This window comes from Bubalus bubalis, chromosome 24 (assembly GCF_019923935.1).
Source record: "Bubalus bubalis isolate 160015118507 breed Murrah chromosome 24, NDDB_SH_1, whole genome shotgun sequence".
Classification (NCBI taxonomy): Eukaryota; Metazoa; Chordata; class Mammalia; order Artiodactyla; family Bovidae; genus Bubalus; species Bubalus bubalis.
Window position 1 is genome coordinate 6,797,039 of NC_059180.1, and position 1,129,221 is coordinate 7,926,259.

Below are 1,129,221 nucleotides of genomic sequence, written 5' to 3' on the forward strand. Positions count from 1 at the left end.
GGGGATGACAGTTTGGGAGCTGTGTGGGGGTGGGGGCCTCTCATCTCATCCTGACAGGGGAAGTCCTTCTTTGGGTCTGGCCTCCAACACATCACTCCCGAGCTCTGGAATGACAAGGAAGCTTCTAGATTCCCACTCTGCTCTAATATCATGTTTCTGTCATTCCTCTTTTCAGTTTTCCTTTGAGGTCACCCTCGGTCTCCCCTCTGCTCTGGGTGGTGGGATGGACAAGGGGTCCACAGGTAATGAAACAATAAATGGGCTCAAGAATTACAAATCCTCCTTTATTGAGAGGGAGACTGAGAAACAATAATTTATCATGTAGCGAACCCCCAGAGGTCCTGTCCCCATGAGCCCTTGGGGACCGGGGAACAGGACAGGGGGCTCCCTGAGCTTCCTGAGGGCTGTGTGGTGGGGAGCGAGGCGACACATTCAGTCCCAGGCACACAGACCCCATATACCCAGGAAGTGAGGAGCCGACACCCACCCCCCCCACACTGAGGAGGGGGTGCACAGGAAGGCACGATGGCAGGGAAGGTTGGGCAGAGTGGTTGAGTGTCAGGGGTCGACAAAGGACACCATGATGTAGCGGGTGCCCCGAGTGGTGGGCAGCCCCTCGTGGTAGTGGGTGAGACGGCCCGGGTGCAGGAGCCCCCAGCCCTTCCGGGGGGACGAGATCACGCAGTCGTAGCGCAGGAAGCGGCATCCACCTCCCTGGAGAGACGAGAGGGGAGGGGGCTGGAGAGTGAGCAGATGTGGGGACTGGGTGGTGGGCTAACCCGAGGCGAGAGAGGCCAACCCGGGCATCAGGGAGGGAGGGGACAAGAGGGGTGGGCATTGGCAGACGGGGGACACAGGACACAGGGGGTAGCCAGCCCAGAAGAGGTCCAGAATATGACCCTGGAAGTCACTGGGAAACGTGACGAGGGCAGACAAGGGGCAGGGAGGTGACCGTGCCTGTGAGGGGGCTGGACACAGGGCCTGGGGGAGGGGGTGCGCATGTGCGTCAGTGCGTGTGGAGGGGCCCTGGGGGCGCCCTGAGTGGAGAGCAGGAGGGACTCACCTCATAATCCAGGCCCTTGTGGTTGAGGGCGACATTGAGGGTGAAGGTGGATGAGTCGTGATGCGGCCGCAGAGAGGGCTGCTCATCTGGTCGGTAGCGGACCACAAAGTTCATCACCGCTCGGGTCTGCAGGCACAGGGGAGGAGAGGCTGGGGGGCATGGCCAGGAGGGTTCTCACTGCTCCCCACAGGCTGCTCCCCCAGAGCTGCCCTCCTGCGAGGTCTCACTCTGTGCTGTGCTAGGTCATGTCTGACTCTTTGCGGCCCCATGGACTGCAGCCCGCCAGGCTCCTCTGTCCATGGGATTCTCCAGACAAGAACACTGGAGTGGGCTGCAGTGCCCTCCTTCAGGGGATCTTCCCAACCCAGGGATCTACCCAGGTCTCCTGCATCACAGGCGCATGTGGCTTCTTTACCGTCTGAGCCACCAGGGGAGCCCGGATCTCACTCTACAGGGCCAATTTAAATGCTTCACAGGCCAAAAGGCATTGTGTGGAGCCATCCAGCCAGCACGGGTGTGGGAAGGCGGAGGAGGGAGCAGGGGTGGCGTGCAGTGGCCCACCTTGGTGTGGTAGCCGGGGAACAGGCTCTCGGTCATGGGCCCCACGTATGTCCTCAGGAGCTGCAGCCACTGGTCCTCGTAGCCCACCTGCTTCATGTGGATGTCCACAGTGGGCACATTCTCGTAGCCTCCAGCCAGCCTAGAGTCCTGCGGGCAGTGGGTACTGAGCTGACGGGGCGGTGCCAACCTCCCCTCCTCTTGTTCCCAGGCCTTGAAGTCTGTGCTCCCTCCTTCTGAAGTCTCCACCACGTCTTAGCTGACTCACACCTCCTTTCTCTAAGTCTCAGCGAAGATGTCACCTCTTCTGTGAAGCCCTCGGTCCCCCTGCATCTGGGTCAAGGTTCCCTCCTGTGACTCCCGCAGCACCCAGGCTGTCCGTCACAGACTTTAGAAGCTACTGATGGCAGGTGGGGCTGTGGAGGGCAGAGCTCAACCTGCACGTCCAGGTCAGGGGCTGGTGTCTAAGGACCCGCCCAGGGAGTACTTCTTGAATACACGGCAGAATGAAAGAATACAGAGGTGCACCCTGTCTTCCCTTTCCTGCTGGGGGCCCCCTCTCTGTTTCCACTCTCCAGATGCCATTTTCCCTCAATCAGGGAAATTCCCCCTCCCTCCTCCTGGGGGCCTCCTCCTCCGCGGTCCTGGCCCCTCACCTCATGCCGGCCTCCTGACCACTGGCCATAGTGTTCCATTTCCTCCACCAGCTCATCGCACATTTGCTCGGACAGGAGAGGGAACCAGTACACGTCCGGGCAGGGCTGAGACGGGACGGGGCAGGGGAAGAAGAAAACAGGGCTGGGTGATGCCCCTGGGGGGACAGGCAGCCAGTGGGAGGAGACAGAAAGCAGGGAGCAGAAAGGTAAGCCAGGACATGAGAGAAGGTGGAGGAACGGGCAGCTGAGCGTGGGGATGGGCTGGTGAGGGGAGTTGGGGAGGGGTAAGACTCAGCCAGAGAAGGTGAGAGCAGCGCTGAGAACATGGCACAGATAGCACGATTCCTGGAGCCCTGGGTTCTGGGACAGTGATTTTCAACCTCGTTTTAAAAAATGTCATTTCACCCATACACCAACACGCCCAATGGACAAGGGAGGACCACTGGGATGAATGCTGGGCTGGGGGCTGCATGCCTATCAGCTCAGCCTTTGCCCTCATCTTGCCTGAGCAGAAAACCCCCAGGCACCTGGGCAAGGACCCTGGGAGAACCCCTCATCCAGGTGGTGGGCCCCAAGGGTGGTGGTCATCCCCTTGGGCCACGGTCCTGAGTGGGACTCACCTGTTCCACGAACCCCTCCCCTTCCAGGGCCCGAGTGTAGTTCTCATGAATATACTGCTCTTTCCAGTCCTAGGGGAGAGCAGGGGGCGTACCTTGACCTCTGCCCTCTTCACGCTGCTTGCTCCCACATGGGAGGCCCCCTCCCCAGGCGGCAGGTGACCCTGCCCAGCGTGCACGCGTGTGTGATGGGACCAGGGCATGGCATTCCCCTTCAGGGAAGGCCCGTGCCATCTGAGCCAGGGGCCGCCTACTCACCAGGGGGTTGTCGAAGATCTGCCAGAGGTCAGGGTGCAGGTGGTCCGTGTCATACCGGGAGGTGGCCAGGAGGCGGCCAAATTCGTGCTGATTGCTAAGGTGGAGGAAGATGCCCTGGCAGTGGGCAGAGGGTGTGAGGAGGGTGATGCGGAGCCAGGGGGCTGCCTCCCAGAGCCCCCGCCAGGAGCCCCAGGACCCCTCACCTTGTCCCGCAGGCTCTTACAGAAGGCCATGTCTGGGTCGGTGTCGCTGCCCGAGAACACCTCCCGCTGGGGCAGCTCCGTTCTCAGGGTCTCCCCGCGGATCACGTAGGCCTGGGATATGTAGGGCACATTCCACACGCCCCTGGAGGTCCACACACAGGGGTCAGCCAGGTGGGCGCCCCCCTGCCCCGACACCGTCCTGCCCAGTTCACCCTGGAGCCCCTTCCCTCGGCAGCTGAGAGCTGCGAGGTCCCTCTCGCTTCCCCAGGGAAGCCCTGCTGGTCACAACCCTCTCAGACCCGGCTCCACCATCAGTCCTTAGTTACCCCACAGCCCAGCACGCCTTCGTGGTGGCCACACTGGGCCCCCGCGTTCGGGCCTTTGGGGCAGGGTGGAGGGGTCTGGGCGGGCTCCTGGGTTGGGGGAGCCTCCAGCACTCACACTCGCTTCCTCTGCACCAGCTCCACGTAGTCCTCCGAGCGCGCATAGTACTCGTCGGGGCTCAGGGCCCCCCAGAAGTTAGACCACAGTTTCCCGTGGCGAGACAGCATGGGCGCTATGACCTTCCTGTGGACAAGCGCAGGTGAGGGCCAGGAGGAGGCAAGCCCCGTGGCCAGAGCAGGAGGTGGGGGTTCCCTGGGGACTAATCTGGGGGCCCTCTGGCCAAGCTCGGTGAGAGAGACCTGTTCGCTTCAATGAGGATGCGCAGGGTCTGCGGGTTGGTGATGACGGTGTCAGCGTCCAGGCTGAAGTAGAATTCACACTTGGGGTCCTGCCGGCAGATGTCCCTGGAGGGGACAGACCGAAACATAGATGAGCAGGAGCAGGTGGCAGGAGGCGGGGGCTGAGCAGGGGATGGAACTCCCCCGACCCAAGGAGGAGAGGAGAGGGAAAGTGAGTAGAAGGAAGCTGACCAGCTGGAAGTCAGGAGGGAGAAAAAAAAAGACCGTGGGGAGCAGGAGAAGGGCGGGAAAGGTGCGGGCACCCCGCCCGAGGCTCACTCACATGGCCATGTCCCTGGCCTCTCCTGGGGTCAGGGCCTCCTCGGGCCCCACCAGCTTCACAGCGGAGAAGTGGTCCTGGAGCTGGGGCCAGGAGTCATCGATGTGGGGCTCGTGGTACACCTCCTGGAGGTACGGGGAGAAGAGATTGGAGGGGGGGGATGCTGAGAGGACAGAACGGTGGCATCTAAGGGACAGGACGGGGCGGGGGGAGCACTTCCTGCAGGAGGAAAGGCTGCAGGAAGGAGTCTGGGGTGCGGGGAGAGGTCTGATCTGGGTAGTGGGGTGGGGAGGTCCCTTGGGAGGGAGAGGCTAGCAGTCAGGGTGTCTCACGTTGTTGTGCAGGAACAGGGTGACCCTGTCGGGGGGGTAGTCCAGGAGCAGCAGCCGCTGGAGGAAGCGGGGCAGGAACGGGGTAGGTTGTTCCACAAACACAGCCAGAAGTACCCGGGGGGGAGGCTGGAAGATATGACGACATGACGGGGCTCATAGGAAAGGCCGGCTCCCCCTACCCAGTCTGCCTACCCAGACGGGGCTCAGAGGAAAGGCCGGCTCCCCCTACCCAGTCTGTCCTCCACACCCTGCCAAGTTTAGTGGAGGGTGGGGGCGGATCTCCAGGGGCTTTGCCTCCACCCCTGCTGCCCAGCACCCTCCTGGTACCCTCTGCTTCAGAGCACTCTCCCACCCACCCCCCCGGCACGCCCTCCTTACCTGCCCCCCCGGGAGTGGCCTCCGGTCCTGGTTACAGAAGCCACAGCCTCCTTCGGGAGTCCAGCCGTTGGGGACGTAGTTTCCCAGGTAATTCAGCTGGAGCTGTTGGGAGAGGCGGTGAGAGGCTGAGGCGCGGCCAGGGGTGAGGGAGGTGGGGGCAGGGACCGGAGAAGGGCAGGGGGAGCGTGGGCACGGAGAACCTCTCCCAGCTCCTGCGCTTCTGGGGCGGGGAGGTCTCACAGCTCAGAAGGGCTGGAGGAACCTGGGGGGCTGTGGGACCAGGACTGACTGGGGCAGGGGCTGCGCGGAGGGGAGAAGCGATTGGAGCACCTTCGTGGGACCGTTCCCATGGACTACAACAGGAAGCGTGTCGTAGGCCACATTCCGGATACGCACTCGATTCCGACCAAACTTTAAAACCATCTCATCTGGGGAAGAAAGTCCAGGCTTTAGACTCCCTTACTCTAGAAACTGCCAATCAGCAGTTGCTTCTAAATACAGTGGAGGTGGTGGCGATGGGGGGAGGTACCCAGGGGTTCTAGACAATGAAGGACCGTGGTCCACGGGGCAGGGATGGGATAACGTCTCTCTCCAAGGGCACTGGCCAGGCTGCAGCCACCTGGGGAGCCCCACCACTTACTACCTGTGCCCCCCGGGGAAGTCTCTGGCCCCGAAGGGAGGTGGTTTCCCCATATGTAACCAGTGGATAATCACAGACCGCCTTTCATAGGATTGTTGTGTTCAATGAAACTAAAGAAGGAAAAACCTGACCCAGAGCCTGGCACGTAGCAATGGACATGTACAACAGGGGCTGCTGCTATTCCTGGTAGCAGAGTGCACCTGACTCTGTGGGCCATTCAGACGTTTGCTGCAGTTAACACAGAGGTGAGCTGAAGTTCACCCCGATCTACCAGGAGCCCCACCCACATTCAGGACCCCCAACAGCCTCTCTCATTGCCCCTTTTCTCATTGCTGTCTCCTCACCTAAAGCCCCGTTGAGGTTCTGAAAGATCCGCGATTTATGATCCAGACTAAGGCCGAGCTTCTCCTGGATGGGATGAGGTGGGGGCAGTGAATTAACGAGGGGCTGAGACATCTCTTCCCACTCTTTCCTCTCCGTGTCTTTCTGAAAGCCTCTTGACTCCTTTCCTCAGGGCTTGCCACCCCCCAGAGCTGCGGGGATGGGGGCCCTCCTCGGCCTCTCCCTACCCTCAGCCCTGGGTCCAGGTAGAGCCGAGTGTAGAAGAGCTGATCGTCATCATCATCTTTGTACTTCCACTGGCGGACGATTTGGTGGATGGTGGGGGCGAAGCCGATGAATCCTGGCGGGGGGAGAGGATGCACTGACTCCCAGACTCCCCAGTGTCCCAGGGCCGGTCCCCGTTCCTTTGCCCGCCCTCAAGCACCTGGGACACTCCATTCCCCACCACTGCTGGACCCTCTGCCACTCACCACCAGAGTTGAGGAAGCGCTTCCCCGTGCCCACCTCAGGGTACTGCTCTGCTAACCCCCACTCGGGCCAGCAGAAGCTCTCTGCGGAGAAGAGCAGGCGGCTGCCACTCTGGACGAACTTCTTCAGCAGCTCCGAGGGGCTGCCAGCCAGAACCACGTCGTAGCTGAGGGAGGCGGGGGACGATGAGGAGGACGACCACTAGGAATCTCCCTATCCTCTCCCCTTCTGTCCGCCCCCTCCCCTTTACCTGTCCACAAACATGATGACCATATCTTCCCTCTCTGCGTATTTCTCCATTTCCTTCTTGAGCCACCTGACTTTCTGTCCTCCACCGACCGTTCGGGCGACATCACCCCCTCGCCACTCCTCTCCCAGGCCCAGGGTCTGTGGAGAAGACCCAGAATGCCAGGGAGAGTCTCAGGTGGCCAGGTGGGCTCATTGCCCTGACCAGGCTCACCGGAGGGTCCCAGGCATCCAGCCCTTGGCCCACTCTGGGTGGGGTGCTAGACGCCCCTCCCCCACCCCTTCGAGGGGCCCAGGAGGGTGTTCCTCTCCTCACCCGCACAGTGTAGTTGAAAAACTCCGCTGACTGCAGGAAACGCCGGTATCCCTCTGTCTCCGCTGTGGCCACGGTGATCACCAGCAGCTTTTCTGTCACCAGACTGAACTCAGCACCCAGCTTGCTGCCCCACGTACTCAGCTCACCGACCACCCCTCCCCCCGTCCCACGCTGCTCCAGACCCTGTGTGTGTGTTAGTCGCTCAGTATCGTCTGACTCTTCGCGGCCCCATAGACTGTAGCCCACCAGGCTCCTCTGTCCATGGAATTCTCCAGGCCTGAATACTGGAGTGCGTTGCCATTCCCTTCTCCAGGGGATCTTCCCGACCCAGGGATCGAACCCAGGTCTCCCCCATTGCAGGCGGATTCTTCACCGTCTGAGTCACCAGGGAAACCTAACCTCTTTTCCCTTATCCCTTCTTAAATTATTCTAACCCAGGGAAACGTCAACCCCAGTGAGAGCGGAATGCTAGTAACACTCACAAATTCGCGGTCAGTGCGCGAAGTGGAGCGGAGGGGTAGCTGGACACCTCAGTTCTGGGCGAGGCACAGTGTGATTCAGCCCTAGGGAGCCCGCTGACCGAGGGAGAGGGCAGCCTAGATCCCCCTCCCCGGCCCAAGCCTGCAGACACGTCAGCCCAGCGCCGGTCGTCCCTCCCGGGGTTCTCACCTGGGTTGACGGGATCGCTGCCCCGGGGTCGATCTGAGGCCGAGGCGGCAGGAGACGGCGACAGCAGTAGCAGCAGCAGTAGCAGGGGCCGGAGTTCCAGGCCCGAGGCCATGGCGGAGAGCGGGCCGAGCTGCACACAGGCCCGCATCCGGCTCTGGCTGTCTGCCTTGGATCCCAACTCGGGAGAGGGGCTCTAGAAAAAGGACCGGGGCTGCTGTACCGCCAGCAGCTAGGAGGAGCCCGGTTGGGGCTCCGCCCTGAGGGTGAAAAAAAAAAGGCGTAGCCGGAGGTTACAGAAAACTCCAGATGCCGGAGCCCTAGACAAGGCGAGGATTGTCCCGGGCCGCCGGCAGAGCTGTACGAGCGGAGGGGGCGCCCGGCCCGCAGGCGGGGGAAGGGCAGGGACTGCGGCTGGCGATCCCGAGCCGAGGTTCTTTTAGAGCCAGCCCGGCCCCCTGCCAGCCTAACACTTGAGGAAACTGAAACACGGAGAAGGGAAGTGACCCCTTGAGGGTCCGGCAGGACGCGGAGGCGGGTCTTTGCCTCAGCCCAGCCTGGAGCAGCCGGGCGGAAGACCCGGAGAGCTAGGCGGTGGGGCCGACCCGAAAGGGGACGGCGGCAGGGACGGAGGAGGCTGCAGCCTCAGGAGGGCTGGGGGTTGAGGTTTTGGCAGAGGATCCTCTGGGACTTTCCACTTAAGCCTGCCCATTTTCTTTCTCTACTCTGGCCCATCATCTCCACGGCCCGGGGGAGGGGCTCCAGGGGCTGCCTCTGTGATGATTCTACGTTCGGAAGGGCCAAAGGAAAATGACGTTTCTTGAAAGATCGCTGGCACAGTCTCTTTAAAATGACCCATTTCGGGGGTTCCGAAATAACACAGCTGCACCAAGGCAGGAAGTAGATTTGCCCGTAAAAAATATGGCGGAAAGCTTTCTGGTCTCCAAGGGAACACCGCGTAATTAGTCAAAAACCTGTGGGATGACTCCGCGCACGCGCAGGAGCACTCGTCGCCGGAAGTCATGATGCCCCGACCACGGCACGTGATTTAGCACGCGTGCGCAGTAGGCCCATCTTGCAGCTGTGTTGTGGAAATGGTGGAGAAGAAAACTTCGGGTAAGTGAGCTTCTGGCTGTTGGCCCACTCTCTTCCTCTCAGATTCGAACCTGGCCTAGGATTCCCTCACCCGGTTATTAGTCTCAAATCCCTCCCCCGGCGCTCGGGTACTGACAGGCCCCTAAACCCGGGGCAGCTCCCTTCTGTTCACGGTTTGTTAATGTCTGCTGCAAACCGGGCGCTGGGGATGAAGAAAGAAGAAAGATCCTTCGCATCCAAGAACTGGCTTTCTGGGAGCAGGGCAGACACGCAGATCTACCATTGCGTTTCAGAGTGATACGTGCTATGGTGGAGGGATGCAAAGCTCCTGGGCTCAGGGAGGAGTGGCATCCAGCCCAACTTCTGGGAAGGAGAGGACAGGGAAGGCTTAAAGGGAAAGAAAACGCTTGGACTGTGTCTTGAAAGTTACGGTTTCGCTCCGTGCAAGTGCGTGGGGACTCCTTCCCTGCAGCCGTAATCACACGCGCCAAGGTAGGAGAGCAAGAAAACGTAGATCGCTTAGGAAACCAAGTTCACAGTTCCCGGGCTTGTGGAGAAGAGATAGGCTGGAGGACAAGGGAAAGGTCCCCTTGAAAGGCATTATAACACTGCTGACGAGTTTAAACTCTATGGAGAGGGCAGTGAAAAGCCTTCAAGGGCTTTTAACGCAGGGGATTGACGCAAACAAATTTATCTCTTAGAAAAGGACTTAAGTGCAAAGGGTGGATTGGAGGGGCTACAGCCATGCTGTCCAGTAGAAATTTCTGAGATGTTGGGAATGTTTTTAATCAGCAATATTCAGTATGGCAGCCAATAGCCGCCTGTGACTATCGAGCACTTGAAATGCGGCTGATTAGACTGAGAAACTTAATTTAAAATTGCATGCATTTTAATGAATTACATCTTAATTAATCTACATCTAAACGAAAATAACCTCATGTGACTAGTGGCTGCTTTATTGTGTAGCACAGGTCTAGAGATTGGAAGGCCAGTTAGGAAGCTATTGAGTAATCCAGATAAAAAGTGATGAGGGTGGGAGCAATCTGCCAGATTGACTTGTAATAAATCCAGTCATGTCCTCTTAAAACCCCTCCCTGGATCTCTGTCACCCTCACCATAATCCAAGCCCAGGAAATTCCCTGGCGGTCTAGTGGAATGGACCCTTAGGACCTTTCACTGCCGAGGTCTGGGTTCAATCTTTGGTTGGGAAACTAAGATGCCACAAGCCTTGCAGCACAGCCAAAAGATAAAATATAATTCCCCAATCCAAATTCATACAGACACATAAAGGTAATATTCTTAATGGTCTGCCTGACTTCATTGAAGGGATTCCCTGGTGGCTCAGAGGTTAAAGCCTCTGCCTGCGATGCTGGAGACCTGGGTTCGATCCCTGGGTTGGGAAGATCCCCTGGGGAAGGAAATGGCAACCCACTCCAGTATTTTTGCCTGGAGAATCCCATGGACGGAGGATCCTTGTGGGCTACAGTCCACAGGGTCGCAAAGAATCGGACACGACTGAACGACTTCACTGACTTCATATCCCCTGCTCACATACTTTATAATACCAGCCATATAGAACTTTAAAAAATGTATGGAAGATACTGCAGTCTTTCATCCAGGCCTTCTCTCATCCTGGTACCAAAGTGTAAGACACCTTCCGCTCCTCCAATCAGGCTAACTTCTGTCCATCAGTCAGGTCTCAACCTAGACTTACTTTCCCCTGGAAAATCTTCCTGACTACCCCAAGACCTGGTGGCTCAGACGGTAAAGAATCTGTCTGGAATGCAGGAGACTCGGGTTCAATCCCTGTGTTGGGAAAATGCCCTGGAGAAGGAAATGGCAACCCACTCCAGTATTCTTGCCTGGAGAATTCCATGGACAGAGGAACTTGGTGGGCTATAGTCCGTAGGGTCGCAAAGAGTCAGACACAACAGATTGACTGACACACACCCTAAGAATAGGTTACGTGTTTCTGTCGTGTGTTTCATAGAACTTTGCACTTCCCCGTCCTAGCGTATACTGTCCTGTACCTTGCTTGTTGATTTGATCATTTATATCCCCCACCTGATGTTAAACTCTGCTTGTATTCCCAGAACCCAGGGCACCGCCTGGTACTTGGAAGGGAGGCAGTATAGTGCAGTGATCAAGAGGATTTTTTTTTGATGCTGGGCAGTTCTGGGTTTGAATTCTGACCCAGGAGCTGCTTATTAGCTGTGTGAACTTTGGACAGGTTTCTTAACCTCTGAACTCCAGTAAACTGGGGATGATAGTGATACCTGTCTCATAGGGTTGATGTAAAGATTAAAGGATTCCATTTATGCAGAGAGATTAGTACAGTCAGACCTCAGATACGCAGGCTTGATTCTCGACCACCGTGATTAAGTGAGTATTACAATAAAGTTGAGTCACACCAATTTTTCGATTTCCCATTGCATATAAAAATTATGTTTAGTCAATTAAGTGTGCAATAGCATTTTGTCTTAAAACAATATATATGCTTTATTAAAACAATTTTTTAAAAATTTATTTGGCTGTATTGGGTCTTTGTTGTGGCATGTGGGATCTTTTATTTTTTACTTGTGGCATGTGGGATCTATTAGTAGTTCCCTGACCAGGGTTCGAACCCAGGGCCCTGTGCATTCTAAGAACAGAGTCTTAGCCACTGTCCTACCAGGGAAGTCCCTGTGTGTGCTTTAATTAAAAAATACTTTTTGCTAAAAAGCACTAGCCATCATCTAAGCCTTCAGCACATTGTAACTTTTTTTGCTGTTGGAGGGTTTTGCCTCAGTGTGGATGGCTGCTGACTGATCAGGGTGTGGTTGCTGAAGGCTCAGGGGCTGTTGCGATTGCTTAAAATAAGGCAGCGGTGACGTTTGCCACATCAATTGACTCTTCCTTTCATGAAGGATTTCTCGGTAGCCTGCAGTGCTGCTTGATTGCATTTTATCCAGAGTAGAACTTCTTCCAAAATTGGAGTTCATCCTCTCAAACTCTACCACTGCCAGGGTTTTACATCAACTAAGTTATGTAATGTTCTGAATCATTTGTTGTCGTTTCGACAATCTTTACAACATCTTCACCAGGTGTGGTTTCCATCTTAAGCACCACTTTCTTGACTCACCCATGAAAATTGTACCATAAGATTGCAGCAATTCAGTCACATCTTCAGGCCCTCTTCTAATTCTAGTTCTCTCACTATTTCCACTACATCTGCAGTTATTTCCTAAGTCATCCTTGACAGTTGAATCAGCTTCTTCCAAACTCTGGTTAGTGTTGATATTTTTTCCCTCTCCCATGAATCACAAATGTTCTTCATGGCATCTAGAATTCTGAATCCTTTCCAGGAGGTTTTCCATGGACTATGCCCAGTTCCATCAGAGGAATCATTATCTATGGTAGCAACAGCCTTATGAAATACATTTCTTAAATAATAAGACTTGAAAATCAAAGTTACTCCTTGGTTCGTGGGCTTCAGAATAGTTATTGTGGCATGAAAACAACATTGATTTTGTTGTACATCTCCATTAGAGCTCTTGAGTGACTGGGTACATTGTCAATGAGCATTAATACTTTGAAAGGCATCTTTTCTCCTGGGAAGTGGGTATCAACAGTAGGCTTCAGATATTCAGTCAACTATGTTATAAACAAATGTGCTGTCATCCAGGCTTTGTTGTTCCATTTTTATAGAGCAAAGGCAGAGTAGATCTAGCCTAATTCTTAAGGGCCTAGAATTTTCAGACTGGTAAATGAGCACTGTCCTCAACTTAAAGTCATCAGCCACATCTTGGCCCTAACAAGAGAGCCAGCCTATCCTTTGAAGCTTTGAAGTCTGGATGGACTTCTCCTCTCTAGCTAGGAAAGTCCTGGATGGCCTCTTCGAATAGAAGGCAGTTTTGTCTACACTGAAAGTCTATTGTTTAATGTAGCCACCTTCATTAATTGTCTTAGCTAGCTCTTCTGATTTTTCTTCTTTTGGCCAGACCATGCAGCATCCAGGATCTTAGTTCCCCAACTTGGGATCAAACCTGGGCACACAGCACTGAAAGCATAGAGTTCTAACCTCTGGAGCACCAGGGAACTCCCTTAGCTCGTTCTTGCTGTAGCTTCTATATCAGCACTTACTGCATCACTTTGCACTTTTATGTTATGGCGACTGCTTCTTTCCTTAAACCTCACAAACCAACTTCTGCTAGCTTGGGACAGCTGACTAGTGGAGCAACCAGAACTCACACCCATTTATCAATTACATTAGCTGTCCTGAGTGTGACTGGTTCCCGTAGAGTGGGAGTTGGTTTGCTGGGGGTGAGTTTGGAGTGGAAGGGAGGTAGGGAAATAAAACATCGCATGGACTGCGCTCTCACAGCAGAGTGGCTGTGAAGTTAGACACATGAGAATTCAGCAGGTTTTGCTATGGAGGGGAGAGTACCAGTTGAGTGGGGGATGGGGAGTGTTGAAGATGCAAGGGACAGGAAGACTTGAACTCAGAGTGAAGGATTTGGGTTTAGCAGTGGGACTTGTGGGTGCATCCACTTGGAATGGAGGGAGACGGGGGTACCCATGCAGTTATGATTGAGGGTGGGCTGATGGAATAGCATCTCTCCATGGCGGCTTGTCCTTTGAGGTGGGAAGTAAGATTGCTGTGCGTAAAGGCTGAGTGCATCAAGGTCCCAGTGGCGCCTGGGAAACCCAAGTGCACTGTGGTCTCCACCGGCACAGTTGTGTGGTTTCTGCCAGCAACGAGAGGTCTCCAGGAGACATTTCACTGCCCAGGTCTGGGATTGGGAGGAAAGGATGGGGCCAAAAGAATGGAAACCAGGCATGAATGAGTGAAACAGCAGTCTTAGGTGGCTGAGAAGGAAGCAGCCAGAATGGGCGATATATTGGGAGGAGATCCAGGGGCCAAGGGTTTGGCGACTAGGGTGAGATCAGAGAACTGTGGCTCCCACCCCCTGGACATCTTCCATCCACCCACGGCCCAGAGCCGAGGCTGCCCAGCGTCTCTTTTCTCTGCCCCCGTAACTGTTGTGGCCCCATCCCATCTAGTTCGCTCCCAGGACCCTGGACAGCGGCGGGTGCTGGACCGGGCAGCCCGGCAGCGCCGCATCAACAGGCAGCTTGAGGCCTTGGAGAATGACAACTTCCAGGACGACCCCCACGCGGGCCTCCCCCAGCTGGGCAAGCGGCTGCCTCAGTTTGATGACGATGCAGACACTGGTGAGGCCGGTGGAGGAGGAAGGGGGTGCCGCGGGGGGCAGTGGAGGTGGGGGCTGGGAGGCAAGGCTGCAGGAAGAGGGAAGAGCCTGGCTGGGTCAGGGTTGTGTAAGGATGTCGGGCTGGGGGATGGATGGCCTGCGAGCTCCTTTGGCTCCCTTGAGCCAAGCCCTGTCCCAGTCTCTGCCTCAGTTTCCTTACCTGTGTGTAGAATAAAGAAGCCAGGGCAGATGAGCCCTTGAGATCGCTTCCGGCCCTGACATGGAGCTCTAGGTATCAGGAGTGTGGAGATGCAGGAAGGCTCGGGTTGGAGAAGTGGAGGCGGGGAAGGATGGTAGAGAGAGGCCAGCTTAGAACCTGGCAGACACCTGGGCAGGGAAGGGACACGGGGGCATTGGGAACAGTGGGGCAGAGAAGCCCGTGTCTTCCTGGGTGAGGGCCAAGTAACTCATCGCCCTTGACGTCTAGGAAAGAAAAAGAAGAAAACACGAGGTGATCATTTTAAACTCCGCTTCCGAAAAAACTTTCAGGCCTTGCTGGAGGAGCAGGTGAGAGGAGCTGGCAGGGAGGACCCCACGGGGCAGGGATGCACCTGCTGGGATCCCTGGGTGGGCGGAGCAGTCAGAGCTGGCCCGCCCCCTTGTCTCTGCAGAACCTGAGTGTGGCCGAGGGCCCTAACTACCTGACGGCCTGTGCAGGACCCCCGTCCCGGCCCCAGCGCCCCTTCTGTGCTGTCTGCGGCTTCCCCTCCCCCTACACCTGTGTCAGCTGCGGTGCCCGGTACTGCACTGTGCGCTGTCTGGGCACCCACCAGGAGACCAGGTGAGAGGGGCCTCCCCCCGGCCCACACCCTCCCCCTCCTCCCTCCAGCAGCCTAGGGACCCTCTGCTCATCCAGGGCTTCCTCTGCCCACAGGTGCCTGAAGTGGACTGTGTGACCCTGGGCATCCCCAGAGAGGAAGGCCCTGTGCATCGCCCAGCCTTGGAGAGAGCGTCACCGAAGGAAAAGACGCTCCTCCTGGACCAGGAGGGCAGCCCAGCAAAGCCCATGTCCTGTCTTCCAGGGAGACCAGCCTCGCTTCCAGGGCCGGAGGCAGGGTGGTGCCTGAGCCCTCGGAGTGCAATTGTAATAAAAGGTCCCGAGCGAGGAAGAGCCTGCCCAGGTGGTTCTGTGGGATTTTGCAGGTGAGGCTGGTGGGTCCCTTGTTTCTTGAACTCACTGCTCTGTGTCTTTTCCTCCTACCTGTCAATCACTCCTCCTACCGTCAGCCCCTCTGGGTCCCTGACCAAGGAAGATGCTGTCCTAGTCTTCTGCCACCCCTATGTCGTTGCTTTTCTTGGCTGCTACTTTTTGTTGCTTTTTTGGTTATTGATCTAGTTTTTTTTTTTTTTTTTTTTTTTGCATTTTGTTTCTCTAGTTCTTCTGAGTGTATTTTGAGTCCCAGGACTGGTGATGGGGAAGTGGAGTGAGGGCTGGGGACGGGGATGTAGAAGGGTAACACAGAAGGAGCCAGCCCTGTCTTTGTCTCTGATTCTTACCCAAAGGGGAGAGACTGGGTCCTTGTCCTTGGTGCCGCCCATCTGAGTTGTCCTTAGGAAGCCCGAATTATCATGGACTGTGGTGTGTGAAATTATCAGTAGTAGAGAAAACCCAGACATTTCTGGGAAGCGTCAGGGAGTTCTTAGTACAGAGGCCTCTGTTCTTGGTGACCCTGATGCTATTAATATAATATTGTGGCACTAGAGCTTCTTACACCCACACCTTCTCTAAGTGGATTATAAGCCATGAGCTCGAAAATGCCTTGGAGTTGCTGTCTTGAGGCTCAGTACCTTGTTGCAACATAGCAAAGCAGATGCATAGGAAAGACCTGTGACACAGGTGATTTCAATAAGGTAGTCATGCGATCCAGCCAGGCTGGTGTCAGGGGCCTTCCTAGGCTCTTCTCCCCGCTTTTGGGGACTTCCTTGTGGTTGGACTTTCTCGCCAGGTGTTGCCAGTCTCTCCCTGGGAAGTTGCTTGCTCTTTCTTCTGGAGACTGGTGGTTGGGCAAGTAGTGTTGGGTGACAGCGTCGTGTTGAATGGTGGTAAGGACAGGGTTTAAGAGACAGTCCTCAGCGTGGTGGGTTTCAGAAAAGGCTGTAAAATTTTTTACTATCCTTCAAGCATCAAAAAGTGGCTGCTGGTCCCCTTCCCCTGGGATCTGGTCAGACTTACGACTGCTTGGCCCAGTAGACAATGGTAGAAGAGTGATCATGGGACATGAAAGGCCAGGTGGTAAAAGGCAGTGCAGCTTCTGCCCTGTCCCTCAATACTTGCCTTTGGAGCCCTCGGCTGCTTTGTAAGAAATCCAGCCGTCCTGAAGCCACCATGCTGTGAGGAAGCCCCCTGTGTGCAGGTCCTCCCGTTGACAGGTCCAGGTGAGCAAGCCTTCAAGCCTTCCCAGCCCAGGCTTCCATCATAGGAGTGAAGCTGCTTCCTGATGATTCCAAACCCCAGACATCAAGTCACCCTCACCCATTTGAGTCTTCCTAGCTGTGTCCTCAACATCTTGGAGCAGACACTGGCCATCTCTGCTCTAAATTCCTGACCTACAGGATCCATGTGTATAGTAAAACGGTTTATGCCTTTGAGCCTTGGGATGGTTGGTTGGATAGCAATAGTAACTGGGACATCAGGAATTCAGTCTACTGGCTGCTGACTCTTTGGTCTAGATTAATTATCTTGCTCTCATCCAGGGAAACCTCCCTGGATCCTAACCTTTCTATTTTCCTCTCCTCCAAGAAGTGCACTCAAGAAAGAAAATAGAGGGAATTTCCTGGTGATCCAGTGGTTAGGGCTCGGCACTTTCACTCTGCTGGGCCCCAGGTTTGATCCCTGGTTAGGGAACTAAGATCCCACAAGCTGCACGGTGTGACCAAAAAAAAAAGACAAGACTATTTCTTGGCTGAGGAACACCTCCTGTGCTTCACTGTGATCACCTGCTTCGGATTTCCTGTTGGATTGCTGCTGAGTCGGCACAGTCTCCTTGGTTTATTTCCTAAGTGTACTGATATTTTGTTCCGCGTGGTATAAGATTTGTCTACTCTGACACACTCAGTCTTTCTCTGCTGGCCTTGATAGGATCCCAGGGGCCTCCTCATGTTGACTGGTTCTACAAGTCATTTATTGATCTTTTCTAGGAAGGATCTCCAGACCCTCATTTAAAACTATAATTCCTCAAGGAAAATCTTGAGCAGTTTTTGCCAGCTTCCTATGTACTAGTGGAGACTTGGTCCCCAGCTTGGGAAACACCTGGGTCTTTGGGAAATCCCTGGTGGCTCAGATGGTAAAGAATGTGCCTGAAATGTGGGTGATCCCTGGTCAGAAAGATCCCCTGGAGAAGGAAACAGCTACCCGTGCCAGTAGTCTTGCCTGGGAAATCCCCTGGGACAGAGAGCCTGGTGGGCCACAGTCCATGGGGCCACAAATGGTTGAACACAACTGAGCGACTAACACTTTCACTGCGCTGTACTACTAATTATTAGTGCTGCTTACAAGGTTGGACAGATCACTTTGCCTCTCCAACTCTGTTACAGCCACCTCCCAAAAATCAGAGACTCCCAAAAAACTAGAGACTGTACCAGGTGCAGTGCCTGGTATTCCGTGAGTGCTCAGCTATTGACTTCATTGCCCAAGACCTAAGCAGTTTGTTGTTGAGTTTTTTTGTAGCCAGTTCCTCAGAAATCAGAGGCTTCTTGGAATAAGCAGCCGTAGCACCTTGCCCATTACATGGTAACTAGCTGTCTGCATTTCTGTCTGCTCCCAGCCTGTGAGTTCTCTGAGGGCAGGGAACTCAACAGATCTTGCTTCTGTAGCTTCTAGCAAAGAAGAAAATAATGTTAAAAAGGGTTAAAAAGTAGTTCAATAGTCCTTTATAGCCATGTGACCCTGCTTGATGGACAAAGAAACCAAAACTTAACCCCATGGTCATATGAAGGCACGCAGTCAAGGCTTGAATGTGAAACTTGGCTCAGGTTGGTTTTCCTGAAAGGGGTAAGGGGTGAGAAGAGGCAGGTCAGCATCACATGGCCCAGGGCCTGTCCTGTAGGTTGTTACACTGAGGGCCTGCGTGAAACCCGCTTCCCAGTGTCTATGTTTCTGTACAGTCCCTTCCACATGGACTTTGGACTTGGCCTGGGGACAGCCACAAATGGTATGAAAGCCGAGTGTTGGGGGGAAGGGGCAGGGATAGGCCAGGGAACCCTTTATGTAGGGAATAGCACGGAAAGCATGTGTTCTGGGTGCAGCCCAGTAGGAAGCCCTGATTCGAATGTGTGTATCCATGTGAGCAGTCCAGCTTGCTGGGAGACCACGGATGTATGGAGGAATAGTAAGAAATGGGGATAGAAAGGCAAGCTAGGGACTTACCTGGTGGGTCAGAGGTTAATAATCTGCCTGCCAATGCTGGGGACGAAGGTTCAATCCCTGGTCGGGGAACTAACATCCCACATGCTGAAGGGCAATTAAGGTGGTGTACCACAACTGGAGAGAACCCAACTTGCTGCAATAAAGAGCCCACGAGTGTGGAGTGTGGCAACTAAGACCCGATGCAGCCAAAGTAATTTTTTTTAAACAGTTGGGCTAGGGCCAGGCAGCGTGCCAAGGTGTAATTGTCTTTTTTTCCTGCGGCACTAGGGTGCTGCCAGGGCAGGATGATGAATAGGGAGAAATGGGAACTGGGTCACAAAGCTCACTTAGGGGGGTTCTCTAACATTAGTCTGGGGATGAGGGCTGGACCCAACACCAGGCGGGACAAGGGGGAGAACTAGGTGGAAGTGGAAAGCTCTATGGAGAATTGATAGGATTTGGCTGCCAGCTGAGGGGAGGTGGTGAAGAGGAAGTGAAGGGAGCAGCCAGAGAGGACTGAGGTGGTCAATCTGTGAGACTCAAGAGTTTGGCCTGGCAGAAACTGATTTTGGGGGAAAGTGATGAATTCACCCAGCCTGGTGACAACACTCGAGGGCTGCACGACTTCTGAAGCTCAGGAGAGGGCCCAGTTAGAATGCAGGTGTGGGAGGGCTCTACATCCCAGGAGAAAGTCAGTGCAGGTGAGCAGGTGGGATCAAAGGAAGGTCAAGTGCCACGCCTCCAAGGGACTCGTTGCTGTATGGAGCACGATGGGATGGGTGCCAGGGCAGACCCTGCTCTCTGTTCCTAACACTGGATGCCAGGCTTCTTTCCCTCAGCCTCAGTTTCCTGCCCTAAGTGTGTACTGGCTCTGCTCAGTGCTGGACGGGCCTGTGCCAAGCATGCCCACGGCACTGTAGCCATGTCTGAGCTGGATACCGTTCAGCCTCACACACACACACACACCACCAATACACAGGCCTCTGAACAGACCTCCAGTGCCTTTTCTGGAAGTTATTGAACCATCCCCAGAAAAATGTACTTGCTCCAGGCCTGGCTGACTTGACACCATTTCAAAGGGCTTGTCAACTTCTGATATCCACTCTCAGGTCCAGGTAAAGAAACTCTAGACCAATCATCTCCTCATACAGCTGTGAGAAAGGTCCAGAGTAAAAGGATTGACTTGTTATCAGTCTGGCCAGAGGGTATCTGCTATTCCGGTCCTTATCTGCTGCTTATTGGGCCTTATCAGTAGTTGTGAGAATGCCACACTCTACAAACTACTTGCAACTCCTTTCCTCCTTTGCCAGATGGGGCAGTCCAAAGGCAGTGGACAGGTGACAGCCTGGGGTCCAGGAACTGAAGTGACCCTGGATGCCGCCTCAGCCACCCCTTGCTGGGTCAACTGCCTCATGACACCTTCAACCCCAGAACAGTTCACAAGTTTATTTATGCATGAATTTATACAGACTGCAAACACTCGGGGACGCCTCCACCCGCTTAACGGCCCGGAACCTAGACTCAGAAGGTTAAGAGAGCCCAGCCTCAGAGGCCAGAGATGAGTTCTCAGGAGGCCGATTGTTGGCCGCAGAGGATCTGGAGAACCAGAGGAAAGAGGCGTAGCCAGGGCGGAGCTCCCATGAGAAGGCAGGGCCTGAGGCCAGAGCTGGGTGTGGCTTCCGGGCAGGGGGCGGAGCCTGAAGCGTGGCTTGGCCCTGAATTTGATAACCTGGAGCAGGGGCCCGCGCCCGCAGCCCCGGTATTCCAGGGATCCCTCTCCACTGGGGGCAGTGGAAAGGGAATGGGTCCACAGGCCCGGCTGTCTACACGTAAGCGTTCTTCCCGTACTTGCCAAAGCTGCCGTCGCCCTCTTCATCCGACGCTGCGGCGGGCAGGCGGGCAGTGAGGCTGGCGGCCGGTATCACGGGGGCCTTATAGGGAAGCTGGACGCTGGCGGAGGAGAGAACCTGGTCATAGGGAGGTGCGGCCCTCGCCCTGCACTCCGCCCCCGCGGCGCGCCCTCCCTTACCCGGTGGCGGGGTCCCGGTCCCGAGAGCAGCAGCAGTTGGAGAAGAGGCAGATGCCGCCCAGGATGGCAAGCAGGCAGGCGCTCCAGCCCAAGTAGAGGGCAGGGCCCAGCTCGTACCTGGGGACGAGGACGATGATCAGGCGGAGCTAGCTCAGGAGTCGCACTGAGACCCACCCGCTGTCCCCCACACTCACTTGGTTCCGGCGTACAAGGGGTCGAAGAAGTCCCTGGTGATGTTGAAGGCGTACCAGGAGACGGCCACCATCCCGCAGATACCTGGGGGAGGAACCGGAGAACCTAGCTAGGCCTGGCGGAGGAAGGGGCGGCCCAGAAAAAGGACATGGGCATCAAGTCCAAGAGCAAGCTTCATCGGATCCCTTTTATTTCCTCTCGCCGCAGGCTGCTCCATCCAGCACCCAGGACACACTGCAGCCCATCTTTCTTGTCTAGTATCCCACTCTATTCCTCAGCCCCTCTTCCCTGTTTATCCCACACCTGCCCTGTCCCTCCTACCTCTAGTGCCTGGACCACAGTTTCCGCACTAGGAATCTGCTCTAGCTCCTACCCATCTTCAAAAGCCCAAGCAGTCTTCCCTGATCAGCCCTGCCTGTGCTGACACCCCTTTCCTGGGTCTTACGGCTCAGTGCATGAAAGCCAGCCAGGCCCCTGGACTACTGGTCCAGCCTGGCCGCCCCCTGGGGCTGTGTCTTCCAGTAAGCCACCTGGCTTCTCTGAGCCTATGTCCACATCTGGAGAACAGGACAAGACCTGCCCTATCTCACAGGCGTGTTGTGAGGGGATGTGCACAGATACGTTTTGCAAATTGAAAAGGGATGGCAAGTCTTGTGGTACTGTTATTGTGCACAGTGTGTGTGTGTGTGTGTTCGTGCACGTCCTAGCTCTGATCTTCCCAGCCAGACTGTAAGCTCTGGAGGGCAGAAACTCTCACCTTTGGATTCCCTCCCACACCTTGCTCATGCCTGGCTCCTAGTGCAGGCTCAAGAAACATTGCTGATGGACTGATTTGTAACCAAGGGATTTGGCGAGTATGGGTGAGGGTGGGTGAGCAGGGAGAGGGGTCAGGTGTCAATGCAAAGGGGAAGGTGAGGCAACCCTGGGGTCTGGGTTGCCCACCCCACCCCCACTGCAGTACCATCCCCTCCCACTGCAGCGCAGGGTCCACCCATGACTTCCCCCGATTACCAGCCAGGATGTGTAGGGCTCCTGCAGTGGCCGCCAGCTTGGTTTTTCTGGAGAGCTCCAGGCCCCCAATGTTCGTGCAGCGCAGTCCCACCATGCCTAGGAAGAGGCCCAGGAAGCCCAGGAGGATGGCGGTGATCATGAGCGCCCGGCAGGCCTGGATGTACCCTGGGGAGGTGGGGCGCAGCCATGGGTCCCAGAGCCGGCCCTTTCCCCTCCACCTGCTCTCTAGCCTGTGACAGAGTTAGCCCCTAATGTAACCTGCTCAGGTCTCAGTCCCTAGAAGCCCTCAAGTCCTCTCCTTCCCCTTCGGGCCCCATCAGTCTCAGGGGTCAGCCTGAGGGGTCACTCCCCCTCCTTCCCAGGAGCTCACCTCCACACCCCTCGACCCTCCAGGTGCACTTCGCCTCTGCCTCTGTTACAAGGCTTCTGCTCAGCGCCACTTAGACACTTTGGCTAATAATGCTTTGTCCTGGGGTGATACTCTTTTTGCAGGATTTTTTTTTTTTTTTTTAATTTTTGGCCACACTACTTGGCATGTAGGATCTTTGTTCCCCAACCAGGGATCGAACCTGGCGACCCTCTGTGGTGGAAGCACGGAACCTCAACCATTGGACCACCAGGGAAGTCCCTGCATCGTAGGGTATTCAGCAGCATCCTTGCCCTCTTGCCCACTAGACGTCAATAGCAGTCCCCCTAGACAGGACAATCAAAATCTCTAGACGTTGTCAAAAAACTACCACTAGTTGAGAACCACCATTGGGTCGCTAAGAGTAGGACACGACTGAGTGACTTCACTTTCACTTTTCACTTTCATGCATTGGAGAAGGAAATGGCAGCCCACTCCAGTGTTCTTGCCTGGAGAATCCCAGGGACGGGGGAGCCTGGTGGGCTGCCGTCTATGGGGTCGCACAGAGTCGGAAACGACTGAAGTGACTTAGCATAGCATGCTCTGCTGGGTGTTACAGACACTACACTCTGTGAGCACCCCTCCCCTGGCTCACATCTGGGAGGTCCCATTTAATGTCCAGCACAGTGCCTGACATCCTGAACCGAGCCTCTTCCTGGAGTGACCGATAGGGGGCAGCAGTGGCAGCTTCTAATCTGGAAGGTGGGATACCTGGGCCTAGGAGGGGTGTGAGGCAAATCTAGCTCATATGCTCCTTCCTCAGAGCTGAAGGAAACAGCTGCTCCCTTTCTGGGCCCCCTTCCTCCTCCTAGGTCTTCAACAGTTGCCAAGCACTCCCAAGGACCTTGCACCCCTTCCCTGGGTGGGGCAGTGCCACCCGTGTTGAAGGGGAAAGGCTGGGCCCCTGCCAGGAAGATGTGAAGTGGCCCAGGGTTGGGGGGCAGGGAGGAGGGGCAAAGTTCCCTGGGAGCATTTTCTCCTTCCCCGTCATTTCCTCTGGAGTTCCCCCAGCCTCTCCCCCTACTTATCCATCCACCCACCCACCCATCCCCAACCTGGGCAGACCAGCTCCTGATCCCCAGGGAGCTCTTGTAGATAAGGAGACATTATTGAAGGGCCCATAAGCAGCTGCGTGGCTGCAGCATGAATAAGTGACAGGACCCCTCCCAGGACCAGAACCAGCCTGGGAACGAAGTATCAGCTGGCTCTGAATTCCAGACCCCCAGCCACCTGGGTGGCTCAGGGCAGGTCACCATGCAGTTTTCCTGCTTCTGGAAGATGAGGTCATTAATGCTGCCAGTGGCGGGGCTGTAAACAGCACTGAAATGGTGCGCGTGAAGCACTAATGATGCCTGGAACCTCAACCTGATCCCTGGACAGCTGAGTGCTCTCTGCCCTCCCCGCTTGGCTCGCTCACCCTTGCATCTCCGTCTTTCATTGTCGTCTGTGCACACTCATGAGAGGTTTCTAGCAGCAGTCCCAGTGGGGCCCCTCCTCACACCACACTGCTGAGCGGCTGCAGCCAATGTCCCTCCTCCCCACCCACCATTCTGGTGTCCGATCCTGGTGTCTGACCCAGATTATACTCAGCTTTCATAGAAGTTTTGTTTTGTTTTGTTTTGTTTTGGGGGGGGAGGGGGTGTGTGTCCTGGATGGGATGAGAGCATGAAGCCCCTGTAGCTGCCTCAGGAGACCCTGCAAATAGTAGGGGCAGGGGAGACCCACCCAGACTCCCTAGCGGCTCATAGCATCTCTGATACTTGGGGAGGCAGTTTCCTGGCATGCTGGCCTCAGCTCCTTCCCCTGCCACCTGGCCGCTGCAGCTGGGGGACCTGGAAGGGCACGATGGCTCCAGCAACCCCAGTGAGGGCGCGGGAGCTGCAGGGCACTGGGTTCCTGGTCATCCCCTCATGGCCTGGTGAGGGGCCGACTAAAGGACTCCCTAGGTGGGGGAGTGATGGGTACTGCTCACAACGTGAGCTCCAGCCACCAGGGAGGACCTTTTGGGGCCAAAAGAGCTGTAGGCTCCAGCCCACTAACAACCCCAAACACATATGCACACACAGCCCTGACTACAGTGGGTACTGAGACGGGCAAGAGGACTCCATTTAAAACAGCCTTCTAGAGCTCGCCGTGGCAGTGAGACCAATGCCCCAGTGCAAGCCTGGTGCAGATATTGAGACTTCTAAGTATCTCAACCCCCAGGAATCCCAGATGGGGTTTCCTCTTCACCCCACGAGCCCCAGCACTCTCACCCCAAAACTAAAGTGCTGGATTTGATTGAGTGAACATAGATGCCAACCTCACGTTAACATTTTCTGCACATTTCATCTCACATGATCCTCATGACCACCCAGTGAACCAGTGCTATTCTGACCCAAGTCTTAACAGATGGGTCAAATGAAGCTCCTTTTATCAGGCCTGAGGCACGGAGCAGGTCCACGGCAGGTGCTGGGGCCGGCACTCGAGACCCGGTGCCCGCACTTGTAGCCACAAAGACAGAGGGTCATGCTAGAGCAGGGGGCCGCATGTGGCACGGCCTCTACCGCAGTTCCAGACAGAGAGATGCCCCCAGCACTCCTGGCTGCAAGAAGCAGGTCTCCTCACTGCATCTGGCTTCCCTTGGCTATATGGCGCCCAAGGTCCGACCACAGGCAGCGCCCACCCTCCCTGGGGTCTCTCCAGCCTCCCACCTCCCTCTGCTCCCTTCGGCTCTCCCCAGCCCGTACCGGAGAGGGCCAGCATGGACGGGAACTCCCAGCAGTTGTGGACTCCCATGGAGTCGGTGGCACAGCTGTACCAGAGGTTCTCGAAGATGGTGTTGGTGGTGATGACATTCCCATGCACGGTGGACACTCGCCAGCTGCTGTGTGCCAGAGTCACCCCCAGCATCAGCAGCCCCACGGCTGTGAGGAAGAAGCCGAAGATCTCCACAGCCACCGGCATGGTGGGACACAGGCCCCAAGGGGAGCCCGCGGCCCCAGAGAGGGGGAGGGGCTGGGCCCCGGGGGATCTGAGGGGGCTTTGGCCAAGGAGGGTGGTTCAGGCAGGCTAGGGAAAGACAGGGAGGCAGGCTGCAGCCTCGGCCTCTTCCGTGGCCCAGGTCCGGCTCTGGTTTGTCTCCTGCCCTCTCCCCTGGTCTCTTCGCTTCCCCGCAGGTCCGTCAGAGGAATGAGCCAAGCGCGCACGGCAGCTGTTGACGAGATGGAGGGAATAAACGAAACGGGCCAAAAGTCCACCCCCTCCCCCCTGGCCTCTGGGCTGCCCTGGGCTCCCCGCCCCTCGAGGGTGGGGGGAGAGGACTTACCCGGGAGTGACTAACGGACACGCCGCCAAGGAGGGGCTCCCATGGGAGGCACTGGGAGCCAAGGGGAAGCGTCGGCTTCTGACTCAGCTTTCATCGGGGGCCAAAGAATGGAGTAAGAGGGGCAAGGAAAGAGGGAGCGGCTGAGAGGCAAGAGACCGAGACTGAACACAGAGAGGTCCCCTGCACCTTTCGGTGGGGAAGGATCAAGGCAGCTGAGCCACCCTCCCTGAATGCTGGTGAGAACAGCTCAAGAAACGCAAAGACCTCGGGGTTGAGTCTCCAAGGAAGAGTAAGGTTGAATGAGGGAATGGGAAATCTGGGGGAACCCATGGCTCTGGAATCCAACCAACCGGGATTCAAACCAGGTCCTATCCTTTACCAAAGCGACACGGGCATGAAGTCGGAGCCCCTTGAGCTTGTTTCTGCTTCCATGAACTAGAACTATTACTCCTCATTTCGTAGGTTCTGTTAAGAATTGTGACCACAGATCAAAGCTCCTTGCAAGTATGAACTGCTCAGTACCTGGTGAATGCCCTTGGTGTCCAAGGCCCAGGTTGAGGCAACCAGGGATTGTTCTCGTCCAAACTTCCAACTTCCTGAACTTGAATTTCTCCCCTTATTGGGTTGATCTTTGACTCTCAGCAAAAAGCTTGATCTTGCTGCCAAAGGGGCCCTAAGTGGGATAAATCACAAGCCCAGGACATGATCCTCTGATAATCTAAGCAGCTCAGAGTTATCAGAACCGTCACCGGCTCTACTAATTATGACAGATTAGAAACCTCCGGGTCCCCACCCCAAGCCAACGCTGAGCACCTGTCCTGGCAGAGATGGTCTCATTTCCCACCCCGAGGCCACAGCTGGGACAGCTCCGGTTCTCTTCTGGCGGGGGTGGCTGGGGCTCAGTTCCAAGGGGCCCATTCTACACCCAGGCAGTCACACGGGACATCACTGTGCTGAGATGCAATCCCCATCCTCCTCCCTGTGCCAGGCTCCTCCATGCTGCCCACAGGTGCCTCCTCCCCTGTCCCCCCAGCGGGGATAAGGAATGAGAGGTATGAAGTGAAGCAAGACAGGCCAAGGCTGAGCCTGGCACAGGGTGACGGGTGTGAGGCCAAGTGGGCTGGGTGGAGACTGGGTCCTGACCTTCCTCTGCAACTGGGATGTCCCGGGTTCCTGACCTCTTCCATGACCTCTGCCAACTCCATGCCAAATGCCCATTTCCTCCCCCCCACCCCGCCCCCGGCAGCCCCCCACCCCCACCCCTTAAGGAGAGGGACAGGGAGGAGGAAGGGGAGGACGCAGGACAAAGGGAGGGAAGGGCGGAGGTTTTGGAGGAAGCTGAGTGGGGCCTCCCTGGTGTGGAAAACTCCATGCTGAGAGGCAGCTGAGTGGGTCAGAGGAGACATCAGTCTCGCCTGTCCCTTCAGCTCTGCCCTTCCCGCCTCTGGTCACTGTTTTTTGTCAGGATTCTAAGGCCATGCAAAGGCCACGTCCCTATGCTGGCCTGCCACTGCTCAAGGACATGGCTAGTGGTGGGGAAAGGAAGGAAGGGTGTGGGGTCTGGGCAGCTTGGTGGACAAAGGAGAACCCCACAGCAGCCTCCGGGGTAGGAGTAGGAGGGTGCAGAACAGGAAGGGCCCACGTGTGACCCCCATAAGCTTAGTCATATATTCCATTTTCTGACCTCCTGGGCCCAACCAAACCCACCCCTTTCTCAACATGGACACAAGAGGTTCCCAAGCCCAAGTCCAGTTTTATTTACACTCATCTCCAAGCACATGATTTGGGGATAGGTGACAGGTCTCAGGGGAGAGGAGGGTGACGGCCACACAGGACAGGGATGGGTGCAGGAGAAGAAAGGGATGGCCGGGGGGTGGGCCGCTCTTCCAGTGTCCTCCACGGGCTCCCACGTGTCCCTGCACAGACGCAGGGATGCCGTCTCCTTCAGGATTTGGACTTGGACACAGCAAGTCCGATGAGTCCAGCCAGTCCCGCCACGCCCAGGGCCATGCCTCCAACGATGGCCATGCCCACTAGTCCATCTGGGGAGAGGAAAAGGGAGACTGTCACGAGGCCAAACCCAGTCCCTGCGGCAACCTGGGCTACCACCTCACAGCCTGCTGCTCCTTAGCAGAAGACGTGCCTCTCTCCCTGGAGTCCTGGTGTGAGGGGCCCTGAGGGCCGGGGAAAGAAGAGGGTTTGAGGAGGAACTGCCTGGAGGGCACCATCTGAAGAGAGACCAGAGGGCCCAGGCAAGGGGGACAGAAGAGAAGTTAACAGAGCGGAGAGGGACCCGGGGATGCAGGGGGCCAAGGAAACATGAGGGCAGGGAGTGGAGGGAGGCAGAGGGGCAGAGAGGACGGCCTTCACCTTTCTTCATGGCCTTGTCAATGAGCCGTTCCAGTTCTTTGGCCTGGTTGTTCTGCGGCTCTGTCTGCAGCAGCCCTCGCACATACTTCAGGGCCTTTTCATATTCCTGCACTCAGGGAAAACAACACACCCCCCCTCAGAATTCCATCCCTCCGCCTGCCCATCAGAGGGGCCTTCTCTCCACTGGCCCTGGGACTCCTCCCTCTCCCTCCACCCCCTCCCTTGCTCCAGCCCCACCCAGAGGAGTAGAGTCCACAAACCACCCCAACTGTGTGGGGGTGATAAGCTGAAGGAGATAACAGCCCAAGGCTTGGGGCTGCACCCCAGTGCTGACATCACTTTGCTCCCCACACCCTAGGCACCCAGATCCTCTGTCTCTCGCCTTCCCTTAGTGTCCTGGCCTGCTTTCACCTTGCACCTCTGTACCCAACACCAGCCCCTGCCTACTACCCTCTTTGGCCTGGGCTCTACCCTGGAGGAGAGAGATGAGCAGGTGCTTGGCCATCCAGGTGGGAGGGGGTGGAAGGAAGTGCTCTGCTTTACCTTGAGCCGGTAGTTCCCCACGGCCAGGTAGAAGACGTAATCCCGCTGCTCCTCTTTGCTCCCTTTGGGCAGCAGCTCTGGGGAGTCGGGAGGAAGGAAAAGGGTAAAAACCCCTTCTCTTCCTTCTTAGTGCCCGTGTCCCAGACACCCCCTCCACTCCCTAAATTCACTGTCCTGAGCCTCCACTTCAGCTCCAGTCACTCCAGGCTTCCTAGCCAGAACCGTGGGGCAGCATGAACCCCAGCCAACACTGAGGTGTATGCAGCCCCCATATCAACACTCCAGTCAACTCTGGTTCATCCAAGTGAACTAAAAGCAAATCAGGGCACTGGACAAGCCAAAGGCATCTCTATTCCAGTTGCTTGTTGCCCAGACTAGTGTTCAAAATAAGTTTTCACACCTTTTCTTTTTAAAAAAACAGCTCCAAACTTGCCTTCAACTACCCGTCCCTGAAAGATCCCACCTAACTTTCTAAGTTCAGTGACTTCCCATAGGGTTAGGTGTTCAGCTGTACTCTGTGCACTAGAATTTGTTGCTAAGTTGGCAGGTGTTTATACAGCTTCCCAAGCATCTGTCTGTCTCCTCAACTAGACTGGCAATGTTTAGAGACCACTTCTCCAGCTGTGTCCTACTTCTCAGGAAACCTGAGAAATACACAAACGGAGGCTGAGATGGTTTGCATTCAGGAAGATTCTTACTTTTATGGATTTACAATAGGTATCTTTGGCTAGTACAGTGATTGTTTATACACCATTACTTGACCAAGAGAAAAGGGGTACAGAGAAATTTAAAGGTCAAGTATTGTGGCCTCTGACAAATGGTGACCTATCCAAAGTTAACAGGAAACAGGATTCTGATCAAAAAAACACCATCTGCTCACAGGTTTTGAGGATGGTCTTCTGGACTTCTACATGACTCCCCCCAAAGGTTTTCAACAATAGCTGCTAAATAAGCAACATGGTGAGGTGTGGGGGCAGACAACATGACTGGGACACATGAAGATAGGAGCTTCTGGTCCCAATTCAGCCATTAATTAACCAACTGTCTGACCTGAGACCAGTCACTTTCCTTCTGTCTAGACGACCAGATCACCAAAGTCCCGCGGGGACTGACATGCTATGACTGTCTGGCAAAACACCAATGAGGTAGCAAGTAGCCAAAAGCACACTGGGAGAAGTCAGACTAAGTATAGCCTTTCCTGCAGTGAGTTTACTGGAAGATAACTGTACTCTGAGATCCCATGTTGAAAAACGATCCCCACACTGGAGATGGAGGGAGCAAACCAGGCCAATGGTGGCAGAGGATGACGATGGCAAGTTGGGAAGGGGCGTTTGGGGAGTCAGCCTAGCACCTCACCCTCCAGCAGACCAAGGCCTTTACGGATGTCGTCGTTGTACTTGCTTCGCACCAGGCACCAGGCATATTCAAACTGCGTGCTCTTGGACACCGAGCCTGCTGCCTTCTCAGACTTAAATTTCCTTTCAAATTTCTGCCACAGGAGAGGAGAGGAGTCATTTAGAAGTGAAGGGGGCAAGATGAACTCTAGCAGGACCTGGGTGTCCCTGTTACCCATCTTCTCCTTTGCCACACACCCCCGTTCGGGTCTTGGGGTACCCAAGCATGGGGTACCCCAGGTCCTGCAATCTTCATCTCTGGGACCCAGGCATTCTGCTTCTTAGTGCCGGGTCGTCTCCTTTGTCTCCTTGCACCTCCCCTCTCTGCTTCCCTCCCCCTAGTGGTGCCGAGTGGAGATGCCACCTGGTGGCGGCCCCAGGCACCGCTCCCGGAGCAGCTGACCCCGGGAGGCTGGCCTGAACAGTAAACAGGCTGTCAGAACAGCTCAACAACAGTCCAGCCCACGCGGCCCCTCGTCGGAGACTGCTTCTCTCAGCCCCGCCCTGCCTCGTCTGGACCCTATCTTATCTGAAGGAAAAAACCGTAACAAACCTGCCTAGAGCTACAACGATTGAGACATCCCCTACAAGGGACTTAGCGCTGTGCCGGATTGAGTAATACGTGAAACTTTACGGTGGTCGCTGTGTTCCCCCGCCACTGAAGGAGCACTTAAAATCAAGTGCCCGCATCCTGACCTCGAGCTTCTGAGAGAACCTAGCACCCCTCAGACTGCAGGCCCCGAGTCTGAGGCGTGGTGGCATAGGAAACTACAACTCCCATTAGGCTCTGGGGCAAAGTGGAGCCTCTGGGCAAGAGCCGAACGCTACTGGGGCTGCCGGGAGCCGTAGTTCGGCTTCTCTAGGCAAAACTGATGCTGGGAGGAGAGTTTGGCCCCTACCCGACTCTCCTCAGGGCCCGCCCCTCCGAATCTTCCTTTTCCCTCCCTCGGAGCAGGGCCTCACCAGCAGGTCCTCCACAGACACCAACTCGTTCAGCACGGCCTCCATGGCCGCCGGCCCCGCAGGTCTCACAACTCAGACGCTACAGTGCCACTTTCTCCATGGCCCATTGACAGGAGCGGAGAGTCACTTCCGGTGTCCGGCGGAAGCGGAACCGCCCTTCCCTACGCAGAGCCAATCGCTCCCCGTAGCCGCCGCCGAACCCGCCTCCGCCTACCGCCGCCGCGGCGCGCAGCTGGGCTCACTGATGCGCATGCTCCGACAGATCCCTCTACCTCACCAGAGCCCGCAGGCCGCGCACGGCGCCTGGCCACTCCTAAAGTTGGTCTTCCTGGGTACCCTGCAAGTGCTTCCGTCTACAGAGGCTACCTCAGTAAAGTACGAGACTGTGTCTTGATGGTTAGCCCCCAGACTGAAAACAGCGTAAAGAGAAGGTGGGGATCGGGGCATGGATCCCTTAATTTTAGATCTACTCTAACCCTCTCTTTTCCTCCCGTCCCCCACCCCCCACCTCCCTGCTCCCAGATATCTAGGACCCTAGGGGCTACGTGATTTTTTAGTGCCTGCAAGAAAATCATAACTCGTACCAGGGTTTCCAGGGCCCGGGCGGACTTAAAATGCAAGAGCAAAGAAAACTAGATCTGTCAACCGTAAACCAGAGACTGGAATACATACTAATGGGGGATGCTATTAATGGGAATTTAAAGAAAAGCTGTTGCCTCTGCTTGCACAGAAGGTCCAATATTTTAAATATTATTTAATAAAGCATCCTCTGGGTGTACTCAAGGGGGAAAGGCCATTCATGTGGGGTCATGGGCATTAAGGCGCTTGGAAGTAAGAAGCAACAAAACGTGGAAAGGGGAAATGCTGCATGCTGCTCTGGCATCTGTGTTCTGTGCAGTGAAGCGTAGGTAGTGACTTTCAAATTCTCTTTACCTTGACCCACAGTGCTCCAGCACACGTGTGAATGTAAGTTCCCTGAGGGCAGAAACTGTATCTTGTTTATCTGTCCATCTCTAGCTCTGAGCACAAGGAAAATGAAATGTTCAAGAAATATTTGTTGCTCTCCCCGGCGACGGCGCCGCAACAAGATGGCGGACGACAGAGACAGGGACGGCACAGAGGTAGCTGTAGCAGAATTTCACAAAAAAATCAAAGAAGCTTTTGAAGTGTTTGACCATGAGTCAAATAATACAGTGGATGTGAGAGAGGTCAGAACAATTATCAGGTCATTAGGATGCTGCCCTAGTGAAGGAGAGCTACATGATCTGATTGCAGAGGTAGAGGAAGAACCCCCCACTGGATACATTCGATTTGAAAAATTTCTACCAGTGATGACTGAAGTGCTACTGGAAAGAAGATATAGACCAATTCCGGAAGATATCCTTCTTCGAGCTTTTGAGGTATTAGATCCAGCTAAACGAGGATTTCTTTCTAAGGATGAACTGATAAAGTATATGACTGAAGAAGGTGAGCCTTTTTCTCAGGAGGAAATGGAAGAACTGTTGTCTGCTGCAATTGATCCAGAATCGAATTCAATTCATTATAAGGACTACATAATAATGATGGTGATAGATGAGAATTAAACACTCTAAAGACTTCATTTCTAATTGAAAGTATAATTTTTGCTTGTCCTTGTTAATTTCACATTTTGTCTTATAACTCCTACATATTGCTAATTAATTCCTTGTGACAACTATTTGAAGATATTTTGTTTTTTAAAGGTGATCATACAGTTTAAAATACAGATCTATTTAGCAAAAAAAAAAAAAGAAATATTTGTTGAATTGTCAGGAAATAATAGTAATGACCACAGTGCAAATGCAGGGGGTTAGCATCCAAACACACACCTTTCACATTTGCAAAGCCCCTTGAATCTTTTTTTCGTCATAATAGCCTTGTGAGTTAAGGTAGGAAGTTATTCTTTTCTATTTGGCTTGGACAGTTGATATGAGCTCAGTAAACTTTAAGAGAAACCTCAATTTAGGGAACTGGCTCCATAATAGTCAAGGAAAAAAATTTACATTCTTTCAAAGATGTACTGAGTGCCTAAGTTTGGCTGGGCATTGGGGTGAGCAGAGAGGGTGAAAAGGTGTACATAATATGAAGCAGATGAGTGAAAATAGGGCTGAACACTAACGGCAAGTAGAACTTACCTTCCTTTGAAGGCAGGGAATTTAAGAAAGGCAAAAGTCCACTATTTCTATCAGGATGTTACTTTCCTTGGGTGGCTTGCTACCCCTCATCCATGTTTGTATCTGTTGCAGCTCTTGGCACAGGCCTGGCACGTGGCAAAAGCTCCATCAGGGTTTGTTAAATGTTATTTTTGGGGGGAAAAAGAATGTGTTACATGGCCCAATTCTGTGCCAATGAAGAGATCTTAAGTTTGTTTCTTAGGTCCAGTAAGCACAGCCATCCACCCTGGATTATAGGGATAAGAAGTAGTGCCTGTTCATTTTACTTCCAAATTACGTTTCTCCATCTTTTTCAAAAACATCTACTTCTGCTTTATTGACTACGCCAAAGCCTTTGACTGTGTGGATCACAACAAACTGTGGAAAATTCTTAAAAGAGATGGGAATACCAAGTCACCTGACCTGCCTCCTGTAGGGTCAAGAAGCAACAGTTAGAACTGGACATGGAACAACAGACTGGTTCCAAATCAGGAAAGGAGTACATCAAGGCTGTATAATGTCACTCTGCTTATTTAACTTATATGCAGAGTACATCATGTGAAATGCCGGGCTGGATGAAGCACAAGCTGGAATCAAGATTGCTGGGAGAAATATCAGTAACCTCAGGTATGCAGATGACACCACCCTTATGGCAGAAAGCAAAGAACTAAAGAGCCTCCTGATGAAAGTGAAAGAGGAGAGTGAAAAAGTTGGCTTAAAACTCAACATTCAGAAAACGAAGATCATGGCATCCAGTCCCATCACTTCATGGCAAATAGATGGGGAAACAGTGAGAGACTTTATTTTTGCGGGGGGGGGGGGGGGCTCCAAAATCACTGCAGATGGTGACTGCAGCCATGAAATTAAAAGATGTTTGCTCCTTGAAAGAAAAGCTATAACCAACCTAGACAGCATATTAAAAAGCAGAGACATTACTTTACCAACAAAGGTCCATCTAGTCAAAGCTATGGTTTTTCCAGTAGTCATGTATGGATGTGAGAGTTAGACTATAAAGAAAGCTGAGCACTGAAGAATTGATGCTTTTGAACTGTGGTGTTGGAGAAAACTCGAGATTTTCTTGGACTACAAGGAGATCCAACCAGTCAGTCCTAAAGGAAAACAGTCCTGAATATTCATTGGAAGGACTGATGCTGAAGCTGAAGCTCTAGTACTCTGGCCACCTGATGTGAAGAACTGACTCATTGGAAAAGACCCTGATGCTGGGAAAGATTGAAAGCAGGAGGAGAAGGGGACGAAAAAGGATGAGATCGTTGGATGGCATCACTGATTCGATGGACAGGAGTTTGAGTAAGCTCTGGGAGTTGCTGATGGACAGGGAAGCCTGGCGTGCTGCAGTCCATGGGGTCACAAAGAGTGGGACATGACTAAGCGACTGAACTGACCTTTTTCAATACCATCCAAATGCAAACTATTGTCACTTTGGAGTAGGCAGAGAGACCTTATAAAAATACAATTCTCAGTTTATCTGAAACCCTTTAATAGCTTCTCACTGCTGTTAGAACAAAGGCCAAAACCTTACAGCAAAGCCCAGAAGGTTCTCTGTAGTCTGGTCTGGCTCCTGTTCTGCATCATCTCTCCTTCACTGCCTCTCCCTGTCTGTACACTAACCCCACAGGCCTCCTTTAAGTTCTGCAACCCCTAGTGGCCACAGGCCCTCTGTACATGCAGTCCCTGCTATCTAGAACATCTCCCCCAACCATGAAATGCCCCCCGCTTTGCTTATATGACTCATTCATTCATTTATGATTTATTTCACTCAACAAATACGTGTTGAGCACTTGTTATGTGCCAGGCACTGTTTAAGTATTTGGGATCAGCACTGAATAAAGTTCCTGTTCTCAGAGAACTTGCATTTTAGTGGGGAAAACAGAAAAAATAATCAAACAAGTAAATAACTAAAAACACAATAATGGCAGGAGTTTATAAAGTGCTGTGAAAACAAGAAAAGCAGGGGAAAGGGACTATGAGAGAAGAGGATGCTGGTGGAGGAGAGCTCAAAGAAGCCCACCATGGAGAAGTGACACCTGGACAGGGAACTGAAGTAGCCATGTAGGTGAATGAGGAGAACGTTCCAGGGAGACGAAACGGCAAGAGCCAAAGCCTTAAGGAAGGAACACATAAGAGTTGTTTAGAAAATGAGGGCAGAGAGGTAGCCAGGGGCAGATCGTGGGGGGGCTTGTAGACCATGGTAAGGAATGTGGACTTAATGTGACAAGTGATGGGAAGGCATTGGAGGGTGTGAGCAGCAGAGTGAAATGATTCAGCATACAGCAATCCCTCCGGTGGCTACTGGGGTAGCCCAGGCAAGAGACAGTGGTGACCTGGTCTACAGCGGCAGCAGTGGAGTTCAGGATATGTGGTCAGAAGGTATGGTCAGCAAGAACTGCTGATGGACTGGATGTGAGAGAGCAGGGTAGGATGACACATAGGTTTGTGCCCTGACTGACCTGGTGAATTCCTACTGACCGTTAGTTCTAAGCTCTAAGACTCCTCCTTAGGGAAGGCCTTCCCTGGCATCCAGATTAGGAGGGCTCCTGTTGAGAGGCTGAGCACTACCCATCCAGCATTTTCAGAATATAAGACTGTAACCTGCTCATTCTTTTCTTAGTGAGCCCTGTGTTTTTGTGAACCACATGAGTATTGGTTTGGGTATGGTAATAACATCTTCCAAGAGCCAAAGACCATTCTGCTATTGTCTCTTTTTTCCCCCACATAAAGGAAGGCTCACATGTGACCTGCGGTCCAAAATCACACCAGGAAGGTAAGAGTTCTGTTTGATCCATGAGGAAACTGAGACTCGAAAAGCTTAATTCATCTCCCCAAGGTCACAGAACTAGAAGTAGAGGAGCTGGGATTTAAACCTGAGTCCTGCTTCAGCATCAGAGACGAGGAGTCAGTTAAAGAATAAACAGAAAGGATACGATGACTTTGTAAGTATGCTCCAAGTTTTTATCTTTAAAAAATTTAAGTGTAAATTTGTCATTTTTTTGGTTTTTGTTTTGCACAGTAGAGGACTTCCCTTAAGCAGCAGATGAATGAGGAACAATTCAGATTAATTCAAAATGAAAACAGGCAAAGCAATCCCAATAATCCCCCCATTTTTTTAGTAAAATACAGTAAAATTAAAAACAAAACCCCCCAAACCACCAACAGTGCCCCTGAGATTGTTGCATAACTGACTTCTGTCTCTTGGCAAGTGGTCTGTGTTTTTAGTTCACACTCTCAGAAGAAATGGAGTGGCCATCATGGTCAACAAAAGAGTCCGATATGCAGTACTTGCATGCAATCTCAAAAACGACAGGATGATCTCTGTTCGTTTCCAAGGCAAACCATTCAATATCACAGTAATCCAAGTCTATGCCCCAACCAGTAACGCTGAAGAAGCTGACGTTGAACGGTTCTATGAAGATCTACAAGACCTTTTAGAGCTAACACCCAAAAAAGATGTCCTTTTCATTATAGGGGACTGGAATGCAAAAGTAGGAAGTCAAGAAACACCTGGAGTAATAGGCAAATTTGGCCTTGGAATACGGAATGAAGCAGGGCAAAGACTAATAGCGTTTTGCCAAGACAATGCACTGGTCATAACAAACACCCTCTTCCAACAACACAAGAGAAGACTCTATACATGGACATCACCAGATGGTCAACACCGAAATCAGACTGATTATATTCTTTGCAGCCAAAGATAGAGAAGCTCTATACAGTCAGCAAAAACAAGACCAGGAGCTGACTGTGGCTCAGATCATGAACTCCTTATTACCGAATTCAGACTTAAATTGAAGAAAGTAGGGGGAACCACTAGACCATTCAGGTATGACCTAAATCAAATCCCTTATGATTATACAGTGGAAATGAGAAATAGATTTAAGGGCCTAGATCTGATAAATAGAGTGCCTGATGAACTATGGAATGAGGTTCATGACATTGTACAGGAGACAGGGATCAAGACCATTCCCATAGAAAAGAAATGCAAAAAAGCAAAATGGCTGTCTGGGGAGGCCTTACAAATAGCTGTGAAAAGAAGAGAAGCGAAAAGCAAAGGAGAAAAGGAAAGATATACACATCTGAATGCAGAGTTCCAAAGAATAGCAAGAAGAGATAAGAAAGCCTTCTTCAGCAATCAATGCAAAGAAAGAGAGGAAAACAACAGAATGGGAAAGACTAGGGATCTGTTCAAGAAAATCAGAGATACCAAAGGAACATTTCATGCAAAGATGAGCTCAATAAAGGACAGAGATGGTACGGACCTAACAGAAGCAGAAGATACCAAGAAGAGGTGGCAAGAATACACAGAAGAACTGTACAAAAAGATCTTAATGACCCAGATAATCACGATGGTGTGATCACCGACCTAGAGCCAGACATCCTGGAATGTGAAGTCAAGTGGGCCTTAGAAAGCATCACTACGAACAAAGCTAGTGGAGGTGATGGAATTCCAGTTGAGCTATTTCAAATCCTGAAAGATGATGCTGTGAAAGTGCTGCACTCAATATGCCAGCAAATTTGGAAAACTCAGCAGTGGCCACAGGACTGGAAAAGGTCAGTTTTCATTCCGATCCCAAAGAAAGGCAATGCCAAAGAATGCTCAAACTACCACACAATTGCACTCATCTCACACGCTAGTAAAGTAATGCTCAAAATTCTCCAAGCCAGGCTTCAGCAATATGTGAACCATGAACTTCCTGATGTTCAAGCTGGTTTTAGAAAAGGCAGAGGAACCAGAGATCAAATTGTCAACATCTTCTGGATCATGGAAAAAGCAAGAGAGTTTCAGAAAAGCATCTATTTCTGCTTTATTGACTATGCCAGAGCCTTTGACTGTGTGGATCACAATAAACTGTGGAAAATTCTGAAAGAGATGGGAATACCAGACCACCTGATCTGCCTCTTGAGAAATCTGTATGCAGGTCAGGAAGCAACAGTTAGAACTGGACATGGAACAACAGACTGGTTCCAAATAGGAAAAGGAGTTCGTCAAGGCTGTATATTGTCACCCTGTTTATTTAACTTCTATGCAGAGTCCATCATGAGAAATGCTGGACTGGAAGAAACACAAGCTGGAATCAAGATTGCTGGGAGAAATAGCAATAACCTCAGATATGCAGATGACACCACTCTTATGGCACAAAGTGAAGAGGAACTAAAAAGCCTCTTGATGAAAGTGAAAGACGAGAGTGAAAAAGTTGGCTTAAAGCTCAGCATTCAGAAAATGAAGATCATGGCATCTGGTCCCATCACTTCATGGGAAATAGATGGGGAAAAGTGGAAACAGTGTCAGACTTTATTTTTCTGGGCTCCAAAATCACTGCAGATGGTGACTGCAGCCATGAAATTAAAAGACGCTTCCTCCTTGGAAGGAAAGTTATGACCAACCTAGATAGCATATTCAAAAGCAGAGACATTACTTTGCCAACAAAGGTCCGTCTAGTCAAGGCTATGGTTTTTCCTGTGGTCATGTATGGATCTGAGAGTTGGTCTGTGAAGAAAGCTGAGCGCTGAAGAAATTGATGCTTTTGAACTGTGGTGTTGGAGAAGACTCTTGTGAGTCCCTTGGACTGCAAGGAGATCCAACCAGTCCATTCTGAAGGAGATCAGCCCTGGGATTTCTTTGGAAGGAATGATGCTAAAGCTGAAACTCCAGTACTTTGGCCACCTCATGCAAAGAGTTGACTCATTGGAAAAGACTGTGATGCTGGGAGGGATTGGGGGCAGGAGGAGAAGGGGACGACAGAGGATGAGATGGCTGGATGGCATCACTGACTCGATGGATGTGAGTCTGAGTGAACTCCGGGAGTTGGTGATGGACAGGGAGGCCTGGCGTGCTGCGATTCATGGGGTTGCAAAGAGTTGGACACGACTGAGCGACTGATCTGATCTGATCTGATGTGTTACTTTATGTTTCCGCTCATGAGAAACGCTGGGCTGAAAGAAGTACAAGCTGGAATCAAGATTGCTGGGAGAAATAGCAATAACCTCAGATATGCAGATGACACCACCCTTATGGCAGAAAGTGAAGAGGAACTCAAAAGCCTCTTGATGAAAGTGAAAGTGGAGAGTGAAAAAGTTGGCTTAAAGCTCAACATTTAGAAAACGAAGATCATGGCATCTGGTCCCATCACTTCATGGGAAATAGTTGGGGAAACTGTGTCAGACTTTATTTTGGGGGGCTCAAAATCACTGCAGATGGTGATTGCAGTCATGAAATTAAAAGATGCTTCCTCCTTGGAAGGAAAGTTATGACCAATCTAGATAGCATATTCAAAAGCAGAGACATTACTTTGCCAACAAAGGTCCGTCTAGTCAAGGCTATGGTTTTCCAGTGGTCATGTATGGATGTGAGAGTTGGACTGTAAAGTAAGCTGAGCACTGAAGAATTGATACTTTTGAACTGTGGTGTTGGAGAAGACTCTTGAGGGTCCCTTGGACTGCAAGGAGATCCAACCAGTCCATCCTGAAGGAGATCAGTCCTGGGTGTTCATTGGAAGGACTGATGCTAAAGCTGAAACTCCCGTACTTTGGCCACCTCATGCGAAGAGTTGACTCATTGGAAAAGACCTTGATGCTGAGAGGGATTGGGGGCAGGAGGAGAAGGGGACGACAGAGGATGAGATGGCTGGATGGCATCACCGATTTGATGGACATGAGTTTGGGTAAACTCTGGGAGTTTGTGATGGACAGGGAGGCCTGGCATGCTGCGATTCATGGGGTTGCAAAGAGTTGGACACGACTGAGCGACTGAACTGAACTGAAATGATGTGTTACTTTCTAATTATACACTTGTGTGATTTGCTGATGAATGCCACCCTCCTGTACTAGACTGGAAGCTACAGGAGGGCAGGGTCTGTCTGTTTTGCTCATCTTATGCCCACAGAGCTCAGAGCCTCTACCAGTAGATACTCAATTTGTACTAATTATTGTTGCATAAATGGTTGTTGCAGTTGCTATGATTAACTTTTTGGAAAAGAAACCAGTCAATATATAGTAAGAGCTATATTTTTTGACTAGTAATCTACTTCTGTGGGGGGAAAAAGTATTCAACAAAAGCCAAAAAGAAAAGAAAGGAAAGAGAAGGCATGAAGATATTCATTTCTGCATATCTCTGAAGGTAAACAAACAACTAAATCACCAAGGAATGGTTTTATTAAATGACGTTACATCAATATTATGTTACATCAATATAATAACAAACAGCCTTAAAGTCAGTGATCTGGATTCTAGGCTGATAATATTCAAAACAAAAATTATGACCTTCTCAAATTCAGTCCTGTGAGTGGGCAGAAAAGAAACTGACATTCTTCCTGGTGGAACCAAAACCTAGAACTGATACTTGGTGGCAGAGGCCCTACTTTGACGACACCAGAAATTGGAGCCTGTTTTGGACTTCTGCCCTACAGCATCTTGTCAGGTCAGCCCAGGAGAAGTTCTCAGCAAACACCTACCAAACAGAATTCCACTATTATTTTTAAAAAGTTAATAGGAGATCAAACCAGTCAGTCCTAAAGGAAATCAACCCTAAATATTCATTGGAAAGACTGATGATGAAGCTCCAATACTTTGGCCACCTGATGCGAAGAGCCGACTCACTGGAAAAGAGCCTGATGCTGGGAAGGATTGAGGGCAGGAGGGGAAGGGGTGACAGAGGATGATATGGTTGGATGGCATCATCGACTCAATGAACATGAGTTTGAGCAAACTCCGGGAGATCGTGAAAAACAGGGAAGTCTGGAGTGCTGCAGTCCTCAGGGTCGCAAGAGTCAGACACAACTTAACGACCAAACAACAACAATTTGTTATTTATTTGGCTGTGCCCGGTCTTAGTTATGGTATGCAGGATCTAGTTCCCTGACCAGGGATCGAACCTGGGCCCCCTGGCTGGGCGCGCAGAGTTTTAGTCACTGGACCACCAAGGAAGTCCCAAGGGTTCCACTATTTGTGATCTAATCTTCAGTGATCAGTCTCCTCTACTTCCCACTTTCATCTACTGTTTAATTAGACAGGAAGTCCTGTCAACCCCCAACTGATTCATTCATCCATCCAACAAAACATTTCTTAAGGGTCTGCTGTGTTCCAGGCACCCTTCTAAGTGCTGGGTAAGAGAAATGAACTAAACAGACATAAATCCTTGTCCCATGGAAGTTGATCTTAGCACAAGAGAAAAGACAGCTACTGAATAAATACATAATATCAGGCCACCACTGCCTCCATTCTGTCGTCATACTCTTTTAACAGCCTTCACTTGTTTTCCTCTTTCAACCCAGCCTGGCTGCCAGCTGCATTTTAAAGTGCAGATGAGACCCCACATCTCCGGATTAAAATACCGTCTAGACTACTCAGGACATGGTTGAAATTTCTTATGATGCATACAAAGCCCTTCAGGATCGCCTCTGCTTACCTCTCCAGCTTCGTCTCCAGGCACCCACGCGCCCTGCACACGGAGAGTTTTCATGACGGCCACCTTTCTTCCACTCGGAATGCTCTCCAACCAGAGCTCTCCATCCACCAAACACCTGAGTCTCTGCGTAGCCGGCAACTAACTGCCAGGCTCAGGGCCGTTACCCTCTGGGGCAGCTCTTATCACCCAGTCCCACAGTCCTTTATGTGGACAGGGACCGTGTCTTGTTTATCTCTCTGCCAAAGGGCAGACACCCAAGAATTGTTCGTGGGGTGAATGAGAGAGTAACGGCAGGCATTCTTAAAAAAAAAAAAAAAAAAAAAAGACGTTAAGAACCTCGGAGACATCTGCACTTCCGGGTGGCGGCTCGGTCGGCCCCGGAGGTAAGGGTGACCCCAGGGTCTGCTCTAGGAGGAGGGCTCGGTGACCCGGAGAACCCGGGAAGACTCGAGCGGGAAGAGCGCGCAGTCTGCGTCTGTGCAGTCTCCGCCCTCTGGAAGGAGGCGGAGCCGAGACGAGCCCTGGGCGGGGCGCGGAGGCCCCGCTGGCCAATTAACATGAGCATCTTCGCGGGAGAGGCGGGGCGCGGTGCGACCAAGAGGCGGAAGGGGCGGTGCCGAGGCCTGGAATCCCCGAATCTCAGTTCTCGCTCTTGTGGTTCGGGGTGAGCGGGGTTCTCCTTGCTAATCCTTAAGCCAGAGACGCTCTCTGTAAATGAAAATTTATCTGTTGCCTCCTTTAGAGTCTGTCTCGCATCTATGTGATGAGGGCGCACACCGTGCCCAGGAATCACCTGGAATCTTATTAAAAGTGCAGAGTTGGTTCAGTAGGTCTACGGTGAGGCCCGAGATGCTGCGTTCCTAATTAGCTCCGAGAGGACGTCGATGCTGTGCCTTCTCCAACACACTTTGAGGAGCAAAGGTGTGAAACAGTGGTTCTTAAAGGTGGTCCCCGGACTAGCAGCTTGGACATCACCTGAGAATTGTTTAGAAATGCACATTATTGAGCCCGGCTCCACACCTGCGTAGCAATCTGGGGTTGGGGCCCGGCAGTCGGTTGTTTTACAAGCCCTGTGGGTGATTCTGGTGCTTAGTGCTCACTGGACTTTGAGAACAAAACTGAGCCTCATTTCTCTACAGACTGTGACTGTGTCAGTTTGCTTTATCTCGTTAAGTTTCTTCAGCCGAAAACTCAGGGTGAAAATACTGATGCCTTCCTAGTGAATCTCGTAGAAGGAAACGTGAGAATGACTTTAAAGCACTTGGCACACATAATAAACATTTTATAACGGGTTTCAGAGCCTAGCGAGCTTAGTTTCATTAGTGTGAGGGGACAGACAAAGACTAAAAGGAATAAGGGATGGAGGGAGATCTCATAAGCATATGCAGAAATGATTTTTTTCTTGCAGGCCACTAAAGCAGAAAAGACGGCTGCAATGGTAGTTAACACAACAGTGTTACCTCTCAACCGTGGTGATTATCCATAAAGCCTTTCGTTCGGACAACGAATTAATTCACTTATTTGGAATGCCTCTTTCAGATGAGTGAATTTTAGACAGCAATAATAGACAAAAAGAAATCTTTTGCTTTGTGTGTGTGTGTGTGTGTGTGTGTGTGTGTGTGTTTCAAACAACAGATGTGCCTTAAACTATCTAGGTGTGATTTTCCTATTTGTCTGTTCTGGGAATGACATCACCATTTACCACTTTGGTCATAGGATGTAGAAAGGGGAATAAGGCAAAATCAGAAACAGGCAAGAGAAATTTCTGGATCAGTTTTTATTCAGCAATGAATTCAAGCTGCCAGAAGAACTAGAAAATCTGTCACCCCTGCCTCATACACTGCTCTCATCCAACCGTGAGCTGCCAGAGTACTGACTCGAGGAATTCTTTCAGAACTCACTGACCTTCCAGGATGAAGCTGTATACATAACCAAAGATGAATAGAGTTTCTTGGACCAGGGTCAGAGGGCCTCTTTCTAGATTGTCATGCTGCTGCTACACTGGAGTGGGTTGCCATTTCCTTCTCCAAGGCATGAAAGTGAAAAGTGAAAGTGAAGTCGCTCAGTCGTGTCTGACTCAGCGACCCCATGGACTGCAGCCTACAAGACTCCTCCGTCCATGGGATTTTCCAAGCAAGAGTACTGGAGTGGGGTACCATTGCCTTCTCAGAGACTGTCATGCTAGAGAATTACAAAAATGTGGTTTTAGTTGGTAAGGATTCTGCCTTGTAGAGAGGAGGCCTTTTGAGTTTTTGTCCTAGTGAAGATTTATTGCTCTAATGACCACAACTCTTAATTTAGCCATTATGTGCATGTAAATTCCATTTTGTTAATGTTAGCGAGGGAGATAAAGTAGCATCATTCCTATGAAACTAGAAATCAATCACAAGAAAAATATAGGAAAATCACAAAAACGTGGGAATTAAACAACATGCTATTGGTCAACCAGTGTCGTCAAAGGAGATATCAAAACATACCTAGAGACAAATGAAAACGGAAATATAACATACTAAAATTTATGGAGGAAGGGTACTTCCCTGGCAGTCCAGTGGTTAGGATTTGGCGCTTTCCCTGTGACCTGGCTCTGGTCCCTGGTTGGGAAACTAAGATTCTGTAAGCTGTGCAGCCAAAAAATAACGAAAGCTCAAGTACAATAGTTTAAAAACCAAAATATTTTTTAAATTTTCATAAATTTCTTGACTAAGAAGTAGTTGTAATAGTTAAAATAGTTTGTTATTCTCCATTTTGAAATGAGCTCTGTTTTTCTAACAGTAGAATGAAGTTGGTCACTGAATACAACATCCTTTTTGCTCCCTAATAGTCCAGCAGACATCCAGCATCCTTGATGCTGGAGGTAGGTGACAGTATATACACTTGCGCTTAAAAAAGTTCCTGAACTCCACAAAATTGTATGCAGATAAAAAAATGTGTACACACATGTGTATATATGGTTGGGAGAGGAGATTGGGTTTGTAGTTTTCATCAGATCCTAAAAATAATAAATATAGGAAAGCAAGACATGGGGACCAGGCCCCATAAGACATGGAGGGAGCATAAGGGCCAACTCAGCAGAATGTATTTTGGTTAAGATGGCAAGGCCTTCTGATTGAATTTCGACTACTAACTGTGGATTGCTGCAGCAGAGTCATGGATGTGCTCTATAAACCTGGTTCCTCTCGTGGGCTACATCTCTGCATTGCTCAGGGGTATTTGATGGACTTCCCGTGTGGTCCAGTGGTTGGGAACCCGCCTTCCAATGCAGGCAATGCTGGTTCGATTCTTGGTCGGGGAACTAAGATTCCACGTGCCCCCAGGCAACTGAGCCCATGTACTACAAATAAAGAAGCCTGCACGCCACAACAAAGACCCAGCACAGCCAAAAAAAAGGGGGGGATGGTGTTTGAGATGAGCAGGAGCTGGGTAACTCTGCTGAAGGTCAGAATTTAATCTGTATTTTTAGGGTGAATTAGGCATCCCACTCCAGTACTCTTGCCTGGAAAATCCTGTGGACGGAGGAGCCTGGTAGGCTGCAGTCCATGGGGTCGCTAAGAGTCGGACACAACCGAGCGACCTCCCTTTCACTTTTCACTTTCATGCATTGGAGAAGGAAATGGCAACCCACTCCAGTGTTCTTGCCTGGAGAATCCCAGGGACGGGGGAGCCTGATGGGCTGCCGTCTATGGGGTTGCACAGAGTTGGACACGACTGAAGCGACTTAGCAGCAGCAGCAGCAGCAGGAGGATGCCAGTGTGATGAAAGATGCATGTTTGTTTTACATCAAACCTTTAGAAAGGACTGAAGACCTTTAATTTAGCCACTCACATTTTTTAAGTGAAAAAACAGGATTAAAGAAGTGAAGTAGCATTCTCAGTTCCTCGGTCTTCCAGTTCTTGATCCACAGCAGTTTTTCTATGTGCTATCTCTTTTGATATGTGGTAGATCAGCTTTTCTGAAAAAGTAATTCTGATGCACAATCATCAGTTTCTGGTAGAAAGTTAGGTAACTCGATCATTCATGAAGAAGAATGTCTGCGTGAGCTAGATTACTCAAAGTGTTCCGGTCTCAAAAACATCCCCTCCCACCACTTAGAAGTGTTCAGATGCTAGAAGAGATGTTGCAGAAGGTCAGCTGTGACTAAGAGCTGAACAGAGGCTGCTTCCTCTGAAAAAAATGAGATCATATCAAGCTGTGCACATCTGAGAGCCAGCTAAGACACCAAACCTTCATAAATGTCAAAATTGTTAAGGTATTTTTGAAAACGTTAAGACTTTTACTGACTTAATGGCTGAGACCAGATGAAAGCAATGGAAGAGCCCAAAGAAACTGGAAGTTTAGATAAATCTGTATGTGCTTGGAAGGTTCTTTTTGTTCAATGTTGAATTGCCTGAGCTTTATGGACTGAAGGGTGAGCCCCCAAATTCATGTGTTGAAAGCCTAACCTCCAGGCTCAAAGAATAAATGTATTTGGAGACAAGATCTTTAAAGAGGTAATTAATTTAAAATGAGGCCATTAGCCAGTATGACTGGTGTCCTCAGAAGACAAGGAAGTTAGGACACAGACACACAGTGGGAAGGTCGAGTGAGAATGCAGGGAGAAGACACCCACCAACAATTCAAGACGAGAAGCCTCAGACACTTGTGACCCCTTGATCTTGGACTTCCAGCCTCTAGAACTAGGAGAGAATAAACTATTGTTGTTTAAGGCTCCCCCCTCCTCCCACTTCATTGCACTCCCCTAGTTGGTGAAGCTTTGTTAGGGCAGCCCTAGAAAAATAATACAGCATGCAAAAGTCATTTTGCATGAGAAAACTCATTTCTTTTTTCCAATCCTACAGAAACATTCTTTACAAAGTCTTGGTAAATGCACAATGCAATCCTCCCTTGGGTTCTGTTCCAGAACTTTCTGGATCAGACTCCCAGGCAAGCCTTATGCCTTCCTGGCCTCTATGACTGCTTCTGCCATTTGCTCTGAGTCTGGAATGCAGAGAGAGGTTTTCAGATACTGTTGTTCAGACACTAAGTTGTGTCTGACTCTTTGGGACCCCATGGATGGTAGCCCGCCAGACTTCTCTGTCCATGGAATTTCCCAGGCAAGAATACTGGAGTGGGTTGCCATTTCCTTCTCCAGGGGATCTTCTTGACCCAGGGATTGAATCTGTGTCTCCTGCACTGGCAGGTGGATTCTTTACCACTGAGCCACTGGGAAAGCCCAGTTTTTCAGACACTGGAGCTTAACTCCAAAAGGCACTGAGATAAAGGTGTTTGCATACCTCCTGTGATTGCCAGGGGACTCCTAGCTTGCACCATTCCCATAACGCTACTTGGTGTTCTGCTGCACGGATTTGCAGCGTGGGAGGTGTCCCTCACTTGGTGAGTCTGCAGGGAGGAGCACAAAGCTGGGCTTCGGTGCCCTTCCTGAAGCAGGTAGGGCAGCAGAGTTCATGCTCAGTGAGGGGCTAGACTTGGGGACCTGTGAGCCCCAACACACTTTCCTCCCCTGCTCTGACCAGACCTGGGTCATCCTACTCCCCCTTAACTGGCCCTTCCAGCCCTCCAGGGAGCTCTGGGTGTAGGGAGGGGTCTTTCTTCTGACCACATAGCCTGCAGTCTCACAGGGCTGGTGGGGCAGGAGCCAGGTCCCCCTTGATTCAGATGAAATGTTAATAAAAATGTTTAGCCCTAAGGGCGGGGTAGAGAGATCAATCTCCGTGAACTATTACAGTCTAATAACAGGCACCATGTACTGAGCACATACTGTGTGCCAGCCTAGAGATAAATTCTCCCTGCATCCTTCCAGCAACTCTCCATGGTGGCTCTTTTTATACCCATTTTCCAGATGAGGACACAAACTCAGGTGAGAACACTGAGGCGCAGAGAGGAGAAATAACTCTGCTAGGTCTCCACAAGCTAGCAAGTAGCAGAGTCAGGACCCACCACATATCTGGTACAATGTCAGGTGGGAGAACTACAAAGATAAAGAAAAATCCAGACCCTTCTCATGGGAAAGTCATTGATTTATGAGGGAAAATGGGAAAGAAATTATTGCGATATGATGGGCAGGGTATTCTCATTCAATTATGCTGACGATGAGAACACAGAGGGGAGGAGTCTTGAAGGCAAGACTGCAAAATTAAAGACAAGTTTTGAAGAAGTGATGGCAGAACTGAGTTTTGAAAGCTGAGGAGTAGCTGGCCAGGCAGAGAAAAGGATGAAGCAGAGTTTAGGGCAAAAGCTAAGAATGTGTCTTTGGAGTCCTGCCCCTACTTGGATGCGGGTCCAGTATCTAATAGTTGAAAGACCTTGATCAAGTTTCTCAATATCTCTGCCTCTTTTTTAATCATATTTAAGATGAAAATAATAACCAGTTGATACTGTTGCTCTGAAGATCAAATGAAATAATGAGTTCTGCCTAAAAAAAAAAATAATAAAGTGAAAGTGTTAGTTGCTCAGTTGTGTCCCACTCTTTGAGATCCCACAGACTATAACCCGCCAGGTTCCTCTGTCCATGGAATTCTCCAGGCAAGAATACTGGAGTGGATTGCTATTCCCTTCTCCAGGGGATCTTCCCAACCCAGGGATTGAACCCAGGTCTCCCACATTGCAGGGAGATTCTTTATCATCTGAGCCACCAAGAAAGCCCAAGAAAAAAAAATAGGTGCTCAATAAATCATAAAGGGTTTCCATAAAGGACTGTTATAGGGGTATGGCAGGGGATGAGGGATGAAGCTAAAAGGCAGCAAGGTCCAGAGAATGCAGGGCCTGTGTGCTAAGTTAAAGGAGCTGGGCCTTCATCCCATGGGTGGTGGGGAGCTGTTGAAAGTTTTAAGCAGGAGAATAGCATGATCAGATATATATCTTAACAGTCTCACTCTGGCAGCGCAAGGGAGAATGATATTGAGGGAAAGACCAGGAGATGCTTTGATCCTGGTGAGGCATGATTTAGGGAGGGTCTGGATTAAGCAGGGGATGAAAAATGGATGCCAGGGATATTTGATGATAGGATCACCAGGCCTGCTAAACAGAATGGATGCAGAGAGCAAGGGAGGAGAACGTACAGAGGAAGAAGAGCAAGAGGCCCATGTGCTGGGGATGATGGGCTTCAAGGTCAGGAGGATGTGCTGTGCAGGGTGTGGGGATCTGAGGGGCATCAGCATCAGGATGGGTGAGAAAGCAGTTGCTCCCTTGGACTGGAGAGTGAGGAAAAGGTGAGCTTAGGGAAATACTCAGAAACCCATTTAAGGGAAGGTTGAAGAATAGCCCAAGAGGTGGGAGGAGAACAAGGAAGATGGATGCCTAACCCAAGGAAAGAGAGTTTTAAGAAGAAGAGCAGAGGACTTCCCTGGTGGTCCCGTGGCTACTCTGCACTCCCAGTGCAGGAAGCCCTGTTTTGATCCCTGGTTGGGGAACTAGATCCCACATACTGCAACTAAGACCTGGCTCAGCCAAATAAATAAACAAGTAAAAAGAAGGGAAGGGTCTATATTATCACACGCTGTGGAGAATGAGATAGGTGAGAAGCAAGATAGGAGACATGAGATAGGTGGGAGGACACGTGGTTACAGGTTTGTGTCTGTATTTATTGTAGTTAGTTGATTAATATCATTAATAAGTAATTGAAAAGACCTGCACACGGTGAAGTCCCAGCTGGGAAGGTGGCGGCAGAGGTGAGAATGGCATACAGGACAGAAATGATTAATAACTTCCATGGCACTTCTGCTATCAACTTGGTCTTTGTTTTGGATCCCTTCCCGCCGTACCTTGGGCTGTCTGCTCCCTGCTATCAGAAAAATCTCCATGGCAGACCAGTTCCTGACACAAAGCAGTTTAAGATTTTCTTGGTCCTGTCTCACCTCTCACAGCTATGCTGCTTACAGCAAGATCTCTCACACCTGTGGACCTTTGCATGGATAGCTCCCATTGCTGAAAATGCTCGATTCCCTCTGTAGCCTGTTAACTCATAGACATCTTCCTAGATTCAGCTCAAGCACCTTCTCCTAGACCCTTTCAGTTTCAGTGAAGTGTCTCTCCTGTGGATTTCGGGAGCCTCTTCTGCTCTCAACTCTCCTGGCTCTTATTGTGTATAATTATAAACCTATTTCTCCCTTAAAAGTTGTGACTTCTTTGAGGTCGGGGGCTAAAGCTCACGTTTATATGTCCTTGACCAAACCCAGTGCCTGATGTATGCTGGCACACAAGAAATATTTTATGAATGAAGAAGACACAGACTGCACTTCTTGAGACTCAATAAAGACAAATAAAGACAATAAAGACAAAGCCTCTAACGGTGCAGTGTGTGCAGTGCTTTGGGAACTCTTCTTAGAAGACATGGGTTTGATCCCTGAGTCGGGAGGATCCCTTGGAGAAGGAAATGGCAACCCACGCCAGTATTCTTGCTGGGAGAATCCGATGGACAGAGGAGCCTGGCAGGTTATTGTCCATGGGGTTTCAAAGAGTTGGATACAACTGAGTGACTAAGCGCATGCATGCACACGCACACACATAACACAGCTTCTTTATCCATTCATCCATCAAGAGATGCTTTGGTTGTTTCCATGTCTTGGCTGTTGTAAACAATGCTGCAATGAACATGGGGGTGTAGACATATTTTCGTTTTTTTTTTTTTTTTTCCAGATAAAGACCCAGAAGCGGAATTGCTGGATAATATGGTAGCTTTCTTTTTAATTTTTTGAGGAACCACCATACTGTTTTCTGTAGTGGGTGCACCAATTTACATTCTCCATTATGGTGCATGACTGTTCGCTTTTCTCTACATCCTTGCCAGCACTTGTTGTCTCTCATCTTTTTAATCATAACTATTCTGACAGGTGTCAGATAATATCTCATTGTAGTTTTGATTTGCATTTTCCTGATGATTAGTAATATTGAGAGGTTTTTCATGTACCTGTTGGCCATTGTTCTCTTGTTTGGGAAAATGTCTGATCAGATCCTTTGCCCATTTTTTGATCAGATTGTTTGCTTTTTGCAGTTGAGTTGTATAAGTAATTTATATATTTGGGGCATTAACCCCTTGTAAGATATATGATTTGCAAATATTTTCTTCCATTCCGTAGGTTGCCTTTTCATTTTGACAATGATTTCCTCTGTTGTGCAGCAACTTTTTTTTACTTTGATGTAGTCTTGTTTATTTTTGCTTTCACTGCCTTTGCTTTAGTGTGTGAATGAGCTCTTAACACTGCTTTTGCCCTGCAGGCATTTACCAACTCAGCAGGGAACTGTTATGAAACTGATTACAGTTTCGATTACCTCATGGCTTGAGAGGGACAGAAGTGAAAGTCCAAGGGACATCTAAGGTGAGAGATAAGAAAAAGCCAACTCTCCCTAATCCAACTCATGAACTCAAGGTCAGGTTAGACAGAGGAGATGTAAACCTATGTTCTTTCAACACAGGGGTAAGATTCTTGTGAGATGATAAACCAAACCTAGCCTCTCTGAGAAATAGTAGACTAAATTTGCATTTCAGAGATGGTACAAGAAAACTCAAACAGGAAATTTAGCTGAAAGTGGTTCCGGTTTTGATAGTGCCCCAGATACCTGGCAAAAGGGAATGTTCTATTGGAAAAGTAGGAGAAATCTAGTTTCTTTGCATTCTTGCCAGTATTTGCTATATCAGTACTTTTCATTTTAGTCATTCTAATAGATGTTATTATTTGATATCATTGTATACATGTATTGTAATTTTGTATGTTGATCTTGTATCCTGAGATCTTGTTGAAGTCACTATTCTAGAAATTTTTTTTTAATTGTTGATTTTTTGAGTTTTTTTTTTTTTTTTTGCAGTCATGTCATCTGAAAATAGGTATAATTTAATTTCTTCTTTTCCAATCTGTATGCTTTTAATTTATTTTTCTTGCCTTATTGCATTGGTTATGGCTTATAGTATATTGAATAAGAGTTGTGAGAGCAGAAATCTTTGCTTTGTTCCCAGTATGAGGAGGAAAGCATTCAACATTTCACTACTTAGTATAATGTTAACTGTAGGTCTTTAGTAGATGCTACTTTTTGGGTTGAACAAGTTCCCTTCTATTCCTAGTTTGTGGAGAGGTTTTTTTATTTTTTTTTTTTTTAAATCATGAATGGGTGTTGAATTTTGTCAAACACTTTTCCACATTGGTTGATATGATCATATGGCTTTTCTTCTTTAGCCTGTTAATGTGGTAGATCAAATTTTTAAAATTGAAGTATAGTTGATTTCTGCTATATATATATATATTATATATATATATTATATATACACGAAAGTGAAAGTGTTAGTTGCTCAGTCGTGTCCAACTCTTTGCAACCCCATGGACTGTAGCCCCCAGTTTTTGCCTCCAAACATCATTTTCCTACTGTTCCTGCATTGCATCCTTTGCTATAATAAATCTTAACCTTGAATATAACTTTATATGGCATCCTGGGAATCTGTTCAATGAGTAACCAAACTAGCTGTGGGGGCACTGAGACAGGGAGCTGCTTTTTCTTTTTTTTTTTTTTTGAAACTACAAATTCAATTTTTTAAATTGTTAACAAAATTAAAAAAAAATCATATATTTATGGCTGCACTGGGTCTTCGTTGCTGCACAAAGGCTTCCTCTAGTGTGGTGACCGGGGGCTCCTCTATAGTTGTGGTGGCTTCTCTCGTTGCGGAGCATGGGCTCTAGGCGTGTGGGCTTCAGAGTGTGAGCTCAGTGGTTGTGGTGCACAGGCTTAGTTGCTCTGAGGCATGTGGAAGCTTCCTGAACCAGGGATTGAACCCATGTCTCCTGCATTGGCAGACAGATTCTTCTCCACTGAGCCACCAGGGAAGTCCAAGAAATATACTTTAAAAAAACAAAAACAAAACTGGAATATAGTTGACATACAATATTATGCTAGTTTTAGGTGTAAAACATAATGATTCAACATTTAAATATAATAAAAAGTGATTACCACGATAAGCCTAGTAACCATCTGTCACCATACGGTTATTGTAGTATTATTGATTATATTCCTTATGTTATATATTCCCTCCCTGTGACTATTTTAAAACCGGAAGTTAGCATCTCTTAATCCCCTTCACCTATTTTGCCCAACCCCCCCACCCTCCTCTCTGTGGACAATCACCAGTTTGTTCTATCTATGGGTCTGTTCCTGTAGGAAGACTATGTGGATAGGGAATTGCAGAGTTAATGTTAGAGCCCAGGGTTCCTGTCTCCAAGTTTCTCTGTTGATAATAAGGTCCAGATATCACTCCCAAGGAGTTCTGTTTCCTTCCATATCGGCCTCTCAGCTCTTGCTTAACAGGCTCCTTTATTCTCCACCTAACTTGCCATGTCATGCTTTTCTTCTTCTTCTTCTTCTTTTTTTTTTTAAAACCAAATCCTATCTTAGGAATCTTTTCCTTATTCTTTTCCAGACTTCCTTACTCCTGGCCCTCTCCTTTCTCTAGGTCAAATCATAACTTGCTCTTTTTGGAGACCCCAGCATACTAATGTCTAACCCAGTGGTTTTCAACAGGGGGAGATTTGTACCCCTCAAGAGATACTGGGCAGTGCTTGGAGACATTTTAAAAAATATCTTTTTGGCTACTTGAGTGGCATGTGGGATCCTAGTTCCCCGACCAGGAATCAAACCCACGCCCCCTGCATTGAAAGCTCGGAGTCTTAACTGCTGGACCACCAGAGAAGTCCCTGGAGGCATTTTGGACTGTCATAACTGAGGGTTACTATTGACATTTAATGGGAAGAGGCCAGAGATGCTGTTAAATATCCTACCACGCACAAGTCAGCCCTCCATGAGAGGGAATTATCCAGCCCACAATGTCAGCAGTGCCAAAGTGAAGCAGCCCTACCTTAAGCCTATGCCTGGGGAGGCCGCGTCTGACTCCTGACCGGCTCTTTGTAGTTAGAGCAGTTGTGCCAGGCCAATCAAGGCTGTATTGCTTTGAATTTGTGGTGAATGACTTGACAATCCATGGCTTTGTGGGCTACATGGAGGGGAGTGGCTTCCTGCCACACAGCCAAAGGATAGGGCTTTGAACCTCTTTAGAATTCCACAGAGACTGAATTATGGTTGCCAGGATCTCAGTGTGGGACGTCAAACCCAACAACCTGGGTGGGTCACAGCCTCACCCACATGCTGGCCTGAGGCTTCAGTGGAGTACTGGAGTGACAGGCGTCATGATGATGGTGGTGATGGTTTCTTTCCTGGAATACTGGCAGTCTACTGCTTGTCCAGCGTGGGCTCCCTGGTGCTTACGTTTTTATTGCTGGGTTTTGTGGCTGTGATTCTCATGTGTGTGCTTTGCAAATGACCTGGTTCGGTACAACTTGGATGAGATAATGACTGACCAGGGTGACAATGGCTGGAAAACTATCTATACAGATGTCTTCTGCTTTCCTCCACACTGTGGTCAGCTCTGTGCTGAGTTTGGCCTGGGTGCCCAGAAGTGTGGGGCATTGATTTCCCGATCTTGGCACTGGTGAAATGATGAGAATTTTTTAATTAAAATTTTTGGCTCTACTGGGTCTTCATTGCTTTGTGTGGGCTTTCTATAGTTGTGGTGAGTGAGGGCTACTCCCTAAAGACTGTATGCTGGGCTTCTCATTGCAGGGGCTTCGCTCTCAGAGCATGGATTCTAGGGCGCCTGGGCTTCAGTGGTTGCAGTACATGAGATTAATTGCCCCTCAACATGTGGAATCTTCCTGGACCACAGATCAAACCTGTGTCCCCTGCATTGGCAGGCAGATTCTTTTTTGTTGTTATTTACAGGCATAGTATTAACCACTGGACCACCAAGGTAGACCAGTGATGAGAATTAAGAATTTCTCTCAAGGGGTAGAAGTAAGTAGGTAGTTTGTTCAGAAAAGATTTGTGGATCTTCTTTTCCACCCAAGATGAAGGGCAGACCTAAGACCATCACTCCAGCAGTGACAAGTGTTATTTTATTTCAGGTTTTCTGTACCAAAGAACTGAGTGAGACCATTTTGCTGGAATCCTGGCTCTGGGAGAATTGGGCTAATTCCTCTGAAATTGCTGGAGGCAGGACATGTGACCTAACAAACTTTCCACTGCTACCCTGCAGGCATTCTTATGAGGATGCTGTATGGCTTCTTGTGTGTATCTTCAGGGGGCCATTAGCTTGACGCTATCTAGTTGTAGGTCCCAATCTGCTGCTTCTCTGGCTACACATTCAGCCACCTCTTTTGGCAGATGGTAGGCCAGCGTTGGGTGTGGTTCCTCAATCTCTCCATTCATCAGGCTCTTCTCTGATGAGGATTTCTGGTTCCCTGATGGGGTAGGCCTTGACGTAGGAACTTAGAAATGTCATAGAACCTGGAAGAGAGTCAGTGTGAGTCTTCCTGTCTGGACCCTCACATGCCTGCTGGCTTGTCCAGGATCTACCATCCATCCAATATCTTGTTCTTTTATTAAAAAAAAAGTTTTTGGCCATGCTGCGTGGCATATGGGATTGAACCCATGCCCCCTACAGCACAAGTGTGGAGTCTTAACCTCTGGATTGTCAAGGAAGTCCCCAATGTTTTATTATTTAAAAAAAAAAATTTATGTTGATCTATTTATTTGACTGTGCCAGGTCTTAGTCAGGGCACGCGGGATTTTCTTTTTAGTTGTGGCATGCAAACTCTTGTTGCAGCATGTGCAGTCTAGTTTCCTAACCAGGGATGGAACCCATGTCCCCTGCACTGCAAGGTGAATTCTTAACCACTGGACCACCGAGGAAGTCCCTCCCTAGCTTATTTTTAAATAAAATTTTTATAATAGTTGTAGGTTTATAGAAAAGTTGCAAAGGTAGAGAATTTCCATATACCCACATGCAGTTTCCCCTATTATTAACATTTTATGGTACACTTGTCATATTAATGAAACAATGTGCTGTGCTGTGCTAAGTCGCTTCAGTCATGTCCGACTCTTTGTGACTTACGGACTGTAGCCCGCCAGGCTCCTCTGTCCGTGGTATTCTCCAGACAAGACTCCTGGAGTGGATTGCCATGCCCTTCTCCAGGGGATCTTCCCAACCCAGGGATCAAACCCACGTCTCTTATGTCTTCTGTATCGGCAGGTAGGTTCCTTACCACTAGCGCCACCTAGCAAACTCCAATGAACCAATACTAACATATTTTAGATAAAGTTCATATTTCATCTAGATTGCCTTAGTTTTTACCCTATGTTCTAAGATGCCGTCCAGAGTAATCACATTTCTTCATGTTTCTCAGGCTCTTATTAGATATGAGAGTTTCTCAGACTTTTCTTGTTTTTGATGACCTTGACAGCTGAGGACTCAAGACACTTTGTAGAATGTTTTCACCTGGGGTTTGTCTGAAGTTTTTCTCATGATAAGACTGGGGTTATGGCCTTGGGGGATAAAGGCCACAGACAGAGGCAGAGTACCGCTGCCGTCACATCGTATCAAGGGCATCTACTCTCAACATGTTGAATCACTGGTGATGTTGGCTATCGCCTGGCTGAAGTAATATCTGTCCGGCTTCTCCACTATAAAGTCCCCCAACCCGTCCCATTTCCGTCCTGTGGTTTTTGGAAGGAAGTCACAATGTGCAGCCAATATAGTATCCTTTTTAACACATCAGATCTTGCCTTTCCTCTTATAAATTCTCACTTAGCAGAGGCATTAATTTCTACTGAGTCCATATTTTTCCAAACATTTAATTTTAATGTTCTTTACACCAATACCAAGCATTTATATAGCAAAGATGAATTTTAAAAAGGCATGATTTGAGAGACTAGTTTTCCTAATACTTCCGAGAACTCAAAACTAATGTCTTAAGAAGGCCTTTAAATACCATAATAGCCATTTTTAGGAAAAACTTAAAACCATATGCAGCTTTAAGACCAACAGAATTATTCTGAATGCTTCCCTTTGTCTCAAGGCAAGTTATTAGAAGAAATAGGATCATTTCAGTTCTCTTTAGAAAGCTTATTTTAAGAAGAGTCTTGGATCTTAAATATAATTTCCTCACGACTCTCTGAAGTTCCAAAAAGGGAAGCATGATTGTTAATGTTATATTTGTCCCTTTGTCATAGACAGGGCTATTTTCAGACTAGATAGGATGATCTGTGCTTTGTGCAGACTTCACAGTACACTGAGGGCTGTGGAAGAATCACCCTGAGTGCACACGTGGCCGTGTAATAGGACTTGAAACATGATGTTACCCTTGTGTAGTACTGAAGACCATCTGAAGTTTTCTATTTTCGCTCTTATGACCTACTTATTAGAACCATGACTTGTTTGATGCTGAGTTTCTGGACATGAGTAGTTATCAAGAGAAAATATGACTTTTTTTTTTTTAACAAAATGGTTCCAGGAATACATTGTAGGGGAAAAGGAAAAGTGTTTAAAATATATTGTTAAAATGCTCCCTGTGTTGAGAAACCTTTGTGCAATCCCTGACTTCATAATAAATAGGACATTTTGTGAGGAAGTTCCATTATTCTCCTTTTGCCCTTTTCCCTTTGATCGAATGCCACGGTCATATACGTGACTGGCCACATGCCACAAGAGTCCCCAGTGTCCACTCTTGAGGACAGTGTTCCATCTCTGAGTGACTCTCACCAGCTCCAACTTAGCCACCTTATTTTTACCCATGAGCATTTTGAAAAAGAAGAGTAATGAGGGAAGTAACGTTATAAGATATTGAAACAACTTATGAAGCAAAATAATTAAGATAATGATGTATTGGTGGAGATACAGACCGATAAATAGAGATTCAAGAAAGAACCAATTCAAATGGAATTTGACACATGATAAAGGTAGCATTTCAAAATAGCTGAGGAAAGATAGTTATTTACTAGACAGTGTTGACAGGTGGTGGGAGGGAGAAACATGGATCTTGACCTAATTCCTTACATTATATTGAATTCCACTTGGATCCAAAATTTAAACTTAATAAAATTAAACCATAGGGCTGGGGCCAGCCCCTCCCGCGGGCGTGGGCCTGGCGGCCTGGAGACCCCGCGGGCCTGGGCCTGGGCCTGGGCCCAGGAGTCTCCTGGGGCTGCGTCTCCGCCTGGTCACCGCGCCCTTGGCCCTTCAGGGAATTGGGGACTTTGCCGTTTGAGGTTAATTCCTCTGTGGAAAGCCTCTCGCTCCCAAAAAGAAGTCTGTGTTACAGGAAGTAATCCCAAGTGGCTCAATGGGTAAAGAATCCGCCTGCAAGGCAGGAGACGTGGGTTCGGTCCCTGGGTCAGGAAGATCAGCCCCTCACCCACCACATTCTTGCCTGGAGAATCCCATGCACAGAGGAGCCTGGTGGGCTACAGTCCATGGGGTCACAGAGGGTCGGATGAACGGAAGCGACGGAACACTCACTTATTTTAGACTATGGAAATAATGTTGGACAAAAAAGCAAATTCCAGTGATTTTCTTGAGTTCAAAATTGGTCGTAAAGCAGTGGAGACAACGCGCATTCGGCCCAGGAGCTGCTAACGAACGTTCAGTGCGGTGGTGGGTCAAGGAGTTCTGCAAAGGACGTGAGCGCCTTGATGATGAGGAGCATAGTGGCCATCGGAAGTTGACAGGGACAGCTGAGTGAGAGCCATCTTTGAAGCTGATCCTCCTACAACTACATGAGAAGTTGCCCAAACTCAACACCCACCATTCTGCGGCCGTTCGGCCTCTGAAGCAGATTGGAAAGGTGAAAAAGCTCAAAGAGGGGTGCCTCATGAACTCAAAAAGAATCACTGTTTTAAAGCGTCATCTTCTCTTAGTCTACATAACAATGAACTATTTCTCAATCGTATTGTGACGTGCAAAGAAGAGTGAATTTTATACAACAACCGGGACAACCAGCTCAGTGGGTGGACTTAGAAGAAGCTCCAAAGCACTTTCCACAGCCAAACTTGTGCCGGAAAAAGTCATGGTCACTGCTTGGTGGGCGGCTGCTGGGCTGACCTAGTACAGCTTTCTGAATGCCAGCTGCACCATGACCTCTGAAAAGCAAGCTCAGCGAATCGAGAGGATGCACCGAAAACCGCGTCTGCGGCTGCACTGGTCAGCAGAAAGTGTCAGCAGAGGCCACAGATGTGAGGAAGGGGCGTGGCCCTCGCAGGGCAAGCTGTGGGCCTCAAGGGCGGCAGCCTCTAAGATGGGCTTAGGCCTGACACTGCCCACTAACTGTGAGGCTTGGTCTTCGTATCTGATTAGAGACGGGTTTCACTGGGCCCCTGTCAGGCTTGATTAGGGCGCATACCTGTTTCTGGATGATGAGTTAGACATTTGCCGTGTGACTAAATGCTCCTGAATTATTCCGACTGCATGCGATGAACTTAGCAATAGCAATAGCAATGCGATGAACATGTACTAAGGTGAGCGTCTTCCCTGGCAGGTTAATATGATGATGCAATCTTAGGGGTGTCCTCTTAGTGTGAGAAAGGAACTGATAAATTGTGTTATTTGTAAGATTTTTCCCTGAAAGAGGAAGCTTAATAATTGCAGATATTGATCACACTGGGACACAGCCCAGTGGAAAGAAGGACTGTGTTCACTCCCACACTGGTAGGAGCTGGCTGTTCACACCCGCACAGCCTCAGGCCAGGGTGCCCTCACTCACTTGAAAGGCAAGCGTGCTTCTCCCGGCTCCCAGGGTCAGTGTGGTCACAGGTCCCTGTCACCCGAGGCAGGTGTGGACGCTGTACCCCGGCGGACAGCAGCCCCGGGACCCAACTCACTTGCAGCATCTGTATCCTGTAGACTGGTGTGCTGGCCGCTGTGTGGTGACAGCCAAGGCCGCCCACTGGGGGTGAGTTACTTGCCTTTCCTTTGTAGTTTGGGGGCCGGGAAAAAGCCCCCGATTTAGAATTGTGCCCTGTAAAGTCAGAGGCCTTCCGAGGGACCCGTCAGCCTTGAAGGGGCCGCCTTGCCCCGGCCCAGCAAGGCCCTTTCTCAGGGTCCACCCTGATCCCCCAACTGAGTCAGAATCCCAGGAATGAGACTTTGTGAGGATCTGTGGAGTGTTTGGGGGTCAGTTTTCAGAGACGGGACGTGCAGGGGTGGCAGTGGCCAGCAGAGGAGATGGGCAGGGCTGGGGGGGCAGAGCCGCCGGGCCCTGTGCTGGTGGGCCTCTTGGGGCCTGCAGGAACCCCCTGGGGCAGCACGGGCCCTTCTCTCCTAACTGCCCAGGAGCCCTGGGGCGTGGGGGCCAGGGTTTGGACAAGAGGAAGAGTGGAGGAGCCCCCAGGGGCCGGGGTCTGGTGGACAGTCGGGGAGCAGCGGGAAGGACAGGGTGCAGCTCCGGGCCCTCCGCCCTGGTGGTGCAGTTGTGGGCCTGGGGCCACCCCATCCCACACGATCCTGAGAGGCTGCTCCCACGGCTTCATCCCAAACAGAAACACTTGCTGGGAGACTGTTTGCCCAGCAGCTGGTCTTGGGAGAAACTTAATGCCAACTTCTGTCATCTTTTTAATCTATGAAGGGACTAAACCAGAACCTTTTCTTCTTTATTGCAAGCAGATTCAGGTCTCCTGCCTAGACGTTCTGCAGAAAAGTCCAATCATAATGAATATTTGAAGATAAATACTTTATCTACAGAAATAAAAGTTAAAAACAGTAGCATACAAAATAAATTTTACAGAAATTTAAGATTTGGTTTAATTCACCATTTAATTTTTCAAAGCAGATTAATAAATTATCAATTAAACATTAAAAAAAAATTAAACCATAAGATACTATTATAAAGAGTTAGCATTTAACAGTTCCAGAATGGAAAAAGTATAAAATTATGCAAAATTTAGAAGCTAAAAATAAAAAATGCAGTAACCTCTGTTTGATTTAAAGACACACACATGCATGCACCCGCACCAACTCAAAAGACAAATGCCAAATCTGAAAGACTCTCTGCAACCATTTCATACACGAAGGGCTAACATTTTCAGAGAGTACAGATGTTCTTTGAGTGGGGAAAATAAAAGGCAAAAAAGTAGGAAGAGATGCCTAACCTTACTCATAATCAAATGTAAATCATTTCTGTCCCACTAGGCAATGGCACCCCACTCCAGTACTTTTGCCTGGAAAATCCCATGGATGAAGGAGCCTGGTAGGCTGCAGTCCATGGGGTCGCTAAGAGTCGGACACGGCTGAGTGACTTCGCTTTCACTTTTCACTTTCATGCATTGGAGAAGGAAATGGCAACCCACTCCAGTGTTCTTGCCTGGAGAATCCCAGGGACGGGGGAGCCTGGTGGCTGCCATCTATGGGGTCACACAGAGTCGGACACGACTGAAGTGACTTAGCATAGCATAGGCTAAAAACAATGAAAATTCTGGAGGTGAGACGTTCAAGGCCACCAGGACCAGGCACCTTCTTTAGGTTCACTGTGCCCTCTTTGCATGTGGCAATCTTCCTCCACGTGCTTATAGAAGGGCTGCTGTACCTCCATCACGACCAGGATCCAGCAGAAACAAGGGGGCGGGTAGGGAAAAGGCCAAAGGTTCTTGCTCCAGAGTCTGCTCCCTGTCACTTGTTTTTCTTGGAAGCCCAATTCTGATCCCATCTCCTTTGCTAGAACTGTCCTGGGGCTGCCTGGAAGGATGGGGAAGTGATTTTTTTTTAAATTTTATACTAAAAAGTATACCACTTAGGGATTTTCACTAGGTGAACATGCCTGTCTGACCAGCACCCAGATCAAGAAACAGTAGCTCCTTGCCACTGCCCACATGCTCTCTCCCAGTCACTAGAGAAGGTGAGCATTTTTAATGGGCACTTTCTCACTGTGGCCAAAATTGGGTTAAGAAAGAACGAGAGAATATCAGAGACCAGCAGTCTGTTATACCCTTCACTTTTTATATTTGCTCCAAAGGCACTCTTATCATCGATTTGCTCAAATCTTTCATTCTCAGTCCGAGAAATTTTATATTTTAAGAGACAATGGCTGAAATTTACATTTCCTGTAATTTCATGTGAGCCTGGGACCAGGAACACCTGGTCTGAATGGGAACTTTCTGCAGTCATAGATTCATAGGCAGCTGCATTGAGATGGTCCCTGGGGGACACTGACCAGGTCTGAGTTTTGAGGTGTCCGTGAATACAGAGACATCCTGGAGAATCCGTCCCATGAATGGGATGAACATGAGAACATTCGCAATTCATACACATTTTTTAAGCAGTGAGAAAACCCACAAATAAGATAGGTATGGCCAAATCTTAGAACAGAATTCAGAATTTATTCCTTATTACAGTACACTTCTTGGAGAAAACATCTTTGTTATGAAACAGAGGCCACTTTTCTCCGGGCACCCCACCTCCCTAACGTTCATCTTGGAGAGAATCCGTTTGCAGGAGGCATCCGGCAGCATCCTGATACCAGCTAATTCACATGCAGCAGAAACTCTACAAATGCCGTAACTGTAAGGGCTTTCGGGAAAAGCAAAGCTCATTCAACGTCAGAGAATTCACACTGGAGAAAAACCACATGCACGTCAGAGCTGTGAAAGCGCTTTTAGACAGTGCTCAGAGCTAATTAGACATCTGGGATTTCACAGTGGATAGGAGCCCTGGGAGCAGAAGGGATGAGGAAGAACCTTCAATCAGAGTTCCAGCCTCAGACAATGTGGGCTGATTCACCAGGACAGGAAGCAGGCGTGTGTGTGAATGGGGGAGGCCGTCAGGGGGAGGCGTGGGGGCACACTGAACTCATTCACGCTGGAGAGCGGCCTGTGAGTGGAACCAACGTGGAGCATCATCTTTGGAGAATTTACAGGAAAGAAACACTCTCATTGGAAAGATTGTGGGAGAGCTTTTAGCCAGTAATCAGGCTAATTCATTCTGGAGAAAAGCCTTGATTGTGGAGAATGAGGAAAAGCCTTCAGTTCTTTTCCTTATTGGATTTCAGAGAATCTTTAGTGATGTATGGGGTAACTTTGAGGAGGGGAGGGGGTTCAGGGTTTATTGTCAATTAAAGCATGAATTGCATTAAGTAGGGGCTTAAACTTTATTGCTTCTTCCACTGCAACCAAGATTTCCATTTCTTTCTGTCTCATAGAATATATATATCTAATGACTTAGGAAGATAAGCTTACAAACCTGCTTTTATAAGCTTAACTTCTATTCCCGGTAGGAATTCAGTCCAACTTTGCTGAATGAATGAAGTAATACAACAGGCAAACCAAGTCAGCCTAGTCTGAACCTTCAAGGGCAGGACTCCATAAATTGTGGAGGGTGTGAAAGGACTGTGTTTAGGGGGTGAGGTTTACTGGCAGGATCTGGAGGTTGCAAATTCTACCCTAATTGCAACACATTGGTGTTCGGCCCCCATTAGCTTGAGGAACTTCTATGGGCCACCTCTCTTTACTGCTGAAGACTATTTTGAGTTGGGAAAGGGCGGGGCAATTTTTCTCCAGTTCTGAATGCATCTGACAGCTACATGAGGAGGATACCGGTTTCACTTTATATTTAAAACTAGACATTTAAAGAGGAAGGGCTAGAGTTCCTAAGTTCAATTCTTCTTTTCATGAAGCAAGGGTCAGGCACATTTTCTTGTGTTGAAGCAACACAAAAACCACTTATGTGATGAAAATTGGATCAGAAGAAAGCTTCATCTAGTCCTTATCCACTGACTGCGTTTTCACCTCCCAACCGAACTTCTTATCCCTAGCCTGGGATTCTAAGTCTTCTAGGAGACATCCTTGCTTGCCACTATATCCATTCCCCAGTTGAGGAAGAAGCGATTCAGGTCCTGTGCATTTCTGGCTCCTGGCTTTGCTCAGAGAAGATGGGAAGGAAAGCTAAAGAAAGAAGGGCCAGGTGGCAAAGGGACAAGGCATGGAGAAAGCGGGAAGTGGCCTCAAGTCAGGGCACCGTGTTCCCCAAAGGATATGAAATGTCACTTAGGCTGGCTGGAGAGTAACTACAAAGCCTAGTTTTCTATCACTTAAGCTCTAGCTGCCATACATTTCCTTCACCTAGGATATGGGGCTCATAAAGCTCTGCTGTGTGACACCGGCCTCCTCCAGAATTCACCCAACCTAACTCACCATTTGCCAATTTCAACTTGCTTCTCCTTCTGCCATGGCCTTCTGGTCCATGCTCAGGCTCTGCCTCCAGGGACTAACACCCCCCACCCCCCCTCACCGATTCCACGCTGATTTGTTCTAAAGTTCCTCATGGAGCCCCAATTTAGAAGACCAGGCTCATGCATCTGGAACTCTCCTGAATCTTTCTTTCCTCATCAGTGCCCTGTAGGCTCCAGGAATCGGAACTAAGTGTACAAGCTGCTTGCCTGTGTGGGCTATGACCAATCTTGACCTGTATTTCCTACCATACAATTAAGGCTTCCAGTGTCTAAATTGGGCTGATTTTCCATTTGGAGCTGTACCAAGAGCCATGGGGGCTCTAAGGAGTTGATGACTGGGAAGTTCGGAGGAGTGTTGTATTGACTGGCTAAGAATGCCTTTTAGGCTGCAAATGGCAGAAATGTGCTTTAGAAAATAAAGACGGTTCAATTTAAAGATCAGTAAGACTGGAAGTAGGTGGTTCCAGGATAGGTATGGTGGCTCAACGGTATCATCGAGGACCTAGGCTTTGTCTGTCTGTCTGTCTACTCGGCCAACCTTGGTATGTTGGCTTTCTCCCTTAGTTTTGTTGCCACCTGGTCTCAAAATGGCTGCCACATCACATCACATCACATCTCAAACATCCCTGTTCAAAGCAGGAGGAAGAGATGGGCCTCTTCATTCTCCTTTAATCAGAAAGCAAAATCTTCCCAGAAGGTCCCCCAGCCATTTCCCCATAAGTTATGTTGGCAGAACTGTCGCATGCCCAATTTTGAGCCAACAGACAGCAGAGGGACTAGGTAAGGAGCCTGCTGCCTCACATGGGTGAGGCAGGCCTGGCCAGCCCTGGGGAGGCTCTAGGACTGGCTCCTCTCTCTGCCTTTCCTGGAGTTCTGCCTCTAATCTCAACATCCTTTATCTTCTTCCCAAAGAGGCTCATTAATCCCCCAACAATAAGTATTGTTTTGCCTTTCTTCAATCTCCAAGCTTCCATCTCAGTGTACTTCCGGCCAGCACCTGGCCCGGGACTTGCCCTCACGACCTCCTGTCTCACACTGCCCATGCAGCCTGATTTGGAGGTTCATTTCCTAAAAGAGGAATCTGCCTGGCCTGACTGGCTTTCCAAACTTTCCCTGAGTCAGGGGACTTCACAAGTTGTTGACCAGTGTACACAGATCCTGGATCATTGACCTGAATGAGTATGTGAGTGTGTGTGTGTGTGTGGGTGGGTGGTGTGAGGAGGACAGAGGCAGAGTCATGTGATACAACACAGCCAGCTGGGCTGAAGGAGGTGGGTATGGGGGTGGGGCAGGACAGAGGGCATGGGAGGTGGCTCTTGGAGCCCAGGGCAACAAGATGAGGAAATTAGGCCAGTCTACTAGAGAGAGGCCAGGTGGACACAGGAGGGAAAAGGCCATTTTGCACATTTCAGTCCCCTTTCAGTGGATGCCAAGTGGAGAAGAGAGGAATCCGGCTGGCAGATGAACCAGGGCCCTTGACCTGTGGCTGCAGCTGAACCTGCCCAGCTGGCTCCAGCTGTTCAGGTCACTCACTCTGAGGGCCTGTTACTTGACTTACAGAATGAACAGCATAATCAGTTTCTTAAGTCTGCCCTGACTCGGAATATCCCCCGAATTCCCACAGGAGAGATTCCAGGGACTGCTAGTAGGAAGCCGGGCTCTCTCATGAACATGGCTTTAATAGGGCCTGACAGCATCCGGTACCCACTGGACTTGGAGCTTAGAAACCATTTTGTGGTTTTGGCAGGCCACAGAAGAGACGGAAGAAGCAGGACTAACTCAACATGATACCACGTAACGGGGACAGAAAACAGACTGGTGATTCCAGCAAAGGGAATGAAAAATCCCACAACGCGAAAATGAGAACATTTGTGCAAGACTGGATTCTAAGCCTCGCTCCTCTACTTCTTAGTTGCATGACCTTGGGAAAGTTATTGCACCTCTCCAGGTCTTAGTTTCTTCATTTTTAACGTGAGGATAGAAACATCCCATTTCAAGTGTTGTTGGGAGGATTAAATGAGACCCTGTGTGTGAGGCACTAAACGCATGTGAGTGACTGTTGTCATCAGAGCCTATCACACGCTCGGGTGGGGCCGAGCCCCAGGGGAGAGCCCACTGGACGGCGCCCATCGAAAGAGCTGGCGTGGCGTGGCGGTTCTGATGGGGAGCTCCACTGGGGCCCCTCACGGTGGTGAGTGGGGCTGGGGGTGACTTTGCACCCCATGAAGCACTTGACAGCTTTCCTTCTAGTTTCTTGAACGATTTCCTAGAGGCCTTTGGAACAGCCTTCACCCAGCCCCCCAGTAGTTAAAGAGTCTCTAACCTCACTGAGCTTACAGTCCCTGTCCCTCCAATCCCCTCTCCCCCAACAGCCTTCCCTGGTTTAGCCATTTCAAACTCCTCTGCCTGTTTCTATCACTTCCTACTCGATTTGTTCCTGGGATAGGCCCTTCGAGGAGTGATCTGAGAGGGTATCTGAAGATCCACTGTAAGTGACATTCCAGCTCTAAACTTCCAGGACAGGAGCACAGAAACCCAGTGACCAGCTGTCCTCCTGCCCAGAGACCGCCATGTGAGCTCTCGAGCCTCTGGTAAGCAGGCAAAGAGGCGGCTGACAAGGACCCTCCCTTTTTCTCCTTAACGCTCCACGATCTACTCATCCTTTCACCGGGTTCAAGGCTTTACTGGGTTCAAGGTTCAGCTGTTCAGAAGCAGCCTTGGCTTTCTAGGAAACGCAGTTCTGATGGGCAATGCCAGATCTAAGGACTAGCTCTTATCATCACCACCTCCAACATTTCTAACTTACTAGATTTTAAAGACATTTAGAAGAGCACGCCATGGCTATATAAATCCATGGATATATACAGAGTCTGTCCCTGTTTTTTTTTTTTTTTTTGTAGGGGAGATAGAGATTTTTCAGTTAACAAAAGACAAGAGATGTTCCTGCATTTTGTGCTTGGGACCCAGAACTCTGCTCTATAGCAAAGGATGATGCATTTGTGGCGGCCAGCACAGGTGGGGCCTTTCAGTACAGTCGTTAACATCTGTTTTCCTGTTACCTCCTTGCTGGCAACTCTGGTTGCTGGCAACTACAGGAGCGCCCAGTGTTGGATGAACACCTGCTACGTGCCAGGTGTTAACTGAGGCACTATGAATACAGAGATGCTTCAGACATAGGTCTTGCTCTCAAAGAGCTCCAAGTTCATCTTGGGGGTGGACCCTGAGCCAGCCATCCTTAACCGGGAAACTGGCCAGCTCTCCAACATACTAATTTCTTGCTTGTTCCCTGCCTCCCCAATCAAGGTCACTCCCAAGGTTAGCACAACACATGACAGCCAGCAATGCCTCCCAGACAGAGCCAAGGGCCTCTGCTGCCTTATGGATATCAGGGCTAATCCGGCTTTCAGGTCGGGGTGGGGGAAGAGGTGGCAATAAAGATGAGATCACCTTCCTCCTGTGTGACTCGGAAGAGAATGGCCGACAACCATCCCTGAGAAGGCAGGTCATGTCTTCAGGCAGGGGTAAGCGTGTCTCCATGCGTGATGACCCTGAGCCAGAAATCCATCTGTCTGCGTCCATAGCTGTATGCAGTCACCGATCCCCACGTCATCCCTAGTCCCTCGGTGCTCGGTGTCCCTTGGTGCTGTGAGTCCAAGGGACATGGGGTGGTTCTTCCTCAAAGAGCTTTACATCTGTCTGAGGATAAAAATGCATGAGAAGGTCAGGAAGGATCAGAGCATTGCAGGATGCAAGATGGGGCTCAGGGGCAGTGGACCCAGAGAGCAGAGTGCAGGCTGGGAGCCCAACTGCAGGCCCATAGGGTCTCATGAAGCCTTCATGGAAGAGGTGGGCTTTGGGCCATGTTTGGCGGGTGGGAAGCACTCCTGGGGGAGCTCCTCCTGAGCCAGGACAGTGGGTGCTCCAAACACAGTGCCTTTATCGCCCCCTTGGGAAACAGGATCCAACCAGTGGTTCCTCTTCTGGCTGCTGTCATCCCAACAGCCAGAGGCTCAAGGGTTCGTGCAGGCACAGAGCTACAGAGCTCGGTTTGCCTGAACAGGGGTGCCTGTGATACTCTTATTTCTGATGGCGTCATCACGGTGTGAGGCCAGGGCCACGGGCGCGCTGTCAGCGCCTACGCCCAGCCACTCTGCCAGAGCAGCACGGTGAGGGCCGTGCTGGGGGGACCGCCACTCCTCAGAGGCCAGGATCTGGAGCCTTTACACGGAAGGTAGCACTCTGGGGCGCCACAGACTCTCAGCCTGGCACAACACACGTGGCCAGACACTTGCATCCTATTCTGGCAGAAGATCAAAGGATTCATATTGCAGAGGAACTCTTTGAACATTCTGAATACGGGGAAATTTCCATTCATCTCATAATTCATACTAGAGAGATTCCCCCGTGAATGGCATCAATGTAGGAAAATCCTCTGAGTGAGGCAGCAGCTATCAGAGAACTCAAGGGGGATGGCCGGGGGCATGGGACACAGAGAGAGAGTTAACAAAGAGCTCAGCCTGGAGCCCAACACACGGAAAAACCTGCATCTTCATTAGCGCAGTGGCGCTTTGAGAAAGCACAACTTGGCCGAGCCATTCTGGAGTACAGGTGCTGAATCGGGGGTGATGATCATTTCAGGAGAAATCAGCCCTCATTCATCACCCGAGGGTTCGGGCTGGAGAGAGGGCAGATGCTCATTGTGAATGAGGGGGACTCTTGGGAGTCCTCTGGCCTCGGGAAACTGGGAGGCCATGCGGGGCCCCTGGGAGGTCAGAAAGACCTCAGAGCACAAGTCGTATAAAATGGTCATGGAAGAGAAAAACACGGTGAAAGGGCCAATTTAGATAACGCTTTTCTTGGAACTTGGACTTTCAGCACCTGTAATAGAACAACAGGCTTGGGCTGGAAGGAACGCAAACAGCCTGTGGGGGAGTCCGGTTCGGTGACAAGGTCATGCACCTGCCGCCCCTGGGGTCCGCTTGCCCTTGGGGGACCTGGGGCCTTGCAGGAGATAAGCATAGGGGCTCCCGAGCTCTCAGCAGTATACTTTCCCACAGGGCCTCCATGTCCATGTTTCTTCCCGGTCCCGCCTCCTTCCTCTTCCAGCAGGCAGGTAACTCCTGTCCTTGTGTCTGCCATGTGCCCACCTGACTCTGGTGTTGCCCAGGGGACAGGAGGCCACCTGCCCACGAAGAGGCCGGTGGCCACCATTACCTTTGACAACTCACGAATATGCCCCAGGGATACTGCTGTGACTGGACCATTCATCCATCCATCCAACAAATATCTTTCAAGCATCTCCTCAACTCTGTAGCTTGCACATTGTGCTGGGATCAAGGACAGGGAAAAAGGAAGTGTCAGTCACAAGGGGCTTGGGCTACCCAGGGAAAGAGGGGAATGAGGAAAACAGGAGCACCATCGAGACTGCAGGGGTTTCTGTGTCCTGGGTTTCAGACAGGGCTTTGGAGAGAGTGCTGGGGAGGGAGGGAGGAAGAACTCTGATCTAATGACTGCCTCCCACACGACAGGCTACCATGAGCTTAACTGAACCCCCTGCCTGTATGGCACCCGTGATCTCTACTTTGTAAAGAAAATAAGATGAGTGCACAGCTAGCAAGCGGCACAACCGGTCTAGGTCTGTCTCACTCCTGATGCCACTGTCTTTCCATCAGCACTGGGAGAGAAAGGGTCCTTTAGCACCACTGTTCCTTGCATAATGTTTCCAGAGGCTTCCGGGAGAGTGAGAGGCCCTTGGTGAAACAGGAAGAAAGAGGACGGAAGGGGAGAAGGGGATTGGCTTTTGCAGACTCTAGTGGGCAGGGGAAGACATTCATTCATTCACTCCTGTGTTCATCCATTAGGAAAATCTTCACTGAGCCCTATGGAGGGGCAGGCGCTGTGCTTCGGTGCTGGGGACGCGAGCGAGCAAGATGGACACACTCCTGCCCTCATGGGACTTCTAGAAGGAGGCAGGCCATCCAACAGGCTACCTGTTTTTAAAGGGGGAGCACAGAGGAGAATCCTGAACTTGCCTCGCATCACTGAGGCTGACTTCTGGGAAGGGGCGACATATCAGGGAAGACCTGAAAGATAAGCATCAACCTGGTGTGTGCTGGGGAGCGCCTTCCAGAGAACCACGATGGCAGGTCTGTGGGTGAGGGGCAGAGCTGAGCGGGAAGGAGCGCGTGTTCTGTATGTGAGGAGAACTGTGCCTGACGTGGAGAGAGGGAGGTGAGGAGGGCGGAAGGAGGGGCCAGGTCATCCGGGGCTCCTAGAAGGAGCTCAGACTGGACCCTGAGAACAATAGGAAGCCGCGGAGAATGTTCATCTTGGAGAGGCCCTGGGCAGTCTTAGTCCATCCCTTCCCTGGAAGCCCGGAGAAGGCTGTCCAAGGATTCGTCACGCCAGGGCAGAGATATAGAAGGTGTGTGAGTTCTGTCCTTTTCCTAACTAAGGAGGTTTTCCAAGAGGCGCCGCTACCAGAGTGAGCGATAAAGCTCGGACTAAATGCCGGTGCCTTGATCCCAAGGAGGAAACCTTTGGTGCGTGAAGGGCGGACCTGAGGGTCCCACAGGATCTTCCGGGCAGACGTGCGTGGGTGGGCACTCCCCTCTTGTGGCCGAAGCGGGTACTGCACCCGTGTTCCCATACAGGCTCGCCTCTAGGTTCTCCCTGGGGAAGCCCCGGAAGTGAGGCCCGGCGGCTGCACAGAGCTGTGGACTCCGGGAGGTTTCCCACCTGAAACCTTTTTTTTGTTTGTTTTTGTTTTGTTTTTTAAATGAGAAACCTGAACGGTGGAGAAAATGTGTGTGTGTGTGTGTGTGTGTGTGTGTATATATATATGCTTAAAATGTGTGTGTGTGTGTGTATATATATATATATATATATATGCCTAGAAAGAAAACGCTAAGAAAGTGTTACCAGTGATTCTGGAATACGTGACTAAGAATTTTTCAATGTGTTTATATGTAGTTTAAAACTTGGACGTGTACCACTTGTGTTGATAAGAGGGACAAAATATTATGTTGCTTTTAAAAAGGGCAGAAGTGACAGAAAAGTGCCCCAAGAAGGGTGCTGAAGTGGAGGCCAGGTGGCTGGTATGAGAGCCGAGTGGCCTGGTGATGAGCCACTGCCCTGGCAGCCCTGTGTCTTTCCGCAGCTGCAAAGCATCAACGTGGCTGCTCACAGAGGCACGCGGGGACCAGGGGGCCTGGGGGCTGCCCTCCCGCCCGTTTCTGTCTAGCTGAGCCCTTCAGCTCACACAGACCTGGGCTCGGGGTCCCTGCCCCTCTGTCTTTGTCTCATGTGCTCGCCCTTCTCACATCAGGGTATCACCCTTTTCAGCCTGGTCTCACAATGGCCCCAACCGCCAGGTTCTGGGTGATCCAGAAGCATATTCCACAGGCTCACCCTAGATGATTCTCTGCTGTGTGAGCTCGCAGGATGAGGGCTGGGTCCGCTCACAAACTACAGAGCCACACCGTTGCATCCACGGGGTCTCTGCTAGGTTGCCTTTTCCCGCCGGGGGCAAGGAGCTCACCTGGCTGGCAGTTCTGGTCACTCTGGTCACCTTCCTGGCTCCTCTCTTCACTCTCCTGCTCGAAACTCTTCTCTGGGGCAGGCCAGCTGCTCAACCTCCCCTCTGGGAGGTTCCCCAGACTCCGGTCTATGGGACTGGATCTGGGGGGGGGTGGGCAAGGACACAGCCCCCACCATTCCTGGGGTCATTCTTGACTGGAGAAGTCCCCAAGGAGCCTTAACTTGTGCCGTGGGAGAGTTATGTTTCTGATAAACTCTTCGTGAGCTTCTTTAATTTCAGAAATATTCTGAAATACACAAGTTTTTTAAAAAAAAAATCAAAGTCCCTTGATTATGGAAATTTTCAATCCCACTAGAAAGAATACAATAATACAACAAACTCTCATGTTCCCATCACCCAACCTCCGTAGCTATTCATTTCCTGCCATTCCTGTTTCTAGCTCGCCCCACCATACTTTTGTGTGTGTGTAGTATTTTTTTTCCTTTCAATATTTATTTGGCTGTGCTGGGTCTTAGCTGCAGCACGCAGGATCTTTGATCTTGATTGCAGCATGAGAGATTTGTTTTAGTTGCGGCATTCGAACTTAGGGATCTACTTCCCTGACCAGGAATTGAACTTGGGCCCCTTGCATTGGGATCCTGGTTTTAGCTACTGGGCCACTGGTAAATCCCTATGGAGTATTTTAAAAATAAATATTAGACAGTATATCTTTTTTCCCCCTCAGTATGTATCTCTAGTAGATTCGAATTAAATTACACTTGATGTTTTGGGGAGTATATATGATAACAGAATAGTAATCTCCTGGACCCATCCCCATCTCCAGTAATTATATGGTGGTTTAGTCTTGAAGTCGCATCTGCCTCTTGTGACCCCATGGACTACATATGGCCTGCGAGGTTTCTCTGTCCATGGAATTCTCCAGGCAAGAATACTGGGGTGGGTAGCCACTTCCTTCTCCAGGGGATCTTCCCCACCCAGGAACTGAACCCTGGTCTGCATTGCAGGCAAATTCTTTACCAACTGAGCTAGGAGGGAAGTAACCATGCCAATCTTTCATCTACTCTCCCCTACCCCACCACATTGCATGTTTTTCAAGCAAATCTCAGGCATCATTTCACTCATAAGATCTGCAGTATGTGTCTTTTTCTTTGTAAAGCATAAACCCCAATACCATTATCACAACTAAAATTTTTAAACAGTAATTCCTTAATATCATTCATGTTCACATTTCCTTGATTAAAAAAAAAAAATTCCTCAATTGGTTGTTAGAATCATGACCCAAATAAGGTCTACAGGTTGCATTTAGTTGACAGGTCTCTTCAGGTTCACTTCCCTCATAAATTCTTTTTTTCCTTTTTATCTTGTAATTTGTTGAAGTATTTCAGCAGCTTGTCCTTAGTGCGAAATGACACTTAACAAACGCTCGGGCGCCAACTCTGTGCCACGCACTGTGCTTGTGCTGGAAATAAAGGCGTGAGCAGATCTGGGGTAAATCACTTGACACTCTCTGGACTTGGGTACCCTCTTCTCTAACAGTAAAGAGGATTGGACTAGATGCTCTCTAAAGGCTCCAATCTGATCCACTCGGATCCCCCCTCTCATCACTATGATCCACTGTGTGAGTCTACGCAAATCTCAGCCGAACTTATTCCCAGGGGGGCCACCCACCTGCCTGGGTGATCAGAGGCCAAAGTGACGGCGGGACGACGTCGCCCGGACGCCGCAAAATCGTTCTGCCCGGAGTGGCCGGCGGTGTAACGGCAACCCCTCTGACCTCGAGCACTGGCCGGTCCTGCCCAACTACACTTCCCACAGTCCTCTGCGGCCAGCCGGTTACCACGGAGACAGGCTGGGCTCGTCGGTTCTGCAACCGTCGGGGGCCTGCCTGCGGTGATCGTGGGCAGATGAGCCTCCACTCCCCATGGCTTCCAAACGGGACGGCCACGCGCTCCCTCCCCTTGGTTCTGGTGCCCGAGGAGGCCGAGCCATTTGGCTGGGCCGGGGCCGTCGGGAGGCTGAACTACATTTCCCAGGAGTCTCGGGCACACCCCACTTCCGGTCGCGGGCTGCCGAAAAGATAACAAGGAGTTGTCAAGGAGACCGGTCCGGGGGTATTTGGGCCCCTGAAGTCCGTGGACAGAGAAGCTGGAGACAGAGAAGGACAAAAGGAAAGAGGATGGGAAAGCTGGTTATAAAGCAACATAAGGTACACTCCGTCCTATTTACCTTTTTAGTGTCCACGGATGCTCAGGGTCAACGCGAGCGTCGCACAGCCCTCTGGGAACTGTAGGCGGTGCTGCCCTAAGGACTATGGGAAACGTAGTCATTGATTAACAGCCACTACCTGGAGCACGGTCGCAGAGTCGGACGACTGAGCGACTGAACTGAACTGAACCTGGAGCACCTACAGTCGAGGGTGTGGGATTGAGTCCTCCCTGTCTCTCCCGTTTCCGCTCAAACACAATGTTTGTCTGTCCAATACTTACAGAATCTTTCCCTTTCTCTACGTGCCAACCCTCAGTGCTGTATTTTAGACACACCCTTAAGTCTATTCTCCGCGAGGCCACCAAAGTAATTGTCCCCGCTCTGCTTAGGGCTCTTACACAGCTAATAAAATCAAGTTCCTGTTAACCGGCTGGCATGATATATTTGACCTCTCACCTATTGTTTCCCACAAGTCTCCTCATAGATAAGAATCTTCTTTTTAGATTGTTCATCTCATTTGTGTGGATATCTTAACGCCATTGCTACTTTTTTTTTTTTAATGCAGAGCGCAACTTCTTGCTTTTAACAGTTACCCTCCCAAAGAGGGTGATAAATTCCAAGAGTAGCTGGATTTGCAAAATATTCTTGAAAAAAGTACTTGCGTAGGTTTCTATCAGTAGAAACCAAGTTCCTCATACTTTGATAAAATTAGAATTTTATTTTTCTGAACAAAATATTTTATTACATAATCTGATTAACTCACAGCTAGATATTTTTCCAAGTCTTGTAAAGTCACCCAAAAGATTTATTAAAAAAAAAAAAGGAAAACACGATCGTTCTTACATAAATTACTTATTACAAAGCTCTTGTAAGACTCTAAATATAAAATAGATGAGTTTTTTTTTTTTCCGCACAACACTTTGAAAGTCTTAGGTTCTATATTTACGCTTGATCCAAAGAGCTGTAAGTGTGGAGTAAATCTGCCTGAGGCTTTAGAGAAAGGAGGCATACTTTTAAACGCTATCAGAAAGCCTAGATAGGAATGAACTCTGTGGTGTAAAATGACAGATGAGGTGTTGCTCACATCAAAGCACCAAGAACTTGCCTTTTGAAGTGGGAATACTTGGCAGACACAATATTTCCATTAGCTTTTAACTTTGGTAGGAAGAATGGCTCAGATCATAAATGTAGAGAACTATTTACCTGATAAAGCAATTTAGAAGTCACAGTCAAAAATATGTAATCTTTCCTTAACATTCAAAAGCAGAGAGTTTCCTCCTTCCTCATTTATTTAATTTCTTTGGTTTTGGTTTTTAAAACATAGACACCTTCATTTCTTGCCTGAGGAAAGAGTACATTTGTTGAAAAAGCATCAGCCAAGGCCAGAATGATGCTGGGAAAGATTGAGGGCAGAAGGAGAACGGGGTGACAGAAGATGAGACAGTCGGATGGCATCACTGGCTCAGTGGGCATAAGTCTGAGCAAACTCTGAGACAGAGTGAAGGACAGGGAAGCCTGGCATGCTGCAGATCATCGGGTCACTAAGAGTTGGACATGACTTAGCGACTAAACAGCAACAAGGCCAAGATGTTCATGTACTTCTCAGGAATCAGATGGGGAAGGCTGAAGTCAAGATCTAAAAGAGCCATAATTCAGAATGATTTTGAGTGGTGCAAATGCAGTTAGTTACCTTTTCCATGGATATTGGAGCACTGCTCTCTTATGAACTTTTACATGTTCTCAGTTGCCAGCAAAATTCTACCTGTTGTTATAGCAGTTTAGCCTACACTATGGATATAAGGGTCTTCTGGTGTTCCAGAAAACATATAATGTCCAGGAACATTCCTGAACAATTTCAAGATATAGACATTCAAGTTACAACGTGAGTTGTAGTTTTCTTTACGACTGAGAAAGCTTCAGAATGCGACTCGGTCATTTGATTGGTTTCAAGAAATATGATGCTAGATCTATGGGCCACATACTTGCAAACCATTTTCTGGGTGGTTTAGCTTCAAAAGTGGTTATTTGCCCTGCTGTTGTTGCTGTAGTTATTGCTTTACCAAGTTCAGTCTCAAAGGGTGGCACTCTTGGCCAGGTCCACTTGTGGGACTCATCTGCCCAGTTACACGGGACAGTGGAAAGAGCTGGGGCATGGGGTCCAGTTCTGAGTCACTTGCTGAGTCACCTTGACCTAGTCATTTGTCACTCCCCTCAAACCTACTCCTTTTCTTCCATAATGCGTCCTCTTTAGTCGCTCAGTCAAGTCCAACTCTGTGTGACCCCATGGACTGTAGTCTACCGGGCTCCTCTGTCCATAGGATTTTTCCAGATAAGAATACTGGAGTGGGTTGCCATGCCCTTCTCCAGGGGATCTTCCAGACCTAGGGATCGAACCCGGGTCTCCTGAACTGCAGGCGATTCTTTACCATCTGAGCCACCAGGGACGCTCCCATAATGCCTCAATGAACAGCATATGTGTTAGGCTGAGTAATGGCCCCTGGGAGCCTGATAGACGTGACTCCCTGTAATGCACATATCCTGTAAATGATACTTTACTTAGAAAAAGCATCTTTGTAGATGTGACTAAATTAAGGATGTTTAGGTGGGGAGATTATCCTGGATTTCGTGGGTGGGCCCTAAATGCAATTAGAAGTGTCCTAATAAGAGTGCCGTAGAGGGAGATCTGAGTCAGGTACACAGGGGATTAGGCGATGTGAAGAAGGAGCAGAGAGAGATTTGAAGATGCTGGCCTCAAAGACTGGAGTGACGGCAGCCACCTCTACACTTGTCTGCCTTCTGATCCAGCCCTCATGCTGTTGTCAGGGGGGCTTTTCTACCATGGAGATCCTACATCTATCTGCAGTGATCATCCTTCAGTGGTGCCTCAAAGCCTGACTCCTTGGTCGGGTCTGAGAATCCCTTCACCATCTGACCCCTTGTCTGATCACCCACACAAGCACACCTGGCCATCTCCACACACTCCCTTTTCCACCCATTGAGTGATGCTCCCACACATCTAGGCTCTTTCATGCATCTGTGGCTCCTCACATCTGTGATACAGAGAAAGGGATCTTTCTTTAACAGTATTTGTTTATCTTTGGCCATGTCAGGTCTTAGTTGCAGGATCTTTCATTGCTGCATGTGGGGCTGAGTGGCGGCACCTGGGGCTTAGTTCCCTGACCAGGGATCAATCCCGCATCCCCTGCACTGGGAGGTGGATTCTTAACCACTGGACCTTCTTAACCACTGAAGTTCTGATCAATTAGTATTATTGCAGCTGTTGTGTAAAGAAGATTTACTACAGTTTGAGTTAGTGTAATCTCCTGTTTGTGTTCCTTGCAAAAGTTCCAACTGAGAGCGGGCCAGGAAGAAGAAATTCAAGCTAGGCTTAAAATGTGCTCACGGATGATCCAGGCAGTTTACTAAAAGTTTTGTTGTTGTTTAGTCACTAAGTCGTGTCTGACTCTTTTGTGACCCCATGGACTGTAGCCCGCCAGGCACCTCTGTCCATGGGATTTCCCAGGCAAAAATACTGAAGTGAGTTGCCATTTCCTTCTCCAGGGGATCTTCCCCATCCAGGGATCGAACCCACATCTCCTGCATTGGTAGGCGGAATTTTTTACCACGGAGCCACTAGGGAAGCCCTGATTTGCCGAAACTGTCATTATCTGCCAATACCACTCTCTCAACCAGACTGCCCACATGGCTACATTTTATCCCTCTTCATTGTAAGAGTAAAACGCAGCCAAGCATATTTATTCATCTCTTTTAAGTGTCTCTACTTTTCTTCCACTTTGAGTTGAAACGACATACATTTCACTTTTGATCTACTTATTTTTAGGTTGGCTATATTAAAAAATTCAGGAAGCAAAAATTATGAAAGAACAGTAATTCCCAAGATCACTAAAACACATTCACTGGTACAATAAGCTGTAAACTTGCCATATTTGGTTATTCTGAGCATTAACTCTTTTAACCGTTTTTATAGATTAGGTGTTATGACAGTATAACATAGTTTTCCCCTGTATTACACAAAATAATATTTAAGAAGTAAATTCCCCTAAGAAAATAAAAAACTTTTTAGAGACTGTATACGTATTCTACCATCCAATGAGATATGGTGTCCAGATAGCAAGGACATTGAAGTAAAAATACAATCTTGCAGAGGTTAAATGCTAGTATTTTTCTAAAATGTCCTAGGGAAATTGTGCAGATTAAGGAATGAAAATCATATTTAAACCAATCCACGTGAATTAAACTATGGTCATACCACTGGGCTATGACAGGGACAATTCTGCAACTTTAACGATGTGACATATGGAAGGAAGCAAAAAAAAAAAAAAAACACCCACCTCGGTTTTTCAGCTCTTTGAAGAGATCTGGGGCAAAGGAATCAGAATTCAACAACAGGATTTTCTCAGCTGAACTAAGGATGGAGAACAGATGGTATGGAGTCAACTCCCTGGCTGACTGGTCTTTGGGGCAAACAAGGAAAACGCCTTCTATAGCCAGAGGGCGATGAGAACCTTCTTAGGTGGATGGACTTCAGGCTCTGCACTGACATTAACTTTGGGATGTGGAAGCTTCCAGATGAAAGCCGGTCAGGTAATAATGGACATCTCTTCCCGGTCTCTGTTCTCGGACACTGAGTTGATTATGCTTCTTAAATACTTGATGAATTCCATCCTGATCTCTTCTGGGTCGTCCTCAAGATTCGAGTGCACCAGCTTCAGCTTGTTCAAGGGTGGTGCTTAAAAAGGAAAATAATGTAATTAGGCATGAAGTTTAAAAAAATGAATTAACTTATTTAGCCACACCAGGTCTTAGTTGCAGCATGGAGGATCTTTGATCTTTCTTGCGGCATGTGGGATCTCTACTTCCCTGACTAGGCATTGAACCCCGGCCCTCTGCATTGGGAGCACAAAGTCTTAGCCACTGGACCACCAGGGAAATCCCTAGGCCATGAGCTCTAAATGAGGGGCTATTTCTAGCTCCAAAGGACCTGACTCTTCTTCCAGGAGCCAATTAATTTAACTTTCCCCAGTCCAAAAATAAAGTGGGGCCTCCGTGACACAACTTCACAGAGAAAGGTTTCACTGCCCTCGGCAATAGGCTCACAGCTCTGCAAGCCACTCTCAGGCCTTCTTGGTTCTTACACCAGAGAGGAAGGCATTTCTGAATTTTCTGAGTTGTTTTCCATGATTACTTTGACACCCCTCTAATGGTCTGTCGCATGCAGATTGGAGCTTAAAGGCAGGTCAGGAAAGAGTGTCCCTAATAGTATGGATGAGGGGTTAAAACCAGGGTTTTTTCCCCCCTCTTAGTGCCTGTCTGCTTTTACAGTGTCTGCAGCCTGGCCTGGGTGGTACTAACTAACTTTTACAGTGTCTGCAGCCTGGCCTGGGTGGATCTACTAACCCGGCAGTTCTGATTTACGTGGTGAGGAAAACAAATAGCGAGGACGCAGCAGGTGCTCACAAACTGCACAGAGCTGTTGGCTGCTAAGACACAGAGCAACATACAAATGCCCAGAGCATTCCAGACAGAAGCCAGAACTCCTGGCTCCTTACCCAAAGCTGGGTTTTCTTTGTCACTTCCGGAGCCTGGTTTATGGTGTGCAATTAACAGACACTGAGTATTCTGTAAGAACTGCTGCTGGACGAAGCAGGAATACCACGTCTCAATTTCCTTCAGGTGACTTGGGATGTCAGCATTGAAGACGATCACCACTCCGTGAGAGTCCTTCATCAGGGCTGGCCAGCAAGACTCGAACCTGCATGGCGCAAAGGGTAGGTGGCTCTGGTTTCTGTGTCTTGTTTTAAATTTTTTATTGGAGTCTAGTTAATTTACACTGTTAAGTTTCTGCTGTACAGCGAAGTGAATCAGTAATACATATACATATGCCCACTTTTTTTTTAGATTCTTTTCCCATGGTCATTACAGAATATTGAGTTCCCTGCACTAATACAGTAGGTCCTTATTAGTTGATCTATCTTATATATGCATGTTAAGTCGCTTTAGTCGTGTCCGACTCTTTGCGACCCTATGGACTGTAACCTGCCAGGTTTCTCTATCCATGGGACTCCCCAGGCAAGAGTAGTGGAGTGCATTGCCATGCCCTCCTCCAGGGGATCTTCACGACTCAGGGATGGAACCCAAGTCTCTTATGTCTCCTGCATTGGCAGGAGGGTTCTTTACTACTAGTGCCACCTGAGAAGGCCCACTTTAGTGTGTGTGTCAATCCCCATCTCTCAACTTATCCACCCCTCTTTCCCCACCTGGTGACCATAAGTTTGCTTTTTTACATATGCGATTCTATTTTGTAAATAAGTTCATTTGTACTTTTTTTAAAAATAAGATTCCACATATAAACCACAGTTCGAGTTTCTAATTATCGACTTTGAAAATAATGTCTAAGCACTAATCATGCATAGATGACCTCTCACTGAATCATAACCCAGTCACTGACATTTCAAGAGCAATGTATGTCACCAGTCATTGATCAAACCCCAGACACATGCTAGGAAGGGAGCTAGGCCTGAGTCCAAGGTGCCTGGTGGCCAGCTGATTTTTGAATCATTTGATGGAGCCAGTGCTCCAAAGGAAACGTACTTTGGATCGCCGCCACAATCCCAGAGCTCAAATTCACACCCCGTGCCTTTGTTGTTGCTGGTAACATGTGGGTTCTCGAATTCCAGGATCCTAAAGATAAAATAAGAGCAGCACCTCTCCTTAGAAACACTGTGCTTTGGGGATGCCACTGGCACCAAAGTCAGGAGGCGGGTGAGGAGCAGGGACTCTGTGGGACACGGGTTTATCAGGGCTCACCTCACTCCTTGGGTTGGGTTGTATTCAGTGATGTCAGAAGATTCTGTCAGAAAGTTGGCCAAAACGGTTTTTCCACTCTATGAAAACAAAGACAGTAAAAGACCTCAGACAGTAAAAGAAGAGCAGAAAGTCAACCATAAGCAAGGCCTCCAATAGCCAGCTTGGACCCAGGTGGGATGGAGTAGAGGCCACGGCCACCCTGAGATCACCCAGGCCAAGGGGCTCTCTCTGGTTGGGTGGGCACGGCCCACTCTGGGTCGTGGGGAGCACAGATTTCAGTGCTGGCTCCGCTGCTGGGTGACTTGACTCACTTCCAAGCAGGGGGAACAGCTGGTTTAAAGGCACCAGGGCAGGAATGGGTGTGACACGTTTAAGGAACAGAAAGGCTGGTAAATTTGAAGAGCAGCAAGGGAGAGGGAGATACATAAATGCAGAAATACGTTTTGTTGTTGAAGCGAGATGATGGGTACTAGGACTCGTCATTCTTTTCTCCCCTTGTATATGTTTGGGAATTTCCTTTAAAAAAAGATGTATCTCTGCTTGTTTTGCTTTTCATAATTCTGAGCATATGTTGTGACCTGCCTATTTAATAGTTGACGTCTTGGAGAGTTCCCTGTGTCAGTTTATTTGCCTTATTTTCTTTCACTCTTGCAGTATCTTCCAAAGTAAGAATGTACCTTAGTTTATTTAGACATTCTCTAATGTCTAATTAGAGATTAGACATTAATTCTCTAATTCTCTGATGGGCACCTGGGGTGTTCCCACCTGTTCAATATTGTATAGACTCATGGGGAGTGTGGATGGATCTTTAGCTTCAGAGTTTGAGAAATGTTACTACACTATAAGCTATGCACATTTTAAACCTTAATAATTTGATCTCAGAAAAAAAGGTGTTATCAATTTAGAGTCCCATCTACAGAATCCTAGAATACTCCTTTCCCTCAAAGTGCCCTAAGTCTGCATGTTGCGTGCCTGCGTGCTCGGTCGCTTCAGTTACGTCCGACTCCCTGCGACCCCACGGACTGGAAACCACCAGGCTCCTCTGTCCATGGCGATTCTCCCGGCAGGAATCCTGGAGTGGGCTGTCAAGCCCTCCTCCAGGGGATCTTCCTGACCCAGGGATCGCACCTGCATTAGCAGGCAGGTTCTTTACCACTAGCACCACCTGGGGAGCCTGATGGGCAAACAAGGGGCATCTTTTTGTTTTGTGCTCCTGTGACTCTGAAGTCTTTTCATACTTCTCCGTCAGTTGTATTTCTTATACACAGACTTTGCTAGATTATCTATTGAGTTGCTTCTTACTTTCTTTACTGATTCTTAAACTTTCCTGTATGTTCCGCCTATGAATCCTTTTTTGGTCAAGCGTTTTGCTAATATGTTCCCCTGGCTTTACCTTTGCTGTCATTTCTTCTACAGTTTCTTCATGTTTGTGTTGTGTTTAAGACGACCTTCCCTGACTCCAGGTTAAAAACAGGTCTTTCATATATTCATCTACTACCATGGTTCCCAGCGAGTGGTCCCTTGACAACCAGCATCCACAAAATGCAAATTCTCAGGTCCCTCCCAGACCTACTGAATCAAAACTATGGGACAAGTCCCGCAAGTTGTACTTGTAACAGGCCTACCAGGCAATTCTGATGGGTGCTGGAGAGTTATTTATTTACAACTTCCACAGTTGTTTTACACATTTAGCTTTAGTCCATCTTAATTTAATTGTGTACGATGTGACCTACACAAATAGATTTAATCCCCCGCCATCACCACCCACGTTAAAGGCTAACTGTTCCAAGGCCAGGTAATAGTTTAGTCCTGCCTCCTGGTTTTCCTGCTCTGCTGATGTATTTCATTAGGGAAAGCCACAGGCGCAGAAAAAGTCGTGAGATCTAGGCTCTGATCACAAACGCCACTCACTACCATGGGCCTTTGAGCCTAAGTCCAACAGGGTCAAGGTCTGGGAACGCCGAGTTCCTGGTGACGCCGGCGTCACACAACAAGGTGGGCTAGGAATGGGCTCCTAGCTCCTGGGGGTCTCCGGGTGCCAGGCACAACGCCGGGGGCGATCCTGCGCCCCCCTCCCCCAGGCCCTGCTTGCCGCCCCGCCGGCCCCGGCCTCACCTCGCAGGGCCCCACAAAGAGGATCTTGGCCTTCAGCATCTCTGTCCGGGGCCCACTCAGGCGCAGCTCGAGCCCGCGTCGTAGTCTGGGCGGAGCGGAAGTCACTGTACGGGTTGGCTACCTTCGTTCCCATGGAGACGGGAGCGGCCGCGGGGGCCGACGGGAGTGGGCGGGTTCTTGCCGGGGTCCGGGCTCCCAGAGGGCTCTGGGGTGGTCCCCTGCCAGCCTGATGCGAGGCGTGAGCTTTGAGTTGGAAGTGGGCAGCAAGGCAAGAAGGTAGGAGAGAAGCAGAAAATCCTGATGCAGGTTCGCTTCGGAGTGGGGAAGCCTGTAGAGCTTGCGAGCCTGACCTCTCCTTGTGGGGAGGAGGTCGACTGCACGTCCCGATCTCCTTTATTCCTCCCTGTAACCCCCAGAGCTCAAACGGGTCAAGTAGCTGGTGAGGTGGGATTCGAACCAGGTATCTGACACCTGCATCGCTCTGGCATGATACTGTCCATATTGAGAACGGATTTATCATATCCCTAGCCCAGTCTAGGAAAGGTCAGGGAAAAAAAAACACGAATCTCTAGGGGCCCACCACTCACTGTTATTTCGATGATCTGGAAGAAACCAAAAGGCCCTGGCCTGACTTACTGATAGCGCAGGGGTCTGAAGGCATTGCTGCTACATTCAGTTTATTTTTGGTGAGGTTTATTTAAGGTCAGTGTATTTTTGTCTGTGCTGGGTCTTTGTTTGCGGTCTTTCCTCTCATTGCTGTGAGCAGGGGCTATTTACTCTTTCTTGCAGTGGGATGGCGTCTCATTGGGGCGGCTTCTCATCATGAAACAGGCTCAAGGGTCTCTGCTTCAGTAGTTTCAGCTCCAAGACTCTAGCATAGGCTCAATAGTTGTGGAGCTCAGGGCTTAGTTGCTCGGCTGCATGTGGGATCTTCTCAGTTCAGGGATTGAACCCACATCTCCTGCATTGTCAGGTGAAGTCTTTACCACTTAGCTACTAGGGAAGCCCCTTAGGGCAGTTTTAAATTACAGAGTCCTCCAGAATTTTGAGTGAGGCCATGAGATCTATATGTGTGTCTATATGGGGAGAGCGCCAATACAAAATATGCTAGTCCCCCGAAAGTGCTGTTAATAGTATGGCAACAACAACAATAAAACCAAAATAAGTCCAATACCAAACTGCTTTCTTTTGTAATATAGGGTGAACTGTAAAGAAGAGTCTACCTTAACTTTAAGATGTGGTACAGGTCTTCCGTGGCAGTCCGGTGGCTGAGACTCCGTGCTCTCAAGGCAGGGGCCTGGGTTCTATCCCTGGTCCAACAGTTGGATCCCACATGCTGCAACTAAAGATCAGCTAAAGATTCCACATGCCGCCAGGAAGATCGAAGATCGAAGAAAGAAAAGAAAAAAAAAAAAAACTCAAAAAGGTGTCATTCAATAAATAACCTTTTGAATGCCTGCTGTCTTCTTCTAGATACAGGGGGTGTGCCTGTACCTCTTGAAGGTTTGATTCTAGTGGAGTAGATGGATATTAAGTAAAACAAAACTGTCTACTCTCAGGTAGAGACAATTGTAGATATTGACAAGTGCTATGAATAAAAATAAATCACTAAAGAGTTAAACTTTCCAAGTATGGTTCAGTGATAAAGAATCTGCCTGCCAAGCAGGAGATGCAGGAGACATGGGTTCAATCCCTGGGTCGGGAAGATCCCCTGGAGGAGGAAATGGCAACCCACTCCAGTATTCTTACTTGGGAAATCCCATGGACAGAGAAGCCTGGCAGGCTACAGTCCATGGGATTGCAAACAGTTGGACAAGATGTAGCAACTCAACAGCAACAACAAAAGAGTTAAAGGGTGTGAAGGAGCCAGTTTTGGATGGAATAGTCAAGGCAAGACCTTGGTGCAGAGGCGACATTAGAGCAGAAAACTGGGTGAAGAGATGTCTCAAAGGAAGCATGTGAAAGATCTAGGGTAAGAACACTCCAGCAGAAGAACAAGGGCAAAGCCACCGAGGTGGAAATACACTTGGCATGTTCTAAAAATAGCCGGGAACCTGGCTGGGACCCCGGTGCAGGAAGAAATAAAGGGAGAGTGGTAGGAGATGCTTTTGGAGAGACCGTGTCAGACTTTGGGAGTTCATTCTAAGGGTGATTGGAAGCCTGCGCCAGGGTTGTATTTGGCTCCATGTCATAGAAACTTCACCACAGCGACTTAACGAAATAAGGGATTTATTATTTTCTCACGTAACCAGGAGTCCAAGGAGGGGCATACAGGGGCTGAGGCAGCTGGCTTCTCATTACTTTCCTGACATCTTTGTTGTGGCTGCTCTCCTGTTGTGTATTTGCTTTCTAGGCAGGAACAAAGAAGAGCAAAGGTTGAAAGATACAGAGTGGGACTTCCCTGTGTAGCGCAGTGGATGGGAATCCGCCTGCAGTGCGGAGGACACAGGATCACTCTCTGGTCCAGGAGGATCCCACGTGCCTTGGAGCAGCTAGGCCCTTGAGCCCCAACTACTGAGCCCACTCTCTGGAGCCTGCGAGCCTCAACTACTGAGCCCATGCTCTAGAGCCTGTGTTCTGCACCTACTGAGCCCCTATGCCACAACTACTGAAGCCCATGTGCCCTGGAGTCAGCAAGCTGCAACTCCTGAGCCTGCGTGCTGCAGCTACTGGAACCCATGCACCTAGAGCCTGTGCTCCACAAGAGAAGCCACCACAACGAGAAGCCTGAGCACAGCAACTAAAGAGTAGACCCTGCTCTCTGCAACTAGAGAAAGCCCACGTGCGGCATCGAAGACCCAGTGCAGCTAAAAATAAATAAATAAACAGTAAATAGATACAGCAGTGTGTACGTATCAAATAAAGTTAAAGCCAAATGAACTTAAAAAAAAAAGATACAGAGGACAACAGACTCCACTTTTCTAAGGAAAATAGTGGCTTCTTTAGAAACCCTATCCAGTAATTTCTCATATCTCATTGGTCAGAACTGTGTCACGTGGCCTCCCTCACTGCAAAGGAAACTGGGAAATAGAGGTTGTAGCTTTGCATATTTCTCTTCCCAAGAAGTGGGGCATAGAATGGGAGTGAGGGTGGGCATGGGGATGTGGGGTTGGTATTGGCTAGGAAACAGGCCAGCCAAAAAAGTCATCATGGAGGATTCTGAGCAGTGGATTGACATGATCTGATTTATGTTTTAAAAGTGATCACTGGCTGCTGTGTGGAGCAAAGGGTTCAAGTGTGACGGCACAGATGGCAATTAGAAGGGTATTCAGGTAGCTTAAGGGCGAGATGATGGTGGTTTGGCTAGGGCAGCAGTGGTGGTTGAATCTGCGACATTTTGAAGGTAGAACTAACAGGAGCTGCTGACAGATTAGATGTCAGGGAAAGAGGAGTTCAGAATGAGTCCCAGGACATTGTCTCATGTGGTTACTTGAATAATGTGCCATTTCCAGACTTGGGAAGGCTGGGGGAGGATTTGTGGTGGGAGATTAAAAGTTCTGTTTTGGTTGTGTTAGTTTTGAGATGCCCGTTAGTTGTTGAGGGAAAAATGGGAGATAAGATTCTGTACCTGATGGGTGAGGTGAGGACTGGAGCTTGAATCTGATAAGATATCAGTCAGCATGTGGAATGCCATTGAAGCCATGGGATGGATGAGAACAAGCAGGGGGTAAGTGTCGGCAGAGAAGATAAGTGTAGACGGAGAGTGCCCTGGGACACTCTGCTATTTAGAGGAGAATCTAGCAAAGAAAGCTGAAAAAGAATGTCCAGAGAGACAGGAAGAAAACTAGGAGGGCATGACATCGTGCAAGCCACGTCAGGACCGTGTTGTAAGACAGGGAGTGATCCATTTTGTTAGATGCTGCCGAGAGATCCAGGGAAGTCAAGGAAGGTGAAGAATTGACCGTTAGATGTAGTGACAGTCATGGATCACTTTTTAAAGCTAGTTTTCACTTAATATCTTTGAACATGTGAACACACACACATACTTTTATCAAAATGGCTAAATGTGATCATGTGTTTCCTTTCATTTGGGGTAATTTCTTTTTTTTTTTTTTCTTTGTTTGGCTCCCTTGAGCTTCCCTGGTGGCTCAGATGGTAAAGAATCTGCCTGAAATGCAGGAGACCTGGGTTTGATCCCTGGGTCAGGAAGATCCCCTAGAGAAGGAAATGGCAACCCACTCCAGTATTCTTGCCTGGGAAATCCCATGGACAGGGGAGCCTGGTGGGCTGTAGTCCATGGAGTCAAAAAGAGTTGGACACAACTGAACGACGAATACTTTGGCTCCCTTACCTCACCTTTGACCTCTCCTTTTCCCTCCTTACCTCTTGAAGTTTTCATTCTAGTGAAGAGATAGACAAAGAGTAAACTCCCAATGGAGAGGCTGTGATTGCACCCTGGGATGTATCCTTCACTGTTTTTCTCCCTACATCTCATACATCCCCATTCTATAAGACTCTAAGTACATAGAGATCCATAACAGGTTGCTAAAAGGTGACTCCAATTTTGGCTGAGGCTTTAAAGTCTGACAGCAGGTGTTGAGTGTCTCCCGGAGTCTAGTCCATTCTGTAGAACTTAACATGGCACCTGGAAGTTATCAAAGTGTCATGAGGTTGCAGAGGGAGAGAGGGAGAATTTCTTTGGAGAGCGTGCTGTTTGCTCATCTCGGTCAAGTGAGAAATGGGGCTTCATAGAACTTGTTCTCTGGCATTTGGACAGCCCTTGTTTTCTTTCCTTTTAAGATTTATGTATTTATTTTTGGCAACACTGGGTCTTTGTTGCTGTGTACGGACTTTCTCCAGTTGCGATGAGCAACTCTATTTTCTAGATGCCATGCGAGGGCGTCTCGTTGCTCCAGGCTCTTGGGTGTCAGTAGTTGCGGCACATGGGCTTAGTTGCCCCAAGGCATGTGGAATCTTCCTGGACAAGGGATTGAACCCCTGTTCCCTGCATTGGCAGGCAGACTCTCAACCACTGGACCACCAGACAAGTCCAGCCCTCGTTTTCAAAATGCACCTTTGGAGATGACGTGCTTGAATTCTTAGTTTGGGGTTCTGGAGGAGGAGGAGGGATGTATTCTCAGTTGATGAAAGAATGAAGATGAAGTGGAAATAATCTGGATGGAAGGACTTTGTATTCTGGGTGTGAATTAATTTGACTAAAATAACAAAATGCTATTCTACTGGCAACAAGACAGTATGAAAGTTGACAGTCTAGAGATAGTTTGGTGGCTGGAAAATGGCCTCACGGACCAGGATCTTTACACCTTTATGTCTCTGCTTTCCTAAGGTTTAGTCTTTGTCCTCATAGCATGACTATGACCTCATAGTCACAAGGTGGCTGCTGTGCCTCCAGGCATTATGCTCGCAATTAAAGAAAGAAAAAGAGGATGAACAAATGGCAATTAGGAAGGTATTCAGGTAGCAAGATGATGGTGGTTTTCTAGTTGAGTCTGCACTTTTTAAAAAAGTTAGTATTATTTAATTATAATTTAACTATAATAGATTGTAAGTCTTTGAGTTTTGGGAAATGCATAGACTCATATACATTCGCCATCCTACCACCTTACTCAAGATACTGAGCATTTCCATTACCCCGAAAGTCCCCTCGTGGTTCTCTGAAGTTAACTCTTTCCTACCCCTGGTCCCCGGAAAACTGTTTCCTAGTGCTTATTTTGCTAATACTACTTCATAACCGTCAAATATTACACACATTCTTTTGTGTGTATTAAAAAAAATTAAAAGTCCAGGGAACCTCAAAGAAATTGTTTCTTTTCGCACCTGAAAAATTGAGGGTAATATTGCACTGCCCTCCTGGCTTTTGGGGACATGACTTAGATCTCTGGGTGGGGCTTTGGGAGAACCAATGCCCGGCACTTGGGTAGGTGCTGGGTTTCAGGGACGCATCTGTACCGTACTTCCCCACCCAGGGAGCTGCAGTCTAGGTACAGAGACCATCCTGTCTAGTGCTTTTTATCTTGTTCTTTACCAAATATAATCATCTCATTTTAGTTCACGACTGGAGCCAGTATTAAAAGGCAAGTGGTGAATCCATACCCTAAACTGATGTCAGGGAGGAGGCAGGAACCACGAGGCTTTACAGCAGTTCTCCTTTCTGTGTGAACTCTGTGCCTCCTCTGTGTGCATAAATGGCCTTGCCTCTCAGTCTGCACCAGCTGTGTTGGGTCCTGAGCCAGGGCTTCCTCAGCCTCCGTGTTTCCTGAGCCTCTCTGGGAGGTGCTCCATCCCTTTACAGTCCGTGACTTCTCTGAAGAGTCTTCTTCACATTTGGGTCCTCTGGACTCAGTTCAAAGCCTGGTACCCAGTAGGTACTCAATAAATTTCAGCTCTGTCTCCGTCTCTCCTGGCACATGCATGCAGACACACGTACAAACACACGTTCATTTACTCTATAAATATGTGAGTTAATGAAAGTTCCCTTATACTTGCCTTGGGGGCTTTAGTTTCTGTTTCCAGGTGAGAGAAATAAAAAATGTGAACTGCTTTACATTTCTTGGGTATAAGTACTATATAAATTTGGGATTATTATTATTATGGTAGATTATTGAAATACTTTGCTTTACGACTTTCATTTTAATTAGGGGAGATTGACTTCAGACGGCTTAATATCTGGTCTTTGGTCCTGAAGGGAGCAATATGACATTGGCAGGGGCCAGGCCTGGATGACCTAAGAGTAATTTTTCTCCTGATTCTGTGACTTGATGCAATAAAACCTCTCAGTTGAAAAAACTTAAAGACATACACTTGACATACTTCAAATCCTTTCTATAAATTGTTGAAAAGATTTAATATAACCACCAGTCATAAAATCTTTAATTTGACTTGACCTTCCGTGGTCCCAATTCTTACACATGCAGTTTTTATTACTAAAGAGTAAATGATGGATTTCCTGTTATTCGAGGGAATAAAAATGCCCTTCAATCACCTCCTCCTACAACACAGAGATCTGAACATGTTCGGTTCAACTCTAAAAGATAGGAATGATCACAAAATGGATTGTAATCTGGAAGTATTTTGTCTTCTATGAATGCAGGCATCCCTTATTTTTATTATTGTGTTTTAAAAAGCTCTAGCCAAGGATAAGGTTCAGCAAGTTTGGTTTAGGGCAAGATCAATAAAATAAAATTATTTTTCATCAATCCCCATTAGAAAGCCTGAGCTATGCTTTCAATATAAAAAAGTATTTCCCAGCGGGTTGAAGATAAAACTTTTGGCAAAAACAATGAAACAGGGATGTGGCTTAACTAGGACCTTTTGTCTTCATTTGGCAATGTCCTGCATGCACGCTTTGGGGAGGCAGTTGTGTGGTGGAAAGAGCGCTGATTTTGAAGTAGGGTGGAATTTGAAATTAGCTGACCAATCTTAAGAAGATTACTTATACTCTTGGGCTTAGTGGGAAACATTCAAGATGGCCCCATGACTTTCACTTCTTGGTTTTCATACTCTTGTGTAGTTCTTCTGGCACTGAAGAGGGCTGACCTATGTAACCAACAGGATAGTAAGGGATATGTGACTTTCTGAAACTGGGTCATAAAAAGAGACATCGTAACTTCTGCCCTTCACTCTTGTTGATCAGTCATTCTGGGGCAGGTCAGCTGCCGTGTCTTAAGGACACAAGCCACCCTATGCGGAACCTCATGGGGTAAGAAACTGAAGCCTCCTGTCTACCGACTGGCATCAACCTGCCAGCCACTGTGAGTGGCCCACCATCCTGGGTGGATCCCCCAGCTCCGATCAAGCCTTCAAATGACTTGCAACCTGGCCAACATCTTGCCTACAACCTCCTGAGAGATTCTGAACCAGAACCACCCAGCTAAGCTGCTGTCAAATTCCCAACCTGCAGAAACTGAAATAGCAAGTGTTTATTGTTGTTTTAAGGTGCTAACATTTTCGGGTAATTTGTCATGTAGCAATAGATAACACAGAACCTTAGTGTCTCACCCCGTGAAAGGATTCTAGACCAATCCTCTACGGTTGTTGAAGTGAAAGTCGCTCACTTGTGTCGGACTCTTTGCGACCCCATGGATTATACAGTCCATGGAATTCTCTAGGCCAGAATACTAGAGTGGGTAACCTTTCCCTTTTCCAAGGGAATCTTCCCAACCGAGGGATCGAACCCAGGTCTCCTGCATTGCAGGCAGATTCTTTACCAGCTGAGCCACAAGGGAAGCCCAAGAATACTGGAGTGGGTAGCCTATCCCTTCTCCAGTGGATCTGCCCAACCCAGAAATCGAACCAGGGTCTCCTGTGTTGCAGGTGGATTCTTTACCAACTGAACTATCAGGGAAGCCCTGATAAGGTTGTTAGTATTGAATGAGATGAGACATACAAGCAATCCAGTCCAGTTCCTGGTACGTTAGATGGTTGATGTCAGACAATTACCATCACTTGTAATACTTTCAAATCTTTGTAACACGTGTGATGCTTTTTAAAAAAATATTATTTCTTTGGCTGTGCTGGGTCTTAGTTGGGGCATATGAAATATTTTAGTTTTGGAATGTGGGCTCTAGTTCCCCAACCAGGGAGCAAACCCAGGCCCCCAGCTTTGGGAGCACCAGAGTCGTAGCCCCTGGACCACCGAGAAAGTCACTTGTGATATTTTTGATGCACTCTTTCCATCCCCATTGATCACAAGAGTTTTCCCACTACACTGATTGTACCTTTTGAATATTGATCTTCCTTTGCTGAGCCCCCCTCTGCCCCTGTCTTTTGGAGGAAAGAGCATTCATATGCTTAACCTATTGCAAGTAAGTTAATGCCTTGACTAACACTTCTGATACACTTCAGATATACTTCTATTAAACTTTCTTCTTAGACAGTTACTTCACTCTTGCTGAACTTAGCTAGTTTCCTGCTTTTTTTGTTCCGAATTCTGTATGTTTGCTGAAAATGAAGGCTACTGTTCATTCTAAAAGCTGGCGGGTGGAGGGGGATGGAGAAGAGAAAGTTCAGGAGACCTTGGGTTAAATGGGATACTCTGCTACCTCCTCACCAACTTTCTTCCAAAAAAACTCAAGGCCAGCTTTTGTTTTATTTGTGCTTTATTTGTGTGTTTAAACAGGTAACAAATTCACATGGTTAAAAATAAGAATGTTAGAAAAAGAAAATTCCTGAGGAAGTCTCTCTCCCACCTGTTCTTATCCACCCCACTCCATGCCTCCTCCCCCAGATACAGAACCACCTTTCGTGGTTTTTCATGCATTGTAGAAGCAAATATTATCAATGGCGTGTGGCCTTATTTCTCCCTTTATTGCAAAAAGGCATTAAGCTCTATGTATCCTCCTCTATTCCTTCCTCTTCTTCACTTGGCAGAACAGCCTGGAGAGCTTTCCATATCAGTGTAGTGAGGGCTTCCATCTCCTTTTCACGGCTGCCTAGTATTCTGCCATATGGATGTACCATACTTTGATTAGCCAGATCCATTTTGATGTGTACCTGGGGGTTTCCAGCATGATATTATTGCAAATTGAGCTGCAATGACTAACACTGTGTGCATCCATTTCTGAAGCATGCTCTAGGATAAATTCCCAGAAGTGTGATTACTGCTCAAAGGGTAGGTCCACTTTTGAATTAAATAAATAGAGCTAATCTGACCTTTACCTAGACTGTGCCACTTTGTACTTCCATCAGCAATGTGTAACAGCCTCTGTTTTCCTTCAGTGTCAACCACAGAGTATATTGTAAAGTTAGTTTTCAAAGTTCCCACAGTAATGATGCCTGTGGCTTGGGAATAGGGATATTTATGTTGAAAACTTCAGCTAATTTCTATGATGTGTTTCTTCTCTTACTTATCATCAGGTAGTAATTCATATACCACCTGCTCAGTGGGCAAGGTGTTCAGATACAGGCTGGTGATTACTTGACATGGAAGAGGGGACTAGACCGTGGATGGGGTTGGACTAGGGCTTCACCCATGGCTCAGCGGTAAAGAATTGCCTGCAATGCAGGAGACATAGGAGACGCGGGTTCGATCTCAGGGTCAGGAAGATTCGCTAGAGGAGGGCATGGCAACCCACTCCAGGATTCTTGCCTGGAGAATCCCATGGGCAGAAGAGCCTGGCGGGCTACAGTCCATGGGGTCACAGAAAGTCAACATGACTGAAGCGACTGAGCACAAGCATGGGGTTGGACTAAATGTCCTGAAATGCTCCTTCCATCCTAATTATCTGGTCTGATGCTCTGTCTCATCCATTGATCTCATCTTCTTTCCTCCCAATAAAACTTACATATTGGAGTCATGTTCTAAAAACATTTGGTAATTGTTTTCTCCAAAGGCGTACTTTGATGTCTTAAGTACACGTCAACATTTCACATACAAGCCCATGGTGGACCTGACTGTATGAGTTTCCTTTTCCTCGGGTGACAGCCAGGCTGGAGAAAGACTTGCCTGGGTGTGGAGCTGAGCCGGGTGATTTTGGCAGTCCCTCCAGGAGACGTGTTTGGGGAAACAATTTCTTTCCTACGAGAAATAGCCCAGCCACCAGAGCAGATCCATTCATTGGCCTTAAGCACTGTCTAAAGTCCTTTGAGAATCAACCCAAACACAAATACAGGATGTTTCCTCCTTTGCTTCCCTTCAAAGCTCTTTGCTCCTATTATCTAATCAATCTTCATAGCAGGTTTTGGAAAGGAAGATGGTTTTCCTCCTGTCATGGGGACTGCAAGTCCAGAAGCAGGAGAAGAAGGCGGGTTTCCTGTGACTGTCCTCCCATCGGGGCCTCTGGGAGAGTCCTGCTCTGTGTCGACCTCTACCTTCTCTGTCTCTGGGTGGATGTTTGGGGCTCATAGTCATGTTCTCTAGTCAAGTGGTCCTCAACCTTTTTGGCACCAGGGAGCAGTTTTGTGGAAAACCGTTTTTCCGTGAACCAGGGGGTGGGGGCAGGGAATGGTTCAGGATGATTCTCATAAGGAATAGGCAACTGAGATCCTTGCATGCACAGTTCGCAGTAGGGTTTGTGCTCCTATGAGAATCTAATGCTGCCCCTGATCTGACAGAGGAGAAGCTCAGGTGGTAATTCGAGTGATGGGGAGTGGCTGCAAATACAGATTAAGCTTCTCTCACTGGCCTGCTGCTTATCTGTTATGTGGCCCAGCTCCTAACAGGCCATGGACCGGTACCAGTCTGCGGCCTGGGGGTTGGGAACCCCTGACCTACTCCATGAACTGAAGGCCCTCTCCCACTGCCGTTGGTAACTCAACTTTGTGAATTCTGTCTAAATGCTAGTAAGATGACTTTGGGTAAGCATAAGTCTTTGAGGCTCTGTTAGATAGGAATAGTAATCTGCATGGGATAATTGGGAAGATAAAATGAGATCATGTACATGAAGATGCTTGACATATCATAGCCAGGATTCATTGTCAGGGTAAAGAACCGACCGACGAACCAAATAAAAAAACACCATCATTATCATCATCAACAACAAACTGATTTGATCCAATCAGTTCAGTAGCCCTCAGAAAAACATCCCAGCCAATCAGACAGGACCTTTACAGTCCCTGGCTGTCCCTATTGGGTGAGTCACTGTGCAAAGCAGGGATACAAGGAGTTTGGGCTCTGCAGCTGGCTGGTCTGAGTTCAAAGCTTGGCTCCACCACTTCCTGGGTGGGTGACCTTGGAAAGGTTACTTAACTGCTTTGTGCTCCAGTATCCTTGGCTGTAAAATGGCCATAATAATAGTGACCTGCTTTGTAGGACTCTTGTGAGGATAAATGTGCTAACTCACCCCAGGCACTCAGCTCAGTTCCTGGTACCTGCCCTTGTTGAGCTCCATCACCATCAGATTTTAGAACTGTGCAAAGTTGGCCCAGCTCCAGGGTAATGCTGTTTCATGGACTGGTCTTTAGTCATAGCATGAAAAATTGCTAAGAAAGGCAGTTAAGATTACTACGAATTAGGACCACAAGAGGAGCCAGGAAGAGGCTTGATTGTGCTGTGTAATGCCATCAAATGTAAACTGACTAGTTATGTATCTGTCCTGCAACGAGCTGGTTATACTCAGATGAAGACCAGTGGGTCAGCAGAAGACTCCTTTCAATGTCTTTCATGGGCTTTCAGTTCACAGCACAGCAGTCATGCAAAGGCTGGACAGGAAGCTGGGCTGTAGGATAGCAGAGCAGATCATAAATCAAAGGCATGCTCACTCCTACACAGACGGAGGGAGAGCCTGGTGCCACAGGACGTGAAGTCCCCGCTCCCCCAGGAAAATGAAGTATCAAGGATCAACTATCACATCGCTTCTGTCATCAGCTAGTTATAAGGAAAGGTCAGAGAGTTTGGCAAATTCTTACTTGAAAAGAGATCTCTTTGACCCATCTGAAGACTCTCAAAATGGTGAAGGGGATTAATCAAATTGTTTCTGACAAAGACCATGAAAACAAGAGAATTTAATTTGAAAATTAGGAGCATGTGAAAACTAAAAGGCACATTTCGAGCCAAACAATTTGAGGCGATTCTCAGCATTCATATGGATTACGTTACGAAGTCCAGGAGAGGCTGGGGAGCAGGAGGCAGGAACATGATGGTCACCAAGTTATCATGGCTGGGGAATGCATATTAATGGTAATGAAATCACCTAATGTGTCCTGAGTCCTTACAAGGTGCCACAAGGAAAGCCCAAAAATACTGGAGTGGGTAGCCTATCCCTTCTCCAGCAGATCTTCCTAACCCAGGGATTGAAGCAGGGTCTCCTGCATTGCAGGCAGATTCTTTACCAATTGAGCTATCAGAAGCCCATACTGAGTGTCACATCCAACCTGAAGCACTTTACACATATCAGCTCCTTTAAAATTCTCAAAAACCTCATAGGTACGTGCGTGCTAAGTTGCTTTATTCATGTCTGACTCTTTGTGACTCTATGGACTGTAACCCACCAGACTCCTCTGTCCATGGGATTCTCCAGGCAGGAATATTGGCTTGGGTTGCCATGCCCTCCTTCAGGGGATCTTCTCCACCTAGGGATCAAATCTGGATCTCTTATGACTCTCCTGCACTGGCAGGTGAGTCCTTTACCACTAGCACCATCTGGGGAGCCACGAGCAACAACCTCATAGGTAGGTACTATTTTTACCTTCATTTCTATTTTATAGAAGATAGAACCAAGGCACAGAGACTGACCTGTTAGAAGTCATCCAGGATTTGAATGAAGGTTGTGTGGGACTGGGACCCAACTCCCTGCCCTACCCTGCCCTGCTGCCTTGCTGGTGCCATCATTATGGCGGGATGTGTGTCGCTTGGTGGCTTCGCAATGAGTCTTTTTTGTAATATTTATTTATTTGGACGTGCTGGGTCTTAGTTGCAGCACTCAGGATCTTCGATCTTCATTGCAGCTTTCGGGATCTACATGTTCTTTTAGTCGCTACATGAGAACTCTTAGATGTGGCTTGTGGGATCTAGTTCCCTGACCAGGGATCGAACCTGGGCCCCCTGCATTGGGGGTTCAGAGTCTTAGCCACTGGACCACCAGGGAAGTCCCTTGGCGAGGAATCCTGATCATTGACCATTTCTTGATCATTTCCCTTGATCAGGGAAACAAAGCAAGTTGGTGACCAGACTGTTGCATTTTAGGGGGATGCCTCTAAACCTATTAACAGGGAAGAGAGGGTACAGACATCCTCCCCCCAACCTCATCCCCCAACCCATGTGTCTTCCTTCCCTGCCCCTCCTTCCCCCTTCCTTCCTCTTCTTAACTTGTCAGTATGGACAACTTAAAATGCATACTCGTCATCTGCTTTAACCATTATCAGCCATTTTCGACCTCATTTTATCTACCGTCATCACTTTTTTTTTTCCTGGAGTATTTTACACTAAATCCCAGAAATCATATCATTTCACCAGTACATACATATGTTTAACAGATAGGGGCTTTTTAAAAAGCATAACCACTATGTCATTATCACACCTAATAAAATGAACAATTAATCCTGAAAACATCATCTAATCTCCAGTCCATATTCAATTTTCCTCTATTATCTTAAAGACTTTTTTTTTTAACAATGGATTTGTTCAAACCAGGATCCAAACAAGGGCCATCCATTGTATTTGGCTCTTGAACTTTCAAAGCCTCTCTCTCTCTCTTTTTTAAATTTATTTGTTTATTTGTCTGCCCTGCTCCAGGGATCCTAGTTCCCCGACCAGGGATCGACCCTGAACCCTCTGCCTTGCAAGGTGGATTCTAAACCACTGGACTACCAGGGAAGTCCTAACCTTTTTATTTTGAAATAATTTTAGGTTTATAAAGAAGTTAAAAAGCTTGTATAAGAGTTCCTGTATATTCCTCACATCATTTTGCTTAATGTTAATCTCTTAGGCAACCGTGGTGCATTTGTCGAAAGTAAATTAACGTGAATACGTTGCTATTAACTAAATCTCAGAGTTAATTAAGATTTCATCATTTTCCCCCCCCACTAACATCTTTTTTTTTTTCTGCCCCAGGATCCAATCCAAGATACCATATTGCATTTGGCAAGTCTCTTTAATTTAATCTAAATTTTGGTTTAATTTAATCACCTCATTTTTTTTCTTTCTCATGCCAATTATATTGGGAAGAAAGCAGGTTAATTGACCTGGGGAATGTCCTGCATTTGTACTTGGCTGATTGCCTCTGGTGTTTTAAAAAAATATTTATTTTAATTTAATTTATTTATGTCACTTAGTTGTGGTATGCAGGATCTAGTTCCCTGACCAGGGATCAAACTCAGGCTCCCTGCAGTAGAAGAGTCTTAACTGGCGCTGGACCACCAGAGAAGTCCACGAATGATTTTTTCCATATTTCTTTATATTGAAGGCAGTTGAACTGAGCTGTAATTTACATCAAGTGAAATCCATCCCTTTTTAAAAACATATTGATTTTATTTATTTATTTAGCTGTGGTGAGTCTTAGTTGTGGCACACAGGATCTTCAATCTTAGTTGCGGCATGTAGAATCTTGCTCCCTGACCAAGGATCGAACCTGGGCACCCTGCATTGAGAGTGCCGGAGTCTTAGCCACTGGACCACCAGGGAAGTCCTGCTCTCGGATTGTTTAACATGTTCCTCTGTTTCCCATATTTCCTATAAATTCGTGATTAGACGTTGAGGCTTCGTTAGATTGAGGTTCCATGTCTTTTCAAGACAGGGCTTCTTTGTGGATGATGCCGTGTATTTCCCATTGCATCATCTTATGAGGCACATAATGACTGGAGGTCCCACGTTCAATGATTTTTGCAGGAGCTTTTTGAACCTGCCTCGCATATTTACTTTATTTTCCAGCACACTTTTTCAAAAAAGCCCATTTGCTCTCTTTGGATTAGTATCATTTGCATTAGACAGAGTTTCTTCTTCTTTTTTTAAGTCTTTATTGAATTAATTACAATATTGCTTCTGTTTTATGTTTTGGTTTTTTGGCTGAAACGCATGTGGGATCTTAGCCCCTGACCAGGGGTCAAACCCACACCCTGCATTGGAAGGTGAAGTCTTAACCACTGGACCACCTGGGAAATTCCTAGACAGACTTTCTTTCTTTCTTTCTTTTTTTTTGCACTGTCTCCTTAAGATGTTTTTCTAACCAGCTCTCACCAGAGGCAGAGTATCAGTGCTAGTCATTCTACCCTTAAGGTTCTCCTCATTGTCAATGGACTTCCCAGGTGGCTCAGTGGTAAAGAATCTGCCTGCCAATACAGGAGATACAAGTAATAAAGAGACTCAATGCAGAAGACACAGGAGATGTGGGTTTGATCCCTGGGTCAGGAAGACCCCCTGGAGGAGGAACTGGCAACCCACTCCATTATCCTTGCCTGGAAAATTCCGTGGACAGAGGAGCCTGGCAGGCTACGTCCGTGGGGTCACAGAGTCAGACGCGACTGAGCACACACACAGTGTCAACGGCAAGAAGGCCCTCTTTGAACTGGATTCAAAGCCTTCATGATGCGTCTGTGCAGTCCAGCTGTACTGGCCTCTTCTCCTGCCCTCACCCACATCCTCTCTGTTCAACCCACTTCTGCTCCTTCTCCTTCTTTCCCCTTCTGGACACTGCCCCCACTTTCTCTCCAGCAAACTCCTACTCATCTCTCAGTCTTAGCTCTCAAAGGGCTCTTTGGTGACCTGTGACATCTTTAACTCCCATCAGTCCCTCTCTTGGGACTCCCTACACACCCCTTGAAGGTGTCACACTGCTTGTACCTGTGGGTTCACTTATTTGTCTACTCAAGTCCTCTGGGTCCTGGGCACCAAACCATGCACAGTCCATCTTAGCTCATGCAATTTCCCGACACTGTGTATATGGCTTGCTCTGGGATATGTGCATGTAAGGCAGTAAGCAGTGAGAGATGATTCCAGAAGGGTAGTGAGGCCAGTTCATAAAGGGCTTTGAATGCCAGTTCAAAGAGAGTTCAGACTTTGTTCGTAGGCAGTGGGGAGCCACAGCAGATATTTGAGGGAGAGCAGCCAGGGTGAGGGCTGAGGCCAAGAGGGCCTTTAGCTCTGAGTGTCAGGCTCAAAGTGAGGTCCAATCTAAATCCTTGAGGGCAATGATATGATCTGCATTCTAAGAACCATCTTTATTGAAGGTCACTTAGGGACGAATTGGAGACGAAGTGAGGAAGAGAATCAACAGACATGAAGCTTCCATAGACCTGTGCGTGCGTGTATGCTCAGTTGTGTCTCATCCTTTGCAACCCCGTGAACTGTAGGCCACCAGTCTCCTCTCTGCATGGGATTCTCCAGGCAAGAATACTGGAGTGGGTCGATATTTCCTCCTCTAGAGGATCTTCCCAATCCAGGGACTGAATCTGCATCTCCTGTATCTCCTGCATTGCAGTCAGATTCTTTACCTGCTGAGCCATAGTATTATATGTTTGAATGTAAATAGGTATAGATGTTCCGATTGACCCTCGGTGGGAATATTCTTTCCGCCTCACAGAGAGAGAAGGAAACTGAAGTTCAGGGAGGTGAAGAAAGTTGCCTGAGGCACCCTGTGGTCAGTGTGAGCTGGGGTTCTGTTGGGCCTGGATGCTTGCTGGAGGGTCAGGAGGCAGCAGTGGGAACATCAGCGAGAGATTACAGCGAGGCCAAATTGGGGGGGCATCCTGAGCCCCACCCCCACACCAACTGGGGAGCACTGAGGGATGCATACTAGAATCGGGGGCTGCTTCCGCATGGCAGGGCCCCTCTGGGTGGCTCTGTGAGGGGGCCCAGGCCAGCCTGAAAAATGCCCATGCATGGAATCAGACAGCCGCGCAGGCTTTGAAACAAAATGGGTCACTTACTTTGTCCCCCTCCTCCCCATAAGATTTTGATTAAATTGACAGGGTCATCTGGTCACCACCAACGCCTTAGCTTTAATAGTGCCTTAATGTTAAAACCCTTGAAATAATTTTTGGCTCTCCTTAAGCATGAAAAGATTTTTCCCCAAAGCCTTTAATTCTGCACTCATCTATTTTTCCAATCAAAGGCAACTCCATGGCCTTTCATGGTCTTAATTAATGGCTCTGTAATCAGAATTCCACTCCAGTTGCTTTCTCTCCCCACTCCCCCCTTTATCCTGGTTTCTCAATGAAGAGCTTATCTAGAACTTGTCCCGACTTCAAACAGACACTTCATGATAGTAAATTGCAGTGAGGTTTTATCAAGTGGAACAACCTTTTCATTCTCCTTCTTTTGGGTCTTGGTATTGGTGCAAAACCTCCTTTAGGGCACATGGTCTGCCTTCCTCTCTGCTTTTCAGCAAAGCATGCCTTCCGAGAAGCATGGGCAAGGTGTTTTTGATTATGTACAACAAAGACCTTATAAGATGTTGGTAAATCCTTATAAGACGTTGGTAGGCTGGTGTTTATGGGGTTATCTGGAGCCTTTTGGTTTGAAGGTTGCACCTGACAGCCCTTTATGAAGTACTAAACTCAATTTTGGATAGAGATATGAGTAGGAAAGATATCAATCTCTCTTGAAATGAATGTCAAGTTCCTTCTTTGGTCTGGCCATCTGTAGTACCCACCTGGCATTTTCATTTATGGTTCTCTCTTTTTCTTTTCAACTTTTCTTTAAAAAAATGTATTGGACTGTGCTGGGTCTCACAGTTGTGGCATGTGAGATCTTCAACCTTTGTTGCAGCATGTGAGATCTAGTTCCCTGACCAAGGCTCGAGCCCAGGCCCCCTGCATTGGAAGTATGGAGTTTTAGCCACTGGACCACCAGCAAAGTCCCTATTTGTGGTTCTCTCCTTTGCTTTGTCACCTACAAGGAAGGAAGAATACAGAGTAAACAGCTGTGTTGCTCAGGTCCCCAACTTTAATGAATGTCCTCCAGAAACCACCCCTTAAAGGGCAGCTCTGTTCTCTGTTCTCTTCCTGGGGACTTTGGAGAACGAACCAAGCAGTTCACTGATTTACTCATAAGTCCAGCCAATATTTATTAAGCTCAGACTGAGTGTGATGCTGTTAGGTCCAGGGAGACAGAAATGGGTGGGAAACTCCCCTTGTTCTTAGAGTGTGTGGTGTGGGATATAAAAAACAGGTTAAGAGGTAAGCACGGCAGGTGGAAGTGGGTGTGGACATAGAAGGATTTCTGGGAGCACAGCATGGGTATCAATCCTAGTTGGGGGATTTGGTGAAGAGCTGTGTCCTGAAGAACGCTCACCAGGAGGAGACTGGGTGAGGAGGGAAGAGTGTCTTTGTTCATTTGTGCTGAGATAATACCATGAATTGAGGTGGGTTTACAAGCAACAGAAGCATATTTCTCATGGTTTCTGGAGGCTAGGAAGTCCAAGATCTAGGAGACAGCAGATTTGGTGTCTGGTGAGGCCCTGATTCTTGATTCATAAAGGGTCATTGTCTTGCTGTGTCCTCACATGGCCAAAGAGGGGAGGGAACTCTCTGGGGTCTCTTTATTAGGGCACTAATCCCATTCATGAGGAATCCACCCTCATGACCTAATCACCTCCCAGAGGCTCCACCTCTAAATACCATCACATTGCTGATGTTCAGTTGCTCAGTCATGTCTGACTCTTTATGACCCCGTGGACTGCTGCATGCCAAGCTTCCTTCACTTCTCCTGGAGTTTGCTCAAGTTCAGGTTCATTGAGTTGGTGATGCCATCCAACATCTCATCCTCTGTTGCCCTGTTCTCCTCTTGCCATCAATCTTTCCCAGCATCAGGGTCTTTTCTAATGAGTCGGCTCTTTGCATCAGGTGGCCAAAGTATTGGAGTTTCAGCTTCAGCAACAGTCTTTCCAATGAATAGTCAGGGTTGATTTCCATTAGGACTGACTGGAGACAGACTAAGACATTTCCTTTCTTCATTTTTTCACCTAGTAATCTCATTAAAGGGGGCTCCCCTGGTGGCTCAGATGGTAAAGAATCTGCCTGCAATGTGGGAGACCCAGATTCGATCCCTGAGTTGGGAAGATCCCCTGGAGGAGGGCATGGCAACCCACTCCAGTATTCTTGCCTGGAGAATCCTCATGGACAGAGGAGCCTGGAGGGCTAGAGTCCATGGGATTGCAAAGAGCTGGACACGACTGAGCACACACACACACACACACACACACGCACACACACACAATCTCATTAAGTTTTTAGGGGAGCATTTATTTAGCTGTATCTATCTTAGTCCACGGTTTCTTTTTATCACCATATTTGAGTTGGGCCTTTGGCAGCTGGGCAGACTCCATGTTTTTAAGTGTTTTGTTGTTGTTGTTGTGTTAGTTGCTCACTAGGTAAGTGTATTTTAGGCTTTGCTTTTTTTTTTTTTTTTTTTTGCCGCACTGCACGGTGGCATGTGGACCAGGGATGGGAGGCACTTCCTTGCAGTGGAAGTGTGGAGTCTTAACCACTGGACCACCAGGGAAGACCACTGTAACCCTAACTTTCACTTTTAATACTACTTTTTCCCCTTTCAAACTTGTGTTTGTTTAAGATCCTGGGCTACTGTGGTAGCCATCTAATTTGCTGTTGTCTTTGTGTGTTTGATTATTTTTTTTTATTCTTCATAAGAGAACACAGAGAGAGTTGACTTGCTAAAGCCACATGTGAATGTTAACAATGCTGAAAAGACCTAGATGGCTGCGGTTGTCTCCTAAACGTCTGTTTCCCTGCCAGTGTTTAGGGAAACCGGTAAGCTTACACTTGTACGTATGCTGAGCAAGGAGGTGTTCCCTTTTATGGGAGTGGGTGGAATTTTACGGGTGTCCAGGTAAAGAACAAAACAGAGTCAGCATCTTCCGTTCTACCCATGCTCTGCTCGTTTTTTGCCCCTGGCCAAGTACAGAGAGCTTGGAACAAAACAAAGAAGCCCCTTTGTTGCGACTGTATAGCCACCTTGAGTCAATCCAGCCCGCTCCTGCGCCGGTCTGGGATCTGGAACAGCTGGGAGGGAGGGCTGTTGGAGCCATCAGTATGAAAACCAGCCGGTCTCTACCACTGCTTCCCTGAACTTCTGGGAGAATTACAGGATCCGTGTCCTAGAAGGGGACTGGTGGGGGAGGGGGAGATTTCTGTTTTAGATTAACAGGAGGATTTATCATGCCAGAAGGTCAATATTTACCTTGGCTTCAGCTTGATGAGTATTTACTTCTCTGTTCAGTTGGTCTTTTTGCTGACTTCAGCAGAAGCGAAGATCTGCTTTTTGTCTGCCCAAGAGGATGCTGACTGATATTTTCTTATCAGAAAGGCCTGGAAACAGTTGCAGAGGAGCCCACTTCTCAAGGGTGTGTGTGTGTGTGTGTGTGTGTGTGTGTGTTGGGGGGCTTGTCTACTTCCACTAAGAAATCTGATCCCTCTTTGTACAAACAAGCCTGTTTCTAAGGGTCTTTTGAACTTGCAGACCGGCGAGAGAGCACAAAATCACAGACAAATCACTTCTCTCGTCTCCTCATATGAAAAATGGGGAGATTATGAGAAGCCTGATGGTCTGTGTCAGAGTTGTGGTGAGTGGTCAAGGAGTTAAGGGCTCAGTGGCACCCTGATGACCCTTATCTGTCCAGTTTCCATTTTATTGAGGTCCTGGGGGGAGGGGCTAGGTGATGCCCCAATATTGCCATGGAACTAGGGAGAGGGAGCCAGCAGTATGAGCTGGATACCAACTCCAAGGCTTTAATGCTTGACTTCTTGGACTCTTGGGAACAGTGGCTTCTGCCTCTCGTGAGGCTTTAACACATATTCGGTGAGTGCCGTGGGCATAGTTTAGAAATACAGAGATGAGTACTTGTGTGGAGTGTGAACCAGAGACACGCTGGGGTAGCTAGAATCTGAGGAGTCCCTGGATCTTTCTGAGGACACCAGAAGCCCCTTTATTTCAAGGCTGCTCAAACTTCCCCACTCTTGCCGCCACCCCCAATTATGTTTAATCTTGAAAAATAATGCCAATGGCACATTCTACTCAATGATGTTCCTGTATTTGTTTTAAAATGAAGTTTTGCTTTAAATTATTGACCACAGAGAAAGATATACCAGATTTATCCCAGGCTCCAGATTCTTCTAAGAAAGCTCCCAGCACTCCTGGGTTATAAGCCCATTTGGGGGTTTGAGAAGGGAAGAGGGGGGCATAGTTTAATTTTAATCCCTCACCAAAGCTCTGCAAATAATAACCATTAACATTTATTGAACATTACAATGCATCAGGCACATGATTCCAAGAACTGTGTGTGAATAATTCACTGAATTCTTTTACCAAACCCATACATTGGGTACTGTTATTCTGATTTTACAGATGTAGAAGCTCAGAGAGGTTAAGTAACTTGTCCAAGGTCACACAGCTGGAACCCTTTGGAATTGAACCCTATTACCTGGTGTCCTCTGGAGGTGAGGGAGGGGTTAGAATGTGATACCACACATTCCATGTGATACCACACATTCTAAGAATGGAGAATTCTTCTCCATTCTCTTGGCTCCCATGCCCTCTTTGGAGGGGGGGCGGGTGGGTACTGGAAAAGACTCTAGAGACGAGCCAGTCCACTCTTCATTTTCCAAATGAAGGACCAGAGAGGGAAGGGGTTTACTCTAGGTCACCCAGCAAGTCAGCAGGGGCACCAGGAGCAGACCTGGGGCTTCTGGGTCTGAGTGACCTGTGATATCACATTTCTTTTCTTGATTTTTGGCATCTTTGCATGTTTATCCCTTGCCCTCTAAATGGAATCTCCTTTTGTTATCAGAGCATTTGTCCAGATTTCCGGCTGGTTTAAACAAAGCTATTTATTTACTCATGGCGGTGCTGGATCTTCATTGCTGCTCGTGGCTTTCATTAGTTGCTGTGGGTGCGGGCTCCTCTCTAGTTGCGGTGCATGGGCTTCTCATCGTGGTGGCTTCTCATGTTGCGGAGCACGGGCTCTAGGCACATGGGCTTAGTTGCTCTGCGGCATGTGGGATCTCCCTGGACTAGGAATTGAATCTGTGTCCTCTGCATTAGCAGGCAGATTCTTAACCACTAGACCACCAGGGAAGTCCATGCTGTTGAAGGGAAAAAAAAAAAAAAGGTTATTTTAACTCTTCCTAAAAAATAATGTAAGCACCCTGAGGGTGAGAAATATGTTACTTGCTTCTCTTAGAGCATTCACTGCACCCAGCCGAGTGCTGGGCATGCAGAAGTTTCTCAATATATATTCACGGGGCCAGAGTGAACTTTTTGTCTTATAGGTGAAACAGAGGACCAAACTCAACCAACCTCCTTAGTCCTGAAGCTTCTGGGATGTATTAATTCTTTCCCTAAAGCTTTTCATTCTTAAAGAATCTGCAGTTATGGAAGAGTGTTATCCCTTTCTCTCCTTGGTCCCTCTAGCTTGGGTGCCGCCCATGGCACTGGAAAAATGAGTTTAAGATAAAAAGTGAACTCTTGTTACTCTACTGCAATGCCTACAGAATAAAGCCAATTTATAGCAACGTGGAATTCCTCTGGTCTTTAAGGTCTCATTATGCAAGTGAAGGAGGGAGAGGAAGAAGACAGATGCTCACAAATTCCTGGCGGGGGGCAGGGATGACCTCATCATTTATTGGGTGTTGGAAAACAGCCCAAGGAACACAGTTCAGATTCCTTTTGGGGGAGGCACTGAACATCCCCTGATAACCCAAATTCTCCAGATCTTTTAGGCCTTGAGAAAGGGATGGAGGGCAAGATGAAGAAAGTGGTCCTCGGTCCAAGTGATGTTTCCCATTAGGGGGCCGTCCACTCGGAGATGGACTCTATGCATCCTTATTCCTAGGTGGAAACTCCAGACTTGGGAAGTGTGGAAGTCCCATTTGAAAGGCTGAGGCATGGGACTTCCCTGGTGGCCCAGTGTTAAGAATCCACCTTCCAATACAGGGGACATGGGTTTGATCCCTAGTCGAGGAATTAAGAGCCCACAAGTGTGGGGCAACTAAGCCCGTGTGCCACAACTAGAGAAGCTCATGTGCCACAAGTAAGACCTGATGCAGCCAAGGAAATTAAAAAATAAATCTGTATGCAGGTCAAGAAGCAACAGTTAGAATTGGACATGGAACAACAGACTGGTTCCAAATCGGGAAAGGAATACGTCAAGGCTGTATATTGTCACCCTGCTTATTTAACTTATATGCAGAGTACATCATGAGAAATGCTGGGCTGGATGAAGCACAAGCTGGAATCAAGATTTCTGGGGGAAATATCAATAACCTCAGATATGCAAATGACACCACCCTTATGGCAGAAAGTGAAGAACTAAAGAGCGTCTTGATGACAGTGAAAGAGGAGAGTGAAAAAGTTGGCTTAAAGCTCAACATTCAGAAAACTAAGATCATGGCATCCAGTCCCATCACTTCATGGCAAATAGATGGGGAAACAATGAAACAGAGAGAGTAGATTTAAAATCTTCTTTATTTTTTTGGGCTCCAAAATCACTACAGATGGTGACTGCAGCCCTGAAATTAAAAGACGTTTGCTCCTTGGAAGAAAAGCTATAACCAACCTAGACAGCATATTAAAAAGCAGAGACATTACTTTACCAACAAAGGTCCATCTAGTCAAAGCTATGGTTTTTCCAGTAGTCATGTATGGGTGTGAGTTGGATTATAAAGAAAGCTGAGCACCAAAGAATTTATGCTTTTGAACTATGGTGTTAGAGAAGACTCTTGAGAGTCCCTTGGACTGCAAGGAGATCCAACCAGTCCATCCTAAAGGAAATCAGTCCTGAATATTCATTGAAAGGACTGATGCTGAAGCTGAAACTTCAATACTTTGGCCACCTGATTCGAAGAACCAACTCATTGGAAAAGACCCTGATGCTGGGAAAGATCAAAGGTGGGAGGAGAAGGGGACGACAGAGGATGAGATGGTTGGATGGAATCACTGACGTGATGGACATGAGTTTGAGTAGACTCCAGAAGTTGGAGATGGACAGGGAAGCCTGGCGAGCTGCAGTCCATGGGGTCGCCAAGAGTTGAACACAATTGAGTGACTGAACTGAACTGAACTGAAATAGTAAAAAAAAAAAAAAAAAGACAAAAAGCCCAGGCAGGATTCGAGGGAATTGAGTGGATAAGGATGGGCGGTTTAGGGAAAGGGTGAAGAGGATTGGATATGAAATCTTGGGGCTTGTACTCATGAGAGTGTGGTGGTGGTGGTGGTTTAGTCGTTAAGTTGTGTCTGACTCTTGCCATCCCTTGGGCTGTAGCCCACCAAGCTCCTCTGTCCATGGGATTCTCCAGGCGAGAATACTGGAGTGGGTTGCCATTTCCTTCTCCAGAGGATCTTCCCAACCCAGGAATTGAACCCGGGTCTCCTGCATTGCAGGCAGATTCTTTACTGACTGAGCTATGAGGGAAGCCCTCAAGAAGGTACATACGGGAATTGTATACATGGATACACACTGAGATATGTAACAGGAGGGTAAGAGCCACGGAACCTGGGCTTTCCCTCCACATTTTCAACAGCATCTTCCTATTCTTCTTCTAACAACAATCCCACAGTTCTTCTATAAAATGGGTCACAGTCCACCAAGCATTTCCATACTTGATGGCTTCTCTCCAGTCCTACCTGCATTTTAGGAACTAGGAGCTTCCCACTGTTAGCAGGCTTAGAGCCAGCTTCAGGGCCTCTGCCAGCCCCTAGGATGCTGTGGGGAGAACTGGAAAAAGATGTCAACCTGGGGAGTGGGGCACAGGCTGGATTTCAGCTCCCACTGGCCCTTTGTGCTGGGTACAAGCCCCGAGGGGATAACGTGGTCCAGAAAACACCAACTTGGGGTCAGGCTGGCCTTGGGCTCAGTGTGTGATCTGGGACCCAGTTCTCACACCTGTAAAATGTGGGATTGTATCACGTCTTCCCCCAGCTCCTTCCCAGATATGATGCTTCACAAATCTGTGAGTCTAGGGACAACTTTGCACCCCATACGGAATGCCTCCTTCCTCCGAAATATCTTCTTGGCTTAGACAGCTGGCAGGTGACAGAGTCTGGAGGTAAAAATGGGAGATGATTCTGCAGACATTTGGATGCGAAACGATTTAGTTCAAAGAGCCTTGGACAAGGAGCGTGTATCTTTCCTGCCTAACTTTTTTGAGCATCAGTTTGTACCTCTGAAAGATGGGACTGGCACCACCTAATACAGACAACCATGTTGTAGGGATTAAACCACACTGCCCAGGCGAGCATGCCAGGAACAGGGTGGGTGCTCCAGAAGGTCTGCGACCTGAAGGTTTGGTTGGGAGGTTTCTAAGGAGCTTGTGTTCAGGGACCCAGGCACAAGGTCTGGCTTTCGGGGCGCAGGGTCCCGGGACCCCCAGCGGAGCAGGAACACCCTCTCCCCCGACTCGGCCTCCACTGGCGCCTCCTCGGCCCCGGACTGCCGAGGGTTAATGAGAAAGCCCCACGCCCCCTTTGACGGCGCAGAGCCCACCTCGCCGAATTTGAAAAGGCGGCCCTGAGAGGCGTGGGCGCCCCCCAGGCACTTCCAGCTCGGACCCGGGCTCCGCTCGCTCGTCGGCGCGCTCGCTCGGCTCCGGCGGGGGCCGCCGGTGCGCTCCCGACCGTCCTCCCGCCCGGGACTCCGGGTCCCCGCGGGCGGCCGCGCAAGATGAAGCTGGCTCTGCTCCTGCCCTGGGCGTGCTGCTGCCTCTGCGGGTCGGCGTTGGCCACCGGCTTCCTCTACCCCTTCCCAGCCGCGGCCCTGCAGCAGCACGCCTATCCTGACCCGGGCGCCGGCTCCCCCGGCAGCGGGTACGGGGGCCGCCGGTGAGTAGCCGGCGGGTGGGGGGGGGGTGGGGTGAGGGTGCGGGCGGCGGGCCCGGGGGACTCGGGGAAGCCCGGGTCTGGAGGCGCGCGGGGGTGGGGGCTTAGGGGCTGCAGATCATGGGGTTGGGGGTTTGGGGGCACGGGCGGCCGCGGCTGGGGACGCCGGGTGGTTGAGAACAGGGGGCCTGGGGACTCGGGGCGGTCCGGGGCTGGGGGCGCGGAGGTGGAGTCTGGGGCTTGGGAGGGTGGGATTGGGGGCTGGGGGCACAGGACGGTCGAGGACTGGGGGGTGAAGACAAGGGTGATCGCGTGCTAGGGGCACAGACTGTGGGGGCTGAGGGCGCGGGGCCTCGGGACCGGAGGTGCGGGGCTGAGACTGGGGTGGTCTCTGGCCGCGCCCACCCCTCTTCGTTTCCTTGCTCTCCGAACCTTCGCCCCTTCGGCTCCCGAATCCGAGCGGAGGCGGCTCAAACCTGCGGCGGGGGTGCGCGGAGTGGGGCGACCGTGGTTGGCTGGGGCTCGGTGGCCCAGTTCCTGCAAGTTCACCGGCTCACGTGGCTCCGCCGCGCTCACCTGCGCGGCCGCGGCTTTGTGTTGGGGAGCAGGTTCCCGCGACGCTAAGGCCTTGCATCCGGGCTCCCCACTCGCACGCCGGCCGCCAGAGACACCGGCGGGGCGACTCCATCCGGCCTTTGGGGCTGGGCCCGCGGAGCAGCCTGGGCTGCGGCTCCCCAGCCACCGGGGAACGGGGACCCGGCTCGGATCGCAAGAGTCCGCGGCGGCCTGGGAGAGGGAGCTGGGTCCCCGAGCCCGCGGTGCCGGAACCCACCCGCGGCCACCTCCTCTGCCGGCAGGTGGCGCGCTGGCCACCCCAGGACGGTTCGGGCAGCGTCTCCTCAATCCGTGATTGAATCCCCCCAGAAAACGCGTGAGCCCGCGAGTAGAAGTTGCCAAGTCCTTTCGTTTGCGCAACTCGCCGGAATTTAGCCTTTCCCATTTAATAGTAATTACGACTCACACAGCTGTGTTACCGTTCTTGAATACATCCTGCGTTGGTGCCACCCGTCTCTTTTGATCCTAAAACCACCCCAGGGTTAGCGATTAGAGTATAATATTGTCTTTTCTTTAACCGAGGGAACATGGGCTCCGAGAGAGGTCCCCACGTTCAGTGGCAACTCAGGACTCACCTCCTGTCTTCTTTCTCCAAATCCTGTGCTTTCTAGGGTACCACGGGGCTTATTGTTTACGGAGCAAGGCAAGAAGCGACAGGTCCCGGTTCTTTTGTCCTCCCTGGTGTTTACCAAGCCTGGCAGGGCGACCAAGGTGAATTCCTACAGTGCCTTGTATTGAGGAGACCGGGATGCTTTGTGTCGGTACACTGCATAGCTGGTTCAAGCGGTTCTCAGAAGAGCATAAAAAAGTACTTCTGGAAAATTTTGCATGCAATTTTATTTCCTTCATTTTGTTTGGAAATGCTCCCCCAAGGCTTCTATTAGTATTATTCTCCAAACACCCAGAGTAGTGTGGAAATGCACACTTCCATAGGAGAATATTTTAAAAACTAAGTTTTTCAAGTTGAAAAATGATATGTTTAAGATCTCTCACTTATTAAAAATTCAATCTATATGTAGATGTGTATATATATATATATATGTATATAGTTGGTAATAATAATACTATGTGTGCTCAGTCATGTCTGACTCTTTGTGACTCCATGGACTGTAGCCTATCAGGCTCCTCTGTCCATGGGATTTTTTCAGGCAAGAATACTGGAGTGGGTTGCCATTTCCTCCTCCAGGGGATTTTCCCGACCCAGGGATTGAACCCACTTCTCCTGTGTCTCCTGCTTTGGCAGGTGGATCCTTTACCACTGTGTGACCTGGGCAGCGCATATCAAGTTGGTAGGAAACCATTTTTGGCAGTTTCCCATATGGAGAGACCTGGGCTTGACCAGGTCAGAAGAGAGAGTGAAAGAGAACTCCCATTCCCTCCACCCTTGCCCCCGCTCCATCTGCTTGTGTCTTGTTTGCATATTTTACAAGGAGCATATACCCATGTATTACTTTTGTAGTTCAAAAGTGTGTGTGTGTGTGTGTGTGTGTGTATTGGGGGTGGGGAGGGGAGGTGTAAAAGGCTCCTGTAGCCTGGACTGTGCATGCTGAGAGGGACCAGATGGGAACTCCATGCAGGGAGCCAGTGAATGGGGGATGCGGGTTCTGGTGTTTGGTAGATTAGAACTCGGGGACTTCCAGAGATAATTTGGAAAGGATGGTTTTGGCACCAATAAAAAGAGTCCCAAACAAATGTCATCTCATGGAACTCTTTCCACCAGGATGGGAGCAGGGAGAAGGTGTATTACATTCAGGGAGGAACTGGATGAATGGGTGGAAAGTGGGTTTCCAAATGGGATACTGGGAGGTGTTAAGGAGGCTTGGGGCAGGTTGAGATAGTTGCTTTGGAGCCTGGCTGAGCCCTTCCACCCAAAGGCCTGCGTGGGCACTGCAGGCACTAGATTCGGGTCTGGGCGAGTTGTGGGCTGGTGTCACACGTTCCTGAGTCTGATTCACTCCAGAAGCAGAAGGCTTGGGGACAGCGCTTGGCACTGGGCTCTTCACAGCGTTGGCCTCTGCTTGGCTCCATACGTATGTTTACAGTGGCTTGGTTTCAGTTGATGGGCAGAGTGACAGCGCTGTTTCTTGACAAATGGTCTTCTCTTATTTCACGGTTATTGGTCCTGTGTTCTCTTTTCTCTGTGTGTGTATGTGCCTGTGCCTGCCCTCCTGGACTGGGCATCTGGGTCTGACATGTTCTGGGTGCATCTTGCTTTTTATGCAGCGGTGCTCTGCTCTGGTCACCTCCATCACAAGCCCAGCGTGGGCCCCCTGATGAAGCTATTTTGGCAGAAAGAAGAGGACATCAATTCCTTAGAGACCCACTTCCAGTAAAATCTTGCAGCCCTGTGTTTGGGCCACTAATGACTTTTGTCAGCCACAAAGGGTTCAGATGCCAAGTAAAAGCTAAGGGGAAATGTAACATTAATTGACCGGGAGGCTTGCATAAGGATGGAGCCCCCAGCTCCACATTCTAGTCCTTCCATTGGATCTGAATAAGGCTAACACATTGGTGAAGCTCTTTGAGGTGAAAATGAAAGTCGCTCAGTCATGTCTCCCTCTTTGTGACCCCAAGGGCTATACAGTTCAAGAATTCTCCAGGCCAGGATACTGGAGTGGGTACCTGTTCCCTTCTCCAGGGTATCTTCCCAACTCAGGGATTGAACCCAGGTCTCTGGCTCGGCAGGTGGTTTCTTTACTCTGTGAGCCATCAGCATGTGTATTTCAGTCTTCTTCTTGCCTCCCTCCCCCGATCATTCCCTCCCTCCCTTTCACAGATGGTGATTAGACGTCGCATCTGTTATCACCTGCTCATCTCTGTATCCAACTCTAAAGGGTCCAACACAGCAGTGAGTGATCAGAGCATGAGGACTGAAAACCAGAGAAAGGGCCCCTCCACCCCATTCTGGGTGCACAGTTCTCAGCTGGGGAGGGAGAGGTTTTAATTTGAATAAGAGTTTTAATATTAATTCTTGGAGTGAGAAGGTTCTGCTAAGAGAAACCAGAAGAGTGGTGAAGATCTGCCCAGATTTTAAGCAGAGGAAGGAATGAATACACCCACAGGGTGGGATCATGGGCAGGGGTGAGGGACAGAGTTGCTTTTGCTTCTGCTCTGGAGAATGGCTTGCATTCTATAAACCTGTTCCTCCTGTACAGGGTGTGAGGCTTGAGGACAAAGGGAGACCACGTGCTGCAGGGCTGAATGTTTACAGGTTATACAGTAAGCTAATGGATGGTTAAATAAGTAGGTCTGATCTTCCAACCTTGATGAGTAATTGCTCTGTGTGTGGCAGTCCATGGGGTCAGAGAGGGTTGGACAGGACTGAGAGACAGAACCTCTTCTTTGTTGTTGTTATTTAGTCACTAAGTCATATCCAACTGTTTTCGAGGTCATGGATTGCAGCACGCCAGGCTCCTCTGTCTTCCACTGTCTCCCGGAGTTTGCTCAAATTCATGTCCATTGAGTTAGTGATGCTTTCTAACCGGCTCATGCTTTGCCACACCCTTCTCCTTTGGGTTCAGTCTTTCTCAGGATCAGGATCTTTTCTAATGAGTCGACTCTTCACATCAGGTGGTCAAAGTATTGGAGCTTCAACTTCAGCAACAGTCTTTCCAATGAATATTCAGGGTTAATTTCCTTTAGGATTGACCTGTTTGATTCCATTGCTGTCCAAGGGACTCTCAAGAGTCTTCTCCAGCACCACAACTCAAAAGCATCAATGCTAGCAAGGCCTAGTTTCTTCAAAATGAATTGAGAAGAAAAGAGAGAGGAGGAAGTGGGAACCTGTAGACAGCGGTATTCTGGTGGAGGTTTAAAACCCAACTCTCCAGGAGAAAAAAAAGTCATGTCCACCAGTACTAGTCAGCTTGGGCTGCCTTATCAAAATGCCATAGACTGAGTGGCTTAGACTCTAGACATTTATTTCTCAGATCTGGAGGCTGGGAAGTCCAAGATCAAGGTGCCGATTCAATTCCCGATAAGGACTATCTTTTTGGCTTGCGGACAGCCGACTCTGGGGTCTACACATGGGAAGGGAGAGTGAGAGAGGACACTCTAATCTCTCTTCCTCTTCTTATAAGGACACCATTCCCATCATGGGGACCCGACCCTCATGACCTCATCTAAATCTTCATCTTCATAATTACCTTCCAAAGGCCCCATCTCTAAATGCCATCACACCGAAAGTTAGGGTTTCAATATATGAATTGGGGGGGTGGAGGGAACATGAATATTCAATCCATAACACATGATCTAACAAGATCCACCAGACCAACTATGAAGCATTCTTGCCCTCCCCCACTCTCCCAAATAAAAGATCCTAAATCTAATCAAACTTTCACACCTAATCTCTAATATAGATGAGATACAGGGGATAGTGGATCAAATTATTTACACCACTTGGGAGTAGCCAGCCAAATCTAGAACTTGGGATCCTACAGGACAACTGGCCTTCTTCACCAAGTTAATGGCAGAAGGGGAAAAGCCTTCTTTTAAAAAAGAGGATGATTTTTGTCACTGCCTCCTGTTAGAACCGGACATGGAACAACTGACTGGTTCAAAACTGCAAAAGGAGTATATTGTCAGCCTCCTTATTTAACTTATATGCAGAGTACATCATGCCAAATGCTGGGCTGGATGAATCACAAGCTGGAATCGAGATTGCCAGGAGAAATATCAACTTCACATAGGCAAATGATCCCACTCTAATGGAAGAAAGTGAAGAGGAACTAAAGAGTCTCTTGATGACTGTGAAAGAGGAGAGTGAAAAAGCTGATTTGAAACTCAACATTAAAAAAACTAAGATCATGGCATTCGGTCCCATTACTTCATGACAAACAGAAGGGGGGAAAAGTGGAAGCAGTGAAAGATTTTATTTTCTTGGGCTTCAAAATCACTGCAGATGGTGACTGCAGCCATGAAATTAGAAGATGTTTGCTCCTTGGAGGAAAAGCTATGACAAACCTAGACAGCATATTAAAAGGCAGAGACATCACTTTGTTGACAAAAGCCCATCTAGTCAAAGCTGTGGTTTTTCCAGTAGTCATGTACGGATATGAGAGTTGGTCCATAAAAAAGGCTGAATGCCGAAGAATTGATGCTTTTGAGTTGTGGTGCTGGAGAAGACTCTTGCTCTCGGGGGGCTGTGGGCTCTGGGGGTCATATCCCCTCAGCCCCATGGTCTCCTTGCCCTGTGGGGTGGGATGTGGCCAGAAGGGGCCAGATTGGGGCCGCAATAGCTTACTGCCTAGGATGGGACTTCTCTTGCCCAGGTTTAAGGCAGTTTTGGGGGGATGTGGAGTGAGTCTTGGGGATGGAGCAAGGATGCGTGTACCCCAAATCCTCAAAAGTTGGATGGCCTTTCCCCAGAAGACCATGGCCACAAAAGTTCACAGTGACTGAGCTAAGCCATCTGTGTCCAGATGTTCCCGGTCTCCTGTTAGACTGTGAGGACCACAGGGGACATCACCTGCCTGTTGGGGGCCTGGCCCATGGTCAGGAATAGAGTTGGTCCCTGCCAGTTGTGTGGAGTGAACCAGATTGTATCCAACAAGGACCCACTGAGGCTGTGAATTCAGAGTGGATGCAGGTCCTGCTGGGGGTCACTTTGCAGACGAGTGGCATGGGACACGCAGTAGCTGGGGATGAAGAGATCCCTTCCAGAGATGACGGGGAGCTTCAGGGAAGGAGGGTCCAAGGTGGATCACAGGGATTTTGTTCTGGCTCCTTTAGAAACACATCTGTATTCTGGCCTGACCTTCAGAGCTTTTACCGATTTTCACACTGTTCTAAGAAGTGACAGGATGGAGTTCAGAACTTGCGACTGCTTTTGGTTTTCCATTTAGAAACTCTCTGGCCAGTCAAGATTTTGGAAAGGGTCTGATCCCTGATATGCCGACAGTGCTGGACCTGGGCTATTTCTTCCTTCTTCCTCCGGGCCTCCCACCTGCCTCCCTCCGCCCGGCTTCCCAGGCAGGGCCCCTGGACCCGTGCAGGGGCCAAGATGCAGCGCTCAGCAGGGTCCACACTTGCAATTCAGTGCTTTGTCTCCCAGTAGTGTCTCCCACTTCTCAATACTCATAGCCTTGAATGAGTGCTCTGTAAGGGAAGTCTGATGGGACCGTGACACACCAGGGCCTTGATCCTTAGCGTTGACCATGACCCACCTCTCAACACCTCCCACCACCTCCCTGGTGTTTGTTCTCCGCTACTCACTCCCCACCCTCTGGCACCCCAGGTCCATCTGGCCTCCCCCTCTCCACCCCTGCCCAGTGACCACTGCCACCCTCTGCCTCTGGCTGGAGCCTGGATGTGCGCTCCGAGAGGAATGGGATTGGGTGCGTGCGCCCTGTGGCACCCTGGAGTGGGGCATGGCAGCTGTAGTCCCTGCCCTGGACTGGCAGTGCCATAGTGTGCTCAGTGGGTGACTCAGCAGGGCAGAGCCTCTGGCCACCCTGATCCTGGCATGTCCTGGGGAGAGACAGTAATACCCTGGAAGGGTGCCCATCTGCCTTATTATGATGGGCCCTTGGGAGGGGGAGATGCCTGGTTTGATTTCCCTGCCCCTGACCTGAGCGATGCTACAGCCCACTGGCCAGCGGGAAGGGTGGCGTGAGTGTGCACTTACACCCCGTGGAGTTGCAGGGAGGGGTCTGCCCTTGCTAACCACGAGGATCTCTGTGCATAAAGGAACACATGCGAAACACTAAGCAAATGACAGGTTGAGAAGGAGAGAGACAGATACTACCTTTACTGATCCAGCTTTTTGAATGAGGGGTCCCGTAACTTCAGTTTGCACTGTGTCCCACAGATTATTTAGCTGGTCTTCGATACAGCATCCCCTAAACAGCAGGGCACCGAATGGCTCATCAGGATGAACTGGGGAGACTGAAGAATTGGATAACCAGACCCGTGCAGACTCAGGAAGTCTAAGGCCTGGAGAGCTGTATCTAATGGCCTCCCCAAGTGTTTTTTTTTTTTTTTTTTCTTTTCTTTGATGCAGCCAGGTTTGAGGAGCACTGCATGGAGAACAGAGTTTTTTTTGAGATTCTTTCATCATGACCCATAGTAGGAAATACCTTTTATATGGTGCGTGAGTCTGTGCGTGTGCACTTACACACGCACACACACACACACTCACCCTTGAAATAAGTTTCACAAAATCGTGCTTACTATTACTATATGTGATCCTTTCTTTTTTATTGTATTCTATCTAGTTCATAAAAAAATGCTTGCCAAGACTCAGAAAATTGATTCCACAGCCCCTCTGACTTAGGACCTGCAATGAGAGACCCCTTGCTCTGGGGAAATGCAGGGGTCTTTTGGCTTCCCACCCACCCTCTTCCCAGTTCCTGTGCCTCATCCTCTAGGCTCATCTCTGACTCTGAAGTCTCTTTCTTGTTTCTGCTGAGCTGAGGCGCTTGTCCTGTCCACTCCCTACCCCATATCCTGGCTCCACCCTCTTCTAGGGCGGTCACAAACCCCCCTCCTTCAGGAAGTCTTCCAGGATTGCTCTGTTCCCTCTCTTTGGGCGGTTTCCTGTGCCTCCTGTATCTGTGGTTGCCTGTGGGCTTTGTACCAAGAACTCACTTCCCGTTCTCCTTTCCTGAAGATAGAATCATTTCTCTTACTGTTTCCTCCCGAGCATGGCTCTGACTGGTCGTGAGCCACCTGTGCCCTGAGCCCGGGCTGTCTGCCCCTGGCCCACGTGAGCTTATCCAAGCTGGGAGTTTAATCACCCAGCCTTCTCAGTCCATGGTCGGGGTCTGTCAGCAGGCTGGAGCTGGGGGCTGAGCCTTGGGGGCAGGGGCTCTCTGCCCTGAGCCTTGTATGGGAGAGGCTCTCTGCTGATTCCACAGGAGTGAGTGGATGGTCCTTTCTGCCTGCTCATGGGCCTCGTCCCTGCCACTGGACCCACGATGCCTGGAGCCTTACCTTCAAACAGTTACTAACAAGCACCCGCTGCATGCTTAGTGCCGGGGTAGTGAGATGACTGCTGATTGAGACTTAGCCTCTGGCCTTGATGAGTTCAGAGGCTGGCTGGGGAAGCCCCCAGAGCAAGCAGTGGAACTTGCTGTCACACAGATGTGTGCGAAGTGGGTCAGGTAGGCAAGGGGCATATGAGCAAGTACCCGTTTAGGGAAGCTAGGTGTATGGGTGTTTGGGCATCTTTATGTCTAAGTTTTCTCCTCTGTAAAATGGGGGTGATCTACTTTGTAAGGTTGTTGTAGGCTTAGATGAGTGAAAATTAAAAGTGCTTTGAGAAATATGTCATACACATTCTGTTCATGCTTGTGAAGTGTAGTGTGCTAACCTTGCAAAGAGTGCCAAGAAGTGGGGGTTTCACAAACCTAGGAGGCCATAGAATCCTTTGGCTGGGATGGTGTTCCAGACTCTGCTTGTGTGTGTGCTCAGTCATGTCTGACTCTTTGCCATCCCATGGACTGTGGCCCACCAGGTTCCTCTGTCCATGGGATTTCCCAGGCAAGAATACCTGAGTGGGTTGCCATGCCCTCCTCCAGGGGATCTTCCCCAACCAGGGATTGAACCCGTGTCTCCTGCAATGCAGTTGGATTCTTAACTACTTGAGTCATCGGGGAAGCCCATTCCAGACTCCACACCTTGGGAGACGCTGGCCTGGTGGACCAAGGCTACATGCCAAGGTCTTTTGAGAAGAGTCACCTTTGAAGTGGGTCCTGTAGGGTGAGCGGAGGTGTTCTCTGCAGTGACTGGGAAGGGCGTTTCAGGCAACAAAGCAGCTACCTGAGGGCTGGGAGTGTGGGGCATGTGGGGCCTTTTGGAATCTGAGGGCGAAGCCTCTTTTCTTCCACCCTAAGGAACCTGGGCTTTGTAACAAGACTTGGTCACAGTGGGTCCCATGCCAGCTTTACTGGCGTGGAGGAGACGGGACAGAAGAAAGAGAGCCAGAGGAGAGGAGCAGCTAATGAACCATGTCAGGAACCCCGAAACAGGGCTGGGGCAGTAGAGATGCAGTTGAGACAGGAGTGCTGAGAGTCTGTGCGGCTGGCAGCATGGAGCCCCTCGGTGGACGGAGGACCAGCGGGAGCAGATTGTAGCCTCGAGCTCCTGGGCTTGCCCAGAGCCCGAGGGAGGCCGGTAGCTGGCTCTTTGGCTCCCCGGAACCTGGCAGAGGCTCCACGGTGTATTCTCAGCTTTGAAAAGCAACACGGCATGGTGTTCACACACCTTGTGTTTTTGTCAAATACTTGTATTTTTAATATCAAGGGCAGGCTTGTGCGTGTCAGGTGTTCCACGGTTGCTTTTTGAGCAAGTGAATGAACAAGTGGCTTGATCGCCGACCTCTGGGAAGCTGAGGGGGTGGCCTCTGCCCCCATGCAGCTCTGCCATTCTAAGAGGTCCTGGCGTGAGGTCCTTGTCTGTGCTTTGCCCCCACCGACCAGCTCTAGAAGCTGTGTTTAGGGGGGCCACAAAGTTCACCCTGCTTTAGGGGGTCCTGCTTCTTCCTTTGAAGTAGGAAAGTGAAAAGGTGAAAGCGTTAGTCACTCAGTTGTGTCCAATTCTTTGCGATCTCAGGGACAGTAGCCCGCCAGGATCCTCTGTCCATGGGATTCTCCAGGCAAGAATATTGGAATGGGTTGCCAGTCTCTTCTCCAGGGAATCTTCTCAACCCAGGGATCCAACCTGGGTCTCCTGCATTGCAGGCAGATTCTTTACCATCTGAGCCAGCTTTAAAGTAGGAGTGGGTGGAAATCACACAGAATGGGCTGAATGTGAATATCTGGTAAGGCTTTCCCCTCAGGCCCCCGGATTTTCTGCATCTCCTTGCCCTTCATCTCGCTGTCCCCTCTGCCCCCTGCACCCCCCACCCCAGCCCCCCACCCCGCCAGCCTCTCTGTTATTTTAAAATCCATTCCCAGAGAAACAATTCCTATGGCAATAAGAACACGATTCCAGGCTTCTCTTGGCTTGAGCTGGTCCGACACTTCATTGCTGCTTCGAGTGTGCAAGCTGGACTCGGACCAACTCTGCCTGGGGCGGGGGAATCGAGTAACAATAACTAATTGTTAGAGGATTTTCGGGAATCCTGCAGCGGATCCTTGGGTAGGAGACACACAGAACACGGTTCTCATCTCTGAAGAATCAGGGGGTCCCCAGCCTCCTTGCCTGGTTCTTACTTGCCCTGCCTCCCAGAAACATCCCAGGGTCAAAATGGTTCTTTGGTGGCCTGGACGAGACCACCTTGAGAGGAGCTGGATCCAGTCCAGGTTAATTCTGTAACACTCGGGTGAGAGACAGGGGGGCCCCCTCCTCCTGGGCCTCCATCTGCCCCACCCCTAGCCACCTCCAGAGTGATGGGTGGGAAGGTCAGAGCTGGCCACGCTGACTGCTGGCCTCTGCCAGCTCCCCTGCCGCCCGTAGTGACGTTGCCAAGCTTGTTCCGTCAGGTGTTAATGGAAGTTATGAGAAGCAGCCTGGGAAGTGCTCGTGAACCAAGCTTGAGAGTTTCCTTCAGAATGAGGGAGGGCGTGAAGAGCAGGCTCTGAAGCCAGGCAGCCTGGCTCTGAATTCCGGCTCTGGGTGGCTCTGACCGAGTCATCTGACCTCTCTGTGCCTCAGTCTCCATATCTGTAAAATGGGCACAATCGCAGTGTTTCCCTCCTCAGGTCATTCTGGGGCTTCAGTGAGTTTATATTCACAAAGGGCTTGGAACAATATCTAGTAAACACTCTGTGCAGCCCCATGAAGTGATAAAGGCTTTCCCAGAGTGGGCAGTGGGCTGCTGGGCCTTGCAGAGGTTGGGAAGAAGCAGGGGTTTGCAGACATCTATGGCCACCAGATCCTTTTTTGGGGAGCATGTTGTTTGGGTGGGGTCCCAGATGCTATGCTCTGGGGAAGGCTGGCCTAGTGGGTCAAGGTTAAATGCCTCAGTGGTTATGGCAGCTTCCACCTTTTGCAGAGAACCTCTTTCTGGGAGTCATTTGCAACCTCACCCTGCAGTTGCCCCTACTGGTGCTGTATGGGAGCCAGAGAAATACAGAAGGGAGAGGCCAGTTGGTTTTTCTGAATCCCTTAGACCCCGCTCAGGTCTTCACGACCAAGAGTGAAGGATGGGGGCCTATCCTCACTCCCAGCAGAACCTCAGCCACTAGTGGGGAGTGAGCACTGAGGGTCGCCCTTGGAATATGATTGGGGAACAGGTTGGAGGGTCTGGGGTCTGGAGATGCCCATGGTGAGTCAGAGGCAGAGGAGTTCTGAGGAGCTTCATGTCCCGGGAATGTGACAGCTGAGGGGGCCTCATGTGGCCCCAGGATGGGGGAGAAGGGACCAGGGGATCCACAGTCAAGCCGGCTCTTCCCTTCATGGACTCAGTGCCTCACGTGTAACGTGAAACTAACAGGATTGGGCTGAGATCAAATGAGGAACGTGTTTGTGAAATATGCAGACTAATTATTACTCAGTGTGGCCTGCTTACTGGCCGAGGGCCCCAGCTCTGCAGCTCCGTCTGGCCCAAGTCCACCCTTGGAATAAGACCAGGGGCACCAACACTTGCAGAAGGATGGATGTTTACTGTGTGTGTGTGTGTGTGTGCGTGTGTGTGTGCATGCGCGCGCGCGTGCACCCACGTGGTGTTTGCGGCCATGCCTGGCTGCGGTTTGCAGTGGAAACATCTTTTGTCTTTGAAAGTATGGTCCCCTCCCCTTTCCTCATTCTGGAAGGTATGGGACTCTGTGGCATTTACCGGGAAGCGCCCTAGTTCCTAGCACTCAGGGAGGCCCAGCTGAAGGGCTGCTCTGCTTTGGAGCCCTTGTGAAGGCTTGGGCTTTCCTCTTCCCCAGAAGGTAGCTTCTGGAATCCTGCCCTGCTGCAGGCTGCAGGCTGCCCACTGACCTGGCCACCGCTGCTGGCCCCCAGAGGCGCCAGGGCCTTTGGGGAGAAGGGTGGCAGTTTCCTTCTGATTTGGCTCCAGCTGTCTGCACCCCCACCAGCTGCCTCTGGCGTCTGACATTTTTGTCATTCCTGCAAGGGCTTATCTGGGGAGTCAGCACGTACCTCTTCCTGCCCCTCTCTGATGGACTTGGCTATGTGGCTGATTCTCCCTTCCGAGAGGTCTCAACCTGCCCAGACACCCTCTATTTGGGGGGTCATGAGTTCCTGGGTCTCTTCGGGCTTTGCCAGGTTCCTTCTTTCTTTTGTCCCTTGGGTGATGATAACAATTAGCTCAGATCCTGAAAGTCTTCATGTAAGAAGTATGAACATGTGCCTTCCTGGAGAGGCAGCTGAACAAATGGGAGAGACCCCTGTATCAGGGGCTTGGAGGGAGCACAGTCTGACCCCACCTAGCCTGCTTCTTGTCTCTCTGGGTGCTCTGCTCATCTCTGGCTACCCTTTAATCTCAAGCTGCTTCCTGCCCCAGGGCCTTTGCACTGCCTTGACCAGTCTTTGCTTTCTTTTAGCCTAGTTAGTTCCTGCTCAAAGCTTAGAGATCAGCTTAAACATCATGTCTTCAGGGAACCTTTTGCTGCCTCCCCCTCAAGGTAAGGTTAGGACCTTTTGTTAAATGCCCTCAGAGCTTACTCTCATACTTAGAATCTCATGATAACTGTAAGTCAATCCTATAATTAATTGATTGATAATTAGTTAATAGCTGTCCAAGACTATAAGTCCTCCGAGGACAGGAGTCCCTGCTGTATCTCTAGGTTCTTGCAGAGTGCCCGGATTACAGACAGCATCCAGGAAAGGACTCAACACTTTGCAAGCTGTACTTGTTTCTTACGGTTGGTGTAATGAATGACCGTGAACTTTGTGGCTTAAAACAGCCTATTATCTTACAGTTCTCCAGGTTAGACGTCTGAAGTGGGTCTCACTGGGATGAAAGGTATTCGCAGGATTGGTCCTTCTGGAAAAGAATCCATTTCCTTGCTTTTTCCAGTTTCTGATCTCAGGTGGCCTCAGCCTGCAGCACCTTGGAGCAGGGCTCAGGTTCCTAGCCAAAGACTGAGGCTGGGTTGAGGTGCTGAGAATGCCAAATCTTAACCACTAGACCAGTGGTCAGTGACAAGGGTCCTGGTTCTTGGACTTTGCAGAAAAGAATTCCCACAAAGACAAAAAGTAGTGAAACAAGTAAAGTATTTATTAAAAGGGAAAACAAGTACAGCATGTGTGCATGGACGCATGGGTGGATTCAGAGAGAGACAGTTGCTGAGTTGTGCTCTCATGGCAGTTGGAATTATTTTTATGGGGCATTTCTTCCGGTTTTCCTTTGGCCAATCATTTTGATTTGCCTGGTTCATCTCAGGATCCCACCATGTGTGCGCATGTGTCTGTTAGCTAAGATGGATTTTACCAAAAAGGCATCTGGGTAGGACATGCCTTGGCATCACTCCCCTTTTGACCTCCAAGAAGCCTTTTCCGCGTATGTGTGGTTGGGGAGATCTCCTGACTTGGAGAATGAGAAGTACATGGTCTGGGCAGGGCCCGCCACCTCCCTTAGCTGTCCTGCTGTTCCCATCTTGGAGTTTCAGGCCACAGGGAGTGAATCTCCGATGGCTTTAGCTGGTGGTAGTGGTGGGGGTGGGGCCCCTCTACCTCCTGCCTCAGTTCTAGAGGCTTCTGGCATTCCTTGACTTCTGGCTCCTTCCTCCATCTTCAACGGGCATTCTCCAGCCCCTCTCTCTGGTTCTAATCCTCCTGCCTCCATTTTATAACACCCTTGTGATTAGGTCGGGCCCACCCGGATAACTGAGGCTCAGCTCCCCACTTCAAGATCCTCAATTTCATCACAACTGCAAAGTCTCTTTCAGCACGTGAGATAACGTATTTGCAGGTTCCCAGGGTTAAGATAAGTACATTTTTTGGGACTGGACATTATTTTGCTCCCCACCACACAAATGAAAATGAAAAGGGAATGGTACGACAGACAGTTGGAGCCTTGGAGAGTTGTATTGATCCTAGGTTTCAGACAGTATTAAGATTGAGTGTCTTTGAGCTTCAAAAGCCTGTTAAGACTCAGCCTTGTGGGAAGAGTGTGATAAAGACAGGACTTCCTACCTAAGTTTTTACATAAGTTGTGAGGTAGGGATTTAACTTTAGTTTTTTTCCCCCCCAAATCTCCCCTTACACTTCTACTGAATAATCCATCTATTCCCAATAATTTGAAATGCTTTTTTAAAAAATTGCATACTAAGTTTCACTATATACACAGCTTTTTTTTTTCTGAACTCTTAATCTGATCTGGTGCCAGAAATCACACTATTTTAATTACTGAATCTTTATTTGTTGTTTTGTTAGTTGATAGAGCAATTCCTCTTTTGCTGTTCATCTTTATCAAAATATTCTTAGCATGTGTTGCACATTTTTCTTTTGCATGAATTTTAGAATCATCTTGTCTGTTCTATAAAACATGCTGTTGGGGTTTTGATCTAGACTGTGCTGACTTAGTGGATTAATAGAATTCAATGTTTATAATATGGCATGTTTTTCAGGAACAAGGAACACTGCTCCATTTATCCAGACCTTGTTAGATTTATTCCTAGGCATTTTGTAGTTTTTATTGTTGTCATGAATGTGTTCTGTTTGTTCCCTGACACTTGTAAATGTTTGTATCTGGCAAATAGGAAAACTTGATTTGGAGCAGGTTGGTTTTATACACTGCCACCTTCAGGCATTGAAACATGTTTTAATGGTTTTTCAGGTGGTTCTCTAGGACCTTTGAGGAGAGAACCCTGTTGTCTTCCAAAGTGTTCGTGTGTGTATTTGTGTGTTGGTCATTGTGTAAGTCCGCATCTTGGTTGAGCAGGAAGAATGGGGTTTCATCTTTCTTATGAAGGATGATGAGGTAGAGGGCTCTGAGGAGAGAGAAAAGAAAGTGGGCTGTGTTTTGGTCTCACCCAGAATCATCTTCTCTGCTCCCTCTTCTCCTCCTTGTCTACAAAGATGATGATGTATTCGCCTCACCTCTTGGTTTATAGGTAGGATATTTTTGGAGTCAGAGGACCTAGGATTCACCTACCTTTCCCTCCCCTCCATCCCCCCATTTATTAAACAAACAGCCTAATAATGGACTGTGGTTTCTCGACTCCTTATAGGGTCAATCATTCTGATTTGAGGCTAAATTATTCTGCCATAATCACCCATCTGTCCTTTCCTCCCCCATCAGCAACAACTTATCCTTCCTTCAGACAGCCCTGGTCCTAGGCTGTGAACTGGAAGCTCCTGTTTGGTCTATCTCTTTCTCTCTAACAAAGCCAGCATCTGTTTGAAACGGGAGAGGAGGTGAATGCTGAGCTGGGGGTGGAGAGTGTGTGAATTCCTCCCTTCCCCTGCCCAACTTGTCCTGTGCTGGGAAATTTGGTTAAAAGGAAAACCAAAGGCCATCTTGATTAACAGAGGCAAGAACATGAACCTATGTCCTTCCACACAGGTATCCCAGGTAGATGGTGTCCACTCCCCCTGCCCCAAGCCTCAGGTGGTCCTAAGGGCCAGAAAGCAGTGTTTCAGATTGGCATGACATTCTCTTACAGAACGATGCCAGCTGTATTTTAGTCCTTGTCCAGTTGCTTCATATGGACTGGGGGCTGGCTGTGTGTGCCAACTCTGGTCCCTCCATGCCCATTGGTGATGAAATCACGAGGACAGATAAGACTGAGTCACAACTGTGTCTCAGGTAATACAGAAGGCCAAATCATCAATGCCTCAGATCTTGGCATGCCCTAGCAGGGAAGCTTCCAGGAGCCTGGGATTGTCTGCCTTGGTTATCACAATATTCCTGGAATCTGTCCATTTAGAGTTAGAAATAGGTGATAAAGCCAAATAGGTCAGGCTGGGTGGGCATCGGCCATCTGTGAGTAGTTGGGCAGGTCAGTTTATAAAGTTTCAGCCAAGTTGGACTGTGGTGGATGGTCCTAAAAGCATAGACCTAATACTCAGTACTTTGGAGAAAGGCAAATTGATGTCAGAGCCTCGGCTCCTCATCTAGCTGTGGGCAAGTTCCAGTTACCTTGCATCAATTTACACATCTGTGAGATGGGACCTAACCAGTTCCTGTGGAAGCTTTCCATGAGTTTGAATCGGAGCTGTGTCTTCTGCTTGGAATCTAGCATGAACAGTGGCCCCCGGGGTGGGTTGTGATGCTTTCTGGATAGCGGAGCACCTGTCCACGTGTCTGCCATGGGCTGTTTTCCCCAGTCCTGTCTGACTTGCTTTATTCTTATTTCATGCTCTTGTTCTGCAACTGGGCTGTGAGCCTCTTGGGGTCAGGAGCTCCATCCTTGATGGCTTTGTCTGCCCCAGCAAGTAACCCATGGCTGAGCATTGATTCAACCGTGGCAGGCCCAGCTTGGACATTGCAGTGTTTACTTTTCAGGCTGAGAAGTTTAAGTCTGTCTGGAACTCAGGATCCTGGAGTTACATTCTAGCCTGGAATGAACCAGGGAGTGAACAGAGGGGCCCGGTGGACTCTGATGCGGTGTGAGGGTCCAGGCGTTGCATGAGCAAGGGGTTTGGCAGGAAAAAGATCAATTCCCTGCCTGGCTGTTGGCAGGGAGGTGGGAGGGCTGGAAGTTGTCTGCCTGCAGGCCTGGGGCAGCTGCACGTGGGGACAGCTGTCTCAGCTTTGGACATAGGATCTGCCCCAAGATTAATAACAGAGCCTGGGCCATGCCCATGGGGAGCAGAGAGGGGCTTGGGTTACCACGCACCAGGAAATTCGCCTGCCCTGCTGACAGTGGGTGGGTAGCCCGGCAGGATGGATGGGCTCTGGAGGTTCAGGGGGTGTCTGGGCAAGACAGCTCAGGGCTGGCCCAGCCAAATGCATCCCCATGGGACGCAAGCTGACCCTCCCAAGGGCTGCTTTCTTTCCGCTGGACCCGAAACCGGCAGGAGCCGATCTCCAAGAATTATGTGAAGAGTTGAGAATGGAAACCAAATGTTGGTGTCAGGTAGAGAGAGCTGATGGAAGCCTGGGGCCTGGCAGGCCTGGGAGCAGCAGGGGTTGGGGCTCTGGTGGCCAACACAGATGTTTAGGTGAAAGGAGCCTGACACATCTTCTTTCAAAAAAGGTTTATTTTTTTCCCCCTGATTATATTTATCATAGATCATTTGGGAAATATGGAAAAGCAGAAAGAAAGAAATCATTTATAGCTCCTTTTTTAGGTTTTGAATTTTCAATTCTTTATATTGTGATAGAATTCACACAACTTAAAACTTACGACCTTAACCACATTTAAGTGCACAGTTCAGCGGCATTAAGTGTATTCACATTATTGTGCAACCATCAATGCCAACTGTCTCCAGACCCTTTTCATCTTGCAGGACAGAAACTGTACACCCCCTGGACATTAACACCCATTTCCTCCTGCCCACACCCCCAGCCCTTGGCGACTGCCATTCTGCTTTCTGTATCCATGGCTTTGACTACTCTGGGTTCCTTGTGTAAGTGAACTCATACAGAATTGGTTCTTTGGTGACTGACTTATTTCACTCGGGCTTCCGTGGTGGCTCAGATGGTAGAGAATCTGCGTGCAATGCAGGAGACCCCTTTATTATTATTATTATTTTTAATGTCCTCAAAGCTCATCCATGTTGTAGCAAATGTCAAAATTTCTTCATTTTTTAAAGACAGAATAATATTCCATTGTGTAGATGGACCACATTTTGTGTATCCATTTACCTGTTGATGGACACTTGGGTTTCTTCCAAACCTTCTGGCTGTTGTAAATAATGCTGTTAAGGGACATGGGTGTACAAATTTCTTTTGGCTAGATACTTGGATGTGGTGGTTCTATTTTTAGCTTTTCTGAGGCAATATCATACTGTTTTTCATAGTGGCTGTACCATGTTACATTCCCAACAACAGTGTGAAAAGGTTCCAATTCCTCCACGCCCTTGCCAACACTCGTTATTTTATAATTTTTTTTTTTGGATAATAGTTATCCTAATGGGTGTGAAATAGTATCTCACTGTGGCTTTAGTTTTTATTTCTCCAATGATTAGTGATTGTTAGCATCTCTTCATGTGCTTATTGTCCATTTGTTTGTCAACTGTAGAGACATGTCTAAGTCCTTTGTCGAATTTTTTTGCTTTTTTTTTTCTTTTAAAGATATCTATTTATGTATTTGCCTGTGCTGGGTCTTAGTTGCAGCATGCGAACTCTGAGTTATGGCATGTGGGATCTAGTTCCCTGACCAGAGACCCAATTTCGGCCCCCTGCCTTGGGAGCATGGAGTTTTAACCACTGGACCATCAGGGCAGTCCCTATTGCCCAATTTTGAATCATGTTTCTCATGGTTATTTTTGTTCCCTTAGCTTTTCTGAGCTTTTACCAATTCATTTCCAAACTCTCCCCCACTTTAGGCAGATTTCCTTTTGATGCTGTACGAGATGCTCCACAACTCTCACCTTCCGGGAGCAGTTGTTCCTGGAACCTCTGACCCGCTGTGACCTGTTATCCTTGCAAGCTTGTGCTTTCTACTAGTTTCTCAGTTCAGTTCAGTTCAGTTCAGTCGCTTAGTCGGGTCTGACTCTTTGCGACCCCACGGACTGCAGCACACTGGGCTTCCCTGTCCATCACCAACTCCCAGAGCTTGCTCAAACTCATGACCATCGAGTCAGTGACGCCATCCAACCATCTTATCTTCTGTCGTCCCCTTCTCCTCCTGCCCTCAATCTTTCTCAGCATCAGGGTCTCTTCTAAGGAGTTCTTTGCATCAGATGGCCAAAGTATTGGAGTTTCAGCTTCAGCATCAGTCCTTCCAATGACTACTCTGGACTGATTTCCTTTGGGATGACTGGTCTGATCTTCTTGCAGTCCAAGGACTCTCAAGAGTCTTCTCCAACACCATAGTTCAAAAGCATCAATTCTTCAGGGCTCAGTTTTCTTTATAGTCCATCTCTCACATCCATACATGACTCCTGGAAAAATCATAGCTTTGACTAGATGGACCTTTGTCGGCAAAGTAATGTCTCTGCTTTTTAATATACTGTCTAGGTTGGTCATAGCTTTTCTTCCAAGGAGCAAATGTCTTTTAATTTCATGGCTGCAGTCACCATCTGCAGTGATTAGTTTCTCGCCTTTTATATAAATCCCTTTCCTTTCTCTCCAACTTAGCCATGCACTCAATAATATAATACATATTTTTTATATTTTAGCCAGTCTGATCAGTTGTCTTGAACTGGAACGGATTTTGTGAGCAAGAGAAGGGCCTTGGGTGAGGAAGGGAAAGCAGACCATTCAGGGAAGATGAGAACTAGAGCCTTTCTCCAGAGTCCCCAGAGCAGAGAGAAGGCTGTGGACAATTCACACTCAGACGCTCTAAGTGGGTCTGTGAGTGCCAGGAACTGTGTGGTCGACTGAGGCAAAGTCAGCCTTGCCTGGTCTGGGGGCTCATATGGGTCAGACACCCAGTGGGAGCAAAGACCCAAACTTCAGCCTAGTCACGGGTGCAGATAACTGGGGACAAAAGTAAGGGACAAAAGTGAACCCACGAGCAAGCGCCTGATCCATCCTCTTCCTGGAAACTGAGGCACTGGCCTCCCTCTCCTCCAAGGCGGGTCTGTAATTCAGAGGGTCCTGGAGCAGAGGCCTCTTCTGCGCTTTGTTCCCACCAGACCCGCTTTCCAGAAGCCACTTTAAAGGAGCCACAGAGGCCACCAGCTTTAGGGGTCTGGCTTCTTTGAAGTGGGAGTGGGCGGAGAAGGAGGAGTTCTCCAGAAAATTCTTTGTGGCAGCCTCAATATAAATATCTGGTGCGGTCTCAGGAACTGGGAACTGCTTCTCTAGGGCTGGGAAGCTGCAGGGGGCTGTTCTGGGGTGGAGAGGGGGCGCTGATGGGAGTGGGGGGAAGGGCCTGGCCAGCTGGGGGCCCCCCAAACACCCCAGAGCTCCTCGCCCTTGTCTCCTCCCCTGTGGCTCCAGGGTTCCCTCCCAGATCATCCCCCCTCCATAGGTCTCCTCTTGGGCCTGTGCCCTTTGCCCCGCACCCTTCATCTCCTGCCTGACCCGCTAACCAAAGCCTTCTGTGCGGAGGCCAGTGCTGCCCTGCCGTGGTAACAGAAGCCACGTGGGGGATGGGGCGGCGGAAGGAAGGGGAGGGGGAGGGGAGGGGGAGGGGGAGGGGGGGGGGGAGGGGAGGGCCCCAGCCCTCGGAGCCAGAGCAGATGGCCAAGAAAAGAAGCTTGTTTGCCTCGCCGGGGGCATCCGGTTCCAGCACAAGATGGGAGCTTCTCCAGTCTTGGGTGTTTGCTTACATACAAGCCCACGTGGGAATGTGTGTGTGGGTCACCCCCTTTTTGCTGGAAGTGCTGGGGCCTGCTGGGGATCCTGGTTGTTGCCTGCCTTCCTGCAGGGCTGACTGTGTCTGAGCCATGAGCACATCCCGGGCAGGGGCCGTGACACCCCCCACCCAAGGCCCTGCGTATCCTGGGTGTGCGTCCACCCATCCGGCTGAGTGACAGCTGGACCCAGGAGACTGGAGGAGGACAGGAGAGTCTGTGTCTTCCTCGCCGTCCTCTCGGCAGTGCTCTGCAGGTCTCCTCTAAGGCTCTCTGGGGCAGGGAGCCGTCTCTGCATTTGGACCCGATTCTGGAGGCCCGAGAGCTTAGACACGGTCTCTCCTGCCCACTGCAGTTCCTGGGACATCCTCGACGACCAGTTACAATGGCAAAACCTTCATTCGTGCTTATTCTGTGCCAGCTGATCTTCTACCTGTGTATCAACTCATTTATTCCCCACAGTGACCTACAGGCTGTGCTGTGCTAAGTCGCTTCAGTTGTGTCCAACTCTTTGCGACCCCATGGACTGTAGCCCACCTGGCTTATCTGTCCATGGGGATTTTCCAGGCAAGAATATAGGAGTGGGTTGCCATGCCCTCCTCCAGGGGATCTTCCCGACCCAGGAACCAAGCCTGTATCTTCTTACGTCTCCTGCATTGACAGGCGGCTTCTTTACTACCAGCGCTGGCTGGAAAGATCCACAGGTTAGGTGCTGGTATTATCTCCATTTTTTAGGTAGGGAAACTGAGGCACAGGAAGAAGTGATGGATGTATCTGTGGCAGAGATTGTAGTGATCGTTTCCCTAGCGTATACTTGTCTCTGAATTCATCAAGTTGTATCCATTAGATACATACAGCTTTTCGTATGTCCATCATACCTCAATAAAATGGGTTAGAGGAAAGAAAAGCAGTGGGTCTGCAGGCCTCGCCGTCATTTGATCCCCAGTGTCCTGTTGTGAGGTCTCTTCTGGAGAGGAGAAACCCTTATTCCGAGGAATTCTAACCAAAAGCTCAGCCATCCCACCACAGACCTGATGAAAAGAAACCTTTCTAGCAGGAAGACTGCAAGTCATTAGTTTTCAGCTTTGTCTCGTGTGACCGACTGCTGGGTGGGCGGCTTCATAGCATCCTGCAGCTTGTGATGGCTTTAATTTTCTGTCGCGATCTCATGGTGAAGCCCACCTGTAGGACTGCATTAGCCGGGCCAGCCCTGCGCCCATACTCCCGGGACAGACAAGGTGCAGACGGACGGGCCCTCCTGGGGGGCTCCGTGGGAATTGCCTGTCTGCAGAGGTTCCTGGGAGGAAAGGCCTTTCATCAGCAGGACAGTGGGGGAATAGCTCTGCAGAAACAAACCAAGAACTTGAAAGAGCATCTCTCTGCCGGGTGCCAGGGGACAGAGACAGTTCTTCTCCTGTGATCCTGTCTCTTTTTTTGTGGCCGACCCTGCGGTGCCTGGAGGACTTGGGCAGAGCAGCGGCACGAGAGAGGAAAGGTGAGGGGAAGGTGGGCTGCCCGATGAGAGGGACATCTGCCTTCAAACACAGCGGAGAACAAAGCAGGGCCGAGGGATTGCCTTCCACCTGGCTTCTCCGGAGGCTGCCGCCTTGGGGTGGGGTCTCGGCCCTGGGGTCGTGCACACAGGGGCTACTGGAGAAAACCTTCTGGAACTTAGCTGTGTTCACATCCTGCCCTGGCTTACAGACTGTTCCGAGGGCTCCCCTGTCCTCAGGCCAAGGCTGGAACTGCATGGCCCCTCCAGCCCCACGCAGCTGTTTCTCTGGCAGTTCTAGAACCTCCAGTCTTTTGCAAATGCCTGTCCTCCTCACGAACACTCCTCGGGCCTGACTGATGCTGATGCTGGATGCTAAGGATCATTTCCCGCCCTGGTGTGGGGGTGGGGGGCGCTGGAGGAAGCCAAATTGTGTCCTGGGAGGGACCATGAGGCCAGGACCAATGGCAGCAGGAGTGAGAAGGGGAGGCCCAGTGGGTGCTAAGGAGACGGCATAAAGCCCTGGTGCAGGCGCGGTGGCGGAGATGCTGGGGACGTTTGCTGAGCAAAGGGCCGAGGGCTGAGTCATGGGGAAGGGGAGCCAGTTTGGTGTGCAGGACGCTGAGTTCGCTTTTGAGCTTGGGGACAGTGCAGTGCTTGCGCAGCCTGGAGAAGATGACTGGGGGCCTTCCCTGTAGACACCTGGAGTGGACGAGCTCCCTCAAGGCGGGCACAGAGGGAGCGGGAAGGGTTCATGGGACCTGGGGGACCCCAACGCCTAGATGAGGCTCAGAGAGGAAGGAGGAAGAGGAGGCGTTTATGGGGCTTAGAGAGTCTGGAGTAGAGACTCGGGAGGCCGGGGCATGTGGACTCCTCTTTTGAGAACTGTGGCCCTGAAGAAGTGGAGGAGAGAGAAGGGCGAGCCTGGGCGCGGGGACCGGGATCTGATGTGAGAGGCTGGAGCGTGTGGGTTGCTGGACAAAGATCCAGTGGAGGATGGATGTGAAAGCCTGGACTATATGGGGCTTGGGAGGTGGGGGGACAGCTGGCATGGCCTCCTGATCCCAGTGAGCTGAGAGGCGGAGAGGCCACCTCTTCCTGGTGAGTGGGAGGGGGAGGATGAGCAGGTAAGCCTGGAGGAGGCTGGGGGAAAAGCCTAAGGAGTGCACATCTGGGGGCTCAGCATTCTCCGTGGATTGGGAGGTGGGTAGCCTGCGGTGGGGGGGGGGAAGGAGAGGAGGGAAAGGGGAGGCCAGTAGAACATCATGGGGTGGGGGGACCAGGGAAGACTGAACTGCCACCTGCAGGAGAGCCCCTGCCCAGGTGGGCGTGGTTCGAGGGGATCAGAGTGGTGGTGTGGGTTGAGGAGAGGGGGTTGACCTTCCCGTCTCTCCCGGGCAGAGCCAGGCATCTCCTCCTCAGGGCATCCCAGGTCCTCACCTGTTCTCATCACCTGCCTCCTATTTCTGTGATTCTGTGTCCTCCTCCCAGGTTGCAAGTCTCCTTTCCTGCTCCGTCAGCCAGTGACCGTGTCAGGGGCCAGTGCCAGGAGAGAGCTTAGTAAGTGTGAATGGACCAAATGGCTTAGATCCGGCATCAGGAGCTCAGAGTGCCTGTTAGATGGGGCAGGTGGACAGTGGCTCACCTGACGTGCCTCACACGCACTTTGCTGGAAATTCTCCCCGAGCCCCTGGCTGGGGGACGATTCTGCAAACGCAGGTGTTTGCAGAACTACCTGCCCGGAGAGGGTGTAGGGCAAGGCTTTCCCCGACACCGCCAGCCCCGTGGGCGGCAGAAGCCTGGCCCTGGCCGGCTGGAGGACGTGGGACCTCACTGGGCCAGTCTGGTTTCCCGGCTGTCTGACTTCTAGCGAGGTGCAATGTTTCTTGGGCCCTTCTGCCGAGGTGGAGGGTAATGGTCTTGATAACAGTCCCCCAGCTCTGATACTGTCTTGTCTGTTCCATCTGCTGCTGAGGAGGAGGTGGCGGCCCAGAGAGGAATGGGGTCCGAACAAAGTCACACGGCAATTCCTGCAGCTGGACCCCTAGTTCAGGGCTCTGGAAGCTCCTGTGAGGAAGGTCCCTATAACCCACTGGCTTGTCTTGGATGAAAAGTGCAGGATCTATCGGTTTTAACCCATGTTTCCCTGATACCTGCTGGAGGGGTTGATGAGCTGCCAGTGAAGGGTGCTAAGAGCAAGAGACTGCTAAGAGGTTAGGAAGCAAAGACAGGTTTGAGAAGTGGGGATCCCAAAGAAAAGGCAGAGTTCACAAACAGCAGGATTTAATTCGGAAGGTGCCGTTCATTCTCCTGAATTCTGCCCTTTGCAGGGGAATTGAGGAAGCCCTTAGAGGCTCCCACAGCTGCAGGATTCTGGGGTGTCATGGGCCACCCAGCTGGGCCCGGTGTTGAGAGCTGGAACCCTGTTCCTTTGGAAATGGACGCAGGTCCAGAAGGTGTTTGGTTCACGGAAGAGTCGCTTGGTCGTGATTGTGTGTGATCCTCGGGCGGGTATCAAATGCTAGATTCCACAGTCAGTCCCTTTCAGCCGTCACATTCTTCAGATTCTTATCAGCTTTTTTTTCCTCAAGTGAACACTGGGAACCACTCGCCTGGCTGATTGTAGGAGGATGGGAGAAAATTAAAAACAGGAGTCCTGGCTTTTGTCTGGACTCTGCTACCAGCTTGCCATCCACCTTGGGTTCTTCCCTTCTCTTCTCACCTGTAAAGAGTCGGGGTAGGGACAGGATGATCTTCGCAAAACTTCTTGGGGGTACAAAGCTTTCATAATGCTCCATCTAAGTCCATAGCAAGACGCTGTCCAGAAAACACACCTAAACCACATCCCGACTGCGTCACCAAGTGCAAGAACCTTCCAGCACAGTGGTGGGGGCTGAGGAGAGGTGGGCTTTCCATGTGTGCCCTTCCTCGTGGGGTGCCATTCCTCCCCCTGAACGTTGCAGCAGGGGTTCTCAGAGATGGGCACTCTTGAGTTCCAAGGGGCTGGGCTGTCAGGGAATGCTCCAGTGAGTTTGCACCCCCCACATCTCCCCAGCAGTCTGCTGTATGGCCACTGGCCATACCTGACGGCGATAATAACCATGGCAGTCAGTATCACTGATGGTCCTTAGCAAGTGACAAACGGCTCTCGCATTTGTTTATTTTTTGTGGATCCCGGGTAGCATGTTATTATTCCCATTTTATAAAGGAGGTCACAGAGGCTCGGATGCCATGAAGCCTGTTCAGCAAGATGGAGCAGAACCAGGCCTGTAGCCTGACTCTCCTGATTCCCCAGGACCTGGGCATTTTCTGCATCCTGCAGCGCGCAGGGCCACACACAGCTCATCGGGGGACCCTGCATGAGGCAGGGGCTCCATGGACATTGGTGGGATCGGTGAGTGATGCCTGCCTGAGCCCACCAGGCAGAGTCAGCACCGTGGTTGGCACTCAGCTGTGGGAACCTTGGGGCACGTGCTATGCTGATGTTTATGGAAGTGAAGCATTTACATCCCAGGGATCCTAAGACCCCAAACCAAGGTTGGTCAAGCCACAGCAATGTAACCCTCACAGCCCCAGACACAGCCTCTGAGACTGTTCATCATCTAGCGGAGGAAAAAAGATGCAGATTCCAGGGACTTCCCTGCTGGTTCAGTGGTTAAGAATTCACCTTCCGACGGGAGAGGAGTTTGGGGGAGAGTGGATACGTGTATATGTATGGCTGAGTCCCTTCACTGTTCACCTGAATCTATCGCGATATTGTTTGTTAATCGGCTCTACCTCAATACAAAATAGGAAGTTAAAAAAACAAAAAGGATTTGTCTTCCAAAGCAGGGACGCGGGTTCGCTCCTTGGTCGGGGAAATAAGATCCCGCATGCCGAAGGGCAACTAAGTCCATGTGCTACAACGAAAACTCAGCACAGCCAAAAAATAAGTACATAAATATTTTAAAAATGCAGATACCACAGGGTAAAGAGCAAAGTCCTCTTTCATCCCAGAAGAGATCAAGCTAGTTCAGGACCGTGATTTATATTATGAAGTAAATCTTTATAGTTTGAAAGTAACGCCTATTATCTCCCTAGAGGTTTGCAGTCTGCAGGTTACATTCATACAGATGTTATTTCTCTTGAGACTTCTGGCAGTCCTTGGAAGGTGGGCTCCCATTTTCAGATGAGAAACTAAGACTCTGAAGTTGAGACTTGCTCAAGGTCATGCAGGTGGTAAGTGGTGCAGGTCGAACACAAACGGGGCCTCCTGGTCTCACAGTCTTGTGTCTCAACAGTGTTGTTTGATGGCAGGTTTCCATTAGGTTACTTTTAGATGGTTGTAAAAACCTACTGGTATGGGCGCACATAACAAGGGAATTTAATATTTTGCATGTTAGGAAGTGGGTGGCTCCAAGGTTAGCTGATTCAAGAGCATCACATGCTCAAGGGCCCTGTCCTTCACTCTACCTTCCCCGGGCTGTCTTTCCTCATGGCTCTAATATGGCTGCCACAGCTCCAGTCATCACATTCTCATACAACTCTGTCTAGAAATAAGGATGAGCTTCCTTTCTTGCACTCCCTGCTTTCTCCCACGGGGGATAATGTTTTCCAGAAGCCCTTAGCCCACTTCCTCTTGTCATTGACCAGAACTGGGTGAACTTGCCTGTGCCTCAACCAAGGAGACTATGATTTTGCCTACTTTTCTTACTGATGCCCAGAATCTGAAGAAACCTAGAGGTCTATGCCTAAGGTAGGAGGAGGAGGAGGAGGAGATGATTATTGGGGACACACGTGTCATCTATGAGAGGTCAGCTTGGGCCGGCCTGTCTCACAGTCTGTTCTAAAGGCCACAGTTCCCCAGAGTACCTCCTGCAGGGGTCCTGGGCCCCCTTGTTTTGTACCATGTGACTCCCCCTCCCCTACAGCCACCTAGGAGTGAGCATCTGACCCAAAGCAACTAGACCTACTGGGGCCTGGCGTGGGTGAAGAAGCTGGGCCAATACGAGTCTCTCCAACCTAGGAAAGAGACCTGGGGGAGAAAGAAGACTTTCTCATTAGTGCCACTCCTTCCTACTCAGCATCACCTGTGAACCCATTACACCTGCCTGTTCCTGGGCCCGTCCCCACAGAATCTGAGTCAGGAGGTGGTTTTGAGAGATGATGCCCTTCAGAAGGACTACAAAGGACCATGTCTTCTGAGAAAAACACTGTTGGATCCGTCCTGATCTTGGACGCAAGAAAGCTCCACTTTCCACAGAGATCACTCACTGACCAAATGCAGCCTGGTCCCCTGTGGACACCGAGGACCGTTGGGAGGTCCAGAATGAATGCACAGCACCTTGTTGATGCACTGTGGGCACTCAGGAAAAGTGTTGGTCAGTTCCAGTGCTGGTTGTGGGTGGGGCGGCCCTTGTGGCCAGAGAGCGTCTCAGCATGTGGTCCCCCTAAACGTGTGCAGGAGTGCTGATCCCACACAACGCATTTGGCCCCATCTTCTCACAACTCGCTGACTCTGGTGCTCCCATTAAGGGGAGTAGATGCGGATCGATATAAATGCTCAAAAACCACACGGTCGGCTTGGCCAAATCATATACTCCCTTAGCTGCCCTCCTCTGAATGAGAAATTCAACTCCTAAGTAGCTGATGTTCCGTGCAGGGCTCTCTCCAGCCTCCTTTCTGGTGGGGGAGGCCTCAAGAATTCCCCGCTGTGGAAGGTGCTAGAGGATAAGTGCAGACAATAATGGAGTGGGAGGAAGCCCAGAGGCTGCCTGCAGCACAGCCGAGATCCCTGGGGTCTGCCGGCTCTCCAGCACACCCCCCACCCACCCACGAATCCGAATTACCCCTCGAAGTCTCCACTCGGCACCCTGGAGTCTGTGCCAGCACGCTCCTTTCTTGCAGAAACATTTGGTCAGTTGCCACGGGGCTTTCTGATCAGCATCCTTTCCCTCTGAAAGTCAGTGACCTCACATGTACTTAAATTCCTCCCCAGGGTTGCCTCGAAAGGGAGAGTTCCAGTAAAAACGATTGGGAGGAGATGCAGGCAAATTGATCTGCTTATCCAAACACTCCTATTGGTTTTTGTGCCCTGAAAACCCATCAGGCCTTAGCGTAACACACACTCAGTGATCCTTACATAAACAAAGCCCTAACTCCGGACAGTAGTTTAGGTGGATGAGAGATGAGAGATGGAGAGAAATGTCAGCCGGTTTCTTGGACGATTAACTTTGTTGCGAGACGCCGCATGGTGGCCCATGGATGGGTCCGGTTTCGACCTAGGTGGTAAAGGCCATTTCAGGGGGCTTCTGTGGGGCCTTGGCTGATGCTTTCAAGGACTGTGCCTGTTTATCCCAAATGGGTTCAGCCTCCGGCCTCTGCCAGCAGCTGGTCCTCCTGGAATCCCACTGACTGGGTTCCCATCTCGTTTGAAAATCTGTGTCTTACCCCCCCTTTTCCAGTAGGGTGCGTCTCCTCCAAGCTCTTTGAGGGCCAGCTGTGTATGTTCACTCTCCATCCACTGAGTGGGTGTTCTGCCTCTGCTCACCCATCACCTCCCAGGACGGGGCACCCACTACAACCATATGGGCAGCTCATTGCACCGTGGCCCACCCTTCTGGGAGCAGACACCTCCCCAGCCTCTGTGGAAGTCTATCTTCTGATGGTCTCCATATTCTGACCCTGCTCTGGGCCCATGGTGGCCCCACGAGCAAGGGTCATCTGGCCCCCCTGTACTTATCTCTGGGGGGAGAGTTGGGCTCCCAAGCTGCCCCACCCCACTGTGGCCCTCAGCTTATTTCTGCTCATATATCTGAAGTGTTAGTCACTCAGTCGAGTCTGACTCTGCAACCCCATGGATTATAGACTGCCAGGCTCCTCTGTCCAAGGGATTCTCCAGGCAAGAATACTGGAGTTGGTTGCCATTCCCTTCTCCAGAAGATCTTCACGACCCAGGGATTGAACCCGGGTCTCCTGCATTGCAGGCAGATTCTTTACCAACTGAACCACCAGGGAAGCCCATATATCTGAATATGTCTGAATGATCTGTTGCCAACAGGTCTCACCTACTGGAGAGGGCAGGTGGGAATCCGAGGGGCATGGGCTTCCCCTCTCCCTCCCCAAATCGTGGGCTTCTGACCTGTGGCCTTCCCATGGATGCTCACGGGTCCTCAGCCCCACCTTGCTCCCAGCCTGTCGTCTCCTGCTCACAGGACAGTGGCCGGCAGCCCTCTCCTCCCAGCGCACCTCCTCTCAGTTTGTTCCTCTCCTGTTGAGGCTCCAGCAGACACCAGGTAGAGTCCCCAGGAAGCAGATTCTGAGATGGCGTCCAAGAAGGAGGATGTGTATTGGGGGCGGCTCTTAAGATTGATGCCCGTGGAAGCTGGGCCGGGGGGTGGGGTGGGGCAGAAGCAGGAGTTAGAGGGAGAAGTTGAGCTGTGATGTGGACCCTGTACCTCCAATGGCCCTCCCACTTGTCCCGCGGTCCATATGGCTGGGCCTTTCATCTCGTGCAGGGACCAGACACTGGACAGGGCCCCGGCAAGACCTGGGACCAGGGGGAGGTGGTTCTGGGCAGCCGAGGCTGAATGACCCCTGGCAGTGTTTCTAGCACCTGGGGCTAAAGGCCCCGCATTGAGGGGCTCTGGGTGGCGCAGGGTCTGCCGTATTTGGGCCGGTGCAGAGGCGAGCAGGGATGCTCTTGACGTTATTCTGTTGTTCAGACGGCCTGAGATCGCCTTTGCTTGCTGTAGACCGCACACTCAGCTGACTCACAGTGAACTTATTGTTGGTGAGAGCCACTGCACCCCATTTGGGGCTCGTCCACTGGGTTTTGGGGCCCGCAGTGCCGGACTCCATGTTTGCCTGGTCATGTTTCCTCTTGATAGATTTGGCTCCTCGCTATGGGCTGGGGAGATCTAGCTTGGATCCCGACTCCCTCCCAGGCCCTAGGCCTCTGCATCTGCCAACTCCCGGGCTTCCGCAGTTTCCTTCAGCAGCACTACGCCCACGCCCGCCCCCCGCCCACCCTGCTGCCTCCGTCCATCACGGTCTGCGGCCCCGTCCCCTCCTGGCAGCACGGCCCCAGGTGGACAGACCCTGTATGCAGAGACCCAGGCTCTCAGGGTGAGCTTCAGGTCAAGCCAGCAGGGTAGCCAGGTGGCAAAGGGCTGGGCTTGAATCTGGGTTGTCCGTTGACTTGTTGGGTGGCCTTGGATATGCCTTGGCTTCCTTACCTGGAAAACTGGCATGATAGAAGTTCTGACTGCCCAGGGTTATGTGAGGAGGTCTTGATTAGGTAACCGCAGGGGGGAGGGGCAGGGGACAGGACCCGCTCGGAGCCCACTCCGTGAGCCCTGTTGTGGCCTGAATCGCCCTCGGCAGTTGTCCCGATGGTTTCACACAAGAGGCGGGGGCTGGCCCCTCTGCCTGCTGTTTGGCGTGTGAGGTGGTCCCCTGAGGGCCTACTGGAGTATGCGGTGTTTGCTAACTCTCCGCTGTCCTTCATGGCCATGTGGACACCGCATGAGGTTTGGAATTAGAAGGCTGCCCTTCAAGACCCAAGATAAAAGGGATAAACTTACAGTTACAAAATAAATGAATCTCGGGGATAGACTGTGCAGTCCGGGGAATATAGTCCATGGTATTGTGAACACTTTGTATAGTGACAGATGGTCACGACACTTATTATGGTGATCATTTTGTGAGGTGTAGAAATATTGAACCACTCTGTTGTACACCAGAAACACATAGTATTGTAGGTTAATTATATTTCAATTAAAAAAAAAAAGAGAACCTACACTGATCACTTATCACTGTGTGACCTTGAATCTCCCCTGCAGTCTGGGTTCCTTCTTGGTAGAATTCCTACCTGAGACTTGTTGAGAAGTTGAACAAGGTCATGTATGTGAGTGAGTTGACCGGGATGGCCATAACCAAGTACCTCACAGGGGCAGCTAAAACAACAGAAATTACTTTCCTTATGGTTCTGGAAGCTGGAAGTCCAAGATCAAGGTGCTGGCAAAGGTGCTTTCTCCTGAGGCCTCGAAGATAGCCACCTTCTCCCTGTGTCTTCAGTCATCTTCCCTCTGTTCATGAAAGTCAACAGTTGTGTCTGACTCTTTGAGACCCTGTGGACTGTAGCCTGCCAGGCCCCTCTGTCCATGGGGTTCTCCAGACAAGAACACTGGAGTGGGCTGCCATTCCCTTCTCCAGGGAGTCTTCCTGACCCAGGGATCAAACCTGGGTCTCCTGCATTGCAGGCAGATTCTTTACCATCTGAGTCACCAGAGAAGCCCCCCTCTGTTCATATCACATATTTCTTCTTTTTATAGAGGCACCAGTCATATGGATTAGAACCCACTGTAAGGACCTCACTTTAATGTAATTATCTCTTTAAAAGATCCTATCTCTAATACAGTCAGATTTTGAGATAACTAGGGTTAGGGTTTCAGCATACGATTTTGTGGGGATACAACTCAGCCTATTGTCAGTGTGTGAAACTGCTTTGTCAGTCATGAAACCAGTCTTGAGGGGCTGGGCCCGACTGTGTCTGCAGGAGAAGGTCCTCTGTGTGCTCAGGCCCCTTGGGCTGACTCTGTTTGGGCCAGAGTTGTTCTTTCTGCCCCTGGGAGGGGCTGGGAGCTGGCTCCTCTGCCCGAAACTCTCTGGGGACCAGCCCCAGGCCCTGTGGGCTCTGTGTCATGAGTGTGGCCTCAGCATCATCCGAATCACCCATCCATCTGGCCATGGCCTTCAGGTTACAAACTTCAGTTCTCACAGAGTTTCTTGAGCCCAGCTGGCAGGCAACCCCGCCCCCCAGAATTGGTCCCCCCTGGAATTGACCAGGCAGGGGGTGATCAGGTAGTTAGAACAGTGAGGGCCAGGTGGAGAAGGGTCTGAAGCAGGACACCCCCAGCCTCGAGGTGGGTGGCTGCATCCACGGGAGCAGAAGCAGTTTTTGGTAAGAGTGAATGAATGTGGACGGGAAAGGGTCCCTCTGGGATGTGGAGCTTGGAGTCACATAGATGAGGACACCTTTACAGGGCCTTCCCTGAGCCCACTGTCCTTGGGAGCCTGTGGTCCTCAGGTACAATGAAGGCTAAGATAGAGGCGGGCAGGGGGCCCTGTGGGGCAGAGGATCAGAGAGGGCTTCCCCGAGGGGATGGAGCCTAAGTGCAGGCTGGTAGGGTAAGAGTTGGCTGAATGAAAGAAGGTGGGATGGCATGCCAAGGAGGACGGAGTGACAGGGTAAATGGCAAGATGGAGCATGGTTGAAGGTAACACCGGGGAGGTGGGTGGGAACCGTGGGGGTTATAATAAAGGGCTAATAAAGGGTTTCCAGGGAGGACGTGACTGGGCCAGATTTGTGATTTAGGGAGCGCCCTCTGGTGGCACCTTGAAGAGACTGCAGGGAGACTGGCAGACCAGCAGGGGCTGGACTGTGGGAATCAGGGCCCTTGGCCCAGGGCCGGGGTGCTGGCAGGACTCCCCTGATGTAGGGCTGGTCAGCCATGGAGCATGAGGGAGGGAGAAGGTGGAGGGTGGGGCAGCTTCCCCTGGGGATTCTGGGTCAGGGGACCTGAAGCTTAGTGCAGCTGGTCACCAAGATGGAGCGAGAAGGGTTGGGAGCGCGATGGTCTCAGTCGTGGACAGATTGCAGTGGTGTATCTTGAGGTGTTCCATGGGCTGTGACGAGGTGTGTCCATGCAAGTGGGGCACATATGTTGGGGGTTCAAGAGGAAGCATTAAGGTGATGCCACGTGGGGGTGGAGCAGAGCGTGGGGCAGGGACATGGGGGCAGACCGTGTGGTCCTTGTGGGAAGGAGGGCACTGTCAATGCCCCCAGGCTTGGGTCAGGCTCAGGGGTCGGTGGGTGAGGTGAGATCAGGTCCCAAAGCAAAGCTCAGACAGGACTGGGGCTCAGAGGTCGCCTGGGGAGGGGGTCCCAGGGCTGAGGCGGGGAGGACGGCGGCAGTGGCATCTCCCAGGTAAAACAGCATCAGAGATGGGTTGGTTAGTCCTGTTAAGGAGGGCATGGGCTGGGGGTGTTCTAAAGACCTCTCCGTTTCATCATGACATGGTTTCCTAAAGCCATTTAGCGCTGGTTTTTCCCAAAGGACTCAACGGAGGATTGAACGATTCACCAAATCAGAGAGCCAGACACTTAGCGTGGTGAAAGCTGCTTGGGAGCGGCCCCTCTGGGGGTCAGGTGGAGCAGGGCCAAGTCAATTGCTCTTCTCCATCAGGGGTAGATTGGGCTTCCCCGGTGGCACAGATGGTAAAGAATCCTCCTGCCATGTGGGAGACCTGGGTTCGATCCCTGGGTTGGGAAGATCCCCTGGAGGAGGGCATGGCAACCCACTCCAGTATTCTTGCCTGGAGAATACCCATGGACAGAGGAGCCTGGTGGGGTACAGTCCATGGGGTCACAGAGAGTCGGACATGACTGAGAGACTAACACACATCAGAGGTGGGGTATGTGTGTGTGTGCGCGTGCGTGCGTGCTAATTCGCTTCAGTCGTGTCCTACTCTGTGTGACCCTATAGACTGTAGCCCCAGGCCTCTCCTCCTAAGGAAACAAGCCTGGAGGAGAGCAGATTTGTGCCCAAAGCTGGGAATCAGTTTCCCTTCCTGGACCCTCCACGAAAGCTCAACTGGAGGGTGGATGGCAATGATGAACGGATGTTGCTGAGATGATGTCCCCAAATAATGCCAGTCATCCAGCCTCCCCCGATCCTGATGGAGACTGCTGAGACCACCCTCACTTCCTAGGCAGTTTGAAGACCAGCCCTGCCCCTCCCGAATTCTGTGCCCCTGGGCCAGTCCTTCCGGTGTAGTCACGAGTTGTACTTCCGCTGTCAAGCTGGTCTCTGGGTGGAGTCATTCTGTAGCCCGTACAGCCTTGTTCACCCACCATCATGCACTCATCATGGTCAGGGGTGGGGGTGAGGGTGGGCGGTGGTGCAATGCCACCCACCAACTGGTGTGATACTCAGGACCTGGGGATCCTAAGGGGGACCCCATGTGAGGGCAGAACGTGTCCTCCCAAGATTCCCCAGAACCTCGGGAGCCTGGAGATGAACAGGGTTTAGAATTCCATCTGAAAAGACCTGGAGCCCTCCTTCCTTGTCTCTGCCTGCCTTCTTGGTTGTTTTTGGCCAGGTTTTGGTTTTGGGAAGCCATTTACAGCCCATTAAAAGATCAAATGTCTGGAGATGATGAATCGAGGCATTTGAAAATGTTTTCCAATTCATAGCTCATTTCCCTATAGAAGGCGCTGACCCAGGAATGGCTGGACTTTGTTCCAGATTGCCAGGGGCAACTCTCAGGGTGGAGCATGGTCCTTGGATTGGGCAGCAGTTCAACCCTCAAGATTCTTGCTGATGCTCCCAGGTAGAGATGGAGGAAGGGTCCAGGCCCGGTTTCCCTGAGTAACTGACAGAGACAGTGGTTTGTATTGTGTAGGTACAACCCTGGGCAGGAGAGCTGGAATCCCTTCCCAACTCGGCCTCCAGTTTGAGTCACGGGCAGTGGGAATTCATCTCCCACTACATATTTTCCCATCTGTAAAAATAGGAAGGACAGTTTTTACACTTTTATGAACATTGTGGGGTTCAAGTGGCCAGCTAATCAGTCATGACACCTTGGGGTAGGTAGTGCCATGTCGTTCACACACCAGTAGCCTGGACCTGCTCATTTAATCCTCACAATAACCTTAGGAGGTAGGCTTTTCTATTTCACTGAGGCTTGCTTCCAGTCATGCAGTAGACTGGTGACAGAACCAGGTTGCTTGGTGCCTTTGGGGAAAGGGATTGACTTTTGACTCCTTTTTCATGTTCTTTCACGGTATTTTTGACGGTGCCAATATATTTTCCTAGAAAATTGTTCAGCTGTCGAGATTTTGAAAAATTTTGATGTCACAATCAGACACAATATTTATTTACAGTGTCTAATCTCTATATGGAATTTTTTTCTTGTTCTCAATGTCTACTTATGTATTTTGTTGTTTCTCAATAATAATTATCTAAATTTTGTCTATTTGATTTTTTAAAAGCCTGTGTTTGATTTTGTTGATTCACTTTTGCATGTACTCTATTTTCATTCATTTCTTTGTTCATCTTGCTTAGCACTCAGTAGGCCCTTTTGAATTAAGAACTCATGTCTTACAAATATCATAGGATATCACTCATATGTAGAATCTAAAATATACAAATGAACTTCTTAACAAAACAGTAATAGACTGACAGAGATAGAAAACAAACTTGTGGTTATCAAAGGGGAAAGTTGGGAGGGGGATAAATTAAGAATCTGGAATTAACAGATACACACTACTATACATAAATGAACTAAACAATAAAGACCTACTGTATAGCACAGGGAACTATATTCAATATCTTGTAATGATCTATAATGGAAAAGAATCTGAAAAAGAACATATATGTATGTATATGTATATATATTTAAAACACTGAATCACTTTGCTGTACACCTGAAACATTGTAAATCAATTGTACTTCAATAAAAATATTTAAAAATGAAAAAATTATTCACACATGCAAAAGAATTCATGTCTTTCTTCAGCTCTGGGAAATATTCTTTATTATTGCTTCAAGTCTATACATTCCTGTGCTCTCTCTGGTCTCCCCTAATAGATGTGTGTTGGAACTTGGTCTGTCCTCTGGGTACCTCACCTTTGCTCACACATTTTCCATCTCTGTGTCCCTCTGCAGTGCATCCTTGGAGAGGTCATGGCTCACATCCACTCATCAGCTCATTCCTTAATTTGTCTGCTCTGAATTTTCAGCCCATCTGTTGAGCCTTTTTTCTTTTCCCAGTCATATTTCATTTCCAAGGTATCTAACTTTTTCATTTCATAGTATTTCTTATGTGTGAAAAATTATGTCTCCTTGAGGACATTAATTACACTGGAGACAACCATCTCCATAAGGAAGCATCTCCAATTGCTCTATTCATTGTTTTTTTCTTGAATTGTGATTTATACTCTGTTGAGTCCGTGCCTTTCAGGGTATTGGCCTTTTTTCCTTAAATAGTTTGAAATTCTTGGCATTTGGGGTTTTCCATTAGCTGTTTCTGTTTCTCTGTTCATTGCTGCTTTGCCTCTTGGTGGATTGGTGGAATAGGTAGAGGATAAAAAATGTTCAAGAATTTAGCTGTCTGACCTTGAGAGAGTCCCAGTTTTTCCTGGAGGTCATCTGCCTTTGAGGCATCCATTCTGATCACATGGGCCATGAAACAGGACAGTGCAATGCCTGATTCTTTTTTTTGTTAATTAATTTTTTATTGAAGTATTGCTCTACAATGTTGTGTTAGTTCCTACTGTACAGCAAAATGAATCAGCCGTATTTATACGTCTATCCCCTCCTCTCTGGACTTCCTTCCCATTCAGGTCACCACAGTGCATTAGAGTTCCCGTGCTTTACAGTATGTTTTCATTAGTTATCTATTTCATACACAGCAGCAATAGTGTATTTGTGTCAATTCCAATCTCCCAATGCCTCCCCCACCCCCGCCCCCTGCTTTCCCCCCTGGTAGGTATCCATATATTTGTTCTCCATGTCTGTGTCTCTTTTTCTGCTTTGCAGATAAGATCATCTGTATACCATTTTTCTAGATTCCACATGTATGTGTTAATATATGTATTTGTTTTTCTCTTTCTAACTTACTTCATCTGTGTGACACCAATGCCTGACTCTTAACACCAGCAAGGATAGGAATCCTGGTCCTGCCTGTCTGGCTCCTTCTACTGTGGTCCTCTGACAGTCGCCTCTGCGCCCCTCCCCTATCCCATTAGCCACATTTGCTGCTCCTACAGTGCACCCGCCTTGAACCCAGTCTTCCCTGTGTGTTTTGGTCTGTGCTTCCTCCTTCAGTTAAGTTCCTGGTTCTTTTAGCTCCTCAAATTCCTCAAAGTACCTGTCCCACTGCTTTTTGTTTTCCAATGCTCCTAGGGACTTTTTTATTTGTATTATATGCTTTATAGAATTCTGATTGACAAATTTAAAAAGTGTTTATTTAGATTGTACAACTTGATTTTTTTTTTTTTGGTTTACAATGTGATGATTTAATTGCATATACATTGTGAAATGATTACCATGGATTATTAACACATCTCTCATTTCACATAGCTACCTTCTTTTTGTGTATAAGAACACAAGTAAGAACACTGAAGATCTATTCTCTTAGCAAATTTCAAGTGTACAGTATGGTATTATGAACCATAATCACCCTGTACAGATCTAAACTGTACACTAGATCCCCAGAACTTATTCATCTTATAACTGGAATTTTGTATCCTTTGACCAACATCTCCCCATCTCTCCCATCCCCCTCTCCCCCGACAACCACTGTTCTCTCTGGTTCTATGAGTTTGGCATTTTCAGATTCTTCTTATAAATGAGATCATACAGATTTGTCTTTCTCTGTCTGACTTTATACCCTTAGCATAATGTCCTCTAGAGTCATCCATGTTGTCACAGATGGTAAGGTTTCCTTTCCTTCTTGTGGTTGAATAATTGCATTCCATTGTGTATATATGCTGCATTTTCTTTATCCATTTATCTGTCGATGGACGTTTGGTTGCTTCCATCTTGGCTATTGTGAATAATGCTGCAACGAACGTGGAGGCGCAGATATTTCTTTGGGATACTGATTTTGTTTCCTTTGGATAGATAAACCAGAAGTGAGATTCCTGGATCATATAATAATTCTATTTTTAATTTTTTTATGGAACCTGCCATAATGGGTGCACCAATTCACCTTCCTACCAATACTGTACCGTGGTTCCCTTTTTTCTCCACCTTCAACAACCCTTGTTGTCTCATGTCTTTTTGATAGCCATCCTAACAGGTGTGAGGTGATATCTTATTTCAATTTGCATTTCCCTGATGAGGCTTTCCTGGTAGCTCAGCCGGTAAAGAATCTGCTGCAATACAGGAGACCCCGGTTCGATTCCTGGGTTGGGAAGATACCCTGGCAAAGGGATAGGCCACCCACTCCAGTATTCTTTGACTTCCCTGGTGGCTCACCTGGTAAAGAATCTGCCTGCAATGCAGGAGACCTGGGTTGGGATGATCCCCTGGAGAAGGGAACTGCTACTGACTCCAGTATTCTTCCCTGGAGAATTCCCTGGACTGTATAGTCCATGGGGTCATTTCACAAAGAGTCGGACATGGCCGAGCGACTTTCACACACTGATGTTGAGCACCTTTTCATGTGTCTGTTGGCCATCTGTATGTATTCTACGTGTATTCTTTGGGAAAATGTCTATTCAGATTCTTTGGCCATTTTTATTGGATTATTATGAATTTTTGCTATTGAGTTTTATGAGTTCCTTATATATTTTGATATCAGTCCTTATCAAATAAATAGTTTGCAAAAATCCCAAAGGTCCCACAAAGGCATTTTTGTCTGAGGACGACTGCCAAATTATTGTTACTGGGGGGTATTGAGTAAGGGACCTCCTCTGCCACCATCTTGATGATTTCATGGGGGGCTTACTTTTAGATTTTCAATTTCTAGGATCTGGAGATGGGAGGGGGGAGGTGTCTGCCATCTTGATCTAATCCCCATATTGTTTGCACATGTTCTGCACCCCCATCTCCCTGGGTCCCAGCTCAGGCCTCCTCAGCTCTTACACACTGCACCAGAGGGGCTTTTCTGAAATCAGAGCCATCTGAGTCATTGCCCACAGCTCAGAGTCTTTCAGTGGTTCCCTCCAAAGTCAGGATGAGACCCACTTCTAGCCTGGCAGGTTCCAGGCCTCTTGGTGTCTCCTGGCTCCTCCCCTTCCTCCACTCTTCTGGCCACAGGCAGATCTCTGAACCCACGACGGTGTGTCTCAGCTCCTTGCCTTTGCTCACTCTGCTGTCTCTTCTGCAGACTGCCTCCACTCTTTGCCCCTACACTTAGGGTTGGCTGACTCTGATCTTTCCCCTTTCTTAGGACCTGGGTGGGGGGCCCTGCTGGGTTTCCACAGTTTCACAGCACCATGCCCATCCTGTGATTGGCCCTATGACCCCGCGTTCCAGTGTGTTCTAATAATCTCCCCGACAGTTTTCCTTCCAGAGGGGGATTTCCTGGCAGGGGTACAGCCCCATCCTGATTTCACACGGAGTTGTTAGAAGACTGGAATGATGCGGGGGGGCTTGATGGCTACGGGGTGTGGCTACTCTCTCCTTTTGACCGAGGCAGAGGGTCTCTGCGGACCCCTTGCCCAGCAGCAGTGGCCCTGCAGGCATGTGGAGGGGCCCCTTCTGGCCTTGGACAGCCTTTTGATCCGCAGTCAGATGCCCCAGGAACGGGCGGGACTGATGCGACTGTTGCTCTCCCCACAGGCACTGGTGCCATCACACGGTGACACGGACGGTGTCCTGCCAGGTGCAGAACGGCTCGGAGACGGTGGTCCAGCGCGTGTACCAGAGCTGCCGGTGGCCTGGGCCCTGCGCCAACCTCGTGAGGTAACGGCCGCAGGGCTGGCCAGCTCTGCCTTTCCTTTTACTTCCTCTGGGTGAACCCAGCTCTAGCAGAGCTGCTGGGGTAGGAGGGCTGAGGCCTGGAAACAGAGTCGGGCATGCATTTATGGAGCAGCTTTTGTGTATGGGGTATGGGGACAATGTGTGTGCAAAGATGAAAGGGACTTGCTCCCCAGCTGAAAGATCCTCATAATCCAGTGGATATTTGATGAGCAAAAGGGCCAGGCGAGGCCATTCACACACAAACATCCCCAAAAGCCCCTCTTCTCAAGAGCTGCCCACTTCAAGCCCCACCCCTCAAGTCCCACCACACCGCAGCCCCCCAACCCCTTTCAAGCCACACCTACCCAAGCCCCGCCTCTGCCCAGCCCCACCCCACCACGGCCCTGCCCCTTTCATGGCCCCGCCCATCTCAAGCCCCACCCCGCTCCACAGCCTTGCTTCTGTGTCCAGTGTCCTCCACTCCCAGCTCTCAGGAGCGCCTCAGCATTCACAGAGAGAGGTCTAAATGGGTGACTAGACGTCCAAGGACTCTGAGACCCAGCCTTGCCTGCCTCCTTGTCCTCTGCCCCTTCAGGTCTTGCTCCAGCTCCCGGAACTGGACTCCTTACCGTTTCACCCCTACTGGTCTCCAGCTCTAGCTTTCTGTTTCAAAGACCCTTCCTCATCTTCTTCCTGGGACCACCCTCCTCAAACTCCAAATCCCTCTCCCTTCTGTGTTAAGAGAACACTTTGTGCCCTTCACTAAGAGGACATTTGCGTGGGGGGTCTGTTTTAGGCAAGGTTCTTCAAAGAAGCAGAACCAGTAGTGTGTGGTAGTAGATATATATGGGAGATGGACAGATTTTTAAGGAATTGGCTCATGTGGTGGTGGGGGTTGGCACCTCCAAAAGCTACAGGGTAGGCTCCAGAGACACAGGGAAGAATTGCTGTTGCAGCTGGGGTCAGAAGGCAATCTGCTGGCAGAATTTCCTCCTCTTCAGGGGAGGGCAGTCTTTTTCTGAAGGCCTTCACCTGATTGAATGAGGCCCACCATATTATGGAGGGGTAATCTGCTTTACTCAAAGTTTACTCCCTCAATGTTAATCTCATCTAAAGAAATACTCATGGCAACATCCATTCATATTTGACCATAGAGCTAGGTACTGTGGCTCGACCAAGTTGACACGTAAAATTAACCACCACAGAGTCATCATGAGTTGGGTATGTTTTCATCACCAAAGATGAAGAGTGAGCCCCTGAGTTGGGGCCTGTGCCCACACAGTGCTGCCCAGTATAGGGCTCAGCATGAAGCTGACCCCAGAATCAGCCTGCATCATGAATTGGTGGGACCCACAGGAGTATGCTCCTAGGCCAGAATTATTATTGTTTGTTTTTATTATGAAGATAGTGATATATCCTTACTGCTAAAAAGAAGTTCAAATATTTGATAGTAACTGAGTAAAGTAAAAAATGAACATTCTCCTCTCTTCCAGTGTCACTTCCATAATCCCATTGTTAAAATGTCATTCCAGATTTTTTTCTCCACATATATGTATATATATATTTTTCTTTTTTAATTTATGTTTTATTGACGTATAGTTGAATTGCAATGTGTTCATTACTGCTGTGCAGCAAAGTGACTCAGTTATACCTATATATATATATTCTTTTTCATATTCTTTTCCATTTTGGTTTATCATAGGATATCGAATATAGTTTTCTATGCTAAACAGTAGAACCTTGTTGTTTATCCTTTCTGTATATACCAGTTTGCATCTGCTAATCCCAAACTCCCAAGGCCCCCCACCCTTGGCTGCTACCAATCTATTCTGTTTGTCCCTGATTGTAAACATATTTTCTTAAACAAATATTAAGTGATGTTATTTTGTTCTATAACTTGGTTTTCCCCCGGGAAAATATTTTGCAATATATTCCCATAGAGACACCTCATTTTTAACAGCTGTGTAGTATTCCACTGTAGAAGAGCATCATCATTTATTTCCCATTCCCTCAATTGATGGGTATTTAAGTGGTTGCCTAATTTAGCCACTCCAGACCATGTTTCAATCACATTATCATATATATTTTAACAATTTTACGAGTGTTTTTTCAAACTTTTTTTAAAGTTTAATTTTATATTTGCATAAGTGTTGCAAAAACTAGTAAACAGAGTTTCTGTGTAGCTTTTCCTTTCATCAACTTCCCTGTCTTAGTACATTTTGGGGGCTGTTGTATCAAACCACCATAGACTGGGGGGCTTAAATGACAAACATTTATTTCTCACAGTTCTGGAGGCTGAGAAGTCCAAGGTCAATGTGCTGCCAGATTCATTATCTAGAGAGAGCTCTCTTCCTTATTCATAGATGGTCCTCTTCTCAATGTATCTTCCCTGGGGTCTTTAAAAGGGTGCTAATCCCATTCATGAGGGCTCCACCTTTATGACCTAATCACTTCCCGAAGGCCCCACCTTCAAATACCATCACACTGGGGATTAGGTTTCAACATAAGAATTTAGAGGTGGGGGTTGAGGGAAACACAGACATTGAATCTATAGCATTTTTCCTAAGGTTAATACCTTCTAGAACCATAGTACAATTATCCAAGCCAGGAAATTAGCAATGATATAATACTCTAAACTAAGACATTATTTAAATGTTACCAACCATCCTACTCATACCATTTTTCTGGTTTTGTTTTCCCCATTTTACATTTGTCTCCTTAGTCTCCTCCAGTCTGGGGCCATTTCTTGGTCTTACTTTGTCTTTCACGACCTCAGCACTTGTAAAACTACTAGCCAGTTATTTGATGGAAATTATGCATTTTGGGGAGGAGATTGTGAAAGGCATGTTGTACCTTTCTTGGGGCACATCTGAAGAGGTACATAGAATCAATACTGCTGATGTTAACTTTGATCACTTGGTTAAGGTGTTGTCTCAGCCAGGTTTCTCTACTGTTGTGTAATTATTTTTCCCTTTGCCATTTATAAGTATATTGTGGGGAGATATTTGGAGTCTAGACAGATATGCTGTTCCTCCTCCTCCTTTCTCCCAGTAATTTTAGCATCCATTGATAATTCTTGCTTGCCATAATTATTATTATGGTGTTTGCCACATAGTGACTTTGATTTTCATCATTTTCTTAGTAGTAGAGGTTCTTTAGTTGGGGTCTGCATTGTATTCAAGTGTTTTGATATACTCATTCTGCAGGAGGAATGGTAAGTAAATGGATTCTGCTGCAGTTCTTTAGTCACTAAGTTGTGTCCAACTCTTTGCGAGCCCATGGACTGTATCCCACCAGGCTCCTCTGTCCATGGGATTTCCCAGGCAAGAATACTGGAGTGGATAGCCATTTCCTTCTCCAGGGGAATCTTCCCGATTCACGGATTGAACCTGCATCTGCTGCTTGGCAGGCAGATTCTTTACCACTGAGCTGCCTGGGAAGCCCAAGTAAATGGATACATCCATTAAAAATTGAAGGCAAAAGGCTACTTTTAAATGTTGTGCTAGAGGATGACCAATGGATTGATAATGAAGAAAAGACGCTAGCCCCCCCCCCCCCCCCTTTCCTCTTTTAAACTATTATTTATTTACTTGGTTGCACTGGGTCTTAGCTGTGGCACATGGGATCTAGTTCCCTGACCAGGGATCAAACCCGGGCCCCCTGCATTGGGAGCACAGAGTCTTACCCATTGGACCACCAGGGAAGTTACCCCTAACTCCCTTTCCTTTTCAGCAGAGGGGACAGAGACCCCATTTTCCCTCCCTCCCTCATGTCTCAGGACCCAGATTCCAAGACTCTTCTGCTTTTCTCATCATCAGGGGTCATCAGAGGACTGGGTCATCATCATCTGATCCTGGGAGCATCTTCTGAGAAGAAGGGTCTCTGTAGTCGGGTCTATAAGTGACCCTGACAGTGTGGGTCTTGCTCATTGTGAGGAACGACCGCTCCAACAAAGAAGCTACTGGTTGGGGCTGGAATTCAGGCCATGAGGAGTGAGGCTATACCTGTCTCACAGTTCCAATCCCACCAGTCTTGATTTGTGCAAGTAGGGAGCCCAGCTCGGAAACGGCTCTTTACAAGACATAGGGTTTGACTTCAGTAAACTCATACCTATGTCTTCGGAGTTGAGGCATAAACATGAACAGATGTATTTTTGTTTTTCCATATTGGGCTTTAACTGCAGTCCAGTGTGTAGGGTACACTCCAGGTCAGCTCCCAAGGTGGAAACAAGGGCTTCCACAGTGGCACTGGTGGTAAAGAATCCACCTGCCAATGCAGGAGACCCAAGAGACAGAGGTTCAATCCCTGGGCCGGGAAGATCCCATGGAGTAGGAAACCCACTCCACTATCTCTTGCCTGGAAAATTCCACAGACAGCGGAGCCTGCCGGGCTACCGTCTATGAGGTTACAAAGAATCAGACATGACTGAGCGTGAGTGGGCTATACATCAGAAAATCTGAACAAACACAAAGCACTGAAGGTGGAACAAAAAAGTTCATGCGTGCAGGCACACACACACACTCCGCTGGGTTGTATTTGGGTTTAGAGAATGAACTGTCAGGATTCCCTTTACTAGAAAACCTTGGAAGGAAGGGAGCAGTGGGCTGGCTTTCTTAATGTCAAAATTACAGCTTGAGGTTTTTATATTTTCTAAATACAGTAAGGCACCTTTAAGAAAAGCCAAAATGAGCTAAGTACTGAGTCACTGACCTCAACTGAAAAAATGTCAAATGTTCATTGATTTTCACAACGGCCCTTTGCTTTATGACTGAAGAAATAACAAGAACAATGGTTCAGAAGCATCGGGGCCTTGTCTTTGGAATGGGTATTTACAGGCCTTTCAGGGAGGTCTCTCCCTCCCCTTGGCATCAGGAGTCGAGAACAGAATGTTCAATCATGCGTCTGTCATGAGCCTGCCCTCTGCCTTCAAAACTTCAGCCAGCAGGAGCTTTGTGAAGTAAAACTCAATTCCCATTCTTTCAAGGAATACTGCATTTCTGGTGTAATTGTCCTCGCTACTTCTGTTACTGTTGTTTGTTAAGGAGGGAGGGGTTAACCCCCTTTTCTTCCTTGCCAGTAACTCATGTCTGAGTTAGAACTGGAGTGCACACCCTCTGTGACCTCGGGCTGCTGGCTGGGCAGGTGGGGTGGTGAGTCGCTGCCTGGTGACCTGGGGAACCAAGTGCAACCTGCGTTCAGGTCCCAGTTCTGCTGTTTTCGCATCTAAGAGGCATTGTCCTGGCTGCAGCCACCGCACTTGTGTCCCTGCATCCCTCCGGTCTCCTTCTAGCTCCTTCTGGCTGATCATGGCATGGTCTCCAAATCTTCCAGGAGCTCCCATCTCTCTTAAAAGCCCATCCCTCTCTCTGTGGCTGACCATTCTCTTCCTGACCCCATGAACGGTCTCGCTCTCTGGGCTCTGGGCACATGGACCAGGCTGTCCTAAAGGCTCAGACTCTCCCCAGGGCATCACCTTTGCCATCCTTTCACCTGGACTGTGTTCACGCTGGAGCAGCTGGAAACCCTGCATTGCCTTACGATATTCCGTCCTCTGTTCCAGGGTCTCTCTTCTCTCTCTCTCCCTGTAACTCTCCAGCCCTTTATCCCACTTAATCTCATTCTTAGCATTTACTGCTCTCTGACCCACAGCGTTCATTCCGTGGTCAGCCTGGTCATCATCTGCCCGGCCTACCAGCCTGGGGGCCACAGGAGAGGAGGCTGTCTCAGTCCCTCTAGGCTCCCAGTGCCTGGTGTTTGGGGGCTCAAGAAACATCACTGAATCAATGATGTTGGGAGGATGAAATGAGATCAGAGTTGTCAGGACACGTAGAATTCATGCACAGCGAGCTTGTGATGGTGAGCTGTGAACACTGATCATTATGGAGCAAAGTTCTTGTCTGATAAACCAGTCTACAAACTTGCGATGAAGCGATGGAGGCTCAGAGAGGCAAAGTGACTTGCCCACAGTCACAGGGAGTCACAGGGGCTGGGCTGGGTTTGACTCTGGCCCATCAAACAGGCCCCATTGGGATGCTCCTGAGGTTTCAAGGCCCAGTTCTCCTTTCCCCCCAAACGAACATTCGTTGACCTCCTCCTTTGTACACACGCCAAAGCTCCCAGGAGAATGGAGGTGAGAACGCAGACCAGTCCTTGACTTGGGGCGATGACAGTGGGGTGGGAAGGGGGGACGTTAGTCAAAGCACCATGGTAACAAGGGCAGTTACATCTGTCACTGATGCTGTGTGGACACGTGTGGGGGCCTAGACCCGAGGGGAGGGCTTTCCTGAGCTGGGGCTTTCTGCAAGGGGCATTTACCAAGGTAAGAAAAAGCTCCAGGGATGTCCCTGGTGGCCCAGTGGTTACGACCCTGAGCTTCCAATTTGGGGTGTGTGTGTGTGTGTGTGTGTTCAATCCCTGGTTGGGGAGGTAAGATCCCACATGCTGCATAGTGTGGGCAAAAAATTAGAAAAAAGAAAAAGCTCCAGATTGTATAGTTCTGTCTCAGTGAGCTTATTATTTCTTAGTCTAATTTTTTAAAGCATACTTTTTAAATAACTTACAAATTTTATTTATTTATTTTGGCTGCTCTGAGTCTTCATTGCGGCGTGGGCTTTCTCTGGTTGCAGTGAGCGGAGGCTGTGACGCAGGGCCTTTCATTATGGTGTCCTCTCTCGTTGTGGAGCTCGGGCTTCAGGAGTAGGGGTATGTGGGCTTAGTTGCTCCTCGGCACGTGGGATCTTCCCTGACCAGGGATTGAACCAGTGTCCCCTGCATTGGCAGGTGGATTCTTAATCACTGGACCACCAGGGAAGTCCTGTAAAGCACCATTTTATAGTTTTCTTAAGAGTCTGCATGCTTCAAAAATTTGTTCGCTGGGCTGATTACCCTCAGCAGAGCCTCAGGGCAGGAGGAACTTGGGAGGTTCCTGGGGGCCCTTTGGGGCAGGCTCTGTATCTTAAGTGTGTGTTCTCCTCTGTCTCATGACACCTTGGGTCGAACGCAGGAGACAGCGTTTGCTGCGTTTGCCAAAAGAGTCTTTGATAACGGGATCTTATTAACCTCACAGCAATCTGGAAGAGGTACTTCCATGTGGGGCCGATGATATGCTCAAGATCTTGGCCTCCTTTGACTTCCTTTCTGCCAGGCACCTCACCCTGACAGCGGGGGTGATCAGGAAGTCTCCTGGGATGAGGTGACGTCGGAGCTGAGGCAGGAACTCACAGCAAAGAAGCAGTAACAGCTAGTGGTCATGATGGGAGGATCTCCCATCATGGGGAGGGAGACCCCTGCATGGGGCTGGGTGATGACAGAAGGGACCTCTGTGCTGTCCCACAGCTGAGGAGTTGGGGCTTAGCTGGTCCTTCCATAGATTTTGCAGCGTCTAGTCCAGAAGCCTTCAGTTAAATAGATTTATCTCCCCCTACCCTTCCTGCCAAGACAACTGGCTGAGGCATTTCTTTCTCTTTGATGGGAGCACTTTGGGCAGTGAGGACCCAAAGCAGGAGGCGGGAGGCAGAAAGGAGGGTGAGCTGAGTGAGGAGCCCTCCATCCATCACTTCGTGCCTGGGGAGTGTCCTGCTGGGTCAGAGCTCTGGGTTTTTTTCAGAGCAGCAGTCTCGCCATGTTCTCTAGCACCTGTGGAGCCGTAGGAGATGGACAGGCATGAAGGAGGGGCCTGCCTGCACCCCTCCACCACCCTGCAGAGCAGAGTGCCTGGGGAAGATGGCCTTTCCACTCAGGTCAAGGAGACCCTTTAGGGAGGCCACTCTGGTCCTCCGGCCATGCCCATCCTCATGGAGTACAGAGTCCATGAGGCCAGGAGAATGTGTCCATCTGGAGCCCACACCCCTCTCCTAGACCATTCTCTGGGCACCTGGCTAAATAGCCTTGACTGGCTTCCAGGCCTCCACTGGCTTCTCCCTTGAATCTGGGGGACAGTGCCTATGGTGGGTGCACCGCAAGCCTTTAGGGGGCGCTGAAGGATGGCTCTTTTTGGGAGTGAGAAGCATGGTTGGAGCACGAATGGAACTGGTACATGCGGGCTGGGCCCACACAGGGGAGGAAGAGAAGGGAAGGGGGTTGGGGTCTGGCTTGTTTCTTCTGTAAAAATGATGCGTCGTATGAAGTTACTGGGGGGATTTGGCGTTGGGGTGACGGCACGTCCAGGCCAGTGTCTTGCTGGTGGTACGCCCTCGGTACGTTGGCTCCGACTCTCAGAGAAGAGGTGTAAACATCCAGTGACTCATGAGCGGATGCGGAGCTGTTTTGCTGCTGAGCGCTTGGGGCACGTGCACTAGCGCCCTCCTGCCGCCCACCCGGCTCCGTGTGAAGTCTGGGCTGGGGCCCCGGCAGGGAGGAGGGGTCTCTGCACGTCTGCAGAGTGAGATTTGGGGATCAGCGGGGCCATAATCCTTGGTGGAGCCTCTCTTTGCTGAGCACTATGAAGTCATCACATTATTTCATTACACCCTGATGACATTTTTATGACAAAACCGCGCAGGTGGGGGAAGGGAGAGTATGGTTGTGAAAACATGAGTGTAACCAAATCTGGGCACAGTGAGGCCGATTTGGAATGCACTGGGGGACTGGCATGTGTCCCCAGTCCCTCCCTGTGCCCCCACCCTCTCCCACAGGAGCCCTGCGTAGGCCTTTTTCTCTGTGTTTGTTCAGGCACTCAAGGGTCTCAGCAAATGTTTATAAAGGAACCTACTTTGTGCCATGGGGGCAGGAGTGGAATATAATGGTGAATAAGACTAAATCTTCTCTCTGATGGAGTTTGAAAAAGTGAAAGCGAAAGTCGCTCAGTCATATCCAACTCTTTGTGACCCCACAGACTGTAGCTGCCAGGCTCCTCTGTCCATGGGATTGAATATTGGAGTGGATTGCCATGCCCTTCTCCAGGGGATCTTCCCAACCCAGGGATCAAACCTGAGTCTCCTGCATTGAGGGCAGATTCTTTACTGTCTGAGCCACCAGGGAAGTCCCCCAGTGGAGTTTATATTCACCTAGATAGCATATTTAAAAGCAGAGACATTACTTTGCCAACAAAGGTCTGGCTAGTCAAAGCTATGGTTTTTCCTGTGGTCATGTATGGATGTGAGAGTTGGACTGTGAAGAAGGCTGAGCGCCGAAGAATTGATGCTTTTGAACTGTGGTGTTGGAGAAGACTCTTGAGAGTCCCTTGGACTGCAAAGAGATCCAACCAGTCCATTCTGAAGGAGATCAGCCCTGGGATTTCTTTGGAAGGAATGATGCTAAAGCTGAAACTCCAGTACTTTGGCCACCTGATGCAAAGAGTTGAGTCATTGGAAAAGACTCTGATGCTGGGAGGGATTGGGGGCAAGAGGAGAAGGGACGACAGAGGATGAGATGGCTGGATGGCATCACTGACTCAATGGACGTGCTGCTGCTGCTAAGTCGCTTCAGTCGTTTCCGACTCTGTGCGACCCCATAGACAGCAGCCCACCAGGCTCCTCTGTCCATGGGATTCTCCAGGCAAGAACACTGGAGTGGGTTGCCATTTCCTTCTCCAATGCAGGAAAGTGAAAAGTCAAAGTGAAGTCATTCAGTTGTGTCCGACTCCTAGCGACCCCATGGACTGCAGCCTACCAGGCTCCTCCGTCCATGGGATTTTCCAGGCAAGAGTACTGGAGTGGGGTGCCATTGCCTTCTCCCGATGGACCTGAGTCTGAGTGAACTCCGGGAGTTGGTGATGGACAGGGAGGCCTGGCGTGCTGCGACTCATGGGGTTGCAAAGAGTCAGACACGACTGAGCGACTGAATTGAACTAAACTGAAATATGAAAACAAAAAAAAATACACCCTCCTAATGAGTTCAGGAAATTTAAAAAGGGTAACGTGACTGAGTAAGACTCAGGAACTTTGGAGGACATGGGAGAGATTCTTTGAAGAGATGACTTGGATGCTGAGTAGAGAGAAAAGAGCCTCCGTGTGAAGATGGGGTAGAGACAGTTGGTGCAAAGGCCCTAAGGCAGCAAGGTCCTGGATGAAGGACTTTGAGAGAGAAAGGTCCGTGTCCAGAAGCAGAGCAGGTGAGGACAGTACAGAGGCAGAGACTGATCTCAGCAAGGGTCAGTTTGGAATTTATTGTAAGAGAGTGTTGGGAAGCCAGGGAAGATTTTATTTTTGAAATGTGTGTTTGTTTATTTGGCTGTGTCTGGTCTTAGTTGTGGCATCAGGATCTTTGTTGCATCGTGCAGGCTCTTTCATCGCAGTGCCTGGCCTCTATAGTTGGGGTGCTTGGGCTCAGCTGTGGCGGTGCACGGGCTTAGATGCTCCGCAGCATATGGGATCTTAGTTCCCTGACCTGGGATCAAGCCTGCATCCCGTGCACTGGAAGATGGATTCTTAACTACTGAACTACCAGGGAAGTCCCCATTGAAAGGTTTAGGTACTGATGATAAATGACTTGCTTTAGGATTTTTTTTAAATTAAACTTTATTTCAAGGTCATTGTAAATTCACATTGTGTTAAGATACTCATAAAGTTTGCCATCTTAACCATTTTAAGTGTACAATCAGAAGTATTTGTACACAGTATCGATATTGTGTAACAGTATCGATACCGTTGTGTCAAGATCCCACATGCTGCGCCCAGTACACACACAAAAAGAACTTCTTCCTTTTTATAGCTGAGTAGTATTTTGTAATATGGATGTGCCATAGTTAGTTTAACCATTTGTCTGTTAATTTAAAAACAACTGGGTCATTTCCAGTTTGGGTCTGTAATGAATAAAGCTGCTATAAACATTTGTGTACATTCATGTTTTTGTGAACATCGGTTTTTATTTCTCTGGGTAAATGCCCAGGAGTGCAGTTGTTGGGTCATATGGTATTTGCATGTTTAGTTTTTAAAGAAACTGCCAGACTGTTTCCAGAGTGACTGTACCATTTTACATTCCCACCAGCAATGTCTGAGGGATCCCGTTTCGTGTATCCTGGCCAGCATTTGCTGTTGTCACTGTATTTTATTTTAGCCATTCTGTGTAGTCTGTTTCACTGTGGTTTTAATTTGCGTTTCCCTAGGGGCTAATAATGTTGAACATCTTTTCATGTGCTTATTTGCCATCTGTATATCTTCTTTCATTAACTGTCTCTTCATGTCGCTTGCCCATTTTCTAGTTGGATTTTTTTCTTTACTGTAGAGGTTTGAGGTGTCTTTATATATTCTAACCCAGTGTCAGGTATATGGTTTGCAAATATTTTCTCCCTCTCTGTGACTTGCCTTTTCATCCTCTTTTGACAGTCTTTTGCAGAGCAAAAGTTTTTAATTTGAACGAGGTTCAGTGGATCAGTCTTTCATTTTATGGATTGTGCTTTTGGTGTCAAGTCTAAGAAGATTTTCCCCTATTTTTTTTTTAAAAAGTTTATAGTTTTTTTCTTTGGCACACGAGTCTGTGGTCCAGCTTAGGTTGATTTTTGCACGAGGTGTGTAATTTAGGGCAAGGTTCATTTTATTGGTCTATGCAATGTCCCAGCTATTTTAGTACCATTTGTTGAAAACATCCTTCCTTCATCGAATTGCTTTTGCATGTCTGTCAAAAATCATTTGGGCACAGTCGCGTCCGGCTCTTTCTAAATTCTCTCTTCTATTCTATTGATACGTGTGTCTATAGTTATCCCAGTATCACACAGTCTCGATTTCTGTAGCTGTGTAAGACTTGGAATCAGGTCGACTGACTTTTCCCACTTTCTTCTCTCTCTTTTAAAAATTTATTTTGGGGGGGTGCTGTGCCATGGGCCACGTGGAATCTTAGTTCCCCAATCAGGAATGGAACCTGTGCCCCTTGCATTGGAAGCTTGGAGTCTTAACCACTGGACACCAGGGAAGCCCCCATTCTTCTCTTTTGAAACTGTTTTAGCTACTGTAGTTCCTATGTCTTTTCATATAAACTTTAGACTAATTTTGTCTCTATCGACCAAAAATCTTGATGAGATTTTAATAGAAATTGCATTAAACCTGTATATCCACATGAGGAAAATTGATATCTTTACTATGTTGACTGTTTCAGCCCAGAAATATGGATTTCATTTATTTAGATAATTTTTGATTTCTTTCATCTTTCTTCATTGATTTCTTGGGTTTCTTATAGTTTTTGGCATATAAATTCTCTTTTTCTTTTTTTTTTTGGAATGATTGCAAATAGGGTTTTTTTTTTCAATACAATTGGTAAAATTGAGTTTTTAATTTTGATATCCATGTGTTCATGGCTAGTGCATAGAAACACAATTAATCTTCTAGGATCCTATGACCTTGCTGAACCCACACATTAGTTCTGGGAGTTTGGGTATAGATTCCTTGAGATTTTCTACAAAGACAATCATGTCATCTGTAAATAGAAACACTCCTGTTTATTCCTTTCTAACCTGTATGTCTGTTATTTCCTTTTCTTGCCCTTTCACTGGCTAGAACTTTCAGAACTCATAAATAAGAGTGGAAAGAATGCTTTGTTCCCAATTATAGAGGGAAAGCATTTCACCTTCAACTGTAATATTAACTGTAAAATTTTTGTATTATCCATGTTCTTTATCAGATTGAGGGAGTTCTCTCTATTACTGTTTTTCTCAGAGTTTTTAATCACGGGCACTGAATTTGGTCAAAAAAAATTTTTTTTGCACTGATTGACATGGTCATGGGATGTCTTTAGCTTGTGAATATGGTGATTACATTGAATGGTTTTGGAATATTGAACCAACATCGCGTCCCTGGAATAAACTCCAGTTGGCCATGATGTGTAATTTTTAAAAATGTAATACAAATTCCGTTTGCTAATATTTTGCTAAGGGTCTTTGTGTCTGTATTCACGATGGATACTGGGCTGCAGGTTTCTGGTCTTGTACTGTCTTTGTCTGAACTTGGTATCAAGGTCTCATATGATAAGTTGGGAAGTGCTCCCTCCTTTTATTTTCTGGAAGAGATTATGTACAATTGCTATTAATTCTTCTGAAACATTTGGAAAAAGTCTCCAGTGAACATCTGGGCCTGGAGATTTCTTTATGGGGAGTTTTTCAGCTACAAATTCAATTTCCTTAATAGTTATGGGGCTATTCAAATGATCTATTTCATATTGAGTCAGTTGGGGTAATTTGTGTTTTTTGATGAATTGGTCCCTTTTTTCTAAGTTGTTAAATTGATGTGTGTCGTGCTCTTCCCTATGTTGTTCCTGATATTGATAATTTATGTCTTCTTTCCTTTTTTCTTTGTCAGTCTTGCTAGAGCCTTGTCATTTTTGTGATCTTTACAGAAAACCAGCTTTTTGGTTTCACTGATTTTTCTCTATTGATTTTCTCTTTTTAATTTGATTCCTGCTCTTCTGTATACTTTGTCTTTCCTTGTGCTTGCTGTTCAGTTGCTCAGTCTTGTCTAGCTCTTTGCGACCCCATGAACTGCAGCATGCCAGGCTTCCCTGTCCTTCTGTCTCCCAGAGTTTGTTCAAACTCATATCCACTGAGTCAGTGATGCCATCCAACCATCTCATCCTCTGTCGTCCCCTTCTCCTTTTGTCTTCAATCTTTCCCAGTATCAGGGTCTTTTTCAATGAGTCGGATCTTCGCTTCAGGTGACCAAAGTATTAGAGCTTCAGCTTCAGCATCAGTCTTTCCAATGAATATTCAGGGTTGATCTCCTTTAGGATTGACTGGTTTGGTCCCCTTGCTGTCCAAGGGACTCTCAAGAGTCTCCTCCGGCACCACAATTTGAAAGCATCAATTCTTTATTGATGCATTCAGCCTTCTTTATGGTCCAACTCTCACATCCATATGTGACTACGGGAAAAACCACCATAGCTTTAACTATATGGACCTTTGTTGGCAAAGTGATGTTTCTGCTTTTTCATAGGCTGTCTAGGTTTGCCATAGCTTTCCTTCCAAGGAGCAAGACTCTTTTAATTTCATGTCCGAGTGACTTTGGACCCCAAGAAAATACAGTCGGTCACTATTTCCTTTCCTTGTGCTTGCTTTGGGTTTATAGTTTTTCTACTTTTTGGAGGTCCCTGATATGGGCTAATTTAGGTTTTGAAAAGATCACTGGCTGCTGAGGGAAAAGTAGACACAAGCTCAAGATGAGAGTGGGTGAGAGCTGGGGAAGTGGAGAGAGATGGGTGGATTCAGGGGGTGCTCTGGAAGCTGAGATGACCAGAGTGTCTGATCACTTATGGGTGGGAGCAACTAGGGATAACTCTAAATTTTTAGTGTGAGAGGCTTGCTGGTTGGGCATGCCGTTCATTGAACTGGGGACACTAACCAGAGATCATCCCCAGGAGGTAGAAACCGACAGCTCTTCTTGGGCCAAGTGAAGTCTGAGATGCCTGTGGGGGATCCATGGGGAAGAGTATCAGGTAAGTGGTTGAGTAAGGAAGTTTGGAGTTCTAGGAAGACTCTGGGGCCATATTGAATTTCATGGATTCTCATATGCCATTGGTAGGAAGAAGTGCATTATACTGTGGCCCCTAAGAATGTTTCAAATTAAGCCATAGCACACCATCAACTGTTACATGAATTTCAGTATCAGAGATGTTAAAATGTAACAGTATGTGCGAGCTTCCCTCCTGGCTCAGTGGTAAAGAATCCGCCTGCCAATGGAGGAGCCTCAGGACATGTGGCTTCGAATGCTGGGTAGGAAGATCCCCTGGAGGAGGGCATGGCAACCCACTCCAGTTTTCTTCCCTGGAGAATCCCATGGACAGAGGAGCCTGGTGGGCTACAGTCCATGGGGTTGCAAAGAGCTGGTTGGACACGACTGAAGCGACTTAGCACGCATGTGCGATGGTATGTGCGTGTGAACACGATATGATTGACAATCACAAGCATTCGGATGGTATTTAAAGCTATGGGGCTGGACGTGAACTTGGGGATGAGTAGATGGAGAAGGGGTGCTGATCCCAGAACAGTCTGGGAGGTAGGGCTAAGGAGATGAGAAGCAGCAGCCAGGTCAGAAGCAGCATCAGAAAACCCAGCGTCCTGGGAGGAGAGTTTTGGGAGGCAGAGTAGGAGTCTCTCAGGGCTTCTGGGTGGCCAATGGGATGAGGGCCAATGGAGGACCATTGGGTTTGGCAACATGGAGTCACTGGGGACCCTGGCAAGGACAGTTTTGGGGAGTGGTGGGGATGGATGCTGAGATGGCATGGGTGGAGGAGAAAAGTGAGGGGTGAAGGAATGAAGACTGGAGAATAGAACACTCTTTCCAGAAGTTTTGCTGTGAGGGAAGCAAGAAATGGGGCTTGGATGCTGGAGGCGGAGCATGAGGCCCAGGGAGGTGTTTTGGTTGGTTTTTAAGACAGGAGACACAGGAGCATGTTTGTAAACTGCCAGCAATGAGGTGGGAGAGTGGGGAGGCGGCTGGTGAAGATGGGCAGAGGACAGCCATAGGAGTAAAAGTGCTGAGGAGCCCGGGGCTGGGTGTGGGTGGTAGTGGGGGAGGTGGGGAAATGAGGGAGTGGGAGGATTGGGGTTTGGACCCCAGAAGGGAGTGGGGGCGCCTTGTCAGAGCAGCACTAGGAGAGAAGGCCAGGGCGGGGCACCCATCCCCCATGCAGGTCCAACCACGTGACAGCCAGGCAGTCTGATTTCAGTGCTGACTCTCCAGCCACCCACGAACACATCACTGTGGCAGGATCACAGTGTCCTCATGCCAGAGCCTGGGCACATGAAGGCGCTCAACGAATGTTCATTAGAGAAACATATCCATCCTCTTAAATGAAGGAAAAAAAATTGTATTACAACTGTGTCCGGTGTGGATTTTCCCATTCTGTGATTTTTTTATGTAGGATTTTTGTAATGTGTGTGTGTGGGGGGGGAGAGGTGGCACCCAAAACTAGTGTTCACAGACAAATATGAGACCTGGAGGACTGAGCCTGGGGCCCAGTCTGTCCACGCTAGCGTGGACCCGGGTCGTGTGATGCCTGCTCTGGCTTCGGGACCTGCGGCCCTGACTCAGGTTTCTCTGAGCCTGTGTTTGGTCTGTTTAGCTGTTTAGTTCTGAGTGAGCACTTAAGTGCCAGGCACTAGTGTGCAAAAAGATCAGGACCCCTCTCTCTCAGAGATGGGGGTAGGGCCGGGGCGTGAGGGCTATGTCCATCTAAGACTCACAGCCAATGGCGGGAAGGGTGTCTCTGCTGTGAGCCCTGGTTCTGGGGCTTCCCTGGGGGACACTTGAGCTGAGATCTGAGGAAGCAGGATGGGGAGAGGGAACAGCAGGACCGAAGACCCTGGAGGGGGGCAGTCTCCTCCCTGGTGGCCTCTCCTTCTGGCTTGTAGTGAGGGGGCTGGACCCGGACCCTTGCCCCGAGGGCCCTCAGAACCAGTTCAGAGGATGAGGGGTGCTGCCCGCTCCCTGTGCCTCAGTTTCCCTACCTGGGAAATGGGGATAAACGGCCCCATCTTGCTCCGGGGTGGGAAACACAGCCCTGGCCTGCAGCCGGATGTCGGGGTGTTGTCACCCACCGCCCTTCCGCCCTCCAGAACCCCTGGTCAGCGGCTGGACGCAGTGGTCGCAGGGCCAGACAGATTCGGAAGGAGGAGCCCCGGGGCTGCGGGGGTTAAGTTTTCCTCAGCCTGGTTTCCCTGCCCTCAGCTCTCTGCCTGGCCCCTCCGAGCTCTTTGATGGCATTAGAGCCAACCTCTTCCAGATGTGCTGAGCCGAGGGGTTTGCCGGAACTTCTGCCTCCTTCATTCCTCTCCGCCAGACGGCCCCCTGCCAGCCAGCCTCCCACCTCGGGCTGGGTTGCCTGCAGCCCACAAGGCCACAGGAAGTCCTGGACTTAGTGCTTTCTTAGAACGTGGCCTTGTTTCCTGCCCCTCCTCAGCCAGCCTGGGTGGGTCTAGAAGCTTGGATGTGTCCACCTCCCCCGCCTCGGCAGTACCCTCCGCCCCACCATCTTCCCGTCCCCCACCAGTAGACTCTGGTCCCGGGCTTAAGTGCAAGCGACGACCTGGGTGGGGGACACTGCTCTCTGGGCCTGCTGTTCCTTCCGTCTGCACTTGGGAACGCCTGGCGTGGATTGTGGGGAGGCCAGCGCCCGGAGGACCCTGCCTCCTGCCGAAGAACTGCGGTGGGACCGCCCCGCCCCGCCCCCTCCCCGCCGGCCCCGCTGCTATTAATCAAGAGATTAATAATCTCCTGCCTCCCTTTCTGAAACCCCCACTCCCGTTTCCTGTTGAGTCTCCAGTCTGTCTCGGTACCTCCCAGTCTGGTCCTCCTCGTGGTGGTCCCCGGTGAGGAAGCCGGGTCGGGGCAGGAGCCGCGGTGCCCAGTGAGGGAGGGGACGCCTGCCTCCCCCAGATGAGGTCATTGGCCTGGCAGAGTCATTCCCAGCAGACCCTGCCCAGGACGATGGCACCCACTCAAGGACCTCACGGTGTTGTAGGGACATCGCCTTTGGAGGCCAGAGAGCCATGACCTTGGCTTGCACACCTCCAGTGACGGGCATCTCATCTCTCTCCGGAGCTCTTCCTTCATGTTCCCTCTCATGTGACCTTGGGCACCCAGAACCGCCTTTGGGGGCACACAGGACTCGTCTCCCCCCTATCCAGGGCAGTCTTTGAGTGGCTGCCGGAGGAATGTGGCCAGGCATCTCCGAGGACCTCATGACCGCCCTGCTCACTGAGTGGGTCCTGGGGGCTGCAGAGGGCAAGGCCCTCCTCCAGTTCCTGGGAGAGAACATGGGGTCCCTTCAGGAGATCAGGTTCGGTCCAACCTCTGCCACTTTATAACCTGGAATCTGATCCCCTGCTCCTCTTTGGCCTCAGTTTCCCCTCTGTCACCTGCAGCCATTCATCCCTGCCCGCCCCACCCCTTTTCTCGGCCAGCAGCCTCCTGGCTCGCCTCCCCACCTCCCATCTCTTCTGTCCCATCCGGCCTCCATGCCAACGCAGGTGGGGTCTCTCTTGATAGCAGATCTGATCACGATGTTCCTCTGAGCCACAGTGCCTGGGTGGCTTCCCCATGGCTGGGAAGGGTGGTCTCCCTGTGCGTACACGAGACTCTCTTGTCGACGGGTGGAAAAACCACATCAAATCTCCTGTTTATTTTTTAATCTACAAAATAAGACAAAAATTAAGCTTTACTGATTTTTTTATGTATGCAAAGATGGTAAATAATATGTGTTTATATACATGTATAAATTAATATGATCTCATGCAGGCTCAGAAATATTTTTCTGATCAGCATCCTTGGATGCCTGGAGAGCATGGCCAGTCTCCAGGGACACAGTCCAGACTCTTTGCCTGCACTCCAGGCTTTCACAGCCGCCCCAAGTGCTCTGTCTGCCTGTCAAAGCCTTCTGCCCCCGAACATCATCCAAATCTCCTAGTTCTCCTGGTGCTGGCTGCCTCCTCACCTTGTCAGCTCAGCAGGCCTCCCTCCAGTCTCCCCTCATGTGGGCAGTGTTTTTTGGGCCCTCCTGGTGGGTGGAAGTGGCCATGCCCAGCTGTCCATCCCTGCATCCATCAGTTTCCAAGAATGTCACCCTGAGCTCCTCCTGGGAGCTACCCTGTCTTGGTTAGCACTGAAGTTTCCAGCCTGGGACTCCATCTGGTGCAAATTATTCATGGATTGTTTCATTCATTCCATCAATTTTTACTGAGCACGTATGATACGCCAAACCCTGAACTAGGCCTGGGGGTTAGTGGAGGAGACAGATGTCAGACAAATGATCGCCCAGGTGGGTGTATACTTATAAGGGTGATAAGAGTTTAGGAGAGAGATGTCAGGGTTCTATGAAGGTTCTATGACAGTGAAAGTCAAAGGGGTTCAGCCTGTGGTGGAGTGGGTGGGACTGAGGGGTGGGCTGATCAAGGAGGACTTCTCAGAGGAGGCGGCACTGGGGGCTGCATTGGTGTTAGTGGGTGTCTTGGGCAGAGGGAACAGTGGATGATGAGCCCTGATATGGGAAGGAGCCCTGTGGGTTCAGAAATTCAAAAGCCAGTGACTGCTGGAGTTCTAGCGGGGGTGGGGAGGTGGTGGATGTGGGCATGAGCAAGGGTGGGCAGCCAGGAAGGACAGTGGCCAGATCTTAGAAGACTAAGTGGTCATACTGAGGATTTGGGTTTTGTCCTGAGATTGAAGGGAAGCTGGAAAGGGTTCATGAAGGAGACCTATGCTTTGAAAACATCACTGGAACCAGCTGCTGAGTGGAGGATGGAATACCAGGGGTGGGGGTGGAAACTGGGGCATCAGTCAGGGCCTGTTGCTGCTGTCTGGGAGGGTGTTGATGGAGGCCAGACCAGGGCAGGGTGAGGGAGCGCAGTGGGCAGGTAGGATCTACTTGGTGGAACTGATCTCCCTGGACTCGTTGATAGGAGGGGCCAGAGAAGGGTAGGGTCCAGGTTTCCATGGATACTTGTTGAGTGAATAACCACTCCCTGGGGAATATATGTCCCTGAATGTGCCGAGTGGCAGTGAAGGAACTCCCAGGAACTCCCTACGGAGGGAGCGAAAACAGAGAGATCAGAAGTCCCTAGAATTAGTCTGTCTTGGGAAGAAACAGCAACAGCAACAACCAGGTTAGTGAAACATAGATGGGAGACTCCACATCATATTTGGAGAGTCTCAGGATAGCAAGAGATCATCTGTATCCCGCTACATCTTAGCCCAGACTTCACAGGGGGCTCAGAGAGGCAAGGACAGACTTTACAGGGGGGCTCAGAGAGGCAGGACTTGCTCAATCAGTGGCTCGCAGATGGGCAGGGATGCATTGGGGTCAAGTATTGGTGAGGATGTTTTAAACCATCCAGTCTACTATATTTTAATATGGCAGCCTGAGCAGAGGAGTACAAACACCTAGGGGTAAATTTAACGAAAGATGGCACTCTGCTGAGAACAATTAAAGAAGACTTATATTAATGGAAACGTATGCTGTGTTTGGGCTTCTCTTGTGACTCGGATGAAGAATCCGCCTGCAATGTGGGGGACCTGGGTTTGATCCCTGGGTTGGGAAGATCCCCTGGAGGAGGACATGGCAACCCATTCCAGTGCTTGCCTGGAGAATCCCATGGACAGAGGAGCCTGGCGGGGTAGAGTCTATGGGGTTGCAAAGAGTCAAACATGACTGACCGACTAAGCACAGCACTGCTGCTGCTAAGTCGCCTCAGTCGTGTCCGACTCTGTGCGACCCCATACACGGCAGCCCACCAGGCTCCGCCGTCCCTGGGATTCTCCAGGCAAGAACACTGGAGTGGGTTGCCATTTCCTTCTCCAATGCGTGAAAAGTGAAAAGTGAAAGTGAAGTAGCTCAGTCGTGTCCGACTCTTTGCAACCCCATGGACTGCAGCCTTCCAGGCTCCTCCGTCCATGGGATTTTCCAGGCAAGAGTACTGGAGTGGGGTGCCATTGCCTTCTCCACAACAAGGCAGTAAGATAATTTAATTTTAGTGGGAACATTTAGGCAAAAAGGTCTTTTCAACAATTGGTGCTGTAGCAAGTGGGCATTCAAATGGAAAATAATGAACTTTGACTCCTGCCCAGCAGATAGTAAAATTTAAAAAATGATAATTGAACTTGATAAAAATTTACAACTGATCAGTAAAGATATACTTTAAGAAAATGAAAAGGCAAACCACGGGTTGGGAAAAAACATTCAGAATACATACATTTGAAAAAGGTCTCTCTTGTATATCTTACAAACTGATAAGAAAGACCCAAAACCCAATTTAAAGGTGGGCAAAAAACCTGAGCAGATACTTCACGAAAGGAGATAAATAAATGGCAAACATGAAAAAGGGTTCAACTTTGGTTAAAACTATAAATGAGAGTTCTGCATACACCTTAGAATGACTGAAATGAAAGTGACTGACAATATCAAACGTTAGCAAGGTTATGGAGAAACTGGAACTCACACACTGTTGCTGGGCATGTGAACCTCGTTCATCCAAATAGGTTTGGGACATGTGTTTGTAGCATCTACTAAAGTTAAACATATATCCGTCCTATGGCCCACCAATTCTATTTCTAGGTACTTACCTTAAAGAAGTGGAAATTTGTCCACAAAGACTTGTATAAAAACACTTGTATCAACAGTGGAACTGGAAATAACCCCAAAGTCCATGAACAGGAGAACAGATACATTGTGGTATGTTTATGTAGTGAAATATTATTTAGGAATAAAAAGAAACAAAAGATGCTACCCTTAACAATACAGATGAACCTCACAGACATGATGGTTGGGAGAAAGAATGCAGACAAATGAGTGCATGCTGTGTGATTCCATTTATATGAAATTCTACAACAGGCAAAGCTAATCTCTAGTGAGAAGTCAGAAGAATGGTTATGCCTGGGGGCTAGAGAATCAACTTGGAAGGCGTTCAAAAGGACTTTGGAGCAATGGGAATGTTGGTGTATACATAGGTTCAGAGTTCATTGAGCTAAACACTAGATTTATCTGCAGATCTTCCTTGACTCACAATGGGGTTACATCACCACAAACCCACTGCAAGTTGAAAATACCTGAAGTCAAAAATGCATTAGAGGCACCTAACCTATTGAACGTTGTAGCTTTGCCCAGCCTACCTCAAACATGCTGAGGACACTTCCATTAGCCTACAGTTGGGCAAACTCACCTAACACAAAGCCTGTTTTATAATGAAATGTTGACCATCTCATGTAATTTATTACATGAGAGTGAGAAGGTGAAAAGTGAAAAACAGAATCCCCATTAGCATACACCGCTGAAAGCACATTGAAGAGTGATTGCAGCACTCAGCTAAGATTAATCGCTGGATGACGGGGAAGCTACAGAGACAGGATCGTCCATTCCTCTCTTCCGATGAGGCTCCGGAATAGCTTGGGAGAAGGCACCGGGTCGTCAACACTTGATGGTTTAGCAGGTGGAGTGTTCTTGGGGAAGGTACTAAGTTTTGAGTATATGGTGTGTTTCTTCTCTCCATTGTGTATTTCTCTAGAGCAAGCAAGAACATCTTGTATCTGCCTGTCAGCTCTTGTGGACCTCCCATAATCGACATCCATTTCTTCTAACATCCTTCCACCATTGCTGATGGCAGCAAACGTCTCTGCCAGTTTCTTTGCTGTGAACTTTCTTGGTGCCCTGGGCATAACTTCTTCCTCTGCCTCAACTTCTCTCCCCCTTTCTTTCTCCAGTTTGAACAGCTCCTCATCGGAAGGTTCTTCACCCTCGGTACCAACAAGCTCACGAATATCCTCTTCTTCAAATGTCCAGTTCTAGGTCTTTACCAAGCACTCATATCTCGGGACTGTTTCATCCACAACAGAATCTTGGTTAAAACCTTTAAACATGTTCACATGTCTTTAAAACTCTCTGCAAAGTGCAGTTCAGTGTTCACTCATTGCTGTGTGACTTCTTCCCACGGGCAGTGATGGATGGTCTGGGTAGCATGTTTAATGTTAAAACCTTTCCAAAACTCTCAGAGCGTTTGACCAGTTCCCATTGCTTCAAGGGCCTGCACAGACATTTGGTGTCAAGAGTATGGTTTGAACGTAGCTGTGGCGCCTTGGTCCTTGGGTGAGATGAGTGCACTTGTGTTCAGTGGCAGCTACACAAGCTTGACATCAGGATGCCCATCCTGATATGCTGTGGATGCCCCGGAGCCTTGTCTGAGATCAGCCGAATCTTGAATGGGATGATGTTTTGCCTCCAATATTCTCTTGCCTGACGGATAAAACACTTCAAAAGCCAGGCTTCAAACACTGTTAATGTCATCCAGGCTTTCTTGTTATGGCGATAACAAATGGGAAGTGAATGCCTGGCTCACATACTTGAATGCTCTGGGGTTCTCCCACTGGTAGATTAGGAAAAACTTTGATTCGAGCCCGGTAACTTTTCCACCCCCAAGCAGCCTTCCACGCGGTCTCTGAAAGCCTTGAATCCTGGCATTGTCCTGGACTCCTGATGAATGTGTGTTTGCTCCGGCACACACTTCCAGAACAGGCTCATTTCATCGACATTCGATATTTGTTCTGGCAGATACTTCTCATCCACAATTATCCTCTGCAGCTCTTCTTTAAAAGCTTTGGCACCTTCAGTATTGGCACTTGCTGCCTCACCGCTGACTTTCACATTATGAAAATCATGATACCTTTTGAAGCCTTGGAACCAGCCATGACTTGGTATAAACATGTGCGTTACTTGTAGGATCATGGGCATGCTTTTTTTAGTGTATTGAAAGACGTCTTGCCTTAGCCTGGATTGTCAGTTGGCTAAGTGATATGAGCTTCTGAACCTGGTCTTCCATCCACATGGCAAGATATTTTTCTTTCTTTCCTTTTTAAATATTCATTTGTTTATTTGGCTGCGCCAGGTCTTGGTTGCATCATGCGGGATCTTTGATCTTTGATGCAGCATAAGGGAACTAGTTGCCTGATTAGAGATGGAACCTGGGCTCCTTCTTTGAGAACTTGGAGTCTTAGCCACACTGGACCACCAGGGAAGTCCCTGTAAATTATATTTTAATTAAAAAAAAAAAAGAAAACGAATCCATTGCAATGCGAGTAGTGAACGCAGTGCTTTCTTCCCTGGCACTTACCATCGTGTGTGTTAGTCGCTCAGCTGTTTCCGACTCTTTGCGACCCCACGGACTATGGCCTGCCAGGCTCTTCTGCCTGTGGAATTCTCCGGGCGAGAATACTGGAGCGAGTTGCCATTTCCTTCTCCAGGGGGATCCTCCCTACCCAACGATGGAAACTGGATCTCCTGAATTGCTGGCAGATTCTTTACCATCTGAGCCACCAGGGAAGCACCATGCACAGGCACATATTCACACCTATGATACAGAATTTGCGCCACCAGCTCCAGCACAGTGAGAGCTCTTGCTGCCTCCTTCATTCTTGTAATCCCAGTGCTTGGTATACAGCAGGCACCCCGCATGTAAAGCCAAGCTCTGTACAGGGTGTGGGGGTGCTGAGGAAGGAGCCCATCCGCTCTGGCCAGGACTGGGGGTGTTTCACAGGGAAGAGGATGTTGGCGTCACATCCTGAAGGCTCTTGGGGGCTTTTCTCTGCGGAGTACAGGAGGATGGGCCAATAGGCAGAGGAGCCTGCACGTGCAAAGGCCAGGAGGCAGGAAGAGCTGCTTGTTGTGCTGTGGTGGGAGGAGCCTTGGCTGGTGGTTGTGCAAGGAGGCGAGGGGAGGACGCTAGGTGGGGCCTTATTCGCTGACCTGGAGAGTGTGGTCTTCGGTCTATGGGAGCCATGGGAAGTTTTGAGAGAGGTCAGCCACAAAACAGAATCATTTTAGATCAGTGGATCTGTGGACTGGACCCCAGTGGAATGGCTGGGAGTTCTTCATGGACGTAGGAGGGCAAAGTGATGGGAATAAGCCCATGGACACTTGCACCTGCCCCGGGCATTCAGGGGAGGGTGGAGGGTCTGAGCCCCGGCCTGCTGGACTGGTGAAGCAGCGCCACCTACTGGCAGGCCCTGCTCCTGTCCTTCACAGCCACCCAGATGCTTCTGGTCCCACATGGGACAGACCAACCCATGGCCCTCGCTAGGAATGAGGGGCAGAACAAGACCTTCTCTGGGGACTGAGCTCTCCCTCTGGTTCAGGGGCCACGTCTCAGTACCTTGGCCAGATGCAGAGAGGAACAGGGTGCCCTGCTACTGTATGCACACAAGTTAGTATCCCTAAGTTCTGCCAGTTCTGCCTGGCAGAATCTAGTTCCACCGCCTTCTAGCAGTGTGACCTTGATAGAGTTACTGATGCTCTCAGTGCCTCGGTTTCCTTATCTGTAAATTAGGAATGGTGATAGCATCCCCCTGTTAGGATTGTTATGTGTCAGAACAGTGCCTGATACATGGCAAGTACTCAAAGCTCTCATTGTATCTGCTATCACTTTGTCCCCATCATCACTCAAGGCACACAGTGAAGAGCCCTTTGGAGGGCTCCTGGGCTGGAGGCCGAGGGGCAGCCGATGGCACAAGGGGCCTGGGGGCAGCCACGGCAGCTGGAGAAGGGCTGGTCCCCGGGGCTAAACAGCTCAGACTGTCTCCTGACCACAGTGGGGATGACCAAAGGGTACGGGCCAGGAGGAATGAGGTCAGGGCTGTATTTTGCGAACCTAGCATCTACACATCCCTTTCTGCTCTCACACGTGCCCTTCCATTGAGTCTCACACCCAGCATCCTGGTCCTCAGCATGCAAACCAGGAAACAGGCTCAGGGAGGTTCCAGAACATGTGCAATTCCCATCGTGAATTAGGGTCAGGACCCTAAATTCTCAGCTGGTGCCCCCAGCGCCCGGGGCTCCATCTACCCCATGGTGCTGTGGTTATGGGAGCGGTTCCCTCGCTTTCCCAGCCCCTTTTAGCCAGAGCAACAATCTGCCTTTAAGAATTAATTTTAGAACTGAGATTGGGATTGGCATGCAGGCGTGTGTGCCAAGTCACTTCAGTCGTGTCTGACTCTTTGAGACCCTATGGACCGTAGCCCACCGGGCTCTTCTGTCCGTGGGATATTCCAGGCAAGAATACTGGAGTGGGTTACCATGCTCTCCTCCTGGGGACATTGGCATATATACGCTATTAATGTGTAAAATAGATAACTGATGAGAACCAAGGGACTTCCCTGGCAGTTCAGTGGTTAAGACTCTGCCCTTCAATGTGGGGGACATGGTCAGGGAACTAAGATCCCATATGCCATGCAGTGTGGCCAAAAATAAAAAAAAAGGGGAACCAATTGTGTAGCCCAGGGAACTCTACTCAACGTTCTGTCATGACCCAAATGGGAAGGAAATCCAAGGAAGAGGGGCTGTATGTTTACATATATATGAATCAGTGTGGCTGACTCACTTTGCTCTACAGCAGAGACCAACAACATTGTAAATCAGCTATGGTGGTCGTTTAGTAGCTCAGTCGTGTCCAACCCTTGCGACCCCATGGACTGTAGCCCACCAGGCTCCTCTGTCCGTGGGATTCTCCAGGCAAGAATTCTGGAGTGGGTTGCCATTTCCTTCTCCAAGGGATCTTCCTGACCCAAGAATCAAACCCGGGTCTCCTGCATTGCAGGCAGATTCTTTACCTACTGAGCTATGAGGGAAGCCCCAAAGCAACTATATACTCCAATTTAAAAAAATGACATTTTAAATAGAAATTAAAGCATCTTCCTTTCCCCAGATGGGCCTGTTTCTGGCTGGGAGATCTGCAGCAAGAAGCAGGTGTAAGAGTGTGAGTGTGTATGTGTGTGTGTGTGCATGTGTGTTTGTGAGCGTGTGTATGTATGAGCATGTGAGTGAATGCGTGGGTGAGAAATGTTGTATGTTTCTTATCAGTTCAGTTCAGTCGCTCAGTCGTGTCTGACTTTTTGCGATCCCATGGACTGCAGCATGCTAGGCCTCCCTGTGCATCACCGACTCCCAGAGTCTAATCAAACTCATGTCCATTGAGTCAGAGATACCATGTTTCTTATGCAGACAGTCTGTTTGGACTCCTTGGACCCAGGCTCACCTACCCCGCTGTGTCTCATCAGGTCCCTTGCTGTGAGGAGTGGTGACATTGACTGGTCCTCTGCCCTCCCACCCGCCACCCCAGTGGCCTATGCCAGCTGCTTCCTGAGATCTTCCTGCCATGGATCTGAGAGTCCCCAAGGCCTGGGTTTGCCCCTGGGCACCTCTCCCTGCAGACTCCCGTCCCCTCACTTTGAAGATTCCAGCCCCTGCCTGGCTGCGCCCTGCCAACCCTTCCTCCTCCCCTATCCCCAACTTAGAGCTCCAGGGGGAAGCGGCTTTGCTGGAATGTTTACGAAACACAAGGGAGAGGATTTTTTTTTTCCAAAGAAAAATTAGTGTAACAGGATTTTTCAGATTTAGCGCACTATTTCTGAAATTCGAAACGTGACTTATGTGTTTTCCTGTCAACAGTGCGCCTAAAAACATTACGCCTGCTGCTCTCAATTAATTCATAATTTTCCCATTCATGATTAAGTTGCTTGGTGTCAGCAGATGCAAGTTCTGTGAAGTCATGCAGTTTTGCTTTCAAGAGGAAGCTGTGCAGACTTGATCAAGCCCTGATGGAAATTGAATCATAAAGCTGGACTTTTGCCCCTTGTGAAAATCAATCATATGTATGTTTTCCTTTTTTAAATTATAGGTGATTTCCAATGTGTAAATTACACTATGTTAGTTTCAGGTGTGCAGCAAACTGATTCAGTTTTATATGTATGTGTGGGTGCTCAGTCATGTCTGACTCTGCGATCCCATTGTAGCCCGCCAGGTTTCTTTGTCCATAGGATTTCCTGGGCAGGAATACTGGAGTGGATTGCCATTTCCTGCTCTGTGGGATCTTCCCAACCCAGGGATTGAACCCTCGTCTCTTGTGTCTCCTGCATTGGCAGGCGAAGTCTTTACCTCTATGCCACTTGGGAACCCCGTGCATATATTCTCTATCAGATTCTTTTCCCTTAGAAGTTATTACAAAATATTGAGTGTAGTTCCCTGCGCTATAGAGTAGCTCCTTGGTTATCTATTTTATTTGTAGTAGTGTGTATCTGTTAATCCTAAACTCCTAATTTATCCCTCCATCCCCTTTGTATGTGTGTGTGTGTGTGTGTGTGTGTTAGTTGCTTTGTTGTGTCCATGTGACCCCATGGGCTGTAGCCCACCAGGCTCCTCTGTCCATGGGGTTCTCCAGGCAAGAATACTGGAGTGGGTTGCCAGATCCTTCTCCAGGGGATCTTCCTGACCCAGGGATCGAACCTGGGTCTTCCACATTTCAGGCAGATTCTTTACCATCTGAGCCAACCATAAATTTAGTTGCTATGCATGTGGGTCTGTTTCTGTTTTATAAATAAGTTCATTTTTTTTAGATTCCACATAAAAGCGATATTATATGATATTTGTGTTTCTGTATCTGGCTGGGCTGGGTGGTCTCTGCAGGAGTGGGGTCTGCGGTGGGCGGAGGGGGGCCCTCACACTGTCCTGATGCTGCCCTTGTGTTAGTTACAGGACTCTGATCAGACCCACATACAGAGTATCCTACCGAACGGTGACGGCGCTGGAATGGAGGTGCTGCCCTGGCTTTACCGGGAGCAACTGTGACGAGGGTGAGTCTCTGGGGAAAATTTGGGTTTGGAGAAAATAAAATCGATAAAAACTCTGGGATGCCAGAAGACTTTGACTACATGGACTAAAATGACTGATGTTGATGAAGGAGCTATGTGCTTGTGAATATGTAAATTTTTATATTATCCAGCTAAATGTACTGAATTGTCATTTACCTGTAACTGGGTTTATCATTTTATTAATTTTAAATAAGGGGGTCGGGGGATGGCTGCTGGCCAGGCCGGTCCTCAGAGTCTCTGGACGCTCCTCTCCCGCCTGCCCTCCTTCTGGGAGGAGTTCCTCTCTTTTTCACATTCTTTCTTTCTCCCAAGCATCTCTGAACTAAACGCTCAGGACCAGCCAGCTGGGGTGAGCCTGACACCCTGCCCGGGGGGCACCGAGGTGGGGTCCGTGTGTGCACTGCTCGGGCCAGGCCTGGAGGAGAATCGTAAGCCCCGGCCTGGGGAGGAAATTCAACGCACAGCCTATTTCTTCTGCTCTGGCTCCGACTCACGCAGGAGCTGGGGCAGGCAGAGCTGGGTATGTGGGCTCGGAGTAGGTGCAGATGAGGACCTGTGAGCCTTGAAGCCACACCTGTTGTAGAATAAGGCAGATGGGCCTGGTAGGTGGAAGGAGCAGGAGGGCCTCACCCCACTGGCCCCTCTGCCCAGCTGGTGCTCAGAGAGAGGGCGAGGCTCAGGGCTAGGTGTCCCTTCTGAGCCCTGGGCCCTGGGCTCAGTCTGACTCTAGAGCCCGAAGGGGCCAGATAGCAGCGCTCAGGCGGGAATCAGAGAGGGTGACAGAGCCCACTGCTACCCCGCTCACATCCAGCGAAGGTGGGTCCAGCCTGATGAACAGATTTGCAGCTCACCCGGTTCTCCAGAAGAGCTGGGCCATCCCCTGGCTCAGGAGCCGGTTTTGTATTTGGAAACAGCAGCTGTCCTCAACCTTGACTTTCTGACAACACGTTCCTCCCTTGTCTTTTTTTTTATTCCCTGACTTACTGATTTTAGTTATGTGTGTATGCATAGTCCCTCCAGTCATGTCTGACTCTTTGTGACCCCATGGACTGTAGCCCGCCAGGCTCCTCTGTCCCTGGCTATTCTCCAGGCAAGAATACTGAAGTGGATGGCCATGCCCTCCTCCAGGGGATCTTCCTGACCCAGGGACTGAACCCGAGTCTCTTGCATCTCTTGCACTGTAGGTGGATTCTTTACCCACTGAGCCACCGGAAAGCCTGATTTTAGTTACATGTATGTTAAAATACTATTTGTTGTTGTTTCGTCGCTAAGTTGTGTCCAACTCTTTGTGACCCCATGGACTGTAGCTTGCCAAGTTCCTCTGTCTCTTGCACTCGCAAGTGGGTTCTTTACCACCAAGCCACCTGGGAAGCCCAAGTTAGATCCTACAGACAATAGAACAAAACCTTTGAGGTTGTCCTCTCTACCTAGAAATCATTTACATCTCTGCAGTTTTGTACAAGTTAACATCCAACTTCACGGAACCTGAGCTGTAACCTGGGATGAATGGCAAGGAAACAAGGTGACCTTCTCCCAGGATGACCCGTGCCCTGAAGTGGGCTCTGTGACATTGAAAGGTTGGGTCATCACCTTTTGGGCCCATGCACATGTTTTGGGTAATTCTTGCAGACTGCACGGACGAAGCACGGCATTTGGCAAGCAGCATCAGGCCAGGGGTGTTTGGGGGTCAAGCTCTGTTCTCAGGGAGGTTCTGCCCACCAGGACAGCAGTAGGTTCAAGCAGGACTGGGGGCCCACCCTTCCTGGGAGAGGAGACGGGGTGACTCTGACCTAGTCAAATGCCCCCAGAGGCACCTGCCCTTGAGAGTATGTGGGACCTCCCCTCCAGAAGAAAGGTCGTCCCTGGTCAACCACACTGATGTGGGTTATCAGCACACTCACCAGAAACGTCTGGGCATCCTGAGCTAATTAGTGAGAGGTGTCAGCACATCGCAAGACACTCTCAGCCTCAGAGCCTCTGCCAGCCCTCCCCTCTGGAAGCATCTTCCAGACTTGCCCGCCTCGATGAGGACGTGTGTGCATCTTAGGGCTTGGGATGAGGTTTGCCTCTTTCAGGGAGCCTTGGGGTTGAGCGGTCCCTATCCAGCTGGGAGCATGAGGGTCCTGGGAATCCTATGGGTTTGAGGGATTCCTGGGAGCAGGAGGCCCTTGGCTGAGGTTGGGACTGGCTTCTGGAAGCCCTGGTAACGACTTTACATTCCCAAGGACGAACCCATCAGAAGGCGAAGTCAGAGCAGTGTCTGTGACTTCAGACACATTCCTGAGATGGTTGTGGAGGGGCCTGGACTGTGAATTCCCACTCGGTTCCCAGGCCGACCTCTCTGGAAAGCCCGCAGGTCAGAGGTGCCCTCCTCCGTGGTTTCGCTTTGCCTCAGATGAGATTCCCCAGGAGAAGTGCCTTTTTTTCCTGATGTGTCTGGCCTTCCTTCCAAGTTGTCAGGTCTCTGGTTTTACGACTTGGGCTGGGATTGCCTGGGGTAGGTGGCTCCCGCCTCCCAGATAGCCTGTCTCTGGACCTGTTTCCCTCTGCTCAGTCTCCCCTTCTATTTCCTCCCTGGATGCCCCAGGAGTGCTGGCCCGAGGCTTGGGAATGCTCTCCTTCATAAACGGGGCTCCTGCATTGCAGGCAAATTCTTTACCGACTGAACCACCAGGGAAGCCTCATGTCTATATACCGTTGATCCTAATTATTTTTAAAAATATTTTTTTATTTAATTATTTGCCTGTGCCGGGTCTTAGTTTCAGCATGCGGGATCTTTAGTTGGAGCATGCAGACTCTCACTTGTGGCATGTGGGATCTAGTTCCCTTACCAAGAATTGAACCCAGGCCCCCTTCTTTGGGAGCATGGAGCCTTAGCCACCCGGACCACCAGAGAAGTCCCCCATCCTAATTATTTGAGGATTCTGCATTTGTGAATTTTACTAAAATTTATTTGTAACCCAAATTAATACCTGAAGCATTTTTGTGGCCATTCAAGAACTGTGTGCAGAGTGATAAAAAATTTGAGTCGCCTCACGTGTGTTCCCATGGTAGGAGGTTGAACCGGATGGCTCCCTGCTTCTTGGTTTCAGTTCTCATGCAAACAAGCATCCTTTTCACAGTCTGTTTAGTGCCGTGTTTTTTGCATTTTTGTGCCTTTCTTTTTTTGGCAGGGGGAAGTGATATCCTTGTCTAAAATATCCCCAAGCATAGCGCCGGCCAGTGTTCTTAATGCAAAAAGACTCTGATGTGACTTCCTGAGAAAATAACATGTGTTAAGTAAGCTTTGTTTGGCATGAGTTATAGTGCTGCTATTGGCTGCGGGTTAAATGTTAATGAATCTACAATGTATATTCAATAAGATGTCTTTAGGTGGAAGCCCACATAAAACAAGGTTATGTATTGATCGTATTGATCAGTTGATGAAAATGCTGTGACCTGATACTCACAGGAATCTAATCCTGTATTTCCCCTACAAGCGTCGGTTCAGTAGTCACTAATTCAGGATTCCCCAGGGGCTCGATGAAATGTGGCTACCCTGAATAAGGAGAATTAACTGTAATATCTGCATCTATCTAGAAATATTTTTTTCTTATTGCACAAGCAAGTACATGTTGGGTGTAGAAAAGTGAAAACATCCAGAATTTTACCTCTCAAGGTGACCTCCAGTCTCACTTTGAAGAACCCCCCCAGACCCTTTATTTTGTTGGGGAAGGGCTGCACTGGGTCTTTGCTGCAGCACGCAGGCTTTCTCTGCTTGTGGCGTACAGGCTTCTCTTACTGCAGAGCGGGGCTCTCTAGGTGTGGTGTGGGCTTAGTTGCCCAGAGGCTTGTGAGATCATAGTTCCCCAACCAGGGGAACACCCTGCGTCCCACACCCCCTGCATTGGAAGGCAGATCTCAACCACTGGACCGCCAGGGGAGTTCCACAGACCTTTTTCTGTGCTTTCGTGTCTGTTATGCTCTGCACACTATTCGATAACTTTCTTTTTCACATCGACTGTCGTGAACACCTCTCCTTGTCAATAGACTGCTTTCTCTAGTATCGTTTTCAATGGCTGTGGAATTTGGGTACACACTTTATTAACTAACCCTCTACTGCTAAGTTGCTTCAGTCGTGTCTGACTCTGTGTGACCCCATAGACGGCAGCCCATGAGGCTCCCCCGTCCCTGGGATTCTCCAGGCAAGAACACTGGAATGGGTTGCCATTTCCTTCTCCAATGCATGGAAGTGAAAAGTGAAAGTGAAGTCGCTCAGTCGTGTCCGACTCTTAGTGACTCCATGGACTGCGGCCCACCAGGCTCCTCCGTCCATGGGATTTTCCAGGCAAGAGTACTGGAGTGGGGTGCCATTGCCTTCTCCGAACCCCATACCAGAAAATATTTAACTTGTTTCCATTAAAAAACTTTTAATAATCTTGGTGCAAACATCTTTCTTTAACTGACATAAAATTTACATATACCAGCAGAGACCCATTTTAAGTCTACAATTTGGTGAATTTTGATACATACATATATCACCTCACAGAAAATCCCCACCCCTTAACAACCTCTATTCTGATTTCTAACATCATAGATCAGTTTTATCCATGCTTGAACTTCACGTAGAAGGAGTCATACAGTATATACTCTTTCATGCATACTTTTTTTCACTTAGGATCATGTCCTTATATGTGTATCGGTAGTTTCTTTGTTACCGAGGATTGTTCCATTGTATGCATGTGTATGTGCTAAGTCACTTCAGTCATGTCCAGCTCTTTGCGACCCTGTGAACGGTAGCCCATCAGGCTACCTCTGACCATGGGATTCTCCAGGCAAGAATACTGGAGTGGGTTGCTATTCCCTTCTCCAGGGGCTCTTTCTGACCCAGGTACTGAACCCACATCTCTTATGTCTCCTGCACTGGCAGGCAGATTCTTTACCATTACTGCCAGCTGGGAAGCCCATCCAATTGTAAAAATAACCAGTTTTATTCACCCATTTTCCTGTGGATAGATGTTTGAGTTGTTTATAGTTTTTGCCTTTATGAAGAAAGCCTCTGTGAACAGTCTTGTTTATATCTTTTTATCAACATGTCTGTTTTTATTTCCCTTGGGTAAATCCCTAGAAGTGGAATTGCTAGGTTGTGATGTATGTTTAATTTTTTAAGAGTCAAACTGTTTTCTAAAGTGGTTTTACCACGTTACACTCTTATCAGCAAAGTATGTTCTAATTGCTCCACATCCTTGTCAACAGTTGGTGTTGTTAGCCATTGTAGTGGGTATGAAGTGAGGCTTCCCTGGTAGCTCAGCTGGTAAAGAATCCACCTACAATGCAAGAGACCCTGGGTTCAATCCCTAGGGTGGGAAGATCCCCTGGAGGAGGGCACGGCAACCCACTCCAGTATTCTTGCCTGGAGAATCCCCATGGACAGAGGAGCCTGGCGGGCTACAGTCCGTGGGTTCACATGGAGTTGGGCACGACTGAAGCGACTAAGCAGCAGCAGCAATGGGTGTGAAATGCTTTCTAATTTGCTCTTGCCTGTTGACTTAAGATGTTGAGCATCTTTCTGTATGCCTATCTGAGTGCTTACTAACCATTCTTATATCTTCTTTTCTGTCTGTTCAAGACTTTTGCTCATTTTTGAGTTGTTTAATAATAATAATAAAATCAGCCAAACTGTTTCCAAAGAAGTGTTAACATTTTGTACTGCTACAAGCAAAGTGTGTTCCATTCTCACCAATATTTGGTGTTGTTAGTTTTTTTAACTTGAACTGTTCTAGTAAGGATGGAATGATATGTAATTCTAGTTTTCTTCTTTTTAAAGTCTGTTTTGACCACTCTCATTCTTTTGCATTTCCATAAAAATTTTACACTCCATTTATTAATGTCTACAAAAATGTCTATTGGGTTGAGATTAGGATTGTAATGAATATGCACATTTGGGGAGAATGGATCTCTTAATGGTGAATCTTCTGATTCATGAACATGATATTGCTCTGCATTTATATAAGGCTTTAATTTTTCTCAGCAATATTTTTTAGTTTTCACAGTAGACGGCTTTCTTATCTTTTACTAGTTGTATTTATAAGTATTTATTTTTTTGGTGCTTCTAAAAAATGGGATTAAAGTTTTCATGTTATAATTATTTTGCTGATAGCATATAGAAATATATTTGATTTTTGATTATTGATTTTGTGTCTGAAACCCATGCTAAATCCATTTTTTAATTCTTATATATTGATTAGCTTATATATTGATTATAGCTTATATATTGATTTGTTTGGATTTTCTACATAAACTATCATGTTTTCTGTGACTAAAAACATTTTTGCTTTTTCTTTTCAAATATTTTGCTTTTAATTTCTTTTTCTTGTCTTATTGGACTGACTAGAATATCTAGTAAAATGTTTAATAAAAGTTGTGAGAACAGATATACTTGTTCCCAATCATAGGGGAGAAGTTCTCAGTATCTCAAAATTCATTATTAAATATGTTATTAGCAGTAGGTTTTCTATGTATTGGAGAAGGAAATGGCAACACACTCTAGTACTCTTGCCTGGAGAGTTCCAAGGACTGAGGAGCCTGGCGGGCTATCCATGAGGTCACAAAGAGTTGGATACGACTGAGCGACTAACACTTTCTATGTGTGCTATTTATCAGATGAGGACAGTCACTTCTAAGTTGGTTGAGAGTATTCATCAGGAATAGGAATAGGTGCTAAATCTTATCAAATGCTTTTTCTGCATCTATATTCAGGTAATTATACTTTTATCCTTTGTTATGTTAATGCAACACATTGATTGATTTGGAATACTAAACCAATCTTTTGTTCCTGGGAGTAGCCTTATTATTACTGGAATGAAGTTCATTTGGATACTTTATTCTTTTTTATATTTCCATGTTTGATGTCTATCTGTAGTTTTCTTTCCTTCTACTACCTATCAATTTTTAATTATGAGGGTTAAACTGTTCTCATAAAAAGAACTGGGAAGTTTTTCCTCCTCTGTTTTCTGAAAACTCTTTTTTTTGGAAGATCGTATTGCTTTTTCCTTAAGTGTTTAATTAAAACTTTGAATTCACAGGGAAACCATCTGGACCTGTAGTTTTATTTGTGGGGAAATTTTTGATAACAAATTCATTCTCTTTCATCTATATAGGGCCACGCATGTTTTCTATTTCTTAATGTTAATAATTAATTGCACATTTTAAATCAACTTTATAGAAGTGTAATTCACATACAACTCATTACATGTATTTAATTTACATACACCAGAAGTATACAGTTCAATAACTTTTGACCCCATGAATGAATAATTTTCTATGTAATTCTCTTTTCTCTAGTATTCTGCCCACCAAATTTGCCTTAGCCTCCCTGTACTCGGCTTTCTCTTTCTTCCGTTCAGATTGCTGTTCTGCTCGGTGCCACCGCCATGTGCCCCAGTCCAGAGAGTGCTTCCGGGAATCACCTTGTTTGTTTCCTTTCTCTCAGGAATCACTGCTCCACATGGTTCAGTGTCTGTGACCATTCGTTTCATAAATTTCATCTCCTTTTCTAGTTGTTTATGACGGGAGGGCAAGTTCAGTATGACTTAGTCTATCACGACTGGAATCAGAAGTTGCATGTCTTCCTTTATTGGCTTTTTAGTTGTACTTCTCCGTATGATATACTAGTACTCCAAAGGGTTACAGTCTGTACCCTTAACTTATCATAGCAAACTTAGAGTAAATATGGGACTATTCCATGTAAAATGAAAGAACATTTTAACAGTTCATTTATCTACTCCCTCCATTCTTTGTGCTAATGTTGTCAATATGCTTTAAATATGAATGTGTTAGAAATTTTACAATTCAACATTATACTTTTTGCATTAACAGTCAGATTACTATTTAAGAAGTGAAGAGAAGGAAAAACAGTCTTCCCTTTATTCTGTAGTTATCATTTCCAGTGATCTTTATTTCTTCCTGGAGCGCTGAGCTTTCTTCTAGAATCCTTTTTCCTCAGCGCCAAGAAGTTCTTTCAGCATTTCTTACAGTTCAGATCTACTTATAGTGAATTCTGTGAACTCAAAAAGAAATTTTTAGTATCTATTTTGTGTTAATGTTTATCTCTCTATCATCTGCTGCTGATGCTGCTAAGTTGCTTCAGTCGTGTCTGACTCTGTGTGACCCCATAGACGGCAGCCCACCAGACTCCCCCGTCCCTGGGATTCTCCAGGCAAGAACACTGGAGTGGGTTGCCATTTCCTTCTCCTATCTGTCTATAAATCTGTAGATATTTGTATCTGTAGAAACATACATTTGTTGTTTAGTTGCTAAGCCATGTTCAATTCTTTGTGACCCCGTCACCTGTAGCATGCCAGTTTCCTCTGTCCTCCAGTATCTCCCAGAGTTGGCTCAAATTCATGTCCATTGAGTCCAATGACTTAACATAAAATTTACCATTTCAGCCATTTTAAAGTATGTGATTCAGTGGTATTAAATATATTCACAGTGTTGTGCAACCATCAGGCTATCTAATTCCAGAATTTTTTATCACCCTAAAGGGAAACCCTACACCCATTAAGCAGTCATTCCTCATTCTCTCCTTCCCTTAGTGCTTGGCAACCACGAATCTGCTTTCTGTCTCTACTGATTTACCTATTCTGGATATTTCATATAAATGGAATCATTCAATATGAGGCCTTCGTGTCTGGCTTCTTTTACTTAGCATAATGTTTTGAAGCTTCATCCAAGCTGTGGCATGTATCTGAATAACGAATAATATTCCATTAGATGGATACACTACTTTTGTTTATTCATTCATCAGCTGATGGACAATTTGGGTTGTTTCCACCTTTCGACTATTGTGATTAGTGCTGCTCTGCACATTCACGTGCAAGTTTTTGTTTGAACACCTGTTTTCGATTCTTTTTGATATATACTTAGGACTGGGGTTTCTGAGTCATATGGTAATTTTCTGTTTAACTAGCTGAGGAACTGTAAGACTGTTTTCATAGTGGCTGCACCATTTCACGTTTCCACCTGCAATGTACAAGGGCTGTGGTTTCTCCACATTAGCTACAATACTTCATTTTCCATGAACTTTTTGAATATTTTTATTGAGTTTATAATTGTGGATTGCTTTTTTTTTCTTTCCGTTATTTTGAACAGCTTGGTCATTCTATTGTCTTTCTGCATCCATTATTTCAGGTGAGAAGTCTGCTGGAATCATATCGTTTCCCCACTAAGAATGTTTCCCTGGGTTGTTTTTAAGATTTTTCTTTATCTTTGCCTTTCAGCAGTTTGACTATGATGTTACCAAGTGAGATTTTTAAAATCTTGCTTGGGTTTCTTTGAACATCTTGGATCTGTGAGTCAGTGTTTTTGACCATATTTGGAAAATCTTGACCATTATTTCTTCAAATGTATTTTTCTGCCTTATTCTTTCCCTTCCTCTTAAGATTCCATTTGCATCCATGTTAGATTGCTTGAAATTGTCATTGAGGATCTGTGTTTTTTCCCCTCTTTTCTTCAGGTTGGATAATTTCTATTGATCTGTCATCAAGTTCATTGACTCTTATGATTTTACAAGCTTCTGTCAAGCCCTCCGGTGAAATTTTCACTTCAGATATTATGCTTTTCAGTTCTGAAATTTCCATGTGGGTATATATGTGTGGTTTTTTGTTTTGTTTATATTTCCCTAATAAGCTTTCCCCATCTGTTCACTCACTGTGACCATAATTTATTTTTGTATCCAAAAATGTGTATGTAATAGCTGCTTTTAAGTCCTTGTCTTCTATTTCCAACATCTGGGTCATCATATGGTTTGTCTATATTGACACTTTTGACTTGGGTAGCATTTACTTCTCTCTCTCTCTCTCTCTCTCTCTGTCTTTCATTTCCCTTCCTTCCTTCCATGTTAATAGCTTTTGCTTGTCTACTGGACCCTTTAAATGATATGCTGCAGAGATTCAGATTTTTGGGGAGAGTGTTGACTTTTGTGTAGCAAACAGTGAAATCACTGGACCTTTGTGAAGGCTTGGTTTTTATACTTTATTGGGGTGGATATGTAAATCTCTCAGACCTGGGATACAGCTTTTTCACCTAAGGCGTAGCCTTTCTGTGGTTTCAAAGGCAAGCTATAATAATAAACACCTAACTAAGCTGTTTATTAAGCCCCCTAACTTGGAGAGGCTCAAGCTGTAGATCATCTCCCTTTTATTAGACAGCAGCTGATACATCTGCTCAGCTTTTGTAGCTTTCCCACTGTTGTTTTCTGCTAAGCTCATTGGAATCTCCCCTGCACATGCACAGTTCAGGGGTCAGCCGAGGATTTCAGGGTAGTTTGTACACAGAGTTTAAGGCTCTCAGCTCCATGTTGTTCTTCTCTAATTAGATTTCTTTCCCCAGTTTCCAGGTTCTCTGGCAGCCTTAAGACTAAACAACTGCAGTTTTTGATTTGCATTCTGGCCACCCTGCATTGCCTGAACTGGGGTATGCCCTTGAGGGAAGAGCCATGTAATGTGGTTTTCACTCAGAGCTATTCTCTTTTTTTTGCAAGTTTTGAATTCCCACCAGTTTCTGCTGGCTTTTTGTTATTCTTTAGTGCCTTCAAATAGTTGTTTAAAAATTGTATCTAGAATTTGTAATTTTTATCTTAAGTGGAATTAGTCTGACACAAGCTACTCCATCCTACTGGCACTCGAACTTGGTGACCATCTTTTTAGTTGGATCTTTGTCCACACCTTTAGTGATTTCCTTAGAATAAATTCCTAAGCAGAATTTTTGGGTCAAGGAGCATATACACCACATCAAGGTTTATGAATCATACTGCCAAACAAGTCCCTAGAAAGGTTGCTTTTTACAGCGTTGTGGACAGGTTGAGAAATTCTGGAGGATAGAGTGTTGTCATGACTAACCTCCCATTGTGGTACCTGACACAGTGCTGGCACTTAGTATCTGTGAAGGCTGTTGACTGACTGTACCTGGAATATGACTGCTGCCAGTGCTGATCAAAGGAGTCGGCTTTAATCCTGGGACAGAGGACCGTTATTTCATCACTAGAGCTACATTTAAAAGTGTTCCTTCAGCCACCTTCTGCCAATAGATGTCCCTTCAGTGAGTTCAGCTGGCTGGCAGCAGAGATGATACCAACACCTTTATCAACATCGTGTAATTACATCGGTGTTCCTCACGTCTGAAATTTTGTACTTTTAGAAGGTCTTTCAGTCACGTTATTTTATATTTCCACAGTACAGATGCTGCTACAGACTATCTGTGTCCACCTCCCAGATGTATATGTTGAAGTCTATTCCTCAAAATATAGGTATATTAGGGGCCTTTGGAAGGTAATTGAGAGAAGCCTGGTGGGCTTCAGACTGTACGGTTGCAGAGAGTCAGACACCACTGAAGCAACTTAGCATGGGAGGTAATTAGGTCATGAAGGTGGAGCCCTTATAAATGGGATTGTTGTTGGTTGTTGTTGAGTTGCTAAGTCACGCCTGACTCTTTTGCAACTCCACAGACTGTAGCTCACCAGGCTTCTCTGTCCATAGGATTTCTCAAGCAAGAATATTGGAGTGGGTTGCCATTTCCTTTTCCAGAGGATCTTCCTGACCCAGGGATCGAACCCATGTCTCCTGCATTGGCAGGAGGATTCTTTACTGCTGAGCCACCTGGGACGCCCTGTGAATGGGATTAATGACCTTATAAGAGACTCCAGAGAGCTCCCTCATCCTTTCTGCCATGTGAGGACATGTGAAGAAGACAGATGCCTGTAAACCAGGAACTTGGCCAAGGTCATCCAGCTGAGAAATTGCTGATACAGAGCTGAAACCTGAATCTCTTGCTCCTGATTAAATGCTCCTTACTCTAAATTACCCGCCACCTTTAAGGTATTGGGAAATCCCACTCAAAGTTTCCCAAGCACAAAGGACAGATCAGCTGGACTCTCACCTGGCTCCTTCATGGAATACCTGCTGTGGCCTGGTCCCTGGTGTCTTAGAAGCGAGATCTCATGTTGCTTTGGTGTCATGGAGGAGCTTTGCACAAACTCATCAGGAGATGATAAGTTTCATGCAACCAGGGGATACTTCCTGTGTGTTGTGTGTGTGTGTTTGTGTGTGCACTGGAGTCCTGGCCAGGACAGGAAATGAATCCTCTGGGCCTCCATATGGGCAAGGGCAGGCCTGGGGCGAGGTAGCTCAGCTAGTGCATCCAAGCACTGAACTGATTGATTTGAGTCCAAGACGACGCTGACATTTCACCCCTGGCTAGAGCTCTGTGTATGAGTGTGTTTGTGTTTTAAATAGCTGAATGTTCAAAGCCAGAAGGAGTTCTCCTGGGAGGAGGCTGTAGCCTCCTGGCTAATCTGCAGAGCTCAGCATTTTAAGGAAATGATTCTTAGTGAAACTGATGGTGTTTCTGAGACTTGCTACCACGGCTGCCATTAAAGGGAGGGGGACAAGCCAGTAGAACCATATATTCAAATTACCCTGGGGATTCTAGATACTGTGCAAGATGCTTGGGTCACATTGACGAAAAGGAGACCTCAGGAGCTCCTAAATAGAAGGGGCAGGAGTGTGTTGGAGGGTGCTGGGGATAGAGGTGTGAGCAGATAATCATAATACTGCCAAGTAAAGGGCTTTGCTAAAGGCATGTTAGGAACTTCCCTGGTGGTTCAGTGGTAAAGAATCCATCTGCCAATGTAGGAGACACTGGTTCGATCCCTGGGTTGGGAAGATCCCCTGGAGGAGAAAAGGACAACCCACTCCAGTATTCTTGCCTGGGAAATCCCATGGACAAAGGAGCCTGGTGAACTGCAGTCCATGGGGTCACAAAAGAGTGGGACATGACTAAAGAACAACAACAAAAGGCAAGTTAGAGGTGCTATATGACCCATAGAGGGTAGCGATTGGGAAGAGGGTCTTCCTCCAGCTCATGACCTCACCCTCCACGTCCAGCTCAGCTCACTTTCTCAGATCTGCACTCACCTGAGCATCCCCTCACCTTCATAAGCTCCATCTTCTCACCCACTGATTTCTTCCTATCATCACACAAAGCATCTCTCATCTTTGAGAAAACAGCCTTATTGAATCTGCATCATCCTTTAGCCACCATCCCATTTTGGGCTTCCTTTCTTGCCCAAGCCTTTTGGGAGAACTACCTTCCCCGCCTCAGCTTCCTTGCTTCCAGGGTCTTCTGGCCACTTGCAAGGGAAAGCCTTTGCCCCACTTACCGCTCAGATGGTCTTTTCACTATCCACTGGCCAAGAACTGGAACCCAATACATTTCTTGAATGAATGAATGAAAGATTACAAAGGCAGTTTTCACAGGTATGTGATAAGAGGTTCAGATGATGGATGGCTGATTCTCCCCATTTTAGAGACGAGTAACTGAGGCTTAGAGAAATGTTATTATCTATGTGAGGCCTTGCTGGAGCCCATGGGGGAGCAGGTGACCAAGTGATGGGAAGAATAAAGGGCCATTGTTTTCTGACTAGCTGAGCTGGAGAGAATCGCTTGGGCACTGACCACTTAGCCACTTCTAACACCTGCTTCTTTGCTGGCATCTTTGGTAGACTTCTGACCCTGGCCTGTTGGGGAGAGTGAGCTGAGAATCTGTTCTGTTCAGCATCTGCTCCTGCTCACAGCCTCAACAGACAGCGTGGCCTCACTGTTGAGATTCTGGGCCCTTTGATACTCCGTCCCAGCCTGGAGTGGTTCCAGCCATCGAGATGGGTTTTGTTGTCAGGCGAGCATCTTTCGGCACCTCCTGTCATGCTGTGTGGGGCTGTAAATATCCACAGATGTCACCTGCCTGTTCTTTTTCTGGAAACAGCTTGCATGGGGGCTGGCCCAGGTCGCAGGCGCAGCGCTCGGCTGCTGGGCTGTCTGCACGTCCAGAGGGCTCCCAGCACTCCCTGTGGCCGCTGCTGCTTCATTCACGGGCATTTCTCAGGGCGTGGCTGGGGCCACTGTGGTGCCACGGGAGGTGGTTGCTAAGCTGGTTAATTTTCTGAGACTCTCCTGGACGGAATTACATGACCTCTGGGGGAACCCGGATGTTTCCCGCTGGCCACAGGGATCAGAGTCTCTCCAGGGCAGAGGCTCCAGGTGCAAGACAAGGCTCTCCTGTCACTCCCTCTGATGTGCTGAACATGAGGAGGGAGATGGGGGCCTCTGCTGAGATCTAGGAAAGGCTGGTAGAGCCCAGGACAGTCAGGCTCTGTCTCTCTGTAGTCAGTCACCTCCTCAAGAGGTGAGTATCGGCCAGCCCAGAGACCAGGGGCTGGACCACATGTGCTTGGAATGGCACAAACATGCTGCGGTGAGATGTCAGGGTAGAGGGGGCTGTGCATGGGCGAGGAGGAGGGGCCGAGCAAAGGACAGCAGATGTGCGTTCCACCCGCCGAGAGCAGCCTTTGGCGGGGGATAGGGGGAGGACCAGGGCCCTCAATTAGTGTCTGAGGCTCCAGGGAAAACATGTTCATCCCCTAAGCGACCTGCAAGATGCCAGTGGGCTTCTCTCCAGAGCACTCAGGAAAGGAGTGGAAGGGCTGTCTAGCACACGGCCTGCGTGTTGGTGGGGAGACGTCAGCAGTGGGGGTGGGTGCTGATGTTAGAAGAGAGAAAAGTATAAAGAGAGGAGGAGTCTCATGAATTTAGCAGATCCGGGAGCTGGTCTTCCTCTTCCTCCTGCTTCGTGTTGGGATCCTCTCTGGAGCCAAGTTCACACGCCAGGGCTCAAGGTCACATACTTTGGCTTTGGGTGGCTGGGGGTGGCTCTGGTGCACTGGAGAAGAGTGGGGTGAGTCGTCAGCCTGCTGCAGGGAGGCATTTCCAGAACCTTCCAGCTGGGGCCAGGGTCCCAGGGACTGAGCACATCACACCCACTCTGTGGCCGGGAGAGGGGAAGGGGGCCTTGGCCAATGTCATCAACTATAAGCTCATCCACATGATGCTGTCTCAGACTGGGTGGAGCCAGTGGCTGGCAGAGGTGACTGGTCTACCCCAGTCCCACCCACAGGTGGGACTGTGCAGTTGACTGTTTGGGACGTCCCTGTGCTTGGCAGAAGCCTTGGCCTGTCATGGTGGGTGGTGCTGGACGGGCCCCATTCAGTTTCAACTCAACAGCCTCGTCTTCTAGATACTTCTGCTTCTCTTCCTGGAACCTCCAGGACTGCAGTGTCATCAACAGCTCCTCATGTTCTCATCGGGGGCCTCTGTGTCTTGACCCCAGGTGACAAACGGGGAGGGTTGGGGGAGGTCTGGACCCACCACGACAGTCCTAGAACCAGGATGTACTGAGGACTGGAGAACACAGGCGTCCGCTGGGTGAGACCCAGGGATTGAACCTGGTCTTCTGCACTGAAGGCAGATTCTTTACCATCTGAACCTCCAGGGAAGCCCCTCTTCTTGTAAAGGCACTCACTAATCCCATCATGCGGCCCACCCCCAAAATTTGCTTGGTGACGTATCTATCCATTCCTCTATCCCTCTCTCCATCTTACTTTTTGGTACCTGGGTCCTCATGTCCTGGGTTGATGGGCTCAGAGAGGCAGCTTCCTCTTCTTTTAAAATATTTATTTATTTATTTGGCTGCACTGGGGCTTAGTTGCTGCATGCAGGATCTTTACTTTTGGCATGTAAGCTCTTAGTTGTGGCACATGGAGTTTTAGTTGCGGCATGTGAAATCTGGTTCCTTGACCAGGTATCAAACTGGGGCCCCCTGCATTGGGGATGCAGAGTCTTACCACTGACCACCAGGGAAGTCCCGAGAGGCAGCTTCTTTAATATCTCATCTGCACCTCACCCCAGGCTTCCCAGGTGGCACAGTGATAAAAAACCTGCCTGCCAATGCAGGAGATGCAAGAGATTCAGGTTTGATTCCCTGGATCAGGAAGATACCCTGGAGCAGGGATTTGCAACCCACTCCAGTATTCATGCCTGGAGAATCCCATGGACAGAGAAACCAGCTGGGCTGCAGTCCATGAGATCGCAAAGAGTCCAGCACAACTGAGCACGCACACACACATACATACTGCATCTCATCCCGGGCCTGTGTCTGTGAGTGAGCCCTGCCGTGTATTTTTAGTTTCCCGTTATACAGTATCTCTGCCTCTCTCTTGCTGAGCAGACTTGGTTTCCCGAATCCTCCTCCAGATCAGACAGGCCACCCTGGCTGCCATCCTCGCTGCCCTGCCTGGTTCTCCTGTCCCAGGGGATGGATGTGGATGAACTATGCTAGAATCAGTGGGTGGGGCTTCCGTCTGATTTGCTTTATGGGTTCCATTTAAATATTTTTCTTCCAGTGCCACGTGACCAACAAAGGCCAGCTAGGGGTCCACTGGGAGCTCAGGAAGGTTCTCTCTGAACCATTTTAACAGAGTTAGCTCCTGGGCTTGGGCTGGGGACAGGAGCGGAGAGCCCCAGCCCACACAGATATGAGGAAGTGCCTCGCAGTGATAAAAGCATCAGGGCCCTTCCCATGTAACTGGAAACCCATGGGCAGAGTGTGGTCTTGTTACAACAGGACAGGCAGAGCGGAGGACAATGTCTCACCTCCCCAAGGGCCCACCCATGATCCCCTGGAGCGTGGGGTGAGCCAGGCCAGCTGGCTGACGGCAAGGGTACCCTGGGCAGCGTGGGACAATGGCTTTCCACCCATGCCGGAGGAAAGGAAGGGTTGGTCATGCACACCCTGCTTCCTGTGGTCCTGCTTTGCCCCGGGTGGCCGTTTCCCAGTTAGAGCTCCCAGACGGGGGTCTGGGCTTGGGGCCCAGCACCACGAAACAATCTGTCTATCCCTGTAGAAGGATTCCGTATCTCTTATTCTCCTGTACAGTGGAAATACCACAGACGTCAACCCAGGCCGGGAGCTGAAATGCTGTCTCCACACCCTCGCTCTGTAGGCAAGTCACTTCCTATCTCTGAACCTCACAGTTTCCTCATCTGTAAAGTGGGCTCAATGACACTTGTCTTACAGACTTATTAATTCTATTGCACATCAAATGAGATGAATTAAAAAGTACCTGATGGGCACAAACAGCCCTTAATAAGTGGCTCTTGTTACTATTATTGTTCTCTCAACTTGCCCAGTGTTGGGTACAATGCCAAGTGCTAGGTATCAGAAATATACATTGACTGATCATGGTGTCTTTTTCCTTCTGCATATGGGTGCTTGGGGCTGAAATGGACCTGAAAATCTCTATTAGGGCCTTATGTGTGCGTGCATATGTGTGTGTGTGTTTGTGTGTGTGTGTGAGAGAGAGAGAGAGAGAGAGAGAAAGGTGGGGGGAGGAGTTTGACTTAATCTCTGCTGTTTTTGAATGTGACTGAGGTCTGAACACAATGTGAGATTTAACCCATAGATTCCCAGGCACCAGGGGCCACGGAAATGGGCTTCACTCAACTGCCAGAGATGCTGAGCAGCCTCGAGAGGGAGAGGGCATCAGGGTCCTTAGTCCTCCTGTGTCAACTGCCACGTATGATCTCACCCGCCAAGGTGCTGTTCTCCTTGAGGGAGAGGAGGTCTGCAGCCAGGGGCTGGGCCCCAACCAGATTCCACTTCAAGGCAGCTGATCAGCACCAAGGATGCTAGGAATGGAAGCTGGGAGGTGGCAGGTGATGTGGACAGAGCTGGGAGCGTGAGGCCAGAAGCCGAGACTGTTCCTGGGTATGTGACCTTTGTTAAGTCACCTGCCCCTCAGTTTCTCCTCTGGAAACGGGGTTGTTCTGCTGGCGAGGGGTGAGCCTTTGAGGTCTGCGAGCCTGTGGTTCTGGGCTCTCCTCCGCAGAAGCAAGGCTGTTGTAACAACGAGGCTGAGCTCTGGTTATTGTAAACTTCCCGCAGAATGAGGCATACCTTACCATGATGTCATGTCTAGACACCCAGGTCAGGTATAAATTATGGAGACAAAGTAGCATGTTCAGTGGTTAGACTGTAAAACTTTAATGAGAGATTTCTGTGACTCCAACATGTGCTGGGGAAGACTGCTTTCGGAGGAGAAGGAGGAGAGGCCATTTCTTCCTTTTTCACTTCCTTTCCGGCATCTGTACTTGGGGCAAGGCCCTCAGGACTCATGGAGACGCTGGTCCCAGGTGGCGGCTTCCTCCAGCGCAAGAAGTGACCAGTGCTGGTTTCCGGAGACCTGGTAGCTGGAACGCTGCCCTGCTGAGCTGGGTGGACCTGGGGCAAATCTCAACCTCACAGGGCCTCAGTTTCCTTATCTGTAAAATGGGGATGGAAGAGAGAGAGAGAACATTCCAGCACAAACATTTCCATCTCCTGATCCTTAAGGACCTGGCAGAGCAAAGCAGTAGACACGCATGTCGAGCAGAAGGAATTTTTGCATTTTAAGACCTACCTCCTGTGGCTTTGGTGATGAGAAATGTGGCAAGGCAAAGGAACAGCTTCAGAGGCTGTGAAGTGCCGTGCTGTCGAGAGGGGGCCTGGCCTGGAGATCCTGGGGTCTCCTCTGAAAAGGGCTGAAAGTTAAGCCAGTAGCAATTGAAGGGGAGGGGAGAACAGAGGGTGAGGTGGTTGGATGGCATCGCGGACTCAATGGACATGAGTTTGAGCAGACTCCGGGAATTGGTGATGGACAGGGAGGCCTGGAGTGCTGCAGTCCATGGGAGTGGCAAAGAGTCAGACACAACTGAGCAACTGAACAACAACAAATTGAGGGGATGTCTTTGTGGAAAAGATGGACACCGTTGTACTTTTGTCTTTTTCTTTCTGACACCAAATACATTGTTCCAACACCAATTCTCCAATTCTCTGACCGCGACTGGGGGTTCGACACTCCAATTCCTGTTCCTGCCGGAGTTAGTGGACACCCTACACGTGAAGGGCTCAGTCCCACAAGGCTGCTGCCCACTTCAGGTGCCAGCTGCACTGAGGTCCCTAGGCTACATGGCCTTCTCTGCCACCCTGCTGACTACAAATCTGTGGGTTCCCATGATACTCCCTCAAGTGTGATATTTCACTAGAGTGACTCACAGAACTCAGGAAAGCACTGTACTTACCATTACAGTTTTATCATAAAGGCCACAACTCAGGAACAGCCAAATGGAACAGCCGCAGGTTGAGGGATGGGGAGGGTGCTGAGCTTCCGCACCCTCTGGGGTGCACCGCCCTCCCAGCACCTCTATGTGTTCACCCACTCAGCTCTCTAAACCCCATCCTCTGGGATCTTTATGGAAATTTGATTACATAGACATGGTTGATTTAATCATGGCCACTGGTGACTGAAGTCAGTCTCTAGCCCCTCTCCCCTCTCCAGAGGTCTGGGCTGGGGCTGAACGTTCCAACCTCCTAATCAAATGGTTGGATCCTTTGGCCACCAGCGCCCAACCTAAAGCCCTCTAGGAGTCACCTGATTAGCATGAACTCAGGTGTGCTTGAAAGGGGCTCTTATGAATAATAAAAAACAGGCTCCCATCACTCTGGAAATTCCAAAGGTTTTAGGAGCTCGATTCCAGGAACTGGGGATGAAGGTCAAACATAAGCATTTTACAATGCCGCCTCTGTAACCTGGTGGTGCTGAGGAAGCCTACCTTGGTCCCTCGATCTGAGGCAGGGAAGGCCCTGGCTTCTGGTAATGACATAGCACGGCTCCAGCAGCCACGGGGCACAGTGCAGGAGTCTGTTTCCAGATGCCCCAGTGTGCATCACGGCAGGGGGGCTCCATTGCAGTCACACACATGGCAGAGGAATGACCGAGCATTTGAACGGGGCGGGGGGCATTGCAGGATGCTCAGGCCTTTGCCGTGTGGGTGGAGCCATTCAGTTTCGGAAGGCATCCGTGCCACAGGGAAGTATATACCACATGAGCAAAGGATACAAGCTCTGTGATCCCAGGATGTGTGGACCACGGTCATGTTCATCATGTCACAGGAGAATGACCCCCAGGGGACCACGGAGCAGCTGGGATGAGGACAGTCTGTCCTCAGCCACCTGTTTCACCATCTTGTCGCATTTATGAAGTGCCCACCTGCTCTGCAGAGCCCGTGAACACTGGAGTCCGTGCGCAAACCCTCACTCTTTCCCACTGAAGTGTCGTGGGCAGGAGAGGCCTCCCTGGGACCCTCGGGCTCTGCAGAGGGAGTGCATTTGGCCCTGGGTCCCCTGTTCCCATAAGAACCTCTCACATGTTCTTTAGGGCCAAGCATTACCTGAGCTTCCCCTCAGAGGGGGCTGTATTTCCTGACTTGGGTTGGAATGTTCCAGAACCCCCATGCCTCGCTCTGCTTTGAACAGTTATTTATTGCCTGGGCCTCTCCTTCAGCGCTTCTCTCCCAGGCTTGGGGTTTCCTCCTCCTGCCCCTGCCCACTCTCTCCCTCCCACCCTTCTTCTCCTCCTCTTCATTGCCTACATGTCCATCTTTCCAACTTTTCTCTGAGCTGCCTAGGGGTTGCGTCTTTCTCTGCTGCTTTTTGGTCTGCAAGGATGCCTCCCTAAGGAGAAAAAAATGGGGTTTTACCTACAGTCAAATCTGGCCCCACCACTTCCTAGCTACGAAATGTTGGACAACCAAATGATTTATTGGAGCCTCACTTTCCCCATCAATGAAATGGGAAAATTGAGGCTTATCCCGCAGGGGTCTTAGGAGGTTCTAGAGGCTCCTGAGAAGTGCCCAGCTCCTGGGAGCACCCAGGGAACTGGACCAGGGCCTGGCCCATGAGAAACACATGCTGCCTGGCACCTGGCCCTGGGACATGATTTCCTTTTACCTTCCCGGTAACCCCATGGAACAGGCAGGCAGTGCTCCCACTTTACAGATGAGAAAGGTGAGGCTAAGTGCTTATGTGGGTAGATGAAGGCCACGTGGTTAATAAGTGATTGATCTTGGAGCAAGTCACTTTGCTCCAAGAGCAAATCATAACCAGGTCCTGCCTTTGGACTTACTCCACACTCAATAAGGCATGAATGAATGAATGAATGATTATATACAGGGTTGCTCCATGGCTGTAGCCAGCTCTGGGATCCCCAAGCTGTGAGGGAGAAGCCCTGGGCAGGGTGAAGAAAAGCAGGTCGCCAGCTGGGTTGGTTTGGCAGAAGGATAGGTCTCCAGAGGCCTCATTCAGAGACCAAGGGCCAGGGTCAAGGTCACAGGGTGGACTCACAGAGCAGGGCTGTTTGCATCTGTGTTGTGTTCATGACGCGTGCGTGTGCCTCGTGAGTGTGGGATGTGTGTGGTGACTACGCATATGGTCCGTGTATGCACAGCACTGGTGCAAGTGCAGGCGTGTGTGAGGGGCACGTGTGCTGTCTGTGCGTGGTGGGTGCATGTGATGGATGTGAGCTCGTCGGGGATATGTGTGTTGGTGAGTGGACTGTGTGTCTACGTGGTATATGTGTGCTGTGTATGTAGTGATGCGTGTAACGTCTGTGCACATGTGTGTGTTAGTGTGTGAGGTTTGTGTGTGAGTGTGCAGATGTGCAGTGAATGTGTAATAAACCCTCTGTGATGTTCTCGTGGACTGGTTAGATTCCCCTGAGATAATCTGTCTAATCTTGAACGTGGAGGGTGTACATCTGGCCACCTGCACAATGGAAGCTGAGACAGGGTGGTGGGGGGAGCGGAGGGATGGGTGGGGCGGGTCTGACCCTTTGAATGTTAACTTGCACTTAACCCACGAGCTTTCAGAATGGCTCCCTCGCCCTCCTTCACACCTGGTATCGTTCCATCATGAGATCCCTTTTTTTTCTCTCTGGAGAATAAGTCTCCAATTTTCTGCCTGAGGGGGTGTGAGTACCTTGAAACGTCTTCCTCCTTGTAGACTTCACATCTGTCCTATTTTTAGCACCTCCGTAGAACTTCCCTTTTCTCAGTACCTGATCCACTGTCCTTTGCAGAAGGGAAAGGAGCTTTTCTCAGCCCGTCTCCCTGCTGACTCAGGACGCAATACTCAGGTCAGCAAAGGCAGCTCCCATTTCTGCATTTGTTTTGCAGTTTTCACATTTCTGCTGCAGTCAGTTTCTTTCCTATTTTCTTCATCCTTGTCAATTTATATCTTTAAAAAAACCCAAACCCCCAGAATGCTTCCTGTCACTTGGACGGGGTTTCAGGAGAGTGTTTGTTTGTTTGTTTGTTTGTTTTTGGCTGCACCAGGTCCTAGTTGTGGCACAGGGCATCTTTTTGTTGAGGCAGGCAAACTCGTAGTTGCAGCGTGTGGGATCTCCTTCCCTGACCAAGGGTCAGACATGGGCCCCCTGCATTGGGAACGTGGAGTCTTAGCCACTAAACCATCAGAGAGTGTTGATAAATGTGTACCTTCCATCTCTGCAGAAAACACGTAAGCCAGGGAAAACGGCACGCTGTTCCTTTGTGGAGGCAGGTGAACTTGGCTCAGTAACCCTTAGTACCTCTTACCATCCAAACAGTCAAGTTAAACCCTTCATTTAAAAATTATACATAGTAATGGTTTTAAACTAACTAAATAGTGCAGAAAAAGTACCGCATAAGAGATATAGATACCCACTACTGAGATTTAACAGTGTACCCACTACTGAGATTTGAGCATTATGTCATATTTGCTTCAAAACAATTTTTTTGAACTTTTAAATTTTTTATTTTAAAATAATTCAAAACAGTGTCTTAAAGACATGAAATGTTAACACGTGTCACTAAAGCCAGGTACAGCTGAAGTCCTACCATCCGTGCCTTTTCTCTTTTTCCTTCCCAGGCAAAACACTCACCTCAAATTGGTGTGTGCCCTTCTGAGGCAAATTTCTGTATTATTATTTTACGTATTTATACTTCCCTCCTGGCTCAGATGGTAAAGAGTCTGCCTGCAATGCAGGCAGACCCAGGTTTGATCCCTGAGTCAGGAAAATCCCTTGAAGAAGGGAATGGCTACCCACTCCAGTATTCTTGCCTGGAGAATTCCATGGATGGAGGAGCCTGGTGGGCTACACAGTGCATGGGGCCACAAAGAGTCAGACATGACTAGGTGACTAATACGTAGATATCCTAAAAGTATATACGATTGTGTGTTTTAAAATTTGAATACATGATGTTCTGCTGAATGCATGCTTTTTCACTTAAAATATCTGTGAGCTCAGTTTGTAACGATCTTTATTTATTTGGCTGCACTGGGTCTTTGTTGTGGCGTGTGAAATCTTTAGTTGCTGCATGCAAGCTCTTAGTTGTGGTATGTGGGATCTAGTTCCCTGACCAGGGACTGAACCCATACATCCTGCAGTGGGAGCTTGGAGTCTTATCTGCTGGACCACCAGGGAAGTCCCCATGATGACCTTTTAACCTCTAGTTCATTTATTACTTTCTAGGAGTCTCCTGCATGAATGTACTACAGTTTATTATTCTCCCACTGAAAGACATATTGCTTTCACTTTTTCACAAATGCAAATAGGGCTGCAGAGAACACCCTCAGATCTTTCTGCACACAGCACGGGCTTGCCTAGGCTGAGCATGCTGATCTTTAACTCCGCTATGGTGGTGCTGGTTTAGTCGTTCAGTCGTGTCTGACTCTTGCGGCCCCGTGGACTGTAGCCCACCAGGCTCCTCCGTCCATGGGATTTCCCAGGCAAGAACACTGGGTGGTTTGCCATTTTCCCTCTCCAGTGGATCTTCCTGAGCCAGAGTTTGAACCTGGGTCTCCTGCATTGCAGGCAGATTCTTTACTATCTGAGCCACCAGAGAAGCCCCTCAGTTCAGTCCAACTCTTTGAGACCCCATGGACTGCAGCACGCCAGGCTTCCCTGTCCATCACCAACTCCTGGAGCTTGCTCAAACTAGAGCAAGCCCCTAGACAGTGTTGAATTACTCTCCAGTCCCATTCTTTCCATTCCACTCCATCAGCGCTGTATGAAAGTTCCCCATTGCTCTATATTTTTACCAATATTTGGTGTTGCCAAATGTGATTTTTTTTGTACTCTGGTAGATGAGAAATTGTATATTGGTTTAAAGATCTTCATTCCCCTAGTATATCTTAGTTTCAGCTTCTTTCAGTTTTTGTTTGTCCAAAAATGTTTGTATGTTGTCCCGACTCTTGAATGATAGTTTAGTTGGGTGTAAAATTCTAGGTTGATAATCACGTTCGCCCTGCACCCTGGAGATCCTATACCATTATTTTCTGGACTATTGCTGTTGAGAGGTCCACTGAAGACGTCTTTGGAGATAGTTCATCTTTTTGTTTTGGCTGGTTATAAGATTTTGTCTGCAGATTCACTGTGATTTGTCTAGGTATGGATCAGCTTATTTATCTGTTTGTGACTCCATGCAATGCTTAATATATGAGAATCCATATATTTTTAAATCAGTTTTAGAAAATCTCTCCAGATTTTTCTTCTTTATCATTTTCTCTATGTGTTGCTTCTGGGACTCTTTTTAGAAAGATAGGATCCTCATTCTGTCCTCCATGTCTCTTAACCACTCATTCTTTGTGGGGTTTCACCTTTGCACTTTGGACAAAATTTCCTCAGATACAACTTTTATTAATATTCTTCTCAGCAGTATCCCAGAGAAGGCAATGGCACCCCACTCCAGTACTCTTGCCTGGAGAATCCCATGGATGGAGGAGCCTGGTAGGCTGCAGCCCACTGTGTCGCTGAGGGTCGGACACGACCGAGCGACTTCACTTTCACTTTTCACTTTCATGCACTGGAGAAGGAAATGGCAACCCACTCCAGTGTTCTTGCCTGGAGAATCCCAGGGACGGGAGAGCCTGGTGGGCTGCCGTCTATGGGGTCATACAGAGTCTGACACGACTGACTCGACTTAGCAGCAGCAGCAGCAGTATCCAATATGCCTTTTTACCTGTCCATTTCATTTTTATTTTTAATTAGCATATTTAAAAATTTCCATAGGTTATATTTTGTTCTTTTCCATTTCTATCCAATTTTTAGCATTTTTCTTTTAGCTCTCTTTTATTTTTTTAAATCTTATTTATTTTTAGCTGGGGCACTATGCATCATGGGGCATCTTAGTTCCCTGACCAGGGATCAGACCCATGCCCCTTACTTTGGAAGTGCAGAATTTTAACCACTGGACCACCAAGGAAGTCCCCACTCTCTAATATTTTAAAACATATATATTTTTTCTTTTTTTTAACATTAAAAATTTATTTATTTTTTAATATTCTTTATTTATTTTTCAGGTGAAGGATAATTGCTTTACAGAATTTTGTTGTTTTCTGTCAAACTTCAACATGAATCAGCCATTTCATATTTTCTTTATTATTGGAATTTTATTTTCTCCTGTTGTTGGGATTTAATCTTCCTGGTTGTCTTCTTTGCTCTCTCACTTATGGTCGCTGTTTTCCTTGTTTTTTATGTATCTTTTTTTTTATAGTGAGCTCTTCTTTGTTACAGCTTTTTTTTTTTTTTTTTTTTTTTGTAAGAATCCCCTGTAGCCTGGATTGTGGAACCATTCTCCCACAGAGTGTTATAAGGCACTCCAGAACATCACTAGCTAGGAATAGATTTTTATGTTAATTTCTTGGTTTGTGGATTTCAGGTAAATTGTTCTGGGTTTATAATATCAGTTCAAACCCCAGATCCACACAAGGGCACAGGCTTGAGGTTTGGCTGCATCAGGAGAGATTTTCTGTTTAAATCTAGGGAAAAGTGAGAAGCTTCATTATTCCCTCCCTGTGCTGACTGACAGATAGTCTTCTAGAAAACCTTTCATGGGGTGTGCTGCCCTTTCCCCTTTCATGGACACTCAAAGCAGAATGGCATGTAAACATCACAGTGAAGCAGCCAGTGTTACCATAGTGAAAACCCCCTCCCTCATTCCCCAAGTCCAGTTAGAGCATCTGCTCATATAGTATCTACTCTATTTTCAGTTTCCTCTTTATTCTTGTAAATACATCCTTCCTTTCTTCGGAACTCAGCTATGCATTTAAAATAATCTGCATTGTATTTTATCCAGCATTTCTTCTTTAATCCAGTATTTCTAAGTGTTTATAGAAAGAAGTTTTTCTGATTTTCTTATACACCGTCTATTAGGACCTGAAATCTATTCTTAATTTCCTTTTGTCTCAATTTCTCCACTTCAGTTCAGTTCAGTTCAGTTCAGTCGCTCAGTCGTGTCCGACTCTTTGCGACCCCATGAATCGCAGCACGCCAGGCCTCCCTGTCCATCACCAACTCCCGGAGTTCACTCAGACTCATGTCCATCGAGTCAGTGATGCCATCCAGCCATCTCATCCTCTGTCGTCCCCTTCTCCTCCTGCACCCAATCCCTCCCAGCATCAGAGTCTTTTCCAATGAGTCAACTCTTCGCATGAGATGGCCAAAGTACTGGAGTTTCAGCTTTAGCATCATTCCTTCCAAAGAAATCCCAGGGCTGGTCTCCTTCAGAATGGACTGGTTGGATCTCCTTGCAGTCCAAGGGACTCTCAAGAGTCTTCTCCAACACCACAGTTCAAAAGCATCAATTCTTTGGTGCTCAGCTCTCTTCACAGTCCAACTCTCACATCCATACATGACCACAGGAAAAACCATAGCCTTGACTAGCCAGACCTTTGTTGGCAAAGTAATGTCTCTGCTTTTGAATATGCTGTCTAGGTTGGTCATAACTTTCCTTCCAAGGAGTAAGCGTCTTTTAATTTCCCCACTTAGAATGTAGGAATAATGTTGCCTTCTACAAAGAGTAATCAGAATCAGGTAAGGATTTACATAATTGATCTAGCCGTAGAGTAAGTGCTCAATAAATGCTAGCAGTAATTATTACTGTTACATTGATACCACATGTGTTTTTTCTTTTTCTTTTTGATATTTGTGGGTAGCCTAGTTGGAGGTCTTTGAAAATAAAATAACTAATTTTCTCCCAGTGCAGATTGTAATCTTTAGTTGTGCTCAATTTATTCTAAGAGGGAATAAATTAAGGAGAAAACAATAAACTAAAAGTTAGTATTCACATGGTATGCTGGTTGTTTGTTGTTCAGTTGCTAAGTCCTGTCTGACTCTTTGTGACCCCATGGACTGCAGCACGGCAGGCTTCCCTGTCTTTCACTATCCCCTGGAGCTTGCTCAAACTCATGTTCATCGAGTCAGTGATGCCATCCAACCATCTCATCCTCTGTCATCCCCTTCTCCTCCTGCCTTCAATCTTTCCCAGCATCAGGGTCTTTCCAGTGAGTCAGCTCTTCCCATCAGGTGGCCAAAGTATTGGAGCTTCAGCTTTAGCATCAGTCCTTCCAATGAATATTCAGGGTTGATTTCCTTTAGGATTGATTGGTTTGATCCCTTTGCTGTCCAGGGGACTCTCAAGGGTCTTCTCCAGCACCACAGTTTGAAAACATCAGTTCTTTGGCACTCAGCCTTCTTTATGGTCCAACTCTCACGTCCTTACATAACTAGGGGAAAAATCATAGCTTTGACTATACAGATCTTTGTTTTCAAAGGTATGCTAGTTACAATAATATATATTATTTCATATCATCCATATAATAACCCCATGACATAGGATATTGTGACAGTCAGAATAGACCAGGATACACTTGGTAACAAACAGCCCCATGATTTTAGAGGGGAGTTGACCCAACAAAAGTTACTTTCTTGCTCAAGCTGCATGTCTGGTGCAGGGCAGTGGAGGGCTCAGCATGTCAGAGCTCCTAAGGGCTCCGGGTTGACAGAAGTTCCACCATCTTGCACCTGCACCCAGTATAAGTGGGGAACTGAAAAGCCATGACTTTTCACTGCCTCAATCTCTTATAATTTAATGTCCGAAGCTAGTCGTGTGGCCCTGGTCAACTCCAAAGGGTCAAGGAAATGTAGGGATTTGGGGTGATTACATCTGTCTCTGCCTCAGGCAGAAGAGAAAGGTAGGAACTTTCCTCAGACACCTTCTAAGTGTCCGGCACTACTCCAGGAAAGTGTCCTATTTCTTGAAAAAAAGAAAGTGTTGGTTGCTCAGTCATGTCGGACTCTTTGTGCCCTATGGACTGTAGCCCACCAGGCTCCTCTGCCCATAAAATTCTCCAGGCAAGAATTCTGGAGTGGATAGCCATTTCCTTCTCTAGGGGATCTTTCCAACCCAGGGATTGAACCAGGGTCTCCTGCATTGCAGGCAGATTCTTTACCATCTGTGAAGCCTGTTCTACTTTCTCAATTCTCAGCAGTGCTTCAAGGTTGCATGTGAAGAAACAGGAGCTGGGGAGATTAAGGAACTCATGTGAGATGCCACTTCTCATCTGGTAGAGCCAAACTTTGGATTCTGCCTTCTGACTCCGTATTGTTTGTTTCTACCCGGGGAGGAAAAGGGCGTGAGACACGCAGTGGGGTGGGAGGCAGCCAGAGGTCATCTCTGGACACACTGGCCCTGAGAGGTGATGCTGCCTCTGCCGGAGCCCCAACAGCAGGGGAGCCTGATCAGCCTTTCAGCTCCCCTGAGAGGGGTACTCTCCTTGGCTTCAAGGGCTAGTTGTATCATGTCATACCAGACACGTGTGTAGTTGCAGACACATTCTAAAGTCGGGTGTGAGTGCTCTGTGATAAGTGTGAGTTCATGTCCTTTGTACCATAGGCTACTGTGCTATCAGAGGACGCCCAGACTCCACTGGGACATACACTCAGGAGCTCATGGACCAGCATGGACGTGGTCCTCGTGGTCCCAGCCTCTGTCCCCTGACCTGTTTTTGCATGACCGCTTTGGCCAGGATGCTGGTATCATCATCTGGTTTATCCCAGGATCTAGGACAGGGCCTGACCTTGAAGAGGGCTCGGGAAAGGCTCTTTGGTGGGACAGAACTGACTATTTTGACACTTGCGAGCAGGCTGTTACAAACCTGTATTGCCTAGGCTGTCAGGGAGTGGGCAGGGGAGGCTAGGGGTGGGTCCACTCCTGGCCACTGCGTTTGTGTGACTCTGGGATGGCTCCATGCTCTCGCTCAGCCTCTGACTCCCATCCCGGATGGTGGTGTGGGCAGCAAAGTCATCCCAGCGGATCTGAGATTCTCTGAGGTTCTGGCATCCGTCCTCACCTTCCAGCATGCCTGAACTTGCGAAAGGTTTGGTCAGGGATCAAACCCCGCAGAGGACCTTAATGAATTCTTGATTCCGAGTCTCCTCCAGAGCCCAAGCCTGCCTGTATCTACCTTACCGCAGTCTTGGGGTTTGCCTTGGGCCTCGGGGTTCACAGACCAGGCTCAGCAGAGACCTTGAGATAGGAGGAGGCTGGGGGCTCTGACCCTGAGCTGGGGGTCCCCCACAGGCGATTCTGCAGGGAAGGGCTGGAGCCAGACCCCCACCCCTCCAGCTGACCGCTGCCTCTGTCCCCAGCAGCTGTGGGGAACAGGACCCCGGCTGCATTTATAGCGTTTCTGTCTGCAAAGGCCATGCAGTTGTTTTAGATTAGCATACAAATCGACATTAGTGTACTACATCTGTTGTTAATCCACGTCCCGGTGGAAGGGGGATGCCAACACGTCGTTTATAAGGCACGTTGATCCCATAATGTCCCTTTTTTTTTCTGCCTTTGTCTTCTATCAGAGTCCATAATGGGTTCCAGGATGTCTTTTATTTTGCTACAGACCACGTTTCCTCCTGCCTAACAGATCAGAATGTAATGGATTCCAGGATGTAATTTATGCTATTTTGGAATCAGACTCCATACTATTAATTCTAAAGCCTTTGGGCAATCTCCAGGGAGGCCGGAGTTCTCTGTTTGCCCCCGTGGTCATCAGACAGGCACTGGGAACTCAACACAGTCCAGGGGCTGGAGGGGGAGGGAGCCCAGGCCGACAGCTCCCAATTAAGGGAATTCCAGGCAGGCGTGGGAGAGGAGGCCAGAGGGTGCTGGGGGAGACAGACGAAGGGAGCCGAGAGGACACAGGGCTGGGAGGAGGAGGCACAGATGTTCGAAAAACCCAGAGATGAGCAGAATCTCTGTGGGGCCAGTCAGAGACACTGGACCACGATTTTTGAGCCCCTGGGGAAGAGAACTTAGACTCTGGACATTCAGGAGGGATGAAGCCCCAAGGAGGTGTCTCCTGGAGGAGGGCAAGGCCACGTGAGCAGGAACACTGCCCTGGGAGCCACTGGGCCTGGACCCGAGGCTGAGCTTGGTGACCTGAGTCCTCTTGCTCATGGCTGACCCTGGGATGGTGACTGCCCCTCACTGAGCCTGGCATTCTCTGCCCAGCACCGTCACTGAGCCCTAGAGAGACAGCAGAGGTGTTGCAGGCATGTGCAAGCCCTGGACAAGCCTGTGGATCTCGCTCCTGAAGGCAGAGTTTGTCCAGAGCACAGAGCGGCCTGTCCCAGCTCCACCAGGTCCCTTGCCCCCAGGGTGCCTTCTGTGACTTAGAGAAAGAGCGTCTAGGAGCGTGGGTTCTGAGGACTTCTCTCCCTCTAGGCTCTGGGAGTGGAGGAGACACAAAGGTCTCTTTGGTACCCTGTGCCTCAGGGCTACACACAGTCCAAACTCTCAGCCCAGGGGTACACAGCCCGCCAGATCTCAGGGGCTTTCCCGTCCCCAGGGCAGCTGGTACCCGGGGGGCTGAGGAGGAGGCAGCTCTCTGCATCCTGAGCCCTCGCCTCACCAGGCAGCCTGGGCTGTAGTCTGAGTGCCCCGACCCCAAGATGGGCTCCCCAGCCATGCCTGCCCCCTCTGCCTGCTGCCAAGCCTGGGGGCTAGAGGTTGACCTGGCGCCCGGGGGTGGGATGGGGGAGTGTCCTGCACGTGACCTTCACCTTTTCCCTTCTGAGCAAGCGTTCGGTGCTCTTCCCCACCAACCTGGACACCTTCTTGGGTGCACTTGATAAGAAAGGGAGGGGCTAGGACCAGCCGCCCTGCCTGGGGATATGCTTTGAGGGGCTTCAAGGAGAGTAGAGTCCAGGGCTCCCCTCCCTCCTCCAGGATGGTCAAGTTCACGTGCAGGCCTGGGGCCTCCAGCCCACACCCTAGCCCTTGGGTTGCCCACCCACTGTGAGGGATGCCTACCCTCTAAAGCTGGGTATTGAGGGGTTCTGGGTAGAAAGGAGCCCCTGGGGCAGGTCAAAGCCCTTTGCAACTCTGGTCTCTGTGGCCACAAAGCGAACCCACTATGTCACCCATGCGGCTGGTACAGTATCTTTTGCATGGAAGTCTTTTAAAAAAAAAAATTGTGTTAAAAATGTACATAAGAACAAATTGACCATTTTAACTAGTTTTAAGCACACAGGGCAGTGATATTAAGTCCATTCACGTTTGTTGTGCAACCATCGCCCAGCATTGGTCTCCAGAGCTTTTCCATCATCCCAGTGAAGCTGGAGAATTTGAAAGGGGGACGAAGTTGACCAATGTCTCCTGTCCAATGTGTTCTTCTGGGTGATCTCCACCTCTCAATATCTCTGAGGTATTTTACAGCCCTGTGAAACTGTACCACACCAGGAATAAAGCGAACAGTCCTTGTCCGTATTAACGTAAATTAATGGAGTCCAGTGGAATGCAGCTGGTTATCGCCCTCAGGATGGGCCGGTTTGCATTTTTTTGTAAATTCATCCCAGCATCCCTTATTTGCCTACATGGTCTTATGCCTCTAAAGAGCTTTCCTTTGAACTGCTTGTAGTGTCTTAATGGTTTGTTCCCTCTTTAATTAATGTGTTAAATAGAATCTTTGACACATGCTCATTTAATGTTTGTACGAGAACCATATTTTTTTCCCCCCTTTTGTCAGAATGGATCTTTTAGCAATAAGATTTTAGTCTGTGGAGCTAGGGGCGCTGTGGTTTAAACCCTGGAATTGCTCAGCCAAAGTCACGTTTCCTCATGGGGTTGGAACATGTGGACACTCAGCTGGGCTGGGGATGTTCTCTGTTGTAGCCTCTCTGGGAACCTGTGAGCTCAGGTCTGACAGGTGAGAAAATCACGTAGGGGTGGGGGTGCTGGGGGTGTGAGCCTTGACCCAGCTGTAGGAAGTGCGAGGCCAGGGGTCTTCTCAGCTGTCAGAGCTGGGGAAAGAGATGCCAGATACATTCCATCCTTTGTCACCCCAGGAGAAAATGACAGTAACTACAGTCAGCCACCCAGAGCTCGACAGGAGCCTGAGACCAAGTCACCCGCCAACTTGCTCTCGTCCCTACCGAGGCTCCAGGGCCAGTTTGGACCCTGCCGGGCTCCAAGCACTTCCCCGTGTGCCAGTGCCCACTCTGAGCCCATCACATCTGCTCTTGCTGACTCTTGGGCATCCCTGTGAGGTGTGGGGATGAACAGCCCAAGGACGGTCAGGTCCCAGCCTCCAGCTCTGTCCTCCCGCTGACTGTCCAGAGGCAGAGGGACCCATGTGGTCCCCAGGGGAGCAGACAACATTCCAGGGTGCCTGGGACTGCTCGGACAAAAGAGCTTTTGTTTGGTTCAGAAGAAAGGCGGTTGTTAAAGAAAAAAACAAAACAATGAAAAGCATTTGCAGGAGAAATGTAAATACCGCCTGCTGGGTGGCTGCTCAAGTGGTTAAAAAAAAATGTATCTGTCACTGGGGGGAATTCTGCAGCTGTGTGAGCCCGCAGGTCACCTGGAGCCCAGGGCTGCAGGGGGCAGTGTGGGGTGGGGGTGGGCTGAGCCCCTCTGCCCAGGGGTCTGTGGATGGTGGAGCTCCCTTTGCAGCTGGCTCCTGGCAGTCACAGCATCCCCATAGTCTGTCAGTCTCTCCTCTGCCAGCTCTCCAGGGTGGTTCTGAGAAGAATGCGCTTTTCCTGGAAGCCTCGTGGTAAAGGAGAAAGATATCAATTCCAGGGAACTCTCCAGGGAAGCTCTCCAAGCCTCAGTTTCCTCATCTGTAAAATGGGGGCAGCCGTGCTTTTCCCCTGTGTGGTCTTGTCAGCTGTGCTCTGGAGCCCCTGCCTGCTTGCTCAAAAGGGCTGATTGTTCACTTCCCCTCCCACCTTTGTGTTCAGTGATGTCGTTTTGGTGGCTTGGGGCACAGGGGAAGTATTTTCACCATGTGTGTGTGTGCAAGTCCAATCACTCGGTCGTGTCCAACTCTTTGCAACTCCATGGATGGTAACCTGCCAGGCTCCTCTGTCCATGGGGGTTCTCCAGGCAAGAATACGCGAGCTTGCTGCCATTCCCTTCTCCAGGGGATCTTCCCTACGCAGGGACAGAACCCTGGGTCTCCTACATTGTGGGAAGATTCTTTACCACCTGAGCACCAGGGAAGCCCTTAAGAGGGTAAGAACTGAACTTTTGTGGAAGTGACATTTCTCTCTCTCTCTTCTTGCTCAAACAGTGGGACCTTCTAGGAAAAGCCTTCTTTGTTTTTTCTTAAGAACAAAAACAAGGAATTCCCTGGTAGTTCAATGGCCAAGATTCTGTGCTCCCAGTGCAGGGGGCCCGGTTCCATCCATGGTCAGGGAACTAGATCCCGTATGTCGCAGCTAAGACCCGGCACAGCCAAATAAGTAAGTCTATATATATAAAATACAGATATTTCTACCTCTGCTTTGTTCATGTTGCTGTTAACGTGATCACTGTGGAACGAAATTCTGAATTTCAGTTAGAGGTTGGTGAAAAGGCTTCCTTGGTGGCTCAGTGGTAAAGAATCAGCCTGCAATGCAGGAGACACAGATCAGATCAGATCAGTCGCTCAGTTGTGTCCGACTCTTTGCGACCCCATGAATCGCAGCACGCCAGGCCTCCCTATCCATCACCAACTCCCAGAGTTCACCCAGACTCACATCCATCGAGTCAGTGATGCCATCCAGCCATCTCATCCTCTGTCGTCCCCTTCTCCTCCTGCCCCCAATCCCTCCCAGCATCAGTCTTTTCCAATGAGTCAACTCTTCGCATGAGGTGGCCAAAGTACCAGAGTTTCAGCTTTAGCATCATTCCTTCCAAAGAAATCCCAGGGCTGGTCTCCTTCAGAATGGACTGGATGGATCTCCTTGCAGTCCAAGGGACTCTCAAGAGTCTTCTCCAACACCACAGTTCAAAAGCATCAATTCTTCGGTGCTCAGACTTCTTCACAGTCCAACTCTCACATCCATACATGACCACAGGAAAAACCATAGCCTTGACTAGCCGGACCTTTGTTGGCAAAGTAATGTCTCTGCTTTTGAATATGCTGTCTAGGTTGGTCATAACTTTCCTTCCAAGGAGTAGGCGTCTTTTAATTTCATGGCTGCAGTCACCATCTGCAGTGATTTTGGAGCCCAGAAAAATAAAGTCTGACACTGTTTCCACTGTTTCCCCATCTATTTGCCATGAAGTGATGGGCCCGGATGCCATGATCTTTGTTTTCTGAATGTTGAGCTTTAAGCCAACTTTTTCACTCTCCACTTTCACTTTCATCAAGAGGCTTTTGAGTTCCTCTTCACTTTCTGCCATAAGGGTGGTGTCATCTGCATATCTGAGGTTATTGATATTTCTCCCAGCAATCTTAATTCCAGCTTGTGTTTCTTCCAGTCCAGCGTTTCTCATGATGTACTCTGCTGCTGCTGCTGCTGCTGCTGCTAAGTCACGTCAGTCGTGTCCGACTCTGTGCGGCCCCATAGACGGCAGCCCACCAGGCTCCCCCGTCCCTGGGATTCTCCAGGCAAGAACACTGGAGTGGGTTGCCATTTCCTTCTCCAATGCATGAAAGTGAAAAGTGAAAGTGAAGTCGCTCAGTCGTGTCCAACTCTTAGCGACCCCATGGACTGCAGCCTACCAGGCTCCTCCGTCCATGGGATTTTCCAGGCAAAAGTACTGGAGTGGGGTGCCATTGCCTTCTCCGATGTACTCTGCATATAAGTTAAATAAGCAGGGCGACAATATACAGCCTTGACGTACTCCTTTTCCTATTTGGAACCAGTCTGTTGTTCCATGTCCAGTTCTAACTGTTGCTTCCTGACCTGCATACAAATTTCTAATCTGGGAGGATCCCACATGCGGTAGAGCAACTAAGCCAGTGAGGCACAACTACTGAGTCTGTGCTCTAGAGCCCGGGAGCCGCAGCTACTGAGCCCACGTGCTGCAACTTCTAAAGCCCACGCAACCTAGATCCCATGCTCCCCTATAAGAGAAACCACTGCAGTGAGAAGCCCGAGCACTCAGCTAGAGAGTAGCCCTCACTCACCGCAACTAGAGAAAAGCCCGTGCAACAATGAAGACCCAGCACAGCCAAAAATAAATTTAAAAAAAAATTTTTTTTTAAAGATGTGATTCTATTTCCCATCACAGTTCACAAATTCCTGATTTCTATCCTTAGACCCTGGCTAAGAACCTGTGCTCCAGAGTCAGGGTTCCTTGAGGGCCAAGACTGTCTGTAATTTCCAGGACGTTGAGTTGTGCCTGATTTGGACTGTGCACCTGAGTCAAATCTAGCAAACGGCAGGTTTGTTGAATGAGTGAGTGAGTGAGTGAATTAAGCGAAGAGAGGCGTGGCAGGGGGCCAGGCCTCGCTCCTCCCCAGGCTCTGGTTCCCCAGCTGCACTGGTTTAATGGTGTGAACGTGACTTGGCTTGGCCCCGCTCCCTGATGGGCAGCATACGCCGGCTGCCCGGATCACCGCAGGTTACAAGCAAGACCCCCTCTCTGAATCAGAACTTGTCACTTGCTGCCCTGCACTGGCTGTGATTCATCTTATCTCTGGGGGGAGGGGGGCTGCGCTCATCATGCCCCAGCTTCCCTGCTGCCTCTAAACCTGCCCCCTGGCAAGTGCAGCCTGAAGGAGCTGCCATGGTTGGAGAAATTAATTGACCTGATACTCTTCTGGCCCAGAGAAGAAAAGATTTCAAGGGCTGTCTTAAAGAGACATTACACTATCCGCTGAGAATGTCAGACTGTCAGGGAGCTGCCTGGAAAGAGGAGCCGTCACCCCCTGCTGTCACCGGCACACAGCACCGGGCCGTAATGTTACCTGAGCTCTCACAATTTGCGGCATTGCAAAGCACATGGCCTCAATTTCCCTTTTTCCCTGAGAGAAGCTGTCCAGCTCTCCAAGTTCCCAGGGGACTTCTGGCCATGGGATTCAGCGTAAGGGCACAGGCAGGCTCTGTGGACAGCCTCGGGGATGCTGAGCACCCCACCCAGACACTCTGGGCCCGGGGCCTTCCGAGATCCCCTGCATAAACCAGAAAGTAGCTCGACGTCCCTTGATGTGACTCGGCTCCCATCAGCCCTGTGTCTCCGGGCAGAATTGACATGACACTTTCCAAGATCATTTGCTACTGTCTGGAATGGAGCAGGGTCTCAAACCAGCTGACTCCTGGACCAGTAGGCTGTGGCCAGGGCCACGGGTCTCATGGCAGGCCACGTCCCCTCCAGCAGGAGCCATTCAGGTCTCAGGAGCAGAGTGGCTTCAGCTGTTGACCTCTGTCAGGGGTTAGCGGGAAGGAACGTATACACTGGTAGCTCAGCTGGTAAAGAACCCACCTACGATGCTGGAGACCCAGGTCAATTCCTGGGTCAGCAAGTTCCCCTAGAGAATGTATAGGCTACCCACTCCAGTATTCTTGGGCTTCCCTGGTGACTCAGACGGTAAAGAATACACCTGCAATGCGGGAGACCTGGGTTCAGTCGCTGGGTTGGGAAGATCCACTGGAGGAGAGCATGGCAACCCACTCGAGCATTCTTGCCTGGAGAATACCCAAGGACAGAGGAGCCTGGGGGACTACAGTCCATGGGGTCGCAAAGAGTCAGACACGACTGAGCGAGTAAGCACACACACACACAACATATACCTGCCGGGCACCAGAGGCACTGTGGCCTCATAAGGGGTGGGTGTTCATAGCTCACAGCACGCTGTTTGGCTGTCTGGAAAACTTTCATCATCTTTAGCCTTCATTTTTTTTCTCTCTCTCTCTTCTTCTTGAGCTAATTTGTTACCAAAATGGGTCTGCAGCATTTGGGAAGCAAAGCTGGGTGTTGACAGTGCGGCTGCTGGCGGGCAAGGCAGGCGATCGCTCCGCACTCCCAGGGTTTCGAGCTTGTGTCTGTGGCAAGGGCGGCTGGAAGTTCATCCTATTTCACGTTCCTCTCATTCCGGCTGCCCTGTGCCGAGCACCTCGCATGCGCGGAACTGGGCTCAGCCTTATAAAGACATTGACTCTTCACTGAATCCCTGCAGCTACCGTGAGAGGCTGACATCACTTTGTAGCCAGGGAGGCTCAGCTCTCAAGGCCGAGAGAAGTTGAATAGTTTGCTTGAGCTCACCCAGCACCTAAGCGCCAGGGCCAGGACCTGAACTCATAATCTGTCATGATCTGTATGGCCCAAAGCACTAAGGTAGTAAGTAGAAAATTAGGAAAATAAGACCCAGTCCTTGTCCTTGAAGAGCTCATGCCAGTCAGTAAGGTGACAGACATAGAGACGGGTAAACTACATATGGCTTTCTGTGCGTGAGTGCTCAGTCCTGTGCGACTCCTGACCCCATGGTCTGTAGCCTGCCAGGCTCATCTGTCCATGGGATTTCCCTGGCAAAAATACTGGAGTGGGTTGCCATTTCCTTCTCCAGGGGATCTTCCCGAATCAGGGATCGAAACCATGTCTCCTGCTTTGCAGGAGCGGATTCTTTATGTCTTGAGACATCAAAGAAGCCCTTTATAGCTTTATATGTACCATAACAGAGGAGGACACAGGCCGTGGGGTGGGGCGGCCAGCTCCCCCAGGGACCTGACAGGGCTTCCTTGAGGAGGCAGACCTGGGAAAGATGAGGAGGAATTGGCCAGGTGAGATGTTTTGAGAAAGTCCTCTTGGTGGGGGGACAATGAATGCAGAAACATGGATGCAGATTCCAGGAGGAGTGGTTCTCTGGGTGTGGAGTGCATGGCCACACACCGGGATGCCGCCTGCCCAGGCTGACTTGAACTGTCGGAGATGGGGAGCTGTTCAAGACTGATGAGCAGGGATTGAGCGGAACTCAGACCCACATTTCAGAAAGAAGCCATGGAGTTCCAAGAGGAGGATTCCAGATTGGGGAGGGGATTCAGGGACAGTGGGAGCCACTGCTCTGCTCTTTTCCTTCCTCACCACCTCCATGTGAAAAGAGCCATGTAGTGGAAGAAAGCGTCTAGTCTAGAAATTGCTGCAAACTAAAGCCCTCAGATTGCTTTATAGGAAAACTAAACCCTGGGGCTGCCTCCTGGGCTGGGTTCCCTGGTGCTTCCCAGGGCATCCATCCTCGGGGACCATCCAAGTTGCATCCGAGTGATGGAGAGAGGAAATCCAGGTGTGAGAACTGGGCCTGGGGTTGGGAGCTCTGGATTCTCACACTGGCTCTGAGTGACCTGGCGTGCCTTGGGGAGCATCCTATGCCACGAAGCTTCATGTGTGTGTTTGCAACATGCGTGGTGTCCTCCACACACTGCCCACCCACGAGTTCCCTCCTGATGCCAGTTTGAGTTCACCTAGGGCTCTTGGAGGCTAATGAGCAGTAGTGTGTTTTCTTTGACTTGTTTGTCACCGGCTGGTGAAATCCCCAGTGGACATGTTCCCAGGGCGAAGGCTATTTAAGAGACACAGACTGGAGATGGATTCTCTGGGGTTGGCAAACTCGAGGGGGACCGAGAGGCCGGGCGCTGGCTCCCTGCACGTGGCACCCCCGAGGATCTGGTCTCCATCTAGCGCTCGCAGGCATGGGTGTAAGCTGATCCGCACACAGCGACGGCGCATTAATGAAAGTTTTGACAGAGAGATTTCATTTTGGAACTCACATTCCCTGAAGGGTTTGTAATAATTGCACTTGAAATGGAGCCATAGGTCTCAATGCTTTCCAGATTGGGGGAGCAGAGGTATGCTTGTTTCTGGGAAGGTCGGGCTGGGAAGGGGGAGCCCCTCTCCCTGCATGGATGCAGGGCCACTGGCTGACCCTAAGACCTGGCATCCCCAGCTGTGGTCTCCGCGCCCTCCCAGCCATTCTGGAAGGTGGGCTTTAGGACTGGGTTTATAGCTGAGCCATGGTGGTGATGGACCTTGCGGGGGTCCGAGTCACAGACTGAGTGAGGACAGACTGGGGGCTCCTGTCTCCTCCTGGGCCCCTCGCTTCTGGCCCTAGAAATGCTTCAGGAAATGCCTCGCAGAGCCCAGCTCTTGTGTGATCTGTTGTCAGGTACATGGGGGCCTTTCTCCAATTGGCCCTGGGAATCAGCCACAGAACAGGGCAACTGCCTCCTACCCGCCCCCCCACCTCTCAGCCCACCTTGCTCCCTCCATCTCAGCCCCACCGACCCCCTGGTTTTACCTTAACACCACAAGCCTACTTCCACCTCAGGGCCTCTGCACTTACAGTTACTTCTAGCCAGGACACTCTCCCATCTAAGCTATCTGATGAGAGTGGCCCCTGCCCCACCTCACCTTCTCTTTCGCTCTGCTTTATTTCTCCCCATGGCATGTATCACCCCCAACATATGCTATGTGCCACATAATTGACTATTATTAATTAGTAGTTAATTATCTTGCTAATTCTCTTTCTCCACTGGAACGTTGATCATCCCTCTAGGGATGCTGGAAAACAAGCAATGGACATGCCCTCCCATAGGGCAGATGCCTCTATCCTGGAAGGTGTGAGAAGTGGGACTTTTGGGTGTGGTCAGGGAGGGCCTTGATTATTGTCTCCCATGCTCCATCCTGGGCTTCCCCGGGAACTCAGTGGTAAAGAATCTGCCTGCAAAGCAAGAGACACAGGAGATGCCGGGTTGATCCCTGGGTTGGGAAGATCCCTGAAGGAGGACATGGCAACCCACTCCAGTATTCTTGCCTGGAGAATCCCATGGACAGAGGAGCCTGGAGGGCTACACAGTCTATAGGGCCGCAAAGAGTCGGACATAACTGAGCAACTGAGCATGCATGCATGCTCCATCATTGATGTTTTCAAGTTTTTTACAGATAACTGTTTGTTTTTTGCTGTTTTTATTTTATTGGCCACACACCGAGGCACGTGGGATCTTAGTACTCTGACCAGGGATGGATCCCGCCTCCCCTGCATTGGAAGCGTAAACTCTTAGCCAGTAGACTGCCAGGGAAGTCCCCATACTCCCTTTAGAATGTATTCAAAGTGAGAGTTCAGTCCGGGCTCTTGACTAGCTCAGAGTGGGGTGGGCATTCTCACCTTCTCTGCCTCATCGCCACGCCCCCACCTCTCTCAGCCTCTCCAGGGTGGGGCAGAAACAGGGGTGCAGGGTGGAGGTGAAGCCAGAAGGGCAGGAGAATGGCTCCCTGTGGGATACTCATCAGTGGCTTCTTCATGTGGGGCCACCGTTCTTGGAGTGGCCTCTCTCTTTGGAGGGGCGTGCCCCCGTCCCATCACCTGGACAGATCCACTCTCTGCTGGCAGCAGCTGCCTTTTGCAACGGCCAGGCATTCGGAGGCCACCTCTGACTTCTGCTGAGGTTTGGTCATCCACGATGGATGGATAAGAGCTGAAACGATGCCCACGCAGGCTGATCCTACAATTCCTGTTGGTGCCACCACCAAAGCAACCAACCAGCCAAGCAGCCTTCTAGATTTCCAGGGCAAAGACCATCCAACAGCCTCAGTGTTCTGTGATGACAGGGAACCCCCCTTGAACTCTTCAAGTGGCCAGACCAGCAGTCCTGTGGAAGCCTGCTCACCAGTCTTGCATGAGGGGTGAGCACCTCTGGGTGTCCCCCGCACGCCCCGTCCTCTCTGAATGAAACTTCAAAAACCCTCTCAACCCTTGGATAGCTCTGATGGAGGCAAGCTGAGAAGCTCTCCATCACCCGCTTTGAGCGTCGTACATGATGGCTTGTTTGTAAATTCACTTTGGTGTTTGACAGCTTGGTGGTTTAGTGGGACTTCCAGTGGGAATATTCACAGTGGAAACATCACCACAGTGAGTGAATTCTTTCTCACTGCCAGCCACCGTGCAAAGCACTCTGCTGAGATTCTCTCACGAAACCCTCCCAGCAATGCCACGAAGCAAGCTGTTCTATGATGTTGTATCACTTCACCCCATTAATATATGTGTAATTACATAATCTAACAGTGAAAGTGTTAGTTGCTCAGTCTTGTCCGACTCTTTGCGACCCCATGGGCTGTAGCCCGCCAGGCTCCTCTGTCCATGGAATTCTCCAGGCAAGAATGCTGGAGTGCATAGTCATTCCCTTCTCCAGGAGATCTTCCCAACCCAGGGATCAAACCTGAGCCTCCTGCATTGCAGACAGATTCTTTACTGTCTGAGCCACCAGGGAAGCCCCAACATAACAATATATATTATTATTTATTATTAAATGTTTTTAAACCTTTCATTTTATTTGCTTATTGATTTTTGGCCAGACCACACAACATATGGCATTAGTTTCCCAACCAGGGATCAAACCCATGCCCTCTGTATTGGAAGCACAGAGTCTTAACCACTGGACTGCCAGGGAAGTCCCTATCATATATGATTGTTATCCCCATTTATTGATGACAAAACTGAGACTCAGAGAGATCAAGTAACTTGCCAAAGTCTACACAGCTAGTGCGTGGCCGGTCGCTGCCAGGCCTTTCTTTACCCACCGGGCTTGTCTGCCTCGATCCAGGTGTAGGGGCCAGAAGGAAATCTGCCTCTTTCCATAGTTAACGCGCAGGAACCCGCTCGTGCCCATGAGGCAGCCTGGAGACACCAGCACAGCTGAGCTGCTGCCCTGCACCTTGCCAGAAGGAGCAGGGCTGTTCTTGCAAGCCTCTCTCTTACCCCCTTAGTGTCTTAGCATCTCAGGCTCTGCCGGAAGTTGGTGTGTTTGGGAGGGTGTGTAAAAATGCCCAGTGGGTGAAGTAGGAAATGGGAACCCACTCCAATAGTCTTGCCTGGAGAATCCCATGGACAGAGGAGCCTGGCGGGCTACGTCCACGGGGTCGCAAAAAGTCTGACAGGACTGAGCGACTGAGCACACACGCGTACATAAGAGACAGACAAATCAACAACACGTAGAGAAATATTGATAGGATGCTTCCTGTCCTCCCACAGGATCTCTGTGTGCTCCTCTCCACTCACCACCCCACCAAAGGAATCACTATCCTGACTTCTAAAACTACAGATTGACTTTGCAAGTTCTAGTGCTAAGTCGCTTCGGTTGTGTCCAACTCTTTGTGACGCTATGAACCACAACCTGCCAGGCTCTGCTGTCCAAGGGATTCTCCAGGCAAGAATACTGGAGTGGGTTGCCATTGCAATTTCTAGACTATCATATGTAATTGGAATTTTACAACATGTCATCTTTCATAAAGGACTTAATTCATTCGGTGTCTGTGCCCATGTTGTTGCATGCATTTAGAAGTTTATTTTTGTTATTACTGAGTGACATTCCCTTGTATGAAGGAACCATGGTTTATCCATGATGGACATTTACCTTTGGGTTATTTCCAGGTTTTCCAGGTTTGGGTCATTGTGAATGAAGCCGTTGTGAGCATTTGGGTACAAAAATAAAATGCCCAGTGGGGGCTTTCTTTCCACCAGTTGACATGCCTGGTGTCAGGGCTTAGGTATCAAAGGTTCCAGGAACCACATAGTAGATAGATGGCCCAGTGGGCATGGAACCGGGCCTGGTGAGCTGGTGGCATCTCTTCCAGATCACAGTGAGGCCCAAGGAGCATGCTGCACCTGGTCTTATGCAGACACCCCCTGATCTGGGGTGGAAGGGGGTCTTCAGACAAACCCTATGATGACAGACGTCCAGGGTCATCCTGTGTCACTGACACTCATCTTTAACATCCTCCATGTGAGCCGACCATCTGCTCACACTGGTCCAGCAGCGTCGGTTCTGGGATGAAGCCAGGCCTCTGGGGTGGGGCCATCAGCTTCATTAGAACCAGACCCTCACTGCAGGGCTCGGGAGTTGGGGCTCGTATCCGGAGGTGTTTTATTTTTATTCTTATTAAAAAGAAAATCGCCCTGATCATTTAAACACGGCCGTTTTAAATGTCACGCAGGGACCTGCCAACTGAAACAAGCCTGCAGTATTAGGGAGGAAATGGGTTGGTGGCCATTGGAGCTGCCGGCCTCATGGCCGGCCCTGCTCCATCCCCCACTGTCATCCCATTGGGTCTGGAGGTGGTGGTGGAGGTGAGGCCAGGAGGGGCTGTGAGCTCACAGGTGACTCCCCTTGGAGATGGCCCATCTCTTTGGGCCCCAGATCGTCCGCTCTTTCTTTCGCATTCACTGGGCACCTCCTGCAAGACGCCTACCTGGGTCTCTCTAGGTGGAAGCCCAGCTCTCTCTAGCAGTTGCCCCTCTTTTTGGCTCTTTCATTCTCTGCCTGTTATTTCTGCCCCATGTCTGGATCCCTGCTCAGCTGCACACTCCAGTTTGGCAAGATGGTCCTTGGGTTCATCCCCACAGGGCCTGCCACAGACCCTGGCCCACGCTGGTACTCAGATTCTAGGTGTGTGTGCAGATGTGTGTAAAACGTGTGTGCATAAGCCAGGTGTGTACCTGCGCCTCTTGTGCAAGCCTGGGCTGTGTGCCTAGTGTACGCCTGCTTGGGAGGTGTATGACCTTAGGATGTGTGTACGTATACAAGCTCTGTGTGAGCTTGTATGTGAGCTGTGTGTTCCTGGTTCTGCAATCTTAGTTCAAACAGCTCTTTAGAAAAATACATGTGGGATGTATTATCCCTGAAAAGCCTTGGAGGTCATTTGGCCCAACCTACTTTGTGTTCAGGTGGAGAAACCGAGGTCCAGAGGAGGTGGTTGGGCATTCCACATGAACTGGCCCTGATTCCAAAACGCCTTCAAGACTGGAGGCTGAGCCTTCTAATGGGCTGGAGGCTGCCATGGAGGAGATGGGGCTTGGGAAGGAGTTGAGCAGGAGCCCCACCATCCATGGGGACCCATGAACAGGGCCTGGCAGCTGCAGCCTGGGAGGGCGGCTTGGCTGGAAGCCCTCTTCCCTGGCCCCCTGGGGGGGCATGGCTCAGCCCATGTATTCTTGGGGAACCAGTCCTCCCCTGGGCATGCCCTCCAATGGCTGTCTACCCTCTTCCTGGGCACTTCTAGGGATGGGCACTCCCCCCTCCCTCCTGGCACAGCCCCAGCCCTCTGCGGGGCGCATCTCCTCAGTGGGGCTGGGACCCTGCATGGTGTCTGCACACTCACTCTGGTTGTCCCCAGCACCCATCTGCTGGCCCGTGCCGTCTCGTTCCCCCAGGGTGAACTGCCCTGGCGCCACCTGTGGCTCCCTAGGACCCCGCCTGCCTGGTCCCCCTAGAACTACCCCAATTTGCCCATCACCCCCAAAGAATCGGGTCTGGGTTATATGTACTCGGTCCCTCCTGTCACACACCTGTTTTATTACTTCATCCTGGGGCCCAGGGTCCTGGGAGCAGAGGCTCTGCGGGGCCCCTCTCCTTTGTTCCTGCAACGCTTTCCTTCCTGCGGCCTCGGGGACGCAGGGCATTGGTGGCAGCGCAGCTGTCCCACCCTGATGTCTCCCTGTTCCTGTTTTTTCGTATCTCAGAAACCACGGCTGGAAAATCAGGCGTAAATTAGATCTTCCCGACCCAGGGATTGAACCCAGGTCTCCTGCATTGCAGGCAGATTCTTTATCGTCTGAGCCACCAGGGAAGCCCGACTGAGCCAGGGCCCCCTCTTAGTCTCCAACTGGCCCCTCATCACGCCTTAAGATTTAGGAATCCAGGCTGTGTGCCCTCCTTCGTAGGCAACTCCCGATTTGGTGAGGGGCGTGTTCCACCACGCTCCCCTCCACGTCTGAGATGCCAGTGTTTCTGTCTGTCTGGGTGATGCCGATGCTGGGTGCCGCTGTGTGTGCTGGAGTCTGTGATTCATAAAACGTCCCCATCTGCTGCCTTCTCCCAGGGTCCTGAGAAGCCATCAGGGCACAGAGGGTTTTTACGATCTTTTATGTTACACCTATGAGGCGCCAGAGCCCTGAGGAATTCAGCGACTTGCCCGCAGCCCCCGCCACCAAGCGTCACAGCCTGGGCTCTTAATTGTTGTTCAGATTCTCTGACTCCAGCCCTGCCCACTGTGTGTGTGTGTGTGTGTGTGTGTGGCCTGTGTGTGTACTTGTGCGTCCAATCACGTGTATGGATGGGCCTGAGTGGGTCTGGAAGTGGCCATGCGTGTGAGCCTGCTGTGTGTGTGCCTGAGTGCGTGTGTGTGTGCATGCATGCGTGTGAGTGTTTGCACACAGCACGTGTGTGGCATTGTCCTTCCCTGGCTATGAAGAAATGGCCTGGGGACAGCGGGTAATCACGGGAACGCCACCAAATGTGCAGTATTTGCTTTTCTTTTTATTTGCATCCCGCCCTGGAACCCTTTTGACAGCCACAGCAAGTGTGGCTCCCTTGGAGCCAGGCCCCCAAAGGGTCTCTAAGCTGGGGCAGGGTGTCGGGAGAACAAAGAAGAGGTGAGCAAGGAGAAAGGACCGGACCTGTGACTGGGGCCCCACTGCTGGGCTGAGCCTCCCAGGTGGGGAGTGTGGGGCATGGCTGACAGCCTGGGGAACAGGGGCTCTGATGATGAATCGGTGCTTCCGATTCTTGGAAGCCTTCTAGAATCTGTAGGGATCTGTCATTTCTCAGAGAAGCAAATGCAACCTTCAGCCCCTCCCCCAGAGGGGTCTTTTGCGAGGTGGCTGGTGGTCCGCCAGCGTCCTGGTCGAGTCCGATGGAGCCAGAGTCACATGGTGCCTCAGCATGGCACTGACACGCCTGTGCAATGCTGTGCTTTACGTGAACCGGATCCCACCACAGCCCAGGGAAGTGGCTCCTGTTTTACATGTGAGGCCACTGAGGCTCAGAGAAGCTAAGCGACCTGCCTGGACTCACCCAGCCGAATAGAGGTGAGGCCGGACTTGGACTTGGGTCCTAGCCACTGGGCTCCACTGCCGCCTGAGACTTCTGAGTGCTACAGACGGATCAGGTGACTTTGGGCAAGTCACGAGACTATAAAACAGGGGCCCGGAAGCGTGCCTTGCACATCCTAGGTGCTGAAGAGATGCGCTGCCCTCCGCCGCCTTGTCTCTCTGGATGTGCCCGCTAGGTGGGGCGGCTGTTAGCAGAACAGGCTGTTGTCCGCACGAGCCTGCCCCAGGGGCACACCAGACCTGCAGGTGGAGGGCAGAGAGAGGGGCTGTTGGGCCAAGGATACGGGTTCAGGGGAGACTCGTCCTTGCTCCCCTGACATCTGAAGGGCTGCGTCATGGATCGGGAAGGAGGACCAGTGAACATACCCGGGACCAGGGGGCGGAGAGGGAGAGATGACCCGCTGGTAGGTTCCCAGAGAGGCAGTGGACTTCCTCTTGGTGGAGAGACATTGAGGCGAAGAGTCATGTGCTACACCAGGGTGGGTTCGATTGTATTGAAGTCACCTTCTGACTTTACAGAATTGCAAGGACTCCCCCCACCCCCGCCTCCGCCAAGGTCCAATCAGGATGGAGGCCACACCTCCAGCTCTGCTTCTCTCTCCTCCCTCCCTGCATCCCCTTCAAACCAAGAGAAACCGGGGAGCGTCAGAGATGGAAGTCACCTTTTGACATCTAGGTCAGGCACCTTCTCTTAATAAAATTTCTCTGTGGCTGCTGTGGGTCTTCGTTGCCGCGCTCGGGCTTCGCTCGGGCTTCCTCTATTTGCGGCGAGTGAGGGCTACTTTCTCGTTGCGGTGTGTGGGCTTCTCTTGCTGCAGAGCACCGGCTCTAGGGCGCATGGTCTTCAGTAGTTTTGGCTCCTGGGCTCTAGAGTGCAGTCTCAGTAGTTGTGACCCTCAGGCTTGGTTGCCCCTTGACATGTGGGATTTTAGTTCCCAAACCAAGGATCGAACCTGTGTCCCCTGCATTGGCAAGTGGATTCTTAACCAACCAGGAAGTCCCACCTTCTCTTAATAGATGAGGAGACAGAGGCCCAGCAGGCCAGAGTCGAACAGGCACTTGCCCAAGATAACACAGCGTCGTTAGAGGCTACACCTTCCGTCTCCTGATCGCCTGCTGGAGCGCTCTCCCCTCCCCACCTTGTCCACGTCTGAGGACCCGAAGACAGGAGGAGCCAGACCCGGGACTGTCCCCACACCTCCCTGTCTTTCCCCTCCCCTCTGCCAGGCTCCAGAAAGCCTTGGTTTTATAAGGGGAAAGGACATGGTGAAGGCAGACCTGTTCAGAGCCTCGAGGACAAATAGTTGAGAGTCACCAATTACCTGATCCTCAAAGACATGCCTTCGACTTCCTTCCTGCCTGTCTTGATTGCGCGGCCCGGCGGCCTCCCGGAATCCCGGCTGTGACAGCCATATTGCACACACATGTTCTCTAATAAGCCGATGCCGAAAACCACATTAAAATGAGCCGGGGAGAGGGAGTCACTTTGTAACATGCTTTCTTTTATTTTATTTTTGACTTGGAAAGAAGCATGTCTTGGCTGCTAATCAAAGAGCCGGTGGGGGCCTCTTAGCAGAAACCAAACCCAACCCAGGCCAGACCTGCCCGCCCGGCCCCCACGGACGGTGACAGTGGCTCAGGCTCGAGGGACCTGAGAAGGGGACCCCAGACCTTGGGCGGCCAGACGCTGGGGGTGGGTCCTCGGTGCCAGCCTGTGTCTGCTGCATCCAGGCTGTGGGTCTCTGGATCACTTTGTTCTTTCGGTTCAGCTGCAGCATTCTGGGGTGTCAGGACTCTGTGTGTTCCCAGAAACACGGACTCCTTCCTATTAGTAAGTGGGTTCTGCAGCCCTCATCGAGAGAGTATGTTTAAGGATCTTCTTGGCACAGGAGGGGGGACAATGACTTAGGGTCCCACTTGGGTGCGACAGAAGTGTAACCCTGGCTTCACCTTGACTTGCTCCGAGACTCCAGAAAGATCCCGCTCCCTCCCAGGTTTCCCGCGATAACTCTGCAAGATGGTTAAGACCAGATGGGATTCCCAGCCAGAGCGCTCGCATCTCAAATTGATGGGTCGTGCACTGAGATTCACTCCTTTTTGTCCAACCACCCTCTGGACATCCTGCTTAGATTCACACGATCCCCTCACCCCCTACATATCCCAAACCCAACTCATCAACACTCCCTAGAGCCACTTCAGGTTCTCTCTCCTCTTTTTTAAGAATATAATTTCTTGGCTGCACCGCACAGCATGAGGGATCTTCGTTTCCTAATCAGAGATCAAACCCAACCCCCTTGGATTGGAAGCTCAGAGGCTCAACCACTGGACCGCCAGGGAAACCCCAGATTCTCCTTGCTTAAGGGTGAATATTACTCTGTTGACTGTTGAGTCCAGAAACCTCAAAACCCCAATACTTTCCTTTGCAACAGTTCCAGGGATCCTGTGTATTCACAGCCCTGGAACCCATCTTCTCTTCTCTGGCCCCTGGTTAGACCTCACCCACCTATCACCTGGACTGCCCCAGCAGCCTCCAGTCCAAGATGGAAATTGAACGTCCCCCCTTCCCTGTTTGAACTCCTTCTGGACAGAAGCCAAATGGCACCACCGTGAGACGTGTCTTTGTGCAGATTAGGACAAGGTGCTTCTTTCTCAAGGCACTTGACCGCCATCTGCTGGGAAATGGTGGTAATGAATATACAAATCTCAGCGGACTGGGTAGTGATGGCACCCCCTAGGGTTGTGCACGCACAGTGTCCCGAATCCAGACATCTAAGGGCCCTCTTATGTCCCGTGCCTCTGACCCTCTCACATCTTACCCTCTAAGGATATTGAGCTGTCTGAGGCTCCAAATGCAAGGTGGTTAAAGATGATGAGGGAGACGGGATACAGCTCAACCACGTACCTGCTGTCAATCAAGTTCCTTAACCTCTGCATCCACTCAGTTTCCTCGTCTGTAAAATGGGGATAAGGGGAAGACCATCATCATTGGGTTTTGGAGAGGATTAAGTGAGTTAGTATTTGTAAAATGTTTAAAATAGGGCTTGGTGCATTGAAATGTATCATTAGTATCTTCTATCATCGTCGTCATCATCACCAGCATCATGCTTGGTCTCACATCTCTGTCCCTTGCATGCATTCTTCTGCTGAGAGAGGGCCTCTCTCCCACCGCACTCTGCCCTTCTTTGCTTGGTCAGCTACTCATACTTCATTCAGCTACTCATCCTTCAAGGCTTAGAAAGCCTTTCCTGACCAAGGCCAGGCAAGTCCACTCCCTTCCCTGCTTCAGGCTGCCCCAGCCCCTGAGTGACCCTCAGGCATAGCCCTTATCCCTTAGATGTCCCTGAGCTGTGAGCTCCTTGCCAGCAGAAATGAGGTCTTACTAGGCTATGAATGTTGAGGTTCCGGCTCAGTGTTGGCTTCAGGGCAGGAACTTCCCGGAGTTTTTCCTGAAAATCACTTCCAGCTCATTTCGAGCATTTTGCTATTCCATACTGGGTTTTTTTGTGTGTGTGTTGTTTTTTGGTCGTGCCCTGTAGCATGTGAGATCTTAGTTTGCTGATCAGGGATTGAACCTGTGCCTCCTTAACCAATTATTTTCTACCTTGCACCGCCCCCTTCTACCTGCCTCTGGCAACCACCAATCTATGTTTTGTCTCTGAGGATTTATCATATTTATTCCTATAAGTAGAATCACACAACATGTAACCTTTTCTATCTGGCTTCTTTCACTTAGCATAGTTTTGAAGTTTGTCCACTTTGTAACCTTTATCAGTACATTATTTCAGCCTTTTTATTGCTGAATAGTATTCCATCCTTTGTTAATCCATACATCTGTTGATGAATATTTAAGCTATTTCTACCTTTTAGAAGTAGTGCTGCTGTGAATAGCCAGTATGTATGCGTGGTTGTTTGAGGACCTGTTTTCAGTTCTCGGCATTATCTAAGGGTAGAATTGCGAAGTCATAGGGTAGTTCAATGTTTACCTTAGTGAATAACCACCAAACTGTTTCCATAGCAACTGGACCATTTGTTCAGTCCCAGCAGCAATATACAAGGGTTCCATATTTCTCCACATCCTCATACATACTTGCTATTTTCTTTTTTTTTCCCAAAAAAATCATTTTTGTTAACTGTCATAGAGGGTGTGCAGTGGCAACGCACTGTGGTTTTGATGCACATTTTCCTAACAACTCATGACGCTGAGAATCTTTTCGTGTGCTCGTTGGCCATTCTTATACAGAAAATAGGCTTCCCTGATAGCTCAGTTGGTAAAGAATCCGCCTGCAATGCAGGAGACCCTGGTTTGATTCCTGGCTCGAGAAGATACGCTACAGAAGGGATAGACACCCCACTCCAGCATTCTTGGGCTTCCCTTGTAGCAATTCTCTCTACAGAGAATAGAGAATTGTCTATTCAAGTTCTTTGCTCTTTTCAAATTGAGTTCTTTGTCTTTTTGTTGTCGCTCTGTAAGATATTTTGGACGCTAGACCCTTTTCAGATACAGGATTTGCAAATATCTTCCCCATTCTGTCGGCAGCCTTTTCATTTTCTTGATAATGCCCTTTGATGCACAAACAGTTTTAATTGTGATGAAATCCAATTTATCTGTTTTTTCTTCTGCTGCTTATGCTTTTGGTGTACTTTCTCAGAATTAACTGCCAAATCTAAGGTCATAAGGGGCTTCCCTTGTGGCTCAGCTGGTAAAGAATCCGCCTGCAATGTGGGAGACTGGGGTTCAATCCCTGGGTTGGGAAGATCCCCTGGAGAAGGGAAAGGCTACCCACTCCAGTATTCTGGCCTGGAGAATTCCATGGACTCTATAGTCCACGGGGTCGCAAAGAGCTGGACACGACTGAGCAACTGAAATGAACTAAACTGAACTGAAGGTCACAAAGGCTTACACTGTGTTTTCTTCTGTGAGTTTTATGATTTCAGCTTTACATTTAGGTTGCTGACCCATTTCAGGTTAACTTTTGTATATAGTGTGAGGTAGGGGTCTAACTTCATTCTTTGCATATGTATATCCAGTGTTCCCAGCACCATTTGTGGAAAAGACCCTTCTCTCTCCATTGAATGATCTTGGAAAGCTTGATAAAAATCAGTTGGTCAAGATACAGGGTTCTGACCTTTTTTTAAAAAAAAATTATTTATTTGGCGGCACCTGGTCTCAGTTGCCGCATGCGGGGGCTTCAGTGTGGCACACAAATTCTTCATTGCAGCACATGGGATCTAGTTCCCTGGCCAGGGATTGAACCTCGCCCCTACCCCTGCATTGGGAGTGCGGAGTCTCAGCCACTGAACCACCAGGGAAGTCCCAGTTCTGGCATTTTTAAAAGCCTGGGTTCCTTCCTTGGCTCTGCCACTTCCCGGTGTGTGCTGTGGGGAGGGCCTGTCGCTCTCTGAGCCTGCGTTTCCTTGTTTGTGAGATGAATCTTGGGTTTGCTCAGCCCTGAGGTGGCCTGGCAGCCCCAGGGGCTCCGTGCTCTGAGTTGTAACCGCCGTGGGCAGGCCAGTTCTGGGCTGGCTCTGCCTGAGCCACACGGGGGTCTCCCTCTCCCGGCCCCCATGCATTGCCCATCCCTCTGTGGCTTCTCTTTCCCGTGGGTGGGGCTACTGCAAAATTTCCTGGTCTGCACAGCCTCCCAGCACCCTCAAGTTGAAGTCAGGCTTTCAACCTTCTATTTAGGGTGGAGGGGGGCAGTGACTGGGGGATGCTAATTTTCCCATCCAGCTTCCTGTTTATTTATTCTGCAACTTTGAAAGCATTTGCCCAGCATGTCAGAAATGAAATCCCCAAATCAGACCCAAGTCTTTGCTGTGTTGCCAGGGGTACACTTGGAATACCATGATCCTGAAGATACCAGAAAATTCCTAACCAATGCCCACCCAGCATTTGCCTCCCTCTCAACAGTTCTTAATAGTGACTTGTCCTGTTCTTTTCTTTCTTAAGTTGATTTTTACTGGAGTATAGTTGCTTTACATCATTGTGTTAGTTTCTACTGTACAGCAAAGTGAATCAGCTATCCGTATACATATATCCCCTCCTTTTTGGGTTTCGTTCCCCTTCAGGTCACTGTCCTGTTCTTCTCATTTCAAGGAAGAAAACTCACATCTGGGTAGAGTTCCTGCCTACTCTGGGCCTGGCTCTGTGTAGGGTGGGGCAGGGGTTCATGCCAGCTTGCTCCTGTAATTCCCACCACAACCATGTGAGGGCAGTATAATGGCCCACAGGACAGGTAAGGGCGCTGCCTCTCCCAGGCTTGCTCTTGGAAGCCTCAGGCAGTCCCTGGGAGAGGCTCCTTGAGCGCTGATGTGGTTTTCTGCTGTGGAGGTGTTGGGAACATCACGTTTCCACTTAGCCTTCTTTTTAGGAGGCCCCTGAAGGAGCTCCTCAGACTTTTGTCAGAAATGCAAGTTCCATTTTTCCTCCAGCAGCTAGTGGTTCCTGTTCTAAGGATGTGATTCTCTGCCCCTCCTTTTAAAAAGCCTAGCGCCCCATTTGTATTGGATGGTTGGCAATTGTGGCAATCTTCCCAGTTCCATTTCTTCATCCCCTCACTCACCCCTGGTTTCTCTTTCTCTCTCTCTCTCTCTCTTTTTGGCTGCACTCGGTAGCTGAGCGGGGGCTGCTCTCTAGTTGTGGTGTGTGGGCTTTGCATGGAGGTGGCTTCCCTTGTTGCAGAGCATGGGCTCAGGAGTCGTGGTGCACAGGCTTAGTGACCCTGTGGCATGTGGGATCTTCCTGGACCAGGGATGGAACACTTGTCCCCCGCACTGGCAGGTGGATCCGTAACCACCAAGGTGGATTCTGGACCATCAAAGAAGCCTACCTCTGGTTTCTTGACCTTTCTGCCCAAGAATTTCCCCTCCTCCATATTTCCACCCATTTCTGACTTGCTGAACTGCGTATATGTGTCAGCTGCTGCTGCTGCTGCTAAGTCGCTTCAGTCGTGTCTGACTCTGTGCGACCCCATGGACAGCAGCCTACCAGGCTCCTCCGTCCATGGGATTTTCCAGGCAAGAGTACTGGAGTAGGGTGCCATTGCCTTCTCCGATATGTGTCAGCATCTCCAGCCAGTCTTCCCTCGCTCCTCATCTGTCAGGGGTGGAACTGAACTGCACAATCAAGACAGTGGTCTTGACATTAGAGGAGTCATGATCCCCAACTCGGAGAACTGGACAAAACTTCAGACAGTTTCTCCTAAAACATGCCCAGGACCGATCATCCTGCTTCTGGTTTCCAAGGGTTCCCTGATGTCTCAGTAAGAAACCTGTATCCAAGGTCCTTCAGCCTCGGTGGGAAAACAAGGAGACACTCCCTAACCCTTGCCAGATCCCATTCCACATGGGACAGGGGTCACTTCTCAAATTCTCAGGTCCAGAGTGGCCTGGACCTTTCTCAGTGGATCCTTGGGCATAAACACTTTATTCTAATGGAGCAGCAGGACTTTGGGGACCCTCCTCATCCCTCATAACTTGGGAAGAAACCGAATGTCCTTGGGGGACAGAGGATTGTATCAAGGAGTTAGGCTCAAGATGGAGCCCCACCAGCTGCTGGCTGACCTGGGACAGGGCCTGGCGTCTGTCTGATCCATTGAAGAAAAAGTGGAAGTATAGTCTCTTAGTCGTATCTGACTCTTTGCAACCCCATGGACTGTGGCCTGCTAGGCTCCTGTCCATGGGATGGATTCTCCAGGGAAGAATACTGGAATGGGTAGCCATTCCCTTCTCCAGGGGATAGTCCCAATCCAGGGATCTGTTTTGCAGGAAGATTCTTTACCATCTGAGCCACTAAGGAAGCCATTGATGAAAGGGGGCTAAACCAGGAAACCCCTAGTGGGAGCATGCTAGCTCAGAGAGTTTGGGTCTCTTTTTATAGTGAATGGATCAAAGGTTCCTCTGCCTCTTCCCATAAGTGGAGCTCATGGCTATTTTCCCTAGCTGGGACTGAGTCACAAAAATTCTTTTATGATCCATTTTCTGGCCCCCACCCCTGTTTTTTTTGGAAATTCGAAGCAGCATCCTAAATTTCCTCGGCCTAATTTTAGTCTCTGGAAATCGCGGCCAGATGATGTCAGATTGAATATTAGATGCCATTGGTCTTCCCAGGCCGGGCTCTGCCACCAGCTCCCTGCAGCTGCCCCGTCCCAGGGGGTCATGTGTGGGCTTGGGAGATGTCAGGGTCACTAGCCACAAGTGGTGCTGAGGCTACAAGTGATGAGAGTCTTGCTTCTCTATAGGAAGTGCCCTCAGCATTTGGAACCCGCTCAGGGCAGGCCAGGAAAGGTTTTCCCAAAGGGAAGGGGCAGTTCTCACCCCATTAGCAAGCTTTCCCAGAATACCCTACTGTGTGTCCAGGAAAAGCGGGCAGGATCCTCTTCTCAGAAAATGAACCCCATCCACCTCCCATACTCAGCCCGGCACCACCTTCCAACAGCAACTTTTTAAAAAATGAGTTCATTTATTTTTGGCCGCCCTGCCCTGGCTCCTTTTAGGTGATCTTGTCTAACTCCCATCTCCTGTCTGAGTCTCTGTGTCCATTTCTTTCTTTAAATCTTATTTTATTAAAATACAGTTGATTTATGATGTTGCGTGAATGTCTGCTGTACAGCAAAGTGACTCGGGTACACGTACGTAAATACGTATTCCTTTTCATATTCTTTTCCATTATGGTTTATCACGGGATATTGAATACCATTCCCTGTGTTATACGATGCGTGCTTAGTCATTCAGTCGTGTCCGACTCTTTGCGACCCTTTGGACTGCAGCCCGCCAGGCTCCTCTGTCCATGGGATTCTCCAGGCAAGAATACTGGAGTGGGCTGCCATTTCCTCCTCCAAGGGATCTTCCCAACCTAAGAATTGAACCCGAGTCTCCTCTGTCTCTTGCATTGCAAGCAGATTCTTTATCTGCTGAGCCACTGGGGAATCCAGTGCTATGCAGTAGGACCTTGCTATTTATCCATTTTATATATATATATATATAATGGATAATATATATATATATAAAAAATAGTTTACACCTGCTATCTGAGTCCATCTCTTTATCTTTATTCAAGGTAAACAGTCCTTTTTCACAAAGGAAAGGATGCTTTGCTCCCTCCTGGCACTTGCACTTGGCTGGGGTGGCTCAGACGGTAAAGTGTCTGCCTGTAATGCGGGAGACCCAGGTTCGATCCCTGGGTTGGGAAGATCCCCAGGAGAAGGAAATGGCAACCCACTCCAGTACTCTTGCCTGGAAAATTCCATGGACAGAGGAGACTTGTAGGCTACAGTCCATGGGGTTGCAAAGTGTTGGACACGACTGAGGGACTTCAGTCACTCACTGGGTTCTGTAGCCTTTGATCAAACCTGCAGTCCCCATGTCCTGTCCCAGGGTAGGGCTGCAATTGGCTCATGAACAGTGGTGCTAAATATGGGCGCAGTCCAACCCGGCCCAGAGCATCAAGGAACAGTGGTTTCCTTGAAGTCCTCCGGGACCTCCAACCTCCCCACATGGGCCCCCAGTCCTTCCACGCCCATTGCTTGGTCGTGATGGAGGAGTCTGTTAATGAGGACAAGGAGGCCCCTGTCGCAGAGATGATGTGCAGAGTTCAGGAGCCAGAGAAGGGCAAGGTCTATTTTGGGGACCACAGGCCATGCAATGTGGTGCAGAGGGAGGCTGTGGAGAAGGGGAGAGGTGAGCGAGATGGACTGGAGGATCCAGAGGCCACTCTGAGGGTCTTTTTATGGGACTCTATCTTTTTTTTAAATAATCAATTTTGGCTGTGCTAAGTCTTAGTTGCCGCTTGCGACTCCTTTGTTGTATCATGCATGCAGGATCTAGTTCCCCGACTGGGGATTGAACCCATGCCCCCTTCACTGGAAGGTGTAGTCATAACAACTGGACAGCTGGAGAAGTCCCTCAGATGATCTCTCGGCCTTAGAAGACTATGAGTTCTACCATAGTCTTATTATTACCATGTATTATTATTACCCTGTGCTTGGATCAGCTGGCGGACCAGTAGGAAGATGGTATCCTTTTGCCTTTTTCATCAGCATGTTCAAGAACCATTTCTTTTACATTTTAAATTGAACTTCAACTTGGAAAAAAATCAGGGAAGAGCTTGTCAATCCTTCTGTACCTCCCCACCAGGGCAGGGACCAAGTGGGGGCCCCCAGGACTTACCCAGGCTCTGTGACCCCCCTGAAATTCCAGTGGCAGTAAACCAAAGAAGCAGAGGGTTCTGACCCCGTGGCTGTGGTTGCTGTTTGGTAGGTGGGGATGTGGACCAAGGTTTATACCTGAACCAGAAGAGGGGGGATGGGGTGGGCTCCTGTGTTAAGTGATAGCTGAGACGTGGTGAAAGAGGAGACCGGAAAAGTCTCCCCCTGGCTCATGACAACAAGGAAGCTTGTGTGTCTGGACTCAGGAAAGGGAAAAATAAGCCTGAGAAATCAAAGCCTTGGGCCTCAACCTCCCCCAAATTCGGGACTGAAATTTACCCTCTGTCTGGGACCGCCAGGTTGGTTCCGGGTTGGAACTATAGATGAGTCAAGTAAAAAATCCTAAATATTAGTTATTTTAAATCCAGCCATGCACGAAAAGAAATAGATCGTGACCGAGGAGAATTTAGAAAATCTATTCATGTGATTCAGCTCACAAACAGTTTAAGGATACAATTCAACACCTCTTCATGATGGAAACTCCTGGCAAACAAGACAGAGGAAGGAACTTATGACCGCATAGACCTCCGCCACCGATCCGACGGCCAACATCACGTGCAGGCGTGAGCGAGTCAGTAGACTTGCCCCCCTTTGAAAGTTGTGAGTCGGATATGGAGGTACCTATCACGACTCCACACATACCTTTAAAGGAATTAAAAGCAAATGGTTTGGGAAACTTTTGTCTGAGAAAAGGCAGTGTTACCAAACACAAGAAAAAAAAGCCCCACAAGCCACGACTAGGAGGAGATATTTGCAGTGCAGAAAACTGGCAACAAGTTGACATCGGAAATAAAGAACTCCCCTGAATCAATAAGAAAAATAGCCAATAGAAAAATGGGTCAAGAATGTGGACAGGCCTTTCACAGGCTGGAGGGGAGGTGGTGGGGACAAATGGCTCAAAAACTTATGAAAAGATGTTCAGCCTCATTAGCAGTGTGGAACATGCAAATTCAAACCACAGTGTGAGGGCGTTTCACACCCACCAGACTGGCAGACTTCTGTAGTCTTGGATCGCTGCCTCTCAGGGCTCCGGGGTGCAAGGCTGAGAGGGTGGTGTTGCAGGAAGGGGGACTGAATGCCCCCACTAATAAGGCGGCTCATTTCTGGACTTCTGCTGTCCTTCAGGACTTGGCTGAGGCTGGGCCACCAAGGGGTCCCGAGCTGTTTGGGTCCTACCCCAGCCCGTCCCCCCACCCCCTGCCCTCACCCCAGGCCCTTGGGTTCTCCAAGACTGTTTCCTTGGACTCTGCTGGCGTCAGGGCCCCTTCCCAGGCAGCCAGATGTGTCTCTGGCTGCAGCGCCTGGGTCTGGTGTGCAGAGCTGGGCGGAAGAAGAGAGGGAGAAAGGAACTAGGGGTAACTGGGTCAGACCGCCCCTCCCTGGCACTTGGACTGACCCCTCCCCCAAGAGAATCTGCACCCCAGACCCCACCACCGCATCCCTAAAGCTCGGAGGGGCTGGAAGGAGGAGGCAGGGGCTCTCCTTCCCCCGCACAGGGCAGTCCAGCTGTGAGCAGGGAGCAAGCATCAGACTCCGAGGCCCGCCTTGGGCTGCCCCTCACCTCCTCTGCAGTGGCCCGAGCCTTCTCTCATCTGCCACTTGGTGAATCCAGCTGGGCTCCCAGGAGCCTGGGGTAGGACCAGTGTGGATGAGAGCCCTGCTCATGGAACAGAAGCTTCTCCTGTGGCTCTAGCCTAGCGCAGTAGGAGCCCGATCCATGGACCGTGCTTCGTGCCTGAGCAGAAGGTTTCTCGTCTCTTCCTCTAATCTGCACACACATGGAGCAGGTGACCAGGGAGGCTTGGCATTTCCAGATCCTGGGCCACGTTTTACCTTTGGGGGCTGAACCATCTCTTGCCCCTCCTTAATTATGGGGATAACATTATCTCCCTGCGAGGCTCTCCTGGCAGGAGAGAGGGACAGCAGAACTCTTTGTATGGTGTTGGGCTTCCAGTGGTGCTGTGTGGATTCGTTCTGACTATGGTGTAAATGACTAAGGGGGAGTATTGGGGTGCCTGCCCTGGGATGGTGAGAAGGTTCACACCCAAGACTGAGTTTTAGCCCTGGGTGGACCATCACCTCAAATGTGTGACTGTGGCCACAAACAACATACCACCTCAGATCTATTTTCTCACCTGTTAAAAGAAAGGGCCCAGTGAGGTAGGCCTAAGACCCTTCTGGTCTTTACAACTGTATGGGGGGTTTGTTTTCTAATATGGGTACAAATATAGCTGCCCCTTCTCTGTCCGAGGAGGTGGCCTTGATTCCCCTCATCCTTTGGGCCAAAGCAGCTGAAGTTCAGAGAGTTAAGTCACTTCCCCAAGGTCACACAGCTTGTCGAGGTGGAGGGCCCAGAGAGATGACTAAGCCTTGAGCTATTAGGCAAACACTGTAAATCCTGAACAAATGCCTCTCTGTTGTTCAAATGTGTTTTAAACTATCGGGTCAGTCAGGGGAGGGAAAATGTCTCTAAGAAAGAGCCAGATTGTGTCCGAGTGATTGTCCAGGCTGGAAAATACAGGCAATTAGCAGAAAAATCCACCCTCAGTGAGGGTCTGTGTCTGATGTGGGGACTGGCTCCGTCAAGTGGTCCTTTAGTTGCCATGACAACCTCCTCCTGTGGGGAAGGATGCAGTCCAGGTTTTACCCTGGGAATCCGGAGTCTTGTCACCTGCCCACTCCTCCTCCTTCCTGGTTTCCCTCATCCCCTGTCTCAACAGGGGGCTGGGAGGGGGAAGCTGACTAGTGCAAGGTGCTCCCTGAGAGATGGGTATGCAGGGAGAGAGCAGGTCAGACCTGAAAGAATATAAACCCCAGACATTGCCTATGGGAGCTGAGCCCAGACTGCCCCATGTCATGAAGCAGGAAACTTCTGTGTGGCCACTACATCCCCCACTGGACATGGGGTGGGCCTCATCACGTGCTGTTCCCTTGAGTGGCTGAGAGTTGGAGGTGGGGACACCAAGACCTGTCTCCCTCTTGCCCACCTTGAGCCTGCGGATAGGTGATGCCTGACACCGGGGTTCTGGGCTCCCACCCCATGCAGTCAGCAGCGTCTCTTTGACTTGTTATCCTTTGACGGCCCCAGAACCCATTTGTATAGGGGAATAAAACCACCTCTTCCTTTTAAAAAGGCATTTGAGGGACTTCCCTGGTGGTCCAGTGGCTAAGACTCCACACTCCCAACGCAGGGGGCACGGGTTCGATCCCTGGTCAGGGAACTACATCCCACATGCCGCAACTAAGACCTGGCACAGCCAAAATAAAGAAAATTATTATTATTTTATAAAAAGAGCATTTGAAAACTGCTGCTCTGAGCCCTTCTTTGCTAGGAGGTCAGGCCTGTGGTCTCTCCAGCCTGGGATTCTTCCTCTGGTAAAGAACTTGGGAGCCTTTGGGAATTCCTTGGTGGTCCAGTGGGTAAGACTCCGTGCTTTCACTGCCGAGGGTGCAGGTTCAGTCCTTGGTTGGGGAACTAAGATCCCATGAGCCATGCGGTGCAACCAAAAGAAAGAGAGAGAGAGAGCGAGCTTGGGAGACCTGGTGTCAGAGGAAGCACCCGGCGCTCACATCCCAGCTCCCCTGAACAACCTTCAAGAGGTAGACAATGCTGTTAAGAGACCAAGGGCTTCCCTGGAGCCCAGCTGATCCTTGAATTAAAGCTGAAGCCACCTTGGGCCTTCCCATACCTTTGGAGGAGTAGAGACCCTGAAAGGGGAAGGGGTCTGCCCAAGTGCACACAGGGAAAGATCAGAGCTGCTCCCAGGAGATCCTCCGATGCCTGGAGGTCCCCCAGTCTCCCACCTGAGGACTTTGAACTCTACCACCATTTTCCTCCGAAAGCCCCAAACCCCAAGTGACTCTGCCCACTTCTGGCTGTCTTTGGGCACCTCATCCATTTCCCTAAGATTAGAGCTCAGCACCCACCTGAGCCTGGACCAGTGATGCAGGAGGGGGAGGCCCTGCCTTGGGTCCAGGGCCGTGGGTGATCTGCCCAGCAGAATCAGGCAGCCTTTCCCACATTCTGGAGGCCCTCAGTCAGCCCGCTTCGCTTTAGGGGTCCTGAACGTTGACCTGGAGCTCGGAGCCCTGTTAAAAAGGATCCTTTCCCACTGACACAGAACGATGGTGGCAACAGCAACACCACATGTCCACGGGGAGGGGAGTCAGAGCTGGTCTCCCAGGGCTGCGCCTGGTGTCATCTTTCAGACCCAGGCAGGGCCGCCTGCCAGCGTCCTGGGACCCTGGGGATATTTATGATTTCTTTCTGGATGAGGAAAAAAGAGAGAGAGCACTTCAAACAATAACTTCAGATTAACCACGCGAACCTCAGAAATCCACCCAAGAGAAGCAACCGGCTCGGTGAACCCTGAAAAATAAAACGTATGCAAGGGCGTCCTCCCCTTTCTCAATCCCCCAAATGGCTGCAGAGACTGGATCTCTTACTACTTAAAAAATTTTTTTTAATTTATTTGGCTGCCCTGGGTCTTCATTGCCGATTTATTTGGCTGCCCTGGGTCTTCGTTGCCGCGCGGGATTTTCTCTAGTCGCGGCGAGTCAGGGCTACTCTGAATTTGCAGTGAGTGGGCTTCTCGTCACAGTGGCTTCTCTTGTTTCAGAGCACAGGCTCCAGGGCACACGGGCTTCAGCTGCTGTGGCACGGGGGCTCAGTAGTTGTGGTTCCCGGGCTGTAGAGCACAGGCTCAGTAGTCGTGGTGCATGGGCTTAGTTGCTCCAAGGCATATGGGATCTTCCCAGATCAGGGATCGAACTCATGTCTCCACATTGGCAGGTGGATTCTTTACCACTGAGCCATCAAGGAAGCTTCTGAATCTCTTATTTCTGGATAAACCCCCTTTTGAGTCCTGTGGGACAGTCCTAGGAGACTGGAAATCCCTCCACTGAGCAAACGGGCACATGAGCCCTTTAATCCAAGTACCCCCAACTGCGGAGACCCCACTCCAGCAGAATTCTGAGAAGGACCAAGAAGTCCTTGATCTTGCAGAATTCCGGCTGCTGCATACTCATGGATTTCTGGAGACTTCTCCCAGCCGTGCCAGTCAGTCTGAAGGGAAGTCACTCCACAGTCCACTGGAAACAGTGCTGAGGAGAAAGACATTGCATCAAACAAACGTGGGTTCAGTCCCTGGCTGGGGAACTTAGATCCAGCATGTGAGGAGCAACTAAGCTGGCTAAGAGCCAACGGTACCCCCACCACCACCGCCACCAGCCGACTGCCTGCTTTGAATCCAGCCGCTGGCACTTACTAGCTATGTGACTTTGGGCAAATTACCTAACCTCTCTGTGCCTGGGTTGCTTCATCTGCAAAACAGAGATAATAAAGGTTCTTCCCTCATTGGGTTGTTGTAGGAATTAGACAAGTATACATGAAAAGTGGTGCATCGGGTCTCGCCCTTCCGTTAGCGTCTGGCACAGAGTGAGTGCTCCATGAACGCGAGTTGCTTTTCCTTCTTTTGATCATTATTATGACCTGCGTGGCTCCACACGGGCCAGACCCTCTCTGCTATTGTGAAATCGGAAGACAGCGTTTCCTCCCTTCTTCCCCTCCCACCGAGACATGAGCCAGAAGGTAATGAACTTCAGCGTCCAAACGACTTTCTTATCTCTACCTTAAGCCCCTTCCACTTCTCCTGGCCTTGGTGGAAATGGAAACCAGCTGTTCGGGGGGCGGGGTGGGGGGGCGAGCAGGGAGGAAGCTCCGGGACAGAGTTGCCAGGGTTCGCTTGGGACACACGACCCCTGGCCCCTGAAGGAGGACGGTCCCTTCCCTCCCCTCCCCAAGTTCCCTGAGAGCCTCCAAGGTGGGCCACCTGGACAATGAGCTGAGGGTCTCCTAGATCTGCTCACCCCCTCCCCCAAGGTGGCACTGCCTCTGTCCAAGAGGACACATGAGCTTCTCTGCAGCCCCATGTGACAGAGGGGTATGCCTGCCCCACTTTTCAGAATACAAGAATGGATGAGGCATGGACCCACAGGGAAGAGGGGTACACAAGATGTTCCCCAGCCAGGCTGCTGAGTGCTCTAAGCAAGGTGTATATTGCACTCTTGGCAATTAATAGGAAAGTGGCTGCCTGGGTCCACCTGGAGTGGTCAAGGAAGGCTCCCTGAAGGAGGTGGTGCTTCAGTAGGAATTTACTAATCATTGGAGTGGGTTAGAATCTATTTCTGGATATGATAACAAGACAGGCAAAGGCCAAAGAACTAGAAGAGTGAGGGGTGCTCAGATCATGGCAAGCAGCCCATTCAGGGGCGATGGGGGTTTTCCTCAGGGCGATGGGGAGCACAGAGGGTGACATGTCAGATTGGTGGTTTAGGGTGAGCAAGGTCAGGGTTAGACATGTTTTACACAGACCACGCCTGTGTACCAGCATCCTCGTCAAGAAAGAGACCATTTTCATCATCTTAGAAGTCCTCCCCCTGCCTCTTCTGATAACTGCCCTCCTCACGGTAACCACTCACGCACAGGCCACCGCCTTCGAGCTGTCCAGCCTGTGATGGAAATTTCAATAAATGGACTCACGTGAGTGTGTGCCCTTTGGGGTCTGTCATCTCTGTGAGCTTATCCACCGGGCGGCATATGGTTTCTGTGCACTTCTTGCTGTGTAATATTCCATTTTGGGAATATTTAGTTTATCCCGTCAGCCACCAATGGGAATTTGGATTATTAAAATTTTTGGTTATTTTGAGCAACAACTGCTTATTCTTACACAAGCCTTTTGGTGACATTATTTATTGTTTTTGTACCTAGAGATAGAATTGCTCCTATTAGATGAAATTGCTCATCCCTATTAGAAACAGCCACGTTTTTAAGACGTGGTTATTCCATGGACATTGCGCTGATGCTGTCTTAGAGCTCCAGTGACTCACACCCTCTTGGATACTCAGATACTTGCATTGTTAGTCTTGCATTTTCAGCTGTCCTGGTGGGTGTAGTTTAATTTGCATTTCCTGATACAGCTAAGGAGTTGAGCCCCTCTACGTATGACTCAGCCATTTGGCATCTTATTTTGTGGTTTTATGTTTTCCAAGGATGTCTTCTCCTTGATGAGAGGCTTCTCCATTCTCTTAATGCTGTCTTCCTGATGAAAAGAAATTCTTACATTTAATGCAGTTCATCTTATCAAAGCTTTCCTTAATGTTAGTGCTTTTTGTATTAGAAGAAATCTTTGTCTATTCTGAGGTCACAAAGGTAAGTTACCGATATTTTATAAAAATTGTATCGGGTGTTATTTTGTTTGTTTTGTGTTTTTGTTTTGGCTGCATGGCGTGCGAGATCTTAGTTCCCCAACCAGGGATTGAACCTGTGCCCTCCACAGTGAAAGCAAGGAGTCCTAACCACTGGACCACCAGGGAATTTCCAAAAAACTCTTGTTTCTCTTTTAACAGTTAGATCTACAATGTATCTGGAATCGACTTTCGTGTGTGGCGTGGGTTGGGGGGTCAGATTCTTTTACTTTACTTTTCCATTTTGATATCCAATTGACCCAGTACTCTTTACTGAAGTCCTTCCTTTCTCTCCTGTACTCATGTATACCTTTTTTATAAACCAGGTGACTGTGTTAAGTGTGAATCATCTGTCTTTGCATCAAGAATACAGTGTCTTAATTACTATAGTTTTATAACAGATCTCAGTTCTGGTTGTATAAGTCTTCCACTTCTGTTCTATTTCATCTTTGCATTTGGCTATTCTTGGACCTTTGTGTTTTTGTATATATTTTAGAAAGAACTTGAAAATTCACACACACAACATACGAAAAAACTTCTGAGATTTTGAATGGGGTTGCATTGAATGGATAGATCAATTGGGAGAGAATTAACGTATATAGTATGGCACCTTCCAATCCATGAGTATAGTGTATCTTTTCATTTCTTTGAATATGCTTTAATTTCTCTCAGTGATGTTTTATAATTTTCAGTAGACTTATTCCTAGATAATTTGATGCTGTGTGAATGGTATTTTAAAATTTCACTTTCTACGTGGTTATTGTCAATGTATAGGACTATGGTTGATTTTTGAAAACTCTATAATCCTTGCTAAATTAATTTAGTAATTCCAATAATTCCTCTTTAGATTTTTCTAGGGCAAAGATGTTTTGGGGTGTGGTTCAGCCGTGGTACAAGACCCAACAATCTTGAACTCTGGGCTGGATTTGGAGGTTGAGAGGGAAGAAGACAGACTTGACCAGTCAGATTGGCAGAGTCTGTAGGGCCATGTGCGTGTGCTAAGTTGCTCCAGTCGTGTCTGACTCTTTGTGACCCTATAGTCTATAGCCTGCCAGGCTCCTCTGTCCATGGCATTCTCCAGGGAAGAATACTGAAGTGGGTTGCCATGCCCTCCTCCAGGGGATCTTCCCAAGGATCGAACCCATGTCTTTTATGTCTCCTGCATTGGTGGGTGGGTTCTTCACCACTTGCGCCACCTGGGAAGCTGGGGGGATGCAAAAACCACAGACTTCCCCCATGTCTAGTTGCGGCCCAGGGGCTGTTTGTACATCGCATGGAGAGTTCTTCCCCAGCCAGGGCACCTAGCCTAGCCCACCATGGCCATATGGGAAGGCAAGGCCGCCTTTAATCAGCAAGCTGGGTGACCTTGACTATGTTGTTAAACCTCACCTGAGTCTCATCTTCCTCACTCACAAAAGGAGGGACGTGTGCCAGGGTATTTCTGCCTCTCGCCTCATAGGTGACTGATGAACCTTGGTGAATAGTTTTCACTCACCCGTGTTGTCTCTTTTCCCCATGGGGGTTTTCTGAACATTGCTGGAAATTTCTGCAGTCCAGAGGATGCTGGTGTGTGTGTGGTGGGTGGGGGGGGTGGTGGGTAAGTGGCCAGCTCCCACTGTGCTCTGAGCAGCTTCAGTGCAGCTGGTCCTTTGGGGATTTTTATTTCCATGGCGAGGACACCCAGTGTAAGTCTGCCCCTCTTCAAGAAAGAACTCAAATTACTTTTCAATAAAAACTCTTGGCAGAAGTTCCTGAAAAACTCTGGCCTTCTCTGTGATCCCTGATATAGAAAAGGATGGAATTTAATTATTCTGTCCTGTCCACAAGCCCCACGGCTGGGCCTGGCACACAGCCACTGCTCTGTCCGACCAGCAGGCTCCCTGCCCCCGCTGGGGTTCATTGCTCTGGCATGTGTGAGGGAGCACAGGGGAGACCCAGGGCAGGGCCCCCACCTTCGGCCTGGCCTTGCCCTTTTCACCCTTCCTTTTGGGGTCTGTGTCTTAGAAAAATCCCATCTGTCTGCGGTTACCTGGACAAGCAGCTCTCTACAAGTTAAATGGAGAGGTGACTTCCCAGGCCCAGGGGAGGTATTGATATTTTACAAAATTCCCATCAGGGCCTCTCTGCTACCCACGAGGCTAGGCTCAGAGCACCAGAGGGTGGTTAAGAGCTTCAGGCTGAATTGGAAACATCAGGATTGGAAAAATCTAGAATGATCATGTCTTGGTGGCCCCAGGAGTCTGGGGGTCCCCAGTGACCCTGGAACTCCAGCCTGCAGCTGGCTTGTTTCCCGCCAGCTCATGAAGAGATACAATTCTATATATTTTCCACACAGCATTATAAGCACGTTCTGTGTTTTTACCCAGTTAAACATTTAAATTAAAGATCCCCTAGAGAAGGGCAGGGCAACCCCCTCCAGTATTCTTGCCTGGAGAATCCCAGGGACGGAGGAGGCTGGCGGGCTACAACCTATAGGTTCACAAAGAGTCGGACAGGACTGAAGCAACGAGAATGCACGCATGTATTCAATCTATTCAATATGTATATTGTTTTAAAAAGGCCAATAGCCCTTCAAGGCTTACCATGAGAAAGGAGAGTTCTCAGTACCCCTCTTTTCCACCAGCTTTCATTCCCTATAGTCAGGCTTTTTGGGGTGGGAGTGGAAAGCTTACCTCCATCGTTCTCGTCACATTAGGGAAACGGAGGCAGCTCAGGACCCTCTTTTCCTGTGGTGCCCTGTGGGTACTCACGGTCAGTCTAGCTGGCCTGCCCCACCCCTGTCCCCGCAGCATCTTACCCTATTGACCTCCTTGGAACCGTCTTCCCCTTGGAGTCTTGGCTAGGGTCAAGGGTCTCCCAGGGGATGTGGGGCTCTCCTCCAGCCGGGCCCCACTGGGTGGGCTGTGGGTGACACCCACCCTGTGTATGCCCCCTGCCTGCAGACCACCTCTGAGAGGGTAGCTGGGCCTCTGGGGCAGGGCCACCCTGGCTGCTGCTGTCGGCGTCTCAGCCGCACAGTGGACCGACTCTGCCTCTTCAGGAGTCTCTGCAGTAGCCAACTCCTGCCCTGTCAGCAAAGCCCAGACCTTGGGAGTCCGATCTCATTCAGGGGGAGGGTCCTGACTTCAAGATTCAGAGCCATGACTGGAAGCAGTGCTGGCCAAAGGCACGTGGTGGGTAGACCGGCAACCACCCTCTGCAGTGGGCGGTCTGAGGCCGAGGGGGCAGAGGGCAGGAGCAAAGAGCCTGAGACCCTTGGAGCTGGTCAGTGTAAACCCCTTTTGGGCTTCCCTGGTGGCTCGGTGGTAAAGAATCTGCCTGCCGATGCAGAAGACATGGGTTCGATCCCTGGTCCAGGAAGATCCCACATGCCTCGGAGCAACTAAGCTCGTGCCTTACAACTAGTGAGCCTGTGATTGGGAGCCCAGGAACCGCAACTACTGAAGCCCGCTCACCCTAGAGCCTGTGCTCCACGACGAGAAAAGCCACCGCGAGGGGAAGCCCATGCACTGCAATGAGTAGCTCCCGCTTCCTGCGACTGGAGAAAGCCCTCATGCAGCAACAAAGACCCCGCACGGTCAAAAATAAATACAGAAATAAAACTAACTTAAAAAAATATATAGACCCCTTTTACAGATGGAGAAACTGAGGTACAGAGAGAAAGTGGGCCTCAAGCCACACAGTGAGTTAGCGGCCTCTCTAGCTCTCTCTCTACTGACCACACTGAGCAGTCAGTTCCTCTGTCTCTGTCTCACCCACACACCCCCTCACTTCCAATCTACATATACTGGCAAAGATCTCCAAGCTCAAGTTCTGCCTCTGTGTCCTAGATGCGAGGAAACGCTCGCGGGCCGGTGTGTGCTGGGAATGTGGGAATCCTCAGAATCCCAGAAAGTGAAGAGTCTGCCTCTCAGGGAAGGGAAACCAAGGCCCGGAGCCAGGCGGGCAGGGCCTCGGCCGGTCACACAGCCAGCATTGCCCCGCCAGGCCCGTTTCCATAGTTCCACCGCCCCGAGGAATAATTAGAGAAAGTTAAACATGCATAATTTAATTGCTTGTCGATGACAGGATGCCAAGGGAGCCATAAAACCCGCCCAGCCTCAGAGCGCCTGCCCAGGCAGGTGGCACGGGAGGCCAGGCTGGCAGCCTAGGGCCCTGCCCGCTGGTTGGGCCTCTCTCTTCGGCTGGGGTGCCGGACCCCTCCCCAGCCTACCCCATGCCCTCTGACAGCCAAGCTACTCCCCGCAGGCCGAGCAGGATGCCCAGTGCCAGCGCAGACTAGGCCCGGGGTCCTGCCTGCTCTCCAGAAACAGGTTCGCATGCAAGCCCAGGCTTGCCCCTCGCTCTGCTGACCGTCCCCCCTGCAGGGAGTCCTGTGTGTTGCCTCAGACCCTGGAAATGTGTTTACGGGCTGCGAACGCCTTGGGAACGTTCACTGCGTGGAGCTGAGGCCCGACTGACACCTCACCCATGGCCATCCTGCCCCACATTCTTCCTTCGGGAGGGGAGCCCCCAGGGTGGGGTGACGCCCTCCTGTGTGTGCAGGGAGCAGACAAAGCTCAAGCCAGAAAGTTCTCCAGGCCAGCCCGCTTCCAGAGTCGACGCCCTTTCTGCCCCATAAGATGCTCTTGGGCCTCTGCTGCGAGGGCAGGCACCCCATTCCCACTACCCTACCCCCTGCCCATCAGTATTAGCACAGCGTGGGGCTCCCCTGGCATTCCGGTGGTTGGTTAAGACTTCGTCTTCCCATGCAGCGGGTGCCGGTTCGATCCCTGGTGGAGGGGCTAAGATCCCACATGCCTCGTGGCCGAAATGCCAAGACATGAAAAGCGAAGAAATGTAACAGATTCGATGAAGACTTTAAAAAATGGTCCACATCTAAAACGAAAACAAAACGATACGAGCGCAGGGTCACCAAGGGGCTCACGGGCACCCACCGGGCTTCCAGGTGGAGGAGGGGGTGGCCAGGGGTGGGTAGGGGATGGGGTGGGTGTGAATGTTGGGGTGGAGGACGGATGAGTGGGTCGGTGGATGGGGGGAGGTGGGGTAGGTGGCATGACACAGGGGACCCTTGTTTTGTTTCGCTCTGTCTTTCCCATGAAAGGCTGCTTTCAGAGGCACCAGGATCCTGCAGTATTTAGAAGAGGGGCAGTGAGCGTCCCCTGGGAATCCCCCCGTGTGTCTGGCCTTGTTGACTGGGGGCCTTTGGGCGCCTGGCCATCGTACAGGGTACGTGAGCGCACTCAGTTGTGTCCGACTCTTTGCGACCCTTTGGACTCTAGCTCGCCAGGCTTCTCTGTTCATGGGATGTTTCAGGCAAGAATACTAGAGTGAGTTGCCACTTCCTCCTCCAGGGCATTCCCAACCTAGGATTGAACCTGCATCTCCTGCATTGCAGGTGGATTCTTTACCTGCAGAGCCATTCCAGAGAGCCGCCCTCCCCCTGCCAAATTGTTCAGGGGGCCTCCCCAGATTTCAGTGCCCGTGGGCCTCCCCCCTGGGGTGGATCCCGGAACCCAGAGAGGACCATCAGCCCTTGCTGCTCTCCAAGCCCTCCTCTGTCTGTCAGCCTGGGACGTGGTCGCTCTCTGCCTTTCCCCTGGTGATTCATCCCTGAGAAGCCCCCTCTGCCTGTCTCTCCGCTCTGTGCTTTGTACCTCTTTCTTTCTTTACCGTCCCTTTTGCTGGTAGGAGTTGGAGGGAAACATGTGTGTTCAATCCCCCACGTCTAACCAGAAAACCACCTCCTTTCCTGTTGATCCTTGTGAAGTCCTGCCCCATCCCCGAGTCAGACAACTGTATACATTCTTCTAGTTGTTTTCAAGTTTCAGTGTTTATACCTCAGTCTTTAATCTCTTTTATGTATCGGGGTTACTGACAAGGTTTTATTGGGGGAAGAAAAAGAGTTCTGTTTCTAAAAAAAAAGGCTTATAAACCACAGACTGGGCACAGCCCAGGGTAGATGGGGAAGGCAATGAGGATGAGGGGGCCCCTGCCCACCCACAGAAACCCAGTAGGGGCTGTCAGCCCCCGTGGCCCTGAGGCTGGGCACCCCTGGGGAAATCACAGCCTGAACCACCTGTTCCCAAGGTCCTAAGGTTCTGGGAGTCTCATTGCATCTCTCACAGGACAGTCACTATTTTAAAACAGGGATGTTTCCAAGGTGGTTTGCGTTCAGTGACAAAGATACAGGACTTCTCCAAAGACAGACAAGGCTGATGATGGGGGGACGGGGACCCCGCTGGTGAGCATGGGTGCCTCGCTGCAGCCAAGGGGCCTCTGAATACCAAATGGGACGTGCCGAGTTACCCTAATACCTCTCGTGTGTCTGCTTGACCAGAATGAGGTGCCTGTGGGGTCAGGCTTTGAACTGAGGGAGGAATCTAAGCATCTCTTGACTTCCAGAGCAATAAAAGCTCTTAGGAACAGCTTTGAACCATCTATTTCCTCATTAAAGAGCTCTGGGTCTCTGGGGGAGACAGACATAAATAGATGATTACAGCCCAGGGAGATATGTGCCTGGGAGGTTAACCATTACTGGTCTCCTAATTGGCCTTCCGGCTCCAGGACCCTCCCACAGCCTCCCACGGTACACTCTGCTGCCAGAGTGAGCTTTTAAAAATGCAAATCTGACCTTGGCTTTTACCCCCTCCAACAGCTGCCCATTGGTCTCAGGACACTGCCAGGCTCTTCCCCGTAGGCTTCCTGCTCCAGCCTTGGTGGTCCCCAGGTGTGCTCCTGCCCGCTAGGCTGCTGGAAGACCCTCCCTGGTTCTGTTCCCCTCTGGTGTCAGCACTAATTCTTCCTTCTATGGAATCTGACCAATCACTGTGCATCCCTCTTTCCTCACCTTAGATGCCACTGCCTCCAGGAAGCCCTCCTGGGCCACCCCCAGCCCAGATGGGCTTTGGCAACCCGAGATAGGCTACCCACTCCAGTATTCTTGGGCTCCCCTGGTGGCTCAGCTGGTTAAGAATCTGCCTGCAATGTGGGAGACCTGGGTTCGATCCTTGCGTTGGGAAGATCCCTTGGAGAAGGGAAAGGCTACCCACTCCAGTATTCTGGCCTGGAGAATTCCATGGACTATATATCCATGGGGTCTCAAAGAGTCAGACACAATTGACTGACTCTCACTTTCACTTTCCTGTTGCTCTTTTGCATGTTCTGGTCTTACAGCCCTTACCAACCTGTGTCTTTTTGCCTGTCCCCTTCCTCAGACTGTAGTTCTCCAAGTCAAGGAGTGTGTCTCATTTACTACCCACTCATTAACTATCAGATTTTTTTTTTAATGGTGGAGTTTATTAAAAAAAATTTTTTTGAGGTGTGCACACTGCTATATGTATTTATTTATTATGTCTCCTTGGCTGCTCTGGGGTTTTGTTGCTGCACGGGCTTTTCTCTAGTTGTGGCAGGCAGGGTCTACTCTGGTTGCGCTGCCTGGGTCTCTCACTGCAGTGGCTTCTCTTGAGCACAGGCTCTAGGCTTCAGTAGTTGCAGCCTCAACTCAAAGAGGTCAGGCAGGCTGCCTGGAGGAGGGGGCACTAAAGATAAGGCTCTGAAGGATGCGTAGGAGTTTTCCAGGCAGCAACTCAGAGATTTCCCTGCCTGCCTGAGCAGAGGCTATCCTGCCTGGCCGGGCTGCTCTCTCCCCAGGATCCACTCCACTCTCACCTCTTCTCTTTCAGAATGCATGAACTGTACCCGGCTCAGCGACATGAGCGAGCGGCTGACCACGCTGGAGGCCAAGGTCAGATGGTCTGGGGATCCTGGGCCTAGGGAGTTAGAGAGGGAGGAGCTGGCGTCAGCCCCAGGGAGCCCAGCAGGCCTGAGCAGCCTGGTCCCCAGGGGTGGGTGCTATTTGGGCCCTCAGTGGCTCTGGGTAATTTTCTCTAGGCTGGGCCAGCCTCCTGGGGTGGGAGAGGGGAGTGGGATGAGTAAGAAACTCGAGGGTCCCAGGAAGCAGGCTGGTCTGGGTGTGGGCCTCAGTGGCCTCTCCAGTGGGAGACTGGAAGCCCAGATGCTGACCCCTCGGTGGAAAGAGGAGGGAAGTCGCTGTCTCCCCCAGGGCTGCTGGCCCCCACTCAGGCTCCTCCTTCCTGGTCTTGCACGGGGCTGGGCTCAGGAGCTGATGGAGGAGGAGCCGCCTGGCACCTGCGAGCTTTCTCCCCGTCTACACCAGGGGGCAGAGGGGTGGAGCAACTCACCCCAGAGGCAGAGGGGCTCAGTAAAGCCTAGTCATTCATCTGAGAGTGGCCCCAGGCAGCAGCGGCAAGGAGGACAGGACTCAGAGAAGGGGAGGATGTGTGAGGTGCAGGTGTGTCGGGGAAGCTGCCCTGTGGGGACACCTGGGGCTCTGTCCCTCCTGGTGCCCCGGAGACAGTGCAGAGCCCGCCTCGGGGCCGGCCTGGCCCTCGCTGGGACGTGCTTCTGCGCGGCACTCCCCCTCACCACGTGCCCCCTGCGGACAAGCCCCACCTCCTTCACCTGGAAAGCAGGCACGGGGTGATTGGCTGGAAGGTCTGGGTCTGGCGGAGGCAAGCTCAGGGCTGAGGCTGCTGTACTTGCAACCTTCAAGGAGCCTCTGGGGGCAGTGGAACTGCCGGGGGCTCCTGGCCCAGGGGATAGCCAGCACGGGGAGGCTGGACTGACCCGAGCGGAGGCAGCGCTCTCGCAAGGGCAGACCACAACAGCTGGGGCTGGGGCACTGCCCCGGAGGGCGCTGTGAGCACGGCTGGCTGGCAGGGAGGCCGGAGTGAGGACAGAACGCCGAGGTGGGCTGCAAGACCTCCACCGCGAGAACACAGAGCAGACCCAGAGGTTGGACCCCAGCCCAGAGGAGCCTGACAGGCAGGGCCTCCCTGTAGACACACACACAGAGACACATACATGAACACACAGGGACACACGTATAAACACACATGAATTCACAGAGACACACATACTTACATACAGACGCACACAGACACACGCAGCCCTGGCCAACACTGTATCACCCTTCGGCCGTGCCGCCTGCCTTGGAAGCCTGACTGTGGGGACACCTGCCCGGTGCAATGGGGGCTGCAATGACTGGCAGCTGGAGGCAGGCACGTGTGGGACCAGCCCCCATCAGCTGGGTGACTCACCGAGCCCGCCTCCTCCTCTGTGGAGTGAGCTGAGGTGCCAGCCTCGCAGGACCGCTCGGGGCCTCAGGTGACACGGTGGGGGAACCCGTGCTGGACAGGTGTGAGGCTGTTATCATTTATGCCGTGTCGCTGGGGCATCTTCCTGATGGAGGCACAGGTACATGGGAGAAGCCCCATGGCAGAAGCGTGAATGGTCTCCCTTGCCCCCGCAGGCAGGAGGGTCCCCCCAGCAGCCCAGGTGCCTGGGCACAGGCTGGGGGTGGAGACCCCGTGCCCTCCCTGGGTCATGGCTCTGCGGGGTGGGGGCAGAAGGCTTCAGGGAGCAGATGCTGCCACATGAGCCGAGCTGGGGCTGGGGCAGCCCTGGCAGGGATGAGAGATGCTGGGGAAGATGCTAGAAGGAACTCGTGGTACCTGGGACTCTAGAAAAGGCGGGCTCCCCAGGCTCGCTGGCCTAACGGACATTTTCCAGGTACCTGAAACCTGTCCGTGGTTTGGCAGAGCGTCGGCTGACAGCCTGGCCTGGCCCCAGCCCAGCACCCCCGGGTGTTGCATGTCACAGCTCTGAGGCAGGCCGGCACCATGCCCGCTGTCCCCCACGCCCCTGGCCCTGACCCATGCCCTCCCGCCATGAGCAACTCCTGCCCTCGTGCCCCAACCCTGCGCCACCCTCTGCCTGGGGACGCCGCACACCGGGCAGGCTGGAGGGGGTGCTTACTCTCTGGCCCTGAGGGTGAGGGTCGTGACTCCTCTGCAGACCTCAGGGGGTCTCCTCCGCAGACTCTGTGGGGGTCAGGCTGTCTCAGTAATAACCCAGTGATAACAGGGCCCTTCTCAGCTCTGGGCCTCAACCTGCTGCCCTGTGAGGTGGAAACAGAAGGGGTCACTTCCCGGCCCCTCCCTGGCTCATACACAGAGATGACCTCAGGTGGCTCCTGGGTGGGGAAGTAGATGAGGTAGCTTGAGACAGGTGTCCAGAGAGGTGGCAGCTGCGGGGTCCCTTCTGGATTTCCAGATGGCGACAGGAGACTCCTGTCTCAGCTCCTGTGTCCTCTCTGGGTCACTTTCCAGCTGCCCACCTGCCTGCTTTGTGCCCAAGTGTCCCCTGGAGAAGCAGGGCCCCTGGGAGCTTCACCCGCCCCATCAGAGGGCCCTGAGGGGCAGCAGCCTGGAGAGGGCGGGGGACACAGGCCAGGCTAGCAGCCAGGCCAGCCCCGCAGCCTCAGGGGCAGGTGAGGTCAGGGGAGCCCACAGGGGTCAGAGAGAGCATGGAGCTGGGGTCAGGGGCTGGGGTCAGGTGGGTAAAGTCAGGAGTAGGCAGGCAGATCCCCGATGAGGAGTCAAAACCTGGGCAGCTAGCATTAAGTCTAAGGCCTGGAAACTTTGACTTCTGCTTCCTCAAGACAAGAAGCCTGTTTTGACATATCAAGAAGGATGCATTCAGTGGCAAGCGATGTGAACCCAGCCATTGGCAGCTTATTTCTTAGCATTTATTGTTAGTTCAATAGCAAGTCCAGACTTAGTGGTTTTGGGATTGTCTTGGTGACTCAAGAAACCAGACTCCCTCCACAGCCTCCTCTCCACCTTCTTAGTGAATCGGCTCTTGTCCTCTTGCCAGTCAGTGCTACGGTGTTAGCCACTCAGTCGTGTCCAACTCTTCGCGACCCCAAGAACTGTAGCCCGCCAGGCTCCTCTGTCCATGGAATTCTCCAGGCAAGAATACTGGAGTAGGTTGCCATGCCCTTCTCCAGGGGATCTTCCTGACCCAGGGACTGAACCCTGGTCTCCTGCACTGCAGACAGACTCTTTACCATCTGAATCACCAGAGTGCCTCATGGTTACAAAGTGGCTGCTGCAGCTCAAAGCCTCACATCCTTATACATTGTTCAAAGGCAGGAAGTACAGGGTGAAGCAAAGTATCTCAAGGAATTCATTATGTCTCATTGGCCAACACTAGGCTATATGCCGACCTCCTAGGTACAAGGGAGCTGGGAAAATGAGAAATTGGCCAGTGATGATTCCTCCTCTGGGGCATTCTCACTGGCTCAGAATAAGGGTTCTAGAGCCAAGGACGAGGAGGTGGTTGGAGGCCAGGCAACCACAAAGAACTGCTCCATCTTCACTCCCTGCCGTGCCCGAGTGGCCTAAGGATCCAAACCTAGGAGCTGATCTAGATTCCTCCCACCCACTTCCTGGGACAGGCTGGAGCGGCTGTTGCGGGATCGTGGGGTAGAAAGCCAGCAGAAAAAAAGTTTCCTGCCTTCCTTCCTCCCCTCCTCTTCAGTTTACTCTCTGACTCCAAGGACCAGACCGAGTGGGAGGGAGCCCGAGGGGATTTCCCTGGGTGAGGACTGGTCTCTGGTGCAGGACAGTGGTGTCCTGCCCAATCAGCCAGGCCACAATGACATCATCAGAGCCCCTGAGATGGAAGGCTGGCTGGAGTCTGGTTTTCTCAGCTGAGTCCCCACGCCGCCCACTGCTGCCCGCCCCAGTGAGCTCAGCCCAGCAGAGACGGCTCAGTTTCTCCAGGAGGCTTGCCATGGCCAGACCATGGGGGCTTGAACTCTGGAGTGGGCTGCTTCTAACTTGACGGTGCCCGTGGCTCCTCTGCCTGGGTCCATGGGCTCTGTGGGCCTTGGTGTCTGTGAGGGAGGTGCCCCAGGAAGGAGTGAGCTTGGTCTTTTGTGCAGGGGCGAGGTTGCAGGCAGAGGGTCCCTTTGGGGGGCCTGGGAGCCCAGTCTGGGTGCCCCCACCCTGATCCCTCCCAGCCACACTCCCCTTGCTCCTGGCTCCTCCCTGTTATACTTGTTCACCTGGAGGAGTCCTCCCCACCCCACCAAGATGCTGTATCCAACTCATCCCCCCGACTGGGGACCTTCACCCCCAAACCTGGCTTCTCCTGTGCCGCTGTTTGAATGGTGGTGATCCTACCATCCCCCAAGCCAGGCTAGAGACAGGGCCACCCCTGCCTTCACGTCCTGCCCCCAAGTCCTGGCCACCAGGTCCTGACAGTTCCCACCCCCAGCCTCTCGCCCATGGCCCTGGGGCCCCCATCCCACACACTGACAGCCAAGTCTCCTTGCTCTGTCCCCCCCAGCTCCACCCCTTGCCATGGCCGGTCAGCTTCCAGGTGGACGTCCCCTCAGTGGCTGGGGCAGAAACTGTAACCCTCCCATCCGCGAGGAGGTTCCACCCCCAAGCCGCTGTGCAGTCTGAGCCCGCCACTCCACTTCTCAGGGCCTCCATGAAGCTCCACTGAGGCTAGGGCTGCAGCCCAGCTGTGGAGAAGTGGACGAGGCGCCACACGGGGCCCTGGCCCCACCACCGACTTGCTGGGTGACCTTGGGCAAGTCCCTTGCGGTCTCTGAGCCTCTCTTTCCACCTTGCCTCTGACGTGGCCCTTCCTGTTTAATGAGCCCTTGTAAGGACCAGGAGTGGAAGGGGCTGAGAGACAGGGGCCCTGGGGGTTGCCAGAGCCTCAGGGGGCAGGAGCCCACCCACCCAATACAGAGGGGGGCCTGAGATCTGGGGTGCCACTTTGTTCCCAAGGGTCTTGGGAAACTTTGTCACCCAGGCCCGGGGGAAGATGCAGAGCTGGTGGGAGGAGGCGCTCAGAAGGACCCTTTCTGTGCACCCAGGAAACCACAGCCCAGCCCAGGCCTGGGCGCTGTGAAGGCAGCCATTTGTCCCCATGACTCCCCCCACCACCCTCACACCACCCCAGCATCAGCAGGAGTAACTGGGTGCCCACGTGCTGTGCGTCCGTGATCTTCTGTGGCCCTGCAGGGTCAGTGTTACCACCCCCATTTTGCTGATGAGAAAACTGAGGCCCACAAAGGTAACGATGCTTGCATATCATGGCTATCTAGTGGGAGAGCCGGAATTCGAACCAGCCTGGCTGGTAGCAGGGCCTGAACCTCCTCCCCCATCACATGGTACTTAATGTATGCAGGGGCCTGGGGACCAAGAGCAAGGAGGGCGCCCCTCCCCAGGTGGTCCTGACACCCAAAGGCAGGGCCAGTGGCGTTGCTCCAGAGTGACTGTACAGGGGCTGGGGGGACACCCCTTCTACCCAGAGGGTCAGACAGACTCAGGAAGGAGGGGACAGCTCTCCGGAGTCTCAGAATCTTCCAGGGGCTGGGGGCGGGGACAGCACTGGTGGAGGGTGCTGCAGGAGCCCGGGCATGGAGGGGTGGGGAGGTCTCGGCCTGAGCGGCTGGGCGGTTCAGGGCGGCTGGAGCAGAGCTGGTGGAGGAGACGCAGGGGAGGTCAGGGTAGGCCGAGGTGATCACCTGTGGACGCACTGTGTGGCGTCTCTGGTGGTTTTTGGGGGGAGCTTGGCCGGTTTTACCTTGCATGAGGTCCTCACCCACGGCCGTTGTCGGGGGCTGCAGGAGGGGACGGGGGGCAGGTGGAGGGGAGGGGCAGTGGGCTCTAGGCAGGAGGGCTAGGGCCCTGGGAGAGGCCCGGGGACCCATCGGTTCCTCCTGGAATTAAGGTTACCCAGGACTCTGGTGGTTAGGGTGGGCGCAGGGTAGGGTGGGGTGGGGTATAATCCGGGGCTGGAGCTTGGACGCCTTCAGGCACTAGCATCTGCAAAACTAGACGCCAGCGATTCCGCTCCCAGCGGCCCCCAGACAGGCTCGGAGCGCTTTCATCTCACCGCGCTGAGTCTGAGAATCTAGCTGGATGTGGGGTTCGGGTTTCTAAGGCGGCGGCGGCGGGGGAGCGTTGGGGGGGTGGGGGGGTGGGGGGCACATGAGACACTGGACTTCTTCCTTCCTGTCTGGCAGATCGGGACGGGAAACCGGGCTCCATCTGATATGGCGGGGGAACCCCAGTGCCCCCCTTTTCTGGGGTGGGTGGGTCCACGCGGGTTAGCACCTGCCCGCAGGCCCTGAGCAGATCCCGGTGTGCGGCGCCCCCTGCTGGCCTATTTAGGAACAGCCGGACCTCCTGGCTCCCTGTGCTGTGCCGTGCGCTAAGAATACTGGAGTGGGTTGATATTTCTTTCTCCAGGGAATCTTCGCAATCCAGAGATCGAACTCACCTCTCCTGCATTGGCAGGTGGATTCTTTACCACTGTGCCGCCTGGGAAGCCCCAGGTACAATTTTGATAAGTGAAAGTGTTAGTCACTCAGTCATGTCTGACTCTTTGTGACCTCATGGACTGTAGCCCGCCAGGCTCCTCTGTCCGTGGGATTCTCCAGGCAAGAATACTGGAGTGGGTTGCCATGCCCTCCTCCAGGGGATCTTCCCGACACAGGGATTGAACACACGTCTCCTGTGGCTCCTGCATTGCTGGCAGATTCTTTACCATTTGAGCCACAAGGGAAGCCCAAGAGTACTGGAGTGGGTAGTCTATCCCTTCTCCAGGGGATCTTCCTGACCCAGGAATGAGCTGTGGTCTCCTGCACTGCAGGCGGATTCTTTACCAGCTGAGCTAGCAGGGAAGCCCTCCTGGCTCCCAGGTGCTGTGAATTAGGAAGTGTCTCCCTACTGAGGCTCTGTGTCCCTTTGGGTTTTAACCCCTGCTTTCCTCCGGAGGGGGGGGAAGATGGGCTGTTTTCCAGGCGGGCCCTGAGTAACCATGGCCACCTTTGTTTCCCTGGAGCTCTTGCTAAACTCAGACACTGAGCTGGGCCCGCTTATTCTTTCTCCTTTTTTTTCTTTTCTTCTCTTTTCTCCTCTTCTTTCCTTCTCTTCCCTTTCCTTTTCTTTCTTTCCCTGTCCATCTCTCCCTCCTCGCACCCATCCATCCAGCCATAGACATTCCGTGACCACACTGTTTGTGCCCTGAACCAGACAGTGGAGGGGGGGGAAGCCTGCCCAGTCCCTCTCCAGGGAAGAACCAGTGAAATGGGGGTGACCGTGGTCATTATTCAGACAAGCAGTCTAATCCACTCTAGGAGAAAAGTGTGGTGGCTCTGAATGTGTCCGCAGGGGCCCTGCCTGAGCCGGAGGGTCGGAGGGCTTCCTGAGGTGGGGGCGGGGTGGGGGCGGGGCGGGAGAACATTCCAGTGGGGGGACGGTGGTCTCGAGCAGCGGGAGGTGCTGGTCCCCTGGTGCTCACGTCCCTGCTCACCCGAGCCCGGGCCTGACCCTCTGCCCTTCTCCGGCCCAGGTTCTCCTTCTGGAAGCAGCAGAGCGGCCCCCAGGCCCAGACAATGACCTTCCGACGCCCCAGAACACCCCACCACCCTGGAACGAGGGTCTCCTCCCTGACGCCATCCCGCTTGCCCACCCTGGGCCCCAGAGGAGAAGGCCCACAGGCCCGGCCGGTGAGTGAGGCCTGCGGGGGGCAGGGGGTTGGCAGGGGGAAGGCCTCTCAGGGTCTCCACCAGTAGGTCATACACACCCAAAGGGCATTTTGGAAAATTGAGCTAACATTTAAAACCGGGGGGGTTTCACATAAAAGTCAGGATTTCTCATTTCTCTTACAAAAATGGAAGAGCTGGCCATTGGGGTTGGCAGTCCCTTACAGAAACAGTTGGCTGGGACTTCCCTGGTGTTTCTAGTGCAAGGGGTGAGGTTCAGTCCCTAAGATCCCATGTGCTTTGTGATGTGGCCAAAAAAATATTGGGGAAAAAAAAAAAAGGAACAGTTGGCCGCAGCTAAGTCATAGCTGCCCCCACAGATCTCATTCAAACTCTGCAGTATGCCACAGTCCTCACCACTCCCTACTGTCTCGCAGTCCAGCTACTGTCTTCACAGGCTGCCCTGCTGCCGCTTAGCATCTACACGTAGGCCCCCAGCCCAGCTCATCCTTGACTAGCTCGATTTTACAGCAGCCCCTGCCTGCACACTGCCAGGGGTGGGAGGCTTACTGCCTCCCCCAGCCTTCTGGGGGATCCTCTCTGAATTCTCTGACCAGAGTTGGAGGACACCCACTGGTCTGTTGCTTTCCCTCTTCCCACCACATTTTGAAGTCTCTCTGCAGTCTCTCTCCACTGGACTGAGCTCTGCTCTCTGGGACTGCAGAACAGTAATAGTAACTGTAATACTATAGTCAGGATTGTTGAATGCCTGCTGCGTGGCGGGCACTGTGCTGGGACTTTACCCTGAGCGGAGATGTAGCCGCCACCGTCCATGTGGCTGAGCTCCAGGGTTTAAGGCTGAGGTCTCATCTGACTGGTCAGGATCTGTGCTGTGCCAGTTATTCAGGATTTTTATATCACTCTAGTCTGTACAGATATCATGGCTAATCATTCCAGTGAGCTCGTAAAGCTCAGGTTACAGGAGAACTGAGGCTCAGAGAAGTGACCCCTGGGGTCACCCAGCGATCCAGTGCCGTTTTGACTCAATAATTCACAGCCCCACCGGAGCCCTTTGCAGAGGACGCCCTTCCTTCTGCTGTCCCCCAGTTGAGCCCCCAGTTTCTTAGCAATCCCGCCCAGACCCAACTCTGACCCCTCCCTGCCTGCAGACCCCCAGCAATGGGAAAACTGACCGCCAGTGGCCAGTCCCGAGGCCAGGGAAGCAGCAGATACTCTGCAGGCTTCTGAAGGGCCTGGAGGCTGTGTGGAGGGTGAGCTCGGGCTGCTATGGGAGGAGGGGGCATCTTACTTGCCGCGGGTCCCTGGCCCACCTCTCTAGCCACTCTCCCCAAAGTCTCACTCCCAGAAGGCCTGTCTTCTTCAAATCCTATGCTTGTCTTCTTCAAATCCTTCTTCTGGGACTGAAGAGGGAGCAGAGGTCAGGGGGAAGTAAGGAGGGGGTTCTCCTCTTCTGAAGGACCCAGGCCCCAGTGCCCCCTGGAGGGGAGGGAGGAAGCTGGGAGGGGCTTCTGTTCTCCAAAGGCAACTTTCTTCTTATGGGAGCATGTAGTTCCCAATATGGCCACCAGGTGGAGCACAAACCCTACAAATGGTTACACCTGGGTGCATCCTGGAATCCCAGAGACCAAGTGGGAATCTCTGGAAACTGGCAGCCCCAGGGAGGTCCCCAAAGAGCCCTCTATCTGTTCAGGAAGCATTTTTTGAGCATCCTCCCCAGGCCTAGGCCTTCCCTAGGGAGAAGGGGCTGTCTGCAGGCCACACAGTGGGCCTCCTGTCTCTCCATCTACTCTTGCCCACCCTTGGGACCTGGAGATCCCCAGGGGGCAGGTGACCCCTTCAGGGCTTCCTGGGGTCTCTAAGGAGGCCTTATTAGGACGATCTTTGCCTGACTCCCAGTCCCCGAGCCTGAGCAAAGAGACATCAGGATGTGGAGAGAGGGTTCTGACTCGTTTACAGCCTGCTGCTGCTACCTTGAGCAAGGGGCCACATCGTTCTGAGCCTCAGTTTACCCCACCTGTCAAATGGGAACACAAGTAGCTCTTGAGATCATAGAAGTGAACAGGAGCAAAACTGGTTTGTATACTGTGATGAATGATGTGGTCCCTTTGCCCATGGCAGGTGAGGGGGCAGGTCTGACCAAACAGCAAGGTCGTCTAGCCTGGAGCCAATGGAGGCAGCTCAGCCCACAATGTTCTCAGGCCTCATTTCATTCTATCCGCAGGGCCCCCTGGACAGACGGGACCACCAGGGCCTGCGGGTCCCCCAGGCTCCAAAGGTGACCGGGGTCAGGCAGGAGAAAAGGGCCCAGCGGGGCCTCCTGGTAAGGACACCCGCCCACATACATACCCTGACGTGACTTTGCCCAGTAGAGGAAAGGGCTTAGGGATTATCCCCTGTCCGAGCAGGTGAGGCATCCCAGATAGCCTCTTTCTTGGTTGGGCTGATGACTGCCATCTAGCAGGGCTCCAGGTTCCCTCCCTCCCACCGCCACCTCCCGGGGCAGCCTCCTTCCAAGCACTTTGGGGTCTGGTCTCACCCGGGACTACGAGAAGAGAAGGCTCCAGCTGTGGGGGTGGGGCTACTGGGGGCTGGAGGTTGTGCTCCGCCATGTAAACAACCCCGAGAGGTCACGCAGCTGCTCCTGGACCCTGTTGGGGCAGGTACGGGGCTGGGCCAGGCTGGCAGCCAGCCTCACTGCCCCTACCCCAGGGCTGAGGTCATCTGGCCACGGCGCCCGCTGACTTCACTCACATGACCTCCCTGACCTCCCGCCTGGCTGCCCCGGGTCCCCTCTGCACTGGCTGCGGACGGGAAGTCATTTCATTACATCCCAGGACAGCCCTCCAGGGAGGCTCTGGGACTAGTGGCCACCACCTTGCCCTCCCGGGTCTATTTCTCATCTCTGTAATGTCAGTCAGGAGGCCCGGCCCTCCTGTGACTCCTCTTTTCCCCCCACAGGCCTCTTGGGGCCGCCAGGGCCCCGTGGGCTGCCTGGAGAGATGGGGCGCCCTGGCCCCCCCGGCCCCCCTGGCCCAGCAGGCAGCCCGGGCCTCCCTCCAAATGGCCCCCAAGGCGTCCTTTACTCCCTGCAGCCACCGACGGACAAGGACAGTGAGTGTCACGCTTGGGGGCTGGGGTGGGAGGGTGGGCCAGAATTTGGAGGGTCCACCCCCCAACAGAACCCCATGAAGCAGACAGTCCGTGAGTGGGGCCTCGGCTTTGCCAGGCGGGGGGATGGGGTAGCCTAGGTGGGGGGTGGTCCCCCCAACCCCACGGTTGGCCCCAGGGGTCTGTCCCTGCCTCTGTGCTCAGCTCCTGCCCCTGGGATCTGACCCCCTGATGTCCATCTGCTCTCTGGCCTGGCCTTGGGGTCACCTCTGGTGACAGTACCATCACCAAGGTCATCCGTCGCCCTGTGCTCTTCGCAAATCCCTTCCCTGTAGGCCACTGGACAGGCGCTGATGGTTGGAGCACCTCCCATGTGTGGGACTGTGTGTTTTAACCTCCGGTATACAGAAGTGAGCAAAACAAGTCTCCTGCCTGCAAGGGCCACAGTCTAGCACAAGAGGACGCCCTTGAGCACACACAGAACCCGCCGCCCGAGCATGGGGGGAGGGCGGGTCCAGGGAGGGCACCCAAGAGATGGGGCGGGGGTGGGGCCTGCGGCCCATGGAGGGCGTGGCTTTGGTTAAGGGCCCTGGGAAACGAGAAGGGTTTTAAGAAGCGGGTTGAGATTGACTTGGCATTCTGAGTGGGTGATATCCCGGGCACCGTCGGGGCACAGGGACCTCTTGGTCAGCCGTCAGAGAAACCCGAGCCCTCTCCCGCTCCGCGTCCCCCGCCCCCCTCCACCCAGTCCGCCCCGCTCCCCGGGCAGCGCCGCCGTTAGACCTACGTCTGAATCACAGGGGCCCGCTCCGAGCCTCCGTTTCCCCATCCCTAGAGCACGAGTGGTAATACATCCTGACGGAGTTGCTCTGGGGTACCCAGCCCCCAGCCACGAGGGAAGGACTCATTCCCAAGGGGCTCGGTGGTGCCCCTTGGTGGAGGAGAATGGGTGATGCTTGTTTACTATCTTGGGGGTCTAAGGGTTCAACCGCCCGGCATCCCTCGGCCACTGAAAGCTCAGCCGGCCCAGCCTGGGCGTGACGCCCCGCATCTGCCGCTTCCTGCCTCGAGTGCTTGGAGCCCCCCTCAGACAGGACCCTCCTTCCCCAGGCCCAGGGTCCCCAAGAGAGGGCAGACTGCCTGGAGGGTGCAGATGTGAACGTTTAGGAAGTGTGTGTGTGTGTGTGTGTGTGTGTGTGTGTGTGTGTGTCGGGGGGTTCCTGGAGGAGGCACCTGGTTAGCCAGCACTGAGCAGCGGTAGCAGGCCCACCGGCCAGGAGGCCTATGGAAGGGCTGCCCAGGCTTCTGTGATGGGGGTAGGCGGGGAAAGGCAGAGGCAGCCACCCCCAGCCCGGATGTTTCCAAGCCTGGCTGTCTGCTTCTGGGTCTGAGGTCACATGGGGCTCACCCTGGAGGGACCCAGGCAGACCCCACCCGGCCCCAGGGCCCTGCGGCTTACACAAGTGGTCAGGGAGGACTTCCTGGAGGAGGCCCCCACAAGAGTGAGCTAGTCAGGTGTGTCAGGATGGGCATGTGGAGGGGAGCCTGGAACAGAGTCCGGCCTGGACAGCGGGGAGGTGAGCAAGGCGGGGCGGGAGTCTCAGGACCTGGAATTTTCAGGAAGAGATTTGTACTTTAAACAGAGCCCACAGGGCTTCCCCCCACTCTCTGATTTGGCCTCCGTGTTGATGGCTCGACAGTAAAGAATCTGCCTGCAATGCAGGAGACTCAGTTTCAATCCCTGGGTTGGGAACATTGCCTGGAGAAGGAAATGGCAACCCACTCCAATACTCTTGCCTGGAGAATCTCATGGACAGAGGAGCCTGGTGGGCCCCAGTCTATGGGATCACAAAGAGTCGGACACGACTGAGTGACTACACACGAGGGAGCTCCTCTGAGCCGAGGGAGCAGTAGCTGCGTGGGGCCCAGCAGGGTCGGGGCTGCTCTTCCTGGCTCTGAGGGATTCAGCTCTAGCCCCCCAGCCCTACCGGCCCTGCCCCATGGGTCACAGGCCACTCTGTCCTTCCCGCAGGTGGAGACGTGCAGCTGGCCTCCGCAGCCGTGGACACAGTGTTGGCGGGTGTCCCAGGGCCCCGGGGTCCCCCTGGCCCCCCAGGTGAGTGCAGAGGGCAGCAGCAGCAGCTGGTCTCCACTGGTACCCACTCCTGGGCTTCATCTGGGCCGGCAGTCTTGAGGGGGCTGGTTGGAGACTCATGGCCTTGGCAGGGCACTGGGTCTGCCCCAGCCAGCAATGGCTTGAGTGGGAGGCCTGCTGCTCATGGGTGGCAGCTCCCCTGGGACTGGACACAGTGTTTCTGGGTGGCCTGACATCCACATGAAGCAGCCTCGGGCCGCCCTCGAGTGAGCCAGAGCAGGGGTGCTCTGGGTGCCGGAGGCCTAGGTCCAGGAGGTCTGCATAGGGGATGGTGGGTGAGATAAGGGAGCTGGTGGGGTAGGTGCCTGGGAGAGACAGAAGGCCCTGGGTCTTCAGGCAGAAAGCAGGGTCCTGGGAGAGGGGATGGGACCCTCACTGGGATTGCGGGGGGCGGGGGGGTGTGGGCAGAGCCCAGGTGTGTGGCCGTCGCCTCTGACGGGTTCTAACCCTGAATGAATGAGCAACAGAGGCCCTGGGCACCCGCGGGGGTGGAGGTGCCTCTTGATTCGGCTCCAGGCCAGGCACTCATTCCAGTTGTTCAGTGTCTCACGCAGTCAGGAAATAACCCACTGAGCACCTCCTACGAGCTGGCCAGTGTTCTGGGTTCCTGGGATCCTTAGATAAACAAAAGATTTCTGTCCTCATGGTACTTAGGTTCTAGTGGAGAAGGCGGGCAGTACCCTCAGTGAATCCCGTAGGGTCCCAAAAAGCAGGGCTGGGCTCGCGGCTGGGCCAGGGTGGCAACATTGAGGAGGGCGCTGGGAGGATGTTGCCTTTTAGCTAGACCGCGTCCAGGCCATCACCCTACCCAGGGCTCACTTTCCTGTAGGTCCTCCCTAGGCATGCCAGGGGGCACTCTGGTACAGGCTAGCAGCCCAGGGGGCACAGAGACCTCACTCTTCCAAATATTCAGGGCATTTAGTCACGAACACCATGCTCTGCACTGCACCCATCGGTCCTGGCCTGACCCTCTGGGGGCTCCCTGGGCCAGAGGGGGAGGCTGGCATTCAAACCAGTAGTGGCCAGAGGCAGTGGCTGGTCACTGTCAGAGATTTGCCTAGAGAAGAGGTGGGGGTAGGTGCCTGGAAGGCTTCCTGGAGGAGGTGACGCTCAGACTGAGACTAGTGGGAGTTTGCTGGGATGTGGAGGGGACGGGAACTCCAGGAGGAAGGAACAGCCACCACAAAGGCACGGATCCAGATGGACTTTCCAGGAGGGTGTTTGACCGATGAAGGTGGAGGAGGCTGGGCTGAGAGAGACCTGTCTGAAAAGTCACTTGGCGGGGAGGGGACTGCTGCGTGGATGGGTGGCCACCACTCTGGGTGGTAGGCAGCAGTTGTAGTAACCCAGGCAAGGATGGCCTCAGGGAGCTGAGGTCTGAGCTCCTGAGGTGGGGCAGGCTCGAGGGATATTTGCCTGAGGACTGACCGGCTGGGGAGGGGCTGCAAGGCGCCCCCACCCCCACCCCGTGGATGAGGCTGTGGGAACAGGAGCAGGTTGTGGTGTAGGGTTGCAGGCAGGGAGAGGGGCTTGCAGTGGGCTCTCTGCTCTGGGGGTGGGCAGGGGGCCGGGGAGCCCATGCCGCCTCCCTCACCATTTATTCACCTCCCCTTTCTGCGCTGCCCAAGGAGACAGACCCAGGGCGGAGCCCGGGGTGGGAGGGTGGGAGGGCCCCTCTCCCAGAGCCGATGAGGGGGCAGGGGGTGTCTCCGGCTCCAGGTGACCATCTGTGACTCTGCCGGCAGGGCCCCCTGGACCACACGGCCCCCCTGGACCCCCGGGTGTGCCTGGATCCCAGGTAAGGTCTCACCCATCTCTGGCGAGGGTGAGGGCACTGTTTCCCCAGGAAGGCAGGAGCCGGGCTTCTTAGCAGCACAGTTGCTCAGGAAGGAACCAGCCTACCTGGCTGGTCCCCACCTGAGTCCAGGTGGGCCCCAGGGGAAGGCAGGCATGGGATCCTGGTTTTCTTGGCAACAATAACCCTTTGCTACCCACCCTACCTGGGCCCCACAGAAGTTAGCATCATTCCCATTTCATAGATGAGCTAACCCGAGGTCATGCAGGTGATGTGTGGAGCTGGGCCAGGATCACAGCCGTGGCCAGTCTTCAATGGGAATTGCCTGTTGGGGGGGGGGGGCACTCTGAAGCCTGACAGTGCAGCCCCAACCCCCAGCTTGCTTTGCCTCCTCAGCTGTGTGACCTTGGGCAGAAAGACAGCCTCTCTGGGCTCCGGCTCCTTGGCTGCTAAGAAGGGGCCTCCCCGGTGGGTTGTTACAGGGAGTAAAAGAGAAATAAAGTGCCAGGGGGGGTGCCTTGTGCTGTAGGGCCCCAGGGGTCTGGGGGGACGTCACACAGAGGAGGGGAGACTTTGGACACCAAGGCAGGAAGGGTTTTGTTTGGGGATGTCTGCACAGAGCTTCCTGCAGCTCATCCAGACCGAGGGCTTCAGGTTCCCTGGAACTCGGGCCTGGGTGGGTGGGAGGCGGGGGTGACTGAGAAGCGGGTCCCCCACTGCAAGGCTGGACAGCTCACCCCTGATGAAAGGGCAGGAGCGGGTGTGAGGCTGACAGAGGTTCCGGTGAGAAGGGCTGGGGGCGGCAGGACCCCCTCCAGAGGCACAAGCCCACAGCGACAGGCAAAGTCAGAGATGATGGTGTGCCCGACCCTTCCCCCCACCTACCTGCTCGAGCCAACTCCTTTTAGGGTCCCCATCGTGTTATCCCAGCAGTGACGGGGACGCGGAGGCTCAGAGAGGTTCTGTCATTTGCCAGAGTCACCCAGCAGGGGAGCAGAGCGGGGGCCCAGCAGGGCTGGGGTCACTCCAGGCCCCGCTCCGGCTTTCTCGGGGTCCCTGCCCTCTGCTAGCAGGTAGTCTGATGGGGGAGGCAGATGTGATAGAGAGTAATTGGGGCGAGACCTACAGCGACAGGAGGGGGGTGGCCGGAGTGGGGTGACAGACAGGAGAAGGTGAGGCTTTGACTGAGACCCGAGGAACCAGAAAGGAGCATTCACACAAAGATGCCAAGAGCAGGTAAAGGGAAATGTAAGTGCAAAGGTCCTGGGGCCGGGAAACACCAGGCGGGTCCTGAGCAAAGGCGTGTGTCGGGGGAGGTGAGGTGGGAGGGAAGTGGGCAGAGGGGTACCTGCAGAGCCGACGCGCGGACCTGGGCCACAGTGAAAGAGGGGCTTGTCGAGTGTCAGGGAGGGAGCGTCCAGGACCCCATTTTCGTCTTTCCAGGGCCCCTCTGGCTGTGGCTTGAGGGGAAGGCGGGGGCAGGGGAGTGGAGCAGGGAGACCCGGGAGGAGGCTGGGGCAGCGCAGAGGAAACAGACGTATCTAGAAAGTGGACCTGACAGGTCAGGCTGATGGAATAAATTCAGTGAGGGCGGGAAGCGGAAGGTTAACTGCGAGGTGCTTACAGGAGCAGCTGTGGACCGCAGAGCCATTTCATGGGAAAGAGAGACTGCAGGGTGGGGGCCGGACGGCTGGGCCAGGGGGAGACCAGGAGTTCCACTTTGGAGAGGTTGAGTGGGGGTGCCTCCTGGCCGGCCAGGTCGGGGTGCTAGAGGACGGTTCGATGTGCAGCTCTGGGGCTCCAGGGAGCCTTCTGAGCAGGCCTCATGCTGACGGGGAGCCCGCGTGGGGACCCTCATCTTCACCACTAGTGGGGTAGTGTTAGCGGCTCAGTCGTGTCTGACTCTTTGCGACCCCATGGACTGTAGTCTGCCCGGCTCCTCCAGGCTCCCCTGTCCCTGGGATTTCCCAGGCAAGAATTCTGCAGTGGGTTGCCATTCCCTTCCCCAGGGGATCTTCCCAACCCAGGGATCGAACCCAGGTGTCCTGCATTGGCAGGTGGATGCTTTACCGTCTGAGCCACCAGGGAAGCCTGAGATCGCTACTGCTGTTGCTCATTCACGGAGGGCCCTTTCCGAGTGCTGGGGGCATGTGTGCATGGCCATCCGGTCCCTTTCTCCCTGGGCCTCCCTGGTGGCTCAGACTGTGAAGAATCTGCCTGCCAATGCAGGAGACACAGGAGACTTGAGTTTGATCCCTGGAGGAGGCGATGGCAACCCCCTCTAGTGTTCTTGTCTGGAGAATCCCATGGACAGGGGAGCCTGGGGGGCTACAGTCCATGAGGTCGCAGAGAGTCTGACATGACTGAGCACACACGCACACATGTGCCTTCTCCAAGTGATGACCATACTTTGCACTGGCCCCTTTCACAGACGAGAAGATGGAGGACTTGGTGGAAGCCCACGGTCATCCACTGGCCAGTGGCGGGGGCTCCAGGAGCAGACAGGCCCCCGCTGTGGCACCCCCCATTTCCTCTCCCGCCCACCCTCCTCCTGTCCTGTTTTTCAGCTGTCTGGAGCCCAGTGCAGGGAGAGGGCGTGCAGAGGACTAAGGGGTTGTGAAGGGCACAGCCTAACTTGCTTTGTCTGATTTTCTGCAGGGCCTGGCTGGAGAGAGGGGCGCCACGGGGCCGTCTGTAAGTGTGGGGCCGTGTGTGTGGGCCTCCCCCAGGGCGATGGGCTATGGTGCAGGCGCAGGGTACCAAGTCGGTGGGTGTCTGCCCCAGGCAGCCTGGCTGAGCTCAGGCCTCGGGCATGGCCAGACCCAGCCCAGCCGGGACGGAGCAGAGGGAGAGAATCGGGCAAGCTGGGTGCAGCGTCAGCTGCCCAAGTTGGGAACGGGTGACTTTGGGAAGTGGGGACCGCCCCGCCCCCGGGCATATGAAGTATGGACTGAAGTAGCCGCCTATTGAAGGGCTCGGATGAGAGTCCTGAGGTTCTTCTGGGGAGCCCAGGCCCCTGGGTTAATGTGCTGTGTGACTTGCCGAGTCCCTTGTTTTCTCTGAACTTCCCAGGAATAGATATAGACAGCTGACCACTCATTTCCCATCTTAAAAATAAGAATTCACAAGACTCAGCCCCTATCTCCAGGGCCAAGGAAGTGGGCACGTGCCCAAGTCTTATGTCAGAGGCACGAGGCTGTGGGAGAAGGGGGGTTCTTTGCTGAGTGTCTTCTATGTGGAGGCCCTCTTCATCCATAGTGGGTTTAAGCCTCACAGTGCCCCTGCGAGATGGTGCTTTGTTTTCCCTCTTTGCTAGAACTGGCAGCTGAGGCCCAGAGAGGTTAACCAACTTGCCCTAGGTCACACAGCTAGACCAAAGCAGAGCCAAGATTTAAACCCAGGAGTGTTAGCCTCCAAAGGCAGGCCTTCCCCAAGCTTGTTATTGAGAGTGATTTATTTAATCCTCCTAATATCTCTGTGAGGCAGGCACTGTTATTATCCCCATTTTGGAGATGGAAAAACTGAGGCACGGAGAGGTAAAGTCACATAAGAGTAAGTGGCCTCCTAGGTGTTATGGTGAGGCTGATATTACCGGCCCCGTTTTATTTATTTAAATTTTAATTTTTTACATTTATTTATTTATTTTGGCTGTGCTGGGTCTTTGCTGCAGTATATAGGTTCTCTAATTGCAGTGCGGCCTGTGAGATCTTAGTTCCTTGACCAGGAACTGAACCCACGTCCCCCCGCACTGGAAGGTGGATTCTCAACCACTGGACCAACCAGGGAAGTCCCTGGCCCCAATTTTAGAGTCAGGGAAACAGAGGAGAAGGGCAGGGGACTTGATCCCTGAAAGGGCCAGAACCTGAATTCCAACCTGACTCCTCCCTCCCTAGAAACAGAATTAAGCCCCTAAAGTCAAGCCCATGCTGGCCTGTGCAGAGGTCCCTGGTAGAGAAGCTGGGCACCCATCACTGACTGCGTGACTTTCTTCCCAGGGGGAGCCTGGCGGGAAGGGGGAAGAGGAGGAGAAAGCCGCTGCTGAGGTAACTGTGCCCCTGGGCCTGTGCATCCCTCCTGCCCCCTGGCTGTGTCCTTGCAGGCCAGTCCAGTAGAGCTGGACCGACACTTCTTCCTGAGCGGGGCATCAGCCGCAGGGCAAGTGGGGGCCCACCCAGCGGGGGAGGCAGTGGAGTGAATGGTGACTGCAGCCCGGTGTGAAGTCAGCTGCAGTGGGGGAGCACAGATGGGATGACTGGCCCAGGGCCTGAGGGTGGGGGCGACCCCACCGGAGAGGGTGGAGGAGCCACGGACCTGCAGATGAGACCCTGTGTCTGAAGGAGGCCTCAGGCTGTGGGGTCTCTCTCCAGGGATAGGACCTTCCCATGACAGTGCCTGGCACACGGATGTGCCCAAGGTCGCAGTGCTAGTGGACTGAAGGGTGTATGGGCAGGTGGAGAGCTGGCTGGTGGACGTGGGAGAGGATGGATGGAAGAGGAAGGTTGGGAGCACATAGCGGCCAGAGCAAGACAGGGCAGGGTGGGGGCATGGATGGAGTGCGAGCATGGCTGTAGGGACCATACCTTCTGGGAAGCAGAGGGGAGGCTGGGGACCAGGATAATGAGAAGGGAGTAAGGCGGGTGGGGCAAACTGAGAATGAGTCATCTGGTGTGACAGGGCTCAGCCAGACGTCCAGCACAGCAGGCATGCAGCACCCCTGAGTGAGCTTGGGGAGATCCTAAGCCAGGAGTGGGGGTGTCTGGAGAGATGGGCAGTGGGCATTGGAGGTGGGCAGCTGTTTGAGGCAGGCTGGGCTGGAGGGGGTAAAGCTGGGATCAGGGGACCTTCCAGAGGTCCTTATGGGATTGGAGAAGGGGGAAGAGGCTGGAACCATGGCAGCCATGGTGGGCACAAGAGGCAGTGGGAGGAAGATGTGAATGCTGGGGTCACTTGTGATGGAAGACTGGGAGGGTACCCACGACTTCCCCCTGCCCAGTTTCATCAGCATGCCTCCTGTGGCCCAGGGACTGAGGCTTAACTGGGTCCTGACAGAGGGGGCCTGGAGCCCCTGCTCCTCACTGGGGACACCCCCATCCCAGACACTACCCAGAGCCCAGCTTCTCATGGTCTTTGATGGGAAGAGCTCTCTTGTGTAACTCAGTAGCATGCTCTCCGGTTTTCTTTAGCTTTAAGCTCAATTAATCTGAGTGTCATGACAGAGCTGTCATGTTCCACCAGCCAAAAAGGTTCCTGTTTGCTGCAGACGCCGGGGCGGGGCTTTGCCTCTCTACCATCACTTTTTTTTTTTTTCAAAGTGACCTTGTCATCTTGTCTCTTCCATTAATCAGCCTATTCACGTGTCCTGACACACGAGGTCCTTCGCCATGTGTAGGCTGGATCCCAGGAACGCAGAGGCGCCATCTTTGTGCCCTCCCACGGGCCTTCCGGAAGCCTCGGCTCTGCCCTCGGGTGGGTGGGACCGGGAAGGAGACCGGCAAAGCGCCTCCCCACCATGGGCCCATATGAGGTGCTCTTCCCACAGCAGGATATTTTCTGGAAAGAAGGGCACACAGGGAGGCAGCTGGCAGCCACGGGAGCAGGCAAGCTCAGGCTGGAGGCAGACAGGCCTGTGTGAAGCCCCAGGCTTGGCCATTTCCGGCTTGGCCATTTCCGGCTTGTCCACTTCCGGGCTGTGGGGCTGCAGGACTCGGGTCACGCCGTCTGGGCTTCAAGTTCCGTGTCTGTGAACTGGAGTTCGAACCCCAGCCCTGGTGCCGGGGTGTCTCTTATCTGTGGTGGCCGTTGTGTTGACGATGGTGACAAGAGGAAGTGGAGGGCTGGGACAGGACGCTGGAGCAGAGTGGCCCTGACCCCATGGCTTTCTCCACCCCAGGGCGAGGGGGTGCAGCAGCTGCGGGAGGCCCTGAAGATTTTGGCCGAGAGAGTGCTCATCCTGGAACATATGATTGGGATCCACGGTGAGCAGTGACCCAAGCTGAGTCCAGCATCTCCCTCCGCCCCACCTCCCCTGCTGCCCTCGCCGTGCTGCCTCTGGTCCCCTCTCTCCCTGCCCTGATGGCCCCACACTTGGCTGCCAGTCTGCCCTTGTCCCACCCCTGCTCAAGAACCCTCCGTGGCTCCCTGCTGCCCGAGATCGACATAGAGCTCCCAAGTCCCTCCCCTAGCACAGCCTGGTGTCCGGTGACTCAGCCATCATCCAGGCGCCCGGGGCCCCTCCCACCTCTACACCTCTGCTGAGACTGGTCCCTCCTCCTCCTGAACACCAGCCCCAGCCTCAGGGCCTGCTCTAGGATCTCTTCCTCTGGGAAGCCACCCTCCTGTCTTCTCCCTGTGCTCCACTGAGCCTTCTGTTCCCTTATGGGGTGGGGCGTCTATATCTCTCCCTGGCACCTCTGCAGTGCCTGGAACCTGGCCCTGGTCAGCATTGTTTGAAGAATGAATGAATGAGTAAATGGTGAATAGGTAGATGAGTGAGTGGGAGAATGAATGAATGGATGAATGAGTGAATGAATGGATGAATGGATGAGTGAATGAATGGATAAGTGGATGAATGGATGAGTGAATGAGTGGATGAATAAATGAGTGAGGGAATGAATGCATGAGGACTAGAGGCTGGCAGCCGCTTTGTCCCACCCTCACTGGGCACAGAGCTTCCCTGGCTGGTGGAACTGGAAGTGAAGGGGCTTCCCGGGCTCCAGAGGCCCTGCGTGAGCCCACCCTCCTGCTTTCCTTCCAGATCCCCAGGCCACCCCTGAGGGGGGCTCTGGCCAGGACGCCGCCCTGAGAGCCAACCTCAAGATGAAGCGCGGAGGCCCCCCACCCGATGGCTCCCTGGCCGCCCTGCTCGGGCCCGACCCTGGGCAGAGGAGTGCTGGCCGGACCAGCGGCGGGAAGTAAGAGGCCAGCTCTCCCAGAGGAGCCCCGGCTCCGCCAGAGACCCCACCCCGAGGCCTGTGCTGCCGTCGGCACTGAGGATGCCCCAAGTGGGACTGGGCTCCAGGCCTGGGTGCCCGTCAGGGATACTGGCTCCCGGGGGCCTTGGGGACATATGGCAACGCCAGAGGTGGGGGCCAGAGGGGCCCAGCGCCCCCGGCGGAGCCCTGCCCTGGTCCCTGCCCTCCCCACCCCCACTCCCTGCTGGAGACGGGGTCTGGTGGCTGGGTGGGGCGCAGGAATCGTCATAATACTCATCATTTACTGGGTCCCTGAGTCGTCTGGGCCCATCCGAGGAACTTCCCTACATTGTCTCATTTAACCCTTAGGACGTAGGCTTGTTCCCCCCACTTTACATGGGGGCAGAGGCTGGGAGAGGATAAATCACCTGCTCGAAGCCCCTGGACCGTGGAGGACTGGGGCAGGATTTGAACCTGTGTTCTCTCTACCTGCCAGCTCCCCCTCTTCACGGGGACACTTAGACAGGGCAGGCGCTGGGCCGGGCAGCCCTGGAGGCTCCAGCCGGGAAGGAGGGCAGGCCCTGCCCAGCTCGAGACCCTGGGGGCCCTCCGGCCTCCTTCCTAGACACTCCTCCCTGGGCTCGGGGGTCTGCTTCACAGGTGGGGAGGTGGGCAGGTTGGCCTTTAGCTGCTCTTGAAGGCCAGGGAAACTTTGAATAAACCCCTGACAGTCAGTGGACTTGGAGACCATGAGAGAGGAGCGTTGGGGTGCCAGGATCCTCAGACTGAATTGGCATCGCCCCCTGCTGCATCCTAATCCCTCTGACCCCACCCACCCTGCCAGGGCCTCCCATCGCTGAGCAGCGAGGAGGAGGATTGAATGGGACGGTGCCCCCACTGGGGGCGTCCCTCCAGTCCCAGCCTCTCCCAGACTTGCTGAGAACCAGCAGGGTTAGGGTTAGGGTGTCCCCTTCGAGTTACAAGGCAAGTCCTGTGTCCCAAGGAGAAGGAGGGGTCGCCACCTGATTCCCAGGCCCTGCTGGGGAGAGACGTTCTGCGCTCGGTCCTGCGGGCCCAGCCTGGCTCCCGTCCCGGGTCCTGGTGCCCCAGAGCAGCTCAGACCGCAGCCCTCAAGGCCTCTTGGGCGTCAGGTCCTCTGTGCCCTGGACCCGCCCTGGTGGTCCTCTCTTGCCATCTCGGCCATGGCAGCAAACGCAGACATTCCCAGGTGCTGGCACCGCCCCCATGGTCTCCCCTTGTGGCAGGAGTGACTTGTCCCCACCGCCCTTGGTGCTACTGGGAGGCTGTGCCCCCTCCCTCTGGGCCCTGGTAGCCTCTCCCTGCCCTCGAGGCCTGGACTGCCCCTCAGGAGGCAGGGCTGGCTGGGTGGGGGGCCAGGATGTGGCTTCTTGCAAGCCTGTCTTCACGGAGGGGCGGTAACTCTCTGACAATAAAGGTGCTCTCCCACTGTGGTCTGGCGTCACATGGTAGCTGGCTGTCGGGGAGGCCGGGTCAGCTTCGGCCAGGCCCAGCCCCGGGGGGATCTGTTGGGAGCCTCCAGGAGTCAAGGGGACCACAAGGTCCCGAGGCAGGGCAGCTTGGCTCTACCCCCTGGGAGCCCCATGAGGGGGGCTAGGAGAGCGAGGGGTGCTCTTCAGAGGCCGCCCCACCCTCCAGTCTAGGCTGGGCCCTGGGCCAGCTCTGCTAGTGGGAGAGAGTGAGGTGGGGAGGGTGCTGGGCCCTGGGCAGAGGGACCCATACCCGCCACGCTCCTGCCCCAAGCCTAGGGTCCTGGACTTTTTTGCCTGGGCCCAAGTCCAGGTGGGGGCCCTGGGACCGTCCCCTGAGTCCTCAGCCGAGGCCGAGGACTGGCTGAATGCTGCCCAGGGCTTCCTGCGGGCCGTATCTCACCAGAACTCAGGGCCTTGCTGGGCCCACCGCCACCACACACGCTCTGATGGCAGCCCCCTTCCCACGGCAAGACGGTGTGTTACAGCTGGAAGTGTCGGGCTGAAGCAGGAGCCAGGGGCCCGGAATGGGAAGACCCTAAACACTGGAGGGGGAGATGCCAACCCAGAGGGGACGGGCGGCTGTGGCCGCTTCTCACTGTCACTCCGGCCTCCCCCTTCCACCTGGATGGTGGCATGACCTTTCTGAAGTGCACGCAGGCAGCACCCCCTTTACTCATGAAGCAGCAGTGGCCCCTTGTTCCTGCTCTGCAACTTGTCACTGTCATCCAAGCTTCCATCCTCCTGGCTGCTAGCCGCACGGAGGCACCACCTGGTCTTGTCTCTGTAACACCTGTGGGGGTCGGTGCCCCGCAAGGCGCTTGGTGCCTGCAGCGCATGGGAGAGAACAGGACACAGGGCCGGGGTGTCTGGGGCTCACAGCCCAGGGGATCACAGCTCTTGGCTTCGTGCGAGAGCCTCAGACGCATCGCCTCCTCTGATACCTGCGCCCCACAGCTGGCTCAGCCCCTCTGGTCCTTGGTTCCGTCATGACCATGTCTGTGCTGATGTGTGGAGGCCCTGACCTGCTCAGCCTGCAGGTCCCGCGATGGATTCGGACAATGAGGCACGTCACCTGGAGTGCCCCTGGGATCTGGGACGGGGCTTCCAGGACAGGCCCCCTTCCTCTGCCCATCTCCCCGCAGCCCCTGGGGAGGGGGTTCATAAGGGTCAGCCCAGTACAGGGGGCAGGCATCCCTGAGCCCCCACCCCACCCCCCACCTGCAGGGTCCACCCAGGGGGATAAGGAGGGAGAATTGGCTCAGCCTCTCCCTCGGCTCAGCTCGCCACCCCCCTGCCACCCTCAGGGCACACCCACCCTCTCTCCAGGCACTGCCTCCTGTGCCCTGGTGTCCAGATCAAATCAGAACTGGGGTGGGGGGGACAGCTTTTCACTAATACCTTCCCTTCCAGGCCTGCTCCCCCAGGGTCCTGAGCAGCCCTAGTCCATGGGACCCTCTTCTCCCCACCCCCCTGCCTGGCTGAGCCTGGGGGGGCAAGACACCAAAGGATGCAGACTCAGGGCCCTGACTTGGGCCCCCCTCTCCCTGGCCGGGGTCTCCTGGGCAGGGCAGGTACGGGACTGAGAGACTAGGCCTGGACGCAGTTCCTCCACTCACAGCCAGGAACCCCTGCCAGCCCTACCTTAGTCAGCCACCAGCCAAAGCAGAAATTCAGGATCGCCTAGGTCAGACAGTGGCTCAGTTGGTAAAGAATCTGACACCTGGGTTCGATCCCTGGGCTGGAAAGATCCCCGGAGGAGGCCATGGCAACCCACTCCAGTATTCTTGCCTGGAGAATCCCATGGACAGAGGAACCTGGCAGGCTACAGTTCATGGGGTCACAAAGAGTCAGACAGGACTGAGCGACTAACACTTTCACTTTCAGGTCAGACAGTGACTCGTGGCAAGTGCCTGGATGTGGTGGCCACAGCGTGGAGGGGACTCCGGCTGTGCTGACCTTCAGTGGCTCCCACCGGGTCAGCGGCATCTGTGTTTAAAACATCCAAAGGCCCCTGTGCTGACTGACCACAGCTCCCCGCATGCCCCCACCATCCCGACCTCTCCTCTAGCCTCCCTGGAATCTAGGACCCGGCTCCAGCGCCAGGAACAGAACCTATGGTGATGGATGGGCTCCTCTGCTACACTGATCATAAAATATTTTTAGTGTCTCTCCTGCCACAGACAATGAGAAGCTGATGGCAGAGCTAGGGGCCAGAGGGTACTTTTGCCTCTGCCTGGGGGAACATGATGGCCTCAGGCAGAAATTCATAGCTGATGTGCTGCCTTGGGGCTTCCCTGGTAGCTTGGATGGTAAAGAACTTGCCTGCCGAGGCAGGAGACATTAAGAGGTGCAGGTTCGATCCCTGGGTTGGGAAGATCCCCTGGAGGAGGCCATGGCAACCCACTTCAGTATTCTTGCCTGGAGAATCCTATGGACAGAGGAGCCTGGCAGGCTACTGTCTATAGGGTCACAAAGAGTCAGATAGACTGAAGCGACTTAGCATGCACACATATGCTGCCTTGGGATGGGCAGTTGGAAGGAGGGCTTGGATGGCCATGGTCAGAAACCCGGAAGTGGGCTAGAAGCCCCAGTGAGCCCACGCTAGAGTTCTTGGGGCATTCCAATAGGACCCCTGTTTTCTGGGGCACCCCCTTGGGACTTGAACTCAAGAGAACACGGTGACCTGTTTTCTGGGACCAGGAGGGAATCAGGGTGAGGCTGGAAATTAATCAGACATTCATTCGCCTGATCCCCGCTGGGGGTTCAGGGGTCACCTCTGAGCATCTCCTTTCCCAGAATGCACCGGGCGAGGCTGGCCCCCTCCAGGCTGGGTGAGAAGAGCACCTGGGGGCACTTCCTTCTCATCCCGCACTTGATGTGTCCCAGAGACACATGAGGGGCTTAGAACTATTCTCCTGCCTGCAGGCCGGGAACCGCCCAACTCTGGCTCAGCCCCAGCCAGAAGTGGTCCAAGTACCACTGGGGTCCCGAACCCAAGCTCTCACCTGCCTGGATCAAAACGTCACCCTCAGGTTCCCCAGCCCCCCGCCCCGCCCCATGTCACTCAGCTGCAGTCTTCTCCTGGGGAGGGTCACACGTGTGTCCCCAGTGTCCAGCTCTGATCACCACAGTGAGTCACAAAGGGGAGAAACTCCTTCCCAGATCCCGGAGGCAGTGACTGGTGGTGGGAGGGGGGCCTTGGTCAGACCCAAAGCCCCCTCCCCACTCTGACTAACCTGCACCCGCAATCCCCGCTACCCTGAGGTTTCTGGAACTCTCCTCCAGACCTGGTTTATGGATTATAAAAAAGAATTTCACGAGATTTGCAATTACTTGAATTCCAGGGAGATTTATTTCCAATGTGATTAATAAATTCTAATGTCATCTATAACTTTCAATTGCCAGTTAATTAACATGCAATGGGTGCATTGTAAAAGGCAAATTAAGTGCTTTCTCAGGCGGGGGCTGGTACATCTAATGAGCCAATGTGTCCCGAAGGAGACAGCCAGGCTCACGTGTGCCAGTCCCTGCCTCCTCCATACTGATGGATGTGTGACATTTGGATAGCAAGTGACAACCTGGCCTCAGTGTCATCGTAAAAGCTGCCTCCAAAACTCATGGTATCTGAGGTTGAAGCTGGTTTCTATTCACATAAATGCAACCTGAAGGGGATTCAAGTGATAATTGGAGTTAAGAGTCCGGCTCTGGGAATTCCCTCATGGTCCAGTGGCTAAGACTCCATGCTTCCAATGCAGGGGGCCCCGGGTTCGATCCCTGGTCAGGAAACTAGATCCCACGTGTCACAACTAAGAGTTCGCGTGCCGCAACTAAAGAGCCATATACTGCAAAGAACATTGAAGATCCCACTTGCCGCAACTAAGACTGGTATGGCCAAATAAATACATACTAAAAAAAAAAACAGTCTGGCTCTTCGCTCCCACGGGCTGAGTGACTGTACCAGTTTCCCGAGGCTGGGGTAACAAATGGCCGAAAACTTTCCCCCACATTTCTGGAGGCTGAAATCAAGGTGTGGTCAGGGTCGTGTTCCCTCTGAAGGCTTTATCCAGGGGAGAATCCGTTCCTTGCCTTTTCCAGTTTCTAGAGGCCCCGGGCATCCCTTTGGCTCGTGCCTGCATTGCTCCAACCTCTGTCCCTGTCTTCATGACCTTCTCTCCTGTGTCTGTCTTGTCCTCTGTGTATCTCTCATAAGGACACTTGTCTCTGGGCCATCCAGAATGACCTCTTCATCTCAAGATCCTTGACTTAATCCCATCCACAAAGACCCTCTTTCCAAACAATGTCATGGTCAGAGGCTCCAGGTTTAGGACTTGGACATATATTTTGCCGGGTGGTGGGGGAGCGTTCTTCAGCCTATGACAGTGACCTTGGGCAAGTCACGTAACCTCTTGGGGCTTCCATTTCCCACCTCTTCCGATAAAGTGCTGCTTCAGTGAACTAGTAAGAGCAGCTTCTACTCCGTGTCAGGCGCCGTTCTGAGCCCATCACATGCAACCTCAGGAAACAGGTGCTTTAGCATCTTCGTTTTTCTGGTGAGCAGATTCAGGCAGCAGGATGTTATAGCGACTCACCCCAGGTACCAAGTGGTGGGGCCAGGATTTGAACCAGGCCACCTCACCCTGCAGCCTGAAAGTGAAAGTGGGGCTTCCCTTGTGGCTCAGATGGTAGAGAGTCTGCCTGCAGTGCAGGAGATCTGGGTTCGATCCCTGGGCTGGGAAGATCCCTTGGAGAAGGGAATGGCTACCCACTCCAGTATTCTTGCCTGGAGAATTCCATGGAGAGAGGAGCCTGGTGGGCTACAAAAGTACCTGGGGTTGCAAAAGAGTCGACACGACTGATCGACTAACACTTTCACTTTTTTCGCCTCACCCTGCAGCCTACAGCCCCCACCCTTTTTTGTAATTGAGCTTTTTAAAATTAAGCAATAGTTCACATACCATTCAACTCACCCATTTCAAATTGTGCAATCCAGGGGGTTTTAGTATGTTCAGAGTTGTACAACCATCACCACAATCAATTTTAAAACATTTTCATCCCTCTGAAAGAAACCCCTTACCATTTCGTAATACCCCTCAATCTCCCGTTTTTCCCATTCCTGGGCAACCACTAATCTGCTTTTTCTGTCTCTATGAAGTTACCTGCTCTGGACATCTATAGAAATGGAATCAGACACTTTGGCATCTGGCTTATTTCATTTAGCATGGTGATTTCAAGGTTCATCCGTGTCGTGGGTGTATCAGGGCTTCATTTTAGTTTGGGGCCAAATAAGAGCCTATACAATTAACCACTACAATGACCTGTAAGGTCCCTGGTCACTCTGAAAACTTCTCTGTAAGATGGACACAATCCAGAAATCTCAGTCAAATCCTGAGGTTTGATCTGTCAAGGTTCTGTAGGACTGGGGGCACAGACTCTGTCACCCCTCTGCCCACGGCACTGCCGTCTGTCTTGACTGGATTCCTGGCACAGTGAGAACCCCGGTGAGGGCGGTGGGTGAGCAAGAATGCCAGCCGTCAAGCCCGGTCACTCCCCAAGTGCACCTGATCTGCTCTCACCTGGGTCAGCGCTTCCTGGTCTTTCCCACGACACAGCTCACAGAACACAGGATACGACTGCATGGCACTCAGGGTAAACAGCCAGAACTGCCCTCCGCAACGTGCCCAACTTGGAGTGTCTGGCTGCCCCAGCCCCTGCCTGGTAGCCTCCAAGGAGTTAAGCCACCTGAGCTTGTCTAGAGATAAGCCACCTGAGCTTATCTAGAACCCAGCTGCAGTCCAGGCCTGGGAAGCTCTGACCTCAAGTGTCAGGGCTTGAACCCAAGGGATGCTCCTGCTGGATAGGAGGTGGGAGGAGGTGCTGGCTCTTCACCAGCCAGGTCTTCAGAGCGCCCTCTGTCAATGGTTGAGGAGGGGGAGGGAGGGCACGAGAGGAGAGATGGCTGGACCAGGCCTCTCCGGGCCTTGGTACCCAGGTCCTCAGGGAGAAGAGGGAGGGGTTGGGTGGTTAAGGCTGGAGACCCAGGGCCGCCAGCACTGCCTCAGCCGTGCCAAGTGAAAGGTCAAGGGCACCACTCTGGGGCCCCTCACGCTGACTGCAATGAGGTTGCTCTGGTCGTAAGCAAGATGAACCCACCCTGAGTGCCTCCAAGAGTCACAGGGCAATCGCAAGGCTCCAGGAAACCCAGTGAACCCCAGGGATAGGGATGGGAGAGGCAGGCCCCAAGGGAATAGCACCGGATCTGAGTCAGCCCCCGGGACCTCTGCGGCAGGAGGAGGTTGCTGATTCCCATGGCTCTGTTGCGTGTCCATCCCTCCTCTCACCGAGATCCACTGTTCTGTCTCTGGCTTCATGGCTTCTGCCTGATGGTGGCTCCTGCCTCTTCCCACCATGCTCCTGCCTCTTCCCACCATGGTCCCTGCCTCTTCCCACCATGGCTTGCCATGAGCTCTTGCTCACTCTCCTCTCACTGTAGGTGGCTTTGCGGTCACCCAACACTAAGGTGGTTGTCAAACATCTTCACTATCTCCCTGACAGCTCTCAGACTCCCTGGCACCTCCCTAAAGGAGGAGGACTCCTGCTCTTGGAAGATGAACTCAGGCCCAGGTATCATGCCTTCCCAGCTGGACACAGGTACTTGGCAGGGAAGGAGGACTCTGGGAACCTAAGGCCAGAAGCCCCAGAGAACCTGAAGTGTGGGCTTTGCTGCCTGTTGGTGGCAGAAGCTGCCATCCCAGAGGAGAAGGAATGCTTAGGGCCCTAAGCTGGGCTCCTGTGGGCCAACAACGGTCTCTGATTTCCATCAGAGCTGTATTCTCAAACATGACCGCTCCAGCCCTGCTCTCCAGCTGTTCAAGGACCTTGATTGCATCCATCCAGGTCCTCAGGATGCATCAGGAGCACATCACTGTCCACTCTCTCACCCCACCACCCACTGCCCTCCATGCTCCAACCACCCTGGAGGGCTCAGCTCATAGCAGATTGGGTTTGAAAGGACTTGGCCTTGACTTTCCTTCAGCATCATGACTATAAAAGAACTTAAAAAAAAGACAAAACCAAAAGGTGCATTGCAGTTAGGGAAGATGTGCAGTGAGGCCAGACTGAGCCCTGCTGGGCACAAGCCCTCCACTTGGTGAGAACAAATGTTTTTAACGAAGCCCTGTTGCCATGGTGATCACTGCATCTCAGCTTACCGAGGTGGCATTGCAGATCTGTGGGGAAAGAACAGATTATTCAATAAATGATGCCGGGATATTTGCTTAGCTATTTGGAAAGAAATAAAATTAGCTCTTTCCTTCACACCATACTTCAATAAATATTCCAGAGGATTTAAAGAATTAGATGTAAAAAGGGAAATTATTATTTTTTTTAATCTTAGAAGAAACTATAGGCAAATATTTGGGTGGCTAAAGACTCTTAAACATAAAAGTAGTGGGGAAAAAGTAACAAAGACTAAGATAGGTAGAATTTAATACATAAAGTATCAATCTCTTGTTGTTTTAAACAACATTTAATTAAATTTATTGGCTAACTACAAATAAGGTTCAAATAGTTGCAACAAATATGACAAAGAATTAATACCTCTAATATATAAAAAGTCATTACCAATCAATAAAAATGAACATTCCAATAGAAATTTCCAAAAAGAAATGTACAAAAAAAGGAATTAAAATAGACGATAAACATATGTTAAAATATTCAGCTTCACTGATAATCAAACAAATGCTCAGTAAAATACCAATGGTATTTTACTCTCTCTGACCACTTATATTAAACATTTTACTGGAGATTATACCCAGAGTAACTAGGCAAGAAGGAAGAAATAAAGTTAGGAATTTGTCCATTTCATCTAGGTTAGATAATTTTTGGCATAGTTTTTCCCGGTATTCTTATAATCCTTGTTATTTCTATAAAGTCAGTAATAATATTCCCACCTTCTAATTTTAGTAATTTGCATCTTCTCTCTTTTTTTCTTGATCAGTCTACCTAAAAGTTTGTCGAATTTTCTGATCTTTTCACAGAATCAAATTTTGTGTTTTGTTTTTCCTCTACTGTGTTGTTATAAGGTAGAAATTTAGGTTATTAGTTTGAAATCTTTATTCTTTTTTAATATAGGCAATTAGCGCTATCAGCACTGTTTTCCCTGCAGCTTACAAGTTTGGGCATATTGCGTTTTACTTTTTGTTCATCTCAAAATACTTTCTAATTTCCTTGTGATTTCTTCTTTGGCCTGTTAGTTATTTCAGAGTATGTTATTTAATTCCCACCTATTGGCAAATATTCTTCTGCTATTGATTTCTAATTTCATTCTGTTGAGACAAGAGAACACATGCTATGTGATTTCAATCCTTTTAAATTTATTGAGTCTTATTTTATGGTATAACATATGATTTATACCACAGAAAGTTCTGTGTGCCTTTGAGAAGAATACTTATTCTGATGTTGTTTGGAGTGCTCTGTAGTTGTCTGTTTAGGCTCAGCGGGTTTCTAGTGTTGTTCCTTTAATTCTTTAGACCTGGTTTCCTTTAGTTCTTTGCACGTATTTATGATAGTGTGGTTAAAGTCTTTGTCTAGTAAGTCCAGTGTTTAGGCTTCCTCAGGGACAGTTTCCTGTGAATGAGCCAGACTTTCCTGTGTCTTTACATATCTCATAAATTTTTGTTGAAAACTGAACATTTGAAATAATATAATGAGGCAATCTGGAAATCAGATTTCCTCTCTCCCACGCACCACCATTCCTCAAAAGTTTGCTGTTACTGCTATTTTTTGTTATTGTTGCTGCTACTGTTTATTTCTTTAGTGACTTTCCTGGACTAATTTAGCAAAATCTATGTTCTTTGTTGTTTCTGTCCACTGAAGCTTCTGCTCAGTTAGCTTGCTGCTGCTGCTGCTGCTGCTAAGTCGCTTCAGTTGTGTCCGACTCTGTGTGACCCCATAGACCGCAGCCCACCAGGCTCCCCCGTCCCTGGGATTCTCCAGACAAGAACACTGGAGTGGGTTGCCATTTCCTTCTCCAGTGCATGAAAGTGAAAGGTGAAAGTGAAGTTGCTGAGTCGTGTCCGACTCTTAGCGACCCCATGGACTGCAGCCCACCAGGCTCCTCCGTCCATGGGGTTTTCCAGGCGAGAGCACTGGAGTGGGGTGCGATTGCCTCCTCCGTCAGTTAGCTTAGTGGTCAGTTAATGATTGGATAGAGATTTCCGTAAATTAGTTAAACCATCAAGTCTCCCAGATTTGTTAAGGGGCTCTGTATATGTGATGGGGCGTACCTTCAGTTCGCTAGCTTTAACTTTTACTTCCTGCTTGTGCAATGCCTAAAGGTCAGCCAGAGGTGAGAAAAAAACAGATCCATTAGGAGACCTTCCTGCGCATGTGCAAAGCTATGCATATGGGCTTCTAGGATCACAAGAATATGTGGGAGCTTTTCAAAGCCCCTAAGGACATCTCATTCCCATTTTTCCCTGTAAGACTTCCCTGGTGGTTAAGACTCTGTGCTTCCAATGCAGGGAATGTGAATTTGATTCCTGTTCGGGGAACTAAGATCCCACATACTGAGTGGTACAGTCAAAACAACAACAACAACAACAGCTTTTTGTTTAGCCTTTCTTTAGCCCCAGCTGGTAGTGCCACTTCAGGTAGCAACAAAATTAAACAATTGCCATTGACTGTTTTTGACAAATGCTCTGGAGCTAGGACCAAGAGCGAAGACTGAGTTCAAATAAAGAGAATCCCTGAGAATGCAGCTTTTCTGGGGGAGCTGCCAGACAGGTCAAAGAGTGACAGTTCTCTGGGGATGGGACTTTTGGGTCAGCTCCAAACCTGTTCTTTCCCTTCTAATAGCTGCTGGGCTACTGGTTTTCACAACCACTATAGTTGTGAGCTATTGCTTTTCAAACCTGCAATGGAATTGTGAAAAGGGAAATGGGAATAAGGCAAGTTTAAACTTCACACAGCTTGCTATTCTGATTTCAATTCAACCATATATTGTTAATTTTCTTTTTGGCCGCACAGGGTCTTTGTTGGGGACTGTGGCTTTCTCTAGTTGCAGTGTTCGGGTTTAGTTGCCCTGAGGCACGAGGGATCTTACAGTTCCCTTAGAAAGGATCGAACCCACGTTGCCTCTGTTGGAAGGCAGACTCTTAACCACTGGACCACCGGGGAAGTCCCTTGGCAATATATTAAAAAAAAAAAAAAAAAAAAAAAAAAACAACAACACACAAACACTTCTCAAGTTTTTAAAAGCTTTAATTTCCAGTCATAAAAAGTTGATTTTGACCATTTTTACCAGCATTGTCATTGCTTTTGTGAAGAAGCATATTTTTGGAAGTCCTTACTCTGTTGTCCTGGAAGTGCTTCCTTTCCACCTGTTTGTGTACAGAAAATTGTACTGGAACACAGCCGTGCCCATTCACTTATATTATCTATAGCTGCTTTCATACTGCAATGGAAGAGCTGAGTAGTTGCAACAGAAACCATATGGCTAGCAAAGCCTGAAATATGTACTATCTGGCCCTTACAGAAAAAGTTTGCCAACCCCTATGGTAAGGCAAGAAAATGATATAAAGATTGGAGGATGCAAATTGCTGCTTTTTTTGCATTAAAAATCATTTTGCACTTGGTGCTGCTGTACCAAAGGGGTTCTTCCCCCTGCAAAGGACATGCTAAGGAGCCTTGAAACAGCACCCCCTTTGCCCCAATGGTTTCTTGATGTCATAATGGGTCTAGATCTAGTAATGGGTCTAGTCCCCAAAGTCCCATTTGGGGAATTTCCCAGGTGGTCCAGTGGTTAAGAATCTGCTTTCCAATGCATGGGAAGTGGATTTGATCCCTGGTCAGGGAACTAAGATCTCACATGCTGAGGAACAACTAAGCTCGTATACATCAACTATAGAAGCCTGCAATCCACAACGAAAGATCCTGCATGCTGCAACTCAGTTGCAGCGCAGCCAAATAAATACATTTAAAAAAATAAATAAAGTAGAAGGTACCAATTTAAAAATTGCTTTTTAAAATCTGTGAACAGTCTGTTAGCATAAACAAGTGAGTTTAATGAGGTCATCAAATGTATTAAACAAAACCCAATTTTAGGACTTCTGGATCCAGCTGAGAGTGTAGGCACACTCCACCTCACCTCTCCCACTGATCAGAGTTAAAAAGCTTGGACAGAATACATTAAGCAGCTGTCTGCAGACTCTGGAAAGTAAATCATAGGAAGTGGACTGGAGAGGGAAATCCAAACGCAAAGAATGACCTAAATGGCTGTGAGTTGTCTGGTTTGTTTGTACTTCTCCACCTCTCCTGGCTTAAACTTTAGTACAACCCAAGTCTTAGAACAGTAAGTCAATGAAAACAGAGTAAGTTCTAAGAAAAACCTCTTCTTCTGACAGGAGAACTAGGAACAGGGTATCTTGCAAGACTGAGAGCCTGGGGAGTGGTGCGGGGTGGGAGTGGGGATCTGTATTTTTTTTTTATAAACAGTCTCACCATTATTATTTTTAAATAATTTTATTTATTTATTTTGGCTGCACTGGGTCTTCGTTGCTGTGTGGGTGTTTCTCTAGTGGCGAGTGGGGGTTACTCTCTAGCAGCGTGTGTAGGCTCCTCGTGGTGGTGGCTTCTCTTGTTGCAGAGCACAGGCTCTAGGGCACGTGGGCTCCATAATTGCGCCCCACCCCGGTCTCATCTGTCATGGCACGTGGGTTTCGTTGCTCCTTGGCCTGTGGGATCTTCCAGATCAGGAGTCGAACTCATCTCTCCTGCATTGGCAGGCGGATTCTTTACCACTGAGCCATCAAGGAAGCCCCTCAATTTTTTTTCCTTTCAACTGGCTCTACCCTGAAACAAGCCCCAGTTTTGAATCTGCATTCCTGGGCTGCCAGCAAACCTAGATGCACCTTAAATCTCCAAGAGAAAAAAATTTCTATCTGATCAGAAAACCTGGGCTCTTCACTGGCAATATCTTGTTTGCCTCCTAATTTATTGCCTGGGGCGGGGGGGGGGGTAGCCCTGTTCGTCCCATTTTCTTGGTGAGGAAACTGAGGCTCAGAGTCACCCATCACTGAAGTGACAGAGTTAGTGTTCTCTCCCTCCCTCTGCCTCCTTAGTGTAACTGTGAGCTCCAGCACTGGCCCAGTGCCTGGCACAGTGCGGGGCGGGCAGTGCCCTGTGAGGTGAGCCAGCGCAAAGCTGGCTCAGAGCATCCATTGCTTCTGGAACCTGTGCAGACACAAAGGAGACCAGCCCCCAGCCTCCCTGGCCGACTAGGAGAGGCCTTGAACTCTACTCTGGATCAACCCTTCTCAGTGTGGATGAACTGCTGTTGATGTTCTTTGCACATAATTTTCTGCGAGACAGGATCATTTGGAAAGCCATAAATACACATTCAGATGCACATGATGGATAATAAACTCGGCTCCAACGAGTCACTTGAGCCCCCATAAATCTTGGCTGCATTTTCTTCCCTGGTGCCTGTAAATCAGGCCCTATCTCTGCCTCCGTCTCTGTCACTCTGGAGGCCCCTACCTGCCATGCGTCACACTGCAGGTGGAGCGTCTGGCAGCTGGCCCCACATGCTGCCCTCATGCCCCGCTTGCATCCTGCCACTCTCCTGAGGGACCCAGGCTTCTTAGGCTTCCTTTATGCCTTTCTGAACAGCAGCCACCCCGCACGTCGTGGTTTACACAAGCCTGATAGAGTTTAAACAACATGCAACTTTTTAAAAGCAGGCTGTAGCTGTTCTGCACCTCTCTCCTCTCCTGGGCTTGAGCTTCTCTGCGGGTTATGGTCAACAAGTGGACAATGCAGGGAGCAGGGAAAACCTCACAGGGTCTGGAGTTGGACTCAGTGGGCTGACAGTGGTTCTATTGACAGAGATTTCGGCCAAGTGCCTTATCTGGACCTCAGTGTGTTCATCTGCAGGATTGGGACAATAATCCTTATTTCCCAGGACTGTGTTATTCAGGATAATAATATGCAGGTAACCAACGTTTGAGAAAGCCTCAAACCTCAGTTTTTGCTGAACCCAACATAAAAGTTAAACTTTTGCCCCTGCAAAGTCCAACGTGAAGGCCTTCATCCATCTCATAGCCTTATTACCTGGAACGTGAGGTCCTCCAAGAGATGGAGAAGAGAGAAATGGAGAGAGTTCATTGGCTCATAATAGCTTCAGCCCCAGAAGTGACGTGGGTCACCTCCGCTCACATCCTATTGGCCGGGACCAGTCACGTGGCCCCAGGCTAATCACAGAGAATGCTGGGAAATGGAGAAGCACATGGCTGATAGGTAAGCATCTACTTTCTTGCTAGAGTGCCTGTGAATATTTAATTCAATGCCATTCACTAGAGAGAGAAAGGAAGGGCTCTAGTAGAACCTCAAAATGTCAGAGACGGGGACTTCCCTGGTGGGCCAGTGGTTACGATGCTCTCTACACAGGGGGCTCAGGGTTGGATCCCTATTCAGGGAACTAGATACTGAATGCTACAACAAGGATGGAGGATCCCCCCTGCCACAACTAAGACCCACCAGCACAACCACATAAATAAATATTAAAAAAAAAAAAAAAAAGATGTTAGAGATGACCCTAGATCAGGATTGGCTGGTGCAGGATTTACACCCAGCCCTCTTGCAAAATGGTGTATGGTGGTCCCCGCTCATGGGGAGAGCCTTTGCCAGCACGCCTCCCTTGGGGCTTGGTTGTGAAGGGCCCAGAGCCAGGTTTCTCGTAGGTGCTCAGGAAGTGGGGCTCCCCCAGGTCACACGGTTTTCTGGGATATATTGCATGCTCTCTCCCCTCACATTCCCATCACCCACTCCTCCTAGCAGCACTTAACAACTCCTATTCTCTCCTAACCCCTGGCTCCTCCCAGCCTCTGCTGCAGCTTCAGGCTCTTCCACCCATAGCTGGGCCCCGCCTGCAGGAAGCCTTCTGTGATTTCCCGGGCTCTTGTGTTTGGGGAGAGGCTGGGTGGTCCTCTGGAATTTGACTGGCTAGGAAGGAGGCGATCAGACATATGAGGGTCTCCCTTGTCTCAGAGCCTGCCTGACCACTGAACAGCTTCCCACAGCTGGGCCATGTGGTTTCACAGCTGGAACTCCTCAGCCTTCTGTCCCCCTTCTTCAAGCATAGAAGCAGTGGGTCATTATAAGACTTGAAAGGAAAAAGTCCAGGAGGGCAGGGCCTGGTGTGGCTGCAGGAAATAGACTGATTTGGTGACCTTCGCTATCAGGATAGGAGTTTGGAGACCCCTCAGCGCTGCCTCTTCTGGGACTGGAGACAGATGGGCTAGAAAGAATCAGGCTAAACTGTAGGGGCAGATATTCTGTGTCCTAATCCTTGCCTGGCTACTAATTGAGCATGCAGCCCAAGCCAACGCTTTCATTCCTGGGCCTCAGCTTGCTCATCTATAAAATGGGGATCCGTATTCATTCTACTCACTTTACAAAATCAGCTACAAAGCACTTGCGAATGGGGGTTCAGAGTGAGGGTGGGATGGAGAGTGTGGGAGCCAGGGGACCCTCTGTCGGGATCTAAAATCTTGCCTGTGACCAGCTCTGGGCTGGAATCTGCTCTTCTGAAACCCAAGTGGAGCCCAATGGTGAGCACTGGACCAAAAGGGCTTTTCTCCTCTCTCCCTCCACCCAGCCCAAGGGTGAAATCTGTTGCTTATTCCCAGTGGAATCCTCTTTTTCCATCTCCCATTCCCAAAAGCACCCCATAAAACACCAAAAATAAACACTGTGCCTGGCTTTCATTTGGGAAGGGTTTGTCTGTCTCCTTTTATTACTTCTTACCACGACACACCAGCCTTTCATCTTTGCGTGCCCAGGTTGGTGACCCTGAGAGGCAGGCCAAGGGGGGTGTGTCTGGGGCTCTTTGGTCAAATGAGGACTCAATTCTTAGAATGCTGGGGTAAGCACGGGGGTGCCTGGGCAAGGCAGCCAATGCTGAACAGATGAGGAGACCCAGAGCCTGGGTTTTGAAGGATGAGTAGAAGTTCATCCGGGAGAAAGATGAGGGAGAGCATTCGTAGCAGAGGGAACAGTATATGGGAAAGGATAGAGAGAGGAATGGAATGGAATGTTCTGGAAGGGAGTGGAAGTTCAGCGAGGCTAGATATTAGGATGCCCAAGGGAAGAGAGGCAGGGAGGGCTGCGTGGTACAGGCCTTGAATTCCAGGCTAAGGAGCCTGGACTTTATTTTGAGGGCCACGAGGAGCTGAGGAAGAATGTAAAAGGGGTGGGGACACTCCGGGACAGCTGGCCACCAGGGCCAGTCTTTGTGACAAGGTCACTTCTTGTGTCGGTGGAAGTTCGGGGGGCGTAGGGGTGGCAGGGTGACCCTTCTCCCCAAACTCGACTTCCCTGGCAGAGACCAGTCTTGAAAGAATCTCAAAGGAGCCTCCACGTAAAATGACTCTCTTAAAAAGTCAACATTTCCGTGATTTTGTAGAAATTAATCAGGAACACATGCGTTCTATTTTTCATAAATTGCGAGGGATCAAAAGGGAAGGAAAAATCTCTCAGGGTAAAAGACGACATGAGATCCACCACCCGCTGAAACCGTCCACGCCACTGCCATGCAGCCCGGGGCTTTCCTTCCACCCGGCGTCCCCCGGTGCACCCCACGGCGTGGGGCGCGGAGGGTGTGCGCACGCGCAGACGCAGCCCAGATTCCGGCCGAGGTGCTCCAGGTGGGAGGGAGCACCAGCCAGCTAGCGGCTGTGTGTGACCAGTGATGGGGGCGGAAACCTGGTGCTGGGGGGAGGGGGGGCCCAGAGGAGGCCTCCAGCCCAGGGGACGGAGGGAACAGGAGAAGGGACATTGAGAGAACAGATTGGGGGTGGGGGCCGGGCAGGCAGATAAGGACTGCCTTGGATACACTGCTAAAGAGTCTGGATTGTCCCCTGCGCTTTCCCCCACAGCTTTCTGAGGACCCAGCTGTGATGGGAAGAGCGCTGGAGCTTCTGGGGGACAGAAGCTCCGTTCAGCCTCCCTCTTCCAGTAGGACCTATACCAGACCTAGAACCTCAGTGTTCTCCTCTGTCAAATGGGTACAATCATGAGGCCCACCTGCCCCAAGGGAGCTGTGCAGAGCTGTGGACAGGCGGGCACTCACTAGGGCCTCTGTCACCCTGTCCTCACCCTTGGTGGCCTCGCCTGTCCTCTGTGGGGGCCATAGTCAGAGGCACAAGAAGTGAGGAAGTAGTTTCTCAGGCTGCCACCCTGCCAATGCCCTTTGTCCAAAGCCCAGTGGTTCCACAGCAAAGAGGTTCCCAGGCCTCCCGGGGTCCCAACATCTCTGCGTCCATCCAGGCTGGAGCCAGGCCAGGGAGCCTGCCCCAGACACAGAAACCCGTGTCCCTTGTTCTTCAGTCCCCAGGTCAAGGGCTTCCTTCCTGCCTGCCTCCCCCCTACCCCGCCCTCCACCACCCCCCAAGCTGAGCAGCACCCAGCCTGCCCCCGCGGTGGGCGCTGTGCCAGCCCTGCGGGCGGGTGCTGAGATAATCCGGCTAGACGAGCTGCCACCTTGGCACGTCCTGGGGCGCCCGGGGCCGCAGGGAGCTTCAAAAGGAAAATGAGTGTCTCTTACCAGCAATTAGAGGAAATTATTTCGATAGAAATCTTGTTTTATATCTTCTCATCCTTGTTTTTCAATCCCCAGCCTTTGATTTCTTTCTTCTTCGGGGATTCTCAGAAAGAGGCTGAGAGCCCGGGCTGTGCACCGGGGCCTAATGAGCACCGGGGCCCACCTGGAGTCACAGTCTCGACCTTGCAGGCGGCTTCGAAGGGGCTGAGCTTCTGAGACCCAGCCCTGGGGTCTCCCAGTGCGGCTGGCGGCCCCTGGGCGGCCCAGGCCACACTCCCAGGTGGGCAGTCGTGGGTGGGCCCCTGGCTGGCTGGCTTTTCTGCTGCCTGAGGCAGGTGGCTCTGGGGCCCAGGCCTGGCCAAAGTCATGGTGTCCAGGAGTGGTATGGTGCTGGGGGTGAACCCAGGGCGGGGAGGGGCCTAGAGGCCATCTGGGTGAAGGCCAACACCCCCTCACATCCGCATCCTTCAGCATTGCCCCAGTCCCTTGGAGAAGGTCCCAACTCTGCAGCCTGGGTTCAAAACCCTGCGAAGTCAGGCCTGCCAGCTCTGCTAGTCTTGCTCCACCCCTCCACCACCCATCTCCCTCTGCAGCTGCCCAGGAGGCCTGCTGTGGCCTGGGGTACCCTGCAACAGCATGGGCCTGGAATCAACCGCCTTTTCTTTCTCTGCCTGGCCAGCCCCAGCACCTTCTTTGAAGTTCAGCCCTGTCTCACCACCTCTGAAATCCTGACCCAGAGAAAGTCCACCTCCCAGGATGTCTGGGGCCTCCACCCTCCACCCAGGCCTCTGCCCTGATCCTGTCAAACTGTTCAAGGGCTGGCTGCCCTAGGAGCTCCTCGAATCCAGGGAGCAGGTTTGCTTCAGCCTTAAGTCCCTAAATGGGCTGCAGCCAGCTTCTGCTTGAATGGATGGGTTATGCTTAACCCATAGGATGGCCTGGAAGAGACACTGAGCTACTTCCAGTCCTGGCCTTTACGGAGACTAGCTGCTTCTGCTTCCTCCCTCGTAGTTCACCCACTCTTGGAATCTAGCCGTCATTTGCTGAGCAGGTGGAGAAGCCACCTTCAGGCACTCGGGTGGACAGCCCCAGCCGAAGTACCAGCCAACATCCAACATCAGCTGCCTGTCACTGAATGAGCGACTGGGATGTTCCAGCCCAGTCAAGAGCCCCTGGGTCGCCAGCCCAGGTGAACCTCACTTGCAGAAGAACCTCTGAGCTGAACACAGTCAATTCACAGGATCGCGCTTTACCAAGATCATTCCTGTTTTAAGCGACTGAGTTTTGGGGGCACTCTGTGGCAGCAATACGTAACGAAAAGATATAGTAGAGCAGATGGGTGCATGTCTAAGTGCTTATCTACTATTTTTCAGAAGATTAACCATTCTACACTCTCGAACAGGAGTTGGAAAACTACAGAAAACAGCCAGCTGCCTGTTTTTGTTCCGCCTGCGAGGAAAGAATGGTTGTTTTTTTTTTTACATTTTTAAATGCTGGAAAATGAAAAGAAGAATATTATTCGGTGACCAGTACATGAAAGTCATATGAAATTCAAATTTCAGCCCATAAATAAAGTGTGACTGGAACACAGGCATGGTTCATTTGTCTGCATATCATCCATGGCTGTTTTTGCACGACAAGGGCCAACTTGTGTGGTGTGGCAGAGACCATATGGCGGCAGAGCCTAAAAGATTTACTGTCTGGCCCTTTACAGGAAGTTTACCAACCCCTGCTGTAGAACATTAAATATGCATCACCATTTTGAACTTAAAACACAGCATCAAAAGATTTCTATGTGTTTCTAAGCATTTATTTCCTTAGTCTGCTAAGTAAAAAAAAAAAAATGTGGACCTTTGGGCTTATTTATTTATTTTAAAACTTGAAGAAGTCTAAAAATGGTGAAAGAGTGTGTAAAAATTTAACAAATTATGGGTGGAATGCTGAGAAAGCATTCAAGGAAAGATCAAAATGAAACTTTCTGATGATGGGGAGGGACAGGGGATTTTGAAGAAAGAGATTAAAATTGAAAAGGGGGCCCAGCTGCATAGGGTCACCCCTTAAGGCCTTCAAAACATGGGGGCAGCCTCTCCTCCATCCCCTCCCCCCACCTGCCCCCAGCATCCTACCCTGGCCAGTGTTCCAGGACTCACACCTCTCTCTGGGAGGGTCACAACAGGCTGTGTCCCCTTCCTTGTCCCCAGCTTGCCTCCATGCCCTTCACTGGTGCCCCTGCGGGTCTTTGAGTCAGCCAGCAAACCTGCCCCCACAGTAATTCTTCGGCCATGAAGACTTCCGCCACCCACAGGCCAGCATTCACCCCCTTCTCTGAGCTTATCCCTCGAAGATCCCACTTGCCGGGTCATACTGTTGAGACCCACTTACTTGTCCTTCTGCTTCTTGGGCTGGAAGCTCTCAAGGGCAAATGGCTGGATCCCAGGAGAGGCATCAGGGCCCAGCGGGTGAACAAAGGACCCTGCTGAGCCCTCACTGAGCGCTGAGGATCAGAAGCCCCAAGGATGCTAAAAAGGCCAGTGTAGGTTCCACCTCCCCACCCGCAGCCTGCGGGGACCAGGATACAGAGAGAAAAGGGCCCTTCAAATGGCGGGCACATTCAGGGTCATACCTGCCCTGACCCACCCTCGCCTGGCCTCTGGCAGGGCCTCAGGCTGGGCAGGAGCGGCCGTCAGAACCACCTCCCATTCACAAGCCAGGACTGACAACTGGGTTCTGGAGAACAAGAAGCCCATTCAGGGCACAGGGCCGGGCAGGCCTGCTCTCAGGCGCATGATCTCAGCTCTCGGAAACCCAGCAGGCCTGCCAGCGGGCCTTGTAAAGCCTTTGATGACCCATGTGCAGGACACAAATCACAGGCCCCCAGGCCTCCAGGCCCGGCCAACACCTCGCTCCACAGACTCACATTCCAGTCCAGAAAGGGGCACAGATGGGTGGGGCCACGGGCCGTGTAGCAGGCGGCAGCGCGTCCACTCTGGACACTAAGCCCAGGCCTCACTGGGGCCCAGCCCTGCCGAGCGCCCCAAGCATCTGGCAGGGCAGCCCAGGCCCCCGGGCACTGCCCCCTGGGACACGGCAGCCCGTTTGCTGTTTGGCTGACTTTGACAAAGCTGACCGGTAACACCAGACAGACACACACCACCCCGGACCAGTGGCCCCAAAACACTGAGCACAGCTCAGGGCTAGAGCTAAAGGGACTTTGGGTCTAGGTTTTGTCCCCTGATGGCCACCAGCTCTCTGCAGGGGAGGGACCAGCCAAGGAGAACAGCCGACTCCATCTTGGAGGGAATCTGCCAGAATTTCCGGGCCAGCAGCTTACGGGAGGCCCTATATTTCTGTGAGCTCACAGAGCCTGGCCCGGGAGCCAAACGCTCCCAGAAGAAATGGAACTCAGATGGCCCAAGAAGCCACAGCCCTCGGCCCTCCTGGCATGCCTACTTGGCCCCTACTTGCCTCCGGCTTCTCCCAGTGCCCACAGGGCAGGAGGCCAGGACGGGGCAGGAACACCAGTCCCTGAGCCCAGCCTCATGAGCAGCTGCGGCTTCTGTCACCACCTCTGTGGACGGCAGCACGGCCTGACATCCATTCCTTAGAAGGAAGGCCAGGCCACAGTGCCCATGCAGGTCCCCAAGCCCTGGAGGGCGGAACCCGCACCCTCAGGCTAAGCGTCCAGCTCTGGCTGGAGGCCCAAGGCCCTGCCGTCTGACCCCGAGGGCCTCAGGGCCTGCCTCCCAACCACCCGGGAACTTGGCCATCTGCTGCCCCGGCCGCCCCTCCCCGGAAGCTCCTCCTGTTCTGGCAGGCCAGGCCCAGTGGTGCCCAGGTTTCTGCCCCTGGCCCTGGCTGCTCCCTCTTCTGGGCCCCCCAGGACTCTGTGCAGCCCGTGCGTGGGCAGTCTCTGGCTGCACCCACTGCTCCCTGGACACCGCTGCTCTGGAACAAAGACCGGGGTGAGCCAGCGCCGCCTCCCAGTCCCCGAGCACAGACTTGGCCAGAGGACCTGGTGGTTTGCAGAGTGCCTGATGCCTTCAGGAAGTCTCTGGTCAGCAGAAGGCAGTCTGACGACACCCACAAGCGTAGAAAGATGGCGGCCTTGGAGGGCAGGTGGCCCCGAGCGTCATTGGCTGTCGGATGGCTGTCTTAGCGTCTCTGAGTCTGTTTCCTCATCGGCAGGATGGGGATACTAGCACCCACATTTTTTGTTTCAGCCCTTCTGGTAGGTGTGCATCTTATTGACACTTTAATGTGAATTTTCCTAATGAGGAATGATGTTGAGCATCTTATCTTTATTTACCATCTGGCTATTTTTTTTTTTTTTTTGGTCACCTACCTGGGTTTTTGGTAAATTGGGGGTTATCTTGCCATTATTAACATATAGTATTTTTTTTAAAGTGCATTTGGGAGGTAATGTCTTTATCAAGATCTATTGTCCGTTATCACAGGGCTGTTGAGAGGTTCAGAGACATTAACCATGTGGAGCCCAAGGCACAGGGCCTGGCACCCAGCTGTTCAAAAAGTGTTAGTTCCTCTCCCTCCTCAGGCACCTGCCTCTCAGAGCCCATCTCTTTGCTTCATCCCCGGACCATCAAAAACACCTCTCTGGGACTTCCCTGGAGGTCCAGTGGTGAAGAGTCCATGCTTACACCACAGGGCAGATTCGGTCCCTGGTTGGGGAGCTGAGATAACACACGCAGCAGTGCAGCCAAAATAAACAAATACAAATAAAACAGCCCTCCTCTCTGACATTTACCTTTTCCCTATTGCCTGCCTCAGGACCTGCCCCATGCCCATGCTTTGACAGTCCCAACCCTGAGCACTCTTTGGGAACCCCCAGGAAGCAGCCCAGAGGAGGAGCTAGATCCCCTGGGCAGGAAATGGGGAGAGCACTGGGCCCAGAGTCCTGAGACCTGGCTTCTAGGGTTTATTCTGCCACTTCCTGCCTACGTATCCAAAGGAAGTTTGCTTTTCCTTTCTGAGCCTCAGCTTTCTCATCTGTAAAATGGGCTCTCCTGCCTGCCTGGCCCATCTTCCGGGTGGTGGCAGGCCTAAACCTCAGAGTAGGGGTCCAAGTGTTTTGGAGACTCAGCACCCCCTCAGCACTCAGGGACAGGGAGCTCACCCCCTCAGGTTTGCACAAAGACAGGCTCCTCCCAAGATCAGATGCACTCCCAAGATCGGGCGCACTCAGGGTGGTATGGCCGTAGACCCCCAAAACTAGGAAAGATTGAAGGCAAAAGGAGAAGAGGGTGGCAGAGGATGAGATGGTTAGATAGCATCACTGATTCAATGGACATGAATCTGAGCAAACTCCAGGAGATAGTGAAGGATAGGGACGACTGGGCTTCCGTTGTATCTCAGTTGGTAAAGAACTTGTTTGCAATGAAGGAGACCCAGGTTCTTTCCCTGGGTCGGGAAGATCCCCTGGAGAAGGAAATAGCAACCCACTCCAGTATTCTTGCCTGGAGAATCCCATGGACAGAGGAGCCTGGTGGGCTATAGTCCATGGGGTTGCAGGAGTCGGACACGACTTAGTGACTAAACCACCACCACAGGGCAGCCTGGCGTGTGGCAATCTGTGGGGTCGCAGAGTCGGACATGACTCAGTGGCTGAACAACAGCAACAGGCCAGAGAACCCAGAGTGACCTCCACTCCTGTGCCAGAGTCCCCATGACGAACCACCCGAGCTCAGGAGTTTCAGCCCGGCAGTTCCCAGCACTGATTCTCATTCGCGGTCTCACAAGGCACGCTGCTTGTCTTAGCCTGTGGTGATAAGTAGGAGATGAAGACCCGGACCGCCTGGCTTCAAATCCTAGCTCTGCTACTTACGGCGCAGCCTAGGGCCAGGGTCTTACCCACTCCGGTCTCAGCTTCCCCATCTGTAAAAGGGGATAGAAGTAGGCTCCACTTCTCTCGGTTGTTGAGCTTTCAGCCAGAAACTAAGGTGAGGCAGCCTGGACTCACATGAAGGCTTGCCTGTTCCCAAATCATGATTTTAACCTTGCATTCACGGCTGCCCCAAAGACGCCAGCCTCAAAAGTCTTGGGAAAGACGGAGCTGGGTGAGGCTGCTCAGCCGTCGGTAGATGGCGCTGTGGACCCATAAGGGCCGCCCTTGTAGCTGGAGTGCGCGCTCACACACCAAGTCTTGCAGACTGCGTCCCCACCGGTGGCCAGATCCTACACCAGGTGCTACCCTCAGAGGGAGGTACCACTCGCCTTGTTTCTCTGATGAGCAATACAGGGCCCAGAGTGGTTAAGCCCTTGGCCCGAGATCACACAGCCATAAGGAGCTGGGCTCTCCCGCCCGACAGGCCCCAGTTGGGATTTTCAGCCCTGTCCTCTCGCCACGCGCCCCACCCTTTCAGGGGGCCTCTGGAGCTTGATGGGAACCAGGCGTCCCCTCTCCACCCCCACCATGGCTGGACATTCCAATGAAGCTGAAGCCTCCCGCTTTGAAGTCAGAGCTAAGCCCCAGATTACGCCGGCTCCAGGCTGGCCTGTCCTTCCCGGCCCCATCGCGGGTCCCACGCCACTGGCCTCCCCAGCCCAGTCCAACGTCCTCGAGGTACTGAAAGGACTGGGGCCCAGAGACTGAAGGACCTGCTCAGCAAGACACAGGCCCCTTCCCGGACACCCTCTTCCTTCTCACCAAGGAGCCCCAAGCCGCCTGTGACCTGCCCCCAGCCCCAAATCCCACCTCATGGCCCCCCATCATCACCCGAGAGGCTGCATGTTAACAGGCCCCCCAACTCTGCCCCACTGACACCCACGTGTCAGCACCTGTCGCCCTAATAGCAGGTATTGGACAGGAGTTTGATGCTGACCATGCTCAGGCTTGTGAAAGGGGGAACAAACCTGGAAGTCTGGAGCTGGGAAGGGGGGAGCACCCTCTGGGCCTTGGTGCCCTCATCTCTTCACCAAGGGTCCCACCTTCTGGCTCAGTCTGCCCTGGGGTCTGTGGTTTGGGTAGGGTGTGAAGGGGAGGGTTACCCCACTGTGCACCAGGCAGGGAGGTAGCTGATTTATGCACCCCTATCTTTCTGCCCTGAGGAGTGACTCAGGTTTTAAGAGCTAGCCAGCCCCAACCCTGCAGTGTAACCGTCTCCGGCTTGCATACCTCCAGCCATGGGTAGCTCACTCCCTACCAACACACCTGTTCCTGGGATGGTTCAGAAAGCCAGAGCCGCCCAGGGGGCTGGGTCCCTGTTGCTCCAAGACGCCTACCTGGTTTTGCCTTGCAGGACACCTGAGCCAGTTTCACCCTCTGCCCCGGCGCAGGGTCTTGAAGATAAGGTTCCTCACCTGCCAGCACAGGCTCAAAGGACACTTCTCAACTCCCTCAACTCCCCATCCTGGCCTCCCCACCTCCAGCTTCCCTTTGCCTTTGTCAAGGGAGACTTGAGGGCTGAATGTGTGAGACAGACAGGAGGCCCTAGAAGCCCTGGAAGCCCTAACGAACCCTCAGCCAGACTGAAATCTTGGCCCAGCCCAGGGCTCAGCTCACAGCGGGAATGGAGTAGTTTTCCCACCAAACAGACTCTGTGGCTACTGGGGCACCTCCTCAGAACCTCACCGCCAGCCTTCCCACCCCTGAGGCCTAAAATTCCTTCGGGATGTTTCATTATTGCTCCAGGGTCGAGCATCCCTGGCTGAGGACAACATCGGCTCCGCTCAGCCCCTGCCCCAGCCACTTCCCAGCTGTGGAAAGGTGCAGAGTCACCCCCAGGGTTGCCACGGAGACGCTGAGTGGTGACGGAGCGGCGTCAGGCGGAGTCTCTCCAGCAGCCACCAGGCCCTGGAGGGCCCCTCCAGCTCCCTCGGTCAGCAGAGGCTCCCGGGAGATTACCCACCCGCTGGCTCCAAGCCCCGGGTCCACCCTGGAAAGGCCTTCAAAGGCCATTCTTGAGTGAAAGCCAGGAGGAATCTGCTCTCGGAGTCAATTTAGCCAGGCACACGGGTGGAAGGAATTTGCCGTTTCTCTTAACAGTGACCCCCTTGTGATTTATATGGGGGCCACTGTCCGAGGGCCCTGGTTAACGGATCACACAGTGGAAAATGAAACACCAAGATCCAGGCGTCTCACTGGGCTAATTACCCTCAATGAGACCCAGCTGGCTCAGGGAGCCAGCGGGTCGAGGGCAGGGCGGGATCCCTGCACCCAGCTCCCGGGGGACACGGAGGCCTGCCATGGCCTGGCCTGGGCTTGCTGCCCATCATCGTTCAGGCCACCGAGAGTTCCAGGACAGCCAGTCTGGCCAGCTGATGAGACAGGTCCCCTTTGGGGATGGCCACAGCTTCAGGGTTTGCTACTGCCCAGGAGGTGGTGATCCCTGAGACTCAGAGCCGCAGGGTCCCATTCTGCCTGGGCGGAGACTAAGGCCCAGACAGCTTAGGGCAGGTCCTGTGGAGCCTCAGGCATGACTCTGGCCCGGCTGCAGGCCCCAGCCACAGCCTCTGGCCAATGGTACCTTCTTGGAGGCCCAGACCTCAGTGCTGGCCCCAGAAGCTGCCTCCAGAGGCTTCATGCAGCTTGAGATCAGCTCTCTGGCCTCCTGGAGTCAGTTAAATGTCTCCCAAGAGTCTGCTTTGTGCCAGCCCAGTGCAGGTTGCTGGGGGTACAGTGATGGGCAAAATTCGACCCCACCCCCAGGCTTCTAGCCCTCCGTGGGGGAAGACAAACACGTGTCCATCTCCCCAGTAGAAGTGCTTGGGGCCATGAAAGTACACAGAAGGGGATCAGGGGCTGGGATGTGGCATGAGAGCCGAAGGCTGAGTTTGGCTAACTGGGCACTTCACCAGTGGGAGAATGAGTGGGTATGTGTCCCACGCAGCAGAAGCTGCATGTGCAAAGGCACTGTGGTGCAGGGAAGAGCGGGTACTCAAGGAACTGAATGAAGCTGTGCCGGGGAAGCACAGGGCCAAGAAGACCGAAGTGAAGGGGAAGGTGGGGGAGGCCACAGGTAGATCTTCTTTTTTAAAAAGTTATTTATTTATTTTTGGCTCTTCTGGGTCTTTGTTGCTGCACAGGCTTTTCTCCAGTGGTGGAGAACAGGCTCATCTCTATTTTGGGGTATGCAAGCCTCTCACTGAGCTGGCTTCTCTTGTTGCAGAGTGCGGGCTTTGGGCATGAGGGCTTCAGTGGTTGCGGTGCGTGGGCTCAGTAATTGCAGTCCAGGGCTCTGGAGCAACAACCGTGGTGCATGGGCTTAGCTGCTCCACAGCATGTGGGATCTTCCCGGACCCAGCATGGAACCCGTGTCCCCTGCACTGGCTGGCAGATTCTTTACTCCTGAGCCACCAGGGAAGCCCCACAAATAGTCCTTATGCCTTTATTATTTTTTTTTAACATTTTTTACCAACAACTTATTTATTTGTTTGGCTGCGTCCGGTCCCCGCGGTGGCATGCAGGACCTTTGCCGTGGCGTGAGGCCTTTCTCCAGTTGTGCAGCACAGGCTCCAGAGTGCGCAGGCTCAATAGTTGGCAGCCAATGGGCTTAGTTGCCCCCACAGCTCATGGGCTCTTAGTTCCCCGAACAGGGATTGAACCCACATCCCCTATATTGAATGGCGGACTCTCAACCACTGGACCACTAGGAAAGTCCCCTCTAGTGTCTTTAAAAAGGTGTTTCCAGATATGACTGGGGAGGAATGAGTCCATTTGTCTCCGGCTTTCGGGAGCCTCAGGGCCTACCTCTGGAAGGGGCAGCTCTGTAGATCAGCCCAACCGCCTAGACCATGGGAGGACCTCGAGGAACCCATCAAGGGGTCATGGAGAGCCAAGCCAGGTGTCCCCTGGGATCTAGATAGAGAGTTGTGGGGACTGAAGGCAGCTGGTGGTAGGCCCAGGTCAGGGGTGGCCAAGACCACCAATGACCCACAGCTAGAGGGAGAGGGGCCCCGAGGAAGCAACATGTGAAAACGCCCAGGGAAGCAGAGACCAGGGCCTTGGGGCCGCCAGCAGCCTCACAACTGGTCCCTCCCACCTTCTTTGCCCTAAGCCACTGGAGCCCCCCGTGTCTGTGGGTCCTCCACTTGAACGCTGGTGGGTGTTACAGGTGCTACTAATCATCTCTGGGCCCTGGAACAGAGCGGGTGTAAGTGGACGGCTATCTGAAGGGTGGAGGCGTGAATGAGCAAAACAACGGCTCCCAGTCTCCCATCCTGAGCTGCGCGGAGCCCCTCTGGCCTCCCCAGTGGCCGCCCCGTGTCCTCATGGAGCCAGGCGGTGCAGGGCCCCGCAGGCCTGCTATGACGGAGCAGGGCTGCTGTGCCTGCCAGGCTGAAGAGCAGGTGCCCAGGGCTCCCATTCCCTCCCAAAGCTTGGCTCTGACCTGCTTCCTGGGGACACAAACAGGTCTGACGAGTTCCTCGGCAGGCAGTGGCGGCAGCTGAGTCCTTGGTTTCCAGGAAAGTCAGACTCTTCGAGAGCAGAGGGAGCAAGGCCTGGTGGAGGGAGGGCGCTTTCCGGAATGTTCCTCCCCCTCCAGCTGGGCCATCCCCACCCATGCTCCCGGACCTTGCCCCTTGGGTCCAGCTTCTGGGAGTCCCAGGCTAATAGGGGGTCACCTCTCTCCCCACCTCCCCCAGGGGGAAGGTGGGGGAGGGTCGAAGAAAAGGACCTCCTTGTTGAGACCCCGAATTCAGTCCCTGCCCCCATGTCCCACTGCATGGGGTAGCAGGGTGGGGTAGAGCTTACGGGTGCAGGCTCATGCTGTCCGGGTCCCAGCTCTGCCGTTGATCTTGTCACCTACCTCATTTTTGTTTTCCATTTTGGTTGTTGTTGTTGTTTAGTCGCTAAGTTGTGTCTGACTTTTTTGCAACCCCACGGACTGTAGCCCACCAGGCTCCTCTGTCCGTGGGATTTCCCAGGTAAGAACACTGGAGTAGGTTGCCATTTCTTCCTCCAGGAGATCTTCCTGACCCAGGGATGGAACCCAGGTCTCCTGCACTGGCAGGTCGATTCTTTACCACTGAACCACCCGAGAAGCTCAGTTTTGGTTGTTATCGTTCCCTTATTGATGTGTAGGATATTTTTTTTCAAGTATATTCGGGATTTAAGATCTTTGTCAATATCTATTCTGGGGGACATTTATTTATTTCTCTATTTACTTATTTGGTTGAACTGGGTCTTAGTTGCCGCACTTGGGATATTTTAGCTACGGCATGTGAACTCTTAGTTGAGGCATGTGGGCTCCAGTTCTCTGACCAGGGGTGGAACCTGGGCCTCCTGCATTGGGAGTGAGGAGTCTTAGCCACTGGACTGCCAGGGAAGTCCTTATTGATGTCTCTTGTTGCCAGTATCTTCTCCAGCCTGGGCCTTGCCTTTACAGGCTCTTCACGGCGTCCCTTGCTGAAGGGAAGTTTTCAGTTGGAGGTCCAAATTCTGCCCTTTTATTATATGGTGGGTGCTACGTGTTCCATGTTTAAGAAATCTTTACCCCGCCCGAAGCATCCCTGCAGTCCACCTCCTCCTCTCCACCTTCTCTGCCTCTGTCTGGCTCCTAGCTGCCAGTCTCTGCTGGCCCAGTCCCACCTCCTCCCCGCTGTGTCCCCACCCCAATTCTTGTCCTCCTCACTGCACGATCTTCCCGCCCCGGGACAGGGCTGGCTCCTCTCCTTGTCCCCAGGACTGGTACCAGGGCTGGCACGCACTAGGTGCTCAATAAAAGCTTCATAAATGAAGGCAGTGTCCCGTGCCCCAGCTGGGGATCATTAAAACTGTCAATTAGTTCTAAACATCAGCTCATCAGGAACATTTGAGCAAAGCCAGGAAGTAAAAAGTTTTGGAAAAACCAACAGCATAGGAATGTTTCGCTTTCTCCCCAACTGGAGCATTAATCACGAGAACTCAGACCTTGTTAGCATCATTTATTCTTGCTTTTGCCCCTGCCCCACAAGCCAGGGAGTCTTCTCTTCACACATGTTGGCCACAGGGGCTCCTTAAAGGCCACCCCTCCCGTCTCCCAGGATTTGCTGCCTCTGAATGTGTGGGGGGTTTGGGTGGGGGGAGGGTCCGTGGTCTCCGTCTAGTCCTTCTCTTCGCCATGCGTGATGACGTAACACAGGTTCCTGTAGTCCAGATTGCCACACACATCTGGCGGGAAAGCAGCAAACATCTGCTTGACCTGGGGAAGGGGTCGGGAGTCAGCCTGGACCAGGGCCGAGTCGGGGACAGAGCCAGGGGTCACCCAAGGGCGTCAGGCAGAGTGTCGCTCCCCTATTAGCAGATGTGGGGGGCTGGGCACCAAGGCCAGGCCGGCAGCCTCCCCCACCCATCCTTGTTCCCTTCCAAGGAGTTGGGGGAAACCCTGTCAGCAGACCCCTGCAGACAGACGGCTTCCCAGGAATGCTTGGTCGGCAGGGGCGGGCGGTGCCCTGAGAAGCTGGCGCTTACCTCCTCCTCACTGAACCGGTCTGCCTGCGTCATGAGCTTCTCTTTGATGCTGCTCAAGGGAGAAAAAAGGTCACCTTCAGGGGAAGGAGGGAAAGGGCCACTCTGTTTGTGGACACACAGACCCTGAGGGGGCAGCCCAGGAGGACACCAGCTGGGGCCGGTCCTGCAGCCCCCAGCTGGCCGTGTGGCCTCAGGTGACCACTTCAGCGCAGCTTCCCCTGTAACCTGGGCTCTCCTCTTTGCATCAGGAGAGGGCCCAGTGGAATACCCTGGGGGCCCCAGCATGGCTGTGGTGGCCACTCCGATGTTGCACTGTCCACTCTGCAGGTACAGACTGTGTGTGCGGTTGCTGCATCGTGTCTGACTCTTTGTGGCCCTATGGACCGTATAGCCCGCCAGTCTCCTGTCCATGGGATTCTCCAGGCAAGAATACTGGAGAGGGTTGGTTGCCATTTTCTCCTCCAGGGGCTCTTCCCAGGTTACAGAGGAGAACCTCTTTGCCCTGGTTCTAGACACGCTGCTTCTTCAGCTTGTGATTTTTGCTGACATCTGTAAGGTGCTTTGGAGGGTGATGGTGTTTGCACTCAGCCAAGGGGCGGGAAGGTTACCCAGTTCCGTGTCTTCCTGGGCCTGCTCAAGTCTCCTTTGCTCCTCGCAGCCCTAGGAAGTGAGCACTTCTATGCCCTTTTGCAGAAAGGTCAGCAGAGGTTCAGGATGGGTACTGATTTGTAGTGGTGGGGCCCTGTCCTCTTGAGTGGTCAGGGAGAGCAGCTACCCACGGTAGGTCAGGCCTGCCCCCGGGGGGCGGGGGAACTGGAGAAGTGGCCAGAGGTGGGATGTTTGAAGCTGTCTAGGGCCTGGTGCCCCCAGGAGCTCGGCGTTGGGGGGCGTGGTGGGCGGGGCCGCAGTACGCAGGGGCGGGGCCAGAGGGCTGACCTGGGCCGTGAGCATCAGCGTGCCCCGCGATGCCACAGCCTTGGCCCCCCTGAGGACCGACGCACATTTTCCATTATTTATGTTACTACAGGACAGTCACAGTTTCCAGCTCTGCACGCCGGGGATTTTTCACAGACTCTGTCTCAACCAGAGCCTTCTCTGTGGCCCGCCTGGCGGGCAGCCATGTCTTTCAGGTCCCATAGCCTGGGGATGGCGGCTTCGGGTCCAAAAACGGGGTCCCCCAAGGGTTCCTCCCAGCCCTGACTTTGCTCTGGTGGGAGTGAAGGTGGGTGACAGGAGAGGGGTGGGTGGAGGGCACTCCAGGGGGTACCCCCAGTGCCTCCCGAGGTCTTCAAATGGGGGTGGGAACCTGGACTCAGGGCTGGGTGAACGGGAGGACTGCAGCCTGGAGAAGCCCTCAGGAATACCTCCCCCACCCCTGAGGAGAGTGTGACTCAAACTTAGGGGGGCGGGGGGACTGTAAGAATGCCTGGGGGATAAGACATTGTCCCCCGCTTCCTCCCTGCCCCCCTGCCCTCTCCCGCCCCACCTCCATCAAGTGCTGAGGCTAATAGAAAGCAAAATTAGCCACTAGCCAATGCCTGAAGCAATCTGGTAATTGGTCAGGAAGCCTGTGACTGAGGAGGAAATCTTGCCTGCCCAGGGCCACCCACAGGCCCACGGAGGCTGTGGAGGCCTGAAGGGACGGCTGAGAGGTCGGCTCAGTATGTCAGCCCCGGGCAGGCTGCCTCTGCCCGGCCTGCCTTGCCCCCAAGTCTTGGCTCTCTGCCCCATGCTCCCCCCGGGCTGAGGCTCCCGGGCATAGCAAGCATCAGTGCTCCCACGTTCAAGGATGCCAGCCCAGGGATGGCCGGCATGATGGCCTCCTCACTCTCTCTGCAGCCCCAGAGGAGCTGGGTCCTTCCTGTGGCTCCACCTCCATCCCCACCTCCACTCGAGCCAACATCTGGCCCGTTCCTCTCCCAACACCCTGGATCCTATCGGTGCTGGCCTCTTGTATTTCATTCACCCAGCTGCTCTCCTCCCTCCATCCCTGTCAATCAAGACCTTTGCGGCAGCTGCAGACCTCTTTTCTCCTCCTCCAGGCTGGCCTCCATGTTGCTCCTGCTTGACTCCTTCTTAGGCTCTCCCATGCCCCCAGGCCCCTGCCGCCCAGGGTCCAGGACTGCCGCACATGGGCCCTGCCTACCTCTCTGTGCTCAGTCTCCCCTACCACCCACCCAGCCCCCACCACACAGAGCCCTCTCCTCCTAAACAGGCCGAGGCCTGGCTCTTCTCTCGCTGTATTCCTGCATCTAGAATGTTCTCTGCTCCAGCCATGGCGATCCTCAGTCATCTTTCAGGGACCACCCACCTCTGCCCCCACCACTTCCTCCTTCACCACTGGGAAGCCCTCCCCTGGGGACCCCACATTCCTGGCACACTTCCCCACAAACGGAGACCCCAAGGCCCAGGAAGTGGAAGGGAGATCGAGGGATGGCTGAACTGGGCAGGGCAGCGGCCTTCTGGCTCCTGGCCAGAACCTACCTGAGTTCTGGGCAGGAGAGGAGACTGGGCCACCACCCCCATGTCCCTACCCCAGTCCATCTGTCCCCTGAGCCTCCGGGAAGAGAATAACCAAAGCAGAAGGCGGAGGGACTTACAAATCAGCCTTGACGAAACCTTTGCCTTCAGTGTCGAACACCTTGAAGGCATGGAGAATGGTCTCCTCGGGGTCTGTACCTAGAAGCAGCAACACAGGATAAAGGGGACAGACAGGTGTTGGCACTGGGTCCCAGGGCCCCCGTAGAGGCCACGGGTTCAGGGAGCCTCTTCCCCAGCTTCTGGTCCACAGTGAGGCCAGAGAGAAGGGAGTTTTCTGAGAACCAAGGAATAGGAACAGTAGCCAAGGACGCTGCATTGAGACCCAATCAGCCTGCACGGTACCTGGAGTCCCCAGCTAGGCGTTGGTTGTCATGTTCAGTCGCTCAGTCATGTCTGACTCTTTACAACCCCATGGACTGCAGCATGCCTCCCTGTCCTTCACTATCTCCTGGAATTTGCCCAAGTTCACTTACTAGGCATTTACTACCTGCTTAACCCTCCTGACCACTGGCCCCATTTTACAGATGAAGAAACTGAGGCTCAGGGAGGTTAAGTGACTTGTCCAAGTTCTCATAACTGATGCCCTGTGATTAGGCTGTGGGTAAAGGAGAAAGAGCTCTTACTTGGGGGCTGTAGGCTCTGGCAGCGACATTGGAGGAGTCTGCGAGTTTGTTTAGGCCAGAGGAGGGGCAGGTGGGCCTACAGGGTGGGTGGGGTGGAAGTGGGGGGCTGGAAGAGGCATAGCACAACCAGAGCAGTTCTGGTTTTCTCACGTTTATAGCGTGGCTTTGGAGAAAGATGTCATTAGAAGACCTGGTTCTGCTAACACAATGGGATTGAATACCCAGCCCCGCTGGTGGTACAGATGGGAAAACTGAGGCCCAGAGAGAAGAAGCGTCTCACCCAAGGTCTCGGGGACTGTGTGAATGGCAGTGGGTGACCTGGTAACCCTTACCTGGCGCTCTTTCCCCTCTGTCACACTGCCCTCCCTGCTCACTGTGGACCAAGGGCTGTCCCCTTCCTTCTTAAGGCTCAGCTGTGTCATCGCTGAAATGGAGACCGAGGTGGGGTTTGCTGCCCGTCTCCCAGGACTGGTTAAGATAACGTGTCCTTAATGGTAAAGTGAAGTCGCTCAGTCATGTCTGACTCTTTGCAACCCCATGGACTATAGCCTACCAGGCTTCTCCATCCATAGGATTTTCCAGGCAAGAGTACCGGAGTGGGTTGCCATTTGATGGTAAAGGGCTTGCCAAACATTACTCTATCGTGGCCGCAAACATATCTGAGTACTCTGTGCCAAGTCCATCCTGCAGCTCCCCCATGTAACCCTGTGGAACCCCGGCACACCACATGTGGTAGATATTGATGTCTCCAGTTTGTCAAAGAGGACACTGAGGCTCAGAGAGGTTCTGTTGCTGGCCTGAGGTCTCCAGCTGTAAGGGGAGGAAGGTTCGAAGACAACTGTTTGAACCTCCAAAGTCCCCCTGTTTGTTCTGCCCCTTTGTGTTCCTGATTCTCAGACTGGGTCAGGTCATCCATGTCTCCCCCCATCAGACTGGGTTAGGTCATCTGTGTCTCCCCCATCAGACCGGGTCAGGGCTGTCTGTGTCTCCTCTTTAGGATCATCCAGGACAGGACAATGTCTGAGTCTCTCAACATTTCTGAGACTGGCCCTGAGTGACTGGGCTGGGCTTAGTGCTGCCCTGGTGGCCTGGGAGCTCCTGGGGGCAGAGGTATGGGCCTCTCCTAGGCAGGGTGACAGAAAGCCAGTGTGCCCAGGCCAGAGGCTCAGCCTAGGGTCCATCAGAGCCTGGCCTTGCAGGAGGAGGGGCTGGCCAAGGGATTGTGGTGAGGGGCCTGCTGTGTGGTCTCGGTCTCCCTGGGTCTCTGGAGGGGCCTCTCTGCTGGGGCAGGCTGGCTCTAACCCACCTTCCTGAGGGCCAGCTGACTGTGAACTCATTGCCCTGGGCTCAGGCCCCATGGCTGGATGTTTACCACCTGCCAGTCCTCCCCTCCCTCGTCTCAGAGAGGGCCTCCCCTCTGCCGACTGCAGACCTCATCCAGTGGGTGGCAGAGAAGCCGCCTCCCCTGGTCACTTCATGGCAAAGTGTCCTCATCCCGATTAGAGGGACGAGGCGGTGCCTGCCCAGCCCCCCAGCCCCTGTCCCTACCACAGGCTTGGCCAAGCTTGCACGACAGGCTCAGCTGGAGCCCCAGCCACGGCGCCCCTGTGAAAATGAGAAAAAGGTGCAGTCTGGGGTCAGAGCTCTGAGCTCAGTCACAGACCAGCATGCGTTCCGGGACTCACTTTGAAGTCACTGGCTGGAGTCACGCACGTCTGGCTGGGACTGAGCCCCCAGCCCCACCCCCTGGACTTCTGCACCCCTGGAGGATGTGGCTGTGGTCCCAGGAATAACCCCTCACAGCTGGCCAGAGCGGGGCCCGGTGGCACTTCTCTGCCGACTGGACAGCACCAGGTGGCCGTGGGTTCAGCGGTGGCCCCCAGGTCTTCATGCCAAGAACCTGGAAATGTCACTTGGTAAAAGGGCCTTTGCAGATGTAAAGAAAGGGTCTCGAGATGGAGTGACCATCCTGGTTCATCTAGATGGGCTGTAAAACCAGTGACAAGTGTCCTTATGAGAGTGAGACAGACAGAAACAGAAGAGGAGGGGGTGGTGTGACCCCCTGAGGCAGAGATGAGAGCAAAGTGGCCACCGGAAGCCAGAAAAGAACAGGAAGGCGTTGTCTCCTGGAGCTGCTCAATGGAGCCCGACCTGTCAGATTTCAGACTTCCAGATTCCAGAACTGAGGGAACACGTGGCTGGTTTTTTGAGCCGCCAAGTTCATGGTCATTTGTTTCAGCGGCCTCGGGAAACTAACACAAACCCCGTCTTACAGACAGGGAACCATGGTGCAAAGCAGAGATAAACCTTGCCCAAGGCCACCCTCAGGGCCAGTGGGGGGCCAGCTCTTCTTTTTTTCTATAATTAAAAAACATTTTTACAATTTTTTGGCCATGCCACAGAGTGTGTGGGATCCTAGCGCCCCAACCAAGGATCAAACCTGCGCCCCTTGGAAGGGCAGAGTCCTAACCACTGGACCACCGGGAAGTCCGAGGAGGCCAGGGCTTAAGCCCAGATGGAGCTGAGGCCCAGGGAGGGTGTCAGGCACAGACAGCCTGAGCATGGGATGATGATAAGACCCACCCCTCAGGGCAGCCCCAGCCCCGGCTGGCCCTTCCTTCTCACCACGGAATCCCAGCCCGGGCCTGATGCCACATCTCAGGGGAGCACAGTGGTTAGAGCTGGAGACGGGTCAGGGCTCCATTCCTGCCACTTCGATGCTGGGACACCTGGGCAGGTGTGTGGCCCATCTGAGCCTCGGCCTCCTCCCTTATGAATCCTTCCCCAGAGGAGAAGCACAGCCTGCTCTGGGGTGGGCCACGGCAGCTTCCGGGACCCCCAGCCCACCCGCCCCCAGTACCACCGCCTCCTGTTGGCCGCAGGTGGTAAGACAGAAGACGCAAGATGAACCCAGGGCCAGGAAGGTGAGACCACGGCGGGAGGACTGTTCTGCAAAGGGCTTTCTTGCACACTGTCCCCCTGGGCCCCTCACAGCCCCGCAAATCGAGTCATGACAATTCCCCCGCTCTATGCTATAGAGGTGGAAACTGAGGCAGGATCTGGTGTGTGCCCCCGGGGGTTGGTGTCCGGGGCTACACCATGTCCCCAGCTAGGGTGTGTGTCGGTGCAGGGCACGTGGGCACACGGGACCCCACCTACCCATGCCCACTCGCCCATCCCCTCCTCAGCACCCCCCCTCCAGGGCCTCACTCACCCTTCAGCTTCTCCCCAAACATGGTCAGGAAGACGGTGAAGTTGATGGGCCCAGGGGCCTCCTTCACCATGGCCTCCAGCTCCTCGTTCTTTACATTGATGCGGCCTGGGGGAGGGTAGGGGTGGAGACACCCACACAAACAGTGAGGGTCAGAAGGGACCCTGCCTGCAGGCAGCCCAGAAATCCAGAGCTCAGGATCCCAGCGTCTTGCAGAATGTCCCAGCCCTACTGTCTCTCCCATCCCTCCACTCAGCCCTAAGGCCCTGCCCACCTTTTAGTAGGGGGAGGGTCTCAGGATGGGGGCACATTTAGCCATGGGCTGCCTCCAGCCTCACTATCCCCCTGCTACCACCTCAGTCTCCCTGGAAATGAGAGCAAGTTGGTGGTTATCCCCATTTTACAGATGAGGCAACTGAGGCCCAAAGAAGCTGAGGCACATTGGAGTGGAAGACTTGGGTCCCAGGGGCTCACATGCTGCAGGAGGGATCCACTGGCTGCCTAGAGGTGAAGACTCTGGGATTCCCTGAGTCCCACCTCTGAAGGTCTCCAGCCTCTTCCTCACCCCCAATGCTCCCCCAACCCCACTGCCCTGCTGACTCCTCCCCCAGCCTCCCATTCCAGGCCTCTGCAGGGGCCACTCCTGTCCCTGAAATACCCACCTCTGTCCCCTGATCAGTCCTCTTCTAACACTGGGGAGTCCTCCCTTGACCTTCCAGGCAGAGCCCACCCTTCCTGGGAGCCCCCAGAGTACACCAGCCCCTCACACCCCCTGTGCCAACTACCCTGACCTGCCCTCAGCTGCCCATTCTTTCTGAAAGGCCTGGACTCAGCTCCGCCCCAAGCCCCAGGTCTCTGGCTGCCGGTCACCCACCCAGGGCAGCAAAGGTGTCCCTCAGGTCCTCCTTGTCGATGAAGCCGTCCCGGTTCTGGTCCATGATGGTGAAGGCCTGGCAGAGACACAGGCACTGAGCAGCCACCCACCTTTCCACCCCAACCCCTCCCCAGAGGTCCCTGCTCCCTGCGAGGGGCGGTCCTCCCGCCCATTGTTATCTCAGCAACCTCAGTGCAGGCCCTGGCCACCCCGTCATGAGAGCGATGGCTAACAGGAGCTGGGCTCCTATTGTGCACCAGCACCCCCTGGGGCTTCAAGCCCATCCCTCATTTCATGCTCCCCGCAACCCCACTTTACAGAGAGTGAAACTGAGGCGCAGAGAGAGGAAAGGCTTGCTGGAGGTCACACAGCAAAGACTCAGGAATAGAGGGGGTGGGGCTGCCTGAGGGCAGCTCATCACATCTCGGTGGGGGCTAAGCTGCAGCCTGGCAACCTCTAAGAATGACATCACCACCCCCCAGGGACTGAGGGCTGACCCCACATCTAAAGGCTTTCCGTGCATCCCAGTAACCTCCCAAAGCCCCAGGGGCAGCTGACCAACCTCTTTAAACTCCTGGATCTGGGACTGATCGAACATGGAGAAGACGTTGGAGCTGGCTCCTCCTTCTGCTTTTTTCCGGGCTCTTCTGGGTGCCTGTGAGGTTCCAGGCGAGGCTTTGCAGAAACCCCTTTGTTGGGAGGTACCCCGTTTGTGGCACCCAACCCTCAGGCCTCATCTCCTGAAAACAATGCCTCCTGCCCCTGCCAGGACCCTGGCAGAGACACCAGGCTCCTGAAGTCTTACAGGGAAGCAGGGTGTTTCCCAGCCCCCAGCAAGAAGCCTGCAGAGAGCCCACCCTTCAAGGTCATCCTGCCACTTCTCACCCCGCCCGCCGCCCCTGACTCCAGCAGGCAAGTGGTCAGCTTCCAGCATGTAGAGCAGAGAGGGGTGTCCTTTCTAGCACCAGCCCCCACGTGGGGGGCCCTCCTTTCCTGCCACCCTCCCCAGTGTTCAGGGTAACACCCAGGTCCCTCGGTCCCGTGAGGTCTGTCCCTTGCCCCCCTCCCGAGCATCCCCCCCGACCTGGGCCCCCCACACCTGCTCTGCGTGCCCCGCTCTCTTCATTTGCTCCTGCCCTTCCCACTACCTGGGGCACCTTCCCTGGCTTCCATCAGCAAGTAGCTTCATCCTTCAGGCCCAACTCCTCCACCATTGCCTCCAAGAAGCCTTCCCTGATCAACCTTGACCCAAGGCCGACTAAGAGCTCCTGCCGCCCCCACCTCCCCTCCCCACCAATCTTGGGCTTCCACAACCCATAGCCCAGAGCATGCCATCCTGCCACACCTCCGTGGATCTGTCCCATCGAAAGTGGTGGGCTGCCTTCCCTCACCCAGGGTCTGGCTCCGATTGGGGGCCGGTTTGAAAACTACAGCCCCAGAGCTCAGGGCCTATCTTAGGGCAGCGGGTAGAGCAGGTGACCATTCTTGTGGAGGGTCTCTGGCCAGACTTCCTGTCTCCACAACTTTCTCTCTGATGTCATGGTGCCAGAGAGTCCACTCTTGGGCCTTTGCTCTCTGTCCCCGAAGCCCTCCGTGGCACCTTTCCTTCAGCAGCCATCACTAGGGCCCCCGTGTGCAAAGGAGCCCCAGACTCGGCTCATGATGGGGGAAAGGACAGCCGGGACTTCACAAAAAAGGGGGAGGTGGAATGGGAGCCCTCACAGAACCCCCACGCCCACTCCCTCCCGGCCTGCTACCCCACCCCAGAGCACGGGCTGCACTCATACTCCCCTCAGTGCCTGTGTGGTCCCCCCTCCCTCCCCTAGCTCATTCCTGTCCCCCCACCCTACGTCCCCACCCCCACACTCACCCCCATCTCCCTGGGTCCCTGGGCTCACTTGAGGAGCCGCAGCGCCTGGCTGACTTATAATTAGCTTTTATTCAGTCCTTTGTCTCCACTAATCCTTTGAAAGAGGGCTGTCAGGGGCAGCCAGGACGTTCTGATGCTGTAAAACCCCTGTAATATTTATAAATCCCTTCAGACATCATAAAGAAAAGAACCTCCCTGCAGAATTCATCTCACATAATTACAGATACATTGCCTTCTGATTAATAAAAGCGATCACTTCCGTCTGGGGGGCATATTCTGCCCTCACTCTCCTCAGACCTCCCCCATCGGCCAGGGCATGCCCTGCCCCTGTCTATCCCCAGCCTTTCGTGTCATCTGGGGAAATGTCACCCTATTGTGTGCCAGACCCTGTTCTAGAACCGCTGAAGGAAGGAAGAGGTTGTTTTTCTGCTACTGCACAGGCAAAACTGAGACCCAGGGCCCTGACCAGCTTTCTGATCTCCTAGCTGGGACCCCCTTCCAGCCCAGCTGTCTTAGAAATTCCCTTTTATAATGTGTTTCCAAAGGAAATATCTCAGAGCAGAAGGTGGGTCACCCAGACCTGAGTTCTAATCCCTGCTTTGCTGTTCACAGCCTCTGTGATGTTAAGAAAATCAGTTTTCTGCCCTGAGTCTCCTTTATAAAATGGATATCACGCCTCCCTCAGAGCATCTGGGCAGTTTCCCTGGTAGCTCAGCTGGTAAAGAATCAGCCTGCCATGCAGGAGCCCCTCGTTTGATTCCTGAGCTGGGAAATTCCCTTGGAAAAGGGATTGGCTACCCACACCAGTATTCTTGGGCTTCCCTGGTGGCTCAGATGGTGAAGAATCCACTGGCAATGCAGGAGATCTGGGTTCAACCCCTGGGTTGGGAAGATCCCCTGGAGAAGGGAACAGCTACCCACTACATTATTATGGCCTGGAGAATTCCATGGACAGAGGAGTCTGGCAGGCTACAGTCCATGGGGTCACAAAGAGTCAGACATGACTGAAAGACTTTCACTTTCAGAGCATCTGGACATTTATCAGGTACCCGCTGACCCAGGTGCCCAGTCCCACGACCCGGAGCTGAATCAGACCTGGTTCTTGTGCCCAAGGGGCTCACAGTCCAGCTAGGAGACAGACAATTGGTAGAGGGTGATGGAGGGAGGGAAGATGGTGAGATTTCAGAGAAGCCGCTGTACCGCTGGGTGGTACCTCCCAGAGGGGGTGACTTTCAGACTGAGGCTTGGCTGAGTTAGCGTTTTCAGGTCAAGAAGGACTGATGAGAGCGTGTGAAATGGGGCATGAAAGGACAGCCCCAGTGAAGGCCCACAGGGAGCCCCAAGGGACTGGAGCCCAGGGACAAGGGGAGGGCGGCAGGGCAGGCCCCACATGGCCTGAAGGACCCCGCAGCAAGGCCAGCAGCCCCCACGCCAGGCTCCATAGGACCCCGGCTGTCCTAGAATAGCGACCCCAACCCCCACTAAGAAGCATGTTCTCTCGGGTGGAATCAGAGCCCCTCTTCTGTCCTGAAACCTCCGAACCTGGCCCACCCTGGCTCCCTCCACCCTCCTCTTCCTTGCCTCCCTGCCTTTCACCTCAGCAGCAGGCCCCACCGAGTCCAGGAAAGCACAGACCCAAGTCAGGACCCCCATGGGTGGACTGGCTGGGAGCAAGGATCACATCAAGGGAGAAGAAAAGGTCAGGACTGGACACAACATCAAGGTCAAGGATGTCAGTGAGAGGGACAAGGTCAAGGTCAGGGTGAGTTCAGGCAGTGAGGTGAAGGTCAGAATCACAAATGAAGTCAAGGTCACAGGATGAGGTCAGGGTCAGCAGGCAAGGCAGCGCCAGCCTACCATGGTCTGGAGGGCTCCCTCGAGCGCCGGCAGGGCTGGGGGAGCTCGGCAACGGCTCTTTAAATAGTGCTCTGGGGCCGGACAACAGTTTGGAAGGTGACAAAGGACATGGTGGGGGCAGCCCTGCCAGGCACCTGTCTGGGGCCATTCCGAGTGGGTGGGGTTGTGGGTTCCGGAGACCGTTCAAGCCACAGGGATCTCTGCCAGTGGGGGGCCAACCGGATCTCTGCAGCCAAGGGCCTAAGGCCCAGGAAGGGGCTCCTGGCCGCGGACACACAGTAAGTTGAGGCCTGGAACCAGCTGGGAAGACTTGGCCCTGGACCACACAAGTTTGGGAGAGCTCCCAAGGCAGGGCCACCCACGCCAACTGGGGAACCCTGGGCCGGGCCACGGCCCGACCCCTCGAGCCGTGTGACCCTGGGTGGGACACCACCCTCCCGAAGGCTCAGTCCTCTCATATGAGAAGTGGGGAGAACATGACGCCCCCGCCCCCAGTCAGCCCACGGAGGGGGTTTCTGCATCAGCGTGGCCCCCAAGGGCCCCTCAACCGATAGGACCACCGCCACCATTACCAGGGAGTTGAGAAAGGAAAGAGACAAACAAGAAGAATGGAGGGGACTCTGGAGAGGGACAACGGAGAAATCACGTCCCCATCCATCTGGCCACACGCACACACTGGGACGGGGCCCGTCCCCACCAAGCCTGGTCCAGCCCAAGAATTCTCCAGTTCGTGTGCCAAGCCGAGCCTACACCTGCCCCTGGCAGGCCTCCCATGTGTCCAGTGCCACCCCGGCTGCCCGGTCCGTCCTGCCAAGTCGGCCCCTGCCCAGGACTGCCACGTCTGATGGGCTGCCAGGCCCGGCAGTGCTGGGCTCAGGCCGTGAGCCCACCCACCGTCAGGCACAGGACAGCTTAAGTGTCCCCAGAGCTGGCCATAGGCCGCCAGGCCCGGTACGGCTGATCCCCCATCCTGGGGGAGGGACTGTGATGACAGTGAGAACAAATAGCTAATACTTGTAAAACACCGGCAATCAAGCTGTGTTCAAAAGCCGTATCTTCACCCTGCCTCCTTTACCCCACTTTCCAGGTGAGGAAACGGGCACACAGGGGTTAAATCACTCATCCCAGGCTGATCTCGGTGCTCCCCTCCCGGAGCCACCCGGACTGGCTGACTCTGACCAGACCCCTGACCTCTCCATCACCTCTGATGGAATTTTCTGCTCTGAGCTGAGGCCAGACCCTGCCATACTGCCATATTGGTCCCCTGGTTGGACAGGGACCAACCAAACGGGCCACAGGTGTTCAGCAGGTCAGGGTGAAAGGAAACCGGCTGTGGACGCAGAAGGTGGGATTCCAGTCCCTGCCCTATCTCGACCCACTGAGAGATGAGCGGTGTGAGCATGGCAGGTGCCCGTCCCTCTCTGGGCCTGAGCAGAGGGTCAGGTGACCACTGTCTGTGCCAGCCCCAGGGGAGCAGCCCTTCCTGACCCATCCCTGAGCCTTACCCTGGAGCCTCCTGGCTCGGGACTTGCTAAGCGCGGAGAGATGATGCCATCCAGGGCTACCACCCCTGCTTCCTGCTGGCTGGAGGTGTCTTTATGGATGTCCTTGGGCTCCTGCCTCCGGGGGTCACTGCCCAGGACCATGCAGGGGCTCCTGAGGGCGCAGGACAGCTCCTGAGCACACGGAGAGCCACCCAGCCTGCCGGGAGTGGGGACATGCAAGAGGGGATGGTGATGAAACCCGGAGTGAGTGATGGCAGAGCTTACAAGTGCTTAGCAAACGAGTCCCCATGGTTTCCCCCACTGGGCTCCTTCTCCTTCATATTAAGAAAGTAGGGAGAGCTGATCAGAGATCTGGTGGAGACCATGGAAACCCTCAGGACAGATGGTCAGGAAACACTAGTCCCCAGGGTAGGGGAGTAGCGGGAGAAGTGGGGAGCATGCAGCGGTCCTGAGTAAGAGGAGCTCTGAGTTCTGCCCGAGCTGTGGACCCTCACTCAGCAACACACAGACCCTCAGTTTTTCCCATCTGAGAAATGGTGCCAGCAACCTGGCTGCCTGGAAGCAGCCATCAGGCAATCCAGTGTTATGGGAAGGAGGTGGGCTCTGGAGTCACTGGCAGAGTGCTCGCCGCCCCCCTCTCCCCGCCGCCATGGATGGAATTGTTGATGAAACTCACCATCTCAGTCCCCCTTCAGCCTGATGGGGCCATGGCCAGTCTGTGGCCACTGCTGGGTCACGTTGTTCAGCTCAGCTGACCACAAGGAGATGGCCAGTTGCTGGGGTCAGAGAGACCCCTGAGGGGCTTGTGCTCCTAGCCTGGCGCCTTCCGGGGGCAATAAACCTTGGAACTGGAATTCCAGCTTGGCCCTGGGGAGTCAGAGGACTTAGCTGCTTGTGAAGAGCAGCCCACTTTCCAGAGATCAACCGTGAGGTCTCCAGGGTGACCAAGCCAGGATGGGAAATTGAAAGAGACCAATTGCCTTAAAACACAGCCACCCCCCTGCAGGGTGACAGCTGACACCAAGACCACATGAGAGCAAGCTGGAGCAGGGAACTTTACCAGTCACCCTCACCCCTAACTTCTCGCCACTAACTCCCCATGATCAACAGGCTGTCCCCTGCCCCCCAGGGCCACAGCCCTGGGACACCACCCCCCACCCCCCCACTGCTCCAGGCCACCGCCTTGACTTCTGATGTTTTCCAAATGCTTCCTTCATTCTCCTTCCTCTAAGCCTTTGCCCAAGTCACACCTCCCCTGCCCCACTGGAATCACTGTCTCCAACCTCCACTCTGCAGAGCAAGGACCACCTGCCTTTCCCTCACCACGACTGCCCACCTGGCCTATCGGAGCATGAGGGGGATCCATCAGCCCTCTGAGTCCAGCCCTGCTAGATGCTGACCATCTTTTAAAACTTTCCCATCAAGTGGCTGTTACTTGCATACCACCTGTGATGGGGAACTCATCTTCCGCCCCCAAGCAAAGGCAACTCAAATTGACAAACACTCGTTGACTGTCTTCTGTAGCCCTCCACTGCATGTTCTGGAGGAGTAAGAACTTGTCCTTGACAATCCCTGCACTTGTAGTAACCCAATCAGACAGTGTACGCTTGAGTTTATTCATTCACGCATCAATTATTTAGTGGCTGCTGGGCACAGCGCTGAACAAAACAGGCGTGGCTCCCAGAGTGAGGGGACACAGACAAAAAGTGCCACCGCTGGGACTTCCCTGGGGGGCCAGTATGTTGGGATTCTGCGCTTCCACTTCAAGGGGCACCAGTTTGATCCCTGGTCTGTAGCACACCAGGCTCCTCTGTCCACGGAATTCTCCAGGCAAGAATACTGGAGCCCTTCTCCAGGGGATCTTCCCCACCCAGGGACTGAATCCGGGTCTCCTGCCCTGCAGGCAGATTCTTTACCATCTGAGCCACCGGGGAAGCTCTAAGATCCAGCATACGGGATTTTAGTTGTCAGTTTGAGTTTGTCAATTTGAGTTGCCCTTGCTTGGTGGGGGGATGAGTTCCCTATCACAGGTGGTATGCAAGTAACAGCCACTTGGTGGGGAAGTTACAAAAGATGCTCAGCATTTAGCAGGGCTGGACTCTGAGGGCTGATGGATCCCCTTGTGCTATGATAGGCCAGGTGGGTAGAAGCCTCTTGGTGGGGCAGTCATGGTGAGGGAGAGGCAGGTGGTTCTCACTCTGCAGAGTGGAGGCTGGAGACAAGGCCAAAAAAAAAAAAAAAGTGGCACCACCCAAGCATTCAGAGGGGACATTTTGGGCCGGAACCCAATGAATTGGGCCATGAAGGATGAGGAGGGCACAGTGGCAGAGGGCATTGCTCTGGGAGGAGGGCAGATAAAGGTGTGGATGTCTCAGGGCACCCACAGAGCAGCTCAGATATGAAGGTGCTGAGTAGGAGGGGCCAGAGTCTGGTGGGAGAGGGGAGGAGAAGGGAAAGGGCTGCTCAGTAGTGACATCCCAGCCATTAAGAGGTAACCTCGAGGGCCCAAGCAGGACTCGGCAAAGAGTCCCCAGACCTGGCTTGGGGCTCCCTCTTCTCTTGGTTTAGGGAGATTCTTGGCTGACTTAGCAGACGAGTCCTGCCCTTTCTCCTCCAACAGCCTTCAAACCCTCGGTATTTTTATAGCAGGATGCTGTGGCCACAGGCCCCTTGAATGGGGCGCCTCTCCCATGCTTCTGCAGACCGAGCACGCTCGCCTGCCTTCTCAGCCGCAGCTATAAAACAGGCAGGAGGCATCCCGGGAGACATTCTTCTTTTCCTTTGAAGGCTTCCTAGTCTTTTCTAAGTGGCTCCAAATGAGAGGAAGGCTCCAGACAGGGGCGGGTCTGGGGAGGAGGGGATAGCAGGGAGTTTGGGAAAAGACAGACCTCCCCTAATTGTCCTCAAGATCTTAGTCTCCAGTCTGGTAATTAGAGAACTGATGGAGGCGCAAGGCAATTTCCTTTGGGGTAAGAAGGGGCAAGGGGGCTTCCATGGTGGCTCAGTGGTCAAGAATCCACCTGCCAATGCAGGAAACAGGGGTTTTGATCCCTGGGTTGGGAAGATCCTCTGGAGAGAGAAATGGCAAGCCACTTCAGTATTCTTGCCTGGGAAGTCCCATGGACAGAGGAGCCTGGCAGGCTATGGTCTATGGGGTTGCAAAGAATTGGACACAACTTAGCAACTAAATAAAAAGGGGCAAAGGGTAAATTGGCTGTAAGTCTGGGTTCTGCTTGAAATATGAACTGCAGGTTGGTGGCCTGAGTCTGGCCCCTGGTCACTTGGTGGGGGCTTTGGGATGGGGACTACCGTGCCTGCAGCAGGGGTCGGCTGTCCCTCAGCCAAGGCCGGATTTGCTGGTCTGGATCCTAAGTGGGGAATGTAGTCCTCAGGAAGCATGCACCTCCCTGGTGTTAGGGCCCCGCCTCCCAGAGATAATTAGGGGAGCCTCCTGGGAGTAGAGGACTGCCCCCTTCGCCCAATCTCCGATCTCACGACTGGGAATGGGATGGAGAGGTGTGGGATTGTGAAGAGCAGGTATAGGAACCCAGACATCCTGACTCTTGGCTTGATCACCCCACCTCTGGGGCCCCCAACGAAGATCCTTCTCACATGCTCACATTGCTAAGTGGCAACAGAGGTGGACATGGCGGTTTAGTGACCAGGTCACAGCCAGGAGGATCCAGGCATCTGGGGGTGGAAGGGAGAGCCTCTCACCACAGTATCTCCGTTGAGTGAGGGTGACTGACCTTCCCAGCTGCAGCAGCAACAAAGCAGGTCAAACCTAGGATTGACTTGTGCTGCGGAGTTGCAGGGACGCATAGCAGAGGAGCAACCCAGGGATTGTAGCTCAGTCAGTTCAATTCAGACACGTGGGTGTAAAAGTGCAACTATTCTTTGTTGTTGGTATTCAGTTGCTAAGTTGTGTCTGACTCTTGGCAACCCCATGAGCATGCCAGGCTTCCTTGTCCTCCACCATCGCCTGGAGTTCGCTCAAACTCATGTCCCTTGAGTCAGTGATGCCATCCAACCGTCTCATCCTCTGTCGTCCCCTTTTCCTCTTGCCCTCAGTCTTTTCCAGTGTCCAGGTTTTTTTTTTTCCCCCAGTGAGTCAGCTCTTCACATCAGGTGGCCAAAGTAATTGGAGCTTCAGCTTCAGCATCAGTCCTTCCAATGAATATTCAGAACAGATTTCCTTTAGAGTGACTGATTGGATCTCCTTGCAGTCCAAGGGACTCTCAAGAGTCTTCTCCACAGTTCAAAAGCATCCATTCTTCTGTGCTCAGCCTTCTTTATGGTCCAACTCTCACATCTGTGCATGACTACTGGAAAAACCATAGCTTTGACTATACAGAACTTTGTCCTCTTGAGCGCATTAACAGAGGTCTAGGTCCTCAAGCCAGGGAGATGACAGTGTTACCTTCTGCTGATCTACACAAGCGATAGTTGACTTAGGCTTGGTGCTAGTACTGCTCTTTGTGGGGAGGGATTTTTGGAGAAGAGCCACCTGAATTGTAGCTGAGGGGCTGGAAACTCTTAGCTGGAAAAGAACAGTGTTAGCTGGTGGGTTGCATGATTGTGGCAATTTATCAGCTTGGCCATGCATGGCCTGTACCCTCTCAACGGGGATCATGCCTCAGTTCTCCGGCCTCTATCTTTCTTCCCCCTGGTATTTGCAGTCAGTCTCATAGGCCTTCTCCAGGTTCAGTGCCTTGGAAAGAACTTTCCATTATCCCACTTTAAGTCCACCGTTTGAATTATTAGCCAGTGCTATGTAAAGAATCACTCCGATCACAGTGGTGTGTTCACAGTTTCTATGGGTCAGAAATTCAGAAAAGGCATAGTAACAAGGAAGGCTTGTCTCTATAATGTCTAGGAATAAGTCTGGGTGTGGCTGGATGGCTAGCACTGGAAACATCTGAAGGTTTAACCACGCATGGGTTTGGAGTCTGGGCAGGGAAAGGGTGAGGGGGACGAGTGGTGAATGGTGAGGATCAGCCCCCGGTTCACAAACCACAGGCCTCATCCCATCAGACAGCTGAGAAAACTGAGGCCTGGGGCAGAGAAGGGCTTGCTCGAGTGCCACTGGAAGACTTTTTCCCCACCCCGGAAGGGATACCTGGGAGCCGAGCTGGGGAGGTCCAGATGGGTGTTCCCCTCTTCAAGATGTAGGCTTCCGTGGTGGCTCAGATGCTACAGAATCTGCCTGCAATGCAGGAGACCCGTACTTCCTCCCTGGGTGGGGAAGATCCCCTGCAGAAAGGAATGGCAACCCACTCCAGTATTCTTGCCTGGAGGATCCCACGGACAGTGAAGCCTGGCAGACTACAGTCCAAGGGGTCGCAAAGAGTCAGACACGACTGAGTGACTACCACACTTTAACACTCTTCAAGATGCAGGGCATCCTGGCAGCAGCTGGTGGCATAGGGGATGCTTGGACTCGGGGCCCTCCCAGGGGCCTGGAGGCTGCCAAACAGGCCAATTTGCTGTACTAATGTGTGCTTTCTGCTGCTTGGGGGCCTCCTCACACCCTCTCCTGTGAGCGGGCCAGAGGCAACAGAATGAGCTATAATTATGTCAGGCCACGCCCTGCTGCCCTGGCTCAGCAATTAGCCAAGTGGCCCCGCACCCAGTGGGGCACCCAGCGGCTTCCACCCCCGCCTGGCTCCGGATGGGCTGAATCAGAAGCTGGGACAGGGAGGGTGGGGTGGGCCACCGTCCTTTTTCGTGCTTCCTCCTGCTCCCTCTTCCGCCCCAGGAAAAGAGCCTGAAAATGGGCCTTCCTTCTCCCGTGAAAGAGATCTCAGACAGGGCACCTCCCAACCCCACTGGTTGGAGCACCCCCAGTGGAGGAGACAGTGAAGAGCAAAGCCCTCCTTGGAAGGTGTCCCCTCCCCTCCCCGGCGCCCCGGCTTGTGGTTGACCTGCAGGGGGACCGGCAGTACAGCCACGATCTCCTCAGGGTCTGGGGGCTGTGGACAGACTAGAGCTTGAATTTGGGTTCAGGTCCTGCTGGACCTGACATCTCTGTAAACTCTGGCACATCACTTACCAGCAGGGCTCCCCTGGTGGCTCAGAGGGTAAAGAATCTGCCTGCAATTCAATTTGATCCCTGGGTTGGGAAGATCCCCTGGGGAAGGAAATTAGCTACCCACTCCAGTATTCTTGCCTGGAAAATCCCATGGACAGAGGAGCCTGGAGGGCTATAATCCTTGGGGTCACAAAGAGTCGGACCTGACTCAGTGACTAACGCTGACTTCTATGTTTCTTTGCCTGTAACCTGAAATTGTACTTTTTTAAAGTTTACTGAAGTATAGTTGATTTACAATGTGGTGTTAATTTCTGCTGTACAACAAAGTGACTCAGTTTTACCTATACATATTCTTTATCATATTCTTTTCCATTATGGTTTATCACGGGATATCGAATAGAGTTCTCTGTGCTCTACAGGAGGACCTTGCTGCTTATCCATCCTATACTTGAGAATTTGCATCTGCTAACGAAATTAGTTATGTTTGTGCTCAGTCGCTTCAGTCGTGTCCAACTCTTTGCAATCCTATGGACCATAGCCTGGATTCTCCAGGCAAGAATACTGGAGTGGGTTGCTATGCCCGCCTCCAGAGCGGATCTTCCTGACCCAGAAATCGAACTTGTGTCTCTTACGTCCCCTCCCTCGGCAGGTGGGTTCTTTACCACTAGCGCCACCTGGAAAGTTGTTATGAGGATTAAAGTATTGCAGCTGGAACGTTAACGGCACTTATCAATGGGGGCTCTCTGGTCAACAGCAGAAGACTTGGCTCTTGGCGACAAGATCCCCCAGTTTCAAGGCTGCGTGGTCTAATCGTCCTCCGGCTCAGCATACATGCCAGCTGTTGTGTCACTGTACCTGCAGATGGTGACTTGCAAGGGAATGTTGGCTGTGTCTGCATCACCCCAACACTAGCTTGTACCCCAGCCTAAAGCAGGGGACCCAGACCTCACTGGGCATTTTATTCTTGACAGCTGTGGACTGGGCTTTGTGTTGATTCCTTCTGCAAATGCTGGCTTGACCACAGGCCAGGCTTGCATCCTCCACTCTTCTAGACTCAGAGTAGCTTTGAACTCACACCAGTTGCATGGTAACTGTTCTTAGAGACGGTCTGGAAAGATCAAGGAAGCATCAGCGTCTTAGATGAAATGGAGCGCAGAGATACTGGAAGGATGGTGGGTGGGAAATGGTGTGGGGGTGTGTGTGTGTGTAGAGATGAAAGCTCACCTCCTTTAGTAGGAAGTCCTTAGATAACCTTGACCCTGAAAGGCCAACTGGTAGCGACACAAGCTTGTTCTTTAGTGCCATGGAGGGAACTCCGGGAGAATCATCTAGAATTGAGAGCTGTGGCCTCTGAGGCGGGGGAGCAAAGGGGCAGGACAAGGGGTAGGTTTGGGTAATGAGTAACTACACGGCTCTCACCACAGTTTCTAACTCAGGGGCCTACCTCTGTTTGACAAATTAAAATTGAAAGGAAGAAATATGTACTGTTGAGTCGGCCTCGGTCTCCCCAGTCTCGGGGGTCCGGGGGACCCTCAGGGGAATGGGGTGGGGAGCAGGGCTGCCTTGGGCTTGCTGCAGCCCACGCAGGGCTGGGCACAACGAGGTCCTCGGGGAAGCCACCCAGGGTCACCCTCTGGCTGTCAGCCTACCCTGGGGCGCAGCAGGGCAGCAGACGCCTCACGCTGACCCCGGGGTGCTCACGCTCTGGGGAGCCTGCGAGGCGCCCGAGTGACCCAGGGGCATTGTTTGAAGTCCCGGTACCTTCTAAGGATTCAGTTTAACGAGCTGGGTGCTGCAGGCACCTGGATGAAAGATGCTATCTGAAGACATGAGATAATTACCAATTAAAACCATTTTCTTAGAAACAGGAAGGTCCCATTTGCCAAGAGTAAATAGTGGGGGCGGGCCCAGCCTGGGAAAGTCATTCTGGGTGGGCTCCGAAGCCAGTGTGAGTCAGAGCGCGGGGTCAAGGGAGGCCAGAGTTCCCTCCCCCGAACCCCGAGGGTGAGAAGTCAGCGGAGATATAGTGGCAGAACCCCCACCCCCACTCTGGGGCAGCCCCAGGACTCTCCACCCTGCCTGGCAGGAATGGAGGAATTCCTAGCCCTGCCCAGATGGTGGGGCATCTCCACTAAACACAGGGGCATCCTGACCTCCTCTGCGGGATGTAACCTCAGTGACGGCACCAGCACAGGGCAGAGGGCCCTCAAGCTGCCTTTCTTTCCTTCTTTTATTTTTTTGGCCATGCCACATGGTTTGTGATCTTAGTTTCCCGACCAGGGATCGAACCCACACCCCACTACAGTGGATGTGCAGAGTCTTAACCACTGGACCACTGGAGAAGTCCCTGGAGCTTCTTTCCATTAATTCACAAGCCCCTGATGAAGGCCTCCTGTGTGATGCTGGCTTCCTGGGAGGAGACAAGCACACCAGCCATCCTAGGTCATACATCTTAGCGGCCATGCCTCACTGGTGCTTACCACGGACCAGACCACTCTGCCGAGTGCTTTAGGGGCTGGTTCTTTTCACCTTCAACCTGACCCTAGAAACTGTTCTGTTAGGATCCTCATTTACAGAGGAGGCCAAGTGACTTCCTGAGGTCGCTCGGCTAGTGAGCGAGAAGCTCCAGGCTCTGAGCTGTAACCACTGGACACCCGTCCCGTCTCCTGGGCATCTGCCCTGCTGGCAGGTGGGAAGTGGGTGAGCAGACTGGCAGCCATCTCCTGATGGGCAGCCTCGCCCTGCAGACCCCCAGCCCACCTTCTTTCCTGGAAGCCCCTCAAAGCCGGATCTGGGAGTCTGGCACTCCCGCCACACACCCACACTTGACTGCTTGCCCATCACTGACACCCATCCATTCACACTTCCAAGCCAGCGAGCTGGGACCAGTTCTGACTCCGCCTGCCCCCCACTCTCCACATTCTGTCAGCACACAGAGAGCAGAGGCTTCACATCTCTGATGGGCCAAGTGGAACCGGGGGGCCAGGACCCAGCAGCCCAGAGCAGATCCACAAAGAGACTCGGCTCCTTTTCCCACGCACCCTGGTTCCCTGGTTCCCATTGGCCGATGGCTAATTCCTGCTCCCATGCCCATGGGGAAAGTTCTTTGTAAATTATAAGGCCCCTAATAATAGAAGCAAGTCTTACAACACTCAGGTCAAATGTACACGTACAACTATTTCCCAAAATCGCATGCTGCTTGGAGATGATGGTATTCAGCATTTCACAAAGTGACCGGACACCTACTCTGTGCTGAGTGGATCTCAGATCTTAGCTGCCCCAAGGTATCTCCAATAACCCATCCTCACAGATGAGGGGCTTGACCCCCAAGGAGTATAAGTTCTGCCAGAGGGGAGGGACTGCTACATTGAAGAGCAGCTCTTTCCACGATGCCTCCTGGATTAATTTCCTATTGCTATATAAACACATAACTGGCGAGTTAGTGACTTAAGACAGCACACACATTTGTTATCTGACAATTTCCCTGGGACAGGAGTCTGGGCACAGCTGGCCGAGTCACCTGCTCAGCATCTTACAGTCAAGCCATCAGTCTGGCCGTGTTCTCATCTGGAGGCTTGAGGGGGGAAGAATCTGCTCCCACGCTTATTCTGGTTGTTGCAGAATTCGTTCCATTTCTTGGGATCTGTATGATTGAGGACTTTGTCTGAGTCTTTGATTAAGGCTCCATGCCATTCCCTACTACCTGGCCTTCTCCAACATAACTACTTGAGGAGCCCAGTAATGGGATCCTCTCTCCAGTCTGCTCAGAGGGAGTCCTCCATAATGTAACATAATCATGGGAGTGACGTCTCAACACACTTGCCATATTTTTTGCTGTTCTTGTGAAAAGTTAAGTACAGGGACTTCCTTGGTAGTCCAGTGGTTAAGAACCCGCCTTGCAATGCAGGAGATGTGGGTTCAATCCCTGGTCAGGGAACTAAGATCCCACACGTCACAGAGCAACTAAGCCTGTGCTACTGAGCCTGCGTGGTCTGGAGTACGTATGCACAAATGGAGAGTCCAAGCTCTCTGCAACTAAGACCCAACACAGTCAAAATAAATAAATAAATAAAACAAAATAATTTTTTTTTTAAAAAGGAAGTTACAGGTTCACCCACACACAAGGGGAAGGGATTACACAAAAGGGTGGACAACAGGAAGAGGAAATCACTGGGAGTCTTTGCCTGATGTGCCCCAGGAAGGACCAGGGACACTCCCCAGCCCAGTGGGGTTGTCACTGGTCAGGCCTCCAGAAGGTTGTGCTCGCGTGCACACACACACACGTGCATATGTACACACACCCACACACACCCCAAGCATTCTCCTACTGGGAGCTTCCCATCAAAGACTCCATAAAAAGTTCACACTTTCTTGGATTCCCATTTCAGGAAATCCTCACCAGATCCCCTGAGCGGGAGGCAGGGCAGGGGTTACTGTCCCTTCATGAGCAGGAGAAACCAAGGCTCCCATGGGTCTGTGACCACGCTGTCCTCAGGCCTCTTGCCTCCACTCGGCTCCTCCACCTGGTGCACAGCCCTCACCCTGGTGCCGAGGCTGTCAGCTCTCCTGTCCCGCAGCATCAGCACGGCCTCAAGCCAGCGCACTCCCTAAGCCTCGGAGGAGTCGGGGCATCGCTTACCAGCAAGCGTGTTTCTGCAGCCTGGTTTACAGTTGTTGAACTATTTTCGTCAAATTAATTAAATACATGCTAAATCTTCTCCAATTTGTTGTACGATAAATTAAAGATGCTAAGATTGTGAAATGCACAACAAAACCTGTTTATTCGGATAAAAGCCTGCATGACAGCCCCGAGTCAAGCGTCAGATGGTCCGGAATCTGCTTCTGCCACTGGCTTTATCAGAACGGGGCTTCCGGCCACCAAGCACCTCGGTGGCTGGGGTCCCAGTGAGCCCACGTGGCTACCTGAAATGGGAACTTGAGGCTCAGAGAGCAGGAACACATCCTGCGTGACCAGAAAAGATGCTGCATGGAGGCTGGGACTGCAGAATGCAGAGTCCCTCCCCAGAACCTCCTGGGAGATTTCTGCTGTCCCAGGGTCAGCAGCTTGTAGGAATATCATCTAATGTGGATCTGAGGTTGTAGTATATAAACTCAAGTAATCCTCATGCAGCCCTTGGAAGGAGGTGCTGCTATTACCCCATTGTACAGAGGGATAAGTAGAGGCATATAGCCCAGGACATAGAGGAGCCTGGGTGAGGCAGAACAGTCTGGCTAGAGTCTGTACCTCTCACCCCGTGTGCATGTGATCCTCCTCCGGCTCTGGCCACCCATCCCTGGCACCACAGGCCAGGCTATGCTCCCTGTAATCCAGGACACCTGCCACCACCACCACCACCACCACCCACCCCACAGCTAATGTCCACCTCACTCCTTTGCTTCTCAGGGCAAAGTGCTCCCTTTGAGCATGAGCATGAAAGGTCACCTGTGAGAATCCTTTTTACCCACACAGGGGCCTCCTGGAGCTCCTGGGAGGGAGAAGGCAAGGGCATTCCAGCCAAACTAAGCCACAGAGAGCCTTGCATCCATCCATCAGCCTGGAACACCGTCTTTTCCTGAGTACGTGGATGCACAGATCCAAGGTGACTCCACAGTCACTGCCTATGTGGGTTGCTTGGCGAACCCCAGAGCTGTGCTTTGTGATTCCCATTTTGTGGATGGGGAGACTGAGACCCAGGGAAAAAAAGGGACTTGCCCAGCTCCCATAGAGAGATGGCAGGAGAACTAAATTTAGAGAAAAGGTTGAGCTGCCAGCTTCTGATTCCAGCACAGCCTGGTCAACCCTGTCACTCAGCATCCTCTTGGCCTAACCAGGTGCTCTGGGCATCTTGGGGGCCAGAGAACACTTCACAGAGGTCCCGATGTAAGAGGAAGGGGGCCTCCGGGATGCACCCCCCACTTTCTTTGACGTGGGTAAGGGGGTGGGTGTCATTTGGGCTCAGTCAGGGAAGCAGAACCCTGGTGAGTATTGTAGTGTAGGAACTAGCCTTCATACCCCTGGGGAGAGTCTTGGAAGGAAAGTCCAAAGTAGGGAGCTATATGGGTACCAGGGACTGTCACCAATCAGCCCTCCTTAAGCAGGGGTGCAGGTGGAGCATGTAGAAAAATCTGGAAGCCAAGTGGGTCTGGCTGCTGGAGTAGGAGTCCAGAGCCAGTGTAGACACTGATGGAAGTGTCTTCACAGCCTCCGCTCTGAGGTCATAGCCAAGCATCTGGTGGAAGGTCAAGGTCGTTGTGAGCCAGGAGGCGCAGCAGTCCACAGGAGGAGGACGGAGGAATGGACAGGGATGAACTGGAACCTGCTGGCATCTCTGCGTCTGTCTTTCCCGACTCCAGCCTTGATGGTCTCAGAGCACACGTTTCTCTTCAGGCTGACTAGACAAGAGGGAATTCTAGGAAACAAGGTTCCTGCCCACCTGACCTGGCACGAGCCACCTGGAGAGAATGACAGAACCATTTGCTGAGACCCGGCTCCTGGGAGGGTCACCTGGTGCAGCTGTGCTTGCTGCTCACTGCTCAAGACCACGTGGCTGAGAGATCAGTGGAGCTGAACCCCTGACCCTAGCACGGAGCTGCACTTACCTGGCCTCAGAGGCATCTTTTTCCAATTTATGTAAGATGCTCTTTGAGGGAGGGTGCAGGGAAAGAAGATATATTCCAGGTGGGATGAGGAGTATCTAGGTACCTGTAGGGATGGCCTTCCCCATCTGTAGCCAGTGCTGAGGAAAGGACCATTTTCCTTTAAGGGCTGGGCACGCAGGTTTCCTGTTCATGATTGGACTGATCAATAATAGGTATGGGGCATAAGACAATCGTCCTAAATCCCCAGGGAACTGAGCTACGCCAGAGGAAGGGGCACAAAAGTGGGCCGAGGGGAGCTTACTCTAAGGGAGAATTCTGCCCTAGGCAAAACTATTTCAGATATAACTAGCTGCTTTTACAGGTGATGAGGCCCCTGTCAGTGGAGATATGCAAGCAGGGCCAGAAGGATGCTTAGAGAGTCTAGTACAGGGGATGTTATGAAGCGTCAGGTGGCCTTTCAGCTATCTGCCCCTCCTGAGCTGTGAGTCAAACAGGAGAGGGATCTCTGAGGATGGGAGGGTGGGGCTCACCCCACCCCAGCCCACCCCCACACTTTCTCTCTGCTCACTTCTTTTTGGAACTGCTTTGGGTATTCAGAAGATTAATTTTATGTTTGTACAAAGCAGGGGATTAGAAGGGGAGGAGACTGAAGTTCTGTAGGTTGTTAGGAAAACACCGTCTTAGACTGGTAAAATCGCTCTGGATACAAGTTACAGTTGAATGTCCTACTTACCACCAACAACCCGGGGCTTTTCATTGTCAGTAATTTGCTCTCATGTTCTGCAGTCTCAGAATCGAAACCCTTGGGCTCTAGGATGTTAAAAGAGTGTGGTGGGGTGGCCTCCATCCCTCAGGGCAGGGAGAGTGGGGCGTCCGACCACCAGCCCTGTTCCTGCCAGGGTCTGGGGTACAGACCTCAGACAGAATTCTTCCACGGGGACCACCGGCTCCTCTGTCCCCTGCTGCCTCCTGTATCACTCCTCAAGGAACCAGGGGAGCGAGTGTGGCTCAGAGATGGCACAGGCTCACCTCAGTACGCACAGCAAGTTGCTGACTCTGGGTCCAGGGCTCCTTCTCTGAGCTTCCACTTGCTCTTTAAGATCAAGGTGGTGGGAGATGCTGGACCACAGCAGGACTTTCTGCAGGGAGTTGGCGGGGGCCGGGGAGGGGGGTGGGGGGCAGGCCTGGGAGACACAACTCATGCTATCCAACATCCTATCCCTTTTTTTAAACAGCTTTGGTTGCTGTTGTTCAGTTGCCATGGACTGCAGCATACCAGCTCCTCTGTCCTTCACTATCTCCCGGAGTTTGCTCAGATTCATGTCCGCTGAGTCAGTGATGCTATCTAACCATCCCATCCTCTGCTACCCGCTTCTCCTGTTGCCTTCAATCTTCCCCAGCATCAGGCTCTTTTCCAATGAGTTGGTTCTTCGCATCAGGTGGCCAAGTAACAGCTTTATTGAGATATAATTCACATACCATACAATTCACCCATTAAAAAAGTGCAAAATTCAAGGGTTTTTAGTATATTCACATTGTTGGGCAGCCATTACTACAATTGAATTTAGATCATTTCTATCACCCCCAAAAGAAACTCTGTACTTTTTAGCCGTTACCCTCCAAGCCCTCCCCGTGGTTGCCTGAGCCTTCCCCAGCCCTTGCCAATTGCTAGTCTATTTTCTGTCTCTATGGATTTGCCAACTCTGGACATTTCCTGTAAAAGAAATCTTATAGTACTTGGTCTTTGACTGCCTTCATTCACTTAGCATGACGTTTTTGAGGTTCATCCATGTTGTAGTATTGAACAGTACTTCATTATTTTTATGGCTACATAAAACCCCATGGTATGGACACACCATGTCTAGCTTATCCATTCACCCACTGATGGACATCTGAGTTGTTTCTGCTTTGGGGCTATTATGAATCATCCTGCTGTGAATATATGGGTACAAGTTTTTGTGTGGATGCCTGTTTCCACTTCTCTTGGGTGATTCGATTCATTAAAGAAGAGAAAGGAGCAGACCAGAAGTGTTTTAAACGAATCTGAGGATGGGTGATAGGAAGGGCAGGCAGGCAGACTTCCTTGGTGGCCCAGTGTTTAAGACTTTGCCTTCTAATGCAAGGGGGTACATATTGGACCCCTGGTCAGGGAGCTAAAATCCCACATGCCTCGTGGCCAAAAAACCAAAACACAAAACAGGAAAAATTCAATAAAGACTTTAAAAATGGTCCACATCAAAAAAAATTTTTTTAAGTTCAAGCAGGAAAAATCACAAAGGGTAAGGTAGCCTTGGCAGGCTTCCTGGAGGAGGAAGCACTACACTGGGCTTAGAGGAGATATGTGAATTAGAGAACGTGAATTAGAGGAAGAAGCTGGGAAAGGCATCCCTTATGGCAGAAACAGCCTGAGCAAAGGCAGGGAGAGGAGGTGATGAGGGCCCTATCCTAGTACCCTGAAGTATTTGACAAAGCCTTAGACCCAGAACTGTGGGAGGTGTGGGACCCTCCCTGGACAGGCAGCATCAGCAGCACCTGGTAACTTACTAGAAAAGCAGATTCTCAGGCTCCACTCCAATCTGCTGAATCAGAGACACTGGGGATGGGGTGCAGACTGATAACTCTTTCCAGTGTGAGACCCACTGCTATAGATGCTGCGGGCTAAGGCATCACACCTAGGTATGAATGGCATAGAGGGAGAGAGGAAAAAGAACCAGGACGCCATCACTGCGGCTCCAGCCCCTGTCCATTCCCAGCCCCGAATCACAGCTCCCAAGCCCTATCTTTGCCCACATGGCTCCCTCCCCCGGGGGATGTGTCCCATGTTTTAGGATGTGGCCTAAGGCTTACCTCTTCTTTGTCATGTATCATCCCACCACCAGCTGACCACTAGCCCTTTCTCTGTGCTCCAATCCCCACCCAATCCCAACCCACCCATTCTTTATATCCTCTGCAGGGGCCAGCGTGAGCAGGGCATACAGCAGGTGCATAACACAGATCACAAACCAGGAAAGAGTCAATGAATCAATGATCCCTGGAGGCTCTGGGGATGCGTCCTCTGTCTGCGTGCTGGTGTCTTGGCTGTTCACACTGGCTGAGAACTCCCCATCCAGACCAGGAAGGATGGCCCAGCAATTCCCACCACCACCCAGATGACTCTCACAGTCATGCATGTCCAGAGGAGCCAGGCATACTATGATACTGTGCGATCCCATTTATCTGCAGCCCCACATCCCTGGTGACTCAGATAGTAAAGAATCTGCCTGCAATGCAGGAGACCCGGGTTCGATCCCTGGGTCAGGAAAACCTCCTGGAGAAGGGAAAGGCTACCCATTCCAGTATTCTTGCTTGGTAAATTCCACGGACAGAGGAACCTGGTGGGCTACAGAGCAAGGGGTCACAAAGAATTGGACAGGACTGAGTGATTAGCACTTTCACTTTCCACACTGGTATGTGCACAGGAGGGAGTGGATCTGATTTTCAGACAGATCAGCAGTGATGTTGGGAATGAACTGAGACACCCAAGAAGTTTTCCTGGAAGGAGAAGATGGGGGTGGAGGGCAGGGAAGACCAGGCTGCTGTCGGCACACATCTGCAGATTGCCCAAGAAAGAGAAGTAGACTGACTGGTCTGGGACCTCAGATGGCTGAGCCATCAGCAATGGGTCGATGCTACAGACAGAGTTGGATTCAAATAAGGAAGTCCACTTGATGGAGTGAGTTCCCCACAGGGGAGGTGTATAAGTAGAGACTGTGCCTCCACCCAGCTGGGATGGTTTGGCAGAATTCCTGCATGGGATGAGAATCCTCCAGTCCTGAAATTCTAAGAAAAGGAGATGAAGAACAGGAACAACGTGAAGGAAGGTAGAGCAAAACAGGGCCCAAGGCAAGAAAGGAGATGCTGCAATAGCAGCTGCTGGAACAGCGGCTCAAGATGGAAACATGCCCTTGTTTGTGGGGAGTTTGTTTCAGCAAATGAGAGACAGTGATGGCGACCAGGCTGTCTTCTGAGATGAATACCATCTGGGAAAAAAATACCAAATTCAACAGGACTCATTTCTTCCCCCCACTAATGAACTAAGCCAAGTTTTGTGCCCATTCCGATTTATCCGTTTAGAAAGAAGCTCTTTCTTTCCAGGAGCTGGACCGTCCTTTGGCCAGATGAGGGCTCATGACCGCAGAGAAATTCCACGTCTGAGGCTTTTTGGTTAAATGACATTTCTTGCGAAATGTATCAGCTCACACAGAGTAAATTAAATGTATAGGTATGGTTTATATGATAAACATGATCTTGACACCCAAGTACCTATTCCCTGGATTAAGAGCTAGAATATTACAAGAACCTTAGAAACCCCCTGTGTGACTTTGGGGGCAACCAGTGTTCTAAATTTCAGTGTAATTACTCCCTTGCTTTCCTTTAAAACCACCTACAGTTCAGTTCAGTTGCTCAGTCATGTCTGACTTTTTGCAACCCCATGGACTTCAGCATGCCAGGCTTCCCTATCCATGCCTAACTCCAGGAGCTTGCTCAAACTCATGTCCATTGAGTCGGTGATGCCATCCAACCATCTCATCCTCTGTTGTCCCCTTCTCCTGCCTCCAATCTTCCCCAGCATCAGGTCTTTTCCAATGAGTCAGTTCTTTGCATCAGGTGGCCAAAGGGATATATGTAGGCCAAAACCACCTATCTGTATCCCCAAGTAGTATGTTTTTTATTTTGCTTGCCCATGACCTTAAATGAACTCATACTGCATACATATTTCTATGACTTTCTTCTTTTGCCAAATATTGCTTAGAGATTTATTTACATTGATGTGTGTAACTATGTGTATGCTGTTATGTCCAACTCTTTGCAACCCATAGACTGTAGCCCGCCAGGCCCCTCTGTCCATGGGATTTTTCCAGGCAAAGAATACTCGACTGGATTGCTGCTTCCTCCTCCAGGGGATCTTCCCGACCCAGAGATACAATGCATGTCTTCTGCGTCTCCTGCATTGGTAGGTGGTTTTTCTACTGCTGAGCCATCAGGGAAACCCCTATGTAACTATATTTACTTTGTTTTTATTCTCCATAGTATCTTACTCCATGAATATGGATATTTTTGACTGACGTGAATTGAAGACATTTAAAAAAATTTTTTTAAAGTATACTGGTTTTCTTGTTATCTACTTATTATTTATTGGTAAGTTAATTTTACTGTGGTTCTAGAACAGTCTTATAATACACATCCTTTGAAATATGTTGAAGCTAGCTTTATGAACTAATGTGTGGTCATTTTTCATAAATATTCATGTCCCTTGAAAAATATAAATATTCCCCTCTGGTTGGGTATTTAATACAATGTTCTCTGTGTATCTGCTTGACCAAGTTTGTGATATATACCATTAAATCTTTTAAATACTTTCTGATTTTTATCTACTTGATTTATTGATTATTGTAGGCAATAATTTTAACTGTCCCATATCATGTTGGACTTTTATATTCCCTGTTATATCTCTCCATTCTGGCCTTAAATATTTTAGGCTATGTTATTAATGCATTAAAAAAATAAGAATTTGGGACTTGCCTGGCAGTCCAGAGGTTAGCACTTCACCTTCCGACCTGCAGGGGATGCAGGTTTGATCCCTGGCTGGGGAACTAAAATCCTACATGCCTCGTGGCCAAGAAAACACACACACACACATATATGGGCTTCTCTTGTGGCTCAGCTGATAAAGAATCTGCCTGCAATGCGGGAGACCTGGACTCGATACCTGGGTTGGGAAGATCCCCAGGAGAAGGGAAAGGCAACCCACGGCAGTATTCTGGCCTGGAGAATTCCATGGACTGTATGGGGTTGCAAAGAGTAGGACATGACTAGCAAATTTCACTTGACTTCACTTCGTGTATATATATATATATATATATATACACACACACATACACAAAACAGAATCAATATTGCAACAAATTCAATAAAGACTTTAAAAATGATCCATGTCAAAAATATCTTTAAAAAAAATAAGAATTTTTCTACCTTCCTGGTGAATTAACTCTTCCTATTCCTCATTGATCTTCATCTTTTGTAAAACTTTTTGCCTTAAAGGCAATTTTTCCTGACATTAATACAGCCTTCCCATTTTTCTTTTTTCATCTGCTGTAACATATTTTCCCATCTTTTGCTTTTCAAGCTTTCTGTGTCCTTATGTTTTACATGCATACCTTGTAAACAGCATATGGTTCAGTTTTATTTTAATGTTGCTTGACAGTCTTTGTCTTTTAACTGAAGAGTCTTTCCATGTACATTTTAGTGATTGGTGATCAATTTGGGTTTATTTCCACCATCGTATTATATTTTCTAACTTGACCTGCATTTTCTGCTTCTTTCCTCCCTCTTTTTCCGTGTCTTGTTTTGATCTGTGTTTTGATACGTGTGTTTTGATCTTGTTTTGATATGACTGCCATAATATTGCAACAGATAACCTCAAACTCTCGGTGGCTCATAACTACGCAAAGGTGTTTCTCACTCTCGGTCTGAGGTTGGGTACAGCTCTGCCTGCTCGTCCCTTTATTCTGTATTGTGGGTCGACTCCAAGAATAGGCTTGCTGGCACCGGGCTTAAGGATTACAGGCTCTCTAGGGCAGGTGGCAGTGGCAGGAATGCCGGAGACAAAGCCAAGTTGGGCAAGGACACTGAAGCCTCTGTTGGGGCCACATCCGCTCACATTCCATTGGCTGAATCTAGTCACGTGGTTAAGCTCAAGCTCGGTGGGGTGGAGTAGCTCTTCTTCCCATGGAATGAGGCATATGCTATGCTATGCTAAGTCACTTCCGTCGTGTCCGAGTCTGTGCGACCCCATAGACAGCAGCCTACCAGGCTCCCCCGTCCCTGGCATTGTCCAGGCAAGAACATTGGAGTGGGTTGCCATTTCCTTCTCCAATGTATGAAAGTGAAAAGGGAAAGTGAAGTCGTTCAGTTGTGTCCGACTCCTAGCGACCCCATGGACTGCAGCCTACCAGGCTCCTCCATCCATGGGATTTTCCAGGCAAGAGTACTGGAGTGGGGTGCCATTGCCTTCTCCGGGAATGAGGCATAGACGGAGTGAATACCTGCTAACAGATATACATTCCACCATGAGTGAATGAAATTTTTAGGGGGATTTCTTCTGTCTTTATTTTTCCATTTTATTTCCCCACCTTGCCCCCATTTGTTTGAGTAATAGGTGATATGTCTATTCTTTTAGCCTTTATGCTATTTTAATAGGCATAATTAATAAATTCTGAATTTAACGTATTTCCCCCTCCTGACAAATACGAGAACCCTAGAACTCTTTAAGTGAAATCACTTCTTCCAATTGCCATGCTATTTTTGACCAGCCTTTTAGTGTTAAACCATTTCCCTGAACATACATTAGACATTATTCTGTTTTATATAGGCAATGTTTATTTTTGCCCCCACATTTTCCATTAATTTTTTCCCTTTATTCCTTTTCGCATCTCACTCTTTTCACCAGAGAGCATGTGCATTCCTCAAGCACAACCAGATTTTATCTCATAAAGGTCTGGCTGATGGGACTTCCCTGGCTGTCCAGTGATCAAGACTTCGCCTTCCAATGTAGGGGATGTGGGTTGGATCCCTGGTTGTGGAGCTGAGAGTCCCTGCAGCCAAGAAAAAAAAAATCAAAACATAGAACAGAAGCAATATGGTAACAAATTTAATAAAGATTTTTTAAATGGGCCACATTAGAAAAAACTTAAAAAAAAACTGGTCTGGCTGAATTTTCACGTATCTGAAAATGTCTTTATCTCCTTACTGTTGCTCAGTCACTAAGTCCTGTCTGACTCTTTGTGATCCCATGAACTGCAGCATGGCACACCAGGCTTCCCTGTCGTTCATCTCCTATTCAGGCTGAATATAGAATTGATTCATTCATTCAGCATATACTTATTTAGGGGCCTACTGCACGCCAGGACATATTCTAGGGATTCGGGATGCCTCAGCGAAAAAAACTCCAAAACTTGCTGCCTTTGAAGATCTTACCTTCTAGAAGACAAGGTAGGGATAAGAAACAAAGAGGACAAACCAACTGTCTTGTATATTACAAAGTGAAAACCCACATCAAAAAGAAAGGAAGAGCAAGATGAGGGAAGTCAGATATGCCTGCAGAAGAGACGGTGGTCAGAGTAGACCTCTGCGGAAGTGACTTGTGAATGAATATCTGAAGGAAGAGTATTCCAGTTGGCGCAAAGGACTAGTGCGAAAGTCCCAAGACCAGAGTGTGGTTGGCACATTCAAGGAACAGCAAGGCAGACTTCCCTGGTGTTCCAGTGGTTAAGACTCTCAGGGCAGAGGGCACAGTTTCAATCCCTGGTTGGGGAACTAAGATCCCACCTGCCTCAGTGAAAGTGAAAGTTGCTCAGCCGTGTCTGACTCTTTGCGACCCCATGGACTATAGAGACCATGGAATTCTCCGGGCCAGAATACGAGTGGGTAGCCTTTCCCTTCTCCCGGAGATCTTCCCAACCCAGGGATCCACATGTCTCAAGGTGTGGCAAAAAAAAAAAAAAATCCAAGGAACAGCAAAGAAGCCAGAGTGGACAGAACACAGTGTATGAGGGGAAAGGAATGAGAGGCAGTCAGAGCTAACAGAGGGTCTTGCAGCTTTTGTAAAGGCTTTGAGCCAAGTGAGCAGAACTGTAACATTTCAAGCAAAATGACATTTATCTGAGTTTTTGTAATGATCCTTCTGCCTGCTGTGCTGATAGATAAAAGTAATTTTATTTCAGCACATTGAAAATACTATTTTCCACTGCCCTCTCACTTCCATTGTTGCCGTTGGGTAGTTAAGAGGCCCCAGGAGATTCTGGGGTGCTGGTGGGAGACCCAAGTGGGGAACACATCCTCCTCCCCCATGGGCCTTGTAGCTGGAGGTCCCTGGGTTCTGCTGGGCTCCCCCTCCTGGCCCCAACTGCAGCCATCTGGGCCCATCATCTGCACCCCACTCATGCCTTGTCAGCCCTGGGGAGGAGGGGGCCACCTATAAAAAGTCTGTTGATGACCATCATTCACTTCTCCTACTTGGAATTTGGGGGTGGGGCTGGGCCATGGGGAGCAAGAGAGAAGTAGGGGGCCGGGGAGGCTTGGAGCACAAGCAGCCCCTCCCTTCTGGCCAGCCCACCCCTGAGGACTCTGCAGAGGGACCTTATTAGTGACTGGAAAGCTGGCCCTGCCATCTCCCCAGGCTTCGCAGGAGCTGAGAGGTGGAAGCCACGGCCTGACCGTCTTCCTGCAATTTGTCATTATCCCTTCCCTCGCCCGGTCCCACCACCAGGTAATTCCATTGTTAATTAAAATCCTGCAGCCTTTAATAACACAGCTCATAATTGCTGTTTTCACCAGACCCGGATTGGCTATGCAGGCCTTGGGGGGACATGGGCTTTTGTTTCCTGAGCCTGACTTTGGCGGAGCTGTTCCAGTTGTACGTTCACCCACTCAGATGCAGCCAAGTGTCCCCCTGGCTTCAATGGTGGGACGAGGGGCACCAGTGTCCCCTAGCCTGGGGGCCACCCCAGAAACCCCTTGATGTGTCCTAGGGAGAGAGGTTAAGGCAGGAGGCAGGGCTCCAAGGTGTCAGCCCCAGCAACACGGCCTGGGCGCAGACTGGATCCTGAACACCCAGTGGGCCCATGCAGGCCTCCCACTGAGCTTCTTCACGTGTGGCCAAGCTCATTCGCATCCCCACCTCCTCCGAGGCTCCCACTGCTCCGAGAGTCCCCGTTGTGCAAGTGAGGAAGCTGAAGATCAGAGAGGGAGGAGACTTTCCTGAGGCCACACAGCAGGCAAGCAGCAGAGTCAGGGGCCTGGAGTCCAGACCCACCGTTCCTCCCCTCTTACTCTCCACGTTGACTGTCGTGAGCTTTTCCACTTTCTTGCTCACAACCTCCACATCCTTTCCCTCCCTCCCAGCTCACTCCCACTCCCCGCAGCCCTCCTTCTCTTAGTTGATCATTCTGGGAGAGGACCTGGGGGCCGGGATTGGGGAATGGGAAGGGGACCAGAGGACCATGGCTTGGGGTCACAAAGTTCCAAGGCGGGGAGGGGGACCCTGTGGCCACAGTGGAGCCAGGACAGCCACCTTCATGACCCACCAAGTGGGTGCTCTACTGCCCACCCCAAATCTCCTTAAGGTCCAAAGGACCATCCCCACTAGTTGGGAAAGTGATCCATTATCCTTTGCTGAGAAGAGCCACCCTACCTGAGGCCAGGCCCTTGCCCGGAGCAGCCCATGCCATGAGCGATGGGTGCAGGGTGGCAAAGGCCCAGCCCCAGTGAGGAGGTCCTGCAGGCTGGCTGATGTCCTTCTGCAACTCCCAGCTCTCCCTCTGTGCCCCCCGCTCCTATCCCCCGACCTGGGTGTTGATCCCTGAAGCATCCCTATTAAACTCCCCCCTCCCAACACACACACACACAGACACAGACACACACACACACCCCATCCAGAATCCACTTTCAGGGACCCTGATCTTCTAGAACCATCCTTCCATGTGGAATTCCGGGTCTTGCTCTCTTCCCTCTGCCCATCCCTACTCCCTCCTTTCCCCAGAACCCCAGACCCACCACCCCGCTGTCCGTTACCCCAGCTCATGCTCCTGGCTCCTCTGCCCCCTCAGAAGGGACAACACTTCCATCAAGCTAGAAATACCACCAGGCACCCCTGTCGAGAGTCTCCTGAGATCAAGGACCCCTCAGTGCCCTTCATAGCTCCGAGGTCTGCTGTGCCACTCTCATCTTGGAGATGAAGGAGCATCATCTGCACAGCTGGAACATGTCAGCACTCAGGCCACAGCTGGTTGTCATCCAGCACCCAGCTCACAGCTGCCTCAGCCGACCTCCTAAAACAGCCTCCCTTGCTGCTGGCTTTGTGAAAAAATCAGCCTCTTCACTCCCCTGCCCTCGCTGGTGCCTTGGAGGGAGAATCACGTTTCCCAAGGACTTCTTTCATTCATTCACTCCCCTTATTCATTCATTCACTCATTCATTCATTCAACAAATACATTTTGAGCCTCTACCTTTTACCTGACACTGTTTGGTGCTGGGGGCACCTTGGTGAAGAAGATGAACAAAGTCCTTATCCTCTCGGAGCTTATATTCTGTGGAGGGAGACAAACAATAAACACGATAAATAAGTAAAATAAATATATGCTGGGTCAGGCACCTCCCTGGTGGCCCAGTGGTTGAGAATCCGCCTTGCAGTGCAGAGTACGTGGGTTCAGTCCCTGGACGGGGAACTAAGAGCCCACATGCCGCGGAGCAACTAAGTCTGTGCACAGAAACTGCTGAGCCCACACACCACAACTAGGGAGTCTGTGAGCACCACAAAAGATCCCACATGGTACAATGAAGATCCTGTGTGCTGCAACTAAGACCCAATGCAGCCAAACAAATAAGTAAGCAAATATTTTAAATATATACATACACGTACGAGGTCAGATAGTGGTAAGTGCCAAGGAGAGAAAGGGGGCCTGAAAGGCTTGGGGTGGGGCCAAGAGGGTGACAAGTCAGCATGACCAAGGGAGGCCCCACGGGGAAGGGGACATTCAGCTAAGGGGTGCAAGGCCCACTGGCGAACGACGGGGCATGTGGAGCCCTTTTCCTGGGCTCTTGGTGGGGGTGGGGACGCTCCTCCACGCAGGGTCTGAGCAGAGTAGATGGCCCACCCCACCACTCCCCTACTTGTCTATCCGGTGGTCCTGATCACGTGGCCAGCAGGGCTCAGGGCCACCCACCCAGGGGAGGCAGGCTGTGAGAAGGCAGAAAGCCCCCTTGTTCCTGGGGGGGACAGCCAGGGCTTCCTAACTCTAAGCTCTGCCCAAGCCCAGCTCCCCACCCTGGAGGCCCTTCCTAGCACCAGGACCTCGGGAGTCTCCCAGTGCAAAACACCTGCGTGCTCCTTGAAGAGATGACTGGGTGTTTGCAGAACCCAGAAACCCCACACAAAGGGAACCACTTGCCCAGAGATGTTGTATGTTCCCCAGAGCAGAGTCGAGTGGGCCCCAACTACTGGCTTCAACCAGGGCCCCTAGGGCCTGTGGAAGATGTACCTGGTCAAGGTCGTCCTGGGCAGAGTTCCTGGGAACACCCGACCATCAGCACATCCCACAGATGCGATTAGCTGGCCTCCATGTCCTTCTCTCTGTCAGGCACCCAGCCAGGGACAAGGCCCAGGCCCAGGCTAGATCACTATGGGCTGCCACTAGAGACCTTTGGTGAATCTGTGCTGGTTGCCCTCTCTGATGGCCAAAAGGAATGGGAGATAAATGCCATATTCTCCCCACTATGTGACCAAAACACCTCTCTTTGGCTTTTTATATGTGGAGGAAAGCCTGACGAAGAGCCAAACAGAGGACTGAAAACATGACCAATACAAAACAAACTGCACAGGCTCCTTTGGAACTGAGCTGACTCTGGGAGGTGTCTGAATTCACAAAATTCTTAGGACTATCTAAAGTGTTAGTCGCTCAGTCATATCCAACTCTCTGCGACCCCATGGATAGTAGCCCGCCAGGCTCCTCTGTCAGTGGAATTCTCCAGACAAGAATATTAAAGTGGGTTGTTACTTCCTTCTCCAAGTGATCTTCCTGACCCAGGGATTGAACCTAGGTCTCCTGCATTGCAGGCATATTCTTTACCATCTGAGCCATGAGGGAAGCCCCTAGTGAATTATAGGGAAGTGATTGTTATTACTATTTTTACTTTTTGGCCATGCCATGTAGCATGCAGGATCCTAGTTCCCTGACCAGGGATCAAACCTTCACCCCTGCTGTGGTAGCTCCGAGTCTTATCCGCTGAACTCCCAAAAAATATTTTCTTGGTTTTTTTGGCCATACTGTGCAACATGCAGGATCTTAGTTTCCTGACCAGGGATCAAAGCTGGGCCCCCTGCATCAGCTGATTGCTGCTGCTGCTGCTGCTAAGTCGCTTCAGTCGTGTCCGACTCTGTGCGACCCCATAGACGGCAGCCCACCAGGCTCCCCCGTCCCTGGGATTCTCCAGGCAAGAACACTGGAGTGGGTTGCCATTTCCTTCTCCAATGCATAAAAGTGAAAAGTGAAAGTGAAGTCGCTCAATCGTGTCCGACTCTTAGCGACCCCATGAACTGCAGCCTACCAGGCTCCTCCGTCCATGGGATTTTCCAGGCAAGAGTACTGGAGTGGGTTGCCATTGCCTTGTCCGAAGAACAACGTTACTCAATGCTAAACCCAGGTCTGATTAATCCAGAAAGATCAGCTGCCTATCAGGGATTACACTTGCAGTTACCTGTGTCCTGATCCAGGTTCCACGATGCAGAGCTCAGAGAATGAGTATAACTCACAGCCCATTGCTGCCCATGTGCATTGTCCTCAAAGGAGAGTCCACTCAGCAGCATGATGTGAATGCAGGGGTTCGATCATCCTCCCCACCGTCAACACAGAGCTGTAGGGCCTGCCCTCAAAACTCGCAAGGTTTTGAGGTTAGTGACGTTAATTCCATCTGCAACCTTTTTTCTCCCTTGCCACCGAAGGTGACACCTTCACAGGTTCCTGGGAATAGTACACAGGCATCTTTATGGGAGAGATCGGGGAAACAGTATTATTCTACCCACCACACCCACTTTCTTTACTGGGTGGTTATTAAATTGATGAGTTTGGGGAATTCCCTGGTTGTCTGGTGGTTAGGACTTGGTGTTTTCACTGCTGAGGCCTGGGTTCAATCCCTGGTTGGGGAACTAAGATCCCGTAAGCCCTGTGGTGTGGCCGAAAAAATGAGTTTGTGTGATGGGAGCCTCAAGCACAGTGACCATCAAAAATTGATGTCTGGGACTTCCCTGGTGATCCAATGGCTAAGACTCTGCACTCCCAATGCAGGGAATCTGGGTTCAATCCCTGGTTGGGGAACTATGTCCCTCACCCCATAACTAAAAGATCCCACATGCCACAACTAAGACTCAATGCAGCTAAATAAATAGATAAATATTTAATAAGTGGCGCCTCTGGGTATTTGTTTTTTACATTAAATTATTTAATAAAAAGCCATCTAGCGGGAAGTGCAAATGCAACAGGGAAATGCAAATCAAAACCACAAGGAGATATCACCTCATATCATACCTGTTAGATGCCTGTCACCAAGAAGACAAGAGAGAACAGGCACTCGTGGGATGTGGAGAAAAAGGAGCCTTTGCAAACTGTTGGTAGGAATGTAAATTAGTGCGGCCACTATGGGAAGCAGCATGGAGGTTATCAAAACATTAAAAATAGAACCACCAGATGATCTAGTAATCCTGCTTCGGAGTATTTATTCAAAGAAGATGAAAACAGGATGAAAAGATGTCTGCTCCTGTGTTCATTGCAGTGATGTTCACAATAGCCAAGACCTGGGAAAATCTAAGTGTTCACCAATGTGTGAAAATCACTCAGTCATGTCCAACTCTTTGTGACTCCATAGACTATACAGTCCATGGAATTCTCCAGACCAGAATACTGGGGTGGGTAGCCTTTTCCTTCTCCAGAGGATCTCCCCAACCCGGGGATTGAAACCAGGTCTCCCACATTGCAGGTGGGTTCTTTACCAGTTGAGCCACAAGGGAAGCCCAAGAGTACTGGAGCGGGTAGCCTATCCCTTCTCCAGAGGATCTTCCCGACCCGGGAATTGAACCAGGGTCTCCTGCGTTGCAGGCGGATTCTTTACCAACTGAGCTATGAAGGAGGGAAGCCCACCAATGGGTGAATGCTAAAGAAGATGTGATATATACAAATTATGAAATATTATTCAGCCATGAGAAAGGAGGAAATCTTGCCATTTGTGACAACATGGATGAAGCTCGAGGGCATTGTGCTAAGTGAGATAAGCCACACACAGAAAGACAAGGTGTCACTCACACATGGAATCTTAAAGAAAAAAAGAGTCCAACCCTCCGACACAGAGTAGAAAAGTAGTTGCTGGGGGAAATAAGGAGAGATTAGTAAAAAGGCCAGAGAAGGCAATGGCACCCCACTCCAGTACTCTTGCCTGGAAAACCCTATGGATGGAGGAGCCTGGTAGGCTGCAGTCCATGGGGTCGCTAAGAGTTGGACACGACTGAGCGACTTCACTTTCACTTTTCACTTTTATGCATTGGAGAAGGAAATGGCAACCCACTCCAGTGTTCTTGCCTGGAGAATCCCAGGGATGGGGGAGCCTGGTGGGCTGCCGTCTATGGGGTCGCACAGAGTCGGACACGACTGAAGTGACTTAGCAGCAGCAGTGAAAAGGCACAAACTTTTAGCTTTAAGATGAATAAGGTCTGAGGAACTAATGAGTAACACAGCAACTGGAGTTGATAATCCTATGTCATATAATTGAAATTTGCTGAGAGTCGAACTTGAGTTCACACACACACACATACACACACAAGATAAATGTGCGAGGTGATGGATGTGTTAATTAGCTAGATGGGGAGACTCTTTTCACACTGTTAGTGTGTTCCCAATCACCAAGATGCATCTTATAATTTTGTTTGTCAATAATTCCTCAATAAAGCTGAAGTTTAAAAAAAAAAGATAGAATATGGTCACCTCACTAAAGGGATCACTTATAGGATCCATGGGAGTCTTCCCTTGTGGTCCAGTGGCTAAGAATCCATGCTCCCAATATAGGGGGCCTGGGTTCGATCCCTGGTCAGGGAACTAGATCCTGAGTGCCACAACTGAAAAAGATGTCACAACTAAAGATTCCTACCTGCCATGACGAAGATGGAAGATCCTGTGTGCTTCAACTAAGACCCGGTGCAGCCAAATAAATAAATAAAAATAAATATTTTAATAAAATGGATCTATGGGCAAGTCACCCCTGCACCCCCAAGCCCATCCCTGGTCAGCTACAGGCCTGTCTATGAGGGGGTCCCTGGGGCAAGTTCTCTCCCTTGCTAGAGACCCTCAGTCCCCTGCTAGGATACCCTCCTGGGAGGTGAGCTGGCCTGAGTCATGTGCCAGGATTTAATTAGCCCTGGCACAACCAGAACTAAAAATTCTGGAATTGCTGGGGGTGATCCAGACCTGGCATTTCCCTAAACAACCCCAGGTGCAACGGGCTGGGGGGGCCACCTCCCAGTCAGCCCAAACCAGCTGGCTCCTGGCCTCCAGAAGTGCTGGTGCTTGTGGCCCACTGAGCTTTCTGGCTCTTCCTCAGGTGTTTCAAAGAACCCTGGCCTAAGTGAATTTGCTACTTGAGGTCTTGTGCACTTAAAGTGAAATTCAAGCCATTGATTCCAGGGTCTGATGTTACAGGCTTGTTTTACAAAAAATGGCATGCAAAGTCCTAGGATCCTTCAGTCCTTTTCCTTGAGAGACTGGAAGTCAGATTTCTCCTGTGGGGTATGCCCTGCATCTTCAAAGGTCTAGGGAGGAAGAACAAGTTTAGGCTCTCAAGTCCTCACTGCAGTGGCAAGTCTCCACTCCTGGCTACCACGGACAGTTGGGCAGTCTGTGCATTGCACAAATGAACTCGGTTGGGGTGTGGGATGGGCGGGGGGGGGGGCTGAGATCCAGCCCACACTGCACTCTCCAATGGCATGTATGACCTCCAGTCGGCTCCTCCCACAGGGGGAGGCACCAAGGCCCAGTACTGGCTCAAACTCAGCTTCTCAAACTAGATATCCATCAGGAACAGTGCATGATCCTACTGCACACCATCAGGACACTGCTTAAGCCAAATGTGACGCATCTCACAATTGTACTGTCACAAGTTGACAATGACCAGTTGTATTATATCTATTTTCTGTCCAAGGAGACAAGGCTATGGGTCAAAGCTTAGCTATCATTGCAATGTCAAATTTTCCACTCGATTGTCTAGACCCTTACGTTCAATTTCTGTGCTCGTCTTATCTGGACCCTACAGGCACGGGGCTTGGGGGGCAGCCCTGCCACACCCTTCGAGACACTCTTTGAGACACCCCCAGGGACACTCTGGGACCTTCTGACCTCACTTTTTGGGAGACAGTCAGAAAGCAAGGGCAGATAAAAGGTGCTAAGAGTGACCTGAGGTACTGGAGGACTGTCCAGAGGGGGAGGGCATTGAGGCCCTCTTTCGACTACACATGCTCAACAGTTTCTCGGCTGGTATGGACAGGCCATCTCTGGTGTAACATGACTCTCTGGGCTTCAAAAGGCTGCCTGGCTTGTGTCTCATTTGTGAGAAGGCTGATATTTGAAACCTCCGTGTCACCCCAGAGCCCAGATGCCATGAGCAACACGAGGTGTTCTGGTAGTCTATTGCTACCTAACTAGCCAGCCCCAAACACAGTGACTTTAAAAATGTTATTATTATTTTCCTCATAGTTTTATAGAGCCAACCAAGTCCAGATGGGTGAGTGGTTCTGGCCTAGGGTTGCTCATGTAGTTGCAGTTAGGTGGCAGCAGGAGTGAGAGTCCCCTGAAGACTTGACTGGGCCAGAAATCCAGGATGGTTTCTTTATTCACACATCTGGCACCTCAGCGGGGCCTGGGCCAAATCCCTCCTCCCCTTCCCTCCCCCTCAACCCCTACCTCCTGCACCAGACTTCTCTGTGTGGTTAGCTTGGGCTTCCTTACAACATGGCGGTCTCAGAGTAGCCAGACTTCTAACATGGCAACTGGCTTCCCCCAGGGCAAGCCTTCCCAGAGATCCAAGTGGGAGCTGCAGAGCCTTCTCTTGATGTGGGCTTAGAAGACACATGGTCAAGTTCACCACATTCTATTGGTGCCCACAGGAACAGCCCATATTCGAGGGGAGGGGCTATGAATAGCAGGAGGCATGGTTCATTGTGGGCACCATCTTTGGAGACTATCTACCACAAGGGGGTCTTCCTTACAGCAGGGGCGGGGGGATGGATGGGGGAAGAAGGCCAAAGGCAGCCAGAAAAGGACAATCTGACTGTTCCCTCTGGCTCAGAAATGAGCTGGACTTTTTCAGAAAGATTGTCATTCACTAATTTCACAATTGTTCTCTGGCACCTGCCACAGTGATAGCTCAGCAACAGCCCTGCCCTCAGGGTGCCCAGAGTCACCTATTCTCAGAAATGAAGTGAAGTGAAGTCATGTCCGACTCTTTGCGACCCCATGGATTGTAGCCTTCCAGGCTCCTCCCTCCATGGGATTCTCTAGGCAAGACTACTGGAGTGGGTTGCCATTTCCTTCTCCAGGGGATCTTCCTGACCCAGGGATCAAACCTGGGTCTCGTGCATTCCAGGCAGACACTTTAACCTCTGAGCCACCAGGGAAGCCCAAATACATGTGTCTATTTCCTATAGGAAGTTGTCCTTTAAGGTGGGAAAACAACGTGGGATATTTCCATCCTCACTATTCAATCCAAATCATTGATTAAAAATCTATATTTTTAATTAACTACAGTTCACTTTATGGTCCAGCTAATTCAGAAATGCTTGGGAATTTTGTCCTTAAGCACAATCTCAAAATTACTTAATTCACTAGCTGATTTATAGCCAGACCAAGGAAGTACGCAGCTCTATATCTTTCCTTTGTGTGATTCTGACCAAGCTTTTCCCTTTTCAAGTCTTGGTTTTCTCCTGTTAGAGAAAGGATTACAGGAGGGAGGTGAGGTTGACCAGATGACTGACTCTAAGAGACACCATCATGACCAATGGGTTCAAAATAGTAGTTAGTAGTTTAGTTGCTAATTTGTGTCCAACTCTTACAACCCCGTGGGCTGTAGCCCACCAGGCTCCTCTGTCCATGGGATTCTCCAGGCAAGAATACTGGAGTGTGTTGACATTTCCTCCTCCAGGGGATCTTCCTGACCCAGGGATCAAACTTGTGTCTCCTGCATTGCAGGCAGATTCTTTACCATCTTAGCTGCCAGGGAAGCCAAAATACTTCTATGGCCTTGGGCAAGTCCCTACCCCAGTCAGGCTCTTAACCTCCCACCTGTAAGTCAGACAAGATGACACTAGGGTCCTTTGAGGGCTATCATTCTTTAATTCAGACTCCCACCTGGACCCACTTAGGCATTTGCAAAAATGCATCCATCACCTTAGAACTGGGATTTAAGCCCAGCTGTTCAGTGCAGATTGTTACTTCCAGATCCAAGCCCCACCCCTCCCCCAGCAGTTCAAACCATTGTGGACAGACAGACTCTGCCATGGAAACTGATCCAGAATCCATTCACTCACACCCAGCTACAACTGAGTGATGGGCGAGGCTAGGTGGCAGTCTGGTACAGGAGAAAAGATTGAGATGAGGGGTCAACCAGGCTGGGTAAAAATCCAGCTCCTACTTGGGAATGCATGACCTTGAGAAATTCCTCAGCCTTTCTGAGTCTCAGGTCCCCCATCTATAAAATGAAGGTCCCAATGCACACCTCCCAGGAGAAGCCCAAGGATTCGAGATCCTATCTGAGGAATCTTGATGTAGTGTCTGATATGCTTCCAGCTGCACGCTGGAAAGCAACGTCTGTCTGGAAGGCAGTGGCGCTGATTCTTGTCACTGGTGCAGAGCCTTCCCTGAGATAATTTAGGAGATCTGCTCTTGGGAGGGCTCTGAGGGCAGAGCTGCCATCTCCCGTCGGCCACGGGATGGATAGGTCCCTAGCCAAGCTGGCAGGGCCATCCATGCTGCCGCCTCCAAAGATGCTCTGGGCTGTCGCACTCTCCCGCACGGCGTGCTAAAAAATGACTCCAAAGAAAAGTAAGCAGACACTCCAGGCCATAAATATTTCAGAGCGGAATGAACGTCCTTCCCCCAGCACCGACTCGCCGTATATATTATTTATAAAACCATAACTTGAGTTGAAAGGTAGTCATCTAAAGAATAGACAGTCTCGCTCAGATCTACTTGGTGGTTGGAAAAACACCCGAGAAGGAGAGGAACTGGTGTCTGGGCTGATGCCACGGGAGGACGTGTGGCCCCGCCCCCCGGCTCCCGCCTGGCCCAGAGGGGCAGGACTGGACCGCAGGGAGAAGCCCCGGACACCAGCAAACTGCTGGGCTTCCACAGCCCAGGGCCTCCCTGGGTTTACAGGAAGTCCCCAATAAATCACAAGCAAAACTCCACAAGTTAAAAAAGCCTTCTAGAAAAATGGCACAGATGAACCTATTTGCAGGGCAGGAATAGAGATGCAGACGAAGAGAATGGACATGTGGGTACAGGGTTTGAAAGAGCAGGTGGAACGAATTAAGAGAGTAGCATTGACATATACACACTGCTGCTGCTGCTGCTGCTGCTAAGTCGCTTCAGTCGTGCCCGACTCTGTGCGACACCATAGATGGCAGCCCACCAGGCTCCCCCGTCCCTGGGATTCTCCAGGCAAGAACACTGGAGTGGGTTGCCATTGCCTTCTCCAATATATACACTACCATGTGTAAAACAGATAGCTGGTGAGACGCTGCTATATAGCACAGGGAGCTCAGCTCGATGCTCGGTGATGGCCTAGATGGGCGAGATGGAGATGGGATGGGAGGAAGGTCCAAGAGGGAGGGGATATATGTATACACATAATTGATTTTCTTCACTGTACAGCAGAAACTGGGCTTCCCTGGTGGCTCAGCTGGTAAAGAATCCTCCTGCAATGCAGGAGACCTGTGTTCAATCCCTGGGTTAGGAAGATACCCTGGAGAAGGGAACAGCTACCCACTCCAGTATTCTGGCCTGGAGAATTCCATGGACTGTATAGTCTGTGGGGTCGAAAAGAGTCAGACACGACTAAGCGACTTTCACTTTCACTTTTCACAGCAGAAACTAATACAACATTGTAAAGCAATTATGTGCTTAGTCTCTCAGTCATGTCCAACTCTTTGCAACCCCATGGACTGTAGCCCACCAGGTTCCTCTGTCCATAGGGATTCTCCAGGCAAGAATACTGGAGTGGGTTGCCATGCCCTCCTCCCGGGGATCTTCCCAACCCAGGGATTGAGCCCAGGTCTCCCGTATTCCAGGCGGATTCTTCACCAGCTGAGCTACTGGGGAAGCCCAAAAAACAATTATATTCCAGTAAAAAAAATCTTCATCCACCTTTTTAGTAGGGAATGGAGTTCATCAAGAGAGAAGAGGCTGAGAAGGGCTGTTAAAAGCTAGTGGGTGAGCAGAAAGAGCCCTCAACCAGGAATTGGGAGACCTGGATCCTAATTCCAGTTTTGCTTTTTCATGGTGTGACATCCGGCAGTCACTGTGCCTCCTGGGCTCGATTTTCCCATCTATGAATTGGGAGGCTAAGTGGTCCATCAGTCCCAGCATCCCTGTCCTACAGCAGATGCTTGGTAACATCTTTTCTCTCTAGAAATAAAGTTCATTGGTACTTCAATCTACCCACATCAGTTCAGTTCAGTTCAGTGGCTCAGTTGTGTCCAATTCTGCAACCCCATGGAATGCAGCATGCCAGGCCTCCCTGTCCATCACCAACTCCTGGAGCTTACTCAAACTCGTGTCCATTGAGCCAGTGATGCCATCCAACCATCTCATCCTCTGTCATCCCCTTCTCCTCCCACCTTCAACCTTTCCCAGCATCAGGGTCTTTTCCAATGAGTCAGTTCTTCACATCAGGCGGCCAAAGTATTGGAATTTCAGCTTCAGCATCAGTCCTTCCAATGAATATTCAGGACTGATTTCCTTTAAGAGGGACTGGTTGGATCCTCTTGCAGTCCAAGGGACTCTCAAGAGTTTTGTCCAACACCACAGTTCAAAAGCAATCAGCTGTCTTTATAGTCCCACTCTCACATCCATACAGGATCACTGGAAAAACCATAGCTTTGACTAGACGGACTTTTGTTGGCAAAGTAATGTCTCTGTTTTTTAATATGCTGTCTAGATTGATCATAGCTTTTCTTCCAAGGAGCAAGCATCTTTTAATTTCATGGCTGCAGTCACCATCTGCAGTGATTTTGGAGCCCCAAAAAACAAAGTCTCTCACTGTTTCCATTGTTTCCCCATCTATTTGCCACGAGAGATGCCATCATCTTAGTTTCCTGAATGTTGAGTTTTAAGCCAACTTTTTCACTCTCCTCTTTCACTTTCATCAAGAGGCTCTTTAGTTCCTCTTTGCTTTCTGCCGTAAGGGTGGTGCATCACTTAAAGAACCCGCGTAGGAAAGTGTTAAACCAGTGATGTGTACCTGTTCACACATTCATCGTGAGCATGGCATTTCCAAACGCAGGCTGACACTGTGCTCTTGTATCGGCCACTCAGATACCACAAGAGGCCTTGCATTTGGGAATGTGATCGTCTAACTGAACAGTCTCGGTAAAATCCTGCAACGGAACAAAGGACTATCTTTCTCAATTTTCATTGTAGTAGCTGCTTGGGAGAGTCCATGTAGGTTAAAACCGTGCAAGGGGAAAAAAAATTACTGTGTATTAGGATGTAAAACACACTTCAGTTCTCAGTTCAGATCATTCTAAACAGGTTGCTCACCCAGAGGAGTATCTGGCCAGATATTTATAATTTGTGTGGGATGCAACAACCTTTCCTCATGGAGGGGGACTGTTGGCACACTACAGTCCCAGGAACCCACCTCTCAGCATTGTGATGACCGATTAAACACTCCCCTGTAGTCTAGTGGCTAAGAATCTGCCTTGCAATGCAGGGGTGGTGCCCTCGATTCCTAGTCGGGGAACTAAGATTCCACATGTCGATTCCTAGTCAAGGAACTAAAATCCCACATGTTGGAGCAACTAAGCCTGTGCACAGCCACTACTGAGCCAGTACGCTCTGGAGCCCCCTCACCACAACTAGCAAATCCATGCACCACAACTAAGACCTGACGCAGCCAAATAAATACATATTTTTTAAAAAACAGTCCCATTCATTGTCCAAAACATCCCCAGGATGCAGTGAGCCCATGGAGAGCCACCAGATAAGCTGTTGCCAAGGCCCTTCTGCGTTTCTCTGAGTGACTGACGCCTCCCACAAATGGCTAAATGAGAAACATGAACCTTAAGGCCCAGCTGGCCACAAGGTGACCACTTCAGTTCCTGCCTTGCTGTCACATTCTGGCGGCAGCAGCGACCAGACTGTCCAGACACACCCACCACCGCTTGAATGGAGGCTGGAACCAGGGTGTGTGGAAGAGATGCCTGATCCTTCCCCTACCCCACTCAGCCCACTGGGGAAGTCAGGGGCTCTGATGGGCACCCGGGAAGCAGGGACTCCAAGCCATTCAAACAGCAGTGCCGTGAGTGCTCTAGAGGAGGTGAAGGGGGCTGAGCCAGGCTCCCAGGGCTGTGAACACCCGTGTCCTGAATGGCAGCATCCAGCCTGTGGGAAAGGAGCAGAAAGGGGACAGCTGCCACAGACAGGTGACAAAGAGAGCGTGGATTTTGCCTCCGAGCGCTGGCAATGGTGAGGGCTTGTTGCTAGGTTGAATGTATATAGATGAGTCTTAACTCTTTCTTGTGTCCCAGTTGGGGAGCAGCGGGAGGGTCAGAAATGAGCTGTAATTAACTGTAAGAGTCAAGACGTCTTGAAGATAAAAGCTGTGCTCTAGGAAGTTCCTGGGTCCTCCCTGTGAACAGACATCTCCCCCACAACCTTGCAACTGCCACATCCCATCCACAGCCCTGGGCCGCCCACCCTCCTCCAGACAGGACCAGACATGCAGAGCCCTAGGGGGCTGTCATTCAGGCCCAAGAAAGGTTCCCATTGCAACGGCCTTGGAGGGCTGGTGAGCTGGGTTTGGTTTTAATTTTTCTATTATGTGATCACTGTAGGAAATTGAGAAAACACACACAAAAAGCATGAAGATAGAAATAAACATCACCAGTAATTCCATGACTCAGACGCAGTTCCAGTTGTTAGCATTTGTGGGTTGTGTGTGCATGCGTGTATGTATCTATACATATAAATATATACATACACACACGTGTGCATGCATGCTAAGTCACTTCAGTCATGTCCGACTCTTTGTGACCCCATGGACTGTAGCCCTCCAGGCTCCTCTGTCCATGGGATTCTCCAGGCGAGAATACTGCAGTGGGTTGCCATGCCCACATATATACATATGCATAGATATGCTACAGAATAGTAAGAATGAACTTTAATTAACTTAAACTTCCCTATTTTTGCTCCCATCTAAGCTGTGGGATTCCCAGGTTCCTGTAGGAGAGTGACGGTCACCCAGGGCCGTCCCCTTGGAGACAATGAGATAGGTGAGTCGCAACAGAAATGTGAGCCTCCTGGCGGAAGGAAGAGGGCTCAGGAGACCCAGAAGACCCTTCTGGCATCAAGGCTAAGTCCTCTGAGCGTGGGATGCACAACACTTGGGGGCTGATGAGGAAGGATCGGAATCCAATGGGGCCTCTTCGGCCACATTATTTGACATGAATACAGCACACTCTCACCTTCCCAGGGCTTCCCTGAGAGCTCAGTTGGTAAAGAATCCACCTGCAATGCAGGAGATCCTGGTTTGATTCCTGGGTTGCGAAGATCCAGTGGAAAACGGATAGGTTATACACTCCAGTATTCTTGGGTTTCCCTTGTGGCTCAGTTCAGTTCAGTCGCTCAGTCGTATCCAACTCTTTGTGACCCCATGGACTGCAGCATGCCAGGCTTCCCTGTCCATCACCAATGCCCAGAGCTTACTCAAACTCATATCCATCAAGTCGGTGATGCCATCCACCTTGTGGCTCAGCTGGTAAAGAATCCTTGGGCAATGCGGGAGACCTGAGTTTGATCCCTGGGTTGGGAAGATCCCCTGGAGAAGGGAAAGGCTACCCACTCCAGTATTCTGACCTGGAGAATTCCAGGGACTGTATAGTCCATGGGGTTGCAAAGAGTCAGACACAGCTGAGCAACTTCCACTTGTCATTCACCTCCCCAACCAGAGGTTGCCTTAACTTCCTGCCCTCTGCTGGCAGTCAGCAAACATTCGGGGACATGGGTGTCCCCATCAGAGAGGATCTGGGTCTCTGGGAGCCACTTTGCAGCTGCCTGGTCTGTGCCAGGAACCAAGAGGGTCCCAAAGCTCTGAGAGTGACACCCAGCCCTGGGCTCACAGCTGCTGTAGGGGGGCAGACCCAGCCTGGAAGCCATGGAGGGACATCGCATAGCCGTGTGCCAGCATGGGGTGGCCTATGCAGCACCTAAGGGTGGCTGTCACACTGCTCTGTCACTCACCAGTTGCCCTCTAAGCCTCAGTTGTTCAGCAGAAAAATGGGTATAAAGACTGTACCCACATTATCAGTGTGTATTAGGGGGACCCAATGAGACAATGCATGTAAACTGCTCCATAAACGGTCACCTTGTAATTATTCTATTGAGAATTTCCCCAGGCCTCTCCAGCCACTTTCTTATAATAAGCCCCATTTCTCTGACTCTCATCCCCCCTCTAATGTAGGACCTCAGCCCAAAACCTCACCCAGCAGCTAAAAGTGGTGCTTTCTCCCTCCTAGCCAATCCACTTATCTGCACAGGAGCCCCTTCCTTTCTGCCTGCCAGGACACCCCCATCTGCAGTCCCCATCCTGAACTGTGTCCCTGTCACCCAGGCTCTGGGCAGAGAGCTTGGCACCTCAAAATCCCACAGTTCCCCAGCCCTACTGCCCCAGCTCCAGCTGGCGGCTGCCTCTGCATGTACCAGGTCCCAGGCCAGGGACCAGGCTGGGTTCCGCTTCACCTTCACCCCCTGTTGAGACTGATGGCTCTGGGTGGGGGAGCCCATCCCCCCCATACGTTCAGCCCGCACACGCTGGGACATTTTTCTGTGCCCACAGTGAACACACACCTGCCACCCCAAATCAGCCTATCAGGGTGCAGAGCAGTGGGGTATTGTGCAGGTGGAGGGGTGGGATGGGCTGCGAATGGTCTAGAAGATGTCTCAGAAAAAGCAGAAGGTGAGCTGGTAAGGGCCGATGCCGAGAGAGGGGTGGGCCTCCCGGGACAGAAAGGGCGTGCACCCAGGCCCCAGCCACACGCAGATGTCACCCGGCCAGCTGGGAGCACGCAAGGCCACAGCGTCCCCCAAGGAGACCCTCCCCCAGGCGCTGAAGCCTCAGGCACTCTCAGGCTCCTTAAGGTCAAATACCTTTTTCTCTCCTCCAGCGTTTGAGGGGAAAAAGAGCACGCTGCCCCATTGAGATGCCAGGGAACAACGTCTGGCATCACCGCGTCACTTCTCGGAGAGAAAAGGCTCCCCTGTGTTTGCAATACCTGCCTTACGGGGCAGAGGTAAGAAGAAAGGGCAGAAGTGGAGGGACAAGCCCTAGACCGCAGGCTGGGCTGGTGTGCACGGCTCTGGGGCCTTCATGCGCGCACAGGCAGGCCTGATGGAATCTTCCAGACCGAGAGCATCTGTCAACGGGACAGCACGTCCCAAGAGGCCTGCTCTGGCCCCAGGAACCTCCCCAACTTGCTCACAGAAGGGCTGCTCTGTTCTTCTAGCTGATAGGCATGGAAAATCATCCAGGAAACATGCTATGTGGGCACACGCCTCCTCAAATGTGTGTTTTTACCCCCAGGCCCCCGCAGGGGGACCCCTGTCCCCAGCTTAAGCCTGGATCCACCTTCCCACGAAGTCTATCCTCAACAGCCCTCGGGCACTCTCAGAGCAGCGGCCTCAGCTCCGCCTCCGGCCTCCACCAACCTCCTCCCCATCTGGAACGACCCACCCCCCAAATTAAAGAAATAGACATAAAAAAAACTGGACGAGTTAATTTGCTAAAATGGAACAGAGTGCAATAACTGATTACATTTTTCCCCAAAGGAAACTTGAGTTAATTTGGCTGGTGACTCATATGCCAGGCTGCCAGTTACAACACACCATCCCAGACACGACTCCTCGCTGGGCCCAGCTGGCAGCCGCCCTCCCCACTCACTGTTGCGGGCCCCACTGCCCCCCTGTGAGAGGTGGGGGCTGGGGGAGCAGAGCACCCACTGGATAGAGAGCGGTCTGTGACACTTCTGAAAGTGTGGGGCACACACACGTATGTCCATACAGAAGTATGTGCGTCTACATCACACCAGGCAGAGAAGCACACAAGTGCACACACACATATATCCATATATGTGCATGCGCACGCACATACACACACATGCACACTTGGGATGCCACAATAAACTCTGAGATGGGCCACTCAGTAAATCACCCAGTGATAACCTCTGCATACCAATACTGGGGGAAAATCCAATTAAAGTAACTCATTTTTAAGTCATTTCTATTTTCCCAGCATCTTAGAGATCCTGGGGGTAGAAGAGGCTAGCCAGGGTATGAATATGAAATCTGCTGAGCTTTGGGTGGAAATTTCTTGGCAGCATCCCATGGGTAGATGGGCTTTCCTGACTTGGATGAAGGGAATATTAAGACCCCACTCCATCCACCAATATGCCCCACTTGGCCACATTTCTAATGAAAGCAGCTCCCAGCTCAGGCAGAAACCCTCAAGGCCCAGTCTTGTTATTCACATGCTGTGTGACTTGGAGCAAGGTATGTACCCTCTCTGAGCCTCAATTTTTTTTTATATCTTCCACATCCTGTTGTACAATAATATGAATGCACTTAATATCACTGAATGGTACCCTTAAAATAATCTCATGCTATTTATTTTACCACTATTCTAAAAAATTTGGGGCAAAGGTCATAAGGTTTCCACTCCTCTTCCCTGCTTGCCACTAGTTGGGATGTAGAAATGATGGCAGGAGCTGGGGCTGCCTTTTTGGACTCAAATATGGAAGTCACCTGTTGAGCGTGGTAGAACAGCGAGATAAAAGGATGATGGTTTTGGTGACATTATAGAGCTGACATATAGGCCCTGGATTGCTTGTGCTTGGACTGTTATACATGAGAGAAGTAAACTTTGCTTCTTAAAAAATATTTATGCTCATACATGGAGAAAACTAAAACTATTCAAAAGGGTTCATTCATTGGGACAAGAAGAAGAGATGCTCCCTAGGACCCCTCACCCAGTCATCCCTAGTGAGGGCACATGACCCAAGGTTCTGGGTTCTGGCCCAACTCATCCACCAACTTCTGTGTGAAGTGAAAGTGAAAGTCACTCAGTCCTGTCCGACTCTTTGCAACCCCATGGATTGTAAGCCTGCCAGGCTCCTCTCTCCAGGCCACAATACCAACTTCGTGTAACTTCAGGTAAGTTATTTTTTTCCGGAAGTTCCAGTTTCCCTATCTGTCTTCTGACACTAACACTATCAGCCTCCATTTTTCAAATCTGGTTGATGAGCGGCTCAAGCAGCAGGAGCTTGAAGGAGTGGGGAGGGGCAAGAACAGGGTCTAGGTGGATCTGATGGAGGGCCAGAGCAGAAGGGGAGAGGGAGCTTGCAGCACCCCACCATGGGCCTCTCACTGAACCTATCTTATAGGAGAGGAAGCTGTGAAAGAGCAAGGAGGCCCAAGAGGCTGCAGAGCCCAGGGAGAGCCAGGAAGAGTGAGTGGCCAAGGAGAGAAGCAGGGGCCTCACCATGCAGGCGCAGGTGGTCACAGCTTTCTGGAGCTGGTGCCTTCACTTCCAGACGAGAAAAGGGGGGCAGAGGCCCCCCGAGTTCAGGGCTCTGTGTGGTCTCCCAGCCCCTGCTGTGCCCCCTTAGTCTGTGGGTCTTCCTGGGGCACTGTGGGTCAGAAGGGCAGCCAATCTTTCAGAGGAAGACAGCAAAGACCCTAGGGGCCAGTCCTGGCACTTCGGGTCAGGGAGGGAAAGGAAGTCCAGGGATAGGGAATTGCTGGGAAGTGGGGAGAGGTGGAGAAAGGTTTGCTGGTCTCCCAGGAGGGCCTCTTGCCTCCTTGGGAATTCCAGGAGTGGTTATCAAAATGAAGGACATCAATGCCTGACCCAGGATAAAATCTGAGAAATCTCTCCCTATAGGTTAAGACTTGAAGCAGTGTTCTCTTTGTTAGTTTCTTTGTCTGTTGGTTGTTCTGGCCAGGTCATGTGACATGGAAGATCTTCGTTCCCCAACTAGAGATCGAACCTGTGCCCCATGCATTGGAAACACAGAGTCTTTAGCACTGGGTTGCTAGAGGAAGTTCCCGTGGGCATTGTTAAGGGAGGCAAAACTCCACCCCAGATGCTTGCCTAAATTCGGGGCCCAAAGCCCAAGCACAGAATAACCAACCACCCATAGGGGAGTGTGGGGAGAATGGATACATGCATATGTATGGTTGAGTTCCTTTGATGTTCACTGAAATTATCACAACATTGTTAATCAGCTATGAAAAATGTTAGTTGTTCAGTCGTGTCTGACTCTTTGGGACTCCATAGACCGTAGCCTTCCAGGCTCCTCTGTCTATGGAATTCTATAGGCAAGAATATGGGAGTGGGGGACTTCCCTGGGGGTCTAGTGGCTAAGACTCTGCGCTCGCAATCCAAGGGGCCCAGATTTGGGCCCTGGTCAGGGAACTAGATCCCACATGCTGTAACTAAGACTAGGCACAGCCAAATAAATACATATTAAAAAAGAAAAATACTAGAGTGGGTTGCCATTCCCTTCTCCAGGGGATCTTCTCAACACAGGGATCAAACATGGGTCTCCTGCCATTGTAGGCAGATTCTTTACCATCTGAGCCACCGGGGAAGCCCATACTCCAGTATAAATAAAAAAGTTTTTTTTTTTTTTTTTTTTAAAGAAAAGATTTGGAGCTAGATTCTCACACACACTAAAAAAAAAAAAAAAGAAAGAAAAAGAATAACCACATTCACCCATGACATCAAAGGCCAGGCTAGCAATGGCCAGGTTTCTGGGCAGCTGGCACCAGCTGTTCCCACTCTGAGGCTCACCTTGGCCCAACCATGACCTTGACACTGGCCAGGACCCCTGCCTTTAGGCATTTGGACAGCCCTGAGGCTGGTTGAGCCCTGGTGGAATGCTGCTCCCTTTGTCACTTAAGGAGGTTCCCTGGCAGAGGAGGTTTTAAAACCTCCCAAAGCTTCAGCCCCTGTCTCTGTAAGGAGGTACTTACCCTGGGGGGTAAATGAGTCTGAGGCCCTCAGCCAAGGCAAACTCCTCTCCCTACCCCTCTACCATGGACATCTGTGGCCAGTTTGCTCCTGGGAAGGGCATTACAAAAGGACAAACAAGCCCGGTCAAATTTGTGGTCGGCATCCTCCAATTTCCACAACCATCATCATTTCAAGAAACAAAACATGTGCTGACATGTCCCTTCCTCTCCAGAATACAAAGACTCCCGGCTCTGCCACCAAGGAGGCTCAGTAACTGCCCAGGTCCATGAGGCCCCCCCACAGAGCATCTGGGTCTCGATCAAAGCTTAGTGTGCTTCTCTGCCTCCCTCCAGCCCCTGCCTCTGCCCATACAGACCCTTAGGAGCACCTTCTGCTCCTCTGGGCGAGGTCCAGGGGCGGCCTCTTTCTCCTGGTCTCGCCTCCATCGAACCCAGGACCCAGACAGAGCGCCGGGGACGAGGTGGCGCCGTCGCTTCCCGCCGGCGCCGCTAGGTGGCGCCGCGCTAACGAGGATGGGGATAGGCCGGCAGGTTTGAGAAGCGACAGCCGGTGCGTCGCCGTCAACCCCTCCAACGCGGGCCGCAGCCATCAGGGTCCTCAAACCTCAGGTCCCAACGCGCCCGATCCCGGCCCAAGCTCTCCTCAAGGCTCCAGTCTCGCCCTGGGACTCAGGGCACGCCCCCTAGGGCCCTGTCCACCACCTTTGCTCTTGGTCCCTGAGCAGCTCCTCCGGCCCCACCAGCTTCCCCAAGGCCATATCTTCTCTGGAGGAGGTGAACCCTACTTCTGGGGGCTCAGGGCAGAGTGGATAAATAGGAAAGTTGGTGAGGAGAAAGACACTGAGCCTCTGGGTTGGTGCCAGCCCCTCAGGCAGGTCCTTTTCCTCCCTCTGAGTTTATCTAACTATAAAGCAGGATTGATCCTGGCCAGTAGAGTAAATGAGGTCGGCACAGATGAGTCCTGGCATGAGGCATGGCACAGACTGGGTGCTCAGTTAGCATCAGTGGCTCAGTTTCCCCTTACATCTCCCAGTGATCATACCTGACCTGCTTTGCCTTCACACAGAAAACCAGAGCAGAGACTAGACATAAACCAAGGTTTTTTTTTAAAAAGGGGGAAAAAAAGAAGACTAAAGGGGATGAATTTAAAACCCACATACTCACTCAAGAGCCTGGGGAAAGTGAGATTCTAGAATATAGCTAGAGGGAGTGACTGCTGGGAGTGCCCTGTGCTGGGCACTAAGCCTCTCTCCCCCCACCCCACCCCACCCCCCACCACCACACTGCATCATCCAGTTTGTGTAACCAAGAAAGCTCTATCATCCACCCGCCAGGACTAGTGGCTCTGACCACCTACAAGTACCCTGGGCTGGTTCAGGCCAGGCCAGCCCCTCTGTCCCCAGCAGGCCAGAACCCCACCAACACTATACTCTTCGCATCTCAAGCTGAGATTCTCCGAGTGTTCTGGACATTGCCCCCCAAGATGGCATCATATGGGATTTCCCTGGCAGTCCAGTGGTTAAGACTCTAAGCGTCCACTGTAGGGGGTATGGGTTCGATCCCTGGTTGAGAACTAAAATCCCACATGCTTTGAGGTGGACCAAAAAAATAAATAAATCAACGGCTTCGTGGAGCCAGCCCTGGACTGGGGGTTGAAGTAGTTTCTGGCCCCGCTCTGCCCCTGACCATGGGTAACCCTGGGGCCTTCTTTGAGTTTCATCAGCACAACAGGGTGGGGTGGGTGGACTCTGAGCAGTGCTGTGCTGGAAGCAGCTCACCCCCTACCCACTCTAGAGAGAGGCTGTACCCTTGGCCACGGCAGGAGAATCCCACCATGGAAAGCAGCAAGCACTATGCTCCTTCCTCTCTTTCCTTCTTTCTCTCCATCTCTTTTTAGAGCCAGTTGTTAATCATTTATCTTGAAGGCTGGGGTATTTGTGTATGTGCTAAGTCACTTCAGTCATGTCCAACTCTTTGCAACCCCATGGATTGTAGCCCGCCAGGCTCCTCTGTCCATGGGATTCTCCAGGCAAGAATACTGGAGTGGGTTGCCATGCCCTCCTCCAGGGGATCTTCCCGACCCTGGGATGGAACCTGTGTCTCCTATGTCGCCTGCATTGGCAGGCAGGTTCTTTACCACTAGCGCCACCTGGGAAGCAGGGACATAATTCCTCCTCTACCAACAGGACTGGCCTGCCCAGGAAGGCAGCCAACACCTCCCAGCAGTGGACCTGGGTCCTCTGGTGCCCCGGGGCCTGCCGGCCACACAGAACAAGGACACAGCTTCTGTTCTGTCACTTCTTTGGTTTCTTCTTTCTCGGGAGCACGGGAAACCGAGCTGATCCCTCCACCTTAACTTGCCACATGCCTTGAGTTTGTCTGGTCCCACATGTCCCTGGAGGAGACAATACTTTTAACAGAGCCACCTCTAGTCCTCACAGGGACCATCAAAAACCTCAGAAAAACGGTTTCTGAGGTTCGATGCAGTGGAGAGGGTGGGTCGTCCGGGGCACCCAAGTTACCGAGTGTCCGCTCACTCCGCCCCGAGGGACGGCAGAGAGATCAATCAGAGAGCTTGGAAGGCAGGGCTCTCACAAATTCAGGCAGCCCCAGCGTGCAGTTGGCCTAATTTGGACACGGGCTCAGCTAAACCTGGCCTTCGAACACTCTAAGGAAAATAAAAAAAGAAAGGCTTTACTAAGCTGTAAGGATTACCACGGAGATGCTTAACCTGCTCAAGGAAAATGATCACTTTCAAACACTTTTAAGGCAGGGGGTTTAAGCACTCCCCAGACTGATAGCCTGATTATGACCGCCCTTTGTTCCTAGAGATTGACAGCCTCCTTAGCGTTACCCAGAAGGCAGAATTGCTGTTCCTGCTGAGTGTTAATAAAACTCCCTTTTGAGAATATGCAGCCGTCCATTCGGCCAGCCAGCTTTGCTCTTTTGCATTTAGCAGCATTTCTTGAATGACAGCTGGGGCCCAGTCCTGAAGAGTCCACACACTCAGGCACTTTCTGGGTCACACTGGCCTTGCCACCACCCCCCAGTTAGGGGATCTGACTGCATCAGACCACCGGCACCCCCAGGTACGCAGGCGCTGTAGCTGGCTTCCCGCCCTGGTCTTACTCCCCACACGATCGATGTCGGCTTGATGGGTGTTGACGGGTCCTGCTCACGCCTCCAGCAAGTGGCTGGCAGGGGGAACCCGGGGGTAGAAAGCCTACGTAAATGCATGCTCTGGATAAGCTCACTGGCTCTTCATTCTGTTTCAGCCACTGAACTCGCTTTACACGTGAAATCACATGCAGGACCCCGGGATGTAAAACATCTGATCCACCAGGGAAGCCGTGAGAACACAACAGTCCAGCTGAAGTGTGAGCTGCCAGCTGCCCCTCTTCCTGGACCTCCTCTGAATCTTTCAACTTTAATGACTTTGATTTCCACTGAGACCTGATCTTCCCCTTCATCTGAGAACCCAGGTTTGCAGTCACTCCAACACAGGGAAGTAAAAAAAGAATGCAGGAAGCTGGAGGTGACAACATCAAACTCCCAAAACAGGGCTTCCTCATCTTCCTGAAAGTGGAAGTGAAAGTCGCTTGGTCGTGTCCAATTCTTTGAATTCTCCAGACCAGAACACTGGAGTGGGTAGCCTTTCCCTTCTCCAGGGGATCTTCCCAACCCAGGGATCAAACTCAGGTCTCCCTCATTCCAGGTGGATTCTTTACCAACTGAGCCCCAAAGGAAGCCATCTTCCTGGGCTCCACCATTATCTTGGTTTTTTGTTTGCTGAGTCACTAAGTCATGTCCGACTCTTTTGCAACCCCAAGGACTGTAGCCTGCCAGGCTCCTCTGTCCATAAAGTTTCCCAGGCAAGAATACTGGAGGGGGTTGCCATTTCCTCCTCCAGGGGATCTCCCCAGACCAGGGATCGAACCCACGTCTCCTGCACTGGCAGGCAGATTCTTTACTGTTGAGCCGCCAGGGAAGCCCTCACCTTTATCTACTTTGCCCTATTTACTCTGTGGATACTCTCAGAAACCTCCAGACAGGAATTTTTTGTTTCCTGGTTGCTGGCAGCTCTCTCCCCTCTACTGCTCCAGGTCACTGTGGCAATGATGATCCTGGCACATGTGTGCATGCGACGTCCCTTCACTTGTGTCCGACTCTTTGTGACGCTATGGACTGGGGCCCTCCAGGCTTCTCTGTCCATGGGATTCTCCGGGCAAGAATACTAGAGTGGTTGCCATGCCCTCCTTCCAGGGATCGAACCCGCGTCGCTTATGTCTCCGGCACGGGCAGGTGGGTTCTTCACCACTAGCGCCACCTGGGAAGCCTGTTTCTGGTACGGCCTCTGCTGAATCAGTGGGTGTTGCGCCCTGTCCCCTGCCCGCACCTGGAACAGACCAGACCAGGAGCCGCCTCCATGACAGCCCTAATGACAGCCCCTCGCTCAGTGGTTCATTCATTCAACATCACCTACATGCCAGGCCCTGCACTGGGTACCAGAGACCAGATGGGGCCCAGGTGAGACAAAGCCGCTTCGTCCATGGAGAGTGAGCGGGTGATGGGAAGGATGGAGGCGACTCTGGCCTGGAGTCCTATGTGCATTCCTGAGGGTGGGAGGGCAGCCTTTGGGGGCGCGTGGGGAAGAGCTGGACTCAATCTCGGTGTCGAGGATCTGTCAGGACTTTGCTCGTCTGGGAAGCGTCCCTGGCTCCCGAGGTGCTGCTGCCCTCATTTTCCAGAAGGGCTCCTCGTGGGGCTGAGAGGTAGAGAAAGAGCCTCGCATTATTGTGCACTTTTTCTTAAGTCTGTGATAAGCTCCTTCTATTAGACTATAGATCTCGTCCCATAAAATAGATTTGTGGACTCGAAGCCGGGGGAAGCCGCGTTGCTGAGCCACGGAAATGGCTCATTTCGGTCCCCCCCTCTTCCTTGAGTAACTGATGGTCATGAATTTTTCACCCAAATGTCGCCACTAAAGATGTCACCAGCCTCCCTCCCCTGGAGATTTTATGATCTGGCTCTAATGGGGTGGGGGTGGGGGCAGGGAGTGTAGGGGACGTCTGTGTCCTGGAGCCGGAAGGACTCTGAATGTAGAGGGTTGGGGGTGGGGGGAGGAGTGGGGGGACAAAGGCTGGGGTTTCAGCTCTGTTTATTGAGCAGTTACTGTGCGGCTGAGCAGAGCCAAGGACTTTCCTTTCACTAACTAGTCTCAGCTGCCAGCAAGCTGGTGAGGGAGGTGGGCACATGGGCTGGGACTCAGAGAGACTGAGTAACTCACCCGAGGTCACAAAGCTCGTTAAAGTGGCATTGGGTGAGTATGAGGCTCCCGGTTCCCACCTCTGTCCGCCCCCACGACCCCAGTGCAAGACAGGAAAGAAGCGGGTCCGGAGGTTGGGTGCACTGAAAGGTAGGCTAAGGGAAATAAGTCTTAAAAGCAAACACCAGAGCCTTTGGGGGCTAGAGAGGACAGATCAGCATGGATGCGAAGCTTCCAGGGCAGGGACAGCTCTGGCCTCCGTTTGCACCCTGCCTGTGACGAGGAGCTCACCCCCTCCCAAGCCCACTCAGCCCATCTTACAGCTCCGACTGGAGGTTAAGTGGACTCAGCCCCTCTGTAACTCTGGCCTCTTCATCGAGCTGTTCTCCTGGGGATTCTTTTTTTTTTTTTTTTTTTTCTCCTGGGGATTCTTAAGGCAGTTGTCGGTTCTTCCCAGGTGCCTCTAGTGGTAGAGTGTCACCTGCCAATGCAGGAGACACCAGAGACACGGGTTCCAGCCCTGGGTTGGGACTAGGAAATGGCCACCCACGCCAGTATTCTTGCCTGGAAAACTCCACGGACAGAGAAGGCTGGTGGGCTGTATAGTCCATGGGGCGGCAAAGAGTCAGACACGACTGAGCGCAAGATAGTGGGCATCCAGCAGTGTGACCCCACCAAGTGTCAGAGTCGGCCCCAGGGCTCCCAGAGAATCCTCGTGCCTGCCGTCTACTCAACACACAAGCCTGTGAGGCAGGAAGCCCAGGCCAGGGTTACTGTCCCGTTTTTCAGATGAGGACACTGAGGCCCCATACCCTCAAGGTAGTGGCAGGGGCAGCTGGAAGAGCAGGGCTGTGTCCCCGCTGGGCACCGGGTAGCTGTGCCCAGTCCCCGCCTCCCTCTTCTCTCCGCAGCTTCACATCACCTGCTTAGAGCCAGCAGCAGCTGGTCTCTGGCCTTGCTGTGGGTCCAGCCTTGACTATGCGGAACCCTCTGAATCCGCTCTGCCAAGCCCCAGGCACCAGGTGGGAAATCAGGGTTACCCAAGGAGGCCCGCTGTAGGGGCAGGGGCTGTCCCCAGTCTGTCCAGCCTGGTTCTGGTCCCCTTCCATCCCTCCCGAGCAGAGCCTCCGTTTCCCCCTCTGAAAGATAAAGGAAGGGGCTCCCGATGAGATGAGACCCTCCTTCGCATCCTCTACAACCCAGTTACAGCCAATGCATCACCCTTTACCACTTGTTGCCCACGAAGCTGCCAGGACCTGTGACTGGGGGTGGGGTTGTCAGCTGGGCCCTGTGGCATGAGTCACAATGAGGTGTCTAAGAAGGAGGGACCACAGCCCTTCAGCTTTCCAGGACAAGTGGAGGTCCAGGCCTCGGCCACTCTGCCCAGCCCCATCCCCAGGGATGAGGAGGCCCAGCCCGGGGGCCTCCATAGAGCCTGTGGGAGGGGCCAGCAAAGCTGAGTGAGGGGTGGGGACCACGGGGGAGAGGAGACCCACAGCACCCTGCCCCCCGGGGGAACTAGAAAACGTCCAAGGATTGATTGACACTTTACAAGAATCAAACACTTTGCTTGTGGCACTCCAGGCTGCAGCCAGATTATTGCCCTATAAATGAGTAAAGAAGCATGTTGACTGATTCACGACCAGGAGGAATCCAGCCCAAGACAAGTAAACAGGCGATTACAATGCAGCCCCAAAACTCTTAATAGGTGCGGAGGCTCAGAGCGCTTGCTGAACCAGTTACTAGCTCTGCCCAGGGCTAAGGAGATGGCCAGGAAGAGAGGACCTGGCCTCTCTTCCTGGAAGAGAGGACAACTCAGCTAATAACCATTAGAGGTGCTTGATTCACACCCTGGGGTGCGTCAGCTGTGTGGAGAAGAGAAGGGCTGGGGCAGTGGGGGATGAAACAGGGCTGGGGGTGAGCTCCAGATTGCCTCAAAGCTGCGAGTTTGGGGACTTCCCTGGTGGGCCAGTGGTAAGAGTCTTCACTCTGAAAGCAGGGGGCCCAGGTTTGATCCCTGATCAGGGAGCTAGATCCCACATACTGCAACTTAAAAAAAATTCTGCATACCAGTACTAAGAACTGTTTTTAAAAAAAGCTTAGCGTTTTATCTTGAAAATACATTTTCAAATTACTTATCACACTCATGAGTAGATAGATCCATGGGACAGAAAAGCAAGCCCAGAAACACACGCTAAAACACACTAGAGTTTAGGATGTGATAGAAGTGGCCTCTCACATCAGGGTGTTAAAGATGAGAGTTTTAATAGATGGTGTCAGAATGAATGGGAAGCCATCTGGAGAGCAATAAATCTGGATCTATTCCTCACCAGAACACCAGGAAAAACTCCAAGTGGATCCAAGATTTTGATGTAGAAATTAAAACCATAAAAGAATCAGAGGAAAACATGAGTGGATCCCTTTATAACTGTGGCATGGGGAAAGTCTTCTAACCACTCGAAATCCTAAGGCCAGAAAAGATGATGAGTTAAATAATAATTATTAATATTATAATGGGGCTTCCCTGGTGATTCAAATGGTAAAGAATCTGCCTGCAATGCAGGAGACCTGAGTTCAATCCCTAGGTTGGGAAGAGCCCCTGGAGAAAGGAATGGCTACCCCTCCAGTGTTCTTGCCTGGAGAATCCCATGGACAGAGGAGCCTGGCAGGCTACAGTCCATGGGGTCGCAGAGTTGGACACGATTGAATGACTAACACTTTCACTGGCATGAAGAAAGTCTTCTAAATCAAAACCCGAACGCCAGAAGAGAAAAAATAATGAGCTAAATAATAATTATTAATATTACTATAATAGTAATACCAAACTTCTACATGATAAAGAACACCATAAGCAAAATCAAAGACAAACAGGGAGAAAATATTTGTGACTCACATCCTAGCCAAGGAGCTTATCTCCCTAATAGGTGAAGTGTTCCCAGAAAACAAGAAGAAAAAGACCAACAATCAAACAGACAAGTGGGCAGTAGATTTAAACGGAGTGTTCAAAAGAATTGAAATATACATGGCCCTTAAACATATGAAGGGATAGCCCAGCTCATTCAAGTGAAAAGAAACAGGGATTAAACTACACTGGGATGCCATTTCTTACCTACCAGATAGGCAGAAATCCAAAAATATGACAACACAGCCTGTTGGTAAAGTTGTTGTGTTGGGAAATAGACACTGGCACATGTTGCTGGTAGGAAAGCAAAATGATACAACCTGATGAGGGATGATTTAGTCACTTCTTGTCAAAGTTACAGATGTTTTCACCCTGTAACCCAACGATCCCACTTCTGGGAATTTACTCAACAGACACCTTGAACACGTGAGAAATGAGGTATGTACAAGCCTTTGGGTCACAGCAAAAACCGCAACAACCCAAAGGTCTATCGAAAAGGACTAGAGAAAGAAACAATAGTACATCCACACAATGGGGTGGGGGGAGGAAGGGGAGAGGGGGAGAGGGGAGGAAGAGGAGGAGGGGGAGAGGGGGAAGAAGGAGTATGAGCAGGCAGCTCTCTACCTTCTGATATGCAACGTCTCCAGTATACATCATTAGGTAAAATCACAAGAAGTAGACCAGCACACGTGTGTGCCTGCTAAGTTGCTTCAGTCGTGCCCAAAACTCTTTGTGACCCTGTGGACTGTAGCCCGCCAGGCCCCTCTGTCCATGGGATTCTCCAGGCAAGAATACTGGAGTGGGTTGCCATGCCCTCCTGCAAGGGATCTTCCTGACCCAGGGATCGAACTAGTGTCTCTTACATCTCCTGCACTGGCAGGTGGGTTCTTTACCACTAGTGCCGCCTGGGAAGCCCGGAATTCTATGGATAGAAGAGCCTGGCGGGCTACAGTTCATGGGTTCACATAGAGTCAGACACAACTGAGCGACCAACACAAGCCACGGCAGAGGCTTCCCAGGTGGTACTAGTGGTAAAGAACCCACCTGCCAATGCAGGAGACAGAAGAGATGCGAGTTCGATCCCTGGGTTGGGAAGATCTCCTGGAGGAGGGCACAGCAACCCACTCCAGTATTCTTGCCTGGAGAATCCCATGGACAGAAGAGCCTGGTGGGCTAGAGTCCATAGGATCAGAGAGTCAGACACAACTGAAGCAACTTAGCAGGCATGCACGCAAGCCACTGCAGTGGGCTTAAATAAGCCCACAAGAGCCAGTTTCTGAGCCCAGGGTCCAGAGGCTGGTCTGGCAGGACCCAGGGCCTCAGTTGATATGACAGCAGGTGGCCAGGGAAGCAGCTCTGGCACTCAGTGGGCACCTGGTGGGTCCCTCTTCTTCTTCCCTTTGAAAATGAAGACTTCCTTCCTGCCACAGACAAGGAATAGGTGGGGAAGAAGAGATTCCTAGATAGCTCTCCACACCCTCTTCTACAGGAAGCCTTCCTGGGTCCATCAGAAAGGTGGAACACCTCTTCAGACCCCTTCTCCTGGGTGGGCTGCAACCTGTCCAGGGCTGGGACCCTGGATCCTGGTAGCACATCACCCCAGGAGCTCCCCTGTCAGCACTGGCGTCTTGTCGTCTGACCTGGAGCACCCAGTCTTCACTGTCCTGGACTCAGCACGGGTGGGGCTCTGCTGTCCGTATAAACACACCAGCAGGAACATTTTGCAAACTTTAAAGGGCTGTGCACCAATAATGTCTCTCTGGGGTAGGGGAGGGAGGAGAACAGCAGGCTGTCTGACTTGGTTCCCCACCACAGGCCTGGGTTTTACTGCCCGATCTAAATGCCGTGCCTGCTTCCACCCCACCCGGTGGCTTGTACACACCTGTTCATGGAAGGTTGTAATTTTTCTGCATGAATCATGGGTAGGATCACACCCAAGTTACCGGCACTCTGCTCCTTAGGGCGAACTGGCCAGGCAGTCGCCTTTGTCTTCCAATTATGTTGTTTTTTATTGCTCTTTTAACTATAACAGAAACAGGCAGGGAATGGAGGGCAATTAATGACATGGAAAAAGCCACATAAAGCCATTAGATTGGAGGCCCGTAGGAAGCTCTGTGCCTGAACAAGGCACTGGCCGTCTAGCTGGGTGTGAGGTTGTGTGGCGTAGTAGCTGGTGCATGTGCTCTGGCATCCTGCAGGTTCTGGTACTACCCAGCTGTGTGACCCTGGACAAGTCACCTCACCTCTCTGAGCTTCCATCTCCTTTACAGAATGATGTTGTGGATGGTGTGCCACGCATTCCGAGTCCCCAGCAGGCCCTGCCGCTGTTTGTGCTTATAGTTTCATCGACATGTTTCTTCTCCCTCCAACTTCCTGTAATTTTCTATAGCCCCTCGCACACTGCCCTGCATGCAGTAGGTCCACAGGACAGCAGAAAGAGCAAGAGGCTTTGGAGTCCATTTTTCATCCATTCCATAAATATTAACCAAACACCATTAAGTGCCAGTTGCTGGGGGTCTGGAGACCCAATCCCTGCTCTCGAGGGGCTCACAGTCCAGCCAGAGAGGAGACCCAGAGCAGTAACAGGTGAGACACGGCAGGTGGCAATTACTGCTGTCAAGCCCAAGGGGTGTCCCTCCACTTCCAGAGTGGGCCCAGGACTGGCTCAAGGGTGCCCAAAGGGTGATGCACGCCTGACTCTGTGCCCTGGAGGAAGAGTGGGAGGGAGCCAGGTAAGGAGGAGAGCCATGTCACAGGCTGGGGAATGACTTGTGCAAAGGCCCAGACGTGAGACACGCTGGAGGAGGTGCTGAGAAGACTGCACCATGGAGGGGAGGACAGAAAGAGATGAGGTCCGAAGAATCACTAGACATGGGATCTCAAGGGGCCTTTCCACCCAGGCAGAGGCATCTGAGCTCTATCTAGAGGACATGAGAGACCCCTGGGAGCAGGTAAAGTGTTCTAATGGGACTTCCCCAGTGGTCCAATGGTTTAGAATGCGCCTTCCAACCCGCAGGGGATGCAGGTTTGATCCCTGGTTGGGAAACTAAGATCCCACATGCTGTGGGGCAGTGAAGCCAGCATACCGCAGCTAGTGAGCCCCACCACCTCCCCACTAAAACAGAGATCCAGTGCACTCAAAATAAAATAATTTTTTTTAAAAGATGAAAAATAAAGTGTTCTGTAGTTCTACTGTTAAGGGTCCGGGGAGGGGACGTGAGCTACGAGGACAACGGTGGAGGCAGACAGGTCAGAGGCCACCGCAGTGATCCAGGCAAAAGATGGAGGGGCCTGAATCTGGGATAATTTGGAAACTCCTTGGCCACCTACCAGGCAAGACCCTGGGGAAGGGATTTCTACTCCTGGCCACCATCCCTCACTCCTAAATCTCAGTAGCAATGCCGAGTTCTCAAGGTAGCAAGAGTAAAGAGGGATTAAAAGAGAACATGATACACTGATATAAATATATAATTCTCTTTTCCTTTCAGTTGTGTCCGATTCTTTGCAACATTATGGATGGTAGCCTGCCAGGCTCCTCTGGCCACGCAATTCTCCAGGCAAGAATACTGGAGTGGGTTGCCATGCTCTCCTCCAGGGGATCTTCCCGACCCAGGTATCGAACCTCGGTCTCCTGCAGTGCAAGCAGATTCTTTACCGTCTGAGCCACCAGGAGAGCCCACACTGATACAAATCCATAATTGGACAAATAAACAAAGGAGGAAGAAAGGATCGCTCTTCCATACACTGAACGGCAATGCCGTAAAACGGAAGAAGGAAATAGAAAAGTACCACGTGGCAAACACCCCAGGAACAACGGCTGCAAATGGTATGTACCAAAGGATGCTAAAATTAATGGACAAAAGTCTGAGGAGAAACAGGAAGTGCCTCATTTCAAAGGCTCACTCCTCAGATGTATTAATCCACAAGGGAAAGACAGTGACTGTAACCTTAAAGGGAGGAACCTGGCCGACACAGCATAACCAAATGGTCAAGGCTGCCGAGGAGAGGAGATGTCGGCGCACTGAGACAGGCTTCCACGTTGAGCCGAGGCCTGGGGTCAGCAGCCCCCTGGCTGCCCCTTGGCTGGCCAGCAGAGCCGAAGTGCCCTTCCACATTCAGCCAGCACCTGCTGTGAGAGCCCTCCTGTCCCCAAGTTCAGCGTCGCCTTGACCCCGCGGTCCCCTCCAGCACAGGCACCCACAGAGCTTCACATTCCACGTGCACATTAATCCTGTGAGTCACGCGCTCTCAGAGGCCCTAATGCCCATGGAGAAACTGAAGCTCAGAGAGGGGAAGGTATTCACTCAGCATCACTCAGCAAGTGGAGCCCAGGAAGGACTGTCTGGCCGCCCCAGGCCGACTGCTCCAGGCTGGGTCCCTAACTGGACCACACCTCTTCCTCAGGAGCCTGGAGGCTGAAGGGAGGTGTTGACAGAAAGCTGCCCTGGCGCTCTCTCTGCAAACAGGGGCAGGACCGACAGCCCGAGCCAGGCTGGGGCCTTGTAGCCTGAAGATGGCAGCATTTGCATCTCCAGGGTGCCTGGGGCCTCAGTCTGGGGAGAAATGCATTCTCACTATGGTGTGAATGACTAATAGCTAGTCCTTTCCTCAATGGGAGAGAGCACACGGGTTATACGGGTTCCAGAAGCAGGAGAAACGAGAAGGTATTAAACAGAGAGACTATGAGCCCGCCCCCTGCCCAGGTGCATCCTTTTGGGAGTTATGACCCCTTGAGGGCCTCACTCATCAGCTGCAGGCTCTTTCACTTCATTCTTCACTTCATTCTTCACTTCAACAACAGATATGGGAGCCCTCCACAGCTGGTGGCTGTGTCACTTCTCTGGCTTGGATGCCACCAGGGACAGGGCGTTTTGCTTATCAGGGGAGTTCATTATTTAACCACGGTTACTAGAAAGTTCCTTCGAGGGGTTCCTTGGCACACTTGCCCCTCCACGAGCAGCCCCTTTGGTTAAAATATGGCTTTCCGAAGGCTACTGTGAGGCAGGGATGTGGGAGACAGTATGATGGGAACCCGGGCCTCAGAGTCCAGAGTTAGATTCAAGATAAGGCTTCGTCGCCAGACTGGGTGGGGTGGGGGACAGCGGTCAAGATATCACCTTTCCGAGACACACTCTGAGCGAAGCAGAGCCCGGATGCCCAGCTCCCGCGGGAGTCCCCCCGTGGACTCCCTGCTAGGACGGTCCCCCGCATAGTCCCACCCCTGCAGTGACTATGAGGCTCGGGGATAAAAATTTTTTAGAAGGGTGAAGTCAGACAGAGAAAGATAAATATCATATGATACCATGCATATGCGGGGTATAATTTTAAAAAAAAATGATACAAATGAACTGATTTACAAAACAGAAACAGGCTTACAGATACTGAAAACAAATTTCTGGCTGCCAAAGGGGAAAAATGCCGGGGAGGGACAAATCAAGAGCTTGGGATTAACATATACAAACTACTATATATAAGAGGGGCTTCCTCAGTGGCTCAGTGGTGAAGAATCTGCCTGCAATGCAGAAGATGTGGGTTCGATCCCTGGGTTAGGAAGATCCCCTGGAGGAGGGCATGGCAACCCACTCCAGTACTCTTGCCTGGAGAATCCCCATGAACAGATGAGCCTGGCGGGCTGCAGCCCACGAGGTCGCAAAGAGTCGGACACGACTGAAGTGACTGAGCACACACATGTATAAGATAGATAACCACCAAGAACCTACTGGCTAGCACAGGGGACTCTACTCAATATTCTGTGATAACTCATATGAGAAAGGAAGCTGAAAAGGCATGAATACATGCACATGTAGAACTGAATCACTTTACTGTACACCTGGAACTAACACAACATGGTAAGTCAATCAAATTCCAATACAATTTTTTTTAAATAAATGAATAGAATTTTTTAATGTACGGATTTCCCTGTCGATCCAGTGGTTAAGACCAGGCACTTTCACTGAAGGGGGCATGGGAACTAAGATCCTAAGATCCTGAGTGCAGCCAAAAACAATTTTTTTTTTTTAATTTTTCAAAAGGGACAAAAGAAGCCAGGCTCTCCTCCTCCTCCCGTCTGTCTGTCTGTGCCCACATTCCTCCAAGGCTGACCCACCCCCGCCCTGTTCTCCCAGGGACACTAGGCCGCCGCATCCTCCCACCCAGGCCTCCCTCTGCCTCCATCCAGGCCCCCTCCCTCCCTGCGCAAGGCTGCAAACGCTTCTGAGGGCTGGAACATCTGGCTAATGACGGGGAAAGTGCTGAGACGACAGGTTATTTCAACACTGCCATCATCCGTTGGGTATTTCAACACTCAGTGCTTGTGCAAGAGACATAATGGGACCTGTCATAAACTCACGCCGTCTCAAAGCTCGGGCACGTCGCGGCGGGGCCGCCTGCAGTTGCTGGGGGTTCGAGATAGGCGCTGTCTTGGGGCCGGCAGCCTCCTTAGGGTTATTTTGGCTCCACTGCGCAAGGCCCCGGAGAGAAATCTCAAGGTGTCAGAGAAAACCCAGAGCAATTACCTCTCGGGGTAATTAGATGGTGGCTGAGATAGACCGCCGCCTTCCTGCCTTCCCTCCTTCTCTCCTTCCCTCCTCCTGCCTGCTAGGGACAGGGAGGGGGGGCAGGACAGGAGGACCAGCCTGTCCCATCCCACCCGGCCGCCCCCACCTCCCCCAGCCCCCTGCGGGGAGGAGGCTGCAGATGACCTCATGGAAGTAGCAGCTGTGAATCACTGCCCTGACCACGTTCCCACTTCCCTGGGGGAGGGCAGGCATGTGGGTCCTCAGAGGACCCACGGCTCAACGCCCCCCAGCTGCAACCCCCCTTCCCACCAAAGAGCTGCGGGGAGGTTCTGGGACCCCCCACTCCTAGCCTCTCTGCAGCAGACCGGAGTCACAGCTCGGAATCCCTGATTCAGCTCAGCCCCCATCTGAGATTTCATCTAACTCCCGACCCCCCCGCCCCAGCCTTGGGAAGTCAAGTGGAGGGTGGAGGTGGCGTAGAGCCAGCTGCAACAGGGAGGTGAGGGCCAGGGGAGGGGCACTGCCAGCCAACATACCTGGGGTTCAAGCAATGCTGAGTCCCCCCATCCACCCATCCCCAGCTCTTATGGGGTGAATCAGAGTCACTGCCTTGAGCTGGCAAAGTCACAGAGGTGAGTGATTAGAGACCCCAGCCCGCCAAAGCCAACTGGAGCCCAGGCTGAGCTCCTTCAGGCTGAGAGCTGGCCCCCACCCTCCTCCTGAGCCTCCACCCCCATGCCTACCCTGTCCCAGACACACACATCTCCAAAGTGTTCACAGGAAAGGGTCTGGGTGGGGAGCTGCAGGGACCCCGGGGATAACAGGCTGGGAAGGGAGCTGAGAAGTCACAGCCCTAGAGATGAGGGGGCAGGAGGGGCAGGATGAGGACGCCAGGGAAAGGGAGAGTGGGGAGAAAGGCACGCAGCCTGGGCCATGCTGTGGGCCAGGCGGGGAGCATGCAGACCCAGATATGGCCAGGCCTCAGGCAGGGAAGGCGCAGGGGTGGGGATTCCTTTGAATGGGTGCTGGGGAGCCAGAGAAGGTCTTCGACCACCAGAGTTCCCAGGGCATAACGGTGCCCTGAGCCCCTTCTGAGGCTCCATCTGGCAGCCAAAAGAGCAGGTAAAGAGTTCCAGAGGAGGGCAGAGGAAGGCAGGAGGCCAGAGCATGACCAGGAAGCCGGACAACAACCAGACGGGGGACAAAGGCAGAATGTGGGGGGTTGGGGAGAGAAGCACAGAGCCGTGTGGGCTGGAGGACATTTTGGTGGGGGGCGGGGTGGGGCAAGAATCCCAGGATCAGGTTCTATGCTAGGAACGCTGGGGTGAGGAGGGGGCCCTCCTAGAAATGGGCCACAGAGGTGGGAGGGGCTCACATGGGACTTGGGCATCTTTGTGGACATCAGCCCCCATGGGACCCTAGCTGGTGCCATGCTCTCCACCAGCAGGGACACTCAATTGTTGGCCTTGATGAGACTTTTGGAGCTCATCAGGTATTCCCCAAGGGACACACCAACCAAGAAAAGTGTTCTATAACATTCTTGGCTTCTGGTTCAGGACCCAAACCCCTTCCTCCCCACAATAGCCTTCTCTCCCTGGATCCCACCCCTGGCCCATCTCTTCTTTTTCCAGATTCACCTCTCTTAGCCTCTTGCAGGCTTCACTGAAGCCCCCCCCCCCACTCCATAGGGTCTTCAGAGCAGCCCTCCCCAGCCTGCAGCCCCCTCGGCTGACTCCACAGGATCCCCACACACAGCCCATGCCGGTCCCTCCACTATTCAGTCCGCGGCTCGGCCCCCACCCCACCTGCTCCCCCCAGGCAGGCTCCCACGGCAGCCTCCCCACGGCTGAGTCCCCACAGGAAGCGTGGCTGCCTTGCCCTCAACCAGACAGCCGCGAGTCCTGGGGCAGGGAGCTGTCAGCAGAGCTCACGTCCCCTCTGCCAGAGGCTGGTTTCCAGTGTTGTTTATAGGAGAGCATCACCACCCCCAGACAGGCAGTGGCTGGGCAGGGCCACAGTTTCCTCTGACTGGCACCTGGGTCAAGCTGATACTCACACTTGTCTTACATGCTGGGGGCTTTCACCAGCCCCTTGTACAGGTGAGGGACATGCCTCTCCCAAGTGGCGGGGCCCAGTCCAGACATCCCTGCCCTCCAATGCCTGGGATGCCCTTGACCACAGTCCAGTAGCCTCGAAGTGGGTGTGACCCTGACCTCAGAAGTGCCAGTCCCAGATCTGCCCTTGATTTTTCTGCCATTGTCTTGGGGAGACATTTACCATCACAGGATTTCCTTTTTTAAAATATATGTGTGTGTGTTAGTCGTGTCCAACTCTTTGTGACTCCATGGACTGTAGCCCGCCAGGTTCCTCTGTCCATGGACTTCTCCAGGGAAGAATACTGGAGTGGGTTGCCATTTCGTTCTCCAGGGGATCTTCCTGACCCAGGGACTGAACCCAGGTTTCTTGCATTGCAAGTGGATTCTTCACCGTCTGAGCCACCAGGGAGGACTTATTTTTATTTTACATTTTTTCCGACCTCTTATTATAAAACGCATCTTAAAATTAATGAATAGCTTATGTTTTGGTTTTATTTTGTTGTTGTTGTTGGGTAGCTAAGTCATGTCTGACTCGTTGTGACCCCATGGACTGTAGCCCGCCAGGTTCCTCTTTCTATGGGATTCTCCAGGCAAGAGTACTGGAGTGTGTTGCCATTTCCTTCTCCACCATCACAGGATTTCTGCCTCCTCCTCTGCAAAGGAGGCAGTGGCTTCCATTTCTCTGTTGAGGACGTGGTGTCATGACGTGGTGGAGGCAGGCCCTTGAGCACAGGCTGGTCACCGGTCTGTCAGCTCTGCCTGGAAGCCATCCCTCCTCACTGTCCTGGGCCTTGTTTTCTCGTCTGTAAATGGGGTATGATGCCCTCTCTCTCATTCAGAGCCCAGGGTGGGGTGCACAGGGGGTTCTGGGGGATCCTTTCAGTGACGGTCAAGGTTCTAGAACCATCTACGGTGCCCTGACAGATCATCTCCCCAGGGCACAGCTCAGCAGCTCTGAGGCTGGACCACCAACCCCTCACCGAAAACAGACCCGAGGTCTCAGTAAAGCCGCAGCCGCAAACCCAGAAATGAGCCCCTTCCCCAGGGGCCCTCAGGGAGCTGCCAGAGCCAGGCTCCAGGACTCTTTGGGGCCTGGACACCCCTGAGGCTGGGCAACTGCCTGAGGGACACCGCAAGCCCCTACCCACCCAGTGGGGGCAGAGCAACTCTCCCCCTCACCCCACCGCTCATCCTCTCCCCATATCCCCACCTGCCCCCCACCCCAGGGATGCTCCCACCCAGGAGCTCTTCTTTGCCCTGGACGCGTCCCTCTCATTGTAAGGCACATTCAAGGGATTTGAGACTGAGCCCCACGACAGGATAACCAACACGGAGGGAGGCAAAGGCGCAAGCTACTCAGGATGGGGAGCGAAGGAGGAGGAGCCAGCCCCACACGAGGGCTGGGACAGTGGCTCAGAGGAATGGCTGCATCTCCTAGTCCAGGCTCAGTGCCAGCCTCTGGGGTCAGAGGTCCCCGCTCCCCCCTGCTCTAGGAAGCACTCTCAGCCCACAGAGGGGTGGCCACCAGGGTGAGGAGAGGCCCCCGGCCCTGTCTGAAGGGGTGCTGCAGGAGGCCCCGGAGGGTGCCCCGTGGCCCCGATCCCCCCGGGCGCTGGAGCGGCCTGGCCACCTGGCATCCTGCTCATCCAGGGGCGGCCGGGACACTGGCAGCGCAGGCCCTGGGCCTCGCGTGGCCGCCTCCCCCACGGCTCTGCCGGATGGCACCGTCTCCTAATGCATCTGCCTGTTTACATTCCCCCAACGAAAAGCAGCTTTGTTTATGGAAAAGAGCTATTTTAGTTCCACGTTTTCTCTCTCAACTCCTCCGGCTCGCAGGCAGAGTGGCTGCTGCTCTCTTGAGGAGCTGAGACGGGGATGGAGCCCGTCTCTTCGCCTGGGGAAGGTGCCTCAGGCTCCCACGTGGGAGACCCAGGACTGGGCACCAGGGTGCAGGTCTGTCTCCTCCCAGCATGTCTCCAGGAAAAGCACCAAGGTCCTACACAGGTCAGGCAAGTCTCCCCTAGGAGCAGGACAGTGGTCCCTGCAAGCTGGTGACTTGGGGCACCACCTCCCTCAAAGCACCCCCCACCCGCCTTGGGCTTCTCAACAAGGAGCCCAAGTTGAGGAGGCTCCTCCCCCTGCCGGGTGAATAATGTTATCCCCATTATACAGATGAGAAACTGAGGCTCCCAGAGGTGAAGTGGCCTCTCTGATGTCACAAAGCTAGAGACACTCAGGGGCTTAACTCCAGATCTCACACCTGTTCCCCACCGTGCCGCCCTGGGATGGGAGGAGATATGCCTACCTGATGGGAAGGAGTTGGGTGGGACTCCATCATTACAGCCACTTCTGTAAAAATCCACGGTAAACATTTCCTGCCAGGCTCTGGAAACAGCGAACACAGCGTGAGCGGGAATAATCAAATTCAACCACATGGGTGCTTCTCCAGAGGGAAGCTGTTATTTTCCAGATGGGAACCCCAAAGATCGGAAGGGGTAGGAGGAATCAAGCCATGACATTCCTCCAAGAAATAACAAGGGGTGGGTTCCCTACACCCAGTGTGCCTGCCTCCCCAGGTGGGAGAAGAAGGGGTGCTGGGTGACAGCAGAGGGGCCTGCCCAGGGCTCGCCATGACCCTCTGTTGGATATCTCTCCCACCCTCCCTTCCTACATCCACGGCCCTGATCCCTTCCTCCGTGGGATTTGTGGTTTCTGGTGCATACACATCCCCTGGATTGCCAAGGCAGGTCAACAGTGGTCACCATGACAACAAAGAAAAAGAAAGGTTGATGGAGGTGGGACACAGGAGCTGTCATCAATGACTAGCCAAGGGATGAATGAGCAAAAGGACAAATGGAGGATGAGGAAGCAGATGGCCCCAGGCAGGCCATTGGATTGGGCTGTGATGTTAGTTCTTGGATCGTGCCAGATAGCAGGGTTCCCTTGCCAGTCAGAGCCTCCCCCTCAGTGTCAAAGAGTGCCCATCCATCATTCCTTTGCCTGCCCAATGCTGCTGAATGTGCCCCCTATGTCTGGGGAGTCTCCCACCTTCTGATTGTCCATCTTCTTTCACAAAAACCAGTCATCTTCCAGCCTCCCTTGCAGCTAGGATTTAATCATATGATGTAGGCTTCACCAGTGACACACCTATTAGACTCAGGGTGGGAGAGGGTGACCCAGGAGGCAGATTCCCTCCAGTCTAACTGGAGGGAGGTGGATTCCCGTGTCATTTCCAAGGGCAGAGCTGTGACCAGTGGGGAGCCCATGGGGGGCCTGGCTCCCATCTGCATTGGGATCCTGGGGATCTCATTTTCCAGGGGAGTCTGGGTTACAAGGCGATCTTGGGTAAATTCTTTGTGTGCCTCATCCAGCTGGAGTTGTCTTCTGGGTCTGAAATTCCAGACTCACAGTGATGGAGTAAATGCCCCCAGGAAGTCTCATGCAGGCCTGGCCTTGTGCGGGGCAGCAGTTGGGGTGGGAGGGAATGGAGGTCAGCAGGCTGGGCCCTCCCTGGCTTGTGAGGGACCAGGACAGGCATCTGAGTGGTGGGGTGCCCTGGGATTCCGAGGCCAGCCCCTGGTTACGGGTGTGGCTTTCCCCTCCATGCCTCTGCCTCCCTCCCCCAACTCCCACCTCCACTAACTCCTTCTCCTCATCCTTTAAGACTCAGCTTCTCATCATCTCTTTCAGGAAGGTTCCAGCCCCACCCCTTCAAGGCCAGGTGCCTCCATGGTGCTCCCAGGTCACAGGAGCTGCCAATGCCCTTCCACACCGTATGGTAACTGCCCATCGCCATACCTGTCTCTCTACTAGATGGTGACCCCTTGGGGGCAGGGATCATATCTGGTCCACCCTGAGCAGTTGCACCAAACATAGTCCTGGCAGTTAGGAGCCAATCAGGGAATGTTTGCTGAAAGACTGAGTGGCAGTAAGCGTGCTCACCCTAGGGAGAAGCCAGCAGTCTCTGGGCTCCAGAGAGGAGTGATGGCAGGGTGGCCTTGGGGCTTGGTGACCACACCTACTCTGGCCAGAACTGCCCCTACTCAAGCCAGGCTTAGCTTGTGCCTGTGCAAAGGGGGTGTATAGGGTGGGGCAAAGCCTGCCACTTCATCCCCTGTGGATTTCTCAGCAAATCCAGTGGGGGGAAAAAATTCCCAGGAAATAAATCTGGAGCCACTGACAGGCTTCAAGGCCCCTGTTCTACCACACTGATCTGAACTTGGACATTTAAACCTCTCTGTTTGCCAGGGACATTTGTCAAGCAGATGCCCAGGCAGGAGGCAGCAGTAGGGGTTCCCTGAGTGCACTGAGTAGAAGTCAATGCATCTCTTTGGAATCACGCTTTCCGCCTGACATGTAGGCAGGGGAAGTTCCCCAGAAGCTCTTGGAGGGAACCAGGCCAGTGTCCACCACCAGTTGGGCTGCAAGAGTCAAAGCATGAGGGGTCTCGGCTCCTCCATGCAGTGGCCACCAGAGACTCGTGTGCTGGTCTTGCCAGCTGGAGTCAGGAGGGTCGTGCTGACCCCTGCAAGGCTACACCAGAATGATCCACAGCCCCTGGATGGTGGAGGAACGTCAACTCCTTTCCAAGATGGCTGTGGAGTCTTGGGTTGGGGACAAGACTGGTCGCATCTTGGTTGTCCTTGACCCGGAGCCCTGCTTCTACTGAACACCAGTCTGGAGACGGTCTCGGCTCCTTGCTTAAGATGCCTTAGTCCTCCACCACGGCCGCCCTGATATGGAAATCCTTTTCCTTAGCTTCTATCCCCAATCCCATTCACACCAGGCATCTGTGTGGGTAGTAGGTTTACTGACGGTTGGAGAGGCAGAGGCATCTGCTTTGTAATTATAGGAACCTGTTAAAATCCCTACCCCTAGATGTCTGCCCTGCCAGTCCCCTTTCCCCCTCCTCCTCCCGCCCCTCAAATCCTGCCTCCTGTCAAAGCACAACAGCCCAGCCCCCGTGGTCCTGTTCTCTAGAGAGTCCAATCAATTTTCTGAAGCAGGAGGATTCACTTCTCAAAATGATGGGGTTTTTATCCCACTGCCCTGATACCAGATTCATCATCACAGAAGACACAGTAGTTCCTGACACTTCTTGCTTTAGGGGCATCCAGAATTGAATGGAGCACTGATCCAGACATCAAGGAGCCCCGAGATCAGGGAAGCCCCTCAGAAGACCTCCCGGGCAGAGCAGATGGGAGATGCTTGGAAAAGGGACCCACGGTACAGACCCAGGGAGGATGGATGAGGGCAGCTCCCTCTACTTGGAGGAGCCACAAAGCTTCACCAACGAGGTGACGGGAAAGCCAGCCTTGAAAGGTCCACCGGGGGAGGAAGCAGCGGAAACGGGATCCTCCATCAAGTCCCAGCTCAGTCTGCACTGTCGGTGTCAGACTTTGTGTCTGCCTCTGTCATCAGACTGGGAGCTCCTGGAAGGTGATCTCCTGTTAAGGGCCACGTCTCAGTACTTCTCAGAAGGAAAAAAGGGAGGAAGATGAGTAGGGGTGGGACCTGCGGGGACAGCGAAGCATGACAGGCAGCCCCACCCCGAGTGCTCCTGAGCTCCAGACCTGATGCTCCCTCCAGGTGCTCTGGAGCCAGATCTTAAGCCTGGTGACAGTCTGGCTACAGGAACTCCCTCCTTAGGCCAACGGACAGTAAAGGAGTTTTAAAAGCAGAATTTTGCTGTTAACTTTTCATTTTGAGATATTTCAGACTTTCCAAAAAGTTGCAAATATAGTACGAATTCCCATATAGTCTATCCAGGATTTCTAAGTATTAACATCTTACACAATACGATGATCAAAATCAGGAAACACTATGACCTAATCAAAACCCTTACTTGGATTTCCCAGGTGGTCCAACTCTTGTCCTTTTTTCTGATCCAAGATTCAATGCAGGATCACTTTGCTTTTAGTCGCCACGAGCCCTTGCTGCTGCTAAGTCACTTCAGTCGTGTCCGACTCTGTGCGACCCCATGGACAGCAGCCCACCAGGCTCCCCAGTCCCTGGGATTCTCCAAGCAAGAATACTGGAGTGGGGTGCCATTTCCTTCTCCAATGCATGAAAGTGAAAAGTGAAAGTGAAGTCGCTCAGTCGTGTCTGATCCTCAGCGACCCCATGGCACGAGCCCTAAGTCTCCTTGAATCAGAAACAGTTTTTCGTCGTTGTCTTTCATGACCCTGACATGTTTAAACAGTACTGGCTGCTTGTTTTCTAGAATGCCTCTCTACTGGCATTTTCTGATGCTTCTTCACCATTAATTTCAGGGTAGGCATTTTTGGTAAAGATACCACAAAAGCAGGTTGTATCTTTGTCGCTGCATCATACCAGGGGGCACGTGATGTGTTTGTCTCTGATATTGTGGATATTGATTTTGACTTCTTGATCAAGTTGTCTGCCAAGTTTCTCCAATGTAAAGCTGCTATTTTTCCCTTTGCTATTAATAAGTGTCCAGTGGGGAGGCTACTTTTAAGACTCTAAATATCCTGTTTCTCATATACTTTTTTTTGTCCATCAATTTTAACATCCATTCATGATTCTTGCCAGAAACAATTCGTAGTGTGGTATTTGCCAAATGGTGGTTCTCAAGTCCATCATTCTTTCTACATGTATTAGTTGGAATTCCACTAAAAGGAAAAGAAAAGCAGGGTATCCACGCAACGGAAAATGGTCTGCAGGGATCAAAATAGTCTGCTGTATACATTGTAAATCACATGCCAGATAAGGGACTTGTATCTAGGATATATATATATATATATATTTAATTATATATATTATATATTAAATATATATTATATATTAAATTATATATTAAATATATAATTAAATTATATTAAATATCTATTATATATATTTAATATATATTATATATATTAAATATATATTTTTTATATATTTTATATATATATTAAAAAATCCTTCCAACTCAATAATAAAAAGATGAATAACCCATTTGGGGGATTTTTTCTTTTTTATTTATTATTATTTTATTTTTGGCTATACTGGATCTTCATTGCTGCATGCCAGTTTTCTCTAGTTGAGGGGATCAGGAGGGCTACACTCTAGCTGTGGTGTGAGGGCCTCTCATCGAGGTGGCTTCCCTCGTTGCAGAGCACAGGCTCTGGGGCGCAAGGGCTTCAGTACTTGTGGCCCATGGGCTCAGTAGTTGCGGCACACAGTTGCCCTGGAGTATGCGGATTGCATGGTATATGAATTATATCCCAATAAAGCTGTTATTTAAAACACAAACACAAGGCTTCCCTGATGGCTCTGGGGTAAAGAATCTGCCCGCCAATACAAGAGACACGAGTTCGATCCCTGAGCCAGGAAGATCCCACCTGCCAAGGAGCGACTCAGCCCGTGCGCCCCAGCTATTGAGCCTGTGCTCTAGAGTCCGGGAGCCACAGCTATTGAACCCAGTACACCCTAGGGCCTGTGCTCTTCAACAAGAGGAATCAACAAGAAGACCCATATCACAACTAGAAAGTAAGCCTTGCCCTCTGCAACTAGAGAAAAGTCCGCACAGCAACAAAGACCCAGCACAGACAAAAATAAATAAATAAAATTATTTGAAAAATAAAAATAAAACACACACACAATAGCAGCAACCCTCTTGCAGCCTCAGGGGAGGAAGAGGCCTCCACATACCCGCTCAGCCCAGCCAGCTCCACTCCTGCCTCCAGCAGCTGCTCTTTCCCTGCAAAAGTTACTTGCTCCCAACAAGCCAAGCAGAAAAACAGCACTCTCAGGCTGAGCCAACCCAGCACCAACTGGACAGAGTTTCTCACGATTCAGACTAGGGAGATTCAAAGGACTTTCCTGGTGGTCCAGCGGCTAAGACTTCCACTGTAGGGAACTAAGATCCCACATGCTCCTCCTCCCCTCAAAAAAAATCCCAAATTCCTATCCTAGACTAGAGAGATTCACAGGTGCATTTTGATCAGCTATCTCTCCCGTCCCTGGTGAAATATCCTGAGCCAGACTGTGGTTTTGTGACTAGAAGTCCGAGGTCATGAATCAACATCATCTACTTCTCAAGGCCAAAGGCTGCGGTCACCGAGACTGTAGAAGGAACAACTCATATTTCTTGGCGCCTTCACGCCAGAGGGCTGGGCCGCACCCCAGGGCCACGGGGGGCTGCGCACAGGAACCTGCCCGACTAACCACACGCCGCCCAGGGCCATAGCTTCCCCGCCGCCGTCACGGCTGTGCCGCCGTCACGGGTGTGCCACTTGGAGCCTGGCAGTCTAATTCTCCACTTACTGGGTCAGTGACTCCTGGTGGGTGATTGAGGCCATGCCAGGCCAGCGCTGGGCTCTCTGGCTTTGGCTGTCTTGCTCTTGTTTGTGTAATGTTGTAAAACACAACACCATGAGAAGTGAGAGAAGTGGGAGCTGGGGGTTAAAAAGTACAAACTTCCAGCCATAAAATAAATAAATTCTTGGGATGGAATGTACAGTGTGGGGACTATCGTTAATCATACATTTGGAAGATGCTAAGAGAATAGGTCTTAAAAGTTTTCATCCCAAGAGAATAGGTCTTAAAAGTTTTCATCCCGGGACTTGCCTGGTGGTCCAGTAGTTGAGACTCTGTGCTTCCACTGCAGGGGGCGTGGGTTCGATCCCTGGTCAGGGCACTAAGATCCCACATACCATGCGGAGAGGCCAAAAAAAGTTTTCATCCCAAGAAAAAAAATTCTGTAACTAAGTAGTGATGGAGGTTAACTAGTCTTCACCTGATGATTACATTGCAATATATACAAATATCAAATTACTATATTGTACACCTGAAACTAATCCAAAGTTACAGGTCATTATATCTAAAACAAACAAACAAAAAACACAACTCAAATCAGGACCCCTTCCTTGGGTTCAAGCCCTTCCCAGGATAAAGACAAGGTTCCTGAGTTTGGCCTGATGTGTCTTCTGGAAACCCCACCAGCTCAGGGACTTCCCAGCTCATGGCCACCACAGTCTCCTCACCCTGGCCTTATTTCAGCTCCTCCAATTCCCCTGTCCCCTCTCCCCTCCAGGCCCCTGGACAACCTAGTAGTTAATTCACTCTGTCTTGAGTCTTCTGCTAAAGAGAGTTTACGGAAGCCTTCTCGGGTGCCCTAGGACTCCTGCACATCTTTCCAACACTGGTCAGCATGTTAACGTCAGTGAGATTTTTAATGTCTGTCTCCCTACCCAGGCTGTGCACCCTCTGCGGGCAGAGGTCTGTCTGCTTCACCCATACTGACACCCACCTCAGCTGGCCCAGAGCCTGGCACATGGCAGTGATTCAAAAAGCCTCGTAGGACTTCCCTGGTGGCCCAGTGGTTAAAAATCTGTCGGCCAATGCAGGGGTCACGGGTTCAGTTCTTGGCCCAGGAAGATTCCACATGCCAAGAGGCAACTAAGCCCATGAGCGACAACTACTGAGCCTGTGATCTAGAGCCCGTGCTCCACAGCAAGAGAAGCCACTGCAAGGAGAAGTCCGCGTTTAGGGACTAGAAAGTGGCCCCCGCTCGCCGCAACTAGGGAAAGCCTGTGCACAGCAACCAAGACCCAGAGCAGCCAAAAACAAAAACGAGAGGAAAAAAATGTTAAAAGCCTTGTAGACAGAATAAAAGAACATTGTTTTAAACTCTCCATGAAGCCCATTCTCACGTCAGCCTCCTAAATTTTCCCATTCTCCCCAAACACAGATCAGATCACAACCCTTCTGTGCCTGGAACCCTCCAGAGGCTTCTCACCGTGAGGATAGTAAAATCCAAACACCTTGCCTTGATGGACAGGGTCCAGCACAGCCTGGGCCCTGCACCTCTCTCTTCGATTGTTAGGGGAAGGCCCTGGAGGGTGATAAGCGGAGAGAGGTCTTGACTTCTGAGCTGCCACTTTGACCTCTTTATGCCCTTTGACCTCTCCAGTTCATTTCCGCCTTGTGCCAGATCAGTCAGAAAACAGGGCCAACACTGAGCAGGAAGAGTCACCTGCCAGCCGCCCAGGGGTCTGCTCCCCTGCAAGACAGCAAGAGGTGGACGGTGGGCGCCGGCTGTCCTGGTGCAAAGGAGCGTCTTATCCATGACATTGTTCAGAATTGCCAGCCTACGTTGGCAATAACAGAGCAAGTGATAACAGAGCAAGCCAACTCTGAGTCAGTTTTGTTGTTACTAAATTCTCTACAGATAAGGCACCCCCTTAACACGTGCACCTAGGGTCCCCCACTTAGCATGTCGCTGCTTTTGGGGACCACGTCCACCATTCACTCCCCTCTCCATCAAGCACAGGAAGAGGGAGGCTGCACTCTCCAGTCCACCCCTTAAGGCCTGTATGGTGTAGGATGAGGCGGAGATGGGCATGGGTTTTATGTCACTCCTTAAGGCTGGGCAGGACAGTCATTTCCTGCCAGGTAGGGGAGTGGGGACTCAGTGACGTGATCACACTGCAGAAATTCAAGCAGTGACAGGCTCTCTGGATCCGGGCTTGGGGAAGGGCTCTGCCATCCCCATAGGATCTGTTGGCTTCCTCTGTGATAAGCACAGGGGTTCTGAATCCTTCTTTTGAGCCCTTGTAGAGGCGGGGAGGATACTGGGCGATGGTGCTGACAGAGGGGGAGGTGGGTGGGAGCAAAACAGGAAGAGCCTCTGAACATTCTTCCTGGCTATTCCCTCTACCGGGCACTCCCTTTGCTCCTGACCTATATACATCTCACCCTCATATCAGGGAGGCCAAGTTCTCTGCGTTTTTCTTCAGTTGAGTAAACTGGGCCAGAGTTATAGCCAGTGGGGAGTCAGCTGGTCAGACTGGGGGTGGGGGCGGGATGAGAGGGGTCTGTGCCACTTTCCTTGTTGGTTCCAGTTGGCCTTCCTAAGCCTCTGTTCCCCCCAACAATGGAGCTGGAACAAAGGGCAGCAAGAAGGAGCAGCCGGGGACTTCACTGGTGGTCCAGTGGCTAAGACTCCAAGCTCCCAATGCAGGAGGGCCCAGGTTCAATTCCTGGTCAGGGAACTAGATCCCAAACTAAGAATCTGCATGGCACAACCAATGATCCCACATGCCAAGATGAAGACCCCCGCAGCCAAATAAATAAATAGTTTAAAAGAAGAAGAAGAAGAAGAGGCAGGATAGGGACTCTGCTCTCAGAAAGGGTCAGATGAGAGCCCGAGTCATCGCTAGTTCGGCAGTGGAAATCCTGTGCACTGTACTACTTCATCAGAAACACCCTGAAGGAAACCCTGCCCAAACAGGCAGAGAAACCTCGGCCAGGAAAACAGATTTCTACTCCGGTTTCTGCAGGGGTATTCAAGACAGATCCGGCCGCTCACATCCAGCCCTGGTGAGGGGCCCACCACTGGCCCAGGCCTGAGCACACACATTTTGATTCACTTTGTCCTCATCCCAACCCTTGGAGGGAAGGACTGCTTATGCCCATTTTACAGATAGGGGAACTGAGGCTCAGAGAAAGGCTATAACTCTCGGAAGGAAGCCACGTTCTCAGCCTTCTAGCCCAGGGCTCTTTTCACGGAAACACAAACTCTGACCTTCCCAGCCCAACCGCACTACACCCACTGGTTCCCTACACAAGCCTCCTCCCCTCCATGTTCTCAGCAGAGAGAAACATGATCTGATCGACTTTTTTTTTTTTTTTATTGACATGTTTTAATTACTCGGGCTGCTGTGTGAAGGATGGATGGCAGGTAGAGGGACTGTGAGTGCTCCAACATGCAGGCAATGGAGGATGGCAGAGGAGACCGGGGTGGTGGCCGTGCGGATGGTGACCAGTGGATGAGGTATATCTTGGAGCTGAAACTTACACAGTGTAATGTCAAGTTAGAGGAAGAAGGGGTAGGAGATGGAGGTGTCAGGATCCCAAGTTTCTGGCCTGAGCAACTCGGTGGAGGGTGGTGATATTTCCATTTTTAAAATGTGGCCACATCGCACGGATCGATAGATCTTAGTTCCCCAACCAGATATTGAACCTGGGCTCTTAGCAGTAAAAGCAGAAAGTCCTAACCACTGGACCACCAGGGAATTCCCAGTGGTGATATTACCTGAGAGGAGAAAGAGTAACAAGTGAGTTCACGACACGGGGAGTTGGGCCCCAACCCCTGAGCTTCCCTGATAGCTCAGACGGTAAAGAACCCATCTACAATGCAAGAGACCTGGCTTCAATTCCTGGGTCGGTAAGACCCCCTGGAGAAAGGAATGGCAACCCACTCCAGTATTCTTGCCTGGAGAATGCCATGGACAGAGGAGCCTAGTGGGCTACAGCCCATGGAGTCGCAATCAGAGATGACGGAGCGACTAACACAAGCAGCAACAACATCCCTGGAGTTAGATAGGAAGAGGTGTTGGGGCTGCGAGCTGTGTGGTCTGGCTCAGGGCTGAGTGCCAGTGGGTCAGAGGGTGGATGGACGACTGGAGGGGCCGGACGGGGGCCAGATGGGCACGTGGGTGCTGTTGCTAGGGGCCTGAACCTTGGAGTTACACTTGAGGACCTAGGAGGTGAGACTCTCCTTGTAGAGAGACCTCACATCTTGCTCTTCCTCCTTGAAGGTGCAGGAGAACTCCAGGGCCACTGAGGACTTCCACTGACATTCCTGCAGTCTCAGGGAGAGAACAGGCATTGGTGCAGGCAAGAGGGATAGAGGTGGCGTGGGGCAGCCCCTGGTGAGGAGGAGGGAGGGCAGCAGGGAGGTGTGGCCTGGGAGCCCCTTCCTCAGTCTGTTTGCACAGCTGTCCAGGCTGAGCTGGGCAGAGTGAGTCACTGGCTGCCCTCTACTCCCTCTACCTCCTGGGGAGGGTGCCTTGTTAAGGCAGGGAACTCAGTGACCGAGTCCTGGCCCTGGGGACCCTCCTCTTTTCTCCCTCCTCCCCACCCTCCTCCCGTGCTTCTCAGAGCCCCTCGCAGAGCACCCCTGCACCTAGAATGTCCTCTCCTCCCTACTCCCTCCCTGCCGCCTCCCAGAGCCTAGATCCCTTTCCCCTCCCATCTTCGACATTCCCCATCTGAATGAGTGGCCGTCTGTCTTTTCTCCATGCCCACCACCCCACCTCACATCACAGCCTATAGGAGAGCATCCATTTCCGGTCCCACACTAGATGGTGATGGCTGAGGACACATCCTGGGTAGCGCTGGCATCTTTCCCCCTCGCACCCTGCACAGAAGCAGGTACTGAATCAACGTCCGGTGTGTTCAATGAAAACTGCTTGATTTGGGACTTCTCTGGCAGTCCAGTAGTTAAGACTCGGCACTTCCATGGCAGGGGGCACAGGTTTGATCCCTGGTTAGAGAATTAAGATTCCAAGTGCCACACTGTGGGGCAAAAAGATAAATAAAATTTAAAAAATACAATACAAATAAATAACAAAAAATTTTAAAGTGCTTGATTCATAGTTCTCAAGCTCTGAGTAAGACCTCTCTCTCTCTCTCCTTTTCCTCTGAGATGATGGTGTCCAGGCGGGGGGTTGGAGGGCTTCTTCTCCAGGAGACTTGCCCCAGCTCCAGATGGTTAATGAATTTTTTTTTTTTTTCCCTCACCCAGTTCCAGGTCTGCAAAGTGCACCACCCAGCCTTTCCTCAAGCCTTGCTGAGCCATGGTGCTCACCGTATGGCAGGCACCGAGCTAGCCTCTCGGCCTGAGTTATCTTGGTGAGTCCCCTCAGCATCCCCACAACATGGTTGAGGGGGTATGTTCAGAAAGGTCAGGGGACTCAGGAGGGTCACTGATTCCCAAGGACACTCAGCAACCACACGGTGACCAGTCTGGCCTCAGGGCCTCCGCTCCCAGTCACTGCCTTCACATGCCACTTGGAGGGACCTGGGCAGGACCCAGAGCATCACGGGAGGAGATGACATGACAGTTACCCCGCTCCCCAGCCCCGCCCCCTGGCAGGTGTACCTCGACCCCCCTCTGTGATGCCCCCATCCCAGGCCAGCCCGAGAGCCAAAAGCGCAGTGTCTCCAGCCTGGGATGGAGAGATGCAACCCTCACATCGACACCAGTAACGGTTTACCCACTTGGCTTCCTGTTAGGTTTTGTTCTTCCTTCCCCGAAGGGGTGTCTCTTATCTTAAACTTCTTAGGGGGTTTTTGGCGCCGGTTGTTTACTATTCAGTGACAGTTGGTGCCAGAACCAGCCTCTTGGGACAAGCAAGGCGGAGCCAAGCAAGTCCCCTCGGTCACCTGCATGGCTGCAGGGTCCACGTTGGATGGGACATGCCAGGGCCCATGCAGTCAAGGACTCCGTCCAGCTGCCCTGCTGTGTCAGGCTCCGTCTTCCACACGGGGTTGACATGGGCGAGTGGAAGTGAGTTGGCCTGTCCTGAGCTCCTTCGGCTGTGGGGAGAAGGCTGCTGCTGCTAAGTTGCTTCAGTCGTGTCCGACCCTGTGCCACCCCATAGATGGCAGCCCACCAGGCGCCCCTGTCCCTGGGATTCTCTAGGCAAGAACACTGGAGTGGGTTGCCATTTCCTTCTCCAATGCATGAAAGTGAAAAGTGAAAGTGAAGTTGCTCAGTCGTGTCCGACTCTTAGCGACCCCATGGACTGCAGCCTACCAGGCTCCTCCATCCATGGGATTTTCCAGGCAAGAGTACTGGAGTGGGGTGCCAGGGGAGGAGGCAGGGAGCTGCAAAAAAAAAAAAAAATCCACCAAGTAGATAACTAAGAGGCACTGGGTCTCCTGGGCTCAGGGACTTGTTATGGTCTCTGAATTAGGACCTCTGGGTTCTTTATGACAAAGCAAAGTGAGAAATTGGCTACAGAAACTTAAGCATCCTATTTCCTTGGGTAAAGACCTCCTGACGCTGGGAGCTAGGAGCTCCATCGGACCCCATGGCCCAGTTCTAAAAAGTGTCCTTCATTCTCTTGGGCTCTACCCTGTCCTTATCAATCTGCTCAGAACGCTTGGTGGTCTGGGGCCACATCCACACCTAGCCATCCTCATCTCTCCCAGACACCAGAGCCCTTCCTCAGCCTCACTCAGCACTGCCAGGCTGCCCGCCCTTCCTCCTATCAGCTCCTGTCCCCAGATGCCCATCCATCTAAGATACACCACCTCCTGACCAAACATTACTCTGCCTCTCACCGTGGGAGGCGAGGGTCTGGATTCCTGATCACCAGTCACTGGAGGTAAGCCAGCTCCCAAGCCCCCTGAATAGCCCTCGAGGCCTGTCCAGGGTCCATGTTCAAGGTCGACCCAGATCTCACTAACCTTGAACCTCTGTCCAGTTCTCCCAACCTGTGCATGTAAGAAACAGATGTGACGAGTGAGCAGAGGGGTAGAGATGAGTCCGGTCCAACTGGAAGAAATTCCCCTACACCAGGGATGGAGGCATGGCCTCGGACTGGGTTGGCCAGACTCTGACCAGGGATGGAAAAGGAGATTTTTTTTGACTTGTTATCTTGAAACAGATTCCTTCTGCCAGGGAGAGCTCATGGAACCAGACCCCTGGAGTCCAGACTTTAATTCAGGCAATGAAAACTCAGAGGAAGGGCCCAGATGGAATCGCAACAGCGTGACCACTCTAGAACTCTGAGATTCTGCAAAGAAGGCAGTGCCTAAGAGAATCATGGAATTTCTCAGATGTTGCCACAGATTACAGCCGTGTAGCAGGTCAGGTGTAAGTAAAAACGCAACACCCGAGGAGGGAGGAGACCGTGAGAGAGCCAGGTGGCTGTCTTCAGTGTCCCTGCTGCCTGGCTGCCCCCGCCCCCCAACACACATGCACACACACACACACACACACGTGCACACACACATGTGCACGACCAGGCAGGGAAGTGCTACCCAGGAGGTGATTGAGGGAGGACAGAGAAAAGCAAGGGACGGAGAGACAGCTGAAAATGCAGAAACCGGTGCTCACAAACTGCACTGTGAAGGCTCAGGTGGGGACCGCACATGCCCAGGACCACGGGTAAGATGGGGACACCAAGGCCCAGGGGAGTGGAAGGAAAACTGACTTGTTTGAAAGTTTCTGAAGTCACTTATCCGCTTTCCCATTCATTCCTTCAACAAACATTTATTGAGCATCTTCTAGGTTCCCTGGTGACTCAGATGGTAAACAATCTGCCTGCATTGCAAGAGACTTGAGTTCGATCCCTGGGTGGGGAAGATCCCCTGGAGGAGGGTATGGCAACCCACTCTAGTATTCTTGCCTGGAGACTTCCATTGACAGAGGAGTCCGGTGGGCTACAGTGATGGGGTCGCAAAAGAGTTGACACGACTGAATGACTAACAGTCACTTTCACTTTCACTAGGTTTTCAGTAGGTTCATAGTCCAGCTCAGAGCTAAGAGCCTGAGTTCTCTGGGGCCAAATGGCCTGAGTTCAAATTCTTGCTCTGCTTCCACTCCCCCAACCCCACTACCGCCCGCCCCCCTGCCACCCGATTTATGTTTACTGTTGGAAAATATATATCACACAAAATCTACCATCTGAAGCATTTTTCAATGAACACTTGATCAGTCTGTACAAAGGGATGGTCTATGCTCCTGGCTCCACCTAGCAATATGGTTTCCAGTGCTTTCTGTCTCCTGGGGGGCAAAGGCTGAGAGGGACATAATACTGTGGATAGAAATCCCGGGACCATGGGCTTGTCCCAGCTGAGCCTCTCTTAGGCAAGTTGGCTTCCTGTGTGTGTGTGTGTGTGTGTGTGTGTGTGTGTGTGTGGTGTGGGGCAGGGTGGGGGGATGAGTCCCCAGGGAAGAGTCCCTGCACTTCACTCCTGCACCTCCCCAGCCTCCCCTCTGGGGGAGGGGGCAGAGGCGGACTGGACCCCATGCTGACCACTCTGAGATGCAAATCCCCAGGGGGAAGTTGATGAGTGGTGGGGATCAGGGCTAGGGGGCTTTAGGGAAGCCAAGGCCTGAGGGAAGGAGGGCTGTGATGAAGACCTAAGAGGTGAGAATGGCCAGAAATACGAAGCCTGGAGGGACAAGGTCACCTCTCCCACTGAGAAGGGAGGGTCCCCTGCTCTCCTTTGCAGGGACAGAGCAGTGAGTGTTCAGGAAGGTGGGTTTGGCCTGGCTCAGGAGACACACGCTCACCCAGAAGACGTCATGGGCTCTGGAATGTGGAGGGAATGCAATGACAGGGGCCTGGCAACAGGCAGGAGGCGATGAGGGCCCCGCCCCGTTCCCACCCAAAGCCTGGTCCTTCTCCTTCCACCAGTGACACTCACAGGATCACAGGTGACTAGAAGGGGACTCTCCGAATGTCCCCAATTCCAGTGGACAAAAAAAACCCCCGCAACCATCTGTGGTACAGACTGGGGGAAACTGAGGCTCAAAGAGGCGGTCCCAGCCCCTCCCCACCCCCACCCCGCCACCCCACCCCCTCCCCGGCGTGCAGTCCTGCTTTGCCCCGCCAGGCAGGTCCCCTAAGGGAAACCCTCTTAAAGAGTTTTTCCTTTCGCGTGAACTCACCGCCTCCATCCAGCGGCGCGGTCTCAAAGGTGAACATCCCTTAAATGCGTTACAGATGTTCCTCCTCGCATTTTTGGCTACCGCGGCGCGGCGCGCCTGGAGCGGAGGCGGCCACCGCGCGATCCAGGCCGCGTTTTCCGTCCCGCCCGCCAACTTTTTCAAGCTGTAGTTATTTGATAATGATTTTTTTTTAACCTCTCCCAATAATTGTTATCCTCCCCGCCCGCCCGGTGCAGCTCAGGTGATGGGCACAGGACTGCAGACGCCTCCTCCTTCTCTGAGTGCCGAGCTCCCGCCCCAGGCGAGAAGCCACTGTCCAGGCGCCTTCTGCAAAGCCAGGGTCGAAGTCCGTGTCTGACCCAGCCCGGCCGGCAGGACGACCCCTGACTGCCCACAGTGAGGCCTCTGCAGAACCCAGCACCCTCCTCCTCCCCTGCTCCCCCGCCCTCACCCTGCAGCCCACTGTTCAGGGTGTATGGCTGTCTAATGGATGGCTGAACAGAGAGGGTGTGCTGGGCCCAGCGTTTCATGCTGCAAACATTTATTAGGCACCTACTGTATTCACAGGCCCTCTAGCAGAGTGCTGGCCTCAAACACAAGCAGAATCAGCCTTTGCCCTCAGGGATCCCTGTCCAGAGGAGACTGGGACCACACACCGCTTATCTGGGAAGATTAGAGGGGCATCCAGGGTGGGATTCCAGACAGAAGCAGCTCAGAGCGGCAGGGCTGTACCGGGAGGGCTCAGCTCCCAACAGAACTCCTCCCGGCCCCCATCACCTGCAAAGGGGCACCACCAGCCTGGAGGAAGGCTCTCTCGGAGCCTTTTCTAAGAAACTGCGTGCTCAGTCGCTCAGTCGTGTCCGACTCTTAGCGACCCCATGGACTGCAGCCTCCCAGGCTCCTCCACCCATGGGATTTTCCAGGCAAGAGTACGGAGTGGGTTGCCAGTGCCTTCTCCTTCTAAGAAGCTACAGGGCTCAAAAAATTGGGTCCTCCAGGTGGGGTAGGTAGGATCAGGGCCCAGGCTCTCTGAAGCCACCCAAGCAGACAGCTGAGAGGCAGGCCCTGGACAGAAGCACTGAATCTGTTTGGAGTTTGCCCCCCAAAGGGAGGAGCTGGCTGGGGAGCTGAGCACCTGCCTCCCCACCTGAGGATCACGTGTGTTTTTGATGCTAAACCACAGTGGTTTGAGTGGAGCCCTTTGCCGGGTTAATGAGTCCATGTTCAGCTTGGTTACACCCCCAGAGAGCCCGAAGTGCTTTCTTTAACCCTGGATTAAGCTTAAGTTTTAAAATGAATACATTTGAGGTGGAATTTGGGCATCTAGCAGCAGGGGGTGAAAGAGGAGGAAGTGAACGGTGAAAATGGCAGAGGCGCAGGGTTGGGGATGCTGGGAAGACTGGGGTGCTGGCTGGGGGCTGCTGCTCCAGAAAGGGGTGTCCTTGGACAGAATCAGGGAGCAGGGTGGGTGGGAGATGTGCCAGTAGTCCCAATGTCTGGAGAGGATTTTCTGGGGTGTCTGGGAGGGGCCCCAACTTGCTCACTGATAGTGGTTCCTCATCCTCTTCTAGGTAAAACCAGTCTCTCAGTGTGGCTTCATGGGCCTCCTCTGCTGTCTGTCCCTTACACAAATTGGTACCAGCTCCTGCCTCGGCCTGGTCAGAGCAGTAGAGCTGATACACTCCCTGCCCAGGAATCACTCTGGGCTCAGAGAAAGCCACAGGGTTGTCACAGCAAGGGAATTCCCTGGCAGTCGAATGGTTAGGACTTGCACTGCTTTTCACTGCCGGGCACTGGGTTTGACCAGTTGAGAACTAAGATCCCCCATAAGGAGCAGGATAAAAAAAAAAAAGATTACCCCCGCCCCCCACCCCGGGTGCCACCTCCAGCCTGAGCACACCTCCACTGCTCCCTGGTCCTAACAACCCTCGTGTTGCACTTTCTTACATCCTTCTGTGGAATGCCTCCCCGCACACCCCCACCAGGAGCTCAAATACTCATTCACATTTTCTGCCCAATTTCCACTCAGTGAGTAACAGGTAACACCTGAACTTTTGCATAAGGCACCAGCAGGACCAAAACAAAAAGACAGACAAAAAAAAAAGTTTGCTGAATTTTCCTTGCCCTAAAGTATTCTGAGATGATCAACTTTTCTCTTCTTATTTGTCCACCACTGCTAAGCCTCAATGTAAATTCTGTTGATACTTGTGATTCCATAAATGGTATATTAAATTCATCATTTGACAATTTAACTGGCAGCCACCTAATAAATTTATTTTGCAGTTCTATTTAAAAAAATCCAACATTTTTGAGTCAGAAAACCTAGAAAGAACTCTTTCATTCTTCACATAAGTTTTAGGATTTAGGGTTTTAAATAGCTTTTACTATTTTCAATTTTCTATGGGCAGGGCATATCACCTACCCAGTATGGTATTTGCCCAAGGCCCAGATCAGAGATGCCTCCTCCAGGAAGCCTTCCAGGCTCCCTAGGCTGGGTCAGGTTCCCTCAGCCCCTGGACTTCCACTGTTGCCACTCCAGCACACAGTCTGTTTGTGACTCTCTCTCTCTCACTGAGAGCCTGTGGGTGCAAGAAGTGGGGTATCATTCTTCTTAGTGACCCCAGCAGTGCAAAGAAGCTGTCAGGAATGGTTGGGGAACTGAACACCCATCTACGGGATTTCCCTCCTGCCCCAGCTTGTGGCTCTGAGTCTTTCTGGGATGAGGTATGCCCAACTGACTCTTTGCAAGCCTGCCCACCCCAACTCCCTGCACCCCCAGTGGGTGTTAGGACCCTCTATGGAGCCTTGGACAAATCCCTGTCTTCCTGTCTCCCTGAGTCAGCCGCAGCCTTCACATCATCTCCCAGAGACGTCTCCCCTTCCAGTGTAGCCTGGAGGAGGGGGATCAGATGCAGGGTCGGAGGCCCCTTTGTCTGCACGGAGGCAGGATTTATCTCAGTTTGGGGAGGTCTGGGGCCCCGGAGTCCTAGATCATCATTAGTTCCATCAAAGAGGCGGCTGTGATCTGAAGGGGCAAGATGCATCGTGTCCAAATTGGAAACAGCCTGGTGGGCTCTGGGGCAGGAGCCCGGGCGGGGAGAGGGCTCGGGCCGCCCTGGGGGAGCCGGGACACCGGAGGAGTCCCACAGACAGTGCACAGGAAGAGGAGGAGGAGGAGGGAAGGGAAAACATTCCGCAGGGCTCCAGGGAAGAGAGCCGCGCAAGATGGAGCGGAGCCAAGCCTGCAAGTCAGCGCGACCTCCCCAAGGAGGTGGGAGGAGGTTGGGGTGGGGAGGAAGGGATCCCGCTCATAAGACAAGGGCCTACTGTGTGTCTGCCCCCCACCCCTCTACTGTGTCCACTCTGACTCCCCAGCTGCCGAAATGGAAAGCAGAGCTGGGGTGCCTCGCTGAAACAGTGGAGCAAAAAGGAATTTGGGGTTCATCAAGTTCTCCATCCTGGTACATCCCTGTTGGCGGCCAGCACTGAGGCCACGCTCTGATGATCAGCTCCAGGTTTAATACAGAGATGGAGAAACAAGACAGAAGTATCTTCTAAGTATTGGGAAGGGGCGAGATTAGCAGAGAGAAACGAAATGCAAATGACACGTTCAACTAGAAAAAGAAATTGAAAAGATCTTTCCTATCCTGTTGCTTTTTGCTGCTAATCATGTTCTTTTCAGACACACACACCCCCGCCTCCAAAGGTGTCCTCTAAGCTCTGTACCCCAACAGGTTTCCTGGCATCTGACCCCCACAGGCCCCAACAAGCCCCTCTCTCCAGGGGACAGAGAGGCGCTGGAGCCAGAGCCCCGTAATAACTAGTGGTTGGCCACTCGGCTGTGGTCCTGCCCCTCCCCAGGCTTCAGTGCCCGGCATGGGAGGGAGAGAGGGACTCTGGCTTAGCAAGTGCTGCCTCCAGTCCCCAGAGGGGCCCCTGGAGGGAGCCCAGGAAGGACACTAAAATGTCTGCAAGGGAGATGGTTCTTTAGTCAGGTGACGAGGCAGAGCAACACTCAGGCTAGGAAGCCATCCGGATGAAAAGGGAACAGGAATGAGTGACAAGGCTTTTCTGCCCAAGGATGTTCCAGAAGCTTCCAGGCAGGCCTCATTTTATCCCACTTTGCTTTATGGTTCTTCTCAGATACTGCATTTTTCTTTTTTAACAAATTGAAGGTTATGGCAACCCTGTATCAAGCAAGTCTACTGTCGCCCTTTTTCAACCGCATTTGCTCATTTTGTGTCTCTGATCACATGTTGATAATTCTCAAAATGCGTGTGTGCTAAGTCGCTTCAGTCATATCTGACTCTTTGCAACCCCATGGACTGTAGCCCGCTGGGTTCCTCTGTCCATGGGATTCTCCAGGCAAGAATACTGGAGTGGGTTGCCATGCCCTCCTCCAGGCGATCCTCCTGACCCAGGGATCGAACCTGTGTCTCTTATGTTTCCTGCATTGGCTAGTGGGTTCTTTACCACTAGTGCCACCTAAGAAGCCCAGTTCTCAAAATAAACATCAGCAAAAAGTTGACAATTCCCTGAAGCCTCAGATGATGGTTAGCACTTTTTTTTTTTTTTTTTTTGGTTATGCCTCTCAGCATGCAGGATTTCCATGACCAGGGATCAAACATGTAGCCCTGCATTAGAAGACAGAGTCTTAACCACTGGACCCCCAGGGAAGTCCCTGATGGTTAGCACTTTTTAGCAATAAAAAAATTTATTTTTTGGCTATGCACTGCATGAATTTCAGGATCTTAGTTTCCCAACCAGGTACTAAACCCTGGTCCTGACAGTGAGAACGCCAAGTCCTAACCACTGGACCTCTGGAGAATTCTCTAAAATATTTTCAAAACTAAGGTATGTACATTGTTTTTTTTTAGACATACACTATTGCACACTGAATAAACTAGTATAGTGTAATTGCTCAGCCGGTAAAGAATCTGCAATGCAAGAGACCCTGGTTCAATTCCTGGGTCAGGAAGATACCCTGGAAAAGGGATAGGCTACCCCTCCAGTATTCTTAGGCTTTCCTAGTGGCTCAGATGGTAAAGAATCCACCTGCAATGCAGAAGACCTGGGTTCGATCCCTGAGTGGGGAAGATCCCCTGGAGGAGGGCATGGCAACCACTCCAGTATTCTCGCCTGGAGAATCTCCATGGACAAAAGGAGCCTGACGGGCTATAGTCCATGGGGTCACAAAGAGTCAGACACGACTGAGTGACTTAGCACAGCACAGAGTGCCCTGGAAACAAAAACATTTGTATGACTTTACTGGTGTATTCGCTTAATTGGGGTGGTCTGGAACAGAATGAGCAATATCTCCAAGGTATGTCTGTACTATAATGGTGAAAAATAGGAATCAACCTAAACTTCCAATAGCAGTTAAGTAATCCCATGTGATGGACTATCATGTAGCCATTACAGATTGTGCTCGTGGACTTGGTTTATCGACCTGGAAGAAATGCTGTCGATAAGACATAACTGTTCAATAAGGTAATTTTCTCTCTAAAAAAAAAAAATTCAGGTTCTTTTCCTTTGTAGGTTATCATACGATACTGGATGACTTCTCTGGTGGTCTCATAGTTGGGAAACTGCCCTGCAGTGCAAGGCACATGGGTTGGATCCCTGGTAAGGGAACTAAGATCCCATATGCTGCAAAGCAGCTGAGCCCATGCAGCACAAACTCCTGAGCCCACACACCACAACTGGAGAATCTGTGCGGTGCCACGGAAGATCTCAATCCCGCATGACGCGAGGAAGATCCTATGTGCCTCAACTAAGACCTGACGCTGCTAAATAAATAAATTAAGTTTTTAAAAAGATATTGAGTATCATTCCCTGTGCTGTACAGTAGGTCCTTGCTGTTTATCTACTTTATGTACACTAGTGTGAACATGGCAATTTTCTTAAAGGACCCATCACAGTGCCTGCATGTCACAAACACTCAGAAACTGGTGACCCTGGCTGGATGTGATACAAGCAGGACTGAGAAAACTGCATACAGAACAACCCCAACCTTGTAAAACAAGTACTTCACACAGACACTGAAAAAGGCAGGAAGGAAACGCAAAAGAATATTGTTGAGTTGTGAGATTAGAGGTTTGGGAGTTCATTTTTCCATAGTTGCCAGATTTCAACAATGAGTAGCTATGTTTTTAAATTCATTTTCATTTGTTAAATTTTTCCAGCATTTTATGATGAATGATTTTAAATATACCACAAAGTTGAAATGATGTCACACATACCTCTTCCTAGGTTCTCTCCTGAATTTTTTTTAAAGATTTTTTTTTTTTAATGTGGACCATTTTTAAAGTCTTTATTGAATTTGTTACAATATTGCTTCTGTTTTAGGTTTTGGTTTTTTGGCTGAGAGGCATATGCGATCTTAGCTCCCCACCCGGGCCTCGAACCCACACCCCCTGCATGGGAAGGCAAAGTCTTAACTACTGGACCTCCAGGGGAGTCTCTGTATTTTTTTTCCCAATAATACTTTATCCTGTATCCATCCATCCATCTATCCCTCCCTCTGTCCACCCATAAATCTATCATATTTTTTTCTTATGCATTTTAAATTGCAGACCACAGTACACTTCCCCCTAAATACTTCAACGTGCATGTCAGGAAAAAACATTGTTTTTAGTAGTTATTGAAAAGACAGACTCTGCCCTTACCCCTGAGAAAATCATCCCCCAGACCCTCCCTCCTTGCAGAAGGCAGGTCAGGAACAGCTGGAGCTTGGTTAGGTTCAGGCCCCACACTTCTGCCTTACTCTCTGGGTGACTTGGTGAGTCCCTGGAGCACTGAGCTTTCTCCCCACCTGGGGCAGGGGTAAAGAGATGTAAAAAAACCTCTGCTGTCTCCATCACCTGAGGTTGTGGTCCAGATTTCAGAGATTAGGCCTGCCCTCACCTTTGGCTTCTTTCGAGGAGAAAGTTCTCAGATTTAGCAAGTAAAACTATGGGTGTGTGTGCTTGGTCACTCAGTCGTGTCTGACTCTTTGCAACCCCATGGACTGCAGCCCACCAAGCTCCTCTGTCCATGGGGATTCTCCAGGCAAGAATACTGGAGTGGGTAGCCATGCCCTTCTCCAGGGGATCTTCCAAACTTAGGGATTGTACCCAAGTGTTTTGCATTGCAGGCGGATTCTTCACCATCTGAGCTACCAGGGAAGCCCAGTGAAATGTAAACTTCAGATAAACACACTTTTTAGTATACTTTTTGTATAAGCATGTCTTTCAGTATAAGTTTGCGATATTTGGGACACACTTATGCTAAGAAACGTTATTCAGTCTGTGTTTTATCTGACAACCCTATGGACGATGGGGAAACAGAAGCCCTAGGAAGAGACACATGCCAAAAGTTCAGACTCAAGTTGGGATTTGTGATAGAAATGCCTCACGTCTGTGCTGTGGTTCGTATTTCACAAAGTGTTTTTCTGTCCATCATCTTGCTTAAGACTCGCTGTCACCCTCCAAGAGAGTAATATTTTATTCCCATTTATTTATTGAAGTATAGTTGGTTTACAGGGTCACGTTAGCTTCAGGTGTACAGCACAGTGAGTCCGTTTTTTTTGTTTTTTTTTTTTCAGATTTCTCTCCTTTATAGGTTATTACAAAATATTGAGTATAATTCCCTGTGCGGCACAGTAGCTCCTCATTGGTTATCTATTTTATATATAGTAAAATTATATATGAGATTAACTATATGTTAATCTCATCCTCCTAATTTATCCCTCTCCTCCCTTCCCCTGTGGTCACCACAAGTTTGTTTTCTATGTCTGCGAGTCTATTTCTGTTTTGTAAATAAGTTCATTTGTATATATTTTTAGATTTCATATAAAACAGTATCATATGATATTTGTCTTTCTCTTTCAGACTTACTTCACTTAGTATGATAATCTCTATGTCTATCCATGTCACTGCAAGTGGCAGTATTTTATTCTTTTTAATGGCTGCGTAGTATTCCTTTGTATATACATACCACATCTCCTTTATCCATTTCTCTGTCGATGAACAAATTGCTTCCATGTCTTGGTTATTGTAATCAGTGCTGCAATGAACATAGCAGTATGGATATCTTTATGAATTATAGTTTTCTCAGGGAGGAGAATGGTAGTTCTATTTTTATTTTTTAAAGGAGCCTCCATACTGTTCTCCATTGTGGCTGTACCAGTTTACATTCCCACCAACCGCAAAAAACCTATGAAAACACAGCAACCCATTTTAGAGTTGGAGAAACTGAGGCTCAGAGAGATCCAGGGCTCCCACCTAGCTGACCAAGTGCAGAGTCAGAACTCAGCCTCAGTGTCTGGCCTTCAAGGGAGGCTCTCCCCCACCCTCCTACCTCTCTGTGACCCTGGAAGAACACAAATGTCAGCCCTGAAACCCACCAGTGGGGATCCAGGACAGGACTGGGCCGACGTTTACCTCTGCGATGGTTCATTTCATGCATCAGTTTGACCGGGATACAAGATGCCCAGCTATTTGGCTAAGCATGATTTCTGGGTGGGTTTGTGAGGTATTTCTGGCTGAGATTAGCATTTGAATCAGTAGCCCAAGTAAAGCAAGTTGCACTTCCCAAGGTAGGCAGGCACCATCCAATCTGTCTCAGACCTGAATAGAACAAAAAGGCAGAGGGAGGAGGAAGTGGCAGGTCAGGGCACCCTCAGGTGTGACACGTGGCTTCTGGGGGAGGGGACAGCTACAGATGGTGGCAGTGTGGAGTGACAGGAACTGCCTGATGAGGCTCTGCAAACAATAAAGTAGGCATCCCTGAGCTAGTAAACCTTGCCAAGCCCTCCTTCTAACTCCCCAAACCTGCCTTGTCCCATCCAGGGTCAGCCACCACCTGGAGCCCAGTGCAGAATCCTCGAAGGAATCAGACCCAGAGTCTGGAGTCTGTGGCGAGGAGGCTGGACCAATCTCCCTGCCACCCCACCATGCCTCCTGGGCCTGGGCTCTTTGCCTCCAGCCCACCAGACCATCCTGTCTGCCTGCCTTCAGCCACCCTGGAGACTTTCCCTGTCACCCATTCATTCATTCATTCATTTGGTAGAATCTGACTGAGTCTTTGACAGGCAGAGGATGACCATTTACTGGCACGCAGTGATAACTCCCTCTCCAGCAAGGCAGGGAGTTGACAAGATGTCTCCGGCTCACTATTTTTTCCAAAAAAACTTATTTATTTTTTTGAGAACCTGTGCATATAGTTTGGCAAAATAACATGGTAATTTCTAAATGTGTCCTTCCGACAACCACATCTCATTCAACTGGGCAGCCAGTTTGGGGAACTGTGAGTTAAGTTTTCAAGGGTAAAATATGGAAAGTGGGTGCATCCCAGGGCCAGCTTCTCAGAAGTGAGATGTAACTCACAAAACCCACCACCTCTCAGATGGTACCACATGGTTCTCTGAGGCACCACCAAGCTCCTTCATTTCCCTTGTTTTGGTGACAGCGGCTGCCCAGATGCTCTTAGTACCAGCCCCCAGATCCATCACAGGGTCAAAAACGTACCTCCTCACCAGCCTCAGGGCTTGGCCAAGCTGGGTCAGGTGTAGAGCTGAGATGCAGGCAGCTCATGGACAATGGTGTAGACGCCCCAGTCGGGACAAGTCATCATGTCAGAGGTCGGGCTCTGGTGAGACTCAAGTTCTAGATTCATTCTTCCATCAGGTCTGCAAATGCATCCCATATGTCTGGCCATTGCTTCACATACTGGTTCATTGCATTTAAACAGTTGTTTAAAAACATAATTTGTTTTGCTGTAATCATTTGCTGAAAAGCCCGCCTTTAAATTTAGTAATACAGTAACCAAACCTTTATGAGTTGACTGTTGTTGGATGCTGTTCTGACAAAACAGAGAAACACTCACCATCTGAATTTCCAAGACCTTCCCCCCACGCCACACACACCCTGCCCCATGCCAGAATTTTTCTTCTCTGAAGGGAAGGGTTTTTTCCCTTTTGTTTTGCTTTTACTTTGAACCCCTGAGATTAGTTTTTGGCAAGTTTCCTTTGCTCTCCACCAAATGGTTTTGAAATAGTCATCGTTTCTCTGAGATGATAAACACTACAAGATTGCTTTTACTTTTGAAGGCAATGAAAACACGTCTATGGTTTTGCTTTGAAGCTCATCAGAGGGGGGGAAACCCTCCTATAACCTTTAGCATGTGTACAGGAATTCTCGTTTCATGGGCCACCTGTGTGTCTGATCATCATTTAACAATGCTTCCAAAGTTTCGATAATCTTTGGGAACCGCTCAATTGCATCAGACAAAGCTGGTGTTGGACCCAGTCTGACTTCAACAAACCACTTTTGTGTTGCTTAGACCGTCCTGTTACGTGTGTTCTGGGTAATAGCCAATCTTTTCCCAGACAAACATATAGCTTAGAACAGAGTTGAACGCAGTACGTCAAAGGTTCTTCCTGTTTCTTCAGTCCTCAGCATTGCCGTATCCAACTAACAGGCGTGATTGCTTCTCATGCCATGCTGCAAGGCAGCCAGGTTTTCCCCGTGATGTCAGTGGTGGGTTTGACCCTCACTTTGTTAGGAACCCCACTTTTGAAAAAATGTTATATTTCTTTCATTTGTATTTTGGCTATGCTGGCTCTTTGGTGCTGCTCCCGGGACTTCTCTAGTTGTGGCACTCGGGCTTTGTTGCTCTGCAGCATGTGAAATCTTCCCGGACCAGGGATCAAGCCCATGTCCTCTGAATTGGCAGGCAGACCAGCAGGTCTGGCAGTCCTGAACCCCTCTTTGATTTGTTGCAGATAACGCCTTTTTTAATTGAGAAAGTATTTCTTTAATTTATTATTTATTTCGGCTGTGCTGGATCTCCATTGCTACCTGGGCTTCCTTTAGTTGCAGGGCACAGGCTTCTCTTTGCCGTGACTTCTCTTGTTGCGGAGCACAGGCTCTGGAGTGTGCGTGCAGTACTCAGTTGTCTTGCAGCAGGTGGGATCTTAGTTCCCGGACTAGGGATCAAACCCATGTCTCCTGCATTGGCAGGCAGATTCCTAACCAGTGGACCACCAGGGAAGTCCCGTGATGTGCTGCAGATAATTCTTTATGACCACATCTAAGTTTATCTTCATCATCTTTTCAATACTACAAAAATCCATGCATCTCTATAATTGAGAAAGTGATGAGGATTTTTCTTACACAAGCTCCGGTGAATCTTTCACGGCCCAGCCAGTGGCCTTGTCACATGTTATTGAATCAGGAACTAAAGATTTCATCTGCTGTGTCTTGTAACATTGCAGCTTTTATTTTTGCCCCTGATTTCATTTTGAATTTGCTAACTTCTCTAGGCATCAACTGATTTATAAGTTAGAATACCTCGCTTGATCTCTTCTAGCAACTCCCTCCAAATTGCCTTTATTCACAGATGAAATATACTTGTCATGACTTCTTAACGCTAAACACTGTTTTCCAAAGAATAAAATATGTTTAACTCCAAATTTCAGGTATGTTCGAATTTCCTCAAGCTGTTATGAGTGAACAGATAATAATTTGTTAGTGACAGTTTCACCAGGAAGTCTATATTCTCTTCCTTCCAACTGCATTGATTTCAGATGTCTTTGATGTCTCCTGTGTTTTCAGAATTTCTATAAAGATTTTTTTTTTCCTTCCAAGCAGAGACTCCTTTTGAATAATTCTCCTCTACAGGTGTATTTTGTTGGCAAAACATTGACACAAAGTAGGGAGCATACTTTATCACCCCAATTCTTAGCCATATGAATCTGAACACCAGGGGTCTTCAAAGCTTCCAGATTTACCTTAAACTCCTCATATATTGGGGCTTCCCTGGTGGCTCAGACGGTAAAGAATCCACCTGAAATGTAGCAGACCCAGGTTTGATCCCTGGGTCAGGAAGATCCCCTGGAGAAGGAAATGGCAACCCTCCTCAGTATTCTTGCCTGGGAAATCCCATAGACAGAGGAGCCTGGTGGGCTATAGTGCATGGAGTCTTTCAAAGAGTCAGACATGACCTAGTGACTAAACAACAGCAACAACAAGCTAAAATTTATTTGTCGTGTATGAGATGTGTGTGTGTTAGTCACCCCTGCATTGGCGCGTGGATTCTTTACTACTAAATATTAGCTTATCTAAATATTAGCTTATCCATCATAAATTTCAAACTATGTGTGGTCTCCTGCCTTGAAGCCCTATTATTTTCTATATCGATATTGACATCATTTCTATATAGATTAATGGCTGGTGATAAGAAAATAAAGCCCAGGATCCAACCATCTGGACTCCGTCTTAGAGAAAAAGAAACAAACAAATAATATATTACTGGTTTCCCTAAGCACCAAGGGGTCAATACCCTCAGGGTCAGACAGTCCTGTACTTGATGTACCCATTGAAGCCACTTTTTAACTATACACATGGTTTTTATTTTAATTTTATTTTTTACACATAATTTTTAGATTGGCCCAGCTGAACTCTTAGAAAGATGAACACTTTGGCTTTCACATCTTTTTCCAATAATCTCACTTACTAAAGAAAGAAACCATAGCTGACCATGACCAATATATCCGATAATTGAAGGAGAGTAAGACATTTGTCTTGCTGGCAACACAAAGCTATGCACTTGTCAACGTGAACACAGGGTTTACTTCAGTGATCCGGCCGTCTTTGTCAAGGGAGAGGAGGTAATTGATGGATTCTGCTACCGTGCAGGCGGTGCTGTTGGCTTTCATCTTTTATCTTGATGAGAAGACGATTTTTTCATACTATGGCAGCATAAAGAGAAGTCTGAATTGTGTTTTCCATGTACGCAGCTAATTCCTTGTCTTTTGGACTCTATCACGTTCCTGACAGTTTAAGAAGTTTTTTCTTTTCCCTCTCTTCAGAAAATTGGAGTAGCTCCTGGAATGCTCCATTTATTCCCTTATTTCCATGCACAGCTAGTCTCTGAGCACACGAATGACCCATCCATCCATATCCTAGGAAGCTCATAGCTCAGAGGGCAAGACAGATGCTAACCATTCTAAAGTGTTTTTACCAGCACCAAAGGTGTAGAGTTTTCCCCTGACACTAACCAACCTTCCGGGTACCAAAGGGGCATCCTACCATTCAATTCTGACACTAACTCCCTGGAGCAATGGCAGACCCCACAGGTTAAGGGCTCAGTCTCAGAAGACCGCTCCCCACTTCAGATGGGTCTTCAGGCGGGTAAAGAACCCGCCTGCCAATGCAGGAGACATAAGAGATACGGGTTCCATCCCTGGGTCAGGAAGATCCCCTGGAGGAGCACATGACAACTCACTCTAGTATTCTTGCCTGGAGAATCCCATGGACAGAGGAGCCTGAAGGGCTACAGTCCATGGAGTCACACAGAGTCGGACACAGCTGAAGCAACTTAGCATGCACGCACGTATGTATTTTTAAATCTTTCCATTGTGAAGATGTTTCATTTATTTATTTTTAATGTTTATTTATTTATTTGACTGTGCCAGGTCTTAGTTACAACATTTGGGAACTAGTTGCCCGACCAGGGATGGAACCCAGGTCCCGTGCACTGGGAGCCGTCTTTGCCATTGGACCACCAGCTAAGTCCCTGATTATGTCTTTGCTCATCCTGCTGCTTCCACTTTCATACCCTTCCACTCCTTTTGTTTTGTGAACCCCCATGGGGTCGCAAAGAGTCGGACACGACTGAGCGACTGATCTGATCTGATCTGATCTGATCTGATGCATCCTCAAATCAAAACACAAAATCCCACTGTGGAGCCCTCTGTGACTGCCCTGGGCTGTCGTCTCCATCTTCTGTGTTCTGTCCGCCTCCACACCAGCATATATCACACTGAGCCCTGAGCCCACTTACTATCTACTTCCTCAACTAGACTGAGTTGTAGTTACACTTCCCAGTGCCCACAGGGCTGGTTGGTTGAATCAATGAATAACATTTCAAAAACAGTGATAGTAGATTTTTACCTGGTATCATCTTTGAGAATAAACACTCAAGACCACATGATAAAGGAGCAACCTGATTTCTATTTCTACCATCTTTCTTCAAGTTGTAAAGACTCACTAATGTTTCCAAAAAGGAAGAAAAATGTGAACAACTCGATAAGAGGTTGGACTTTTTTTTAATATTAGCGACATAATAAAATAGAAAACCTTTTTTTGTTTGTTTGTTCAATTAGTCATTATGATCAGGTATTATGGAAACAACTGGTTGTTCACGCTCAAAATAGACAATCATCTCTCCATTGAACAATGTGTAATCAACACAGAAGTTGGAGCTTTGAGAAACAAACTTCATCCCTTTGATAAGTGCTCCTTGATCTTGAGTGATATGGTGAGAAATCAAAAGTCAATCCCTGGGGACTTCCCTGGCAGTCTGGTGGTTGAGAGTCTGTGCTTCCACTGCAGGCAGGCATGGGTTTGATCCCTGGTCAGGAAACTAAGATCCTGTAAACCAGGATCTTAAAAAACAAACAAACAAACAAAAAAAACACCTCAATTCCTGCTTTCACAGGCACCACAAGTCAACAGGCAACATCAGCCCCCCTTGTTCTGAAGGGAGAGGCATGGTCAAGGGAAAGGGTGCCAGAGCATGTTTGCACACCAAAGGGAAAAAGACCCAGCAGCAAGGGAGAGGAGGTGAACCAGGTGGGAGAGAAATGCAGGGGCAACATCCTTGAGAAGATTGGGTGGGGACATCAACATCAAAAGGGAACTTCTTGGGATCACGGAAAGTTCTAGAACTCGATGGCAGAAAACTCTAGACCTTGAAGGGGTGATGGTTACATAAGTGTATACAATCATCAATATGCACTTAAAATGGGTATATTTTACTGTATATAAAGTATATCTCAATAAAGTTTTTTCAATTAAATTGATTTATGTATCACAATAAAGTTGATTTATTTAAAAATATTCATCTATTTGTTTGTTTCTGGTTGCACTGGGTCTTCACTGCTGCCTGCAGGCTTTCACTAGTTGTGGCCAGCGGGTGCGGCTCTTGGCTGTGGTGCACAGGTTTCTCGTTGCAGTGGCTTCTCTTGTGGACCATGGGCTCTGGGTGCACAGGCTTCCATAGTTGCAGCTCATGGGCTCTAGAGCTCGGGCTCAGTAATTGTGGTACACAAGCTTAGTTGCTCCAAGGCATGTGGAATCTTCAGGGACCAAGGATTGAACTCATGTCCCCTACATTGGCAGGCAGATTCTTGTCCACTGGACCACCAGGGAAGTCCAATAAAGTTGATTTAACCAAAAAAAGTCCTGGAGAGGAAGAAAATGGCTGTTCCTTATGAGTGTCCTAGGGAATATTGCATGAGGGCAGGAGTAGATGTGGAAGAGAAGATTCTGAACGCGAATACGTTGAGTTACAGGTATCTGTGGTCTTCTGTTAGAAGTGCCATCTTGAACACTCAGCATCAGCTTCACCTGGTGACAGACAGTGTCTCCTTGACCAAAGTCTACTCAGGCTCCCCGGAACTTTGTCAACTTGGCCCTGACTTTTGGACTTCCGTGTTCGTTTCTGTGTCACCCAATTTTAGCAAGAATCCTGCTAAGTCAGTTTAACCAGAATCCCACATCCTCTGTGTCTGATCACCCTTGATATTTGACCAAATTCCTCATCCCCTTCCACCCTCCCCCGGTGATGTCTTACCACCCCTGCCTGCCTTCTGCAAGAATCTTGTGAGGTTGGTTTAACCAGAGCCCCCTGATCCCTGATGCTTCAGTTTAGTAATTTTCCATCAACTGGACTCCCTTGCCCCGACACTTGGCTACAAACTTCCACTTTTTCTTGTTGTATTCAGAGTTGAGCCCAACCTCTGTCTCCTCCTGCAAGACGCCGCTGTAGTGGTCCCTCTACTGTTGCTCAATTGTGTCCAGCTCTTTTCGGCCCCATGGACTGTAGCCCACCAGGTTCCTCTGTCCATGGGATTTCCCAAGCAAGAATACTGGAGTGGGTGGCCATTTCCTTTTCCAGGGGATCTTCCTGACCCAGGGATTGAACATGGGTCTCTTGCATCGGCAGGTGGATTCTTTCCACTGAGCCACCAGGAAAGCCCTTTCCTTACAGTCTTCAGCATGGGTCATTGAATTATTTTCCTTTAATACTGGGAGCTGGTTAGGAATGGCTAGATCTCAGGCTCCACCCCAGACCTACTCCCCAGAGTGCGCACATTAATGAGATCCCCAGGTGATCCTTGTACATGTCAAAGTCTGAGAAGAGCTGATTTAAGGGGCCTGGAATAGTTCCCATGAAGCACACACAGCTGTGAACACTTACAGCCACAGAAAAAGCAAAAGGGACAGACAGGGTGATGGGCCTACACGGAACACCCCAGTCCTTAGGCGGCAGGCTGGTCAGAGCAGAAGGGCAAACTGAGGAGTCCAGAAGGAGTGCTGATTTGGGTCCTGGCCAGTTGCCCAGGGAAAACCAATCTGGTCATCTGACTGTCAAATTCACCAAGGGCTTTTCATACTTTCGGTCTTATTTGAGTCTGGTGTAACCCTATGAGAGTGCACTGAAATCGGAATGGGCTTTATCTCAGCTTTAGAGGTGAAGAAGCTTCAGTTTGGAGAATGCAGACACCCTTAAGAAGGCCCAGGTGGGTGGCCTGCGGTTGTGCTGCAAAGCTGAGAGGCTGGGCTGGGTGGCTTCATGGGCAGCTGCAGGTGGGCCCTGGGAGAACGGGGCTGGCTCTGGCTTGGAGGGCCTTGCCTCAGCAGGCCATTGCTTGCCCGAGCGCCTGGCTCTCAGCTGGCTGGATTTCCAGGAACTCAGGACAGCTCCCTGCTTTACCCCCGCAGACCCAAGAGGTTTTCCGGGATCAGTCTGACCCTCGGGGACTGTACAGACAGCTGTGCCTGTCACCTGGATAGGCCGGGGCCCTGGGGAGCTTGACCTCAGCCACAAGTGCCCACTTTGAGGCTCACTCCTACAGCAACTGAAACCACGGAGAGGCGGGGGCTCTGGGGGGGTGCGGGGCACGGGGCGACTCTTTGCGGCTGTAGCTGCTTCCTGCCCTCACCCTACCCGTAATCCCTCCACCACAGTTTTCGTTAGCTGGTTCCAGATTTCAAGTTCATCTGTGTTAGATCCCACCCTCGGAGTGCAGGCCAACCCTTCATTGTGCAGAGAGAGAAACAGCCCAGGGCGGGAGAGGGAGCTGTCGGTCACACAGCAAGCCAGTGGCCTAGCCAGCCCCACACCCAAGCTTTCCCTTTTCAGAGCCTCAGTCTGCTTGTGTGCCCCAACCTGGGTGTAGCCAGAGCCTTGCTCACAGGAAGCAACTCCTGAGCAGCATCTGTGGGCCACACTGTCTCCAAATGCCTCCTCAGGGCCTTTGCACTTGCCATTTCCTCTGTCTGGGATGCTCTTCCTCTCAACATCCCCAGGGCTTATTTTCTCAGGACACGCTGTTCTCTGCTCACAAATCAGCTCATTGGCAAGGCCCTCTGTGGGCCCCGTTTGTAAAACAGTCCCCCTCACTGTGCTCTTCACAGCTCTGAGTATCCCCTGATATTTTCTTCTATATTGTTTTTATTTTGTTTATTTTCTGTCTTCTCTGGCCTGTAGAAAAGCCAGAATGGCAGGGACTTTGTTTTGTTAATTGCTGTATTCCCCAGGACCCAACACTACTCGACATTTGAGAAGTTCTCACTAAATATCAACCCACTCCAATGTTCTTGCCTGGAGAATCCCAGGGACGGCGGAGCCTGGTGGGCTGCCGTCTATGGGGTCGCACAGAGTTGGACACGACTGAAGTGACTTAGCAGCAGCAGCAGCACTAAATATTCATCAAATAAATGAATTAATGAATTCAACTTGTGCTGTCAGGGTCAGAGAGTAATGAGGAATCCCTTCACTAGTATGTTGGGATTTGATTTTGGTGAATATTCCCTTTTTTCAAAGCTATGGTTTTTCTAGTAGTCATGTACAGATGTGAAGAGCTGGACCATAGAGAAGGCTGAGTGCTGAAGAATTGATGCTTTCGAATCGTGGTGCTGGAGAAGACTCGAGAGTCCCTTGGACTGCAAGAAGATCAACCAGTCAGTCCTAAAGGAAATCAACCCTGAATATTCTTTGGAAGGACTGATGCTAAAGCAGAAGTTCTAATACTTTGGCCACCTGATGCAGAGAGCCGACTCATTGGAAAAGACCCTGATGCTGGGAAAGGTTGAGGACAAGAGAAGAGGATGAGATGGTTGGATGGCATCACTGACTCAATGGGCATGAGTCTGAGCAAACTCCAGGAGATGGTGAAGGATGGGGAAGCCCGGTGTGCTGCAACCCGTCGGGTCATAGCGTCAGACACGGCTTAGTGACTGAATGGCAACAACACTTGTTTCCACCCTCTATCTCCTCTGTGGTTTGCAGATTCAGCCTGTCACACTTCACTTTTCCTGGGAAGGTGGGAACCTCATCTTCCTCTTGACCTTGGATGGCTGATCTTTCCCTTCCACATGTGGCCCTGACCAGCAGCACTACCTCCATCCCCAGGGTCCTTCTAATTCCTCATCTGAGAAAGTTCTCTCCTACCTCCCCATCAAAGTGGCAGATAGCTTGCAATTCTGTGTCATTGCTTCTTTAATCTTCACAACCACCAGAGAAGGCAGACATAATTACACTCAGAATCACAGCTCAGGAAGGTTAAGTAACTTCCCTGAGGCCACACAGCTAGTAAAGAAGCAGAGTGGAGGGACTTCCCTGGTGGTCCAGTGGCTGAGAATCTGCCTTGTGATGCAGGGGGCGTGGGTTTCATCCCTGGTTGGGAAACTAGAATCCCACTTGCCACGGGGCTACTGAGCCTGCACTCCACAACTGGAGTCCACGCGCTACAAGAAAGATCTTGTGTGCAGCAACTAAGACCCAGTGCAGCCAAATACATAAAATAAATATTTTTTTAAAAAAAGAAGCAGAGTAGAGACTCAAACCTAAGTTTCCTGAATTCTGTCATCTATCTGTCCCCATGGATGCCAGTCCCAGGGTCTGGGTGAGGGCCTGAGAACCCAGACAGGGCTCTGCTCATGGAGTTTGCCCTCCTGGAATGTTGTCTGACAGGTCAGGCAACCCTCTTGGGTCCCAACCTTTAGAACACCCACCAGGAGCATGTGGGATAGGAGTCTATGAGGTCACACCACACTGGGTACCTCTCTCCCGGTTTGTAGATGACTCCAGTGGTCAGGAGCAGAGCGGGGCTGGGTGGGTAACCGGCCAACCCAAGAGGGGTCCAAGCCAACCGTCCCAAGCAACCTCTCTCCCTGGGCTCCTGATGCTGCAAAGAATAAGTCCAGCCCTACCTCCGTGACTTCCTACTTCCTGTCCTCAGCCTCTGCAAGTAAGCAGTGACAGACATGTTATTACCCCATCACATTTCCTGACAGCTCTGATGGGAAAGAATGTTCTTGCCTACACTGAACTGAAACCCTCCTTCCTGGAAGCTTTGTGGCCTCACAGAACAATCTTTCTTCAGGGAAGGGAGGGTCTCTTGTCCCTGAGTTTTCTCCCAGTGAAATGATCATGGGTCCCCTAACTGTTCTACACACGACACAGCTCCTGCATCACCCTGCTCCTTCTCTAAAAACATATTCTAGAAAACAGGATTGTCACCTCCCTTTTTACAGCCATTAGGCCTCTCGTAATGTAGCTTAAATTCACATTTGCTCTCTGGGCAGCCATCTCCTAGAGCCTGAAAGCTAGGATTCTGAGCTTTGAAGAATTGACAGGATTTTAGTCCAGCATCTAACACAGAGACGAGCAGATTGTTGTCCTAAAAAGTACATAGAAAGTAGGTAAAGAGAAGATGAGTTTGGCCAAATCCGTGAAGCTGGGAATGACCATGGCCTTCTTGGAGGAAAAACAGGTCTGGCCAAGCCAAGGATTCACGAACAGGGAAGTTGGGACAGATCACAGGATGCCTTGAATGACAGGTTTGGAGATTTGGACTTCTTGCAGGTCAAGGGAAATGACTGAAGGCTTTTTAGCAAAGTCTTTGATACAGTAAGTCTATGGGATGGACCGTAGGAGTAGGTAGAGGGGAAGGAAGCCCACATTAACAGGCTGCCCTACCATCCAAGCGGGAAATGAGGAATTAAAAAACATCACCCTGGGAGGATAACAAATAAATGATCTATATCTCCTATCATCCATAGGTGAGAAAATCAGGGCCCAGAGAGGTAAAGCGACTTGCCCAAGGTCACACAGCTACCAAGGAACACAGGCTGGCCCAAATATGATTTGTTTTTTGTTTTTTGTTTTCATTTTTCAGCCCAGATGTCTTCCTGCTACATGGGCCCTCCCAGGGGAGCAATTCAGACCTTGGCACCCAAAAGATGTTCAAAAAATAAACGTGGACTTGGTTCGATGTGCTGCCTGATCTAGGTTGGTGGTGATAAGGAGGCATTCCAGAACAGGCAGCGAGGAGAAGAGATCAGGGCAAGGTTCCAGGATAGGTCTGATGGAAGGGGAGTTACTCCAGAGCATTTCCTCCAGGGGTCAAGATGCTGAGGGACCCTGTGGATCGAGATGGCTTCAGACATCTCCCTGGTCCACAAAGCTGGGGTGCGGGGATGCCAGGGAGTGGTCCTCCTGACCGCTGGAGAGAGGTGATGCACAAAAATTCCCAGGGGGCCTGCAGAGAAGGCATCCTGGGGATGCTCTGCCACCCTCCCTCCAAGGTGGGGGACCCAGCACAGGAGAATGGACTCCACAGAGTCAGCTGAACCAGTGGGCTCTCCGGGTGACCCTGAGCTCATCACCTCCCCCCTTGGTGTCTTGGCTTTCTCATCTGTAAAATGGGAATGATGATACTTACCTACCTCATCACCGAGTTATGAGAATTAATTAATGTTTATAAAGGACTTAGAGATCCACAGATGAAAGGTGCCATAGAAGTACAAAGTATCATTACTGTAATTACATTACACTATTATATCTCAGGCCAAGGGCTTTCTGCAGCTTTGCTTATTATCAAGATTGGCGATGGGGTGGAGATAAAACCCAATCTCCCTCAACCATCGCTCCAAACTCCAACCCAGCTCAGTCCAGATCTCAACTCCTGGAGATTCATCAGCCTTGGAAGACATGACAAGCATCTCCAGTCCAGAATTCCCCAGGGGCAGGGAGACACGTCGTCTCCTCCCAGGAGCAGCAGTTCTGGGGGGTCTGAGGGAGTTGGGGGCTGGACCCCAGAGGCCAGTCTGGCTCTGGGTCATCTGGCCAGCTTTCCCTTTGGGAGGACCCTCTTTGTGTTAAATTGGAGTCCTTCCCACAATGCCCCTGGGCCCAGAGTCAGACCCAATTTCCAGACCGAAAACAACAACCAAAAACAGGCTGCTTGGCTTCAGATGTCGAGCTCCCCCGCGTTATTGAACCACCGACAATTCCACGCTCCTCCATCATCGCAATTTCACAATACCCTGACCTGACCGGGTAGGCGAAAGCTAGATCAGAAAGAAATATAATTACCTTTTTTTACGAGCTTATGACATGGTTGCACCCTCCTCGCCTGCCAGCTTGTCCAGTCACTCACAAATGATGATATACATACTATAAATTATATCATTATCGACCTATAATTACAGGCAACATCTATATGAATCCCCCTGAAGGAGACTGAGGCTCCAAGATTATGCACCCTCGCCCCTCGGTCCCTTGGGAAAAGAGCTCAGTTGCCAGGAGAAGCTACTTTCTTCCAAGTTTCACGGACACTGGGTTCAAACAGAGACCCCCTTCCCATCATCATACACACAACCGCAGCACCCCCCCAGTTTCCCCCAGAATGGATCAGGTCTCCCCACAGAGCACACAAAGCCTGAGAGAGGTTGGCATGGACAAATCCAGACATGTGAGGGCATCTCTCTAGGGGAGACCGAGAGCAGAAGAAGGACCTGGGTATGGGGAGCTCTGGGGGGAAGGGACAGAGGGAGGAGACCCTAGGAGACTCCAACTCAGTGGGCTGGAAGCCTGGTGGCTCCCCTTGGGGCTCAGAAGACATGCTCAAGGACACCTCTGCCTCCTAGGACTCACCGAGCAAGGGTGCCCTCTGAGATGATCTCACTCATCTGGGCAATACCCAGGGCCTGGCCATGGTCTGGTGATACCCACAGCCCTGCCTGGACCTGGCTGAGGTGGGCTGTGGCCCCTTGGCTGATGGCAGAGAGCAGGAAGGTGCTGAGACCAGCTCAGTTCGAAGGAAGATGGCAAGCTGGACGTGAGGAGAGGACAACGACTGCTTTTCCAGGTCGCACCCTCAGCTCCCCATGGGGTGCAGGAGACTGACATCCACTTCCCTTTATCCCTCTTTCCTTATTCTCCTTCCTTCTCCCCTTCCTTCCCTGGGCCTCCTTTTGCAGCTCTGAGCCAGGCTCTGGGAGGCAGCCATGCAAAAGGCACAGGCCCATCCTTAGGGAGTTCATAGCCAAAGAAGCCCCTGTGTGTGTGCTAAGTCACTCGTCATGTCTGACTCTTTGCAACTCTATGGATGGTAGCCCACCAGGGTCCTCTGCCCATGGGATTCTCCAAGCAAGAATACTGGAGTGGATTGCCACGCCCTCTTCCAGGGGGTCTTACCGATCGGGAGATCAAATGCACTTCTCTCACATCTCCTTCACTGGGAGGTGGGTTCTTTAACACTAGCGTTACCTGGGAAGCCCTAAAGGAGACCCTACTCTGAGATAAATGTGGGACCTGGTCAGGACTCGGGGGCAGGACAGGGGGTCCTGGGGTGGGACTGGTCAGGGAAGGCAGAATCTGGGATTTAAGAGATGGCTTCTGGATAACCAGAGAGATTATGAACAGAGGGAACATGCCCCCTCCCAATAAAGTCATAAAGGTACGGAGGAGAGAGTCTGGTGTGTTCAGGCATCAGGGGACTTCCTGCAGGACACACGCAGAGCAGTGCAGGGAGGGGGGGCTGTCTCCTCGCGCCGGCCCCATCCCACCCCACCTCACCGCCTGTTCTTCCTCTGCGATGCTCCACTTGACCCACCTACCCCTCCATGTCCCCTCCATTTCCCAGACGCTCCTCTGGTCCCTCTCCCTTCCTCCTCCTGTCAGTCCAGCTCTGGGTCCCCCTCCCCTCTCCAGCTCACGGACCCCTCCTCTGTGACACCCCCTCCTCCGGGTCCCACCAGAAGGTCTGGTGACACTTGGTGTGCAAAGGTCTGGGTCATTCTCTACCCTGATCTCCAAATAGCCAGGTCCTGCTAGAGTCTGGAACCAGCTCCCAAACCCATCCTCCCTGCAGCAAAGAGCAAGTTGGGAGTTGGAAGGGGTGGGCACCAGGGCTCTGCCCAGAGTCCCAAGTGTCAGGTTCAAGGCAACAAGGAGCCACCTCCATCTGGATGGCAGGCGACCCCAACTGAGGCTCGTCCTTGAATCACATCTTGTAAAGAATCATTTGCACATTTGAATTCAAAGCCCCTCAAACCAGTATAAACGCCACCACCCAGAGTACCATAAAAACCACGTTGAGCGTTTATGGAAACTAAAACATGTGTATTAACATATGGCAAAAATTTCACTTGCCGCATCTTTTTAGCATTGGACTGATGCAGGAGGCATCTGTGCTGAAAGCGTTCGAATGGAAGCTTCAGAAAAGAGCATGGCGAGAAAAAGGCTATCGCAGACTGGGCTGCTTGGCTAGGCTGCAGGGAAGCCTGAGGATGGGTCCCTGGCAACGGCTGGGGGTGGGCCCACCAGGGTGTACATGCAACATGCTTCCTTCGCCCCAGGCCCTCCAGGTCTGGCTCGCCTCTCCTGCCTACCCCTTTCCTTTTCTCTTTCCTCACTCTCCTCCCCTCCCATCTCAAAGAGCATGGATCTCAGGGCAGAGGTGGTCAGGGTTGAGAAGTGGAGAGGGATGCTCTCTTGGTTCTTTTTTCTCACCTCGGGTCCAAGCAGGAGAGAGCTGAGTCTTCCAGTTCCCCATCAGCCAACTCTGATGGGGTCCTGGAGCAGGGCTCACACCAGCTTCTCCCTGGAACCAACAGCCCAGAGTCCCCTGCAGCTCTCCGAGGTGGGCTGCAGCCTCCCTGGTTACCCCATTCCAGACAAGACAGCCCGTCTGGACTGGGAACCTCCATGGATTCTTCTGGACAGCAACTTTTGGGGTCCGCCCTGGAGATTTGTTCTGTACGGGCATCCTGTTTATCATCTGATGAGACAAACTGAGGATTGCTGATGCCTTTTGAAAAATAGGGAGGCCCCGGCTTACAGAGAAAGAAGAAAATTAACCCACTGCCCCCCGGCCTGTAAGAGAGCTCCAAGCTGCCCACAAAGGCGCAGTCTGCAAAGCTCTTTCATATACATGGTTGAGATGGGCAACCACCCTGTGGGGAAGGAGTCAGATGGTCATCTCTCTCTCACATGTAGGAGACTAAGAATCAGAGATGAGAACTGAAGTGAGCAGCCCAAGGCCGCATGTTGGATGGGCAGTACGGACAGCCCTCAGAACTTTGAACATCGGGCCTAACCCTTGTTCCATGGGCCCCTCTTCCCCCAGATGACCGCAGCCGGGAAATCTTGACCCCTCCACTGAAAGCCTATCTCCAGAGAGGGACCCCACCCCTGTGTCTTGCACCTTGGATGCTAGCTGGGTGCTTGCTTACTCCTCCCCAGAAAGTGACTTCTTTTAGTCAACCCAACTGCCTGGTCCTCCATCTAGGGAACCATCAGAATCTGAGATCGAGACAAAATAATATCTGGCTTTCCTATCTTCTTTGATAAAGATCAAAGCTCCAGGGACTTCCCTGGTGGGTTGGTGGTTAAGACTCTGGGCTTCCACTGCAGGAGGCATGGGTTCCCTGGTCAGGGAACAAAGATCCCTCTTGGTGTGTGGCATGGCCATAAAAAAGAAAAAGATCACAGTCCCAAAGGTAATGTCAAAGGTCATCAACCTTGCCCCAAGCCAGCATCCTGGACTTGGGGTTTACCCCCAGGCTGGTGGGGGTTTATGGCCAAGCAGAAGAGACACAAGCCTTCCCAGCTCACCCCTCCTTTCTTTTCTGTTCCTCTTAAAAGAGAGAGAGAACAAGCAAGCCTGCGGCACAAACTGTGAGGAGATAAGATGATAGCCTCTTGCCACCCTCCTCGTATTTTGACATCCAGAGATGGCATTCCAGTGCTCGCCCTGGCAGAGAAAGTGGGATCATTGATCTCCCTTATGACATCTTTCAGAATGGCTCCTCCCTGCTTTAATTTCAGCCTCAAGGTGTGGAGAAGCAGGTTGCTCGCCATAAAACAAGAAAAACACATCCTCCCATTAACTAGTGTTCAAAATGGTTGCTAGCCTTTCCCACACCTGCAACCAGAGAGGAACCTCCCCTCTCTGACGCCCAACAATTAGGGGCCCTGGATTGTCCAGGGACCTCTTCATCTGGATCTACCCCCAGCTTCTTCCTCCTGTGGATGAAATTCCGGGTCCTTTTGTCCTGAGTGGCCATGGAAGCCAGGCTGTGGCCTCTGGAATAAAGGTCCAAAGACAAATGCATAGAAAGGGAAACACAGTCATGGAGTACAGATTGGATGTTTCTGACATTCAGTGCTCCCTGATGGGAAGAAGAGGCCCCTCCTGATTTCCCAGGGGAACTTTGGGTGACCTCCCTTGGAAGCAGGCATTTGGGTGTCCAGTGGGTATTTGCCAAGAGGCAGGACCTGGGATGGGGCTTCCCTGCTGGCTCAGCCGGTAAAGAATCTGCCTCCAGTGCAAGAGACTGGGGTTTGATCCCTGAATCTGGAAGAAGGGAAAGGCTACCCACTCCAGTGTTTTTGCCTGGAGAATCCCATGGGCAGAGGAGCCTGGCAGGCTACAGTCCATGGGGTCGCAAAGGGTCAGACACGACTAAGTGACTAAGCACGCACGCAGAACCTGGGATAAAAGCCTTGGAAAGGGGGCTGCTTCACAGTAGCGAAGAGGGGTGGAGACCCAATCAGAACGTTTAGCCCACGCCTGGGGAAAAGGTCACCTAGAGAACCTGACCACTACTGGCTGGATGACCTCATGCTGTTGCTCTGGTCTCTGACCTCAGAGTCCTGCTTTGTTGTAACAAGTGATAAGTGACCTCCCAGAGTTCCTAACAGGTCAAGTGTGAGGGGCATACAGAAGCCTTGTTCTCCATCAAGCACTCTTTAAAAGTCAGGAGGAAGCCACATGAGTAGACGTTAGTCCACACCGGAGTGACATTTCTGAAGTTCCCCTGATTATCCCTCACCATCTGCATTCCTTTGGGAAGAGGCTGCATCTTAGAACAGCCATTGAGAAGTGGACGGGAGTGGGTATATTTATCATTTTCAGAGGGGAAAAAAAAGGATCATCTGCACTGGCTGGCTCACGGTCACACAAAATTTCTGGGTCCTTCCCAAGCAAGCAATGACATCTGGTAACCCCATTGTCTGCTATCTGCAGGAAAGAAAGTGTTAGACACGAGGGGCAGATGGAGTTTGCCTAACGTGTCTGTTCTCTTCTTTGCTGCCTTTTCAACTCTTCTTGGGAATGCAGCAAAATAGCAGCTGTTCATAATTTCATGAATAAAGAACTATGTAAATTTCAACTATGAAAATGTGTTGCATCTCTTGTGGGCAAAGTGTGGGGTAGGCTCCCGCTCCATCTCTGTGCATATCTTGTGTGCATCTTGGGGTTTATCTAAACGGCATTCTCCAGGCAACTGCTCAGTTTCAGAAACCATCTTGGCTAATTGATGACAAAAGGTATTACTCTCTGTCCCTCCTGGCCAGAGCAAGAGGCTTGTCAGCCAGGTTCCTGGGTCCCACCTTCATTGCCTCTGAGAGTCAGTCTCTATGTGTTTCTTTTTACTGATCTGTAAAATGGGTATATGATGCTTCTCTCTTTCACAGAACACTTGCATAAGAATTATATATTTGTGAACTACCTTCCTGCAGCCTTGGAATGGGGAGGCCAAGCATGTTCACAGTCTTCTTATAAATACCTGCACGTGGTAAAAACTTGTCAGCAAGGATTCCATCTTGATCAGGTCCAAAATCCCATTTTCTCTAGTCCTGGGGCTTCCAGGAAGCCTCCAAAAACTGTATTTACACTATGTTTCTGAAAAGCACGCTGTACTCATTAGTAACAATCTTACCAGCTCAGCTCAAAAATGGCGGGAGGGTCCCTCTAGGTTTGATGGGTGTCATATGGAGAGATAGCAAGCCTCTTGTGAATGGATCCAAGGTGTGGTGCTAGAACCTGTGGGTGGAAGCTGTAGTGAACCCAGATGCAGCTCTTTAAAAGGGAGTATTTTTGGTAGTGCCATAAAACAGTGGTCCCCAACCTTTTTGGCCCCAGGGACTGGTTTTGTGAAAGACAATTTGTCCACAGATGGGGGTAGGGGTGAGGGGCAAGGGGATGGTGCAGGCTGTAATGCGAGTGATGGAGAGCAATGGGAGAAGCAGATGAAGCTTTGCTCGCTAGCCTGCTGCTCACTCTCTGCTGTGCAACCCCGTTCCTAACAGGCTGCGGCCCAGGGGTTGAGGACCCCTGCCCCGAGGTGGACCACGTCCCTCTGGGAGGATGGCTAGTTGATCAGAATGCTATAAGCAAGTGCCACTGTTATCCTTCAAGATACACGTGACTCACCTGAAGGAAGACCTGGTTAAAAGGCAGATTTGACCCAGCAGGTCCAAGGTGGGGCCTGAGGTTCTGCATTTCTACCCAGCTCCCATGTGAGGCCAAGACTGCTGGTCCCGGGACCACACTTAGGACAAGCTGATTTCTGACCTCTCCTCCAGTCCTGAGTTCCTACACTTCTGTGATTCTATGATCAGATGACCATGGAGTTAATTCCCCCCAGGGTCCTGGTCAGCTTGGGCAACGGAAGGCAGCCATGGAACATTCAAGGGCCTCCCTCCTCCCTAGGAGTGGTCTTTCCAGTAACTCCCACTTGCATCCTCCTAGACCAGGGGCTTTCTGTTTTGTGATTAATAAGAAAGACATCCCTGGTGACCCGGTGGCTAAGACTTCCCGCTCCCAATGCAGGGGGCCTGGGTTCGATCCCTGTTCAGGGACCTAGATCCCACATGCCACAACTAATATCCAGCACAGCCAAATAAATAAATAAATATTGGGGAGAAAAATGAGAAATCAGTTGCTTCTGACACTCCTCACTATGGCTATTTGAGAGTCATAGATTTGGGACGCTTTGGAAAGCTTGGTCTCAAAAGGCTTCCGTGGAGACTGGGGGCCGGTGTAGTCAGTAGTTTTCAGAGACAAAGGTCCTTTCTATAGTCAAGGTGAATAAAAGAGAGCAAGTGACAAGAAGGTCATTGTGCCCACAGGTAACTGGCTGGCCCAGCCAAGGGACTTAGTGAGCATGATCTTGTTTCTGCAATTTTGTCTTGTTGCCCAAGGCTCCCTCCCTATCCAAGCCCAAAGCACTTCTGCTCACTCCCAGAGACATTGAATTCCATCACATCGGGCCCAGCATGCAGTTCGCTAGGGTTTCACACCTCTGGCCAGATAGCAGGATTGGCTCAAGGGAGCACAGAGGTGGATCAAGCACAATTTGGTACCATGTGCTTGTACCATGAAGACAAAGCAACCATTGCACACAGAGAGAGGAAGACCCCTGTGGACTGAATTAATCAGGGAAGGCTTCTTAGAGGAGGTGAGGTTTTAGGTAGAATTTAAGGATTATAAAGATAGGGATCATGGAAGTGGGTCAGAGGTGAGGATGGGGAGGGGGTGAAGAATGCACATCCTAGAAAGACCCCCACAGGAAAATCCTATTCAAGAAGCCCCTCACCCTTTGGAAAACAGTCTAAAGTTCCTCCAAAGGTTAAATATAGAGTTAACCTTTAACATAGCAATTCCACTCCTAGGTATGTACCCAAGAAAGAAGAAAGCACATGGTCTGTCCAAAACTTTTACATAAACACTCATGGCAGAGTTTCCCTGGTGGTCCAGTGGTTGAGAGTCCATCCACTTTGCAACACAGGGGACACTGGTGTGATCCCTGGTCCAGGAAGATAACACAGGCCTCGAAGCAACTAAACCTGTGCGCCACAACTACTGAGCCCATGCTCTAGAGCCTGTGAGCAGAAACTAGCGAAGCCCACACACCCGAGAGCCTGTGCTCCGCAACAAGAGAAGGCGCAGAAATCGGGAAACCACACACCACAACTAAAGAGTAGCCCCTGCTCACGGCAACTAGAGAACACCCACACAGCAATGAAGACCCAGCACAGCCAAAAGTAAACAAATTAATTAACTGAGTAAATTATATTTTTAAATGTTCATAGCAGTCATTACTCACAATAGCCAAACAGTGGAAACAGCCGAAATGTCCCTCACCTAATGAATGGATAAACATGATGTGATTATACGTGCAATGGGGTATTATTCAGCAATAAAAAGGCTTGGCCTCATAGCACAGATAAAACAAGAGAAGGCAAATTTGATTTGAAAGGACTGTCTTAGGATATTCTTTAAAAATAGCTGCAATATAGAACATTGCTGCCGCTGCTGCTAAGTCGCTTCAGTCGTGTCCGACTCTGTGCGACCCCAGAGATGGTAGCCCACCAGGCTCCCCCATCCCTGGGATTCTCCAGGCAAGAACACTGGAGTGGGTTGCCATTTCCTTCTCCAATTCATGAAAGTGAAAAGTGAAGTTGCTCAGTCATGTCCGACTCTTAGCGACCCCATGGACTGCTGCCCACCAGGCTCCTCCGTCCATGGGGTTTTCCAGGCAAGAGTACTGGAGTGGGGTGGCATTGCCTTCTCTGATATAGAACATTTCTAGAGCCCAATTCTTGAAGTCTCTTCCATTCTTTCTTTGTTTGTCTTTTTTTTAATTGAGATAAAATTCACATACCACAGAATTAATTATTTCTTGTTTTTAATCTTTTCTCACCTTCTACTGTTTGAAGGCCTTTGTAGTACAAGGCTCACCCTTGAAGGAGCAACACCTCTGACAGTAGAGAAATAAAGACCAAGAGAGCACTTAAAATGGTGGTAATGACAGTCAAGAACTGACCTGCTACTTACTGGAGAATTGGGAAGTCACTTCTTATTCAAAGAGCTGGGATTCTTAGAAAAGTTATATACTGTGTCTCTTCTTGGTTATGTATATAAACCATTAAAAACATCCATGGGAAATAAAAAGAGACAGGCTTTCCCTTTGAATATTTTTTCAACAAAAAAGAAGGGAAACTGCAACTTCCCTGGTGGCCCAGTGGTGAAGACACTGCTTTTCAAGGCAGGGGGGCTTGGGTTTGATCCCTAGTCAGGGAACTAAGATCCTGCGTCCTGCTGGGCATGAAACAGAAGCAATATTGTAACAAATTTAATAAAGACTTTAAAAAACAGTATACATAAAAAAAACTTTCGGACATTTAAATTAAAAAAGAAAAAGAAGAGAAATTGAACTTAGGGTATTGTAGCAGCTTTAGAAGAAAATAACATACAATGTTATGTCTCACAAATGAAAGTAAGTTGGATCATCAAATTGCCTGAGTCACCTGAGAAGCCACCTTTCGATACCCAGAGCTCCTATCTCCAAATCAAATTAAGCAGAAAAACAAGTTTAAAAAAAAAAAATCCTTAAGTAATTATGGAAGTGGGCAGAGTTTCTTTTTCATGATCAAAACGGCTGATAACGCTTGTATGAGGAGTGAAAAACATCTTGTATAAAAATTTAATCTGAGTGTTTTTGTTGTTAAAAATCTCATGTGAATCATGAATTATGAAAAACACGACTGGGGAGAGCTGTGAACAAGTTGATTCAAGTATTTCAGGCATCCGATGATCTCACGCCCCAGTCCGGCTTGGCTTCTGAGATCGTCAGGATTTTATCAGGTTCAGAGCTTGTTGATGGCCTCATGTTGGCTCCAAGCCTTGGCTGGCTCCTTTCACAGGCTCAGGGAATCATGGAGGACCAGAGCTCAGGCTGGTCACCAGTGACCACGGTGGGTGGTGGCTGGTATTCCTCTCCTACTGTTAAATATGAAGAAAGTGAAGCCCTGGAAATGAAGGGCATGGTGAGATGGACTTAGACCTCATGACCCTTGACCTTTGACTCTTAACTCGGGAGTAAACCAGGCTCATTCCTTCCTTCATCATACATTCATTCAACCCCTACTATGAGTCAGGCCTGGAAATACAAAGAGAAATAAGACAGGTCCATGTCCTCAGATAGCTTAGTTTGGTGGGAGAAACAAAAAAACACAAAATGTGGTCAAACAGATTGCAGGTAACATTTGATTCTGGGATGGAAGCTGTGACATGGTCTGGGGCACCAAAGGATGGCCTTGACCTCAAGTGTCACGCTGATGGCTGCACTGCCTGGTGAAGGGGCCAGGAAGGCTCGCCTGCCCCTTACAGTGGTTGGTTCAACTCTAGGCAGAGAAAGAAGTCGGTGGGAATTGCCTGGTGTCCAGTGTTAGGACTGTGCTTTCACTGCAGAGAGCGCAGTTTCAATCTCTGGGGAGATAACTAATAACCCGCAAGCGTGATCAAAGAAAAAAGAAAGAAGTCAGTGGCAAATCAGCAAATCTGGTGCCTTCATGTTAGAAAACTCTAGCAACTCAAACAGAATAGATGGGCCCTGACCCATCAGAGTGGACACTGGATCATCAGAGGACTAGCCAGGCTTCAGTGGTGTGAAGGTTCATGAAGCAGGGAAGAGTCTGGTGTGGCTGGAGCATTGACTACAGAACCAGGAGAAATGGGGGGAGGCTGGGATGGTGGGTGGGGCTGAGTTAATCTCTTAACTCAGGAGCCGATGGGGGAGAGCCTGAAAGACCAGCAGGAGAGAGACCGGAAGAGAGTGTTTCAGGATGCTCCCCTGGGTGGCCCCGTGTTGTGCCAAGTGGGTGAACTGGTCCCTATGTCCTGTGTATCTGAGAATACTAAAGCCAAGGTGGATGGGATGAAGGGAGGTGAAAGGCAGAGAGGTGCAAGTCATCAGTCCCCATCTTCCTCTCTTTGTAAAGTACCAGGCACTTTTCACATGTCACTTAAGTTTTAAGTAAGCCCTCCTCAAAATCACAAAGTCACATATTATACTCCTCAAAATGGGTCCACAGTGGTGGGTGGAGTCCAACAAGAATGTCAGGCCATATGCTAGGTAAGTCTTTAGTGGGGTGACCAGCTCCTGCGCGCTTGCCTGCTGGCCTCCAGTTAAACTGCAAATTAGCCTGGACCAGAGACCTTCAGGGCTGGTCCCAAATCCTGGGATCCACGAACGTTAGGTCCACCTGTGCTGAGGGTCTACAGAATTATCACCACTTTAGAGATGAGGAAGCTTTCCTTGTAGTGGAATCTTTCCCATTTGCCACCTAGGCTTAGAAACCACAAGTCTCCCTGGAGAGCCAGGTGGGGCACATGGGTGTCTCCTGTAAGATTGCCTAGGGTCCATTTGAGCCATTTTCAGGAGTCTAGAATTCTTAGCTGCCTTTTCTACTCTCTGTGTGGCAGGAAACGGATTAATCCTTCCCACCTTTGAGAACATTGGCTAAGTAGCTCCTCTTAATCCTTGCTGTTATTGTTCAGTCGCTAAGTTGGGTCCAACTCTCCGCAACCTCATGGACTGCAACATGCCAGGCTTCCCTGTCCTTTGTTATCTCCTGGAGTTTGCTCAAACTCATGTCCATTGAGTCAGTGATGCTATCCAACCATCTCATCCTCTGTCGCCCCCTTCTCCTCCTGCCCTCAATCTTTCCCAGAATCAGGGTCTTAATCCTGAATTGATGCTTTCGAATTGTGGTGCTAAAGAAGACTCTTTGAGAGTCCTTGGACCACAAGGGATCAAACCAGTCCATCCTAAAGGAAATCAACCCTGAATATTCATTGGAAAAACTGATGCTGAAGCTGAAGTTCCAATACTTTGGCTAACTGATGTGAAGGGCCAACTCATTGGAAAAGACCCTGATGCTGGGAAAGATTGAGGGCAGGAGGAGAAGGGGGTGACAGAGGATGAGATGGTTGGATAGCATCACAGACTCAGTGAACATAAGTTTGAGCAAATTCCGGGAGATGGTGAAGGACAGGGAAGCCTGATGTGCTGCAGGCAATGAGGTCACAGAGAGTCGGACGAAATTTACCAACTGAACAGCAACAACAACAAATTCTGCATGCCAACAACAGGGGACAAAGTGAACCCAGTCCTAACTGAATTCCACCTTGCCGAGTTGCCTGTTTTCTTTATTCATTTTCATTCACTTTGATATAAATTAAATATATATTTTGAAATTCCTGCTGTATCAGTCAGAGACCTAGCAGGAAACAGAATTAACTGTAGATGATTCAAGGGACATGAAGAAGAGACAAGGGACCACATGTGGACAAAATAAAGGGAGTCAACTAGGGGTGTAGCGGCCCCCAAGATCAGTAATAACAGTAATAGCAGGAACTTCCTGGTGCAGTGTCTAAGACTCTGGGCTCCCAATGCAGAGGACCCAGGTTCGATCCCTGGTCAGGGAACTAGATCCCAATTGCTACAACTAAAGATCCTATATATTGCAATGACAATCAAAGATCCTGTGTGCCACAACTAAGACCTCGCACAGCCAAGGAAATAAATAAAAATAAATATTAAAAAAAAAGTAGTAATAGCAGAAAGCACTACCCCTAGGCCTGGGCAGGGGGGTGTGGCCACAGGGGCCTGGTGGAAGCCATAGATGTAGGAAGATGCTCAAATTCCAAACACGAAGACAGAGTGGGGAAGCAAAGTTCCAGTCTCTCCTTCCTCCAGTCTCCACTCTCGTACCTCCTACAAAGCAGGCACCTCCATAAGCCCAACCCAATGGGAAAAGAGTGGAAGGGAAACGACAAGAGTTGCCTCCCTGGGGCTCAGGTATGGGATTCAAGGGCAGACGGTGGCTGCAGGTGTGGAGGAGGTAAACCAGAAGACCTGTGAACCTCTCAAGGATTTCGAGGATTGGGGGGGTGGTGCGGGACTCCTCAGGGAAATAGACGGATGTGTCCAGGGCGAGAGCGTTCCATAGGTGAACGTTGCAGAGACAGCGGAGTTGTTGATAAAGTCTTATCACAGAAGGAAAAGGAAAGTTAGGTTAGCTGATTAAGATTTAGTCTCAAGATGGGAGAAATGGGAGGGAGGGGTTGGTGAGTGCAGTAGCTCCTCCCCAGCCTGTCTGTATCGATCAACCAAACCGATAACCGCCAGCTGTCCCATCCCTTTGTGCTGTGAATTCACAGCCATAATGTGTGTGCATCTGGCCCTTGACGAGAGTTCATGGAGGCTGAGTAATGTTTGGATGGAGGGAAAAAAAAATGATTGCGTATGGCAATATGATCCCCGGCAATCGACAGCTGGTGATAGAAGCGCTTTCAATCTTTTATTTTGTCTCGGGCTGAGCAGCTAAGTCTGGTGTTTAGCCGTATTTTGTATTGATTTCCAAAATGACAAAGAAAATTTCCAAAGCTGTCAAACAAACACGAGACGTTTATGAAATGAAGTGACGTTTCCCTGCCATTTCTGCTTTCTTCCTCATCTATTATGGATATTTCATTAGCGATTAGTCAGAAACTTTTGAAGCTAGCTTTGGAGTTTGTCATTTAGAGCTTTCATATCAATTTCCTTAAAAACACGAGAAATATCACTCCTATAAATAAAGCACAAGGCTCAGCACAGAGGCAGGGAATGCAAGACAGAAAGGCAAACATGATTTCCAAGTATATGCAATTATGAAAAATAGAATAACAAAGTAGGCAATATTTCAAATTAAGTTCCTAAATGTACATTTCATTTAAGCTCAATAAAATATCACTTAGATTGCAGTAATACCACTTAATTATTAAAAATCCTATCCAACCAGATTAATAACTATGTAAAAGATGCTTGTCTAAATTCTAAATTTCCCCTCCACTCAGCAGTCCCTCATTATGAAGACTATCCCTCATTTTAGAAAGAATTTTCTTCTGTCCCTCAAAGACCCGCTGAGAACTCATTTTTAATACTGTAAATTATTTACATCAGGAGCTTGGAAATGCAAAGCAAAACAGGAACGTTGTCACAGATGCATCGGTTAATGTTTATTTTTCAGCTACTATATCTTCTTGGGCTCAGGCGAATTTTAAAGAAATGTCATTCCCAAAGATCTACAACTAGCCTGTGCTGGTACACGTGCTAGGTACTTTCTCAGACTGTGAACATCTGTTATCTTAATTACTCTTTACAAGAAGTCTGAGAGGCAAGTATTATTGCCCCCATTTTACAAATGGGAAAGGCAAGGCTTGAGGAGGTGAGGAGGTCACTGTGAGTAAGCAGGAGGGCCTGCTGACTTGTTCTGCCTCACCATTTGAGCTTTGGGGAAGATTCCCTAGAGTAGGAAATGACAGCCCACTCCAGTATTCTTGCCTGGAAAATTCCATAGACAGCGAAACCTGGTGGACTATAGTCCATGGGGTAGCAAAGAGCTGGACATGACTGAGCACGCACATACACCACTAAAACACACGGCTAGGGCAACTTGCAATAGTTACCACTATAACTCTCAGCACTGCTGTTCACCTCAAATTCCATCGCCTCGCAACCTTGGCGGCTGATAACAGCAATGGGGCCAACCCCCTTCCTTGACACACTGTGTGAGTGTCTCTAAATTGATGCTTTTATTAACCAGTGATTCGCCATGGAAGTTCAATCTCACAGAGTAAGAGTTTGGGGACTTGGGAAACAGGACATGCTGAGGGAAGTTTCTGCCTACGTTTACATTTTGTTTTCGAAGTTTCTGCTGTCCTTTAGTGGCTGCCTTTGACTTGATGGTTATTGTAATCTCAGCCTCGGGACACTAAACAATCAGATCTCCGTTGCTCAGTGAAATCTGTGTTGGGTGGGGAGTCTGATTTTATTCCTTGGGATCCATTGCTTCTTTTGTTGAGTTTGGGCTTCAGAGCCTTTGGGCTCCAGAGGAAGCTTCAGGATTTGCTCAACTATGGCACCGTGCTGGCAAGTCAGGGTGATGAGGCCAGTGGTTCAAGAGGAGAGGCCCAGACACTGAGGAAGGCAAGGCCATTACCACGGTTACAGCAAAGCCCAGAATTTGACAGGTTGTATAGTGGGGGTGCGGAGAAGGCAATGGCACCCCACTCTAGTACTCTTGCCTAGAAAATCCATGGATGGAGGAGCTTGGTAGGCTGCAGTCCATGGGGTTGCTAAGAGTCGGACTCGACTGAGCGACTTCACTTTCACTTTTTACTTTCATGCATTGGAGAAGGAAATGGCAACCCACTCCAGTGTTCTTGCCTGGAGAATCCCAGGGATGGGGAAGCCTGGTGGGCTGCTGTCTATGGGGTCGCACAGAGTTGGACGTAACTGAAGCGACTTAGCAGCAGCAGCAGCATAGTGGGGGTGGGACGGAAGGATGGTGGGAAATGACAGATGATCCTTCCTCCTCTATGAACTGGGAGACAAGGAGACAAGGGCCATCCACTCCCAGTACTATTTACCCCAGAACTTTCGAGGCATTGAAGGAACCTTGATCCAGAGATTCCTGGCTGGGCCTGAGAAGGTCTTCTGTTTGGTTCACTACCTCCAGGGACAAAGCTGGCTCATTGTGGATCATTAGCATATGACTTGAAAACAAGATAACAGTTGTTAATTTCAGGTCCTCCAAGAAGAGAAGCTGTCACTTCCTGGCTGCGAGTCAGTATTTGTCAGTATGTTAGGAAGGCTGGGGCCATGTAAGAGAACTTTCATTACTTTTTAAAAAAATATACTTTAGAACAGGGTTTGTTTGTTTGTTTGTTTTAATTTTTTGACTGCACTGTTTGTCTCAGAGGACCTTAGTTCCCCAACTACGGATCAAACCCTGGCCCATGGCAGTGAAAGCACCACGTCCTAAGCACTGGACCACCAAGGAATTCCTTAGGATAGTATTAGATGCGCAGAAATACTGAGCAGATAGTAAAGAAGTTCCCATGTTAGGAATCCTATTAACACTTTGTGTTATTATGGTACATATGTTACAATTAATGACCCTTATTGGTGTGTGATTATTAACTAAAGTATTAACAGTTTACATTAGGGTTCACTCTTTGTTTTAAAAAAATCATTATTATTTTAAAATTTTTCTTGAAATAGAGTTGATTTGAGGGCTTCCCAGGTGGCGCTAGTGGTAAAAAGAATAATCCTTCTGCCAATGCGAGAGACTCGAGTTCGATCCCTGAGTAAGGAATATCCTCTGGAGTAGGAAATGGCACCCCGCTCCAGTATTCTTGCCTGGAAAATTCCATGAGCAGAGGAGCCTGGTAGGCTACAGTCCACGGGGCCACAAAGAGTCGGACATGACTGAGTGACTGAGCACATACATAGTTGATTTACACCATGTATTTGCTTCAGGTATACATTAGTGTGTTACATTCAGTTATACATATGTATATATATCTGTGTGCATGTGCACACTCGTACTAAATCTCTTCAGTCGTGAATGACTTTTTGTGACCCTGTGGACTGTAGCCCGCCAGGCCCTTCTGTCCATGGGGTTCTCCAGGCAAGAATACTGGAGTGGATTGCCATTTCCTCCTCCAGGGGACCTTCCCAACTCAAGGATCGAACCCATGTCTCCTGCATTGGCAAGCATTTGTTTAATACGGAGCCACCAGGAAAGCCCGATATATATATATATATATATATATTTTTTTTTTTTTTTCACATTCTCTTCTCTTATAGAGTATTACAAGATATTGAGTATACGACCCTATACTATATAGTAGGTCCTTGTTGGTTATCTGTTTTATACATAGTGGTGTGTATATGTTAATCCCAAACTCCTAATTTATCCCTCCCCCTACCCAGGGTTCATTCTTTGTGTTATGTATTTGTTGCATTTTGAGATATGCATAAGGGCGTGTGTCTACCATTGCAGCATCATTCAGAATAGTTTTCCCCCTTTAATCTGCAGTGCTGTGGACCCACTCCTCAGGCATTTTGATCATCTTGAAATTAAACAGAAACTGTACTCCCGGAACAAGAAAGTGTAGACAAGTGTCTTCCTCCCAGTGGGCTGTGAACATTTTACAATGTGGAGCTGGTGAACAAACACTGTGATAGCTAGGAAAAAGTTAGAGACAGAAAAGTATAAAACGTAGTTGTCAAGGGAGACGGGAGCCAAAAATTCCCTTCTGGAGTGAGGAATAAGGAAGAGGAAGCGTAAAACTTTACTGAGTGATGTCCGTGCCCATGTCTAATACTTTCAGTGTATTAATTAATTAATTCTTCAATCCTACAAGGTAGGTACAATATTCTTTTCTTTCACGGCTAAGGAGGAACAGGCACAGCGTTTAAGCAGTGTAGGTCCAAGGACATAGAGAAAGAACATGTAGGAATTAGGATTTGGATCCAGGCAGCCCGGGAATGTGCTTTTAACTTCCGTCGTGAGGCAGAAGTCAGTACACCACTTCATCTGTTGTTCACCACAGCCTTGTGGGATTTATCATTGTTGTTTAATTGCTAAGTCGTGTCCAACTCTCCCAGACACCACGGACTGCAGCGCACCAGGCTTCCCTGTCCTTCACTGTCTCCTGGAGTTTGCTCAAATTCGTGTCCATTGAGCCTGTGGATGCCATCCAACTATCTCATCCTCTGTCGCCCCCTTCTCTGCCCTCAGTCTTCCCCAGCATCACGGTGTTTTCCAATGGGTCAGCTCTTTGCATCAGGTGGCCAGAGTTTTGGAGCTTCAGCTTCAGCATCAGTCCTTCTTTCACCCTATAGGATGGGTTAGTTTTGCTTCAGATAATCCAGGAGGGGACACGGAGGCTCAGAGAGGTTAAGTAAGCAGCTCAGCTACTCGCCTAGCTACGAAGCTACAGAGCCTAGGGTTTGCACACAGGTCTGTCCTGTCTGAAGTCCACGCCCGTGACCTTCTCTCCCCCTTGGCCGGATCTCCACTGAGGAGGGTGGGTGAGGGGTTTCACTTTTCTGCTCCTCTGAATAGCGGTCGCTGCAATTGTTCCAGGGAGCTCGAGAGAGGCAGTTTTTAAGAGAAGCAGCGGCAGGAAATTTGGTCTATTGTTTGAAACAAGAGGTGCAAACAAGTCTCCTCTTTGAAGTGCTGAATAACAGATTCCGCTGGGAATGGAAAGGCGAGAAGCTACAAGATTCTTGAGCTGGTGTCAAATGAGCTCGGCCGAGGGCAGAGGGGGAAGAGGCGGCCCTCAGGGAAACTGGGGCAGGGTTTATTTGAAGACAACGTCTTAAATAGATCAGGCTACAGAGGACAGGAGTGGGGAGGGGAGGGGTTGGGGGGCGGTTGCCAGCGATCATTCCTTTCCTCCGCACCCCCTCCACTTAGGGAGCCTGTTTTTGAAGGAAAACAGCATCCAAAGGTGTTGGGGGAAGGCGACCGGCTCAACGGTAAAATGCAGAGCTGTTTCAAAAGAAAACAAAACCAAACCCCACCACCTGGTTCGACTCGGTTGGTAATAAAAAGCTATCGGATGAACGGAGCTTGTGTAAACTAATCCCACCTCCCACTCACGAGTCAGCATTAAATTTTGGAAGGAGAGAGGGGAAGATACCGAACTTGGAATGACTTGTAATCGCTTTACTAAACTGCACGCCTTCAACTCTGATAGAGTATCCATGACCCCACCCTCCCAGCCAGACTCGAAGCCGGAATGGGATTGTTAATCAGATCCTTCCCCAGACAGTCCATTAGACCAGACTCCCTGAAAGTGAGGAAGTCAGAACCCTGGGCAATTAGCAAGGAGATTCCCAATGATGACTAGGGAAACACACCCTTCTCCAACTGTTTAGATTGTCAAACATCCTGTCTTCTTGTACTTAAGGGGGACTTTTGACTCTGCCCATAGTCTCTCTGTTTGCAATCGATGACTCATTCAAGACCAAGGTCAGGTGATCGATCTTTATTATAGATGCCCTGGACCAGGGTGTCTGGAGCCTTCACCGCTGCAGAGAAATGTCTGGAGACGATAGCTCCCCCGGGAAGGACTACTGGCGAGCGGGCTGCTGCAAGGTAAGATGGAGGGAACCCATCCTGGGCAGGTAATACCCGGCACTTCCTGAAGGGGTGGAAGAGAGGCGACCTGTCCGACCTTCCAGGTAAGTTGTGACCAATTTGGGGCTCAGGTGTGACGGAGCAGCTGCAGGTTAGTCTATGGCGATGCAGAAAGCCCAGGTTTGATTCACCAGTGAGCAAGTCACACAGGAGAAGTCTCTTTACGTCTCCGAGCCTCAGTCTTCTTACATGTAAAAGGGGGAGAAGGCTTCTTGCCTTGCATACCTGCTTGGGGATCAAAGATAAAGCCGTGTGTTGGGCAGGACAGAGGGCAGATGCCGGATGGATAATGATTGTTGTTATTAGATGGTTTCACAGGCAAAGGTGACTCTTCCAGGCTTGTGACTTTCAATCTGGCCTTTCCACCCTCGGGACATCAGTAGATAATAGGATGCTCTGCATGGCTCTCTCATCCCCTCCCAAGAGTTCCCATACATATGTTTCATTTGGGGGAGATAGGACCTCAAAATTCCCCAGAGGTGAATGATGTCTAATGGAGGTACAGGACTGAGGCAGAGTGGGGCTGGGTGCCTTGGACCCTGATGTCTCATGAGTAGCAATACACCATCGTATGGTTGGGGTTTTCAGGGACTTTACCTCCACCAGAGACTATTTTCCTGCGCCTATCCAATAACCTGCAAGATGGAACCAATTTCGTGTTTTTAATGTCTTCTCAACCAGATTGTAAACTCTCACCAAGGCCCGAGCTGCTGTATTTCACAGGGCTTTACCTACATCCGCTAGCTTGCCGTCTCAACTCCACCTTGGTGCCCGTGCCCGTGTGCGCACACACACATATTTTCCTTTACTTTTATTAAAGTGGTCCAATGTTTCTCTACCATTAGCTGCTCCAAGATAACACTAGAAAAGCATCCTGTTACAGTTTTATATACCTTAAGATGTGTTCTAGACTAGCATAAGCATTTGATGATGGGACAGTGGGCCAATAAATCCAATATCATGTACAGAATACAAAGACAAGTTTATTGAACAAAATTAAGACCTTCACAGTTCATAGTTCACTGAGGCTAAACAAAGGCTAGGTAATTTTTTAAATCCTTTACAAAAATTTCACATTTGCATCCCCTTTCCCCCCAACGATTAAAATAGCATGCCCAAATGTTGTCAAAACAAAATTGCTTCGGGAACAATTGCAGGTTTGGATTGCCTTTATTTCATGGCACATTTGGGAAAGCTGGAAACTTTGCTTCGCTGTTGGTGGTTGTGGTCTCAATTCTGATGCACAAAATGAAAGAGTCCCAGGTAAACAGGCCTGGAAGCAGAACACCAGCGTAGTCCTTGCCAAGGTCAGGCCTATCAAAGGTTTTATTCTGGTAATAAGGGCTTACGTTGCCAAAACAAAGAAGGCTGAAGGATCACAGAGCTCTGTGGCAAGAAGAATGAAAGTCAGGAAAGTGAAAGCTGTTTAATAACTAGCAACGACCTGGCAAGAGATGGGAGGGCGGTATGGGGAGGTCCCCCCTCACTTTGGGATTTCTTCTTGTGGTGCTCAGGTGGACAAGGAGCAAAGAACACTCTCAGGCTCCAAACCTGGCACACAGCAGGCCCTCGATAAACACTTGCTGGAGGAATAACTAAATAAACTCATCAATTACTTCTGAGAGGCATTTGGGAGGGGGCAGCTGGGATCATGTCATTAAATGGTGATCAGAAAATCAAGCAGGTGCTTGGCAGCTTGGTTGAAAAAAAAATCCAACCTCTTCATCAAATAGCTTTTGGATGCTCTTTTGGGTTCACTTCAGTCTGCTTGTCTGTAAAATGGTATGAAAATATGAGCAAGAATGCAAAGAAGCAAAGTTAGGGTAGGTGGCTATATTGCAGTTGAAGGAGATTAAATAACGACAACTGACTTTTATGGGGTGCTTAGCGTATGCAGGTAGAGCTCGAAACATTTTATGTGGATTTTCTGCTTGACATGTGCAGATAGACTCGACAAGGTTAGATAACATGCACAAGGTCAAAGCATTTTTCACCAGGATCTCAGCCCAATAGGACCATGTAGCTATGTGCTTCAGTGCAAACTGCTTCTCCTTAACGCTGCTGTTTAGATGCTGCCAATAAGGTAAAGGTCTTTTTGGAGATGATGAGCTGAAAACGGACTTTCTCCTGGAAACGGGTCATTCTCTGGAATAGCATGCTACTTGGCAGCACCATGGCTCATCATCCAAAATGGCAGACTCCCACTTGCTTCTCCCCAGATGCCGCCAGCTTCGTCCCACTTGGCCAGCCTTTAAGATCCCAGCCTGCTCTCCGCCTCCTGGGCTTCGAGCCAAACAGTCCACTTGCTGTTTCCATTCCTTTTGTGAGCTTTCTTCTGGGCTACCTTGTGCCTTCTCCTGACCCCACATACCCTCCCTGTTTCTTTCCACGTCTTACATCCTGCCCTGTCCAACACCCCATCATTTCTGAACTCTTTCACTCATCTCAACTGAGAACGAATCTCAGTTCGTTGCTCAGATCAAAACTAATGCTCTGGGTGCAGTCAGCCTTGTATCAGTTCCTTCGCTGGGTATTGTCTTTTGCTTAAGTTGAATCGTTGTCTTCCCTACCCCCCACATGTTATTGCTCTATTTCCAACAAAAGTGTAAGCTTCTAAGGGCAGAGGCCTTTCCCACTGTTTCTGTGTTTCTTTATAGTGTCTGACCCAGTGCTTTGCTCAATAGATTGTGATTGGTGATGAGACAGTGGACATCCCAGCATGACTGGTACAACCCTTATCTGTCCCCACCTCTCAAACCTTTTTTAAAGAACACAGAATTCTACACACCCAGTTTGGCATCTGGCCTCATAATTGTGGTCCCTTTCTCCACTCGACCATAATGACTTCAATTTCTCTCAAACACCTCTATCTTTTAATATCCACTTCAATTAGCAATAATAGAATAACACTTTGCACCTTTATATGACCTTTCCTTAGAGAACGCAAAAGCATTTTACAAGAAAGTATTAATTATTCCCATTTTACAGGCAGGAAACCCGAGGCAAAGTCAAAGAGTGACTCAGTGGCAAAATTAGGAGAGGATCTTTCCCTCTCTGTTTTCAGTGGTCTGTGCAATCATTAGATCATGCCACCTCTTCTAGTTTAGAGTTAAGTTACTGTTGAAAGACAATATACCAGGCTTTTTCACCATCCTTTATTTCACCATCCTAATATTTTCTACATTATAAAAGTACTATATGCTCATATAGAAATTATATCAAATAGAGAAATATTAAAGAAAAGAAAATTTACTCATAAATTCATTGTCCAGAGGCACTCACTGTTGTTTCAGCAGTCTATGTGTCTATGGAACATTCTATTCTTTGTAACTGAGCTCACTGTATATCCTATTTTCCTCTTAAATAATAAATGTTTCACCATGTCACTACACATTTTACTAAACATAATTTTTAGTGGCTACCCAATATTTCACCATTTATTTAATAATTTCTGTGTTGCTCAGTTATGTTCGACTGTTTGAGGCCCCATGGACTATAGCCTGCTAGGATCCTCTGTTCCTGGGATTCTCCAGGCAAGAATACTGGCATGGATAGCCATTCCCTTCTCCAGGGGATCTTCCCAACCCAGGGATCGAACTAGGGTGTCCTGCACTGCAGGGAGATTCTTTACGGTCTGAGCCACCAGGGAAGTGTACTATTGGACTTTCATGTCGTTCCACTTTGTTGTTTTTGGTTTGTTTGTTACCAGGAAAATCTCTTGGATGAAAGTATTTGCATTTTATTCTTTGCTTTAACATGTATGCTTTCCAGATTATGTGTGTGTGAATATTCCAGTAAGAAAAAAATATTGCTAGATTAGAGGCCCACTTTCCTGGCATCTTCCCTTGATCTGACACACAAACAAAATTCTGACATCCTGTGAGATCCTGCTACTAAACCTCTAAAGATATCCTAATACAGATTCTCAAAGCTGACACTAGATCGAATATTTAATGTAAATAAGTGAATGAAAAAACTTTCTTACTCCTTGCTAGATATATCAGATTCCCTCTTTTCCACTGGAACAAGCTTTCAAAATCTTACAAACCACACTTACCCAGGAAAAAATAATACGCAGTCTGACAACGCTTATGACAAAAGAAAACCTAATTACATTTCACGAAAACAAATCTTCATTCAACTCCAAGTGTACAACTGCACAGATGTGTCATCAAGGGTCTTGCAGAGAAACAAAACAATATTTTGCTTCATGACATGAATAGAATTTCAAAAACTGTGTCCCTGCCCTAGAAGTCCTGGCACCAGGGACATAGATGTGTGTTTAAAATATTGGATGGCAAACTGATATTTTAAAAGCAATATTAATAAGGAAAGGTCAGTATAAATAGAATGCATAGGGTTCATGTCTCCCAGGAGGAAAGAAAAGGAATTAATATAGGGCCTTAGCACAGAACATGAACTTTGCATTAAACAAGATAATAATAATATTTATATAGTCCTTGACATATATCAAGCCTTTCAGACTACTGACGATATACACTATTAATTTCTAGTGATTCAGCAGTGACATCAGTGAGAGTCATACAGGATGGCGTTTATTTCAATAGCATACAGGAAATATGTAATATGACACATATGTGGGCCTCTAATGAGAAAGAAGAGGCAAAAAGGGAATTGAGATGTGATATTCTAATAAACTCTGAACTTTAAGAAAGTTTATATTTGAACATAAATTTGGTAAAAAGAGACTGAGACAGGGGCCATGTGGCTGGTAAGATGGATTTGGGAACTTGTGGGGTGATGAGGAGTCCTGGATCCCTCTTAAGGGGTTGGAAGTCCCAAAGTAGTGAGCCCCTGATTCCATTGTGTTAGTGATTCAGTCACGTGTGACTCTCTTTGACCCCATAGACTGTAGCCCTCCAGGCTCCTCTGTCCACGGAGTTCTCCAAGTAAGAATACTGGACTGGGTAGCCATTCCTTTCTCCAGAGGATCTTCCTGACCCGGGGATTAAACCCAGGTCTCCTGCCTTATAGGCAGATTCTTTGCCATCTGAACCACCAGGAAAAGCTAAATGTATTGTCTAAGCATATGATGGAGCTCCATCTGAAAGACCCAACAGCAAGCCTTTTTGTTTGAGACATGCAGAGAACACAACGTAATCATTAGAGGTGTGGAAAGATACCTAGAGCTAGCGACATTGACATATGCTGTCCAGAAGTGGAAAGCAGACTTAAGTGGTGGGCCACAAATTAAGTCTTTGAAGATTCCAAAAAAGGGTCTTGGAACTGAGCAATGCTGTCACCAGAGAGAGGGGCTGAGGGGGTGGTGAATAGGAGAGTCTACCGTTTAGAAATCATTACAGTTTGTTCTTACAAGTTTGGCAGATTCTTGGTACAATTATACAACTACACATACATTTGGCGTATAGAGATGAATTATGTACTCTGCAGGTAATTACATGTAGCAAAATGTGTACTTTTATTTGGTGGGTATTTACATAGTACAGTGAATCGTGTACTCAGAAATAATTAACATAAAGTATTATTTAGAAAAAACAAAACAATTAAAAGTAGTTTGCTTTTCTTGAGCTTAAAAAAAAAAAAAAAAAAAGAACCTGGAATCTTTCTTTCATTTATTCCAATAGTCCATGCCAAATTGTTCTGGAAGGCCGTTGCCAGAGAAAAGGAAGATGCTGTAATTTCCCTCTGTTATTCATAATCTTTTGATTTAAAGAAAAGGCCTTTTCAAAGTTAAGTGTCTCAACACTGCTGTCTGGACTGAGATATTCTTAAATTTAAAACATTTGCAGTTTCAGTCAACTTGAATGAATACCTAGATATCATTTTTAGCTTCTCTATTTGTAAAACTGAGATTCTCATATGACTTATTAGGAGTATGACTCGTTTTTTTTTTTTTTAACTAGACATCAAAAAGCAGCCATGTCTTTATGTTTACTTATGAATAAATTATAAAGGACACATTTAGCCTTATGTATTGTCTTTGGTTATCTGAAATATTTCTTGTTGGAAACTATTCAAAACCATTTCTAATTTGAATGCAAAAATACTCAGAAAGTGAATTAAGGTTTTAGAACTGAATCTCTTAAGTTTTGTTTTTAAAACTATCCCATGGGACACAAGATTTCTGAATTTTTTCATTATTCTTGGAGTTGGGTTAAAACCTATTCTCCAACTTTTTCTGGAGATAAAGTTTGTAGGTGAAACTTAATTTTAAGAGTCTGTTATAAATAAGATCTTAGAAGATAGGGACTCTTGTGAGGAGTAAAGAGAATGGCTTTTTTTTTTTTTTTTTTTAAATAATGGCCTACATTGTAAGACATTTTTCAGTTTGGAAGAAATTCTTGATGTTTAATTCCTTGAAGGAATCAGGTTAACTATATCAGAACGATTACTAAATTAGAATCTTTAGGAAACAGGGTAATATATTTTCCTTTATTGGGGCTATCAAAGGAGGACCAATTTAGTAATAATCAACCCATATGGCATTTTAGAGAATTTGCCAATTTTCACCTTAATTGATTTAATCAAGTATATGTAGCTGTCGGGAGACAAGAGGGTCCGCCAATGCCAGGAGGGTGGGAAAGTGTTTTATAATGTTCTGTAAGTTACATTAATTAGTATTATCACAACCCCATTATGGCCCCTGAATTTTTCTGAGGCAAGATAAAATGGGTCAGAAAAGAAATTTAGGCATTCTGGAGTCATATTTCTTTGTCTGACCTGGTACGAAACTGTAATTGTTTAAAGGTTTCAGGAACAAACATCATTTTGGTCAGTCCTCCCTTCTGATTACTTGGGGCTTGATTTTTGAAAGATTGAGATGGTGAATTAGTCATATACTCGGGAACTGGGAGTTTTCTTTCCCTAAAGGGAGAGCCTGAATATCAATATCTCTGGGTTGTTTTTTCTTGTGCTTCATTCTAAGTAATACCGTTTTCAAGTCAAGATGCTTCTTGTTTCCTGGGCCAGTTATCTTGCCAGCCTGTCATTGTCTCACACTTTGTTCTAGGTGCTTATAACCATTACTCTTGTAGATGCTAATACACTTCTAGGTCCTAAAACCTTTCCACTTTCTGAATATTTTATATAGTACACAGTTTATATAGATCTACTATATTTGGATGTTAGCAGGTCCTCATGATCTACTATGTGGGGGTTGAAAGTCAATCTAAAAAAAATAAGGAAGAAATTAACCTTTTAAATTAGCTATAAGTTGTTCTTATTCTATGTCTATCCTCAAGAAAAGTAAAATGTTCTTTAAAAAGTTTTTTCAGGTCTCTGCTGATTTTTTCAGTCAGCTAATTTTTGATCAGTGACATATCTATAGTGCTTTTCCTTTGAAATGGTAACATGGTGTGGTGCTGGCAAAGTTATTCTAAACTCCCCCTCCCACCCCAAAGAGCAGTTTGCCTTGTGTAACTTAAAACGTTGGTAGAAGAAATCTAAATTTTATTTTAAATAGAGCTTAACATCTGGGCCAGTCAATGTAATGTTTTTTTGCCTAAGTCCAGTTAACATGTAAATAACGTAAATATTACCAGAAATGTGACCAGGGTATTTAATACGCATCCAAATTTATTTCTGAAATATTACCGTGGATTCAGAATCTTGAATTCCAACCAGATGTATTTCTGGAGTATTACACAGGTCATATATATTTCACTTTATTTTGGTTCAAACCCTGGGGATCGACACGATAATTAGATTGAGAACATCTGCACCAAATCCAAACCGTTTCCCTGATCCTTCCTTGAGCCTTCCCCACGGGAGGGATTTTTTTTTTTAACCCCTGCACATTTTATTTGTCTAGTCACCTTTAGAGCAATTCAGAGGTCTCCTCTGTCTGTCACCGCACAAATGGGAGGGAAAGGCAGACGTATCCTCAAGTGTGGGATACGAGAAATCTTTAGATGTGGCATTCCGTCGGGACAGGAGTCGCCAGAGGTGGCCATGCCTTTTCCCGCCAGGGGCCTGGCTCTGGGACAGGGCGTGGCCAGGCGCGGGGCGCGCGGGTGGGCACGTGCGCAGGGACCCGAGGACGCGAGTGTCGGGGCGCCGCTGCCCTCTACCGGGCGGCGCGGTCGGAGCTGCAGCGCGGACGCCGGCCGACCGCGCGCGGGCTCGGGCGCCCCACACCGGGGCGGCCCTCTGCGTCCCGGGGTCGACAGTGCCCTGCCTGGCGCGGCGTCACTGCATCTAGGGCCGAGGCTCCCGGGGCCCGCGCGCTCCCACCCACCTGCTTCCTGCCCCCGCCGCTGGTCAAAGCTGCGGCCGAGACGCCCAGGGAACCCCCCTTTGCGGACCTCGGGAGTCGTGCGTTGTCGAAACTGACGCTCGTGGTCGCCAGTGCCAGACTTGGGGGCGCGTGTGTTCTCCAAATCCTGGGGACTTTCATTTCCAGTCCCTTCATTCAAAAATGCAGAGTTCACTCCAACGATCAGCGTTAAAACTTTCGAACTCAGTTGAAAAGCAATTATATCCCGCTTACATATTTTATTTTGTATTCCCTACAGATTTTATTTACACATAATTTTCAAGATTAAGGAATTTGGGGATTTGTTTTAACTAATTACACGTTAAATGAAGTGCGAGAGAGTAAAAGAACTGTATTCCTACTGGAAACTCATACTCACACGTGTGTGTAATCAATTAAAGATGACGATCATAAAACTTGTGCTTTTTGCCAGGTTTCTTCGAAGAAAGAAATCAAAAGAGAATTGACTTTGGGGTTTTAGCATTCCTGTAAGCAGGGGACCATGCTTTTCCTTCTAAGTGTACCCACACTTTCCAAGTTTTTGCACCCAAACCGATGTGTCTGAACCACAGGAAGTTTCTGGGGCTGTTTCGCTGAAGCGGTGCGGGGGGATACAGATCTGGGCTCCAAGACTTTTCCTGTCGTGGCCCAAGCTGGCACAGCTCGGGCAGGTGGGGGCCATTGGGGCCCCTGGCCACCGGGGGTGAGGTACGGCGCGGCCACCGCGCGGCCACTGTGCGGGACGCTGACGGGTGCAGCGACACGGGGGTCAGTGCTGCCTTCTCCCGGCTCCGGTATCCCCCAACGTGAAACGCTGTTCCCGGCTGACTCGGTCTCTGAATCCGGCTGGGGCGCAGCGAAGAGGGGTGTGCGGCCGCCGACCGCCGGCACGCCTCGTACCCGCCCCGCGGCCGTGGGCCCGGTTCTCGCAGGGTCGGGGCTTGGGCAGGTGGTCGCGGCGGCTCCGCGCGCTCAGCGCCCCGCAGGAGGGCGATCGCAAAGCGGCGCGGGGCCGGCGCTCGCCAGACCAAACGGCCGCCTGCTCTCTGCCCGGGGTCCAGGAGGGGCTGCGCGGAGTCGGCAACTGCGACCCCCGCCCCCCCCGCCAGCCCCACCCTCGGCGCGCCCGAAAACCGCCCCAGGTGAGCCAGGCTCGGGGGGCCTCGTGCTGGGGGCCCGGGGGCGCCCCGCTCCCGTCGCCCTCCAGCGCCCCCTCGGGGCCGGGCCGGCGGCCGTCGCTGCCGCCCCGCCGGGGCCGGGGTCTCGGAAGGGGCGGGGGTCGCGGGCTGGGCGCCGGGCGCCGCGGGGGAGCGGACAGGGGCCGCGCGCGCGCGCGCGCGAGGGGCCCGGCGGCGGCGGCCCGCCGCGCCCTCGGGCTCCGGCTCCGGCTCCGGCTCGGGCTCGCCATGGCTGCGGCGGCGCCGTGAGGAGGAGTCCGCGTGCTCCGTGGCGGCGGCGGCGGCCGGCTCCAGGCCGGGTTTTGGCGCCGCCCGCCTGCTGCCTCCTGGCGGCTCCTGAACTCCAGCCCCCTCTCTATCAGCCTCTCACTCCGTCTCAATATGTCTCAAGATGGCGGCCAATGTGGGATCGATGTTTCAATATTGGAAGCGCTTTGATTTACAGCAGCTGCAGGTCAGGCTTCTCCTCGCTCGGCCTCTCGCCCGGGGGTGGGGGCTGCGGGCGGTCGCGGCCTCCCCCCGGGACCCCGGGCCGCCCGGCCGCCGGGGGGCCGCGGCGGCGGGGAGGAGGGGGGTGCCGGGGGAACGCGGGGCCGAGTCGGGGACAAGTCCCTTTCGCTCCCCGGCCCCCATTGATAACTCGCTTGATCAGAAATTGATCCTCTTTGTTCAATTCATCGATCAGCCCAAGATGGCGCCGGGAGCCGCCGCCGCCGCCACCGCTGCCCCCGGTGTCGGCCCCCACCCCGGGGCGCCCCCCCCCCCCCCCCCGGCCCTGCGCCGCCGCCGCCGCGGGACCCGGGGAGGGGGCGGCCCCGGCGGCCCGCGGGGCGCGCGCGCGAGCCGGGGGAGCGGGAGGCTGGCGGGCGGGCGGGCGGCGGCGGACGCTGCGCCGGGAGGGGGCTGCGGCCGGCGGCGGCGGCGGCGCCCGGCCGCGCGCCCCGCGCCCCCCGGCCTGCCGTATTCCCGGGGAAAGTTTGTGGGGAGTTGCTGTGGGGGTGAAGCGCCTGCCTCTCCAGGAGGAGCCGCCGGCGCGGCGGAGCTGGGGCTGGTGGCGCTGTGGTGCCGCCGGCTCGGGGGAGGGTCAGAGCGGCCACCGGCGGCGGCGGCGGCGCGGCCCGGCTCGGCTCCGGCCAGGCGGGCGGGTGGCCGGGCGGGCGTCCGCGCTCCCCGGGCCCCGGCCGCCGCCGCCCCCCGCCCCGCACCCCGGGCTGTCAGCGGGCCGGGACCGCGCCGCCACTCCCGTGCCCGGCGTGGGGCTCCCCCTGCGTGGACCCCGGGGTTTGTTTACGTCCGGGCGGGCGCCCGGGGGGCCACCCGCAGACCCCGCAGCCGCCCCGCTCTTTTGTGTGCCTGCACCAGCGGCACGGACCGGCCCCTCCGCGGCCAGGGACCCGGGTAGGGGCGCTCGGGGAAACTTGAGGGAGGCAGCGGGTGCCCGGCACGCGGACCCCGGGGGTCGGGTGCCCCGGGGGCGCGGGTGCGGGCGCCGAAGGAGGACTGCAACTTTCCCCGAGCGCAGGCCCGTCTCTGCGCCTGGGTGCGCGGTGTGTCGCGGCCCGGGGCGCTTGCTCCCGCCGCCTATCCGGGCGGCCTTCGCCCCGTGCCCGGGGCTTCCCGCGGCTGCCAGTGACCCATCAGCTCCTCTTGGACCCTCTCCTCTGAGGTCCTGCCCTCCTAGCAGGGTCCGCGGCGGCGGCGGCGGGTGGAGGGGGGTGGGTGGGCAATGGAGAGCGCGGCGGGTCCGCTCCGAAATGCCTACCCCGATCGTGTTCTCGAAAGCAAAGCCCCGGGTGTCCCACTGGACAGCAGTGTGCCGGGCCGTGGTCCACGCACCCAACCCCAGGCGCCGAGAGGGGATCGTGCTGGGGCTCCCCATCCGTCTCCCGAGCCGCACCCGTGCCCAGGGAGCGCGTTCCTGCCTGCCACCCCCCACCCAGGGGAGCAGCGCGCCCTCGGGGTCCGCCTGGGACCTGCCAGCTCCGCGCTGGCGGCTCCTGGACAGCCCCGGGACTCTGCCAGGTGGATGTTGTGCGTAGCTGGAGCCAAGTTGAAGGTGAGCGGAGTGTGGGCCCGAAGCTCGGCAAGCGCTGGCGTTGGGGGTTGGAGAGGTGTCTGCGGCTTCGAGGGGCCCAGGGCGGCCAGGAGCTCCGGGTTGGGGAGGGTCCCTCAGCGTCCCTGTGGGACAGCTATTGCTCTCAGCTCTAAGGTGTGCTTGAAGGTAAACTTGGCCGAACTTTGCTAACCCGGAGCACTGGTGATAGTGACCTACAGTACTTTTCGGAGGAAAGGAAATGAACTCCAGATGCAGACTTGCATGAAATGCAGTGGATTGGATTAAAACCTATGTAAACGGAGTCTGACAACTTTAATTGTATATGCTTGTTTTCTGCTCTTGCCTGCGTAGTACGAGCGATAAAGCAGACTCACGGCCGTTATGAAATTTCTTCAAATTTCTCACTTAACTAGGAAGAAGACTATGTGAAATATGTATTTCCGATAAGATTAAAACTTAAAGGAGTTTGAGTGTTTATTGACTAAAATAGATTATTCCGAAGTGTCTATTGTGTAAATTAGATTCCTGAATGTAATGAACACAGCCGAATGGCATTTTTGATAAATTGGTCTACCCTGTTTTAGTAAAAATAGCTCCCTTTTACCATAATTTAATTCCTGAGCTTACTGTAAAACCCGTTGTGGAGTTTTAGGAGACAAACCTTAATTTTTTTTTTCCCCTTGTCTTCCTAACTGTGACATTCCAGTCTAATACCAAGGTGGTTTCTTCCTTAAGTGTCCTGGCAGAAACTGCTTGAGAGATGGATTCGACTTCTCCGGAGTTACTAGATTTTATGACCTCTTTGATGCCCTCACCCACTCCTTGGTGATTAGTTACATCTTCACTGGAGTACTTGGTGGGGGGGTGCGTTTAGGTGTGTAACTTTAATGAAAAGTTTCCTTGTCAGTTCATGTTCAAGAACTTTCAGATGTTGATCTTGAATTTAAAACATTCTTTATCTGAGCCTCGTTCTCTTTACTGAGCAGCCTACTGGTTTTTGGTGATGGATGGAAGATTTGGCCTTAGACGGTTTTCGATTGCCACTTCATCGCCTGTTTGAAAGCCTTCAGTTGCCTATGGGATGCCCAGGTTCTAGAAGGTGAAAGTGGTTCTTTCTTCGGGCCCTGAAGAGGCCTTTGGAGTTGATATCGGGCTTGGCGTCGTCTCTGTTCCCACAGACAGTAAGGGAGCCCGTGCAACTTCAGTTTGAGAAGAGAGAGTCCACTCGTTTCAGACTCCTCTCGTCTTTCCAGAGCCCCTTATCCCGAGCTCAGGTTGCCTGCGGAGCCAAGTAAGGGTGGTGGTATTGCTACCTGAAGATAAAGAGACTGGGTTCCTGAGGGTCCAACTGGGAGCTCCTCTCTTGACACAGGGACCTGGGGCTGAGCCCTGGGCCCTCTGCTCGCTCTGCCTTGAAGCTGCCTTGGGACGTGGAGTGAGTGCCCAGGAAGAGTTTCTGCAGACTGAGCTCTATTTTGTTTCCTTTTTAGTCCCAAAGTCTTGTGGTATGGGAGTTTCAGGGCTCTGGCCTTGCTAAGACTAGTTGGACAAGTTTTTTATCCTATCCCAGACTTGTAAAAACCAGGCTTTTTTTTTTTAAGTAAGAAAAACACCATTGTATAAATTTGCCTTTTAAATACACGTTTGGAAAGAGGACACTTTCTAAAACAAGCTCATGTAACTCTGTATGTTAGGGTAGCTTTTTGCCAGTGCCTGGCTTCCCTTTGGAGCATTATTCCTACATGGTGACTAGTCTTTCCCTTTAAGGAACCTCTGCAGAAGTAACCTTTAAATGTTTTCCTCTTTTTTTTTTTTCAAAATAAGAAAGCAATTTCATTTTTGCTGCAAGTCCATTTTCTGGTTGCTTTTATTTTGTTTTCTCCTGTTAAGGAAGTGTGTACATTACCAGCCATCCAGGATGCTTCCCCAAACGAAGTATATTATTTTGATTACAATTTGTATCTCATCTAGGACCGTTTAAAATAAAGAGTAAACAAATGGGGGACGGGGCTCCACACAGCTGCTGCCTTTGTTTTTTTGGTTCTCTTAATAATATCAGTGTCTTAGAGATTGTGTGTGGGAAGGGGTCATTATCAGTTGATTAAAGTTTTTTTCCCCCTGTATGAAACTATGCGTAGGTTTTTTTCGAGGGGGAGGGGGTGGGGGGAGTTGTATGTTTGCTTGCTTTTTTAAAAAAGTGTAAGTCAGGGAAGAGGTTAAGTTGTGCAGCACCTCTTGCAGTGGTGGGTCCGTAGAGGCCCCCTTCTCCCTTTTCCCCCAGTTTCCCCCATCTGCCTGTAGTTAGTGACATGAGAAAGTGGGGAAGGGACAGATTGCCCGTCCTCAGGAATAACTCTCCTAATCAATGCACTGAGCTGACCTTAAAAATGCTGTCTGGTGAGTCAGTTGAGCCCAAGACCTTTAGTGACTGTTGCAAAAGCCCTCTGCCCTGTTGTATGCAATTCAGACAAACCCACCAGGGCTTGCGTGGGGCGGGGCGGGGGGAAGTAGGCTGGGTGGGGGCAAAAGGGGTCCCTGTTCAGAAGCACCAGGCTGTACCTTGGGACCCCCCAACTTTGCATCTACCTGGAGCAGTCAGTAGTCTAAACTCCTCCTGAGGCTGGGATCACATCCTAAGAGGAAAAACCAAGGCTCCCAGTAGAAAAATCTGTGTGTGTTTCAGCTCATCTGTAAAAGCACAAGGAACATCCACAGTGAAATGAAAGGAGGACAAAATTGTTGAAGGAAAAGTTATACATTTTTTAAAAAGAGAAATCCATCGTGTAAAAAATCCTGCAAGGGCTAGGCCGGATTCCTACCTGTGCTTCCATATTTTTTCAGTTCACATGATTGGCCTCATGTCAGTTTCAGTGATTTAAAAGACAGTTGTATCTGATGGACTGTATAACACAGCGATAACAAGAAGTTTCTATAAACATTAAATATATAGGATCTTGTATTTTTAGAAATTATTTAAAAACCCACTGTAATGTATTACATACATTATATAACATAAACATCCGTATATGTATATATACGTAAAGTAGCTTTCCCTATGAAAGGTCTGATTTTTACAAGTAATTGTCAAAGACCGAAATTCGTGTATTTCATCCTGTTGTTTTGTCTGAAGCCCTTGCGTTATGGCTGCAGAGAGATAGTTTTGGTTTCAGCTGAAATTCTCCTGCCTCTGATTGTTTAAACCAGACCCTTAATCTTATTTTAACATACTTAAAATGTTCAAAAAACCCAGAAGAATTGTTTTGTATAAGTAGCAAGTGAATGTAGTTTAAACACTCAAGCAATTCTGGTATCTAATTGAAAACAGGTGGAATTCTTGGAATCCCGTGTTTGAATCTTATTATAGCAAAGCACAGAGACACTTCTTACGTATGGCCATTCATTTTGTCCAAGCCTTTTGAAGAGGGGCTCTGTGACCTCTCCCTGTGCCCCACTGCAGTTTATACCTGGATGTTCAGTCGTGCTGGGCACTTTAGGGACCAGATGCCTGTGTGTGCTTGGACACTGAGAGAACTGTGTGAAGGTTGATCGTGGAGTGAAAAGGGAACTTTAATGGCATAATTAGACAAGCGATTTGATACCTGTATTATACAACTAATAATGGCACAGAAATTGTGAATCCATTTCTGATTTCTGATTTAATAAACATTTGTTGACATGAGTATTTGGATACATTTTATTACACCCCGATCAAGATTTAGAATAAATTAACTTTCCCTAAGCACATCTAGGGGGTCCGTCTAGTCAAGGCTGTGGTTTTTCCAGTGGTCATGTATGGATGTGAGAGTTGGACTAGGAAGAAAGCTGAGTGCCGAAGAATTGATGCATTTGAACTGTGGTGTTGGAGAAGATTCTTGAGAGTCCCTTGGACTGCAAGGAGATCCACCCAGTCCATTCTAAAGGAGATCAGCCCTGGGTGTTCTTTGGAAGGAATAATGCTAAAGCTGAAACTCCAGTACTTTGGCCACCTCATGCGAAGAGTTGACTCATTGGAAAAGACTCTGATGCTGGGAGGGATTGGGGGCAGGAGGAGAAGGGGACGACAGGATGAGATGGCTGGATGGCATCACAGAATCTATGGACGTGAGTCTGAGTGAACTCTGGGAGTTGGTGATGGACAGGGAGGCCTGGCGTGCTGCAATTCATGGGGTTGCAAAGAGTCAGACATGACTGAGCGACTGGACTGAACTGAAGCACATCTAGAGATGTAACCTTAAATACCAACAAAACCAAACAAAAAGCCAGGTTAAGGGGATATGTCAATAATATGTTATGGTGGGGCCCTCTAGATTATCCCAGTCATTTTTCGTCTTACTTTTCCCAACCGGCTGATAGCCTTGGTTTCGTTGTATATTTAAAAACCAAGCTTCATTTGGTGTTTAGGTGCTGATTTGTATTGACCTGTTGGTTCTGTCAAAGTCTTGGATTTCCTGAGGTGTAGTCTACTTTTCAGCTGTGTTCTGAGAAAGTTGGTGGAGGAGAAGGGTCTCGGGCTGGGCTGAAGGTGTTCCGGCAGGGGGCTACCTGGGATTGAGGGGGGACCTGTGGCATTGCCCTCATTAGTACCGTGGCTTGAAGCCATGGCTTTCAGACACCTGGGCTAATGCACCTGGGCTGTGACTTTAAAAACTGTGTGTGCTACCCTGTTCGTTTAATGCGACACAGTTAAAGAAACATAATGAGGGCAAACAGCTCTTCCTGAAAGACATCTAATTTGTTACAGAACCCATCAAGAACCTTTCCTTTGAAAAGTAAACAACTCTTGAATAAAAATAATTCTAATTCTTGCTATAATTAAATTCTGATAGGGTGATGTTAATGCGCAAAATAAATGGTGTCAGTTTTCCTCATTTGAGTCTGCAGACTTTTCCTTCCTGCAGGAGGCCCCAGGGCGGGCAGGCAAGAGGCAGAGATTTTGTGTTTATTAGACCCCTGGGCCAGGGGCAGCCCCGGGGAAGTTCTTCAGATGTGATTGGTAGGATCCGTGCGCAAGAGGTCTCCCCCTACCCAGTTCTTAGGAACACCACCGGGGGACAGGTAACTGGAAAGGATTGGGGATGGGAGTATTCAATCCTCCGAAGAATTTACCCAGCACTGCAGAGCGGCTGGAAGAATAGCCAGGTAGGAGACCGACATGAAACTGACTAGATTCCACTTCCTCCTCTGAGGCACTTGTGAAGTTGGGAAAGGTGAGTGATCCCACCTTTTATAAAACACGAGAGGCCACGGTCAGGGCTACCAGATCTTCCTTGTGGCCGACTCAGTCAGCTGACAGTTGAAATCCTGGACGCTTCTGACTGTGATTTATGAAGTTCATGTCGGAAGAAATTACCAGAGCTTGCTCAGAAGCTTGTTCTTTCTTAGCATTGACCAGAGTATACCAGCACGGGGCCTGTTTTCTTAAAAACATCATTCTCTTTGACTGTGTTTATCTAATAAGTTAAAGCAGTTAACTTTTTTTTTTTTGAAGTTATGCATAGTTGAGGTGTCTTGAATTTGGTTAAGGGAAAAACAAATTGACAAATTAGCTCTTTCTTAAGTGAACGTTGTGAAATTGTGAGAAATAGAATGCCATTCTTACTGTCATTAAAATTTTATTTGGGTGTTGACAGCTTTTTGCTAAATGTAAGACGTTCAGATCCTGTCCACCCAGCTGTAAAACAAAAAAAGAAAATACCCAAAAACAACCCAACCAATTCAAAATCTTCTTTTCCAATATCCCCCTAAAGGCAAGGTAGTCTGTCTTTAACATTGGGTCTTTCCCCCTAATGAATTGTTCGTATTTTGTTTTCTAACATAGTTTTATATCTTAAGCATCTTGATTTGGTGGTTATTTTGGACCTGCGAGGGTCTTTGGTTTGTTGCCACTGCCCCTTGGGTTTTAGAGGAGCAGTCTCTGCTTAGATCAAAATAGTTTGATATAAAGCTAATAAGTGACACCAAAGGTGGATCCTTGTCTTGAAGATGCAAACAGAAGCAAGGCCTGTGGGCTGTTGGCAGAGGAAGGGCTGGTTTGGAGCCGCCCTCAGCCTGGGCGCTGCCAGCCCCAAGCGCCTCCTGTCACCCTGCCTGCCACTTCTCGTCCCTCCTCCGAGCTCCTGCCCCGCCACGCCTGTCCCCTCCTTCGTTGTGACAACTTTTCTTTTTTTTTTGGTTTAAAGTATTTGTGGAACTCCATTATTTTGAGATTCTTGGAAGAAAGATACTATGTAAATGAAAATTAAAAATAAAATTCTTGCTGGAGGGAATTGTACATTTAATTTTTTGATTAGGTTTGGAAAAGACATTTTTTCCCCCTCACCCTGAAAATAAGAACATTCTGTTGCTCCTATCACCATTTTTGCTTCATTCTGAAAGGTGCGGCAGATAATGGTGAAGCATGTCCTTTATTTTCAGTTTTTCCCCACGATAGTGACCTATAACTTGAACCCATGCAGCTCTGTGTACAGTGAATTATTTCTGTTTCACATTGTTCTGCTGTGCCCTCGCCGAGCGTGTAGGTAGCAGCTGCCCATGGAATGCAGACCTTTCAAAGGGGAAAAGATTTTGGGTCACTAGTGTGCAGAAATTACAACTAAAATTGTACATAGACCTGCAAATAAAATTCCATCTTCCCTTCCTGTTCACACAGCAGAGGTGTTGTAAGCTGTACCCTTTTGAAACAGAAAGCTTGAGAACAAGAGCGGTCATGTAAACCAGTGGAGAAGCCTTAATTTGCTGAAATTGCTTCATTTCACTTGTACCTCAGCTCGTTACATAACACTGTGTGCTGTCACACACGCAGCCAAGTAGGAGACAAGGTCAGGTTCGGAGTCGTGCTTCTGCTCCCTAGGCATGTGTGGGACCCAGGAGCCAGACAGGAAGCCCAGGCTGCTGCCAAGACGCCCTGTCCAGGTGCCCTGGTCCACCAGGGACCTCATGGTCACGGGCAAGCACAGAGGATCAGTGCCGTGGCCAGGGTCTGCCGAGCCCTTCCCTCGCAGAGCAGTGTGATATGTAGTCAGGAAGTTGTCACCTGGAGCCTGCTAACCCTGGGGCTGGGTGGGTGGGGCACACGGGCTTCCCCCCGCCCCCACTGCTCCTCCGCCCCAGCACCCTAATTTGTCAGTGTTGACGTAGAATTGGAAGAGGAAGGATATTGCCGGTTATGGTTGAACGTCATTGTCAGGAGTAAGGAATGGTTTGCGATTGTTTTACATTGCTCTGTGTCGGTATGTAATTATGCTGTCATTTTAATACACACTGATACTTTAATACATCTTGTGTGTGTGTGTATGAAGTTAGTTTTGGGGGGGGATGTTGTGTGTGAGAGCCAAATCTTCCTAACACACAAGAGCTGGGAGTATTAGCCTTTACCAATACAGTTTCAGAACTGACCATCTGAAACAGGTCGTAATCATTATAGGTGCGACAGCCAGATGAACCTTCCCCAATCATTGATTCCATCATCTCATGCCTCTCCTTAAACACCCGCGGTGGCTCCCGCTGGCACAGGATGGAGAGCACACTCCTCAACAGGCAGAGTTCCTGAAGGGTGTCTGTACATCGCCTACACCTTTTCCCCGCTGTGGAAGGATCCCCGGGTCGGTGCTCCATAGAGGGGACCTCCCCCTTCTCCCCCTGTACATTGGGGTACCCAGCCTGGTTTATGCACCTCTTTTTCATCTAAGCAATGCCGCAGAGGGAGCCCCCTCGTGCACCAGGCACTGTGATGCAGGGCGGGAGAGCCAGCAGCCCAGATGCACAGAGAGGGGCCGGGTGGCTGGAATGCGGCTGTGATGGTGTGTGCCTGTGGGATGGTGGAGGGCGGCAGAGGAAGGGCGTCCTGACTGTGGTGGGGTGGGCAGGGAAAGCGTCCAGAGCGGGAGAGGCTAAGCTTGAGCTAAGTTCTGTGCAGCTGGGGAAGCACGGGAGAGGGGGTGGCCGGTGGTCTCTGAGTGCCCTCCTTCGCTGTCTCTGATGGACCCCACATAATGCCCTCTCAGCTTCTGATCGCCCTTCCTGGGCGCCTGCCTTATACCTTCAGTGCACCCACTGAATACCCTGCACTCTGGCGTGCACCCACCCCAACTCGGGGCTCCCAGTGAGTCCTGTTGCAGGAGAACTTTGGGCTTCTCTTAGCAGGCAGACCTGTGTATTCCTGATTTGAGGCTCACTCAGCTAATTAATTTCAGAGCTGCAAATGGAAGTCGTCTTCCGATTGTGAAAGGTAGGTAGAGTACGTTCAAATGGCTGTGTTTTGAAAGCTACTGATAGGTACACAGGGCTAGCGCATGTATTTCTTTTCATTTGTTTTATTCCCATGTATTAAAGTCCTCCATTGCCAAGTGACATATAGGTTGGTTAAGATACACATAATCGTATTTGTGGCACATAATGCAAAAAGTTCACATTTTTAGAAATAGAATTGAGCAGAACAATTCTTTGACAGAGAATTTATTCTCCAACTCTGCCCACAGCCTGAATGGGAGGAAACTTCCCCACATGAACCGGGGGAAAGTCGGTATTGTAAGGATCAGAACCCCACCAACGCAAGAGAAGGCAAGTGGCAAACAACACGAAGGCTTGGGGGTCAGCGCCGGAGAAACGTCTCGGGAGTGCTTGGCACCCCGGAAGCTGGCCCGTGGGCGTGGGCGCAGCTTGACCGAGTAGCTCCCTTTCAGAGCAGTGGCCTTCACAGCCTGCGTGCTTTCTCTGCTTCTTCATTTACAAAGTACCTAGGGTATTTCTGTAGGGGTGACGTCACCGTCTGGCTGCATGAACATTTGCATGGATTTGGGGAAGTGAGGGCTGCCAGGCCTTCCCTGAGAGGGGGTGCGAAAGGAACCACCGTCCCTGGGGTCCAGCCTGGGTGGCCGATTGGGGGGTGGGGCAGGGCCTGGCATCCACGAGGAAGAAGTGGATGTGCTCCTTTGCTGGGCTACGGGCACTGGGGGGAATGGCGGGGGTAGGGGGCATGGGGAATTCAGGGGCTGAGCCCCTGGCAGAAGGAGGGGTGAAGTGTAGTGGAGAGGTTTTGGTGTTGAAGCCTAGAAGATGGGTTGAAACCCGGGGTTTGAAGCACCCGGAGGATTTGTCTGCGTTTTGGTTGGTGCCTACGAGTTTGCCATCACTTGTGGCGGGGAGGGCTGAAGAGTTCATCGTAGCGTGGGGATCCCCCCTCCCACCTTGTGTTGTAACTTCGTCAGTTCTGGAGCTGGGACTGCCATGGGGCTTCAGGAAAAGGCAGAGAAGAGAAGGAAAGCATTGCTGGGAGTGCTGGATTCCTCACATTGTAGCTGGTTTTATGTCTGCTGGTGACAAGGCAGATGCTTTAAAAACATTTGTATGTATAGATAGATGCACACCCACAGTGTGTGCTTAGTCGCTCAGTTGTGTCCCACTCTTTGCGACCCCGTGGACCGTAGCCCACCAGGCTCCCTCTGTCCATGGGATTTCCCAGGCAAGACTAGAGGAGGGGGCTCCTTGGGGCTGCCTTCCTCCTGCCTTCCCTCTCCCCGTCATCCCGGCCATCCCTGAGGATGGCTTTCCCCTGAAGGAGGGTCGTCATGATGAGGCTGCCAGGGGATCAGAAGGGGTTCCCTGTCCACAGGGCGCCCAGGGTGAGCTTGGGGGTGGGTGAGTCCTTTCACGTGAACACTGAACAGAGCCTGTGTGGTGGACGTGGAAGCCACCTGGGTGCCCAGTGGACAGACACCTTTCTGGCTGAGGCCTCGCTAGATCCGAGACACTTTCTCGAGCCTCCCCTGCTGTGAGACTTCAGAGTCAGCGCCCAGCATTGGAGCTCCAGAGAGAAGGACTGTCTGACAGATAATCCTTCCCCAGGAGGTGAGCACTCAGGTTAGCAAACCGTATCTAATAAATAGTTGGAGTGCAGTTACAGCATCGGGCTGAACATAACCCTCCCTGTGTCACCTGCTACCCTCAATGTCCCATTGGTGCATAAAGCAGATTTGTGGGAAGGGTTGGGGGGAATTGGAAGGCAAGAGAGATGCCCAGGGGTGGGGCCTGGGGTGGGGGGTGTGGGAGGGAACTGGCTCAGGCAAGGCCGTGCCCTGTCCAGCATGCAGTTCAGCCATGAGCGCTGGGCTGAGGAAGCGTCTCTGACCAGGACTGTTCTCTGACACCCCTGGCTTGATGCTGGTACAGGGGAGCCGTTTGCTGTTAGATGCTAATATTTGTGTTTAATCTCGAGACGGCCAGGATGAAACTCCCTCCGCTTTCAGTCCCTGGGAGCCTAGTCGATTTAGCCCCTGTTGTGATACTGGACTCAAATCCACTCATATCACCGAAAGGCACCCAGGACACAGGGATTTGTTCCCAATTGCACATGAAGGTGTGGTGCTGGGCCGTGTTCACTAAGAGGGCAGCTCTGTAAGGGTCCTCGGGAGGACCTCCCTCCCTTGAGAAGACGCCACACCAGATGACGCTCCTTATTTTCCTCAAGGAGTCATCATGGAACAGTTGAGTGTTTCGGTTCCTCTGGACTCAGATGATTGTTTTTTTGCACGCCTGTTTGTTTGGGCTGATACGGCTCGTTTTATAATGAAGTTGTACATTTAGTAAGAAAACACGCACAAGGGTGCGCCGCTCTCGGAAGTAACACAGCAGGTTTGAATGAGGTGGTTTGCAGTCTTGTTTGTTTCGGGGGACAAGTCATTTTTCTTCATAGAGTGTTGGGGCCCCTCATTCATTCCTTTATTGAGCGGGTCTCCCTGGTGCCTGATGTCGGCCCTGGATCCTGGTCAAGCCCCTGGGGTACCAAGAGGAATGAGCCCCCGCAGGCCACACGGCCCCTGCAGATGTCAGCTTATAGGGGCTAGGGATGTCTGATGTGTGCGGAGGGCAGGACAGGGGTCTGGAAAGATGGGAAGTGGTATTCCACGGACCCACCTCCTCCCCTGGCGGCCAGGCGCTGCTGTAGCACAGCCTTCCAGTGTCCAGAGCAGCAGGATGGCCCTGCCCTCGAGGGACTTATGATCTAGCAGGGGAGATGGAAAGTGAACAGAGGAGGAATAAGTGCATTACAGCGTGGGATTGCCCGGGGCCTGGGCCCAGACTTCTCGGTGCAGAGTCCCGCTGAGTCACTTCTGTGTTCTGAGGGCCCCCTGAGAGAGGCTGCTTCTCAAATGCAAGAGGGACCATTCAGAACTCAGATTTGTGTTCAGGAGGATCCAGAATGCAAGGGGAAGGGATGGCGAAGGATGGAGCCGAGAGGGTAGGGAGTCATGGTCCAGAACGAGATGGGGAGGGACTGGGCGGGGAGAGAAGGTGCCAGGCTGCGTGCCGGCAGGCGCCAGGCCCTGGCGTGACCCGGGAGGCCACTGGGGTCGTGGTGGCCATGGCAGAGATGGGCTGAGCGAGTGGCATTCAGAGACGTGGGAGGCCTCAGCAGAGGGGACTGAGGCCGGGGTGGGGCGGGGAGCAGCGCCTGGAGGGAGGAGAGGTCTTCTGTGTCAGCTGGGGCCTGGCTCTGGTCTCCCTCAGAGGCGGCCCGTGTGTACAGCCACCGGGCTGGGCCCCAGAGGTTTATTAAAAGCAGGTGGGGTGCCAGGCGCTGTACTTGAGCGTTGGGTGTGACTCAGACAGGCATGGAGTCAGCCTGGAGTTTCTTTATTCATCCCTATTTGCTTTTTGTCGGTAATCCTTTGTAATTCCCCAGTTTCATGATGTAATTTTAATGGAATTACACTTGAACACTTCAAAATTATGTAATTAATTACGTTCGGCTTCAATTACAATGACTAATTACAGTGTGATACCTGGTGGCAAGTCAGGTATGTCCTGGTGGGGGGTTCGTGCCTGCCAGCTATTAGGATGGCCACTGTCACCAGTGGGTGCGGCTGCCATGGGGGCTTCTCGGTGCCTCTGCCCCCCTCCCCTCCCCCAGGAGCAGCTCTGGGACCTGTGAGGTGTGTGATGGGGAATGGGGGTGTGTGCAAGGGGTGGGGGCATGGTGGTGGCGATGGGCATGGAGGCCTGTCGTGGGGCACAAAGGTTTGAGCTTGTTTGCAGGTAGAAGAGCAGGACTCAACGCTAGGAAAGTGAGTTTGGGGGATGCAGGCGGGAACCAGGGTCCTGCCGTGGGATTCCTCTGTTCACTCCGGGATGTGGGAGGGAGGCCGCACTGAAGTCATTGTGAACACGGCCTCAGGAACGGGTAAGATGGCTTAGGGAGGAAGGAGGAGGTGCCACGAGCCACCGAGGGGTGAAAGTGGAGGGTGAGGGCCAGAGCCTGGTTTAGAAATGTCACTCTGGGAATTATGCCCAGGTGGCCAGTGCGCAGGGCTCCGGGAGCAGCAAACTGCGCCTCAGACCCCAGGACGGAGCTTTGTGTTCGTGGGCTTCCTCTCTGCGTGTGGCGCTGGCTGTATTTTGTGTCAGGAGGAGGGGGTCTGGCTGAGAAATCTTTAGGTCGAGTGGCCGTCGCCCCTGAAGCAAGGCCCTCCCGTCTCCCTCTGGGGTCGGCAGCCCTTCCGAGCTGAGTGTTGGGGGAATGCGTGCTCACAGGAGGGCGGCCCCCACTTTGCCCTGGTCCCCACACAGCCTCAGGCCCTGGTCTCCCTCCTTCCAGGGAAGCTTCTGGAACAGACTTTGAACAGCGGTGCCCACGGGAAGCATTCAGTGACCAGTGCCGCGTTTCTTCCAGATGCCTGTTATTTATTTGAGAGGTTCAGGGCATCCTTTCAAGAGCCCATTCTTAACATTTGAGACTAGGGAGGTTTCCTGACCCTCGCCTGTTGAGATTTCCGTCGTTTCCCATGGGGTGTGCAGAGTGGACCGTTGCTGGCCAAGGAAGCTGGTCTCAGAAGCTCAAGCTGAGGCGGAGGTTTGGGTTCGGCCTTGAGGGCACCCCAGAGTCTTCCGGGTGTCCGCTCTTTAAGGGAGAGCTCGTTTCACCCTCGGGGAGGGGGCTCGGTGGTGCCCCAGGGGGCTTGGAGCCCTTCCCTGGGGGTCCTGCTGCAGAGGGGGCTCCCTCGACACAATGCCTGATACATTTAGTCTGTCACTTTTTACTTTTTTAAATAATATGCACACAAAACTCATCATTTTAACCTTTTGAAAGTGCCGTTGGTTATTCTGTGCCATATTCACACATTGTGAATATGTGACGGCCACTTTGTGTAACCATCACCACGATCTAATTCCAGAGTGTTTCTCTCACCCCAACAAGAACCCCATACCCGTCAGCAGTCACCCTCCTTTTTCCCAACTCTCCCCAGGCTCTGTTTGTAGCCTTTGGTCTGTGTCCTGTGCCTCCGGGTTTGCCTGTTCTTCACGTATAAATGGCATCATACAATGTGTGTGTGGGCTTTCACGTCTGGCCCCTTTTCTCTCACTGTGAGTTTTGCTGGTTCATCCATGTTGAGGTGTGTATCAGCGCTTCAGTCCTTTTTATGGCTGAGTCACAGCATCCTGTGTGCGGATATATGCAACCTCTTGTTTATTCTTTCATAAGCTGATGGGCATTGGGATTGTTTCCGCTTTGGGGCTAGCATGGAGAAGGTGCTGCAGACATCTGTGTGCGAGTGTTTGTGTGACTGTAGGTTTTCAGTTTTCTCATTTATGCTTAGGAGTGGAATTGCTGGGTCCTAGGTAGTAAGTCTGTGTTTAACTTTTTGAGTCTGCTACTTTGTGGCCTCTTCTGTGTAACTCCTGTTTTCGTTTTAAGGCCCAGACTGTGGTTCCATCTCATTCTGTTCTGCTCTGGTCTTCCCCTTGACTCCTCCTCCTCAGATGCCTCTCTGGTGGGGGTGCCCATGGGGACCACGGTCACATGCAGACGGACTGTGGAGAGCCTGGGAGCAGTTTGAATGAGCACACACACTCTTGGTAGCCCACCCGGTGTCTCTGCCCGTCCCCGCCTTCCCTCCTTACTCACCAGCAAAGGGGCCTCTCCCCTGGCCAAGTGCGATGCTCATTTCACTTTGTTTTAGCTGGAGAGATAGGGACTGTCAAGCAGATTTGCTCATGGTGCTGCTTCTGAGATAAAAGGCGATGAGCCAGGACAAAGTGCCATTTTCTGCCTGTGAACACACCCGTGGGAGAAGAGGCCGTCCAGGCCTGCTGATAGGTGGCAGGAACCTGGGCCCTCTGTCCTGCCTGCCGCCCTCCCCCAGCCCTCTGCGATGCAGATCCAGCATTACAACCGACGTCCCCCCGACTGCTCTGGCTGGGTGTGGATGAGAAGTCACGTTTCTGAGATGTGATGGTCCCTGCTGAAGGCAGAGCTGAGCTGAGGGTGTGAGATGAAAGTGAGCGCGGAAGCTCTCTTCCGAGAGCAGGCAGCATCCCATTTGCCAAACCAGATGTCCCACAATACTTCAGATGCTGCCGATAAAGCATCGAGCAATTAGAATGGTTAATATTCAGTTAAGTATAATTAGAAGCTGGTGTAAATTGTGAATGAAATTGACAGGTTCCACAGGTTACAGCAAAATACCAAATCTTCAGTTGTGTGTATGTATCTCTGTGGGTCTGTCAGTTCAGACAGGTATATCATCTTACCTCCTAGGAATCGAAATGAGGGCCTGCTGTCAACCCAGTTCACTGTAATTCTGAAAGTTTAGGAACGTCTTGCCAATTGTTTTATGTTAAAAATTGAAATCCTTAGGTCAGAGCTTTAACGTTCTCATTTCTATGCTACGGGCAGGAAAAACTAAATCCATATTTTCTGCCTGCCTTCAGGGCGTGTGTGTATGTGTGTGTGTGTCTTGTATGTGTGCATGTGTGCACACATGTGTGTTTCTCCCCGCCCCTGAGTTGCATTCATCACTTCTCACTTCACAGCACATCATGATTTATCTTATTTTTTTCTCCGTTCTGCTCCATCCCCATGTCTAGTCCCCTCCTCTTCTCATTCTAATGTGTTTAGTGTACCTCTATATGGGTGTATTGTAAAACATGTGGCCTGTTTTGTGTGTATAAGTAGCTCTAATCCATAATTGTGGCATCGTGCTGTAAATCTTCCCTTTCCCTTTTACTCCTCACTGTTTCTGAGATCTGTCCATGTTACCCCCTGCAAATTTCATCATTCATGAGAGCTGCATTGGATTCCAACCGAAGAATCCACTTGTCTTAGCTCAGACTGCTGTATACCATACACACAGGGACTTTAAGCCACAGACATTTATTGCTCACAATTCTGGAGGCTGGGCAGTCCAAGATCAAGGTGCCTGCTGTCCAAGATCAAGAGGGTACCTGGGGAAAGCCCTCAAGTAAAGTTAGGGAGCTAACTTGCAGACAGCCCTCCTCTTGCTGTGTCCTCAACACGATGGTGGGTCTTGAGAGAGAGTGTGAGGGAGCTCTCTTTTCATAAGGACACTAATCCCATCATGGGGACCCCTACCCTCATTACCTTATCTAAACCTCCCAAAGGTCACACCTCCAAACACCATCACTTCAGGACTGAGGCTTCACCGCATGAATTTGCGGGGGTGGGGTGCAACACCATTCAGTCCCTAACACCAACCCTAGCTCACATGTCCGTCTCCCGGGGATGACCCTGCTCGGTGGCCTCGGGCACCCTGACACACGTCTCCTGACTGTTGCCCAGGGGTAGGATTGCTGAGTCCTAGGGTGAAGAGTGTTCTTCATTTCACTGAATGCTCCAAGGTTGCTCCCCCGCGTGGCTGGCTACACCACTTTGCTCTCTCTGCCTGTCTCATCAGCGCTTCCCGGAAACCTTTATCCTGATGGTTTTAGAGTGGCACTTGAGGGTTGTGATTTTTCTCTGATCACCCGTGTGTTTTCTGCTTGTTACCAACCTTGTTTTATACCTGTCTAGATTTTCAGATTTATGTTTTCATAAGTCGTCTGGTCCTGTGTCTCGTCCCTTGTTGATTTGCAAGAGTTCCTAACCCTTTGTTGGCTTTTACCTTCCTAAGTCGCTTCTCCCCATCTTTCACTTGTTTGTCGATTTGTCTGTCGTGTCCTTCAATAAACAGAAAAACTGAACTTTGATGAAGTCAGATCTATCAGTTTTTCATTTCAGTTTTGTTTGAGAAAATCTTTTCACCACTCAAGATCACAAAGATACTCATACTTTGACAGCCATAGAGATTTGTCTGCCGTGTTTAGATTTTTAGGTTAGAATGGTTTCCGTGTAGACTGTGAGGGAGTCAGTTTTTCTCCAGCACTGCCTGCCGAGCAGTCCAGTCTCCTACCCAGTGATTTAGGAAGTTGCCTCCACTGAATGCCAAGGCCCTGTATATATGTGGGTGTGTTTCCAGGTCATTCTTTCATTCCACTACCCCGTGTGTTTCTTCTTGCATGGGTGCCTCACTGTTTGATTACTGTGGCTTTATACAATTTTTACTTTCAGATTGGGTGAATTTGCACTTTGCTTTTCTCTTTCAAAATATCTCAACTCCTCACTGTCCATTATTCTTTAATGCTGATTTCCATCAAGCTCTCCTTAAGTCCCACTAGATTTTCTTTATTGGATTTGGAATAAATACACAGATTAATCTGGGAGAAAAGTAAGAGATTTCAAGCTTTCCTACCTGTGACTGAGACCGTTTCTCCATTTACTAGGTCTTTCTTCAGAAAGGTTTGGTACCTTTGTCACGAGGTTAAAGCCCAGTTCTGTGTAGTTTCTGTAGCAGTGTGAGCAATGACTGTGTGTTTTTTCTTCTTGATTTTTTTTTTTTTTTTTTTTCTTCTTGATTGTCTATTCCGGTATGGAGGAAAAAACTGGTTTTAGTTTACTGATTTTGAAACTGGCCAGGTTGCTGAGTCTCTCATTGGGTTTATTAGTTCACTTGAACCTGTTGCATCTCTCAGGAGAGTATCATATGCAAAAAATGCAACACTTTTGTTTGTCCCTTTCCTTCCACTTCTCATACCCAAGAGACTTGTGTTGTCAGCCGGAAGGCCAAGGACTCTGCTGCAGACTGGTGATGGGGCTGTGTGTCTTCTTTCCTGGTCTTAGAGGGAATGTACCTGATGGAGATTTTTGGTAGCAGTTTTAATCGGATTAATAACTACATGACTCCATTGTCTCCACTTTTCTGAGAGCTTTCATCATGAGTCAGTGTCGACCTTTTCCTTTAAATCTATTCGTATCTGGGTGATTTTAATCCCTCAGCGATGAATGTGGTAAATTACAGTGATCAGCACTCCGATGTCGGAGCGTCCATTGTGTTCCTCGATCAACTCTTCCCTGTCTTATATTTTAAAATATTGTTGGATTAGATGTATAGTTGCCACATCTGTGTTATTAAGTAAAATGGCCTACAGTTTTCTTATTTTTATCCAGTTGGAATTGAGGTTATACTAGTCTCATAAAGTGGGTTAAAATGGCTTTGGAACCATTTGTATAAGATGAAGATTATCTGTATCTGAAATTGGATAGGGCTCACCTGTGACCGTGGGGCCTGAGCCTCAGAGTGGGCTCGGAGGAATTTATCATTTCATTTTCTTTGTTATTCTATCTGACTTTTCTGTCAATAGACTTATTTTGGCATTTTATAATTTTCTAGATATGTGTCCATTTTATCTAGGCTTTAAAATTTATTCTTGTGTGATTACTTGTAGTATTTCCATTGTTTTTTAAAAAAATTCTGTTTGTTTTGATATTCAAATTTCTTCTTCTTTTTGTTCTTCCCTTCATTTTTTAGTTTCTATTTGCCTGATAAAGCCTCTCCTCTTTCATCATTGCCACTCTTTCCATGTCCTTTTACTGTGTCTGCTATAGATACGTGATGCAGGATCTTGTTTTCTAAACCCTGGTTGAGAGTCTGTCTGATTAGTGAAATTAAATGGTATACATTTATAATAATCGTGGTTATATTAGGACAAATGCAATTTTATGTTTTCTATTTTACCATACTCTTCGGGGAGGGTACCTTAAAAAAAAAAAAATATATATATATATATATATACACACACATACACACACACACACTGGAGTATAGTTGATTTATGAGGTTGCATTGGTGTCAGGTATGCAACAAAGTGATTCAACTGTACATATACATATATGGAGTATCTTTTTACATTATTTATTTCAACCTGACTTTCAGGTTGAAATTTTTTTTGCTGGATTTTAAGATTTTGTGATCCATTTTATTCTTCCGAAATTCAGAATCTGAATTATTCCTGAGATTATTAAGACCCATCCATGTGTTTGTCTTTTTTCCTGTCAGTTTCTAAAGCTCGTCAGCACCTCTGTCCTGTTTCCGGTTTCACCAGCCTCTCTCCTCTCTGCTGGTTTTGACGAGGCTCACTTTACGTTCTTGCTTGTGAACGCTGCTTTCTCTCTGCAGGTTGTTGGACTAGTTGGTCTGTGTCTTCAAGTATTTGTTCTCCTGCTGGCTCTTTTTCCCTGTGACCTGTGGTCACCTAGGCCCCAGGGTATCAGCTGATCCCTTATCCCTGGGGGTAGGAGTTTGGTTGAAGGCTTAGGTAGGGGTGCAACCAGGCCCCTGGGGCGACCTCTTGGTGCCTTACTCCAGCCACGCCTGTTCTCCTGGGGCTGCTGCCCTCTCACTGATGTTACTGCCCGAGACTCATTGCAAGATCTCCTGGGGGAAGGGGTTACCTGCAGAGATTTTGATCCTGCTAGTCTGGGGTGGGCACTGATGTTTTTTCAAAGCTTCTCACAACAGGAGTGGGGTGTGGCATAGACTGGCCATGAGCTGATAAATGTCAAAGCTGGGAGATGGGGGCTTAGGGCTACATGGCAGTCTTTGTGTACATTTGAGGTACTGTCTGTGTATAGCTGCAAGTCTGATTATGTCCTGGCTGAGACCCACTGGCACTAACGTGGTACCATCCTAGGTAGAGGTGAGGAGGGAATGAAACCTAGCAAGACCCTATGGGGCTCCTGGGCATGAAAGCCTTTCAAATAGTTGCTAAGCAGGGGAGGGAGGGGATGCAGAGACAGAGGAGCAGCAGCTAAGAAACAGTAGAGCAGCCTTGGGGCCTGGTTCCACCTCAGGGGATACACATAACAATATCTTTGAGCTCTTTACAGAACTAGAACCCCAACACATAGAAGATGTTAGAACCCTTCATTCCAGAGAAGACCACAGTTTAATAATCTTGAGAAGCTCATTAGGAGGAGATCACCTGAGGCCAGATTAAAGGAGTATAGGCCCTGCACACACCCTAATCTTTATTAGCTACCCCGCCCTGAACCATTGCTATAAAACGCCTCCTCTCCAAATCCTCCCGGGTTGGGGACACACAGTTTTGGGGGGGCATGAGCCCACTGTGTCCCCCTTTGCCTGGCAAAGCAATAAAACTTTTCTTTTTGTGGTTGTTTAGTTGCCAAATCGTGTCTGATTCTTTTGCGACCTCATGGACTGTCAGGCTCCTCTGTCCATGGGATTCCCCAGATAAGAATACTGGAGTGGGTTGCCGTTTCCCTCTCCAGGGCATCTTCCCGACCCAGAGACTGAACTGTGCCTCTTGCGCTGGCAGGTGGATTCTTTACCACTGACCACCGTGGAGATGCTACTTCACCCACAACTCGGTCTCCGAGATTCGATTCAGCACCAGCGTACAGAGGTTGTTTTCCATATCAGGAAGAGAGAAGGCTTGCTAGATAGATCTGGGGCTGCCAGAACACTGAACATGGCTTATGGGGCATGTATTTTATTTCTCTTGGAAAGCGCCGTTCTAATCTAGACCCTCATACTCCAGTGCTCCGTGAACCAGCAGCAGCAGTTAGGAGCTTGTTAGAAATGCAGAACCTTAGTCCCCATCGCAGACCAACTGAGTAAGAATCCACAGTTTTGTGAGATTCCCCAGGTGATTCATATGCACATTTAAAGTTTGAGAAACACTAAGTCCAGATCTTTTTTAAAGGAATGATTGGCTTTATTTAACTTCTATTTTAATAGAGTGACTCCTCCTCCTTTATCATTCCAGTTGAGCTTTTCCAGGACAGAGGTAGCAGCCCTGAGGTAGCTCTGAGGAGCTAGAAAAGGTTCACACCCTCAGTGAGGTTGTCCAAGGGAGGCCCCCAGGCCCTCTCCCAGACCTGTTTTAAACCTAGCTCCTTTTTGACGCACAGTTCTCATAGTATCGGATGTCTGCTTTTCAAAGTCCTGTAACATATTAAAACGACAAATCGGAAGAAGGCAAGGCAGATCCTAGCGGCAGGACTAGCGGTCTGCTTGGGAGCTAGAGACCAGAAGACAAGTCTTCAGTCGGGGGCGCTGTTTGCTGGAGAGGCAGCCCCACCCACCCACATGTGGTTTGCTGAGGAGCATGTGGATTCTGCAGGTTTCGGCCTTGACCTTCACTATGGTCCATCTGAGCCACTGGGAAAGGACCAGCAGACGTCCTGATGAATATGCCTGCCACAGCCCTCATGTGGGGAGGGCAGTATTGTCACCAAGTCCAGAGACAAACACTTGTTTGGAAGATGCGCTTTGGGGAGCGTCTCCTCCGCTCCTTCCATCCCCTGGCGGGGTGCGGGGGCGGGGAGGGTGCACCTTTCAGTGTGGGAACATGGGGTTCCTAGGTGGCCTGCCTTTGGGTGGCCCCGACCCGCCCGCCCATCTGACTTGGGATCTCCACTTAGTGGCTGTGCGACCCGGGCCCTTGACCTGCTTCCTGTGCACAGTGGTGATGATAAAGCTCCTTACTCTCTGGGGTCTGGCTATAGAACAGTGCCCGATGCACTGGCCCTAAATGTCTTTTAGCCTCAAAATGACAAAGTCAAGGAAAAGGCGTGATGTTGGCAGCTGACCAGCGAGATGGCCTTCTAGTGACAGCGTCGCCCCGTGGCCAGGTGATGTCCCGTGTCCCAGCGCCAGTACCGACACCCGCACCGTCCAGGCCACGGTTGCTGTGTTGTTTTCTACTCCCCTTTTATGCTTTTCCCCAGAGGTCATTTTCCCCTTTCTATGGTTAAAAAGAAAAATACCCACTTACACGTTAAACCCACCTCAGTTTGAATAACGTGTTTTTAAGGCCAAGGCCTGCCCCTGGGTGTGAGTAGCTTGCATGGTGAGTATTCAGCAGGCAAATGAGAAATGTGAGTCATGCATTACTTGGCATCTCTAGCTCCTGATGTTTGGTGGCAGACTTCCTACAGAGAGGAGGAATTGCAGAGTGGAAACCCTCTCAGAGCCAGACAGCCAAAGGATCCTTCAGACGAAACGGGCTGACTCTCAGTGTTGATTGGGACGAGTGGTTGTTTGAGTTTTTCTCCTTCTCCTGTTTCCTCAGCCTGCGAGGCCTCCATGGGGGCCAGATTCATCCTAGATTTACCACTTTTGTGCAGAGTGAGGCTTATCCTAAAGATGACAACCATTTCTGGTGCCTTTTGCAATGCACAGTAGATGGAAGCCCCAGAGTGCCTGGACCCACAGACACTTGCAGGACGTCTCCCTGCCTGTGCAGAGAGCTCAGGTTTGCTGTCTCTGGTGGCTGCCCACAGCCGTCAGCAGGAAAAGCCACAGTGCTCCGTGACTTACCTGTCGGGCTCCAAGTTCTGTTTTCTTGGCCAAGATCTTGAAATCGGTTTCCAAGTAGGTGTTTCTTCCTTGGCAGCGGATTTGGGCTCTCAGTCTCATCAGCCCTGTCCTTGTCTGCAGCGGCACCGAGCTGGGGGTTTGGGAGCGGGGCAGAGCGGCTAATGTGACTGCTCCGTCCTCTGTCGTGAAGATTCGAACAGAGGGGCACCACTGGCTGAATTTCAAACGTAGGGCATTCATATAAAGCACACTTTGATCTGACTTCTAGATAGATAATAACTGAACTATGAAACTGGGAGAAAGTGGCCAGATAGTGGTACAGAATATGCATCAGCAAGGGTTTCAGGAGCAAAGTCTGAAAACTCTGGTAAAAAATCTTGGATGACAAGGAAGAAAGGACTCGACCCTCAAGAGTTCATGGTGCCCTGCTGTGCGGGTACCCCAAGGGCCTGCCACTCCAGGAAGTGGAGGCCACGGTTGGCTCATGTTTTTGGGCCTCCTGCTCTGCGCTTTCAGGCCCTGGTCAGTCTCCTCCACCTGACATTTTCAATTTGGGGGCAAACCCCCAAAGTTCAGACATTTAAGAAGGGGTCATGGATGAGAGAAGTATGGGAGTGGAAAGAGTTATAAAGCAGAACTAATGCTTTTCCACATGGCCCCTGTGGTTATCACTTTTTAAAATGATCCAAGGTACTCCCCCCTCCCCCGCCCCTGCAAATAGTTGTACATCTTGAATGTTTTTAATTTTAAAATAAAAATTGTCTAGAGGTAGTCATCATTTTTGTATATTTTCTTTCTTTCAAAACACTTTATTTTCACTTTTTATCAAAAATCCTCTAAGGCTTAGTGTTAAAAAGAACCAGCCCCCTGCCCACGTCTTCAGTACCCGCAGCTTGGAACAGTGTCTGTGGTCTGAATAGCTGGATTTCCAGCTCTGGGCAGTTTGCTTACTGATGTGGCATCGTGAGACGCGTGTGGGGATTTAGGCCTTCCCAGAGCCATCTCCCCACCCCTCCCATCACAGTCCTCTTTTTGGCTCAGTCATTGTCCAAGGATTCAGCATTGATAGCTGTGACTACATAAATAAATACTAACTTTCTGTGAGATAGCTAATTTATCCCTGAACCCTCCTCCAGCAACGTAAGTCTCTTAAGACATGGGAACCTATCGTATCGGTAGGGTTTCATCTCTTCCTGTCGTCACCGGCTCCTGGTCCCTATGTTCTGCTCTGACTGGAGTGGCTGCTGCCTGATCCAGGTCCCCTGCTGCCCCCTGCGTCCCTTTCCTTATCATCCTGGGGCCTCCCTTTCTGTCTCTTCTGCTCTGTTTCCCGAGTTCCGTGGTTTTGTCTCTCTCGGTTAATCTCTCGCTTGGTTGGGGTGGATCTCCAGCAGCTTCCCGACGAAGGGTGTCTGCCTCTGCAATCTGACAAGGTCTTCATCTCGCCCTGTGTCATCCGAGCCGAGGGTGGAATTCCAGGTTGGAAAGTGCTGCCCTCGGGACTGGAAGGGCCCAGCCTCATACAGGAGCCTGTTGGCGAGCATTCTGACTTCCTGTCCTCTGCCGTCTCTCTGACACCTTTTAGAGTCGGGTCTTCCTCTTTTTTTTTTTCCTTTTTTCAGGCGTCAGGAAAACTTGCTCTTGTCTGGGTCCTGTTTTCCTGCCTACTTCCTGTCCCGCGGATCTCAGTGTTCAGAGAGTGAGTCTCCTGCACTCATCTGCTAATATTTCTCTCCTTTCACTTTCCATGTCTTTGTCTTTGGGGATGTATCTTCTTGGAGAATTCTCAGCCTCCCAATCTTTGTAAACTTGCGTCTGTCACATTTTTTAACTCAGGTGTTTTCTCTTGTTCCTTGAACGTTCCATTCTTTGGACCTGTTCTTATTTCAAAGATGCGGTATCTCACTGGCTGCATTCATCACCGTTAAAAAGAAAAAGTTTTTTTCTGTTCCCTGAATTGACTTTGCTTCATTTTTACTTTTAAAAATCTTTAAGAAAACACTGAATATATGTAAACAATTGTATGTAACGCATTTTGGCTACAAAGTGTAATAATGTAATTAACACCTGTGAACTCTCCCGCCACAACTCAGGAACCAGACCCGGCCAGGCCAGTAATTTGCATCCGCCTGCATTACCCTCCCCGCTCCTCGTTTCCCTTCCTCCCTGAAGGACAGGTGGCCACTGTCCTAAGTACTGTATTTATTATGTCATGACCTTAAAATAATGTTTTATCACAAATCTATGCACGCTTAAAGTGTTAGTCGCTCAGTCGTGTCCGGCTCTTTGTAACCCCATGGACCGTAGCCTGCCAGGCTCCTCTGTCCATGGGATTCTCCAGGCAAGAATACTGGACTGGGTTGCCATTTCCTTCTCTAGGGCATCTTCCCAATTCAGAGATTGAACCCAGGTCTCCTGCATGGCAGACAGATTCTTTACTGCTTGAGCCACCAGGGAAGCCTTAAAGGCTATATTATTTACAACTGCTTGGTTTTGAGCTGTATTTAAACAAAAACAGTATTATTCTGCGGGTAGACTTCTGGAACTTGCCTCTGTGACTCGTTCTGTAAGGCAGAGTCCTCTGCTGTAGTCAATGTGGTCTCCCTTGTCTCTGATGTTTAGGCCCAGTGCTGTGACCAGACTCAAGTTTATTTATCCTTTCTCCTTCCTGTGGGTTTGTCTCTGCTCCTTCTGTCTCTCTCTCTCTCTCTCTCTCTCTCTCGGTCCCAGTTAGAGATTTCTTCAAATGTCGGGTGACATTTCATCATCTGTCTCTATGTAAGTGCAAGGCATCAGCATGCTGATATGGGAGCTCGTGTGTGTGTGTGTGTGTGTGTGTGTGTCTCTTGAGGGGCTGGTTTTGGGGGCAGTCAACTGGTAGCCTTCACTGTAAATACTCAGCCCAGGTGTTTTGCTGGGGGTGGGGGCGTTTGCTGTTTGCTCTTGGGCTGACAGCTTCTCCTGTAAACGCCCTGGGTTCCCTGCTGGGTGGGATGGCTCAGGCTGAAAGTCTGATGGCCTGTCCCCAGCTTCCTCTGGTCTGTGCAGGCTGCTGTGGCTGGCCCAGTGGCTGGGAAGCTTCTAGGATCTGGTGGACTTTTCCTTTGCTCGCGGCTCCTGAGAGACTAGACCTTGCTGTTCTGGAGGGAGCAGAGAGAGCTCGGGTGTCAAGCTGCCATTTTTTAAGCTGGAAGTCACATGCCTTCAAAATGTCCCACTTAACATATGGGGTTAGGCTGTTACGTCTATGACGACCCCGGTTTTCTAGGAAACACGTCGGTTTTCTTTTACAGCTATCTTTTGGGAGCGCCTTCCAACCAGGTTGCCCGTGAGTGACATGTGCTTGACGCACTTTGAAGATCACCTTCAGAGCGACTTTGTGAAACACGGTGAACGCTGGGCTCACTAGCCTAGGAACCTTGGTTGTGACGGATCGGAGGCGGCTGTGTGGGCTTTGGGACCAGAGCCTAAGGTTCAGATCCTCCACCACTTCGTGGTTGGATGCCGCCACTCCCTCATCTGAAAGCAGAGTCCTTCCTAACTGGGTTGTTATAAAAACAAAAGAGAGGGGATGTATGTGAAGTGCCTGCTGGCAGCCGCTCCGTGACTGGGAGCTGTTATTAACTATGGCATCCTTACTGGGCTAAGAAATGGCACCCCCATCTCGCATTCATGTGGCACCTCATTCTGAGTAGTGCTTATTCACACACACACTCAGAAGGACTAAAAACGGACTCAGCTCGGATTGTGCCGATCAACTGCAGGGTGGGCTCCCTCCCTCCCCACCTCTCGCCTGTAATCTTCCCCAGCACATGGACGCCCAACTTCCTGCCTCAGAACTCACTCTTCTCCCCTCTTGCTGGGAGGCGGACCCTGTCCCTTGGAGCCCCCAGCTCAGGCCCTGCCTCCCTGAGCAGCCCTTTCTGCCTTCCCAGCCCCAGCAGCTCTGTCTCCTTGGAAACCCCTCCCTCCTCTGGTGACACTGAGCCCCACTCACCTGGCCAGGGGCCTTGCCTGCCTGGGGCCACCCTGAGGGGTGAGGTCTTCTCCTCCTCCATCCAGGCTGGTCATTTCTAGTCAATTGACAAAGAAGACAAGGCTTGGGGAGAGGTAGGCTTTTACCTGCATTTACAGTGTCACAGTGGGAGAGTCGCCAGTGGTTTTGCAGGAATTTTACCATTTAAGTCATAACATTCAGTCTGGTACTTCCGATGTGTTCTCCCCCTGTCTTAAGAAACAGCTGAGGGGACTTCCCTAGTGGTCCAGTGGCTAAGACTCCATGGTCTCAAAGCAGGGGGCCTGGGTTTGATCCTTGGTTGGAGAACTAGATCCCGCATGTCACAAGTAAGCATTTGCATGCCACATTGAAAACTGAAGATCCCGCATGCTGCAGTAACACCTGGTGCAGCCAAATAAATATTAAAAAAAAGAAGAGAAAACCCAACAGCTGAGGTCGGCAGGAAGTGTGCAAGGAACCATCCGTTTTAAGTCATCAAAGATACATAAGGACCAGAATGTTATGCCTCAGTTGCAGTTTGTTGATTTCCCTGGCCTTGCTTCTCCCTCCATCCTCCACCCCAGCCTTCGTGGTTTACCCTAGCCGGTGTTCTCCATCCCCTAATTGAAGGCCCTAAACGTGGGCCTGTCCAGGAGTCTGGTGGGTCTAGAAAGTGAGGGGGACATCACAGAAAGGTGACGGGAGCAGACTTCAAGCCGCCTAGATGGAAACCCTTCCGAGGGCGGGGCCTCTCCCAGCCGGACAGACGCAGCCACGCAATCTGCTTCCTGCAGCCCCAGGGCACACTTCCTCCTTGCGGTCAGTGACTTCAAAAGCTGCCCCAAGTTCAACTGTTTCTCCAACTTGGGGGACTTTGGGGGCAGCCAGCCGCACGTTGAGGGAAAGCCTCCTCCTGACCCTTCTTCTCTCGGGCTCCCTCTTCGTCATTAAACTGAAACTGCTTTCTTGCAGTCGGATGAATTGAACCCTGTGACCCTTCCTTGGACCTCGTCCTCTGTGACCTGCCCTGTCCCCTCACTCTGTGCTCCCACGCCTGGCAGCCGACCAGTCCCTGGGGTGTGGAACCTGCCCTCCCCGGTCAGGGTCTTCTCCCGCTACGCTCCCTCCCCATCCTTCCCTCGGCTTCTAAAGCCCTGCCCCTGCCTGGCTCAAGTTCCTGTTTCTGTTTGAATGAAGCCCTTCGGATCCCCTCCAGCAGATGGACTCTGTCCTCCTCTGACCCCCAGGGGCACTCCGGGCCTGCCCTACATTTCTGCCCTCACCGCACCTAGGATGACCGGCCTCTGGGTCCTTGCTTTGTGCCTGGGGTCAGCTTATCAGCAGAGTGGCTGTGCCCGACTGGGGACTCAGCACCTCCCACGGTGCCTCGCAGAGAATAGGCATAGCATTCAATAAATGTCATAGTTTTGAAATATCTGTTGAAATAAAAAGAAACGCTTTTTTTTTTTCCTCCAGGAGTCAAAATGCATGGCTTTCATCCACTTTCAACACATAAAAGATGTTTTCAACACAGAAAGGCCTTTCACCGCTCTTATTTAATAGTCGGCTTTTGGAATGATGTGGACTAGAATGAAAGATGAGGAGAGCGCCTCTGAAATCAGCTGTTTTGAATTAAATAAAGCAGAGTAAGGTTGGAGTCAGGTGAAGCGAGAGGATGGGATTCAACCAAGGGAGAGTCAACGTGCGTGTGGGCACCTGGGACTCTGAGGGCTTGTCTTCCCACCTACCTAGGAGGTGGCGTGGGAGAGGAGGGTGGGCTGTCCCCACGCCTGCTGGACCAGCCTGTTGCCCCCTTACCTCGACTTAGGTCAGAACCGCTTAGCCCTCCTGTGGCTTCTCAAAATTGCAAGGAGTTTTTTAGGTTTTTTTCTTGTTTCTTTTGGGGTTTTTCAGAGGCAGAGGTGTTCCCCCCCCTCCCCCTTAGTTATCCTGGTAACTTTCAGAGTTTAGCTTCCTCAGTAAGGATGCTGAGTCCAGGGAGCGAGGTCATGTGAGCCCGTGCGGAGGCCGTCGCTGCTCCACTGGCTGGGCTGTGCGTCCACGTCATGGGCGCTCAGTTTCCCTGCCTGCTCCACCTGGAGCACCGGAGCTGGGATGGTCTGTGTCCACAGCCAACTTGGCGGAGTCTGCATGTTTAGCTGTGCCTGTGAGAACTGACTGAAGACACTGAATGTGATGGTAGTCCCCTGGCAGTCCAGTGGTTAGGACTCGAGTGCTTTTGCTGCTGGGGTCCGGGTTCAGGCCTGCCTGCCGCACGGCGCAGCCAGCAAACAAAAACACTTAACTGTGAAGCCACCCTTACTCAGGCCCCACAAGACACGCTGACCTGAATTCTGTCTCAGCGAGGCCAGGCAGCCTCTGACTGACATGGGGGGTTGGGGGGGTGGAGGTGATGCCCCTGCCCGAGACAAGCTGTGTCATAAACTTCACCAAGAGATGGGGGGTTCTTGTCTCCATTCTAACTGAGGCCAAGTCAAGGCCTTGGTGTTGGCTGGTCAGCTGATAGAACAGACCCCGGGAGATTCTGGGGCCTCCAGGCTGGCTGACTTGCGTGGATGGTGTGGCCAGCTCTGACTTTGTCTGCTCCCACGTGTTTCCTCCAGTCAGGCTTGTCCCCCGTAGGCGGGTTGGCACTGGGCTCTGGCAGTTCTCACAGGAGCTGAGTGGCCCCCTCAGGGCAGCCCTTTCTGAGGTGCTGTTTGGAGGGTCACCTGGGGCCATCCCAGGGGTGCGGTCCAGTGTGGATCAGCGTTGGCCTCCACCTCAGGTCTGACGTTTTAACTGAGTGCTGAGCGCACAGGACACAGGCAGCTCCACTGGGTATGAGGATTTTCAAAACCCGATACTGTGTTTCAGTTGTTACCAAGGAGGACTGCTCATTACCAGGGAACTGATTTTTTTTTTTTAAAGCTGTATCTAGATTCCTCAAGGTTATGACAAAGCTTAAGCAGCTTGTAAGCAGGCAAATGGACGAAAGTCTCTCCCACAGCGTTTGGTTTCTCATCTGCGGGTGCTGGGGGCGGTGGGTTCCACTATAGGGGCTGGCTTTGGTGCGCTTTACTTCCCTGAGGCCTCAGGTGCTCCCTTCCTGCCCTTTATAAGCTAACACCCCCTCTTGACCCTGAACCTCCCCTCCCTGGACCTTTTCTTCTACAGTGACTTACTGTCACGTGAAGCACTATTTATAAAAGCTGCCCCCCTCCCCCCAGGTAAACTGTGGTGCCTTAATGAAGGTACACTTTGGCCCTTAGGATGGGAACAGCTTTTGATCACAAGAACGTCCTCCTCCACAGCTCCGGAGGATGAGGACGTGCACGCTTGGGCAGTGGGGGGACACCATTCAGCCTGATGCGCGTGGCCTGTTGCATGTGAGGGTTGTGGAGCGGGTGGGAAGAAAAAGAGGATCCTCCTATTTATCCACGGATCGTGAAAACAGGTACACCTGTACCTTTTCTTCGTGGAAGAAGTCCAGTAGCATCAAGCTTTCTGCATTCCAAGTAGGTCAGATGGCTAGTGATTGAAAGTGGACCAGCATCCAGCATGTCTTTAGAAACAGAAACCCACAGAGGCTGTGTTTTTGTTTATCCCCCTATCATTCAAGTGACCGGGTGGGGGCTGCATCTGCAGGCTGCTGACCAGGGGTTAAGGGCAGAGCTCCAGGGAAACGAAGTTAAGGCTTCCCTCCTCCCCACTCCTGCCACCTGAGCCGCGAGGGAGACAGGCTTATGATTAACTCAGCGCCATCTCAAATGTGATTTCTGGGGGCTGAAAACATCAACTTTTAAAAAATGATTTAAAATTACCAATTGACCATATCCGGGGCCGAACCTGCATGATTCAGCTCCTTTTAAAAATATCTTTTCTCAACAAATTGCTTCCTTAACATTTTAATTTGTTGATCGTAAAGGAAGCTTGCCAAATATTAGCCGTTCTTTTCCATTTCCTACAGCTTCAAGCTTTCCTTATTTGGCATATTTCAGTGGAACTGTAAGGTCACTCCCTATTTTTCTTCCCAAATAACTATATTTATTACTGTCAAGTATTGGCGGGTTTGATCCAGCTGTCATCAGAATGTTTGGAAATACTGTTTTTTGCCAGAATGCTGATTTAATGATCTAATACTGACATGGCTTGTTTTCTCTGCTGACTTGATAACTTGTTCAATAGGCTCCCCTCTTTTTTTTTTCCCTCCTCTCTCTTTTTCCTTCTGCCATATGCTTTATGGGGCAGTGTGTGTTTTTTTTTTTTTTTTGGCCATGCCTCAAAGCACACAGGACATTAGTTCCCCAACCAGGGAGTGAAACCATGCCCCTGCAGTGGAAGTGCAGAGTCCTAACCACTGGGCCTCCAGGGAATTGACAGTGTCTTGAAGAGAGTCATAGAAGGGTTTTTTTTTTTATTATTCCTTTTCCCCTGCCCCCTCCCATCCCCTCCTCCTCTTTCTTTTTTCGGAGAAGACCTAGATGGTAACAAAACCCTCCTTCAAGAAGCTGGCATTGCTGCTGCCTGGCATCTTGGAGAATACTTAAGAAAAATTTTCCTTGTGAAAACCTTCAAACATACACCACAAAGTAGAAACAACTGTAGCAAACACCCACCTACCATCACTGGCTTTACCAGTTAGCAGCTCACGGCCCCATCTAGTTTCATTTATACCCCCATCTAGTTTCATCTATACCCCCCATTTCTAGAAGTTTGAAAAGACCATCATCATATTTTATCCATAAAGATTTCATTATGTATCTCTAGAAGATAACATGTCCACCTTTTTTTTTTTTTAAAAAAAAAAAAAAAAAAACCCAAACCCATCATTCTATGACCACACCTAAGAGGGGATGTTTCTACCAAGGGGCGCAGAAGTGAGACAGTCCTGGGTGGGGATGGGGCGGGGCGTGTTGCAGGGGAGAGGTGGTCTGGTCCAGGACTCTGTCCTCGCCTGTCCCAGGGCCTGGGGCTAGTTACTGCTCTTTCTTGAGCCTCAGTTGGCTTCATCCAGAAAACCAGATGCACTAGTTCTCCTATCTCTGAATGTCTCTTTTCTTTCTTTTTTAAATATGTCACCTATATATTAAAAAAAATTCTTTTTTAAATTGAGATATAGTTAATTTGGCTCTGAAAACCTCGAGTCTCTGAATGTGCAAGGCGCTGCCTTGCTTCAGAATCAGTCCCTGGGCCCCGAAGAAGGAGGGGGTGGGCAGGCGCCCCACCGTGTGGGGTTCTGCCTCCTTCCTGCCGGCCGTGGGAGTTTGGATCTCTGACTCCAGCTGCCTCCATCTGGCAGCTAGACGTGCGCCCAGTCATCTCTTTTATCCCAGCAGAGTTCTCCATGGGCCCCAGATTGCCCTTGCTTGCCTCGCTGATCGTCTGAAACTCTGTGTAATAGTCGCTCCTCTGAGTGGAAGCTGCTTCCACATTTGGTGGTTAGCGGTTAAGGGTCAGTTAACAGGTGTCACATTTGCAACCCATCCTCACCCCAATCTTTTGGAACTGAAATGTTGTGGTCATTCGAATTGCACAAGCTGCCTGGCGCTGCCCTAGATGCTGGGGCTATCGTTCGGTGCTGGCTGGACCCCCCGGGAGCCCGCATCTGGCGAGGAGAGGTTGCGTGCACGGTGCCTCTCCAGGTGTAGGGCTGGTGCTCAGGGCTGGGGGCGGGATGGGCTCAGGTTCTGATCTGGCGGTGATGGTGCTGCTGGGCCTTGAAGCGTGAGTGGGGTTTCTCCACATCCAGGCCGCTGGGTGCTGGTGGGTAGTCACATGTCTGACACCCGTAATCCCACCTGTAATCCCAGGGTTAGAATCAGCCGTTAATGCTGTGACTCATTTCCTTTGGCTATTTCTCTATGAATACACGGATTTCTGCCATCTACTCATGCAGTCAGTAACTAAAGAAATGTGTCTTGCGCATCTGGCCATGTGCCAGACACTTTTCTTGGTTCTGAAGTGGTGAGGAAAGAGGGCAAAGTGATTCCTGCCCTCAGGGAGCTTACACTCTGGTAGGGTTACATAGTAAATGGCGGCATATAGCAGATGCCATTCATATTGTTTAGTTCTCTTTACTACCACCAGGCCATCCAAGGATTATTCGCCTGCCCTTCCAGCCTGCTATTGCCCTTCAGTTTGACAGAGAACAGCTGCTTGTGAAATGTGACCCTGACAAGGGCAGCCCTGCCCCCTGTCCCTGCCCCGCCCTGGCTCACAAGGTGCTTAGGGAAGATTTTCTTCTGGGCGGGCTCAGACCTTCGCCCTTCCCCTTTAATTGCCTGTAAATGGGTGGGGTTTTCCTCCTTTTGAGTAATTATCCCAACTCTCTTTGCATCAAGGAACATATTTAAAATCTAAGTATAATTTGCAACCCAAGTGTGCCCTTAAATCGTTTCATCAGCAGGGTTGGTGTGGGCGCAAGTGTTGTTTTCTTACAGGGCTTCCCAGGTGGCGCTAGTGGTAAAGAACCCGCCTGCCAATGCAAGAGACTCAGGTTCGATCCCAAGGGTTGGCAAGATCCCTCGGAGGACACGGCAGCCCACTCCAGTGTTCTTGCCTGGAGGATCCCATGGACAGAGGAGCCTGGTGGGCTACAGTCATTGGGGTCGCAAAGAGCCGGACACAACTGAAGCGACTTAGCACACACACACACACACACACACGCACGCATTCACAATGCATATTGTTTGACATCTTTGTTTTGTAGAATCCCCCAAATTGGACTAGCCCTCCCAGTTAACCACAAAGAAACAAACTCATAGGGGTTGAGTTCTTGTCCATGGCCTCAACCGTGGGAGAGGGCATATGAGGCTGGGGCCCCAGTTCCTGAGTCCGAGGTCTCAGTCTCCTGCCGGCTCTGGCCTCCTTGGCCTTCCTCCCCACTTCCAGACCCAGCTGCGATCCTTGGGTGGGGAAGGCCAGGTGCACAAAGCCCTGCTTGTTTGGCTACACATGCCTACCAGCAGTTGCTCTTATTATAGAGCAGTTATTCTTATTTGTCAAGAAACTCAGAACAACTGTTTTTATTCTTCACAGTGAATGCTTATGCACATGACCTTTCGAGAACATATTTCTGGATGCTGCAGAGGCACTGATGTTCATGCAGATTAGCTAAGTTAAACTTTTCTTTAAGCTGAAAGTTGCCTCTGTCCCTTTAAGAATTCCACTTTGCAGAGCGCTTCTCCTATTATTAACTGTTTATTAGGAGCCCCGTGTCAATTAGTATATTTTCAGATGACAGAAGGGCCCCTTGGCAGAGCCAAGTGTTAAAGTCTGGTGTTGGTTAAACCGTACCCGCCTCCTGGTGGCAGTGAGGGATGCACAGTGTTGCTGCCCCTGGGCAGGATGGAGTGGAAGGGTGGTCTGCTGGCCCAACAGCAAGCAGCCATGTAGCACGGGTCATGTAGCATGTTCTCCTGGGGGGCAGCCACATTCATTCGCATGTTTGTGTGTAGTGTCTGAACACAGATATTTACGAATGTGGGAGATATATACCTCCACCTATATGTATAATGGCCACAATGGAAAATTCACTCACCCAGTAATTATACTAATCTTAATTGTTTGGTTAGTAAGGGCCAGGAACAGTGCTAGGTATTTGGGATTAGCGCTGAATAAATGACAGCACCTGCCCTCATGGGACTGACATTTTAGTGGTTTCAAGGGAAAGCAGCACTTGTTTTTAAGAGACCTTGGCAAAGCAGACGACCTTGAAACCTACCAAAGGCAGCAATAGTTGGCACGCTTGTTTTACAATCTCCAGACAAAAGAATCATATCAGGCTCTTTATTGCAGACATGAACATTTATTTTAAGGACTCAAATTAAACTAGAGGAGATAAATGAGCCGGCATAGTTGTTTGCTGATCATTCACGGCTGATACAATGAGCAGCTCATTAAATCGTTGGTAACAAATGGAGTCTTGAGAATTTCAACCCCGAGACACTCTGAACAACACAAACCGTAAAACGTTCCATTAAAGGTGATTTTTCCTTTGCCCTCAAAGCATCTCATTGATTTCAAAGTGTATAAAGAAGGCACTCCTGGGGCCTTTGGGGGAAAGTGCCATGTAAGAAAGTTCAAGAAGTTTCATAAAAGTTGTATTTGAACTTTCAGTGTGATTTCCATGGTGATACTTAATATGCTGTGTATCACTACAAACATTTTGCCTTCTGTTTTCTTCTGTAAATTTTCCAAAGTGGAGAAGAATTTTCCAACAATGGATGAAATGATGCTGCTTCCTTGCACAGCAAGGTGTGCTGGGGTGTGATGGGGCTAGCTCAGGTGTCAGCATCTCAGTCATTCAGGAGGCTCTCTGGGTGGTCCCTATTATTTTTATTAAAAAAAATTTTTTTTTTTTTTTTTTAATTTTTTTGGCTACACCACGTGGCATGTTGGGATCTTAGTTCCCTGACCAGGGTTTGAACCTGGGCCCCCTGCATTGGAAGGGCAGAGTGTTAACCACCAGACCATGAGGGAAGTCCTGGATGCTCAGCTTTCATTCTTCTTCTAAGTCGCTTCAGTCGTGTCCAACTCTGCGCGACCCCACAGACGGCAGCCCACCAGGCTCCCCCATCCCTGGGATTCTCCAGGCAAGAACACTGGAGTGGGTTGCCATTTCCTTCTCCAGTGCGTGAAAGTGAAGTCACTCCGTCGTGTCCGACCTAGCGACCCCATGGACTGCACCTACCAGGCTCCTCTGTCATAGCAGGCTATTTAAGTCTGGCCTCCAAGTCTCGCGTCTCACAGCCGGAGCCTCACAGAAGCCTTTCTTGTCCTGGGGTGCCAGCAACCTCTGGGGTGAAGTCACACCCAGCATGTCAAGTGTGTGGCCATGGCAGACCTGAGGCTCTGTCGCAGGGCAGAAAGGGGGAATGTGGTGAGGACAGGCACGTGGGACACTAGGGAATTCTCTGTGCCTCCTCCCCTGACACCCGGCCTGGGGGGCCCTCCTCACAGACCCCCCCACACACACACTTCACCTGCTGGGTTGTTTCCTTTGGTCCTTCATCCCTGGGTGTCTCCAGAAGCTCAGACTGCAGATAATTTGCTCTTGCTTTAAGTCAGCTTCTTTGTAGAATCACTCACTTGTAACTTTATCTGTTACCTCGATGTCCGAGTGTCAGAAGTCCAGTCCTTCCTGACTTGGTCCCTGGGTGGCCCACCCTCCCTTCAGTTGGCTGGGACAGGTCTCATCCATTCCCATTCCCCTCCACAGAGCTGGCCCCAGAGCCCTGGCCTCGCTGTGGCCCAGAACCTCTTCTAGCTGGCACAGGGTCCTGAACTTGCCCCCAACGCCAGTCCCAGGGGTTCTGGTAGTTGCAGACAGTGTCGGGGTGCCGGGAGGCCCTCCCCCCACTTCAGTCCCTCTTGCACTGGGGGTGTTCAAGCTGCCTGCCCTCCTGGAATTGATAGAGAAAGGCCCCTGTGCACACACGGATGCTTGAGGATGCTGGGCTGATCTGAAAGGGCGCTGGGGAGAAGGGAAGCATTCATGAGAGCTGGAGAGCAAAGGGCTCTGAGTGTCAGGCACAGGCATTGAGGCTTGACCCGCCAGGGGGTGGTTCACCTACAGGGACTCCCCTGCCGGGAGCTCCCCAGCTTTGAGGGCAGATGGCCTGTGGTGGTGGCGGAGGTCAGAAGAGCAAGAGGAACCCCACCCAGGATGTGGTGACTGTTGTCTGGAGGCAGGGAGGGAGCACACTGGAATGAACCCACATGTGCACTCGGGCATGACCAGGAGGCAAGTCAAATTCTGTGTCAGAAACCCAGAGGCCAGAAGGTGTGTGTGGGAGGACAGACATCCTGAGTAGAGAGAAACGCTCAAGAGGCAGGGTGGGTCTGTCCGGTCCCTGCCCGATTCCCAGTGCCTGGGACACAGTAGGTGCTTAGTAAGCCCGTGGACCAAACACACAAGGTTGATCAAAGTCAGAGCTGGCTGTGGGTCCTCCCATGCCTGGCAGCATGTGTAAGTGGATGAGTTTCCCAAGGGGTAGAATTTAAGCGAAGAGAGGCTGAGGACTGAGTGTCGGTGGGAGGAGTTTGCAGTTAAGGGTGCAGTGGAGGCCAGAGGGTGTAAGGTCAGCCAAGGTCTGGGGGCTCCCAGTAGATGGTAGATACATGAGCACAGGGTGGTTAGTGACCTCACCGTGGAGAAGGCAGATGGGTGAGTGGCCCAGAGAGGTACAGGAGGGCTTGTAGGGCTGCACTTTGCTCAAGTTTCTGGCTTTCTCCTGCCACCGCTGCGAAATGCAGCTATTGCTACTGAGACCCGCTCTGCTCTGCTCCCCACAAGAACATCATTTCCCACTTTTCTTTAGGTCTGCATGGTCTGCAGTGCACTGTCCACCCACTGCGTGCACCCACCAGCCTCACCAGCTCCCCTACCACCTACCTCCTGGGACCCCCACCACGTGGGAAGCCAGGCCCTTGTCCCACTTGGCATGGGCTGCCCTCCTGAGACGGCCATGCTGACCGGAGTCCTTGTCCCCTGCCCTCCTTTGCCCTGTGAACCACCTGAGCACAGGTGTCCTCGTCCCCTGGAGCCCTCATGAGGTCACGTTGGCCAGAGCAGCTGCAGCCGCCTTGTCCCTATGTTTTACAGCCTAGAAAGTGTTGTCCGCCCACCTCCTGGCCCAGAGTGAGGTGTCCCAGGGAGCGGGGAGGAAGTCAGAGCTCCTTCTTCACCGCCTTTCATAAAACCCTTCTCTGGAAATTAATGGATGAGAGAATCTAGGGAGCCTTGGCCGATGACACCTTGAGGAAACCTCGAGAATATGAACTTGAAACATCACAGCTGTCTCATTAGGAATGTGGGATGGCAAATTCCTTAACCTTAAGTGGCCGAGCTGGTTTAACAAGATGTTTCTCTTTGTGATGAAATTTTCACTTTTCCCCTTTTAAAGTTATTCAGATAAAGCTGTGAGGGTGGTATAGAGTTTTGATTTTTTTAAGTTGATAATGAGTAATTTTAGGATAGATGCTTATGAACTCTGTAAATAATCATTAAAAAAGCCCTTGCCTAGTGCCATGCTCATATCTCCTTTATAAATATTTGTGTAGCTGGACTCATCTGTCTGCCATGGAGGGGCTGAGCGGGTCTGTAGAGTGTGAAAGTGGCTTAGAGTGGGTGGACACCCATATTGTGTCTCTGATGTTTTCTGCTCAGAAAGAGCAGGTTGATTTTAGTCTGTGATCCTAGCACCCAAGGTGGGGGAGATTGTGGAGTTTACCCTTCTGCAGGCTCATCAGCAGAATATAAGCCTCAGCTCTGCTCAGTTTGGTCCCGGCCTTCCCTGATGGTCCAGTGGTTGCTGCTGCTAAGTCGCTTCAGTTGTGTCCGACTCTGTGTGACCCCATAGACGGCAGCCCACCAGGCTCCCCCGTCCCTGGGATTCTCCAGGCACGAACACTGGAGTGGGCTGCCATTTCCTTCTCCAATGCGTGAAAGTGAAAAATGAAAGTGAAGTCACTCAGTTGTGTCCGACTCTTAGCGAACCCATGGTCTGCAGCCCACCAGGCTCCTCTGTCCATGGGATTTTCCAGGCAAGAGTACTGGAGTAGGTTGCCATAAGACTCCGCAATTCCAAGGAAGGGATCAGCAAGTTTGATCCCTGATCGGGAAACTTAAGATTCCACTATGCTGCTCGGCTTGGTCACATCATGAGGACTTAAGAGGGGGGTGGTTTCAGTTACATGATGGCTTTTAAGACTAAAAGCCTTTTTTTTTTTAAACACCCATCAGAGTGACAAGATTTTAAGTCTGAATCCATGGAGGGTTCATAGCATAATCTCTGTGTCCTGTTGGTGGGTGTGTGAGCCAGAACAACAGCTTCAGAGAGGGATTTTGAAGGAGCCCAATAGAGGGGAGCAGCTTCCCTCCAAGATGAAATGTGCCCTTAGAGATGCTCAAGGTTGTGTATTCTGGGAGACGTGCACAAGAACAGGGGTGAACACCTGGGGAGGACGTAGAGGTCATTGGAGGAGAGTGGTATCGTCCAGGGAGTTCTAGAAGGCAGGCCACACATGCAGATGGACCTCACAGACACAGCAGAGAGCAGGAGGGGACAGCCGAGGGGCTTGATAGCATGATCCTATTTTTATATGGCATTAAATACGCAAAGCCATATTTTACGTTGTTCATGGCACCATGAAAAGCTAGTGAATATGGAAAGATTTTGAGGGGAAATATAAATGCCAAATTCTGGAGATGTGATTTTTTTTTTTTTGGTGGTGGTGGGGAGGAGGAAAATGGTATTGAAGTGGGTTTAATGGGTTTAACCAACTATAATATCCTTTTATTAATAACAAATATGGCAGAATGTTAGAATTTGATGACGCTGGGTATAGGTACATAAGAATTTGTGCTTTCCTGGATGATTGAAATATATTATTAAAAAATAATGTATACTAGCTATCTGAACGTATATGAACAGGCTTTAGTAATTATTGTACTTATAGCCTAAAGTTTTCAAGATCAGGGTGTTTTATGTGGGGCCCTTTATAGCTTTTTCCTGCTCTTTGCTGCTGCTGCTGCTAAGTCGCTTCAGTTGTGTCCAACTCTGTGTGACTCCATAGACGGCAGCCCACCAGGCTCCCCCGTCCCTGGGATTCTCCAGGCAAGAACACTGGAATGGGTTGCCATTTCCTTCTCTCATGCATGAAAGTGAAAAGTGAAAGTGAAGTCGTTCAGTCGTGTCCGACCCTCAGCGACTTCATGGACTGCAGCCTACCAGGCCCCTCCGTCCATGGGATTTTCCAGGCAAGAGGAATCCTAAAATTATAGTGACTTTAATTGTGTTTGTTGAAGAAGTTTTATGGTCTCTTATATTAAATATTGGGAAATAGGTGAAACTTTAGGTCTCTGTACATTTTAATAAAGTTTTAAGGTGTATTTTCTTTCTTTTCTAAGATGTATTTTCTCCTTTGGAGTATGCCTCTTTTTCTTTTTAAATTAGGAGATTTATCCTCTTTATTTTATTTATTTGTTTGTATCAGATCTTAGTTGTGGTACACAGGCTTAGTTCCCCAGCCAGGGATCTCCTGTGTTGAAAGGTGGATTCTTAACCACTGGACCACCAGGGAAGTCCCTATGCCTCTTTTTTTTTTTTTTTTTTTTTTTTAATGGTATGTTTTATTTATTCATTTTTAAAAGTATGATGTATTTATTTGGCTGTTCTGAATCTTAGTTGCAGTTTGTGGAATCTAGTTCCCTGACCAGGGATTGAACCTGGGCCCCATGTAATAGGAGTGTGGAGTTTTAGCCACTGGACCACCAGGGAAGTCCCTGGATTATGCCTTTTGATAGAAAAATAGGTCCTTGCCTCTGTTTCAGTACAGTAACAGAGAATTTTCTAGAAAAACAAGGACAGGAGAATGGAACAGAAGAGACCTGTGATGTCCACACCCCCTTATGTATAGCCCCTAGGATACTCGGGATCCTTGACAAAGTACATACCTACTATTATCCAGGCCATGGATCTGAGATGGTTTCATATCGTCTCTGCGACTAGAGATGCTTCTGAGAATGAGATTCTGGCTTAATTGAATTAGACTCCTTGCAGTCAGGATGGGAGTGAGATGGTGCATTCCTGTCGTGCCAGTTGCAGGGGATGCTATTAAAGCCGGCCGTTGATGGAATAATATCCTTTACTCACTAGCCATCTCTCTCAGGAAATAGGAGCTTAATATGCCCCATTCAGTTAATCCCGACAACATCCTTAGAAAGGTGAGTAGAAGGCAGGTAGAGTGGTACTGGTGGCCTCCCCAGCCACAGCCCGGGGTGTGGTGGGCCCTTCCCTTCTCCCTCCCTGGCGCCTGCCGCCCACCCACTGCGTGCAAACGGGCAGGCGGGAGCGCGGCTCCAGGGGCGCCAGCTCTGGGGCCTCCTCGGTGGTCACAGGCTGGCTGGTAGGGCCAGTGGCGGGCTGAGCCCACGGCGCCCGCCTCCTCAGACGGTGATCCTAGTGACCCTCTCTACGTGGCCACCATGGTCATCACTGCCTGCACGCCTCGCTCCGCCGAGGGCTGGAGGAGGACATTGCTGGAGGGGCCAGTAGGTCTTTGGACTGCACAGCTTTCTGCCCAGGGTGCAGTGGCAGCGAGGCAGGCACCAGCTGTAGCGGCGGCCCTGCTCAGCTATTGGCTGGCGCCACAGTGGCCCCTCCCCCAAGCAAGAGACCGTTAGTGAGCAACTGTCCACCAGCGACCGTTAGTGGCCCCGCTCAGCCATTGGTTGGTGTCTCCGTGGGCCCCGCCCCCTGCCGTCTGTATATAAAAGCCCCTGAATTCAGACTGTGGGGGAGATGGTTTCTTGACACGATAGTCTGCCATGTTGTCTGCTAGCTTTCAAGTCGTTATTCCTTGTTCCAACAACTCATTTCCCGATTTATTGACCTGTGGCGCCGTGAGCAGAGCGAGCTTGGGCTTGGTAACGTTATTATCTCCTTTTAACTCAAAAAGTGACTGAAGTGTCCCTGGGCGCCCTCAGCCTTCTCTCAGAGCTGTGGTCAGGGTCAAGGTTAAATAACTCAGGGAGGAGGAAGGAAGGAAGCACTCGGGACACGTAGACTCGGAGACCAGCCCTGTTAGCCCAGCCCTGTTGGGAAGTCTCAGGATCACGATCTCTTTGGATCCTGAGGACAGTCCTTCCGGGCTGTCCACGAATTTTCCTGGCTTCTCCTTGGGATGTGCAGTTTCTGGCCCGAGTCCCCAGGCTGGTCAGCGACAGACTTGGCTGGGTTTTGCCAGACTCTGGGTTCTCGCCTGGTCACCACCAGGCCCTGTGTCCACCCTCGGGGGAGAGGGGAGAGGGGCAGGGAGGGGATCCATCGAATTACTTCAACAAGCTTGAAGCAAAGTTGGCAGGTTCCCTTCTGGTAGTGGCGTCATGCGGTTTAAGACCGTTGAACACAGATTCACCTGAAGGAAGTAACTTGGGATCGTGGAGCACGGGGTTCAGGGCGTCCCCCCTCCCACTTCTTCACCCTGAGCAGGGCTGACGACCTCCGAGAGTCAAGAAGGGATGCGTGGCATTTGTTGATAAGACTTTATTCCGCTGCTCAAACCACGTGCGGGTGCGAGACCACCATAATCTCGAAAGATTCTGATTAGAAATCGTAGGAGGCAGGAAGAGGAAGCTAGGTTGACAGGACCCTCTGGTCTTTGCTGCTGTGTCTCGTGTCCTAACCAGGCCTTGAAGTCCCGCTGCTTTACAGGTGGGGAAGGGGCGGTTGTTATTCAGCCCCGGAGCTGGGGTCCACACCCAGACCTCTTCGATCCTCTCAGGGAAGATACCTGGCAGCCATGCCTTTGGCCAGCTGATTTGTTGTTGTTTTAGAAAATGGTGCTACTCATTCATGAGACATGAGGATGAAAGCTTCAATTTTAGCTGCTTTGGATCAGACAAGGATTGCTCTTATTATAAGCAGGGCTTTTTATTAACTGAAAACACTTGGCTCTTAAGATGTGGTGGTTAATTGCTGTTGAATGTATTTTTGTTACACCGCCCTGTGATAAGCCAGAGAACGGTTTGTGCCCAACACAGCAGGAAAGCGAAGTGGGGAATGACAACCTTGTGCTCCTCCAGCCCCTCATTGGAGCCTGTGGTCTTGTGTTTGCTGTGTCAGGTTTATTTCTGTTTCCCGCACCTGGTCTGAGGCTGATCAGGACCAATGATGGGAGAGACCATCACTGGGGTGCTCAGATGTGTCCCTCTCCCTGCCTGGGCCAGTGCTCATCTCTTCCTGGTCTTTCATCGGTTGTGTAGGCCTTCTAATGTCCTAGCACTGACAGAGGAAAATCAGCTATTGAACCTGGCCTTGTGTTTTGGGGGGGTTTTGTTTGTTCGTTTTTTGCAAAGTGGAAATGATTTTGTGCTTTGAAAAAGTAAGACATGCTAGTAAAAATAAGAATCTATAAAAACATAGGATGAAGGAAATAAAAAGTCACCCCTCATCCTGTTCCTGTTCGCATTCTGGTGTAAGGCCTTCCAGACACTTCCCTGGCTATGGGCTTAGGACACCAGCTGATGGAAGAACACTTTGGATACCGTTTGCTAACAAATCTCTCAGCAGCTTGGAGTTTGCTGTGCTACTAAGTATATCTCCCAGTGTTAGTTTAGAAAGATTAACATGCCGTTTGTTGAAATTACCCATTACATAATATTTCACTGATTTCCTGTCTTTCATTAAATTGTTCTCTTTTTCAACTTTGTACTACTACACAAAAGAGTCAGACACGACTTAGTGACTAAACAACAACAAAAAAGACTACATTTGGATGAACATCCTTGTGCATCTATGCATCTTTTAAAATTACTTTTAATGTCTGATTATTTCCTCAGGTTAAATTTCCAGAAGCAGAAGTGCTGAGTGAACAGTGTGTGTATATTTTTAAGACTTTGAGTACTTATTCGAAGAAGGCAATGGCACCCCACTCTAGTACTCTTGCCTGGAAAATCCCGTGGACGGAGGAGCCTGGTAGGCTGTAGTCCATGGGGTTGCTAAAAGTCGGACACAACTGAGCGACTTCGCTTTCACTTTTCACTTTCATGCATTGGAGAAGGAAATGGCAACCCACTCCGGTGTTCTTGCCTGGAGAATCCTAGGGACGGGGGAGCCTGGTGGGCTGCCGTCTTTATAGCAGCAATCGCACTAAATTCCTTGCATTACTTTTTTCTTTTGAGTAACATCTCATGGTTCCCCCTGCAAAAAAAAAGCACATAAAGACAAGTCTATCTGCCTTGAACTGTTCCTCTCCCATTGTTGATTTCTTTGTGTATCTTCCTGAGTTTCTGTATACACAGAAACAAATACAAGTATGTTATTTTTTCCTTATCTACACATAGTCTGGCATGCTGTGCATACTTTTCTTCACTTTGCTTTTTAATTTTTAAAAATGATTGGTGTTCCTTAGACTTTCCAAATCAGGACATGAAAGCAGAAAATTCTGTTTCTGTTTTCTTTTTAAGTAATTTTATTTCTTTATTTTTGGCTGTGATGGGTGTTTGTTGCTACACAGGCTTTTCTCTAGCTGAGGTAAGCGGGAGCTACTCTCTGGTTGCCGTGCACAGGCTTCTCATTGCAATGGCTTCTCTTGTTGCGGAGCACACACTCTAGGGCGTGTGGACTCAGTGCTTGGGACCCCCGGGCTCTAGAGCACGGGCTCAGTAGTTGTGGTGCACGGGCTTAGTTGCCCCGCGGCACGTGGGATCCTCCTGGATCAGGGATTAAACCTGTGTCTCCTGCGTTGGCAGGCAGATTCTTTTACCACTGAGCCACCAAGGAAGCCCTCTATTTCCGTTTTCTGTCTCTCTCTCAGAGCACCATGGTACTCCCTGATAGGGATAGCTGTACCTTCACCATCCGGCAAGCTGTACATCGGTGAGGACCCTCCCCTCAGTACCCCAATGTGAGATCCCTCCTCCCATCCCCCCTGAAATAACGCCACTTCCTTTTAGGGATGGGCAGTGGCTCTCCATGAGCCACCAGGAAAGCCAAGAGGCCTTCTAGAAGCCTGACCTCCCACAGAGACAGCCATGGACTGTGGCATGGCTGACTGGGGTTCACGGTAAACGGTCTGACAATGCAGAGCTTGAGGAACTGACATGATCACAGCTGAGATGACAAAGTGCAGGCACGGCCCAGAGGGGGTGGCGGCAGTGCCTGTGGGCCGCAGCCACACCACAGCTGGAGGAGCCACCAGTGAAGTTCCTCCAGGATCTGGGTGGTTCAGATAAGCCCACCTTCACACAGCTTTAAGAATGGTTTGGGTCCCAAACCACGAAAGCAAACTGATACTTTTTAATACAATGTAGTTAAAAAAATTTTTTGTGAGTAAGGAGAAAAAATGGTCAAAGAGTAACTTAAAGTTTTTAAGCAGAAGAAACTCTCTTCTTCAGTACACTGTTAGGGTCTGGAGCCTGTTTGCCTTGTGATAGGGGATCTGGGCCCTGTCTGTCCATTGCAAGTGACATAGACCTACGAGCTTAAGTATCTGGCATCTTTGGGTTTCAGGGTCTTCTTTGCGAACTCCTCTGGGAGACAGTGTCCTGGGGCTGACTGGTGCCGTGGAGTGAGTCCAGGAGGAGTTCACGGGTGCCTGTGGGGACACAGGAAGGGCGCCACCTGGTAGTTTCGGGTGACCTTGACTCTCTCACTGCCCCACCCCAGGTCCCTTTCTGATGGCTTTAACAGACAAATATTTTAAAATCATCTACCCTCTGCAAGAGTGAAACTGTTAATCACTCAGTTGTGTCCAACTCTTTGTGACCACATAGACTGTAGCCCACCAGACTCCTATGTTTGTGGTATTCCCCAGGCAAGAATACTGAACTGGGTTGCCATTTCCTTCTCTAGGGGATCTTCTCGACCTAGGGATTTAACCCAGGTCTCCTGCATTGCAGGCAGATTCTTTACCATTTGAGCCACTAGGGAAGCCCAAGAGTGGTCTCCTCTTAAAACACACTTTGAAATTAGGAGGGTTCCTACCCTCCCTCCTCCCTATTTTATTTCTAGTTTGGAGCTGTTTAGCATAATATAACTTTCTGCTTTATTCTTCTAGATAAACATATTCCAACCATTGGCATTTCAAAATTTCTTTCTCAGGGGCCCCTTTCTGGATGAAGCTGGTCTTTTTGGATGAGATTGGTCTTGTGTCGCCTCAGTGGTCTTCAGCTTTTTTTCTTGGGCTTGTTGCCTCCCTGAGGCTCAAGCAGTGTGACCCCACAGTAGGCTTGCCTGGCCCACCTGAGGGTTGGTCTGCCTATTTCTGAGACTCCACGTGGTTCTCCTCTCCCACAACCTAGCTCTGCCAGGAGATGGAAGGGGTCTCGCCTGGTGCTTGGCAGGTTACCCGGAGAGTCTGCTCCTGCCCAGAGGCAGCACAGTGGCTCCATGGGAGGCATCCGGGTAGGTGAGCCGTGGTCACCAAGCACACGTGTCTGCATGGGGGAGAGGGAACGGTAGGATCGTGCTCTGATCTTCCCCCACTTGTGGACATTGGTGATGTGTGGGAAAAAATAGGAGTCAACTGGGACAGAAGGGAAAGATGGCTTCGCTTGTGGATATAGTGCACACCTGGTCCAGAAAGGTCCGAGCACCTGCAGGGGGAGGCTTGCTTGAAAAAAATAAAACCAGCTAAAAGCACACAAGACTCAAAATCAAAACACAGTAACATCCAGAATGCATTATATAATGTGCTCCATTGAAAGGAACACTGTGAACCAACTTAGGGAAAGGATCTTTTAAAATGGCTTTCCTAAAAATACTCCTAGGAATGGGTCAGAGGGTTTGGAGAATTTGCCTTTCAGAAAGTCCTAATCTGACGTGGAGATTGTTGCTGGAAGCTCCTTGTGAAATGTGCAGAAGCCCACAGTCCTTAGGACCAGCCACGTTAGAAACTCCAGTGCTCTGAGTGTCAGGAGGAAGGGGTGCAGGAGTGGGCTTTGGGGGCCTTTCCTCCTTATCACACCTCCCCCAGACCCCTCTCACTGGCCTCGTAAAGAAACAGATGGCGCCCCAGGAATAGCTCCGAACTCCCGTTGGCTCCTGGCTGTATAAAGAGAAAGGCCGGGTTCCATAAAAATTTGAAGTCTCCCAGGAAAGGAAATTATTTCCTTCATGAAATATCGATGGAAGGGAACATTTAAAACGACAAAAATTATGAACCCCAGATTCAAGTGGAACCAGATACTGCACTTTAACCTTTTTGAGAATTGTTAATTTAAAAGCAAATAGAATGAAATATAGACTATAAAAGCAAAGTAAATCATTTTTATGCTTCCTGGGTTTTTGATGTCACCCAATTGGAAAAGCTCACAGAAGAGCGGGTTTTGGAGGGAGGATGGAGAGGCAGGTCAAGCACAGGCTGGGAACCTTGAGGAGCAGGCGGGAAGAAGCCAGTTGACAAGGGCCCAGGGTGGAGAGCCCTGCAGATCCAAAGAGACCTCCAGGACAGAGTCTTCTGTTAAGAGCAACTTTCTCGGGCAGAAATTGCCCATCCTGTGTCCAACCAGAGGGAGCAGATGTTTAAGAAAGGTATCTTTGTCCAATTGATTTGCAGGGAGCCCCCCAGCAGTTGATGTTTTATGTGGAGGTGGGGAAAGCTGGGGCCCGGTTACATGTATCTACCTGCAGGAATAAATAATTCTTTTGAAACATCACGAGAGAGAGAAAAAAAGCAGCTTAAGATTTATCTGAAAAGGAAGTGGGAAGTTAAAGTTGCTGGAGATCTCATTACTGTCTGTCTCGCTCACCGTAATTAAAAAATGCCTGAATGATCTTAATAACACATGATTCAGCTGACAAGCACTAATTGCCCTGTATCAGGCCAAGAGAAGATGAATGTTGTCAAGAAAACCACAAGTCAGACAAGCTGATTCTCTCTTAGTCTGACACCGTGTTCCCATGTACAGACCAGTTTTTACTGGAGCCTTTCCAGCATCAAAAGAAGCTCTTTACCTTCCCATTAATTTTCATCGCTGGCAGGCCCGGGTTGTTTGTGACGCGCCATTCTCATTACTCCTGCTCGCCAGCTCGAGAGCTCGGGTCTGCAGACAAAATGTAAATATGTTTTCTTGCTCTTATCTTGGTCCTTTTTAAGGAAAGAAATCCTTTCCCATTCAATCCAAATGCCCCGGTGGGCTTGTCGGTGAATTACATGGCATTTGGGAATTGATTTTCTGACACTGCCGATTTGTCAAGAATTTCCCCTGCCTTTCCAGCGATTTGACAGAACCTGTTGGACCCCACTGCATCCTCTGAGAGGGTCTTCTGCAGGCAGAGAAGGAGGGATGAGGGCTCTGTTGTTTGGGCATCCAGAAACTTCCTTGCAGGGGGTGGTTTTTGAGGAAGGAGGGAGGAATAATAGTCTTGGCTTAGCCCTACACGTCTATAGGACGGCTGAGTCATCCTGTCATACCAGAGCCAAGTCACAGACTGAATCAAATGAAACTCATTTCCCCTTGAAAGGCCAAGCACCTCTATCCTGGGACAGTGCGCTGGGGAAGAAGGGAGCACTGTGGTAATAGCACTCTGGCTGTCCCCTGGCCACCCCCCATGTGGGTGTGTGCCTCAGTCCCCAGTGTCAGCCCTGTGCTGGGGAGAGGCCCCCTGTAATGGGAAGGGAGATGGGCCAGTGACCTGCTCTCATCTGGGCTGGATGGACCTCTGTAGGGAAACACTGACACACAGCATACCGAATCCAGCTCAGACCAGCATCTCTGCCCTGACAGCCCTGTCCCTGCCCTCCCGGGAGGCAGGCCAGTGGAGAATGGAGAGGTTGGCCCTGAGCTGGTGGCTGGGCTCTGGCTGTGGGGCCCAGGGCCTGGTGCTCAATATATCTGAACCGGGGTCCTTGTCTAAGAAAGTACCTCCTGGGACGGTGTTGTTTAGTCTCTCAGTCGTGTCTGACTCTTGTGACACCATGGACTGTATGTAGCCCACCAGGATCCTCTCTGTTCGTGGCGTTTCCCAGGCAAGAACACTAGAGTGGGTTGCCATTTCCTTTTCCAGGGGATCTTCATAATCCAGGGATCAAACCGTGTCTCCTGCTTGGCAGGTGGGTTCTTTAACCACTGGGTCACTTGGGAAGCCCAGGATGGTGGTGCGGTCTCAACGCAGCGGTGCTCTCTGTAACACCACACTAGGAGAATGCCGGGCACACATCGGTCAGGGTGATGTCTGTCTATCGTTGTCACCCTCTGGGGTTGGGAAATCAGATGAGAGGGTTCATGTCGCCCAGTACTGTGAGCTGCATTTGTTAGGAGCACAGTCAGTTGCTGAGAGAGGAACTTACCTCCTACAGAAAGAGGCTGATAAGGCTGGCAAATAAATGAGCAGAAACAGTAAGCCATTTAGTCCATGGACTTGGTGATGTGACAGTGGCTGGTCCCCCAGTGTTCCCTGCTGGAGAGGGGTGCCTGGCTCACGGGAGCACCTGGAGCCACCCCACACCAAGCTTTGGGGTTAGTCTAGTTAGCAAAGATGGTCTCTTACCAGAGACCTATTTTCCTGAAATTAAAGTGAAAATTTGTGATGATTATCAAATACTGTCAATGTGACTTAGTCATAGGAAACAAAGATCTTGAAGTGGTGCATGGAAGTAAAGCCACAGTGCCCTTTTTGGGTCTCTGTTCAGAACCTGTGGCCTCTTTCTCTCGCTAGCTTTCGTCTTTGAACCTCCAGGCCTCAAGCAGTGTGTCACCCACAACACTGTGCAGCCCCTAATACACAGCTTCAGGAGGACCCAGCAAAAGAATCTGTGTGTGGGATCCCTGCTCTGAGCTGGGCTCTTTGGTCAGAGTCTAGCTCTTTTGATGACCTGGTGGTCTCCAGAGTCCTTGGAGGCCTGGACCTCCAGCAGCAGTGGACAGGCTGGCCCCTGCCTCCCCTCACCGGGCAGGTAGTCCCAGGATTTGAACATTAAGGATGAAGTTTTTGTAGGCCTGATTCTGTGTATTGCAAGTAACAGCACCTCTTCTTGCCACCTTTGTTGTTTAATTTATGCATAGCCCTGAGTCACTGGAAACCAGGACTAGAGGATCCAGATCGGCGACTGATTCCAGACCTCAGCCTTGCTGGCTTGGCTTTTAAAGTCCTAGGCTGTGAAAGGGAGGGCTGTTCATTTAATCTTCCTGTTTCACCAATTTTTCATGTGTAGGAGTGGTGCTCATCACCCTGATTTTTTTTTTAATCAAGTTATTTACATTATGGGGTGAGTCTGTCACACAGTCTGAATGCAGAATGCTGCCATCCTTTTAATCAGAATCCTGCCAGTAATTTCTGTTTACAATAGTGCTATTGAAAATTATATTGGGATGAAACTAACATAATATAGAAATTGTTGGCTTGTGTGCAATTTTTATAATATGTACATACAGACAGAGTTGGCTGTCGTTCAGAAGGCTTTTTCTATTTATCGTTGTGCTTTTTATTAGCTACTGTTCCAGAGCCCCCACAATGGGCCAGGTGCTCTTGGGGAATTCAGGGGATTGGAGCCCCTGGCTGTGGACCTGGAGATCTCTGTTCTTATCTGTAGAGTTGTCCTGTCGGAGCCCCAGAAATTTGTGATTCCAGAACTCTCTTCTCCTCTCCCATGTCTTAATCCATGATTGCTGCAGGCATAGTTTATAGATGGGGTGGGAAGGCAGTATGCCCCCCGCCCGACGGGGGCCTCCTCTGTTTTGGACAGGTCATCGTTTAAGAGATAGGTGTTGTTAAACTCCCAGCCCCGGTGTCCCAGCCCACCCAGACTTTTCTCCCGGAGAGCAGAACAGCTGATGGGAGGAGTTTTGAGACAAAACTACATGCGATTGTCAATTTCATGGATTACAGTTAATTCTGTTTAATGTTCCTTTTTTTTTTGCCCCCTCTCCCTTTTTGCCAAGTCCTATGCATTATAGAACATCAACTTTAGCACAGAAGTGCTTAAAACTTGATTTGGTGCTTAAATGGATATTTACGCAGTGACACCACACATGTTGGATAAACAGGGGATTTGTTCTAATGAGACCTTCAGTGATTCGAAGCCGTTTTCCCCTGTTGCCTTGTGGAATCCTGGGCTCCTCTCCTGCTTAGTTCTGGTGATGCCGTGGCAGCCGGAACGCTCGTCTGTGTCCTCCCTAGGTTCTCTGAAGCGCTGGCCTCCCCCACTCACTCCAGGTGCCCTCAGCCACTGTGCCTCTTTCTGGGATTTGCATGTAGCGGAAATATTTGTTGAACTGAATTATTTTTACACGCAGGCCTTTCATGTGGCCAATGTTCTGAGGTCTGTTTCCTTTGGCTGGAGGCTGGGAGAAACCTTCCAGTTCACCGAGGAGTGATGAAGGCTTCAGGTTCAGGGGTGCCGTGCACGGGGCTGCATGCACCCTGTCTCACCAAGGAGGCTCTCCAGCCAGGAGGGGGAGCCGAGGCAGGTGCCCACATGCCCCCATGGCTCCTGCTGCAGTGTTGGGGAAGTCTAGGAGGCCTTTGGAGTGACGCTGCTGGAGAGGCAGTTTCTTCCTGTGGCTCAGAGGGGAGGAGGAGGGAAAGAAGGAATCAGAGCCTGGAGGATCCTGCTCTGGGGACCCTGGACCTCAGAGGCCTTGTGACCTTAAAGGCCCAGCTCAGTGCTGTTGTGATTTCTGCTTTGTATCTCGTGAATTATTTAAGAAATATCCATGTTTTCCAAGGCTATGTTGCCTGGCATTTTTTTTTTTTTTTTTTAATATATTTGGCTGCACTGGGTCTTGGTTGCAACGTGCATCCCATGTGCATCTTCTCCACGGCATTCAGGATCTTTTAGTTGCTGCATGGGGGATCTGGTTCCTTGACCAGGGATAGAACCCGGGCCCCCTGCATTGGAAGCGCAGAGTCTTAGCTACTGGACCACCAGGGGCGTCCCACCTGGCTTTTCCTGATGAGGCTGTTGGCTTCAAGGAATAATCTCCACAGCCCACACTTAGAGAATATTTACTTTGTGTCAAGGGCTGTTCTGTGTGCTTCTCACCTTCTAGCTCACTCAGTCCTCACAAGCTACATTCACAGCAGAGGGAAATGAGGCTGGGGGCGGGTGCCCCTTGAGAAGACACACTGGGGGAGGCAGCTGAAGAGTTTCTGAGCCTCTCCCATCTCGTGATGGACCCAAATGCCCACGCCATTCTGAGCCTGCTGTGCCAGGGTTCCCTTCCTCAGTGCCAGTCCCAGCCTCGGGAACCCTGCAGGGCCTTACCATCCTCCAGGCACCGCTGCTCCTTGGCAGTCAGGCAGGCCTGGCTTTTGGGGGAGCCCCGCTTCCTCCCACAGGCTCTGGGTCACTCTCTTCTGTTGCCATGTGGTGGTGGTGGTGGTTCCCATGTTGCCACGTGAAGGTGGCTTAAGAGCTGACACATGTTTTCCAGCCCTCCCGGGTCTAACGCTGTTCCACGGTGATGAAAGAGCCCTCAGCACTCAGCCACAATGTAGCCCCCACCCTGTCCCAACTGTGGATCAGGGAAAGAAGTTGTGCCCGGGAACATGTGTCCTTGCAAACAGGGTCAGTGAGGGACACTGTTGGGAGTCATCACCTCTAGGCTGGTGGGCACAGCAGGGGAAGCTTCTGCTAGTGGAGGTTTCTAGGAGGTCCCCTGGCATGGCAGAATCTCACTTGTCTTTGCAACCACTCACTTCTTGTCACCTCTCTGAATTGTGTGTGCACAGGGGTGGGTGAGAGCTACTTAGGATCAGTGTTGGGAGCACTTGCATGGACCCAAGGCCATGGGTGTCCCCAGACCCGGATGGGGCCTTCGGAAGGAGCCCATGGGCAGGGCCGAACCCACAACTGCCACCCATGTGTACAAGCCAGTAAAGCATTTGGTTTTTCCGTCCTTCTCTGGAACTTGTTCTCTGATGTCATTTCTTTTTCTTAGTATCCATGGACCAAAAAACCAAATCCCACCTCTGTACCTGGTGGTGGAAATGACCTTTATTTTGCCTTGAAGCTTACAGTTCTTAGGTGTCTTCTGGTGTATGTGCCTCTCACCCCACCCTACCCGACCCCACCACTGATTATGGGCCCCTATGTATGCTCACCCCAGGAGAACACATCCAATGCCAAGAAACTGACGTGTGAAGTTGAATTCAGGGACTTAAAGGATAAAGCTCATTGAGGGTTAGGTCAGTAAGTTCAGTAAACATTTTTCGGAGAAGAGAATGGCAGTCCAATCCAGTATTCTTGCCTGGAGAATCCCATGGACAGAGGAGCCTGGTGGTCCACAGTCCATGGGGTTGCAAAGAGTTGGACACAACTGAGGGACTGACCCTACTAAACATTTTTCAGTGTTTTCCTTGTACTGTGCTTTGTCTTTTTCAATTCCACTGGATAATAAATGAAATTTATATTTGTTTCTGGACTTGTAGGTATCTGTATACTCATAATTACTTTTAAATAAAATTTTAACACCTTTGGTTTATTGTCCTTCTCCCTATCTATACTGTTAGCTTGACTGTCTCATTGACTCTGATCATTTCAACTCCCAAACTGCATGCATGCATGAAAGAGTGAATGAGTGAAGCCCAGTTTTTCCTTTCTCCCCAGGATCTGGCACATAGGAATTGGTCATTAATGTTTACTGAATATAATCAGTCATAAAAAAATCCTACAGAGTTACTGTCACTCTTCTTTTGCGGGTTAGAAAACTGATGCTCAAAGAGAGAGAATCTTTCCACCAGGATGGTTTCTGGAAGAGCACCGCCTTCATCCCCTGTTCGCCATCCGATGCCTTCTCCCTGTCTCACAAAACCTTGTCTCCAGGTGCACATTAGGCTTTTTTCCCCCTGTCCTTTATAGTTTTTCATTTTAATAATTTAATAATTTAAAGTGAAAGCTTAATAAACTTAAAGTGAAAGTCACTCAGTCGTGTCCAACTCTTTGTGACCCCATGGACTATACAGCCGATGGAATTCTCCAGGCCAGAATACTAGAGTGGGTAGCTGTTCCCTTCTCCAGAGGATCTTCCCAATCCAGGGATAGAACTCAGGTCTCCTGCATTGCCTGTGGATTCTTTACCAGCTGAGCCACCAGAGAAACCCAAGAATTCTGGAGTGGGTAGCCCTTCCCTACTCCAGGGGATCATCCCAACCCAGGGATCGAACCCAGGTCTCCTGCATTGCCCGAGGATTCTTTACCAGTTGAGCCACAAGGGAAGCCCAAGAAATCTGGAGTGAGTAGCCTATCCCTTCTCCAGTGGATCTTCCTGACCCAAGAATCGAACCAGGGTCTCCTGCATTGCATGCGGATTCTTTACCAACTGAGCTATGAGGGAAGCCTGATAAACTTTAAAGGATTCATAAAATAGATTTGAGAAGAGTACACCAGAATTTTCTTCTAAGACATCCAGTGCTTGTGAAGTGTTCAGGAAATAATTTCTCAGAAGAAGGAACCTTAGAATTGCAAATACCATATTTTTGCTGGTTGCACGCAAACTGAAACTCTGAACCCAAATTATGGGAGATGCTGACTATTTTCTGAAAACCCAAGCTTTTCCACCCCGCTTAGCTTAGACAGGGCTCCAGGGCCTGTGTGGCAGAGACACAGCTGCCCTAAGAGTAGAACCATTCCTGCTGGCACGCAGTGGGGTGGAGAGGGGACACCAGCAGCAGGAACGCACTGGAAGAAGGAAAGCGCTGGGAGAAATGTGGGGTTCCAGATGGACCGGTGTTAGTATCAAGGCCTAGTTAGTGGGACAGGAGACAAGTGAGTACTCAGAGATCCAGAGACTGCTCAGAGCAGGAACCCCACCCTGGCACATTGATAAGAGGGCCCAGGTTGAGAGAGCAGGCCATCAGTTCCATAGGAACCGAAATCCCAGCTGGTGACCAAAATGGAGAGCTGAGGGGTCAGAGCAGACCTGCAGGAGGGCTCCTCCCCTCCCCCTCTCCTCTATCTTCCCCCCTCCCTTCCCCCACCTGCCTCCTTTGGCTCAGAACCAGCTGGACAACCCTGGGCAGGAGACAGGGCTGGGGGGTGCAGACTGCCTGGCAGAGCCACACACTAGACGGATACGCGGGATTAGAGCAAAACGTGCCCCTTACGTTTTTAAGCTGCTACTTTTGTGGGTCAGCATGAAGCAAGATGGTGGGTCTCTTATGTAAAACATTTATATAAAGGTTTGGCTGAAAAAGTAGGAGATCAATTCTATTTGTGCATTTGCACTAATTGCTTAGAACACAAATTTGTTTTCCTCCTTTTGAATTGTAATTATTTGAACTATGATTTAATCATTATTTAATGAATTGGCCATGTTAACCTTGAACCTTTTCCATGGCTATGGTTTTTACCATCTACCCCTTCTCACTTTACATGCAAACATGAGATCTTTTTTATTTCTGAAGTGTGGCTTGACATCGTTTAAGCTGTTGCTTGCTTCTTATTTTCGACTCTTCTTTGTCACTTAAGTAGGATGTCTTAATTCTTATTTCGTGTTAGATTATTTAGCAGAATTGCAGATTATTTTTTTCTTCTTTTTAAATAATGTTTTTGTATTGCATTTTGAACACTTTCTTATGGAGGTAGGTTTTAGAATTACTACAGATCCTGTAATTCTTTTCTCAAAAAAAGTTGAACTATTAGATGTTAACACTAGAAACACATTCTTCAATCATATCATTTGGAGCTGCCGCCCAGGGAGACTGTTTGGAATGTGCCCCAGAGTCTGAGACTGGATCTCCTTCCAGCTCAGAACAGATGTTCAGACTTACTTGAATTCCAAATTTGGGGGTGTTGGGTTCAGTGGTGATCTTGGGGGCAATTGTTCAGTTGCTAAGCTGTGTTCGATTCTTTGCGACCCCGTGGACTGCAGTGCACCAGGGTTCCCTATCCTTCACTATCTCCTGGAGTTTGCTCAAACTCACGTCCATGGAGTCGGTGATGCTGTCCAACCATCTCATCCTCTGTCGTCCCCTTCTCCTCCCACCCTCAATCTTTCCCAGCATCAGGGTCTTTTCCAGTGAGTTGGCTCTTTGCATCTGGTGGCCAAAGTATTGGAGCTTCAGCATCAGTCCTTCCAGTGAATATCCAGGATTGATTTCCTTTAGGATTGATTAATCTTGGGGGCAGTAGTCCTTTACATTTATTTCCCCCTAAATTCAAAGAAGTGGTGACATTTTGGCTTTTAAACCAGTTGTTGTAGGTGTTGGATCTCTGTATGGAGAGCATCTGTTTTTTTCCTCAACTCCTCCACTTCAGAGTGTCAATGAATGTTAGATTGAACTAGTTCAAAGGCTTTGTTGTGGTTGTCGCTGTTTATTATCTGGGCTGTGTCTTTTGTTTTGCACAGTGTGGACTGGAAGCTCTGAGTGGGTAGGGCAGTGGCCATGTTAGCTTTTTGTTCCTACAAATTGACTTATCACAGGTGGGCAACTCACTCAGGGCTTGTTGAATGAGTCAGATCCCAGAGCATATTTTTTGAGTTTCAGTGGAGAGTTTGTCTTTCTGTCCGCCTCCTTGCTCTAAGCTGGTCGCCGGCAAGTTGGGGGCAATTGGACTTCTGAAGAAAACTGCAGCTAGAAGCTGATGGTTGATCAGATTCTTTTAATTTTAGGGCCAGTATTGTTCTGTTTTCTCCCATTTAGTGAAGTAGTGTGATGGTTTAACACATTTTAAATAAGATTACACAAGCTGCTGTTAGCTGACTTCAAGTGTCTTTTAATCTGGAGAGAAAATGTTGCCTCCTCCATTTGCGAAACAGAGTGTTTCTGGCACCATATCCCAGAGTGTCTTCTGGTTTTCCCGTTTTTCAAAACTTACTGTGGGCTTCTAATTACCCTCATTTAGATGTCCAGGGCAGAAATTGCCACTTCAACAAGAAAATTTTGTAATGAGCCGGAGGAAGTGGGCTGGTCATTACCATGTTATATATATGCAGCCTAAAAATCTATGTGGATTTTTATTTCATGAGAATGTGACTGTTTAATTGAAAAACATTGTTCAAATGCCCTTTTCTCTTCCCCTCAGTCTGTTGTTAATGCACATATATCCAAGCCAGAGTCAGTTAAGGTGGGTGTCCAATTGCCAGAATGCTTCTTTTCATTTCTGGTGCAGGGTTTTGCGTAGCTAAATCTATTTTTGTTTAATTAGGCCCCGCAAGAAAATAAAGGAGGCTGTATTTAAATTTTTAGACCATGAAAGGGCCTCAAACTATCCGAGATGAAAGGCTCAAAAATTGACTTTAATATTTATTATATGAGTAAAACCAAGAGGGAGAATAGTTCCAGAAACTCTTCCTCTTTTTCCTTGTTCAGACAGCTGGCTTAGATTAATAGCAGGCCCCAAAGCAGGCACACTTGCTACTTGTCCTTGTTCTCTTACTAGAAAATAACTCTGAGGGAGCAGACACTTTCCATCTCCTTGAATTTGGGGGGCAGGTTGTAAACTTTATAACTCACTCATATAATAAAATGTGTGTTGATCTCATTATCATATTTTGCTTTCTGGTAGAAGAATCCTAGTTTTTTCCTTTTATTGGGATTCCTCTTGCAGTTTTAATCCAGAAAACAAAACCACGTGTGTGCGAAAGACTTGCCTCATCCACAGAAAGTTCTAAAAACACCAGTTCCAAGGCTATGGAACCATCCTGGCTCCCGGCCCAACAAAAGCTTGGAGGGACGCCCGTCTGGGGTCTGGCCCGAGAACATTCCTCTCATCATTCGACCAGAGATACCCTGTGTGGGTTGCAGGTCAGCCAACGACTCTTCCGCAGAAAGATGGTCAGACCTAGTTGCGTCAAATGAAGACGGGGCAGAAGGAAGGAAGGGAGAGCTCCTTCCACCTGAGCTCCGGTCTTTCTCCCCTCCGCTGGATCCCGCACGGTGGATCGGCCGCTGTGATGGAGAAGATTGTCAGCACTATGTAAATGAGAAGGAAAGTGAAAGTGCATCTCGTGCAGATAATTTCTATGTAGATAATTTGCCATAAAAATTTATATCACAGTCCTTAAAGCCCTCGGAGATGTAGTCTGTCTAGGGAAAGGTGATTTATAGGGTATTAAAATACTTTTTATGTTCCAGTCCTTTAGATTTAATGTTTATTGCCTATAAAAATGAAATCTTCTTGTGGATATTTAAAAGTTTGGGTACTGTGTGAAATATATATTCAGGTTAGAATCTGATCCGCTTTGGGGATGTTGTAAATAAGTGGCAAATCCTCTGCTCCAAAGTGGGCTCCGCCGTCGGGCCCATGTCTCCGCTCTGCACACCTAGGAGATTGCATGCCTTCAGCGTGTCATCACCACAGGCTGCCAGGTAGGAAAACATCTTCCATGGGGATGGTGTTGATGGCTTTAAAAATTTTTTTAAATCCGCTCATGAGTTCAGAAGTATCACCATTCCTCAGAAACTTGTGCAAGGTGTGACCAGAATGTCATACCAGCCTGCAGAGGAGCGTGAGTTATGGCCCAGCTCGTAGAGGATGGAGGTGCTCTGGCAATGCCGTTTCAAGTACAGAGCGATTTCTGGACTTTTGTGGCCCCTTGGATTCCCAAGTCGTGGCGTGCTTTAGTGCTGGCCTTAAATAAAACCCCAAGAGGGCAAATCGTGCAGTGGGAGGCAAGGCTGCTGGAAAGGGGGAACTGTGTGAGCGTTCTGGGGGCCCCCAACAGATAATCTTTTGAATGGACACCCCTGGACATGAGGACCTGGTTTGATTTCCAGCTGAAGCATAGTTTCTGCAGCCCTAGCCTGTGCTCTGCTGGACTGTCCTACCAGATGCTCTCTCTGCCGGGACGGTGGCCTTTGTGAGTTTTGTGTCCCAGCTGAGCCCTGGCAACCTTCCAGGCTTCTTCAAGGCTGGTCATTTTAGAAGTTTTAGAACTTATGTGGGAAATGCTTTTTTTCTGGAGATTTGCAGGAAAAGGTGAAACTCCTCAGCGAGGCCACCCCAATATAGCCGCGATGGGAATTGCAGGGCCGTTGGAACACTGAGCTTGCCCTGCGGTGCTGGCTGCTCTTTGAGGCCTGGAGTGGCAGGGAGAAGAGACAGGGTGTGGAGGCTTGGGTCAGAGTGTTTATCCACTGGTGGGAGCCTCTCAGTGAGGACTTCTTGGTTCAGCCTCCAAAGGCAAAGAGGAATCCACATTCTTAGAGAATCTAGGATAGGTAGACGGAGAGAGCAGTGGGAATTCTGAAGCCCTCAGGATGGGACTCAAGTGGCTCCCTGCAGGGAGGTGCCTGTCCAAACTTGCCTCCAAAGGACGTTGCAGCACCTGAGGGAGTTTTCAGGCAGAATCAGTGACGAGGTGATGGCTGCAGCCTAATCATGGCAGTGGGCAGTGAGTAAGAGGACAAAATTACTAAGGATTCTGGGGCCATGTTTCCCTGCGTCACCAACACAGTGGGGCGGGATACGTGCCCCAGGAGAGCAGACCACCGTCAGCAGCCTCCTGATTTCCAGCTTGCCTGAAGCCATGCAGCAGGCTTTCCACTGTGGGGCAGGGATGTTTGTGATAGCAGTGATGTCTGAGAAAGGACCCCAGCAGGGGAGCCAGAACTGCCAGGCACTGGGGGGACAGTCCCGCCCATAGTGGGTGTGTCATCAACATGCACTTGTTGAAAGGCGGGAGGGTGTGTGCGGTGACAGTCCCCTCCCTGACTGGGGAGGGGTCAAAGTAACCACAGTCAGCTTTGTGTCCAAAGGGCCGGTGCCCAGGCTTCCAGCGTGGCCTCCCCCAGCTCCTCTGCGGGCCCCTCGGGAGCAGGTTGGGAGCTCACCAACTTCAAGTTCACCGTTCCTTCTCTGCCCCTGCCCCTCCCTGTTGGCATGAACCCCACAATCCGAAGGAACGAGAACATGCAGACTTTCCATTGACAGTGTGTGAAGCGAGGCCACTTACACATCTCTGTCGACTAATATTTTTGGTATAAAGCCGTTGCTAAAATTAATTCCAGTCTGAAACTTGATGAATTCTCAGTCATGGAATTAACAGGTTTAAAATGGGGGGGAAAAAAATTGGCTCGATTAAAAATAAATGTTTGTGCCGGAAATTTGGAGCCTGTCCCTAACAAGCTGAATATGTTGTTTTTTTTTTTTTTTCCTCCCCATTTCAGAGGGTCTGTTTGCCTCTTTGTCTTTACGGGGAGAAAGTACTCATTCACACCAGACCACTAGCCATGACCCACCGGCACTGATCTCTCATGAGCTGTCGGTATTGTCCTTTATGCCTAAGGCCAGCCTTTGGTCCACGTGAGAGATGAGATGCCAAATGAGATGCCACCAGGCTCCACGGAGGACTCTGAACTGCCTGTGGTACAAAGCAGGTCACACCCATGCTGCTTTGTGGGGGGCATGTGGTACCCGGAGGACAGCCTCCTTTCAGCCCGTGCACCCACCCAATTGCCTCTTGTGCTTCTGGGTCTTCCTCCGAATCTATACCAAGTAAACCATGTAGGGCACTGTCTGGGTTTCATTTTTATTTTCAGTGGGGTGTCAGACTTCCTCAGCCCATCTCTGTCTTCTTGAGTGACAGGATGGAACTCCACATCATTCCACATTAGACACCTGTGATTTGACACCTTGAAGGCTCAGCCGCTCCTGGGCGTGCTGGATTAACACAGCCAGGAGAGGACAAGAGGCCATTTATTAGGAGTCTGGGGATTCTGCTGTCAGTTAACGAGGAGACTTCTAACAGTGAAGAGCGAGTTAGGCTTCCTTAGTTATGCCGGTTTAAGGTTCACACATGGGGGCATCGTAAACACTCGACTCTTTTCATGCCCGGCTTCAGTGTTGAAAAACACCCAGAATGCAGCATCACCAGCCGGCCCCCCAACCGCCCTTCCATTCCCCCAATCTCAGTAGGTTTAGCTGTAAGAATCGAAAACTGGGGAACCCCCATTGATTTTAATGTGTGTGCATGTTTCAACAGAAACTTTCCTTCCTGGATTCATTTAAGTAGCAACAGTAATGCAAAAAAGCTGGATTTTATCAATAGTTTTTGCTTTAAAAAAAAAAAAAAAGCATACCCAGGTGTCCCTGTAGTAGCAGCGCTGTGGAATAATCCGTCCCACCTCCCTCCAGCTGTGGGACCAGTAGCGCGCCCCCGTCTGCCCCATCGAGCCTCTGGCAGCCGGCCGGGCCCAGGATCCAGCGGGGTGAGGTCAGCACGGGAAGGGCAGATGTGCAGGGTGGGGGAATCCCGTTCCCCTGCTTTAAACCACAAATGTCTTTTGATAACTAGTGAAATTGGCAAGCAGAATGATTGAAAACATGTGAGAGGTAACTGGATCTAAGTTGCAAGTAGTACATATTTGAAAAGTTTTCCCCAATGTAAAAGTTACTCTTTAAGAGCCTTAAACTAATAAAAACAAGGAAATTCCATGTTATGGCTGCCACTCGGCCTTTCCATTTTTATTCCAGCAGTCAGATTTGACAGGTCCGCTGCCGATTGGCTCCAGGACCCCCACAAGCGTGTGAAGCCGGGGTGGCGGGAGGTGGGGGGGAAACCAGGGCAGAAGCTGGCAGCAGCCTGGGCGGAGAAAGTCCCTGCCGACTTTCAGTGCCAGGCTCTAATTCCATTTTAGTATATCCTATTTTCCCTTCTTGCAGCGGCTTCCTGTATTACTTTGTTCACTGAAGCCAATTCAGGACTTGCTTAGAGACGTTTTCTTGTTCCTTTCCCTTTTCTTGACCTCACTGCAGATTTTATGGGGTGGCTAGGCTGGCTCTCTCTCTCCCTTAGCCGCCGCGTTCCTTGCCCCATGGCTTCTTTGTTGAACTGCATGACCTGCTCTGGCACAGGTCAAGAATCTGCCTGTACTGCAGGAGACAACGGTTCGATTCCTGGGTCAGGAAGATCCCCTGGAGGAGGAAATAGCCACCCACTCCAGTATCCTTGCCTGGGAGATCCCATCCACAGAAGAGCCTGGCGGGCTACAGTCCATGGGGTCACAAAGAGTTGGATGCAACTGACCACACACACACACATGCAACTGACCACACACACACACACACACACAACCTGCTGTCGTCGTCTCGCTCGAATTTGTTCTTCCTGTCACCGCCAGAAGGAGCTTTCTAAAGTAATCATCAGTGGCCTAGCGAGTCAGCCACACATGGATTCAGTGCAGAGTCTGATGCACATTGAAGGCTCTGACAAGGTACCCCCAGACTGTTCCCATACCCACCTACTGCCTTAGTGACCCAGCAGATAACCAGGAGCTGCCACCGTCTTGCCTTTTTTCATCTGTAAGCCGAGGGAACTGCCTCCACCCCTGGTGGTAGGGGATTGGGGGTGACAGGGACACAGAAAAGGGAGGCCGGGGGACTTGAAGACCTGGATCCCCAGTTCTACCATTAGGACATAATCAGAGCTTGGAAGAGGCAGGAACCCTGTAGATCCCCCCTTTGGGTCCTTGGAGCCCACCATCCCCACGTCAGCCCCAAGCCCAGTGCCCTTTGAGAGCGTTCTTCTGCAGCGAAGGGAGCAGTGTTAAGTGCAGAAAACAGGGCCTTTTACGTCTCACTCCATTCATGCATAATCTCCATCACGCATGAAGGTCCCCTTCACCTCAGAACCTTGGTGTCCTTGCTCATCGGTGGAGCGGGTGTGATGGCTGTTGTCAGATCACCATGGTGATGAAAAATGACGTGGGGTGTAAAGCATGAGTTGATAAGCTGTAGCTGCAGCTGTTTTTATTACATCTCTTTGCCCATCCTGTACCTTCTGGACCCCCCTCTCCCCCCTGCCCCAATGAAATCTCATGCATCCTTTGGGGCCGTCTGTTACTACCTCTCCTATGAGGTGTTCTCCGATTCTCCCAACAGAAGGTCCCGTCTCTCCTCTCAAGTCCCAGCTGTCTCAGAACCGCTCCTGGCACATCCTGACTCATAGCACCTGGTCATGTTTCTCAGTTGTGAGCTCTGAGCACCGGCATGTGGCTTGTGCCCTTGTGTGTCCTGTCATGAGGAGCTCGGGAATGCCCCTGCTGGGTGGCTAAGCTGACCAGGTTGGGCAGTGGGCAAAATCCTGAAGTATTTGTGCTGAGTGGCTGTTCTAAGGGAGAGAAACCTTTGGTTTCCACTGGCTGTTGTTTGACACAGGCATGTCCAACCGTCCCTGAAACCAGTCACGTCCTTTCCCCTGAGAGTCTTTAGGGGTGTAGGTGGAGTCTTCATGGTCTGCCCGTGATTCACCAGACCTCCCCATTTCAGGGGTTCCCCTGCAGCCCGGCATGCCAAGCCTCTGCTCTTGGCAGTTATGTGCAGTTTCTTTAGTTTAATACAGATGTGTAGAAATCCAGTGAAACCCGTTGATTTGAAATCCATTGAAACCCTCTAAGCAGACCCTTAGGGATGGGGTTGTAGCTAAGAGTAAAGCAAGATATCCTCTTTTGTCTCAGTCCTTGTTGAAAATCTTGATCGAATAAATACACTGGTGTGCTTTCCAGATTTAGTCTGTAGAGTATGCAGGGAACACAATTGATTGCTTTTGCTTTTGATGGTTGAAGAGCTCGATTATCGTTTTGGATGCATGGCAATATTTCCTTTCTGTTTACATTAGCCTGGCAGGACCAAATGTTTGCTGGTAAAGAAGACAGTGGCTGCTGCTTGTACATCACTGTCTGTAATGGGATGATGTGGGCAGAGAAACGGCCAGAGAGTGTGACCAAGGCCATTCAGCCAGTGTTGCCTCTGAGGCTGCGTGGGCAGCGCCCTGGGGTCCAGGCCTCTGACTGGTATTACCCAGGGAGCCGTGGGGTGGGAGGTGTCCTTTTATAAATTTTACTCTACTGGGAGCTGCCGTTTGTGCCCACACCAGGTCAGGATCCTCTGTTCCCCTTTGCCCCTCAAGAAGTCACAAGAATGGATGGTGCAGAGAGGTGTCATTCCAGGGCCAAACAAGTGGCTGCATTTTACCAAGTTCAAGAAAATCTTAATGTGTGTGTAGTTAAGAAATAGCATCTAGCATTAGGGAGAAACAGGTGATGAGACCTTGAGCTTGGAGAGGTCATAGATAGAGAATGTTTTGTAACAGGCGTTGATTTTTTTGCCTCAAGAACTAGTCCCCTCTCCTACCCCACTCACTCCCTGTGGGGCACTAGGGAGACCGTGGAGTCACCGGTCCACACCAGGCGAGAGCTTGGAGGGTGCTGGGGCTGCACTGGCTGAGGGCGCTGGGTGCAAGTGCATATCGGAACCCACTCCAGAGTCAGTAGTAGACTGTTGTAATCCTGCTGGTCTCGTGTGTCCACGTCCTTTCCTGTGACTTAGTGAACAATAGCTCTGCAGCTGACTCTGTAAAGTCTAATTTAAAGTGCCCGTCCAACTGTTTGTTTTTTTTTTTTGGCGGTTGGGGTGGGTGGGGGAGGCTTCCCTTGTGGTTCAGCTGGTAAAGAATCAGCCTGCAATGTGGGATACCAGGGTTCGATCCCTGGGTTGGGAAGATCCCCTGGAGAAGGGAAGGGAAAGGCTACCCACTCCAGTATTCTGGCCCTGGAGAATTCCATGGACTGTATAGTCCATGGGGTCGCAAAGAGTCGGACACGACTGAGCAGCTTTCACTTTCACTTTCCAACTGTTTTTAGGAAGCTCCCCCAGCAGGATGGATTGCGCCGGCAACTGGTGTTGCCATTCTGGTGCCCAGAGTGGGCAAACTGGCAGCAGCATTTCCAGGGCAGCTCTCGGAGCAGTGTGCACCCCTCAACCTTTTTTTTTTTCTCCTTAGGTGTCCCTTTAGCATAGTCAGAAGTGAAACTCTTTGGGGAATTAAACGGCCCCTTTAAAATCTCACCCCTGGTCTCAGCACCTTCGGCCCTCCTGTGACGTCACCTGTTGGTGCCCAGCACCCAGGTCCCCTGATGATGGCGACCGGCCGCTCTGGCGCCGGGAGAGAGTGAAGAAATCACACGCGACGTTCACTCTCTCTGCCACATGAGTGTCATTCTGCCGGGCCATCTGGCCGGCAGCAGCTCTCAGCCAATGGCAGGATGTCGTAAACCTCGCTTGCTGAACACGGCACCAAAAACCTTGAAAATTAACTGCAGAAATAAAATCAAAGCTGGCTCAGAGGTGGCATCTCTTGGCCTGATTCGAGCTATTCAAATGAACCTGCTCTGCGTTGCTGATAGATGTCTGTTTCAGGTTTGGTTTCCCCCAGGAGCCACTTGGCATCATTCAACTTTTACTTATAAACTCCAGGCAAAAACATTTTGAGAGCTTTCTGGAGTTTTTATTTGCTAATTAAAATGTGAGAAGGGAACACAGCTACAGGTAGAGTTCTAGTGCAAGCCACAGCTGTGATATAAAAAAAACCAAACCCGACAGTTTCAAAATGAAGTTATTAGCACTTCACCTATAACTGTGATAGCTTTTAACTTTCATGATCTGTCTCTTAAGCCCCCCCTCCGCCCCCGTAGTGTATAAAAAAGGGAGCTAAGTGAGGAAATCGGAAGATACTTTATCCTCGCAGGAGAAAATAAGAACTACCATCTCTGTGAAACTTCTTTAACTTACAAGAGTTTTTTTTTTTTTTTTTTTTTCTTATTCTTTATGTCATGCAGTTTTCCAGCAACACCTCCAGCCAGGTGGCATATTTTACAGATGAGAAAACCAAGGTTTAGGGCATTCTGGTGACCTTTCCAGACTTCTGTAAGCAGGATGGAGCTGGCTCTTTCCCAAATTCTGTTACTTCCTAGACTCCACTAATGCTGAGCAAGACAGGGCTGTGTGAAAAATCAACCGGTATTGGGTTCCATGGCTTCCCTGATAGCTCAGTTGGTAAAGAATCTGCCTGCAATGCTGGAGACCTGGGTTTGATCCCTGGGTTAGGAAGATCCCCTGAAGAAGGGAAAGGCTACCCACTCCAGTATTCTGGCCTGGAGAATTCCACAGAGTAGGATCGCAAAGAGTCAGACACGACTGAGCGACTCTCAGGTTGGGTTCCATGTCTTCTACCATCTTCAGAATAACTAAAGGAAATGCCTTCTGCTCCTGGAAATCACGTTCAACCGACTGGCCACCGAGCCCAACTGTATATTCCTAGGAAGTCCCAAAGTGAGTCTGTCCTTGCACACGCACTGGGTTTGCTTCCCAGCCCGCATCCTGACCGGCAGCTGTTTGTGGCCGGGGGCGCCCCGGCAGAGAGTGAGCGAGCTGCAGGGCGGCGGATAGATTTGCCGCCAAGTGTTTTCCCAGAGAAGTGGAAGGAAACCTTTGCCAAAGTGGCTGGTGCCCTAACAAATTGATTCCTGCCAAACAATAGAAATAAATATTTTCAACAGACAAATTTTGGCTCCCAAAGTATTCAAATTAAAGGCTTATTTCTGAAACAAATACTTTCGGAGGAAAACATTTACCAGCGTAGATGAGATCAGAATCCCTCCTTTTGGCAGTGGCATGATTATTTTTGAGGCCGAAACACGTTTTTCCTGCTCCTGCCTCATTTTTAGCCCATGGCCTTGCCGCCTACTTCCTGGAGAAAGTCAAGTGCGTTAAGCCGCAGCTCAGGGAAGAAGCATCGTCAGGGTTTGTTTACCGCCAAGAGCCTCGACTTCCATGGAGTTAGCTGTCCAGAGCTGGATTAAGATCTCAGCTCTACAGCTGGTGAGAGGTTGCTGTGTAGCACAGGGAGTCCAGTCTGGCTCTCTGTGATGACCTGGAGGGATGGGATGGGGGCAGGGGAGGGAGGCTAGGGAGAGAGGGGATGTATGTATAATTTACACTGTTATATGGCAGAAGCCAACATGAGATTGTAAACATTTTTTTAAATTTAAATAAAAAATAGAGAACAAAAAAAAAAAAAAAAAAAAAAAGATCTCAGCTCTAACCCCTTCGTGCTGTGATTTGGGCGAAGCCTGGCCATCTGATCATGAGTTTATTACTCAGTCTGTGAAATGGGGCAACAGTTAATAATGTTGTCCTCAGAACCTGGGAAGCCCTTCTAGGCCATCACTGTCCAACAGAACTTCCTGGGGTTGATGGAATAGTCTGTGTCTGCACCATTGTCTACAATTGTGACTAGCCCTCAACGTGTACTCCCGCAACCGAGGGATCTGTCATTTAATTTCCATTCACGTGTGGCTAGCGGCCACCGTTTTGAGGAGTGCCTTTCCCATTCATCCACCTCACCCCATTCATTGGTCCCTGGTTTTCCAAAATTAATTGGTTGATGGCTCAGCCCACCAGAGACCTCTCTCCACTGTGAATCCGGGGGTTTGCATGGATCTGTTCTCTCGCACGTCCATCTCCTGTCCAGCAGCTAGACCAGTGGGCCGGGTTGCATCAAGCTAGGCAGGGAAATGAATATTTTAATCACAGATTCTCCCCCGTCCCCAACCAGATCTGCCTTCATGGACATTTTAACTTTTTAATGAGATTCCATTTGGTTTTGGAGTTTGTCTCATAATGTGTACCAACTATAAGGAGAATGAGAAAAAAGGTGGAGACCAGGATCCTTGTTCCTGGGCATTTGTTAGCAGGTACCTCATATCCGTGCCCGGCCTTGGTCTCCTCATCTGTGGCATGGCCAAGCTCCTGTGCTGCCTCTCCCCCAACTTCATCCAGAGGCCTATAGGACAGGGGCTGCCAATTCCCTCAGCAGGGGAAAAGTGGAGGCTCTGGCCTCAGGGGATGAGCAGAAGACAAGAGGCTCACCCAGGAACAAGATGGGCCGGAGAGAGAGTGATAGCCCAGGAAAGTGAGATAATCAAACGGCAAGGACCAACCCCAGTGGCACCATGGGGCAGGTGGGAAGGCTTTTGGTCAACTCAGAGAAGCACAAGATCAGAGAGGGGTAAACTCTCCTGCCATTTGGAGCCGAGGCTGCTAGCGCAGAACTGAGTTTTGTTTTGTGACGTGGCCAAAGAGAGCAATAAAGTGCTCTTCTTATGACACAAATGTTGTTGTAGCTCGGAACTGGTCAGAAAGCAGCAATATCATTCAGTTTGATAAATAACGCAAAGCAGAACCCTGTTAGTTGGGGTTAAAGGGCGTCCTTTCCTGTCCCCCACGTGCACCCACAGCGACCTGGGCTCTGATTGCATGTGTCTCATTATGCATCACCGAGACGCCGTCTCTCATGTCTCACTGTTCACACGAAAGTCTGGCAAGCGTCACATGTAGTGCAATGCCTGTTGGATACATCTGGCATTCTTGTCTTTGCATAGTGGGTTTCCAGCGGGGTGAAAAACAATTAAAAAAAACCCAAGTCTTGGTTCTCTGTTGAAATTTCTCTGTCCCGAGGAATTCACAGAAAGGCTTGTGTGAAAGCTTTGTACTTGTACTTTTGTTCGGCCGATTGATTTATTTTTATTCAGTTTTATTCTCCGAATAGGTAACGCATTCACTTGATCTGCAAGCAAAATTCTCTTTAAAAATATGAGAAATCTACCCCCACTTCTGTCCCTGCCCACCTTTAGGTGGGAAGGCCACAGGCAGGAAGTATATGTTGGAGTAAACTGTTTCACTTGAATTTCTTAGATTGGGGGTTGATATCAACTCATCTCCCAGAACCAAGAAATACTGAGTACATACGGGATGTGTACTTGACATAAGATACCTTTTTTTTTTTTAAGAGTTAAACGAACATGAGAATGTAATCTTTATTTGAGGCGGGGTCTAATAGTATCTCGAAGAGCAACTAACACTTTCACTTTTTACTGCGCTAGTAGTATTCCTCTTAGAGGACATTTCATCTTATTTAGTCCTTGTAGCAGCTCTGCGTGCATCAGCGTTGTGATCTAAGTTAGAGATCTGGCTTGGTCCAGAGGCAAGAGGTGGTGGGAGTCTCTATGCAAATGAATCTCTGCATCGCCCTGCAGGTACCCCCTCCCCAATTCCTGGTTCCCAGAGGTTCCCTCTCCTTTGGGTGCTGGGAACCCTACTGTGCTGTGAGACCCACCCAGCCAAGAGGTTTCAGAGTTCTCTTCATATGGACTCTTAAGATGGGAGATGAGCTGACAGGTTTCTGTAAGGGTTGAAACAGTGTTTCTTTTTTCATTGGAGTATAATTGCTTTACAATGTTGTGTTAGTTTTTGCTGTAGAACAAAGTGAATCAACTGTGTGTCTGCCTATCTCCCCCCCTCTGGAGCCTCCCCCCAGCCCACGCCGCCGTCTAGGCCTGCTCGGAGCGCCCCGTTCTGTCCAGCGGCTCCCTGTGTTACATGTGGCAGTGTCTCCCAGTTCATCCCACCATGTCTTCCCCGCAACTCCATGTCTGTTCTCTACCTCTGGGTCTCTATTCCTGCCCTGCACGTTGGTACATTTGTGTCATTTTTCTAGAGTTTGTCATACAGAGAGGGAGTCAGTCAGAAAATGAAACAATGTTTCTGAAGAAGCCCCCAGACCACTTGCGGCTTCAGCTGTAGGCAGTCTCTGGCATGTACCCACACTTGGTTGGGGACCCACAGGGTGTGGTTGACCCAGAGAGCTCACCTCCCATCCATCTGCTCAGCCCCGAGTGGCCAGCTTGCACTGCCTGCCGTGTGCTGGGTTCTGTGCTGGGTGCTCCTCGCCTCCCAGTGCCTTCTGGATGGGACCTCCCTCATGGGGAGCTGACACAGGCCCTGCTGATGGGCCGAGCCTCCACAGCGAGCCCCCCATGTCTGCTCTGCTGCTCCCTGTGTCCTCAAAGCACTGTTGGCACGGACTTCCCTGTCCCGGTTTTCCTGCTTCCTCTTCTCATAGGGGAGCATTGATGACAGTGACTTCCTTGACTGCCTGGAGAGCTCGCTTCAGCAGAGATGAGCCCCCTTAGTCAGGTGATCCTAACTGTTAGGAAAAAACGGCACCACCCTAGGGAGCCACCCACAGTCCTTTGAAGCTGACAGGAGGGGGTGGGTCCTCCAGGCGCCCCTTCCCTCCCTCCTTATCCGTTCTCACCTTCAAGAAGGTGCCTCTGTCAGCTTGTCCCCTTCCTCCTCAGCTCCCACAGCCTTCTGAACTGGTCTCTGCCTTTCTAGGGTCAGTACCTGGACCAGGCTTTTTCTGGCAGCCTCTCTCTTTCCCACTGGAGGCCTTGCTGTCTGCAGTTCTGAAATTCGACCCCCTTTGTCGGTCCCTCTGTCTGGAGTGCATCCTTGCCCACCCCAGAATTCTCTCGAAGGTGCTATTATTTTTATGAAGCTGTTTCTGATTTTATCTGAAGTAGAAGTAAGCTCTCCTCCTTTGAACCCTTTTGTACTTACTCTGAACTTCTGTTAGAGCATTTAGTTTCTTTTCCTTTTTTTTAAGCTTACCCTTTCATTTGGCAAATTCTGACTATTGTAGTCCCTCAGTGTCAGCTCAGGTCCCTTATATAAAATGGTTTAGTATTTGCATATAACCTAAGTACATCCTCCCTTATATTTAACCTTCTCTGAATTACTTACGCTACCTAATATGATGTAAATACTATGTAAATAGTTGTAAATACAATGCAAATAGTGTGTAAATAGCTGCGGGCTTGTGGTGAATTCTAGTTTTGCTTTTTGGAACTTTTCTGGGATTCCCCGCCCACCCCCACCCCCCACCCCCCACCCCCCGAATAGTTTCGATTGCTTCTGAATTGAATCCCTGGGTGCAGAGCCCACAGTTCTGGAGAGCCGACCATGAGGTGCCCCAGCACCAAGAGAAGTGAGCTCAGTCCTTCCCAGAGCTCATAGCCTATGGAGTATGCAGTGTTAAGCTAGCACCCAGGGAAACACAGAATCACAAACGAGGGTCGCTGCCAGGAGGCACTGGTCAGGGGGCCACGTGCACACCTTCCAGAGGGGCAAAGAGCATGAGGGGCAGGGAAGTGGCATTTGAGCTCCGACAGGTTCCTGGGAGCAAGAAGGGAAGGGCCTCCGAACTGAGGGAACAACCTGTGCTGAGGGCCCGAGGGGAAGGAGGGGCCCCACCCTGGCGGCTGCAGGAGGAAGGCCATCATACAGGACGTACAGGACAGGGCTCTGGTGGTCTCATCCAGGCCCCCTGGGAAGCCCCTGAAGGCTTATGCAGGGGATGACGTGTCCCCTTTTCTGCAGGGTGTGTGTGTGGGTGTGTGGATGTGTGTGTGCTGATCACCTTACAGTTGTGTGCTGATTAACACCCGTGAAGGGACCAGGCACCTTGGTCTCCCATTCAAAGACCCTCCTTCGAAGCTCCCTGTTCACACGCTGGTGCCTCCTGCTGTCTTGCCTCTCGTGGCTCTGCTTCTCTCCCCTGTCCCCCTTTCCTGCATTGCCTGCCTTCTGTCAAGACCCTCCTGGGCTGCGTGTTGCTGTTGCTGCTACTGCTGCTAAGTCGCTTCAGTCGTGTCCAACTCTGTGCAACCCCATAAACGGCAGCCCACCAGGCTCCCCCGTCCCTGGGATTCTTCAGGCAAGAACACTGGAGTGGGTTGCCATTTCCCTCTCCAATGCATGAAAGTGAAAAGTGAAAGTGAAGTTGCTCAGTCGTGTCTGACTCTTAGCGACTTCATGGACTGCAGCCTACCAGGCCCCTCCGTCCATGGGATTTTTCAGGCAAGAGTACTGGAGTGGGTTGCCATTGCCTTTTCCATGGGCCGCGTGCAGGTCCGTCTAATTCTGCAGAGAGTACAGAGTCACTGTTCTTTCCCAGTGGGGCTTCCTGGGCAGGGATGCTCACTGCCCGTCCTCAGTCTCAAGCACGTGACACAGTCCTGCAGCCAAAATTCAGATCTTGGTATCGCCCAGCGGTGAATCCAAGAGGGTGAGTGGGAAAGTTATGGGTAAGAGTTAGGTGTCAGAAGAAACACTTGGAAAATACGGGGTCAGACTTGGTTCTCTAGCTAGGCTTATGAAATAAGTGGAACTTTTCTCTAGGGAGTTCTGCAAGTTTCTCCTTGAAACAGAGACCGTCCTCCGTCCACATACCCGTGAACAGAACAAAAAGCATTTCCTGCGGGACCACGTGGAGGGCTCTGCCGGGAATGAAGCATTCATAGGCCCTTATCAGTCCTTCAAAGCTCATGTCTCATTATGGGGGAAAAAAAAATGAGATTTTAAAAGATAAATGTTTACTTTTTAGGAGTAGTCATTACATTTACATGTTCAAAATCCGCCAAGTACAAAAGGGTAGTCGGTGAAAGGACCTCCCCAACCCTCTGAGGCCCCCACCCGTTCACTTTCCTCTCCAGGATAAGGAATAGCGCGGGGATCTTGTATATAAGCACATTTTGTGTGTGTGTTCCCACTCACAGGGGATCATGTCCTGGTCACTGTCTGTGACTTCTGACAACACAGTGCGTCCACTCTGGCACCAGCCCCCTCTCGGAAGCCCTTTCACCACCTGTGTGCCCAAGCCAACCTCGCCAGGGGGACCTGACCCGGCTCCTGCTTCTTCTGAGCCCCCATTCATGGTCTCTGTCAGCACTAGTCACAACCGTGGGTTGTGCTGGAGACTCAGTGAGCCCGGAGGAGGAGGAAGTGGAGGGTAACGGGAACTCAGGCCATCCCATCCACAAGCCTCAGCTGAAATGGGCATCTTTCATGAAAACCTGGAGCCCTTTCTTGCTGGCAGTGTGTCTTGCCTTATCTAACGTCTCTGCCTGTTTTTGTTCTACCAGCCTGGTCCCATCTGTCTTGTTGCTCTTCCCATGCCAGCCTTGTCTCCTCCCCTGGACTGGGGGCACCCTGGAGCCCCCGGCCTAGTTGGGGATGGTGGTGGCGCAGTGTGTAATGGCCTGAGGTCAAGTACATGGTTCTGAGAGAACCAAGAACTCCCCCTATGGAGTACTCACCATGCCTCGAGGTGGAGGTGCACTCCCTTAGTGATCTCCAGGGAGGGCACATCATTTGACAAAACCACACAGGTGACAGCAGGGGTGGAGCCTAGAAGCAAAGCCAGGGTTCCCTGAAGAGTCTTCAGGTGTCCCCTGTAGGAGGCCAGGGAGCAGGTAACAGAAGAAGGCAGGTTGGTGGGCTTGGGTCCTTCACCCCTTTCTAGCCAGAGTGGCTTCCACTTGACCTGTGATTCCATTGCAAGAAACAAAATGCAAAATGCTCAGAGGACTACTTGGTGCAGAAACCATGGCTGGCCCTCCCCTTTTGCACAAGTGCTCTCATTTTCTCTAGTAAAGCCACTTGAAATTCTTATATAGAATTTGCTATTGATAGATAAGCCCTAAAGAAGCTTCAGATGAACCAACTCTTTGGGTCAAAGTTAGCAACAGTGAAAAGACAATACTTTACTCTGATGCTGGGCTGGCGTGTTTTCCCCACCAACCCCGGGGCGGGGGCTAGGGGAAAAGGGGGCCTGTGTGCCTCTACTCAGAGCACTGGCAGGCCTGGCCTGGGGGCTTGAGGGAGACAGAATCTCACAAAAGTGGCAGCAGCATTGCAGGTACCCCCCCAGTTTAAAATAGACAAACAACTGACACATTTTCTTTGAAGGAGAGCAGTTCCAAACTGAAATCATTGGCATTAAGACATGTGTTTTCTTGGGGATAAACTTCCATGCAGAACTTCCCCGACCAGGGATTGAACCTGCCCCCCCTGCAGTGTAAGGGCAGAGTCTTAACCACTGGACCACCAGGGAAGGTCCCTCAGTTTCTTTTAAATTACATGGTTACTTCTTATTTGTGTGTGTGTTTAATAAGTCTTTAATGCTTGGCTAAGAGACTGGAGTTCAGGAAGAGAGAAACTTCCAGTGTTGAGAGCTCCGCCCTTTGAGGATCTGTTAGAAATGGAGGAAAAAACATCCCAGTAGTCAGAGTCTGTGAGGAAAACAGGATTGCAGCTTCCATAGCTCTTGGGCCAGGTCCCCAGTTTCCTGGGTGAGGTGTCCAAAGCCAGGGGTCTTTCCCTGGACCTTGATGCCTCCTGACATTGGTCATCCCACAACGACTTTGAAAGAAAACTCCAGAGTTTCTGCATCCAGGTGCCATCCTTGCAAGATGCTTTATCGGTACCGTCAAGCTCTTTCAGCTGAGTTGGAAATACCGCTGATCAGAGCCCGTGGGTTTGCTGCCAACTTCCATCACCTGGAACTTGGGTCTGCAGTTGTTTCCGCAGAACAGTTCTAAGTAGTTCAGAGGGGACGCCCTCCTCTGCCCTACCGTGGGAAGGTTGGGGCTTGACTGAGTGTGGTGTTTTAGGCGACCAGCCACCTCCTCCTCGTTCACAAGCCCCAAGATTGGCCCACGTGCAGCACGTTGTGTAAGAAACAGCTGTTGTTTTGACAAAGGACGTGCTTGTCTCACTTTTTGAATCACCAGTGTGAGTCAGGGGGTCATCTATTCCAGGACTCTGCCCCTGGGCAGGTGGACGCAGAGACCATGCTCACTCACATATGGGACGCAGCATGTAAAATATGTTCCTGTAATTACGTGTGCATTTTTTCACATTAGCAGTTTTGAAATATATATATATATACACATATAAAATTAATATGTATTGCAGTTTTTCCAATCAGGTAATTTATGGATGTGGCAAAATAGCCGAAAGATACATGAAGAGCAGGTCACCTCCTTCCCTTGGCCTCTCAGAGCCAAGCACAGTTTCAGGTTTATCTTTTTAGAGACAAGTGAAGCGTATGCAACCGTGTGTGTAGATACTCTTTTAAACAGTGTGGTACTGTTTTGCACTTTGGTTTTGTTTTTTTTTTTTTTTGCTTCAATTTATTTATTTTTTTGCGGGGGCGGGGGCGGTAGGCTGCATCAGGTCTTGGCTGTGTCACGTGGAATCTTTTGTTGTGATGCAGAGACCCTCTAGTTGTGGCACGCAGGCCCTCTAGCATGGCATGCAGATTCTCTAGCTGTGGCTCACACACTCCAGAGCACGCAGGCTCAGTGGTTGCTCTGCAGCACGTGGGATCTTAGACCGCTGACCAGGGACCGAACCCTCGTCCCCTGCATTGCAATGTGGATTCTTAACCACTGTACCACCAGGGAAGTTCCTGCTTCAGTATATCTCAAATAGCATTCCACCTCATATAGTACATGTAGGAATTTTTTTTGTTTTTTTGGTTCTTTGTGAATTTTTAATGCCTTTCAGATGTGGAGACTCTATGCTCCTTGTGACATGTGACTAGCGACTCAGGGGCTGAGGGTTCTGTATTTCAGGTCTCCACTGCCATCTCCCCGAAACATTAAATTCCCTTGATAATGCAACATTGTATGTGCAGATAATAAAACAGTATTTGGGTTAGATTGACTAGCCATCTTCTGCTTTTGTGTTGTCCCCAGAGCCTTCTTACAAAGCCTTGAGGTCCTCCGGGGGACTCAGTCAGGGATTGAGAGCCTTGAACCTGAGCTGCCAAGCTGCAGCACTGGAGGCTCGGGCCCTCCTTCTGGTTGTGCCAGTCTGTTTCCGTGGTGGCAGGTGGCCATACCGGGTGCAATTTGGAGAGCCTGGTTGGTTTTTCACATGGGCCTGCTTGTGTCTGCACGTGTGGGGAAGGGGTGTGGGCCCCCCTCCCCCGAGCATCGCCGCCTGACAGCCGCAGTTCACCCCAGGTGCCCTGGCCTTGCCATCCCCATGATAGGGGTGTGTTAGGCTGCCTTCCATCGAGTGACTGTTGCCAGTCTCAGCCTTCCTGAGGGGCACATAGGGGATCGAGGGGCCCAGAGGGACCCCCAGACCATGTGTTGTTCTACTGTGCGCAGGGGAAGATGCACAGTAGAAAATGGGAAGGCAGGGTCGGGTCTGGGATCTCAAAGTCACCCATGAGCCCCTGGCATCCAGCGCCTGGTGGCAGAAATCACCAGACGTCCTCCGCCTAGATGACAGCCCCCTCCCCGGAAGCAGGGTCTCCACTGAAGGCGCTTTGTTTTTCTCTTAAGTTTTCTGCATCTGTGTGTGATTGGAACCAAACATCAACTTTACTTTTTTTGTCATATTTCAATATTGGCCTTTCTTTTCCTCCCCCTTTCTTGAAATCTCCTTTTATAACTTCTGCTGCTGCTGCTTAAATATAGATGTCTTAGTCCTCCTCCTTACCAGATTGTTTATATTTTTGAGAAGCCTTCTGCTTATCTGTGACTGCTCTCTCCTCTGTCTCCATCCCCACGCTGCCACATTGGTTTTGGTTGCTCTTTTCTTCCCCTGCCTTCACTTGACTGGGATGTGTTTCAAATGTGGTCTATCAAAATGTGCAGTGTTTCCCTCTTTTCTGCAGTAGCTTTGACATCTGTTCTTGAAATCGAGCCCACGTTATTCTTTTGGACTTGCTTGCCCAAGATCTGCTGCGATGCCAGAAGCAGGGAAGGAAAGCGGGAGAGAGTGGTGTGGTGGTACCTCCCCCATCTCCTCGTACCGCACCCCCACTTTAAAAACTGCCTGCCATTTCCAAGTTGACAGCACCCTAGATGTTTGTTCCAGCACTCTGCCACCCTGTCTGGCAGCGGCCCACCCCGCAGTGGAGCGAATGAAGCGCTCAGCAGCAGGGGCTCACAGCCGCCTTCGGTTACTTCCGCCAGAAAGGAAGCCGGGTGGGTGGCAGGCGGGGGAGGAAGGCTCTTGGCTTCCTGGGTGTCTGTGGATGGCTCTTCGGCTTGGTTTTTCCTCGCCATCCGTAGCCCTGCTGGGCCTTGGGGTGTCGGGCCAGGCCATGGAGAAGCCACTTGGAGCCGCCACTTGATCCCAAGCAAGATGTGTGTCTTTAGCAGCCGAAGCCACCCAGCGCGAAAACGCGCCTCTCCGTGGCCTCCGGAACGTGTCCTCTCACTCCCGCTGTCCGCCCGGGACACCACCCTGGGCCCATCTGCCGCAGGCTTGTTTGACACACAGCCTCTTGGCAGCTCGTCCCAGAGCTCCTGAGGCCAAGACACAGGCTCTCTGATGCTCTGAGTGTCGGTTTGTGGTGTGTGATAGAAGTCATCTCACGGGGGACCCGCTCCTGGTGGTTCTCAAGAGTCCCAGGGGCCAGTTAAAGAGTTGGTGGGTAACACTGTTTCCAGGTGCTTCACTTCCCAAGACGATACAATGCTGGAAGTCGTTATCCTTGGGGCTCGCCTCTTAAGGTCGCTCTTGAGAACGACTCAGTGATTGCAGCCGTAAAATTAAAAGACACTTGCTCCTTGGAAGGAAGGTTATGACCAACCTGGACAGCATATTAAAAAGCAGAGACATAACTCTGCCAACAAAGGTCCGTCTAGTCAAGGCTATAGTTTTTCCTGCGGTCATGTATGGATGTGAGAGTTTGACTATCAAGAAAGCTGAGCGCCGAAGAATTGATGCTTTTGAACTGTGGTGTTGGAGAAGACTCTTAAGAGTCCCTTGGACTGCAAGGAGATCCAACGAGTCCATTCTGAAGGAAATCAATCCTGAATATTCATTGGAAGGACTGATGTTGAAGCTGAAACTCCAATACTTTGGCCACCTGATGCGAAGAGCTGACTCATTGGAAAAGACCCTGATGCTGGGAATGATTGAGGGCAGGAGGAGAAGGGGACGACAGAGGATGAGATGGTTGGATGGTATCACTGACTCAATGGACATGGGTTTGGGTGGACTCTGGGAGTTGGTGATGGACAGGGAGGCCTGGTGTGCTGTGGTTCATGGGGTGGCAAAGAGTCGGACACAACTGAGCGACTGAACTGAGAACAACTAACAGGTCCTGAAACATGCCTATAGTTAACCCACTAAGTATTTGTTAAACAAAAGCAAATCAGATGTGGCTGCAGAAGACTCCAGGCCCAGACTGTTGAAGGAGAGTCAGAAAGATGCCCCGAGTCGAGCAGCAGGACTGGGACCCGGGGATGTGGCAGGAAGAGGTGCTTGTTATGAGCAGAAGCGAGCGACTCTGGGGAGGGATGGCGTTTGGGCACTGGCCTGACTGGTTTTAGCAAAGCAGCATGCATCTGCACGTTGTGTTGTAGAAGCCGCCGCTTGTGAGGTGTGTGTGGGTACACAGCATGTCAAGTTGAGCGGGTTTGGGGCGTGGACGGGGTGGTGGGGCCGGATGGGAGCCCAGGCCTCTTTCCGCTGGTCCCCAGTCCCTCCTGGGCCACAAGGCAGTGATCCCTGGCACCACAGGCTCTCCGCTGGTGTCCTGGTCATGTGCAAATACGCTGTCCTCTGTTCAGAGTGTAATTACAATCTGGTCTTCCCTTTTTGTTTCTCTCAACAGAGGGAACTCGATGCCACCGCAACAGTATTGGCAAACCGGCAAGATGAAAGTGAGCAGTCAAGAAAGCGGCTCATCGAGCAGAGCCGTGAGTTCAAGAAGAACACTCCAGAGGTGAGCGGCGTCTCTGTGCTGGGCTCAGGCTCTCTGGAGGAGGGTAGGGTCTTCCCGTCCTAGGGCGCGTTCAGAAGATCAGCTGTCTGCTGCTTCCTTTCGGCCGTCCTCAGCCCTAGTGGTGAGCCCCTATGCAGGCTGGGGACTGGATTAAACCCTAGCTGACTCTTGATGCAGATGCTGAACCAGCTGGGTGGCCAGGTCAGACCCCCAGCCCCTCTGTGTGCACATCTGTAGGCAGGGCCCTGGAGGGGCGCATGAAGGCTTCATGCGTCTGAGGATGCAATGTGCTGACGATGCTTCTTGCAAAACATTCAGTCTGGTCGGGCCTTTCAGGACCCTCTGTGTTTCCTGAAATAGGCTTTAAAGGGCACTGGAAATGTGCTCTTCTTGCGCTCCTCTTTTTTTTGGGAAGTATGTGTTCAGAGGACAGTGTTTAGAGTGGCTTGGGCAGCCTTTTCCTGCCCTGTTTTCTTGGTCCCTTGTTCCCTGAGTCTCTATCAAAGGATTCAGAAGACGAAAAAAAAAATAAAGGAGAGTTTTACAGACAGTCAAGCAGACATGGGGATTGCTTTCCGGAAGCTTCTGCCAAATGAGTCCGCAGTGGTTCTTGTGCCGGGGGCTTGCACCCAGCCTCCTGCACCCCCCATGGCAGGTGCTCAGAGCTCCAGCCCTGGCTCCCAGGCCTCCCCAGATTCTTCCAGGGACGACAAAGGAACAGGCATGGAGGAAAAGGTGATTTCTGGGAGGGATAGTCTAACTTTCGTAATAGTCCCAAAAAATGTGTGACTTGAATTTTTTTTTTTTTTAAGTGGGCTCATTTTAAGTGTTTCAAAGGAGCTTGCCATTTAAAGGAGTGTTACCATGAATCATTTTGGGGAAACAAATAATTAACCCTCGATTTTCAGAATAAATATTTCAGGAGAAAAAAATCTTGGTAGTCCAGTGGCAAGAAACAAGGGAGGAACGGCAGGAGCACCCAAGGATTTTGCGTTTTAGACCCACTGCTTGTCCTGTCTGCCCCCCTGCCCTGAGGCGTGTGTCGTCAGTGTTGTTACTGAGCAGACACGTGGGTCCGTAACTCAGGCCTGGGAGGTTGCCGCCCTCCGTGCTGCTGGGGAGTGCCAGGTGGGAAGGGGGAGAAGGGACTGGTGGTCCCCGCGCCCCACCTTGTTGTGACAGTAAAGGCAAGAGGGGAGAAGGCCGTCGAGCGACCAGCCACCTTCCTCCTCTCAGACTGCTCAGAGCAGACCTTCCTGGAGGCTCTCACTGTGGGGTTCCTCGTGCTCTGGTCTTTGACTTTGTTTCCCTAGACCCACCCCGGTCAGGTATGTCTCTCCAGCCACGCTTGGCCTTGATCAAGCAACTAGCTATCCCCACTGTCCTGTGTTCTCACTGTCGTTCCCTTGGTGACCATATATCCAGGGTGGTCATCGGAAACCTAAAAGAGAAGGGCAAGGTCATGCTTCCAAGGCCTCAGTCACCAGTAGGTAGATATAATCCAGCCTATGATGAAGTGCCTTGAAGAGAACTGGATTCCTGGGTGTTCCTCTCAAGTCCCAGGGTCCTGCCAGCTGAAGGTGATGCCCGCTGAGGAAGGGCATGTCCCTCTCCAGCCACCTCGGGCCCAGCACTTAATAAATGTTGACTGGACTGAATGGGCCCCATCCCTCCACTGGCATATAAACAGGCCTCATCCTGCTGGCTCCCTAGGTTTGGGTTAAATCCCATGCCAGTAACTGGGAAGAGTAAAACTTTGTGTTTTATCTCCTAATCCCAGTAAACAGGAGAGGCTTAGGGTGGAGCAGCCTGGTGGGGAAAAGCCCTCTGGGGCATTGCCTTCCAGGGCATGTTTTGTTTGTTTGTATATTCTTGATTTTTTATTTTTGATTTGTTTTTGTTTTTATTGGGCTGTAGGATATAAACTGGGAAACATCTCTGCAAATTACGTCAGGGCATGGTTTTAGACAGTGTCTTCCGCGGAGAGGGGGCTGCAGAACACCTCCTGGAAGGGAGGGACACTGCTATCCTGCCTGTCCCCGGCTCTGCCAGGGGGTCGGGGCTGGTGCTCACTCGGGCTCCTCCTGCTATGATAAGGAGGCCTCGCTGCAGCACAGATTTCCAAGACATGTGGAAGATAGGCGTGCAGAATCTTCTGTAGGTTTGGAAACCTCTTAAGGCCTCAGTGGAGGGTGGGAGTGGGTAACTTTGGCGAGGAGTACAGAGGGGGATTCTTGGGGGTTCTGTGGTGTGAGGGGTGTGGCGGCACACGGAGGGCTCCGATGAGCGCGGGGCCTAGGGCCCAGATCAGACAGTGGGCCGTCACTGTGGGGCTTCAGTGCAGAGGAGCCCGACTTGTCTCTGACATCAGTTATTTCTTCTGACTATTCAACAACGGAGGACAGATTAACACTTACTGTTGAGGGAACACTTCTAGAAATCGGATGTGTGAAGATGAAGGTTGCTTAGAACTTTATTCTCAGGGGTTAAAAAAAAAGTTGTCTTGTTGGTAGGGAGGGCATCTGTGGGTTTGGACACAGACCAGCATCCTCACGCCTCACACAGTCAGCCAAGGGAGGACCAGGCTGGCGGGGCAGAGCCAGGGCCAGTGATCTTGCCGGACTTCCACCAAGTGGATTGATTCTTGGTGAAAACCTTGATGTTCTTCTTTGTTCTGGGAAAGCAGAAACTGTCCTCCCAGGGTCCTTTGGGTGTCTGGTGGGTCTAACAGGCAGATGCAAGCTCCAGTGGGCAGTCAAGTGAATGAGGTTATCCCCTGGCAGGGAGTTTGTGTTTTCCTGAACTGGTGCTGCCCACGGGCAACTGGGAAAGCCCAGGGCCCAGGGTGGGGTTGGGGTGGAGGTGAGGGGCCCTTGGGACAAGCCAGGAGCACGAAGGTGCCGCGGAGGGCAGAGCCCTGAAGGTTTTTTTGTTGAGAATGAAGTTCTTTCAGTTTCAGTTTTATGTCATTAGATGAATACATTGCTAGTCAATTGATATTATTGCTTCTGTCTTTTTAAACTCAAAATTGTAGTTAATCTGAAGGAGATGCCATTGCTCTGCATATTAAGTTTCATGCCTTTCTTTGACTCAAAAAAAGAGTCCCCTTTGAAGAAAAACGTTTTAAATTTGAATTTTGTGACTAAACATCCACTCCCTGTTGAGTTAATGATTGATAACTGAACATCCAAGACTGAGGGTATTTCTAGGTTGGATCACTTTCTATATTTATCAGTGCAGGTGACTTACTGGCTGGTGTCATTGGGCAAATGACTTAACCTCCCAAAATCTCAGTTGCATCATCTATAAAAGGTGTAATGGCAGGGCCCAGCTCAGGCTATGTGTGTGTGTGTGTGTGTGTGTGTGTGTGTGTGTAGTACCTAGTACGTGTGTGGCATGTAGTGTGTGTATAGAGCTCCACACAGGCCCAGCACCAACAGTTCGGTTCGTGTTTGTTGTGAGCATTAATTTGGAGCACCTATTACCAAACTCATGAGATGCAGTTGATTTCTGCTCCTCAAAGTCAGCTCCAAGAACTTAAAAGAGAACCCACAACAAATAAAGGTAGTTTTCACCCAAAATGTTCCAAAAGTTGGTTTGTAATAACAGTTAATCACTTTATAAATATTTTCCAGCACCTTCCACATGCCAGATGGTTTGGCTCTGGGGATAAGATCCTCTCCCCAGTCTTAGAAACTTCCTTATATTCTCACCAAGGAAGTACACCATCCTGATAAGGCACCTTAAGTGTAGGATGGTGTCTGGAATCTTCTAAATGCAGACTTTCTCCCAGAAACACTCAGATCAGTGGGGGTTAGTTCCAAACTGCCTGTGTCACAGTGATTCTTACTGCAGGTGAACAAGGCTGCTTTCTGAGGCTTGGTCCTCAACCTTTGAAGCAATGGTGAATGTTAAGGGCCACCACCCCCACCCTGAGAAATGCACACGTTTGCACAGTTTCTCCTGGACCCCCTGAAACTCACTGGGGAGCCCCTGGCTTAGCTGCAAGGACAGCGTTGGTCATCTCCGTGGTCTCAGCCACTGTGCTGGGGGCTCTGTATGTGTCCTCTCTTCATGTTCCTCCTAGTTGTGCCCAAGCTAGGAGCAGGAGGATGAAAGATGGGGGTGGGGGCCGCATGAGAGATGAGTGCTGAGGCTTCGGCTGCTGGGCAGAGGCCACTATGCTCCGGCCTCTGGGCTGGGTGCTGGAGAACAAGAGGTGGGTGGAGGACCTGGGCCACCCCCACTGATGAGGGTCCCCCAGGCTGGCAGCAGGGACAGGTGCCTCTGTGCTGGTGACACGTCCTTCCTGCCCGAGACTGGTGAAGAGCCTGGCTGGGCTGGAGATGGCTTTCTCTGAGTTCTTGAAGCTTTGTGCTGTTAGAACTGTGGGTTCAGTGCAGGCCAAACCCCATGCCCTTTGCTCTTCTGTTGCTTCCATCAGAGCCAAGGTGCAGGCCAGGATTACCTTTGATGCCTCTGAGTTGATAAACCTAATGGCAGGTTAGATGACCAGGGATGTGGAAGGCCCTGACCGGAATCCACCTAGAATACCAGGCTGGCTCCTTATTCCGGGAAACTGAGTTACTTGCCGTGGTGGATGGGGACCAAGGTGGGGCAACATAACATCACTAGGGTTTCATGATTCTACCTAGGAATTGCTTTTTTCTTATTTTCCCGTTTGGTTAAATTTTAAGTTTGCTCCTGGGACCAACATTTGTCTTGATAAGGATCTTACAGCTGTTACTCGGCCGAGCTGGGACTTGAACCCAGGCCACCGGCTCCCCAAGTCAGTGCTTTTAACTGCTGCACCAGGCTGCCTCACTGACGGGCAGAGCATCCAGAGCAGTGCTGGCCCACAAGGCCTGCTCACAGGACATTTTCAGGGGGTGCCATCCCAGCCCACTGGCTGCGGCAGTTTGAATGCAATGCTCAACTATGAGAAGAAGGGTCTCCAGTGGAAGACTTGGTTCCAGGCAGAGGACAGAGTTGGGTTTTGTTTTGTTGCCTTCTTGTCAACAATAGAGGAACTATCTTCTATGGGAAGGAAGAAAGGAAAGCCTCAGACTCGAGATGCCACAATTTTATCATAAAACCATCTTTGGGCCTCTTTTTGTCCTGGCAGTATCAAGCTCCTACCCCAGACCTGTCAGACTTTGGTATTAATCTGTGTTATAAGGGGTCACATCTCTTCTGTGAGGTTTAAAACTGACCTGCAATTCAGGAGCTCTCCTCGGGCATTTTCCCGCCCTGATATATTTTGCCATAACATTTTTGCTGTCTTGAGCGTTAATCCTCATGACACCTGGTCCACCAGGCTGACATCACTCCTGCCAAAACGCACCTGGCCCCTTTCTCTCGTCATCATATCTCTCACTCCTGTCGTCAGGGACAGAGCTTGTCCCCTACCCTGACCAGGGCATACCTTCCTGGGATCATCACCAACACTGACCACCCTGAATTCCTTGCTGTCCCCACCAGAGAAGGTGACCCTGGGCCCGACACCAGCCACAGCACCAGGGCCCCACAGCCCCGCAGCCCCGCCTCCCAGCTCAGTAGGCCCGGCTTCAAGAAGAAGGGAACGTTCTCTTTCCTTCTGACATAACCGCCTGTTCACGAGTGTTCATTTCCTGAGTGCCAGAATCTTAGGTTGCCCTCTCTGTCTCTGGCCAGAGTGTTTTCCTGATTTTTTTTTTTTTTGACATTCTTGGGAAACTGTTACAGAAATATCAGGAGCCGTCTTGAGATACGACTCCGAAAGAAATCTCGACCAATGGCTGAAATGAACTAGGTTTATGGATTTCTCCCCAGCTCTGGCAAGTAGGGGAGGGGCGAGGGCATCTGTTTTTGGAAAGTCCTCAGTCACTTTTTCATTGATCGGACTCCTTCTCAGTGAGATGTGAAGGCGTGCGCCCCCACCTGCGGAGGTGAGAGGGACAAGGGACGGGAAGTCGCTGCAAACTTTGTGACTGCTTTCGAGCTCCCTGTGAGAGGAGTCAGCAGGCTGGGGGAGGGAGGGGGCAGTAATATATAGTCGTGGCCCGGGCCCAAATGCATTTAGTCACTGCCTCTACAGCCTTTATATAGACACTGCTAGGAGTGACTCAGCCTGGAAAAAGAGAGTCACTTAAAAATAAAGTTGCGACTCAGATGGACACGTCCTGCATAGGCTGCCCAAGACAGCGTGGCTCAGGCTCGGTGAGAAACCTGAGGGGCACCTTCGCCCAATGTGGCCCTGCAGGGGTCCCAAGGTGAGGATGGTCATTACAGCTGCGTCATGGAATTGGCACTAGAATTAAATAAGTTCGTGTAAGACTCCCTATTTTTAAACTCACAGGGTTCAGACATTCTTCGCTGCAAGTGGACACGCTTGCGTGTTGAGCAGTGACTGAATTCTTAGCTTTCCTCTTGTTTTTGGCAAATGGACTGACCATGGAGGCCTGTGTTGGCTTTCGTTGTTTGCATCCATCCTCGTGAGAATTAAAAGCCAGCACAGATGGGAGACTGGAAACTTTTTCCTTGTGTCTTAGTTTTCCTTGTGTCTCATTGGACACGGGAATGGATTCACTGAAGACCCACTGCACTGATCTGACAGATTGTGACTTTTAAAGAGGAGGACCAACCAGACACGCACCTAGGGACACGGGCCTTTCAAGAAGGGTAGTGATGGGAAGGAGGCCTGTAAGCTTGAAGACCAGGGAGGTGCAGATGGACACCCTCAGTGTCCCGCAGACTGCTCACACTGGGGGTCTAGGAATCTGGATGCAGCCCTCTGCTGAGCCTGCAGCTGTGGTACAGTTGCTTGCTTCCACTTCTGAAGAGGAAGGGCCTGCAGGTCGGAGCTGTGCTTCCATCCCTTGTGTGTATTGAGTACTGTGTATATTGTGTATATTGTGCACCTTGAGTACTGTGGATGCTGAATGGTCATATTTATAGCAATCATTTAGTAATCTTTTCTTTACAAAACAGAAATAAAATATTAAAAAACATCAGCTACAGGGTGCTACAAGATTTGTTTCTCAAACAGGCAGATAAAATTTCATTTAACACTTCAGTTTTACTGTGTGTGTGTGCGCAGAATTTTTTTTTTTTTAATTTCAAGAAATGCCTTTCTTTGGCAGTTTCTCAAAATGTTAAACATAGAATTACCCTATGACCCAGCATTTCCACTCCTAAGTATAAATCCAAAAGAACTGAAAACACATCCATGCAAAAACTTTGTGTCCACTCAAAAAAATGTTGATAGCAGTGTTATTCGAAATAGTCAAAAAGTAGAAGCAACTCATATGTCCATCAAGAACTGACTCGATAAACGAAGTGTGATACACCCATACAATGGACTGTCATCCAGCAGAGGAATAAGATGTTATCACATGCATGAACTTGGAAGCATTTTGCTCAGTAAAAGAAGCCAGACACAAAATAATGGCGTGTGTGTGAAATGTCCACAGTGGGCAAACCCGTAGAGTCAGAAAGTAGATGAAGGTGGCCCGGAGGATGGGGTGACTGCTGGAGCTCATGGGGCTTTTTGGCGGGGTGGTGAAAGGGCTCAGGAGTTAGATAGTAGTGATGGTCGCACAAGTTTGTGAGTGTGCCAGACACCACTGAGCTGTATGCTTTAAAAGGGCAAGCCTTGTGGTATGTGAGTTATATCTCAATGATGATTTTCTTAATGGCTTTCTTTATGGGGTGCGGGAAATCCCTGCACAGGTGGTCTGTTCGCTTGCTTGCTCTCATCCTCTGACGCAATTCCCCCACATCAAAGGATCCTGTGGATTTCGTTTTGGCAGTAGCCAACCTGGTTTGGAAAAGGCCACTCCAATATTTGGCCCAATTATAAAGCCCAAATAATCAACTTGGATGCTTAATCATTCTAGAATCACCCACCGTTAAGTTATAAGACTTTAACTAGAAAAAGTTTAAACATTAAAAGTGAACTTTTAACTGTTACCAACTGAGTTCTTGAAGCCCATTTATCAGCCCAAGAGGTTATTTTCTAGTTTCTTTGGGGCCACATTATTCCCCCTCGTTCCAGAGAGACCCTGCAGCATCCTCCCAAGACACAGAGGAGGCCTACTCGAGAGCAGAGCGTTCAGCTCAGGCTCGGACAGCTGGATCGAGTTTAGTCCTTGCTGCAGCATTCAGTAGCATTGAGACAGAAACTTATCCTCAGTTCCTCCATATGCAGTAATATATCCTGTCTACTTCAAGACGTCATAGTGAGGAACATGTGAGATTCCTGCAAAGTAAATGGCCAGTCCTGCGCCAGACTGGAGTGGCTAGTCAGTAAACAGTGACTGGGGTATTCAGGCCGAGTGACCTTGACCAAGATCACCAAATGGTCAGGGACCCAGATCCCATACTTATAAATGGAACTGACGGTATTCCAGCTGCTGGGCAGGTGGAAATGAATTCAGTTGTAAGGGACATATAGTCAGTAAGTGCTCAGTACACACTTTTCTTCCTGTTTCCTCCCTTCTTTCCTTCCTCCTACAAGTAGTTCTGAGCCCTTTCCTGGAGCCAGGGGCCATCCGAGGTTCTGAGATACGGCAGACACCAAGAGAAGGTTCCAGCTTGTGTGGGGGGCAGGCAGGCAGTGACCACATAAACAAATGACACACAGGATAATTTCAGGACAACATGGCAGTGAGTATGGATGGGTGAAGGATCTTCAGGGAATAGGGCAGTTTCATGAATTCAAAAAATGAAAAATGGCCCTTTGCCCCTCTCCCTGTTACTCTTGCTGATTTTGAGCAGGCTGTTTAGCTGTGGGGGAGGGGTCCCTGTAATTTATTCCTTTCAGCCTGATGGCCTCGGTTTGCTCCTCTCACTCAGTGACTTTAAGACATCAGATTCAGTCCCTCTGCTTCCTAAGACCGGGGAACTTTTCCATCCGGACGTCAGAAAGTTGGGTTGGTAAACATTTGAGTTGGAGGGAAGCCTTGTTCTGTTTGACTGCCTTTGGCCCAGAACAATGAATTCTTAGGTAATCAATGAAGAGTTAACCTCTCGGCCTGTGTTGGTGACACAGGGTGCGAGCAGAACCGCTCGTGGTGCCCTGACCTGGGGCCCCTTGGTGGCGTCTGCAGAGCCCCCTGGCCATGCTCGCCTCCTCGGAGCGGCCTGACCCGACTCCCTCACTGCGACGTCGCAGGGCTGGCGTTCCCTTTCCTTCCTGAGCCTCTGCGCCGCTTCCTTCATCTGTCTAGCAGTTTTCAAAGGGCTATTTTAAGCCCAACAGACAGATTCTCTGAGAGTTTAATAACCGTCAGAAGGAAAAGGCTGTAATTAGATGCATGTGGCGTGGAAGTTTAGCCGAGACCATGCTGAACTGTATAACCTCCGAGCCTCCATTTTCTCATCCAAAAAATGGGAGTGATGACAAGTCTCGCAGAATTATTACGAGTCAGACAAAACGCTGTAAACGGTCCAGAAGAACCTTGGCAAATAGTGAGAGCTCAATAAATGGCCTGTTGAGTGTAGGTTATAAAAATCTAATCTTTTGAAAGAAGAAATTGTGTTCACAAGTGAATTTTAAAGCTATAAACAAACTGTACTTTTCTTTTTTTGGCTGCACCACGTGGCATGTGGGATCCCAGTTCCTCGACCAGGGGTCAAACCCAAGCCCCCTGCAGTGGGAGCACGGAGTCCTAACCACTGAACAGCCAGGGATTTCCCTCCTTCCCACAACCCCCAAGACTGTTAAAGCCTTAAGTAGACTATAGGCCTATAAGCTATAGACCTAGTTTCCAGGGCAGACTTGAATAGATGCACTAAAATTAAAATACGTGCCTTCCCTATGCATCTAGATGGTCATTTTATCTCCCTTTTCACGGGTTTTCCTGTTCATGGAGTGGAAATATTTGCCCTGGACTCTGTCTCTGGAAGCTCTGCTTTGGGAGCAGCCCATAGCTTGTCTTTCTGGTCAGCAACCTCAACCGAAGTATGTGTTGGGTGGAGAATGACATTCTCCACTTAGGTGTAGATAACCTGGGTGTAGAAAGGAGCTCACAGCCTCTTCTCAATAAACATCCTTGTCATGTGCAGTTTGTTAGGAATGATGTCTAAATGGGAAAGCCTGAAAATTTGGTTGAAATGGTGATGAGCTGTTATTTATTAATGTTTATTACAGCGAAGCATTATGCTAAGTGCATCACAGTCACTCGAGAAGGCTGGTGTCTTTAGTGCCACTTTACAGAGTATCAGCCACCTGCCTCCCAGGCAGACAGATTCCCAGGAACCATGTCATAACCACTGTGCCAAACCGTCTCCTTTTAGCTTTCAGAAGTCGATTTTTAGTTAGTTAATTGTAAGCTGTTTCTCTTCTATAAGTTAAAACAACAACTAAAATATATCTAGAGAGAAAGAGTATTGCTCTGAAGTGACATACTCATGTAAAGGTCCCTGCGTGTGCTGGGAGTGAGTTTTGTGTGGTTAATACCCAGGGAAGAGCAGTTAGGCTGAAATCTGGCATGTACTTGAAAATGCTGGTCACCTTATGGGAACTCTTATAACCCAAAGCACAGAAAAATTTGCCCTTCTGTTTTAAGATTTTTGTCAGTCAAGAAAGAGACAATCAGATGACAAATCCCCCTGACCCTGAGATCTGTTGTCTTAGGTTTTTCTTGCTTTGTCCAAGGGGGCTATGGCCATTGAGCAGTAAGGATTGAACCTGGGTTTCCTGCATTGCAGGCAGATTCTTTACTGTCTGAGCCACCAGGAAAACCCAACGCATAGGAATGGTCAGGGTTAATCATTGAGCGCTGATTTGTTTTTTGGCCGTACCACTCGGCATTCCAGATCCCAGTTCCTCAACCAGGGATCAAACCTGAGCCCCTTGCAGTGGAAGCGCGCAGTCTTAGCCACCAGGGAAGTCCTGAATGCCGATTATTGACTGTTGTCAGCTCTTGGTTTTAACCTGAAAATGTGAATTGCAGAAAAAGTAATTTACAAGGAGCATTACATGAACCTACCAGGCAGAGTGTAATCATTTTGTGTGTGGTCCAGTGTTTTAACAGGAAGATAATATGATATCATTAATACAGTTAAGGAATGCTGTATTTGGAATCAGGACACTTAGATCCTGACTCTGGTTCCACCACTGACTGGGTTTGAGGGCTGAACAGGCTGGTTCCCGGTCGGGTCCGCTGTGTTGCTCAATGGCCATGCAGTGTGGCCAAGACCCAACGGCCCTGGAGCTGGGCCAGCTCTTTCCCGCTCCAGCTCACTCCTGTTCATCCTCCATGGACCCAAGACTTCTGGGCAGTCCTTTCTTCTCAGTGAATTACCTGCTTTACCTCTTGGGGGTTTTCTATTTAGAATTAATTCTTCACAGCAGCAGATCAACAAGGTGATCTCATTTTGTGTGGGATGGCGTGTACCGAGGCCGCTCTGTTTTGAGGGCTCTGGTCACTTCAGGGACACAGCAGGAAGAGCTCATAATAATGCCCAATACTTACTGAGCTCCAAGCACTGTTCTAAAGACTTTTAACAGTGAAAGTGAAAGTTGCTCAGTTGTGTCCAACTCTTTGTGACCCCATAGACTATAGAGTCCATGGAATTCTCCAGGCCAGAATACTAGAGTGGATAGCCTTTCCCTTCTTCAGGGGATCTTCCCAACCCAGGGATTGTATCCGGGTCTCCCGCACTGCAGGCAGATTCTTTATCAGCTGAGCCACCAGGGAAGCCCAAGAATACTGGAGTGGGTAGCCTGTCCCTTTTCCAGCAGATCTTCCTGACCCAGGAATCAAACTGGGGTCTCCTGCATTGCAGGTGGATTCTTTACCAACTGAGCTATCAGGGAAGCCCAATACTCACAGGAGCCCTGTGAAAGTGGGTGCAGTATTTCTCTCTACGTCAAAGAGAGGGCAACTGAGCCCCTTAGAGGAGGAGGAGGTCCCCTAGGGCATCACAGCTCAAAAGCGGAGAAGCCGGCTAGAGGTTGGGAATGCAGGCCTGCTCGTGGCGGGTTTGAGCAGCCCCTTGGGGTGGGAAAGGCCCCCCAGCCGCCTCCCCCACCCCACACAGTCCCCTGCCTCCCCAACAGCCAGACTCCCCAGCACAGTTCAGGGAGGGAGTAGCGACTGGACTGCTTCACCTGTGGGTAACTTGCATCCTGGGCCACTTTAGCTGCAGGACCCGCCCTTGGTGTTCCCTGCTTCGCATTTGAAAAGTCACTGTTTTAGTTCTGAAGTCCAGTTGGGGCCCCAATTTAACCCCACATTTATTCATTCATTCACTGACTCTCCTTCTGCCGCCAAGAGCATCTGCAGTGAAGTACCCTGAGACTGGACTCTTAGTTCCAGCTGGGCTGTTCCTGGGGAACCCCCAGCCTTGGGGAGGGGGGATGACCTCAGCTCCTCACACCTCCCACTCCACCTTCAACACTGTACCACAAGAAGGGTGCATTTGTAAGGCACTGGGTTCATTTTAACCCTGCAAACGTTTTGAATCAAACAGAACCTGGCACACGCATCTTCTTCTAAGAAGTTTTTGTGTGAGGGAATAGCCCTCGGGCAGAAAGATTCAGGAAGTACGACTGCCTTGGCCTCCTCTGGGCCCCACTCAGAGGCCTCACACAGGATTGTACCTGCATGACATAGTCCTTATATAATCAAAGCCGTGTAACCAGGCTTATTTTTTTTTTAATAGGAAATATTTCTGGCATACCCCAAAGCATAAAAACAGAACGCATAGTCCTGTGCCCTTTGTGATGACTGGCAAGATGTTAATGTTTTGTCCATTTGCTTCTGATGCCCCCGTTTTTCTTTAAAGGGAAATAAACTGTTACATATGCAGCCAAAATCTCACCTCCATGCCTTGCCTCTCCTTTCCTCCTCAGATGTAAGCTCATCCTAAAGCTGATGTTTCACCACCATACGCTTTTCATACGCACAGCAATGTTTATGCATGCATGAATAACCATAAACAATATATTGTTTTATATCTATATCTATTTTACTATTTATGCACATGGAAGGCAAGTGGTATCTTGCAATGTCTGTATATATCCTCTGACACCTGGCCTCTTTAAACATTTATTCCACTGTGTTCATGAATCACAGATGTGTCCATTGCCCTCCTGAGATGACACGTGAATTCTCCATTGTTGTTGACACTTATTATTACACCTGTCCTGGGGAGAGGGTTCAGGAGTTCCCCAGGGTGGACCCCCAAAAGCATGGTCTCTGATCACAGCTTGGCCAGGTGGGTGGGCGTAGCCTCGGTGGCTCCATGCCACCACCCTCTGCACCCCTGCAAGCCCCCAGTAGCTCTTCTGGCCATACCCTCAGTGGGTTTTGCTGTTTCCTTGTTTCTCATGAGGGAGAACATCCCCTTGTATGATGACTGGCCTGTACAGTTTCCTCTTTTGCATCTCAACTGCTTGTATCTTTTACCCATTTTCCCATCAGGCTGTTGGCTGTTTTTTACCGACGTGTAGGAAATTTTTATATCCAAAATCTGGATCCTCATTGCTTACATACATGGCTGCTCTCTCCTCCTGGGGCCTGTCTCTTCACTATGTTTATGTTGTCCTTGGTCACCTGGAAGATTTTAATTTTAACGCAGGTGACTTCTCCTCCCCACCTTCCCCCCCACCTAGTATTTGATGTAAAGTTTGGTTATTTGAATCTTATTTCAGAAACTCCCTTTACTGATGTCATAAAGATAGTCTCCTGTGCTTTCCTTCAATTGATCTTTGTTTTTGTGTTTTACATCAGGCCTGTATGTAGAGCATCATGTGGATGGTGATTCGATGAGGCTCTAATTTTATCTTGGTCCATTGAGGGCTCCTTACCCCAGAACCATTTACCATGGCGTCCACATTTCCCCAGGATTAACTTTCCCACCTCTGCCAGATACCACACCTGCCTCCAGACCCCCAGGCTGCCCAATCCCACACTGTTGTGTGGGATGAGTATTACTATATTACTATCATAATCATTTCCACACTGTTACTAAGTCTTGATATCTAGTAAAGGAACATCCTCTTGGTTCTTCAAAACCATCTGGACTGTGCTTCTGTATGACTTCTATTTGGTGTCATTTGAAAAATTCTGTTGGGATTTTTATTGCAAAAGCATTGAATTTGTAGATTAATCTGGAGAGACTTTATAAGGTGTTTCGAGTTTGGATGGAATGACTCTCGATCTTATTCTTAGGTGGGTTTCATTCCATGCTGGACTCCAGGGATCCATGAAAACCACACTCTGTTAACTTACTCCGGTTCCTAGTGCGGATACAAAATAGTCAACATTGAAGGATTGATCATTGTAGTCTGGAGCCAGGCATAAAAATAAACCCCACTCTGTTATCATAGGTGGCTGTGATTAAGATCAGGGGAAAGGTCGGCGGTGGGTCCCCTCACATTGACAGTTTTCTTCAGAAGATTAAGTGGTTCTTCATTTTTGGCCCAGGTCATCAGTAGCTTAAAGCCATTACTGTCTATTGGCTGTTTGGTTTGTCTGAAATATGGGGCTAGTCTCAGCCTGTTTCCCTGGGGTCAGGTGTGTTCACATAATCAAAGTGCCAGGAACCCCATATCATATGCATGTGTGTGTGTGTGTGTGTGCGTGCGTGTGTGTGTGTGTGTATGTGTGTACACAAAGCAGCCTTCTCTGGGGAAGAATGCCCAGTGCCAGGCTACAGAGATGTCCTTTTGTGCCTCTGCATTTTAAAATGTGCGTTCTTTATTAGTAGAGTGTTTTCAGGCTTATTTTTAAGACAGGCTTGTTCAGCCACAGTCGCATGCACTTTGGAAAATGACCATTTGTGAAGCTGTCAGCCATGGGCAAACTGAAGAAAAATGAAGATGCCTTTTCTGTTGATGTGTGTTCAGGGATTTTCATCAGCCCAATGCAGTTCCCATGACCTGTTCAGGCAAGGGCGATAGCTGCTGTTTCCTTTCATTAAAAGTTGACGACGAGGATATTTTTACTTATTTTGTTTACATGTAAGCAACCCATGGAAAATATCCCATGTATATGCAAATGGATACTTTGCCACAGTAAAGAAAAAAAAAAGGACTAGTTCTGACAGTGATTGGAGACCAAAAAATGGGGGAAAAAAAAAATGATCTGTGAATAGGGATGAAGAAATTAAAGTGAAAAAATATGGGAAGAATAGGTTGGGCTGATAAAATAAAGGGTAAAACTTGGGGTTTAACTCTTTTTGCTGTTGTTAGGGAAATGTTTGGCTTTCTTTCTCACTTTTTTTTCCCAAACCCATTTGCACTTGAAACTAGATAAAATGTTTGACTGTATTAATTTTCCTGATTATAAGTGTGGGAAAGGAGTTCCATGGTAACCCTTCTTAAGTAAATGAACTGATATGTTAGAACCAGAAGAGTTGAGAGTAATTTTTATTTTAAAATTCTTTTTGCATTAACACATCTGCAGTGTTGAGGAATATATGGAAAATTGAAATAGTGCTTCTATCCTGCCGTGTCTCCAGCATGTCAATAAATCACCTTTTTTTTCCTTTTAAAATGTCTGGCCTTGTAATTTATGTTTGCATAACCCATTACTAAATTCATAGTAGGTGTTTTAGTTGGCAGGCATTATTCCAGGAATTCGGAGGATCTTAAAAAAAAATACAGAGTCTTTGTTAGTATTTATATTTAAGTGGACACTTTTCTTTAAAAAAATGAATTAGATTAAAAAAAAGAATTTGGAGCTGACTATTTACCTTATTCTTAAGCCAACAATATTAAAGCCCTTATTTCCACATTATCAATTGTCATGAATTTCTTAATAGACTTTATTGTTATTCTTTCTCTTTAAAATTAAAATTGGCAGAAGAAAATGATATTAAGCTCATACAAATTTCTAGATAATTTTCCATAGGTTTCATATTGCACAGAAAATAAAAATTCGTTTTCCTAATTTTTAAGTTTCTTGAATGCCACTGACCATCTTAGGAATAAAGTGAAGATGAATGTATTCATTCATTTACACTGGTGCTTGAACAGAAATAGCAACGTTCAGGGTTAGTTCGCGTACTTGTGGCTTACCTTTGAGACTTTCTAATTTTTAAGCAGACATTTAAAAATAATCATTATGTCTTCTAGTCCCAAGTTAGGAGAACTTTTAGAGCTTTACTTTGAAATTATGAAAAAAGTTATTTCTGTTTTGTATTGTAAAATTTTTTTAATTGATTTTTTAAAATGGTAGTTAGAAAGTCAGAAAGGCCACTTACAGTTTTCAGAAGAAGTTTGTTGTATTTCGACATGCTTCCCTTCTCTTTTCCCAACCCCCATCGACTGGTTAGTAACATTTTCAATATAAAATATGTATTTCAGCCCATTTGAAATCTCTGTGGGCAATCAGAAGAGAAATTGTTTCTTCCCTGGGAGCCTTAATTTTTTATCAGGAGGTCTACAGCCTCTTCAGTGTCTTTGTGAAAGAGAATACAAAGTTATTAGTGGTATGTTTAAAAATTCAGAGTTTAACCTGCTCATACTCTGTTCTAAAAGTCCACTCGTGCTATAGAAGTTTGAAAGCTTCTCTTACTTTCTCCTACTTTAGTTAGGCATTAAAAGAAACGACAGCTTTCTGTTGTTTTTGTTTATGTTAAAGATGTAGCTAATTTGACATTTTAAAGTACCTTATTTTTATTATAATTTTAGTTCCTTATCAGAGGTGTTTATTTTGGTGGTATTACTCTGACAACCTTCTACACTTACTGAATAATTTCTCTAGGGTTCCAAAGGTGCTTCTTCCATTTCTACATTTATTTCTGGAAACTTTGGGCTCTTATTCACTCTTGCTGGAGAGGAGCAGGGTTTTGAGAATCTGTCTGACTTCTAAAAACCCAGCTCTCAGTCCGGAGCCTTTCTTGCAAGAACAATTAAATTGAATTACAGAAATGGTATTGCAGCTTTCAGGAGATGAGAAGCACAATTTCTGGCTTTTTGTGGAGTTCTCTTCCCCCGCTCAATCTCCCCTGGAGTTGGTGGCCCCATCGGTCGTCCTGAGCCCTGTGGTCATGTCCCAGAAAGCGTTTCCACCAAGGGAAGGTGCTGTGCCAGAAGCCGGGAGAAAGGAAAAAGGAGGTGTTTATCGTCCCGAAGACGCCTTCCAACTTTTATTATTAACTCCTTTCCAAAGTAAACTTTCGGGTTTGTTTCAAGTCACTTCTGGCCAAAGTACAGTTGGGTTTGCTGTGTCCTCTAGGGGGAGAGGCGAAAACAGCATCACCCTGGGCGAGGACAAGGTGGGGGCTTGTTCCTTTAGGGAAGGGAGGGGGTCTGAGTGACAGTGAAGTGACGGGGGGACTGAGAATCGGGGGCCATGAGTAAACGCGGCCACCTCAGCAAGCCTTCCACAGCTCTGTGCAGGGCCAGGGACTGTGGGCTGGGCCCTCTGAGAGGTGCTGAGGTATGTGGAGACCCCCAACTCCACCTGCCCCCCACGCTAGCCCAGTCAGAGACTGGCGTGGAATTAGATTGTTTGGATGAAGAGTCATAAGTGACAAAGTGGTGGGGGCAGTGCCCAGCGGACACTTAAGAGAATGGGCTCTGGAGTGAATGCAGGAGCCCTGACCTGGGTCAGGGCCAGCTCATGGCCGTCACCAGGAGTGGACAGTCCAGGGAGGACGGCTCCCCGGCCACGGCTGGAGAGGCTCCAGGGCAAGGCTAAGGAATGTGGACCTTGCTCTGCCCAAGGCCCTGCCAGTATTACAGGGCACATGCCCAGGAGTGACCCGGCCCAGCCTACACGTCCCAGAGTTGGTGCCACACTCTGTGGCATGGAGCATGGATGCCCCCGGAGCAAAGGTGGGGCCGGAACCGCTGGGCCCCTGCCCTGAGGGGCTCCATGGGAAACAGCTGTTCTCCCACAAACAGGAGATGTCCTGTCCACTCAATACACACCTGTCGTGTGCCTTCCCTGGGCCAGGCACTGAGGATGCAGCAGAGAACAAAGTACCAGCCCCTGGCCCTGGCAATGTCGCATTCGAGTGGAGGAGACAGACAGCCAGCTAACAGATGGGAACAGGTTCCAGGGGATGCTGATCATGGGATGGGGAGAGAGAGATGGAGAATTTAGCAATTGCTTGGCCAAGAAGGGCAGGAGGGAGGCACAGGGTAACGAGAGAAGGTTTTAAGGGGGTGGCTTTGCCACCCTGGGGGGACCCGAGCTTGTTCTAGGCAGGGGCAGGACAGGGGGAAGGAGAATCCATGTGTGGTGGGGTATACTCCCAGAGCAAGGTCAAGGTCACAGAGTGGAGAGGAGAGGGATCTGCGTTCCAGAGAGTGGCATCAGCTTTCCTGGAGAAGTAGGAGAAGTTGTTCTTGAAGAGCGAGCAGTAGACTGAGTGCTGGGGAAAGTGGACAAAGTGTACAGCCTTGAAGACGGTTGGGGAGGGATTCAGCAAATCACAGATGGACGGACAGTGGTGGTGGACATCTCGGGTGTGTTGTGGTGCCCAGCCACCAGGTGTGCAGAAGGGGACAGTGGGTGTCCTGTTGAGGATGGCGAAAGTCAGGTGACCGACCCTGTGGTCCTCGCTGGAAGCATTCAGCCTTCTTGTCTGTTCACCAACTTGCCCTGGCCTGGATACTTTTGAAGTCTTGCTAACCAGTTACTTACAGGTCATGAAGCCAAAGTTCTCATGTCTCCGAATTTTAAAGGTTAAGAAATCAGCTTCACTTCCAGCCATGCAGGAGCCACCCTATGTCAGTTATTTTCCTAATTTAGCTAATTATAAAAATCTCCTGGGTGTGTGCTTGTTAAATAAAACTACCGTCGCTGGGCCCCACCCTAGACAGAGTGAGACATAATCTCCTGGAAAGGGCCTGGGGACCTGCCTTTAGAACCAGCACCTCAAATTCTTACTCGGGGGCTGACTGGGGCACCAGCCTCCCTCGGTCTCACCCCAGCTGGGGTGATTTCCTACGAGCATGTAGGATGGAGAAAGCCAGGGCTGCGGTTGGGATCCCTCCGTCTCCCCGCGGTGATGCTTGGGGAGCGTGTGTCCAGTGGCCACCTGAGCCGGGTGCTCAGGGCAAGAAGGCATGGTCAGCCCCGTCGTGAGTGAGGAAAGCAGCCTGTGGACAGTGTCCGTGCTGCCAGTCCTGCCGGCAGCTGGGAACCTTCTCGAGGTTCCAGAAGGCCTCTGGGAACGAGCCTTGTCACAGTTGCTCAGACCTGGAGGTGTCCTCCGGGTTGTCTGGTCCAGTCTGCTTATTATCGCATGTGAGGAAACCTAGGCCTGTGTCTGGCCCAGCCTCTGCGCTGCTTGCGGATGGTGCTGGGCATCTAGGATTGTTTTTGCTCAGTGATCACCAGGCTTTGGCTTCGGCCTCGGTTGTTCAGATGTCAGAGCCCCAGGTGGTAGGGGGTGCTCCAGAAGGAGCAGGCGCCCAGACTGGAAGTCCCCAAACCTCAGCAGGACAGCGAGTGGGCGTCCTGTAGAGATGACTCTGCCTTCCGAGTGTGGTGAATGGTAGAAACCAGGTCTGTGAGCCATGCCCAGAGGAGGCCTTGGTGCGGATGGCCCCTGCAGGGCTCCCCTGACGACTCCTGCGAGTACGGGCGTGCCTGTGCTTGCGTGCATGTGTGTGTGCTTTGGGTGACTTAAAGCAGTTTTACAGGCAGAAAGTGTGGCTCCAGTACTGACCGTGGGTGCTAGTGCTCAGAGCTCATGGCACACCAGGCACTGTGCTCACGTACTCTGTATGTGTGTTCCACGTACTCATCACAAGGGGCTCCAGAGGCTGGCTGTCTTGCTGCCCTGTCCTAGAGAGGAGCCCAAGGTCGGACTTGACTGGGACATAGCAAAATCAGGACAACTGAGCCAGCCAGTCTGGCCCCAGAGCCCACCTCTGCACGCTCAACACCCCTGGAGTGTGGGACCCTGTGCTACCAGCACTCAGGCCAAGCAAGTCTCCTGTTTTTCCCATTAATGATTTTAGTGATTTTCTGGCTAATTCATTTCATGCTCACTAGCTCTCTCTAGCAGATCTGATTTTAACAGACACCAAAGATTTTTATAAATCATGGGAGGTGGTCTCAAGTGGAGAAAATTCTTTCTTCTTATCCACTCTCTTACCTCCTCCTCATCCCCATGCCCCACAAAAGTTGGGAGAAGGGCGAGTAACAATTACCATAGTGAGTATCCTGGTCTAGGTACTCCCTCGGCTTTAAAGATACTGGTCAGTGAGAATGGATTTGACCTTTCTGGCTACACCCTAATTCCATTTGTAGTACTGGCATGAAGGTGTTGGTGTAAAATCAATCCTTCACTTGGGGAAAGTTTTTTAAAAGTCAGATTTCTATTCATTCACTCCTTTTTAAGTCTCCACTTCTGTGAATTTTGGCAAATGTGTACCATTGTGAACCACCACCACAATTATTACGCAGGCCAGCTCCCTCGTCCCCGGGTTCCTCTGTTCCTCTTTATAGTCAGCCCCTTCCCTACTCCCAGGCCCTTGGTGACCACCCATCTATTTTTCTGTTCCAGTTCTGTATCTTCCAGAATGTCACAGAAGTGGTTACAGAGCCCCCAAGTCTGGCTTCTTCCCTGTAGCATAATACATTTGAAACTCAGCCGTGTTGTTGAAAGTACCCATAGTTCCTCCCTCTTTAGCGTTGAGTGGAGTTCCTTTGTATGGGTGTGGACCACAGTGGGTTTAGGTTCATGCTGCACTTTATCTCAGGATCCCCAACATCCAGGCTCCTGGAAACGTTTAAAGCTGTGCACAGCCTTGCGCCCAGTGTGCCTGATACCCTGATAGGTTTGCTAGGGAGGCCGGACAAGTGCACTCTGATTCCTGGCAAGAACAGTCACATCACTGCCCTGCCACTTTGGTTTGCATCACCCACCCACCCTCCTTCTGAGTGCCAGGGTCTTCCTTGAAGGAGACAGGGTTAGTACTCAGTCGGTGAAGCTGACCAGTTCCTGGTCCTGTGTTCCAAACGGAAAAAGGGCTTGAGAGTCACTGGAAACAAGCTCACGCAGAGCATTCCAGCCCCCTGGTGACGGAGGCGGTGGGCGAGGCTGGAAGGCCACACCTGCGCTGAGCGACTTCCGTCAGCCGGGTGCCTCGCCCCCTTTGCCCTGTGGACTATAGATGCTCTTCCTGTATTTCCTTATGTTGTTACTTCATTCCTCTGCCCTGTACTTTCTGCTGTTTGTATGCTCCGGGAGGGTGAGAACCATACCTCCGTTCCTTCTCCATCCTTGGTTGGATCTGGGATTGGTTGATCCATTAGACGCCCTAGTGCAGGTGTGCAGAGCGGCCCAGGCCTCCCTACCTGGCCCAAGGATGCTGTCATCACAGCTGGGCAGGGAGTGGCGAGGGGCTCAGCAATCACTATCCCACTCTGTCACATTCTTCTGGAGAAAACCGAGGTCCAGGGAAGGACACCAGCTTGCAAAGAGTCAGACGACAATCCATCAGAGGGGCCGGGACACGCCGGAAGGGTCTGCTTCCCCACTCCCCCTGCCATCAGTTGCCCCGCACAGCTCATCTCCACACCTTAAATTTGAATAGTCAGAAGGAAAAGGGCAGTGTGCCCAGCTTCCTTGGGCCAGGTGGCTCTTTTAAAGCTGGGGCTTGTTGCCAATCTGACCCCGTTTCCATGGAAGCAGCCAGCGGGGGCAGCTTGTTCCTGTCAACCTGAGGTCTGGTGGAGCCTCAGCCCCTGACGGCTCGCCAGCTCGCTCCCTCGGAGGAGGGGACCCAGGAGCCCTGTGAGAGGCTCTCTCCCACTTGCTTTTTGCTATGGAATTTGGCTGGAAGGGAAAGTTGGTGCATTGCTCATACCAGCCTGCACTTCCCCCAGGACTGGCACAGAGTGGACTTCGTCACTGCCCTGGGGAGACCTCCTTTGGGGGCCCTGCTTAGGGGTGGGGTCCCCCTTAGAATGTGGTTCTCCTGTCGTGCCTGGAAGCTTGGCATGCCGCAGGCCATGGGGTTGCAAAGAGTCGGACATGACATACAGACTGAGCAGCATCGTGCCTGGAGATCCTCAGAGACGGAAACAGCCATCTCATACGTTTAAATTTTGTGCTACAAGTGAGCTCTTCAAAAGACTATCTCAATGGAATCTATTTCTTGAAGTTAATTTCTTCAAGCTCCCGACCTCCTTTTCTCGCGGAGACTGCCGTCCAGTGGTTGTGGTTTGATGACCCGATGGTGAGAGGAGATTTGCCTGCTGTCCTGTCCAGCAGTTTTAATGTCTTGGCATTCCTGAGCAGGGTCTGCTTCGTCTCACGCTGGGATCACGGCTCGGTAATGAAGCCTTTATTACATCCACTCGTCAACAGATAACATTCTTTGAAGAATCCTGAGTTTTTAATTACCCCGCTTAAGCCTCTGGACACATGCGTTCTGAGGGGCATTTTTGCATTGCTAAATTCCAAAGTTGATTGCAAACCTTAAAAGACTAGAAATGCTAGGAGCAACTTGCCGAGTCACAGAGCGGGGAAAGGCCCCCATCCTCCCCCTTCCTGCCCCTCCCCTGATCCGGTTTGTCATGCCTTTCTGTCTGTGGTGTTTAAGTGCACTTTTATCAGACGTGCCAGCACACAGTGTCTCCCAGGTCTGTTTCTGCATTTGCTTGAGCAGAAACGTACCCAACCTCTGTTCCAGTAGGTGGAGAAAGAGGCTTCAATCCTAGAAGCACGACTCACCTACCTTTTTAGGGTATTGCAGGTTTAGCTCGAGGGCTGGAGGGCTTCCAGAAAAGTATGACTAAGGGAGAAAAGGGACTACTCCCAGAGCTAGCAGGGTGGAGCATCGCAGCCAGGACAGGAAAATTCCCAGCAGGGAAAACGTCTCGTCTGTGATGCGGACACACTGGGTCATAGATTTGCTTTCACAGAATAAGTGAAACGGAACCAAGTTTTCTGAGTTCTCCTTCCAGAAGGCCCCGTTTCTGCAGGTGTGTCTTTCGGTCACAGATTTTATATCCAGTGTGATTTCAAACACATCTGCTCCAAACCAAAGGGCTAGCTGAAAAAGGGAGATATTCTGTCTCCCGATCACTCTGCCAACCACCTGTCTTGGGGCAGAAAGTGAGCAGCATCTTTGCCTGAAGGTCCTGCCACCCTCAGACCCTGCTGTTTCCCTCCCCTGCTGTTGTTTTTCCTTTGCTCCTTAGCAGCTGGCAGTGCCCGCTGGCCCTTTGAGAGTCAGGATGTGGTGTGTGCATTGTGTGTTTGTGTTGTGTGCGTGACTTTGGAGCAATACAGTCCCATGTCCAAATGTTGCCTCCACTGGCTGCCGGTCGATCACTTGTCTGTAACTCAGTTTAACCTGGATGGAATCTGTCCTTCTTACAGTGGCCATGATTAAATAACCAAGGTCACTTCCCTGCTTGTCATAGCTTGGCTGCAAATGTCTGGGGGACATTTGTTTTCCTCTCCAACTTGGTAAATGCTCATATACTGACTTGCAGAAAAATAATCTATTCATCTAACTCTGAGCAAGTAAGTAGATGCTTTCCAGCGTGCATGTGACTGAGCTTAGCCCTTCCTTAGGCATCCCCTGGCCCAGTTTGGGTGTTTTCTCTCAAGTGGGCTCTTCTCGGTATTTATTGTGTGCCATAGGCAGGATGCCAAGTGAGAGCCAAGCTCAGAGAGATTCTGGTGAAAGGAATAGGGAGGCCAGAAGTAAGGTGGGAGCAATGTCCTCTAACGGTAAGAGTTTTCATTTAAAAAAAAAAAAAAAAGGCAATTAGGGGCTTCCCCGGCCACTCAGTGGTAAAGAATCCACCTGCCAATGCAAGGGACACGGGTTCAATCCTTAGTCGGGGAAGATCCCACACGCTGCAGAGCAGCCAGGCCCATGAGCCACAACTGTTGAGCCTGTGCTCCACAGCAGGAGAAGACACTGCAATGAGAGGCTCGGGCGCTGCCACGAAGAGTAGCCCCCGCTCGCCACAACTAGAGAAAAGCCCAAGCAGCAACAAAGACCCAGCACAGCCAAAAATGAATGAATGAATGAATGAATTAGAACTAAGTAAAATAAAATAAAAATTTTAAAAGGCAGTGATAGGTTTGTGGACACTTGTTGGCCTTTGGAAGTTTAGAATTTAGTTTTGGTCACTGCCATAGACACAGCACAATGCCTGCCACATAGGCATTCAATAAATACCATTAAAGAAATGAATAAGTAACTTGTGAAAATATAGCTGCTGCTCTTGGCATTTTGCACAGACACCTGATTGCAACTTTTTGTTGATTGTATCTTCATGCTGTCCTCCAGTGGCGGGTGAAAATCTGTCCATATAGAACACCACCTATAGCCCACACTTTTGTCTTTTCAAAATGCTGGGCAGGGCGGGGGGAAGCTTTGTTATTTCCTTATTATTAGGATAATAAGGACCAGTTGTAAAACATTCAGTTCATGAAAAAACAAAGAACAGTCAGCTTAAATTCTGCCATCCTGAGATAAACACGGTTAGCACTTTGCAAAAAGTGTTTCAAGCATCTCTGTGCTTAGATACACATCCAGGCTCAGTTCTGCTCGATGATACTGAAAAGCACCGACTTGCGCCAGGGACTCGGGGGTCCTACCACTTATGTGCCCTTTTGCAAGCTTGTGTGTTGGGGACGTCTGTCCCGTGGGTCTGCCGGGCCTGGCCTGCACTTTTTCATGGCCGTGTAGTGCGCCAGTGCTTGGCTCAGACTGGCTAAATGCAGTCTCCTCTCGGTGGAAGCTCAGGTCGCTTGTTATTTTAAGTAAACCGTGTCTAATCGCACAACATGACATCTTGAGCCACTGCAGGTTCTTGCCAAAGCCTCCATTAGTGCCGTGACTCAGGAAAGATTGCTTGTTCTTCCTTCACTTACTGGGCTCAGCCATTCCCAGACATGAGTGACCCAGGCTTGGAGAGCAGGCAAGCTGACTGTCAGAGGCATGAGAGGGGCCCCCAGCCCCTCCCAATGGCTCTTTCCAGATAGGGGTTGGAGTCAGTGTGGACAGCTGTGGAAGCAGGTCCTCCGTATTCCAGCAGGAGGGGACTGCAGCCCCCACATTCTGGCAGTCCCAGAATGACGGGAAACACCTTTTCCCGAGAAGGGTGTTGATCAGTGGTAGGATGGTGCTAGCCATGAGTCGAGCACCCCAGCCGCCTCAGTGGCGGCAGTCACCTAAACCCACCCACTGGGAGGTAGCGAACAAAGTGGGCAAACACTTGCTCTTACCGTCCAGCTCATCGGCCCCACAGTAGCCAAGGACAGTGACACATCACTGTTAGGAGCTCTGTGTTCTGCCCGACTCACCTCTACTTTGCAGGGGCAGCCAGTGAACCCCCAGTTAAGCCCAGTGGTCCACCCCTCCTAACTCCACAGGCGAGGGAGACAGGGACCTGCTCCTGGGCGCACTTCAGTGAGTTATCAGATTGAGCCCAGAGTCTTTACCCCGCCAAGTGCCCAGCAAGAGGGGGCATGTGCGTGTCTCTGCCTAATCACTATTTGCCTCTGTGCATCCGTCTGTTGGTGATTCTGCTTTTGTTTTGTTTGATGTTTTTTGTTTTTTTTTAATATTTATTAGTTTGGCTGTGCCAGGTTTTAGTTGTGGCACACGGAGTCTTTAGTTGAAGCATACACATTCTCAGTTGCGGCATGTGGGTTCAGTCCCCTGACCAGGGATCCAACCCGGGCCCCCTGCATTGGGAGCGTGGAATCTTAGCCACCGCACCACCAGGGACGCCCCTGACTTTGTTTTTAATGAAACCCTGTGCCTGTTGGTTGGTGCTCTGACTCCTCCAGGGCTCCATCCACCTCCAGTGGACACCCCATCGTCCCCAGAGAGCAGGCGGTCATGGGAAGGTTGCTCCCAAGAGAGCCGGAGCCCCCCACACTCCTGCCTGTCCTCTTTTCTGGAGCAAGGTGCTGCGGTCTGGCCTGGGGAAGAGCATGAGGGTCAAGGTCAGCCCCGCTTCTCCCTTTACCCAGTTTAGGCTGAACACCACATGGGCGCAAAAGAACATCACACTTTTCCCAAGTGCTGGCACTCCTGGGTGCCATCCCCACCCCCAAGCTGGCTTTGGAAATTCCCATTCAGCTTGCAGTCACCAAGAGACTACCAAGCCTTGGGGCAGGTGCCAGGTGTGTGCAGGGAGAGGGTCAACGTGGCTCTCCTGGGCACAGCAGGGCAGAGGCACCCAAGGCCATGGACCGCAACCCAATCCAACCCAGGCCAGGCCCCAGTTCCGTGGCTTTAGCTCCAGGATCTGTTTGCTTTCGACACGTCCACTATCATTTAGATACAAAGCATAACACAGCCGAAGCCAGTCAGTGGAATTTAGAGTTCATGCCAGGAAAATAGAATAAATCAAAACAGTCATTAATAATTTTCTTTAAACTGTGAGTAAATCCCCTCTCTGTTTGTTGCATTTTGTAAATCATATCCAGCAATTAATTTACCGCTATTTAAAGTAGCACAAGAACCTGGAGACCCAGTCTGTATTGAGTGCCTCCTCTGTGCCGGGCGCTGTGCTTGGGGCTGGGGTACCAGGACGATCCTGCCCTTGTGGAGTGGGGTTGTCTGGGAGCATCCTGAGAGCAGGGCTGGGGGTGCCAAGTGGAGGAGCTGGACAGTGCAAGAAACAGGGAGAATCCCTGGGGTTCTGAACCCAGGACTGCAGGCCTGAAAGAGGAGCTGGAAGGGCTGGCCTAGACCAAGCTCAGGTAAGTGGGCATATCTGTGGTTCTGACCCACTGCACACAGAAGTGTGGTTCTGACTCGGGAGGTCGTATCTGGGGCGTGTGCCTTCTTTGCTTCCCTCTCTTGGATCTGGGTGACAGAATTGGCCCTGTCCTCCAAGACTGGGAACACCAGCAGTGAAGGACTTGGCTTGAGAATCAAGCTGAGGCATTGGCTAACATAAAGAATGAGTTCTAGCTCTTTCTCCACTGGGTCAGAAGGCTGGGACTCAGAGGGAGGCAAACTAGTGTTGTGTGTTTGCAGCAGGGTGGCAGGGGAGCCCCCAGATGAAGCCAGTGGTTAGAGACTGAGGAGGGGCTGGCATTCTCTGGCATGAAGCATAGACCCCAAGAGCAGCTGTGAAGTGGCCGGGGTGTCAGGAGGAAGCTCTGAGATCCGAGTTGGAGTTCTAGGAGGGTTTGCAGTGGCTGCCAATGCTGCAGAGTGAAGGTTGGATTTGGAGTTTGAGGCAGATGGGTTTTAATGCAGAGGAGCAGGGGAAAGGAAAGGTCTCGTTTGTTGAGCCGCAAAGCCAAGGGTGGTGCCAAGCCCATTATGTGCGTCACCTGTGGTCATCCGAGGTGGGTGTCAACATCTTAGCTTCACACTGAGAGCTTGCTCTGGCCTTCAGCTGGATTCTAGACTGGTTCCGCTGACTCCAGCCTTGGTGCCCACCCCAGGCCAAGGCCAGGGAGGGCTAGCGTGCATGTCAAGGCAGCACCCCTGGACCAGTCTCCCTATGGACTTGGCGTTGAGGAGAAGATGCAGAGCAGAGGGAAACAGGAAGCATCAGCATCCCCGTTTTCAGCTGTGGGGATGGTGGTTATGGGTGGGGAGGATGGAAGCAGGTCTGAAAACCAAGGACGTGATGATCAGCCTTTATTTCAGATGCTTTGGTGACAGACTTAAATGAGACTAACTCCACTACAAAATGATCTCACTATCCTAGGGATGACCCCGAGCTTGAACGTTTTCCCTGCAAATCCATGGGTCAGTGCTGCCTGTGCCCAAGCCCACCCATTTCATAAAAGAAAGGAGCCGACCAGCCTGGAACATGGTGATGGGTCAGATCAGCAGTGCCTTGGGCAGGGCAGGGAGGTGGGTGGGTTGGTGGAAAGAATCCAGTCTTGAATCTGAAAGGACGTAATGAAATCTCTAAAATTAAAAGAGTTATTTTTTTTTTAAGCCTACAGTGAAATAACTGTCTCAGTCTGCAGATAGAGCTAAATTTGGGGGAGAACCACATATTTTGATTTCTGGAACTTTTTTTAAAAGGCAACTTTCCAGCCGTAAATTAAATATTTGGGGGCGTTAGACTAAGATGACTGACTTAGCCATTTCATCAACAACATGGAACGCATGAAGACAGATTTGGGGATAGCAAGGACACCTTCACTAAGTTTGACCTCTGTGGATTGTTGACCTCAGCAGGAAAATGTCCATATTTTCTTAGGGCTGCTGTTTAAGAAATTAATTGGGAATAATGTCTGTTGCACTGGATCTCCAGCCAAAACATTCACATTTGCCTCATCTGTAGAGAGACCTGAGCAGAGCTTTATCTCTGCGTCTCTTTGCTAAGTGTTCCCGCTCTGTTAGCAGAGCTATAATTAACTCACAGGACGCCAGGCAGCCGGATTCGGCCAGGCGCCAAGAAATCAGCCCCAATTACTATATTCACATTGTCAGTAATGCCCACTTCACAGCTTCTGCTAATTTGAAATGGCAAGTTCCAACTTTCCATAGTAAAATTACCATTTTTGTACTGTTCTATTACATGGTGATATTTGTCCATTATTTTGGCAATGTAAACTTGGTATTATAATGACAATTAGTTGTCGAGCAGTTTCTGAAATGATTTGCAATTACATCTCTTAAATGCAAAACTCATGTCCGCCCTGATGGAGTGAGTCGTGCACTCCCTCTGCGCCCTGAATTCTCTGTAGGGATCAGCTTTTCATATGAGACTGATGTGCCCTGGGACTGTGTGATAAAGGTGGGCGTTTAATATAAAGAGAAACCTCTGGTTATTGCCTGTTCTGTTGATTTTCGGCATCAGAGTTGTCTGAGCCAGAGAACTGTCCCCGCCCCTCTGTCTCTCTGAGGTACCTCGGGGCGGGTGCTCTGGTCGCTTTGCTGGCCAGCTGGTCCCTGCTGTGCTGTGCCAGCCCAACCACTGAGGGTCTGGTCTGTGCCCCAGACGGGCAATCACAGCTTCTCCTCTGACCTCCGGATTGTGAGGTGCCGGAAGCGGTTGGTTTTCCTGCTGACACAGAGCGAGGTCCCCTGCATTCCAGGGAGGTCTGTCCTGGGGGATCGGACTTGCTGGCCCAGTTGGGTTGTACATTGTGCTCTTTTCAGCAGAGAAACTTCAGGAGGCATGATCTAGGCCAGTGTGCCACTCAAAGTGTGTCAGAGTGCCGCCCGAGGACCAGGAAACAGCCATTACTGGCCTGCAGCTAGATAAGCACAGGGGTTCAGAGTGGCCTTTAGAAACATTCGTGGCCTCTTGATACTACAGTGATGTCCATGTGGCATTTTTCTTGTATTTTGTAAAAATACCAGTCCAAGGACTTCCCTGGTGGTCCAGTGACTGGAACCCCATTTTCCCAATGCAGGGCTCGGGTTTGATCCCTGGTCGGGGAACTGAATCCCACATGTTGCAACTAGGAGTTCACATGCTGCAGCTAAAGATTTCGTGTGCCGAAACTGGGACCCAGCATAGGTGAATAAATACATCAAAATATTAGAAAAACAACAACAGTCCACAGAAGATTGGAAATTTAGAAATTTGTGTCATGTCCTTCCCTACTGATTGTTTGAGAAAGATTGACTATTATTCAACCCCCAACCCCTGACTGGATTGCAGAGTGATAGTTTATTTTGGATAAGACAGTTTTCTTTGTTTGCAGGGCAGGGGTCCACAGGGCACAGCCACTGAGGGGAGAGGCTTCTGAAAGGAGAAGGCAGGCATTGCCAGACGCAGACAGGGGCCTTTGGGAGTGACCGATGACCCCCAGAGGCTGGCAGCCAAGGCATGGGCATGACTGGGGGTGCTGGTGTCCCCCAAGCATGTCCATCAGGACCTGGCTTCTCTCTTGAGACCTTTCCTTTCACATGCTGGCTGAGCATCTGGACCCCCCTGCCTGCTTCCACGATGCCCAGACCCCAGTGGGGAGGATATGGATCCCTCCCTCCCCCCGAGCTAGCCTGTCACCAGTTCCTGGTTTGAGCTCCTGACCGGCTATCACTTTTGCTCCCTCCTCTGCACCCTCTGCCCAAGTGCCAGGGTCTGCAAGTCATGTGTTTGCATGCCCATGAGCTGAGAGTAGTGTCTGCATTTTTTTAATGGTTTAAAGAAAACAAGAGTATGTTATGATACACATGAAAATTATGAAATTCGAATTTCAGTGTCCCTAGAGGGTTTTTTGTGTGTGTGGAAAAAAATTTTTTTCTTTTATTGTGTGTGCATGCTAAGTTACTTCAGTCATGTCTGACTCTTTGGGACCCTATGGATTGTAGCCTGCCAGGTTCCTCTGTCTGTGGGATTCTCCAGACAAGAATACTGGAGTGGGTTGCCATGCCCTCCTCTAGGGGATCTTCCCAACCCAAGGATCGAACCCAGGTCTCGTATGTCTCCTGCATTGGCAAGCAGGTTCTTTACCACTAGCATCACCTGGGAAGCCCATGGTAAGATATCTAACATAAAATTTACCACTTTAACCGTTTTGAGCGTATAGTCCAGGGGCATTAAGAACATTCAGGCCGCTGTGCCACCATCGCCACGACCACCATCCCAGACTGAGACTCTGTAAACAAAGTTTTATTGGAACTCGGCCATACTCACTTGTTTGCTTGTTGCCTTTGCCTGCTTTTGTGCCACCAGGGCAGAGTTGAGTAGTTGCAACAGAGACATCAAGGCCTGCAGAGGAGAAATATTTATTGTCTGGCCGTTTCCAGAAGAAGTTTACTGACCCCTGCCCTAGTGCATACTTCTGTCACAGCCTATGTGGTTACCATGGCAATCATCTAACTGGTCTCCTGACCTCCACTTTCATTCCTTTCCAGTCTGTCTGCCCTTGGGGTGATTTTCCTAAGAGACAAGTCTATCAATGAACGTCCTTGGTTAAAATTCTTTAGTGGCATCTCACAGACTAATGTTGTATTATTGGAAACACCAAGAAAAATAAGTTATTAAAGGCTCTGAGAAAGTCCTGCAGAAAAGAAACCTGCCGGGCATTGGTTAATTTAGTACCATCCAAGATGAACTGGCCACAAAGTTGTAATTGTCCTTTCCTAATCACCTAAGCCATCCTATAGCAGAGGTTGGCAAACTTGGACTGCAAAGAGCCAGATGGTAAAATAATACAGGCTTTGTGGGCAATCCAGTCTCTTTGCAACTACTCAGCTCTGATGTAAAGTCGCCGTAAGTAATACATGAATGAAGGTCCAGTAATATTTTATGTAGAAAAGTAAAACAGGCCATGGGCCAGATTGGGTGTGCTAAGCCTTGCTCTTACAGGTCCTCAGTGTGGTCCCAGACTCGCAACATCGCATCACCTGGGCCCACTCCAGACCTGATGAACTGGGGACTCGGGGGGTGGCCCTACAGTCTGTGTCTTAATCAGCCCTACCCACCAGCTAAGGTATGAGACCTTCCCTCCAGTCCAGAAGCACAGAACACACTTAAGGAACACCCCAGGAACAAAGCCAACATTAGCAGGGAAGGAAGGCCCTTCGACAGCTGGTCTCTGGCTGTATCCCTCCCTCGCTAGCAGAGTCTGTGCTTCAGGCGGACTACCTGTAGGTTCTGGAACACAGCATCCTTTCCCCAACCCATGCAAGTGCACAGAAACCCTTCTGTCTGGAACAGCTCTTCTCTCTGGCTATCCCCAGCCTCGTCCCTAACTTCCGGTCACTCTTGACTCAGCTCAGGTGTTCCCTGTCTTAGAAGCATGTTTGGAGCCTCCCAGCCCCACAGCTACCCCGCCTGTGGGGTTTTCCTCCCGGATGCTTCCGTGCCTGCCGGTGCATCCCCAAGTAGGGCGCTTCTTGCGCATTCAGAATGCAGTTTATGGCCTGGATGGGGACTCAGATAGGGCCATTTTAGTCATCTCTGTATTCCCAGCACACAACACCCCAAAATATTTATTGGGCGACTCAGTGAATGAGCAAAGGAACCCTATGCTTAGGGCGTGACTAATGGAGGTGCCTGGCCCCCAGGTGTGAGGACTGGGAAGTCAAGTCCCCACCAAGACTTCCTGGCTCGGCGGGGTTCTGGAGGCGCTCAGGGTGGGAGGCTCCGGGTCATTTCCTCTTCTCCCCGCCTCTGACTCACTGATTGATTGATGTTTGGAAATTGTGACTCATCATGTTAGAGAAGAAAAAGGAAATTTTACTCTCCTCTCCCTCCCTCCCTTTCAAATAAGCAATAAATAAAAGCAGCTGACATTCTACTTGGTGCAAGAAGAAGCATTCAAATGCATTTCTGGTTTTCATAATTGGTAGCTTCTTGTAGAAAGGTGCTTATTAGAAGAAAAAAACCTTTTCTTGTGTATCTGTTTTCAGCCTTCTTGTCTGTAAAACTCATAAAGTGAGCTGGTGTGGGAATTGGCCTGCCCACCCCCTGCCCCCTTTTAAAGATATTTGTGCCAGTTCACATTTTGCCAGTGGAGAGCTAAGCTACTTCTCTTTTAGTGAGAAATGTGAGGTATACCCTGTCCGCCTTCAGAGTTTCAAAATGAATTCACCGGGGTGGTGAGTAATGATGTCTTAAGCTGGTTTATTAAACATGAAAGAATAAGATGTTCTAGGTTGACATCATGCACCAAATATAGATAACGCCCGGATCAGCTGGACTTGAGGCCCGGTGCTCAGGCCAGTTCCAGAACACAGTTGAACCCAATGATGCCTGTTTTGTCTCGTGACACCGATGACTGAAGTGGACACGTGGCCTTGACTTTTAAGCGTCTCCTCCCGGGAAATCCAAAAAAGAGAGAGAGGGGTGTTAGTTCACTTATCACTGTAATGTTAGGATTAGAGCTTGCTGACCTTTTATTGTATTAGTCTTCAGCACATCCTAAATATGTTAGACTCTTGGTTCTGGAAAACTTACCAGTGAAGTCAACATCTTTTCAAAACGTGACTTTGAGTATGGGCTCAACAAATGTCGGTTGTAATTATTTTATCACCACCATCCTTCTTATCTGCCAGGCAGAATTCTCACGTCTAGGTGGGTACCTTGCTGGATCATCTAATTTCATGTGCAAAACAGCCTTGCGAGACAGAGGCCATGCCCTTCCCATAGAGAGAGGAGGCTGAGACTTGGAAGGACAGGGACTTCTGGAGTCACTTGCTTTCAGCCCCACAGCATCCACAGGTGACGCCCGGGTGCACACCTGGTGTGCTGCTCGCTGTCTCTGCAGGGCAGAGCCCCGCTCCACAGCGCTCTGGTTTACCTGGTGCCCATGCCTGGAGTCTCATCAAGTGAGAAATGGATCACAAATGAGTATTTTAACTGAGGAGCTGTTTCAGTGCAGGATCTGGAAAGGGAGAAGCTGACGTGGGGTCCACGCTGTCCCTTCTCCCTGGAGGTTCCCCAGCTCCTGCTGTGCTGGGCTGGGAAGGGGTAGAGGGGGAGGAGCCACGCACTTGTCAGTGGCGAGGCAGCAACCTTCTCTTACTGCATTTTGACAGTGCCTCATGGGACAGGCGTGGCATCCTGCCTGTTTCATGGGCAAGGAAACCCAGGCACTCACTCCACCCTCCCCAGCCGCCTGCTCTGGCCCAGGTCTGGCCCTTCCTGGGCCAGCTCAGAAGCCCCAGGCTGCAGCCACATGCTGGCCCCGTCATCACCAGGTCCCCAGGCCTGGGTCTCAGAGCTGGACTGGCCTGGGAAAAGGCCAAGGAGCTGGGGTCCCACCAAGGGCAGTCACCAGAGGGGGCAGCAGAGGGTGGGGGCCTAGACTCGGACCCGGGATTTTGAGCTGCCCACAAGGGGTGCCGACTGTGACGGAGCCGAGAGTCACAGCCTGCTCTCCACCCTGAAGCAGCCGGGCTTGCCAAGGCTTGTTTCTAAAGTCGGGAAGGAAAGCGAGGGTATCTCCCCACACCTCACAGGAGGGATGCGGTGCACACAGCTGTGTCCCACAGGAGCATCACAGGCCCCACCACACTGCGCCAGGCTTAGGTCATTTCCATTTCTGTGCTGGGAATGGCCTTTTGCAGATACCAGTTATATTTATCACCAGTCAGCTTATCAGCTTACGACGCCAGATACGCAAAACCATAAACTGACTCATGAAAGAATAGATAGTTCATGACTTGATGGTAAAGTAGATCAGCTTTAAAAAATCAAAGGGATCGTGCAATCCAGTTTTTACCTCAGAAAACTTTGTGAAATGTTCTAATAGGAATGTTAGTTCTGACCTTTCTGAGAACAGTGACCTTAAATACACTCTATTGACCCACTAATCCCTGTTTCTTCCCTCTCCCCCAGGTGAAAAAATTAGAAATGTGGTCAAAGCTTTATGAGCACGAATGCTTACTGTAGAGTTATTTATAATACTAAAACATAGGTGCAGCCTAATGTCCAATCTAGGGGAATCGTTAATTTATGTTAAATTCATTCCTTGAAATGTTTATGTGACTGATTTTCTTTCCCAAGAATATCTTAATAACATGGAAAATGATCATGATATGAAAGAGGGTAAGGTACTATATTATCATAGTTTTATGGAAAAAAATATACAAAAATGATAGACAACATGAATACATACATATATAGCATAATGTACATAAATATCTATTATGTATACAGAAGGCCTAGGGTACCTCAGTACATAGAAAAAAGACTAGAAGATAATTCAGAGTCTTAGCAGGGATTATTTCTGAATGGTGTGAGATTGTTTTTATTTTCTTTGTCATGCCTTTCTAAGTTCTCCAAATTTTCTGTAGTGAGAATTGTTTTGAAAATAATAACTAAGAAAATGTTTGACATTTTGCAAAAGAGAAGAGTCTCTTTTGAAAGGCTATGGTATTTAGTGATCAATTCACCAAGCATCTGTAAGTTGGAAACAGGTTAAGACCGGAATCTCAGCCCACCACTTGCTTGCTGAGGTCCCCAGGCAAGTAAGTTGGCCTCTAAATCTCAGTGTCCCCATCTGTAAAATGGGAGCACGCTAGCACCCACCTCTTAAAAGCTGTTGGGGTGATGAAGTGAGACAAGGTACCTGAGCCCCTGGCAGGAACACATGTCTGGACCATCTGCTGTTACCGTTCATACTAATGTCGTTGTGCTTGAAGCCCCATCCGTGTACCAGACTCAGTGTGAAGTGTGATGAGTGTGAACGCAGGTAAAAATAGTCCCGCTCACGCAAGCGTGGGACCTGGTGGTGGGAGGGGGCGCACGAGGCAGAGAAACGCATCGCTGGAGTCCGGGAAGGCCGGCCTGCCAACTTGGGAAAGTGGAAATGGGGGTGTCATGGGAACCCAGCTGGAACCAAGGGGTAAAGGTTGCCTCTGCCAGCCAGCTCAGGGCAGACCAAGGCCACAGCCAGAGTCCAGAGCATTGAGCGGTGGGAGAGGTGACCAACAGGGAGCTGGAGGTGACACTGAGGCTCTAACTGGGGCATCTGCCCTAGAGAGGTTCTTTTTATATCTGACGGAGGTGATACCTTTATTTTAAGGAAAACCAGACTCTCTTCCAAAGTGTTCACTGCACCTGAGAGTGTGTGTGTGTGTGTAACAGGAGAGGGAGTGTGGCTGTGATCAGGAGCATTTGCCCAGCATCACCATTTCTGAGTCGCCTCCTTTCTGTGGCCCCCCTTTCTTTAACTCACTCCCCGCCTCAGCTCTATCTTCTTTTCCTTTCACCCCACCCCACAGAAGGAGAATCTTACTCTCTTCTCTGGAGCACCTGGCTTTTCCAGCCTCTTATTACGAGGCCGAGCAAAGAGCGCTCCCGCCCTGGGACGGGCACAAAGGAGCCCGAATGCCCAGCTCCCCCCTCCGGGCGCCCCTTAGAGCAGGGAGCAGAAACCATGGAAGCCCACGTAAGATCTCTAATTATTTCTGTTGAAGCTGATTATATTGAGGGTGGAGTGCCTTGGCTTTAATTTCATTGTGCGTGTGTGTGTATGTGTGTTTTTTTTTTCCCCCGCTCACAAGAAGTATATTCTTTTCTTTCCTGTTTGTTCCTGCTTGATTCGGGGAGGCTGCTGTTTTCATTGCCTAATTAATGGGGAGACGTCCTGTGGAGGATTTCTTTGTGGACGGATTCTCTGAACATGGCACAACCTGTGGCCCCTTTAAAACATAGTTACATCCTTGTCTCTTTATAGGGCAATAACTAGATTAATTTTGCAATACTTTTCGAATGCCATTGTTCTTTTTAAGAGAATAGGTTTGTCATTTTAATAAGACTTGAATGCCATCGAGACGCCTTGAATTGGCACAGTCGCTTTGTAACAGCGCGGTCCCTTGAAACGAACTTAAGGGAGCGTTTTACGACTGCCTGGTCAGCTCGAAGCTTCTTCTGCCCTGGACCGCAGTCTCTAACTGTGTTTACCCGAATGTTCTTTTCAGTTGCATTGGTCACCGTCTTTTTAACTTAGAGCGAGGTTCATTGTGTTTTTCTTGCCCCACTCCAGGTTTTACTAATGAGATTCATTTTGTAAAGGAGAATTGGAAATTAATTGGATGATTAATTGTGAGATTCTTACTCTTATCAAGGAAAGCTCTAGAAGTCCTGGCTTCAGATAAAACTCGTAATGAGCCCTTAATATTCCTTTTTTTTTTTTAATTTGTTATTTTTAAGAGCCTGATCATGTAAAGAGAATTCAGTGAGATGGAAAAAAATTTTTTTTCCTGTGCATTTGCCATAACTTTAATTCCATTGTAAGTCCATGCGTTGTTGGTAACAGAATATAGCGTATGGAGTCAGAAGACCCGTCCTTCCCTCACGATGCCCCTGGCTGGCCAGTCACTGTGCCCCGTGACAGAAGATGAGCTCAGCTAAGGTCTTCCCGTGTCATGGGGCCTGAGCTCTGCGGCTGCCTGGATGGAGGGGTGAGGGAGGACGGGGCTTCTGGCTGGGGCTGTTGTGGGTGGTGCCACCAGTGAGAATCCAAGAGGGATTAGTTGGGGAGGGGTGATGAAGAATGAGATTAAAACTTAGAAAGCATGAAATACTAGCGGGATGGTGTGTGCGTGCTCAGTCTCTCAGTCGTGTCCGACTGTTTGCAACCCCATGGACTAGTAGCCCACCAGGCTCCTCTGTCCATGGAATTTCCCAGACAAGAATACTGGAATGAGTTGTCATTTCCTTCTCCAATGGTTCTTCCCCGCCAGGGGTCGAACCTGAGTCTCTTGCCACTCCTGCATTGGCAGGGGGATTCTTTACCACTGAGCCACCTGGGAAGCCCAGTGGGATAGTAGGTAGAGATCTGCAGAAATGGGCTTCTCAGATAGGTCAGTGGGTAAAGAATCTGCCTGAAGTGCAGGAGACGTGGGCTTGATCCCTGGGTCGGGAAGATCCTGGAGAAGGAAATGGCAACCCACTCAAGCATTTTTTCCTGGGAAATCCCAGGGACAGAGGACCTGTCGGGCTACAGTCCATAGGGTCACAGAGAGTTGGACACAGCTGAAGCAACTGAGCACACACACTGCAGAGATAGAGGTGTTTCCGGGATGCCTCCAAGCGGGGGTGCCCAGCAGACAGCCTGGCCCTCAGGAGAATGGTGTTGATATGGCAGTCACCGACCTGGAGTCAGGTCCCATCTCTGTGCCCCTGCTGCCTCTGGAAGTGTGATCATGGGAAAACCATTTAACCTCTAATCTTTGGTTTTCTTTTTCTGTCATGTAGACAGAAAAAGAATCCTTTTTGAGGTTGCTGTGAGGCTTGAATGAGCTAAATGCATGCAAAAAGTGCTTTATAAACTCTAAAGAAAAAGAAAGTGAAAGTGAAGTCGCTCAGTCATGTCCAACTCTTTGCGACCCCATGGACTGTAGCCTACTAGGCTCCTCCCTCCATGGGATTCTCCAGGCAAGAGTACCAGAGTGGGTTGCCATTTCCTTCTCCATGGGATCTTCCCAACCCAGGGATCGAACCCGGGTCTCCCGCATTCCAGGCAGACGCTTTAACCTCTGAGCCACCAGGGAAGCCCTTATAAACTCTAAGCTAGGTATAAATATCAGTTATGATTGTTATTGGAGAAGGAAATGGCAACCCACTCCGCTATTCCTGCCTAGGAAATCCTATGGACAGAGGAGTCTGGTGGACTACGGTCCATGGGGTTGCAAAGAGTCGGACTCGACTGAGCTACTAACACACACATGATTGTTGTTATCATTTTTACATTAGAATGGAATCTACACAAACCATTTGGGAAGCGTCGCCCCTACCCCCACATGGGGCCTTGCAGCGCATATGTGATTGCCTGTTTGTTCAGTTGTTTGCTCATTCAGTCACAATATTGATCAGTATTATATTAGAACTAAAGCAGTATATTTTGAAAAGCAACCAGGAGTAGCCACTCTCTAAAGTGTTATACAAGCATTAAAAATTTGTTTGCAGAGAGCGTGTAGTGTCTGGGCAGGCTTCAACAAAGCAGGCAGCTTAGGAAGTATAGAGAGTGTATTATTACAATTATAAAAGAAATGCACAGAAAAAAATACTGGAAGCAACTATGCCAAAATAGTAAGTGGGTACCTCAGGGCGTGGGACTTGGAGTAATTTTTCTTCTTTATTATACTTTTCTTTGCTTTAAGCATACATTGCCATGGCCTTCCATTACTCTGTAATCAGAAAGATAAATTCATGAACAATAACAGCAGCACCTCACCACCCGCTCTCCAGTACAGGTAGGAATTAGATGTCTGACGAACTGAAAGGACAAATGTATTGATTTCATCTTTTTAATATTTTCCTGGTTCATCTTGCCTTCAACAGTCTTCCTCATCTGGCAGAGAAAACGGAACTCTGACTGCACAGAAACCAAACCAAACTATCGCTGAGCAGAGTCTCGAATTGCTCAGCCCTGTTGGGACCTCCTGCTTAAATTTTTTTTATGATAAAATTTGATCTTGACTTCTGCTAAAGCTATTGTGTATAAATCTTGCATTTCTACTTAGTGAATGGATTTGGCAGCCTGTAGAGGCCAGAGATAACGAATTGTTATGTATCTTCCATTTGGCCCGTGTGAGCCATGAAATCGGGTTTGCAGGCGTGTGTAAGTGGATGCATTTGTGTGTGCCCTGGCACGCGTAAGAAGATGGGAGAAGCGTGCTGAGTGTTCTTTTCTGGGAGAAATGGGTTTCTCCACCCCTTTCCTCATTCTTGACCCCTCCCTTTCATTATAAGGATTAGTCATCAATTTCATATTTCTTATTCGGCCTGAGGCGCTTACTGTTTAAGTGTAGCTGTGATTGCTGCCTCTTTCCTGCCCTTGGGGTCTCCCTCTTCGCCCCTGCTAGGGCTCTTGCCCCTGCTTGGCTGTCGCCCTCTATATCTTGTGGTTTCTCCCAGCGCCTGCTGTGCTATCACCTGCCACCCTCTCTAAAACCACCCTGTTCTCTCAAAGGAAAATTCCCCCAATTCTAGTTCCAGAAAGTATGCTGTCCATCTGTACTTGGCTAGCCAGTCCTCCTTTTAACTGGAATTTTGCTGCTAATTGGGTTGGGGGAAGAATCACATTGGTCAACTGCTCATCCACCCTCAAAGTGGGGAGTCTGGCCCTGCCACTTACTATTTGACCTTTGGCAAGCACTTAACCCCTCTGTGTCTTGGCCATCTCAGCTATGAATAATGCCCCCTCGTCAGGTTGTTACGAGAATTAGCTGAGTTAATACAAATAAAGTCCTCAGCACAGTAGCTGGTGCCTGGTACGTGCCCAGTGCTTGTTGGTATTATTACTTCTGTCGTTGTCATTGCTGGTGCTGGCTTAGGGCACAGATGGCTCGAAACACACCTGGCCTCTAAGAAGTCAAAGGAGAGACTGTCAGCTTTGTTCCATCCGGTTCCCGTTCTCTTTTGCCATCATCCTCTTTTGATCACAAACACACCGCCTGCGTCCAGAAGCCATGGCTCCCAGGACACACAGCGCAGCACAGCTACAAGCGATTGTGGTGACTTTGCCCAGACTTGGGGTCCAGCACTCAGACCCCAGGGCTTTCGGGCCGTCTGCAGGCAGTGGACTGGCGCTGTCAGAGCCACAGCGGCCCACCCGCCCACCCTGTCTGACTGCAGGCCTCCCATGGAGGACAGTTTTATTTGGATCAGAGCATAAAAGCAATCTCTTTCCTATAGCCTCGTAATAAAACAGAAGGCTCGAGGAACAGGAGGGGAGGGAGCCTTTCCCTTCCCAACACGTGTGTGTGTGTTGAGTTTAATGGTGATGGCATGTGGATATATGTGTGCATGTGTGTGAGTGGTTTAGTGGTGTTTGGGTGTGTGTGTAAAGTTTGATGGTGATGTAGGATGTGTGTGTGCATGTGTGGTTTAATGGCATTTAAGCATACGTGTGGGTGTGTATAGGGGTTAATGGTAATGGGGTGTGTGTGGTTTAATGGTATTTGGGATATGGGTGTGTGTAGGGTTTAATGATGATGGTGTATGTCGTTTGATGGTGGTGTGGTATGAGGTTGAGTGGTATTTAGGTATACGTGTGTGTGTGTGTTAACTTTAACGGTGATGTTGTGTTGTGGTTTAATGATGTGTGGGTGTGTGTTAGATCTGACAGTGATGATGGGGTTTCAGCTGAGCCCTCCCCACCTTTGCCACCACCACACCTTCTGTTCTGTATCCAGCCCACCTCAGAGAGCACCTGAGGGCACTGAACCCATCTGCAGCCAAAGAGAATCTCCGTTCCCATGCTTTGCCTCTTCAGGCCCTGGGAGAGAGCGGGTCTGTGTGTGAGGAATCATATCTTCCTCACACAGCAGCGCGCGGTTAGGGCTACTCTCCCGACTCAGCTTTGTGGATCCCACCTGAAGAGCCTCGCCATCAGCCACTCCCCCCACATGAGCCTGCAACAATGGACTTGGGTTCAAGTTCATGGGAACGGACATCCGTGCTGTGTCCACAGTGACTACGCAGTGGGCCCCGATGAGCCATCAGTTACAAGTGGACTCCACAGAGAATTCAGCTTTAATGCATCACAAATATGACGTATCTAAAACAGATCTGTTGGGACATAATAAAAATTAGATATTTGATCATGTGGGATGCCGTCTTCAAGTTTTGAAGCCTTAGTAGTCTCAGATCCCCAGGAGGAGAAGAACTCTGTGTTCTTTGTGCAGTAAAGATGCAGAGTAATTCTTCCGGTTTTTAATGTGCTCGGGCTTCCCTAGTAGCTTAGATGGTAAAGCATTTGCCTGCAATACAGGAGACCCGGGTTTGATCCCTGGGTAGAGAAGGTCCCCTGGAGAGGGAAATGGTAACCCACTCCAGTATTCTTGCCTGGAGAATTCCAAGGACAGAGGGGCCTGGTGGACTACAGTCCATGTGGTTGTAAAGAGTCAGACACAACTGAGCAACTAAAACACACTGTTAATGTGCTCACACAATTGGGATTGGCCTTTTCAAAAGCGCCCTTCTCAGGCCGTGAGTGGCCCTGTCCGTGACCTTCACTGTGAGAGTCCAGAGAAGAAGGATATGTAGCACCGGGTTTTCTTGGGACGTTCTGGGTGTCGAAGAGGGTGCTTGGTCCTGTCCAGTGTGGGATGAAGGGCCAGCTCCCTTCATCCCTGGGTTTGCACTCAGCTCCAGCCCTTCCACTGAACGGTTGCCTCCCATGTCCTCAGCTGAAAAACTGGGGTGGGGTGGGGGCGGCAGGACGTTGTCGTGCACTTTTAATGAGTCCATGCAGGTAGATGTTTAGAACAGAGGGTGGCCTGGAGTGAGGGCACATAGACACCTGTTATGGTGTGGCAGAGGCTTGACGTGAGTCCTGCAGCGGCAGGATGCACCACTTGCCACTGAGATTTAGGAAGAAGCCAGGAGCCCAGGAGGCGCCTCTGGGTGCATCTCTTGTGTACACCAGCACGCTGGGTCCCAAATTGGTCCCCGCTCTTGCACCCACGGTGCTGGGCATGGGGCTGACCTGAGAACAGACATGTGGTTTTTAAGAAATAATGGGTTGGCCAACCCAGTTTAATATGGTATGTCTGTGAAAGGTAATGAGGGGCAGAATGGTTTTGAAACCCCCAAAATGATAGGTTAATTTCAACCAGAGGATTTGAGAAGATGATACTTGCGCTGCACCCTGCAGGGTGAGCTGCCCCAGTAGGCGTTGCTCCAGTCAGGGGCCATCATCCAGAGATGCTGACCAGGAAGCATGTCCTCGTCCACCCCGCCCCAGTTGATCTTGAGCCAGCAGGTCCCTGGGGCATAGACTGGGGCGTCCAGACTCAGGCAGGAGCCTCGCCGGTCACGCAGTGACCCAGTGCCATTGTCAGCGGGCTGTCCCTTCCCTCACCTCCTCCAGGTCTGCTGTCCCACCTCTCAGGCAGGTCTTTGATGGAGATCCCCCTGGGCCAGCAGGCTTTGTAGGGGCTGAGGACCTTGGTGGCTGGGGGCCTAGGCTAAACCATTAGGAGCAAGAGAGGCTCCCACTGGTGCCCACACCACCCTGGCTAGGACCGGAGCCCCTCTCACCTCCCACTTGCTGGCCCCACCTCCTGAGCCCAGCGTGGTCAACTCCATCCCCACTGAGCCCTGGAGGCCACGCTCAGTTCACCGCAGCTGGATTCATGGAGATTTCTCAGTCACCCATTCTTAGATCATGGGTGGCTAGTCTCACTCTTATTTTTTCCAGTTTTATTCTCAGAGGGTGAAAGCATACCTTCTTTGGTTTGGAGCTATCTTGACCTTGCTCCCTGTTTATCATTGGCTACTAGCATTTAAAGTAGGGAACATTCCAGAGGAAGGGAAATATAGTCTGCAGAGAATGGTGAGTTGTCCTCTATTGCTGGATTCCTGGGCATGGGGAAGACATAGGGTAATGGGTGTTATATGTTAGAAAAGCTCTTTATTGCTTTTGGAGGAAGAGAGGGAGGAGGAGGAGAGAGAAGGCAGTCGGGTGGGGGATGTCCCTGCGCAAGGCTGTCCAGGAAGGGAAGGCTTTCTGTGGGATGACTGTGCAGATGACTGGGGCCCGCCCTGCCCCTCCCCCACTGGGTGCCAGGGCCCCCACCCAGGTAGCACTTGCCCTCAGGCAGAGTTTGCATCCTTGGAAGGAACCAGAGAGGGAGAAGTAATGCGAGGGGAGGACCCCCGGGCCTGGGTTTATAAATGCCTTTCCCCTTAGAGCTGGCCTCACAGTCGTCAAGGTGACTGTCCTGAGTCTGTGAGTGTCTGATCTTTGCTCAGACATGCTTTTTTTCATGTCCTATTTGCCCTGAGCATCCCTGGTGACCAGAGACTGTGCTAGGTGATCAGAACCTGGTTTCTCTCTCATGCACGGCCGTGAGGTGGTCCAATCTGTGCCCCAGAAAGGCCACTCTGTGACAGCTGGCGATGAGCAGTGAGGGGCTTGCCAGACGTCACACAGCTGGTCACTGGCAGGGCCTGCCTGGCCGACACCCCAGTCCTGCCTGTCCTCTGGGGCCCCCCGGTGCTGCCACGTGCCCCAGCTCTGATATTCCAAAGCCTCTTCTGAAACACAGTTGAGAAGGGAGGGCACAGGGTCCATGGTGGCTGCTCCTGTGTCTCCCAGGGCTCGTTAGCCATTGCTCATGGGCCGTTTCCTGAGCAGCTACTCCATGCTGGCCTCGTGCCAAGATGTCCCCACCACGCGAGAGGGACTTGACAGGTCCATCCCAGCATCCACACCCAGTCCCAACTTGGGTCCCAGCTGCCTTTGTAAGGGCCTATTTGAAATCTTTTTCCATTTAACACATTTGAGACTTAGCTAAGTGTCTTTTTCAAACACTAATAAAGCCTTAACAGCTTCTGAAACACCGCACTAGACCTGAGAGTAGCTGACAATTTGGATTCTGTCTCCAGTGGGAAAGATTCGACACCGCAGGTTTTAGGAGCTTTTAAAAGCTTCTTGTTTGTGTAATGTTCATTGAACACAAATTCTTTTGCAAATAATGGTCTGCAACTGCTTTAAAGAAATAAACTCCACTTGCTTGGCTGGGGCATGTATCTGTCAATGGTATAACCACAAGCACACATTCTATTAGCTGAATTGTTTAATTAAACCACATCCCTGAAATGATCCGCGCCATATGAAGGGACAAAACAGGTACCGCACGTTCTGAAAGATATGTAAAGGGTCCCCAGAAACAAATAACCAGAATCCATCCTAGACAAGTCATTTCCTCTCTCTGGACCTGTTTCCTCATCTGTAAAATGAGGTAGCAGGCTTGGGACACCCACAAAATCCTTGGGGTAATGCAGTGTGAAGAGTCTCTGTTACTCGAAATATTTGTAATGCCTTAGTGTTTTATCCATCTCCCCCTCTCTGTCTTCCCTTGAAAATTAAACGGTTGGAGATTACTATATCCAATGCAGGTCAAAATATGAGAATTGGGGGACCAAGACTCTGGTCCATGTGGTTCTCCTGGCTTGGCCTTTGGTTTCAAAGTGGCTCAGAACCCTGAGCACGTGGGCGGAGGGGTCTTGAGAATCCTTCAGCATTTTCCAAGATGTCCCTGCTGCCCACATGGGAGGCAGAGCCGTGGAGAAGAGATCCAGGGGCTGTCCCAGCTCCGCAGCCCATCAGCTCTGCGGCCTTGGGTCTCCCTGTGTGTCCTTCCCCCGCCCCCTTCCTCGGGGGAGGCCAGGCCCCCTCATGGACCGGTGCTGAGAGCTCCCGGAGCTGGAGCCTGGGCTGTGAGAGGCAGCACCCAGCAGCTGACGGCTCTCGTCGCCCTTAGGTCAGACTGCTGGACCCAGTTTGAATAAATAGGCCCCCAGGTTTCCCTGAGCCTTAAACAAAGCTTGAGATTAGGTTAGGAAGGCCCCTCTCTGTTACAAACAGAAAAGTGACCAAATCATATTTTTGTAAATTTCACTCCCCCTCACCTTTTTTTTGGTAATAAAACTTGAATCCTCACTATAAAGCAAACTCTGATGTCAAGTTAGTCCTAAATTTTCAGCTCTTCCAACATGCAGGTTTATAGAATCCTATGCTTTTCGGTGGTTGAAAGGAACTTAAGATGTACCAGTTATTTCAAAGTTGTGAAGCAGAGACTAAAATAGTTTGAAGCTGAATTTTTAAGCCTCTTTTGGCCGGATCAAAGAAACCCAAACTTCTAAAAATACCAAATTAGCTTTTTAAGCACAGTTTCTATCTTTAGTTGAAAAATGTGTGCAGTGTGGGCTCCTGGAACCTCCTTAAATGTACCCATTGATATCAGCATTTACCTTGAAAAATGAGGTCTTTGGCCTGCGCTAATAATTAAGTCACTTTCTCGGCCCTTGACTTTCCCCCTCAGTGTCAGGATTCCACCACGTAGACAGAGCCTCCTCCCTTCCCTTTCTGACTTCAGCCCCCTGTCTTCTTGCGGTTTGTTGTGGTCCAAGTTATACTCTTGCAAACCACGATGAATAGAGGTGAGATTGAACTTTTGAGTTCCCATGTCAGAAATTAAAGTGGATATTCCTACTCAGGGCATAATCTGAAATGTTTGTGTTTGGTTGCAAATGTGTTATATGATGCTCTCTGTAGCAGATTGGCCTTTCTAATTGCTGAGCTTGTTAAAATTTAAATTGGTTTTCACTTTCTTAGCAAATGTTGACTGACAGTCACAGAAAATGGCCCAGAATCCTGGTGAGTGATGGGAGGCTGGGTGGCCTGGGGTAGGAAACTTGGGGCAGACCATTTGAAGTAGTTAGATTTGACTTTCAGTGCTTCCACGATGGCCAGAGCTCCAGGCCATACCCAGCTGGCCATGGGGAGCACAGGAGAGGCAACTCTTCCTGCTGTGGTCCTTGAGGGAAGCCCCATCTCAGAAACCGGCTTCACGTGGGCAGGCTAGACCTCAGCCAGGCAGGGGACAAGGGAAGCAGTGGACTACACATCCAGGGTGGTAGAGCCCAAGTTCCATGAGTAGGCCACAGTCCCCCAGGCCCCTCCTTGGGGTGTCGAGGTGCCCAGGACTGTCTAGGGACTTTGGGTGGGATCTCTGCCAGTTTTGTTAAGAGGAGAGGAGACAAGGGAACAGTACCAGGGAAAGGAGGAGAAATGACTTTTTTTTTCTTTTTTTTTAAATTTATTTATTTTAATAGGAGGCTAATTACTTTACAATATTGTAGTGGTTTTTGCCATGAAGTGACTTTTCTTAAACCCCAACTTGGTGCCAGACACCAGGCTGAACATGTTCACACGCATCAGATAATTTTATCCTCACAGGATCCGTGAAAAGATACTTTCCCATTTTGCATCTAAGGTAACTGAGGCTCAGAGAGTTTCCTGACCTGCCCGGGGTGGTGTAGCCAGTAAGTGGAAGTGTTAGTCGCTTAGTCGTGTCTAATGCTTTGTGACTCCCTGGACTGTGGCCCACCAGGTTCCTCTGTCCATGGGATTTCCCAGGCAAGAATACTGGAGTGGGTTGCTATTGCTTTCTCCAGGGGATCTTTTCAACCAAGGGATTGAACCCGAGGCTCTCTCAACTCCTCCCCCATCAAGCCAACACCAGACTGCAGCCTGTGGATGGGAGAGTTGGGAATGGAAGGAGTAAGTTCTTTTTGCTTTGGCCACTCAAATTAGGATTGATATACCCACTGAAGGGCTTCCCAGGTGGTGCTAGTGGTAAAGAACCCTTCTGCCAGTGCCGGAGACATAAGAGAAGTGGGTTCGATCCTTGAGTCAGGAAGATCCCCTGGAGGAGGGCATGGCCACCCACTCCAGTATTCTTGCCTGGAGAATCCCATGGACAGAGAAGCCTGGCGGGCTACAGTCCATAGGATTGCAAAGAGTTGGACACGACTGATACAACTTAGCATGCACATGTACCTACAGAAAGATGTGCACTTCGTTAAGTATACACTCAAATCAAGTTTCCCAAACTGAACTCATCCATGTACTGACACCCAGATCAAGAGAATTACCAGCATCTTCAGAAACCCCTCTTGAGGTCCCCAGCACTGGAAAAAGCTTTAAAGAAAGAAGGAAAGGAAAGCAACACTTGATAGTTAGCTTTTATGGGACAGGCTGTGTGCACCCTCTCTACCATGCCCCAGATCCTCTTTAGAGAGGTCAGGAAGTGGACCCAGAAGAGGACAAGTGGCTTGACCAAAGCCTAGCCACAGCGCCTGGTCCCCTCAAATCCACACATAGTACACTTTGATCTCCACCCTGCCCCTGCCTTTCATTCTCTCTCTGTCTTTTACACATTGTTAGGAAGTGGGATAGCATATTAATATTTCCAAAACTTCTTATGAAATTGGAAGTGTTGTGCAGTGATGAAGATAGAAACTAGGAAACAAGAGCTTTTAATCCCAGCTTACAGGAAATTCTAACTAGTAGGAAATCTAATTCAGGCCGTCCTGGGAAACGTCACACACTCAGAGATGAAAGTCAGCTAAATTGGGATCTAATTCTATAATCTAAATATAGATGTAGATATATTACAGGTTGGCCTTTTCCGCTTGGGAGAGGATCATTCACTCTAAAAAGTACCTTTTGTGTCAGAGCGTGGCTGGCCAGGGCGACAGTACAAAAAGGCAAGGAGGGACTTTGACTTTTTCATTCCTTAGTCTTCATTGTCTTAAATTTCATAAGAAGAATGTATTGGTACATTACACGTGTAGTACATGAATTTAACAGGCCAAAGGGAAGACTTTACAGAGCGTCTTCCAAGTGGACAGGAGTTTTGCGTGTAGCGTTTGCCTTTTCTACCACGGTGACCGTGGACCGTGAAGGTGCCAGCTACCGTCATCCATCCCGGGGACACAGAGGCCCTGTGTCAGAGGTTGACTAGCTCATTGGCCTTTGTGTGGCAAGGGTTCTTTTATTTTAAATACGTTTGATTACAGAATAAACATGCCTGTAAAAGTTCAACCATTGAAGACGTGCAAGACGTAAAATGTAAAATTCCACCAGCCCCCTCCCCCCGCCCCCATCAAATTGGGCTTCTCTGGTAGCTCAGCTGGTAAAGAATCCACCAGCAATGCGGGATACTTGGGTTCAATCCCTGGGTTTTGAAGATCCCCTGGGGAAGGGAAAGGCTACCCACTTCAGTATTCTGGCCTGAAGAATTCCACGGGCTATATAGTCCATGGGGTCGCAGAGTCGGACTTTGATTTTCCCATCAAATTTCAGCGGTAACCACTGTTAACTTACATAGTATGTAATTTTTTATTTATTTGTTTTTCTTTTTTCTTGGTTGCACCACTTGCAAGATCTAAGATACCCAACTAGGGATTGACCCCAGGTCATCAGCAATGAAAGCGCAGAGTCCTAACTGCTGGACCAGTAATTTGTAATTGTTTTGATTCTTGTTTTTCCCTATTACAACCTAAGGGTGGGCATATGCTCTCTGTCTTATTAACTGACGTATCTCAAGCATGGAGAATGGTATTCTTCTTGAAGTAGGTGGCTCGTCAATGTCTGTGGGGTGTGTGGACACTTCGGCAGATGTCTGCACGAGTCCCTGACCATTCATGCAAGAGTTATTGCAGAACAGATTCTTAGGCGTGGTGTTGCCGGGCCAAAGGGTATGTGCGTGTTTTCCTTTCCTGGTTCTGCCAATTTAGCATCCCAAATGGCAGCTCACTTGTCACTCAGTCTTCCTTGGGGGACAGAAAGGACAGAGGGACTGTCCTTTTCCTCACCAACACTGAGTAAGTTAGTTACTGAATCTTCCACTGGTTTTTTAAAAAAGTGTATATTCCTTTAAATTCAGACTTCCTCAATCAACAGTGAAATTCAACGTCTTTTAGTATATTTATTAGCCAGTAGTGTCTCTTGTGTAAATTGTCGACGTCCTTTGCTAGTTTTTTTTACTGGGTTGCTTGCCTCATCTTCTTGGTTCTGCTGGGTTTTTTGTGCATGTAGTAATAATTCTTTCTCTCTTATGTGTTGCAGATATTTCCCCCAAATCTGTCATCTGTCTTGCAAATATAAACATGTCTTTCTACATCCATTATCTTATAGTATTAAGGTTTTCATTTGGCTTTTTTCCCTCTGACAGCAGTGTTGTGTATACGGTTTGAGGTTTGGGATCTAACAGTTTTCCCCTAGATGAATAGTAATTTCCTTCGTGCAGTATTCTTTTTAATACTCTGAATAAAGGAATAAAATTTTGTCTTTGAGAGATGGGGATGTAGAACCAGAACATGCGGTGCAATTTTTACTTAAAAACCCAGACCCGCAGCAGGAGCTTAAAATGAACTTTCCCTAAAAGCCAAAACTTGTAGAAGTGGCGGCCCAAGGGCTTTTCAGAGGGCTGTAACGGAAAGGTTTCTACCGTCGGTCTTCCCTCTTCTTTCCCCTTTTCGAGCAGCAATTAAAGATCTGATGACGAATGTGAATGTGGCAGCATTTTGGCATTTCGGATGGCGGCATAAACACACATATTGAAAAACTCTAAATTTACATCGGTTGGTCTCCTGTGTCTCATTCTGCTAGAGGCGTAAAAATTTCCTGTGCCTTTTTGTACAACCGTCCTGCTGTATCACGGTTCAGGGGAAGCAAAAGTAACTAGAACGCATGTTACCGAGAATGATTTAAATTAGGCTTTATTCCATTTAGTTGATACTGAAACTAGAATCTGAATATTCTTTTCCTTTTCTCATTTTCACTTCCCTTTCATAATGGAGTTCAGGGACTTTCCTGGCAGACCAGTGGTTAAGACTTCACCTTCCAATGCAGGGGATGTGGATCCAGTCCCTGGTTAGGGAGATAAAAATCCCACATGCCTCGGGGCCACAAAACCAAAACATAAAACAGAAGCAATATTGTACCAAATTCAACAACAAATTCATTTAAAAGTGGCACACATCATAAAAGGAGTTTTTTGTTTTTTTTTAAATAATGGAGTTCAGCTCATACAGCTGCCCAGATTGGACCCTCTGATGCCTTCCCACCCACCCTTCGCTGGGCTGTGGGGTACCTGCAGTGGTTGGCACCACTGACCTTGCCTGTCTGCACCTGGTGGGTCGTCCTCCCTGGCACACCCTTAAACCCGACCACTGACATTCCGATCTGAGGTCATTATCCTGTGATGGTCACACACTGTCTCCCCTGCCTGCCCCGGCTTACATGTTAGTCCCACGAGAACACGACCCCGTTGTAGTCATCTCACGCTGTACCTCCAGCCCCTAGCACAGAGCCTGGGGTGTAATAGGTGCTCAGTAAATATCCATCGACTGGCTGACGGGATGGGCTTCCCTGGTGCTCAGTGGTGAAGAATACAGCTGTAATGCAGGAGCCACAGGAGACTCGGGTTTGATCCTTGGATGGGGAAGATCCCCTGGAGGAGGACATGGTAGCCCACATCAGTACTCTTGCCTGGAGAATCCCATGGACAGAGGAACAGTGGGCTGCAGTCCATAGGGTTGCAAAAAGTCGGACAGAACTGAAGTGACTTAGCACACATGCCTGTCTGGCTGGATTTTCTTCTGGGTGGGATAATGACCAGTGATCAGAGGTTTCAGGGTGGCTGCCTGCCCTTTCCCATAAAGCTGGGAGTGCCCATTTAATCTGCAAGGAACTCAACCTCCTGGACAAGCTGTATGTACAGATGTGAGCTCTCAGAGGAGCGTTTTTACTGCTCACACAATGTTCCAGGAGGTAACTAGAGAGATACCAACTTGTCCCAGCATGTGTGCCTGGGAAAGGCACACTTCTGGGCCGGATTGGGTCCTGGGCTCCCTGTGAAGAAGACTGGTGTTTGAGCACCCGGGCAGAAGGGCTTCGAGGGGAGGAGGCCCTTGGGGCTCTCACCCCGGAGCAGGTCATCACACACCGAAATGGAGCCAAGGCTTGAAAGTTTGAGTCTTTGGCAAAAGCCCAAGTCAGTGAAAAGCCCAAGCACAGAAAATTGATGTTATTAGATCTTGAATTGTAATTAGAGAAACCATGTAATTAATTATCAGTACACTATTGTAAATCAAACACTGGGTTAAAAGGATAACTTCTGCAGTCTTATGCATGTAGTGGGAACTCAGAAGAGACCCATAGGCCTTATTAATAAGCCCATGAGTTTGGGCACAATAGCCCGTCTTCACTGGGTTTGGGTTTCTTTCATCTTCATCCATTTGTTCAGTCAGGAACTAGGATTCGAGCACCTGTGGATGCCAGGCCCAGAGGTAGGTGCTGCAGCCAGATGAGCAGGTGAACAGGGCCCTCCCAGCTAGTGCCATGCTAACGAAATAGAGATCAGCAGGGTACCTGGGCCACAGAGATTGTGATTAACATTGTGATGAAAAGAGGGCCACCCCAGGTTCTCGATCTTCTTCTCAAGAACAAGATCTTACAGCCTGAGAACTTTCCTATGAGCAGATCTGACCATTGCCTACCTAGGGCTGGAGCAGAAAATGACAGTGCAAGGGAAGGTGGCGGGTCGCTTCCCAAGGGGGCCCCAAGACTTTGGCTTTTCTTCTTGTCTGACCCAGGAGACAGCTGCTGTGATGCTGACAGCCTTCCTCTGCTCTTAGTCAGCCCTTTACTGTTTACTTCTCCAGCCAGATGGGCAATCCCGTGATCCTCGTGGTCAGAAGCCGTGGCTCCCTGCGTCATGGAGGGCTCTCTCCCCAAGAGAACCCACACGCCCTTCCTGTCCTCTCTCTGAATCCAGGCTTCTAGGTGCTTGACTCCAGAGTTGCTATTGATGTTGTTGTTGTTGTTTTAAAGTCACTGAGTTATATGCTGTGTCCTTCAGAATTTGGAAAATAAGTGGAAAATTAATGTGTGGCCATCAGGTTTGTCCCAGCGAGCGCTGCAAATGCCCCTCCTTTGCCACTTAGCCGAGCAGGGGTAGGGCTGTGGGGTGAACTCTCCTCCCTTTCCTTTTGTGGATCCTAAGCCAGCACTATGCCCACCCTCCACACTCACCCCCATCCCCTTTCCTTTGCTGTCTTCTCTGCACTGCCCTTACCATCTCCTGATCCATTATGTGTCACCCGTCTCTCCCCATTAGGATGTAAGTTAAGTTCTATGAATACAAGAACTTGTTGCATTTCTGCAGCCACCAGAGTGGCTGGCATGTCAGGAGGCACTGAAATCTCTGTTTCACGAATGATGACCATCAGGTCAGAGTGCAGAAGGTTGTCTGGCCTGGGCTTCCTGGAGCCACCCATTGATAAGTAGCTCCTGAGCCATCCCCACGAGGGGCGATCAGTCATTCTCCCTAACAGATGTGTGTTGGTTACGTCTAAAGTGTTGCGAACGGTATTTAAATTGTGAGGGCAACCATCAGGACTCTTTGATGTCTCAAGTCTCGATTCTAATGAAACCAAGGAGGTCTCACTCACTCCATCACATACACAGGTGGTAAAGTCAACTGTTGTTTTATTTCTGTATTCAACAAGATGACCTGAAATAAGAAAATAGCAAATGCAAGGAAGGAAACCAAACCCTAAGGTGTTGTGCAAGTATATCTTTGCAGGTATCTTCTTGCCTGTTGACACTGGATCTACTCTTTACCTGCATCTCAGGCTACAATGTGTGAGTCAGCTACGGCCAGTAACACACCAATAAAAAGTCCAAGTTTCCCCTCCTGCTGTAGTCTGGAGTGCTGACAGCGTCTACAGGAAGCAGGAGAGTCGGGGTTGGCTCTGGCTGCCTCTCTTCCTCACTGAGGTCTTGTGGGCTGGAGGGGGTAGGCTGGGGGCTGGTGCCTAGTGGTGGTCACACCTGCCCTCGGCCTGCTCTGTGCTCATGGGTGCAGGAGCCCGGTAGCTGTCAGACATCTCCTGCTTGTCCATCACCACTCCCACCAACAAAGTCCCTGAACATGCTCCCTGGACAGTGAAAGAGGGTCTAGTGTCAGGAGAAGGAAAGAAAGGTCATAGGGCCTCTTGAGTTTCTTCACCTGCAAAACAAGGATGGTTAATCCCCTCCCTGGGCGGTGACAGGGCACCCACAAGGGTGCTATGGGTGGCAGTGTGCTGGGCCCAAGTAAAGCCCCTATCAATGACTCAAGTCATTCATTCAACCAGTAGTTAGCGACAGCCCACCTTAACAGGAAGGAGTATCACACAGCCTCGAAAACCTAGAATCAAGAATACGTTCCTACGGGATGGTGGTGGGTGTTTCAAACAGAAAATCTTTCTTTAATGCTGTTATTTGTGTTTTCCTTAAAATGATTACTCTTAGGGTGGCAACCTCTCTCGTAGAAATTAAATCTTGGAAAGAAAAGGAAAAGCAAGAATTTGTAGAAGATAGCCCAAGTGCAGTGTCCTCTCCCAGGAGCTCTCCCGCCCCTCAGTCCCCCACCTCAGCACCCTCTACGGTGCATGGGGTGGAGCCCCTTTTCCTCCTGCTGCTGCCCACCACACTCAGCAGTGACTTACGTGTGGATTGCAGCCAGGAGACCAAGGTGTTAGGTATGGACCCTGCGTCTCCTTTATTAGTGTCTTTATTTCCTCATTGGTTCACATGTTAGGTGTACCTCCTCGGGATAAGAGGAGTGTATGAGTCACCCTTCTAAACCTGTTTCCTAATCTGTTAAGTGTACCCACCCTGCAGTATGGTTGCAAGACAACGCATGTAAAAATCACGGTCCAGGTCCTAGTCCACAAAGGAGAACTGGCCTCCTAGGGGCTTCCCTGGCGGTCCAGTGGTTAGTTCTCTGCCCTGCCAGTGCAGGGCGCGTGGGTTTGATCACTGGTTGGGGAACTAAGATCCTGCGTTGCTCTACAGCGCAGCCAAAAAAGAGAGAGAAATAGCCTCTTCCATCTTTTGTGGCTTTCATTTTCGAGTGCTCAGATTATTTTCTTTAAAAAAAAAAAAAAAAAAAATGGCTTGTACCCAGAATCTGCCCTGCACTCAGATTATTTTTATTAACTGTTCTGTGAGTGTGCCATGCACGGTCCATGGTCCCTGAGCTGCACGGTCAACAGGGTGCCCTGCGAGGCCAAGGCCCAGCGGAGGGAGCGGCCGCGGCCTGGGAAAAGTAGATGTCAGTGAAAAGTGCTGGAGGTGGTTGGCACCCGCCAAACCTGGTCATAAACCCAGCGCGTTCTCAGCACAAAACGAGCGCTGTTAAAAATAAAACGTACAAGAAGCAATATATTTGAATACGAGGGCACTGCAAACAGTTTCGCAAGGTATTAAGAGCGCATTAATCTTAATTTTATTATATATTAAAGTTTCTAACTTTTCAAATAATGCAGTTTTCATTGTTTCAAAATGTCTGAGAATTATAGAGCTATTTGGTGTGGCTGTCAGGCAAGGACTCCTGCCATTTATTGGGGCCCTGGTTTTATTTAATAGCCAGATGAATGGAACAGTTAATAAAAGAAATATTGCTTTATTCCCTGACATTTATGTCCTTGGTTTCCAATAAAGAATTGAAATTATGAATAGTTGATGGTTTAAATTGATGTTTTATGTTGAACGCTAGCTATAATTTGCCCTCTGAGGATTGTAATACCGAGAAACAGATGGTTTTTCACAGTAACAAATTGCTATGTGTATACAGTCTCCAGTCTTGGCTTTCAGACACTTTCACCTTTGGTTCTGAGCTGCCCTGCTGCTGGCAGCCGGGGGGGAGAAGACACAGTGTCTCTGAGAAGGGGCTTCCTGTGCCGGGGGGGATACCCAGCCAGGCCCCCCGCCACCCCCCGGGGGGTTTCGGCTGCAGTTCAGAATCAGATCACAGGCGAGTGCTGAGCCTAAGTCTCAGCCAGTACCTGCAGTTCAGGCCAGGCGCTGGGAGCCAGCTGCCTTTGGAGGCGGCTCCTCCAAGGTCACGGTGGTGGCTCCGAGACAAGGCCCGCAGCCTCGCGGAGTGTGACAGCCCGAAACCACGGGCACTACAGGCCTCACAGCCCTCTAGAACCATCAGAGAGATGCAGCGGAGACAAGATGCTGTGTTCTGTGGGGGCCCCACAGGGGAGAGATTAAGAGCTGGGGCTCTGGAACCAGGCGGCTCAAGGGCTGGGCCTGACTTGAGTGACCTTGGCTGGCCAGGTGACCTTGGAGGAGACCCCCCAAGGCACCACCCCCATGTCAGTTTCCTCATCTGTAATGTGTGAATAACAGCAGAAACGGCCCACCTGCGCCTACCTCACCCCCACCCCCGTTTGGGAGACGGAACGAGGCGATCCTGTAAGGCAGCACCAAGCGCAGCACAGGGCACGAGGCGCAGTAAGTGTCGGTGTTGCCAAGCGCGAGCAGCGAAAATTACGAAGCAGATTGATCTGGGGTGATTCCTAGTGTTACAAAAGCCTTTTTGTTCTTTGGGGCAAGTTCCCACATGGGGTTCTTTAAACAGCCTATGTGTTAGGGCTGCAGAAATTTACTCTGCAGAACCTTTTAAAGGAACGTGGCTTCTGTGGAGCGAGGCATCTGACACAGTGCCACTGCAGAGTGTGTGTGTGTGGCGCTGGCCTCAGAGGCGCCCTCTGGGGAGGAGAACCTGGGCTGTCTCGGGCCCCAAGGCCGTTGAGGCTGGTGCATCCCTGACAGAAGCCTGGAGCTTGTTAAACTGTTGAAATGTGAACCAGAGCTCCAGGTAGACAATTCAGGAACACTTACAGCTGGGAAGTAGTGTCTGGTTTTATGTGTAATTTTGCACAAGTGATAATAGCACTTGGTAATTGGAACTGGTAATGATGCACTTGGGGTTAGATCTTAATATTTTTGTAAAATTTCATCAATTGAGATTGATGGTTCTATCTTCTCCGAGAAGAATGTTGAATTTTGTGTTTTTTTGTTGTGTAGGTTGCAATCCAAGAGCTTGTTTTCAAGGCATTTATTTATTACTTGGGTTTCCCCGGTGGCACTTGTGGTTAAGAACCTGCCTGCCAATGCAGGGGACATAAGAGACATGGGCTCGATCCCTGGCTCAGGAAGACCCCCTGGAGGGGAGGGCACGGCAACCCACTCCAATATTCTTGCCTGGAAAATCCCATGGACAGAGGTGCCTAGCAGGCTACAATCCATAGGGTCGCAAAGAGTTGGACAGAATCTAAGCGACTTAGCATGCATGCATGCATGCCTTTATTACTTAGAATGCAAAGCTCCTTCTACAAGGAAAGAAAGCAGACAAGCATTTGAGCTCTCAGTTGATTGGATAAAAAAATAAACCTGTGCATCTTATGCCTCACTTAAGAGAGAACCAGCAGCGATTCCCAAACACCTATTGTGTGCTGCACTTTATCCTTTTAATCCTCCCACAGAGGGTGAGAGGCAGGCCCTTCCCAAGGCCCCATCACCATTCCAGTGAGTGATGGGGCCTAGATCAGGTGCAGTCTCTGCTCACCTGCCTCTGTGGAGGGTCCCAGGGATGAGCTCTGGAGGCCGCCCTGCAGGCACCATCGCCTGCAGCTCGGGTTCCGGCACCAGGGCAGAGCTGAGTGGTCGTTGTCCTCCAAGTTCACGCGAACCAGCGATGGTTTGGAGATAGAAGTGGTACTGGGTTGGCATAGGGAGACCAGCCTGGACCCTACTTGCTCCAGAACAGGTGTCTTTCTCGACCTCTTCCCCCTCTGTCACATGGGTTATTGAGCTGGAAAGTTCTTTCTCCAGCACTAAGCTCATCCTCTCAGGGGCCTGCTGCAGGTCTCTCAGCACCTCCCTGCGGCCTGAGGGTGAGTCCGACACCTTCCCCGGGAGCCATGACAACGGCCCCAGCTTGTCTCCAGCCTTGCTGACCTCTGTGGAGTCCCAAGTCCCTTACTCTGGGCGCTTCCTGTCCACCCACTCCCCTCCCCTGCCCCCATTCTCTTCACTCAGAGCTCAGCTGAGATGCTGCCACCCAGGAGCTCTGCCTCCCTCCATGGCTGGGCCCGGGGCCTCTGCAACGCCCAGGTCAATTCTACCACCTCCCGATGCAGCGCCCAGCACACAGCAGGCACTGTGCATGGGGAGTGGAGGCGTGTGCAGATGTGTGTGCAAAAGTCGTCATGGGCTGAGCAGTGCTGCTTTTATCCTAGTTGTGAGATTCTTCATGAGGAAGGGGTGTGTAGGGCTTGCCCATCAGTTACAGCTCAGATATTCTGAGAGCTCAGTAATTTACCAGCAGTACTTCCTAATAGATTTTCATGGAAGAAGTGATGAATCCAGGAATACTGCTTGTCTGTCGTAGATCAGAGTCATGTTTCAAATTTTATGTTTGTTTGTTTGTTTTTAATTAAAGAGAGCTTTGTTTCACAGGTTGAGTGTTAGGGGCTGTTAACCTGGTTGCTCCATGTGACTGGAGACCCTCAGGGTCCCCCACAGGAAGCAAGGGCAGGGACAGCACCTCTCTGTCACTGTGGTGTTCCAACAACTGGGGGGAACTCGGGAGCCCTCGGCAGACAGGAAAGGGCAAGTTACCAGAGTCGCTCTGGCCCCATGTCCTTCCTTAACGCAGGTTAAAAACAAATATATGATATAATTTACGCTGGAAAGAAGTCTGAACTATTGACAAGGAAAGCCAAGGTCAGGCAAGGGGAAGGTTTTGGTGGCAGAAGCTCCTCCGCATGAGTCACCCTGGTGTCTGCTCAGTGTCCCCAGCTCATTCCTCACAGCTTGAATCATCCCGTTGGGGGGCTGGGGTGGGAGGTGAGAAATCCAGGCTGAACCCTGAAGTTCTCAGTGAGCTGCGAAGAAAGTGTCACCTCTCCTGGCTGTGAAAGCTCCAAGCTCTATTTGTGGTGTCCACGCCCCGGGCAGTCCTCTCAGATGAGTCAGCGTCCCCCTTCCCCCCACCTCCCGCCCCACATCTCGTCAAAGTCCCAGGGCTCTCAGCCACTGTTTTCCTTTCGTTCCTGAGTCCACAGCACTGCTCAGGCTCCCCAGGTCTACCCTGCAGCCTGCAAACGGCCTCCCAGCCTCTGGGTGTGGCCTGGCCAACCCTCTCCGTCACCATCGTCCCCAGGACCTTCCCCTTCCCACAGCCTTTGAAATGAGACCTCCACACTCTGCCTGTACTTTGAGCCTCTTTGAGTTCTGTCCCACATGCTAGTACCAGACAGACACAGTCTCTGCCGAGCGCTCAGGCATCCCGGGTCAGGATGCTGGGTCCCCTCTGGAAGCCAGGGCTCCTGTGTTCTGACGCCTTTGGGCTCATTCCTCCTTCTCTTTCTGTGTGTCAGTATCCCGCTCGTGCACCCTCCAAGGCACCTCTGTGAGGCCCTCTCTCCTCATGTAGCTCCTTCGTCGCTCCGTCCTACCTCCCTGCAGTCGTGAGCCCCCGTCCTCCCCAGACGTGGAACCAGAGACTCCAAATGGTGTTGTTCCCATTGTTGTCCACAGTGGCACCTCGCCTGGGACTTTGCACGCACTGGACAGTGGTAACAGTGAGACTAATAGCCAGAATGGTGGCATTATCCCAGCAGGTCACCGTGCCAGCCTCAGCTTCCATCAAACCTCAGTGCTGCGCCCGTCAGCTCCAAAGTGCCCTCAAACTCTTAAACACCACGGCCTTCAGAAGACACTGGAAACGTGATGTCTGTGCACACACTTTCTGTGGCTGTCATTTGTAAGGAGGGTCTTACACTCCAGGGAGTGTCTCTCAATGAAATGACAGCCTCACCTCAGTGGAGACGAGACGTGACAAGGGAGAGGCTGGGAGGCGGAAGGCATCTCTCCACGCCGTGGGTTCCTGCCGCCTCGGCCCTGCCAGGAAGAGCAGTCCGCCTGGCAGTTATGTGAGTTCCAGTCTGCGTGCATCCCCGCTCATCTGCGCCGCAGTTCCTCCGGGCGCGTATTGTCGTGTCCCCTCCAACAGGCAAGGGACCCTGAGGCTTTGTCAGCCCTGGGCCCTGGAGTTGGAGAGAAAGCCTCCTAGGCCCCTTGTTCTTCCCTTTCGGGTGCATTTCTGTGTGCGACTGTTGGAGATAAATGCTGAAGTGAACAGTTTTGAGTTAGAATAGCATCTGCATGCAAATAAGGGTCAAGGGGGTAAATGGAGAAGATGAACTTGAAGATGAACTTGAAACAAGACCAGAAAAGTGCAGGAGCTGCGGCACGTGAGGAACAGGAAATGGGATTTCCCCGCATGCGGTCTGGGGGAACCCCCCTCCGGGTGCCTCTCTGCTATCATCATCCCCAGCTCTTAGCCTTTGCCCCAGAGGATGCAGCTCACATTCCTGGTGGGACTCCAGGCGGTTGGGGGGGGGGGGGGGCCAGTTGTAGTCACAGTATAAAGGGCACAGGAGAATTCCAAAATTCCCTCTCCCTCTCAGTATATAGTTCTTCATTGTGACTGAGCCCAGTCAGTGCCTTTTACACCCTCACTGGATGTGAACTAACGCTAGGAGACACCGGTGGGACGGCATACCATCCCAGCCCCCACCCCGGGGTCGGAGGGGAAGCACTTTCCCTCCCCACCCCGGACGGGGATGGGGGAGGTCTCCTAAGACCCAGCACCTCACGTCATTAAAAAGAAAAAGGCAGGGCTTCTCTGGTGGCTCAGTGGTAAGGAATCCGCCTGCCAATGCAGGAGACAAGGGCTTGATCCCTGATCCGGTAATATTCCACATGCCTCAGAGCAAGTAAGCCCGTACACCACAGCTACTGAGTCTCTTCTCTAGAGCTCGGGATCCGAAACTACTGAAGCCTGTGCACCCTAGAGCCCGTGCTCTGCAATGAGAGAAGCCACCGCAGTGAGAAGCCTGGGATCACAACTCTAGAGCAGCCCCCACTTGCCGCAACTAGAGAAAAGCCTGCATAGCAGCAGAGACCCGGCACAGCCAAAAATTAAAATTAAATAAATAAATAAAAGATTATCATTAAAAAATAAGAAAAAGGCTGAAACACTGGCCTCCCCACCAGCACTGTGAGCAGAACATTGAAGTGCCAGCTAAAATGTTGTTCCCGAGAGATTCCAGGCATGTGGGCCACATGGCCAGGGTCACTGCCAAGACCACAGTGTGGTCTGTGTCCCTGGAAAGTACAGCCACAGTCACTCAGGGCGGACAAGAGCCTGGGGGTTCACACTAAGTTCCTTAACCCTCAAGGGCGGAATCCCACCCATTTCTCTTGTCTCCCACCAGAGCCTCTCTGTGTTCCTCCGTTCTATGATTTTGTGCATCCCTATGAAGTTTTGCTTGAAAACAATCTTCTACAACTGAAGATACAAAAAAGTTTGAAAATCACTAACTTAGACTCCAGCCTATTTTTTTGATTTGGGAAGCTCAGGTCTGAAGAAGGGAGGTGACCAGCCCGTGAGCTGGGCCTTGGCTATCACCGCGCCTCAGAGGCTGCTCCTAGCTGCTGGGGTCCCCGAAGGCCAGGCAGCGTCCTGCCCAGGCCCAGTGCCCAGTAAAGCGACCGTCCATGTTGGTAAATGAAGTAAGTAGGTGTCCCACGAGGGCACACGTGACAGCGATTTAGGCCTTCTTACTTCAGGGATGGAAGCTCAGATACAATAGAGCAGAAATTTGACCGAGGTTCTTGGTTTGGAAGAGGGTCATCAGACCAGGACGTGGGCTGCCCCCACTTTGATCTTTGGTCTTTTCTTGTATCATTTCAGGGGGAGGGTTTGTTGACAACAGTTAAATACTTTTAGAAAATAAAAGTTCCAATTTCAGAGAGAATGATAAAAAATGTACAAGTATGTCACCCCTCCAGTCTTCGGACCTGGGGCCCCTCTGAGTGCCCCTAGGAGGCCCAGGCTCCATGCTGACCACATCCAGTTCAGGATCTGTCTTCCCAGGCTTCTGCTTTTCCCTGAATGAAGAGAAGGGCAGGGCCCTAAGTCCTCCCCTATTCTGACCTTCCCTGGCTCCTTTGCATGGTAATGGGTCACACGAAGGCCATTGAGATCCAGAAGATACACCTAGCTGATCCAGTGCAGATTTCGAGAAAATCAGGACAGGGAATTAGGTGGGAGGTGGGAGGTGGGGCTGAGAGCTGCAGCTGCTCTGAGGAGGGGGTGGTGTCTGGGGTCCACCAGGGGTGACTCTGAAGGCTCTGAAATCATGGTTTACTTGGGAAGTAATTTTTTAAGATTCAAAAGTGCAAAAAAAAAAAAGGAAAAAGAACCCCGCAGACTCTTATAGAAGATCTTAGACAGTAGCTGTAAGAAGTGCGATTTACGTGTACAGAACTCTGGTTGATGTTTGGAAAAGCACATGGGTCTGGCCCTGGTCCCACAGGCAGGCCGGCATCCTGGTGAACACAGAGCGATTTGTGTTTACGGGGACTTAGCAGATTGGTGGGTAGTTTGCAGTCAGCTTGGCAGTGCTTATTCGTATTTATCCAAGAGCTGCAGGGCCATCTGCCTATTTTGCATTTTGGTGGAGATGTCTGACCTTCTTGGGGAGGAGAGCTCCCAAGGAGGCCGTGCACGTGAGAGTGGCTGGGCCAGGCAAGGGATGCAGGGGGAAGGCAGTTCCCAGTCAGGTCCCAGCTGACCCTCGGCGGCCCCCGCCCCTGGGCAGCCAGGCACAGCTGCTCAGGAATCTTGCAATGATGAGCCCTTCTTTCTGGTCTGTCTCTGTCTCGCTGGGTGTGGCCAAGCCTGGGGAGCCCACCCTGGGGGTCCACCCAAGACCCCCTGGCAGATCTGGAGGCTGCAGTGCCACCATGTACACAGCAGGGGAGAAAGTGCAATGACGATCCCCAAATGCAAAGCTTTCACTGGCTCCCTCCTGTCGATTCCGCCTCCTTGCCGTCTTCTCTTTCTCCTCTCCTGTGACCCGGTGTGGACCTTGTCCTCTGATGTCCACCCAGAAAAATCAGGCACATACTTCATGTGCCTGTCCAGAGCAACCTCCTCTAGAAACTTCTCTGATGCGCTCATCTGCCCTGGGTTGTGCTGATCTGAAGTGAATTGTTGGTCACTAAGTCATGTTGGACTCTTTGCAGCCCCTTGGACTGTAGCCCGCCAGGCTCCTCTGTCCATGGGATTTCCCAGGCAAGAATACTGGGGTGGGTTGCCATGCCCTCCTCCAGGGGATCTTCCTGACACAGGGATCAAACCCAGTTCTCCTGCCTTATAGGCAGATTCTTTACTGTCTGAGCCAGTTTGGGTAAACCCAAACACCTCTGTTATTTCTTACCCATTTTATAACTGAGGGAACAGACGCGTGATAAGGCAGCTGGTGGCACCCCACTCCAGTACTTTTGCCTGGAAAATCCCATGGACGGAGGAGCCTGGTGGGCTGCAGTCCATGGGGTCGCAAACAGTCGAACATGACTGAGCGACTTCACTTTCACTTTTCACTTTCATGCATTGGAGAAGGAAATGGCAACCCACTCCAGGGTTCTTGCCTGGAGAATCCCAGGGACGGGGGAGCCTGGTGGGCTGCCGTCTATCGGGTCGCACAGAGTCTGACACGACTGAAGCGACTTAGCAGTAGCAGCAGCAACCCTAACCTTAACCAGTGAGTGGAAGAGGCCAGTGAGAGCAGCTCAGAGCCCAGCTTGAGGGCCAGGCATCTTTCGTCCCAGGACAAGGATCTCAGGGAGGCTCACTCTGGGTCAGAGCATCTGGTCTTAAGGCCTGCTCCTCCTCTCCCTCCCACCCAAGTCTGCTGGCCCTGCTGGCACCCACCCAGCAGTTCTCACTGGTTTGGCCTCTGTCCCCATCTCAGGGATTCCAGGCACTGGGGGCACACGCAGCCCAGGTTTCAACCCCACAGCTCAGTCACTGTGTCTTAAATTGCAGGGCTCAGATTGGGGGCTCTGTGCCCCCCTCACCCACCCAGGACCTTTCCCCACTTCAGTCTTCCTGGAGGTGAACCCATCCCTGGCTAAAAAAAAAAAAAATGAAAGAAAGAAAACTGGCTTTTTGGATCTATGAGTCGGCCTCGGCAACTGGTCCCCAAGCAGACCCCGGTGGGCAGAGTGCCCGCTTCCCGGAGCTCTGCAGCCCATGTGGGCAGGGAGCTGCTTCCTGGTCTAACTGCCGGCATCCAGCTCTTTCTTCCTCCTTTTCTGAAGTTCAGGGAAGTTGTTAAGTTGGGGGGATGATAGATAAAAGCCCCTGACCTCCCAGGTTTGCAGCAGGGCTTTGAAGTCTGTTTCCTCTTGGCCCTGGGGCCACTCCTCTGCACTCCCTCCCATGGCGGTTTCCTCCTCAGTTCCCTCCTTGAGGGCCCGCCCACTAGCCCGCCAGCTTCCTCCAACCCTGCAGATGGGCTCTGCCTCGCCATCAAACCCTGCATCTTGGAGCATCTGCTGTCCTGCGCCATCTTGAGGTGTGGAGAGAAAGGGCCATTCCTCCCTACCCTAGGGTCCCCCCTGGCCATGATTGTAGCTCTCTCCTCCTCTCCCCTGCTCTCTGCCCCATGGCCGAGCCTCCACGCACCCCTTTGAACTTTATTGACAACGCACACATTAGAAGATTACTTTGAAATCTCAATTCTCCAGCACAGACACCAACTAAGGAGCTGGCTTTCCTTTATTTACGTCGGCCTCATCCAGTCGGTAGGATGCCCCACCACCACCCCACTATTAGAGTGTTTGAGTGTAGTTTCTGCTCCACTGAGGCCTTTGACAAATCGCCTGAGAAGACCCCCTGACAGCGTGATGTGTTCATCGCGGCAGGGCCACCTAGGTCCCGATCACTTCCAAGATTAAACCTTCCTGCAGGGGCTGTGCGGCCCCGTGAGCCGTCAGGCTACAGGTTTAAGATTACTGATGAATGTACTGAGTCAAGCCTGGTTTAAAACCATGTAGGTTTTGAAGTTTTTAAGTTTGGTAAGGAAATGAGACCCTTTGTCCCAAACCAGAGCCTGTCAGTCTTGTCGGCGTCGTGTGCGTGCGGCGTGTTTTTGAGCGTCTCTATTTTGAGCTGTTTGGAAAAGCAGCTGCCCTGACTCAGGACACATGTGTCTCCATCTCGCTTCCCGACATTAGCACCAAAATAGAAATTGGACTCTGTCTGTGGCTTGTCTCGCAGGCGACTCATCAATGAAACTGCTTCCAAATGTTCTCCCGGAGCACCCCACTTTCGCCTCATCCACCTTGGGTGGAAGATCACATTTTCAGTTCTAAAGAGTTTTCAACAGTTTCTTCTCTGGGGAGCAACGTCTACCGCGTATACACTGAACCAAGAAAAATTCCCAGCCGAATCAGCCCCGCTTTGGAGCCCTCCAGGAAGCACCGGGCTGAGGGCTGGCTGAAGCCACAGCAGCGAGCGCGCTGTTGCTCTGCGTGCACCTGGCTTCCTCCCGCAGACGCTCGTCTGCACTTCAGCAAACCGTTTATTGGAATGGGTCTGTGCAGTGCCCGGAATGCCAACGGGCTAGTACCGGCAGGGGTTCGCCAGTACTCAAGGAAATGTATCTTTAAAACATGATTTACTTTCATGTCCTGCGAACTTCACTTGGAAATTCACAGGACAGATCCGGGTCTTTTACAAATGGCTGAGCCTACCCTCCTACCAGACTAAGGCTGGAAGGATCTCCCTGAGCATTCATCTCAGATACTCCAAATAGCACCAGCCAACCTCTCCCTCTGAACAAAATGATGTTTAGTTTTGGGGTTCCTTGTGTTGTAACTGAAAAGCCCTTGTTTATTAAGCTTTAATGGTTGTGGGGGTTGGGGGGAAGCATGGGGAGTGGAAATGCCCTCTTTCCACCTTTACAATCTGTAATAAACGCGTGTATTATATGTGTTCACTTGCCAGGCCCTGTGCCCAGAATAGAAACGTCAGTGAGGCATGGTCCAGCACACAGGGGCCTCTTGGTTGTGGGGCCTGGGGGGGGGTCTCGGACCAAAATCAGGGTGCCGCCTCGGGTGTGGGGACCCATGGTCAGCTGTCAGTCCTCCCTGGGGGAGGTTGGGTGGGCTTTGTGCAGGGGCGACCTGGCACCTGGCACCGACAGGGTGCCAGGCTGCAGGAGAGAGACTTGGGTCAATGTCTTCCCTCTGGGCCCAACAGCTTCACCTGGCTGGTGAAGCTCTAGCAACGCCCAGGTGTTCTCTAAGGCCCACCTCCTCTTCACTCTTGTCTTGGACGTGCTCTTGTTTCTGCCTTTTTCACACTGCGTTACCATGATTTGCGTATTTATCCTTCTTGTGGAACTCCAGCAATAGAGACAGGGCGATGTTCCCAGCCGTGCACACGCAAGGCACAGAGCAGACCCTCTTAGAAAGTGGGTGCCAAGCAAAGCCTACCGCTTCCTTCCGGAGAGAGTCAGCACCACTTACCTCACCCCTGCTCAGAGGGACTTAACTGCTGTTACTGGATGTCCTCAAGGCTGAGACATCACTGTCCATTCATCAGCTGTGTCAAAGGAGAAGTGTGATTAATTTACAAAAATTTTTAAAAGGTGGTCAGAGAACTGCTATATAAGACAAGGTAAAACTGTCTGTGGTATTGACTTTTGCACATGGCCTTGGCCTTGGGGCAAGGCTGCAGGAGAGAGACTTCGGTCAATGTCTTCCCTCTGGCCCCAACAGCCGTGGGGTTCGGTTTGGTTCTGTTGCTCCGTGGCGTGTCTCCACCCCTCAAGATTCATCACAAATCTTGCCCCCCTGGGGCTCTGGGCTCTGATCTGGCCCTTGGCAGCTGGAGCAGAATTCCAGGTGGTGGCCCAAGGGCGCCTGGAGGTTGGGCCACAGCCCTCTCCATGAGCTCAGCGCCCTCCTTGCTTGAGGCTAACATGAGGTCTACGTGGCTGTTTGGGATGGGGCTCCCCCAGCGTCTTTGCAGGCCTCCGGGGAAATGGAGGTGCACTGTGGCTCTGAGTGTAGCCCTGGGCCACAAAGCCTCCCCCACAAACAGCATCTACCTTTTTAACAGCCTGCCCCCAGGCCAGAGTTCTTGGCTCCTGGATGGGGAGGTCTTTGTTGCTGCCATCTATGAGTGACTCTCCAAAACGGGTCCTCTGACCCCTCGGGTGTGGGGCTCTCTGCCCCAACAGCTGGCATACTCTGTGACTGGGGGAAGCTGTCATAATAAAGGAGGTTACTTCTCAGCTGTCCAGAAGGTGACCCCGAGGGCTGACCGCCTGCCTTGAATTTGCAGATACTAGAGCTGGACTGCCTTGTCGAAAGGCGCTGGCGTCAGATAAGGGGGCTCTCTTGGTCAGAGCTGGGCCTCCCTGAGCTCAGGGGCTTGGGCTCTGTGCCAGCCCCACCCTCTGTTCAGCCAAAAAAGCTGCCGATTTCTCACTCTTGGGGCAGCAGGCTTGTCCATCATAGGCCATTCCATTACGTGATCGGGATTCATGGATATGAAGGTCACCACAGTGTTGCTTAAGTTAAACCTGAATTGTGCCCCCCGGCTTCAGCGTGACCTCAGATATAAAAATCACCCGTCTCCCAGAGTTGCTCAGTGCTTCATGGATAAGATGTCTAGAGAGTCTGGGTTTCCTAAAATATACAGCTCAATCCTTTGTCTCCCTTCACATATGTCTGGATGCAGAGTCACAGAGATGTTCCAAACAGCAGGGTGCGGGCCTGCAGGCTGTCCCCGGGGAGATGGACTCAGCCAGGGAGGAGCAGGGAGGTCAGCCTGACCTGCTGGTGAAATTGGATCGGGGACAGCAGGGTGGACGGCTCAGGTCAGCTGAGCGAGGCCCCCACGCACTGCGTATTTGGGTGGACCGGGAGAGAAGGTCAGGCTTCCGTGTTAACGAGAAAGGAGAAGAAATTTGGCTGATAAACCAGCTCATAAATAATCTCCAGTGACAATAGACTTTTATCCCCAAAGTCTTCTGAGCTTTTAAAGGAAGACATTCATATCCCACATCTCATATGATGTTCACAGCCACCTTTCAGCTGGAGTCACTGGGCAGGGGTGGTGGGGTGGGAGTGAGGCTGGGGGCTGAGGCCCGCCTGGGGTCTACAGAGTGATGAGGCCGGCATGGATGCTGTTCTCCTGGCTCCGTCCATGTGGCCCAAGTACCCGGATGTCAAGCAGCCGCTCATCCTTGTCACAGGTACACATATGCAATGGGGGCTGGCGAGGCCAGTGAAACAGAGAGAATGAAGGAATAGGTGGAGGATCCAGACTTCCTCTTACAGGGCCAGATACTAAATATTTTAGGCCTGGCCACCAGGAGGCAAAATCAGTATATTATGTAATACTTACCTGTTGTTTCGTTTTTGGGGCTGCACCTAGAGGCATGTGGAATCTTAGTTTCCCCAACCAGGGATCAAACTCTCACCCCTTGAAGTGGAAGGGTGAAACCTTAACCGCTGGACCGCCAGAGAAGTCCTTTATCTGCTCATTTTAAACGCAACCATTTAAAAGTGTAAAAACCATCCCTAACTCAAGGGCCATAAAAGTACCAGCAGGCCTGTGGGCCAGCGCTGCTCTCAGCCTCTAGGGTTGCCAGTCTGTGCCTGTCAGGGACGGGATTCTGCAGGTTGTCTCCCCGCCCCCCACCCATCCCGCCACCCCCGCCATGCCCCTCCTATGCCTCCTGCGGAGGCTTCTAACCTGAAGTCACTGGTGGACTTGCCCTGTATCACAAAGAACTTGGCCTCTGATAGAATCAGAAGGACTCGTGGAAAACTCTGTGGACACGTGCACGTATGTCTGCGCGCTGCTTCTCACCAGCGGCCTTGTTCCCCCCTCCCTGACTGCTCTTCCTGGTGCTTGGCCCCAGGCCCGCTGTCCTGGACTGCTGGCGTATTCCTTCTAGAAAGAGGGCTCTTTTGACCATTTGCAGGCACTTGCCTGCGCCTGCCTTCCCAATTCTTTGTTCTCCGCTAAGCTCAGCACTGTCCATCCCTGAGGCCCATTGGAGAAGCAGGGAATGGCCAGGCCCAGCCCTAAAGCGCTGCCTTCATGGCGGGGGGAGCCACCTTCTCATCCAGCCCCTTCTCATCCACCTTCTCATCCAGACTCATCCAGTCTCATCTCATCTGAGACCCAAGTCAGGACTGCTGGCCTCTTTCCTCTTGAGCAGTTTTCCTGCCTGTGTGGTTCCCAGACCTCTGCCCCGTTCAGTTGGGGTCCATCTCCTCTGGGCTCCATCCACCGTGGACCCTGGCCCACCTCCTGGCTGAGTCACCAGCACAGCCTGTGGGGAGCACATAGGTCATTTTGCCTTCTGCAGAAATCATGCTCCTTCTAGAACCTGCTTCTATGAGGCCCTTTTTCTGAAGAAAGAGCAGCTCCAGGGGTCCCGGGAGAAGGGCAGTGAGGACTGGGCAGGAGCGAGGGCACACATGTGGGTGAGTGTTGCCAGAGCGGCCTTGAATCTTGTTGTTTGTTTTTTTTTTTTGCAGAGGAGGGAGGTGGAGGAAGATTAGCTCAGGAAGATAAGGCCCTCCCTGGAGTTTAAGTCTGGTTGTTGGTCACGGATCTAGGAAAGCAATAGGGTTCCTGGATTAAAAGACCCTGATGCCAGGAAAGATTGAGGGCAGGAGGAGAAGGGGCGACAGAGGATGAGATGGTTGGATGGCATCACCGACTCAATGGACATGAGTATGAGCAAACTCCGGGAGATGGTGAAGGACAGAGAAGCCTGGGGCACTGCAGTCCTTGGGGTCGCAGAGTCGCACACACTTTAGTGACTAAACAACAAGGTTCCCAGGAGGAGCTGCAGCCTTTCAGAAATAAAGCCACCTATGTTTAGTATCAGCGTTGAGAACAGATTGGCAGGGGTTGACTTGCACACTTGGTAACCTCCATTGATTGAGAGCAGCCTTAGAGGTGTTCTTTTAAACCACCAGGCCAGTTGTCTCATTACTGTTTAAACAGGGAAACCTTATTATAATCTCTTGACATCTAAATACACCATACACTTCCCTTACTGGGAACCCTGGAACCCCAGCACCTGTCAGAATCCAGGCTGAATGCATTTGTTTCAGGGAAAATAACATTCTCAGTGAATGAGTTTTGCCCTTCATCTTCAGAAAGTGATTTAATCTGGAACAAAATGCGTGTGGCAGAGATGGAATTAAAGCCATTCTGAGTTGGGTTCAGCACCATTGCTGAGACCACGACAAGACACTGCTGTGCCCTGGGGTCATGCGGGCACCAGGCAGCAGCAGACGAGGCTGCAGGGGAGCCTTCACTTTTCCCGCTTTTCCACCAGGAAATAGCTCTTTCCAGTCTTGTCAATTTTCGCTCTCTGACCTCTGCAGCTGACCTTCCAGAGGCTCAGACTCTGTCCCCAGGCCGCTTGCTGCCTCAATCTGAACCATGTTAAAAATTCAGGTCCATCTTCTCCTCTGACTTTTGACTGCCCCGTACTCTCTGAGGTTATGCCCCCACCCAGGCCTTTGGCTTTCTCATTGACTTTAGGCTGTTGTCCATTTCAGCGTCTGTGTCCTCGGTGCCTCTCCTGGAGCGTTGGCCGCCTTGCCCGCCATCAGTCTTCACACTGTCTCCCTGGTCTTCCTCTCCATCACTGCTGCCCCAGTCCTGGTTTTATTCCCTTTGCCTACAGTCCATTTCCCAATCGCTGTCCTAGGCTTTCCCACCCTGGCTTATCCTGTAAGCTGCTTCTCAAGTGGCTCTCTGGCCCAGTCGCCTCCTCAGCTCTCCTGCTTACCCCTCCCTCTGTGTCCAAGCCTCAGTTGGCTCCCAAGCACCCTCCTCCTTGCATCCTTCCCCAGCCCAGTGGGCAGCCTCTCCCCTGGGCTTCTGTCGTGTCTCACCTGGGCCCTTCCTCCATCCCACCCTTTTCCAGCTTTGAACTGGAAGCAGGCCGCGTGCACCACTCTGTGTGTGGAGTAGCCACTTGGTTGGAGTGGCCACTTGGTCCCCATTTGAGGGGCCCCAGAACACTGGGTCCTCCATCTTGCTCTGCTATGAACCTGCCCGCCTAGTAGGGAGGCCCCCATCCTCACCCATAGTCAGACAAGGCACACGTAGGGACTTCACACGTGGCAAAGATCAGATTGCACGCTGAAGGTGAACAGAGTACATTTTCCAGAGGAGAGACTGCTGTCCAGTGGTAGGAAATCCTGGCGGGCACAGGTTCCCAGGGAGCACCTGTATCAAAACACGCCACGTTCTTGATCACTCACCACAGCTCATCACTGTCCAGGAGTGAGATCGGGTTCCACTCAGCCAGGCAGGGGATGCAGCTCAGGTACCCCAGGCTGTCATGCTCCAGCTGGTCCAGTGATCCCCTGGGACGTAGCACCCAGGCGGGGCCTGCGGTGGCAGCTTTGGGTGAAATATTGCTTGGGAGACAGCACGGCACAGCGGCTTTGGAGCCAGCCAGCCCCCAAGTCTGTGCGATAGCCAAACAGCCTCAGGTGAAACACAGCCTCTCCAAGCCCCAGATTTCCTCTTTACACAGCGAGGATGATCCCAGGCGCCTGCAGCGCATGGTACAGTGCCTCCACCAGCCAGGCTGCCTGCACGAGCCAGGCCCCAAGCATGCCTCAGGGGACGCGGCCCGGGGTCACCCACGAAGGAAAGGCGCCACGGGGGCGACTGGGCCACTCAGTCCAGACTGGGGAGCCGAGCCTCTTTTCATAAGTGAAATGATTCAAGCGCGTTAGGGCCCAGGCCAGGCCCTGGCCTCGGCCCTCTGCCGCTTCTCTTTTACCATGGGATCACTCTGCTTCCCCACCCCAGGGCAGGGGACATGGTTCAGCCAGCCTTTCTGTACTTCTTTATCTCTAGTGTGTGTTTCTGTAAATTTAAACTTCCTTCGTTGGGTAAAAGCTTTAGAATTACTAAGATTCCTTTTGTGTTGCATAATGTTCTTGCCATTTAACAGATTAACAGGCATAATTTCAGTGAGCCTTCGTGAATGGCATGCCTCACTTAGCTTAATCTCTCTTCGGTACATGTTACAACATATAAAGAGAACGTCTCCAGCACATATGGGGAGCTTGAGAATGAAAGATCACTCTGATCCAAACTCTGAGAACAGGGGATGACCTCTTAAAAAACAGAAGACGTGGCGAGCGGCCTCACCTGCAGTCAGTGCCGGATTCCCGAAACAGAAACTCCAGGTGCCCTCGGGACGGGAATGGGATGTCACACCACGGCACCTGGGGGAGGAGGGCAAGGCAATGAGTTTGGGGTAACACTGCAGGAGAAAACCGGCCTTCCCTGGCCACAAACTTGCAGGCAGACACTACCTTTGGAAATCTCTGGGAAAGCCGAGCCCTGTGGAAGATGAGCTGTGTTGAGTCGCCTGAGGGACCAAGTAGGGAAGAGTTTGAGAATCCAGCAGTTTAAGAGACCCCGAAGTCAGCAGCCTGGAGAGGACCACCCCATAAATGCCAGGCCCTCAACTAAGTTCCCGGGAAGAAATGACAGCATTGTTGTCTAATCAGGTGAGATACCTGAGTGCCCACCTGGAACGAGGTACACTTTGCAGACTGTCTAGAGGGTCAGGGGCTCTGAGCTTTTTCACACATGGACAGCGGCAAGGTCATGACCGTCACAGCCACAGCCGCATTCAGGGCCTCCTGTGTCCATTTGTTCAAGAATACTTCCAGGATGCCTACTGTGCGCCCCACACTGTTCTCATAAGGCCAGCAACACGCTTCCTTCCTGACAGGAGGGAGGCCTGAAGTGCCGGGAGGTGAAAGTTTAGTAAGCAGTCCAATTCACTCAGCTATTTGGTGGCAGAGCTGAGATTCCAGCTCAGGTCAAGTTGAATTTTTTTGTGTGAGGATGACTTTGCAGACATGCTTACATAAGAAAGGGAGATTTCACAGAGTGACTGAACCGTGCACAGCATTTCTTGAATCAAATCTGTGTGCAGGTAATAGGGTACTGGGCGTCTGTTATAAGGCCACACCCAGGGGTGTGTGTAGTCTGGAAGAGGAGACAGGTAGAGATGGGGTAATTGGTTTGTTGGTGTGTATATGTGTGTCGTGTGTGCATATCTACATGAAAAGAGTGGGTATGTCCAGAAGCAGCCCCGGTGAAGCACTAACGGAACTCTGGAGGGTGCTGTGCGTGTGGACCCCAGTGACTTGCTAACCTGAGGACTCTTCCAGAAAGTGCCGGTCAGACACTGTCAATTTACATTGCTCGGCCTGAGGCATGTATTATATTTTAATTTATTGAACTTTATTTCTGTAACCCCTCCACACGGTGTTTTGTCTAGAGGAACCCCTGTCTGGATATATTCTTTTACAGCAGATTCACGGTGCCACCTATTCTTACACCATGGCCACCACATTAGGGGAACAGCCTCTTGTTACAAAGAACAAATCCTAAGAGGTGCATCGGAGCAGGTGCATCAGAGCAGGTGCTGCAAGCCCAGGCATGACGTGGAGGTGGCGGGGGGCGGGTTGGGGGGACTTTCAATGGAGGGCACGTGTAATTCCATGGTCCCTTGCCTGGCAGAAACCACTCATTCCCCTGAAATTTTTCTACAAGACCACCAGAAAGAGATGCCTTTCTGGAAAGGTCTGATGCTTTCTGGGTATGGCGCTGTTACTGGGAGTCAGACCTTTTCTGGCTGTGTCCGTGAACCCTGTCTGAGAGAGGTCTGCCATGTGAAGCTGGTATCCGGTCAGGGCAGGAGACCAAGCGATGCCTCCTGATTCAGGGGAAGAGGTTTTTATTCTTTTGCCTAGACACTTGAATTTGAAATTACATGTTTTGTTACACGTAATTTTGGAATACTCCAGAAAGGACTCTCCTACACAGTATTCCAAAATAATTTCACTACATTTTTTTATCATTATTATTTTTTTTTACAATTTATTTATTTTTGGCTGTGCTGGATCTTCATTCCTTCATGGGTTTTTCTCTAGTTGTGGTGAGTGGGGGCTACTCTCTAGTTGCAGCTTCATATTGTGGTGACTCCTTAGGGTGTGTGGGCTTCAGTGGTTGCGGTGGGTGGGCTCAGTAGTTGTGGCTCCTGGGCTCTAGAGCAGAGGCTCAACAGCTGTGGTGCACCAGTTTAGTTGTTCTGTGGCACCCATGGCACTGGATCTTCCCAGATCAGGGATTGAACCCACATCTCCTGCATCGGCAGGTGGATTCCTTACCACTGAGCCACCAGGAAAGCCCTCACCACATTAAGTTTTAAGCATGGGTTACCATCTGGCTGGTTTTGCATGATTTGTTTTTGTAAGCAGACCTCCCAGTGGTCTTCCAGGTACATACACATCCCCAACAGACTCCTTTTGCTTACGTAACATCACAAGGAGCCAATGGAGTCACGACTTAGTCTCCCCTGCACACCTACAGACAGATCTCTCCAGCCTCGGGTCGGGCACCTAAATATTTGAACCCCATGCTCTACAGCCAGTTTTCTTCACTTCTCTTTAGTGAGCCTTCAGCATCTCTTAAAGGTTATGTCTGAAGACTTCTCACTTGCAAAGCCATCTCTCTCTGAAACCTGGAGCCCTCCATCCCCCACTTCCCCATGTGCCCTGCTCCCACTCTGTCCTCAGGGGTAGGCAGACCTGGGGTCGTTCATCTGTGCATATCTATAAGCTTGACTCTCTGTACACATTTATTGCGTGAGTGAGCGAATGAATGAATGCACGCACGCATGCACGCAGTGAGCATTCTCTCGGAGAATTCGTAAACTCTTAGCCAGTCATGGAATTTCCCAACAGCCAGCTTCTAGCAGCCTGAAAATATTTTTGATATTTATCTCTTTAAGGAATATGTCAGAAAAACTCAGCGCCAACCACTGTTTCTCAACTGATTTCCTGAACGTGTGATAAGAAGCACGATTCCTTGGGGGAGATAACCCGTTCAGGTTAAATTCTTGTGGAATTCCTTATAGCCCTGTGTTGTTCAGCTAAGATGTAGCAAGAATGTAAATAGCTAGGTACTTTTTGACCTACCTCAAATATTTACTGATGTAAAACATTTTGTCCTCATACCAAACACACACAACAACCCCAGCCCTGGGTTATGAATACGAGGACTGCGAGTGGCAGCTCTGTCTTGTGTGGCCAAGCTGTAGACCAAGAGAATTTTAAGAACAATAATAAGGTAAGAAAAGGGCCAAACTCAACTTGAGATGCTAGGAGATAATAGATGTATATTTGCCATATATGGTAATAAAGAAGTCCGAGCAGACGCTCTTGGCATTTATGGACTTCTCAGTGATTCATCAGCAGGACTGAGAGCTCCAGCCAAGAGATATAGAATTTGTTAAACTGTATCTCTTTCCTGAATTGTTTTGCTACAAAGAAGCCATGCTGTGTGTTCAAAAGAAAATTCCAGGACTGTGTCAAAGTTAGTGTTTGGTAACAGGCCTGAGAAAGAGGCATTCCAAAAGCATTTGGAAGCCATTCATTTACCAGAGGAGAATCACCCTCTAAGAGTTAGCCATTTTTCTAGATTTTGTCGACTCAGTTTTGTCAGAAACGGAGGGGTCTGGGCTTTCTTCGCCTAGCTGCTCGTGTACACGTCCTGCCTGCTGTCATCTGTTAAGAAGGTAGATGTTAATCCATGGCTCCATCTCCAGGACGGGATCACAAACGTCTGTACCTCCTTCCAGCCCTCGGTTTCTAAGCTGCGCCTGGTTCCTGCCATGCAGGCCTGCAGCACAGCTCCTGGCAGCAGCCCGAGCTCCCTGGACTCCCCAGCGGGCCACTGCTCCTGCCCCTGTGGGAGCTCCATGACCGCATCCCAGAGAGCAAGCATGAGGGACACTGGCTGTCCCTCCGCTCCCGCAGCACAGTCATCCTGTCCCACGCTGGCCACCCCATCCCACCCCGGACGTCCCATGAAATGTGCTAATTCTGAAATGACTCGTATGCTTAGGAACTGTAAAGTTAGGTGTACCAAGAAGATGTCATTTTAGACACGGTCCTCGAGCTGTGCAGACTAACCATAGGGAGAGAGTCAGTGGATGAAATCATCTTTGGACCTTGAGGCCACAGCATTTTTTTTTTTTTTTTTTGCACAGAATTCTATAGGAGGCGTAGCAGAAAAATTATTTGTTGGTTTAAGGAAGCTACCTATAGATGGCTGGAGGAATATAGAAAGGAAAGCTATCTTAGAAGTTCAAAGAGTTGTTTTTATATATTTTTGTGGCTGAACCATGCAACATGCATGATCTTAGTTTCCCGACCAGGAATCGAACCCATGCCTCTTGAAGTGGAAGCGTGGATTCTTAACCACCGAACTGCCAGGGGAGTCCCATCGAAGCCACAGCTTAATCAGCAGGATGGGCAGCTCTCCTCTCCTCCCTGCCCTCACCAGGCATCATAATCCTCGGGCCTGACCTCTGGGGTCTCTGAGGCCCTGCTGGATAAGCCTGGGTGGAACTAAGGAGGTGCCTCTTCAGTGCCCTTGCTGGACTTCCTTTGCTGGAGTGACGTTGGGTCCCCTCCCTGGAGTGTGCCGGCCTGCCATTCGGGAATGCCGAAGTGCACGTGCCAGGAAGCCCCCAGGGAGCGTCCCTATGCTCTGGAAGCTTGTATTTCTCCTCAATTGCTAGGTTGGGGTAATCCCTTGGGAAGCCTCTGAGCATCTTGAAACATCAAGCCTGATTCCAAAGGTTTAAATTCCCCCATTGCCACTGAGTCACATGTTCCTTAGACTTGGTTTTCATCCATATGATATAAAAATTCCATTTAGAAATTAAGAAATTATGGTCTGCATTTCATATGCCCATGGCTCTGTAGTATTTTCCAAAAAAGAAAAAATGCATGTAAAAATTATAAGATCCCTGTTTGTATCCCTTGTCTGTGGGGCCTTCTGGTTGCCTGGGCGTCACCAGGAACCTTGTTCTGCTGCGAAAGCCCAGGACTCTGTGGCTGAAGGATCCTGCCCCCGTTTCCATTTGTGTGTCTGCATGAGTGTCTGAGGAAACATTTAGAGTGTGCCTGCATCTGCAAGGAGATTTTCCCATCGTGCATTTTTAATTATTCCTCTGAGCAACTCTGTGAAACAAGTAAATATTAATAAAAAAATACGTACTGATTATTAAGCCAAGACAAAGGTATATCTTTTCTGTGCTGCTTAGTTTTAGGTAAGCTTGTTGCACACAAGTGATGAATAAACTTGAAGTAAGGCCTTCAGGTGGGGAAACTGAGATCAGAACTGGAAAAGAGTAGGTTTACAATCTGATTTTTTTTTAATTGAAATATAGTTGATTTACAATGTTGTGTTAATTTCTGCTGTACAGCAAAGTGATGCAGGTATATACATTCTTTTTGAAACATGCTTTTCCATTATGGTTTATGACAGAATACTGAATATAATTCCCTGTGTTGTACAGTAGGACCTGATTGTCTATCCATTCTGTATGCAATCTGATTTTAAATCTTTTTTTGTCTTCTTGGTGATATCTGCCTTTGTTTTATGATTTGCCTGCTGAGTCCAGGGTCTGTGGTGGGGTTGGGGGGGGTGGGTTGAAGGGGGCTATTCTGCCCCTTTGGTGCTGGTTTGAGATGATATTTTAAGTGTCCCCAGTACTGTCTGAGATCTGAGACTCCATCTTCTGATTACAAAAAGTATGAATGTTCATTACAGAAATTTGCATATAGCATAAAGAAGATAGTAATAAATCACCTGTAATCCAAGACATAAATGTTAGCGTTTTTGCTTTAGATCTTTCTAATCTTTTTAGGTTCATAAATATTACATATGTTAAAACAATAGAGATTATTCTGTATGTGCCATTTGTAGCACAGTTCCCCCCACCACCAGCACCATAGTATTATATTTTATATAAATGAAAAAACGTAAAACATAAGATGGACCAGTAGGCTTCCTGCTAATATTTGTTGTACTTATGAAATAATTCTCCTTTGGAGATCTATGTCTAGTTTAGCTATGCATTAGCAGGTACCATATTTATTTTCTTTATGAGCTGTGCACAGGCTGAAATAATGCCCGGCCTTTTGCTTGGCCACATGGACAGCGCTGTGTCAGGGATTCTGCCATCACAGAGCCACAGCAGGCAGGGGGGTGACCCTGTGTAAACCTTAAAGTGATCTTACTCTTTTGAACTATCACTCGGTCTCCATCCTTAATTTTAAAAAGCAACGGTCTTGAGGTTAAAAGGATACAATTTACTTAAAGCCAAGAAAGTGAAAAATAAACCATAATCCCACTCAGTCCACCATTTAACACTGATGTAGTTCTCACCATCCTTTTCCAAACACCTACAGATGTGCATTTATTCATTTTTACAACGTGGGATCAAACTGTAAACCCACGTTGTAGTCTGTGGCTTCTTTCCCCCTCTCTTCTCCCCATTTCACCTCTAATCATCCTCCAGATCCTCAGGGGCCCCTTCCTCTGTCCTGCAGGAAGTGCCCACAGTCCCAGCCGGGCCTGCGTCATAAGCGTGCCCACAGCGCTGCATGCCTCCTCTTCATGTGCACATGAAGAGCCCTCCCCCAGCTCAACAGGCACACTACGAGTCACAGGGACCCACTGGTTTTGCTCATGACCGAAGGAACACCTGGAGCAGTGTCTGAGAGCCTATAATAGCTGCTCAACAAATACTTGTTGAACAGATGGCAGTCATATGTGTTACTCCATGGCATTAGCTGTCCTCTGAAAAATAATTTTACCAACTACCTAATGTGCCACTACAGGGCTTCCCTGGTGGCTTGGATGGTAAAGAATCTGCCTGCAATGTAGGAGACCTAGGTCAGGAAGATTCCTCTGGAGAAGGGAATGGCTACCCACTCCGGTGTTCTTGCCTGGGAAATCACATGGACAGAGGAGCCTGGCAGGCTACAGGCTCCATGGGGTTGCAAAGAGTCAGACATGACTGAGCAACTCACACACACAACCTGCCACTGTATCACTTTACGAAAGTTTATTTAGTAAAAGTATCACTTCATGGGAAATAGGTGGGGAAACAGTGGAAACAGTGTCAGACTTTATTTTTTTAGGCTCCAAAATCACTGCAGATAGTGATTGCAGCCATGAAATTAAAAGACGCTTGCTCCTTGGAAGGAATGTTATGACCAACCTAGATAGCATATTCAAAAGCAGAGACATTACTTTGCCAACAAAGGTCCGTCTAGTCCAGGCTATGGTTTTTCCTGTGGTCATGTATGTATGTGAGAGTTGGACTGTGAAGAAGGCTGAGCGCCGAAGAATTGATGCTTTTGAACTGTGGTGTTGGAGAAGACTCTTGAGAGTCCCTTGGACTGCAAGGAGATCCAACCAGTCCATTCTAAAGGAGATCAGCCCTGGGATTTCTTTGGAAGGGATGATGCTAAAGCTGAAACTCTAGTACTTTGGCCACCTCATGGGAAGAGTTGACTCATTGGAAAAGACTCTGATGCTGGGAGGGATTTGGGGGCAGGAGGAGAAGGGGACGACAGAGGATGAGATGGCTGGATGGCATCACTGACTCGATGGACGTGAGTCTGAGTGAACTCCGGGAGTTGGTGATGGACAGGGAGGCCTGGTGTGCTGCAATTCATGGGGTCGCAAAGAGTTGGACACGACTGAGCGACTGATCTGATCTGATCTGATCTGATGTGTATAATATGTAGTTCTTCTCTTTGACAAACTCAAAACCTATTGATGTTCAGATCCATAAACAAATCTCAGCAGTATTTTTAAAGTTCTGAAATAAAACTTAAGGTTTAGAAACAAGCATTTATGTAGAAAGCAACCTGGAAGAACATTTTGAAATCAGGCCAGTCAGATGTAATTAGAGAATCAGAGGGACCTGAGGTGGCCTCCTTCTGGGCCCCACCTCTGAACCCCTGGCCACCAGAAATCCCGCAGGAAGTCCCTGCGCCACCGACAGGCACGACGCCAGCCCAGGCCAGAAGAGCCAGATGCCGCGAGATGCAGGGGAGGGCCCAGAAGCGCCTGGCTGTCCCAGCTGCTTCACGGAACTCAGGCAGTCATCAGCGGGTCCACAGCTTGACCTCTGGACAAGGAGCCGTTCTCCGCTCTCAGACTAAAATACCTTAAAGCTGCCATTTCCAAACATCTTGATCTCTTAATATTGAGCATTCCCAGAGAGCTTTTTGTGTCTGTGTGCATATTGATCAGTAGTGACCGTGTTAGAGATTCCAAAAGGACGTGTTTAAAACCCAGGCGCACGTGCCATCTCTTTAGGGCGATGGCCTCACCTGGCGTGCAGCGTCTGGGGAACTCCCCCATTCATCTGTATGAGAATGACACCAGAAAAGGAAAACAGCAAAAATAGTTTTTACCTCGTGCACCCCTGGAAGAGTCTGAGGGAGAAGCCAGGAGTCCCAGACCCCACTCTCAGGAGTGTACAGACTCTGCTGTATCACTGAGCTGAGGCCATGTGCTACCTTCAAACCAGGACCTCCGTGTATCTCAAATCTGTGTCCCAAGCACCGTCCTCAGCCTTCATCACCTTTGGGCCAGGTTCAGGCATCACCGATCTGGTAAACCTGGCCCTGTTCATCATCCAGCGAGTTCCCCCATCACTTGCTGTTGCCCAGGAGCTCAGGGGTCCTCCCCTCTGCCTGCCTCCTTGGGTCTCCCTCCGTCCTCTGCCCGCGGGTGCCCTCAGCTGGCCCTTGCCGCTCGTGCCAGGAGCCCTCCACTCAAGCCATGCACAAGCTCCCCTCCACTCAGCCCCACACAGCTGGGCCTTCCCATTACACAGTTTTATTAGGCACCGTGCTGAAGGCACATCCATCAGTATTAGAGCTTTTCTGCCAAGATACAGAACATGTTTTAAATGGAGCAAAGAAATTTAAATGGGAAGAAATTATAGCATGAGTGAGTTTATCCCTTTCAAGATAATCTTATTTAATAACCAAAAAACTCACAAAGATGTGCATTCTATCCAGCTACAAAGGCAGCGTGGCAGGTTATATATTGTGGTAATTACATGTTTGGGGTTTCATTCCTGCTTTAGACTCGATTTCTATTATCTCAGAAAAATCAAGCATTGTAGAAAAGGACTATTCATTTATTTCATTGCTGGGTGGCCCATACACTGTAAAAATAGGTCAAGAACAGTAATCTAAATTGACTGCTGATAAATAATTAAAGCTAATGGAATTTTCTCAAATCTGTGAACTAAAATCTTTGAGAAATTGCCAGGACATACCGTCTGCTGTTGTATAGAAAGATATTTTTTATTTAACACTTCAGTTTAAATGCCATTTAAAATTACTCTCTTCTATCACAAAGACTGGAAGGAGCCTGTGTATATCTATAAAAGTAACCAGAAGTAGGGTGCTCCATTGAGAGCCCCATGACTCATCTTTGGATGACAAGATGGGAAGCGAAGGTTTCAGGATCCTGGAACAAAGAGAAACTTCTCTTTTCACTGAACTGCATTTTACACTGAGTTCTACAATCTGTGGGTCACACAATATATATGGTCTTGCTTGAAAAGCTCTGTACCTGGCATGTGCTCCTGTGTACACAATAAAGGGAGAATTCAGCCATCTTCAGTGACACAAGTACCAAGAACTATCTTTCTTTTGTAGATAATTGTGATTCTCTCATTGGTGCCAAGACTTTATAAAAATACACTTGACAAGTATGCCGAGAGGTTATTTTTGAAAGAGATGGCTTATCAATAAAGCAGATTGTTATATTACAGTCAATAAGAAAACTGGCCCTAGACATGACACACTGGTGGGTTTTTCTTTATTAATAAGGACTATTCAGCCATCAGCAGGGTATTTTAGAATCCCAAGGACATCAGAGTGAAGAATCAGTAGCTACATGCTTTTAAACAATATGTCTTCAGCATTTTGGCTTTAAGTTGTAGAAAGAGGGTCATTTTCTCCTTTCAGTTGAATTAAATGTCTTGGTTGAAAAAAAATCACCTCTTTGCTACTATTACTTTTTAGCAAAGTTGCAGTTGTTAAATTGCACTACCTATATCTAATAGTGTATTTACAATGTTTTAATGTATTTATTAATGATGAACCCCATTTCTGAAATTAAACTTTTTTGCATTTCTCTTTATGAAAACACCATGTATGGAAATTTCTTGATTTAAAAAGAAACTACCTCATTCAAATAGTCCCATCTGGCATCACTGTATTCTGTATATCTAGTGTCTAGAATCTGGCTATTTGTATTTCACATTGTAAAGCTCTTTAGAACCTTTTATTCTGGGGTAGCCAAGGTCGCCGGGAGACACAGTGGGTATTGTCCCATGGCCATCAGGAGGGTCCCATTCCTCCTTTCTTCTTCTCTAGAACTTTGTTCCAACATGACTGAGGGCTTTTTCGGTGCTCCTCATATACAACGCAAGTCATGGGAGCAGATGGTGTTAGAGACACTGGTGGGGACTTGGAGCAACACCGTCTGTCCCAAACGGGAGAGAAATGAGAGACCGTGGAGAGAGGACTCTGGGCAGGAAGGCTCTGTTGAGGTTTGTCAGACAGCAGTGGGGAGAGGAGCGCTTGGTCCAGAGTAGGGTGTGGGAAGGAGATGAGCTGAGCCCTCAGATACCTGCAGGGCTCCATCTCCAGGCCCCCAGGAGGAAGGCTTAGCCATCTGTGCTCCCCCGGTCGACCCAGGGCTGTGGGAAACTGCTTCTCTGACCTCCCACTAAGAAAACACATTATTAAGCAAGTCCATGCAATTGTCTTGAATCTAATCTTTTTTTTTGAGTGAATTATTTACCAACAGACTGCTTCTAGTAATGACATTATTTGTGCTCAGGACAGCTTCCCTCTGAACGTCAGCATCCATCCGGGAGAGAGAGAGTGGCCTTGGGAAGGGGAGCCATGTGGCCAGGACACCACAGGTCTCCTACCTGGGGCAGGAGATTGGACCAGATGACCCCAGATTTCCTGGTTAACCTGATAAAGTATACAATTATTTAGCTGCTTGGCTGTATTATAACTTAAGAGTGACAGTCCCTCACCCCTCATTTCCCTCATTTCCTCTCTGTCTATTCTGTGTGATTGGTCAGTTGAAGGCGTCCAAAGAGTGAAATATGGTGCCTTGAAAAGCTTTCATATGTCAGGCATACATGGGAAAAGGTGAAGAATGCATTGAACCCACCCTCCATCTGTGTCATCCTTAAGGTTCCCCATTATCCACCCCCCCCATTGAATTATTTTGAAACAAAAATCTTATTTCATCCATAAATATTTTAGTATGTATCTCTGAAAGACAACAGCCCTTTAAAAACAAAACAAAACAAACAGCTACACTAACTAAAATGTAGACCATGTCAATTAAAAATAAACAACTCGGGATCTATTTTAACTTTGGTTAATCTTGTGATCATCTCTTATCAGTTTTATTATGCATACACTTTAACACATTTCACCATGTTCAAATCAGAGTGAGGATGAAAATCAAAGACATCACAGTTGAATAAGCAGCATTTTTTCTCTTTCTGTGGTATAACAGTACCTCTTACATTTGACAGTATCAAGGTTAGTGAAAATAAGCTATATTATACAATGATTTTCTTTGAATAAACACCTAAAACACGTTCAAGTCAGAATTTCCTTACTTTGAAACCTGAGTAATGAGGAGGAATTAGTGAACTCATTTGGAGATATTTTCAGCCCTGGGTGGGTGTGTAGCACAGAACCTCCTCATTGAGAAACACTTCCTAGGGTTTTAAATCCCGGCCAGGTTTATATTTTCTTGGGCTCCAAAACCACTCGTGGACGGTGACTGCAGCCATGAAATTAAAAGACACTTGCTCCTTGGAAGAAAAGCTATGACAAACCTAGACAGCGTATTAAAAAGCAGAGACATCACTTTGCTGACAAAGGTCCATATAGTCAAAGCTATGGTTTTTCAAGTTGTCATATACAGATGTGAGAATTGGACTATAAAGAAGGCAGAGTGCTGAAGAATTGATGCTTTCTAACTGTGGTGCTGGAGAAGACTCTTGAGAGTGCCTTGGACTGCAAGGAGATCAAACCAGTCAATCCTAAAGGAAATCAACCCTGAATATTCATTGGAAGGATTGATGCTGAAGCTGAAGCTCCAGTACTTTGGCCACCTGATATGCAGAGTCAACTCACTGAAAAGAAACTTAAGGCTGGGAAAGATTGAGGGCAGGAGAAGGGGGGCAACAAAGATTGAGACATCGACTCACTGGAATGAGTTTGAGCAAACTCCAGGAGATAGTGAAGGACAGGAAACCTGGCATGCTGTAGTCCATGGGGTCACGAAGTCAGACAGGACTGAGTGACTGAACAACAACAAACCACAGGCTTATATTTTTGCCTGGCCCTTGTCAATTGTTAAACTCCTTTCCCTACCTGGATGCAGTGCAGGAAATGTGAGCCAAAACCCCGGAAACAGAAAAGGCTGAAGGTTACCCCGGGCTGAGGTGGTTCTGAAACAGAAGCTAAAGGGATGAAGCCACTTCTGAGGATGCTGCTGGTCTGGGTCCCTAACGGCTGCTGTACCCACACCAGGTCAGGTGGCTGGCAACCACAGGGGAGCCGGAGAAGGGGCCCTTTAACACCTATCCTCCACTCTGTTCCTGGTGCTCTTGGGGAAACCCTGTTGTCACCACAGAAGGCAGGACCCCACTTCTGGTCCATGCCACCGAGCACAAGGTGTCACTGAGACGGCAGCTGGATGGTTCAGAGCCTTCAACTTAGGCAGAGTCATTCAAGAGGAAACACACCTGAGTTACAGAGAAGCAAAGGGGAAAGGGCGTTATAAAATTGAGAAAAACATCCTGGAAAATCTGGAGTTTCAAATCTTCGGGAAATGGAGATTGTTTTATGACTTGGACAATGCATTTGTGATTCACAGTGTCCTTTTGTTTACACGTGAGTCCTGGCTGTTGCCCTTCATCTGCTTGTCCTTTCAAAGCTAAACAGCTTTGCTGGGCACCATTCTTTGCAAGACTCAGAGGTGGGCCCCGGGGTGGCCCCCAGGTGAATCCACAGTGTGAGGATTCTGTGACGCTGGCCCTGGCATCGTGTGTCAGTGTGGACAGGAGAAGTGTGATGGAAGCTGGGAGTGCCAGGCCCCAGAGAGGGAAGAGAGCCTCCCAGAGGCCACCCAAGCACTCAGAATGGGCAGAAATTCAAAGATTCAGACCATCTGGATGCAGGGACTGTGTGTCTTGTGTCTCTCGCTGCCACCTCGCAGGTGTGACTGAAAGCTGTGTGGCGATTTCGTCATTTTATTTCTGTTTCGCTTTTAAGTCAGACTGGTTTCTCCAGTGATAGTCATTAGATAGAAAATTCCTCAATGGCATTTTGCTGTTCAGTTTTCTGATCTAAACAAAACAAACAAAAAAAAACAACTGTGAATCAGTGGTTTGGAGAATAATGAAAATCCTTTTCACATAGAAGCATCTCTTGATAAACATCACTTATTATTTGCAACATGCTCAGGGGGGAGAAGGTTGCAATGCAGTTCTCTGGCTTTGCCAACAGACATCCGATATTAATAATCTCAAGGGCATTGCTCTCTGCGTGTTAAGATGTTTGCTGCTTTCTGTTCAATAAATGATGCAGAACTGAAGAAAATTTGAAACAGTGCTGAAAAACTGTCGCTGAATTAAGTGTCATAAGGCTAAAAAACTTTGGGGACCTTCTATTAATTCCCTAATTCTCTTCAATGCCAGTGTGCTGTTGATCGGCCTGGACCCCTTTTTCTTCAGTTTGCAGTGGCAGAGAAGGGCATGTGGCTGCCTGTGATGACCAGGGGTGACAGAGCCTATAGTTTCTGGTGCTGTCCAGACAGCAAAGTCCACCCTGTTCTTAAAGGACAGTGCATTGCGTCATGTCCTCATTAACCCACGACAGAGCCGCCCGTGGATCAGAAGTCAACATCCTGGGTTCTGGGTCCTTAGTTTGGTCCTAAACCAGGTGATATTTGGAGGTAGCAGTGTTGGTTAAGAAATTTCTCAGACTGCCTTCCCCCCAGCAAAAAAAAAAAAAAAAAAAGGGAATAGGTGATTTTTTTTTTTTTAGCTGAGGACTCGAAATACATCACTTTGTGTGTATATGGTTGTGAATATTTAGTGCCTTTTTTTTTTGTCCTCTACTGTATTCAGATAGATGTGTGTGCTTGAGTACAAACACATCCAGCTTTAGTGTCTTTAACGGGTTGTTTTAGCAGGTCTGTCAGGAGACACGAATATGCCCAAAGACATGATTTCTGAAATATACAGGCTGGTTAAGACCAGGGGCAACAGAGAGCAGTTTAGTTTATTTACTATCGTTATAAGCAGCATGACTCTTTCTCCTGCCATGCTGGAGTCCTCTGGAAATACTTCTGCCATCTCCTGAGCTTCTTAAGGCTGGTGTTCCCTGGAGGCTAGCCGCCTGTGCAGGCTGGCAGGGCTTGGGGCGGTCCTGGCACAAGCCTCGTAATAAGCACGGTTTGTAGGCCAAGCGCCAGGGCTCCTGGTACCTGTACCCAAAGCTGCCCTCCACCCCCAGGAGCTCTCCGTCCTCCTCTCTACACAGGGTCTCAAATGCCTTGGCATCACCAGCTCTCACAGGCTATGACCCCATCCAGCCTCACCATTTCCCCTCTGAGTCTGGGCCTTTTCGTTACAAGCCGTCTGAATGGTCCATGTATAACCCCCCACACACACACTGTGTTGCTGTCCAGGTGGCCTCCGGCTGTCATCCCTGTACCACACCCGGCCAAGGTGATTCCTTTATTAATCTCCATGTGGGCCCCTGGAGAGAGCTCTGGGTTCACATCCTGACTCTTCCCCACTGTGCAACCTTGGACACGCCTCCTTCCCCTTCTGAGCCTCAGGCATCCCTGTCCATGACATGTGGGTGCCAGTCCCTTTGGTTGGCAGAGTGACTGTGGAAAGCAATGAATGCCCTGTATCTGAAGCCCCTCACTGACGTAGACTCTCTCCAAGTGGTAACTCGTTAACTTCACCTGCAACCCCCTTCCCTGTGGGGCTCCCCAAACCCCATCCCCCTCCTTCCTCCCCCCACAGTCCCTGCAGCCTCTCCCTCACACCTGCGTCCCCCTCAGCCCCCTCCAGGTCAATTTCCAGCCCGGGACTCAACTCAGCTGCACTCAGCACTACCTGGACATCCCACCGAGTGGTGTTCTCAGGCCTGGTGTCTGTGGCAACATTCAACACAAATAACTTTTCCCTCTTGATATAACCTCCTCTCAATCTGTGTTCTCCTGATTCTCCTACTTCTGATTTTTGCTCTTCACCTCTCCCTCTGGCTGTCAGGGAGTGAGGGGTCCACCAACCTTGACCCTCCACCCCCGTCACCAGGGAAGCCCCATTGGCGCATGCAAGTGCATCCCTCAGCCCCCAGCTGCATGATGTGGTGGCCACTGGCCACATGTGGCCACAAGGGCCCACCTGACATGCTGCTGGTCCAAATGGAGATGTGGGCGGAATGCACCCCAGGTTTCAAAGACTCAACAAAGGATGTAAACTATCTTGTTAATGATTTTTGTATTGGTTATATAGGAAATGATACTATCTTGGATATATTGGGTGAAGTGAAATCGAAATTGATTTCATCTGTGTCTTTTTGCGTTTTGAACGTAGCTGTAGAATGTCTTAAGTCACACAGGTAGCTGGCACTCTGTTGGTGTTGGCAGCGCTGGCCTGGGAGGCGGAGCCCAGCCTCAGAGGCTCACGTCTGTCTCCCATGAATAGTGCTCGGAAATAGCAGCTGAAATGCAGGATGGTGACCCAGGTCCATTTCAGATACAAACAAATCAAAGCTACATTATAATACCCTATTTTGTTCTAAGCAAATTATCTTAGGCTGACAGTAGCAAAAACTTGTGTCAAAATGAGGTGTATCTAACCAGAACTCAGAGGAAATAAATCCTAGTTGTATTCTTAAGTGAGTTCTCTCTCTAAAAGAGAGAGAGAATTTTTTAAAAATTCTTTTTTAGTATCGTTATCGAAATTTAAAAAAAAAAATTTATCTGGCTGCGCCAGGCCTTGGTTGCAGCATGCAACAGTTGCTCGTTGCCGCACTGGAACTCCTAGTTGCAGCATGTGGGATCTAATTCCTTGATCAGGGATTGAACCCAAGTGCCCTGCATTGGGAGCACAAAATCTTAGCCACTGGACCACCAGGGAAGTCCTGAGTGAGTTCATTTAAGCTAAGGGGCACAGTTGGTGTGATTTGTGTTGTATGAGGGAGGGGATGATCCAGGAGAGGCATCGGGATTGCTTTATGTAACAGAAAACAGCACTGAACTCTTAGGAGACCTTAATGAATGTTTCCCTTCTCTTTTCTCCTCCAATGGCTCTTCCTGACCCACCTTCTCGCCCCAGGATTTGCGCAAGCAGGTAGCACCGCTGCTGAAGAGCTTCCAAGGCGAGGTAAGCGTTTGGGCTTCTTTTACGTCCCCTGTTAGAGCCACCTTCCCATTCATCACGCTTTCTTCCTGTTCTCATCACATAAGCGCCACTGGCACAAGGTGCTTACTCAGAGGCAGCCTCCCCAGCCGCACCAACCCATCATCCTCAAAGTGATGTTTCCACTGAGTCCGCCGTGGAAGCCCACGTGGGAGGGGAGGCGGGGTTCAGGATGTCAGAAGGGGCAGCGGAATCTGGGGGGCAGCAGCCGGCATGTCACACATCCCCCAGTGGAGTGGGCTTGTTCCCACCCCAGCCTCGGAACTCGCGGGTCCCCTGAGCTGTTCTGAGGCTCCCACCCCAAGACTTCCTGTGCAGAAGGACACGCTGCGTCAGTCTGGTGCCTTGGTGCACAGCCCCGGGGGGAAGAGGAACTTCACAGGCAGAAACCACGAGGGGTGGTTTGGGGCTCGGTAGAAGGAATGTTTTCTAAAGAATCCTTCCAGAGAAGGGTCAGCAAGGTGGCAGGTGGGCGGCCGGTCACCTGAAACTCGTGCACCCTGAATGCTGCTCATGCACCAAAAAGGCAGGTGGTCCAAGTGGGTGACACGCCAGCTCCTCCACTCTCTGTGTGAACACTCGGTGAATTCCAGAAAACCAGAAATGGTGTTCGTGTGGGGGAATTATTGCCTCTCTGCGTCTCCACTGGGAATGATAGTGTTGTAATATTTGTGAGGACAGTTCCCAACCTTTTTGGCACCAGGGACCAGTTCCCAACCTTTTCGGCACCAGGGACCAGTTTCACAGATGACAATTTTTCCATGGACCAGGATGGGGGAGATGGTATTTATTGTGACTTTATTTCTATTATTATTACATCACCTCCACCTCAGATCATCAGGCATTAGGTCCCGGAGGTTGGGGACCCCTGCTCTAAAGAACAGGAATCTCAGGAATCTCAGAAATCTTGTGTTCCTGCAACTTCCCAACTCTCAGAGAGCCTGGGGAAGGGGCAGGATGTGGGGGGGTGAGGGGGCGAGTTCAGGAGAGCTGGGAGCAGGTAGGCAGATGGTCCTGCAGGAGGCTGGGGAGCGGGAGACCAGGGCTGCCGCTGGGCAGACTCTTCAGCACTCAGGTGACAGCAGAGGCTGCAGAGGAGATGGCAGGACAGCAAGGGACATGTGCGGGAGCAGCAGCCACGCGGCAGCTGTGGCGGCTGAGATCTGAGAGCGGGCAGACGGGCTCCTCTCCCTGTTGATAACTTCCTGCCGCAGGAAGCACCCCCACCCCCACCCCACCACCACCACCGTGCTTGGCTCCATGAGACACAGAAGGACATCAGTAGCCCAGGTCTTGGAAGGACTTGAATCGCCCTTCCCTCAGAATTATATCTCCACACCCTCGTTCTCAGTAAAACCGTCACCTTACGCCTGCCCACGTGTGACCTGACCTGTCCTTCTACCTGTTCAGCAGCTTTTATGAGACCCATCGGCTTAGTGTTTCTCTGGCTGAAATAGCTCAAGGTGCTCTTTCTGTTATTTGCTAGCTTTTCCTTTCTGAACAATTTCCAATCTACATACAAGTATTAGTAGAAAGGCTGGGGATAATGAACACCTGAGCCTTCTTTACCCAGACTCCTCACCTGTGAACGTCATGCCATGCTTGTGCCCCTCCACCCCCGCCCCCCTCCCCCCCACCTTGTGCTCAGCGTTTGAAAGTGAGTTGCAGAGAGTGGTAGGCAATTATGCCCTCAGCTGCATGGGCATCTCCTAAATTCAAGGGCATTTCAAATGATACTGAGTTTCTGTAACTGTCATACTTTAACCCTGCGTATCACAGCTGGGAAAATAACATGAATTTCATAATATCTAATGTTCTACCCAAAATCACATTTCCCCAGTTGCCCCCAAAATATCTTTTATAACTGCTCTGCATTACATTTAGGGGGTATTTGCATTTCTCTTTTAATATAGACACTCTCTCCATGCCCTCATCTTTGTTATTGACTTTTTTTTTTTTTTAAAGAATCTAAGCCAGTTGTGTAGATTATCCCAGATTTTGATGAGGCGACAGATTTAGTTCTGGCAGTATAAATTACATTTAAAATGTCTGTGAGACATCTAGGCTTCCTATTTGCCTGATTTTTTTTTAAGGCTATTTGAAAAGTAAATATTTTTATAACACCCTTAATATCTACCAAGCCTCTGCTAATTGCTATATTTATATTAAACAATGTGTGCTTTCTAATAAGCTGATTTGAGTAGAGGGAGCTAAATCCTGCTTGTTTCTGAGCTCATATAGGAGCAAGTAACTGCACGTGGGGACCACTCATGCAGGCAGGGCCCGAGGCAGCCTGTCCTGGTGCTTAGATGGGCAAGATCCGTTGGTATTTGAAAAAGCCACTTTCTCTGGTAACTACAGGCTTGTTCTCATACCTATCACTCTAGGGTCTGCTGCTACAAGTTTATTTATTGGATATATTCTTAGAGTTCATCCCAAAGTGTCTGAGCTCCCCCTGGAAGAAAGTACCGGGTTAGTGAAACGTGATCTTTGCCTCAGGATTTGTATAGATAGCTTTCTTTCTTGAGATACCCAGAAGAAAAAAAAACAAGCAAACTAAAAATGAAGTTTTCCGACAGTGTGAAATTCACAGAGGCCTTTAGAGTTCCGGCGAGAACACTCCTTTTTTGTGTCATAACATCATGGGAAATGCTAGCCTGGCCAGGAGGCTGCTTATACCCTTAGGTGTTTGTTCTCCTGTAAATCCAGACACCCTCCTTCCTGTGGTTTGTGGGACCCGTGTGACTTAGTAACTGCTCACCTTTCTAGAGTCCACTTACCTCTTCCCTCCTGTCTCAGGATCAACAGCCGTCCCAAGTCTCCGCCAGGCCCAGGCCCTCACTGACAGCCCCTGGGCCTTTGCACGGCTGACTTGCTTCCCGAAACGCTCTGCATTTACCCTCTTTACACAGCTTGCTTTCTCAAGGAGAGTCTTCCCTGAGCCCTAGATGACAGGCCAGGTCCCTGCCGCCATGTGCTCCGAGCTTGTCTTCATGCCAGAGACCACCTGCCATTTGTATCGGTTCCCCTCTTGTCTGTATAATGTGTGAAGGCAGCTGCTTTGTGCTGTCCTGTCCACCAGCCATTGTGTCCCCAGCAGCAACTGGGAACCAAAAAACATTTGGCCTCTCACAGTGGTTATCGATAAGCTATGGAACAGCCAGGTTTCCTTGGAGGCAGTTTTAAAAGCACTTCGCTTCTGTCCTTTCTCCAGGATCTATTGCTGTTCATAAGGTGAGAGCGACCCCAGAAGGTACGCTAGAGAAATACCTTTAGAAGAAACTAGTAAATAATGATTTGTTAACCTTGATGGAAATGTTTGGGATCATATAGTCATAATGGTTATTCATAGTTGTTATAACAGAGTCATCGAGTTTAACTCATACTGAAATTTTAGTTATTTATGGCTTTACCTAAATTTTGTGGCTTCCCTGGTGGCTCAGTGGTAAAGAATCTGCCTGCAATGCAGGAGACTCATGTTCAATCCCTGAACTGGTTGGGAAGATCCCCTGGAGGAGGGCATGGCAACCCACCCCAGTACTCTTGCTTGGAGAATTCCGTGGAGAGACAAGCCTGGTGATTTACAGTCCATAGGGTCACACAGAGTCAGACACGACTAAAAGCGACTAAGCAGCTGCAGCAGCATACCTAAATTTTGGGCTTCCCTGATGGCTCAGACAGTAAAGAATCTGTCTGCACTGCAGGAGACCCAGGTTTGATCCCTGGGTCAGGAAGATCCCCTGGAGGAGGGAATGGCTACCCATTCCGGTATTCTTGCTTGGGAAATCCCATCGTCAGAGGAGCCTGGCAGACTACAGTCCATGGGGTTGCAGAGAGTTGGACACAGCTGAACAACTAACATTTTCACTTTAATACCTAGATTTGTGTTTCATAAACCCAGCTGGGCAGGGGCGGGGTAGGGGTATCAGTCCAGTTTAAGGCTTAGTTTAGTCCAGTAATTCAGACAGTCCCTTCAGTGAAGTGATGTTCACACTCTAGGAAAATGATAAGTCTTCCAAATGGTCTGCCCCGGCTCCTGCTCCTCTCCCTGAGAAGGGTCTTCGTACAGAGGTCTGGGGGTGAGGAACTGACTCAAAGCCCTACTCCTCTTGGCTGTAGGGGAGCTAGATACTTAACCTGTATCCTCAGGGAGGAAACTCCACTTAAGAACTAATTTAGTTGCTTATCCTAGAGGGGAAATAAAAGACTAAAAATGCATGTGCTTCGCATCCAGCTTAAAAAGTTATAAAAGTGCGATAGAATAAGCTCAAAGAAAAGTGGAAGAATGAAATTTTAAAATATAATTAACAATATTATATAAATTAAAATGGACTTCCCTGGTGGCTCAGCTGGTAAAGAATCTGCCTGCAATGCGGGAGACCTGGGTTCGATCCCTGGGTTGGGAAGATCCCCTGGAGAAGAGAAAGGCTACCCACTCCAGTATTCTGGCCTGGAGAGTTCCCTGGACTGTATAGTCCATGGGGTCGCTAAGAGTCGGACACGGCTGAGCAACTTTCACTTTATTAATTAAATGAATGAAAACGAAGAAGACTCGAGAGAGAAGCAGCCCAAATGTTGATTCTTTGAAACAAACTACTACCAGAAACAAACCACCTTCCTAAGTCAAGGAAAAAAACCGGTAAGTAATAAAAACAGGATAACTTCGCAGCTGCAGCACAGAGAGATTAAAGAGAAGATAAGGGAATGTTATGATCTGTCTTATGCCAATAAAATTTAAAACCTAGACAAAATGGACAAATTTCTAGAATACTGTGATGTACCAAAGTTGATTAAAGAAGTAGAAAACCCAAATAACCTTGTAACTTTGCAGAAATATTCCCACAAGGCCTGGACAGTTTTATGGGAGAATCCTATCAACCATTCATGGAACTGTTCTGTTCTTTTACAAAATAGGAAAACTTCTTTTCCTTCAGAAAATAGAAAAAGAAAACACTTCCTAACTCACTTTATGAATCTAGCGTAGCCTTCATGCCAAAACCAGACAAGAACAGTGTAAGAAAGGAAAAATTAAAGCCAGTCTTATTTATGAATAAACAGAAGTCTTTAAAAAAGTACTAGTAAGTTGAATCCGTCAAGCTCTATGTATCCCAAGAATCTGTTTGGTTTAACAGAGTTATTAAGGCAAGTTAATATCATTCGCAGATTAAAATGGAAAAATCTCAAGTGTGACAGGAAAAGAATTTGGTATACTTCAACATCCATTCATGATTAAAAGCAAACAAACAAACCTACCAGCAAAGCAGGGACAGAGGGGAAGTTTCTTAACCTGGGAAAAGGTATTTATCAAAAGCTACGTCAATCATCATACTCATTGATGTTAAAAACATTCCCTATAAAATCAGGAACAAGACAAAAATGCCTACTATTGCCACTTTTATTTAACATTGTACTGGAAGTGTTAGCTAGCATGGAAAACAAGAAAAAGAAATAAGTACAAGTATTGGATCAGAAGAAATAAAACTGTCATTTTTCAAGTGAGTCTCAATTATTTAACAAGGCTGCTAGATACAAAATCAATATACAAAAGTAATTGCCTATCTCTGCATCAATAGCAAGCAAGCTGAAAAAGGATACCATTGCAGATAGCAAGAAAAAAGTAAAGGATACTTAGAAATAAATATAATAATGCACAGGAACTCTTTCTGGAAAACAGTATAATGTTCTTATTGAACAATATTAAGGAATATTTTAAATGTAGAGAGCCAAGGTATTCAAGGATAGAAATTCCCACTATTATTAAAAACATCAGGGACTTCCCTGGTGGTTCAGTGGTTAAGACTTCACTCTAATGAAGGGCGTGTGGGTTTGATCTCTAGTTGGCAAGTTAAGATCCTACATGCCTCAGGGCCAAAATAACCAAAGCATAAAACAGAAGCGATATTGTAACAAATTCAATAAAGACTTTAAAAATGGTCCACATCAAAAAATCTTCGGGAAAAAAAAAAAGATCAATTTTCCCCAAATTGATGATAGAGAGTCATAGTAGTTTCAATCAAAATTTTAACAGTATTTCGTATGAAACTTAAAAGCTGATTCCAGAATTTACATATGCAAGAGCAAATGGTCAATAATGGTGAAACTGAAAGTCTGTCAGTCATATCAGACTCTTTGAGACTCCATGGACTGTACAGTCCATGGAATTCTCCAGGCCAGAATACTAGAGTGGGTAGCCTTTCCCTTCTTCAGGGGATCTTCCCAACCCAGGGATCAAACCCAGGTCTCCCGCATTGCAGGTGGATTCTTTATCAGCTTTGCCACAATGGAAGCCCAAGAATACTGGAGTGGGTAGCCTACCCCTTCTCCAGGGGATCTTCCCAACCCAGGAATCGAACCAGGGTCTCCTGCATTGCAGGTGGAGTCTTTACCAACTGAGCTATGAGGGAAGCCCAGTAATGATGAAGATAATGGTAAATAAGAATAAGACAGAGAATTCGCCCTACCATATTATAGAGCTACAGTAATTGGCACAGGTACAGATAAATACACCCTTGGGACATAGTAAAGAAATCAGGAACTGACCTGTGCACATACAGAAGCCAAATATATTGCAAACATGGCACTGCAGATCAGTGAGGTAAGGGTGGGCTTTTCAATAAACGGTCTCCTGACCTTTGGTTATCCTTTATGGAATTAAATGAAATTGGATCCCTACCTCACATCATATGCAAACACAAATTACAGATACAGACCTAAGGTAACACTTTAAACCTTTTAGAAGAAAACGTAGAATATGATGATTTGGGGCTATGTAGGATATTTACACAGAAAACCATAAAGGAAAACATTGTTACATTCAACTATATTAAAATTTTAAAGTAAAAGCTTCCTTTTTCTCCCCTTGGAAAGACAGCCTTAATAAAGTGAAAGGTGAACCCCAGGCTGCTAGCTCAGTTTCATCGTTTTCGAACTAGGAAAGGGAAAAATGAAAATGAAGAATGAAAGACATTTTCATTATTTGTTGGAAACTTATCAGCACAAAGATTCAAACCTATCTCAGCCTTTTTCATAATAAAAGGCAAATGCCCCTGATGTGAATGTTGCCCCCTCAGGCCGTAGCATGAACCAGTCCTACGTGGGGTGTCCTTGGCTGCAACACAAACCAGGAGGAGATAGTTGCCACACACATAGTTGACAAAGGATTAGTATTCAGGAAAAATATATATATATATATTTATACATATATATATATTTAGTTTTACCTGTTAATAAGAAAAAGACATGAGACTTCCTTGGCGGTCCAGTGGTTAAGAATCCACCTGCCAATACAGGGGACACAGATTCAATCCCTGGTCTAGGAACTAGGGTCCTGCATGCCAGAGCTTCGAGGCCCAGGCACCACAACTATCGAGCCCCCGCATTCTAGAGCCCGTGCTCAGCAACAAGAGGAGCCACCACAACTCGAGAGTAGTCCCCACTCACAGCAACCAGAGAAAGCTCTGGGTCAGCAAAGGAGAGCCCATGTGCCAAAACTAAATACATAAAAATAAATTTTCAAAAACAAAAAGGAAGAGAAAAAGACGAACATCTCAACAGGAAAATGGACAAAACCATGAACAGCACTCTCAGAAGAGAAAATCATTCAGTCAATGCACCTATGAAGAGATGCTTAACCATATAATCAGGAAAATGCAAATTAAACTAATTTTGTTGTTTTTGTTCGGTCGCCAAGTTGCGTCCGCCTCTTTGTGACCCCATGGACTGCAGCACGCATCAACTCTTTGTCGCATCAACTCTTCGTCACCCCGCCTTCTTTATTGTCCGGATTTCACATCCGTACATGACTACTGGGAAGACCATAGCCTTGACTATATGGACCTTTGTCGGCAAAGTGATGTCTTTGCTTTTTAACACTGTCTAGGTTTGTCATCGGAGAAGGCAATGGCACCCCACTCCAGTACTCTTGCCTGGAGAATCCCATGGACGGAGGAGCCTGGTGGGCTGCAGTCCATGGGGTCGCGAAGAGTCGGACACGACTGAGTGACTTCACTTTCACTTTTCACGTTCATACATTGGAGAAGGAAATGGCAACCCACTCCAGTGTTCTTGCCTGGAGAATCCCAGGGACGGGGGAGCCTGGTGGGCTGCCGTCTATGGGGTCGTGCAGAGTCAGACATGACTGAAGCGACTTAGCAGCAGCAGGTTTGTCATAGCTTTCCTGCCAAGGAGCAATCGTCTTCTAATTTCGTGGCTGAAGTCACCATCCGCATTTAAATCATTTAAATGCCCCTTATTCACATCTACCATGTTGGCCAAAATTCAAAAGTCCAGATAAGATCATAAATGGGTGTAACCTTTCTGAAAACCAGTCTGGTATCAGATTCTCCAGCTGAAGAAGCACATGTACTTTGACACAAGATTTCCACTCCCAGGTATAAATGGTATCCTCCGCCCTGAATAAATGTAAACATGTGCCCCAGGAAACAAGTTCAGGGATGTTTGCAGATGGTAAACAAGTGGAAACAACCCACTTTCCATCAGCAGCAGGAAGAGTAAGTAAAGAGTGTTGTCACACAGTGGAATACAACACAGCAGGGGAAAGTGAGTGAAACACAAAACCGTGCAGTACCGAGCTGTTTGTTTAAGGACACAGCTTTATCACTACATAATAAAAGCACAATGAAAAGGTTAAACAGGAAATCCAGAATGGAGTTCACTGCATGCAGGCCCAGAGGAGGTTTCCAAGGTTGTGAGAATGTCCTCCCTTACAGGTGTCCATTTCGTTGTTTATGATTTATGTATTCTTTTGTAAGGATGAACTACTTCTCTCCAAAAGAAAGGACTGTGCTTACAAGGCAGTAGCTCCATAATTCTATTCTTGCATATCAGAAACTGGATATTATTTTCTCTCACCTCTTTGCATTTTTCTTCTATGATAAAGCACATTTGGGAGGATGTTCCAAATGGCATTTGTGGGACACTTGCCCAGCCTTCATGATTCCAAGAAGTGGCTGCTGCTCTTACCTTTCTTGTCACTAGATCTCCAGCTTCCTGGGTGGTGCAGTGGTAAAGAACCCACCTGCAAAATGCAGGAGATGTAAGAGACATGGGTCCAGATGTGGGTCGGGAAGATCCCCTGGAGGAGGAAATGGCAACCCACTCCAGCATTCTTGCCTGGGAAATCCCACGGACAGAGGAGCCTGGTGGACTGCAGTCCATGGGGTCACAAAGAGTTGGACACAACTGAGCAACTGAGCACTGGCTCTCCAAAGCTGCACCTATCTTCTGTTTTGGCTCTCACTGTGAGGGGGAGGTGCCCCTTCCCATGGGCTTGAAGCCCAGCTCCTGCTTTCTCAGGAACTACAGTCCTGCAGGGACCCCCTATGCTGTGCCTTCAGTCTCTGCGAGTTCCTGGATTGTCTCAGCAGCGTTCCTACAAGTGGTGGCACGTGCCATCCTAGGAGGGAAGGATGGAGGGAGAAGGGGGGACTCCTTTGTCCCCCAGCCCTCTCAGCCAGGCTTCTCCAGAGAGCTGTCCATCCTGGGCACACACCCACTGGGTCTGGCCTCTGCCCCTCTCTCCCTTGACCCTTTTAGTCCTCAGCTCACTTCCCCCAGTGACATTCAGCCCACCTGACCCCTCTTGAAAACCCCTTCTTTTGACATCCCGTGATGCTCTGCCGACTGAGTTTTCCATTCACCTTTCTGCCTGTTGATTTTCAGTCTCCTTGGGCTGTTCCTCCCTTTCCTTCAGACCTCTGAAGAATGGCCTTCTTTGCTGGATCATCTCTGAGGATCTGTCTGCTGAAAACTCAGGTGTCTCTAACTCGGTCTTCTCTTTGGAGTTCCAGCTCCTATGAGACCTTCTGTGTGACATGACCTTGCAGTTCTCCACAGGAAAGAATTCTTAACCCACAGCCACCTCCCCTCTCCGGCTCACACCTGTTGAAATTCCCTCCTTCTCCAGCCCTTACCTTCTTGGGGATCACTATGGGACACCTCCTCTCTCCCACACCCCCGCTTCCTCCTTCCCTCCTCCAGAGAACACTATCGTCACCTCCCACGTGCTTGTCCGAAGCTGTGTCATCTGTCATGGAGACCATTGCAGTGGTCCCCTAACTGATCTCTGTTTCCACTCTTATCGCCCCCTCATCCCCCGTGACCTCTCGTGTGTGCCTCAGTCCTTCCCTGCCTATGGCCTTGCAGGGCCTCCAGGTGCCCTCAGCCGCTGGGGTGCCCTGGCCGGGCCGCTGCCTGCCTCCCAGTGCCCCTGCCCAGCCCTCTGCTACCCATCCTGTAGGGCTCGCTTCAGGTGCCAGCCCTCACAGTGGTCTCCTCTGACAGTCGGTCCAAACCAAGGCCCCCTTACTGTCCTCTTGTCGCGCGTTGTTCTTCTGTTCAGGGTTCCTCGCTCTGTGTGTGTGAGTTTTCACTTCACCACTCTCTAGATTTCCCACCTGTGTTGGCCTCATCTGTGTCCCCATTCCTGGCCCCAGGGAGCATGCACCAGGTCCCCACTGGACACGTGGGTAGAAGCAACAGCCTCACTTCACAGATGACAATGCTAAGCCCAGAGTGGGGAAAAGCAAAGCACCCACCGTCACCTGGGTGACAGCGGCGGGGCTGGGCTGCTGGCCCCCCAGCCCGTGTTCTCCAGTGGTGGTGCTTGGGGAGCGGGGAGGCAGTGCCTTCTGCCCCTCCATCGTCTCAGTCAACTCCCTGGTCTTCGACAAGGACAGTTGGTGTCCGTTTAGTGTGAATTGCTTGGCAGACACAGCTTTGGGCTCCCTCCCCTTCAAGCCCCCCTTCCAGCTCCTCCTGTGTCTGATCTGGTCCCCACAGACGTAAATATCCATGACTGTGTGCAGACCCTTTGTGCAGCCAGTCGGGGTCGGGTGGGTGGGACCTCAGAGGTCACAAGGGAAAGCTGCCTTGAAAGGCTGTCGTCCAAAAAAGTCCGAGCACCACAGAAAGCAAAGGACTGTGCACACTTGCAGGGCTGTATGACAGATTTAATAAAAAAAAAAAAAAGATGAAGTGGATTAAGTTGGATAACTGTTTCATGAGTTAGTTAAACTGACTGAGAGTTTCAGGGGTGGCCCATGGCCTGGGTCTGTTGCCCTGTCATATATTTAAGCGTCCAGATCTAAAGGCCAGGGCTAAATAAAGCCAGGGTGTCCAAGTGCTTTTCTCCCAGGAGCATTTTGCAGGGGGTCAGAGGCCCTGGGCGCTGGCCCAGGTGCTGCCGCTCAGTCTCCTGTGACCTCAGGCGGCTCCTGGGCCTCTTTCTGTCTGACTTTGCTCCTCTGTAAAGTGAGTGGCTGAACCGAGGTAGTCGGCAGGGAGCCCTGGGCCTCTGAAATCTGGTGTGACTCAGTGACCTGAAGCGTGGGTTGAGTGTCAGCAGCAGAACAGAAGAGGGGGCATTTTCCAGCAACTCTGTCTGTTCCAAAATGGAACGCACAGCCATCCAAGGTAGTGAGTTCCCCATTCCTGGGAGTGTTCAAACAAAGGCCAGAGGACCACCTGTCAGGGGTGTCATCAGCTCCTACCCCCTTCTTCAAGGCCCAACCCAAATGCCAAGGCCTCTGAGTCATTCCAGAATACACCCCCCCCCCCCACCTCTGGTAGAGCTTCGTTTGTATCTGTCTTATGATTTTGAGCCTAAAGACATTCTGCCTTTTTTTTTTAAGTTACTGGAACACAGTTTAACTGGCCCTACACTAAGTCTCATGCTTCTGAAATCTAGAGGGTAGGGACTGTGTGTGAGACACACGTTTATGTCCCCATCATGCCTGTACTCAGCAAGTACCACATTAAGTACCAGCGGGTGGGCTGGTAGTCGAGAAGATTGGACCAGACTGATGGTTCCCAAAAGATGGTCTTCAGATGGCTCAACTGGCTGCCTGAGAAGCACCCACATGTTTCCAGAAATACAGCTCCCCAGGCTCCTCCCTCCAAGGTTCTGATTCCGCAGATGCAGCAGAGATGGAGTTTGCTAAGAATCTGTCATTTTACAAAGTCCCCACTGATTCTAATGCATGACTGGTTGTCAGACCCACAGGCTAGGTGTCCCCCAAGGGCAGCTCCTCTAGGTCAGGTTCTGGGACTCAGTGCCCACTCAAGCACCTCAGATCCATGTGTAAGCAGCTCCATGATTTAGCTTTAAAATGTATTTCCAGGCATCATGTCCTTGGCTCCTGCTCCTACCAGGCTGGTCTATTTACTGTCCCCGAACATGCCTGTGGTTTCCTGCCTCTGCCCTTTTCCTAAAGGCACGGCCTCCGTTATTATAACCTTTTGCTCTTCCTCACCTATAAAAATCATTTCCATCCTTTAAGACTGAACTAAAAGTTGGCCTCCTTCGTTCCTTTTCCACACCACCTCAGCCCGTTGCTAACTTTTTCCTTTTGAGGACCTGCGTCTTCTCCCTGACTGTATATTGCCCTCTTTGCTAGACCAAGCAGGTTGAGGCGGGTATTTATTCTCAGCTGAAATACCCTTCTGCTCACCTTTTCCTAGTTCACCAAGTCCTGTGTTTGAGGCTCTGCCCCAGGTTCCTAGTGACCCAAAAGAAAAATAGGGCAGCCTCCCCACTTGGAGGGCATCAAAGACACCTGCCGGTTCGCGGCCCAGGGTCCTCAACAGGTGAGTGCAGGGTGGGCCGGGCACCCTGAGGACACGACCGGCTCTGGCTGGAGGTCAGCAAAAGCTGCTGTCCTGTCTCATTTCCAGAGGAACTTCCTTCTCGGCCAGCACAGCCATCTTCGGTCTCTTGGGCCTCTCTAGTGCCTGGTAGTGGGGTGACTGAGGTGGCAGTGGTCATAGTCATGGCAGGGGGACGATGACAGTGTGTTTTAGCTCTCTTCTGCTGACACCCAACGGCCTGGTGGCTGCGGCATCTTCCTGTAGGCCCACTCCATGATGGCTCAATTAGGGGAGCAGTAGGACTGCGGTTCAATATTCAGGCCAGCTTCCTAATTGAAAACACATTTTCTCCTGCAAAGCTGCAGCTGGTTTGGTTCTGCTCATGCAGAAAAGGATATAACCTTGCATAACATAGGAAATGAACGGTTGAGAGAGAAGCCAAATTCAATTTCAGTCAGATACGTTGAGGCTAAGCCCGTGATCTATGGAAGCCAGGGAGCGAGCCGAGCGCATGTGGAGGGGGCGCGCTCAGCAGCCCATTCATCACGGCCGCCCGCCCGGCGCTCGCTGCCACCGCCGCCACACTGCCCGTGCCATCGCGCCCGCCGCGCCCGGGCCGGGGCTGGACCGCCGCCAAGCGCTCCAGAAGTTAACCTCTTAAAGACCCGGAGCTGCTTTCTGTTGAATAAATGTAATTTTGTGGTCAGAAATAAATGCTTGTGATGGAGCTGGAGCTTTGAAAACAACAGCTCACCAAAGCTATTACAAATTGCTGCACGCTGGGGAAGTCAACAGCATACATCAAGATTCCGAGGGTACGGCAAATTGATTTCGGCCCAGAGCTCTGCAGCTATTCAATAAAAGTCCTATTAAGCCATTGTATGTAATGAACAATCCAGAGCAAATCTAATATTTTCAGCAGATAATTATTTTTAACATCCTCTCAGTAACCATCGGCAGAGTTTGTGGATGTTTACAGCGCGCACCCGCATGCAACAGGCCCTCCCCAGCCTACCTTGGCTTCTGCCGGAGGACCCGCGTCAGGTGCCCTTGGACGTAGGGCTCCCTGAGGGTGCAGCAGCAGACGCTGTCATGGAACAAGGCCACAGAGGGCTCCGGGCTGGTCTCCCAGGGCCTTGGCACACAGTAGGTGCCTGGGAAATGTTTGTTGAAATGAAGTTGAAATGCAGAAAAAGGGAGCTCAAAGAACTCTAGAACAAATTAGTAAAGCGATAACATTGGCAAAGTTGACTCAGAGCCCGAGGCTTTAGCGATCAGAGTCACAGGTTTGGGATTCAAGGCCCCACATGACAGAGGGACCAGTACCAGTGCCCACCGGAGCCTCCAACATGCCCACTGTGCTTCTCTGCTCCCTAAGAGCTGGAGAAACAAGGTCTGTGTCAGGGAGCCTGTACTGAGGGAGCCACCAAAGTGACCTTGTAGTTCAGCCAGGGCCACCTGCACTCCTGGATTGCTCCACTGCTCTGTTTGCGACCATGAGCTCCTGGAGGACAGGGTCTGCTTATTCATTCTTTCCTTCAGTAAATATTTACTGAACATCTACTCTGTGCCAGATTAGACCTAAACTAGACCCCAGTATGTGGTTTTAGGTAATTACGTCAGATGCGCCTTTCATGGAGCCTAACAGTTGGGCAAGATCTGTACCCCCACATGGCACAGTGCTTGGCATGTGGCAGGCACTCAGGACATGATGGATGAATGGGGACGGATGGATGGCTGGATGAAGGGATGGGCATGTAGGTGGATGGCTAGGTGGGTGGATGGGTGGACGGATGAATGGCTGGTTGAATGGATGGATAGATGGAGAGTTAACACACTTTGCGTATAAATCAAAAGCATTCTCTATTGATTGAAAAAAGGCTCAATTCTGTGTGTTCACAGTCCCAGCCTCATTCAGGATGCCAGCAGGCAGTTGTGATATGAAGGTAAAAGCCTTGGACCTAGAGTTATAAGGCCTAGGTTTGAGGCCTGACTTGCCAGTGACCTTGACCTTCATGAAGTCAGTTCATCTCTCTCTTAGTGCCTGTTTTCTCACATAATAAATGTGAAGAAGTGAGCAGAGGTGATTTGAATGAAGATTAGAAGTAGTATTTGTCTGTGAGAATAGATTGAGTCTTAATAGTTTTTTTTTTCCCTGAACTAAATTTATCCAGCTTGTAATATTCAGCCGGATAGTATTTATTTGAATACTGTGGAATTTAAATTATTAGGGTATTTTATTTTCTACAGATCTCCCTTCCCTTGGAAAAACTCAGTCTGGATGTTAATTAGGTTTTACTAAATGCTCCATCAATTTAATGCAGTAATTCCTTAAATGAAACTGACACCGATGACCAGATGGTCAAAAGAAGGACTGTGAACGTATGTGCATGACTCAGGAAGGTTGGTGGGGAGCACAGGGACACTGATCATAGCTGAGAGCCAGAGAGGTTCTGTTGCCCAAAGGTGGAGAAGTCCACATTCCAAATCTTTCAGACTCTGCCCCTGCTCTCTTTGCTAGTAATTATTTGCACAGCATTTTGCTTCTACAAATCACCATTTCCATGATCTCACGAAGCCTTCCCCCACCCCAACCTGCTCTGGGGACATTATCTCCAGAGTGGCGGGTGAAAGGGCAGGAATGAGTGTGAGGAGCAGACGGGGTGCTCTCAGGGGAGGTCTGTGCCCCCTGCTTCCAGGCTTTTGGCTCTCCTCACCTCTCGCCGTCTCCTGGTCCCATCCCGGAATCTGTGGCCCCCTCGTGCCCAGCCAGACGCCACCCTCCTGTCACTCCAGCGAGGTTCCCAGGCTGAAGGAGCCCACCCTCAAGTGATGTCCAGTCCCTTGCATGTCAGCCCCCTCCAGGCAAGCTTCACAGCTGCCCTTGCTCTGTGAACCAACAGTTCTAGGGGTGCTGGGCACGTGCACTGCTCCTCCTTTTTGCCCCCAGCTTCTCTCCTGTGTGACACCCTGCCCGCCCCCTGTGCCCCCCACCCCGCTGCCTCTCTGGTGCCTCCTCTCCAGGGACACGGCTGAGAGTGGCAGAGAAAACCAGACACATCCCAGATTTTGAAAGGAGACAGAGCTGGATTTGAATCCTGACATCATCTTTTACCTGGGTGACCGTGAATGAGTCATTTTAGCTTCTCCGTGCCTCATCTGTATCACGGAAAATCTGTACTACATAGCAGAGACGTGTATGTGTGTGTATTTAAAGATCATGGTGTCAAAGCAAGGCTGGTAAAGAAGAAGCTCTGGTTATTGATCACAGACTCCTCTGGTTCCTTCAGGACTCTTAAATCCCCCTGGAATGAGCCCCAACCTCCCAAGGCTCTCATGCACACCTGCCCATCCGTGCTCAGGTGATCCTCTTCCTTCCCCTCCAGAGCAACCCTATCACTCCCTGGTTGACAGCCTCTGGGACTCCCAGAACCTTTCAGCATGAAGCTGTGGCCCCAGGCTTTGCCCCTAGGCCGCCCCGTCCCCACCTCATACCCGCAATCCTGCCCCCCGCCCCCCCACCCCCTCCGCCGACACATACACAGACACAAGCTCTGCTCCAGGCATAGCAGATCCTGCACTTGTGAGCACGCCTAATTGTGTTTGCACGGGTTCCCCCTGCCTGGAAGCCCTGCCCCTCCCATCACATAGGAAGCTGACCTGAAGTGTGCACAACACGAGACGCAGAACAGTATCTATAACACCCTCCCGTGTGTGTGTGTTTTAAGGGAGACAATGTGTGTATACAGATCCTTTTAAGTGCATAAAATATTTCTGGAAAAATACTCAAGTGACTCTTTGCCTCCAGGCCAGGCAGCTGGGTGACTGGTAGATGAGGATGGGAAGGAAACCTACTTTCCACAATATGTTTATACTTCTTGTTTTTGTCTCTCTTTTCTTTTTTACAATTAAATGGTTTTTCGTGTACTCACAAACTTGGGCAGCCATCACCAAAATCCAGTTATGGAACGTTTTCATCATTTCAGAAAGAAAGCTCGTACCCATTAGCAGTCACTCCACCCCCAGTCCCTGCTGCTGCTGCTGCTACTGCTGCTAAGTCACTTCAGTCGTGTCCGACTCTGCGACCCCATAGACAGCAGCCCACCAGGCTCCCCCGTCCCTGGGATTCTCCAGGCAAGAACACTGGAGTGGGTTGCCATTTCCTCCCCCAGTCCTGGCAACCACTAATTACTTACTCTCTGTCTCTAGATTTAACCATTCTCAGCATTTCATGTGAATGAAATCATTCACCGTGGGGTCTTTTGTGTCTGGCTTCTTTCACCTAGCATGTTTTCAAGATTCACCCATGCTGAGGCCTGTGTCAATACTTAATTCCTTTTTATGGCTGTGTGATACTCCACTGTGTGACTATGTCACGTTTTATCTGTTCATTATCAGTGGACAGCCGGTGGAATATTTTCTACTCTTTGGCTATTTTGAACAATGCTGCTAAGAACATTCATATACAAGTTTCTTCAGAGATAATGATTTTCATCTTTCTTGGATATATACCTAGGAATGGAATAGTAACTCTGTGTTCAGTGTTTTGAGGAGCAGCCAGACTGTTTTGCTGTGGTGTACGTCATTTTATATTTCTACCAGCAGTAGGTGAGGATTCCAGTTCCTCTACATCCTCTCTAGTGCTTATTATCTGTCTTTTTTATTATAGTTATCGTAGTAGGTCTGAAGTGGTATCTCACTGTGGCCTTGGTTTGCATTTCCTGATAACTATTGATGTTGAGTATCTTTTCATGTGTTTATTGGATATTTGTATATCTTCTTTAGAGAAATGTATATTTAGATACTTTGTCCATTTTAAATTTATCTGTTATTATTGAGTTGTAAGAGTAAGTATTCTGGATACTAATCCTTTATCAGATATGTGATTTGCAAAAACTTTCTCCCATTCTGTTGGGTTGTATTTTCATTTTCTTGATAGTGTCCTTTGAAACACAAAAGTTTTAAATTGTAAAACTCAATTTATCCATTTTTCATTTGTTATTTGTGCTTTTGGCATCATAGCTAAGGTCATGAAGATTTACCTCTGTGTTTCCTTTTAGAGTTTTTGTAGTTTTACCTTTTACATTTGGCCTCTGATTCACTTTGAGTTAATTTTTGCATACAGTGTGAGGAGGGATCCAACTCTGTTCCTTTGCACGTGGATAACCAGTTGTCTCAGTTCTGCTGCTGCTGCTCTTTCACCCTTGGCACAAATCATTTGACCAGGGGTTTGTTTCTGGACTCTTAGTTCTAGTATGTTCTGTATATGTCCTTAAGCCAGTGCCTCACAGTCTTAGTCAATGTAGCTTTGTAGTAAGTTCTTATAGTAAGTAAGTTGTAGTGAGTCCTCCAACTTTGTTTTTCTTTTGGGGTTACTTCATTTGCATATGAATCTTAGGACCAGCTAGTCTTACCCTTCAGTGAAGCCCGCTAGGATTTTGATGGGGATTGCGTTGTACCTGCAGACCGATTTGGAACTTTTGCCATCTTAACAACAAATTAAACCTCCCACACCATGAATATTTCTTAATTTCACTTCCAGATTGTTTACAGCTACTGTATAGAAAGACAGTTGATTTTCATATATTGATTTTATGCGACCTTGCTGAACACCATATATGTTTTTATACTTAAAATGAATTCTGTTTACTATATACATATCATCTGTTCACAAAATAGTGTTTTAAGTGTCTCAGGTAGGCATTCACTCTTGGGGCAGCCTCTCCTCTAGCCCTGCTGTGGCTTCTCTGTGGAGGGTGAGGGGATGGCCCTGTGTCCTCTGAGAGTGGAAGTGGAGGCTCTGGCCACAGAGAATAGGCTGGCACACCTCCTGGCACATTTCGCCACTCCTTAAATGATTTTATTGACAAAGTGAAGGAATGAATGAACTAGTAAGACAGGCATCAGCACATCCCACCTCGGAAGTGCTCTGCAGTTTGCAAAGGTTTTCCTGCTGTTCAGCTGTGATCTGCCTTCCTATAACTTCTACCTGTTGGTTTTGGTTTCTTGCTCCAGGGAGAGATGAGATAGCTAAGCCTTCTTCCTCACAACTGCTCTTCAGATACACATTGACAGCTGGAATGTCAGATGTACATGAGAGGGCTTTGTAAACTGTACAGGAAGACCGACGTGCTTGTTGCTCTTTTATCGTCTTTACTGTGCTCTTGCTATCCTCCGCCACGGGTCTTCTCTGTGCCCCCCCACCCCCACCCACTCTTCATGGCACTGTCTTCTGGAATTCTCCAGTCTGTTACTCCTGGGAACTTTGGGGTTGGAGGGATAGTTAAGGCACTGTGTCATCAGTTTATGTAAGACCTACTTTCATATCATGACCCAGGTCTGCACTGCATTGCCTTTATAACCAGACCTGCCCTCTGGGGTTTGTGCCCCCTGCTCTGAGCAGGGTAGGGATTTCCAACAAGTCCTGTTCAGTTCTCTGCAACAGGGAATACCGCCAGCGTGATTCTTCCTCACTGCCCTCTGGGCCTGGGTGCTGGGAGTCATGAAGGAACGTGACCTTGAGCGACAAAGCTGCTGGTGGCAGCTGGGCTCCCACTCCTGTTTCCAGCCTCTCATCTCTCCACATCGCTCCAGAGATGGCCGGAGGGCGTCTCCTCCAGGGTCCTCTCTCATCTCTCTCGGCTATAGCAGGATGGGTACTTGCCAAGCATTAAGTAGACGTATACTTAGAGGAGAATTCCTGGGCTCTCAGCTAATGCGATCTTCTCTCAGAAAGTATGTTCCTCTTACGTGGCCGGGCTCAGTTAAAATTAGAACTGGGAAGCTGTGGCTCCATCCACATCTGTTTTGGACAGGACCTTGGTCATTCTCCGTTGCCTTCTGGAATTCCACATGGCTCTTCACATCATGTTTTGCTCTGGAAAGAATTCCTCAGCCAGACGTCGAGACAGAACTATTCTTTCGTATCCCTGCAGCTCTTCCTGATCCTCACTGGCCCATAGTCCAGCAACGCGCATCAATTTGAAAATTGCATTAATGGTCTGTGTTTATTTCTAAATCATTAGTTTGTACATTCCCAGGGTGTAGCTAGCAGATTGTTCCTGAGTGTGCTATTGCCACCATGGTGCCTTAAATGTTGTTTAAGTGTCTCTGTCCTTGAGCATTTCTGGCTTTCTGCTGGGCTGGATGGCAGCGGAGGCCAGCCTGTGCTGTAGTGGGAAGAGTGCAGATTTGGGGTTATTCAGGAAGACGTGGATCTTTACTCAGCTTCTGCATGCTCCCAACCATTCCAGATACTCACATTTCATTTCACAACCACTCAGCAATGCACTAAACAGATGAAGAGACCCAGGCGTAAATTAAGTAACCTGCCTCCAGATCCTCCAGCCATCAGCACCCAAGTCTGCATTCCTTCAAAGCATACATTCTTTCCCACCTGCACCCCCCCCAACCACGTGGTCCCCAGTCCCAGTACTGTGCAGGGATGTCATCATATTGGAGTAGGGGTTTTGCTTGGGGGCTTGGTTCTGAGCAATTTGGTCAGTTTCTGCATCTGAGAAATGGTGCTGCTCATATGGCAGCCCCCATCACCATTCACAGCATGAGAGTTCTTCTCCCCATTTTGCAGACATAGACCCTGAGGCACAGAGAGGCTGATTTAGGGGCTGTGGCTCAGCCTTGCTTTTCTGGCACTGTACCATCTCCTGGCCTCAGGTGCCTCTGCCCTGCCTGCCACCTGTGCCTGGCAAGTTCGAGCAACACCCTGAAAGGATGAGCCATTTCCACTTCAAAATATGCCCCACTGAGCAGTCATCAAGGCCCATCATTCTGTTTCGTATCTTTTTGGTGATCCCTGGGCCCTTGTACCAAGTCCACGCTGTTGTCCATCTTCACAGCTGGCATGACAAGGCCCTCTGTGTGTGGCCGTGGGGGTAGCCCAGCTGGGCTATGTCCAGCATCCACAGCAGCCCGTTCAGGGTACCCAATGAATAGCATCCTTTTCACTGTGAGTGGAGTGTGCAGCAGTCATGGCCCTGGGACTCAGGCCACCCCGGCAGAGATGCTAGAGTCACCAGCCCACAAGCAGAGCGTAACAGCAGCCACCAAGGCTCCATGCCTCCCAAGTGCTCGGTCCACTTGCTGGCAATGTGTACACATTTAAAAAAAAATATTTACAAAAAGCCTGTGAAGAGGTCTTATTTGCTCCCTTTTAGAGATGACTTACCCTGACTGGTTCCTCTCCACTCACAAAGCCCTTCCCTGCTCTGCCCTCCACTGACACCTCCTCCCCAGGGTCCTCTAGTTCTGACTGGGGCAGTTGGCGCCCCTAAACCAGACCAGAGCTTGGCTGTCATGACGCTGCATTTCTTCTTGTTGTTCAGTCACTCAGTCATGACCAACTCTTTTCAGCCCAATGGACTGCAGCACAACAGGCTTCCCTGGCCTTCACCATCTCCCAGAGTTTGCTCAAACTCATGTCCATTGAGTCGGTGATGCCATCCAACCATCTCATCCTCTGACGTCCCCTTTTCCTCCTGCCTTCAGGCTTTCACAGCTTCAGGGTCTTTTCTAGTGATTCAGCTCTTCACATCAGGTGGCCAAAGTATTGGAGCTTTAGCTTCAGCATCAATCCTTCCAACGAATATTCCGGGTTGATTTCCCTTAGGATGGACTGGTTTGATCTCCTTGCAGTGCTAGGGACTCTTAAGGGTCTTCTCCAGCACCACACTACTTAGACTAAAGTGTGGTGGATATTACCAACCTTCTCGAAGCTCTCAACTGTAGAAAACTACCTTCTCTACCCTAATCTTCCAAGGTCCTCGATGTTGTAAAAGTCACCAGTGAGCCTCGAGGCATCTGTTGACCGGTGCAGACTTCTCAGCCTGGAATCTACCCTTGTTCATGCACAGACATACCCCAGGAGGCCTCCCATGTTAGTCAAGACCTGGGGGCTGATGGGGGCTTGGTAGCGGGGCGGGGTGGAGGTCAAAAGAGGAAGGTGCTGCTGACCTGCCCTGGGACAGACCGCAGGGTGGGGAGAGGATGCTTCCAGATGTGAGGCGTCCTTGCTCAGTGTGGGAAGTGGACAGAAAGGGACTCACCGTGAGTTCAGGTGGTACAAGGGCCAGCACAGCCGCAGTGTGCGGCTTCTCACTGCGGCGACTTCTCTTGCTGCCAAGCACGAGGTTTAGGGCTCTTGGGCTCAGTAGCTGTGGCCACGGGCTTAGTTGCAGGAGGCATGTGGGATATTCCTGGACCACGGATGGAACCCATGTCCCCTGCATTGACGGGCAGACTCTTAACCACTGGACACTGGACCACCAGGGAAGTCCCACATGTCTTTATTCAGAGATCCCAGCGCAAGAAGTGGCTCCTCTGAGGTTGTGCTGTTCTCACAGCAGAGAGAGAGCATGCAGAGCTGAACCACACACTCACTCTTAGGTCTTACATGCAGACAAAGCAAGTGACACCACCACTTATGTCCCACATGGCCCCGTCTGCCACCTGTGGGCCAGAAAGCCCCCACAAGTCACGTGGCTATGGCCAGAGACAGGCGATGCCCTCCCTCACGGCGAGGGCAGACGGCGAGGGGAGCAGTAGCAAACACTCTACAGGGCGCCCCGCGTCCATGGTGCAGCTCTGCTGGCTCCCGAAGCTTGGGTGTCCCTCACCCCTTCTAAACCTCGGGCGTCTCATCGTCAGTTTCCATTAGCTTGGCCTCTAGCCCTGGCCTCTGAGTTCTCGTCCTGCTGGAGGCAAATATTAATTGAGATTTAAAATAAAACCCCTTTCTGTAGACCTTTATCTTGAATGTTAATCCTTATTACAGAAAAGCCCAACTCAGCATTATAAAAGTGATGTTGAAAGGATAACTGTTGGATCCAGGAAACTCTCAATAGAATCGCAGGGTGGGCATCTGAGTGGGGTGGGGATGAGAAGTTCAATGTAGGAGGCCGGCCGGAGACCGTGGAGATGTGTGATGGGAAAGGATGCTCCCCCGTGTTGGCGCCAACTAGGTGCCTCTCATCAGAGAAGCAGGTCACCCACCTGCTGAGGAGTCACAGCACTCTCTACATAGTAAGCATTTTCATAGACCTCAAGCTGTACCCCTTCACCATGTGCTCACTTCTGCAAATAAAACAGTTGACCAATGTAGGTAAATATTTATTCACACAATAAATATGTATTCAGCACCTACTATGTGCTCGCCGTCAGGAGGAAAGCCTAGCACAGGCTCTCAGGGAATCCCAGGTCTCCCGACGGAGCCTCGTCTGCAGTCCCGGACCTTCGGGACAATCCCATGTGGTGACGGGAGTGGCCGGCAGCCCAGAGACAGATCAGCTGAGCCTGGAGGATCAGAGGAACATTCCAAGGAGGCGCCTTCCAGGCTGCGGGGAAACTGCTCATGTATTGAGGGAATAGGGAGTAACCGGGTGTGGCTGGAGTGCAAGGCGAGGCGGATCCCCAGAGCAAAACAGGTTTTACCCAGGGCCTGAGCACTGCCAGAACTTCTCCAGATCTGTCCAAGCTCCACCAACAGCAGCCCCTCTGTCCTCTACTGTTCCTCGCGGTGGCCCTGCATGCGTGTGGGCGGTAGACAGCGTCTCTGCCTCGGGCTAGCTTTGCACATTAAGTAGCCAGAATGTCTAACCTAGGACCTGACATCCAGTCCGTGCCTAAGACCTCACAGCAGACCTCTTCTCATTCACAAACCTCTTACCCCTTGTGCTGAGGGGCTGCCACGCCGAGTTCTGGTTCAAAGGTAGGCGCTCAGGGCATGAGGATGAAGATGACGCCGTCTCTTCCTCTCTCACAACATGATAAGGGGGACAGATGGGGCCCCACTTCCCTGCGCCAGGTGCTGAGCACTTCACCCCCCTGGGCTCCCCTACCCACCCAGCCCTGGTCGGTGGGGCTGGCACACAAGGCCGGCCAGCCTGGTTCCAGGAAAACCCGGCACAGGCATCCTGGGGCCAGTGGAGCCTGCACTGAGTCTGGCAGCACAGCCAGATCTTCAGGAGGCACAGATGCCAACAAAGGGTGCTCAAGGAAGAGAAAGCATGGAATTGAGAAGCCCCAGGCCACAGCAAGGGAAAGCCCACCCCAGAAAAGATGGAGCTGGGCAAGGGGGAGGACAGACCCAAACTCCGAGCCCAAACCCATGGCAGGAGTCAAGAGTGAGTGAGCAGAGAAAGTCTCAAAATTGCCAGAATCAACAAATCCTTCCAGGTTTGGAAACCTTGGAGGAAGGCTTGGGGGGTCTTCATCAAGGAGAAGCTCACCCACACTTGGCGCTCTCACCACCTCTCTTAAGAATCCTCAGCCCAGGTGCCTAATGCGTTAATAAAGCTCAGCGGCCTGGCCTCGTTCTCGCAAGTCTGGGTTGAGTGTTCCTGCATCTGTGCAAACAGAGCACAAAGGAGACACAAGTTCAAGGTTCCTGTACTAATTTGCTAGGGCTGCCATAACCAAGTGCTGCAGACTGAGCAGCCTCAACAGCAGACATGTGCTTCTCACAGTCTGGAGGCCGGAGGCCAAGGTCAGGGTGTCGGCAGGGCTAGTTCCTTCTGAGGGCTGTGAGGGAGGGTCTGTTCCAGGCCCCTCCCCTGGCTCCTGGTGGTTTGCTGACCATCTCTGGTTTGTAGGTGCCTCACCCATATCCCTGGCTTCCTGCTCACGTGAGCTTCTCCTGTGTGCATGACTGTCTCTGGGTCCAGATGTCCTTTGTTTATAAAGACAAGGTCATGTTGGATTAGGGCCCATCCTAATGACTTCATCTTAACACGGTCATCTGCAAAGACCCTATTCCCAAATAAAGCCATGTTCATGAGTGCTGGGGGTCAGGACTCTCAGGACAGGGATACGGTACAATCCATAACAGTCCCAAGTGTGTCGTGTAGGGTACTCACCCCTCCCCCACATCCCCACCAACAACCCAGACAGGAGAGGGAAGACAGTGTTCAGGATCCTTCCACATCCCATTCTCTGCCCCCTGTAGAGGCAGCCACCTTTGTGGGTTTAGGCTGAATTCCTGGGAAGCAGATCTGGAGCTGAGCAGAGAAGCGTTTGTAGGTATCTAGAGGCGTGGAGAGCAGCCGGGGCCCCTGCCCTGCTTCTGGGGCAGATTCTGATGCCCATGGGAACAGTGCGCACAGGAGGTGGCAGAAAGGCCCGGAGTGAAGGGAGAACTCGAGACATCTGGAAAGGCAACTCCAAATATCCCCCTTTGCTCAAAACACTGATGTAGGTGGTGGTTAGGAGCAGTTGAAAGAATTCTGCTAAGGCATTCCCCAAATTATATAATAGACATTGAAAAGACTTTATATGTTCATGAAAGCCCAGTACAAAATTTTCCATACAGTTTGATTTTAATACATATACACACACACGTTTGAAACAGCTTTATTGAGATATAATTTACATACCATATAATCACCCATTTAAACCTGGCATTGACTTTTACTACAGTCATGATCAATCGTGTGACATTTCATCACCCCAAAAAGAAACCCACACCCCTTAGCCTTCATCCTCCGGGTCCCCCGTCCTAGACAACCACTAATCTACTGTCTCTATAGTTTGCCTACATGCTTACCTTTCATTCAAAATTAAAAGGGAACCGCAGACAGAGGAATGACTTCCACTGGTGAATGGCAGAATTATGGGGTTAATTTTCCTCTTTATTTTTTAATATATTTCTAATTATACAATGAATATGAACTGCTAAGAATCAGAGTGGGGGAAGGATTTTATTTTAAAAATAAAGAGAGGACTACCTTGACATTTTTAAGTAGTCCTTATGGATTATTTGGAAAACATGCCCAAATCACCACCTTGTTTTATCAGGGGAGAAAGTGGGTCTGAGTCCTCAACGACTGCCTTCACATAGGCATTTTGCAGCACGACTTGGTAGAAGTTGGAAGTGCGTGCACTGTGCTTTTTTTCCACTGCCTTGGATTCCCCGAGACCCGCCCTGCTCCCCCTCCCACAAACCTTGTGTCCCCCTCCCCAGGGTCTTCCCATCTTTAATCAGGTGACCTCTGTCAGCCCTTAACAAATTGTTGGTTGGCTCAGGTGAGAGGCCCTGTAATTACACCACATCCTTTTGCCTCTTTAATAACGTTGGAGACAGAGTATAATTCTGTGAGGGGACAGAGGAATATATAATTTAGTGTCCTTTTCCTGAGCCAGCGTGAACTCCGTGCGTGTAGCATCTTGCACACTTCAGGAGTAAAAAGTGATCTGTTGTCTGAGCAAACGTGTTTGGGGAGCAAAATACGTACTGAGTCCAGCCAGCCGCCAGAGCCTCTTTGGATGTGTGTCCAGTGTGCTAGGGACACATCACCTTCTCTGATGAATAGGCTTTTCACTGGAGGGAAACCAGCTCAGCTGGGTTGGTTCATGAGACACACTGATCCTGGCCACTGAGGCAGGAACTCACCATCGCCTAAGCTCGAAACCCAGACACTGTCCTTAACACTCCTGGATCCTCTGAGTCTCACATCAGCTCAGCTGGACCTGGGCTCTCTGCTCGGCCTCTTTCCTGCAGGCCCCACTGCCGCTGCCCTGCACGTTCTCACCGGGGCAGAGGCAGCAACCTGGTGGGAAAGGTCGCCTCCTTCCTGCCCTTCCTTGCCTGCTTCCACTCTGACTCAGGTCCAGATAGTGCACTGACCCCCTCACCTGGCCAGTCTCACACCCATGTATCCTTGCACTTCGCCCCCAGCAGCCCCACATTCCCTGGGGTGTAATAGCCCCATCTGAGTTTCTTCATCTGGATTCTATGGACAGAATACAGGTGGACACATGAGTGTCCTACAAGTAGAGCATATAACCGTGTGTGTTACATGTGTTTCTAGGAGGAGGGTCTTTGGTTTTCAGAAAATTCTTCGAGAGGACCTAAGGGCCCACAGGTTTCAGAACCTTGGAGTTTGAATGTGTTCCTCCCCTTTCTGTGTCACCTCTCCACCTGGTGAGCTGCTCTTGAGAACTCTGCTCAGATGTCACCTGTTTTATTGCTCAACTCCCATCCCCTTCTTGGTGTCCCCAGGACTCTGCTTACCGAGCACTTTCCTGGCTGGGATTCATTTATTTGTCTTAGTTGCAGCACACATGATCTTAAGTTGTGGTATGTGGAATCTTGTTCCCTGATCAGGGTTCGAACCCAGGTCCTCTGCATTGGAAGCACGGAGTCTTAGCCTCTGAACTACCCAGGAAGTCCCCTTGCTGAGATTTCACTACTCATTTACATACCTGTTCCGCAACTGGACCACGAGCCCCTGGGGCTGAGAGCTGTCCCTCTCTGCCCTGCCTCAGGTTCGGAGTCTGGCGTGTGTCAGCTCTTAGTCTATACTGGTGGAAGAATAGTCTACACTGGTGGAAGAAGGAAAGAGAATGTGTTCTCTTGGAGAGCCCCAACTTTGTTGGACGATGGGACTGCCCTGCCTCGTTCCCCTTCAACGGGCTGGTGCCCGTGGATTTTTTCCCTCTCATGTGTTTGTAGACGTTTACACTAAGAGGTTGAAGGTCCAGCATTTACATGAAGAAATCAGACTCCCATTTGCCATGGGAACTCAGTAGACATGCAATGATTATTAAATCACCTCTTGACAAATTTTGAGCTCTTTGTTCTTCTTGTCTTCCTCCCATTTCCTTTCAGATTGATGCACTGAGTAAAAGAAGCAAAGAAGCTGAGGCAGCCTTCTTGAATGTCTACAAGAGATTGATTGATGTTCCAGGTAAGTCCAGCAGTTGCAGCCCATCCATGGGCATTGTGTCTGGTGAGTCGGTGGGTTTCTGATGGAGCTGCCACGTTAGGCTTTGGTTTAAAATGCTGCATGTTTCACAGAGAAGAAATAGAACCTGTGTGTGCACTATGCAGACGCCCTGGATGTTCACAGTTCTGGGCTGACCAATTCCGTGTTCAGGAATGGCTTCGATAGGGCACCTCGCATGCCTCGCTCCTCTCCCAGGTCATCCAGGGAATCAGTGACCTCTGGCCAAGTCTTTGACTTCATATCAAAGGGCAGGTGGTAACCCATTTAACTACAATGTGTAGGAGATGTTTCCTCTTTTGAAAGCAGTAAAGAGCCACAATTTTAATAACGCTTGCTACGGCATTCAGAGAAATAATGGCTCCTCATTCCTTATTTTAGAAAAGCAAGATGGAATTTAGAGCCCCCACTGCTCCCATCAACCCTCTGTCCCCAGGTGGTCCACTCAATCCATGGGGAGGTGACAGACACAATCACACGGGTCCCAACCCAGTCCTGAAAAGACTCAGATCGGAAAATGAGCCACTCGAATGCCATCCTCTGCTGACCAAGGAAACCAAATTACCACCACCCTCCCCACCCCGCCCACTAGAGCCGCAAGCGTGCCCTCATTAGGAATCCGGTGTGCGTCACCAACACAGCTAGAACTGTCTTAACAAAGCAAAGCAGAAACAAGTCTCCTTTGTATCTGTATTGTATTCTAATTCAAGTCCACTGAGGGCTTTGTGTCCCCTCTGGGAGCCAGAGGCCACACCAAACTAGGAGCAGGAGAACTCACTTAGACACTTGGGACAAGGAGCAGGGAGATCCAGATGCCAGGGTCTCGTTATGAGTTCTTGACCACATCCCTTGTTCCTCTGTGAACCTCAGTTTTCCCATCTGTAAAATGGAATAAGGTGGGGAAACAGCCTAGTGATGGAGAGGGATTGCCTTTGTTCTAACCCTTTTGCTATCTCAGGAGTTTATCCAGCTCTTAGTTCCAAATTCTAGCCTTTCAATTGTACCCACCTAGGGTTTAATGAACACTCTGACCAAGGCTCATGTGAAGCCTCTTCCACGGTAAATGAATCATTTGTGCTGTCCTTCTCAGGCATCAGCAGCTTGGTGGACCTGCTTGCGTTTTCTTGTGCCAGTGCTAATTCTGTTAGTGACTTAGTTGAAAGGGGCCAGCTTACTTTGCCTTTTGCCAGAGACCCAGAGAGCCTACAGCTCTTGTTTTCTAAATAACCTACACTCTTTTTTAAAAAAAAAGTCCAGTTTGTCCCTGGGTCCTCCCTTAGTGAGGTTTGTCCACTGGGAAGACACTTGAACAAGTCGTTGGGTTTCTTTGTCTGCAGTTATTTGCCATCTTCACTGCCTATCAATAGAAAAGAGACCACTTTTCTCATCAGCACGCCTCTTTACCTGAGCAGTCCTTATTCCATATACATATATAATTTTTAAGGAACTTTGATCATGAGTATATAGTTATATTCTGCTTTTTCCACTTAATGTTATTCCATCATCATTTTCCTTGTATTGGTGACATGCTTCATAATTATCCTTTTTTGGCTGGCAGTTTTAATTTAAGGTGGTGTGAGCAAATAACATTTGATGTTTTCTGTAATAATAAGAGTTCATCAGGGTATATTTGCATGCCACATAGATCACGTTTACCTGCCTCCCAGGTACTTCTTTCTTACAAATGCTGTGGTCTGACACATCTAACAAGTACTTGAAAAGCAGGAATGGAGCTTGGCGCTCTCAACCTGTGTTTTGAAGTCTGCTTATCGCTCAGATGAAGTAATAATGTGGCTGAGGCTTACAGGAAGGGCCTGGTCAATAGCAATGCATTTATTGATGGTCAGTCACATAAATGGGGAGAGTCGGAGGGCCTTAACTGTCTGTGGGCTCCAGGCTTCAATCCAGCCAAATGCAGAAACATAGGTGGGGTGTGTTAAGTTCTGGTTTCAAGAAACAACTTAAACTTCCCTGGTGGTCCAGTGGTTAAGAGTCTGCTTGCCAATGCAGGGGACATGGGTTTGATCCCTCTTCCCAGGTTGCGCTAGTGGTAAAGAACCTGCCTGCCAGTGCAGAACCTGTAAGAGATATGGGTTCAATCCCAGGCTCAGGAAGATCCCCTGGAGGAGGGAATGGCAACCCACTCCTGTATCTTTGCCTGGGAAAATCCCATGGACAGAGGAGCCTGGCGGGCTATAGTTCATGGGGCCACAAAGAGTAAGACATGACTGAAGTGACTTAGTACAAGGAAGATCCCACATGCCTCAGGGCAACTAAGCCTGTGCATCACAGCTACTGAGCCTGTGCTCTAGCTGACTGCGCTTAGCATCTAGATGATCCTTAGCACTCAGGGTTCATCAAACCAGAACATGCGCTTCAGAGGCCTTGGGTTTTTGTGGCTGGTACTAACGTCCAGAATGTGTTGGGTTAAGTAGCTATCCAACCAGCATCCCAAGCTCGACACACCCAGCCTCACGCATGGAGCAGGGGACCCCCTCTGCCCCAGCCCTTGCCCTCCCCCAGTGGTGCAGCTCTATTGTTCAAAAGAAGCATTGGGGTCACCGAGCTCCTCCCTCTTCTCAGCTTCCACATCTGAAATCCCAAGTAGCGCTATTTCTCCTTCCAAAAACCTCCTTTAGATCAAAGACACTGAGTAAACATTTAAATCCATGATTGTCCTGCTGTGTCCCCTGAACAGTTGATACCTCCCTTCTCACTTGTCACCAGATGTGCCTCATTCCTTCATCAGTTTTGAGGTTATTGCCAGATACTTGTTATCAGAAACATCCTGCTACTGTGGCCAGTGTATGCTATCTTTCCCCCCTGCTGTGCCCCTTGGCTCCATGGAGCACCCCCGAAGCCCCATCAGCACTGAGGATGCTGTCCCCTGGCACGGTGCTGAGTACCAGGGATGGAGCAGGGAGCAGGTGCGACAAACAGCTTCCTGTTCTTGTGGACTCAAGAGTCTGGTGAGAATGTGGGCATTCAAAAGTCATCACACAGATCATTAGTGAATTTTAGGTGTGAGCAGTGCTCTGAAGGCAGAGCCCCCGGGCAAGAGAGTGTAGATGGGGAAGGACAGGGCAGGGTCAGAGGTGGCAATGAGCCCCAGGGAGCAGGAGGAGGAGAGGGAGGTGATGAGAGTGGCCACGTACCATATCATCCACACCGGGACACCATTAGTAGTCCAAGAGCCCTGCTCGTCATCGAGCTGAGTCAGGGAATGCAGTGACTCAGGAGGGGGGGGCCCAGGCCGCTGGAGTAGACGAAGGGTTCTGGACTTTGTCTCACAGACAGACCATTGATGGATTTTAAACAGGGAAATGACGTGATCAGATTTGCATAACGAAAAAGTCAGCCTGACTGCAGTGTGGAAGCAGATCAGAAAGGGATCCCAGGTGGTATGGGAAGGGAGAGGTGAGGTCACTGGGTTTCTACTGGAGGAGGTGGACTTGGAGAGGAATGGACAGTGGAGGAAAGCTACTCAGATGGCTCTCACCCAGGACCCAGTTCATGCAGTGTTACTTCATCCATCTCTAAATGACAATACTGTTTATGTGGTTCTATCTGGTTTACAAAATTAAAAGGAAGACCAGCGAAAAGTGTGCCAAGTTAGCCTCCAGTCACCAATTCTATTATTGTTCCTCATTATTATTCTAGTTGAATGTGGCCTTTGCCTTTCTTGTCAACGTCATGGCAGTAGTAAAGTAGTTTTATATTTAGATTCGTAAAGTCGTAGTTTTACATCATCAGCCTAAATGGCTTCATCTGTGACTCTTATCACAGATTTTATATCATTGTTTATATGACCAACATACAAATAGCTTACACTTGCAAATATTTAAAATTTTTTATTTTAATAACCTCTGATAGGGATTTATATTAATTTGCTAATGGCCACTCACATGAGGAAAAGAATCATAGCCTCTGCCAGCAGCATGACGTGGAGCGGACACCGGCGAGGCCCCAGGTCGGGGAGTCCTCGGCAGCAGACACCCTGACCGGGAGGCTAGTGTCCTTGTGTGCTGGAATCTGTGTCTGTGGGTGAGAGCAGAAGTCAGCGACTGTCAACCACACTGACCCCAGCAGTGCAAGGAAAAGTTCAAGGTGTGCTGTTCCGAAGTACACACTCCCTCTGCCTATATTTCTGGGAGCCACGTGCCAGGCCCGGTACCACCCACCCAAGATGCAAATGCGGCTGAGAGGTGACCCCTGCCCTCCCTCGGATGGTGCGAGACTGTGGAGCGTCTTTGAGAGAATATCCCACAGTTAAAGCTGGTGAAGTAGGCAGCCTCCTTCCCTCACTGTAATGGAAGAAGTAAATGTCTCCACTCTTAAAGTGTGACCCTCTCAGATAGCTGGGAAAATTCTGGAATGACCTCCTCTTAAAGGCCCTTGCATAACTGGAATTTTTACTGTGTTCTGAGTAGAGTTACCATGGTATGCATAATCTGCCAGGAATTAACCTCATGTGGGTGACTTTGCTCTTGCTTCTTGATACTTTTTAGATTCTTTACAATGAGCTCGTCTCTATCTCTACAATCGGGGCAGAGGGTTGGAGGGAGGCAGGGTGGGAGCATACATTTATAAAATATTCAACTTCAATCTCAGTTGCTGAATAGCCCTTAGTAGCGGGTTAACCAGATAAGAACGTAAGCAGTAATGGGTGGAGTATTTGTCCACACTTAATAATTGGTATAAAACACAACTGTGCCTTTTCAGTCCCACAAACGTCTCTGCAAAGGTTTTTTTTTGTTTTTTTGTTTTTTTTTTTTAGAAGTTCCTAGAAAGAAAAGTGTTGGAGAACTGGGCAGCGGTGCTGCAAAACATCTCTGCCCTGGTGTAGAGTCCATTGGCAGAGTCTTTGCTGGTTCTCATCATCTTCTGGGTTCTCTCTGGGCCCCTCCCACCCCAACACCAACAGAGAGTCATCGCTCAGTCCTTGCTAAGACATGGTTTAGGCCCTATAGACCCAAACCCTTCAAACACAAAGGCAGTGCCCAGAGGGGTTGGTTTTAAGATTTAAATCTTAGGGAGCCCATGATGAGACGCTTGTGCTCAGGCGTGTCCGACTCTGTGCAACCCCATGGACTGTAACCCACCAGGCTTCTCTGTCCATGGGATTCTCCAGGCAAGAGTACTGGAGTGGGTTGCTGTTTCCTATCATTACCAGTGATATAAAACACTTACGGACTCGGGAAACTCTGCTGGAGCACAGTGTTTACTGACTGGCCCAGCTCACTTCATTCCCCTCAGATGACTGGCCTGCAATCAGAAGTAGAAAGTGTTAGTTTTCAGAAGTCTTGAAAGGGCACCAGCAGAAGGGAGCCCGTTTTGGAGGCTGCTCTGTTTGCAGCACCCACACTAAGATGCCCCTGCTCCTGGGTGCTGCTGCTTTGGGGCAGCGGGAAGTTTCCATCAGGATTTAAGAAAACCGTCTCTGCTGGAGAAGGTCCCCATTGGCCTCACATCTGAGCATCCAGAAGTAAAAGAGGACCATCATCCGTTCTGAGAGCTGCTTTTTAATTCTTTTCTGTAAGAATAACAGGGCTTCCCCAATGGCTTAGTGGATAAAGAATCTGCCTGCAACGCAGGAGACACTGGACACACAGATTAAGCCCTTGGGTCATGAAGATCCCCTGGAGAAGGAAATGGCAACCCACTCCCATATTCTTGCCTGGAGAATCCCAGGGACAGAGGAGCCTGGCAGGCTACAGTCCCTGGTGTCGCAAAGAGTCGGACACGACTGAACAACGAAACAAGCACATAAGAATAACGGAGCGAGCAGTCCTTTGTGCCCAACAGGCTGTTTAAAGTGAAGACATGCTATCAGTTACCGGAAGCGCTGTTCAGTCTTTTTTCCTTTCTGTCTGTCTTTTTTCTTCCTGTCTGTCCCCTGATGAAGGATGCATAGTAAGACTCCTGGCCAAAAAAAAAAAAAAAACCAGCGAAGTCTTACAATCTGTTAGAACTACCCCCTTGCTTCTCATACCAGGCTTTTCACTGACATGCATCTTGGTGGCATTTTTGAAGGCCATGTGATGTGGCCACCCCAGCCTGCTCCTGGGAGGCTGCTCCAGTCCGGGTCTTCTAGGCTCCTGGGGTTGGCAAGCAGCCCACGGGTGCCCAGGTCCCTCCAGAGAGAACTCTAACCTCGGAGCCTGATAGCAGGAGCCCCTTTGCATGTTTTCAGGTTACCTTCCTGAAACATCTCCATTCACATGTGAAAATCAACCACCGGCTCCATGACAGGACAGGAGAGGGACGGGGCCTCAGCTGTGGAGTGAAGCTGTGGGTTGCAGGTGCCCCCATTCCCCCTGCTGGGCTGCAGGACCAGAGCTGGTCTGAAGGGGCCAGGGGGTGGTCACGCTCTGACCAGTGCTGGGGTGACTGCAGCTGGAAGAGGAGGCCGCCTCTCCACCCTCCTCAACCAGCCTGAAACAAACTCGGGGCCCGAGGAGCGGAACATTTGCAAGCCAAGCAAGAAGCTGCACACGCACTGAAGAAAGTCCAGCCTGAGAAGATGGGCATCCGAGGCGCTTGCTACCCCACCTTCAGGGTTCTCCCTCTGGACTCCTGTCCCTGGCCCCCAGCCCAGCTCACTGGTGGCGACTTGGTGACTTGGCTTGCAGTGGGGGCGGGGGTGGCGTCTTCCCCCCACTGCCATGACTGGGGTGGTCCTGGCACACGCGCTATCTAGACAGCTTCTCATCAGTTGCTCATCAGCATGCTAATTGCTGTATGACTAATTATGCCCTGAATTCCAGTTGATTTTCTTAATGAGACAGCTGGGTTAATTATGTAATCGTATGATTACATTAGCCCAGAGTGCCCTGGTGGAGGGAGCGTCTGCTGCGTTCTGATGTCGTCACAGGGTTGGCGCTCATGGGCCGCATCCCCTCCTCTTCTGCACACAGGTGGACTGGGGTCCAGGGGGTCAGTCTTTGCAGGTCTTTGCAGTCCCTCACAACAGAAGCAGCCAGCATCCCGCTGCCCTCCTGCACACACACCCTAGCACCCCGCCACCGGATGGAGTCAGAGCCCCGATTCCCAGCCCCACAGCTCCCGTCCTGCCATGTGGTTGTGGTGCCCTCTTCCTCCTCCCAGGATGTGCCTGCCTCAGGGCTGTTGGTGTGACAGTGACCAGGGCGTCCACACCAGTGTCCCAAATCTCTGCAGAACCACACTGGTCGTTCTACATAAGGTCAGAGCAGCCCAGACGGGCCCCACCCTTATTCCCAGCATCCCCCTTACAGGTGCTGTTTCACGCCTTTCTTCAGCCCTGATCTCCACACACCTCGCATTTCACTGAGAAGACACATGTGCTCAGAGGACGGTGGCATCTCCCTCCACAGGCCAGTTCTCTCATCTGAGAGTCCACTGTGCCCACAGAATCCACCTCCGCCATTATGCTCCTCTTCAGACCCTCTCTCCCGCTGCAGGAGTGTGGGTTCCCCAGACTCTCCCTGGGTGACTCTGACTCTGTTAGGCTTGCAGACGCCATGTGGCCACAGGAGAGCAGCTGGTCCCCCACAGCACTACTTCCCACCAGAAATTAGATGACATCTCCCCGCGCCCCCCACTCCCCGCCACCAGAAAGTAGATGACACCACCATGCACACAGTGGGTTTGGCCACAAAGGCAGGGGTCAGCCTGCTCTCCTTTCCCTCTCTCACACCTTAGAGCTATTAGTGAGTCCTGCTGACCCAGCCTCCAGGATGCAACCCAAATCTGACCACTCACCCCGTCAGCCACGCCTAATCCAAGCCTCTGTTACTTCTCACCCCCTTGACTCCACCTTCTCTGTCCATTCTTTCTACAAAGTCCACGGTCTGAGTGGACTTTCTGAGCTACTTTTGTTCATGTCCCCCAACAGTAAAAAAAAAAATTCAAATTTGTACCCCCCAATATATGCTATTTATTTATTTAAATGATGTACATGTGTCATTACAGCAGTGTATGAAATAATTGCCAGTCATGTACTAAAAACAGAATTTAAAGGATGTGATGAAGACTCAAAAGGACTTAAAATGTACATTTTATTAGCAGTACAAAAAAACATTTTGCTCTCAGTAAAAAATACATATATTTTAAAATCAACCTCATTGAGGCATAGTCTGTACACAATAAAACACCTGTTTTGTGTACAATTGGATACGATGGCCAGTCAGACAGTCAGGGTACAGAACACCCATAACCCCTCAAAAGTTCCCTCACAATCTCAAATGCCAGCAACCTCTGATGTGCTTTCTGTCAACCCCGGTTAGGTTCATCGTTTCTGGAGTTTCACATAAATGGGGTCCTTGGGTAGGTACTCTGATGCATCTGACTTCCTCCACTCAGTGTGGTGTGTTGGGGGCTATTCGTCCACATTTACTGGGGAGCCGTGTTTCACTGTGTGGATGTATAACAATCTGCCTTCGCATCCACCTGTTCATGGACTTTTGAACTGTTTGCGGCTGTCGTGAATAAGCCTGCTCTGAGTGTTGATAGACAGCTGTATGTGGACGTCTGTTTTCACTTCTCTTGGGTAAATAGCTAGGACTAGAATTCCTGGGGCACGGGGTGGGCTGAGCTTGACAAGGAACCGTCGAGTGGTTTTCCAAGTACTTGTGTCGCTTTAGCCCCCTCCCGCCGTGCGCGTGGGCTTCCAGCTGCCCCCGTCCTCCACACCGATTGTTGGTGTCAGCGCTTTAGGTGTTAGACGTTCTCGTGAGTGCAGAGCGTGTTTCGTTGTGATTTTAACTTGTGTTTTTCTCAGTGACTAATGATGCTAAATTTTTATTCACATGCTTTTGGACCTTCATAGAACTTCACTTCTAAGGCATCTGTTTAAATCTTCTGCCCATTTTTTAAACTGGGTTGTTTGGCCCACTGTTGAATTCTAACTTTTATATAGTCTAGATACAAAAGTCCTCTGTCAAATATATTCACTGCAAATATTTTCTCCCAGTTTCTGGTCATATAAAGAGCAGAAGTTTTTATTTTACTGAAGTCCAGCTTATTATTTCATTGATCTGAATGTCTATCCTTATGTTAATATCATATCTTGACTCTTGTGCCTTTTTAGTCAATTTTGAAATCAGATTATATATAAGTCCTTACCTTTGATCTGTTTTTTTTTTTCAAAATTGTTTTGATTCATTGAGTTTCTTTGTAAATTTTAGACTTGACTTGTCAATTTGTACAAACAAGCCTGCCAGGATTTTGATCTGGATTCCACTGTATCTATGGATCGATTTGAGGGAAATTGACAACACTACTGAGTCTTCCCAGGAGTCTTCTTTTATCTGGCTTTTAAGACTTTCCTTTTATTCTTCTTTTCAGTAATTTGACTGCTTATTGGTGTTCTTTGCATTTATCCTGCCTGGATCTTGTTGAGTTTCTTGGATTGGGGGTTTATAGCTTTCTTTGGAAATTTTGCCACTTCTTTCAAATACATCCCTCACCCCTTTTGGGGACATGTATGTCAGATTGTTATTGTTTCACAAGTTGCTGAGGTTTTAGTAACGTTTTTTTTCCAATCTCTTCTCTGTGCTTCTATTTAGATAGTTTCTGTGACTATATCTTTGGATTAGTTCTATGATCTTTTTTATTTTGCAGTGTCTAATGCTTAAGCCATTATAGGGAATTTTTTTTTTCATTTCAGATATTGTATTTTAAGTTCTAGAATTCCATCTGGTTCTTCATAGCTTCTATTTCTCTCCTTGTTCTGTTCATGTTTTTCTTTAATCCTTGAGCATGCTTATAATAATTGTTTAAGTCTTTGTCAGCTACTTCCATTGTCTCTTATAATTTCTGGTTCTGTTTTTATTAACTGATTTTTTTCCCTTCTTTGCATGTCTAGTAATTTTTGATTGGATGTTGGACATTTTAATTATTAACTGGATTTTGTTGTCTTTCTTAACAGTGTTGAAATATTTGGGGCCGGCAGTTAAATTACTTGCAGATCAACTCAATTATTCAGAGACATGCTTTATGCCTTTGGGGACAGGTCCAAACTAGCCTTTACTTTAGGATTAGCTTAGCCCTCCACTCTGGTGTGGCCCTTTGCTGTCTTCCACTGAATGTCCTGGCTGTTCAACAAGCCTCTATTCTCAGGCCAGTCGTAACTCAAAAGCCTCCTAACACTCTGCAAACTCTAGGATTTGTTGACTTAGACCTTCCTTGCAGTTCTTTGCCGAGCCTTGTGGAGTTTCACCTGATATGTACGTATGTACCTTATCTTTTATCAACAGATTTTAGATTACTCCTCTGCAGATTTCTCTCTTTCTCTGCATATCTCCTTCCTTTCCAGTGCTCTGCCCTATAAATTCCAGGTACTTCAGCCTACTGGTCTTCTGAAGTCTATCTTCTCAATCCAAAAGACCATTATGCTCTGCTTGGGTTTCCCCCTTGCCTGTGCTGCAGTCCAGGAAGTATTTCCTGGCAGAAAGTCAGGGTGATCATAGGGCTCACCTTACTTGTTTCCCTCTCTCGGGGATCACCGTCCTGCTCTGCTGGTTGTCCAACATCTGTAAATGGTGGTTTCATTAGACTGCCTAGTATTCTGGTTTATGGCCAGAGGTCAGGTCTGGTGCCAGTTCATCTGCCATAGCCAGCGGTGGAAATCTCCCAAGTCCTGTTCATTCTGTTGTTGGTTTCAATGGCTGCCATAAATGGCTGGAAAAGATCCTCACGAAGATACATAGCACCAAACCAAAGCAGTACATTATTAGCAATCTTTACAAAAACATGATTTCCACCTTTGAAAGCTGCATACCAGTTATGAGAAAATATTAGTTGAAGTTCAGCTAGTACATTTTTATTTACCTTGGTATTCAATTTTTCTTGCTAACTAGTTGGAAGATATTGTATTTTTTATATTATCAACAAATAGGTTTGAAACTCCTTTTGACAAATATTTCTTCAGGTTTGAGTTAATTGATAATAGGTAACATCTGTTGAGTGTTAACTCCGAGCCTGGCAGTGTATACACATATTATGGTAATTAATCCTTACAACAACTTAATGATATTGGCACAATATTATGGCACATTATTATGCCCAATTTATAGATGAAGAGAGTACAATATGGAGACATTAAGTAGCTTCTCTAAGGTTGCACATCCAGTAAGTGGCAGAACTGGGATTCAATAGCATGTAGTATGGCCCACACTCCAAACCATTTCTCTCTACTCCCTCTTGTTTGATATGAGGCACTGAGTTTTTTTTTGTAGACAATGTTGTCTTTGCCCATAAGTTTATGTGACGATGGGAACATTTCCAAATATCCGCTTTTAGAATGCTGTCACTGTAGACGAGTTTCATTCAAGAAGCAGTTTTTTCCCCCCACTAAGTATTAAAACATCACATTTACTTCGAAGGCATAGATTATGTGTTTATATTTTTTTAAATGTCTGCCAGGCAGCATATTACTGATAGCCATCTGCCATCACAGAACAGGGCAGCTCATTTAGAACTCTTAGCTTTTTAAAAGAAAATTGTATAACTCATCTTTAAGCTTAAAACTCTTAAATACTTTGCAGCTAGAAAACCAACAAACACTTTCATGGCACTGCAGTTTCCCTCTCATGCCGCAGCGGCTCATCTTGCAAGAGTCCTATTCTCTGAGGGCTATGTCCGTCACAATGGAATTGAATCCAAACTCAGTCCCTTAGCTCACACTATTTTTATGAGACTGTCACACTGCCTACCGTGCAGCAGGGCATCTCCGACACAGTAATTTCAGCTCTGAAATTCAGTTTGATCCTTCTTCATATTGTCTCTCTCCCTCTCTTTTTTGTTCATATCTTTCTTTAAATCTTTGCACTCAGGGCTCCCCCTCTGGCAGCTTGTCCTTTGCCACTTCCCCTTCCTTTCATCATACCTCACCAGCTTCTCTCTAGGCCTTATATATGCCTCCTCACGCTCACCCCTGGAGCCCTGCATGGCCATTCCCTCTACCAAGAGTCTTCACATTCTCTCCTCTTCAACATCCAGATCTCAACCCCAGGGTCACCCCCTCAGAGTCCCTCCCTGTCCATCTGTCTCCAGGACCCATTTGCCATTCTCCACACACTGTCTCCTCTCATCTTCACGCTTGGCAGTACTGAAAGCACCCTGTTTTGTTTGGTTTTGCTGTCTGTCTGTCTCCCTCACTTCAGTAGAATGTCAAGTCTTTGAGAACAAGCATTTTGTCTTGTTCACCGTCATGTCCCCCCAGCACCTGGCACAGTCCTGATGTCATAGAGTGTGTACATGGGTGCCAGCAGTTGGACTGAACTGTTTCTGTGGCTGCGCCTGGCCCTCCCCTGCTTCTAGCTCCATACTATTCCTTCCATGTGAATTTACTGCCCCAAAGTCTCCATGGGTCTAAACTCTGGCTCTTAAAAAAAAAAAAAAAAAAAAGGTCTCCTTTTCCTGGTTTCTCCATCTGGAAATGGTCTTCCATTTGGCCCTTCTTGCTTTACATTTGTTGTTTGTGAACATGGTTTATCTCTGTGAGGTTGGGCCTGCCTGATTCACCTGGACGTCCATCCCAGTGTCTTACCCAGAGCAGACAGATGCTTAGGACAGACTTGTTATATTAGTACTTGAAGAGACAGTATAATTTAGTCGGCTGCTGGTCCAGGAAGCAGAAATCTTAATTAGACTTTTGCATACCTGTTTGCCTGGCCGACTTCTCTCCTCCCCGTGTTCCCTGGGTGAGACGCCAGTGCCTGACATGCTGCAGGGCCCCCTCCCCACCGACCTCTGGCTGTGACGGCTAGAATTAATGAGATAATGTCCCATGTACTTAGGCGAAGGTGCTGAATACATGCAGGCAATGGTCTTGTTGTTGTTTGTTATAATTACATTCTTTGAGTCCTGTATTGCATAATGAGCTATAACATGCCTCAAAGAGCGTTTCAGGAATGAACTATGAGACGGCTGTAGAACACTTGGCAAGTTTGTCACGTCGGGAGCATGGCAGCGGCAGTAAAGCACGTTGACTGGGAGGTGGCAGGGATTTTGTGTGTTCCTGTTCCATGGATGGGTGTGTGCTCTCACCTCCCCCAGACAGTTCCCTAATGGAGCTGCTGAGACGGGCGGCTTGTGACGTTCAGAATAAGACCTAACAATACTTGTGTGGGGTTTAAATGGCATTGGAAATCATTAACGAGACAAAAAGCTATGATTTCCCCTAGATTAACATGCAGGCTGGGGTTTGGCATGCCGAAATTCATTGTTTTGGTCTCTAGCCCAAACATGCTAGAGTCATTATATTGTCATGTGGTAATTAGCTGTTCCTTTAATACAAGTAATAAAAATTAAGCCTAAGAGGTACTTTAGCAATGCCTTTTACATAATCCAAAACAATATTCAAATGCTGTAGGCGTTGAGTCATTCAACTGTACTGTAGTAAAGTTTGAAGTTTAATGCATAGAGATGTTTGAATCCAGTTCATTCTTTATTCTTTGACCAGTTTTGCTACTTAGGCGTTAACCTTTAATCGTGTTAAATTAAATATACATGCCATAATGAATAATTATGAGCGTGCTAGAATTTTCATTTACAATATAATGCTTTGAAAATTTGTCTAAAGGTCCTAGTTACCCTTCACTTGACAATGTGCATGCTATTTTTATATGTCACTGAATTCCTTGCTGAATCAAACGAGGGAAACTATTTTTTTATTCGAAGCAGATACAGTGGGTCCTGGCCTCTTAAAAGGAATGGACTGGAAGAGTTGTCAACAGAAATTTTGGGGATGGAGGGCAGTGTACTAGCTTAGCTCTTTAAAAATATAATTTGGACTGGCAGTTGTGCCGGGAAACCTACAGGAGTTGACATTCATAGAATTTTATAGAAGCACAGTGGTTCTCCTTCTCCTCAGTTCTTCCCTGATCTCTGTTTCAAGTTCAAGTTGTCATCGTACGTGGAGGGAGCCAAGGGCATGCTGCTTTATCTCCTTTAGGCCATTTGCCCGGCATGAGACCATGGTGGGAGAGGAGAAGGGCGTGGGAAGGTGTCCAGGGAAGATACTGAAATTTAAAAATAAAAAACTGCACCTGAAATGTTCTGAGGATGTTCATTCTATAGTATTATTACCACTCCTACTTACAAGGAACCATATCCCTGAAATAGCTTTTGAGATCTAATTTAATATAAATATTTTAATGCTGATAAAAATAATCATGAGAGGCCACGAATGAGAAAGCAGTGATATAGTCATAAGCTGTATATACGCACAGAATCGGTGCCCAGCCACTGGGGTTTCATGTGATGGACGGTGTTGGACACTGTACTGAACGAGCCCTGGGGCCTGAGTTTTGTAAACCCCACGAAGACACTGGCATCTCAGAGCGCTCCTGGCTCCTGGTGGCTCTGCCAACTGAGGCGTGGTAGGCCGAGTCCTCCCTTCCAGGAACCAGGGGTGGTCTGAAAAATTAACGGCACTGGTATTTGAAAATTAAGTGAGCGCTTGAATATATACCCTTGTTGATCCACTGGGCTCGGTGTTTAGCATTCCTCACCCAGAGACTAAATCTTTGCAGCCGTCTCACAAGTGATGCTGGCGTCCATACCAGAAATATCTTCCGTAATCTCTTCTAAGCCCAGCAGACTCGGGTATGCTTCTGCTCTGACAGGGCCCGAGAGTCCTAGAGGAAGTGCCCCACTGGGGCCCAGCAGGTGGATTATAAGTGCAGCAGAAATAAAAATAAAGACCCAGTTGATGCCAGAAGAACATTTAATATCTCGCCATTTTGTGCTAAATTAATGGTAAAGGCAAAGACCTCACTAGTACCGTAGATTTCCATGTCCACAGTGTCCGATTTTAGGTCCAAATCCGTTACAGGAACTGGAACCCCTTCCAGGGCCCGAGAGTGGGCTCTGGTCTAACACTCGGAAATGAATTTTCCTAGGAGACACACATGCTGACAAAGCAAGAGACTTCACTGGGAAGGGACACCCAGGAAGAGAGCGTCAGGGTAGGGAGCGAGGAGAACTGCTCCGCCATGTGGCTCACAGTCTCAGGTTTTATGGTGAAGGGATTCCTTCCCAGGTTTCTGGCCAGTCATTCCAACTCAGCGTCCTTCCTGGTGGTGCACACTTCGCTCTGCCAGGATGGATTCCTACAAGGATTCTGGGAGGTTGGTAGGACGTATGGATTGGTGTCTCCCCTCTCCTTTTGACCCTTCCTGAATTCTTCCAGTTGGTGGTAGCTTGTTAGTTTCTTATCAGGACCTCCTGTTGTAAGATTATTCATGTCAAGTGGTTACTATCATGCCTGGGCCAGGATGGGTGGTTTCAGTCAGTGGTTCACCTAATTAATCCAGTTTTTTTGTAAGGAACATGATGGTGGATAGCACATTGAATTGTCTGCAAGGCCTCTCATACCTGGCCTAGATCTCCATTCTCCTACTGTTTGTACATAATTCGCAGTGTGGTGGCCTCCTGGCAGGCTGGCTCAGTGGCCCAGTACAGGTCACCATGGCTTGGTCACCAGGTATGCCTCTCGCAAAAGGCACAACCACCGTGAGCAGACACTCAGGGTTCTCCTGTCTTCAGATCACCAGCTAGTAAATCCTGACTGTCTCCTGAGCATGCTTCATCAGTTAAAGGATGACCATGACAGAAAGTGGTCCTGTCCTGAATAGGGGATCATCTTACAAGAGCCCCCCTCAGGGGACCTTCCTCATTGGAAGGATGATCACTGATTGCACAGATCTAGGTCCGAGTTCTCTCTGCCCCTTGTTGCTGTTGTTGCTAAGTCATTCTGACTCTTTGCAACCCCATGGACTACAACCCACTAGGCTCCTCTGTCCATGGCATTTCCCAGACAAGAATTCCAGAATGGGTTGCCATTTCCTTCTCCAGAGGATCTTCCCGACCCAGGGATCAAACCCATGTCTCCTGCATTGGCAGGCAGATTCTTTACCTCTGAGCCACCAGGGAAAGCCCTCTGCCCACTAACCAACTGGAAACCTGGACGCATCACCCTGCCTCCCTGAGCTTTAGTTCCGACTTGAGCGAAAAGAAGGAGATACATGTCACACATCTTTCTCCCAGGATTGTCCTAGGGCTCAAATGAGAAAATGTCCGTAAAAAGTGTTCTGTGATGAGCAGACGCTCTCTGGGCAGCAGCTCTCATTTCCAGCTTCACAAGAATTATTAGAAACCTGAGGCTTTTGGTGCCTTCTCCGAGCGGGTGCTGGGAGATTTTTCTGGGCTCCCCCACTGCCCCTGCCCACCCCACCAGCCACCATGTATATCTCTCACTCTTCCTAGCAGATCAGGGAATGAAAAATCCTTCAAGTGTCACACCAGGCCAGGGCATTGCGCAGATCCCAGGGAGTCCTGGTCAATCTCATCCCATTCTTACGCACTGGATTCTACCTGTACGTCCCTTAGTGGCTGCAGAGATGAACCCTGTCCACCCAGCGGGGCCCCGGGAAGCTGACGGCCTGGGAGCCAGGTGACCTGCTCCGAGCCTCTGCAAAGGTGGCTCAAGTGTGTCCAGAGGAGGGTGACCCATGTGTCCCTCTTGCAGATCCCGTTCCCGCGCTGGACCTTGGGCAGCAGCTCCAGCTCAAAGTGCAGCGCCTGCACGACATTGAGACAGAGAACCAAAAACTTAGGGAAACGCTCGAAGAGTACAACAAGGAATTCGCTGAAGTGAAAAATCAAGGTTGGTGGAAGATGTATTTGTTCCTTATGTTTTCTTTTCTTCTTTCTTTTTTCTCCTGTTCCTTTTTTTCTTCTCTTTCTTTCTTTTTTTTTTAATTGATTTACCCATACTGTTGGGACTAGCTCTGATTGTCACCTATGTCATAGAGTCCAGGTGGGGCAAGAATCGGAGTCATTACAGAGAGATAATAATAACACTTAGCTATTGAGAAGGAAAACTTTTCCTCCACACTATGTCCACATATGATTTTATTGCCTCCCTGATGGGACTGATCAGGAGTCTTTAAAAATTCTTCCTGAATCATCGTGTGATAGGGTCTGCCTTTAAAAGACGGATGTGTTGCCTGCAGGTGGCACCTGTCAGACAGCCAGCTTATGATCAAAGGGCCACATCCAGTAAGTGGTTTAATAATTGCTGCTGATACATTAAGGCTTTAGATGAAGGCTCCACGTCCCCACACTTAAGAACCCCCGTGTCCTCGTCAGGGTCACCTGTTCATAACGAATCTAAAGGAGGAAAACAAAACTTAGCCTCTTGGTGTGGTTGTCCAGCTGTCAACAAGGAGAGAGGGCAAAGGCTGCCTGGCTTTTCCTGCCAAGGAAGACCGGAGAACTCTCTCCTACACCTAAGATGCAGATGCGTCCCAGTTCAGGCTTCCTTGTCTTAGAGAAAAGCGCCGTCCCATCTGACAGCCGCGGCGGGTCTCAGCCAAGTCCAAGTGGAAATGGGCCTCTTTGGTTTTGTCTGGGGTAAGGATGAGGAAGGTGACAGAAAAGAGAGCAACCTGCTTGAGGGACTTCCCCTGAGGGCTGCAGAAGGAATTACTTGATGACAATTTTTAAAAGCATCCTTGAAGGACTTCCCTTGGCAGTCCCAGTGGTTGAGACTTCGCCTCCCAATGCAAAAGATGTGGATTTACTCCCTGGTAGGAGAGCTAAGATCTCACCTGCCTCACGGCCAAAACAGAAAACAGAAATGATACTGTAACAAATTCAACAAAGACTTTAAAAATGGTCCACATCAAGAGAAATCTTTTTTTAAAAAGAAAGAAAGGCTTTTTTAAGAAAAATTTAAAAATTAAAAGCATCCTTGGGTTCTGAGACCTTTGGACCCAGGCTGGCGAGGAGGGATGGTCCACGGAAAGGACCCAGGAAGAGTCAGGAAGGTCCAGGCCTGGACAGTGAGGCAACAAGCCTGAAGACCCCTTCCTGGGGGACGCCCCCTCGTTCTGGCCCCACAGGGAGTGGAGAGGCTGTGGACTGGAGGAACAGCTCAGTCCTACTGGGGAGCGAGGTGTGGACTTAGGTGGAGGTGGTGGGGGGGCATCCAGTGAGAGAAGTACTCCCTCCTGGCTCTGGTCAGAATCACCCACGCTCAGGGGAAAGAGAACCCGGAAATTCTGGTTCTGATGTTTCTGAAGCACCAACCCAAAGCAGGGGGGCACTTGTTGTTTCCTTCCAGCGACCCCTGCCATCTTATTTGGACCAATCCACCACCTGGGTTTCCTTCAGTATGATTTGGTTCTGGTGAAAGGCGTGTGCCCCCTCCCCACCTGCCTCATCACCCACCCCACCCCAGGGGGCCAGTTGCCCAGTGTGAGGCCATCACCTCCCCCAAAAGTCTCACCTGATGGGCATTTTCAAATGAAATGCAGAGCCCAAGGGTCTTCCCTGGCAGTCCAGTGGTTAGGACTCCACACTTCCATTGCAAGGGGCACGGGTTCAATCCCTGGTCGGGGAACTAAGATCCCACAAACCCTGAGGCGCAGCCAAAAAAATAGAAACAGAGAGCCCATGCCTTAAGAACAAAGGCTCTGAGGCTGGCAGACCAGGCCGGGGGTTCCCTTGGTTGCCACCACTTCGCAATGGGAGCAGAGCTCTTGAGTGTCCTCTGCTCCTCCACACTGCTCGCCCTGCCCTCCGCCTAACCTAACCGCATCCCTACCCCAACCCCGCTCCACTCACACGGAGGGGCACAGGTGGAACACACCCAGGGCAATGTCCTGGCCCCGGGCCCAGGTGGCAGAGGAGGGACAGAGGCTCCAGCACAAGTCACCCTGGCTTACCAAGCAATCCCCCCGGGGTGGGGGTGGTGAAGAGACCCCATCAGACAGAGTGGAGCTCCCAGCTAGTGCCCCAAACTCCCCTGGAAGGAGCATAGATGGGTCAGGGGCTGCCCAGATGTCTCCAACCCATTGTTCAAAGCAGAGATGCCGCCTGTTTACAGCCTGTAGACTGTCGACTAAAGAGAATATGCAGGTGTTTCCAGAGGTGACCTGTCACGTGTCCGTTTTGGACGCGTTCCACTCCCACCCAGCCTGCGCCCCTTTGTTCGTGTATCACTAACCATTGTGATACATTTCTTCCAAGCCTCAAACACTCAGCCCAAGGGGCAGGAAGCCCCCTATTCGTCTCTCAGATGCCTTGCCAGGGTCATTGGTCTTAATTCCCTCTCTCCTCCTCTGAGTAGATCTCGCTGGTTCCATTTAAAGAAAAGCACCAGTTTCTTATTTTAACAAAAGAGCTTCTAGCTTTTCTCCATAAGTCACGTGGGCATAAACACCCGGCTGTCAAGCTCCTGCCTGGGCCAGCGTGTCCGTGCAGCTCAGGGAGTGGAAGCCAATGTGAGTTACAGCCCAAAGGGACCAAGGCCACCAGTCCAAGCACTTACACGAACAGAGACCTGGCAGGCGACCTTGTCACGTGAGCCTGGGGCCCTGTTGTCGCAGCCCCTTCATGGCCTCACCCTACTCAGCCTGCTGAGCGCCCACCATGTCGGGTACTGGGACCATTAAGGCACTCAGTCCTGCCTCCTATGTGATGGATCCTCATCTGAGCAAGTGTAGTCCCTCAAGGACTTCTCTCACCTTGGAGCTGGGGCTGCAGTACTTGGCTGGGGGCCGGCCAGCACCCCCAGCGGGGTGGAGGTGTCCATGCCGAGGCAGGTAGAGCGATGCTGCCCTAGCCACCAATGGGTCTGAGTTAGGACCCTGCCCTGTTCGTTGCATCTGCTCTTGTGTTCCCATTTTGGGCCCATAAACACACACTTGGTGGAGAGCAGAGCCCGGGCTTTCCGGGGGGCCCTGCCACCAGGTACCACGGGGCTTCATCTCGCAGCATCGCCACCTGGCACGCGCCCTCCCTCCAACGTGGCTCCCTTGGGCCCTAAGTCATCCACGCTGCACATGCAGCCCAGGTCTGCCAGACTGTGGCCAGGGAGGAGGGTGCTCTCAGCACCCAAGCTCCGGAACTGGTCCCTTCCAGCCAAAGAGACGTGCCCCAGACCCACTTAGTGCGCCACGTGTCTCATCACTCGTGAAACAGCAGGGCTGCAGCCCACAGCCGGGGAGGTCTGTAGGCTTCTTCCAAAATGTGCACACAATTATGAACTGTTTTATTTGTAAGAAAGTACTTAAACCTACACTAAAACGTTATTAATCTTCCCTCAGTAGAAGACTAATTTCAGATTCATCAATACGATGATATTATATTTTAGCATTGATTTCCCCCCCTTCTTTTTCTTAAGTTGTATTAGAGAGACATAGTTCTTCTTCCCAGCAAAATCCATTGATCCTCCTCAACCTAAATGTTTAAAGTTCAATTTAACATTTAGGGAGTAAAAGGTCTCCGAAGGGACTCGTAACCATTGATTTTGTGTCAGGGTTGAAGAGCTAAAGTTTAAAACACACCGATCCTCCTAGGTTACGAAAGCCTAGTATATATAGCTGTGTGGAACCATGCTTCTCTTACTGGAGTTTTTTTTTCCCCCCCTTCTGCAGAGGTTACGATAAAAGCACTTAAAGAGAAAATCCGAGAATATGAACAGACTCTGAAGAACCAGGCTGAGACCATAGCTCTCGAAAAGGAACAAAAGTTACAAAATGATTTTGCAGAAAAGGAGAGGTGAGCACGTTTTGGGGTCTGCAGGCACCCACGTGCCGATGTAAGGTTTTACTTGTTTATATCACAAGTTTTGTTGTTGTTGTTGTTAAAGCAATCCTGTGAAACAAGCCCAGGTTGGAAATCAGAATCCTAGGGGCTCTAAGGCAGTAGCCTCCAAACTTTTTGGCACCAGAGACTGGTTTCATGGAAGATTGGTTTTCCACAGAATTAGGGAGGTGGGCATCGGATGGTTTCAAGATGATTTAAGCACATTCCACTTACTGTGTGCACTTTATTTCTCTTATTATTAAACCGGCTCTACTTCAGATCATCAGGCATTAGATCCTGGAGCTTGGGGATCCCTGCTCTAAGGCACAGTTTTGTTTGAAAACCATAAGTGTCCCTTGTTCTGTAATTTGTAAGATGGGCTTGAGTGAAGTGTACCAGTCTCTCCCCCATTGGGGAATGGTGTCTGGTGGTCCAAGGGTGTGTCTGTTGGGGCTGTGTGAGGCGGAACTTGAGCACAAAGCTTGTGTGGTTGACACATGGGGGTTGTACCCCAGGTGAGATGAAAGGGGCAGGACTGTCTCCTGCTGCCTGTCCTCTCTAGGAAGCCCTGGGTGACCCCAGGCTCCTGCTACCTTCTTCAGTGGAATGTTAGTATTTTAACATCTCCCTCTGTCTCTGTCTCTCTCACACACACACACACAACATCTTGGTTTGTTGGCACTGGTATCAGTAAAATGTGTTCATGCACCATCTAGGGGTTGTGAGTGTTAGGTTTCCACTGGCCTGCTTCACCCAAAACTTTGCCACAAATAACGAGTTGGATTTTCAGCTAGTGTGACGACTTAATGAAAGTTAGATTTCCTGTGAAAACCATAAGGACTGTTGAAGTCACCAATTCAAATTGCACAAGTCAGGCTCTCAGAACTCTGGTGAAGCCAAAGTGTAAAAATTTCAGCCTGCCGTGGAGAATCATGAGACCATTAACGAGAGGCACTACATGTCTGGTTACAAGTGAGAGGCAGGCCCATGATGGCATCCTGTGGCTGTTTCCCGTGGACTGGGAAGCAGCTGCTTAGACTTCCATGAGGTGGGCCGGTGGAGCTCTCAGGCATCACCAAGGCCTCTCCGGGGCACCGTGAAGCTGGCTTCATTTAGAAAAGAGGAAGAATGCCTGCTGCACTCACTGCCAGGCCCTCTCGGGGCATCGTCTCACCTAGTGTCCAGCACAGAGCTGCCAAGCTGACGGTCTCATTTTTCAGGTGGAGAGACCAGGCCTCAGGTTAGGGACCTGCCCCCACTCTCCCACCCAGGCACCCAGAGGTGGGGCCGGAGCCCAAACCACTGCTGCACCCTGGCCTCCTAAGGTCCTTGCTGCAGCACCAAAGCCAGTCATTCAGGCCAAGCCCAGCTCTGCAAGGAACACCGCACCCATACTGCTGGGAGAGCCCCACAAAGTCAGGGCTCAGAAGGACGAGTGGACTTTTGACCCAGCAGAAGTGGAACTGCTGCTAAATATGTCTCCTCGGGAAGTACTTTATGCCCAAAGAGATTTCTCACCCTATTACTGAAAATTGGGGGACAGGGGACATGTAAGTCATTGAAATGCCCTGCCAACAAGAAATGGATACATAAGAGATAGTTTTGTTGAATTTGCAGTAACCCCAGAAATGTACCTGGCATAATATGAAGTGAAAAACGCATAGTACAGAATTATAGACAATGTGGTTACATCTGCACAGAGCAAAGTCATGCTTTATCGAAGTGTTACAATACATTCCTATAGAAATTTAATATTATTAAGTTGGTTTTTCAAATTAGGTTAAAAGATTGATTATATTGAAAGATACAAATAGTTGACCACTGGGGGGTGGGGGATAAAGCTAGATCTTTATCTCATTCTTTACCAAAAAATTGAAATGGATTAGGGTTTAAATGTCAGTAATTAAATCATATACATATGGGAAGAAAACATGGGCATTTACTTTGTTTTGAATGATTTTGGAATGGAGAAATCTTTCTAAGCATAAAAGAAAATTTATATAAATATGACTGCCTAAAATTTCATACAGACTTTTAAAAACAAATAAAGATGAATAACATTTTTATACCATCAAAAAACTGGGAAGAAATATTTGCACCACATAAAAGAAAGGGCTAATTTTCCTTACATACAAAGAGCTCTTACAAGTTAATAAGAAAAAGTCAGCACTACAAAACATGGGCAGAGGAGAGGAACAGACAGTTCATACGAAGAGAAATTCTCAGCTTTATTCCACAATAAAACTAAGTTTAATTTTATCCAGTGTTGGCACAGCAGAACACTCGAATGTTGTTGGCAAGAGTTTAAATTGGTGAGGTTCTTTTTGTTGGAAAGTTTCTGAATATCTATCAAAACAACAAAAACAATTGCACATACCCTTTATTAGTTCCTCTGTTTGAATTTTATTCAACAAATTCACTGTCAGAATTATGCAACAATACCTATGATGATCACTGTAGAATTGTTTAGTAGAAAGAAATTTGATAAGTCATCTAAATGCCCAGAGAAGCTGAGTGGAGTCAGTTATTTAATAAGAATGGGAAAGAGTTATATATGCTAGGGTAGACTATTTCCACAGTACTGAGATAAGTGGAAAAGCTAGCTACAGGAGAACACGTGTGCCCTGACCCCTTTTGTGTGAAAAGAAAGGGTTTTCTGTTTATATACATTGTAATATATCACATCTGAGTTTATATTATGCTACCGTACATTATATATTACATTGTATTTCTATAAATAAAGAAAAATTCTAAAGAGCTACAAAAGAACTCTATCTGAGGAGTTCAAATAGAGCCAAGACAGAGAAAGGACAGTTTACCTTCCATCTCTTATACTATTTGTAGGGTTTTTTTTTCCCAACACAGAGCATTTATTAGTTTTATAATTGAAATAGGTGCAAATGCAAGCTGTGCTTTTCCACAGATGATGGAAATTTGGGTGTCTTTTTTTAACTGTGCCATTTCTACTTTTCCGTATTCCCAGGTTTCTTCTTCATGAGAGCATGTGTTACATTCAAACCATGTAAAAATAATAGACTTATTTTTAGAGATTTTTCTGCCGATGAGGAGGAAGGAATGCTATTTATTGACCAGGGAATTCATCTGGAGATCCTGGGAAATATAAATACATGGAATGCGGCTGCAGACATTCAGAATGCCCCCGTTAGGCACTAGCGTTGCACCCGCATTCCATTCCAACAGAAACGGAGCAGCTGCCACATCTCTTCAGCACATCCTTTATTCCAGCAAAGTCCTTCATCGTGTCAGCAAAATGCAAATGCATCATTCTTGTCGGGCTAACTTCAGGAAACAATGAGTGCGTGATGATGATTTTTCTTTTATTTCTTTTTTTAAAATAACTGGCATTTCAAGAATAAGCTGCATTTAGGATAACCTTCTACATCAATTGCCTTGCATCAGGTCCTACAGGAAGTACACCTCCCCTGGGGGGTGACGTGTGGGTAAGAGTCAGGGGGTTAAAAGTCAGGGCATCAGGGCTCGTGGCGTTACTAGTGGTACCCAGCCGCATGTCTGCCGCCAGCCGTTTAAAGGCAGCTCATGGCCATAGTTCCAGAACCCACAAGACATTTGAGCTGCTCAACAAGATGACCAATCTGGCTTCCTCCTCTTCCTTTTCAGAAAGCTGCAGGAGACCCAGATGTCCACCACCTCAAAGCTAGAAGAAGCCGAACATAAAGTCCAGACTCTGCAAACAGGTGTGCTATTCTGCCTGCCCATCAGGCCACTGCCGGCCAGACTGACCCAGGACAGGTTTACTCCACATCCCAGTCCCTGCAGGTCCCCCTGACACCTGTCGCCCACCACTGTGGTGAGCCTAGAGGAGGGAGGGAGCCAGCCCACACCCCAGTGTGCCTCAGACACCACTCGCCTCCCTCCCCCACACCGCCCCCTTCCCACCTCAACTTCGTGAGTCACCCACTCTGAGTCCTGCGAGGCAAGGTGGGAGGCTGCAAACTCCATGTACATCACTGCCAGGAACCATCCTTTCTTCCTGCTCTTTTTCCAACAAACACGTCTAAATCACGAAACTGTCAAGGGCTGACTTGTCATTTGGAACATAATGGAGGAAAAAAACCATTATTTCTACCCTGTGAAGTTAAGGAGAACAGTAACAGCAGACCTTTAAAACTGCAAAAGTACCCAAAAATCTATGCTCAGGTTTTTCTTTAAACTTCTTTTTGCCTTTTTTTCTTTTTGTTCTGAAAGAGACACGGGACTATATGTTTAATTTAAATGTGGAAAAATAACAGAAGACATCATAATCCAGGTTTAAAAAAAAATGACAGAGTGGGAGAAAATAATCACAACAAATTCAGATACGTAAGATCCCCAAAATATAAAGATCACCCAAAAATCAATAATAATAGATGAACAGTCCAGGAGAACAAGGAGCTAAGGATGGAAACAAGCAGTTTACAGGAAAAACACACAGCCAATACGCATATGAAAAAAATGTTAATTTTGAATAGGCAGGGAAATGCTAATCAAATCAGTGAGAGATTGTTTTGCCTGTCAGATTGTCAAAAAAAAATGTTTTCAATTGATAATATCCAGTGTTGGTGAGAGTATAAGAAAAGAATCACACTCAGTATTGATGGGAATGTAATTGCCTCTTGGGAGGCCAGCTGGGTGGTATTTATCTGAAGTTGGAACGTCCCAGCTACTCACCCAGCACCTTCCCTTCAAGGTATCCTGATGCCCCGGGCGCGTGGCAAGCCCTGTGCAGGAGCTAAATTGTTACTGTCATCGTCATGCCCCAGCATAGAGAGATTTCTGTGCTTCTGCTCAGGGCAAAGTGTAAATCTCAGAAGATGTTTGTATCATCCTATTTATGGGTGCGTGTGTGTTATTCACTCAGTCATGTCCTACTCTTTGCGACCCCATGGACTGTTTCCCACCAGGCTCCTCTGTCCATGAAATTCTCTAGGAAAGAGTACTGGAGTGAATTGCCATTCCCTTCTCCAGGGGATCTTCCTGACCCAGGGATCAAACTCTGGTCTCCTGCATTGCAGGCAGATTCTTTACTGTCTGTATTTAGGGGCGGGGCGGAGAGGGGGAGGGTAAAAATATACATATGTGTATATATTTTTAATTTATGGGAGTGGGTAAAAATAAAATATATATATGTATATACACTTAAACATATATGTAATTATATATGGAAATATTTTTTAAATAGTGAAATTTATTTAAAACCAGGAAATTTACCTAATTAGAGGCTCATGGGATGAGATGAAGCAGCAGTGGAAGGGGATTTTTCTTTTCCATTCTGTGATACTTTTGTAATCTTTGCCTCCTTTGAAATGAGAATATGATTTTTTTTTCTTTCTGATTTAATAGGAACAATTAGTATCTTATATCATGATTTTATGTCCTCTGCCTTTCAGCCCTGGAAAAAACTCGAACAGAATTATTTGACCTGAAAACCAAATATGATGAAGAAATTACTGCCAAGTAAGTCTTTGCCCATCTCCCTCTGTCCGCATGCATTTGGTCAGGTAGCTCCCAGTACTGCTAATCCATGAAAGTTCTCCCTGCTTCACCCTCCTGTTGATTGACTTTGCAAAGTGGTACAGGGTTTAGAAGATACTTGGTGTCTGAGCTGCTGTAAAGAACAGAGTGTCATTCCCATGATTCCTTGCATAAGTTTAAAACCTAAGATGTGACAATAAGCTATGTCTGGTGCTCTCAGAACAGCCCTTCCAACTGACACTTTTTTTCCAAATTATTGTGAAGCCCCGTCACCACTGTGCCTTTTTCTAAGAAATTTTGGGAAAGCGTCAGCACAGAGAAGGTGTGATACTTGGGATGTTTTGTGGAGCTGGTGTGTGGCAATAGCATCACCTTCTACCCGTGCCCAAAGCCTCCACTCCCACACCGATCTATCTGTTCAAACCCCACCTTATGGTGCTAGGCGTCCATGTGCAGACACTTACACAAAGTAGGGGTGTGTGCATCTTTGGGCAGGTATATCTGATAAAGGTCTTGTCGGGAGGGAATCAGTGATCCACTGCAGGTACCCTGTTGCCAGCCAGCAAGCAAGAAATCACACTGACATAAAATCAAGAAAGAAAAAAAAGTAACAGATTGTTCCCTGAAAATGCCAGGCTAGTGTCTAAACTACTTTTTCCTGTCCCGGGAGGCTCCTCCCATCTCCCCCAGACACCCATCCACCACTCCCTACCCCACCCCACTCCATCCCCAACAGCTGTGTCTCCAGTAAGACTCAGCTCCTGCTGTGCTCACACCAGGCCTCAGTGGGCACTGGTGGGTTTTGGGGGGGTGGCTCTGAATAGCGCCACCCTCCTCCCCTGCTCCGGCTCCACGTGGGGCTCTGGTACTCAGCACCTTCAGTCCGACCTCAGAGGTTGCTGCTGGGCCAACTGCTCTCAGGGCACATGGGCAGGGGTGGGGGGGTGGCGGGGATTGACCTTTGGCCTGGATTGTTCAGCAGCTGGGCCAGGTGGTCAGAACCAATTTCGATCATGAGCAGAGAACTTCTTCACAGAGACTAAAATGTCCCAGTCAGTCTTGGTGGTTCTGGCCAACGTGTTGGCACATCTAAATCCTGGTGGAACCCTCCAGATCACTGTCCCCTCTTCTCCTAGTGTGCTAAAATGTGACTTCAGATGGTACAGAAAGGACTGGTTCTAAGGTCCCGTGACCCTTAAAATTACACTTTGAAAACTGGCAGTTCTGGTATTAACCCTTCTGATCCCGGGCATCACTGTCGATGAGCCACAGGCATGCCCTCCCCACTGAGCCCACAGTCTGAGAGTTCCTTACCCCTGCAAACATATCCTCCGAGGCACCACACCAACTGCTGTCCCCTTGGCTCTCCTAGGTGTCCGTGTCTGGGTTTCCTTTTCTACCAGCCATCTTTGTTTTTCTACTATTTCTGCTTAGACTTTATTCTACTACATAGGTTGTTTTTCTCAGTAAATTTGAATTTTTTTAAATTATAATACTTTAACCTGATACATAGTTCCAACCTTAGTTTATAGCATTTCTTTTCTAACAGTTTAATCTGAAGATGCTATGCTGATTCCTTGATTCATTCACTCTTATCCACATCATCTCGCTGACAAAATTCATAGAGACCTTGGGGGCTGATATGTTGGATTGTTTCCTTAGTTTTTGTTAATTTATGTTTGTTAAACCACACCTCTTTCTAAAAGGCACAGATACATCTTGTGTATCTACAGTCAACAAAGTTTGCTTTATTATGCACTTAAAAACCTTTTTTGTCTCCAGCCATACCACGCTAAACGCACCCTATCTTGTCTAATCTCAGAAACTAAGCAGGGTGTGGGCCTGGTTAGTACTTGGGTGGGAGACCTCCTGAGAATACTGGGTATTGTAGGCTTTAAAAAAAAAAAGAAGCAGCAGCTTTTGTACAGCCAACCAGGAAGCCCATCTAAGCCCATGGTTTCCAAACTGTGGGTCGTGATTGTGAAATCTGTTTAGCAAGTGGCAACCAGCTAGTTGGGTCATAAGTAGAATATAAGGAAGGTGGTGACCGGGATGGCCTGGGGAAAGGAGGAGGGAGGAAAGGCATCTTCTCCCCATCCCTAGCCTTTCCTTGCTGTGCTTGGAGCCAGGGTGCGATGCTCAAGGATGATTCCAGTCTCCCAGGTGGTCTGCTCCCTGGGAAGGGTCAGAGGTGCCTCCTGAGATGACAGGATGATTTTCAGCCCTCAGTGTTGCCTTAAGTTACTGTTCGTTGATGCAGGAAACCCAGCCTGAGTCCATTCTTTGGTAGCCAGCTGCATCATTTGACGGTAAGATTGTTAAATCTCAGGTCACCTGAATCAGCAAGGCCACCCAGGAGAGCACCAGAGGCCGGTCCTCCTGACCCCAGACCTCTCCCTTGAACTTATCAGAGCCCACTGACCTCTGATAAATGGCAGTAGTTGATGGAAGCTCAGGGAGAATCATCTCTAGACTACGTCCCACCATATCAGTGTATCTTAAGGCCAGAAAGCTTTTTTTCCCCCCCCCCAAAAAAATACACATAAGTGAAAATCCACACATTACTTCTGCTTTTTCATTGAACTAGAGTAAATGGAGGATAGAATCAAAAAACATGGAGTCTGTTCTTCTGTCATGTAAAATGCTTTGCCTCCAGACTGCAGCTCTAGTTACCACCTGCTGACGGGGCCACAGGTGCCCTTAGGGTGCATCCCCACCTGTGATCGTAGCAGGAAACCCTCGTCTCCTCGGATGAGTGGGGAGGCAAGAGGTGCGGCATGTACCTGGGCACAGAGAGAGTCAGCCAGATGGGCACAACCCAGATCCACCGTCAGCTCCACTGATGTTCCTGGAGGCCTTCAGAGAGGCTCAGGGAGAACAGCCATTGCGATCCAGCACAATCCCTGCTGTCGGGGGGACATTAGCATAGCATCTGCAGCATCGGGGTGTCCACAGAAGACAGACAGCCCCCTCCAGCTAGGATGGTCAGGAGGGAGTTTAACATGGCGCCACAGGGACAGGGAGGACCAGCTGGACGCCGGTGTCCTGAGCAAGCACTGGCCGGGCCTCACTCTGCCGGTATTGGGAGGGGACAGGGCTCCAGGGCAGTACCAGCAACCCCTGACCTTACCCTCCTCTGGGCCCTGGCCAGGACTCCCCACCGCCAGGGGAGGACCAGCAGGAGAGGGAGCTGGTGAGGGGGATAGTGGGTCTCTAGCACAGGCCCCACCCAGCTGGAGCCAAAGGAGAGGCTGTCAAGGAGGCCTTCCTGCAGGTGGTGACCTGTGATTTGAGGCACAAAGATGCGCTGGAGTCAGGGGTTGCTGGCGGCAAAGGAGCTCCATCTGTGAAAACACCAGGCATCGAGGCCAGTCACCTGGGGGACAAGCCCGGAGCTCTGACAGGCTGATCTGCCAGGCAGGTGGGCATGGTGGGTGCCGGGGCTGGACAGAGACTCAGAAGGGGGTCAGCCCTGTCCAACTTTTTGTGACGCCATGGACTGTAGCCTCTGTCCATGGAATTCTCCAGGCAAGAACACTAGAGTGGGTAGCCATTCCCTTCTCCACGGGAATCAAACCCAAGTCTCCCACGTTGCAGGCAGGTTCTTTACCGGTTAACCAACAGGGAAGCCCCAGATGGGGGTCAGCAATTATAAATATTAATAGAAGCAAACGTCGAGCACAGGGCAGCTGAGGGCCCAACCCTTACTGTAGATGATTCCCAGAGGAAGTAATCCATAAAAAATGTAGAGAATGGCCTGAGATAATAATTGCTACTTTCTTTTAACTTCAGAAACAATCGCTTTAGTCTTAGAGCTCCCACACGGAGCCGCCCCCTGCCGTGCTCCACCTCTCAGTTCCCTCCCTTTTCATTTTCTGGGAAAGGTCTGTCATTCTACCGTCTGCTTCCGGCCCGACTTACTTGTCCTGTGTTCGACTAGACAACTTCCCATCTAGTCTAACACTTACCAGTAGAAGCCCACCAGGGCCCAAGCTCCTCACAAGTGGTCTTAAAACATTTCAAAACAATGTATTTTTCTCCCTTCTCAAAGGAGAGATTCTTAAAAGGGTTTCTTAAAAAACTTCCCTGGCAGTCCAGTGATTAAGACTCCACACTTCCACTTGAGGGGCACAGGTTTGATCAACCTGGTCAGGGAACTGAGATCCTATATGCTGAGCAGCAAGGCCAAAACAATTTTTTTTTTAAGTATTGACAGAAAATGCAGAACAGAAAGTGGGTGGGGAAGGCATCATGGAACATGGGCTTTGAGTGGGTCATGGCGGGGAGGGGTGGCGGGTCCGCTGTCCCTGCCCCATGTGTTCTTGGATAAGCTGCTTGATTTCTGGCCTCTCTTTCCTCACCTGTAAAATGGGCAGAATAGCAGTCAGAACTCTGGGTGGCAGTGGAGGGTAAGGAGGAGTTATGCCCACAGCCCCCAGCACAGTGACAGCTGTCAGCTCTTCTGTTGTCAGCAAATAGAAGCTGTTCCCGACAAGCTTGCCCTGAGCTTGGTGTGTGTGTGTTTCTGAAATTACGGGTCTTGGGCAAGTCTGGCCTGAATGGCATCATGTCCTCAGAAGGTTTGAAGAGTACATGTTGCCTCTCCCTCCCTGGGAGGATGTCACTGGGATGACCATCCCTCGCCGCCCCCACTGGGGACCGAAGCCCACAGGTCGGAGGCAGCGAGGCTGTCGGGAGCCCCTGCTGACTGGGTGCAGCCGTCAGCCTGCGTCAGCTGGGCCGGCCCGCTGGCTGCGGCGGGGACAGCAGCAGGAAAGTTTTCCATGTGTAGGCTTGAAGCGAAATGTAATTAGCCTTTATGTGCAGAACAAGGCTTCATTGATGAATACAGCTGGTCTTTGTTTTGTCCTGTCATTGAGAGTGGGAGGTAAAAGTGTTCTTCTTCATGTTTATTAATGCAAGATTCCTTAGACAAATGGCAAGCACAGTTTAATATTTGTTGGAACATCAGGGGGCTTGCCAAAACAGTTGTTGTGTAAGAGGATTGCAGGGTTTCAGATTATAACCGTTTCTGGGTTAAATAAATGAATTATTTCTCTGCCTTTTTTTTTTTTTTTTTTTTTAAGTGAAAAAAGTACCTCCTCCTCAGCTGGTCAGGCTATGTACAGATCTTCTGCCTTCTCTTAGCAAATAGAGACTTAGCACCCCAGCTGACATTAACGTGGAGATTCTAGCAACGTCAAGCAGGTTGGGTAAGATTTCAGTGGCTCCCTGGGATGGCCTTGGAGGAGGGGAGACAGCTTCTCGGGCCCCAGGAGAGAGGTCTGGACAGCTCCCCCGCCCCGACTCCACGCCTGTCCTGTGCAGCTGTTCGCTTGTGGTTGGGCTTAGGTGGCCACTGCCCATGGCGGGAGGAATGTTACCCCCCAGCCGAGATACCAACATTCTGGGCAAATCTGCAGGAAGTCCCATTTTCACTCAAGTCCACGGCCACCTCTTTGCTCTATCCCCGAGAGTCCTGGTTGCAGAAGGAACTTCAGTTGTTAACACACACAGTCAGCTTGTTAAATTCCTCCTGACTTGTGGGTGGAGGCTCTGAGCCTCCGATGAAAGGAAATATTGAATCGCACTGAAATACTGCTTTTTTTTTTCTATAGCTAATGTTAGTCTGAGGAGAATTTGCACCTCCCAACCTTTCCTGCCAGTAAAATTCATATTTCTTAAGGTTACTCATGTTGTATTTCTTGCCTATATGCTTTTTAGAAAGAACCACATTGTATGCACACATGCTTAAACAGTTCATTATGAAAGAGACACCTATGAAGAACTTCACTTGGGATCATTTTAGAGTGTTCTCTCTTTATCGTGCGTATACAACCAGTGTATAATCACAAAGTGCAATATGCTCTGAGAAAGCAGAAAACTGGCCCAGGTGAGCTTGACTTAGGGCTTTATTGAAATTGCTTATGGGAGCCTGTACTCCGCACCCACATTATGGAGGGAGGGGATTCCTGTGTGCCAGCAGTGGGCACAGGGAAGACTTGAAATGTTTGAAAATATGAGGATGCCCAGGGTTGAAGACATGATTCTGCAGTTGATAAATGTAGCCAGTGTGCAGTCAAAGGCAAGGGGTCGAGCACGTCCACACGTCCGGATCACTCTGGACTAAGTCATGATGCCTTCTTGCGTGCTCTGGCGGTCATGGAGGACGTACCTGTTGCACTCATTTTATAGACAGGGAAACTGCCCTGGAAACATGGAATCAGGCCCCAAATCCAGACCTTTGGACTCAAAATCCAGTGTCCTTTGCACTTTCCCACCATGACCTGGAAAGTTTCTTTCTGTGCTGCCTTCAGAGAGCAGTATTACCCACCTGCTGCTCGCCAGGTGATGGGTCTTCCTGAAGGGTTTTCCATCTTCTCTCCCTCTCCACGAGCCCTGATGTATTTACCCTCACAGACTGATTTCCCTTTTATTTATTTATTTTTTTACAGTTCCACATGCAAGGCTCAGGAAACTGAGCCAGGTAGAGCCGAGTAGCCAGCATATTCCCATTAGACAGACTTTGCTTCCCCCAACTGAATTTGAAAAGACCACCTCAGTGTCCGGAAACAGCGTCTCCCTGCTGTACCTTTAAGAAGAATGTAACATTTTCTATTTCCTGGCTTTTTGATGAGTCATCAGTTTCCAGTACGAGTTGCTGTAATTATCCTGGTTAGATTAATTTCCCTAAAAATGGAGAAGCAGCTACTTTGATGGTTTCGAAGAGATGGACTTGAATAAAGAAACCCCTGTCCTTTAAACCTTAGAGAGAAATCAGACGTGCCAGGAACAAATGATGCTTTTTTTTTCCCCCTATACCTTATCTGCAAAAGGGTGTGTGCATTTTGTAGAATTCCTGTGATTTTTCCTCTTTAAGCATTTTGCTTCATACCTAAAACTCCATGCCTGCATGAGTACCAAAGGACTTTCCTTGGCTTTCGCACTGACGGCATCTGTTTTGCCTTCTCTTCTTGTACAAGCAGTACAACCCTGATCTGAATTTTTTTTCCGGTCCAAGAACTGTGCAAAAAGAAGGGCCTGGCTTCCTATTCTCAAATCCAGGTAGAAAGTCCTTTGAGTGCTAAACATTCTTCACCTATTCCGTGGACTCTAGGCAGGTCTAAAAATTACATGGCATCAGTGAGAACTGGCGCTTTTTACCCCCCTTCAGCTAATCTTAAAACACTGTGTTGAAACGCAGGCAATGTGTCAGGTGCTAGAACTACAGAGTAAAGAGGGCAAGGGGAGTTACGGGTGTGATATGCACACAGACACGGATCACACACTCTGTACATAAGAACACGTGCCACACACATGTATATAGAGCTGTCCGATATGTGTGTGTGTGAACATGCTTATGAGTATAGAGGTAGTAATGATATTCATCCAGCATTCTTCTAGGGGTATTGTAGAGAAAAGGATGCATAAGCTATCACCTGAGTTCGGCGTGCTTTTATAAAAAACTGAGGGTTTTTCGGAGATCCTTGAAGTTTTCCTGATTCACTGTAAAGGACAGTCTTGGCGAATTCACAGTTAAAGGCTAAAGGAAACAGGTAAGGGGCTGTTAGAGAAGACATCCGTTTGTAGAAGATCAAAGCACATTTGATGAGCCACAAATTGGGCATCATAACGGGCGCCTTCCTGCCTGCAGAGCTCGAGGAAGAGGATGGGTGTGTCCCTGTGGACCACACAGAGGTGGCCAACGCCGCCTGACCTGCCTGCCTGAGGAGGGGCCCACCTCAGTCCCTGCACCCCACATGCCCGTTGGCATCACTGACACTGAGGGCTTTTGTTGAATGAATCACTCTGTGGGCGCCCTCACTGTGTAGACCAGTGGATTATGGACAAGGCCAAGGGACTAGTCTCGGCAGTGCTGAGAGCCTGAGCAGCAAGGCCATGTGCTGTCTAGAAGAAAAAGCAGACTACAGAAGCTGTTGGCATTTGGGAAGAAAGCAGGAGCCACCTGAACCTCTGAAGTATCTCATGGAGATATGATAGCATAGTGGAAGCCGGTCTGGACCATTCACACAGCCTTCTGCCCTGAATGAAACTCCTCCCAAAGCCGCTTATTTCTGACCTCTACCCCACCCCCACCCAGGAGTCCCTGGCTGCAGAGGGGACCCACAGCCATGCAGGTCATCATGACACTGCTTATCTCCTTAGCTTCCGATACGGAGGGAAGAAGGGCCCTGACCAGGCAAGGGCCCTTTAAAGGGAGAGGCAGGAAGTCTGGAGAAAGTGAGAAACCATCCTTCCCTGGAATTGCCCCAAATCATTGAAGGCTAATTCCTTTTATATAATATTTATGATTCTTAAAATTCATGAAAGTCACACATGTTTATTGTATAAAATTTAGAAAATTCTAGTAGATTTTTAAAAATAGGTCATCACTCATTATCCCACAACACATGGATAACTGGGTTTTGTTGTTATGGTTTTTTGTTTCTTTGGTTCATTTCTGGCTGTACTGGGTCTTTGTTGCAACTCGAGGGCTCTCTAATTATGGCACTTAGGCTTCGTTCCTCTGAGGCCTGTGGGATCTTAGTTCCCCATTCAGGGATCCAACCCACATCCCCTGCATTGGCAGGCAGATTCTTAACCACTGGACCACCAGGGAAGTCCCCAGATAACTGTTTTAACATTTTGGCATATTTTATTCCAATCTTTTTTCTATATGGTACTCTATTTTTTTTCCTTTTACTGTTCACGAATGGTATCAGACTGGTACAAGGTTTTCATTTCTAGGTGGTGGTTTTTTACTTGGCATGTAAATATGTCTTTCTTGTCGTTACCTGTTGTTCAGAAACGTGATACATGCTGCATGACATCCCATCAGTAGACATCCCAGGAGACTGTCACCCACTGAGTTCCCTCTTGTTTGGGGTCCTGATTTGTCACGTTGCCCTCATTGCTGTGCAGGTTGTAACTAGGAAGCTTCACACTTGCTCTGTCTTTTGGAGCCTTTACGTTCTGCCAGTGGCTGTGGCATCTTTCAGAGGCTTCCCTGTGGCGTCATCAGACCAGAATTCTCTGCGGACCCCGTTGCCAGGCCACTGTCTGGTGACACTTGCAGATGCCCCAGCCTCCCCTTGACTGGTGCGCACTGGGAGGTGCTGGGCCCAGAGTCGGGAGCTCCCGGGTCAGGTCTCAGCTCTGTCACCCGGGCAGCAGCAGTGTCCTCAGTAGCAAAACAGGAAGATTGGACCGGAGCTCAGGCAGACTTGAAGGGCCTGCCCGTTTCTCAGCTCCTTGAACTTGATCACCCAACTCCTTCCCCAAAGCTGGGCTCTCCCATCCTCCCCGAGCTGGCCCTGTGCAGCCTGTCTGTGGGGTGGCCTTCAGGGAAAGGGCTCCCCAGGACGTGGAGGGTAGCATGAAGGTCAGGGGAAGAGCCCGGGTCTCAAGGTCATTCCAGAGTTTGATTCCTGGTGCTGTGAGTACAGAAACCCTGGGCAGGGCTCTCAGTTTCCTTACTCTGGCCTTAGTTTCCTCCTGAGTAAAGGGGGACCTGGCGCAGCATCTGCACGCTGGTAGCCATCAGCAAATGGCTACCAGACACCCTGCCTGGCCCATTTACAAAACGTTGGTTCACTTCCCCCACCACTGGTCTCTTCAAACCCTAAGGAACCCCAGCATCTTCCATGTTTGACTTGTGAAAATCAGGCCAGTCCATCTGCATCACAAGACCCCTGTATTTGCAGCTGCAGGTGTTGGGTAAAGTGCCCTGTTTTCGTGTTGTATCATCATCCTAAGAGACTCTGAATTTAAAATCTTAACTAGTTCCCCTTGGGTGCTGCGAACACTGGCGGCAAAAAGTTCTGAGTTCAGATGATTGAGGGGCCGTTAGTGCCTTTAACCTCTTGAGGTTAATAACCGCAGAATAACTGCCTTCCAAAATCCTCACGCCACGTGTGTGTGGAACCCACCTTCTAAAGCAAGAACAGTGTGGTTCCCTCCAGCCACACGTCAGGGGCAACTCCGAGAGTTCAGCAGAGACCTGTTTCCATGTGGCCTGGAGAATTTGGGGGCCCCTGGGCTGATATAAAACAAATTAAGAGAGGTGCCAAGCATCTGGGCCTAAGCACAGACGTCTGGGGCTCCTGTTCTGGGATATCGTTAAAAGAAACTTTGGGGAACCAGCCTTCAGAATGAGAAGTTTCCTATAGGAAACCTAGGGAGAGCCAGATAATTGAACTCATTGATTTCCTTCACGGCTTGTTTGCCCTTTCATTCTCTTCCTGAGGTGCTGTTTGTTGAGGAATGTCTCCAATTGCCAGAAAGACAGTGGGGTGTCTCGTATTCCCCCCTCCACCCCCGCCAGCTCTCCTTTCAGCCAGAGCTGAGCTCTGAGGCGAGCCTGCAGTATGAATTTTTAATGCAGAACTTTATGGCATCGCTCTGGCAGCCTGGCCACATTGCTCTCCTGAGCTTTGAGATTTCATGCTCTGCTGAACAGAGCAGAGACTCAGGGCCTTCAGCATCAGTGAGGATTAACCCCCACGTGACCGCATGTATGCCCTCCAATTTCCCTAAAGGTAAAGTTGGGAGAAAATATTAAAATTATGTGGTGTTTAGAATGTTATCCACAGAGCCTGGGTGCAGAAACAGAGCGTAATCTTGAAATTTCATAGGAAAACATATATTTTTAGCTTTTCATTTATCTTTCTTTTAAAATTTGCCTATTTTTATTTTGATGCGTTTGTGTGGTGTTTCTACCCTAAAAAAAAAAAAGCGCCAATCTATAGAATTTATGCAACATAAAGATTATTAGATCCTTCCGTTTTCCATAGAAAGCCCCCGGGTACTTAGAAACTTAGGATTTGTTGTCAATAAGGGGAAAAAGACCAGTTATGTGAAGTAGGTAATTCTGTGTGTAGGCATATGGTTGATTGGCCTTTTCTTCTGATAGCCTTCTAGTATTTTTGAAAGTTTCCAAATTAAAAGGGTGAAATTTTTAGACGTTGTCTATAAAAATGAGTTGAGCTTAAATGAGTTGGGGAAGGAATGGAGCCTTCGATCAGTGGTGCCAGAATAGCTGGCTAACACTCAGAGGATGAGAGATGAGGCAGAGCCCTGTGCAGAGTCAAGCCTCGACGTTTTAAATATTTACATATGAAAAACAAAGTCATAAAAACACTAGGAGAAATTTTAGATGGATATTTATATAATGTGGGGGTGGGAACAAAATCTTTCAAAGCATGATGCCAAAGGTAGAACTCAGAAAGGAAATTTCACAGCTTGCTGGTGATTGATGAATGACTGGTAGATCAAGTGGCAAAAATATTTGCATTGTGTATGACAGGGAAAGAGAGTCTGTGTGTGTGTGTGTGTGTGTGTGTGTGTGTGTGTGTGCATATATACAAGCACGCCTCATTGGTGCCATTTTCCAAAAGTATTTGCTTTTCCTTTGTGTCTATGTGTCACAAGCTGGTGATTCTCACAGTATTTCAGACTTTTTCACTGTTATTTGTCCTGGAGGGGTTGCCATTGCAAAAGTATTACAACTCACTGAAGGCTGAGGTGATGATTAGCATCTTTTAGTATTAAATTTTTTTTAATTAAGGTATGTACATTTTTTAAAGACATAATGCTATTGCACACGTAATAGACTATATTCTAGTGTAAACAGAACTTTTATATACACTGAGAAACCTAAAAATTGACGTGACTTACTTTATTGCAGTGTTTGCTTTATGGGGATAGTCTGGAACCAAGCCAGCACTGTCTCCAAGGTATGCCTGTATATATAAAGAACCCTTAGAAATCAATAAGAAAAGATTTAATACCCAAAGAGAAAGCTCCATCTCCTTCCTAGACACAGGCCTCTCAGGCTCAAGCGAACTCATGATCCCTCCTGACTTGCTGCTTGCCTGCAGGCAGCTTCCCTTCCGTTTTTCCCCTCCCTGGAGCATATGTGGCCCTCCCTCATTCCAGAGTTGAAGGTTCCTTCCTGGCCCTGCTGGCTAACCGTATTCGTTCCACCTCCTTGAGACCTTCCGCATTCCTCCTGTCTTTGTCTCCACTGTCACTGCCTTAACTGGGCTCTTTTCACCTCTTGTCTTTCCTTCTTCAGTCCCTCCCTAGCAAATCTCCCTGCTGCCAATCCTCCAAGTATCTGTAAGAGTATCTTTCCAAAATATAAATCTGATCCTGTCTGTGTGGCTCATCCTTAAAATCTTTCCATGGCTTTTTTAAATTCTATATATTTTTTTAGTTGAAGGATAGTTTCAGATGTACAACATAGTGATTGAATATTTTTATAGCTTTGTATGTACCGTACAAAGTTATTACAATATTATTGACTATATCATTAACTATTGAAAGTGCTGTACATGACATTCTTGTGACCCATTAATTTTATAGCTGGTAGTTTGTACCTCTCTGTCCCTGCTTCACCTAGTTCACCAATCCACCCACCTACTTCCCCTCGGGCAGCCGCTATTTTATTCTCTGTATCTGGAGTCTGTTTCTGTTTTGTTATATTTATTCATTCCACATACAGGTGAAAACACATGGCTCTTTCTTGCCTCCGCTGAAAACTGATGCCATAGCGTCCGGGATGCCTCGTGACACAGCTCTGCCTTCAATAGCCTCATTTCACACCACTCTAAACCCCACCCCCACCCTGTAGAATTGCGGGCCTTTCCCCTGATCACCAGTTCCCACATCCCAGTGCGCTGTTACCAGCCTTTCTCCATGAGACATCGCCTGCCCCTCCACGCCTCATTCCTGTACCCACACTTATCTGCACCAGCCTCTGTGAGCATGTGAGAAGGGTTCTGGTCTCTCCTGTTCCGTGGAGAGAATTTGGGGGTCTTGAATTTGTATCCAGAACGTAAACATCTTAATTTTCACTAAGTCTGACTGCAGTGTAGCATTTCCTTCCATTGCAAATCAACAACTCAGAACAAGAACAGGTCTGTGGCTTTCTTGCAAGCAGAAATCCTAGTAATTTCACATCACATCACAGTCCTTGTAGATAACTTGAATACTGTTTAGATCCATGACTGCTTCTAAATGTCAGTAATTTGGGGGGGTTTTAATTAATTTATTTACTTTTGGCTGCTTTGCATCTTAGTTTCCGCAAACAAGATCTTTCATTGCAGCGTGCAGGCTTAGTTGCCCTGTGCCATGCGGGATCTTAGTTCCCCAAGCAGGGGTCGAACCCACATCCTGTCTTTTGGAAGGTGGATTCTTAACCACTGGACCACCAGGGAGGTCCCCAAAATGTGGGTAGTCCTTAGACTCGTTACTAGATCAGGAGACCACTGGGACAAAGGGTGTGTTGTATCAAGGTTCCTTAGCGTGTCCTTTGCAGGGGGAAGAACCCCTTTGGTACAGCAGCGCCAAGTGCTGCGGGCTCTCTCCCCTCCCCTCGGCCCCAGTGTCAGAGGTGGGTGTACCCGGAGCTGTGTTTGGCCTGGGGAGCTCACGCTACTTGTCTCAGACGTTCTGTGCTCGATCCAGGAGATAAGGGATGGGCTGCAGCAGTTCCACCACCTCTCCACCATGCTATGTGGATGCTCGTAGATGCTTGACTTGATATTTGTTAGGACAAAACTCAGCATTTGCCCATTGGCTGGTTTACTCCCCATGTGTTTCCTTATCACCCATGATCATGAATGTGGCTAGTATTCTGGATCTTAACTACTCACCCACATTGATCATTACCTATTAATTGATCTTCTCTTGAGTTTTAGTGATTTCATTGTCCAGAAGTAATATAAATATATGAGTTAGATCTCATCAACTTTGTCATTAATCATTTTTATTTTTTTATTTTTTTTTAATTTTTTTTTATGTTTTTTGGGGTTTTTTTTTTGTTTTTTTTTAATTTTATTTTATTTTTAAACTTTACATAACTGTATTAGTTTTGCCAAATATCCACTATGGAGAACAGTGTGGAGATTCCTTAAAAAACTGGAAATAGACCTGCCTTATGATCCAGCAATCCCACTGCTGGGCATACACACTGAGGAAACCATTAATCATTTTTAACATGATTTCAATAATTGAAAATTAGTATTTCCTTCCCAATCCATGTCCTTATTATTTTTTATGATTTATTGTATCTCTAACTTGTTGGAATGTATTATAGCCTGTGAGGTAAGGTATGTGTCTGTTTATTATTCTTCATGCCAATTCTCAGCTTGCCCAATAACTCCTTCCTTCAGTATTTAACCCTGGACAAATCAGATGTAAATAATTACATATGTCTCTGGATTGCTGTCTGAAATTTCTTTCCATTGATCCAACTTTTCATTCTTATAAGTACCCAACTGTTTTAATAATGTTTCATTTTCTATCTTGATACCTACAATAAGTTTACTGCTATTGGGGTCATTCTTATAAGTACCCAACTGTTTTAATAATGTTTCATTTTCTTTCTTGATACCTACAATAAGTTTACTGCTATTGGGGTCAATAAGTTTTCTATATGCATCTTGACATTTTACTGAGTTTTATAAATCAACTTGGAAGCTAAACTTATATTTATTTCTCCTTAACACAACTGCACATAAGAAATGTCATCATTAGCTTTCTTTGTCACTAGCATTTTGTAATTTGATTTTCTATAGATGAATTTATGCCATGTTATTTTAATTCCCACATGTTTAATATTTATATCCCTATTGTAGATGAAATCATTTATTTCATTTTCTAGATATTTATTACTGGTACATAGAAGTGTCATTTTTTGTCTTTATCAAAAAACACGGGGCTTTGCTGAATTCTTGGGTCATGGGTTCTCTGCTGTTTTGCTCCAATGAATCCTTTTGGACAAGCATGTAGCCATATTATCAACCAGTCCATTCTAAAGGAGATCAGTCCTGGGTGTTTCTGGAAGGAATGATGCTAAAGCTGAAACTCCAGTACTTTGGCCACCTGATGCGAAGAGTTGACTCATTGGAAAGGACTCTGATGCTGGAGGGATTGGGGGCAGGAGGAGAAGGGGACGACAGAGGATGAGATGGCTGGATGGCATCACTGACTCAATGGACGTGAGTCTGAGTGAACTCCGGGAGTTAGTGATGGACAGGGAGGCCTGGTGTGCTGCGATTCATGGGGTCACAGAGAGTCGGACACGACTGAGCAACTGAACTGAACTGAACTGAACTGAACGGAGTGAATTTGTGTGCTTTTCTGACAACCAGAATACCTGATTCTCCTCTTTCATTCCTGTTTTTTAAAAGGAGCATCTCTCTTATCTGTCTGTGGAGAGCAGTGGAGGCTCTTGGTTTAAATGTCTGTCCTGTTTGAGACCCCCACACTCTTGTGATTCCCATTTAAATTAGCTTTGACCTGGGTTTCAGATTCCATGTGACTGGAACCCTTCCTCTGTGTCATTTGGTGTGGTTCATTTTCTAGTAGGAAAATACTTCTATATATTGTGTTTCTTTCCATTTTTATATTGCATATTTTATGGATTGTCTTACTTTGTGATTTAAGACAAGTTCAAGCTTGTTGTGTTTTATTGTTTGCTACACCTCTAAGTATGACTTCTTTCTCTGTTATTTTGCTACATATAGTATTGGCTAGTGTGGCTTTAAAACCTTACCCTAGCCTTTTGAAAAAGTCTAGTTAATCTTTTCCTCTTTTGAGGTATGATTCTATTGCATTTTTTTAGGCTTGGGGTTTTCTTCCAATACATATTTTATTTCTATAGGTGAATTTGGCCTGGTTACATTTACCAGTATAACTGTTACCTTACATTTTTCTTTATTCTTAATACTCTTCCCCCTCCCCCCCCCCCCAATTCACATCATCTGTCATAAACTTTCTGATCTATTTAAGGAAGATGGACCACAGCGCATAATTGACTCTCTGAATGTCCTGGGTCCTCCAGGTGAGCCCTGCTCCAGATCCCCTCTTTTTACTGAAATTCAGTGTCAGATGCAGAACTATTGAACCCTTTGGAAACCTTTTAAAAGCCACATATTTATTTTAAATTCTCTTACCATACTGCACTGCTATTACATTATATGTCAAGCATAGCAGCAAGTTATGCTTCACTACATTAGCCTCGCCTCCTCCTGCAGTGAGACCCAATCCTTCATAGAATACACTGAACCTACACATTCCGGCTGGCGATTTCCTTAAAGTTGTTTCGATTTTCCAAGGACCATGGGCTTCCCTGGTGGCTCAGACAGTAAACAATCTGCCTGCAATGCGGGAAACCTGGGTTCGATCCCTGGATTGGGAAGATCCCCTGGAGAAGGGAATGGCTGCCCATTCCAGTATCCTTGCCTGGAGAATCCCATGGACAGAGGAGCCTGGCGGGCTACAGCCCGCTGGGTTGCAAAGAGTTGGACATGACTGAGCAACTAACGCTTTAACTTCTGAGGATCTCCTCCTGCCTTCACAAAGCACCTGCTGCTCAGCGGGATTATCAACTACGGTGATAAGAATCCTTTATTCTCTGGCACATGGTAAATATTTTTGCACAAACTTGAGGCTTGCAAGCTAGGCAGATCCTAAGGCACAAACATAGATACATTCTTATCATCACATTGTTTAACTTTTACTAAACTCAGAAATATACTTTCCAGGTATCCAGTGTCCTTCCATATGGTTAAACCCAGGGAGTGCCCTACCCTGTCATTTGGAAAGCTGACTGAATCCAGTTTCCTGCCCAGAATCCCAGAGACATTATACATCAGTGGTCACTGCACATAGCTGAGCTGTAAGGCAGTTATTTGCTGACTGTGTCTTCCCAACAGAGGGCCCTCGGGGTTCTATCCACTGAAGTTTTCCAACCAACCATGAATGTACGGAAGAGGGTTTGGCTTGTCCAATAACAATCCCTTCCAAAATGTGAATTCTCTAATAAAACCAGGAAGGTCATTCGTTTGTTTAACTTCAAATTTTCATCACACTGACCTCCAATAAGTATTCCAGGTGCCTTTAATACCAGACACAGAATCAGTGAAGCTCTTAGATTAAAACCTGGGAATTCGAGCTTAGAGTTCCATGGGAAAGATGCCTCTTTAAGACTTGGATTTGAATTAAAGCTCAACAACTCAATAACCTGACATGACTAAGACATTCCCTGCATAGGGCTTTCTGAGTTCAGTGTTACTGTGACGCCCTGATGTACTGTTTGCTTGGCAACGAGGAAAAACTTTATGTTGCAATTAACCTTGCTATTTTTTTCCCTTATGTCTAAGTATCGTGAACTTCCTTTGTGGTATTTTAGTGATTAGACAGGATGGAGGGTGTTCTTAAAGATTCATGGCCAAACCCGATGATGTCAGACCAAAGGGAAGGGACGGTCTTCGTGGGGCCAGCAAGTCTGGCCCCGTCTGAATTGTTTGTCTAACACTTCACAAGTAGAAGAGGAACCACTGAATTATTCATTTTCAAGTTGCCCTAAAAAAAGGCACTTACGCTGCCGAATTGCAGACTCTCGGTGCCAGCGAGAGGAAGAGGAAGGATGCTGTCTTTCCTTGGGACAGGCCACTGCCGTCGGCTGCCTGGTTCTCCAGTTTCACTTCCCGACCCTGTGGAGTGAAGGAGACAAAGCACCAGCTGCCTTAAGTGCAGGGCAGTTAAGGGGGTGGGGGCCATGGACAGATGCTACCAGAGCCTCCGAAGCCACAGGTGAGCCAAGTGTTGGATTGATGAGGGGAGACCAGTGGAGGGGAGGCTCTGCAAGCAGCTCTGAAGGGCCAGGAGGTGTGGTCAGAAGGCACCAGGGTGTAGAAGTGATCCGGAGGACAGCCCAGGGCCTTGAGGTGGGCCCAAGAAGTCCCAGGAAGTCGTCTCAGCCTTGGACTTGGAGGGGAAGGAAGCAGAGCATAATAACTAGAATGCAACTGGAGAGGTTTCCTTATTCTGAGTTTTAACTTCTCTGCCACCAAACCTTCTCTTAACAATTCCTACCACATAGTACTTAGGAGAGAAAGGGGGTAATTAGAATCCCTCACATTCCCGCATAAACGCAGGGTTCTTACCCTAGACTGCTGCTTTCTGTGACCTTGAGCTTCTTGGTCACCACTCACCCCCCGCCCTCAGTTTCCCCACCTGTGAAATCCAAGCAGCATCCACCTGTCCACCTGCAGGGGTGGCACGTCCCCTGTGCCCTCGGGAGATGATACGATGGATCAGGGGCACCTGTCAGCCCAAGGCAGAATGCTTACAGGTCAAGCCAACAGGGAAAAGAAAACGAAATCTGAAAGGAGGCTCTGAAAGTGCGAAAGCTCACATGGGGCAGGCCATGCTCCAGCCACCAAAAAGACCTATTTCTTAAATATCTGGAGGAAAGCAGCAGCACTCTGGGTCCACAGTCCTACTGGCCATGTCCTCTGCCCAAGACTCCCCCAACCAGCCAGCTCCCGGGGGACCCGGCGCTCAGGGTGGCGGCCTCGGCTCCCTCCAGATCCCGCGTGGAGGCGGCTACTGGGAGCCCCTTTCCTGGAGGGAGGAAGGTTGGGATTCCTGTGTCCCCTCCAGAATCCACTTACTCTGTATCAAAGAGAGATACTCATGGATGATTTTTCAATCACGTTCTCCTTGCAAAAGTGTGCCTTTCATGCACGTCGTTTTTCCTTCCCTTTGATGAGTTAACTGAGATACTAAGAGGTTAACTGACGTGACTAAAACTAGCAAAGTACTCCTCATCTGTATTCTTTCCCAGGGACCACTCTGTAGCATCCTGCTTGTCTCTGCACGGGCCTTCTGGTCACCTCATTTCTGTGCCAACGGTGGTCAACAGCCTACGTACCGACTTTATAGTTGACAAGTTATAATGGAGAGACACTAAACTACTGTGATGGTCTATGCTTTTTTAATCACCTTATAATTTTGTTTGTTTGTTTGCTTGTTATTATGTTCAGTTTCTGACATACGATAGAGGACAGAACCCCTAGTGCCTACTGGACAATTCCAGCCGTGCTTTCCTGGCCCACCTGTCCTTACTGCCATTTTATCTTGAAGCTCCTTCCAGAATCCTTAGAGCCTCACGTTCAGGACTCTTATTCTTTAATATAGCCACTATACTATTATCATAGGTGGTGCAGTTGTAAAGAATCCTTCTGCCAGTGCAGGAGATGCAAGAGATGCAGGTTCAATCCTTGGGTCAGGAAGATCTCCTGGAGGAGGAAATGGCAACCCACTCCAGTATTCTTGTCTGGAGAATTCCATGGATAGAAGAGCCTGGCAGGCTATAGTCCATGAGTCCACAAAGAGTCAAGACACAACTGAGCAACTGAGCATGCTCACTGTTATCACATCAGAAGTTAACTTCTTTATATCATCAATACTTAAATTTCTAATTACCCCTAAACATCATACATGAAATTTTTTAAGTTGTTTTGACTTAGGATCCAAATTAAGACCCACACATTGCAATTGGTTGATATATCTTTTAAGTCTCATTCATTTTTATTGAGCCATCTCTTTTCCTTTTCTTTTCAACCTGTTTGAAAGAGAAACCAGCTTACTTGCCCTGAAGAATTTCCCACAGTCTCTCTCTCGTTTCCCCAGGTGTAGTTTAGCTTGTTCCTCTGTCCTCTCATCCCTGCAAGTCTGTAGTTGAACCCAGAGGTCTGATCAGATTTAGACTGGAGTTCGGGGGCAAAACCTACTTCCTAGGCAGTTGTGATTATAATCTGTTGTCTTGGGTGTTGAAAATTAGCTGTGACCAGAAAAGAACGATCCTGATTTTCATGAACAACAATAATAATGAGTGTGTGCGTGGGTTTACGAAGTTTTCTTTTTACCCTCCATCAATATTCTTATTTCGTCCTTGTGCCAATTTCTTTGGCAAAGGCCACGCTATTCCTCCCAGGCAGATGACTGTCACGCTCCCAGATCTGCCCAAGGTCAAAGGACCAGGAGGCAGTGGGAGGGAGTCTGGCCTGTCTACCTGCCATGCCAGGCACATTCTGGTGACTGTAGCCCAAGGTGTTGTCAATCCATCCTACTTGTGACCCCTGGCACTTGATTTAAGGGAAGAAAAGGATTTTCACACCAGACTGCTCCTCATGGCTTTTAGAGCCACAGTTTTAGAGAACGTGAGAGAAATGGCAAGAGGCATCTGAAGTTAATCCAGATGCTTATCCCAAGATGCTTCCACGACCTCAGGAGCAGCAGTCTCATGAGCTAATTGTCCAGCCATGGCTGTCCCCGGTGCCCTACCCTGCGAGGACTGAACCTGGGTGATGGTCACAGGCGGTTTCTGATCATAGCGGGTTGAACTTCAGGGAGTGACTCAGATTAAACTAAAGGAGGATTTATTTAAATTATTTTGTGTAAGCAAGTCAGTTAAATAGTAGGGCCAGGAGGGAAATTTCCTTCCCATTGGGTATTGATGAGGCGTCACCAAAATTGATTTTAATCATTACTTGTATCACTGACATTTAAACATAACAGTCATCAGAAGGAACAAATTGTGGTTAATTTCTGAACAAGCAGAGGTGACCTTCTGGCCATTTAACTGTCTCTTGATACAGTTTTATTTGCAACGAGAGTAAAAACCACTATTTCCCGAGGGTCTGACGTAGCGGTCAAGCTCTACAACTGTTTCTCTGCCCAGACCTCGACTTGATCAGAGAGGGAGGGTCCACTCTGGGGTGACACATTTGACTGGGGGCTTGAATGGGTGCCAGGTAGTTTCACCCCAAAGCAGAAGCGGCTTAACCCGGGTGGAAAATGAGAGACAGGACCCATCATACAGCTGGGGGTTGTCAAGAAAACCCCTCCACAAAAGATGCTTTCTCCTCCCACCTCCGCAGCCAATCCGTGTCGAGTCCTGTTTGTACCCAGCTCTGTGGGCCCCAGGAGGGACGGGGAGCAACAGGGAGATGAGCCAACAGCCCTGCCCTCTGGCAACTCATGCTCCCATGAACCCGGGTCTATAGACACTTTTTCTTCCAGGGAGAGTGTTTGCCTCCTCTTTCAAGGGCTACGAAAAGTGGTCAGAAAAACTAAGTATTTTCCTTCTGCCAAAACAACTTACAGACTCTTTCCTTTAAAGTCATATTTACAACTTGGCACAACAGCCCTCCACTTTGTGCTGTTTAGAGTCCCAGCCAGTGAGTTGTCGCCTGTCACATGCAGGGTGGGCTCGAGGAAGTGAAGGCGTCGTAGGTCTGCGTCATTCATCAGCCAGGATTTAGGGAGCGCCTGCTGTGTTCTCTGGGGTCATGGCCATGAATAAACAAGCCATCAGTATCTGAACAAGGTACTCAGAGGCAGAAATAAGTGCAATAAAAATAAATGAGCAGATGACGGGGAGCAGGGCTGCCAGGAGACCCTCAGAAGACAGTGGGCCCTTGAGCCAAGGCCTAGATGGCAACAGCAGCAGCATGTGGAGCTCAGCAGCGGGGACAGCCGTGCGGACAAGCGTGGTGGCTCTCAGGAACAGAATAAGGCTAGAAAACCCACAAGAGCGTTTGTTGATTGAGCCACAAAAGGAAATGTGCACAGAATGCATGTCACTCGCAGACTAAAGCCTCAACCCCACCTCAGCAGCACTGAGGGAGCAGTTGTGCACTTGGGCCTCTTTGTCCGGACAGCTGGACAAGCGGGAAATGAAACTGGAAAAGGAGCCGAGGTGTTGATGAGAGGTGGGCTCCCCCAGGGGTCCTGGCCCAGAGGACACTGGGAGGGAGGGAACTGGGGAGCAGCTCGCTGAGCCTGTTGCGCTGCCTAAGGCAGACTGGCTGTGAACTCTGCCCCTGGGAGCAGGAGACGGCCAGGGGCTCTCCTGCCAGGCAACATGTTGAGACCAATGGGTGGAATGTGGGCTCAGGTTTTTTGAAAATAATATCGTCAAATCTGTAATGGCTCACTCTGTCTACAAAAAGAAGGAAATGCTTTCAAAGTACTTTGTATGACTTTACCTGACAAAGAGGAGACAAAAGAAATCAGAGGCCAGTCTCACTTATAAATATTTATGGGGAAAAATACTCAATAAAATATTAGCAAATAGAACTCAGGAGCATGTTAAGTGCATAATATCCACAACCAAATGGGGGGCAAGTGACTGTCAGTATCATTTACCATCTCAGCGAGTCAGAGGAGGAGAACCTTCTAATTAGCTTCATGAATGCTTAAAAGGTACTTAATAAAATCAGTGTCCTTCTTTTATTAAAAAGCCTTAATAAAATACGAACAGTTGGCTGTTGCATTAACAAAATACAAACACATGTATTTAAAGCCCAAAATGAGCAAAGCGTTTGATGGTACACCATTGGAGGCCTCACCTGTGATGTCAGCCACCATCTGACATTAGGCAAGGGTCCCCACTGTCACCCTAGCTATGTGTCTGGGCTCTGTTGTCATGAGAGAAAGAAATAGGAGGCATAGAAGGGGCAGGAAGAGGCTGGCCTCATGACGTGGTTGGGGTGGTTGCCATGGAAACACAAGCTTAATGGACTCCACCCCGTGTGGTCTGGTTCAGTCTGGTTGTGCCTCCCTCTGCCCGCTATTCTCTGCCTCCTTCAGGTTGCAGACCAGAGGTCCTCTCCTCCAAGAGCCTCTCTCCTCCTGTTTGCAAAGCCAGCTGTCCCTCCTTCTGGGCTGTCCCTGGACCCAAATTCCCTGGTGTCCTCACTTCCCTGCACCCACCTGAGCAGGCGGTAACAGGGTCTCCTGTCTTTGAACTCCTGGGATGTACGGCATCTGTCCTTGTGGTCCCAGTAAGGTGAATGTCAGTGCCCTGTGCACTGCCAACCTGGGATGTTTGTTTCCCCATCGGACGTGGCACATAGTAGGTGCTCTGTAAGCATCACTGAGGACAAGCTGCCCCAACTCTACTCACACCCCTGGGCCTCAGGCTGGTGCTGCCTTCTTCCTGTGCAGCCTTGCCCTGCCTGTCACACTGGACTCAGACCAGCCTTCCCTCTCCTGAGACCAAGTCCCACCTGTGTGCCCATATGCAGGCGGAAGAGGCCCTTTTTCTGAGGACCCTCAACCCCCATTAAGGCGATTCTAGCCCTATAGCCAAGACATCTCCTCATCCCTGGCCCTCTGGCTCCTCCTCCTCCTCTTTGTTTTCCCACCCGTTCTTGTTGCACGCGGTCCAGCAACCCTGCTTTTGGGCTCCTCTGCCCCTTTGTGCTGGGAGCCAGGTGTGGAGACTGACCCGCCTTCCTGATGGGCCAGGTGGCAGACATAGCATCCAGTGGGTGGGGCAAGCATTCCCTTTACCAAGCATCCTGGAACTTACTTAACCAGCATACTTGTTTTTAAAACAGGGAGAATGGATCTTTAGATATGTCTTCCTCTTTTGTTTTTCTTTTATTGTTTTGTTTTTTTGACTGCGTCACATAGCTTGCAAGATCTTAGTTCCCCCACCAGGGATCGAACTGTGCCCTCTGCAGTGAAAGCAAAGGATCCTACCCCCTAGACTGCCAGGGAAGTTCCAGATATTTCTTCTTTTGATGCCTAAGAACTTTACAATCTAGAATTGAGGCTCTTGACCTGGGTCCAATAAAATACACTGGCCTTTGAGGTTCGCCCCGGATGCTTTTTCAACTGCCTTGTAGATTTACTTTGCTTAAATAGCTCCTGAAGTTGCAGGTTTGTTTGGGATTGAAATATGCTCCACCCTTGCCCTTGTGCCATCCCTCAGCACTCGGGAGACTAGTGTGAAAGGAAACACAGGGTTTCCATTGTGCATACGATTTCCCTACCGTCAGCCTTGACTGTGTCCTTTCAAGTTCCTCATAAAAAATCATGTGCCAGCCCAGAGACTACCCTGGAATGATCTGTGGGGAACCGATTGAATGAAACTGCATATTCCAGGCCAGGCTGAAATGATCCGCAGTCTGAAGCCAGAGCAAGCACAATGCTGCTCTGGTTAATACTTCAGTGAAAGCTGTTTTGTCAGCTCGTAAAAAGGTGAGAGAATGTAATCTTTATAATAAATAGTTTTGCTGAGCAAACAATAACGTGCAGTTATTATGGACTTTGGAAAATAAATGATTTTAGACTAACGTCAGGCTCCAGTTCCAACCCACTGACGTGGTAGTTGAGCCTGCAAAACAAAAAGAAGGGAAAACCCCCTCGGAATATTGTTAACCGCCCTGCTATGAGAGCACATGCCATCTAATTCATAACTGTACTTTTCAGATAACGTTTCTAGTTGCTTTTTTAACCCCTGGGCACTTTCATGTTACTTATTGAGGGCAGTTTGTCTGGTAGGATTCATGTTGTTGGGGAGGGACGGGGGCAGCAGCACTTTGGCTAGGAGTGGGTTGTACGGACTCTGCGGCAGACAAGTTATAAGATTCAACCAGCACTGACAAGTCTGCCAGCACCAAGGGCTGCACTTCACGTCTCCAAGAGCCCTGATCACATTTTGGTACCCAGTGGGTTGTGTTTTTCATCTCACCTTTTAAAAAGCATGCCCGCTTGGGAAGGTGCATCACTGAGCCCACAGACTCCTATAGTAATCATCTGAACTTTTCCTCGCCCACTGCATCTCTGGCTCCTACCACTGTCTCCTGTGGCTCTGGTCCCATGTAGCCCCCCTGGGCCCTGCTGTCTTCAGGGGAGCCGGTGTTGAATTCCCTGGCCCTGGAACAGCAGGGCTCAGTGTTGGCATTATCATCTGAAAGCTCTGGAAATACGAGACTTGCTCTCATAATGAAAGGTAAGGGCCATACTTGTTATCACATTCAATATTTTGGTCAGTTTAGCAGTTGCCTAGTAACCAAAGTTAAACTGACGAGAAGATGGAAAAACTTGAAATTCATTTCCAGGGATTGCTGCAGAATGCCAAAAAGACACCTTCCTGTTTAAATGTGGCTAATTTTTTTTTAATCAGTGACTTGAAATCTTTCAGAGCTGATACATTGTTTTCTGGGTATTAGATATTGTAATGACCAAACAAAACCATTCACCTAGGAGGCACTCAGGCCCACCCAGGCCCCTAAATCTGGCTGGATCTGGACATCACTTCCCAGACCCTCCCGGTCCCAGCTTTGCCAACCCAGCCTCTATGTGAAGCCAGATCGCTGAGAATACCTCTCTTTTCTAGCCCAGGCCTGTGTCTGACCTTGTCCTGACCCCATGGCCAATGGCAGTGGCCAGTCAAGGAGTGAGGGGTGGATTAAAAATAAGTGAGTGTGGGTCCGCAGACAGTCACACTTCTACCCTTTATCTCCAGAACAGAAGTTGGGCCATTTTACCAGGGGGATCACCTCCTCCTGATGCTGAGAATTAAAGGCAAAGCCCTGGGAATTTCCTGGAGGTCCAGTGGTTAGGACTTCAAGCTTCCACTGCAGGAGGCATAGGTTCGATCCCTAGTCAGAGAACTAAGATCCTGCAAACCACACAGCATGGAGCAAGGAAGGAAGGAATGAAAGAAAGAAAAAGAAGGCGAGAAAGCAAGGTGCAGCTCTGGCCAAAGAGTTTTCCTGGTGGAAAGGCGCTATCAGCTTACTCTGGAGACCTAGGGTCATTCCCTGCCTTTCCTTCCTTCACTCAGCAAAATGCATTGAACAGTGCTGTGTGTCTTTTTTTGATTCATCCTGAGAAATACACAGCAGGTCTGCCTCTCTATGCTCCCCACCTCCCTGTGTACACTGCCAGGAAGAGTAGCTGGTAACCCCAGGAAAAACAAGGCCCCAGAGGAGAACACCCCTCTCTGGAAGGCAGTCAGATGGGCCTGTCATATGAAATAAGTGCAAAAAATACACTCAAGGAAACATAAAGCAAAACCAAGGAATAATTTAATAATGAAGGGAGTGGGAATGACAGGTATGAGAGACAGAAAAACTAAACCAAGGAAGCAGAGAAGAGATGGATCCCAGGCTGAGCACAAATACAGGGGATCAAGCTGAAGAGCTGTCCAGAGGGGCAGGAGAGGATCAGGACACAGCAAATGGAGGGAAAGTTTGGACAACGTGAAGGGTGGAAGTATGTGTGCCGACAGTAGCCGGATAATGGGAGAGCCACACTGAGCAGAAGACTATCTAAATAACGGAGATAACTTAGACAGAATTAAAGAGGAAGGGGCTCGTGGAAGATACAACAGGAGAAATTCAGGAAACCCTCCCTGAGGCCGGTGCTCAGGATCTCTGCTCTCCCAGCCCCGGCCGTTCCCCATGCACCTGCTGGGTCCTGCAGCCACCAGCTCCCCAACATGCTCCAGAGAGAAGGGAGACAGGGCCCCTGGAGGTCTTATTTCAGGTGCTCAGTAGCCAAGCGTTTCTGTCTGCCTCTTATAAACGCAGCCCCGGCAGACTTTACAGGACCCACATCTGCCTGCACCTGTCCTGTGGCCAGGGAGCTTGTAGGTGTCTCGAAACATTCATGGACCAAGTGAGTGAGTGTCCAAATGATACCAGCAGCTGGCCGGCTGGGTGGGTGGCCGCATGGATCTTGACTTGGTGAATAACTGATTTAAGTTCAAAGCTGCATTTAAAAGTAGTGATTTGCCTTAGGAGAAGGTTGTTAACTTTTTATTGTCTCGCATACACAATGAAGTTTGTGCTCCATCAGCAGGTTGTCTAGACAGTTTTCGGTTCTGACCGTCAAGTCCCCTTTTCTGTCACTAGCAGATCTTAACACTTTCCATGATGGTTTTACCCTCCGGAGTCACGGCAGTTTCTCTCTGATACCCTGAAGGTTTCCTTTTGAAATGGTGCAAGGAGATGTTTCACAATTGAAGCCACCCCAAGCCTACCCCCAGCCCCCAGCATTTCCCTGTGGGGGCCCAGTTTGAGTGTTTGTCTTAGAGACACTGCCTCCTTCACCAAGTTGTCCTAAAAATAGCTTCATTTAACCAGGCCATTTGATGAGGTGTTTCGGACTTTTCTCTGATGAGTCTGTAAGCAGGATACTGTTTCAAACAGATACCACGATCTGTGAACCTGATCACCAGGCGTCTGTTACCTTGTTCAGGCTGCCGAGAGTTGATGAGATTGCCTGGAATCGCAGGGCACGCCTAAAGGCTGGGAAAGCCTCAGGGCCTCAGGAGGGAACACACGATGCAGCAAATAGCTAAAACAGACCGGCCAGGCCCTGAGTAGCTCATCCCATTCTCTGTATTAAGGGTAGGTGGTTAGGACCAGAGAATGAGGGTGGGTGGTTAGGACCAGAGAAGCAGGTTTGGGGAACAGAAGAACCCTGGAGTCAGCCTGTCTGGGCGCCCCGACCTGCCCCAGTGGGTAGACTGGCCGACCAGCCCATCACTGGAGGGACCAGCTGCATTCAGGACCCTGACCAAAAGCTTAACACCAAGCCCTATGCCAGCAGGGATGAGGGTGGAGGAGACATACACTGGTGGGGAGACTGTGCTGCCTCCTGAGATGGAGCCACTGGCAGGGTTGGGGGAGGGGTGGAAGTAGGAGACGAGGTTCCCAGAGGTGGAGGGTGACGGGACAGGCAGTATAGGTCCAGGCTACATAGGGGTCCATATGTGGTGAGACAGGTTGGAGCAGAGGTCTGTGGATGGGGGCCAAGGGCCTCGATGCAGAAGGACAGCCAAGGGAGTCCAGCAGGCAAGCCGTCCAGCGGGGAGGGGTGGGCCTGAGTCCTGCAGGTGACAGAGCCAGCTCAGGTCCGCACAGGGCATAGAATGAGGCAGCCCCAGCCGGAGGAGGTCTGTGCTGTAATGTTCCATCCCCTCTTTCACAGGGGGTACTGAACCTCTCACAGGTAGCAGTCTTGACCTTGACCTCCTCGCTGGGGCCACCGTTGGGACCTGTCTGGGGCAGCGACTACCCTGGGAGTTCTGTTCAAACCTGCCACAGACTTTTGGAATTGTCCTTCTCAGTAGAACTCTGAGCATGGTTCCTCTCTCTCATGATGTTGTATGTTAGCAGCATATATATGCCTTCAAATTACTCAGGAAAGGACTTTCAGAACAGGAGGAAAAAAAAAAGCACCTGGTAACTCCCTGCATGTGAGCAGGCTTGGGGGTGGGGTGTGACAGTGACTCAGCTGCTTCGTGGTGCAGACAGCAGAGCCTCCCATCCTGTATCCCCAGCCTCTCCCCACCTCCCCTACCTGTCCATGGTTCCCTCAGTCCTGGCAAACGTCTACTCACCCTTCAAAACCCAGTTCACACATCACCTCCTCTGAAACCTTCCTGATTCCCTCCCCCAAGGAGAATCCATCTCTGACTCCTCTGTTTTTCCAGAGCTCTCTGTTCAGAGCTCTGTTCAGGGCTCTCTTGGCAGGAGGCACTGTCTCCCCAAGGAGACTGGGTGCCCCTCAAGAGCACACCGGCTCTTTCCCTCGACGTAAGCCCACCTCCTCCCAGCAGGCATCCGTGTCCCCTCGCAGGTCTGCAGGCCCCCTGCCCCAGCACTGGCCTGGCCTGTGTGCCCATGGGCCATGCTGCCAAGTTGGGAACAGTGGTGGCCCCTGAGCCTGCCTCGCCCATCGACTAACCTGCTCTCTCCCTCTCACCTCCCCAGGGCCGACGAAATTGAAATGATCATGACGGACCTTGAAAGAGCAAACCAGGTAGGATGTTTGATGGCTTCAGACATAAAATCACAAGAGCATAGCCCTTTCTGTCCTCACGGAAGAGGCTTCTCTCTAAGTCAGGAAGCCAGTTAGTCTTGTGTTTTTCACATACACCTATCAAAGTTGATGCTTTTTCTGATGCCACGAGCTATACATAAGCAGTCCCAGGTGTGATTTCCTTGGGAAAGTCTCTGATATGGTCCCTGCATCCCAGGCATCCCGTGCTGATGCTTTTTCTTTTCCTTCATCCATCTCTTAAGTCTCTACACCGTTCCCGTGACAGCTGTTATGCAGCAGAGTTTATACCAACATGTTAACCCTGCAGCAAAGTCTGTGCCTCCACCTTCTAATGGGTTGAGCCACTTGCTCTGGAGAAGGCTTCCAGCCAAGGGGCCCTCTCATCTGATTCTTAGTCGTCACATTGCTTTGTGGAAAGTACCCCCAGCACTGTGTCCCATGCAGAATAGGCACACAGTATCCTCTAAACGGGGCTCCCCAGGTGGTGTTAATAGTAAAGAACCCGCCTGCCAATGCAGGAGACATAAGAGACACAGGTTCAGTCCCTGGGTCGGGAAGATCCTCTGAAGGAGGACATGGCAACCCACTCCAATGTTCTTGCCTGGAGAATCCAGTGGGCAGAGGAGCCTGATGGGCTACAGTCCATGGCGTCACAAAGACTCAGACACAACTGAAGAGACTTGGCACGCACGCACGCATCCCGTGGCTGTAAATACGGAGCTGCCACCCTGCCGAGCCCAGCCCCTCCTCAAGAACTCTGCAGAAGAGGAAAACATTTTGCTTCAGCAAATGGTGCTACTGCTTTGAAAAGGAAGGGGTCTCCCCCTTCTATTTTATTTTATTCTAGTCTATTTTTTAGTGGAGAGAAGCAGCCAGAGCTGGGTTAGGTTTCTCAGCCCCAGAAGGCCACACGCGGGAGGTAGTGGCTTCTCCCCACTTAGTTCTACAGCCGGGCCGCCCCACACACAGGGAAGCTTAGGGTAGCCCCAAGAGGATGAAAATCCTTCTCGAATCTGCAGTCTCAGCTCTCTGCCTTTTGAGGGTCCCACAGCGTGACTGCCTCCTGGCTGGCATTCCTAACCCCTTGGCAGACATTCAGGAAAGGGCATCCCTGTTTGATCTTTAGCTCATGAAAATACTCTGAACTCTGACTGAAATGTGAAAGTCAGTTTATGCAGGAGAACGGTCATAGGTCGTCTGGGTTCCTTTCTCCTTTCTGAGGGTCCTAGGCCTGATCCATGTGGGGTGCTCAGTAGAGACTCCTGGACTGCATCACCCCAGGTAGCATCTTTAAAGTAATTCAATTAAATGTATTTACTTACTGGCCATACCACACATCATGTGAGATCTTAGTTCCCTGACCAGGGATCGAACTCATGTTCCCTGCATTAGAAGTGCAGGGTTTTAAGCACTAGACTGTCAGGGAAGTCCCAGTAGCATGATTGTAAGGCAACTTTGTGGTCACAAGAAGAGCTGACCATTCTTGAGTAACTTTTCTTGTGCCTGGCTCTGTTCCGAGCACTTCACATGAACCGAGCCCCTTAAACCTCACCGGTTTCCACCAAGATCAGTGTAGTTATGACTCCCATTTTACAAATAAGCAAACTGAGGTCAGCAGCCGGTCAGTTGCAGAGTCAGGCCTGGAACCTACGCTCTTCACCACACTCAGAAACAGGGCTGGAGTCCAAGGGCTCATTTTGCCTTTCTTTCAAATTCCCAAAAACACCCATTCCGCTCCCTGCCCTAAAGCACTACTTCTGCTCCAGTTCACAAAGGTGCCTAAGCATTTATTTACCTTAATTTACTATAAACTAATTTACTTTGGCCCCTTTGTTCTTATTCAAGTAGCACCGCTCAACTTTCCAGAGACCATATTTGTTAAGCTTCCCTGTCACAGGACTGTCATTCGCATTTCTCAAATTTCCACCCATCCACTCTCTCCCCCTGGCCAATCCTGGGCCAACCACCCCTTCTGAAGGCACTCTGGGGTAAGCTCTGTTTGTTAAGCTCCGATTCTGTGCATGTCAAGTGCTCAGGTTCCAATTAGTCTGCAGGTACTAAGCATATTTGGCAGAGGTGACGCTTTTCTCAAAATGCCGAAGGCCCTGGGTGGCTATGGGTCCTTGGAGACGCCAGGCAGGACCCTGCAGAAGGTGCCGCTTCCAAGGCGGCAGTTTGCTCAGGTCCCCACTTGGTACTTCCTGGCTGTGTGGCCTTGGATAAGTCTCTTCGCTGATTATATTTCTTTAAAAAAGAAAAGAAAAAGATGAACTTTGCAGACCTTATGCCAAGGAAAATTAATCCAGTCACACAAAAAAAGAAAACAAATACTATGTGATTCCTCCTATATGAGGTCCCTGCTGCTTCTGCTGCTAAGTCACTTCAGTCGTGTCCGACTCTGTGCGACCCCATAGACGGCAGCCCACCGGGCTTCCCCGTCCCTGGGAGTCTCCAGGCAAGAACACTGGAGTGGGTTGCCATTTCCTTCTCCAATGCATGAAAATGAAAAGTGAAAGTGAAGTCGCTCAGTCGTGTCCAACTCTTAGCGATCCCATGGACTGCAGCCCACCAGGCTCCTCCGTCCATGCGATTTTCCAGAGTACTGGAGTGGGGTGCCGTTGTCTTCTCTGATATGAGGTCCCTACAGTCATCAAATTCATAGAGACAGTAGAAGGGTGGGTATCAGGGGCTGGGGGAATGGGGAATTATAGTGTTTAATAGGGTCAGGCTTTCAGTTCTGCAAGATAAAAAGTTTTAGAGATGGTTGCCCAACAGTGCAAACATGCTTAACACTACTATAAAATCCATACTTAAAAATGATTAAGGTGGTGTATTATATGTGGTTGTATTTTACCATAATTTAATTTTTTTAATTTAAAAAAGAAACTTGTTAATGTTCGAGAGAGGAGGAAGGGAGGGAACGATAGCGAGTGCAGGCAGTCCTCAGAGAGATTTCGGGTTCAAGGCCGCCACAGCAGAGCGGGTATCACAGTGCAAGTCACTCAAATGTTTCAGCTTCCCAGTACATGTAAACATTATGTTTATGCTACACTGCAAGTCTGTTAAGTGTGCAATAGCAGTATATCTGAACAAACAATGAACATACATACCTTAATTTTATTTTATTTTTTTTTTCATACCTTAATTTTAAAAGAAAGCTATTGGAAAAACACTGCCAGTGGACTTGCTCCAACACAGGGTTGCCACCAACCTTCAATTTGTAAAAAGCAGTGTTTGGAAAGCACAATAAAGAGAAGCATGATAAAAGGAGGTCTGCCTGCACTTCCTTTGCAGGATTATTTGTAGAATTAGAGGCAAAATGCCCGGAAGTGGGGGGCTTCCTGCATGGCTCAGTGGCAAAAGAATCTGCTTGCCAGTGCAGGAGGCGTGGGTTCTATCCCTGAAGTCAGGAAGATACCCTGCATGGGGGGATGTCAACCCATTCCATCCAGTATTCTTGCCTGTGAAATGTCATGGACAGAGGAGCCTGGCAGGTTACAGTCCATGGGGTCACAAAGAAATGGACATGTGCAGCATGCATGCACACATGCCTGGAAGTGAGTGCCTTAATTCATGCTCTGTAGTTGCTAACATAGCCAGGTTCACAGGGAGAATTCCAAAGTCCCACCCTAGGGAAGTACCAGCACGGTGAGGGTATGCGGAGGTATAGGAGAACCTAACCAGCCACTCAGGGCGAGTTCATAGCCGAATGTGGCTGCCAAAGGAGATTAATGCAACCTCAGGCTGCATTAATAGAAATAGTCTCTGGAATGAAGGAGGTGATGATTCAGCACCCATCTGTAGCAATTAGTCCTTGCTCAGGGAATTGTCATTTGTCCTAGAAACCTGGGAGGAATGCAGGCATTCAGGGAGTGCTTTCAGGGTCCACTCCATGGCCAGGATGGGGAAGGGACCTGCACAGGAGGGAAACCAGGAGGTTTGGGGACATCTTTATTCTTTGGGGAACAGAGAAAGAAAACAGAGGGACTTGATACATGGGGAACTTGGGATGTTAAGAGATTAGAAAGGGGAAGGCCTAGGGTGGTGGTTGTGGATTCTGGCCTTGCAGCTCTCCAGGACTGGCTGCGGAAGGGGTTGGGCTTTGTCATGGCTGAGGGCAGAGGCTAATGGGAGGGAGCTCCCCTCATCCCATGCAGAGAAGCTTGTTCTCAGCAGTGAGTCGCCAGAGGCGCCTGGAGCTGCCTTCGAAAGGAGTGAGCTCCCCGTCAACAGAGCTATGTGAGCAGATATGGGCCAGACCTCGCTGAGTGTGTGAGGTGGAGGATCCAGACACAGAGCAAACAGAAAGTGCTTGGACTCGATGACTCAGCGGGTTGACAAGGGTGACTCAATGAGGAGAAAAACTTCCCGGGTAGACAGGGAGGAGGGCACCCAGGAAGGCGAGGAAGCACTCAAGGGTTCCAGGCTGTTCCAAAAAGCCACTCTGGGGACATGGGCCCAGAGGAGGGGGTCCAGCCGGGTTTAGGGTGTCCTGAGAACAGTGGAGTGGCACAGGCAGGAGTGAGACGCCGGATTTGAGTTCTAGAGGGATTGCTGTGATACGCATCAGAAAGCGGAGAGGAGTGAAAGGACTGGAAGCCAGGAGAGCAGTGAGCAGCTGCTGAGATGGATCAGGGCAGGGATGTGCGGGCGGCTCGGCCCCCCAGTGACAAGGCAGAGGCGGAAGCGGGCGGGAGGAGGGGCACTGGGAGCTGCACCAGGGCGGGCACAGCCAGACATCTGGTTCCGTGGCTTTCCTATCAGGGGAGAGCCCCAGGAGGAGCAATTTACTAGTTCATTGGCATATAACATTATTTTTGCACTGGGTTTATAGTCAAAACGTTCTACTGAGAGCTGAAGCTCTATTTTATAGCTAAAGTACTTCTGTTTCTAGTGAGGAAAAGTGGAAGAGAATCAGCACCAGGCGATTAGGAGCTGGGTTTATTTACACCTATTTGTTCAACTTTGAGATGTTTGTATTAATACCATCTTTACTGGTGACTATTAAGGTTCAGAGGGGCTTCCCAGGTGGCTCAGCAATAAAGAATCCACCTGCAGTGCAGGAGATGCAGGAGTGCAGATCCCTGGGTTGGGAAGATCCCCCAGAGAAGGAAATGGCAACCCACCCCAGTATTCTTGCCTGGGAAGTTCCATGGACAGAGGAGCCTGGCAGGCTACAGTCCAAGGGGTCACAAAGAGTCAGACATGACTTACAGACTAAAAACAACAACAGAAAGTTCAGAGCTTTGGGGGCAGGAGGAGGTAGGGAAATTTGCTCTTCTGGCTTTTCTGAAATCATGACTCAGCAGTCAGTGGACTGTGACAGTCTAAGTTTATGGGAGTGGAGTGGTGTTGGAGGAGGTCCAGCTTTCAGCCTGGCTGACCCTTGAGAGGAGAAATTCAAATCAATATCCATCGAATCCCCCAGAAACACAGGCAGGGAGCCTGAACGGGACTCTAGCCACTGAACGGGGCCAGCTTGGGACACATGGCAATTAATCTCTCTGTGGACTTTTCTGACCTTCCTCCAACAGCGTCACTGAAGCAGGGCCGCCTCTGGCCCTAGCTGTACCCCACAGCACTGGGTGGTGCTGCTGTGGAAGGGTGACCTGAAATTAGCTGTGTGCTTTCCAGAGCGATGGCATCTGTTCCCTTGGAAAGTCAATCACTGGTCTTTGTAGTCTTGCTCCCCTTTCTCTTCCTCGAGAGTCCAGGCCCTGGAGGGAAGCAGGTCGAGGGGTCATCCCCGAGGAGACCTTGCCTTCTCCCAGAAACGGTCCAAATGTGTTATTTGTACTCGAGGAATATGGTGGCCAGGAGACCATCCCCCGAAGATGTCCAAATCCCAACCTCCACAACCTGTGAGTATGTTCATTTACTTGCAGAGCAGAGTCAAGCCTGTTAATCTGCTGACCTTGAGGTGTGAGAGTCCCTGGGATTATACAGGTGGGCCCTCTGTAGTCCCCAGGGTTTTCAGAGGCAGAGAGGGAGGCAGAGGGGTCAGAGTAAGGGGATGAGAGAATTCGATTGGCCACTGCGGGTGCTGAAGGCCACAGTGAGGAAGGGGCCACAAGCCTAGGAATGTGGGCATCCTCTACGAGCTGGAAACAGCCAGAACACAGATCCTCCCCGGAGGTTCAGGAAGAACCCAGCCCTGCCAGCACCTTGAGCTTACCCCAGTGAGCCCCATAGCAGATGCCTGACCTCAGAACTGTGACGTGATCAACCTGTGGGACGTAATAAACTCAATGTGTGGGAGTTTACTCCAGCAGCCTTCGGAAGGTCCTGCGGGAGGACAGCCTTCCCTCAGGCCACGTTCCCAGCCATTCCCATGGCTGCCGCATCCCTGGAGGGATTTGCTCAGCTCTGGTGTCCCTAAGCCTGGGGCCAGGTTGAGCAGGAGGCTAGATCAGAGACACACCACCTCCAGCACCACCATCAACCATATAAAACCAGGGACCTCAAGGTCACACCTTAAATGGGTAAACGGGAAAGCCTGCCCAACAGGGGAGGCGGGGAGGATTCCCTCATGTTCCAGCCTTGTTTCTGAGGGAGAAGGAAACATACCCCTTGAGAGAACTCGGGAGCACAGCCACGTTGCCCTGGGCCCGGGGCTCATGTTCCACGCTGGGCCAAGACCGGGGCCGCCGCCCGCGCCTCAGGCTGCAGCGGCCGAGCCGGTGTCATGTGCGCGGAATCCTCACTGCCCTGTGCTGGCTCGACTAACAGAACTCTTGAAACAAAGTGCCCACAGCAAATGAAGTGTTCTGGCTTCCTGGTCACAGACGGCGGAAGAGAGCTCGAGTTTCACCTGAAGACGAGCTTCGGTCTCTAGTAATTTTCCCCTGAAACTTTTTAAGATTTTAAATTTTAAAAAACTGTCCTCATTTTAAAGGTAAGGAAAGAATAAATGCCACCTGAGGCAGCCCATGCCAGGAGGCCAAAATAATAGTACTCAGCCTTCCTCACTGGACACCTCTCACCCCGTGGTGGGCACCGTTAGGCACCTGGCTTGCGTTATCCCCCTGGTCCCCAGTCATCCTTCAGGGCAGCCCTGTCTATCTCTATGGACAGGGTTACTACCACAATGCACAGCAAAACCCTCCTTCATTCACATGATCCCCGCCCCCTGCCCACCCCCGTTTACTTTCCCTGTGCTTCCAGCATTTGCCCTCACTTCTCAGAAAAGGACAGAGAGTAAGAAACAGCCAGCAGATCTCTCAGGAGGGCAGCCCAGGCTTGGCCAGGCTCTGTCCTCACCGTGGGGGGCCGTTGAATCACATTCACAGTGCCGCCAGCTCAGGAGCCCAGCCTCATCCCTGGCCCTGCCTCTGCAGGGAGGACGAGGAGGCCGCTGTCAGTGGGGACAAGGAGCTGCCTGTCTCCCACACCCACGGCCCCGTGTCTCACGTGCAGATTAGAAACCAGCCCCAGAGCCCGCCTCCTCTCGTTGTTGGTTCCGGTTCGAGAAACAAAGCTTCATCCGGTTGAACTGTGGTCGTGGGGTGAACGGGCAACCCCACGACCACAGTTCAACCGGATGAAGCTTTGTGATGTCAAGGAGCCAACCCAGCACAGCACCCCTTCCTGCTACCTCAGCTGCTAACGGTGGGGCTACATCTACAGCTACAGAGGTTCACTCACCGCAGCAGTTCCTGGCCTCCACTCTCTCCTCCACCGGCTCTGGGGCCTGTTTTGATTTCCAGTTGTTCTGCTTTGTGCAGGATTAGCCGCAGAGCCATGGAGATTTTATGCCCAAAAGTGTAACTGATGAGACAGACAAGAGTAAACTTTTCAGTGTGAGCGCGGGTTCAGTCGTGTCCGACTCTTTGCAACCCCATGGACTGTAGCCCGCCAGGCTCCTCTGTCCATGGAATTCTCCAGGCAAGAAGGCTGGAGTGGGTGCCATTTCCTCCTCCAGAACCTTCTCAGGAACTTGACTTGAGTGTTAGAAAACACATGGCATGGCCCATCTGGAAACAAGCTCAGGGGGGATCTTTTTCACCAGAGGGGAGACTTTCCTGCAGTTTTCGTCACCCATGAGCCCCGCTCCCCCACCCCCACCACCAGCATCTTGGCCACACCGGTCACGTTGCTGCCTTTCCTGACACAGGCGCCTCAAGACATTTTGCAGCAAAGGGTGGGAGGCGGCTGCTCAAGCACAGACAGGCCTGGCCAGGCGCCGTGGGAATTAGATGGAGTGCAATTCCAAGAGCTCCTGGAGCAGCATGGCAGGCAGCCTCCAGCACCACCCTGGGTGGGAGTAGCCGCTGTTAGAAATACCCTAATTTGTCTGGATGCCGAGCAGACCAAGCCACACTGCCCTCGCAGGACCACTCGAGGCTGCCAAACCCCATCCTCATACATCTAGACAGATCGGCGAGTACTGGGCAGGATAACTTTGTACTTCTCTTTTCAAAAATTCTTTCTTAGCAATTAGTAGGTACACTGTCACACCACGAAATAAAACACACAAAATAGCCTTACTCAGCCAGGCTCTTCTCGTTCATCTTGTCTATGAGCAGAATGTACAACTGGTAGAAAGAAGCAGCGATCACACCTCAGACCATGTGCCCGGCATCAATTAGCGACTGCTTCCCACCTGTCTTTGTGTCTTGTCTCAGTCATAACTGTCAAATCAGGATAAGCCCATCAACAAAGCACTCTGGACAAGTGTACTTCCAGGCGTTAATCCTTGACAAGTCCCTGGGAGGGAGAGAGTGTTCCCATTTTACAGATGGGAAGGTGGAGGCTTGGTGAGCTAAACTATGTAACCTGTCCTCATCCCTTGATCCCAAAGGCCCAGCTCCTGCCCACTGCACCACGGTGCCCTCTTAGCTGACAAGCATGGGAGTGACTGTTCTCGCCAGCCAGTGGGACATCATGGTTAGCTGTCCAGGGCACTGGTGTCCTTGTCCAAGAATTACAGCAAATGACAGAAGCGTCCACTTGTTTCTCCTGCAGCCTCCTCCCCGCAGGCGCCTCTGTTCATCCTCACCCCCCAAGCAATGCCTCGTTGGCCTGGCTGGCTGGAAATGACCAGCCTCGGCATTAGAAAGCTTAGTTGGGTGAAGGGTTAAATACGTTGAAATAAGCCTGGTCCTCACAAAAGAAGTGGCATTTACACCCCGTCCGTTTATGGAAATACTTGCTAGAGGAAAACAACCACAACATTGTGCGTGTTTTCAGGAGGAGAATGGCCAGAGTGTCTTTAATTCACTGTTTACCCGTGAGAATTACTCCCAGGAGTAATCCTGCAATAAAATCTTCTTGGTCTATGAGAATAGAAAGAAATTGAATCAAAAGAGTCCATTTCCACTTGTATTTATTCAGTCTGGGAAATTCAGTGGGCCGGAGCACTAGTATCAGCAGGGGATTCCTTGCTCCTAGCGTTAAATTACTGTCATAATCGCTCAATTATTTCTTCCTTGTACTGTTTAAAATAAAAATCCATCACATTCTCTGTGTTTTTTTTTTTTTTTTTCTAGCATTTATTAGGTTGAGTGTTTAGGAAAATCAATTATAGTCAGTCAGGCATGAATTGATGAATGTTCTTGTAATAATTGTCAGTTGTTAAACCGAATGTACTTTCTCTTTCCACCCTTTTCATTTCCTTCAGAGGGCAGAGGTGGCTCAAAGAGAGGCGGAGACCTTGAGGGAGCAGCTGTCGTCGGCCAACCACTCTCTCCAGCTGGCCTCCCAGATCCAGAAGGCACCGGACGTGGTGGGTAGCCCAGCCCCGCAGGGACTCACCTCTGTGTTACAGCCACTTTCTCCTTTGGCTTTAGAGCATCCCTTTGGCGGGGATAATATTTGAAATGGTCCCGCGGTCTCGGTGCAGTATGCTTGTGACAGCCTGGGGGTGGAAACTGAGTCAGAGAAGGAGCGTTACTGGTGGTGCGTCGGTGCTCGTGCTCAGGGTGACGCCACCCGGTGCAGAGCCCGCAGAGAGCATCTTCCTGGTTACACTGGTTGCTGGTTGTGGGGGGAGCCGCTCCCAAGCTGAAGGCTTAACAACACTGTAACACTGCACAGGAAGCTTGGACATTTGGTCTTCTTCTGGACATGTGTTTCCAGACTGAAAAACGCTTCATGATGGGTGTGGGCGGAGAAGGCAATGGCACCCCACCCCAGTACTCTTGCCTGGAAAATCCCATGGATGGAGGAGCCTGGTGGGCTGCAGTCCATGGGGTCGCTAAGAGTCGGACACGACTGAGCAACTCCACTTTCACTTTTCACGTTCATGCATTGCAGAAGGAAATGGCAACCCACTCCAGTGTTCTTGCCTGGAGAATCCCAAGGACGGGGGAGCCTGGTGGGCTGCCATCTGTGGGGTCGCACAGAGTCAGACACGACTGAAGTGACTTAGCAGCAGCAGCAGCAGCAGCATGGGGATCGGGGTGGGGAACAGTGGAGGTGATCACACAGCAATCCACTCTGAGTTTGTGTGATAGTCCGGACCTCACCCAATGTGTGAGCGATCCCAAGGAGCCAGGCACACACCTATCAGTCCTCTGCCTCTTGATTTTCCTAAGATTAATGGAAACTGCTTTTAGCTGGAACTTTCCCAGCTCAATCAGGGCAACTTTGAAGTGTGAGATTCCAGACTCTTCAGGGCCGTGGGGCGACCACGGACCCTGGAGCCAAACCCCTGGGTTCCAACCCCAGCTCTGCCATTTATCTGCTGTGTGACTTGGGGCAAATGGCTTAACCTCCCTGAGTCTCACTGGTACCATCCGTAAAATGGGTTTTCACACGGATTCTGGAAATTACTCTGAGTGAGGCCAGTCCCGCCACATAATCCGTCATCTGACAGACAACCTTAGTGGTGAGTCTTCTGTGGTCAGCATCAGTGCTCTGCTCCAGGAGCCCCGGTTTCCAAGCCAGTTCCATCACTATTTCACGTCCAGTGATGTGAACTCAGGTGGTAACACTTACCAGGCCTGAGTTTCCTGGCATGTGGAGCAAGGGGGAAGTGATCCTGAGGACCGCTCAGCTTTGACGGCCTGTAATGGGTGAATCACACTTGTCGGAGTCCTTTTATTTATTTAGTTTTTCTTAAGTGGTTTTTTTTTTTTTCTGACTTAGACTAGTTTTAAAGTTTTCATTGACTTTGTTACAACATTGCTTCTGTTGTTTTTATGTTCTGGTTTTTTGGCCACAAGGCATGTGGGATCTTAGGTCCCCCACCAGGGATTGAACCCACACCCTCTGCACTGGGAGGCAAAGTCTTAGCCCCTGGACCACCAGGGAAGCCCCTGTCCTTTTACTTAACAGACAGTTGGAGAGCCCTTGCTGTGAGCCGGGACCCGCAGTGGATGCTGGGAGAGCCAGGAGGGACGAGCGAGGCCCTCTCCAGAGAGAGGACGATCCGGTGGGGGACGTCCTGCTGTAAACGGTGACACATCACTCTGACAGCGTCTCTGCCACCCGGCCCATGAAGGGCATTGGCATTTCTTTATATAGATGAGGAAGTGGAAGCTCCCTGGACGTAAACCCCTTGTCCCAGAATGTTCGGCCCCAGTGTCCAAGCCAGGGCTCGAGCGGGGGCCACCTCCGCCCCAGACCAGAGCTTTAAAATTATTCCCCAGGAACAGATCCAAAGCAAAGCTTTAGTGTGAGGACCCCTTGTAAGACGAGATTTTTGTTTTCTCTCTTTAAGTTCACATTTAACTAAAACATGACTTACGTGTTTCAGGATACAGAGAAGTTTTCCATTTAAGGCACCATCACGGCCTTTGTACTTAATGGACTCCAGTATTAATTTTGTCCAAAACGTCCCCTCGTCTAAGTTCACCTGGATGGGACCCAGCCCCACGGCCATGGCGGGAGGAAGCTGTCAAGGATGGCGTCTACACGGCTTCTCATGGCCTCTGTGGTCGCTTGGGGTCCTTGAGAGAAGGCCATGCATCCTGTGTCCACACGGGGCTCCTGAGCTACAAGTTGTGATTGAGAGGGTTTCTGGCACCAACCTGGACTGTAGCAACCAAAACATTTCGGAAGGAAATGAGTGTTTGTGCAGGTAGAGTAAGTTGTGGATCCTCGGGGTGCTTAAACACTTCATCATCGGCTAAGTGCAGTGTTTACATGGCACTGCTTCAGTCTCCCGCTAGCAACCCTGCCAGGGCTCCCCTCGGGGGTGCGTTCCCACGTAGCTCGGCAGCTCCAGTCCCAGCCAGTCGGGGAGCGAATGAGCAAACATAGGAAACCGGGCCAGCGGCACAAAGTCTGTTAGGCTTGGCTGGCAGAACCCAGCAGAGAAACAGTCGAGGCTGTAGATCCAGCAAAAGCCAAAGATCCCGGGCCACTGGGGTCTTAGTGGAATCGCCAAATCCAGAAGGCGCTGCTTCGCCCGCATGAGGGGCCGTGCGGGGCTCCTAACGGTTATCTTGTTTCTACCTCATGACGCTGCGGTCGTTAGAGGAGTTTTGTTGCCTTCATTTGGTATGTGAGGAAACAGGCTCAGAAGAGTTAAGTCATCTGCCCAAGGTCACACAGCTAGAAAATGACCAAGTTGGAATTGAGCCCAAGGTTGTCTTGCTCCAAAGTCCACCCCTTCTTCCATCCTTCCACCCTGGCTTCGTGCACACTCAAGGAGACAGGAGATATGCAGGCTCTTTGGCAAGCATTTAGAGGAAAATATTAGTTCAGGGCGCTGATGCCCTACACCAGGCCGTCTTGAACCTAAATGCCTGTCCATCAGGTGAACGTACTGGATGGAGTCTGCCTACTTTGGCCACTTGGCATTGGCAGGAATAGCAGGTTGGTGAGGAGGAAGGGAAACTGAGCCTTCCGGTCCCTCGGCCCTCCCCAGAGAGGTCAGCCTAGACTCCAAGCGTTTGCCTCGCAGGCTGGGGTCCCGGCCCACCATCACCGCAAGTCAGGTTTCCCACGTGTTGAGTAACACTCTTGTATCTTATTCATATTTCACCTGAAGATGGCTGCAGGGTAGCAGAGATCATTATCTGGCTTCTTCTGTCCAGTCTTGGTGTTCTGGTCTCTGTGGGAGGATTTATGTGACCTGCGAGAGTCCACACAAGCAGGTTGGCAGGCAGGCAGACAGTTCCAAGGGACAAACTTTAACAGGTACTCCCTCAGCCAATTCTGCTTCTGCATTCATTCTCCCCTTTGAAAACACACCCCCCACCCCTAAGTCCCAGCACCCAGAGGGACACAGGCCCTTACATATGAAGCCTGGAGCCTGGGCAAGTCCCCCAAGACAGACTCCCGGGACCCCATGCTGGTGCTCACAGGGGCCTGTTGTCAAGCTGAGGAAAGTCAGTTTCTGTCCTTACACAGTTTGTCCGAGCCAGGGTCCTGACCCTGGACCCTGTCCATGTCACTGGGAAGTCCCTGGGCCCTACCCCAGGCCCCTGAACCACAGCCACCAGGGCAGGGCCTAGACCCCATGTGTTTGTTAAACCCCCCAAGGGATTTGGGGTTTCCTGGCAGCTTAGTGGTAAAGAATCTGCCTGCAGTGCAGGAGATGAGGGTTCAATCCCTGGGTCAGGAAGATACCCTGGAGAAAGAAATGGCACCCCACTCCAATATTCTTGCCTGGAGAATCCCATGAACCAAAGAGCCTGATGGGCTACAGTCCATAAGGTCACAAAGAGTCGGACACGATTACCAATTAAACAACAAAGGGATTTGGGTGTGGCTAAGTCAAGGCCTAGACAGACACGAGGGAGGCAGTGGTCCTGGTCCCCTGAGTCCACGTTTCTCAGTAATCATCTCAACTGATTAATCTTAGTTATTACTGATTATTACTGAATTGCCAGATGCCAGCCTCCTGCAGTTTTCTACCCCTCCCCAACCCTGTCCCACCATCTCCTTTGAGCTGGTGCCCACAGACTAGCGGGCCACCCTCCATCTCCCAGGTGTAGGCCTCTCCTCCACCCGCAGCCCCTGGTCCACACCCAGGCCCCTGTTTGGCTCTCCCTCCATTTCCCGCTGTGTCTACACAATGGGATGACAGGATGCCTTTGTGCTGGAGTTGGGAGTGAGCACATTCAGGTGCAGAGGAGGGTGGTGTTTTCTATCCTAATTCCAAGGTCCCATTGCTTTAGGGTGTATTGCCTCATCTCATCTCTCTTAGTTTATGTGAGACACGAATGATGTTTGCTATGTTACGAATAAGCACTCTCTGGCTGTTCCTGAATCAACTGGCATGCCTACATTCTCGTGGTCGACTTGTGGGCTAAGACAGGCTGGGCCCCAGGAGTTGAGTGGCCAGCCATCCCCTAGGACAGTCCATCCCCTGCTCCCATCCTGGGTCCAGGGCCACACTGAGAGCTGCTGTTTTTACACATGTCTTCTGAGCCCCTCATCCCTGATGTGGTGACCTGCACTCACCCATTGAAAACCCCAGATCACTTTCCAGTTTGTCGTACAGATTCTCTCCCTAAGACCACTTTCACAGTCTCTATGGCTGCCATTCCTCATCCCTGGTAAATAAGTTCAGTTAGATACCACGGCACAGCCTCCCCCACCACGAGGCTGACCTCCCTGTGTCCCTGTCATCTCATCCCCCTGGCCGCCCTCCCTAGTGGTCACTTTCAGGTACCAACAGACTCGGTCCTCTTCGAGGTGGCCTCTCAGCATCGGTCACCCCTTCCTCGTGCCCTGCTCCCTGCCTCTCCCACCCCGTCCCACCTGTGGCGTCCATGCCTGGAGACAGATCCCCGCTTCATCCCACGGGCTCGCCCGTCCACCCACACCCTCCCTCCATCCGCAGGCCCCTCTGCTGTCCTCGCTGCCGGGAGGACCTCTCTGCAGGCTCCTGACTTTGGTCCCTGTCCATGTCTAAGGGCAGAGCTTCCTAAATTCTCTGTGGTTAAGGACGCTTTTATTTGTTCTGTTTTGTTTCTAATTTCCAATCTGTTGCAGACTGTTTTACAAAAGACAATAAAAATGTCACAGCAAAATCAGATTGCTGTAAAAGTTTCTAAACGCTTATTCTCCATTTCTGTGCTTGTCTCACTGTGTACCGGCCACGGTTTATGAATTGGCACCAGTCCGTGGAGCACAGTCTGAACAGAACTGGTCTGGACAGCATGTGCCTCTTTAATAAGTTGGCGGGAGAATGCTCGCTGGGGCCCCAGGGCCACGGGCATATCTGCCAGAAGTCAGGGGAAGTGAAGGGCTTACTTTACAACGTCATGCAGACCAGAGACCGAGAAGGCAGTGGCACCTCACTCCAGTACTCTTGCCTGGACAATCCCATGGACGGAGGAGCCTGGTGGGCTGCAGTCCATGGGGTCGCTAAGAGTCGACCCGACTGAGCGACTCACTTTCACTTTTCACTTTCACTTTTCACTTTCATGCATTGGAGAAGGAAATGGCAACCCACTCCAGTGTTCTTGCCTGGAGAATCCCAGGGACGGGGGAGCCTGGTGGGCTGCCGTCTATGGGGTCGCACAGAGTCAGACACGACTGAAGTGACTTAGCAGCAGCAGCAGCAGCAGCAGACCAGAGACACTGCCCACAAAGCTTCACATTCTTACATGGTAAAGGCTTTAGTTTCCCGGGAGGGAGATAGGTAACATTATTTCCCTGGTGACTGGCTGTCCCCAGAAGTGAGAACCCTTTGACAGGCACGTCACATGTGGGATGGCATGGCCATCCCTGCCAACTGGGGCTGAAGCTGCCACAGTTTCCTGCCCCGGTTTAGGTCAGACCATGGCGTGCAGCAGGGCATTTCCAGGGGCCGGGGTGATGGCGGGAACGGTGTCGTTCTAGACTGCAGTCAGTCCCCTCTGGGTCTCTGCTGTCACGGGGACCAAGCCATCCTGCCCGCCCCATCCCGTCCCATCCTGCCCTCCCCATCCCGCCCCATCAGTCATGCCCAGAAGTGCTCCGCCCCGCAGACAAGCTCCCAGAATTATTCAGGAGCTACAGTTACTTTTAGAACTTGACAAAAGTACTGCTCTCCTACTTGAGAAATGGAGTTATGGATTTTACTTTTAGAAAAGATCTTTTCCCTGTTTTGCATATTTTCTAAAATGAGCAAATTTGAGGAGTGGGGAGTAAGGTTTTTAAAACAGCAATTATCAAAAGAATTCATAAGCAAAAGAACCCCAAATAATCCATCTTCCACATCTTTTAGCTTTTTTTTTAAATGCCAACTCTGAGAATCAACTTGTCAAATGATATCTCAGCTTCTAGATAATATAGTAATGAACCAAAAGGATATTGAATCTCATCTTGTGGTAGAAAAATCCGAATGCTGTGGAACATTCCAGAAGCTGTCCTCGGGACCTTCCCCTCTGGCATCCCCAGCCATCATCAGCAGGGCCGTTTCCATCACCTCCTTCAGGTCTTTGCTCAAAAGTCACCATCTCAATGAGGTTCCTCCTGACGTATTAACCCCAAATGCCCCGTCCCTGCTTCAGTTTTTTCATGGCACTTATCACCATCCGACACACTCCATGCTGCTAATAAGCATATTTAAGGCGTGTTGATAGCTCAATTGGTAAAGAATCTGCCTGCAGTACAGGAGACCCCGGTTCGATTACTGGGTCGGGAAGATCCGCTGGAGAAGGGAAAGGCTACCCACTCCAGTATTCTGGCCTGGAGAATTCCATGGACTGTATAGCCCATGGGGTCGCAAAGAGTCGGACACAGCTGATCGACTTTCGCCTTCAGGCCCACCCTGCCCTGCCCCATGGGGACAGGACTTCTGTCCTTCTGTCCTCTGCCGTGTGCCTGGTACACGGTGGGTATTCAGTAAATGGTTGTTGAACAGACAAATCCAGGCAGCAGCTCCCAGGCAGGTGGGAAGGTGGCGGGGGCAGGGCGATGGGCAGGGTGGGTCCAAGCAGAGGCACAAGGTGCTGCTGTCTCATCCACATCACCATCCACATCCTGCCCGCCACCTGCTTTTCACGTCAGCCGGCCACCGGCACCGCTGACCAACCCCACGCGCCCGTCCAAAGCCGGAGCGGTTTTGTCATCTTCTTTGTCCTCTGCAGGAGCAGGCCATAGAGGTGCTGACCCGCTCCAGCCTGGAAGCTGAGTTGGCCGCCAAGGAGCGGGAGATCGCCCAGCTGGTGGAGGACGTGCAGAGACTCCAGGCCAACCTCAGCAAGCTGCGCGAGAACTCAGCCAGCCAGATCTCCCAGCTCGAGCAGCAGCTGAGCGCCAAGAACAGCACCCTCAAGGTAAGGGCGCCAGAGGGCTGGGAAGGAGCCGGGGGGCCAAGGAGGGCGGCACGCACACGTACACACACCACCTCCCTCCCTACGCGGTCCCGGAGGACACAGGGCATCTGGCTCCCCACCAGCACCCTGAGCTCTTCAATGGACACTTCACAACGCTATGTAATGACCATGGCAGGGTGCCTCACCTCAAAGCCATCTCGTTATTGTCTGTAACGATGATGGTTAAAATTCCTTCTCCTTTATCTCAGTCAAGCTCCAGCCATCAGCCTGAGTCTCTCCCTCCAATGAGGACAGTAGAAGGAGGCATGAGGTTCCCCTGGACTCACCTCCTTTCAGAAGCTCCATTAGGCTCTTGTTTGGAGGCTCCGTGTCCTGACTGACAGCCGGGAAGGCAGCCTTGACCCCTGTGAGGTGGCCGGAAGCAGAGTCCTAAAGCCCAAGGCAGCGAGGCAAGACGGGCTTTGACCCAGGTGGCACTTCCCTGCCAGTCGGCCATCCTCTCATGCAGCCCATGGTAGAAACCCCCATCCTGGGGGCCCGCCCACCCACAGCGCCTCCTTGTCCAAGAACTCAGAGGCTGTTGGTGCTGGACCTGAGGCTGTGAGCTCACTGGCCTGGGCCAGAATGCCATCAGGGTGCAGCTGACATAGTAGTCCAGCTCTGCCGGCCTCCCCTGGCTCCTAGAGGAGGCTGCCGCAGGAGGACCCAGCCCGCTGGGACCCAGCCCTCCCTGTGCCCAAACGAAGTGAACGCCAAGGGTTCGCTGCCGGGAAGTCAGCACCAAGCCCTGGGGGCCCTGCTCCCGACCTGCAGGGCTGTTTTCTGACCCGCTGGCCTGTGCCAGAAGCCAGGGCCCAGAGCCCCCACGATCTGCCCTTGATCTCCCACCCGCAGTCCTCAGCCGTCTAGCCAAAAACTACATCCTCTTGGGGCATCTCATACATGTGTCCCAAAATCAGAACCCAGAACCTTCTACATTGTATTTTTTTAATTATACTTATTTAAGGTATGTCCAATCTGTTGAAGTTAGCATAATTTGGAGGTGGTCCTGGCACCCTAGACTTACACATCAGAGCCAGCAAGGACTCCTCAGTGGGATCTTACTTGACGATGAAGAGACAGGACTGGTTAGGGCACAGGCACAAGCTCTGCCGTCCACCCCACCGTCCGCCTGCTAGGCCCCCCATCTCCACTCAGCACCCATTCGTAACGGGCATGAATGGGTAAGCGACCGATGGCCAATTATAGTCCCTGTGCGTGAAAGCAAGTGGATCATAGTTAATTGTAAAAAAATTTTAGGAAAACTTTCTTTTATGTAAAGTAATTCTAGAATGTGGTTAGGCCCCATTTTGATATTTTCTAAGTTGAGTTTTTTGTTTTTTTGTTTTCCTTCTCAACTCATGACCATGTTTCTGAGGCAGCACTTAGTCTCCAGCAAGTCTGTCCTCCTGGCAGCTCGCTGGCCTGACCTCGCTGGCACCAGGGCAGCCACGGTTCACCCTCACTAGACCCTTCTCTGCCTCTTTGGGTTTCTCATCCACCGCCTGAGAAACTTCCTGGTGCCCAGACCCCTCCAAGGACACGGTCTTGCCAGGACGGGGAGATGGTTGAGGCCAGGGAGCCTCAACCACAGTGTTCAACTCGCTGGTGTTGCGTGTTCTCTCATCAGCTTGCACAGCGAGTACCAGTGCCCACTTTTTATTTCCAGATCCAATGTCATTCTCTCATGTTAACAGCCATTTCTGACCCCAGCAGAGGCACAGCTATCAGATAATTCTCCTTCCCCTCCTTTGTTAACAGCTAAAGGGTGCGACTCAAGTCCGTGATGCGTTTGACTACATGAGAGGGAGGCTGTAGACCCTACCGTTTTATTACAGAGCAATTTCTTCCAAATCAGTTAAGGTTTTAATGTTTGCCTTCACCAAAAATGAAACGCAGTTTCACAAATTAATGTTCTTTACCCGTATCTTGGGGGAATTCTTTAATACTGTGCAGTTAATGAAACAATTCGGCAATACTTCTTCCAAAATTATTACTCCCCTATCTTCATCTGATCTAATAATCAAAACATATCCTCTAGTAACAAGACTTCTCTGATTTTAATTATCTTAACCCCTGGTCGCCAGGAGCAAAGCTCTCCCTGATATCAGACCCACTCGTGGAAGGCGCCTGCCTTCCCCAAAGGAGCGCGTCTGCCTTGCTCACCCAGAGGAATAAGGTTAATTGAATGAGATACTTCCCTGGGCTTTTTTTTCATTCCTAACGTGTGCAATTTATAGTCTCCAATCTAAACTAAGCAGCAAAACAATTATTAGGAAACTATTTTATGAATGAGACCTGTCAAACCGACCTGATGCTTTAGCGACAGGGGTCTGGGGCCAGCTGTGGTGGCCACTGGAAGCAGCCAGGAGCCTCCCCTGACTTCCCGTTTCCTCCTCCCCTCCTGCCACTACCAGCACCATCCTCCTCCATCCTTTCCTTCTTGGACCATGTAGACCTGCTTTGGGGGCTCGGGTTGGGATCGCCGGCTGAGGGCACCACAGCCCGCCGCTGTCTCTCAGCCTCTCGGTGTGGTGGGTGGGTTTCACCATGGACACTGACCACAACCTCTGAGATAAATGGTGATGTGCTTGATGACAGTCTCACAAGGGCAGAAGTGCAGTGGGCAAGCCTTGAGATTAGTATGTATTGAGCTTACTGGGGTCTTCTCCACCAGGACACCCTAGGATGCATGTGCTCTGTAATGAAACATGTTTGGGGACTAAGCGGTTTGCTTTCTCAAGCACCCTGACACGCCCCCTCTCTTTGCGACTGAATACTTTCTTCCCTTCTCCTCCATAACTGATTGACAGTCATGAGGATAAATTGCCGGTTGGATGTCTACCAGTCTCTCTCCTCACATTCTACTTTTTCAAGCCAAGGTCACCAGCACCGTCCAGGTGCAGTGGTGCCTCCTCTAACCTTCAGACATCGAAACAGACTCAGAAGCGGGAGACGTTTCTTCCTGTCTGATCTGACAAGTGCTTCAGCTCCATCCCACTTGTCAGGGATCATTCTGTACTCGTAATCAATGAAATAACCTGACTGCCATCATGAGGCTGCTGTCTCTGGTAACACCGCTCTGGGGTCTTCTGTTGGAACCCTTTAGTAGCCCAGGAAACACAGCTACCGGTAGCTCCGATTTAAAACAGGTGTCTGTAAGAAAGACTCACTAAGGCCAGTCTCCCCTAGGGAGAAATAATATTTTCTACAGATGCTTTAAAGATCAGCAGTTCTCACTGGATGCATAGACCCATGTGTTAGAATCACATGAGGACCTTTTTCCAAACCACACAAGCCTCCCCAACCACACCGCTCACACCACCTCCCAAGGTTCTGTTGGGTCCTTTTGAGCCACTGTCTCCTTCGGGATGAGGACGAAAAAAGACCAACAGCCACTTCTCTGCACTCGTTCAGCAACTTTAACTGTGGACACTCCCTCTTTAGTTACATAAGTTCCCTCTCCGGCCATGTTTCCTCTGCACCAGAGCTGCCCTTGACCGCATTTTAACCAGCGTCTTATCACTGGCCCAGTGTGTGAAGCTCCAACATCCAGGTCCCACCGATGTTCACCAGGCTGGTTGGGTGTGATAATGATCCATCCAGCCCGTGGCTGTAGAGGAGAGACCGGTACATGTCCCTCCACAGCCCCCGCTCACCCTGGATAGTACGAGCGATTCCTAACATCAGACACCCTAGCATCAGAGAGCCCAGGGGCCGAGCCTCCCTGAGCCTCGTCCTGGCTGCATCTTGAAGGCACTGTGAGCACAGATTGAAGGAGAGGAAGCAGTGAGCCTTCCACAGGGAGGAGAGGCGAAGGTGGCCCCAGGCCAGGGCCACAGCCATTGTGATGCCCCAGAGGGAGGAACTGGGGGACTTGGTGCTAGAGGCCTCGAAGCCTGACTCTGGATTGAGGTCATAAGTAAATCTCTGTAGACTGGTGGGCATTACTAGAAATGCTTTCAGAGCTAATTGCGGGACTCTACGATGAATCCTCTTAGACACAGGTGCCCTCGGTCACTGGATGAGTGACTCTTGATATTCACCTGCAGACGGTCCCCAGCTTGTGGCCCACTTAGCCGACATTGCAATGTCCAGCTGGCTGAAATATCCAGCCAGGACCCATAAGGAGTCGGCTCCCGTCCCCTCTGTGCTGAGTCACCAGGATCACAGCTCGAGGAAGCTGGAGGTGACTTGTGATGGGGTTACCACGCAGGGGCTCCCCCTTTTCTGTCCAGAGCATGCTTCTCCAGCCGGCAGCAAGCCTCTAATGTCACGGTCACTCTCCCCTCCCCCCCCCCCCCGCAGCCTGGAGGGGTCTGTCCCCTTTTGGTCTCACGTCCCCAGCATCCTTGCAGAGCATGCGCAGCGCCCAACCAGGCATCTCTGGGCTTCTTGCCCAGGGATGAAAGATGAAGTTATACCAAGGGACAACTGTTGGTTTAGTCCTCCCCAGCACCTCCCCAGCATCAGCCAACCCTAAATTTACTTAACTGCCACCTCTCACCAAGGAGCAATGGAGACCTGGCGTGGGGGGGTGGGGTCACTGTTCAGGCGAAAAAGAGGGGCACGCTGCCTAGTTCCAGCCCCCACAGAAGCAGAGTCGACCTCAGACCTCTGCCCTGGGCCAGGGAGCCCAATCATACCCACTAGGTTCTGCCCAGGGGTCCACGTCAGGGTGAGGGGTCACACACCAACGCCCCTAACCTGACCTGTGGGTCCTCAGACAGCACTGCCAGAAGCCTGGCTCCCATCACCCCAGAGGGAAGAGACGGAGCCGCTGGTACACTGCAATGCAGTCGCCTCTCTGGCCCTGTCTGCTGCGTGGCAAAGAGGTGTTGCCTCCTCGACCCCTCGCTGTGTATCCCAGAGGACCAGGCCTCTCAAGGGTCTTTGCTTTAGTCTCTGTGCCAGAGACCCTTAAGTCGGCAGCCCTAGGCCCCATGTTATAACTTGACTAAGATAGATGTCTTTTATAAATTCAGTGCCTAATTTGCTGCACACCAAAATACTTTGCATTTGAAATTAAATTACCTCATTATTTGAGTCTTAGCCAGGGTTTTGAGAACTTCATATAGATAATGCTTCTAGCAATTCAAGGAACAGCTGATGAGCTCCTCCTAAGTTCTGGAGCCATTAAGCTCCAAAGCTCCAGAGCTCCTAAGCTCTGTAGAATTAAACATGCTAAGTCGCTCCAGTTATGTCCAACTCTTTGTGACCCTATGGACTGCAGCCCGCTAGGCTCCTCTGTCCATGGGGTTCTCCAAGCAAGAATACTGGAGTGGGTTTCCATTCCCTTCTCCTGGGGATCTTCCTGACTTAGGGGTCAAACCCATGTCTCTTAAGTCTCCTGCATTGGCCAGTGGTTCTTTACCACTAGCACCGCCTGGGAAACCCTATAGTATTAAACGTACACGACCTGTATTAGAAGACGTGTGTGGGAGGGTCCCTTGCAGCTCACACTTGTGCATCTGACATTTCCTCACCTCTGTCCTTTGCAAACCCATGTTCTCACCCGCCCCCTTCCCCAGAGAAGTGTGAGGTCTGACAGGCTAAGCCCATCACCCAGGCTCCTGCTCAGCCATTTAGGTCTGAGCTAGAAGCCCAGCTCCGCACTAGACCTTTCCTCCCCGCTCTGTATAAGGTCAGACCTTTCCTCCCTGTTCCGTCCCACGAGCAACTTCTCAGGAAGGCAACCTGCTTCCCAGATTCTGCATTCACAGCACGAGATGTAGGGCTGCCGTTCTTGCCATTGGCGTTGAACAGCCAGAGCTGCTCGGGCATCTCTCCTCCTCCATGGATCTGCCCAGAGCAGCAGGGGCGCTGGAAGGTGGCAGACAGGGATGTGGAGAACCTCACATCCTGAGGATGTGGAGAGCCCCTGGCACGGGACCCACAGAGTGTCTTAAGAAACCGTCTAGTCATATTCAGGATGTGCTGTGCTGTTCTTAGTCACTCAGTCATATCTGACTCTGTGAGACCCCATGGACTGCAGCCTGCCAGGCTCCTCTGTCCATAGGATTCTCCAGGCAAGAATACCAGAGTGGATTGCCATGCCTTCCTCCAGGGGATCTTCCCAACCCTGGGATCTAACCCAGGTCTCCTGCATTGCAGGCAGGTTCTTTACCATCTGAGCCACCAGGAAAGCCCAAGAATACTGGAATGGGTAACCTATCCCTTCTCTAAGGGAGCTTCCCAACCCAGGAATCGATCCAGGGTCTCTTGTGTTGCAGGCTATCAGGGAAGCCCATATTCAGGATCACCCCAGGGATAAAGTAGCAATAACTGCCATAATAACTCATCACCATTATCGAGGGTGGTACCATGTGCCAAGCACCATGCTAGGCGCTCAGTATTATGGTGGCACTCTATTTGCAGGTTCCACATCCAGGAGTTTGCAGGGCCGAGTGCCCCACACTGTTCTGTGTAAGGGACTAGAGCGTCTGCGGACTTGGTACCTCGGAGGTCCCAGAACCAGCCCACTCTAGATGCCAAGTGACAACTGTCCCATTTAGTCCTCATGAAGCCCTGTGCCATGTGTGCCATTACCCCCATCTTATAGATGAAGAAGCCGAGGCTTAGAGAAGTTAAGCATCTTGTCCAGGGTCACCCCTGCTCAGTGGCAGAGCAAGGACCTGGCTCGGGCCTATCGGGCCCCAGCCCACCAGCGCCTCACTGCCTCTGCATTTGCTTCAGGCATCCCACCAAGGCCTGCAGTGCAGAACCCATGTGTTTTGGGGGTTTTTCTTTTCCTTTCTCTGGACAAACAGACAGATGCTCTGCAAACATATTGAGATAATTAAATAAGATGGTATGTGGGGTGTGGAGCCAGGCCTGGGATCTGGCCCACAGTGCAATGAGCATAGCGAAGTCCAGGGGAAGACTCTCCAGTGGAGGGACAGCCTGGAGCGCCTGCTTCCATCCAGGCAGCATCCTCCACAACCAGACTTTCCCGGCGCCCAGCAAAGAGTCTGGGGTCAAAGAACGGAGCTGAGGGCGCTCAGGCTTTTCTCCCCGAGTTGGGCCCCCACCGTGTGCCTCCCGCCCTGCTTGTCTCCATCAGGAAAGGTCCTGAGGCAGCACCAGCCCCACCAGGCCCCCATCCAGGTATCTGCTCAACCAAGGTTTGCAAGCCCTGTCCTGGGTGCTTCCTGACTACTCTGCCTCCAGATAAACAATAGAAATTTCAGTGGAAACTGCTTAGTTCTCTGAGAAAACTCATATTCAACCAAACTGATTCCAGTCCTAAAACTTTCTGATCTGGGCCGGTCCCAGGTCTGCAGAGAGCCTGGAGACATGGCCTCGGACCCCCCACCGAGATCTGGCAGCGACAGTGGTCCCGCAGCGAAGGCCCCACAGTGCCAGCATCTACACTGGCTCCTTGTCTCCTGCCCCTTTGCTCAACCCTCAGAGGTCATTGCTGCTCCCATCTCATGGATGAGCCGATGATCAACATGCCCACAGGGCTCAGCTTGTGAATGACAGAACTGACTCCGGGTCCCCGGCCATGCCAGGTCCGAAAGCTCCATGTCCACCCTTCTTCCTATCCGTCTCCTATTCTGTGAACTCGACCACGTTTTACATGTGCCCTGCATCCAGCAGCAGTGAGTCTCATCCTCTGAAGGTGCTTTGCGTCCCGGCAGCACTGGGTAATCTTGTAATAGGAAGGGTTTCCCCGCTGTTCGACCACAGGGAGGAGAATGAAAGAATCGCTCCTTCGTGAGCAGCTTCTGAGCATCTTTTGTTGGAAAACGAGTGCCTGCTACCTCCTGTTTGATTGTGAGGAGAAACCATCATAATAGAGAAAGTTGGCCAGAGGTCTGAAAAAGGAATGAGGGCAAAGCAATTCTCCACAATGGAAAATACAAACACAAGAAACCGCCTTCAAAGACCGCAGGAAAAGATGGGCTAAATGGGGGCACGTGGGATTCAGGTGAGCATCGAAAGGCTGGTGGGCCACGTGGGAATCTTCTCCCCAAATTCTAGAATGTTCTGAGTCGGCTTTAAACTGTGATCATAGACGTGGCTGATCAAGCAGAGCCTGAAAGGTAACCGGAAGCCCTACAGGTGGGAAGGGGCTGTTGATTCAAGGATGGAAGTTGTTCACCCCGGGCTTGGAAAGACGCTAAATGGCCAGGACCCTCTGCTGGCTGAGTCTTTGTGTTTCATGTCAAGCTGTCCTATTTGCCACAAAACTCTTCTTTGGCTGGGAGAGAGGGGGATGAGGTTGCGGGTAAAGAACAAACTAGGCCAAACGCAGCTTCATAGAAGGAAGCGCCCTCTGCTCACCACTGTATGCCAAAGGCTCTTCCTGGCGAGAAGGGCCTGCAGGGCTCTGGATGAAATCAACCACGTGGGCTCACAGAGTTGAGTGGAGCACATCAGAGCATCCTCATACCCACGAAACTTACGGTCACACCCCTGGGCCTTGCCAAAGAGCCCCTGACCTCCTACCCAGTGGACCGTCTCTCCACCTAAAACCCTGGAGTCTGGGGGAAGCCATCCAGAAATGCAAATACATTTCCCCTGATACCTGATACCGACCCCAGTGACAAAGGAGCTGTGACTCTTATCAGCGGGGTCCCACCAGAGGTGTTGACAACTAACCGTCCTCATCAGCTGGCCTCGCGTAGTTTGTGAAAAGCCACACGCTGCTTTTAAAATGCCAGGACAGCATTTCTTCACCCAGTTTGCTATGTTGTGGGATTTCATACAAAGCAGCTTTTTCCGTGTTCTGTTTTGCACTTTTTTTAACTTTTTCCATCTATTTTCATTGAGTTTTGTTACAACCTCATGGTTGCCGTGTGTGTGTGTGCGCACGTGCGTGCGTGTGCGTGCATGCGTGCGTGTGCGTGTGTGCGTGCGTGCGTGTGTGTGTGCGCGTGTGTGTGCGTGTGCGTGTGTGTGTGTGTGTGTGCACCCACTCAACCTCACAGTTGTCACCTTCCACTGTGCATGTCTAGGCTCCCTCAGGATGCTAGACGCTTCACAGGTGACGCAGTCAGCAAAGGGCCTTAGCCTTGGGCCTGTTGTGACCGGGTACCATAGACCAGGTGGTGTGAACAGCAGACACTTACTTCTCACAGTTCTGAGGCTGGAAGTCCAAGGTCAAGGCAGTCGCATGTTTAGTGTCTGGGGAGCTCCCTTCCCTGTTCACAGACAGCATCTTCCCACTGTGACCTCACATGGCGGAAACAGCGAGGACGCTCTCTGGGGTCTCTTTTAAGGCCCTGATTCCACCACCCCCCTCCACGACCTCATCACCTCCCCAAGGTCCCACCTCCCTAACACCATCATCACACTGGAGGTTAGCATCTCAGCTTTTGAATTTGGTGGGAGGGACACCACATTCAGTCCATGGCTAAGCCCATCAGCCTGTTTCAGACACTACCACTAATAAAATCCCTCTCTGTTTTCAGCAACTGGAAGAAAAACTCAAGGGACAGGCTGACTATGAAGAGGTGAAGAAAGAGCTAAAGTAAGTGTGGGGGTGCCAGCTCGGCCCTGCACAAGCCAGTGCTCACTGGGGACATTTGCTAAGGAAGGCCTGTGCCAGCGAGGGGACAGCCCCAGGTCCTTGACTGACCCCCAGCACTGGGCCGAGTCCTGGTGTGCCCAACATCACAGGTGTCTGTACTCAGACCTGTGCCTGAATTCTCAGGCTCTTTATAAGGCTCTGTGCATAGAAACTGTCAGCATGCACGGAATCAATATGCCTTTATGGGAAATATAAAATACGAGCTTATTTTTAGCTGCAAGTTCCCAAAACAGAAGGAGAACAGAGCAAGGTAGCCTTTTCCAGCCGAGGGCGCACACCTCCCCGGCCACACCTCCACCCGAGACGCAGCGGCTGAAAGCGTGTCCTCCTTCAGTCCTGACGCCCACGCTCTCATGCCTAGAAGTTCCCTCTCCAGGCCCGACCGCCCAGCCTGAGCCTCCTGCCATCTCAGACTCCGCTCCCCAAGCTGCCCTGGGCCCACCTGGAGCCCTCACCTCAGAGTCTCACCTGGCCTCTCCCGCCCCCACCGCCATGGCCAGGTTACCAAACACCGCAGAAAAGTGCCTGCAGGCCCGGGTCCTCTCCCCTGCCGTTGGCCAGCTCTGCTTCCCTGGGGGCCTTGCCACGCCCTCGGGCACCCTTCTGCCCCCAGCTGTGCCCTGACACCCCCTGCCAGCAGACCCCCTGGTGCCCTGCCTGATGGAGGCAACTCCTGCCTTTGCCTCGAGGTGACTCCCTCTGGTCTTGGCTTCTCCCCACTGCCCCCACCACTCCAGACTGACCCCGCAACGCTGGTCCCTTCCTTCCTTCGCCTTCCAACTCATCCATCAGCTCTTTTCTCTCTTGCTGATAGTTTTAATTTCTCCTTTTAAAATGAGCCAACACCTACTCACCATGCTGTTCTTTGGATTCTTAATTTTGTTCCCTTGAGTTCGCTGGGGGAAAAAAAAAAGCCCACTGGAAGGCGTCTTTGACCTTCTCGACCCCATGTCAGTAGCCTCCCTGGCGGGGTGACCCCAGCGGGGCGGGGCTCCCCTCACTTCTCTCCCCAAACATCCTCACCCCCATGTCGCAGACAGCCTTTGCGCATTTCCTTGAACAGCCCCTCGGCTCTCTGCACGTCCAGCTCCTCAAGCTCTGTCCCCTCCCCAACCCCATTTCCAGCTTAGGGAGGATATTTTTCACTTCTGTGCCCACCTCCCTATCCCTGTCCCTCCTCAAAAGAAATCATGTGTGCCCTCTCCTCACGTGCACCCTCTCCCAGTGTGGAATCGGAAAAGCTGACATGGAGACCTTCTCTAGGCCCCCACCCTTCCCAGTCTGAGGCCCATCCCACACGCCTTCTCCTCTGAGCTCACCTCCGTTTCCAGGAGCCAAGGCTTCTAGGCCCCTCCCTTCTGCTCTCTCCCGGCTCCACCTGCCCAGCCGCTCGCTGGTTCTCAGCCCCTCCAAGAACAGAGCCCCCCCCACACTCCTGCCGGCCCTTGTGTTACCTCTGCACATGCAGCGCCCCCCTCAACAACGCAGGCGTCTCTGAGAGCCCCATTCAGGTGGCTTTTCTGTTAAAACGCATCCCTGGCTTCCCACGTCCTGGTGATGCAAGCACCCTCTGGACATTCACTGGGGTCCCTTTCTGTCCTATCTCTCCCCCATCTCCCCGAGATTCCCCCACCACCACCCCCCACCCCAGAGTCTAGAAAGCACCTTGCTCCTTTACAGCCCTTCTCAAACCCTGACAACTCGAGACAGACGCGTCTCCTGCTCGGGTTTTCTCCTGCTCGTGCTGCTAGAAGCACCTGCAGGGCTCCTGAGGCCGAGGAGTGGCTCTGACTCTGCACAGGCCAGGCACATAAGAGGCTGTCGGTAAATTTGTTGAATAAATGAAGAGACACAGTTTTTAGTACAAACTCAGACGCACTTAGTCTTTTCTTACATGATCCTAAAGAAGCTCACAGACAAGAATATAGTTGCAAACAACGTGACAGCCACTAAGAAAAGACAAGCTTGTCCAGACTGCTCGCCTCTCTCCTCGCAGCTGATGCAACACGGCCCAGGGTTCTTATTATTCTCGGTAGCTCATCGTAAAACAAAATTATGAGCTCCTCCTTGTTCCTGTTTTGTTAGTTTACATGACAGGAGCCACTATGAAGACACAACCACAAGGAAACTGAGGGCGGTCGGCTCCTTACTGAACCTCTTGGGGGCCATAGCAGAGGGGGGTCCCTGGGGCCCTGGGCACTTTTCCACATGGTGCTCCCCGGATGGCACTGCCGCAGAGCTTAAAGAAGGGCCGAGGCTAGAGTCAGGGCTGGGAGAGCGCAGGTGGCCCAGTGCCTGGGATGGAAGCTGCCCTCTTTCTTGAGCGTGAGGGGAGCACCCTGGCTCCTTGGGGCCACGTGGACCCAGAGAAAGACTGTTCACGTGTGCCTCACTCTGCAAATAGCAGTCCTGGGCACCCCAGCTCATTCAGCTCTCAGACTTGTTGAAACAGGCCATGACCACAGTGGCTTCTGTGATAAGGAGGACAAAGGAGAAATGAGCCCAGTCGCCCACACCTTTGTGGTGGCTCCTTCCCGTACCTGAGCACCAGGACAGTCCCCTGCCGCCTGTGAGCCTTCTGGTCCTGGGACCTCACTCTTGGCCAAATGCTGGGGCACAGGTTTATCTTCCTGACTTCCTTGTTAGAGCTTTTTCAGCCCCTCTCAGCTTTACAAATACATTCCACTTACAGCCGTGTTATGTCTGTGTTCAACTTAACTTTAAAATTATACTCCGAACAGACCTGGTGTGATTCCATATGGAGTGATTTACATGCTGGGCAAGAAACTTTCGCTGGCCAACTGCTAGTTGAATAGTTATTCCAGAGCCGCTATCGGATGATAAGGCTGCCAGCGAAGTTGTTAAAGTTGTCAGTTCCTCAGTTCCTGGAGCACAGGGAGCATTAGCAAGACTGCCCCCACCCCGCCCCGCCCGCCGCAGGTCCGAGCAGGGGTAACGGCTCTGTCTTGGTCTCCACAGCATCCTGAAGTCCATGGAGTTTGCGCCGGCCGAGGGAGCTGGGACGCAGGTACACGGTCTCCCTTTGCTTTTTGCTTGTGCGAGCATCATGTCACTGTTTCACCATCGAGGTTGTTTCTCCTCGGGAACATTTCACCAAGTTAAACCAAATTATCTTTAAGTTAAAAGGGGCAAACAGAGAAAAATCAGTGTTTTTCAAACTGGTTAACTGAGTTCACCTGAACTTGCAATTTAACACAGGCAGGTACTGAGAAAGTGGGTACAAACACTCTCAGACTGTGTTACAGATCAGCCCCAAATGGACTGACTTAGGAATTTTTATTATCTACTGCCCCACATGGATGAGAAGCAAGATGGCAGTGGCACACGGTAACCCAGCAGCCAATTACAATCTTAAGTCATCACCTGACATCCCATTCCTGAGGCCCAGAAGGTAGCCAACTCTCGGCAGCTGGCACCAAAAACAGGTCGCCTTTGCAGGTCTCTCTGACAGGTGTCAACCTGTCCCATTACTAAAGGAAGCGGAGGTCTAGATGCTCAGATCTGGGGACAGAAGAGAGAATAAATAGCTGTCAGCAAGTTGTGTGAGCCTAGAAAGAGAAAACTTCCTTCAACCGAAATGAGTTATTTCAGAAAGGAACTTGCGTGTCCTCCACATGCATGGAGCATCCTTGGGAGGCTGGAGGCGGGTCAGATCAGAGCAGGGGCCATGGGGTCTGGCAGCCTACGGAGCCAGGTGGCAGCTGGCCCCGCGGTGAGCACAGCTCTGCCCTGTCTAGGACGCATCCAGGCCCCTGGAGGTGCTGCTGCTGGAGAAGAACCGCTCGCTGCAGTCCGAGAACGCCGCGCTGCGCATCTCCAACAGCGACCTGAGCGGTAGGTTGATAAGTTCTCGCGGCCGCTCGGCCCCCACTCGGGGGTCGAGGAAGAGGAAGGCGAACCGTGAGTCTGGGCTGATGCATGGCGGGCGTCACTGGGCGATGGGCGATGAGAGCCTTGACTAACGAGTGTCCGTCTTCCTCCTCGTCCTCACCGCCCCCCTCCGCCCCCACCTGGCAGAGACCATCCAGGCGCAGCCGCAGGGCGTCTGCGGAGGGCAGGCAGGGCCGTGCTGCTGGGGGCGCCCCCGCCGGCGCGCGCGCGTTCCGTGGCTTTTCTGGTCTCTTCCGAGTTGTGCGGCCTCTCCTGTGGTGTTTCCTGGGCTACTTCCAGGGCTGGGCCCTGCCCTTCCCGGCTCAGTGGAGCTTTTCTTCCTTTGTCAGGTTGTCCTTGGGAACGCCTCCCCCATCCTTAGCCTTTCTTTGCTCATCCCAAAGTGGTGGCGTCACTGACGGCTTCAGGTTTTGGCAGCTGGTAAAGCGTTTAAGAGTGTCTCGGGCTCCGATGATATTACATTCTTAAAAATGTGCGTGCCTTCGATCGAGCGGACTCGGTGCGGTACATTCGCCTCAGAGCAAGTGGTGTGAGAATCCGTTGGTCCCAAAATGTCAGTGTTTGCTGCTCCTCAGGTGGGGCCCTTTCTGGTTATAGCTCGAATGCTGGCGGCCCGCTGAGAGGCCCGCGACCTGCCGACTCGTTACTGTGTGTGGTACCGGCTCCTTGTCACGTTAGGAGTTTGAATCTCTGTCAAGGGGGAACTCTCCAGGCTGCAACGTACAAGAAAGGTGCAAACATGAAATGCATGTTGCTTGTTTCGGGGGGCCTCGTTTGGCTAATTTACAAATTCAATCGAAAAACAAACCAACACACCTCATTGGCCCTTGTTTTAAAAAAAAAAATGCACTTTTTTTTTTTCCCTTTTGTGGGGCAAACTTTGCATCTTGGTCTTGGTTTTTTTTCCCTTTGGAATCCCCCATAATGCATTATGTTTGCCCTTCCTTGTAGGGTCAGCCAGGAGAAAAGGGAAAGACCAGCCTGAGAGTCGGCGTCCTGGACCTTTGCCGGCCTCCCCTCCTTCTCAGTTGCCCCGCAACACGGGGGAGCAGGCTTCCAATACTAATGGTACACACCAGTTCTCACCAGCGGGGTTAACGCAAGACTTTTTCAGCTCATCCCTGGCAAGCCCCAGCCTGCCCCTGGCTTCTACGGGAAAATTTGCACTAAACTCTCTCCTCCAACGACAGCTAATGCAGTCCTTCTACTCCAAGGCCATGCAGGAAGCAGGAAGCACAAGCATGATTTTTTCAACAGGTCCATACAGCACAAACTCCATATCTTCCCAAAGTCCATTACAACAAAGCCCAGATGTAAATGGCATGGCCCCATCTCCCAGCCAGTCAGAAAGTGCTGGGAGCGTCTCCGAGGGCGAGGAGATAGACACTGCAGAAATCGCCCGGCAGGTGAAAGAGCAGCTGATCAAGCACAATATCGGACAGCGCATTTTCGGACACTACGTCTTAGGACTGTCTCAGGGGTCCGTGAGCGAGATCCTGGCCCGGCCCAAGCCGTGGAACAAACTGACGGTGCGCGGCAAGGAGCCGTTTCACAAGATGAAGCAGTTCCTCTCAGACGAGCAGAACATCCTGGCTCTTCGCAGCATCCAAGGCAGACAAAGAGGTGAGCGGCTCGGGGTCGGCACCCACCTGTGAGCCTGGCACGGAGCTGCGTGTGTGCACGTGTGCATGTGTGATGATACATGTGTGCCTCACATCAGGTACAGCTCACAGTCCTGCCATTTCCAGAGCTCAGGGCCCACAGGCACGAGCCCTTAGATTCGGGGGGCCCAGCCTCTGAAACTCATTCCGCACCTCACACAAGGTGGACTCGCTGTTCCAGCACCACATACTGGGTCGGAGGGAATTAACGCACGACGTCCTGATGCGTTTCATGTCCAGCAGTCCTTTCGGCCTTGGGTGCTGGCCTCGGATGGGGAGGGGCCTGTGGGTGCCACCCAGCCCTAGAGCAGCAGCAGCGGCCAGGGCGGGCCTATCGTAGCGCTGGGTCCCCACGGAGGGTGAGCCGACCACATGGGCCCCCTTCCTCCTCCCTGCACACAGGCTGGTGGCCTGTGATCAGCGCACTCCCCATGTGTTAAGTCCCATTAGTGACCTGTTCAGCATCATGAGCAAACATACCTGCCTTGAGTAAAATACATTAAAGCATTAAAACACCCTTTGTACCCCGACCCTCCGTAAAAAGATAAAAAGCCCGTCCCATCCCTAATTGCAGGAACTCCTTCCCTCTTTAACAAACAATAGGAGATCCTTCTGCCAAGATAGAGAAAGGGAACTTATCAGACAGAAATACAGACTCAGAGAAGGGAGACATTTCGAATAGTGTCCGTTTGCACAGAGGACATTGAGCCTTTTACGGCAATGTTAACTGGAATCGACTGTCTTTGGATGATTAGTGTGAGCTTTGTTCCGGGGCTGGTGGGCGATTCGCTGGGCAGCAGAGCTCCCTCCATCTGAGCCCCATGGCGCTGGTGCCGCAGGCCGCCCCCCAGTTCTGTCCAATCCCCTCTGGCAGCAGAGCCATGGCCTCTGCAAGCCGGTCAGCCAGGGAAGGGCCTCTCAGAAGTTTCTAGTGACTCCCAAGCGGCACAGGAAGCCCTGAGCCCTCTTTGTAGCAACAGGCGGCTCAGATTTCATGTCACGCAGCCCATATCGTCAGCACCACCATCCCCCTGATTGTTTTGTTCTTACCACACTTGTTTTTCAACAGAGAATCCAGGCCAGAGCCTGAACAGACTCTTTCAGGAAGTACCGAAACGAAGAAATGGGTCTGAAGGTATGTCGCAGGCAGGTGTTTTTCTTTGCAGTTAGTAACCTAGGAAGCAGCATGCCCTTAGCTGTGTATTTGGGTTCAAACTGTACAGTGTGATTCTGGCCTGGAACCTGATGGAAAAACAGAGCTAGTAAGTATAAAACAAAGCACGGGTTCAAGTTCACACGGCCCCTCCCTCCCCCCACCGTGGCCCTGCCCTCTACCCAGTCCAGGAGGGGGCGGCACCCCTAAAAATCAGCCCCAAACTGCAAATCACGCCCCCCCCCTTCACATTCAAATTACAACTCTCCCCGTGTTCTCAGAAGCAGGTGAAAGAATAACCCTTTGTTGCTCTGAAAAAAATCAGGTGACTGAGTCAGATGAGATACTGCTGCTTCCTTGACCCTTCCCCGAGCTCGGAAATCCGTCGAGGGTGTGACCGATCAGACAGGTTGTGGCCGGCTCTCTCGCCCATGGGTCCCAGCGAGCCAGCCCCCACTGCCCTCCTCGGAGCCGCAGCTTTAAGGGGGTTCTGTGCCGGTGGTTGGCTTGTTTTTAAATGGTTTGATGTGGCAGTTCATATTTAGTAAAGGTATCAACCAGTTAAAACATGTGGACAGCTTCCGGGAAGCATCGAGGCCAGCCCCCAGGCCATAGTAGCTGCAGTGCATCTGGACACGTGGCTGCTCACCATGTGACCAGAAGACGGGATTCTTGTCCTTTAGAAATGTCCTCTCCTTGTTCAAGTGATAAGAGACCCGAAATTTTTAACTTAAGCCTCTTCCCTTTGTACATCCAAATGATGGTGGGAGGATCAGCCTCAACCCCTTGCCCCTTCTGCCCATTTTTCCTCTCTGGCCTCAAGGACATGTACAGGGAGGGCCTTGAACATATCCCAAGCCAAAGCAGCTGCTGGAGTTGCTTTTAAATGACTCACACACACACAAAAAAAAGCCCTGCCCTTTAATCCTTCATTTATATATATTTTTATACACACACACACACACACACACTGAATTAAATGATTTGCTCTCCCTGGTCCCAACCCACGGGTGATATCCAGCTTGGATAGTGTCAGAGCTGGTCCCACTGGCCAAACACTGTTTGACACCAGGTGGAGTCAGCAGGAAGCCCTTCCTGCCCAGGGTCGCCGTACCTGCTGTGAAGTCACCCGCACAGCAGGTACAGGTAAGCAGGAGGCCAGCCTGCCTCCTTGTCGTCGCCGGCCTCAACTCACCGGCAGCTATTTTTCAGAATGCCATCTTTGTGCAGCACTACATTTTGTTCCAGGTGTGGGTTTGATGTCATCTGTGTGGCTTCTCCCTGCAGGTAACATCACCACCCGGATCCGAGCCTCCGAGACCGGGTCTGACGAAGCCATCAAGTCCATCTTGGAACAAGCCAAGAGGGAGCTGCAAGTCCAGAAAACCGGTACGGAGTCCAGGACTTCCACCACTGCCTTCCACGCTTACATCGTGAGCGTTCTGTTCGGCAGTAATTAACTTTGTTTAAAAAGAAATAGAATGTGTGTTTTCAAGCCTTTAGTACAGGGGGGGAGCAGGTCTGTGTGACATGTGTTTTGCTAATACTTACCATTCTAGATCATTCCTTACCCCTAGCCTAGAATATCCATGACTTAAATGAACAAGTAATCTGTATCAGATTCCCTTTCTTAAATACAACACAGGAATCTGTTATTTGGTATACATTTGACCACATACTAGTGAAAAATAAACTCTTAACAACTGCTTTACAGAACAAATATTAGCAGGAAGGAGCAGGAAGTGTTAAAGGACGGGTGTCCCCACCTCTGTAGTCAGTCAGCCCTGGGAATCGGCCCTCAGAGCTCCCTGCGAGCCGCCTTGTCTAAGAGGAGGGAACACCAACATTTCAGCTTTTCTCCGGGTGAGCAATGATTGAGAGGCACACCAGGCTGTGGATTCAGCTCAGAGCTTCTGCTAGAGGGGAAACTGAGCACCCGAGTTCTCCTCCTGAGGTTCAGCACAGACACGCACCTGCCCTGTGCCCCTGAAGCCCCTGCTCTGCCCAGTCCTGCCGGCAGGGACCATGGCATGAGGCCCCACCAGGCCTGGCAGCAGGCAGCGTGACACCGAGTGCCCACCAGCCCCCTGGCCACGCTCCTGGGTTCCTGAGCTAGGGCCAGCCCACTGGCCCCCCTACCCCGGCCCTCTGCTTCCCCTTCCCCTTGGTGGCCACCCCAGAGTCACCCACCCAGAAGGTAATCTGAGCTAACAGAACCAGTGGAATTGGAATATAGCACACGAGAATGTTAAGTTTAAAGTCATCCAGGGGACTTCCGTGGCGGTCCAGTAAGTGGGACTTTGCCTTCCAATGCAGGGGGTACTGGATCAATCCCTGGTCGGGGAACTAAGATCGCATACACCTCATGGCCAAAATACCAAAACATAAAGCAGAAATAATATTGTAACAAATTCAAAAAAGACACACAATAATAGCCCACATCAAATAATAATAATAATAAATCAAATAAATAAATAAAGTCATCTGGGAAAGAGGCCAGGATGGTGTGTCTCAGAGCGTTTGCACACGTTACATCCTCTGCCCCACCCCCACCCCCCATCGCACTCCTGATCGTAACTCCGTTCAGTCGGTGGGGCCACGGAGCAGTAGCTTTAGCCCTTCATCGCTAAATGGTTACATGAACGGTTCACATTTCACGAGGCGGGAAATGCTCAGATCACAGCGCAGTGAGGTTGTCCCGAGTAACCTGCAATCCATGGCAGGTTAACTGAGAAGGACGTGGGTGGGAAAGCCCGTCCCCACTGGGAGGTGCGCTGTCGCCGCTGTCTCACCAGCACGTTTGCTCCGCAGCAGAGCCGGCCCAGCCTTCCTCGGCATCCAGTGGCGGGAGCGCAGACGACGCCATCCGCTCCATCCTGCAGCAGGCCCGCCGGGAGATGGAGGCCCAGCAGGCCGCCCTCGAGCCTGCCTTAAAGCCCGCGCCGCCATCCCAGACAGACATCGCCCTCCTGACCCCCAAGCTGATACCCGCCTCGCCCATGTCGTCAGTGTCCAGTTACTCCCCTTTAGCCGTCTCCCTGAAGAAGCCCCCCTCGGCTCCCGACGCCAGCGCCCCTGCCCTGCCCAACCCGCCAGCCCTGAAGAAGGAGTCCCAGGATGCTCCCGGGCCGGACCTCCCAGGGGCGGCCGACCCCGCCGCACAGGGGGTCTTGAGACACGTGAAGAGTGAGCTCGGCCGCGGCACCGTGTGGAAGGATCACTGGTGGAGCGCCGTCCAGCCCGAGAGGAAGAGCAGCGCTCCGCCCGAAGACCCCAAGGCCGAAGACGCCAGCAGCAGCAAAGAAAAAGGCAGCGGCGGGCAGGCGCGGGCGGAGCGCAGCCAGCTCCAGGGCCCCTCCTCCTCCGAGTACTGGAAGGACTGGCCCAGCGCAGAGTCGCCCTACTCCCAGAGCTCAGAGCTGAGCCTGACCGGAGCCAGCCGCAGCGAGACGCCCCAGAACAGCCCACTGCCCTCCTCGCCCATTGTGCCCCTGTCGAAGCCTACCAAGCCCTCAGTCCCGCCACTGACCCCCGAGCAGTACGAGATCTACATGTACCAGGAGGTGGACACCATCGAGCTCACCCGGCAGGTGAAGGAGAAGCTGGCCAAGAACGGCATCTGTCAGAGGATCTTCGGGGAGAAGGTACGAGGTGGGGGTTCCATTCGGGGGCCTGGGTCTTCCCATTTCCTTTCACTGATGAGGACCAGGGAGCGGGGATCTGTCTGGAGGATGTGGCCATCACCCACTTAATTAACCAAAGAGAACCATGGCTCATCTACTCCCAAACTTGCAGGGAGACTGGCCAGTGAACGCTCCATTTGCTGCAGCCCCGCTGGAGGCCAGGTTCCCGGCAAGGCCCTCTCACCCTCTGCAGCCATTTAGACCTCTCATCATATATGAGGGGGTGGCAGTCACCATTTGGCAGATGAGGAAACCGAGGCTCAGGGAAGTTGACCACGTGCCCCAAGCTAGCAGATGACTAAGTCAAGCCCTGTCCCTGTGGCCGAGCGGAGCCCAGAGGCACCACCTCTGTAGGCTGTTTTGGCCAAAAAGGATCTGATCACAGAGAGAGATGACCAGCCCACAGAGAGCCAAAGGCACTTGGTAGAGACAGCAGTCAGAAGATGCTAGGGTGTTGTCCGGCCAGAGGGGCAAAGCAACTTGCCCAGGGATGCACAGCTAGAGGTGGCATGGGCAGAGCCGTGCAGGGCCCAGGCTGTGCCCAGGACCAGCCCTGAAGGCCCTCATTTTCTCATCGTCCTTCTTGGCTCATGAAAAGCCCAGTCTGTGGATGAGCTCCCAGACACTTTCTGTTCTCGGTGCTTCCTGGTCACTAAGATTCTGGTTAATGGGGATTTACCAGGCCTGCAAAATGTAAGATAAATATAATACTCCAGGATAGTCTTAGATTAAATAACGACTGGCTAAGCAGAATGAGAAGCACTCCAGTCCCATAAAAGACAGTCTTCCTGAGGGGCACAGGGCTGGGTCAGCCGTGGCCTCCGAGAGGCCCGTGGCGGCCTCCTCCACCACCTTCCCAGGTCCTGCCTTGAGTTCAGTGTTTGCAATATACCATGTCATGCATCCTTGCGATACAGTTGTGAACTCTTCATCACAATCTTGCAAAAGGTGATGGGGTGAATAGGAATGAGGATGAGAATTTAAAGTCCCTTGAAATTTCTAGTTCAGTGTTGTAAAAATATCATTTGAGAACATTTAAATAGACATTTGTGCTCATGCCTTAAATTTAGCAGAGACTTAATAGCATTGAACTTGTTTGGCCCATGAGTGCAGTTTATTCTGGAACTTGAGAACTTTTCAAAGAGTGATCGGATGCAGCCCCTAAATATCTCTGGGCTGCATCTGTGTCCTGTGGGGGGTGTTTGTGCCCATACATATGTATGGCCATATGTGAGCATAAGAAAAGGCGGGTATGTACGTGCAACTTGTCGACCGTCGGCACTGAGCTCCACTCCCAGGCTGGCTCCTCTGTCGCCACCAGCTCACCTCTGGGCCCCTACTGTGGAGCGATGTGATCAGAGAGAGCCGACCTTTCTAAATGCCAGGCTGGCCCGGCGTCAGCACAGGAGACAGACGTCCGAGTCCCGCCAGCATCCGTTGCTCCTGGTTTATCTGAAGGGGTCCTTGGCCCCCAACACCCTGGCCTTTCCTGGCGCCACCAGGCAAAGAGCAGCGTGGTTTCAGTGCTTCCTCCTCGGGTTGTCAGGGCGACAACCCTGCAGGCTTGGCAGGATCAAGACGCTGGGGGGAGGGGGGCCCCTCCCCTCCATTTGCCCACCCCTCTCTCCCTAGGAGCTGAAAGCAGGGACCATGACTGTGGCTCCCTGTGCCAGGGCGTCAGCCCACCCATGACCTTGAAAAGCTTAGCCACCCCCCAACCCAGGCTGTCGCCACCCCCCAGGGGCCAGTTCTGTGCTCCGCCTGGGAGCGCTCCAGTGCCGTCCTGCCTGGCCACGCCACCACACGGTCGTGCGTGTAACACTGAGGCCTCACACCAGACCCAGGCGCTGACACCACCATGTGTCCTTGGTTGCCGTTCCAGGTGCTAGGCCTGTCACAGGGCAGTGTCAGTGACATGCTGTCCCGGCCGAAGCCATGGAGCAAGCTGACCCAGAAAGGACGAGAACCCTTCATACGGATGCAGCTCTGGCTGAACGGCGAGCTGGGCCAGGGCGTCCTGCCCGTCCAAGGGCAGCAGCAAGGGCCAGGTAGGGGCGGCCCCACCCCCAGGCTGCTGTGGGGAGCGGGGAGGGGCGTCCACATGCGGCGGGGCTGAGACGCCTCTTTCCTCCACAACCTGTTGCCATGGGACTGACTCAGTTTTTAGGAAAGAGAAGATTGTGCCTAGCTAATTTTATAAGCAGCAGAAAATGAGTTACCAATTAAGAAAATGCTGTTTATACATAAATATAGGTAAAAGTCAAGTAGCTAAATCAGGGAATCGGGAAAGGAAATCAGCCAAAGGCACAGAATGAAGGCTCTCACGAGTGGCTGCTTCCGCCTGCCCCCCAGTTGGGGGCCAGCTTGCCACCAACAGCACTTGGCCTGTCCACGTGGGTCCCTCCTGCTCTGCGCTCTGCACCCCTGTCAAGTCTGCCCCCTCCCGTAAGGAGTAAGGACCCTCCCTTGTGCCTTTGGGCCCTTATGCTGTCCCCCCTCAGCTGTGCTCAGGGTATTAAGAAACTTTAACCCCCGAGTTTGCTTCCTCATGTAACTGTCCCCCTTTCTCTCCTTTAGTCTTGCACTCCGTGACATCACTACAAGACCCCCTGCAGCAGGGCTGCGTGAGCTCAGGTAATTAGCCACAGTTGGGGTTTGGATGATATATTTCCCTGCCTTTTGGTCTGTACTGGGGGGACTTGAAGGGTCGCTTGTCCTGGATCCAGTGAGCTGAAAACATGGTATCCTGTTGGCAAACTGGGTTCTTCGAGGTCATAGTTTCTAGTGGAGAAGCAGAGGGTTGACAGCCGAGTGCAGGTCCCTCCCACATCTTCTTACTTCTTGCTGTGTTCTTTCATCAGTCTGTCGTGTGAAGCCTTGCCTTTGGGGCTGGGGTGCGAGTCAGAGACGGATTCTGTGCTCAGGGGGCTTCCAGCCTTATAACAGGATATAGGGGACAAAGAATGGGCATTGCAGTTCCGGGCGTGATGCTCAGGAGAGTGGCATTGAGGTTGAGGTCCAGCCTGGGAGCAGGTGGTGGAGAGCCTGGAGCACCAGCCAAGGGGCTGGGGCTGCTTCTGACCGGCATCAGAGAGCCTCGAGACCTGGTCTCTGAGGTCACATCACCGCCTTCCAGACTCCTGAACATGGCAGCCCCGGGCTGGCCCGCACACCGGGCTCCTGACCCCACGCGTTCCTGGCCTTGCTGGGCGTACACTTGTGCCAGCCTCTTCCCACCCAGCTCTCGGGAACAGCCAGTGTCATGAGCTGTTCCTCTTTCTTCCTTTCTTTATCTTTCTAAACATGTTGATTAGTCTCCATATCCCATTGATTCATTGAAAACACAAACAAAGCTAAGTGAGGAGCATGGAACCCGCCAGCCTGTTGGAAGTTTTACGAGGAAAAACACGTGTCATGAGGGGAACAGCTGGGCCGCAGCGGCCAATACCACTTCAAAATTCCAAACCCACGCACAGATGCAGCCAGAGTACACTGGGCTGCAGCTCAGTTCCCCACCAACATTTTCTTCTGTTTGGGGTGTTCCATCTTGAGGGGTGGAAGGCTGTGTCTAACCCAGGCTTTTGGCTTCCTTCGCTGCACCTCTGAAAGGAGCGGTTGGCCCTCTGAGAAGGACCAGGTGTACTTCCTCCTCCCTGCCTTTCTGGGTTGGCCAATCTAATTAGCAAGTGCTGGAGACCTTAACACAGCCCTGGCTCAAATTCAAGACACATTAGGGAAATAATGGACACAGTTGTTTGTGCTAAGAGTTTCCCGGACGTTTGCATGGAAAATTAGCCCTGCCTCTTGCTTGAACAGAAAGCCGGCCTCCTGTTAAACTCTGCAAGTATTTGCTGCCCCATCAGAGTCAGGACCCAACTTGGCAGAATGTGACAGTTTTTAGATTAAACTCCCTTGTTCCTAAATAAAACAAGAAATCGCCTACAGTTCCAGGTCGGTTATGATCGATGCCAAAACCTTCTCTGTGTCTGAACAAATTCTTCAAGAGTGGCTTTTTACTTTTTATTGTTATAGCAAGCCCTCGCTACTGTGCTGGGACATTCATATGACAGTCCCATTTCCAACATGGGAAAACTCACAGGGCTCCTCAGAGGGACATAAATGATATTTGTAAGAGATCAAATTACTTTATAAAATAAAGTGATTTACACTCTTAGGGAGTCTGCAGATTGAAGGAGGGAGGAAGGGAGGAGGAGGCAATGAGCCCCTGGGTAAAAGTGAGCGCTGTAGAACTTTCCCCTGGTTCCTGTGAAGAGGCGGCAGGCAGGCCTCTCCCTGTTGTCATCTGAGCAAGGTGGGCTTCTGCAAGGTGCTCAGTCGTGTCCGACTCTTTGTGACCCCTTGAACTGTAGTTCGCCAGACTCCTCTGTCCATAGGATTCTCCAGGCAAGAATACTGGAGTGTGGGTTGCCATTTCCTTCTCCGAGCAAGATGGGAGGTAGACTGTGCTCTGTAGACTCGACACACCTGCTGTGAGTCAGCAACTGGGAAGCCATCGGTAGAAATAATAATTATGGTGATTGTGGGGAAAAGTGGAAAAATGTTTCTGATATTCTAGGAAAATATAAAATTTTTTTAATATCATGATGGTGGCCAAGCAAAAATGCTTCTCTGGATCAGGAAAGACTAGAAAGTGCTTGTCAAAATGAAAAGAAAGATAACCAATATGACAAGATTAGGGTGGCAGTTTTCCTTGTTTAAAATTTCTTTACTGTCAGCCTTACCCTTTTGGGAGTGTTTCTAAAAATTAAAGTAGCTGTGCCTTTCAGGATGTGGAATTTAGATTTGAAAAACAGAATTCTCATAATGATGAGTGTTGACAAATCGTTGGGATGAATGGCTATTCAGTTCAGTTCAGTCGCTCAGTCGTGTCTGACTCTTTGCAACCCCATGGATGCCAGGCTTCCCTGTCCATCAACCAACTCCCGGAGATTGCTCAAACTCATGTCCATCAAGTCAGTGATGCCATCCAACCATCTCATCCTCTGTCATCCCCTTCTCCTCCCACCTTCAATCTTTCCCAGCATCAGGGTCTTTTCCAATGAGTCAGTTCTTCGAATCAGATGGCCAAAGTATTGGAGCTTCAGCATCAGTCCTTCCAGTGAATATTCAGGACTGATTTCCTTTAGGATTGACTGCTTTGATCTCCTTGCTGTTCGGGACTCCAGGATCTTTTACAGCTTAAAAAAACCAGTGTCTCAGAGAAAGCTTTCAGCATGCTCCCACAAAGGCAGGGGAGTAATGCCTCTAGCCTAGGGTTTCTCCAGGGTTCTGATTCCCTGCTCTCACCATGGCTACCACAGAATCCTTCCAAAGAGGCCCCCAGACCCAGAAAGATGCTCTGTCCTCGGTGGTGGCTTCATGAGGCCTCTGCCTGAGCCAGCTCAGCGTGGTGGCAGCAGGTGGCCGCAGGAAGGTAATTCTACCCTTGGGTTAGTTTGTTTCTGAATGTTGGTGAGAAACAGTCAGTGTCTGAGAATCCAGGCTGCCAAACTGGCCTGGCCACTGGTTTAGCCTCCCAGGTGTGGAAGGACTTTGGAAGACCTGCCTTCCGTCCATAGCCTCGTTCTGAGCAGAGATCGTGCGGATCTAATGCATGGCTCTGTGCTTAGTTACCATGGCGATGAGGTGCCCCAGGAGCAGAGGGCCTCACTCATCTCCACAGCGAACTGCCAACATAGGAATCGGTTTTCTGCACTAAGAATTCCTGTCTGTCTCTTTCCATCCAGCCCCGTTACCCTCAGCATCTCCGTTTTTCTTAACGATTCTGTCGAACTTGCTGATCAGTTCTATGATAAAAGGAGAGAAAAACTCAAGTTTCTGGTGCATCATCACTTTTCCTCTTGGCCGTTGTAATCATTTCTAAATGTCCCTCTGATGATTCAAGCATCAGGATGATGGCCTCAGACATTGGGGAAAGTTGATGCCATTTTCAGTGAGTGACCTCTGCTTATGTTGAAGAGTAAGGAGAACAGAAAGTTCCGTGTTGATCATATGAGTAGCTTAAAGAGCAAAAACGGTTTTTAAAGGACCAGACTTCAGATCAGTTACCTGATCCTTTATTTCCCAGTAGTCTAGTTTTCTACACATTTTTTTTAATAGGTATTTGTTTATTTGGCTGTGCCAGGCCTCAGTTGCAGAATTCAGAATCTACATTGCGGCATATGGGATCTTAGTTCCCCGACCAAGGATCGAACCTGGCCCCCTGCATTGGGAGCACAGAGTCTTAACCTTTGGACCACCAGGAGAGCCCCTCAACACACAATTTTTGGGTTGGCTTCTTTCAAAGTTCCCAGTGTTGGGTTGTCTTTGATCTAATATGGCAAACCTATTTGAAGGCAGAGGTGCAGGTGGTCCTTGGGGAATGGTCCTCCGTGTCTCCCTTTTGTTTTTCTCCAATCTTAGCTATCATCCATCGGCTGCCCTTGCCCTGCTTAGCAATAGCAATGCTCAAGGGAACCAAAGGGAACCCTCAGAGAAGGAGAAGGGAGGGGCCGAGGGAGACTTGTCTTCTCTGAGCGTGGCCTGCAGTCATTGCTTATCAGTTAGCAGGGTGTTTTTTTAAAGGAGGAAAACCTGGAGCAGTGATGGAGGTGTGCCTGTGTACATATGTGTAGGCAGGTGTATAGGTACATAGTTAGATACGACTCCAATTGCATTTTTTCTTTAAAGCTCATTTCATATTCATGGTTCCTTGGTGTGATTAATCTTTTTGCCCCAAGGGAAAGGAAACAGGAGACAGCTCTTAAGAGGGGAGAAAGGAAGGGGAACAGATTTCCCTGGATGCAACTCAGTCCATCATCACCTTACAGAGAACTGATAGGGAGGACTCACCCACGCGCTCAGCTTTATAACTTTTCTTTTTCTTTTTTTTTTTTTTTTTCAATTTTTATTGGAGTACAGTTGCTTTACAATGTTTTATTAGTTTCTTCTGAACAGCAAAGTGAATTAGTCACACATATACGTATATCCTCTCTTTTTTTGGATTTCTTTCCCGTTTATGTCACCACGGGGCATTGAGTAGAGTTCCCTGTACTATAGAGTAGGTTCTATTTTAAACATAGTACTGTATATGTTGTTGCTGTTCCGTCGCCAAGTCGTGCCTGACTCTTTGCAATCCCATGGACCGCATGCAGCATGCCAGGCTTCACTGTCCTTTACCATCTACCGGAGTTTGTTCAAGTTCATGTCCATTGAGTCGGTGATGCCATCTAACCACCTCATCCTCTGCCGCCCTCTTCTCCTTTTGCCTTCAGTCTTTCCCAGCATCAGGGTCTGTCATCTGTGTATATGTCAAACTAAATGTCCCTTGACAGAGGAATGGACATACACACGTACACGCACAAGCATGCATGTGTGCACACAATGGAATATTACTCAGCCACGAAAAGGAACAAACTTGTACCATTTGCAGAGACGTGGGTGGACCTAGAGGCTGCCATACAGAGTGAAGTGAGTCAGAGCGAGAAACATAAATATCATGTATTAACGCATATATGTGCAGACTTTAAAAAATGGTACAGATGATTCTATTTGCAAAGCAGAAATAGAGACACAGAGATAGAGAACAACTGTATCAGCTTTTGTAACTTGTTACTCTGGGAGCCCTTCCTGACTGCAGCTCACAAGCTTCCACACCCTCTTCCGATGGATTATTGCGAGCTGCACAAGGAATGGCTCAGTCTCCTCTGATTAATTATAAAACACCCAGCTTTTCCCCAGCGTGTCGGGTAGGAACTGCAGGTTCCAAGTCTCCGCCCGTGGAGAATTCCATGGCTCCACGTCGCTCTTCTCACTCGGCAGAGCACCAGTTGCCTCTTGAGAAGACAGCAGCTGCATCCGTCTCTTAACGTGGGTGGTCTCATGCACGCCCCTCCCTGACGTGAGGCCACAGGGCTCTGTGCTGCATATGGCCCTACACAGACATGGCCCCCCATTAGGGACAGGCCAGCCTTCCTTTTTAATACACATAATGCCTTTTATTCAGTAACCATGACATGGCCAGGAGAACATGTCCACAGTTTTAGTGCCTTTGATTTAGCAATAAGATCCTGCTGAAGCTTCCTCAAATAAGCCATTAGTTCCTCAATTTTAATGATTAAGTCAGGGTGGGGCATTTGAATAGCTCATTAATAAAAAAAGGAATGGCTCGTTGTACCCGCAGAAAATTCCATGGCACCATCTAAGGCAGGCAGAGCTCTTCGTTCAGTACCATCGACTAGATCTGATTTGATTCTTTTTTCTTTTATGGAAATAGATCACTCGTAGTAACTGTTGGTACTGTCTGAAAAGAACTATTCTAACCCACATTTGTTTTGAGTAGCTGAAAAGGTTTGTATATCCATAACTGATTTATACATGGCCCTAGACCACAAATCAAAAACAAGAGAGAATTTTAAAAAGCCACATGTGAGCTGGAAAATGCCCCTCCCTCAGCAGGTGGCCGCTGCTCATCGTTAGTTCGGGGTTCAGCCTCTGCCTTCACTCACCCGCCGTGGACATGGTGGCCAGAACCAAGTGCTCGTCCATTTCTTGGTTGTGCCCTGCATGAGGGTGTTTTAATATGACCAGGAGTGCCATGATAAAGGAATTCTCTACCTAAGATCAGAAAAGACAGGTTTCTGCAGTCAGACACAGCCTACCTTACTGTCTTCTGTTGTCTGGTACATGTGGGCACAGGCCTGCCGGGAGGAGGCCCTTGGTGCTAAGGGAGCCCCAAGGAGGGGGCTGAGCTATGAAGGGGTCAGAGAGGAGACCATTCCAGGCCGAGAGCTCTGCAAATACAAAGGTTCACTGATGGGCTAGGACATGGGGGAGAACCTTTGGGGGAAAAAAAGGGAAAATACTCGAAATCCCTTCTTGTGGCTCAGCTGGTAAAGAATCCTCCTGCAACGTGGGAGACCTGGGTTCGATCCCTGGGTTGGGGAGATCCCCTGGAGAAGGGAAAGGCTACCCACTCCAGTTTCTGGCCTGGATAGTCCATGGGGTCACAAAGAGTCGGACATGACTGAACAAATTCGACTTTCGCTTTCTGCTTCAGAGACGTTTTTTCTCTTAAAATAACAGAAGGAAAGTGGATTACGGAAGAATTTTGTCTTTTCTTTACGTGCAATGCTGTTGCTGCCGCCACCTGAAGGCTCATATGATAAGAACCCGCCCGAGTGTGACAGCAGGTCAGGAGAGGGGCTCCTTGCTCCTGACGTGACCTCGGTGACCTGTGTCCGTAGCGGCATTGGGATTCTCAGCCTGCTGCACCTTCCCCCTGTGGGCTTCCAGAGCGTGGAGAGGCAGGCTGAGACTCAGGACACTCATGAGTGGCCTTGGGGGCAGGCAAGGCCGTAGCTGGGAGGCCACCTGGCCTGCAGGCCACAGGGGAAGAGCTGCTCACAAGCTCCCCAGAAGCATCACCCACTTCCCCGTGTCACCTCGGTGCCTGTGCTGCTCTTTGCTCACCTAGCCGTTCTGAGCGTCTGTGGGGTTCTTGGTGGCTCCTGGCCACATGATCCTGAAACAGCCTCCCTGCAGCATTAACCAGGAAGGCAGAGGGCACTCGAGGGTGGGACAAGCCAAGCCTGGCCTCATCTGCCCTCCTCCCCTAGGGCATGCCACACCTGCAGGCCCCACACAGGCCTCCCTGGGGAGGCAGCCACCAAGCGAGACAGCCCAGTCCATGTTGCGTCTCAAAGCAGCAAATGTTGTCCTCAGGATCCCCAGGAAAGGCTGCTCCAGCACACATCAGCCCCCAAGGGTCTCTCTCCTCCCCCGAGTGGGATTCACCACTGAGTCTCCATAAAAAGAGGATAGAATCAGAGAGATTCTGTTGTTCAGTCATTCCAGTCGTATCTGACTCTTTGTGATCCCACGGACTGCAGCACACCAGGCTTCCCCCCTTCACCATCTCCCTGAGCTTGCTCAAACTCACATCCACTAAGTCAGTGATGCCATCCTACCATCTCATCCTCTGAGTAACCCAGAGTTAGAGATTTGACTTCTTTTTAATTTTTATTTATTCATTTTTATTTTTGGCCGTGCTGGGTCTTTGCTGTGCAGGCTTTTCTCTAGTTGCAGCGAGTGGGGCCTACTTTCTAGCTGCACTATGCGGGCTTCTCATCGCCATGGCTTCTCTAGTTGCCAAGTATAGGCTCTAGGGTGTGTGGGCTTCGGTACTTGCCGCTCCCAGGCTCTAGGACAGGCTCAATAATTGTGGCAAACGGCTTAGTTCCCCCAAGGCATGTGGGATCTTCCTGGATTAGGGATGGAACCTGTGTCTCCTGCATTGGTAGGTGGATTCTTTCCCACTGAGCCACCAGGGAAGCCCTTGACTTTTTATTTATAGTTTATGGGTTTTTTTTTTTTTCAATAAGTAAAATGCATCATGGCTACAAAATGCAGGATTTAGAAGAGCTTACACCCATTTTAAAAAATAAGTCACCCTCCCACCCTCCTCCTCAAGCCCCCGGGCGCTCTCCCCAAAGGCACTTCTGCTGGTTTCCTGCAGAGAGCCTGTGTATCTAGATGTTTGCTGCACATAAATGGGCGCACACAGGACTCAAGGTGTGCCTTGCTTTTCTCACCTGGCAATAGATTGTAGAGACTCCCCCAGGCCAGCGCATAAAGAATTTCCTCCTCTTTTCCCTGATATAGTTAATTCCTATATCTGACCATACCATACTTTATTTAACCAATCACCAGTGGAAAATACTTAGATGGATTTTTAACAGCAGAAGCTAAAACACAATCCTTCAGTGAGCAGCCTTAAGCACGTGTGAGCTGCAAATGGACACAGTGGGCTCAGAGCCGACTGCCGAGGGCTCATCTTGTCTTGGCCTCTGAGCAGCTGTGTGGCCTTGGGCACGTAACTCTACCTCTCTGTGTCTCAGCCTCTCTGTGTCTCAGGTTTCTTTAAAATAGGAAATGTACCTATCTCCTAGACCATAAGGAGTTTTAAATCCGTGTTTAAAAGCCTCCAGAGCAGCAGCTGGCCCTGAGGAAGTGCTAGTTGAGTGCCTGCTTTCCTACTGCTGCCCTTGAAACCACTGCCATTAGGTCATTTCACATGCATTAGGATAGCAAGGATAGCTATTAAATCACACATGTGCGCACCTGACATGTCAGGTTCCTGGCCTGAAAATAGGAAACAGACCCAGCACTCACTTCTTGGGTGGAGACTCAAGTGGGAGCATTGCTGGACAGTAGCTAGCACAGAGGGTCAGCCAAGGGAGGACCTGCACGCAGCTCTCCAGCATCCTGGCCTCCGTGAAATGTTGACCATCCATCTGCCATTCCATGAGGTTGACCCAAAATCTTGAGCTTCAAGAGTTAAGGACTGCAGGTCATTGCTCAGGCCATCAGAGACAAACTCAGAGCCAGGCCATCTTATCTGGATACACTCATCTGGGTGACTGTGGGCACAGGTGGCAGCCCTATCTCATTCGGCCTGGACCCTCGGCGCTGGCAGGCGCTAACTCCCCGTTAGGAGGAGGCCCCAGCAAGCCCTGGACACAGGCCTCTGGGTGCATCTCTGTTCTCTTCCCCTTAGACTTTCTTTGGAGAATGGAATTTACAGTACACTGGGCATTCAGTGCAAGAGGCAAAAGTAGGTCACAAGAGCAAATGAGGACTTCTGGTTTCAGTTTTGGTTCCAGAGAAGGAAGAAGAAGCTTAAATGTTTAAAAACCCTCAGGTAATTTTTTTAAAGGTGGTAAGACTACAGTGAAGAAACTCATATGTTTGCATCTTTGATGTGCCAAGGGCAGTGCTGATACCTTTAATCCCTAATCAGGGAGCAGAAATGATGCCCCCCCCACCCCCCCGTCTTTCAGATGCTCAGAGTGAGAAGCAGTTTGCCCCCATCAAGGAGGAGGTCAAAGAAGCACAAGCACTCTGAGGCCAGAGTCTTGCTGCCATGGGGGTGCCCAAGGACTCGGTCCCCCATGACAGGTGAAGGGTTGGTCCCTGAAATGACACTCAGGGAAGTCAAGGCCACATTCAAAACAAAGAACAAAACTGGGCTCAAATGATAAATGGGCAGATACTTAAAAATCAGATCCAAGATGAACAATTAACAGAAAGTCACATGCCTCAGTTAGTACCTAGGGCATCCCCTCGTGTTTCAGGCTGGGAGCTGGGCATAAAGGAGGGGAACCCAGCACCAAGTCAGTGGCAGAGTCAGAGCCAAGTTCATGAAGCTCTGCAACAGAAAGGGTGCAACCCATCTGACCTGTGATGCGGGTCCATGCCAATTTCAAGCCCCTTCCAGGCTAGATCTTAGGAAGACCCACATGGTGGCCCAGGTTCTTTCCTGAACAAGGACAGCTTCATGCCCTCTTCCTGCCAGTGGCCTTCCGCCAGCCCAGGACCCTCAATCTTGCCCCTTGCAGACTGGCCTCTGGGCCACAGCCACACTCAGGAGCGAGAAGGGGGTCCCCGGGAGAACGCAGTGAGCCAGGCAGCTTCCGTCATCAGCTTCATCTCGATTTCGTGTCTTCCTCTTCCCTTCAGAACTGGATTCCTAAATATAGCCTGAGTCTGAATTGGCAGATGTTGGGTTTGTCCTTTACAAGAGGGCCAAAATTAGCTTGTCATTTGGCACCTAAATAAAGCAGCCAAACTGCCTTTGTACCAGCTTTGCAACAAGGAGGGACTGGAGTTGCCGCATTTTATTTGATAAGGAGACTTTTCTGGAAAGCCGGAGCGTCACCTCTGACGCCAAGAGGCTGAGTCTGGAGGGACATGCCTTCCTCCAACTGGACCCTTTCACCCATGAATTACAGTCAGTTCGTTCCACATAGTGTAAATACCTTGTGAGACTGGAGGAGGAGGATCCATACTCCACAGAAATGGCACTTGGAGAGAACAGCCGTGGTGACTCTCAGTTGGGGAGGAAAAGAGCAATCTGTCCGGAGTGCCTGGAGCTGGGTGAGCACAGGGGCTCCCCAGGGGCAGCAGAAAGATGTTATAATCAATTACCACATCATAACACTGATGTATGATAATTACTGAGTGTTTCTCCTGAGATAGTGCAGCATTTGGCTGGAATGCAGTTCTTTCATGGTCCACTGCCTGATTAATATGCAAATAATAGGCTGATTGCATGATGAATGCAGAAAATGAGTTCGCTGATAACGTGAGCACTGAAGCGGGAAGATGATAAATTACTTTTACTGACTGTCGTACATTTAAGTACCCTTTCTCAACAATTTCATCACAAATTAAGTAAAGCAGTATGGAGAGATTAGGAGGATGTGTAAAATAATGTACCTTAATAGCTTTCCTAATACCATCGCATGCAACGAAAATGTCACTCGGTTCTGCTCAGCACAGCCCAGGGCCTGTGGAGGGCCAGATCGGTGCACTCACCTGCGTGTTGTTGGGGAGCCCAGAAGCAGCCCACCCCACCAGCACATTCCATATCAGCCAGGGATTCTCTAAGGAACATTCCATCACAGCGCAGACATTGTCTGCATGCCAGGCTGCCCGGCAGCATTACTTAGAGGAGGCAGGCTGCTCTGGGGGCAAATCCCGGAGCCTCCCCACAGATGGGCACGCGGAGGCCTGCCGTCCACCAGGTGCCTCTGGGGGAAGGAAAGTTTCTGAGCTGCAGGCCTAAAAGACTCAGAAGGAAAACACAGTCCAAAACCACGTCTCAGCTCCTCCAACTCTTAGAAACACAGAAAAATTAATTCCACCAGCAGAATGGCGGTCTGAGGCGCCTAGCAGACAGGAGCACTACCGGCAGAGGACAGCAGGTCTGCTCAAAGCCGTAAAGGAGCCCCCAAGAGAGAGAGAGAGAACACATGCGCACAGGCACACACGCGCAGTGATTAATCTTTGATTACAGCAGAGCAATTTAACTAGACGGTTTGTTTTTTCCCATCTCAGTAATATATATTTAGACTGTTTGTATGACATACATTTTCTCTTAATGCACAGGGATGCATTGATAAGTGCTCATACACACAGCTGGTTTGGTAATAAGGTTATTGAAGGTAATTTGAAGGCATTATTTCTAAATCAGTATGGATCTCTGGAAAGCTGGGAACAGGGCGAGCACCGTGCCTCCCGAGGCAGGGCCAGCCACGTTGCCCGGGGCGGCTTCCGCGGCCTCGCCAGGCTGGTGGTTCACTACCAAGGTTTAATTGTAGCCAAAGGAAAGGTTTTGACTTTTAATATTCCCAAACTCTGCTTTGACACATGTATGTCCTTGAGGGCTCGTAAAAGATACACGAGAAAAATAACGGAAGTCTGGCAGGGGAGCAGATTTACCTGCAGTGCCCACAGCCCCCAGGTGAGTGCCCAGGCCCACCTCACCTAGGCAGCCTCCCCGGGTGTGGCTGAAGTCAACTCAGAATTGCTAGGATCCTTCCCCCTCCACCCAACACCATGCGCTTTCCCAGCCTGGGGAGAAAAGAGGAGGGTAGGAAACCATTCTTTCCCTCCATGAGGAGGAGAGAGAAGCTCCTGGTGGCACAAGGCGGTGCTGATGGGAGGAGGCCTGCAGACTCAGTTGCGGGCAGCCTCACTCGCTGCGGCCTGCTGCAGCTAGCCCCCCCGGACGGCCCTCCCACCTCCGCCCTCGTGCGCTCACCTCCGTCGCTGACCTCCCACCACGTATCCGTCGTCCCCTCCATGGAAACACAACCAGAACTGAGCTCAGCCTCTTCTCCCAGATATGTTCTCCATCCAGCCCTCCTTGTGAAAGCACCGCCACCGCCACTGTCACCTGAGCGGGGGCCTGGCAGCCCTCCTCACCCCCTCCCTCCTCACCCCCTCCCTCCTCACCCGCTCTCTCCTCTCCCCCTCCCTCCTCTCCCCCTCCCTCCTCACCCCCTCCCTCCTCACCCCCTCCCTCCTCACCCGCTCTCTCCTCACCCCCTCCCTCCTCACCCCCCTCCCTCCTTACCCCCTCCCTCCTCACCCCCTCTCTCCTCACCCCCTCCCTCCTCTCCCCCTCCCTCCTCGAGCCGTCCCTCCTCTCCCCCTCCCTCCTCGAGCCGTCCCTCCTCTCCCCCTCCCTCCTCACCCCCTCTCTCCTCACCCCCTCCCTCCTCACCCCCCTCTCCTCACCCCCACTCCCAGACGCGCACACACACGCACAGAGTTTCTGGTTCTTAAACATCCAGACCCATCTCTCCAGACTGTATATCCGGCTGGGCCCCTGCCCTCCTTCGGATCCTTCCCTGGGATTAAAGTCCCGCCTTCTCAGTGTGTGAATGTCCCTCCTGCACTCCCCCACCCCCACCATCTCTTTCTTGTTCGCTGTCCCCAGCCTCAGCATCAGCATCATAGTGCTGTGAGCTGCCACCGCCCCCTGGACATCCCCCCCACCCGCCTCCTTTTCCTCGTCACATGTGTCTTTGTGACAGTGACCTCGTAATGATGTCTGCCTGGGTCACCACTGTCCCCCACCTTCTAGCACCCACCTGGCACTGACATGGTCCCTTTATTGAATGAAAGGTTCCCCCCGGTCCCCCCACCGCTCTTCAAGTGGCTTGAAAGTCAGGCTTGGGGAGGTAAGCTGCCACAAGTTAAATAGAAACTTTGCATTAAACAAGTTTTCTTTGTTAATAAGTAAACTTTTGGCTTTTAAGTCACTATAAGAGTTCCTTGCACATGCTCAGTTGCTCAATTAGGTCCGACTCTTTGTGACCCCATGGACTGTAGCCCACCAGCCTCCTTTGTCCATGGAATTTTCCAGACAAGAATACTGGAGTGGGTTGCCATTTCCTTCTCCAATGCATGAAAGTGAAAAGTGAAAGTGAAGTCGCTCAGTCATGTCTGACTGTTTGTGACCCCATGGACTGCAGCCTCCCAGCTCCATGAGATTTTCCAGGCAAGAGTACTGGACTGGGTTGCCATTGCCTTCTCCGCAAGAGTTCCTTGCTGCTGTTGCTGCTGCTGCTAAGTCGCTTCAGTCATGTCCGACTCTATGCGACCCCATAGACAGCAACCCACCAGGCCCCACTGTCCCTGGGATTCTCCAGGCAAGAACACTGGAGTGGGTTGCCATTTCCTCCTCCAGTGCATGAAAGTGAAAAGTGAAAGTGAAGTTGCCCAGTCGTGTCCGACTCTTAGGCAGACTTAAAAAAATGTTCTCACACCAGCACCTATTATCTCAGTTTTGCTATAGAAGCAGAGCAATTTGGTAGGTTTGCTGAGATTTTCAGTGACTTAAGGCAGTGCCCAGGCGGGCTGAGGGCCAAAGAGTATTGCCAGCCCAGGGCCAGCGAGGGGTGCAGGTAGGGCCTGGCCGTGGGAGGGGTGTGCACTGACACTTGATGCCGTCTCTTTGGGAGTGGGCTTTCCCCAGGTCAGGAGGAAACCCACCCAGGCCTTGAGGACGGGGCCTGTGTCAGTGAGACCCTCCCCTTACTCCTCTGCTGGCGTAAGGTACAGGCCCTTGGTGAGCAGGCTATTCTGTGGTGGGGCCACTTCACATGCTCTGATATGTCTTAGCGTGTTGTTGGGTTACTTCTGTTCCTTTCTTGATAGCCAGTATGCAGTGGCATGTTGGGGACAGGAGGTGCAAAAGCTCCTACATGGCTCTATGACAGCTATTAGTCTCCATTTTTTTTTTTTTTTTGGCCATGTCAGGTCTTAGTTGCAGCATACAGAATCTTTTGTGTTGTGGCACGCGGGATCTAGTTCCCTGACCAGGGATCGAACCGGGCCCCCTGCATTGGGAGTGCGGAGTCTTACCCACCGGACCACCGGGGTCGTCCCTCTCCACGTATTTTGTTTCAAGCCCCTGCTAGTCAATCCAAAGGCCACTCATACTCAAAAGCAGAAAACTCCACATGTTTACGTGGGCCATGTCTAGTGGAGATGTGGCTGGAGAAATAGGTGGGGTCCTGATGGGCCACGAGCATCTGCCCGGAGACTCGGAGGCAGGGGGCCATCAGCGCCACCTCCCCCACCCCACCCCCAAGGCAAGGTCTGGTGCTCAGGGATGTCAGAGAGAAGGTCCCACATCAGCCTGTGACCCTGAAACACAGGAGGGCGGATCAGGCTGCCATTCACCTTTGACACAGAGAAGCTCGTTATTTCTAAAGAGGGCTGTCAGCCATAAACCCTCAAGTCGAGGGTCCCTTTGAGGAGGAGCCACATGAACCTCGAGTGAATCCTCACGTTTCAACTCGGGTTCCGTGTCCCCAGCACGATTCCACATCTGCACTCGGCCGGGGAGTGTTCTGGGCTGGTGGTCACCCTGCGGTGGCTTCTGAAGCTGTCATCACCGTCAGCTGGAAGGGCCCTGAAGCTGGGCAGGGTCCTCCTATGCCAAGGCTCCCATTGCCCCTCCGGCTCCGTCTCCACCCTGTGCCTCCCTGGCACCCCTCTTTCTCTGCTCTTTGATTTCTGCCCTCACTCAACCACGTTTCCATGTGCCAGGCCATGACCTTACTGCTCCCCCAACCTTCTCCTTCCCTCTCCCATCTTCCATACTTGTCTTTCTAGTCACTTGGAATTTCCTGGCTTGGCGCGGGCTCAAAGCCTAAACTATGGACATAATGAAAAGTGGTGCATCAGACCAGCCGCCAGCTAAATAATGTTTGGGTTCTTGTCAGAATGTCACAGAGTACCCTGTCATTTTGTTTCAGCAACTTGTCCTTCTGAATGCACAGTTCGCCTTATGGCATGCCAGCAGTAAAAATGTCACTTACAATAATTACTTTTTGGTGAAAATGCTTGCTGACTTCCTACCTTCAAGCTGTTTTTTACACAGTGGGGAGATAATAAGAAATGACTTTATCCTGACTGCTCAAATGAACACTAAATGGAATTTGGGTTATTATTTCTGCAGATAGAGGGCTGGGCATGGAAATTTAAACAGCGGATCGTGTAAACTGCAGAGAGACTTGTCTCTGAAAATTATGGCGGGTGTGCATTTTCAATTGGCTTCCATTGAAAACTTAAGGCAGCTGTTGTTTGCCTGCTGTTTTTGGAATATAATATTTTTCATAATCCTTTTATAGTTCCTGAAAGCTCTGTGTATTTTAGGGGCCTTGAGTCGCTGTCTGTGCTTCCTGTATCTTACTATCCAGGCTTCTTTTCTGCAATATTCGAAAATTAATCTTGGAAAATAAACCTTCCCCCCAAAATTAATCCATACAGATCACTTTTTAAATGTAACACCTTACTACTGGCATCAAAATTGGATTAGATGATCTGTGTAGCTGGGCTTTTAAGGCAAATTACCCATTTTCAGTTGCCCCAGTTCCACAGGCTGAAGACTCCTTGAAAGCATGGTCTGTGTCTAATTTCTCTTACCCCTTGGAATTGACCTGATGGTCCAGTTGTTAGGACTTGGCACTTTCACTGCTGGGACCCTGGGTTCAATCCCCGGTTAGGGAAGTAACCTCCCGCAAGCTGTGTGGCTCAGCTAAAAGAAAACAAAAAAGTAAAAATAATATCTCTTATCCCTCTGCCAAGGAGAGTCTACAACACAAAGCAGGAGCTTTAAAAGCGTTGGCGTGGGCGAGTGAAGGAATGGATGAAGGCAGACAGGCTGTTATGACCTGCAGTGACTGATGGTGGAGGCTTCCCACTCCCAAGCCGGTCAGATCCTTGCTCCGCCCGAGTGACCTGGACCAAGTCACGCTGCCCATCGGACCCTCGGTTTCTGGGTGCAGGGTTTATATTCCCAGCACAGGAGCATCGTGAGAATTGAATGAGCCAGTGTGTAAATGCCCTTAGCCCCCGGCTGCATTCAGACGAGGTTCTAAAGATGTTCTGGTTCCCTTCCTTCATCCCAGAGGTGGGTGGGCTTTGGAGACCTTACCTTCATGTTTCCTGGGGTGAGGTCAGAAACATGGACACATGGAGTGTGGGTGAAGAAACCGTATTTTGCAAGGCTGGCCCAGTCGCTCTGCCACTGACAGTCACACGAGTCCCAGGATCTGTGTGCGCTGGCCCCACCCGTACAGGAGGGCTGTTTAGAACATGGCGGGCGTGACTCGTTCCTGGCTGTGTGGCTCTGGGCACGAGGTCGTGTCTCTGTCCAGTGAGGCAGCTGGATGTGTCTGCCGCTCGGTGTCAGGTCATGAGGACAGAAGCATCTATCTCTAGTTCATTCCCGGGAGCCTCCGCACAGGGAGGGCACAAGAAACGTTCGCTTGAGCAGTAACTCCTGTTACAGGCAGTGATAGAATCAGGTTTCTTTCTTTTTTATCTTATTTACTTTTTAATGGGAGAATAATTGCTTTTCACTGTTGTGTTGGTTTCTTCTGTAAAACGTGAATCAGCTCTAAGTATATACACATATGTCCCCTCCCTCTTGAGCCTCTCTCCCACCCACCCCGATCCCACCCCTATGAGGTCATCACAGAGCACCAGCAGAATAGGGTTTCTTAACATCATGTTCCTCCTCACCCCAAGATGCTCCTGTTGCAAAGCACCCCCTCTTGGAACTGCACCCCCACGCCCCGTGGCCCAGGTTACAACATGGGACCCATCTGGTCTTGCTCAGCCCTCTCAGCACGTCCACCCGGCCCTCAGCCCTGGTGACCCAATCTCCTGAACTTCTCCTAAATCTGTATCTGCCCACCCTCCGGCCTGCCCTTCTGGGGCCCCATCCACACTCCCTGTCGGCCTCCCAGCCCCAGCTGTGCTGTCCGTAAGTCCATTCTCTGTACTGAAGCAGCAGTGACCTGCCTTACTTTCTTACTCTTTGATATCAGGTCTATAATATTTCAAACACAGATCACAGAACAACCCAGAGAATGCCCATCACCCAACTTTAACCCTAACTTTTGATCATCATTCAATCCTACCTTTTTAAAGTAAATGAAACATGCGCCTCTCCTAGCCTCATTCCTCCTGGAAGTCAGCTGTCGTCCGTCCTGAACGTGCACCCTGTCTTGCCTGGAGGTGATGTTATCCCCGGACCACGTGTCTGTACAGAGTGCGTGCGGGTGCTCAGCCTGCGTACCAGCGTTGTCGTCTGTTTGGTTCCGCGCCTCAGTCTGTGGGCTCACCATTATGCTTTTGTGCCGTCCAGACCTCACTGCTAGAGGGTTTTCATGGTTTTTTTCGGTTTGGTTTGGTTTTTTTTTGCTTTGTTTTTGGCCATGCCGCATGACTTGCGGGATCCTAGTTCTCCAGCCAGGGATGGAACCAGCACCCTGGGCAGTGAAAGCCTGGAGTCCTCACCACTGGATGGCCAGGGAATTCCCTTTGCTGCTGTTTATAGCACATGGTGGATAGCAGGAATGTGCCCAGGCTCCCAACTGCACAAAAATTAAAACAGACACCTTAGCCAATTCAAAGGCCCTGCACAACCCAGCCCCTGGGGACCTCTCTAGGCCTTATGTTCTCACTACACTCAATCTTACTGATGCCCCAAGCCCACCAGGTGTCTGGAACAATCTGTCTCCCTTCCTTGTCGCTGCTACTCCTCCCACCTTAGCTGGCTAATTCCTGCTCACGCCTGAAGTCCCTCTGAAGTTTTACCCTCCCGGGAGGCCTCTGCTCCCCCAGACATCAGTGTCCCCACCCTTTGCTGTGTGCTGTGTCCCACTGGCCTGACTCAGCCGACTTGGGGAGTAAGTGAAAGAATGATGCAGTGATGCATCTTCATCCATGCTTCCTGCTGGGACTCGGTCCTAAGTGAGTTGATACTGAAATGTGATCTACATACACTAAAACTCACTCTTCACTCATAGAAGTGTTCTATGCTCTCACTAATCAAGGTGTAGGATAATTCCATCATCCTCCCCAAATCCTCTCGTGAGCCTCTGTGGTCAGCTCCAACCCTTGCTTGACTCCCAGCAACACTGATCTGGAGACTTCCCTGGCGGTCCAGTGGTTAAGACTCTGCCTCCACTGCAGGGGGCCCCAGGTTCGATCCCTGGTCAGGGAACTAAAATCCCACATACCACACAGTGTGGCCAAAAATAAATAAATATCTTTTAAAAATAGTAATCTCAGGTGACTTGGCATAAATCAAATTCCCAGTGATCTTAAAAAAAAAAAAAAAAGCCCACTGATCTGTTGTTTTCTATCCCTGTAATTTTACCTTCTCTGGAATGTCATCTGAATGGCATCGCACAAGATATAGCTGTTGTCTCTCTCACCAGCATCGCAGTTGTATGCCAGGAACTGTAGAAGAAGCAGCAATAAGTCTTAAGGAGATGTACGTTGCATGCAGAGGACCTTTATGTAGACAAATATGTTCCAGTACAACTCAGTAACTACTCTATTTTTTAACATGAGATTCGGATTTACTTAGCACTGTGTGGCAGGTTCGTTCCTCACTACTACAACCCTGCCTGTATTTTTCAGATGAGGAAACCAAGATGTTCCAAGAACTTAGGAATCACATTCAAGTTGGCATCACGAGTTAGTGGAGGCACCCCCCATCCCACGTTCAGTACCTCATTGCCAAGCCCAGGGCTCCTCCGTGTGTGCGTGTGTGTGTGTGTGTGTGTGTGTGTGTTTGCCTTGCTTAAATTATCTTTAATTACAGAGAAGAGCACAAAACCCTGTTCTGTCAAAAAGTATCGTTTTCATCAGAAAGCTCGATTTGGTAATTTTTAGAAAAGAAAAGCAATATTTCTCCTCTGTGGACTATGTTTCTTCTCTCAAGATGCTGAGTCATCGGGCACTGGTCCTCCTGCCACTGAGGGGCCCCCCACCCCTGGCCCCCTCACCAGGGGGCGATGGGAACTGCTTGATGGATCTGATTTTGTGGTGCTGACCAAAAGTAGCTTTCTAGTCAAACAAATGACTTTGCAGTGTGGTGTTCTGAGCATATGGATTCGTGGATGTGTCCTGGAGTCTGTTTCCTGTCACCTCTTGTCCCTTTCACTCCAAAAAAACTTGGGCCAAATTCTGCTCTCGGTGACCAGACTGTAGTGGCACCTGTATGTGTTGGTGAGCAATTTAGACACAGACTAAATTGTGTTTAGACAACAGTTTAGACACAGACTCAGAACAGAGGTGCAGATACCAGCCCAGTACATTCCAAGGCCCAGTGGGGTTTTGATCTTGGTTGGGGAGGGGGTTGCTCTTGTCTGCAGTCGTGGTGGGGAGCGCAGAGGGACACTGGTAACGTGCAGCACACACCTCTGGTCAGTTCTTCCAGGGAATTTTCCTGGCAAAAAATGCAGGAAGGCGAGTGGCTTTACTGAGGACACCTGAAAGAAAGAAACATGCCTCCACTCCAGCTATTCTGGGGACCCGCCGGCGGCCGAAAGAAAACCAGGGGCCGGTGCTTGGGAGGCGGTGCCGGGTGGCGTGTTCTCCAGGCAGCCATTGTTCTGACCTTGCTGTGGGTTAAAGGACACCAACCTGAGAAGAAATCTGTTTATCATGTGGGGAATTCATGCCATCCTTGACAGTGTACAGTGAGCAAGATGGATGATCTGCCAAATTGGTCCCTCGCTTGGGTGAATCAGGGCAAATTTACAGTACAATTCCTCTGCTGCTTCAGATACAAAAATAACATTTTCCAGGTTTTATATCCAGTTGTACGATGACCTGGAGGTGAGCAGAGAGAAGAAATCCGATTTGTAGGGTTCAGATCGCCTTCAAGATTTATATGGACCGTTTCTGCCGTTTACCTCTGCCTCTTTCACATCCTTCACAAGCCAGTGTTTTGTTTTTTATTTTTAACCTGATTTTCCATGTTGAGCACACAGCTTTATGTGATGGTAGAACTCTGTACTGGTTGAAGACAATAGATGGGTTTATTGCAGTTGTTTTATTTGGGATTTTATCTTTCTAGGTATTTTTACAAAATATCTCTTGTACTTGGAATACATTTTCCATCCTCTTGAATTCAGAATAGGTTGTTATCCTGGATATCATATGTCCAGTGAAGGATACTCCAGGTATATGATCTGTTAAAATTCAGTTATTCCAGGATTTCCCCCCGTGGTCCAGTGGTTGAGACTTTACCTCCCAATGTGGTGGGCAGGGGATGAGGCGGGGAGAGATGCAGGTTTGATCATTGGTTGGGGAGCTCGGATCCCACATGCCCCGAAAAAAAACCCGAAACATAAAGCAGAAGCAATATTTTGACAAATTCAATAAAGACTTTTTTTTTAATGGTCCACATTAAAAAAAATAAAATCTTAAAAAAAAAGAAAGGGAATTCAGCTATTCCTTGGTATTACATTTTCTTTAGTCAGGTCATGGGTGTTTGGGGGTCGACGTGTGCTGGTGTTCACTGCGTGGCCTGGCCTCATGCACTGTTGTCTCTGGAGCCGTGGAGCCCACATGAAAGTGCCTGGCCTGCCCCTCACCCGTGATGCTGTGGGGTCTCACCATGTGCCCATTCCTAGTGGGGAGGAGAGACTGGGGGAGAAACTGCACCCAGACTCCAGCCAAAGGCAGGTTTTACCCTGTGAGTGGGGCTGCAGCGCTCAGTCACTTTGCATTTTCTCTGTATTTGGAAATTAGGAAGTGCGGAAGCCTTTATTCCTGGCATCCCCAAACTGGAATGGGTGTCAGGTTTTACAGGGAGTGCCGACAGAGGCCAGAAGGTACCACTCACCAACAGGGTGTGGTGCCCTACCACCCACCGGGCACCTCCAACAGGACAGCCCCTTCTGAAGAAAGGAGAGTGTGGGGACCTGACTACCCACACTGGCCCCGTCTCTTCCAGTCTCAGTGACCATCTGGTGTAGACAGACGAGAGCTGGGCTTTCAGAATCACATCCTGGGGTCTGACAGAGAGCTGGGTGGGTGCTCCTCTTCCTTTGCTTCTCTCCATGGTCACTGTGACACCCTCTGGGGTCATAGTGAGAACGGACCTGGGATCCCCACTCAACCCTAGGCCCCCAGGGGCCTGCAGCCAAGGCCTTAGGTCTCTTCTTCAAGGGTCTTCATCATTGTGGTGACCACACATTGCAGACAGCCCTCATTTAAAATAATATGTCCATTCACTTTGTGCTGGAAATTATGGATAAAATAAATATGCAAATTATAATATAGCCAAGATGCTTCTGAATCATAGAATTAAGGGGTTCTGTGGGAAGGAAGTCATGACAGTGATTAATAGGGCATACTTTTTTTAACAGAATGGCCTTTATTGAGTCTTCAGAAACGTACTGTTTAAACCCCTGCTTTTACTTCTTTCGCTGTTATTATTTTTATTTTTTTAATACAGAAAATAAAAGGTTAATTCTCAGTCACAATTCATTTGGATCCATAGACTGCCATACTGTCTCCTTTTTATACAGACGTCTACTTAGTAATTCCTAGATAAGGAAAGGAGGTGCACGTGGGGAAAGACCGCCGTCCTCAGCCTTGGGTTTCTGTGTGCTCTAATTCCAGAAAGCACTCCAAAGACCTCCGCCAGCTGCAGCCCTGCACCCGAGTCACCCATGAGCTCCAGTGAGTCAGTGAAGAGTCTGACTGAACTGGTCCAGCAGCCCTGCCCCCCCATCGAAACCAGTAAGGACAGCAAACCTCCAGAACCCAGCGACCCACCCGCCTCAGACTCCCAGCCCGCCACCCCACTGCCTCTCTCTGGACACTCAGCACTCAGCATTCAAGAGCTGGTGGCCATGTCTCCAGAGCTGGACACCTACGGCATCACCAAGAGGGTCAAGGAGGTGTTGACCGACAACAACCTCGGTAGGTTCCCTCCCCAGCTGCTGAGTCAAGAGGCGGCAGGCCGTTTCCTGTTGGGGATTCTCAGGAGGAGTGGGTGGAAGGGGCCTCAGGCTGGGCCAGCCAAAGGGTTTAAACGTTCCTAGGCTACCTACAGGAACCTAAAACGTCCTACAGTTGTGAGCACCAAGGGTTCGTAAGGGTGCTAGAAGTCCAAGGTCAGCCCCAGCCCACGCCTGCACCCCCACTAGGACCTCTTGGAAGACAGGCATGCCAGTCAGAGTCAACTTGGGCAGTGCAGTCTGACCACCGATTGCCCAGAGGCACTCTAAATCCTGGGGAGTGAGGGGGTGCAGAGCAGGGAAGAGTCAGCATGAGCCCAGCAGCATCTGGTTGGTGTCTCTGACCCAAAGTGGGGGCCAAATCACCAAATTACAGATGAAGCAGGCAGCTTGGTCAAGACCCAGGCATCGTCTTAACCTTTGACCTGGGATCTTGGCATATTCATGTTCATGTGTTAGTCTCTCAAAGTCGTAGTAGAATGTGTGTGTGCATTTTAAAGGGTGAGGGTTAGTAGCTTTCCTCACGCTCTCAAATGTATCTGTGACGTCCAGAATGACTGAGAGCCACTGCTATGAAACCTCTAAGAGCAATACACATCACTTTCTGAAAATAATCACTTGATTCCCCCCAACACCCCCGTCCCAGTACAACAGGGTGGATCAAGCAAATAGTCACTAGCTGTTCATGTATATCCCTTTCCTGAACATAACTTGGAATGAAATGAGATTGACTTGCCAGATTAGAATTAAGTAAAATTTATTTAAAACAACCACAGCAACAACAACAACAACAAATGGTAAGGGGGCTTCCCTGGTGGCCCAGTGGTTAAGAATCTGCCTTTCAGTGCAGGAGACATGGGTTCAGTTTCTCGTCAGGGAACTAAGATCCCACATGCGCCACAATGAAGACCCAGCACAGCCAAACTTTTTTTAATCTTTTAATAAGAAATTAAAATTTTTTTTAAAAAAATGGTAAGGACCTGGGATGTTTATAGGCTAAACTGAGAGTCTGAAAAGCAGAAAAACCTCAGGTTTCCAAAATCAGTAAATGTTGGGGTTAGTAAAAATGTTAGGCTCAGTTAAAATGACTGATATCAAAAAAACTTATTTTCTCAAATCCAAAATTTTGCATGCAGTAAACTTTTACTTGGAATCCCACTTCTTACAAGGCAGTGCTCTATTAACTACCCTGTGAGTGCAGCTGGGGGTGTTTCCCTCTCACAGATGGAGGATGTGAGCCAAAGGGGGAATAAGCCAGTCATCAGGGTCACCCTCGGGCTTCCCAAGTGGCTCAGTGGTAACGAATATGCCTGCCGATGCAGGAGAATTGGGTTTGATCCCTGGGTCAGGAAGATTCCCTGGAGGAGGAAATGGCAATCCACTCCAGTATTCTTGCCTGGAAAATCCCATGGATAGAGGAGCCTGGCGGGCTACAGTCTGTGGGGTCGCAGAGTCGAACACAAGTGAGCACGCACGCTGGGTCACCCCACACTGAGGGGCAGAGCCAGTGTCATGGTCCGGAGGCTTTATGGTATCAGATGCCGGCCTCTGATCCCGGTCTCCACCTCCACTCGAAGTCCGGTGCCTTTCAGTCCTCCCGTCAGGTCCTTCCGGTTGTGCCTGGTTCTCGTTTGTGCCTTTCAAAGTGCTGGCCCCTCTTCACCTGCAACTGAATGGCTCTCAGAGAAGAGAAATCTTCCTTTCAAGCCTCTGATGAACACTGCAGACCTAACGCCACTGTGCTCTCCAGAGCGCAGTACCCTCTGATCAGCCCAGGGAGCAGGCTACTTGAACTGCAGGGACAGACTTCAGAGCTGGAAATGGCCTGCTTGTCAGGAAAATAAAGCTGAGGAGCTCTTTCTCCTTCTCTTTCCTGCTGTGACCTTGGGTCAAGTGGCCTGTTTTCTCAGCAAGACCTGATAACCTTGCTAATCGTGAAAGGAGCCAGTGCAGACGGCCCGGTTTGAGACTCTGAAAGAGAGGTCGCCCCATGAGCTACTTAACCTCCCGAGCTCGGGTTTGGGATTAGCCACCTCTGATAGACGCAGCAGGTGTTGTGCGGGCCTTGGTTCATCCAAAACCCAAAGACTCTTTCTAGAGAAACCTTGTGTGTAAGCAGAATGTAAGAGGAATACTGACTCCATCACCCATGGAGGTCGTGACAAGTCTGGTTGAGGAAGTGCTTCTAAGAAATGCTTGCTTAGGACTTCCTCAGTGGTCCAATGGTTAAGACTCAGAGTTCCCAATGCAGGGGCATGGGTTAGATGCCTGGTTGGAGATCTAAGATCCTGCATGCCACACAGCTTGGCAAAAAAAAAAAAAAAAAAAAAAACTGCTTTCACTAAACCCAGGACTGATAAGACTCTGGGTCTCGAACCCCCATTTCTGATTTCACTCTGACACCTACTTGTCCTGCCAGCTCCCTGAGTCTCAGCGATGACACCTCTCTTGGTTCTGTTCTTTCTCCAGGTCAGCGCTTATTTGGGGAGACCATCCTGGGGCTCACCCAAGGCTCTGTCTCTGACCTCCTTGCTCGCCCCAAGCCCTGGCACAAGCTCAGTCTGAAGGGACGGGAGCCCTTTGTCCGGATGCAGCTGTGGCTGAATGACCCCAACAACGTGGAGAAGCTGATGGACATGAAACGGATGGAAAAGAAAGGTAACTTCCCACCCCTGCCCCAGCCTGTTGCTTTCTCATTTATAAACCCACTGTTGCTGATGAGGGACACTGATCTTCACACTGAGCTGATGAGGGACACTGATCAGTGACCAAGGGGCTGTGCGGCAGGGTGCAGGATATTTTGACAGTCATCTGCAGATGAGTACCTAAAAGGACTGGAGAGATTTGTGTTTTTTCTGCCTCAAGACCTGAACCCAAAGACATTTAGCATCGGAGGGTACTTTGATAATTCCTCAGTTGCCCTGGCGGCCAGTGTAGCTTTCTCTTCGAGAGAGAGTAAGGCCACTTGGTGTTGGCTCTTTTGTTTTGCTGGGTGGGTGGGGTATTGCAACAGTTCATTGCACATGCACCATCATGGCAGGGCTTCCACATACTATCCTTTGGAAGAGATCGTTTAAAAATGCATTTGTAGGGCTTCCCTCATGGCTCAGTGGTAAAGAATCCACCTACCAATATTGGAGACAAGCATTCGATCTCTGATCTGGGATGATCCCACGTGCAATGGAGCAACTAAGCCTGTACACCACAACTGTTGAGCCTGTACTCTAGAACCCGGGAGCCGTAACTACTGAGCCCAAGTGCCACAACTACTGAAACCCAAGCGCCCTAGAGCCTCTGCTCCGAAACAAGAGAAGCCACCACAATAGGAAGCTCGTGCACCTGGAGAGTAGCCCCCACTCACTGAAACTAGAGAAAGACGCCACAGCAGAAACAAAGACCCAGCACAGCCAAAAATAAATAAATAAAGTTATTTAAAAAAAAAGATTAGCACAAAGTATCCTGTGAGAGCGTTATGAAGTTTACAGTAAGGAGCTTTCTTTTTTAATGCATTTATAAATAAGGCTAGCTCAGAGAAATTAGCTGTCTCCATGAAGGCCGCCTACCTGGAGGATGGCAGAGCAAGTTCCTGTAGAACAGACTTCTCTCTTGCTGTTATAGTCTCCAGGGCTATAGAGGGTATGGCCTCCCAGAGGGCTGAGAGCAGCTCCTTTCTCCAGACACATCGGAGCCCCCTCGATGCTGAGCGCAGGCTACAAATCCGAAGGGGTCTTCTTGGTGACAGAAAGGAACTCCTGCCCCATCTCGTGGCTCGCACTCCACGTGCCGCCCCTCGAAAGAGACAGTCCTGGGTCGCCTGTAATGCTGCGAGCTCATTTGATGGCTGATAAACCCCTCAGGTGTGGAGAGTGGGCACCAGCTGCCGGTCTGGCTGCAGGAAGCTGTGACCCTGCCCATCAGTGTCTGCAGGGGACCTCACTAGAGAGTGGGGGTCACTACCACCCGTGGGACTGTGCCGGCCCCATGCCTAGCATGCCTGAGCTGGGCGATCGCGGGGGAACCCAGGCTGCTATCCCCTGAACTCACCTCCAGCTGAAGCACCACTGTCCTCACCAACCAAGAAAGGGCTCCAAGAAGACATGAGAATCTCTGGTGCTGGCTCTGTGGAGCTGGGCTCCAAGAAGACACGAGAGCCTCTTGTGCCAGCTCTGTGGGGCTAGGCTCCACGAAGATGCAAGAGCCTCTGGTGCTAGTCCTCATGTGACCATAGAGCTTGCAGTTCCTAAGTGCCTCCTGTCTCCAGACACTGTGCCGAGACTTCATTCAGCTCACATCACTCCATGTCATACAGATGTTGTTATCCAGGAAACATGAGGCTCCGGCATTATGAGACTTGCCTGATTTCAAGTTGGTGTAAGCAAGAACCCAGACTCTTGAGAGCCCCTTGAACGGTAAGGAGATCAAACCAGTCAATTCTAAGGGAAATCAACCCTGAATATTCATTAGAAGGGCTAACGCTGAAGCTGAAGCTCCAATACTTTGGCCACCTGATGGAAGAGCTGACTCATTAGAAAAGACCCTGATAATGGGAAAGATTGAAGGCAAGAGGAGATGGGGACGACGGAGGATGAGAGGGGTAGATGGCATCACTGACATGAGTCTGAGCAAACTCTGGGAGATGGTGAAGGACAAGGAAGCCTGGCGTGCTGCAGTCCATGGGGTCACAAAGAGTCAGACACGACTGAGCGACTGAACAACAACAAAACTTGGGCTGTCAGGCTTCACAGCCGATGCTCTCAGATTGTTCTGCTGCCCTATGCCCTGTGCCAGCTATACCGGGACCACAAGCCTACACATCGGCTTGCATGCCAGCCAGGGCCATCCGGTGGACTCCTGCCCTACCTGCCTTCAATGGCCAACCAAGGCCCTGCCACAGGCTACAGCCGTGGGCCAAGCTCCAGAGGCTTGGTGCTGTGTCACCCGCCCCCCCCAACAAAAACTTTTTCATTTTTTATCCTGGGAAATTGCAGACATAAATGTAGAGGGAATGGTATCATGAATCCAGGATATCCATTTCACGGTTTTAGCAACTCACCAGTGCTTGCCTAGGCAGCTTTAAAGCTGTGTGCCCTCTGTCAGAAGGCAACACCCTCCTGATGGCCACCTCCTGAGCATGAGCCCTGGGCCCACTGCTCCCTGCTGTGCCCCTCCTTCTGGGCCAGCAGAGCAGGACCCAGGCACCCCCAGACAGATCTCCGGGGGCCTCCTCAGCCGCCACCCGTCTCCTGCACAGGCTCTCGGCGCCACCTTGTGTCACAGAAGAGTTACTGTTCCACTGGGCCCAGGCCCCTCTGCATCCCAAAGTCCCTAAGCAGCTGGGCCCCCTGTCTCTCACCCTAGCAGGGCTGCTCACTGACCAGCCCCAGCGGGAGGCATCTGACCCCTCGGACACAACAGTGGGTGACCCTGTGCCCAGCACTTCCTGTGATTTCCATAGACTGTCGGTTACCCGCCCAACCCCAGGGGTCTGGCGGAACAGACCAGGCCCGTTTCTTTCTGGCCTCTGACTCTTATCACATTCATTTTGGGAGGAGATTTGTCTCTCCCATTGTCTGAGTTCTAATCATAGAATGGCACCTTAAGTAACTCCCTAGCCTAAGTTCCTGCATCTGTAACATGAAGAGAATACTTTCCGGCTGTAAGGATTAGAATGTACCTCGTATAACAACCAGCGCATAGAAGTGCTCAGTAATGAGAGTTATTCAAATAATTTGTATCCCTTTAAAATACGTGAAAATAAGTTGTGTCCCCGCCCCCGCCCCAGTCTAACCTAGATTAAACATTCTGCGCCAGGCAGTGCAAGCTGCAGGGTTCCCTTGGAAGCCCTGCTCCCTCCTCTTCCACGGAGCTCTGCTGCTTCTCCCTTTATCGCGATCTTTCATTGCTCTCCTTTCTTTCTTGTAAACCCCTCTCTCTGCTCTAGTCTGCCCTCTGCTTTCTGTTCCCTTCATGAGACAGCCCTGAACCAACCTGTTCACACAGTTCCAAGCACATGCACGCACACACACACACAGCCTCAGCCAGCTGGAGGGCTGGGCCCCACTCCCTGAAGGCTACTGAGGGGCCCTGACAGTCCTCTGTGACACTGCAGACCCGAGCGTCAGTACTGCTGAAGCTCCCAGGCTTCCTGTGGCGCCCGTGGACACAGCCCAGCCCTGCTCCTGCACCCTGACCAGGGGGTGGGGGCTCTGGCCACCATCTGGCCAGGTGGGATGGGCACAGAGCTGCCCAGAACACACTTAGGCCAACCTCAGTTCTGACACTTACTAGCCGTGTGACCTGCGGCGAATCACTGAACTTCTCTAGGCTTCAGCTTTCCCGTCTGTAAATAGGGATGTCACTGGTCTCTCTCCCATAGCATAACTATGAAGATTAGATGACAGGTGTTAGCCGCTGTTGCTGCTGCTGACAGATACTGCCGTCCTGACCACTCCATGCTGTCTCAATTTAATAACACTTTTTCATATTCCACTGGGACTTCCCAGGTTGCACCAGTGGTAAAGAACCCGCCTGCCAATGCAGGAGACTTGGATTCGATCCCTGGGTGGGGAGGATCCCCTGGAGAAGGAAATGGCAACCCACTCCAGTATTCTTGCCTGGAAAATCCCATGGACAGAGGAGCCTGGCGGGCTGCAGTCCTCGGGGTCCCAAAGTCGGACATAACTGAGCGCATGCACACACATACATACACTCATATCCCATCAGTTTTAAGAAGTTTTAAGGAGTTTTCAGACCATATTCCAAATTCACTAGAATGACCTCTGTGGAGGATTCATCCAAACTGTTGAAATCCAAACAGTTCTTAACCGGAAGCACAGTGATTAATAACACGTAACCTCAGAGAGGAGCAGGCGAAGCACAGACAGCCCTGGTAGAGCAGACAACTCAAAATCCAGGAATCACCCCCATTTACCTTGCAGCCCACTCTGCACACCCTCAGGTGATAGTTGCACCCGAGTCCCTGAGCCTGCTCTCAGCCGGCTCCCCACCGCCCTCCTAACCCTATTCCACAGTGAAGACACATGAACAGCGTATGTCCACCCCTCACCTCCCCCCAGCCGCTGTGCCTTCTGGGGTGGGCTGAGCGATCCCGAGCTCTGAGCTCTGCTCCAGCCACTCCTCCATTCCTGGGTCAGGCCCCACCTCCTCCAAGATCTGAAAGTCCTACAGGCTTTCTCAAAGCTCCTTCTCTTCTCCATCCCCCAACTTCTCACTCACTCCCCACATTTTTTCAAGACTATGGCCCATGGATCACTGCCTTCCTGCCTTCCTCCATGCCCACGTGCTGCCGCATCCAGGGGAATGTTATGACCCCTCTGACCTGTCCAGCACCCGAGCCACAAGTGTTTGACCCCCTCAACCCTTGGTTCCCCAAATTTCATCATCACCCATAACTGCTCTGCCTCTCAAAGCTTAAATTCAGGTGCCTCCTCACTGATCTGCCCATCTTTCCACATTTGTCTGTTCATCCCAGTGGGCCCGGACGGCCTCCCGAGCTGGGATAACCCCTCCCAGGCTCCCCCCAGAAGCACACCCTCTCCTGCTCTCTCTCCTTCCTCAGACCCCCTGAACCCGCTGGCTGCAGCACTCTATCACACAACTCTCCACTCTTCACCCTTCTGCAAACCCCAGCCTGGGGGCAGTGTCCTGCCCGTCTTCACACAAAATCATCCTTGGCACCTGGGACCCACAGGGGTTGGTGCCACCTCAGATCCATCTCTCCCCTTTCAGCAGGGTCTTCTGTGCTTCTCCCCCCCCACCATCCCTCCCCTCCACCCCCACCACCGTCTCTCTCCCACCTCTCTCCAAGACTCTGTTCCCAGCTCTTCAGAGCTGCCTTTCCTCCTGCCTTCGTACTTCATGAAGAAAACCAAGGCCATCAACTCTCCCCACCTCAGTCCCTATAAGTGTGTCTGGGTGTCTACCCCCCATTTCCCTCCCTCCCGCCCACTCCTGGCCCATCTCACACACATCACCTGGAGCACCAGCTGTCTGTCTCCTCCCTTCTCAGCTTGGAAACATCAGCTCCCTCTCGTCTTTAAAGGCCCACCGTCAGCCCTGGACTTCCCTTCTAGAAGCCATCCTGTGTCTCACTTTTCCTTTACAGTTCGGCATCTTAGAATAGTAACTCCTGCCCACTACCTCCATTTTCTCATCTCATGTTCACTATTAAACCCACTGCAGTCTGGGTTCTCCTCTCACAACTCCGCTATATCTGCTCACCATGGTCTCCAGTTTCGCCCTAATCACTTAGCACCAGGACATCCTGGATCCTTGTCGGACTTTGATTTTTGTAGCACTGTCTCGGGGACCCTCCCTCCCCACTCATCCCTTCCTCACCACCGTCTCCTGGTTGGCCTCCCATCCCTCTGCATCCTTCACGGCTGCTGCCTCCTGCCTATCATCTGCATGTGAGTGTTTTCCAGGATTCCTTCTCCGCCCTTCTCTGTCCGTCAGTTCGTCAGGGTCATTGACTTTACTACGAGTTCTATTCTAGTGGTTCCAGGTTCCGCTCTCCAGCTTAGACCATTCTTCTGAGCTTCACACCTGTCTTTCTAACTGCCTACAGACCATCTCGTTGTGGATGACCCAGAGAGCCCTCAGACTCCACGTTTCCAAGATGACCCCTCATCCTCTCCCCTTAATCTGCTCCTCCCACAGTACCCAGTCCAGAGACACCAGTGCCCCCTTCACCTCCCACGCCTGAGGCCAGGGAGCCGTCCCCAGCTCCATCTGCTCTAGTCCCTCGCTGAGTCGATCCCCAAGCCCCATCAGTTCTGCCTCTCACAGTGAAACCATCTGTGTGCTTTTCTCCAACCCCGTCACCACTGCCTTCGTCTACATCTCTGTCCTCCTTCCCTCCCCACTGAGCATCTTCCCTCCAGTCCTTCGTCCTCCGTCCATCCTCCAAGCCACTGCCAGGTAGCCTTTAAGAAACAGAGAGCTCATCACCTCATTCCCTTGATTGAATCTTTGTGTCTCTTCCCCCTGCTTTCAAGGTAAAGTCCAAATTTGCAGCCTCCCCTGGCCACCCATCTCTCCAGCTTTAGGTCCAGCATCTCCACTCCCCCTCCTCCACATGCATGCACCCACACGACACACTCTGACCATGCTGTTTCCTACCTGTGTCTCTGCACACACTATTCCTGCTTTCTGGAGTGGCCTCCTGCCGTCTTTTATCTCACTCCAGTTTTTTTCTGCTTAATCCTTCTTTGTCCTTCAAGATTCAGTTCAAACATCATGTCCCCTGGTTGCCTCCCCCATGCCCTCCCCAGGCAGGGCTGAGTGCTCCCCCTCAGAGCCTGCCTCCATGGGGTGCCTGTGTGCACCCCGCTGGGGTCATCTCTCTGTATACTTCTCAGTGTCCCCACTGAACCATGAGTCACGCAGGGACACACAGGGACCTCCCCTTACAGCAGAGCAGGTCCTTGATGAGTGTGTGCTGGGTTTCAGAATGGTTCTAGTCCAAGCGTTTTGAGATGCTCTCAGAAGAGCAGGGAGCTGCCACGATCCACGCAGAAGTAACCAGGAGTGGACGGTGTGCCGTGGAGCAGGGGTGTTGGGCGGCCTGGGCGGGTCTCCCCGCTGGGCCCGCCCCTCAGTCTGATGTCTCTCCCTCCCTCAGCCTACATGAAGCGGCGGCACAGCTCGGTCAGCGACAGCCAGCCCTGTGAGCCCCCGTCCGTTGGCATCGACTACAGCCAGGGCGCCAGCCCCCAGCCCCAGCACCAGCTGAAGAAACCCCGAGTAGTGCTGGCCCCCGAAGAGAAAGAAGCTCTGAAACGAGCATATCAGCAAAAGCCATACCCGTCACCAAAAACCATCGAAGAACTCGCCACCCAGCTCAACTTGAAAACCAGCACCGTCATCAACTGGTTCCACAATTACAGGTATGGTCCTGCTCTCAGCCCAGTCAGTCACAGCTCTGCGGGAACGCACATCCAGCCCTCAGGAAGAGACCAGCCATTCACTGCGCATGGGAGGGCATTCTGGGGGCTGAGAACTTGGTATTCAGTTAGTTGGCTTTTTCTTTTTATTGGCATTTTAAACTCCCAAAGATGGAGAGTCATACAGGTAGAGACAATCCGTGTCTTCTGTAACCAGAAAAAGTCTCTTCTCAGTGCTATCGTTGAAAAGGTAGAGTGTATGGGACTTCCCTGGCGGTCCAGTGGGTAAGACTCTGCTTTCAGTGCAGGGAGTGTAGATTCAATTCCTGGTTGGGGAACTAAGATCCCACATGTTATGCAGCATGACCGAAAAAAAAAAAATAGTTGGAAAAAAAGGGGAGAGTGTAGTCATTCTTGGTTCCACAATAGTGAGCGTGTATCTAGGGATTTTCTTATGCTTTCTCAAGGTCTTTTCTAGTGGTGTTTTCCAAATTAGTTTGATTCATTTTGTAATTAAATAAATGAAGTAGTGTAAGACCCTTTCTTTGGGGAAAGTCATGAGTTCTTGAAGATTTATTGAGCATCTACTAGGTCCACAGACACTGAGCTACAGGTTTTAACTAGCACTGTATCACTTGATCCTCACAACTATATAAGATACAGTCCTGACCACATTCTATAGATGAGAACATAAAGCTCAGAGGGGTTAACTAACTTACCTGAGCAGGGAAGGGCCCAGCGCACTCGTGCAGAAAAAGGGACAGGGTAAAATGTTTGGATTAGATAATGGAAATCCACTGACAGGTAATGAATTGTTGATCACCCGTATAACCAAGACTCCCTGCTGCTAGAAACGGAGAATTCTCAGTGGTCTGATGGAGAATCAGGCCCATTGAATGCCGTGTACATGGCCATCTCAATCGCTGGTTCCTGTCATAACATCATTTTCTCTCAGGCTCAACAGAACGGGGTAGGTGCTCCTGGGATACCAAGGCGACAGGTGCTTGTGAAGAGTCAGTGCAGGTGAGCAGCGGGCAGCAGAAGAGCCCAGACAGCCAGGGGCCAGAGGGAGGAGTTGTGTCTCAAAAGTGGCCCTGCCTTATCAGATAGGTTCTGCTGGAATTTCTGACAGGGCCCAACGAAACTTCCAGGTTCTGAACAAACTGGAAAATGCTTAAATATTAGATGGGAGCCAAAATAATACCTTTATCACCAATGAAGGCTATGTTAACAGATATAGCTTAGTGTGAGAGCCAACTAGACCTACCGCTGCTACTGCTTAGTCGATTCAGTCGTGTCTGACTCTGTGCGACCCCATTGACTATACCCTGCCAGGCACCTCTGTCCATGGGATTCTCCAGGCAAGAGTACTGGAGTGGGTTGCCATGATCTCCCCAAGGGGATCTTCCTAACCCAGGGATTGAACCTGGGTCTCCTGCATTGCAGGCAGATTCTTTACCACTGAGCCACTAGGGAAGCCCAATAGACCTGCTACCTGACTCTTAAAACCAGGCCAGTTTATCCATCAAGGCAGCACTGGCCCCAGGCAGGCCTCACCATGTGTGGGCTGGCTCCCAAGAAGACAAAGAAAGTACATGAGCTGAGCACAACCAGCTTATTCACTCCTAAATTTACCAATCAGATAAAAACAGAAGCAGAGCGAGGTCAGCAGTTGCAAGAGTGGAGCTCCCTCTACACGGAAGGAAACTTCAAGAGCAGTAAACAAGTACAGTGAAGGCGAGTGAATGGAAACGTGGGCAGAGGTTCCCCAGAGCCTCTCCTTGCCAGGTGTTATGCAATCCTGTTTTCACTTTCCAGACACAGAGGTGCATTTGAATGTGCGCTTTCAAGTCTTCTTCAAGTCACATCCAATTTAATGAAGTATCCTAACCCTGGACAGGAGGGGCATGAAGCTGTAGACTGCTGAAAATCTGGGTAAAGGAGCTGTCAGTCACACAAAACATCTCCAAAGCCGTTTCTCCCCGCCCTGCTGGGAGCCACCTTTTTCCCAGATCCCCCTGCAGGCCTCAGTTGAGAGGCAGTGACTTCCTCCTGGCCAGGGCACACGCTCTTCAGGTTTCCCAGCTGGCCTCCTGACCCCCATGGAAATGCCATCACATGATGGTCAGCTGGTCATTGTGGAGATGCCTGATTTGAGCATTTAAACAAATCCAACTATAGAGAAGGCGGAGATGGGAAGAAGAGCCATGGAACCTCAAAGCTTAGTCATGAGCTCAGATCCAGACCTAGAGTAGATGGGTGCTCAATAAATGCTGTCAAATACACTCCACAACAAAGCAGGCTGGTAAGTCCAGTGGTAGAACCAAGGGCAGAGACCAGTCTCACCTGCAGAAATCTGGATGAATATCCTAGAAGAGGTATGATGTGTGCAGGGTATTGAAAGAACTGAACTAGAGAAGAATTTTATAAGTCACAGAATAGGTTGGATAAGAAGTGGCATCAGGTCACTAGGAATGGCATAAAGCCCAAAGAACTGAAGTCCCTCACCTAAGACCACCCAAAGGAAAAGTCCAGAGATTCCAGCTGAGCCAGCCCTCTCTCCACGGCTTCAGCTCTTCCCTTAAATGCTCAAGACAGACCAGCTCACCTGGTAGGTCCTATAGCACTTCACATAAGGATGAGCATACAGCAGCACACAGGCACTGAATGTGTTTAATTCCTAAACAAGAAAGCAGTTACTTTTTTAAAAAAAGTTTATTTATTGTTTATTTGTTTGGGGCTGGGCTGGGTCTTCGTTGTAGTTCGCGGGCTCTTTGTTGCTGTCTGTGGGCCTTCTCTAGTTGTGGTGTGTGGTCCCTAGTGCGCCTGGGCCTCAGTACTCGTGTCACAGGGGGTTGGTTGCCCTACAGCATATGAGATCTTAGTTCCTGGACCAGGGATCGAACCTGTGTCCACCTGCTTTGGCAGGCAGATTCTTAACCACTGGAGCACCAGGGAAATCCCTTCCTTTTTTTTTTTTCCAAGATATTTTTATTACTTGGTACTAAGAATTTTTTTATAAAGATTAGAAATATAGGAAAACCTAAAACCATCTAGTAAAAATAGCTATATTTGACTATATGAAAGCAGAAAATAACAGGATTCAAGATATCAAAAAGTCCCAAAACAAACACAGCAGACTGGGGAAAAGTGAATATTTTACAATACATGTAATAAAGTGTTCCTCTGTCCATTTTTATAGGAATTGATTTTTAAAATCCTACTGAACAATTAGTAAAGAATATGAATAGGCATTTCATAGGAAAAGAAATAGGTACTGCTAATATATGAAAAAATGATCAATTAGATTAATAGTTTAGAAATCTAAAATAAAAACAACATTCCACTTTTTTGTTACCACTTGGCAAATCTTTGAACGTGTCCCAGTATCTGGTGAAGATGCAGAAAAGTGGCAGAAATATAGTATTTGTAGGGGAGTGGATTATTACTAATAATTTAGAAAGTGATTTTGCAGTTTCTATTAAAATTAAATAAGCACAGATCTTTTGGCCCAGCCATCTCACTTTTGAGATTTTTATCCTAGAGAAATAATACACCAATTTTTAAGGACCTGTGGTCAAAAAGGCAGTTTCTTAGGTTCTTTCCGCAGGAGTTAAACAGAAGTCGATTTAATTTTTTCTGCACCACTCGAACCCATAGGGAGTAAATGCTTGGGGTTGATTTTTACCCCCATCAAAAAATAAACAAAATTTTACTTCCTCTTCTTTTACTCTAAGGCCATCAGAAGTATTCTAAGGTGACCATTTACCCAGGAACACCAGAACAACATAGCCCAGGCAGGACACCTGCTCTCCTGGAGAACAGGTCCACCCAGCAGAAACTCTTCCAAGCCCTAAAAACCACAGCATTCTGTCAGCCTTGCATGACTTGTCTGAAAACCAGATTTGCTTCTGGGACCTGGTCTTTCTAGACCAAAAGATAATCTTCCTCAGGGACACAGAGACTAGTCTAGGCTGAGAAGGGTGACGCCTCTTATCTGCTAAGTGCGTAACATGTGCCAGTCCCTGAGCCAAGAACTTTATAGATGTTATTTCATATTTCCTCCCACCTGCAGTTGAATTCAGAGCTGCCAGCCCCATTTTACACGTCATACATGTAAATGTTTAAACGTCATACGTGTAATTCTAGCCAGTGAGGGTCACAGCCTCCATCCCAGGTCTTGGACATGAAGTTGTCCCTCCCGGTCCCTCAGCCCTTCTGTCTCAGCCTTAGCACTTATAACAAGGACTTTGTCATTCAAAAGGTAGCTGGGTGGTAAAAATAGAAAAATAGTTTTTTTTTTTTGGTCTACTTTGTGTCCCATATTTAATATTTCATCGTGGTGGTCCAGTGGTTAAGACCCCATCCTGCCACTGCAAGGGGGCGTGGGTTCTGTCCCTGACTGGGAAACTAAGATCCCACATGCCATGTGGCGTAACCAAAAAAAAAAAGAAAACGACAACAAAAAAACCCAACATTTAGTCATAACATCTCTGCAAGGAAGACACTCTTTTCCATACTTTTCTGATAAGAAAACTGAAGCACAGAAAGCTTAAGGAATTTGTCCAAGTTTTGTAGCTAGTAATGACAAGCCAGATTTCAAACCCAGGTTTGCCTGGTTCCAAAAAGCCTATGCTCTATTCTGAGCCAGGCTGCCCCTGGGATTCCGGTTAGTCCATGATGGACCTGTGGCCTGGATCAGACCAAAGCCTTAGCTGCCCATCTAGCCTTCCCCAGCCAGGGTGGAATGGGATTGAGTGTTCACCTTAGTGGGTGTTTTTTAGCTGTTAAGGGGCTTGAAGTCCAGCAAAGTGCAGGTTCATCCTCCTAGCAAAGTGCCCAGGGATCTGTTGATGGGAATTACCATTTCACAGGCTCCCAAAGTAGCCCCCAGGAAGGAGGAAAGTCTTCCATTACCTCCTGGGAACTTCTGGGGGGGCTTCAGGACCTCCCCCTGCAGCTTTGGCTCAGGGATCATCTTCAGGACAAGGGTCAAAGTTCACCCTTTGTATGGAGCAAAAAACCATGTAGCAGATAACCATGACCTGACTTGTGATATACTGGACTAAACTATAGCCGAATTCTCCCTGGCTCCAACCTCCCTACATCCAGCACAGGACCTGGCATACCATGGGTTCTCAAAAAATGTCACCTTTATTGAGTTATACACACTGCAGAAAATATCTTCACACATGCCTGACCCCAGGGCTTTCTGTAGGCTGTTTCTGCAAGACACTGGACTTGGTGCTAATTTCCCTGAAGATGCTTTTCCACTGACAATTGGCTCATGATCAGAGGTTTTTAGGAAGAAACACCTAGAGAGATTTCTGATCGAACCAAGTACTGTGAGCATGATAGGAAGAGAAATTCTGACACAAAACAAAAGATTTAACAAAAGCCCTTTCATGACATCACCAAGGGCTCCAAAATAGGGAAGGCCTGGGCCCTTCTGTAGCTATTTCCTCCTAGTGAAGCACACTTTCCATTGTAGGCTGAACTCAGCTTAATTAAAACATGGTGTATGTGTTGGAGCACATATTTGATCTCCCTCCTGATTGGTCAAAAGTGACCCTTCCCTGGTCCTCTTTTAGAGGACGGAATTAGTTGAAATTTAATCACACAAATTGATAGAATCCCACCTCAGCCTTGACCGGAGACTCTGACCTGTGGCTCAGAGCTCGACACTGAAGATTTTCACTTTGGGCACTATCTAATAATTGGCTCTCTCTCAGGAGGTCCAGAGGGGGAGGCAATGGTTACCATTCATACTTTATCTCCTTGTATGAATTCATTCCGCCTTATGGCTGTACACCAAGCACCAGTGCTAGGTGTGGGTGTGCAAAGAACAGGGCCTTGCTGTGCCATTAATGTTGGCAGTCCATCCTAGTGAAGAGGAGACTGGCATTCCAACCAAAGGACGGGTTACTCAGAGGCCCCAAGCCTGGGAAACTTTCAGCTGGGAGGGTTGCTGGCTCCTGCCTGGGGAGAATGGGGTGGCTGTAAAGAGGGGCTCTACTCTGCAGGAGAGCTCAACGCAGGAGCCTGAGCGGCTGTTAGGCCGGTGGGAGTGAGATGTCGGGCAGTGGACAGAGATGGCAGGAGGCCTGGGCCGCGAGGGAAGGGACACAGGGAACCCGTGCACAGAGGTCCCCTGACGGCTCCCCCGCTGCTTGTGTCTTGTAGGTCTCGGATCCGCAGAGAACTGTTCATTGAGGAGATTCAGGCCGGGAGCCAGGGCCAGGCCGGGGCCAGCGATTCGCCGTCCGCCCGGAGCGGCCGGGCCGCACCCAGCTCAGAAGGCGACAGCTGCGACGGCGTGGAGGCCGCCGAGGGCCCAGGCGCCGCGGACGCCGAAGAGTCGGGCGGCCCCGCGGCCGCCGCCAAGTCTCAGGGAGGGCCGGCCGAGGCGGCCGCGGCCCCAGAGGAGCGGGAGGAGGCGCCGCGGCCGGCGGAGAAGGCAGAGCCGCCGCCCTCGGGGACCCCGGTCCCGGACGCCGCCGCCGACGAAGGCCGGCCCCGGGCGCCGCCGCCGCCACCCGAGGGTCCCGCGGACGGCCCGGGGCCCGTGCCAAACCCCGCCGCCGCCGCACCCGCGGCCGGGGAGGACGCCGCTACCTCAGCCGCCCCGCCCGGCGAGGGCCCCTGCCGGGCCCGGGACGGCGCCGACAGGAGTTCCGCTTTGCCAAGCACCAGCGCGCCCGCGGCCGCCCGCAGACCCAGCTCGCTGCAGAGCCTCTTCGGCCTCCCAGAGGCGGCGGGCGCCAGGGACTCGCGAGACAACCCCTTGAGGAAGAAGAAGGCCGCGAACTTGAACAGCATAATCCACCGCCTGGAGAAGGCTGCCAGCCGCGAGGAACCCATCGAATGGGAGTTCTGAGAGGGCGCCGCCCGCCCGCCTGTCGCGCCGCGCCGCGCCGGGCCGAGTCTGGCCGGGCCGGGCCAAGCCTGACCGGGCCGGGCCGAGTCTGGCCGAGCTGGGTCGAACCGGGCCGGGCAGAGGGGCGGGCGCCGACTCCGCGGCCAGGACCGTGTTGCGCACTTAACCGCCCTGCGGGCCACAGGGCAAAATCGCCATAGGCCAAGGTGCATATAGAAAACAAAAGGAGCATTAAGCCCAATCTATGTCGTTGTTTTCAAGGAAGAAAACGGAAATGTGTAGTCGAGCTTTTTTGTACCCTGAAGTGTTTTTTTTATTGCCCTAAGTGATTTCCACAGGTTCTGGAATAACTCTTACAGCTTTGCCTTGCGCCCTCCTCTTTTCGTGTGGGCTTTAAAAAAAAAAAAATCAAACCCACATATTGAAAGGGGGCTTTTTATCTGCCATCTAATGGCTTCAGAGCGATAATACACTATTATCTTCTTAAACCAGGAAAAAAGGGGAGGGGGGGATTTTTCAGAAAAAAAATTTAAAAAAGAAAGTTTTTGTAGCTGTTCAGTTGCCACTAAGAGATTGCACAGTCAAACCGACTCTAAACACACTAGTTTGGATTCCTAAATATTTTCAAGTAAAGAATCTTCTCCTTTGAAACTTTGAATTAAAGTAAAACACATTTACTCCACATATTTTTTAACAAGAAAAGTCACATCAGGAAAATATCTGATTTTGTGGTAGCTGACGTAGTGTTTTCTTGTACGTGAATAGAATCCTGACATGTAGTGCACATTGATCCATAGCTTTAACTGACTCTGGGCTTTTGCTGACCAGGGTTTGTTTAATACACTCCATTCTAGGCCAAATCAGGACAAAAAGAAAAGATCCGAATCTAGGTATTTTATAATCTGCTTTTTAACCTCTAACCGCAGAGCACGCTGATCAGACCTCATATCTTGGAGGTGTAGGAGACAAGTTAGAACTGTAGCATGTACCCGTTCATTTTGTTTAATTTATGGTGTCTTATGTCTGTGTTAGTGCGTCTTGCACATGTGCGAGCGTTGAAAGAAAGGAGGAAAGTGTAGGCCGCGAAGGTCGCCGCAGGCAGATCTGGGGCCCCTCGGGGCCCCTCACCCCTCGTAGGCAGCAGTCTTTCCGTGACACAGAAGGCACCACACCTCACACCACTCTCCCGGGCACCTGATGGACTGAGCCCCACCAGGGGACGCCACTCCCTGGGCCTGGGCAGGGCTCATGCGTGCGCCCAAGCACGCACATAACTCTCTCTCTGTCTCTCTATCTCTCCCTTTCTTCCCACCACAAGCACTGATGACTGTTGACGTCGTGGGAAGCCTCCTTCCTTCCCTGCAGAAGAGAGAACGTGGCAGTCTGGGCTCGGCTCCCACCCCCGTAGTCTCACACCAAAACGTTGATGCTCTTCACTTCCAGACCAGATCATTGGCCCTCCATTCATTTTGCCTCTTGGAACGTTCTTTTTATGCACAGTTTAGGGCAGTCTAAGTACAAATCAAAGTCTAACTTGTCTCTGATTCCTCCTGTCGTCTATGTGTATATGCGTGAGAACAGAGGTGGATGAAAGTGTGCGTGTGTGCGTGTGTGCAATTTTATACGTCTGTGTATTTTCTTAAGTACCTGTGCACACATAGAGTGCATTACTGCCACCTTTTTTCAATAAGCTGTTTTATCAGTTATGGCTTCTACAAGTTTGCTAATTTAGACTCCTTTATTGCCATATCTTTAAACTAACAATAGATGATTTCGGTATATATATATATTTTTTTTTGCTTATTTATAGGTGCTGTATTTTATTATCTGATTGTTAGGAAGGGATGAAAGGGGCAAATATTCTTTAGAGGGATAGACTGCCGGCAGTATTGGGTATAATTTACAAGATGTAGTTGTCATACTGTATATTACTGATTGAAACCTTTTTGACCGTATTGTGTATCATTGAAACCTTTGTCTTAGGTCAACATCTTTGGATGACATTTTAATGGTGCATTCATTATTTCTTAAGTTTAATTAATATTACCTTTTTTTGATTTGGGGGGGTGGGAGGGAGTTCTAATTTTAAAGGTATGCTCCCGCTATTACACCTCAGTGTGCTTGTATTAATTAACTTGTAGGACTTTGACTGTAAGATGTGAAACCACATTTCTTGCATGACGTTTTAGAAATTATGTATTTCATTTACAGTCTTTTAACCTGCAACTGCAGCACTTAGTTCAAGTTTTTCACAAATTTAAGAGTCACTACACTAAAGACAATGCCTTTTCATGAAGAAGAAGTTTGCAGAAGGCTCTAGGAGGCTGGGAGGCAGGCCGTTTGTCTTTTGATGGTTTCATATCATTCTGAATTTGAAATCTGGTTCAGTGAGCAGAGAATTCAACACGGAGGAGCTTAGGGGGAAAATGGATTCCCATCTGGCTGAATCCAGGTGCGTTGAGAAGAGGGCGTTTGCATCCGTGACCCTCAGGACAGTGAGTAGCAGAGCCCCTGACAGTGCTGTGGTGTCCTCTCCACAAAAACCTCAAGGAGGAATTTTGTCATCACGTGATGAGTCTCCAAATACCCAACTTTCAGTAGAACGAAAAGCAGGGCGTTAACAGGGAACGCCAGGGTAGTGTTTTCGCTTTAAAGGCATGACTGTTATTTACTAAGGAGTTAAATCGAAGAAACTGATTAAAAGTATAAATCTGTCCATCCTTGTGGCCAAATAGTAACGTCTAAAACAGCCACTTTGGCTCTTCCAGGCAATTTAGTCATTTTTGTTGGTTTTGTTTCTTTTTTTAAAACTAGGTTATTGTTGATTTCCATTCTGTCTTTTTTTGCCAGACTTACATCTGGGTGCTCGATACAATCAGTTGGTTAAATTTTGCTTGCAGTTCCGTGTTTGTATTCTTTCTCTATTTATTATTTTTTTTAATTGCGATCCTAGTCCTAGATCTCTTGTGTTTAAGCTGTCACTGTAATACTTATAAGAGCTGCCACTAAATAACAGAAACCTGGGATGGGGTGTCCCCCTCCTCTTTGTGCCCCTCAGTCTGAGTCCAAGGGTTGATCTTTCATCTTGATAAGCAATATTCAAGTGCCTTGAACAGCATCCCCTCCATGGGCTTTACCTTCCCGCTGGCTGGCGTTCCAAGCAGTAGCTCCCACAGGCAGCCAACCTCTTCCTCTTTCCGCTCCATCAGTTTAAAAAGCTGATTTGTACCTCTCCCCTGGGGAACACGGTTCCGTAGAAAACACTAACACTTAATTACAAGCTCCATTATACCATTTTAAATGGCTTCTTTTTGTTAATTGGAGGCAGTGTTCATAACTTAAGGTTTTTGCCATTACTTAGCTGGCTAAGTGGAGGCTCCGCATACAATCAGTGTTCAAGTTCAGCCTCTTGACCTTTGGTTCCTGCCCACATTCTCTTGGGTGTCTGAGGTAGAAGGGGCGTGGCTTCACTCCCATCTCCTGGCTCCCAGACAAGGCCTCTTGTCTTGAACTTCTGGATGAGTCTTGTGATTTCTGTCTAGCAGGTCGCCCTTCTTTAGGAAGGATTACCACAGCCATCTAACTCCAACTCGGTTTTCCTCGGAGCTTACCTGCCCGAAGAACATCGGGACACAAGGTAGCTTGTGGTCAGGAGACTGCGGAGGCATCCCCAGGATCTGCCAGGATCCTGACTTGTATGACTACTCCCAAGTCATGGCCACTATGTCTAGGCCAGTAACCAAGGCAGAAAGATAAGAGTTCATGGCCTCCCTAGGACAGTTTCCCTATACTTCCAAAGCACAAATGCCTCCCTGTTCATCTGTCTTCCTCCTTTGGGCATCTTTGTGTCTCCCTAAAAGCCAGATGTGCTGGTTGGTGGTCCAGACCCAGAGTGCAACAGAGCTTTGGGTGAAGTGTTCCTCTGTGCTCCCTCTGGCTGTGAGAGACCCTCCCCAGCTGCCCTTAGCCCCAGGAGGAAGGAGACACCCGAATGCCTCCATACCCAGGGCTGCCACAGCCCCGTGAGCAGACCAAGCAGAGGACAGGTTGTACGCAAGCTCTGGCATCCGCTACCGACCCTAAGATCGATCACCCAGCAGTTGTGCCCTAAGAGGTTGGGATGAGAGTCACGGGACAGCTCTGTCCGCAGGCAGGTGCCTTCTCACCTGAAGTTGGCCTGGATTTCTTTGTTCTCCCTGAACTCGTGTCTTGTCATGCACGGGCGATCGTTGAACTCTGTTGACTTTCTATGCAATGTTCTTCATTCCTCTGATGGTAGGAAAACAGACCTCCCTGAAAACAGCAGAGGAGCCAGTGGGAGCAACACTCCCATCCTTCTGGGCTGAGCACACAGTGAAACAGTGTTGGTGATTTCCTAGATCTTGAGCTGGGGGACAACAGCCTTTGCCTTAAATGCACCACAGCAGACGCCTCTTGACAGGCCTGTAAAAAACTAGAGTCTGCCCTGAGCCATCCCGGGCCGCTCCCCTCTGAGGCCAGTAAGCCAGCTGCTCAGGGGAGATGGAGCCAGGCAAGGTCCTGGCGACCGCGGTGGGCGGGCAGCCACTCCCCATCAGGCTGCAAGTTGGCTCCCTCCCTGAATGTCCTCCCCACCCCCGTGTCATCACACTCATTTGTCCCCTTCTACCTCATTAACCACGCTCCCACTGGACCTCCCCCCACACCCCTCAGAACTGCAAGGCAAGTGGGATCTGGGAAGAGAAAACCTAGAAGTGTGGCATCCATGAGTGTAGCTCGGCCTGGTGGGCAGGCAGCTTCCCTCTTGTGAGCACAACCCAGACAGACAGCTGTGCTCTGCGAGGCTCAGGGATCCTCCTCTTGGCCTCCACCTGTTCCTAAAGCGCTCACAGCTGTTTCCTCTGCAGGCAGGGGTGGCCTCGGGCCTCACAGGGCCTTGTCTCTGGCTCGCCTGCACGCTGCCCATTCCTGCTCAGCTGTTAAGATCTGTCAGAGCCACTTCCCTCGCCCCAGGCTGCCCCTCCATGGCCACGTGTGGACACTTCCCCAGGATTCCCACCTGGCACTGGGGAGCTCTGTTGTCTCTGGCACCAGGAAGTTATAATCTCAGCCCTTCTGTGAGGTCTCCATGGGAAGTATCCAAGGACAGGAAAGGATTTGGCCTTCCCCAACCCACATGCCCAGTCTTCAGGCATGTGACCCTTTCTTCCCCGAAGAATAGGCCAGTTTCTGTGCTGTGCTGAAGAAAACCAGCTCCTAGGGCTGCTGGTTGGGTGTGGGTCCACCCAGTCTGGTGGCCAAAGTGTTCTCTTGGTGGAAGGAATTTGGATGCGCTTACTGGGAAGAGCTCACATTTAGAAATCCGCCCCCCTCCCTGGTGCTGCCGTTTCTTTGCATCTTGATGGTGTTAGGGGAGCCTTTGTGAACCCCAAAGCAGAGCTCCTGCCCTAAGTGGCCAGGTGGTAGCCTGGGACTCCCAACACAGTGTTCATCTATTTCCCTGTGCAGTGAATGTCAGTCCCACCAGTACATCTGCTCGATAAGAGGATGGTCCAATTTGACAATGTTACTCCCATTCGGATTCTGTACTGCCTTTTGGTAGATGAAAACTACCAGGAAAAGAAGGGAAGGGAAGTTCCCAGTTAAAGTTCCCAAAAGATCGAGGCTGTGAGACGCTTAGAGGTGTACAGAAAGCTGAGGCCAGAACGTTCTGGTGGTGGGGCGTGCAGATGGAGGCAGCAGAGGAGGGGGTGTAAGGACCGAGGAGCTGAGCATAAAATGAGCCCCACCCCAGAGCCCGCCCTTCCCCAGCAGCCTGGGAGCCTCATCCTTGGTCAGGGAAGAGGGTGGAAATGTAGCTTCCCCACCCCCGCCCTGCCCCGCCCCACCGTCGGTCCGTGATGGGAACTGTCCTCGCCTGCCCAGGCCTTGCCACCACCCTTCCAACACCACCTCCCCTCCAAAGAGACTGTGTCCCTGCCGTCAGTGGCATACTCCCCATTTTCATTTTTGGATGAAGTGACATTTAGCTTTAACGAGACATTTCCAAAGCGCTTAGTCTCCTCCAAAATGCTAACTTTAAAAGTTGGGCATCGTAGGTGAAGAACCTTTTAAAAAAAAAAAAAAAAGGCTAGTGAAAGACATTAGGCTAGGCATAAATGTGCACTTCCCCATCCTTGCTATTAAACATTTAAAATACCTTTGAGTTGCTTTTCATGGATCATTATAGCTTATCCAATAATGTAAAGAAGTCTGTGTTACTGTAATTCCTGTAGTGTTTAGGCTCTCATTTCTACCACAAAATATGCTGTATGCTATGTATCAAGCTTTCTGTGAACAGAAAGGAAAGGTGCCTTATATTCCAAAGTCGTGGCTACACCCCTGTGGACAGTAATCAGAAGCACAGTATATACAGAAGCATTGGGACTTCCGTGGGTAAAACCAGATACCAGTCAGCAAGACGGATTGAAGTGGCACGGGGCTCCTTTGTTTTCTGGTTCCCTTTTTTTCCCCCCCCTCCGTTTTTCATTTCCTTTTTTTTCTTTCTTTCTTTTTTATGTTCTCATAGCTTGCTTTAAACAGAAAGCACTTAAATAGATGACTATGTGTAAAAAGCTCTGTGCAATAGAAATCATTTCCCTTCATTTTTAAGAGAGAACGTATTGCACACCAAATGAACTCAAAGTAAGCTTTAGACCAGGATGATTCAGGTTGCGGAGGAGCAGGACGAGTGTGTTCACTGTAGTTCCATTTTGTTTGGGAACTGAAGGGAAAACGGGCCTCCCCAGCACTGCCTCCCTGCCCCTGCCCCGCAACCCCATCTCAACCTGCCTCTTGCTGCCCACCATGCTAGTCACACAGGGCCCACGGGCACCCACCAGAACCTCTGGCTGGGGCAGCAGGGCAGGTGGAGCGGGCTGCAACTCGGCAGCTGAGAACCCTCCCCAGTGAGCGTGTGACCACAGGCGTCCCTCCCAGCACTTCACCTTTTTCTTGTTGAGATGGATCGACTGCTACTGACACCTCCCCCCTCCCCGCCACCTCCCCACAGCGTGCGTGAGGATAATTATAAAAGGATATTTCCTTGAGAAAAAAAAATTGTTTAAAAAATATTTCTATTCTCTTCTATTTATTATTAGGTTAATCCTTTAAGTACTTATCAGGAGTGTATTGTTATTTTGTGTCGTTGTTGTTACCATAAATGCTTCTGACTTTCACTCCAGCCTTTGCTGTCTTCTGCCTCCCTCCCTCCCCCACCCCCAGAGACCCAAAGGGTCTTGGGGATGTGATCGGAGGGCAGAGGGGGGTTTCTCTGAATCAGCTGTCTCTCTCCAGAGTAGCCGCTCAAAAACTGGTGGTCTCCATCACATCCCACTTTTCAAAACGAGAGAGTTGATGAACAAAACAATCTCCCAATGTTAAGGAAGCGCCGGGGTTTGAAGTTTGCTCGTGTGAGGAGCTGTAGAGGAGACTTAGAAAAAGCAAAGCTTGGTTCCCGCAAAGCCTCCTAGAGCCTCCGGTCAGACTTCTGGGTTCATGACAGTTCAGAAGCCCCGGGGCAGGGCGGGCGCGGAGGCCTGGTCGAGCCTGAGTTCGGGTGAGAGAGGTCTCTGGCAAGGCTCACTGGGCTGACAAGTTTCCGTTGGCTTTTGTTACAGTTGTTGTTTTCCTTGCCTACAAAGTTGGTCAAAACCATCTTGCGGAGCAACCGTGTTTTTCTGTCCAGCTGTGGCTTAAGGACCCACTCCAGGGGAGCCGGGGTGGAGGGAGCCCCTTTCCCCCTTCCTGTGGTTAAGCGCAGGGGAAGCATGGACCAGGGGCACAGCTTTCCGTGGCTAGAAGCACAGCCAGCAAGACACCCAGTGGCTTGCTCCTCGGGTATCGGGGTGGTGGAGGCTGAGACTGGGCGCTGCCCGCCGCCCCGAGGTGGGGCTCCCAGAGGGTCGGCAGGCTCTCCGTGTCACCCACGGCTTTTCCCCCCTCTGACATCGTCTGGGGTCCTGATTCTGTCCTCGTCTCTTTGAAAGCCCTCTGATGAAACAACGGCCCCATCCCTCCCCCTACAAGGGTTTCCATTTCCCCCAAGTCGTCTATGCATTTCTCTCTCTCACCGTTTTCTGCCTCATTCCTAGAGAAAACGGGCATCTCATGTTCCACCCTCTGAGACCTTCCCCCTTTCAGAAAATGCTGTGCATTTTGGAGACGTGAGGATTTCGTCCAAAATTCTGAAAGCATTTGCAGAGAGCTCGTTAGAAAATAAAAATGGGAAAAAGCAAAACGAAAAGGCGGTGTCCCCCCACGTCCCTTTCCACTGAGTAAGACCTAGCTCTTTGCGATTGTGCAATAAACTACTTGCCGTGAGAGCAGGTGGCCACGCTCCTGCCCAGACTACTAACTGACACAGCACAGGACAGCCGGCTGCGCGGGGGCCTCTCCCAGATGCCTCCCAGTGAGCTCAGCTCCCCCCCCCCCCACCACCACCAGTACCGTGTCTTGCGGTGTCTTACATTTTAGCAGTATTTTATATTTTCTGTAACGCACTAAGTCTTAGGTGTTTTTAGAGCTCGTTTGTTCATACTCACAATCACAGACTTTTTTTTTTTTTAATCCTCACAATGACCCAATTGACCAAAAAAAAAAAAAACATCATTTTTGTACAAATAGCTTCGAGAAAAGCCTCTGTTGTGTTGCTGTGACCCATCTCCGGTAACATTTTGTTTCTTGCTATTTGTTCTCAGCACGAGAAGTCAGAAGTTGATCCGCCTGGCATGGGGTGGGGGAGGCACCCGTCGTCCCTTCTGTCCTTGGTTAGCCATACGATGTTTGTTCTCAGCACTGTACCACGGTCCCTATACGATATGGAGAAGCAATATCACTGTATGAAACTCACACCATGTATTATTATTATTCACTAGCACCCTAGGTGTGATAATTGAAGTAAATATCTTTTATACAAACACAAGAATGTGTGGGTTGTTTTTATTCAAAGGGCTCTGGCCTGAGGAGGAGCAGCAAACACTTTCCATTCTGGGTCCAAAGGGCGCCTCGAGCACTGCCTTCCTCCCGTGCTTCTTCGGGCGTGTGGCGTCGGGGCCAGGCGTCGGCAGAAACCTGGGTTGGATGCGCGCGGGGGACCTGGGGGCCAGCCGGCCCTGCTGTCCACAGGTCTCCCTCTGGGTACACGTGAGGCCCTGTGTCCCCGCTGGCTTCTTGGCACCTTTGGAGTCCTGGCCCTCCCAGCACCGGCTTCCTCGTCTGTGAAACAGGGCTGCCACCACGTGTCTCACAGGCTTGTGGAGACCAGGAAGGGTGGCCGACCACGCCGGGTGTGGCAAGGGCTGACTGATGGCAGCAGCCTGCGCCCAGCCAGCCGCCCAGCCTCAGCCTGCAGGTCTGAGGGGTGTGGGGGGGTCTCTCGCTTTGTTCCCTAACCCCTGTGATGTGGAGAAGGACGAGCTCAGGGCACCTGTGAGTGCTGGCAAGTGAGGGAGAGGAGAAAGGAGGGAATGGCGTCTCATGGGCTTCTGGAAGGATCAGGCTCCTGAGAAAGGGCCTCTCCAGCCAGCGCTCGGGGCTGGAGGCGGGAGAGCCCTGCAGAGTCGGCTGCCAGGTGGTCCACAGGCTTGTGACCAAGGATGTTTCTCGTCTCGGGATCTAGAGGGTTGGAAGAGAACCACCATCCTCCCCGACCTGTGACTGGTGGGTGGGGCAGGAGTGTATTTGTTGATTGTGCCTTGATCTGTGCGTTTCAGAATGTGAAGTTCCCACTGGTGATACAGAAGCGTGAGCTAAACTAGACTCAATGCGCCCTCCACAGGAGACCCCAGAGCAGGGAAAGGCTCCCACCAGAGCTGGGCCCTCCCGAGCCTATCTCCTCCATCACCCGGATGTGGAAGTGTCCAGAGCTGCCCCCAAATGTCTGCCCATCTCCCGCCACGGGAGAAATTATGTAAAACCAGTAAGGCTCTCCCAGTTTGGCACTGAAAAAACCTAACTGCAATCATTTTTTGTTTGCTAGTTTAGGGACACTCCTACTTTTAAGAAATCCTTTAAAGTAAGATATAAAATGTTCTAAAAAAAAAAAAAGAAAGAAAAGCACTTAACACAAAGTCTTTTTACCCAGAAGCTCTCCCTGCTCTTGCAGTGAGATTTAATTAAGCAGAACTGCAATTGCACATGGTTTTGTAGCACCAACTCCTGTCTTGGTGAACAGCCAGCACCAGAGGCAGAGAAACAAGCAGGATGTGCCGACCGTAGTCGGGCGCTGTCCCCACGCAAGCAGTGTTCAGCCTCCCTGTGCACAACTTTTCTCCTTTCTCTCTGGTTAAGTGGATCTGAACAAAACTGTACCTTATTTGATGCACTGGGGAATGGCAGGTTTATACCGCGTAAGGTGACATGGTGATATTATTAACATGAGTGACTCATCCACAGCTTGTGTTTTAAAGGGCTTTCATGTGGCAGCCTTGGGGTGTGTTGCTACCTCTTCCACGGCCCTAGATGTTGGCTTTGCGGGGGGCGGGGGGCATGCATTTTGTGGGTCCGCACGTGGGGAGTCAGGGTAAGAACACAGGACTGGGGACAACTGTTGTGACGTCGGTGGGGACTTGCAAAAGGGCTAGCAGATTCCAGCCTGGTGTGGCCTTGAAGTGGGAGGAGGCGTTTGTGATGGACAGGCAGAGGATACCCACATGGAGGGGCAGCACGTGCCCAGAAGCAGGGCGACGATGTGGCGGGTCAGTGGAGTGGGAAGCCGCGGTGCTGGGGTAGGGTGTAAGTGAGAGAAGGCATTCGGAGCGGGGATGACCATACCGTTGGTAAGAACAAAGCCAGGTGTGGAGGTGATGTCTCACCAGGTGATGCTTTTTCTGTGAATAACATCAAGAAGGAATTCAGATGTCGCTGAGAGTGTCTCCAACCATTCTGGGAGTGACAGGGCCCCAGCCAGGGAGGAAGTACCCCCGCCCCACTGGAGGCTCCCAGCAAGTACACACCCACTGGTGAGGGTGTAGGGTTGCCCTGGGGCTCCGCTCTGGCAGATCTTCAGGCAGGCCCAATGCCAGGGCACGGCCTGGAGCGGCCCAGGTGAGGCCTGAGCCTGAACCAGGCGGTGGGTCCAGCCGAGGCCAGCTGACCCAGCCAGGCTCCTGCTGCCTCTGCCCCCTGGGAGACCCTGCAGCCTGAGAACCCCTGTGTAGGCTCCCACCGAGTCCTCTAGGGAGGGCACAGTGCTTCTCCACCAGGCCGGGTCCTCCAGCTAATAGCACACTGAGGGCTCACCATGGGCCACTGCTCTGGGCGCTGGGGGTACAGCCAGGGACAGACAAGAAGCTGAACTTCCAGTGGGGGAGGAAGACAACAGAAATAATAAATGAATCACTCGGCCACTTAGACGGTGATCAGTGTTACGGGAAAGAAACACGGCAAGGGGACAGGAAGGACACGTGGAGGGGTTAAAGTTGTAAATAGGTAGTCAAGGACTTCCCAGGGCTTCCCAGGTGATGCTAGTGGTAAAGAACCCACATGCCAATGCAGGTAGACATAAGAGACGTGGGTTTGATCCCTGGGGTGGGAAGATCCCGTAGAGGAGGGCATGGCAACCCACTCCAGTATTCTTGCCTGGAGAATCCCATGGATTCTGGTGGGCTACAGTCCACAGGGTTGCAGAGTCAGACACAACTAACTCGACTACACACATACACACACACACACACACACACACACACACACGGACTTCCCTGGTGGTCCAGTGGCTCAGAATCCGTGACCAACCCCGATGCAGGGGACCTGGGTTCAATCCCTGGTCAGGGAACTAGACCTCATGTGCCACAACTCAGAATTTGCCTGCTGCATCTACGACCCAGTGCAGTCAAATAAATAAATAATTGTTTAAAAAATTAATAGGCAGTCAGGATAGGCCTCACTAAGAAGGTAACATGTAGACAGTCTTGACAGAGGCAAGGAGATGAACCATGCAGATGCCCAAGGAAAGAACATTTCAGGCAGAGGGGGCGGCAAGTGCAAAGGTCCTGCGCACAGAACGTGCCTGGAAACCAGTACAGCTGGAACAGAGTGACCATCAGGAGGGACGGGTGGCAACGAGATCAGAGAGGCAAGGGGGAGGCATGGCACGTGCCGCCTGCTGGGGCTCTGGCTGCTGCTACTCCGAGGGACGCGGAGGCTGATGGGGTTTAAAGGGAGGGTGGTCTGGTCTCACTGTTTAAAAGGCTCCCCGGCTCTCGCTTCGTGACTAGGTTCTAAGGGTGAGGGCAGGAGAGGGGAAAGCAGGGCCTGCGGCCACAGTCCAGGTGGGAGGTTGTGACTCAGACCAGGTTGGGGCAGTGGTGAAACCAATTGTATTCTGGATCTATATGGAAGGGAAAGCCAAAAACATGCCATGAGACAGAGGAGCTGTCAGGAGGGATAGAGAAGGGCAGGGAGGGCCCCAGGGGTTTGGTCTGAGCCACTGAAGCATGGCCTTGCCGCTCAGCCCTGAGGACACTGCCTCCTGGGGCCATATGCCAGGGGCTTCTGCTGGGGTGAAGCAGGTTGAGGGGGTGGGGAAGTCAGGCTTCAGTTTGGACCTGTCAAGTCTGAGATACCATTGGAAGGTGAGCCCAGGAAAAGGAGTGCACTGGAGATGTCCATGCACTGGAGGGTCGTCGGCTTATAAATGTCACTAGAGGTGGCCAGAGTGAATGAGAGCCGAGAGAAAGGCATGCAGGGGCAGCACCCCGGGTGCAGCAGCGTTGGAAGCTTAGAGGGGAGGAGGACCCCCAAAGGAAACCAAGAAGGAGCAGCCAGCAGGGGGCAGGAGGCCCGGGATGGTGCCCTGGGAGCAAGTGCTGATGAGTCAGTAAGATGAGAGCTGAGAAACAAGGACAGAGCGAGGCGCAAGGTCATCGGTGAATTTGGCCAGTACCGTTGGCATAGAGGGTGTCCAGGTCTGACGGAGAAGGTTTAAGGAAGTGGATACTTGAGACCAGGCAGCTTCTTCAGGGAGTTTTGCTGAAAGGGGCCATGGAGTCAGAGAATGGCAGGGGGGTGCATTTCAGGTGGGAGAAGAGCGTGCTTGTGAGCTTGTGGAAAGAAGCAAGGGCTGCAGGACATGGAGGAGACCTGCTGGGGAACACCCTGGCCTCAGAGCCAGGCGCGGCATCTCAGGCACCGTCTCTGGCCACCTGTGGGGCACAGAGCGGGGAGGGGGTGGGTGTGCTGGCAGCCGAGTGTCCCTCAGAGCCCTCCAGGCACGCTGACCCCCCTCCCAGAGCTCCCGCCTGGCTTGCCTGTGGCTGACTGAATAAAGGGGTCCCCCACCTTCAGGAAAGCACCCGATGTGATGCCCCCAGGCCTTGCCCCCCGACTCAGATTGGGATAAGTTTCTGCCCTTGATCATCCTGCCATCGTCAAAGTCACTCTGCTGTCTTTCTCCCCTCTGTGAAATGCATGCCCTAGAAGGCCTTCCCGGATTCTGCCAGGGCAAGGTCCCATGAACCTTGATAAGGGGACGGGTGCAACATTTAAGAGGTGAGGGGTTCTCTCTCCACACATCCCCACCCCCACCCCGCCCCCTCCAAGACGCACTCTCTCCTCCGGGCTGCACATACTGCGTCCTGCAGCGCCCTCCTGACGACCCCCTGTCTCGAACACACCCCACCCCCATCTGGTGTCCGTCTGGAGTGAGCTTGTCCCCACATTCCCCCCTCTGCACCCCTGCCACCCCTCACTCCACCACCACCCTGACCAAACTCTCCAGCCTTTTTTGAGATACCGGTGACCCCCCCTTACTCACGGATGGTCCTGATTCAACTTGGGGCTTTAACATGCTTCCTCCTGATCTCGCCCTGCTTCCTGCATCTCCTCTCTGGGTCATTCCGGGGACACCCCAGAAAATGTCAACATCCCCAGAAGTCCTGTCCAGGTGTTTTTCAGACCCCTGGATGTCTCCCCGACCTGCATCTCCAGCCTCAGACCCCTGGGCCCCACTTTCCACCACGTGCATCCCCCTAGGTGTTCCACTAAGCGCTTCAGACTTGCCAGAGCCCAGCTACACAGCCGCTCGCCCCTTCCCCGTTTGGGGGGCCAGTTCCAGGCACAGGCCCACCCTCATGTGTTCTCTGCGACAGTGGGGATCACGGGTCTTTCCAGGACCTTCTATCGCCATGCCGCAGGGCCAAAATTCAAGCCCAGGCCTGCCAGACTCCAGCTCAGGACCCTCCCCTGACACCAAGTGGCCACTCAGCGATGTGATCCCAAAACCTCAGTCTGTTGTGTTTCCACCCTCAGCAGAGGAGACGGAAGGAAGGGAGGGGTGGCAGGTCTCCCGCCGCCCCCCAGGGCCCTCTGGTAGCCCCCTGCCCCATCGCCTCCGCCGCCCTGCCTTTGCCCAGCTTCTTCCCTGTGCCTCCTGGGCAGTCACCTCCGTGCCTGCCAGGATGGCCCTCAGCTTCACCCAGAGACACTTCTTGGGGGACAGCCACCCACACACTCAGCCTTGCACCCCCAGAGGTCTCCTTGGTGGCTCACCGAGTGTCCGGGAACATTGGCAGCAGCGGCCGTGGCCTGGCGCCCGCTGGCTGGGGGAACCGCATAGGACAGAGGGCTTGCTGTCAGGGACCTCCGTGGGAAGGGACCGGCGTGCCCACCCCCAGGGCACCAGACATGGGCACACATGCGCCCACAGATGGCTCCTGGAGCTGCGAGTCGCTCCTCCCCCAGACCTGGCTGCGGGATCATCTCACCAGCGTTTTGTCCAACCTTCCGGCCGTGCTTGGGTCCCCTCGGAACCACTTGGCGCACACCTCCTGGGCCCGACACCAGGCTGCCTCACAGGCTCCCCAGCCTCCGCCTTGTCCCTTCTGCCCCTCGGGGTGGGCGGCTGCCCACCTGAGCCCTCTCTGGGCTCCCCACCCTGCTCATCCCCAGAGGCCTGTCTGCCCGGAGCCATTTCTGGACGTGCTCCTGTTTGTGGCCGTCCCTCTGGACGCCCAGCGCCCAGAACTGAACCTGTCCCCTCCCTTGGTCCAAGCCCTTCACCACTAATCACGCCGCCCTCTGCCTACCTCTCACCACAAGCCCCGTCCACCTCCCTCCTAAGTGTATGCGACGCTCACCAAGGCCTCCTTGCGCAGCCCAGGGGGCACTGCATTTTGGGGGTCTCTCTGGGCCTGCAGGATGAAGGCCAGACCCTGAACCTGTCCCCCACAGCCCTCCCTCCACGCCCCAGCCCTGCCCTCAGGTGTGGCCTCTTTCCCCGCCTCGTCTCAGACCCCTCACGTCAGGCAGCACCACCTACCCGCCGGGTGAAGAGGGGGCCCAGTGGTGACGGACGGGTCAGGTCCACTTGGGGCCTGAATCCTGGCATGGGGAGCGCATCATCACGGTGGGGGGTGCACACCCTGGGGGGGTCTGGTCCCAGGCTGGGAAGCCTTGGTAGTTCCGTCTGTAAAATCATCGTATCCGACCGATCGGACCGTGGTGAGATGTGCGAAGAGCTTGGTGTGCACCAGGCACCTGGGAGATGGAGCAGGTGCAGGTGAGGCTGGCCGGCAAGCAGGCCGCATGGTGAGGGGTGAGGGGTGTCTCCCTGCCCGCAGCCCGTGGCCTTGGGACATTTCTGGGGCCACACTGCCCCCTGGTGGCCATACCGTCTACCCTCAAAGGCCTCCGGCCTGGGCTACCATCTCTGCGGCAACCAGCAGGGTTTATTATTCTATAAATGAGGCCCACACAGGGCAGGTCGCTGCCCAGAGTCACACAGCCAACCAGAAGTCGGGTTGCTGTTGTTCAGTCGCTCAGACGTGTCCGACTGCGACCCCGGGGACTGCAGCACGCCAGGCTTCCCTGTCCTTCACCCTCTCACGGAGCTTGCTCAAACTCACGTCCATCAAGTCAGTGATGCCATCCAACCATCTCATCCTCTCTCACCCCCTTCTCCTCCTGCCCTCAATCTTGCCCAACATCAGGGTCTTTTCCAGTGAGTCGGCTGTCCGCATCAGGGGGCCCAAGTAGTGGAGCTTCAGCTTCAGTACCAGTCCTTCCGATGAGTATTCAGGACTGATTTCCTCCAACCCAGGCCTGCCCCCTCCTGGGCCACTGCTGTCCCCACTGTCGACGGCAGCTGAAGGCACCCACGGGGAGACTCACCAATGTCTCCCACCCTCCCCGAGCGCAGGGAAGTCTCCACACAGAACTATTCAGGATTTGCTTTATTGTAAAGACAACACCTGGTGCTGGGACAGGGGAGAGGGCCCAGGGGACTGGGGACCAGGGAGGTCCCGGGGGCGCCACCCCATCCCTGACGTGTGCTGAAGCCTGTTGGGGGAGGAGCTGAGCAAGTCTGAGGTCCATTCCAGAGGCAGCACCCCTTCCCGTCGGGTCTGAGGGGGGTCTACCTGCCCCCCCCCTGCACCGCCCACTGCACCTCCCTCACCTTCCCCCCTTCCCTACCCGCCGGGGCCTCCCTCTGGTCCTTATCCCAGAGCATCAGCCCTGGAGGAAGTTCGGGACTCCATGGGTTCAGCCTCCTTGCCCAGCTTGACGGGGCGTGAGGCCTGCAGAGGGAGAGAGGCTGGTCACTGAGGCACCGGGGGTCGGTGAGGGGTGGGGGGCATTTCTCCTAAATCTCTGACCTGGGCTCCTTCCTTCCCAAACCTAGAGAATTCTTGGGCAGAGTGAGTTCCCACGCCAGGAGTGCCCTGCCCCTGCCTGCTGCTCTAGTGCTGGGCAGGGGCACAGGCTGTGTGTCGGGAGGCACAGGGCAGGGCGCGCACCTCAGGTCCCTCTGACGGCCACATCTTCCTTTGGCCCCAGGGCGCTGCGCGGAGCTGCAGGTCCACGTCACCGAGCTCACGGCCACGGCAGCTGAGCAGAGGGAGCTGATCGCCCGCTTGGAGCAGGACCTCAGCACCATCCAGTCCATCCAGCGGCCAGACGCCGAGGTGAGCCCACCCCCGCCCCCACCCCGCCTGCCCAGGTTGCCTTCAGCCTCACAAAACGCTGACTTTCCAACCAAGCCGGCCCATCCTTGGGCAGCCGGTGTCCTCTGGGCCCGCACTAAGCCTGACAGAGACTGTCACCTACAACCTTCAGGGTCTGTCTGCTCACTGCACCCTAACCCTAACCAGGCCACAGGCTAAGGGCACAAAGCCCCCTGCCTCCAGGCGCTGGCTTGGCCCTCGGCCCTGGGAGCTCTGGGCAGAAGCAAGGCCAGGACTATCCACCCATCTCACAGCTAGAAGACCCCGGGCCCCGAGATTAGGGAAGGCTGGAGTCCCAGGATCCTCAGGGGTTATTATCACATCAACCACCTCATTTTACAGACAAAGAAACGGAGCCCAGGGAGAGAAACGGGGCTGGACTGGGGTGACATGGCAGGCTGGCTGGTAGGGCCGGGGTCACCCAGCCTCCGATGCCTGTCAGGGCCAAGTGGCCGGGTGGGAGCCCCACGCTGAACTCCAGCCTCGGGGTGAACCACCTTCGCTTTGGTGGCCCACGTGAGGCACCCTCTCCGGGCCCTCCTGTGGCCACTGCCGTGTCCAGCCCCTGCCGCCAGACCACCCCACCCGCTTCTTGCCCCCTGTGTGCTTGGCCCCCTGGATGGCTGTGTTCACTGCCAAGTGTGGAGGCGCCCCGCTGACCTCGCCCTCCCACCTGCAGGGCGCAGCCGAGCTCGGCCTGGAGAAGATTCCCGAGCCCATCAAGGAGGCCACCGCCCTGTTCTATGGTGAGGAGGGGCCCATGCTGTGATGGGCTGGCAGGAGAGGGGGACAGGAGCAGAGGTGGGGTCACCTGGGCCCTAAAGAGCACACACCTCCATCAGAGGAGCCAGGCCCCCAGGCCAGCAAGGCAGGAGAAACTCACAAGAAGGGTGAGCCCCCCACTTGCCCCTCTAGGCCTCAGTCTGACACCCCCACCGTGGGAACCCTGACCCCCTCAGCCCTGCCAGGGGCCTGTCACAGGCTGGTGGGTGTTGATCAGCTCCCTGGTGGGGGTGGGGCCCAGCCATGAGAGGCAGCCAAGGGCTGGAACAGAGGTGCCCCCAGGTGTTGAGGCCAGGACACAGTGGCAGTGACAGAGCCACCCAGTCCCCTCAGTGTCACTTTGCTTCCGCCCCATGGCACTCGACCAGAGCCCCCTCGGAGCTGGTGACCTGAGGGCCCGCCGCTGGGCTGGGCCTCCCCTACCCCCAAGCCACTGTCCCTCCGTCCTAGGACCCTCAGCGCCTGCCAGCTCCCTCCCCGAGGGCCAGGTGGACTCGCTGCTCTCCATCATCTCCAGCCAGAGGGAGCGCTTCCGGGCCCGGAACCAGGAGCTGGAGGCGGTAAGTCGCGTCCCTCCCTCTGCAACACTCCACGGACCTGAGGACAGGGCGGAGGACACCCAGGTGTAGGGGAGAAAGACCACAGACCTCAGTGGGGTTATGTTTGTTCTGTGCGGTCAGGGAGGGCTGCCCAGAGCAGGTGAAGTCACGCTGGGCTTTGAAAGGAGAATCAGACCCTCCAGGTAAATGAGTGAACAGAAACATGGGGTCAAGGATCCGGAAGGGAGTCCAGGGACAAAGCAAAGAGTCGCCAGGCAAGGTCCCTACTGCCAGGCTGGGGTGTGACGGAAGGGTTTAAGCTGGGGACCAACACTGCCAGGATGGAGGGTAAGAAGGTCACTCGGGCAGCCAGTTTAGAATAGAGGCTTGGCCCAGGAAGACGATTTGGTGGTGGTCACCGTGGTCCAGGAAGAAACATCTCAATCAGGTGGAGGGGTGGGAAGCAGGGGCAGGTCCCAGGGAGGAGGGTCTTGAACCCTATGAAGAGGAGCAGTCTAGAGAAGGCGCTCTGTGGGGTCTGAGAGAGCATGCTGGCTGCTAAGCACCCAACTGGTGGCCCTCCTGGAGAGACCTCGTAAGGAAAGGGCAGTCTAGGCTGCAAAAGTGACCAGCCCAGGGGCTTCCCTGGTGGTCCAGTGGTTAAGAATCTGTCTTCCAATCCAGGGGACACAGGTTCAATCCCTGGTCCGGGAACTAAGATCCCACATGCTGCAGGGCAACTACAGAGCCCGCACACCGCAACTAAGACCCGACACAGCCAGATAAATTAATTAATTAAATATTTGGAGGAAAAAAGGCGACCACTCCAGCTGCACGTGGGTCTTTCCCAAGCAGTGTCCCCTTGGGGACTCTGCAGACCCCTTCCTCCATCCCACAGAGCCAGCCCAGGTCCTCCATTCTCTCTCCCAGTAGAAAGAGGAGCCAAGAAGGTTTCCATCTTCTCCAAGAGTCACCGCTTGAGCAGGTGGTGGAATATCTAGCCCCTTCCCTCCGCACCCACAGCTCCCCTATGGGGCTTCCAGGTTGAGGACTCTGGGAGGCCGACATCCACTGAGCACCCATGCAGGCCGGGCCCCATGCTGGTCCAGTGACAAGGGTGAACCAGATCCAGTGAGCCCCCATGTAAACTGGGCTGCAGAGCAACAGGCTTCAAATGGAGGACCATCAGGACAGCTCCCCTCACAGCTACCTTCGTGAAAGTGGACGGGGAACACCCACGCCCCTTGAGGGCTGGGGACAGTCAACGTGGAAGGCTAGACAGCCCTTTAAAAAGATCTTCAAACTAGATCAAGTAGGGTGGAAGGAGTATTTATAAGACTGTGCCTTCAGCTTTAAAAATCTAGCCTTTTTTTTTTTTTTTTGTACCATGTATGTGTTTTAAGTTGTGGTAAAATATATATCTGGAGGAGGAAATGGCAACCCACTCCAATATTCTTGCCTGGGAAATTCCATGGACAGAGGAGCCTGGCAGGCTAAAGTTCACAGGGTCGCAAAGAGTTGGACACGACTGAACACACAAAAGATACATCACTTAAAATTTATCATCTCAACCATTTTTAAATGCAACACAGTGGCATTAAGTGCGTTCATGCTGTTAGGCAACTCTCACCACCACCCATTTCCAGAACTTTTTCATCTTCCCAAACTGAAGCTCTGTAGTGTTTAAACACTCACTCCTCTTTCCCTCTTGCCACCTCCCACCATTCTATCCCGTCTCTATAATTTGGCCACTCTAGGTATCTTATATAGGTGGAATCATAGCATATTTGTCTTTTTGTTTCGAGCTTATCTCACTCAGCATAACGCCCTCCAGGTTCATCCACGCCGTAGCATGTGTGAGGATTCCCTTCTTTTTAAGGGTGCATAATATTCCATCGTGTGGGTGGACCGCATTGTGTTCGTCCTTCCATCTGTCCAAGGATGCTTGGGCTGCTTCCACCTTTTAGCTCTTGTAAATACGCTGCCGTGAACACGGGTGAGCACGTTATCTTACAGCCCCTGCTTTCGGTTCTTTGGGGTGTACACCCAGAAGCGGAATTGCTGGACCATACGGTGGTTATATTTTTTACATTTTTGAGGAACTACCACACTACCACGGACATTTTTGTCCTTTTGACTTTTTCACAATGTGAAGAAAACACCTATTTAAGCATTTTAATAAGTTGGAAGATGAGTTCACATGTCACTTTGCCCCTAGGTTGGCAAACATTAAAATCACATACTGTATGGTTTCATTTATATAAAACATACCAAAGAGGCAAACCCACTGAGACAGGAAGTAGATTAGTGGCTGCCGGGGGCTGGGGGAGGAAGGCATGTGGAGTGAGTGAGGACAGGTATGGGGTTTCTTATTAGGGTGATAGAGATATTCTGAAATTCATTTTAATTAATTAACTAATTAAAATTAATTTTGATTCTGAAATTAAATAAAACATTTAATTTGCATGTTAAATTAAATATGCAAATTAAAGATGGTTGCAAACATTGTGAATGTAGTAAAAAAACTGAATTATACATTAAAATTATGTTTATGTTATATGAAATTTATCTCAACAATAATTTTAAGCTGATACCATAAACAAACAACATGAAGAAAGTGACCCAGGAAAATAAGAAAGAAAAAAAAAAAGAATAAAAGAAAGTAAGCCAAGGACTGTGGCTTCTGCCTGCTGTGGGGTCTCCCCAGGCTTTGAGCAGAGGCTGGCAGGTCCAGGACATGAGCTCAGGCTAAGCAGGGGCTCGGGGTAGACAGAGTGGGACCCCGTGCCAGCATGGAGGCCTCTCACCCAACTCCTTCCACTGCGGGCCCTGCCCACCCATTCACCCATCCGGCTGCCCCCAGGAGAACCGCCTGGCCCAGCATACCATCCAAGCCCTGCAGACCGAGCTGGACAGCCTGCGCGCGGACAACATCAAGCTCTTTGAGAAGATCAAGTTCCTGCAGAGCTACCCTGGCCGGGTAAGCACCCCCCACCCTGCCCCCCTGCTTCCAAGCTGAACCAGTCTAGGGAGAGGAGTGGTCCCAGTGGATGGCTGGGGACAGTGACCTGCTGGGCTGTAATAGGCCTGGGAGCCCCAGAGACCATCCCACACACACACCCCCAGCCCCAGGCTTGCCAGCTGTCCTCCCAACCTGTGGAGCCCTGATAGAGTTTTGTTCATCAGACGCCCCAGCCAGGAAGTAATGAGGTTCGGAAAGAGGCAGGGCTCACAGGACTCAGGCCCACATGACTCCTCTGTGGTGGGGAGGGGGTTTGTAACTCTTCCTCGCTGACCCCAGGATCTGGACATTTAACCCTAGGGATGATGAACATACAGGACAACCGTGGGGGATTCGTATGTTTAAAACATAAAACATAAAAACTTATATATATATTTTTTTTAAATATCAGAATTGGGTCCAACATTCCAAAAACCTATCAATCAAGTTGGAATAGAAAACTACCCACTCTATCCTGAGCTGGGAGGGCCCGCTCTGGCTTCTCTCAGCCCCCAGGGTTCACAGGAGACCGCCTCGTGCAGGAAACGCCTTCTGAGACCCTGGGGAGACGGCGTGGTGTAGCAGGACGGAGCGGTGGCGCACTGGCTGGGGGCCTCCCTAGGACAAGCCCCAGACGCAGCCACCGGCCCCCACACCCCCAGTTGAAGCTGTTCTTAGACCACCAGAGGGCGCCCAGGCTCCATGCAAACGTTCTCGTTCACTGTGTGGCCTGCTGCAGGGCAGGGGGGCGGCCTTCATCTCCCAGGTGCTGGCCTGTTCCCCACAGCCACCCTGCAGTCTCCCAGCGAAGACCCTCCAGACCCACCTCCCTGCACCGGGCCCCAGCCTGTCCACCTTGTACATTCCAGCCGCCCTCGGGGTCTTAGTTCCCCCAACCTGTCCTGAGGCACTGGGGCCCCGACCCCAGGGGGAGACCCCTGATCCCGGGCAGTGCCCCTGGACACAAGGCACCATCCATGTCACACCGTCACCCGGGGCCCTGTCCCCGCCTCCACCGTGCAGGAAAGGAAACTGAGGCTCCCTGTGATGTTGTCGGGCTGCAGTCCATTGGCTCTGGCCTTCCTGTTGGGTCCGCTGACAGGGTCTCTCCTCCTCCCTTTCCTGCAGGGCGGCGGCAGTGACGACACGGAGCTGCGCTACTCAACCCAGTACGAGGAGCGCCTGGACCCCTTCTCCTCCTTCAGCAAGCGGGTGCGTGGGCCTGGCTGCGGGGCAGCCTGGGGCTCCCACCCAACTCACCTGGCCTCGGGCTCCCTCTGGCCCCCCTCCGCCAGCCCTGGTCTCACCCTGCACCCCTCCCCCACACTGCACCTTGACACCCCAGACCACCAGGGCAGCCCCCACACTCATTTTGGTTCCGGGGTGGCCTGGGGTCCACCAGGATGGGCCTGGCGTGCCAGGAACACCAGCTGACGCTGACAGCCCCGTGAGGGTGTGCGGCCGTGACCCGGTCAACCCCAGGCGCAGGCACTCTGGGGGGCAGGCACACGGGCAGAGCCTCCCTGGGTCAGGTGACTTACGGTGGTGGGGAGAGGGTTTGTAACTCTCCCTCGCCCGCTCTGAAGACCCTCCGTGTTCAGAATCGGCCACTGCAGAGGGGGACAGCAGCTCCCATCACTGGCCCTGAGTGGCACTGGGCACCAGGGCACCCCTGGCAGCCTCTGCACCCCGGGGCCCTGCAGGGACAGCAGGGCAGGGTCCCTCTCTGCAGTGAGCTGGGGCTCTGGGGGCCTTTGGGGGTCTTCTCCTCATCCCTCCTCGCCCTTCAGGAGCGGCAGCGGAAATACCTGAGCCTGAGCCCGTGGGACAAGGCCACGCTCAGCATGGTGAGCCGCCCCCACCCCCTACCCCACCATGCCCCCGCCCCGATTGGGCCTGGGCCTCCGACCCTGGGCACCTGGTCACCTGCCCTCCAGCCCGGTCTGGAAAGCCCCAGGGACCCCGCTGCCCCTCCCAGGCCCGGTCAAGAGTGGCTGTGTGACCCTAAGAAGGGGGCATCTGTCCGTCTCCGTGACAGCCCTATTATTCACGGTAGATTCTGACGTGGCCACACGGGGGCGCCATTCCCTAGCATTCCTGCTGCCCCGAGTTCCCAGCCTGAACGCTGGAGCAGCCTGACTTGCCTGCCCTTCGCGCCCCTTGCTGCCCTGGGTGGGTGAGCTCGGCAGGGGTGGGTGAGGCCCGCCCCACCCCACTCACGCCTTGCGTGCTCCCCAGGGGCGGCTGGTTCTCTCCAACAAGATGGCCCGCACCATCGGCTTCTTCTACACGCTGTTTCTGCACCTCCTGGTCTTCCTGGTGAGTGAGGATCTAGGCACGGCCAGGGATACATTCACCACGGTCCCCCCACCTACCACCCGCAGGCACAGAGTCTGCGCTCGGCCACTTCTGTCCCCATCGGGGGCCTCTGGGGACGACAAGCCCACCCAGCAGGCCCTCTGGCTGGGGCAGCAGCCTGTCTGACTCCATGCAGGGCCCAGCCCTGGGAGGGGGAGCTTGGTGGAGGGAAGGGCCACGGAGGGAGGCTGGCGGATGGGAAAAGAGGCCTAACGGTAGAGTCACTGCTAAGGGACAGCCAGGTGGGCCGCTCAGACAGGGGATACCTTGAGCTGAACCTCCTAGGGGGCAGAGGGGCATTCTAGCTCCCGGGCACAGCACATATGGGGGCCTGGTGATGCCCGCGTGTCCGCCCAGCAGGGGTGGGGGCGTGCCTGTAGAAGCCTTCAGCCTCAGGGACTCCTCACCCCAGCGAGGCCACAGCCCAGATGGCCCCTACATGGCCAATCCGGGCTCCAGCTCTGACCCCAGGGCCCAGCCGGCCCTGGTGCTGCCCAGCGATGTTAGGGATGGTAGCTCCATGCCCAGGCCTGTCTGACCAACTGTGAAGCTGGTAGGCATGAGAGGTAGCATCTCTAAGGCCCCCCTGCCCCTCAACCTGGTACTGCGGCCACAAGAAACGTCACGTGTCAGGAAGCCAAGCCCAGGGGCCGCAGGTGGACAGCCGGAGTGGCCGCGAGGCAGCTGACCGTGTCTCTCCCCTGGGGCAGGTGCTCTACAAGCTGGCATGGAGCGAGAGCATGGAGCGGGACTGTGCCACCTTCTGCGCCAAGAAGTGAGCAACCCCTGCACCCCGCTCGGCCCACTGCTCGGCCCCCCGCACCACCCATTCTTATGTCCCCTGCCCCCCGCCACCCCCCACATTTCTTTCTTTTTCGGCTTTCGCACTCTGCTTCAGCAAATGTTTCTGTGGCCCCCAGGTTCGCCGACCACCTGCACAAGTTCCACGAGAATGACAAGGGGGTGGCCGCCGGCGACCTGTGGCAGTGATGTCCCCGGGCTTCCCCGGCTCCAGTGATGGCTGCGTTCCCCTGCTTGTCCAGCTGCTTCCAATGACTTAGGCTTCCCTGGAGAATCCCCTGTGTCGATGACTCTTGCCCTCCACCCAACAGTGCCAGAGGTTCCCAAAAGTCTCCTCAGTCTCCCTTAAAAGAGGGTCTCAGCCTCGTCAGGCTCCCTAAGTCCAGAAAGCTCCCAAGGCCAAACCAGACCATCTCAGGCTGGTGACCCAGCCTGGGTCCCGCCCAGCAGCCTGACCTCTAGCCTTGGGGACAGAGACCTCTCAGCCGTGACACTGAGTTCCCACTGATTCTGGCCGTGGTTAATCCAGTTGGGGTCCCCCCGGGCCGTCCCGGGATCCCCTTGGGCTCCCCTCAGATCCATCACCATCCCCCCAAGGCATGGAAGCTCTTCCAGCACCCCAGGCCCCAGCACCTGCCTTTATCATGGCCCCACCCAACCCCTAAAAGAGAGGGAACCCCAGAGGGCAAGATAGTTTGTTACCCCCTCCCAACCCCTTAGACGCACTATGATTTTTGCTTTCTTCTTTAGCAAGATATTCCGGCTTTTAGGTGAGGAGGACTCTCCAGTGAGCACCCACACCCCAGGCTCTTCAGACCTAAGGACTGGTCTGAGGGGCCCCCGGGGCTTCTCAGCCAGGAACTGGCGGTGGGCCATCCTGGCATGGCCACCCTGGGGCCACTGGCAGATCTTCCTAAGTTAGGCTTGCGCCTGCGTGTTCAGCTTTGCATATTTTGAATAAATACCTGTTGCAGCCACACCAGTGCCCTTGTGATGGTGAGGGTACAGGAGACTGGCGAGCGGGTTCCTGTAGCAACACCCCCAGGAGCTGCAGCTGGACCTGATGGCTGCTCTGCCGGCGTGGGGCACGGTCCCTCACACGGGGAGGCCTCACCCCCTTTTCTCATCCTCGAGATTCCCTGAGTGGGTCCAGAGCTTTGGTGAAACCCAAACCCACAGTGTCTGAGTTCCCTTGAGCAGACAACCCAACCAAAGAGAGACATCCATTGCTTTTTCAAATCTGCTTGTCAGGCTGCGGTAGGATGTGTGATGTCAGCTCCTGGGGACTCCCTGCTTCCCTTTCTGTGTACGCTGGAGCCAGGCTCTCTGTCCCTTTCCCTTGAGCCCTGCCTGCCAGCGCCCATCACGTCCCCTGGACCAGCCTAGGGGACACCCCTGAGTCACAGGTTCTGAGCCACCTGGCCTCCAGGCCAGCCCCACTGGTGAAGGCCCCCTTCCACCCACCCACACCGAGGGCTTCCTCTTGGTGTGTGATGGTTGGCGTTTATCCCACTGACCAGGCAACCCATGAGGCTGGTTCCACACCCTGCAGTCCACCAGGCCAGAGGCCCCTGTGTGACCCCTGTCTGAGTTTTAGCCCTGAAAGCTCCAGAGTCTGTACCTCCAGGGGCTCCCCTTTGGGGTCCCACCCCCAGCGCCCATCACTTCCCCCATCAGGACTTTCTCAAAGGCCCCAGAACTCCCCACCCTTGGGGACCCTAGATGGACCTCTCTTCCCTGACCCTCATTCCTGTCCCAGGACAAAGCTAATCTTGGCTAATCACACACACACCCCCACCTTCTTTCCCCGCCCCAGCCACTTCCACTTCTCCCACCAGTTCCTTCTTGTAGGTCGGAGTCCCCCTCACTTCCTCCTCCCTGGGTATCAGCGCTATTGTCCTGCCTAGGGCTCCACACTCCACGACCCTCCCTGGCCAATGACTGGCCACCAGTGGAGCTCAGCCCAGCACTCCAAACCAGGTTAGTTCTGGGTGGGGGGTGGGGTGGGGGGCAGGCTCTCTCACCTCCCAGGAGGGTGGGGTCCTCAGCCAGGCCGCCCAGTGTGGAGCCTCCCTCCCTCTTTACCACTCTTCAGGCAGTCACCCTCCCATCCACCGCCTTACTCCCACACCCCTTCCAGCCCCATTCAAAGGTTCAAATCCCAGCCGGATGTCCAGGCCTCCGTGTAGCTCAAGGATGGCTGGTCTGCATTATGCCTAAGCCTTCAAGGGTTTGCTAGGCAGGTCCTGGCGAGATAGCGGCCAGTCTGCATATGGAAGGGTAGGGGCCAGGTACCAGGGCATTAGACCAGGCCTGCCTTGCTTTAGCGCCACTGTGGAGGGAACCCAGGGCTGGCGGGCAGGAGGGCAGGAGGCGAGGCCTTGGTGCCAGTCTCCATCTTCACCAACCCATGGCTCCTCTTGAGGCCCCACCCTTTTCATCCTCAAGACTGGGATAAAAACCCTTCTTTGCCTCTTCTGCATCCTGGGAAATCAGAGATGTGAAACGGCTTTGGGAAAGGTTAAAGGGCTCTCTACAAAGGTCAGAGGTCAACGTGGGTGGGGGTGGGTAACAGATGGAGGCAGCTCCCAGCCATAGCTCCTGGGAGACCACGGCAGATCACAGAACAGCCAGACGTGGGGCTGCAGAGGCTTAGCAAGGGCCGGGAGACGGAGACCTACTGGCAGTGGGGGCTGAGGGCCTGGGGTGCGGGTAAGAAGGGAGGAGGAGCCCCGCGCCCCAAGGAGCAAGCCCTACGTCTGATCTCTGAGCCGGCTTCCATACTTCTCACCCTGATGCCCTTCTGCTCCTCCTGGGCGCCTTCCAGGCCAGAAGGAGCCCCTCTGGCTCTTCTAGGAAGCCTCCTGGAGGCTCCCAGCTCACCAGCAGTCAGTCCACAAGTTTTTGCAAAGCCAGCAGCAGTCTTTGTTTTTTTATCCAGACTGAGATCTGCAGTAACTTACGCCCTAGGTTTGGTGGGCTGCAGAACCAACTAGGAGTGAGGAAGACAGGGCTGTGTCTCCGCCCCGCCCCCATCAGCCCCGTGTGTGACCTCTGAAGACCTCCCTCCCTGTGTGGCGTCAGTGTCCCCATGACTGTGAAGATGGGGAGGTGGGAACCCTGCTTAGGTTTTCTCTGCCCCGTTGCCCTGGGCAATTTCCGGCACTGAAAGCGCTGAGGGGAGGGGGCGTGGTGCTCGCCGTCCGGATTTATGAGAACCAGACTTCGACTTCCCCCCGTTGCGACATCTGGGCTTTCTCGAGACTCCCATTGTCCCCACGCCGGAGGGTCCCGGGTCCCCGCCGGGCGCCCGTCCCCGAGGAGCGCCCACGCCCCAGACACTCCACTTACTCAGGCCACCCAGCCGGCCCCCACCGGCCGCGCTCCCGGGGCCACCATCCCGGACTCCCCGGGACGCCTCCGCTCGGGGCGTGGTGGACCTCGGCGCCTGGCCCGGAACCCGCTCCGCGAAGAAGAGCAGCGGCAGACGCTCGCCCCGAATGGGGCGGCTGCAGGCCAGTTCCTAACCCCTCTGGGCCCCACGGCTCGTCAGCCCAGCCGCCGCCACCGGAGGCAGCGAGCAGCAGCTGCGGGCGCCGAACAGGCTCCGGGGAGGGCGGGGGGCGCGGCGGGGGCGGGGCCGGCGCCGCAGGAGGGGGCGGAGCTAGCGGCGGGGGTGGGGCCGGGAGGGCGCGCGCCGCACGGGAGGAGGGCAGGAGCGGGAACTGGGGGGCGCGCGCACCGCGCGGGGCTGAGCTCGGAGCGCGCGGAGCTCCGCCGCCAAGACAGCCAAGCCGGGGCCGCGCCGGGCCAGCGAGGAGCGCACGAGCCTTCGAGGTTGTGGACGACGGAGGGAGGAGCCGCCGCCAACGCCAGCTCCCGCCCGGAGGGAGCCTAAACCCGCCGCGGGCCATGAGCCGCCGGGCCCCGGGAGGCCGGCCGCGGTCCGGGCAGCGCTCCGCCGGCGCCCCGGCCCGCTCGGCCGCAGCTGCGCGCCTGTAGGTACGGCCTGCTTGTCCTCCCAGTTCCCTCGTCCCACCAGTCCATCACTCTGAACCCGGTCGGTCCCTGAGGGCGAGCGTGTTGTGTGCGCACCGCTGCTCCGGGGAGCGCGGCCCCACGCGCTCCAGTCCGCGCGTGTTGTCTTTGTGTGCGCGGGTGGGAGGGAGAGCGACGGAGGAGATGCGCCCCAGGCGGAGATCGGCTTCTAGACCCCCATCCCCCCGGCGCTCCACCCGCCACCAGCCCAGGCTGGGCGGGAGTGGCGGGAGGGGCCGAGCCGCCTCCGGAGCAGCTGCGCCCCCCGCCCCTTCCCAGGGCCGAGGCCCGGTGGTGGGCGAGCTCGGTGGGCCCCCTGGAAGAGGGGGTCTCTGGCCAGGGCTTGGGGTGGAGGGCGGGGCGCTGGGGGTCTCTTCCCTAGGCCGCGGGGGCGGGGGAAAGGCCGACCTGAAATGAGGGTGCGGGACACAGGAGGGACCCTGTCCAGATCGGCGTCCCCCGGCCGGCACGCCCTCCATCTGGCCCAGGCCTTCTTTCTCACGGTCTCGGCTCCCGACCCGCCCACCCCAGGAGCTCTCCGGCAGCCGTCGGTAGTGTGGGGAGGATCGCTGCGGGCGCCGGAGAGGCCGGCTCCTTTAAGAAGGGGCGGGTTCGTGCCCTCCATTCAGGCCCTCCGGCCTCGCCATTGATGAACCTGCGGGCGGCGCGGGGCCCGGCACCGCGCCAGCCAGCGGGCCGAGACCCGGCAGAGGCGGGGACCCCAGCGGCCCACGAAGTGCTGTCTTCAGCGGGGAGAGGTCTGCAATGACTGGGACCCCTCCAGAACCGCGCAGAGCGGACTCGACAGCCTCGAGAGTGACCCGGGAACAAAGATAAGCCAGTTGTTGCAGGGGAGAGCCTTGGGGCTGGGAGTCAAACCTGGAGTGAACCCTCCACCGTCTGCCCTTTGAGCCTCCATCATATACCCAGTAAATGGGGGTGGTGGTGCCTCCCTCCTTGCTGGGTGACTAGCAGAAGTTGCCCCCCCAACACAGGTCGCTGAGCATGGGGTGAATGGGCACCCCTGAGAGGGTCGGAGGAGCCAGGGGGTGGTTATCCTAAGAGGCTTTGGCTGCCTCTGTTGCGGGGGGTGTGGGGGGATGATCTGAACCCTCCCATCCCTGCCCCCAATTTTGAACAGATCTCTTCCATCCTGGCCTCCCTGCTCCATCCAGGAGGCCAGTTGACTGGGAGTGACCTGGAACCTATCCGCTCTAAGAACTTTGGGGGAGGTCTGGCAGTGGGGGGCAGAAGTGGGGTTCAGGGTGTTTGTGGGGTTTGGGCGACAGATTCCCACCAGCCGCCTCCCTCCACTCCTCTCCCCCTCTAGAGGGCGTGAGTGAGAATGGGCAGGAGATTCTCATGCGGGATAACTGAATGGGTCTAAGAGATCAAGAGTTAATGCATGTGCTTTTCTTCTTACCCTTACTCTGAAAAAAACCTGTTTAAAATTTTTTCTAACCCCCTCCTCCCTGCTTTGTGGGTCTCCTACGGAGAACACACAAAAGGGTGAACTTCCCTGGGAGGTGGGACCCCACCCCCCACCCTGGTGGAGCCCTCCCACCCCAGTCCCAGGGCTGAGCGGTTGGTTTCGAGCTGACTGCTGCTGGCTGAGGGCGTCTGTGCTGTTTCTCATGTAATCTTCACAACAACCCTGGGGCTTGGTACTATTATTATCCCCATGTTGCAGAGAAGGAAACAGATTCAAGGAAGTGAAATGATTTGCCCAAAGTCACTCAACCAGTAAGCCAAGCTTCCAAACCACCTCTCTGACGAGAATCCGGTTCCTACCCCTTGCACTGCCTGTCTATTCTGGGTTGTAGGAAATTGGGGGTTGAGGGACCTTGGGCCTCCTGCCTGCTGTCCCCATGGCATTCAAAGGTCCAGTCTTAGGGCCTGCCTCGGTTCCTGCTCCTTCACTATCTGAGTAGGACTGCAGAGGCGATGGCCGCTTTGGGAACTGGGGAGGTTTCTCTTCCCCCGCCTCACCTGGGTGGGTCTGTTTTAATGGCTGAGCTCTGTCCCAGGGGACAGCAGGGTGACTCTTCAATATCTAGGGGAGGTCATGGCCACACCTGTTTTTGGGCAGAGTGATGTGTGATGTGTGGGAGTACAGCATCTTTGGGCTCCTCCGGTCTGGGCTCCATTCTCCCGAAACTTGCGACCCTCTGTGTCGAGGGCCGGCCTCGGGCCGGGTGTGACACCCAGCTGGGGCTCACGGTCTGGTGGAGAGGACAGGGCACCGCCATACGGTGTTGTGGAGGGATGGGGGGGTCAGGCAGAGACAAAAGAGGCTTCTTGGGCTCGGGGCCCCATCAGCTACTGGGGTAGAGGAGCAGATGAGGAGATGCTGGGCTGCACGTTGAGACCCCAAGCAGTGGACAAGCAGGGGTTGGAGGAAGAGGATGTATTAGAACTTGGAGGTGGTGAGTTTGAGGTGCCTGGAGATGAGCCAGGCTGGGAGATCTGTTGCCCAGATGCCCGGGGAAGCTCTATAAGCCTCTGCAGTACCCAGGGGTCTGGGATACTCGATCGAGGGAGGTGCTGAGGTCTCAGGGGCCACCAGTGTGTGTGTCATGATAAAGCCAGAAGGCAGACTGGTGGGCTAAGTGGTGAGGGTTGAAGGGGGTGTCCGGCAGATTTCAGGGGCTGGGCCACTGCCCAGGGAGGTCTGGGAGGGGTGTGAATCGGGCCCTAGGTGAGATCCCTATCACTGGGAGAGGAGAGACTGTGGGGCCCAGGCCAGGGCTGGAGAGGGGTTGGTGCGTCTGCTCCACACCCCCAGGAGGGCAGGGCCCGTGCAGCTAGAGCCATCCCAGCCTGCTCTCCACATCCAGAGCCAGTCCAGGAACTGTCCAGCACCAGGCACTCCTGAAGGAGGATAGACTCCCCTCCTAAGCCCCCAGGCCCTGACACAGCTTCTTGTCCTGGATCCCACTCCCTGCTCCTCTGACACTGGCTTCCTGCAGGGCCCAGCCCTGGCTTCCCCTGCCCCCCTCTCCAGGAGTCAGAATGGCCACCTTCTTTCCCAGGGCGGGGCCTGGGTTCCCCTATTGTGCCCTCAGGGTGAGGGCTCCCCAGGGACAGGGCCCTGTTGGGAGCAGCATGTGCTGTAGAAAGAGACAGACCTGAACTTGACTCTACATGACTCCTTTCACCCATCTGGGGCCCTGGACCCACCAGCATGGCTCCCAACCCACAGGGGAGTCCAGGGTACATCTGGGAATGGGGGACCAGTCACCTCCCTTCCCAGAACCTCACTTCCTCATTTGTGTGATGGGAGAATCCTCCCTTCCTGGCAGGGAGGAGGACGTGAGGGCAGGGGCATAGCCCCGATGGATGTGGGTCCCGGCCTAGGAAGATGACCTTGGCCCCCTGTGGAGCCTGGATTAGTCAGGGGCTGGGGGGGAGGGGCAGGTGGCGATCTGGAGAAACAAGGAGGTTCGGGAGAAATCTTCTGCCCAGAGGAGTGGGAGGAAAAGAGGGAATGAACACAAGACATTTAGGAAGTAGAAGCAGAGGAGCTTTGATTTTTTTTAAAAAACTGCCTATTTAATCCTCATAACGGCCCTTTGAAGTCAGAGCTGTTTTACCCACTGATTTGACGGATGAGGAAACTGAGGTCCCCCAGAGGCTGAGTCACACAGCGCAGAAGCAGAGGAGCTAGGATTCAAACCCAGCCAGTCTGGCTCCAGATCTCAGGCTTTTAACCACTCCACTGTCCCACGTGTCAAACAGTCAGATGTGGAGGAGGGGAGATGCCCCGGCCACGGGGCCCCTGTGATGCGAGCAGCTGTCGGCTGCAGCTCTGGGGGTCCCCTAGGACCGGGGGTCTGCAGGTCCCAGAGCCAGCAACACTTGTCAAGGTCAGGGGCATTGGTGACATCCTGGAGGCTCAGCGGAAGGGCTTCCCTGGTTCCATGATGGCAAAGGCTGGGAGTTGTGTGGCAGGCCTGATGGCACAGGGCTTTTAACAGCCACCTCTCTGAGACACTCCTTGGCACCGGCCTTGGACCAGGAGCAGGCAGGTCTGCATGGGCGAGCATGCACTTTACAGCTATGGAAACTGATGCTCGGAAAAGCCAGGACCACCTGAGTCCCGTGCTGCTCCCCTCTCCCCCCACACACACACATACGGGGGTAGCGTATTAAGAGGGCTCTTAATCCGCACCTGTCCCTGCGTGTCACTAATCAGAGCAGCCTCCTCCCCACACCCACTCTGCAGCAAAGTCCCCACCCAGTCAAGAGCATTAAGACCAGAAATCATGCCCACTTCTGTCTCCTGCCAGGGTCACAGGTCAGCACAGGTATTCTGGGTGGGGAAGGTCTGGGACTTTCAGCCGCACCTCCCTCTCGAAGGAGACCTTGGTTCAGAGCCTGCCCTGTGGGGCACCTTCTGAGGGCCCAAAGGTTGTCTGTGCTGCAGGGGACGGGGTGCAGACAGCGGGCTGGGGGATACGGACCCAGGAGGCCACGAAGGCAGCTGGAAGGAGCCTTGGTGGTAAAATGCACAGTCAGCTGGGCCGGGCCAGGTCCGGAGATGCCCAGAGGACAGGACACCAGTGAGCATTGTTGGGGCCGGCTTCCTGGAAGGCTGGGAGCAGCCAAGGGAGACCCTGTCTCCTCCTCTTGTGTTGGGGGCGCCCCAGGAGGAGGCCTCGGTTTCCCTACTGTGTGTGGTTCACAGCAGGGGGCGGGGCGGGCACTGCCCAGCCCAGAACAGAGCACAGAGGAAGGGTGCCACTCAGGCCCTGCCCCCTGCCTAGGAGGCAGCCTTGCTGGGTGCTGGGTGGCTGGTTTGCTCTGCAGGGCTGCCATCCCTTCCTCGGGGGTCTCGGGCAGTAGGGAGGCCAGCTCCAGCTGGGGCTCCCAGGAACACTCCCTCCCCCGCAAGTGTGGCCCTGGGCCCTGCTGGTGCCTCCCCGCTCTCCAGGCTGCTGCCCACCGCACGGTCGATCGATTGGTCGCCAGCCCATTAGCGGGGTGGCTAGGCCGCCTCATTAATATTTTAAGGAATGACCTGGCCAAGGGGTCCGGAACTGCGTGCCACTGGGGGCTGACGGCTGGCTTTCTTTTTTTTTTTCCTTTTCCAATTGTCAGCGCTATTTTTACCACCGGAAGGCCAGCCGCCCCCTCTCCCCAGCATCTAACCGGGGTGGGGGTTGGGGGATTCTCCCATTTGGGTTCTTGGCAGAGGGGTGAGGAGAGTCCACGGCTTGGAAAGGCACCAGGCAGGGACGTGATTAGGCTTCCCCTCCCCGCCCACCCCTGCCCTGCCCTGCCTCCCTGAAGCCCCCCATCCCATCGCCCTCCAGCCCTGGCATGACGGGAACAGAAAACATTTTTTCCAGGAGGGGAGGCCAGACAGCCTGGCTGGACCTGGAAAAAAACCCAGGGCGATGGATTGGGGAAGGTGGTCTGCCCACACAGGGCCCCTGGGGGGGTGGGGGCCACCGCCTGATGCCCAGACCAGGCAGGGTGGGACTCCCTTCCCAGTCCTCATAGGAGAAGCCCATGAAGGTGTGACAACCTCCTGCCTGTCCCTGGTCCCACCCCTGCAGGGACTGTGGGACCCTGGGCTTCAGGGTCAAGGGTCACGACAGTCAGGGCCCCTGGAGGCCACTGCTCCTGCATCCCACTTTATGGATGGGTAGCCAAGTGCTCGGGAGACACAGGGCCTGGCCTGAGACACAGCCTGGATCTCCCGCTGCCCAGCCCGTGGTTGTCCCAAGCTGACCGGGCAAGTTTCTTCTGGTTCCCTGGGGCCATAAAAGGGGGAGAAGGGGGACCCTGCTCATGGAAGCAAGAGGGCTGAGAACCAAGGGGACCGTGGGAGCGCAGGGTGGAAGGGCTAGTGTCTGGGAAGGCTTCCTGGAACAGGAGAGGGTTTTTACACAGCCCGGAGAGGGGGCAGAATTTGAATAGTCAGCCGAGTGAGGCAGAAGGTCCAGCCGGCTGGAAAGCCATGCAGGCAGAGACGGAGGAGGGAATTCCCATACAGCTTCTGGAGAAGGGGGAGCCCTGGGCCCGCTGGCTTCAACCCATAAACCTTCCCCACCAGCCCAGACCGTGGGGGCCGGTGATGGCGCCCACCCTGCTTCTGGGACCTCTGGCGTCCCCTCCCCCTGAAGCTCTGCTTTTCGCACCCCTGGGCCTGTGGTCCCCTCCAGAATGACTGACTGGGAGTCACCCTGGCGGGTCCCTGGAGACTACCTCCTGGCTCCACCCAGGGGTGAAGGGAGCCCCAGCCCTGCCTACAGGGACACAGGGATCGGAACACTGCAGAGACCACCTCCTACGCTGTCCTTCCAGTGAAGGGCAGTCCCTCAGGCTCATTTTTTTTAAAAATATTTATTTGATTGCGTCGGGTCTTAGTCGTGGCATGTGGGGCTCTCTCATGGCTTAGTTGCCCCATAGCATGCATGAGTGCTCAGCTGCTCAGTCGTGTCCGATTCTTTGCGACCCCATGGACTGTAGCCCACCAGGCTCCTCTGTCCATGGAATTCTCCAGGCAAGAATACTCGAATGGGTTGCCATGTTCTCCAGGGGATCTTCACGACCCCGGGATTGAACCTGCATTGCTGGTGGATTCTTTACCTCTGAGCCATCAGGGAAACCCAGCAGCATATGGGATCTTAGTTCCCCGACCAGGGATCAAACCCGCGTCCTCTGCATTGGAAGGCAGAGTCTTAACCACTAAGGTGCCAGGAAAGTCCCTCATCCTCACTCTTAAAGTGAGGAAACAGGCCCAGAGGTTAGAGGTGAGGTCAGCAGCCCTCACCCAGAGAGCAAAGATGTCAGGCCTGGAGCCCAGTTGAGCAGTCGCGGCACTTGGTGTCTGCCTGTCTGGGCCCCCAGGCAGTTGGGGACAGTGCTCCAGTGTCCCTGCTGGCACTGAGCCCTCTTCCTTGTGGCTTGCAGCCTCCCTTTCACAGGGAGCCATGCCTGTAACTAGCACCAGGGCTCCCTGCTGGCCCGCTGCCCGTGGCTTTTACCCCTGGCTGTACCACCCCTGTCACTTCTGCGTAGCCCCTGCTGGACCCAGGGGACATCGAGGGCTGCTGGTCCGGGCATCGGGCCCACGGGCTCCTGAGCTGCCAGCAAGTGGTTGGGGCGGAGAGTGGGGGAAGGCAAGGCAGGGCCAGTCTCAGTGCTTCCCAGGCCAGTCCCTGCCCAGGGCACGGCCATCGCCCCCTGTCCTTGGCAGACTCCTCTCTGAGTCCCGCCCCTGCCTCCAGTGAGGCCTAGCTGGGCCCCCTCCCCATCTCGAGAGCCTCTTCTGCAGCTCCTGTCCCTGCACTCGCCCATCTCCTTGCTAAGAGGACTCTGGGCCAGCCGGAAGGGGGTGGGGGGGACGGGGATCGATGCCTGAGCTGAGCTCGCAGTGGGACCGGCTTCCTCCCCACCCCCACCTGCCCCGTGAGCAGGTGGACGGCATCCTCACCTGCTGCCGTCTAAGGGGCGAGCCCCTCCCAGGCTGCCCTCTCACCTGGTCTGACCCTCCTTGGTGGTTGCAGCGGAACAGGAATATCGATGCACCCTGTGGGGAGAGCTACCTTGCTCTGTTGCCTCCCCCAGGGCTGTGCTGTGGTTACTGAGTGCAGGTCGAAGGCCGAGGTTGCCCCCCAGGTGAGAGGGAATCCCCCGGTGCCCTGTGGCACAGAGGCCCTGCGGATGATCTCACAGAAGTGGGGGAGCTATTTTTACCCGGCATTTAATTACACAACTTGAATCCCAGAGGACAGATGAGACGGTGCTCCCAGGAGCTGTGAGGGAAGGGCCAGGCCAGGAATCGTGGGGATCCTGGGGAAGACATGTGAGGGCACGACCCCTCCATCTCAGTTCCCCTTGCATCCACCGGCACCCCCAAACAGGGCAGGTCCACATCGCCCCACTTTTTCTCCAGTAATTTTCACCCTGGCCTGTTGCAGTGGGGAGAAGCATAAACAGAATGAATGGCCTGTGCCCCTAGGAGGGGTGCCACTTGGGGGATGAGGAGGCAGGGCCCCCTGATGACTAGTCACGCACCATGCAGTCTGGCGATCCTGAGTGAGGAAGGGTGGAGGGGCCTGGAGACAGGAGGTGGAAGCTGGGATTCCCAGATTCAGGCCTCTTCAAGAAGGTCCAATTTGGATGGGGTTCAGGAGGAAACAGGGCTTCCCTCGTGGCTCAGATGGTAAAGAATCTGCCTGCAATGCAGGAGACCCAAGTTCAATCCCTGGATTGGGAAGATCCCCTAGAGGAGGGAATGGCTACCCACTCCAGTATGCTGGCCTGGGAAATCCAATGGACAGAGCTGGCTACAGTCCATGGGGTCGTAAGAGGCAGACACAACTGAGCGCGCATGCATACACGCGCGCGCACACACACACACACTGGAGGGAACAATCAGAGAAGGTAGTCAGTCCACCATAATGGTAAGAAGTATAAAGAGGCAGCACCTTCCAGGCCAGTATGAAAAGATAGTCATACTGGATCCACACTGGGAGGTGACCCTCGAAGTCTCTGAGTCGGCGTGAGAATCCCAGACTTGTCACTAACAAGCTGTGTGTTCTCTGGCCCCGTGTGAGGGCTTGGGCAGTGATGGCTGTGACACGCCTGGTGTGTTGCACACACGCATCCACCCGTCCATGCAGTGTCTACTGAGCGCCTGCCACCTGCCCAACACTGGGGACGCAGCCGCTTAGAAGACGTCCAGACTGCTGCCCTGTGGAGGCGTCATTTCCAGGCGAGGGTGTGGTGCCTGGGAGACAGCACAACCAAGCAAGTGGATAAACAGTATGAGATGGGGATACACACTGTGCCAAAAAGTAAGCACGCAGGATCCCAGTTCCCTGACCAGGGATCCAGCCCACACTTCCTGCAGAGGGAGGATGAGGTCTTAACACTGGACCACCAGGGAAGTCCTGAGACCTTCTTGTTCTAATAGAGTGGGGGTCAAGGAAAGCTATGGGGCAAGATGGTATTTGAGCAGAAACCTGGAGGACATGAGGCAGTGTGAGGGAAAGGACATTCCAGGCACATTCAAGAGAAAATCGCAAGTGCAGAGGCCCTGGGGTGGGACTCGGGTGGGACCTGAGCAGAGGGCAACAGGTAGAGTTGTGGGAGTCGGATGGAGGCAGGTCACGGGAGGTGTGGGGGCCAGTGGCTTTTACTCTGAGTGGATTGGGAGCCATTGCAGGGTTCTGAGCAGGGGAGGGCCTGATCTGTCTTTAGAAATGATGACTGGGTTTCTGGGTGGAGAACAGGCTATGGGGAATAAGATCAATTTCCAGAGAGGGGTGCGGAGGGAGGGCAGTGAAGAGGCTGCTAAGGTACTGCTGGTCGAAAAGGGGTTGCCTGGGTCCCGGGACAGCAGCCTGGATGGTAGTGAGTGGAGGAGGAGTGGTGTTCTTGGCAAGTTTCAAGGGCAGAGCCAAGAGGGTTGCACATGACTTTTTCCCGTCCTCCAAACTTCCGGGACCCTCAGAAGAGGATCGCTGGAGGCTCATTAGGGACCCCACTTGAAAGCACCTGTCATCACGGCCTCCTGCCCTAGACCTAGGAATGACCTTGGGGTTCCCTGAGACTGCTGTTTGAAGAGAGTGAATGGAGGGGGGCATGGTCCCCCTCCCTCCTGCAGACACATGTCCCACCTCCCCGGTTGTCCTCACACACTGGCACTGCCAGAAAGGCGGCTGCACACCTTCCCGGGGAAGCGGGAGCAGGTGGGCGCTCCGATCCAGGGGTGGGGAGTTGACTCACCGGCTCCTCTCGCCCGCAGCCTCCGGGGGCTGCGATGGGACGGGAGCCATGAATGGTGCCGCCCCGGTCCCGGTCCCGGTGCCGGTCCCGGACTGGCGGCAGTTCTGCGAGCTGCACGCGCAGGCGGCCGCCGTGGACTTCGCGCACAAGTTCTGCCGCTTCCTGCGGGACAACCCGGCCTACGACACGCCCGACGCCGGCGCCTCCTTCTCCCGCCACTTCGCCGCCAACTTCCTGGACGTGTTCAGCGAGGAGGTGCGCCGAGTGCTGGTGGCCGGGCCGGCGCCGCCGCGAGGGGCGGCCGAGCCCCCGGACGCCATGGAGCCCGGGCCCGCGGGGCCCCCGGCGCTCAAGGCCGCGCCCTACGGTCACTCGCGGAGCTCGGAGGACGTGTCGGGGACCGCGGCGGCCAAGGCTCGCGTCCGCAAGGGCTTCTCGCTGCGCAACATGAGCCTGTGCGTGGTGGACGGCGTGCGCGACATGTGGCACCGGCGCGCCTCCCCCGAGCCCGGCGCCGCCGAGCCCCCGGCCGAGCCGCGCGACAAGTGGATGCGGCGCCTGCGGCTGTCGCGGACGCTGGCGGCCAAGGTGGAGCTGGTGGACATCCAGCGCGAGGGCGCGCTGCGCTTCATGGTGGCCGACGACGCGGCCTCGGGCCCCGGGGGCGCCGCCCAGTGGCAGAAGTGTCGCCTGCTCCTGCGCAGGGCGGTGGCGGGCGAGCGCTTCCGCCTGGAGTTCTTCGTGCCGCCCAAGGTGAGTTGCCCAGCCCCTTTGCCCTGGGAGAGGGGATCGTGGAGGACCAGGCTTCCAGCACCCCTCGGTCTTAGCTGGTTGGCAAAATGGAGTATTCCAGGTCAGGAGATTGGAGTCCGGGCCCACCGCCCCACAAGTCATCCCTCAAGCCTACGAGGGGTCAGAAAGACCCTCTGGCTACAGAAGGGGTTCTGGGTACTGTTCTGGGCGGGGGGCGGGGTACGGGAGAGCCTGGCTGCCTGGACTCCTGTCTTCCTCACCTGGAACCGCTGGGTGGCTGGAGCCTCCCCAGAGAGGCAGGCAAGGAGTGACATTGGCATGCTCGGGGCCTGCTGGAGGTCTGCAGTCGGGCTCAGTAGACATCTGCCTGACGGCCAGGCTCCAGCCCAGCCCCGGCCCAGGTGGCTCCCTTCTGGCCCAGGTTTCAAAAGCTGTTTCTTGCCTTTAGCAGCATCTTGCTCACCTGAGTGCACCACGCCCTCCCCTCCTCCTGGGGGTCACCATCAGAGCTCTAGGGGCAGCTTTGGGTCTCCTGGGGCAGGCAGGGGGAAGAGGGGGCAAACCTGCCTCGTTTGGAAGGAGGGAATAACTAACCATAGTGCCCGCTTTCTGAGGGCCATCATCCTCCCAGGACCCCAGCAAGGTGGGCATCAATGGTCCCCAGGTCACAGAAGAGAAAGGAAAACTCAGGGAGGGGGTGTGGCCGGCCCAGAGTCACAGAGCTGGTGGGTGGCAGAGCTGAGTTAATTATACCCATCACCCCGGTGGTCCTGGGAACGAAAGGAGCTGGGAGGCGGGAGCGTGTGCTGGTTCGGCAGCCCCAGAACCGCCCAGGGCCCCCACCCACCCCTGGGCCCACCCTGTCCCCAGGGCCTTTAGTCACCCTGAGCCTGGCCTCCTTCCCCACCTCCCTGTCTGTCTATACTCCCCATCCTCCTCCTTTCCTCTCTCCCCTTGGAGGTGGATGGGGTGGGGTCCCCAAGGTCTGGGGCCCATGAGCCATAGGAGAGGTGATTTCCTAGGGGGACACACTCTCTGAAGCGCTCTCTCCAAGTCCCAGGACCCCCCAGACTTCCCAAGGGCTTTCTGCCTGCCCAGGCCCCACCTTTAGGTCCCTGAGAGAATCACAGACCACTAAGCCCGAGGCCACCGCTCGTCAGACAGGGAGACCAAGGTCCAGTGAGGGTGGGAAGCGGGATGGGACTTGCTCAGGGTCACCCACAGGGCAGGGCTTGAGCGCCTCTGTGCCCTGAGTGGCAGCCGCAGCTGCCCGGCTGAAAATAGCTGCCCTCGAGGGAGGGGATGTAACAGCTGGTGCCCCCTGTGTGAGCCCCTCCTGAGCCCACCGCTCACCGCTGGCAGAGAGCAGGGTTCCTGGGGGGCCACTTTCCCAACCTCTGAGCAATCACCTTCCCAACCTCTGAGAAAGGCCAGTGGGTTCCTACCCCCTGATTTGGCCTCAGACCCTCCGTTTTTCATGCAAATGTTTGCAAATTCAAGAGCGACTTCGTGGGAAGGGGGAGCAGGCTTGGCGAGGGGTCAGATCCCATTTCCCAGATGAGGTTGATCTAGGATGTATGTGCCCCACGGGAAGCCCCGGCTGACACTCCTCCCGCCTTTGAGTCCTGTTCACCCACCCATGGTCCAGAGCTCTTCCTTCTCTTGCCCCTGGAGGCCTAGCTGCACCCTTGGAGCTGATGGGGGCTTGGGGTCTACAGGCTCAGGGATTGTTTCCGGAACCCTCAGAGTGCCCTTTCATATGGCACCATGTGTCAGACCTCCAGCCCCCTCACCCGCCCTGCAAGAAAAGTCTCCTGGACCCCAGGTCCCCTCATAGCCCTAGGCCAGGCCCCAGGAAGCAATGATGCTGGCCCCCTGCCATCGGGGAACCACCAAGAAGCTGTTACTTGCTGGGCTGGAGGGCCAATCTCAATGGAGTTAGTGCAGGATGCTCTGGGGGCCCCGAGGAGAAGAAGCCTAGGCTGCCTAAGTGTTGACCAGTGGACAGGACCCCAGGACAGACATTGCTGGAGACTCCGGCTGCATAAGCCAAGGCCTGGGGTCATCAGTGGAGAAGGAGATGGCAACCCACTCCAGTATTCTTGCCTGGGAAATCCCATGGATGGAGGAGCCTGGTGGGCTACAGTCCATGGGGTCGCAGAGTCAGACACGACTGAGCAGTTAACAGTTTCACTTGGGGCATGAAACAGGCTGATAGTTCCAACCACGCAATTGGGAACAGTGAGCCGGAGCAAAGGGAGAGGCAGATGGGCCTCCAAGGCCAGGCAGAGGATCCAGCGCCTCTGGCCAGCGGGAGCCCCGTCTGGCTCTTCTCTGTGGACCTGTCTGTTCTACCCGATCCAGGACCACAGGCCCCGCCTGGCTGGCTGGCACAAGGGCCTGCCGTGGTCAGTAAACCCGCAGTCACCACCCTGAGCCCAGCCTGACGCCCGCTGGATGGCAGCCAGTGCTGCCAGGAACCCCCACCCGCCTGCCCACTCAACGTGGGGCCCTTCCCTTTCCTCCTAAGAAAGTCCCTGTCCCAGAGCTCAAGCTCTGCCAGGAATCTCAGTCTCAAGCCAGCCCGGGGGCCTTCAGGCCAGGGCCAGGAACTCTGGGGCAGAGTGGGGGGGGCAGGCACAGAGCGGCCCTCCTGGAGAGTCCTGCCAGCTTACCTCTGTCAAATCCCACACTGGCCTCTTTTCTTCTACCTGGAGACACGGCCCTGCCCAATTCCAGGAATCCCGTTCTGCATCAGGGTCTCCAACCCTGTACTGCGGTAAATCTAATCTGAAGGAGGAGACGAGCATTTATTTTTTTTTTTAATGAACTAGAATAGAAAGTGTCACACTCCATCACACACAGAGTAAATATTATCTGGTGAAATGTGTGTTTCAGAGATATTTTTACCTAGGTGTGTGTACTGGGTCACCATGTCAAATATATTTCTTACTATATGTCAAGGTGAAAAATGTAAAAACCACAGATCTGGTGGGTGTGCTGGGCGGAAGGGTGGCTGGAGCAGAGCTCGCCCCCACTCAGAGCTTGGAGGTGGGAGACCCATGTCCATCCCAGCTCTGTCCCTGACTTGCTGTGTGACTATGTGAGGTGGTCCCTCCAGTTCCCAGGAACACCCTCAACTTACCCACCTGTGAAATGGGGATTGGGACACCTCCACCGGAGGGCTGCCTGGCATCCTAAGCTGGGGCGGCTCTGACCTCTGAGAGCGGGGGAGGTGAGAGAGGACTTCAGGAGGCCCTGGGGCCACTGTCTCACCGCCCTTCGTCTGGCCTCCCAGGCCTCCAGGCCCAAAGTCAGCATCCCCCTGTCGGCCATCATCGAGGTCCGTACCACCATGCCCCTGGAGATGCCGGAGAAGGACAACACGTTCGTGCTCAAGGTGAGCCCCACCCCTGGCCCTGAAGACCCCCGTGGGGGTGAGGGTGAAGGGCCAGCAGCAGGGTAGGAGCAGGGAATCCCAGATTGGGGGGTGGGGGTCCCAGGACCCTCCACAGATGTCAAGCTAGGACGTGAATCCTGGCCCGAGCTCCAGAGACAAGTGGCCCAGGTGTCGTCCACCATGTGGGTCCCCATTCCCATTTCCTCCTGGGCTGGGGGAAGGACCTGAGTTTCACTTCCCCCCTCCCGCCCCTTCCCCCACTGGAGTCCCGCCACCCGCATCCACCCCACAGGCAGGAACTGGTAGCCAGCCTGCAGCAGTTATGCAAATGCCCCTGTCCCCAGCACTGGAGTGTGGGAACCCGACCGGCCCCACCACGGACACAAAGGCCCTGAGGGTGGCCAGGGAGGCACCCCAGTGAGCCTGGGGGCTGCCCGTCCTTTTCCCAGGCCCCGCTTCGCCGGGGTGGCCTGCTCGGGTTGCTGAGGACACAGCTCTGGGCTGCCAGGGCTGTGGCCCCGAGCCTCGTTGGAGAATCAGAGGGTGTTTGTGAGGCCAAGTCCCCAAGGAGGCCTGGTTCCACCCACCCGAAGCTGCATGGAGGGGCGCCCCACCCCACCCCCACCCCCCCGCCACCCCGCCTCCTCTCCAGGGGCCCAGTTGGGTTTATGTTCTTACTCGGCCCTGTTTGTTTAGTCATGAACTCCTGTATTCATTTAACAAACATTTGCCAACCCCAGACCCTGAGTCACCCAGTCTGGGGGCTGAGGACATGGCCCCTCCCTGCCTGGCTCTCTCATCTGCTGGCCTTACCTGTGACAGCCGGGTGGCCTCTGTGTCTCAGTAGGCTCAGGAGTCCTGAGGTCACGGCGCCCACCTGCCGGGCCCGCTCTGGGCCTCAGTTCCCCATCAGTTCAGAGCAGGGTGGAAGTCAGTTCCGAGCTCTGATGGGATGGGAATCCCACTGCCCTTTACTAAACAAGAAACTCAGAGGCCAGGCCTTGGCATTAGAGACCTGGGTTCAGGTCCCAACGCCACCACTGAGTGCTCGTGTGACTGAGCCAGTTAGCGGACCTCTCTGAACCTCAGTCTTCCCATCTGTACAATGGGGAAAGTGTCACCTCTCTCTCCTGCGGCTGTTGGGAAGAGTTTATCAGATAGTGTGTGTGCCTGATCACCCTCTGGGTTGGGCTTTCTCCTCCTCGCTTCCCTTCCGGAGGCTGCTTATCCCTGGGGCGTAGCCGCAGAGGCAGAGTTCCAGGTGCAAAGGCAGGCAAGCCCCACCACTCAAGGCTGGGCCTGCTGGCCCCCCCCAGACTGAGGGTTATGATGCCCTTCTCCCACCCCCACCCCAGCCCTTACCTAGCACGGCCTCCTCGGGGGCTGCATCCGCAGGGCCTGAGGATGACCTCAGTCATCCCGGTGATTTCCGGCGGTGGGCCCAGGGGGAGGGGCTGCTGCCTGCGTGGGCTGCCCTCTGCTGGGGACCCCCACTGTCTTCCCAGCTGCTCAGACCAGCGAGCTCCCCCCGGGAGTGGGATGAACCTCTGGACTCTCGACGCCCCCCTCCCCAGGTAGAGAATGGAGCAGAGTACATCCTGGAGACCATCGACTCCCTGCAGAAGCACTCGTGGGTGGCTGACATCCAGGGCTGCGTAGACCCCGGGTGAGACCCCTGGGACGGGTAGACGGGGTGGGGGGCCTACGGGGCTGTGCCCTGGCTGGAGCCTTCATGGGGAGCACCTTTCTGGTGAGGGCAGGAGCTGAGCTTGAGAAATGGGCCCTTCTCACAGCAGTCCAATACAGGTGGGTGCTGGCCGGGACCCTCCCTGTCCCCACACACCCCCACTCCCAGCAGGCTCTGTAGGTTCAGGGTCCCGAGGCCTGGAGGGCAGTTGAATCATCTTCATTCAGGGGAGGCTGAAACCATGAGGAGTTAGATAGATGGTAGTGACGGTGAACCCAAAGGGCCAGGGATGGAGGACCAAAGGGGAGGCCCCCTAGTCCAGTCCTGAGGTTCAGAGAAGCTGTACTGGTAGAGGAGCCCTTTCTCTGAGGCTTAAAGAAAGGGGGACCTGGGCCAGGCAGAGAGGGCTGGGGGCGGAGGAGGGCAGTGGAGGAGCGCGGGGGCCTGGGACCCGCGGGGAATGTCAGCACCCTCGGGTGGCTGGAGTTAGAACTAATGAGGCCGGGCCTTTAGCCCGGGAAAGCGGGTGGGTCTGGGCAGCGGGGAGCCATGGCTAGTAATAAACCGGGGGGCAGAAGGACAGCAGGGAGGCCGGCTGCGCCATCCGGGAGAGGTTCCCCAGCCCAGGACTAGGAGAGGCGGGCAGGGCACCGGCCGAGCCGTTGGCAGCGGCTCCTCTGGCTAATGGAGTGAGCCAAGCCCAGGGGGAGGGGCTGTTGCTTGCTAATTAACAGCTTCATTTAAGGAAGCACAATTAAAGTCCTGAGAGCCTCCCAGGCGCCCCCCGCCCCCCCCCCACATCCCCGAAGTGGTTCTAATCCCTCCCCTGCCACCCTCCCAGCCATCTGCTCCGCACACTCTCTGCCTCACCCCCGTGAAGGTGAACCTCACTTTGCGGGTGTTTCAGAGCCGCCACAGATGGGGAGACAAAGGCCCGGGGGAGGGGAGGGGCCGGCCCAGGCCCCGCCCCCCCCCCGTGTCCCGCCCCCAGACGGGGTCCTCCGTGGGATCCTCAGAGGAGACCAGCCCCTTTTGGGGGTTAGCGGGTAGGGGGTCGTGTGACCTCAGGGAGGGCTGCACGCACTTGGAGACCTGTCCATATGGCCCAGTCACTCACGTGGTGGCCACTGAGCAAGCTGAGGGTGTGATCGCAGGGACATGGAGGCAGAGGGACCCAGGGGAGCCAGACAGAGCAGATGCTGGCCGCGGGACAGTCAGCCTCTGCCTGGCTCCATGAGCAGACCGCGGTCAGGGTCCGAGTCGCACGGCCGAACACAGTTGGGCTTTCTTGCCTTCGCAGGGACAGCGAGGAAGACACGGAGCCATCCTGTGCCCGGGGAGGCTGTCTGGCCAGCCGCGTGGCCTCCTGCAGCTGTGAGCTCCTGACGGAGGGTAGGTGGGCACAGAGCTGGCTGGAGCAGTGGAGGGCAGGGCTGGAGACTGCGGTCGCTCCAAGGTGGCCAGACAGACACGCATGTTTCTAACCTGCCGCTTCTCCAGCAGTGGACCTGCCCCGGCCCCCAGACACAACGGCAGCCGTGGTGACAGCCCCACACAGCCGCGCTCGAGAGGCCGTTGGCGATTCCCTGGTCCACGTCCCGCTGGAGACCTTCCTGGAGACCCTGGAGTCCCCAGGCGCCAGCGGCAGCAACCGCACAGGTGCAATGGGGCCCTCCCTCTTCCTGCCCCCCTCCTGGGGCCCCTGCCCAGCCCACAGGCACCCACAGGCCCCTCCCAAGCCCTTCGTGAGCCTCCAAAGCTGTGACCTTTCAACCCCCGGGCCCTTTGCACAGCAACTCGGTAGTTTTGGCTTTTGCAGGCCGGGCTGGGAGCCTGACCCCTCCCATGGGCCCCAGTTTCGGTTGAAAATACTCACGGAAAGGGGTACCAAGGGTCAGAACCAGGGGGATGGGGACAAAGACACTTGATTTGTTCCCAAGTTTGTTGCTGACCTAAGAGAGTGACCCCAGGAAATTAAGCAACCCCACCAATTTTTTTCAGAGAAAAAACTGCTCAGTGATTGTGAAATAAGCATCTTCTGATGTTATACATATAAGCAGATAGCCTGAAGTCTGCACCAGCTGGGGCTATTGAGGACTTTAGTTACTGGTTCATGAAGTGCAAGGACATTTAATATATCTTGAGTGAGAACAGAAACCATTGGCCCTGTTGCTATTAATGAGACAAGAGGCTCCTGTTCCCTCATTTGATACATTCTCATCATTAAGCTATTTGCTAAACCAGACTTGTCAGTTTAAATCTACCCTCTGTTAGGCTATCATTTTCTCCTCTCTGTGCCTCGGTTTACCTCACACATTTAGTGGGCCGGGTCCGCTCCCTGCCTAGTTCTCAGTTATTCAAAGAGCATCTTACCTGCAAAAACCCAACAAGCTGATCAAGATGACCCATCCCTGTTCTCCTTCCTGTGGCCCCTCCATCCCCACACCCCTCACTCTGCCCTCCTCTGCAGCAGAGGAGGCAGCAGAGCCAGAGGCCCAGGCCGAGGCTGAGCTGGAGCTCTCCGACTACCCCTGGTTCCATGGGACACTGTCACGGGTCAAGGCAGCTCAGCTGGTGCTGGCGGGCGGGCCCCGGAACCATGGCCTCTTCGTGATCCGCCAGAGTGAGACCCGGCCCGGGGAGTATGTGCTGACCTTCAACTTCCAGGGCAAGGCCAAGGCAAGTTGGCAAAGGGGTGCTGTGGGGGCACACACAGGGGAAGCCTCCAGCCCGGGGTCGGTGGTGGGGGTGGGGGTGGCCCCAAGGCTGCACCCCTGCCGGGCAGTAGGCTCCCTGGGGGTGGGGGCAGCATGGCTTCCCACGGGCCAGGCCTGCTCCTGCCTGTGCTGAGCGCACGCCTCCCTCCTGCATCTCCCTGAGGGGCTGCAGGCTGACCCAGCCGTGGTGTCTCCACGAGCCGATGGGGTCCTGCCTGTGGCTGAACCCACAGGAGGCTGGGCCCTTCTGAGAGTCTGGCTTTGACCCTATGCATTGGGGATCACGTAGCACTGGGGCTTCTGAGGGTCTCCACCTGGAGCCACCTGGGTACAGGGGCTGGGGTCAACCAGCACCCCCCAACCCCACACAGGCCCTCTTCTTCTCTGCTCAGCACAGTTCACCAGCCCCTCCTGAGCGCTAATCTGAGCCAGGCTTGTGCTCAGACCAGGCCGGGGGTGTGGAAGGGAACCACACAGTGGGCCCCAGAGAACCAGGCAGGAGGAGGGCTTTGGGGGGCAGAGGGCACCAGGAGGCTCCTGACCCCACCAGCCCCACCAGCCAGAGTAGGAAAGGACCTTGACGATGGATGGGGAATCCTTGAGGTGACGACAAGTGAAAGGGTAGGCCAGACAGGACAGGGCCAAGCCCAGATGGCGGGCTCTCGAGGAAGCGCCCTGTGTGCTGATAATACCTAAGGCGCAAAGGGAAACACGACAGCAAGTCCAGTGACTGTTGAGGGGGCGGGGGTGGTTAGAGTGGGCAGGAACCTCAACCCCCCTCTCCTCAAGTTTCCGATAAGGAAACAGACCCAGCCCTGGCTCCTCCCAGGACACGGGTTCCCGTCAGTCCCCGCCAGAGGAGGGGGCACCCCAGGACTCCCGCTCCGGGCCTGCACTGGGCCAGCGTCCCAAGCCTGGGCTGGCCCGGCTCAGACCGCCCCCCACGACCCCTGGCTCTCTGGGCAGCATCAGCCCCACCATGGAACACTTCTTTCCCTGCCAGGGCTTCTCTCTCCTGTTTGTAGGTGCCCAGGCTAGCTCCCCATCGCAGGCACACCCTGAAACCCTCCTGTCACCCTCCTTCTTGCCACACACACCCCAGGGACAGCCACTCTTCCCCGTGTGGGATACATACGGAGCAAAAAGGACTGAAGTCAAGAGCCCTGTGGCTCACCCACCACTCAAGACCACAGGCCTGGGCGCCCCCCCCCTCCCTGCGGTGCCTGGCCCAGGTGGGCCCAGTTCCCCGGGCTCCTCCTTGACAGCTTGGATGAGTGACACCTGTGGCCACGCCCCCCACCCCCCCCAGTCAGCCTGGGGTTGCTTCCAGCCTGGACCTTAGCTGGGCAGGGACGGACAGCAGACCCCTAGCTGGGCTGGGCAAGTCACCCCAACATGAGTTCTCTTCTTAGCTCTATGCCAGTGGCTGTGGGTGAGTCCCTCCCGCCTGTGCCTCAGTTTCCCCATCTCTAACACGGAATCTCTGGGCTTCCCTGATGGCTCAGACAGTAAAGAATCCACCTGCAATGCAGGAGACCCAGGTTCCATCGCTGGGTCGGGAAGATCCTCTGGAAAAGGGAATGGCTACCCTACTCGAGCATTTTGCCTGGAGAATCCCGTGGACAGAGGAGCCTCCCAGCTACAGACCTTGGGGTCACAAAGAGTCAGACACAACTGCTCAACGAATACAAACAAAACACGGCATCTCTACCTTCTAGGGCCTCTGGAGACTAGGGATGGACGGGGTGCGTGAAGGCCCTGACGCTGGTGCTCTCGGGATAGGGACGAATGCATTCCCCCTCCAGCCCTCGCCCGGCTCTGTTATCCTCATGCCCATCCCCGCCACCCGCGTGACCCGCCACCGGCGTGACCCTCCCCTTCCGGAGACGGGGCTCCGGGGTGAGAGGCCCTTGCTCTGACACCACCCCCATACGGCCCCTGTGAGACCTGGCCCTACCCCTGACCTTCAAAGGCACTTGCCAATCAGGGGGCGGGTCCAAGACACCCCTCCCTCCCCTCCACTGACCACGCCCATCTCTGCCCACAGCACCTGCGCCTGTCCTTGAACGGCCACGGGCAGTGCCACGTGCAGCACCTGTGGTTCCAGTCTGTGCTTGACATGCTCCGCCACTTCCACACCCACCCCATCCCGCTGGAGTCCGGGGGCTCTGCCGACATCACCCTACGCAGCTATGTGCGGGCCCAGGGCCCCCCACCCGGTAAGACACCCCTAACCCGGCCCGCGCAGACGGACGGGTGGGCAGTGGGGGAGGGCGTCACCCTGCTGGCCCCCGCGGGATGAGCACCAGCCAGGTCTGGTACCTGTTGTAAACCACCTGGACCATCCTGATGGGTGGGAAAGAGAGAGTCCCAGCGGATCCGTGTCTGGAGTAAATTCCTGGCGGGCGGAAGGGGGCGCCCGCGGGCATCCCGGGAGTGGGTGGAGTCCCTTAGATCCCGCACGGGAGGGGCTGAGCGCCGAGGGCTAAGGAAGGCAGCCTGGTAGGGGTGGGTGAAGGTGCGGGGCCCGCGGGTTGCGCGTTGGTATGTCCGCCGCACCTACGAAAAATGGAAAGTGTCAATCGTGTCCGACTCTTTGTGACCCTGTGGACTGAGGCCCGCCAGGCTCCTCTGTCCATGGGATACTCCAGGCGAGAATACTGGAGTGGGGTTGCCAGCCCTCCAGAGGATCCTCCCGACCCAGGGATCGAACCCGGGTCTCCTGCATTTGCAGGCAGTTTTTTTTATCGTCTGAGCCACAGCCGCCTATACCCAAGACTTTCTCTAGGAGGTGGGCTGGAACTAGGGGCGCGGGATTTGGGGTCTGAGCCTCCCTGTGTGATGCTAGGTCACCCGTTCCTGGGGCGCTGGCCCCTGCCTGCACGGTGCTGGGGCGGGGGAGAGGGCGGTGCGTGGAAGGAGGGAGGACTCGGGCTCGGCCCTGACGCCCGCGGTCTCCCGTTCCAGACCCGGGGCCCTCGCCCAGCGCCGCGCCCCCACCGCCTGCCTGCTGGAGCGAGTCGGCAGGCCAGCACTACTTCTCCAGCCTCGCCGCGGCAGCTTGCCCGCCCGCCTCGCCCTCGGAGGCCGGCGGCGCCTCGTCCTCGTCCGCCTCGTCGTCTTCGGCCGCTTCGGTGCCCGGCGCCCCCCGCCCCGCCGCCGAGGGCCCGCTGAGCGCCCGCAGCCGCAGCAACAGCGCCGAGCGCCTGCTGGAGGCGGCGGGCGGGGGCGCCGAAGAGCCCCCCGAGGCCGGGTCAGGCGAGGGCGCCCGGGGCCACACTCGCGCCGTGGAGAACCAGTACTCCTTCTACTAGGCGGGCGCGCCTACGCCAAGGCCCTGGGACCACCGGACCCGCCCCCGGCCACGGGCGATGGCCCACGGGCGTCCAAAGCCAGCCCCTTCCGGCCCCCCGCCCCGCCCGGCGCTGGGTGGGAAAAGCGAAGCTCTTCAGTGAAGACATAATGTTATTAAAGAGCCTGTTTTAGGGACTGCACCTGGCTCTCCTGTCGTCCTTGCCTGGGTCCCCGCTCCTCCTGGGCCTGGCGGGGAGGAGGGGGCGCCGCACACCGACTCCCTGGGGAGCCTCCGCCACTCAGCTGTGTCTCAGGGTGCCCGGCCTCCCCTTTGGGCGAGTGAGACTAGTAGACAAGCGGCGGCAGTACCTGAAAGGTGCAGAAATAAAGCGCTGGGCCCAAGAAACCCACAGGGATTGGGGAGGGGGCTTTGGCAGAGCTGGGCCAGAAGGTGGAGTTGAGCTTTGGGGGTAAGAATGGGAGGTGGGGAGGGCAGAGGAAAGATGAGGAGTGACACAGTAGGGCCGGGTGAGAGCGGGACCCTGGAGAGGAGAAGGACCGGGACCTTGGCTTCCTCACTGAGGTCCTGGCAGTGTGAACAGGAATCCTCCGCACCATCCCACTGGGGGACTGGGCAGTTTGAGAGGCTGGGTTTCTCCACCTTTGATCTAGATTCAAACTTGCAGCTGGCCCAGAGAGCCTCTGACCCCACTCTCCCCTGCAGGTGGAGGTCCAGCTGTGGCTCCCACCTGGAGACCCGGCCAGCTCCAGGTCCCAGCACCCCACCCTCGGGCAGTAGTTCTCCTGAGAAGGATCTTGTTCCTGCTGAGCCAAAGCCCTCACCCCCTCCCCCCGTACAAACTCAGCCTCCCCCCTGGGGCCACAGACCCATGGTCCCTCTGCCCAGGAGCGCTCCTGTAGGGCCTGCATCGGTATGCATCTCAGAGCCCCAGACAGTTCATCCTCCTGGGACCGCCCCTGCAAGCCCTCCCCCATATGCGGGGCTACAGCGCCCCGGAGGGCACCCAGAGCTTTGCTGCCTGAGTTACCCAGTCCCGACTCCCACGATGACCAGGAAGTGACCTGGCTTCACCCCTGCTGCCACCACGGTGAGGGAGTACCAGGCTGGTGCTCAGAACAGCCTGTAACTCAGCTTCTGGCGTCCCCATCCTTGTGGCTGGAACCTGTCTGTGCTTTTGCCCTGGGCCCTGGTGGGTTGGGGTCTACACCAGGCCAAGTGCAAGCCGCCATCCCACAGAGCCGGGGTTTGGGGTGAGGCTCAGGCTGGACAGAGGACAGGGGGCTGGTGAGAGCTCTGTCTGGCTGCCATCTGCCTCTCCATCAGCTGGTGTCTCCCCCCTGGCAAAACGGGTGAGCCCCAGACATCACCCCCAAGCCTGAGGCTTCATCCTTGCTGCCTCAGTGGAAGGGTTTGGAGGTGACCTCATGGGCAGAATGGAGACTTGAATGTGTGGTCTGCCATTCTTCAGCCGTCTGTCCCCCCTTCCTGAAACGATCTACCAGCTGAGAACTCAAAGCAGGAATCTGGGCCGGGGAGTAAGCAAAAAGCACCAAAAGCTGAAACGGGGGCCCAGAGCATGAAACAGGGGGAAACGGTCTGTGCCCACTCAGTATGGATGACAGGCACTGTTCCTAAGGTGTCCCCAAGGTTAAAGTGGATTCAGGGGAGAACGGTGGAAAAGATGACAGCCATCACCCAGGGCCCTCCAAGGGGTGTGGCATGGAGGCCCGGCACCAAGAGGTCAAGAGAAAAGAGGGGCGCTCTCCACAGTGTGACCTCCAGGGTGAGACCTTCAGGCCTGTCACTCAAAGTGGTCCTTCCAGAAAGCCCAGACTCGGTGGGACGCTGGGGAAACCATAGCAATTGCACAGACCGTGGTGACATCCTTAAGATTTGCTCCTCAGCAAGCATTTCCGATGCCTGCCTGGTGCCTGGCCAGGCCCGCAGGTGCCTGGGGTAGCTGGGTGGGCAGCCAGACAGATGAGCTATGCCCAGTGAGTGGGAGGACCCAGTGATGGGGGGCAGGGGGCCGGGGGCAGGGAGTGGGAGAATGATACCAGCTGGGTTGAGAGGGCCTTGAGTGCCAGGCCAGAAATGGAGGGTTTGGGGGGACCAGAACCAGTCTGAAATGGGAGTGGAGATGGTCAGTTTTAGACCCATCAGCCTGGGGTCTAAGGATGAGGGGAGGATGGGTCAAAGAGAAAGTGTTAGCTGCTCAGTTGTGTCCGACTCTTTGTGACCCCATGGACTATAGCCTGCCAGGCTTCTCTTCATGAGATTTCCCAGGCAAGAATGCTGGAGTGGGTTGCCATTCCCCTTCTCCAGGGAATCTTCCCAGCCCAGGAATGGAACCCGGCTCTTGCACATTGCAGATCGATTCTTTATGTCTGAGCTACCGGGGAAGCCCCAAGGATGGGTTGGAAGGGGCAAAAATAGGCCAGGGAGGTTGCAGTGATGCATGGAGGGTGATGAACTGGCCCAGGACAGGGAGAAGGCCAGTGATGGAGGAAGGACCATCCATAGACTGATGGGAGGGCGGAGGATGGGGCGGGGGCCAGGGGATTCCTGGTTTGAGGCTTGGAGGATAGTACGGCCCCTGCTGGACCCGCCTGGATTGCTCCACCTGGAAGGGGCTATGGAGAACATGAGACCCCACCCCATGGCTAAAGAGAGGAAAGAGACATCTTGCTGTCTTCACCAAGAGGCTCTGAAGGACAGTCTCTCCAGCCCAGGACCACGTCATCCAGGCCTTCGCTGTCCATCCCCCAGCTCTTCTTCAGGTAAGAGGTGGGGCTCGGCACGCCCCTCCATGAGCCCCAGCAGGGTGACTTGGTGTACCTGAGAATCTTCAGGATGAAGTGCTGAGAGCTGTGGAGGGGCAAGCCGCTCGGAGGGGGCCCTTGACCCAGAGGCAGATCCACACTGAGGCTAGGTCAGGATGTGCACTTGACCAAGGGTGAAGGGGTCTCAGAGGGCTCCAGGGTAAACCAAGGGTGCAGGGTCTCCCCGGGAGGGTGCCCAGGTCCGACCACATGGGGTGGGTTTTCCCATCCTTAGCCACCCACCAGCCAGGCCAAGAAGCAAGAACTCCTGTGTCCTGTCTCCAGACGTGAGGCTGAACCTGCTCCAAGGAGGTCGCCGTCATAGAACTGCGGTATGTGAGCTGGAGGAGGGCGAGGTCCACGCCCGTGCCCCCGTCAAAATAGAAAGCCTGGTGTTTCGTGGCTCTGAAGGTATCAGTTTCCTTCAGAAATGAAACTGGTGTACCAATGATGGTTCAAATCGTTTTGTTGTTTTTTTTTTTCTGGTGGGCACTGCTAACTCAGCCAAGTGTGAGCCCTTTTGTGGTAGAAGAAGTAAAATTCCTGGCACCTATAAGGGTTCTTTAAAAAAAAAAATCTTATTTGGTTGCGCTGGATCTTCGTTGTGCAGCCAGGTTCTCTAGCTTCTTTGCAACATGTGGGTTCTTTAGTTGCCGACCAACACGTAGTTGCCTCATGTGGGATCTAGTTCCCCAACCAGGGACTGAACCCAGACCTCCTGCTTTGGGAACACAAAGCCCCAGCCACTGGACCACTAGGGAAATCCCCTAGAAAGGTTCTTACTACTACTACTACTAAGTCACTTCAGTCATGTCCGACTCTGTGCGACCCCATAGACGGCAGCCCACCAGGCTCCCCCGTCCCTGGGATTCTCCAGGCAAGAACAATGGAGTGAGTTGCCATTTCCTCCTCCAATGCATGAAAGTGAAAAGTGAAAGGGAAGTCGCTCAGTCGTGTCCGACTCTTCGTGACCCCATGGACTGCAGCCTACCAGGCTCCTCCGTCCATGGGATTTTCCAGGCAAGAGTACTGGAGTGGGGTGCCATTGCCTTCTCCAAGAAAGGTTCTTATCTGCCTAGTATTAAGAGACAGCCAAGTGGTACACATTGCAACATTGTAAATGCTGAGTAATGAATCTCAATCCTTCACCCAAAATCCTTTAAAAAGATGCATCTGGCCTCAAAGGCCATCCTGCAAGGAGGAAGTTTTCTGCAGCGCTCCCCAAAGACCAGGGGTTCTTAATTTCTTTTTTGTGCCTCAGACCTCTCGGCAGTCTGGTGAAGGGTAGGGACCCCTGCACAGGTTCAAAACATTTTTTAAAACTCTAAAATATGTCATCTTGCAAAGAAAACCAACAGTTGAAATATTAAATGTAATCAAAAAGTAATCAAAATATTTTTTTAACTTGTGATGTGTATTATTTGTGTTTTGTTTATTAACACTTTAAATAGCAAGCTCTAGCAGTGCCTCTGTGGACTAAGGTAATTTCAAAGTAGTCTGAGTATAAATGATATTTCAAGGTTTCTGCAACAACCAAGATATGATATGAAAGGATCACTGGTTTCTACGGGTGGGAATGTGTCAGGTGCTGTTACTATTGCTGTGATTTCTCCTTAAATGAAGGAAATGTTTTTTTTTAAGATTTATTTATTTATGACAGCACTGGGTCTTCACTGATGCCTGCGGACCTCGTCCAGTTGCAGCGAGTGGGGGCTGCTCTCTAGTTGCAGTGCGAGGGCTTGTCGATGCGGTGGCATCTCTTGTGGGACAGGCTCTAGGATGTGCGGGCTTCATAGTGGCACACGGGCTTAGCTGTTTAGATTCAGACGGCTTAGCTTAGATGTGCCATCGAACCCGTGACCCCTGCATTGGCAGGCAGATCCTTTACCACTGAGCCACCAGGGAAGCCTAGAGATGTAGTTTTTAGTGAGAGGTTAATTAAAACAAAGATATCATTTCATTCCCATTGAAGTTCATGGGCTCACTCTATGGTTTATCCACAAACCATCCTAGGACATCAGGTGAACAGCCGTGCTCTAAAGAGTGAGGACAGATGGCCTTTTTTGAAACAGAATGTTCAGAAAGAGCAGAGAAACAATGGTGTGATGAGGAATCAGATACCCACCATCCAGAAAGGCCTCAGCTGATGCCTGATCTGAAGGTTGACATTGTAGCAAAAATTAACCTCCTGGTTTCTACTTGAACATGAATGAAGAATCCTGACCGTAGGAAGGGAACTGGCCAAGGAGCCAGGTCTTTCTTAGAGGGTAGAGGAGGCTTGTGTGGTTCTGGAAAAATGATCTCTCACTGACCTTATTCTCTTTGTCTGGCACTGGATGCAGAAAACTAATGAAAGGTTTTATGCTCATGTCAATGTTTGCATTATGGTTTTCAACTTAGAGCCGTTTAAGTTGGACACATATTTGGAAACTAATTGAGATGAAAATGTGGTGCCCAGAAGCTTTAAAGAACACCATCAAATTCACAGAAACAAAAAGTAGATGAGAAGTTACCCGGGGCTAGGGGAAAGGGGAGCGGAAAGTTGCTTAATGGGTCCAGAATTTCTGTGTGGGGTGATGAAAATGTTTTGGAAGTTGCTATGATGATGGTTACACAATGATGTGAATGTAATTAATGCCCCTGAATTGTATGCTTAAAACTGTCTAAAATGGTGCTTTGGTAGCACATACACTAAAACTGCAACAATACAGAGATTATTATTCTCTGAGCAAGGATGACATGCAAATTTGTGAAGCTTTCTATTTTGTAGTAGATGATTGGAAGCATCTCTTTATATATTCCAATTAATAAGTAAATAAAAAAGAAGACATAATTTGAATATTATTTTGAAACTCCCAGCAAATAAACAAATGTAGGCATTAGGCTTCAACAACTGCTAACATCAAAAAAAAAAAAGGAAAGCAATAGTCAGACATTGATCTTATGTCTAGAAGGGGATGCAGCTCCACTGTTTAAAGAGTTGAAGTGTTTTATTTATTTTTTTTTTTTGAGTTGAAATGTTTTAACTTCACAGTGGCAATAGTACAATCTGTGTATGGTTTTCATTTTGCCCTAAAAAGGAGAACAGTTTCTTTTCATTATGTACTCACAAAAAGGGTTACTGTCTCCAGTCTATAAAGAATGGTGTCATATACATTTTTAAGTGTCAACTTTTATGAGAAATATACATATGTAGTCACAATAAAGATAAACAAAATTAAGATAAGCTGTTTTTAAAATGAGCAGAGCAGCAGTGAGACGTGGGATGATTTCAAACAGCTAAATATACGTGTGATTGGAGGCCCTAGAGGAGGGGAGAGGGCGAGATAAGAGGACCCCCAAAATTGAGGAAATCGTTGCTAAAATTTTTCAAAATTTGATGCAAACTGTAAACCTACAGATCCAAGAAACTCAACAAAACCCTAAGTGCAAGAAACATTAAGAAAATTACATTGGCGTCAGAGCCCTGAGGGTAAGTGTTTCCCGCTATTCATACACCCAACCTCGGCTCTCGGTGGTCGGATTTCGTGTCCTATCGGCCGAAAGGGTGACGGCGCCACCAGGATGAAGCTCGCGAGATTTTTGATGAAATTGAGTCACAAAACTGTAACCATTGAATTAAAGAATGGAACACAGGTCCATGGAACAATCACAGGTGTAAATGTCAGTGTGAATACACATCTTAAAGCCGTGAAAATGACCCTGAAGAACGGAGAACCTGTACAGCTGGAAACACTGAGTATTCGAGGAAATACCATTCGGTATTTTATTCTGCCAGACAGCTTACCTCTGGATACACTACTCGTGGATGTGGAACCAAAGGTGAAGTCTAAGAAAAGGGAAGCTGTTGCAGGAAGAGGCCGAGGCCGAGGAAGAGGACGTGGCCGAGGCAGAGGAAGAGGAAGAGGGGGTCCTAGGCGATAATGTCTCTCAAGACAACTATCTCAAAGTATAGTTGAATGCAAGCAGAAGGCAAAGTGACCCAGTGTTCATCAAGGTGGGGATAAACGGTAAAGCACAAGTTGTGAATAAACATGTGACTCCTGACTTCATGGGACTAACAGGCTGAAAGGAAAACATATACACAATGCAAATTGTGAATACTCTGACGATACTTTGTATTATCTTGTCTGTTTTAAAAACCGTGGAAGCGCATTTTAAGTCAAATGCCAATAACAAAAAATGTTCTACCTGTAAAAAAAAAAGAAAAGAAAATTATATCAAGACATATCATACTCAAATTGCTTAAAGTCAGGGATAAGGAGAAAATCTTAAAAGCAGAGAAAAGAGACATATTACCTGTTTCTCCTTGGACAATAGTTTTCTCCTTGGAAATAATGCAAGCAAAATGACAGTAGATTAACATCTTTAAAACTGTCAACCTAGAATTCTATACCCAGCAAGAATATTTTGCAAAAAATGAAGGGAAAATGTAGAGAAAATTAATGAAATTAAAAAGTCGGTTCTTTGAAAAGATCAACAAATTTGGCAAACCTTTAACCAGACTGGCAAAGGAAACTAAAAAAAAAACTAAAATTAGAAATAAAAGTGGAGACATTACTATTGACTTTATTGTAAAAAATACTGTAAGAGAATACCATGAACAATTATATGCCTGTTTACTCAGTCGCGTGCAGCTCTTTGGGACCCCATGGACTGTAACCCGCCTGACTCCTCTGTCCATGGAGTTTTCCAGGCAAGAATACTAGAGTGGGGTTCCATTTCCTTCTCCAGGGGATCTTCCAGACCCAGGGACCAACCCAAGTCTTTTGTGTCTCCTGCATTGGCAGGTGGATTCCTTACCACTGGTGCCACCTGGGAAGCCCATAAACAACTATGTGCCAAGAAACTAACTAATCCAAGAGAAATGGACAAATTTATTGAAATACAGAAATTGCCTCAAGTGACACGAGACAAAATAGAAATATTCAGCAGGCCTGTAACTAATCAAGAGATTGCATCAGTAATCAAAAACCCCTCAACTAAGGAAAGTCCAAAACCAGATGGCTTCAATGGTGAATTCTACCAAACATTTAAAGAATTAACATGAATAATACTCCAACTCTTCAAAAGAAGTAAAGATTCAGAAAGTATATGAGGTGCCTAGAATAGGCAAATGCTTAGAGACAGAAAGTGGAACACCAGGCCCTGGGGGTGGAAAGAATGGAAAGTTGTTGTTTAACAGGGACAGAAATAGGTTAAAAGTAAAAGGAAAGAAAATGATATGCTATGCTGTCACTAATCAAAAGGTAACTGAAGTGGCTATGTTAATATCATATAAAATAGATTTTAGAGTAAAGAATATTTACCAAGGACCAAGAAGATCATTTCGTAATCATAAATGGGTCAGTTAATCAAGAGGGCATAACAATCCTAAGCAATTATGTACACTAACAATAGAGATTCAAAATACATAAAACAAAAACTAAGAGAAGTACAAGGAGAAATGGGTATTCATAAATTGTAGTCAGAGATTTCAGTACTACTCAATAGTTGATAGAAAAATAAGCAGAAAAGCAACAGGAATAAGAAGACTTAAAAACGCCATCAACTAACTTGACCTCATGGACATGTGTAGAATACTCCACTCAACAACAAAAGGATACAAAGTCTCTCAAGTGCACAGTGGCCATTCACCAAGATACATCATGAGGCAAGTCCCAATAAAATCAAGAGGGTTCAAGTCATATGCACGGACCACATGGAGTTAAATAAGAAATCAGTAACAGAAAGATCCTTGGAAAATCCCCACATGTTTGGAAGTTAAATCACACACTCCTAAATACATCAAAGGATAAGTCAAAAAGGAAATTAGAGATTGCTTTTTCTTTATAATTATTTAGTTAGCTATTTGGGGCTGTGCTGGGTCTTTGTTGCTGGATGTTTCTCTAGTTCCATTGAGCAGGGGCTACTCTTGATTGCAGTGCATGGGCTTCTCATTGTGTTGGCTCCTCTCATGGAGCGTGGGCTTCTCTCCTGGAGCGTGGGCTGTAGGGTGCCTGGGCTTCAGTAGCTCTGGTTCCCAGGCTCTAGAGCTCAGGCTCAATAGTTGTGTGGCTCAGGCTTAGTCGCCCCGAGGCATGTGGGATCTTCCCAGACCATCGATCTACCGGGTGTCCCCTGTACTGCAAGGCTAATTCTTAACCACTGAACTACCAGGGAAGCCCTAGAGAGTATTTTCAACTGAATGAGAATAAAAGCACAACATTAGAAGGTGTGGGAAGCTGCTCTAACAGAACCTCAGGAGAAATTTACAGCACTAAATGTCTGTCTTTAGAAAAGAAGAAAGGTCTGAAATCAATGATTTCAGCTTCAGTTTTTTTTTTCAGGTTCAGTTTTAAGAAACCAGGAAAAGCAGAGCAAATTAAGTAAACAGAAAAAAAAATGGAAATAATAAAGATCAAAGAGGAAATCAATACAGAAAAATCAATGAAACCAAAAGCTGGTTCTTTGGAAAGATTAATAAATGCTCATCAGCTGATTCTGTGTCTCCTGAATTCACTCCCCTAGTTCAAGCATGTGAAAGAGTTGAGAAAAGGGAGAAGGAAAAAAGGAGCTACAGGTGTGCTGAGTTCCTTCCAAGGAGGCACGTGGGGCATGGTGCTTTCCACTTGGTCCCTTGCATCTGAGAAAGGGTGACTGGTTCTCCATCTCAGGTCTGAAAACGTCTTTTAAGCAGCCTGCGACCTCAGGACAGAGGAGTCGGCACGTCTGGAGGTTCTTTAGATCACGTGGCAGGAGAGGCCTCGGAAAGACTCAATATTTGGTCCTCTGAAGCATACAAGCAAGTGCCCTCAGGAGGAGCCCTCTCTAGACTTTGGCCAGGCTGAGAGAACGCCGAGGCATCCAGCTAGGTAGGAACGGCCTCGTCACCTTCCCTCTTCTGTCCCTCGGCCCCCACCAGAATCAAGACAGTAACAAGAAAGCGAGGGGACAGAATCCACCCACAATCGCCTCCCTGGACTGAAGGCTCTCTCCTGCCTCCAGCCTTAGCTGGGGAAGGAAGAGAAGTCTTAACCCTGAAAGGGAAATGGTTCCTCCACGTGGCCCTGGCAACCACGTGCGTCTCTATCTGGGTCATGTAGGCAAGACTTAACCACAGCTGACCTCAACCTTGGCAGGACCCCGTGTGGTCCTCCCAGAACATGAGAACTTAGGAAGCTTATGGAGGGGCTTCCTCTCCCTCTTCCAGGAAGGCCTATTTTCTCCTTTCCTCCTGGGCTCTAATGACACAGGAGGCTTTCTGCCTCGCCCATCTTAGAGTACATCTGCAGGTTATCAAACTACGCAGAACTGACTCCTGGCTGTCAGGATGCCCCACCCCTCATGTTGCATTGCCATCTCTTGTTTTGGGGTCATCCTTTTGAAGAAGGGTCATGGGAAGCTGCCACCTTAACTGATCTTGCTTTTGCTCTCAATGTACATGATAAACTGTCTGAATTGAAAAAGATTTGTTTCGGAAATTCCCTGGTTGTCCAGTGGTTAGGGCTCCATGCTTCCACTGCAAAAGGCATGGGTTCGATCCTTGGTCAGGGAGCTGAGATGCTGCAAACCTCGCACACAGCACGCCAAAGTAAATTAAAAATAAAAAGGTGTGTTTCTTCACTGGCCAAATCTGTCAACCTTGCTTGATACCCCTTAGTGAGTGTGAGGTTGCGTCATAACTCATTCTGAACTGGGGCTGTGTCCTGTGATTTAGAGTGACGAGGGAACTCGATTTAGTCTCCATATGAGATGATGGGTGCTAATTAAATTTTGCAGTAATTATTTCACAATAGATATAAGTTGAAACCACCTTAAACTCTAATTCCACTGTGATCAGAAAATGTGTCTGGTATGATTTCAGTCTTTTGAAATGTATTGAGACTTGTTTTATGACCCAAGTACAAGGTCTTTCTTGGTGACTGTTCCGTGCACGCTTGACAAGAATGTGCATCCTGCTGTTCTGGTTGGAATGTTCTATAAGTGTCAATTAGGTCAAGTTAATTGAGAGTATTGCTCACATCTTCTATATACTCATTAATGCTTTTGTCTGTGTTTATTTCTTTATTTTTACTAACTGCCAAGGCAGCAGTGTTAAAACATCCAAATATGCTTGTGGGTTTGCCTGTTTCTCCTTTTAGTTCTGCCAGGTTTTTTTTCCCCTGTACTTTGAAGCTCTGTTATTAGACTCAAATCCATTTAGGTTTGTTATGTCATTCTGTTGAATTTATCATTAAGAAATGACCCTCTGTATCTCTGATAGTACTCTGTCTTACAATCTACATTGTTATTAATAGGGTCACCATTCCAGGGACGGGGGAGCCTGGTGGGCTGCCATATGTGGGGTCGCACAGAGTCGGACACGACTGAAGCGACTTAGCAGCAGCAGCAGCAGCAGCAGCTCTGTTAGAGTTGATATTTGCAGGGTATACCTTTTTTTGTCTTAATGTTTTCAGCTTTTCTATGTCCTTATGCTTGAAGTGTGTCACTTGTTGAGAAGCATACAATTGGTTTGTTGTTGATTTTTTTTTTTAACTCCAGTCAGGCAATCTCTGTCTTTTAGCGATTGTATCTATCATCTGGCTACTTGTTTTCCATTTGTTCCAGCTGATTTTTTTGTTCTTCCTTTCCTTTATTTAATCTTTTGGATAAATAAGAATTATTTTTATTATTGTTTTATAGCCTCTATGACATTTTAATTATACCTTTTTATACATTTTTTTCAAATGGTTAATCTCAAGATTACAGTATGCCTTCTACTTTATTACAATCTACCTTAAATTTGCATTTTGCAACTTCAGGAAAGATGTGGAAATTGACAACAGTACAATTCCGTTTATACCTCTTCCCTCAGCCTTCTGCATTGTTCGCTAGTTTACTTCTACGTGAATTAGAAACCTCAGTATACAATGTAATTATTGTTGCCCTAAACAGTTAGTAGTCTTTAAAACGTTTTTATATGGAAAAATATACAAGACATTAAATATATTACTTTAACCATTTTTAAGCATACAGTTTAGTGGCATTAAATACATATTTGTTGCACAACCAATACCACCATCAGTTTCAAAAAAAATTTTTGAACACTTAACTCCTCATCCCCTCCCCCACCCCACCCGCCCAGCACCGTCATGTCTCCGTGAATTTGACTTCTAAGTGCTTTGGCTAAAAGAAACATGCAATGCTTGACTTTTGTGTCTGCCTTATTTCACTTAGCATAGTGTCTTTAAGGTTTACCTATGTTGCAGCATGTGTCAGAACTTCCTTTTTTAAGGCTGAATAATATTCCACTGCAGGTGTACCACCTTTGTTTATCCATTCGTCTGTCACTAGCTATTTGGATGGTTTCCACCTTTTGTATGTTGTTAATAATAGCTGCTATGAATGCAGTATTGATGTTCAGGTATCTGTCCAACCCCTGCTTTCGATGCTTTTAGATATATATCCAGAAGTTGAATTGCAGGATAACGTGGGAATTCTATGCTGGGCTGGAAGAAGCACAAGCTGGAATCAAGATTGCTGGGAGAAATATCAATAACCTCAGATATGCAGATGACACCACCCTTATGGGAGAAAGTGAAGAGGAACTAAAAAGCCTCTTGATGAAAGTGAAAAGAGGAGAGTGAAAAAGTTGGCTTAAAGCTCAACATTCAGAAAACTAAGATCATGGCATCTGGTCCCATCACTTCATGGGAGATAGATGGGGAAACAGTGGAAACGTTGTCAGACTATTTTGGGGGGCTCCAAAATCACTGCAGATGGTGATTGCAGCCATGAAATGAAAAGACGCTTACTCCTTGGAAGGAAAGTTACGACCAACCTAGATAGCATATTCAAAAGCAGAAATATTAGTTTGCCAACAAATGTCCATCTAGTCAAGGCTATGGTTTTTCCAGTGGTCATGTATGGATGTGAGAGTTGGACTGTGAAGAAGGCTGAGCGCTGAAGAACTGATGCTTTTGAACTGTGGTGTTGGAGAAGACTCTTGAGAGTCCCTTGGACTGCAAGGAGATCCAACCAGTCCATCCTAAAGGAGATCAGGCCTGGGTGTTCATTGGAAGGACTGATGCTAAAGCTGAAACTCCGGTACTTTGGCCACCTCATGGGAAGAGTTGACTCATTGGAAAAGACTCTGATGCTGGGAGGGATTGGGGGCAGAAGGAGAAGGGGACGACAGAGGATGAGATGGCTGGATGGCATCACCAACTCGATGGACATGAGTTTGAGTGAACTCCGGGAGTTGGTGATGGACAGGGAGGCCTGGCGTGCTGCAATTCACGGGGTCGCAAAGAGTCAGACACGACTGAGCAACTGAACTGATGTTTAATTGTTGGAGGAACTGCCATACTGTTTTCCATAATTTTAAGTTTTTCTCCATTTATTTGTACATTCCATGTTTCTTCCTTCCTTCCTAAAGTTCCAAACTAGCTTTGGAATATGTTCCTTCTGCCTTCGGAGGGGGGCATAGTGGTGGTCTTTTACTGCAGATCTATTGGAGACAAAGTCTCTCAGCTTTTGTTTGTCTACAAAAATTTGCCTTTTTTTTAAAATATTTTATTTTTAATTGAAGCATAATTGCTTTACAGTGTTGTATTGGTTTCTGTCATATTTCAACACGAGTCAGCCATAGGTATACACATATCGCCTCCCTCTTGAGACTCCCTCCCACCCCTCTAGGTTGTCACAGAGCACCAGGTAAAGCTCTCCATGTCAGACAGCAAATTCCCACTGGCTATCTATCTTAGTTTGCCTTAGTTTTTACAGAATATTTTCACTAGCCATAGATGGCTAGGTTAGCAAGGCCTTCTCCTTTCAGCACCTAAAAGGCATCATTCCGTTTGTTCTGGTTTCTATAATTACTCTTAAGAAGTAAGCCATTGTTATTGCTATTCCCCTGAGTTTAATGTACGTTTTTTCCTGTGGATATTTTAGATTTTTCTCTCTATACCTTTGACTTTCAGAAGTTTGATTCCGGAATGCCTAAGTATGGTGTTTTGGTATTTATCCTGCTTAGGATTTACTGAGCTTCTTGAATATGTGAATTTGCATCTTTCATTAATTTTAGAAATTTCTCAGCCATCATCTCTTCAAATGTTACTTTGGTGCCTTCTTTCTATCCTCTCCTGCTGGGTCTGTTTTTCAACATAGACTTTCCTCCAGATACAGGAAATGAGAATCTCTTTAGGTGCTGCCACGTGGGCAAGTCTTTTGGTGCTAGGTTTCATTGGCTGCCCTGAGTCTGTTGTTCTCCTCTTTCCAAATTTTCTAGGGCAGTAAAGAAAAACCAGCCAACTCTACAACTCATATCATAGTCATTTATTTCATATCCTTCAAGATCTAAGGCAACAACATAAGTGATCCACCTCAGGTGAGATTTTTGGCAACTGATGCTGTATCCAAAGAAGCAGAAAGACATGGGCGTTTGAGATGGGCAGCTGTCAGCTTATATGGTAAACTCAAAGGGAGCCCAAAGAGATGTGGTTGTGGTGTCAACAGCAGCTCCTATACAGGATAATGGGCAATGAGGGAAGTTCTTTGGAGAAAAATACTAGCTTAAAAATGCATAAAGAATGCTGAAATTAGAAGTTCACTGCTTTGTAGCACTCAATGAAATAATGGATCCAGGAACACCATTATAGTCTGCAAAAAACCATTAGGTCAGGTTTTTGGAACTTTATAATGGATGGATTATACTGTAGACTTCTAACCCCCAATCAATCCTAACCTGACTAAAAGCAGAAAAGCCAGTCACAGTGGGGACCCTCAGGTCAGACGGAGGAAAGAACACAGCACCTCCTGTGAGGCAAACAAGCCAACAAAAGTGAATCTGAATTTAAATCCAGTCTCTAGATTTAACTGTGTTTACTGCCCCCAAGAAAATAATAATAATGATAAGGCTATAGAAGGACATGTGAAAAGATACTTTTAAAAAAAGTAGTGGTCCAAATCCCAAACTGAGAAATTCTATACGAAAAAATATTCTGTTTCCTCAACAAATAATTGTCATGAAGAAGAAAAGGGGAAGGAGAACTGATGTAGGTAAGATAAGGCATGAGAACTAATGAGAATAATCCAATGGTTAAAAAAAATTATGAGACAATTGAGACATTTTAAAAATTGGGTGTTAGTTGATACTAGGGAATTACTGTTAAAGTTAGATAATGGATACATGGTAACTACTTGGTATTCTGTCTTCTTAAGACTGTTTATCTTCATGACTAAAATTTTTGGAAAGCGGTTTTGTGATAGAGAAAAGGAGAGCGCATGCAGAAGGATGTAGATTCCGGGGAGATGGAGCATGTTTTTATGCTGAAGGAGAGAGTGAGGACCCCGGAAAAAGAAGAAATTGCTGGTGGAGCCAGCTCTGGAGAGTCCTGGGAGACAGGGTGCTGGACCCAGGTGGCTGGCCTTGTCAAGGATTCCAGCTCCTGTCCTGTTCACAGATTTGATCTTCATTAGCCCTTAACTCATCCCATTAGATGCGTGTAATAATTCCCATCTTAGAGATGATGAATTAAAACTCAGAAAGGTTGATGACTCACTCAGGGTCAAAAAACTGTAAATGGCAGATCCAGGATTTTTAATTTTTTTTTTTCATTCAGCTGCACCAGGTCTTAGCTGCAGTATGCAAACCCTTGGTTGTGGCACGTGGGATCTAGTTCCCTGACCCAGGCCCCCTGCATTGGGAGCATAGTCTTAGCCACTGGACCACCAGGAAAGTTCCTAGATCCAGGATTTAAACCAAAGTTTCTGTGCTTCAAGCTTTTGTGGTCTGCATGGCTGCGAGACAGGCTGAAATGTCTCATGGGATGGGGAGGGTGACATTTCAACCGTTGGAGGTGAAGAGGGAACAGCAGATTCAGACTTCATGACTGATGGCCTGTGTTCCTCATGAAGCTGGGTGGGAGGTTCTTGAGGACAAGAGTACAGGCTCTACCGCTCTTTCTGGGGCTGCCAAGGAGCTGGAGGGTAGTGAGTCACTTTCCTGGTCCAAGACCATCTTTGCCTGCCAGTGAGACAGAGGTGTCCCCACAAGGAATTCAGCAGGGAGAGTGATCAGGTCCCTCTCGTGGCCCTTTCCCACTCCGCTGCAGCTTCAAGAAACATGGATGCAATATAGAGAGTGTTAGTTGACCCAAGCTGCATGTGGGTACACGCGTGCTCAGTTGCTTCAGTCGTGTCTGACTCTTTGCAACCTCATGGACTGTAGCCTGCCAGGGTCCTCTGTCCATGGGATTCTCCCAGCAAGAATACTGGAGTAGGTTGCCATGCCCTCCTCCAGGGGATCTTCCCGACCCAGGGATCAAACCCTTGTCTCTTAGATTTCCTGCATTGGCAGGTGGGTTCTTTAGCACTAGCACCAGCTGGGAAGCCCATATGCATCAGCACACAGTGGAAAACTTACAAGAAAAGCTCATGCAAGCTCAGCTGCTACTGAGAGCCCCAGTAAGGGAGGGGATGTCCGAGCCTCCCTATCTCACTGTGCTCTGATTGCACCTGAACTTCTGTTCTCTGCATAGGTCTGCCCTGCCCCTGGGTGGTGACCTGTGTGCATGGAATGAGGCCAAAGAAGGAGCCCAAGAATCTTGTCTGGGTGCCAAAGAATCTTGTCTGGGTTCTTTGGGGGCCTTAGGCAACAGAGAAGGGAGAGATGAGGCAGGCTGCAGGGAAGAAGCAGGACCCATTGCATAAAGAATTTTAAACCAACGAATTGGGTTACGTTGTGGCTTTATGGCATAATAATAATTAAGAACTTTGGCTTTGAGGTCAGACTCATTGTGATTATCCCAGCTCCATCATTTACTGCAAGCTTGGGCAAGTTACTCAATCTCTCTGGGCCCGGTTCTGGTGCCTCAGGGGTCCCGGGAGCTTGTGGGGCTGGGTAAAGCTTTGTTGCCCTCTGGTGGCAGACAGAGAGTGTCACTGAGAGTCTGAGTCCACTCTCGGACAGCTGGTGAGGAGTGAGGATGGACACTCTTTCCTCCCACAGAGCAGACCTCAAATCCGGCTTCAGCATTAGGAGGGTGCCAACTGGAGGGCCCCACCAGGGTCTGCTGAGGAGCCTTGGTCCATCTCTCCATGACTCACGAGGTGACTCAGGCCCTCATAGGCGCCAGCCAAGCTGGGTTTGAGTCTGGGTGACCCTGAGTTGGTCTCTTGCCCCTCTAGGCCCTCTCAGTCCTTATCAGGATGACAAACATGTCAAAACACTCAGACTAGGCTTAGACATTGAGGTTGCTATTACCTACATGCCTTAACTCTCTCTCCCCCACCTTTGTCCATTCATTTATTTCATTCACTTAACTTCCAGCCAGCAGCTGTCTGCCAAGCACCAGCTCTGGGCCAGACCCTGAGCTGGGGTATCAGGGACATGGCTGCCCTCTTAGCTCTGTAACTGTCTGTTCATCTACCGTGGTGTGCGCTTTCATTCACGGAGGATCCATTTCTTTACTGAGTGTTCATTCATTCTTTCTCATACTCACTAACTTCCTCATTCACTCATCCATCCATCACTAGGTTATCTCAATTGCATATTCATTCATTCTTTACTTTTTCAGACTCCTTTCCTTCCTCTCTCCCTCATTCCTGTGTTCTGCAAGCATTCTAAAAGCACCACTCTAAGCCAGAATTAGATGCTGTGTTTCTGGCACAACCCTCTCCCCAGACTTCTAGGTAGACAGATGGTGAGGACACCCTGTGACTGCCACATGCCAGCCATCGGGACTCAGAGCAGGGGGAGCACCAAGAAGGGAGCAACTGACTGCCTGGAGGAGGAGGCCGGGTCGGGGCAATCAGAGAAGGCTTCCTAGAGGAGGTAGCATTTAAGCCACATCAAGCAGGGTGTGGGGCTTCCCAGGTGGTACTAGTGGTAAAGAACCCTCCAGCCAGTGTAAGAAATGTAAGAGGTGCTAGTTTGATCCCTGGGTTGGGAAGATCCCCTGAAGGGAGGGCATGGCAACCCACTTCAGTCTTTTTGCCTGGAGAATCCCATGGACAGAGGAGCCTGGAGGGCTACAATCCATGGGGTTGCAGAGTCAGGCATGACTTAGCAACTAAACAACGAGGAACACACCTGTAGTTGAACAAATTGGGTTTATCGCCTCAGTTTGAGAAGGAAGACTGCATTTACCTCAGTAAGACAGTGTTTAGGGGATTCCCTGGCGGTCCAGTGGTTGGGACTCCACACTAGAGTTTAATCCTTGGTCAGGGAACTAAGCCTGCAAGCTGCGCTAATGGCCAAAAAGAAGGGTGGGGAGGTGGTTAAAAAGGCTTAGTATGGAATTTGGGCCTGGGTTAAGTGATTTGGGGGAGGATTTGAGTAAGTGGGCTTTTACTCTGGAATAGATGTTAGGAATCAGGGACAATTTTATGATTGAAAGCCTTAAATATTTAAAGTGGAAGTCTAACCGGATAAAGAAGCAGCGATTACTCGTATTAGTCAGAATGGGGGAAACGTTTGGTCTTTTTCTTGTTCCAACGATATTCTTGTTTTCATCTGACTTTAAACGTGATTACGGAGCAGTCTTGTTTATGCCTTGCGACATCATGGCCCTAGAATGGCTTTGCACGATAGTGGTGTTTAGGAAATTGTCTATGTCCAACAGGAGAATCCCAAGGTCTAGCTGTGAGTGCCAGGCCAGCTCCCAGATGCAAGGGGCAGCGCTCCTGTTTCTCGTAGGAAAGGCCCGTTCACGGGACCGAGGTGTATCTGCTGGGTGCCAGGCGCAGAGTGATTCGAGGCGGACAGAAGAGATACGGCCTCAGTCCTCCGGGAGCCCACATTGACGTCTGTGCTGTCTTAAACAGATCGTCCGCAAAGGCAGAGGGAGTGGACCAGACCCAAGGAACAAAGGCCCGGGGGAGGGAGTGGGGAGTGTCGAGAGAGTTAGCAGGGTGGCGGGCGAAGCCACGACTCGCGCCGGGACTGCAGAGGTCGGCGGGGGCTAGACCCTCGAGCACACAGGGCCACCTCTCCCCAGGAACGTGGGCGTTCGCTGCGCTGATCTGCTCAGAAACAGGGAAAAGAAATCAAGCCGCTTTAATCAAAATAACCCACCCGGGCCTCGAGCTTATGAATATTCAGCAGCCTGCTTCCGGCGGGCAACTCCGCTCCGGCAGCGCCCACCTAGGAGACTGCGGTTGCGTCACTGGCGCGCGACTCTGTCGTCACAGACACGCGCCGCCGCCCGCCTGGGAAGGCAGCTGTCATGGCGAGCTCGGCCGCCTCTTCTGTGAGGCCGCCGAGGCCCAAGAAGGAGCCGCAGGCGCTCATCATCCCCAAGAATGCTGCGGAGGAGCAGAAGCTCAAGTTGGAACGGCTCATGAAGAACCCGGTGAGACGGGGCGCGGGCTGAAGGCCCTCCCGAGTCCCAAACCCCTTCCCTTCCAGCGTCTCTGGGAGCTCGCGGACCCTCTTCCCCTGTCTCTGAACGCGGGAACTCAGGAGCCAAAGCCCAGGGTCAGCCCTTGGGAAGGAATAGGCGAGCCGAAGACAGCTTTCTGCTGCGGACTGGCTTCCCGTGCTTGAAGACTCTAACTTCGTGTGAAGGGAAGCCTTAGACTGGAAAGATAGAGTCCTTGGGTTAGCACAAGAATTTATTCTAAACAGCATGAACTGTTAGGCATTGGCCGAGAAACCTGGGGGTTGGAGGTCTCCAGTGATAGATAATGACTGACGTTCTGAGTTCTGCCCTGGTAAGTTGAGTTTAGCCCTAACAAGGCTGTGGGCTGTGATAGGACACAGAATATACAGGATGAAGTAAAGCCAGAAGGGAGAAAAGAAACTCAGCGTTGGGTCCAAGAAACAAAGCAGCCTTACTTCACTAGTTCAGTTAAAGGATTTTGGTTGTAAAAGACGTCACTTTGTCAGCCGGTTTATATATAACAAACGCTTTCATGTTTAAATGTTGCAGGATAAAGCAGTTCCAATTCCAGAAAAAATGAGTGAATGGGCACCTCGACCTCCCCCAGAATTTGTCCGAGATGTAATGGGTAATGTGTGTGTGTGTGTGTGTGTGTGTGTGTGTAAATACAGTTTTTAAAGTGTAGGTATAAAACCTCTAGTTTTTGTTAATTATATCCCCATGGCGGGGTTGGGTGGGGAGTTCACTGATCCAATGTTTTTCTCTTACAATGAAGGGATATTATTGGTTATGGTTTGGCATTAGAGAATCTTCTTTGTTTTTTAATGATATCTTGTTTTTTTAAAAGTGGAATAGTTTTTATTTTGTTGGGTTGTAAATTAACACAGTTCTAAAGAAGAGTAAAGAGCAGGTGTAAAAAAATTAGAACCACCTGTAGTTCCATGGTTCTACTTGTAACATTTTGATACAGCCTTGGAAACCTCTTTATAGTCAAAACCACTCATGCTTCAGAAAAAATGTTTTTTCAAAAATACGGTTGTTCTACACATCCTATTTGAAACTTACTTTTTTTAGATCATGGCATCTTTTCAACAGTAGAATCCTAGCATATAGTGTGAAATCCTCTGCTCCGGGAGGGGAAAGGTCACAGACTCTCTTTTAGGTTTCTGGTCTCTGAACCTTAATCTGCTTGTTCTGTTAATACTGTTTGAGAGTGGAATTTTTAGGGACTTCACATTCAGCATTCATGCGACAAGTATTTGATGATACCTACAGTATGCCAGCCACTGTGCTAGGTTCTGGGATACAGTGGGGAATAGGGCAAGCTTGATCCCTTCCATCACTTCTGGTATTTGTCTTTGGTCCGCTTTGATTAAGGGTAGCCTGTGTTGGTAACTGGATCTCATCAAGAGCTCTGGACTGTCCTGGCTCTAGGTTCAAGCGCTGGGGCCGGCAGCGGAGAATTCCACGTGTACAGGCATCTGCGCCGGAGAGAGTACCAGCGCCAGGACTACATGGATGCCATGGCTGAGAAGGTTAGTGAGCCAGGAGGCTGGGGTTTAGGCGATGTGCACTGAAACCTGAGGAAAATAAGCAATTGAAGAGTAGATACACCTGGGTGTGGCTTGAGTGAGGGCTGCCTTCTGAAGTCAGCACGTGAAACAGATGGAAAGTAGAGTCCAGGTTACTTCTAGGTCAGACCCAGCATGGCAGGGCGCTCACACTAGGAAGTGAGTGAGGGGAGGGCGTCTGCCAGGTGGTAGAGAACCCAGCGGGGTCCCCTGTCCCCGCCAGGCCATTTGCCATGGAATAGGAGGCAGGCTTTCACATCACTGGAGTTACTATTTCTCTATAATTTTCTCTCCTTTTGGCTGAATGCCTGTAATTTCAGTTAGCTGTGTGTCTGGTGCGAGAACTGTGCTTTCAAGTGTTTTTGCCTCTCTGAGTTTTCTAGCTTTGAGGCTGGCATTTCTTCATGACACATAATAATTGATTAAGAATTGAGAATATCTGTGAGTTTCTGGTGGTCTAGTGGTTAGGATTCAGCACTTTCCCTTCTGTGGCCTGGGTTCAATCCCTGATCTCAGAACTGAGAATCCCACAAGCCTCCAGGGCGGGGCATGGCAAAAATAAATAAAATTTTTAAGTTAAGAATTGAGAATTGCTTTAGAAATTGTATTGTAGAACTCTTAAATTCTCCATTGCTTGATAGGAAAGGACAGAAACCTCTCTCCTATTGCTCTTAAATATTCTCTTGGACATTTCACTTGTGTTCTTTTTGGAATTGGGTTTTGGAGTTATTTTATCCACACCAGGAATCTTGTTTGATTTTATACTAGATTTAAATTGAGTCTGTAACTTAACTTGAATGAGAATGGATGTCAGAGTGTTGAATCATCTTCTCTAGAAACTTTGTCTTTTTTGTTTGTATCTTTTTGTTTCTCTCAGTGATCATCTATGGAGATTTCACGCATGTCTCACTTTTTGTTCAAAGATTTTTTTTTTAAGTATTTTGATTGTAGTGATCCTTTACATATTTATTGGCCTGGCCAGAATTGAGTTTGAAAAAGTACCTTTATGATTTTCGAGCGGAATGGGATAATTGCCGTGGTGGTTTTCACCTGGTATTTGTGTGTCCTCCAGCCCTTAACTCGGCCCCCGGCTGTTGGTGGTTCTCCAGCTACTGCTCATCTCCAGTATTTAGTTTCAGGTGACTTGTCACACATCTTTGCCAGGTCACTGATGGCTTTGCACTGTCAGGAATAGCAAAACTCTCTGTATAGACACTTAGTTCAGTTCAGTCGCTCAGTCATGTCTGACTCTTTGTGACCCCATGGACTGCAGCACGCCAGGCTTCCCTGTCCATCACCAACTCCCGGAGCTTACTCAAACTCATGTCCGTCGAGTCAGTGATGCTATCCAACCTCTGTCAGCCCCTTCTCCCGCCTTCAACCTTTCCTGGCATCAGAGTCTTTTCTAGTGAGTCAGGTCTTCCCATCAGGTGGCCAAAGTATTGGAGTTTCAGCTTCAACATTAGTCCTTCCAATGAACACTCAGGACTGATCTCCTTTAGGATGGACTGGTTGGATCTCCTTGCAGTCCAAGGGACTCTCAAGAGTCTTCTCCAACACCACAGTTCAAAAACATCAATTCTTTGGCACTCAGCTTACTTTATAGTCCCACTCTCACATCCATACATGACTACTGGAAAAACCATTGCCTTGACTAGATGGACCTTTGTTGGCAAAGTAATGTCTCTGCTTTTTAATATGCTGTCTAGGTTGGTCATAACTTTTCCTTCTAAGGAGTAAGCGTCTTTAATTTCATGGCTGCAGTCACCATCTGCAGTGATTTTGAATCCCCAAAAAATAAAGTCAGCTACTGTTTCCCCATCTATTTGCCATGAAGTGATGGGACCAGATGCCATGATCTTAGTTTTCTGAATGTTGAGCTTTAAGCCAACTTTTTCACTCTCCTCTTTTTACTTTCATCAAGAGCCTTCTTAGTTCTTCACTTTCTGCCATAAGGATGGTGTCATCAGCATATCTGAGGTTATTGATATTTCTTCTGGCAATCTTGATTCTAGCTTGTGCTTCTTCCAGCCCACCATTTCTCATGATGTACTCTGCATATAAGTTAAATAAGCAGGGTGACAATATACAGCCTTGATGTACTCCTTTTCCTATTTGGAACCAGTCTGTTGTTCCATGTCCAGTTCTAACTGTTGCTTCCTGACCTGCATACAGATTTCTCAGGAGGCAGGTCAGGTGATCTGGTATTCCCACCTCTTTCAGAATTGTCCACAGTTTATTGTGATCCACACAGTCAAAAGCTTTGGCATAGTCAATAAAGCAGAAATAGATGTTTTTCTGGCTCTCTCTTCCGTTTTTAGTGATGGAGCAGATGTTGGCAATTTGAGCTCTGGTTCCTCTGCCTTTTCTAAAACCAGCCTGAACATTTGGAAGTTCACAGTTCACGTATTGCTGAAGCCTGGCTTGGAGAATTTTGAGCATTACTTGACTAGCGTGTGAGATGAGTGCAACTGTGCAGTAGTTTGAATATTCTTTGGCATTGCCTTTCTTTTGGATTGGAATGAAAACTAATCTTTTCCAGTCCTGTGTGCACTGCTGAGTTTTTCAAATTTGCTGGCGTATTGAGTGCAGCACTTTCACAGCATCATCTTTTAGGATTTGAAATAGCTCCACTGGAATTCCATCACCTCCACTAGCTTTGTTCATAGTGAGGCTTCCTAAGTCCCACTTGACTTCACATTTCAGGTTGTCTGGCTCTAGGTGAGTGATCACACCATCATGATTATCTGGGTCATGAAGATCTTTTTTGTACAGTTCTTCTGTGTATTCTTGCCACTTCTTAATATCTTGACACTAACAGACACTTTTTTTTAAACTACTTTAGAGGGAAGGAGATAGAGCACAGGGGTCTCAAGTGCCATCAGCTGAAATTTTTATGTATTGATTAACAACTCAGAGAAAATACAGAAAAATGTTTCACAAACCTTGAATCCACATAGTTGCAAACTTAATTTCACATGGTGAAGGACAGGCTCTGAGATTAGAAGGAAAGAGAGATGCAAGAGAATCCTTACCTTCCACATGACTGAGAAGAGTGTCCCCGCTATGGACAGAGCACATCTGACTCCTGCTGGAGCCTCACCAGGGCCAGCAGCCAGCGGGGGCTCTGTCTTGGTCCCTTGGAAAGTGCAGCTGCCTCAGACATTCACAGCTCAGCTTCTAAACAGACCAAGCGCTTTTAGCTTGAAGGCGTTGCTTTCTAGTTGAACTCTAATTGAAGTCAAATCCTGGGAATTCCCTGGCATTCCAGTGAATCAAGCTTAATAGACTTGAACTTTCACTGCCAAGGGCCATGGGTTCAGTCTCTGGTTGGGGCACTAAGATCACACAAGCTGCATAGCACAGACAAAAAAAAAAAAAAAGACGCTGATTCCTTTCTTGGAAGGAGACATTTCTTTTTTATTTCATAATTCTGCTCTGGAAGAGAGTTTCTGTGTCAGTCTCAGCAGAACCACCCAGCCCTGGCAGTGCAGACCAGCAGAGGTGATGAAGCCACCTCTTCCTCTGCTAGCTCCCTTTTTGAACACCCACGCCCTCCCCCGCCCCCAACCTTTATGGCTATAACTACCAGAAGTAGAGGTGACACTCTTTTATCAGAAGATATTTTTATAGTGTTTTCCTGTAGGTTATTGCAGTTCATTGTCCTTCCTAAAGGCTCGGAAAAGGAAGAATTACTATTCCCCCATTTTATAGATGTAGAAACTGAGGCTTAGAAACAGGTATAGCTGCTAGGAAGAAATAATACAAGAGGTGGATATATGTATGTATATATGTAGTCACATATACATACGTAGCACATGTATGTATAAGTAATGGCAGTACATGTTATGCTGCCTTATAATCTGTCCATTAATAACTGTAAGTAGTCAGGACTTAAAAGTTCCATGGTCCCAGCCCTCTGGCCACTCCACCTGGTGAACTCTGGTCACTGTCTCTGAAGGAAAAACACACTCTTGTGTGTCTCCTTACTCTGAGTACTCTTAGTACATTTCTGACAGTTCTAGTCACCGAATCTATGGGAATTTCCCCCACACCAAGCAGTTCTGTGGCACCAGGCGTGTGTCCTACAGTGTAACCGTTCACACACTGCCTACGTGCAGGTGACTTCAGATCTCAAAAGGAGGACTCAGTCCCAGAAGACTGCCTCCCACCTGCAGCTTCAGCGGCCTGCTGCATGTCTCCGTCATCGTCTGTGCTTCTGGCCCACTGGCTGTAAGTCAGGCTTCCATGACCTCCTCCTCAAGGCTCCGTTAATTTGCTTAGAGAGGCTGACAGAACTCAGTAAAGCATCTCACTTACTAGTTTCCAGTGTATTCTGAAAGACTGGAGCTCAGGGAGAGCCGGTGGAAGAAGGTGCAGGGAGAAAGAGTGGAAGCCCTGCACCCCCGTGCCCTCACCAGCTCAGGAACTCTCCACACGCACCCTTTGGGATTGGAGGCTTCACTACGTGGACATGGTTAAATCATTTGGCCACTGGTGATTCGTTCAAGCTTCAGCCGCTCTCCGCTCCCTGAAGGTCAAGGAGTCGGGGCAGAAAGTTCCTGTGGCAACCAGCCTTGTTCTTAGGGGCTTTTCCAGAGTCACTCATACACTCCTGTAGTTGAAAGGGGCTGGTTATAAATAACAAAAAATACCCATTTCGTCTTTATTTCTAGAGCTTTATATCTGGAGTTAAGGAAGAAACTGGCAACAAAACTAAATATTATCATAAAAGATCCCCCTGTGGCTCTTAAATAGGAAATTTATAAGAGTTTTAGGAACTCTATGTCCAAAAAGTAGACAAAAATCAAATACATATTTATTTTAAACCACAGTGTAACACTTTGCGAGGCCCTAGTGGAGAAGAGCCAGTAATGCTGCCTCTGCCTTCAGGACGCTCCGTGTGCTCCCTCATGCTCTGCCTCTTCGTTTACTTGAGCGTGAGTGGTATCTTAATGAACTGAGTCACTTCAGCATCAGAGACCTGTATGTTGATTTCCTGCCCCGCCTGTTGGGCAACTTCCTAAAGCGGCCCCAGAGATCTGGCTGTGCCTATAGCACCCCCAGTGGTGTGACTTGTAGCGTTTTCATGCCACGCCAGAGTTTGTCTAAGTGATGTGGTTTTTTGCAGCAAAAATTGGATGCAGAGTTTCAGAAGAGGTTGGAAAGGAATAAAATTGCTGCAGAGGAGCAGACTGCAAAGCGTCGGAAAAAGCGGTGAGAGCTTTGTGGCATCTCATAGCTAGTGAGACTTAGGGCAGGAAATGTAAAAATAGATGGTTGGTGAACAAATCCTTCTTGTGGTCAAAAGTTCACCTGTATGGCCTGTTGAGGTCTTGGGTGTTAAAACCTACAGTGGAGCACCCCAGTAGAGAAATGACTTTTCTTCCTGGGGAGAGATCAGTTCATTTACTGCCCCCCACCCCCAGCTTGCTACAGATTTTCCAAGGCTTGGGGGTCAGCACTTCAGTGATGGCATGGATTTCTGTGTCTCCTCTATGTCTGTATTTTAATGAAAGGTTTAGTTAGTTGCTATGAGCAAACTTCACAGTTAGCCTCTCCCCGAAAGGAGGACCTGTAACCTCCCTAAGTGACTACATACAGGCTGCATGTGTGTCTGTATCTTAATAAACGCTCCCTCAACTGTTAGAGAGGTGAGCAGGATTCTAAAAGTAGTCCCTAAATATCTTGGAATGAAAAAGTATCGCTGGTAGCAGTATCTCTGGATTGCTTTAATCACCTCAGGACTGCAAAGAATTTGATCTTGATTCATGAAGGACACAGGTTGATGATGTTGGAGTAGCAGAGTCATGAGGACGTACTTCCTTCATTTTATTGTAGCATTTGTGTAGGGTCTAAGTTGCTGAAGGTTCCATAAGTAGATGTTTAGTTTCTAAAATAGAAAATGGGTGGTTAAAGAATTCATGTATTTATTTTACATTTGTAGCCAGAAGTTGAAAGAGAAGAAATTACTGGCAAAGAAGATGAAACTTGAACAGAAGAAACAAAGTGAAGGTGAGTGGTGCCCCCTTTCCTTTTGTGGCCCTTCTCAGCGTTGATCACGGTGGTTGACCTGTCAAGACTGAGGTTTTAGAGTTTGGAGCTGGTTGGCTGGCCTCTAAAGAGATGAGGGCTTGTTTCTGTTAGTTTTGACTCATTTAGTTTTCAAGTGTCAGAAAGGCAAGCTGGTTTAAGGAAAAAAGGAAAGATACTGGCTCGTGTTTAGTCCAGGACAGACCTCCTTTCAGGCCTGGCTTGTAAAGGAGCGCTGATGTTACTGGCATTTACTATCTCTTTCTGTCCCCTGGCTCCCCGTCCTCAGGGGATCGTTTCCTCCTGATGGTTCTAAGGTAGCTGTGGCTGCTCCAGGCTGCACCCTGGCTCATTCTTGTCCAGCAGGAAAGACTGAGGGGGATGTCTCCAGCAAAAGTGTTTTTGTGTCTCTCTGGTTCTCATTGAGTCATTTGGCAAGTCAGTTAAGAATGCTTTTGGCTACAAGAAATAGAAAACTCAACTAGCAGTAGTTAAGCAAAAAGGAGTTGTTTTTTCTCACATAGCAAGAAATCTGGTGGTAGTGTGGTTGAGCAGGTCAGTACTGTCAAGCTCAGGATCTCTGCCGTTCTTTTGACCTTGATCCCGGGGGCATGAGGTGGCTGCTGCAGTTCCTGGAATCATACTTAGGTTTAAAGCAGAAAGAAGAGGGAAAAGAAGTGGCATTGTCTGGTTTTGTTTTTGTAACTGGAGAGCATCTGATCCCCCAGAAGTGCCCATCCGGTATTATTTATATCTCATTGGTCAGTACCAGGTCACATGATGTCATCAGGCTAGATGAATAGAAAGCAGAACTGCCACAACTGTCCTTAACCTATCGCGATCCATGGTACATTGCCACCCTAGGCAGAATTGAGGTTTTGTTACAAGGAGTAATAGGGGGCGAGTAATGCGTCAGTATTCCACAGTCCTGCCTACTTCTGAACCCATCACAAGGCCAGCGGTGTCAGTCACTCCTTTTGGAGCCCCTGGGCTGAGAATCAGAGAGAGGTCCCAGATGGGAAGGATCAAGGAGGCTAAGAGACCCAGAAAATGACAACTGATCACCACATTACTGAATTGGGGGGTATACTATGATTGACTAGACACGTTTCCTGATTGGACAGTTGTGATTTTTGTTCTCAAGATAAAATCAGACCTTCGTTGACATACTGAAATATCAGCCCCTTCTAGGACCCGTTTTCTTATGAGTTGTAAATGTGCTATGATGGGCTTCCCTGGAGGCTCAGTTCATTAAGCATCTGCCTGCAATGTGGGAGACCCAGGTTCAGTCCCTGGGTGGGGAAGATCCCCTGGAGAAGGAAATGGCAACCCACTCCAGTATTCTTGCCTGGAGAATCCCATGGACAGAGGAGCCTGGTGGGGCACAGCCCATGGGGTCACAGAGTCAGACAAGTTAGTGACTAAGTCTCCACCATGGGACACACTATGTATGACATGATTTTAGCCTGCTGCCCATTTCTGAGAAGAAATTATTTTACAGTGCCTAAATGTGATGGCTCGGACCTCATCCCTCAAATAAACCGCCTCATCAGTCCCCTGTCCTTCTCCAGCCCCTACACACAGAGGAATGTGGGCGTACTTGGTCCGAGGCCAGGAGGGTTGGGCACAGGTGCCCGTCTCATGTTCTGTTGAAGAAGGTACTATGGCTTGGACCCCAGTACATTGAGACATAGAAAGGTCTCCTTGGCTCTGGGTAATCTGGCCTTCCCTCCCCAGGACTTGTTGTTTTTGCTGCTTGTTGTCTTTACTGCTATTTATGTGTTCAGTGGGTTTCCTGAACTAACTCTCTAACTACTAACAAAGCTTATATTCTTTGTTGTGTGTGGCAGCTAAAGTCTTTGCTAGGTTAGCTTAGTGGTCAGCTGAATATTAGAGATTTCCTGAAATGCTTTGAACCAGTAAGTCTCCTGATACTTGCCAAGGGCCTGTGCTGTGTGTGGTGGAGCATGTCTTCAGCATTCTGGCAGGCAGTTTACAGCTTTGCCTTAGCCTCCACCTCCTTGCACAGAGCCTCAAGGTTAGCCAGAGGTGAGATTAGGGCCGTCGCTTGTCTGTCTTAGACTTGTGCACAGCTGTGCACACGCATGTAGCCTTCTAGATTACCAGCCTTTCCTCGCTCACTTTTGGTCCGTTTCTTGTTTGTTTAAACTGTTACCACTGCCTCTGGCAGCTGTGATGTTAAACAGTAGCCACTGATGGTTTCTGACAAATACCTTGGGGAAAGGCTGTTCTCACTGAGTCAGTTTGAATAAAGCAAGCCTTGGGAGTGGAAGTTTCCAGGGAGCTGCCAGACAGGTCAGATAGGGACAGTGCTCTGGGTATGGGACTTTGGAGGCACTCCCACCAGGGGCTACTCGTGGCTTTTCACAGCTACTGCGATTAGGAGGCTGTTGATTGAGCGGCTTCCTTGGATCTGGGGAGAAGCAGTAGGGAACAGGACAAGTTAAAACAACCACAAAGCTTGCTGTTCTTAACAAAATTCAGCCATTTTTTAATCAAACCATCCAGGGAACATTTCTAGAGTTCTGAAAAGGCTGCTTCTGACGATTGTTGTCAGTGTTCTCAACAACACTGCTACTTTCCTGGAGGAGCAGATTTTAAGAGGTCCCTTCTGAAAGTGCTACCATCTCTCTAAATTTTAACCTGTCTGTATTTGAAATATGTTTCCTGTAGATATCAGATATGTGGGTCATGTTTTCATCCATTCTGACAGTCTCTGTCTTTCTGATAATGTTTAATTTTAGGGCTGCTGCTTTAGTTCTCTTTGTTTGTTTGTTTCTGTTTCTCCTGCCATCTTTTGGATCTATTTGAACGTTATTCTATCTCTTGTGTTTTTAACTATTTCCCTTTTTACACCCTTTTAGTTTTTCCTCTAGAGCTTACTCTATTCATTCTGCTTTCACAGTCTACTTAAAATCAGCATTTCACCACTTTAAGTAGAATGTAGATATTTTTCATCACATAGATCCCTTTAATCCCTATATTACAGTTATCTTAGGTATTATATCTCCATACACTGAAAACCCCTTCAGATAACGTTACTTTTTTTTAAGTTGACATGTAGTTGACTTACAATATTATTTCAGTTTCAGGTGGACAACATAGTGACTGGATATCATCATAGGTTTTGCACCATACAGTTATTATATCATCTTTGGTTACATTTCCTACACCATTCATTACATCCTGTGACTTATTTATTATGTGACTGACTGTACCTCTTTGTATCCCTTCACCTGTCTTGCCCTTTCCTCCATCCTCCTCCCCTCTGGCATCCACTAGTTTTTTCTCTGGATCAGTGGAGTCTGTTTCTGGTTTAAGCAGATTTTTAGATTCCACATATAAGTGAAAACATGCAGTATTTGTCTTTCTTCATCTGACTTATTTCACTTAGCATAATACCCTCTAGGTTCTTCCATGTTCTTGCAAATGGCAAAATTTCATTCCTTTTTTATGGCTGAGTAATCTCTCTCTCTCTGTGCGCACATGCACACATCTTTATTCGTCTGTCAGTGGACACCTAGGTTGCGTCCATATCCTGGCTTTGTGAATAATGGTGCATTGAACGTTGGGATGCGTATATCATTTTGAACTAGTGTTTTCATTTTCTTCAGATAAATACCCAGCAGTGAAATTGCTGGTCATGCAGCAGTTCTGTTTTTATGAAGCAGAGCTATTTTTATTACTATCTTTTATTTTCAATCATCAAATATATTTCAGACTCAAGAGGAGAATACTCTTGAATAGTGACCAGATAGCATTTCTGTTGCTTTCTTCTTTGTTCCTCACGTTCCAGACTTCCTGTCAGTCTGTCTTTCTGTCTTCTTTCCCTTCTGTCAGAAGAACTCCCTGTAAGTCATTCAGTGAGAATAGGTCTGCTGGCTGTGAATTATCTTAGCTGTTCTTCATAGGTGTCTGTCTTTGTTTCACCCTTGTTTCCATGGGGACATTCTCACTGGATAAGAATATTGGGTTGGCAGGTGTTTATTTCAGTACTTTTGAAATGCTGCTCCATTTCCTCTGGCCTCCATTTCTAATTTAAAAAAAAAAGTAGTTATTCAGATTGTTTCCTATCATTGTTTTTCCCTGGCTGCTTTCACGATCTTTAGGTGTCAGGAATTTGATTACGATGTGTGTGCACATGGATTTCCTTGGGTTTGTCCTGGAGTTGGTTTGGAGTTCACTGAGCTACATGAATCATTGGTAAGCACGTGTCTTTGTCAAATTTGGGATTTTTTTCCAGCCTTTTTTTTTTTGCTTTGTTCATATTGGATAATTCCTGTTGATCTGACCTTGAGCTGTCTCTTCCCTGTGTCATTTCCAATCCACTATTGAGTCAATCTGGTGAATTATGTTTTTCAGAAAAGTTTTTGTTTCCATTCGATTCTTTATACTTTTTCTTTGCTGCAATTTTCTATCTTTCCATTTGTTTCAAGATTCTTCATTCTTCCTGGAAGAATATCTCAGTAGCTACTTTGAAGTGCTTGGTAGTTCCAACATCTGGGCTATCTTGACATTAGCATTTGTTGATTGTCTTTCCCTGCAAGTTGAGATTTTCCTGATTCTCCACATACTGAGTAGTTTTCTGTGGCTCCTGGACATTTTGAATCTCATGCGACTCTGATATTGCTGATGTTTGTTTTAGCAGACAGTCATCCTGGTTGTGTTCAGGACACAGGTTCTTATCGGCCTCCTGTAGATTGTGGCTCCAGGAACCAGGGTTTTTAAAGCTTTTGCTGTGCTCTCCAGACGTGTCCTGCGGGTGCCACCCAGTGGCCAGTCAGGGTTGAGTTGCGTTCGGTTCTCCAAGTGCTCGGCATGATTAGGGCCAGATCCAGGCATGCGCTGTCAGGGCGACCCCAGGAGTTCATAAACGACTTTATGATGTCTCTTCTAATCTCTCTGTGACCTCCCCGGTAGTTCCTGGTTTCCTGGAGCTCCCGTTTTCAGATCTCCAGCCAGAAAGTCAGAGCTCTAGTTACCTACTCTGCCACACGCTCCGTACAGTTGCCCCTGCATCCAGGGCTGTGGTGGGAGGACGAGGAAGAAAAGGAACAGTTTGCCTGGCCATCTCAGGACCACGGCTCCCCAATCAGAGAGAAAGGCTCCCCTCCTTCCAGGTTTTTGTGCAGCAAGCCCCCACCGCCGCTACAGTCGCTGCGGCCCTCCTGCTGCTGGCAGAGAGAAAAGACAGAAGCGTTTCCCCTCCCTCTGAACATTGGGAACCCACTTTCGTACTCCTTGAACCGGAACTCGAAGGCTTCTCTCCAAACTCTGTCTGTGCCCAGCCTCCGCTTCTGTGTATTGGGTCGCCCCGAGTCCAGGCTGAGGGATACTGGAGAGTAGAAAGAAAAAAACAGGAAATGCAGTAACTGTTCCAGTGGCACTTTGTATGCCGGTGTCTTCTCCCTTTCTGCTTATCTTTTAGAGTCCATGCCTTCTGTCCTGGTGCTATAAGCAGTGTTCAGTGGAGAAACAGTCAAATGTGCTTGCTCTGCGTTACCTGGAACCCACCCTCCATTTGTTTTGGGGAGTGTGGTTTTTTTTCTTTTTTGGTTGTGCTGGGTCTTCGTTGCTGTGCATGAGCTTTCTCCAGCTGCGGTCAATGGGGACAGCTCTCCAGTTGCGGTGCACCGGCTTCTCACCGTGGTGGCTTCTCTTACGGTGCGCGGGCTCAGGAGTTGCGGCGCACAGGCTCCGGAGTTGTGGTGCATGAGCTTAGCTGCTCTGCAGCATGTGTTGTCTTCCTGGACCAGGGATCTAACCAGTGTTCCCTGCAGGCAGGGCAGACTCTTAACCGGTAGACCACCACGGAAGCCCTATTTGGTTTTTTGAATCCACTTAAAGGACTTGACATTTAGCTCTTGCACATTTCAGCTTGGTGTTACCGGCTCTGTTGGTTCAGGTCTCCACAGTCCTTTTGAATTCTGATTCTGGGAATCAGCATGTTACCATGTCTTTCTGGTGTTGTGATGGATAGTTTTCATAAACATGCCTCCTTTCTGTCATTGGTAAAAATGCTGAGCCATCCAGACTGGGCCATGGAGCTCCATCTAGGCTGGCATGGACCTGTTCACTGAAACCCTGCTGCTGCTGCTAAGTCGTGTCAGTCGTGTCCGACTCGGTGCGACCCCATAGATGGCAGCCCACCAGGCTCTGCCGTCCCTGGGATTCCCCAGGCAAGAACACTGGAGTGGGTTGCCATTTCCTTCTCCAATGCATGAAAGTGAAAAGTGAAAGTGAAGTCGCTCAGTCGTGTCCGACTCTTAGTGACCCCATGGACTACAGCCCACCAGGCTCCTCCATCCATGGGATTTTCCAGGCAAGAATACTGGAGTGGGGTGCCATTGTTATTCTCCAGCCAAGAATCAGCCAGAAGAATCACCCTCTTCTTTGATCTGACCCACAGAGGTGAGATAGGAAACTGAGAGGTCCTTGAGGTCATGGAGCAAGCATGGCATCTGTAGGGTCTTAGCTCAGCGCTCTCTCTGGCTCACCTTGACCTCAAGCATCTCTTTGAGCAGATTTTTCCCCCCCTTAAAATGTAAAATGATAAGCTCTCCCTAGATCTAAAATTCCACAACTTGGTATCTTTGCCGCATGCCTTGCTGTAATGAAGATACACCATCTTGGGGGGGGGGGTTGGGGGGGGGTTCCCTCCCCTGTAAATCCAAGAACCCTTTCAGAGCAAGAAACTGAGGTTACTTTGCTCTGAGTTTGTATTTATTGAACCTGTCATGGGTCTGCAGAATCAGAGTAACTTTTTAGTAATCAGTTGTAGAATTGGAGAGAGGTGGCAGTGTCCCAGAGCTGAGATTTCTTAAACCCCCTTTTCTCGCCGCGCACTCACCTTAGGTTCATGTTACCGCAGTTTCCAGTCCCTTTTCTTTCGTTTGCCCGAGGCTGTGACGGGTCTCAGAGGTGAATGACTGCACCCAGGGTGTCTGCCCTGATTAAAATGGCTCTGGGTCTCCCCCGTCCTGAGCTTCCCTTCTCTCAAAAGGATAAATGTTCTCACCACGTCGCATCATAGTAGTGCAGTGTTTTTTCAGACTGAGGGTTGTGATCCTTTACTTACTGGGGCATGAAGTTAGCTTAGAAGTTACAGATTTTTTTTTTTTTTCAAACATGCATACGACAGACTAGAAAACATCAGAATACCTCACATCCTGGAGTAACTATTTAGTGAAATTTTCTTTTCGGTTTCTAGGTAGGCTGTGGGCCGCAGTCAGGCTTGAAACTCATTGTTATGATACATGAGCCCCACTCTTCCTGTGCAGTTCGCACCTGTACATATTTTTGAAATGACGAGTAATAATGCATGGCTGTATATGCTTCTCACCAAACGAACAGGCAGAGTGTTCTGGGGATAACTTCCTAAAGGGGGTTGTGTGCCTTTCCTGCACCTCTCAGTTCCTTGCTTATTTTTCATTTTCTGAGCGGGAAAGGAGGATTTCTAGGTGGTTGGAATTAATAAATCTAATGTGGTGATACTCAGTTCCGCCACAAGGTGGCCTCAGTGCGCCTCTGGGTTCTTGATGGACTTGGCGCTAAAGCCCTTGAGCTTCTTGGCTCCTCTCCAATCAGTGGTGAGGGGCGGCTGGCTAGGAGTTGTGGTTCTGTTGCTGGAAAGGAAATATCCCGGCTTGTTGTCCGTGCCGGTTTAGTGAAGTGAGAGTTGTCAGAATGATACCACAGGATGGCGTTAAGCCAGTCTGGATTATTAAAGCCCAATCCCCAAACAGTATATTCTAACACCAGTGTTAATCATGAGACTGGCTCACCTACCAGAGAAACCTTAAGGTGATGTGTTACTAAGTACCTCAAGGGCAGTTTCTCCAGGGTTGGTGGGGCGGGGGGAAGCAGGTGAGGGAGATAAAGTGGTATAGACGTTCACTTACAAAATAAATGAGTCACAGCTGTGAAATGCATAGTGTGGGGAATATCATCAGGAACGTTAATATCTTTGGTGTCAGATGACAGCTGGACTTATCGTGGTGATCATTTTGAAACATACAGAAATAGTGAATCACTGTTGTATACCAGGAACCAAAATAGTACTGATACTTCAAAAACATTCCTGGAAAAATAGATCAGATCTGTGGCTGCAGAGGTCAGGAGAAAGGAGAATTAGATGAAGGTAGTCAGAAGGAACAAACTTCTGGTTACACAATAAATATACAACATGATAAAGATAATACTACTGTACATTATAAATGAAAGTTAACAGACTTCTCTGCAAAAGGAAAAAAAATTTTTTTTCTATTTCTTTAACATTATTGAGAGACAGATGTTCACTGGACCTGTCGTGATTATTTCAAAACTGGGGTGGAAGGAGCAGTTTATCAGCCTCAGCACTGTGGACACTCGGCCAGATGCTCTGAGGGACGGTGTCCTGTCCACTGTAGGGTGTTGAAGAGCATCCTGGCTTCTACCCCCAGATGCCAGCAGCGGCCGCCCTCCCCTCCGTCATCGACAAAAAGAAATGTCTCCAGACCTTTGCCGAGTGTCTTCCCCATGGGGGAGAGGGACAGAAGTGTCCCCAGTTAATACGACTCCTATTTCAGCTGGCATCTGGTGTTGGGAAGACACTCAGTTTATGTTTTGGATCGAAGTGTTTGAGTGCCACAGTTCTTACCCCTGCTCTCTATACTGGGAAACCGTGCGTATCCTTTGTGTCTTCTGAGAGTAAAGGTAATACAGGATCACATTAGAAATGTTTAGAATACGCAGGAAAGAAAAAAGTCAAAAATTAAAAATTATCCGTAATTCTTACTTAAAAAAATCACTTTAACATTCTCATGACGTTTATTTCAATATTTATCATATAAACTTATTTACATAATTATCATATTTGTAGTTGTCCTTTTATCATATTTCATTGTATCACAGATATTATTCCATGTTCTTATAATTCCATGGTGCAAGGAGGGATTTTTTTTTTCCAGTCTGTTCATTCATCTATTGTCTTGGGTTTTTGTTTGTTTTGCTTTTATTAAAGTTAACATCAGCCTCAATTACACTCAGTGGCATTTTACCTAGTATTCTTACAGTCTTGTGAATGAAATCTCAGATACCTAGATTGTAAAATCGTCTGTAAACAGTAGTGTAAGAATAATGGGAAAGGTCAAGAATCATCATTCTAATAGACCACCTTTCTTTCTGTCCACTTTCTTCTTCTTTTTACATGTTTGTTTGACGGTGTTGGGTCTTCGCTGCGGCGTGCAGGGCCCTCCATGGCAGCGCGGGCTCAGCGTCGCGTTGCTGGTGCGCAGTTGCCCTGAGGTGTGTGGGGTCTTAGTTCCCCGGCGAAGGATGAAGCCCGCGTCCCCCACACTGCAGGGCGGACTCCCAGCCTCTGGACCCCCAGGGACGTCCCTGTCCGTTTTGTTTTAATCCCACCATGTGAGCATATCACGTATATTAGTTACAATTGTAGTGTATGAACATGTTCCCGTTTGCTTACTTTTATTTAACATTATAAGACTTCTTGTCCTTCATAACTTTTTCAGTGACTGATCATATCCAGCAAGTGACATGCCATGATATACCTAACACTTTCCTTTTGTTAGACATTAGACTGATTCCAGTTTTTCTCTTCTTTAGAAGATATTTTAGTGAATTTATGAACCTGTCTCCCTTCTCCCTTTCTGGGTAAAATTCCAGCAGTGGCAATTATTAGATCACAGAATATAAAAAGAGTTTTTGGCTCTTGAAATGTATTGCCAGTTTCTTTTCCAAAGAAGTAGTACCAGTTTTTACAGCCATCAGCGATGTGCAGTGATGTACATTTTACCATATTAAAAAAAAACTTACAAAAATATAGATCCAGATCTGGCAGGACTGTGGTAGCAGCCTCCATGCTCTTCCCACCCACCCTGAACAGCCTCCAAAGCTCTCTCTCAAACAGGCTGGATTGTCATTTGTTCTCCTGCACTTTCCTGATGGCTCAGACAGTAAGGAGTCTGCCCGCAATACCAGAGACCCGGGTTGAATCTGTGGGTTGGGAAGATCCCCTGGAGAAGGAAATGGCAACCCACTGCAGTATTCTTGCATGGAAAATCCCATGGATGGAGGAGCCTGGCAGGCCCCAGTCCATGGGGTCACAAAGAGTTGGACAGGACTGAGCGGCCCCACTCTTTCTTGTAAGTCCTTAGCATTCATTGAACATTTACTTTGTAGCCCCAGTTCTAAGTGCTCTGCAGGTATTAACAAAATCCTCACAGCAGCCCTACGGCTATCCCCATTTTACAGTTGAGGGGCCTGAGGGACCAGGCAGTAATGGGCGCCCACAGAGCACGCAGCTAATCCCAGACAGTGTATCCCCACTGGCCTCGTGCTGACCCCCGAGGTGACTGTGATTGAGCCCTAGCCAGCAGCCCTGCACGCCCACCCTCTCCGGTCTCCCTGCCCTTGTTCTCTGACCTCGGCTCCCTTCCACGTGTCCTCTGCTCACCAAGCGTCTGTCACCTCCTCTCCGCTCTGCTCCTGCGCAGGCCTCTGTGCTTTCTTTCTTTCTCGTGCTCCCAACTCCCCGTCTGCCCAGAAAGCTTCTGCTCACCTTGCACCTTCCTTTCCTTGTAAGACCTTCCCTACTGTTCCTCCCCACCCCAGCCTCCCGCTTTGCTCCCACAGGGTTTGCTTATGGAATCTGCTAAATCACATAATGTGTTTATTCAGTCGCAGCCTCAGTTCCCTGAGGGTAAGCAGTGTCTTTTAAGAAAAATAATAACAAGCTTGGTTTTAGAATGATTTTAGATTTACATAAACACTGCGAAGATCGTATAGTACAAAGAATTCCCGTGTGCCCACTTTCCCGTTAACATCTTAAGTTAATGTGGTTCATTCATCACAGTTCATGAACCAGTCGTTACACGTAGTAGCTAAAGTCCATACTCCCTGTTTCCTTACTTTTTACCTAGTGCCTTTTTCTTGTTCCAGAATCCCATGCAGGGCGTCACACTACATTTAATCATCATGTGCGCTCTGACAGTTCCCCAGACTTTGTTTTGATGACCTTGAGAGTTTCAAGGGTCAGGTGTTCCGTAGAATGTCCCTCGGTTGGGATTTGTCTGGCGTTTTTCTCATGAGTTAGTTATTTGGAGGAAGAAGACCACAGAGATAAGGTTCCATTCTCTCGTCAGGGCTGGATGCTTATCAGGAGGACTTGTCACTGTTGATCCTGCCCCTGATGCCCTCCTCAGGCAGTCTCGTCAGGGTCCTCTACTGGACGGCGACTCTTTGCTTCCCCTTCCCATGCTGTACCCTTTGGAAAGAAGTCGCCCTGCACGACCCACACATAAGGGGTGGGGGTTACGCAGCCTCTCCACGAGGGCAGAGGCGCTGCATCAGCTGTTTGAAATAATGCATGGATTTGTCTGGTCCTCATTTTCTTTGTAACTGTGGACTCTGAGATGCTTATTTTCTACTCTTAAGTTTAATCCAATACAACTTTATTTTCTTGCTCAGATTGTTCCAGCTTTGCTCACTGGGGGCTCTTTCATATAGCACCTGTCCCTTTCACAGACTCCCATCATTGGTGGAGTTGGGGGGTTTGTTTTGTTTGCAACAGCACTTCCTACTTCCTGGTACTACAGGCTAGTCCAGACTTGTCTTACGTCTTTTCAGCCGCTAACCTAGGATTCAGCCATTCCTCTGAATCCCATTTCTTTTCATTGGAGAATGAAATAATTTTGTTGAAGAGCCAAACGACTGCGTTGGGTCTTAGTTGTGCACCAGATCCCTAAGTTTCTCGTCTCCGAGAGAGATACTTCTAGGCTCCGACAGCCTGTCTCCCGCGTGCAGGAACCAGTTGTGTTTAGAGCTTGTCAGCCACAAGGGGTGCTTTGAGCTCTCCTCAGCCAGTCAGCATCTCGGGCATCCAGATACCACATTCCCCAGACACCCAGATTAATGGGTGTTTTACTCGGTTTTTTCCTCCAACAGTTAACAGAAGTTTAACAAAAGTGTTCAGTGATAAAATGTACACAACCCAATTTTATAGTGAAATGCAGGGGAGGAGGGCATGCGGACACCGTTGAATCCCTGATGAGCACAGCCATCGTTCGTACTGGATCCCAGGCTGCGACAGGATGATGTCTCCTCACGCTGCCACCACTCCAGTAGGGTTCTGTTGCCACGCTCACCTATCACAAGATTCGTAAAGGATCAGATCCCCACAGCATTCCTTGGACATGTCCGCCACCATTTAATTTCAGCAATAACTTCTTATCCATACATCTCTTCAACTCGGGAGGGTGAGCCTTGCTCATGCTGTCTACTTGGTGAGCTCAAAGACATCTCCAACTGTCTGGTCCCTTTAAGATCAGAATTCAAGATGAAAGTCTGTGCACTTGTCCTGCCTGTTCAGACCTCTTTGGATATGGTTGGTGGTTCTCAGGCTTGAGGCCAACCTGTGATGACTAAGTTACAGAACAAAACAAATAATCAGCAGCTGCACCCTGGGAGCACAGGTCCTAGAGCAGAGCTCCCCAGCTGGTAAATGGGGAATGTGTACACGTGGCAGAGACCCCGATCGCCTTGCCTTCAGGGTGGAGACTGAGTGCCCACGACCTCAGGCCAGTGCTCAGGGAGCACTGCCTGAGGAGTCCAGGGAGCTCAGAGCTATGTGTCTGGTCCATCTCTAGTTTTCCACTTGGTCTCTGCATAGCGTGTGTTTTTCTTTCTTTCTCCCCTTCCCTGCCCCCCCCCCCCTTTTTTTTTTTTTTACAATTTTGGTAAAATACACACAACACAAGATTCACCATCGGTACAGTTCAGTGGCACTAAATACATTCAGGCTGTCATGCAACCATTATCACTGTCATCTACTCCCATAACTCTCTTCATTTTGTAAAACAAAACCTGTGTTTTGAAACAGCAGTTCCCCGTTCCCCGCTCCTCCCAGTGCCTGGCAGCCACCTGTCTCCTTTTCCATCTCCAAATCTGGTGCCCTCAGGACCTCCTGTAACATAGAGCATTCGTCATCCTGTGACTCCCGTTTGACTCAGCATAACGTCCTCAGGGTTCATCCCCGCTGCAGCCCCCGTCAGAACTGTTTTCCTTTTTCAGGCCGAATCACTGCACTGTGTGAACAGGCCACGTTCTCCTTGTCCATTCAGCATGCTCACCATTACGCTTGCACCTCGTTTTTCTTACTTTGTATTGGGGTGTAGTAGCTTCACAGTGTTGTGTTGGTGTCGGGTGTACAGCAGAGGTTCAGTTGTACGTATATCCTTTTCCAGATTCTTTTCCCATCTCGGTTATGTGTTTATCTTGGCTGCCCTGGCCTCTTGCTCTGTGTGGCTTTTGCTAGCTGTGGTGAGGGGCCTCCCATTGCAGTGGTTCTTGTGCTGTGGAGCGGCGGCTCTAGGTGCACGGGCTTCAGTAGTTGTGGCAAAAGTGCTTAGCTGCTCCGGGACGTGTGGGATCCTCCCCGATCAGGGATCAGACCTGTGTCCCCTGCCCTGGCAGGCAGATTCTTGTCCACTGCACCATCAGGGAAGCCCTCATGTAGGTCATTGCAGAGTACTGAGTAGAATTCTCTGCGCTGTACAGAAGGTCCTTGTTGATTATCTGTTAATGTAGCAGTGTGTGTATGTAATTGATCCCTCCCTGACACTTCCCCATACCATACCTTTGTTTTCTAAGTCTCTGAGTCTGTTTCTGTTTAGTAAATAAGTTCATTGTGTCGTTTTTTTAGATTACACATGTAAGTGATACCATAGATGTTTGTCTTAGTTGTTCACCTCAGTCCATCCATGTTGCTGCAAAGGGCTGTATTTCGTTCTTTTCTATGACTGTCACCTCAAGTTTCTATGACTGTCACTTCAAGTTTCGTCTCCATTTCCCTATGCATTTTTGCAGGCAAGGTAGGCAGAGGCTTGAAAGTCACATATCCAGGTTGGAATCCTAGGTCCTGGTTTTACCGATTGGGAGACCTCGATTAGCAAATTACTTAAGCTCTCTGAGCTTGATTCCTCATGTGTAAAATGGATATAGAGGAGCGTTACTCATCTCATAGACCGTTGTTAGAATTAAACGAGGGTACAGACGTGCACAGACTTCACGCAGCGCCTGGCATGTGATAGGTGTTCTGCAAATCTTAGCTGCCGGGGCCCAGCCCCAGCAGGATCCAGGGATACCCTCAGGATGATAGCGTTGGCGATGAGAGAGAAAAAAAAGAGAGAAAGAATGACACGGGGAGACCAAGCTTCGGTGAGCGAGGCCCATAACTTTATTTTCAAAAGGAACTTTTTATACCTTGACTTGTACATAGAGGGAAATGAAAGATGCAAAGTCATACAGAGTCAGCCTAAACATTACATCTGTTTTGTCTTTATTGAAACCAGGATTTTTTCTGCATACCTTTCCCATAAACAATGTTGTGTACATTATCTTCTGGCCTTGGAGGCCTGTGGACATTTTATGACCCTTTTTTGATAAAGGCTACTCAACCAGAAAACTTATTTTCCCTTGAAGTGTTTTTTCTTTATATTTCTCATCTATGTCAGCCTCAGAAAGTGCTAAACAGAGTTACATTCTCACAGAGCAAAGGTGCAATGAGTTACAACACAGAAAGAACCAATTAGCTCAAAGGTCTGATGTGGTTAATTCCAAGGCTACTACTTGTTTTTCTTACATTCCAACTATGTTAACTAATGCAGTCCCAGGTGCACAATGGATAAGGGATATGGGAACTTGGCAGCAAGCATTGGCTCAACAATGAAATCCTACACCAGCACTACTCTAATAGTTTTTAACTCTTCGAAAGGCTCTATATTTTTAGAATGTTTTAGGCTTCCCGTGTCTTTCAAGGTTGGGGAGTTGTGAACAATCACATGCGTAGCTGCAAGAGTCTGGATGAACCTGTCAGGCAAGCTAGAAACCATCAGAAGGGTTTGAACTGAAACACTCCTATCATGCCCAGGAGACTTACTAACTAAAGCCCTAAGTTGACTTTTTCCAGAGAAAGGTGATCCGGGATAGCCCCCTATTAATGTCAGAAGAGTTGGTGAAGAGCATAATACAGTAAACGGTAGACAGACAGATTCTGGTTTCGGGGTAGATGCTCGAGCAGGTCCAGGGAATCCCTCGAGTCCTGATCTGCCTTTGCCTGTCAGGTCCTCTCTGCATGAGCTTTGTCACGGGTGGGATTTCCCGTGGTGGCTCCCGGCACTTAGCCACTAAAACATGCTCATCATTTTGTACTTTCTCATTCTCGTTGGCATGAGGTTCAGTTCAGTCGCTCAGTCGTGTCCGACTCTGCGACCCCATGAATCGCAGCATGCCAGGCCTCCTTGTCCATCACCAGCTCCCGGAGTTCACCCAAACTCACGTCCATCGAGTCAGTGATGCCATCCAGCCATCTCATCCTCTGTCGTCCCCTTCTCCTCTTGCCCCCAATCCTTCCCAACATCAGTCTTTTCCAGTGAGTCAACTCTTCTCATGAGGTGGCCAAAGTACTGGAGTTTCAGCTTTAGCGTCATTCCTTCCAAAGAAATCCCAGGGCTGATCTCCTTCAGAATGGACTGGTTGGATCTCCTTGCAGTCCAAGGGACTCTCAAGAGTCTTCTCCAACACCACAGTTCAAAAGCATGAGGTTAAGGAGGAAGCAAATCCTAAGGAATTAAATCATAGGGATGATTTCAACCCCTTGCCATGAATACGCTTTAGTGTCCCAGCCAATGGTGTGAAGGTGGATAATAGACCGTGCCGTGCCCTGGGCACCCCCAGGCCTTGAAGCTCTTTGGTCCTGTGATGAGATGACAGCAGTAGCCAAGCTCTGGGGGCCTGTGGGCGCTGGAGTGAGTTCCTGCACTTCTGCAGGAGGTGCCCACTGTGCCTGCGGGTGGCCGCCTGGCGTCCTCAGGGAGCCGGAGGGCAGCTGCGGGCTCCGCAGGCTCCAACTCCACCTCGTCCCGGCTCTCGCCCACTGCCCTGCTGCAATAAGAGGGGGAGCAGGAGGAGGCGGGCACAAGTTGTCTTAGTGCTCTGCTTTTGTTCTGCTCAGCGGCACTGTGGGAACTGGCAGACACCCGAGGGAAGACACTGGGACTCTGAGGCGCATGTGGAGTGTCGGCGGGAGGCTTTCTGGGTCTGTGGGAAGAGCTGGAAGCTGACATGTTTGTTGTGGCCGGGGCCCTCTGCTGCATGGTTTTTGAAAGGCCCTTTGCATACGGGGCGAGAGCAGGACGTGAGCAGGTGTAGTCATTCTCATTCAATGGCAAAGGGCAGCTGGGGGCGTTGCCTTGCCAAGACAATGGACTGGGGAGGGGACCACATATAAAGCAGTGAGGCCTGATTTCTGGGGCGTCAGGATCTCGTGTGGGCTGGATCCTCTTAGAGGGATGAGGTCCACCCTCCAGCAGTGGTAGGTCAGTTCTGGGACTGGCCATTTATTCCCAGGGTGGCCTTGGGGGCTGACAGGCATGATGACCTCTCCGGCTCCTCGTTGTCCAGTCCAGGGACGGCTGGCGCCTGGGTTTTCCCCAGCAGTCCTTTCTCAGGGAACCCAATTCTCTGAGTGGATGTGTGTATCGCTGATCCAAATGCCATGTGATTGCAGGATCCAGTGAGACCCAGGAGCAGCCATCCAGTGGCTCCGAGGAGGCATCTGGGACGGAGGACGAGGAGGAGGATGCGCCCAGCTTCGTCACGGGGCGATGACGGGGCTGGCCCCGCAGCTGTCTGAGCCTGGCCCATCCTGGGCCCAGGACTCCGAACGCCCTCCCAAAGCCTCATGGAGAGACGCGGTGGGAGCTGCTCCCAAGGACTCTCAGCCCCGCTGCGGGCAGGACTCAGCCGGCAGGGAGAGGACTGGCCTCCTGGACGCTCGAGGGCACTGCCAAGCGGGGTCCATTAATGTCCTCATTGAAAGGGGTGAACCCGGGGCCTGCTCTCACATAAGTGGACAGTGACGAGTTTGGGGCTGGTTTCTGTGAAATGAATGTTTGTTTAGTAAAGAACAGAAAAACTCCAGGTTTTGTTCAGATCTGTGACATACTGATTACAAAAGCTTCAGAGAGGCTGTGACATGACACAACAGGGAGCGGGCTGGTCCCAGACTCAGGATACGGCCTCGGCTCTGGAAGGAACCCTCACTGCAGGGCGTGGGGCCTCCTTGACTTTAGCTGAGGGCGCAGACTGCGCCCCAGGACTTGTCTCCCCTCCCCGCATCCCAGCAGCTGTAGAGGGAGACCTGGGACTGAACCCGGGGCGGAGCCGGCAGAGAGGACCTGGTGTGTGAGGAGGACTTCAGAAAACCAGTTGGTCATGGAAAGTCAGCAGGTAGAGGAGCCAGGCTGGGCTGGACCAGAGCAGGTGACCCGGGGGACCCCGCTGGGCCACTATAGAAAGTTTGATAGAATCAAGGAAATAGTGGTTTTGAGCAAAGGGAAACGAGGAAACATCTCACGTTTCTTGGTTTCCCTGGCTCCATCCTGAGCCATGTGATGTCTGTGATAACGTCTGTCTTTCCACAGTTTAAGTCACAGGAAGTTTCTTTCACAGGAAGCTGAAATGGAAAGTCAGCCCTCATAAATTAGCACACAGCCTGACTGTCCGTTTTGAAAGTGGTGTTTGTCTTTCATTAGGGACTGACTGGTTAGTTCTGTGTCTCCTATCTTTGAACTGTTGCTTTCCTTTGTCCCCTCAAAGTGTGTGTGTGTGTCAGAGCTCGTGCTTCGAGCCTGGAGCCCTGGGATTGAGTCCTGGCCCTGCCTCTGATGGGACAGAGAACTCAGGGCAAGTCCCTGCCCGGTGCCCCCAGCCAGGAGCGTGGAGCTTCCGCAGCAGATGTGTGCCGGGCAGGTGGGCAGATGACTAGACTGGGTGTTTATTTTTACCTTTACTGGATGTTAGAAGACGCTGCTCAGGGAGATGTCCTCCAGCAGTTCCTGGTGACGTGCAGTGGGCTTTTAGTGCCTTAGGTTGAATGACTCGCAGGCTTTCTGTTACCAGCGGGAAGCTTGGATCCACTCTCCCAATCCACTCAGCAGAACCAGGCGACTGACACCGCACTTTGTGTTACCACAGCCCAGTTCACTGCAGGGCATCAAGCAAGAACAGGCCAGCTGGTGCTCAAAAGCCCAAAAGACTGCAAGGGAGAGGGGTACAGGGTGCACGATCAGCTCATGTAGCGTTCTTATTGGTTGATGGTGAGCAACTGGGTGATGTCTGGGGACTCTTGGCTTTCTGGTTCCAGCCCGTCTGGGGTCTGCGTTGCTGGTGGTCAGCAGGCAGGTAGCTGCTTTCACCTGGTGGGAAACCTTAATACCTGCAAAACAACTCAAGGGTGTGGTTCAGGACACTACTTACAGCCCTTGAGGAGGAACTGGAGGGCCTTGACTTTGTGGCTGAATTATTTTGTCTTTCTTGACTGCTTTCCTTTGTTTCTTCATTTTCCCATTTGTAATTAAATTTGTGCAAGAATGTGGGAGAAAGGCATTGACTTTCTTTTCATTTTCAAATTCTTTTCATTTTTAAAAGAATTCTCAGGTTGCTTGGTGCCAGTACTTCGTGTTATGAAAACATTACCTCTCTGAGGGCTTTGTCACAGCACCTGGACAAACGCTTGAAAATCAGACACAGTACAATGAGGATAGAGATCCAAACACACCTGCCGTCAGAGTCTGGATGGCAACCAGGAAAATCAGTTTGGGAGTGAGTTATTTTTATATAAATTCTGTAACCAAGGAGTCTTTTGAATTAACCCTATTTATTTGGGTTTCAGCTTCTCCAGGGCTATTTTTTTAAATATATATGTATATATATATAACAGGAGCTGTGGGCCACTGCACGTCTCTTTTGTGATTAACATGTAAAGCAGTTTTATCATCTGGTACTTTTCTGCCCGAAGAATCTAGCGCCTTCTGCTGGGAAGCTACAGCCTGAGCTGTCTTGCTAATAATTACTGCAGTAAGTCCCCTACATACAAACCTGCACGTTTCGAACTTTGAAAGATGTAAATGTGTTCCATCCACCTTGGGCGTGAGTGAAGCTGCACCTGCCCTCCATCTCCTGTTGCTGACGGTCCTTCAGCTCCGTCTCCCTCCTCCTGTCGGTGACTCTTAGCTGCTCACTCAATGCCAGCTGTTGTATGACTGTACTTTTCAAAGTACTGTACTAGAAGATTAAAAATGTTTTTTCTGTTTCTCTATTACTTGTATGAAGCGTAGGAACCTAGTGCAGTGCTGTAGAGCGGCTGTGTCGGTTGGGCACCTAGACTAACTTTGTTGGACTTACGAACTCATTTATATATAGGGGACTCCCTGTATTCCTAAACAGAGACACTTATTGGCAGCTGAGAGTGTCCTTGAATCTGATACAGTTCAGAAAGGTCAGGTTCTCAGTAATGCAGGAACGTGTCTGAACCCATGTCCAAAATAGGCACCCAGATCCATACTGAATGTCTGAACTACGGTTACGTCATTTTGATTTTGTAAATACATTCTTTAAAGTAGATGTATGCAGTGTATGTTTGATGAACTAGAACAGCCTGTCTAAGGCAAAATACTTCTCTGTACCTGGGTGTGTGAAAGTTGCCATTATTTTCCTCCTTTTGTTTGCAAATCTTTCAGGAGAAAGCACTAATGATTCAAAATACTTGTCCCTCAATGCTAGGCCTCCTTTTATATATATTTATATTTAAATATATAAAAATATTAAATATATTACGAGAAAAACTAATCAAACATAGTGAACCAGCTCACAGGTGTGCTAATTTTATAGGCTATACATTATCATTTATACCAAATTGTCACACAAACATCGTACTTAGGCTTTTAGAGTAGAGTTAAAAGCAAGTGGTGATAAATGTCATGAGTACTCAACTTGACAGAATTTTCTGTCTTGAACATTGGAGTCAGAAGTATGATTGGAAGTAAAACTTTCTGTTTTGAGAGGGAGACAGTTGGTGAACAGTTCAGTTGAATTACGGTGGATCGTACAGACCCGGCTCAGATTCCTGGCTCAGCTGTCTACACTGGGTTCTCTTTCTCATCCTGGGGTCAGCGCTTTTGGAGGTCAGCAGTCCTTTCTATAGACCAGTCCAGTGCAGAAGCCCTTAAGTGGGAAGTAGTTCATTCAAGAGTCAGTTTCTTTCCGTTTCCACTGTGCACGAGCTACTAGATACCTGACAGATCTTTCATTTAGGTTGGAGAGAGTCTGAATAAATGATGTCTTTTCCAGTATGTATAATCTCCTGGTTGTGGATCACAGGGCATCTGATCTTCATCCAAAGACAGATTACTGTGATCAGCTTCAGAAACAAGCTTGGAATATTCCTTTAAAACTTAGGCTTTATAATATAACATAACAACAAGGTCATCTAATACAGCAACCTCAGCATATACAAAACCTCAGTCTCCACAAAGGTATGTCATCAAAACATAATCTCTCTAAATTACCCTTTGTGGCTCAGGCGGTAAAGAATCTGCTTGCAACGTAGAACACCTGGGTTCAGTCCCTGGGTCAGGAAGATCGTCTGGAGAGGGAAATGGCAACCCACTCCAGTATTCTCGCCTGGAGAATTCCATGGACACTTCGGTCCATGGGATTGCAAAGAGTCGAAAACGAGTGAGCGACTGACACTGCCAAATTAAGTCTTTTGGATAAACTTGGCCTGATTATTTACCTAAGTGTAATTGATCGTATAGTCTCTCTTAAATCTACTGTGCCAGAATTTTTCCTAAGGAATATCAAATTTAATTTTTTTTAAAGATTTCCTTATGTCTAGAAGATACAGACTAAAAACGGTTATAACTATATTCATCAGTTAACTCAGGCCCATGTAACTAATCCTTGATCTTATTAACAGTTTGATGAAACCATCAGGGTTTCCATTAGAATTAATTTCTCACCCAGTTCAGCGGTATGATCTGGAAGTTATCAGAATCTTGTGCTTGCCAGAAAATCCTTTCTGTGAGCCTTCTTAAAGATGAAGCATTTTTGCAAAAGCATCAGTGAAGTGTCACCTGTGAATGACGAGGGACCTGAAAAGGCACAGTTAAGGATATGATTAGTGCAGCTGACAAGCCTAATCAAGTTGCTTCGACAGACAGTATTTTAACTACTTACTGACCAGAGACGTCTTAATACGTCTTTTTTATCTGAACACTATTGATCAAAGACATTTCCACATTCGCTTACATAACAAATTGCTGGCCAGAGGCATTCGTTTCTGCAAAAATTCCCCAGTCAGTAATGTGTTAACAAGAATTAAGATTGATAACAATACCATCCAATTAAGATTGATAACAATGGTATAGTTTCTAGAACACTTAATGACATTTACCCATACAATATTACTTAGGGCTTATCACTCATTTGATAATACTTCTCATGTAGTTTTAACACATTAACTTATAGCAGTTGAAATAAATTTCACTTGATTTTAAAAGGCTTTTCCATTTCCTTTCAGTTCAGGTTCTACCTATTAAGCTAAAACCATAGTCTCAGACAGTGTGAGCTGTGTTTGCGTTTAAAGGAAATGGGAGTTACAATTTCGGCTTTGTACCTAGGAAAACTTTTGCTCTCGGAGTCGGAATTTTGAAAAATTTTATCAAGCCAGATTTCTCTAACTGCATATGCAAAAAGGAAACAATTAGAATGTCAAGAGTTTTAGCCATTTTTCTCCAGAGGTCTAAATAACATTGTGGCCACGTGGTGTTACACCGAAGTCATCTTTCTTTTTGTAGAGATCTAGCTGAAAATTTCCCAGTTTTGTAAGACACCCTAGGGGACTAACAAGAGGCAATAGAGTTCTCCTTTCTTATCTTTTCAAAGAGCTGGTATTATGAGAAACAGATCAGAACCAGGCAATCCAGCGCTCAGAGGCCCCTCAGATCACATTTCCCAGCACGAGGATGGAAGATTTCCTATCTGTTGTTACAGAGAAGGGTAACGACAGCCAGCCATGGTTTAATGAGGAGTTTCCCAAGTGGCCCACGCAGTGCGGGGTGGCTGAGGGATTCCTCAACCCAGAAGAGAAGGCTCCACTTAGAGCAGCATTGTGCTCAAAACCAGATGACCTGTGCTTCCCCCCTGCGCCCCTCCCCCCACACCAAGGGGGACAGATTCCAGCCCCAGGAGCCCAGTAGGGGAGATGCCCTGGTGTGATCGCACGCAGAGTCCGACTGCTCACTGGTGACGTCTCCCAGACCAGAACTGGAGCCTTGTGTCCTTGTGTCCTTCACCACAGAACCGAAACTGCCGTGGGCCAGGGACGCCAAGTCGGCAGTCAGCACTCAGAGCCGTCCTAGCGACACAGCTGCTCAGACCGCTGCTGGACTGGATCCGAGAGCCACAGCCGGCCAGGGGCTGACATGCCCCTCGGTGCAACAACACAAAGTAACTGCACCAGCAGCCCCACTCCCGGGCGTATACCCAGACTCAACTGTCGTTTAAAAGGGTACACACACCCCTATGCTCGTAGCACTACTCACAATAGCCAAGACATGGAAACAAACTGAATGACCATCGACAGATCGCTGGATAAAGATGTACATATGTACAGTGGAAAATACTTGGCCATACAAAATGAAATCATGCCATCGGCAGCAACGTGGATCCAACTAGAGATGATCATACTAAGTGAAGTCAGAGATGGGGACTTCCCTAACAGTCCAGTGGTTAACTCTGCTCCCAGTTCAGTGAGTGCCGGAAAAAGAATATGATATCATGTATGTGTAATACGACACAAATGCACCTGTGGAACAGAATCACGGACACAGGACAGACTGGTGGTTACGGGGGAGGGGGTGTTGAGGTTAGCAGGTGGAAGTCTTTATATTTAGAATAGATAAGGTCCTACTGTATGGCATGGAGCTATATTCAATATCCTGTGATGAACCATAATGGAAAATGTTTAAAATGTGTACACACACACACACCTGAATCACTTCGCTCTACAGCAGTAAACCTACACACAAGAGGCCATCCCCAAGAAGCCCAGCCCCCGAGTCCTGCTCAGTTTCATTTCTTCAGAAATGAAAAATGTTTAGAAAAAGGGAACAATTAGGTGTCATCAGTGAGGAGGAGAGAGACCCACCCCCCCAAAAAAAAAGATTAATGCCCTTTGTGACAGTTACCAAACCAGGATCATTTTGCCCAACATGCAGCAGCCAAAATGCTGAGATGCCAGGGTTTCCAGCAGAGAGGGTTTATTCACAAGGCAGTCAAGCGACAAGACACAACACGTCTCTGAGGTTCACCTCCTGGAAGGGGAAGGGCTCCTGGTGTTCACGGTGTAAAGAAGCGAGGCGGCCTGAGGCGTGGGGGTAGTGGGGATGGGGAACTGGAGAAAGCTATGACAACCGCCATTCTGCGCAGGCGCAACTAAGCTACGGGCCTCTGCACGCTCAAAAGTGGATCTGCTTACAGCACCAGCTGAGGGTTACCCTTCGAGGTCAGAAGGTCACCAGGTGGACACACGGGCCGGCCCATTTGGAGAGTCATTGGTCCTATCCAGCCTTAGCCAGCTCAGCTCAAACTAGACACAGCGGACTCCAAGCCCCCGGGAAACAACTGACAAACACCGTTTAGGCTCTGTGCTTCTCATTGACACGCATATCTCAGAACAAATGACCCTGATTAATGCAGGCAGAGGAAATGGATTTGGCTGATAATTGCCCTCAGTTTCATTCCCCCGTATCTTCTGATCATTCCTCAGTCTTGAGAGTGGAGGGGCGATGACAGATTTACAGAGCTGTGTTAGCCCTCTGCCTCTTATCAGTGTTGGCACATGCTCACTCAGTCGTGTCCGACTCTGTGAACCCATGGACGGTAGCCCACCAGGCTCCTCTGTCCATGGGATTCTCCAGGCAAAAATACTGGAGTGGGTTGCCATTTCCTCCTCCAAGGGATCTCCCAACCCAGGGACTGAACCCACATCTCCTGCATTGGCAGGCGGACTCTTTACCACCAAGCCACCTGGGAAGCCGCCCTCGTAACAGCACACCCTTGTACATCAACTGTACTCCAATTAAAAGTTTTTTAAAAAGCACAGGGCTAACAAGGGCTTGACGAATGCAGCTGTTGAGTGCTCATTTAAACATCCTCTTGTTCCCAGTTTCCAGTGAGCACTTTGATCCCAATAAACAGATAACCACCTCTGTACCAACTGTCACGGGCCCAAGACTGATAATCAGAACGGCAGACAAAGACCAGCTCTGAGGGGGACACTGCACACTGTTAAAATTTAGGCCCCGGATCTCATCTAGGACACAGTCAAGCCAAGGAATCAGTGTCTTACCTCCTTACATACTGGAGAGTCCCAATCATTAGCAGTTTGGCTGAAACACTTAGATACTAAATATGGAACGAACACAAGCTGGAAAAATCCGTATGTTTTCTATTCTCACCTAACAGAACCTTGACGGTAGAAAAGGATTATTATTATTTTTTTTAATCTGAGGTCACAAGGACTAAATTTCAGCTTAAACAAGGAAAAACAGGACAGGAAATTCTGTTGATTAGACTAATCAGATATGTCACATCGGAAGTCACAGTGAAGTTAGGGACAGCTGAAAAATTAATGACAGGCAGGACAAGAGGTAGGTATCATTACATACAGAAAACGATTTCGGATGAAATTTCCAACAGCTTGGACAAAGGTCTGTATAGTCAAAGCCATGGTTTTTCCAGTAGTCATGTATGGATGTGAGAGTTGGACCATAAAGAAAGCTGAGCACCAAAGAATTGATGCTTTTGAAGTGTGTTAGAGAAAACTCTTGAGAGTCCCTTGGACTGCAAAGAGATCAAACCAGTCAATCCTAAAGGAAATCAGTCCTGAATATTCATTGGAAGGACTGATGCTGAAGCTCCAATACTTTGGCCACCTGATGTGAGGAGCTGACTCATTAGAAAAGACCCTAATGCTGGGAAAGACTGAAGGCAGGAGGAGAAAGGGACGACAGGATGAGATGGTTGCATGGCATCACTGAGTCAAAGGACATGAGTTTCAGCAAGCTCTGGGAAATGGTGAAGGACAGAGAAGCCTGGCGTGCTACAGCTCATTACATCACAGAGAGTCGGACGTGACTGACCAACCGAACACCACCACCACCAGGACTTCCCCGGTGGCCCGATGGTAGGAATCTGCCTGCCAATGTAGGGGACACGGGTTCCATCAATGTTCCAGGAGGATTTCACGTGCCAGGGGCAACTCAGCCCTCGAGCGGTAACTACTGAGCCCACACTCCATGACCACTGAAGTCAGAGCCTGTGCTCTGCAACAGAAGAAGCCCTCACACCACAACTAGACAAAACCTGAGCACAGCACCGAAGATCAAGCACAGCCACACATGTTAAAGGAGCAAGCGTTAAAGACGCCCAACAGCTAGAGAGAGCACAGCACCTGCCTTTGCCCAACTTTGAGAAGTCCTGATCATTGAATTGTCTTTCCAAGCCTTAATTTCTTTTCATTCTGAAAAGCTGCTTAAGATCTGTTCGGGGTTCACCTGCCCAGTGGGAGGAATCAGTGTAGGAGACCTGGAACCAGCCAAAGCGTGGATGATCTCTGTCGACAGTTCTCCATAGTATGGTTTCCACTTCCCATCATGCTCCACAAAGGGACTTTGCTGGTGATCCAGTGGCTTAAGACTCCGAGCTCCCAATGCGGGAGGCCCAGGTCCAATCACTGGTCGAGGACTAGATCCACATGGGGCAACTAAGACCTGCTGCTGCTGCTGCTGCTGCTAAGTCACCTCAGTCGTGTCCAACTCTGTGCGACCCCATAGACAGCAGCCCAGCAGGCTCCCCTGTCCCTGGGATTCTCCAGGCAAGAACACTGGAGTGGGCTGCCATTGCCTTCTCCAGTGCATGAAAGTGAAAGTGAAAGCAAAGTCGCTTAGTCGTGTCTGACTCTTCCCAACCCCATGGACTGCAGCCTACCAGGCTCCTCCGCCCATGGGATTTTCCAGGCAACAGTACTGGAGTGGGATGCCATTGCCTTCTCCACTAAGACCTAGCACAGCCAAATAAATAATATATTTTTTTTAAGTTGTGGGTCCAAATGCTTCAGAACACAGCCATTCTCTGGAATCCCCACAACTGTCTCCTGACAGTGGGAACTGCAAGCCCGGCTAGACTTCCCTTCTGTCAGGGGACAAGACTCTGTCCTTGTGAGAGTTCAAAACCCAAGTGGTCGACAGACAGCAGAGAACTATGCCTTTTCCTCGGACACCTTACAGCTTCATTCAACCATAAAGTTCAAAGTCAAAACTGTATTCTGGTCTCAGGGGTCCTTTGTTTTACATGCAATCAAATGGTACCATCCTCATACTAGAGCGGGGCTCCCTCTTTTAGTTCAAGGGCCTTCAAATCTTTAGCCAGGATTTCTACAGATATCGTGCAGGAATTTTTAAGTCCCTGAGAACTTCCTGTCCAGCAGAACAGTTGTTTAACTCTTGTATCTAGATCTTTCCATTAAAAGCAAACAATTCTTGGGATTCAAATCTCAAGGGTATGCGTGCGCGCGCGCGCACACACACACACACACACACACACACAGCATTCTTCAAATCCAGTAAGTAAACCAACAAAAACCTCGTGTGAGCAGAGCAGTGACGAGAATGTATGGGTAAGGGACTCATGGACAAGTATCTTCCACAATTTGATTAACTGCCTGTAAGTCATGCACAAACCAATATTCATCTGTGCTCAGTTTCTAGACAGTAAAATTGGACTTCCCTGGTAGCTCAGATGGTAAACAGCCCGCTTGCAATGTAGGAGGCCCAGGTTCGATCCCTGGGTGGGGAAGATCTCCTGGAGAAGGAAATGGCAATGCACACTAGTATTCTTGCCTGGAAAATCCCACGGACAGAGGAGCCTGGAGGATCACAGTCCGCGGAGTTGGAGAGTCAGACATGACTTAGTGTTAATCAAAAACAACAACTGGAGTGTGAGGTGGCTCGGGGACACGTTCAGCTGCATTCCATCCAGGAGGGCTGTTAGCAGGGACTGAGTTCCGTGCTGCGCCGCTCCTTTAGCGGGCACATTTATTCTGATACAGTAACAATTGACTGCACATAAGGTATTTCATCCCGGTGTTTCTTCCATTTACAGAACAAATCTAGTTGCAAATTTGTAACATAACTTAAGGATCCGTTTTTAGGCCCAGAGTCCAAAGGATATCTTGGCACATACAAACCAGACCAGAAATAAGACCAAAGACCAGAGCCCTGGGCATCCAACCCAGGTATGGAATACCTGAGCAGCTGGGACCTTTTATACTTTTTTACCAAAATTCTGCTGACCCTATGGTCTTTGTCCCCCATGTCCCCTGCCTGCGTTTTGTGGAAAAACTTGAGTCAAAGACTAAGTTTAATCAGAGAAGTAAGAAGATGTAGAGACAAAAAAAGAGTCAAAGGAGACCAGATAACCATAGTTTAGTCATACGTTAAGGACCCCTAGTTCCTTCTCAAGGGCTATAGAGCATGTTCTGAGCCATATCCTGTGACCTGTCTTATAGATGCTGAAACCTCATCACGTGGAAGAAGTTAACTACGTGATGACCAGGCTGTAGCCCTGACATGCCTGTGTGCTCAGCCCCTCAGTCGTGGCCGACTCTTGGCGACCTCCTGGACTGTAGCCCGCCAGGCTCCTCTGTCCATGGAATTTTCCAGGCAAGGATACTGGAGTGGGTTGCCTTTTCCTTCTCCAGGGGGACCCTTCCTGACCCGGGAATCAAACTTGCATCTCCTGCATGTCCTGCATTGGCAGGCGGGCTCTTTACCACTGCATCACCTGGGAAGTCCCACGGCCGTGACAAAAGCTACCGCAGTTTCAGGAACTGGCCTCAGGGAAATGGGAACAAGCCGACCTGGAACTGAAGACCAACTGTACCTAACACAATCAAGACAACGCTGGGCAGACCGCTGCGTGGCCAACTTCAGGAGGACTGTCAGAGCTGACTGTGCTCTTTCTGCATGGAGCCCCCTCCCTCAGTCTATAAAAGCTCTTGGCCCCAGATTGTCAGAGCAGGGGCGGAGGGGGAGTTGGCTTTTCCACAGGTATCTGCCCTGCGCCCTCTCTACACTGGCATCCAAAATAAAACAAACTTTCCTTTCTAGCAACCTGGCCTCTTTTTATTGGCTTTTGAGCAGCTGGGCCCTGGTTTCCATTACACTGCCAGGTGGGCCTCTGTCCCTTGCCTCCCCAACCCCCACCGCCAGTCTGGCCAGGAATACCAAACAAGCTAGGTACTGGTGTGTTCAGTCGCTCAGTCTTGTCTCAGTCTGCCACCCCATAGAAGACAGCACGCCAGGCCTCCTTGTCTATCACCAACCCCCAGAGCTTACTCAAACTCATGTCCATTGATTGGTGATGCCATGCAACCATCTCATCCTCTGTCGTCCCCTTCTCCTCCTGCCTTCAATCTTTCCCAGCATCAGGGTCTTTTCCAAAGAGTCAGTTCCTCGCATCAGGTGGCCAAAGTACTGGAGCTTCAGATTCAACATCAGTCCTTCCAATGAATATTCAGGACTGATTTCCTTTAGAATGGACTGGTTGGATCTCCTTGCAGTCCAAGGGACTCTCAAGAGTCTTCTCCAACACCATAGTTCAAAAGCATCAATTCTTTGGCACTCAGCTTTCTTTATAGTCCAACTCTCACATCCATACATGACCACTGGAAAAACCATAGCTTTGACTAGACGGACCTTTGTTGGCAAATTAACGTCTCTGCTTTTTGATATGCTATCTAGGTTGATTATAGGTTTCCTTCCAAGAAGCAAGCATCTTTTAATTTCATGGCTGCAGTCACCATCTGCAGTGATTTTGAAGCCCAAGAAAACAAAGTCTGTCACTGTTTCCATTGTTTACCCATCTATTTGCCATGAACTGATGGGACCGGGTGCCATAATCTTAATTTTCCAAATGTTAAGTTTTAAGCCAGCTTTTTCACTCTCCTCTTTCACTTTCATCAAGAGGCTCTTTAGTTCTTCTTCACTTTCTGCCATAAGGGTGGTGTCATCTGCATACCTGAGGTTATTGATATTTCTGCTGGCAATCTTGATTCCAGCTTGTGCTTCATCCAGCCCAGCATTTCTCATGATGTACTCTGCATATTAGTTAAATAAGCAGGGTGACAATATACAGCCTTGATGTACTCCTTTCCCAATTTGGAACCAGTCTGTTGTTCCATGTCCAGTTCTAACTGTTGCTTCCTGACCTGCATACAGATTTCTCAGGAGCTGATCTGGTATTCCCATGTCTTTTAAGAATTTTTCCATAGTTTGTTGTGATCCACACAGTCAAAGGCTTTGGCATAGTCAATAAAGCAGAAGTAAATGTTTTTCTGGAACTCTCTTGCTTTTTCCATGATCCAACGGATGTTGGCAATTTGATCTCTGGTTCCTGTGCCTTTTCTAAAACTAGCTTGAACATCTGGAAGTTCACGGTTCATGCATGTACTGTTAAAGCCTGGCTTGGAGAATTTTGAGCATTACTTTACTAGCATGTGAGATGAGTGCAATTGTGCGGTGGTTTGAGCATTCTTTGGCATTGCCTTTCTTTGGGATTGGAATGAAAACTGACGTTTTCCAGTCCTGTGGCCACTGCTGCGTTTTCCAAATTTGCTGGCATATTGAGTGCAGCACTTTCACAGCATCGCCCAAAGAGGTCTTCCAAAGGACGAGGCAGCTGCTCTGACAGCACCAGCTATCACGCCCGGGCAGAAGGCGCGTCTGGGCTCACCCCCAGCCGGCTCAGACCATCGCCGAACCCACTTCATCTTGCCCGACGCCCAGCAGGCCAAGACGCCGAGACGCTGAGGCTCAAGCTGACAGGGTTTGTTCACGAGGCGGCCAAATGAGGAGAGAGAACACACCTCAGGTCTGCCTCCCAGAAGGCAAGAGGCTTGGGGTGCATTGTGGGAGAGCACATGGAGAAACAGGCTGGTCCCGGGCATGGACGGCGTGGGGGGCGTGGGGACAGGTGATTGAGAAAAGGTGTGGTCATCATCGCTCTGCGCAGGTGGAACTCAGCTACAGGCCTCTGCACCTTCAGAAATGGAGGCACGGGATTTCCTTGGTGGTCTAATGGTTCAGACCCCACACTCCCACTGACGAAGGCCCAGGTTCCATCCCTGATCGGGGAACTAAGATCCTGCAAGCACCATCCCCTCAATTCCCCCAGCGAGGCCAAAAAAAATGGAGACATTTAGCACCATCTGAGGGTGGATCTCTGACATCAAAAGGTCACCCACGTGGAGGGTCAGTGGTCCTGTGTGGTCTTAACCAGCTCAGCTCCAACTGGGCACAGGTGCCTCCAAGCTCCTGGAAGACTACTTAGCAAACACCTCACCGTGAAGGCTCCGCACCGCTAAGGGGACTGCCAGCCTAAACGACCTTGACGAGTGAAGGCAGGTGAAGCGGGTTTGACAAATTATCCCCCAGCAAGGAAGTATAGCGCTGCCACCTGAACCCGGGTGTGACTGCAGTGTCCATCCTCCCAGCTCTGGCCACTGGCTGGGCCGCTGCAGGGAGAGGCGTGCAGAGCTCAAACCTGGCAGAGAGGGTGCCAGGCTGAAGGCCCTCCTGTAATGAGCCACCCCCACCCCGAGTGTGGTATGTGCGTGTGTTTGCATAATAATATAGACTTGTGTCACAGCGTCTAATAGTCTTAAATACAGTTGCTCCTCGTGGTCCACACCTTCTGCTTTTGTGAACTGGCCTAGTCACTCAATTTGATGTGTAACCCCAAATCGATACTTTTGCAGCCAGGTGCAGACATGCGCACAGTGAAATTTTGAGTTGCCCGATGCACGGTTGCCAGCTGAAGTCAAATAAGGCAACACTCAGCCCTCTGCTTTCAGCTCATACTTGTCTACTTAATGGCGGGCCTTTTCTGCATCTTTGTGCTTTTTCTCCATGGTTTTTTCATTTTAAACGGCCCCCCGGGCGTCGTGTTAAAGTGCAGAGACTAGCGTTTCTAAGCTCAGGGAGGCTGGGTGTGTCTTAGAGCAGCTTTGCTCAGGCATGAATCAGGTCCTGTAAGTTCAAAGATGGTACATCAGTATTATCTACCGCTGAAAGGGTCTTTAAACAAAAACACACATAAATCAAGGTTGTGGGACTTCCCTGGTGGTCCAGGGGTTAAGAATCCGCCTGCCAGTGCAGGGGACATGGCTTCAGCCCCTGGTCCAGGCAGATTCCACAGGCCGCGGGGCAGGTGAGCCTGAGCACCTCAACTACTGAGCCCGTGCCATAGAGCCTGTGCCCCAAAATAAGAGAAGTCACCCCAAGGAGAAGCCCACACGGTGCAGCCAGAGAGCAGCCCCTGCTCTCCACAACCAGAGATGCCCTCGGGCAGCAACAAGACTCAGCACAGCCAAAAATCATAAATGTTAAAAGTTGTGTATTGATCTTTATTGATGGGACCAGAGGCTCACAGAAACCTAACTCTGTATTTCCCCAGGGAAGGAGCAGTTCGTGCTTGGATGCTAAATCACTTCAGTCACGTCTGACTTTTTTCAACCCCCACACTAGGCTCCTCTGTCCATGGGATTCTCCAGGCAAGGATACTGGAGTGGGTTGCCATGCCCTCCTCCAGGGGATCTTCCCGACCCAGGGATGGAACCCAGGTCTCTTAAGTCTCCTGCATCGGCAGGCAGGCTCTTTACCACTAGTGCCGCCTAGGAAGCAGTTTGGCCTCTCGGTGGCACTCCGTTCCGTTTTCACTCCTCTGCCGGCGCCCCTGACGGCACTGCCTCCCGGCGGGCTTCCTGCCCTCCCTTTGCTTGTCTCGCTGCCACTCAAACCCCAATCATGGGGGTGACCCAGAGCACTGCCTTCCGTCGTCAACACTCAGGCCCCAGGGGATCGTTTCTAACGTGTGGCTTTAAATACCAGCCTGTCTTCTGAGTTGTGGCTGCACCTTCCCTCTGGAGCCCAGACTTTGTACCCACCCACCCACCCGCCATCTCCTCTGGGCTGTCTAATGAGCACTGAGAGCTTTGCATAAGGAAACCTTGACTTGGACTTTCCTGGTGACGCAGTGGATAAGAATCCACCTGCCAATGCAGGGGACATGGGTTCGACCCCTGGTCTGGGAGGATTCCACATGCTGTGGAGCAGCTGAGCCCACAGGCTGCAGCTACATGCCTCAAGCCTGTGCCCCGCAACAAGAGAAGCCACCGCAATGAGAAGCCCACGCACCGCAACTAGGGAGAACCCCAAGCAGCAACAAAGACCCAGCATGGCAAAAAAAAAAAAAAAACAAACCCTTGACTACATCCCCTAAGCACGTTCCTCCTCTATCTTCCTGCCGTGGTAAACTGCCCCACTTTCCACCCAGTTGCTTGAGCCCCTAACCTCAGAGTCAGGGTCACGGTTGGTTCCTGCTTTTCCCCACCCCCTCCCCACATCCATCCATCTCACTGGACCTGCTCACTCTCGCTGTCTCTGCCTCATTCACGCGACTGCACACACCACCAGCATCTCTAGTTTGGATGGATGCTGCAGCTTCTTCCCACTCAGGCCCCTCGGAAACGAAGTCCCCCTGAAAGAAAGGGTTTCTCCCGGGTTTATGATTAACCTCTATCCAAAACCTTATACCCTTTCTGTCCTGCAACCTTGAGGGGACTCAAGATTGAGAACCAAAGAAAACGGGACTGAAACCAAGCAGGACCCTGCGGGCCCTCCTGGGGACAAACACCATTCCATGTCCCCTGTTTCTTGTTTACAGAAAAAGACTTTACAGTCTCCTAGACCTTCCTCAGTCATATCCAACTCTTAGCGACCCCATGGGCTGTAGCCTACCAGGCTCCTCTGTCCATGGGATTCTCCAGGCAAGAGTACTGGAGTGGGTTGCCATTGGAGAATCCCATGGACAGAGGAGCCTGGTAGGCTACAGTCCATGGGGTCGCTAAGAGTCGGACACGACTGAGCGACTTCACTTTCACTTTCCACTTTCATGCAATGGAGAAGGAAATGGCAACCCACTCCCGTATTCTTGCCTGGAGAATCCCAGGGACAGAGGAGCCTGTTGGGCTGCCATCTCTGGGGTCGCACAGAGTCAGACATGACTGACTCGACTTAGCAGCAGCAGACCTTCCCTGAGTTCCAAAGATTGGACTCCGGCAGTTACTAATTAGGGAAGGACGGGAACACAGAAACAAAGAGCACGTCCGAAGGGGCTTGAAAACAGCAGGGACTGACCGGGAAATTCTCAACCAGTCAGTCACTCGGCTCTAAGTAAACAATAAAATGCCTCGACCATCCCTTTTGCTCTCTCTGAGAAAGAAGTTAAGGAACCACAAGACCATGATTTATTAGTTTGTTTTGCAGGAACACACAGATTGCTAGTGACACAGAGTCACAGGACGGCAGAAGTACTGAGAAGCAGGCAACTGAGTCTTTTCAGGAAACTGAAATCACAAAGATCCCTCCTCTTTACTTTTTTTTTTTTTGCCTTTATAAATCTTGCACTTCAGCCAGCAAGATGGATTTGAGACAAACCTCTTATCCGCCCAGTTGGCACCTCCTGGACTAGTAAACCTTTCTCTGCTCTAAACGCCAGGGTTTCAGTTTGTTTGGCCTCACTGCATGTCAGGCACAAGAATTTGATTTTGACGACACCCCCTACCCCCAAATCTGTTCCCCATGCAGCAGCCAGAGTGATCTTTTAACAGAAACTAGAGCTTTCCCTGACAATCTGGTGGTTAAGACTCCAAGCTTCCAATGCAAGGGCGCAGGTTCAATTCCTGGTCAGGGAACTAAGATCCCACATGCCTCATGGTGAAAAAAAGCAGAAACCAGATATTGCCTCCCCTCGGGGTTCAGTCCTCAAGGTCAGGCTTCCATTGTTACCGAGTCCAAGCTAGCTCTGCTCGCCGCACGACAGGCCAATGAATCCGAGAGACAAGGTGTTGAGGCAAGCAAGGGAGAGACTTAAATCGGAGAGTCAGCAGATTGAGAAGTGGTGGGCTAGGGCCTCAAAATAACCTTCTTATTGGGGTCTGGATGCCAGGTTCTTTTATAAATCAGAGAGAAAGAAGCAATGAGGAACTAAAGTCAAAAGGCAGAATAGAGACTGAGAAGCAGTGGGGAAGGGGTGTGCTAATCTGGTCTATTCACAGGTGGGCAAGGACAAACTCCCTCTCTCTGAGCTGAACGAAGGCACTTCCAGTTCAGTTCAGTCGCTCAGTCATGTCTGACTCTTTGCGACCCCATGGACTGCAGCGCGCCAGGCCTCCCTGTCCATCACCAGCTCCTGGAGTTTGCTCAGACTCATGTCCATCGAGTCAGTGATGCCATCCAACCATCTCATCCTCTGTCGTCCCCTTCTCCTCCTGCCCTCAATCTTTCCCAGCATTTAAAAGGCGCCTCCAGGGTCCTCCAGGCAAGCCACTGAGTATGATTATAACAATAAAAGCAATGAAAAGCAAGTCAAAGAAAAGTTCCAACATGGGAGTCAGAATTGGCTTTCTCCCTGAAACACCATTACACTAAAAATAGGAGCTGAAGGCCTTCAACCCAACCTCTGCCTCCCACTCTTGCTCCCAGTGACCATACCTCCGGAAGCATTTCCTGCCTCTTCTCTCCCGTAGGCCTCAGTTTTCCACCCACTCACCACCTGTTCCATTTCACCTGCCTGCTCCATCACTGGTTCACCTGCTTGCACCCTGCCACACCCGCAGGCCCCACGCCCCCAGACCCCACTCAGCTTCTGACAGTAAGGACCCACGTGTTCTGTTCCTTGGTGACCCCCAGTGCCAGCAGGGCACTTGGGATGTCATAGGTGCGAAACAGATGTCACTCAGCAAATCTCAATGACTGAAAGCAAGCAGGTTAACTTGTGCACATCTGAAAAAACTGCTCCAACGGCAGGAAGAACCTACAAACCTGCATGTATACACAGTCACTTTTGCTGCTTTTAATGCCCAGAGCTCAGCAGCAGGGGAGGAGCCTGCCTGAAACACCCAGACCCACCTCGGCCACGCCCCCCCAGACTGAGTCATCACAGCTCTGGCCATGATTACGCATTTTAAGCAGGTACCATTTGAAAAGACCCTGATGCTGGGACAGATTGAAGGCAGGAGGAGAAGGGGACGACAGAGGATGAGATGGTTGGATGGCATTGCCGACTCCATGGACATGAGCTTGAGCCAGCTCCGGGAGTTGGTGATGGACGGGGAAGCCTGACGTGCTGCAGTCCACGGGGTCGCAAAGAGTCGTACACGACTGTGCAACTGAACTGAACTGAACTTCAGGAGACGCTACTCTAGATCCCCACACCACACCCCCACCACCAATACCTTGAGAAACACTGGTTTGGAGCATAGAAAGTACCATCATTATTTTAATTCTCTGTTTTCAACATTTATCATATGAGGGGAAAAACTGAGTTAGAGGAGAGACGTTCTATTGACTTTTGAAAATAGGAACGTAACTAAACCAACGTTAACTAGACTCGGTTTCCAAGGTGCGTGGAAGGAGGGCTGTGTGGAAACCGTTTCTTCCATCATCATCACTGCAAAAGGCACGGTTTCTCCTCCTCCCCTTTGGAAGTTAATCTATATTTACTGTCCAGCATACACGACTAAAGTGATCTACAACCTCTATCTAATAACATAGATCAGGAAGGAGAACCACCTGAGAAATTAACCTGGGGTAAGTCCTCAGGCAATTTTCCATTTTCTTGTTCCCCAGAATGTAGCAAAAATTTTTTTTGCGGGGTGGGGCACAGCTGCGCTGTGGCGGGCTTCTCAAGTTGTGGCACGTACTTGGGATGTTAGTTCCCTGACCAGGAATCAAACCCACGTCCCCTGCATTGGCAGGTGGATTCTTAACCACTGGACCACGAGGGAAGATCACACAGCAAACATTTATTGAGCAAACACTAGGCTGAAATCCAAAGGGTTCTGAAGTGCACTTTGTTGGGCAACACGATCCTCACCTTCAAGGACTCCGGGTCTGATCAGGGACACAGCCAAGAAAGTCAGGCTGATGACGCTTGGGGTGCTGCGTGGGTATGGGCCCCAGGCCTCCGGGATGAGGGGAGGCTAGCTCAGATCAGAAACTCAGATCAGAAACCAGAGGTGACGATGGCCTGAATTAGAATAGACAGGAGGTGTGGAGAGCAAAAATGAGGGGCTCGGGGGATTTCAGAGACATTTCAGTGGGAGAATTCACAGGACTTGAATTCTCCTTGTGGGGAGTCAGGATCTATAGAGTTCTACAGATCTACAGAGTTACCAGCTGTGCCGAGTGGTGGAACCCTCCCTAAGGGAGCAGGGGACCAGGAGGTGGAGCAGGTATGTGAGGGAACGATGAGGACTCTAACTGTGGGCGTGGTGAAGCTGGGGGCCATGGGACACGTCCTGCCAGGCTGGGAAGAGATCAGGGTTGTAGGTGATGATACAGGAGCCCTCAGGCCAAACAGTGAGTGGGTGAGAAAACTCAGGGCGAAGTGTAGAGAGAGGGACCCGGACAGGATCCTGAGAAACACCCGTATCAAGTGGACAGACGGAAGAAGAGAAGCCCGTGTGGGGTGCAGGGGACTGTCTGGTGGGCTCGCCGGAGAAGGAAAGAGGGTTTCCGGGTGGAAGGAGGGGGACGCAGGGACAGACCGGGCAGTGGCTGGGACATGTGGATTTAGCAGCACAAAGGGCTGTAACTCCAGGTGGCTGAGGAGGAAAGGAAGGAAGTGATGACAGGTCTCTGAGTTTATAGTCTGACGTGTGGGGAGAGGCCATAGGAGGAGTGGGGAGGAGACTGGGGGGAGAACGAAGGGTGGCAGCAGGGTCGGGGAAGTGCTGGGGGCTGAGTGAGGAAGAAGGGTCAGAAAGCAGGATATCTGAATTTAAGCATTCACACTGGGAATTCCCCAGCAGTCCAGTAGTTAGGATTCACTGCCGGGGCGCAGGGTTTGGAAGTTCACAGAGGGTGATAATAAGCGCTAGGCTTTAGGAGTGAATGGTCAAGGGACTGGATACACTGTCCAAGCCAGCTGGGAGGCCATCCTGGCTAGGAGCTGGGGGAGGGAGGAAGACAGCAAGGACCACAGTGTTCACGAAACAAAGGGTCACAGTGGATGAGGTCACCAGCATGGCGGTGACCTCTGGGACATGCCTCCCAGAATTGCCTTTTTCAAATGTGGGGTGGCCGAGGCCTCAGAAAAGGCAGTGACTTGCCAGACCACCAGCCACGGGAGTGTCAGCACAGACTGGAACCCAGACCTCCCCGCCGAGCGGCTGGTACTATGCACCTTGACCTGAACCACCTCGGCTTCTGCGTAAGCCCCATGCGACAACCTGGGCACCCGAGTGGGCTCTGCAACTGTGAGTACCGCGATCATCAAATTTCTCTCCTTTCAACTTGGTGCTGTCAGCATGCTTCATCTCACAGGGTGGGGAACGCCGTTTTCTGGGTTTGGTTAGTAACCGAGCTCTGGAAAGCCCTGATAATTATGACTTACATTCTACTTCTGCCCAGACACGCTGGATAAATGTGCCTGGGTGTGGGAGCGTGGCTACCAGGCCTAGGAAGCTTTCTAAAGGATGTGCAATCAGGGTTCAGAAGTGAGAACTCAAGCAAAGGACTCTGTTGCTCAAAGAATGTTCACTTGTGATGCAATTACTGCCGTTAGCAAAGTGTTCAGAATGTTTTCTTCCTTTTTGAACACCAAAAGCATTTTATACTGGGGCACAGCCGATTAACAATGCTGTGGTAGTTTCAGGTGAACAAATAAAAACATTTTTTTAAAAGAAATGTTTTTCCTCCTGTTTTCCAGTCCACTTTATCAACTGCCAGAGGTGTGGAAGCCACACTATGTTTTTTGTGGACCTTGCTCCCTGAAATACAACAATCTCTTTCCTGTTGCCATGGGTGGGAAGGGCAGTAATCAGATCCCAGGATTTTCCTCATTCCTTTGTTAGGGCGGTAAACACACGGAAACTAGCTTAGTCCACTCTTAAGTGTCCTCTTGGAATAAAAGGTGTCATTCTGGCTCTCAGCATGGGTCTTGAAGTATAAGTGGATCTGGCCTGGCATACCTGCCAACATTTACTCATCCAATTGTCAGAAAACTTGGACTGGGCGACAGGATGGAATTTTTCTTTTTTCTTTCCTTTGGATAAATGTGTCACGGTGCCATGCTGTTGTGACAGATGGAAAAATCCTATGTAGGGCACGCAGGAAGGGCTCCGAGGGCCCGCCTGGCACGGTGGGTGGATGGGAACCCATCTCTCCTCTCAGTGAGTTACCCATATGCACTTCCTGAAAAGACCGTTCCTGTTTGAATGTCTGGGTTACAAAACCTGAGAGTTCACCATTCCCGGTGAGAGGTGCCCTGCACCCTGGAACGGAGGGAGCCAGAGGCACCGAGGAAAACCCTTTCCCCTCCAGCGCTCTGCCCACCAAGCATGCCGCACTTGGGTGAGGACCCCGCAGGTCTCGCTGGGCCTGGTGGGTGGGGCTGCGGTTCCGGGTGACCAGCTCCGGGTGCGTGCTCGGCCTGGGGTCGCTGTCCACCTGGCAAATTGGGGCGTGGCCGCCCACACCTTCCCCAACGGACCCTCCTCTCCGCTATACACCCCTCCTCCCCCCGCCACCCACCGTCCGCCCGGCAGACTGATAACGAGATCCCACCGGTTCACAGGGTCAGTGACCGGTCCTGGGCGTCCTCTGCGGCTCACCCTGGGAACCTGGTGCTCCTGCTCTGTGTTCAGTCCCACACGCGTCCAGCAGACTAGGGCTCACCCTTCCCTGGACTTGCGGGCCAGACCCAGGGGCAGAGAAAGCGCAGCTTCCCCATTCCGTCGCTGGGGAGGGAGAGCGAGGGATGCCCAGGCTTCCGGCTCTCATCACCACCGCGGCGCGGATCCCTGCTCACGGCCACCCGCGACGCGCCCAGTAACCAGGAATGATAAGCACCCTTCGGGTTTTCGTGTCCCGGCGGGAGCGGCGCCAGCGCTGCAGGGACCCCGGGGGACCCCGGGTGGGGGGGCTGCGCGCTCCGCCCCTCCTGGCCCGCAGCATCACGTGGCCCGCGGCGCCCCCGCGGCCGGTCACGTGACAGCCGCGCCGTTGCCCTGGCAGCGGCTGCGGCTGGGCGGTGGGGGGGCGGGTCAGCCGGCGGGGGCGGGGCCCGGGGGACCCCGCGGGACGGGCGGAAGGAGGGAGAGGGCAGCGCTCGGCGCCCCGGCGGGGCCACCGGGCCACGCCAGTGCCGCCAGCCGCGTGCCCGAGCCGGAGTCAGGCCGGGAGGGCAGAGCAAAGATCGGTGAGTGCTCACTGCGGGCGTCGGGCGAGGGCGGCGGGATCTCCGCCCCGGCGGGGGGCGGGAGCGACCGGAATTGCACCCGGAGACCCCAGCTTCCTCCTGGGCAGGCCTACGGGACGACTGTGAGGTTGGGACCCCAAGCCCGCGGGATCCCCGGGCGGGGTGCGGAGCCGCTGGGATGACTGGGAGGTTGCCAGGCGTGGAGAGATGCGGGCCGCATGCTGGTCCCCCGGCTGCTAGGGGGTGCTGAGGGGAAGGAACAGGGTTGCAGGCGGGTTCTTCCAGGGAGACCCAGGGGAGGAGGGGAGCTGGGCCCTCCCGTGTGCGGGTGTGACAGAAAGAGTCAGAAACAGCCGTTTCTGCGTGGCACTCGCCATTGCTCGTGCCCCAGATGTTTAAGGGAACTTGACAGTCAAACCCCCAAACCCACCTCCTGGAAATGTTTCCCAAGGCCAGAGACAGCGTCACGGTAATTCTACGAGATCTCTTTTCTCTGACCGCCCCTTATATAAAAACAAAACCAAAAGACCACAAGGTTCGGCCAGAAGAGCATCCTTTGGCGCCTCTGCCACCTGACAGAAAGGTCAGGCTCCATCTTGCCCTGCCCCACCCGCTGCCTGAGCCGAGCTCTGGGGTCTGAGGACCAGACTCGGTCTCTGCGGGAGGCCGGGTGTGGAGGAGGCTTGGCTGGGGCTGGGGGGCTGCGGATGGTTTGAATCTAGTCTGAGCTGCTCCCTCGGAAGGAAGTGGTTTCTCTGTCCTCGGGACCCACAGGCCCACCTCACCACCCCAGCTCCAAGCAGACAGACAGCGCTTGCCAAATCCTGCCACTGGAGACATCAGGAGAGCCGAGGCCGCCCCTGCCACCACCCAGGCCACCGTCAGCCCTCACCGCCCTGAAGTTCTCCACTGTCCAACTTGGGCTCAGCTCACCTTCACTAACGGTCCCCATCTCCACCCCATTCATCTCTCTGGGGGCCACCAGGCCCTTCTGCCCTTCCCAGTTGGCCAAGTGTTTGAGCACACAGACCAGATGGAGCCCTGATGGCTCCCTCACCAACTCCTCCCAAGCCTGAGCATCTGGGCAGCTCTGGGCAGTGCCAGGGCAAGTCCAACACAGTCATACCGCCTGGGCCACACATACTCCTTGAATCTGGCTTCCACCACTGCTCCCCTGGCCCCTCTGCAGCCAGCCTTCCTGCCCTGCCTCTCAGACCCTCCCCAAGTGGGCACCATCTTGTCTTTGCAGGAGGGTCCCTCTTTGCCAGCAGTACCTTTACCAACTGTGTCCTGGTCCCTGCTCCCTTATAGGGACCCTCTCCTGGCCCAAAGAAGAGAGGCAGCCAGCCAGCGCCTTGTCCACCCCCTCAGCCCTCGCGGGCTCCACTACAGCAGCATTTAACTCACTGGACAAGAATCTCCCCCGACTTAGGCCATTCCCCCACTGAACATCCTCATCTTTCATCTTTGATCCTTAAGTACCAAATGCAGTCTTACCTTAGGGCCCAGGAAGCGTTTACTGGAGGCAGGGCGGAGGATGGATCCTCTGAGGGGGCAAAGGTTGTGCCTTTTACCCTTCCATAGGCTGGACAGTGTCTTCATCAACCCCACGAGCTCACTTCTGATGTAGTGGAGCAAAAAGGGGGGGGGGATGCATTTCCAAATGATGCCATTCTAAATGATTTGGAGCCAGCCAGTGGATTGGTTAGTGAACACTTCTCCGAATTCTTCCTAAGGGAAGTGCTCGCAAGCAGTGCCGCTAGCTGCAGATGTGGGTGGGGGCCAGGGTGGTGGTGACCAAGGTTTCCAAGTCGGCCCTCTTGTAAATGACCTAGTAATTGGCATACACAGACACACAGAAGTCGCTCAGTTGTGTCCGACTCTTTGCGACCCCATGAATTGTAGCCCACCAGGCTCCTCGGTCCATGGGATTTTCCAGGCATGACCGGGCAGAAAAAGAAGAGCCTGTACAGAGCTGTTCTCTGGGGTCCCTGTTGGCCAGTAAAAGCTGTGCCTCCATAGCCTGGCACAAAACAAAGAGGAAAGAACCCCCAAAAAGAGAGAGCCTTCCCCCTCCCCAGGACCTTCCCAGAGAATCCACTTAGGGACTGGCATGGGCAGATCAAGTTTGGGGCATTTCCTCAGCCATGGACCCTGGTAAACACCCTCTTGCCCGCCCGCCCACCCCCAACCTGGCTCCCTGGGACCTAGGAACGCAGATCTGTTTGTAATAGCCTTAAGTAGGCTTTTCACTGGGCCCATGCGGGCCTGAAGGTACAAGTTAATATCTGATGCTAAGTGAGCTGTGAGGTGCCTGTGCCCTTGAAGCCTGCCCTACAGATTAATTAGAGCTGATCCTGAGGGCTGCTGCAGGGCCAGCCCCTTGGGCCACACAAGACCGCCAATCCCCTATTTGGATTAGTGGAGATTTGAGTTTAAATTCACAAATCTCGACAGATCAGCCCTTCTGATCTTCATCCTGTGTTACTGTCAAACCACATGTGTACTGGGATTACTCGAGGGGTCTCCAGCCTCCATTTCTTAAAAAGAATAAACCCCCAAACCATGTTCGTGTCAATTGGCCAATTTTTCATTTTGCTAAAGGTTTCCACTGCACCCTGGATGTAGCTTCAGCAAGCTATAAGTCAGTTATTTTCAGGGTGAACTGTGCTGATTTAAATTGAAGTGAGATTTGAGAAATTAGCAGCTGCGTGGAAACACTGATTTCATGGTTGGCACCTGGCCGTTGGAAAGCAATTTGGGGTTTTGGGGCTCCATTCTCTTGTTTAAGACCCCAATAGGGTGGAGAAGGCAATGGCAACACACTCCAGGATTCCTGCCTGGAGAATCCCATGGACAGAGGAGCCTGGCGGGCTACGGTCCATGGGGTCGCAGAGAGTTGGACACGACTGAGCGACTAACAGGGTAGGCATGTCTCCATGTGAAGATGAACAAGTTGGAAAAGTCAGGTGTTGTGTTTAGAATCGCACAGCTGGGTCAAATCCAGAAGTATCAGGTCCTAGAAACTTCCAAAACGCTACAACTCCCTTCTCCTTGAAGATAGGCGTTTAGGTGCTTTCGGCCAGCCTTGGAATTCTGTTCACCCAAGAGCCACGCTCAGTTGGAGCTTTGAGCTCAGGAGAGGAGACCAGATACCAGCTTTGTGGAGAAACACTGGACGCTGCGGTGGGTCCTAAAGATGCACCCGCTTGACCCCTCTTTGCTACAGGTGGTCCCTACATTCCTGTGTGGGGACAAGCCTCAGAGGCCAGGGCCTCACCCTCATGCACCCCTGGATCCTGTGGCCCTGGTGCAGGGTGTATATAGCGGGCCCCCAGGAAAGGTAGAAGGAACTTGGAAGTCTGGGTTCTCCACGCCCTGGGGGGATCCTCGGGTATACCGGAGTGTCTCTCCTGCCCCCAGCCTGGCCCCCACCATGAGCGCCGAGCTCAACGTGCCCGTGGACCCCTCCGCTCCTGCCTGCTCGGAACCCGGCCACAAGGGCATGGATTACCGGGACTGGGTTCGCCGCAGCTACCTGGAACTGGTCACCTCCAACCACCACTCCGTGCAGGCGCTGTCCTGGAGGAAGCTCTACCTGAGCAGGGCCAAGCTAAAGGCCTCCAGCAGGACATCCGCCCTCCTCTCAGGCTTTGCCATGGTGAGTGGAAACACGTGGTGGGAAATACAGCCAGTAAGGTGGGCTTCTGCTCACTGAAATCCTGTGATGCTTCAGGGAGCAAAGCCCACCCTCTGGGCCCTGCTAGCAGCCAGGATGGACCACTAGGGAAGCCTCTGTCCAGAGACTTCCCTGGAGGTCTAGGGGCTAAGACTACAGTCTCAGTGCAGGGGGGCCTGGGTTCAATCCCTGGTCAGGGAACTAGATCCCACAGGCTGCAACTTAAGATCCCACGTGCTGCAACTAAGACCACTCCCCCACCCCCACCCTCCAATAAAAGTCTCCGCCCAGGTCCCACCCCCTCCAAGGGGATTGGTCTGGCAACAGGGAGGGTGACCTGGGGCACCCAGGGGAGTCCCCAAGCCCTCAGAAGGCCCCCAAGAGTTTGGGAATGTGAGCAGGAACTGCAGAATGAGCCCGGTTTGCTCACTGTAACCCAGCTGGGCATGCACACACTCCCCGGAATCGGAGCCTCTGGCCTGACTCCTGGCTGCCTGGTTATGCTTCCCTTCTGAGTCACCCCCCCAGGGCGAGTCTGCCTGGGGAGGAACTGCGGGCCCCCAGGAAGGGCCACATCTCCTGTTGACTCCGAAGCCTGCAGACCTCATCCCTCTGGGGATCGTCCCATTGCGCGGGGATGTCAGGATCCCAGTGAGAACTGCGGCCACCACTCCTCTCTCTGTTGTCTGCTGAAGTCCTATTGGGCTGGAAGCAATTCTTTTTATTTTTTTTAATGTGGAAACAATTGTTCTTCCATAACCTAGAGGGTCAGTTGTCCAGTGGATATGCAGAAAATAGAAAGGTGTCCGAGAGAGCCAGTGTGGCCACTCCTTTGACAAGGGCTTGCCAGACATGGGTGCCGGTCACCCTCGGAGAAATGAGACATTGTGTAGTCAGGACGTGACTTCATACAGGGCGGGGCAGTGGTCACCACATTTAGAGGGCAGTCAACCACATTCAGGTCTGTGGTTTAAAGCAAACGCTGATTCAGGTCTTGCGAATTATTTTTTAAAAAACAGGGTCTTCCCTGATGGTCCAGTGGCTAAGACTGAGCTCCCAAAGCAAGGGGCCCGGGTTTGATCCCTGGACAGGGAATCACATCCCACAAGCCACAACTAAAGATCCTGCATGCCACAACTAAGGCCCGGCACTGCCATATAAAAACATATTAAAAACAAACAAAAAAACCCCCATAATTACAAAAGTGTCCAATCACATGGAGCAAAATTTTGGCTCAAAATGATTTTCTTTCATCACATTAAAAAAGAAATATTTTCTCAAGCTTAATTTTAAGAAATACGCAGGCGAATTTTCGATGTCACTATTAAAATTAGATCTTGGGGGACTTCCCTGGTGGTCCAGTGGCAAAGACTGTGCTCCCAATGCAGGGGCTCCCGCGGTTTGATCTCTGGATGGGGAACTAGACCCCTGTGCAGCCAAATGAATAAATATTTTAAAAATTAAATTTTGTTTTCTACCTTCACAGAAGAATTATAGTACTGCATTAAGCTTTTTCTGACCTGTATGTGTGTGTGTATATATATATATGTGTGTGTGTGTGTATATATATATATATATTTTATCTTCGGAAAACTAACTCTGAGAAGCACTGCCCGATTGAATGCAGTAGGACGGTTTCCATTCTGTGTGGGGCCCAGGTCTTGGAAATCCCTTCCTGTCTGCGGGCGGTCTCTTGAGACTCCAGTTTGGATTTCCAAATTTAGGGAAGAGTCACTTTTTCCAACAAAATGCTCACCCAAGTTGAAGGTTATAAACCCCTCATTGAAATTTGAAAACAAGCCCTGTGAAGCTTCAAAACAAAGAGTGAATCCTGGAGGATTAGTTTGAGACTTAGCTGCAGGCTTCAAGGGTATGAAGTGGCCTGAGAATGGGAGCAGTGACCTTTGAGAGGCAGGGGTGGAAATAATAATGCATTTTCTCAGCTTTCATGGAGTATCTCCTCTGTATCAGCCAGTACTCCCTTTAAGCCGGCGGTGATAACATTTCAGAAACCACACAGACCCCAGTAAATCAGATAATTGTTCAGACTGCAAAGCCACGTAGGAGAAAGAAGTGATGAATACTGATCGTCAGCCAGTATTTCCGCTGTGGAAACTATAGCTGAATAAGGACAGGGTCATGGAAAAATGAACAGGCGGTGCTCAACACGGAGTCTGTTCTGTGTATTTGTTGTCGCTCAATCGCTCAGTCATGTCCAGCTCTTTGTGGCTCTATTATGTATTCCCTAATTAGAATTGCAAAGCTGGTCCTTTGTCCAACAGGTGCTCATGCCTGACCTTAAGCTTATTTCATGTTTATCCTGCCCCTAACACAGAAAACCTGTGATCCGAGGCCTGTGATAAAATATCTACATAAATACACTGAAATATGGCCTTTGGCCTTTTCTCCTGCGGTGGAACAAAACTGCTTTCCTTGCCGGCCTTTTAATCATCTTTGTTTCTTATCTCTGCACCCTCTGAGGTTTCAGTTCAGTTCAGTTCAGTCGCTCAGTCATGTCCGACTCTTTGCGACCCCATGAATTGCAGCATGCCAGGCCTCCCTGTCCATCACCAACTCCCGGAGTTCACTCAGACTCACATCCATCGAGTCAGTGATGCCATCCAGCCATCTCATCCTCTGTTGTCCCCTTCTCCTCCTGCCCCCAATCCCTCCCAGCATCAGACTCTTTTCCAATGAGTCAACTCTTCACATCAGGTGGCCAAAGTACTGGAGTTTCAGCTTTAGCATCATTCCTTCCAAAGAAATCCCAGGGCTGATCTCCTTCAGAATGGACTGGTTAGATCTCCTTGCAGTCCAAGGGACTCTCAAGAGTCTTCTCCAACACCACAGTTCAAAAGCATCAATTCTTCGGCGCTCAGCCTTCTTCACAGTCCAACTCGCAACATCCATATATGACATCCTTTTTTGTTGGGTCACATTCTTTGTGGTCACAAGAGCCTACCCATGCTACCAGGGCACTGAGAAAGGACCACCCCTCCCTCACCTTGGCAATGTAGCCACTGACTCTCTGGAGCAATAATCATTGCAGAGTTTCCATTCAAGCTGTGGTCCACTAGGACTGACATTATCTTCTTCCCTACTAAGGGTTCCATCTCCACTGAGGACAGAATGAGGGGATAAGGCAGTAGTTGCTAGAAGTTGTGAAATCTTCTTTCTTGTAAATTTCTTAAACCTGGGATGGCTCTGGGAGTTCCCTGGCGGTCCAGTGGTCAGTGGTTGGGACTCTGGCACCTTTTTTTTTTTTTTGGCTGCTGTGGCCCTGGGTTCAATCCCTGGTCAGGGAACTAAGATCCCACAAGCCACACAGTTCAGGAAAAAACAAACAGGGATGGCTTAGATGTAGGAGACAAACAGTGAGTGGAAGAGCCTTCTTCTGGCTTCTCTCTGCCTCCCTGCTCCTGCTGTCTTAATGGGTCTGGTTTCTTATCATTGGGTACTTGAGAGAAAGCCCTTGGTGAGCCAAGACTAAACCTTCCACTGGGGCTGGTCTGCAGAGCTGGGGTGGGGTGTGGGCCGCAGGGGAGCCATCCCGAGTGGACTGGGTGTGACCTGGGGAAGCATGGCAGGAGCTTGGCACCCAGTCTGGATTTTGAAAGCCCCTTAGGGCTTCTGGTGAGCAAGTCTCAGCCTAAATAGACGCCCACTGCTACAGAGATAGGGAGAAGGCAATGGCAACCCACTCTAGTACTCTTGCCTGGGAAATCCCATGGATGGAGAAGCCTGGTAGGCTGCAGCCCATGGGGTCGTGAACAGTCGGACACGACTGAGTGACTTCACTTTCACTTTTCATTTTCATGCACTGGGGAAGAAAATGGCAACCCACTCCAGTATTGTTGCCTGGAGAATCCCAGGGACGGGAGCCTGGTGGGCTGCCATCTATGGGGTCGCACAGAGTCGGACACGACTGACGTGACTTAGCAGCTACAGAGATAAGCTGGGGCTTCTGGTCCTTTGGTGGGCCTCTTAGTCCCTTTCACTTAAAAGTGATTTATATGTTATTGAAGTGAATACACGCACACAGTTTAAAACCCCAGCAGCCCCTGGTTCCCACCCCTGGAGGAGCCCCTCCGTCTCCACATGGAATTCGGGAATTACTGTTTCTTCCACTTTCTAGAGGTTACCTGTGGCCTAGCTCTGACCGCTGCTGAAGATTCAGCTGTTTTCCCAGCCCAGGCCGTTTCCCAGCTTCCCCTTCTTACCATTGTTCTCATGTATATGGCTATTCCTGGCCTTCAGAGATGAGGCTGCTCCTTCCTGCTTTTGGTCTCAGCTGACAGAGGCACCCTGTGGCTTGTGTGAGTCTGTCCAGTGTACAGTTCTGGGGGTCATCAGGAGCCTCCATTGTTCCTTTTTTTTTTAACCCCCTGAAAGGTCAGGTTGTTTGTTTTGAAAAGCAGCAGTTGTTGGCAGCTAAGTCCCACTGCAGCCTGGCTCTGCTATCAACAGCAGTGTTGCATTTTCCCAGGCAAGTGTGGCCTCTGCCCTGGGCTGGAGCTGGGCACCCCCAGTACTCCTCCATCCTTGGCACCCAGGGGGAGATCTCCGCGGGACCCAGTGCTTCTTTAGCCTTTTCTGTACTTTTTAGATTGCCCTTAGTGAGATCTTCTCTAGCATATCAGGAAAAAGTTCACAATGTGTGAACAGGGGAAGAGAGTGCCCTCTGATCTATGGAGGCCCCCACTCAGCACCCCCTCTGCCTCACAGGTGGCCATGGTGGAGGTGCAGCTGGAGACGCAATACCAGTACCCGCGGCCACTGCTCATCGCCTTCAGCGCCTGCACCACGGTGCTGGTGGCCGTGCACCTGTTCGCCCTGCTCATTAGCACGTGCATCCTGCCCAACGTGGAGGCCGTGAGCAACATCCACAACCTCAACTCCATCAGCGAGTCCCCGCACGAGCGCATGCACCCCTACATCGAGCTGGCCTGGGGCTTCTCCACCGTGCTGGGCATCCTGCTCTTCCTGGCCGAGGTGGTGCTGCTCTGCTGGATCAAGTTCCTGCCCGTGGACGCACGCCACCAGCCGGGCCCCCCACCCGGCCCCGGCGGCCACACCGGCTGGCAGGCCGCCCTGGTGTCCACCATCATCATGGTGCCTGTGGGCCTCATCTTCGTGGTCTTCACCATCCACTTCTACCGCTCGCTGGTGCGCCATAAGACCGAGCGGCACAACCGCGAGATCGAGGAGCTGCACAAGCTCAAGGTGCAGCTGGACGGGCATGAGCGCAGCCTGCAGGTGGTGTGAGCGCATGTGCTCCTGGGCGCGGCCGCCGCGTCCACATCACTTGGCGTGGACCGGAACTCGCCTGCCTCCTGGACAGTTTCAGACACGCGGATGGCCAACCGGGCTGCCGAGTCACTGCCAGACGGTTTGAGACCAAAGTTCTACTCCTGTCTTAATGCTAAGACCTGGCTCGTTTTCCCTCGGAGGATGGGAACTCTTCAGTTAAAGGGGAGACTGATGGCTAAGAGCTCAGGGCAAAGAAAGGCTGAGTCTTTGGCCATGGGGACTTCCTGAGGCAAGGAGGCCAGGCTCTGGGTTGTAATGGGCGGTCACGGGTCCCCTCAGAGACATGGACCAGCTTGGGGCGGGAGCCTGGCAGGGGCCTGGAGAGTCGGGGCGGGAGCCTGGCAGGGGCCTGGAGAGTCGGGGCAGCATCCTGAGTTCAGGGAAGGGATGGCACCCTGACTCTGGAGCTGGGCTGGTGGCAGCCCAGGGGCGTGAGTGATGGTACCACCCTGCTATGAATAGACTGGGCACAGGATTAACGGCTTGGCCTGGTGCTTCCCTCCCTGCCCTGGAGGGGGTTGGGTGGCCTGGCCCTGGGACGGGCAGGCAGGAACCTGGGTAGGGCAAGTCAGCCCAGCAAGCGCACCAGACTAGTCAGGCCTTGGATGAGATGTCCAAGGTCAGAGGCCTGTGGGGTCAGGAGGCCTGTCTCTGGGCATCCCAGGTGAGGTGCCCACTTGAGCTGGCTAACTGAGGGGTGACCTGAAGCAGCCTGGGCTCAAATTCTCTCCCCAGACAGCAGGATTCCTGGCCACACTGACCCAGTGAGGCCACCAGGTTGGGGAAGGGGCCCACAGTCCACAGACATCCTTCTCTCAACCCGAGGGTCCCCTGAGCTGTCAGCCCTCTGAGCTGTAGCTACAGAGGGTGGGACACTGGCCAGGCAGCTGAGCTCACCCGTCTCCTTGCTGCCTGTGGCCCCTGCTGTGGGAGGGGGGCAGCCTGGGGGACTTACTGTCTAGATAAGGCCATGGCCTGGCCCGGTCCGTGGGTGGTGGTGCCAGAGGCCAGCCGTGGCCACATGTGGGTTCTGCTTATGACAGCAGGGAGGGTGAGGTCCCGTGTAGTGCTCCCCGGGGGTCCCCCCCAGGCCTTCCGGCCACACCCACCCAGCTCATACTTCTATACAGTCATGGTTTCTGGTGTTTTCGAGATGGGCATCTGGTGGACCTGAGCCCATGTCCTGGGGCAGAACACGTACATGCTACAGCTCAGCTTATCTGTGAGCTTGCTGTGCCCTGAGCTGCTTTTAAGAACCACATGTACCATACTGGCCAGCAGCCACCAGAGAGGGGTGCCTTTTCTTTTGTTTCCACAGTCATGGGACTTCATGCTCCGATGGCATTTCTGTCCACAGCCTAGTAGCTCTGCGGTGTCTGGGTTGCATGTGCCAGGAAACGCTGGTGGGCCTGACCGGGGTTTCCAAGACGGTGACATACTGCTGAGAACATAAGCCTTAACACGTCGCTCTGAAATGCTGGGAACCCCCAGTGCAAGTCGTGGCACTTACGGGGAGCCTGGATGTTGTGTCCTGTGGGGCCAGAGGAGAGCCCTGGCGCCTTCTGAAGGGCGTGTCCCTCACATCCTCTGCTGACATCTGTCGTGACTTGCTTGGTCCTTAGCTCATGTCTCCTCTCCTGGAGCCTTGTTGAAAAGGCTCGTCTGGTTTAATGTATTTGCTTTGTGCAAGGTCAGCATCACCGCAAGACCACCACTGTGTGTCCCGGTAGGGACCAGACAGGCCGGCTCCTCCCCACTGCTGGAGGGGGCAGCAGCCCCTTCCTCTAGCCTGAGCCTTTTGAGAGGGGCCTCGCGGGGCTCACTGCGACCCACTTTGCTGGGCCGCCTGGTGCCCCTGCCCTGTGAGCCAGGCCCATGGAGTGCCCAGTTCCCCCACATCTTGGCAAGCACACCCCAGGTATCAGCCAGGAGCCCGCTGTTAATGCCTGGCCCGTGGCACTGGTGGGAGGGGGGTTTCCTAACCTGGCCGCATCAGGGCCGGGCACTAGGCGCCAGGGATGGTGGCGCACAGGCAGGGGAGAGGCCGCGCGACACGCTTACACACTGACTAGGAGAACAGCGTTCTTGTAATTTATTTTCATCCGGCAAGTTTTCCCGGCTCCAGCCTTTCTAGTTCCCAGAGGTATGGGGCAAACAGTTTCTGTGAGAACAGAGCTGACCATGGGTTGGGGACTGGTGATGGGGGTCACCCTCAGGGCAGCCCAGAGCGTCCTGAGGCTGGAGAGTGAGCTATCTGGAGCTGCAGCAGGGCAGTCTGGGAAGGACAGGGAAGCATATTTACAGGCTAGAAATTTGGTTCCTGGAGGTTTAGCCTGATTGTGAAGAGGGTTCCGAGTACAGTGGCCTCTCCATGGTGAGAGGAGCCAGTGTGGGCTTGCCCTATTTTCCTCTGAAAGGAGCCTTCCTGGTGCTCATAAAACAAATGCCTGCAGATACACAGAGGCCGTTTCCAAAGTGGAACACAGTCTCCTTTTAGTACCTGACCAGAAGCAAACTCACGGGTTTCTATTTTGGACAAACTGCCAGGGCAGAATGTATTTCAGTGTCTTCTAGGAAGGTCTGTGCAGGACAAAACCACACAAGCCTGAGTGGATTGAGGCGCATCTACAGACCTTATCTGTCTTGTGCTGAGAAATGCACTATGCATGACGTCATGGAGACCACATGTGGTGTACACCGCCCCCCGCCCCCCCGTCCTATATATGGATTTTTTAAAAACAGTTGCCCTGGATTGAACTGAATAAATAAAGCTACAACTTGCTCTCTGCTCTTGGTGGGCAGCCGTAGGGAGAGGGGATGCTCAGAAGCCCCTCCTCCAACCACTGGTCACCAGTGTCCCAACAGGCTCCCAGGTGAGGGAGGTAGAGGCCCCCTTATTGAACACTTCTGTCCTTTACTAAAATTTTTTTTTGTTTCTTTTGCCATACTGTGCAGTATATGGGATCTTGGCTCCCAACCAGGGATTGATATCATGCCCCCCTGCAGTGGAAGCACAGAGTATTAACCATTGGACCACCAGGAAAGTCCCTTTTATTGTTCTTAACGTTCTGGCACTTCAATCCAGAGGGCCAGCCTGCCTCTGCAGCACAAGATAACTGGGCTGCAGTCAGTCGTCTTTGTGTGTGTGGCGGGGGAGGGGGGCAGAAAAGGCCTGGGCTCAGTGCAGAGCTTTGGGCCAGCAAGCCCATTCTGAGCATTTCCTGTGCGCGCTCAGCCAGCCTGCAGAGACAGTCCTGACTCAGATGCCTCTGGAAGGGCAAAGGGAGAGACGGGACAGACCAAGGCTCGAGACTCCTCACTAGGCCCATTAAGACCCTGCTGAGCTGTGTTTCCAGCCCCTGACATCCCTCTCAGGCTGCTGGGGACACAGGCAGGCAGGTTTTGCATCCATCTCTGCAGGAAAAGCCTAGAGGACACTGCCTGGCCTCAGCTCAAATGGGGCCCTCTGTTGGCAGAGCACCCTGCAAGCTCCATCCAGGGGCCGGGCTGCCCTGAGGCCAGCCTGTCAAGCCCCCAGCGAGCAGACCATTGGGTCTATGTGCCTGCTTGGCAACCAATGTGGCAAGATGGGCTGGAATTCTGGCTGCCTTGCCCAAATGCCACCCTGAGGGGTATGAGGGCTAGGGGGAGGTCACAGTACCTGAGAAGCACCAGTCCCCCACCAGAAGAGGTGTCTGGGAGCCCACTGCCCTCCACGGCCAGCCGCTGGGCCTACTCAGTCCTGTTGGGTCTCTGCCAGGGCCACTACGCAGACAGTGCAGAGTGGCCAGTGGCTCTGCACTCCTAACAGCTCTTGGAAAGTTCCAGATTCCAGAGGGACCGTGAAAACCAGTGCTGTGAATGTCTCCAGGCTGTGATGGGGCACTGGTCCCCCAAGTTTGGCTCCTAGCATGTGGCTGGTGGGCCAGGTATATTGTCATATAAGCAGCAGGAGACCAGGCTGGCCCCCCAGACTGCACTGCCATAACTTCCACCTCCACAGGCTGCTCCTCACCTGGCCGCGGGGCACAGCCGCCCGTCCAGGTCACCACCTCACAGCACTGGCGCCAGGCAGGAGCCACCCTGTGCTGTCCTGAGTTGAGGAGACTCCTCCACAATATCTAACATCGCTGGGGGTGGGGGGCCCAGGCTCCCAGCAGACTGCCCCATTACCACACCCCACACCCCATGGCGTCAAGCATGATCTGGGCAGAGCCGGCTCAGAGGCTGTCAGCAGTCCTGACGTCTGAAACAATAACCACCTCACATCCTCTACCAATCCACTCTCCAATCCAACACGTTCCCTAAACCAGGGGCCTGGGAACTCCCTGGCGGTCCAGTGGTTAGGACTCGCTTTCACTGCAGTGGCCTAGATTCAACCCCCGGGTCAGGGAACTAAGATCCTGCAAGCTGCGTGGCATGGCCAAAAGTAAATAAGTAAAATAGTAAATAGATGCAGGGACTGCAGGCTGGGATGTTCTGCAACCTTGTTGTTCAGTGGCTCAGTCGTGTCTCTGTGTCTCCGTGGACTGCAGCACGCCAGGCTCCTCTGTCCTTTGCTATCTCCCAGAGTTTGCTCAAATTCATGTCCACTGAGTTGGTGATGCTACCTAACCTCTAACCTCTAACCTCAGTTACCCTCTAACCTCATTAAGACAGATGGATAAAGAAGAAAACAGTCTGAAGGGGTACCAACCATTTTTAAGCTCAAATTAGGCCACTGCCCTCAACTGTGACAAACAACCCAAACCAGTGGCCACCGCGCAGGTCCCAAGGGACCGACCCGGGCCCCTCACCGTGAAACCATCCCGGGTGGGGCTCGAGCTGCCAGGCGCCAGGGTGTGTCCAGCAGTCTCCCCTTAAGACCTGAGAAAGACCCTCGTGCTGGGCGCCCCCTTTGATGCTGACCACCGGTCCGCTGGGGAGCCAGCGCCTCCGCCAGGCCCAGCTGCCAGCTCCCCGTCCCGGGCGGCGGCTCACGTGGTGGGTCTCCCCTGAAAGGAGAGCGCCATTTGCAGGAGTTCCCGCCCCAGTTCCTGCTGCTTCCCTCCGGGGCCGAACTCGGCCGACAGCTCCCGGAAGGTGACGCCCACGCGCCGGGCCCCGACGTGCCGCCGGTGGATGGCGTGCTTCCACTGGTGCCGCGCGCCTCCCCTGAGCACCACCAGGGAGCGGCGGGGCAAGGGGACCGCCACCTCCACCTCCTGGCACGGGACGGACCGGCTGGGGGCCATCGCGCTGTCCACCATGGCCTCCGGGAAGCCGGATGGGGCCAGGCAGAGCAGCAGGCTGCCAGGCGCGTCCCGGGACATGGACAGCACGGTGGGGGACAGCAGGTTGAGGCTCACCAGCCGCTCCCCCCACAGCCAGGCATCGTCCAGGTGCGGGTCGATGGCCGAGCCGCGCTCCGGGCAGTAGTCCAGGTTGCACTGCTCCACGGGCCGGAAGTCCTCCAGGATGGGGTAGAGGCTCATCCGCCGCACCACCTCCCGGCTGAAGCTGGGGAGGCCTCGGAAGCTGGCCATCTTTAGCTTCTGTTTCCGGAAATTGACTTTGGGGCCGTAGTCCTAGAGGATGAGGATGAAAAGGAGGTGGGGGATTGGCTGAGTTTACAGAAATGGCATCACACGCCAGGGCAGAAGAATCCTATCACAGACACCAAGACAAGCCACGATGTCTGACTTCGTGGATCTGACATTTCGGCAGAAGGAGACAGACACCAGAGAGATAAATACGAACAACAAACACCAGCTGGCAGTAAACGCCACCGAGAAAAACAAAGCAGGGAAGGGGATATGGAGTGTCGGAGGACGCTCCCCCCAGGCACCGCAGGAAGCAGAGCTGGAGACAGGAGGCCCGTGTGTGGGTGGCGTCCCCCGGACGCCGTGGCCAGGAGTCAGGACCTGGGAAGGAGGAGCAGCCAGGCAGGGCAGGCGGGAGGGCAGGCCCGCCCAAGGCAGTGTTACCCAGCTGGTCAACACTGGGCTTCAAGACCACGAGGGAGGAGTTCCCCAGGACCCAGAAGTGCTTCCACTTCTAGCCTCACTGAAGAGAATGGAGACACGGTCCACACAGAAACCTGTACTCGAATGTTCACAGAGGCACTGCTGACAAAGGCCAGCAGCGCGGCCTCCCTGCTGGTCCAGCGGCTAAGACCGCGAGCTCCCCATGCAGGGGCCCGGGTTCCACCCCTGGTCAGGGGACTAGATCCTACATGCCGCAGCTAAGTTCATATGCTGCAAGTAAGACTCGGTACAGGCAAATTTAAAAAGTCAGAAAGTGGAAACAACCCGTGTCCACCAGCCGATGAATGATCAACAGAGCGTGGTCTAGGAACAGAGAGTGGTCTATCCATGCGATGGAATAATGCTGAGTCACAAAAAGCAATGAAGTCCTGATATAGGGTGCAAAGCGATGAACCCGGAGAACATGCTCGATGAAAGATGCCCGACACAGAGGGTCATACCCCACTTATAGGAATGTCCAGAAGAGGCCAACCCACAGAGACAGACAGCAAGTAAGTGGTTGCTGGGGGTTAAGGAAATGCAAAGTGACTGGCAATGGGTGTGTGTTTGCTCTGGGGTGATGAGAATGTTCCAGAGCTGGACAGTGGTGATGGCCCCACAACACTGGCTACCTGAAAACGAAAGCACTGACTTGCACACTTGAAATGTGGGATATTATGGTGAGTGGCTTCCAAAAGGAAACACACACACACACACACACACACGAGAGGAGCCCTGTAGAATACAGCTCAGATCTGAGGGGTGAGAGGGGAGCATGTATCCACACTCCTGCTCCCTGGGGGCCCCTCCAGTGGAGGGGGGCCCCACCTGGTGGTAGAGTCTCCTTCTCTGTTCTGCAGGAGCCAAGGCCAGCTGGCTCCTTCAGGTCACCCCGACCCATTGGCAGCAGCTGGCAGGAGGGCCACAGGCAGAAAGAAGAGAAGCCAGAGCCCGAGGAATCCCTGGGAGGCTGGGGTGACTGCCGTGGGGACAGCAGCAGCGGAGACAAAGGTTGGGCTGGCGGCCAGCACAGGGTCTTCAGGGCACGGGAAGGCCTCTGTTCACGCTGACATGGGAGGCCTGGAGGGCCTGCAGTGGAGCAGCGACTCTGACCAGATGGTGGGATCACTTCCTACTGAGACGGATGGGAGCGGCGAAGGCTGCGCAGGGAGTGTGGGAGGCAGGTGGCAGCAGCGGCCGGGGGTGAACGTTCTCAGATTCAGGACATGTTTTGAAAGAGTAAAGAGCTGACAGGAATCACCAGTGAAAGCCAGAGAGGACTGTGGAAAGATCCAGGGTTTCTGGTCTGAGTAGGTGGAAGGTGGAATGCACCAGCTCAGCTCCGGACTAACAAACAGGAGAAGCTGGGGCTAGAGATACGAGCACGCGAGCCCTGAATTTTTTGGACCGGGCCTGAGATCAGCTACGGGCGTCTGGAGAGGGAGGAGAGGCCTAAGAACCAGTCGCTGGGTTTACGGGTGGGGGTCAGCAATGAGGCAGTTTCAGAGTGAGTTAAGAGGGAGCAGGAGGAGAGGAGCTGAACAGAACAGCTAACTCTTTTGAGAAGTTCTGCTGCAGAGACGAGAGATATGCAGCTTCCTGGGAGGCCAGTGGGAGAGAGCCGACCTAGAGAGAAGGGAGCTGGACAAGGGCTTCTGAGAAGCAGCAACCAGCCCGAAGCTGAAGAGGGGCTCGGAGGGAAGCAAGGCACAGGAGAGAAGGGAACCTCGGTAGATCCGTGTGTTTTCTCAGAGAGGCCCGGTCATCAGTGGAGAGGGAGGAGGGGAGCGAGGACTGGAAGGACAGCAGCAAAGCCGACGACCTGGGGAGTCAGCATGTCTCTGAGCATGAAGGGCCCAGCTCAGGATGGAGAGCCAGAGCCCCGGGGCCACCTGGGGGTGGGCGTGCGGGCTGGACCCGACCAGGGCTGTGGGTGAGCGGAAGGAGTCTGACAAAGTGAGAGGAGAAAGGGTGAGGGACACCCGAGGAAGTGCCTATGCTAACTGGCTGGGGGGCCAGGGGGAGTCGGGGGGTGCGCACGGGCAGGGGACGCAGAAAGGGGGCCGATGGCTGTCTGGAGGGGGGGAGGACTGCCAGAGATGAGGAACGGAGGAGACAGGAGTGGACCCAAGGACAAGGGGGCTGTGATCCCAACAAAGGGAAGCTTCAGGGTTTGGAGGCCAGAGTATCGGTAGGAACAGGCGTGAGGAGATTCACAACTGACCCAGAGAGCTGCCAACGGGGGTGGGGGCGTCTGGCAGCATTCCACAGGGCTTCCCTGCGGGCTCGGTGGTAAAGAATCCTCTACGCAGGTTTGACCCCTGATCCAGGGGGATCCCACATGCCTCGGAGCAGCAAAGCCAGAACTATTGAGCCTAATGCTCTAGAACCCAGGAGGCGCAAGTACTGAAGCCCCTGGAGCAACAAGAGAAGCCGCGGCAATAAGAAGCCCTCGCACCACAGCTAGGGAGTAGCTCCCGCCTGCTGCAGTGAGAGAAGAGCCCGCACAGCAATGAAGACCCAGCACAGCCAAAAACAAATAACTAAATTCAAGGAATTAAAAAAGAGGCACTCCATGAGAGTCACCAGCACTAGGCCAGCTGGGGAGAGGCCGGAGAGAGCTGGGTGGCCGTCTGCTTCTGAGCACCAACTCATAGGAAGGTAAACAGGCCGTGCTCTGGGCCCTTCCCCAGCATCCCTATTCAGCAGCCCTGCCCTCCCACAGCCCTAGGTCAGCTTGTCCGCTAATGGCTCTGTGGGGTGGCTGCAAAGGAAGGCATGGAAAAGGAGATAAGCACAGGGGCTCCAGGGTCAGGTGCCTGGCAGGGCCCTGCAGCGTGACTGGCCAGAGAGGGCAGGCCCTCCTCCCCGCACCTCGCTCTGGCCCAGCCTACCTGCTTCCTCCGCCCAGACTGTGAGAGCTTCCAGGGGTCGCGGTCCATCAGCTGCACCATCTCGGCTTCTTCCTCTGGGGTCACGAAGTCCTCGATCAGGGTCACGCCTGGGAAGGGGAAGGCCCAGCCTTCAAAGTCAGACTCCTCGGCCCCCACGGCCCAGCCAGTGTCGGGGTAGTAAATGAACCGGTGTGTTTTCTGCAAAAGAAAGACAGGGGTATCAGAGCTTCTGGAGCCCTGGCTCACACCCCACATGTGCCCTGAGAAGCTGCCCCGCCCAGTGGCGCACCCTCCCCGGCAGCACTTTGGGGGGCAGCTGGAGTCTCCAGGGAGGTGGGACCCCTGCCCAGCCCCCGCCTTGCTCAATTTCTCATCTGTAAAAGGAAAGAGAGTACACAGGAACATTCTTTCGTCTTCCACCTTGCAGGTGAGGTGACTGAGGCTCAGCAAAGTTAAGGAACTAGCCCAAGGCTGCACAGCTGGGGAGCAGCCTCCAAGGCCACACTGTTGCTGTGGGCACTGTCTGTTCCCCCCAGGCTAGTGAGGCGTGTGTGAAGGCAGACGGCCCTGATAGGGAGCTGGAGAAATCTGCTCCCCTAAAGCTGAGGCCTAGGGTTGCCCAGGGGGGTGAGTTCACATGCTGGGAAGCCAGAGGGAGAAGCTCTTTCCAGCCACAGTGGGGGTGTCGCTGGGGCCTCCCTGACATGGCGGCAGCCATGGGCACTCCCTGAATTTCTCATCGAAAAAGGACAGAGGGCTTCCCAGGTGGCTCAGTGGTAAAGAATCCACCTGGTAAGGCAGGAGACGTGAGTTCAATCACTGATCCCAGAAGATCCCATTCACAGTGGGGCAGCTAAGCCGGTGTGCCGCAACTACTGAGCCTGTGCTCTAGAGCCTGGGAGCAGAAACTAGTGAAGCCCGCATGCCCTAGGGCCTGTGCTCTGCAACAAGAGAAGCCACGGCAACGAGAAGCCTGTGCACAGCGACTAGAAAGGAGCCCCAACTAGAGAAAAGCCCACACAGTAGTGAAGGCTCAAGAGAGCCAAAAACAAAAAATAAATAAAATTTAAAAAGAAGAGCAGAACTTGCCAGTCACCTAGAGGAGTACCAGACTGATGGCCTCCTGTGGCAGGGCCTCCGGCCAGTGACCCAACACGAGCCCGGCCAATTACCAGGCAGTCTTTGCTCTGGAGCTTCCGGCTGGGTGAGCCAAGACTTCCTCAGATCTGCGCGGGAGTTGGGGGTGCCCCCTGCCTCCTTCCCGTGTATGTTCTAGAGGCACTGCCAGCACCCCCGACTCTGAACCACCGCGTCCCCCTCCTGGCACCTCACGCAGGACACACAGAAAGTAAGGACTCCTCCTGTACATTTCACTTGTTCCTCGGGCATCAGGTGGGGAAGGTGCTACCCGCTACAGTGCCCGGAACCTCCACACCCTCGGCCATGGCAGAGTCCAGACCTCTGGCGAGGTCTGAAACACTTTTTTTTTAAAGAAAGTAATTATGGTGAAATATATACAGCCACATATATTTTATACATAAGACTGATCCTCAACCATATTTTAAGTGCACAGTTCAGGGTTGAGTATATCACACTGTCGTGCAGCCAATTTCCAGAACTTTCTCATCTAGCAAAAGTCTACCTGTTAACTTAAGAAAATGAACTTGCGGTTGCCGGGGCTGGGCGGTAGGGGCTAAGGATGGGGTAGAGGGATAGTTAGGGAGTTTGGGAAGGACAAGTACGCTCTGCGACATTTAAAACCAATGAGGTCCTCCTGTATAGCACAGGGAACTCGGCTCAATGTTACGTGGCAGCCTGGATGGGAGGGGAGTTTGGTGGAGAATGGACACATGTATATGTATAGCTGAGTCCGTTCTCTGTCCACCTGAAACCATCACAACATTGTTAATCAGCTATACTCCAATACAAAATGTTAAAAAAAAAAAAAAAAAAAAGTCTATCCGTTAAACACCACATCCCCTCTCTTCTTTGCTCCAGCCACCGTGCACCCACCACTCTCCTTCCTGTCTCCGTGACTCTGACTACTTTAGACGCTCTACCTGAGTGGAATCATACAGTTTGCCTCGTGACTGCCTTATTCCACTCAGCATAACGTTTTCGGGTTCATTCGTGTTGTAGCACGTGCCAGACTTTCCTTTCTCCCTTTTTCGGACTGAATAATAGTCCGCTGTATGGACGGGCCGCATTTTGTTCATCCTTTCATCTGTCCATGGATACCTGGGTTGCTTCTGCCTTTTAACTCTTCTGAGTAACTCTGCTATGAACATGGGTATACAGATATCTCTTCAAGACACTGCTTTCAATTCTTTTGGGTCCACATCCAGAAGTGAGATTGCTGGGTCATATGGCAGCTCTACATTTAATTTTCTTAGGAACTGCTACTGTTTTTCACAGGACCTTCTTAACTTCCATCAGAGACACGGTTTCTTCACTGGCTTCCCAACCCCCTTTCCTTCTTATCCGCTCCTTCCCCTCGGAGGAACTTTCTAAAGTTCACATGTGATTTTACCTTTAAAACCCTCACGAGCTCACCACGGCCCTCAATAGGAGCCCAGCCTGCCTTCCGTGGTCAGGCCCCACCGGCCTCATCTCCCTCCCCTGACGCATCACCCACCTTCCCCAGGCCTCGGCCCAAACAGTTCCCCAGCTGAAGGCCCTCGCTCTGATCAAAGGCTCTGCGTCCTTCTTTGTTAATTCGTAGGATTAAGGAATCTCATTTCCGTCCAATGCCTCCTGGGACCCTTTGCCCCGAGTTTCGGCACCCTCTGCTCTCGTCCTGTCGTCTTCCCACGGGCAGGTGAGGTTCCCAGCCCAACCCGGGGCGGAGGGGCAGCGGCTACGTCTGCTATCAGACTACCCCCAAGTTCCATAGGTGAGCCGCGGCCGGATTGCACCGACGTCCCAGCCCCTTCTCCACTCCAAGCACACTCCTCAAATCCCTCATCTCTTCACCTCGCAACACCCCCATCTTCAGGGCCGCGGACACGGGCTGATCCGGAACCTGTCTTCAAGGCCAACTTGGGCCTCAGTTTCCCCACACGAAGCACGGAGTTGTGGGCGCGGCGGCCCCTCTCCCACCCCTCACCTGCGAGGGGTGCTGCCAGGGCGGGTCACCTCCGCGCTGCCGCTCGCAGATCAGACAGGTCCTGATGCCCTTGCAACCGCATTCCCGAAGGACCTCGGGAGGCGCCACCGCCGCGGCCGCCATGGCGCCGTCCCGGCGGCCAGGGCGCAGGTGCGGGGCCGCGGGGGCCGCTGGGAGTGGTAGTCCTTGCGCAGGGCGCGAGGTTCGCGGGGACGCTTCCTTCCGGTGGTCGCCGCCGCGGACGGATTCGCGCGGCGCCACCTCCTGGACTGAGGCAAGCGCTGGCGCCAGCATCGGATTCCCGTGCTGCGGTTCGGACACACGCGGACCGCGCCTCCTCGCCATGGCCCCCCTCTCGACGCGGCTGCTGATGCAACGGGGGCGACCCAAGAGCAACCGGCTGGGGAAGATCCGGAGCTTGGAGTAAGGGCCGGAGCCACACTGTCCGCCACCGGGGCCTGGGTCGGCGGGCAATCGGAAAAAAGCCTGGGATTCTTTCTCTCTCCCTTCCCGGCCCCGTTATCACCCCGAGTCTTTAAATACTCGGGCGACACGCCGTCCTCTCCTTATGAGATGGGTCGCGGCGGGGGCGGGGGGCGGGTTCTGGAGCAGCGTTGCCCCAGAAGAGGGCCTGGGCTGCTAGGGAGACAGTCTTGTAGAAAGAATATGGAGCAACCTGTTGAGATAGTTACAGGGGAGCTCAGAGAGCCCCCCCTAGAGGATCAGGAAAAAGCCTCTTGGAGGTAGCCAGCTGCCTCAAGTTCTAAAGTAGTTATAAATGGAGGCGATGTTGGGGATCAACTGCACAGGCAACAAGAACTATCAAGAGAAAAGCCATCGGAGGCCCCTGGGCTGACGTGGGTGTGGGGTGGGAAGTCGGTGGGCCTGCCCCCTGAGCCGGCCCTGTCTGCTCCTCTCCCCAGCCTGTCAGGGCTGAATCTGCTCTCAGAGGACTTGGACCACAAGCTCCTGGGTCGCTTGAAGCAGCTGCAAGAGCTGGACCTCTCCGACAACCAACTGGAAACGCTGCCCGCCGACCTGGGCCTGCCCCACCTGCACGTCCTCCACTGTGCCAACAACCAGCTGAGCGACGTCACCCACCTCTGCCAGTTCCCGCAGCTTGAGGAGCTCAGCCTGGAGGGCAACCCCTTCCTGACAGTAAGTGGGTGCCCGCAGCAGCCCCAGGCACTCGATGGGCTGGGGCTCAGCCACAGACTGGGCGCAACCCCGAGCCGCTCTTCCCTCATCCCCCAGGTCAGTGACAGCCTGAAAGTCACCTTCCTCCTGCCCGAGCTACGTAAGTTCAACGGCAAGGATGCTTCCACCACTCGCTCTAAGGCAGAGAGCCTGAACCGGGAGCTGACCACCAGGGTGAGGAACGGGGAGGAGTCCCCGGAGCTCGGGAGCCTTGAGTGAGTGGCAGAATGGGGTATCTGGAGGACTCCGAGAGGGGCCACAGCGGCCCTGAGACCCTACCCTGACCCAGGGCTCTGATCTTGGCTGTGGTGCTTGGCCTCTTGTTCTTGTGCAGGCAGGCGATGTTGAGACGCTTTCATGGTGACGCTGCGCTGGGCCAGCTTTTCCCTTCGGGGGCTGTTTCTCCCTGTGGCTCGCTTGGGTTTGTGCAGCCGCGAAGGCTGTGGTTCCTGGAGGCTTCCCAGAGGCGATGAGGGCGACGCCTCTGATCCCTAGAGACAGAGGCGCCACAGAAGGTCCAGGAGAGCTGGGCTGGCCTGAGCCTAAACTTGGTCCCTCTCGTGCCAGGTCGCAACTCACTGGAAGAAGTTCATGGCCGCGCTGAGCCCAGAGGAGCAGGCCCAGGCCCAGGCAGACTTTGTGAAGTCGGCTGTCAGGAACGTCCACTACGGGCCCGTGTCGCTCAGCGAATTCACCCAGTGGCGGGTATGCTCTCACGCCGCTGTGCTGCCCATCAGCCCTCCCAGCTCCCTCCTCCCTGGCTCCCACAGCCCGAGCCACCCTGGAGGTCACTGGCCACAAGAGGACGTGGGGAGTAGGGCAGGTCAGGGAAGGTGGCCTGGGGGCTGGAAAGACACTTCCCCAGCTCTGACTGGCTGTCTGGGAGGGGCTTGAGGCCCCAGGACCGTGCCCGGCTTCCTGATGGCCTGCTCCCACCCAGGTGCGGATGATCTCTGAGGAGCTGGTGGCCTCTGGTGGAACCCACGCGTGTGAGGCAGACATGCCAGAGGGATCCCACAAAGCCACAGCTACCCAGCAGCCCAGGGTGAGTGGGGCTCCCGGGCTCCCTGGGCCTGCCTTGGCTCTTCCTGCCTCAAGAGGCATTAGGGAAGTGGGGGACCTTGAGATATGCCCAGGAGATGGTCTCCTGTGCTTGAGTGGGTTCTCTCTGACCCTGGTACCTCTTGCCTCCCATACCCCAGGAGGGTGAAGTTGAGTCTGTGACAGGGAGGAGGTAAGCCCTAGGCAGATGGGGGCCCGGTCAGCACGCCTCAGCCTGCCCCTGCCCTCTCCTCCACAGGCCAGGCCGGTGGCCTTGAGGCGGCCAGGTGATACCCCACTCAGCCTCTCCCCCCAGAAGCGGATGTGCACCTCCCCGTTGGCGCCGGTGGAGGGCAGCCTTGTGGGCTCTGACAGCAGCCAGGTGAGCCCTGCATGGTGGCAGGGAGGCGCAAGGTGGGAGAGGGCGGGGGCAGCTGTGACCGCCGTCTGTCCGCACCACCCTGCAGCTGGAGCCCCTGCACTTCCTGCAATGCCACAGCAAGAACAACAGCCCCAGCGACCTGGAGACCCAGCTCTGGGCCTGCGCCTTCGAGCCAGCCTGGGACGAGGGTACACCCTTCGGGGGCAGGGGCCCTGGGAATTCCACCTTCAGGGGCTACCTGGGAGGGTGGGGAGCAGGGAGGGACAGAAAGCTTAAAGTGTCATCCAGGTCAGGGGGAGCGACTGCCGTAGACAACTGAAAACGTTTTCACCAGACTGACCTCCCAAACAGGGCAGGCAGGGGCTGCGTCGCAGACCGTGGCCACGTGTGGTGGGGAGGCCGTGTGTGTGATCGACTGCCAGACGGGCATTGTACTACACAAGTACAAGGTGCCTGGTGAGGTGAGTGCCAGCGCCTGGCTCCTGCGGGATGGTGGGCAGAGCCTTGGCTCCTGGGGGCAGAAGTGTTGAGGTCGCGGGGCCAGACTCGGCCACCTGCTCACCAGGTGGCCTTTGTCTTTGGTGCTGGACCGCGGTTCCGAAGTAGCTCTGCCCCTCAGTGACTGCTCCCCTCCCCGCTCCAGGAGTTCTTCTCTGTGGCCTGGACCGCCCTGACGGTGGTCACACAGACCGGCCACAAGAAGCGCTGGAACGTGCTGGCGGCTGCGGGCCTGCGTGGGCTGGTCCGGCTGCTGCACGTGCAGGCCGGCTTCTGCTGCGGGCTCATCCGGGGCCACAAGAGGGCCATTGCCACCCTCTGCTTCAGCCCCACCCACGAGACCCACCTCTTCAGTAAGACCCTCCTCCCACACCCCCCAGGGCTCCCCCAGTACCCGTGTCCTGCAGCCTGGCACCTCAGGGCTCCTCCCTGGGGCGGGCCTCACACCAGCTGCCAAGGTCAGCTCAGACTGTGGTAGGAAGCACGAGGCTTCAGAGACACCTGACCCGGCTTCAGATTCTGTCTTGTTCCCCCAACCCGCCCTGCAGCCTTGGAGGTTTCTCAGAGCTAGGGCAGTGTCTGCGATTGGGTGGGTACTCCAGCCCTCTGGATGTGGTGAGGTGATATCTGAGCCGTAGCTGCCTGGTGTGGGGCACGTTAGGTTCGAGCAGGATAAGGACGGGGCCCCGGGAGTCCTGTCTCCCAGCTGTGGCCCTCCCTCCCTCCCTGCCTTGGAAGGGCTGGCCTTGGGAGCCTGGTCTCCACCTAGGATGCAGCCTGCAGGAGGCAGCGGGGCCTTCTCAGAGACACCTGTCTCCTTCCCACCCCTCGCCAGCGGCCTCCTATGACAAGCGCATCATCCTCTGGGACATTGGGACACCCAACCAGGACTACGAATTCCAGGCCAGGTGATGCTACGAGGCAGGACAGCCCGGGACGGGGGGTGGGTGCACCCGAGTCTGCGGCCTCACGCCCTCCCGCTTCTCACCTACTGGCAGCCATCTGCTCACACTGGATACCACCTCCACCCCCCTGCGCCTCTGCCCTGTTCCCCCCTGCCCGGACGCCTACCTGCTGGCCGGCTGTGAGGGCGGCTGCTGCTGCTGGGACGTGCGGCTGGACCAGCCCCAGAAGAAGAGGTGAGCACGGGCAGGGGATGCCCCGAAAGCCCGTCCTCCGAGCCGAGCAGCTGCAGGTCCGAGGGTCTGACCCCAGGCACACCTGCCAGGGGTAGTACCTGCACTATGCCCCTCGCCCTGGGGAGCCCAGAGGCAGTTTCCAGGGCCCTATTTGCAGAGCTGGGGTGTCCGCACCTCCTGCTCATCTCTCAAGGAAAGATCACTTTCCAGCACCCCAGGCTGTGATCACCTCATCACTGCCCAGGTCCTACCACTCGCCAGCTGTGGGACCTTCCCTTGTCCAGCATGATTTCACCTGCGAAGTGGGGACAATAACTCACACCCCAGGACTAGTGGAGGGCAAGGGGGATGGTGTCTGGGCTGGGATGAGGCCCCGGGAAGGCCAGGTTGAGGCTTGTGGCTCTTGGACCCTGAGAGAGCTGAGGCAGTGCTCGGGAGGGAAGCCCTGCCCTCGAGGGTCCCAGAGCCTGGTGGAGGAGACAGGCATTAAAATCACACAAGGCGTGATTGACGTCAGCGACAAGTAAGGCGTTCCGAGAGGAGCAGGGCGGCTCAGGGGACTGAGGTGACTGGTGGCAGAGGGACAGGTCCTCAGGCCTGTGTTCTTCACGGGCCCCAAGGGTCAGGTGGGCAGACAGAGGGAGGGTCTTCACACAGAGGGAAGCGCAAAGGGCAGTGGCAGGGTGAGCCGGCTGACCAGGGAAGTCTGGCCAGAGCTTGGGAAACCGCAGGGAAGGCAAGGGCGAGGTGGCTGGGCCAGGGGACACCAGTCCTGCGGTCCCTGGTGAGGTACTGAATTTTAACCTAAGTACAGGGAATAGCCTGGGGAGAATTTGAGGGCAGGTGGCAGGGGAAAACTAGAACGACCTCTCAGCACAGACCAACTGCCACCGGGCAGTGGTCCACACAGGTGTTGGCGGCCCCCTGCCTCCTCCCCCCCTGCCCACCCACGTCTGCCTCCTCCCCAAGTCCTGTGATGTCTTCCCCGCATCTCAGACGCGTCTGCCTCTTGGGTCCTGAGGAAGTGCCCAGCAGGGATCTGAACGAGCACCCAGCTTTGATGTGTGTCTCTTCCTGCCGCCTTCTGGGCTGACCAGCATCTTCTGCTGCCCCGCAGGGTGTGTGAAGTCGAGTTCATCTTCGAGGGCTCCAAGGTATCCGGACAGAGAGTGGACGGGCTGGCGTTCGTGAACGAGGATGTCGTGGGTGAGTGAGCCCAGCTCCAGGGACAGTCTGGCTTCTTGGGACCCCACTGGGCCCTGGCCAGGCCTTCTGGGGTGACTTCTCTGTGGGCGGGGATTTAGGTCCAAGGGTTTCTGAGGGGGCCCTCAGCATGGACCAGGAAATGTCTGGAGAGGCACCCCCCAACAGGCACAGCTCTTCCTTCTCCCGTCAGCCTCCAAGGGGAGCACCCTGGGCACCATCTGCCTGTGGAGCTGGAGCCAGACATGGCAGGGTCGGGGCAGCCAGCCCACGGTGGCCGTGGTAGTCCTGGCTCGGCTGCAGTGGTCGCCCACCATCCTGGCCTACTTCTCCCTCAGCACCTGTCCTGGTGAGTGGCCCACCTTCCTTCCCTGCCCCCGGCTGCCCCCCAAGTTCTGCCCCACCTGAGGCTCCATTCCTGTCCTGACAGACAAGGGGCTTGTGCTCTGCGGGGACGAGCAGGGCAGCGTGTGGATCTATGACGTCAGGCCCCTCCTGGCGCAGCACTCCCCACCGCAGACCGCCCTGCAGGCCCCCACGCAGGTAGGCACGCAGGGGGCTGGTGCTGCCCAGGGGCCCTGCTCAGGAAGCAGAAGCAGCTGTTCAGCCCCCTCTCTCTTCCCCCCAGATCCTTAAGTGGCCCCAGCCCCAGGCGCTGGGCCAGACGGTGACCAAGACGATGGTGAACACGGTGGTGGCCAACCCCGCCTTTACCTACCTCACTGCGCTGACCGACTCCAACATTGTCGCCATCTGGAAAAGGGGCGAGCCCTGAGCGCACGGGCCCGCCTCCGTCACAGGGCACCAGGGACACAACTTAACTTATTCAGCTTTGGGGGTAGTGACGGGATCTTTATGTCTGTGAGTGTTTTTTTTTTTTTTTTATTAAAACGCTACTTTGTAAGAGAAGCCCGGGGAGAGCTCTCTGTGGGCCCCATCCCCGTGCTGAGTGAGGCCAGCTGGCCAGCCCTGCTGCCGAGGCTTCCAGAGCAGAGACTCTTGGAAGCACGCAGGTTTTCGGTTCCCTTCTGCTTGAGACAGCGCCTGGCAGCCCCAGGTTCCCAGGGTTTGTTAGAGTGAGTTAGCTCCTGCCACCTTCTCAAGACAGAGATCGGGTCTGTGGGCCGGTCCACTCTGAACAAGGCCCCCAAATGGTGTCGGAACAGGTCCTCTACCTCTACTGAACTGACGGTTCTTTGGCCTTGAGGTCATCTCTGCTCAGCCCGCAGCTGGGTCATTTCTGGTCACGCTTTATTAGGAAAATAAACCCAACTCTATATACAGAACACATCGGTGTCTGGGGGTGGGGGCGGGGAGCTCACTGGACTCTACAAGGAGGCCCATGGCTGGAGGAAGTGCTCTTGTCCACCTGGAGAAGAGCCCGGAGCAGCCAGCTACTCGATGCCTTCCTGCTTGTCTTTGATGGCCACCTGTCGGGGAGCGAGGATGTTGGAGACTCAGCCCCAGCCTCCCTGACCAAGGGCCACCAGGAAACCGCCACTGTGCCCCTCCCCAAAGTGCAGCCATGAGCTAAGAGAAGCAGCAAGCTGGGGCCCCAAACATTCCGGCTGCTGGGCAGGTGCCCCAGGGACCCTGGAGCCAGCCCACCCACGCCATCATTCCCCCGCAGCCCAGGTCCTGTTGCCCGGGGCAGGAGGGAGTCGGTGGGCAGAGGTGCTTCCTGGTGGCTCCGGAAGCCGTGGCTCTTTCTCACTCTCAATTATGCCTAGACTTTGAAGACCCCTGAATAAACAAGTGTGGCCACACCCATTGGGGCTTCTTGATGATGGAACCCCCAGGGTACAGTGAGCTGCACCCTGGACAGATGGACCACAGGGAGCTGGCACCACCAGGAAGAGGTTTGGCGGGGCCAGCCCCAGGCAGCGGGCCCCTCACTCCCACAAGACGACCCAGGGCACCAGGGGAGGTCCCACCCCCAGATGCAGAGCGCAGGTTCCAGGCCTCAGCTCCGTCACCCCTCAGTCCACACTTGCTGGATGCTGTGGCGGACATCCCTGCTTGGTCATCACTCCCTTCCCCGCTCCCCCAATAAGTCAGAGGCAATCCCCCGGGGGCCATCCTGGGTGAGGGCATACAGGCTGGTGTCTGCAGGGACCGCCCCCCATCCCCCCTACAGCGGCACCTCACCCGGAAGCGCTCTTCCAGCAGGGACAGCTCGCTGATGAGGTCGGTGATGGCGTTGGTGAAGGCCTCCTGGGGGCTGTAGTCCGGCGTGGTCTGTACCCGGATGATGATCTTGTGCTCCAAGGGGTGCGGGACTTTGTAGCCAGCAAACAGCACCTGTGGGTCCTTTAGGAGCTGCCTGAGACATGGACGGGCATGGTGAGGGAGGCAGGGTGCTGAGCCGAGTGCACTTAGGGCTCTGGCCCCTTTGTGGCCTTCTAACCAAAGGTCTCCCTGTTGGCTTGTGGCCTGAAAGCACACGCATCTACTCCTGACCTTTCAGAGTTTGTGTTGCGGTCACACACCCCCACCCCAGCCCCCGCAAAAATCTTGAGTTAAACAGACACCTGAAGATGACAGAGCCGGTGGGGACTCCTCCCATACACACACCTACAGGCACGAGGGTCAATGACCCTTCCTAGGGAACAGGGTTTCCTGCCAGCTCTGCCCTCAGGGGATGTCAGGGAGCCTGCAAAAGCCCCAGAGAAACCTCCCAAAGCAGGAAAAATCCAGCCAGCGTCCAGTAAACAAACAAACAAAAAAGCCCCATTCCCAGCCCCCAAAGAGCATCTGGCAGAGTAAATAAAGGCAGCAGGTGGAGAAGGCCCTAGGCTCTGAGCACTTAATGAAACAGAAATGGAAACCCTCTGGGCAACGCGGGCTGGCAGCTGCCGTCGGCACACACGGGGCCCCGCTCCACGAGGTTGTGAAGCCTGTGCCCTGGGCACCGGGAGGCTTCCTCCTGTGCAGCTCTGTCAAGTGTGAGGACTCCCCTGGTGGCCCAGCAGTAAAGAATCTGCCTGCCAACGCCAGAGACAAGGATTCGATCCCTGGATCAGGAAGACAACACATGCAACTTAGCAGGTAACTAAGCCCGTGCGCCACAACTATGGAGCCCGTGCTCAGAGCCCGGAGCCGCAACGACCGAGCCCACGTGCCGCGGCCACTGAAGCCCGGGCTGCCTGTGCTCTGCAGCAAGAGAAGCCAGTGCAACGAGAAGCCCTCACACCGCAACTGGAGAGTAGCCTGCGCAGCAATGAAGACCCAGCACAGCCAAAAGTAATAAAATGCTTGATAAAAAGTGTGCACACCAAGGGAGGGGGGGGCCTGGCATAGGAGGGCACACTGGGCTCACACGGGCGGGGGGGCCGCAGCAGGACCCCAGAGACAGCCTGGGTGCAACCCTGGCATGGTGCTGGGCGGGAGTCATCCAGACAGAAGGTGGGCAACCCCGCCCCCTAACTCACACCAAGAGATAAACAGGCTCCTGCCTGGGGCCTCAAACGTGCACACCTGGGAAAGGCTTGGCTTCACTGACAGAGTTTTCCAGCAGCGAGAGGACAAGTTCCTGGGCCAGAGTGGCAATCCCACCGCTGGCCACCTACTGGGCCAGGACTTACTGGTGCAAATACCAGGCGTCAGGTAACCACCAGGACACCGGATGACCAGAGTCCCTCTCCCACCTGCTTCCCTTATTCTACTGTCAATCTCTGGCACGTACATCTTGGAATGCCAGGTGTGACTGACGTCACTATTTGTGACAGGGCGGCCAACCCTGACAGCGTCTCGTGAGCACAGAGCCTCAAGTGGGCCTCCTTTTCTGTGGCTCACTGTGCATTTACTTTCTTTAGTCGGATAACTGAGCCAACACAGAGAAATGGCTGCAACACCAGACATGGGGTCACTGTCATTTGGAAGAAAAGAAACTGGGATCTGTGAATTCCCACAGCCAGCTCCCAGGACTTTCTGGAGCTCAGAGAGCCTCGAGAATGTCTTCTGGAACTTATGCTTGGCCTCTCAAAAAGCCCATCAAACATAACTCCCAGGACTTCACTGGTCATCCCGTGGCTGAGACTCCATGCTCCCAATGTAGGGGGCGCAACACCCGGTGCAGCCAAGTAAATAAATATTTTAAAAAACACAATCCCCAAAAGCCACTGACTTGGAACTTACGATTTAATGATGTTTCCTAGCGTGTGGTCCTCCTTGTTGATGGTGAACAAACAGGCATTGGGTACTTTGGTGTCCTTGTTAATGGTGATCCTAGGAAGAGGCAGAGGCAACAGATTGGGGGGGTGGGGGGGTTCCTCCCTGGAGTCTAAACCCTGTCCTCCAAGGCAAGCTTAGGCCCTACCTCCTCCTGAGAGCCCTTCCCCATCTCTTCATTCCATACAAACCTCTCTGACTCAGAGAAGCCCAAACCCAGCCACACCTGGAACTGTGGGACCCTCACCTACTCTGAATTATCCCTTCTTCTCAGAGCAGAGCTTCTCAACTTTGGCACCACTGGTATTTTAGGCCAGAAAATTTTTTATAGGGGGATGTCTGGTACACTGTAGGGTATTAGCAGTAGCCCTGGCCTTTACCCACTAGAGACCAGAAAAGTTTGCAGACACTGCCAAAGTCCCCTGGCGGGACAAAGTGGCCCCCCAGGTTGAGAACCACTGCTCTCAGGGGAGATTGAAGTGGCTGGCAAGGGGCTACGGGCTAGACTGCAGAGACCTGCAGTTAAGACCAGGCAGCTAAGAGAAAGAAAAGCCAGAATTTCAGATGGTCTTCTGGAGGGACTTTCCTGACAGTCCAGTGGTCAAGAGACCCCGCTTGCACTGCAGGGGATGCGGGTTCCATCCCTGGTCGGGAAAGATTCTTCCCCATGCCACCGCAGCGTGGAGAAAAAAACAAAGCAAAAAAATGGGTCTTCTTTGTGCTGAATCCTAGACTAAGCACTTCACATAAATTACCTAATTTAACTTCCCCTAAGAGAAAATTCTGTGACTCAATATACTAATAAGCCCATTTCTCAGATGAGGAAAGTGGTTCTCAGGCAGATTAAGTCACTTGCCCAAAGACACAGAGTTCTTAAGTGGGGGATCCCCAGGCAGGCTATCTGAGCACTGGACTGCATTTTCCTTCACCAGCAGACAATGAGGAATCACTGGAGATTTTACACCGGCGAATGAAGATCCGGTGTGAGTCTGACAGCCATCAGACTGTCCTCTGGATGCAGCAAAGAGGATAACGGTGCCGGGTGGGAAGACTTTGGAGCCAGAAACCCTGGGTTCGAATACAGATCGGCTAATTTCTCTGAGCCTGGGGGAGTTACTTAACCTTTCTGAGCCTTGGTTTCTTCGTCTACAAAATGGGGCGGCTCACCACCGCCCAGGACTGTCTTAAGTTTGGCAGACACGGGTGTCGCGCATTCGGCGAGTAGACGCTCGAGCAAAACCTGCTTCTGTCTCCCGATAGAGGACGGGCAGAGAAGCCCCAGAATCTGCGGGTGCAGACGGTCGAGGGCCCGCGACCCTCCCCTCGTCCCTGACCCAGGTTGGTTCCACTTACTTCTTCTCGCCCTCGAAGAGCAAGAACGACTCGAAGGCGGGAGGGGCGTTCATCCTAGCGTCGCGGCCACCTCCTAAACCTCTGTAGCAGCCACCGCCGCCTCCAGAGCCCTACCAAGCGACCACTTCCGGATTAGCGGCTGCTTCCGGATTACGCCAGCAGTGCCAAACCCGTGTGAGGATCGGCTCGTTGCCCCCTATCGGTCTGGAGGATCCTGCGCAGGCGTGAGAAGCCGCCAGGCGTGCTCGTGGCTCTGCGCATGCGTGAATCTAGAAGCTCCTCTCCGCTCACCTGCGGGTCCTGGCGTCCTTTGGCGCTCGGTGGGAACGCTGAGGGGTGCTCTTTCAGTTCTCAGACATCCTGTCTAAGCCAAGCGGGAAGCCAGCGATGTATTTCCCTCTGCTCTCTTTGTCCCTTTATCCCTCTTTGGAAATGTGCCCTTGGAGTACACAGCAACAGGCTCTTGAATGGAGAAGGAAGCCTTGTGGTAGTGGGCAGGTGTGACCCAAAGGGACGGAAGAAACCTCCCCTGGGCTAGACTGTTGTGTATGAAAAAAATCCCCGTGCCCACACAAAGGGCTACAAGACCCCTGGCCGGGTTGTCAACTGACTTTCCAGGTGGGCTTGTAGCCTAGTGAGTTTCTTGTTAGAGGAGGGAGGGCTAGGGAGGAAGCAGGTGTAAATAGGTGGGGACACACACACACACAAAAATGTCTGCCATTTCAGTAAACAAAGAACGGTTGCCCACTATCTAGTTACCAGCCCCTGACAGTGTGCCCTGAAGGGAGTTCAGGATGGAGAAAAACAGGATGCTGGCCCTAGACAGTTAGGATGCATATCTAGAAATCACTTCAGTGAGTCCACATTCTTGCATTTTCCCAAGAAAAGCACTGAAATCCTTGAGTGTCTGTCTTTTGTGATTCAGTTCAGTTCAGTCGTTCAGTCAAGTCCGACTCCTTTCAACCCCATGAATCGCAGCACGCCAGGCCTCCCTGTCCATCACCATCTCCCGGAGTTCACTCAAACTCACGTCCATCGAGTTGGTGATGCCATCCAGCCATCTCATCCTCTGTTGTCCCCTTCTCCTCCTGCTCCCAATCCCTCCCAGCATCACAGTCTTTTCCATTGAGTCAACTCTTCGCATGAGGTGGCCAAAGTACTGGAGTTTCAGCTTTAGCATCATTCCTTCCAAAGAACACCCAGGACTGATCTCCTTTAGAATGGACTGGTTGGATCTCCTTGCAGTCCAAGGGACTCTCAAGAGTCTTCTCCAACACCCCAGTTCAAAAGCATCAATTCTTCGGCACTCAGCTTTCTTCACAGTCCAACTCTCACATCCATACATGACCACTGGAAAAACCATAGCCTTGACTGCCGGGGTCCAGCCCTGGTGGATCAGGGAATTCGAAGCAGGGACGGCGGCGGCGAGGATCAGGAAACAATTGCTTAATTAAATGTTAATTAAGGATATAAAGAGTGGTTAAATAAGGATAGCTCAGTGAGGAAATTCAGTGGAGAAAAGAGGCTGAATAACTCAGCCAGAAGGTGAGAGAAAGAACGACATGCGGAGACCAAGTTTCGGTGAACAAGGCCCACACTTTATTTTCCAAAGTAGTTTTTATACCTTAAGTTATGCATAGAGCATAATGGGGGAAGGGGTAGAGTCATGCAGGAAGCCAGGCTTTCTTCCTGCAAACTTATCATATGCAAAAGTTTAGGTGATTTGCATCATCTTCTGGCCCAGAGGCCTGTTAACATCTTAAGACCCTTTCTTCAGAAAACTTATTTTTCTCTAAAGGTGATTAGTCAGGCACCACCCTCCAAAAGCATTAGATAAAGTTGCATTCTTACAGGGCAAAGGTGTGGTGGGCTATAACAAGAAAAAGAATTAACTCAAGGGTCCAAGGTTACAAACATTAAAGCTACTGCTTATACCAATTATATTAATCAATACACTGCCAGGGACACAGCAGGTAAGGGATATGGAAACTTAGCAGCAAACATTGTCCCAACAAGTGAAAAACCCTTCACCAATACAATTTCTAATCAGTCTTTTAACTGCTCAAAGGAATATGTATTTAGACAGTTTAGAACATCTCATGCCTCTCACGGTTAGGAGGCTCTGAACAATCACATGTGGCCGGAAGAACCTATTCAGGAGAGAGATGGTGGTGGGGTACAGCCCCCCGTAAAGTCAGAGGTGTAGGTGAGAGCACAAAGCAGTAAAGTAGGCAGACTCTGGTTTTGGGGGTAGATGCTCGAGAATTTCCAGGGGGACTCCTGAGGCTCGATCCCGCCTTCTTCATGGCGAGCCTCCTTCCTCATGACCTTTGCCACGGGCGGAATTCCTCACTCTGGCTCCTGGGATCTCCCCTTTTTTTTTTCTTAAAACAGCCAGATGCAGCTCAGTCGCGAGCTTCTGAATGTTCTGCCGAAGAATCCTGACAATACAAGGAAGAATGATTATGAGAGCAAAATTAGAACTAAAGATATTAGACAGAATGTTTTTTCCAGAAATAAAGTTAGAGAAGGTGTGAAAAAAGTCATTAGCTGCTCCAGCGGAGGTAAAATCCAGTCGAGAGTGTTCCAGGGTCTGTATTTGATTATGAAGTTTCCCTAAGTCCAGGCCAATGTCAGAGCTGTTCCAAACACCTGAGATAGGATTTTTAATTTTTTCCCATTTATAATCTGTCTCGTTTACCTTCAAAGATGTCACGCATATCCACCGGTAATCAGCGTGGCAAGACAGAGCCATTTTCACTTTTAAAGCCTGTAACTCAGTCCCAATATGCATTATTGCCTCTTCCAAGGCATCTACCCTCATCTCCAACTTTCTGTCTATAGCTTCCTGTGTTGCTAGAGTTAAAGAAATATTTTTAGACATGGTATCAACATATTGGGCAGTATGCACTTTTGAGTCAATGATATTGCTGCCGCAGTAACAGAAGTAATTGCTGCTATTAAAGCTGATATTCCTCAAATAAGTAAGCCCACAAATTACCGTTGTCGCATTAAATCTTGTAGTTGTTGTAATACAGCAAGACCAATAATTATCATATCAATAAGTGGTTACATCATAAGATAAGGTGGACATTGTAACACTACAAAGGAGCAAACATTATATTGAGGGTTTAAACAAGATGAGAGCACACATTGTTCACAAGTCACTACACTGGGTCCACCAGTGAAAGTCATATGTACATTAAGTTTTCCAGAATCGTAGGTAAAGAGAAAAACATAAGGAGAGGGTAGACAAGCCAAAACAGAATAAGTAGAATTATTTTCTGGTTGGAGTTTGCGCTGCAGCAGCCCCATCGGTCTCGCCAGGATCTCGATGTTTATCTTGCCTCACCTTCTGGCGGGCTTCTGTTTTGTGATCGAAGCAATGGGGGAACTGGATGTCTGGGGGACTGCAATATGGCGAATCAGCCTGTCCCGGATCTAAATTGGAGAATCTGCATCCTGTGGAAAAATACAAGCACATCCTCGACCGCTAGTTAATAATGGGTCAGGACCCTTCCATTGTCCTGAGAGGAGGTCCTTCCATTTGACTAATGGTTTTGTATCTTGTTGTTTCGGACGAATCAACATTTAGGTTATTTATTACAAAGAGAGCATGTTGTAAGATCTGATGGGGGGAACTTACTTAAACTCCCCTTCCTTTAATTTTTTGAATTTTTAATGTTTGATGTGCTCTTTCCACAATGGCTTGTCCCTGTGTATTATAAGGGATGCCTGTATTATGTTTAATTTGAAACTTTATACAAAATTCCTGAAAAGACTTAGAAGTGTAAGCAGGAGCATTGTCAGTTTTCAAAGCTTTTGGCAGGCCCAAATATGAAAAACAAGTAAAGAGATATTGTATTACATCTTTAATTGCTTCCCCTGTACGAGCAGTTGCAATAATAACGTGAGAAAAGGTATCTACAGTTACATGAACAAAGGACAGTTTTCCAAATGAAGAGACATGAGTTACATCCATCTGCCAGAGTGCATTAGGTTTGAGACTGTGAAGGTTAACTCCCATAGGTAGACTATTATAAACAGTGGGGCAGTGTAAGCAAGAACGCACAATCTCTGGAGCAGTCTCTCTGGGAATTTGGAATTGCTATCTTAAGGCAGTAGCATTTTGGGGATGAAGTAAATGAGAGGCTCTGGCCTCCTCAATCACAGTAGCCTCCGTATTTCTGGTTAGTAAGTCAGCCAAATCATTAAAGGCATTTAAAGGACCAGGCAATCCGGAATGAGCCTGAATGTGTCCAATGAAAAATATTTTATTTCTTTTCCAAATTTGTTGCTGTAATTTAGTTAACAAATGAAATATGGTAGTTTTATTTTCAGGCAAAACCGCAGTTTCAATGTGTGGAAACAACCTGACAATGTACTGAGAATCAGAATAAAGGTTAAATTCTTCACCTGCAAACATAGCAAAAGCCTCTATGACTGCTGTTATTTCAGCTCTTTGAGCTGAAGTTTCCTGTGTTTCTAAAACCATTTGGTGATTTTTAGTAACTATGGAGGCTTTACCGTTTGCTGACCCGTCAGTAAAAACTATTTGAGCATTTGAAACAGGAGATTGTTTACATCTGACAAGAAAAATAACTGGATGTTTGGATATAAAATTCAGCAAAACATGTGAAGGTAAATGATGCAAAAATCTGACCAAAATAGTTTCCTATAGCAATCTGCCAATCCTCATCAAACATTAGAAGAGCATCAAGTTGTGCCTTATTATATGGAATTACAATTTCTGATGGCTCTTTACCAAATAATTCAATGCTCTGCTTTTTTCCTTTAATATCGAAGTAGCTATCAATCCTGGATAAGAAGCTGCTACTTTTTTTAGTTTGAGCGGGAAGATGGACCCACTCTAGGGGGACGTTTTGCCATAAAACCTAGTTTTTGTCTGGCTACCCCAATTACACCTATAGGGGTTGTATGGCAAAGGAATTGTCAAGCAGTTGTCAATTTAATTTTTTAAATTTTTAAAATTTACATTTTAACAACATAAATTTAGGGATATGTTAATTTAGGTCTAATGTTTAGTTTAGGTCTCTGTATTAATTTAAATAATAAATGTATAACCTCTTTATCTTATTTTGGTATACAGATATACCTAAATGAAAAATGTATTTATAGATGTATTTATATATGGCAACAAGTATAAACTTATTGACGTATAATATATATAAATCAATATACTTGAATTAATCTTTATAATTAATATATTAATTAATATATATATTACAGCAATACAACACGTACACAGCTAATACCAACCAACACAAACCAATGCACTGCAATAATACATGTCACACATATATAATTATACAGTATATAGAACATAGATCATCACAGCACATCAATCTATACCAATTAATATCAGCCACACACACGTTACATTACTGCAATATATATTTAATTATACAGTATATAGTATACGTACTAATTTATATACAAATTAATTAAGTATAGATCTATAAATAGAATCAGGTATACCTTTATTATATTTTATTTATACCCATACCTAATTAGGCAAATATATTTATATTATGTTTTTATAACAATATATAAAGTATTGTTAATTGTACCGCCAGTTGATAACTAAGAAATTGAGAAAACCCTTCTCTGAGTATCTCCTATTTGAGACAGCACGTCCCTCCCCCATAGGGTAAAGGGGAGCGTAAGAACTACATAGGATTGGAAAGTTCCACAGGTATCCTCAAACTGCCAATCTAACATTTTTGAACTTTTAACTACTGTGGGGGCTTGAGGGCAAATGAAACAAAATTTGACCCCTGAAATCTATCAGGGCAACTTGCCAATCATCACTATTTTGTAAAAGACTTGTAGTTAATCCTTATTGAATGGAATTATTATATTTGCTACTTCTTTTCTAAGAAGTTCCACACTTCTTTTTTCCTCCTTTTATAATTAATTGTGCCACCAAGCTGGGATAAGATAAAACTATTTTTCTTGGGGTCACTGGTAGATGGAACCAATGGGCCTTTTTGTCATAAGCACCCTGTAGGTGTATGTTTTGTGGCAAGAATAATTTAATCTCATCTTTTGGTAATATTAATCCTAATTAACTGATCATTTAAAGTCTCATCTACCGTAACAAGAGCCGACTCTGCCTCATTAGTCAACTTTTTCTTAGAACTGGAATTAGGATCGCTTTTTAAGCAATCAAACAAAGGCTTTAAATCTGCAGTAGTCAGTTTTAAATGTGGGCGTATCCAATTAATGTCCCCTAATAATTTTTGAATTTGGCAATAAGGAGTTCATGGTCTGAGCCACAGTCAGCTCCTGGTCTTTGTTGACTGTATAGAGCTTCTCCATCTTTGGCTGCAAAGAATATAATCAATCTGATTTCAGTGTTGACCATCTGGTGATGTCCATGTATAGAGTCTTCTCTTGTGTTGTTGGAAGAGGGTGCCTGGCGTGCTGCGATTCATGGGGTAGCAAAGGGTTGGACACGACTGAGCGACTGATCTGATCTGATCTGATCTGAGCTGAATAATTTTTGGAAGTCATTTAAAGTTAGTAAACAATCTCTCCGCAGCTTCAAAGGGGCATTATCAGTTTTCAAAACTTTTGGCAGAACTAAATATGAGAAGCAAGTAAAGAGGTGTTGCACAACATCTTTATAAGCTTCTCCAGTTATCATTTTGTAACCTATATCTGGTCTATAGCTTTTTAGATGACAAGCAACCATCTAATCTTTGCTTGAATACTTCCAGCAATGGGGAACTCACTACTCTTCAAGGTTTTAAACTCTCCCTCACCTTTTTCTCTACAGCATTCCCACCCCGCATACCACTTTCTCTAGTCCCACCAACTCATTTTCAGTAGTATGTGTTGGCCAGGAGCTGGGTCAGTCTTTCCCAGCAATGTTAAGAAACGTCTGCTCTTGTGTCTAATAGCCCTGACATTTTATTTTCTTGAATTAAAAAAAAATTTTAAAGGCCTAGAAGCTGTAATTTCCTGTACCCAAAAAGCTAGATCACTAGATCTAAATCCTCTGGGGCCCCTATCTTGAGAAGTCAAGGCTTTTCTTGTCTGATAGGAAGGTAAAAGCAAAAACTGTGTTATTCTTTGACCTTTATTAATTTGCACAGTTTGAGTAGGCGGTGAGATCAAAACTTTAATTTCTCAATATAATCAGAATCTACTACACCATGCACCACCGAAATTTTTTGAAAAGAAAGCGAACTATGTCTCAGCACAAATCTTACAATGCCCTCAGGCAGGGGGCCAGCCACTCCCGTTGGAATCAGAGCAACCAGCACGTCAGGGGTTAATATTGTTGCTAAATCCCCTTACCTTTCCGCTTTTCTCTTAGCCTGGGTGAGACGCCCCCGAGGGGGTTTTCTCCAAGGAGCATGCTCTGCATATTGTGCACGCAGTCTGTTTTAAAAGCTCCACTGTTGTATAGAACAGTCTTTTGGACTCTGTGGGAGAGGGAGAGGGTGGGATGATTTGGGAGAGTGGCATTGAAATATGTATAATATCATATATGAAATGAGTCGCCAGTCCAGGTTCGATGCACGATACTGGATGCTTGGAGCTGGTGCAATGGGACGACCCAGAGGGATGGTATGGGGAGGGAGGAGGGTTCAGGATGGGGAACACATGTATACCTGTGGCGGATTCATTTCGATATATGGCAAAACCAATACAATATTGTAAAGTTAAAAAATAAAATTAAATTAAAAAAATAAATAAAAGCTCCACTGTTCAAAAAACTTTTTATCTTCCTCAGGCTTAGGCAACACTTTGAGAGGTTTTGGGGGCAAAGTGGGGAACTCTTGGGCCCTGGAAGGTGCAAACGGAAGCGGCGGTTATCGCCTTAAATCAGAAAGTGGTAGATAAGTTTTTTTTAAAGCTTTGCGCAGAGGGAGAGGGAGCTCCACAGGGCGCCTGGTCACAGCGTCTCTTACTGTCTCTCTCTCTCTCCCTCTCTTCCTGCCTTTCTCACTTTTCTCTCCCCCTTCCTTTTTCGCTACCCTTCTCTTTCCTTCGTTTCTTTCCCTTTACCCTCTTTCTCTCTTTTTCTTCCTCCTCCCTCTCTTTCTCTCTGTATCTCTTTTTCTAACTTCCTTTCTTCCTTTCTCTTTCTTGCTTCGTTCCCTGATTTCTTCCTTCTCCGTTCCTCTCTCCTTTTCACTTTTTATCTCTTTCTCTATTTTCTTTTTCACTTTTTTTTTCTTTCTTTTTTTTTTTGCTTGGGTGAGGTCCCCCTGAGGGAGTTTTCTGCAAGGAGTAGGCTCTGTATATTGTGTATTCTTTAAAAGCTCCTTTGTTTAAAAGAAATTTTTTTAATCTTTTTCAGCCTTAGGCAATGCTCTGGGAGGCTTTGGATGTCAACTGGAGAATTCCTAGGCCCTGGCAGGTGCAAGCGGAGGTGGGGTAGTTGCCTTAAATCAGAAATTGTTGGATAAATTTTTAAAGGTTTGTGTAGAGGGGGATGGGGCTCGCCAGGGCGCCCGGCCCGCAGCATCCTGTAAGCCTTCTCATTCCTCTGGAGGTAGAGCACAGTCTCCCTCCTTTTCTTTGTCAATGGCAGAAAATATGATCTGCGCAGAAGATGGAGACCCACTACCATCCACCGCTATAGCCTCTCCCATAGGCCATCCAACAGCCTTATGACGGGGGTCCAGAATATTTTTAATCATATTTATAGGATAAGTTTTTAGTTGTTTTTTTACCTTCACCCAAGTATCTAACAGTACCCTCTTCTGGAAACCAAGGACACTGTTCTTATACAAATGAAAAAAATGATTGAATGGTAGATTTTTTAACTTTGATTCCTCTCTTACTTAATAACTGCAAAATTACTCCTATAAAGAGCTGTCTTTCATTTGATTCAGTGTTACCCATGTCAGAAAATTAAGTATAGTAGAAGATTTAGGTTTAGTTTTCAAAGATCAGGTTTCTTTCAACCTTTTAACTCTAGAAACCGGGTTTTCTCTCAAACCCCTTTGACACTTTCCACAAAAACCGGGTTTTCTCTCAAACCCCTTTGACACTTTCCACCACTACTCGCCCTGTCTATCCTACAAGGGGGTCCGCGGCACCCTGGGTGGGGGCCTATCAGTCCCGTAAATTCAACACTTTCTCAACACTTTTTCTGAGGTACCTCCCTTCGAATTAGCCTGTTCCGGGCGCCACTTAGCAAAGTAATGTCTCTGCTTTTCAATAAGCTATCTAGGTTGGTCATAAGTTTTCTTCCAAGGAGTAAGCGTCTTTTAATTTCATGGCTGCAATCACCATCTGCAGTGATTTTGGAGCCCCAAAAAATAAAGTCTGACACTGTTTCCACTGTTTCCCCATCTATTTGCCATGAAGTGATGGGACCGGATGCCATGATCTTCGTTTTCTGAATGTTGAGCTTTAAGCCAACTTTTTCACTCTCCTCTTTCACTTTCATCAAGAGGCTTTTTAGTTCCTCTTCACTTTCTGCCATAAGGGTTGTGTCATTTGCATATCTGAGGTTATTGATATTTCTTTCAGCAATCAAAGGAGCGACCTGTTGATACTCAACTACATGTGCTGTGTTTTTCAGCAAAAAAACAAACAAACAAACAAGAAAGCTCCTATATATCCTGGCTCCTATCTTACCTCTTTGGAACAGTTCCTCACAGCAATCTGAAAGGCTGTCTCCCAGGCTTTTGTCCTCAGTAGGATCCCCAATAAAACAGAACTCACTCGGGAATTCCATGGCTATCCAGTGGTCAGGACTCAGCACTGTCATGCTGAGGGCCAATTCAATCCCCAGTTGGGGAACTAGGATCCTACAAGCCACGTGCAGCAGAAAAAAAAAAACAAACACATAATATCCAACTTCTGGGTTGTGTATTTTTGTTCTGAGTCAACACAGTTGTGAGAGGAACTCAAAAGGATAAGGGTGTGAGTCGGTTCTGGTTGGTTGATATTTTGCAGACTACAGCTTAGAATAAAAGTCCTACCTGAGCAGTCAAAGCAACAGGGTCTCAGATTAGCTGCTGGAGCTGTAACCGCTCCCTAGATACTTCTTCAGGTCTGGACCACAGCTGTGGAGCCCCCAAGGAAATCTGGAGCTTTCCTCACCACTTCCTGGGAAGGACTATTTCCTACTTGAGCTTGAGACCTGTGGTGTGAAAATGTCATATGCTGGAGGCTCACACCAACCTGACTCTCTGGGCCAAGAGTCTTTTAGGTTGTGACTGTTTTTTAAGTTGACAGTTTTACTGGAATACACCATCCCCACTGGTTTCCTCATTGCCTGTGGCTGCTTTTGTGCTACAAGAATAATTGTGACCAAAACCTGCATGCCTGGGCCTTTGGAGGAAAAATCTGGCAATCCCTAATCTTGGGGAATGAACCCGTGTTTGACTTTGATAGAGCCCAGACACGGAAGTTACTTATTAACTTGCAGGTTTCCATCCCATACAGAACAAAACTTCATCCACCAGTTTTGTATCTAATATCATCATCTTATTCTAACATTTCCCAGCTTCTCAAAATAGTCTGTGAACCAGCTTTGCTCAACACTCGTTTCCTCCTTGAAGTGTAATAAATCTTTGTTACATGTTCATGCTATATTTGTCTGAGTCATTTTTTAACGTATTTGAAAATTATATTTTAACAGGAGTTTCCCAAGAGGAGGTTGGTGGGAATTTGCCCAGATTTCCTATGGGATCGGCCCAGAGGATGAAGAAAGGCACATACCACATGAGCTAGGCCCACTCAGGGCTTCCCAGGGTGTCTGCTTTGTACTGAATGCCAGCCCCAGGGCTGCGGGCCTCTGTCTGAGGGCCCAATCAGACTCTCAAGACAGCTGGGGGGCGGGTGAATAACAGGCCTGGCGATCCCAGGGAGTGGTACAGAATCCCTGGGCAGGTGAGAGGGTGACCTGCAGGGCCACCTGGACTTGAGGGAAGCAAAGAGTCTCTTCTCTCTCCTTTTTCCAGGGGGCTTCTAAAAAGAACGTAGCATCCTGGGCTGTAGGGAGCTCTGCTCTGATTCTGAGAGGAGAACCCGGACCGGTGGGTATTCATGGGAGAGGTGGCTACAGTGACTACTCCCCTCACCAGATTGGAGGAGAGGGTGGCAGTGACCACGCCCACATCAGATTCATTGGAGGAGAGGGTGGCAGTGACCACGCCCACATCAGATTCTTCGGAGGAGAGGGTGGCAGTGACCACGCCCACATCAGATTCTTCGGAGGAGAGGGTGGCAGTGACCACGCCCACATCAGATCCATTGGAGGAGAGGGTGGCAGTGACCACGCCCACATCTGAACCACTGGAGGAGAGGGTGGCGAGGGTGGCCAGTGTTGCCAGTGGGTGGCTGGCTGTGTGTGTATGCAGTTAAAATCTGCAGTTCTGGGACTTCCCTGGTGGTGCCCTGGTTAAGACTCCGAGTTTCCGTGGTTAAGACTCGAGTTTCCAGTGCAGAGGATGTGGGTTTGATCCCTGGCCAGGGAACTAAGATCTCATATGCCAAGGGTTGTGGTCAAAACCGCCCCCCACCCCCACCCCCATGGTTCTACTTGGGCAAGCCCCTTATAAGTGCACACCTGTCTTTCCCCTTCACTCCATGCCTTGGGGCTCAGCAGACCCTGGGGTCCATACTGCCTGATCAGGAGGTCCTTGAAACCCAAGAAGAGCCAACAGGCAGGAGATGTGTGTGAGACCCTAGGGAAGTAGCCAGAGAAGCAGGAGTTGGTGATGGGGGCAGGGAAGAGCAGGCTGAGGCCCCCTGGCCCTGAGCCCTGGGCCAGGGAGGGAGAGGGGATGCCCAGCCCTGCAATGAAGCTGGTGAGGCCCACAGGCTGGCAGCATCATGACCAAGAAGAGATGAACATCCAGGGGGTTGAGTTGGTGTAAGCTGTGGGGGGAACCACCTATCAAGGCTGTGGCCAGGAGAAAAGTCTGATATGGCCCCAAAAGCCACGGGGTTGAGGGGAGGGGGCAGCCCCCTGTGCCTTCATCACCTCTTTGCCTTTCTGGGCCACCCCTCAAAGAACCCAGTTTGCAGTCTGCCCAGATGGTCCTGCCCCAGAGCCTGGCTAGTCAGCCGGGTCAAGGGTCCTGCCTGTAACCCAGGCCCTTGGGAACTGTTCCAGGTCTGGGCTCACAGGGGAGGCTCTAAGCTTGGTTGAATGAGAACATGCTAGAAGACCCTGTCCCTCCTCTGTCTTGCTAATTACATGGAAGGTTTCTGTGTACCTAGGGAGGGACTGGGAGGAGCGCAGGGAGGTGATGACCAAGGAAGTCCTGCTTGGGATGAGGGGGTTGGCATAAGGGACACTGGCAGGGCCAGGCCACGTGGTATGAGGTTCTGACCTGCTTCCTCTTGCAGGCCAGGTTGAAGGGCCTGTTTGGGGGCTGCAAGGAGGGGCAGCTGGTGAGGCGTGTCAGGCTTGCAGCCTGTGGGATGGATGAGTGGGATGAAGGGGTGTGGTGGGGACGGTAGGTGGGAGAAGAAAAAAGTCCTCAGGATGGGGGGCAGCAGAGAAGAGGCAACGGGGGTACACAGAGTCTATGCTGGCGCCCAGTCCTCAGCCACCCCCGCCAGCAGCCGACCCCCATCACGAGACCCCAGAGCCTCCGCAGTCACAGCAGGTTTATTGTCGGCAATAAGCACCTCGATGCTCTCCCGGGGGGCACAGCCCAGGAGCGGATGGGGTGGCGGCTGGGAGCAAAGTGGGTGCTGAGGTCCAGGCCTGGTCTCCTGGGCTCTGCACGCCCTCCTGCCTCTCTGGGTCTGACAAGTGTCAGTCCATCTGGGAGTGGGCCACTGTAAAGGGTGGCTTCTGGCTGGCTCTGCCCTGGGCAGGAGAGGAGGGCCCTGGTGCAGCCTGGGGCGAGCGGAAGCGATGGCGGCGGGGAGCAGCCTGGCCTTATAGAGGAGCGAGAGCAACTGAAGCTCTCTGGAGACATCAGGTGGGCGATGACTAGCCAAAGCCTTGTCAGCCCTGGACTTCTGGAGCCCCCTGTCCCCTGACTCCCCCGGCCCAGGAGGGACCTGGGCCCTGCACCCCAGTAAGAGGGAGGGAGGCGAAATGCTGAGAGTGCGCGGGGGTCTTCCAGCACTTGGCAGGGCGTGGAGCAGCCTGCAGGGCGTCCTCACGTCTGCAGCTCCAGGATGCGGCTCGGCTCCGAGGGCGGTGAGCCTGCTGGGCTGGACCTATGGGCCTCCTGGAGGTCCCCGAGCACCTGGAGCAGCTCGGCCAGCGGGTCCCTGGAGGCTGGAGGCAGATGTGGGGTCAGAGGAGAGAGGGCCCCACTGGGGAGGGAGGCCCCACCCACAATGCCCAAAAGGGGGCTGGGGTGGGTAGCACCTACCTTCCCCAGGGCCCGTCGGCCCGTGGCCTGCCTCTGGGCCCGTGCTCAGCTGTCGGTGCTTCTCCCTGGGGGGAGAGGACAGGGTGTGAGGCTCCCATGTCCCCACAGGACCCAGGGTGACCCTGGCTGGGCCTCCTGAGCTGGAGGGGGTCCTGGGGGCAGGGGGCTGACTTTTCCAATCTACAGGAAGAGATACGGGCCCAGGTCTCAGCTGGCCCCCACTCACCTCCCTCGTCCCCGCTTCCAGCCCCCTCCCTTGGTCCCCCTTCTCCCCTCACCCCCCACTCCAGCCCCCTCCCTTGGTCCCCCCTCACCCCTCACCCCCCACTCCAGCCCCCTCCCTTGGTCCACCCTCTCCCCTCACCCCCCACCACCCCCGCAAGGGCAGTTTGGAAACCAAGGTTGAATCATGTCGCTCCTGTTTTGGAGGGGCCCTTGGGAAGAGGGCCAAGCGGAGCCTGAACATCCCCTAGTGTTAACTGCCCACAGGATGAGTTTCTTTCTTTTGGAAACAGGAGACAGTGATATTTTTCTTTCTTTCTGGCCACACTGCACAGCATGTGGGATCCTAGTTCCCAGACCTAGGGTCAAACCTGCACCCCCTGCATTGGAAGCACGGGGTCTTAACCACTAGTCCACCAGGGATGTCCTGAGAATGCTGTTTCAAGCGTGGCTCCTGACCGGCGTTCACCAATGGCACCCCGGGCCCCTCAAGTACAATCCTCTGTGCGCTTACACAGAGGGAAGGTGAGCAGCCTCCGTGCAGACCTTGTGCCCCTTATTGAGGAATTCTATGGGCTCAGCCCTTTGACTGTTTCCCGGGTCTATTCTGGGAGAGACGTGTCCCTCTGCTGAGGTCTAACAAGCTCCTCCCCGTCAGGTGCCCCAGGTGACCCCGGGGGGTCAGTTTGGTCCCTTACACCTCTGCTCATTTGCTTCTTCAACATTTACTAGAAGAAGAGAAATCCGTGCTATTTAAGTAAACAAATGTATGATAATCTGCCTCAGCAGCTGCAGGAAATTAACGCAGCCAGGGGACGTGGACAGGTGGTCGGGCCAGAGGCTGGAGTTCCTGGTGGGGCAGAAGTTCTGGGCAGCAGGCTGGAATGGGCCGGGGCTGGTCAGAGGCTCCGGAGGTGGGGAGGCCCTCAAGGCAGGCTGTGCTGGTTAAGAGCCTGGGCACTGGTCTCACCTAAGCCCCAGGTGGGTTGGGTTCAAATCTTAGCTCTGCTGCTTCCTGGCTTAAATGGGGGATGATAAGAATCCACCTGTTTCAGTAGCTGCAAAAAGTGGTTTTTAAAAAGCACCCCATGTTTTCTAAGCTGGAGCCAGGGGCTTCCCTGGTGGCTCAAAGCAGAAGACATGGGTTCGATCCCTGGTCGCACATGCCTCAGAGCAACTAAGTCCGCGTGCCACAACTATTGAGCCTCTGCTCTAGAGCCTGGGAGCCAAAACTACTGAAGTCTAGAGGCCCTAGGTTCTGTGCTCGGCAACAAGAGAAGCCTCCGCAGTGAGAAGCCCTCATGATACAATTAGAGCGTAGCCTCCACTCACTGCAACTAGAGAAAAGCCTGCAAGGCAATGAAGACCCAGCACAGCGAAAAATATTAAAAAAAATAAAGTACAAAAATAAAACTAAAATAAGCCAGAGCCAGGGCTGAGAACCACTGAATTAAGTGAGTTGGCTGAGGGCAGTCCCGGTGCTCCGAGGGCCCCACGGAAGTGCTGGGCAGATAAGGGGGTGGAAATCAACCACAGCCTGACCCTGGGCTTCCACAGCCCTTGGCACCTTCATCCAAAAGAGAGCCAGCCTTGTGCTACAGAGATCCAGGCACCCTGCCCTCCCCAGGCGTGGGTGCCCTAGCCAGGAAGGTGTGGGGCTAGATTAGGAGGGAAGAGAACAGCCACCGTGGAGGAGCCCTGAGCCTGATCCTGGCTCTGGCCAACCCCCGCCCCCAGCACATCCCTGGGGGCTGCCCAGGCTCTGCCCGTGGGCCTCGCTGCCCCCGAATGGGCCTCCTTACCGCAGTGCAGCTTCCACACCCAGCAGGTGCCGGTAGATGAGCTGAGCCTCCAGGTCGTGGTCGAGAGGGTCATTCCACTCCTGCAGGGTCACCCAGGACCGCGTCTTGTTGCAGCCCAGATCTGGGGCAGAGAGGGGACAGAGTGGTGGGCAGGCACTGTGAGTGTTCACATCTGACTTCCTGGAACGCAGATGGGGAAACTGAGGCCTCAAGAGGGCAAGGGGTGGACTCAGGGGCCCCCCAGTGCAGGGCTGGGCTGGGGGCACAGCCTAGGAGGTCTGGCCCAGGGCCGGTCGGTGGTGCCCACGCTTCAGGGGGCAGCCCCTTATCTCCCTCCTGTTCAGCTCCTGAGCAGTAACTGACATAACTGCAGGATGTGGAAGTTGTGCAGGATACAACCTAGGGTGCTGGACCACTTTCTGGAAGATTCCTGCCTAGAAGGAAGCTGGGAGCAGCCAAGAACCATAAGGTCATGGTAAGAGGAGCCAGGAGAGTTGCTCCTTGGAATGAGCTGGCTCTGACACATGCTGGCTTCAAGACCTTGGCACAGACATCTGCCCTTGCCAAGACTCGGTCTCCCGCTCTACAGTACGCGGCTATCAGGCCCTGCCTTGTAGCACCCTGGGGAGCCCCGCTGCGCCACTGATGAGGGTTCTCGCCACAACGTTATAGCCGGAGGCTGCAGGCCGGGCCCATTAGCCAGAGACACGCTCATAACAAGCTGCCACTGCTCCCTGTCAGAGCCAGAGCTGAGCATGAGTGGGTGGGCCATCTTCCCAGGGCCTGGACCATGCTGAGCTACGGGGCTCAAGGCTCGGCCTGGCCTGCAGGCGGTGGGGGCTCAAAGTGCTGAGTGTCCTCTGTGACTGGGAAGCAATAATTTTGTAAAGCAGATACAGATAATGCAGGAAGATGTGGAACCTTCAAGAACATTGCTGTCCAAGAAGACAACCACTAGCCGCATGAGACCATTCATATCAAAATGAATTGAAATTAAAATAAATTCAAAACTCAGCTCCTTGGCTGCACTCGCTCCTTGGCTGCACTCGCCCCATCACAAGTGCTCAACAACCACATGTCCGCAGCTGGCACACACACAGCATTGGGCCATACAGATACACACCATTTCCATCATCACTAAAAGTTCTAGAAGCTTCTCTCTGCTATCCCTCTAGGGCCCAAGGCCCAGGGTACCCCCAACTCACAGCTCCAGTATTGGGCTGCCAGTGTGGCAATATGCAAATTCAGGAGCTCTCTTCAGCCCTTTTTAGCAAGGAATCCCTAAAGTGTGTTAGAACCCTGGTTCTGCAAGAAGCTCATTCATTGGGCTGAAAAAGTTTCCCTGGGAAAGGAGTTTGGAAGGAGCTGGACTAGATGGCGGCAGATATGGGATTCAAACTCTTGCCTCCTCCAGGGTCTCTCAGGCACCCACAGGCTTTGTACATACCAAGTGGCAGGTCCCAAAACACCGGATCACGGGACCCTTTCTGCCCAGAGCACCTGCATGGCCTGGCTGGCCTCAGGAGTGCCCACAGGTGCCCAGGTGGCTCCCAGCTGGCCAGTGAGGTGGGGCTCCAGAGCCCCATGTCCCAGGCAGGGGCCTGAGGCCTATGGGGGACTCAGCACTGTGGGTTTCTGGCCTGCATCCCACCTGTCTTGTCCCTCTGGTGGCAGCAGCTCCATTTATCCCCGCGGAAGACGCCAGGGTGGTAGGAGCCCAGCAGGCTGGTGTTGTTGATGCAGACCTTCCGCAGCGCAGACAGCCACTGGTTCAGCTCGTTCACACTCTGCAGGGGATGAGGGGGAGGGGCCATGATGAGAGGTCACCGCCTCCAGGACGCCCTCCATCCTTGAAGCTGCCCTGCCTCTCAGGACTACACAGTCTTGAGATCTGGCTCAGCAGCTTTGGGGGAATTAGGAAAAGCTGCCCTTTCTCCAGACGCAGGCAGCCCACACCCAGCACATGGCCTGGTGAAGAGAGCGAAGGCTGGATTTCAGCCCCCACGGTCCCCTCGGCCAAGCCCCTGGGCAGTCCACAACCTGTCAATCATGTGTCACCATTTCTTCCCTGTGGCTCTAGACTCTGACCCATCAGGGAGTCCTTGGGGGTTGGGCCCCGTCGGATGGGTCTGTGACCTCCCACCCCTGCATCCAAGACAGTCACTCTGGGGAACAAAGCACGTCCCCACCCACACCACCATCCCCCTTGTTCAATGTCGCTGCTCAAATGCTGCCGTCAGAGGCCCTCCCTGAGAGCCCCTCCCTGCTGCACCCCACTCTGTCCCCTCCCTGTCTCTCTCAGTCTCCATTGCTAATGTCAACAAAGCACTGACATTAAAATAATGTCAAATATTTTCACTGACATTTAAAATATCTATTTACGGATCTATCTCCTTCCCTGCGATGGAAGCCCATGAAAGCAAGGACTCTGTTCTGTCTGCCGCGGTACCCGCACCACTTAGATTAGTGCCCAGAACCTAGAAAGCACTCAATGAATATTTTTTAGATGAATCAATAAATTAGTGAGTGAATGGGTTAATACATGAAGAGGAGAAGGGGATCTGAGAGAATCACCCACAGCCACACACTTGCATAAACGTGCGATTGTTATGTGTGGATACATACATACACACACACAGAAACACACAGACACCAACTTAAGACAAGCTCCAACAAATGTATACAATGCGAAGATTCAAGACACGAGGACACACTCATCTACGCACTGGACCGCCCTGAGACCTAAGACCTATGCGTGGGTGCCAAGACAGGGCCACACAGACATGGGCATGGCCTCCCAGGCACCCAGACCCCAAGAGACACACCCACGGCACTCACATCAGCTTTCACACCCATGCTGTGCCTGATACAGCAACAGGCGGTCAGAGGCTCACTCAGCCTTCACTCCAGCCCACCCAGGGCGGGGTGGGGGGGAGAGTTTCCCACAGGACCCCCACTGGCCGCGGGCCCCCCTCCACACGGCCCACACCTTGCACTGCAGGTAGGCGGTCTGGAGCCTGCCCGCATCATCCGTGTAGATAACCTGCATGACGTGGGAGCTGCTGAAGCTCTTCTCCTCCACCTTTTCTGCTGCCCGGATGTTGGCAAGCTTGATGAGGGTGCTTTTCTAGGGGGACGGGGACAGGGGAAGGGAGGCTCAGACCGAGGTCACTCCCCTTCCTATTTCTGGGCCTCAGTCTCCCCTTCCACAGCACCAGGGGTTGGCACTGGGGATCCAGAGGACCCACCCTCCCAGGAGTCTGCTCTGAGAGTGACCTCAGCCAGGACAGAGTACAAGCTCACTCAACCTGGCCTCTTGGGGGCCTGAGCATGCCTCAGTGCCCAACTCACGCACACCCCTGACCAAGAAGCCAGGGCCAGACACCGCAGCCACTGCCCACCCCAGGACCCCCTAGAAAGAGGACCTTCTTCCTCATGGGTCTTAAGTCACCCTATGGCTGCCACCAGGAGCTGGCCCCTGCCTGGCTTTCTTCTCCGACCCCGGTGGTCCCTGAGGTGGGCTAAGAGGAAGGGACAGGTGCCTCCAGGGTGTTCCAACCCCTCAGAGCCCCTCTTACCCTCTGGCGCCCTTACCCACCTTGGAGCTGGGGGTCTTGGCAAAGCTGAGGGCCTCCGTGGTAAGGGAGAAGTGGAGCTTCTTGAAGGAGGAGGACGTGAGGGGTCCTTTGCCCTTGGTCCTATGGATGAAGAGCGGCCCCTCCTTCACCGGGGGTGCCTGCAAGCTCAGGGCCCGCTGCAGGTCCAGCTCTGCGGGCCAGGGTGGGAAGACAACACGTGAACCCCGGGCGGCAAGGGCGGGGCCGGGGGCGGAGCAAACTTCAACATCGGGCTGTGGGTGGAGTAGTGAGAGGCACTGAGGTGGGCGGGGCAGGGGGCGGGGAAGGGGAGGGGCCGCGCCCTGAAGGGCTCACCATCTTTCTCCTGGATGTCCACCAGCTTGGTGATGAAGTCCTTCAGCTGGGCCACGCCCTGGCGCACCGTGGGCTGCAGCGGTTCCATCCAAGCCTCCTTAGCCCTGGAAGCTGGCGTGTCCATGTTGCCCACGTTCTGGACTGCCTAGGGGTTCGACAGCAGGAAAGGCCAGACTCGGCTAGAGTCAGACGCCAGGCGACGGCCACTCCCTGCCCCCACCCCCCACCCCCGCACCCAGTCTGTGCTACTCCCACTGTAGAAATGGAGGCAGAAGGCGACCCAGGCTCTGCTCAAGGGCCCACTCTATCCCACTGGGGACCGGAGCAGGGCGGGGGCGGGGGACGGGTCACAGTTTGCGGTCTTTAGGGAACTTATAGTTGGGACTGAAAGTGAAGTTGCTCAGTTGTGTCCGACTCTTTGCAACCCCATGGACTGTAGTCCACCAGACTCCTGTTTCCATGGATTTTCCAGGCAAGAGTACTGGAGTGAGTTGCCATTTCCTTCTCCAGGCGATCTTCCCGACCCAGGGATCGAACCCCGGTCTCCCGCATTGTAGGCAAGACGCTTTACCATCTGAGCCACCAGGGAAGTCCAGTTAGGAACTACTTGGGCCCAGTCTATTGACCTTCTGTGGATTTCACAGCAGACTCTGCTCCACTGGGTACCCTGGCCCCAGCCTGGTGCCAGGGAGATAAGGGCAGCCTGGGAGTCAGTAGATCTGGGAGTTAGAAGGCCCCGGTTCTCCCAACAGGCGGTGCGACCAGGCCTTGGGCACCCTCCAGCTCGTGGACTTGTTCCCTTAATCATGAGACTGGGCGACCATGAAAAAGCTATGAAAACTACGAAGTGCAGCGCCACAGGAGGGTACCGGCGGCCTGCCACAAGGCGTTCCTAGAGCCAGTGTGAAACACAGTGGGGAACCCAGCTGAGCATCTTCCGCTGGGGTCCGCAGCCCCGGACCTTGGCCAGCAGGAGTAGTGTGCGGCTGGTGCGGGCGTCCGCGTGCCGCTCTCGCAGGTGGAAGAGCTTGGGGGCCAGGATGGCAGGAGAGACGAAGCGCAGGCACAGGAAGCTGGTGACGGCGATGAAGGGCACGTTCTGGAGGGGCGCGAGAGAGTGGGGGGCTGGACTCTAAGAGGCCTGGGCTCTTTTGACAGCTCCCTTCCCTTTGGGACTCTCTCCCTCGCTCCCGTGACCTTCCTGACCCCGGCCCCAGCCTGGGCTTCTAACCATCAATCAGGCCCCTTCCTACCAGGCCCTGAGACACCCGCCCCTTCTTTTCCTGCCACTTTCTCCCCCTCCGTCCAGCCCCACCGACAGAGGGCGCACCTCGTCCTGGGCGCTGGGGAAGCGCTCGCGCACGCGCCGGAAGAGCTGGCGGAAGGTGGCCCGGACCACCGCAGGGCACGCGCGAACCGAGCGGCTGAGTGCGCTCAGCAGCGCCCCCAGGTGGGCGCACAGCGTCTGCACGCTCTGCTCCAGCACCTCGGCCTCGGTCTGCGGGCGGTGCAGTCCAGAGCACCTGAGTGGGCCCCGGGGGCGGACCCGCCGAAAGATCGAGGTCAGCGCCTGCACCCACGACTCGGACAGGGGCGCCCGGAGACACAGGTGTAGAAAGACATCAGCTGAGACAGGGACACAGTCAACGCACAAATGGGCAGAGCGGACGAAAGGCCGACTCAGGCAGAAACACACGCACACTTGCACAAAGGGCCTGACCCGTCCCCCTGTCCGCCCCCCACCCCACCCTCAGGGATCACCCCTGGCCTCACCCTACATCCTTGACTTCCACCTTGCTGGGATCCAGCTCCACGTACTTCTTCTCCTCAAATACCCTGTCAATGATGGGGCCCAGGACTCCGTGCAGATACCGCATCCCTGCCACCTGGGGGCCACCGCGAGCCGCGTTGGTCCCGCCTCCCACCTCCAGCTACCCGCCCTCTCTCCCCGCAGCTGGTCTCCCAGCCACCGTCTGCCTGCTGTGGCCACCCAGGGTAGAATCTGGCACACACAGGGGAAGGCTGCTCAACAAACTGCAGCTACATGAATGAATGAACGAACGGAATTCTTAGCCTTAAAGGGCCCCAGACAGGAGACACATGAGTCAAGTTTAAGGTGCAGCTCTGTCTCTTGGCCTCTAGGAATCTCAGTCTCCTCTTCCATAAAACAAAGACAATATACCATGCAACCTCACCTTCAGAAAAGACTCCATGGACTTGGAGGCCAGAGAATTGCTCCGGAACAGGGTGTTCGCCTCACCTGCAAGCAGAGGTTCCCGTCGATAGGGGGTTGGGAGAGTGACAAGGCTTTGGGAAGAAGGATGGAGGAGCTTGGGACTAGGGGCTCCTTGCTGACCACTCAGTAAAGAGCCTCCTGGCCACCTGTCAACTCAGCATCCCATCTCTGCCTTTTGCTTTTTCCTTTACTTCCTAATCTGACCCGTCTCCCTCCTTAACTGGACCCATCGGCCTCCTGCAGGAGGACTCCGGGATTTCTCCCCTCTGACCATCCCTGGAGTCCTAGGCTCCTGGCCCTCCACCCCCACCCGGTGCCCTGACAGGCCACTCCCTCCCAGGCCTCACTGGTGCGGCTCAGCTCCAGCTGAAAGAGCAGGTCCAAGAAGTCTTTGGCCAGTCCCTGCCCCAGGAAGAGCTTGAGCAGGGTGGTGGCCACCTCCTGGCGGCACTCCGTGCTGGTCGTCTCCTCAATGAGTGAGATCAGCTGCCCTGGGCCCTGCAGGGGGCAGCAAGGAGAGGCGGGGCTGCAGGACACACAGGGGAACCCCAACCCTTCCCTCTAAGGACCGCAGAGGACCACAGGGAAGGGGGCCCACTGTCCCAAGGGACGGAGGGGCCCCGGGCACTGGCTGGTTCTGACAACTCAGATCTTCGCTCTTCAGAGCGTGTTTAGAAGGACGGGGAGGACACACCCAGGGTCCCTGAACCTCCCACCTTCCCCGGGGGCCCCTCACCTGGGTGCCCGGCTTCACCTCTCGGCACAGCAGCTGCACCAGGGGCTGGTAGCAGCTGGATGGCAGCACCGTCTCGTCCCGCAGCCGCACCTCCAGCTGCAAGGAGCCCAGGTGGCCCCTGGAACGGGCAGCCCGTGACCTCTCCACCAGGGACCCAGGCCGCCCAGGGCCGGCCCCTTCTCCACTGCCTCTGTCTTCCCTGCCGTCCCTCTGAGCCAGCCGGCCCTCCACTGGGGTTTCCTCGCACTGTCTCCCCCCACCTCCCATTCTCTGCCCTGGCTGATCTGTTTGGAAAGCCCTTGCTGCCTCCATCCTCAGGGGAGCTCATGCCATCCGTCTTCAAGGCCTGGCTCCCTGCCACCTTGAGACTCCTGAGGGCCCCAGGCTTCACCCATGTGGGCGTGCTGGGCCCCCCGGCCTTGAGTTTGTCAACTCCCAGAGAACAGCTCCCATGTGTATGTTTTACACTGGAAGAAAATCCCCAAGCTTCATGACAACCTGCCAAGGGAAACTGAGGCTCACACTGGGTAAGCAACTTGCCACATTAGACCTAACTTCCAAGCTCCCCTGTTCCGGCCCCTCCTGGGGAGGCTGCTGACCAAGGCTTGATAGTCTCTAAGGCCCCCCACCCCCATTGCCTGCAGGACAGCCCGGCTAAGTGACAAGTAACAAGACTGCCATGGCTGGTTCTATGGAAATGTCTTGGAGTTGGACACGGTGGCCCACCCAACCCTTGTCCTGATGAGGGTGTGTGTTGGGGGGGGGGTCTGGGACCTCCTGTGGACACACAGAGCTGAACCATTCGAGGTGGGGACACTGCTGTTCCTCCACTTCCGGGCTGAGTAGAGGGCAAGGGGGGGCCAGAGGGCTTCCTTATAGGGTTGCCAGATTCACAAAATAAAAATACAAGGCACTCAGTTACACTGAGTATCTTAAATATAAGTTTGTCTCATATACTTCATGGACATACACTAAAAAATCAGTTCAAGGTTTATCCCAAATTCAGCTTCACCAAACATCCTGTATTTTATCTGGCAACCCCATTCCTGGAAAACTATGGGGAGAGTGAGAGCTATGGCTCAGGGACACTGACTCAGAGCTCTGGGGACTTGAACTCTGGTCTAGGGTCTGCAGAGACACCCTTAAAGGGAAAGTATCTGAAGGCTTGTTCTAGAATCTGCCAGAAGACTGAAAGCAGGAGACTTGTACTGCCTTGGAGCTCTGAGGTCAGGGCTGAGTCCAGGACTGTCAGAAGGGGAAGAGGAGAAGATGCTGGCCTGGTGGACAAGGGCACAGGAAATCCAGGGCCGATCACTCCCGGCCGGCACACCTGCCTGCCTGCTGGAGCCGAGGCTAAGCCTCCCAGGGCCCAGACCTGCCACTCCTGTGGCCAAGCCCCAGCACTCACTCTTCCCGCCGGCTCTTGGACTGGTCAGGCTGCAGCAGGAACCAGCCCTCCTCCCGCTGGGCCGCCCACAGTCTCTGCACGTTGACCACCACCTGGGAGCAGGACAGGCCTTGGTTGTTGGCGGAGGAGAGGTGGGGACGACCCGAGGCTGGGATCCTCGTTTCCCTTCCTTGCCAACCACTGTTCTTTTGAGAGGGGGTACCTGCTGAGGGTCCCTGAGCACCCGGGGGGTCCCGGGCCTCCTGGGTGGCCCTCTGTGGGATGGGATGGCCGGAACGGAGGCCGGCAGGGGTGGCCTGAAGGGGCAGGGCGCTCACTTTGCCCAGGAAGTCGTTGCGGCTGACAAGGTCCCAGTCCCAGGCCTCCACGCACAGCGCCTCTGCCGCCCCCTCCTCCAGCTCGAACTCAAACGTCTCGTTCCAACGTGGGTAGCATGACTTTTTCACGATCTGCCCCAAAAGAGATCACTGATCACTGGAGGCAGGCTGACTCTACCAGTCTCCCCAGGGCCATCTGAGCGCAGGGCCACCCCACACACCTCCCATGGGTTCCCCGCAGGGGCTCTGAGGCAACAATCCCTCCTCGTCCGCGCAGAGGCCCCGAGATAGCAGAGGTAACGATTCCGTGTCCAAACCCCTACTCACTTCTCAAGTGGGGAAATCGAGGCCCAGAGCGGGTAAGACACTAGTCCAAGGCCACACAGCAAAATGGTAGCAGGCTGCCCTGAGAACCCAGGTCTCAACGCCCTCCCCACCAGGGCTGAGCCCCCCCCCAACCCTGGCTTTTTCCCAGAGTTGAGAAAAAAAGCAGTGTGGGCAGGGGGTGGACTTGGCAGATTAACCCCTAGGTGGGCAGACTGTCGCGGCGCACCCGGGCCAGGAGCGAAAGGCAGCAGAGACCGCAGGAGCTGGCACCAGAAAGGTGGGACCCACCGTGCACCCTGGGAGAGGCCACCCTGCTTCCCCGAGCCTCCTCTGAGAGACTGCAGACCTCAGCTGACCTCCCCGGTGATGGTCAGAGAGGATGAGGCCGTGAGGGCCTGGGCGGGTCCTGGAGCCCCCCGGCCCGCTCCCGGTCCTCCAGCCTCCTCACCGAGGTCTCCTGCGTGCGGCCGTTGTATCGCACTCGGACAAAGGGGTCAGATGCGCCATTCCGGTCCTTGGGGGCGAGGTCCCTGCGAGGGACCAGAGCACCCATTTGTCACCCAGCCTCACCTAGGTGGACACCCCCCACCCCACTGTGGGGTAACCCTACACCAGGCTGGAAAGGCCTGGGTGCAAGCTGGGAGGCTGTGGACAGTGTCTCTGCATTTTCTAGACCCTGACTCCCACTGCGTTCACCCCATGGACCCCCCCATGTGTTCCCCACACCAGGGTAAGGGTCTTCCAAGGCCCCTTCTGACTCCTGCTGCACCTCCTCGGGCAGCAGGGACGCGAGGCGAGTGCAGCCTGGAACAGCCCGGCCCAAGGGCGCATCTCGCTGCCCTCCGTTCCCAGGGCCAGGCTCACCTCTCTGAGCCTCGGTTTCCTCATCAAGAAAGTGGAGAAAACAATCCCTTGAATGGAGGTAACAGGCTCCTAGAAGGCCTACCCCCTCCTACTTGAGGGGGCCCTTGGGGAGCAGCCCCCACCACCATCCTGCCCTCTCCCCACAGCTGGTCCTTCACCAGGACCAAATCTGGCCACGGCACCCATGGCTTAGCACCCTCTTTGGAAGAATCACAAACCCCCCCGCCCCGCCTTCCCTTCCCCGGAAATATCATTTTCTGTTCTTTTTTGTCTTTTCCAGTTTACGCCTCTTGTGACTGCTTCTCTTTCCTCCTCAGAACTGCCTATTAAAATTCCAGAGCATGGCCTTGAGAATCTGCCCAGAAGCAGGAGCAGAAAATGTTCTTCCTGCCTCTGCAACAAAGGCAGCTCCTTAAGGGGTCAAAAGCCGAGGACAGCGGGGGACAAGTCCTCTCACACACCAAAGGGGGGTTTGACTGACCGCTGTCCCCCGTTCGCCCCCAACCTTGTCACTTGCTAAGAGGAGGCCAGGTCATGTGTGCATGTGTGTGAGCGTGCATGTGAGTGTGTGAGCACTCAGGTTACACAGCCTGGCCTGGGCGAGGCTGAGGACGGAGGAAGTGAGTAGGCAGAGGGGTGGATGGTCCGCGAGGAGGACAGGGCATGAGGGGAGTGACTGTATGTCTGTCCAAGTCCAGCCCTTTTCCCTGGGACTGGCTGTGCGTGTCCCAGCCCCAGGACGCAAAATAAAGCCCAGGGGAGCCACAGGCCTCACGTTCAGGAGGCAGGCCTTCCTCCAGAGCAGCCAGCCACCCCGTGGGGACTCCACAGGTGCCAGCTGGCTGGTGGGCCCCTCCACGGGCCACCCCGGCTCCCGCCCCAGAGGCAGGCAAGGACCTGGTGGAGGTGGGTCGGAGCCAGAAAGGAAGGTGCTTCTCACGGAGTGTGTGTGACTCACACTCAGGCCCCGATGGGAGTGGAGCCTGCAGCTAAAAATACCCTGGTGGGGGCGGGGGGTTCCCTGGCACAGGTGACAGCCCCAGATTCTCATCCAAGTCACTCTCCCTCCGGGGAGAACCCCACCCTTTCCTCTGGAGATTTTCAGCAACTCCTTTCACCTCCCCCCAACCACCCTACCCTACCGAGGGCTCCCCGCCAACCCCACAAGTCAGGCCAAGTTGACACTGAAGTTAAACCCAGGGGAAGCCCAGTCCTGGCACTGGGGCTGGACGATCGGGGAGCAGGGTCCCCTCCCCCATCTCCCCCACAGCTCGAGGATGCCTGGAAGTCCAGCATCAGACCAGCATCCTTGCCTCTAAGAGACACAGCCTCCCACAGGGTCACCGGGGCAGCGTCTTCATGTCCCCAGTCGCCCCCCAGAGCCCGCCGTCCAGGGAGGAAGCCTGGTGGTGTCAGGGAGAGGAGGCCTAGCACCCACGGTGGGCTTCTCTAGTTCCGGGGGCCCCCTGCCCAGCTCCCCACGGCTCACCTGGCCTCCAGCACAGAGCAGCGCAGCCTGTGGGCCCGGGTCCCCGGCACCACCTCCAGCCGCAGGTGGATCTCGCCCTGCACCTCCTCATCAGGGTCGACCTCGGTCAGATGGGCCCACCCGCTGAAACCTGAGGGGCCGCGGCTCAGCCAGGGGCCTGGCCCTTCTCCCGCAGCAACCCCCGCCCCCCCAACGCCCCGGGCCCCTGCACGATCGCCTCGGGGTCCTCTCAAGCTCCCAGGAGACAGGGGCTGCTGCCCCCAGTGGCAGGTGGGGACACGGAGGGTCAGGAGCTGAACAGCGGCGGGCTCAAAGTCCAAGTCCAGCGTGGTGCCTAGCTGCATCTGGTGGCCCTGCCCTTGCCCCATCCTGGGACTGGCCTCTCTCACTCAGTTTCCCCATCTTAAGAGACAGGGAGAGCGGGCTGCCAGGAGGAGGACGCGACAGATGGGGGTGCAACAAGGGGATGGCATCACGGGGGCCACTGGCCCCGGAGTGGCCAGCTGGGGCCACAAGCAGGAGAGGCCTCAGGCCTGGCAGGGGCCAAGAGGCCCCGTGAGTCAGCAGCGGCCCTCCCCCACTGCCAGACCCACCCCAGCCTCAGGGATGGGAGCAGGTGTGTGCCGGGGAGGCCCCTCGGGAGTCACGGGGTCTCAGGCCAGCAGAGCCTGAAGCACCTCTGAACTCCTGGTCTGAACCTCCACCGGCAGATGGTGACTCAGCCCGGAGGAGGTGGCACCAGGTCACAGGGCCTGGCTGGGGCAGGGCTGACCCCTCCAAACAATGTCAGTGTCTCCTGAATCCTCCAGAGGCTCTCTAGCCACACCCTGCCCCAGGCCAACCCCCTCGACTGAGGACACTGGGGACCAGGCCGAGGAGACCCAGTGGGGCACACAGCCAGCCAGACTGGAAGGAGGGGACCCCACCCCTTGACAACGGAGCATAAAGAGGCCCCTTCCTCTGCGTGCAGAGATCTCAGATCTCACTAGCAGCCCCTCATCCCCCCGGGGGGGGGATGTGGTCCCAACCAGGGGGGCAGAATGGTCCCGGCTACAGGGCAGAGACTAGGGAACAGGCGATGGAGAGGGCCATGGGCCCTTCTGGGGAGGCCCGCGACGGCTTTCCTGAGCACAGGGGACTGAAGGATCCCAGAGGAAGGTCTCGGAGCGGGGGATGGGCTGGGGACTGGGCAGACCAGTGTGGGGGAAGGGCAGGGGATGAGAAGCCGGCATGGCCTCCCTCCTGGGGTCTTACCCTTAGGGTGAGCGGCCAGCGTGTCCCTGGTAAGGCAGACCTTCCCGATGACATCATCCCGGCTGGAGGGTGGAGAGGGAGCCCGAGCTGGGCAGGGCTGGTGCAGAACTGGAGACCCCCAACCCACCCCACCCCCTTCAGTGCCCCTCTTGGGAGCAGGGAGGCTGACAGTGCAGTCACTTACAGGAGCCTACATGGAGCAGGACCTGTGACTCTCTGGCAGGCCCTCTCAGGGGCATGTGTCTGCACGTGGACTTACGCATGTGCCCACCTACATGCCCAGCTCTTCTCTCCGGGTGCCTGTTTCCAAGCTCACATCCCCATGCACACACAGCGCAGCACACACATGCACGCGTGGTGGGGTGTGAGCATAGTGAATCCACACACACAGACACAGATGCTGCACATCCAAGCCCTGCGCCCTGCAGGTCCCCTGGGCTCCCCCTCCTTCCAGGCTGTAAATAGGAGGCAAAGTGACCCGCAGTCCCAGAGAGGGACGGGGGCGGGGTCTGGGCCCCGGATGGGGAGCGCGGTTGCACCCACCTGAGAGCATCCTCGTCCATGACGTAGAAGGCCACCGAGTGGAAGGTGGGCGGCAGGTGCACCTCGTACTCCTCGCCCCAGAAGGGGCACAGGGTCTTCCACACAGTGGCCGTCCTGCAGGAGACGACCCTCAGCACTGCCCACAGACCCTTGGCCGGGACAGGGCGGTGGGCGCTGCGGGGCTCGAGCCCACCCGTCCCCACATTCCCCTCCATTTCCCGGAACAACTGCTCTGCTGGGTGATGATTCTCCCTACCCCTCCATCGTCTGCCGCCCATCATCCCCTCCTGACTGTGCTCTCTGCCCTGGCTGGGGCATTGGCTGCATTTGTCAGGCCATTTTCCATTTGGGGAAACTGAGGCCAGAGCTGGCAGTCGCTAGCCTCAGGCCACACAGCAGGACAATGGCAGAGCCAGCACCGGAAGGCTAGCTTCCCAGCCTCCAGTGGCTCCTGATACTGAAGAGACTCGCTGAGGGTGGAGGCAGGGGGATGGCCAAGCTGACTCTGGGGACAGACAGTCCTCCTGGGGGGGAACCTGAGAGCCAAGGTCTGGAGCCTGCCCCACAGAGCCAGCTCTGGTTCATCCCAGGGCAGAACCCTCAACTCATAGGGCTCCAGACACTTTCCTGATAGTCCAGCAGTTAAGACTCTGTGCTCCCACTGCAGGAGGCGTGGTGAGTTCCATCCCTGGTCGCAGAATTAAGATCCCGCATGCTGTGTGGTGTGACCAAAATAAACCCGCCAAAACTCCTAGGACTCAGCAGGGTAAGCTGAAACCCTCCAAGGACCTTGAGGAAGGCTCAGGGGATCACCTTCACCCCAACCACTTCTTGGACAGGCCACTTGAACTCTGGGGCCTCGATTTCCCTGTCTGTCCTTGAGACAACCCGAGCAGTCAGGCATCTCCCCACCCTGCTCCCCCCATCCCCCACGGTGTCCGTGCTCTGGAGAGAGCCTGGAAAAAGGAACGCTGTTTGCAGGTGGGAAGCACTGTGGGGCTGACGTGACCGCCTTGGCTACTGATCAGCAGTGGGCACCCCAGTGGGCAGAAGGGTGGAGCGGCTCTGGCCATGAACTTTGGAGGCAAAGGCCTTCGTGGGAGAGGGTAGCAGACAACAAAGACCCTGCCCGGGATCATGGGGCCCAGGGGGAAAGGGATGCAGCACAGGAGAAGTGGCCCTTCTGGGCAAGTTAGCTTTTTTTTTTTTTTTTTAATGGGATGTGATGCTGTTGTATGGAGCTCATGGTAAGTATTAAACTGCAAAAGGTTTAGCATAGGGCCTGGCAGAGTCCATCCTCCCTGAGTGACATCTGTGGTTACCAGCCATTATCCTCTGGCCCTTTGGCCGGTTGTAAAGTTGTCAAGAGGAACAGAGTGGGTGGGAGGCCCTTGGCTGAGCGCCTAGCCCACGGTAGATAATCCCTCTATGGGCGTTAAGGTCAGTAATTAGCAAGGCTAGTCGGTCTTTTCTCACCTCCCAGCAGGCTGTCAGGGCCTAATGGGCCCCAAGAAATCAGAAGCTGCAAGCCCTGGCCATCTCCATGCAAATTTCACACGCCCTTAGATGTGGGAGTTGGGGGGCGGGGCAGGAGGAATGGGCGGGGCGGGCGGGGCGGGGGCGGTACCTGATGATGGGCTCATTGTCCACCTTCACGATGCAGTAGGGGTCGCTGCTGCCGGTGCTGCAAAAGAGGGGAGGGACTGATGGGGGCGGGCGGGCCATGGGCACCCCTCCTCCCACCCCAGGAGAAAGGACAGTCCAGGCTGAGGCACCAGCCTCAAGGACCCAAAGACTCCTCAGGTTGAAAAGTGTGCCCCCACTCTTGGTCTGGGAGGGGGCTGGTGAGGCAAAGGCAGGAACCTGCACCAAGGCTCCCCGGCCACTGCTTCTCCAGCTCAGGACAGGTCACTTTTTCCTGCCGGCTCCCACAGCCCCCAAACCCTGCCTCGTCCAGGGGAGGACAGAAACAACAGTCACAAAAGCCCCTCCACCACGTCAGTCTCTCCTCTGAGCCTTGGTTCCTGCTGTTCCTTCTGCCTGGACTGCCTTCCCACTCCTCCCAAGACCCCTTCCCAGCCCCCCTCCTCTGAGAGCCCTCACCTGTCCCAGAGGCAGGGAGTAAGGTCTCCCCTCCCATCCCAGCACCGCTAGCGATGTACCGTCATCAACTGCCTCCTCTGCCTGACTATAACCCGAGAGTAGGGACCACTTCTGTGTTGACAGGGCTTGGCACAAGACTGGGTCCCCGTGAGTGTTTGTTGAGCAGAATGAATGAATGAATGGACATCCATCAGCCTCAAGCCCCCAGCCATCTGGGAAAGAATAAATAGGGAAGGCAAGCCAGGATGGCTTGGTTCCTCCTGTCTCTGTTGCCGGGGGATTCCTGGGGTTGAGGGCAGCCCTGGCCAGGCCCAGGGTCACTCCTGAGCAAGAAGCAGGAGTGGACTTTCTCCAGAAGTGCCCTTCAGGTCTGCGACCCATAAAAAGGAAGGAGATGTTGGATTTGCATGTTAGGAGGTTGGGGAATTCCAAGCCCAGTTTCCCTACTCAAAAGGGGATCTTCCTGCAGAGGAAGCTACTGGAGACAAAGCTTCTCCTGACACTGATGGGAAATGTCTCCCAAGACTCAGTCCCTCCTCCCCATAGACTGGGATCTGTAACGCCACCACACAGGGTAGCTGACCTGATGTGAGGGCGAGCCCACAGACTGTGTTTAGTAATCGTTAGCACCACCCTGGACTCTCTGATCTTCTGTTTGTAACCCTCTCCCATTGTTCAAGAGCCCTGCCCCCTGGTTGGGAAACTAAGATTCCACTTGCCTTGCAGCAACTAAGCCCCAGCAAGGTGACTAGTGAGCCCTCGAGCCACAACGGGAGTCCATGCATTGCAGCTAGGGAAGATCCCATGTGCTGCAATTAAGACGATGCAGCCAAATAAATAAGTAAATATTTTTGTAAAAAAAGAATGGGCATTTAAGGACCTGAGCCCAATGGTGGTCCCTGGCCAGCTGTTGGGACTTGTGCTCTCTGCCCTGATGAGGCCCTTGGGCTGGGCCCCTTCCCACTTCTTACCCAAACCACTCTGCTGCTGCTGGCCCAGCCTGGCTCCTTGCGGGGCCTCTATATTTAGGGCCTTGGCAGTTTCCAGGCTGTAGAAGGGGGAGGATCAGGGCAAATCCTGAAATAGCCCCGGGATCGTCCCCAGGGCCGCTGGGCAAGGGAGCCAGCGGGTCACCGGTCACCATGAGACTCAGCTCCTCTCTGGCTGGCCCAGGCACCCGAGGATGGGGAGGAAGCAGGACAAAACCGAGCGGGCTCAGGAAGCTGTTCGGGGAGCACCGCTGGGCCCTGTGCCCTTAAGGGGACTGAAAACCCACGAATGGAAGTGGCAGAGAGGCGGGTGGCCACTGTGTGATGACCGCCCTTCCTCCAAACTGTCTCAGTCAAGATGGGTCACCAAGAATGAAGGAGAGCTCCCTGTCCTCAGAGGCATCCAAGTGCTAGCTGGAAGGGATGTTGCTCGTGAGTCAGGCTTGGGGCTCATGAGGCCCAGGGGTGCAGGCTCACCACCATCACCCCTGCCTCCAGCACTCAGGGAGGGCCTCCTGAGATTTCTGAACCCCTGCATGACTGAGCCAAATGCTTTGCATGGCATTTGCGAGGCTGGGTCCCCACTGAGCCCCACAGCAAGCTTGCAACCTGGGTCCAGATAGGATGCTTGGTCTGTCAGCAGAAGAGTGCATTTGACTCCTGACTTCTCTCCCTACCGGCTGTGTGGCCTTGGCAAAGGACTTCCACATCCTAAGCCTCAGTTTCCCCATCTACAAAAGTTTGTTGGAGCATTTGTTGGAGCAGTGTTCAGTCGCTCATTTGTGTCCGACTCTTTGTGACCCCATGAATGGCAGCATGCCAGGCTTCCCTGTCCTTCACCATCTCCCAGAGTTTGCTCAAATTCATGTCTGTTGAGTCAGTGATGCCATCTGAACATCTCATCTTCTGTCACCCCCTTCTCCTCTTGCCCTCAATCTTTCCCAGCATCAGGGCCTTTTCCAGCGATCAGCTGTATAAGGTAAATATGAGACGACTCATTGGAAAAGACCCTGATGCTGGGAAAGGTTGGGGGCAAGAGGAGAAGCAGGCAGCAGAGGATGAGATGGTTGGATGGTGTCAGTGACTCAATGGATGTGAATTTGAGCAAACTCTGGGAGACAGTGAAGGACAGGGAAGCCTGGCGTGCTGCAGTCCATGGGGTCGCAAAGAGCTGGACATGACTTGGCGACTGAACAAAGAGGACTTCATGGGAAAGGTCCTCAACATATCTGAATCTCCTCTACCGTGGAGCAGGTGTCCCTGAGGGCGCCGAGAATGCCGAGACGAATGAGTCATGGTTCCTGTGCTCAGAATCATGTGGCACCGGCAGCCCACAAAGGAGCAACTGGTACCAAGGGCTTCATCCTAACTCCAGCTGACCCAAAGTGCTACAGGGCAAGGAACCCTGCCCAAGGGCACCAGGGTAAGCTCTGGAGGTAAGTAGAAGTTTGGAAAGGGTCCTGAAGGATGAATAGGAGTTTTCCAGCCACCCCTGAAGGAAAGTGCTTGAAGGCGGGAAGACTCACACATGTGCGAGAGCAGGGAAGTAGGGGGCCAAAAGCCCAAATGTGAGGGCCTGAGGTGGCGCGGGTTAACATCTGGATCTAAGAGATGGTTGATGAGTCAGAGCTGCCTATACCAGCCACTATGGCGAAGACAGACCAAAAGAGGGGAGGGCAAGGGAGTACACAGGAGGGCAGGGCAAGCAAAGAGATTCTGGAGGCAGAACCCACAGAACTTGGTGACCCCTCCCCTGGGGATGGAGGTACCCGCGAAGGAGTCCCTCCCTTGTGCAGGGCTGGGCTGGGGAACCGGGCATCAGGGCTCCCAAGTGGGCAGAGTGCACAGTTTCACCGCCCTCGGCTGCTAAGAGCCTGGAGTCAGGCACTAGGGCCAGAGCTGCGGGGACGGGGAGGGAGGCGACAGACGGAGGGGCTGCACCTCCCAGCCGCCACCAGCCGGAGGAGGCCAAGCTGACCTAGATACCGGTGCCAGCAGGGGGCGGGGGCGGGGGCGGGGTGGGGGGCGGCCGGTGCTTGGAGGCTGGGCCTGGAGACCAAGACCCTTCTCAGAGCTCATCTGCCTCCCCACCCGAGAGACCACATTCCCAGCTCCAGCTCCCCTCCCCTCACAGCGAAACCCACCTTGACACAGCCCGCCCAGCACCCTCCCTCACCCATCGCCATGGCAACTGCTGAGCCTGGCCTCCTCAGGCCCAGGGGGCCTTGAACTGGAACTGCTCGTGGCGCTGAGCGTGCTGGGAAACTCACGGGGACCACTGTGCGCGCGAGGGAGGTGCCTGAGCCCCATCCTCCTGCGGCCCACTCCCGGGTCCGCCCCCCTCGGCATCCCGGCACCCGCTGAGGAGCCAGGGGTGGGGAGGCTGCCAGCCAGCAGACTTTGGACCCTAGGCTGCCTCCGGGATCCCCCGTCCCCGCCCCTCCTCCAGGCAGTCAGGCACCTCAGGCTTCATATTTTCCATCACCCTCCACCGAGAGGGATTTCCACCTCCAGTTTACAGCGGGGAAACTGAGACTTGGTGGACAATGAGCCGCCCAAGGCTCATAGGAGGGAAGCGGCAATGGGATCAGACAGCTCAGCTCTGGCATCTACTGAGAAGGGTGGTGGTGGGGGGGGGGGTGCGGTGGCGGGGGAAGAGGGGGGGGTGCTTTGGAAACCTCAAATCTGGCCAGGGGCCAGGGAAGGTCCTAGATGTCAGTGCTTATGAGAAGCCCTAGGATTAAGACCTTGCTCTGCCACCTGGGGACAGCATCTCCCCGTTCCCGGAGCCTCCGTTTTCCCATCCGTAAAATGGACCAGTGACAGCGGCCTTGCTGGGTGGTTTTAAGGGTTAAAGGCTGCTCCTCAGGCAAAGCTGAGGACACAAGAACAGCGACTCCCCAGCCACCCCATCCTGCACAGATCCTGCCTCTTGACCAATAGGTCTACTCTTCCTTCCCTTTTCAAAGGCACAGCAGGAAGCCCCAGGGCATTTCGGGTGCAGGGTGCATACTGCCAGGAACTAAGTGTTCCAGAACTACTGAGGAAGATCCTTCGTTTTTAGGGGGGCACTCCACCCCCTCCAGCCACACCCCCCGCAGTGCACAAAGACAACTCCTTTTCGATGTCACCCCCATGCCAGCTACAGTTCTATCAAAGCCCCTTCCGCTTGTGGGCCGCCGCCTTCCCTCCCCGTTCACTGAAGGCCCCTTATAGACCCCCCCGCCCCCTCCCCAGTCCCGGGCCCTTCCCTGTCATCCCCTGTCCGGTGTTCGAAGCAAATCTCACTGTCCCCGTTTCCCTGCCTGTCTCCCACGGCAGCCGCACTCGCCACACCCTCGCCACCACTGCTCTACTTGTGGGCGGGCCGTGTAGACCCCTGGAAGGTCAGGCGGGCATAAGGGGCAGCACCCCTCCTGGACAGTTGGGGTTTCCATCCCCAGGCTTGCTCACATGTCCTTGGCGGGCAGGTTCTTCCCCTCCACGATGCGGATGGACAGCGAGCTGCGCTTGGCCATCGCGGGTCCGCGACGCGGGGTCCTTGGCCAGGGGAGCCGGACGCCAGGTTTCAGTGCAGCGGCCGGCAGGCGGGCGGGCGAGGGAGCGCTGGACTGGGCGCAGGAGGGGGGCGGGCCCCGCGAGGCGGGGGAGGTAAACGCGGAGGTGGGGAAATCTAGTCCACTTCATTCACCCCCGCCCCCGCCCCACGTGCGGGGACACAGCGCCCGGACGGACCAATCGGCGGCCGGGGCTCCCCAGGGTGGGCGGGGCCGGCCCGAGCCGCGGCGTTCATTGGGCCCCTGAAGCGGTGTGAGGGCGGGGCCTGCTCCGGGCGGGGGCGGGCGATGGTTGGTACCGGCTCGCTGGTGGGGGGAAAGCGGAGGGGTTAGGGGCTCCCCGCTAGCCGAGTGGAGACTCAAGGCCACAGGTGACGTGCGCCAGGACCCGCGTGGGCCACGGGCGTGGTCCGAGTGTCTGTACCCAGGCGTTCAAGGGTGTGGGCCCGAGTGTGAGCTGGGAGGCGTGAGCAAGCGCGGGGATGCGCGGGTGGGATCGAGCGAGGAGGACAGCGCTGGTCCCCGGAGGCTAACTCGGGGAGGCCCCTGCAAAGGTGTAAGTTGAACAAATGAACAACCGGATGAATTTAGCAAACAACAGGTGTGTTAGTGTTAGAGTCGCGGGACCCAGAAGGAGGTGAAGCGGGGCAACTCAAACGTCCCGGGGATCCAGAGGTGTGGGGATTAGTCTAAAAAAGCCGGATTATTTGGGGGAACCTACTTGGGAGAAGGGGGCGTCCTCAGTTGTCATCTCATTTCGCCTTTTACATGCCCGGAGTGGGAGACTGGATGAGTCACGTTCACAGAGGGAAAATTATGTGCTGGAAGGTCACACAATTGGCCCCTAGTGGGGCTAGGCTAGGCCTCCCCAGAACTTTGGGCCTGACTGGGGACCTTTCCACGCGGGCAGGATCCTTCTCTGAGACTCAGTGTGCCCCTTCCCAAATCTAGAAGTCACAATCTGAGTCTGACACAGTGGCAACTGGCCCTGGCAGCTGACTCAGGGGTGGGGGTGTGGGTAGGTGGGAGAGGTATTACCCCAAGCATGACTGCAGACTTGGGTCCTCACCCCAGTCCCACCACTCCCTTGCTGGGTGATGCTGGATGGCTTCCTAGACCTCTCTGAGCTGGTTTCATTCCATCACCTGCAAAGAGGGAGCCCTGCTGCTGCTGCTGCTGCTGCGTCGCTTCAGTCGTGTCCGACTCTGTGCAACCCCACCTACCAAAAGCACCTACCAAAAGGACTCACTATGTATGGGGGTGCCCAGCAGGTTCTGTTTTCTGTTATATTTTGTCTTTCCTGTTTTGTTATTTATACACTTACACGCATGCTTTACCGAATTCAGAAGGCATTGAAGGTTTACAGTACCTTCAGTGAAAAGTCAGTCTCTTCTCTCCCAGCCACACAAATTCCTTCCCCGGAGGCACCCACTAGTCCTGACACCTTGTGCGTCCTTTTGGACTCAGTCTCTGCCTACAGTGCATCAGCAGACATGTATTTTGTTTTCCTTTTTATACACAAATAATGGCTTCGTGGTTACTCTGAGAGTTTCACTTATTCTGTCTCAGGGAGCCGTGCATGCTGCTGCTGCTGCTGCTAAGTCGCTTCAGTCGTGTCTGACTCTGTGCGACCCCATAGACGGCAGCCCACCAGGCTCCCCCATCCCTGGGATTCTCCAGGCAAGAACACTGGAGTGGGTTGCCATTTCCTTCTCCGGGAGCCGTGCATATCTGTACACAAAAAGCATCCTTGTTCTCTTGGCCGCTTACCCAGTTCTCCTTCGTGTGGAGGTCCATCCATCACGTCTTCCATGTCCCCTGTCAGTGGATGGGCAGGGTGTCACCATCATTTGCTTTCACCAAACAATTGCATGGCTCACACGTGTAACAGGATGGTTTCTCAGGGTATCTGGGGCTATTTTTTCAGGTAGTTTATCAAGGCCATTATCAGTTCAGTTCAGTTCAGTCACTCAGTCGAGTCCGACTCCTTGCAACCCCATGAATTGCAGCACGCCAGGCCTCCCTGTCCATCACCAACTCCCAGAGTTCACCCAAACTCACGTCCATCGAGTCAGTGGTGCCATCCAGCCATCTCATCCTCTGTTGTCCCCTTCTCCTCCTGCCCCCAATCCCTCCCAGCATCAGACTCTTTTCCAATGAGTCAACTCTTCGCATCAGGTGGCCAAAGTACTGGAGTTTCAGCTTTAGCATCATTCCTTCCAAAGAAATCCCAGGGCTGATCTCCTTCAGAATGGACTGGTTGGATCTCCTTGCAGTCCAAGGGACTCTCAAGAGTCTTCTCCAACACCACAGTTCAAAAGCATCAATTCTTTGGCACCCAGCTTTCTTCACAGTCCAACTCTCACATCCATACATGACTACTGGAAAAACCATAGCCTTGACTAGACAGACCTTTGTTGGCAAAGTAATGTCTCTGCTTTTGAATATGCTATCTAGGTTGGTCATAACTTTCCTTCCAAGGAGTAAGCGTCTTTTAATTTCATGGCTGCAGTCACCATCTGCAGTGATTTTGGAGCCCCGAAAAAATAAAGTCTGACACTGTTTCTGCTATTTCCCCATCTATTTCCCATGAAGTGATGGGACCGGATGCCATGATCTTCGTTTTCTGAATGTTGAGCTTTAAGCCAACTTTTTCACTCTCCACTTTCACCTTCATCAAGAGGCTTTTTAGTTGCTCTTCACTTTCTGCCATAAGGGTGGTGTCATCTGCATATCTGAGGTTATTGATATTTCGCCAGCAATCTTGATTCCAGCTTGTGCTTCTTCCAGCCCAGCGTTCTCATGACGTACTCTGCATAGAAGTTAAATAAGCAGGGTGACAATATACAGCCTTGACGTACTCCTTTTCCTATTTGGAACCAGTCTGTTGTTCCATGTCTGGTTCTAACTGTTGCTTCCTGACCTGCATATAGGTTTCTCAAGAGGCAGGTCAGGTGGTCTGGTATTCCCATCTCTTTCAGAATTGTCCACAGTTTATTGTGATCCACACAGTCAAAGGCTTTGGCATAGTCAATAAAGCAGAAATAGATGCTTTTCTGGAACTCTCTTGCTTTTTCCATGATCCAGCAGATGTTGGCAATTTGATCTCTGGTTCCTCTGCCTTTTCTAAAACCAGCTTGAACAACTAGAAGTTCACGGTTCACGTATTGCTGAAGCCTGGCTTAGAGAATTTTAAGCATTACTTTACTAGTGTGTGAGATGAGTGCAATTGTGTGGTAGTTTGAGCATTCTTTGGCATTGCCTTTCTTTGGGATTGGAATGAAAACTGACCTTTTCCAGTCCTGTGACCACTGCTGAGTTTTCCAAATTTGCTGGCATATTGAGTGCACTTTCACAGCATCTTTCAGGATTTGAAATAGCTCAACTGGAATTCCATCACCTCCACTAGCTTTGTTCGTAGTGATGCTTTCTAAGGCCCACTTGACTTCACATTCCAGGATATCTGGCTCTAGGTCAGTGATCACACCATCGTGATTATCTTGGTTGTGAAGATATTTTTTGTACAGTTCTTCTTGCCACCTCTTAATATCTTCTGCTTCTGTTAGGTCCATACCATTTCTGTCCTTTATCAAGCCCATCTTTGCATGAAATGTTCCCTTGGTATCTCTAATTTTCTTGAAGAGAGCTCTAGTTGTTTTCCTCTATTTCTTTGCTTTGATCACTGAGGAAGACTTTCTTATCTCTTCTTGCTATTCTTTGGAACTCTGCATTCAGATGCTTATATCTTTCCTTGTCTCCTTTGCTTTTCGCTTCTCTTCTTTTTGCTTCTCTTCTTTTCGCAGCTATTTATAAGGCCTCCCCAGACAGCCATTTTGCTTTTTTGCATTTCTTTTCCATGGGGATGGTCTTGATCCCTGTCTCCTATACAATGTCATGAACCTCCGTCCATAGTTCATCAGGCATTCTGTCTATCAGATCTAGTCCCTTAAATCTGTTTCTCACTTCCAGTGTATAATCATAAGGAATTTGATTTAGGTCATACCTGAATGGTCTAGTGGTTTTCCCTACTTTCTTCAATTTCAGTCTGAATTTGGCAATAAGGAGTTCATGATCTGAGCCACAGTCAGCTCCCGGTCTTGTTTTGCTGACTGTATAGAGCTTCTCCATCTTTGGCTGCAAAGAATATAATCAATCTGATTTCGGTGTTGACCATCTGGTGATGTCCATGTGTAGATTCTTCTCTTGTGTTGTTGGAAGAGGGTGTTTGCTATGACCATTATCGGTCATCCTCAATTGCTCCCTCTGACTGGGCATCCCTCAGGCTTGTTCCCCCACCCCTGGGTTTGGACCAGGCCATCTGGAGAATGAGAAGAAGCTATGTTGGCTTCTTGGTAGATTGGGGACTCACTGCCCCCCACCAGGCTGTCCTGAGGCCTGGTTGGTGGGTGCTGGGCAGGGAGGGTCCCTGCCAAGTCTAGTGTTTGGTGTTGCTGCAAGGATGTTCTCCTCACCTAGACGGGAGACACACCCCAAAGCCAAGCCAAGGAAGCCCAGGCTTCAGGACCCAGTCCTTGCTTACGTCCAGTTCTGGGGAGCTCTGTTGTTTAGTCATTCACTCGTGTAGGACTTTTTGCAACCCCATGGAGTGCAGCACGCCAGGCTTCCCTGTCCTTCAGTGTCTCCTGGAGTTTGCTCAAACTCATGTCTATTGAGTCGATGATGCCATCCAACCATCTCATCCTCTGTCGCCCCCTTCTCCTCCTGCCCTCAATTGTACCGACTCCAAAGGCAGCTCTGTCCATTGTCAAACTATTCCAGCTTTGAGCACGACCTGGACCCCCACTCCCTGAGCTGCCACAGTGGTCCTTGGGGCCTAAACCATCACTGTTCTCCCCAGAGCCTTTAGCCTACTCATCTCCAGGCCAGGCTCCCCTCCCCTACTATGAATTCTAGACCCCAGGCCAGAATTGTCCCCCAGAGAACCTCCACTTTGTCACAAGAGCTTCTGGAGTGTAGCTTCCAGAGGGGAGCTGGGCCTCCCTTCTGTGTTCTCTGCTCCATGGAGCAGACATGAACAGATCCTCCCATTTTCTGGGTGCTAGACCTTTAATGATGTCACCCACAATCTCCTTAGCTTTGCAGGGGGCCATGCTTCCCTGGTTTCTGATCCCAGGCAACACAAACCAGCTCTGACTAATACAGACAGAAAGGGATTCATTAGAGGCTGTTGAGTGTATCATGGATGCTCAGGGAGAGCCAGAGAACCAGGTCCAAAGGCCACGCCCAGCCGGGAACAGTGCCCCAAATCACATGCCAGAAGTGGCTTGGTGTGGACATCGCCACCACTGCCCTGGCCAGACCCCTCATCTCACACCGACACTGGATGCCAGGTGCTCCCACCACAGTGCTACACGGCCGCCTCCCCCACCTGCCCACGGAGCTGGAGGGTGTCTGTGCCTGGGGAGGGGAGAGGGGCCTGCCTGCAAAGGTGGGGTGGGGGAGGGAGGAAGACCTGGACAGAGGAAGGGGGTCCAGGTGCTGGGCACCCCGAAGGGTGACAGTAGGCCCTGCAGGGTCTTGAACTTCTCCACGTTGCGCCCACTAGATGCCACCTAGACCCCGAGCGCCCAGTCTGTCATTTGGTTCCCGTGACAGTGCTCTGAGTAGGTGCCGTCACCCCTTTCTCCTGGTAGGCTCCTGGCACCCTGCATCGCTCAACTTCAGAAGACAGGAGGCGGCTCAGTGGGGGCTGCTGCCCACCTACCCACATCCCTGCTGACACGAGAGGCCCTTCCCTCTGCACTGCCCATTCCCTGGCCTGGTGGCCTCAGAGCGCAACCTCTGGGGCCACAGGGACTCCTGAGGCAGAATGGGTTGACACAGAGGATTCAGCCAGAGAGGCAAGCCAAGCTTCTAGAACATTCCCAGAAACCAGTGTCTGGGAAGGGGGTGAGTCAGAGGGCGGGACAGGGAGGAGAGCGCATTCAGGCTCTGCCATCAGTCCAGACCCTCCATCTAGAGGGCGGCTGCAGAGGGGATCCCTTTCCTGAGCGGACTCCTGCTGTCAGTTTCTGTCTTCCTCATTCATTCATTCAGTCATCTGCTCGTGTATTCAGCATCACTGACTTGCGCTGGGTGCTGGGGATCCATAGGATCAAGGGGCTCACAGTTGAAGGGAAGAGAATGACACAAAAGGGCAGGTCAAAGCTACAACAGAGAAATGAATGAGGAACACAGAGGGGGAGGGGGGCCCAGGGTCTTCAAAGAGGAAGTGACATTTGAGCTGGCTCTCAAAGGATGCACAGGGTACACACGGTGGTCCAGGTGGGAGCAGATGCCCCCAGTGGAGGGGGCAGCCTGAACAAAGGCGTGCAGGCATGATGAAGGCTGCAGTGTTTCGGAAACGTCCAAGAGGGAGGTGTCAGAGGCCTATGGAACTTGAGACTGGAAGGGCAGAGGGAAACCAGCCAGTGAAGGGCCTTGGCAGCTCAGATGTTTTCCTGGGCAGGGTTTGGAGCCGAAGAATGACATGGACGGACCTGGGTGCTGGAAGTTCAGCGAGTCCACATTTTGAAGTATTAGCAAGTGGGTCTCATTACCACCCTGAACTCAATGTGCCCCTAACCCACATGGTCAGCTGAATGGAGTAACCCTTTCCGGATGTTTTTGAGGAACTACAAAATGTTTCAGTTTCTTTTAAATCAGACGAAAAAGTGAATGTAACAGTAATGAATATGTAACAGTGGATCCACTCTGGATTGCATCCATCTCTATACCAAAGCGGACGTAAATTTTAAGATCTTGACCCACATCAGCAAGAGTGCCAAGGACTCCTGAAAGTCTTGGTGCTCTTGGCACATTAAGGAGGCAGCTCTTGAGTTTCAAAGCATGTCTAGAATAAATTCACAACAGGTCAGTAACATTGAAAAGTGTTGGAGTTTGTGGAATCTGGGTTTTTGAGCATCAGAGGAGACTTAGAAGGCCTGGGAGGACCAGCTACACCTCCAGCCTCCACCTGAGATGGGGAAAGAGCCTTAGACAAAGGTGAGCCCCCTGGGCGCTACCCGCGAGGGAGAGAGTCGAATCCAAATTGGCTGAGATGAGAAGTGAGGGTCTAAGCAAGATTCCACTGGGGACGTCCCTGGTGGCACAGTGGATAAGAATCCGCCTGCCAATGCAGGGGACGTGGGTTCGATCCCTGGTCTGGGAAGATCCCACATGCTGTGGAGCAGCTGAGCCCATGCGCCACAGCTACTGAGGTCTCTGTGCCTGGAGCCTGTGCTTCGCTACAGTGTTGAGTGTCAGTGGCATCTCAGTAAAACTGGAAAATGAATAAATAAAAACGCACCCATACCGGATTCCTCAAAAAATTAACCAGCAATCACACTTCTACCCCATGGACTGTAGCCCACCAAGCTCCTCTGTCCATGGAATTCTCCAGGCAAGAATACTGGAGTGGGTTGCCATTTCCTTCTCCAGGGGATCTTCCAAACCCAGGGACTGAACCTGGGTCGCCTGCATTGCAGGCAGACTCTTTACCGACTGAGCCACAGGGAAGACCTCTGGATATATCCAAAGGAAGTGAAAACCGGGTTTTGAAGAGATATTTGCATACTCTTGTTCATTGCAGTTTTTTTCCCCAACAGCCAAGAGGTAGAAGCAATCTAAGTGTCCACTGATGGATAGATGAATAAGGTGGTCTCTACACATACAGTGGAATATTATTCAGCCTTTAATAAGAAGAAAATTCAGGGACTTTCCTGGTGGCCCAGTGGCTAAGACTCTGCACTCCTCCAGGTTTGATCCCTGGCCAGAGAACTAGATCCCACCCGCCACAACTAAAGATCCTGCATGCTGCAACTAAGCCCCAGTGCAGCCGGATAAATAAATAAAAACAAATATTAAAATAAAAAGTTGAAAAAAGGAGAAGGAAATCCAGCAGCTGCTACAGCATGAACTAAGCTGGAGGACATTACGCTCAGTGAAATAAACCAGTCACAAAAGACGCGTGCTCTATGGTTCCACTGCCGTCTGATGTTTAGTGCAGTCGGTCTCAGAAATAGGAAGTAGAACAGCGGTTGCCAGGGCTCTAGCCTCATGGAGGGAGAATGGGGTGTTTGTCGTTTAATGGGTATAGAGTTTCAGTCTTGCAAGATGATAAACTTCGGAAGATGTGTCTCACAAGGACGTGAATGTATTTAGCAGCATTGAGCTGTGCCTCTAAAAATGGTTACGGTGATTTACTTCATGTTACTTTTTTTTTTTAACCACATCAAAAAATGCAAATATCCCTCAACTTTATATGCATTTCTGTGGCTGTAAAAATATTCAAAAAAGGATTTTATAACCTAGTTTTGAAAGTTCTCCGGGTTCCAGGAACTCATTTGACTTGCTGCTAACCTTGATTTCTCCACAAACATCGTCCACTCTTAGGAATCTTGGGAATCCTTCCCAAGTGAGAAGATGTGACCTACCGATTGTTTTCACCCACGGTGACACATCCTAAAATGCTAAATTTGTGAAGCTGACACAACACTGGGTGTAGAAGATATTTAAAGAAACATTTACCATTTTTAAAACTGGGGGAGGGACTTCCCTGGTGGTCCAGTGGCTAAGACTCCGTGTTCCCAGTGCAGGGGGCCTGGGTTCAAGCCCTGGTTGGGGAATTAGATCCCACTATGCTGCAACTACGGCCTGGTGCAGCCAAACAAATAAACACGTAGTTTTAAAAATTGGGGAGCTTATGTATTTTGAAGCCAGTGACCTTCCCCTCCCCCAGACCTAAGGACTGGAGGCCCCTGGAGGACTGGAGGCCCCACAGGGTCTCCCAGGGAAGCTGTCCCTGCTCAGGGGAGAGGCCTCCCCTTCTGTCCTCCCTGATCCCAGTGCCAAATCTTGGCTGGGCCCCAAGAGAGGACTTCTTTGAGGAGACAGACCCCAGGAGGAAAGGGCAGGGTGGTATTACTGTGAGTCAGAAAGTCAGAGAAGTGGATCAGAGGGAGAAGCAAGGTGTGGGGAGGAAGCTGGGCGGAGGTGCTGAGGGAGGAAGGGCAGCCCTCCCCCAGAGGTCAGGGGGTGCCCAGCTGGGGCCCCACAAAGGCTGGGTGCAGAGCTCTGGACTGAGCCCAGGGCCCCAGGGAGCCCTGGCCGGCTCCAGACCGAGGGACGGCAGAGTGCCACGAGGTCTGGACAGGCCAGTTGTGAGATGCCTGGAGGAGGCAGGCCAAGAGGCATTCACAGGCCGGTCAGGTTCTATTCCCAGCTCCCCCCTGCCCCACCCCATTTAGACAGAGAGCATTAAATACAATTTTAAAACCGAGACCCACAGTTAAGAGTGTGGGCCCTGAGCCAGATCCCCGAGTTCAAATCCCAGCTCCGTTACTGATAGGGACAGAATGAAGGGAAAAAACAGGTGATTGAAAGGTGATTAAATAGTTAATCCCACTAGGGGACTATAAGTAGAAAGATATGGGAGACCCCTGTAAGTTAATGATTACCCGAGAAAGCAGTTTGCTTAACCACAAAACCAATCAGGCTTGTTTAGCAACAAAACCATGCCATGGGACATGCCCCAGAACAGTTTAACAATGGCGGCATGAGCCCCCCTCCTGCCCGGTGAGCTCAGTGAGCTGATGATCTCGGACATGCTCTCTGCACACATGAAAAACAGCAATCTGTGGACCTCGCTTGACCATGTAGGGACAAGAAGACTCCCCTGCTCCATCTGGAGGAGGAACCGATGATGAAAGCATGACGTCTGCTCCAGAAAGACAAAGAAGGTCTTCTCCCCTCCTCACGTTTCCTTTGATTATAAAACTGCAGCCCCACTGAGTTCTTGGGGCGCGGCATCTCTGGCCCACCTGCGTGTAGGCCTCACAAGTGTCCTAGTCTAATAAGTCACTTCTTATCTACCACTTTGCTCTCGCCGAATTCTTCGCTGCACTGAGACATAAAGCCATATGGTACCAGGGCTCTTCGGAGCCCCCCTGGAATGACACCAATCGGTTTCACGACCACAATAAGACCTGCTGTGTGACTATGGGCAAGTAACTCAGCCTCTCTGGGCCTCATTTGCCTAAGTTGTAAAGTGGAGCGATGGTGGGGCAACCCCTCCATAGCGTGGCTGTGAGTAGAGCCTGCTGATGTCAGCAGAGCTCAAGAGGCACTTTTCAGTGCTGAGAACTTCAGGAACATTCTCATTCGTCTTCGCTGGAGCCAGGCTCTGCTCCCATCATCCCCTTCATACGGGTAAGGAAGCCACAGACGGAAGGGCTGGTGTCAGTCCGCTTTGTAGACAAGGCCCTGCAGAGGCGCTGCGATGAAGCTGCCCTCTCCTAGCACAGCTTCACCCTCCCTGGAGGACAGAGAAACAGACCCTGCTCAGAGAGAAAGAGAAACAGAAGCAGAGAGACAGGAAGTCAGAGAGAGAAACTGCGGAGACAGAGGGAAGGTTCTAGACCCCAACTGAGGTGGGGGCAGAGTTAAGGGGAATGTGGCCCCCCGATTCACCCCAGGGACCCCTTGTGTGTGTGGGGGAGAGGTTGCAGGTCCCTCGGGGTGCCCCAAGGTGGCCGGCAGAGTGGCCTTGAGCAGAAGCCTAGAGCAGGCACGCAGCGCTGCCCACTGTCCCCGAGGTGCCCTGTGAGCATGGGGCCCCAACAGTGGCCAAGCGGGGCAGCCAGAAGGGAGCCCAGAGGTGCCCATTCTCTGAGGCCTCCCCAGAGCTGCAGTCACTTAAGCCCCTCAGCTCCAGCCCACTGCCCCTTCCCAAAGCGGGAAACTGAGGTAAGGCAAGTGAAAAACCAGGAGTCCTAGGTTTTGAAAGGGGAAGGTTGGGAATCCAGAGTCTTGGGTCTAGATCTCTGCCCCAGCCTCTCGGATCCACCCAAGGCACCTCCTACCCATAGAGGGTGATGTTCCAAGTGGGCTTCCTGGAAGAGGTGATACCAGGCTGGACTTGAAGGATCAGGGCTAGAGTGGGGCGGAGGTGGGGGACAAGGGTACAGGCATCGTCCTCAGGCACCCCCTGAGCAGAGATGGCCCCGGACTGGGGAGGGGATGGTGTGATTCCCAGGAGACCCTGGTCTCCAGACCCCTGGCTGAGCGTCTCCCAGCTCCGGGGGGAGGAGGATGACAGGGGACTCGGCATGAGCCCAGAGCAGCAGCCGCAGCCAGAACATAAACCTGTCAAGGCTTCTGGCGCCACCGCCTCCCGGCTCCAGCTCGGGACAGGCCCTGGCTGGGCTGACAGGAACCAGAAGCCCTGGAGCCACGGTGGGGTGGGGGCTTTTGGGGGGGCTGTGGGGGAGACAGGACATGGAGGCAGCTCCCGGATCTCAGCCTGACTCCTGCCCAGGGGGCTCCAGCCCACCCTTCGCACCTGCTCAGAGGGTGCCCCTCCACTGCTGCAGACACCAACTTCTCTGCTTTCACGGCATCACAGCTTCTGGTCCTCTGTGGGTGTTTCCAATCCAAGCTCCAACTGCTCGCCACAGGGCAGGCTGATAAATCGAGAGGAAGAGTTGTTGGGGCATGAAATAGCAACTTTATTTGGAAAGCCGGCGGACGGAGAAGATGGGAGACTAGTGTCTCAAGGACCACCTTCCCCACGTTAGAATTCAGGCTTCTCGTACTAAGAGGGGAAGGGGAAAGTCCCGGTTCCGGCCAGACTCCAGAGGGGATGTGTTCATTTCTTCCTCCCCTGCTGCCATTCACAGGTGGGCCTGGTCAGGCTCTGTCCCGTGAGCTAATCTAAGGTATTTTAGCTTAACACTCGTTACCTGTGGCAGAGTTCCCAGAGGTGGTTCATTATGTATAATACAAGCTTACAGGTGGGATTTCATTTGGTGGTCCAGTGGCTAAAATTCTGCACTCCTAATGCAGTGGGCCTGGTATTCGATTCCTGGTCATGGAACTAGAGCCCTAACTAAAGATGCCACCAGCAGCAACTAAGACTCAGCATAAGTAAATAAATATTAAAAAAAAAAAACAAAACTTATGGGCAATAGTGATTAACTTGTAACAGAACATGAAGGTCCTTCCCTCTTACCTGGGCACTTGGGACCCTGGCCTCTGGGTGCCCTCAACTCACCAGGGTCCCCCCTGCCCTAGCCGCCCCCAGCAGGACCCCCACTGTCCCTCCCAGCATCTCTGCTTCTGCTCAGTCTGGTGCCTTCTGTGTGACTGACCGCTCCCTCCCCTGCTGGACACCACCCGTGTCTCTCTGGACTGTGCCTGAGTGAGGGGCCGCCAGGCTGACAGCGCCCAGTACTGGGGGGCCAGGCCTCCCAGCTCCTTGGGGCAGAGGCCTCTGTATGTTCCCTGATGACACACAGTGGCAGCCACCTGCAGAATAAACGCGGGCTCCTTTTCTTATAGTAAAACGCACACATCTTAAGTGAACAGCTTGATGGAGTTTTACACATGCGTACACCTGGGTAGGGCTTCCCTGGTGGCTCAGTGGTTAAGAATCCGCCTGCCAATGCAGGAGACCTGGGTTCAGTCCCTGGGTCGGGAAGATCCCTTGGAGGAGGGCATGGCAACCCACTCCAGTATTCTTGCCTGGAGAATCCCATAGACAGGGGAGCTTTTCGGGCTACAGTCCATGGGGTCGCAAAGAGTCAGACACGACGGAGCGACTAAACAACAACAACCACATCTGGGTCATGCAGATGGAGAGCTAGGTCACTTGCACCCCCAGCAAGCTTGCTCGTGCCCCAGTCCGGGGACAACCTCTACCCCAAGTCCATCACCCGCTGTTATTCTTGCCTGCTTCTCATCTCCCTGTGGAGGGGATCACACAGCGTGGATTCCTCTGCTTCAGGCTTCTCTTGATCAGTGTGATAACATCCAGGACAGTCACCCACAGGGCTGCCTGGGTCGACCATCCATGCTCTTGTCATAGCTGAATAGCCTTCCACGGTGGGGACGGAGCCCCCATAATGCCCTTCGCCCGTGGACAGACATCTGTCCTCTGTATTGTGTCCAGTTTGGACCTGTTACGAACAAGACTGCTGTGAGTGTTCTCAGACCTGACTTCTGTTGGAGGAGGGCATGTGTTTCTCTCTACAGAGGAAATACCGTCAGCAGAACTGCTGGGTCCTAGGGGAGACATCAGAACACTAGGTCCCAGCCTGGTCAGTCCTTACCGTCCCTCTGCAGGCATGTCACACCTGTCCCCACCCTCTCCCCAGTGGGCACACTGGGTGACTCCCCTTCCTCCTTTCAGCAGCCCAGTAGCTGAAACTCTTGACTCTTTGGTCTTATTTGGGAGAGCTGGACAGCTGTCCTGACCTCACTGCCCCCACCCCCGTGGGCCCAGGGGCCCCTCTCACAGCAGAAGGGCCCACAGGGTTGGTCAGCAAGCTGAGAGCCCTTTCCCCCATGAGAGCACAGAACTTTCTTCCTGCACCGGGAGCGCTTCCCATGGCACTCTGGGACCATCTACTTGGGGTGTGTCCCTCTGTCTTGGCCACTTTGTTCCCATAGGACAGGGGCTGTGGCCAAGGTGTTCCTGTCCCCGGAGCCCAGCACACAGCCCGGGGAGGATGACAGCAGGCGAGGATGCATGGAAAGGTGGGATGGGAGAGGGCAGACTGAGATGAATGTCCCCACCCTGGGCACTGAGCCTGGAGATTTAGGCTTAAGGTCCAGTCTGCCTGCAGCTTTTAATTTCTGGGGGCCCTGCTGCAGCCTTGGCGTCCCTCTGGGGTCCAGGCGGGATTGAGAACCTACCCTTCCCTTCATCCCCGCCAACTAAGACTTAGACTCAAGGCAGGCCAGCTGGGGACAACCACAGCCACATCGGCCAGCCTCCCCAGGCCCCAGGGGTCCACGTCCCGAACAGCTCAGGCTGGACCACGTCCACGGTGGGAAGAGAAGGGGTCTCCTGCCCTGTCGAGGCCCTTCTCTGACATTCTCAGAGACTCCTCAGGGGGCTGGTGGCTGGACCAGGGAAGGTGGGTAAGCTGTGGTCAGGCTCTGTGAGCAGAGGTGCCATTGCCCGTCCCGCCCTTGGCCCTGAGCCCAGACCCAGGTTCCTCTCTTCCCAGAACTTCATCCCCCTGAGTGGTGTTACGTGCTTTGGCCTCATTAACCTCCTGAACCTTCCAGAAAGGAGTGGAAACATCCTCCCACTGAGGAAGCTGGGGGTGGGAGTGGGAGAAGGGCAGGGGACCACCCTGGCTGTAGCCCAGATCAGAGGCAGGGACCAGGGCGGGGCTGGGCACCCCTGCCTCCCCACCAAGGGCCCTGTGGCCCCCTCCTTTCCCCTCCAACAGAGTTCTAAGACCCCTCCGGGTCCCATGGCCAGCTGGTGGCACTTACCACACCCCTGTCTATTCATCTGTAAAATAATGCTAATCATGGGATTGCCCCAAGGATGTGAGGTTCACATTCGTGAATTATCCAGTCCAGTTCCTGGTGCCTAGTAGGTGCCAGACAAGGATCCTTGGCATCTCTGTGCCCTCTGCATGTGGCCCTCGCTGGGTTGGGCTGGAGTGACTGGGTGGGGTGGAGGGATTGAGGAGGGAGCGGTCTGAGTCTCCTGGTCTCTGTTTCTGCTGCCTTCGGTCTCTCTCAGCCTCTATCCTACCCAGGATGCATGAAGAGGCAGTTTGAGGGCAGCCAGGAGATATTCTTGGAGTCCTTGAGGTTCAGCATGGACAATGAAGTTGCCATGGAAGGAAGTCACAGGCGGTCACAAGAAGGTGACATCTGAGGTGGGCTTGAAGGACCAGGGGATGTTGGCTCCAGGTAGAGGGGCAGAGAGGTGGGAACAGCAGCAGGAGAGTGAAGGAACAGCATTTGTGAGCCCTCGCACTGCCAGAATGACACGGAACCCCAGGGCCGACTCTGGGCACTCAGCAGGCAACACCGTGTCCCCAGCAGCTCTGCAGAAGTCCCCAGGGCCAATGGGGGGCAGCCTGCATCTCAGCCTGGGGCCAGTCAGGGGGTCTCAGGAGGACCATGCCCTCAGCCTGGACTACCTTCCTAGGAGGGACCTCCCAACAGGACCCTTAAGAGACCTCCTTTCTCAGGTCACACCCTTGCATCTTGGTGCCCCAGGTGGAAACGTCCCCAGGGAGCTTAGGCTGACGGAGGTCTTCAGACCCTTCCATGTGAACCAGCATTCCCAGTGGAGCACCTGATCCATGCCAAAGAGAGGGAGTGCCAAAACACACTTGTGGGGAATAGGGGGCACAACAGTTCAGTGGGGCCACCTGGGCTCCTACTGCAGGGGAGAGCTGGGTGTCTGGAGAGGAACCAGGGTGCGGAGATGGGGGGCTGGGAGGTTGCAAAGGGCGTCCAGGGAGGGCCCCTGGGGTCCCCTGCATACCTGCCGGTTGGAGTGATGGGCCATGAACTGTTCCCACCCCTGACACACCTTGTCTTTCTCACTCTTCTTTTGGCTTCAATTTTGCCCTTTTCCCCTACTGAGCCCAGACCTGGAACAGAAGCCCATTTTCTGATTTTATCTTGTGTTTATTGGGAAATGGTCGTGCCCATCTCCGGGCCAGCTCAGATGGCTTCCCCCCAGGAAGTGAGGGAGTTCCCATGGCTTATCAGAGTTAAAAATAGAGACAAGTGATGCAGTGAGAGGCAGAGAAAGGTAAGAGTGGGGGATACAGGGAGAGAGACAGAAAAATGGGGACAGAAGGGCAGGGATACAGCAGGTCCTCTGCCCTCATCTGTTCGTCCGTCCATCAGGCTGACGTCAGAGGCCCTGGGCCCCACTGGGTGTCGCTTCATGGCTCAAGGCCATTGTCCCCGAGTCTGTGTTCCCCAGGTTTGTGCACCCGAGAGCTGGAGCTCTGAGTGGGCTGGTGCGGTCATTGTCACCCCACCGCCCCTGCTCCCGGCAACAGTGTAGGCGCCTCCGCCCCATGACGGCCTCCTCGTCATCCCTGTGCAAGTCGAGCCCCTGCTGATGCAGGACTGGCCTTGAGGGCCGGGACTGGAGCTGGTGACTGCCTGCTGAGTGTAGGAGGGGATGAATGAGCGAATGAGTGAACAAGGAGGGACTGAGTGACCCGAGGACCTTACCGCTCATCTCTTCCATCCGTTATATGTATGAGAGAACTGAGGGGGGGTCAGACAGGGCGCCAGGGCTGGGGCTGGGGCAGGACACTCCTCGGAGTGCCACGCAGGGCTCTCCCTGAGGGCAGGTCTCACAACACGGCTCTGGGGCTCACGCTCCCTCTCTGCTCTGTCGGGATCCCGGTCGGCAGCTCTATGGGCCAGCCACCCTGGCTCATGACGCCTTCCCCTCCAGCCCAGTTCTGGACTCCCAGGCCCCAGAAGAGCCCAGGAAAGCCAGCCCAGGCACGGCTGAGGTTCCAGTGAGAGCCTGGGGTGGGGTTCCGGGTGTGTAGGGGGACACCCTACCCACACCGTGCTGAGCTCTCAACCACCCACGGCTGGGCTCTGGGCTCAGGAGCTGGCTGAGACTTCATGGCCGGGCTGTGCCTGTCACAGAAAGTGGTGCCTGTCCCCCGTGGGGGCCTATGGTCTGGGACAGCGGTTGATCGGGGTCTTCTCCAGAACTCGGCTTGGGGGCTGGAGGCCCAGGGAACCACGAGGGGGTTGGGGGCCGGGGCACAGCTCTAGGTTTGGCTGTGGGGTAACGTGGTGGTCTGAGGTCCTCTGGGACATCCATCCAGTCAGAGACAGCCAGGACCCCTGACCTTCCCGACTCAGGGGTCGGTCAGTTCCCGCAGATACCTGTCTGCACGCCCCTCACCCTGGCCTCAGGCAGCCCTCCATCTAGGACAGGACTTTGTGGCCCCTTTCTCCAGTCTGGAGACCAAAGGAGGGGACGGGTCTGATTCCACAGGATTGGCACAAAGTCGGTCTGTGCCGCTCGGTGATGTTGTGATATAATAAGAACTGTATACTTGGTCTTTGTCCTGGCTCCTGGGACAGAGCTCTTAAAACTTTGGAATTTTCTGAGTGCCGGGGTGAGAGGAGCATATTTTGTTATGCATAAGGAGCCCCTGTCAACCATCCCTCAGTTTATGCTAATGAGGTAACTCTGGGTGGGCCCCTAGAGTGCTTTAATTTTTTTTTTTTTATCTTGGAGCTTGCAGGATCTTAGTTCTCAGACCAGGCATCCAACCCGCACCCTCAGCTGCAAAATCACAGAGCCCTAACCACTGGGTTTCCTTGGTGGCTCAGACTGGAAAGAATTCGCCTGCAATGCGGGAGACCTGGCTTCGATCTCTGGGTTGGAAAGATCCCCTGGAGGAGGGCATGGCAACCCACTCCAGTATTCTTGCCTGGAGAATCCCATGGACAGAGGAGCCTGGTGGGCTACAGTCCATGGGGTCACAGAGAGTCGGACACGACTCAGCACGCACAGGCACTGGACCACCAGGGCAGTCCCCCTAGATGGCTTTAAGATGGAAGCAATCATGTGACCAAAGGGCTGGGAGTCTCAGCCCTACTCCCGGTGGACCACACCATCCAGACCCCTCTGCCCTCCAGCCGCATGATCAGAAGGCCAGAGGGGGAAGACCAGAGTATTTAATCCCTCTACCTACAGCCCCCTGTCCCTGCCGGGCAGACCCTTCCCGTGGCTCCTGCTCACTGGCCCTGGAAACCCCACCAGTCCTTCAGGGACAGCAGTGTTTATGTCCCCATCGGTGCCCTGGGTCCCCTTGATTTGCTGCCCACACCCTTGTAAATGCTCGTGGTTGCCCCATTAGACAGTGTGCCATCTGTTTCCTGCAGTGCCCGACCCATGCCGGGTGATGGTGGAGAGCACGGCCTCACAGTTACCCAGCTCAACCCCCGCTTTTACATAAGGGGGAAACTGAGGCCCACAGAGGGCAAGTGATCCGTCCAGGGTCACCCAGCCCCAGGGTCGGGGCTCATGGCTGCTCTGGAAAGGCCAAGGCTTTGCTCGGCAGAGGCTGGAATTCCTTGTGCCCCTCCCCTCCCAGCCCCTCCCAGGCTGGTCACGTGTGCATTTCCTCCCCACCAGGAGCCGGATGTGTCTGCAGAGGCTTAATAAACCCATTAGGGCTGTTTGCACCACCCGGACACAGACACCCGGACACCTGGGCACCCAGCCAGCGCCCTCTTCCCTGCCCGGTGCCCCGTAGCAAGGGGCGTCTCCTGGCCTCCTCGCTGTCCCTCACCCCACCCTCCAGCTGTCCCCACCCTGCCCACCCAGCAGTCACTGTGGCTTCCAGGCCTTTGTACGCTCGGTTGCTCCTGCCTGGGTCCCTTTCTTGGGGTCACCTGGCACAGTGTGGCCCCTTCTCCAGGAAGCCCTCTGCTCTGGCTCCCAGACCTCTGCGTTCCCTCCACCTCTTGTGCTGGCTGGTTGCCCTCTCCTGTTGAAGGAGGAAACAGACAGAACAGGCTCCATCTTGAAAGCAGGACTCCATCTTGGGCCGGGCCGTGGACTTTGCGCTCTATGCCAAGTATCTATGGAAACAACATACCAACTGGAAAACCAGACCCCCCTGGATGGAAGAGCCCCAGGGCTTGTACCTAGACTCTCTGTTGCCTAAAAGAATACCCTAATTATCTGTGTAACTGAATAGAATCATAAATTCTATTATGCTTACTGGGGTATGCTGCTGCTGCTGCTGCTGCTAAGTCGTGCCAGTCGTGTCCAACTCTGTGCGACCCCATAGACAACAGCCCATCAGGCTCCCCCGTCCCTGGGATTCTCCAGGCAAGAACACTGGAGTGGGTTGCCATTTCCTTCTCCAATGCGTGAAAGTGGAAAGTGAAAGTGAAGTCACTCAGTCGTGTCCGACTCTTAGCGACCCCATGGACTGCAGCCCACCAGGCTCCTCCGTCCATGGGATTTCCCAGGCAAGAGTACTGGAGTGGGGTGCCATTGCCTTCTCCAACTGGGGTATGACCACAGGCCTATTGATAATTGTCCGCTGTTAACTACTTAGGCTTAAGGCATATGAATCAGGGTTAACTTTGATTGTATCTTTCTTTTCCTTTGTTCAGACTAGTTTCAGGGAATCTGGGGAGGTGGGTTTGGGCACGTACACTTAGGGTATATAAAGTTTTCAGAAAAACTGGTCGGGGTCCTTGGCTAAGAGGAGACTCTGCCTTGGGCCCACCGGTGTAATAACCTGCACTCCACTATCTGCATTGTCTTTCTGAGTGAGTTTGTTTCCCAGAAAGCATGGCTACAACATTTGGTGCATGGGTTGGGAAACTCCTCACTTTGAGAAGACAAGTCCCATTTGGGACTACTCCGAGGCCTTGAGGCTCGAATCTTCTAGAGGGGGGAAGGTGCCTCGCCCTTCTGAAAGGATTCTGCTTCTCAATGCCCGGACCTTTCATGTTAGCAGGTAGTGGACGGCAGCAGGGGAACTGAGCGCTCAGGTGAGGAGGAACCCACCCGGTAGGGTGGAAGAGGGGGCCTGATCACCCCCCTGGGAGGGATTAGAAGGGGCACAGACCCACAGGAGCCTGGAATAGGCAGGTGGCAGCAATTGCTTGGTACACAGGTTGATGAGCGTGTTAGGGCTTAGGAAGGAAATTTGTGAAGGTCATTTAGGAGGTGGTGTCCACACCGTCTTGGGGAAAATTATTACCAAGCAATTGCCAGGGCATTTTTAGGAGAAGAAACTTGGATTTGTGTGCTCATATTCTGCCCTCCCCAAGGAGGTGTCCCATCTGCTATGAAATTCTCGACCCCCTCGGAATTGTCAGGCTAGAAGGAGGGGGATACATAAGTGAGTACGAATTGGCTTTTCCGGAGATGGCCTGGGACGTGGGATATTTAACCCATCTGTATTTTCATCCACACCTGATCAAGCCCACCAAGGCAGAATGGACTTTAAAAGTTAAGGGAGAAACAGTCTTGGATCACGTGGTGTTCTGGTTTAGCTGTGCTGACAGGTGAAGACACGCCGATCCCCCTTCTCCCTCTGGGATCTGGCAGGTAAGGCTCTTCTCACCCCAGTTAGGAAGGAGGCAGAATGGCAATTTAAGTGTCACTGAGGGGAAATATCAGAAGTACATAGGGTACTGAGAACTTCGTAGACAGAACAAAAAGGGAAAGTAGAAGATCTGAGAAGGTAAGCAAGATGAGGGGAAGTGAATCTAAGGCAACCGTATTGGAGTGCATGATTAAAAATTTTAAGAAGGGATTAGGAGGAGACTGTGGGGTGAAGATGAAGCCTAACCGCCTCCACATACTCTGTGAGGTCGAATGGCCCCCTGTGGGAGTAGGATGGCCACCAGAGAACACCATGAACTCAAAAATAGTGGACGCAGTCTATACAGTAGGCACAGGAGAGCCAGGACATCCGGATCAATATCCATATACTGACTCATGTCTAGGGTTAGCTCAAGACCCTCCTACTTGGACAAGGTTCTGTATCCAGAAGGGAAAGGGAAAAACATTAATGGCACAAAAATTGACTGATGATAAAAAAGGAAATTCTACAGGATTTGGACGGGGATGACCTGACCCCTCCCCCATACTGGATAATGACGCGCCTGCCTCCCAGTGCCCCACCAGGACCGGAGGCCGCCTTAATGCCCGATCCAGGGCCAGGTGAAGTTCCTGCCCTGCTTTCCCACCAGCTCTCCCGGAGTTCGCAGAGCCGCCACCTCGGCAGGCTCCAATCCCAGCAATGGAGACCTCTGGTCAATGCCCCCAGAATTCCACCTCAGCTGGACCTCCTAGATTGTATCCACCTCTCCCGGTGAGTACTGATGGAAGGGGGAAGAAAACACAGCAATTAGACAGAGGCTGGGCTCCGCCAAGGAACAAGGGGAAAGAACCCTACTGCAGATGCCCCTCAGAGGGTACAACAGCCTCCAGTTCAGGACGCATAGGGCACTACCGTCCGCCCCCTGTAGCCTATTATTATCAGCCATTTTCCTCTATGGATATATTAAACTGGCAGAGACACGCTCCACCGTACTCGGGGGAGCCACAAGCCACGATTAGGCTAATGGAGACTATTTTTCAAACCCACCGCCCTACATAGGATGACACAATCCAACTACTAGGCTCCCTTTTCAGCACTGAGGACAGACACAGGATCCTAACTGAGGCCAGAAAATGGTTAAGAGAAGTGGCACCTGAGGGTACTGCAAACCCACAGTGGTGGGCAGAACTAGCCACCCCCGATGAGAGGCCCGACTGGGACTGTAACACAGAGGAAGGGAGGGGCCACCTGAGAGATATCGGGTGGCTATTTTACAAGGTCTCAAAACAGGGGCCCAAAAAGCTATGAGTATCGCAAAACCCTCCGAAGTGATTCAAAGGGAAAGCAAATCACCCTCTGAGTTCTGCGAAGGACTGTGCGAGGCCTATAGACTTTATACGCCAATAGACCCAGCCCCCGGAGAAGGTAATGGCACCCCACTCCAGTACTCTTGCCTGGAAAATCCCATGGATGGAGAAACCTGGTGGACTGCAGTCCGTGAGGTCGCTAAGAGTTGGACGCGACTGAGCGACTTCACTTTCACTTTTCACTTTCATGCATTGGAGAAGGAAATGGCAACCCACTCCAATGTTCTTGCCTGGAGAATCCCAGGGATGGGGGGGCCTGGGGGGCTGCCGTCTCTGGGGTCGCACAGAGTCAGACACGACTGAAGCGACTTAGCAGCAGCAGCAGCAGACCCAGCCAGAGGCTGCTGGGTCTGCAGCCTTTGTGTCTCTAGCCTACCCTGAAAATGTCAGATGGGGGGACACCAAGTGACTCATGAGTTTTTATACATCCCCGAATGCCCAGTAGCTTTGTTAGGAAGAGACTTGCTGTCTAAATTGGGGGCACAAGTGGCCTTTCCCCCCACGAAAGACCCACTGTTCGAGTGGGCTCAACCACCTCTTTACTCTTCCTCTCAGTAACCCCTCAAGATGAATGGAGGTTGCCCGATCTCCGGGAAGGGAAACCAGACGGGCTAAACAGTCAAGCGAGAGAGTTAACTCAACAATTCCCTGAGGTCTGGGTGGAAAACAACCCCCACCCCCACCCCGCCCAGGCTTGCAAAACAAGTCCCACTGGTAATAGAACTCAGACCCAGTAAAATTATGTCAGCACCCGCCTTGGGCCTGCCAGACCTTGCTAAGCTGTTGACCTTGCTAAGAGTGACCTTGTAGTCACTCTTTACGTGACTGAAAGGGGCAAGGTGGCTACGGGAGTGTTGTCCCAGACTATGGGGACATGGGACAGACCAGTGGCTTATCTCTAATCAGCTGGACAGTGTTGCCACTGGGTGGCTGGGAGGCTTACGGGCAGTTGCTGCAGTTGCCTTACTGGTCCAGGGGGCAGCCAAACTGACTTTGGGCCAAAATTCATTCATAAAAGTCCTGCATGAGGTCAACACTCTCCTGCGAGGGGACCCCCATAAATGGCTGTCGACATCCCGGATTACCCAATACCAGGGACTGTCATGTGAGAACCCCCATGTTACTACTGAGCCTTGTCAGGCCCTGAATCCGGCCACTCACCTTCCTGTGGGAGAAGGTGGGCCCTCACACGATTGCAAGGAAATACGCCAGCAGGCCTGACTTGAGAGACCAGCCAATCCCACACCCAGATTGGGTCCTGTACACCAAGGGCACCAGCCTGGTGAGACAAGGACAGTGACTGTCGGGATTTGCAGTCATCAGGAAAGAAACCATCGTTGAGGCTAGCTCTCTGCCATCACACTGGTCCGTTCAATGGGCCAAACTATATGCTCTAATCCAGGCCCTCCAGCTGTCCAAAGGTAAGAAGACAAACATTTACACAGACTCCAGGTATGCTTTTGCCACACTACAGGGCTCTGTATAAGGAGAGAGGCCTTTGATAGTGAATGAAAAAGATATTAAAAATAAGGAAGAAATTAAGACCCTATAAGATGCTGCCTGGAAACTAGAAAGGGTTGCAGTCATACACCGCTGAGGACGTCAAAAAGAGGATAACCTCAGGGCTCGGGGAACAGACTGGCAGATAAGACCGCTAAACCAGCAGCCGAGGGCTTGGGGGTGACGAGTGAAGCCCCTATTAAAGCTCTCATATTGGCGGAGCTACCTGAGCTAACGCTAGACTTTCCAAATACACTGAAGCCCAAAACCAACTAGCCAAAGCAGAAGGGGCCATCAAGACTGAAAAGGGATGGTGGGAATTGCCAAGTGGCAAATTATGGGTACCGGAGGAGCTGACACCGACTCTGGTAAGCCAAACACACCAAGCGACCCATCTGGGCCATGATAAACTGGAAGAGCTAATTTGAAAATATTTCTCGGTTCCCCGCCTCTCCTCCCCATGCAGGACAGAATCTCAGAACTGCACCGCCTGCTCACAGGTCAATGCTGCCTCTCGGCACAGACAGGAACCTCCGGGGATTCAGCTAAAAGGCTCGCTGCCCTTTGAACACCTGGAAGTGGACTTCCCTGAAATGAAACCTCACCGACACTACCATTACCTGCTGATCATGGTATGTACGTTCTCGGGATGGGTAGAAGCTTTTCCTACCCCGACTGAAAGAGCATCAAAAGTAGCCTGGTGCCTGCTTAGCGAGATAGTTCCCAGATTTGGATTTCCTACCAGCATTGGATCAGACAATGGCCCGGCTTTCATAGCTGATTTAGTATAACAAGTAAGCAAAACTTTAAACATCAAGTGGAAATTACATACAGCATATAGGCCCCAGAGCTCCGGGATGGTGGAAGGAACCAACCGGACACTTAAAGAGACACTCTCCAAGTGGATCTTAGAGACTGACTGTTCCTGGGTGGGCTTATTTCCGACGGCTCTGCTCAGGCTCAGGATGACCCCACAGTCCCGTGGCTCTTCTCCGTACAAAATTGTGTATGGGAGGCCCCCTCCCATAATAAAACAGGTGTCAACAAATTTGCCTCAGGTAAGGGGAGATGAGATTTCACAGCAGATGGAACAACTGGGTAAGGTAATAAATCAGGTAACTAAGTTTGTACAAGTAAGGGTGCATTCCCCCTTGGGGAACAGATTCACGAATTTGTGCCTGGTGATCAGGTGTGGGTCAAGGACTGGAAACACGACTCCTTGGCCCCACACTGGAAGGGTCCATATACTGTCGTTCTAAGCAGCCCTGCTGCAGTTAAAGTTGCAGGCGTCACTCCCTGGATCCTCCACATGAGGGTGAAGAGAGCATACCACGACACCCAGAGGACACCGAGTGGACTACACAACAGGACCCCACTGATCCCCGTGAAACCAAGATCATCTTAAAGAAGAAACAGAGGTGAACTCTACAATCAACTGCTGCTACAAGGATTAGCCGCTATCATCTTGAGACTAACTATCTTGAGACTAACCCTTTCAGTACAGAGAGGGACCTGAGCTATAATTAAAGTTGGATGTTGTGTATATATTCCTGATTTATCTGGCTATATGTCAGCCACCCTAGATGACATGAAAGGTCAGGTAAAAGTTATGTCTGATGATAATCTTCCTTTTTGGACTTTTGTCCTATCTGGGTGAAGGGTGACGGGTGGAAAACTATATTTACCATTGTTATAGTTGCCTTGATAGTTCTGCTTTGTGGACCCTTTATTTTACAATGTATTATGAACTTTGTAATCCAGAGGTTGATGTCGTTCTCCCAGATTGGAGGTCGGAGAGTCAGGGTGCAATATATCCCTATGAATGATGCTCATACTATGAGTTAAGAGCATCAAGAGAGGGGAATGAAGGAGGAAACAGACAGAACAGGCTCCATCTTGAAAGCAGGACTCCATCTTGGGCCGGACAGTGGACTTTGAGCTCTGTGCCCAGTATCTATGGAAACGACATACCAACAGGAAAACCAGGCCCCCCAGGATGAAAGAGCCCCAGGGCTCATACCTAGACTCTCTGTTGCCTAAAAGAATATCCTAATTATCTGTGTAACCGAATAGAATAAATTCTATCATGCTTATTGGGGTATGACCACAGGCCTATTGATAATTGTCCACTGTTAACTACCTAGGCTTAAGGCATATGAATCACAGGATAACTTTGATTATATCTTTCTTTTCCTTTGTTCAGACTACTTTCAGGGAATTTGGGGAGGTGGGTTTAGGCACATACACCTAGGGTATATAAGGTTTTCAGAAAAACTGGTCAGGGTCCTTGGCTAAGAGGAGACTCTGCCCTGGGCCCTCTGGTGTAATAAACTGCACTCCACTATCTGCATTGTCCTTCTGAGTGAGTTTGTTTCCCGGGATGCGTGGCTACAACACTGTCCCCCACGGCGCTGAGCGACGTGAGGACAGAGCCCCGCCTGGGTCATCTCGGCCCAGAGTGGAGTGGATGACGACAGACGCTCTGTGTCCTGCATGGGGTTTGGGCCCCCAGTCTGAACCCAGGCATCTCCAAGGAGTTACAGCTTCTCACACATTTCCGCACCCCCACCCAGAGCGAGCACAGGAGTGGGGGTGAAGCCTAGAAGCTCTAAGTCCTCCAGCCAGGAGCAGAGGCCACAGAGAGGAGGCTGGGGGGAGGGACGGCACGTGCCCACAGGGCAGGTGGGCCTCACTGGACCTAACGGGGTCACTGGATTCATCCTCGCTGCCCGGAACCCCTGGGTTTCCCCCCTGTTGCTGTGTCCTCCTGGGAGGGGCTGGGACTGGCACGCAGGGAGACCAACAGATGTTCATGACCCAGCCACTCAGGGAGCTGTTAGGGACATTTATTCCTCAAAGCGGCAGGCCCAAGCTTTGGGCTAAGGATACCCTCCCCTCCCCCTTAGTTAGAAACACTCTCTCCTCGGGCTCTGAAGCAGCAGGGTGGGCCCCCAGACTGCACCAGGGGCCCCCTGGAGGCCCTCAGGAGCCCCCCATGGCTGAAGGCCTGGACATGTGGTGGGTGTCATATTTTCTCACGAACACCAGCTCCCCTGGGCTGGAGATGGGCGTGCTCCCGCAGGTGTCGTACCTGGGGGGCGTGGAGTGGAGAGGAGAGACGGAGAGGATGGTAAATGAACAGCCCGATTGAAATCTGATGGCCATGGCTTAGAGCCTGGAGCACTGTGTCCCTAAATCTGAGAAAACGCAGCTCCGTCTCCCTCTTCTTTGTCACGACCCTGCCCCCATGGTCTCCCTCCACTTCCCACACCCAGGACGCCTCCACAATAGCATCTGCGTTTCCTCTGATCAAAACCGGCCACTGGCTCTCTCTGGCCTTCAGGATACAGCTCAGCCTTGAATCAAGGCCCAGGCCTTGGTGGCAACTCTTCTGCCCCCAGACCCTCCCCACTTGCTTCCCTCCCCCTCCTCTCCAAATTCTCTTTAGGGATCAGATGTCTCTTTCCTCTAGGAAGCCTTGTGGGCACCACTTTCCCCACCAGGCCCCCGCATCTGAGTTCTAAATGAAGCCTTGAGCACTCAAGTCAAAGCTCAGCGCTTAGAGGAAAAACAATTCACCTCCATCCACCTGGACCGTCTGCTCTGGGCCCCCACGTGCAATTCTAGCTCTTGCCACCAGGGGGCAGATGGTGTTCGCTCAGAAAATGTGGCCCCACCCACCGGCTCCACCCATCAGCGGGTGTCAGGCAGGCGGAGGGACGAGGGAAGCAGGGGTCAATGCGCCCACAAGCACACATACTGGCTCTAGAACGCTGGGGATCCCTTGATCAATAACTGTTACCCCTGTTTGGCCTTCAGGGAAAACCTCTCCCGCAGAGCTAGCAATGGGGAGCAGGGTTGGAGGCCTGGATCGAGGGGAAGGGAAGAGGCGGCCCAGGTCAGGGACCCCACCCTCCCAGGGGAGCCTCGACCCTGTCCACGTACCAGGTGAAGATGAGCAGGGCGAGGAGGGCAGCGAGGAGGATGGCCAGCAGGACGGACAGGATGGCAATGATGACCACAGTGCCCGCGGCCTGGGGCCCTGGGGCAGCCTGGAGCACCTCGGCTGAGGGCGCCAGGGGGTGCCACAGGCGGGTAGGGCAGGAAGGGAGGAAAGAGATCCGACCTGAGAAGAGGGACCTGGAACAGCCTCCAGACCAACAGCCTCCCAGCCCAGCCGGGAAAGATTGGGGCGGGGGCACAGGCTGGGAGAGGGGCTCTGACGGACTAGGGGCTGGCCCATTCCTCCCAGCCCACCCCCAGGCCTAGTGTTGGACCGGCACACCTGGCCGCATACCTTGCTGCAGGCGGGTCTCACTGGACCACTCTGTCTCAGCCATGGGTCCCCTGTCACTCATCACCAGGAACTTCACTCTGAACAGGAGATCCAGCATTGGGGGTGCGAGTCCCCGGGACCTGAAACCCTCCCACCCTGGTGCCTGTCAGTCTGTCTCCCTGACTCCCAGGACCTGGGAGGAACAGCCTGGAGCTAAAAGCGCAGCCTTAGAGTCCGCCGGAAGGGGCTCTGATCCCAGTTGTGACTGTCTCCGCTGTGCGGCCTTGGGTGCATGGCCTGCCCTTTCTGGGACCCTCAGTGTTCTCACTTGGGACAGTGAGTGGAGTGGGCTAGGTCCCCCAGCACAGAACATCAGTGAATCAAGTCCTGAGTGAGATGAGTTGGGGCCCACTCTGACTGGATGGGGAGACCCCGCCCATGTGGTCCAGGTGGCCCATGGGGTGGGGGCTCCAGTTGGGGGGGGGGCCTCTGCTCAAGAAGACGAGACAATTCACCGCGGCCTCCCTGGTCCCCTCCTGCCATTGGCAGAACTGGAGCCACGCTCCCAGGCACCCGGGCTCAGGTTTGGACACAGGCAGGAGCCGTCCACCCCCGCCCCAGCCCAGAGCTCACCGGTAGGGGCCGGGGCCCAGCAGTGGGCGGTTGCAGCCTCTTGTCCTCGGGGAGCAGCGGGTATCGTTGCCGACGCGCAGGACCCGGAGCTGGTTGCTGGGCGGGCCACCCGGGTAGAGAGCCCGGCTGGCCCTCAGTGTGAGGTAGTAGCCCCTCTGGGGGAAGTCGGCAGGGACCGGGGTGTCCTCCACTTTCTGTGGGGCCGTGAACTTCTGCGTGGCTGAAGGTGGCACCAAGGGTCAGACGGTGGGGGCGGCCACATCCACCTACCCCCTGCTCCCCCCAGGCTCACTTCACAGAGGGAAAAGCAAGGCCCCGGCAGCACCCACCGTTGCTGTGGGCCACCACTAGCCAGATGGCGTCAGAGTTGGAGATGCTGGGGTGGCTGAACTGGCCCCGCGGCTGCTCCAGCGTGAAGGTGGACTGGGTGAGTCTCCCTGCCAGGGTGGCACTCGAGAGCTGGGGCACGTAGCTGATGCGCTCTGGGCCGGGTGGGGGCAGAGAAAAGAGACTCAACACGATGACCAGCTCCTCATAGTCTAGTCTGGAGGCTCACGGTCCGGGAAGCCCCAGTCTGAGGGGGGAGTTAGGGCTTTTCCTGGGGGTTCTAATCAGGCATTAATCAGGAGGGCTTCTTGGCATCCAGCCCCTGGCCCCTGCCTTGGGAGCCTGTTAGGGGTGGGCACCATTGGCGGTCAGGGGGAAGCCTTGCCCCCTGGAGTCACCAGGGTCTCAGTGAAGTACAGGGCAGATGGAGGCTCCAGAGGCCCCTCCCCAAGCTGCATAGTCAGTTCTGAGAGAGGCATCTTAGGTCTTGCTGGGGTGAGACTCAGATTTGGGGAAGCCTAAAGAAGCACAAGCTGGAATCAAGATTGCCGGGAGAAATATCAATAACCTCAGATATGCAGATGACACCACCCTTATGACAGAAAGTGAAGAAGAACTAAAAAGCCTCTTGATGAAAGTGAAAGAGGAGAGTGAAAAAGTTGGCTTAAAACTCAACATTCAGAAAACGAAGATCATGGCATCTGGTCCTATCACTTCATGGGAAATAGATGGGGAAACAGTGGAAACAGTGTCAGACTTTATTTTTGGGGGCTCCAAAATCTCTGCAGATGGTGAGTGCAGCCATGAAATTAAAAGACGCTTACTCCTTGGAAGGAAAGTTATGACCAACCTAGACAGCATATTCAAAAGCAGAGACATTACTTTGCCAAGAAAGGTCTGTCTAGTCAAGGCTATGATTTTTCCAGTAGTCATGTATGTTTGTGAGAGTCGGACTGTGAAGAAAGCTGAGTGCCGAAGAATTGATGCTTTTGAACTGTGGTGTTGGAGAAGATTCTTGAGAGTCCGTTGGACTGCAAGGAGATCCAGCCAGTCCATTCTAAAGGAGATCAGCCCTGGGATTTCTTTGGAAGGAATGATGCTAAAGCTGAAACTCCAGTACTTTGGCCACCTCATGCGGAGAGTTGACTCATTGGAAAAGAGTCTGATGCTGGGAGGGATTGGGGGCAGGAGGAGAAGGGGACAACAGAGGATGAGATGGCTGGATGGCATCACTGACTAGATGGATGTGAGTCTGAGTGAACTCCGGGAGTTGGTGATGGACAGGGAGGCCTGGAGTGCTGCAATTCATGGGGTCACAAAGAGTCGGACACGACTGAGCAACTGAACTGAACTGAGCCCAAGCCTGAACCCTAGGCTGGACTCTGGCAGAGCCCAGTGACCTTGAGCTCTGACACTCTCCGGGCCTCAGTTTACCCACCTCTAGAGTCTCCGCAGCTCCACCCACGTGGTCCAGGTTGGTTGGTTTGATGGGAGGCGTGAATGGCTTGGTGGGGGGGGGGCGGTGGTGACACAGGAAGACCCCAGGCCCAGACGTGGGGACGGGTCCTGGCTCAGAGCACGGGGTGACCTCTCCTCACCTAGAGCTCTGCACCTCCCGCCCCCCTCAAGACTCCCTCCCCTTTGGGAACCTGTCCCCTTCTCAGCCTCCCACAGCCCTGTCCAGCCTTCAGGCTCTGCTCAGAGAGCTCAGAACCCCTAATTCCTCTCCGGGCCCCCTGAGGTCAGAGCTCCCCCTCCCTCCAGCCCCAAATGCTGGAGAGCTGCAGAAAGATGAGATGGGCTAGGGAAGTTTCCAGAACCCTCTTCCTCTTTTGGTTCAGTTCGGTTCAATATGATTCATTTCTATTAAATTCAGCTAAGCCCCAAAGGTTCAGGGCTAGAACCTTCCCCTCTCAGAGCTCCTGGCTCTAACACTGAGGCCCAGGGCACCCTGCGTACAGCAGGTACTTAATGTTCGTGCTTAACAGAGGGGAAAGGTGCAGAGCAGCAGCAATGGGGGTTGGGGGCTGTGTCTCTAGGTTCTTCCAGTTGAAGAGCCTGACAGTGAACTATGCCTGTCGCTCCCTTGCAGAGCTTCCTTTTGGAGCGTCATCCTTAAAGACTTCTTTAATTTTTTTTAATTAAAAAAAAATGTTGGGGGGCCACGCTTGCAGGATCTTAGTTCCCCACCCACCCCTGCAGTGGAGACACAGTCTTAACCATTGGACGGGCAGGGAAGTCCCCTGAAGTCCTCTTTAAACCTCTCCTGGGGACATGGAGGAAGGGAAGGAGGGAAGCCACTTGGTGATAACTGGGTTCAGGAGATGGGATGAGAAGCCCAGAGAGGGAGGAAGCGCTCCTTGCTCCCCTGTCTTGGGGGGCGGGGGCACAGCTGTCTGCCTCGTGCCCTCTTCTGGTGGGCTGTCTCCCCTGACCCACCTGGGACCCTGCGCCAGACTCACGACTCAGACTCAGGAGGCAGCTGGGGGAGGTGGGCTCTGTCTTCCGGAAGCCTGAAGCGTGGTGGGCACCACCCCCTCCTCACTCCACCCACCCTGCCCCGACCCTCACTCACCCAGGCTCATCCCCATGTGGAGGCAGGCCAGCAGCAACAACAGTGCCATCAGCAGCGGAGACTGTCCCCTGCCAAGCCCCATGGCCAGAACAAGCGTCCAACCGTCTGTCTGTCCAAGGGACTGTCCGCAGCATCCAGAGCCCCAGAGGCTCCGCTCCCTGTGCTGGGATGGGGCGGCTGCTTCTGGCACCTCCTGCTGCCCCTCCCAGGCGCCCCCTTCTCCCAGACAACTGGTCGGACAGGTTTAGGGGCTGAATCTGTTGGCCCCAAGGATTTGGCATCGCCAGGGAGGGGTCTGAACAGAATAATTAGCTGGGCTGCCAGACCAGCCCGGGCACCCCACCCCCACTCCAGGAGGGCCTGGCCAGGGAGGGGCCCCGGGAGGGGGCGGCAGCCCTGGGGTCCAGGCAGCCCCAGTGGCAGTTCTGCCAGGCCCTGTGGAATCTCCTCATCCAAACAGTTCTCCAATCTGGCACCCAGGGCTCCCCATGGGCACCCTGTGCGGAAGGGAGTAATCCTCATTTCCTGGATGAGGCACAGAAAGTGGAAAGGGGGGCTTGTCTAAGATCACCCAGCCAGCTGGGGCAGACCCCAGAATTGGAGGATCACCCCCAAGGCAAGCCTGGGGGCATTCAGGGCACTCCCTGCTGCCTGGCCCCGGGAGGGGGCTCCCCACGGCCCCCCTGTGCAGAAGGCAGTAATCTTCATTTCCTGGATGAGGTACAGAAAGAGGAAGGGGGCTTGTCTAAGATTGCTGGGGCAGACCCCAGAACTGGAAGATCTCCCCCGCAAGGCAAGCCTAGGGTGACGCCCTGCTGCCCTCCTGCAGCCTCGCACCGGGAGGGGCTCCCCCACATCACCGTCCCTCCTCTCCTTATCCAGGTGACCTCCTCTCTCCTTCCTCCATCTCTGGCCACTGCCAGAGCAGGACAATCCCCGCTCCAGACAAAAGGTTCTCGGCTGGGGCCCAGGGCTGGTGGGTGGAGCATGTACCAACCACCTCTCACCTGGACTGGAGTAGCACCCCCTCATGGGGTTCTCTGCTCCAAGCACAGGGACCCCACTCTGCCTAGCTCCACACCTGACCAGAGCCACCCTCTTAAAACTCAAACTCCTTTGGGGGACACTTGAATTTTAAAAAAACAATTAATTATATTCCTTAGTCATTATAATGCATTTGATTTATATCTCTATATAATCAAATATATAATCTAGTTGATTGCCAGCCCACCTGAACTATCTTTCTTTCCCAAAATACTTAAAACATGCAAATTGTTTATTGCAGTGAACTTGAAAAAAGGAAAATATTCCTACTGACACTGTTATTACCTAGTAGACTTTTTTCGACCAACTGTTTACTTGGACTTGCTAGCGAATGGTCGCAGACTTTGCAGGATATGAACATTACTGCATTTCACCAGTGACTGACTCAGCCTCAAGGGAGTGTTAGTTGCTCAGTCGTGTCTGACTCTTTGCGACTCCATGGACCGTAGCCCACCAGGTGCCTCTGTCCATGGGATTCTCCAGGTAAGAATACTGGAGTGGGTTGCCATTTCCTCCTCCAGGGACTCTTCCCGGCCCAGGGATCGAACCTGGGTCTCCTGCATTAGCAGGCAGATTCTTTACCATCTCAACCACCAGCCCCCAGGGAACTGGGGGCCAAAACCAGAGGGGAAAACTCAGGGAACAGGATTTCCCAGGTGGTCCAGTGGCTAGGACTCTGTGCTCCCAACTCAGGGGCCTGGGTTCTATCTCTGGTCAGGGAGCCAGGTCCCATGTGCAGCAACTAAAGATCCCGAATGCTACAAGTAAGACCTGGCACAGCCAAATAAATGAATAAATATATTTTTTTAAGTATTTAAAGGGGGAGGGGAGGCAGACAAGGTTGGGGTAGTCCAGGTGTTCATGGGGAGCCTCAACCAAAAGGTGCTGAGACACCCTCTCCCAAGGCCTCTCGCCTGTGTCTTGGCTCAGGCCAGGCTCTCCCTGGGGGGCCCTCATTGCCTTGCATACCCAGCGAGCTCTTGTCCTTTGGCCCTACCTATCCCAGGGTCTGGTGTCACCAAAAACGCCCGATTGGCCTTGGTGCCTCCTCTTAATGCACTCCACAGCAGCCGACATGCACCTCCATCTCATTATACACTTGTTGCAATAAAATGTATTGTTTCATCAAGTGCATCTCTGGCCACACCTGGCCCTCCTCCCGCTGGAAGCTCCTGGAGGCAGGAATCCCCCTCCTTTCCCCACAGGATGGCCGGGCGGAGGGGGTGGGCTCCCGGGTCTGGCACGGGGTGTGGGGGAGGCCTCCACAAAGCAGCCACTTCTGCGTGCTGCCGGTTACACGGATGGGCTTCAGATGCAGGTCATCCTGTGCTTGACGTTTAGCCATGGGACACGGAGGTCATGCTTAGACTTTGAAGCAGAGGTGTGGGCCTCTCAGAGGACATGACCAGTGCTGCTGGGCCTGGAGGCAGAAAAGAGGGGAACACGAGCCGGCAAGTCCCGGGCAGACCCAACCCCGGAAAAGCTTCTTTATTTCGCCAGCCTATTAATACAGAAATGGTCACACCTGGGAAAGTTGGAAGTCTATAGAACAAAGAATGCCCTTATATACAGTCCCCACCCAGATTCAACAATTGTTAACATTTTGCTATACTTGCTCTCAAGCCTCTCCCATGTGTGTGTGTGTGTGTGTGTGTGTGTGTGTGTATACACACTATGGGCGAGTATAGTATATATGTGTGTATAGTATGCACACATATGCTTCCCCGGTGGCTCAGTGTTAAAGAATCCGCCTGCAATGCAGGAGGTGCAGGAGATTCAGCTTTGATCCCTGAGCTGGGAAGATCCCCTGGAGGAGGAACTGGCAACCCACTCCAGCATTCTTGCCTGGAGAATCCCCGTAGATAGAGGATTGTATCTGTAGCCTGCCGGGCTACAGTCCATGGGGTCACAAAAGAGTCGGACATGACTAAATCGACTAAGCACAGTATATACATATGTGTGTATATATATATATATATACACACACTAAGTTACTCTCTATACATCAATATATACCTGCTACTGCTGCTAAGTCGCTTTAGTTGTGTCTGACTGTGTGCGACCCCAGAGATGGCAGCCCACCAGGCTCCCCCGTCCCTGGGATTTTCCAGGCAAGAACACTGGAGTGGGTTGCCATTTCCTTCTCCAATGCATGAAAGTGAAAAGTAAAAGTGAAGCCGCTCAGTCGTGTCCGACTCTTAGCGATCCCATGGACTGGAGCCTACCAGGTTCCTCCGCCCATGGGATTTTCCAGGCAAGAGTACTGGAGTGGGGTGCCATACCCACATGTATATAAAACATATATATGTATACTTACAAAAAGTATGTATAAATATATATGTATACTGTATATATTACACTTACATATAATATATTTTAATATAACGTACAGTAATAAAAGTATATAGATTTACTTTTTTCCTCTTTTTTTACTCTTCTGAAAGGCAGCTGAAAGCGGCCATCAAAACATGGGAGGAGCCGGCTTTAACCTTTCGAAAGTACATTCTTGCCCATCGACTCATCTCAGATCCCAGAAGCAGGCAGGCAGGCCTGACTATTAATCTCATCATACAGATGAGAACACCAGGCCCCCCAGGGAGAGGAGCTTTCTTGGCCCTGTGGACGGTCAGTGGTGGGGTTGGAAACCGGCCCCCTTTTCATCTATGTTTAACCCAGGGGCCGTAGGAGCAAAGGACCATGCATCTCTGTCTGTGGGCCCCTCATTACTGCTCTGCACAAGGTCTTGCTTTTTTTTTTCTAATCTCTTCCGGCCCTTCTCTATCCTATTTCTGCGCTCCCCAAGGCATCGACTCTCCTCAGTTTGGTGTGTGTCTTTGCATCAGTTACCTATGGCTGCAGTGACGTGTATTAAGGTCTTTGTTTGTGGTCCCCAGCACGCAGCTCATAAAGGAACATCCTTGGTTCCCTGAAATAGCCCCGGAGTGATAAAGGTGAAATGGGTGTTTTGTTTTGTTTTCTATAACAAGCCCCTTTCAACCACACCTGAGTTTATGTTGCTATGATTTTGGAAAGCCCCTAGATAATCACAGGATGGGGGCTGGTTGCCAAGGGAACCAGCCACATAATTAAGAATTTGCAGCTTCATCCCCCGACCTCTGGAGAGGGGAGAGGGGCTGGAGGTTAGATTAATCATCAACTGCCGATGGTTTAATCAATCATGCCTATGTAATGAAACTTAAAAAAAAAAAAAAAAATCGCAAATATTGAAAAAAAAACTAAAATATTGAAAAATCAGCTCTATTTCTACTGATTTGAAAGGCTATTTTCAAAAAATTTTCTCTGTTTAGCTGTGTCGGGTCTTCATTGACTCATGCGGAATCTTCCATTGCATCCCAGAGACTCTCTAGCTGTGGCTCGTGGGCTCAGTAGCTGAGACACACGGGCCTTAGTTGCAGCGTGCGGGCTTAGCTGCTCCACAGCATGTGGGACTTTAGTTTTCCAACCAGGGATCAAACCCACGGCTCCTGCATTGCAAGGCAGATTCTTCACCCCTGGCCCACCAGGGAAGTCCCTGAAACGTTCTATTTTTAATCACAAGCCACAGGCGGGGGCAACCCTCGGTGCCCTTTTCACTTGATCCAGGTCAAGTTCCCATATGTCCCCAGGGCGATCCTCCCCATGGCCCACCCCGGGGCGCCAGCCGGCTCCATCTCTCCCCCCAGGCCCAGTGCTCCCTCCCAGACCCACAGGGTCAGAGGAGTCCCCCTGGTCCTGCATTCAAACTGGGGCTTCTGCAGGTGAGCCAGTGTGAAGGGGCCAGAATGCCTGGGGGAGCCAGGGAGGGCTGCAGGGGCAGTTGGGAAACACCGAGCCCTGGGGAATAGTCTATTGCCAGGGACCTACCTGGCCCTGTACCTGGGGTCACTCACGGGACAGGGTGGGGCCTGACCTGAGCCCACTCTCAGTCCATTCCCCACCCCCTGCCCCGAGGGCTCTCCCACTGCCCTAGGCGCCTAGATTCAGGGCTCGGACAAGGCACAGGGACTGGAGGGCGAAGCTGAGCCTGACGCTTCCATGCAGCAACACCTCCACTGGGGAGCGGAGGAAGGGGGCTGAGGACTCGGAGGGAGAGGCCAGGATGATTAATGGGGCATTCCTGTCTGTCCCTCAGCGGGGAGAGGTCGAAGTCAGGGAGAAGAATGGTTGTCAAGGGCAACGCATTCTTCCTGGGAATAACTCCAGCCTGCGTCACCCCACAGGCAGTGGGGTTTCGGGGAGGTGGGGACTGGAGTGTCTGTGCTGAAGGAGCTTAGAGATGGTCACTCATCTGATGGGGGAGGGGAGACTGAGGCCAGCAGAAGGGGGCAGGGCTGCCTGCGGGGCTCACCCAGAGGAGGAGGAATCAAGGGTGACCCCTGGGCTCCTGTCCCTAGAGGTCCAGGCTGGGAGCAGTGGTGGTCGGTGGGGAGGGGGCCAGGACACGGCTGCAGTGGGCCCTGGGGAGGAGACGAGGCAGGGAAAGCTGGGCCAAGGGACCAGCGTGAGACTGGCCCTTCCTGCCTCCAAGCCTCTGCACACACTGTTTGGGCAGCTCTCACCATGGTGCCCTGCCCTGCGTACTCTGCCCCATCCCTGCTCATGTCCCCAACACTGTGAGGGTGGGTGAATCAGTCTGCTCCACTCGCCAGGGCAGAACGCCCCAGACCAGACGGCTTAACAGCAGACCTTTACATTCTCCTGGTTCTGGAGGCTGGAAGGCCAAGATCACGCGGGCAGGAGTGGTATCTTCTGGATCTGTCTCCTTGGATCGTCCCCTTCCTGCCTCTTCACCTGGTCTGTCCCCTTCAGCACCCCGGTGTCTCTGTGCCCTATCTCTTCTTATAAGGGCACCAATCTGATGGGGTCACATCCTCACCCTCAAGGACTTAATTACCTCTTAACTTCATTATCTCTTTAAAGACCCTCTCTCCAAATACGGCCACACTCTGCAAGGCCCCTGGAGGCCCAGCGGTGAGGACTGGGCACTTTCACTGCAGGGGGCACAGGTTCCATGCCGGTCGAGGGAACTAACTAAACAGTTACGCACTGAGGCTTCAACACAGGAATTTGGAGGAACACGGTTCCGTCTGTAGCGGTCCGCTCCCCGGTCCCCTCCATGAGTGGGACTGGATCTGACCCTCCCTCTGCGAGGCCTGCAGGGTTTCTGGGCTGGGTCCCTTGACCTGTTGTCCTGCCCAGAAGCTGCCCCTCCCCCTTCTGAGGGGACAGGTTGGGGTAGGTGGGGTGGCCAGGCTGCAGAGTGAGCAGCCGGGTGTGGCTCTGTCCATCTGCTCCTGTTTCAGGTCGGCCCCTCCCGAGAAGGTGGTGCCCGCCCCACCCTCTGCCAGGGGCCTGGCAGCTCCCCAGGCTGCTGTGGGCAGGACGGGAGGGGCCCCAGGGAACCCAGGAGGCAGCGGGCTGGGGGGGCCAGGAGCTGGACTGGCCCTCCCTGCCTTCTAACTTCCTCCTAAGGACAGCAGGGAGGGGCAGCGCTCTGAAGAAAGTGCTTGAGTCGCCATTCTGCGGAGGCACCAAAGAACTGCCCCTCAGGCTGGGACACCGGCCCTGGGGCCCTTCCTAGGAGGCAGAGAGTCACAAACCCCAACAAGGCTCTGAGGAACTCCAACATGAAGGAAATTCTTTCCGTGAGCACAAAGCCAAACAGGAACGGGCTTCCCCAGTGGCTCAGTGGTAAAGAATCCACCTGCAATGCAGGAGCTGCTGGAGACACGGGTTCAATCCCTGGGTTGGGAAGATCCCCTGGAGGAGGGCATGGTAACCGACTCCAGCATTCTTGCCTGGAGAATCCCCATGGACAGAGGAGCCTGGCGGGCTACAGTCCATGGGGTCACAAAGAGTCAGACAGAAGTGAAGCGACTTAGCACACACACACCACAAAGCCATCAGGAGCTCCTCGTGTTCCCCCAGCGCCTGGGGCCTGGCCACCTTCCCGGGCATGATAGATGGTTGCTATTCTGACTGCCTCCTGCAACGCGCTTCTTATGTCCGGGACACGGCTTTCCTACTGCTATGTGCCCCCACCAGCCAGCACTACCCAAATTATGTCTCTGCTCGGACTGGGTCCCCTCACCCCCACCCAGGACCCCCCGACCATGGTGGGGGGTGCGGAGCCTGTATCTGCACCTCCCCCTGCATCACCCAGAGGGTGGAACGTACCAGGCTCCTAGGGCACCCACATCAGCTCATTCTGGCCAGTGTGAAGGGGTTTTTTATAAAACAGTCAGGCAACAAATATGTATTAAACTCCTACTGGGAGCTGGGCACTGTGCTAGCTCTAGGGGGCGCTCTGGTGAGCAAAGCACATGTGGTCCCTGCCCCGCTGGAGTTGAGAGTTTAGCAGAGGAGATGCAAAAGCTCGTCATTTTAAATGTCTGATTACAACAAGGAAACAAAAGGTGCTGAGGAGGAAAACAACACGGCTCTAGGAGAGCTGAGGGGTCAGGAAGGGCTTCTGAAGAAGTGTAAGTGGAGCTGAGGAGCGACCTAGAGGAAGGGGCGTGGAGTGGAGGCATGGTCTCTATCAAGGGAAAAGCAGGTGCAAAGGACCAGTGGCAGGATGGGGTGGAGGGGCTAACAGAGGCACAAATTCAGGGAGCAAGGGATGGATCCTGGCGCCTCGCAAATGAGAAGACCTGCTCTCACGGGGAGGAAACCTCTGAGGGGGGAGCAAAGGTGAGACACATTAGGTGTATCATCGAGTTCCTCTGGATGCCACAGGAAGAATGGGGGTGGGGAGCAGGGATGCAGATGTGGGGAGACCAGCAAAGGGGCGACTGCTGACACCCCATCAGGAAACCGGGGTGGCGGGCCTGGGGGACTGCAGGGAAGATGGAGAGAAATGGACGCTTCAGAGATGAGAGGAATAAAGTGAACCCCGAGGGTGAGAGAGAGGGAGGGTGCTGGCTGGTTTCTACCTGCTGTCATTCTGCTGCCTTTGATTTCTGGCCCAATGAGTCACCTGTGAGTCATCACCCCCACAATCACTGCTGCTTGTCCTTCTTCACAGTGAACTTGTTTTTAACCACTGAGCCATGATGTGATGGGCCAATGGGTTTGGAGGTACTTCCCCAAGGACAGCCCTGGAGAACATGGAAAACATCATTTAATAAAGAGGTTCTCCGCAATGCGGTTCTCACTAGGCACCCTGCTCCAGGCTGTCACGACCCGGCTCACGGAGCTTGGGTCTAGCTGGTGACCCTCTCGAGCGTGACTCTGAGGCGGAAGGCCCCAGCACAGCTCCCCAGGGCCCAGCGTGGCGGTGCCTGGGCTGGTGATGACCGGGCCTGCCGCCCCAACTCCGCATGGACTCTGTGGTGCCTGGGCACGCCTGCTCTGGAGCAGCACGCCCACAGCCCAGCAGGCTCACTGGGCAGCCTTCCGCTGACCAGGACTGGCTTCCATCTTTGTAAAATACTAACAATTTGTTAGCGTTCGTGTGGATTCACTCACCTACGATGACGTTCCCAGAACCCCCTTTTCCTGGGGATCGGCTCTAAGGCTGGGGTGATAGGACCACTTTCAGAACATAAGGGGCCCCATTTTGCATTCATACCCATCCCCACATCAGAAACCTGGGCACAGGAGGGACCTCCCTGGTGGTCCAGTGGTTAAGAATCCGCCTTCTTGTATAAATCTTAATTATGTCGAATTGGTTCACAGTGATTTTCAGGTCTACTGTATGCTTCTGCTTCTCTGTACATTCATTCTATTAATTTCTGAGAGTTTGATATTGAAATTCCAACTAAATATCTTATCTATCTAAAACAACTGTAATTAATTGGAACTATATGTAACTTTGTTCTGTACTTTCCATGCCTCCCGTAAAAGTGTTACTATGTTTTCATAATTTAAAAATTAAAAAAGATTAAAAAAACGCATCTGCCTTCTAATGCAGGGGACATGGGTTTGAACCCTAGTTGAGGAACTAAGATTCCACATGCCATAGGGCAACTAAGCCACAGCTAAGATCTGACACAGCCAAATAAATAAATAATTTTTTTTTTTTTTAATTAAGGAAAGATACCCAAGCACAGCCTCTCCCTTTTGGCTTGTCTCCCATGTCTAAGAAGTGCCGGATTCCTCCAATCACCTCCCAAATATTTCTAGAATCCACCTCTTCCTCCCCAACCTGCTTCGTCTGCCCTGGCTCAGGGCTAATTCCATGTGCCTGGAAGGCCGGGTCACCCTTGCCCTTACCGGGCTCCCGGCCCCCATCCCCGCTGCTGTGGTCCCAGGAACCACCTGTATCACCGTAAGGCAAGACTATTTACGTCTGATCTCCCCGAGTTCCACTCTTTCTCCTTCCCTCCTTCTTTCCTCTGACTTGACTTACATTTGCCTCCTGAGACACGTCTCACCCCTAGTTAGTCCCCTTGACCATCAGGTGGGGTCAGTTGCCTCCCCTGCCCAGGCTTCACTCACCATGTTGCAATGTCTGTTTAGGGCTCGTCTCCACGGTCAAGCCCCAGGTGGCCACAATGAGAGCAGCTCCTCAGAGGGGCTTGAAGATGTTTGGAAGTGAGGGGCAGCCCCAGGGACGCACAAGACATCACAGGACTCAGAATGCACAAAGATTCTGGCACTAACAAGCTACCAAAGGACCCCGGACACGCCAGAAGCAGGGGCAATTCCTGCTCCTGGCTGATCCTCCATCTTTGGGCAGGTTTGTTCATCTTTTCACTCAGCAAACACCAGTGGATCCCTATTTCTCACTATCATTTCCTTCCTGGGCAGGCCCCAAGCCAGGCATCCTGGGTCTTAAGGGCCTTGTAGTCTGGTATTGGGGCCGGGCCTGGGAGCGACAGCGTGGGCCAGGCTGCACTGGTGGTAGCTGGCGTAGCGCAGGGCCAACTTTTAACCTCCTCCAATTCTAAGAATGAGCCTCTCAGATGGCTCAGAGGTGAAGAATCGACTGCCAAAGCAGGAGACACAGGTTCAATCCCTGGATCAGGAAGATCCCCTGGAGAGGGAAATGGCAACCCACTCCAGTATTCTTGCCTGGAGAATCCCATGGACGGAGGAGCCTGGCAGGCTATAATCCATAGAGTTGCAAAGAGTCAGACACAACTGAGCGACTAAGCAACAACAATTCCAAGAATCCAAGAGGATCCTGGGCTCTACAGCAGCGGAATTCCAAAAGTGGCAGTCTGACAGGGCTGGTTCTCATGGCCAGGTGTCACCCAGGACACCAGGGCCTGAGCTCCCAACTGCACCGAGAGCAGGTCTTGTGGCTGGTGAGGATGCAGGCAGGGTGGGAGGGAGACCACAGAGACCAGGGGTGCATGGGTTTTGAAAGCAGACTCCCATGAAGCATGTACCTGGGAAGGAGCACTGCTAAATCCACCTGCATTAGTGGTGGGTTTCCTGGCCCTGCCCCCCACCCCATTGGGGGTGGGTTTCCCTGGGGCCATCAGGAAATGGGGGTACCCCAATGCATAGCTAGGGCTAGCAATCTAGAGGACAGGCTCGGGGCAGCGCCCGGGCTGGCGTCAGGGGCAGGCTGCACGGGGCGGAGCCAGGCTGGGCAACGCGTGTAACTGCCCCTCTTGCAGATTCAGCGCGGGCACCACTGGGATGGAGGAGCCAGATTGCATTTATTCATCTCCAAAGTCAGGGGAGGGGGTAGATTTCCCCGCTTGGCGCCCTCCTCGGGGCGGCCTGTATGCTGGGAGCCGCAGTCAGGCTTAGAAGGGCCTGGGAGCGGCCGGGGGACACGGGGTTGGGGACAGTGGATCGTGGGCAGATCACTGAGCATGTTTTCCCACCCAGAAAACGGTGACAGCTGTGCAGTGGGACGACACACCGTTGATCCTCAAACGAGAGTGTGACTGCTCATCCTCTGGCTTGGCCGAGGTGGAAACTGGAGCCGTGCCCTCCAGAGACCCAGCGGCGCGGCGGCCGCTGTGAGACGTCAGGTCAGCGGCGGGACGCTTAGCTGTGCACAGACGTGCGCATGCACTGGACTCGGCAACCGCGGCGCCACGGCGCCCCCTTGTGTCCACGGTGGGAATCACCGGTCTTGCAGGGAGACGGACGCTGGAGAGTCAAGTGGCTCCTGCTGGGTGATGCGGGCGCTGGCTACTGGACAGGAGAGTCCATCGGGGGCAGATCGTCTCAGGAGTGTGAGCTCGAGGGTGCGTGACAGTCCGAGGGGGTGATAGCCCCAACAGTAACACGTCGCATCAGGACACGTGGTCATCTGAGGCCCAGAGCAGTGAGTGAGCGCCCCAAGAACAGCAGCGAGCCCTGCGTGAGGGCCCATGCCTAACACTGTGTGTGTGGCATGCAGCAGGCGCTCAATAAATGCTTATGGAATGGGAGTGAGTGCATGAGTGTGTGTGCCATCTGCATGTGCAAGGAGGTTAGATGTGGTAGCCGGATCGTCACAGAGATCTACACGGTCTGACCTTCCAGCCAGTGAGGGCCACCCTCAGAAAGTACCCACGTCCAGGGAAGATGGTGGCACCTTTGAAGGCCTCACTGCAGCTCCGGCTGCCAGTGAGGGACAGACAGAGGGACAGCCAGGGGCCTTATGTACCCCAAGATGACCCGGCCCAGCCCAGCCTGCTGCAGGCCTCCTCCTGGGGCCTGGAAGCCTCCTTTCGGGCAGTGTGTCTACATTACCTCCAGCCTCGCTTGAGGCAGGCAGATCAGAGGCAGATGGCATTGGGGGCTGGATGCCTGGCCTGACTGAGGCCCTCCCCCAACTGCCTGGAGACGGGGGAAATGAGAAAGGCCAAGGCAGGGCTGCTAGCGGTGGGATTTCAGGCAGGGCGGGAGGTGCGATGCGGGACACACCCACACACACACACGTGCACTGTGCACTTACCCCCCAGGCCCCCACTGCCCCAGCCCCAGCCAGGTGGGCCAAGCTAGGGGCTGAGGCTGGGGAAGTGTTCCAGGCCAGGCTCGCAGCCCACCGGCAGGGTGGCTGCCTCGCTGGGCGGGATGTGGTGGGTCATGTAGCGCTTTCCCATGAAGGAGCCAATCCGCAGCTGCTCCGGGGCCTCCTCCGGCCACCACAGGCTGGAGCTGGATGGGGACAGGGAGACGGGCTGTGGGTGGAGTGTCTCCCTGCTGGGTGGAGCGGACTGCCGAGCTCCCATAGCCCTCCTCCTGCAGCCTCTGATGTCCCTTTCCTCCCTGGGAAGACCAGCTGGAGGCCTGCCTCCTCCAGGTGGCCACCCTGGCTCCCTGGGTATCAGTTCATTGAAACAACTGAGGGCCCACTGTCAGGGAGAAGGGCCCAGGCAGAGCAAGGTGGCCCCGTCTATGAACCCGTCATCAGAGGACCTGCTGGACTGCCTCCCTGAGCTCCTAGATGAGAGACACTCAGGGTGGAAATTCCCTGCATATCGCTGGAAGGAGCACCACCCAACTCAAAACTACAGGGCTTCCAGAAGGTGCTGGGCCAGAGAGTGAGCAGGGGCTATGGGGGGGCAAGGGGCCCTCCAGGGGTCACCACTCACAAGCGCGTGCTGGAGGCTGCCAGGAAGGCCAGAAGCAGAAGGCCGGCCAGAGAAGACAGGATGGAGGTGATGACGATCATGTCTCCACTCCGCCGCCCGGGCCACGTGTCGATGGAGCCTGGGGACTTTCCTGCACACACAGCGGCTTTCAGAGGCTGCCCTCGGACCCCAGGGCGGTCACCTCCCCGCCATGCTGACTGCCTCACGTCCCCAGCCGGCATCCTGAGCCCGCTCATCTGTCCCTCTCTGCTGCGGCACTTGTGCTCTGCCAGCCTGGACCACCCGTCACGCCAGCCTCCGCCTTGGTCTCACCTGCCGGACTGTTCCCACCACCCATGGCAGGCAGAGAGGCAGCTGAGCTCAGGACCGACCGGGTGCTGCCCTGTTGCCTGGAGCCTGGCATTCAAGGCCTTTACGTAACAAGATCCACAGCCCCTCCCCTCCTGACCCCAGTCTCTGCAGCCTGTCTCCCAGACACCCATCCATGGGACACTCGGCCTTTGACGTACAGTTTTCTTGGTCTGCTGAACCGCTGGTCCTTGGCGCTCTGCTGAGAGCAGGCTTCCCAGGACCACGGCTCCAGCCTCTTTCTTGCCCTGGCCCCTCTTTTCCACCCAGCACTGCCCAGCACAGGGCTGGCTCCCTGAAGGAGGGGCAGATTATTTCTGTCCATGATGGGGCTTCAGCCTAGGGCACCCAAGGGTTGGCAAACATTTTGGGGTGGACAGAGCTGGTGTCTCTGCCCATGGGGCTGACCCAGTACCCCACCCTCTAGTGGGAGGTTCTATTTAGGGGGTGGCCTGGACTTGGACTCTGACTCGGGGACCCCAGTCCCACGGTAGCCAGGGGAGGGGCTGGCTGAGCATGACCAGGGTGCCGATGTTGGCTGGGCACACTGGAGTCGGAGCGCCCGGCCCTCCGCGCTACCTTGGTGGAGAGCGATGGGGTCGGACCACCTCGTCTCGGCCTGGGGTGAGCCCCTGGAGTTCATCAGCAGGAACTTCACCCTGGGGGAGAGGACCAGGGGTGAGGCTCTGTGCCTCGACTGCTCTGGGCAAGGCCCCCACCTCAGCCAGGCCCCAGGCAGCTCATGACGGCCAGGCTGTGGGCCTGTCATGTTCAGGGGAGGGGGGCGCCCTGTGCTAAGCACCCTGAGACCTCTCTGGCCACAGCAACCTCCGCCACCAGCCCTCAGCCATCTGAACCGTCACTCTTCAGACACCCTCTCTGGTTCAGGGGTCCCCGTGACTAAATGCCACATACGGGGGCCTCAGGGTGGCTCGCAAGGGTGTGTGAGGCCCCAACCCCTGTTCTCCGGAGGAAAACTGCTGGCTGTGTGGAGTCTGCGAGGCCTTGGAAGGCCCCCCAGTAGGAGGTGGCACCCCCTCCTGGCAAAGGCCAGGAGGGAGAGGTGTGCTCAGGGCGTGCTCAGAGACCAGGATCAGGGGAGCGGGCAGGCTGAGCTCCGAGGGCACCACCCGGAACTTGAGTTGCATCTCTGTTCAGGGTGGGCGCTCTGGGATCCAGGCAGGCTGGCACCTGCCACTGACGGGAGCCGGCTCTCATGGTCGCTAGGGACGGGGCAGGAGGCTGAGTCAGGGAGTGGCCACTGGGTTAGAGGGTGAGGGGCGTGGGCGTGGAAGGCGGCTACACTCTGCCCCGCTGTCCCTGTGGCCCCTGCCGGTTCCCCCAGCCGCACTTGGTCACCCTGAGGATGTCTGGCCTTGTCCCCTTGCTCGCTGGACCCCTGCTCTCCCACCCGGGTTCCACCCTCAGCCCCAGGCTGACTTTCCTGCCAGACCCACCTGGGGGGGCGGGCGGTCTCCAGCATTCCCCTCCCCACATGCTGGGGCCTGTAGACCCCTTCCCATCCCCCACAGGCTCTGTGATGCCCACCTCCTCGTGGAGGCCACCTGCCCCTCCAGGAGATCCAACCCCACATAAGGAAGAAACCAAAGCTGGAGAAAGGGAGGGGCCAGGACAGAGGCCTGGGCTGAGACTGGGGTGGGGGTAGGGTGGGGGGCAGCCCTGGTCTCAGAACCCAACCTCCACCCTTCCTCTCCCAGTACAGCTCCCTTCCAGGTTTCAGGTCAGGCGACTCACCTGTAAGGCCCCGGGCCCGGGAGGGGGGCGTTGCAGTAGCGAGGCTGATGGAGGTCAGCAAGGCAGCCAGCGTCATTGCCCACCCTAAGCACAGGGGCGCGCCCACTGCGGTCCGCAGGGTCCTCACAGGGCAGCTGGTCCATGGTCAGGGGCAGTGTCATGTAGTGGCCATCGGTCAGCAGCCGTGGGGAGGCTGGGATCTCAGCCAGTGTCTGGGGGTTCTGGAAGACCCTAGAGGCTGCAGGCAGAGAAGGCAATGGCACCCCACTCCAGTACTCTTGCCTGGAAAACCCCATGGATGGAGGAGCCTGGTAGGCTGCAGTCCATGGGGTCGCTAAGAGTCGGACACGACTGAGCGACTTCACTTTCACTTTTCGCTTTCATGCATTGGGGAGGGAAATGGCAACCCACTCCAGTGTTCTTGCCTGGAGAATCCCAGGGACGGGGGAGCCTGGTGGGCTGCCGTCTATGGGGCCGCACAGAGTCGGACACGACTGACATGACTTAGCAGCACCAGCAGAGGCTGCAGGAGGGAGGTACAGGCAGCTGGGGCCGGAGGGCAGGAGGAGACAGGTGGTCCACTGCCATAGCCCCGGGCCCTCCATGCCTGAGAGCCCAGAGCGCCCCTCCAGACACAAATCAGACGCCACCGCTCAGATCCCCCACAGGATAAAGCCCGAACTCCCCATTCACACGGAGTTGAGAGGGGCTCCCAGGGCCCTGGAGCTGTCCTCAGACCCACCCATCACCCTAGGCCCCAGACCTGCACCGGGACCTACCGTTGCTGAAGGCCACCACCAGCCAGACAGTGTCGGCAGCGCTGGAGTGCCCGTCCAGGACACAGCGTGGCTGCTCCAGGGAGAACGTGGTGGCCGTGACCTTCCCTTCCAGGTCCCAGGAGGTTATCCGCGGCGTGTAGGGGATGAGCTCTGGGGCCGTGGAGATAGGCGTGAGGGTCCAGGGCCCACTGCCCCTGGGGCTGCCTCTCCCGGTTGGTGGGGGGTGGGGGGGGTCCCAGGATCTAATCACTCCAGCAGGTGCCCCAGCCCCTAGGGTCTGGCCGGGTGCACCCCTCCCAGGACCCCTACTTACCCAGGCTGAGGCAGGGCTGGGGCCAGCCCAGCACCACCAAGAGCAGCAGCCAGAGGCGAGGCTGCCTGGAAGGGAGCCCCATAATGACCTACAGCGCAGCCACCGGCCTGCTTCCACACCCACAGCCTGGGGCTGGTCTGGCCACCTCGGGCCGCACCCCTCCCCACACACACCGTGGGCCTGGAGGAGCTGGTTAGTCAGGCTGCCCCACTGGCCAAGGGCTGGAAAGACCTGAAAACGTAAAAGCACCCCACTCCGCCTCCCAGCCCAGCCCACCCCGGGGAGGGGGCTGGGCAGGGGCAGACCAGGGCTGAGAGAGGCCCCTGGACCCCCGGGTGCCTGCCAGGTCACCCCAGAGGCCCATGTCTGAGTTTGGGTCCCACCCAGACCCCCAGCCTTGGGGAGGAGGGCCACATGCCAGGGATTCCTGCACCCCGCGTACCAGGAGCCTCCCTCTGGCCTTCCATCCCCACCCAGAGGAGGAAGGGGCCAGCTCTAGCTCCTTCAGGGCCCAGTGGTCCTGCCCTCCCTTCACAAGGCCACATCCTCCCTTAGTTCCTGTGATCATAGAGCCCAGACAGCTGGCAAGTGCCCTGCTGACATCACTCCTTGGGTTCTCACTATATATGTATTTTTTTTTTACTTTTTAGAATTCTTTTAAATTTTCATTAATTTTTTTGGCCACACTACTCAGCTTGAGGAATTTTAGTTCCCTGACCAGGGACTGAACCCAGGCCAGGGCAGTGAAAGCAGAGTCCTAACCACTAGGCAACCAGGGAACTCCCTCTCGGCGTTTTTCCTCGCTGCCGCAAGGTGGCTGCTGTGGCTCCAGGCATCGTGTCGCCCCTCAATAGGAAGAAGGGGGGGCAGGGGACCTTATGCTTTCCATGTAACATAAGCCCTGTAGACGTCCTTCTAAACTTCACTGCCATAAATCACCAGATTCTAGAACCTTATCACCCCAAAAAGAAACACTGTACCCATTAAAACGGTCACTTCCCATCCCCCTTCCCCCCTGACGACCACTGATGTACTTTCTGTCTCAGTGGACTTGCCTCTGCGGGATATCTCATGTAGACAGAATCACACAATGTGTCATTTTCTACCTGGCTTCTTTCATTTGATATATGTTAAGGCTCATCCATGTTGTATGTGTTAGCATTTTGTTTTTTTTTCTAGCTGGATAGCATCCCATTGCACGGACAGATCGTATTTTGTTCATCCATTCATCGGCTGATGGCTCTTTGGGTCGTCCGCACTTCTTGGCTATGATGAATGCTACCGTGGCCATGTTTCCAGTTCTCGGATATTTACCTAGCAGTGTAACTGCTGAGTCATATGGTACCTGCTTTTTGTGGCACTGGTCGCCAGCTTTCCAAAGCAGCTGCATTTACATTCCCACAAGCACTGGACGACGGTTCCACTCTCTCCACATCCTCACCAGTATTTATTCCCGATACGTATTTTTATAATAACCACCCTAGTGGGTATTGAGTGGTAGCACTTGCGGTTTTGATCTGCACTTCTCTAATGACACTGCTTCTCCGCCATCTGTATAGCTTTTTCAGAGAAATGTGTGTTCAAGTCCTTTGCCCGTTAGAATTGAAATTTTTTTTTATCGTTGTGACAGTTCTTGATATACTGTGAATACAAGACTCTGATCAGGCATAAGATGTGCAAACATTTTGTTCCCGCTCTCTGACTGCGCTGTGGGGGTGGGAGCCGAGGGTGAGGGCGTGGCACTCAGGTACCCACACCACCCCTCTGCCCTGTGAGCCCTGGAGCAAGTCTCGCTGTGGAACCTAACAGCATTGGGCTCCAGCTTCTCTATCGGGGCCTCCTGGCCCTCCCCAAACCAACTTCTCCACAGGGCAGGGGGCATGATGCCAGGGGCTCACCAAGCTGCCTTCCTTTCCTTTCACCATCAGAAGAGGAAAGAAAGTAACTTCTAGGTGAAAGTAAATACTCTAACATACACTGATCTTTGTAACAACAAATCATAAAACAGAATTTAAGTTTCTTTCTTAGGGAGAAAAGGGCTTGTGAAGGCCACAAGCACACACCCCGACCCCCACCCCCGCTCACCCTCAGGAGGCCTAGGAGTATTGGATCCTCTTTCTAAGAAGACTGGAAAGAATTGGAACCTTGAGGGTGGGGGTCAGACCAGACCTGGCTGGAATTCAGTCCCAGCTCTACTACTGTGCCCTTAAACCTCCGTTTCCTCATCTGTAAAGTGGACACAGCAGTACACGCCCCTATATGAGCAGCACTTAGCAAGTCAGAACCCACTTAGAAAGTCAGAACCCCCGAGGAAGTAAATGGGAGGAGCTGGGGGGGGTGGGGCTCCCTGGCAGAGCTGCTGAAGGCCCACTGCAAGGAGAACCAGGGTGGGGCCAGGGGAGCCGCTCGGGTCAGCGCCCGGCTCCTGGCCTCCCCGCAGCCTGTGTCTCATTTAGGAAGAAACAAAGGTTGGACAGGAAGCCTGTCAGGTCCATTCCTTCTCTGATGCAGCAAGACATGTGTGGGCTGGCCTTCATACATACATACACGTGTACACACGCAGCCTCTCCAACGGCAAACCCACAGGGCCCACGGTCTTTGGCTTTAGGGCATTTATTGCAAACAGAACATCTGAGGTATGAAAAGCTGACCCAGACTCAGGCCTGCCCCGGGGGCGCACACGGCAGGCAGCCTCTCCTCACCCCGGACACTGGGGGCCCCACGCAGCCCACCGAGGACGGAGGGGCCCACACACTGAGGTAGCGGCATCCGAAGCCCCCACACATATGACTCCCAGGCTCGCCCAGTTTCCACAGATACCCAGGCCTGGCAGGCACAGGGAAGGGGACGGGTGGGCATGGGGAACCTGCACTCCACATGGAGCCCGCCGTTGTGGTGGGCGGACGGGGCCAGCCAGGCCACAGGTCACTGCTGCTCCAGGCAGTCCTCGGTCACCCCCTGGGCGGCCAGCTCGGCCAGCACGTTCTGCAGGTAGTTGGGGTCGGGGTAGCCGTGGCCTGTCACGTTGCGGTCCATCTCGGTCTTGTGGTGGATCTCGTTCCACACCACTGTGTCGGTCTCCCCAGTGGTGCTGGATGTCCCTACTGTGAAGATAAGGCGCCTCTTCCAGGCCACCTTCAGCAGCTCCAGGACCTGCCCGAGGGGAGGGGATGGAGGGGGGAGGGGATGGAGGGGGGAGGGGAAGGAGGGGGGAGGGGATGGAGGGGGGAGGGGAAGGAGGGGGGAGGGGATGGTGGGGGGAGGGGATGGGGGAGGGGAAGGGGGATGATGTGTAGGAGGGGTGGGGGGGTAGGGGGGAAGGGGCAGTGGGGAAGGAGCAGGAGAAGGCTGTGAAGGAATGCTCAGAACAAACCCTGGCTGCAGGGGCTGGCCTGGAGGGCAGACACTCCTGACAGCCCCCTCACCTCCCTCAGCCTCTTCGCGCCCTTGGGGCTGTCCCCACCCCAAAGCCACCACCCTGGCTGTTCTGTCTGCCTGGAATGCTCTTCCCCAGCCTTCTCACAGCTGTTTAGTTGTGTCCAACTCTTTGCGAACCCATAGATTGTAGCCCCCAGGTTCCTCTGTCCATGAGATCTCCTAGGCAAGAATACTGGAGTGGGGCGCCACTTCCTTTTCCAGGAGATCTTCCTGACCCAGGGATCAAACTAACATCTCCTGCCTTAGCAGGGAGGTTCTCTACCGCTGAGCCACCTGGGAAGCTCCTCCTCTGAGCTGGGAAGCCCCAAGTCAGGACTCAGTGCAGAGGCGGCTCCACAGGCCACCCCCATCACCCAGGGTGAAGCGGCCCAGGTTCCACCCCATCCCATCACACTAGGCCGCAGGAAGACCCCTGTCCTCCCCCCAGAGCACCTGTGGTCAGGTCGTCTCTGCCTGGATGCCCCATACCCGGACGCCTAACCTGCAGCAGGTCCCCAGGAAGGGGCAGCCCACGCCCCAGCCAGCCCGCAGGCTTCATCCCCTCCTCCTGTTGCAGTAAGACGGGCAGAGGCAGAGCCGGTGCGCACCGAGCCGGCTCTCCCGACCCAACAGCCACCCGCTGCTCAGGGGCAGCCAGGCCAGACTTGCCAGCTGTGGGGCAGGGGCGCAGAGGCTGCTCCCAGGGGCAGCAGCTGGGCCTTTACCTTGCGGCCCTGGGCGTTGTCGGGAAGGTAGCACTGGCGGGGAAACCCCCTGGCAGTGAAGGGCTTTCCAGGGTTGGGGTGTTCAGGGCCCTGCAGGAGGAATACAGATGGTGAGAGTGGGAGCCGAGGGGCTCGCGGGCTGCAGAGCTGCTGGGACAGGGCCCCCTCTCCCCAGCCTCACCCCGACACCTTCCAGGGGGGGCTCCTCCTGCACGCAAGTGACCAAATCAACTGCTGTCTCATGTCTCACTCTAAAGACCCACCATGCACATGGCCTGCCCACACCTGCCCTCCCTGAACCCATGCTGCTCTGCTGGGCACCACACACCCTAACGGCCTCCACGTCCCTGAGGAAACCAGACCTGTCAGAGGCCGGACCGGAAGCTCCTACTTCACTGGCAACCCTCTGGGCACAGGGCTCTCTGGACTGGATGGCAGGGCCTGCTTCACCATCCCTGGGGCGCACAGCGCCTCCACTGCTCTCTCTGGATGGAGCAGGGCCCCGAGACCATGGCAGCAGGCTACACAGAGAGCAAGGGCTGGACCCACGCTCGGCCCTTGCTCTGCCCTCAGCCCATGGAGACACACCATGCTGCTGCTGCTGCTGCTAAGTCCCATCAGTCGTGTCCGACTCTGTGAGACCCCATAGACGGCAGCCCACCAGGCTCCCCCGTCCCTGGGACTCTCCCAGGCAAGAACACTAGAGTGGATCACCATTTCCTTCTCCAATGCATGAAAGTGAAAAGTGAAAGTGAAGTCGCTCAGTCGTGTCCGACTCTTAGCGACCCCATGGACTGCAGCCTACCAGGCTCCTCCATCCATGGGATTTTCCAGGCAAGAGTACTGGAGTGGGGTGCCATTGCCTTCTCCGGGAGACACACCATGTACAACTCCAAATCCCCCTCCTGCTTTGTGGCTCTACTGCTGTCTAGAACGTTTCTAATTTTTCCAGTTTCACTTTGAGCACAATGTCACTTTGGAGGACAACCAGGGGAAAGCACATAATTGGACAAAACCAAGGGACATCCTGTCCTCCTGTATCTTCCCAAGCCAACGAGGCTCTGGGGGGATGCTGAGATCCCCCGGTCCAAGGCAGAAACCTGAGGAGCCCAGACTCTCGTCTGGGTCTCCACTGGAACCTGCGGCTGAGGTTCCTGCTCCTCCACACCCAACACAGGTCTGGATCAGCCCACTGAGCTGGTCCCTCAAGAGTGGTCAGGCCTCACTGCAGGCACCTCTCTGCCCTGCACTCTGCCCCTTGCGAGGGTTCCTGTTTGTGGGCTCCCCAGCCAGCCAGCTAGCCCAACAGAAGCTCTTGTTTTTCCTGCTTAGATTCCTGTGGGCCTTCTGCCCAGTACAAGTCCAGCTAAGATGCCTCTGCCTCCAGGAAGCCCTCCCTGGTTCAAGAAAAGGCAGGGGACATCTCTTGGTTTCCACAACCCTAAGGGCTGGATGGAGCCCCCAGCATGAGTGCCTCCTGATTGCTGGGAGTCTGACTGGGCAGCCGGGCACCCTCAGTGACCCCGGGGGACAGAGTGGGACAGGAAAAGCCCCCGAGAGGGGCCAATTCCAGAAAGATCCAAGGAGGCTCCTCTTGTGCCATGCCCCTCACCTGAATGCCGTGGGGAATGTTGTAGACTATGAGGATTGTCCCACAGTCCTCGTGGCCAGGGAGGGACATCTGAAATGTGAACACCTCCATCTTCCCCCGGGGCTGGGTCCCAGTCTTCTCCCCGTAGATCGTTTTGCAGGAGGGACACTGCAAGCTTCCATCCTGGGACAGGGCAGAAGGTCGTGGACTGAGCTGGTGGCCCTGAGAGGGCACCCAGGCCAGCCACCCTGCTGACTAGATGGGAAAGAGACCTGCAGGGACATGGGTTTGGTTCCCTGGTCACCCAGCGGGTCCCGGGCCAGTCACCCAGTTCCCTGGCAGACTCCTTGCAAAGAAATTCAATTTTGGCAATTTTCTTGGAAAGATAAGTTTTACCCCAGAAACTCATTATTCAATTTTCATTAAAGGGTCAAAGTACCAAGAGACTGGCATCAGGTAGAAAAATTAGGTTTATAAACCAAAGTCTACACAGTTGCTGCTGCTGCTGCTGCTAAGTTGCTTCAGTCGTGTCCGACTCTGTGGGACCCCATAGACGGCAGCCCACCAGGCTCTCCCCCATCCCTGGGATTCTCCAGGCAAGAACACTGGACTGGGTTGCCATTTCCTTCTCCAGTGCATGAAAGTGAAAAGTGAAAGTGAAGTCGCTCAGTTGTGTCCGACTCTTCATGACCCCATGGACTGCAGCCCACCAGGCTCCTCCATCCGTGGGATTCTCCAGGCAAGAACACTGGAGTGGGTTGCCATTTCCTTCTCCAGTGCATGAAAGTGAAAAGTGAAAGTGAAGTCGCTCAGTTGTGTCCGACTCTTCATGACCCCATGGACTGCAGCCCACCAGGCTCCTCCATCCGTGGGATTTTCCAGGCAAGAGTACTGGAGTGGGGTGCCATCGCCTTCTCTGCTACACAGCTGAGTCATGTTTAAAATGGAACAGAAAACCCTGTGACGGAAGGACTGCGAGGCTGGCACCCTGGCCAGTACGTGTGGCAGAAGGACGCTACACAGAGGACAGCCCAGGCACGAAGCCCCACGGGCCTTGGCTCTCTCTGCTCCCCGACCTCTGTCCACTCTGGCTAAATTACACCAAAGGCAGGGCAGCCTGGCATCACCTGCCACCCCCAGCCCCCTCCGCTGCAAGGACAGGACTGCGGACATCTCAAGGCGGTCTCTGGGCAGGCCCCAGTCGCCTGCTCAGGTGCAGCACAACCGGGACGGGCAGGTGACCCCGATCCCCCCAGCCCGGCCGGGGGGCCATGGGTACCTTGTTCCCGTTGCAGTACATGGCCAGCAGGCAGAGCAGGTGGAAGGTGTGGCTGCACTTGGCCAAGCAGCCCACGGCCAGGGGCCCGATGGTCTTGCTGTCGGTCACGTCGCTGTACCCAGACGCCACGGACAGCTTCTCCATACAGATGATGCAGTCCTGGAGGGAGACCCCACACGGGGCAGGCTCACCCACAGCCCCTGCGCCACAGGGCAAGTCCTGAGGACCAGCCGCCATCTGCGGAAATGCTGGACCCCAATCCAAGTCAACCCCACAGCTCTCCATTCTGGAGGCTGGGCACCAAGGGGTCACCGGCGTCTGCAGCCTCAGAGCAGCCACTGTCACCGCGGCAGAGGGGACGGCAGGTGGCACCGAGCCTGGGCGCTGCTGTGACGCCTGGAGCCCAGGCTGAGGAGGCGGCAGAGGAGCCCGGCAGAGAGGAAAGGACGGGAGGGGCCCACTGCACTGGGCTCTCCAAGGGAAAGGGAACCTGTCAGAAGCACAAGCATGGCAACAGGCAGGCAGGAGAGAGTCCAGTGTCCTGAGGCGGAGCCAGCGTTGCTGCCGGGGGCTGGTGCACCTACAGGGCAGGGGTGACCTGGGTGCAGGGGAACCAAGGGGAGGGGACCAGGTCCCGAGAGGCCCTGAAGGCCATGACCGGGGGCGGGGCTTTGTCTAACACATCAGGGTAAGCAGAAGCACCCCTCCTGCTTAGACTCCTGTGGGCAGAATAAGATGCCTCCGCCTCCAGGAAGCCCTCCCTGGTTCCAGAAAAGGCTGGGGCCATCTCTTTGCTTCCGTAAGCACAGCAACATGGCAACAGGCAGGTGGCATGAGCAGTGGGTACTAAACCATCACGGCCACACATTGGCTGTGTGATCAGCAGCAGCTGGCGGGGAGGCTGCCGGGGGCCAAACAGCCCAGCCGTGTCAGGTGAGCACAAGGGCAGAGAGATGGACAGACAGACTCCTGTGAAGGCGGTGGGCAGGAGGGGGAGGTCCAAGGTGAGAAGGACTTCCAAGTTTCTGTCCAAACCTTTACCAACCAGATGCTTCCTGTGTTCTCAACTTGCAGGAGAAGGCGGCCAGAGAGTCCCCAGCTCTGAACCGGCACACGTGACCTTGAACCCACCCCTCAGGATTCTCCAGGGCTCTCCATTCAAACTGGAGAACAGTGGCATCACAGCCCCAAAATGAGACTCAGCAGAGACGGGTCAGGTGAAGCCGTGACGGGGTTAAAAGCAGGAACCCCGGCCGGCCCTCCCCAAAGCCAGCGGGGCAGGACTGGTCTCTGGACGAGGCACCTTCCGGCAGAGGCTGGGGGCCTCGTGTGAGCCACCCGTTACCAAACAAAAGCAAAAGCAGCGCGGCCCCGCGACACGCACCTCCTCCGGGGCCGTCTTCAGCTCTTCCGTGTAGTTTCTGATCACCTGCTCTGGCTCTGGCTGTGGGGACCCTCCTAGGAGAGAAGAACATAAATGGTATCCTGAGGAGAACAAACTGGAGATGCTGGGATGAGAGGGGAGGACAGGGAGCGGTCCAAGCTGCCAGGAGGGAGGTTAGGATGGCTCAGATGGGAAGGTTAGTGTGCAGGAGAGGAGAGAACAGGCCAGGCGCAGAACAGTCCAGAGCTCCACCAGCGGCAGGGTGGGCGGGGGGGCGGCACCAGGAGCGCTGGAGGAAGAGAAGCAGAGACAGCAGCTGGCCACGGCCTTCAGGAGCCACAGGCGGGGCCTCAGCCACGGCCCCGCGCACCTTCACTCAGGAGCCCAGACCCAGGCTTCAGAGGACATGCAGGAGGGCCAAAGTGCAGCTTCTAAACAAATGCTCTGGAGTGTGTTCTGGCCAGGTGATTTTACTCAACTTTCATTATTCTCAGAAGAAAGTCTGGGTAAGAGAAGTAAGTGTTCTGAGTTGTGTGTGCAGTGCACGCCCGCCCTGCAGGGACATCCGTGTGCACACTGACCGAAGAGACGGCCACACGGCCGCAGCCAACCACGGTGCTCTTGGGCTTGTCCCTGGACTGGGGTGCCAGTGACCCGCCTCCTCAATTCCTCAGCTGCCCACAGCTCCATCGCCCCGCCTCTTCCTCTCGAAACCTCCCACGACTCTGTGTGCACCTGGGCGTGAAGCTGGGAGGGGAGGCCCTGCACCGAACAAGCCCCACCCCAAGGACAAGCACCCCATCCCCACCCGCCGCTGCAGCTAGAGAGTCAATCAGCAGAGTCACAGAGTGGCAGCAAAACAGGAGCAGAGGGAGGGACGGGGAGACCGGCCCAGTCTGGGAGGGCGACGTGGGGAGGCCTTCCTGCCTCAAGTCCAGGGGAGCTCCTGGTCCCAGCCTCTGAGACCAGAGGGGCTCTGGCGTAAGCCCAAGCTCCCAGCCATCAGCCTGTGGCTACAGAGCCTTACAAGTCTGAGGGCTCAATAGCGGGAGCCCCCTCTAGACCAGAGGAGGCCTGGTGTCAGGCAGGAGGGAGTGGAAGGGTTGGGGCTGGGTGAGGCCAGGATGGAGTCTGGCTCTTAGGCTGGGACCAGATCAGGTCACCTCTGAGTCTCAGGTCACTCATCTAAAAAGTGGATCTGACGCCAGCCCTAGAGGTGAGCACTGAAAAGGCATTAGCTGCTATGACCTGAGAGGCAGCTAGAAGCCAATGCAGACCAGGCACCCCCATCCGCACGCACACACAACCCCAGACACAGACCTCAAGGACCCTGACTCTGCTCATTGGAGAGAAAGCCAGACCAAAGCACGATCCCCACCAGCACCAGGTGGCCAGCCTAGTACCTGGGACTCTACTCAGGGGAGAGACCTTCTAGAAAAGCCTGGTCTAGAAGGCCACTTTGGTGACAGGCCAGTCTCCAGCTGAACCCCAGAACCCCTCTGGCAAGGCCTGTCTGAGCACCCCTTCCTCTCCCACCTCCCCGCGTCCAGGCAGCCTTTTGAAACTGACGGTAACTCTCCATGATCCACTTTTCTCAAAAGAGGGCCAGCCAGGTGACTGCCTACCCCACGAAAGGACATCTGAGCCCAGGAAAACCAGAGGGTCTGCTGAACGCCGTGTTTTCAGAGCAGACCCCGAGTGTCTCAGGAAGCAGCCCTGCCCACAGATCCAGCCCTGAGGCAGAGTAAGAGGGAGCAGGGCCAGGGGAGGTGATGGCAGCTGGGCTCATAGGGCCGCCCTTCCCTGGCCTCCCTCCTCCCCTTCTCCGACGGTCAGAGAGGCAGCGAACTCGATCAGAGCGACCGTCACCATGTGCCAGGCACTGCCCCTGCGTGTGTACTTCCTCTTCCTCCCACACCGGTCTGCCGGGTAGGAGGCCCACTGCTCGTGAATGCAGAAGCTGGCATGAGATCACAAAGCTGGTGAGCGAGCGCTGCAAACCCAGGACTGACAGGGCCAGAGCCCTGCTCACGCCATCCTGAAGGCCCCCGAAGCAGTCACTTCTCTGGCCCAGCGATGGCAGCAGAGCCAGTTTTAAATGACAGGCGTAGAACTTACTATGCAGCAGCCCCTCCTCTTGAATTCTCTTCAGACTCGCACAGCACCTTCTAACAGTTCTGAAATCCCTTCTCCCCTAGCCATGTGACAGGAATGGCATGGTCGTTGGGGACCCCTCTGAAGCAGCCCCACGTGGGCTGTCCCCTCCTGAGACACACGGTGGCCCCAGTGGAAGGGACAGAGCTGTCCCCCCTCCTAAGCCTCGTCTTGCCTTGAACTTATGTTTACAGTCACTGAGTCTTTAAGCACAGGCTCCTCACGCTTCCACTGCAGCACTGAACTCTGGGTCTCACAGGGGAGTGGATTCCCAGGGGCCAGGCTTGCTGCCGAAGGCGGGATGGGCCACGGAGCCCATCACGACCCCCGCAGGCGAGGGGAGGGCGAAGGGCCGAGGTGGTCAGAGGAGAGAGGCCGGTGCGGGAGAGTCAGAGGCAGCGAGGCTCGGAGGAGGCTGAGCAGAGGCCAGAGAGTATTTGTGAGCAGGAACTACCTTTCATGGACATTTTCCTCAATCTCTTAACTGAGCTGTGACTTTTAGAGGCCAGACAGGAGGCGGGAGGGCTGGCGGGCTGGGGTGCGTGGCTAAGACACACAGGGAGTCCAATGGCTGACATCAGAATACTCGTCATGCCTACACGGGGTGCAAGATCAGACATGCAGAGAGGGGAGAAAGGTTAGAAGGAGCTGTCCGGCTCGTGACCGCCACAAACCCCAGCTGCACCCAGGTGGCACTGTCGATGGCCATCAGGACACGCCCATCTCCCCAGGGAATCCAGCTGCTCGAGGCTGCCAGGGCCCACCCAGACCGGCAGGGCTGAGCTCGGCAATCAGTGAAATGCCGGCTTGTGAGAGGCCCGGCCCCAAGTTCCAGGAGGGTCTGAACAAGCACCCCATCAGCCTGTGCCCGGAGCATGCAGGTGGGGAGGCCGTGGCTTCAGGAGGGCAGAGGGCAGAATACCACCCCAAGACGCGTCCAGAGCGGATCTGGGGGGGGGTCGCCTCTCCATGCCAGCGCGAGGAAGGAGAGCAGAGGGCAACACAGGAGGGTGCAGCCAAGCCATGGAAAGGCGGATGTTCCGGAGCTCGCGGGCCTCCCTCTGTGCTCCCGCGGCCGAGCCCCCGCGGCCCCCATGGCCCCCGGTCGCCTGGCCCCCCGTGGGGTGCTGCCTGTTCTCCGTGCACCATCCGGCCTGTCTAGGTGCCTTCAGAGCCATTACTGGGGGAAACAGGCAGGAATCCTGCCCCAGGGTCTGCCTCCTCACCGAGGTGTCCCCATGGCCCCCGGGACCTCTCCTCGGGAGCAGCTAAGGCCCCAGGCCGGAGCTCCCTTCTCTGGTCCCCTCAGCCGAGGCTCAGACAGCTCCTCTGGCCATGGTGGGAACACAGGGTGGCCCACAGCAGGAGGGGCGGCAGCAGGCGGCCGCCCCGAATGGACTGTCCAATCTTGTCACTCCTTCCCTGATGCCTACAGAGCGGACGCCCCACTCCTCAGCCTGGTGCTCCGCCTGTGCCCTAGCTGACCCTGACCCATGCTCCCTAAGGACCTGGAACCGAGCACGTCCTCCTGCTGGAGGCACTGCTCCTGCCACGCTCTCAGCTACTCTGTGGTCCACAGCGGCCTCCACCCTCCCCTCCCCGTCCCTTAAGGACCTCCTGCCCTGAAGAGGGGCTCTGGGCTTCCTCTCCGCCACCCCCTTAGGGAGCTAACAGGTGTTCAGAATATGGCCTGCAGTCTGGGCACCGTGGACAGGACAGGCGGACCTGCTGCCCTCTCCAGAGGTGATCCAGAGCAGCCAGGGGGGAGCTGGCCCTGGGCTCCATCAGGCCCCACCGTGGCCCCCGCCGGAGAACAGAGGTTCTCAGCAGAGCCCACGTGCCCAGCGCAGGACAGCAGCAGAGGCTGGCGGCCCGGGCAGCGCTGGGCGCACTGTGCCAGAGTGCCCATCAGAACACCGAGGCTGACGCTGGGCACTCGTCCAGCAGGCAGTGCGATGCCACAGCATCCCAAGACTGTTCCTGGGCTCCAATGTGGCTCCCTTGGGAACTAAACATTGGGTGGACTGGATGACAAGCAGCCACGGGGTGCAGACAGATGGAAAGAGAACAATTCCTGACGGGAACCCAGGAGTTGTGTGTGCTGACTGTGGTTTACTCTCCCAGAAGCCACCAGACCCTGCCCATCAACCAGCCCATCTCCCAGCTGCCCCTCCTTGACCACCCATCTAGAACGGCCACGTTCCCCTCCAGCTCATCTCCTTCACGCCACTCCATTCTCAGCACCAGACGTAACATGGGCTTCTGTCTTTGTGACTGTCTTCCCTTGATCCGACCACACAGGGCAGGGCCTGGTCACAGGGGAGACCCAGTCTCTGCCTGCTGGGGAGCGGACATCCCTGAGGCCACGCCATCAGCCCCACGAGAGGCTGGCATGGACAGCGCTGCTGCTGCTTCTAACGAAGGACCCGCTTCTCCTCCGAAGGACCCAGCCACAGACAGTGAGTCTCAGTTTACACGCCTGCGGAGAAGCAGCCCCTGGCTCTGCCGGTCTGCCTTCTCGTGAAAAAGTGTGAAGGTCATCCCGCAGCCAACACGTCACAAAAGCGGCATCCAGTGGAGAGGATGGGGCGAGGGACACGAGGGGCCATCACAACTTCCCCAAGAGCAAGGGCTCAGGGATGTGCCCCCCCGCAAACTCCTAACATCCCCTGTAACAGGGCGGACAAGCACAGCTTTTCCTACTCTCATCTTGGTCTACCAGAGCCCCCGGCAGGTCCCACACCTGGTCACACGTGCGAACTCCTCCTTCCTGAAGCCCAGCGTTGGCCTTTCATCTAGTGACTGGGCTCAGGGGCCAGCCTACCCTCCTCCTGCCCTGGCCTTACTAACCTGGCTTTGAGGCTGTTACCCTCCCCTGGGGCTGACCGGCCTTGGGCAGGTCCTGGCAGCGTAAAATGCAGACACTCCTCCTCCCTTGCTGGTTGGGAGCCTGGCCCCGGCCTGGGGGGCCCACTCTTCCCCACACCCCTGAGGGAGGGGCCCTGGCCAGGCGGCAGGCAGTGAAGCCATCCCCCGAGGCGCCTGGCTGACGGAGAGGCGGCCCCTCCTCCAGCTCAGGGTGCACTCAGCCCTTCGGCAGCACGGCTGCTGGCAGGAGCCTGCCTGAGAGCCCCTGTGCCCAGGTGCTCACCTCAGAGCGGCACGAGTACTCCCAGATCCATGACCACAACCACAAACACTGCCCAGCTGAGACGTCTCTCCAGCCCCTGCTACCTGGGGGTGGGCCCAGGGTCCCTGGTCCCCTGGCGCCCCACACAGCCGCCCCAGCAACAGTACAAGCCAGAGCCCTGCGTTCAGGGGGGACGGTGTTCCGCCACTGACTTGTCTACTCTTTCCTCGCCAGGACCCACTCCTGAGCTTCAGGGTCTGTCTCCCTGAGAAGCAAACGGGAGGTTAAAACGCCCCCAGGATCGCTCTGAGAGCAAAGGTGGCAGCGGACACAGAGAACAAGGCCAGGAGAGGGTCCCGGCCTCGAGAGCGCCTCAGTACCCAGACCACTGCCGAGCTGCGGGTAGAGGGGACCATGCTGGTATTAGGCCTTCAGCGACTGCAGGGTTGAATGCAGCCGGGCACCTGCAGGCTGGGCTTGCTCCCGCAACCTCTCTCCAGCAGTACATGTACACATGCACGCATGCACACACACACCCCTGCAGTACATGTACACATGGACACGCGCGCATACACACACACCCCCAGCAGTACATGTATGCACGTGCACACGCATGCACATACACACACCCCAGTACATGTACACACGTGCACGCACACACACGCACACACCCCAGCAGTACATGCATGCACACGCGCGCACGCACACCCCCCCCAGCAGTACATGTACACACACGCGCGCGTGCACACACACACCCACACACCAGCGGTACATGTACGCACGCGTGCACACACACACACACACCAGCAGTATATGTACACACACACGCGCGCGCACACACCCCCCCCAGCAGTACATGTACACATGCGCACACATGCACACACACACAGAATCTGAAGTACTTGGGCTATGCGATGCCACGAGAAGACCTAAACTGGGCAAGAACTATCTAGTCATCTTTGCTCACTGTTCTCTCTGCCACAGCAGAGGGCTGATGGCTGAGCAGGTGAGTGTGTTCCAGAGGGCTTGCTGGTTAGCATGTCCCCTCCTGGGCCCTTCCTGGCCCCACTCTCTTGTCTCCACTACATCTCTGACTGGTCCTTCCATGTCCTTCAAGTGCTCTTCTTCCTGGTGGTCCACCCAGTCTCTGTAAGCTCACACACTCATGGGCGGGCAGACAGCCCCCTACTCCACCCCACACTGCTCTTCTGAGCTGCCCATCCAAACTCCCCCGCCTCCAGGACAGCTCCACCGGCCACAGCCACAGACATGGACCCACCAGACTCGGGAGCAGCACAGTGTCATAGTGAAGAGCCCAGATCCTGAGGCCAACAAGGCCTGGGGCTGAATCCCACTCTGTCCAGGACTGGCTGCCTGGCCTTGGGAGGTTTCTGGAATTCTTAGCGCATCAGTTTCCTCAAATGTAAAATGAGAATCAAAGTTCCTCCCCCACAGAGCTGCTATTGGGATGAAATGAGTCGCCTCCTTAGTCACGAGGACTTCGCTGTCGGCAGCACACACCAGGCCTCACTCTATTCCTTCCATCTCACAACCAGTCCAATCACTGAGTCAGAAGCCCTCACCTCCATCCACTGCCAAGGCCCTAGTCAGTGGTCAGCCGGCCTGGGGCACGAAGCCTGGGCCCACACGGCCTCTCTGCCTCCAGCCTGGGCCTCTCCAGCCCGCCCTGCGCTATCACAGTGACTCACCCAGCACACAGACGGGCTAGCTTCCTCCCCTGCCTCCGCCTCTAAATGACGGCGGTTCACCGGACGCCTCGGTGCACCTTCATGCCACAGTTTACATTCCCCCTAAGTTAAAAAACAACTCTCAGTGGCTTCCCAACACCCACAGAAGGAACTCTGAAAACAGTTCAAAGGGGCAGGGTTAACATACGACCTAGTGAGACACAAAAGCCACTTGCTCAGAACGTGAACTCCAGCCAACAAAGGTGGAGGAGCTCCCCAAAGGGCCCCTGCAGGGAAATGCCTAAAGCATGTCGGAACAGAAAAGCGACTCCTGAACCGTAATTCAAGGTGACGTGAAAACGTAAAAGATGAAGAAAGTCGGCACTGTGCACCCACATCATCAGGTATGATCCCCTCAACACTGAGACAAATGAGGGGGCACCCAGGCTCACTCACGGGGGGCCCGTCACCATCAATGAAAAAAGGCGCTGCCCCCCCAAGGAGCCCCTGTGGGTTTCCACAAGAACACCAAGGGTCAGAAGACCCCCTCCCCACAATCTCCTCCCCCTGCCCCACACATTCCCCACCCGCAAGTCCCACCCCGGCGGACATGACTGGACCGGAGACCACCTGCCTACCTGCGAGGGCTTGCTGGACCCGGCTGGGCTTCGGCATCTTCACGGGCACCGTGGCGGGGACGCTCCGGGGGCTGCTCACTGGACCGCTGGGCAGGGAGGCACTTGGGGAGAAGAAGGGGACAGAGCTCAATGTGAGGAGCTGACTTGGCAGAAAGTGAGGAAGACCCTGGTGCTGCCGAGGCCCCTTTGCGGTTTCACTTCCCGCAGCAGCCTCTGCACTGAGGGCTTCTGGTTTTTCTTTTTAAGAGGAACGATCCCCACGAAGAATATCTCAAAGGACGGGTGAAGAGGTCTGATGGTCACGACTCTCCAAAGCATTTCCTCTGTGAACATCAACCAATAAAAGTCAGACTCCAGGTGGGGCACAGGGGAGGGGAGGGAACACTGGGCAGGGAAGAACACGGCTGGGGACAAGACTTATCTTTTTACACGGTATGGAGAACGAAGTGTTGGCTGTCACAAAATGCTCTCCTGGACAATCCCAAGACTCTGAAGACAAATCCTAAAAGAACTACGAGCTCACCAGCTTCACTGAAATGAGGGCTCTGTGGTAGCCAGAGAGCGGAAGTCCAATAGAAACCACTCCTAGTGGTCAAGACCAGCACCATCAGTAATGGGCCCAACATCATCAGGAACTCCAAGAAAAGATGTTCTGAGAAGGATATTAACACCCTTTTTGTGGTTTCTGCCAAAACAGCATAGCCTCAGTCCAATCATGAGAAAACATTTGATGAAACCAAATTAAGACCATTTGACAAAAGTAACTCTTTCAAAGTGTCAAGGTTATGGAAGATGAAGAAAGACTGAAGAGCTGTTTTATCCAGAGGAGGAGAGGAGGAATGACAACTGGATGCAGAGTGGGTTCATGGATCGAGAAGAGAACACCACAGAAAAACTGATGAAAATCAGAAAAGTCCTTAGCTAATAGTCTCACACCAGTGGTGAGTCTTTGGTTTTGGCAACTGCACTACGGTTATCATGAAAGATGTGAACACAAGAAGCCCAAGTAAGAGACAGGGAAACTCCACTATTTTTGTAACTTTCCTGTAAATCCAAAATTAGTTTAAAATAAAGGAAAAAAAATTTTTTTTAATGAAGGTCTTGCTTCCCACAGTGAGTAATTCCAACTCTCTCACTTGGCTTTAAGCCATTATATATGTGTGTGTGACTATATTTTTACTTTTTCATTTTTAAAATATTTGTTGATTGATTTGACTGTACTAGGTCTTAGTTGCAGCATGTGGGATCTAGTTCCCTGACCAGGGATTGAACCAGGGACCCTTGCACTGGGGGCTCAGGGTCTTAGCCACTAGACCATCAGGGAAGCCATTATATTTTTAAATGGTAATAAATCCATGCCAGTATAGGTTGTGGGGAGCCCCATACTGGAGACGGCTGATGCAGATGGCCCGAGGTGCCTGCTACTCCCTCCTCGTCCTAATGACTGTGTCCTCCAGCCCTGCTCATGTTCAAGATGATACAAGACGAAGGGTCCACAGCCCGTAACTGGAGCTCCCCGAGGACAGGGCCTGGGTTCACTGGGCTCAGGCCACAGCCAGGAGCTGGAAAGGTGCTCAGGAAACGATGGACGCCTCCAGCCTGCTGTGCTACCCTCGTAACGGCCAACAGCCCAGCAGCCACCCGCTGGTGGCAAATGCTTCTGGGAGGTGCTCCAGCCCCCTGCCTACCACCAGCCTCGGGTCACAGATGCCGCTGGTGGACGCAACAGGGAGCTGGCTGGTTCTGGTCCACAAAATCTCACACTGGCTGGTACTGGTTTTCACTTCTGGACTTTACGCTTCCTGCTGCCCATGTCTACTGTGAGCCCCAAGGGGACAATGGAACCAGGCTCGGATGCTCTGCTAAGGCAGTGGGGGAAGGGCTGGGCATGCAGGACACCCGGGCTAAGGCTTTGGCCCCACTAAGCTGTTTAATTTGAAGCCACACTCCACCCCCTTCCTGAGTGTGTTTCTTCAATTCTCAGGTTCTAGAAGTGAACGACCTGGAGAAGATACAGTCCTTGGAGGCGTCCTTCACCTCCTAAGCCAACTCAACAAGGAGCAATGAGCCAGGAAGTGGGAAAGCCAAAGCCTGGCTCTGCTGCTCCAAGGGGTGACCCAGCAGGCTGGGCACCACGGGCCCAACAGGGCCAGGGCAGCAGGGCTTCCCCTTGCCAGCAAGAGGCCCGTATCTGAGAGAGAAGGCTGAGGTGCAGGTTCTGCCACAAGAATGAGAGCAGAAAGCAGACAGGCGGTAAGGCTTCCAACAGGCAGCCCACAGAGCAAGTGGGACCAGGAAGCGTCAAAGTTCCATCTGCCTAGGGGCCTCCCGGTGTCACTTCCCCTGTGACTTTCCCCAGCTCCTCCCCCATACGTTTCTCTGCTGTGATCAGAAGGGACAGAGAAAGGATCCAGCGGTTCCCATGACAGGGACTCTGAGGGGCAGACAGAGCCTCGGAGGTCACGGATCCCCCTGCGCTGTCCGCTAAGAGCTCAGACTGGCACAATGTTCTCTGCTGTGGGCACCATTTGCCCATGAAGTGCCCTTCTGAGAATTCCTTCCTATCAGCCCCCTGCCTGCCTGTTGGGTTCCTGGATCTCCTACTAGGCCCTCCCTGCCTTTCCCATCTGAGAAACCATCTCCAGGAGCTTCCAAGTGGAGGTAAGAACACAAGACAGAGATTTCTCATCTATTCGGACAGGATTGGACAGCCCTGGACAAGGGGCAGAGCTAGGAGGCAGGACAGCAAGGCATGCAAAGCTTCCCTCCAGTTCCCCACGGGGGACCCTCTGAGCATGTGCAGTACAAGACGCTTAAGATGCAGACAGAGCCTGGGGACCCCACTGCCAGCACCCACTGAGGGGCACATCGAGTCCCCTTTCCGAGCTTTACTTTCTATCTCTGTAAGATGAGAATAATCCCCCCAAGCCCCCCTGGGTGGCTGCCAGGCTCAGTGTGCAGTACGATCCAAACGCCCACTGTGTCCCAGGTCCCAGTGGAACAAGGCGGTTCTGGAGAGTCATGGGGCCCTCACCAAATCCTGACCAACACAGCCCTGTCAGAGCAAAGGGAAACTTCTGCAACTGCCCTAGCCAACTTGGTAATCTTACAAGGGGAAAAGAGAGATGTAGAGAGAGAACAGAGCTGAGCCGAGGGCTCACAGTGAGCGAGTCAGAAGTCAGGTCCCACTGGAGTCCAGGACCCCAATCCCACAAGTTTAAAGAGCCTAACTGATAGCAGGAGGGAGCAGGGTGCAACTTTCAGAGGCTGGGAGAACAGCGGCGACAAGAACAGAGTAGATGGATGAAAATGAGAGCCGTTTTCCTAGGCCAGGTGAGTGCAGGGGCAAAGACCCCAGAGGCCTCGCTACAGCGAAGCTGCAACAGAGGGCTGCTCATAATCACCACCCCGAGTCAGCAGAGAGCTAACACCTCTATTAAACAACGGCACACCCGCTATTAAACAATGTGTGCGTGACACATTTTGGAAAGTCTTCCATCCAACATCATTGAAACACAAGTCTTGGTGCTTAAAGGGATAAACTTCAGCTGCCAGGAAATTTACTTAAACCCGGCGGCTCAGTGACAAAGTACGTGTCTTCCCGATAGATTACTCACTCAGAGAAAGGCTCCTGGGGCAAGAGGCGGGTCCATCAGCTGAGGCTTTACCCAGATTGAGCAGGAAGGGATTTGAAACTACATGGGTTCCAAAAAAAGAACCCACAGGGGCTCCACAAACTTTCATTTCGCTCACTCACAGGTCCTTCCCAGGGGCTACCAGTAAATGCTGCTGGTTCCCAGGTTTCCCCAGTCCGTGGCGCTGCCCACCCCATCACCTTCCCCTCCTCACACCTGGTAACTTTCACCTGATGCTGCTGATGTTCGCTTGGCCTGGAGAAACTACACCACAGCCGCTAGAGAACTGAGGTGCCAAGTGTTTTCAAATCCTCCCAGCCCAGCTGGGTGAAGAGGTCAGGGATTAATTAGACCCCCTCTGGCTCTACAACAGCCGTTCGAGATGGCTGACTATAGACGGCCGCACAACGAGTTAGACGCGGGAAGACTGACCCCTGCCAGTGAAAGACGCCCCTCCCCGCTCCTGAAGAGATGGTCCAAGAGGTCAAGGTGAACCCCCCGTCAGGAGGCAGGCCCCTCCGACCCTGCTTCACCTACCAGAGCTGGCTGGCGCAGTTCCCACCTGGTTTACAAGGCAGGGTGGCAAGGCAAGCAGCAACACGCACGACCAAGCAGCAGAGGTGAGGCTACCTGGCCCCGCAGCCTTCCCTTCTGGAACCTGCCTGGACGGGGCCCTCAGGCTGGGGAGGGGAGACTCCAGAGAAATCTCAGGGGAAACCAATGGGAGCCCCGTGCCAGAAGAAAGCAACAAAGCCCAAGTGGTCGCCTGGCTCCTCCCAGAATCCCAGCTCTAGAACCTTTGAGAAACCTGCCTCAGTTAACACGTCAGCACACAAGCCCCAGGAGGCTGGGCAAAGCTGACCGAGTCGTAAAAGCGGCTTCACCCTTACTGATAACCCTTCTGGGCTGGCAGACATGACGTGTTTTTCTCTAAAATAGACTGACCCACGTACTGGAAGAGGCCTCGCAGGGCACTGGGAGGGACTGGGTTGGCACTGAGCCCAGCATGCTTATGTCTCTGTGGAAGGCCCAAGCCTTACCCATGCTTCCAATTCCCAGAAAGACCTCAGACCCACGAGCCCCAGCTTCAGAAAGGAAAAGACATGCAGGAAGACACCAGGACCCAGTGGGCCCGCCTTCTTCTCTGCAGCGCCAGCCTCTGCACGCACCCATCAGGACGTCCTGTCTTTCTCTCACTCTGACTTTCAGATGGCTTCCAGAGCTCCACGTGCCCCACGCGGCCCGCAAGGGGCCTGGGTTTGAGCCCAGCTCTGCCACGTCCTGGCTGTGCTGCCAACCCCGCCAGCCTCAACATGCTCCCCTGGAATCTGGGGACACCACCTACCACAGGCCGTTGGGAGGATGTGGGAAAACCGAGCCTGGCTGTAACGGGCGCTTGGAGAGCGAAGCTGTCATTGTCTTACCGAAGCCGGATGGGCCCTCTGGAGAAAACACTAGAGGCCCCAGAAGATGCCAAGGAGGTCTCACACTGGGAAGCTTCAGCCCTCCTTGTGGTCAGGAGGGCTGGGATGGGTGAGCGAGGTGGCACCAAGATGCTGACTTTCCGGGGAACGGGGCAGCCACAGGTCCCCACGTCCAGTCACCGCCTGCTGAGGTCACCCTCGCTCAGAAATCTGCCCCCATCCCGGCCACCACTGTGAATCCTCAAAACATTCTGCAGGCCCCAGACTCTCAATAATGATCAACGCCAAGGCCCCTTGTCAGGGACAGGTGTCTGAGCACCCCAGAAGCATCCACCACTGGCCACTCCAGGGTTTTCCCTAGCTTAGACGGGGCCCATTTCCTCACTTTCTCGGGGTGCCCTAGGGACCCGACTGTACCCCAGGGACCAGCACAGCAGCTAGCCTACATCACCTGCTGCCGCCCCCACATGCTCAGCGTTTTGCTCTTTCCTCGACCAACTGTTAAACTCCAAAACTGGGCTCCAGTCTTCCCCTGGACGAGACCGTGGGCTCGGGGAGAGGACTGGACCTTCTGTGTTTGTGATTTCAGGGCCGGGCACACAGCAGGCATCAGTGAAATGTCCTCATGTACCCAGCAGTGGGCACACACGCACAGCCAAATAATCGAACTGCTCAGAGAGCCCAATTCTCCTGAGCCAATGAACGGATCACTGGGTTTTTAACCCACGTGGCAACTACCAGCACTCACGTGCCAGAGTCGTGGAGGTCAGTGGGACGCAAGGCTGTGGATGGCCGTGGTCCCTTGGCACCATGTTGACGCATGCAAAGGACATGACGAAGTAGTGGGGCAGGAGGAGGCAGGTGCCAGGTCTTCATGGCACAGGGGGAGCCTTCTCAGCTAAATAAGGGCGGAAACCCAAGGCCCTGACAAGGCGCACGGCTGGACATAACAGCTGTCAGGAATGCAAGATACCTGGCTGCGCCGGTGGTGGACGGTCCTGAGGGCTGGTGCTGTGACGCCAGGTGGGAGAGGCTGGAGCGGCAGAGGGGCGCGCTCCCCAGGGAGGGCGGCGCCCCGGCCCAGGGGTTGGTGGTGTTCAGCCTGGGCGCAGACCTGGCCCCGGAGAGGGAGGGCTTGTTGTACGGAGCAAAGGCCTGGTGGGTCCCCCAAACAATGGCGGTCCTGTGGGGGGGCTGGGGGACGGGGTAGGCGGGGAGGTTGGTCATGGAGTGGCGGTAGCGGCCTGACACGGGGCCAGTGGTACCACCGCTGAGGCACTGATGGCAGGAGCAGGCCAGCCCCGTGTGGCCCGGCGGGGCGATGACGGTGGTCACCGGGTACGGGGGCCCCGCCTGGCGCCGCACGCTCCGGCAGAAGCTGGAAGTCTTGTTGGTCTGCGTGTGGGTGGCGTAGTTGACGGTGTAGTTGTACCCCAGGGGTGCCAAGTCCACGAGCTGGTTGCCCCGGGCCACCTGCTGCTCCAGGTAGTCGCAGACGCTGGCCTCGTAGGCCGTCCAGGAGTTGTCGTCACCCAGCCACTCCCAGACGACGCCCCGGCCGGGGGCCGAGTGCTGCGGGAACAGGTGCCTCCGCACGGCCCGCATGGTGCCTGTGTTAGAGGGAGGGACGCACGTCAACAGCTTATCTGCCGGCCCCTCACCACCGTCAAACCAGGGGTTTAAAATCCTCTTGGTTCCCTACAACCAACGTAAGATAATGTGGTCACAGTCTATACACATGGGTCGTGCTGCTGTCTGACCTAAAGGCTGACACTGAGGACTCTCTCCAAACCTGGGACGAAAGGCAGAGTGCACTCTCTGTGCAAAGACACTGCGGGCCAAAGGCACAGGGGGACCGGCCTTTCTCAGCTGGACTAGGGGACGCTGGACGCTGGGGTCAAAGACCAGCTGTGGCTCAGACCCGACAAGGCCTCTCAAAACATTCCTAATGATGAAACCTGTGTGGGCTGACCAAAGACACTGAAACAAAATGTCTGAAGAAGATGAAGCCATCTGTAATCCAAGCACCGAGAGGAAAGCACGCTTCGTATACTGCGATACATTCCTGCCCGTCCAGTCTTCTAAGCACGTACGTTTAGGTGCAGCTGAGAATCACAGCGAAAACCTTTCCTGTTTCCATGTACTACACTGTAGGTAATTCTTAGGTCTCTAAGACTCTGTGAAACTCATTAACTTTTTTTGTTTGTTTTTTGTTTTTGGCCCCACGGCATGTGGGATCTTAGTTCTCCCACCAGGGATGAAACCTGTGACCCCTTGCAAAGTGGAAGTGCAGAGTCTTAACCACTGGACAGCCAGAGAAGTCCCAGAAACTCATTAACTTTTACAGACTTTTCTTACGTGGATGTACCTGGATTCCCTTGGACTTCTCAGGTAGCAACTATTAGGAAACACCTGTGATTACCTTATATGAATAAACCAAATTGCATGAGTACGGAAAGGAGAAAGGAAAGAATCGATTTGGGCCATGCTTCCAACAGTACTTGCCGAAAGATGATCACTGCGATTACCCTCTACCTGGTCTCCTGACCTCAGCAGTCAGAGCGATACGTTTAACCCCCAAATCAGATGATGTCACTCTTCTGCCCATATCCTCCCGGGCCTCCTCCTTTTAGAAGAAAAGCTGAGGTCCCTTCAAGGGACAGAAAAGACCCGCATGAGCTGCCCCTCCCCCTGGCCTGTGCCTGGCCCTTCCTGGTGACCAGGCCACGCAAGCTCTAACTTCAGAATAACCTCTCCCTACACTTTACACACCCTCATAAACACTCACTGACCCAACCATACATGGGTCACAAATTATTCATCTTGCTCACTGTCTTTCTTGGTGACTGTAAATGTCACGAGGGCCGGGACTTTTATCTGTATCCACTGCCTGGAAGCCTGAGTCCTCACACCCTCAAGGAGGCTGCTATGGGATCAGAGCTGGATTCTTCAGGCTGGGCACCAGTGCCTTTGGGGCCAACAGTTCCTTGTCAGGGGGCCAGTCCTGTATGCTGTAGGATGTTTATTTGGTAGCATCCAGGCCTCTACCCACTAGATGCCAGTAGCACCCACCCCACAGTCCTGACTGTCAAAAACGTCCCCACACGTTGCCCAGTATACCAGGAGACAAAGTCACCCTCGGCTGAGAACCACTGATTTAGAGGGACAGGCAGAGCTCTGGGAAGAAGCTGGCGGCCCCACTCTCGGTAACACTGATCACTGCTGCTTCAGCTGCTCGGTTGCTTCAGTTGTGTCCAACTCTTTGCAACCCCATGGACTGCAGCCCGCTGGGCTCCTCTGTTCATAGAATTCTCCACCAAGGACACTGGAGTGGGTTGCCATGCCCTCCTCCCGGGAATCTTCCCAACCCAGGGATTGAACCCAGGTCTCCTGCATTGCAGGTGGACTCTTTACCACTGAGCCACCGGGGAAGCCCATACTATTAATATACACGTAGGAAAGAAAGAAACATGAGTGCACAGAAACGTGAAGTAACCCGCCCAGGTGACACGACTGTCCTTCAGGAGCCAGAACTCATCACCAGGCCCTCTCCCTAGCATGGTGTGCCACCCCCACGCTGGCTGGCCTGCTGCTTGCTAGGCCTTCCTATCTCTACAGGCAGTTCTGCTTTGGGAGATGAGGGGAAGGGGCTGGGACGGCCTCTGTGCTATGTTCAAGGCACCCTGCACCACAAAGCGGCACCTCACACACTGTGCGGTGCCCGCTACCACTCAGCGTCCGCCTCCCGACCCTGTGCGTTTCAGAGGCAGGATGGCGCTGAGAGTCAACTCTGTGACCCGAACACAGAGCACAATGCCTGGCCCGAAGGAGGCACCTAGACACACGCTAGAGGCAGGAAGGGCCTTACCAGTGTCCTGGCGGAACTGCGTCCAGCTGGGGAGGTCAATGATGTAAGGAGCCAGCGAGGGGTCGGCTTGGCCTAAGGGGATGCTGTGGGCCAGGCTCCCCAGTCCGAAGCGCTGGCCCTTCTGCTGCACAAACTGCTGCTCGATGTAGCTGCAGACGGCGGCGCTGTAGGGGTGCCAGGTGCCCAGCCCGTCCTGCCATTCCCACACGGCCACTGCCACCGGGCTGGTGTACACCTGAGCCAGGGAAGGGCTTGGGGCCATGGCCATCTTCCCCAGGACTCCCTGACTTCCCCAACGGCTTCAGACCACGCTGGGCTGGAGTCTCGGGTTCATTGCCCGGTGCTGCCAGGAGACCTGTAAACCAGACAGACAAGCGGTTACCCACACACACGGTGGCACTGCCCGAGTCGGTCTGGGTGCAGGGAAAAGCTCATGCTTTTCCAGTCACTTTTTCCACTAATACCTTAAAAGCTTCATGAACCAAATACCTCACCCTGTCTCTCTGCTCAGGCAGCCAGTAAGAATCCAGCGTCAGTCAAGCAGTGCTCTTATCTCTACAGACGTCCGGGAAGACAGTGACTGAATTCTCGGTGCTAACTATCAGCCCTGCTTCTGTCCTTTTACCAAAACTTTCCCTCTGGCCCAGCTACTAAGTGTATCTTTTGACAGCGTATTTTCATGAGTCGCCTCAAATCCTTCGTGGACAGGGGCCATGAGGACGCTTTATACCTGTGTGGGGATGCCATGGTTCCCCAAGTTGGTTTGTTAAGACGCAAAACAATACCTGCTGTGTTACAGATTAGAAAAAAACCAAAACAGAGTCTCAGAAAGGACCAGGGGCTCAAGGGCAGCCCGGGGTCAATGGCAGAGCAGGGACTCAAAGCTGGGGTGGGTACCAGCCCACCCAGGCCTCCAGGCCCCCTGGGCTCCCGCACCATTAACCGTGGAGCCCGAGATGGACATCCAAATCCCTGGGTGCTGAGCTCCTCCCTCTCCGGCCTCTCTGAGCCCCGCTCCCGGGTCCCGGGCCTCGCCGACCAGCGGCCAGGTCCAGAGACTTTACACTCATCTCCCGAGGCCTCCTCCCAGTCACCCCCGCCTAGTTGCATCATTCGGGGTTTTCCCAGGCCACCCGTCGCATGAACTTCTCCTCCACGGCACCATGGAACATATACAGCGGTGATGGTGGTATCCTCCTCAGACGGCAGACACCCCGCAAGTCGGCCTTGTCGACCGCCCCATCACCAGCCCCAGCACAGGCCATGTCATGCAGCATGAGTGTGACAGGGATTAGCTCCGAGCACGGCTGAATTCAGGAGCAGATGACGATTCCAGTGCCTGCAAGTGTCTGAAGGACGGGGGGCTGTGGACTCACACGGTGGCAGTGCCCAGAGCACCAGCTCCAGGGGTGCGAGGGGAACAGGGCTGATGTTCAGTGACAAACACCAGAGGGACTCGCCTCAGTTAAGTGGAACAGACTGTCAAGGCGGTATTTCTCCCACTTTATGGACAGGAAACTAAAGCTCCAAGAAGTCAAGGCATTACTGAAGGCCACACATATGGTGCTGAGTGACAGCACAGAGTGCAAACCCAGGTCAACCTGAGCTAATGCCCTTCCCTCAGTGGGGAAGGCTCAGTATGGGCTCTACCTCGAGCTCCGCTTTCAGGCCCTGCTTAGGGAGGAGAGAAGCGGGCAAGAGGGGGAGGGAAAGAGGAGCCTGCGTCTCATGCCGTGAGCACCCTCAGCTGTGACGTCCACGGAGGGCCCTGGTGCCAAGAGGGTCCCAGTTACGGCATCTGCTCCGGTTCCCACCCAACCCCCTTAAGCACAGGCATCGAATTTTGTTCCCACTCTGCAGACGAGGAAACTGAGGCCCTGGAAGTTTCAGAAACTTGCTTACATGGCCACTAATGAGGCTGGGACCCTGGGCTTTTGCTGCTGTCCCCGAGATTGCACGCCAGCAGGGTTTCCGTGAGAAGGCTGAGACCATCTGCCCCATGAGAAAGGCAGACCTGGAGCAGGACGTGAAAAGGAAGGGGCATGGGCTCTGGCGTCCACACACCGCTTACTGTGCTCCACTCGCTGTGTCTTCTGATGAAGGTGGCCCGGCCCTGCCAGCCTGACTTCACGTGGACACAGCCACATCACCCTCTACTCTAAGTGCACTTCTCAGGGACTCAGACGGACAGGTGTGCTAAGGCACCCAGCAGATATCAGCAGGCCTGGGCCTCCCTCCCTTTCCCTGCCCCCTCCACCCCACCCCTGCCTACCCCTCGAGTCTGGGGGAGGAGCGGTGGCCCAGGGCGGCTCCGTGCTACCTGAGAGCACAGGCAGTGAGTCAGGCCAGAGATAACTCTGAGCACACCTGGGGGAGCCAGGCCCGCCCCTGAGCTGCAACCACTTCAACAAAACCACACCTCCCACCCTGGAGAACCAGATCAGGGATGCCCTTGAGATGGCTGGAGGGTTTATTAGCTTAGCACCTGCAATTAGAGGTCCCTGGAACAACACCCAGGTACAAATCACAGGACTGGTTTCGGGGCCAATTACTCCTGAGCCCAGACTTTCCCCCGGCACCTCCTGACAGGCATCACTCATTTCTCAGCCAGAGGGGGAGCCTCCCAGTTACCAGCACACGCGGTATGCTCCAGCATGTCCACACATCCCCAGGTGAACCGACTTGGAGAAGTCTGCCAAACAGCCTGAGAACTCCGCTCAAGAACCTCAGCTAGAGCTGCAGACCGCAGGCACACCACAGTCCAGGCTGGCAGGGTCCTGGAGACCCAGAGATGAGAAAGACCCAGCACACAGCCCCTCCATGACCGGCCACTGTCCCCACTAATACAAGGCCTGCACTTTTTGTCCAGCTGTATCAAATCCCAGCAAGTGCCAAAACATCTGGAGCCGTTTCCCACCTCCCAGCCGTGGACCCTGCTGCCCGTGGCCCAAGTCCCATCCTCTCCGCATCTGAGCCCCCAGCAAACTTGCCCATCTTTCCAGACTCAGCCGGAGCCCTCTTCCGAGCCCTCTGACCAGGTGCTTGCCAGAAAATGCTGACTGCACCCTCCTGTGCGTCCTCACCACATATCCCGCTTATCTGAACCGGACCACACTGATTGGTTTCAGCGTCTGTCCCCCCTCCCACAGCCTCCTAACGGGAACTCCCTGAGGGCAGAGCCAAGGCTGACCCAAAGCTGGAGCTGCAGTTCGTCAAACACCCCAAATCCCAGAGGGGCTGAAACCCTCACAAGGGAGGAGCGCCTTTCACTCCAGGGGCCTGGGGCAGGCCCAGGATGCCCACTGCTGCTCCCCTCAAAGGCAGCAATTACGCACACGCAGCAGCCAGTCAAGGCACCCATTCTCTGCTACAGCCTCAACCACCCCCAAGCTGCAGTTCAGAAACCTAATTTGTTCTGACTCTTAATGATGGGGCTATTTAGGGTGCTCTTAATTATGAAAACTATTATTCTAATTGGCCATGGGAAAAAAGCCTCAGTCTGGGGGCCACCTAAATACTTTACAATAATGGAATAAGGGAATTCTGAAATAAATTATGGTACATCCCAATGATGGAATGTGAGTCTTTAAAAGGCTTTCATACCTAGGATAATTCTCCTGACAAATTAAAAACACAGGGTATGTAACCACACACACTATGCTCTCAGGTAGGCAGGTGCACCATTTACTGAACGTCTACTATGAGGCAGGCACTCTGCCCAGTGCTCCTGTCATCCTGCTCTCTCAACCCTCAATCGCCCCTGAAGGTAGAAATTATCCCCATTTTACAGACGCAGGAACTGAGGCCAAAAGAAATAAAAAATTTATTCAAGGTCAGGTGGCCGGTCTGTGACACCATGAAGCCCATGTTATTTCTACCTTATATAAGCCAATTTTTAAAAGGCTGGAAGGAACAACTCTTGACATGTTACTAGGGGCGATGGAGTTAAGTATGGGATATATGTTCTTTACTTTTCTCTATACTGGCAGATGTTCTACAATGATCATATTACTTATGATGATCGGACCAAAATTATCTTTAAAAAATGTATTAACAACTTGACCACAAGAAAAACCATCCTGCATTCCCTTGCATTCTTCCCTCAGATTTAGCCACAACCAACGCAAAAAAGCAAAATGGCTGTCTGGGGAGGCCTTACAAATAGCTGTGAAAAGAAGAGAAGCAAAAAGCAAAGGAGAAAAGGAAAGATATAAACATCTGAATGCAGAGTTCCAAAGAATAGCAAGAAGAGATAAGAAAGCCTTCTTCAGTGATCAATGCAAAGAAACAGAGGAAAACAACAGAATGGGAAAGACTAGGGATCTCTTCAAGAAAATCAGAGATACCAAAGGAACATTTCATGCAAAGATGAGCTCAATAAAGGACAGAAATGGGATGGACCTAACAGAAGCAGAAGATATTAAGAAGAGATGGGGCAAGAATACACAGAAGAACTGTACAAAAAAGATCTTCACGACCCAGATAATCACGATGGTGTGATCACTGACCTAGAGCCAGACATCCTGGAATGTGAAGTCAAGTGGGCCTTAGAAAGCATCACTACGAACAAAGCTAGTGGAGGTGATGGAATTCCAGTTGAGCTATTTCAAATCCTGAAAGATGAAGCTGTGAAAGTGCTGCACTCAATATGCCAGCAAATTTGGAAAACTCAGCAGTGGCCACAGGACTGGAAAAGGTCAGTTTTCATTCCAATCCCAAAGAAAGGCAATGCCAAAGAATGCTCAAACTACCGCACAATTGCACTCATCTCACACGCTAGGAAAGTAATGCTCAAAATTCTCCAAGCCAGGCTTCAGCAATATGTGAACCGTGAACTTCCTGATGTTCAAGCTGGTTTTCGAAAAGGCAGAGGAACCAGAGATCAAATTGCCAACATCCACTGGATCATGGAAAAAGCAAGAGAGTTCCAGAAAAACATCTATTTCTGCTTTATTGCCTATGCCAAAGCCTTTGACTGTGTGGATCACAATAAACTGTGGAAAATTCTGAAAGAGATGGGAATACCAGACCACCTGATCTGCCTCTTGAGAAATATTTATGCAGGTCAGGAAGCAACAGTTAGAACTGGACATGGAACAACAGACTGGTTCCAAATAGGAAAAGGAGTACATCAAGGCTGTATATTGTCACCCTGCTTATTTAACTTATATGCAGAGTACATCATGAGAAACGCTGGACTGGAAGAAACACAGGCTGGAATCAAGACTGCCGGGAGAAATATCAATAACCTCAGATATGCAGATGACACCACCCTTATGGCAGAAAGTGAAGAGGAACTCAAAAGCCTCTTGATGAAAGTGAAAGTGGAGAGTGAAAAAGTTGGCTTAAAGCTCAACATTCAGAAAACGAAGATCATGGCATCCGGTCCCACCACTTCATGGGATATAGATGGGGAAACAGCGGAAACAGTGTCAGACTTTATTTTTCTGGGCTCCAAAATCACTGCAGATGGTGACTGCAGCCATGAAATTAAAAGACACTTACTCCTTGGAAGGAAAGTTATGACCAACCTAGATAGCATATTCAAAAGCAGAGACATTACTTTGCCAACAAAGGTCCGTCTAGTCAAGGCTATGGTTTTTCCTGTGGTCATGTATGGATGTGAGAGTTGGACTGTGAAGAAGGCTGAGCGCCGCAGAATTGATGCTTTTGAACTGTGGTGTTGGAGAAGACTCTTGAGAGTCCCTTGGACTGCAAGGAGATCCAACCAGTCCATTCTGAAGGAGATCAGCCCTGGGATTTCTTTGGAAGGAATGATGCTGAAGCTGAAACTCCAGTACTTTGGCCACCTCATGCGAAGAGTTGACTCACTGGAAAAGACTCTGATGCTCGGAGGGATTGGGGGCAAGAGGAGAAGGGGACGACAGAGGATGAGATGGCTGGATGGCATCACTGACTCAATGGACCTGAGTCTGAGTGAACTCCGGGAGTTGGTGAGGGACAGGGAGGCCTGGCGTGCTGCGATTCATGGGGTCGCAAAGAGTTGGACATGACTGAGCGACTGATCTGATCTCTGAACCCCTTCCTGGCCCCTGGTCCCAAGGCACAGCAGGACCCTGCTGTTCTACCAGAGAGGTGTTTGACACAAAAGAGTTACGTGTGTCTGAGAGTCTTTCTATTCCAAGGGGATTTAGGAAAACTTTAGAACAAGATCTGAGCTGACACAGGAATCTGAGTGAAACACATCCCGCCTAATTGTGGGCCTCCAAGTCGGGGAGCCACACAAGCGGATCCCCTTACAGTTGAGGCCTCCAGGAAGAAGGCCCTGAACGTGGTTTTAAACTGGTGCCCAGACTGAGGGATTGTCAATGTGCCAACATGTGAGGACCCATTTCCTCCCCCTTGAGTCCCACTGAAATACGAAGCGGCCTGTCCCAAGCCTGAGCGGGCAGTTCACCCCAGGGTCCACATGCAATGATCCTGGGACAGTCACAGCCCCTCTCCTGGGCTCAACTGCTCAGGGGGTTGGATGGGTTTTCGAGCCTCTTATGAACAGCAGAACCCCTTCCCAAATGTGACCGTACGTCTCCCATCAATAACACAAGATGTAAAAACGTGGGGTGCTCTGCCACAGAGGGTACCCTCTACTTCCGACTCCGAGAGGCCCAGGAAGCCGCTGTGCAGGACAGAGGCGTCTGAGGGGCACGGGCTGGAGACCAGTGAGGCTGGGTGACCTTAAGCCCTATTTTCTAAGCTGCCTCTCTTTCGGGTGCTTTCCCAGAAGCACGGGCCTGCAACTCCACACCCCACCAGCTGACACAGTAAGCATGACCAGTAACCAGAGCATGACCTTGAAAGACTTGTTATGGGCAGCTGGCCACCCGGGCACTGTCAGAAAGCATTCCCGTGGACCTGGGAAAGTTGAATCCTGTGCAAAGACATATCAAAGAAATGTTCTACTTTGCTAGACGTGTTGTTTTTAACACAATGGAGTATTATTTTTCTGTCTCTCAAAGTCATAAAAATAACTTAATTTCAATACACAGTCCCACAAGAGTACACTGAGAAGTCACACTGCTGGGAGGGATAAAGCCCTTCCAGAAAACAGTCTGGTAATATGTATCAAGAGGTTTAAAAATGTTCACTCAGGGGACTTCCCTGGCGATCCAGTGGTTAAGACTCCATGGTTCCACTGTAGAGGGCACAAGTTCAATCCCTGGTCAGGAAACTAAGATCCTGCATGCCCCATGGTGAGGCCATCACTTGCTTTGACCCAATCATTAAGAAATCTATCTAAGGAGATTAGAGGAAAATGTCAACATAAAGCTATTCCCCACAGCACTACTTTAACTTGGTAAAGAGAAGCAGAGAGAAAACTCAGTAGAAATGTACCCAAATGCTAACAACAGCTGCCTTTGAGTGGAGAAACTGTAGGAGACCTTTTGTTTAACTTCTGAACTTTTCCCATTTTTTTAAAATCGGAAAGTTTTACTTCTGTTATCAGAAACAAACCTCAACAATGCCCACAACTTTCAAAAGATCGTAAATAGGAACCAAACCCCCCACCGCTGTTAACCTACCATCCTGACTGTAGACAGCCACTCCCGTCCCATTGGGGTTTCATTAACAGGCCTGTCAAAGCACCATGGTGCCTCCTTGCCGAGAGACACACGCCCCACCCCTGAGTTCCCAGAAAGTGCAAAAAACACACCATCCAAGGACCTGGATTATTACAACAGGAGCGCTGCAAAGTAGGGCTTTGGTTTAGACAAGGGATGGCTCCATCAAGCTCCACTCAGACCTTACTAGGCTTCTGAAGGATGGAAGGACTAACACTTGAGTTGTCCCTTGCACGCTGGGGCTGCAAGATGAGAAATGACAACTCCTCTCCTGGCTGGTGCCTGTCTGGGGCCTCCAAAGGCAGGTCTGAGCAGAAAGCCACACAGTATCCAGGGGGTGGGCCCCGGTGACCGACAGCTGCTCCATGGACAACCTCCTCCACCAGCACCAAGAACCCGCTGCCCCTTCTTTGGCCAGGAGCAAACTGACCACCCACAGGTCATCAGAGGGCTGAGCCCTGGTTCCCAGGCCACCCTGAGGCCAGAATGTGGGAGCCGAGGAAGCAGCGGCAGGCACAGTGGCCAGCAACAAGAGCTTACTATGTATTACCAGGCCAGTGCTGGCTAAGTATCTTCTGAGTGTTCTCACTTAATCTTTACAATACAGGGCAGGGTATTATCTCTGCTTTATAAAAGAGAAAACTGAGGCAAAAGATAAGCAAGTTGCCTGAGAAGTCACAGGTATGTGCTGTGCTGTGTTCAGGAGCTCAGTCGCGTCCAACTCTTTGTGACCCCATGGACTGCAGCCCACAAAGCTCCTCCATCCATGGGGATTCTCCAGGCAAGAATACTGGACTGGGTTGCCATGCCCTCCTCCAGGGGATCTTCCCAACCCAGTGATCGATCCCAGGTCTCCCGCATTGCAGGTGGATTCTTTACATCTGAGCCAAAAGGGAAGCCCAAGAATACTAGAGTGGGTAGCTGATCCCTTCGCCAGGGGAACTTCCCAACTCAGGAATTGAATCAGGGTCTCCTGCATTGCAGTAGGATTCTTTACCAGCTGAGCTATGGGGGAAACCCACAGATTTCCCACATCAGTTTGCAGAGGGAGAAGTTGATGTGGGCACATCAGCCTGCCAGATGTGTCTGCTCAGCCTACTACAGTTTGTAAATCTTACAGATTGAGCTAATGTTTTAAAATTAGGATAAATCAGTCAATCAATCCAGATTTCCAGCTTCTCTTGAAAAGCAGAAAACCTGGCAATGTTTGCAGGCCTGACCCAGATTCATTATCCAGCCAGCGACAACGAGCTGCGCCACTGTGGTGGCCGGTTCCGCTCTCGAGGTTACCAGATACCATGACTCCCCAGCGCGAGGTCAGCAAACCTTTTCTGTAAAGGGCCAGAAGGTACCTATTGTAGGCTTGGCAGAACATAGGGTGTCTGCCGCAACTACTCAACTCTGCAGTGTGAAAACAGTAATGGGCCACGTGTAAACTAACTCGTGTGGCTGTGTCCCAATAAAACTTTATTTACAAAAACAGGCTGTAGGCTGACTTGGCCCGTGAGCTACGGTTTGCCAGCCAAGCTGTGCTCTCACTGTCCGGATAGTTGAGAAGTACTTCTCGGAACCCGTTTCTCTTTTAAACACTGGGAGAGTGCTTATGGCTCTGGCGAGCCTCCCCTGCGGCACACCTGCGCTTGGCAGACACATCGGGCTTCGCCCAACACCTGAGGGTGAAACACAGCACCCGAGAGCACGACAGGCGGCGTGCAGCCTGGGCCCCCTGGGAAAGCCCAACTGCTCCCCAGAGCCACGCCTTTCCTGCGTCGGGCAATCAGGCCCTGTCTGCCTCTCCTCTCTGCACTCCCCCGTGACTCTCTTATCTGTTCCCACGGCTTCAATAATCCCACGCACATTGATCGTCCAGATCTTTCTTCAGATACCCTGCCCGCATCCCTGGTCCAGCCATCAGCAACCCCAGGGACAGCCCAGAACTGATCAGGCTGTTTCATGCCCACGCCTCTCCCACCCACAGTGTCCACTCTACCTGTCCATTCACTCATCTCTTAATTCCCTGTGAAATCTGTCCTATACCCACTCCTGCCCTGCAAGGAAAAGTGGCCACATCTAACCGCCAATGTCCATGTGACATCTGAGTGCAATTATCTACTTGTCCCCTCCAGTGGGGCATGGGCTCCTTACAGGCAAGGATTACGGTTAGGAAAAGATTTTTCAAAGGAGACACAGAACGCTGACTATAAATGAAAAGATACATTTCACAGTGTTAAAATCAAGAATGGTTGTTCAACAAAACGTGCCTTAAAGAAAACAGAAAGTTACAAGCTGGAAAAAGATATGTGCAATAAGCACAAAGGATTAAAATCAAGCATACATAAAAAAACTCTTACAAATCAATTTTTTTTTTAATGCCAAGAACCCCACAGAAAAATTGGCAGAAGATATAATTTACAGAAACACACATGCCAATAAACTCATGTAGAGATGCTTGACATTAGGGTTTGGTGACATAGAAACCATGATCCCAAAGATCCCATTTTATATCCATTCCATTGGCAAAAAAAAACAAACAAAAACAGCCTATATCAAGTGTTGGCAAGAGTGTGGAGCAAGTGTGGAAGTGTACGAGGGCAAACTCATACAACCACTTCAGAAAAGAGTCTGCAACAGCTATGGAAGTTGAATATTTATTTACCCTATGATCCAGCAAAACACCAACCCTCAGTTCACACCCAAGAAAACCTTGAGTAGGTGCAACAGGGAACATGTATAGAAGTGTTCAGAACAGCTCTCTCTCAGCAGCAAAAACCTGGAAACAACCAGGCGCCCATCAATGGAAGATCAGATGCAGAAACTGGTTTGTTCACACCATGGACTATTATTCAATATTCAAGACAAATGAACCAAGTGATAGCAATACTACGGACAAATTGTAGCAATATTTTTTTAGGTTCCTTAGGAATACCCAGGTACCATAAAACTAGATAAAAATGAAAGCAAAGGGATAATGGATATCTCAGGATGGGAACGGGCAGAAAGATCAAAAACTGGATATGTATTCTGTCTCAAGATCCTGGCTTTTGTTGTGGATGGATGAAATGCAGGACCTTACAACACTCATTAAAAAAAACTTAGGAAATAAATAAAAGTAGGCCATGTGTGAACAGGTCATCAGTGTGGAGCAACCCAGTTCTCTGTTTATCTGAGGTGAATATTAAAACAAACCCACAGAGGTGACTGTTTAATTCATCTCCGGGTGCTGAGCACAAACCCTGGCACACAACTTCCCGGGCACATGTGGAACGAATGAGGGACGCTTTGTCCATAGCCCCATTCCTGCTGTCTCTTAGGTACCTCCAACATGTCTGAAGTCAAACTCACCTTTCTTGCTTCTCTCTCTTTCCTCCTGGATTCCTTGGCTCTGGCCTGCCCCTCCTCCAGCTTCTCCCCACAGCCCAGCAGCTGCCCTGGCTTGCTCTCGCCTCCTCAGCCCCCACTGTGAGCACCCAGCTGGGACTTGTCAGCCTCTCACCTTGATGAGCACACTCTCCCACCTGGCTTCTCCCACTGTCTCTCCTTCTCACCCACCTCAGAGACAGGGATGAGGCGGAGCTTCCTGGAGTACAGTCCTGCCCCTCTCTCTTCCACACCTCCCTTCGAGGTCTAGAAACAATGTTCACATTCCGTGGCTCACGGTGAAAGTCCATCAGCCTGGTCGCTCCCTAACACTATCTGCCGGCACACCTCCCTTCAGAACCCCTCTTCCGTCTGCACTTCCCCCTCCCCAGCTCCTTCCAGAGAGTTTAAGTGATGACCCGCTACCCCATATACATCCGGTTTCTCCAACTCTGTGCTTCAACTTTACCCGGAACCCCACCCACTTGGCCACCCAGTTAAACACCTCCGGGATGCCGTGATGTGCCCTCTTGCAAGAAAATCCCCTCTCATCAACTTCTACAGCATTGCCTCTGTCCTCTACAGTTCTCTCTGGCCATTCGATCTCTTTGACAAGCCCAGGAACAGCCAGAGCACAAGCTTCCCTGTCTACCTCCCTCTACTAGAAGCTGGCGTGATGTAAGGAAACAGTCACGAGGAGAACGATCCAATCCAATCCATTCCATGCTTTCTAGCCAGGGTGCTCATTTAGCAAGGCCCTTCCTGGAATTCTCCGCTAAAATCCCCCAAGTCTTGACATGACACGCAAAAGCCCCCACACTCAGCCCTCGACCCACCTTTCCAGGTTTCTCAGCCCTGTACCCATCCTGTTGCCCCAGCCACACTGGAGTCACACTTACAGTGACCCAGACACGCCGGGTCTCTTCACAACTTTGCATTTACTGACTCCTCTGCCTGGCTTGTCCCATACTTCCTGGGTCCTACTCCTTCTTCACAATTCACTTTGGCTCTCACGTTCTCGAAGCCTTCTGGACCTTCCCTTCTGGGCAAGGGTGGGGGTGGGGTGGGCTCTGCCTGTGATTACCCACTCCTCCATATGTATCACACCGACAATGCTTTGTTGCTGTCTATGGTTTCTTTACCTTTCCCACTAAATGATGAGCTCCTGGAAGACAGAGCTTTTGTGGCTGGTCACTGCACGCTCAGCACCAAGCAGGGGGCCTGACCAAAAGGAAGCACCCAGTAAAGGTTCAAGTGACCAAGGAAATTAAAATTTTCGATGCAGAAATCCTGACTCGTGTCCTTCATCTCATAATGCATGTGTGAAAACAGAAAGTAGCTTCTAAGACTGGTTAAACAGGAGAAGCTGTTGGCAAGAAGCCACCTGAATTTATCTGAGACAGGAGGCAATCAACAATCCACTCCCAGGGCTCACTTTGATCCTGGGGACCTCAAATTTCCCCCTCCCCAGTCTGCACTTTCTCTACTGAAAACCAGATTGGAAAAGCAGCGACGTGAAGTCCCTGTGGCTCTCACCTTTTCTCTGTGGAGAGCTGGCACAAACCGTGCCTTTTGATGAAGATACCAGATCCTTAGGAGGAATGACTTGTGTGGATTCCCATCTTGATAGAAAACGCAAACAACAAAAATCGGGCAAATCTGAAAGGCTTGCTGACTCAGCGACACAAATTCCAAGGCACCTTTGCCAACAAGGAAGAAGACGATCGGGTTTTAAATTGGGAAACAGCAGTTAGTGAAAACGAATGCACAGATGTTGGGTCTGTGTGCTGTGGCTGGGGACTGGAAACCACCAGATTTATTTTCCAACAGCCTGGGCACAGCAGAAGGTACAGTAGTCTCCCTCTGCCCACTCAATAATCAAGGGGCTAGTTAGGGGAAGAAAAAAAAAAGCCCTTCCACAGAAAGGCCTGAAAGGATTTTGTAAGCCAGTTTGCTTTGTGAGCATCCAAGAAATCAACAAACCACAGAACATAAAAGTTTGCCAAGGTCACACAGTGAATGAACAAGAAGCCTAGCTACAGTTACCCAGATGGTTTAAGTAAAGCCTGATTACCAGAAAGACCACCTTCTAGAACTCTAGACGAGCTACGACAGCACGCAGAAATATTTTGAGTTTCTTAAGCGGCCAAGCGTCTATGCACACAGTATTTCCACGGCTACTGGCACTTAGGGAAGAGGAACCAGTGTGGAGGACAGTAGCTGACTTGAGAAAGGGTAGTTTCTGGGGCAAAGGGGGAGGGAAGTCTTCTAAGTCCTCTTCACAGCGTAAGCTACTGGCACCCCGCAAAAGTGAGCCAGGGTCCCAGAAAAGAGGCACTTCCTGGAAGGCGGACCTTACTTGAGAAGAAGAGAGCGGAGTTAGTTAAGCGAACTCCTCAGAAGTACAGCCCCCGGCTCCAGGGACCCGTCCACCCGGAGGCAGATCCCAGCAGGACCCACACCCTCACTAGGGCAGCCCGGTGGCCCCGCCGCCGCCTCCTCCGGATCCTGTGCGAAAGGGTACTCTCCTCCCGACGGGCCAAACTCTCAGGGTCTGCGCCCCTCCCCTTGCCAGCCCTTCGGCGTTCCCGCTCCCCACCCCGTCCGGTCCTAAAGCTCTGCGGGCGTCTCTCAATGCCCTCAACTCCCGCCCCCGGGGACCTCCACCCGGAGCCCGGTCCCCGCAATCCCCCTGGGACCTCACCCCGGAGCGCCTCTCCAGCCCGGCCCAACCCTCCCTCACGCCCACGCCCGCCCCCTTCCGGTCCCAGCTCAGCTAGGTCTCCCCCGCGTCCCCGGGACCCCAGCCCTAGGCGACGAGCAGGTGGCCCGGGCCGCCCCTCTCACCGAGACTGAAGAGAGCGAGGCAGGCGAGCGGAGGACACCGCCAGGCTCAGACGGCAGCTCCGCTTCGGCCTGGGCACTGCTCCGGCTGTAGCTCCCACTCTAACGAGGAGGCAGCCTGAGTGAAACTCGGCGTCGCAGCTTCCTCGGGTTCCAGTGCGCATGCCCAAGACGCTGGGCCTTCTGGGAAACGTAGTTCCGGCGGGGCAGCAGGGGGGCGGGGCCGAGCCCGAAGCGCACCTGTTCGGTTCAGTTCAGTTCAGTCGCTCAGTTGTGTCCGACTCTTGGCGATCCCATGGACTGCAGCACGCCAGGCTTCCCTGTCCATCACCAACTCCCGGAGTTTACTCAAACTCATGTCCATTGAGTCAGTGATGCCATCCAACATCTCATCCTGTGTCCCCTTCTCCCGCCTTCAATTTTTCCCAGCATCAGGGTCTTTTCAATGAGTCAGCTCTTCGCATCAGGTGGCCAAAGTATTGAAGCTTCAGCTTCAGCATCAGTCCCTCCAATGAATATTCAGGACTGATTTCCTTTAGGATTGACTGGTTTGATCTCCTTGCTGCCCAAGGGACTCTGAAGATTCTTCTCCAACACCACAGCTCCAAAGCATCAATTCTTCAGCGCTCAGCTTTGTTTATGGTCCAATTCTCACATCCATACGTGACTACTGGAAAAACCATAGCTTTGAGTAGACCGACCTTTGTCGGCAAAGTAATGTCTTTCCTTTTTAATATGCTGCCTAGGTTGGTCATAGGTTTTCTTCTAAGAAAAAAAGAGCTTTGTACCTACTTGGGTGCATCCCAGGAGAGCTTCATACCTACTTGGGTGACAAACACTTAAACACACAACTGCAATCTAGTGTGATAAATGTGATAAAGGAGTAAGAGCATAGAAGGGGTGCCTAATTGCAGGAAGAGGGGATGTCAGGAAGACATTGCAAGGGAGGTGACACTAGAATTGGATTTTGAAGCCTGAATAGGGGTTTGTCAAATGGAATACAGGGAAAGATTTGCAAAGGATGAGAGATGAGAAAGTGCCTGATGCATTCAGGAAGCTATGAAATGTTCTGTGTAGCCAAGGCAGAGAATAGGTACATGGACGGGGTGAGGACAGAGAAAATGGATCAGGGTGTGGCAGGATATGGGAAAATGGCTGGGTGAGATTATGAAGGACTCTAAATATCACGCAAGAAATTTAGTCCACTGGAGTCAATGGAAGGATTTAAGCAGGGGAAAGAGAGGCAGCATTGCACTTTAGAAGGATACCCTTGTGGTGGGTGGAGGATTGAGAAAGGAGTGGGGAGACCAGTTTGGAGGCTTAGGCTGTAGTCCAGGTCAAAAGTGATGAGGCTTAAACCAGGCTAATGATTAATATTTTGGATCACAGACTTCCTTTACAAAGCTAAAGAAAATTGTTCCCAGAAAAATGCTCGGATACATTCACACGTATACACACGTACATTTTACATACAGTTCCAGGGGGTTCAGAGTTCTCTGAATCTTGGACTCTAATTGAATATCTTTACATAATCTAATCAAAACTAGTGAAGGATGAAACTGGAGCCTATTATACAGAGTGAAGTAAGCCAGAAAGAAAAACACCAATACAGTATACTAATGCATATATATGGAATTTAGAAAGATGGTAACAATAACCCTGTGTACGAGACAGCAAAAGAGACACTGATGTATAGAACAATCTTATGGACTCTGTGGGAGAGGGAGAGGGTGGGAAGATTTGGGAGAATGGCATTGAAACATGTAAAATATCATGTATGAAACGAGTTGCCAGTCCAGGTTCGATGCACGATACTGGATGCTTGGGGCTGGTGCACTGGGACGACCCAGAGGGATGGAATGGGGAGGGAGGAGGGAGGAGGGTTCAGGATGGGGAACACATGTAAACCTGTGGCGGATTCATTTTGATATTTGGCAAATCTAATACAGTTATGTAAAGTTTAAAAATAAAATAAAATTAAAAAAAAAAAAAAAACAAAACAAAACTAGTGAAGGAAGAGAAGGAGTACCTGCAGCAGGCCTAGTTTCTGGTACCCTAGGGCAGGACCTCTTACCGCCCAGGAGCTGACTTAGAGGACACTGGTCTTGAGCCTAGGAAGGCATTGACGTCAGGGTCTCCCAGTTATGCCCAGAGCCAGCTCTCCATAGAGGAAAGAAGGGTAGCGTTTTACCTGCGATTTATACTAGATGCCTGAAGTGGCTACAGATTAGAATAGGACACGTCCCTTCCCCTCTCAGAGCCTCAGTTACCTGAGCCATAATCATCCACAGGACGTCTAAGGCACCTAGTAGGTGCTGAGCACTGGACATGCGTCACCTCAGTGAATCCTCTCAACGAGATGGATGTTATTCCCTTTTTTTTGGACCTCTCCCCACAGCATGCAGGACTGTGGGGTCCTAGCCACTGGACTGCCAGGGTATTCCCTGAGGAATGCTGACTTCTGAAGAACAGATGAGAGGCAGAAATGTCTGGGGAAGAGGCTGGACTTGGGGACACAGGGTGCGCATGATGGCTTAGATCCAAGACAAGGGTCCCATGAAGGGGGTGCTCAGTGATGGCAGACATTCTGAGAGGCCCAACCTGCTGGTCCCCGGGTGGGGAGCCCATCCCAGAACCCAGGGCTCCTGCTTCCCTATCTGGGGCTCCCTCATTTTTCAGTCAACCGGCTGACATTCAGAAAAGTCCCAAACTTCTGACTTAGCACAGGAAGGCCATTAGTGACCGCACAGCGGTTTCCACTGAGAGACAGGAATTGAAGTCATGGAGGTTAGGAACGCCTGGGAGTACAGGCGGCTCTTCCAAGAGCCATCTTTGTGTTCCACACATGTGAGGGGGGGATTGAGAGGACCGAAGAGGATAAACCCGCACAGGGGGGATGACGCCATCTCCATAAGGATGCCCGTGGCCGCCTGCTCTTTGGAGGACGAGAGCCAACCCGGTGACCTCCGAAAGGTGGGAATAGCAGGTGATAGTCACTTTCTTTGTACTTTTCCTGTAACATTTGAGTGTGTCCCAAAGAATAGTTTCCATTTTTATAACCTGAAAGGAAAGACTATTTTTATTTGGGGAAAAATGAAGAGTTCCGGTTGTGAAAAGAGGCAAAATAGGGCAGCAGCAAGAGGGAGAAGGGGAGACAGGGACTCTGAGTTTTTAGGCAGGAGAAAGTGGGGACAGGGACTCTGAGTTTTTAGGCAGGAGAAAGTGGGGACAGGGACTCTGAGTTTTTAGGCAGGAGAAAGTAAGTGTGCTGTGTCCTGAGGTCACAGCAAGATGTCCCTCGAGAAGCTGGAAATGAGGGAAACTGGATGGACCACTTGCAAACTGAACTTGAAGCCAATACACGCAGCAGAAGGAGGCTGGTTAAATGACCCTGGGATGCTAGGCAGAAAGGATGAGGAAGACTCACAGGTGCTGACGGAACTGGTAGCTGAGATCTGCTGCTGCTGCTGCTGCTGCTAAGTCACTTCAGTCATGTCCGACTCTGTGAGACCCCGTAGATGGAAGCCCACCAGATTCCCCCATCCCTGGGATTCTCCAAGCAAGAATACTGGAGTGGGTTGCCATTTCCTTCTCCAATGCATGAAAGTGAAAAGTGAAAGTGAAGTCGCTCAGTCGTGTCTGACTCTTCTCGACCCCATGGACTGCAGCCTACCAGGCTCCTCTGCCCATGGGATTTTCCAGGCAAGAGTACTGGAGTGGGGTGCCATTGCCTTCTCCGAGCTGAGATCTAGTGTTAAGTAAAAAAGGAGCTCTCAGAGCAGAGGGTTATAGTAGAGTAGGTACTTATTTGTGTGTGTGTGTGTTTATTGGTGTGTAGTTGAGTTACAATATTTTGTTAGCTGCAGGTACACACCAAAGTGAATCAGCTATTCACATACATATATTCATTCTTTTCAGAGTCTTTTCCCATATAGGTCATTACAGAGTATTGAGTTCCCTGTGCTATGCAGTAGGTTATTAGCTATTTATTTTATATATGCTGGTATGTATATGTCAATCCCAACCTCCCAATTTATGCCCCCTTCACCCCTCCCCATATAACCATGTTTGTTTTCTACATCTGTGACTCTATTTTTGTTGTATAAATAAGTTCCTTAGTGCCATTTTTTAGATTCTACATATAAGCTATATCATATATTTGTCTGACCTACCTCACTCAGTATGACAATCTCTGGGTCCATCCATGTTGCAAATGGCATTATTTCATCCTTTTTTGTGGCTGAGTAATATTCAACTGGGCTTTCCTGATGGCTTGGTGGGTAAAGAATCTGCCTGCATTGCAGGAGATGCAAGACATGCCGGTTTGATCCTTCGGTTGGGAAGATCCCCTGGAGGAGAAAATGGCAACCCACTCCAGTAATCTTACCCAAAAAATCCCATGGACAGAGGAGCCTGGCAGGCTACAGTCCAAAGGGCTCCAAAGGATAGGACACAACTGAATGCCTGAGCACAGAGCACACTATTCCACTGTAAGTGGGTACCACATCTTTATCCATTCCTCTGTCAATGAACAGTCAGGTTGCTTCTCTGTCCTGGCTATTGTAAATAGTCTGCAGTGAATACTGGTGTGTGTGTATGTGTGTGTTTAAAATGCACACACAGGCTTGTCAGCAGAGATTTTTCTGTAAGGAAACCTAAGATGTTCCAAGAAGGTAACAGATGAGCTGAAGATTTTTATTTTATTTACTATATATTCGGGCTTCCCTGATAGCTCAGCGGTAAAAAATCTGCCTGTAATGCAGGAGACACAGGAGACACAGGCTCGATCCCTCGGTTAGGAATATCCCCTGGAGATGGAAATGCCAATTTTCAATGCTAATTTTTTCTATCACAAAAATATGAGACTTCCCCCCGACACACGCACACAGTAGGGTAGTTTAGGTATGCCCTGTGGGAGCTGAAACATTCCTGGCAGACGCTCTGTCCTTAATCATCTGCCCAGAAGGAAAGACTTTTTTTCTAATGTCTCAGAGACCGGCATTTGTGCCTCCCACAGACCTTTGAGGGTTCCTAAGCAATGGAGGGGCTTCCCAGGTGGCACTAATGGTAAAGAACCTGCCTGCCAATGCAGGAGACATAAGAGATGCGGGTTCGATCCCTGGGTCAAGAAGATCCCCTGGAGGAAGGCATGGCAACCCACTCCACTATTCTCGCCTGGAGAATCCCATGGACAGAGGAGATTGGCCACAGTCCATGGGGTCGCACAGAGTCAGACACGACCAAAGCAACTCAGCACGCACGCACACAAGCAGCTGAGAATGAGTGAGGTGGCCATAGGTGGGGGAGTGGTGGTGGCCAAAGGAACTTAGATTAAAAAATAAAGTCGGGGTAAGGGGAACTTTCCTGGTGGTCCAGTGGTTAAGACTTTGCACTTCCAATGGAGGGGGTGCAGGTTCGATCCCTGCTTGGGGAACTAAGAGCCCAATGCCATGGGGTGTGGCCAAAAGAAATAAAATAGCCTAAAAATAAATTAATTAATGGTCGGACTTCCCTTGTGGTCCAGTCGTCAAGACTCTGACCGTCTACTCCGGGAGGCAACCAGTTCAACCCCTGGCAGGGAACTAAGATCTCACATGTCAAGTGATGTGGCCAAAAAAATAAAGTCCTTCAACTCCACTCCAGGTGTCAGTGTTTACTACTTCTGAAAGCTCCAACCCTGGAATCAGCCTCCAGCTCACCCTGGAGCAAGAAAAGATCAACGTAAACCTGGGAAAAGGCAAGACAGTAGAGCCCAGGGATGCTGCTGAGGGGATCAAGCCCTTTCTGATGTTTTGCTTGGGAAGGCAGAATTTTGTTGCCTGGTGCCTCAGCTAATTGGCCTCCATCTGATACTCCGGAGGGCTTGTGTGATTAGAAGCCACAGCTGCCTTGCTCATTATTTCTGATTAATAGGCAGCACTTGGCATCTCTGGGCAATGGTGCAGGCTCAGGATCCAGGTGTGATCTACACAGCCTACAAGAGCATGATGGCTTTGCAGCCCTGAGGTGGGAAGCTGTCTCCACCGAAAGCATTGTCTTATGTAAGTCCCAGTCCCTTGGAACACGATTTGATGAACTGCTTTGTCCTTGCTACTTCCCTTGCTGCCAGTCTGAAATAACTAATGTGTACTCAGAGTTAATACATTGGAGATGTTTGTTTTAAATCAAAGCAATCACACTTGACCTCTGGCCCCCGTTCCACAGTTATTGTTTTGATTATAAAGTAATGCTCTGGCACCCTAGTGTCAGAAAGAGAAAAAGAGAAAAGAGAGAAAGAAAACAGAGAGAGAGAGATCGAACAGGCCCAAAATCGACTCACTTGTGCTAAGCCCCACAACAGCAAACCAAGACTTAATAACTAATTGCAGTTTCAGCCTCTCCCAGGAAAATAATCCTTTAACCAGCCTCTCATTTAACCAGTCAATCTGGAATTACCTAGCAAGTACCAGTGGTGGTTCAGATGGTAAAGAATCTGCCTGCAACGCAGGAGACCCTGGTTTGATCCCTGGATCGGGAAGATCCCCTGGAGAAGGGAATGGCAAGATCAGGCTTCCCATTGATCTCCAGAATCCTGGCTACCGACTCCAGTATTCTTGCCTGGAGAATCCCATGAACAGAGGAGCCTGGTGGGCTACAGTCCTTGGGGTCCCAAAGAGTTGGACACAACTGAATGACGAACACGCACGTATCAGTGAAGTGATTCGCCCCATAGACACTTTGTGCCCCATAATAGGAGGGTAACTTTCCCTGAAATAACCCACTCTGCTCAAAACTTCCTCTTCCCACCCTCTTCTGCCTATAAAAGGCTTTCATTTTGTACAGCTGTTTGGAGGTCCTTTCTATTTGCTAGACGGAGTGCTGCCTAACTCATGAATTGTTGAATGAAGCCAATAAGGTCTTTAAATTTACTCAGTTGAATTTTGTTTTTTACATTCATTTGGGATCTTGAGTTACCCGAGAGAAGGGATCAGGGACTTCTCTGGCAGTCCAGTTGTTAAGACTCTGAGCTTCCACTTCTGTGGGCATGGGTTCAATCCCTGGTCAGGGAACTTAGGATTCCACATGCCATACAGTGCAGCCAAAGGGAAAAAAGATAAAGAGAAGGGATCCACTGTGATGTGTGGACAAACTCAGGTGCCCTAGCCTGAAGGCTGAGGGCAGGTGGTCCCTTGGTAGACAGTGGGTTATCTTTCTGGTGATATCCTACCTCCTCCTGAAAATTTCCATTAGCCCTTAGGAGTTGCTCAGAATCTATTGGGAAAAAAAATACGTGATAAATCTCACACCTGTCAGGAAAAATTGTAGAAGGCGTTGAAAGTGAAATGAAAGTCACTCAATTGTGTCCCACTCTGTGCAACCCCATGAACTGTAGCCCGCCAGGCTCCTCTCTCCATGGGATTCTTCAGGGAAGAATACTGGAGTGGGTAATCATTCCCTTCTCCAGGAGATCTTCCCTGACCCAGGGATTGAACTTGGGTCTTCTGTATTACAGGCAGATTCTTTGCTGTCTGAGCCACCAGGGAAGCCCCCAAAAGACCTTGAAATAGGCAGAAAGTTAATCTGAAAAGGTGTTAGAAAACGCTCGGTTACCTGATTCTTTGAATCTGTGCCTTTCCTTTTACAAAACCGATAGTAATACAAATAACTCTTATCCAGAGGGATGTTATTGACTTCTGTCTGTGGAAGCCATTTTTGCCTCTATCAGCAAATTCATGTCTGCATTCCTGCTTGCCTTTGTAAATCTGTTTTTTTTTTTAATTCTCTTTTGTTTTCTTTTTCTTTTTTTCCTGATTCTCTTTTGAACCACTTTTTTACGTCTTGCACTTACCCTCAATGAATGAGTTAAAACAAGATCTTCGACACTTTTTTATTTTACATTTGTGGTATCATGATTTTTTTCTTTATTGTTCTTTAACATACCTCATATCGCCCTTTTCCCCCTGGCTATCAGGAAGGCAAAAATTTAAGATTAAGTGGTCTTATTTTTCTAAATGTTTTACCAGCAGGGAATGCCTGTGGGCTGGGGCTGCAGGCTGGTCCAGGCAACAGTGTGTGGGATTTCCCAAAAGGGCAAGCAAGGGGCAGCTGGAGCCCCCAGAATGTGCTACGCGTGACTTTGGGTGAAGTTTTAAACCTTCAAACTGTTGATTCACCCAGGGTTTCCCAGCATATAATAGGATGCTTCCCCAAACAAACACCAGGGACCTGCGTGCCTGCCACTTTCCTCCCTTTCCCAAGGAAGCTCCACCTTGAGGCGGGCAGGCAGGGTCCTCTGACATTACTGCTGGAGGCCAGTGTCTCCGCTCACTGAGCTGAGGCCCCCCGGGAACTGCCTGGGGCTGACACTCAGGGTCACATCCTCAGCACACTTCCTCCCCACACCAGACCCAGCCACTTCCTCTGAGGACAACAGAAGCTGAATGAGAGATGAGTTCCTGAGATGTTGCAATACCCGGGACCATGAGGACAAGTAACCCGTAGGTGTCTGCGGCAGGGACAGCCCCCCAGGGGTCCTGGGAGTAATCTTTCTGGAGAACAGCTCTGAATGCACACTGCGTTCCAAGCGTCACGTGAATCCTTCCCATAACCCTGAAGTTGAGAGCTCCCCTACCTGAAACAAGATAAAGCTTAGCAGGAGGAAGCGGGCTCAGGCAGGGGTGGAGCTAGGTGGAATGTGAGACCGGTCGCCTGGCCCAGGGGTCCTGACCAGGATTCCAGCAATGCACTGTTAATCTGCAGACAGTGCCATCTTACAGATGAAGGGAACTGCCAACCTGACCATGGCCGGCTTTCTGTCTGCCCCCGGACTGTACTCCGCTGCTCAGTTGATCTCCCCAACAGGGATAGTCCATCCATGGCACTCGGCCCTTCGGTGGCTCTTCTTCCTGTCATCAGCCCTACATGGCCTCCCTCTCTACTCTCCCCCTTACTGGACATCCAGGCCCTCCAATCCATCAGAGCCCATGCTCTCCCTGTCCTCTCTTCCCTTCATACCCACCTCCCCATTTTGCCCGGCTAGGACCTGCTTGATCTTTGAGGGTTTACTCCAGGATCACCACCTCCAGGAAGCCCACCCTTCCTACTCCAAGTCTCTTTTCCCCTTATATAGCATACCTGATAGAAAGGGAGGCAGATTCCTTCTTGAGGTAAATCCCTTGGCCCAGAATCAGCTGGGGATTTTGTTGAGACGCAGAGTCTTAGGTCTGGAATGGGGTCCCAAACTCTGCCTTTCCCACAATCCCCAGGTGATGCCCAGTGGTGTTTATAAAAAACAAAACAAAACAAGAAAAACACATGAACTTCATTGGTGGTACAGTCATTAAGAATCTGTGTGTCAATGCAGGGAACACGGGCTCAATCCTTGGTCCAGAAGATTCCACATGCTGTGGAGCAGCTAAGCCCGTGTGCCCTAACTACTGAGCCTTCACGCGGCAGCTACTGAAGCCCGCGCTCCACAAAAAGAGAAGCCACTGCAATGAGAAGCCCATGCACTCCAACTAGAGAGTAGCCCTCTGCTGGCACAGGTAGAGAAAGCCTGTGTGCAGTGATGAAGACCCAGTGCAACCAAAAACAAATTTTTAAAAACCCTGAAAGAAAACCAACAAGAGAGGAGCAAGGATCTAGGCCTTCCTCTACTTCTGAGACCCAGAATCACAAACTCTTGCTCTTAATGTTTTTAAGTGCCATTGGCTCCAATCAGTTTATGCCTCAATAGCCCTGCCCAGCTGGAACCAGCCCCATGTGGCCCCCAAGGGTGCTCAGGGCTCACAGCAGGTGACTAGCAAGGCTGGGATTCCACAGTGATCTTCACCCAGTGAGGAGTCACAGCTGGGGACGAGGTTGGAGGCAGCTAAGGGCCAGTGCAAGGTAGGGACATCACAGCCCTCAGCAGAAAGAGCATGGCCACCTCCCCTGGAGAGGGGCCACAAGCTTCCTGGGCGCCCTTCTCTTGCTGAGCAGCCCTAGAGGCGGTGGCCCGTGAAGGGAGTGAGGAAAGCGGGGGAGGCGGAGAGGCAGCTCCTGTCCATCACAGGAAGCCCTGAAGCACCCACAGCTAGTGGCTAGATGCTTGCTCCTTGGAGGAAAAGCTATGACCAACCTAGACAGCGTATTAAAAAGCAGAGACATTGCTTTGCCAACAAAGGTCCGTCTAGTGAAAGCTTTGGTTTTTCCAGTGGTCATGTATGGATGTGAGAGTTGGACTATAAAGAAAGCTGAGCACCTAAGAATTGATGCTTTTGAACTGTGGCATTGGAGAAGACTCTTGGGAGTCCCTTGGACTGCAAGGAGATCCAACCAATCCATCCTAAAGGAAATCAATCCTGTATATTCATTGGAAGGACTGATGCTGAAGGTCCAATACTTTGGCCACCTGATGCGAGGAACTGACTCATTAGAAAAGACCCTGATGCTGGGAAAGATTGAAGGCAGGAGGAGAAGGGGACAACAGAAGATGAGACGGTTGGATGGCATCACCAACTCAATGGACATGAGTTTGAGCAAGCTCCGGGAGTTGGTGATGGACAGGGAGGCCTGGCATACCGCAGTCCATGGGATCGCAGAGTTGGACACGACTGAGTGACTGAAGTGAACCGAGACCACAGCACCCCCACATCCCAGCGGGGCTCCTCTACAGCAGCTTCAGCTCTCAAGATGAGCTCTGCCCTCTGCCATCACCTATGGCCTTCGAGCTTCTAGCCCACAGACTTGTGGCTTTCTGTCAGCCACCACTAGAGAAAGAGACTAGAAGTCCTTTCCTCCTTGCCCCTACTCCTTGCACCAGATCCACGAGGCCCAGAGCCAGGACCCTCTGCCAGCCTAGAAGTGGGGCAGGGCCCACCCCACTTCAGCCCCCAACATCTCTCATTTTGGGTTCACTGGAGACACGGGGTTATAATTGCCCCTGAACAAGCGAGCCTTGGCCCAAGGAAGGACGCGTTGCCCAAAGCCAGGAAACAGGCTTGTCTTCACCAACAATCCTGGCCTCTCTCTTTGTTTACTCGCCAAGTTGTGTTAGACTCTTTGCAACCCCATGAACTGTAGCCTGCCATGCTCCTCTGTCTCTGGGATTCTCCAGGTGAGAATACTGGAATGGACAGCCATACCCTCCCCTCCAGGGGATCTTCCCAACCCAGGGATTGAACTCTCATCTCCTGCATTGGCAGGCGGAGTCTTTACCACTGAACCACCAGACAAGCCCATACAGATTCACTAAAGACTCAGTGGTACTTTGATTTCACTGTTTGAACCCATGACTCGGTTATTGTCTGCTCTCTGCCCCTACACAGCCACTCCCAATTCACCCCCATCTAGTCACTGCTCCACACCGAGTTCACTTTCTTATTTTATTGGGAAGCAGACACAGGGCACATGGGGTGAGAAGCAGCCCGACGCCTCCCAGTGAGACCCAGGACAATGGCAGCCAGAGTCAAGGTCACAGTAGCCAGGCCTAAGCCCAGCATCACCAGAGGGGGAGAGGAGGTGGGCCCTTCCACGCCACGGTCAATCATCTTCCCCAGGAAGATCAACGGCCCCACGGTGACATCTGCTTCCTCCGTCACTGAAAGACAAGACATCCGAGGGTTACCCGAGTCCCCAAGCCAGGAATCGGGTGAGGGGTTTGTTCTGCTCAACGGGCTGAACCGGTAGGTTTAGTTCTAGCTGCTGCATTAGTCTCCCGGACCCAGGATTATGGGCTGCCCTGGTGGCTCTGCAGTGAAGAATCTCTAGCCAACGCAGGAGACATGGGTTCAATCCTTGGGTTAGGAAGACCCCCTGGAGGAAGGCACAGCTACCCACTCCAGTATTCTTGCCTGGGAAATCCCATGGACAGAGGAGCCTGGCGGGCTATTGTCCATGGGGTTGCAAAGAGTTGGACACGACTGAGAAACTTAATAACCCCCTGACTGTGTCAGGATCCCAGGATGACTGCAGAATGGCCCTGGCCAACATCAGGTGGGGGCTTGGAACCTCTGCCACTTAGCTCTGAGATGGTATCCCCTAGAAATGCATGTTAAGTCCCTTCAGTAGGGTTTGACTCTTTGGGAGCCCATGGACTATAGCCCGCCAGGCTCCTCTGCCCAAGGGTTCTCCAGGCAAGAATACTGGAGTGGGTTGCCATGCCCTTCTCCAGGGGATCTTCCCCCACCCAGGGATAGAATCCATATCATTTATGTCTCTTGCTTTGGCAGGCAGTTTCTTTACCATTAGCACCACCCAGGAAGCCATCCCCTAGGGCTAAGCAGCTTTAAATGGGGAACAAGAAAAGGACTGTCACCCTAAGGCAACAGCTGGTGCCTCTGAGGGGAGGGACCTCCCGAGACCTACCGTGCCTGCGACTTCGGGGAACAGGCCTGCCCTCCCGGTGGGACAGCCTCATGGAACGGCCTGAAATGCCGCAGCGCCCCTTGCTACAGCATCGGCAGATGTCAGTGGGGCCTTCAACCGGGGACCACCTGCGAGTGAAATACAGGAAGTTAGACAGCTGTGCTGCCTGCAGGAAGCAGTTTGCTAATAGTGAGCACATTGGGGAAAAATCAGCATGAGCAAGGGTGGCTGGTCTTCCACCCCAGTCTGGTCTCCTTACCTGTTGGAGGACTTGCTGAAGGAACAGGCTTTGTTTAGTTGGTCCGGGACTCGGTCAACCGGAGTGACCTTCAGGTGGCAGGTGATATATATCTGGAAATAAGAGCAGCTATTACCAAAGTTCTAGGCAGCTCAGTGACTGGTAAGCCAGTTCTACAATAACCCTTAGCCTTTGAGGCGGGGGAAGCCCACTTTAGAGACAAGAGGATGCAGATTCAGAGATCAGCTTGCCTACAAGTCCAGAGCAAGTTGCAAATTGGATTCTGAATTAGAACCCAACCCATCAGCTTTATTCCTAGACTCTCTCACACTTCTCCAATCTCAGCTGTGTCTCACCCCCAGGGCCTCATTAAATCAAAACCTTAGGAACAGGGAATCAAGCCCAGTGGGAACAAAATCCAACTTGGCTGCTGGAATGGGAGGAATTTTGACAAGACCAGAGCTCAGGTCAGCCCAGGGCCTACTTGGTAGAGGGATCCACAACCAGAGGTCCCCCTCATACTCTGGGGGTCCCACACCCCACACACGCCCTGCCAAGGCACTTGACCACCAGCTACCTGTCCTGAAGCCTTCGGCGTACAGAACCACAAGCTGTGGCCACCATCTAGTGGCTGAATGCACCAGCAGGGAAACCCTTTCGGAAACTTGAATCAGCCAGGCTGCACTCCCGATTGTCTGACTCCACCCCTTCTCACAACCCAGAGAAGCGCTTCCTGGTCCTTTAGCATCCCTATTCCAGGAAGGGAACTGCCTTGAGCCTCAGCTTCTTCCCAGATGATGCTAACTGGGGCCTCAGATCCCCGGAGCGGTTCCTCATTAGCTGTTGAGTAAGAGTCCATCTCCCCTGTACTCGAGCCACAGCTGGCCCAGCCACCTGCCCACCTTTGAGGGAGAGCTCTCCCAGAGTTCAGGCTGCCTTCCCTTGATCAGGATCCTCCTCTGGTCTTTAGGTACCATCCCATCTTCAGATATGCAGATGCTGCCTCAGGTGTCGCCCGTGATGGCCAGCACCTGTGTGAAGCCTCGTCTCCTTCCACTGGACCACCTGTGAGGTCAACACCCTACCCCAACAGAATCTTCTACCTTAAGACCCACAAGGTCATCGATATGGGGACTAGGACCCTTCCCTCATCTCGTCTTTCTCCCCAGCCCCATTCAAACACACGACCTGCGATTACAAAGCTTCAGGACAACACCCAGTAGCTTCGGTTGCACCTTTCATCACCGGCTGTAGCAAAGCACTCCTGTTCTCAGGCGAGGTGAAGTAGCATCTGTGTGCTCATCTACAAATTTCCCATTGCTCGCCTCTCAATGCCACCCAGCCACGTAGGCCTCTGGCTCAGTGCTCTGTAAGCCTAGCTGCTTGTTAGAGAACTTAAGTGGTTTTTGATGCATTTGTAAATAGAGACCAGTGACTAGGCATGGCATAAAACACTAACAGAACCTAGATGGTAGGTACGTAGCTATTTGCTTTGAAATCCTTTCTCCACATATTTGCAGGTTTTAATGGAATGGGAAAGTTCATGTCAGACCCTACCCCAGTTGAGTGAAAATATATGGGCTGATTAAATCAGTATTTTGATGATCTTTCCAGGTGGTTAGTGCAAGAGCCAGAGCTGGAAATCCTTGCTTTAATCACTGTTCCTTCCTGACCAGCTATCCCGAATTCCCATCCTTCCATTCCTATCTCAGGAAAATGCACTTAAGAGCTGCTTGAGGGCTTCCCTGGTGGTGCAGCGGTTAAGAATCTACCTGCTAATGCAGGGGACACGGGTTTGATCCCTGGTCGGGGAAGGTCCCACACGCTGCGGGGCAACCAAGCCGGTGTGCCGCAACTACCGAGCCCCCTACTCTAGAGCCCACAACGAAGACCCAGCACAGCCAAAAATAAAATATTTGAAAAATAAAAGCGTCTTGGTTTGTAAGATTCTACCAGCACTTTCTGGCTAGCTGCCAGTCCCACCTATTCTTCCTGCCACGGTCATCACATGGGGTCCAAATTTTAGCTCCCTCCCGCCTCGCCCCCTTTAGTGTCAAGCTGAGCTTCCTAGCTTAGTGGTTCATCAACAGCACCTGAAGACTTGTTAGGAATGCAGGTGCCAGGCTCCACTCCAGGTCTATGGAACCAAACCCTGGAGGGTATGGGCTCAGTGATCTAGTTCAACCCACCAGGTGATGCTGGTAAACCAGGGTTCAAGCAGCCACTGATCTAGCCTATGTTCGAGTTTGAGAGGCTAACTAGTATGAAAAGTTCGTACCTGCTTCCCTTGCCCCTTCTAGAAATCCTCCAGAAAGGCTGCCACCTGCTCTGATGAACTCCTTTACTCAGCCCATCTGGGTTCCAGTCCTGCTGACCTTGGTGAGGATAATGTCAGTGACCTGGTCACCAGATATTGCATTGCTGATGCAGTATCAGCATCTGATGTGAACTGTCAGCTGAGTCTCCTGGGTTCCAGCTCTACCTTGTTCCGTTTCCAGGATCCCTGACTCATTCCATCCTTCGTGGATTTTCTCACTCCAACCCACATAGATTTTCTACCCCTCTCTTAAGGCCTATGTGTTCCCAAAGATCTCACTGGAGATCATGGCTTTATCTACTTGCTAAGTTACTAGGATAGGGCAGAACTAATCAGATCACTGCTTAAGGGAACAGCTCGTGAGTGACCGCACCAGCTTAGGAAGCCTGGTCCGCCTGACCCTAAGAGTTCAGGCTTATTCCAGGCTATTAAGCCATTACCATGTTTCTGGAGTCATTAGCAAAATGGAACATGTCCACTGTGAACTGGAGGATCTCCGGTCTGGGTCTGGGTGCTTTGAAAGCAGACGAGGCATCGGTGAGACCATCAACGAGACAACTTTGAAGAGAACAAGTAAAACACAGTTAGAGATAGAGGAAGGTGACACAGGTCACATCCCAGAAGGGTCTCCTGGAGAGGCAGGCCAGCCTCACCCGTGGAAGTCCACAATGGTGTGGTAAGGGGAGGTGCTCCAGTCAGGCGTCAGCGTGGCCACGCAGTGGTCCACGAACAGCCGCAGGGGCACGTGGCTGCCGGTGTGGACTTGGGCCTGGAGGTGGGCTCTGTCTCCCAGCTGGAAGGTGGGCGTCATCTTCTCGGCGCTCCAGTTCTCTGCAAGGCACGCCGGGGGTGAGAGCCTGCCGGAGCTCTGCCCCCCCAACAGTTGACCCATCCCAGCCCACCTTGCTTACCCTCCATCAGGCGCAGAGAGAAAACCAGCTTCTCCTCCGAGAACACCGTGGTCCTGAATGGCACCCAGGTGGGCTGGATGGCCCAGCTACTCACATTGCCCTGCCTAGGAAGAGACGAGCAGCTGCCCACACCTGGCCTGTGGCTCTGGGCCCTACTAGAGACACTGTCCTCCTCTGGGTGTGTCTGCCCACCTGCCTGAGCACCGCCCCCCCGCATCTTGTCCGGAGAGGCCCTTCCACACATGCCTTGTTCCTTCATCGTATCAACACCATCTCCCCTCCCAGATCAGAGTCAAGTTCAAAGCCTTCCTAGACGTCCCTGATGGCTCAAAGAATCCGCCTGCAATGCAGGAGACCTGGGTTTGATTGCTGGGTTGGGAAGATCTCTTGGAGAAGGGAATGGCAACCCACTCCAGTATTCTTGCCTGGAGAACTCCATAGACAGAGGAGCCTGGTGGGCTACAGTCCATGGGGTCGCATAGAGCTGGACACGACTGAGCGACTTTTACTTTGCACTCAACCCAGCACACAGGGCCAGGCCTTGTAGTTGTAAGCCAGTCACCCGGTCCCCAACCCTTGATGCTCCAAGGTCACAGGCTCGTGCTTCGTGCTGGGGCCTCCCCCACCCTCACTCAGCTACAGAGTGCAGGTTGTGATGGTCAAGGTCAGAGCTTGGACCCCACCTCTGCCTCTACCAAGCGAGCCTTTCTGAACTGAGGGGGCGGGGCAGCCCTGCAGCTTCCCCCAGGAGGCAGCTGTGGGCCGGCCAGTTTCAGGGGCTCTGAGCAGAGGCCGCAGGGCCACGCCCACCCCCACCAGGACTGAGGGCAGCGACGACAGCCCCAGCCTTTCCTCCGTCCTCACAGCCTCACTGCCAGGTGCTACCAGGAGGCTGACATGCTTGCCGAGGGGCCTCTGGGCCAGGGGCGGCCACACAGACCTGGGGTAGTGGCACTCGATGGGGACCTCCACGCGGTTAGTCCTCAGGATGGACAGGTTTCCCGCAGGGCGGGGGTTGTGGAGCAGGAAGGTGCTGTACACCAGGGCATTGTCGGTCACCTGAGGGAAAGGAAGGGGTTAACTCTACCAGCATCATCTGCCCCAGGTGTGCCTGGCAAGGGACTGGGGGGCCGGGGCTGCTGGAAGTGGAGAGCCCACAGGCCCTGGGCTCAAAGCCCACTCACTGACCTGTGGGAGCGCCTGCACAGGCGCCCGCTTCACACCTGGTTTCACTGCAAAATAGGGACACCGCCCAGGGGGTCTGGATCAGCTCCGTGTCACCAGCAAGCAAAGCCCTGTGACCAGAGGCCTTGGGTGCGAGCTCCTGTCTCAAGCTGCTGCCCCCCACCCCGAGACACATACACTGTTTCCTTTTCCAGGGAAGGCCTGGGGGCCAAGAAAACCCCTAGGAAGAGGCTAGAAAGTTCCAGGAATTTCAACTCACTGCCACAGCGGTGACCACCTAACTCACCCTCCTCCTTCTGACTCTCACGCTCATCTCAGAGGGGGAAGCTGGCTTTGTGGCTGCCCAAGGCCGGAAGAGCACCAGCAGGTGCTGCTGGGCAATTTGCATCCCCTCCCAACACCCCCCTCCCAGTGAGCAGCTGCCCAGCCTGCCCTTATCGCTCAAACTTCAGAGGAGAGTCCTAGCTGTCCATTAGCGAGTCCCCAGGTAGAGAAGCTGCATTTTTGTGGAACCCGGTGCAAAGGGAAAATGTGGGGCTCCTTGTCCAACAGGAAAGAATGTCAGGACAGTGGAGCATCATTAAAGCAAGCATGGTGCCCGCAAGCCGCCGGAACCCCACGTGATTCTCATCTGGTGAGACCGGGCAAGCTGCCCAGCTGTGCTCCATGGTGGATCTTACAGATACTGACGTCTGCCCCCACTTCCATCCCAATTTCAGATGGAATATGGGGATGAGGAGTTCTAACCACTCCCCGGGTGACTCTGATGCCCTAAGACTGGGAGTTACTAGGTTAGGATAATTTACTTAACTCTGAGCAGCTCTGGCTTGCCTAAGCTCTCCCCAGGGAAATGAGGTCCAGGTGGCTTCAAGTCCAGCCCTAGGGACCACCCGGAGACCAGAGCCCCCAAGGAGGACTCCAGGAGCTGAACTTGCCCTGCCCCTAGCCAAACTGAGACCAGAGTCCAAGGGCCAGCTGGGTGGGGGGCGTAAGGGAGGGGAGGACAGACCCTCTGAGGGGCAGCAGGAAGTTGATCCAGGAATTGTGCACCCGCTGGGCCAGTGCCCTGGCCCTTGCTAGGAGGGCCCTCCTACCGAGGCTCTGCCCCTCCTCTTGGGGGACGATCTGGCCTGAATTACTCAGCTTTCCCCCTGCACACACACCCCCATTTGAGACTGCCCCCATAGGAGCCACACTTTGAGCCTCTTTAACCACGATGCCCTTTGACCCTGCCCTCAAACCACTTTCAACTCAAGGCTTCAAAGCCATTAACATGAATGAGGGACGCCAAAATAGTTTTTTCCTGTGATGACTTTTGGGCTTTCTGAGGTTTCAAAATTCACCTCTTCCATACAAGTTTCTAGGGCCCCATGAAAGCGCTGAATTACCTGCAGAGTAACCCATCACGCACCCCCCGCCACCCATGTTGACTGTCTTCTGGTTGCCCCCTAGGGGTTCAGAAGTCCTCAGAAATCAGAGTGGGGGTGCCCGGTCTGGTGCAAAGTCTGCCACCTCTGGTCTCCACCCCACTTCCCCAACTTTGGCACCCAGAGGCAGGAACTCCCTCACCCCAGCGCCACCAAGGCCCAGCTTCAGGTCTCAGCGGCTCCACCCACCCAGCTCCCCCTAATGAAAGGGATCCACCCTAGCCCCACCTTGCCCCCACACTCTGCATCACTGGCCCCCTCCCATGTCATCCCACCAAAGCCGGGGCTGCCGAGGTGGGGCCAAGCCTCACCTGCAAGATGTTGCCACACTCGTGCAGCCCGACCACAAACCTAACCACGCCATCCGTGTCCCCAGAGGCTAACGGCTCACAGTTGTCGGGGCCCAGGGTGAGGTCCGCAGGCCGGATGAGCTTCCCGGTGCCGAAAAGGTCTTTGTCGACCGTGACCACCAGCTTGGCCTCCTGACACTCCACCATCACTGTGGGCGGCTTCGATGGCCTGAAGCGCTCAGTTTCATCATCCCAGAAGGGCTGGGGGCTGCAGAGCTCTGTGCTTCCCCAGAGCAGAAAGCAGAGGAAGAGCCTAGAGCGTGGCCCCATGGTGCCCACAAAGCCACTCCCACCCACTGTGACTCCTGGGCAGGCACCACCCACCGTCTTATACCCCTGATGATGGCCACTCACACCTGGACCCCAAGTGCCTCTGTTCCCCAGCCAATCATGTGGGCCAGGCCCCGATGCTTAAGGTGGCCCCCCAGGCCTGCAGCATCGGCCTCACCTGGGAGCTTGTTCAAAAGGCAGACTCTGGGACTTCTCTGGTGGCCCAGTGGTTAGGAAGGTGCACTTCCACTGCAGGGGGCATGGGTTCCACCCCAGATGGGGGAACTAAGATCCTGCAAGCACTGTGGGCAGGCCAAAAGAAAGAAAGAAACTCAGACTCTCTGACACAGCCCAGGCCAACTAAGTCAGGACCTGGTCTCCCTCTCTCTCCCCAAGTGATCTGTATTCACATTAAGCTTTGAGAAGCATCAGCTGGTAGCCTGGTCAGTCAGAGCTTCTCACCCCTTCCCCTCCTTCCACCCTTTGCTGGCCTTTCCCTCATCACCTAGAGAGGGAGCTAAGAGCTACCCTGGATCCTTAGGGTGTGTGTGTTGGTTGCTCAGTCGTGTCTGACTCTTTTCAACTCCATGGACTATAGCCCACCAGTCTCCTCTGTCCATGGGCTTCTCCAGGCAAGAATACTGGGGTGGGTTGCCATTTCCTTCTCCAGGGAATCTTCCCGACTCAGGGATTGAACCCACATCTCTCACATCTCCTGCATTGGATGCGTATTCTTTCCTACTCTGCCACCTGGGAAGCCTGGATCATTGGGGAAGACCAGGAGAAAGCCCTTGACTAAGGATTGATTAAGGATGAGGAGAATTTTATCAGAGATGGAAGCTCTTTCCAAGCAGAGAAACCATGGTATCATTAGGAGACCAGGGAATGTTGTGGGATGTTGCCCAACTTTATTTTTTTTATAAGATTGCATTTTTCGATATTTATTTATTTGGCTGCACCAGGTCTTGGTTGTGGCACATGGGATCTTTAGTTGTGCCATACAGGATCTAGTTCCCTGACCAGGGATCGAACCTGGGCCCCCTGTATTGGTAGCATGGCGTCTTAGCCACTGGACCACCAGGAAGTCCTTACTGCTCAACTGCATAGGAGGTAACAGGGAAGGGCAGTTCAGGCAGAGGGATCTGTGTGAACAGAGGTGTAGACAGGACACTGGGTAGACCCGAGGGAAAATCTCAGGAACTCAGAGTTGCTGGAGCCTCAGGTCCCTAGGGGCCAGAGTGATAGTTTAGGGGGCTGAGGGGCAGGATCCTGAAGGTGCTGGGCTGAGATGCTGGACTTTGCTCTTGGTGGGGGAGAGGCAGGGTGGGGAAGATGAGTGATCTGGCCAGCTCTAGTTGGGGAGGGGTAGGTCTGAAGACAAGAGTCAGGCGGGCTACTGCGCCGGTCCTGGTTGGGAGGTGGAGAAGGACTGACAGACAGCGTGAGCCCTTCCTCACGGCCTACTCCTTGCCAGGCCTGGGTGAGATTCCTTCAAGAGGAGAGAAAGAACTCAAAATAGTCACGGCGTTAAATTCCTAGGGGCAGAAGTGATACCAAGCAGGGCGCTGTGGGGCTCCTGGACAGAAAGGCTTTGTGTGTCCCCCATTTCTTTGATTTCAGGAGACAGCCTTCATTCAGCCCCCATCCCCTTCCCTGGGTTCCAGTGGGCAGATTCAAGCACTTGTTAATTAGGGAAGGGAGGGGATTTGAGACCAGGGAGAAACAGTCAAGAGCAGCCTTGGGGCAAGGTGCCCTTTCCCCATGAATGGGTACACACAACAATATCTTTGAGCTATTTTGCAGATACTGAAAGCCCCTCCAGGTGGGAGAAGTTAACGATTATCAACGATTGTGGGTGTGCTGCCCACAAGCATGTAGACCCCAGACCATTTGGACCTGAAGGTTGATGATGCTGACTCCTACTTGCCTCACCAACCCAAGAAGAATGTCCACAAGCTGATCATGCCCGCTTTGAACAATTACTATAAAACTTCTCACTGTCTTCTCCAAGAGGGGGGACACACGGTTTTGAGGGCATTAGCCCACTGTGTCCCCCTTTGTCTGGAAAAGTAACAAAGTTATCCTGTTCCCCCTCACCCAGAACTCTGCCTCTGCGATCTGATCCAGCACTGGTGTAGAGAGAAGCTGAGCTTTCGGCACCAGAAATGCAGGCGTGCGTGCTGAGTCGCTTCAGTCCGACCCTTTGCAACCCCATGGGCTGTAGCCCGCAAGGCTCCTCTGTCCATGGGATTCTCCAGGTGAGAATACTGGAGTGGGTTGCCATGCCCTCCTCCAGGGGATCTTCCCGACCCAGGGATGGAACCGGCCAGCGTCTCATGTCTCTGCATTGGCAGGTGGTTTCTTTACCACCAGAAGTGTGTACTCTTGTAAATGCTTGCTTCTAATTCTCTAGTGGCTCAGATGGTAAAGAATCTGAGCTACAGTCCACGGGGTCGCAAAAAGTCTGACACGACCAAGGGACTAACACTAACTGAAGGGATTGAACCATACGTAAGTTGCTTAAGAATATACTTGCTTGGTGTGTTTTGTTTTTGTGTTAATAAACTTGTTATTTTGTTAATAAACGTGTGTGTTTTTGTTAATAAACATGTGGGAAAATAAATGAAGGGGAGAGATTACCCTCACCACTTCCTTTGACTTGATCAACACAGGTGGGGGTGTGGTGGGAGGAAGCCGGCAGAGAGAAGCAGATGGAAGTTCAGGCTCCAAGCTTGCCTGGGTGGCCTGCCCACCACAGCAGAAACCACCTGGGTTTCCTGCCTAGCAGGCCCACAGGCAGAGAGCCAGCTGTGGCCTAAGGTCCCCGAGGCACAGCCAGCCGGAGAGACTGTGTCCTCTGCTGCGAAAGGGACCCCTCAGTCCCACAGCTGTGTTCTCGGATTGTGCTGGGAGTAGGGTGGGGTTGACTGGGGATGAGCGGCCAGGGAGGGCATCCCTGAAGCCATCAGCGCCTCTCCACCTTGGAGTTAACCCCCCTTAGAGGGCTTCCCTGGAGAAGGCAATGGCACCCCACTCCAGTACTCTTGCCTGGAAAATCCCATGGATGGAGGAGCCTGGAAGGCTGTAGTCCATGGGGTCGCTGAGGGTCGGACATGACTCAGCGACTTCACTTTCACTTTTCACTTTCATGCATTGGAGAAGGAAATGGCAACCCACTCCAGTGTTCTTGCCTGGAGAATCCCAGGGGCGGGGGGATCCTGGCGGGCTGCCATCTATGGGGTCGCACAGAGTAGGACACTAGTGAAGTGACTTAGCAGCAGCAGCAGAGGGCTTCCCTGGTGGCTCAGATGGTAAAGAATTCTTCTGCAATGCGGGAGTCCTGGGTTCGATGCCTGGGTCTGGAAGATCCCCTGGAGGAGGGCATGGCAACCCACTCTAGTATTCTTGCCTGGAGAATCCCCATGGACAGAGGAGCTTGGAGGGCTACAGTCCATGGGGGTCACAGAGTTGGACAAGACTGAGCAACTAAGCATATCATAGCATGGAGGGCTTCAGGGGAAAAATAGATAAGAATCGGTGAGGGTAGGGGGAGTCTGGGTGAGAGTCTATATGCACACGGGTGGTGGTGAGCATGTGTATTCCCGTTTTTCAGAACAAGGACCAGAGACAGCACCCCTGGGAGCATGGCCAGTCCAGCCCCCACACACCAACCCAGACCAGATTCTGGATCTTTTATATTTTTTCTCAGAAGTGCTGCCCCCTGGCGGCCAGAATGTACCAAAGCGGCGCCACCAGCTCAGAGCATTTTCCTTTACTTAAAACTTTTTAAAGCCCGGATGTCGTAATGTTGCTTTAGTAGCTAAGTCGTGTCTGATTCTTTTGGGACCCTCGTGGGCTGTAGCCTGCCAGGCTCCTCTGTCCATGGGCTTTACCAGGCAAGAATACTAGAGTCGGTTGCCATTTCCTCCTCAGGGGATCGTCTTGACCCATGGATGGAACCCACGTCTCCTGCATTGCAGCTGGATTCTTGACTGCTGAGCCGCCTGGGAAACCCAAAGCCCATAGTGGTTTCTAAAATACTATTCCTCTTTAAATGCAGGACCCAAGTCTCCTTGGAGAAATGGCTGATTCCCGGACTAGGGCCGGGAAAGTACAGGGTGAATCTGGAACATCTTGTTATGCCAAAAAAATGCTCATAAAATGATATGGATGTGTTAGAAGAACATAGGAGCCAAGTGAATGGGGTGGGGTTGTGGGAACTGGTCCGGCTGGGGACAACTGTCCACCAGAATGAATGAAGACAAAAAGACAGCACATTTAAAAAAATAAGAATTCATGAGTGTCTGTGCAGAAGCTGAAAACACACAAATGAGTAAGCTTTTTCCATAAAAAGGGAGGCTTCCTTATAGTACAGTGCAGACTAATGATTGTCGAAGGAGAAATAGATTCAGAAAACAACCATTTGCAATCATCACAGTAGTAACAGATGCAGGCAAGAAGTATTAGTGCAGGTTAAAAATCAGCTAATGGTGGGTGGGGGAGGGATGGATTAGGAGCTTGGGGTTAGCAGATGCAAACTATTGCATACAGAATGGGAAACGGAATCCCCTGGCAGTCCAGGGGTTAGGACTTGGCACTTTCATTACGGTGGGCCCACTGTTCAGTCCCTAGTCAGGGAACTAAGATCCCACAGGCCACATGGTGCGACAAAAACAAACAAAAAAAAGGGAAACAACAAGGCCCTATTGTATAGCACAGGGAGCTACATTCAATATCCTGCAATAGGGCACTTCCCTGGCGGTCCAGTGATTAAGAATCTGCCCTGCAAAGCGAGGGACGTGGGTTCGATCTCTGGTCAAGGAACTAAGATCCCACATGTCTCGGGGGAACTAAGCCCATGTGCCACAATTACTGAACATACACACCACAACTAATACATGACATAGCTAAATAAATAATACTTTAAAAATGTCCTGTGATAGAGAACTCACTGGTAGCTTAGTGGTTAGGACTCGTTCTCTCACTGCTGAGGGCTGGGGTTCAATCCCTGATCAGGGAACTAAGATCCCACATGCCGCATGGGGAGGCCAAAGTTAATTCTCCTAAAACATTCAATGAAAGTGAAAGTGAAAGTCACTCCGTCGTGCCCGACCCTTTGCGACTCCGTGGACTATTCAGTCCATGGAATTCTCCAGGCCAGAATACTGGAGTGGGTAGCCTTTCCCTTCTCCAGGGGATCTTCCCGATCCTGGAATCAAACTGGGGTCTCCTGCATTGGCAGGCAGATCCTTTATCACTTAGCCACCTGGGAAGCCCCTTTACAGTGGATAAATCTGGCAAACAGCACTTTAGCTATGTTGTCAAAGTTAACCATTAGTTGAATAAACACTATTATTAATTTAGTGGGATAAAAGGACATCATGTGCCTCCTCATGAGAAGAGATGACGCCCAGTGGGGTTTTTTTCTTTTCTTTTGCCCCAAGTCACATGTGATCTTATTTCCAAGACAAGGGATCGAACCCAAGCCCCCTGTGTTGGAAGCGTGGAGTCTTAACCACTGACTTGACTGCCAGGGAAGTCCTGATGCCCAGTGTTTAGGAAAAGGTTCAGTTCAGTTCAGTCACTCAGTTGTGTCCGACTCTTTGTGACCCCATGAATCGCAGCATGCCAGGCCTCCCTGTCCATCACCAACTCCCGGAGTTCACCCAGACTCACGTCCATCGAGTCAGTGATGCCATCCAGCCATCTCATCCTCTGTCATCCCCTTCTCCTCCTGCCCCCAATCCCTCCCAGCATCAGACTCTTTTCCAATGAGTAAACTCTTCGCATCAGGTGGCCAAAGTACTAGAGTTTCAGCTTTAGCATCATTCCTTCCAAAGAAATCCCAGGGCTGATCTCCTTCAGAATGGACCGGTTGGATCTCCTTGCAGTCCAAGGAACTCTCAAGAGTCTTCTCCAACACCACAGTTCAAAAGCATCAATTCTTCGGCGCTCAGCCTTCTTCACAGTCCAACTCTCACATCCATACATGACTATAGGAAAAACCATAGCCTTGACTAGACGAACCTTTGTTGGCAAAGTAATGTCTCTGCTTTTGAATATGCTATCTAGGTTGGTCATAACTTTCCTTCCAAGGAGGAAGCGTCTTTTAATTTCATGGCTGCAGTCACCATCTGCAGTGATTTTGGAGCCCAAAAAAATAAAGTCTGACACTGTTTCCACTGTTTCCCCATCTATTTCCCATGAAGTGATGGGACCGGATGCCATGATCTTCGTTTTCTGAATGTTGAGCTTTAAGCCAACTCTTTCACTCTCCACTTTCACTTTCATCAAGAGGCTTTTGAGTTCCTCTTCACTTTCTGCCATAAGGGTGGTGTCATCTGCATATCTGAGGTTATTGATACTTCTCCCGGCAGTCTTGATTCTAGCCTGTGTTTCCTCTAGGCCAGCGTTTCTCATGATGTACTCTGCATATAAGTTAAATAAGCAGGGTGACAATATACAGCCTTGATGTACTCCTTTTCCTATTTGGAACCAGTCTGTTGTTCCATGGCCAGTTCTAACTGTTGCTTCCTGACCTGCATACAAATTTCTCAAGAGGCAGATCAGGTGGTCTGGTATTCCCATCTCTTTCAGAATTTCCCACAGTTGATTGTGATCCACACAGTCAAAGGCTTTGGCATAGTCAATAAAGCAGAAATAGATGTTTTTCTGGAACTCTCTTGCTTTTTCCATGATCCAGCAGATGTTGGCAATTTGATCTCTGGTTCCTCTGCCTTTTCGAAAACCAGCTTAAACATCAGGAAGTTCACGGTTCACATATTGCTGAAGCCTGGCTTGGAGAATTTTGAGCATTACTTTACTAGCGTGTGAGATGAGTGCAATTGTGCGGTCGTTTGAGCATTCTTTGGCATTGCCTTTCTTTGGGATTGGAATGAAAACTGACCTTTTCCAGTCCTGTGGCCACTGCTGAGTTTTCCAAATTTGCTGGCATATTGAGTGCAGCACTTTCACAGCATCATCTTTCAGGATTTGGAATAGCTCAACTGGAATTCCATCACCTCCACTAGCTTTGTTCGTAGTGATGCTTTCTAAGGCCCACTTGACTTCACATTCCAGGATGTCTGGCTCTAGGTCAGTGATCACACCATCGTGATTATCTGGGTCGTGAAGATCTTTTTTGTACAGTTCTTCTGTGTATTCTTGCCCCATCTCTTCTTAATATCTTCTGCTTCTGTTAGGTCCATACCATTTCTGTCCTTTATCAAGCCCATCTTTGCATGAAATGTTCCCTTGGTATCTCTAATTTTCTTGAAGAGATCTCTAGTCTTTCCCATTCTGTTGTTTTCTTCTATTTCTTTGCGTTGATCGCTGAGGAAGGCTTTCTTATCTCTTCTTGCTATTCTTTGGAACTCTGCATTCAGATGCTTATATCCTTCCTTTTCTTCTTTGCTTTTTGCTTCTCTTCTTTTCACAGCTATTTGTAAGGCCTCCCCAGACAGCCATTTTGCTTTTTTGCATTTCTTTTCCATGGGGATGGTCTTAATCCCTGTCTCCTGTACAATGTCACGAACCTCATTCCATAGTTCATCAGGCACTTTATCTATCAGATCTAGGCCCTTAAATCTATTTCTCACTTCCACTGTATAATCATAAGGGATTTGATTTAGGTCATACCTGAATGGTCTAGTGGTTTTCCCTACTTTCTTCAATTTAAGTCTGAATTTGGCAATAAGGAGTTCATGATCAGAGCCACAGTCAGCTCCTGGTCTTGTTTTTGCTGACTGTATAGAGCTTCTCCATCTTTGGCTGCAAAGCATATAATCAATCTGATTTCGGTGTTGACCATCTGGTGATTCCATGTGTAGATTCTTCTCTTGTGTTGTTGGAAGAGGGTGTTTGCTATGACCAGTGCGTTCTCTTGGCAAAACTCTATTAGTCTTTGCCCTGCTTCATTCCATATTCCAAGGCCAAATTTGCCTGTTACTCCAGGTGGTTCTTGACTTCCTACTTTTGCATTCCAGTCCCCTATAATGAAAAGGACATCTTTTTTGGGTGTTATCTCTAAAAGGTCTTGTAGGTCTTCATAGAACCGTTCAACTTCAGGTTCTTCATCGTTACTGGTTGGGGCATAGACTTGGATTACTGTGATATTGAAATGAACAGAGATCATTCTGTCATTTTTGAGATTGCATCCAAGTACTGCATTTTGGACTCTTTTGTTGACCACGATGGCTACTCCATTTCTTCCGAGGGATTCCTGCCCGCAGTAGGAAAAGGTTATGTATGTGTAAATATACATGTGTGTATGTAAAAACACATGTACATGTATACATATGTGTGCATCTATATGGATAAATATGCAATATATAGCAAATTACATATATACAGAAAGAAAGTTTATATAGCAAAATGTTCATATCTGCTCTATATGGGTAAAGGGTAAAGAGGATTTCAAAATAAGATTAAAAATAAACCCTTTCTAGGTCAGATTCAAGTGAAAGAGAGGACAATCGGGATCTGTTTTCAGAAGAAGGCCGTTAACCGGTTTCCAAAAGCAATGCCTGAAACAAAATATGAAGTTACTTGGTAGAAAACAAAAAGATGTGTAAGATTTTTGAGGAATAATTTGTGAAAATCATCAAAGAATATAATCTAATTAGAGATTCCACATTCATGGATGGGAAATGAAATCTCAAAGATATCAGTTCTCCCGAAATTAATTTGTAAGCTCTATCAAAATCCCAACAGGTTGTGTGTGCGCGCGGGTGTGTGTGCGTGAGTGTGTGTGTGTAACTTAACAAAACTAATCTAAAATTTATATGGAAGGGCTGGGTTGGCCCTTTACTTGGCCATAAAGCAAGCCTTTTGAAGAAAAAGAACAATGTGAGAGACACACCCTAACAGATACAAAGACGTATTACAGAGCCATGGTAATGAAGGCAGGGTGCTGTTAGGACAAAAAAAAAAGTACAGTGGAATAGACAGGAAGCCCAAAACAGCCACTGCATATGTGGAAATATGATACACGACAAGGGGAACAGATGGACCTCTCAGTGACAGGAGCTGTGACAAGTATTATCCATATGGGGGAAAACTGGATTTCTATCTCATACATAAAAATGAATTCTAGAGAGATTAAAAAGCTGAATGTGAAAGAACAAAAATTAAGACATTTAGAAGGAAATGCAACCTCGCAGGGCAGAGTGAGGTGTAGGGTATTTCCTAAATATGACCCCATGCCCTCCCTCCACAAAAAAGCACAAATTATAAGAGAAAGGTGACTTTTTTAGGGCACTTTCATAAATAATAATAAAATAGCTATAATAAAAATAATTGCCATTCACCATGTATTCATAACACACAGGACTAGGCTGAGTACCCCAATCCTTATACCCATCTAGGGAAGTGTCATTGGCCCCGTTTCACAGATGTGCAAACTAAGACTCACACAAGTGGTCACACAGCCAGGGAACACCCAAACCAAGATTTAATTGCAGATTGATCGGACTCCAGTTCCTATTCTTCTGTCTCTAACCTTTATCGTCTCTCTGATACTTTACAGTAAAGTCAGTTCAGTCACCATCACACAATTGTGTATGGGCTGGGGGTAGACATGCCAAGATAAATAACTCCAATACAAACAAGGGTTGGGATTTACAGACACGTGCCTGTCTCCCCCAACTATTCATAGTAGATACTCAGTAGGTGCTTTAAAATATAGGACTTTCTACCTGTCACCCTGGGAAGACAAACTAACCGGCGTGTGATTGAGAATAGTGAGAACCGTGGGGCAGCTGAAATTTGCCGCACACACACACAACACTGATACTACTGCCTTTGCATGAACTCTGTAGCCAGACTTTAGCTGGAGAGACCCTGATGGGCTGAGATTTGGCACATTTTTTTGTGCATTGGGAGAAATGGAGAGAGATTTAGGGGTATAAAAAGCAAGCCGATTGGGACAGCTTTTCACTATTTCATTATTAAATGTCAAAGTGTGTACAACATTTACAGCCCACTTGACTGAGTGAGTGACCTTTTTAGTGAGTGTGTGTGCACACACATATATATTTGGCTGCACTGGGTCTTAAATGTGGCACGTGGGATCGTCAGTCTTTGTTGGGACGTGCAGGATCTTTATTTATTCTTTAGTGGCATGAGGGATGCAGGATCTTTAGTCGCAGCATATGAACTCTTAGTTGCAGAATATGGAATCTAGTTCCCTAACCAGAGTTCGAACCTGGGCCTCTTGCATCAGGAGCATGGAATCTTAGCCATTGGACCACCAGGGAAGTCCCTGAGTGGGTCACCTTGATCACAGCTAAGAAAAATGGATTTTTGTACAATGTTTTGGCTTTTAATTACAGAGTGTTAAAAATTACCTTTAAAAATAGTGTTGGAAATTCCTTGGTGGTCTAGTGGTTAGGACTCTAACTGCTAGGGCCTGGTCATAGAACTAAGATCCCACAAGCCTCTTGGTGTGGCAAAAAAAGAAAAACGTGTCTAAAGGGAAAATGAAATACACCTCCTCCCTCCCCCAACTATTGTTACTAGTTTGTAATGAATCTTTCCAGGCAGTTTTTCTATGCATATAAAATCACTTAAAAATACACTTACTATATGCAATGTTGTGTCCTAGATTGGATCCTGAAACAGAAAAAAAAAGACGTTAGTGGGAAACGTGGTCTATTCAAATACAGACTGGAGTTTGGTTAATATTAACGCACCGATGTTAATTTCTCAGTTTTGACAAGTGTGTTGTGGTTGTGTAAGATTCTTAACGTTATGGAAAACTAAGTGAAGAATTTATAGGAATCTGTGTACTATTCTGGCAATTTCTCTGTAAATCTAAAATTATTCTAAAAGATTATTTTAAACATGAACTTTAAATGGGGATTATATTCTACACTGTTCCACAATCCGCTTTTTCTCATAAGATGTGGAGGACATTTTTCATGCTGAAAATCACTCCATTCTTTTTGATGGCTGACTAGAACACCCCTATACAGAGGTAACCACAATTTATCCACCAATATCCTCATGCTGAACATGTGGATGGTTGTAACTTTTTCTGCTGTTACACTAGAACTTCCTTGTCCATCTATCTTTTCATATCTGCTTAGATATTTCTTTAGGATCAATTCTGAGAAGTAGATTTTTGGGTCAAAATGTATATGTGATGGGACTTCCCCGGTGGTCCAGTGGTTAAGACTCTGCACTTTCACTGCACGGGACATGAGTTCGAGCCCAATCCAAGATTGGATTCCCACATCCTGCACCCCACATGGTACAGCCAGGGAAAAAAAAAAAAGAGCAAAACAAAAAAACCTAGTTAAGATGGTAAATTTTCTGTTAAATGTATTTTTCTGCTTAAAAATAAAATAAAATAGTTTTAAAATATTTCATTAAAAAAAAATCCACTTCCTAGCCAAGAGGACCTGCTTGATTCTCAGAATGCGGCAGCTGCTGCCAGAAGTTTCCTCTGCACCATTGGTCGCCCAATACAAGGCACATCCCTTGGGATCTTTTTGCCTTGGCAACCCTTAGGCTGCTTCTGAAATAAAGGGCTGGATAAACATAATGGCCTCCACTTCTGGTCATGCAAAGCTCTCCATCAGCACCAGTGCTGCCCCAAACATGCTCCCAGCCGAAGTCCACGGACAGATCGAAGAATGAACTTTCAGTGACTCAAGGGGGCAATACAGGGCATGTCTCTTCTAGCCTCTGATTTCACTTTTGGGTGTTCTGTGGAAACTGCATTTTGTCACTGTGCAAACGTATCTCACAACGGGACTTTCATTTCCCAACAAGGGGTTGCAACGGACTCCCACTTCAGCCTCGAAAAACACACCAAGAAGGAAGGGTGATGTGGGCCGTTGTATGATTCAATGCAACAGATTTCCTCTGAATAGGCGGGGCTGTTGGAGGTGCTTAGGGGAATTCCTTGGCGGTTTAGTAGTTAAGGGACTTCCCAGGTGGCTCAGTGGTAAAGAATCTGCCTGCCAGCGCAGGCAATGTGAGTTCAATCCCTGGGTCAGGAAGATTCCCTGAGGACGAAATGGCAACCCACTCCAGTGTTCTTGCCTGGAGAATCCCAAGGACAGAGGAGCCTGGTGGGCTACAGTCAACAGGGTCTCAAAGAGCGACTAAGCAGCAACAGCCAGTGGTTTGTTCAGGGTCTGTGCCCTTTCAACGCCATGGGCCTGAGTTTGATCCCCAGTCTGGGAACTAAGGTCCACAGACCACTTGGCCAAAAAAAGAGAAGAAACGAATTAGGAGTTCTTTTCATGACTATCCTAACTGGATTCATCACAGTTTGGGGGTGTCACCACCTTCCCAGGGGGCAGAAGAGCTGCTCCACTCGGGAAAGGCGGTCCAGAATTTGGGGCCCTTGTGGAGATCTACTCACACATCTTACACCAGGTTTTCCTACTATTCAGCCAAGCCCAGCTGCTTCCAAAGGATTTTTTTTTTTTTTTTTTTTTTTTGGCCTCACCCCTCAGCATGCAGGATCTTAGTTTCCCAACTAGGGATCAAACCTATGCCCCCTGCATTGGAAGCTCAGAGTTCCTAACCACTGGACAGTCAAGGAAGTCTCCTCCATAGGATCTTTGAGAAGGTAAATCAGTGAATCAACCCCCCGGGCACCTGCCGTTTCTCACACCAGGGAAAACCCCTTGTCAGAATCCATTTTCACACACATTTTGAGAAGTGCTAAAAACTTTTTTGCTTTTATTTTGCAAGGGTAATCTGTATTGTTTTTGTAAGTCATCTATGACTTTTAAAAAAAATGTCTTATTTTGAAATGCTAATTATAGATTCACAGGAAATTACAAAGAAATGTATAGGGAAGGACTTCCCTGGTAGTCCAACGGCTAAGACTTTGTGTTCCCAGTGCAGGGGACACAGGTTCAATCCCTGGCAAGGGAACTAGACCCCACATACCACAACTAAGACCCAGATAAATAAATTTTTTAAAAAAGAAAAGAAATGTATAGGGAAGCCCCATGAAACCCTCCTGGCTTCCCTGGTAGCTCAGATGGTAAAGAATCCGCCTGCAGCGCAGGAGACCCCGGTTGGATTCCTGGGTCAGGAAGATCCCCTGGAGAAAAAACAGGCTACCCATTACAGTATTCTTGGGCTTCTCTAGTGCCACAGACGGTAAAGACTCCGCCTGCAATGTGGGAGACCTGAGTTCGATCCCTGGATTGGAAAGATCCCCTGGAGGAGGGCATGGCAACCCACTGCAGTATTCTTGCCTGGGGAATCCCCATGGACAGAGGAGCCTGGTGGGCTACAGTCCGTGGGGTTGCAAAGAGTTGGACATGACTGAGCAATTAACACTTTCATTTTCTTCTTACTTAAGCTGTACGTTAAGTGTATGTTCAGTTTTTAAAGCAACTGTTAATCTATTTTCCAGAGGGTCAGACCGTTTTACGTACCCACCAGCAATGTATGAAGGATCCGATTTCTCCACGTCCTTGTTAGCATTTGGTACCGTCACTGTTTATCATAGCAGTTCTGAAATGTGTGGTGATGGCTTATCCCAGGCTTAACTTGCATCTCCCTAATGGCGAGTGATGTTACACCTCTTTTATGTGCTCCTTGCCGCCCATAGGGGCTTCCCTAGTGGTTCAGACGGTAAAGCGTCTGTCTGCAACGCAGGAGACCCAGGTTCAATCCCTGGGTTGGGAAGATCCCCTGGAGAAGGAAATGGCAGCCCACTCCAGTATTGCCTGGAAAATCCCATGGATCGCGGAGCCTGGTAGGCTACCGTCCATGGGGTCGCAAAGAGTCGACTTCCCTTTCTTTCACTTGCTGCCCATATACTTCCTTTGGTGAAATGTCTCTTTGTGGTTTGCCCATCATCTAATTAGCTTATTGGTTTTCTGTGTGTGTGTTCAGTTTGTTTAATGTTGAGTTCTGAGAGATCCTTACATATTCTACATAGGAATATCTCTATTCATTTAGGTGGTATATCCATATAGTGGAATATTACTGGGCCATAAAAAGGGATAAAATACAGATACATGCTACGACATGAATGACCTTTGAGGACTATACTAGGTGAAAGGAGCAGAACACAGAAGGCCACATATTAGAGGACTTCACTTATAGGAAATGTCCCCGAATGGGCAAATCCGTAGGGATAGCATGTAGATTAGCAGCTGCCAAGGGCTGGAGGAGGGGGAGAAGGGATTGACTGATAATGGGCACAGGGTTTCGTTGGGGGTGGTGAATACGTTCCGTAATTGGATAATGGTGATGGTTGTACAACTCTGTGGGTGTACTCAAAACCAATAAATTGCACACCCAGAGCTTGTTCAAAGTTTCCTAGACAGGGAGTATGGATGGAGAAAAAGGCTAGGACTGAGCCAAGGGCTCCCATCTACTTGCCAATTGTGCTTTGCGACAGGCAAGTTACTGGATCTGGCCAGTGAGACGTGAGGGGATTTCTCTTCTGGGTTTTCTGGGAAAGTCTTCTAAGCTTTTAAGATAGGACACAAGGTGGGGATGTTTCCTCTTTTCTGGCTCTGAACATTGTCATATGCATGAGCTACTCAGAACCGAGGCCACCATCTTGAGTCATAAGCAGCCAAGGGAGGAGCAACTTGCTGAAGACGGCAGAGCAGACCTGGGTCCCTGACGATGTCTGCCCACTGAATTAACCAGTCCTGAAATGGCCTTCCCTCTTCCCTGGTGGCTCAGACAGTAAAGAATCTGCCTGCAGTGCCGGGGACCTCGGTTTGATCCCTGGGTCGGAAAGATCCCCTGGAGGAGGAAATGGCAAGGAGCCTGGTGGGTTAGAGTCCCTGGGGTCGAAAAGAGTGGGACACGACTGAGTGACTAACGCTTTCACTTTCTCACTAAGTGAGGCCAAAAAAAAAAAAAAACTCCTCTTTTTTAGTAACTTTGATTTGCATCTTCCATTACAGCCAAAACACTGTAACTGATAGAATGTCAGACACCTCTGAGGAAACTTACTCAATATTTTGTAATAGCCTGTACGAGAAACGAATCTGAAAAAGAATTATATATTGGACTTCCCAAGTGGGCCAGTGATCAAGAGTCCACCCGTCCAGCCTGCAGGGGGCACAGGTTCAATCCCTGGTCTGGGAAGATTCCATATGCCCTGGGGAAACCAAGCCCATGGGCCACAACAATTGAGCCTGTGCCCTGGAGCCCCGAGCTGCAGCTACTGGAGCCTGCGAGCTCTAGAGCCTGTGCTCAGCAACGAGAGAAGCCACCGCAATGAGAAGCCCACACGCCGCAACTAGAGAGTAGCCCCCGCTGTCTGCAAACTGGAGAAAAGCTCTCGCAGCAATAAAAACCTAGTGCAGCCAAAAAAAAAAAAAGAACATATATACCTGAATCACCTTGCTATACACCTGAAACATTGTAAATCAACCATGCTTCAATTAAAATTAAAACAAAAAAACACTTCTGCGGTATCAGGTAACACAAGGACTAGGGCAGAAACGATCATTGTTCCGGGCACTTTTTCCCTCCTGTTACACAGTAATAGAATTCTTAGCCAGGCTAGGGCCGTGAGAAGCTGTTCCAGTCTTGAGAGAGCAGAAGGGACACGGTCGTGCCCCTTAAGGGGAGAAGCATGCCTTCACTGTTAACCTAAGGAAAGGTTCGGTGCTTGGCGTGCTAAGGACCAAAAGCAGACTGAAGCCAACTGACCAGTGAGTGAGAAGTAAAAAAAAAAAAAGAATGTGGGTAAGCAGATGGCTTTGGGGGTAGATTTGGCTGTGATGGGGAGCAGAGGGATGGGGCAGCAGCTGGAGGGGGCGTGGAGGCCAGAGGCAGCCATGCCAAGGCTCTGCTCGGATCTCCCCGCGAGAAAGGAGCTGATGAGCCCCGAGGAGTGCAGTCAGCCAACAGCCTCCATCTATAGCACCTTGGAGCCGGGGATACACTCTTCCCAGGCGTCCCCAGCCAGTGACAAAGCAGGGTGGGGATACCGGGCCGGGCCACTGCTACCCTGAGGACCCAACCGACATAGATGCAAAGGGTTTTCTGTTGTTCGCTTTAAATGACAGAGACCAGAGTTTGCTTAGAAGTCCCATGAGAAGAGTCTGGTTGGGAAAGAGCAGCCGAACATGGACGAGAGAAGACGCACAAATGGAGAGAGGGAGGTCCCTGGGAAAGCAGAAGATGGAGTCTGGACTGCAGGGGAACAGATCCTCAGGCCCGGGGAGGAGGAAGGAGGCAGGAGGACGGGAGGACCGAGAGTGGACATGCGAGGGGGTGCAGGTTTGGGAGGGAGGTGGTGGCAGACCTCCCACCAGAGAAGTTTCTTCTCCTGAGAAGCGGGAAGCAAGGCCAGGCTCCAGAGCCAGGGAGCTAAGTCCTTCGAGGCTGCACAGAACTGTGTGTCTGTTTTCTTTTCTTGGTGTCTGTTTTACCACCTGCACAATAAACAGCTTGGGGTAGAACCCTGCTCCCCCGACTTGTTTAAGCCTCGATGGGTTTTCAAAAATACACTTTTGGGGGACCCCCACCCTCAGCTGCTGGATCAGAATTTCTGGGGCAAAAGTGGTAAGGGCAAGAATCTATGTGTGTATGTGTGTGTGTATATATATATGTACATATACATACTTTAAAAAATACTTATTACCTATTTATTTAGCTACACTGGGTCTTCGTTGCAGCACACAGATCTTTAGTTGTGGCTATGTGAACTCTCAGGCGTGGCTCGTGTGATCTAGTTCCCTGACCAGGGATCCAACCCAGCCCCCTGCCTTAGGAGCAGAGAGTCTTAGCCACTGGACCACCAGGGAAGTCCCTGTATATATTTTTAAAGTATGGCTGGGGATGATGTGAAGGCACATCCAGGTTTGGGAACCACCCTGCCGGGCTTCTCAGGACCCCTCCCGCTCTGAGAGTTTGTAGTCCCAGCCACCCCCAGGATGGTGCAGAATTCTGGCACAGCATTTGACTGAAGCTATAAGCTACAGAGTAAGCCACATGCCACTATCTGTTACCAGGAATTTAAAAAGCCCCAAAGGGCTTCTCTGGTGGTTCAGACAGTAAAGAATCTGCCTGCAATGCAGGAGACACAGGTTCAATCCCTGGGCTGGGAAGATCCCCTGGAGAAATGAATGGCTACCCACTCCAGTACTCTGGACTGGAGAATCCCATGGACAGAGGGACCTGGTGGGCTACAGTCCATGGGGTCGCAAAGAGTTGGACACAACTGAGTGACTAACACAAAGTCCCAAAGGTACCAGACTCCAAAGAACCATAACAAGGCAAAAAGCCTGGCAGCAAAACCAGAGGTTCTGCCTGCGTGGGAGCCCACTCAGGCTCCTATGATCGATGTTTCCAAACCCCCCTGGTGGGATGTGGTTAAGGGCAGTCCCAGGAACAGGAGACAGGCATGCTTTTGGCACCTCTACAAAGGGGTGGAGACCTAGCCAGGACTTTCGGAAACCTGAACCCTGGGGTGGGGGGGGGGGGGTGGGGGGGAGGAGCTGCCGGGCCCTGAGAGTCCACATCTGCCCCCCTCCACCCCAGAGCTCCTCCTCGGCCCGGTCCCCCTTCGGGGGGCTGCTCCAGACCCTGAAGGCCACCTCCGCTCTCTCTTTGCCTCCCTCTGCCCCTAAGGTCGAGTGGGGACAGGCTGGGGGCACCAGCCAGCTCCATGGACGGGGGACTTCGCCTCTGCTCACCTCCCAGCTTTGGAAAGAAAAGAAGAAAGGTCTGTGTTGCTTTGCATCTGGGAGATCCTTCCCCGTCCTAAACTTCTGGAGGCAGGAAAAAGGGATTTGACCTTGGATTGACTATAAAATAAGGAACAGAGAGAGCCTAGAACCTTCCCACAGGTATGAATTTCTTCACTTTTGCTGGCATGTGTGAGTATGAGTGTGTGTGACAGGTTTTCCATTGGTCAGAGATGAAGTTGTCCATAATGATCGCCCAGGCCCTTTCTGACCGCTTCAGTGCTGTGATTCTGCAGCCCTAACTTTCATTCAGTTGTTCAGCATTTCCTTAGCACCCATCCTATGCCAGGTGCTGCCACTAGAGAAGCCCTGATCCCTACCCTCAACAGTCCCCAGTCTGGATGGGGAAACAGTAATCGTAATAACAGTGACCACACTTACAGCGGGTCAGGCACTGGGCTAAGCTTTGTATCAACTTTAGCTCATGTATCCTAGCAAAAACTGGAAGAGGTTAAGTGTATTCCTAGCCCCATTTTACAGGTGAGAAGAGTGAGGCTCAGTGAGATGATGTCACACAGCTAGTAGATTGTGGAACCAATGCTTGGAACCACTGTGGATGAGGCCTGCCTGCACTGTAGAGACAGTTCAGGGCAACAGGTGGACCACTACAGCGGAGGGAGGGAGCCATGATCTGTGGGGCTGGCAATGGTGAAGCCTCATTTTGACCAAGGTCTCCAGAGTGTAAGGCAGGACCAAGCTCAGAGCTGGAGATGAGGCAGCCTCCACGAGGCCCACTGAGAGCTCTTGGGTCATCTGGGACTTGAGGTCAGTGATGGTCCGGATGAGGGGTCCCCCTCTCTCATTCCAGGGGCCAGGGTGATGGGAGATAGAGCAGGAGGACTTCAGGATTCCCTGCCAGCTTCCCTGGGAGCTGTCTGTCCCCACACTTACAGAGTGGCGGCTTCCCTGACCTGGGGGGCTAGTGTCCCAGCAGCCTGAGAGGTGGGTGGCCCCTAGGCCTGGGAGGCAGGGGCAGGCCCAGGTCACTGTGGATCCCCCTCAGCAAAGCCTGGACCACAGTTTTCCCCTCCTTAAAGTTCTCGACTCCCATCTCCCATCTGTCCCCAGAAGGACAAAAGCTGATTATTCCACTGGGGGCTGTACCGGGCCCCATGAATGGAGTATTGAAAACCCTGTGTCCACATCCAGATAGATTTTCATCCTCTTCCCAACCAGCCTGTTGTTCCGCCAGGATGGAGGCAGAGCCAAGGAAAGATGGGGCGGGGGGCAGTGTTCCTGCTGAGAGGGGCACCCACGTCCCTGGGCACCTCGGTCTCAGTGTATCCCAAACAGAATCATCTTCTCTTTAAAAAAAAAAAAAAAAATTATTTGCACTGGGTCTTAGTTGCAGCATGTGGGGATCTAACTAGTTCCTTGACTGGGGATCAAACCCGGGCCCCTAGCATCGGGAGAATGGAGTCTTAGCCACTGGACCACCAGGGGAGTCCCTCAAACAGAACCATCTTCTAAACCAGCCACGCCTCACCGCCCCCACCACAACCATCCAATCATTATCCACACACTGGGATGCTGGTGACATGGTGTGAATGTTCACTGAGCTCTACACTTAGGATTTATGCTCTTCTTGGCTTGTAAACTTCAATCCAAAATTAAACAAAATAATCTCCCAGGGCTTCCTACCTCAAAAGGGCAGAACATCCCAAATGGCATTTATACTTCCAGTCCTACACCATTTTTGCATATTTGTGACTCATGGGAACCATGTCTCCTTGATGTTTTTTTCTTTACATTGACTTTTTTTTTTTTTCCTAATTAAAATTAACTGTAGGGAATTCCCTGGCAGTCTAGCAGTTAGGACTTGGCGCTTTCACTGCTGGGACCCAGGTTCAATCCCTGGTTGGGGAACTAAGATCTCACAAGCCACGATGCAGCAAAAAAATAAATAAATAATTTAAAATTTAATTAACTTTCAAGGGAAACCTGATATTGTTCCAGATCAATGAAAAGCCAGGATCCTTTGTCATAAACAGAATGCACTGCAACAGGAAAAAATTAAGGCAACAGTAAATGTCCATCTATCCCCCCCCCACCCCCCTCGCCACAAAGCTCTCCCTGGGCCCTTCCAGCTGGAAGAAGAGACCTGGAACATTTAATGCCAGATGTTCCAGCTGTGACTTCTCACTGCACCTTGATGGGACCACTGGAAAGACCACCCATTGGCTGGACACACAAGGAAGCAGAGATGCACACTGGTCCCCAGCCTGATGAGAGGAGCAGAGGATGGGGGTCCGGAGACAGGAGCACTGTCCCTTCCCCTCTCCCCCCAGCCCTGTCCTTCCTCCTCTTATTGCCACTGGGTGAGTGCCCCCCAACTCCCCTGACCCTTCCCCTTCCCTTTTCTGACTCTCAGCTTTCCCAGTTGTAAAGTTATGGTGGGACATAGCATGTAAACGAGGTGTTTTCCAACATTCTTTCCAGCTCTGACATTTGCCCCAGGTTGATGAAAGCTAAGGTCTGAGTTGGGGGAGTGGAAGGCTCAGTGTTAAAGGCTAGAGTTCGATGCACACAGAGACTAGGCAGTGAGGATACTGGAAATAGGGAAGGAGTGAAAGGGCATGGGCTCACCAACGGCTGTTGGAAAACCAGCTGGTAGAACAGATGGAATCAAACAACCTAGGAACTAACCTAACTTAGGAAAAAAGAAACTGACTTTCAGTTTCTTCATCTGTAAAATGGGTACACTAGTACATGCCTCAGAGGTTGTAAGGTAAGGTATGGGGCTGTGTCTGACAAGCCTGTGCACAAATGAAGGGCTACTATGGGGTATTAACTTCTCATGCCAGGCCAGTTTCCTTCTTAGGCCACGTGCTCAGAATTGTTTGGTGAAGAGGAGTGTGGCTATCTGGGTTAGAATTCCTGCTCCATCCTTTATTTGCTTTGTGGCCTTGAGCAAGTGGCCTGACCTCACTAAACCTGAAGTTTTCCCTTCTGCAAAATCTAAGCTGCCTCATAAGTTGTCCTAATGATTAAGTGAGCCAGGCCACATAAAGCAATGAGCACAGTGCTGACATATACAGAAGCAGAAGGACTGATAGGGACTTCCCTGGTGGCCCAGTGGTTAAGACTCTGTGCCTCCAATGCAGGTGGTGTGGGTTCTATCCCTGGCCAGGGAACTAAGACCCCACATGCCACAAAGCATGACCAAAAAACCAGAACCAAAAAAAAAAAAAAACAAGAAACCCAAAGGAAACAGAAAGACTTACATAGGTAAACTCATTAGTGGGAAACCAGAATGAAACCCAAAGTTAATTTACACCCTTAAGGCAAAGCTAGGGAGTAACAGACTCTGGGCAGGGAGCTCTGGGGAAAACCAAGATGACACAGACCTGGCCACATCACTGGGCAGAAGGCCTGGAAAGGGGTATGTATATGGCACCCAGAGATTCAGAGGAGAAAGACAGTCCTTTTAGCTGAGAGCTCCAGGAAGGCTTCCCATAGGAGGGGGCTCCATCTGCAGGGCTGTAATGAGCAGGGGGAGCAGAGGAGACAGCAAGATTACAGACCTGGTGATCAGACTGATGCAAGATTAACAAGGAAGGTGAGGCTACTCAGAAGATCCTAAAAGGCTTTGCAGAGAAAGTTCAGGGTCCAGGACTTCTGCAGGAAATGGGGAAGCTTTGAGGAATTCAGCAGTGGAATGGGATCAGCCTGACTGGGTCTCAGGCAGATCTCTCTGGGGCGGCCCATGGACCAATGGGCGAGGGATGAAGCCAAGAGGCCAACTGGGGCAGTCAGGGGCTTTGGAAGCAGGGGTGGTGACGAGGAAGAGGGTGATGGTGAGGACTTGAGGGGAGGGTTGGAGGGGAGGCTGTGTTCCTGGGGCCAAGGGAGGGGGCTGAGGGGCCAATGCTCTTCCTCACTCTGTTCCAGCTGGTGCCCTACAGCCCACCTCACTGCCCTTTCCAGGTAGGTGCCCCTGCCTCTCCCCCCACCCTTCCCCCCAACTCTCGCTCCCAAAGCACTCAGGTGCTCAGAAGACCTCTGTTACTCAAGATGCAAAGGGACAGCTCCAGTGTCCCCATTTTACAGAAAGGGCAAAATAAGGCCCAGGAGGGACTGATCCCAAGGTCCCCACAGCTTCGTGGCAAGGTGGGCATCCTCTAGGTAGGCCCCAGTGACCCCCACTACCACCCCGTGCCAGTTCAACTCTTTCCACAGAACTCAGGCTGGTGGGGGGCCCGAGCCGCTGCCGGGGCCGCCTGGAGGTCCTACATGGGGGCTCCTGGGGCAGCGTCTGTGACGACGACTGGGACGTGGTGGACGCCAATGTGGTGTGTCGTCAGCTGGGCTGCGGCCTGGCGCTGCCCGTGCCCCGGCCCCTCGCCTTCGGCCAGGGCCGAGGCCCCATCCTGCTGGACAACGTGGAGTGCCGCGGGCAGGAAGCCGCCCTGAGCGAGTGCGGCAGCCGAGGCTGGGGTGTGCACAACTGCTTCCACTATGAGGACGTGGCGGTCCTGTGTGATGGTGAGCGGGACAGCCTGTGACTCAGAAGCGCAGACAGACTGCCGGGCAGCAGGGCTGTGGGCTAGACACGTGAAGGGACTTCCCAGAGGTAAGAATGTTCCAGTGAAGACCAAGCCAGCAGCTGCAGTGTGTACATAGTCCTGGGGAAGACCCCCAGCCTGGCAGGCAGGAGCCTGGACCCTGCCATGCTCCGGCTCATGGTATGATCTCTGCTGAAAACCAGCAATACTGCTTCCACTGAGGGCTTCGATTGTCCGAGCAGAGAGCCCCCTTCCCAGTTTTATATCCAGACCACTGGGGTCTGGTGGTTTAAGGCCCACTTGGCATAGACCTGCAACAAATCTCTGGGAGGCTTTGACCTTGAAAGCAGTAGTTCTGTTTTTTAAGAAAATCAGCTGGAGGGCTCATTATAAAACCCCGATGGTGGGACTTCCCTGGCAGTCCAGTGGTTAAGACTCTGCACTCCAATTGCAGGAGGCACAGGCTCAACCCCTGGTCAGGGAACTAAGACCCCCACATGCTGCATGGCACAGGAAACACACACACACACACACACACACACACACACACACACTGATGGTAGCCCTATCCCAGAATTTCTGATTCTGCAGATCTGGGATGGAGCCTGAGAATTTGCATGTTGCATTTCCAACAAATTCTCAGGTGATGTGATGCTGCTTTAAAAACTAAGGAAACCAAGAACTGGAAGAAATCCTCTAAAGCAAACCCCTCTAAAGCTACAGCTTTCAGGACTCAGGCGGCCCTTTCTCCTCTCTTACCCAGAGTCCCCAGCTTTGACCCTTTGTGTGGCCAGAAGCCGAGATCAGGAAACTTAGGGGTCCGTACACTGCCCCTCACATATCTGTGTGTGTGAGGATGGAGAACAGAAATATCCACATCTTCCTCTCTTCCACCCTGCTTCTTTCCCAGAATTCTTGCCCACGCAGCCCCCAACAAGGAGAGTGTTAACCAGCAGGGCACCCCCTACAACGCCCCAGAATGGAAAAGGTAAGCAAAGGCAATGTGGGGGACCACCTGGGTCTTAGGAGAGGCATCCAGGAGGAATCTCCCAAATCCTACCCTAGGCAGTGGGAAGAGAGGGATTACTGATGGGTGAGTTTGGTCATTCCCTCACCCCTGCTCCGCCCCCTGCACCCCCACCCCGCAGGCTGCTCACTATCTGGATAAGGAAAGAGGATTCATTCTAGTGAGATGATAGAAATAGTAGCACAAGGTTGGAGAAAATAAAAGAGGTGGGCTAGGGTTAGTCCTTCAGTCGTGTCCAACTCTTTGTGGCCCCATGGACTGTAGCCTTCCAGGCTCCGCTGTTCATGGCATTCTCTAGGCAAGAATACTGGAGTGGATTGTCATTTCCTTCTCCAAAAGAGGTGGGGGCTGAAACCTAATCCAATGGGAGAGTCAGATATACTATATATAGAAATGCTGATAATGATCTTAGAGCAAGAAAACGAAAAATGAAAAATTCTCTTAAAGGACAGATAAAAAGGCAAGGGAGTCCAGAGGAGGAAGAGGATCCCACTCCTCAGAAATTAGGGAGGGCTTCCTGGAGGCAGAGTTGTTTGTGAAGTAAGGAATCAGCACATTCTATACAGTTTAGGAGAGCGTGGACAAGGGCAGGCAGAAAGTGACAGAGTTATAGGTTTCTATCCTCAGATCCCCAAAAGCGCCCCTAATCTAGACTGTGAGGAGGCAGTGCTTTGGGGGTAAGTGGGTGAGCAGGTCTTCCTGGGTGTTAGGTCCTGGGACACCATGTATTGTGGGTAATGCAGAGGGCCTGGGGCAATAGGAAGACCGACCACTGGATTGGGATGGGCAGCAAAGCCCTGGGGGAGATGCTCCTGGTTCCCGCCCCCATCACCAGGTGAGGGCAGCGTGCGCCTGGTGGGGGGCGCAGGCCCGTGCCAGGGCCGAGTGGAGATCCTGCACGGTGGCCTGTGGGGCACCGTGTGTGACGACGACTGGGGGCTGCCGGACGCGGCCGTGGTGTGCCGCCAGCTGGGCTGCGGGGCGGCCCTGGCAGCCACTACCAACGCCTTCTTCGGCTACGGCACGGGGCACATCCTGCTGGACAACGTGCACTGTGAAGGCGGCGAGCCCCGTCTAGCAGCCTGCCTGAGTCTGGGCTGGGGCGTGCACAACTGCGGGCACCACGAGGACGCCGGCGCGCTCTGCGCAGGTGCGGGGCTGGGGGCGGGGCCGGCGGGGCGGGGCGGGGGGCGGGGCGGGGAGGGGCCGTATTCTGAAGCAGACCGGAAGAGGGGCCTCGGGGGGCGGGGGATCGGCATGTTGAGTGGCTTGATGTTTCCCTGAGCTCTTTCGAAAAGGCCCCCAAATTAGTTTTTATTTCTCAGTACGACTCTAGAAGTGCCTCATAAAATTCTAGTAGACTCCACGACTATGTAATACTGCAGTATTACCCCACCAATTGAGATTCCCTGGTGGCTCAGACGGTAAAGCGTCTTCCCGTCATGCGGGAGACCCGGGCTTGATCCCTGGGTGGGGAAGATCCACTGGAGAAGGAAATGGCAACCCGCTCCAGTTGCCTAGAAAATTCCATGGATGGAGGAGCCTGGTGGGCTACAGTCCATGGGGTCGCACAGAGTCGAACACGACTGAGTGACTTCACCCCACCAATACTCCAGAGTTGTCTAACAGTACTCCAAACATGTCTCCAGAATTTTCTGGCACTCAGTTCAGTTCTCACTAAGTCGTATCCGACTCTTTGCGACCCCATGGACTGCAGCACGCCAGGCTTCCCTGTCCTTCACTAACTCCCGGAGTTTACTCAAACTCATGTCCATCGAGTCAGTGATGCCATCCAGCCATCTCATTCTGTTATCCTCTTCTCCTGCCTTCAAGTTTTCCCAGCATCAGGGCCTTTTCAAATGAGTCGGCTCTTTGCATCAGTTAAGTAAGCACAGTGACAATATACAGCCTTGATGTACTCCTTTTTCTATTTTCCTATTTGGAACCAGTCTGTTGTTCCACGTCCATTTCTAACTGTTGCTTCCTGACATGCATACAGATTTCTCAAGAGGCAGGTCAGGTGGTCTGGTATTCCCATCTCTTTCAGAATTTTCCAGTTGATTGTGATCCACACAGTCAAAGGCTTTGGCATAGTCAATAAAGCAGAAATAGATGTTTTTCTGTAACTCTCTTGCTTTTTCGATAATCCAGCCGATGTTGGCAATTTGATCTCTGGTTCCTCTGCCTTTTCTAAAACTAGCTTGAACATCTGGAAGTTCACGGTTCACGGACTGTTAAAGCCTGACTTGGAGAATTTTGAGCATTACTTTACTAGTGTGTGAGATGAGTGCAATTGTGCGGTAGTTTGAGCATTCTTTGGCATTGCCTTTCTTTGGGATTGGAATGAAAACTGACCTTTTCCAGTCCTGTGGCCACTGCTGAGTTTCTGGCACTAAGTACTTTTTTTTTTTTTTAATTGTTGGCATTTTCTTTTTAATTTTTATTTTATATTGGAATGTAGTCTATTTACAATGTTGTAATTCTTTTCAGTGTACAGCACGCTGATTTAGTTATACATATGTGTGTGCGTGCTCAGTCATGTCTGACTCTTTGAACCCTTAAACTATACTTATACATATATACATGTATATACATGGATTTTTCTTGATTCTTTTCCCATATATGTTATTATTACAGTATGTTGAGTGCTATACAGTAGGTTCTTGTTGATTACAGTTGTTGATTACTAAGCACTCTTGGTGAAATACTTTGGAGTAAAGTAATAGTACTTTAAGAGAGCTCCAGAGATACTCCAGAATTCTTTCACTGAAACTCAGGTATGTCCCCAGAATTCCCCATCTCTTCAATCCTGATTCTCTTATGATAGTATTTCCCCTCACCTGGTCCTTCTTCCGCAGTGAAAGGTTTTCTGAACAGATAGAAATAATAGGGCTGTTTATGGCAGTTTACAGATGGACTCCACTCTGCCAGATATTAAGTGCTTGCCCATGCCTCACGGCAAACCAGGAGCCATCAATCCTGATTTACAGATGGGAAAGCTGAGGCCCAATGAGGCAGAGTGAGCCCTGGAAAAGCCTCAGCTAACCTTGCTGCATAATCTTGAGCATGCCCCTTGCCCCTTCTAATCTTATTTATCTGTAAGACGGGGATAGTGAGTTTTGTTCTGCAAGCCCCTCAGGACTGTGCATGGCCCTCCCTGGTGGGCAAGACCTTCTTTATCTCCCCAACTTGAACATACATTGGGCTTCTGAGAACCCTGGAAAGAAATGAAAACATGCTTGTGAAAGTGTTGTATAAACTGTAGAGTGTATGCCTAGGCAGCACAAATAAATGACCAGAATTGGCAAAGTGGGGCAGACTTCCTTGGACCCCAGCTGAGGCTGAGCCTCCAGCTCTGGAAGTAAAATCTGTTTGTCTTCTCCAGGGAAACCCTCTCATCCTCTCCAGGAACCAGAACCTTGGCCTCTGACCCCACTCCCTTCTCTCCTACTCTAGTCCTGGGCCACTCGACTCTCACAGCACTGCCACCGTCAGCCACAAGAGTGGACTGGGCCTGGCACACAGAACCAGAGGGTAAGGAGCCCTGCCCTCCAGGCTGGAATGGTAGGGATGAGGTGGGTGGGACTGGGAATTGGAAAGGCTGTCTGGATCCATGGGGAGGGGGCCTGGGCTAGCAGGCCAGGGCTTTTGACCAGATGGTAAAGACGTGGGTGAGAGAACGGATGAACAGATGGAGCAAGAATGAAATCCAGAGCTCTGAAAAGTTCAGCAAGGTGGGAGGAGGCACTTCGTCGAAGCTCTGAAATAAAATTTGGCAGGGGCCGGGTGGAATGGGGTGCTGAGGTTGGAAATCGAGGAGACTTGTGAAAATTGAGATACAAGTTGAATGAAGGATAGAAGTACTTTTGGAATGAGGGCTGGAACTATCGTTGGCACTGAAATCTGGAAGTAGAATTTGATTCATTTCCTTCAAGCTTCCTGAGGCCCCCACCACAGCAGACAACATGGTAACTCTAGAATTGAGGCTGAATAGGGTGAAGGCGTGGTAAAGGTCAGACATCTCCGTAGGTGCGCCCTGTGCCCTGCTGCAGGCCAGAAGTCCCCTTTGTCCCAATCAAACGCTCTAGATGCCTTGTCTCTGCAGCTACAGGAGTTGGTGCCCTGCCTTCCAGGGAGCCCGCACGGCTCACCACTGCCGCCTGGGCGGCAGGGAAGAAAAGTAAGTGGCAGGGCAGGGATTCCGTTGCGGGTGGGACAGGGTGGAGCCGGGGCTCTGCCAGGGAGCGGGCGGCCCCAGCCCAGCCCCTCTGGCCGCGGGCCTGTGCGCCCTGCAGGCGGGAGGCTGCGGCTGGTGGGTGGCCCAGGCCCGTGCCGCGGTCGCGTGGAGGTGCTGTACGCCGGGGGCTGGGGCACCGTGTGCGACGATGACTGGGACTTCGCGGACGCGCGCGTGGCCTGCCGCGAGGCAGGCTGCGGGCCGGCGCTGGGCGCCACGGGCCTCGGCCACTTCGGCTACGGCCGCGGCCCCGTGCTGCTGGACAACGTGGGTTGCGCCGGCACGGAGACCCGCCTCAGCGACTGCTTCCACCTGGGCTGGGGCCAGCACAACTGCGGGCACCATGAGGATGCGGGCGCGCTCTGCTCAGGTGAGGCCGCAGCAGGACCACATGTGCAGTGCGGCACAGGCGAGGCTGAACGCCTTCTGGGAGTGGGCGGGGCCCCGCGCAGGCGCTTACTTAGGCATGGGCGGGGTCTGCTGTGAAGTAGGCGGGGCCGCGCGCTGGCCCGTACCGTGGTGCCGGCGGGACGTACAGGCTCTGAGGAATGGGCGGGGCCTCACGGAGGCAGGCTCTGGGGATGCGCGGAGCCTCAAGGAGGCATGCTCTGCGGCGCGGGCAGGGCGGGGTTCGTTGGGAAATGGGCCGGGTCGCGCGTGAGCGCTCACCGCGGCACTGCAGCGTGAGCGCGGCGGGAGAGTGCTCACGCTCCGCAGTAAGAGGTGGAGCCCACCATCGGGTGGAGCCCACTCGCTCTGCGGCTGCGCGGCATGGGCGGGACCGGGAAGGGAGTGCCCTTTGCCGCAGTGCGGGGCGGGGCCCGAGCCGAGTCCGAAGTGCCGGAGCTCAGTGTGGGAGAGTCAGTCAAGGGCGTGGTCCGGGAGCTTTTGCTGTGCTGCGTCAAGGATCCGAAGAGCTCTAGTTAGCAACGAAAATTGATCAGCTTTCGGGGAGCATACGTTTGTCCCTTGGGAAGTCACTGGAAAAGGGATAGTTAGTTGCAGAGTCCGACACATTTAAAAATGCGTCTCTTTATTGACGGATGTGGGAATTGATATTTTCGCCCTTGTTTGGTGCCCTGGTGGTAGCTTTGGCCACAGAGGGCTCTGCTTTGGGCCCAGAGTGAGAGAAACACAAACCCCGTTTCTGTTCCAAGGAGTGGGGGCCTATGAAGCCCTTTCTGATCCTAGATCAGGCTTCCCTTGAAGGGTAAGAGGTGACCTGGTCTCAAGGGACTGGTTCCCTAGTATCACAGCCACCTCTTTCTCTGTCCTTGCTGAACCAGGTCCAGAGGAGCTAGTCCAGCAGGAGGGTGCTGAGACCACCCGGGTACCCACTCCTCGGCCCAGGGACGGTAGGTGTTCATAGTCCCTAAGAGTGAGGTGGAGGCATCAGAGTAGGAGGGACCAGATCTGGAGGGAAGTCACAGCCCCAGGTTACACAGCAGATTTGCACCAGGTGCTAGAACTCTTTGTCCTTTCCTGTTAGTCTCAGGCCTCATCAATAGAGGTATGATGTCTGGAAGGAGGGAGGGGGGTTTTAAGCTAGAGCAATTGAGAGATTTCTAGAGTTGAGACCAAAATAAAGGGACGGGGTTCCTGTCCTGAGGAGATCAATGAAAGAATTCAGGCTTGAATTTGGGGAGTCCAGAGGAGAGGGGAAATGGTGATGACCTTCAGGGACACAATCTCATTTGACAACAGCTGTAGGGCTGAGGTATTAGGATTGTAAACAGCCAACTAAGGAGAGAGCAGGCATGGAGCTCGCATCATGCACAGAGCACCCCACAAGGGCTTGTACACATTTTCCTGATGCCCATCTTATTTTATCTCATTTGTCTGCCCTTGTCCAGTGGCTCCCAGGGCAGTGAGGTGTCCCAAACCACCACCCTTTGTCTCCTCTTAACTACCCCTCCCCGGCCTAGCTTGGGAGTGGCCTGGCCTGGGCCGGCCCCTTCCAGCCCCAGGCCTTGTCCCCCCACAGGACACCTACGACTGGCCAACGGAGCCCACCGATGTGAGGGGCGTGTGGAGCTCTTCCTAGGGCAGCGGTGGGGCACTGTCTGTGACGATGCTTGGGACCTGCGGGCAGCTGGCGTCTTGTGTCGCCAGCTGGGCTGTGGCCAGGCCCTGGCAGCCCCTGGTGAGGCCCACTTTGGCCCAGGCCGAGGCCCTATTCTCCTGGACAATGTCAAGTGCCGTGGGGACGAGAGTGCCCTGCTGCTGTGCTCCCACATCCGCTGGGATGCCCACAACTGTGACCACAGCGAGGATGCCAGTGTCCTGTGCCTGCCGGAGTGACCCAGCTTGCTCTGCAGACCACCTCTTCTGGGAGCCTACTGTGGCCTGCCCCTCTTCCTTCAGGAAGTCCTCCTCCTGTGACAGCAGCAGTTCACTCTGCCCTGCCCTCCTCTTGCCTGGGAGAGAGCCTGCCCAAATGGCGTGGTCCTGCCTAGGGAAGCAGAACCCAGCGACTTAGTGTCTGACCTCACTGTCGTCACCTATGGTGGGCCCAGTTCAATGAAAACTCCCACTTTCTGCTCAGCTCAAACAGAAAGTGGTGGGGAGTGAATAACTCCTAACTGTCCTCTTTGGCAGGGGTCCCGTTACGGGAACCCTGACCCAGCCTTCCTGGTCTGTCCTCCAGAAGGTCCAGAATGGGGTATATCCCTTCCTTCCCGCCTCTACTCATCTTGGAATCCTCAAGAAGAGGGAAGGCAGGAGAGGCCTACAGTTCTGACCTTAGACTGCCAAGGGCTGCAGAAGAACCGGGGTCATTGCGCTGGCCTGCTCCAAGAGGGCCAGATGGTGCTTGGCTGGACAAGGGGACCGGAAGGGGCCAAAGCAGTGACAGTGGTCCCTCCCTGCAGCTGGAACCAGCAACTCTGATTTCTGCTGCCCCCACGACAGAGCCTCCATTTTGCAGATGCAAAGAACCCTGGGGGCCTGTAGCCACCCGTTCATAGGTGCCAAGTCAATAAAGCATTGTTTCCGCCCCCTTCGTCTTTTAACCAAGGTCAATGTTAGTGCATAAGTGCATTGTTTGTGGCAGCAGGAAAGACTCTGGTTAGGACTCTGGAGGAAACCAGCTGGGGGATGGAGGGCGGGTCAAGAGCATCATCAGAGAGCTTTCTGCAGGCCCATCGCATCCTGGAGACGCTGACTCACAGTGTCAGGCCGCCAGGAAGGCCCCTAGAAGGTCCCCTGGGCCATCCTCACTTTTACCTTCACAGAAATCTGGGTCCTCGACGGGGTCTACTCAAGGTCACAAAACACGGCGGTCATCGCAGTGGAATGACTAGAAGAGAAAAAAATTGACAGGAGGCAGAAAGAATGATGGGGAAAAGGAAGCAGCACTGGGGCTTCCCCAAGGGCTGCTCTTGGGGTACCTCACCTGGAGCCCTAGAGCCACAGAGAAGTAGGGGATCCTGCCAGAGCCTCTCTCAGCCCCAAGGTGCATGACTTGCCAATAGCAACTGTCTGACCAAAAAAGCCCCGCCTTCCACATTAGCCTGCAGGCTCTGTATGAGTTTTCTCTCATTACGTAACAAATTATCACAAATTTAGTGACTTTAAACAACATAAATTTATCATCTTACAGTTCCTGAGGTCACGAGTCGGAAATGGGTTTCCCCGATCTAAATTCAAGAGTGTTGGCAGGGCGATATTCTTTCTAGAGGATCCGGAGGTGAATCCATTTCCTCACCTTTAGCAGCTTCTAGAGGCTGCCTGCATTCCATGCCTGCTCAAGACCTCCTTCCGGTCAGCAATTGCATCACTCCGACCCCAGCTTCCATCATCTCATCTTTTTCTGACTCTCCCGCCTCCCTATTCCATCCTTAAAGGTCTTTTATGATTATATCAGGCCCACCTGGATAATCCAAGATAATCTTCCCATCTCAAGGTCCTTAATTTAAGCACATCTGCACAATCTTTTTAACCATGTAAAGTCATTTTCACCAGCTCCAGGGATTAGGACATGGACATCTTTGAGGGGAAGGCATTGTTCTGCTTCCCACAGGCTCCAAACCCAAGTCCTGGCTGCCAGCCAAAGAACGAGGCAGACACTTATGCTCCAAACTCCATCAGCTCTTGGCAGTATCGGTTTTGTCTCCATTTGTCAGGGAGCGCCCTGCAACCTACTGTGTCATTGGAGGGATGAGGGCTAGAGGAGGGAAAGGAATGACAATGCTGAAGAATTCAGGAGTCGGGGCTTCTGGTTCAGGATGGTGAAGTAGAAGGATGTGTGCTCATCTCCTCCTGTGAGAGCACCAAAGAATGGAGGGAGTCAGGCAGAGAAACAGGGAAGTTCTAGCCACCCAGAGCCTCAGACCTGAGTGCAGCACGCTATCACTTTGCACAGCCCATGGTTATTACCTCTCCAGGTACATCACTGACTCGATAAGACATGAGTTTGAGCAAGCTCCAGGAGTTGGTGATGGACAGGGAAGCCTGGCATGTTGCAGTCCATGAGGTCGCAAAGAGTCTGACATGACTGAGCAACTGAACTGACTGACTGACTGAGGTACACCCACATTCATTGTCTTGAGGTGTATCACAGCTTCCCACCCCTGGACTCCCCTTCCCCATCTAACAAAGTGCTTTCATCGGTGCTCAACTCAAGGGAAGTATTAGCATCCCTTTTTACAGACAGGGAAAACTGAGGCTCAGAGAATGGAAATGATTTATCCAGGTTTGCAGAGTAGATGCAGGACTGGAAGTTAAGATTCTTTTATTTCTTAGCTGCAGCACATGGCATGCAGGATCTTAATTCCCTGACCAGGGATTGAACCTGTGCCCCCTGCATTGGGAGCAAGGAGTCTTAGCACTGGACTTCCAGGGAAGGCCATTTGCTCAACTCCTTAGTTCAGTCTACAAAGTCTCCTGCACAGACTGGCCCTGCTTGTGTTTTTGACATCATCCATCACCACTTGGTGCCAGGATCTCGCCAGGCTGAACTACTTTCAGTTCCTCTAATGTCTGGGCTTTCTTCCCACCGGGCCTCTGCACATGCTGTTCTCTCTGCCTGGAATACACGTCACCCTCTCCCCTCCTTCCCCCTTAGTCAACTCTTATTTAGCCTCATGGCTCAGCTTTCCTTTCTCCAGAAGGCCTTCACGGGTACCCGCTCCGCACCCACGGTCAGGACTAGGAGCCCCCATCACACCATGCACTTGCCCAGGGACAACACTGACCCACGCATCTCAGCGGACTGCTCTGACTCGGCTGTGTCCTCCTAGGGCTGGGGCTGTTGTGTTCAACTTTGTGTGCGAGACCTCATACACGGCAGGTGCTCAAATAATAGCTGGCCAGTAAACAGAGGACCTGAGCAAATATTTCTGGAGCACCCGTGTGCTAGTCTGCGCACTGGGCTGGACTCTGGGGCTGCAGAGCCCCAGAAAGATCTAGACCCGTTTCTGTTTGCAGGGCCCAGAGGTTACCTTCAAGGCAAGTCCCGTGATAAGCCACTGAACAAATCAACAGCCAAGAGATTTGGAGCAGTGATTCGTGCTAGGAAGAACATGAAGCAGAGTGTTATGGGAGGGAATGGATGGTGAGGGAAAGCCTCTGAGGAGGTGAGACTTGAACTGGGCCTGGGTGGGAACCAGCCATGAGCCTTTTGTTGACCATGAAAAGGTTTAGGGTAGACCATTCCAGGTCCGTCACTAGGGATTTAGCCTGGCCTGCAGAAGGACCAGAAAGAAGGGCATTGTGACTGGAGCAAAGTGCCAAGAGACAAGTCAGGAAAGCTGGTAAGGGTCAGACCACTCAGGGCTTTCTGGGCCACAGGGAGGAGTTTTATTCTAAGGGCAATGCGCCTCTTAGCCATCTCCCGCATCTTTCAACTTCCTGACTGCACCTTGCCTCTTAAGATTAATTAAAAGGGCCCATTAAAATAGGATACCAAGGATCCCTACCAAAAATCTCAGGAATTCTTATGGAGATTAGTGAAGTGAGTGAAAGTTGCTCAGTTGTGTCCAACTTTTTGCGACCCCGTGGACTACACAGCCCATGGAATTCTCCAGGCCAGAATACTGGAGTGGGTAGGCTTTCCCTTCTCCAGGGGATCCAGAGATCAAACCCAAGTCTTCTGAATTGCAGGAAGATTCTTTCACCAGCTGAGCCACAAGGGAAGCCCAAGAATACTGGAGTGGGTAGCCTATTCCTTCTCCAGCAGATCTTCCCAACCCAGGAATCGAACTGGGGTCTCCTGCATTGCAGGCAGATTCTTTACCAACTGAGCTATGAGGGAAGCCCCTTATGGAGGTTAGGTCCTGCTAAGTCCCCCTGACTTTTGCTGATTTCTGAATCTCCCATCTGCTTTTGGAGAAGGCAATGGCACCCCACTCCAGTACTCTTGCCTGGAAAATCCCATGGAAGGAGGAGCCTGGTAGGCTGCAGTTCATGGGATCGCTAAGAGTCGAACACGACTGAGTAACTTCACTTGCTCTTTTCCCTTTCATGCATTGGAGAAGGAAATGGCAACCCACTCCAGTGTTCTTGCCTGGAGAATCCCAGGGACGGGGGAGCCTGGTGGGCTGCCGTCTATGGGGTTGCACAGTCGGAAACGACTAAAGCGACTTAGCAGCAGCAGCATCTGCTTTTACCTCCTTTGTGACTCCCCCTTTACCTGTTCACTGACTAAGCCCTTCACCCCTAAAGTTCCACCTATTCCAGGCTGCGCACAGTGCACGCTTGGCCACTGATTTGGGGCAAGCATTCAACAAGCAGCTGAGGGACTGCTCTGGCGGTCCAGTGCTTAAGACTCCACCTTCCAATGCAAGGGACTTGGATTTGATCCGTAGTTGGGAACTAAGATCCCACACACCTTGGGGGAACTAAGCCCTCATGCCCGTGGGCTCTGGAACTCATGCAGTGCCACAACTCGAGAGAAGCCCGCGGACAGCAACGAAAGATCCCACGTGCCACAACTAAGACCTGACACAGCCATAAATAGATAAATAAATGTTAAAAAATAAAGATCCAGCACGCCACAACAAAGATCGAAGATCCCCGTGTGCCGAAACTAAGACCCAGCACAGCCAAATAAATAAATGTAAAGAACAACATTAAAGAACCAAACAACTGAAAATTAAAAATTAGATACCCTGGTTTTTTTTAAACTCATGTCCATTATTATTATTTTGGCCATGCCACACAGCCTGTGGGATACAAATTCTCTAACCAGGGATGGAACCTAGGTTCCCTGCTGTGGAAGCTCAGAGTCCTAACCACTGGACCACCAAGAAGTCCCTACACATCCTGTTTTTAAAGAGCTCTTTTGTATATTCACATGAACACACAGGGCCACCATCACCACCACTGCACACACAGGCACATTCCCACATCATTTTTATTTTGATTTTCTCTACTCTAGCCCTAACAGCCTACTCCAAATGAGACCCTCCCTGTCTCCTACCCCAACGTTTGCAAGCCCTCTGACTCCTACATTTTTGCCTTTTCTTAAACAACAGCATTACTGAGATATAATTCACATATCATAGCATTCACCCTTTTAAAGTGTTCAATTCAGTGGTCCGTTAGCTATTTGCAAGGTTGTGCAACCATCACCACTATCTAATTCCAGTACATTTCATCACCCCACCAAAAAAACCTCATACCCATTAGCAGTCACTCGCCATTTCCCCACCCCTGGGGCATCTGGCAGCCGCTAATTCACTTTCTGTCCAGATGGCTTCTAGACATTTTGTAGACATACAATCAGGCCATATGGGAGACCCAGGTTTGATCCCTGGGTCGGGAAGATCCCTGCAGAAGGAAATGGCAACCCACTCCAGTATTCTTGCCTGGGAAATCCAATGGACAGAGGAGCCTGGTGGGCTACAATCCATAGGATTGCACAGCCAGACATGACTTAGCAACTAAACAACAATAGCAAAAATGATAATTCCATGCTTAACATTTTGAGGGATTACCAAATCGTTTTGCACTGTGGATGGGCCACTTTACATTCCCACGTGCACTGCACAGGGGTTCCAATTCTCCACATTTTTGTTAACTCTTGTCATCCCCATCCCCTTAAAAAAAAAAATTCTAGCCATCCTAGTGACTGTGAAGTGTTATCTCCTGGTTTGGGTTTGTATTTCCCTAAAGACTAATTATGTCAAGTGTCTTTTGTTGTTGTTGTTATTGACAATTTGTGTATCTTCTTTGGAGAAATGTCTATCAAGTCCTTTGCCCATTTTTAGATTGGGTTCTTTCCCATTTCTTAGGCAGAACTGTTTGTCTACTGCCTAGCCTCCAGGACTAGCTTTCCAAAACTGTCCCTTTTGTTTTGCTAATCAAAGCTGGATCTCCTAATTTAATTCTGCAGCCACCTATGAAATTAAGTGGTTTCATATACATTGTATTCATTGTCTCATTTCACTGTCTCAACCTAAGAGATGGAGATAAAAATCTTCCTATGATTTTACACAGGAGGATTTAGGGACTGGCTAGGATCACATAGCTAGATAATTAACAGGGTGAGATTCGCTCCCTGAACTGTCAAACTCTAGAGAAGCCCCATGCTTTTCCTACTAACTAGTACAACCGTGTCTCCTGACTTCTGGACGTGTTTATCGCTACTGTACAAAAGGGAAATGCAGGGTCAGAGAAGGATCAGTTTTTCTGGATCACAAAGATCAGGGATCAGGTCTAGGAATTCTCACCTCTGCCCCCAAATCCTCCTCCCAGTCCCACACGCTCAGTGGCGTGGACCTGGAGGGGGTGACTTGGCTCGGCCCTTCCGGCCCAGTCGGGTCGCGCCTTCCTGCTGAGTCACGGCGGAGGGGCAGGGCGGGGTGGACGCCCCAAGAGGAGAGACACTAGGAGCCGCCCTGCGTGAGAACCGAAGCCCCACCTCTGGTTCCGGGGTAGCCTCCTGATTGGAGAGCCATGGACTGACATAGCCAATCACAGCAAGCTGCGGCGTGCGGGTGGGGCGGAGCCAAAGGCAAAGGCACCACCTCCCCTCCTATCTGAGAATCGGCCCTTTCCGGGCGCGCCCCTCGGGGCTTTGGGGAGCGTGCTGGGCTCCGCTACTGGGGAGGCGGGTGTGCCTGGTACTGGGGTGGAAGCCTGGTGCCACCTATGCGGGGTCAGGAGAAAAAGGTCAGGAAGAGCGCCCAAGAACCTGGGGTGAAGGCGAGCTTTTCTAGTCTGTCCGGCCATTCTCAGTTTACAAAGAGCGTTTGACACTCCACCCGCCCCCAATCGGGCCAGGCTGGGATCTTTATTCTTGTTTTAGGGGAGGATTACCCTGCAGAGGACTATTAAAATTATAAGGCCAGTTTTTATTAAAACTGGCATTTGGAAGGGGCAGGCCCAGGTACTTGCAGACAGGTGTACTAGGCTGAGAGTTTCACGACCAGCCGCTTAGGGGCACCCGGACAAAGGCCTGGGCGTGCAAGGTTGGTCCTGAGGGTCTTTGAGATATAGACAAGGGGCAGGGAGGGTGGTCTCTGGATCTCAGCCATTTGTTCATCAAACTCATAGTCTAGGCCCTGTCTCTCCCTACCCCCACCCCGCCCCCTCCCCTGCACCGCCCTCCACCGCTCTGCACGTCTCTGGCCTCTGCCCTTGGTCTTGGTCTGCTTAAGCTTATCTTACCCTCAAAGACTGCTAGCAGCCTTTCTTCCTCTCAGCCTCACTCAGCTACTCAGCAAATATTAATATTTGAGCCCTTCCTTGTGTCAAACTGGAACAAACCGCTTCCCACCAGGTCTCTGCTCCTATAGAGTTTACAGTCTAGGCAGGAGATAGACCAATGATTCCATGAAATACTGGTGAGAGTTGGATGGGAGAAGAATAGAGTGCTAAGTCTAGGGCAGCTTTCAGGGCATTCTTGCCTGGAGAATTCCATGGACAGAGGAGCCTGGTGGGCTATACAGTCCATGGGGTCACAAAGAGTCAGACATGACCGAGCAGTGTAACACTAAAACTAAATGAGTACTCCATGGAGACTCGAGAGTCCCTGGACAGCCGGGAGAGCAAACCAGTCAATCCTAAAGGAAATTGCCCACGAATATCCATTGGAAGGACTGAAGTTGAAGCTCCAATACTTTGGCTACCAAATGCTAAGAGCTGACTCATTGGAAAAGACCCTGATGCTGGGAAAGATTGAAGGCAAAAGGAGAAGGGGGCTGCAGAGCATGAGATGGTTAGATAGCATCACTGACTCAATGGACATGAATTTGAGCAAACTCTGGGAGATAGTAGAGGACAGAGGATCGTGGCATGCTGCAGTCCATGGGGTTGTAAAGAATCTAACGATACTTAGCAACTGAACAAAAACAATTGAGTCTAGGAGGAGGGACCAGGGAAAGCTTTTGAAAGAAAATAGCTTTTAACCAGATGAAAGGGAGCCTGGACTTCTTGGAGGAATGGAAAAAGAAGCAGGTGGCTGGAACAGAGGCTCAAGGGAGACAGTGGATTGAGACGGGAGGAGAGCCTTTGTAGGCTCATTAATGCTTAGGAAGATTATCCTGATGGCACTAGGAAGCTAACCAGAGGATTTTAAGCAGAAGAGAGACATAATAGGATTTGAGTTTTAAAAAGATCACTCTAAGCATCCTGTGGAGAAGGGGTAGATAGTAGGGGAAGAAGATGGAAACAGGAAAACCAGCTGCATTAATTCAGGGGAGCCGTGATGATGGTTCAAACTCTGGTAGAAGCGGTACAGACCATGAACAGAGGGATGAACTGTTGACCTGTCCAAGGAGGGCTGTAATGCTTTGGGAGCCTAAGAGTGGCACTCCCTCTGTGGGGTCCCCTTTATTCACTCATTTATTCTTTCATTCAACAAATACTTGAGCACCACTCTAGCCAGAAATTATGCCTGGTTTCCCAGGGAGAGAGGCTGCCATCTGACCCAGCTGGGCTGGAAGGGAAAGGGTAATGTCTGCAGATGGATTGGTACAGACCTCACTGGGACCCCACAGCTGTACAATACTGGGACATTGGTGTGGCGTTCCTCTGCATTCCAGCTCCTACTAGAGCCTCACCTCATCTCTGCTGCCAGCCAGCCAGTGAATTCAATTCCTACTTGGCTGATGAAGAAACTGATGCTCAGAGAAGGGACTGACCTGTCCAAGGTCACCACCCTGAGCTAGAGGCAGACTTGGAACAGGCTCCCACTGGCTTCTCTTCCCACCACAGTCTGGCTGCCCACATTTGGGTTGTTTTAGGCTCCGAGAGCCTCTCCACCACTGTCAGACAGGAGGAGAAGCTGCAGACAGAGGGGCGCCTGCTCCCTGCCTCTCTGCGTCCAACTCCGGCCCCGAGATTGCAGTATTATTAGCAACAACCCACGACTGCGCAGAGCTGTGCAGCCTCCAGCTTGCCAAGGGACTTCACATGCAATATCTCATTTGATCCATCTGGCCTCGCCAGGAAGTGAAAATTATTATCCCCACTTAACAAGTGAAGAGACTAAGGCTTAAAGACATAAAATATTATGCATCTGATGAACTCCACTGAGGTTCAAAAACATATGTATCCATTGACCTCTGATCCCCTGCAACTGTGCTGGGTTCCATAGAATGCAAAGATGAATAGGATCTGTACTCTGACCCCAAAGAGGAGACAATCTGTAAGGATACTGTGCATATACATTCCTAGCCCTTGAGTAAGACCCTGGTGTATGCAGCTTTGGAGAAATGTGGGCTCAGAAGCAGGAGTCACTCCTAGGGACTTCCCTGGTGGTTCAGGGGCTAATTCTGCATTCCCAATACAAGGGGCCTGGGTTCAATGCCTGGTCAGAGAACTGGGTTCCACATGCCGCAACTAAGAGTTTGCATGCCGCCATGGCGCAAGGAAGATCGAAGAGCCCTTGTACTGCAACTAAGACCTGGCACAGCCAAATTAAATAAATAATTTTTTTTTTTAAAGAAGTCACTCCTAGAAGAAGTTCTGGGAAGCCTTCTGGAAGAGGAAGCACTTAAGCTGGAGTTGGAGGCCAAGGACTTGGATAGACGGGACTAGGGCCCCCTTGATGTCCCTTCCCAGCATCCTGGGCTCCTCTTTTCATCATGTGTCTTTATTTGTCTCACCCGCCAGATATGATGCACCTAATGAGTACCCAACATTTGAATCAACGGAGGGACAAGTAAATGGTGGGGAGGCAGAATGAGGCCAGTGTGCAGGCAACCCTGATGATCAGGAGGGTCTCCTCCGGCCCAGTTGTGGAGGGCTGCCATCTGGGGCAGAGCTCTTAGGTAGGTGGGACAGAGCGATGATACATGTCCTTTTGTCCCTGTGTCACTGGAGCTTGGCAGCCAGCATAAGTGCTGGGGTTTAGGGGTGAGGGGAGGTGGGTTGTTGTTGTTTAGTCTTCCAGTCGTGTCTGACTCTTTTGCAACACTATAGACTGTAGTCCGCCAGGCTTCTCTGTCTGTGGGATTCTCCAGGCCAGAATACTGGAGTGGGTTGCCATTTCCTTCTCCTGGGGATCTTCCCAACCCAGCGATGGAACCCGAGTCTCCTTATTGGCAGGTGGATTCTTTACCACTGAGCCACCTGGGAAGCCTGGGGAGGAGCTTTTAATTAGTGAGATCTTTATCAGTGATTCCTGGGTTGGGAAGATCCACTGGAGAAGGGATAGGCTACCCACTCCAGTATTGTTTGAAACGCTGGACTGGAAGAAACACAAGCTGGAATCAAGATTGCCGGGAGAAATATCAATAACCTCAGATATGCAGATGACACCACCCTTTTGGCAGAAAGTGAAGAGGAACTCAAAAGCCTCTTGATGAAAGTGAAAGTGGAGAGTGAAAAAGTTGGCTTAAAGCTCAACATTCAGAAAACGAAGATCATGGCATCCGGTCCCACCACTTCATGGGAAATAGATGGGGAAACAGTGGAAACAGTGTCAGACTTTATTTTTAGGGGCTCCAAAATCACTGCAGATAGTGACTGCAGCCATGAAATTAAAAGACGCTTCCTCCTTGGAAGGAAAGTTATGACCAACCTAGATAGCATATTCAAAAGCAGAGACATTACTTTGCCAACAAAGGTTCGTCTAGTCAAGGCTATGGTTTTTCCAGAGGTTATGTATGGATGTGAGAGTTGGACTGTGAAGAAGGCTGAGTGCCGAAGAATTGATGCTTTTGAACTGTGGTGTTGGAGAAGACTCTTGAGAGTCCCTTGGACTGCAAGGAGATCCAGCCGGTCCATTCTGAAGGAGATCAGCCCTGGGATTTCTTTGGAAGGAATGATGCTAAAGCTGAAACTCCAGTACTTTGGCCACCTCATGCGAAGAGTTGATTCATTGGAAAAGACCCTGATGCTGGGAGGGATTGGGGGCAGGAGGAGAAGGGGATGACAGAGGATGAGATGGCTGGATGGCATCACTGACTCGATGGACATGAGTCTGGGTGAACTCCGGGAGTTGGTGATGGACAGGGAGGCCTGGCGTGCTGCGATTCATGGGGTCGCAAAGAGTCGGACACGACTGATCGACTGATCTGATCTGATCTGATGGCTCAGTTGGTAAAGAATCTGCCTGCAATGTGGGAGACCTGGGTTTCAATCCGTGGGTTGGGGAGATCCCCTGGAGAAGGGAAAGGCTACCTGCTCCAGTATTCTGGCCTGGAGAATTCCATGGACTGTATAGTCCATGGGGTTGCAAAGAGTCGGGCACGACTGAGTGACTTTCACTTTTAGCAGTGGTGCAGCCCTGGGAACTGGGGTCACAACCTAATCTCCTGACTCCCCACCTCTGGCACAAACGGCTTGGCCAGATTTTTGGAACTCTCCTCAAACGATGCCAGGAACAGAAGATGTCAGTTGCCTCCAAGTTCTTGTGAGACCTGAAGGACAGCCTTGACGCCCAGGTTACTCAGGTCCCCTGTGGGGCAGGTGAAGACATGTCACAACCGCTGAGCATTGGGTGGCTCTTTCCAGCTTACTGATGGCGATGAAGGGAGGTTAATGGCTGCCAGACCTCACAGTTAGTGAGAGGCAGACTGGGGTTGGAGGGGAGTGCTGTGTCCATGCCTCCAAAGCAGACCCCTTCTCCCACTTCCTGCTGCCCTTGAGGAAACCCTGGGGGCACTCTTCAGTCTTTAGCAAGAGTCACCTGACTGGGCTTCCTGCAGCAGGTGGTGCAGATGGAAGGGATGCTGTGGCTGCCTGGCCTGGCGGCCTCTGCCTTCCCAGAACAGCCATCCATCTTGCACTGATTGGGTCCATCCCAGCAGCTTCCGGAATGAGCCATGGGCACGTGGCCAGCGAGCTCAGCACCTTCTCTCCACGATTCTGTCTCAGCCATCCTGCTTTCCTGTCTGTCTCTCTGTCCTGTCGGATCCTTGTCCCTCTGTCTCTGTTTATTTCTCTTTTCTCTCTTTTTTTTTGTTGCCTGCCTCGCGGCCTCCTCCTTGATCTTTCCCTGCCCCAGGAGTATCCCCAGGACCTTCAGTGCCTGGGGAATTACGGCGGCCCCTACTCTGCCTGCTGCCTGTTCTCAGCCACCTGCATGACCCAGTGGACAAAGCAAGTACACGGCAGGGGAATACCGTGGCCACACTCCCTTTTGCTCAAGCCCTTGGCTTCCTCTTCTCTGGTTGTGAAGTTCAGGAGGCCCAAATCATCCCGTCTTCCTCCCAAGGTAGAAGTGTTGGCCCAGAGATCAGAGTTACGGGAGCAAGATGCAAGGGTGGCAGGGCCCTGTGCCTGGCAGAATGGAAAGACATGAAGGTTCAAGCCACTAGCTGCCCCATGTGCCACGCTGCTTCTTCCAAACCCCCTGGGCAGACCCCCCTTCCTTGGGGCCCAAAGCTTGTAGCTCTGTGAACTATCCCTGTGCCCTCAAAGCCTGGTCCTGGGTGGCCTTCCTGAGCCTTTGACCCCTAGTGGTCATTTTCCCCCTTCCCCAGGCCCTGCCTCATCCTGGGGACTTCCAGCATCCACAGGACATGGTGTCTTCAACCAGAGCCTCTCAAGGGAGTCTTTGCTCTAGCACCTGTCCACTCTCCAGAATTTCCTGCTGCTCTTGGGGGGCTTCCCACTCTCCTGATGCTCTGGCACCCCCACTTCACTGCTCCCTCTGCCTGCTCTTCCCTGTCCCTGAGCCTTCCAGCCTCTGACCTCCTCCTGCCTTGATTTCCCCACCTTGCCCCGTCCGTGTCCTTGGCCAGTCCTAGCACCCACTCCTTTGATATATTGAGCCCTCTTGGCCCCCAGTCTCTTGGCCACAGCTGACCACTGCCTGCCCTGGGTGGTCTGACCTCCACCTTCGCAGCTCCTGATCCACAGTGCTGAGTGAGAACTGCTGAAGAAAACCACAGGGCCCAGCAGATGGGGGCCCGGTGCACGCGGCCTCCAGGCCCAGCTGGTTCTTCTCCCAGCTCACTCCCCCACCCTCCCCAGAGGCTCCCTCAAACCTTCAGCCTGTTCACCAGCCTCTTCCCCTCCTCCTCCCATGACTCAGCAGATGACTTCAGCTTCTTCTTGGGGAAGAAGTTTCCCAGGAACCTCCCTGCTCTCCACTCGAAAGTCTCCACCTGCCTTCCTTCCCCGCTGACCTCTCCTCCAGGGCTCCAGACCTCTCCCACATCAATTCATCTACCTGCTCCTCCCACCTCACCCCCATCCTTCCAGCCTCTCCCCGAGGCTTTTAAACAAGCCCCAGCCTTTTGCAGACAAAGAAAACCCTCCCTCGGTCCTGAGGCACCAGCACTATCAGCTTCTCCCTCCTTCATCTGGCCATTAAATGACGGATGAAGAGAGTCATTTCTGTCACACAGTATTGTAAGTCAACTGTACTCTAGAATAAAATTAAAATTAAATTGAAAAAAAGAGAGAGACAACAGTCATTTCCAAATTCTGATTCACCACCTTGCTAACCCCTGCCATCCTGAGCCGCTACAGCTCAACTCCACTAAAATCTCACTTGCCGAGGTTGACAAAGATGCCCTGGCTCAGCAAAGGCCTGCTCTGTGTCCTTCCAGTTTTCTGGAGGCACTTGGCACCGTGAGGAATGGATGGTCACATCTAGTGCTTCCCGGTGATCCCTCCAGGTCTCCTGAGCCCGTGTTCACTGGCCCACCCTGATCTCGGGTGGTCTCGGCCTGCACTGGCTTGGAGCGGGGCTTGGGTTCCCAGCCAGAGATTGAAGCTGGGTCACGATGGAGAAAGCACCAGACCCTAGCTACTAGACCCATGATCAGTGACAAGGGCCCTGGCCCTTCAGCTTTGCAGAAAAGAACTCCCATAAAAACGGAAAGTAGTGAAGCAAGTAAAGTATTTATTAAGAGGAAACAAGTACAGTACATGTGGATAGATAAGCACATGGACAGACTCAGAGGGAGAGTTCTTGAATTGCGCCCTCGTGGCAGTTAGAATTACTTTTGTGGGGTATTTCTTCTGGGTTTCCTTTAGCCAATCATTTTGATTTGCCTGGTTCACAGTCTATATTTGGTCCATCTCAGGATCCTCCCATGTGTGTGCACGCGTTTCTTAGCCAAGGTGGATTTTACCAAAAAGGCGTCTGGGTAAGGAACATCCCTTGACATGACTCTCCCTTGACCTCCAAGAAGCCTTTTCTGCACAAGTGTGGTTGGGGAGGTCTCCTGACTTTGAGAAACGAAATATGTGGTCTGGGCAGGGCCCAGCCTCCTCCCTTAGTTGTCCTGCTATTCTTGGAGTTTCAGTCCATAGGGAATGAATCTCCAATAGCTTTATTATGGGAGGAAGGGGCGGGCAGGGCCCATCTGCCTTCTGCCTCAACCCCATACCTCACTCCCTGCTCATTTATACTCTTCATTTAAAGAATATATATTTAATTTATTTATTTGGCTGCACCAAGTCTTAGTTGTGGCCCTTGGGATCTTTAGCGGCAGCATACTGGATCTAGTTCCCTGACCAGGGATTGAACCCGGGCCCCCTTACATTGGGAGTGCAGAGTCTTAGCCACTGGACCACCAGGGAAGTCCCCCATTTATATCCTTTAAAGGCCCATGGGTCCACCACCCACTGCAAACTCAAATTTCTATGTTGGGACCCAATCTGGGCATCTCACCTCCCAAACTGAACTTGTCATTTTTCCCTTAACCCTGCTCTGTCGAGGAGAATGGGACTCTCCTTGTCCACCCACTTGTCTAGGAGTCGTGCTGGGCATTTCCTCCGGTCACCACTGCTGCCCTACCCTCACTCCCACACCTCCCACAGTGGCTGTTATAGGAACACCTCCACCCCAGTGGTCTCCCTTCCTCTGGTCTCCCCATCCGGCCCACCCTCTACTCCAGCTTCCAGAGTGACCATTCTAAAATGCAAACCTGACTCCTCCTCTCCCTTGCTTGAAATCTCCCCTGGCTGAAAAATCCAAAGGGCAGAATCTGGTCCAATCTGATACAATCCAGTCTCAGATTCCCAACCTCAGGACTTTCTTAGGACTGGTTTTATTTATCCTCCCCTCCCTGACACCCCCAAACCCAGGAAATCCCCAAAGTTTTCTTTGGAGGCTTCTGATTTGCACAGGCTGTCTAGAGTTCAGGTTATTTCAACAAAGAGCAGAAAGTGTCAAGGTTTTAGTATTAACCCAAGTGGCTTTTTCTGTGCTGATGGATCATTAGTTCTGCGTTCCAGAATTAACAGAGATCCAGAGAAGATGTGTGATTCGTTTAAGGTTATTTAGCCCATCATTGGTTCAGCCAGTGTCCAGTGTTGTTTGCAGCCCCAGGTCCCTGAATCCAGCATGGACAGCCACTGCCTTGGGCAGGATGCCTGGAAACTGCTGTCCCTCCAACTTCTCCAGGAGGGCCTTGGCTTGGACTCATCCTCCTGGGGAATACACTCCTTCCCACTCTCATGAGAGAGCAGGTCATTCACTTCCTCTGTCAGGCTCCTCCTCCTACCCAGCTTTAATCTGCATCCTCCCATGGGAGTGGTTAGAATTAAACCCAGCTGTGTGTGGGGAGTCGGCCTGCCTCCACCCCTCCAGTGAAGTACAGGAGACATGTGAACCTCCTTCATGACTCAGCCCTTTCATTTACTAGCTGTGTGACCTAGACAGGTTACGTAACCTCTCTGTGCCTTGGACCCCTCATCTATAGTGTGGAAGAATGGGGATAAATGCATATGCACTCCTGTGTTTTCTCACTTAGTGGCCTTTCCTTGCCATTTGAGTGTTAGAAACAAGATGAAGACTTAGGGGGAGATATTATAGACTTTGAGGCAGCCTCTGATACAGGCACTTGGCTCAGCCCAAGTTGGTGTGACTGCCCTGCCTGGGGTTGGAGGCCCAACCTCCACTTGTCATAAGTGCTCTTAGGCTTTGTATAACCCTCTGGGCACACATTTCTTTCTTCTCTCTCACTCTCTTTTTTTCCTAGTTGTAATATATGGGATCTAGCTCCCTGGCCAGGGATCGAACCTGGGCCCCTTGCATTGGGAATGCAGAGTCTTAAGCACTGGACCACCAGGGAAGTCCCTGGGCACAGGTTTCTTGGCTTGGACGAGGAGAGAGGTCAGGAGCTCAGTACCATATATCTTGGTCATCCATCTCTTTGGCCATCTCTCCATTCCTGTCATGCACCAGACATTATAGATGGGGGCGGGGAAGGAACGTGCTAAAATCTACTCTTTGTTCCTGGAGAAATTTGTTCAGCGTGGAGACAAAAGGGCTTTATTTGTTCTGGCCTTAAATGTAAAAGGCTTTGGGGGAGAAGAAGGGTTCTCCTTTTTCTTATGACGTCCAAAGGTAGAATAAGGAACAATGGGGAAAAGGACGTGGGAACCTGTTGTCCCACAGAGGAAGCGGGGGTTCAGGAAACGGTAAACTACCTGTGGCCAGAGGTGTGCGGCAAGGGCTGATACACAGCAGGTGCGGTGCTATATAAGGGATTTCTCTATTGGATGAACAAAGGTCCTCCTGCTGTCCCTTCTGGTTTACCAACCTGTCTGGGAAGTCAGGGAGGGAAACTCTGGTTGGTTCTGAAACCTAGAAGGCAGGGCAAGCCCCATGCTCCTGAGTCATCTCAATTCGCTTCAGGCTTGCTGCAGAGGGAGTGCCTTTTGCTCCTGTCTATCTCCAGGCTCAGAGCACAGAGTTGGTGCTGAGTGTCTGTGCCTACCTCCCATCCCCTAGTGCAGCCTGGGCTCCAGTCTGCCCGCTGGGTCAGCACACCCGCGTTCCTATTACATGATCAAGTGGGGTTTGCAGTCTGGAAGCATTAGTGCTGGGCTGACTCGGCAGAGTAGTCAATGCAAGAAAATGCCAGTTCCGTACCTCTTCGGCCAGCTCTCTGAGGCCTCATGGCCATGCCACTTCCTCTTTGAGCAGCCTAGCCTGGCCTTCTTCAGGGTTCCCAGGGTCTTTTGAGGTCATTCTGGCAGATCATTGATGGTGGCAGAATCCCCCAGAGAGCTTCAGGTTCCCAGACCCCATGGTTGGAGATTCTGATCCACTCTATTGGACCTGGGACTTTGGATTCTAGACAAGTTCCCCTTGTCTGGGTATTGGCAGAGTGGCCATTCTGAAATGCAAATCGGACCCCATCTCTCCCTTGCTTGACATCTGCTCTGGCTGAAGAATCCAAAGGGCAGAAGCTGATCCGTTCTGAGATTCCTAGCCTCAGGGCTTTCTCAGAACGGGTTTTATTTCTCCTTCCTTGGATGTTGGGGGACTGCGATGCACAGCCAAGTTGAGAACCACTGCTGGGCATTACCTCCGAGTGGCCGGTCTTCTGGCCTTGCTTCTCTACGGATCCCTCACCCCTGATTCCAGTCCCACCCTGCCCAGACTCAGCCCAGGCCATCACTGGACAGCTCCAGCTGGTGGAGAAATTGCCTCCTGGAAATGAACCGAAACTGATGGGCTCTCTGCAGCTTGTTAGTCATTCAGTCATGTCTGACTCTTTGCAACCCCATGGACTGTAGCCAGCCAGGCTCCTCTGTCCATGGGATTTTCCAGCCAAGAATACTGGGCTGGGTGTCCATTTCCTTCTCCAGGGGTCTTCCCCACCCAGGGATCAAACCCGGGTCTCCTGCATTGTAGGCAGATTCTATACTGTCTGAGCCACCAGGGAAGCTTGGCGTCTTCTAAAAACAGAAAGCCCCTGCCTCATTCCCTGTGGTAGGTAGGTTGCCACCAGCCCCATCACTGTGGCTCCCCGCTGAGTCATTTGCTCTTTGTTGGAGTCAAACATCAAGACCTTGACTTCAGACCCCTCTATTCAGAGGGCATGAATACATTCAGAGTCAAGAACACATTCGGGGGCAGGATGGAGAGTTCCCTTTGAGATTTGGGGGGTGTAATGGGAGGCCCACATTGGAGAAGGACTTGGCCCAAGTTCACACAGATGAGTTTGAGGAGACAATTCTATCCTAGGCTCATCTGCCCTGGAAAGTCCATCTCTTGTGAATGGGGACAGACCACACAGCGCATAGAACTTCCCCGACTAGGGATTGAGCTCGTGCCCCTTGCAGTGGAAGCATGAAATCTTAAGCACTGGACTACCAGAGAAATCCAACAAAGGCCTATTTTGCTTTTTTTTTTTTTTTAATGGAGATGAACATTCCCTTGGTGTGGTAAACTTTGAAGTGGGCCTCTTTAGGGGAATGCAAAACTTGAAATGGAAAACTTGAAATGGAAAGATGTATCAGCCCTATCAGTTTTAGAGGATCCGAGAGACCCTAGATTTAGGGAAGCTGGTTTGGTGAGCAGTGGTCAGACACACGGAACAGAGAATTTCTGTGGTTGTCAGCCCCACGTCAAGAGGCTGTCTTTGAAATCCTGTCTGGCTCTTCTTAAAGACCGTCCTGTCTGGCTGTGGCCCTATCTGCTCCTGGATTTGTCTACACTTCTGCCTTCCTGAGTTTTGGCCACAATTTGATCATGGCCATTTGTTTGGAGGCAAAACCTTTTAAGTCCTCTTCAAGAGGTAAGACCATCGCCAGGTGATTCATTCTTGAAGCAGAGCCTTTTTCATTGAATGAAACTTCCCTGAGCATCTGCTCCATGCCAGGCTCAGAGCTCAGAGGTGACTCAGATGGATCTGTCTTTGAGAAATCCACTTGTAAGACCACAGGGGAAGACAAAGTCCCATACGCAGTGACAAGGTCTAGAACCAGTGCTGGGAGCTGGAGGGAGCTCCTGGGGGAATGGTCAGTTCAACATGCAGTGTCTAAAAGCTGAAGAGGTGGGACGGTATGGGGGGTAAGAGTTGAAGGAGTTGAGATCCACTGCTGGGCAACACCTTTGCGTGGCCAGTATTCTGGCCCTGCTTCTCTGTTGGTCCCTCACCCCTGATTCCTGTCCCATCCTCCCATCCCTATCCCAGCCTTTGAAAAGGCCCAAAGTCGGAAGAGGGCACTGCCTGGTCAGGAAATGCCAGTCAAGTGTCCTATGTGAGATGTAGCCAGGGAGGTAGGAAGGAACCTCGGGAGAAGCCTGTGAACTCCAGGCTAGGGAGCAGGGACTTTGATGCATATGCAATGGGAGTGGCACGCATGGCAAAGCCAAGGCGAGGGAAGGAGAAGATCAAAGTGTTAGTTACTCAGTCGTGTCCAACTCTTTGCAACCCCATGGACTGTAGCCCGCCAGGTTCCTCTGTCCATGGGATTTCCCAGGGAAGAGTTCTGGAGTGGGTTGCCATTTCCTTCTCCAGGGGATCTTCCCAACCCAGGGATCGAACCCAGGTCTCCTGCATTGCAGGCCGATTGTTTACCATCTGAACCGCCAGGGAAGCCCAGGAGAAGATGGGAAGCACATATAGAACCATCTTTCAGTTCTTATACTGGAGACGCTGGGGAGACACTCAGGTAGGGTAATTGACAGGCTGGAGGACCTTAAGAAGCATCCATCCAATTCTGTTATTTTACAGATGTACAATCTGAGGCCCAGAGAGGTAAAGTCTCTTGTTCAAGGTCACCCCGCAGGATCAATATCAAAGTCAAGGCTTCAACCGGTGGGTCCTGCCTCCCAGCACAGGCTTCCTCCACTAGTGGCTCCCATATCCTCAGGGAGAGAGACAGCCCACTGAGATCTCCCTGTCGTCCTTTGCCTCTGAATCTGTCATGCGCCCTGCCCCTACTGCAGACCTGCCTGTTAGGGCAGCAGCTGGGAAGTGTTCCCAGAGGACAGGGTGGGGAGCGTTGCTGGTCTGCTTCGGAAGATGCTGCTGCTGCTGCTGCTGTTGCTGCCTCCGCACCAATCAGGGAGCTTTCTAGCCGCAGGAGGAAGCCAGGAGCCAGGGGATGGGGCTGCAGTGATTTACGACTGCCCAGAAACAGCAGGACACTAATGTCTCCGGCTGGCCTGTTTGTCCACCAGCTCAGCCCCAAGAAGATACCTCTAAAGATCATATCCTCCAGCACTAGAGATGGAGCAAAGGGTTAGCCACACAGGGCACCTGCCCAGTGCCCCTGTGTCAAGTCGGTCCCCAGAGGGCAAGGCTCCTCCTTTCCCGAGAGGTAGACTCTCAACAGTTTGGGCAGGAAAGGGTGCCCTTACTGCCTGAAGTCCAGAAAATCTGCCTGGGTTTGAATTCAGGCTCTAGGGGTCGCTGATGTGTGACCATTGGCCAGTCATACAGCTGATATCTCTGTGTCTAAAAAAAAACCGAGATGGGGACTTCCCTGGTGGTCCAACGGTTAAGACTCTGGGCTTCCTCTGTACAGGGTGCAGGTTTGATACTGGCCGGGATCTAAGATCTCACATGCCGCACAGCCAGAAAATATTTAAAAATAAAATAAAAAACAAAGATGACTCTGAGCCTCTCAGCTCTGGCACTGAAGCAGCTCCCAGGTCTGTAGACAGATTCCCTGCTTCCACAGCTAAAGAATGTGAACAGCCTTCCATTTCAGATGAGGAACAGGCCAACTCTAATCTAGAACTCATCATGGCTGGGTGGAGCATTGAGTTTAATTCCTCACTTCAAAGGTGGCGAAATTAAGAGCCAGAGAGAACATAGGTCTTGCACACAGAGCTGGGGGCCAGGCAGAAGGCAGCATGGCTAGTTCTCCACGTCCCTGCTCCACGTTTCTTTCAGCAGTACCACACAGGGTGGAGGAGGAAACCAGAATACTAAGCCACTTGCTCTATGTCATGTCACCATGCCTGTAAAGCAGCCCTCTAAACAGCTGGGGCCACTGGGCAGCTGCAGCAGTAAGCCTAGAGTCTTACAAAGAATCGAAAGGGAAAGGAAGGCAGGGCCATCAGAGAGGGGTCTCAACATGGAGACTGCTGATATCATTCCTGTTTCCCTTTAGAAAATCCTTTTCTTTGCATCAGCTTTACTTTTTCCCCCAAACAGATTTGGCCTGGATTTTTTTTTTTTTTCCTTTCCATTGAACTGGTCAGGGAAAGAAGTGAGGTGGAGAAAGGCAGCCTGAAATGTGCCAGAAAGTTCCCGAGATTTAGCTTCTGGGCCCTGAATCACTGACTGGGTCCTGAATCACTGATCCATTTAATATACCTGCGGACAAGCAGGGTTGGCTGTAATGGTTCCTTGTTACAGACCTGGGATGCCTGGGCCAGAAAGATTGAGGCTTGTCCTGTAGGGAGGAAGAGAAAGGAAGAGGAAGGACTTGGCAAATAGGCATGTAAGAGACAGAAGGAAGTGGGAGGGTTTATTCACCAGCAGGATTTCATGTTGCTGGGTGGTGTAGTAAGAGAGGAGGGACCAGATCCCATGTTGGAGGAGGGGTGAAGAGAGCTATTTCTAGGCTCTTCTCACTCAGGCCATCTCCTCCACTCCTGCCAGAGGAGTCTCCCTGAACACATGCGTGCATTCATTCATTTCTTCATTTCACACATTCTACATATGGATGCTGTGCCAGGCGCTGTACTCAGCACTGGGGAAGCAACGATGATGGAAACCAAATGCAAGCCTAGTCCTTTCCTGCCCTGGTTAAAATCTCTCACAGGGATTCTATTTATTTGGGAAGAAAGACTTCACTCCCTGGCCTGCCATTCAGGGCTCCCCAAGTTCCGTAACTCCCCAAGTTCCATCCCCAGTCCCTACTACCCATCACTTCAGGCACCAAACACACTGGATTCTCTGTCTTACAATACATATGTCAGGAGGGAATCTGCCTCTGAGTCCCTTGCTTGTCCCCTCTGCCTGCTTTCAAATTCTACAGATCTTTTTTTTTCTTAAAAAGTTTTTTTTTGTTTTTGCCTTTCATTTCACTTTAATTAATTAATTTATTTTAAATCCTATACATCTTTAAGGGAGTGGGTTAGAAATGGTACCAGCTTTTCAGAACCTCTTCCTGGGAATTCCTTGGGGGTCCAGTGGTTAGGACTCTGTTCTCTTGCTGTGCAGGGTCAGGGTTCAATTCATGGTTGGGAAGCTGTCTAGGAGCAGGCCAAAAAAAAAAAACAAACCACACACCAAACAACAAAAAACAAAACCTTTTTCTATCTAGCATGAAAGAATTAAAAAACAAAACACTAGTACTTAACACATTCTGAATTCCTGGAGGGCAGGGTTCCCAGCTCTCTTCCTCCAGTGCCTAGCATAGAGCCTGGACTATTTCTTCACAGAAATTCCCTCATTCTCAGTTCTCATACACAACATTTCATGCCCACTATTTTTTTTTTTAACTAGGTATAATTTTCTCTCTCTCTCTTTTTTTTTTAGGTATAATTTTCTAACGTACTCTACCCATTATCTTTAGCCTATTTTCTTGGGCAGAATTTTGTGTTGTTGTTGTTCACTGGTGTACCGCATTGCTTAGAACAGCTCTTGGAACATAGTAGGTGCTCAATAGATAAGTACCAAATAAATAAAATGCGCACTCAAAACTTTGGGGTATGTGAGCTACATGGAATATCAAAAAAAGGGAAGCATGTTAGCAAGAATTAGTCAGCCTGACCCCAGCGTGTATATCCTACGCGGGGAGAGAAGTGTTGGTCAACCCCCAGACACAACCCAATGGTAAGCATTCATTGGCTCTGGTAACTGAATTGAATCTTTAACGCTCCACCCTGGAGAGGAAGAAAGGGCTCCCCAGGGGTCAGGCTGCAAACAGCTGCATCCTTTCCTTATATTAACCAGAAAGCCTGGCCAGTATTTGTCTTTCCACATTTCCACCTGTCAGGTCCAAGAACCTCGAGGCGGGGAAGGAGAGATGGAACCTTGTGGGGGAGGGTGGCAGTCCCCCCAAGGTTTGGCTCTTAATTCAACCACCTCTGAGGTGGGTACCACCCAGCCAGTTTGGATCAATAGTGAATGCGTCCCATCTTCCCAGTCTCCCGGGGGCCTGCTGCTTTATCTCGGAAACAAGGTCCAGGGCTGAGGTCCTGGCCCCCTCCCCCAGTAATTTCCCGGAGAATATGGGGCGGGGCCGTGAATCAGCACTCGCTCGGACTCGGGCAGCCTTAGTCCCCGCCAGGGGTCCCCAGTAGCCGCGGAATTAGACCTCCCCCGCCCCCCCCCCCGCGCCCCACACCTCCTCAATCGTCCTTCATCTGCCCGCTATGACCACTGGGAGATGTAGTCTTGACCGCCCCTTTGTCCTTGATCTCCCCAACATATCACCCCATCCCAGGGTGAACTACAACTCCCAGGGGCCCACGCGTCGGGGGCCCTGGCAGGGCTGGGGTCTGCAGGTCCAGGGTGGGTGGGGGATCGTCTGGAGAAGCTAGGGCGCAGCGAGCCGGGTGAAGTGAAGCACGGGGCTTGTCGAGGGGCACCGGCGAAGAAGGGGATACCCGGGAGGCTGTAGCGAGCTGAGCCGGGGAGAGGAAACCCGAGAAGCGGAAGGGGCCGGGGCGGGGCCGGGGCGGGGGCCGCGCGCGGGCTGGTGGGCGGGGCCGGCTGCGTCACGCGGCGTGGGCGGGGCCGTAGGGGGTTGTCCGCCCGCGGCACGCACAGCCGCCGCAGCCGCCTCGCGCCCGTTCCCGCGGTCGCAGCTCGAGTCGCAGCCTCCGCGCCCGTCGCCTCGAGCCGCTCGCGTCTCGTGTGGGTCGGTTCCTCCGGCACACGGGCTCCAGCCGCGCCGCAGCCGCCCTCCAAGCCTTCCCGGCCGCCCAGGATCATCCTCGTCCGGCCCGACTCAGCCAGTGAAGATGGTGGACCGCGAGCAACTGGTGCAGAAAGCCCGGCTGGCGGAGCAGGCGGAGCGCTACGACGACATGGCCGCGGCCATGAAGAACGTGAGTTTCTCCTCCCCTCCCCTCCCCCTCCGCCTCGCCCCAGCCCCTTCGCGGACGCGGGCCTTCGCGGGCTCTGCCCGGGGACTAGTCGCCCGTTGGCGACTGCAGGTCTGGATGCCCCTGAGGGGACCGGGGAGGGTCCCGAGAACACTGAGGACCAGGTGTGTGACGCGGCCTCTCCCCGAGCGTCCCCCAGGGCCGGCGGCCCGGCCGCCTCGGCCCTCCCCGCGCGCCTGGGTTGGGGCGGGGTCTTTTCGGGGCTGGGCTCGGGAGCGGGGTCTCCGGCCTCCGAGCCTTCGGGTCGGCTTGGGGACCTGAGCGGGGGTCGTGCGCATCCTTTGTGCCCCACTTTCCCCTCCTCCCACAGCCTGGGCGTGTGGGGGCGGGGGACCGCATGGATGCGGTTCCTCTTTTCTCCCTGATGTCTGGGCGGCGCCTTTCCCATTCACTCAGCAGGTCTCCGGGTTTTCTAATACTCCCCCCCGCCACCCACCCCACTCCCCAAATGTTCCCACTGCCTTCTGCAGACAGATCCTTTAAAGCCTCTTCCAGAAAAAATGTAGGCTCTCCTGAAAATCTGGACTCAATGGTGCAAAATCGAAACCTCCTTGCTCACGTTTTTCTTAACAAAAGGCTCCCCTCTCTCCATTCCTCAAAGCAAGCCCTCTTCTTGCCTTTAGGAAGGGGGGCACGTTTGTCTCGCTAGTGTTTTCATTGATTGTTCTCAATATGTCATCTCCATTTTTTTCTTAGTGTGCTCGTATTGAAAGGGTAGGTATTGTCTCTAAAATAAAGGTTGTGAATTTAGCCGACTGGTTCAATTTGTGACATATGCTGTTTCTTTTTTAAATACAGGCACACATCTGTTGAAATTCCTTTAAGTTGAAAAAAATATTCTCTCTGATCTGATATTGCAAACAAAGCGGTGGTGGGAGGCAGTATCAAGTCATTCCAGAAGATTCTGCATTTGTCATATTGCAGAGAGCCTAGACTGGGTGGAGGCTGGGGAGGAGTTATTTTAAAGGGGAAAAAGTCTTTTTTTTTTTTAATTTGTTTTGTTAGACACATCTGAAGCTTAAAAAAAAAAAAAAAGCTAGCGCATCCTCAATGCTGATGAAAAGAGAATACTGATCTCCAGTTGTCGCATTTTGCAGATTCCTGTCTGTATTGCACCATTTTGTCAGTAATGCTACATTTATCTGATGGGCGGTCAACCAGTTTGATATTAGAGGAGGGGGACATATTGAGCATTACTAAATGAAACATATCTAATGATTTCAGTCTCTCACTATTCTAATATCTAACTTCCTGCCTTATGTAACAAAGGTTTTAAAATGCATCTCCAGTGTGCAGCGGATACAGGAGTGTACCTTGCACATGAAACCTTTAATGAAACGGTATAGGCATTACAGATTAATTAATTCTCGAATAACTTGACTGGTTCACAGGAGATGACAAGGCTGATGCCTTTACATTTAAACCAGCTACATTAGCAGAGAAGATTTTTATCTCATTAAGGAAGAGGATTGGTTCTGAAATTGGGAGTACTGCTGTATTAATATATTGTCACAGTCGCTGTCTTTATAAGGCGCAAATGATAATTTGCAGTTCAGTGGATATCAATATCTTTAGTTCACGTTATTTAGACTCTTCTAATTTTTCCGTATTTCTAGTTTCACAGGAAAGCGAGTGACCTCGCACCTATATCCATAGCAACCCAGTGATGTCACACACAATGACACAGAGGCTGCAATGCACCTCAGGGCTGGTAGGGAGTATGCAAATGGCATTTGTCCAGGGTAATGCAGAAATTAGCAGATAAGCCAGGTGGAATTGAGCACTTCCTCTTCCGCCAGATGAGAATTGGTCCCCCAAAGAAGAATGTCCTTTATCCTGACACAGACACACCAGGGATCTCTGGATATGCCTGTTCACCTTTCCTATTTCCAATTTTCTGGAAAGTTTATAAGATACAGTCATGTTTTTAAACATTCATCTCAATAATAACCTTGGGCACTGAAGGAATAGAGATGGAAATTTTTAAAACAAGAATATGTTTTATACTCATAGTGTGGGGGTATATGTGGGTTTGTTGCAAATTATTAACTTGGCAGGTTTTAATAGAAACCTTAAAAAAGATGATGACTTCCTACTAGGGCATTTTCAATAAACGTTAGGGAATGAGAATCTGCTACAGACATTTCAGCTTGAGATTTGGAAAACTTCTCTCTCCATGCTTATGCTCCTTAATGGAGTATGGAGGAAAGAAAACAGTTTTATAAAATCAGACCTTTTTCAAAGCAAATCTGTTCACTGTGATTTTGAGGAATTGGTCTTACGTCTGACCTTCCTTTTCTCATCTGTAAAATGGGTCAACACCTACTTGAAAAAGTTGTGAGGATTCAATAAAAAATGTAGATGCTTTAAAAAGGTAACTATAAGACTTGTTTCTTTGTTTATATAAGTCACCACAGAATTTGGAAAATACAGGAAGATAGAAAATACTCAGTCCTACCACTTAAGTGAGTTCTAAGGTTTAACTCCTCTAGATGCTAGAGTGGTGAAATTTATTCCTATCTAGTGAAGGTACCCTAGTAATAAACAGGACCTGTGATAGTTGTAGGTGTGCAACCAAGATAGAAATAAATAACGTGAGCATTTTGAAAAAGAGGGAAGAAGGAAGTTTAGTCTTTTAAGATAAATGTGTAGGCTTGTATCTAAAAAGAAGCGAACACCTAGATATTTCCTACTTGTTAGACAATACTGACTTGTCCTTTGGATTTTAACAGCCTCTTGAGCTACTGGTATTTGCCCTGGGAGGGGGTGGGGAGAAAAGGTTCTAGGCAACTAATGTTGAAGTTACTGGGATAAACATTTGATGATGTGTTGGCGGCAGGGGGGCATTAGTGGCAAAAGGCTATCCTAGTTACGTAAAAATGCCTTCCTAGCAGAATCTATATACTTAAAAAAAATTTTTTTTTAAACTATGTTAAATATTCTGTTTTTTCTACTAGCTCTTCCAGAAGGCTAGATCAATAGCCATTATCACTAATGGAGTAATGACACCTCTGTAGACTCTTTGTGGAGTTCTGCCAGCCATTATTATAATCGAAATCATGTGGCTTCAATTGTTCTCTTTGGAGTGGAAGAATACAGATAACTGTTGGCTTTTTATGTTCACCTTCCCAATAACTGAAATGACTACTAAGTGCCTTTTCTAATTATTTAAACAATTTCATATGGGTTTTTTGTTTTTTTTTATCGAGATAAAAGATGTTGCTGAATGTACATCTTCATTACAGTTCATTAGATTAACTACAGACCCTGGGAGGATTTCATCCCTTGGTACTTGGAGGAAGCCTTATTTATTTATTAAACCAAACTCTAGTTAAATTATTAAAAAGAGTGGAGGAAATGATTTGAGTCTTTTTTGTTGAGGTAACAGTCACAGGGCATGAACTAACCATTTTCAAGTGTACTATTCAGTAGCACTCTAGAAAAGGGAAAAATGATATTTTTAAAAAGTGACCATGGTTGGCCATAGCTGGCTGGATTTCAGCACATGATTACTGATTCAGGAATGTGTCAGTAATGAAGTGCTCACAGCCAGTGGTGATCAGTATCCCTTTGTGTTTGTTTTCTAACATCTGAACCTTTTCAGCCTAAACTGAAAAAAAAAAAAAGGAGGGGGGACTTCTTTTGGCTTGGTTTGTATTTCCATTTTAAAAGTTCCAGAGCTTAAAAACTGTGTGATGCTCACCCAAATAAGAACAGTTTACCTGAAATCTGAGCAAATTATTGTTAACTATTTGGAGATTATAGGAGTTATGCTGGTGTTCTTATGATCACTCATTTTCCACCCCAAGACTGACTGACTGTTAGACACGCTCGCCCTGCTGTGTGGTGGCGGTTCTGCAGTGCTGAGAGCCTGCAGTTCTGAGAGTCTGTTCACGCATGGGCTTCCCATAAATAAGATGCTGAATACATTGTTTTGGTGCTTCTGAGGCGGCCAGGAGCAATGTTTTGCCTCTGGTATGATCAGCCCTAACCCTTTTATCTGGCAGGGCATCTGATTATTTCTGTATTCCTCCCAGATTCCATGAGATGAGGAAGAAAAGTAGGCAAAGGCCCTATGTACGTTTAATAGAGAAAAAAGTCATATATAAGCCATTGTCTTTTGTCTTATTTTCTAAGCTCTTTTTGTTAGACTCAACAGCTGTGATTATGGGGCACCCATTGTCTTTCTAGGTTATAAAGTCTACCAGTGCGAGCTGCCTTATGGCCTTTGCTCTCATAACCATTTTTCTGTTGTCCTCCCTAGATTCCCTTTTAGGTATTAGTTTTGGTTTAGTACCAAACCCTGTTATCTTACTTTAGATTGGCACTTGCAGAGATCCTTGAAATTTTGATTTTACTTATTTAGGGGGGAAAAAATAGTTACAGGAAGAGCAATCAACAAAAATTCCCAAAGGAGAGCTTTAATTTTAAATAAATGGTTACATTGGATTGGTTCCATGATTTTGCAGAAACACTAAAAATCTGTAAATCTTTTAAGACTAGTCTTTTTTTCTCGCTCTTTTGAAAGAACTGAATAAGTCTAAACCAAATTTTTGTCAGCATATTACTTAGAAGAGTGTCCCAAGAGGTAGATTTTTTCTTTACCTAATTTGAACACTGTTAATGGGGTGCATAGCTTTAGTTGGGTTGTGAATAGGTAGGTAGAAATGAGTGTTCTTATATATAAGACATGAAAAAAATTCCAGGCAAACTCACTGGTCTTAATCTTTGTAGCAATGTCTTATTTTTGGAGAGGTGTAAAGCCAGACTTGGTGAGCAGGATCCAGGTGTAGTGTCAGCTTTTCCCTCTTGAAAGTTCTGTTACTAGAAGCGGGGTGCCAGAGCTGGGCGTGTGACAGTGACGTCCGTGGGCAGCTGAACGTGGAATGACGGTGGTGCGGGAGGAATCCCCGCCCCCCTCCCCACGGCCGAGTGTGAAGAGCAGCTGTGGCCGTGTGAGAAGTGCGAGAAGGCTAAGAGGTAACAGAAGGAACGCTTTGAAAAACACAGGTTTGTTTTGAAGAGAGATCATTTCAAACCCCTTGAGCTTTCTGAAAGGAGTTATTAATACGACACTTAAGCTGCCATATTCAGTTAACCAAGATCTAGGGAAAAAGTTGCCTATGAGCGAGGTACTTAAAGGATGTCAAAATCAGCTTAAAATTTTTCGACTGATGGGTGCAATCCGGTGCCATTCAGTTTAGCACAGTGTTCCTTTTGTGCGGGTCTAACGTGAAGTAGCGAATGAGTGTGTCTTTGCAGCAGGTGCCTGGCATGGAAACTTGCAAACCAATCCCACACTCCCGCCAGGACATTCATTCTTACCTGAGGGCCTGTCTTGCATGGCTAGACCCATGGATAGATGTTCTTTTCAAATCATAGTCCGCGATTCACGTATGACTCATCTCTGGACTCGCTCACTACATCTGTGTAATAAAAACAGATGTTGAGTTCAGATCCTGGATTTTTTATTTTATTTTTTTAAGTAGGTTGAAAATGACCCAATCCATGAGGATGAGGAGCATTAACCAGGATAGGATAAGAACAGCAGAATAGCATTCTGAGACAAGGACAGCTGGATGAGTATGTCCAGCTTGAATTTGGGCATGCTGTGATTTTCTAAGGGAGTCTGATTGTTGGAAGGCTGTCACCATTGAAACTGACAACTGATGACAAAATGTCTGGCCTTCAGGACACTAGAAAATTTTTTGGAGGGATGACAAGTATCCATAATCCATATTCCAGGGATATTCCCATCATGTCATTCTATAGAGTTTTGTACCTTGAATTTTTCCCTTGATGTTTGAAGGTATTTTTTTCTGTTAATCAGTATTTTCAGTAGCTGAACAGACCTGTGGATGTGTCACAATCTTAAGTATTTTGTTTAGCATTTAAGCTGTTTCCAAATTTATAGATATTGCCATGAGTATCTTTGTGGCTAAAGCTTTCAACACAGATTGCATATTAGGACAGAGACCCAAAAGTGGAATTGTTGCAAGAACAGCTGAGAATTTTTAAGGAACTTGAAACCGTCACCAGTAGTGGTGTTTATCTCAAAAGTTTTGGAAGATGTAATTGTTGAGCTAGATTTTACATACCCATGGTTCAAAGGTCAAGGATATTCTATTGCCCTTTTGCCTCCAAAAAGAAAAAATAAGGTTGAAACGGGAAAGCTTGACTGCTAGCTTATGTGCTGCAAGCCTCCCTTTTGCTGCTTTAGGATGGATGGAATGAGTGCCTTTAAAAAGGAAGTTGAAAAAATAAAAACTAGTATGGGAACTTTATATACAAAATAAAGATATATAGCATGATAGAACCCCATATAACCAATTTCACCATTTGTCAGCACATTGGCCAGTCATCCATCTGTATACTTTACTACTCTCTGGTTCCCTTGGTATTTACCATCTTGCATGATGGCTTTTTATTGACCTAAAATTACCCCTTATTTCCCGCAGATGTTCCAGATACCGGCAAGATCGCTTTACATTCAAATTTGGCAACCTCAGAGTGTAGTTTCTTGCTTAAAGCATTTAATCCAGATGGCAGATGAAGTTTTTCCTAGATTTTCAGAGGAGTGTTTCTCTTCGGTTGACATCCAAAGCACTCACTGCTTCCCATCAGCCTTTGCTCATGAGGAGAAAAAGGCCTGATGGGTCTTCAGTGGGAAAGAGGATGCTGTGGCTGTAGGTTTACAGAAGGGTTCTCTCATTACAGGACTTCTTTTTTGTTGCCTTTTTTGGGAAGGGGACAAGAGAGGCTGATAGTTTTTCTCAGTTCTGACTATTATCACCAATTTGATTGTTGTTTAGCCCCTAAGTTGTGTCCAACTCTTTGGCGACCCCCTGCACCATAGCCTGCCAGGCTCCTCTGTCCATGGGATTTCCCAGGCAAGAGTGGGTTGCCAGGCCCTCCTCCAGAGGATCTTCCCGACCCAGGGATCAAACCCCGAGTCTCCTGCATTATTAGCAGGCGGGTTGTTTACTAAGCCACCAGGGAAGTCCCACCAATTCGATAGGAGTGCTAAAACCCAGTTGATTTGTTGAGAATGATGTGGGGAAACAAGTTTTGCTTTTGTTCCATCTCGTTGCTTGCCAAGCATCTTTTTAAAAATCACTTTGCCTTAAAGTCAGCTACTACTGGTTGTATGTGTGAATAGGTAAAAGTAGGTAGGTAGATAGTATACACTGGAGGAGGCAATGGCACCCCACTCCAGTACTCTTGCCTGGAAAATCCCATGGATGGAGGAGCCTGGAAAGCTGCAGTCCATGGGGTTGCTGAGGGTCGGACACGACTGAGCGACTTCACTTTCACTTTTCACTTTCATGCATTGGAGAAGGAAATGGCAACCCACTCCAGTGTTCTTGCCTGGAGAATCCCAGGGGCGGGAGAGCCTGGTGGGCTGCTATCTATGGGGTCGCACAGAGTCGGACACGACTGAAGTGACTTAGCAGCAGCAGCACAAAGTATACACACTGGCCGTCTGGGCCCAGACATCCTGAATTCGAATCCATGCTCAGAAGTATGGAGTTGACCAGTTTAGTGACATCAGTAATAATGGGTGAGTGGACTGCCTTTTTATTTTTTACCATTTGAAAGTCGTGCAGAAAAAGGCTAGATTTTTGGAACTAGACTCATTTATTGAGGAAGAAAAAACAAGACGGTAAAAACCTCAAGCAGCTGTAGTAACAAATTGAAGTTTAAAACTTGCATAAAATACATTTCTATTGGTGTTACTTATTTAGAATTATGTCTAGCGTATAGATTCCCCCCAAAACAGATATTATCACTCGTTCTTACTTTGGATTTATGGTACTCTTGCATTTTGGTCATGTTTTTCTCTTCCTAATCTGGCTGGCTGTATATACACATAATAAACTTTTTAATAAAGACTGATTAAGACCAGTTTTTTAGCAGGTGTTTATATGTGTTGTGAAAATCACATCAGTACTATAATTCGTTACGGCATAGCATTACCCTGAAATGTTGGTGCATTAAGCTAAGCATCTGGGCCACAGTGGAGAACCTCGTGCACTTTTTGGTATGACTTTTCACATCTGTTCTGTAGATTTCTGCACTGACTATGATCTTTTTGAGAAGACAAAAATATTTTAAGTTACACACTCTTAAATAAAAATATTCCAATATAATTGAACATTTACTATCACTTTGGCTGTATTTTTCCACATTTAATTTCACAACAGTTTTATAAAAGTGATGGTCCCATTTTATAGGCATAAATGTTTAATATGCTTAAGGCTTGAGTTTAAAGTTGTTTTTTTTTTTTTTTTCCTCTGAAATCAGCCTCTTTAAAAGGCTTTTTAGTTTTCAAAAAGGAGTCATAGGTAAGGTGTGTATATGGAGACTGATGATCTTTTAGCTGTTGTCTCAATGACCTGTTTTCATTAATTTTTAGTCAGTGTTCCATTGTTTGCAGAAGCTTTGAAATTCTTTCAAGCTGTTGTATATTTAATACTTTTCCATTGAGTTGTCCCTTAGAGGGTTGTTGTTTAGTCTAGATTTTAAATACGGAACAAACTTCTTTAGGACATCACTAAGATAAATGTGAGTGTATTTATCATAAATAAATGTGAGCCCTAAGACTGCATATGAATGTAACCTGGTTTCTTTTAGAAAATATTTGGTCCCATGATCTTGGTATGTTTTAAGTATCATTTACTGAAGGAGAACTTGTAATTTTTAGCATAAGGAGATAAGTACCATGGTTTTGCCATTGGAATCTTACAGATATTGCCCAGAAGTAAAGGATGCCGCTTAGGCTGAATGCAAGAGTATTCCTCACTTGAAAGAAATGGGAGGAAGCTGTGACTTTTTTGTTCATCAAAAGTAATACTATCTTGTGTGGAATTCACAAGCAGGAGTGTGGAAACATGTTGGTTTGGTTTTTTTGGAAACATATTTCTAGGGGGTTTCAGTGAAGATCAAAGGAAGAAAAGAATGTTAACTTGAATGTTTTGTAGATGCTCTAGGCAGTGGGAGAAGTGAACTGCCAGAGTAGACTGATCCAGAAATCACGCAGGGGAGACAGAGCTGTGAGGGGGGTTATTGAACATCAGTGGGTGGGAATATTCAACACCCAGGAAGAGAAGGACAGCCCAGTGCTGTGGAGTCCGAGGACAACTGAAGTCACCCTGGGTGTCGGGAGGTTTCCTGGAAACTATAGCAGAGGTAGGGGTGTGGGTATGGGTGTGGAGGGGAGAAGGCTGGAGGCAGGAGTGTCCAGGCAGAGGGCATGGCGTTGTTCAGGTTCAGAATGTACAGACAGCTGAATCTGCTGCATGATTCACGCCCTCACTCTTGGTTGCCCTGAGAGAATGTTAGGAAATGAGTCCAGAGAGGGGCGGGTTCACGAAGGGCCTTACAGAGTTTGGATTTTTCTTAGGCTATGGACAGTCATTGAAGGATTTTTGGCAGAAAGGGATCCTCATCCCATTTTTGGTTTGTTGAGAGCCATGGCAGCAGCGTGGAAATTGAATAGGAGGAGAGTGGGACAAGACTGATAAATAATTGCAGAGTCTAGTCTAAAAGGCGGAGAAGGCAATGGCACCCCACTCCAGTACTCTTGCCTGGAAAATCCCATGGATGGAGGAGTCTGGCGGCCTGCAGACCATGCGGTCGTGAAGAATCAGACACGACTGAGCGACTTCACTTTTCACCTTTCACTTTCATGCATTGGAGAAGGAAATGGCAACCCACTCCAGTATTCTTGCCTGGAGAATCCCAGGGACGGGGGAGCCTGGTGGGCTGCTGTCTATGGGGTCACACAAAGTCGGACACAACTGAAGCGACTTAGCAGAGCAGTCTAAAAGGATGAGGACCAGGGCAGGGACGGTGAGGGTGGATATGGGAGAGAATTTGATGGCTGGAGATAGGATGAGGAAGGAGAAATGATGGAGATGAAGTCAGTTGCTGTCATGCTGTATTTGAGGAAACATTTAAGTGGCGGTCAGTAGAGACATCATGGCTACACGTTAACTCAGGAAAAGCCCTTAGAAGAGTCCATGGCACAGGTTAAGCTCTCAGAGTTACTTATTACTCCTTCATTAAGGAAACAAATTACTTAGGAACCACTAATGACCAGACTACTCTCAGACCTGGAGAATGTGATATCCCCTGCCCTCATAGAACTGAGATTCTAGTGGGACTCTCCTATGAATCCATGCTAGTTAAAACCAGGCACAATAAGGTCATCCAGGCAGAATGGAGAGTCAGAGTCAAAAGGTGAACCCTAGGGGATCACACTTCTGTAGTGCCTGGAACAAGATTTAAGATGAAGACAGGAGAACACAGAAGATGTGAAGTAGGAAGACAGTTGTAACAGTACTAATGGGCTGAGGAGTGAGTGAAAGGTGGAGGAATGGTAACGAGTTAGACTGGTTTTCAGAAACGTGATGTTGCAGAAAGTAGGAGGTGTGATTTAAAGGGACCAAAACCTGAACTTGGACTACGTGTTAGGGGGCAAGTACAGGAACGAGGGGCCCAGCCTGAGGCTTAAAGAAAAGCCTTAATTCCTAGTGACTACAGTCTGGCTTTTTTTTGTTGGTCTCTCTTCATCCTCTCCTCTCCCCTCTGTTTTGGGTGTAAGAGTAGAAAGCAGGCTGGGTGGTTGTATTGATTGAGGATTTAGGGATGGTGCAGCAGCAGGATGAGGCTTAGGAAAGTTGATATTCATGCAGAAATAATTTGATGGATCTGCCTTACAAGGAAGAAATAAAGCCTAAAGGGAAGGGGCTGAGCAAATCTAGTTGGTGGGAGTGAGGCCTGGTAATATTGGAGGATAGGAGTTTGATTTTCTTATTTGCTGTGCCACATGGCTTGTAGGATCTCAGTTCCCTGACCAGGGACTGAAACCCAGGCCAGGGCAGTGAAAGCTCTGAGTCCTAATCACTGGACAGCCAGCAGACTCCCAGGAGTTGGATTTCAATGGTGGTGGTTGTAGCGGGTTGGGTAATTTAGGATTCTGGGATTGACATATACACACTGCTGTATATAAAATAGATAACCAACAAGGACCTAGTCTGTAGCACAGGGAACTCAGTATTCTGTAATAAGCTCTGGGAAAAGAAGGTGGAAAGGATGGATGTATGTATACGTACAACTGGATCACTTTGCTGTATAGCTGCAACTAACACAGGGTGAGTTAACAATAATCCAATATAAAGCAATTTTAAAATGAATGGTTGTGAATGAGGTCAAAGGTGTGGTTTGAGGATAAGTTGTCAGAATTGATGAGATCAAAGCAAACTGTTGTTTATAATTAATTTGAGGGCATGCCTTGATAAGGAAGTCGGCCAGAGGTCTGGATACAAGTCAACAATCCCAAAGAAAGGGAACATGACATCTATTCCAGGAGAAATCTGAGAAGCAAAGAAAAGGCAAGAAAGAGGAGATGATTGTGAGGGACTCAGTATGGGCTTGTATGTATAAAAACCTGTTAAGCTAATTTTGATTGAGCTAATTTTTAGAATAGGGTTATTTGACTGCTAGCCAAGGGTGTGCTGGAGCATAGCATATCTGTTTCCTGACGTGTGGGGTTAAATGGCATGCTGTGGAGCTTTGGCTTATGTCCCAGTTGTTGAAAAGTGAGATCAGACGGGAGCAATGGGTGGAATCTGGGCTAATGAAGTGGCCTTGTTTTTGCTTCAAGTCCTGTACCTTGACCCTAAAATTCAGCTGTTCTTGTATTTGGTGCTGGTGGCCCCTAACAATAGCCAGCTTATTAGTAGTTAAGTTGTTTGTATCAAACTACCTGAAACAAATGTTTCTTATTTGTCTCAGTTCTGTGGACTGGCCAGGTAGTTGGGGGCTGCTGGGGGCTCCTTGGGGGCCAGATGAACTATGGAGAGGCTAAGGCCTCTTCACACGGTCTCTCGTCTCCAGGTGAACCAGGCTTTCTTGGCCTGGTTCCCGGCAGCAAGCCCCGATTCACAAGCACTTTTTGGGCCTTTGCTTGCCTCATACTTGGTAATGCTCCGTTGACCAAGTCGCACGATCAAATTCAGATGACAGAGGTGAAGTACATGCTTGTTCTTGATGGAAAGAGCCTCAGAGTCTTAAAAGGAAGGGGCTATATACTTAAAAGGAAGGGGCTATACCCGGAGTTGGGCTTCCCTGGTGGCTCAGACGATAAAGAATCCATCTGCAGTGTGGCAGCCCTGGGTTCAATCCCTAGGGTGGGAAGATCCACTGGAGGAGGGCATGGCAACCCACTCCAGTATTCTTGCCTGGAGAATCCCCATGGACAGAGGAGCCTGGCAGGCTGCAGTCCATGGGGTCGCAAAGAGTCGGACACGACAGAGCAACTAAGCGCACACACACGTACAGAGTTGGAACGAGTTCTGTGGGCCATTCATGCAATTAGTCTGGGCTGGATATATCCTGTGAGATTCATGTCACTTAGCAAACATTGGCAGGTGACTAGGTTCTGTGGTGATTCATTGATGCGTGCAGTGTGCTGCCTGCTCTTAAGGACTTTAGTCTTTTGAGGAGGAAAAAAGGTACAGGCTTACACCCTGAGACACGAGAAATAAGCAGTGTAACAAGTGCGTGGTGAGACTTGCAGTAAACAGAAATTGGCTCTGCCTGCGAACTTTTCAGGCTTCAGGAAATAAGTGCAGCATTTGAATTAGGGCTTAAAGGACGACTTACAGAAAATTTTTCTTCATGAGTTCTGGAAGTGCTTTTTGGGTGGTAGGAAAAACATGAGAGCAGAGGAGTGTGTAGTATGAGGAAGACTGTGAGACCTGGGTCTGGGTGTTGGTGACTCGGAGCAGGGTTTTTTCTACCTTGGCACTGTTAACACTCGGACATTTCTTTTGTGTATCCCTAGGAGTGGAATGGGGAGAAGGTGATGGCACCCCACTCCAGTACTTTTGCCTGGAAAACCCCATGGACGGAGGAGCCTGGTGGGCTGCAGTCCATGGGGTCACGAAGAGTTGGACATGACTGAGCAACTTCACTTTCATGCATTGGAGGAGGAAATGGCAACCAACTCCAGTGTTCTTGCCTGGAGAATCCCAGGGACGGGGGAGCCTGGTGGGCTGCCGTCTATGGGGTCACACAGAGTCAGACACGACTGAAGCCACTTAGCAGCCGCAGGAGTGGAATGACTGAGTCGGTAACTCAACATTCTGAGGAACGTTGACCTGCAGTTCTTCACCTGGAGAAAGACGTGTGTGGATCCCATGCAGTACTGAGTCTTTGAGGGTTAGGGCTGCTAAGGAGAGTATTTACAAGAAGCTCCTCCTAGGTTAAGAACTGGTCATATAGTGGAAAGCATATGGGATTTTAAGCCATGAGATTTGGGTTCCACTCTTTGGCTCTGAGCCTTAATTTTCTACGCTTTAAAATGGAAATAACAATACTGAATCATAAAGAGGACCAAAGAGGAATTATAAGTTTGGTCAAAGAACTCATTTCTGATACTACAAAAGTTATTTAGAAAAATACAGAATATATGAGTATTTCTTAAAAGAAATATCTTTTAAACAAAGAGTCAGGATTTAAGAATGAAACCCTGGAAGTATTCTATTAAACTCAGAACGAAACGAAGATGCACATTATAGCATCAATAATACTGTCCTTGTTTTTGCAGCAGATATCCTTGAATCAGTGGTATTTGAGAATCAGATTAGGTAGTGAATAAACTGGGAAAATATTAGAATTAAATTAGTAATTAGTTCAATGAAACAGGGCTGAAAATCTGTGGTATATATACTACTATATATCAGTCCTAATCTTTGTAAAGATAATAATGAAAGATTTTTATGCAACTAAGTTTATTTTTAAAGGTATTCTTGGTAGAAGTGAGGTGGTGAGTGCAAAGCAGCAGATGTGGGCTTGAGTTAGTAATTTATTACATTAGTAAACTTGTTTATATAAAACTGCGGGCTTTAAGGTTTTTTTTTTTTTAAACTTGGTTTGATAAAGTTTGGTGGATGTGATTGACTGAGTAAATTATGGAGAGGTTTTGTTTGACTAGGTACTACTGGTAGCAGGTCAAAAATTCAACCTGATCAACCTTGACTGCCTCTCAGCCACTCTGTTTTCAGCGATACAGAAATATCTAGAAACATTTCTAGAGATACGGTGAGAATATACCAGTACTTTTAAAATGACTGCCTAGAATTCCCTTGTATGGATGTTCATAAACCAGACTCCCGTTGACCACCATTTAGGTGGTTCCAGAGTTTAGCTGTTAGAAATGACACAGTGAATCCGTTTCTAGAAATGGAATGGCAGAGTCAGGTTTTTTAGTATTTAATTTTGATAGTTGTTCCAAATTGCCCTCCCTGAAGTTTGTGCTAATCTGTGATGTCCAACAGTGGATGGTAGTGGTGCCTGTTTATCCGCACTGTCAGCCTTCACAGTCAGTCATCAAAATATTTAAGTTCTGCCAGTCTGATGGGAGAAAACTTAACACTTATAAAATGAATGACTTTGGGTTATAGATATATAACTATATATATAATTTTTTCCTTTTTTTCAATTCCTTTTGCTCACTTTTCTATTACCGATTAGTTTTAAATTCGTTTTAGCAAGTGGGTGAGGGGTTTTCTTTTTTTTGGTCTTTGGTCACACTGTGCAGCTTGTGGAATCTTAGTTGGATCAAACCTGGGCCTTATCGGTAAAAGCATGGAGTCCTAACCACTGAACCGCCAGGGGAATTCCCAGCAGTAGCATGTCTTAAAGTACATCTTTTTTACTGAAGTATAGTTAATTTACAGTTTTGTGTTAGTTTCAAGAGTACAGCAAAGTGATTCAGTTTTTTATATATATATTTTAGATTCTTTTCCATTACAGGTTATTGTAAGATAGATAGATAGATAGGTAGATATATATATATATATATATATATGTATGTATGTATATTTTTCAGATTCTTTTCCATTACAGGTTATTATAAGATACTGAGTATAGTTCCCTGTGCTGTACAGTAGGTTCTTGTTATTAAAAAAGTACTTTATTGTTAAAAGTTGCTAGCCAGCAGTCTGGCAAAACACGGCTGCCCCAAACCATCAGTCTGCAGGCCCCAGTACTGTGAAGGGCGGTGAAACAGGTGTTGCCTGTGTGGGAGAAACTTTCTTTCTCTGATACGGTGCAGGGTTTACATCATCAGAGACTTGGGGTCTGAAACCGGAGGACTTGAGTTCGTGTCCCTGCCCCTGCTGTCTGTTAGTGGGCTGGTTTTGAGGGGAAAGTCTATTCATTGCTCTGCAGCACACCTGTCGAGTATAAGGCCCACCACATCGGGGTAGTTGCGAGAAGACCACGGTACCTGACAGCTGTCAGAAAAGCGCAGGTTCTCCGGCAGCTCTCCTCATCACTGAGGCCTTGAGCTCAACCCTGAATATGCCGTGGAAGTTCCCTGACTCTTCTGGGACGTTCCTCTTCCTGGAATGTTTCCCTGCAGCACAATTTTTATCCAAGAGCATTGCTGCTGCCTTTTAAAAGCCTAACGAATGCATTTCCCAGGCAGACTTGGCTGCCTTGAGAGTGTCTCTGTGACTGGTGATCTAACGTGAATACATTTGTGTTTCCTCCTCATGAACTAGCACCTTGAGGGCATCTCACAAATGTTCTGTCTTTGGCACAGTGAGGTATGATGTGACGTACGCTAGGTGTTTGGTGAATGCTTGGTGACTTATCTGGTAAGCAGTGGCCTTTAACTGTATTTTTCTTGTCATCAGACCTTATGTGACACATTATCAAGTTTCCCAGAATGAATAGGTAATTGACATCCCTAAGGCTCCCTCCCTGTTCAGTGGTTTGCCAGGACTCAGCATATAGAGCCATACTTTTTTTTTTTAATTATTTATTTATTTGGCTGTGTCTGGTCTTAGTTGAAGTACGCAGGATCTTTGGTCACGCAGGATCTTTAATTGTGGTGCACAGATTCTTTAGTTGTGGCGAACGGGCTTAGTTGCTCCTTAGCATGTGGGATCTTAGTTCCCCAACTAGGGTTTGAACCCAAGTCCCCTGCATTGCAGGGCAGATTCTTAACCACTGGACTGCCAGGGAAGTCCCAGAGCCACACTCTTGACTATGATGTATTACAGTGGAAGGATGCAAAGCTAAATCAGCAAAGAGGAAAGGTCCTTGGGGTGAAGATCAGAGTAAGCCAGGTCTAAGAGTCTCCCCTCTCTGGAGACTCAGGTGGACTGTGTGTGAAATGTCTACTGGGAAGGAAGCTTATTAGAGACTCAGTTCCCAGAGGTCTTTCTGAGGCGTGTTCGCGGAGCACTTTGTGCCTTGCACATACCAAATTCAGGACTTCTGGAAGGAACACATTGTTTGGACAAACTTTTTAGGGCCAATGGGCCATTCTTAATCGGGGCTAGTGGGAACCCTTCCAGAATCCTAGTTCTCAAATGCTAGCCAAGGGTCAGCTTCGCAAGCAGACCTTTCTAAAGATAGCAGTCTCAAGCCTGTTGTGTTAACTCTTTTTTTGCACACACTGTACTTTAAGTTGAAGGCGTCTTGTCCGGATATGCATGATATGAACTTCAGATTGTTTTCAAAAATTTTAATTTGATATTTAGTAGGTCGTCTCTGGGCTTCCCTCATAGCTCAGTCCATAAAGAATCTGCCTGCAATGCAGGAGACTGGTGTTCTATTCCTGGTTCGGGAAGATCCCCTGGAGGAGGGCATGGCAATCCACTCCAGTATTTCTGCCTGGAAAATCCCGCAGACAGAGGATCCTGGCGGGCTACAGTCCATGGGGTCGCAAGAGTCGGACATGACTTAGCGACTAAACCACCAGATCGTCTCTAGAATATATGGTTAACTGTATGCAAACAGAGCAGTGTCACATTTCCTTGCAGTGGGTTATTTTTCCCTGTGCTCAGAATATAGATAACAAGGACAACGATGCTCATCTTGTGTCTTCTCGTGTTTTTCTTTTATTTTTGGTGTAGCGTGTTCATTTACCCTTTTCACAGCCTCTTGGCCCTTTGAGGTGATAGCACTCCAAACACAGAAGGACCAAAAATGCTTGAGGGGGCCAGATGTGATACCTGGTGTCTGCAAATATATATGTATTTTTAATAGACTTTTTTAAAGCAGTTTTGGGGTCACAGAGGAAGGCACAGAGATCCCATATGCCCCCTGCCCCCTCCCTCCATGCACAGCCCTCCCCAACTGTCAGCATCCCAGAGGAATGCATTTGTTACCATTCATGGGCCTGCACTGACTCATCATTACTACCCAGACCCATGGTTTCCATTGAGGCTTAGTCTTGGTGTTAGCACTGTCTGGGCATTTTTTTATAAGTGTGTGATTACCTGTGTGGCCATTGGAGTATTAATATCATGCAGAATAGTTCCGCTGCTTTATAAATCCTTTTTTTCATATTTTAAGTAAAGTAAGCTTAATTAAAGTTATTACTTAAGGAGTTTAAACATTCCAAGTTGCATTCATTACAGTTTAAGGTTCTCAATAGATAAGTTGAAGAATTGTGAATGACTTGGTGCTCCAAGACCATAGGGGTCAGAAAGTCATCTAAGTAACGTTCCAAGAATCTCAAGAGTTGCTAATCTTAGGGAGAGAAGGTTTCTCCCCTCATAAACTGTTAGGGGAGAACAGTTGACACTAATTAACGTCTCGATGCCTTAGCAGCTGGGATTTGGGGCGTTCTGTTTCTTAAACTGTTGGTGAGAATAACAGATTTTTCTAACCTTTCTGCTAAAAGCTGTCTTTAACTCACTAAAGAAATTTGAACTTGAGCTAGTATCATAGGAGTTGAGAAACCATAATTTTATTTTTAAACAGAATGTAAAACTGGAGAATTTGCAGACTGTCCATGTTTTCCAGTAGCCATGACAGCATGCTTGGGGAACCATATATGCAAATGGTCTGTTCTTAGAGACAGTTCAGGGGCTGTTTTGAAAAACACTACCTTCCTTTCCAAATGATGCATATCTCACACCCTCCCACACTGAATACTCATTCTATCTAGGTTAAACCTTTTTAGGACACTATGTGAATAATTTATTTGACCTTAAAAGTTATCTTGACTTTTGAAACTAGTATGGTTGGGATCTCTATTTTAATTAGAAACCACAGATTACCTCTCATACAAGTCATTTTGATCTTAAGGATTTTTAAAAAAAAACCCTGATTTAAGGTTTTTAGAGACATCTTAGTGCCTTTGAGCAGACTTCTTTTTTTTTTTTTTAAGTGTTAAAGGTTTTCCCCTCTAACTTAGTTTTGCAGTAGCAGAGAACATCTGGGTATGTTCCAAATGTGGTTGAGTTACTGTATCTAAAGGTGATGTTGGCATTTCATAATCTTCATGTTCCAGTTTGTCTGAGGCAACTGGACAAACGTTACATAAGTGCAAATGGCCAGCTTTGGGCTCCGCAGCCCCACAGCAAAAGACTTAACAGTATAGAGAACTGGTGAGGTCACTGGGACTTTAAATAGTCGCTGGCTCTTGAAATAAGGACTGCGTGATTTAGGGGAAAGGCCTGAAGCCGACCCCAGTGGCCTTAGGCACTGGGGCTTCTGGCATGGGAGACAGTTTCAGGTTACACCAGAGGCGGCTAGTCGTCAGTATCTGCACATTCAGTGACTGTGGGCGGGTGGCCTGTGGTGTGCAGGGCTCAGGCCTACAGAGGCCGCAGCCTGTTGGAACGCCAGTCTGGGGAGTTATTCCAGGCTATGTGATACTAAAGTTCATGGAAAGGAAGTGATATAGGGAGCTAAGGACTGGAGAACCACCTGGAGCGAAGAAGCGAGACTTGATTCGGGAAGACAGGCTGGATGACCCAAGAAATGCAGAGGCTTCCTACACGGAGAGCTAAAGTGCAGGACATTGTCCCTGGCGGCCCAGTGGTTAGGACACCGCACTTTCACTGCTGAGGTACCGAAACCTCGTCCCCCAGCGTGCGTCTGTTTCTCCTCGGCCACCTCTGCTAGAGCTATTTGCGCTTCACATTAGAGTGGGGAATCAGTAAGGCGTAATAAAAAGGTAACATAAAACCCTAAGTTTAGAAAGTAGTTGAGTATGTATTATTGGCCAGATGTGAGAATTAGTAAGCAAAGCATATAAACCTCTAAGTCTGGTTTACATTCTGATTTAATTCTGAGAGAGTGTGTTAGTTGCCCAGTCATATCCAACTCTTTGTGACCCCATGGATGGTAGCCCTCCAGGCTCCTCTGTCTATGGGGTTTCCCGGGCAAGAATAGTGGAGCGGGTTGCCTTTTCCATCTCTAGGGGATCTTCCTGATCCTGGGATTGAACCTGGGTCTCCTGCATTGCAGGCAGATTCTTTACTGTCTGAGCCACCAGGGAAGCCTTAATTCTGAGAGGAACTATTTCAGTCACATAACCAGTTTCATTAAGCGTAACCGTCTCCCACTCGACTCCTTCCTTTATAAAAGAGGAATATGTATACCCCATGTAAGTGATCCATACACAAGTAAAGTCTCCTGGAATCCCAGCACAGCATATCTTTTTGGACTGTGTCCCACCACCTTTCATATCTGGCAGTAATAGAACATTACGAGGATGCTGTAATCTACACGGTGAACAGAGAGTAGCCAGTTTAACTGGGGGTGGGAGGAGTGGAGTGGGCAGGATTTCACAGAAGATAGAACCTGGCTCTTGTGTAAGTATTTTCCAGGCAGGAACACTGGTAAATGCTCTAGGCAGAGGCAGAACAAAGCAGAAGTAGAACAAAGAGCAGAAGCTGCTTGAAATTAGTAGGTTACCACTAGAGCGCAGGTACCTGAGAGGATGAAGGCAGGGAAACATCTCTGTTGAAAATCTGAGGAAAGAGCTCATGGTCTGGGCTTTCTGATATTGCCGGTGACTGTGTATGTGCCGGTTTGGATGTGGTAGTCAACCAGACAAGTAAAAATGTGACCTCAGAAGAGGGAGGAAAAACAGGGAAGAGCAACAAGAGCCTAAAGTGTATGGCTCTGACATCACAGAAATCAGGTAATATAACAAGAAAATGTAATTTTAGTCATTTGATCTAATTTCTTGATTACATGCAGTTGTTTGGTAGTCATAAAAATATGCATCATAGATGTGCTGTCGCTTTGGTTTGCTCAAGGCTCTTGGTGTTTGGGACGATGGAGACCCTTTAGAAATGCATGGTTGAAAGAAGCATTAATTCCTGTTGGCCACCTCAGCTCAGAAGTGCTTTGCTCCTCTCTTCATCTTGTTGCTAATTGTATCCAGACACTAAAACACGTGTTCCCCAAGTTGCTCATATCTCAGTGATCAGAGTCAGCCCCGTGCCTGGAATTTATATCTTCTTAAGAGCAGAGAAAGTGTATTTTTCAAAGTCAACTTGACGGTGACTCTCTGTTCTCACCAAGTAGGCAAGAGACCCTCACCCAAAAGAAATGGGACTCATGTTTGCCAGACAGGGCAAGAGTAGGAGGAAGCTGTCATTCTGGTTTCTGTTTAAAACAAACAAACTGATGAGGTATAAAAGGCACCTCTAATTAAAATCCCTGGCATTGGTGTGTATGTAATGCTGCTCAAGAGAACTGTTGATGTTTGTAATTTAGATCAAAATTTGGCTTTTCATCTAAGCGTTAGACTTGAGAGTTCTTTCCGGAAACAGCTGAGCACGTGTGTCCTCTAGGGAGGAGGCGGGGGTTCATGCACCATTGAGCCAGCTGCGGTTTCTCCCCTTCTTGCTGCTCATTCCCTCTCCATCTCCCTCCCATGTGCTCACACGGCCTAAAGTCTGTGTGTTGATGACTTTAATCAGCTGATCCATCTTTGTGTTTTAGTAGCATGAAAGATAGGATTAGCCCAACTTGCCATCACCTGTACCATAACAACTCTTTCTTCTTTCCTCTTCAATAGGTGACGGAGCTGAATGAGCCACTGTCCAATGAAGAAAGAAACCTTCTCTCTGTGGCCTACAAGAATGTAGTCGGGGCACGCCGTTCTTCCTGGAGGGTTATCAGTAGCATCGAGCAGAAGACATCTGCTGACGGTAACGAGAAGAAAATAGAGATGGTCCGTGCTTACCGTGAAAAAATAGAGAAGGAGTTGGAGGCCGTATGTCAGGATGTGCTGAGCCTGCTGGATAACTACCTGATCAAGAATTGCAGCGAGACCCAGTATGAGAGCAAAGTGTTTTACCTGAAGATGAAAGGGGACTATTACCGCTACCTGGCCGAAGTTGCCACCGGCGAGAAGAGGGCAACCGTCGTGGAGTCATCTGAGAAGGCCTACAGCGAAGCCCACGAGATCAGCAAGGAGCACATGCAGCCCACTCACCCCATTAGATTAGGCCTGGCCCTTAACTACTCCGTCTTCTACTACGAGATCCAGAACGCCCCGGAGCAAGCCTGCCACTTGGCCAAGACCGCCTTCGACGATGCCATCGCCGAGCTCGACACCCTCAACGAGGACTCCTACAAGGACTCCACGCTGATCATGCAGCTGCTCCGTGACAACCTCACGCTCTGGACGAGCGACCAGCAGGACGACGACGGCGGCGAAGGCAACAATTAAGGCCCCAGGTGGACTGGCAGCGCACGCTGATGCTACTACTGCAGGCTTTATTTTTCCCATGAGTCGGGGGTCGGGGGGGAGGGAAGGGAGGGGTGACCTTCCTAGGGAGAAACCCACGACCTGTCCTGTCTTTGATCGCCTCTTTTGACATTTTTGCCAAAATACCACTAGTGGAAAGTCAGGCTAGCTGTGCTGGTTTTGGAATAGCAGCCTCACACTGGCATATGGACTGTTCTGTAGATTAACGCAAGTGGAGCTGTCTTTAATTTAACTTATTGCTAGAAAATAGGGTTTTAAGATGAAAAGAAAACTTAAAACGGAATGGCCCTCATTCAGTAAGTTCTGTGGTTCCAGTAAGGATTTTTATGTACATATGCTCTCGTCTTTTAAGTTTTGGGTACTTCCTAGCTCATCTGTTTTAGCTGTGCATTTTGTTTTTCAGGGTGTACTCTTAGCAGACATGGAATATTAAATCCCAAGCTGATAGAACGTAAGGTCTGTTTATGGTTTAGGCCATGCCAGTTTTCAGATTAGTTGACAGTGTTAACACTAAATTGCAGTTTACAGTATTTCTACATTACAGCCATATGTTAACATCAAGCCATTGATTGTGTGTTTTTCTTTATTTTGGCTCTTACATCCTTGTTCAGCCTTATCCAGGTCGATTTTGCTGTTCTCTGTCTCCTAGGCCAACAGGCTTGCCTGAGGAGAATCAGAACTCCTTGTTAGGTTTTGGTTAATAGGTGCTTGGCAGGTGGCTGTGGGATTTTTGTCCTTCTTTCTTCTTAAATCCACCACAACAAACGATTAATCACTTTAATAGAAGCATTGAACACCACAAAACTAGAGAAAATTCAGGTCTGTATGTCATTTATCGTGCTGATATTTCCAGAGAAATGCTGGTTTTTTTTTCAGTTGCCACAGCTTCCTCGGGTGGCACTGCCGTCTGTCTCCTCTCTTGGGTCTTCCTCATTGTACCTCGCGCCCACAGCATGCACACGGATGGGTTGAAAAGCTGTTGGGTTGTAGAAGCTGGCGGTCATTTTGAGAAGGTTCGTGGTGCAGTGTGTGAAAATTCAGGTGCTAGGAGCTTACTGGTAGAAAAATCCTGAAGGAAGAGCTCTCTCCATGAACATTGTCCAGTTTTGGGAACCTCGTGTATCCGTTTTTCCTCCGTGAAAACACTCCTTCCCCAAAGAATTGTTGTAGGAAAATAGCATCATTATCAGATAATAAATCCTCAACTCCTATTTGACCACAATTTTTTCTTATTTTTTTCCTTTTAATGAAAACATAGAAGTTGGAGATTGGATTGTGCCATCTTGGCACGTTTTAGAATCGATGGAAACCACCACGCTCTTTCCACACGTTGTTTCAATCAGCCTTAGGTCCTTCGTTCTCATTTTGGATTAAGTCTTTCTGAAAACACGACCTGTTGCATGTGCGTTCAGCCTTTTTTTTACAAGTAATAGCATGAACTGCCGAGATAGGTAACAACACCAGATTTGTTTGTTTCTTTGTTTTATTTAGGCAGGCAGAGGAATGAGTCATAATTGAGGAAAAACCTGACAGTTGCTTTTGTTAAAACCAAAATGGAGCTTCCAGTTGTGAAATGCACAGTGACCAGGATCCAGGTGACAGTGAAGATAGAAGAGTGGCGATGCCCTGTCACGTGGCACAGTCTACCCAGCATGACTTTCCTTAGAAGGCCCCCTCCATGTGCTCGAGAGCGAGTCCCAATTAACCGAGCCTACCAGAAGAACTAAGAGAAGCGAGTTTTATAGCTTCTGCGCCCTAGCAGGGGCCTAAGGTCAATGCCATGGATGGGAAGAGATTGGGGTGGAGGGGGGGGGGGGAGGGGGGGCTTTCCTTAATTTTATCTTCATGTCCAGTGAGCAGTGCTGTGTCCTTCCCTTGTAGCATTTGGAAATGATTTACTGGAATTACAAAACCTATTTTTCTTTTAAATTTCAGCTTTGGCTCTGGCTGCTTTTTAGAATAATGCAAGATAAAAACCACATCTGAGGGCTAAAAAAAAATGAAGAGGGAATGGGAGAGTTGATATTTAAGCAGCTTGAATGGTTTCTTTTCTTTTCTTTATTTTTAAAGAAATGCACTTGCCTATGATACTGTCTCCAGTGAAATGATTACTGCTCCATTACTCTATTGATACAGTATTGTGCATGCTAGTGTTGTATTTCTATACAGTAGCTTGAAATTTATTAACTTATACTGTAGGTGTTATGTATTCCTATGACAAAAAAAATTAAGTCTTCAAATTTTTTAAAGTTTTTTTAATTTAATTTTTTCCTTTTGGGGGTAAAGTTTGCTCTACCAAATAGTGATCGTAACAAATTGATCTGTTTTGGATGTTGCTATAGTGACATGCAGTTATACATTTTGTTTTTTTTTGGGGGGGAGCAAAAGAAACACCAGTGTTAGCTTAATCTTAATGTCTGGTGTTTGTCATGGTGAAATTATAACTATTACAGTGTAGGAGAACACTTGAATATGTTCTCTGAATGAGCCTTTGTGCTTTTTGTCATGTTATGCAGTGAACTATTTTTAAGGTCTAATCAGTGGTTCTTTTTTTCTAACTCCGTGTTTCTCTAAGGAATTCTTTCACACACGGACCATTCTTAGCAGTTTTCCTCAGTGATGGAATATCATGAATGTGAGTCATTATGTAGCTGTCGTACATTGAGCAAATAAACTTACAGATCTGATGTCAGTGCTGCTTAGTTTTATTTAACGAGTTGAAATTTTCCTTTGCTTTCGAAGGTTTGATTGGACCTAGTGTTTTTTCCCCTCTTCACCACTCAGAGAAGGTGGTTGGATGGGGGGAGGGGCGAAACTGTATATTGGAAAGTGCCTCTGTCTGGGAATCAGGCCTGGGTTTACTGACCTTGAAAAAGGATCGCACATTTTGGGGCTCCATCATTTCTCTTAGGAAATGAACCCTAAGTTTGAATCATGGCTCCTTGTGATTCTCAGGTGAATGACTATTAAACTTCCAAGCCCTGGGGGTGGGGGGTGTAGGTCTCAATGAAAACTGGGTCACGTGCCCAGCTTGATATTTCTGTTAGGTGCCCATTGGATATCTCATTATGCCTTACATGAAATGGGTTTCTACACTTCAAAATCTTCACTTAGTGTCTTGGGTGGTATTTTTTGGGTTTTTTTTTTTTTGGTCAAGTCACATGGCACATGATATATCTTTGTTCCCTGACCAGGGATTGAACCTGAGTGCCCCACACCGCCTCCCTACAGTGGAAGCGTGGTGTCCTAGCAGCTGGACTGCCAGGGAAGTCTTTTCTGAGGAGGTCAACAACCTGAGTTGACGAGCTGGGCACTCAGCGACCTGCCATTGCTGACAGCGGCTGTCAGGACAAGCTCAAGGCTCAAGTTGTACCCCCAGACATGTGGGGTGTTCTGCCCTCCTGTTTACAGGAGGAAACACCAGGGCAAAGGCTCCCCCCCTGCCAGTGTGGATATGCTCTAGCAAGGCAGGGAGGGGGCTGCATTGGTTCATGGCAGTGGAAGAAGACAGCTTTTCAGTTTTTTGAGAAATTTTAATTCACGTTGTACGAGCCACGCTGTGTGACTAGGTTCCTGCCGTGTTAACCGAATTCACCTGATTTGGCTTATTGTCCCTCACGACCGCCCTGAGAGTGCTACTGCAAATAGAACTGTGGACACAGAAGTGACCTTTGTGCCTAAGGGCCCACAGCTCACATGACGCATGTGCTTCTGCTCAACTGGGAGATGAAACTGAGCACCCGGCATGCACTGACCAAGCAAGACCTCAGGACTGTGGGAGTCACTAGGGTAGAGACAGACATGTCTTGCCAACAGGGGAATAGAAATACGGGCAAGAAGAGAACAGGTTCAGCAAGGCTCTTCAGAAAGAAGGGTATTGAGTTGGCAACAAAGTTCATTCAGGGTTTTCCATAAGATGCTGTGGAAAACCCAGAATGAACAAATCCACCCTTGTTCCTTTGGTG

At 51.1% G+C, this 1,129,221-nt stretch overlaps 23 protein-coding genes, 6 long non-coding RNA genes, 5 other non-coding genes and 1 pseudogene across 74 annotated transcripts; 15 read left to right on the forward strand and 20 right to left on the reverse strand.

Moving 5' to 3' along the window:
• Positions 1 to 263: 263 nt before the first annotated feature.
• PLOD3 (procollagen-lysine,2-oxoglutarate 5-dioxygenase 3) lies at positions 264 to 8,268 on the reverse strand. 2 transcript variants are annotated; one of them, XM_006045403.4, is made up of 19 exons: positions 7,749 to 8,266; positions 7,080 to 7,171; positions 6,768 to 6,904; positions 6,520 to 6,683; positions 6,277 to 6,389; positions 6,052 to 6,115; positions 5,398 to 5,495; positions 5,068 to 5,169; positions 4,690 to 4,815; positions 4,361 to 4,482; positions 4,039 to 4,143; positions 3,797 to 3,922; positions 3,356 to 3,497; positions 3,153 to 3,266; positions 2,898 to 2,966; positions 2,278 to 2,382; positions 1,625 to 1,771; positions 1,064 to 1,189; positions 264 to 714 (listed from the first exon to the last, which is right to left on the reverse strand). In XM_006045403.4, the coding sequence occupies exons 1-19, from the start codon at positions 7,894 to 7,896 to the stop codon at positions 559 to 561; spliced, it is 2,256 nt and encodes a 751-aa protein (XP_006045465.3). In that variant the 5' UTR covers positions 7,897 to 8,266; the 3' UTR covers positions 264 to 558. The 2 variants fall into 2 exon arrangements, with proteins under 2 accessions (XP_006045465.3, XP_044792220.2); XM_044936285.2 differs by lacking the exon at positions 2,898 to 2,966 and having other exon boundaries at positions 7,749 to 8,268.
• Positions 8,269 to 8,703: 435 nt separating this feature from the next.
• On the forward strand, positions 8,704 to 15,201 carry ZNHIT1 (zinc finger HIT-type containing 1). Its single transcript, XM_025275450.3, has 5 exons — positions 8,704 to 8,861; positions 13,884 to 14,054; positions 14,520 to 14,599; positions 14,704 to 14,873; positions 14,967 to 15,201. Exons 1-5 carry the CDS (start codon positions 8,840 to 8,842, stop codon positions 14,986 to 14,988), a joined length of 465 nt encoding a protein of 154 aa, XP_025131235.2. The 5' UTR covers positions 8,704 to 8,839; the 3' UTR covers positions 14,989 to 15,201.
• A 4,667-nt stretch (positions 15,202 to 19,868) lies between these two features.
• CLDN15 (claudin 15) lies at positions 19,869 to 26,557 on the reverse strand. Of its 5 annotated transcripts, none has more exons than XM_044936286.2 (6): positions 26,196 to 26,551; positions 24,805 to 26,055; positions 21,670 to 21,834; positions 20,661 to 20,742; positions 20,467 to 20,583; positions 19,869 to 20,387 (listed from the first exon to the last, which is right to left on the reverse strand). In XM_044936286.2, exons 2-6 carry the CDS (start codon positions 25,019 to 25,021, stop codon positions 20,261 to 20,263), a joined length of 708 nt encoding a protein of 235 aa, XP_044792221.1. In that variant the 5' UTR covers positions 25,022 to 26,055; positions 26,196 to 26,551; the 3' UTR covers positions 19,869 to 20,260. The 5 variants fall into 5 exon arrangements, with proteins under 5 accessions (XP_044792221.1, XP_006045460.1, XP_025131232.1 ...); XM_006045398.4 differs by having other exon boundaries at positions 24,805 to 25,268; positions 25,383 to 26,551; XM_025275447.3 differs by having other exon boundaries at positions 19,869 to 20,404; positions 24,805 to 26,557.
• Positions 26,558 to 27,115: 558 nt separating this feature from the next.
• On the reverse strand, positions 27,116 to 41,458 carry FIS1 (fission, mitochondrial 1). 2 transcript variants are annotated; one of them, XM_006045405.4, is made up of 5 exons: positions 41,240 to 41,458; positions 29,652 to 29,784; positions 28,296 to 28,372; positions 27,753 to 27,858; positions 27,116 to 27,424 (listed from the first exon to the last, which is right to left on the reverse strand). In XM_006045405.4, exons 1-5 carry the CDS (start codon positions 41,291 to 41,293, stop codon positions 27,327 to 27,329), a joined length of 468 nt encoding a protein of 155 aa, XP_006045467.1. In that variant the 5' UTR covers positions 41,294 to 41,458; the 3' UTR covers positions 27,116 to 27,326. The 2 variants fall into 2 exon arrangements, with proteins under 2 accessions (XP_006045467.1, XP_006045468.1); XM_006045406.4 differs by lacking the exon at positions 41,240 to 41,458 and adding an exon at positions 30,653 to 30,811.
• On the forward strand, positions 30,912 to 32,835 carry LOC102416158 (dynein regulatory complex protein 8-like). Of its 2 annotated transcripts, none has more exons than XM_045164315.1 (2): positions 30,912 to 31,083; positions 31,598 to 32,835. In XM_045164315.1, exon 2 carries the CDS (start codon positions 31,687 to 31,689, stop codon positions 32,233 to 32,235), a length of 549 nt encoding a protein of 182 aa, XP_045020250.1. In that variant the 5' UTR covers positions 30,912 to 31,083; positions 31,598 to 31,686; the 3' UTR covers positions 32,236 to 32,835. The 2 variants fall into 2 exon arrangements, with proteins under 2 accessions (XP_045020250.1, XP_045020251.1); XM_045164316.1 differs by having other exon boundaries at positions 31,670 to 32,835.
• A 226-nt stretch (positions 41,459 to 41,684) lies between the features above and the next one.
• On the forward strand, positions 41,685 to 42,817 carry LOC123331636. Its single transcript, XR_006548382.2, has 2 exons — positions 41,685 to 42,160; positions 42,648 to 42,817. It is a non-coding gene; the product is annotated as an uncharacterized LOC123331636 (long non-coding RNA).
• Positions 42,818 to 73,698: 30,881 nt separating this feature from the next.
• On the reverse strand, positions 73,699 to 82,081 carry IFT22 (intraflagellar transport 22). The gene is made up of 5 exons (XM_006045407.4): positions 81,947 to 82,081; positions 79,832 to 79,908; positions 79,616 to 79,705; positions 78,574 to 78,776; positions 73,699 to 77,753 (listed from the first exon to the last, which is right to left on the reverse strand). Exons 1-5 carry the CDS (start codon positions 81,983 to 81,985, stop codon positions 77,605 to 77,607), a joined length of 558 nt encoding a protein of 185 aa, XP_006045469.1. The 5' UTR covers positions 81,986 to 82,081; the 3' UTR covers positions 73,699 to 77,604.
• Positions 82,082 to 82,096: 15 nt separating this feature from the next.
• Positions 82,097 to 83,403, forward strand: LOC112581856. Its single transcript, XR_003106515.3, has 2 exons — positions 82,097 to 82,222; positions 83,146 to 83,403. It is a non-coding gene; the product is annotated as an uncharacterized LOC112581856 (long non-coding RNA).
• Positions 83,404 to 95,357: 11,954 nt separating this feature from the next.
• On the reverse strand, positions 95,358 to 95,430 carry TRNAG-CCC. The gene has a single exon. It is a non-coding gene; the product is annotated as a tRNA-Gly (tRNA).
• A 12,331-nt stretch (positions 95,431 to 107,761) lies between these two features.
• COL26A1 (collagen type XXVI alpha 1 chain) lies at positions 107,762 to 268,771 on the forward strand. Of its 2 annotated transcripts, none has more exons than XM_006045409.4 (13): positions 107,762 to 108,110; positions 147,798 to 147,920; positions 175,836 to 175,939; positions 246,753 to 246,814; positions 254,314 to 254,470; positions 256,689 to 256,787; positions 257,426 to 257,578; positions 259,608 to 259,691; positions 261,476 to 261,528; positions 264,184 to 264,219; positions 265,521 to 265,568; positions 267,416 to 267,500; positions 268,280 to 268,771. In XM_006045409.4, the coding sequence occupies exons 1-13, from the start codon at positions 107,953 to 107,955 to the stop codon at positions 268,438 to 268,440; spliced, it is 1,323 nt and encodes a 440-aa protein (XP_006045471.2). In that variant the 5' UTR covers positions 107,762 to 107,952; the 3' UTR covers positions 268,441 to 268,771. The 2 variants fall into 2 exon arrangements, with proteins under 2 accessions (XP_006045471.2, XP_006045472.2); XM_006045410.4 differs by having other exon boundaries at positions 107,763 to 108,110; positions 175,842 to 175,939.
• Positions 239,124 to 239,196, reverse strand: TRNAE-UUC. The gene has a single exon. It is a non-coding gene; the product is annotated as a tRNA-Glu (tRNA).
• Positions 268,772 to 297,717: 28,946 nt separating the features above from the next.
• On the reverse strand, positions 297,718 to 309,952 carry MYL10 (myosin light chain 10). 2 transcript variants are annotated; one of them, XM_044935607.1, is made up of 7 exons: positions 309,930 to 309,952; positions 306,765 to 306,857; positions 306,203 to 306,278; positions 305,332 to 305,436; positions 301,554 to 301,632; positions 298,954 to 299,002; positions 297,718 to 298,653 (listed from the first exon to the last, which is right to left on the reverse strand). In XM_044935607.1, the coding sequence occupies exons 1-7, from the start codon at positions 309,930 to 309,932 to the stop codon at positions 298,474 to 298,476; spliced, it is 585 nt and encodes a 194-aa protein (XP_044791542.1). In that variant the 5' UTR covers positions 309,933 to 309,952; the 3' UTR covers positions 297,718 to 298,473. The 2 variants fall into 2 exon arrangements, with proteins under 2 accessions (XP_044791542.1, XP_044791543.1); XM_044935608.1 differs by having other exon boundaries at positions 298,450 to 298,684.
• Positions 309,953 to 427,727: 117,775 nt separating this feature from the next.
• CUX1 (cut like homeobox 1) lies at positions 427,728 to 788,274 on the forward strand. 12 transcript variants are annotated; one of them, XM_044936115.2, is made up of 24 exons: positions 427,728 to 428,051; positions 515,516 to 515,626; positions 602,341 to 602,388; positions 629,651 to 629,729; positions 646,282 to 646,419; positions 650,198 to 650,321; positions 653,988 to 654,064; positions 655,757 to 655,823; positions 684,221 to 684,269; positions 693,910 to 694,014; positions 701,264 to 701,452; positions 710,911 to 710,969; positions 714,009 to 714,057; positions 714,788 to 714,884; positions 715,893 to 716,564; positions 717,672 to 717,737; positions 719,043 to 719,144; positions 720,567 to 721,399; positions 723,321 to 723,486; positions 724,016 to 724,072; positions 745,733 to 746,035; positions 748,543 to 748,731; positions 755,717 to 755,981; positions 762,162 to 771,796. In XM_044936115.2, the coding sequence occupies exons 1-24, from the start codon at positions 427,995 to 427,997 to the stop codon at positions 762,853 to 762,855; spliced, it is 4,596 nt and encodes a 1,531-aa protein (XP_044792050.1). In that variant the 5' UTR covers positions 427,728 to 427,994; the 3' UTR covers positions 762,856 to 771,796. The 12 variants fall into 12 exon arrangements, with proteins under 12 accessions (XP_044792050.1, XP_025131186.2, XP_025131187.2 ...); XM_025275401.3 differs by lacking the exon at positions 427,728 to 428,051 and adding an exon at positions 437,683 to 437,961; XM_025275402.3 differs by lacking the exon at positions 427,728 to 428,051 and adding an exon at positions 437,684 to 437,961 and having other exon boundaries at positions 716,199 to 716,564.
• On the reverse strand, positions 553,371 to 553,442 carry TRNAS-GGA. The gene has a single exon. It is a non-coding gene; the product is annotated as a tRNA-Ser (tRNA).
• A 128-nt stretch (positions 788,275 to 788,402) lies between the features above and the next one.
• SH2B2 (SH2B adaptor protein 2) lies at positions 788,403 to 813,128 on the forward strand. Of its 9 annotated transcripts, none has more exons than XM_044936127.2 (10): positions 788,403 to 789,275; positions 801,097 to 801,830; positions 805,129 to 805,230; positions 806,805 to 806,896; positions 808,218 to 808,309; positions 808,418 to 808,576; positions 809,388 to 809,596; positions 811,353 to 811,379; positions 811,682 to 811,853; positions 812,602 to 813,128. In XM_044936127.2, exons 1-10 carry the CDS (start codon positions 789,233 to 789,235, stop codon positions 812,946 to 812,948), a joined length of 1,977 nt encoding a protein of 658 aa, XP_044792062.1. In that variant the 5' UTR covers positions 788,403 to 789,232; the 3' UTR covers positions 812,949 to 813,128. The 9 variants fall into 9 exon arrangements, with proteins under 9 accessions (XP_044792062.1, XP_044792063.1, XP_044792061.1 ...); XM_044936128.2 differs by lacking the exon at positions 788,403 to 789,275 and adding an exon at positions 791,062 to 791,297; XM_044936126.2 differs by lacking the exon at positions 788,403 to 789,275 and adding an exon at positions 791,306 to 792,091.
• Positions 813,129 to 818,443: 5,315 nt separating this feature from the next.
• On the forward strand, positions 818,444 to 818,541 carry LOC112581914 (annotated as a pseudogene).
• A 780-nt stretch (positions 818,542 to 819,321) lies between these two features.
• LOC102413047 (small nuclear ribonucleoprotein Sm D1-like) lies at positions 819,322 to 819,754 on the forward strand. Its single transcript, XM_044935680.2, has one exon. It carries the CDS (start codon positions 819,337 to 819,339, stop codon positions 819,694 to 819,696), a length of 360 nt encoding a protein of 119 aa, XP_044791615.1. The 5' UTR covers positions 819,322 to 819,336; the 3' UTR covers positions 819,697 to 819,754.
• Positions 819,755 to 822,414: 2,660 nt separating this feature from the next.
• PRKRIP1 (PRKR interacting protein 1) lies at positions 822,415 to 867,819 on the forward strand. Of its 5 annotated transcripts, none has more exons than XM_044935910.2 (6): positions 822,415 to 822,626; positions 832,668 to 832,746; positions 833,553 to 833,653; positions 838,821 to 838,906; positions 839,637 to 839,704; positions 848,034 to 849,497. In XM_044935910.2, the coding sequence occupies exons 2-6, from the start codon at positions 832,695 to 832,697 to the stop codon at positions 848,291 to 848,293; spliced, it is 567 nt and encodes a 188-aa protein (XP_044791845.1). In that variant the 5' UTR covers positions 822,415 to 822,626; positions 832,668 to 832,694; the 3' UTR covers positions 848,294 to 849,497. The 5 variants fall into 5 exon arrangements, with proteins under 5 accessions (XP_044791845.1, XP_044791843.1, XP_025130875.1 ...); XM_044935908.2 differs by lacking the exon at positions 822,415 to 822,626 and adding an exon at positions 830,954 to 832,088; XM_025275090.3 differs by lacking the exons at positions 822,415 to 822,626; positions 848,034 to 849,497 and adding exons at positions 830,991 to 832,088; positions 867,216 to 867,819.
• Positions 859,442 to 880,602, reverse strand: LOC112581803. The gene is made up of 2 exons (XR_003106439.3): positions 880,469 to 880,602; positions 859,442 to 860,736 (listed from the first exon to the last, which is right to left on the reverse strand). It is a non-coding gene; the product is annotated as an uncharacterized LOC112581803 (long non-coding RNA).
• ORAI2 (ORAI calcium release-activated calcium modulator 2) lies at positions 877,966 to 890,881 on the forward strand. Of its 4 annotated transcripts, none has more exons than XM_006057150.4 (3): positions 877,966 to 878,124; positions 882,395 to 882,632; positions 887,376 to 890,881. In XM_006057150.4, the coding sequence occupies exons 2-3, from the start codon at positions 882,408 to 882,410 to the stop codon at positions 887,913 to 887,915; spliced, it is 765 nt and encodes a 254-aa protein (XP_006057212.1). In that variant the 5' UTR covers positions 877,966 to 878,124; positions 882,395 to 882,407; the 3' UTR covers positions 887,916 to 890,881. The 4 variants fall into 4 exon arrangements, with proteins under 4 accessions (XP_006057212.1, XP_006057213.1, XP_025130874.1 ...); XM_006057151.4 differs by lacking the exon at positions 877,966 to 878,124 and adding an exon at positions 878,841 to 878,971; XM_006057149.4 differs by lacking the exon at positions 877,966 to 878,124 and adding an exon at positions 881,211 to 882,157.
• Positions 890,038 to 900,138, reverse strand: ALKBH4 (alkB homolog 4, lysine demethylase). The gene is made up of 3 exons (XM_006057152.4): positions 899,966 to 900,138; positions 896,860 to 897,057; positions 890,038 to 893,527 (listed from the first exon to the last, which is right to left on the reverse strand). The coding sequence occupies exons 1-3, from the start codon at positions 900,086 to 900,088 to the stop codon at positions 892,937 to 892,939; spliced, it is 912 nt and encodes a 303-aa protein (XP_006057214.4). The 5' UTR covers positions 900,089 to 900,138; the 3' UTR covers positions 890,038 to 892,936.
• An 18-nt stretch (positions 900,139 to 900,156) lies between these two features.
• LRWD1 (leucine rich repeats and WD repeat domain containing 1) lies at positions 900,157 to 906,334 on the forward strand. The gene is made up of 15 exons (XM_006057146.4): positions 900,157 to 900,388; positions 900,889 to 901,123; positions 901,220 to 901,336; positions 901,730 to 901,867; positions 902,103 to 902,207; positions 902,463 to 902,585; positions 902,671 to 902,773; positions 902,937 to 903,046; positions 903,229 to 903,436; positions 903,919 to 903,991; positions 904,082 to 904,222; positions 905,340 to 905,428; positions 905,619 to 905,774; positions 905,856 to 905,968; positions 906,054 to 906,334. The coding sequence occupies exons 1-15, from the start codon at positions 900,309 to 900,311 to the stop codon at positions 906,198 to 906,200; spliced, it is 1,938 nt and encodes a 645-aa protein (XP_006057208.4). The 5' UTR covers positions 900,157 to 900,308; the 3' UTR covers positions 906,201 to 906,334.
• A 328-nt stretch (positions 906,335 to 906,662) lies between these two features.
• On the reverse strand, positions 906,663 to 911,106 carry POLR2J (RNA polymerase II subunit J). Its single transcript, XM_006057147.4, has 4 exons — positions 910,949 to 911,106; positions 909,563 to 909,652; positions 907,574 to 907,748; positions 906,663 to 906,855 (listed from the first exon to the last, which is right to left on the reverse strand). The coding sequence occupies exons 1-4, from the start codon at positions 910,999 to 911,001 to the stop codon at positions 906,820 to 906,822; spliced, it is 354 nt and encodes a 117-aa protein (XP_006057209.1). The 5' UTR covers positions 911,002 to 911,106; the 3' UTR covers positions 906,663 to 906,819.
• A 12,439-nt stretch (positions 911,107 to 923,545) lies between these two features.
• RASA4B (RAS p21 protein activator 4B) lies at positions 923,546 to 946,170 on the reverse strand. Its single transcript, XM_006057144.4, has 21 exons — positions 945,958 to 946,170; positions 941,040 to 941,096; positions 939,413 to 939,526; positions 938,870 to 938,931; positions 937,616 to 937,745; positions 935,711 to 935,792; positions 934,936 to 935,067; positions 934,619 to 934,710; positions 933,211 to 933,328; positions 932,822 to 932,972; positions 932,434 to 932,498; positions 932,012 to 932,124; positions 931,569 to 931,761; positions 931,200 to 931,337; positions 930,239 to 930,383; positions 929,905 to 930,074; positions 929,296 to 929,433; positions 927,958 to 928,093; positions 926,307 to 926,427; positions 924,283 to 924,347; positions 923,546 to 924,185 (listed from the first exon to the last, which is right to left on the reverse strand). Exons 1-21 carry the CDS (start codon positions 946,020 to 946,022, stop codon positions 924,064 to 924,066), a joined length of 2,409 nt encoding a protein of 802 aa, XP_006057206.3. The 5' UTR covers positions 946,023 to 946,170; the 3' UTR covers positions 923,546 to 924,063.
• A 7,949-nt stretch (positions 946,171 to 954,119) lies between these two features.
• On the reverse strand, positions 954,120 to 957,978 carry LOC123331586. Its single transcript, XR_006548302.2, has 2 exons — positions 957,403 to 957,978; positions 954,120 to 956,398 (listed from the first exon to the last, which is right to left on the reverse strand). It is a non-coding gene; the product is annotated as an uncharacterized LOC123331586 (long non-coding RNA).
• A 13,639-nt stretch (positions 957,979 to 971,617) lies between these two features.
• Positions 971,618 to 976,870, reverse strand: UPK3BL2 (uroplakin 3B like 2). The gene is made up of 6 exons (XM_006057142.4): positions 976,620 to 976,870; positions 974,047 to 974,199; positions 973,718 to 973,937; positions 973,106 to 973,182; positions 972,754 to 972,874; positions 971,618 to 971,899 (listed from the first exon to the last, which is right to left on the reverse strand). The coding sequence occupies exons 1-6, from the start codon at positions 976,699 to 976,701 to the stop codon at positions 971,791 to 971,793; spliced, it is 762 nt and encodes a 253-aa protein (XP_006057204.3). The 5' UTR covers positions 976,702 to 976,870; the 3' UTR covers positions 971,618 to 971,790.
• Positions 976,871 to 987,258: 10,388 nt separating this feature from the next.
• UPK3B (uroplakin 3B) lies at positions 987,259 to 992,579 on the reverse strand. 3 transcript variants are annotated; one of them, XM_044936352.2, is made up of 7 exons: positions 992,348 to 992,579; positions 992,035 to 992,184; positions 991,256 to 991,493; positions 990,080 to 990,159; positions 989,153 to 989,282; positions 988,513 to 988,715; positions 987,259 to 987,882 (listed from the first exon to the last, which is right to left on the reverse strand). In XM_044936352.2, the coding sequence occupies exons 1-6, from the start codon at positions 992,427 to 992,429 to the stop codon at positions 988,556 to 988,558; spliced, it is 840 nt and encodes a 279-aa protein (XP_044792287.2). In that variant the 5' UTR covers positions 992,430 to 992,579; the 3' UTR covers positions 987,259 to 987,882; positions 988,513 to 988,555. The 3 variants fall into 3 exon arrangements, with proteins under 3 accessions (XP_044792287.2, XP_006057201.2, XP_006057203.2); XM_006057139.4 differs by having other exon boundaries at positions 987,259 to 988,715; XM_006057141.4 differs by lacking the exon at positions 990,080 to 990,159 and having other exon boundaries at positions 987,259 to 988,715.
• Positions 992,580 to 994,944: 2,365 nt separating this feature from the next.
• On the reverse strand, positions 994,945 to 1,031,202 carry DTX2 (deltex E3 ubiquitin ligase 2). Of its 4 annotated transcripts, XM_044936350.2 has the most exons (11): positions 1,031,065 to 1,031,181; positions 1,029,754 to 1,029,917; positions 1,017,281 to 1,017,635; positions 1,014,386 to 1,015,022; positions 1,008,354 to 1,008,454; positions 1,003,352 to 1,003,492; positions 1,000,744 to 1,000,817; positions 999,360 to 999,518; positions 998,102 to 998,263; positions 996,490 to 996,579; positions 994,945 to 995,500 (listed from the first exon to the last, which is right to left on the reverse strand). In XM_044936350.2, the coding sequence occupies exons 3-11, from the start codon at positions 1,017,546 to 1,017,548 to the stop codon at positions 995,273 to 995,275; spliced, it is 1,860 nt and encodes a 619-aa protein (XP_044792285.2). In that variant the 5' UTR covers positions 1,017,549 to 1,017,635; positions 1,029,754 to 1,029,917; positions 1,031,065 to 1,031,181; the 3' UTR covers positions 994,945 to 995,272. The 4 variants fall into 4 exon arrangements, with proteins under 4 accessions (XP_044792285.2, XP_006057197.2, XP_044792284.2 ...); XM_006057135.4 differs by lacking the exon at positions 1,029,754 to 1,029,917 and having other exon boundaries at positions 1,031,065 to 1,031,202; XM_044936349.2 differs by lacking the exons at positions 1,029,754 to 1,029,917; positions 1,031,065 to 1,031,181 and adding an exon at positions 1,028,203 to 1,028,547.
• Positions 1,031,203 to 1,036,422: 5,220 nt separating this feature from the next.
• Positions 1,036,423 to 1,036,495, forward strand: TRNAG-UCC. The gene has a single exon. It is a non-coding gene; the product is annotated as a tRNA-Gly (tRNA).
• Positions 1,036,496 to 1,042,392: 5,897 nt separating this feature from the next.
• ZP3 (zona pellucida glycoprotein 3) lies at positions 1,042,393 to 1,050,123 on the reverse strand. Its single transcript, XM_006057133.4, has 8 exons — positions 1,049,778 to 1,050,123; positions 1,047,795 to 1,047,913; positions 1,046,855 to 1,046,958; positions 1,046,597 to 1,046,774; positions 1,046,384 to 1,046,501; positions 1,043,648 to 1,043,739; positions 1,043,389 to 1,043,516; positions 1,042,393 to 1,042,621 (listed from the first exon to the last, which is right to left on the reverse strand). Exons 1-8 carry the CDS (start codon positions 1,050,084 to 1,050,086, stop codon positions 1,042,407 to 1,042,409), a joined length of 1,263 nt encoding a protein of 420 aa, XP_006057195.2. The 5' UTR covers positions 1,050,087 to 1,050,123; the 3' UTR covers positions 1,042,393 to 1,042,406.
• A 19,681-nt stretch (positions 1,050,124 to 1,069,804) lies between these two features.
• On the forward strand, positions 1,069,805 to 1,080,542 carry SSC4D (scavenger receptor cysteine rich family member with 4 domains). The gene is made up of 10 exons (XM_006057132.3): positions 1,069,805 to 1,070,100; positions 1,071,674 to 1,071,709; positions 1,071,962 to 1,072,267; positions 1,073,198 to 1,073,275; positions 1,074,150 to 1,074,464; positions 1,076,771 to 1,076,848; positions 1,077,420 to 1,077,494; positions 1,077,610 to 1,077,921; positions 1,078,838 to 1,078,906; positions 1,079,536 to 1,080,542. Exons 1-10 carry the CDS (start codon positions 1,069,896 to 1,069,898, stop codon positions 1,079,850 to 1,079,852), a joined length of 1,791 nt encoding a protein of 596 aa, XP_006057194.2. The 5' UTR covers positions 1,069,805 to 1,069,895; the 3' UTR covers positions 1,079,853 to 1,080,542.
• A 940-nt stretch (positions 1,080,543 to 1,081,482) lies between these two features.
• LOC112581774 lies at positions 1,081,483 to 1,086,403 on the reverse strand. Its single transcript, XR_003106406.2, has 3 exons — positions 1,086,224 to 1,086,403; positions 1,082,993 to 1,083,062; positions 1,081,483 to 1,081,811 (listed from the first exon to the last, which is right to left on the reverse strand). It is a non-coding gene; the product is annotated as an uncharacterized LOC112581774 (long non-coding RNA).
• Positions 1,086,404 to 1,091,909: 5,506 nt separating this feature from the next.
• On the reverse strand, positions 1,091,910 to 1,093,224 carry LOC123331587. Its single transcript, XR_006548305.1, has 2 exons — positions 1,092,935 to 1,093,224; positions 1,091,910 to 1,092,224 (listed from the first exon to the last, which is right to left on the reverse strand). It is a non-coding gene; the product is annotated as an uncharacterized LOC123331587 (long non-coding RNA).
• A 2,679-nt stretch (positions 1,093,225 to 1,095,903) lies between these two features.
• On the reverse strand, positions 1,095,904 to 1,095,976 carry TRNAG-CCC. Its single transcript has one exon. It is a non-coding gene; the product is annotated as a tRNA-Gly (tRNA).
• Positions 1,095,977 to 1,103,348: 7,372 nt separating this feature from the next.
• Positions 1,103,349 to 1,127,943, forward strand: YWHAG (tyrosine 3-monooxygenase/tryptophan 5-monooxygenase activation protein gamma). The gene is made up of 2 exons (XM_006057131.4): positions 1,103,349 to 1,103,655; positions 1,124,561 to 1,127,943. The coding sequence occupies exons 1-2, from the start codon at positions 1,103,569 to 1,103,571 to the stop codon at positions 1,125,215 to 1,125,217; spliced, it is 744 nt and encodes a 247-aa protein (XP_006057193.1). The 5' UTR covers positions 1,103,349 to 1,103,568; the 3' UTR covers positions 1,125,218 to 1,127,943.
• The last annotated feature ends 1,278 nt before the right edge of the window (positions 1,127,944 to 1,129,221 follow it).

Excerpts from the sequence above, each read along its gene's own strand:
- UPK3B (XM_044936352.2), bottom strand. The coding sequence starts at position 992,429 with ATGGGGCTCCCTTCCAGGCAGCCTCGCCTCTGGCTGCTGCTCTTGGTG. Across the intron at positions 992,185-992,347 it reads CCAGCCCTGCCTCAGCCTGG|AGCTCATCCCCTACACGCCG; the intron begins GTAAGTAGGGGT and ends CCACGGCCCCAG. Across the intron at positions 989,283-990,079 it reads CCCCATCGCTCTCCACCAAG|GAAAGTCCCCAGGCTCCATC; the intron begins GTAGCGCGGAGG and ends CTGTGTGTGCAG.
- SH2B2 (XM_044936121.2), top strand. The coding sequence starts at position 800,922 with ATGGAGGGGGGCATGGTCCCCCTCCCTCCTGCAGACACATGTCCCACC. Across the intron at positions 806,897-808,217 it reads CAGGGCTGCGTAGACCCCGG|GGACAGCGAGGAAGACACGG; the intron begins GTGAGACCCCTG and ends TTGCCTTCGCAG. Across the intron at positions 809,597-811,352 it reads ACTTCCAGGGCAAGGCCAAG|GGCCTCTGGAGACTAGGGAT; the intron begins GCAAGTTGGCAA and ends TCTACCTTCTAG.
- CLDN15 (XM_044936286.2), bottom strand. The coding sequence starts at position 25,021 with ATGCCGGTGGCTGTGGAGATCTTCGGCTTCTTCCTCACAGCCGTGGGG. Across the intron at positions 20,743-21,669 it reads AGCCCTACACATCCTGGCTG|GTATCTGCGGGATGGTGGCC; the intron begins GTAATCGGGGGA and ends TTCCTCCCCCAG. Across the intron at positions 20,584-20,660 it reads CCCTTGTACGCCGGAACCAA|GTACGAGCTGGGCCCTGCCC; the intron begins GTGAGTGTGGGG and ends CCTCGTCCCCAG.
- SSC4D (XM_006057132.3), top strand. The coding sequence starts at position 1,069,896 with ATGCCAGATGTTCCAGCTGTGACTTCTCACTGCACCTTGATGGGACCA. Across the intron at positions 1,071,710-1,071,961 it reads CACCTCACTGCCCTTTCCAG|AACTCAGGCTGGTGGGGGGC; the intron begins GTAGGTGCCCCT and ends CTCTTTCCACAG. Across the intron at positions 1,077,495-1,077,609 it reads CTGGGCGGCAGGGAAGAAAA|GCGGGAGGCTGCGGCTGGTG; the intron begins GTAAGTGGCAGG and ends TGCGCCCTGCAG.
- FIS1 (XM_006045405.4), bottom strand. The coding sequence starts at position 41,293 with ATGAAAACTCTCCGTGTGCAGGGCGCGTGGGTGCCTGGAGACGAAGCT. Across the intron at positions 28,373-29,651 it reads AGGCCTTGGTCTGCTGGAGG|AGCTGCTGCCCAAAGGGAGC; the intron begins GTGAGGTGCTAG and ends CCGACTCCCCAG. Across the intron at positions 27,425-27,752 it reads TGACAAGGCCATGAAGAAAG|ATGGACTAGTGGGCATGGCC; the intron begins GTGAAGGCCGTC and ends TCCTCTCCCCAG.
- POLR2J (XM_006057147.4), bottom strand. The coding sequence starts at position 911,001 with ATGAACGCCCCTCCCGCCTTCGAGTCGTTCTTGCTCTTCGAGGGCGAG. Across the intron at positions 909,653-910,948 it reads CTCTTCGAGGGCGAGAAGAA|GATCACCATTAACAAGGACA; the intron begins GTAAGTGGAACC and ends GCCTCTTCCTAG. Across the intron at positions 906,856-907,573 it reads TGCTGGAAGAGCGCTTCCGG|GTGGCCATCAAAGACAAGCA; the intron begins GTGAGGTGCCGC and ends GCTCCCCGACAG.
- ORAI2 (XM_006057150.4), top strand. The coding sequence starts at position 882,408 with ATGAGCGCCGAGCTCAACGTGCCCGTGGACCCCTCCGCTCCTGCCTGC. Across the intron at positions 882,633-887,375 it reads TCCTCTCAGGCTTTGCCATG|GTGGCCATGGTGGAGGTGCA; the intron begins GTGAGTGGAAAC and ends TCTGCCTCACAG.
- UPK3BL2 (XM_006057142.4), bottom strand. The coding sequence starts at position 976,701 with ATGGGGCTTGGCAGGGGACAGTCTCCGCTGCTGATGGCACTGTTGTTG. Across the intron at positions 973,938-974,046 it reads AGTGGTGGCCCACAGCAACG|CCACGCAGAAGTTCACGGCC; the intron begins GTGGGTGCTGCC and ends TGCCACCTTCAG. Across the intron at positions 973,183-973,717 it reads CTGGGCCCCGGCCCCTACCG|AGTGAAGTTCCTGGTGATGA; the intron begins GTGAGCTCTGGG and ends TCTCCTGTTCAG.
- IFT22 (XM_006045407.4), bottom strand. The coding sequence starts at position 81,985 with ATGCTGAAGGCCAAGATCCTCTTTGTGGGGCCCTGCGAG. Across the intron at positions 79,706-79,831 it reads AACCCAACCCAAGGAGTGAG|GATCCTGGAATTCGAGAACC; the intron begins GTGAGCCCTGAT and ends TTTTATCTTTAG. Across the intron at positions 77,754-78,573 it reads CAAAGAAAACCCAGCTTTGG|CACCACCCTTGAACAAGCTG; the intron begins GTAAGGAGCCAG and ends TTCCTTTTTAAG.
- RASA4B (XM_006057144.4), bottom strand. The coding sequence starts at position 946,022 with ATGGCCAAGCGCAGCTCGCTGTCCATCCGCATCGTGGAGGGGAAGAAC. Across the intron at positions 939,527-941,039 it reads GACAATGAGCCCATCATCAG|GACGGCCACTGTGTGGAAGA; the intron begins GTACCGCCCCCG and ends CGTCTCCTGCAG. Across the intron at positions 933,329-934,618 it reads TCCAAGAGCCGGCGGGAAGA|GGGCCACCTGGGCTCCTTGC; the intron begins GTGAGTGCTGGG and ends TGCCCGTTCCAG.
- MYL10 (XM_044935607.1), bottom strand. Across the intron at positions 299,003-301,553 it reads GGTTTCGTCAAGGCTGATTT|CATCAAAGAGAAGCTCATGA; the intron begins GTAAGTCCCTCC and ends TCCCTTGAGCAG. Across the intron at positions 298,654-298,953 it reads ACCGGTTCAGTGAGGAGGAG|ATGTGTGTGGCAATCTGGAC; the intron begins GTAAGCGCCAGC and ends CTTTCCCGCCAG.
- DTX2 (XM_006057135.4), bottom strand. The coding sequence starts at position 1,017,548 with ATGGCCATGGCCCCAAGCCCTTCCCTGGCTCAGGTGTACACCAGCCCG. Across the intron at positions 1,015,023-1,017,280 it reads GCAGTTCCGCCAGGACACTG|GCACCATGCGGGCCGTGCGG; the intron begins GTAAGGCCCTTC and ends CCTCTAACACAG. Across the intron at positions 996,580-998,101 it reads ACATTCCCCACGGCATTCAG|GGCCCTGAACACCCCAACCC; the intron begins GTGAGGGGCATG and ends TTCCTCCTGCAG.
- ZP3 (XM_006057133.4), bottom strand. The coding sequence starts at position 1,050,086 with ATGGGGCCACGCTCTAGGCTCTTCCTCTGCTTTCTGCTCTGGGGAAGC. Across the intron at positions 1,046,959-1,047,794 it reads ATCGAGTGCCACTACCCCAG|GCAGGGCAATGTGAGTAGCT; the intron begins GTCTGTGTGGCC and ends GTCTCTTCCTAG. Across the intron at positions 1,046,775-1,046,854 it reads CTCTCTGCGCCTGATGGAGG|AGAACTGGAGCGCCGAGAAG; the intron begins GTAAGCAAGGTG and ends CGTGCCTTGCAG.
- ALKBH4 (XM_006057152.4), bottom strand. The coding sequence starts at position 900,088 with ATGGCGGCCGCGGCGGTGGCGCCTCCCGAGGTCCTTCGGGAATGCGGT. Across the intron at positions 897,058-899,965 it reads CCTGGCAGCACCCCTCGCAG|AAAACACACCGGTTCATTTA; the intron begins GTGAGGGGTGGG and ends TTTCTTTTGCAG. Across the intron at positions 893,528-896,859 it reads AGTCTGGGCGGAGGAAGCAG|GACTACGGCCCCAAAGTCAA; the intron begins GTAGGCTGGGCC and ends CTCATCCTCTAG.
- YWHAG (XM_006057131.4), top strand. The coding sequence starts at position 1,103,569 with ATGGTGGACCGCGAGCAACTGGTGCAGAAAGCCCGGCTGGCGGAGCAG. Across the intron at positions 1,103,656-1,124,560 it reads TGGCCGCGGCCATGAAGAAC|GTGACGGAGCTGAATGAGCC; the intron begins GTGAGTTTCTCC and ends CCTCTTCAATAG.
- LOC102413047 (XM_044935680.2), top strand. The coding sequence starts at position 819,337 with ATGAAGCTCGCGAGATTTTTGATGAAATTGAGTCACAAAACTGTAACC.
- PRKRIP1 (XM_044935908.2), top strand. The coding sequence starts at position 831,963 with ATGGCGAGCTCGGCCGCCTCTTCTGTGAGGCCGCCGAGGCCCAAGAAG. Across the intron at positions 832,747-833,552 it reads ATTTGTCCGAGATGTAATGG|GTTCAAGCGCTGGGGCCGGC; the intron begins GTAATGTGTGTG and ends TCCTGGCTCTAG. Across the intron at positions 833,654-838,820 it reads TGGATGCCATGGCTGAGAAG|CAAAAATTGGATGCAGAGTT; the intron begins GTTAGTGAGCCA and ends GGTTTTTTGCAG.
- COL26A1 (XM_006045409.4), top strand. The coding sequence starts at position 107,953 with ATGAAGCTGGCTCTGCTCCTGCCCTGGGCGTGCTGCTGCCTCTGCGGG. Across the intron at positions 261,529-264,183 it reads CGGGTGTGCCTGGATCCCAG|GGCCTGGCTGGAGAGAGGGG; the intron begins GTAAGGTCTCAC and ends GATTTTCTGCAG. Across the intron at positions 267,501-268,279 it reads ACATATGATTGGGATCCACG|ATCCCCAGGCCACCCCTGAG; the intron begins GTGAGCAGTGAC and ends CTTTCCTTCCAG.
- PLOD3 (XM_006045403.4), bottom strand. The coding sequence starts at position 7,896 with ATGCGGGCCTGTGTGCAGCTCGGCCCGCTCTCCGCCATGGCCTCGGGC. Across the intron at positions 6,116-6,276 it reads ACCTGGACCCAGGGCTGAGG|GAGAAGCTCGGCCTTAGTCT; the intron begins GTAGGGAGAGGC and ends CATCCCATCCAG. Across the intron at positions 3,498-3,796 it reads CTGGTGCAGAGGAAGCGAGT|GGGCGTGTGGAATGTGCCCT; the intron begins GTGAGTGCTGGA and ends GTGGACCTCCAG.
- LOC102416158 (XM_045164315.1), top strand. The coding sequence starts at position 31,687 with ATGAAATGTTCAAGAAATATTTGTTGCTCTCCCCGGCGACGGCGCCGC.
- LRWD1 (XM_006057146.4), top strand. The coding sequence starts at position 900,309 with ATGGCCCCCCTCTCGACGCGGCTGCTGATGCAACGGGGGCGACCCAAG. Across the intron at positions 901,337-901,729 it reads ACCGGGAGCTGACCACCAGG|GTCGCAACTCACTGGAAGAA; the intron begins GTGAGGAACGGG and ends CTCTCGTGCCAG. Across the intron at positions 902,774-902,936 it reads CGAGCCAGCCTGGGACGAGG|GGCAGGCAGGGGCTGCGTCG; the intron begins GTACACCCTTCG and ends CCTCCCAAACAG.
- ZNHIT1 (XM_025275450.3), top strand. The coding sequence starts at position 8,840 with ATGGTGGAGAAGAAAACTTCGG. Across the intron at positions 14,600-14,703 it reads AGGCCTTGCTGGAGGAGCAG|AACCTGAGTGTGGCCGAGGG; the intron begins GTGAGAGGAGCT and ends TTGTCTCTGCAG. Across the intron at positions 14,874-14,966 it reads GGCACCCACCAGGAGACCAG|GTGCCTGAAGTGGACTGTGT; the intron begins GTGAGAGGGGCC and ends CTCTGCCCACAG.
- CUX1 (XM_025275397.3), top strand. The coding sequence starts at position 439,234 with ATGGAGAGCGCGGCGGGTCCGCTCCGAAATGCCTACCCCGATCGTGTT. Across the intron at positions 714,058-714,787 it reads CCGAGGGAGCTGGGACGCAG|GACGCATCCAGGCCCCTGGA; the intron begins GTACACGGTCTC and ends TGCCCTGTCTAG. Across the intron at positions 723,487-724,015 it reads AGGGCAGCAGCAAGGGCCAG|TCTTGCACTCCGTGACATCA; the intron begins GTAGGGGCGGCC and ends TCTCTCCTTTAG.